The sequence below is a fragment of the Ambystoma mexicanum genome, chromosome 10 (genome assembly GCF_040938575.1).
Source record: "Ambystoma mexicanum isolate Mex_15411 chromosome 10, UKY_AmexF1_1, whole genome shotgun sequence".
NCBI classification, from domain to species: domain Eukaryota; kingdom Metazoa; phylum Chordata; class Amphibia; order Caudata; family Ambystomatidae; genus Ambystoma; species Ambystoma mexicanum.
This window is the reverse complement of record NC_090932.1, coordinates 1,641,618,226-1,642,771,658: the sequence shown is the minus strand read 5'-3', so window position 1 is coordinate 1,642,771,658 and position 1,153,433 is coordinate 1,641,618,226. Positions and strand designations below refer to the sequence as shown.

Here is a 1,153,433-nt window from a genome sequence, read left to right as displayed (position 1 = left end):
AGTTTGGATTAGATTATTTTAACTAAGTGATTGGTTCTGCACAGTTCTGCTAGGTACTCACAATATATTTAGAAATAGGCCTCGCCACGGATCTGGTCAGGTTTTGGACTGGACTCCGGTTCTGGTCTCGGCACTTCACAGTGATCTGGGTCAGCTCTGCTCTGCTGGTCTAGCCTCTCTGGATTCTGGATACTGCTCTGCTTTCTGGGTACTGCTACAGGTTCTGGAGATTGATGGATTTGAAGTCTGGATCTCTGGATGTGAAGTCGTCGGTCAGCATGCTCCGCAGAAAATGGAATTGAATGTCTCTACCTGTCCCAGCAGTCTCTTTTTATGTGTTTTGAAAGTGGGTGGAGAGGCTAGCTTTCTAGGCCCAACCCCTTCAGAGTTCTGATAGGTTGGAGACTTCTTTGCGTTCTCACTGGAGAGCAGGATTGTGTGTCAGAATGATGTCATTTAATGGCTTGCAGAAAGGATACTCCCCTGTCAAATTGCACACAAATCTATATTTGACCCAAATACATATTTGCACAGGTACACATTTGTTTAAAATTACATGCACCCATCACATATCACATGAGGTATACTCTGTTCAAACTCTTCTCTTCCTGGGGGCTTGCATTCAGAAATGGCAACATTTTGTGCTTTTTAGTGGGTTTTGCAACATCAGATTTTTCTCCAGATTTATGCACATGTACACCCCCCTCCCACACATATCTCAGTAACTTTCCAGGTCGCTAGCTTAAACACAGAGTCTGTAGTATCCATAAATAGCAGGGTTTTGCCCCAGAACATCACACAAATTCCCAACGCGTCTTAAAACGTGCACAGAAAATTCACAAGAATTATGGTATCATTTAAATAATTTTGACAAGTCCGCACTGTGAGTTATACATCTTTCTTAGAATCATATTCTGGCCAACAGGGGTGTGTCTTTTCAGGTCACATGGTGTAGAAACCAGTTTATCCAGTTTCTGCCAAGCTCAGAGACCCTGCCCCTCCAAGCTTCTGCCAAGAGGAGGCTGTTTTACGGTCCCCCCAATAAACCATCTGCCTGAGTCAAGGAAGGGTTTTGTTCAAAAGGAAGCCATTTACGACCACCCTAATAAACCATCTGCCTGGGCCCAGGACAGGCCTTTGTTCAACTCCCTGTAGCTGCTCCACCCCTAATCTAATCAGAGAGGTGAAAACTCCTTTTGGCAAGGGGAAGAGTGGCTGAGCAGGTTTTAACTCCTGTGGGGGTAGATGTCAGGCAGAATTCAGTTTCATTAAGCCAGGTTTCAGATAAAATGTCACTTTTTGTTCCCCAGTTTAAGTCAAGACAATTTTTACACATGCAGCTAGCATGCTGAGTCTAAGTTCAAAACTATGACATTTCAACAGTGACAAACTATGTGACACTCAAAATAGGTCACTCAGTTAATTTAAACATTTTCGATTTTTGGTAGTTTTAGATCCAGTTTCAGTTAGGCTGCTGCAGACCTGCAGAGCTCAGTCAGTCTTGTTATGAACATTGTTTTGGGGCTCTTCAACTTGCCAGATTTAGTATGCACACATACTTCATTCTGCCAGATGTCCGCTGGTGTTCAGTGAGATTTTTGGATGTGTTGCAATGTTTGAAACTAGGCATTTTGAGCTGGCATTCAGGGAAACAAAAGGTGATTTTAAAGTGCGGTTTTTCCTTTGGCACACATTTCACTCATGGCACCCCGGCCCATCCTGCTCGCACTGGTGGGTGGCAAGCTAGGCAACCATTTTAGTGTGCACAAACTGCGTGGTTCTCCTGGATTTTGGCGCACATGTGGGCTTTTTGGCCATCTTGGATTTTCTAAGCCCACAGCACCAAATGTTGCAGCGTGATAGCTCAAACGTGGGTCAGCACACCCAACAAAGCCATAGACCTATCTAATATAATGGAAACAAGTACCTTTATAACCTTAAAAGCTTCCGGATCAGAAACATTGAGAAAGATGTGTACTGAGAGGGGTTTACCTGTGCAAGGTACAAAATTGGAAATGATCCAAATAATCATGGAATGGCAGAGTTGCAACTCGGTGCCATAGCTTCTGTTGAAGGTGCAGAAGGAGGTGGGGCTGCTTCCACTGGCAGAACTGACAGTTCTGTCGCTGCCCTTGTTCATGGTGCCCATGAGGATGTGGATGATGCAAGCTCTGATGCTGAGGCCATGCTGGAATTCAAGAAGCAAGAGCTGCTGTTTAGGCAGAAGGAGCTTGGAGTTCACATGGCTAAGCCGAAGGTAGAGCAGGCAGAAAAACAAAGACAGGAATCAACAGTTGGAATTGGCCAAGCTTCAAATGGATCCAAGGGATCTGGACATGGGTCTGGGTCCTCCTCTCATCCAAGATTTCCTAAAGATCTGCTCAGTGTGTATGATGAAAAGAATGACATTATGGACTGCTTGAATGCATTTGAGTATGCATGTGAAGTTCAAGAGGTTGTGAATGCTGGTAAGATTGCATGGTTGCTCCGCAGACTACCCCATTCTGGCTGCAGTGCTATTATAGAGATGTCAAAAGCCGAAAGAGTTGATTTTGCAATGTTAAAGCAAACTCTCATTTTGAAGTTTGGGAAGACTCCTGCCCAATACCTTAAAAAGTTCAGAGAGTATAAAAAGAACGAAGGAAGTACTTGGGTGTCATATGTGACTGATTCTTTAAAAAACTTGACTGGCTGGGTTGAAGGCTATAATGTCTCCACCTTTGAGGGTGTGATATGTATTGTCATGCTTGAACATATTTTTGCATCTTGTTCCCCTGAGCTTAAGCAGCATTTGGCAGATTCAAAGGAGTTAGATCCTAAGAAGCTGGACATTGCAGCAGATTTGTGGGTGTCATATAGAGTGTCCCATAAGGACAAGACTCATCCTGGTAAGAGGAGGAGGGGAAAAGCCCAAAGATAAGGAAGGTGGGGGATCTGATAAAACATCTTCCCAGAAGGGGGACAAAAAGAAAAATAAGATAAGGGTAAGTCACAAGAGAACACACAGGGTAGTGGAGATTATCGTCCCAAAACAGAACTCTGGTTACAGTAAGCCTCGCTATGTCAACAGACCCAGTGGACCTTGTGTGGCTTGTGGAGCAAGTGACCATGTGAAGGATGTAAGGTCAAACCTTGGGGATCCACTCTGCTAATCTGGCCTTCTCCTCCTCTGAGGAAGAAGAGATTGCAGGTGCATCCTTCTCCTCAGATTCCTTCCCCAGTGGGATAGATTCTGATGTAGTTTTGGTTTCCCTGGGTTCCTGGGAGCCTAAAGTCTCAGAGGCTTATGCTAGGATTCCAGACAATACCAAACACTACTCTAAAGACAGTGTGCTGATCAATGGAGTAGATACTCCTGCTCTTAGCGATAGTGGGTGCAGTCGAACTGTAGTGGATTCTAAGTTATTAGACCCAGAGGAAGTTGCCAGAGCTCCTCTGATGCCCACTAAGTTGGCTCATGGCCCACCTCTCCAGTTCCCAGCTATACCTGCACATCTTACTTTAAATGGTGCAGTAGACAGGATTCCAGTGAGCATTCAGAGAGATGTCCCAGGAAAGGTCTTGCTGGGAAATGTTCTCAGAGCCTTAGGGCTTGTGGGGGATACAGCAGAAAGACCCTTGCCAAGGTCTCAAACAAGTGCAGCACTGACCAAGACCACTACCATGCCCAAGCCAAAGGGGAAACCCAAAGCTAAAGGAGTCAAAAAAAGAAAAAAAGAGGGAAAGAGAATATTCCCCCTAACTCATCTACCATTGAGGTGGAGGTAGTTGGCCAAACACCTGGACCTGACGAGGTAGAGTTGTTACCTGAAGTATTTGATCCAAATGACCATCCTGAACTAAAAGACTTGTTAGTAGAAGGTGGTCCTGACAGGGATGAATTCAGTAAGGGTCAACATGAGTGCCCATCTCTGGGAGGCCTAAGGAGACAAGCCTGATCCCAGCTTGAGGGTGAACCTCCTGGGAAGCATAGGATGTATTGGGAAGGTAGGCTCCTCTACAGTGAGCCTACAGAGTCTACAGAAAGAGACCATAGGAGGTTGGTAGTTTCCCTTGCTGTAAGATCCTTCCTCCTGTAGCTGGCGCATGAAGTGCCCCTTGCTGGTCACCTTAGTATCAAGAGAACCAACCAAAGGTTATCCATGCATTTCTACTGGCCCAAGATGGGGGTGCAAGTACAAAGTCACTGCAGGAGTTGTGCTATCTGACAGTTATCTGGTAAGAGTGGCTCAACAATCCAAGCTCCTCTGGTACCACTCCCAGTTGTGGGGGTACCATTTGAGAGGGTAGGGATTGACATTGTTGGTCCCCTTGACCCCCAAACATCCTCAGGCAATAGGGTTATCCTGGTGCTGGTCGACCATGCAACCAGATATCCTGAGGCCATCCCATTGAAGGCTGTGACTGCCAAGTCAGTTGCAAAAGATTAACTTGGCATATTTACTAGGGTTGGCTTCCCTAAAGAAGTTGTGTCTGATAGGGGAAGCAACTTTATGTCAAAGTATATGCAGGCAATGTGGAAGCAATGTGGTGTTACCTATACGTTTTCATCCCAATATCACCCACAAACCAATGGTCTAGTTGAAAGGTTTAACTGGACCTTAAAAAGCATGATTGGGGCTCTGGAAGAACCCCAAAAAAGAAAAAGAAGAAAATGGGATCTTCTGTTACCATGTTTACTGTTTGCCTACAGATAGGTACCACAGGAGGGGGTTGGCTTCAGCCCCTTCGAGCTTCTGTTTGGTCACCCTGTGAGGGGACCCTTGGCCATAGTCAAGAAGGGATGGGAGAGGCCCACTCCCCCATTACTACCAATGTAGTAGACTATGTGCTAGGGCTCAGAAAAAGGATGGTACTCCTGATGGGTCTGGCTAGTGAGAAACTAAAGTCAGGGCAAACACTGGTGAAACATTGGTAGGACCAGAAGGTCTCCCTCATCAATTTTACACCTGGTCAGCAAGTCCTGATCATGAATCCTATAAGGCCTCGAGCCTTACAGGACAAATGGTCAGGCCCTTACACAGTGGTGGAGTCACTGGGTGAGGTCAACTATTTAGTGGACCTTGGAAGGGCTGGTCGGGCTCCAAAAGTGTTCAATGTAAATAGAATGAAGGCTTTCATCCCAAGAGTTGAAATCGCTGCACTGCTGCTGGCTTCAGATGTTGAGGAGGAGGAGTCAGAACCTCTCCCTGGCCTGTTCCGGAGCAGTCCTTCAGACAGCTCCGATGAGGGTGTCCAAGTGGCCCCTCACTTGACTGCTGATCAACAAGCAGGGGTGAAAAGTTTGCTGAGGCAATTTTCCCCCTTATCCTCACAGTCTCCTGGTTTGACACTTTGGTGCAAACATGACATTGACACAGAAGACAGTGTACCTACCAAAAGTAGGGGATACAGAATGTCAGACAAAGTATGGTCTTACATTAAGACAGAGGTCAACAAAATGTTGGGTGATTGAACCCTTTAGTAGTCCTTGGTCCTGCCCAGTGGTTTTGGTTCCAAAAGCAGGTACTTCTGAGTTGAGGTTCTTTGTGGATTACAGGGCTCTGAATGCTGTCACCAAGACAGATGCACACCCCTTGCCTAGAATAGATGAGCTGGTGGATACTTTGGGTGCCATCAAATACCTCAGCACATTTGACCTCATTGCAGGCTATTGGCAAATCGCTCTTGCAGAACATGCCAAGGAGAAGACAGTTTTCCCAACAACACTTCAGGGTAATGTCTTTTGGGTTGAAGAATGCCCCTGCCACTTTCCAGAGGCTTGTGAATCGTGTGTTGAATGGGTTGGATGAATTCAGTCTTGCATATCTGGATGATATAGCAGTTTTCAGTGCCACCTGGGAAGACCATGTGAACCACCTTAGGATTGTGCTGCAGGCTCTTCGAAAGGCCCACTTGAACATAAAGGCCAGTAAGTGCCAGATTGGACAAGGATCAGTGGTCTACCTTGGACATGAAGTAGGTGGATGGAGGATACAGCCTCTACCCAGTAAAGTAAAAGCAGTATAAAACTGGCCTACCCCCACTACTCAGACCCAGGTGAGAGCCTTTCTAGGACTCACTGGGTACTAGAGAAATTTCATGGCAGACTATGGCACCATAACTATCCCCCTGACTGCTCTCACAACTCCTAAGAAACCCAAGAAGGTAACCTGGTCTGAAGAGTGTGGGAAGGGCTTCAATTGCTTAAAAGACTCCTTGTGCCAGGCCCCTGTTCTCAGGGCCCCTGATTACCAAATACCTTTTCTTGTGCAGACAGATGTCTCTGACACTGAGATAGTAGCTGGACTATCACAAGTAGATGAGAAGGGTAAGGAACACCCTATTGGCTTCATTAGTCGCCAGCTTAAGGACAGAGCGCTCAGATGGTCCACAGTAGAGAAGGAATGTTTCTCTGTTGTGTGGGCCCTAAGGAAGCTGAGGCCCTTCCTTTTTGGGACCCACCCACTTTGCAAACTGACCATAAGCCCTTAAAGTGGCTAATGAACATGAAGGGAGAGAATCCAAAGTTGCTCAGGTAGTCCCTAAGTCTGCAAGGCTTTGACTTCACTATTGAGCATAGGCCCGGTGTCCAACATAGCAATGCTGATGGGTTGTCCAGAATGTTTAACCGACCTGAACATGAGACTCATCCAGGGGTGGATTAATTCCCCCTCTCCTTGGTCTGGGAGGGGCGAGTATTAGGAAAAACCTCAATTTCTGTGTAGTTATTGTGATGCTGGAAATGCATCAGAGGGACAGGGCCTCTGAATCCTTGTCCTTTACTGCTTTTTATCGTGTGTTCTGTCATGTTTTCTGCCCAGGAGTCCATGTGGGACTCCTGGCAGTGCAGCTCTATCTTTTGGTTTGGTGAACAGACCCATGGGATACCCTTATGGCACCCATGGGTAGGGGTACAACCCTGTGCCCCTAGTGTATGTTTTTGGGCACCTGTGGGTGGCCCACAGAGCAGGGAATGGACTGGTGGCAGCTCCATGCTGAATTTGACAGGTGCTCTGGGTGTCCTCCATTTTGGGATACCCAGGCCCTGCCATTGGGATCAGTTGATTCCTGATAGGAAACAAGATGGCCCCTGTAGCCTCTTGCTTTCTATTGCCTGTTACCTTGTTTTCCCAAAGTCCTGGGAAGCCCTGACTCTGTCCCTTCCCCCTGACTGGCTGTTGGGTGGAAGTTCCATATTTGGTGTTGTTGTGAAGGTCCAGCTAGACTGACTGGAGCCTTCCCAGTGACTGTATGTTGTGGGTACCTCCTGTGGGTGGGACCTGGGTGAATGGAGTGTGTGACCAATATACACTCCTTGTTGTGGTTGTCTGGTTTCTGGCATGAGAGACAAAGACCGAGACATCCCTGCCCGAAACTGGCCTGAATGCAGTGTGTAGTGTTGAATGGCTGGGTACTTGTCCCAATCCACATTCCTTGTTGTGAGTGTCTGAAAGGGAGGAGTGTGGCCTGAATGCACTGTGTGCCTGATTGGCTGACTGACTGCATGAATGCCCTTCTGTATGATTGGCTGCTGAGTGTGTGCCAGCAGTGTGGATGAGAGACAGAATAGTATATCTGGGGACTTCTCACCACTGGTTATTGTTCAGAAGCGTTCAGAAGCGTTCAGAGGCGTTCAGAGGCGTTCAGAGGCGTTCAGAGGCGTTCTGGAGTTGAGTCTCCACTCTAAGAGTAACTGGAACTGCTGATCCTCGACGTCCAGCTGGAAGAGGAAGACTTGCTGTTGCATTTGCTTCGACCGATCCGAAGGCTGCCAAAATCGTCGAAGACTGACCCGAGAGAGGACCTTGTAAGGCGCCCTCTTCCCGTGCTCTGAGGGACCATCGAGCACCGCTCCATCTTCGCCGAAGCGCCCTGGAAGTCAGACCCTCGAAAGGCTGCCGACCCGAGACGGGACCGCCGAGGAGATCGAAGTGAAGCACCCGGACATCGCCGCCGTCGAAGTCCATTGCCGTCGACCAGGGTTTGCAGGTTTGTGTAACCGCTGGAGGCCCGTCAAAGTTGTGTTGCCCAGCCGTGGGAACCACTTGACGCCGTGCCGCCGACGACCGGAGCCGTCCGCTCCTTGCCTAAGAACATTTGAATTGAAGGACTCCCTCGTCCTCACCGTCGAACGCTTTATCCTGCCGGAGAAAGTCGAGGACGACCAACGCGCCGAGGAGAAACCTACTGGTGGGTTTCCCGCCACCCGAAGACCACAAAGACTCGAACGACTCGACGCCCTTGCTGGGCCTCCGTCTCCACAATCTTTGCGGTCCAGAACTATTGTCACCGAGGTGCCCCGCACGCCTCTGCCTTGCAGGACGCCGACGCTCCGACGCCGACGAGCACCGCTCGGACGAAGCTGCCGTCTTATCGACGCCGTTCTACCCTGTTTGTTGTCGGACGTTCGACGCCCCGTGTCTCCCGCTTGAAAGGGAAGGCATTTAAGAAGGGCCGTCGATTCCCCGACACCGAACGCCGAGTTCCTCGACGGACGTTCGACGCCCCGTGTCTCCCGCTTGAAAGGGAAGGCATTCAAGAAGGGCTGTCGATTCCCCGCTGCCGAACGCCGAGTTCCTCAACGCTTCTCGACGCCTCTCGACGATCCGTGACTCCCGCTTGAAAGGGGGTCGCTCAAGAAGGATCTGTCGACGCCTCTTCGAAGAACTCGACCCCACCAGGTACATTGGGGGGGTAAAAACATTATAGGAGGGAATAAGACTTGCAGAACAATATATGGACTGGGCTTGTGCTATATCTTTATTTTACAGGTTGCCCAGGTGGGGGGATCTCCACACAGAACTGTGTCTAGTGGTAGGGGCCAGTATTCTGCCTATTGCTCAACCATCTTATTTTCTCTCCTCTCTCTATTGCTGGTTTCACTCTATTGATCTGTGTGATATTGTTACAGTATTGTTGATGCACTTTAATGAGATCTAATACAAAGGGTGGTACCACTTTAGAATTGTATATATTTGCCATTGTTGATTTTCCTAAGTACAAAGTGAGTTATTATGATAAGTGTACATAACCTTGAATATTGATTATATAAAGACTGTATTCTAACCAATACAGTGTGTGGACATTCCTTTGTGGGGGCTTGGGGACTACACTGTACTTAAGAACCAGCCTGCATCACCTCCTGAGAAGCTTGGCCTTGATTGCTCGTCCATTGCTACCGTAATAGAGAATCTTGGCTGGGGTCTTCTGTGCCTCTCTTCTACCATATAGAGAGCAGAAGTACAGACACCCCCCACCGGTCCTTTACAATTATTCCTCCAGTTTTATACCCCCAACTTTTTTGCTGCTGTTTAACACCATAGTCTGACTTTACCAGGGGAGCCCGCCTTCTGCTGCACTCCTCTGGGCTTTCGCTCACTTTTTATGGGGAAACTGACATGCCCTTAAGACAGTCAGTACTGGGAGACTTGGTTTCCCTTAGTTCTTTGCAATGTTGCAACTTTTTTTGCAACATGTAACAAGTGTAAAGTGTACCTTCCAGTACCGTACACGGGGTCTCTTAGTCATTTCCAAAGGCCCTAGATACTCTCTAAGGATTTTCTAGGAGATGTGCAGATGTGTCACGGACAGGGCTGGTGGCAACTTATCTTTTCATGTATTTTTTAACCCTTTCCTGCCAGGTAAACCGCGATTACCGCGTTTGGCACAAATATGTGGCCTGGCTCCAAAATGGCCATGCCATGAGGTTCTTTGTCCTGTCCATTGGCCTTCTTGCCCCTTCGCCTTCCCCATGTCGAGCCGACTCGGGTCAGTCCTTATTCGGGCCTGTATTTTCCTGCGAAACAACAAGCGTTCGCTGGCTTCTGCATGTCTTGTGTGTGTGCCTCCAGGATGTGGGCTGGGGTAGTCTGTCCCCAATACAGATCCTGGGTGCCAGAGAGTCTGGAGCGCTGTGAATGCCTGGGACCTGTGGTCTGTGATTGGTCCATGTATGGTATGCCTGTATGTGAGCAGATCCTCCTTTGGGTCCTCTTGTTTTGGCGTGCAGGAGATTCTTGCTAATAGAAGGCCCCAAACACCCATACCATGTCAATCTCTGGAGTTCTCACTGAACGAAGGATAGGATCCAAGTATCCTGAAGCCAAGAATCCGAGTCGAGGAACCGCTGGTGACCCGCTGGAAGGTTTGGCTCCCTGAGCCCGCTGTCGTCCCGGGGGACCCCTCTACATCTGGTCATCCTAGGTCTGCGAAGGTGCTTCGACCCATTGGAATAGTGGGACCAACTATTCTCGGCACCTGCATCAAACCCTGCAAGTAAGCCTTCTCAGAAGTGTCCCTGGGCCAACCAGTGGGCTGACCAGCATACGCAGGACCTTTGCTCTGTCCCCCCCGCCGTTTTGGGGAGGCCCTCGAAACTTGGTAAATCGCTAGCTCTGTGTTCACAGCACCTTTACACCGAATGTCATACACTTGGCGTTTCCAGGTCTGAAGTGAGACGAGTGTGCTCAAACCGGATCATACGCGGTTACCGTTTCACCCAACCGTGGTGACGACCTTTGCAGGTGCACTGAATTTGTGTCCCTCTTGCCCCTGAAGCCTGCTGCAGTAAAACTGGCCCGATCCATCCACCAGGAGTGGAGAAATCACCACTGTCCCGTTTGGGAATCATCGCTGTATCTTCATCGCTGAAAGCCACAGAACCGCCAAATTACTGCACTTGAACCTGCAACTGAAGTAATCTCGACTGCCAATGTTTGGTCCGGAGTGCGCCAGGGGTCGGTGAGTAATCGCAACCCTAGCCGGTAGCCTCTAGCGCCTCCATCGATTTTTACGCACCAGTAGCCCCTGAGGGCCCCTCTCCTTTCCACTGCTAGTGCAAACTATTCCCGACTGGTGGAATCGACTCTGCCCTCAAGTGGAGGCCCTCCTCGAATAGTGGGAACCTATTCTTCATCGCCTAACCCACCATCATGAGTTGCTACAGACCCTTGAAGAGACCCGTTTTGCCCATTTGAACTACCACGTGCGCTTGCATTGCATGTATATTTGGACATTAGACTCCACTCTTCTTAGGGATTGGACTGCCTCTTAGTTAAGAGTGTGTTGGATGCAGAAGGGACTAAAGAATATGTCCACTGCCTGTTTCCTTCCCCTTTTAGGTTGTGGACCCATTTCATGCATTAACCCTTTAGACCCCAGTGGCCTTGTATATATGTATTTAGATAGGATTGTGTTGGCTTAATAAGTATTACTGTGATTTGATTTGTGTGTTGAAACTCAAAGGCCTTGAAATAAACGTATATGTATTTTTTTATAGATCTACACCTGACTGGGAGTGATTTGTAAGTATCCTTTACTCTGTGTGCTCATTGAGGTCTTTCAGTCACACTCACCCCTCCTGAGACCTAGTCTTGCCGGCAAGCTACCTTGATTGGTCTGGCTTATCCAGAAGGTTACCCTGTTCCAAGAAACTAGGCTGCCCTTCTGAACCTCCGCCTACCAGGTCAGAGTTCAGAAATCCATTTTAACAACTAACGCAAAGGAGAAAAGGCGTCTAGATTATTCAGCTGTAGGTATGGAGAAAAAGGCATTCTTCAAATCAACCACACTGAAATAAGTTGCTGTGGGAGGGACCATTGTGAGAATACTGGTCACACTGGGGAAAACTGGATACCTTGGGTCCACAACTTTGTTTATCTTTCTTAGGTCAATTATAAACCTATAGGGGATGACTTCATCTCCCTTCTAATGGACAGGTAACACAAGAGAATTCCATGGACTGTCATCACACTCTTCGACTACTCTTAGCTGTATTAAATCCTGCACAATTCTGACTAATGCTGCCTCCCCTTCTGGCGATATTCTACATTGCGGAGTCCTTGGCCGAGGATCCCCACATTTTACTTTTATCACAACAGGGGGAATATTCAAAACACCTACATCATTACTGCCAGCAGGCCAAAGTGCTGCGGGTAGTGCCTGGAGTTCTGGTGGAAATGGTTAAGCCAGATAACAACCTCCCATTTTGGACTGACATATAGTCATGCGAAAGCCTGCCGGGGAACAGTAAATGGTTGCATTTAAGGCTTTCAAAAGATCCAATCCAAGGAGATTTTCAGGGCACCTATTAGTTAATAACCATTTGCGTGCCAATTTTACACCACATATAGATTTCTGAATTTTCTGGGACACTGGAGTACATATGAGTTCCCCACCGAACCCTACAGATACCATATTTTCACCCGATAGTGGAACTGAAGGGACGGCCTTGACATCAACCGAGCTGTTACCTGCTCCGGTGTCAACCACGCATTTAACGGTGGGGTGCTGTCCTATTTGTAATTTAACATAAGGTGCTTTCTAATCTATAGACCAGGTTCACTAAGGGTGTTTCAACTGAATTCTGCAGTATCATAAAAAAAAATCATTTCACTCAATTCATCTTCCACAAACCCATTGCCATTCACTCCAACCATTTGTCGTTGTGGGGCACCTGCTGAAAACATATTCCCCTCTGGGTTATTGAATCTCCCTTTTCCTTCGGGTGGCCCCGCACCGCCCCCCCCCTCGCCCTCTACCTCTTCCTACGGACTGCTGACCATTCCGCATTATTAGCACAGGACAGTTATTCTTCCAATGTCCTGTCTGTCTACAAGATGAGCACTAGTCCAGTCTGGGCGGTGTCTAATGCAGGGAATTGCCTGCTGAGTTTCTTACCTGGGGTCTCTGTTCCCTGGGTTTATTATATGGTGTTTGTATTAATTGTTGCATCAATACTTTGTTTTTAAAGTTTCTGTCTGCCTGTCTTTTACCTTCCATTTCTTCCTACTCTTGTCATTTGTAATATTTGGCCATTTCTCAGATCTGAGACAGGGTGCTAGCCTGCCAAGTACTTTTGCCAAATCGAGTGGCTTTTTAATTCCTTTACGTAATCCTTTCATGAAACCCATGGCAAAATATCTCTGGCCCCTAGGATCGCCAACAGACTGTCCACTATGCACCTTAAATGCACCTTAAAATCTCAAGAAATAGTCTCCAACCGTCTCTGCAGGGCCCTGTATAATAGCATCTATTTTCTCAACATTTACATCTAACTCTGGCAATACCTCACTTAATCTTTTCAACATTCTTGTCCCTAAGGTTTTTATTTTGTCGGGAATGAGGTAAGCCAGTTGCCGGTCCTTATCCTGCTGTTCTAACGTGGTCCAAGTATTGGTGTGTCTGGGGTGATTTTGTAATCTAAATGGTTCCCATATGTCAGCCGGGGTTACACACGTTTTAAACAACGTTCTCAGTTCCTTATAGAATCCTGCGACATTGGTCCTATGATCTGGGGTGCTCTTGGCTATACTAAATAATTCTGCCCTTGTAAGAGGTACATAGACGTATGTCTTAGTTATCAATGGGGCCTTGCTCAAGTCTGCATTCGCTGTGACAATAGGTGCACATTCTCTTAAAGGTGCCATGATTTGGGTCTGTGGGAGAAACTCTTCTAACAATTCCTCTTTACATTCCGATCCTATCTTTTCCAGGAGTCCATCCAGCCACACCAGTTGGGTAGCCTTGCTATGTGTAGAAAATACTCCTGTCCAGTAGTCCAACTTCCCTCCCTCCTTTTCACCAAGTACCTTTCCAATTAAATTAGCCGCAATTATTTTTGCATCTTTGAGGGCTTGCCTTCTTTCCTTTTCCTGTACCTCCCCCATTTGCTGATCATCGTGGTCTCTCATAACTTTTGTTACATTCTGAACTATCTGGGTGTACTTATCTCATAGGGCTGCCGGATCCTTCTCAGTGCTAAGGCTCTGATAAACTTCATACAACTGCGGGGGGCAATTGCACTTCGCCTCCTTTTTCATCCATTTATGGACAAGGTCACTATGCATTTTCATTACCTGTCGGAATTCCCTTTTCAGGCAGGTATATAACTTCTGCATGACCCCTGCCTCGAGGTCGGTAAACAAATTGTGCGCAATGTTTTCTAAATGTTCATATTCACCCCATGAAAAGGCAGGATATCTAGCCAAATTCACTCCTTCCACCTCTTCCGTACTGTTTGGGTCCATAGTGCCAGTCTGAGGAGTATATGGGGTTGGGAATGCTGAGGGAGGTGGAGAGGGGATACTAGGCCCAATTTTAGATTGGGACATGTCCGGTATGGTCAGTCGCAAAAGGTTCTCTGTTAAATTGATTGCATCCTGGTCAGTCTCATTGTCAGAATCAGCAATTTCTTTCCCTGTAAGTGGTAGAAGGGGGGGTACATACCTTTAGAATATTTTATCAGAGCCGCTCGATCTTCTACATCGAGCCGGTGCTAAAATTCCTTATTATCTAATTCACAAGCTTTCTGTTCTACTGTCCTCCTTTGGCTCTTACTTTCCTTCTTTTCTTCTGACATTTTAGTTTTAATGGCATTGCACTGCCATTGGCGAATGGCATCGTGTTGGGCCGGTCGAACCTTTTTCCTAAGTAGAACTCATTCCAGATGTAATATTGTTTTTAAATCAAAAGTCCCGGTCTATGGCCACTGGTATTGTACTGACTTCTTCGTATATTCTTCCCGATTTTTACAAAATTATGTTGCTTCCAGCCCATAATTAGTCAACATCTGATAAAACGTGGTGCCCTCATCAGCAGGTGCATGCATAGGTTGCTCATTACTATTTCTATCACACAAATTACCCATTTTCAATAATTTATCCTTACCCAAGATCAAATAATACGTACCATATAACTGATACCAATGTGGCTTACCATCCACCAATACAATATCTGCAGATACAATCAACTTACCACACCAATGGAGACCTCGGTCCTCTGTCAGGGCAGCCTTCTATCCCCTGTCCTGAGCCCATCTATTAACGAGGACAGTGCTGTTTGTGCATCAAAGGTGCGATAGACATGGGGCCCCGATGTCGGCGTCGTAAAACAGGGTTCAATGGGGGGCACAATTAAAAATGATGGGCTCCCACTGCGAAGGCCCACCCAGGGACACCATTGAGAATTCTAAAATTTCAATGGCTGAGGCCACCTTAAATAAACACAGTAGTAAGTGGGTTCAACAATCATTTATTGCAATCAAAGCTTTCACGAAAGAGCAGACTCCAACACAACACCAGAGAGGTAGTGCCCAAGTGAGCTGCTGATGTTACAAACTCAGGGCCTTTTATAGCAAAAACTAACCTTTTATAGCAAAAACTAACACAGAGTCCTATGACTGACAAAACAGGATACACATACTTAATAGCAATTTCCTGCCAGAAATACTTTGGCTATTTTCCCAGCAAGGAGTTCAAAGACCGGACAGGGACTGTCTTTGCATATATTTCAGGAAATTGCACAGATGTCAAACAAAGGCTGTTTTTACATACATTCCAGAGGAAGCGCCCAGATGGCGAACAAAGGCAGTATATATATTGCAGAATGGCGCACAGATGCCGGAAAAAGATTGTTTTTCACATGAATTCCAGGAAGTAGCAAATGTCAAACAGAGACAGTTTATACATAAATTGCAGGAAGAAACACAGGTGTCGGAAAATAATTGTTTATACATACATGGCAAGAAGGAGCACAAAGGTCACACAGACTGTTTTCGCACATGTTGCAGGAAGGGACACGAAGCCCAGACATTGTGGGAAGGAATGCAAAGAGGCTGGCCAGAGGCTGTTTTTGTATGCATTGCAGGAAAGGCAAACGAAGGCCGGACATTCTTGAATCTATGGCTTATGTTTGGTCAAGACAAGCTCAGGGTGCAGCTGCAGAGCTGACGTGGGAACACAGGCTAGCTGTGCCACCAGTTTTCAGAGCAAAATGGAAATGTACTGTGAACAGTGTTTTAGTCTTGCTGAGGTAAACTAAAATGGCAGTCAGGAAAAATGAGTTTTATATTGACAAAAGCCATTGGCAAATTGAAAGGACGCCAGGTAAACTCCATATAGACCCAACAATCAAACAAGTGGCACAACATTACAAGGTGTTTCCGTTCAACATACATCAAGTGGAAAAGGTACTACAAGCGCTAATAAAAGAAGACATAATTGAACAAGCGACAGGACTCACTCTGTGTGTGTCACCAGTGGTCCTGGTATCAAAGAAAAGGCCTGAACAACAAATCCGTCTGTGCGTCGACATGAGATTCAGTCAATCCTGAGAGAACACCACCAGCCCGAATCAGTCAATCCTGAGAGAAGGCCCCTCACATCACTGACTTGATGCATCTTCTCAATGGTGCCAAAGTATTCTCACGGTTAGACCTGAACAAAAGGTATCACCAACTCAAAATTGATGAAGACTGAAGATACATAACACATTCACAACATGTCTAGGACTATTCCGCACTTTCTGAATTATAGGATTATATCATCCTGTACGGAACATCACAGGAAACCCACTATGCTGCAATATTTCAGTTGTGTAAGGCATAAAAGGACGCAAACCTCACCTTAAACAGAAAAAAGTTTGCGTTCAACAATTCCACATTGAAATTCTTTGGGCACATCTTTTCACCTAAAGGCATCGAACCAGACAAGATCAAATGGCTGATGGAAGCATTGCACCACACAAATGTGTCCAAGGTTCGATCCGTCGTAGGTCTCACCAGTTACCGCACGTGATACCTGCCAGGTTTATCGTCTGTCAGTGCCCGCCTGCAGTCCCTCACAAAGAAGGAGCATGGGTTCAGCTGATCTCCAGAATGTCAGACAGCCTTTGATAACATCAGGCGTGATATAGCATCAGCAGTATGCATGTCTTACTTTAACCCAAACCTATACACACAGTTCACAGTAGATGATAGCCCAGTGGGGTTAGGGGCAGTACTAGGACAGAGGTCAAAATACATCACATCCCAGAGACGCAACATGTCCAATGCCAGCAGGAGTCTCACTGACACGGAACAAGCCTGCTCTCAGGAGGAAAAGGAAAGTTTGGCAGTAGTGTGAGCGTGTGAACACTTCCACCTGTTACTATTTGGCAAGCCATTCACCATCATCACAAATCATCAGAGCTGGTGACCATCTATGGGAAACAGTCAGCACAGATGCCGCCCCGCATTGAGCGCTGGGGCCTACGCCTGCAAGAGTAACATTTTGACATCACACACAAGCTGGGAAAAGATGCAAACCCAGCGGACTTCCTAACACGACATCTGTTGCTATCGCACATGTCATCCGTCACGGTGGCGGATAAATACACCCCATAAGTGGTGTGGCATGTTGGAGTAAGGAGTTGGACAAAGGGTGGCATGTTTCAACAACACTATTTTAGAAATAAAGAAAAATAACCTACCTCTCACTATCTCCAGAGGGTTATCCCTACCTAAACAAAATATCAACTCGGGTGCTCATCATCAGAATGTTTGTTCAAATGAAAAGTGTCCATGCTCTGTCCAAAAAACACCTACTCTAACCCTAACACAAATCTTCAAAATGGTTCAACATCCAAGTTAAACTAGTACCAGACGAATGACTCCCTTCTCCTGGTGAACTAGCTAAGCCTTTATCGCTTTTCTAGCAATTCTTTGCTCTAGCTTCTGATTCCACAACGAAAGTATGGTCAGGAGAATGACTCCCTTCTCTTGATCTACCTTGTGCAGCCTTGAGGGCTGTTTTAGGATAGTCTTTGGCAATATTCCTCAAAAGTCTCTTTACTTTTTCCCAAGGGATTCTAAAAGCTTGCTTTACAATTTCAGCAATTCTTCTATGTCTTATGATGTTATGAAGGTTACTTTCAGACAGTTCTTGTTGTCTAATACTCCATTTAATCCTACTTGGATTATCACTTTGACTCGGGAGATTACTCTGGATGCACTCTTGTCTCCGAGTATCATTACTGAGAGGAGAGCGATTTCTCCTGAGGTTCTCTTCATTATTGGTTCTTTGGGTATCACTACTGTGAAGAAGGAGATTACTCCAGAGAATTTCTTGACTCTGGATTCTCTTGGGGGTCACTACTGTGATGATGGCCATTACTTCCAAGGCTCTCTCGACTCTTGAGCTGCCTTAAACCCCTATCGGGTCTCCTGATGTTCCTGTTACTGGCAACATGTCAGGACTGCGTCGCCGGTTCTTCCTGGTGCGATGGGCTTACTCGTGTTGCTTCAGCATTTCCTGCTTCCTTCACTCAGCTCCCCAATTCGTCCTTGTGGCTCTGTGGACACTTAGGCCACATGGCTCTGGTGCAGTTTCAGGACCATACAGTCCACCTTCCCAAGATCACACCACCACTGGCCTCTCTCATCTTCCAATGGTCAGGAGCTTCGCTTTCACCGCAGTGCTTGGCCGACCACGCTGGACTGTTGCCACCACCAGAAAATCACGGTTCTTGCAGCTTCGTGTTATGAGGTTCTAACTTCCCAGGCTGGGATGGTTTCACATGACTGCTTTTTCTATTCCACAGTCCATTATCACTTGTATTTCCTGTAGTAAATCAAAGTCCTTCTTTACTGTTGTTGAACTAATCTTTATGCATAGCTCATGGACAGTGGCATAGATCAGTGGAGAATAGCTCAGTGGCAACGCGTGGGTCTTGGAAGCAAGACCACGCTGAGCAACACTGGTTTGAATCCCGGATCTGTACTTAAAATCAACCTCAGTATTAAGCACGTTATAAATACCTGCACTTGCACGATCCAAATGTACAAGGCCTAGTAGGATCACTCCCCCCCCCTTGCCCAATCCCCCTTGCCTTGTTACACCTTGAGACACACACACGTGTATAGGCGCATTACAAATGAACAATCAAAAAATAAATAAATAGGGGCCAACACGTCTCAGTAACATGATATGGTAACCTGGTATTACTTTGCAGGTTTCTTTGGCTCTTCTTTGCCTGGGTTATATTCATTTTTTGATCAATGACTGAAGAGAAATTAAAATAACACACAGTAGTGTTATCAGGGATTTCTGCCATGTACTGTAAGAAACTCATGGGGGCAACAGTAAACACAGACACAAGTGATCACGGTTCAAGGGTGTTTATTAAACTGTATAATGGGTGAGAAAAACGCCTAATCTAAACCTAAATCTAAGATGCGAGCAAGCTACGACCATCAAATAATAAGGCAGTTCTAGTGGTGTCTTGTCAAATAAAAAGGGTCTATACTAAAACAAAACTGTTGCCAATCCTTACAACGAAGTTACAAAGTAGTGTGGGATAATGTTCACAAGAAAAGAAAGAAGTGTTCACCAAATGATAAGTCAGGATGGTAGGGCTGGGGTCTCCTTTCCCACGTTTTTAGCACGGGCCAAGGAAGGATTTTTGAGCACAGCACACTCCTGGGTCTAGCCAGCACGAGGTTACAATTCCTTTCAACGATGCCAAGACCTTCTGGTGCCAAGTATTTTTCCTGCAAAGTCTCTTGCATTAGAAGGCCTGCTGTACCATAAACAATAAACAAAAAGTTCCTTTGTTATCTTTCACGTTGGGCTCTTCGCCCCCTGGATACCCCTCAGCCGGGCTCTGATCCTTCTTGCAATGTTAGCCTCCCTCAATCGGGTTCACTACGGCCTTTCACTCAAAAACGTATCATTCAACAGTCTTAATGTCCTTTTAAACAACTATCCATTGTGAGCATCCCTCAGCCGGGTTCACACTTCTCGTCACAATGTTCATGGGTATATCCCTGTTTACCCACAATTCACAGGCATCCCTCTGTCGGGTTCACATTTGCCAGTTTCCCAGTTCAATCAGTTTTCTCCAATCTGTCAAAGACTTTCGAGTGTACGAGGGGATTTCCTCGACCCTCGTAGGACCACTTTGACACTTCACACTGGCCCCTCCGAAGCCCTCTTGGTTCTCATAGTTTCAACAAGACAACACAACCCACAAAGGCTTCAGTCAGAGACCTTCGAATGAGTGCCCCGCTACGCCTGATCACTTTGCTTCTGAACCTTTTACAGGGGTTTCTTTAAAGTTCAATTACACAAGTTTTTTGTCCAACGAGGTTGCCGCCTGCAATCTTGGGACCAGTAAACTTCGGTTTTACTATCTTCTTCTCCGACTCACCGGCTGTGCTGAACTGTTGGAGTTTCTTGTCTCAGGAGTCAAGGACGGCACCACGGCGGCAAGCACGTCTCCCCGCTTTGGCTATCAGCATGGGAGGGCCCTGTGTGCCATTGACACCTGTTACACCACCCGCCAGCTGGATATCCCGGTCTTATGTTTTCCCTTTCAGAGGCTTTGCAGGTCTGACTTGAAAAGGGCAAGGGCCGTTCCCCCCTCGTTGTTCCTCCAGGTCTCGCCGCTTTTCTCCTCTGTTTGAACTGCCGGTGTAGCTGTTTCCTCGTGCGTTCGGCCTTGCTCAAAGTGTGCTCTCGTACTCTGCCTTTTATCCCTGTGCGGAAGGGAAAGGATCATCAGGTGTGCATAGTTATTGTCAATTGCCCGACTCTGCCTGACCCTTGTGTTGGGACATATCAGATAAATGGTTCTGGTGTTAATCCATTGTCTTTCACAGTGTAGGAAAGGGTTCGTGTCGGAAAAGGGGGTGGGGTGTAGCTTCTAAGTATCCTATTGGGTAGTATGAGGAAAAGGGATTAGAAGTAAGGGGGTACCGCGTCCCACCCGTCATCCCATTTCCACTGCCAGGAACTGGATCCAATAGCGATGGACGTGTTCTGGCCACCTGGATGATAGATCTCTGGGGACTAGCGGGTGAGACACCTTCAGGTTTCTCAAAGTACTTAGTCCCAAGGGAAAAGGGGTTAGGGAGTTTCTTCACGGAACGGGAGTCCCTATCCACAGGATGGGAGTCTCTTCCTGTGAGTTCCTACTTTACGCAGCCCTAGAGGTACTTTTGGGTAGCTGCCTGTTTTGCTTTTACTTGGCCACGTGAGGGGAACGCTTATACTGACGTTCTCCGGGCCCCTGACAAAACAAGTTATTGGACTGAGGCACAAAATCACACTTAGACTACTCGTGATGATAACAATGAAAATGGCTCATTATAGGCCCTTTATTCACTCTAGATACATATGAATATAGCATACATAAATAAACATATACTCAGATATATAAAAACATATAATAAGTAAGCATCACTGTTAGAAAGGTAGTAGAAGTCACCTTCATCTTGGCCACTGTGACACTGCTTAGTCCCAGAGCAGGTAAGCGAAGGGATCACTCGTACTAACGTGGTCTGAGGCAGAGTGTCCTCTCACTCAACCAGACTGCATCACCCAGGGGTTCACGTTCTAACTAACTTTGCCACAGAATGCCCTCTCTTTATGGGTCATTCCCCTGCCCTTCTCAGTTATGACTACCCTCGGCCAAAGAGTAGATCACAAGTGGAATAGGCAGAGTGTGGAAAAAACCAGTCGGAAGTGGACAAATCCAGTGCCCCTCTCCTTGCACTCATTCCCAGAACCCCTTATCATTCACCTGCGGAGCGTTCCGGCTCCCTCCCCGTATTCGTCCTTCAGTAGACAATTCAATAACTATTCTCCACAGTGAGTCCACTCATCCACTCAGCAACAATATTTATGTAGTTATGCGACCTTGCTCTGCTTTCACTACTGAAGTGCTTGTTTATTCTCCGAGGCCCACGAAGACGCAAGCTTTTATTACAGGGATGGGAGATGAGTGTCCAAAATGGCTGTGTACCGGCACCATGTTGTTTTAGCTTGCATTTCGCACAAGCATTACATTGCCTCACCTCTATAGCCTCACAGGGAAGAGCCCTCCCCCCCCCTGGGTAGAAGTGATGAGATCCAGTGAATCATCACAGTGGTCCATCATGCACATCCCTGTCCATGGAAGAACTGACGATATTGTGGCGGATCAGAAGAAGGACCCGAACACTGATTCTCCCTTTTACTGATGAATGTATTAAATTAAAGAGGAAACACCCTAATAAAACTAATTAAGGTGCTAGTCAGTCGTCATTGAGAGTCCAAATTAGAATCTGTCCAACATCCAAACTAACCTATTCTAACCCTACAACTATTGTTCGAACTAATACCAGGAGAATGTCTCCCTTCTCCTGTGTACCAGAATTTCCAGGTAACTGTTCTTATCAGTTTATACAGTTCTTCTATGTTTTAGTTCAACTTTAGACTGATCTCTGATAGCTTTTATTCTTTGTTCTTCTCTTGCCTTTTTTTATAGTATTTATCCTTTTATCCTTCCACATTAATGTTTTCCGTTGGTTAGGGCTCTCCCCTCCAGATATATGACCCTATATGACACAGCTCACAATTTCCTATCTCCTTTTGGGTTTAACCTTTTTTCTTTCTTTCCAATTTTTCTTCTAGGTTTCTTTCCTTAAGATAACTCTTCTTTAGTTATACCTTCTTGGTCTGATTGTATTCCATACTGAACGTTCTGAATTTGGGATTCACTTCCTCTATTATCTATTATCAGTAATTAGAATATGTAGATGAAGTGCATGATTTATTTTCAGAAATGAGCATAATTTTGGAAACCTTGCCCCCCTGATAACCTTTGTGCCTGAAATTGCTTGCTTATTTTGGAAAATGAGGCAGCATGGCTGTTCTTCAGGTTTATGAAATCTAAAGACTTTAGGAGGTCACTGGTGGTCAAGAAGACCGCTGTAAAGCCACTGTTCTCAGGTGAAAGGCTTGCTTAACATCTTAAAGGATCATCACTTTAGTAACGCGATGACCTTTTTAATCAAACTCCCCGGTTTGCGATTTTCCTAACACGTTTGTGGCCTCGAGGTTTTTGTATTTTATTGCAGGCCAAACCCTTCAGTCGCAGGATGGTTGACAGCTATGTGTTCTGTAAAGAGGGCTCTAGATGCAATGAAGTTTGAATACAGGTCTCTGCAGTTTATAAATAGGGTGATAAGATTTTATTTTTAAAAAACAAGGACAGTTATGTATAACTATTGTAATATAAATAGAAGAAGGGAATTGATTTAGTCATTGGAAATTTGTACAATGTCTGGTGCAGTATACTTTATTTCTCCAGTGTGATTCTGCCTGCTGGGATTTGTCCTCCTGTGTCCAAATGTAATTCTACTCCTATGAGGGTTTTGCTGCAGGTTGTCCCAATGCAGTTAGAGCCCCACCATGTTTTTTGCTAGCTGATGCCCAATGTAATTCGTGTGACTGGCTCCTACATACCGGACCTTGACCTCTTAGCATACTGGGGTGTTCCAACAAGGGACCCCTCCAGAATTCTGTCTTCTTCACAATACCTACTATGAACTTCACCCACAAACTATGTTCACCCACTGTCTATTTGGTATCCAATCTCCCCATGTATCCCACTATTCCCACTTTTATCTAGGACCAGTCCAATGCCAGAGGGACCAGTCCAATACCAGAGATACCAGCCCTCTCAACTACTTGCCAAACAACCTGACACGTTGCCAAAGGGCCAAGCAGTCTGTGATGGCATCCTCGGCCAAACCAAATAAAATGCTCAGACTTGCTGTGAAAAACCAGAAGGTGTCTCATACGCTAGTCCCCATGGATCTGTCATCCAGGTGGCCAGGACACGGCCATCGTTTTTGGATCCAGTTTCTGGGGGTGGACCAGTGTGGGAGGATCACCTGGATGAGGGGTCTTCAGGCAGTGGGACGCCGGATGGTGAGATGCGGTATCCCCTTACCTGTTACACCTTTTCTCCATCCAACCAAGTAGGATACCTAGAAACTCGACCCCCACCCCTTTCCCCGACACAAACACTTTCTTACGGACAGCTGACTGTGAGAGAAAACGGACTAACAACCGAGCTGTATACCTGACATGTCCCAACAGAATGGTCAGGCAGAGTCAGGCAATTACTGATAATTACACACAGCTGACTTACATCACACTTCCCCACACTGATAAAAGGCGGAGCATGAAAGCACTCTCTGAGCAAGGCAAAACAAACGAGGAAGCAGCAGTTCCAAGATGGCAGATTGATAAGAGGAGAAAGACGGCAAGACCAGAGAGGGTTGCAAGGAGGGAAGTACCATTGATCTTTTCGGAGAAGAACCGCTACTTTCACAAGCCCTCGAGAATAACATAAGACCGGGAATTAACACTGAGGAAAGGTGCATTGTGTGTTGAAGGTACCCGGGGTCCTCCCGCATCGATAGACAAGGCGGGAATGATTGCTGCTGTTGTACTGTCCTTGGCTCCTACAACAAAGCAGCACCAGCAAAGTCGGAACAGCCGGGGAGTCAGGGAGACTGAAAACAGACCGGTCTGTGTTGGAACCAAGGTTGCAAGCAGCAAAATTGTATCAAGAAATCTGCAAAGAACAGCGTGTGAGGCGTATGTGATGAGCGACACGAATATAATTGAACATCCAAGGAGTGACTGAACTTTTGAAGCCAAGATGGATATCATATACGAGTGGTACGGTATCACGTGGGTGCTCATTCAAAGATCTCTGTTAGGTATCCGACAGAGTGGAAAATTATGAACTGTGACATCGAAGTGGTCCTGCAACGAGTCAAGCTAAACCCTGTGCACATTTTGAAAGTCTTCCATAGATAATACGAACTGCAATTGGTCCGAGCCCGGCTGAGGGAGACTAATTGTGTATAGGGATCTGAGCCAGGTGAGGGGGATCCGGGGTGAACCGTGAGTCACCTGAGAAAAGATATTCTATAGGCATTGGAGAGGAGGATCCAAGCCCGGAAGAGGGGGATCCAAAGTAAAGATTGTGGTATAAAAGGGATCTGAGCCGGGCGAGGGGGATCCAGGGTGAAGAATGAAATCGCCCGACTTGAGTACTTGCAAAGGAACCTTTCATTTGTTTTTGTACATCAGGCCCTCTGATTCAAGAGACTTTGATAACTTAAGAGACTTGGGCACAGAAGGCCCTGATGTTGGTAATAGAACTGTGTCCTTGTGCCGAAGAAACCCGAGAGTGTGGTATGTTCGAGTGAACCACCTTTTCCCGTGCTGAAAACATGACGAAGGGAGGCCACTGGCCTAAACAACCTGACCTATCATTTTGTGAACACTTCTTTCCTTTTCATGAACATTAGCCCACACTATTTGCAATTAGCTGTAAGGTTTGGCAGTAGTTATTTTCAGTATAGGCCTTTTTATTATTTTGACGAGACTCCACTAGGACAGCATTATTATTATTTGATGGTTTTAGCTGGCTCCCATATGTAGATTTAGGATTAGATAGGTGCTTATCACACCTTTGTTAAAGTTCAGTAAACACCCTTGAACTGTGATCACTTGCATCTGTCTTACTTTGATACCATGCCTTCTGTTACGCTCACATGTTATCCACAGGGACTCCACCCAGCCAGATTACTCGCTGGTATGCTTCTCAGCTTTGCCCTGATGTGGTCTGCGGGGAAGGTTCTGCCTTGTGGTAGAATTAGGTGTGCTCTCCGTCCTGCCTTCTTTGCAGGGGCGCGTTGTCTTTCATGGGCGAGTGCGGTCCAGTTACTTCACCGACGCCGGCCCGTTTGATATTGTTCAGGTAGGTCTTACTGCTGTTCTTTAGTTTTGTTGCTATCCTGCATGCCTTTGTTTAAAATGTCTCTTTTTTCTCCCTTAGGTATGCGGAGCTTCAGCGCGGCGAACTGGCTTGGTTGAGCCCCGCTGGTAAATGATGGCGCATTAAGAGCGCTATGATGCGGTAAGTAAGCGCTATGCGCAGCGCTGCGAAGTCTTGCCTTTGCTAACCTGTGTTTTCCTTCCTTGTAGGTCGCGGTGTTCTTCAGCGCGAGTGGGATGTCCGGAGTGGTGCCAGCCGAGAGGAGACCAGCCAGGTAAGCCTTTTGAGCAGTTAGTAATTTGTAAATGTCTCTACTGCTTTCTTTAATGTTGCCTCTATCTTCCTCTTTCAGGTTGTTCTGTCCGGGAGGCGTGCAGATTCGAGGAAGCTGTTCCCAGTAGCTGCGAGTGTTTAAAGATGAAGACTGCAGGTAAGATGCTGCTGCTAATGATGTTCCTCTTGTCTCCTTGCAGGTTCTGCTTCTCCGAGGTTCGAGGGAATAGCTGGACACGGTGAGCGTCACGTTGCAAGCTGCAAAGTAACATAAAGTGTGTTGTCTTGCTCGGGTGCGATTTAAATAGCCCCAACAAAATAGTCCAGGTAAAGTAGTCCCTAGGCTACCACACCAAAACACTAGACCGCCTAGCTTGGTTCGTAGGAACCAAGCTATGTGGATGCCTCCATGTTGGCTGACAATACAATAAAGTAGTTCCCAAGCACATTGTTTTTCATGGTGTATGAGCCTGGCGCCATAGGTGCCAGGACTGGCCCTATGAGGGCTTTTGAAGAGGATGCCAGGCTCTAGAGGCCCGAGTCCCGACTCCCCCTGGCCAATGGGTTTGCCAGAAGGGGTTTTGGGTGAGGGTCGTGACAGCACTCCCCCCTAAAGCCCCTCCCATGGTGTTCCTCTGTCTGGCCCAGGTTTGGTTGGGAAGTTCCGATGCAATTTCCTGATTAGACGTGGTGCATGGATATTCTCACTGGGCTCCCAGGATCTATCTTGTTGTCCAAATCCTTTGCAATCAACGTGATAATATAGCTTTGTCCTTGAGTATTTAGAGTCCAAGATATCTTTGACTTCGAATTCTGGTTCTCCGTCAACAAGTATGGGCTTAGGTGGTGTCCCAATCCGTGTGCCGGGTTGCATTGGTTTCAGGAGGGACACATGGAATACCGGGTGGATGTGTAGATAAGGTGGTAAATCCAGTTTCACGGCTGCTGGGTTGATAATTACCTTAATGGTATAGGGTCCCAAGAATCTGGGATGAAAGGTCCAGGTTCCCTTGATGGGTACGAATTTAGCGGCTAACCAAATTTTGTCTCCCACTTATTAATCGGGGGCCTTTTTCCAGTGTTGGTCGGCGAATCTCTTGTTTTCTTTGGCATGAATAAGGTGTTCCTTTGTCCTTTTGAAAGCCTGAGTAATGGTTGTGTGTAGAGTCTTTACCGCTGGCATTTCCAAGCTGGCTGGAAGGTCTAGCTCAGAGGTACGTGGATGTCTGCCATAAAGGGTATAGAAGGGCGTTTGTCCCATACTTGAATGCAAAGTAATGTTATATGCATATTCGGCTATCCATAGTAGGTCTTTCCAATTCCTTTGTTCGTGGTGCAGCATGTACTGTAAATATTGCTTGAGTGTCTGATTGGTTCTCTCGGTTTGGCCGTCTGTTTGGGGAAGGTGACTGGTAGATAGTTGAATGTCGATCTGCGCCATTGCACAACATTTTTTCCAGATGTTTGAAACAAACTGGCTGCCTCGATCAGAGACCAGAACCGAAGGCTGCTGTTTGAAAACATTGTTGCCCACCTAACGCCCTCCAGGAACACTTTTGCTAAAGTGACTGCGTCTGGGAGGCCTTTGAGAGGAATAAAACAGGCCATCTTCGAGAATAAGTCCACAACTATAAGGATGGTGTTGAAGCCTTGGCTTGGAGGTAGATCAGCGATGAAGTCAAGGAAAAGTGTGCCATGGAACTGGAGGAATGTCCAATGGTTGTAGGAGACCAGATGGTTTTTGTTTCTGTGATTTATTTTGTGCGCAGACACCGCAGGACTGAATATACTGAATGATGTCCTTACGCCAGGTAGGCCACCAAAAGTTCTCTTTCACCTTAGCTAGGGTTTTGGCGATCCCAAGATGCCCTTTGATCAGTGAATCGTGATAGTTTGAAATAATATGCTGTTGTAATTCCTTCTTGGGTACATATAGGCGATCCCTAAAAAAGGGTAGATGGTCCTTGATGGTATATTGTTCTCCTTGAGTTTGCCATGGGAGGTAGGCATCAGGATTGATTGTCCGTTGGATTTCTTTTCGTAGTTCTGCTTGTGTTAAGGCTGTCGTGATACCCAAGAGTTTGTCTTCTGGTATAATAGGTACTGGGTCTGGAGTTGTATATACTATTTCATCTATGCCCATGCGAGATAAGGCATCCGCCTTTCCGTTTCTGACTCCTGGTCGAAATGTGATTACATAATCATATTCGGCGAAGAAAAAGGCCCACCATAATTGGCACGAGGACTGGGCCTCGGCTGTTTTGAGATAGTTCCTTGTCCGTGATGGCATAATTCATCTCTGGAGGTGAGAACTTTTTCGACCAGAAGGCCACAGGATGTAGCTGGCCGGTTTCCGGGTCTCTCTGTGAAAGGACAGCCCACATTGAGAGACTGGACGCATCAGTTTCAACGACATAAGGGACGTCTGGACGAGGATGTCTCAGGATTGGAGCAGAGGTAAACCTTTGTTTAAGTTCATGAAAGGCTTCTTCTGCTTCTTCGGTCCAAGCAAACTTTTTATTGTTTTTTCTAATAGTACTGTGATTGGGTGCACAACCTGAGAGAAGTCCGGGATGAACCGGCCGTAGAAGTTCACAAAGCCCAGCATGCTTTGTACCCCTTTCAGACACGTCGGTGAAGGCCACTACCTTTTGCACGTCCATTCTGATGCCTTCTGGAGCAAGGATAAAACCAAGAAATTCTACTTCGGTGACGTGAAAAAAGCATTTTTCAAGCTTTGCAAACATGCGATGTTGACGGAGCTTGGTGAGGACTGAACGAATGTGCCTGACATGATCTTGTTCCGAGGCTGAGTATACTAAGATTTCGTCTATGTAAACTAAGGCGCACACATCAATTAACTCCCTTAAGACGTCATTCATGAAATACTGGAATGCCGCAGGAGCGTTGCATAACCCGAAGGGCATGACTTGATATTCAAACAAGATGTACTTAGTACGGAAGGCGGTTTTCCATTCACCTCCTTTTCTGACTCGGACCAGGTGGTACGCTGCTCGAAGGTCCAATTTGGTATAAATCTGGGCATCTTTAACTTGGTCTAGCATCTCAGGGATAAGCGGCAAGGGGTAGCGGTTCTTCATGGTGATCTGGTTCAATGCGCGGTAGTCAATACAGGTTCTCAAGTCTCCTTCCATTTTCGGTACGAAGAACAAAGGACTGGCTGCGTGGGACTTCGAAGGATGGATAAATCCATTTGCAAGGTACTGGTGTAAATAGGATTTCAAATGAAGGTTTTCTGGTTCTGTGAGAGTGTAGATCCTGCCGCAAGGGATTTGTGCACCAGGAACAAGGTCGATCTGACAGTCATAGGGCCTGTCCGGCGGCAATGTATTGGCTTGGTCCTTTCGGAAAACATCCTGGAAATCATGGTATTCACTTGGCAAGTATTAGTTGCTCCCAGGGTTGATACTGTCGCTCCGGGAGTCATGGGGAAACCGACGTCGGGTTTCTCCTCTTGGTAATAGCAGGCAGGGGAGCAGTCACCGGGGAAGGTTAATTTTCATGCCCGCCAGTCTATCAAAGGGTTGTGAGCAACCAACCATGGCATCCCTAGTATTAGCCTGAACTGAGGTGCCTTGATGAGATCGAATGAAATAGACTTCCGATGTCCATCCTGGCACGGCAAGGTTACCTTGGCTGTGCACTGGGTTACTGGTCCGGAAGCGATTTCTGTCCCATCCACGGTGGTTACCTTGTCCATAGTTGGCTTAGAACACAAAGGAAGCCCCATCTCTGCTGCCAGTTCTTGATCAATATAATTTCCAACTGCTCCGCTATCGAGGTATGCTTCAACGGCATGCATTCTTGACGACTGTTGGTGGTTAATTAAGATCACTGGTATTGCAAAGTGCGAGGTCAGCAACTCTTCTCACTCAACAAACTGACCTCTACGTTTGTCGAGCTTGGTAGTTTTCCGATTCCTTAGCTTCATCCTTCTCTGTGGCCCAACTGTTCTTCTTGGGGGTTTTACTGGACAGTCCTTCAGGAAATGTCCTGGTTTCCCACAATACAAACAAAGCTGTTGTCTTCTTTTGTCCCGCTCTTGTTTTGTTAATGGAGGCTGTATCCCTTCAATCTGCATGGGTTCTACAGCATTTTCAGGTACACAGGGTGTGTTTTCCCTTGGTCGAACATACATGGTCTTTCAACCGGTGGTCTAGCTGCACGACCAGATTTATGAATTCTACACAGTCTCTGGGTGGATCAACCACCTGGGCCAAGACGTCCTTTAATTCGCCTCGTAAGCCTCGATGGAATAACGTGGTTCTTTTGTTTTCTGGCCACCTAGCTTCGGCAACCAGTCTGTTGAAGGTAGCAATGTACGTTAACATGTCCTGATTCCCCTGTCGGAGGGACAAGAGTTCATTGTCTACTGCTTGTTCCTGGGTATGGCGAGCAAAATGTTTTTCCATTTCTCTCTGGAACCCCCCAAAGTCATGTAATAGAGGATCGTCATGGGTTACCAACGGCACCGACCAATCTGCTGCACTATCACTCAGGTATGATAAGACGAAAGCTACCCGAGCTTGGTCATTTGGAAATGCTCAAGGCCTACAAAGAAAATGAAGGTCAGCACTGATTGATGAATGCTGCATACTTCCGTGGGTCACCTGAGAACCTTTCTGGTGGTGCCAGTGGCTTTGTTCCAGGTAACGTGATCTGTATTGGAGTGGGTGGTATGGCAGGGTTTTGCATCGTTGGATTGCTTCCAGGTAGAGGCGTCTGTCCTGCCTGTGATTGCAAGTATTGCCTGCTAATCTCTTCAGTGTGTTCTTTGGTCACCATTAGGTCTCTCCGGAGGGCATTAGTCTCTTGTCAGGCAGAATGAACCTCAGCACGAAGCTCTCCTAGTAATTGGGCCAATTGGTCCATTTCTGATGTCTCTATGGAGCCCAGGTGGATTTGTTATGGCAGGCTTCGCGTTCTGTTAAGCTCACCTGGTATCCACAGGGACGCCACCCAGCCGGGTTACTCACTGTTATGCTTCTCAGCTTTGCCTGATGTGGTCTGCGGGGAAGGTTCTGCCTTGTGGTAGAATTAGGCGTGCTCGCCGTCCTGCCTTCTTTGCAGGGGCGCATTGTCTTTCATGGGCGAGTGTGGTCCAGTTACTTCACTGACGCCGGCCCGTTTGATATTGTTCAGGTAGGTCTTATTGCTGTTCTTTAGTTTTGTTGCTATCCTGCATGCCTTTCTTTGTTTAAAATGTCTCTTTTTTCTCCCTTAGGTATGCGGAGCTTCAGCGCGGCGAACTGGCTTGGTTGAGCCCCGCTAGTAAATGATGGCGCATTAAGAGCACTATGATGCGGTAAGTAAGCGCTATGCGCAGCGCTGCAAAGTCTTGCCTTTGCTAACCTGTGTTTTCCTTCCTTGTAGGTCGCAGTGTTCTTCAGCGCGAGTGGACTGTCAGGAGTGGTGCCAGCCGAGTGGCGACCAGCCAGGTCAGCCTTTTGAGCAGTTCGTAATTTGTAAATGTCTCTACTGCTTTGTTTAATGTTGCCTCTATCTTCCTCTTTCAGGTCGTTCTGTCCGGGAGGCATGCAGATTCGAGGAAGCTGTTCTCATTAGCTGCGAGTATTTAAAGATGAAGACTGCAGGCAAGATGCTGCTGCCAATGATGTTCCTGGACACGGTGAGCATCACGTTGCAAGCTGCAAAGTAACGCAAAGCGTGTTGTCTTGCTCGAGTGTGGTTTAAATAGCCCCAACAAAATAGTCCAGGTAAAGTAGTCCCTAGGCTACCACATCCAAAACACTAGACCGCATAGCTTGGTTTTTAGGAACCAAGCTATGTGGATGCCTGCATGTTGGTTGACAATACAATAAAGTAGTTCCCAAGCACATTGTTTTTCATGGTGTATGAGCCTGGCGCCATAGGCGCCAGGACTGGCCCCATGAGGGCTTTTGAAGAGGATGCCAGGCTCTAGAGGCCCGAGTCCTGACTCCACCTGGCCAATGGGTTTGCCAGAGGGGGTTTTGGGCGAGGGTCGTGGCACCTTCCTTACATTGCCCACCGGGCCCTCGACTAACCTCCCCGCAGTAACACTCTCACCATTCACCCCTCACATTCCCTGTCATGATAGACATATCCTTCTGTCATAATTAAGGGTCTTGTATGACACCATGGAATATCCTGGCTTGTTGTATTTTGACACTGAACCTCACTGTGCGTTGTGAAGAGCTGTTCTTCTCTCCTGCTCGCCCCCTCTGTAATATATTCCAGTATAATATGTTTGGTTGCTTTATTTTTGTCCATTCTCTCCAACTGCATATCATTGTCTGCTTACACCTTTTGACCCTTCATCAATCCATATGACGTACACTGCCTGTCCCTGGAACAGTCCCCTTGCTTTGAAGAGTGACCGGTGCATTAAGCACATTTCCTCCTCTTCGAGGACCTCCTGAGGAAGAAAAACCCTTGGGGCCCGTGACGTGCGGGATGAAAGAGCACACATAACAAGTGTCATTTGCCCTCTCTCATCCCACCTGTCTCATACCACACATTCCCAGATACTGTGTCCTGCCTGCCCCATTGCCATCGTGAAACACATCTGCATTGAATTAACTCCTCTTTCTGCTCATATTTTAGTAATCATTTTTGATAGTGCTTTGTGTCCCTTTATGTAATAGAAACCAGAGAAGAGAAAGAAGGAAAGGAACACAGAAAAAAGCCAAAAGCAAACCACAACACATTGTTCTGCTGCTTTCGACCATTACCAACACTACTACGAGGCAAATCATCACTCTCCTTCACACGCCTCCTGTATAATCGAATAGCAGAAAGGAAAGTCAATGAAAGCTGTGCTATACTCTCAATCAAGTTGTGCTCCTCTCCTCTTCTCCGAGGGAGCCGGCACTGTTGTTTCTGAAGATGTCTGAAAGGTGTATACATGGATTGCAGTCAGTCACTTTGTTAGGTTTCCAGCACTTATGCAGCGCAATCAACCTAAAGCGCTGCATCGCGGTTCTTATTTGAGCCATCTTTTGCATTACAACAAGGTGCCTGCCTTTTGGCGTTGGAAATCAGGCCAACGTTGGAGACCTCTGCATACCAGGTCTCGCTATTCTGCTCCTATTGTTGCCAGCGGTGCACGCTAGTGTATGACAGCAGGACGTAGTATATGCCACCTCCTGTTCGAATTTAATGCCACACTCGTCCGGAAGCTAATTGCTTCTGATTGAAGTTACGTTCTTGCTTCAGTTCCTTGCTTCCTTATATTTGTGGATGCCACATTTTTTAACCTTGTTTCTGCTTCCTTGACTTGCCTTACGGATCTTCCCCTGTTACTGTACTCGCGCTGCCTGCCGAACGCCGACCCGCTGCCTCGTACCTGGACTGCCTCTGCTGCTGTTTGAAAACCTTGTTGCCCGCCTAACGTCCACCCGCTGCATCGTACCTGGAATGCCTCTGCCTGCTGTTTGAAAACATTGTTGCCCGCCTAACGCTGACCCGCTGCATTGTACCTGGACTGCGATTGCCTTCTGTTTTGAAACCACGTTGCTCGCATACTACGAACCTTCTTTTTCTTACGGGACTGCTTCTACTGGTACCAACTCAGTGCACGGACTAGAGACGCTTCCTGACATATGTGCACCTACCCGATCATTCAGGCTTCCTCGTGCCTTCGGGAATAGGATCCAACTAACATGCCCATTTCCTTCCACATACGTTTCCTGGATTGGTAAACCTGGAATCATATTATCCATCCTGGTCTCCTGCTGGACGCTTTTCCTGGTAAGACTCTTAATTCTCCTAGTAAATTCGCATTGTCTGAGAACTGTCCCTAGTCCTAAATTACTGTTCTGTTACTCTGTCATTTAGCTTTACCTGGAGAATCCCTGGCTACCATTCACTGTAAATCTAGACTGCTAGCACACAAAGTAGAAGAATCACTCCTTAGTATAGAGGTTAGCCACACTCTTCTACTCAGCAGACCTTATTGGTCATTACCTGCTCATTCCGCTAACGCTGTTTATTTCTGTTCTTACAGCTGGCATTGTTCCTGGTGCTTCCACCCTGCTCTTCCAAATAATTTACTCCCTCTTGGTGAGGAGACCTAGACCGACAGTCTCAGTTCTATTCCAGATCCACGATCAGGGTTTGGTTGGGTTCGGTTATCCAGTGTCTACCTTGAGTGAAGAGGAGTCAGGTGATGTATGGGTCTGGTGAGTTACAGTAGGTTGTGCTTGGTAAAACACAACAGAATCAGAAGCCTCCATCATGGACATCTCTGACACGTTGGCCAACCTTGTGCAGTTGGTGTCCGAATTACGTGCAGACATGACGACAGCTCATGACGCCACGCATTGGCGTATTGATCCTTTACAGGACCTGTCTTACCAAGCAACTGGAGCTGAGGCTTCTGCTCTTATGGTCGCCTCCGGATCGGGGTATCCTTTGCCTCGGCAGGATCCTGTTCCTGTCCTTATGTCTACTCAGTTCACTCTGGCCCCCCTGGAGAGGTTCAGTGGGGATCCTAAGCATTTCAGGATGTTCATCAATCGATGTAAACTCCACTTTCTGTGTCGTCCAGCATGCTTCCCTGACTCCACTGAAAAGGCTGCTTTTGTGCTATCATATCTCGGGGGTATGGCCACTGCATGGGCTAATCCTCTTTTGGAGAACAGCAGCGACATGCTTTATAACTGCAATTCTATAATCACTGCTGTGAGCCATGTCTTTGACACATGCTACAAAACGCAGGCCACAGATTTGGAACTTCCAAATCTCCAGCAGGATGATACTCCGTTACTGACTTACCTAGCCTGATTTAATCAATTGGTTGCGGAAACAGGCTGGCCTGAAGACAAGAAATCAGCCATATTTTACAAAAGGCTTTCTGACTCCTTCAAGGACACTTTGGCCACTGGTCCTGTAGTTCCCACGGCTTTCTCAGAGTTTTTGGATCTCATGCTTCAGATTGACGCCAGGAAGGCAGAACGGAAGGGCGAAAAACATCCCGTCCCCCTGGTCTCCACTCGGTCTGAGACATTGATACAGGGTGAATCAGAACCCATGCAAATAGGGGCTGTACATGGTCCGCTGACTCCTGCAGAAAGAGAATTGAAGGATGAATAATCTCTGTATGTATGTATTGTGGGTCAGATACTTGCGATCCTGCACTTAAAAGAAAACAGCCAGGAGGATGGGGAAACTGCAAAGCTTGGCAATAGACGGAGTCCGTTTGTCCAGCGCTTTTCCTTTGGACTCCCCATGTTCAGGTTCTGTGTTCCCATTCACGGTTTCATTTTCGTTTTCAGAAGGTACTCCCTGGAAAACTGTGGTGGTTCTCGATTCAGGTGCTCCTGCGAATTACATTGATTTGCACTACAGCCATGAAGTGGGTATTACTGTTGTCCCCAAGTCACAACTGGAGGTAGTAAACGCAGTGGATCGAACAGCTCTGGTGTAACGCTCACCTGATTCCTGCAGAGGCGCCGGTCTTGACTGGGTGAATGCCGTATCTTCAAAGGTGATGTGTAACACACGGTTGGCTCTTTGGGCTGGACCTCTGTGCACTGTATGTCTGACTCGAAGAGTAAGATGTCTGCAGATAGAAAATATGGGATTAATGAACTGGGGTTATTGGGTGCCTCTCTCCTCTTCCCTTTCTCTTCTCCTGTAGAACCCTAAAGGTTAACACCCTCACCTTAGGTAAGTGAACGCCGAGCTCTCCATCTGCCTCGGGGCAGGGTGCCGTAACCAGTTTCTTCACTGGATAAGGGTGCAGGCCTCTTGACCTCAGGGGACTGCTGTCCGTCGTTAACTGCACGAACGGTAAGTTCTGGGCACTTCAAATGTCTTAAGTCTTTTGTAATGATATCTCTTGTTTTGCAGGGTTCCGGCGATGGCGGATGGCGGGCTGATGAGAGTTGAGGATCGAACCCGCGTGAGGAATAGAAGCGCCTGGAAGCACGTAAGTAAGCGCTTGTAGCCTGCTTCACGATGCGCACTAACTGTCCCTTTTATCTTGCAGGTACAAGTTCGGAGTTTTAGAGAAGCTGAAGGGTGCTGGAATACCCACTGGATTCGGCGTGGGAAGGAGTAATGGCACGTGAGTAATAAAGTTGCCCAATGTCTTTAAACGCACCTTCTTTTGTCTTTCAGATGCGGGATGCAGCGCCGAAGGCCTCCGGAGCGCGCGAAGAGCTGGTAAGCTTTTGTCTTTCAGATGCCGGAATGCAGCGCGAGGCGTTGGTGACAGCCGATGGACCAGGTAAGAGATGCGCTGCCACTGAAGACCGTAGTGCTAACCTGTTCTTTCTTTGTCTTTACAGGTGCTGCTGAAGACTGGATTCCAGGATGGTAAACCTTTGTTCCCTTAGGCCCAGGATCAGAAGCAGAAGACACGATGAGCGTTCTGCTGCAGAGAATGCAGAATAACGCAAAGCAAGATTCATTCATCGGGTGTGGTTTAAATAGCCTCCTGTAGTGCTTAGGTGTCTCCTTCCACAGCCACACCTAAGAAAAGAGTTCCTGCTTTCCAGAAGAGTTCCAGTGTTCTGAACCTAGGGAGTGGCTCCTGCCCCACCCAACAGGCAAAGTAGTCCCAAACAGAAGAGGATCCGGGGTTCAACTGGCAGGTAAGTAAGCAGCATGGTCTGCTGCAGGTAAGTCCACCCAAGCATTATGACCCCGGCGCTTCCAGCGCTGGGACTGGGCCTCTTTATGAGCCTGGTGCCACTGGCGCCAGGACAGGGTCCAAAAGGTCCCAATTGGGACTGGCTGGCACTCGGAACCGGGGTTATGGGTCTGCTTCCAAGGGAGTCGGGCAAGTCCTGATCTTTTGGAAGCAGAGATCATGACATCTGGTCTCTGGTCTGGTTACAGAATGGACCATCGACTTGTGCATGTCTACTGAGTGTAGTCACACTAAGTCTCTATCATTTGACCTAATTACTGCACCACACTTCAAGGTCATACTTGGACTACCTTGGTTGTTAAAACATAACCCTGCCATTGACTGGCAAAACCATGAGGTATGTTTTCACGAAGTCATGCGACAATCATTGTCATTGTATAAATACCATAACTCAGCCCGGTCTCTGCCGGTCCCTCCTTGTCACTGCTTCTGTGATAGGGGCAATTATGTCTGTTCCCCCACGGGCATCCACAAGGAGTATGACAGCTTCAAAGATGTTTTGACAAGGGAAAGGCAGACCAACAGCCTCCACACAGGCCATACGACTGCCCCACGGACCTGGTTCCCGACTCTTAGTTCCCTCTGGCAGGGTGTATTCCCTTACTCAAAAGGAGGATCAAATCTTCAGGGAATACATAGACAAAGCTCTATTCACAGGGTTCATAAACCCTTTTCGGTCTCCCACGGCAGCCACAGATTCTTTGTTCCAAAGAAGGAACTTGATTTAAGGCCCTGTATTGACTATAGCTGACTTAATGCCATTACGGTGCGCATTAATGCCATTACCTTGCGCAATCAGTATCCATTGCCATTAATCTCAGTCCTTCTGGATCAATTAGGTTCTTCTGCTATATTCTCAAAACTTGATCTACGGGAGGCCTACAATCTCATTAGGATAAGAGAAGAGGATGAGTGGAAGAATGCTTTCAAGACTCGCTATAGCGTGTATGAGTATTGTGTTATGGCGTTCAGGCTCTGCAACGCCACGGCCACTGTTCAATTCGTGATGAATGATATGTTCTAGTACATGTTGGACCAATACATGTTAATATATCTGGATGATATTTTGATCTATTCCCAGTCATACAATCAGCATATAAACCATGTGTCTTCCGTTTTGCAACGCCTTAAGGAAAACAAGCTATACGCCAAGGTAGAAAAATGCATATTCCATGCCACAGAAGTTGTTTCTTGGGTACGACCTAACAAATAAATGAGTACGCATGAATCACTCAAAGGTGAAGGCTGTGCTGGAATGGCAGATACCATCTATTCTAAAAGCACTATAGCCGTTCCTTGGCTTCGCCAATTTCGACAGGAGGTTTATCCGCTCGTATTCCTCTGTGGTTGCTCCTCCGTCGGCTCTTACCAGCAGTAAGACTCCCTTTTCTTGGAATCCCGATGCTCAGAGCGCCTTCGACACCCTAGAAGCGGCATTCACGTCTGCCCCGTTGTTGCAACATCCTGCCCTCCTCAGCCTTTTCTCGTCGAAGCCGATGCTTTGAGTATCGCTGCCGGTGCCATATTGTCACGGATATCTTACACCCAATAGCATTCTATTCCAGCAAACTCACACCCTGCAAGAAAAATTACACCATCACAGAACGAGAGCTATTTGCAGTACGAGACACCTTCACAGAATGGAGACATTTAATGGGCGCAAGCCATCCAGTTCAAGTTTTCACTGATCACAGCAATCTTATAGCTCTCAAATCGATTACATGTTCGACAGCCAGACACGCCAGATGGCATGCTTTCTTCTTCGTGTTTGATTTTACGATCACGTATCGACTAGCATGCCTACCTTCAAAGGCTGATGCTCTCTCCTGTCTGGACGGGAACCCACTCCCGACTAAGCAGTACTGCTCCCTGTTACCAAATCAAGTAGTGTGTGCTTGCACACCACATCCCTCACTTAGGGACTCTATTCAAGAATGGTATCGGTGAAACCACCAGAGTTGTCGGAATACAACATGGATATCCTATACTATTTTACATTCAGGGGAGGATGTACATGCCTGATGCTGCAGCAAGTCAGACTGCGATGCAATTGTGCCACGATCCCTTACTCGCTGCCCACCCGGGTAGGAAGACGACTCTGGACCTCTTGCGTCAGTGATGCTGGTGGCCCTCTATGCACAAAGACGTGGGAAACTATGTTTCTACTTGTGCGATATGTGCACAATGCAAGTTGGAATGTTGGCGAATCCTTTAAAATAAGATGGGGTATGGGTACAGGAAAGGGGGGGGGGGAAATTACCACATCTCACCATCAGTTGCCTCACCCCCACTTCCCGAAGACCCCACCACCCAGGTGATTCTCTCACACTGGTCCATCCCCAGGGTCTGGATCCAAAGGCAATGGCCGTGTCCTGGCCACCTGAGAGAGAGATCCCCCAGGGACTAGCAAGTGAGACACAGGAGAGCATTATATCAGGAGGTTCAGGTGTGGGTATTCAGGTTATAGGGTATGTATCACAGTATGCAGGAGCAGGACTTATCTTACTTCCCCTACCCATCCAATTGTGTTAACCCAACACTCTTTCCGGTGTTTCTAACTCCCCTTACCTATCCACAACCTCTCCCTAGCCCTCTTCGCCACCACATTGGCTGCCTCGTGGTCACCTGTGACTAAGAACCATTGACCGGTGCCAACCAAGGTGGGAGGGTCTTACTCCATTTGGCTTCCGTGGTTAGGGAGGGCAGCAGATATCCTCCTGGGCGTGACAGTCACCAACCTGCCCAGGTAAAGTACCAAGGACTACATATATTGTACAACAGACTGACAGAAGCAGGACTTGTAGGGTGCTGTAGTTAACCAATCAACATTCCCCAAATTTTTACTACGAGACACACTGCATTCAATTTTTTGGCAGACCGAAAAAGGTACAAAGTAGTATCATCTACGTTGAACTGAATGGCAGCGTAACATGGACAACTCAGTGGGCTGCAGCAGTAACCGCAGCATTGTGAAGGGCAAGATGGCAGATGTCCTTGTTAATGTATCGGCCAATGGAGATGCCAATTACAACACAATGATACTCAACAGAGCATGAATTTGAATTCTCAAAACCAAACCCTGTGCAAGACAAGATACATACCAAAGCCGACTATCATTGCTCATTCATGTCTTAAGAGTGTGGGTCTGGGGGATGATAAAAGTTTGCTGCAGTGTCATATTGGGGTGGCAGAAGGTCTGCAGAAGCAAAGAAAGAACAAGAAAAGCGAGTAGGAGACGAGAGGCAGTGAGAGAGGTCGCTAGAAAGTGCAGTAGGAAAAGACACTGCAGAGGAAGCCTTCGGGGCAGGCAACTAATCTAGAAAGAGGTGCAAAAGACCTGTAAAGCCAAGAAGGGGATCAAGCTTGGTGTGGGGAATAAGGATGTGTGACAAATCTCAGCTAGGAAGGTGAGCCCACTCCACAACACCCTCCATATGGGTCGAGGCAAGTGGGACCTCACCAGGAGAGACTCCTCCTTTGGGAACAAGGACTACCATTCCATTGAAGATCTCCCTAAGAAGGCTTCTAGTAATACATCTTCAATCATTTCCAGGAAAGAAAAATGGGAAGAAACAGTCAAAATGTATTAATGTTGTCCAGGGGCTTTTAACACTCCTTTAAAAGAGAAACCTTTTTACTAAGACAAAGAAGATCCAGGGAGGAATGGCGAACGTAAAACAGACAGACATATTATGAGATTCAGCATGGGAAAGTCCACAAATGCATCATAAAAAGAAGCCGAGGAGGCTGGACCGAGAGCGAGGAAGAGATACAAAATTGCTTGTTGGCTTGTGAACATATGAGAGAGGACGTGCAGCGTCCTATAATCAAGAAAGAAGATAACCCCAAACCAAAGACATGACATGAGAGAACCCAGGAAGGGAAAGAAACTAATACCGACAAGGTATCAGTGTAATGAAGAGGAACCGAGTGGTGGTGCGACCACAACAGAAGTGTGGTGGACTAGGCGTCCTGAAAATCACACATGTACCGTTCTTCACAGAATGAAGCTAAAGCTACCAGTGAGCGAGAAGCTGGAGAATTCATGCAGACTGAAAAGAAGGCAATCCAGAAGCCACAGGAAACCATTCTGATGAACAGCAGAGAAGGTATCAGCCAAACCATAGACCCAGTGACTTTATCCCTGAATAAAAGTAGTAACGGCAACAATGCAGTATTGGAACGCTCATACTCGTCACAGTAGAGATAAGTGTTACTATGGAATGAAGTGAAAGACAATGATTATTTGAACATTCATACTCACCATAAACTTGATAAAACCTTGATATTAAATGAAGGTAGAGAGAACCATTATTGAAACGTGTGTACTTGTTTCAATTCATAGAAACCATGAATCCTGAAAGAAGCGATTGAGAATAGTTATTGGGGTACTCAAACTTGGCCCAGACAAGATAATAGAGGAAGTGAATTCCAAACTCAGAACATTCAGTATAAAACACAATCAGAACAAGAAGGTATTACTAAAGAAAAAGAAACTGGAAAGAGAGAAAAAGGTCAAACCCACAATGGGACAAGAAATTTTGAACTGTAGGAAAAGGGTAAGATATCCAGAGAGGATAACCCTAAACAGCGGATTACATTAGATTGGAAGAATAGAAGGATAAATACAATTGAGATAAGCCAAGAGAAGAAAGAACACAAGCTAAAAGGAGGAAACTGTCAGAGAAAAGTCAAAAGTTAACCAAACTATAAAATTACTGAACTGATAACAGTAGTTACCCAGAAATACTTATGGATTTACTACTGAAATGAAATCTCTGGAAATTCCAGTGTTCAGGAGAAGGGAGACAATCTCCTGGTATTTGTTGTTACAACAATGGTAGGGGGTTAGGCTAGGTTAGTTTGGACATTGGACAGCCACTATTTTAGACTCTGAAAGACGAGCACCTTAGTTTTGTTAGGTAGGGACTCTCATAGCATAGGGAAAGATGGGCATTTCTTCTTCCATTTAATAAAGTGTGCAGTGAAATGGAGTCAGTGTCCGCGTCCTACTTCTGACACACCAGCGATGGAAAAGTCCTGCATTGGGGAGGGGGGGGGGGGCGCGGAGGGGCATCATAGAAACGAGGAGGAGGGGAAGAGAAGCTCAGCACCTGAGGACGGAAATAAAGGAGGCAAATAAGATGCCACAAAACAGAAAGACCTAGAAAATGATACAGAAAGTGAGGAAAGAATAAAACACAGAAATACCAAAGCATACATTTAGGATTAGGCCAGAAATTAAGGTGTTTGCCTTTGCCGAACAGCGCCCCGTCAGTAAATAGTGCATGAGCTATTTCACTTATTTTGTTTTACTATAGTTTTTATTAGCATTTGTTAAGGGTACAAGACAGAACTGTGTTGTTTTCAATTTCCAAACCACATAATAGTCAACATTCTTGGTCCCCACCCTTGCTCATCCCTCCCACCCGTATCCTCACAGGTAGCACAACTCCCTTTCCCATGCATACTAGAACCCCAAAAACCCCTCCCACCACCTCACAAGCCCCATCTCTAAAACATGTCCAATAGTGCAGAAATTCCTTTACCCAGGTCTCGGAGGAGCTGTCCGTTTTGTGTCTCCACTAGCCTGCATCAGCTCCCTCCGAGGCCTACCCCTCTGACACCAACACTGCTCAAGTGCCTAATATGACCTGCTGGGTTCTTCTCTTCCAGCTCCCATTTCAGCAGTAGCGCACTCCACTCCTCATGGAACTCACTCAGCCTGTTGTGCACTACCAGTGTCAGCTTCTCAATTACCATCATGCTATGTACTTTCCCCTCCCAAACTTCTTTCGATGGTGGCGTTTCACTTTTCCAGCTCTGTGCTATGGCCAGTTTCCCCACTTTCAGCATTGCTTCCCACAACCTGGGGAGCCTATAATTCCTCCCTGGGACCCCCCAGAGTATTTGCAAAGGGTCCAAGCCCAACATGACGCCCGTGACCACCTCCATCCATCCATCTCAGCAGCTCCTTCCAGAACACCTGCACCTTGGGACACTGCCACCACATATGGGCTAGAGATCCCCGCTCCACATCCCCTAGGACACATTAGAGAGGCTCCCTCGAACATCCTGTATAGCCTCAAAGGGTCCCTGTGCCACCCCATCAACATCTTAAAATGATGCTCCACTGTGGAGGTGAACAAGCCGTCCTGAAAGGCCACCTTGTAAATTCACACTCATAGTTCCTCCGGGATGTCTTCCCCCGCCAGGTCCACCCAATACATCTGCAATGTTTGCCTCCAATCCAAGCAGGCCTCGTTCATGGCTTTATATAGTCTAGACAAGATACCCCTTCTTGTGGCAGCGGCATCTACAACCTTATCAACGGCATTAAGTCCTCTTGCCACTGGGCCTCCCCACTTTGGATCCATTAATAGGCCCTTGATGCGGAGGTACTCAAAACACTGAAACCAGATCCTTTACCAGTGCCTCGCGGATAGACTCCAGGTCCCAGAAAACCCAGTCCTTAAACAATTGTCCCACCTGTTCTAGTCCCCCATCTGGACATTTCTGCGAGCAGGCAAGCCCCTGACGTCCGAAGTGAAATGGGGGTCCCCGCACCAAGGACATCATGAAGGGCCACATCAAAAAAAACAACGGCTACCCTTGTTGTCGCACCAGATGGACCAAAACACCCCCAATGTGGGTAGTGTATAGCATTCGGAGGAGTACTTTCATCTCAATAGATGTCATCCGTCCGTACCAAGTCAGTATAAGGGGGTCCCACCTTTTCAGATCCGTCGTCAGCCGTGAATGGAATGGGTCATAGTTAGCGGACACCATCTCCTCCAAGTGCCTAGTTACCTGAATACCGAGGTACCTTATGCCCTTGTCGTCAACTCTCATGCCCTGGTATCATTTCTTGGAATCAAGAAGGGGACTACACTGGAGTATCTGTCATGGCCATTAGACAAGGGTCCAGGCCTTCAACACCCTTAGGGCCCAAATGGACCCAGTCCTGGCACCTCTGGTGCCAGGCTCATGAAAAAGTGTGCTTTGCACACTCTGTGCCTTGGGCACGTGCATCAGGGCTGGGCGTGGCCATAGACTATCATTAGAAGGCACGTGCAAGAGTACCTGGGAGGGGCAAGGTGGAGCCACAAGGTGGGGCCACTGCCAGCCTATTTAAGGCCAACCCACCCACATGCCTCCGCTTCGCGTTATTCTGCTTTCAGCAGTGTAACGCTTACCGCTGTCCTTACCCGTCCTTCATCTCGTCGTGCATCCACTAGATTCCAGCTGCTCCATCGCTGAAGGTGCTCCTTGCCCGATTCCAGCCGCTCCGTCTCCGGGCGCACATCTTACATGCATCCCATCGCTATCGGAGTCAGAGCCTTTCCTCACCTGATCCAGGCTTCTAGCAACACGGAGCTCCACGTCCTTTCTTCTTCTTCGTGGTACCTTCACCTTCCAGCTGCGGACCTGCTCCCGTGCCTCCAAACTCCGCCCTACGCCGCCTGTCTTCTTCTGCAAGGGAAAAAGACCACAACAGGTCGGAAACCATATAAATAACGAGCGCTTGGCCGCACCATACCCAAGTCTAGAGTTCCGTTATAAAGGCCAATTTACCAGCTAATTCGGGAGCTCCATCATCCTCAAGGGAATCCTCAGACTCGCTCCACAACTCCGATTGGCCATCTTCACACCTATTGGGAAAGAGATAAGACATTGTAAGAATTACTATTAATAATCAAGGCAAAAAACATTATAAACAAAACAAACATTAATCATAACCAAAAGACTTCCCTTCTAAGTGGATTGGTCACAGCCGGTCTGGATCACCACTTCCACGGACTAGTGAAGCAACTAGGTCCACTCTACGTGCCCCTGCTACACGAAGCAGGACGGAGAGCTCAGCGATACAAAACCACAGCGTTACAAAACCACAGGTGAGCTTGCATGGGAAAACGCTTGCGCACTTCATTTTGGCATGAGAGGGTCAAGGGAATTCACGACACCACCACGCCATTCTCATTGCCTCTCATCTTCTCTCAGGGGCAATACCAGCGTCCAGAACAGCAGGCCAAGCAGCAGCTGGGGGAGAGAGTCTATCCAAGGGAGCCAAGTCGAGGGAGGGCTCCAACCGTGCCCCAACGTCCCCGCAGAGACCAGGTGAGCGTAACAGTATCAGCATAATGCAGGATTTCCCTACATTAATTCTTAGCCCCGAGAGGCCGCCATGTTCCATGATCTGTGTCATGAGCGCTGGAAGTGAATGCGGGATATCGGTGAGGTATCCCAGTATGTCGACCACAAAAAGCAATAGCTTGCACTCTATCTCCCCACCGCTAATGCCCTTGATCTGCCCATTAGAACGAATCGCTATCTCCTGCGGCTCCATCGTTAAGGCATAAAGCAGCAGGGAGAGTGGTCAGCATGAAAACCTCAGAGAGTCCCCCCATTGACACTGACGCTAGCACTGGGCTTATAGAGCTCCGCTACTCATCTCTGGAAGTTCGGACCGAACCCCCATCTTCTCCAGGACCTTCATCATGAAGGGCCATTCGACTGTCAAAGGCCTTCTCAGAGTCTAGCGATACCAAACAAGCGTCCAGGTCGCCCTCCTGTGCACCATGAAGCAAATGTATAGTCTTTTGTATGTTGTCAGAGCCCCGTCTCCCTCCGATGAAGCCCACCTGGTCTCCATGTACCAATTTTGGCATTTCCCCCTCTATTCTCGTTCCCAGGACTTTGCCAGGATCTTTACATCACTGTAGAGGGAGGGGATGGGTCTATAGGAGGAGCACATACTTGGGCCCTTGCCCTCTTTCGGAATTGCTACTATCGTTGCCACCAACATCATCGTAGGAAGAGCCTGCCCTCCCAGACATGTGTTGTACACCTTCATTAAGCATGAGGCCAACAGCGACCTGAACAGCTTATAAAACTGAATGGTGAAACCATCTTCCTCCGGGGCCGTTCCCGCCTTCATACCCTTAATGGCCATCAAGACTTCCTCCACACTTCTAGGGCACTCAAGGTTCTCCATTCCATCCTGGGGAAGCCCCGGAATGGGTAGACTCCTGAAGAAAGCATCTATTTTGGACTCCTCCCCCTTCCATTCTGACACGTAGAGGTCGTTATAGTACTTTGCAAATTAATTTCCAATGCCCTTGGGGTCGAAGACAGACCCACCCGCCTCGGCCCTTATAGCCCCAATCATTCTCCACTTCCTCTCTTCCCTTAAACTCCATGCCAGAATCTTGTCCGCTTTATCCCCCCTCTCATGGCATTTCTGTTTCAGGAACAGGAGCTTATCTTCCATATCTTGGGTCATAATGGCCTTCAACTGTATTTTATAGTGCTGGAGCTCCTTCGCTTCTGGCGGATAGTTTCCCTGGGCACCCCCTGGCTGTATCGGCGCTATCTTGTGCCATAGAATGCTTTCCTTCTTTTTCCTTCTCTTTTTGGAGCCTATCCTGATCTGCACCCCCCGTTCGTTGCCTTGAAGCCCTCCCACACAGATTGGATCCGCATCTCCCATGTGTCATTAAGGGAAAAATATTCCTTAATCCCTGCGAGCAGCTCCTGTTGCACCTCCCTAACTTTTAGTAGGAAATCAATACACCTCCAGCTCCCCCTGCCGCCCCTTCCCCCCCCTACCCCCATTTCGAGCGAGACACTATCAGACCATGGAATTAGGGCAACCTGAGATTCCAGAACATGTGCTTTCAGAGTTGCATCCACCAGGATCAGGTCAATGTGCGAGAATGAATTGTGGACCGCTGAGTAAAAAAAGTGTACTGCCTATCCCCTTCCAAGGGGGTGAGAGGGTAGCAACCAGGCCCAAAACCTAATTTGTCTAAAGCGTTTCGACTCCCCCGCCCTTGCCCTCACCGCCAGTCCCTCCCCATGCTTTGTAGTCCTTCTCCGAGTCTAGAACCATATTGAAGTCTCTTCCAACCATCAACTGACCTTCCGCAAACTCAGTTTGTCCCGGACCCCCTCCCACAAGTCACCTTGAGCCACATTTGAAGCATAAACCGAGCCCAGTATGAGGCAAGTGTTGCGCCACAGGCCCTTTCCGAACACATATCTCCCAGTGTTATCAGCAAGAACCGATTCCACAACAAATCCCAAACGGGCCGAGACCAGGATCGCCACCCCCGCCATTTCCACACATGAAAGGCCATGATCACTTCTGCCACCTCCCGGGATCGCAGTCGAGGCTCTCTGCCCCTGGGCCAATGCGTTTCCTGAATGCACATCAAATCTAATTTTGCACGCTTGAATTCACGGAGCACCATCAATCTCTTATTTGGCAAGTTGAGGCCTTGCGTATTGAGGGAGCCAATGCTCATCTCACCCGATCCAGACATTACTCTGCCGTCGGACCACCACATGACTCCCCAAAGACATTTCCCCTCGATGGGCCCCTGTCTCTGGAACCCATGAAACCTTTAACAAACCTTGAAACCTTGCACACTTAACTTTCAATAACACAAACCCAACTCCTCCTTCTCCTTCCCAGCCCCATGACATCCAACCAGGCCCAGATTGGTCACCTTAGACGGGATCAAATCACCAGTGGTCCTCCCAAGCCCAGGACCAGCTATTAATCGAGCACTTTTCCCTGTGCCCCCATCTCTAAATACCTAGTCACCTCCCTACGCTTCTACTCGTCACACCACCTCTCTTCCCCCACCAACGTCCTACCCTACCACACGTTCCTTACATAACCACCTCAGAGATTCCGTTCCCCAAAGTACTCCTCAGTTTCTCCTTCCTCCTGGGGGGAGTGTTGAGTTTCCTGAACTTCCGTGGTTTAGGGATCTGCTGTCTATCCTGCAGTTGGCCACTGCTGCATGCTCCTTCCATCGCTTCGCCAGGATCCCTTGGGAGGGGCCGGGAGTCTCCCATGAGTTCGGTGATCACCCTTTGAATGTCATCTTCCATTATCAACCTGTAAGAGTAGCCCTCGTGCTCAAAGGATATTGAGACGGGAAACCCCATCGATACCTCACTCCCTTGTCAGTGACCCATTTCAACAAGGGACCGCATTGCTTCCTTTTATCCAACGTAAAGGCAGACAGATCCTGGGAGATAGCTATCTTTGTGGGCCTATTTGTCACTGGACCCGCCTTCCTCACCTTATCAAGTATCTTCACCTTTTCAGGGAAGTAGTGGAACCTCGCCAACAGTTCTCGGTTCCCCCGCTCCACCCCCTGCTCAGTGTGCTCGATCTAGCATGGGTTTGTCGATCGCATCTGAGCCAAACAGGATTCTCACTAATTTCTCTTCAGTGCCTCTCCTTTCCAGTTCCGAGAGCCTCATGTCCATCTGTGTTTCCAAAGTATCAAGTGAAGTTTAATTGTTCTCCAGACATTGAACCCTCTCGTCGATGAAGTCCATTTCATCCAGCCTGAGGCCCAGTGCTGAGCGCACCCCCCTAATTTCCTCCATCAGTGTGGCTATATCCTTCTTGGTAGACACGGAGTCCTCCTCCACTGCACTGTCCTGGGTGGCCAAGGTATGGGGTGCACTGGATACAGTGGTTTGAAATTGGAACCTCTCAAGGGCGTTTCTCCAGCTCATTTATCTTCATGCTCCCAGTGCTCTCTGTAGCCCCCTCAATGGTGTGCCCGTCCCGCTCTTTCCCGATCCGTTCAGTTTTGGTGCTGTGCGGTTCTGCTCCTGGCCCACACACACCCCACTCTGTTCGTGCGGGCTAGGGAGGATAGGACTGGACCCCCCCCCTCTTCTTTCTCTAGTCGGCCCCCCCTCTGCTGTGTCCCAGAGGCTCTGTAATTCTCCCTCAGGGATCCTCGTTGTGGCTACTTCTCTCCCAGGTCTCCAGCAACTTGGGCGTTCTCCCCTCCTTATCACCCAGCACGCTCCTATGGCAGGCCTTGGGTGGGTTGTGGTAAAGTGGGCATGTGCCCCTCTTTCAACCGAGGGGGCCCTCACCTCGTCATCTGTGTCCTGTGCTGATCCCCACCTATCCCAGGCGTCGTCTTTCCTTTTAGTGGATCGCAGGGCCGGGCTGGGCTACTCCCAATTTGCAATAGTTCAGTGGGGCCTCGTTGACTTCACCAGGTCTTGAACTCCCCTGGGCCCTTTTCACTATGCTCCGCTATGGCCCCTCACCTCTTCTCGTTCTCCTCCTCTTACCCTGCTCACCAATCTATCTCCTGGGGAGCAGTGCTGAGGGTGGTGAGGGGGCCTCCAGTCCGACCTCGCTCCAGGTCTCACAGGTGCACTCTTCGCTCCTTCCGACATATCAGAGTGGCGTCCTCCCCTTACTTTGCTGCCTTTCTCCTCAAAGGGTTCGGGTGGTGTTTCCCAGGGACCCCAGGTCACTACACCCGCTCCTGTCTCCATCAATGTTGTCCCGGTCTCCTCTGGGCACGTTGCAGTGTCTTGCCCCCTCCAGATGGCTCTGTGCTTGGGCGCTCACTGTGGGGTTCTCATACCCGATCTCTGGGTCCGGGGTGCCCCTCCAGCTCCAGTCAGTGTCAATATGGAGCCCCTCTTGGTCATTCACCAGTGGGATGCTCTGGGTCTCCACCAGGTATTCCCTCACGCCTCGCTCCTCCTACACTTGGGCCTCTTAACGCCTCTCTGCAGGGGTGCCTCCAGCTCCGTCCCTCTTCCTCCCTCGCCCAAGGGTCTTCCTGTGGGGTGTTGTGGCCGCCACCCCCCACTGCTGCAGGGCACCGATGGCCCTCAACTAAATCCTTCCCTACACCCCCTGCGCAAGGCCCGGCACAGTGTTCCCCTGTGGAGGGCCTCCTCACTCACTGCCAGCCCCACGGGGCTTTTTCATTCACTGCTGCAGTGTCCAGCCAGCCTCCAAGCCCACTCCTGCTGTCCCGGGTCACACCCAGTGTCCCGTCCCTCCTTCCAGGCCTCCTTCTTGCAGGGCCTGTGCGGGCCTCCCGCGCTCCACAGCTCCTTGGCACCTCTGACAGCCGTAGCTGTCGGCACGGCAAGATCGGCTGCCCGACGTTCAATCATGGGGTGGGGGTGCCCCTAGCTTGGCTCTCCTGGTGGGGGTGATCTTTATCACCCGGGGTGAGGGGCAAAAGGGGAGCTCAATCTCCCTTCGTGTCACTGGGCTAAGGAGCTGATGCGGCTAGCAGCTGCTCGCCATGCACCCGCTGGTGGCCTCCGCTATTTCACTTATGATGGCAAGGCAGCAGGAAGAGGTGAGGAGAGGGGGGGGGGGGGAGATAGGGGGCTACGGTCCGGGGGGGGGGGGGGGGGGCGAAGAGATGAGGTATGGCTTTAGGAGGACCACAGAAGAGAGTGAAGCGGACGGGTTGCAGGGGTACCACACATGAGAAAGATGGAGGGTGTGGGAGAAGGGGGGATGTGGGGTGTCCCCTGCATTAGAGGGGTATGCAGGGGGGGGTAAGTTGCACAAGGGCAGTAAGCAGCTAATTGGTGTCTAGCGGAATTCCGGGCTTGCAGCAAGACACCATGGCACCCAAGATTCACCTTGGCTGCCCACAAAGCTGGGCTCCACACACCTGTCTCATTAGCTATCAGGTGAGCCTAACATGAAGACTCATCCCGCAAGTCTTTCTTGGGATGGCTTTTGGTGATTCTGTGAAAAGGTTCATTTAATTCTTCAAAGGCGCTCTTGTCCCTTCAGGACATCCCCTTTCCTACTAATGGCACAGTTCCTTGTTCAATTCCAAGCTTTCGTGACCACGGATCCTAGTCTTCCCTATCCTCCAAACCAGTGTCTCTGTTTTTTGTCAACTTATGACATTGGGGATCTTTCCCTGTACTGTGGGTTTAGTATCACATACAATTCTTCCAGTGTCTGGACAATTGTTCCCCCATCCACTTCTCTTTCTCAGCGTTTCATGTGTTTTATACCTTGCAACACTGACGCATCCTGCATGGACTTTCTCTTCCTTACGCAGCTCTGCTGAGTCGTTCCTGCTACGGTCTCAGCGTTGTTCACAAACCACTCAGTACACCCTGTCTGGGTCACACAACCGCCTCCAGGCCTTCCTTCTGCCCTTGGATTTCCTTTCGGGCTTCCCGAAAGCTTTTCTCTTGCCCCAGTCTGGGCCGCCAGGCAGCTTTACATTCGCTGACTGCATCCTGAGCTCCGATCCGAAAGAATCCTGGACTCCAGGATCAAGATCCCTTTCCATTAGTCCTGCCTTGATTTTTATGCAGCAGTAGTGGGCCCTCCCCAGCGTAGCCCCACAGTCCTTTGTCTCTTTCCATGGTGCATTCATCATGCTTCCCCGACCCCCTCCTCCTCTTTGTCTCAGTGTGATTGACTGCAAACCACAGATTATTCATCATGGTTCTTCCATTTTTCTTCTTCTTCACAGTATGAGCAATTGGTGAAGGTTGATTACTGAGAACATTACAGTAACAAATAGTGACTGGTTTGGAAGGAAGGACTTGATTCTTGTACTAATATCCTCAGAAGAGGCTATAGGGAGTTCCTGGACGGAACGAGAGTACCCGTCAACAAGAGGGGAGTCTCTCCCTGTAAGGTTCTGCTGACCACCAACCATAGGGGGATTGTTGCGTAGCGGGCTCCCCTCCCTAGCTTCACAGGGAAGGGCTCCCCTGTGGGGAGACGTGACGAGATCTCATGAATTGTCACAGCAGTGAAAACACATTTTTGGAAGATACCGGATGATTCACTTGACATGGCGATGAACCCAAAAAAACAGCTGGAGATGATGAGCAAGCATCAAACCATGTGATAAAATCTGCAGCTGCAGACGAGGAAACAGATGCAGAAACAAAAACACCCCACCCAGGAAGACAGAACCAGAAACCACAAGACTGGGAGAAGGAGGACTGGAACAGAGGGAATAAAATGGAAATAATAGAGGTAGAAGGAAGGCATCAAGAACCAGAGGCGTACGCAGGCAGACAAAGAAGGCTGGTAGAGAAACCAGGCAGCATTGTACCACGAAGCAGGCAGAGGCAGTGAATCAATGCATACAAAGCAGCTAACGATATAGACAGGGTAGCCAGAGTCAGCAGGCCAAGGGTCGATAATCCAGAAACTGAACACAATGCAAAGTAGCAGTAGTGCATCACAGAGGGGAAAAAAAACACTAATTTAGGGACGCTGTATACAGTTTCATATGGGTGCTTATACAATAGGACAGTACACGCCTGCCGGGAATACAGACCAAAGAAACCATGCATGTATTCCAATCTGCAGATGCTGGGAAAAGTAGTTTCTAGCATGGTCCTAGCATCAATGGAACCAGGTAAATGAGAATCACAGTGCAGTGTGCCTCAGATGGCAATCTTGGCAAGTTGCATGGCTTAAGTGGATGCAACACTAAGGAAGCCACCAGGTTCAGGCGTCGTGACGCATCAGGTAAGATGTCCCCATGCAGTCCATGCCCTGGGGGCTGTCCGCAGCCACACACCGGGCATAAAGGGGCATTACATCCAAGACACAAAAACTCGTCCAGGAGAAAAAAGATGTGCTACTTGGGAACAATCCAATGGCATACTTGGACAAGACCACAAAAACCATGGTGGGTGGGTTTCTGGCTAGGGCTTGCTGCAGTTCTGACTCACTTTCATCAAATTAATTTTTCCGATTAACCCCTCTTTTTTTAAACCCCAAAGCATGCGGGCAGTTCCCACATATAAAGTTGTGGCTAAAAAATGTATATAAAAATCAGCAAAAGTGAGGAATATGTGACATTTGCAAGCATAGCTCTGGCTCCCAAGCGAAAATATACTTCCATATAGTACAGGAAGTGATGGATATTCAATGAAAATTTCACCAATACAAATATTGTCTAGAATTCACTGTAACAACAGACCATCAACTGAAAATGTGCATGACTACCAAAGATCTGCATCAACGCTTCTAACATGCAAGGCTAAAACTCGACCAAAAGTGCCATTGTGCAGACTTTCATCAAGGAAACAAAGATGAACCACTGAAAAACAGATAGGATTGGACGAAACGGCAGACCAAATGTGGTTGGTGGCTGAAATTATATAACTACTCACACTCATGTTAGGCATGTGGAAAACCCTCATCAGCAACATCAACAAACAGAAGTCAAGGTAACAATCATACATCGGTCTGCATTAGAAAGAAATAATCACAGCAAAATGCGGTTACTGTGCCCCAACCACAGGGTAAGAAGTTGCCACAAATGCAAATCAAGCACAACATTATATACACCACAAGAAGAATAAAACAGGCATCCACCAATTCTAGCCACATTTCACACAAAGGAGAAATCAACACAAAGAATCTTGTGTGAATCAATAGCACTTGTTGATGAAGCAATCCACATTAACATGCTCTTTCTCAACTACCAGCAGATACTATATTTACACTATAGCCCTGATAAGATCCAAAAGCACAAAGGCACTGTGATTGGTTGAAACACGTCAACGTCCCTGGATGTGGAAGTCCGAAGGCTCTTCTCTCTCCGGTGCGAGTTTCATGCCTAGGCACATCACTTAAATTGCCCTTTTCATGCCCTCACATGGTCAGTGGAATCCAGCAATTCCTTTTTTGGTGCATCAGGCATGCGTTACTCTTGCAACCTCAACAATTATCAATTTATTTTGCGTACTTCTCCTCAAAGCATTGAACGTTTCCATGTTAATACATGGGTGCTATGAAATAATTCTAGGAAGCAATATTATTTCAGAGGCTCACTGAATATACCAGAGCCCACCTCAGCAACCTCCCCATGCCACATCCCCATTCTAACATATTTGAAGGACAATTTCTCAGAGGAACTTGGATCTGCAGATTGCCAGAAATTAAAAAGCTGGGAGCATGTTAGCTGCTGTTTCTGGCATAGAAGAGTCCAGCTAGCATGACTCCAAACTAGGTTCTTAATTGGACTCTCTAGGCCGACTGATGCAATAATAATATACTCATGTACCATTAACTCTGCGTTCAGGAGCTTCTATAATGGTTCCTGGAGATACATCTATAAGACATCTAAAGCATGAGTCATGTGTAATGGATAGAAAGTCACAGTTTGAACCTCATCTGGAAATTATATCTGCATCATACTAAGTCAAAGCTCCTTAGCCCCGGCTCACTGGGCGATCCCCAATACATAGACATTTCTTATCCCACAAGCTCATCAAATCTATATTTTGCCCGCCAATGGTCTGTCAGTTATCCGCAGAACTTTCGATCGATCCAGCTAGGATATGGTGTCACAGTAAGGGAGTAGGGATGAATTGGCCTCAATGTGTGGTATGGTGGCATTGACTAGCAACTGCAATGGATAAACAGTGTGCAGAGCTTGCAAGGATGATCAAAGTGAAGAACTTGGGGCTAGTGAATGGCATAAGGAGCTGGCACTACTGGGCAGTGTGAGGAGTTAGAACTGATAGGCAGAGTAAGAAAATGTTGTTAACACGAGGCAGGTTGAGGATCTCGCACTAACGCAGGACGCCTAAAAGGTAGGAATGCGTGCAATAAATGGATGCTTCCTCCCAGCTCTTCTCTGTAGGGTATTGTTAGGGGCGTTTTCCTTAGTCCCACTTGGAGGTAAGACTTTAGGAAGCTATCCCAGTGGTTTGTAGATCCTCAACTCTTAGCATCAGTCTGTACTACTCAGACATTGGTAGAGTGGCAGAGTAGTTGGGCTTCTCTTAAGAGGAAGATATGAGCTGTAGGTAAGTACACTGAACTCAGTAATGCACATCAAAGAAACATACATTTATATTAAAATAGATTATATTTACACAAGAGTCACCTAGCACAATAAACCAACACACATACTCATACTTTACAATACTTTCAAAAGGCCACTTCTTATTTAGTAGTTGCTGAATGCGCACAATTGTTACAGGTCTACTGTATTATTAGTAACAACGCACACCCACAAAGTAATACGGTAGTTGCATTTAGTCAGCATACACACAAGATGTTTGGGAAGGAAAACAGTTGGTTAGTGTTATCCTCGCAGAGCATCAGGTTCTAGAGATAGTTTCCCTGCACAGCAAATCTTTTAAAGTTCAAAACGCAACCCTTGCTAAAAGGCAGTTCGGAGAAGCTTAAAGTCATGAAAAGCAGCAGAAGCCAAATGTTCCTGTGGATACTTTCTAGTTTCTAGGAAGAAGATACAAGAAGACAACCAACGTTGGAGACCTTGAAAAAGGACTTACTAAAAAGGGACACAAGCAGAGGCTTGAGTCTGAGATAAGTGGGGTTGCCCTGGACACCTCTACTTTCACTTTAAGGCTCTCAAGCGACTTTCTGGAATAAGGTAAGCAATACCCTTTTCCCCACAGTACCTCAGGTTTGAAGAAAACATTTGTGGTGAATGCTCGGAGATGTTGCAGCTCTGGACCCGACCTCCGGATACCTTGTTCTGATGCCGAAAGGCAGGACAATGGACCAGTCTCGAGGGAGGACCTTTGGCATGGCATCAACTTCTTTGGTCCCTGCGGTTTTGACGACTTTTCTGCAGCACCAACAAAGGAGGCGATTTGCCCGGTCAACCTTCTTCGCTTCCTGCAGTCCCGCACTCTGATGAGGGGGTCTGGGCGAGTTGGATTGGATCTCTGGAGTGTCCTTGAGGGCTCAGCAAAGACGTGGACAGATTTGGCATTTCCATGACGATGTACTTGAAATGGACAGGTCTCCTGGTATTGGGGTTCTGCACTTCAGGAAACTCACAGGACGCCGGGAGATCTTGGGATGGCGTTAGGAAAGATTCCTCTTTACTGCACAAATCCTTCCATTTCTATGGACCCCCAAACCTTTTGCTTTTATTTTTCTATCTGTCCTGTTCCTCTTACATTGCAGTGAAGCCTTAAGCTTCACTACACCGGCTTTTGCTAATCTGTTATGAGGCAAATGACATGTCCCTTCAGGATGTCAGTACTGAGAAACATGGTTTCCCTTAGTCTAGTTACTTTTCCACTACTTTTAGTAACTTGTTATCACGTGTGGTAACTTTATCATTGTACAATGCATCTTACAATGCAGTACAATGGGATACTGTTTTGCCCTAAACTAACACTCAGAGGATTAGTGGTTACTCTAGGTTTAACCAATAGACAAGCTGGTGGCAGCAGTAACTTTTTCCTACGTTTTGAGACTTTTCGTTTTAGTCTTACTGCGTTTACCGCATTTGGCTACTAACTGTGGTGAGTTGCCAAACATGGCTATGCCACAAGATTTTTTGCTTGTCCTTTGGCCATCTGGTCTTTTAGACTTCTTCCTGACCTGCGAGGACAGGAAAATCCTTATATCAACTTACAGTGCATGGGAAAGCAGAAGCTTTTGGTGGGCTACTGGAGGGCTATATGCGTTTGTTGCCAGGAAGTGGCCTGCAACTGTCTGGTCCCAATCCACATACTGGTGCCAGTGTGTGGGTGAAATGAATGAGTTTTGCCACCAGTGGTCCCAATTGGACCACTGTTGGGTGTGTGTATGGGGCAGATCTGCCATTGGCTAGTGGGGGCTGATGCTCTTATCTGGCTTTTTTGGATAAGAAGAGGACCCATGCACCCACGCTATAGAGATCCTGGAAGAAACCTGTCCAGCTGCAAGACCCGCAAGGAAACCGGAGACCTGTCGAAAGAAGGCTTGGTGACCAACTTCTGCTGCTGTCCTGGGAGAGCCCTATCTTGAAGGTGATCTCTAGCAGTCCTGCGAAGGAGCCGAGACCCTTTGATTGGAGGGAACATTCATTCTCAACATCAGCTAAGAGTCCTGCAAAGAAGAGCTTTCGGAAGTGCCCTGGGACCATCCTGTGGCTGACCAGCTCCGAGTTTGGGCTACCGTGCTGACGACTTTGCCATTCCGAGTTGAGGCCTGGAACTTGGGGAATCCGCAGCTTGCGCTAGAAGACTTGTCTCTGTGAAAGTTCGTGGTCCTAGCATCAAGGGGACCCAAGATAGGAGGGAAAGTCTGACCCCAGCAAGTGAATCCCGTTGCATCACCGCCATCCGAAATTGCTTACCTGCGTCCATTTGTGTCACGAGGGGACCTACATCGAGTTTTGCTGCATTCTTCCACTGAGTCCTTGCACCAGTATCAGACACCGACCAGAGATCTTCTCGAACCTAAAAATCAAGGGCTGAGGCTGACGGTGGGAAGAGCGACATCCTCAACCGACCTGCCAAGTCTTATGAAGAATCAGAGTACAAGGGGTGAGGTATAGCGATACTTGCCTGTCCCCTAAACTCCCCTTTAAAAGATTCCTAACTTTTACAAAACCTTTTTAATACTTTGGCTTTGCCATAGCTTGTTCACACAAGCACTCGAAAGTTGGGAACACCTTTATTAGTTAGATTAACTTGTACCCTGAAACTTTGAACGGTTCTCTGGACCCCAGAGAGCCAACCTTGATTTTTTTTCCAGCTCCAAAGAGCTGTATGAAAGTTTACAGAACTTTTGGGCACAAGACAACTTACGGTTGGACTTCTGAAGTTCGCGTTGATTCTCTGTGGACTCGTAGTGCAACTACTTACCTGTACCTTTCTTTTCAGGGGTTTGATATGTATTTTGCCATACACCAGTCATTGTATATATGTATCTAAGTTTAGGGTTGTGTGATAACTTTACCTGTTTGCAGTCAATTTTCAGTGTGTTTTGTCACAAGAAAAGAAGTATTTTTATACCTGATTGTCTAAGTGTAATCTTTGAATGCTGCACTGTGTGTACTCATTGTGGACCCCTTACAAGCTCACCACCTCTTGAGACTTAGCCTAGACCACTCGCCTAGCTACCTTGAACTCTGTCACAATGTAGATTGGCCTTCTATACATCTGTCCTCCAGGCCAAAGTATAGAAAATCAGTCTTAACAGATAGTTGTTCCCACCATTCAAAGGGAAGAAATCAGCCTCTTCGGAGCTCCTCTGTCACACAAACGTGGTCAGGACAGCAGTGGTCGCTTCACACGGTTGCAAAGGGTCTGCAGGCGTCTCTGGTCGTCGTCTTCAGGTACTTCAGCCTCCAGTGGTCGACCTGCTTTTCACTCCAAGAGCCTCACCTTTTATACAGTTCCAGCACACACTCCTCGTCTCTCAGCAATTTACAGAAAGAGGTGTTTGGCTGTCCAATCAGGACAGCTAGACCTCCAGTGGCAACTGGTCCTATTCAGGCACTCAGGCAGACAAAGGCCGGGTGGGGGCAAAACGTCTCCCCCACTTCCTGCTTGCCCAAGCACTCTGGAGCCTAGGCAGGGACACCCAAGGGTTCCCACCAAAGGCAAAACACACACAGGCCTCCCCATCCCAGAATGGCAGAAGGGCTAACAATCATGCAAGTAATGGCGAAGACAGGAGGCCCCAAGTTGGTACTTGGGTGCCCCTATTGTGCAATACCGGGGCTATGGACAAAGCCTGCGGTAGACAAATCGCTCAATAGTTGGTAGAACACGTCCACTGCCAACAGCCATAACTAGGAGATTGTCCATGTGATTAAAAAGTCACAGGAGCAGAGAGAAGGGGGATACTATGTATCCCTTTGGCACTCCACATAAAATAGTGTGGGCCAATCTCTCAGACTAACGCTTTAGGAGAGATACTAAATATCTCCCCATCTTTAAGAACTGTAGTTACTTTAGGATAAGGAAACGAATCTCAAAGGAGCACTGCCCATAAAGAGCTGGGTGCTGCAGTAGTAAAATGCAGATGCTTTTAAGAGTTATGGAGAAGGTGGACCCCATAGTACAGGTAAATGTACAAAGACTAGAGTTTCAAAAGACAGAGCCCATAAGAATGAATGAGTGGAAAAAGGCTCCACTCATTCAGGATGTCAGAAAAAGGTCCAGAAGTCCAGCAAAAAGTGCTGGGGGTCCCACAGGTGAGGTGAATGAAGCCTAACATGATAAATCTCCCCAACACGAATAAACCAAATCCCTCTAAAAGCAAAAAGCTATGTGCACCCTTTATACATCCCTTCCACTCATCCACGCTTGAACACAAAGCGAAATAAAAAAAAGGCCAGGATCTTGCAGTTTTTACATTTTTTTTTATTTTCTTTTTTTCCTACAGTTAGCTTAAGGCTCAATGATTTATGGGTTTCGTCCCTTCTTACGCAAGGATTGTCCCTCGCCAGAGAATGCAATGAACCTTGCAGCATCATCCTGAAAGAGGAAGGAAACAGAAGAAATGCATTATGGCCAGCTGGGCAAACGAGCATGAACATTAAAACGGGTTCCAACAACCACAACTTTGCATTGGGACAGAGAGCCCCAAATCATAGGACTTGTCCAGGACTCGGAGACCATTTAAAAAGTGACCCAACATCTGAAGCAGTTACTGTCACCCACACACAGTGTACAATGGGGCAATTAATGGTTCTCTTTGATACTTAAGCGAGAGTGACAGACAATGGTAATATCTGTGTATGTTTTGTTTTTGTTATTTATATAGCGCCTTATGCCAAGGCGCCTGTACAAAACCAAATTTACAGTTCAATAAAATGAGCAGGGGGTCACAATAAAATAATATAGATTACAGTAAAACTCAATGCAATTAAGGCAGAAGTAAGGAGGTCTTTAGGGCAGAACGGAAGGTGGAGTGAGAATGAATAGACCGGAGAACGGGACGGCATTCCAGAAAAGAGGAACCAGACGAGACAAAACAAACGCGAGGAGGCACAAGGGGGACGAGGAACCGTTTAAAAGAAAGTGGGTTTGAGAACAAAGAGTCCGATAAGGGGACATATAAGGACACAAGAGGCAAGGTAGATGGAAGCAAGTCCATAAAGAGATTTAAATACAATACAGAAAGTTTAATTTAAGCTGAGAGTGAAAAGGTAGCCAACAGAGAGAGTCCAAGGAAGGGGAAATTGAGTCACAAATAAGTAGGGAATACAAGAGACGGAAAGAGTAATTGAAAATAGATTTAGAGCTAGACGGGAAGACCAAAAAGAAGAACAGAACAGTAGAATAATTGAGGGAAAATTAAGGAAGAAATTAGAAGCTTCGTAGCACTGAAGGTAAGGGGAGGTCTAACTTTCAGGATGTTAAAAAGATGAAAGCGGCAGGAACGAGAAGCAATTGAGATAGGAGCAAAGGAAAGATTAGTATCAAGATGAAGACCAAGGTTGGGGGCTTTCAGAGGAAAGGGCAGATGCGAAGGGGAAAAAAAACAAATTGAGGGGACACAGGTGGTGGGGGGGAAATAGTATTGGCGGGAATAAAGCAAACTTCAGTCTTAGATGGATTAAGGAAGAGAAAATGGTCCGACATCGAAGTTCTGATCGCGAAAAGACAAGCAGAAAGATTTGAGTGTATATCAGACGTGAAAGAAGAAAAGGATAGAAAATGTTGGGTGCCTGCATAAAAGTGATGCGACAACCCAAAAGAAGAGATAATCTTAGCAAAAGGAGAAGTATACAAAGAAGAGAAATGGACCAAGGATAGACCCTTGTGGGGCCCCGTGTAGAAGAGGAAGGGTATCCGAATTAACAACAGCCCAGGATACTGAGTAGGAACGATTAGCAAGATAGGATTGAAACCATGAAATTACAGAGCCAGAAAAGCCAAAGGAGGAAAGAGAAAGAAGGAGTAATGGGTGATCCACCGTGTCAAAAGCAGCGGTTAAGTCCAAAAGTATTAGAATAGAATTGCATATCGGGCAGAAAGGAGAGATTCGCAAACAGATAAAAGAGCGGTTTCCATGGAGTGAAGAGCTCGAAAACCAGATTGAAAGCGAGGTAGAATAGAATTAAGAGTGACAAAGGAAGAAACCCGAGATTAGACTAGATGTTCCAGTAATTTAGAAAGATGGGTAGAAGACAAATAGGACGGAAATTCGAAGGAATGGCAGGATACAAAGAAGGTTTTTTCAGAACAGGAAGCAAGATTGCAGGTTTAAATAGAAGATGAAAAGTAGAAGTAGTGAGAGAAAATGTTAAGACTAGTAATGTAAGAATTGAGAGAAGGATAGATTTTAGAAATGAGATCAGATGGAACAGGATCTTTAGGCGAATAAAGTGGGATGTGCCTGAGAGAGGGGTAAGGAAGTGTTGGATTAAGAGATAGGTGAGAAAGAGGAAAGAACCGCAGCAGGGGGTTGGAGGGGGAGAAGAAACAGAACAGGGTGAAGACTGGGGAGCAAAGGGAATAGCAGAAGAGAGAATTCACTTTAGAAGTGAAGAAATGAGCAAAGTCAGATGCAGTAAGTGTAAAAAGAAGGGAGTGATCAGGCGGGGAGACAATAGGCGAGAGGGATTAGAAAAGACAAGGGTGGGAGGATTGAGAGTGCAAGAGATCAGAATAATATAGACGTTTAAAAAGAAAAGAGTGCCTCATCATATAAAGTATCGTAGGAAGAGAAGGACATGCCATCCGACAGATCAAGATTCATGCCAACGACGCTTCAGGTGACGGAGAGCTCTACGCACGGAGCAAAAATACGGAGAAAGCCCAGGCTGAGAAGGAGAGCTTTTTGAAAGGCGCTAGAGAGTGTCAAGAGAAGTAGAAAGAGAAGCAGAAAAGACAGGCAGAATCATCCACCGAGAGAGCGGCAAAAGCCGAGTGAGATGGGAGAGTAGAGATACAAGAAAATACAAAGCAAGGGATATTGAAGGTACGAAGATCAAGACGGAAATAAAAGGGGTAGGACCAGGGGAGGTTAAATAAGTGTCACAAACTGTGGGATAAATAAAGAATAGAAGCAAGTGATGATCTGTGGTGGTGGTTCTTTCAAAGTATTGTCTCCTCCCACAAGACATTCAATGGCAACATCAACCCTAACGATTTGGTGGCTTACATTTATAGGAGACTGGATTTATTTTGTATACAGCTTGAATAATAGGTCTTTCAGCCCCTTAAGAGGACTTTGAGACTAAACAGAAGTATGTAGAGGAAGGACTGGAAGCAAAACTGGGAACAGGAGCCACAGGCTAAAGAGGAGAAAAAAGTACAGGGTGGAAAGGAGGGAGGGGGGGAAAAACAAGTGCAAATTGTGAAAGCAGGATAAACTGGAATGAAGATGTAGCATGAGAGTAGGTGGCATAGCAGGTATGGTAGAAAAGAGAGCAAGAGGAAGAAGTTAAGACGTAGGAGTAAATATGAGAATACAGGGGAAGGGTGCATGAGATTAATGAAATAAAAGAAGATGGGGGTGTGTGCAATAGATTTAAAGCTGGAGAGAGCTTTAGGGTGGCTGGACTAGATATAAAATATGGAAAGAGGAGTAGGGCTGTGAGAATGGTGTTATTTGGATTCAGAGCAATGCAGAGTGGAAACAATTGGTGAAGAACAAGTAGGAAAAGAACCCACAGAGAAATCAAAATAGGAGGGGGAAGAGTGCATAGGGCTGAACTGATTTAAAAAGCATGCAAGTTGGACAGCAAGAGCATTAAAGACCATGGGCAGCAAAAGTTAGAATGCAAGTACATATGGGACGAGTAGGAGAAGCAGGTATGGGTACGGAATTGAGAAAAATAAAAAAGCTGAGTACTAGAAAAGGACAAAAAGTGGAAATGGTAACAGAAGTTAGTATAGTGGAGCAGGAGTTACTGTGGCTAAAGGGAAAACCAAAATCAGGAGAGTGGGCAGTGGCACAGGTTGAAGGAGTTGTAGTAAAATCTAAAAGGAGTAGGGGGCAGAGACTAGGAACGTTGAATGGGACACACCCATAACAGGGAGGATATCTCAAGGCAGGAACATGGGCACACTGAGGGACAACCCTCAACTAGGTATGAGTTGGAGGACCCAGTCTCAGATCTTAATTACATGAGGATGCACTGGCTAGAGTTGAGGGAGGTGTCTTGGTAATGCCACCATCAACTAGCACTACTGGCACAGCTTGACCCATCACGCTCTACGGGAATGTGCAGGAGGTGGCTCTTGATAACCCCGCTGCCTTCAGGTATCTAGTCTAGCAGAGTAAGCTCCTTGGGATAGGGTCACATTCCTTTAAACAACCCTCAATGGGGCAGACTGGAGTCCACATGTTGGCCAGCAGCCAAAACCATGTCAATGTGCAGGCAGGGCTCATGCAGATGCACAACTTTACTCACCTCTTCCACTCGCTTGACTTGGGGGCGTGAATTCCGGATGAAGGTGAGTGTCCCAATTTTAAAGTCATAGTTGGGTATGCCTCTGTGGACGATAAAGAAAATATGAATGACTGTCCAAAACAAAACCCCTGGGGCAGCCTTTTACTCAGATTCATCCACTCCTTAGACCAGACAGTATCAGAATGATAGTTAATAGACAAATGGCTGTCCTAGAAGCATTCATTTCGATCACTGATATAGTGCTTAATGCACATGTCCCACCTGTGATTCTCATGGATCCAACAGTACTAAAGGTGCACACCGAGAGCCTCTGGAACAACTTCAGTACGAACACAGCATACGCAGACCCTTTTCAGGTGGAATGGGGAGCTGCAACTCTCGAGTGGGTGCAAGGGGAGGTAGGGGTGACACAGTGCATGTCCTCTTTGTGTTTGCCATGAGCCTGGACACTGTGCTGGTGTTTTGCCCAACATCTGATTTATGCAGGTGTTTATTTGCTTAAAATACAGTTCCTGAAGGGGGAGGGGAAATTGCCCAGATAACGGACCCCAAAGCTATCGTGATTGGCAAGAAGCATTCTGCCCAAGATATATGGTGTACCTAGTACATGGCCTCTTGTTAAGGTTTGCTCAGCACATGGGTGTTTTGAGGATCGTGCAACCAGTCAGTGTCAGGAAATTGGCCAGGGCACTGTTCTTTAAGGTGGGATTTCCTACAGTGTGCCGTCCTGGTAATGGGGATGGGTGTAGTAGAGCACATGTCCCCTATTGGTGGGTTAATGCGACGCAAGGTGTCTTGGTGGTGGTGATTTGTCGAACACAAGAGTACTCTAGGATTGCCCAGTGTATTGACAATGGATGTGGGGTTATACCAGTTCACAAGTGCTTGTGGTTGTGGTCCGATCACAGAATGGACTTCTAGCCAATTGCAGTTTTCCTGTAGACAGTTTGGGAGGTGTACGCTCAGCAGATAACCTTGTAGATGAGAGGTTGCCCAGCATATAGCCCCCGGAAGGTGGTGGATGGCCCCCTTGCTGGGGAAGGAAATGGAAATGGTCTCCAACAGTCATGCAGCCCCTTAGAGTGCATATTAGTTCATGGGGTAATGAGAAGCTACTACACTCTATAAGCATGTGAACACCTATCACTCCAACAAGTCTACTAGCACTAATGAAAGTAAGCAGTACGCTACCCTGACATCACTTCATCCACAAGTTTACTACTTTCTTTGAAGAAAAAAAAACCAAAAACATATGTTATCAAAGATTTACAAAACAACGGCTCAGCTGTCATCCAGAGTTCATATGGGATGCCAAGTCATAGTAGAGACACCAAGTAAGAAAAGCCTCAACCTCCTAGCCGCATTCTACAACTCTTCAGGAGAACTAGGAGATTGGTGTTTTCTGTGCACAGCGGATGCGATGCTCAGAGTTTTGATCTCGATCTGATGAATTCAGGGCTAGAGTCAAGTGCCCATGTGGACAATCAGCAAAAAGTCAGGGTTTTACCAAATCAAAGATGTGGGACTATATCAGATTGTAGAACCTACCTCCGTATGTCTCCAGGTTTGATAGGCGAAGGGCTCGGCTCTATGCCTTTTGTTTTTCCATCCAACCGATTTCCGGATCCAGTAAAAGCCTGCATAAAGAAATGGAGTTACTGTAGCCACCATCTAAGAACCATGATAGTTCAGTGACATTGCTTAGGCAGAGACAAATTCTATGCATTTATTATGCAGAAGCCACACAAAATACAGGCAGCCAAAGTAATGTGCACATCAATTCAGTTGCTCAATGTCGTGGCGCTGCCCACTTTCAGCAGTAAACCTTCAAGATGGACCATGGCTGCTGCTTGAGTAACAAAACTGCAGCATTAATTTGAAGAAAGCACTACTATAATGAAGAACACCAGCAGTTTCTCAAAACAGTGCATTTGTTGCATTGAGGGCAGCACAAGCCCTTGAAAAGAAAAACCAATACTAACATTTTCAAATTTGTATATCTTTAATGGCTTCCAACAGGTGCAAAAGATAAAATTATGATCTATTGTTAATGTCCTGTAAGGAACTCATGGTGTCAACAGGAAAGAGACACACATGATCACAGTTCAAGGGTATTTATTAAACTGTATAGGTAGGTTGGAAAAACGCCTAATCAAAACCTAAATCTAAGATGGGAGCAAGCTTCTACCATCAAACAATAAGAAGGCAGTCCGAGCGGCATCTTGTCAAATAAAAAGGGGCCTATGCTAAAGAATCTATTGCCAATCCTTACACTATATACAAAAGGAAGTGTGGGATAATGTTCATAAGAAAGAAGGAAGGAAGTGTTCATAAATAATTCAGGATGTGGTAGTCCTGAGTCTCCCTTCCCTACGTTTTAAACACGGGAGAAGGTAGGATTCTGGAGCACAGCACACACTCGAGCTTTCCCAGCACAAGCCAACAGTTCCGCTCTCAGCAATCGGTGCCTTCAGTGGTTAAGTGTCTTTTCTACAAAAATTCTCTTGCCACCGAGGACCTGATGGGTTTAGAAATAAAAACAAAAAATTATTTTCCGTATACACGGCCGGTGATTACCTTTCACCCATGGATCCCCCTCTTCCGAGCTGCAGATCTACTAAATGTTTGGAATGATATCAGGACCCAAGTTTTCTTATTTCTGAGGGCCTGATCGGTTCAACTCACCAAAACAGAAGTTCAACAAAAGTTATTTTCTGGTTGCACTTTGGGTGATGCTTCCTCACCATGGGATCCCCCTCTTCCAGGCTCAGACCCCTCTCTAATGTCAGCTTCCCTCCATCAGGTGTATTATGGCTCGGTGGTGATTTTCCACCCCTGGGTCCCCCTCTTCCAGGCTCAATACCCTACTCGCCATTTAGCCTCCATCAGCCGGATCCACGACGGCTTTGCAACAATTTCATCTGCGACATTCACGAATCTTAATGTCCTTTTAAACAGTTGACTGTGAACATCCCTCCTTCGGGTTCACTCTTGCCAACTTTATTTCTCAATCAGTTCTTAAGTTACGGGATTCACATCTCTTAACTTCACAATCATCTGTCGGTCAAAGACTTTCGACTGTACAGAGGATTTTACTGGACCCCTTTATTACCACTTTGACCCCTTTCTCGCCTTTCCCAAGGCCTTCTGGTAACGGCAGTTTCAACAATCGGGTAATCGCCGAGAGTTTCTAGAACGAGCACCCACGTGGTGCCCAACTCCTCTGTTGCTGGTTTTTCCCTTGCTTGTTTTACTCCTTCTGGTGTCAAAGTTCTTTGTACTCTTTCACAGTTCAATAGCCGTTTGCTACTTTCGTTCAACACAGTTCGGTCTCTTATAGGCTCTCCCCTCGACTCACCGGCTGTGATGAACCATTTGGCTTTTCTTCTCTGAAGTCAAGGTTGGAACCCCGGTGATTGCAAGTGAGACACCTTCAGGTTTCTCACAGTCCTCAAACACCAATCCATGCTAGTCAGTGTTACTGCCAAGTTACTCCTGACTCGCACACTTATGATGCAGCTGTGGCGGAGCAAGTGGACTTCGATCTAGTACAGTTTGTTAACATAAAAGCACATAAATGATGGAATCATTTGAGTGTGCACTTTACAAAGACTTAAATTTTTTTAAAAAAAATAAAATAAATCAGTACATGATTTATCAACGATCAACAGAAGAAATGAACGTGGCTAGTCAATGCAGGTAAATGTTAGCTAGACCTCTAGGGGAGCTGCAGAAGAGGCAACCTTCGGGCTACCAAGGAGGAAGAACCACAACAGACGGGATCAAGACCAAAAGGATGAACAACTAGAGGTCTGGAGATGGAAGGCTGCAGAGGTGACCAACACGGTCAGAGAAGGAGCTACAGGGAAATAGGTCTGAACACAGAGCACCCAGGTAGTGAAGACAGCCAACAGTGATGGATTGGACGCACAAAGTCCCCGAATAGGTAGAAAAAGATCATGCGTCCCAAAGATAAGTCCACAGTTCGAGGTTGTAGTGGTGGTTCCAGTTCCTGATCGAAGGACTGCTTACAAATGCCCTGATAACAGGAATAGGTTTACAGCGACACAGACAGAGCCATTAGGCCCACAAAATGCTGGACCACAGAAGCCAACAGTAGCAAGATTTTGTTTTTTTGTGTATGGTCTAATAAAACCTTTACAAAATGATTAAGTACATAAAAACAATATATAACTTAATATAAACAATTATAATACATCTTTGAGCACACAAGACAATTCAACACTACAAATAAAGTATAAAAACTGCTTCTCATTTCATCATACAAAAGCGATGTCAAAACAAGACCAGGCCACCAAAGGCTACTTGTCATACACAACTTAAAAACATTTGATGGACTGGATATTGAATCAACTGATTACGTTATTCATTAAGGGATCATAGTTTCTCAATTAATCAGTTCCGGATAATAAGACTCAACAGTAAGAGAACTCCTCCCCAGAGTAGAAAGGTTGCGACATATCCTTGTCTGCTTTTGTGACTAATGCTTCATCAATAATTTAAAAAAAAGTTGGGTTAACCTCATCAAAAGCCGTTGGCTGGTACCCCACATGCATCGCTCCCATTACGATGGTTTCCATGTAGTAGAAACAGAATACCAAAATGAGCTAAAAATGGCCACCCGCTGAGAGTCAAAAAAAGGGCAGGTCATGGTTAGATGTTTAAGGGTTTCCACTTCGCTGAATTGGGTACAGAAACGGCATCTCCCTGATATAGAAGTAGCTTCTTCATTTCGCCATTGTGAGAGTCTTTCATTGGTCTTTAATTGATTCAATTTAAATCTTAGGTAGAGCTTTCTGGCAATATTACACGGGAAAATCTCTAAGTAGCCGGCACGATCACCGAAATTTCTAGCGAATTTGGCACACTCATAGAAGGCCTTGCTCTGACCTATTTTATCCAACAAAAGACACCAATAAAAGGTTTGGAATTTCCTTTTACCCCCAGGCGTACCAAGCACTAATTCATCTTTATCAATCATAGCATCGTCCAACATTTTTTCCATTTTAAGTTAAAATCTAATGAATGAAGGCAATCGTCCTTCACTTAATAGTCCTGCCAGATCTACATATAAAGATTGTTTAGGGGGGCTTAACATTTTGGTATAACCGTTCAACAAACGCCAATGCCATTTGACCGATAAAGGCAATATGCCCAATTCATGACAGATTAAGAGGTTAGGAATGGACATTGCTAGCCCAGGAACCTTTTTCCACAATAAACCTTGTATGCGATCCAGAAAATCCTCCATGTCTAACGTGCAGATATCCAAAGCAAACAAAATAATAGGTTCCACCTTTAATAGGTAGAACTGTATGCATGGTAACAGAAAGTTTACTATATTGATGATAAATTATTTTCATTTGGGAGGTCATTTTTTCACTTTTATATTAATTACCTCTTTCCACATGGTTACCGAATAGTTGTCTGCTAACTGATATCCCAAGTGTCTTATAGATTGAACCTTGGGTATTACAACCTCATTGAGTGTCCATGTGAATTTAGCTGTTGCTCTCTTCCCATCTGCAAATATGACAATAAAGGATTTGGCTGGGTTTACCAAAAGATTGTTTTTATGGGCATAATTCTGAAATAAAGTTAATTTCGTCTGTAGACCAAAAGGGAGTGCGATCCAAAAATAAAAGATCTTCTGCAAAACCCAACCAGTTAATTGTTAACTTGCCCAACTTAATCGGGAAAATAACTGGCGCATCCCAGGCTGATTCCAAATCCGCTATATATAGGTTGAAAAGGGTTTATAGTTATAATGTAGGAAAAAAAATGTCGACTTACAAAAATGTTGAAAAAAAGGTAGGAAACAATATCGAAAACCTATAGATATAATGAAGTCAATTTTTAGAAAAAAAAAATGTCGAAAAAAATGTCAATTAGCACTATCAAATACATAAACAAGAAGAGTATCATTTACTAGGGGGGGTCCCCCCCAACCCCCCTCATCCAACACCCCCCACCCCTCATACTCTACACATTTTAAATATATATATATATATATATATATTTTTTTTTTTTAAATTAGACATTATTGGTTTTCAACATTGTTTTCTAAACATTTTTTTTGACATTTTGACTTTCGACATTGTCTTCTACATTATGACTGACCACCGTTGAAAAGAATAGCGACCAGGTTACATCCCTGCTTAAGTCCTATGGCAGTTGGAATCAAATCCGTCATAACCCCCTCTTTAGTCATCCTGATCTTATAGTTGGTATTTTGATGAATGAGAGCAATCATTGCCACTAAGTAGCTCGGGATACCCATGGCAATCATTTTCTCCCACAAGATCGAATGTATGACCGTATCAAAGGCGGAAGTCAGGTAGCCATGTATGTTGGACAGTACGTGAGGTCTTGGTTGGAGCATATACATGGGCCACAATGGTGGCATTTAGTGGACATCCCATATATCTGCGAAAGCCTATTTGCGGTCGTGGGAGTAGGTCCAAGTGGACTATGTAGTGCTGAAGGGTCTCAAGTAACAATAAAGTGAATATTTTAGCGGACGCATCCATCAGGGCCATAGGTCTGAAATTATTGGGGTTGTCCCAACTCCCTTTTTTTTTTATAAATGGGGATAATGATGGCAACACACTAATATGGAGGAATCAGCCCCTTTTTATAAATGCTGTCAAATGTGATTCGTAGGATCCTACCCAACAAAAGTGGGTAAGACTTAATCGCACACGGAGGGATCCCATCCGGGCCGGGGGCCCGAGAACTCTTCATAGCACATATAGCCCTGATGGTCATCTGCCGTCCAAAGGGAACTTCTCAGTATCAAAGATTGGAAATCGCACAATGGGACACCAGCAAATCGCGTGGGTAGTGTATATTTGTTTTGTATGAATTTGACCCAGGTAGCAGCAGAAACCGCAGCATCCTTTATCAGCTCCCCGGGGTCAGCCATAGCTCGCAGCATAGACCACACCTGTCTAGTGTCACAGTTTAAAAGGTGGTGAAACATACTTTGATTATCACCCAGCATTAATTCATGCCTCATCATTTGTATATGATTTCGATACCGTTGGTTAATTCTTCGTTTCGATTGGTGATAGATGGCCCAATGAAACTTCCCCAAGGACAATACTCGGAGCGCTTTTCTTTTTGCGTTACGAAACTTCACCACTGTAAGACTGTACAAGTGGCGATAACTGGGCACTATATTTCTTGTTTTCTGTATCAGAGCCAACTGCTGAATTCTTATGTTTTGTCTTTCGGCAAAAACACAGTCATCACTTCCACTGTAAGCTGCAAAAACAAGCAAGGAGTCCTCACTTATATAGACAGCCAACCTATGGCATGCATTATAGTCCCACCTCACTGATAAGGCGGTTCTATCATTGACAACTAAGCTTAATGAAGGATTAGCGGGGAAACGCCTTACGCATTCATTCAGGGTAAGCTTCAAAGCTAAGTGATCCCCTTTAGCAAGATCACATATAAACATCCCATCAATATTAGGCAAGAGGGTAGTGGAGACAAAGAAATAATCTGAGAGCGACAAAGACCACGTCCAGGTATGGGCAAACCTCCCTGAATTAGAGGGGACTATTTGAATGTCCCATGTAAGGAAATAATCCACTCATCTTTGCCCATTAAGTCTAGAAGCCACACTTACGTGGAAATCAGGAAGATTGTAAGGGTCACCCGTCTCCAAACACATAGAATTAAACCCCCTCTCCCCCCAACAATAATCCTGATCTTAGGGTCGTTAGAAAAGGCGTCCTCAAAGATTTTATCCAATTGAGTCAATACTTCACCAAATGATGCCACCGCTTTATTCCAATAAAGACAACCAAAATCTCCTTCGAAGCGTAGGCAGGAAAGCTAATATGAACTGCTATAATAGAGTACTCTGCAAAAACTGCTACGGAGGAGATTCTGCTAGCCTTATCTATCAAAACAGCCAGACCGCCAGATGGCCGTCCCAATTTGCCCTTCACGGCAGGCTGAATGTGAGAATAATAGCCATCCACCTCAATAGGGCCCAAATGCATGGTTTCCTGGATTAAGACGATCTCAGGACGACACTCTTAGTCAAGGTGGGCGGCCCATGCTCTACGATTATTTAGCCCACAAGCGTTCCATGACATAAGGGTCACACCCGATCGCTCATTCTAGGATTGATCGATAGGATAAGGAGCTGGAATGTGGGACCCCTTAGGGGCAGCAAACGCTGTGGCAAAGCTCATGAATTGCCTGAATAGCTCATCCCTTAATGGTGTAGATTCATTACCCGACTCTCGCCCTGAGGGAATCGTTGGTCTGGGTGGAGGCTGCTCCACAAAAGTATTAGCTTCAGCCTCAGTACAGAATATATAAGGGGTTAATCCAAGCAGTTCGAAATCCCATCTTTGGGACCAAATCAATTTCATAACACTATGGGAGTGATAACCACATCATCCTGGTGTAATTATTAGGTGAAAGGCGAACCCAGTCAATGTCGTTTGATTGAATAGTTCTCAAAGATGGTATAGCCTGAAATGCCTTTAGTATCGCTGATCTATTTAGGCTAGTTTTCCCATTAAAGGGTGTCTTGCATTCCCAACCCATAGTCAATGGTGTGTCTAAGGTCAGCACAGGGCCTTCCTCCATAGGATCAGTATTACTGTGAGGCGCTTGGCCTTCATCATGGTCCATAGCTATTGGCATAGTCACTAGCGCCTTTATTGGGAGCGTGTGGGGAAGCGTTTCGTTTACACTCCTCATATTTCCCACACCTTCAGCACTGGCAGCTCTAAAGGTACCCTTTGCGATATATTCCAAACCCTTAAGGTGAAGCAAAGCAGGAGCGACTACAGCTGCCACAACAGGAATTCCCAGGGGAGTAGTGCTCGCTTCACCGTTAGCTACATTATGAATTGGAGCAAGCTTCACTTTCCCCTTTGTTGACAGATACACAGCATTAGTGCTCCCACTCCCTTTAATTGTGTTGCAAGCTTTTTTTATATGCAGGGCTGGATAGAAATTCAAAACATTCGATTGTTTGTGGATAGCTAAACCAGGGGATACAGTTTTTCCCGGCCCCCCATCCACAGTATCATCGCTACCAGAAGCTTGAAGACCATTCCTTTTGGATTTATTTTTTGCTTTCCCTTTGGCAGCGCCTATGGCTGCAGTAGACTGGCCCTCCAAGTTCAATAGTTCCTTGGATTCCAGATCCAGTTGGGGAAGATCTATAACACCTTCCTCGGTTGTCCCTACAGGGATATTACCTGACGGAGTCAGTTTGTTGTTATGTTTCAGGAAATCAACACCCTTTTTCGTCAATGCATTAAGATTCTTGGCCCGATACTTTCTTTTTTGAGCCCTTGCAGCAAGTTTTCTTTGCTTTCTGCTAAGGACAATCCTAGGGCATGTGTCAGCTTCAACGATAGGCATGGCCGCAAGCAGGGGTCCCTTAAAGGCCAGAGAGTCCTCGTCCAGATCAATTAAGTTAGTAAGATCAGATGAACTATCAAAGTGTTCAAGATATGGAAGAGGGCCCTCCCGGCCTGCCGGATCCAAATGCAATCCAGGGCCCTGTGTCATAGGTACTTCGTATCCCTCAGGTGAACAAACTCTAAATTCTTTTATTTACTGCTGAATGGCCGCCGCATTGGCTTTCACCGCCTTCAGTATTTCCATCAAGTCAGTTTCACATTTAATCATTCCTTTTGAATGGGTCCGTGCAACCAAGTCAGCAAAGGACCTAGTGTCCTCTCCCACCATTCTTGGGTCGGCTAATGTTTGAGTTCCCAAATCAACTGTAATTGGGGTTAAAGTCTTTGTGGGCATTGTTAGTGCAGCCACTGCATCACATGCAAATAGAAATCCTTCAAGCTTACTTATTTTGTTTAAAACCTCAATGAGAGCACCCTTCAATACGGCAAGTTCACAATGGGTCTGTTCATGGCCTCTGTCCAGCAGATTCAGAAGTCTCGTCATTACTGGAAACTCTTTATCCAGAGCTTCTATATTTGAAATCTGGTGTTCAGTCGGCTTACCCATTTCGAATGGCCGTACCTCAGGGTTTTGGGAGGATGCGAACATGGCTAATTCATGATCAGGCAGGGAGAATGCTCCCATTTGGATGGGGTTAGATGTTAGTTCAGTTGGTGAGCTAGATTTTATGTTACCAAAGTCATTGATGGAATAATCTTCCTTTCGATTTACTATGGGGCAATTAATTTGCTGCCTTGACTTTTTCTCTTCAATTTTAGTAAATACATGTACATTCTCCATTTCAAATCTACTTTGTGACACCGGGGTAGAGGGACCCAAAGAAAACCTCATCCGTTTCCCCAACTCAGCTTCTATCACTGGTGCAATCATAGATACATCATTAAGTTTCGTACCCCAGGGGTGGATTCCTATATGACTTAGTAGGTTCCCTGCATCAGCCGATATTTCAGTTTCTGACGGAAGACCTATACCTGTCATATTAGCACTTGTATTCAGTAAGCTTATATATTTTGGTAGTAACAGGGGGCTTCTATTAACTCCTCCGTACCTTTCCCTTTCATCTATTCGGTCATGGAGACATTTTCCAAGGCTACTAAAGGCCGGGGAACCTCAATACACATCAAATGGGGCCCATCTTCACACATGGCCAATCCCTCTCTAATAGGTGCCATCTGTTCAAGCGTGCCTGACGAAACACAATGCGAGGCATCAGAGTGGAACGATGCCAATTCTTCTTCACAATCCTTAGGAGAGTCATGAATTTTCCGACCACTGCGCAAACCATTCACCTGGGTTTACTGGCAAGACTTGCTGCAGTACTATGAAGGTCTCTTGTAAGGTGGTTAAACAAGTAAAGTGATTTAGATTAGATAGCTATCATCACAATCCCACCTAAACATACAGCTCAACACCAAACCTGAATTAAATTGGGTTTCTGACTCGCTAATATATGTACACACTCAGCCCTTAATCGCAGTTCGCCAGATACCCAGATTACTATGAATTAAACCAACTCAAAAGATAAACTTCTCTTTTCACACGCCCCCCACTTACCATCCGTGTATTAGAGAGTAAGATACTAATAGGAGCCAGCGATTACTCATTGATAGCAAATGTTACTGCTTTGAAAAATAACTACACCTAACAGCCTTCATTCCTTGACCATTTAAGAAACTTCTCCCGCGCCACCACAAAAACCATTAAGAACCTCACCAAGACTCAGCCCCCAACCCCCACCCTCCCAGCCTAACAGCACAACAGTACTTCTGAGGTGCGCGCGTGCGGGTGCGCACGCACCGGGTGCTATGTAGCCTGGAGGGAGGGTGGGCAGAATAGCAGGGGGCGGAGTCCTAGGTCAGCGCAGTGGAGAATTCTGGTTCTTGAAGTCCGAGTTTCGCAGCTTCCAGGTTTCCTCTTGCACATGGGACACGGGCGCACTGTAAAGCAGCAGGCAGTCACAGTAAATCATGCAGCAGTCAGCAGCCAAAGTTAACAGCCAGCCAAAGTTAACAGCCAGCCGAAGCCCACAGCACAACAGTACTTCCGAGTAGCAAAATATCACAAGATCAGCCCACATGGACAGGAGACAGAGGATGGGACACTCACTTAAAGAAGACTACGTTTGAGATCCAGCACTGGTAGTGAAGGCATACAGGTCAGATTCAGTGGAATAATTGATCCAGGAGCTCACAAGATGAAGGGTTACAGTACAAAAAAAAAAAAAAAATCATAGGAGGGAGGAGTACAGAAGGAAGAGACTATAAAACGGGATTCTCCTGGGTGGGATGAAGTGCTTTGCCATAATAACGATTGAAGACAGCAGCATAGGCTTCTAGCAACAATCTTCAGAACAGCAGCACCTTCTGCTCAGATGGAGTTTGCGATAGAGGAATGCTCTATATCCCCCACGAACCAGGGTTACCCCAGGCCTCGGTTCATCAACTGTGCACCTTTCAAAGTTTTAGCAGGCATCCAATCAAGAGTCACAGGCCAAACATCGCATTTGCGGCACCACTCACAGGGATGTGGAATGAAGTGTCTAGCAGACACTGCTCCAGTCAGAACTGGACGTCATTTACACAAAGGAGCATTTGTGGGCTCTGAAGAGAGCCCACAGACAAAACAGTAAAAAACTGACTTTCCCACTGGAACAGTCCCAAACGGAATGGCTAGGACACAGGACTTAAAACCTCTATTGCAGAAAGAAAGGTGCAATGCTGGTCAGACAAATAAGTATAAAGCTACCACCAGCCTGGGACGCCTCCAACGAGGAGGGAGCTCACCCTTGGACTAAATGGGGCGATTTTGTATCTTCCATGCAGTGATAGTGATATGAGCTTCTTAGGGTAGCACACTATCTGTGTACAAAAAGGCTGGTGGTAGCTTTATACTTTTTACACAGTTACAGATTTGAGGGAACATCAGCAGAAGTTTCCCTGTCGGCAGAAATAAGTCAATACCAGAAGGCCAGCAGAATCTCAAAAGGTGTAAGAGAGTAAGACAATGTAGAGTCAAAAAGTGCTTTCTGACGCAGAAAATAAGCATATACACTTAAGCAAGCTTTTTACAGTTCTAGAAAACTTCCAAGTCCATTCATCTAGGAAACAGGGGAAAGGCATGGGGTTCGGAAGAGAGCAAAAAAAATAAATGAAAAGAAAAAAAATAAACCTCTGCTTGTGGGACTTCTCCCAAATCATAAACACCGTTCATTTCGTGGAGGTCACCAAGAGTCAGATGCTCCTCTGTCAAAGTCAGCCAATGAAAGAAAAAGGAGATAAACATATCAAGACCTCTGTCTTTTAGAAGTAACCAAGTCCCCACTATCTATCGAGAATCCCAGAGAGAATGGCAGTCATCAGTATTGGGAAATCTCTCTTTAGACAGCTTTCCTTCCATATTCTATGGGGCCCAAACCTTTTGGTCTTAAACTTGTGCTGACTTTGTACAGGGAAGCGAAGCCTTCAGCTTCACTCCCCTGGTCTTTTGTTCATTGTGGTCATGGGGGAACTGATCAGTCCTTCAGACTATGGTAACTTTTTAGGACTGCACACAGCATCTTACAATGCAGTGAAGTGGGAATACATCTGTATCACCCCAGTCATTTACACTTGGGGGCAGCAGATTAATGTTTACACTATTGTTAATGTGCACATTTGCAGCTACTAAACCCAGCTAATGCCTATTGTTGTGGGGAGCGGTAGAGAGAGGGAGAGGTAGAGAGAGGGAGAGGTAGAGAGAGGGAGAGAGATTTCTGCAGCCATTTCTTCAGATCAGCATTGTAGCCAAGTATTCTGAGAAGCTGACTGCAGATCCGTGGATGACTCCTGAAGAGGCCCAGCATCCCTTTCTTGCATTTGGCACAGTGAAGCCCTGCTGGACTACCTGATCTGCAAAGGCCCTGAACAGTGTTTCAATCCGTGGACTGGTGGGACCAACCAGTCTTGACGTATTCGAGGATCCAGCCGTCCAGAGTCTTCAAAATGTCCCTAAACCACCCTGTAGACTAACCAGCTCTCCAGTGGCTTACCTCGGTAGAATCGTTGCCGCTCCGCGTTCGTCGCTGGAACTTCAGAGGTCGACAGCTTGCGACACAAGTCACCTTCCTGCCAGGTTTCAGCTTCCCAGCATCAAGGAATTCTGCTCTAGAAGGTCTTCTGCAACTGGAAGGACACCTCCCGTCACCCTTGAGTGGTAGCCGTCGCTGGAACTCTTCTTCCCCAGTCTGGTGAAGGTAGGTCATGAAGAGGTCTGCATCCTTGCCTTCTGCATTTCTTCTTTGCAAAGATCTGCAATGAGCTCCTGGAACCGACCAGAAGAAACATTGCACCCACAGCTCCTGGGTTTCTTCTACTGGATCAAACAGTGAGAAAGCCTACCTCCAGCAACCTGCCACCCCCCAGTCGACATACCTAATCACCTGGGAAAATTGGAGTCAGGGGGTCAGTAATTGCAATGCATTCACCTCATCCGGTTCTCCTTAGAATTAACTTTGGATATTCTGTTCCATCGCTTTTTGATTGTCGGATCTAAAAACTTGTGCCTGAAAGATGGGAATAATATTTTACATCCTGTAACTTGTTGAATATCTTTTTCACCATCACAAGACCTCTTCCTACATCTGTCCCCTCTCCTAATAATAAGCTTTGTGACTTTTGGCCACATAACATCAAAGGGATTGGGGGATTGGATTTATAAGGTGAGTGCATCATTCTTGTGAACTGGTTTCATTCTACTGGATCACTACTTAACCTTCTTTTAGTTGTAGTTACTGTATGAATTCCTACAAACCTAGAGGTGACTGTATATAGGTTTGATAATTGAGTGTTGTATTATATCACCTGCTTATTTTATTTCTTAGCGATTGTTTTGGGCCTATAAGAGTGTATTTTTGTACTTATCTCAATTGAATTATTGTGTGCTTACTGTGTGGACTCACTGTGTACCTCTGACCGCACTCACGGTTTTTCCCAAGAACAAGCCTTGACAACTCTCCATGCTTACCTTGATTGAACCTCTCAGAGTTACCCTGTTCTCTGTAACTAGTGAGGCCTCCTAAAATCTGTCCACTAGGTCAGATTCTAGAAATCAATCTTAACAATCAAAGGTTTTTTCACTTTCTCTGAACTTCCCGTCATCCTCAGGAATACTTAGGTTTTAGCACGATTGTTTTTTATTAAGAGCTTGGCTCATTACAAAACCTTTTGCTATTAAAAGAACAGAAAGAAAAAGAAAAAAAGTCACAATAATCCAATACATATCATTCAAGTCAGTAAAAAAAATAAAGTATGCAGTAGATATCAATACAAATCCCAATAAAAGATACGACAAGCATTTCATAATATTTACAATATGCATAAGTAAGGGGGGTTCTGGCCGTTTCCACCAGCCTATATCCTAGGTTTTTAGCTCGGCATCCTTTCACAGAAGAGAAATATCCACTGCATATCAGTCGTACTGCCAATGGCAGTTAAACACCCAAATGCCAGGCAATTCTCTTCTGAACAAGAGTACGAACAGCTACCACACACATGCGTTTCAGCCTGGTTGGGCCTTGTCAGTGAGGTGGAGCTGTGCCTCTCTAAGAACAGTGAGCAAGGGTCGGTGAGCTAAATACTCAGACTAACTCGGGATATAGGCCGGTAGACAGACACTCCCAGGACTCCCCCCTTGTTTGTGCATATTTACAATATCCATAATTAAAAGACTTCATTAAAAAATCTAATTGTGTTTAGAATCACTGATGTACTTTTACCACTGCAAAGAACTCTTCAGCATTCATCTATTTATATTGCAAGATACGACCAAAATGGAAAGTCCTTAGTACAGACAGCCCTGTGCAATTTAACAGCAAAGTTCTGCAGGAAACTTACAAAATCTACAGAAGCAATCTTTTAAATCTTATGTGATGAATCCCAGGGTATGGTCACCGCTTCCCATAGGGGGGCACCCCTTCCAATGAGGCCAGGGCGGTGAGGACGCTACCTGATAGTTCCAGTGGGGCTGGGTGGGGGGTTGGGGGGGTGGAGGAATACTCAGTGGAAGGTTCTCATGGGGGAGGAAAAACCACTATGGGACCAGTGACAACTATTGTGGGAGACGCAGTATCCACCCATCCACCCAACACCTACACCTCTCCTTAACCCCCACTCTCACCACCCCTTCCTTCCTATCCCATGTACTTCTTTAATATTTCAAAGTTAGAAAGGACTGGGACAAAGAAGAATAAAGGTGGCCATCAAGCCAAGAAACTGACGAAGAAGACACGCCTATCCGCAGGGATCTCTCAGATGAACTTACATGAACTGTCTACTCTTCAACTACAGAACCTACTGGATACAGACATAAAAACTAACGATGACTGACATGGGGGTCCGATGCTCCAGAGTGGAACCGCAAGAGGGGCCGGTGCTCAGCGAGGAAAGCAGCAGGAGCAGACCTAGGCACACAGATGCTGAAGCGGCAGTCGCCAACAGACATGATGAGCGAACCAAGAGGCTGGCTGGAGAAAGCAGCGCAGCACTCCAGGACCACTCGGTCTGACTCGAAGAAACACGCTGACCAGGGTCAGAAGCTGTGCAGTTGCTGCAGCAAGCCGAGAAGAGCCACAGAGCGCTGGCGAAGCAGAGAAAGAAACAGGGAATCCCACGACTGACCAGAGGGATGCAGCGAATACACTAAAGGTACGTGGGTGGCTGAGCCTATGGATCCCCCAAAAGGGTAGAGGAAACCCTAAAACCAACAGTGTATGGAAGGGTATCCCTACTGGCCACTAAGAGAAACATTATCACTATAGTATGACAAAGGGAATAGGGTCTGGGACCCTTACAAGAAAAGATAATATCAAGGAACAAGAAAACCCAATCTTCCTCATGACAGTACTTGCAGGGAAGGCGTCCCGGGGCAGTCAAATAAAGGAGAGAAGGTGAAGAAGAGAACTGTAAGACTAAAACTAATGCAGAACTTGGCAGGAGAGTAAACCAAGTCTGTTTGGGACCAAGCGACGTGAACGAAAAGCGAACCAAGTCTGCCAGCCAGGGTCAGGGACCCATCAGAGATTGAAGAAGCATCCAAACTCCTCCTCTTCGTTGCAGTACCTGGAAAAAGGAAACCAGGACTGCCAACCAGGGTCGGGGACCCACCACAGCTTGGTGGAGCATCCAAGCCACGCTTCTTCGTCGCAGTGCCTGGTAGAAGGAAACCAGGTCTGCACACCAGGGTCTGGGACCCCAAGGACAGAAGACTCCTTGGTAGGGTCGGTTGAGGAAAGGAGACATTGCCCCAACAATTCCTGAACTGTGTTATAAGCACAAGGAAGGGAGACAGCCCCCTCTAATACTTGAGAAAACGTGTAAACCAAGGACTGCCTTTGTGTCCAAGGGAAGGGAGTCATTCCTCTGGACCAAGAAGATCTCCTTTTCCTTCACTTTAACAGAGTGAGGGACATAGCTAGGATTCTGACATAGGACTGTGGACTCTTGCCTTTCGATATCCTGACCTCAACATTAGTAATCTTGGTTGTGGCAGGGAAGCCCCCGTTACAGCTAGGGCAAGATGGGGTTCTCTTTTCATTTTTCACTTTGAATAAAAGTTTATGCCAACCACAATGACCCCTCGAGTCTTGCTTCCGCACCCTTACACTAGGTTAGAGGAGGCACGCCAAACCTCTAATGTCGGATATAGATTCAGACCTACCCTCAAGAATGGACTTCTGTACAGCCTACATCGAAATATTTTTAAATAATTAGGAAGCTCACTCAGTGACTTACATGTGTGTCTAAAGTGGTAATGTCATTTATAGGTTTCACATGTGGCTTCAGTTTTTATCCTTTCATGCTTCCATCATTTGGTCTTAAACAAATTTGGATTAGTAACCAGTAAGCCTGTCGTAAGGCTCAAGGAGTTGAGTTTCAAGGCAATCCAACCTCCACTGCCCCAAACCTTTATCCTCGTCAAAGAGAAGACCATCTTTTAAAAACTGAAATTGTGTGCCCCCTTCGCCATCAAACATTTCCGAAAGAAGTTAATAGTCTTCCACTGGACCATGGCTTGTAACGAGAGCAGAGTCAGCCCATATTGGAGTAGTTGTATCGGTACACTCTTCGGCATATTTAATACATTTTCCAAAAACAAGCCCTCCAGCAGATTCCATATTTTAGACTATGTGCAAAGGTTAGTTTCTGCCCCATACGTTAAAACAGGGACAACCTTCATTTTGTAAAATTGAAGGAGTGGGATAGTGGAAAAACACCCAAAATGCCTGTTTAAAATACATCCTTGGACCGCCAAAGCAAGAACCTTCTGTTTACGGACATTCAAGTTCAGAGTGTCCGAAGAACTTACAATTTACACACAATCCTAAGTAATTAAAAAAGAGTCTACTCATCAACGGTGCTGCATTTAAATGCCACTTAAAAGCAATTTGATGCTTTTACCTAACAGATTGCAACACCATCTCCATCGACTGATGCATTTACCAGCAAATCATTGTATACTGCATATTCCATTAACATGCCCAATTGCCTCTGCAGGCCTATAGCAGCCTGGTCAATAAGGATCAGCATACAGCAGCCAATTAATTGGCTGACCATTACTGCGAGGAGTGAACGTCCTGGCCCTACTCAGTTTCTCCCAGACCCAATAAAGGGCCAGTGCTAAGGTGCATCCTTGCTTCAACCCTCTATACATAATTATCTCTCTCAATAGCTTTCCTTCTAGGTTCAAAGTGAACCGCAGAGACAAATTATGACATCAATATTTCCACCAAGTACGAAGGGCAGCACCAATATAGCAGCTTATTCCATAAAAGATTGCGGGTTGATGCAGTCAAAAGCGAGGAGAAAAAAAAAAAAAAAAATAGATATAAAAACTGTTGAACTCTCCAATAAAACCCTTCTCTTAAAATAAAACCATTCAATGTCATGCTTAAGCCTCTCATGAATCCTGTCCGACAAATATATTTAAAACGCTTTGATCCAGGCTGTTAGTTGCTTTAAAATCAATGACGCAAAGATTTTCACAGGAGATTCCAGGAGAGCAAATCAGGCAATAGTTTTTCAGATTTGTCCGGTCGACCTTCTTAAAAATAGGCACTACAATTGCCAAATTCCAGGAAGCCAGATACATATAGTTAAGAAGCTGTTCAAAGGGAGTCATCAATGGGCATGCAGCAGATGGCCACCTAGCCTCTCTGCTCCTGTGATTGCTTTTTTTAAGGCTTCTGAGCAAATGGCACTCCGAAATCCTGGATTGGAGCCCTTTGCCATTTGGGGGGGCTGGGAAGTGCTGGTGCGCCCCGTTCAGATTTTTGTTCCTGCTGGTTGCCATGAGCTTGCAGTGGCTGTGGGAGATGCTCTTAGTCGTTAGGTGACACCTTCCAGGTTCACTGGACTTCGCAGAGTGAGAAACGCCCCATGGCAATCTCACCCGGCGAGGATCCCTGTTCCAGATGCGTGCCTCCAAAGGCACTCCTTCTCGGGCTCCAGCCTGACATTGCTTGTGCATCGGTGCAACTTTGCCGGGGATGGCCGCCTGCCTTCTTCATGTAGCCTCTGGCCTTCCCACTATGGTGCTGAGGAGTAGTGTGGGGGGGGGGGGGAATTTTGGGCCCTGTTCACACACCCCAGGGCCAAGCAGCGGTGCAAGGACCAATTCTGCCTGATAATGAGAAGGGAGAGGTGATCCTACCCGACGCTCTTCGGAGACGGCCCTGGTTGGACCTCCCCAGCGCCCGATAGACTGGCAATCAGCCACCTACCTTTTCGGATTCTGGGTGTGCTTTTTTAGATTTTCGTGTTTTTTTTCTCCCTTTTTTCTTCTTCCAGACCCAGAGTCTATTACCCCTGGGGCAGCGGGGTTCCAAACACACGGATGATGCCTACTTGGTGCCCAGCCAATCTTCTTTGCACAGCCAAGGGTCATTCCATTCGGTGCCCTCGTCCCCAGTCCCAACCGCCTCTGAAGTGCCGAGAAGCCGCTCTCTACATGGACGTTTGGCTCCCCATCACGTAACTGTGGCTTGGTCCACACAGGGGTCTGGGGCCCCCTCATCTAATCCATCTGGTGGGGGCTGCAGAGCTACAACTTTAGGGTGCCAGCACCAAGCCTCCCCCTGGTTACTTCCCAAGACTTTCTCTGACTGCTCCAGGAGTCCTACAGGGATTGCTGGCAATAAGGCAGAAAGGAGTCCACTGTCCCCCTTGATGTCCTAGAGGGCAATTCTACAGGGCTACCGCTACACTGAGGATCCCACTGGGCCATCACCACCATAAAACCTACCCACAGGAGACCATGGCTGACGAATCCAAGTCCACCAAGAAGGAATTTGAGGAGATCAGGGGAATTCGCTCAGGCATTGGCCATCGCCTGGACAAGCTTGATGAGAGTGGGCACCAAAGACGACAGGCTGCAGAGGCTGCAGAGCCTGGAGGCTAACCAGTCATCTGTCGACATCTTACAAACCCAAATTGACTCTTTGAACTTGAAAGGAGAGAAAGTGAGAGGACGCTCAAAATGGACTTTAAAAATATAGCGCACTGCAGCAAGCTTATGTTTTTCGGCTTCCCAGAGAGAGGGGGAGACAGAGGGACAAAAAAAACAAAAAAAACCCCACAAGAATAAATAAAAAAAAAAGGCTATCCATGCTGTAATTTAATGGGGAGTACACAATGGTGGAGTCCACCATCGATAATGCTCACAGGGCTGGGGAGCAATAGAGGGCCCAGGTCTGTCCTCGCTCGCTACCATTTATTCGGAAAAGGCTATGGCAACGACCAGCTAACCATCTTCCAAGAACTATCCACCTTCACCCTCACTAGAAGAATGCTCTCTGCTCCCATCATGCAGTGGTTGAAATTTAAGGGCATTCAGTACCGTTAGGGGTACTCCTTTTCATTGTCCTTGGAGTATGGGGGCCTTAAATCTAAACTGGTGACGGAAGAAGATATACAAAGAGTTATGGGAGAACTCCTGGGTAACCCAGATCAATGTGATCAGCCCTCCGACGAATCCGCTAGGGAGTCGCTCGGGAACGGAAACTGGAGTGCATGATGACTTGTACCAGGCGCCAGAAATTTTAAAAAACTGAACATTATGCCTTAGGGTTATACATGCATCTTGCGATTTCTTCAAGGGTCATTTCATAGTATACTTTGTAACCTCATCGTCTCCTCGTATGGCTGCTTTGGGACTTCGGATTGCTGCTTTCATATTGGGGGTGGGGGGGGATGGCAAAGATGGGAGTTGGGGGGATTGCACATTGTTTGAGGGGGTTGGAGGGGACTCCAAAGAATGTTTATAATGGGAGTTTAAAGGTTTAGGGAGTGAAATGCCAGGGGAAAATATGTCTGTTACTTGGTTCAAATGTTCCATCTTCATTGGGCTTTCCTTCATAAACAATTGGTCATAATATAAGGTCAAAACTTGTTTCTGAAGTTGAGGCACAGGGCTGCACAACACTGGTGGTACAATCTGAAACCAATACTGGCTGTGGGTTTGGCGTTCTCAATAGGTTCCCTAAATGCAAGCGGGTAGAATTCCCTGCGCAAAGAGGTCAATGATTCTTCGGGAATTTCGTAGAGCCGACCTTGACATCCTACTGCTACAGGAGACACATTGGCAGAAGGGCAACAAACCTAGCTTCAGAGGTAACTTGGTTGGGGAAGTGTTCAGGTCATCAGGCCCTAACAAAAAAAAGAGTATCCATTGTCCTGGGGTTTAAGGTGGAAGGCGAGCGGTCGGATCCGGATGGTAGTTACATTTTTGTTAAAGAGGGGGGTCAAAGATAGGCTAGTAGCATTTGGCTCTGTGTACTGTCCGAAAGTGGGACAGATTTTGTTCTGGGAGGGTGCGAGGGATAAATTGTTATTGTTTGTCGAGGGCAGTCAGTTAGTGGGAGGGGGACTTCAACATGATCCTTGACCCAGTTTGAGACCGATAAAGACAGGACGAGGCACCTACTGCATCGTCGAGGGAAAGCAATTCCAAACAATTCCGGAGTGAATCAGGACTTGGGACTTTCAGATTCCCATCATTGAATCCCCCATAGGGGACAGACCGTTCACTTACTTTTCCCCAGTCCACAATTCATTTTCTAGAATTGACCAGGTAGTCGTAGCAAACACTATAAAGCAGCTTCTCACCGATTGGCAGGTAGTCCCAGTTCCGCGGTCAGACCATGAGTTGGTGAGGATAGGGGTAGGGAACTGGAAAAGTCACACCTAGGGGATGGAGGAGATATAACAATGTGCTGCTTAAGGATGGGGGATGTAGCCCGTACCATCCTTTCAGACAAAGAATGTTTCGAGCACAATGATAATAGAGAAGTGGGGATACACTCCCTCTGGGAGGGATTCAAGGCCACATTGAGGGGTTCCCCAATACATTTGGGCTCCCAGAAGAAGAGAGCGAAGGAAGGAAGCGGAGAAACTCTGGAAGAAAATAGGGGAGTTACAACCAGGAGGATTCTCACCCCTGCGACGGACAGCAGATAAACTATACGAAGCTCAGTTCAGAACCCTTCTCATTTAGGACACGGAGAAAAAAAAAGCAGACAAAATACTTGTTTGGAGGCTTAGGGAAGAAAGGAGGAGGAAAATTGTGGGTTCTTTGTTCGCCGCAGAGGGCCCGAGAATATATCATTGAGAGAATCGGGGAGGAATTTGCTAAATTCTATCAAAACTGTCCTCCGAATTCTCCAGGGCGAATATTTAATATCTTAGTTTCTCTATTGATTGTCGAGCATGGGCATCTCCCGCGCCCTGGCCTTCACCCTAGAATTGCCCATCACACCAGAAGAAGTCATTCCTACAATTAAAAACATGAAGTCTGGCGGTACCCCGGGTAGTGATGGCTGCACTATGAAATTTTACAAAATGTATTGATCTACCCTTGCACCCTATTTTCTGAAAGTCTTTAACATGGCCCTTACTGGCGACAAGCTCCCTGACCCAATGATGGAAGCTATAATTGTGGTTATTTATAGGGAGGGTAGGAATCCTTTGCTATGCTCTTCCTATACGCCTAATTCTTTGCTAAGTAACAATGTGAAAATATTGGCAAAAGTCCTGTGGAATAGGCTCAAATCTCTTCTCCCATCCCTTATCCATGGTGACTAGGTCGGCTTCATCTGGGGGAGGCAGGGCTCCAACAATATTATGAAGACTATTATCCTGATGCACCGCACCACATGGGTTCAGTAGGTCAGGACTTAATTTGTGGCGGGTAGAATTCAAACTGTCCCTCTTTGCTGAGGATATCCTGGGCTCTCTCTCTGATGTTCAATGCTCTTGCAGAACCTCTAATCGACAGGCTCCAACAATTCTCGGCCCTTAAAATAAACATTGACAAATCAGGGGGCTTCTCAGCTGGACTCCAGATCACAACTATTTGGTATGAGGGTGGAAAAGTCCTCCATTAAATATTTAGGGGTCCTTCTCACTAGACATCTGTCTAACCTAAGACAGGCTAACCTTTAATCCTCTTCTGGAATCCATTAAAAGCGATCTGAAAAGATGGGACCCTTTCGTCCTTTCCTGGTACAGTCAAATGACTGTCAAGAGGACTGTTCTTCTGCGCTTTCTTTACCCATTTACCACCCTCCTGACCACTCTCCCGGAAAGCTTCTTTGGTGACCTCAATAGCGCCATCAGTAAGTTCATATGGCTGAACAAAAAACCTAGGGTTAAGAGCCACGCTCAACCTTCCAAGGGACCACAGGGGCTTTGGTTTTCCAGACTTCTTCCTCTACTTCCAAGCCTCTCAACAAAGAGCATATGAGGGAAGATCTTACAGGACATATCTAGAAGATTTAGAAACCCATCCCCATAAAGTGAGTGATCTCTTATGGGCTCCCCCTGCGAAATACCTAGCCGTTTGAGGGTCCACCCCACCATGGGAGTGCTTTGGTTGGTCTGTAAAAATATTAAAGCAAACAGAGGACTCTCCTCCTGGCCCTCCCCCATGACGTCAGTGTGGGGTTCCCTGCTCAACCTCTCCCGCCATGATTTCGCCATGCACAGCAATGGTCCGATAGGGTACATGAAAGGGCAGGTCAGCTGTTCAAGTACAGCGTTTTCCTTACATTTGAGGAGGTGGGGAGGATCTGGGGTGACACTATCACCATCTTTGACCACCTTTGACCCAAGGGCATACTAACTGACCAAAAGTGGCACAATCACCTGTCTAGAGAACTCACACAGTTTGAACAGGTCCTGAATGCCTCAGATAATAGAAAGGGACTCCTCTCTAAATGGTATTGCAGACATTGCAGGCAGGCAGACAGACAGACCTTTAAGAGATATTGGGAGAGTTTGGCCGGGGGAAGACATCTCGGATGAGGATTGAGCTAGGATCTGTACGATTACTTTTCACAGGAATCTCTTCACGTCCACCATGGAACACAACTTAAAATATTGCAGAGTTGGCATTGTGACCCCCCTCAAACAATCCAGGATGTTCCCTGTGGTTGTCCTGCTTTGCCACAGAGCCTGTGGTTAAGTAGGGTCGGTTTCCCACATTTTCGCACTGCTCGAGTATACAAATCTTTTAGGATGAACGAATGAGGTGGATAAAGGAGATAACGGGGGAACAGATCTCTTTGGACCAGATCTAGATGCTGCTGGGCATCCCAACAAAGGACAGGGAGGAATATAGATTCTCCAGTATGTGGGAGGCGATGCTCAGGGTAGGGAGACTGGCATTTGCCCAAAGACTGAAAAATTAGCATGTTCCCTCCAAGTCGAAATGGGAGGTTGTTAATGACTGCATGGGATCTTTTCTTGAATAATGGGGCCCCTTGAATTCCTTGTGGAAAGATAAGGTAGAGTTGTCTAGGGCATAATGGAGGTGTCTTGGTTAGGTTCCAGAGGGAGGACCGGGTGGTCGAGCATTGTGCCCCTATGCGATTGTGAATGTTCTCTGGCAAAAGTGACGTGTTTGGGAGAGCTCCAAGAGAAGGGGGTGGGGAGTTGACCTTCATCCCCAAGGTTGTATCAATTGGGAGCTCTAGTGCTTTAGTAGAACATGAACCAAATGTTGACAACATGTACCATTGTTGATGTTTTTTACCCATATCTGAATTTGGACAATTGGTTAGAGGGGGGTTGGAGGGGGAGGGAGGGAGAAGGGGGAAGAGTTTAGTCAATTGCTTTCTTTTTGATGAATTTGTGATGTTCCGATACTTAAAATGGCAATAAAGATCAAAGTGTAAAACATTTTTTTAAAGATTCTGTTCAAAGAGCGCACACAAAGATTCTGACCAGATGTCAGTGTATCTCTTCAAAAAGGCATTTGAAAGGCCATCTGGCCCTGGAGCTTGCGAGTTGCTAGCATTTTAAAAAAAATTGCTAGGATATCTTCCTTATGTGATGAACCCCGTGTAATCATCACCGATACACCCCCCTGCCCTCAGTGATGAGCATTGGGGAGAATTCTTATTTCTGTGCCAATTCCCTTCAACCTTAGAGACCCCCAGCTCTATGCTGGACTTTATGACTTTTTAATTTTAACCCTGGAGTGAGACCTTTTTCTCACTCTTCATGTCTTTCGACTCGATTTGGATAATGTGTTTTCACTGTTTTTGGAGTCTGAAACTCCATAGGCATCTATTTTTTTGTATGGTGACACACACAGCACCTTCAGTGCAGGGTCACTGAGAAATCTTTAGATTTCTCATAAGGTTTAAATACCTTTTCTTGTGTGAACTATAGTTCCCCAAAAATAGTAAAGCGAAATTGACTTTACTTGACTTTTCTTTTTGTAGTTCCAGCACATCCCATCTTATGTGCAGTGCTGGTGTGGGGTTACCCATTAGGCTCTTATCCGACATTCTCAAGTAACATTTTTATTGTTATCCTCACTAGTTTAAATGGCTGGTGGCAGTGGTTTAATTTTCTACGACTGTTTTTCTACCGCAAGCTGAATCCTCAGCTGCTGTACAGCACCGATGGGTGACAATTTAGTCAAATGGCCCTGGTCGTCTTTTTGCAACATTTTCTGTTTGTGAGGTCTTCCTTTACTCTGTGCTTTGAGCCACATATGAGCCCTTTGCTGGTTTTGCATCTGGCTCCAGTGTGTCTGGAAAGGCAGGATTTGAGGGAGATTCCCAAAACTCCCCCGTCCTTGGTCTATAGGAATGCCTGAATGCAACCAGTCCCGATTGGCTGGCTGCCCTTTCAGGACATCCACCCTGCTGTGTGATTGACAGGCTAGGCTGTGCATTACATGGGAGAAACCCGCTTAAAAAAGGTGAGGGTTTGGTGGTAGGTGCCAGTTCTGCATGGTACTATCAATGTTAATAAAAACTTGTGACCAAAAAAAAAAAAAATGTGAGCGTTTTGGGTCTAGAGGCAGAGTCGGCCACTGGGAGAAATACCTGACGAAGACATTTTGAACGAAGCTCACATCCTCCTGGACCTTTGAATTGCCCGGTGAAGCCCTGCTGCTGTGCTGAAATTCCTTTCATTGTGCCAGAGAAGCTCCAGAAGGGACGACTTCTTCCCTTGGGTTAGTGGAACAACTAACCCAGAGACAAACTCCACTGGACAGTCTTCCCTGACTGGCTGTACTGCTTTGCTGCAAGAACTGAGTGCCAGGGGTCGAGAAATCCGTAGTAGAGTGCAACATCTGAAATCTGGCAAGAAGCTTCAGGAGTCTCCCAAGCTCCCTCCAGAAGCAGGACGCCCAGAGCTCGAGTCCCCCTCACCAGAGTGCAGGACCCAAAGAGTGAAGGAAGCCCCACCGGTATCCAAGATATGCGGCGGTGCTGTTCAATAAGCACTGAATCCGCGAAGTGCTGCTGAAACGAAAAGAGCCCGTAGCTACCGACGACCACCCAACTACCACCGCAGGAGCCCCCCAGATGTCGCCCCTCATGGGGATTACCTACTAGCGTGGCGCGAGGCCAAAGGAGACACAGCAGGCACCGTGGGAGAACTGCTGAGGAGTCAGCAGCAACAGCAGAGCTACCGGGAACACGGTCGTGCCGAGAAGCAGCAGTCTCACCGGCTGGGGAACGCAGAGCTAGCAGGGGAGCTAGCTGGGAGACAGTCTGCAGAGCGGGAAACGCCATCCCATAGTGAAAGCTTCACCACAGCAATGTGCCACGAGTCAGGTACCCTACAAGACACCAGCTGAGACTGGCCAGGAATATTGGGGACCCTGGGGCGTACCGACAGGCATGTGAGCAATTGAGAACTTATTTTGAATAACGACCAAGTAGAATACAAAAAGAGAATTTGCATGAGTCTCCACGTATGAGATGTCAGTATGGGGAAAGTTAGAGCAAGTATTACCATAATCAAATGAATACTAATGTAGTTAAGAGACAGAACATGAACAAGGATCCATATGTGAGATATCCACAAGTTGGAACAAGTAGTTCCTCAAGCTAAAGAAGAACAAGTTACTTTCTTACCTGGTAACGTTCTTTCGATGGGATGGTCCGACGACGTATTCCATATCTATGACATGTAATCACCACAGCTGTGCTGCTTCGGAAACTTTTTTCTGCGTCTGCGTCGATGACGTCGATGCGCCATCGTCGAGGACCTCCTCCGACGTCCGACGTCATCCGATGTGATAAGTAGGACGCACGACGCCCGTAGCCTCAGTTGTATTTTTTTCCCCCTGAACGTGTGACACCAGCCAACTGCCAGTCAGACACAAAGCCTTGCGGAACGTAAGCTGCAATCGCAAAGAAATTCTGCAGCGGGGAAGGCAGGGCGGGAGCAATATGGAATACGTCGTCGGACCATCCCATCGAAAGAACGTTACCAGGTAAGAAAGTAACTTGTTCTTCGAGGGGATTGGGTCCTCCGACGTATTCCATATCTATGACAGACTCCCAAAGCAGTACCAGAGCAAGGAGGAGGGAAAGAATTTAGAATCAAAATTTAGAATAGCCAATCAAATAGCAGAGCAAAGGACTGCCTTGCCAAAGGCCAGATCCTGTGCTCGGATGGAATCGAGGGAATAGTGACGTACAAATGTATGTACTGAAGCCCAGGTGGCTGCATCACAGATGTTGCGAATAGGAACACCCCTCTGCAGGGCAGTAGATGCAGCCATACCCCTGGTAGAATGGGCCCGCAAGCCAGCCGGTGGGTCCTTACCCGCCAAGCGGTAGCACTCCGAGATGGCCAAAATAATCCAGCGAGACAAAGTCTGTTTCGTCACAGCTTGCCCTAAACGCTTTCCAGCGTAACCAATAAAGAGTTGATCGTCCCCTCTGACCCGGGACATGCGTGAAACATAAAAGCTTAAAGCTCTCCTAGGATCAAGCCTATGGAGCCTCTCCTCTTCCTTACCAGGATGCGGAGGAGGATAGAATGCCGGAAGAACAACCTTCTGGGCCAAATGAAATTCCGTCACTACCTTCGGAAGAAAAGAAGGACGAACTCTAAGGACAACCCTGTCCTTGTGAAATACAGTGAAGGGTGGCTTAACTGAAAGTGCCTGTAACTCACTCACTCTGCGAGCGGAAGTAACCGCAACTAAAAACACAGTTTTCAGAGTTAACAGCCTCAAAGGGCAAGAATGTAAAGGCTCAAACGGAGCACCCATAAGAAACTTAAGAACAAGGTTTAAATCCCAACCGGGCACCAGGAAAGGTGACGGAGGGAACACATTAGTGAGCCCTTTCAGAAACTGTGAAATTAAAGGGATTTTAAAGTAAGAACACTCTTCAGGCGAGCGCTTAAAGATGGACAGCGCCGCCAGGTAACCTTTAATGGTACCCACTTGCAAGCCCCTGTGGGCCAAAGAAAGTAAAAAGGACAGAACAATGGGGATGTCACATGCAAAAGGATCCACATTCTGAACTCGGCACCAGTCGCAGAACTTACGCCAACGGCAACGGTACAGAGACTTTGTTGCTGGCCTTCGGGCCGAAAGCAACACCTCCATCACGTCTTCAGGGAGGTCCCAATCCTTATACCTCAACCTTTCAGAAGCCAAGCGTGAAGGTTGAGGGATCTGACCTCTGGATGGAGAACCTGACCCCCCTCCCGTGAGAGCAGATCGTCTCGGTAGGGAAGACGACGCGGAGGGCAGATGGACAAGTCGAGAAGGTCCGGGTACCACGTCCTCCGAGCCCACGCCGGAGCAATGAGGATCATCCGGGAACCGAACTTCCGCAACCTCCGCAGCACTTGCGGGATGACGGGGACTGGAGGAAATGCGTACAGCAGCGGGAACGACCACTCCACCACGAACGCGTCTCCTAAGGCTCCTTTTGGAGGAAATTCCCGCGAGCAGAACCTCTCGCACTTCCGGTCGACACTGGAGGCGAAGAGATCCAATTGAGGGGTCCCCCAAAGGGCGAAGAGCTCCAGGAGAATCTCCTGAGCCAACTCCCACTCGTGAGAGATCGTGCTCTGCCTGCTCAGAGCGTCCGCCGTCACGTTTTCGTCTCCGGCCAGATGAACTGCCAAGATCGAAACTTCCTGCTGGATGGCCCAGAACTCGAGCTGCATCGCCTCCCTGCACAGAGGAAGTGACCCTGCCCCCTTCCCCCCCCTTTTTGTTGAGGTAGTGCATGGCCACTGTGTTGTCCGTCAGGATCAGGACACTCTTTCCTCGCACAGTCGGCAGAAAAGCCTTCAGGGCTAGCCTGACGGCCCTCAGCTCCAACAGATTGATATGGAGTCTGGACTCCGACGGAGACCAATGACCGCTGACTGTCAGCCCGTCGGCATGAGCTCCCCAACCCGTGAGGGATGCATCCGTCGTGATCGTCACCTCCGGCCAGGGAAGCCAAAATGGAGCCCCCTTCATCAAGTTGCCTTCGACGGCCCACCACAGAAGGTCCCGGGCGACCGAGGGCGGCACCTGAACCGGGTCCGACATCCTGCCGGAGGACTGCGACCATTGCGTCTTGAGCGCCCACTGCAAAGATCTCATCCGCAGGCGAGCCTCTGGCACCAGAAGAATGCAGGATGCCATGAGGCCGAGCAACCTCAAGAACTCGAACGCTGGGAGCGTCTGGGCATGCTGAAACTTGTGCACCATCTGCTGAATGTGAAGAGCCCTCACCTGGGGAGGAAAACACTGCCCCAGGAAAGTGTCGAGCACTGCTCCGATGTACTGGAGCCGCTGTGTTGGCGTCAAATGGGACTTCTTTAAATTGAGGGAGAAGCCCAGCCTGTGAAGGGAGTGGCAGGTGACGGACAGATGATCCAGGACTTGCTCGGGAGAGCTCCCCCTGATCAACCAATCGTCCAGGTAGGGGTAGATGTGAATCCCCCCTTGCCTGAGATGCGCTGCCACCACCACCATGAGCTTGGTGAAAACCCTCGGGGCGGAGGTCAATCCGAACGGCAGGACCCGAAACTGAAAGTGCGAGTCGCCAACCGCGAACCTCAGGTACTTCTTGTGCTTGGGATGGATCGGCACATGGAAGTAAGCATCCTTGAGGTCGAGTGACACCAACCAGTCCTGAAGCTAAAGGGCCTGGAGGACTTGAGAGAGAGTAACCATCTTGAACTTGTCCTTCCTGAGGAGTTTGTTCAAACCGCGCAAGTCCATGATGGGTCTCAATCCCCCGTCTTTCTTCGAAATCAAAAAATAAGGGGAATACCATCCCTTGTTCCTCTCCGCTACAGTCACCAGTTCTATGGCGCCTTTCTCCAGCAGGGCTTGAATTTCCTGCACAAGGAGCCAATCCGGACTCTGCAAAGAGAGGTTCCCCGGTGGATTGTCGCGAGGCCTGTGCCGAAAGGGAAGACAGTAGCCGTGGGTTATGATCTCCAGAACCCACACATCTGAAGTAATGGCTTGCCACTCTGCAAGATGCTGCGCCAGCCTTCCCCCAACCGGCGAACCATGGGACATGGCCTCATGACTGAATGGGAGCGGCCGCGGCGTTACCTGAGGGCAAAGAGGCAACTACCCGAGCGGCCTTGGCACCACGGGTACCCTGTCGTCCACCTCTGGTACCCCTGCGTTGGCCTCTTTGACTGCCAGCTCCTCTCGCTATACTGAAGAACGAGTAATAGCGAAAGGGACCACCCCTCCACTGCTGTCCCCTAGGACGAAAAGGCAGAGGTTGGCGAACTGCAGCGCCCAACGACTTCGCTGCAGCTTTCGAGGCCTGCAACCTCTCAAGGCTCTCGTCAGCCTTGCTGCCAAAAAGGTGTTCACCGTCAAAGGGCATGTTGAGGAGCCGAGACTGCACATCAGGAGCAAACCCAGACTTCCGCAACCACGCAAACCTGCGTATCACGGTGCTCGCCGCCATGGACCTACTGACGCATTCAGCTAAGTCCAAACCCGACTGAACGGACTCACACATGGCATCCTTACCATCCTGGACCATAGCAAGGAAACCATCCCGTTCATCCCCTTCGGGAATATGTTCAGCCGCCAACACAACACAGTTCCACAGAGTGCGTGTGAAACGAGACAAGGCACAAATGGAGTTGGCCGCCTGAAGCGCCATACCACCAGAAGAAAACACTTTCTTCGCCCAGCCATCAAAACGTTTGTCGTCCCCATCAGGAGGGATGGTAGGGTACGACGCCTGCTTTGCCGGGGCCGTGGCCGCCTGCACCACCAAACTCTCCGGAGTGGGGTGCCTGGTCAAGTAGCAGGGGTCGCTACTGGCTGGACGGTATTTACACGACAAGGATCTGCCTACCGCCGGTAGACTCTCCGAGGCAGTCCAAGCCGCCGCCGCCACCCTTCTCTGTAAAGCCATATGTAACGGCAGTACCGGATCAGTTGGGGGACCAAAATCAAGGATGTCCGTCAGATCATCCTGCACAAACTCCCCTGGGGGAGCAGACCATCCCAAGTACTCAGAAACCCTAGCCATAAGGCGCCGGTACGAGGAATCGGCATGAGAGCCAGGCTCAGGCCTACAAAACTCCACCTCTGGAGAGGTGTCCAGTCCACTGGCATCATGCAGTGACTGTCTCAAATCGTCAAACTGACTATGGCCCGAGACAATTTCATCTGGAACCTGACTAGGAACCAGGCCATCGGAATCCTCATCCACCTCTGAAATATAGTCCAGGTGGCGAAAAGAAGGCACCCGAGAGTGCTTGCTCTTAACCAGAGCCTTCCTAGGGGGTTCTCCCGTGCCACGGGGTACCTCCGACACGAAAGGCGTCGATCGAATCGGCGCCGGCGTCGAGAGAACCGGCATCGGCGCCGACAAAATCGGCGTCGACGTCAGATGCAGCGCCTCCAGCATCGGCGGAGTCGATACAGCCCTCGAGGCCGGAGCCCCGAGCGTGTCCCTCGACGACCTGAGCATCGATGGCTTCGACGACTTCCTCGGAGCCGGAGCCTCAAGAAAGCCTGTCGACGCCCTCGACGCCTCAGGCGTCAATGCCTTCCTCGAAGACCTCACAGGTGCACACGGTCTCGAACGCGTCGAGGACCGGGAACGGGTACGGCGAGAACGAGTCTCCTTGTCCGAACGGGACCTCTCCCGTGACTCGTGCCGACCACTCTTGCGAGCGGTGTCTCTCGACCTCTCACGACCGACCCCACTTGGGGGCGCGGACGGCTTAGTACCCTGCGACTCAAGAATCGCCAGCATTTTCTTCCCGAAGGAAGCCCATTCCTCCGGCGTCGCACGGCTGGTGGGGTAAGCGACGTGCCGGGCAGAGTCCTCCGAAGAGGACCTGGAAGACGACCGGTGTTGGCGCTTCCGAGAATGCCTCGAAGAGGCTGAGGAGTGGCAAGACCGACTCCTAGAAGGAGACCCACGAGACTTCCGACGATGACGCGGAGAGTCACCCCTCGAATCATCCGTCGAAAGCCCCGCAGACTTCGACTACCTGGGCTTGGACACCCGACCTACCGACAACTTCTTCTTACGTTCGTGTAAGGCTTTGGACGTGAGCGACTGGCAGTCGATACAGTCATCCGTGTCGTGGGCCTCCCCGAGGCACCAGAGGCAGGCGTCGTGCGAGTCCGTCACCGACATCTTGGACCCACACTCCCCGCACTTCTTGAAAGCCGGACGCGGGGTCGAAGACGAAGTAGAAGACATCTTCACACAAAGGATTTTCACAAAACGAACAGGTTCGAAGAACCGAGAAGAACAGAACTCTAAAGAGTCGAGGCGTGAACCGAGAATCACGAAGCAACACGTTCGCGAAAAAAACCGGAACTGAGGCTACGGGCGTCGTGCGTCCTACTTATCACATCGGATGACGTCGGAGGAGGTCCTCGACGACGGCGCATCGACGTCATCGACGCAGGAGCCGAATAAAGTTTCCGAAGCAGCACAGCTGTGGTGATTACATGTCATAGATATGGAATACGTCGGAGGACCCAATCCCCTCGAAGTATAGATATAGTGAAGGAATACAATTGTGCTATACTAGAGGACAGTAAACTCAGAAGAAGTCCTGGTGAAAGAAGCACATCAGGCAGGTGAAAGATAGAGAAGCATACCAGGGGAGACCCCAGAAGAGGATTCCTGGCAGGGGAGTATACCAGGCAATCCCTTAAAAATACACAGAGGAATCAGATATTATGGCAAGATTCACGGCAGAAGAGTACACCAGGGATCTAATAAACCTACTAAAGGCTTCTTGGCAGAGTACACCAGGTCATCCTTAAGAAGTTATTGTTTGAAAGACACTTTTACCATCCCTACAAAGTCGTTTGAAAAAGACACTTTTGCCATCTTACCCAAGAAATACGGGGGAAGGTATCCACCGTCTGTATCCAAGGACTTCTCCACGGAAGAGACTATTTTTGTTGGATGTATCCATTTTCTTTAATTGTGAACACTTTTTGCTAAGCCTAAGTCAAGACATTTCCTTACACCCTTAGTTGTTCATTTCTAGTGCGAGTGTCAGATTAGTAGGTTTTGGACCCAAGCACAATTTATGTAATTTTGATGACGAGACACAGACTGATCTTTAGTTTTAGTTTTCTAAGCAGGGAAACTCTTTATGGTAGGGACGGAGACCCTTATCCAACCCTTTTATTTTTAATAAAGATGTCCGATGTTGAAAACATTAGCACTTTGTATACGCCTCTCAATTCTGACCCCCCTCACACTTACCACATGAAAGATGCCAATCCAAAGAGCGGATAAAAGGAACTAAATCCACATTATGCTGGGTCTAAGCAAAAGTATTCTCAAAATGCTTAACCCCAGCTGCCTCAGACACAGGGTGCAACTGAAATGCAAATTGGGGGGGGGGAGGGATTGTGGGGGTGGAATTTAGTCGAGATTTAAAAGTTTCCAGATGCCAGCAGATCATCTAGTGCTCATCACCACCAGCATTTTTTGAGCATCTCTCTGCAGCAGAAGCACCCTATGAGAGCACAATCAGTTTTTATACCTCGGTTTTAGTTTTTTTGTTTGCAATATCCGATCTGGTCAAACCAGGTCACTCAATTGCCTTTTTCAGCTTAATTTGACGATCAAGGAGGTGTATAAAAAGGCCCAGTGTTATTTACCCCCCCCCCCCTTATATAGAATTTAGTTAACAAAAAATAAAATCGGGAGTTAATTCACACCTGTGTTTCAACTGACGGGCCAGGCTTTCTCCAACACCTCATTGAAACAAGTATTACATTTCAATCCCATTTCTTGTTTATACAACAGATTTCTTACCTGCTCTACCTCCATCTTCAATGGATAGGGAGGTACTATCTTGCACTTTTGGCAGAGACCACACCATTTTAACAATATAGGAATCACTAGAAGACGTAGTTACAATCTCAAAAGCAGAGGAATGAGAAAATATGTGCCTTGATCAATTTTAGAACCAGCACGACTACCCACTGCCACGTTTCGGACCTTCTCATTGGACCCGTTGCATGCAACTTGCAACAAGGGATAGTCTGAACATCCCGATTCCTATACCATGAACACCAGTGGTCTTAAGCCTGCGCACCTCAACATTGCCACTGCCGGATTACCGCTGCAAGCAAACATGTATGTCCCTTTGCATTGTCTATGCATCACTTGCAGCCTGATTGACCAGCACAGTATGCTTATCGGTCTCAATTAAATCAAAGCCCATTGGGTGTAGAAATGAGGCTGCCTTGAGAAGGGTTTGCTTCACAAGGTGAGAATGCACATGTAGAAAGGCACAAACTAATTGGCAGTCACTCAAACTATACCCAATCAATATCTTTCGATCAACAGCCCGTAAGCTAGGAATAGCATAAAATAGATTTAAAACATTTCAGATGAAGTAATCTTAAATCAATGTAATCGGGAGTCTTTCTAAAAGCAGGAATAGATCTGCATCCTGCTTAGTGGCTGCACTGCGCTGGGTAGAAACCATATTTAAGGATGCAATCGTTCCGAGCCTAAATGACTCTGTAAGCCTCGATTTGGAACACTTTAATTCTACCATGTGTTTATTTTTGCGTCAAGGTCATAAATACAGGCACCACGTAACCTAATATAGGCAGATCAGACTCGCAAGAGGGAAGATGGGCCAGTGGACCCTCAGCCCCTCTAGATAGGAGGCCAGACTCTGGGCTAGGACGAGCTGGGCAGTCCGCTTCCGAACTGAAAGGTCTAAAAGTTCCATCGAAGTGTCCACCATCTCCAATAAATCTGAACATTGTGCGCCAGGTAGAGTTGAGGGCTGTAGCACCACCCGAGGCAAGTTTTCCATAGTTATCCCAACACTGCATTCCGTTTTTGAAGACATAGAAGTCAAGTTCAGGGTATGAAGAAACTTCCTAGAAACTCCACTTCTGGATTTGGCTATAGGTTTTTGATTTGTCATTTTTTTTTTCCCCTCCTAGTTGATCTTGCCTCCTCGCTTTTTTACACTTTTGCTTAAAAATGGAATTATTGAGTGCAGGTTGTGGCTCCTCTTCTGATACCGGAGGGTGGGCAATTGACCTTTCCAGGGCGGATACTGCCAGCATATTCACGTGAGCAGGACTTTCAGGTACACTAAAAGAGTGAGCCGGAAGGATCAGGGAGGGCCTTTATTCAATATTCACTGAATTATAAACATTTGAAACGGGCAATCCTGATGATAAACCATCTCCTTGAGCAAGAGGGTAATTATCCAGAGATTCCGGCAGGATGTTAGAATAATTTGAAGTATCTTTCAGCACCATAATATACCATTCTATATAAAAAAATGTTTGAGTTCAGTATCGCTAGCAATGTAGAATGATCTAAGAATCACAAGTTGGTAGAGGAGTCCAATAGCCCTTCAGACCAACTGGCAGACACCGGTAGAAGTACTGGTGAGTTATAACGTCCTGAGGCCGGATTCCCTTCTCCACAAGTATGCAGTGTGTGATGAAAATCAGATCTCGACGCCGTTAGGGACAGTGTTTCTTAAGTCCAACTAAGGGCTTCATAAAACCATATGTGAGGCAGTACAAAACTGCACTCTTATTATAAGGCTGCACCACCTGAGAATATTTGGTAGCGTAGACAGAGCTCCCAGGCTCATCTTAGAAGGGAGGGAGGGCTGTAGCTTGGTACAAAGAAATTGTAGCATACATATGGTCCAAAGAAACACTGAAACACTATGTATTGTACAAATAAAGTGTTTATTTAAATACAAGGTTGCCATGATAGATCTCGGGGAAGTAAGTACTAGTACATCTCATATAAACAATTATAAAAACCAACCCAAATCGTATGGGTTACAACCCAAAGTATAACCTTATTTAGATTACAATAAGCAGTCAAGGCGAATCAAACCTACAACACATTCAGAATGGCAGTCAGCTATTCTTGGGGAGTAAAATCAGGCTATATATACTTTTAGAATTCAATCAGTAATTCAAGGGTAGTAGACCCAGTCAGTCATGCAGTGACACTGTTTCAGAAATCATTTAATAAACCAACCCAGTTACAAGTATACACTGTGTAACAGATATTACTTTGTAGAACACAGTTCAGAGCTAGTAAAAGGTACTCATACCTTGTGGAGGGGATTAAAGCTACTCAATGACGAGTGTGAACACGCAATAACTATTTTAGAATGCACTAAGCAATTCAGGGAAAGCAAAACCCAATTACAGTTTAAGACAGACAATGTATTTTAAGGTAAGTAATGGACCTTATGACTATTTTAGAAATGCTCTAAAGCAGTTTCAGGGAAAGCACAACCCAGTGTTACAAGTTTAGACGAGCAGCAGCCATTCAAGGCAATTAAAGAAAGTCATATTTGTAAGAGGGGCTACAAGCAACTCAAAGACAAGTATTGACTGTTTTAGATATGTAATAAGCAGATCAGGCACAGCCAATGGTACACGTTAAGAATGGCAATCTTTTATTCAAGATAGGTAAACACTATTGGTAAGCTTTTACACTCATTAAGTTCAGAATAATGAAACCATACTAATCCTCTTTAGCTTTTTCCAGGTGACTACTTAAATAGTAGTGGCTTGCACTGACACTCCTTAGAGTAAAATGACTATCTACTTTTCAGAGGGGCAGAATGCAACTCAAAGTATTAACTTTTAGACACTCTGAAACATTTCCATTTCAGAGGTATACTTACCACACAAATTCATTTACAAGTAAGTACTTTTATACTGGTTATAAAACTTTCAAGGCGGAATCCTAATCTTAAAAAGTCCTTCCCTAACCTATAGCATGAGTTTACTCTGAAGCAGAAGAGGGAGCTGTAGGCAGGTCAGGATAGGGTTCAGTTGCAGGAAAGTCAGAGTTACACAGATATTCTTAAACAAGTATTCCCTATATGCGTTCCAGCTTTAGGCCTGGGAAAACTCCCAACCACATGAATCGCCCATTCAGCCTCACAGGATTCACACAAGACTTGTAGTAAGTATTACACAAACCAACACAGTACACCTAAGAAAATAAAAAAATTTAAAAAAAACAAAAACAAAAAAAAGGTGCTTCAGAGTGGATGCAAGGTCGCAGCATGTCGTGGGATGGCTCTGAATGCAGGTCATCTTGAGACTAGTGGATCTCACGAGCCTCTGGGTAGGAGTCGTCGCATTCAAGACCCCCCAGGTCAATGGGAAGGAAGGGTTGCATCAGGCTCTGGTTACACAGCAGGCTCTCCAGTTGCTGGAAATGGTTACAGCCGTCAGCTTTGTCTTCAGATTTGGTTGGAGTGGCTGACTTGACAGCCGTTTCCAGGATCGGAGCATTTATCAGGAACTACAGCACAACTTCTGCATACTCTCCCGGCAGTTTACAGAAGGGGGTGGTCTGGCTGTCCAGTTAGGACAGCCAGCCCCCAATTGGCAACTGGTACCTATCAGGCCAGGTGAAAGACAAAGGGCTTCAGAGTTTTGGACTCCTCCCTCGATTTCTCCCTCAGACACGTGGAGCCTAGGCACAGAATACAAAGGATTCCTGCTGAAGACAAAACTTCAACCAAGGTCTTTCCCGCCTACAATGGCAGAATACGACCGCGGAAAAACAAGCAAATGAGAAACAGCACCAAAAAAAAAATGATGGGCCTTCTGTGCCTTACCGAGGTTGATTTCACAGCCTGCAAGTAATAATGACTAAAAGTCATAAAGGTAACACCACTGCCAAGAGTCATTCAAGTAAACTTACAATTGTAAAAAAGATTTTACCAGGTAAGCAAGTGGATACATTGTATCCCCCAGCACTGCACATAAGGTGGATTGTGCTGACTCACTCATATCAGTGTAAAGGGGATGTGAATCCCACTGTACCTCTTGGGAACAGTAGTTCACCCAAGAAAAAATAAGAATTAAAAAGGAAGGCACTGCATTTAAAATGCTGCGTGCTGCCATAGTACATTACAGTTCATCCACAGTTTCAGGAAACTATAACTTCAATCACACACTCTAGAGAGACAAAGAAAATGCACCCATAAAAAGAGTAAAAGACTAGGTGAGAAGGGAAAAAGATTCCCACTCCCCTAGGGACAAGGTACAATAATGACCAAGGCCAAGCAAAACGTTCTGGGGTTGACAGGTCAGGAAGATTTATCATAAAGACGGCAATCCTACCCAACAGCTGCAGTTGAGTGTGCCGTCTCTTTCAGCAATGGGTCCGGTAATTGTGTAGGGATAGCATCCAATTGCCTGCGGGGACAGTATAAAAGGTCTACATGTGAGCTGCCAAACAAAGCCCCTGCCAGTAGGCCAGCATCTAAAATCTCCCTCGGTTCCTTCTCTGCTGTTATAAAGTCAAACAACGAGCCATGTGTCTGCGCCGATTTACTAAAGTACGCCGTTCTCTTATTCACTGGAGCATTAGTCGGTTTGTTTGCCACTTGCCATCTCGGTTCACTCAGATGCACTATGCAATTTTTATGGGGTGACCCGGCCCTTATTTATCAAGCCGGGGTGAATTAGAGAAGCTCGAAGGACACAGCACCTCCATTTCTATTACAGTGTTGTTACTATGGCGGGCCTACATTAATGCAACAGTATTGTTTATTTCTCATCCCCAAGCGGGGGGACTGCAAATGGGGATCCACACCCTCCAGCCACCCGAATGCACTTTGCGTGAGTGCGAAGCGCTCGCGCACTCAGGCAATCGAAGCAGGCTCCTCCTTCTCCTCCTCCTAGCAGGCAAACATAACGTGGTCAGCAAAACAAGTCCTCTCCTTGCCACAATCAAAGGCAGACTGCCACTAACTGCAATTTACTTGTGCACTTAGCACTATAAAATAGTCAGTTTGGCTGGCTACCAGAAAGAAGCCTGCAGCTCAAAAGGCAGATCGATCCCTCTGGCAAGACTGAATCGCTCTCCTATTTTGGATAGAAATGGGGCAAAGGACTGGGACAATTGGGTATCATTTCATACCCAGCTATAGCACCTGCCTTTTCAGCATTTGACATCTTTACTATGACTTCTCAGAGTCGTGGAGTACCACCAACAGCATTCAACATGAAGAATGACACCTTAAAAATAAATCTGACTGACAAAGGAAAACACGTTTCTTCAGTCGGTTGCTGCATGGTTTCATTTTGTAATTTTCTTGGTGTAATGGAGCCAGTTTTCTGCAAACCCTTGGAGCAATTAGTCAACACATTTGTTGTGCCGAACTCTCCCTTGAGAGCGAATCAAGGTTACATTTTACAAATGACTTTAGCTCTTTCTGCTTGGATTATACACAAACTATTTACCAGAGCATGTCTAGTACATTTCATCCCCGTTTTATGATACTTCTTGGCAGAGATAAATAAAATTGAACGGCGCTCTGCATTTCCAGCTGGGGCTACCATCACCGATGATCTTGTTTTCGGTTAGCCCAGTTCCATCCTTGAAGCAGAGATCCGCCTTGGACTGACATAGTACTCCGAGTCTGTGACAAATCTAGTGAAGTCATCACTAACTTCCCAGGGAAACTCTTCCCCCCATATGGACAGGGAAGGGCAGAAGCTACCCGACTCCGACCGTATTGTAATATGGACATTCCTGTTAAAAACCACAAACACATACTTGTTCCTATGGGCGGACTGGGGTGAGAAAGAGGGCTCGAGTAATGAAGATCACACCCGCAGAGAATCACACAGTGCAGGCTAGTTGTTCCTAACAGCTGACCAATGACGGGAAGATGGAGACGCAAAGATGGAGACGCACCATACCCAAGGCCGGTTGGGAAACCAGAGGGACGCTGAGCATACCGCAGAGCAGGCCAGATCGTGCGAGTGCCAGAAAAAAAAGATTCGAGACCGGAGGTTTGTTGCGTGGAAGTAAGGAGCAACTGCAGTGGGAGGACTGGGGAGCAGACGCGACGCTGGCCAGAAGACGAAGCTCACCGCTGGGCAACATACAGAGTGTGAACACCAAAGTACCCAGGCGAGACCAGTGAGCCCACATGGGGAAAATGGGTGGTTCGCAGAATATACTGCGCACCAACTGAAAGTAATTGGAAAGTCTGGGAGAACCCGAGCAGGGGAACCTGCAAGCATATTAAGTTGTGAATGAAAGGCAGGCAAAGGCTCAAAACTTGAATGGAAAAGAAAATGAACATATGAGAGTGTTACAGCATTGCCCAAGTCCTGGCAGGAGTGTATACTTTGCAATTTGAATGCAAGTCTGGGACCCTCACCGAAAATACAAACAGTCATCGTTAAACTAAGTCCTCGCTGGAGAGTAGACCAGGCCTTTTTTTGTTCAGGAGACTCACACCTGAACTGTGCAGAAAGCAAGCCTTAGGATAAAGTAAAGAAATCTTGTGGAAGGGAAAAGGGTCCCTTAGAAGGAAGAGATTGGAAGGAGAAGAAAGGGCAATCACCTGAAACAAAATCCTTAGGATTTATTTGAAAGTGGATGAAAGGCTGAGAGGAGGTGAACACCCTCTTGGCGCTTATGAGACTGAACTGTGAAAGAACTAACAAACTTAGGGGAAGGGAACCCCCTTCCAATGATGCTGGAACGTTTGGTTGTTTATTTCTTTGACACCCTTTTGAAGCTTTGAGTTTAACTTGTCAACTACAGCTGCAAGTGGCAGCGCGAGAACATTAAGCCCGTTTGCACTTTATGATAGGTTTAGCGTGAGAGAGTCGGTTTTTGACATAGGATGGAAGTCTTTACTTCGGACATCTTGACAGAGACCGTAGTTAATTTTGTTGAGGCATGGAAACCCCTCCTGGAGTTAGGGAAAGACTGGCTTTTCTCAAACCCACTTCTTTCAATAAAAGTTTATAGCAATCAATACTATGCCTCTGTCAGTCTTACTCAGGATACCTCACAAGTCTCCCACATGAAAAGGGCCTCTTAAGTGCAATGGCCGTCCCCGCTCTTCTGCATTCGGGCAATTGAGAACCATCTTCAGTGCCAGAGGCAGATGGGAAACTGGCAGCTACCGGAGAATCAGTGAATTAAATTACAGTTGGTGCACGATAGTTCTGTTATTTGTTGGGGCTCAGCGACAAGAGACTGCTTTGGCGACGTACATGCATTTTTCAAATAGCAAACTAGACAAAAATGAAGGCTTAAATTGGAAACAATGCCCGGTCTTGAGTCCTAAAAATGGTAAGCAGGAGAGCTCTGGAGGTAGAAACCTGCCATTAAAGCATAGGTTTCATCTCATGGCTGTCATAGCCATGCTGCTACCACAAATGTCTAATCCATATTGTTACTAGTACAACCATCACTGTCTCAGGAAAATATCAAGTTTATAAACAAAACGAAATAAAATCTATTTCCGTGGCAAGTGAACATGCACATTGTTAAAGTGAAGAACTTACCCGGAACCCCAGATCTACCATGTATTCACTGCTGTCGGCTTCAATGTCCTGTTAAAAGACAATACAGAGGAGGATTATGAATTAACAAGTGTTAAAAAGCCTGAACATAATACAGCACAATGAGGAGGATTAAGCACTGGCAACCGGGAAGCTTCTTCCCCACGAGGAGCCATTTCCGTAGTGCAACTCCTGGAGGCAGTACATGGAGGCTCCCACAGATAAGACTCTGGTACCCAAAAGATTTAACAACTATTCAAGTCAGTTCAGATCCCTTGCATTCTTCAAGAAGACAAAGGCCTCATGTACAGGAGGATGAAGGCCCAGGAATGTGTTCAGGTGACCCAATTACTACCCAGAGGAATCCACTCCAAGAACAAATCAGTCCTAGGAAAAGTGACATGCACAGGAGAAACTTGGGGGGAATGCTTTAACAATTTGGGTCTCATTCGTGATTAAAAGGGACTGATAAACCTGCAAACATTGATAGGGTGCCCACATTATGTGTGCAAATGCTGGAGGCAGGGAAACAAATTCACATGCAAGCGGGAGAATGCAGGAATAGCTGCCCAGCATGATCCTGCTGCCTTATCCCAGCATGGCTTTTTGTAATCTTGGACTACGGATCGCAACCATTGAAGCCTACGTAACACATTTGAGGCTCCAAGTCAAACAGGTAAGGAGGAGTTGGAACCAATTGGAACATCCAATCGCCATTAAATATATTACTGGGGAAACTAACCCACCAACCAGAACACTCATTGGGAGACCGAAGCATCTGGATGTCGAGAACTGTCCGAGATCAGAAATTGGGTTGGGCAAACAATGTAGGACAACTAGCTAGGAGGAGACAGAACAGGAGGTGGCTGTGCCAAGTGAGCCACGCGATACAACAGGCCAGGTCACAGAGAAAGGTCAGACTTAGAAACCGGCAAGGAACCCGGACCTACAGGCCGGCAAGAGCCATGCCTTAACAGGGGAAGTTGCAGGGTAGCTAGCTGGGGCTCCACCAGCCAAACTAAAGGCGTTTGTTTATGGGGAGTTTTTCTAAAGTCCATATATGTAGGACATTTTAGACTCTCTACTTGGCAATACAGAACTCCAACTTCTCGTATAGGCCTGCACCACTCCAGGTAAGAGTAGCTATGGCAGAGCAGTCAGGATTATTCTAGGAGGGAGAGGGGACTGTAGGAAGGTGTGAAGAACTTGTATCATACATATTGTCCAAAGAAACACTTACACTCTAGAAGTTATTTAAAAATATTGGCTTAATTGATATATATACCAGCAAAGAGAATTCTTCAGAAAGGTAAGTACCATTCATAAGCAAACAATAGAAAACCAATGCAATACTTCTAAGTAAACTACAGTATAAAAAGACTTTTAGAATGGCAGCGTATAATTCAAGGCAAGTAAATACCACTTTGTAATAGACTTTGTAGCGGTCTACAAAGGACCACAGAGAGTGGCAGAAGATGCTGGGGCCACGGAAAGAATGAAAGTAATTTGAAAGCGGACGGTGCGCCAGAGACCATTATTAGCCATAGGCTCAAAGCTAGTGCTTAAGAACGGTATCTGGCACACCCATCTCTTTAAAAAAAACTTGAATTCTTCCACTGCTCCTAGTATCTCCACCCACTCCCTGTACCCACCCCCTCGGGCCCTTTCCAATATCCAACCCAAGACATTATTTGCTTTCTGTGGGCGGAATTTTTCTCCAATCTTCTGTGTGAGATGGTAAGATTTCCATGCATTTCTCTGCACTATATTTTTACTTTTACTTTTACATTTGAGTTTTACAATAGTAAACCTTTATCACATTCCTTTCCGTTAAAATTCATCAGTACCCATTAACCACACATTTACAATTCACAATTTTTCCCCCCCATTCAGTTGTTCAGTCCATCATTCAACAATATCCTCCATCTTGGCATCCATCTTTCGAAGAATATTCTCTAGGAAATGTATGGCCTGGCATGTGAGTTTGTGGTTATGTCCTTGTAGGAAGTAATCCCATCTTTCCTCATTACTTTTTCCTGACGGGGAAACCATTTGTGCGTTTAAGATTTGTTTTCTCATTTTGTCATCAGCACTGCATTCCAGTAAAAGGTGAAATACTGTTACCTTTTGGTTTACCTTTTGGCAAAACCTGCAAGTTCCATTGTTAACCCCTCTTTTGACAGTCCGGTTCCTGTTTTCGTTACTTGGATACACATTCAACCTGATTTTCATCAGTCTTCCTCTATAAAAGCTAGAGGGGAATTTAATTAGATAGTCTGGCATTGCATTTCTTTTCCGATGGTCATTTGCCATATTCCCACAATTTATTAGCCTCATGTTTGCCGCTCTTGTCAAGATCCAGTCAACTCTTAAGATTTTCTCTTTTATTCGACTGGGATTTGTTATCAATTCATTCAAAGATGATTGCAAATCTTCAAGAACATCTAACCATTCCTTTTTCCAAATATTTAAAAAGGTGAGCATTTTTTCCCTTCCCATTTTCCACCAATATTCTAGAACCTTCTGCTGGCTTTTCTTCGCTAATTTTCCTCAATAGACAGTGATTTCCATTTCATCTTCGCTTCCAGGGACTCTAGACCTAGGTCGACTCTTATTGCGACAATTGGAATATTCTTTGGCAGTTTTAATATGGACTTCCAGAAGATGCTTTCCAGTTTTGGCCAGATTGTGTAATTTAGGTTCACCCCGGCCTCACTTCCATATGTTAATGATGGTACACCTTTCTGGGAGTAGAACAATCTTACTGGATCTAAGGAAAATTTCCCATATTTTCCATTTATACTACTGACCTGCGAACTACGCATATTTGCTTTTAAGCATAGCTCTTCTTCCCATTTGCTTTCCATGCTGCAGGTGTTATATCTTACTCCTAAGTATTGAATCTCTGAGACTGTGTCCAATAGTTGCCCCCCCGATTTGCCATTTGAATTTTTTTTATTGTTGGTTTTTTACTTCCTCCAATTGTGTCAATCTTTGATTTCTCATTATTTATCACCAGGTTATTAGATGTCGTATATGTGTTTAGGTTATGTAACAGACGCTGCAACCCAATTCTTGTTTCCTCTATTAATACTATGTCGTCAGCATAGCAAATAATTGCCACTTCCCGTTTGTTCAACTTTGGAGGAAAGTGCCTTATGTTTGTTGTTATTTTGGGCAAATCCGCAATGTAGAACTTAAAAAGCGTGGCTGCCATCGGACAACCTTGTTTCACTCCTTTTTTATTGCAACTTCTGATGTCAATGATACTTTATTATGGAGTCGAATTTGAGTTTTGGTGTTTTGATGTAATGCTCTTATTGGGTTCAGGATGTCTTCGGTGCTCTTCCAACTTTATCATTGTGTCCCATAGTTTCCTCCTATTAACCATGTCAAAAGCTTGACTAAGATCTACAAATACGAAGTGCACTTCTCCATTTGATTTTAAGGCCTTTGTTTTAAGAATAGTTAGTATAAAAGAGATTCAAGTCCGTACTAGCTCTTAGTAAATCCCGATTGTCGGGGGTCAATGATTATGTTTTTGTCTGCCTAGCTGGTCTTGGAGTTCTGCGGCAAATATCTTCCCAATTGTTGCCAATAGGGATATGGGAGGATAATTCTTTGGATCTATACTGGTGCTTAGGAATCAAGTCATGTCTCAGTCCGTTTTTTTTAATTAGATGTACCACAAGTAGTTTTTCATAATCCAGTTGCTGCTTTGATTCTATGAATCTATCTTTTAGGATTCAAGATCTCTTTTTGTTGTGAGTCGCAATCTATTTAACCCCAAGTTTGCTATTTTTGTCACGTTTTTTAATACCGGCAATAGGGTTGCTTCGAGTATTTTATGATCACTGTCGTCTTGATCAATGACTTTGAAGCTTTTTATTTTATTCAACATTGAAGGTGAAACCCACATAGTCAATTGTGGACTTGACCATTCCATTGGACCAGGTTGCCGCACCAGGAATATCTCCCGTAGTCTGGCTGTTTTAGCATTTGGAGATTGTTCTCGTATGCCATTTGTGTCCATCTTCCTGCATTTGAGGAGCCCATACTTAGTTTGTCTACTTGTGGTAGCCCATTGGAGTTCAAACACCCGATATTCATGTCCCCACATATAAGAATGTCCAGGTTGATATTTTCAGCTGATAATCTCAATATGTCTGAAATTATTGGTAACAGCGTGTCTGCGGTTATTCCCACATGGTTCCAGTACACATTAATCACCAACATTTTTATTGCCATCTCTGCTTCCGTTTCACTTTTTTCAAGTAGTGCCCATTGTATATATTTATTTGGGTTTCCCCTTCTTTATTATTCGTGATCCTGACCCTTTTTTTAACAGGATCAACAGCCCAGCTGATGGCCGTCCCTGTGGTCCCTTTATTCATACAAATGTCAAACTCGCTACTCGTGGCTATGTCGCTCAGCCAAATTTCTTGCAAACATATTAGAGTGGCTTTATTTAAGTAGGGATTTTCTTTAGTCATTAAGTGGTTAAACCCCCTTGTATTCCATATCACGGTGTCCTGGCTTGTGTGGGATGACGCAATTTGCTACTTCTGATCATCATCCATTGCTAGAGATTTCGCTACCCACGACCAATCACCTTTGGAGCTTGTCGTTCTTGCACACTTTTTTTTGTATTTTGGTTGTCGTCCATCATGTAGTCATTTTTCACTGTTATTTTGAAATTCTCCTTATTGTTTTTTTGTTCATTAATAGTTTTATGTTGTGAAAATTCCACACTCTCCTTAACTGATACTTGTGAAGTCTTCTTCCTTATACACCACCGAGGCCTCTGTTGGAAAGTCTCATTTCATATCCTTGTTTCTTAAATTGCATCGCTTCCTTGACCAAGAGCGCTTTTGTTGCTTTCTCTTTCAAGTGCAATATCACACGATCTTCAGCCACATATTCCACTACTGCTATGTCCTCAGATGTTATTGACCCAAAGTAGGGGATACACTGCAGTAGCTGTACGCTATTCTTTCGATTCAAGTTGAGCTCATCATTATATGGTAGAATATTTTCAATTATGATCTTTAGCTCTTTTCTTGTCTTCTCTCTGTTTGTTTTAGATCATTTCTTCGAACATCAATTATTCTATTGCTCTTGCGTGGCTTTGTAGGGTTCCAAATGATTTTTTCTTTTTTGTCTATGGTCTCTTCCTTCTTATCTTGATTCCATCTTTCACTTTTTCTCTCCATCAACTTTCTTTTTTGATCGAGTGTAAGAAATGTGTTGTCATCCTCGTCAGATACCTCTTCAGATATATCCTCAGGATTTAGATTTGTCACCAACTCCCCTGAACGAACACTTTGCACTGCCCCTGTTCCCAGGGTCCTTATCTGTTGTCGCACTGGAATTGATTCTGAGGCTTGTTCGGCTTCATTGATGTAAAAAGACGCATCAGCAATCAGGTTATTAGGGAGAATTCTCATTCTATGGCTAATTTCCCTTACCTATAGAGTCCCCCAGCACCCTTGCTGGATTTGAAGGGTTCGTTTCTTTTTCCTGCTAAGAGTGAGACTCTTTTTCCCCACTCTTAGACATTTTTGCTATGTGTGTTCCAGGCTATTTTTGTGTTTAATGTCTATGGGATTTTCTCACCCCTATAGAAACCATCTTTACTCACATGTGTTACACAGCACCCTCAGTGCAGTGACACAGGGGTGTCATAGCGACCCCCAAACATAGACTCCATACCCTGGGACTGACTACTGTCTCCCAGGGCATGTAAAGTCCCAATTGACTTTACTAGTCAAACCATCTTACCATGGAGGTACTGGAAAGGGTTAATAGTTTTTCCCTTGTGTTCATTTTCGAGAGGGTACCGTACAGTCCCTCTCTCAAAAGCTTCTGTCTGGTGGCAGTGGTTGCTACCATAAATATTCAACCGCAAATATTTGCCTATGGGATTTTCCCATTGTTCAAGGCTACTTTTTTCTGACAGCCTCTAACATACCGCCGGTGTAGTTTAATATTAACTTTACTCCGGTAGGTTTTATTTGCTAGAACTTTAATATAACTTCTTTCTCGTGTCTTTCTCTAAACTCCTAACCCAGGTCGGGGATCCTTTGTTCGTCCTTTTGGCTTCTACTGAGAAGCCCTCCTTTCGGCGCCACTGAGTATGGTGTGAGTCCATTGTGTGGGAGGGGAGAGTAGGACCCCTGGACAGGGTTGCCTCAGCAACCCATGTCGCACTCTATCCTGATAGGCTGGAGGGTCACTCGCCAAGATGACCACTCCACTGTGTGAGTGACAGCTAGGCTGTATGAATGTGGATCTTTTTGCATAAAACAGGGTCCTGAGGACGGGAAGAGCAAGACGTCGCCACTGGAACTAAGAAGTTGAAGAGGAGGGAAGCCAAAGACATCTGCAACGACTGAACCACCGGTGAAGCCCTGCTGCGTCTCACCACTTTTCTCCACACGACGAGAGAAGATCTTCATCTGCAAGAGCCTTCTTCCCTTGAGCTGGTGGGGCCAACCAGTTTGCCAATCGCCTTCCCGGACCTGCCTTGGTCGAATCTCCCGTACCCCGTACTCTGAGGCCGGACAGCCAGGAACCAGTCCACCCGGACCGCGATTTAAAGGAGCGTACCTTTCATTCGTCGGGGAGCACCACGGCTGGTTTCATCCCTGGGTAGTGCAGTAACTCAAACCTTCCTCCACAACGAGAGCCCCTCTTCCTCTGCTGGATCATCCGAACTGCAGGAACAACCGCCACCGCAGGAGCCACTTCTTAATTTAAAGGTACATTGTTCCGCCAGGCCGCCCTTTTTCTTTGCGGTAGCACTAAAGGTGTTTTAAATCCTTTACCTACCTTTTGTGTTGGCCGCCCCTCTCTCTTAACATTGTCTTTTCAATTTCTGCATCCACCTTTTCAAAATCGTTAACCAAAGACTTGACTGCAGCTACAATAACATTTTGCTCCTGGGCCCTTGCCCTGTACCACTGACTCTGGCACAGGCCGACTGACTGGTGCACCTATTTCTTACAACTACCCTTTCCTTCCCATTTTTAAACCTTGTGAAATGCCATTTTGCTCAGTTTTCATTTAAGTATTGCCCATACTGATGTATTGTCTTGCTTAAACTGGTCCACAAACTTATGGGAAGTGTTGCTAGGGTGTGTAGGAAACTATTTCTCTATAACTTGTGCTTTCCCTCCCTTGTAAGGAATTGTTAGAGTATCCCTCGTGTGTGGTTTTCACCGCCATTTTGCTCAGTTTTCACTCTGGTTCACTTGGTCTACAATTTAAATTGGGAGTGTGTATATTTTTCCTTTGACTTAATTTAACTTGCTTGATGACTGTGATACATGTGTTTTATTAGAAGTGTATAAAATAAATATATAACTACTTTTTAATACAAAGCTTTGGTCAGTGTTTCCTTGTGCCATAGTACTGTAGGCCTAATGTGTAAACCCTGAATACTGCTCATCTCCCTCTTGAGATAAGTCTGACTGCTCAGCCACAGCTACCAACTAAATCTTTGTGGTACAGACTGATACCAAAGGGGATTTATTGCTCTCACCTGTAGTCCTAATCTCGTGTAGTGCTCCCTAAGGGAACTGCACAGGATTCTGCCTAACACAGGTCTCCACAGCAGTTTCCTGGATCTGAATCACCATCCTCCTCACACTCCTCTAGTGTCACTATTCTCTTGCTGTGTGTTGGCGATCTTTTGTTGTCTTTATTTTCCACCATTGGCGTACCTGTCTTTGTTTTTATATTTTGGGAAAAGGATCTTGCCCCTGTATTTCGATTCCCTTGAGTCCCTTTTATATTTTTCAATTTCTGAACTTCTTTCAAAGAAGTTGATTTTGCTGTTCCTTTTTCGGTCTCTGCACTTTTTGTTGTGATCAGATTTATTTTTGCCAGTAAAGGCCCTTGCAATACTACAAACACTGGGAACAGTGCGTCCTTTCCTGATATATATAAGGGTTTTTCAGACTCATCCTTGTGTGTGTGTGTCAGTTTTATCATCATTGTTTTTTGCCTTGGAAATACAGGATTTCCTGTTCTTCGGATCTTTGGCTGTTTTTTTTTTACTTCAATACAATTGCTTGCCTCTCTCCCTTACTTCCTTGTTTTGGATTTCCTACTTTCTGTATACTTGTGATCTCATTCCTTCCTTGAGTAATTGTTACTTCTTTCTGTTTGTTACCTCCATTAGTAAATTCTTTACATTTAATCCGTTGGACGAACTGCTGTTAGTCCCCAAGTCTAGGGGCTCCCTTTTATCGACAGGATTGATGTCATCATTGCTGTTCTCTCTTGTCCCTCGATCTCAACTACATGTTTTCCGCTTCCATTTTAAGGAGTCCAGTAACGCGCGAGTCAGTTGTTCCTTTTCGTTTTTTCTCAGCACTTGCTAAATCAAGTAACCTTCGTTGCCAGGCCGCTGAATTTTCTGCTTCTTGATTTAATTTAGTATCAAGATTTACAGAAATAATTTCTTGTGCAGACAATTTTGTCTGCATCAGCACCAACAATGCACTGTTGTCTTTTAGGCTGTCACTAATTGTTTCATAAATCTTCATATAGGGAGCCAAAGAAATTGATAGCGCGTCCATTACGTTATTTATCTGCATACCCACTGCGATTGAGAGATGATTTCTACTTCCTGAGTTCATTTAATCTTTTTCAGTTTGGTCAGTCTCTCCATTTGGAGGCTCTTTCAGTTGTTTACTTAATTCTCCTTCACCATTTTGTTTATTATCCCTTCCAGCACTCATGTAATTATCTCTTTGGATTCCTTTCGATACAGTAATAACGTTTGCCGTTTGTGTGGAGACCGCTCTTTCTGCATTTCTACTGAATATTTGTGTCCTGATATTTATTTTGAAATATGACTTCGTTTAGACACAAAGGTTGATTGTAGACAGTATTTGTCTTTAGGCTGAACCCTTGACAAGTGACCATCATCAATACTGTCCAATAATTGGGCTCCCCTACATGATACATCTGGCTTAGCATGTTGTATTCGCGGCGATGCATGTACCTCACTGCCACCTTCCAGGATGTGTGGGACTCCAAATTTATGGCACAGGGCTCCATTAAGAATTCTGGTGATTTTTTTATTTCTTTGGTTTTCTTATTACTTCCTTCCATAGTCTTTATAAATTGTTCTCTCCATTATTGCTCACAAATGTCATCAGCAATTGAACGTTCATGGCTGCTGATGCATTGAACTCTTATTAGGGGAGAAGCTGACTTTCCTTTCACTTGTTGCAGTAGGTGTTTCACTTGGATGTGTAGGTCTCTGCCTTCGATCTGAATTCTCCCCTTTTTGGGGGTCAAAGTCCCCTGATCCTCGAGTATCGTTATCTTCGCTGCCCACAGCTGTAATACCTCCTTTTAATCTTTTGTCGGAGCAGGAGACATCCGCATTTTGCTTATTTGAGTCTTTCCCCATTAGCTATTTAGGAAGAGATCATGGATGCCTCGTGATAGTTTTCCTGGGCGATGCTTTTGTTCCCATATACCCTTTTTATTTGTTACGTTTGAGATCTCTCATGCTGACATTTCTTTTTCCTTGCATGTTGAAGGAAAAATTGATCCTACACTTCCAATACCTTTTCCATTACCCGTATTACCATCATCTGTACAGTGCTCTTTAGAAACTTCTTTTTGAGATGTCACATCATTGGTTTCCATCATATTCACTGTCGAAGTTTCTGGACAGTTATCATTTGCCCCTTCCCTCTACTGTTCCTTTGAACTCGAAGTGTAGATGTCATGACATATTTTTGATTGCTCAGGTGAAATTAGGCCTCTAGAACATTCTGGCTCGTCATTTCTTTCCGTATTGCTCATTATGTCTGGAGCATTCGAGTAGATGGATTCATCCAAGTTTATTGATAAACTTTGAATTGTGGTGTCTTTTTCCTCCTCACGCAGTATCTTCATTGCAGCGGTTTGAGGTGTACCATTTTTATTTTGAGAAGTGTCCATTGTTTTCTCATGCATCGTTCCTTGATTAGAGCAGTTGTTAGGTTGAGGGGAGATTTTCCCAGCATCACGATATCTGAAAGTCCGACAACGCCTGTTCTACCCCCTTCGTTGTTGCCTTCCTGTGACTAGGTGTAGGTAAAATCCTACCTCTTAACTCAGCATCTGTTACATTCATTCCGGTTACCTCTACTATTTCAGAGTTTACATTCTGCCCTTGTAACTCAATTTGTGGATTCAAACGGTTCAGCACTTTAACTTGCAGTTCTGTTCCACCATTCATTAAAGGGCTGCCATGTTTCCACGGGGAAGGGGTACACATTTCATGGCTCTTGCCCTCCTTCATTTCCAATGTTTGTTTTGACGATGTTTCTTGATCAATTGTTATCAGAGTATTTACTGATACATAATTAACTCGGGGCTCTCCCCTCCCACCGCAGCAGTCGTGTTTTAAGGGATTCTCATAAATACAGCCTTTTCCAAGTTCACTATGAACGCTCTCCCCCACAGTTTGTTCCCGATCCCGCTCCTTACCTTTTCCAGTACATGTAGGACGGGACAGCAGCAATGACTCGCGAGCGTGTGGTGGCAGTTTTGATTTCGCTCTGGCATTTGGCTGAGCAGCAGCAATGACCACTGAGATTGAATCCACCATTTGAGTCCACGAGTCCTGGACGAGGACTGGCAAAGACTGGACTCACCGCAGGCGCTACGTGCTGGGAGTCACGTTATATCGGGGTGGGTTGTCCTCTTTGTTAATGCGCCAGTAGTGCTTTTCCACACTCCAAATAGTTTCCAAATGAAAGCAGACAAGTCAAGCACTTGTTGCTCATCTTCGCGGCAGCAGCTCCCTTTCACTGTATCTCCAGCAAAACACCACAAGGACTGGCGAAGACTGGACTCGCGCGTTATGCAATTTTGAGTTGGTTGTGGAGGAATGAATGAATTGTGGTGATGGGCATACCTCCATGTGGTGCCACACAGAACAACATATACAGTACTAAGTTGTGTAACCTAATAAAGATGCACATCTTAAAAGCATACCAGTTTGGAGAATTCCATAGACTAAATTCAACTTTGTGTCAATTGTGAAGGTGCAGAAGTAAGCCTCGGACACAATGGTGGCATGTTTTGGGGCAGAACCTTTTATTATTCAAGAACAGGTTGGAAAAATGCCTTTCTATCCCTAAAACTAGGAGGGGCTGCCCCCTCCCTTAAAGAAAACAAAGTAACTTGTCAGAATGTACAAAACTACAACATCTGTCACAGTCGTGTCTCAAAAAGCCCACCTCTGTGCCCAACACTAATAACTTAAACCAACTGTGCCAGAATGATCTCTTCCCAAATAAAATTTTCTTTGTAGATCCAACCAACAGAAAATGTCCTAGTCCCTCGGGTAATCAAAACTGGTGGAAATAAAGAAATGCTCACAAATTGTGGACTCCAAGGCTAGAGGCATAATCCTTTCCCCTAGATTCCTTCCTGTACTAGTTTCTCTCCTTCTGGGCCTCTCAGGCCTGTATTTTCTGAAGTAAATGTCAATGGGCAGTTCACAAGAATATTCTTCTTAGAGGTCTACTGGTTTATCCCAACAACTTGGCACACTCCTACCAGGCGCAGGATCCCTTTTTTCTAATTCTTCTTTCATTTTGGGTGCAGGTCCCAGATTTGCAGCATCCAAAACGGCTTGGTTTACTCTCCTGCCAAGCACGTGTCCTCTCATGGAGCGTCTCTTTGGCCAAAAGTGTTAGTAAAGACTTCTCTTTACAGCACCTTTCCTTCCACTTTTATGGACCCTATGAGGAATCAGACGGCATCCCAACATCTTTTACCCCTGGATCCTCCCCTTAGGGGGTCAGGAAAGGACATCGCTTTTGAGTCCTGACCCTGGGGGTGGATGTGCGAGGGAATAACCTAGGTGGAGGGAAGGTCCACCCCCCCCCCCTTCACCATGAACCCTCAAACATTTGGATACTGTCAGCCCTTTCCCTCCTCCCAAACGGTCCCCTTTACACATCACCTCAATACTGGGAAGGGGAAGAAAGGGTGGGAGAGTGAGTGGGGGAGGTGGGCGGGGGAGGATGGGGGACAAAGAGTGGGGAGGGAGCCCAAGGCCAGGTGCAAGAGGATCTGGAAGTCCTGCTTCTCTCCTAATGGGGTCCGTGCAGCAGGAGCTGTGGCAGTCGCACAAACCCCAGTCACCGCGAGAAATCAGTAGAGTGAGCAGTGCTCTCTGTGGCTGCCGCAAGGGAGAGGTGAAGCCGGAAAGCAGAGCGAGGAGCATTGAGAGGCCCATCTAAGGACAACAAGCAGAAGGGAGCTGCCGTGTGTGACCGGTGAGTGGAAACCAGGGAAACATTCATACCGGGGCGGTCCGGGACCCTGTAATAAAGTCCTTTTGAATACTGAACAAAGTTATGCAAGTTAAGCAATTGTGAATGCAGTGGTGCATGTAGCAGATGCCACAGGAGACATTGTATGAAACAAGTATTAGAAAAAGTCAAGAGAATACCAAGAAAGGTATGAGATGAGAAACCAAACGTTGGCCCAAAGCTAAAAGGGCTACAGGAATTGCAGGTTAAGAGGTGACCTGTATTGGCAAGAGCCAGAGGAATACAGGAAAGTGTAAAAAAGTGGGTACAACGTTCATTTGTTGCCTTTTAAGTTAATAAAACTATTGTGAACCAATCTTGAACCGGCTGTTTGTGTCTACTTCATGCCGCCTTCACAATCCCCAAACGTTGTGCTTTTATTTCTCTATCAGACCTGCCCTTTTTGCAGTGCACACTGGCTTTTGGTCATTTGTCATGGGGAAACTGACATGTCCTTCAGGCTGTCAGTACTGGGAAACATGGTTTCTCTTAGTCGTGTTACTTGGTTGCAACTATGGTAACTTTGTCATTGTACAATGCAGTACACTTGTTTTGCCCTAGACCAACACAAGGGACAAGCTGGTGGCAGCAGTTATTTCCTATTTTTTGCTGTAGTTTACTTTAGCCTTACCGCGTCTAGCTACCAACTGTGGCTAGTGTCCAAACATGGCCGTGCCACATGGTTCTTCACTTGTCCTTTGGCCATCTGGTCTTGAACCCTTCTTCAGGTTTCCCACTCTTAGATGGAATTGTGAATATTATCATGTCCCCACTTAGTTAGAACTGTGAAAGTTAGCATGTCCACTCTTAGATGGAATTGTGAAAGTTAGCATGTCCACTCTTAGATGGAATTGTGAATATTATCATGTCCCCACTTAGTTAGAACTGTGAAAGTTAGCATGTCCACTCTTAGATGGAATTGTGAAAGTTAGCATGTCCACCCTTAGATGGAATTGTGAAAGTTAGCATGTCCAATAGCCTCTCTGTGATTCTAGAAATGTGCCCAACAGCCCCCCTGAATTTAGAAGTGTGCCCTGTAGCCTCTCTGTGAATTTAGAAGTACGCCCAATAGCCTCCCGTGGAAAGTTGAAAATTGAAGTGTACCCAATAACCTCTCTGTGAATTTAGAAGTCTCTGAAAGGGCATGTAACCCATCATATCTCACCAACACGCTTACTCTCTCCTTACATCACCACTCAAATAGAACACAGAGATACTATGACACCATTCGGTATAGCTGTTCTCATATCAACATTTGCTGCTCACCCCACATCACGCTAAGTAATCACTGCTGGTTACGCACCCCCCAGCGAGGCGTTCTCCTCAGGCCTAACGCAGCCACATCCGATCTGGGTGAATCCTGCCAGAACGAACACATACTCCTGACCTCTCAACCACCACACCTACCGCTAGAAAGCAGCTATTACACCGATACCGCACGAGCTGTACACATACCCGGTGCTCGCACGCACCTTTTTGACTCTCTCTACTCTCTCTACTGATATGAACTTCGGTTCCCAAGGGCGTTCAACCTACCAGCGCCTTCAGACCATACCAATGGTATATAAGGCGCTATATAAGTGCAAAATAACAATAACAATACAAGGCATGAAAATCATTATATGGCCTTCCTGTCCGGGAAAGCATACACTTTAGACGGGCTACTGGAGGGCCATGGATGTTTGCTGCCAGGAAGTGGGTTGGAAGAAGTGGGTGGGACCAGTTGGAAGAAGGCCTGGCGACCAACTGCTGCTGCTGTCCTGGTAGAGCCTGGTCTTATTAAAGATGTCCAGCAGTCCTCCAAAGGACCCGTGACCACTGGAGTGGAGGGAACATACATTTTTGAGTCCTACAAAGAAGAGCCTTCGGAAGTGACGCTGGACCGCCCAGTGGCTGACCAGCTCATAGTTTGGGCTACCCTGCTGCCAACGTCACCATTCCGAGTTAAGGCCTGGAACTGTCCACCAGGCCAGAGTATAGAAAATCAGCCCTTCCGACAAGTCTGACTCGTAATATTCAGCACTGCTCAATGTATTCTCCTGCCAAGCAATTGTCCTCTCATGGAATGTCCCTCTTTGGGTGCGGGCCCAGACTCAAAATATTCTGAAATACTTGGTTTTAGCTTCTCATATGGGGGCAATAGACTCCTACTTCTTTCCCAGGGTCCCAGGCCCTCTTATTCCAGCTTCCGCCTTCAGCCCCTTGCTTACCCGGACTTCCAGCACCTCTTTGGTAACCTGCGTACTAGTTTGCTTTTTCGTTTGCAGGTACTTTCGTTTCCTGAGCAGCTGCCTCGCCTGGTGCTTCAGCATAGTCCGCAGCGGCTCTGGGGACGTCTACTTCTCCCCAGCAGTGCGTCCTCTCTCATACATATGTTACCACTCCCCCTCCCCCACTTTGCTGGCTCTCATCTGCTCGGCCTGTATGCGGCTTGCCAGATTCCTCCTTGGAGAACAGCTCTTCCTCTCAGATGAGCTCCATTTAAACTCCTGCGCTGGATAGTGGAATTGCTTTGGGCCAATCACATACTGTGAGAAACTAGAGCATTCACTCTGCTTCTCCAGAGTGATCCTTAAACTCTTGGTCATTAGCTTCGCAGTACTCCAAATAAAGTCATATGCAGAAACTTGGTACTCTGAGGTTTTACTCTGGTCAAGTATATAACCTGGTTGACAATAGCACATATTGGCCCCATCAAAAGAAGGTGAAGGAGAATTTAGCATGGAGAAAGGTGGTGTATTGACACAGGGGAATACCCCGTTCGCTGAGTATGATCATCCCCAATCCCATAAGGGTCTTCCTTCCTCTGTGCACCACCCCCAGGGCGACTATTGTACTGTGGACGCACCACCCTGGCCCGATGGGAAAGGTCTCCACCTACAGGAGAAGGGACAACATCCTCAGATTCATCACAGTGTCCACTTATGCACCCTGTCCTTGAGATAAGCCTGTATGTACTTCCTCGCTACTTACCTGAACAGAGATTTGGCTTTGCTTTTGAGAGTGCAATACCCCATCTTAAGGTTAGAGCTATACAGACCTTACCAGATGGTTGTACAAACTCTACCTTAACAAGGCCCAATATAGAGAGAGAGTTTCATCCGGGGCCCTTCTAGAACAGGAGTCAGCAACCTTTGGTTCGCAGAATGTTTTGGAATACAACTTCCATCAGAACTAGTCAGCTTAAAGAAAGGTGGAGGAACATGGAGTCAAGTTCAAAACATCTGGCGAGCTGCAGGTTGTAGACCCTGGCTCTAGAATACCATAAGCATGACCACCAACCAAAGCATGCTTACACAAGTTGGATTGTCAGACAAACAACCTCCGATTAATGTTTCACTAATCAACGATGCACGAGAGCCTCAGCAGAGCCACTGCTTACTGGCAACATTCATATACAATGTGGCACATGCCATCCACCATTTATGGCAAGTTTCACTGCAGGCGTTGCTTTTTTTTTTTAATTATATTTTTTTATTTGTTATGGTTGAACCACAACCTTTACAAAATAAAACATTTCAAGATTAAAATCACAAATACATATTTTTCTTTACAGTGTTCATCTATTATTGTATGTACATTTTGCAAAAAATATATAGATTTGACAAAACAGACATTTACCAAAGCAGAAAAGTAATGCCAAAGCAGGAAGAATACTAAAAGTGTGGAATTTAATAGCTTATGGATGTGGAATCCAACTGTGCTGCGTAGCCCTCCTGCGTCCCCAATATATTTTTCCAAATACATCAGTTACTGGATCTCTTACCGTCACTTCTTCATGATGAGAGTGTCTCTCTGGTTCTTTGTAACCAAGAGGGGCATCGAAATCCACCTATTTATACAAAAGACAATGGAACATACTTCAACAGGATGCCAATATTTCCAGAGAAAGTCCTCAGTAAACTGACATTTAATTGGCTCATTTAGACATCAACCTTGCTAGTTTCTCCCAATATAATAGACAACCCTATACTGATGTTTACAAGAAAATTCCATCATCAAATGCGTTGGTTCTTAACAATGCCCAAAGCAATGGTTTTGACATCAATGACATTTACTAATAGGCAGTTACCTGCACCCTTGCAGCAAGCTTTATGGGGCAGAGTCCTTTGCCACTATGTTCAGGGTGTGAAGGTACCATTCCAAGTTCAGGCAGGACTCCCTTCAGTATGCCCTGGCTCACCTAGTTGTAGCTGTGGTCGAGTACTCAAGGCTAACTCTTAGGATAGGAATCAAGGTATAAACAAATCCCAATCACCACTCCATAACTCTTAGCTCCCAGGGAGTCACTCACCAGAGAGTCCAAAGCAGAACGCAGAAGATGATCATGGAAATTGCAGTTTGGTCCTTTTAGGACCTTTGAAGGGGAATGACCCGACCCTTCTGCACCACAGGTAAGCCGTATAACTAATACCTCACCCCCACAGCCCATCACCAAGCAGTGCATTCAATGCACACCACAGAAGGATGGCTACCAGACCACAGCGACCTCATCCTCGAAACAACCCACATAGCATCCTGACAAGAACAGAGAAGCTGATGCTTCCTAACGGCCATTCAATCTCACACACAGCCGTCATGACCACCCCAAGTTTAACACCTGTTTTGTATGGGCAGAATGTGAATATAAACAGACAACCCCACACTGATGTTTACAGGAATACTCAACTGGATTGTGCCCTCCCACATATTACTTCAGAATTTATGTTCATACAGTCGAGCGCGGTGCTTCATCGAGTCATGGCCCTCGATGGCCTCCGTCCTGTCCTCAGCCGTGACGCTGGTATAAGACGCACACGCAATGACAGTTGCATCAGTTCAATTTTTTCCACATGCTAGCGTGCTTTGTAGTGACATTGCCGCAGCACAAAATGAATATGTGCCAGTATCAAACGTCGAGATTTCATCTATTTAACAATGTCCGACACAGAATATTGGTTTTAAGCGGTGTGCTGACTGGGACATATATGCCCATTACAGAACAGTACCGAGTCGGTCTGTGGTGCCCGAGGGTAGGTTACAAGGTCGAGGACTGCGCCTCTTGCCAGTCCTTGACTGTCAAGGCCTTGCGTGAAAGGAAGGGGAAACTTGAAACAGGTAAGCCCTCTCCTAAAGCCCTCTCCTAAATCCCCCTCCATTATCCCTTTGTAAAGAAAATCTTCCTCTGAGTGGACTGTCACGAGGGATTGGGAGGAGAATGCCCAAGGGAGAGGCAAGGTATTCTCCCCCCGGTCCCCAATTTCCAAACCCCTTCCTCAGACTTCAAGGGATATTTCCAGTCCCATTCTATCGCCCCCTCCCCATTTCCGACTAATATTGGGAAGAAGAGGCAACAGAGAGTAGTGAGGATTACCTATGAGAAACACCTTGAGAAACAGAGGGAAGACTGCCGCCTACTACCATTAGGTTGTCCCATTAATAGAGTCAGGTAGGGTCAGGTATTGAACCCTTACACCAGACTCCACTTGACTCTTTTCAGGACTAAACAGGCATGTCCTGTTAATTGGAATTTTGGAGGTCAGGCAAACCCAGCCCTGACGACACACCTGCAGTCCATTGACACAACCCAGGTGTATAAAAAGGAGACCGCTGAGAGAGCAGGAGGAGAAGCAGTTGGGAGAGCAGAAGGGAGGCTACATGGCTGAGTCCAGCAGGGGATCCCTTCTCAGTCGCAAGTCTGATTTTGACAGGAAAGCAGAGCAAGCTGTGAATCCCGACTGGAGCCGAGAGACCAAGGAGCAGGGGGGCTGTGAGGTGAGAAGCTTGGAGGATCCGGAGAAGAGCAGCATGCGGAGATGCTGGTCCGGTGCTTGTGAGGGGCTGCAGCGTGGCTAGGTAGCCGTGTCTCCAGGAAGCCAAAGCGAGGCAGTGTGTGTCCTGCTGGCCGTGTGCAGAAGTGTACTCATTCCCTTGGGACGTGTGTCAGTCCCAAAAGGGTCCGAGGGGCAGGTGGCGAGACCCGGACATCGATCCCAGGTACCCAGAGAGACCACTCGCTAGTGCAAGGCTATCCAGTGAATTTCACACAAGTAACCGAGAGAAACTCAGGGTTGTGTGACTAGCTGGAGCGGGAAGGGAGACCAGATTTATGAAAAGTAGCACGGAGCAGAAAGTGAAAGACAGACAAGAAACCTATGAATCCTGTTGTGAGAGTGCACTTTTGGCCATAGGGAGAGGGGCATTGTGGGACTTGTAGTGAGAAGCAAAGTTATATGAAAAAGCAAAAGGGGTCTGGACCCACATATGAGAAGGTTAAAGGGGTCTGGGACCCATGTAATGAAGAAAAAATACTTGACCTCAGCCAAAAGGAAGCCAGTATTGTTTCAAGGAAAGGCATGAAGGTGAATGGAAGGGTGCGAGTGACCGAAAGTAAAGGAAAGGTGCAAGAGCAAAATAAGTGTGCAAGAGGCACGATAAGGAAAAGGACAGGTGCACGAAAGTAAAGAGAATCAAAAAGGAAGGTGCCAGGGGCACAAGGGGAAAGAGAAAGCAAAAGAAGATGCCATGGGCACAGTGAAGTGAAGGATAACAAAGGGGTGCAGGAAGCACCTTAAAATGAAAGGATAGAAGAAAAGCAAGTAAAGGAAATACAGAGAGGGGCAAACGATTGGAGTGGTCACGCTTTAGGAGGAGAAAACAAACCTGGCATTTTTGAAAAGTCTGATTCTACCCCATGAGGTTATTTGAGAAAGGAACTGTACATAGAGGAAAAGGTATCCTGAAAATTTGAATTTTGTGTTTGAAAGTGAAGGGGCCGGAGCTTGGGGAAGGGAATCCTAAGAGGCCTAAAAGAGGTGAACTTTTATTCGGTGAAACAAGAAGGCATAAGCTTGGGGAAGGGAACCCTGAGAAGTTTGGAATAAATGGTTACATGTTTGTTTGATTTGAAATTTGGAAGGAATGAAGCTTGGGGAAGGGAATCACCAGGAACTAAAGACATTGGGAATTGTTGAAGATTATAATGAACTTTGTGGAGAAGAGCTGATGAACAACCTTTTTGATTATGCCAAACACTTATGATTCTAACCAAGCCACACCTGGTGAGAAAACCACCTGAAGTCAAACTTGGTATATATTTCTTTTTGAAACACTATTTATTCTTTAAAGAGACTTCCTACCACATTTTATTAGAGCTTGAGGGCAAGCATAGGTTTAAACGCAGACAGGCTTTGGACTTTGAGGCATCGACAGCCCTTAGAAACTCAGTTAAGGGAACCATCATGTTGGAGTTAGGGTCAGTTAGGCATTAGAACAAACCAGAAACAAAGCAAATAAAGGTTTTGAAACTAACATATTTGAGTCAGTCTCTCTTGATACCTGAAGTCAAACTTGGTATATATTTCTTTTTGAAACACTATTTATTCTTTAAAGAGACTTCCTACCACATTTTATTAGAGCTTGAGGGCAAGCATAGGTTTAAACGCAGACAGGCTTTGGACTTTGAGGCATCGACAGCCCTTAGAAACTCAGTTAAGGGAACCATCATGTTGGAGTTAGGGTCAGTTAGGCATTAGAACAAACCAGAAACAAAGCAAATAAAGGTTTTGAAACTAACATCTTTGAGTCAGTCTCTCTTGATACCATGCCCGTCTCACAGGACATGTCCGCTGAGAGAAAGCGATTTAGGCACCAAAAGCGGACCAGATCAAGGGGTGGGGGTGGGGGTGGGGGAGGTCACGATGCTAGTCGTCATCCTTCCACAAAAAGAGCAAGAAGCGATGCCACAGATCTTAGTCATCTCTTCCTCCTCTCCCGATAGAGTGTCCTTGCTGACTAAGTTATTTATTTTACTGTTGATCTTATCTATTGCACTGCCCTTGCCCACTCGCCCCCTGCACTCCCCCTCCCCTGCACTTGCGCAATCTCAATGTTACATGGCCTATTAAGATAGTTGTCCTCATCTTCCCTCTGTTCCTCCTCCCTTGCCTCGTCGCGCCTTGAAACACTGTATAGGCGCGTTATAAATGCCATATCATAAATCGTCGACTTCTGCAGAATGGCAGCACTTCCACTTGAAGATGCTTGCATTTTCCAGAGTGCTGCCCCTCGGAGTGCCCCTGTGAAGGAGTCGAAGAAGTCTGAACACCCCTCTGTCTCTTAAGACCAGCAGGGCATCTGACGGGTCTCCTCCTAATGCCCCTAAAGAGCCCGGGCAGAGAAGTTCCTCGACAAACAGTCAAAGGAGTCTTCCTCAACGCAGACTTAAATTGGCATCTTTCTCCTCGAAGATCAAAATTTCAGGTTTATCACCGGCCTCAAGGCTTTCTCCTAAGCAGGCTAAGCCATTGAGGCATTCACCTTGAGTTCCTTCAAAGCTGACAGGGAGGGACAAATTTCCAGTGCAACACCCTCCGATTTGCCCTCAGCTGCGGCTGGGTCAACAAAACATCTTCGACTCCCTCCCCCTACAAGTTTGTGGTAGGTGGTGTTAAGATGGATTTCTAAACTCTGACCTGGTGGGCAGATGTTTAGGAGGCTACCCTCGGTTTAGTGAAACAGGGGAACCTTCTGAACAAGCCAGACCAATCTAGGTAGCGTGGCAGGCAGTCAAGATCAAGTCTCATGAGGGGTGAGAGTGAGCAGAAGCCCACAATGAGCGCACACACAGCAACAAACCACAAATGACTCTCCGACCAGTGTATATGAAAAATATCTATACATCATCGGCCGGACAAAAATAGACAAGTAACTTTAGCAAGGAGAAAAACGTCATCACACAAATCCTTAAACTATACATGGCATTAGGCAATTCTTCGCAGTTGTTCCCCAACTTTCGATTTCAACCGTAAGAAGAGTGGAGCCTTGTGCTCAAGAGTACAGATGTGGGTAAAAACGCAGGATTGCGCAGGTGAAACACAAAGCAGATCTTCTTGGAAGGGCTGTAGCAAGTCAGGAATGGGCTTGAGGCGATGAAGAATTGGTTTCCACTATTTGAGAAGGCTCTGCCCTTGGTGGCAAAGCAGTGTCCAAATGGCGACAATAGCTAGGGAGCGCAGGCTAATCCAGCCAAGATCAAATACCTTTAAGGGATACTTGTGCGTAAAAAGAATCAGCTGTGTCAGGGGGCTACCAGTAAGTGATGCAAGTACTCACTGGTATACAGTCTTTATAACGAAAAATAAATAACGAAAATATATGTGGGGGTGGGGTAAAGGGTTAAATCTTGTGTGGAAGCAATTGCAGTGGGTTTTTAGCAGGGGAAACAGGGTTTTGGGGAGGGGACCACCCTTCTCCCACAAAAAAACGATTTGGTTATATTTTCATTCATTATTAATTGATTCATTAATAAGACATGTAAGCCTACTCACCGACCCTTGGCACAGTCCAGACCAAACGTTGCCAGTTTAGTCGAGGTCATTAGTAGGTTAGAGTCCTGCAGTTCCGCTGCGTTCTGGCTCTCAGCGGCCGAGAACGATCGTCTGTGACAGGACAGCTGCCTTTTCTCAGCTTCCGAAGGGAGGTATGAAGAAACTTACAGAGTAACAGGCTTCAGGCCACAAAAGAGCAAAACAGCAGGGGGTCTATAGCGACCATCACTACCAGGTAGTGATGCAGGGATTGTGGATGCGGGCAGCATTACACACTCTCCGAATTCTGTACCTAGAGGAGCTAGGCCTGCGAAATTTGGCAGGAGAATGCACGGGAGCACAAGCAAGCTAGTTTGTACTCGAGGGGGCTGCGGGTTACTCCAAAGTAGAGCTGGTCAATCGCTGGATGGCCCAGGAACATGGTCTTGTTTGGTGGGTAAGCAGGGGGCGCGGAGAGTAGTTGTTCACACTACTCCAAACAGGGGACACATGCCTTGGCAGGCCTTCTTGAATGAAGAAGAAAGCAGGGGTCTGACGGGACAGCAGAGGGCGAAGGGTGCCAAAACCTTCCAAACCGTTTCACATGTCCGTTTCTTTGTGCAGGAGATTTGGCTCCTTCTGTAGTTCGGTGAGAACACAGGTGATCGACTTGGAACGGATGCAGAGCCCCTTCTCTTATTCAAGATTAGCTTTTGCCAAAATCGATGACTTCCAATAGAAGATATGTTCTCTTGCAGGCATTTCATACATGGACCAATCACGGTCCATGGTGGTCTCAGTTATTCAGGCGCTCCAGACATCAGTAGTGTGGATATGGACCATATCAGCTTTCGCTGGAAGCTGCATGCCCAAATAAGGAACACCCGGGTTACTTGACCTGGGTGAAGACAAGGGACAAAAAGGCCATGGGACAGAACAAAAGACTTAGTGGCTCTGCCATTTTCGGACCTGGCCACAGAGCCAAACGCAGTTTGACCCTGAAGTAAAACATTATGAAATTAACTGCTGCCACCAGCTCGTCCCAGGCACGCTCGTACAATCACCTAAAAATCCTTCGAAGGTGTCTACAGCCGTAAAACAAAAAGGGACCCCAGCGCACGGTCCTGAAAGGTACAGTGTGCACTGTTAAAAAAAGTTACCAAGAACTGGCAACATAGTCAAAGACTAAGGGAAACATAGTTTCCCAGTACTGACAGTCTGAACGATGGGTCACTTTTCCCATAACAAGTGAGCAAAAGCCCAGGGGAGTTCAGCTGAAGACTAGGCTCCACTGGAAAAACTCAGGATAGAAAAGCCAAACAAAAGCAAAAAGGTTTGGGGGTCCATAAATGGAGGGAAGATTGCACATAAATGAAATTGTTCCCAACATGAGGTACGCTGTTACAGCATCTCCAGAGTTGGCGGGGCAGAAGCTTGGATGCATTGGTGCTACAAACGGTGACCTACGGTTACTGCCTTACATTCATAAAAAAAGTTCCTGGATTGTCCACCAAGAGACCAATCTTTGTTGGATCCAGATCCGCTCCTCCAACAGAAAATATTCTCATCCTAATGGAGAAAGGTGCAATACAACTGGTACATGCAGCAGAAAGAAATGACGCATCTTGAACTTGAGATGCTTGAACAAGTTGCTCAGGAAGGACAAGTTCACGATGGTATTTTTCAGATCTTTCAGGCCCTTCGACTCCATAATTGGTGTCATTAAACCTTCAGGATGCTTATTTTCATGTGCCCATTCATCAGACGCACAGAAAGTACCTGAGGTTTGCAGTTGGCAGTTCTTCCCATCAATTTCGAGTTCTGCCATCCGGGCTCAGCTCTGCCCAGAGTGTCTTCACCAAATTTATGGCAGTGGTGGCAGCAAGTCTAAGAAGTGAGGGGATTCTCATCTACCCCTCCCTGGACTGGTTCATCAGGACTTGTTCTCTAGAGCAGGCTCAGAGTCACTCCAGTCGCACTTGCCCCTTCCTCCACGAGCTCGGATTCTCCCTGAACTTTCAAAAAGTCCCACTTGACCCTATCACAGAAACTTCAATTTATTGGAGCAGTATGGATTCAGCATCGGGAAAAGCCTTGCCACCCGAGTTGAGGGCTCAATATCTCTTGCAGATAGTCAACAAATGTCAGAGTGCCAAACATCTCTGGGTCCTTGACTTTCTACTCATGCCATCCTGCATTTTTCTGGTGCCAGAAGTCAGCCTGAGAACGGAGATCCCTTTAGGCCGCTGAGGTAGTGATACATTTCCGAGGGCATAACGTTTCTTGCAATCTTTATCTGGAGGGGCTTCAACCGTGGACAGTGGACCACCACCCTTTCTAGTGGTTGTAACCACCAGGGAGTCCAGCGTGGCATGACACTGTGTGTACAAGGGGTCAGAAGGATCTGGGCAGAACAATTTTTGCCCGTGTGAGGCACGGTGATAAAGAAGGAGCTAGGTGCTTCTTAATAGAAGCAAGCAAGAGGATTGCCCGACTATTTTCTACAAAGTCAGAGTCAGGGATTGCCTCATGTGCATCGATCTCAAACTGATCGGCCGCCTTCTTAAGATGGCGTTGAACAACATTTGGTCATCCAAAGGGGACTCCTCCTTTTGTGGAGGTGAAGAAGGTGGGTCTACACAAATGGTGTCTGGGTCAGGGGTGTGTATGTAGGTGATAGCCAATGGCCCAGTCCCCCTGATCCCAATCTGGGTCTTGGTTAGTGTCCTGAGCAAATGGATCTATGTCTTCATAGGTATTCTGTTCTGAGACATCTAGGATATCCTCCTGGTAGCCTTGTACACAGACAGGAAGTTTCTTTGTAATTTTTGTGGAGTCCCCTTCCCCAAGCCTCTTGGGAGTTTGCCATTTATCTGAGAAATCAATAAGTTAGGCCATTTCGTCCATAACATTTTCAAATCCCTCCCTAGTCGATAGGGAAGATGCAGAAGTGTCTGGAGGTGGAAAAGTCTGTCTAGAAGGGTGGGGGGGGGAAAAGAGAGGCTGGGGTGGAGGGGTTCAGAATACTCCTCTCAGCAACAGGGGGTGCCCCGGTGTTCTTCTGCAACTGTAATAGCCACGAGACTTGGCAGCTGAATGCTAGGTCTCGAAGCGCCATCGGAGCCGTTGCAGTTGACGACTCCACTGAAGCCTTGGGTGCATGCGGGCCCTTGGACAGTGTTTCGGCAAGCATGGGTCTTTTTGAGGGAACACCCTTGCAAAAGTAAAGCCTAGTTGCATGCTGCGAAGATGGATATGTGGAGGGTGCCGACACGCGAGGTTCGGAAGGCGCCAAAGTTTTCTGTGGGCCTGTCGACATTACGCGCTTCATAGATGTCTCCGTCGAGGAGGCCTTAGGGGTTGTGTGTTTGGGTTTTAGTGGTGCGTGAGTGCCTTTGTCGCCGGGGTGTTAACTCCCCATAACGGAGCTGGTGGCCTGTCCGTCAGTGCCAGGTACTGGCATCTGGGAACCTGAGGGTCCTGCCGAAAGGTCAATGGCTTCCAGTTCGGAGCCATGGCTGCCGATGGATTCCTCATCATCCAAAGCGACGGTGCCAACCAGGGGGGTGGGGGAGGATGGTTTTTGGCTTGCATCACGTAGGCCGCCCACCGCGTAGTAACGTCTTGGGACAAAAGAGCTTGCATGACTTACAAGAACGCTCGTCGTGGTCCGAGGTAGAGACCGACTGCAACAGCGATGGGTTTCCTTCCAAGGGAATTTTCAGTTGCACGACAGACAAAATTTAAAGAATGTTCTCCCCATAGCAGAGGGCGATGGCAGACATACCAAATAGGGAAAGAGAAGGGACAAGGAAATGCATTATTGAAAAGAATAAACCCAGGGCCCCACTCTCCCTACTTTAAGGGCCTGGCCGGAGGGCCAAGGCCACAAGGTTGACACCAGTCGCCGAGGAGTTGTGGAGGTCTTCGTGGCAGGAAGCCCACAAGGCAGTCATCGAAAAGAGGCATTCAGGAGACTAGACAACCGTAAGTCGTGGGAGAAGACATGCAATATTTAACTCGTGCAAGCTCTGCATAAGGCGACCAAATAGTTGGGCGGAAAAATAAACAAAAAATGAGGGACCTTGACGCGTGAAGACTTTTGGGTACACTACACGTCACGGATAGTGTTACAGTCACGCCCATGTTGACGTCCCCTTTCGATCTTCGAAAGAAAGATACTAAATGTCGAACTATGCCCAGCACGTGATTCTAAGCAGATTCACAAGTATCAGAAACTTTTCTACCACTTACTTTTTTTATGGTCTTGTGGACTTATACATTTCACAGAGTACCAAGGGACTCCAGGATAAAAGGGTGACTCCTGCTGCCATGCAACAGTCATTGTAATAAAGAACCCTACAAAGAGCAGCATCCTGATAAAGACCTGAAACTGGTCCTTGGCACCCAGCCAGCAGCACTTTCTTCAACTGTACCAGCAAAGCCCTGCTCCTTCGCCGATCTCTTGAAGGCCTTCATTGATGCTTCGACCCATGGATCATTGGGAAACACCACCGGCGACCCCAGTTTTAGGATCCTGCCCTTGGAAGCATTCCAAAACCATCTTGTGATATGACCAGCTTTACTTTAGGCTACTTCACTGCATTGATCATTGTCCCAAGTTGAGGCATGGGACTCTGAAGATCCTAGACTTACGAAACAAGAAGCATCCCCTGCAGTTGCACCACAAAGAGGAAGCTGGTAGGAGAAGTTCCTTTTTTCCCCTTCGAATGAGGGTTAACTGCCACCATTTTTTCAGCGTGGCTATCACTGATCGCCGCCTACAACATAACCTGGGAGTCCAACTATTAGGAAGGATTTTCCCAGAACTGGTAAATCTTCCTGACCTGGGTCAACCCAATAACTTTTTGGTTTACTAGTGGGATATTTTTCCTTACTACCTCAGTGAGTGGGAACCTTTTTCCACACTCACAGAATCTTTTACTCTTTTTATGGGTGCCATTTTTTAGACTCTCCATAGTGTCTTTTTAAAGTTATCCTCTTTAACAACATATTGGCAATAAGTTTGTGTGGTTGCTGGGTTGCCCTAGGGGCTCCCTGTTAGGGAGAATTCTCAGAAATGTGCCAATTTCCTCCACCTTAGAGACCCCCAGCAACTTTGCTGGATTTTGAGGACTTTATTTTTTTTAACCTGGAGAGTGAGTCCCTCCCCCCACCCCCCACTCATGTATTTTAATGTGAATTCATACACGGTTTCGTTTGGTTATGGAGTCTAAACCTCCATAGGCATCATATTTTACAATTGTGTCACAAAGCACCTTCAGTGCAGTGACACAGGAAAGCCTTCTCTGGGATGAATTACTGTTTCCCAGAGCAGTAAAGTGAAACTGACTTTACTTAGCATTTTAACTTTCTAGAACCAGCACACACCATCTTACAATAGAGTGCTGGAGGGGTTACTTAGTATCCCCTTGGATCTACGTGATCCGACCGTGGCCGATTTTGCTGCGGCTGGAAAGTTTGCATGAGAAATGTACGAACCACAAAAGGTTTGTACATTTCTCATGCGAACACACGTTCAAAACCCCTACATACCCACACCCTCACACCCACCCCCACTCCCATGACACGTCCCCACCCACACCTTCAACACACCCCCCAGCCACACCCTCAACACACCCCCAACAGAAACATACCCTACTTACCTTCTCTTCACGCTGTGTCCCTGCGGCGCCAATTCTCTTTCACTTCTGTTATCGGGAACCAGCGCTGCAGGGTCCTTGTTTTGTTACCCCTTCCCCCTCCCGGGAGCTGTTTCCCCCGCAACCCCCGCTCACTATAATATTTCCATGTGTGTTGCGGGAGGCAGTGTCCCCCGCAACACTCCACTCACTATATCACAGTATAGTGAACGGGGTGTTGCGGGGGACACCCCTGCAGTCTTTTTTTTTTTTTTTTTTTTTATATACTTACCTACAATGCTACCACCAAAAGGTTCGAACTTTTGGTGTTCAAACCTTTGGTGGTAGCATTTTTCAGACTTTTTGTATGGTGAGACCTTTTTTTCGGTCCGATCGTACAATTCCATCCCCTTTGTCTAGCTTCTTATGTAACATGTTTTATGTTACCCTTTCCTCACTGAATGGCTGGTGGCAGTGGTTTCGTTTTGAACCATGGTTTGCATTTACTGCCACAGTTCGCAGCTCCAGTAAAGCAACTGCGGGAGCCATCTTTTTCAAAATGGTGCAGAGCCATCTTTGACAAAATGGGCCCGGTCTTCTTTTTCCGGCATGTCTTTGTGAAACGGTCCTGCTAGAGTTTCACTGCGCGTGAAACCAGGTTTGGTCTCTTTGTTCATTTCCCCCTTTGGTTGGGTTTCTGAGTGCAACTGCCTCTGGCTCCAGAGTGTGTGGGGTAGGCAGGAAGTGAGGGAGGTGCCCGAAACTCCCTGTGCTTAGTTTCCTAGGAGACCCAAATGCACTCTGTGGCAATTGGCTGGCTGGCTGGCCGGCCGGCCGGCAAGGACAGCCAGCCTGCTGGGTGAGTGACAGCAAGGCTGGAACGAATGGGAGAAAACAGTTTAAAAAGGTGAGTCTCTTGGCTTGGAAGGCAGAGTAGACCACTGGATGAAGGAACCGAAAAAGAGCTTGAAGAGGATGCCTGCTGCAACTCCTGCAGGTTCCATGTGATAATATCGCCGCAAAAATATCGCCATACAAAAATTGCCATATTTTTGCTGCGATATTACCCCATGGAACCTGCAGGGGACACCCCCGCAACCCCCATATATTTTTAAAGGGAGCGGGGGACACCCCTGCAACCCCACCCATCTACCCCATAAATTATCCCCACCAAAAATATCGCCTATGGCCGTTCCCGACGACCATATGTACGGCGATATTTTTGGTGGCGATAATATTACCCGATACCCTCCTGCACCGTTGGTTTGCCCGGTGAAGCCCTGCTGCAGTGCCAAATTGCCAAGTTCACATCCACAGAGAAGCCCCTGCAAAGACGACTTCTCTCCGAGTTGGTGGGACCAATCAACTCCAAAGTAAGCCACCTGGACATCCATCTCAGAGCTGGTTGAATTTCCACAGAGTTGCTGCTGGAAACTGTAGAGCCAGGGAGAGGAACACCAGATTGTGTGCGCTGCTATTAAGCTGACCTAGAGCTTTTGGAAGATCCTCCGGACTCCCAAGAAGCAGGACTGACCAAGCCTGAGCCCCTTCAACAGAGTGCGGGACGCCAGAAGCAAGGAAAGTCCACCTCAACAGCCAGGAACCACGTTGTTGCCATTTGCGGTGCTCACAAGGAGCTGAAACGCGAAATAGCCACTGAAAGTGAAGTTTGTCGGTTGTGTTTGCCAGTCCCAGTGCATTGCAGGAGTCCCCGTCCTCCCTGTTGTCCCCACGACTGAGGCTCAGGAACAGCGTGATCTGCAGAGCCACACAGGAACAGAAGTCATCAGCTGCATCTTTTCTTCATTGCTAAGGTACTGTAAAACAAGTCTAAGAGAACTTTCCTCTTACTGTGGAAGTGCTTGTTACTTCTGCAACTCACAAGACCAATCAGCTTGTGGCCTTACATTTGATTCTTCTTTTTATCAAAGACTCCCAAGAAGGTGTGCAAAGACTTTTCCATTTACTAACCAGAAGTGCTTCATCCTATACAATACTTTTGTCTATTGAATTGTATAACTCTTCTAAGAGGATCTGAAAGTATTTGTCCTGCTAAGAATATTTGTGGTCTCTTGTGTTCTAATAACCTTTGCCTTTTACCAACTTTTACAAATGTTCTGAAGGCCAACAGTAAGATATTAATGTCCCCAGCACCCTTGTTATTGAAATCAACTGTGGGTGTAGATTGCGTCTGTGGGCCATCCCAAAAGGGTCTCGTCTGAATCAGAAACTCAGAGTGTAAAGTATTGAAGTGTATTTGTGTTACTATTATATTGCTCCCTTCTAAAGAAGGATTTAGAACGGACTGATAAATTAATAATTGTTTATGCAAGAAACCTTGCATAAGAGTTTATTTGAATACCTGTAACTGTGAATTATTGTGTAACTCCACTACTGCTCATATTTCCCCTCTTGAGAGAACACTGGCTGCTCAACATGCTAACAAAACTGTGTATTACAAGCTTATACCAAAGGTTGGGTTTCCTATACCTGTAATCATAGTTGTTGTGTTCCCAGAGGGTACTGCATTCAAACCTTGCCTAACACTCTCAGTTTAACTTTGCTTAACTTGAGGACTACAGTTCCCAAGGGTAGAAAGGATCTTTGGATCCCTTTTACATTTTGTTAGGTGAAACCAGCACACCCCCACCTTATGTGGAGTGCTGGGCAGATGCAATGTATTCCCTTTCACACTAAAACTAACAATTCTGTTACAGGGACAAGCTTACCTTTAATGGCTGGTGCCAGTGATATCTTGTATTAATTTGGTGCACCTTCACTGCGGGCTGTGTTCACAGCTGCAGTAAAGGCACCCAAGGGTGCTCCTTTTACCAAAATAGCAGGTCTTTTTTCGCCATTTTAGTGTTTCTTGTCCTTTCTTCTTTCTTCCCCCCCGACATCCAGGGTGGGAAATTCTTTTGTGTGATTTTGATCTTTGATGGGATTCCCCTGACTCCCCGCCCAGGCCCAAGTCTGTCTGAGGGCAGGAAGCAAGGGAGAAGTCCAATACTCCACAGCCCTTTGTCTTCCTCCTTGCCTGAATGGGGACAAATCCCAGTTGGGGGCTGGCTGTCCCGATTGGACAACCAGACCGCCCCTTGTTGTTAAATGCAGGGAGAGAATGCCAATGTTGTGCTGTAGTTCCCGATAAATACTGCAAACCTGGAAGCTGAAGAAACGTCAAACACTGGAACCGAAACCGAAGAGGATGAAGGAAAAGCGGCTGAAACGATTTCCAGCGACCGGACAGCCTGCTGTATAACCGGAGCCTGCTGTAGCCCTTCCTTCCAATCGACCTGGGGACTCTGAAAACAACAACCCCGACCCAGTGCCTGGCGAGACCCACTAGCCTCAAGATGACCTGCATTTTGAACCATCCCACGGGTTGCTGCGACCTTGCATTGCTGCAATACCCCAATACCCTGGGACCTCGAGCCTCTGTGTTGTGCACGGCCCTCCGAATTCCAAATCTCGCTGAAACTTTGTGGGCATCCTGGTGGATCTGCAGAGACATGAATCAAGTCTGAGAAGTCCCCTCAACAGATTGCTGGACCTTTGTAACAACAAGAATTCAACCGTGATTTTCCATCTTCTTCTGTGCTCCTTGAAAAGGCGCCAAATCCGCAGAAACGCATTCAGCCACAAGGAAAACCTTGCCTAGAGCCTTCTACATTGATCCCTGCTGCAAAGTACCTCCAAGGCCCTGTTTTCAGTCACCACAACAAGAAATCCACTAACCGGGTTTTAGGCTGCAGATCCTAAAGTCCTCCTGCTGCAAAATCTTCTTCAAAGCTGAGGTACACTGTGTTGGCTTGGGTATGTACTTACCTCAAGTCTGTTAGGATTTATGTGTAGCTGTGGGGTGTTTTCTGGGATGGGGAGGCCTCTCATCCAGTGCACCTAGTCCCACTGCTAGAATCCCACCAGGGTGTCTTCTGCAAAGCCCCTGGACCCTCTTCTAATTCTTAAGTAAAGTACTCCCCTGTTTGCCCAGTCTTACTAAGTAACGCTTACTTTTGCTACTTAAGAACCTATTCTGACACAATCTGTTGGTCACTAGATCAAGATTTATCTGGGCCTACTTTTATTTAAATAAATCATGTATTTTTAGTGTTTCTTTGGACCATTTGTATTACAATTTAATTTGTACTGATTCTACAGCCCTCTCTCGCTCCCAAGATCCGCCTGGCTGCTCTGTCTACGCTACCACGTACTCCAGTGGTACAGCCTTATACTAAGAGTGGAGTTTTGTACTGCCTCAGTTGCATGATTTTGATAAAGAGGGGTAGCACCTCAGAAAAACTATCCTAGCGCCAACGAAGTCACAAAAGTGGGGCTCCATTCTTCAGTCCAGTGGAGGTGTAGTGTCCAGAACTGATCCATCGGAGAATGGAACCGAACTAGCCGCCCCAAAAACCTGATGCTGAACGGGACCTCTGCACCCAATCTGCATGGACCTCCTTCAACAGAACCGGGGTATGAAAACATGGGGCCCAGCGATTTCAGGAACTTCTACAGTGATCCCTGAATGATCAGGATTACAAAAGGTGCAAGTAAGCGTATCTATCCTGGCCCACTAGCTCTATAGTGTTTAATGGGTGGAAAGTCTTCACCCTACTTCTCGCTTGCCTTACTGAGCCCCGGAGGTCAGAGAACCTCCCCCAAGCTTAGCCTAAAGTGGTTGTTGTTAGGGGAGTGAAGTCCACTTTTGGGATAGTTTTATAAAATCTACCTCCAAGGTTTGTAGATTTACTCCCCCTGCCCTACCCCGCCCCCCAAGTCTTAGTAACAGTCTATACTACTTTTAAATACTAGTCCATTAAACCAAAACACACTAGAATACGTAAGATACTTTTCAAAGGCCACTGCTTAGTTTGCAGTTTCTTGCAGTTACAATTGTTACATCATTTTGACACTAATGACAGTTCTATCGTATTCTCGGTAATTGGAATTGGTCATTTATAGCGCACTTAATACCCAGAGGTTCCTAAGCGTGGACCCGGTGATCGAACCTGTGTTAGTCTGCCTCGTCCCGATTCCAAAGAGAGCACGTTGCCCACGAGCTAACCTCCCGAGACCCTGAACTATCCTCCCGAGACAATGCGCACACACTAAGATATACAGTGGTTATATTTAGTTCACAAAACCACATAAGATAGTCTTTTTGTAAGGAAATAAGTTGGTTAGGTAAATACTAGCAGAGCTTAAGGTTCTAGAAGCAGTTTCTTTGCACAGCAATGCTTTTAAAGTCCAAGACGCAACCCTAGCTAAAAGGCAGTTCTGAGAAGCTCAAAGTCTTGTAAAGCAGCAGAACTACAGAAACTTCTGTGGATATTTTCTAGGCTCTATTATTAAAGTTACAAGAGGATTAAATCCATGTTGCCCTGTTAAAGGATTTGAGAGAGGGACACAAGCAGCAGCTTGGGTCGGCGGTAAGAAGGGGGGGGGGGGGCAGGGGAAGAGGGGATACCCTGGACACCTCTACGTGTACTCCAATGCTCTGGAGATACTTTTCAGATTAAGGTAAGCAATAGGTTTTTCCCCACAGTACTTATGGTTTGAAGAACTGTTCGTGGCTGGATTCTCCTCGATGTGGCAGCACTGGACCCGACCTCTGGTCTGGTGACGAAAGGCAGGACAATGGACAGGATCTCTCAGCAGCAGTCTCGAGGGAGGACCTCTGCCACAGAATTTCATCAGTCTCTGTTCAGTCTGTGGTTTTGGCGCATTTTCAGCAGCACCAACAAAGGACACAATTCGCCCGGTCAATCTTCTTCGATTCCTGTACTCTGATGAAGGGGGCGGGGGGGCAGTTGGATCGTGTCTCGGGCGCTCAAAGACTTGGACACTTTCGGCCTTGGCAAGACAATGCACTACAATTGGGTCAGAGGTATCCTGGTATTTGCACTCTGCAGCTCTGGATCGACTCAGCACATCGGGAGATGGCTCAGATTGTAGTTAGTCTTAAGGCTGGTTGGTCCCACCAGCCAAAGGGAGGAGTTGTCCTCTTCGGAGTTCCTCGGTCACATAGAAAACCGGGTCAGGACAGCAGTGGTCACTTTACGGTGTTGCGAACGGTCTGCAGGCGTCTCTGGTCGTCTTATTCACCTCAGGAACCTCACCTTATATTCAGTTTCAGCACACACTGCTCTGCAATCTCTCTCAGTTTACAGAAAGGGGCGGGTGGCTGTCGAAACATGACAGCCAGACCCCCACTAGGAGCTGGTTCCATTCAGGCACTGCGGCAGACAAAGAGCAAGGGGGGGGGGTGAATAACTCCTCCCCCCACTTCCTGCCTGTCCAGACACAATGGAGCCTAGGTGGGGACACCCAAGGAATCATCCTGTCAAAGGCAAAACATTCACAGATGGCCCTCTCCCAGAATGGTAATAAAATGACTAACAAAGAACAACCTTGCTAGAAATGGTGAAATAAATAAATTTAAAAAAGCCCCCAGGTTAGTATTTAGGTGCCCCTATTGTGCAAAACCAGGGACTGTGAATACAGGCTGCAGTAAATAACATTTGTGTTTGTTACTGGAGTCCCTGGAGTCAGCCTACTCCACAGCACACTTGCAGTGTGAGTGACAAACATCTTCTTGAAAGGGCCACAGGAGTAGTGTAACAGAATGCAATAGAAAATACTCTGGCCCAAAAATAAAGTCTAGATTAAAAAGGGACTCCAGTAACAAACGCAAACTGTAGGGGTCCCCAAAAATGGGGACTGAACCCCTAAAAGGAATTCTGCCCTAACAGGAGTGGAGATAAAAAAAATACTTTGAGTTGTATATAATGGAGGGTTTAACAAAAATAAGAGTGAATTAAATCAATCAATGTGACAAATATCCCGATTTAAAAGAACTAGGCCTTATAGTCAGTGCAGCAGCTTGCAATAGCTAGAGAGACTCAATTTTCAATCATGTATTCTTGCTGTCAGAATGGAATATCGAAACTTGGCTCACTGAAGCAGTATTTTACTAACATACTAGCTATCGGCACCATACCCAAAATGTGTTTTTTATACTCTAGAGCACCTTGCCAGGCTATGCTATGCATCAGCCCAAGCTGCTTTACACGACTAGTAATAAGAGTGTGTGCCTTAATGGAATAACGAATGCACATCTGCATTCATAGCTCAAGGGTGGCAGGTGCGACGTTCGAGAGGCCTACTGTGCTAACTGAAGGGACTCAAATCATCCATACTGAAGTCATAAAATCTCAATTTAGCTACATTAGTGCCACTATGCTAGAAAAATTATATAAAGATGGTGTATGGCAAATGGGGGAGAACACAGCTTCGGCATTGTTTGAAGATCATGGGCCGTCTATTTCTGTGTTCATTCACAGGGCTGCCATTAAAGATTTAACAAACTACTGTCACCCTAGATTTCAGTCCACAAAATGATTTAATCTACACAGGAGTAAATGAAAGAAAGTGAGAAATTAAGTACTGTAGGAAAGCGGAAGAAAATAACCCAAATGAGAGTACCTTGGGAGAGATGTAGATGCGGGAGCATTATGTGTTTGTTTTCTAAAATAGGAATGGACTTTAAAGATGAACAATTTTCATTGGACAAGCTTTGCATACTCTTTTCTTGCAGCTTAGAGTTATCCTGCAGGTTGAAATACTTACAAAGAATAGGTTTGAACTCTGCGATCCTTCATCTTTGGACTTTGGTTATTAGACTATGACGTCCCAGGAGATAGAGACTTTAGGAATAGGTTCAGGACTTCTGATGGAAAAAAAAGACCTCATCACCTGGAGGTGCAGGCTGCACCTGGAGAACCCGGTTTTGTGCTTTTTCATCACTGACACTCATTTATGAAGTTTTCTACTGTTTCTAGAATATTTTCTTAACACCTATGGTGTCCACCCAACCAAACACCATATTTCACACAGCTTAATGAAGATACAATAATACTTCATCAACTCCCTGTGGTCTTCCTTTATCTGCATCATTGCCTCTCTCATTCTCCCATCCCACCTTGACCCCTTCACACCCAGTCTTCCACTGTACTCCTCTCCCAACCCACTGGGAAAAGCACAGTTGGGGGGGTCAGCTAAAAACAAGTCTTCAAATCTCTGCGACCGATAGGTCCTGCGACAGGTCCCCTGAAGGGCACTGAATAAATGTGCTCTCCCTCCTATAAGAGGAAAGATGCCCCCGCGCACCACCCATCATACTTCATTGCAGAACAAACCCCACTGAAGCAGAATCATCGCCCAGGAGACGGCAAACGTACATTCATGTCACACTCAATGATGGATACAGCTTTGTCTGGCTTCGTCTCCATGACCCGCAGCTCGTAGATCTGTAATAGAAGAAAAGCAAATATCAATACCAAGAAACCTCAGCCATCCAAAAGGAGCAAGGTAGCAACATATTCAAGCTAGCTTAGAACCAAGCAGTATGATTGCTCCAAGAAATTACCCAGAAATATGATGCCGCTGAAATCCTTTCAAGGGCAGAATGGGAAGGTGGCAGGAGAACCCTTCAGTAGGGATTTGAGGAATCTAGAGTTCCAAGGGAAGCATCACAAGGAGGTAGGGGGCATGAGATTATTCTGGAGTATAGGGGAAATGGTTGGTGAAGTAGCAGAAACCCAATAAGTTAATGACAATGCTTGGTGAAAGCCAACACTGTGCAGGCCCTGCTGTCATCAAAGTCTCTTTGCCAACACTGTGCAGGCCCTGCTGTCACCAAAGTCTCTTTGCAGAGAAGATCTGCCTCCCTGCCACAGGGTCCAACCTTTCCTCAGACCCTCCCAGTTACACAACAGCATGCGTAATGTTTTATCAATGAATGGTCACAGCGGAACTCTACCCTGCACTTTCCATTACTGAAAAGTTGTCTCTATTCCAACGCATAACACTCCTTTTCAATGGGCAGTGCATGCTAGACATTTAGTTAGACTCCACCTCATATTTCCAGCACTGCTTTCCATTAAAAAAGATGTACAACAATTCAGTGGATGTACAAAAATCCAAACACTTGGCAGCCTCACCTTTTCATTGTAGTTAATGGCAATAACATCGCCCTTGGTCAGACAGGCAAAGTTTCTTAAGGCATTTTCTAATCTTGAGGACAAGTTAAGGTGAAACGTAACAAGACGGCCCCCCCTTCATCCTCCCCAACCTGGGGCAGGATTCAGGGTGAGGGTTGGAGGGGGGGATACGCCATGGGGGTGGCAGGTACTTTGAAAGGAGAAATGTGGTGGAAAGCTCCATTACTCTTCAGATGTTCGGAACCCCCTAAACAAAAAACAGCCATTTGAACATGCTGGGAAACTCAGAGGGGTTCACCCATGGGTTGATGGAGCTCAGCCAACCTCAGGATCTAGGTCTGGTTCCTGCCAATAACTCTTGCTCTAAAACAGTCCCACGGTAGAAGATTCTCCTTCTGTGAAGGAGTGGACACTAGACCCCCCCCCCCATGATGTGACCAACCGTTCCAAGACATTCTTGTGGTACCTCTATCTAAAAGGATAGGCAAGTGAATGGCTTTTGTGCAGTGGGAGGTGAACCAACTTGTCGTCCAGACTGATATCCCAACGAGCAGCTGATCGAGGATAAACCCTTACATTGACAAGAGCATCTAAATCCAGTGAGTGACACAGAAGACCCCCCCCCCCCCGCCCATCCCAATGAGTAGAGAGAAAAGAAACCTAGGGTGGCACACATAACTAATCGGACAAGAGCAAATAAATCCAAGAAGGAATACAGGTGCACTGGCAAAATTAAAATTAAGCACCAATGCCCCTTTTGTATTTTATCGGGTTATAAGAATGATTGGGGTCAATACGTTTACTTGTAACAAAGTGACATGGTACGTTATTTTTGGAAAAATGAATTTAAGAGTTAAAATGCATAAAAATACAATGCCCCTGCCTGGCCTTCTCCTTAGTCCAACTTGGAAAGGATACACTGCTTTGGGGTTAGTAATGTCCAAGAAATCTGGGCTCTGCGGCTGAAATTTGGAATACGTAGCCACTTGAAGGTTAACGCTGTCCACCTGCACCAAACCGCCTTCTTCCAATAGTAGGTTCTGCATCATCTGCGGAAATAAAGAGGATGGCCTTTAGAGCAGATTTGGTCTAAGTACATGGAAATCAGTGCTTGAAGAAAGCTCCAGACAATGCATAGAGCAGGCGTTTGAAACCTACGCCTCTCCAGATGTTGGACTACGATTCCCATGAAGGCTTATCATAAATGCTGATGGGAGTTGTAGTCAACAATATCTAGAGAGTCCCCCTGGCATAGAGGAACTATATGCCTCAAGATTTTGAGCAGATTAAATTTTAATTGAATTAATGATTGCACTAGGTTATAGTTTCCCCCCTATTTCTTTCCAGAAAGATACAGTGGAATAAATCTGTGACAGAGTCACCGGACTGACCCTGATTGTGTGGAAAGGCAATAGCTCATGAGGGCGCCACCAGCAGAGTGATGTTGGATCCATAAGTGATGTGCAGCAGGTGCTTTGGCTACCCACCTTCCCCTACAGGATGAAGGCTGGTGTGAACAATCCAGGGAATTGGTCACCTCTCCCCACCGGGGGAACCACCTCTTTGCAACTAGGGAGGCGAGCACGCTAAGCTTAACACCCCATAGCGGGACAGGGCAAGCAGGATTCCCCTGAAGGCGGATCCTCCCCTTGGAGGACAGAGATTCCCCTTAGCAGGGAAATTAGTTATCCTCCCTGTTCTGAAGAAAGCCATAGGTTTATGGGTTATATGATAATAGACAACTGTAATAAGACTTCAATGCATTTATCTAAAGTTGGTTTGGTTTCGGACCCTCTCCAGGTACAATACCCAGGTACATCTGTAGACTGAGGTAGAAATCCACCCCCTCCAACCCCCCTCGCTACCGGGGGAGGGAGAGAAGGGGTGGAATCCACCCACATTGTTGGGAGGCCTGGGAAATGCCAGGTGAACCACACTGGAGAATCACCAGACGTGGTGTGCAGAGCCACAGTGAAGCCCATGGAACGCTAGCTCACGAGGAGCCGCAGCGGAAGAGACCGAAAGTCGGTGCAGGCAGCCCAGCAGGGGCAGCTCGACCAAAATGGGCGAGTGGAGTCAACCCACCGGGTCTTGGCCTCCTCACCCCCATTATGGAGGAGCCAGCTGAGTGAAACACGAGCACTCCCTCAGCCGTTTTTGCTCAGCTGAGGGAGTGCTCTTAACTGTCAGAGAAACACTGTTTCACTTTAACAGCTAAAGTTCCCTAGCCGTGCAAGCTCAACGAGCCATATAAGGCTGAGGGCGTTTGCTTCCCCAGCCTCGCATGGCTTATTGGAAATGCTGGCCGGGGCACTGCAGGTCTATGTGCAAGAGGGCGCTCCGGCACCTCCTCGCACATACAGACAGAGAAGGATGGAGGGGGGGGTGTCTCATCACCCACTCTCAAGCCCCTCTACGTATAAACAGGAAGCTTCCAAACTCCTGTTCATGCTAGCAGGCGCATGAGCTCTGGTGAGGAAAGACTTGCAGCAAAATGCACGTTTTTTAATGTTCCGTTTTTTTAATTTAAATTATGTGGATGCATGCATGCATGCTTGTGTTAGGTGAATGAATGTAGGAGGATGGATTCTGGTGTGCATGAGAGCGCGATTGCTGTGTGCATGGTGTGTAAATGTGCGTGTTTGTATGTTTATTTAAATGTGTATGTATGCTTGCGTTATGAGTGAGTGCATGATGGGTGCTCGTGCGACTGAGACAGAGTGCTCGCTGTGTGTATGTTGTGTACGTGTGTGCATGCGTTTGTGCTGGTCCGAGATGGTTTGGGTGAGTGGGGGTAGGAGGCGAGTAAAACATGCCCAACCACCCTCCCCACCGGTCAAAATCAGCTCTCCGTCTGAGATGATGTGGGGCCCAGGGGGACAGGCATGGTATTTTTTACTGGACATCTATAATAGATGTCCAGTAACAAATACCATCCCCCACCCCCATGGAGCCCCAGTGCCTAGCATGCACACAACCACACATGGATGGTGTGCGTGTGTGAGGAGATCGGGAACCAGGGCACAGGTGTGTCTTTTTTACTGGGCAACTATGGCAGATGTCCAGTAAAAATAAATAAATCATGCCTTATCCCAGTGCGCCACAGCGCCTGGCGCGCGCACACACACAATCACATTCATAGTGTGCGTGTGAGGAACTGGGGCCCAGGGGGCATGCATGGCATTTTTTACTGGGTATGCCCAGTAAAGAATGCCAGCCCAGTCCGCTGTGATTCCTAGCGCCCGACATGCAACGTCAAGTCTGACCCCTAAGCCCTCCAGGGCCTGGCATGTACACACAATTGATCATCAGTGCATGTGAGCCGCTGGAGGGCAATGAGGGAAGGAATGCAATTTATTAATGGGCATCTGACAGATGCCCAATTAAAAAAAAATAAAAAAAACACGATGACTGGTCACCCCACCCCAGCACCTTGCATGCACACAATGGTGTGCCTGTGAGGCTCTCGAAGACTTAGGGGGCGAGAATGGCAGTTTTTCCTTGTCATCTATGCCCAATAAAAAAATGCCATGACTGTACCCTGGGACGGAATAGGCCGAAATTAGTGAATACAAATTACCAACCCCACCAAAAGACCTAAAATACATACTACCAAAAGTTCAAACTACAAAAAGTTTCTACCCTTTGAGGTATGTATGTTTTGGTGGGGTAGGTAAAACATAAAATAAAAAATTATTATTTATATATATATATATAAACAAATAATTTAAAGGCTGCGACATATATTGGCAGAACAAACATGTTATCTTATAGTATCATTACTGGCATTATGCACAAAGCAAACGGGCATGTTCTGATAAAGGAACAATAGTGTATAATGGTGCAGTCAGCATGGAAATGTATGGGCACAGTCAGTGTGACATTGGTTGATATAGGAACATATTGGGTGGAAAAAGGCATCATGACAATGTGTTGGAAAAATGCTCCTGTGCACTGTTGGGGGACTTGCATCTATTGGATTTTTTCCATGAGTTACCCTTCAAAACCCAATTGCAAACTGTTTGGCATTTTACCCATTTTTTCTAAAAAGTGTGCTCTAAATGCTCCATTTTCATCCATTATTTAAAAAATTTAAAAAAAAATAAAAAAAAAAACAACTTCACCCCCGAATCCGCCTCGAATTTACGCTGCTGCAGGTAAAAAATAAAAGCCACTGCTTCCGGATGCCCCTATTTGACCTTAAAGTGCAGCCTATCGAAACCCCCCCCTCTCCCCCCGCCCCCAGATCTGTGCAAGTATTTCATAGAGAAGAGAAGTCTTGGGTGGATGGGAGACAGGCTATAGTACTACCATAACCAGACTGCATCGCTTCCGCCTTTTGTAGGCGTGTCCTTGAAGTTAACTTTATGTGGTATTGTTATTTGTTATTGTCCGGGCTGTATTTTTTTGGAGGGAGGGAGGTTGTGAGCACGGGACGTGCTCATCGGTTTTCGTGCTCTTCCAGACTTGTTTGCAGGAAATAACGCTGTTCAAATAGATGTCCGTACGTTGCCATGGAGATGGCCCCTTTCATTTAGAAACCGATATACAGATCATGAAAGACAGGGGTTTCTTTTGTTTTAATTAAAGTAGTGTTTTCCCTTAGTGAATCCGTTTCAGATTCCCGATGGACCCCTCTATTCCGATGGCCGTATTTTACATTTAGAATGTGGTCACTGCGACACGGATCCTCCTGTGCATTGCAATACCCTTATCCGCAGCACAGAATTAAACTGTTAGACAGAAGTGTGCGATTTAATTCAATGTTCATATTTAAGTCTGCACGGGGAGGGTTACCAATGGCAAGCGCTAGTTATGCTCATATCGTTTCATGGCGCTTTGAGTGTTGGGTCTGCTGCAAGGTGCTGCAAAAGGAAATGGTATTCTTGTTAATCGTTTTACACCATCATTTAGAAGATGGAAATTGATGCTCTACTGTAGTGGCTCCTCCTGGCACTTTTTTAAATGAGAAACATTTCTGACCATTTTCTGCAGAGGGGGCGGTAGTTGTACCCTTTCAATGTCCACATACAAACATTTGATTTGCAATGTTGAAGGAAGGTTTAGATCAATTCAGCACAGAAAGAAGAAAAACAACAAAAAAAAATAAACCATTCTCAAATGTCAGAGGAGTTAAAAAAGTCGACCTCCAACTATTGGGCGGAGTTACAAGTTGGAGTCGGAATGTAAGCTGGTGGGAAATCGAGGCAATTTTTCAAATATCTCCTACACTCGGTTGTTCTGGCATATCTGGAAATTATTTATGCCCCACCAGTTAAAAAAAAAAATACAAAAAAAAAAGTTACCTGCCGCCACTGCAGCCCAGGGAAGAGAGCCTGAGACACAGGGTCACAGAGGAACATCGTGAAGGCAACATGAAGCAAGACAGACAGAGTCAATGTTCAAACCAAATTCTTTTATTAACTTAAATGTCAGGATGTTGTAAGGCCTAAGTTGCCCTATGCTAAGGTGTCACAAACCTATACTTGCCCTCACAACTAAAGATAAACAATGTGTAGGCATGTCAGCATCCAATGAAATGGTGTTCCAATATAAAGTTCCAGTTCTTGGCTTGTGTTTCAGCCATAAGGTCAAAAGAGTTCCACAAAAAAAAAATTAAAAAAATAAATGCGCTCAGGGCTACCTTCCCTAAGTTTGACAGTCAGTTCTCTGGACTTTCAATAAGTGTTCCAAACCAACTTTGCAACCTTTCAGGCTTTTCAACGGTTTACTTAGCATTTGCTATTCAATATTTGATAGGCACAACAGCTTCAGCAACTTAACTTTCCTTGGTTCACTCCAAGTAGGGTTACTCTGTCTAGGCGCAGTTGTTGGACCACACTGTCCAACCACTGAAGATCACGCAACCGGTAACCCTTGGCACTTTGCTATATTCACTTGTTTTCATTGTACTTCTTACAACACAGGCTTCCTCTTTGAACCAGTGTCACTTCCAGTTCTTTTTTCCTTGGCAGCTGCATGCCTCTGCCACGGCGTGACTTTCACACCACTATGTGGGGTGCTTTCCTTGTCACCACCTTGCTTCCACCCTAACAATAGTGCTTATCATGTGCCGTTTCCTCAGCCATTGTTACTGGCTTTCATTCGGTTCACACTGTCCATCAATACCTTTTTACTTGCTTTTATTATATTCGAAAATGCATCTTACTTTCTTATCACAACGAGCTTCCGAACCATTCCACAGCTTTTGGTGGTTCCCTGGAGTCAGTGTACCCGAGATCCAGCAAGTGGTGCGGGTGGAAAATACACAGCACTGGATTCTGCAGAGCGCCCGACCCTCTCACAGCCCGCTAGGGCTGCGGCATCCATGTTCCCCTGCAGCACTTAGCGACCTCTCCACCCTGCTCCATATCGGGTTTCTGCATCATTTTACTCAGGGTCTTACGCAGCTCGCTCCTTGTGTATATCTCATACATACACACACATAACTGGCTGCAGCTGCAAGTCCTTTGCCTGACCCCAATTAGTGTGACATGCCAGACCATGGTAGTAGTGGTTTGCAGTCCTCTTTTTCGTTTCAGTACTAGTGATGCGCACCAATATAAGTGTACATTACTCCTAGTTGCCTCTTCTTCGTCCCAGTTCCAAAGGAATAGGACTGCAGGACAGGGTGTGTGATAGGGGCAGACTGAAAATAACCTACAAAAAGGTAGGGGGATGGCAGAATGCCTTTTGACAATAGAAAGGGGAATACCATGCCTCGACATCCTCTCCCCAAGGACACTCCACCCAGGTGATCCTCCCTCACATATCCACCCCCAGGGTCAGGAGCCAAAAGCGATGGCCTTTCTCAGGCCACTGGAGATGAAGATCCAAGGAGAGCAGATGGGAGGAAGCCCTCAAGTTCCTCACAGTAGCCGCTGCCTCACATTAGCTGCTAGGAGATGGCAGGAACAGAGCACCGGCTCTGATGAATTCGAAGGAAGACGAAGCAAGACCCTGCTACCTCCACGACCCACCCAACCAGAGAAGCACCGCCTGGAAGCAAAAGGTATGCAGTGGCTCAGGAGGGGGGAATTTGACAAACAAGGGAGTGTGGAAAAGACATTACTGGAATCCAACAAACAGAAATCCAGGGAGCGACCGGTTACCAGACAAACAAATAAAAAAGGGTAAAAACACCTGGGACTGCTACCAAAGGGAAGAAAGGACATGGAGTTAAGTTGAAATCTTAACCCCAGATAAAAGGGAGGTGAAAAGCCAACCGAAGTCAAGCTTTGTATGAGAAGCCAAGCAAAGTGTTAGCGCCAAGACAAAAAAAGAACCCAAGGACAGAAATGAAGGTAGATTAGGCATTCTGGACAACAGACTAACATTGTGTTGGACCTCTTGATAGACTGCTTTCTTTTCTTTAAACTAGGGAGGAGACACTCATGGACAGAAAGGTTTATCGTCAAAGTGTGTGTCAAGGTACTGCTTATGGCCCAGTAAGGAGGGTCATGGCTAGAGGGTGACAATATCTACGATTGACAAGAAACCCAAATGCAATGGTTGGGAGGCACGGAAGGGGTTGGGGGGAGGGAGGTGGGTGTGGAGACGCACTTGCTGGTTGGAGTTGGTCATGGAGTGAACTGAGCTCATCAGTGGAAACAAGAGGTACATTAGAGTAGGGATCCCAGCGGGGAAGGCAGACAAGTATTCAGCTTTGGAGGCACACTGAGTTAACCAATCCGAAACCTTTTTACACAGTATCACTAACTCGTCATATTGTGAGACACAGATACTATAGGACTGACTCCTTTTGACTAAGTAGATCAGGATAATTTGAACTTCATACTTCACAAGATTGTGTTCCGTTGGTCTTTTGTCACAGGTACAAAGTCCAAACCCGACTCTTGCAAGAGGCCCTTTTGATCCCTCCCCCCCCCCCCCAAACCCTTACAGATTGTACCTGCAAAAAGGCTTCAGCAGCTGGGGAGGCCGGTCCCAAGAGCCTTTCCCAGTTTTCCCTGGCTGGAATACTGAAAGCTGCACTGAGCCAAGGGGGATGGAATAGGCCCCTTCTTGAAACTTACCAAACCTGCCCATCCTCCCTCTGGAGAATTAAGTCCATTAGATTGGCTAGTGTCAGCCTCCCAATCCCTGGAAGGAGAGGGAAATGTAATGAAGGAAACACGAAGAGGAAAGGTGTGGGAAGTGGGTGAAGTCAGTAGGGGTATGGAGGAGGACCGAGAGAACAGAAACAGGACAAAGTGAAGAAGTGTGGAGATTGGCATTGGAGAGCGAGTGGGAACGCTTGAAAAGAGGAAGGTGGTAATAGTATTGAAAAGTAGGTGGTAGTGGTTGGGAAATAGTGGTAAAAAGGAGCAGTGGTAGAGGTTACAAGAAGAGTGGTAGCAGTTGTAGAGGAGTGGTAGTATCAGAGAGACAGGGCAGTAGGAATCGAGAGGCAATTGTACTAGGAGAAGAAGTACAATTGGGGAGACGGTAGTGGCGAGGTGGTGGCAATAGAGGGTGAGGTAGTTGTAGTGGTAAGTATTAACAGTTGTAGTAGAAGTCGAAAGAGTGGTAGTAACGGGGGTTTGGTAATATCTAAGGCTGGAGGTAGGAAGACAGAATGAGACAGAGCGACATAGAAGGGGGCAATGCAAGAGGGAGCATGAATTTCCGTATGATTCCGGAGGATAGCTCAGCGGCAACGATCCTTAGAAACCTCTGGGTATTTAAGCATGTTATAAATACACAACTAAGGCAAAAAACAAACAGAAATCCCTGTAGCACACAAGAGGGGGTTAGGGGTGGGGGAGCCCGTGAGTCAGTAAGCCAACATCTCAGGGAAACCATTGCAGCCTTAGCCTCAGACCATAGGGATTACCAGGTCCTCGCACTAACCAGGATTATGGACGCCTAGGCTAGGGTGGGGTGAAAGAGGCAGAGACCTACAGACAAATACCAACAAGGCCTTGGCATACTAGAAAACCAACCTTGTACAAGCCGAGAATAAACATTTGAAATATTCTTTGGTGTCAGAGTGGTTTGTTAGCAACGTCCCGTCACAATGGTTATAGACACTTTAGACTAGCCAAAACCAATCCAAGTAACCTGAGCTGAGCAGTAAGGCAGACTCTTGGAATGTAGGAAAGCCCCCTAGACACTCACACCAGAAGACAAAAAAAAACAGTAGGGGAAAAAGGCCCCAAACAGCTCTTGCAAGGATAACAGTTTTATTTCTGTACAAAAGGAAAGGGCCCCATCAAAGACCTCTGCTGCCGCAGAACGTTCGGCCAAAATCTGCATGAGCAGCACAAAGCCGGTCAAGTGGCACAGCGAGTAGAGCGCTCGCTTTGGCATCTGTGCAGAGCCTGCTGACGCAGGTTCGAATCCCGGCGGGGCCAAACTCAGCCTTTCATCCTTCCGAGGTCGATAAATGAGCACCACACACCGTGGGTAATAATAAGCAGCGCTCAGATACCTGAGGGTTCGTAGCGCTATATAAATGCTAAATTATTATTAAATTATTATTAAGAAGGTACATAGCACTGTTAAGAAGGATTTCTGAGCTCTGACCAGGAGGGGCAGAGGTTCAGAAGGCCAACCTAGTTTCTTGGAACAGGGTGTAACGCTCACCTGATTCCCGTAGAGGCGCCGGTCTTGACTGGGCGTATACCGTATCTTCAAAGGTGATGTGCAACACACGGCTGGCTCTTTGGGCTGGACCTCTGTGCACTGTATGTCTGACTCGAAGGGTAAGATGTCTTAGGTAAGTGAACGCCGTGCTCTCCATCTGCCTCGGGGCAGGGTGCTGTAACCAGTTTCTTCACTGGATAAGGGGAGCAGGCCTCTTGACTTCAGAGGACTGCTGTCCGTCGTTTACTGCACAAACGGTAAGTTTCGAGTAATTCTAATGTCTTTAAAGTCTTTAGTAATGATGTTTCTTGTTTTGCAGGGTTCCGGCGATGGCGGATGACGGGCTGAAGTGAGTTGAAGATGGAGCCCGTGTGATGAATAGAAGCGCCTGGAAGCACGTAAGTAAGCGCTTGTTGCCTGCTTCACGATGCGCTCTAACTGTCTTTTTATTTTGCAGGTACAAGTTCGGAGCGTCTGCAGGGTGCCGGAATACCCACTGGGTTAGATGTGGAAAGGAGTAATGGCACGTGAGTATTAAAGTTCCCCAATGTCTTTAAACGCACCTTGTTTTGTCTTTCAGATGCGGGATGCAGCGCCCAAGGCCTCCGGAGCGTGCGAAGAGTAGGTAAGCCTTTGTCTTTCAGATGCCGGAATGCAGCGCGAGGCGTTGGTGACAGCCGATGGACCAGGTAAGTGAAGAGCTGTCACTGAAGACCGTAATGCTAACCTGTTCTTTCTTGTCTTTATAAGTGTTGCTGAAGACTGGATTCAGGATGGTAAGCCTTTTTCCTTAGGCCCAGGATCAGATGCAGAAGACACGATGAGCGTTCTGCTGCAGAGGATGCAGAATAACGCAAAGCAAGATTCATCCATCGGGTGTGGTTTAAATAGCCTCCTGTAGTGCTTAGGTGTCTCCTTCCACAGCCACGCCTAGGTAAGAAAAGAGTTCCTGCTTTCCAGAAGAGTTCCAGTGTTCTGAATCTAGGGAGTGGTTCCTGCCCCACCCAACAGGAAAAGTAGTTCCAAACAGAAGAGGATCAGAGGCTCAACTGGCAGGCAAGTAAGCAGCATGGTCTGCTGAAGGTAAGTCCACCCAAGCATTATGAGCCCGGCGCTTCCAGCGCTGGGACTGGGCATATTTATGAGCCTGGTGCCACTGGCGCCAGGACTGGGTCCAAAAGGTCCCAATTGGGACTGGTTGGCACTCGGAACCTGGGTTATGGATCTGCTTCCAAGGGAGTTGGGAAAACCCTGACCTTTTGGAAGCAGAGATCATGACACAGGGTAAACCTCTGGACAAGCCAGACTAATCAGGGTAGCTATGACAGGCGGTCAAGACCAAGTTTCAGGAGGGGTGAGGGTGACTGAAGGACCTCAATGAGCACACAGAGCAAGGACTTTTACAAATTACTCCAGACAGGTGTTTTATCAAAAATATAGACACATTTATTACAAGGCCTTTGTAACACAGACCATAGCGAAGCATCACAGTAACACTAAGTAAACCAATACATCATATATATATATATACATATATATACACACACACACACACACACACACACACACACACACACACACACGGGGTGGGCAGGGAGGGGGTCTAAAAGGGTGTCTGCACGAAATATGTTGACAACCTAGATGGGAAGGAAACAGGTAGTGCAGTTAATCTTTAGGTCATGTTCAACATCAGTTATTCACCTAACCAAGAGGCAGCCCTAAGAAGAGGGGAGCCTTGTGCCTAATAGTACATGTAGTGCCAGTGCACGCGGTTGTTCCAATGGGCAAAACAAGGTCTCTTCGGGGGTCTCTAGCATCTTGGGAAGGTGGATAAGGCGATGAATAATAAGTTCCCACTAGTCAAGAAGGACCTCCACTTGAAGATAGAGGAAGTTCGAGAGTGCGTGAAAATGGGCTCTTGCACTAGGGGCCACCAGTTGGTGTATTGATTACTCACCGGTCCCTGATGCAAGGAGACCCAAACTTCGGCAGGTTAGTCCAATTCAGTTGCAGGTTCGAATGCAGCAAAAAGGACTTCTCGGCCCCTTTTAGTTCCTGAGATCCAGCGAGGATTCCCAAGCAGACAGTGGCGATTTCTCCGCTCCGGGTGGATGAATCGCCCCAGTTTCACTGCAGCAGGCTTCAGGGGCAAGAGGATCACAAATGCAGTGGACTTGCAAAGGATGTTGCCGCAGCAGGGCAACATGGTAACCATGTTTACTCCGGCCCGGGCTCACTCTTCTCACTTCCGACCTGGGAATGCCAAGTGTACGAAATTCGGTGCGAGGGTGCTGTGGACACAGAGCTAGCAGTATACCAAGTTTTGAGGGCCTGCTCGAATCGACGGCGGACACAGAGCAAAGGTCCTGCGTAAGCTTGTCAGCCCACTGGTTGGCCCACTGGTTGGCCCAGGGACACTTTCGAGAAAGCTTACTTTCAGGTTTTGGTAAAGGTGCCGAGAATAGTTGGTCCCACTATACAATGGGTCGAAGCGTCTTCGCAGACCTCCTAAGACGACCAGATGAAGAGGGGGGCCACAGGACGACACCGGGCTCAGGGTGCCAAACCTTCCAGCGGGTCACCAGTGGTTCCTCGACTCAGCTTCGTAGTTGCAGGAGACTTGGATCCTATCCTTTGTTCAGTGAGAACTCAGGAGATCGACATGGTAGTGGTGTTTCCAGCCTCCTCTTATCCAAAGTTCCCTTTGTGCCAAAACAGAGAGGACTCAATGGGAGATCTGCTCACAAACGCACACTCCATACGTGGACCAATCACAGACCACAGTGGTCTCAGGCATTCAGGACACTCCAGACTCTCTGGCACCCAGGATGTGTATTGGGACCAGACATCCCAGCCACATCCTGGAGGCACACACACAAGGCATGCAGATGCCCACGAAAGCATTGGGATTTGCGGGAAAGTGCATGACCAAATAAGGACTGGCCCGGGTCGACTCGACCAGGGGAGGGTGAAGGAGCAAGATGGCCAAAAGACAGGACAAAGAACCTCGTGGCATGGCCATTTTAGGAGCCAGGCCACCTATTCGTGCCAAACACGGTTAACATTGCATGAAAGGGTTAAAAATAATGCGAAACGATAGCTGCCACCAGTCCTGTCCCTGACACATCTGCACAGTTCATAAAAAGTTCAGCGAGAGTATCTAGGGCCTTTGGAAATGACTATAGACCCAAGTGTGCTGTATGGTAAGATACATTGCACACTGGTTACATGTTGCACAAAAGTTGCAACATGAGGAAAGGACTAAGGGAAACAAAGTCTTCCAGTACTGAGTGTCTTAAGGGCATGTCAGTTTCCCCATAAGAAGTGAGCGAACGCCCAGAGGAGAGCAGCCGAAGGCTGTGGTTCTCTGGCAAAGTGAGTCAATGGTGTTTAAAAAGCAGCAAAACGTTTGGGGGTTGACACCTGGAGGGAAAATTACATACACATATGAAATCTTTCCTAACAAGCGCCATCATCACATACAGTAGAAACAGAAACCGGCGCTGCTGGTTGGTAAGACCCTACACATAGCCACCTGCTCCAGAAGTGATGTCAAGCCATTGGTCCCGGTCCCGGTCCCGGCCCCATCCATCCATCCATCCATCCATCCATCCATCCATCCATCCATGAGCGATGTTGCAGTCATCATTGATCTAGCTCTATATAACAGTACACCTGGTACCAAGACAGGAGCCCATAGGGGAAAGCCAAGATCATACTAACTCACATACTTCTCTTGCTCCCAGACAGGTTGGCATTTCTCCAAGGTCTGCCACCCTTGTTCTGGGCTAGAAATTCATCCCTCCCTGCGCCTCGCAGCACAAATCACGTGACCTAGAAGTGAAGGCAGGAAGGCCCCGCTTTCTGATCAATCAGGGGTCCAAAAGGTTTGTCAGTCCTTACCTGGTACATTGGAATTCAGGGGTCCCAAAGCCAGGGCATTTGGGTACTATAATTTAGGATTGGGACGGGTGGGGGGTGGAGGGAGACCCGTGCCCTACTCATGGGATTGCACTGTTCACAGGCACTCAGCCCTCCTCCTGTGGCTTCCCAGGACGCGAAGGTTGGCAACATTTTAGGACAATGAAGGATTTTATGGATCTGTGCAGCTCTGGGCTTTCTCATCAGTGTTTCGGATATAACCCATTCCTTTGCTCATGTTCGTGGCCTAGGGCTGGGGTGCTGGCTGCCATGCCACGTTTAACGTTTGTACCACAGTACGGCTGTTAGTATATAAGATGGCTGGTAGTATATAAGATGGCTGCTATTCCCGCATGTTCGCTACACCTACAAAATGTACAATAATATGATTGTGTAGATGTCTGTAAGGGCACCCGCTCTCCCCCCTGGTCTCCATTACTGATGATGGCCTTTGCCTTATTCTAAAGCACCAGGGCGTGCACCTAGATAGCGTCCTCTTCCCAACAGGAGCTTTGGTGGTGGGTGTGTAGGTACTTTTAACCACACAGAAAGAGTCAACACTGAATTACAAAAATATATTTATTAAGCCTTAAACACCAAGCAGGTAAAACTAAAGAAAAGCATAGATCACACAATTCACTTCTCTACACACTAATATATATATATATATATATATATATATATATATATATATATATATATATATATATATATATATATATATATATTTTAATAAATAACAGTCCTGTTACTGGAGGCTGTTAACAAGAGACTAGTCACACCCGAGGCAGCTAATTCAGCAGCACACACTTACCCAGTGTGGGAGGTAACAGATCCCCTCATCTGCTACAAACTCCAGCACACCACAGTGCGTCATTCTGTCTGAATTCTTATTTGTCAGTTTGAATAACATGGGGTAGGTTATGTTAAGGCGACCTGAAGAAGGAAATACAGAAACATTATTGTAGTGTGTACAACCGAAACACTGGTTTGTGGATTAAGTTGCGTGCTACAGAGAAGTAAAACAAAACAGCAAGAATGGCGAAGAGAAGACGAAGAGAAGATGCAGCTGGTTTACCTTTCCAAACGCATTTTGTAACTGTGCTTCCACTACTGAAGAGTGGCCTTATACTCAAGCACTCTGGTTTGTACTATAAGCGCATGGGGGGCAGGCGCAGTGCCAGTCAGCCATCAGAGTCCCAGGCAGCAAGACCTGCCTCCCATATGGACAGCGAGAAGCACCGTCATGACACCATACAGAATAAGGTTAGAAACACCACTGGCAGGGATAGTTTTAAAGATCGACTGAACATCTTTCCTTTAACATTGCCATCGGCTTGCCTTGGATGTGTCCATCTTAATCATGGATGTGTGTGGGCTGAACGGGTCATGCAATTCATGGTGATGAAGGCTGTATGTGGGCGGGGGTTGGGGGAGGGAAAGAGGGTGTCGAGTGGTATGGCCGCAGGGTTGCGTGTGCATGCACACAAGAAGCGTAAGAGTGCCTTTCCCCAAAGAGTGAAAATATGTGAGGGGGCGGGTGGGGGGGGGTGGAGAGATGTGTGAAAAGAATGCTTGGGAGGGTAACTGTAAACACAGAAGCACAGACGATGGCCTAATTAACAGGGCGCAAGTGGGGCCTGGTCCAGTAGGGTGTGGAATTAACATAGGTCCCAGCATGGGGGCTGTACTTTGCAGCTCAACCACATGATTGACTCCCTCTGCTCCAGGGATGTGATTAAAGGGGAGCAAGACATAATTGACTGTGCATCAATGAAACAGACAGATGGCAACATAACTAAAGCCTGCTGACACAGCTCAGCCAATGCTGTCGCCTCCAGGCAACCCCCACTCTCTCTTTGGGGCCATAGGGCGTCACACCAGTACCCAGGCAGAGGAATGGAAGTGCTAGGGTGAACGCTTCACATTTTCGGGGTTCCCAGAAGAAAGGTAATAGGAGAAGCTACTGGTTTCCAGTATGTACATAATCAGGCCCAAAGGAGACAAGGAGCGTTTAGACTGTCAGCAAATGCCACGGGTTCATGCAAGTGCCCTCCAACTCCGCCTCAGTAAGTGCCAGGAGGATAGCTCAGGGCAAACTGGCACGCCTCGAGACCAGGGCTGGGCAAACAGGCTCGCCCCGAGACCAGGGCAATGCTTTGCATACAAGTCCAGCATGAGGCACTATATAAAAAAGAAATCAATTTAAAATGCATTATTGATATAATTCTAATAAAAATGATTAAACTAAAAAATTAAAAATAAAATCACTAATATTAATCTTACTCCAAACAGAATTCAATTACAGCTGCATGTACAAGAAACCAACAGAACAAGCTTTAAAAATGCTCTTCCAGGGCAAAAGAAAAGGAGATGGAAGCAGAAAGCTTGAACCTTGAGCGCAATTAACCCAGACAGACAGGAACATCTTCTGAACACAAGAAAGCAGCATAGCTATCAGCCCACATCAAGCCCCCTCTATAGCGGATTTGTGCATGCAAACGAGAAAGGCTTCTTCTGGGGTATGAAAGAAGCATTCATTTGAGAACCTTGGAGAATTGGGCTTTCACAGAACACTTACTTAGTTGATCCAGGGCTGAAGGCGGCATAATTACTGCAGAAAGAAAGAAAACAAATTGAATATTACACAGAAACATCAGGCATAGACCTAATCATTCAGTATGATCGATTTAAATGAATTGTGGATTTCTGAGTAATCACAACAGAATGCCCCAAACATTTCTTCAACTAAAGTCGCATAGTGTTTGGTGTGGGGGCCTAGGAAAGGGGCAATATTCGATCCACCTTCGGGAATGAAGTGCTCGGTTCAGAACGGGGAGTGGTCTATCAGAGTAGTTCAGCTCTGATGAGCTCCTTACTGTAGACATATAGCTCCAGTCAACACAATAGGGGACAGTGAAGCTTCAGGTACAGCTGCCAACTCAGCCGCAGAGAAGGCTTCACCAGGGTTAAACATAAAAAGTGTAAGATTACCCCCCCCCCCCCACCCCCTCACCACCCAGTTCTCAACATATACACATCACACGGTTTGTTAATCGACAGGAGTCAATTTCCACTGGAAAATGCGCTAACGGCTAGTGGTGAATGCACGTGTGATGCCCAACGCCCTCCCTGCCCAGAGTGCAGCTGGTCCTTTGATTTCAGAGCGCTGCAGGAGGTCTCCCCCTGTGGTGGGAGGACTTCCCATAGCCACGAGAGCTTAGAAATGCCTCTCCTCCTCTGCTGAGCTACATATCAGCAACACGTCCTCTACCCCCATGTTAGGCAGCGCTCGTGCTAGTTTCACTATAGAACTGCCTGGGTCACCTTAATGCAAGCACTGATCCTGTGGGGAAAGAAACGGCAGAACTGAAGCACCCGATTTAGAAGCCTGGAGTTTATCAACTGAGCAGGACCGGTCTAAGCACCAAGCACGGGGGAATAGTGTCCCGTTTTATGGGGTTGGGTACAAATAAACCAGTGAGGAAAAAAGGAAACCTGTGCGGTAATCTTAGTGAAGTTTGCCCTTCTTGTTGGAGGATGCCAGTAGAATGGCATCTGCCTGGAACGCACCAGAGGCATTTGCTTGATTCGGGACCATCTGGAAGTGTTCAGTACCAGGGGTGGCTATGGGAATCTGTGAAGGAGTCCAGTGACAGCAGGAAGTGCTGCTCTTCCAGCAACTCCCACTCTACGTGTAGAAGGCGCATTGCCAGACACAATGATAAACCAGTTGGCTCAAGGGTTGTCTCAATTTGGAACACAGAGATAGGAGTGGAGAATCTGGTTTCATTCAAATGGGGGCAACAAGGAGGATTAAACGAGAGACCCAGACTTTAGCCACTGCATGCAAGCAGAAACACACACACACACACAATATTGAACACATACTCTTCCCTCCTTTCTCCACGTCCGAGCGGTCATTTGGGCCGGCCAGCATGGAGACCGAATAGCAGCGGTACTGGGTGGAGAAGCGGTTCTGGAAGACCCGTGGGATCGGGTGATCAAACATGTTGAAAGAAAACTGAAAGAAAGAAAAGAAATGTGCATCAACATTAAACATATTCTAGGACTACTTCGGGCTGTGATCAAGGAAAGATAAAAGGCAATACACCCATTAGATTGCTTGCAAATGTTGCCAACACAGATAACATGTCAGGAAGAGCCCAGGCAGAAAAGTACAGTGTTGGTTAAGGGTATCGTATTCAGTGCATATATGTACGGGCACCGCTACAAGGCTGGCTTCCTGCTGCAGTCCCGAGTGCAGAGAAAAGAAGGAAAAAAAAACTCCCAAAAAGGGGATTGGCACGAGGTCCCGGTGAGATTTTGTTGGGTGCACATGTCTCTCTGTCTCCAACTACCAAGCTCTTAGTGTGCTTTATTAAACACTAATAATAATAATTCACATTTATATAGCACTACGAACTCTCAAGCATCTGAGCCCTGCTTATTATTAGCCTCAGTGTGTGGTGCTCATATGGTGGTCCCTTCAGCTTTTGGTGCTGGGATTTCATCAAGAGATGCACCGGCTAAACAATGCCGCCACCCCATACCCCCAAATCCCTTTAACATCAGTTCTGGTCATGAAAGCATTCAACCGGCTCACTACAAATTAAGTTAACCACAATGGAGTTCACAGATATGATTTCAGGGGTTAGAGTAAAGGAGACAGAGTGTTTGCTTCACAATTGCTTTTACTTAAACAAAAAGGGGTTGGAAAAAAATGTCACACTAGCCCCAACCCTATAACGGGGTTCCCTACCTCAACTAAACAAACTAATGAGACAGTGGTTGTTAGGATGTCCAAAATAATGGCCACTGTCCTGCGTCAAAAACCCAAGTCTACCCTCATACTCTACAAGCGCCAAAAACCCACTACAAGGGCACATAAAAGTAGGCCGGTAAGATAGCTCAGCGGTTTGAATGCTCGCTGCTGCGATCCGAGGCGCTATATAATTAACACATCATGATCATTACTTGACTGCTTTCCAGCAACCTGTCTCCGCTTTACTAGGTGCAAGTTAGAAAGTCCAGCAACTCAAAATAATCGCAAAACAAAGTTCCACAAAGTTGTAAGTAAAACTTTCTTACTTGTGATCCACTTACCACTAAGAAAAGTGGTGTCCTTCCCGTCAAGCGGATTCAACAACCTCAGGGGAGACAATCTACTTCCCCAAGCCTTTCCTTTACAGTGCCAATTTTAAGTCACTACAGAAATCGTGTCTCTGTCTATGGTAGACTTGACTCTTTTACTGCAACGTTAGGTCCACATTAGTTTCACAGAATCACTGGGACGAGAAGAGTAGATCCCACTACATTTAAACCCGGGTTTCAGGTTTTACTTCGTGCGTTGTTATCTTTACCCCTCTTGGGAATGGGCTTACTCATTTGTCCAATCCAGAAATTAAATTACATGTCCCACATTTTGTGCCATAGTTTTAATGGGATAATAGTGTTAACCTTCCCCCAACCGCCACACACCCTGCCCCGCAACCCATCCATAGAGAGGATCCAAGGAACCCTTGTGCGCAAGGACAAATGTCCACAGGTAAGTTATGCAAGTACTCACTGCCCCTTGTTTTAATCCAGACTAAAGTATACCACTTTACTAGAGGTCGTCTGAGGATACAAATCCTGCCTTTACTCTCCGATACAGGTTCTCAGGTGCTGCGGCACGAGCCAATAGTCTGTGACGGGACAGTAGGCACAACTCCACCCACGAAGGGAGGAAGAATAACGCTCTGGTGCAGCAGGACTCGGGAAACAGCAAAGGCAGGAAAGCCACCAACAGCGACCGTCACAACCCAGTGATGTAGGGACCACACTCTAGTTTGCGACCCAGAGGAGCTAGGCCTTTGAATTTTGGTGGGAGAGTGTCGAGAACCACATGCTAGGGATTCCCAAAGTGTCAAGCCTCAAATCAAAATTGCGGCACTCCGATGCAATGTCCCGGGACAGAGCTGGTGAGTTCACTAGACGGCCCAGGAACACTTGCAAGAAGGCTCTTTCGGCGGGAAATCGGGAGATGCCGAGACTAGCTGTTCCCGTTACTCAAATGCGGCAAAGTGCCCTTGCAGGCCTTTTAAAGTTGAGAATGAAACAAGGGTCTCATAGGACAACAGCGAGTTCATGGTACCAAACCTTCCAGTTCTCTGGTGGGTCCATGGGTCCGATTCAGCTCACAGGATACTTGGCTCCTTCTGTAGTTCAAGATGAACCACTCTAGATCGACATGGAATGGATGCAGCATGACACCTTACAGCTGCTGCAGCATTGATTGCATTTCCGGGCAGGATTTTGGCTGGACGATGGTTTCTGCAGTGGAGCTACAACAATTGGCAACAAAAGGGAAGGCATAGTAAGTGTGAGTTTTCTCCAGAGTTCGTTTTCTTCTTGGTTTGGTGTCATCAATTTCACCAACGGTTTATTCACGAACTGAGCTTGACTCGCATTCAATCTGTCACTGATATGATGTGGCATTTGTAACGTGCCTGTACACAAGTGTTTCTAGGCGTGACAAGACAAGAAGGGGGAAACAAAGGGAGGACAGACCTTGTGTCATTCAGATCAAACACGTACGGTGAAGAGGGAAGGGGTGAAGAGGGAAGGGGAGAAGTGCCAGGGGGCAGTGCAGTTAACTCACAAGTGCAGCCATTGGGTGGCTCATAGGTGCAGAGAGAAAGGACTGTAGGGTTACAGATACAGATCCCCCCCCCAAATGCTGGGGAGGCCGGAGGCAGTGCGAGGGCAATTGGACATGCAGGAGCCTGGGCCAGAGTTCAGAGGGTAGCCACGTGACCAGTGCATGGAGCAGTCGGGTGCATCAGCATGGGAGAGGAAGAGAGAAAGCGGAAGTGAAGAGGAAGGTCTTGAGTTGCTTCCAGAACCAGAGGTGGATTCTGCTGAGGTTTGAGAGGCTGTTCCAGAGCGAGGCACCAGCCAATCACACTTTAGTGGGGAACTTCATGCACGCAGCAATTAAATGCCCAAAATTACAACGCATTTTCACTGCAGTTGTCGACACCAGCCTTTTATGATACCAACGACTTAGTCAACTGCAGTTTGTGACTGTCTGCTTTATATTCTCACCCGGGTGTGGCAGTGACAGTGTATGAAAAGTGTGTGTGGATATGAAAAAGGACTCCGTTCAGTACTGTCTCATAAGATCAAATAGGCATTATCTAGCAAAAACGGCTGAAACTTGCGATTGTTAAAGTTTGGGGCCCCTGCCGATGCCTGGAGAAGTGGCAAATAAGACAAAAGTAACAAGACAGAGGCAGATTAAGCCATACATAAAAATGCCTACCACTGGGTCCCGGAAAGCAACAGACATAAGTGGAAAGGGGACAGAACTAGAAGTGCCAAAAGGTAAAGCGCTAGGACAAGGACAAGGAGATGATATTAACATGTGTGGACTGATTACCTTCCATGACAAAGTGGAGACAAGAGGAAAAACATGGAAGAAGCAGAAAAGAGCAGCTGATGGCTCAGACACAGACTCCAGCAGTATTGACAATCTGCCTGCTTCTATCCTCTGCCCCCTGCAAATTATCCAGAACCGAACTGCAAGACTTGTCCTTGGCCTCAAGCCCAGGGATCGGATCTCTCCAGGACTGAAATCTCTGCACTGGCTCCCAGTGGCTGCGAGGATGAAGTTCAAAAACCTTCTGCATCGTCCACAAGGCCTTCTGGGGCCTCAATACCTTCAACTCTCTCTTCCTAAATACCTTCCTTCTTGAGCTCTTCACTCATCTGCCTCAAACTTCCTCAGGGTCAGTCGCTTCTCCAAGCAATGAGTTGTTCGTAGACCTCTTTCTTCGGCTGGGGCCTCTCTCTGGAACAGCCTCCCTGCCCCCCTGAAACTTGAAGAGAATCACCTTCGGTTCCGGAAGCTCCTCAAAACCTTTCTTTTTGCTTCTGCTTTTTCTCCTCCTCTCCCCTTGCAAACTTCTTGGCTGACATTGAAATTGCACTGGTTACCTGGCCACCCTCTGATCTCAGCCCCCTCACCCCCTCCAGTCGCACTCTTGTACTGCCTTCCTGGCAACCCCAGCACTTGGGGACTGCTTCCGTATCCCTACAGTCCCACTTCCAGCACTTGACACCTGATGTCTGCACTTATCTGCACTTGCCACCGGCTGGCCGTACTTTTACTTATTGTTATTTATTCTTATCCCTTGTACTGCACTATCCTCCCCATGCACTTCTCCTCCCTCCCCTTCCCATGCACTTGCACGATCTGAATGACACCTGGCCTAGTAAGATCGTTGTCCGTCTTCCCTCTGTCCCCTTCCCTTGCCAAGTTGCACCTTGAACCGCTTGTCTATAGGCACGTTATAAATGCCATATCATAACTCACTACTAGCCCCGTGCATAACACACTGCAATCGGGCGCTTTTGTTAATAAATGTACAATGGAAGCACAGCAGCTTAATGTACAGCCCAATAAGGGGGACATAAATGTTGTCAGCTACCCGTCACATCTGGAAGTGACACTCCATTTACCACTTGCACCATCACGTCCTTCCCCACTGGCACCCCCAAACACGCAAAGAATGTCGGGGAGCCCTGTGCTATATCCAGACTCTGATGTAAATGCGAGTACAAGAAGGCAGTGGGAATTTCAATTTGACCGTACACAATACCGCAAGTAACGTGGCCACGGATGGGAGTTTGGATACACTTCATTTTGCGGTAAAGACCCTGGTAAAACTCTGCAGAACCATCCTGCAGGAGGTAAATTTGCAGGGTGCGGCCATAGAACATTTAACGGCGAAAATTGGAAAGGTAGGGTAGGAAGTAAACTCTCCTTCTCTGCCGGCACTCCAGGCAACAATAAGCATCCCCCATAATATTGGGTCAAGTGAAATAATCCCCTCACAGGGGGTGCTGGTGTAAAAACAGAAGATCAAAGATGAGTCAACTAACTTCCAGACCAGAAAACAAAGGCGGATGGCAAAATGCTGACAAAAGGATCAAACGGGACCGGCCGTGGACAAGAAACAACCAATAGGTAACATTCAAAAGACCCATTAAACTCCACAGCCAATACCCCGATTGGCTCTAAATCACGTTAGACTAGAAAGAGGGACTCCAGGCCTTGAAGAAGGGCCTGGAGCTTTGACCTTTTCCTTCAACAGCCAGCTGGACAAAGACTCAAATTAAAGAAATTTAGAGCGAGGAGTGCCTCATTTCTTGCGCACCAACGCAGCGTAACACGAGTAAGCCTCCTGGTGCTGCTATTCCGCTGATGGCTAGCAAAGAAAAAACGGATCAGACTCTGAACGCTCCAATAGGCAAAGAGAAGATATAATAAAAAACAAACATCAAAGGTGGGGGCAATCTAAGTGCTCGATATGTGGCTGAAACAGAGCGTGCCGCATATGAAAACATACAAGAAGAGCCACATGCTCCAGAAAAAAAGAAATAATAACAATGGTAAGATATGGGTGGAATTTTGCGAGAATGGTAACTTTTTTTACTGAATGGGAGAACTAAGGGAGATGTCCCTGGAAATTTAAATACGATTACAGGGATGGCATGGAACCTCTATGAAATTGACACATCGATCTCCCCTACTCCTGATGAATTTGAGGAACGGTTAAAGTGGGGTGGGTCTGGAGCATGTAGGCGAAGGTGTACTACGGCCTCAGATAAGAAGCACAGTAATGTCTTTGACGTTGCAATTCACAACGCAAAGCGTAAATTAAGAAGAGCAATACAAATTGTGAGGAGTACGGAAGAACACCTGGCGACAAAAACACCAAGAGGAAGAGCTGAGAAATGCAGGTATCACAATTAGCTTAGAGTCTGGAGGTTTCCGATTAGAAATGCACAATGTCAGATGATGGGGGGTATTGCGTGGGAGAAATACCCACACAATATGGCAAATTATATCCCAAGCTAAGGGAACAGGGGTCAAGGAGATAATAAACCCCATTAAAAAAGAAGCAAGGCTTTGCCATTTGAATAAAGATGCGGGTATTGAGGAAAATGCATGTGCTGCCCCAATGTAGGAGCGCCTTGGCCTATTGGACTGATGTACGAGACCCTGATGAAAGTAAGTTAAAGAACTCCAGCGCTGCGGGCCCAAATAGTCTGGCTAATCTGGTCTTGAAAAAAGTGGCAGAGGCTTGGGTGGAGATTTTGCTGGTCCTATTCAGGAGAGCTTGGGGGAGTAATGACTAGATCGACTGGTAGAGATAGGGGTGTCAAGCAAGGATGTGTGCTGGCTCCCCCGCTGTTCAATCTTTATCTGGCAGAGCTCCCACATCAGTTGTCGAAGGTAATTGTCCCACCAAATTTGGAGCCGAGAATGGCATGCTATATGCCGATTACCTGGTGGTCTTAGATCATACTTACAGAGGAATGAAAGAGATGTTAAATGAATTGCACAGTTATGCAATAGAGAACAAGTTGGCCATCAATATTTTAAAAACAAAAAGCATGTAGGTCACTGGTAAAAAGGTTCACGAGTTGGCCATGGTGACTACATTGGGCAGAATAGAGTGTGTTGACATTTACTGTATTTTGGTCTATAGATGTCCAATGAGGCCAGTTACAAGCGTATAAAGGAGACTAAAATAAGAACATCTAGACAATTGGCAGCACTCCTGTGTAAAGCTGCAAAGACGACTGCTGGGTACACAATAGAGAGGATATTAACACTTTATAGGCAATGCTTCTGCCCCATGGTGTTGTACGGGATAGAAACACTGCTAATGAAGGGTGTGGGTTGGTTAAACGAGCTAGAAGGGTTGTTTTAGCAGAGGGTATTTGGCCTACCTCCATCTGCTGCAACGGAGTACCGACGTTTGTAGTTAGGCACAGTATCCCTAGGCACCGAGTTGCTCAAAAGGAGGGGAGGGTCTGTATATTAAATCTAGAACAGCCCCAGAGTGCCCAGTGCTGAAGGAATTGGGATCCATTTATGAGTCAGAGAGTGGGTCATGCGAAAAATGTTGGAAGTTTTAGGTTTGCAATTTTTTTAACAGTACAAATTGGGAGCCCTGGCCAGACAATTTTTAAGAGATTAAAGACTCCGTGCACAGGAAAGCAAATTTGTGGGATTGGAACAATAATCATCAACACTTACCCAATCTGCACAATGGCAATGCAGTGGCAAAGGTAGCTCAACATGCATTACCACGCCACCTGCATTAGGTAGGAAAGGCCCTTATCACACCCCTTAAAAGGAGTATGATGCAATGCAAACAATCTCACTATGTGTAAATGCTGTATCTTGGTGTGGTATGACACAGGCAGGAATACTCAGGAACCACACCAGAGCCAGTATTGTAGAAAAGGTAAGTCTTCTTTAATGTTACAGGTTACAGTGGGAATGTAGATAGGAGATGAGGTGATCTGCTTCTACTTCCCTTGGCTCTCTTCCTGCCAGCTCCCCAACCGTCCTCTATGGAATCCTTACACTCGCACCATTCCAGGCCTCGCACCAACACTCCGAGCTCCACTACTCAATCACATAGTCACACAGCACAACATAGCATATATGATGCTAGGATACTACAGTAAACAATCTCACCATGTACCGGTTTGAGGGGAGGTGGGGGGTGGCGGCATGGTGCGAGTAGCAGCTTGGGGATACTGCAATTGCCACAAAGACTACCCTTGGGGACCTTCTTAAGGTTTGGCCCCTAGGTTTGTGGTCGCAGATCATAATTAGGAGATATTTAAAATGCTATTGTTTCAGGCCGACAGGAAATAAACAGCTTTCGACGGCCGACAGGAAATAAGCAGCTTTCGACGTACCCATAAGTTTGAAACTGCTGCATCAGCACTTGTATTCAGGAGAACCACTGTCACTACCAAAATGATATTTAAGTACTCCAAGAACAGCGATATTCCAAACAAAGTTCAAAAAGCCTTAAATGCTTACCTGCATTTGATACTTGCAGCTGTTAGTTCTTTTGCACACATGGTACCTGGGATAGCCTCGCATCACAGAGCCTGGTATCGTCCCAATTGGAGAGGACCGTTCTTCCCCAATTATTTTAAAAGGTAATTGTTAAGGAGAATTTCCTTAAGCACTTTGATCAGGGTCTTTGGGTGCAGCTTCAGGACTACGTTATTGTTAGTAATTCCCTCAAACTCACCGGCACTCTGAGTGACTGTCGGGACAGAGCAGCCTAGCCCTAAACTCTCAAGAGGTGGAATAGAGTCGGTAAGGTACAGTGCACACTTTAAATTTATGCTCAGTGAGAGAAAGTTCACATAATATATATTTGTTATTAAAATTAGAATATTTACATAAACAGAAAATCACTACAATTGCATGTAAACTTTGTAACACAAAATATGCCCCATGTAACAGGCAAGTAAATCGTTTCTGGGTTAAGTAAACGTCTTTCCTACAAAAGAAAAAGCAGTAGCAGGTGCACCACTACACCTTTGCTAAGAAAGCCAGAAAGTTTCAAAGGCCAAGGTAAATCAGTAGTGCAGATTCGGGGCAGTCTTTCCTACAAAGTATTCCAAGGAGCACTTCCTAGAGTGCAGGTGGAGTGACGTACACAGAAGACTAGGATGAAGCAACTGTTGAAGGGGCTTGTCAGCAGTACCAGAAGTAATAGAGTAATAACCTGACCGAAAAGGCAGCTCTGCAGCAGGCGGCTGGTAATTCCCAGAGACGAGTGCCGTGCACATTGTTTAGTGACTGAGTGCTCCAAAGTTGATACAGCAGTGCAGGAGGGACTCAAAGACCCTCAGGAAGGAGGATTATTGAAGAGTCAGCTATTCTGAAATCAAGGAACGGAGCCACTGAAACAGGACGTTGAGTCAGCAGCAATAGTCGGATGCAGGGTTTTCAGATCACCCTTGGGCACATGATTCAGCTTCAGATTAGGAGATTGGCTTGGAGAGACCCCAAGGAAGAACACATATTGAAGAAAGGTTAAGGTCACACCCGGGAGGAGTTACCCAAAGAAGGACTGAGAGGCGAATTCCACAGTATAGTCACAGGACCTGGAGATTTCCATTCAGGGGAGATGGGTAGCTTGCCTAATGTCCTTGAATGAAGATTCTCTGGTTGCTTCGGCACAGCGCGCCCTTGGGGGGGTTCTGGCAACGAAGGGGCATCGGCTTCTGGGTCCGGCAATGTAGGTATAATCAGGGGCTTCAGGGAGACACGGTATTCCAGTAAGAGCTGTGATCCAGTTGTCCCCACAGGCAAAGTAGCATGGCAGGCTGCTGCTTTCGTCGTATTGTGAGGAAGAGCTTTGCTGTCGGATTCCTGGGAACATTCAAGAATGCTGGTGTAGAGCTTTGGGCATAGAGTTCCAGAAGTAGACACGGCAAGTGCAACATGTCTTCCCCCCTAGCCTCGCAGGTGGCACTGAATGAACAAAACACCCAATCACACACATCGGGAAACATTCAAACAGAGGGTTGAATCCCCTCAAGCTCGTACATGCATTCTAGAAGAGTCTCCAACACAAAGGAACTAATCCACACTCTTCCCATCAAAACTGGTTTCAGACTGACTGCAGTTACAGTTCCGGGATACAAACATCCAATGACCAAAGAGGGTGTGTGCATCGCTCACAAAGTCCCCCCACTCCCCTCCCCCCCATCTCCATTTTGATTAATGGGGAGGTCCAAAAAGGGCCAGCCAGGCAAAACTGATTCCAACCAGTAGACCCATATTACACAGGCGCAAAAGCCACCACCAGCCTACCACATGTCTAACAGAGAAGGGGTACCTTGGGGCACCCCCGCCTTAGGAGACAAAAAAGGCACACATGGCTGAGCACATACAAAAAAGAGCCACAGTCTCAGTCAAGCTTTATCTTTCGATCAAGCGTGACTGGGACGAAAAAGGGGGGTCCATCAAAAAGAGTATCCATCAAGTAAGGCAAAAGCAGGTCAAAATGGAATGCTGGCCCATATTCCACCTGCTGCATTGAAACTAATGAAGTGGAAGAAGGTATAAATGAGGAATTGCGTTAACAGATTGTGATTGTACGGGGAGAGCTTCATTTCTGTAGTGTTGTTCTTGCTGGTTTTCTGCTAATAAAGATTTGACAAACTAACCTAGCCGGAAATAGAGTCCATTGATGTTTTTTTCCGACACCACCAAACTCACAAGGAAGTCTTCATCTAGTGCCACATCCAAGCACAGATATAAGCCCCCCTTGTCCCATTATTTCCCATTATTTCCGGAGCAAAAAATAACAGGAGGCCCGCAAGTACACGTAGTACTGAAATGCTTGTCATGTTTAATCATTGCATTTATGAATGCAGCCGAGAAAATTGCTTTGCACTGCAACCAAAACAAATGTTAACCATGTCACATCTGAATAATATACTTGAGCAGGGTTGCCAGAAACGGAATACATTTATAACCAATTGCATGTCACGCAAATAACTTTAAATGTTGCAAGTGTGCCAAAATATCACAGGAGCATCTTTGGTTGTATCCAAGTACTGAAAATGCACTGCAAAACCACAGTTAACTACCAAGCAGGAAGAGAGAGGGATCTGGAATAGGGAGGGTCTGAAAGACATTATCATGCTATTGTTCTAGTTGCGTAGGACGTGGCATTCCATGTTATCACATGGAATGCCACGTCCTACGTCACAAGCGTTTATGGACCAATAAAAGGGGAAGCCATGCCCACAGGATGTCATTCCTGGAATTTACAGACTGCACTTGTGCGTTTCATTGATGAGCGCGGCCATGTGGTCTTTTTCGTCCTCCATTCAAGAAGGGGAGAATAGGGGGCACTGTTGCACGGATTGCCAAGATGGCGTACCGCGTCTGAGCTCCCCATCATGTGGAGGACATGAATTGAATCCTGGCTGATATAGTGGACGAAACCTGCCCTAAAATCAGGTTAAAGGTGCACAATTACAGCAAACGTCGAGTGACACGGAAGCGTTGGAGCGGAGCACCAAGCAGTGGAGTGGGACAGCCTTTCCCTATGAGCTCCCAGTGCTGGCTGTTACTTAGACCGCCTAGCTGCAGCCTTCAACAGTGAGGTCGGAGTGCCTTCTGAGCCCGTGTCGGTGGGAGGCCCTCGATGGGACTGTGATCCCCCGACCCTCCCCCTGGACGGGGAAGGGAGATACTGATGCAAGTACATCTTCCCCCGTGGGGACAAACTTCGGTGAGCGTGGCTGTAGGTGGAGGCCTCCAGTATGCTGTCCCACCTTCGGCATAGAGCGCTCGCCCACCCGGAGCGAGTCATTGGATGCCCGAGCGGGAGCCTGTCCCTGCTGGGCTCCTGACTGAGCTTCGCCTGCCATCATACATCTCCACAGAATCAGTCACCTACCGGGGGACATAACTTAATGCAGGCCTCTCACCGTGAATGAGAGCCGGGGTCCTGGTACAACTCCTGCAGAGACGTATCTGGTTCTGCCCCTGCAGCACACGTCCCATGGATTAGGACTGGACTTTAAGGTAAAGCAGTGCATGTGGTGTGCTGGCTGTCCTGAACCTATTAACAGAGACTTGGTGATACCGCCTAGATGCTGAATGTTCTCCTTGCTAGACGTAACAATATCGTGTTGACACTGCATATCTTCCTGCTACGCCGGGTCATGTGGTTTGTATGGCTGTATAAAGACAATAGTGGGCAAGTAAGAAAGGCTTTTTTGAATTACTGCAGCACCATTACTCTACCTCTACGTAGGGACTCCCGACATACGTGAATAGCTATGGGCCTAAACAGAATTGGAAGAGGGTGCTACTCCCCGTCTGCCCCCCAACTCCAAGCAAAACAAACGTCTGTTCAGACCTTCATGAACCAGGGCAAGCAGGTTGCTGACGTCACACCCGAGGGAACCATGACAAAAGGAGAAGCAAACAAGAAGAGTGGCACGATCGATAAATTCACAGAGCCCACCCCAAGTCCACAATAATGTCTGGAGAGGGTCCTAGCAACTTGGCATCAGGGGAATAACCACTAGCCACACCGCCTATAGATCTACAGGGCATCATGGACACTATGCAACGTAACTTTGCAGCAATAAAAGGCAAGCTGGACGGAATCACAACCAATGTCGCATCAATCTGTTCACAATTGGAAAAAGCTGCTCAACGTATAACATAGGCCGAGAATCGAATTAGCAGAACCGAGGATGCAGTGATGGCCCTACAGGGAAACGTGACAACACTAGCCAAGGATATGAGCGCAATGGAAGCTAAATGTGAAGACCTGGAATCAGGATCACAGTGGAACAATGTACGTATTATAGGGATACCTGAAGATGCTCTCACGGGCTCAATGGAGAAGGCAGGGGAAGAGCTGCTAAGAGAACATTTAGAGGACCCTGGACAGTCTCTGGTGTTCATGATAGAACATGCGTACAGAGCCCCAATGGCGAAACCCAGACCAGGAGGATACCCGAGACCAATAATCGCCCGCCTGATGATCTATTGAGACAGGGACCTGGTACTGAAGGCGGCTCAAGAAAACACAGGAATTGAAATTAGGAGCCAATACTGTGCGTATCTTCCCTGATTATACTTCATCCATGCAGAAGGAAAGATGCACATTTGTTGGAGCCAAGACACTCCTCAAGGAGAGGGGGGATTGCATACACCATGCTCTAACCCGCCAGAATGCGCATACAGTAAAAACAAAACGTACTTCTTCATGTTACCCGACCAGGCTATAATGTTCATAGAGGCCCAAATCATGCTGCAGCGAGGTCCGGGGCCTACGGTGTCTCGATAAGCTGGTGCAGAACACCCATACTCATTATCTTCAATGATGTGTTAATGGTAATGGGTTAGCAAGTCCACAAGTTATAAGGACATGGACCCTTAGGGTCACAAATAGAGTCCCCCACGTGTAGCGGCGGCAGTTTCCGCCTATGCGAGTGGCGGTTGTTTTGGTAGGGGAGAGCCGGGTTGAGGAAGGTATTGGGGGAACACAGTCACAGTTCAGGGTACTACGAGGGTGGGGGGGTGGCGTTGATAAAGGGGAAGTTGGGATATAAAAGTTACAAAATGCACATGGTGAAGAGGTGGTTATTTGTAGTTGCATGGACCGACATATTATTGAGAATGATCTTAAAACTGCGAGTAAGATGACAATTACTGTAAAAGGAGCTTCTGTTCTAAAGTTGGTAAGCTGTGCATGGGCTGGGGTCTCCAATAAAGACGTAGAAAGTTCAGTCATACGCCAACAGATTGGGTTTTAAGATACTGCAAGAAACGCACATGGTTGGCTACATAGGTGCACACATCAGGTGCCACACCTAAACGTAATCGAAACATTAGCCGGCGTCACATCTAGACGTAATCATGAATTAGCCGGCGTTGCATCTAGATGGGATCGTGAAGGTCAGCATATGCCACACTAGATAGAATTGTGATTGTTAGCATTTGCCCAACTAACCAATTCAATAACAAGCACACAACTCTCAAACAAACACAACCACAAGCCTATAACAAAACAATCTGCACAACCTTCACTACACTGCAACAAAACAAACCACACAGACTTGCACAACAGCACACAATGACTACCAACCGGAAAACACCCCAATCCCAGCCAACGGAGTTACTTGGTTGAGGCTGCCAACAGCACATCACTGCTCTCTTGCACTCACCCCCTGCCTTTTTCAGAGCCGCCAGAGCGCCTGGGGACCACTCCGGTGCTGATAACGTTAAAGGATATTTGTACTGTGCACTAACATTAACAAGCACATTGTGTGGCTCCGGGCTGGGCAGGGGGAGGAAAAAAAAAAAAGAAAAAAAAAATATTTATAAATTGTACACACATTGTACATACTCCACTGGGGCGCGCAATGTCATGATCTTGATTCACAGATACCTCCCCTTTGTGCACCTTAAAACTGTTTGTGATGATCAAGGAAGGTATGTGTTGTGTTCGTGCACGGCAAGTTGGGGTGTCATGAGGTTTTACTACTTAATGTGTACGGCCCGCATGTCGATGATCCTAACTTTTACAAGGGAATGTTTCAAGAATGTGCTAAATACCCCACGCACTTGTGTTTTGTGGTGGGGGCCTTTAACACCACATTGGATCTGCAGTTGGATCGTACGTCCTCATCGGCTAGGCCCCCCGTCTCATGTAGCCCGCACTATCCTGTATCAAATTGAGGATCTGGGTCTTACAGAGGTAAGGCGAGCATTGAATACTTCCAAACAGAGCAGTACACATATTACTCGTCAGTGCATGACATGCAATCCTGCATTGACTTATGGTTGGTTGATCGCGCATAGGCTGTTGAACTGAGTGGGAGAAAACCGTATTCGGCCCAGAACGCTGTGTGACCATTTGCCAATACTGCTATCACTGCACATCCCTGGTCATGTTGCTCCTAAAGCACAGTGGCGTTTTAAACCTACTGCCCTGGAGAGCTGGTATTTAGGTAAAATATGACAGACACATCGCTAGCTATTTTAAAATTAATGAGGGTTCAGTTACCACACAAGCTACACTAAGCATTCAATGCATATATTAGCGCTATAGCCATTTCCACAGAACATGGGGTACTACGTGATATCAAAGGTGAATTTAAAAGATGCGAGGACACACTAACAACCAACCCCCTGCGATTAAGTTTGACAAAGTAACTTTGGACAAGTATCGTGATATAGCTAATAGGAAAATGTGCTATTTTGACAGACCAGCTGCAGCGTTGTGCTATGGAGAAGCAGACAGACTTGGGAAGTTGTTTGCCCGTACTGTTGGGGACAAAGGGTAATTCCAATATTCCTTGTATAACCCGTCCTGACTGCACCGTGGCCAACTTCGATATTGAAATAAATTAGGTATCTTATGATTTCTATTCAGCATTATACACTCCGAAAAGGAATGCTTCCGAGACAGAAATCAACAAGTATTTAGCCAGGATAGCTCCAACCCTATTATCAGTAGAGGCGCGTAACTCATTGGAGGAGTCTGTAAGTCTGTTAGAGGTTGAGAAAGCCATTAAAGATCTCCCTAAAGGAAAAACCCCAGTGTCTGATGGGTTGGGAACAGAATTCTATTTTAGAAAAAAGTTCATAGATGTGATGGCCCCCGGCTGATGCTAGTCTGGTCTGAAGCCCTGGACACCGGGACTCTGCCGGAGTCTATGCGCGAGGCCATAATTATTTTATTACTCAAGCCTGGAAAAACTCCAAACGAATGTGGGTCATACCGCCTGCTGTCACTGGTAAATCTAGACGCCAAAATAGCTGCGAAAATTCTGGCTTCACGGCTGAATCCATTGATGCCTCATATGGTTCATGAGGATCATGCCTGCTTCATACCGGGTAGATCAACAGAAACTTGTGCCAGATGTTTAATATTATGGCACAGATACCTGAAAATAGCCAGGAGGTTGCGGGTTCTCTAGACATGCCGAATGCATTCGACACAGTGTCCTGGCCCTTCCTGTTCAGGACACTGGACAATTATGGGTTGGGGCCTAACTTTATAAAGTGGGTAAAGGTGTTGTACTCTCACCCATATGCCAGGGTATATACGAATGGCATACTCTCCGGCACATTATTGGGGGGAGACATCAAGTAAGGGTGCCCGCTGTCACCACTATCATTTGCTCTGATTATAGAACCGCTAGCTGACCTTATACGTTCCCACTTCGGCTATGCTAGCATTCATATAAAGGGTCAGTCTGAACTCACACTATATGCGGATGACATAATGCTATACGTAAGGGACCCAGAGCGTCATTTGCAGAGAATACTAACTGCGGTGCGGAAGTTGGGCAGATTCTCAAGCTTGCACTTAAACAGCAGTAAGTCCGAAATGTTCCAATTGATTGGCTGCACCCAGGAACCTAGGGATACCTTCGGCTTACGCTGGTCAACAGCCCTTTAGATATACACCTTATCAGGCCGTTTTACGCACAGAATCTTGTCAATACGGCCCTTTTCATTCTTTCTTGCATACAGCTTACACAGGCTATTTATAACAGCACCTGCATAAATCTTGGAGGTCACTGGTGACAGGCTGGCCAGCAGTAGCTTGCAAACCCACAATCGACAGTTCCTTGAAAGAAGTAACTGGGATGAGTTCTGGCCTATTATATTTTTTAACACTTAATTTTAACAAGATAATACTTTTCAGTAATGTAGAAGGGCATTTGCGCTTTGTTCACTTTGGAGGTTACAGTGTCATTAAAGCATTTGGAATCATGAATATGCTTTTCACATTGCTTTAGGACACATGTACTTTTGTGTAAAATGAAAATGGTCTTAAACTAGCACTGCATTTCTGCTTCATTTTCCTCCGTTTTGATCAGCTTTAATAGAGGCAACGCAGTTGCAGCATTATGGGGCATTTATTTTCATCACAGAAGCACATCAATTGCGTTTGATGTCACAACGTTTTAGGAGAGTCTCCCAGCAAGCAGAGGCATTTGTGAGAAGGAAAAGCTTTTGGTGTTCTATATAACGATGTGTTTTGTTTTGTCTGAAGATTGTATGTGTGCATGTATAAAAGGGCACTGTGCATAGTTTGTTGTCTTAGAGAGCAAGGAATAGCTGGGCATGTAGTCTGATAACTCCCTTTCTGACCACCCGCCCACCGCAAGCGGTTATAATGGATGCAGGTAGAAGCAGTGCTATACATATTTTCAGTGGCACCAATAGTACAGGTACCTCTGAACAGGACTGCTATATATTCAGTCAAAGTAGCCTAATTTATCAGCAAAGCTTCTATATGCATGTCATGGCACAGTCTCAATGATTCACAGCAGAGCCGATTGTATCATGCCCACATTTCTTAACAGGACTGCTATGTTTTGGGACAGCACCTGAATTTCTGAAAAGAGCTGCTGTAATGACTAAGCACGAACATGTGTTCGCTTTTTCTGCAGCGAGCTAAAGTACTGAGCAAGAACAGTGTCCGAGCTCTTCCCACCCACCGGTTTCACAAGATTCCCAAATCCCATTACTGCGATGTAGAAAACCTTGCATGGAAAACTAAAAAGGTCCCCTAAAGAATAGATGTGAAGGGGCGTTGGGAAGGGTATTTAATAAAGTGGGCAGATGTGGATGGGTGTGCTGCGAACGGTTTTAAAAATACAGAAAATGTGTTTTACATGCAGGATTTGACACCTTGCAGTAAAGAAATGTGGTATTTTCACATAGATCCTTTCTACATCCTCCTGAGCTAGTGTGATGCACACTGGCTGACAGTGTGAGAATATGGCAATGCTGTCATACGGTGTGCAGTGAAAAAGTCAAAAACATGTCGAAAGTCATAATGTCGAAAAATAATTTTTCGAATGTTTTATTTCATTTATATGGTTTTTTTTGGGTTCTGCAACTAAAAAAATGGGTAAAAATAAAATTAGAGAAAGGGGTGTTAGGGGGAAACCCCCCCCATTTCGAACAAAGAAAATTCTACTTTTTTTCGACATTATGACATTTCGACATAATGTAATTCGGTAATATCACTATAAACCCTGTCATACTTCAATCCCCCTACTCTGCCTTGCGCTTTTCAAAACTTCTGCTTCTCCCATGTCACATTACTGAGTCCCACTACCAAAAAATCTAGCACATTTCAAAGCCTCATTATGAATCTACTGACTCATGTAGGATAGTCCAAACAGGCTGAGAGATTTTGACCAGCCAGTTATGTCAGGAAAGCCTCACATGGGACTACCAGTGCCCTAACCATATGTGCCTTTCCAAGTCAACAGCCTGTTGTGAAAGGTAGCTCAGTGTGTCAATAACCCTGCTGCAGAAATCATTGTGTAACCTTTTAGTTCAAATCCTGTTGATAGGCGAGTTAATGCGTCTGCATCAACAGTACGTGTTTAAGATGCAGGTTTGCTTTCAACTTACTACTGAGCCTTTTTTACGGCGACCACTGAGAATATAATGGGTACAGTATATAATGAATCTAGAGGGTAGCGGGGGGGGTCCGAGGTGAAAAGGGTGTTCATTCCGTTGGTGAAAATCAGCACAACACAGGCTAGCCGCGTGAGGACTGCAATTCCCAGAAGCCCGTCGTGTCGCGTACCCGTGGTATCATCGGGACGCGACACAGGCTATAACTGGACAGCGTCAGCGCGAAGCACTGACGCAGAGCCTGTTTTAGCCTGTTTCTGCCTGTTCTGCGGTTGGCGGGAAACGCTGCCTGTTGCAGCTTACGCTTGGTAAGTTCCTTTTAGAGAGGCTGTCCTAGTTTGTTCAACCCTAGCATTTTCTAGGGGTATATTTACCCAGGTTATATACAATGAACTGTTTTGTCTACAGCAGTGCTGAGCTGAAATATTTGGACAACTCCCATGGTTCTATTACCCTAAGAGCATTAAATAAAATGAGGACTGCACAAATCTATACACCCCTTATGCAAACTTGCAAAACGGATGCTGCAAGGATAGAAAGCTATCAAGCAGCATTATTAAACGCTAGATCGGCGGGGGCACACACCACAGACATCGCTGAACTTATCCTTTAAGATCTAGACATGCTCCTAGTTACTGAAACGTGGTCGCTGATTCTTCCCTAGTATATTTCACGAGTTGGTCCCAGATGGCTACTTGATTAAACACATTAATAGGACCTTAGAAAAGGGAGGAGGCATTGCTATTATCCATAAAGCCACGCTAGTCATTTCACATTTACACATGCTAGTGTGACGGCTCGCAAGTTGGACAACTGACCTTTCAAATCTCCCCAAAAGCCAGTATTCATATAATACTTGCTTATAGACCTCCGGGTCCCTGTCAACAATTTTTAGGGAATCTGGATGCTTTTCTCAGTACCGAGGGGGCACAATATAAGGAAATGATCCTTGTGGGTGATTGGAATATATGGCTTGATGACAGAATAAAACCAGATTCTATGGAACTCTGGGAGTTCTCCAACATCTATGATCTCCATCCGCTGGGTGTCCAACCCTCACATATAAAGGGTCACTGCTTAGATGTAGTTATATCACGAGGTGGATGCACTACTCTGAGGGAGATTGTGCCAATCCACTGGTCAGACCATTTTGTTAAATATTTACATTGAGTATACCAACTCAGGTCAAAACCAGCAGTAAGAATAGACAGGCCCTCCACTCGTGGAAAGCCAGAGATCTAGACAAAATCCTTGGCACTGAAATCTCTAGGCTTTTGGTGTCCAAGGACCCCACAGCATTTTGTGAGGACTTTTTCTCAACAGGCTTTTCAGCCCCAAGTACTATATATAATGAAATAGCTCCCTCAAAACCAAAGAGTAAGAAGATCTCTCAACCTTGGTTTTCTGCTGATTTGCAACATCTACGCAAATTAGCTGGCAGGTCTAATCAGACCTGGCTTAAAAGGCCAACCCCGGAGAACAACATTCTGGCCAAGAATGCTTTGTCAGAATATAAACTGGCCATTTTCCTGGCCAATAAAGACTTCCTGGGGAAAAAACTACAATCTGCTAACAATCAACCGAGAGAACTATTCTCCATTATATCAAGTTTTTGTAATCCCACCTGCAAAAATGCAGTGTCTGATTCTTCTGCAGCACGAGCTAATCTTTTTAACTCTTTCTTTATAGACAAGATTGAGCGAATAAGGTTGGAAATTGAACAAACAGCTTCTGCAAATTCATCGGCATATGTCAGACCACAAGTGACTGAAGTAAACATCTCGTCAAATCAGACTTTACCATCTGTTTTTGATTTTCACCCAGTCACTGAAGAAGAGATTTTCCCACTTATTAGTGCCCTTAAACCTACAATTGATTCTCTCTCTTCCTTGCCAGTTTATGCACCAAAGAAACTGGCACATGATCTCACTCCATTTATCACCACCTTTGTTAATAAGTCAATACAGGAAGGGATCGTTCCAGAGAGTTTGAAACTCTCAATTGTCTCACCTCTACTGAAAAAGCCTTCATTAGATGTTGAGGTGCTGCAAAATTATCGTCCTATTGCAGGCTTACCATGGCCAGCTAAGGTCCTCGAAGAGGTTGTAACCAACCAGCTCCAGAAATTTATTGAATTATTGTTGGACAAATTTCAGTCTGGTTTTCGTCCAAAATATGGAACTGAGACTGCCCTGCTAGTAGTACAGGATGAATTGCTAAAGGCTCCGGACCAAGGGGAGCTTACCCTCCTGGTTATGTTAGACTTGTCCGCAGCCTTTGATACAGTAAATCATCAAATCCTCCTGGAACGACTACAGGAGGTAAGAAGAGTATCTTATTTAGCATTGAAATGGTTTAGGTCCTTTTTGACCAACCGTCAACAGCAGGTGAGAATGGGGGAGTTCCTGTCGGACCTTATTTTCTTGAACTGTGGGGTTCCACAGGGATCCTCCCTGTCCCCACTGTTGTTCAATTTGTATATTCGTCATTACTTGAAATTCTGAGACGCTATGGGCTGAATTTTCATTCATATGCCGACGACACCCAGATCTTCATACGGATCAGCAAATTTCAGGAGGCGTTTAACAAACTAGGGCTTTGTCTGGAAGAAATAGGCAGCTGGATGTCCAAGAATTATTTGCGACTCAATGCTGCTAAAACTGAATTAATTCTATTTGGACCTAAAAACCGGTTGTCAGCAGCCAAAAAGCTGCCTATTCCATTACTCCTGGGCAAGAGTCTTAAATTTGTATCCAAAGTAAAAAATCTGGGTTGTATGTGGCAAGAAGACCTGAGCTGTGAAGCTCAGGTGGGAGCCAAGACTAAAGCAGTACAATTTGTCCTCCGAATGCTACGTCAAGCACTCCCCTATATACCAGCCAAAGATCATGCATCTGTGGTAGGAGCTTTAACTAGTGCCCACTTAAACTATGGCAATAGTCAATTGTTGGGTTTTCCTACCAAACAGTTTAAGAGGCTTCAGAGGGCACAAAATGCGGCCATCAGACTAATATTTAGGTTGAGGAAAACAGATCATGTTTCACCTTTTCGCCGGAAGCTGCATTGGCTATCAGTCGATCGTATCAAATTCAAGACAGCTTGTATTGTCTATAAATGTGTTAATGGTATTGCTCTGCTGTATTTACAAGAGCTAATACAGCCATGTCACCCTATGAGACAACTGCGATCTTGTGACGGACATATCCTTACTATCCCTCACTCGGTTTTTATAACCAGAGGTGACAGAAGATTCTCCGTCTTTGGTCCCAGGTTGTGGAATTCTCTGCCGCTATCATTAAGAACTATGAGCTCACTTCTTCAATTTCGCCAGGCACTGAAGACTCCATTTTAGGTAGATGGTCCTATTTCATCTGGGATCTTTCTCTATTTTTTTAACTGCCTTTAGTTGGGTCATCTGCGCCGATATACGGTTCATTTCGTTTGGTGCGCTTTATAAATGTAAAAAATCAAAATCAAATTTTCGGTGGTTGCAGTAAAAACGGCACAGTGATCACATGTATCCCCTCTCATCAGGCCTGCTATACTTGTAATGGCTTGAAACAGATACATCTCATCGGGTCTGCTATACTTGGTTCAGTACAGACACATTCAATCAGGGCTGCTATATCTGTAAACGTTCAGAAGAAGCACATCCCAGGAGGGCTGCTATACTTGTAATGGCTCAACACACATCTCATCTGGGCTCTTATACTTGTAATGGCATACAGTGCTGGTAAAACATCTGCATTCAAGCAAGTACTGCATCTGTTGAGCCACACCTCCAACTCTACAATTCCCAAAAGTAGGTTTGCACACATCTAAAAAAGGAGCACTCAATGGGTATAGCCAGAGTAATGACATGAGAGAGGAAGAGGAGTGATATCAACTGATATAGCCCAAGCTAGGAGGGAAACAGCAATAATAGAATGCAGTGATTGGAGAGGAAGAGTGACTGAGCAACAGACCTAGAAACGTGGCATAGCAACAATTAAGAGTGAGAAGCAGAACATAAGAAAGGGAGAGACATGGGAAATAGTATCAAATGGAAGGAGAGATGGAGCAAATGCATGGAGTGGCTGTCAAGCAGGTAGTGCCAGGCTGCAACAGTAGGCCTGAGAGGCAGAAGTGATGCTAGTAGAGTGAGGGACTCCATTTATGATGTAACTAGCTGGCATCTCTAGTAGTTCTTAGAGTTTTGGTGTCCAAGTATAATGAAGATGAAACTGGGTAGTAGGCATCGACATATTCTGTGTTACTAATGTTTTCTAACAGTTTTAATTTTACGCACAAATTGGATAGTTGTCGGACACTTTACTCTCTTGCGAAAGAAGAAACATTTTACTCCCTTGAAATTAGATTTACTCTCCAATTCTAAAAACTGGGAGTAAAATACTCTCACGCCAAAATCCTATCTGGAGCACTGCCCCTGAATATTCGATATCTTGGGACCCCTACTCTAATTATGAGGAAATGGCTGCAAAAATCTCCCAATATCGTTAGCTGGGCGAATTGCGCTAGTTAACATGACTATTTTACCTAAATTCTTGTATCTATTCTGCAATATACCACTATGGCCAGGTAGACATTTTTTTTTGACAAGGTTGCTTGGTTATTCTCCTCCTTTGTTTGGAAAGGACAAGTCCGCTCGAAGGGGCAACAACTCACAACCGCATGAGGCCGGGGGTCTTTCAGCTCCTGACTGAACTATATTACTTGACGGCATATGCACACTTTGCAACATAATGGGTGGAGCAGGATCCGGGACCACCGCACCCGAGACTGGAGAGAGACAGCACACACCCTGGTCCGATGATACCCGTAATGAGTATCAAAAAACACACCCGCTTGACCCTGTTGGAGCAACGCAAGAGGCATGTACAATAATGGACTGTCCCAAAAACTCATATAATAAAGCTATACCTATGCGAGGCCTGACAGCCTTGAACCCCAAGCGGGATAAGTCACAGGCAACACACTGGTGCGAGGCTGGGATCGAGTCACTGTGCGACATGTTTCAAGAGGGCAGCTTTATTACATGGGACATGATCAAGGTGAATATGGGGGATACGTCACTTCAGCGGGGTCACTCTGCAACAGCTAAGGTGTGGCTGTCATTCCCTTTAGAACCTGTGTCACACCCATGTCTTAATTACATAATGTCACAGAACACGGGGAAGAAATAGATGATATGGTTATATAAAGTTGCACAAACGTCTCGAACATCACCGTCGGTTGATGTTGGGGGTAAATGGGAAAGATCTTGGCACCACTTTCACAGACTGGACACATATGCAGATTGACGAAACAAGTATCCCTGAACGCCAGGTATAGGTTAATATAATTCAAAATACTCAATAGAATACACTATACTCCAGCTGGTCTTAAAAAAACTGTTCCCCACTTCAGATGCCTGAGATGTGGAAACGTGGGTGCTGACATATTGCATATGTTGTGGGATTGCTCAGCTCTAACAGCGTATGGGGAAAATGTGTGTCATACGTTGGATGAAGTGCTGGGTCAACACTTAACGTGGTCATCAGTCTGTGTACTGGGCTATACTAAAAAATTACACCCGACTAGACCCAAGTTTGTCAATCTGAGACTGGTTCTTGCCAAAAGAGCCATCATGCGATGGACACAAAGAGAGGAGCCTACATTGGAAAACTGGATACACGCAATGATATGGGCTAATGACATGGAAGGAACGTATACGAGTGTTCAAGCCTCCTCTGCCAGCCCAGAGATACATGGGCGGACTTTCGACTATTTCTTGCCCGCGAGAGTGCTAGAGACAGCATTGAGTGACAGATCCAATATACACATAACTGTAGAATAAAGCGTCAAACACATGCAATAAACTTGATGACAATTGTTGTAATGTATCGTAACCATGTGCAATAAATAAAATGGTAGAAAATAAAAAAAATATAAGGGGAGAATAAAGCAACACTCGTACTATTTTTAACACACTTTGCTAAGCCTTTAGATATCTATATGCTTAATGTACATGGGATGTAATGATGCAGATGTTTTACACGAGGTGTGTTAGTATGTAAAGGCAGCTCTAAGAAGCAGGCTCTTGAAGACGATTGCCTAAATTATGCAAGCTTATAAACCGACAATGGTGCTTGCAGGGGCGTAATGTATGTATTTTTATTTGGTTATTGTACATTTATTTTATACGTGTTACTGGTTAAATCCCGAATACAATGCATTACTACTAGTTATGCTTTCTCGATTTGACACATCTCTAAGCCGTTATTTTTACCAACTCGACCCAAGAATACATCTGATCAGGAGCACCTTAGAAATGCTGGGGAACGCTCCAGTGGAGTTTACTGCGACTCGGTTTATTCTTTGCCTCATGGGATTTGTAATTGTACTCTCCACACGCACTCAAAGCGTTACCCCAAACCTAAGGTGCCCCACCAATGTTGCCCACCCAGCAAACGGGTCCCTGGGCTGCAACCCAGGAAGCCTCCCAGACAAACGAGGCTCTGGACAGCTGCCCCCTCCTGCTCAGCACAGGTAGACTCCCCCCCCCTCCTGCTCAGCACAGGTAGACTCCCCCCCCCTCCTGCTCAGCACAGGTAGACTCCCCCCCCCTCCTGCTCAGCACAGGTAGACTCCCCCCCCTCCTGCTCAGCACAGGTAGACTCCCCCCCCTCCTGCTCAGCACAGGTAGACTCCCCCCCCTCCTGCTCAGCACAGGTAGACTCCCCCCCCTCCTGCTCAGCACAGGTAGACTCCCCCCCTCCTGCTCAGCACAGGTAGACTCCCCCCTCCTGCTCAGCACAGGTAGACTCCCCCCCTCCTGCTCAGCACAGGTAGACCCCCCCCCTCCTGCTCAGCACAGGTAGACTCCCCCCCCCTCCTGTTCAGCACAGGTAGACTTCCCCCCCTCCTGTTCAGCACAGGTAGACTTCCCCCCCTCCTGCTCAGCACAGGTAGACTTCCCCCCCTCCTGCTCAGCACAGGTAGACTTCCCCCCCTCCTGCTCAGCACAGGTAGACTCCCCCCCTACTCCTGCTCAGCACAGGTAGACTCCCCCCCTACTCCTGCTCAGCACAGGTAGACTCCCCCCCTACTCCTGCTCAGCACAGGTAGACTCCCCCCCTACTCCTGCTCAGCACAGGTAGACTCCCCCCCCCCTCCTGCTCAGCACAGGTAGACTCCCCCCCTCCTGCTCAGCACAGGTAGACTCCCCCCTCCTGCTCAGCACAGGTAGTCCCCCCCTCTCCTGCTCAGCACAGGTAGTCCCCCCCTCTCCTGCTCAGCACAGGTAGTCCCCCCCTCTCCTGCTCAGCACAGGTAGTCCCCCCCCTCTCCTGCTCAGCACAGGTAGTCCCCCCCCTCTCCTGCTCAGCACAGGTAGTCCCCCCCTCTCCTGCTCAGCACAGGTAGTCCCCCCCTCTCCTGCTCAGCACAGGTAGACTCCCCCCTCTCCTGCTCAGCACAGGTAGACTCCCCCCCCCTCCTGTTCAGCACAGGTAGACTCCCCCCCTACTCCTGCTCAGCACAGGTAGACTCCCCCCCTACTCCTGCTCAGCACAGGTAGACTCCCCCCCTACTCCTGCTCAGCACAGGTAGACTCCCCCCCCCCTCCTGCTCAGCACAGGTAGACTCCCCCCCCCCTCCTGCTCAGCACAGGTAGACTCCCCCCTCCTGCTCAGCACAGGTAGTCCCCCCCTCTCCTGCTCAGCACAGGTAGTCCCCCCCTCTCCTGCTCAGCACAGGTAGTCCCCCCCCTCTCCTGCTCAGCACAGGTAGTCCCCCCCCTCTCCTGCTCAGCACAGGTAGTCCCCCCCTCTCCTGCTCAGCACAGGTAGTCCCCCCCTCTCCTGCTCAGCACAGGTAGACTCCCCCCTCTCCTGCTCAGCACAGGTAGACTCCCCCCCCCGTCCTGCTCAGCACAGGTAGACTTCCCCCCCTCCTGCTCAGCACAGGTAGACTTCCCCCCCTCCTGCTCAGCACAGGTAGACCTCCTCTAACCCCCCCCCCCCCCCCCATTAACCAGGAACATGTAATTATTCCAAATGGACCTATTTGAAGGGGGTTGTCCTAGGTCAAACCTGCCCTCGCCCCAATCCCCCAAAACACGGGCCCATACACGCACCCCAGCCTGCCCCGAATAAAGAGTTCCCCACGCCCCCTGTTCTCTTATTACACATATGATATATTGTTTTAAAGAGATAGTGACTTAATTATTTTAATTTTAGGCCTTTTTATCTGTGGGTAAAGCGGTTGTGTAAATGAAACTTTTATCTTAAAAATACTTCCCTGGCACACCGTGATTTTAGGGGGACACGGGTACCTTCCTTATTACCCCACTTCCAGGCCCACAAAGTCATCATGCCCTCCCCTCTCTCCCCCTCCTCTCCTCTCTTCTTGTCTCAAAAAAGCTCCAGCCCTTTAAACACTCACCATGGTTTTACGGTCTGAAAACACAGGTGACGCAGAAGGAAGTGCCCCCCTCACTCGGCGGGGATTAGGAGGGGTGGGAAACAGGGTCTGAACACAATCCTGGGCTTCACTGGGTTATAATGATAACAAGCACCCACAAATGCCAGAGTGCCGGTGTCATGGAAACAGAAGAGGGACAACAACAACAGCGCTGTCAGGATCGCCCTGCTCTGTCTCGCCGGGCAACCATCTTGGAATGGCAGTGTGCTGATCCGAAAGGTGCAAAACAATTGCAAGGGCCTCACAGTTCTATGAGCGATCCGAAGAATATGAAGGTTTCCACACATCGCACTCGTCCAGAAAGCAATATTCGAAACTAAACAGAAAATGATCAATATGTATACCTATTATCTATCATAATGAATAAAACAAGACAATCTTTACAAATGTGTGCATGTATAAGCATTTTTTTGTATTTGTACAAAATACTTATTTTTTACTCGAATGTTGTCATTCATTCCACATAAAATTATTGGTACTTCCATTACAAGATGGCTTCAACGTTCATGTCGAACATGAAAAAAGGATTTCTCGGCCGTCCTCTTTCAGTGTCTTTCCTATTTCTCACAGTCATCGCCACAGAACGCTGTAGTCATCGCAGAGACTGCGCTGTCACCTCATCTTCTGGACATGGCTTCCCATATCAACACAGAAAGAGGACGAGAGGAAGAATAATCCACTAAGCATCAGGTCATGGGCAATGTGGCGGCCATCTTGGTTTATTTTGTTTTCTTATCAAACAGTACCTGTCGCAATGAAGATTTTTATTTTTGTATTTTTAATGTTTCTTGAAATATTTCAAATGTTTTAAAAGTTTCATGAAATATTTGTATAAGACAGAACAGGGGGTGATAGAATCGCATATAAGAGTACACAAAGGAACTGTTGCATAAGTAAAACGCAATCCACTTGGTTTACATGCAGAGCCACAATTTCTGAAACTGATTATGATCTTCTGTTCCATGGTGGGAGGTGCCCTTGTGCCACGGAACCCGAGAATGGAATGTTGGGCGCCGGGGGTTTGACAGTGGATGGCTGGGACTGTAACTGTGGTAACGTCATATTACAGAGGAAAGTCGTAGGAGCATGCAAATAAATCATTGGCCACACGATGGCGGCAAAAGACTGTTAAAAAGACCTTCAAGTTGATTTTGCAAGTTGTGACAAGCATAAAAACAGGCCCAGCCGCCACCACCGTTTTTAGCAACACCAAGCAAGCCACCAGGGAAATGGGGTGTGTGGATCAGGGCATTTGAATCTTATTTAGGAGCCAGGGATGGAGCGACATGTAAAGCGGAAAAGAAGGCTGCTTTGTTAGTCAATGCCCTGATGAGCCCATGGTACAATTGGAGGGGAATATTGAGGCAGTACTGCAAATGAAGAGGCATTAGGAGTTGCAGTTTAATGTTATTTTAGAAAGTCAATACTTCTACACTTGCCAGCAGGGTGCAGATGAGTCAGTGGAGGAGTAAGTGGTTGGTCTAAGAATATTGGCAGCGGATTGTGAGTTTGGACATTTGACTGGCCAGCATTTGAGAGATCAAATTCCATGACAAGACAGGAGGCTCATATTAAGCATTACAATCTTTACTCTGAAACCACAGCAGCAAAGAAAAAACTTTTACAAACAAAAAAGTTTCAACAACAGAACTAGATAAAGTTCAATGTCAATGCAAGGGGAACTCCCCAAACCATCATGGAGGATAGGTCATACCCTGCAGGGGACCAATGAGCAGGGACCCTCCTTTATATATGTCCATTACTCTAACCCCAACCCCTCTTTCTTTGCTGCTGACACCACAGAGCTACGTCACCCCTTTCAGTTGTGTCTTACATTGTTTGTCAGTAGTAGGCTTTATTAGTTTGAATATGGCATATATGGTAAATATGTGTTAATTACCTTTTATTATAAAGGAATTTGTGTATTTGATACAATGTATCTGGATAGCCGCGTGCGGCCGTTGGTTTCATTTTGGTGTCTTTCAAAAAGAAAATATGTATTATGCTCATACTTCCTGTTTCAGCTGAAGCAGTGGTGCAATGGTTGAATTTCGGACTACAGTCCATGAGGTTGTGAGTTCGAGGGAGCTCTCTAATTTATTTCTTCTTTAATCGCGCTTGTAAACTCAGGTGTTTCTAGTGCATTAATCAACTCGCTCCCGGCGTGCGCGAGAGCAGTGTTGTTTACATTGTTCCCTCTTCATTTCGCCTGTTTGAATTCGTGCCCCTTGACAGATTTATGGTCACCTGGGGATTCCAGGTGCTGCAGGCTTTGGGTTCGGCCTGCCCCTGTGGCTTATGTTTGTAACAAAAGCCTCTGTTTCAGTACTGAGCCAAGTTAGCTCAAATATAGAGCTGCAGGTCTCCCATGCAGGAAGACCCGGACCAGCGCATGTTTATTTGTATATTTTAAGATTAGATATTTTAATTGTTATATTTTAAATAATTGTATTTTACAGTGGAGGTATTTGATTGTCACCTTTTTTGCTCAGTTGAGCAGGGATTTCCTAATGGGCATTTGGTTGGTTCATGACTTCTTCAGAAAGATTATAGCACAAACATTTTAATAGTAAAAATGTGGTTTTGTTAAATGTTTGTAATTTCGTATCCCTGGTGACACAACACATTTCCTTACCTTTAGTGCTGGAAAGAAAGAATGTTTACTGATAGACTGTGGGTTTGTTAGGTCAAAGTCTGACCATCCAGCGCAAGAGCCCGATGCACTGCCAGTCTGCAGTTTTATTTTATTTTCTTTGTTTATTTATTCATTTACTTATTTCTTAAGTTATGTGCTTTGCCTTCACTGTAGGTGCCATAAGTTCGGTTTCAGGTTCAGCCTGATTCTATTGCGAGGTTACCCCCTCGTGTACTGCTGATTATCACACCCTGCTCGGGCGAGCAGTTGGAGGTGCACTTGCTCAGTGTATCCTACCTTCAACTTGACAGTTTTCTTTTGTTTGGGTTATCTTCCCTGGAAAGGTGCAGTCACCTGCTCGGTGGCAAGGTTGCCTGGGGTTTCTGCGAGGGGTCCCCTTGTATACGGCTGTGTCCACACCCTGCTAGGGTGAGCAGTTGAGGTACACTTGCTCAGTGTTTCCTCCCTTAAAGTGTGCAACTTGGGTAATTACCTTAACTGGCATGCACCCTAACCTGCTCGGTTTCAGGCTCTGCCTGAGTTCTAATGCGAGGTTACCCCCTCGTGTACTGCTGATTATCACGCCCTGCTCAGGCGAGCAGTTGGAGGTGCACTTGCTCAGTGTATTCCTTCCTTAAGGTCGGCAGCTTTGTTTAGGTGCTGCATATGGCTGACGCCATTGTTTGGTCTTGTAGGCGTGCAGTAACCTGCTCGGTTTCAGGCTTCGCCTTGTTCCTACTGCGAGGTGCTCCCTCGTGTACTATTGGTTGCCTCACCCTGCTGGGGTGAGCAGTTGAGGTGCACTTGCTCAGTGTACGCTTTGATAAACAATATGTTTAAGTGTTGACTGGAACACATTTGCGTTTTTTTTCAGAATTGTCAGTGGCCCAGAAAGCTCAGTGAGTATCAGCTTATATAAGGGCCGGGGATTCGGTCCCCTGTGAGGGCGTAACCCCTCTTCTTTGGATATTTTATATATATTTCATATATTATATATTCTTTATTTATTAAGTGCTTTAAAGAAAAGAGTGTGGAAGTGGTTGTAAACAGACCCATATGGGGTTGTACCTTCCTCTCTAACCATCTCTCTGGTGTTATCATTCATCTTTTAGTTAAAAATTCTGTCACCCTTTACCTTAGTTAGTTTCAGGACAACTCAGTCCTTTCCTTAGGTTTTGATTCCCGACCTCAATTGCTCCACCCAATACCAGTGCTGATTAAGCTACAGTATTTTCTCTCAACATGAGGAAGAATAAAGATGATGCGTTATGCCTCTATTGAGGTCTGTAGGGCTTAAGGCTCTCTTTAGTGGGGACGTTTGTTCTCCCCTACTTTTGTCCCATTGGACATTCCTTATTCTTTTGGTTTCTGGTGGAGACAGGGTCAGCTCGAGGGTAACCGTTCAGTTTTTTACATGACAAGTTGAGCAACCAGGTTTTACTTGGATGGAGTGTTTGGAAACACTTGATGGTATCAGTTAGACGAGTTGCCAAATAATAACTTGCTGGCGCCTGCCTCATGTTTTTCCTCCCAAAGCTTGGCCTATGGTTCAGCTAACCGTCTAACAGTGTGTTGCAACTTCTCCTCTGCTCGAGGAGTACACGCAGGCTTCTGTACCCTCATGAGCGTTGCTTAACCTCTTTAGAGTGCTGTTTTCATATCCGTGCTGACCGTTCTGATACAGGTTCCTAATTTTGGAAAGGTCTACATCAGTCTTTTATCCTGCTGAGATCGATAAGTGAACACCTCACACCACACAACGCTCGTAGTAGTGTTAAGCACCACTCATATACCTGAGGGTTCGTAGTACTGTATAAGTACTGTTTTGCTATGGACAATGTGCTTAGTTTTTCCTTCCCCTGATTCCCTCAGTGGCCAGTCAGCCTCACATGAATACAGTGACTCAGACCTCAGGGTTTGAGGGGACAGTGGTCCCAGATTTCTTCTCAACCTTGCATGTACAGGGCATTGATAATTATCCAGAGTTCTTTCCCCCTCAATCCCCTTCCTGCCATCCTTGGGGGAGATTGCATCATAATATTACACCTCTGGGAGTATCCAATGGTTTCAGTTTTTTCCTTTTTACAGGAGTTCTGGCGGGTGACCAGTGCAGACTCGCACTGAGCATTTCCCTCCCGTCTGTTACTTTCCTTTGTGCTAATCTCTGGTATTTCAATAAGTTAACTGGAGTCTGTCCAGTCAGGGGATTGGTTAGAGGCGCTAGTGGGTATTTATTTCTCTTAACGGTGTAAAGCGGGGCTTTAATGTGGTCCTCAGGGTAGTTTTCTTTCTGGATTGCAAGGTTTTTCCTTTGGATAAGTGGGGGAGGTTTCTCCTCTTTTGGGAAGGCTCAATATACCTTGGTGGGATAGAGGGGTCTGGGAGTGATACTATCCCCCATCCACGTTATGACCCTCTATCACGATGCGTTCCAGAGTCTATACATTAACTTTCAGACGGTGTCTGCCGCTACGATTACCAGAGTGCTGGGATATATATTTGGTTGATGACTTGATTATCATAGTCACCTGCATGGCAGGTGGACCTTTGGGGTTTTCACAAGAGTTTGTTTGCAGTAAGGTGCCAGCTCAGGGTGCTGTGAGCTTCAAAGATCTGCAAATTGGCTGAAATATAGGTTGGACCTCTTCTGGTGTACACCTTCAGTTTAACCATTTAGTGATCAGTTCTTTGCAGTTTAGAGTCTTGCTAAGATTTTGGAAATTTGGTGTCCTCCTTCGGTTACTTTTGATCCGCTAGGGGATTTATCACCAGGGAGGAGGGATCAAGGTTCAAGCACCGGGCATACCTACAAAGGAGTTTAGATATCACTATAATGGTAGTGATTGGATGTCGGATACATTTTTTCTTCTTGCCAAGTTTGGCCTCTTAAGGATCAGGTTTATAATATCTGCCTTTTGTCATGGTAGCAGAGTCCTTCTTCAAGAGTTCGGGAGGTCTGAGGGTCTCCGTGTTGGTGGTTTGACGGGTTTAGCTTCTCAGGTGGGGCCCTCTCTTCCATTCTGCTTCTGCCTCCAGAAGACTTCCCTCCTTAGTATACACATATGTCTGAAGACAATTGTAGATTAATTCTATTGCTTTTCAGCTCCGCTCAGGATGATTGTCCTATTACAAAATTTATAAAAATGATTTTTTACTCCCATTTTACCCTTTTGAAGATTTGTCTTTCCCTCTTGGTTCCCCAGTGTAGTTCTGTGACATGCCCTGTTTCTAATGCGATATCTTCCTTTAATGCATGGGATGGAACCTATAAGACTTTCACCCCTATGGGGTACTTTTCTTTATCTCCAGGAGAGCTAGGTGTTTGTTTTCATTGGTTTGCTTTCTAGGTCCCCAAAAATGGTACGAATTTAAGTGTTTTGAATATTTGATTGAACAACATAGGTGTTTATTTCAGATGGTTTTGTCCTAACCTATTAGTATAGGAAAACTTTGTTCAATGTTTTCCCCTCTTTTAACCAGTTGGTTTTGGTGGCCTGTAAGGAACGCTGGATTTGGCACATTCCTGTTTTTCTTGCAGTGGATTTGACTTTGCCTTATAAGACAGCTTTTCGGGCAACCTAGTCTTGGGCAATTCTCTGATTGGTCAACAGATTGATTTAATGAAAGCATTTAAAAAATGTTTCCTTTCCTATTATTTTATTATATTATCTATTATATTGGATCATTTTGTACTTACTGATGAGATGCAAGGGCTTTGAACTTGCATAATATGAGCCTCCTGTCTTGTCATAGAATGACTAATCCCCCACACTAACGTGAGATGGGGGTTTAGATTCTATTAAAGACAAGGAGGCGATTATTATCCCTCCCACCCACCCTGGATATGATATGATATGACAATTGTGATACGCATGTACACAGGTGGTTCAAGTGAGAACATTCTTTGGTTTGTTGTTCTTCCCAACCACCCACCCTTCTTGCTTGTTGTTCTTACAGGTACGAGTTGAGGTTCTGCTCAGGAGTGTGGATCGCAGTTACAAGTTCTGGAGTGCGTGATTTCGGGTGAGAAGTCCTATCCAGAAGAACTTCTTCATTGCTTCAGGCTGCGGAAAGGTTGAGATCTCCGGTTTCGCTGGATCCTTTTTCTCTGCGCTACGCAGTTCAACCGTTCCATTGGGCGTCTGGTGCAAGTCAGCTGCAGAAAGAGGGGTTGGCGTTAGAGTAATGGACATATATAAAGGAGGGTCCCTGCTCATTGGTCCCCTGCAGGGTATGACCTATCCTCCATGATGGTTTGGGGAGTTCCCCTTGCATTGACATTGAACTTTATCTAGTTCTGTTGTTGAAACTTTTTTGTTTGTAAAAGTTTTTTCTTTGCTGCTGTGGTTTCAGAGTAAAGATTGTAATGCTTAATAATCGCCTCCTTGTCTTTAATAGAATCTAAACCCCCATCTCACGTTAGTGTGGGGGATTAGTCATTGTGGTACATTGCAACAACAAAATAATTCAAGAAAGGTTGTTAAGTTGTAGGGACCTTACCTTGGATCAGGCAGTGTACATTGCAAAAAGTATGGAGGTGTCCGCCAGCGGTATTAAGGCTTTGGATAAGCAAAGTGATGAAAATCCGTCACGTTCTTATGTCAACAAGAAGACCATAAGCCGTCACGAGCAGCAGGAATAAATGCAAGAAGAGGAGGAAGAGGCGTCAAGCATGACACCGGGGTGTGTTACCGTTGTGGCAGTGTTGGTCATATCTCATCATAGCTCTCAACCATTTGCCTTGCAAAGGTGGGTGAAATTACCCGATTTTGTTTTTGGCGGGTGAGACGCCCATTGGAATGAATGGGAGTGCAGGAGGCTTGGCGGGTGAGTCAGCCCTTTGCAAGGCGGGTGACACCCGCCAAAAGCGTGTGAGTTGAGAGCTATGTCTCATCCAGCAAGATGTGTCCATCGTTGGGGCGTATGCAGACATGTTGGTCATTTTACAAAGCTATGCCGTTGGGGCACAGTAGTCTGGGTGAACTTTGCAGGGGAAAGTGAAGCAGAAGACAATAGCAACACAGAGAGAATTGTGCTGATGGTCAGCACGACAAGTGCAACTGCTAAAATGAAAAAATGACCACGATATAAGGTGAAGATTTGCAGCAAACACGTTAACCTGGTCACAGACTCAGGTGCCACAGTCAGTATAATATCCCAGGAAACGTACCAAATAAATTTTGGTCACATAGCTTTGATAAATCCCGGATTGCTCCAGAGAATTACAAAGTAGAGGGAATGACACTATTGCAGTATTTTCATGGTCAACTAGCATTTAAGGGATGCTATACTGAAGACAGCATTTATGTGGCCAGCAAAGGTATTAATGTGCTTAGTTGTGAAACGCAGGCACGGTTGAGGATGGTTTTTGATCCGAGCAGTAAGGTGCAGGTTTTAGCTATACCTGACAAGTGTTATCTGGAGAAGATTCTTCAAGAGCATGATGACGTTTTTGAGGATAGGCTTGGAAGTCTAAAAGGTTTTATACATCAGACTAAATTGAAGCGCAATGCAGAACAACGTGTAAGGGATATACCTTTCAGCGTGCATTAGGAACATGCTGATCACTTGGAGAATATGGTCAAGGAACAAATAAACCAATTGAGTCATCATTGTGGTTGCCACCATTGGTGGTGGTGAGAAAGGGTAACAGAGACATTTGACTTTGTGTAGAATTGAGTGGGCTTAATGCTGCAATTTGGGTAGATTGACATCCCTTGAACAAAATAGAACTATAAACACAAAGCACTCCCGGGCTTGATCAATATTTTGTTAGGTTTTAAAGAGTTAAAATAGTAAGTAGAGCATGAGCAAGAAAGTGGAATTCAAGGTGCAAGGAAGAAAACTTCAGCCTTGGCAACTGTCGCACTTTGTGGTTTCCACGATCAGTCTGAGAAATCACTTGGGTAGATGCCGCTAAAGTAATTCAGACTTCCTTCCTGAGAGCACAGCTTGCAGGGAAAAGAAACACCTGTCAGGCCAAGGGCTCAGGCAAAAAGGCAGAACGCACAGCGGAGCTAGAGGGAAGAAAACAAACAAAGCAAATATTACATACCGTTTGTTGACAACTCCAATCCCTCTACCCTCTCCGAGCCCCACAAGCTTACCTGTGTATTCCGTTCCTTCAGCAGAATACCTACTTGTGACAATACACAAGAATGGGAATGCGTGAAGGTCAAGGGAAGTTTTTTCTGCTTGAAAGAAGCGGGACCATAGACTTCCCTCAATGATGGATTAGTGATGTCAACAGAAGAGTGTCCCCCAATCCAATGAGTGAAAACAAAATCAAATGTTCCAAAAGCAAGTAGACAAAGAAAACAGCAGAGCGTCCCGCTATCCAAGGAGTGAAGCCAAGTGTCTCAAGACCCAAGGGGGCGGAGTAAATGATGAGCACAGCAAAGCGTCCCAAAAAATCCCACAAGTGATGAACACAGCAAAGCGTCCCAATAATCTCACAAGTGATGTTTCTCCGCTCGGGAAGCGGGTGGCCAGGAATGATTCGAAAACTACGGGGTTGAAGGGAGCCGGAAACCAGACATGAGAAGCATAATCCAAAAGAAGTCCGAGGTGTATTCCGTGGTCGAGCAGGGGAGTTGATCAAACGAAGGTCTAAGGCAGAACCAAGGAGGCGATAACAAGGTCCAAGGTCAACTTAGAATTCAGGAACCAGAAAGGCAAGGAATAGGAGAAAAGGAACTTATTCCAAGAGCGTAGCTCGCGTAACGCAATGGTTTAGGAGTACCGGCTTACTGGTGGCGCGGCCAATTATAGGAAGTGAATTGAAATTGAGGCGTGGAACGCACGTAAAAAGAAAGTAACAACGTTCCAAAGGTTCCTTGCGGGCATCGTCTTCTTGGGAGATGTAGTTGATTACCGGCGGTGGCGTCGGCGTTGCCGCAAACGCCAAGTTAACCGCCACGGCCTTCTCCCCTGGGCATAAGGATACCCTAAGAAACCGGGGGACGTGACAGTACCCCTCCTCAAAGAAGAGCCTCCTCCGGGTCTTGGACCCTTAGACCGGAGAAACGCCCGCAAAAGACGCGGAGCGTGAAGATTTGAGGCGGGTTCCCAGGTACGATCTTCGGGGCCATAGCCTTTCCAATCTACTAGATAATACCGAGTGCCCCGGATTACTCGAGTATCTAATATGGCCTGAACCTCATATTCCTCTTCCCCCTGAATCGCAATGGGAGCGGGACGATCACCCAAAGTGTACCGGCAACATAAGGCCGTAACAGGGAGACATGGAACACGGGGTGGATCTTCCAAGTTGAGGGTATGCCCAAACGATAGGCCACTGCATTGATGCATCGCGTGATGGGATAGGGACCCACGTAGCGGGGATTCAGCTTACGTTTGCCTGGTATGCGAAGGTGCACAGTGGATAGCCAGACCTTGTCCCCCAGGTGATACTCCGGGGCTGACCTGCGATGCCTATCAGCATTTCGTTTCGTGCGATCCTGTGCTTGGTGTAGGTGCTGAAGCACAGCGGCACGGATAGACCGTAACGACTGGGCTGTTGCCTGAGCTGCGGGTACTCGTGCCACTGAAGGAAGGGTGGATGGTAGAACTCGAGGATGTAACCCATACATGGCATAGAAGGGTGAACAACCAGCCGATGCATGGCAGGCATTATTGTAAGCGAATTCCGCAGCCCCCAATACAGACAGCCAGTCCGATTGATATTGTAGACACAAACATCGGAGATACTGCTCCATTGTGGCATTAAGGCGTTCTGTCTGCCCGTCCGTCTGAGGATGGTATGCTGAGGATAGGCGAACGTCAATGCCAAGAAATCGAGTGAGAGCCAACCAAAAACGCGAAGTGAATTGGGATCCACGATCTGAGATAAGAATCAGAGGGAGGCCGAATAGGCGGACCACCTGCTCAAAAAACAACTTGGCCAATGCAGGAGCAGAAGGAACACCACTGCAGGGGACAAACCGTGCCATCTTGGTGAAGGCATCTACCACCACCAAGATAGTGGTTAACCCCTGGACCGGTGGTAACTCTACCACAAAATCAAGTGACACAGTGTGCCATGGGCGTGATGGGATGGGCATTTTCTGAAGAAGCCCCACCGGTTTTCCAGGTACCGTTTTGCATTGTGTACAGACAGCACATTTAGATACATAGTCTGCCACATCCTGTTTCATATTGGGCCACCAACACCACCGGAGGAGTAGATCAGTTGTCTTAGTTTGTCCTGGATGAGCCGCCAGGCGAGTATCATGGGACCAGTTTAGGGCCTGTAACCGAGTCCGAGCATCAGGGATATATAGACGTTCCTGTACATAAGGTAATCCCGATATCATTTGTGCTTTTAGCCCTTGAAGTACCTCCCCATGGTCAGCAGCCCAGTGGCGGATCCGTTCTAATAAGGAACCGGTTGCAGCACAGACACACATAACCGTGTTGTGTGGCAAAACAGGAAGGACTGCCTCCTCGAGGGGGATATCAACTCCGATACGAGAAAGTGCATCGGCCTTGCCATGCAAGGGGCCCGGTCGATAAGTAACTGTGAAATTGAATTGTGCAAAAAACAAATGCCATCTGATTTGTCTAGAGTTGGTACATTTCACCGTGGATAGAGCTTGTAGGTTACGGTGGTCCGTGTAAACCGTGACAGGGTGTCGACCGCCCAGTAGATGGTGTCTCCACTCCTTAAAAGCAGCTCGAATAGCCAATAGCTCACGTTCCATTATAGTATAATGTTTTTCCGGAGAAGTCAATTTCCTGGAAAAGAAGGCTACTGGGTGTAGTTGCCGAGTCGTGGGGCATTTTTGAGATAAGATCGCCCCAAGGGCAAGGGCAGAGGCATCAGCTTCAATGATAAACGGTAATAGGGGGTTTGGATGTAGCAAGACCGGAGCCGTAGTGAATGCCTCTTTCAAGGCCTGAAAGGCGTCCTGAGCCTGAGTGTCCCAACAAAAGGGAACTGAGGGACTGGTAAGGCGTGTCAATGGGACTACAATGGCCGAAAAGGATGCAATAAAGCGTCTATAAAAGTTAGCAAATCCTAGGAAAGATTGTAAACCCTTAAGCGAAGTAGGAGCAGGCCAATCAAGGACTGCTCGTATCTTTGCATCATGCATATGAACACCCTGAGAGGATATCACGAATCCTAAAAACTCCACAGAGGAAGCATGGAAGACACATTTTTCAGCCTTTGCATATAACCCATGTTCCCGAAGACGGAGTAATACCGTCCGGACATGGTTCTCATGTTGTGATAATGTTTCCGAGAATATTAAAATATCATCCAGATATATCACAACGAAAACATCCAACAGATCTCGAAAGATGTCATTGACAAAGTGTTGGAAGGTTGCGGGGGCGTTACATAAGCCAAACGGCATTACTAGGTATTCAAAAAGGCCGTATTTGCACTTAAAGGCAGTCTTCCACTCGTCGCCCGCACGCACTCTCACCAGATTGTAAGCCCCCCTTAGATCTAGTTTCGTAAAGAGTTTGGCGGTAGAGAGGCGATCCAACAACTCCGAAATGAGGGGTAATGGATATTGGTTTTTGATTGTCACAACGTTAAGTGCACGATAATCTACACAAGGCCGGAGATCCCCTTCTTTTTTTGGGACAAAAAAAATCGGGGAAGCAGCTGGAGAACGTGAAGGTCTTATATGGCCCAATCTCAGAGATTTCTCAACGTACTCCTTTAGGAGTTCCTCTTCAGGCCGTGCCAAAGAATATATCCTTCCGTGGGGGAGAATGGCATTAGATACCAAATCAATCGGACAGTCATATTCCCGATGTGGCGGCAGTTGTTCCGACAAACCTTTATCAAACACCTCAATCAGGTCCTGATATGCAGAAGGCATTTCTACCGTCATCTTAGTAGTAGCGTTACAAGTGAGGATACTTGAAATCAGAGCCTTACATGGAGATGGATGAGATGTCCCGTGAACTGGAAAGCAGTCCTTCAGACACAGGGGAGAAGAAAAAAGCACTGTTTGTTCCACCCAATCAATGATAGGGTTATGTTTACGCAACCATGGGAGGCCCAAGATGACCCCAAATTGCGGTGTGGAAATGAGATCGAAGGACAGGTATTCTGTATGCCCTTCCGTTGTGCTCATCCGCAAGGGTTGTGTTTGATTTACAACATGACCCGAAACCAAACAGGAGCCGTCTACTGCATAGACAAGTTCTGGTGACTCCTTAGGGTCTACCGGGATACCATAGGTTGCTGCCAAATGTTCATCCATATAATTACCTGTTGCCCCGGAATCTATCATGACTGGACTAGAAAAGACTTGAGAGTTGGGCAACATGAAAGACATATCTAAATATATGTGTGCGGCAGCTGTCTGAAGGAATGAGCCATTGGAAGGCTGACCCGTCACGTCGGCCCGGTTTAGGGACGGGTCGTGGCGTTTCCCGCCCGTTTAACAGGGCGTTTAGGGCAGACACGAATGAAATGTCCCGTTTGTCCACAATACAGGCACAGATTGTTTTGCATCCTTCTCTCCCTCTCTGCTTTTGAGAGGGGACCTTTTACTGCCCCAATTTGCATGGGTTCTACCTCTCCAGAGGTTGGGGAAGATCCCAATTCGGATTTGCCAGGGCGAGGATCGAGGTGACGGCGTTCTCCACGCCTTTGTTGCATCCGAGCATCGACCTGTAACACCAAATCAAGCAATTCAGGAAATACTGAAGGGATAGAAGGGACCACGGACAATGCGTCCTTAAGTTCGTCTGATAACCCCTTATAAAAGACTGCCGCCTTTTTTGATTCAGGCCAAGAGGTCTCTGCGGCCAGCTGATTAAATCGGGCTAAATACGCCAAAAGAGGTTGTTTCCCCTGGGATATTGCCAAGAACTCTAAATCCGAAGCCTGAGCCTTATATCTGGTGTCAAAGACCAGATTCATGGCAACTAGTAGGGCGTCGAAATCGTACAAGACCGGGTCATTGGACTCCAACAACGGATTCGCCCAGGCCGCAGCCATTCCCCCTAGATGAGAAAGCACAAAGGCTGCTTTTGTTTCAGAATTAGGGAATGCCAAGGGACGGCATAGGAAATGTAAACGACATTGATTGACAAATGTCCTATACGTTTTTGGATCTCCCGTGAAGCGTTCCGGTGGTGCCAATGGAAAAGGACCCGGCAAAACCACAGGGGCTAGGGGTGTCGGAGGAACTGGTGGTGGTACAGGAGCAGGAACATCCCCAAACTCCTCATCCACCGGTAAGGGTTGCACAAAGCTTTGCATGACATCCATGCGTTGGTGCAAAGCGGCATGTGCTGCTGCCATGTCTGTGCGTAACGTGGTAAAGGCTTGCATCATAGCAGCCATAGGATCCGCATTAGGATCCATCTTGGACAGACAGGCACCAGTATTAGGCTCCTAAATCTGTCGCACTTTGTGGTTTCCACGATCAGTCTGAGAAATCACTTGGGTAGATGCCGCTAAAGTAATTCAGACTTCCTTCCTGAGAGCACAGCTTGCAGGGAAAAGAAACACCTGTCAGGCCAAGGGCTCAGGCAAAAAGGCAGAACGCACAGCGGAGCTAGAGGGAAGAAAACAAACAAAGCAAATATTACATACCGTTTGTTGACAACTCCAATCCCTCTACCCTCTCCGAGCCCCACAAGCTTACCTGTGTATTCCGTTCCTTCAGCAGAATACCTACTTGTGACAATACACAAGAATGGGAATGCGTGAAGGTCAAGGGAAGTTTTTTCTGCTTGAAAGAAGCGGGACCATAGACTTCCCTCAATGATGGATTAGTGATGTCAACAGAAGAGTGTCCCCCAATCCAATGAGTGAAAACAAAATCAAATGTTCCAAAAGCAAGTAGACAAAGAAAACAGCAGAGCGTCCCGCTATCCAAGGAGTGAAGCCAAGTGTCTCAAGACCCAAGGGGGCGGAGTAAATGATGAGCACAGCAAAGCGTCCCAAAAAATCCCACAAGTGATGAACACAGCAAAGCGTCCCAATAATCTCACAAGTGATGTTTCTCCGCTCGGGAAGCGGGTGGCCAGGAATGATTCGAAAACTACGGGGTTGAAGGGAGCCGGAAACCAGACATGAGAAGCATAATCCAAAAGAAGTCCGAGGTGTATTCCGTGGTCGAGCAGGGGAGTTGATCAAACGAAGGTCTAAGGCAGAACCAAGGAGGCGATAAAAAGGTCCAAGGTCAACTTAGAATTCAGGAACCAGAAAGGCAAGGAATAGGAGAAAAGGAACTTATTCCAAGAGCGTAGCTCGCGTAACGCAATGGTTTAGGAGCACCGGCTTACTGGTGGCGCGGCCAATTATAGGAAGTGAATTGAAATTGAGGCGTGGAACGCACGTAAAAAGAAAGTAACAACGTTCCAAAGGTTCCTTGCGGGCATCGTCTTCTTGGGAGATGTAGTTGATTACCGGCGGTGGCGTCGGCGTTGCCGCAAACGCCAAGTTAACCGCCACGGCCTTCTCCCCTGGGCATAAGGATACCCTAAGAAACCGGGGGACGTGACAGCAACTAATCTGTAAAATGATAAACACCAAACAAGAGAAGCCCTGCACACTTTCTGGGTCTTTAGATATTAGCCAAGAGCTTAAGATAACAGCAAGCACAAATAAGTCAAAAGTGACCTTTTGGCTTGTTGCGCGATTAAATACAGTTTCTTACACTTTTGTGAGTTGAGGGATACCATTTTTCTGAATAATAAAAATTGCAATGACAGTTAGATAATATACAAAATATCATAATTTATTATGCAGATAGCCCAACGGGTTTCGAGTTTTGACTCTTCATCAGGAGCAAGTTCAATGCTATTCTACAAAGAAAATACAAAGTAAATTTGGTAAATCTCCTGTACAGCTTACAATTTATAATATAAAGAATATACATTACATATTTCATACTCTGTTGTCATCTCCTGTAAACAATGCAGTTTCAACAAAGGGTATAGAAAGTAGATCTCATTCTCTATTGCATCTCATATCCTCTTAAGTTACATGTAATAAAACATGCATAGAGCAGTTTGATACATAGGGCCTCATTACGAGTTTGGAGACAGCCATGCCCTTAACAAGGGCATGGCTGCCTCCAAACCCGGTTCCTTGTCCCGGTTCCGGGTTCCCTGAATGGGGAAATACCGGCCCATTCCGACCTTAGAGGGCCCAGTATTACCCCATTCAGGGAACCCGGACCATCCCCATTCCCATTTGAGCCCCCATAGGGCTCAATGGGAATGGGGAGCATGTTATCAACAGGCCCGTTAATGACGGACCCGTTGTTAGCATGCTAGTCCGCTCGCGGGACCCGCAAAGGACGTCTGTTAAAACCAGATGTCCAGAGCGGGTCCTGTGAGCGGATCTCGTAATAGGGCAGTAAGGGGTTAACGGCGCTGGCACCTTTACTGGCGCTGTTAACCCCTTACCGCCCACCTCATAATGAGGCCCATAGTCTTATACCCTTTCTCAACTCTCATGCTGGACTTCCTTTGCATCTTGTACTCATGGTGGCCCTGAATCATGCTGTTCCCATCTTCATCTTGTATCCTGGCTTGCAACATTATGTGTTACTATTGACTTCTGCAATTGTATTCGCTCTCCACTCTTGCTTCTCTGCTTTTTTTGACTGCTTACACTCTGTTCTCTCCTCTTTGCCTTCTCCCTTTTCCTATCTCCTCTCCTTACTTTCTTCTATCAATTTACTCTATCAGAATTGTCCCTGGACCTAATATGATAGCAACCTCGTCTTCCTCCTCGTCTTCCTCGTCAACCTCGTTTCCTTCACCCTCCCATTACTGTTTTTCTCCTCCCCATCCTCCCTCCAGCACTATTTGAAATGTCGTCAGGCCTAGAACGATAGTCGCTTGTTGTGTTCCTCCCCTCCCTTTCTGCAACCCTCTCCCTCACCTTTTGTTTTCTCCGGCTCTACTAGAAATGTCCTCAGGTCTAGTACGGTAGTTGCCTGTCTGTTTCCATTTCCTTCCCACTCTCCCCCTCCCTTCCTTATCTATGTTTTAGCTCTAGCACTATCTGAAATATCGTCAGGCTGAGTATGATAGTTCATTTCACATCCTTACTGTTCATGGCCTGTAAGAATGTCATTGTATTTTCCCTTGCTCCCTCCCTTGCTTTGAAACACATTGTGCATAGGTGCTATATAAATAAACTATCATATGAAACTATCATATCATACGGTGTCCAGTCAAAGGGTCGAATTCAAAAGGGTCGAATACAATATATTCGACTCAACGACTCAAATGGACTGGAAAAAAAAGATCGAATGCCTTTTTCTAAATGTATTTTTTTTTTGGCCTTGGTATGGGTTAAATTTGTGGGTTTTGCCCAAAAAACAGGGGTTTGTGGGGGATGGACCCCAACCCAAAAAAAAGCATTCGATTTTTTCCCCTGTCCTTTTGATTCGAAACAATTTCATTTCGAAACTTTGTATTCAGTCCTTTCACCCTAAACCATATCATACTTACTAATCTTGGTATTCTATATCTAGAGCAAGCAAGAAATGATTGTTTCCCCTAAAGAAATCAATGAAACAAAGTAATTTAAGTGGTTGTTTTTAACAGTATTGTTTTTAACCTCATGTCTAAGTTGTGTAAAAACCACCTTAATGCAGTAGTTCAAGATCCTGCCTGTGGGGGCTCACCTATTAATCACTATTCAAAGGTCATCTATGCATGTTTACTCTTAGAAGTTGGTTTAATGACATTCTGGACTCCAGTTTAATGTCTAACTATTTCTTTAGATATTCTACCACTGGAAGGTCACCCAACCTTGGAATTACCTTGCATCCGATAATGGACATAGACCACCCAAACTACAACTCCATTTGAAAATCCCTTTTAAGGTTAGTATCTACCACAGTTCAATTTTCCTTTAAAAGGCTAATTTGATAACAAACTACATCCAGTTGCCTCTGTGTGTGACTAAGCGACTTATTTTGATGAACATGACTCTGACCCCTCCACCCTCTTAAAATGTTAGAACATCATTAAGCCCCATGGGCAGGATCTTGAACTACTGCATTAAGGTGGTTAATCATTTTTTGCTTGCTCTATATATAGAATACCATGATTAGTAGGTATAATAGTATGTATCAAACTGCTCTATACATCTTTTATTGCATGTTACTTTAGAGGATATGAGATGCAATAGAGAATGAGATCTATCATTTTCTGTCAGAAAGATCTGTGATGTCCTCTTCCTCCTGAGAAGAGTCTGTTTCCCTTTCCTCCCCTTCCACCACACCTCTGAGTTTCCGGCGTTGTGTCAGCTTCGGATTGTCCTTGGTTCGAGTCTTCTCCTTTTTTTTGTGAAGATAGGGGCGACCGTGGAAGGACGCCACAGTGACACCCAATGGGTGAGCTGTGGTTATCCTCCGTGGCCGCCGGATAGTGGGGAAAAAGCCTGTGGCACAAAAAACCCCAGAATAGTTCTTCTCTGCTGAAGCGTGGTCTACTTCTGCAAGATTCAGTAAACTCCAGGGGCAGCAGCAATGGAGGAGTGGCTTGTAACAACAGAGTCCAGGAAGAGAGTAATAAGTGCTCAAAATTGAAGGGTAGTCCCAGGGTCACGCAGGATAGAATACCAGATGAACAAATTAGATAAAGAATGTGGCAAGGCAATCCGCTGGACAGGCCGAGGTCGGTACACAGGAAGACAAGAGCAGCAATGAGAGACAGTTTAGAAAGGAGGAAAGGCACAAGAGCAGTAGGGAAACAACACTAGGTGGGAGGAAAGGAAGGGAGTAAGCCGGGAATGGAACAGCAGAGGGAAGGGGAGCGAAGGCGAGCTGCAGCAAGGGCAGACTTCTGAAAACAGAAGAAAAGAATAAGAGAACCGGGAATGGATAATAGCCAAATTCTAGAGGAAAGAAACTCCAAGAGTACAGGCAGCGCAGGCGAACAGGGATACTGTACGTTGCAACGCATCCGACACTGGAAGTGGGAGGGATTAAGTGCCGGCGTCGGAACGTGTTGCACAGAAAGGCTAGACCCGTACTCTGCGCCTCGCCGTACGTGATGGAACCAGAAATGGAGGGCGCAACTTCCATCTAGTCCAAAGCTGCCAGATTCCCCGAGGTGTGACAGTATGCCCCCTCCTAAGTTCCACCCCTCATGGGTTGCTCGGGTGTCTTCGGTTCCCAGGTGTTTTCAAACCAAGGGTATCCTTTCCAGTGGACTAGGTACTCCAAGCGCCCTCTGCGATATCGGGAGTCACATATTTGGGCTACCTCATAGATGTCTTTAGAGGGATCTATAGGGACTGAAGTGTTGCCCGTTCCCCGGGTCCACCTATCTGCCACAAAGGTCTTCAATTGAGAGGTGTGAAACACCGGATGTACTTGACGTAAGCGTGTAGGTAGCTGTAGGCGAAAGGCTACTGGGTTGATGACATGTGTAATCTTGTATGGTCCAATGTATTTAGGAGACAGCCTGGAAGGACGTACCCACCTTGGTAGGAATTTAGTGGACAGGAGTACTTTCGAACCAACACCCCAATCAGGAACCGGTCTTCGGTGTTTATTAGCTGGAGATTTGTTCCTTTCTTGGGCCTCTATAAGTCCCAGCCTGGCCTTGTTATGGGCCTCCCGGATTATCGCCAATGAAGCATCCACAGAAGGTACGGAGGACTCAATGTTGGTCAAGGGAAGAGGGGTGCGGGGATGATAACCGTATGTACAATAAAAGGGGCTTGTACCTAGGGCAGAGTGGCAAGAGTTGTTGTAAGAAAATTCTGCCGTCAGGAGTAACTGGACCCAATCGTCTTGTTGTTGGTTTACAAAACACCAGAGATATTGCTCTAAGGTGCCATTTAGACACTCTGTTTGTCCATTAGGTTGAGGATGGAACCCAGAGGTCAGAGCTCTTTCTATGCCCAACCTTTTACAGAAAGTAGACCAGAAATGGGAGGTGTACTGGCTGCCACGGTCTGAGATTATCTTGGTCGGTAGACCGTGTAGCTTGAATATGTCTCTCAAGAAGATCTCCGCCATTTGGGAGGCTGAAGGTACTCCGGGTAACAGTGAAAAATGTGCCAACTTGGTGAAAGAATCTACTACCACCATTATTCAGGTACAGCCTTGTGACTCTGGCAGTTCCACGATAAAATCGGTCGATACCGTGGTCCATGGGCCAGTAGGAATGGCACAGGGTTCCAACAATCCCAGAGGTTTTTGAGTGGAGGATTTACTGCGAAGACAGGTAGAACAGGACTGGACGTATTGTCTGGTCTCTTCCCTCATGTTGTTATTACTGTTAGGGAACTTTGTAAATCTGAGTAAGCTGTTGTAGAATTAAATCAAGTAATAGCTCACACACAGCTCACCTTGGCAATCGATGACTCCAACTGGGAGGATTAAGCAGCTGTGAAGATTTCCCAGTGATAGCCCTGGCCACTCAGCCCAGGGTAATGTAACCCAGGAGAGCGGGCAGGACTCCCAGGGAAACCCTCAATGGGAAGAAAACCCTGGACGAAATCCCAGCTCGTGTAGATCAGGTTTTACGATGGAAGGTTGGACGTCTCTGACAGGAACCCCCGGGAATCACACAAGACACCTTGTCTGCAGGAATGAAAAGTGAAGAAATAGGGAGCAGGTTAGAGGAGGGTTAGGTTAGAGGAGAGCCCATAGAAGGAAAAGGAAAGAGATATCAATGGGAACACTCTCACCCGAATAGGACTGAGGGAAAGTTCGGATCTGGAACCTGGCTGAAAAGGACAGCTTCGGGCGAGTCGGGAGAGTCTGGAAGGATAACAGGAGATGAGGACCTGGTAAAATATTCAAGGGAATCCTAGAGAAAGGGAACTTACTCAGATGGGGATCTGTCTGGAATGGGAGAGAAATAAGATGGATTCGCCAAGCCGGTTGAGAATGAAACCAGCGAAGGCTGAGAGGAGGATCTGACGAGAGAAAGTAACACAGGGTAAGTAGGAGCCGTAAACAACAGAGAGAAATGAGAGCATGAAGAGAAAGGTTTCAGAAGCGAACTCACAGAGCGTCAAAGGCAGAAGCGACGCGAAGCACTGGTCGCTTCGTTTCCGGATAAAGGATCACGTGATCGGTCGTCCGCACGTCAAGGGAGCATGTAACCACTAGACCGCTGCCAGCGGGTCGGGAAAATTCACCAGCTTCCATCTTAGAAATGTTAGGAATCAGGGCGCCGCACAAGCGGGTCCGTGCCCATAAAGACCACTTGCAGCGATGTGTAACAGTATGCCCTCTCCTCCGGGAGGGCGCCCCTGGTTTACCCGGATGAAGCAGGAAAAAACGCCGCACAAGACGGGGTGCATGAACCCCAGAAGCTGGCTCCCAAGTTCTTTCAGCAGGAGAATAACCCTTCCAGTCAATCAGAAACTGCAATCGACCACGATGGAATCGTGAGTCACAAATAGCAGCTACCTCAAATTCAGGACCACTGTCAGTGAGAATCGGAGGAGGTAGAGAATCACTATTGCGATGAAAATGATCCCGCACCACTGGCTTAATCTGAGGCAGGTGGAAAACCGGGTGAATCCGGGACCAGGAATCAGGTAAGGCAAGTCGGACAGCGGCCGCCCCAATCTTGGAGAGAACTAGAAAGGGACCAAAGTATCTGGGAGATAGCTTAGATGGGACCAAATGACGAGGAAGAAATCTGGAAGCCAACCAGACCGAATCCCCGATGGTCAGTTCCTTAAAGTCTCGACGATGACGATCAGCATACTTCTTTGCTCGATCCTGAGCTTTCTGCAACGACTGCTTAGCCAGTCTCTGTCCCTCATGGATACCCGCAATCAGAGAATCCACACCCGGACAGCCAGAATCGGAGGGAGACACACTCGGAGCAAAGGAAGGGTGATAGCCATAGGTACAAAAGAAGGGAGTGGACTGGAGAGCAGAATGTAAGGAATTGTTGTACGCAAATTCTGCTAGTGGGAGCAGTTCCACCCAATTGTCTTGAGCCGCTGAAATAAAGCACCGTAAATATCCCTCGAGGGTTTGGTTCAATCGCTCAGTTTGACCGTTCGTCTGAGGATGATATCCAGAAGAGAGGGCACGTTTAATACCCAGAATGCAGCAGACCTGTTGCCAAAAGAGAGAGGTGTACTGGGGACCTCTGTCCGACACAATTGTGTCCGGTAGACCATGGCGAGAAAATACCTCAGAGAGAAAAATGTCGGCCATGGAAGGAGCATTTGGTAATCTTCGCAGAGGGGTAAAGTGTGCTAATTTGGTGAAGTAATCGATCGTTACCATGATAGTAGTCATATTTGCTGATGGCGGTAGGTCAGATATGAAATCAGTGGAAATGATTTGCCAAGGACGGTCTGGTATGGGCATTCTTGCTAATAACCCTAATGGTGGTGAGCGAGGAGACTTAGCAAGAGCACAGATCTTACAGGCGGCAACATAGTCCCGGACATCAGATCTCATGGAAGGCCACCAGAAATGTTGTTGGATGAGTTCCAATGTGGGAAGTACTCCCCTATGTCCTGCAGCTCGTGAGTCATGGCAGATTTTTAACACCTCCAGTTGTAAAGAAGGAACGGGAATCAAAACTTGAGTACCATGAAAGTAGTATTCTGTTTCTTTGGAGAGAAGATACGTAGATGCCAGGTCTTCACAAAAAGTCTTATTACAAGCGGTGGCTGTTCGTACCTCTTGCAGGAAATCAGTGAGTACTGCAATAAACCGAGCATTGGGGAACATCTTTTCTGGGCAAAACGAGGAAGTTGGAGAATCCTTACGGGATAAAGCATCTGCTCTTAAATTCTGTCTGCCAGGCCAGTATATAAATTCTATCCGAAAAGGTAAGAAGTAAGCCCAACGTGCTTGTCTGCTGTTAGTGGTATAAGCATTTTGGAGAACCTTGAGATTTTGGTGATCAGTACGCACCAAGACAGGAAAGGGAGAGCCCAAAAGCAAATGTCTCCATTCCTCGAAGGCGCGTTTGATAGCCATCAATTCCTTCTCAAGTACTGAATAATTTATCTCAGCAGAATTAAATGTCTTGGATAAGTATGCCACCGGTCTTTCTTCACCTTGTTCTGATGACTGTAACAACACAGCTCCTAACGCATTCTGAGAAGCATCTGTCTCGACAATGAATTGTTTGGATTGGTCAGGGTTGATCAAAATTGTTGAGGAAGTAAACATTTCCTTCAAAATATCGAATGCTTTCTGAGCTGATTCATTCCAAACAAATGATACCCCTTTCTTGAGAAGTCGAGTCAAGGGGAGTATGATTTCTGAAAAGGAAGGAATGAATTTACGATAAAAATTTGCGAACCCCAAAAACCTCTGTATGTCCTTTATTCCTGTAGGAATAGGCCAATCCACAACTGCAGATATTTTCTTGGGGTCCATGGAAATGCCCAGGGAGGATAGGACAAATCCTAGGTAGGTAACTTGTCTCTGATGGAATTCACATTTGGATGCTTTGCAGTAGAGATGGTTGGATTGCAGGCGTTCTAGTACGGTGTTAACATGATGAATATGTTCCTCTTGGTTGTTGGAGTAAACAAGGATATCGTCGAGATAGATGATGACGAACCGGAACAATATGTCGGCAAATAGATGGTCCATGAATCTCTGAAATATCGCAGGAGCATTAACTAAGCCAAATGGCATAACGTGATATTCATAATGTCCAAAAGGAGTCCGAAATGCGGTCTTCCATTCGTCTCCGGGTGCAATACGAATAAGATGGTATGCACCACGAAGGTCCAACTTGGTATACCAAGACGCCCCTCGAACCGCTTCAACAATGTCCGTGATGAGAGGCATGGGATATTTGTCAGTAGTGGTTATCTTGTTGAGACCCCGATAATCAATACAGGGACGGAGCTCATCAGAGTCCTTTTTGGGGATAAAGAATAATGATGCTCCTGCAGGAGACACCGACTCAGAAATGAGACCATTCCGTAAATGGGTTTGAAGGTATTCTTTTAATGCGGATTATTCTCTTTGCGAAAGAACGTACATGCGGCCAAAGGGAATGGGCTGGTCGGGAAGCAGGTCTATGTGACAGTCATCTCTTCGATGAGGAGGGAGATTAGGAAATTCAGGGTTTTCAAACACTGATCGGTAAGGCTCATGACAGTCAGGAATCTCAAGTTGACTGATGGAAGATACAGTCGGTTTGAGTGTCTCATCTGAAGGTATACAGATCCCCACTGATTCTTGAGAAAGACCATGACGGACACAATATTCTGACCCTAGAAAAAGGGTTCCAGCAGCCCAGTTTATGAATGGGTTATGTAATCTCAGCCAAGGGAGTCCTAGGATAATTGGGTAATGGGCAGTTCTGATTGCATCAAAAACCAGGGTTTCTTTATGGCTAGATATTTTACAAGTGAGCGGAATGGTTTGCTCTTTAATGGAGCTCGAACTCAGAGGTGTACCATCTACTCCCTGAATAGGAGTAACCAAAGTCTTTGGTACCTGAGAGATACCGTGTAATTTTGCCCACTCCACATCCACAAAGTTACCGGCCGCTCCACAGTCTATTAAGGCCGGAATACCTGGGATGACATTTTTTGGTAGCAGGATGGAAAGAGAAACTACCACCATGGCCTGGTTGCTGAGAGAGTTGTCAAGTGACATACTGGTCTGATACGGGGAAGAATGGTGCTGGGCACTTACCAGTCTTCCCCCAACGGTAAGGCTTTGAAGTTTCCCGACTTGGGAATAGGAGAGCGACGAGGAGGAACTAAGTGACAGTCTTTCAAAACATGACTAGAGGACCCACAGTACATACATAGTTTCAAAGATCTTCTCCTATCCCTTTCAGTAGCTGAAATCGGTCCTCGAACGGTCCCAACTTGCATGGGTTCTTCAGTAGGAGACAAAGATTTCTGAGGGGTTGGGGAATGATCCCACTGTGGTCGTGTTCCTTTCCCCTTTTTCTTTTCGCATGTCCTTTCATGCATTCGGTAATCAATCTGCATAGTTAAAGTGATCATATCAGCTAGATTAGCGGGACGAGGGACTTTAGAGACCTCGTCTTTTAGTTCATCTGTGAGACCTCTCCGAAAAAGAGTGAGGAGACCTTCATCTGGCCAGCCTAGTTCAGCGGATAGTTGTTTAAACTGAGTGATATACCAAAGTAATTCTTTGTTTCCTTGTTTTAAATCGAGAAGTCTCTCTTGTGTGGCAACCGAAATCTCCTTTCTTCCAAACATGGTTTTGAGGCTGTTAGTGAAGGCGGTGTAAGAATCGAGAATAACATTGTTGGAGGTTACTAAAGGAGTCGCCCAAGCTAACGCAGGACCAGAAAGGTGGGAAATAATATAGCCTACCTTATCTTTATCGGTACGGAAGAAGCGAGGTTTGAATGTGAATTGGACGGTACAACTGTCAAGGAATTATTTTAGTCTGTAGGGATCACCGTCGTACATAATGGAATGTAAGGACGACGGGGGAGTGTCTGAAAAAGCTCTAGCTACGTGATGTCGTAGTTGAGCATTATCCTATTTCAAGGATTGTACCTCTAATGACATGGCCTGCATGGCCGTCATTAGCTGCTGCATTTGTTGTTCCATTTGGAATTACGATTGCAAATATTCTTTCGGGCGTCGCTTACTGTTATTACTGTTAGGGAACTGTGTAAAACTGAGTAAGCTGTTGTAGAATTAAATCAAGTAATAGCTCACACACAGCTCACCTTGGCAATCGATGACTCCAACTGGGAGGATTAAGCAGCTGTGAAGATTTCCCAGTGATAGCCCTGGCCACTCAGCCCAGGGTAATGTAACCCAGGAGAGCGGGCAGGACTCCCAGGGAAACCCTCAATGGGAAGAAAACCCTGGACGAAATCCCAGCTCATGTAGATCAAGTTTTACGATGGAAGGTTGGACGTCTCTGACAGGAACCCCCGGGAATCACACAAGACACCTTGTCTGCAGGAATGAAAAGTGAAGAAATAGGGAGCAGGTTAGAGGAGGGTTAGGTTAGAGGAGGGCCCATAGAAGGAAAAGGAAAGAGATATCAATGGGAACACTCTCACCCGAATAGGACTGAGGGAAAGTTCGGATCTGGAACCTGGCTGAAAAGGACAGCTTCGGGCGAGTCGGGAGAGTCTGGAAGGATAACAGGAGATGAGGACCTGGTAAAATATTCAAGGGAATCCTAGAGAAAGGGAACTTACTCAGATGGGGATCTGTCCAGAATGGGAGACAAATAAGATGGATTCGCGAAGCCGGTTGAGAATGAAACCAGCGAAGGCTGAGAGGAGGATCTGACGAGAGAAAGTAACACAGGGTAAGTAGGAGCCGTAAACAATAGAGAGAAATGAGAGCATGAAGAGAAAGGTTTCAGAAGCGAACTCACGGAGCGTCAAAGGCAGAAGCGACGCAAAGCACTGGTCGCTTCGTTTCCAGATAAAGGATCACGTGATCGGTCGTCCGCACGTCAAGGGAGCGTGCAACCACTAGACCGCTGCCAGCGGGTCGGGAAAATTCACCAGCTTCCATCTTAGAAATGTTAGGAATCAGGGCGCCGCACAAGCGGGTCCGTGCCCATAAAGACCACTTGCAGCGATGTGTAACACATGCTGGGTGAATAAAAGTATTGTAGTAGATATTCTTGTGTGCAACGAATGCCACGATGGCCAGCAATCTTGGAATCATGACACCAGGATAGTGCGGTCTTCCTTAATGATGGAGTAGGCAGATACAACTCGTCGTTCACCAGATACAGACCATCTTTGATGACATAATCTGTCTTATTGCCATGCATTTCAACTTCAAATCTTCCTCCTGAACCATCCTTAACTTGTTGCAGAAATGTAGATATAACTCCTATTCTCTGAGACCTTGAAAACATCAATTCTGTAGTGGATTCAGGTTCAGACAAATAGTCACTGCGTCGGGACAGAGCATCTGCTACTAAGTTTTGTTCGCCCGGGATGTAAATAATATTAAAGTTGAACTGGGCGAAAAAATGAGCCCACCTTGTCTGTCTAGTGTTGTAGCACTCAAATTGACGTAACACCTGCAAATTTTTATGATCAATCTGGATGGTAAAAGAGTGTTCACCACCTTGGAGAAGGTGACGCCATTCTGTACAAGCTAATTCCATGGCTAGTAACTCCCGCTCTATCACTGAGTAATTTCGTTGACTGGTGTTCAGGGTTTTGGAATAATAAGACACAGGGTGTTCTTTACCATGATGTTCTTGTAGTAAGACAGCTCCTACCGCGGCTGAAGAGGCGTCTGCTTCCACTATGAAAGGACGATGCTGGTCTGGCTGTCCTAAAATGGGAGCCGAACAGAAAGTTTGTTTAAGTTGTTGAAAACTCTCCTCTGCCTGGGGAGACCATTGGAATGGGGAGGAAGATTTCTTGAGAAGAGAGGTCATTGAGATGTACCTGCTGAGAGAAATTAGGGATACATTTCCGGTAGAAATTCGATAAGCCAAGAAATCTCTGAATGTCCTTAACAGATTTAGGAGACGGCCATTCTAGTATGGAATTGACCTTTTGTGGGTCCATGGCTATGCCCTCTGAAGAAAGAATGTAACCTAAATAGGATATGGACGTAGCCGGAAATACACACTTCTCCAGTTTGACCGAGAGATGATTGTCTTTTAATCTGTGAAAAACATCCTTGACATGAGTGTTAAGCTCTTCTTGGGTGTGTGAGAAGACTAGAATATCGTCAAGATAGATGATGATAGAGTGTCCTAGGAGATCAGAAAAGAGTCTGTCCATGAAGCGTTGGAAAATGGATGGTGCATTGACTAGGCCAAAAGGCATCACTTGATACTCATTAAGCCCAAAGGGAGTCCTGAACGCTGTCTTCCACTCATCCCCAGATTGTATACGAAGCAGATGGTAAGCGTTACGTAAATCCAGTTTAGTAAACACTGTGGCCGACTGAACGGCGTGAATGATTTCGGATATCAGTGGAATGGGATATCTGTCTTTTATGGTTACCTTGTTTAGTCCTCTGTAATCTATGCAAGGGCGTAACTCCTGAGTGTCTTTCTTTGGAATGAAAAATAGAGAGGCCCCAGCAGGAGATTTGAAAGGTCTAATTAATTCATTGGCTAGATTCTTGTCTAAATAATCCCTCAAATACTGCCTTTCTTGTAGAGTCAAAGGATACATCCGGCAAAAAGGGACCAAGGCACACCGGGATGCAGATCGATACTACAATCTTCGGGTCTGTGTGGAGGAAGTTCTAGAGTAATCTTCTCTGTCACTACTTCTGTGTATTCATTAAGATAGGATGGTAAACAATGTATGGTCCTGGATTCAACTCCGCATGAGGTTCGCACAGCTGTAAAGGTCGGTTTAGGCAAACAGTTAGTTTTGCAGAAGGTGGAGTGAAAGCTTAATAGATTTCTGGACCAGTCAATGGTGGGGTTATGCCTGCGAAGCCAACCAATGCCCAGAATCAGAGGGAAGTGAGCTGCTCTGATGATATCAAAGGAAAGACGTTCTGAATGTTGCATGATACACATGGTGAGTTCTTCCGTAGAATGTGTAATAAGGCCAGAGCTCAATGGCTCGCCGTCAACACCCTTCACCTTCTGATCCTCTGTCTTGGCTACACGAGTCAGTCCTTGGCATTCTGCCCACTGGGTATCAATGAAGTTTCCTGCGGCTCTGCAATCCAGGAGCGCCTCAGTCTGGATCGAGTTCTTGCCAACCACGAGGGTAACTGCCATCACCATAAGACAGGCATCTTCCGAACTTTCCAAGGAGGTGATTGAGAGGGTAACAAAGAGACTGGAATTACTCCCTCGGTAGTGAGTCCCCAAACTTACCGAGGGTGATCGTTTCCCGAGCGCCTAGGAGGTACATCCGGACAGTCTCAAAGTAAGTGGGTGGAAGATCCACAGTACATACACAAGCTTCCTTCCCGCCGCCTCCTGCGTTCTTCCATCGTGAGGGGGGCACGGGTGGTACCAATTTGCATGGGCTCTTCTCGAGCGGAATGTGTAGAGGGAGGTGGAGCAAGAGGGAGAGGATCTGGAGGTATAGGAGTACCACTCTTTGTCTTTCGATGCTCAGCTCGCCGTTCGGTTAGCCGGAAATCGATCCGAAGTGTGGCCGTGATCAGGTCAGCGAAAGTGAGAGGTCGTTCTATACGAGCAAGTTCATCCTTCAAATCCTCTCGTAGTCCCCTCTGAAATATGGCATACTGATCCTGTTCTTGCCAACCTGCCTCAGCCGCAATCTGTTTGATTAATCTGATATAGGACATTAAGTCCGAGATCCCTTGTTTGATATCCAACAGATCCTCGGAGGCCAAATAGGTGCTCTCAGTACGTAGGAACGTTTGTTTCATCAAAGTCTTGAATGCATCATAATCCTGGAGCACTGGATCGGATCTGTTGACCAACGGGGTAGCCCAAGCCAGGGCATTGCCTGACATGTGAGTGATCATGAAACCAGCCTTGGCATGACCCGAAGAGAGTGCTTGGGTGCGAAAGGAAAAATGCAGGTTACAGGCATCCAAAAACTCCTTTAGTCTCTTGGGCGTCCCATCAAACTTTCCTGAGACTAGTGGTAGTGGAGGTAAATCCGTAGTCGGTAAGTCCCGCTTAGCTATTCTCTGCTGTAATGCGGCATTAGCGCTCTTAAGGTTCTGGACTTCTAGGTTCAGGTTTTGCACAGCTGCTACTAACTCCTGAACCTGTTACGGAGTGGCCATGTTGGATTGTTGGTGTTGCAAACTGTCAGAAAGATCTGTGATGTCCTCTTCCTCCTGAGAAGCGTCTGTTTCCCTTTCCTCCCCTTCCACCTCACCTCTGAGTTTCCGGCGTTGTGTCAGCTTCGGATTGTCCTTGGTTCGAGTCTTCTCCTTTCTTTTGTGAAGATAGGAGCGACCGTGGAAGGACGCCACAGTGATACCCAATGGGTGAGCTGTGGTTATCCTCCGCGGCCGCCGGATAGTGGGGAAAAAGCCTGTGGCACAAAAAAACCCAGAATAGTTCTTCTCTGCTGAAGCGTGGTCTACTTCTGCAAGATTCGGTAAACTCCAGGGGCAGCAGCAATGGAGGAGTGGGTGGTAACAACAGAGTCCAGGAAGAGAGTAATAAGTGCTCAAAATTGAAGGGTAGTCCCAGGGTCACGCAGGATAGAATACCAGATGAACAAATTAGATAAAGGATGTGGCAAGGCAATCCGCTGGACAGGCCGAGGTCGGTACACAGGAAGACAAGAGCAGCAATGAGAGACAGATTAGAAAGGAGGAAAGGCACAAGAGCAGTAGGGAAACAACACTAGGCAGGAGGAAAGGAAGGGAGTAAGCCGGGAATTGAACAGCAGAGGGAAGGGGAGTGAAGGCGAGCTGCAGCGAGGGCAGGCTGCTGAAAACGGAAGAAAAGAATAAGTGAACCGGGAATGGATAATAGCCAAAGTCTAGAGGAAAGAAACTCCAAGAGTACGGGCAGCGCAGGCGAACAGGGATACTGTACGTTGCAATGCATCCGACACCGGAAGTGGGAGGGATTAAGTGCCGGCGTCGGAACACGTTGCACAGAAAGGCTAGACCTGTTCTCTGCGCCTCGCCGTACGTGATGGAACCAGCAATGGAGGGCGCAGCTTCCATCTAGTCCAAAGCCGCCAGATTCCCCAAGGTGTGACATTTTCTAAGATTTGGATCATATGAAGCATGTTTATACTAACTAAATTTCTTTTTATATGTTGGTAATATGATGATGGAAATGTGACAGTAACAATTGATGAATATTTGTCTTACCTTTGTAAATAGGTTTTTAATTTAAGAATTGTAGATGTAAATGTTGTAAAAGCTTGTTGATCAAACTAAAAACAACGGTTTGAAATAAATAAATAAAAAAAAAAGATCTCCTTTGTAGAATCTTGTAAGTTGTAGAATTGTATTGAACTTGCCCCTGATGAAGAGTCAAACCTCGAAACGCGTTGGGCTATCTGTATGATAAATTATGATATTTTGTATATTATCTAACTGTCATTTGAATTTTTATTATTCAAAAAATGTTTATGCCTTAACTCACAAAAGTGTAAACAACTGTGTTTAACCACGCAACAGGCCAAAAGGTCACCTTTGACGTCTTCGTGCTTGCTGTTATCTTAAGCTCTTAGCTAATATCTAAGGCCCCAGAAAGTGTGCAGGGGACGGGAGTTCCCCATTTGGGAACTTCTCTTGTTTGGAGATTGCCATCCCTTGCCTAAACTCGAAGACCTTATTTGAAAGGTGGCAAATGCTAAGTGTTTTTTTTCGACTCTGGGTTTAAGAGCTGCATGCCACCAGATTAAACTGCATCTGGACTCCAGACCTTTTGACTGCTTTTGTGATGCCAGAAGAAGCTTATCAGTTCAAATGGATGCAATTTGAACTATAATCTGTATCTTCTTTCTCCAACACGTTATGCATGAATTGTTCAAAGGTTTTTTTGGAGTGGTGGTGTTTCAGGACGATGTATTGGTCTATAGGCAGAATGAAAGTGAACACAACAGAATACTTTCAGAAGTGTTGAAGAGGATGTGTGAGAGAGGCATGACTTTGCAAAAAGCCAAGTGTGTGTTTGCAAAGGCCTCAGTACAATACTTAGGACATGTGATATCGGCAGATGGAATGAAACGGAGGGAAGGATGGACACAGCTATTAAACAGGCACCAAGGCCACACGATAAAGAAAGCTTGTTATCTTTCATGGGTTTGAGTGAATATTATACAAGGTTTGTTCCAGGATACACCACATTGGTGGAACCATTGAGGGAGTTGTTGCGCAAGGATGTGAGCTATGAATGGACCGATGAGAGGGAAAAGTATTTTGCAATGATTAAAAAGTGCATTGGGGATGTTCCCATTTTAAATGTGTTCTGCGAAGGTATCCCATGTGTAATAACTGTGGATGTGAGCTCATGTGGTTTGGGCGCTGTGTTAAGGCAAGTGAATGTGGGGAAGTAGTGTACTGAGGTGTTTGCTTCGCGCACTTTGTAGGAAGCCGAACAACAATACTCTGTAATTTAGCGGGAAGCTCTCGCTTGTGTATGGGTCTTGCAATATTTCAAGTCCTATGTTTGGGGTATGGTTCTTAAATTGAGAATGTATCATAAACCATTGTTGAAAGTTTTGCAATCTGGAGTGGGTTTTGAATAAAGCGATATAAGTGTATGTGAAGGTTCAAGAGGAGCTGTCTGTGGAAGATAGTGTGTTGATAAGTGCATGTGCAAGATTATTGAAAATAGCACATGAAGGTCATGTGAGGGCTACTCATACAAAGAGGCAATTGAATGAGTGCTATTGGTGGACAGGAATGGACAAAGAAGTTGATTGGATGATGGACCAGTGTGGTGTTTGCTGTACGGCTGACAAGGGCATGCAGTGTGGAAGAGTACCTTTGCAAATTGTGGATTGGACCAAGGCGCCGTGGGTCAAGTTAGCTCTGGATTTCTTTGGTCCCATGCACAAGTTGAATCCTGAGCAACAATACACCTTAGTTGTTGTGGATTATCACTCCTGACGGTGTGAGGTGGAGTTCATGTCTATGGGCCTCATTACGACCCAGGCGGACTTCGCGGTGCTAAATGCACCGCGAAGCATGGCGGAAAGCCGCCGATAGCGCCATGGGGGTTGGCGGATTTACCGCCCCATTCCGACCTCGGCGGAGCGGTAAATCCCCAATCCCCATTCTGCCCTTCCCCATTCCCATTTTCGCCCCATAGGGTATAATGGGAGTGGGGAAGGAGTTAATTACGCCACCGTAAAATACGGTGGCGTAATTAACAACGAGGTCCCGTAGCGCCATGGTTTTCTCCGGCTGGTAAAACCAGGCGGAGAAAACCTCCATGGCGCTACGGGAACTCGTAGTATGGCGGAGAGGTACGCCATGCACTACGCTGGCGTAATACCCTCTCCGCCAGGGTCCTAATGAGGCCCTATGCCAACTACGTCCAGTGTGTTTTAGTATTTGCGTTAACTTGTTGGAAGCAAAGGGACTCCTCTAAGGGAGGCATGGTATCACAAGTATGACACAGACACAAGTTGTACAAGTTTCAAAACCTTTATTAAATTCTTGGGGTTTGTAAAAACTCCTACTTTGCCTTATAGCTATGATGGAAGTAGTCTCTACCATCAAATAATAAAGAAAACACAGTCCTAGTCAGTCTATGTCAAATGAAGAAAAGGCCTATACTAGAAAACCTAATGCCTGCCCTATCTCTTACACAAAAAGTGTGTAAAGGGGATTGTGTATGCAAAGGAAAGTCATTGTTATAACATAAGGGATCAAGATAGCTGAGTCAGCTCTCCGCCCCATGCTGGCCCCTGTAGACAGGATGACACACTCTGGCTCATGTTATAAAAAAAAGGCAGTTCAAAACGTGGGTCGAGGCCCGCTTGGCCTTCCACGTGAAAGTCACTTAAGTTCACCAAAATGTTCTTTCTCAGTTCAACAAAATTCACGTAGGTCTCCCTCTGTCTGTCACGGAATTCCCCCTTTCTCACCTGGGAGCGATCCTTGTAGGATTTCTTGGACGGTGTCTTCTTACGTACGCACCTGATCTTGTATAAGCCCGCACACGCCTCTCCTGGCTCCAGTGTGCGTTCAGAGCTCGAGGATTTAGACACTCCGGGATCCAGGAACCAAGAGGGTAAGCACACAGCACACGAGTCCGGGAAACAAGGAGGAAGGAAGAGGGTAATGGGAATGGAATTAGGAGGTCCAGGAACAAGGACAACAGTGTAGCGAACTACGGAGCACACGTCTAGTCGCTGCTTGCAGTAGCATTGAGACGCGCGGGCCCACGGAGGCGCTGCCTATTTGTAAATACGCTACGTCTGACGTAAGGACAAGGAAGATGTTGCACGTTAGACGGCCATGTTGGGAGTATCAAGGAGTGCAAGCCCCGTTGTGACAAGGACCATGAGGTCCAAAAGGGGCGTGTTCTGCGGATCATTAAAGCATGCCCCCTCCGAAGACTCGTTCCACAGGGTTTGCCCGGGTGTATGAGATGGTATCTTCTGAGCAATCGAGGGGTATTCAGGCTAGAAGCTGGTTCCCAGGTTCTTTCACTTGGAGGATATCCTTTCCATTCAACCAGGTATTGAAGCTGACCCCATTTATACCTGAAATTGCATATTCGGGACACTTCATATTCCACTTGGTCGTTCACCACCACTGGAGGGGGTCTGCAAGATTTCCGGGAAGAACAGATGTAGGGTTTTAATAAAGAAGTGTGAACAACTGGGTGAATCTTCTACCAGGAGTCGGGTAGCTTGAGTCGGTATGAGACAGGATTTATGATTTCCTTAACGGGAAATGGACCATAGTACCGGGGGGACAGTTTGTTTGGCTGTAAGTGTCGGGGTAGTAGCTTCGAGGACAACCAGACTTGATCACCAACTGCATATGAAGGCCCTGGTCTTCTTTTAGAATCAGCATTTTGTTTAGTTTGTATTCTGGCCTTCTCTAAGTGTTCCTTGGCTTCCTTGTGTACATTGATGAGTGTTTCCATCCAGGAGTCAACGGTAGGAACAGGTGTGGGATGTGGAAGAACAGAGGGTAACACTGATGGATGGAATCCTTGACTGCAATAAAAGGGGCTGGTGTTGATTGCCGAATGATCGGAATTGTTGTATGCAAACTCAGCCTCGGCTATTAGGAGCGACCAGTCATCCTGAACCTTAGTGGCGAAACAGCGAAGGTATTGTTCCAGAGTCTGGTTTACATGTTCCGTAGCTCCATTGGTTTGTGGATGATAACCTGATGAGAGAGCGCGTTGGATTCCCAGAATGCGACAGAGATGTTTCCAGAATTGTGAGACGTATTGAGGTCCTCGGTCTGATATGATCTTGGAAGGAAGTCCATGTAGGCGGAAAATGTGTTCCAGGAAGATTCCAGCTAGCTCTGATGAGGACAGTAGTTTATGCAGGGGTGTAAAGTGAGCCATGTGTGTGAACAAGTCAATGGTAACCATGATAGTCTTGTATCCCCTGGAAGGTGGCAATTCCACAATGAAGTCTGTAGCGATGAATTCCCATGGTCTTGTTGGTAGAGTAAGTAGGAGAACTGCTGGTCTCTTGTTATAGTGTTTGTTCTGACTACAAATGGAACAGGCTTGGATGTACAGTTGTACGTCTGTCTTCATTCTAGGCCACCAAAATTGTCTTTGTATAAGACAGAGGGTGTTGGTGATCCCACAATGTCCAGAATGAAGGTTATTGTGGCAGAGGTTGATTACCCTTTGTTGTAATTTCTGTGTGGGGATGACTAGAGCATTATCCTTGAACAAGTATCCTTCATTGATTCTTAGATTCCATTGATTCTTCCTTGAAATATCCTTCCAGAGTTCAGAGCATTGGGTTTGTATCTGAATTTCTTCGAGGAGACTGACTGCTTGGGCTACAAAAGTCGTGTGGGGAAACATCTTGGGATAGGTCCCGTCTTCAATTGTTTCGTAGTCAGGACGTCGGGATAAGGCATCAGCAATTATGCTCTGTGATCCGGGGACATGGTGGATGTGGAACTGGTACTGGGCAAAGAAGAAGGCCCAACGGGCCTGACGACTGTTCCTACACTCCAAGGATTGTAGAACTTGAAGATTCCGATGGTCCGTGCGGACCTGGACTGGATGTCTCGCTCCCAGGAGTAGGTGTCGCCATTCGGTGAAGGCTTGACGGATGGCTAACAGTTCCTTTTCCAGGACAGAGTAATGTGTCTCACTGGGAGTCAGAGTTCTTGAAAGATAAGCAATGGGGTTTTCCATCTTGTCCTCGAACTCTTGCTTCAGCATTGCTCCTATGGCGTAGTTAGAGGCATCCGTCTCCACTATGAATGGTCGATTTATGTCGGGTTGTGCTAGGATGGGGGCTTGAGTAAACTATATCTTTAAACGTTGGAATGCCTTGTCTTGAGGTGTAGACCAGAGAAAGGGAGTGTCTTTCTGTAAGAGTGCAATGATCGGCTGGACAATCTCAGAAAAGGTGGATATGAACTTTTGGTAGTAATTGGCTATCCCCAGGAAGGATTGAACTTGTTTCACAGAAGTGGGAGCCGGCCAGGATAATATGGCTTTTACCTTTGACTGATCCATACCAATTCCTTCTGGACTAAGGACAAATCCTAGGTAATGAACAGAGGTCACATTAAACAGGCATTTCTTGGGTTTGGCTAGGAGTCTGTGTTCACGTAGTCGTTGTAAAACAGCCTTAACATGTTCTGCATGCCTTAGAAGGTCCTTGGAATATATCAGGATATCGTCCAGGTAGACGATGACGAAGATGAACAGCATATCGGAGAACACCCTATCCATGAAACGTTGAAAGACGGCAGGGGCATTAGCAAGTCTAAAGGACATTACCAGATATTCAAAGTGTCCAAAGGGTGTTCTAAAGGCTGTTTTCCATTCGTCTCCTTCCCTGATACGGATCAGATGATAGGCACCCCTGAGATCCAGTTTCGTGAAGATTACAGCTCCTCTCACCGCTTCCAGGATATCCGAGATCAAGGGTAAAGGGTAGTGGTCCTCGAGGTTGAATTGATTTAATCCACGATAATCGAGGCAAGGTCTAAGTTCCTTGGTGTCCTTCTTGGGAACAAAAAACAGTGAGGCTCCAGCTGGGGATTTTGATGGTCTTATGGTGCCAATTTGTCAGACCAAGGAAGCACTTGAAATGGAGCGACTTGCCTCGTCGTGTAGATGACGAAGTCTTCCAAATAATGTACCTGTCTGGCTATTTAGAAATAACAACCAGAATGGTCTATTACTGGAAAGACAGGAGACCGATGACCCAGGCGCCGTAGAAGTGTAGACACGGTATACAGGAGGACACACCACCAGCTGAAAACAAGGCAAGTATCAGACTTTGCATAGACAAGAAAGCCAATACAAAACACCATACACGGAATACCACTAACCTGCTAACTCAGGTAAGAAAGTTTTAACCGGCTGGTAATGCAGGCACCTGCAGTCTAAGCAAAGAATACGGCAATGAATCACTTATCAATAAGCATCAACAGAATAACTAGGAGTCCCTAATTACACTCATAGTCTTACCGTGTTGGACTCCTGTCCAGTGGTAACAAGGGTCCGGAGGGGCAGAGGAAGATCGTAGCAAATCCTCAGTTGCGAGGCAGAAGACAAGCAAACAACCCACAACATACACCTTTGGAAGTCTCTAGTCCGTGTACTTGTGAGGGACGAAAGCAAGGAAGTTCAAAAACCAAGACGGAACAAAATCTTTCAAGGCAAGGTAGCAGCGTGGAAGCAATCCAAGGCAAAGTCCAATAACAATCCAATGTCGTGCAGGGAGCGAGCAATGCAGACCAAATCAGTATCCAAGGCAATATCCAATGTCAGGCCAATGTCGAGCAGGGAGCGGGCAGTGCAGACCAATTCAGAATCCAAGGCAAAATCAGGGACAGTCCGTGGTCAAGAGGAGGAAGGCAACCAGATCAAAGGCAAATTCCAAAGAGCAACCAAAGCAGTCCGAAGTCAAAACAGGGAGGACCAGAAAAAACTGTGATCAGGAAACAGGATTCAATGAATCAGAAAACAGGAAATCCGAATCCGAAAAGCCACTGAAGAAAGTTCAGATGCGCCGGTGATTGTACAGGGAGGAGCTTATGAAGACGGTATCAGGTGACTTGGTTTGCGTGATACCGTCACAGCAGGGCGAGTGCTCCTGTAGTGTAGAGGACGCCAGCATTGCCAGGCTACCTTCCAGGCACCGCGCTGCATCTGGGGTAAGTGAAGTATTCGACTGCTAGGATACACCTTTGTTTTGCGCTGAAGGCGATCGCGGATGTGCCGGTGAGCAACTGGCGATGCCGTGCTTTCTTTCCCAGCTAACAGACTGGAAGGGCGGAGAGATCTAACAGTATCCTCCCCCAAAGAGGCCCTCACCCTTCGGGCAGACCAGAACTGGGACACTAGAGCTGGAGCATGTATATTACACGCCGGTTTCCAGGTACGATCTTCCGGCCCGTATCCCTTCCAATCTACTAGGTAAAACCGTCTACCTCTGCGTATCCGTGTGCCCAGAATAGCGTTCACTTCATATTCATCTGAACCATGAACTCTAATAGGAAGCGGGCGAGATGGAAGCCTGGTATAGAAGGATGGCAAGGTTTAACAAGAGAAACATGAAACACCGGATGAATTTTCCAGGTAGACGGGAGTTTCAACCGGACAGCCACCGGATTAATGACTTCCGAAATGACGTACGGCCCTACGAATTTAGGTGTTAGAGCCTTGTGACCCGGTATTCGCAGGTTACGCGTAGACAACCACACATTGGTACCTATTTTGTATTTCGGAGCCGGAGACCTATGAGTGTCCGCCGTTTCTTTCATTTTTGCTTGAGCTTGGAGTAAATGTTGTCGAACCTTTCTGCGTGTTTCAGACAAATCCTTCACACAAGCCAGAGCTGCAGGGTTATTCAGTGGAAGCTCGAACTGTATAGGAAGGGCTCTAGGATTCATTCCATACATAGCAAAGAACGGACACCTGTCGCAGTATGCATAGAATCATTATAAGCGCATTCAGCAAAGGACAGAAGCGAGACCCAAGAACCTTGAAGCTGAGTGATAAGGCAGCGTAGGTATTGTTCCATAGTCGCGTTTACGCGTTCAGTCTGCCCATCGGTTTGTGGGTGATATGCACTGGAGTATCTACCATCAATACCTAGGATAGAGGTTAACGCTTGCCAAAAGAGAGAGGTGAATTGTGAACCCTGATCAGTAATGATGATTGATGGAAGACCAAAACGCCTGAATACATGCTTCAGAAACAGGCTCGCCAGAAGAGGAGCTGTAGGGATTCCTTTGCAGGGAACGAACAAGGCCATCTTCGTGAGATAGTCAATGATAACCCATATTGTGTCATAGCCTTCCACCAGCGGTAGTTCCACAACAAAATCCATGGAACTCATGGTCCATGGTAGTTTGGGTATGGGCATAGGCCGTAACAAGCCTACTGGTTTGCCATGAAGGGTTTTGCACTGGGCGCAAACCACACAGGTTGACAAATGGTCCGCAACATTTGCCATACATGGCCACCAACACCAACGTTTCAGTAAATCCAGAGTCTTCCGGATACCCGGATGGGCGGCAATAGACAAATCGTGGCACCATTGCATCGCCTGTTGTCTAGTAAGAATATCGGGTAGATAGACCTTCCCATCTTTATGAGGGAGGGACTGCACTATCACCAGCCCCAGAGTGGATATTTCCGTGGGAGATGTCTCCACCCAATCTCGAAGCTTGTCTTTAAAAAACGGTTGGAGGGTACAACCACATACCACCTGGTTAGGTAAAAGTGAACCCCATCCATGTTACTGGGCTCAGGACTACCATGGTTACGAGAAAGTGCATCAGCTTTAGAATGGAGGGCTCCTGGGCGATACGAGATAGTGAAGTTAAACATTGAGAAAAACTCGTGCCAGCGAGCATGCCGAGCTGTAGTACACTTAACGGACTGCAGTGCAAGCAGATTTCTGTGGTCGGTAAAAACCTAGACAGGTTCTGAGGTACCCTGCAAATGGTGCCTCCATACCATGAAAGCATCTCTTACTGCCAACAACTCTCGTTCTGTGATAGTGTAATTCCTTTCATATGAGGTGAGTTTCCTGGAATGGTATGCAACCGGGTGAAGACCGTTGGTCTCGGGGCATAATTGCGACAGTATCACTCCAAGAGCAATACCTGAGGCATCTGCTTCCACAATGTAAGGCCGTGCCGGATTGGGGTGCTGGAGTACAGGTGCAGTAGTAAATGCGGTCTTAAGACTTTCAAACGCCTTTTGAGCTTCCCCATTCCAGCGAAAAGGCTTTTTGGAACTGGTCAAAACCGTGAGGGGGACAGCAATGGTTGAGAAATCCTTAATGAAGCGTTGGTAGAAGTTAGAGAACCCTAGAAAGGACTGAAGCTCTTTCAAGGTCACAGGGGTCGGCCATTGTAACACTGCTGATACCTTAGAGGGACTCATTTGCACCCCATGGTTGGTAATGTTGTAACCTAGGAACTCCACCTCCTGTACATGAAATATACACTTTTCCAATTTGGCAAATAAGTGGTTTTCTCTTAATCGCTGCAATACACTGGTTACATGTGAAATGTGTGTTTCCAGAGAGGGTGAATAGATCAAGATGTCATCCAGATAAACCACCAGATAACGGTCAAGCATATCATGGAACACTTCATTGATGAAATACTGAAAGGTAGCCGGGGCGTTGCACAGCCCAAAAGGCATCACACAATACTCAAAAAGCCCATATTTGGTTTTGAACGTGGTCTTCCATTCATCTTCCTTTCGAATTCTCACCAGGTTATATGCTCCTCGCAAGTCCAGTTTAGTGAACACCACTGAACTTCCGAGTTGATCCAATAAGACAGAGATCAGCGGGAGTGGATATTGATTTCTTATGGTAACCGCATTCAGAGCCCGATAATCAATACAAGGGCGTAGGTCCCCCTCCCTTTTGGGGACAAAAAATAAGGGAGAGGCTGCTGGGGACTTTGATGGGCGAATGAAACCAGTTTCTAAGGATTTCTCAATATAGTGCTTTAGGATTAAATCTTCTTTGGGTGTCAGAGAGCATATTCGCCCGGATGGTATCTTTTCCCCAGGTACCAGTTCTATTGGACAATCATATGTCCTGTGGGGTGGCAGAATGTCTGCTGCAACTGAATCAAAAACGTCCTTGTATTCTTGATATTCCCTTGGTAATATTGTGTTGATAACAGCTCCCACAATGGAAGCGGTATCAAGCAAGGCGTGACTAGGTTTTGATGTGTCGGGAGTACTTTCCAAGCAGTTGTTTTCGGAATGATCAGAAAGGAACATCACCTCCCCCGATTGCCAGTCAATTACGGGGTTATGTAACCGTAACCAAGACAGTCCCAATATGCACTTAAGCTGTGGAGCCGCAATGAGATCAAAAGTTATATTTTCATTATGCCCAGAGCTAGTGGTCATTACCAACGTGGCTGTACACTCTGTTACGGGACCTGAAACCAGTGAAGACCCATCAACCGCACTCACGGTTTCAGGAAAAGGTTTAATCACAATAGGCAATCCCAACTCTCGAGCATAATTTTCGTCCATATAACAGCTGGTAGCCCCCGAGTCTAGGACAGCCAAGACCTCCTTTAGACCACCTGTGCCAGAAGAGAGGGTAGCCGAGAGGTAATATGGGGTGGAAGAATTAGAGTCCATGGAAGAAATGCCCGGCAGCTGGGCCCCTTCTACTGCCGAGCTTTGGCGTTTCCCTGCTTCTTAGCTGGTTTCTTGGGACAAACACACAGAAGATGTTCTGAGGCCCCGCAATAGAAACACAATCCGTTCTTCCACCTGTGTTCTCTCGTCTCAGCGGAGAGAGGTCCCCGTAATACACCTATTTGCATAGGTTCCGAAGGACTAGACGTAGGAGTGGTGGGTGAAAAGGACGTGGGAGGAACAGTTTGTTTTTCCCCTTTTCTTTCTGCTCGTCTTGAATCGATTTGTAACACCAAATCAAGAAGTTTAGGGAAGGTATTTGGCACAACCGGAACAGTGGCCAGGTTATCTTTCAGGGGTTCCCAAAGGCCTTTGTAAAACAGTGATGCCTTCTTATCTTCAGGCCATGCGGTCTCTGACACAAGTTGATTGAACTTGGCCAAATATGCAAGAAGGGACATATCCCCTTGCTTGAGGCCCAGTAACTCTAGATCTGTAGCTTGAGTAGCATAATGTGTATCAAACACACAACTCATTGCATCTATCAAGGTGTCACAATTGTACAGCAAATGACTGCCATCCTCTAGCAATGGGTTAGCCCAGGCGGCCGCTGTACCACCCAAATGGGACAGTAAAAAGGCGGCCTTAGTCGTAGAGTCAGGAAAGGAAGCAGGTCTACAGAGGAAATGCAACCTGCATTGATTCAAAAAGGTCCTGTAGGATTTAGGATCTCAGTTGAATCTTTCTGGGGGCGCCAATGGGAACTGTGCCGTCATGTACACTGGCCCAGCCCCTGGTGCCGGCGGTCCTACACCTGACCCAGATGCCATGTCAGACGGTGGTAGTTGTGCGCCTGGGGATTGCATACCCGCTTGTAGCTCATCGATCCGTCGTTGGGTGACGGAATGGGCAGCAGTCATATCGTTACGAAGGTCGGCCACTAATTGCAAAATAGTGGTCAAGGTCTCGTTCGCATCCATATTTAAAGGCTTCTGAATCTGTCAGACCAAGGAAGCACTTGAAATGGAGCGACTTGCCTCGTCGTGTAGATGACGAAGTCTTCCAAATAATGTACCTGTCTGGCTATTTAGAAATAACAACCAGAATGGTCTATTACTGGAAAGACAGGAGACCGATGACCCAGGCGCCGTAGAAGTGTAGACACGGTATACAGGAGGACACACCACCAGCTGAAAACAAGGCAAGTATCAGACTTTGCATAGACAAGAAAGCCAATACAAAACAGCATACACGGAATACCACTAACCTGCTAACTCAGGTAAGAAAGTTTTAACCGGCTGGTAATGCAGGCACCTGCAGTCTAAGCAAAGAATACGGCAATGAATCACTTATCAATAAGCATCAACAGAATAACTAGGAGTCCCTAATTACACTCATAGTCTTACCGTGTTGGACTCCTGTCCAGTGGTAACAAGGGTCCGGAGGGGCAGAGGAAGTTCGTAGCAAATCCTCAGTTGCGAGGCAGAAGACAAGCAAACAACCCACAACGTACACCTTTGGAAGTCTCTAGTCCGTGTACTTGTGAGGGTCTAAAGCAAGGAAGTTCAAAAACCAAGACGGAACAATATCTTTCAAGGCAAGGTAGCAGCGTGGAAGTAATCCAAGGCAAAGTCCAATAACAATCCAATGTCGTGCAGGGAGCGAGCAATGCAGACCAAATCAGTATCCAAGGCAATATCCAATGTCAGGCCAATGTCGAGCAGGGAGCGGGCAGTGCAGACCAATTCAGAATCCAAGGCAAAATCACGGACAGTCCGTGGTCAAGAGGAGGAAGGCAACCAGATCAAAGGCAAATTCCAAAAAGCAACCAAAGCAGTCCAAAGTCAAAACAGGGAGGACCAGAAAAAACTGTGATCAGGAAACAGGAATCAATGAATCAGAAAACAGGAAATCCGAATCCGAAACGCCACTGAAGAAAGTTCAGATGCGCCGGTGATTGTACAGGGAGGAGCTTATGAAGACGGTATCACGTGACTTGGTTTGCGTGATACCGTCACAGCAGGGCGAGTGCTCCTGTAGTGTAGAGGACGCCAGCATTGCCAGGCTACCTTCCAGGCACCGCGCTGCATCTGGGGTAAGTGAAGTATTCGACTGCTAGGATACACCTTTGTTTTGCGCTGAAGGCTTTGCTCGCGGGTGCGCCGGTGAGCAACTGGCGACGCCATGCTTTCTTTCCCAGCTAACAGACTGGAAGGGCAGAGAGATCTAAAACAATTTCAAGGTTGGTAACCAAGTATTCTGGAAGGGCTCTCTTTTCAGGTTCGGATAGGATGAACATTCTCCCAAAGGGAATCACTGCTGAGGGTTCTATGTCTATGGCACAGTCTTCAGGTCTGCGAGGGGGTAGAGCCTGGACTATGGCAGTTGAGAACACATCAGTATAACTCTGATAGGCCTTTGGAACCGATACGATATTGGAAACCATGAGTGGAACTTGCTGATCTATTGATGGTTCTTTGGGAGGTGTCACAAATGATTCCAGGAATAGACAGTGAGACATACAAAACTCAGATCCAAGAAATAAGGATCCTGCTGCCCAGTTGATATAAGGATTATGCTTCTGTAACCAGGGCATACCCAGGACCATGGGATAATGAGCAGACTTAATGATGTCAAATCTGATCAGCTCTTGGTGATGGTTTATTGAAAGTTATTGAAAGTTGAAAGTTGGATCTCTTTAGTCTGCTTATAGGCCCTGAAGTGAGGGGTCTTCCATCGATCGCTTCCACCGGTTGCATGGTACTTCGTGTCTCGTATGGAATGTGGTGACTCGTAACCCAATCTTGATCAATGAATACTCCCATCGCTCCGCAGTCAACCAAGGCCAAAATGGAGTAGGTCGTATTCTTGGATGGCGATAGAAGGGCCTGTACAATCACTAGGCTGTTTTGTCCAGGAGAGTTCAAGGATGGAATAGACGTGGAGCAAACATCTCTCTCCCGAAGCCTTGCTCCATCTAGGATCGGGCGTGGCGTTTCCTGAACGCCGAGGAGGGGCTAGAGGGCATTCTCTAACCAGGTGTTTATCCGAGGCACAGTACATGCATAGCCCCGTATGAATCCTTCTCATCCTTTCTTGTGGCGATATGGGTCCACGGAAGGCTCCTCTCTGCATAGTTTCTGGTTCAGTAGCTGTCCCTGGATTTGTGTCAGTCTTGGAGGTAATGTCGAAGGATGCCTTCGGGGCGGTTACTTTTCGGATTTCCCTTTTTCTGCCTTTCTTTCCTGGATATGAAAATCTATTTGCATGGCAAGGTCCAAAAGGGCCTGTAATGAGCTTGGGCGAGCCACTCTGGTCAATTCATCTTTGATCTCCTATTCAGTCCACTTCTGAAAAGTGTAAAACTTGCTTCAGGAGACAAGTCAGCTTCCTTGGTCAATTGCTTGAATCGGGTTACATACGTAAGCATATCCTGGGATCCTTGATGAAAGTCTAGCAGGCGCTCCTGGGCACTATAGACCTGCTCAGGGTGGTCAAACATGTTTTTAAGGGCTTGTATGAAACCGTCGTAGTCATCCAGGAGGGCATCACCAGAATTGACTAAGGGCATAGCCCAAGTTAGAGCATTTCCGGAAAGGTGTGAAATTATGACGCCAACCTTAGCCCTAGGGGTTGAAAAGTAGTAGGGCTTAAAAGTAAAGTGAACCAAACAAGAATCAAGGAATCCACGAAGGGTTTTTGCCGATCCATCGTATTTGTCAACAATGCCGCCCAGCAATACGTTTTCCTTTGTGGCAGAATCACAGGATAGAACTAATTGTTTGAGAGCAGCGTTTTCCGCCTTTACATTTTGTACCTCGGTCGTTAGTTCTTGCATGCCATGCATGCGATCCTGAACAGCCGCTTCCATGTCGGCTTCGACTTCAGTCGTTTGGCCTCTCAAACTGTCACGGAATTCCCCCTTTCTCACCTGGGAGCGATCCTTGTAGGATTTCTTGGGTGGTGTCTTCTTACGCATGGACCTGGTCTTGTATAAACCCGCGCGAGCCTCTTCTGGCTCCAGCGTGCGTTCAGAGCTCCAGGATTCAGACACTCCGGGATCCAGGAACCAAGAGGGTAAGCACACAGCACACGAGTCAGGGAAACAAGGAGGAAGGAAGAGGGTAATGGGAATGGAATTAGGATGTCCAGGAACAAGGACAACAGTGTAGCGAACTACGGAGCACACGTCTAGTTGCTGCTTGCAATAGCATTAAGACGTGCTGGCCCGCGGGGGCGCGGCTTATTTGTAAATACGCTACGTCTGACTTAAGGACAAGGAAGATGTTGCACGTTAGACGGCCATGTTGAGAGTATCAAGGAGTGCAAGCCCCGTTGTGACAAGGACCATGAGGTCCAAAAGGGGCGTGTTCTGCGGATCATGACACTGTCGGACACGGACCTTTCAAGGCATCCATAGTTCACATAGGTCTCCCTCATTCGGGCTTGCACCTCTCACGAAAAGTACCAGATTCAAATTAGATCTCCCTCAGCCGGGCTCAGGCCTTGCAATCACAGCACTTGTAGGGGTTCCCTTTCTCAAGCCTTATTCACATGTGTTAGGGGGTTCCCTTCCCCGAACGTATCTTGTGTTCCAGGATTCCCTCAGTCGTGCTCAGACCTTTCACTGATGTTCAAGACTTTCAAATGTGCAAGACTTTTCCACAAACCTCTGCTGGACAACTTCGACTTTCACTTCAGCTCTACCTCATGATATTTGCCCCAGTGTCTCTAGGTCTGGGCAGTTCCACCACACAATCAGAAAAGGTCAAAGAAGTCTTTCTCTTAAAACAACCACCTGTTTAACTTCCCCTTTCATCGGGATTAATCTTGACTATCGCATATTTCAAAGTTAATTCAATTTGCTGCTTTATAACAAACATCAAACATTTTGCTGAGACATTCGGGTGGGCTGTTTCCTTACAATGGACCACTCTGCTACTCTGTATCACGGGCTTCACAGGTACCGCTGACTTTGAAGTTCACTACAGGTTTGCTTTCTTTCATGTCTCATCAACACGCGTGCAGCCTTCTATTTGGAGATACACTGTTGCGGCTTCAATATTTCCTTGCTTGACACAAACTGCCCATTTATGTCTTTCGCGAACTCACCGGTTGTGTGCATTCCTTTCTGCTCTCTGCGGCTTTGATTCACAAGTCAAGGTTAATACAACAGGCTTGGCTTCGCCTCCCCAACTCTGCCGTTCACCCGACTGGCATCATTGAAACACAATGCAGACTTCTTCTGGTCTGGGTTTTGGCTTTCTCCACGTATCCTTCACGGTTTACCGGAGGCAACAACCTCCTGCAGGGATCTTCAGGGTTTCCCAGGCCTTCACTCTGGTCCTCGATCGGTCGTCCTGCTCCACTGGGTTTGCCTTCGCCCCGGAAGATCTGCTCCTTCTCGTGTTCCACCTTGCTCAGAGTCTGTCTCCATGTTATGCTTTTCATCCGTGTGGGAGGAGCTAATGGGTATCAGATGTATTTGATTAAGGTCAAGTGCCTGACATTGCATGACCTTATTAACGTGACATGTCCAACAGGATATGTAAGGGTTAGCCGCTTTACTCTCAGTCCTCCTCTTCTTTGGCCCAGTGTTTGTATAGAAAGGGGGGGCTTGGAATGTCAGAGAAACCTATAAAATAGGATTTGGTATGGGTACAGGAAAGGGGGGATACCGCGTCTCACCATTGGTTGTCTCACCCCACTCCCTGAAGATCCCTCACCCAGGCGTTCCTCTTGCACTGGTCCACCCCCTGGGTCTGGATCCAAAAGCGATGGCCGTGCCCTGTGTACCTGAGAGAGAGATCCCCGGGGACCAGCAAGTGAGACGCCATCTGGTTTCTCACACTCCTGAGACATTAGTGACGGATAACCGGGTTCAGTTTACCTCGAGCGAAATGCATATGTTTCTAAGTTAGATGGGAATCAAGAGTTGGAGAACGGCTCTTTGCCATCTTCAGGCCAATGGTTTGGTGGAGAGGATGAATAGGACAGTTAAAGGGTGTATTCAGTGGGCAATTACTAACCATGGGCCTCATTACAAGTTTGCTGGTCTGGTAACAACGTTACCAGTAAGCTTGCCAGTACCGTTGTTACCAGACTGGCAAACTACGAGTTCTGCTCGCGGGTGCCTTTCCACCCACCAGGTCTGACCTGGCGGGTGTTCCTGCACCCCTGAGCAGACCTTGACAGATGGACCGCACCCATTCATGAATGGTGCCGGTGCATCCGACCTCCCCATTCCCATTGAGTCCAATGGGACTTCAATGGGAATGGGGAGTAATAAATACTGGTACCCGGCAATGGGCAATTACCGGGTCCGCCGGGGGTGGAATACACCGGTAATTTCCCATTGCCGGGTGCCGGTAAATTCATGACTCCGGCGGCAGCTGTGCCGCTATTTACTGGCATGGCTACTGCCAGACTCATAATGAGGCCCATGTGTCAGTGCAGAGTTGTTTGCATATTGGACCACACCCAATGTGATGACTGGAGTTCCTCCTTTCAAATTGTTAAGAGGAAGGAAGGCTGGGTCAAAGTTGGTGCCAGCCTGGGTTGGTCGATTGTTGGGTGATGGAGTGCCTCAGGTGGATGTGGAAAGAATTCACAAGAGGTTGTTTGAGACAGAGCGAAAGAACAAGGTCGGCTTTGATAGTTGGATGTTTGAAGGAGACAGAGTGAAAAGACTATGGCTGAAGATACATTTGAAATTAGTCATGGTACAAGAGATCATCTTAGGTGGCAGGCATAGACAAGTTCAAAGATTATGTTTTTTACGACTACTTCCTCTTTCTATTTCATGTAACAGTGTATTTGGTTTAAGCTCTGTTGAACGGCAGATGTGTTATGATCGTCTGTTCCATGGCGTGAGGTGCCACGCGCCATGGACCATGAGAATGGAACGTTGGGCACAGGGAGTTTGACAGTTGATGGTTGGGGTTGTAGATGATCGGTGGTGTCTGGCGTTCGGTGGTAGGTGGCTGGCTTGTGTAGTTCTTACATCGCCACAATGAGTTATTTAGACAGAGCATTTACTGTTTCTAAAATGTAATAAGTAATAGCGATATCACAGCTACTCTCCATCGTATTATCAAAAGGGCCTACAAAATCTGACCAATATAGAAATAAGAATACGAGGCCTGATTAACCTATACTGGAATCCGGCCGCCATAAACGATTCCACCTTTATCAGCGCCACTTTATCAATAATCAATGACATATATTGTCGATTCAGAAATGCAATCATTGTAATATGTGTAGATCTGAATATTTGTCTTTTTGACAAAAGCAGAGAAAAGATCAAAACACCAAATTTAACAATGAAGGCACAGACTTGGTCAAAGGAATTAATAAGACGAGATCTTTTACTATTAAATGGCCATTTAACTGGCGACCGGCCAGCGAGACCTGCATGGCATAAAGGGAATGCAGAAGCAACATTGGATTATATATATATCTCACAGGAAGCGAGTGTGGAAATAACATCATTACAAGTTATTCCAACAGTCTTAAGTGACCACCACATGTTGGTGATGGAATTGTGATTAAAAGATTTACAAACGGAGAGACCACCAGGGGTCGCAGGCAGTATGGAAGCCTGAACGCTTGCCTCCTCACGAACCTTCACAGAAAGGCGAAATACTGAAGAAATGCCCAGTCTGCAGGTATATCCAAGACACAGCTGAAAAGGGGACGGACTTTGCAGCCGCCCGGTCCAAACCCAGGTAAAATAGGAACGTAGATCACTGATTACAAGTCACTGACATCAGAGCCACCTGCCCTCAGGACCCGGCAGCAAAGACCGTGTCTGCATGTGAGCAGTGCCTCAAGCTCAACACTGGGAGGCACAGGCCAGGAATCACGTGAAGCCACAGATTAGGTGCGGCCTTCCTGGAGAAGCACTGCAGCGTATTCAGCTGCGATACTCCGGCGGCCCCAGATGGTGTAGGGCCCCTGCAAGAACGTGTGCAGGAACACCGGTGGCATCCGGCGGAATTGCCTCAATATGCAGGGAAGCAGGAGAGAAGTTCCTGGAGGGCCGCGGCAATAGAGGACTACCCAGTTACATTCGGGGGATCCGCGGCTAGGACTTAAGGACTGCGCCTCTCCCAAATCCATTAACGAGGTTGCCCAGCCATAGGCATGGAGGAATGTGAAGTGAACAACAGTGAAGCGCTGGTCACGCGCAGGGAAACTAACGACAGGAAACCAGAGGACCTAGCCCCGACACAGCGCGGGTGGAGGAGGAAGTTCCCTGCGTGCGAAGGGATCCAGCAGCGCCCCTCTAATCCAGAGGCTGATTAGGCCCAAACAGGACATAGCATCCGGTGTAGCAACAAGGCCGGTAAGGAGAGGGGAGAGGCAGGGCACAGAGGCAAATAAGCCTCCCGCGTCCTGCACTGCAGAGGGTGGGGCTGCCACCACACCCTGGAAAAACACTTGCAGTCGTAACATTGCGCTAAACCCAGAGGGGGATGGAGATCGCTCAGCCGTGCTAGCCCGGCCCCCCAGGCCCAGACAAGAAAGGACCTGTCTCACCATACCTGGCGCAGACAGGTAAAAGAGGGCCCTGCAACACTCAATTCATAGACCATACCTGGCAACACTCCAACGCGGCAAGGGATGTTAGTGATATTTGTGGCGGAGGGTTCAGGACGGGCCCCATGCCCCTCATTGTGGAAGAGATGGCGAGGGGCACCGGCTGAGGCCCTCCCGCACTTACGTCGCCCCCGCAGAAGAACTGAACAGTGAGCAGTAGAAGAATCAGGCCAGGCACCACCAGATCGAGCGTGCAAAGGCGAGAGTAGGACTGCAACTAAATGAAGCTCCCCCTCGGGGTATACACGGATATCTTGTGATCTAAGCAGCAAGGCGAGAGCCAGGTTATCCTGGATTGTACTCCTGTATGCAACCCACTACTGCTACCTCCTCGGTGCAAAAGCTACAAAAATATAGGCGAGACCACACGCAGATGGCTGCCTCGCCCCCCAAAAGGCCCTACCGATTTCGGGAGGAGATCAGGATATGTCCACCAAAGCAGATATTCGCCTCCTGTTCGAAGAGATACGAACATTTAGGATGAGCATGACCTCGACAGTTAGCGCACTACAGGATAAAGTTCACAAAATAGAGGATAAAGTGGAGGCCCTGGAGAATTATCAGCAGTCAGCGGATATAGTAGAAATGAGAACTGAAGGCCGATTCCAAGAACTGGAGCAGAGAAACCGAGACCTTGAGGCGAAGGTGGACGACTTAGAGAACAGAGAACGCAGAGCAAACGTAAGGATACAAGGCCTGAAAGAATCTCATGGCGAGACATCAGCCTCTCTTGAAAGAAGAGTCAAAGACCTCATCACAGCTATCCTCCCCACCCCGCACATACCTCAACTGGAGTTTGAAAGAGTCCATAGAGCGGGAGGCCCACCGGGAGGTCCTAGATCGGTGTTGGCAAGATGCTGCCACTACAGACACAAAGTGGAGATCCTCCAAAAAGCGAGGGAATTAGACTCCATCGAGTTCGAGGATTCCAGGGTAAACATTTTTCAAGATTTGTCCACGGCCACGCTTGCAAAAAGGAGAGCATGCCGCACCCTCATGGTTTGGCTGCGAGACAAAGGAATTAGGTACCGGTGGAACCACCCGTTTGCATTGGTCTTCACACACGAAAATGAAGAATACCGAGTCACTTCAGCGGAGGAAGCAGATGGAGTACTGAGCGGTCTGCATACGGACCCTGGCAGAGAAGAAGGGGAAGATGTGCCGTCTTCATCGCAATTGGAGAGAGCACCAACGGGTCCGTGGAGACAAAAAAGCAAGGCCAGTTGCGGAAAAAAATTCAAGAGGCTGAATACCCCATGACTGGGAAGAAATTGTAAAGAAAGAAACTGTTGAAAACTCAGCTTTCCTTAATGCAGCAGCCGGGCTGGGCACTTAAATCAGTAGACATTACGCATTCGCTAAAAAATAGCAGCACAGTAAAATTACAGAACTGAAGGTTCAGTGGGCACCACCCGTTGGTGGCCCTATGTTTACATTTGGGGCATCTCCACTGTTACGGAGGGAGTGTGTCTATTCTTTACTATTTTCCCTCTTTCTCTTCCACTTTTCATTCTTCTCAGGGGGTAGGGAGGGGGTGGGTTACACAAGGCCTTTTCATTCAGTAGAACTAATGGAACTCGGCGTTGCATGGCTGCATACCGCAAAAATATGGCTGCCAGAAGAGAATGTCAAGGCTCAAATAGCTATGAGCAACAACATTGTCGATGGAGGATAGAACGATTAGAGTGGGATCCTTGAACGTAAAGGGGCCAAACTCGCTGCAGAAAAGATCAGTGGTGAGGCGGACATTCCACCAAACCAAACTAGACATTCTGTTCATCCAGGAAACACAATATAAACAATCCGGGGAATTTGACATAAAGGGTGGTAACATAGGAGAGTCATTATGGGCGCCTGGACCAGAAAAGAAGGGGGGAGTGGGTATACTATATGGCTCTACTTTGGGTTTCCAAATCACACGTGTCCGCAGAGATTTAAATGGTGCATGTTTGATTATACAGGGTGTGTTACAATCTACTGTGGTCACTTTGTGTCCAGCATATGCCCCAAATGTTCAGCAACTAAACTAGCGTAAAAACCTACTGGCTGTCTTGGAAGGCGAAAGAGTTGGCCCACTTATTTGCGGGGGGGACTTCAACCAAATAATGACCTCATCCCTAGATTGGCGATCATTCCGCCCTGGAGCCCATCCTCCCCCAGACAATACATTGTTTCAAACATTAATCTCAGAGCACCACATAATAGATGCCTGGCGTGCCACACACCCAACTAAGAAAGCATATACATTCTACTCACACCCCCACCAAACCTATACACAAATTGATTATGTGCTCCTGGATTTCACCCTGGAACATCTGATCTCTAGAACTGTCACGCCTCCCAGCACACACCCTGCTCCACACTCTACGAGTGCACAAATTAGCCCACACCCATTTAGCCCACATCCATTCGTCATCCACCAGGGCAGCCCACATCCAGCCACCATCTACCAGCGCATTCAAAGCCTACGGGCTCTCACTCAGAAGTGGCAACCTTCCGCCAGACATGGTAGAGCGCTGTTTGGCAGTCTGGGAGTATTCCGACCCTCCCTCCATTGGCAGCTGAAATGGAGACTCCTGTTTATTTGGCGCAACCGACATCGTACACGGAGAGTCATGCGTCACGTGATGGGACTTGCACAACAACCTTGTTCACCTTGTATTACGTGACATGTTTCTCACGCTTCCCACGCTTCCGTGAATCACATCATGTGACTACATCAAACAGTTTAAATGCGTTGGAAGACACGGAAGCAGTGCTTCATAGCTGCTTTCCTTAAGGACTGTTTGGCGCTTTGTTTTGTTCGGATTCTTGATACTACGACCACGGACTTCTGCACAGATTGTTTTTCCTATGCCCTGCATCACCATTGCTTCGGACATTGTTATTGTCTTCCTCTGGCTCCCGACTTCGGATTCTGCATACCGGACTGTCTAACGGTTCATTCTTTGCTTGGCACTTTCGGCTCTTGAATTTTCTACTGGCGTTTGACCTCGTTTTTCACACTGGACTGCCACAGACTACGTTTTGTGCATTTCGTATTGGTTCAGGTGTTCATCTGTTACCTAAGCCTCACTGGAAACCTGACTCACGGACTCCGTCCTTGGTCCCTGCTGTCCCTCATCACATTCGGGCTGTAATTACATTACATCTAGGTAAGCTGTGCTACGATTGTTTCTTGTATTTATATATCAGCCACATTGCACCTCTTGAATAATCACTCATTGCCTTACAGTGCTCAGGGGGTCCTTCCGGCAGTTCCTGGTTCCAGATTGATGGCTCACTACACACCTGTGGCCTCAAAGATTGTAGAGGCAGTGATTGTTTTTCTGTGTCACGCTCACCTGATTCCCACAGAGGCGCAGGACTCTGAAGATGGACAGGAAGGGCCCCTCTACTCTGGCTTTTCTGGCTCGCAGGAATATTCCCCTGTGCGTGAAAAGGGAGTATTACCTACTGACGGAATAATGCTCAAGCCTCCCACTCCCTTCCAACCCTCCACGATACCCTTCCACGATTCCCCGTGAAGTCTCACCTTAGGGTCTGGAAGGATGAGTTCTCCATCCTGCTTCTGATGCAGGGGCGCGTTGAAACCCAGTTACTTCACTGGATTGAGGTTTGATGGGAGTTCAAAATAAGCTTGACTATTCAGGTGAGGCGCTGTAAGAGTTCTGTTGCAAGTTCAAAAGTTCAAGCTTAATAATAATGTTCATTGTCTTATTGCAGCAAGCGCTAATGCTTATGTCTTTTTCCCCATAGGGGCCGGGGTTCGGAATGCCGGAGATATGGCGCCGACCCGAAGTGAACGTGCAGTTCCAGTAAATGACAGGTAAGTTCTGGATGAGCGTTCAGGTAATGTCTTTGCATTCGCTCATTCAATGTCTTTGTCTTTTTTCCCCATAGGGGCCGGGGTCCGGAATGCCAGGAAGCGGCAGGACCCGAAATGAAATGGGAATGACCCAACAGGTAAGTCTTAGAAGGAAACTGAGCTTTTCCTATTCCCTTCCTTCTCTCACCTTGTTTTCTTGTCTTTTTCTCTCTAGGCTCTGGGAAGTGGGTGCGGATCCGGATGATCGCTGCTGAAGATGGAGGAGCCCAGGAAAGGTGAGTGAAATGCAGCGCTGCAGCGATCGAAGCGAAATGCTTTTAAAATGATGTCTTCCCTTTCAGGATCGTCGGTGTGATGTCTCCGTGATGCAGCTTTAGCAGGTAAGGTCTTCTTTCTCTCCAATTCTCTCTTATCTCCCTTTGCAGGCGACCCAGGATGCTGACAGGCGTGGCTGAAGTCCAGATGCAGCAGCTGACACGGTGAGCCTCCAGCTGCGAGGAGCAGAACAATGCGAAGCGTGAGTTGCTGATCGGGCGTGGTTTAAATAGCTTTGGAAGAAGTTCCAGGTATGTATCCTTCCACCGATCAGGTATGTATCCTTCCCCGACCACACCCAGGTGGAATGTAGTCCCACAGGTAAAGTAGTCCCATTCAGGCCTCAAGAGGGCCTGGATGTGGCAGCATGGTCTGCATCAAGTAAGTGCACATTAAAACACTTGAACACATGTCTAGCTTTTATGAGCCTAGCGCCTAAGGCGCCAGGACAGGGGTCTAACATGAGCCTGGCGCCTAAGGCACCAGGACTGTGTCCAAAGGGCCCCAGCTTGGGCCAGCTGGCACTTCCCTGGGGGAAATGATGCCTGCCTCTGGGGTTGCTGGGTCGGACCTGGCTCCTTGGAGGTAGGCATCATGACATTCTGCCTGTGTGGTACTTGGGGACGGAGGTATTTTTAATCTGCATGACCATCAAGATCAGAACAAGAGCAGAGATAGAAATAGTAGTCAATTTTGGTCTGGGTGGTCATAGGCCAACAGGGGGCAGATGGACGTGTAATGACACTCTTTTCAAGGATAAACTGTTCCGAGAAAGTCTAGATGAAGAATACGGAATTCTTCACTAGAAATGATACTGGTGACACTTCCACTTGCACAGTTTGGGAAGCTGCAAAAGCGCCCATACATGGGCTTATAATAGCGCAAGGGGCTTTGGTAAAAAGACTGAAACTACTGGAAGAAACCCGGGTCAAGCAACTATTGCTCAAAAAAGAACAAGTCCTGTTAGAGGAGAAGGGAAACTCATTAGAGGTCAGAGCAGAAATTAAAGCCCTTAGACAAGAATTGAAGGACATCTGGATGGAAAGGCCCTATCCAGCCTCATATTTACCAAACAGAAGTATTTTGAAAGGGGGGATAAAGCACACACATTACTAGCAACCAAACTTAGAAAAGAGAGAGCGGAGAGAGCAGTTCTTAAGGTGAAGTCATCCGCAAACCTGATTTTAACAAACCCAATAGACATCACGACACGGTTTGCTCAATTTTATGAACAACTTTATGCCGCAGAAACACCACCATCCCCCGAAAGCACTGCTCAATTTATTTCTGGAGTGGACTTTCCTCCGCTTTCTGTCACGGATGGAGAACTACTAAATGGCCCCATCACGACAGATGAGATAGACTGCGCTATTGGCTCTCTGAAAGCAGGCTCAGCGCCAGGCGCAGATGGCTTCACCCCAGCCTTTTATAAGAGGATTAAGGGCGCCCTAACCCTGTTCCTCACACAGCTCTTCAATAGCATCATGGACACAGGCGTGGCCCCCCCGTCTTTCACGGAAGCTAGAATAATAGTCCTCTCCCAAAGGAAGGGAAGGATAGGTCGGAATACGGCTGCTACCGGCCGATTTCGCTTCTAAATGTCGACACTAAGGTGTTTGCCAGCATTCTGGCTGGACGACTAAGCAGGGTATTACCCCAACTGATCCATAGCGATCAGCCGGGATATTATGTAAACCGCCAAGGGGCAGACAATATTCACAAAACACTCTAGATCTCATGGCCCTCATTCCCACCTCCGAAATCGAACCCACGTTGGTCTCGATCGATGCCGAAAAGGCATTTGACCACATGGAGTGGAGATCTATGACAGATATTCTTAAAAAAGCAGGCCTAGACCCAGAATGGATCAGAGGAGCCAAAGCCCTATACCGAAATACCCGAACAAATGTTGTGGTGAATAGGGTTGCATCACAGGAATTTGAGCTGAGTAGAGGAACGAGACAAGGGTGTCCCCTCTCCCCCTTGGTGTATATTCTTGTCATGGAGCCGTTGGCCCAAAATATTAGGCGAAATCCCATCATTAAAGGCTTCAACAGATGTGCAACTGAATACAAGCTAGCGTTGTTTGCGGACGACATATTGGCATACATCACCTTCCCTGAGCAGTCGATACCAGCCTTGTTGCTCGATGTAAGGGAATATGGGACACAGTCTGGGTTTAGCATAAACCAACACAAAACAGTCATCCTCCCCCTCCAAGATTCGGGCTTACTTTGTTAAGAAAAGCGTCTCGTGGGCGCTGAATACCTGAACTTCCAGTTGATGGTCGTGGTGAAGTAGCCAGGCTGTCCGACTGATGGTTGCTGAATGTGTAACGCGAGGAACCAGCTCAACACCCACCCTGAATCCAAACAAGGTCAGTGGTGAACCAGCTCCCAATGCCACGGATGCGCACTTCCCTGATTTGCGTGACGTTGGGACAGTGCAAGCACTGACAGGGAAGGCGGATCTTGACTGGATGGAAAATCCACAGCAGGATACAACAGCAAGGCTCCAGAAGTAACAGTAGACTGATGAAGAGAGCTGAAGTTGGCAGATCCAGTGGATGGATATGTAGGCAAAGAACTCCAGAGAAGGCAGGAGGCCAGGCACAGAACCAACAGGCAAGGAGGCAGGAGGGACTAGGAACCCTCGGGCAGAACAAGGAAAAGAGCTGGAAGGCAGGAAGGGAGCGGGAAGAAGAAGGCCCAGGGAACCTACTGTCAAGAAAGGAAAGAGGCAAGAACTACCAGAGGCAGACAAGGTAAGGAACACCAGCAGGGAAGGACAAGGAACAAGAGGCTGGTAAGGCTGAACAGGTGCTACTCAAGAGTAACACAGGCGAGGACGCGATCAGGAAACAAACCGCGTTGAGACGCGGTTTGTTCAAACAAACTGGCCCTTAATATAGGGCAGGCAGCACCCGGGAGGCTTGGAACGCAATCCGTGCTGTCCCCGGGTGCTGACGCGCCCAAAACGAGGCTTGGGAAGCAAGCTTGCAACTTTCCGAGTGCTCTGTGGACGGCGCATGCGCGGAGGGCGAAACACGGCTTTCCGCGACTGCGCGAACCACGTGAACGGGAAAACCCAGAAGCGGCATGAGCCGCAGATGACCGAGGTCCCCCCTAACCTGTATCGGGGGTACATGCGCCAAGACGGGAAGCGCCGGGACCTGCAGATGCGCCCCGCACCGCAGGTAAGTGGCATGACACTATGTCCCCTCCCAGAAAGGCCAGGGGCCCCAGGTTTCCAAGGGAATCGGAGGTAGAAATCGCGAACCAGACGGGGAGCGTGCACATAACTGCATGGTTCCCAAGTGCGATCACAGGCAGAGTAACCCTTCCAGTCCACCAAGTACTGAAGTACTCCCCGTCGTATGCGCGAATCACAGATCCCCTGTACTTCAAATTCGGGCACTCCACGGACATCTACAGAGGCAGGACGGGAAAAAGATCGCTGGAATGTGTCAACCACATAAGGCTTCAAAAGGGAGACATGGAAGACAGGATGAACCCGCCAGGACTGTGGCAACTGTAGGCGAAATGCTACAGAGGACAAACGCTTAGTAACCTTGAATGGGCCAAAATAACGGGGAGCTAGTTTGGTAGGTAGATTACGCACTGGCAGATTCTTAGAGGATAACCAGACTAAATCTCCCACATGGATAATTGGTTCAGGAGTGCGCCCTTTATCAGCCTGTTGTTCCATGCACACCTGTGCCCCTGCAAGAGTTCTGCGTGCCAACGAGTGTTGCTTTTGGATGGTGACGACCAGATGATCAGCAGATGGAACTGCACTGGGTGGTACAGGACGAAAAGGCACCAATTTTGGATGTTGACCAAAAGAACAGTAAAACGGACTGAGTCCGGTAGCGGAATGTTCTGTATTGTTATAAGAGGCTTCAGCAAGAACCAGATGTGTCTTCCAATTGGTCTGAGTGGCATTAGCAAAGCACCGAAAGTAGTGCTCCAAGGTTTGCTTAGTTCTCTCAGTCTGGCCGTTAGTGTGTGGATGATAACCCGAACCCAAGGCTCTGTGAATGCCTAGATGATTACACAACTGATGCCAGAAAGAGGATAGAAACTGGGATCCACGATCGGATATGATCTTTTCTGGTAATCCATGTAGCTTGTAAATTTCCTGGAAGAACGCCAAAGCCATCTGGGATGCCGTGGGTATTCTGGGAAATGGGACAAAATGGGCTGTCTTGGTGAAACAGTCTACAACCACCATGATGCAGGTACATCCATCAGATGGAGGAAGGTCAACAATGAAATCTGCGGCAATGGTATGCCATGGGTAGGGAGGTATCTCTGTGGGATGAAGTAACCCCAATGGTCTTTTCCTTGGGGTCTTGGTCTGGGCACACACAGGACAGCTCTTGACATACCGCTCAATTTCTTCGGCCCAACCTGGCCACCAGAATTGCCTGGATATTAGTTCTTGGGTGGCCTTTATGCCACGATGTCCACCAACTCGGGAATCATGGAACCCGTGAAGTACAAGAGTCCGAAGAGAGACAGTGGGTATATATAATCTGTTCCGATAAAAAAGCAACCCATTGCGTTCAGTGATCTGTGGTTGTTTCAAGAGGCTTGCCCGAGCTGGATCTGTTATGGTGTCCTGTACAATCGTCTGAAGATGAGGTGAGAGCGTAAGTAGAAAATGCTTCGGAGAGATCAGTGGCTTGTCACTACAGTCGCTCTTAACGTCTCCTTCCAAAGAACGGGATAAAGCATCAGCCTTCAAGTTCTGAGCACAGGGAATGTAAGTTATGTGAAAGTCGTAGTAAGAGAAAAAGAAGGCCCATCGGGCTTGGCGAGAGGTACGGCACTGAAGAGAATGTAAATACTGTAAATTGCGATGGTCAGTACGAACTTCCACCGAATGCCGTCCCCCGAGGAGATGATGCCTCCATTCTTCAAATGCTGCTTTTATGGCCAACAGCTCCTTCTCAATCACGGCATAGTTCCGTTCACTAGGATTGAGTTTACAGGAGAAATAAGCCACAGGATGTTCCATGCCGGATTCGGATTGCTTCTGTAAGAGAACAGCACCAACAGCGAAGTCGGACGCGTCTGCTTCTACGATGTATGGAATCTCGTCATTGGGGTGACACAGAATGGGTGCTGTGCTGAAGGCTTTTTTCAAGGTGTCAAAGGCCATGGTGGCCTGCGAATCCCAAAGAAAAGGTACTTTACTGCTGGTTAGTCGAGTTAAAGGAGTCGTTAGCTGTGAGAAATGGGGTATGAACTGCCGATAGAAATTGGCGAACCCTAAAAACCGTTGCAGGGACTTTAGATTGAGAGGTTGGTTCCAGTCCTGAATGGCTTGTACCTTAGCGGGATCCATGAAGATGCCTGATCCACTGATCACATAGCCCAAAAACTCCATGCTTTCCTTGTGAAAAGAACTCTTCTCTGCTTTTGCGTACAGTTGATTCTGGGACAACCGTCGAAGAACCTCTCGGACGTGTTCCACATGTTGTTCGTGGGTAACAGAGAAAACGAGGATATCATCCAGATACACCCAAACTGAGATGCCAATCAGGTCACTAAAAATGTTATCCATAAAGCGCTGGAAGACGGCCGGGGCATTACACAAACCGAATGGCATTACCCGATATTCGTAATGCCCGAATGGAGTCTTGAAGGCCGTCTTCCATTCATCGCCTTCCTTTATCTGGATCAGATGATAGGCTCCACGGAGATCTAACTTGGTGAAGACTTGGGCTGTTCGAAGTGATTCCATGATATTCCGGATCAAGGGCAGTGGGTATCTGTCTTTTCGCGTGATGTCGTTCAATTGGCGGTAGTCTATACAAGGACGTAAAGTACCTTCGTTTTTCTTCACAAAGAATAAAGGAAAACCAGCAGGGGATTTCGAAGAAGCTATGTATCCCTTCTTGATGCAGTCATCCAAATATTCCTGTAAGACCTGTTTCTCGGTTAAGGACAAGGCGTACACCTTCCCATGAGGTATTACCGAACCTGGTATCAAATCAATGGAACAATCGAATGTTCTGTGAGGTGGTAGAGGTATATCCTCTGGCTCGGAAAAGACCATCCGAAAATCGTCGTACACTTGAGGGATTGGGAACAATGAGCAAAGACTAGGTGGACTATTACTTCTTGCAAGAGGTGTGGAGATGACGATGTTCTGAGGCCTGCCAGGCAAGCAACAATTCCAGAGGCAATGAGCGGAAGCAAAAACCAAAGTGCGTGCTTCCCAATCGATAGTTGGATTGTGGCATAGCAACCATGGTAAACCCAAAACTACTGAATATGAAGGTGATTTGATGACGTCCAGAGGGATTCTTTCACCATGTTCCTTGATCTGGATAAATAGACCCATGGTATGTTGACGTATCGGCCCTGAGGATAAAGGAGTCCCATCAATCACCTCCACGGGCAGAACATCTTTCCGAGAAAACAGAGGTATTCCATGCCTTGCTGCGAAGGTTTCATCGATGTAATTACCAGAAGCTCCACAGTCCAATAAGCCGAGAGCTTTCACCTCTTTGTCTAACCATGTCAGTTTGATCTCCAAAACCCACAAGACAGCAGGTTGCATGGGCTGAAACAAGGAACAGGGGCCGGAAAGGACTGAAAATGAAGGGAGACCTGTCGTTGCCTTTCCTCTAGACGACAGGTCTTCTAGTTTTCCGACTTCCTTTGGGGGCGTAAAGGACAGGTACCCAAGTAATGCCCGGCGGCTCCACAGTACATACATAATCTTAGACTTCTTCGACGTTTTCGTTCTGCTTCTGATAACGGACCCCTCACAGCGCCCAACTGCATGGGTTCTGGACCGGAGTCCGAAGACCCTGGAATCCCGGTAGTTGTGTTTGCGGGTCTGGGTAACAGCCTCTCTGCTCGACGTCTCTCTCCTCTTTGTTCTGCCAGTCTGTGATCAATCCGCAAAACCTGTTCCACGAGTTGCTGAAGGGTGTCGGGCTCAGGAATGTGTAATAATTCATCTTTATATTCTTCTCTCAATCCCCGACGAAACAGAGTCTTTTGGGTTACTTCAGGCCACTGGGAATCGGTGGCCAATTGTCGGAAGCGACCAATATAGGCTATTATGTCCATGGCCCCCTGTTTGAGGTCCATCAATTGATTCTGTGCCGCAGAAGCTAGATTGGGTGATTGAAAAACATCTAGGAACGCTTTTTCGAACGCTGCAAAGTCGTTGAGAATTGGACTATTGGCAGCCACCAAAGGCGCCGCCCAAGCAAGTGCGTTCCCAGTCAAATTACCCAGAATATACCCAATCCTGGCTTTGTCTGAGTTAAAATAGGAGGACCTGAAGAGGAAGTGTATTCTACAATGATTACAGAACTCGGCCACATGTCTTGAATCTCCATCGAATTTGATAGGTGCGGTATGGGCCATTGCACCCTCGCCCTGAGGTGTAGTCCCGGTACCTTGTGCCACCATCTGTCTTAGACAATGTTCTCTTGATGGAGTGCAGTCATCTCGGCTCGAAGGGCCCGCATCTCTTCCCGAAGTTCCTGGACTTCATCCATCTCGGATTCAGAAGGTAGGCGTCTCAATCTGTTAAGAAAGGCGTCTCGTGGGCGCTGAATACCTGAACTTCCAGTTGATGGTCGTGGTGAAGTAGCCAGGCTGTCCGACTGATGGTTGCTGAATGTGTAACGCGAGGAACCAGCTCAACACCCACCCTGAATTCAAACAAGGTCAGTGGTGAACCAGCTCCCAACGCCACGGATGCGCACTTCCCTGATTTGCGTGACGTCTGGACAGTGCAAGCACTGACAGGGAAGGCGGATCTTGACTGGATGGAAAATCCACAGCAGGATACAACAGCAAGGCTCCAGAAGTAACAGTAGACTGATGAAGAGAGCTGAAGTTGGCAGATCCAGTGGATGGATATGTAGGCAAAGAACTCCAGAGAAGGCAGGAGGCCAGGCACAGAACCAACAGGCAAGAAGGCAGGAGGGACTAGGAACCCTGGGGCAGAACAAGGAAAAGAGCTGGAAGGCAGGAAGGGAGCGGGAAGAAGAAGGCCCAGGGAACCTACTGTCAAGAAAGGAAAGAGGCAAGAACTACCAGAGGCAGACAAGGTAAGGAACACCAGCAGGGAAGGACAAGGAACAAGAGGCTGGTAAGGCTGAACAGGTGCTACTCAAGAGTAACACAGGCGAGGACGCGATCAGGAAACAAACCGCGTTGAGACGCGGTTTGTTCAAACAAACTGGCCCTTAATATAGGGCAGGCAGCACCCGGGAGGCTTGGAACGCAATCCGTGCTGTCCCCGGGTGCTGACGCGCCCAAAACGAGGCTTGGGAAGCAAGCTTGCAACTTTCCGAGCGCTCTGTGGACGGCGCATGCGCGGAGGGCGAAACACGGCCTTCCGCGCCTGCGCGAACCACGCGAACGGGAAAATCCGGAAGCAGCATGAGCCGCAGATGACCGAGGTCCCCCCAACCTGTATCGGGGGTAGATGCGCCAAGACGGGAAGCGCCGGGACCTGCAGATGCGCCCCGCACCCCAGGTAAGTGGCATGACATACTTCCTGCAGCCACTCCACAGACATGGGGCTGTACTGAATAAAGATATATTGAATCAACAGCTGAATGAAGTGGAAGGCACCCCCCCCACTTAAACCTAAGCAGAGAAATTTGTGTGGATTAATATGGTATTGTAATTATGCAAAATTGGTATTCATAATGTTAGTATATAGAAGTATTCAAAAAAGCATCGTATTTATAAGGTAGAAAAATGTCATTACCATGATGTAGTAAGGTGGCAAGGCACAGAATGGACAATAACATTTTCTGTACATAGACAGACAATCGCCTTGGCTAAATGCCTTTAATGAAAATGTATGTACTGAAAATGTGGCTAAAATGAGCAGAGAGTGTAGGATGAGATCATTTTAAAGTTGAAACATTCAAGGGTAGTAAGCTGTCAGAATGTTGACAAATAGGCAATAATGTTACGCTCACCTGGACCCCACAGGGGTGTCGATCGGACCCGGACAGCTGCGGTCTCCTTCAACGTGATGCGTAGTGCAGAGATGACTGTCTGGACTGGCCCGCCTAGTCTTGTCTGCTGGACCCGAAGAAGTATTTTCCTGCAAGTGGAGACAGGGATTAACCACCTGTGGGTTTTAGTGATGGCCTCCCAACTGTTCTCACTCTCCCCCACTAATCACCTCCGATATCCCCTTAGTAACCTCACCTTATGTTCATAAAAGATGAGCTCTCCATCCTGCGTGTCTTGCAGGGGCGCGTAGATACCAGTTACTTCACTGGTTTGAAGGCGTTGGGAGAGTTCCAGTAAGTATTAACTCTGAAGTCCCTGGCGGGATTGGTAAGTATCAAGTTCAAAGAGTTCAATGTGCCCGATGTTCACTCTTGTCCCCTTCCTTCCTTAAGTTGCAACTGAGTTTGTGAGAAGAAGGTCTCGTAGCTGCTGCTGGCTTTCAGGTAAGAGTCTGTGTTACCCAACGCTGTCCGGTAACTATTGCATGCGTTAACGTGTTGTTTTTCTCCCTCTTTACAGATGCGGCATATCAAAATGTGGAGAGTTATGGAATAATACCGCCGGTGGTAAGTCTATGGTGGTAAGAGGTTGTATTTGTTGATTCCCTTGGCTCACCTTGTTTTTTCTTATGTCCCCTAGGTGCCGGATTACGGCGAAGAAATGATGGCGACAGTGCCAGATCGAAAGATGCTGTGAGAACTGGTGAGTATGGCACCGTGCTGGAGCTGGCAAAGCGACGCATGCAGGACTGATGTACTTTCCAGGTCCGGAGATGAAATGGTTCCGGAATTAGGTGAGGAATTTGAAATAAGTTTGTTTTCTAACCTTGTCCTTTTCTTCTTCTTTATTCTAGGAGCTCCGGATTTGAGGCGGGCGTGGCAGAAGACTGGATGCTGGCTGCAGGCACGGTGAGTGTCACGCTGCTGGATGCAGAATAACGCGAAGCATGTGCTGCTGTTCGGGTGTGGTTTAAATAGCCTCCAAAGTAGTTTGAGGTAAGAAGTTCCCTAGAGCCACGCCCGAGTATAAAATAGTCCCTGTAACAAAATAGTCCGATCCAGGCCTCATGTAGGCTTGGACTCTTTTGCAGCATGGTCTGCATCAGGTAAGTAAAGTCTATGAGCCTGGCGCCTATGGCGCCAGGACTGATTTCTATGATGAGCCTGGCGCCTAAGGCGCCAGGACTGAACCCAGACAGCTCCAAGCCAGGGCTGCTGAGGTTTAAACAAATGGCTGGATGCCTGCTCCCGGAGCTGAGGGCCTTGGTCCTGATGCCCGGGGGTAGGCATCATGACAAGTAACCAGACATTAAATTGGGCCTGGTTGAAAACCTTATCTGAAGAATCCAGCTGCACCAATTATAATTGAACAGAGCACCGAAGAAGAGTCAGGAATGCATGCTAGAGTGTATTTCATTTTGAAGGTTTAGTTCAATTAAAATTAATTGCCCAGTGAGCTAATGCTAACAATGAAGTTTTCTAAGACTGTGCAGGAACGGTGGGGGCAGATTGCTCCCTCACATTTGGCTATAATAATGAGCTCTGTGTGCTGCTGGGGTGGGTTGAGGCTGGGAGCTCAACCACGCACAGGGGCTGCTCTGTGTTAGCAGTGGCATGAAATAAACCTCTATGAACTTAACAGTCTCTGTGCTGATCCTTTGAATTGTCCTTATTGAATTGTGTTGGAGTATGTGAATCCTGCAACCTCAACCTCCTCAAGGTGCAGCTACCTTGTTTTACAGGTACTAAAGGGTGTGCTCTGATCTATGGGCCCATCAGAGGACTCTGCGCCCTCCTGTACATTTGGTAGCGAGGAGGATGGTTATTGACCATCAACTATTGATTAAAATAAGACACCTAATGGCCGTTGGCACAAAGTAACTCTAGGTCTTCGGCAAAATCACGAGTCCTTCGCCATTTCGGGCTGAGTAGACTGTGAAGCTCCCCGTAGACAATGGTAGTGTAATTGAGACTGCAGTCGGACCTGAAGGAGCCCGTGTTTATGAAAATCTCCATTTCCATTCCTACGGGCAGCTAACCAGATGAAAACCTGAAGAAGGCAGTGATCGAGAGGGTCAGGAGAACAAAGGTGAGTGAGAACTGCCCTAGCCGATAGAAACAGGGACACGGGGAAAAAGAATAATGGCAGTCAAGATTTGGGAACAAACCAAAAACATTAACTGCATTTAAAAATCAATAACAAGAGTAAAATATTCGTGAGGGGCTTGCATGCAGCCGACCAGATCGTGTCTGATTTTGACACATCATGTTATGTTGTGTGTCTAAGTGTTGTATGTTGCGGCTGTTCATGTGATTTATTTTATGGCATAACTGTCTGTGTGCGCTGTAAAAACATTGAACTAGTATAAAGAAATGATATTTTAAGCTAAATTTAAAATTGGCATCAAGCCAAGTTTTTGAAATTGTGAAAAATTACATTATGATAGGCGAACAGATTTTATGGTTTAAGGCACACAAATTTGTGGTGATTTTACCCCAAAAAGAGTTTAACAGCCTGTGAAAAGTGCAAAAAGCTGGTGCACTTTAACCAACACAAAAAATTTGAACCTGCAACTATGGAGTTACATTTGTAATTTCCTCGTAGCAGGCAAGATAACTGATAAATCGTACTAAGAGCGATAGATTTTCGCATTAAAATGGCTGAGTTGTAGTGATTTATGTAGAAGTAATGTTCTCGTGCGTTAAGCGCACTGAGCGAAAAAGAATGCAACATGTGGCAATGTTTTAACTATGAGGTGCAGGGGAGGTCCGGCTAGAACCAGGAACTGTGAGCCTGAAGTCTGTAAAATATAAGAAATGATTGAAAGATGTTTTAAGTAAAGACAGAGCTTAGTGAGATGTAATCGAGGGCACATGTGTGCCTAAATTCAAAAGATTAAAATATATATTATAAGCTGGTTTTGCTAAAATGTGTGTATGAAGTTGCAGGTAGTGATTTAAAAGATCGTGGGGATTTATTTTTAGCATCAGAAGCAGCCAGTACAAGAGAAATGAAACATGCTTGCTTTATGGCCCAGGAAAGTGAGCAGTGATTTGTCAAGAAAGGAATGTGCAAAGACAGTTTTGAGATAAACACTGCCCGGCAAATGACCCTGCCTTGCAAAGCTGTATGGAAAAAGAGACAGACTAACAGCCGATGTAATTGTTAGGCTATTTCAGTGATCTAGAAAATGCTCGAGTGAATGCGTCTTATACATTGCATGTATTTTTCATTAAAAATAAGGTGCTTTACATACAAAATGAGTGAGTTCCATGGTAGAACAGCCCAGTTGTGAATGTTAAAGGCAGATATATATATGGGACTGACAAGAAGGGTCTGAAGGGCCAACAAGAGTGATGCATTCTGATAAGTATGAACAGGCATGGGCAAAAAGACATCTTTGCGTGGTGCCAATGAGTTTTGGCAAAGAAATGCATTAGTTTTCGAATAACCTGTGCGCATCTCACCCGGCTTATGAGAGGCATCTGTGTTGGAACACTCAGTATTGCCTAGAAGCCTTATTTTCTGTGATAACATACTTATGCGGCAGTGCAGCATTTAAGACAAGCATGTTTACGCCCTCTAAATCCCCTGCCCTCTCCATTCCTGCTTGAAGCAGAATGATAAACAAGTAAACATTTGAAGGCCCACATTAGCAATATATGAAGGGGTAACTTCTCTTCTAGTATAGAAACAAGATACTTTTATCAAATAGCTTCTGGGAAAAGTATGCAGCCTGCAGTATTAATGTAGGACTGTATGTGAAAAGATACATGCAACCCAGAATAGGCAGATTAGAAGCGGCCAAGAAGGTGTCTTCATCCAGGCAGACTGAGAGTAGGAGTGGGACATGGTTTTTGAATTGCGTTGCCATTAGAGATCGAGGGGACAAGTGCCTGTAGTATGCAATATGTCAATGCTCACTATCACAATGAAAAACACACCCTGAGAAGAAAATCACCCTGAAGGGCTGATGATTTTGAAAGGTTTAGAGACTGGCAATTAAGAAATGTTAGGTAATAAAAGATTAAATGAGATGCCCAGTATCACACAGCGTTAAAGGGGTGAAGCTGGGATTTGTGCCAATATTTCAATTCCAAGCAGCTGAGCACTTTCCCTTCCAGCTCTTAACATGAACTAAAACTATCTAATGTTATAAAACTGACTTGCAAGAGTACGCAACCCGTATTTCCAAACCTGACAATTTTAAAACCCAAAATATTACAGACGGGGGCTACACAACATGGGAATGATTTTAGCGTCAGTTTCTCCATTATCAAGGGGAGTTGCAGCATGCAAGTAGGTAAAACCTTGCAGAAGACAGCACAGTAAGGCAAGGGATCCTATGTGATTTGACCAGGATCACTGTGCCGTCTGCTGGCATAGCCAGGATACAAGCATGAACACTTTGGCTGCACAGTCTCGAATTTGCATGCTTGTTTACCGCTTGGACGGATATTCTATGCACATCTTTTAAGGGATTGCTCAGGTTTTAAGAATGCCCAGCTGAGCAAACTAATTTCAACCCCTATCTGGTGCAGGAACAGTGCTGTTAATCGCGCCGCTTGTGTTGCAAACCCAAGTAAATGTGCAGGTATGTTTGTGAACTTCAGATTTAAAGACGGTTCAGCCAGTCCTGCTGGGATGTGCCCTTCTGATCTTTCACATGAACACATATCCCTGCAATAAGTGCTTAACACACTGAGACAACTTCTAAACCTCCATGGATGAATATGGATTTTAACTTTGGCTATTGCACACGATCAGCAACATTCCCACAGGGGGAAGGTAATGCTACAAAGGTCGTGTTACCCAAACTATGTATTCCACAATGAAAACGAAAGGCATTGCATGTTTTAATTGATCAAGGCAGAATATACTTGTCATAACAGACAGGCAATGGGTTTGGAGCCTCAGCAGCATGCAATCAAATTTTCCTGGCAGCATTGTGGGGCGCCCTGGGCAGCCACCCCACGAGCCCTCCAATAAAAACGTCTCTGGGGTCTACTGTCGTCTGGCAAGGAATGAGCGATTCCTAGTAGCATGGAGCATGCAGAAGCCTGTAGGCATTGTGGTGCAATTACAAGGAAGGGGCTTGCAGATTACAGTAAAAAGGCACACACTAGGGGCTGCGTGATGAAGCATCGCCTGTGTTTATAGGACAAATAGATACATATTGTAGTTACTATGAATGAGCTGCATGTTAAGCTCACACTGGATAGAGTATATTAAGTAAAACACAGCGTGGTGGTTAATTTAGCAAAAGGGGGATAAGTGCAGACACTGCTGGGGGAACTGATAGAGGTAGGTAACCAAAGCAGGGTTGAGAATTTTGCGAGAAATGAGGAGGGATGGTTCTGCGCCAAGTTCACTAGAAAAGAATTCTATGATTTGGGGACAAGACGGGGGAGCTTAGCCCTGTGGCATTAGCCCCTTTGTTTAATGGGGACAGCAGTGGGTAACAAGGAGTCCATGAGCAAGAGCACTGGGGGGTAGCGCACGATTTAAGAAATGCTTGCCTCTCGCATTGCATGTCGGAAAAGCTTCTCACCTAGGTAGGCCCTGCAGCGATGCGTGTGTGTGTGTTTATGTATTGTTAAGTGCTGTATGGAAACAGAATGCTAGCAGTAGTGGTGAATTTTAACACTGAGTTTGCAGGGTGAGCGCGCCTAATTGGCTTGTTAAATTGGGATTTTAATGCTTGCATGGGGAGGGGGAATTCAAGGCTGTGTATGACCATCCTGCGCACCCAATGGGGGAACCAGTGATGACAATGAAACAGGTTTTAGCTCCATTTCTATTTCTTTATATTGTGGGGAGGCAAGCAGCCTGGTGCAGGTAGGCAACCTGGCCCTGGCTGAGCATCACAGAAGATATTGGCTGGGTCATTGCGCCAACAGTCCCAGTGGCACATACATGCAGGACTGCCAGCAACTTAGGCAAATGGAATATGGCAGTCAGTGTATGAATGTTGCTTTCTATAGCATGTGTGGCTCTGAATGAGCTAGAGGAGGGAGGTCATAGTCTAACTTAGCTGTCTCCTCACTCTCAACCCCTTTCTGGGCTGGCAGAAATCTGTTAAAGGGCAGAGTCTGTGTCTGTGCATAGCTGTGAATGCCACCAGCCTCATACATGTCACTCAATGGTGTGCTGTTTGGACACGTGGCTTTCATACCCTTGTTTGCAGACACGTTGGCTCAGATATTGCTTTGTATTCCTGATATATGGACTTTTAATTAAGTCTATTGTGTGTGTGCGTTGTATGGCAGAGGCACAGTGTTCTCATTTTTTGTGAACTGCCTTTGGGGGTGTTGATAGGTGCTTCATTTTAGAAAATTGTATTCGTATGCATTATTTGTTAATGCCTTCGCATTAGTCCAGTCCGGATGTCCGTGAGCTGGAAAAAAAAAACATTGCCGACATTTCAGTGGATTCCAGGCTATTTAGACTCATAATTAGGCCAGGATTTGTGATGTCATATTTCTGTGGGCTTGGACAGTAAATGGCACATCTTGGAAGCCATTTTTCCAAAATGCCTTGCAGAGGGAGAAGCCACCGGCACACTGGTTGGTGTAAGGTGGCCTAGCTCGCTCCCAAATTCCCACCAAGATGTGTACGCCTCACCAACTTCCAAAGTCACCAGCCGCCACTGGGCTGAACTGACCCTAGCAGCAGCATCAGTCAAATATACCAGCGCTGTGTAAGACTTACATTTGTGATTTTAAAAAGTAGCCTTTCCTCCATGGATAGCCAGTGAGCAGCTCATCTGGCGCAAAGTCATGTGTATTCTTTCAAAGAATATTGAGAGTTGCATACTGCATCACTCTGCACTTTTAGAGCCTGTGAGGATATTTGTGAGATGCCTGCAAGGATGGCAGTGAAGTAATACAATTTAACACTGATAAGGACACGAGAAATGAACGAGCAGGGTTTTTTTAAGTATGGCGGGGAAAGGAAAGGGCCGGAGGCATTAGCAAATGTGATAGTGAAAGGGAAGTAATGACGCAGGGACGTCACTCCACCAAAATGATAGAGATAGCGGAAGTGACATCTCATGACCCTTGACCGCTGATGATATCACTGTAGGAAAAGTTTTCAACTTTTTATTTTAGGGTAGCAAAGGAGACTGCAGGGCAACACGGGATACCTCAGGGGCTGCAGCCGCAACCCCTGGCAACCCCCAAATGACGTCCCTGCAATAGCACTCTAACGATAAAGTGCAACAAACAGAGTGTAGCATGCAGCCTGGCATGGCATGAGCAAGGGTTATTTTACAGCTACAGAAGTAGTGTTAGAATTAAAAGAGGTAGTGATAAACTTCATGAGATGAGAAGCAAGTGATTTTACATGGGGTTTTAAATCAACGTGCAAGCAGGAGCAGGCATTGCCCTGTAGATGAATGGTCCATTGCCATTCATGCGTTCTATCATTTTTGACTTAGAATGCCCCTGAAATTGAAGGCGGTTAGTGGATCATCTGTGACCTGCTTTTGGGGAATTTTGGGGATAGCACACATGTAGTGAAGGGGGTTTTTGGGGTGCTCCTAAAGGCTTCTTCTAGGAGCTCCGCCGTGAGTGGTAGGACAGTTTGCATGGAGTCATACCAGGGGTGGTAGTTTACAATTTTGAGGCCTTGTCAGCCGGAGTGGAGAACATTTTTATTAAATTATGGTATTGTAGGAATTAGATGAATGAAGAAATACTTGAATGACAAAGCGTGGAAGCATGATGACAGTGTTGAGGTTACCAAGGAAAGCATGATCATTTAGGGCATGCCTTAGTTAAACACAAGCAATTTTGAAGGCATGAAAGCTGCAAATGTCAAATGAGATTGGGTGAGTGAGAAGTAAAAGATTTTAGTATGTGTGCAGCATGATGAATATAGCCAGCTGTATAAACTGGTGAAGAAATAACGAAAAAAAAAGAGATGAAGGATTTTAGAAATTCAGGCGCAGGCTGCGAATTATGAACATTTGCAGACACAAGGTAGAAACAGATGGCCTCCAGGAAAATAAAGGTAGCCATAAAATAGGGAAATATGGCAAATAAATAAAGAGCAAGCAGAATGAAATAAGAATCATGAAGGACAGTAGTGGTTCAAGTAAGGTTTCCGGGGGGGGGCACCTGAGAGAAAAACATAAGGATTCCGGGGGGGCACCCGAGAGAAAAACGTAAGGATTCCGGGGGGGCACCCGAGAGAAAAATGTAAGGATTCTGGGGGGGCAGCCGAGAGAAAAACGTAAGGATTCCGGGGGGGGCACCCGAGAGAAAAACGTAAGGATTCCGGGGGGACACCCGAGAGAAAAATGTAAGGATTCCGGGGGGGCACCCGAGAGAAAAACGTAAGGATTCCGGGGGGGTACCTGAGAGAAAAACGTAAGGATTCCGGGAGGGCACCCGAGAGAAAACGTAAGGTTACCGGGGGGGGCACCCGAGAGAAAAACGTAAGAGGAGTCACCTTGTTCCTGCGCTTTAATACAGCGATCAGAAGAAACGTGAACCCAGAGACCACATAATAGGGGACGATAGGCTACAGTGACGATTAAAGACGGCATCAAAGGGGTTTGTTTACACCCCATGTCAGGGTATTGATTAGAAGGCAGGTATACGTGTGTCCAGCTAGTGTTCGTCTAGTCTGTCAAGTGTCTGTTATACATGTCCTGTTGTATGTCACATCTAAGGAATTTTGTCTCCTTGTTGGTTGAAATCAAGTAAGGGTTTTATGCGATTCTATAGTTGAGAGGGAATCGCACACAGATTGATGTTCTTTGAGTAAATTGGTGGTATAAATAATTTGGCAGGAAGAGACTGGATTGGAGCTCGCAGTATTTGGTGCTCGCTCATAGTAATGGGAGTGTTGGACTCACATAAGTATATCGTTAGAAACAGAGTTAAGCCCGGAAAACATTACTCCAAGTGGAGGAGTGGGTTAAAGGTACCGCCCACAAGATATTTATGCCGCAGCCACAAATTGAGTCTTCATCTAAAGCCATCTTACAACGCATGGCAACTTACTTGCTTGCCGCATATACAAGCAAACATTAGAAAATGCTATGCTGTTCTCGAATTGTAAAAATATAAGAATAATATAAGAGGACGAACCTCCCGCAGCTTGGTTGGGAAAGAAATAAAAATAATAATATATATGCACTGAGGGGGGTGAGACACCTGCAGCAACGCCTGCCCCGCATGAAATAGGAACCGAGGGAAGTAAGCCTGAGGGACTCTACCCGTTAAAGAGAGCTAAAAGCAGCCACAGGGTATAGCAACCCCGCTTATGAGTCGCCCACATACAGTAGTAACAGAAATCAAGGAGAGAATAAGGACAAGAATCTCGCATCCCTAGCCAAGGGTCAAGGGGAGACGCAATGATGTGTTAATGAAGGAGGGGATCAGGCACAGACAAGTGCATCTCTCAATAAGGGGAGATAGGGAAAGAAGAGGAAAGAAAGTGAAGACAAAACTGATGAGATAGCATTTACAAAGGACGAATGGATGGGAGGACAAATCTCATTGAAACTCGATGGGAAAGGAAGTGATGATGGGAGGCCTAAAGATACGTTATATGAGGCACAGAGGAAGAAGAAAGAGAAGGAGTTAAGGGATGAAAGGATAAGAAGGAAAGTTAGGCTAAGGCGAGAACAGCTTTATCGCGAAGAGCAAGAAAAGCAGCTCGATCGCAAACCAGAGAACAGCCTATGAACGAGATAGACAGAAACAGCAGAGGTTAGAAAAAAAGCAAAAGGAACGTGAAAGAAGGGATGAGGAAGTTCAAAGGAAAGATGAACGGAGAAATAAAGGGAAAAGGAGGAAGGTAGGGTCAGAGAAGAGGCGAGGAAGCGCAAAAGGATTGGTCACAGAAATAAATAAACAAATAAATAAATAAATCAGGAAATACTGAAATTGAGTGGTTATCTTGAATAAGAAATGAACAAAGGAAAAATTGAGAAATAGGAAAAATTGGGCAAATTAATAGAAAGATAAGGGATACACTCAAAAGCATAAAGCAAAAAAAAACCAAAAAGTTGAAAACAAATAGCACTTATGAGGTTTCCTGAACAACAGAAAAAAGGAGCGTTGGGCAATAAAAAACATCAAGAGACCATGAAGACCAAGAAAAGGAGTATGGCTGATAAAATTGGGTCAATTAAATGAATGAAACCTGCACAAGCCATTTTAAGTAAAAATGGTGAAGTAAGCAAAACAACTTGTGAATGTCAGTAACAATTTTGATTTATTTTACAGACAAGCTATGGACCTCTTGCGTGGAAGCACAAGAAATTGTCTGCATGGCCTTAAATTACGGAGAAAAGAGAAAAAGGTAAGTACTACTTCACGCCAAAAGGGTGTGAACACACAATCAATCAACACTAAAGGTAAGAGGATCTAGGTGAGTAACAGGAAAAAGGGAGAAAGAGACACAATGTCTTCAAATGTTAGCTGTTTTTCCCAAGACAGGTACAACAGGTGTGGAAAGAGTAGGAAATAGATAACAATATGGCCATTTCAGACAACCACAGAAGATAGAAGTAAAATTGAAGGTGAGTAATCATTTTCATGTACATAATGCCAAAAAGATTGTTATGATAGAGGGATGCAAGCTTTAGAATAGGCACACATTAATGGGAACAATAAAGGTGGAGGCACGTAGTAAGAGTTGGTGCCATAGTCTTAGAAGACAGGGGTAGGCTAGATCAAGTTAGACAGGGACGGTGTGCAGCGAAACACCTCTGTTTTATCTCCCTAGGATGAACACAAAGCACAAGCATAAACCATGGTCCAACTAACGGCAATAAAAGAATAGGAAGGATAGCATCTGAGCCGAGGAAGTATGTGCAGCTAACCAGCAAGAATTTACTGCTAAGCTGAAGAAGTATGTGCAGCTAAGCAGCAATAATTTACTGCTAACCTGGAAGAATGCAGCTAAGCTGATCAAAGAACCAATCCAAAAATAAGTATCCCTGTGGGGTGGTTGGAAAATAGTTGTTTATGTGCACCAACGAATAGGGGAGATTGACCCAGAGAGTATTTTTTGCTAGGAGAAAAGGAGGAAGGGGGTTAAAGTTCGGAAGAACACCTGACCCCTTGCAAGTGCCCGAATGACTTTTGCCTTTATTTTGACTTTTTACAGATGACGGGGATCCCCAAGGATGTTTCTGTCATCTACTAACGTGCCTAGAAGACCAGGAAAGAAGAAGACATCTTTCTTTAATTGGTTTGTCTCCTTAGGGTTGCATGTGGCACCCCGGAAGGGGAATATGTGTCCCATGAAGGATGTGTTATTGAAAACAAAAATCATTTTCTAAGCCAGCTGATACAGGGCTAAGAATGGGGGGTATTTTAGTTATGGTGTGAAAATGACCCACAAAAGGGAAATGTTTAAAAGAAAATGTTTTGTAGCTGGTCTAGGAGGCAGGGGTGTCAAATAAGAGGGAATGTCACAATTACTAGGGAATAAGGTATAAGAGCCAATACGAAAAGAGGTTTTAAGGAAATGCGTTGGTAGGAAATGTGTTAAATAGTAGGGACCTGTTTATTTTACAAAAGAATGTCATTCCATTCTATATTACAGGTATACGTCAAGGGACCTGTAGGCCTTGGGAAATTAACATTGAACCGCGTGAGGAGAGAGGGAGGTCGTAGAGAAACCCAGTGAAAGCCTGAGGCTGAATTGCGTCTGCAAAAAAGACTCCCCCAACCCTGCATCCCCATGCTGAACTGTCCCCTCTTGTAGACCCATTGAACAATGAACCCTTTTGAAAGAGAAACACTCTGAAAAAAGTGAACTTTTTGTGAAAAGGAAAAAACAGTGGACTTCTGGTCTAAGCGTCAAAAGAACCTGGGAGACCGACTGTGAAAACAGCAAAATGGAAAGGAAAAGGCGACAGGACGCTGACGGTCCACTAACGCCAAACTCATGACAACTACAACGGAAGATACGGAAAAGGAAAGAGTGTGGAAAAGAGGGAAGGACAAAGTGAAAACAATATGCATGGGCAGGAGAAGGTGATCAAGGAGAGACTGTACTTTGTTGGGGTGGGAGTTGCAGACAAGGTGTGACATACGAAGAGACAATGGGCTAATGGGTTACCTCAAAGCTTGACCAAACCTCTCGAGTCTCACAATGGCTGTGAATCGTCCAAGGCATACAGTTAGATTAGAGGCACACGATTACAGGAAGTAGGGCTTACATGAAAGGAGATGACACACACATGTTTGTTTTAAATAACAATACGATTAGTATGTGCCAAATTATAAGATCGTGTTAAGATGTGTTTAGATAACTATTAAGGAGAATGGACATCGAATATGGTTCAAAGTTGTTGTTTTACAAACAAAAAACTTTCAAGACGGGGGAGTGTACTGAAGGACCCAAATAAAGATATATTGAATCAACAGCTGAATGAAGTGGAAGGCACTCCCCCCACTTAAACCTAAGCAGAGAAATTCGTATGGATTAATATGATGTTGTAATTATGCGAAATTGGTATTCATAATGTTAGTATATACAAGTATTCAAAAAAGCATCAAATTTATAAGTTAGAAAAATGTCATTACCATGATGTAGTAAGGTGGCAAGGCACAGAATGGACAATAACATTTTCTGTACATAGACAGAAAATCGCCTTGGCTAAATGCCTTTAATGAAAATGCATGTACTGAAAATGTGGCTAAAATGAGCAGAGAGTGTAGGATGTGATCATTTTAAAGTTGAAACATTCAAGGGTAGTAAGCTGTCAGAATGTTGACAAATAGGCAGTAACTAGACATTAAATTGGGCCTGGTCGAAAACCTTATCTGAAGAATCCAGCTGCACCAATTATAATTGAACAGAGCACCGAAGAAGAGTCAGGAATGCATGCTAGAGCGTATTTCATTTTGAAGGTTTAGTTCAATTAACATGAATTGCCCAGTGAGCTAATGCTAATGATTAAGTTGTCTAAGACCGTGCAGGAACGGTGGGGGCAGATTGCGCCCTCACATTTGGCTATAAACATGAGCTCTGTGTGATGCTGGGGGTGGGTTGAGGCTGGGAGCTCAACCACGGCACAGGGGCTGCTCTGAGCCAGCAGTGGCATGAAATAAACCTCTATGAACTTAACAGTCTCTGTGCTGATCCTTTGAGTTGTCCTTATTGAATTGTGTTGGAGTATGTGCATCCTGCACCCCAACCTCCTCAAGGTGCAGCTATCTTGTTTTACAGGTACTAAAGGGTGTGCTCTGATCTATGGGCCGGTCAGAGGACTCTGCGCATGTCATGATGCCTACCCCCGGAGCACCAGGCCAGGCCCAGCACCCCCGGGAGCAGGCATCACGCCCATGGGTAAAAGCCCAGCGGCCCTTTATAGGGGCTCTTTGGACTCTGTCCTGGCGCCCTTGGCGCCAGGCTCATGTTGGACATCAGTCCTGGCGCCGTAGGCGCCAGGCTCATAAGGGGAAGTGTTTGGTGCACTTACCTGAAGCAGACCATGCTGCACACTCACCTGATGCAGACTATGCTGCATGAAGAACCAAGCCAAATGAGGCTTAGGAGGGACTATTTTTCTGAACGAACTATTTTGTTACTTGGGTGGGGCTGTGGAAGAATACTCACCTGGAACTTCTTCCAAGGCTATTTAAGCCACGTCCGGACAGCCACACGTGCTTCGCGTTGTTCTGCATCCCAGCAGCTGAACGCTCACCGTGTCTGCTCCTGCACCTGGACTCCAGCCACGCCCGCCTCGAACCTGGACACCTGTAAGGAAAGAAGAGAAGAGAAAGGTGAAAACCAAGAACTTATTCAACCTTCTTACCTGCATCCGGAATCTTCACGCCAGCATTCCTGAAGGAAGACTTCCATTTAAAAGCACCGCGTTGCTGGCTGCAGCGCCGCGCTTCACTCACCTGTTCCCGAGACGCCGCCCGGCTCCATCGCGGCTCTCAGCACCGGTCGCCACATCTCTGCACCTAGGGGAGAGAAGAAGAGACAAAAGGTGAGCAAGGGAACACAAGAGGAAAGCTGAATTTTCAGCCATATTACTTACCGGCTTTTCTTGGTGAACCATTCCACATCTCGGGTCGGCGCCGCATCTTTGGCAGGTACCGCACCCCGGCCCGTATGGGGAAAGGACAAAAGACATTACTGGGGAATTATAAAGACATTTAGAGGGGTCGCCCTCATCACTAACTCACCTGATTTTACCACCGGCAATTTAACCCCTCAACACATCGCCTTTGTTCTGCACCTGAAATAAAGGACATATCACAGGTTAGGAAAAAACAACATAAAAGGAGGCTCACACTTGAACTTTTGCATCTTCATACTTACGGCGTATCGCTCAGAAAGGTCAAGTGGATTTGCCAGCGCCATTCTGAAAACCAGTGAAGTAACTGGACGAACGCGCGCCCCTGCACCAGAAGCAGGATGGAGAGTTCATCCTTCCAAACCATAAGGTGAGCTTAAACCGGGGGTTTTGGAGGAAGTCAGAGAAGAACGAAGGGGGAAAGGGGGGAGCAAGCACGCTATTCAGCAGACAGTTAATCCCCTTTCTCATCTGCAGAATGATATTCCTACGGGCCAGACAAGCAAGATTTGGGGGTCCTGTTCAATCGGTGGTCCGAATTCTGCGCATCACGCTTGAAGAGGCCACAGCAACCCAGACCAGCGCCTCCGTGGGAGCCAGGTGAGCGTTACAGAACGCGAAGCCTTCCTACAAATTCCCGCCCAGGCGCTATGGAAACTTCTGAGACTGACCAGTTGGCCCAATTACTGGGGGAATTACGGGCCGAAGTACACGCCGCTCGTCAAGAGAATAATGCTCTCAGGAGGGAAGTGATTGTAACAAAGGAAAGAGCTGATGACCTGGCTAGACAGCTTTTGCAAGGTCAAGCAGGACAAACTCCTTTACCCGGTTCCGGAGGGAACCCCGCTCCTGTGCTTTCCAGTAACCCGGTGCAGATTAATCTACCTGGAAACATGCCGCTGGCCCCACCTGAACGCTTTGCTGGGGAACCCAAACGATTCGCCGTATTCATGAATCAGTGTCGTTTGCATTTCCTGTGCAGACCTGGGGCCTTCCCTAATGACCAGACCAAGGTAGCCTTTGTATTGTCATATCTCAGCGGCAGTGCTGCCGATTGGTCAGTTCCACTGGTAACTCAAGATGACCCGATTCTTCGTGATTTTCAAGGATTTCAAGCAAGCATGGAAAGGTTATTTGCTTGTCACTCCCAGGGGCAGGCTCTAGATGACGAACTTCTATCTCTGCGACAGGGCAATCAAGACCTCCTTTCCTACATTGCAACCTTTAATAGACTAATTGTGGAAACTGGGTGGCCAGAGGATAAAAGAATCACGTTATTTTATCGAGGTCTACGCGGAGATCTTAAAGATGTCCTGGCCCAAGTTGTAAATCCGCCCCAAGAATGCTCAGAATATATAGTCTTAGTGGTCCAATTGGATCACAGACTGCAAAACAGAAAAGCAGATCGGTCCAAGTTTGAGACCCGGGTGTTAGTCAAGACCCACGCTAACCTCAAGGGGGCTGAAGCCTCTGAGTCAATGCAAATCGGAGGAGTTAAAGGACCTTTAACTCCAAAGGAACGTGAAAGAAGACAGCAGATGCACTTATGTCATTATTGTGGTTCCTCTGGACACTTTCTACGAGATTGCCCGGCAAGGCCGCCCAGGAAGGTGGTAGGAGTCGCTGATAAAATCCATGAAATCTCTGTATCGGGAAACGACCCCGCCCAACATGTGTAGGGGTCCGCTTGCCGAGCTTGAAAACGAACTCTCAGACCTCGCATTTCATTGTGCCAATGGTCCTCGTAGATCCGGAACAGCCTAAGCGGTTGCATGCAATGAAGGCATACATCGATAGTGGGGCTATAGGAAACTACGTGGATTGTGAATTGGTCTCCAGGATTAACCTCCCTCTGCGTCCTAAAACCAGCAAAGATGTCATCACCACAGTTGATGGTACCGAAATTGCCTCGGGACCGGTAACACATTCCACAGCTGAGGTGACACTTGTAGGTCCGGAAGGCCATCGGGAGGCAGTTGTGTTTGATGTAATCAAGGCTCCACAGTTTCATGTTATTCTCGGAATCCCTTGGTTAGAGACACATAATCCTCGAATTGATTGGCGAGCGAAGAGAATAACCTTTCCGGAGTGTGCACGAACCTGCTACCCAGAAAATCTGAAGATCAGTCTAGCATCAGTAACCTCTGTCTCCATGCAACTACCTCCGGAATACCAAGACTTTCAGGACGTCTTCCAAAAGGAACAGGCCAACACGTTACCTCCTCACAGATCGTACGACTGCCAAATCGATCTGGTGCCCGGTGCACAACCCCCTTGTAGCAGGATTTATGCCCTTACTGAGCCGGAGAATCTGCATTTGAGACAATATTTAGATCAATACCTAGCCAATGGTTTCATTCGCCCGTCAAAGTCTCCGGCATCCTCGGCTTTGTTCTTCGTGCCAAAAAAAGAAGGCGACCTTAGAACTTGTATCGATTACCGCGCATTGAACCAGATAACTGTTAAAAATCATTACCCACTGCCTTTGATCCCTGAACTCCTTGACCAGGTGAAGGACGCTTGCATATACATCAAGTTAGATCTCCGGGGGGCTTATCATCTGGTACGAGTAAAAGAAGGCGACGAATGGAAAACGGCCTTCCGTACAAAATATGGACTATTCAAATACCAGGTGATGCTTTTCGGGTTGTGCAACGCGCCTGCTGCCTTCCAATTCTTCATGAACGATGTCCTTCGGGAATTCATCTATGTCTGTGTTGTCGTGTATATCAATGACATTCTGGTGTACTCCTCTTCGGAATCAGATCACAGAAAACATGTCAGGGCCGTTCTTGAGAAATTGCGCCAGCACAAACTGTTTGCAAAACTGGAAAAATGCATTTTCCATACCACCAAAGTTGAGTTTCTTGGATTCATCCTGACACCTAAAGGGGTCCGAATGGACTCACGGAAAGTGGATGCCATCCTCAAATGGCCATCACCTAGTTCGGTGAAAGGTTTCCAAAGCATGCTTGGTTTTGCCAATTTTTATCGCAGGTTTATCCCGGAATTTTCACGGGTGGTGCAACCCATCACTGCACTTTTGCGGAAGAATAAACGTTTTGAATGGACCGAGGAAGCTGAACAGGCCTTTCAGGAATTAAAAGCTAAATTTACGTCCGCACCTATTTTGAAACACCCGCGTCCTGATCTCCCATATATAGTCGAAACCGACGCATCCAGCTTAGCCATGGGAGCTGTCCTGTCTCAGAGAGACCCCGAAACCAACCAACTGCACCCCGTAGCATTTTGGTCCAGAAAGTTCTCGCCGCCGGCGGAAAATTATGCAATCAGCGATAAGGAATTATTAGCCATTAAGTCCGCCTTTAAGGCTTGGCGGCATTATCTTCTTGGCGCCAGGCATACCATCACCGTGATCACTGATCACCGAAATTTACAATGTTTAAAAACTGCCAAGGCTCAGTCTTCACGACAGCTCCGATGGGCTTTATTCTTTGCTGAGTTCGATTTTGTAATCACTTACCGTCCCGGCTGTAAGAATGGCAAAGCGGACGCGCTATCTCGAATTGGAATGGGAGAAATGGACACAAACTCAGAACCTGTGCTGATAATTCACGAACAAAGAATCTTGGGGATAACCACTTTACAAACCCTTGAAGACATTCAAGCACGGGTAAAACTATTCCTGGACTCTTCAGCCTTGCAGGATTGGATCAAAAGGGGGTCTGACTTTTCAATCAACGATGGCTTACCTTACTTCCAAGGACGTTTATTTTTGCCAGAAAAGGAATTGCAAGAACTGGTTATTTCCCGTCATCACGATACTCTGATGGAAGGACATCCTGGCATTGCCAAAACAGAGGAAAAAATTAAACGACAATTCTGGTGGCCGTCCTGGCGAAAGGATATTAAATCTTTCGTGATGTCCTATGGAGTTTGCGCCCAAAACAAAGGTCAAAAAACAAAACCCGCCGGTCTTCTTCAACCCTTAGACATTCCACCAGCACCTTGGCACTCCTTGTCACTAGATTTTATCACGGGCCTGCCCTCTTGTAATGGATACAATACTATTCTGGTTGTGGTGGATTTATTTTCCAAGATGGCCCATTTTATTCTGTTGAAAGGATTACCTTCAGCTTTTGTTCCTGCCAAGGAATTCCTCGAAAATATCATCCGTCTGCATGGATTCCCGTCCATACTAATCTCCGATCGGGGAAGCCAGTTAATTCCTCATTTTTGGAAAAAGTGTTGTCAACTGGCACAAATCGACGTAAGACTCTCAACCAGCCACCACCCACAGACTGATGGTCAGACGGAGAGAACGAACCAGACCCTTGAACAATATCTACGATGTATGTTGCACCAATCGGAGGGTAATTGGAAGGATATTTTATGGGTGGCTGAATATGCATACAATAACTCGATACACTCTGGAACTGGTCAGAGCCCCTTTTATACCCTATATGGGCATCACCCTCGTACTTCAGTCTTGGACTCACCTTTGAGCCTCGAAATGCCCGCAGTGGACCATTTGCATTCTACGATTACTCAAGCCTTCAAGGATGCTACTGCACACTTACAACATGCGAAAGGGAAATATAAAAAGAATGCGGATCTGCATCGAAAGGAGGCGCCTCCATACCAAATAGGGGATCAAGTATGGTTGGCTACCAAACACTTATCGCTCAAGGGATCGCGGACTTTTAATCCAAGGTATTTAGGCCCTTACTCGATCAAAGCTATAATTAACCCAGTGGCAGTCAAGTTAGATCTACCAGCTAACATGTGGATTCACCCCGTTTTTCATGTGTCGCTTTTGAAACCAGTGCAACCAGGTACCAGATTAATAAAGCCACCAGAACCAATCCAGATAGATGGGGAGCCTGAATTCGAGGTGAAGAACATTTTGGACTCTAAGATCTCAAAATCAAAACTTTTCTATCTAATTGATTGGAACGGGTACGGGCCTCAGGAAAGATCTTGGGAACCTAGCTACCACGTACATGCACCTCGGCTAGTAAAAAGGTTCCATCGGAATTTCCCGAACAAACCGAAACCTCCTGAGGGAACGACCTTGGGAGGGGCCTTGGGGGGGAGTGCTGTCATGATGCTTACCCCCGGAGCACCAGGCCAGGCCCAGCACCCCTGGGAGCAGGCATCACGCCCCCAGGTAAAAGCCCAGCGGCCCTTTAGAAGGGCTTTTTGGACTCTGTCTTGGCGCCGTTGGTGCCAGGCTCATGTTGGACATCAGTCCTGGCGCCATAGGCGCCAGGCTCATAAGGGGAAGTGTTTGGTGCACTTACCTGAAGCAGACCATGCTGCACACTCACCTGATGCAGACCATGCTGCATGAAGAACCAAGCCAAATGAGGCTTAGGAGGGACTATTTTTCTGAAGGAACTATTTTGTTACTTGGGTGCGGCTGTGAAAGAATACTCACCTGGAACTTCTTCCAAGGCTATTTAAGCCACGCCCGGACAGCCACACGTGCTTCGCGTTGTTCTGCATCCCAGCAGCTGAACGCTCACCGTGTCTGCTCCTGCACCTGGACTCCAGCCACGCCCGCCTCGAACCTGGAACACCTGTAAGGAAAGAAGAGAAGAGAAAGGTGAAAACCAAGAACTTATTCAACCTTCTTACCTGCATCCGGAATCTTCACGCCAGCATTCCTGAAGGAAGACTTCCATTTAAAAGCACCACGTTGCTAGCTGCAGCGCCGCGCTTCACTCACCTGTTCCCGAGACGCCGCCCGGCTCCATCGCGGCTCTCAGCACCGGTCGCCACATCTCTGCACCTAGGGGAGAGAAGAAGAGACAAAAGGTGAGCAAGGGAACACAAGAGGAAAGCTGAATTTTCAGCCATATTACTTACCGGCTTTTCTTGGTGAACCATTCCACATCTCGGGTCGGTGCCGCATCTTTGGCAGGTACCGCACCCCGGCCCCTATGGGAAAAGGAAAAAAGACATTACTGGGGAATTATAAAGACATTTAGAGGGGTCGCCCTCATCACTAACTCACCTGATTTTACCACCGGCAATTTAACCCCTCAACACATCGCCTTTGTTCTGCACCTGAAATAAAGGACATATCACAGGTTAGGAAAAAACAACATAAAAGGAGGCTCACACTTGAACTTTTGCATCTTCATACTTACGGCGTATCGCTCAGAAAAGTCAAGTGGATTTGCCAGCGCCATTCTGAAAACCAGTGAAGTAACTGGACGAACGCACGCCCCTGCACCAGAAGCAGGATGGAGAGTTCATCCTTCCAAAACATAAGGTGAGCTTAAACCAGGGGTTTTGGAGGAAGTCAGAGAAGAACGAAGGGGGAAAGTGGGGAGCAAGCACGCTATTCAGCAGACAGTTAATCCCCTTTCTCATCTGCAGAAGGATATTCCTACGGGCCAGACAAGCAAGATTTGGGGGTCCTGTTCAATCGGTAGTCCGAATTCTGCGCATCACGCTTGAAGAGGCCACAGCAACCCAGACCAGCGCCTCCGTGGGAGCCAGGTGAGTGTTACAGCGCCCTCCTGTACAGGGCTTCCAAATATCACAAGCAGACCTGAAATATTTAGGTGTAACAATTACTAAAAACCTTCAAAACCTGTTCCAATCAAATTACAAAATGTTGTGGCCACAATACTGAAAGACCTGGAAAGATGGAGCAAGTTTAAGTTGTCCTGGGTAGGAAAATTGACAGTGATTAAAATGAATGTCTTTCCGTGACTTCTTTTTCTCTTTCAGTCTTTGCCAATTGTCCTCCCGCGCACTTTTCTGAAGGCAATAAAGAACGCCCTGCTATCATTTCTATGGGACAATGGCAGAACCCGTATTGCATATAAAACCCTGATCCTAGCCAAAGACAAGGGGGGACTTGCCTATCCAGACATTTCTTCTTACTATGCTGCAGCAGTGCTTCGTGTCTTGGTTGATCACATTAGGGAGTCGAAGAACAAGCAATGGGTCACTTTGGAAAATGTCAATTTTACCCCTGTAACTATGGGTGAATGGCTCTGGGCATTGGTACTCACCATTCCACGTAAGGCGAGGGAGCATCCTGTTTTGGTGGCTATCGGGACACTATGGAAGAAAACAAATCCCGGTATGAGGGAAATAACAACCTGGCCATCGCCGCTTAGTTGCATTTGGACTCCTCCAATCAGAGACGCTATAATAGACCCCCTTTGCTTTCAACCCCAATACGAGCAGGGCTTGGTGAGAGTGGGACAAATGTGGAAGGAGGGTTCCTTTCTGACCAAGGAAGAATTAGCAGAAACACAGGCTTTGACCATCGGGCCCCTCCCATACCTTCAGCTCAAGGGAGTCCTCACAGATCATAAATGGAAGGATCAACTTCAGCACCCCTTGACTCCATTTGAAAACATACTGAATAAATACATAGGCTACAAGGGGGTCATATCGAGTATGTACAAAGCAATCCTAGAGAGAGGGCATCTCCCAGAGCCCAACATCAAAGCTAAATGGGACAAGGAACTAGGATGGGTGGACAACCAGGAGGATGGGACGCCATATACAAAGCAGTGTGGAAATCTTCAATAGCAATGCAGTACAAGATGCACAACTGCAGGATACTAGTTCAATGGCACCTTACCCCCCAAAGCCTAGCAAAAATGTATCATGGTATTTCCCCCTACTGTTGGCGGGGATGCACACAGGTCTGCATGTATTGGCATCAATGGTGGGCCTGCTCCCGGATCCATCTGTTTTGGAAAGAAATCCTGGGGTGGATACATGACATCGAGGGCATCCAAAGGGTTCTTACCCCCCTTCTGGTTCTTTTCGGAGTGGAGGAAATTGATGACAGATATGCGCTCCTTCCGCACATGCCAAGGAACCTCTTATTGGCCGGCCCGTGTCAGTGTCACAATAAAATGGAAAGCGCCCTCCCTCCCAACAAAGGCGCACTGGTTGAACAATGCAAAGGAAATCTATGAGATGGAAAGCCTCACAGCCATTGTTAGGGAAACCAACACTTATATGGACCAACAGTGGCACCCGTTTCTCCAATTTCACAGGGAAGAACAAGCTGCTTAATTAATATACCAGCCTTCATATAACACTAATCTTTTTGCTCACGCCACGTTCTCAATTGAGCGCACAAAAATAAAAAAGCAATACCTGGAAAAAAAAGGAAAAACCCAGAATCAGAAGTGCAGCCTCAGCATACTGTGGTATAGCATCTTACCAAAAGCCAACACAAGAGACAGATCCCCCACTAGATATCTTTCCTTGTATAAGCCACTGAAGAGGCAGCCAAACATTTTTGATACGCGTCTGAGTCCACCATACTCAACAATTTGATTAGTGACTCTTTCAAACAGGCCGTGGAAGGGGAGTGGGGTGGGTAGGGGAAACAGGCTTTCTGTCCTCTTTTCTCAATTCTCTATTTGTTCTGCTCGTTTCTGACTACTCTTTCTCAATCCTCCCATTACCTCTCTGTCATAGCTCTATGGAAGATTGAGGCTCTCCTTTGACTATTCAATCTCAGAAAAACTGAAAATGTTTTTTATGTGACCGCATTGATCAATTTGTAAAGTGTTTTGCTTTAATCTTTCTTCCAGGCCAATTGGCCGATGTAACTCTTGGTCACAATAAAAATATATTTAAAAAATAAAAAGATTTACAAACTTCACCTCAAAAGATCCCCTTGATGAATCTACGGTATACCAATACAAGAATAAGAATCAATATCGATCAAATGGACAACTTAAAACATAACTTTTTATTAGCAAAGATGTCTCAAATCCAAAAAGTAGATTACCGTACGGAACAACATACAACAACAAACATCTCATATTCATGCTTACAACAAGCAATGAAGAAGAAGATTCTTCATGTAGATTTAAGAAAAATCACGCAATTGCCGCTCAAAAAAGGAAAGGTTGCAAACAAGCGTATACAAATTGGTTAGTAAGCACCAAGATACAACGGGCCCAAGAGGACGCAGAGTAAATGCTACAAGCTCTGGCAGGCAGAACCACAAGAGATTTGTGGAAATTACTGAACGACATAAGTTCCAGTCTGACCTTATAACAACTAATGTGTCAGAGCAAGTTTGGATCAATTACTTTGCAGAGATTTTTCGAAATAAAATGCCCAAATCAATGGAACTCAAAACTCCCTCTGATACATTGTAGAATCTAGATTGGGATCAAAATGACCTACAGAATCATATTCTCTGACTGAATCCTTCTAGAGCCCCAGGCCCCGATGGACTTTCAAAACAAACGCTAAAATCTAACCCTAAAACCTGGGCCGATTTATGCTTAACTCTTTTCGGATTGATCACTAAATACAAACAAATACCAGCTACTTGGTGTACTGCAATAGTCATACCAATATACAAAAAGGGCGAGAGAAGCGACCCTAGTAACTATCGGCCGATTGCTCTGCTCGACCCTTTGGGAAAAATATTCACTTCATTCCTCCAAAAGAAATTGGTCGATTGGGCCAGAACAACTAACATAATTGACCTGAGACAAGTGGGTTTCACAAAGGGAATAGAGACCAACATTAATCTCTTTCTTCTAAATTTGCTGAAGCTGGAAGCGATAAAGACGAAAACAATTCTAAATGCTGTCTTCATAAACTTCAAATTGGCATTCAACAGCGTAAATTGCACTAAATTGTGGGCCAAACTACAGGAGTGGAAGATCCCAAACGATATTGTCGAACCAATTTAAGCGTTGTATAGAAACACCACAATAAGAGTCAGACTCACGAAGACTGGCATTGTGTGTAAGGAGATAATGACGTGGAACGGTTTGAAAAAGGGCTGCCCCTTGGCAGCAACACTGTTTAGTCTCTATGGGCCTCATTACACGTTGTGCGGTAAAAAAAGGCATGGCGTTAATTGCGGACTATTACGAGTACGCGGACACGAGCATAGCGCCATGCCGGTAATCCTCCTACCGCCATGTCGTAAAAGCCCCCAAAAAGTCCATTAACGGATTCAACCAAAGTGCTAATACCACCTCCGCCTGCCTACTGCATGCAAATTGCGGTCACCGCTAATAGCAGTCACCGTAAAAACACGGAAGCGGAAATAGCGTCATTGCACAGAAACAGGAAAGAGCACGGCGGCCAACTTTAAAAACACAATCCATTGCCATCCTCTGCATCCAGGACACCTTTCCAGGAAACTCGGACAAAAATCCTTCCAGGTCAGCCTAAAGATGCCCAAGGCCGTAAAAAAATCTACAGAGCGGCAACGTAAGGAAAAATTCTGCAATGAGGAGCTCATAATGCTGACCGAGGCACTAGCGGCAAATGCACATGTGCTCTTCAGCAACGACATGCGGCGGGAGACCATCCTCAAGAAGAAGGCCATCTGGGCAGAGGTTGCCAATAAGGTCAGCGCGGTGGGCACCACCACCCGCACAGTTAAAGATTGTCGTAAGAGGTGGGACGACCTCCGGCTCCATGTCAGAAACATACTGGCAGCGAACCGCAACCTGGTTATGGGCACAGGAGGAGGCAGTGAATCGCCTATTAAACTCCGTGAGTGGGAGGAGACCTGTGCATCCACAATTGGAGTGGAATCCATAGAGGGTGTTGGAGAAATGGAGCATGGCGTGGCCACTTGGTCCGATGGAGGTGAGTGTATACATCAAAAAATGCACAGTGAGGGGCCCCCCAAATATGTGTCCATATTAATGCCGTGGATCCAGCCACATACATACATGCATGCATCACCACATACACGTGCAACACAGACCCATTCATGCATGACCCACCAAACAGCCCCATTACCTGAATCCACAATAAAGAGGCCCAAATGCATAGAGCGGCATGACATAAGCATTCAGCATAAGGCAGGTCGAACCATAAATGATGAATATCCCTGTTTCTCACCCCTACAGGATCGCACACAGAAACTGAGGAGCCACGCACTGCGACACCTGCTCCCCCATCCACCAAAAAACCCAGGAGAAATGCCACAGGGGATACCACCACAGCCTCAAGGGGAACCGGGAGGAATGACCATGACCAGAGGGACGAAGGCAGCAGGAGCACCAGTTCCACGCAGCCTGAGGCCATGCCTGCTGCCATCGTAGCTCCCACGGGAGTGTGTCTCCCTGCAAGTGAAACCAGCATGGAGGGCACGCACTCTGCTGCCACCAGTTCAACTGGTGAGGCAGCAGCCACTGTCCCACTTTCGGACGATGAGGAAGCACATGGCATTGTGGATCAAAGCCAGACCCCCAGACCAACACGCTCCATTCTGGCAAGCCCAAGGTTGTCATCAGGTCTGGTTAGCCATGGAGGATCACCCACCCCACCCTGGAAGGGGCATGGAGCCCCCAGGTATTCTCACCTGATGCCAGTGCCATGGATAAAGGCGGAGCAGTCATCCCACCAGCACCGAGCATGCAACATGACCTCTCATCCATCATCCAGAGGCAGGCAGAGATCACTGGGCTAGTAGGGCAGCATGTGGCTGAGGCAGGCTGTCTGAGGGAGGACCTCAGTATGTATGCACGGCAGACAAGGGAGGGCATGGAGGCATGCACCAACAGGATCTGCAATGAAATGGCCCAACTCAGGCAGGCCATGATCCGTATAGCGGACGCGATTGAGCGCCGATGCCCACTCACAACACAGGATGAACCGGGCACCACCTCCTCTGGGAGTTCCCGGAAAACTAGCCGCCTATGCCGGTCTCTGCGCAACCTGAGGTGCACCACATCCCAACCACCAAATGGCGGAGGAGGCACTGACAATTAGGGCCAACAAGGACTAGGTGGCACATGTGGAGAAGGACACGTACACACCATGAGGCTCACATGGGGGTGTTGTGGGGGCAGGGGGGTAAGGGTGTTCTTGGGAGTGTTGTGGGGGGAGGGGGGTAAGGTAATTTGCACAGTTGGGGCCATGCACTTAATTTTTGTCTTTTGTTCACAATACACTGTTGAAAAGTTGAAACACAGGCTTGGTATTCATCATTGTGTATGTGTACTCTATTGGGGAGATGGTACTTTGTGGGACTGACCACATGCATCAGGGCAGTAATACCCATCTGCATCCATAATAGTTATACCTTGGATGTCATGGAATCTGATACATCAGATGCTGACGCACATCGTGTCCCTCCTGGACATTGCCACTTGCATGTCCTTGCGGGCCTTTTGACCCATCCTCATCACCATCCACATCATCCTCATCTGGCGCTTGCATGTCAGGTGGCATAGGCACATTCCGTCTGATGAAAATTTAGTCCGGCATCACACATGCCATGGTTATCTTCAGCACTTTGTCATGGCCGTACAGGAGAGCCTCATCCGGCACGCTTAGGCACCAGAGCTGTGTGTTGGAGAGGCCGAATGCCTGCTCCATCACGACGCAGGTACGGGTATGTGCAATATTGTTGTCCTCTTCCTGCTGGTTCTGTGGGTTCCATACAGGGGTTAGGTGCTACCTCTTCAGGGGATAGCCAGCTTTACCTGTATGGGGTGAAGAATGGGTACCTGTTACCGGCCACCCTGCTGTGGACTGTACATGTCACACAAGTCTTTGCATTGTGATTGGAAGTCACAACTGACAGCATGCATGCAGACAATCTGCGTGACTGCAATGTACAAAGCTGGGCTCAACCATGCAAGTCGACATGCCCGAAACATGCCTCTGCAAGTAATGGAAATGTCCTGGTTGAGGCCAGGCATCAGGTGTCCTTGGGCCCAGGCAAATTTTGTACCGCTATGCCAGTGTGCTGCCATTCCTACATCCATGTTGCTGTGCTGCGGTGGCATCACTTCAGTGGTGCTATGGGTTTGTGGTCAGGTGCCATGGCTAGGGGTGATTCCTTTAGATGCATTCTAGGGCACATTGCGGTATTGATGTTGTGCTGCCCAAATTCTGTATGACTGTCCTGAGGGCAAGATGATGATTTGTGTATTATGTGGTGTGGCATGATGTGAAATGTGGGTGTGGATGGATGTGTCATCTTTGAAATGTTGGAATGTATGCAATGTTGTGCAGCTTCGCATTTCATGTGGGGTCTTATCAAGTACATTGTGAAGTCCCCCAATGGACATTGAAGTACATCTGTATGACCATTTGTCCCACGCACGCCAAACAATTCACAGTTGGTGTATCGTTCTCCCCCCAATCACACCGCCCTGTGCATGGCCTGCTACTCACCAAGTTGCCACGATCGTTGGCCAGCTTGTCGCTCCATGTTGCTTGGTATGGTTGAGTTCTGCAGGACCATTAAATCATGCGTTGATTCGGGATGTCTGGCGCAACAATGTGTGATTGTCTTGTTTGCATCACATGCCATTTGGAAAATGATTGGGTGAAATTATTTTCTGTTTCTGTGGACTACTTCATTGTGATGTGGTTACCACCAATTCCACATGGGTACAGTTGCTGGCCCCGATGCTACTTGGGATGGTTGCAAGTGAATAGATGCATAATTTGGTGTTTGCAATCTGCTGGGCAGTCCGTGGCAGGAATATGTGTTCATGTCCAAGCTTCAGGAGGGCATTGTGTACCTGGTTCGGAGTGCATTGGAATACTGGTTGTGAGATGCCATGCATCTGCCACACATTATGCTGCTGCGAGCCTGTGGCCAGGGAGTGGAGCGCAGTCAACACCTGCAGTAGAGGGGGGATTGCAGTTATGATGTCTATGAGTCTCACGCTGTCGTCATGTATCTTACCCACGATGATGGTGATGGTATCCCAGTGCAGACGGTACAGGGTTTGTATGTGCTCAGGTGTCTGGTTCAATGGACTGGCTTGGATCCTGGATATTGGTGGCTGGCTCTGTGGTATTTCTGGGTGCCCTGGTGGTTCTTGCTGCATCTGTCTTGGACTACTCCTCCTCCTCCTCCTCCTGCGTCTCCTCTGTGCTGCCTGTTGTTGGTGCTGCCGCACTGCAATCATGTCCTCCAGCCCATGTAATGCTGGCCGTATTGGAAGCATTTCTGTGTGGGAAGGGGTGTGGGAAGGGGTGTGGTGTGCTCTTTTGTGCTGCCACAGTCTCTATTGCCTCCACCTGTGCTGGATGTGTCCACCTGTGTCAGGTGGAAACACTGATCAGGTCTCTTAACGGGTGGTTCGCGATGCCGGTATTTGCACCATGCTGGTAAGGGGTTTTTGGGTCTTTCCCATGCCGCTATTGCCATGTCCGCCTAGCTTGTGATGGCATGCTATTAGCGCCATGCCGCTATTTCCGACCTGGGGGTCGCGCGCCCACGGACTTGCCGCTATTAGTGGCACTGTACTTACCGGTTGCGCTAATAGCGGCAAGTCCGGGTCGTAATTAGATAGGGAATTTAGCGGTACCGGTAATCGCTTACTGGTACCGTTATTCCCTTACCGCCTACCGTGTAATGAGGCCCTGTGTCTTGCAATCATACAGTGATTACTGCTAGTCATTTGAATCATGTGAAACTTCCAACAGGATGGCTCTTTTTATGTGGTAACATTACATATACTTATATTCCAGCTAACATTTCTGGAGGTCCATGTGCTTTGACTCGATTAGGACTAATGATGTTTCCTTTACACTCAGCGATAACTCGAGGTAAAAGGTCAACCTTTGAATCTGTAGGGCTATCTCCTGACTGTGATTCACATGTACATTTGCTATCAGAAGCTGAGGTTCTAGCATTAACCCTTTCATTAGTAGGTGTTTGGGGTTTAGCTGCTGGAGGTTACAAATCGTTGATGAAATTAGCGTGTTTAGTAGTTAATCATACTTCGCAGGCTTTAGAAGAATTACTCCTTGATAGTCAAGTTATATGAAGAGCTACTTTGCAGAACAGAGCTGCTGTTGATTACTTATTGCTGAAATATAATTTAGGGTGTAATGCCTTTGAAGGTATGTGTTGTTTCAATTTAAGTGACCACTCACGATCCATTGAAAGTCATATTCGAGGTTTGAGGGATCTCATTTCTCAAGTGTCGCAATAGGTGGGATTGGTTATTTTCATGGATACCTGATATTGGGGGTACACTACATTATATTTTAGCTTGCATTTTTATTATATTGTTTATTATAATTGCTTGTTGTTGTTGCCTACAATGTGTTCCCAATTTAGTTTTAACATTTCATAGGTTTCAGAGACCAGTTCCAGTGCCACCTGGCTACGGAAAATAACTATCCAAAGGGAGGAATTGTTATGCTTGATTTATGCTTGATTCAAAATGGCGCGGGCACGCAATGCATTCTGGGAGCGCTCGGAGCCATGTTGGATATTTACTTCATACCGCAGTGAAAGGCTGCACACATTTTGCTGAAGTGTTAGGTTCACAGTGCTGAGACAAACATGCTTTTCCAAACCTGGTATGCGGTCAAGGTCATTTCGGCTGGGAAAGCTAACGTTGTTATGGCTTGCTACTGTTCTCTGTGGAGCGTGTTTTTAGAGCAGGGAGGCCCTGCGTTCCTTGGGGGGAGCTCTCGATTGACCCAGCTGGCAACCAACGGCTGTTCCTCAACTGCGCAAGTGCAATTTCCAGAATGTTTGAGAATTAACTCCCCTTTGTGGAGTGTGTATATATGTGGAGGCACGGAGGGGGTCAGGTGAGACTTCAGCCAGAGAAGGACACTTACGTCTGGCCTTCCTGTGAGCTGTGGTACTCTCGGCCTGGCTGTCCCCGGGGTCTTCCAGCCGCTTCTGGACGAGATGAGGACTTCTATTACGCTCACGGTGATGTATTTCCTTTTGACTTCTTTACTTCTTCTGTGATCTATGACCTTATTATTTTTATGAGTTATTTCTATGTACTTGTAAGCTTTGAATAAATAGCCGTAAAGAGCTGATTTATCTTCTAAGAGTGCGTGGTTGTGAGTTATTGTCAGAATCGGAAACTACCACCCCCGAAAGCTCCTCACCTGACTCCCTAGAGGAATCCTCCTGGGTAGATATCTTTGGTCTTCTTCTCCCCTCCTTCTTGGTCTCCTGCGGTTCTTCGTCCGTCTTGATGATCCTCCTTCCTTTTTTGTCCTTCTTGCGCTCGTAGAGATAGGGACGAGCTCCGCTTGAGGCCACCCTGACAGTGATAGGAACAAGCTGCGGGTGGACCCAGGGGAGCCAGGGAAAAAGCCAGTGACGGCAGAAAAAACCCTGTAGATGGCGAGCCCTTGCTGGCAGGGAGTGTGTCAGAAGTGGAAGTGGCTGGTGACTGGTATACAGTAACAGTACTAGGATCCAAGTACAACCAGACGAGGTAGACTGCTGTTGAAGAGGATTGGGCGAGATTCCACTGTGTTCCAAGGAAGGCAAAAGCGGCGGCAGCACCAGAGCCGCCAGGAAGGAAGGTAAGTCTATACTGCAGGTAAGAGTGAAAGAGTGGAGAACGAGAGAGTAAACAGAAGCGGATCGAGCAAGGAAGGGAGAGAGCGAGCGGGAGCAAAGGCGGGTGAACCAGCGCCAGGGGAAGAGAGCGAGCTGACACCGGAGAGCGAGAGAGAGAGGAGAATGAGAGAGTGAACAGAAACGGGATCGGGCAAGGAAGGGAGAGAGCGAGCGGGAGCAAAGGCGGGTGAACAAGCGCCAGGGGAAGAGAGCGAGCTGACACCGGAGAGCGAGAGTGAGAGAAGAATGAGAGAGTGAACAGAAACGGGATCGAGCAAGGAAGGGAGAGAGCGAGCGGGAGCAAAGGCGGGTGAACAAGCGCCAGGGGGAGAGAGCGAGCTGACACCAGAGAGTGAGAGAGAGAGGAGTATGAGAGAGTGCACAGAAGCGGGATCGAGCAAGGAAGGGAGAGAGCGAGCGGGAGCAAAGGCGGCGCGGAGGACAGCCTAATGGTACGGAACACCGTACAGAAGGAGAGAGCCTGGAAAACAGGGAAAGCCTCCGCGGGCTGGGTATTAGAAAGAAAGTATCCAAGGACCAAGCTCAATGAGCGGCACTGCAGGCGAAGTTAGCGAAAGGCTGACAATGCGAGTTGCAACGCACAGCGTTGTGGGCGTGGCTACCTTTTAAAGGAAAAGGACCAAAAAGACTAGAACGGTAAGGACCGCAAGGTGCTTAAGCAAGTCTCCATCTTTTCCACAGTGTCCAGGGTCGCGTTGTGACAGTTATTTGTCTGTCTGTTTTTTTTTGTGGTTCAAAGTACCTGCTCTATATCATTGCATTGATGATTTATGGTTGTTTCGTGCACTTTTCGGGGGAGAGCAGTACACATAGTAACACGAATAATGGAAATACTGTTTCCCAGTACTGATATCCTGAAGGACTTTTCAGTTTCCCCATAACATATGAGCAAAGGCCAGTATAGTGAAGCTTAAGGCTTCACTGTACTGCAAAAAGAAAAGGTTAGATTAAAAAATAAAAGCAAAAAGTTTAGGGGTTCCATAAAGATGGAAGCAGTAAAGAGAACCTTTCCTAACACTTTCCCTGTAAAACCTTTACCCCATCCTACCAGGTAGGATATTTAGGAACTCAAGCACCCCCCCCTTTTACAACACAAGCACTTTCTCACAGACAGCCCGCTATGAGAGAAAACAGACTAACAACCGAGCCGTATACCCGATGTGTCGCAATACAATGGCCAGGCAAGGTCAGGCAATTAGTGACCATCACACACACACACCTGACTTCCATTACACTTCCCTACACGGATAAAAGGCGGAGCACGAAAGCACACTTTGAGCGAGGCAAAGCACACAATGAAACAGCAGTTCCAAGAAGGCAGTTTAACAAGAGGAGAAAGATGGCGAAACAGAAGGGGATCGCAAGGAGGGAAGTTCCCTTGACTCTTTCGACAAGGAACCATTACTTTCATGAAGCCTCAAGAATAGAAAGCGTAAGACCAGGAAACCAGGCTGAGGAATCCTGCATTGTGTGTCAGAGGTACCCATGGCCCTCCTGCATTGATAATCAAGGCGGGGAGAATCGCCATCTGCCGTGGTCTGTCCTTGGTTGCAACAACAAAGCAGCGTCAGTGAAATCAACACAGCCGGTGAGTTGGGGAGACTGATACAAGACAGATCTGTGTTGAAGCCAATGTTGCAAGCGCCAACATTGTATAGCGTGAGCTGGAACGAACATTGTATGAAACGTGTGTGATAACCAACGAGAGTAAAGTTGAACTGCAGATGAGTGACTGAAACCAAGATACGATACCCTTGACAGACTGGTCCAGCACTGCGTGGGTGTTCAATCGAAGGTCTCTGTAAGGTTTCTAGCTGAGAGTTGACAAATGTGAAAGAGTGGCAAAGGGTTGTGAATCGAAGTGGCCCTGCGACGGGTCAATCAAAATTCTGCGCACAATCGAATGTCTTCGATGTTGATACAGAAAAGAAAGTTGATAACAAAGTAGATAAAGTTGGTCTGAGGCCGGCAGAGGGAGATCTATTACAAGCTTTGGGTTGAAGCAAGTTTTGTGTTACAATAGATAAATTGATCCGAGCTCGACAGAGGGAGGCTGATTAAAGATTAAAGATTTTGTGTTATGTGGATCTGAGTCCGGTGGAGGGGGATCCAGGGCGAACAGTAAATTATCTGAGAAATTGGATATGTGTAAATCCTGAGAACATTCTGTTAACGTGGATCCAAGCCTGGTGGAGGGTGATCCGAGGTGAACAGTAAATCACCCAAGAAAATTGTGTATATGTGAAAATCAAAAAGGAAAGGAAAGGAACTTTATTGTTTGTTGCATCAGGCCCTCTGAAAGAAGAGACTTTGAATGGCAAAGAGACTTTGGCACAGAAGGCTATGATGCTGAAGTTTTGAACTGCACCCTCGTGCTAGAGAAGCCAGACACAAGGATCAGCAAAGTGCCAGCGCCAGAGTTGGATCGGGCACAGTCGCTCTCGACAGGCACTCCAACAAGCTCTGTGGGTTGCCACCAACGCACACACACCAGCTTTAGCCAGCTGCCAGTTGCTACTCTGCCTGTGGCCGCCTGTTTCCCGCTCCTACACCCACTGCCAAAAACAGGAGATTGCGGGGACAGCGGGGATTGGCAGAGATTAGGGGGACAAGGAGACCCTGTGACCCCCTTCTGTGAACAAAAGTGAGGTTAGGAGAGGTGTGGGGTATGGAGAGCACAGCACAACACAGTGTTACCTTGGGAGTCTGTGTTCCTCCTCTGTCTTCAGCGCTCCTTCAAATCCTTATAATCCCCTCACCCGCAGAGCACACTAGAGAAAAGAACCTAGCACTTGTCTCTGTGTCAAGCTACACCACAGCTCCTCTTAGGCCACCACCAACACCAGAAATCGCCCCTCCGCTGTCCTGCTCCCATACACCTATACAAACCCACCGCTCACATCCACCCTCTCCTACCAGTCAATCGCTGAGAATGACACTCACCCCTCCCCGCCCCCCACTTTTACTCACTGTGCAACAACCAACTCTCAAGTCAGAGGTGCGCTCTGATGCTCCAAACAACACGACATCAACGCCAATACTCCAACATCTGCACCCCCTCCCAGGAATTCCCTCACAGATCATTCTCCCTGTTGTCATCCCTCCCCGCCTTAGCCAAGACCCAAAGGACCCCCACACTTCACTCCATACCAAAAACTCATATGTGGGGAGATCTGTGTCGCACAACTAACCCCTTTCCCTCCACCGATAAAACAAAAACACCCTCCTCCCCTTCCAGCTCTGACCCGCCCCACCTGAGGCCCACCGACGAAACCCTGGCATCCCCTAAGATGCCACAACCCTCTCACACCTTCCCCAAACCAAACCTCCGCACAGTCAGACTCCCCTGCCTCAACACCAGCCTTGCCCAAGCCCCTCCACACACATGCCCCTCCGCCTTCTCTCTGCATCCCCTCACCCTCCTTCCCCAGACCTCCCCCATCAACCCCTTTCCCTTCTCTCAGCATGGCATGGCTTGCTCTGTCCAGAATCATCGCTTAAACCCTTTCCCTCTCTGATCCCCCTACACGCTCACACACACCTCTTGCACCCAAACGCACAAAACTCAGGAACAGAGACCAGCCCTCACTCTCGGCTCTTCTTGGCTCACCTCGCCTGCATCGGTCCATCCCCTGTGAGAAACCTGAGGTGTTTCTCCCTGGCTATTCCCAGGGATCCTTTGTTCAGGTGGCCAGGGGAGTGCCATCGCTCTTGGATCCCAACCCTGGGTGCAGACGAGCAAGGGATGATCCCCTGGGCAGGGGGTCCTCAGGGACAATAGGAGACATGCCCTCAGGCGAGACATGGTATTCCTCCCATTCCGATACACCCTTACCCGACATCCCCTCGGTTGTCATTGGCTATTGTCAGCTGATTCCCATCATACCCTACTTCCCTTCTGTAGGAAAAAAGAGAAAACAACCACGGAAATTAAAACCATCTATAAAATCACAAGAACCCAAGGGAAATTCCAGACACACACCACAATACATTAACCCCTTCATCCTGACAAAAACCTACATGTGTTTGCCATGATCTCCGGAAAAAACCTACAACGCCCACAATCCCTACTTCTATTCCAGAAGCCCCACTACTGGGACGAAGTGGAGGGAGAGGGGAGTCATGAGTTTTACCCATTGGGGAATCAATGGGCAATAGATTCCTATGGGCAATATCCATGTTTTCCCGATAATGAGGTCAGGCAGAGTCAGGGAGGGAGGGATAACTAATCACACCTGACTCCTATTAACTGTAGCTGGGAGTATAAAGCAGCAGCCAGAAACAGCATTTTGAGCGAGCAGGCGATGCTGAAGGAACCGTGAAGACCAAAAGTAGAATTCGGCAGCTGGGAGAACCTTGGTAAGCCAGAAGGGGGGACGGACTGCCAAGACACTGAGGCCTGTGAGTACAAAGGGGGTTACAGTGGGGTAGGTGTGTCATGGGTACCAGGCATGTAGTCAGGGCAAGCTGGGTGGAGGCTTGGCAGGCCTGGCATAGGCACACAAAAAACCCATAGCAAATACCTTTTTTAATTCCTTCCTGGTGTTTGTAGTAACTTCCTGGTTACCACTTCCTGTTGCCAAACAGGAAGTGCATGAAGGTCCATGAGCTCTCTAATGTTCGGGTGTGGCTGGCTATATAAGCCACACCCTAGATTCTTCCAGTGCTTCGTGTTGCTTCTGTAAGATGCATCAGCAACACACTCACCGTGCTCCTGCATACCTGCTCTGGTTCATCCTGCTTACCTGCTCCGGATCAACCTGCTTCTGCTTAGCTTCTCCGGATCATCCTGCTTCTGCTTACCTGCTCCGGATCAACCTCTGTGCTTTCTCCAAGCCGCAGCTTTTCCCGGACACGAGGTGAAACCTACACCGGCACCTGTAAGCACAAAGAAGAACTTTCATTAGTGCGCTCGCTCCAGTAACACTGCGCATACTCACCGAATCTTCTCGCCACGCTGGAATCCTCATTAGTGCGCTGCCTCCAGTAACGCTGCGCATACTCACCGAATCTTCTCGCTACGCTGGAATCCAGGTTCGTAGCCCGAGCGCCCAAACTCCTGCAAAAGAAAGGAGAGACATTACTTACTGCGCTCGCACCAACAACGCTGTGCATACTTACCGAAGCCTCTGTGCATACTTACCGGACCTCCGAGGCTCTCCAGTAGCGCTGAACCCAGGCTGGTGGCGCAAGCACTCCATAATCCACTCCTGCAAACAAAAGGAGAGACATTATTTGGTGCGCTCGAACCTATATCGACGCACATACCTACTGGCGGTTCTGAATTCTACACGCAGCGCTACTCACCCAAGATACCTTTGGCAAAATAAAGACAATTCAGACAATTCCAGACTCTCAAAATCCACCATGCAACATTTGCTGTTCGGAAAGGACTTTCTTGCCAGTGAAGAAACTAGCACATGGAACGCTCTGCCTCGCTGTGAAGACATATAACAGCGTGTGGCATCAGAACCCGGCAAACAGACATTGGCATCTTCCCTATGAGTGTAGGCCTGTGAATCTCCCATAGAATCGCGCCCCTGCGTATGCAGGATGGAGTGCACATCCCACTAAAAACCAAGGTAAGCCCTTAGGGGACATCACAGCACATAATAGTGAGAAGGGAAGGGGCTCTGGGGAATCAGGTGAACCCAGGTCTGAGTGTGCATCTTATTTTTGACAGGTGTTCCTCCGGGTGAAACAGGGGAAGTGAGAACTCGGGGTCAAGGAGGCTCATCCATCGCTCCTGCAGAGACACAGCTGAGTGTGACAAGGGGAGCCGTGCCCCAGGGAACCGAAACTCCGAACACTTTGATGGTAGTATTTACATCAGTACTTGCACTCTGGGGGAGTCCCAGAAATCCAGGTAGTTGAGGGGCAGATGCTGGGACCCTGACCTCAAGTGAATTCTCATTGAGGACCCTCTAACACCTCATTACTTAGGGTAAAAGATGGAGACCCTGTGACTCAAGGGAAGCGAAGGTGGGATAACCTGTTTTGTCAAGAACTTTGTGTAAATCCCAAAAGTGCCTGTAACTGGCGAAGTGGGAGCAAAACCGTGAATATGCATTGTAGTCCAAAAGAGCAAAGCTGTGAGACAGAGTGGTCCGGCACTGTGTGAGTGCCCATTCGAAGGTCTCTGTAAGGTATACAGCTGAGAAGTGGCAGAAGTGAAAGTTAAAGAGTTGTAAAGAATTGTAAATCAAAGTGGTCCTGCGACGGGTCAAACAAAATCGTGCGCACAGCCGAAGGTCTTCGATTCTGGTGTCAAAGGAACTTTTGTGTTTTGTTTGCTACATCAGACCCTCTGCAGTAAGAGACTTTTAATGGCAAAGAGACTTTGGCACAGAAGGTCCTGATACTGAGACATTGAACTGTACGAGTAACAAAAGGAACTACAAGTACCAGAAGTCACTGGGAAAGAAGGTAATACTGTGTGTTTTGACAAGTAAAGTGAACTTTGTTTTAAGGCAGAGGAAGCCTGTGTTTTGACAAGAGACTTTGTTTGTGAGAATCCCTTTTGTGTTTCTTAAAGACTTTGCCAGAATGGTGTGAGACCAGCTGAGAGCAGCTGAACCATTGAACTGTGTATGCACAAGGCTTGAGCGTGCTGCCTTGACCCATGCTGAAAGCGTGGAGAAGGGAGCCCAACTGCTCAACTGTCCTGGCATATTGTTTCTTGAACACTTTTCCTTTTTTGCATACACTACGGTCTCACACCATTCTGTATTTAGAAGTAAGTATTGGCAATAGGTTTATTAGTATATGCCCTTTTATTTTGACAGCGACTCCACTAGGACTGCATTATTATTATTTGATGGTTGTAGCTTTCTCCCATGCTTAGATTTAGGTTTAGATAGACATTTAACCAACCCCTTGAAATTCAATAAACACCCTTGAACTGCGTCTCATTTGTGTTGTTCTTCATTGATGATACCAAGCCACTACTTTCATGAGGTGTAATTCGTGGGATGGTATGATGTCCTTTCATCGCGGGATGTTTTTTCACAGGTTTTTTTGTCGCACATTTTTTTTTTAAAAACCCATACACTTTTTTGGGGGCTTAGTAAATTATTTATATGGGGTGTGGGTGTTTGGGAATAAATACAAATGAAATAAAATGGGGGGTTTGTGGGGAACCCCCCCAAAAAAAACTAAAACAATTTGATGGGTTTTTTTCATAAAAAGAATTGCAGTAAAAAAAACCTGCGAAAAAACATCCCACGATGAAATGACATGGAACCCGTGGGATGCGGTCCAATTGAAACAAGTTGGGAACCACACCAGAATAGAAAAGACCTCCTTTTAAAACTAAGCCTCCTGACAAACTCAAGGGAATCCACTAACAAAATGGGAGTTACTTTCCATCCTTCAACCTCCCAAGCCCTTACGCCTGTGAGGAAAGTGGTGGAAGGGAACATTTACCATCTATCTTGTCGCCGGGATTATAATAGATATAGTGATCATCTCCGTATACTTACGAATCAACATTCCAACTGACAGGCATATATATTGTACACCCCACCGGAGCAGAACATTTCAGATGCTGCTCCTGCTGTCCTATGGACATAATTTGAAATGTATCTTCCTGAATTTTTCTCCCATTACCAGACAACTCAATCGGGGTGAAGTACTAGGGACTCTTGTGTACGAAGCCTTAGAAACTTCCCCTTTCCCTCATGACATCTATGGGAAAGTCCAATTCAGCTCTTATTCTCCAGTTAAGAAAACAGAAGGGAGAGAATTCCTTTGCCACCTTGTGTTAAAGTCCTCCAGTTTCTCCACTAAGATGCCTACTTTACATTCCGGGCCACCCATGAGACAAAAAGAAATCGAGGACCTTACAATCATGATGCATGCCTCAGGCTTACACAACCCTGCTATACCATCTGACATGGGGGACCTCATTGGTGACCCTATCCTGTCTCTTACACCATCTGAATTTTTGAGAGATAGGTCAAGTTCCCCAGGGGAAGTAAACAAAGACTTTTCCAGACAGAGCCATATAGATCAGGAAGAACATGGACCCTCCTCCCCAGAGATATCACTTGAAATGAAATCCTCTAGTGATTCTGAAGGGAGAAAATCCAAACTTGACCTCCAAACTTGACCCAAGACCAGTACTAGAGAACCCTCTTCCCTTAGAAACATCTCTTAAAGACTGCAACCAAATATCAGGGGAACAAGCAATTGAGAAAGATGATGGAAGAAAAGAGAGTAATGACACCCAAATAAAATGCTTTGGCCATGAACTAAAATAGAAGAGATTCTCTATCTGTATCTTCTATGGCTACTGGCGACCAGGACCATACTTTAAAATTCTGTTCCAGAAATAAAGAAGAAGAGTTAATGAAAAACACCTAAGGGAGGGAGTAGACATCCTAGCTACATGGGGACATTTGTATGACCCTCTTGTCCCATCAAACCCTGCTTTAAGATTGTTATTGTTAGGCACTCTGTCACTCATCCACACACACCCCAGAACACCGCTAGCATTTCCACTACACCTTCCTCTCACTCCCACAACATTTCCAGGTTACGAGACTCACGTGCTTTGGTTGCCCCGCAGGACCGATTACCGCGTGCCAGGTGCAATATGCAGGCCCGCCTGCATCCCTTTTTGCACTGGCAGTTGCCATGGAGATCGCACACTAGGAGGATCGGCAGAACGCTTCCGCATCGCCCAGCTGATTCTACTAGATCACGTGGTGCGTGGCGTCCGTCACGTGACAGCAGTACGCGTCACGTGATCAGGAAGCGCCAATGCAAAACGCTTGATTCCCGAAACAGTCCTCGCTTCTCAGCTGTCTTCTGGACCCTGTTTGGTGTTACGTCTTGTTTAGCTTCCTGGAAATACCTCGATCTCGGATTACTCACCTGGACTTCTTTGGATTTTCCTTTTGCTTGTCACCTTGGAACTGTTACCTTGTTGCCGACTCTTGGACCGTCCTTCACACTGCACTTGGATTTCCCTTGGACTCTTGAAAATACTTTGGCTACGTTCTTGTTCTCTGGCAGTTACGCTACGCAACCAAACCCTTCGCTCAGGTGGGTCAGCCTGCGACCACACGCAGCACTGGTCCCTGCAGGACTTGGGGCTGCCTCGCACTTGAGTCTCGAACCACCAATAGGGTTACCGCATTCTGACCCATTGGATAGGTAAGACTCTTTCAACTTGTTACACTCTGCATTGCATTACTGTTATTGCCTGGTACTTAATATTTTTTTTCCAACAGCGGCTTTGTGGTTCTCGAGGCTCCGTGGATCCAGGCAGCGACATCTCCCACCTGTGGCCCCAAAGGTCGCACAGGGAGTACTTTTGGTTTCCCTGTGCGTCACTTGAGGACGGAGGTATCTTCGGTCTACACGACTCTCAAGTCAGAACAGTTATCCCCTACTAATACCAGACCTGATTCTTTAGGGGAAGGGTGGGAAATCCTCTTTTGAATACTCTCTTCCAGAAAAAGGGGGGTTGAAAACATTGGGCCTCATTGCAAGGTCGCCGGTGACCCAGCGGGTTGCTGCCGACCCCTTAACACCAGATCCGCTGCCTCGCTTTTCGATGCCACCGGGATATTACAAGTCCCAGTGGAGTGGGAAGTCAGGCGGCAGATCTTGTAAGTCCGAATTCCCATGGAGTCGAGAGATATGCAAAGAAAGGAGAGAAGTTTTTTTTTAAACAAAGAAGCTGAATCAGCCATCAGCATTAAGTACACTCGGGCTAAAAGGATAATAGCTCCTCAACAAACAATCAAAAGGGAACAGGCATGCCACCCTGAATTGCCTTTTAAATAAAATTCCGGAAGGACATGGTGATCAAGCATATTTTCCAACAATTATGCCCAGGGGAATCTTCAGTTAATGTTCCTGGGGCAGAAGGCTAGGGTTATAGGGTAAGGGTATGTGAGAACCCTGAGGTGTTTCTCCAAGGCTATTCCTGGGGATCTTTTGTTCAGGTTCCAGGGAAGGGCCATCGCCTTTGGATCCCAACCCTGGGGGCAGACAAGCGAGGTAGGATCACCTGGGCATGGGGACCTATGGGAGACACGCTATCTGGCACGACATAGTATTTCTCCTGTTCCGATACACCACTACCCGACATCGCCTCAGTTGTCATGGGTTATTGTCTCATCATACCCCAGTACCTTTCTGTAAGAAAAAGGAGAAAACGACCGGAGAAGGTAAAACCATCTATAGAATCACAAGACCCTAATAGAAAATCCATTCACCCACCACAATACATTCACCCCGTTCATCTTGACAAGAACCCACATGGGTTTTCCATGATCTCCGGAAAAACCTACACATCCCACAATCCCTACTAGAAACCAAGTGGAGGCAGATGGAAGTCATGAGGATTACCCATCAGAATCAATGGGCAATGGATTCCTATGGGCAGTCTCCATGTTGTCCCGATAATGAGGTCAGGGAGAGTCCGGCAGGTAGGGACAACCGCTCACACCTAACTCCAATTAACTCTAGCTAGGAGTATAAAAGGAGCAGCCAGAAACAGCAGCATTTTGAGCAAGCAGGGGATGCTGAAGGGACAGTGAAGACCAGAAGAAGAAGTCAGCAGCTGGGAGAACCTTGGAAAGCCAGAAAGGAGGATGGACTGCCAAGACACTGAGGCCTGTGAGCGCAAAGGGGGCTACAGTATGGCAGGGGAGCTGTGCCCCAAAGAACCAAAACTCCACTACACTTTTCTGGTAGTGTTTAAATCAGTACTTGCTCCCTGGGTGAGTTCCAGAAAGCCAGGTAGTTGATGGGCAGGGGCAGGGACCCTGACCTCAAGTGAATCCCCGTTGAGGCCCCGCTAACACCTCATCACTTAGGGTAAAAGATGGAGACCCTGTGACTCGAGGGAAGCTAATGTGGGATAACCTGTTGTGTCAAGAACTTTGTGTACATCCCAAAAGTGCCTGTAACTGGCTAAGTGGGAACATAAACTCGAATGTGTATTTTGGGTCTTGTTCAGAGAAAGAGTGGTTCGGCACCACGTGTGTGCCCAATCGAAGGTCTCTGTAAGGTATCTAGCTGAGAAGTGGCAGAAGTGAAAATTAAAGAGTTGTAAAGAATTGCAAATCGGAGTAGTCCTGCGACAGGTCAAGCAAAATCCTGCGTACAATCAAAGGTCTTCGATTCTGGTGTCAAAAGGGATCTGAGCCTGGAAGAGGGGGATCCAGGGTCTGAGGACGATGAGGGAGACCAAATTGTGAACATTGTGAGAAAAGGGATCTGACCCCGGATGAGGGGGATCCCTGGTCCGAGCCTGGATGAGGGAGACCAAATTGTGAATTGTGAACGTTGCAGAAAAGGGGTCTGAGCCTATACGAGGGGGACCTGTTGTCCGAGCACAAAGGAGGGAGACAAATTGTGAATTTATGAATGTGAGAATCTTGACACAGGAAGGAACTTTTGTGTTTTGTTTGCTACATCAGACCCTCTGCAGTAAGAGACTTTGAATAGTTAAGAGACTTTGGCACATAAGGTACTGATACTCAGATATTGAACTGTATGAGTAACAAAAGGAACTACAAGTACCAGCAATCACAGGTAAAGATGGTAATACTGTAGTGTTTTGACAAGTAAAGTGAACTTTGTTTCAAGGCGGAGGAAGCCTGTGTTTTGACAAGAAACTTTTTTGTGAGGATACTTTTTTTGTTTCTTAAAGACTTTGACAGAGTGGTGTGAGACCATCTGAAGCATTGCACTGTGTCTTCGTGCCGAGGAGATCAAAGTTTGCACGAGGCTCGAGCGTGCTGCCTTGTCCTATGCTGAAGGAGTGGGCAAGGGAGGCCAACTGTTTAACTGTCCTGGCATATTGTTTCTTGAACACTTTTCCTTTTTTGCATACACTACGGTCTCACACCATTTTGTATTTAGAAGTAAGTATTGGCAATAGGTTTATTAGCATAGGCCCTTTCATTTTGACAGACTCGACTAGGACTGCGTTATTATTATTTGATGGTTGTAGCTTGCTCCCATCCTTAGATTTAGGTTCAGATAGGCATTTAACAAACCCTTTGAAATTCAATAAAAACCCTTGAACTGTGTCTCATTTGTGTTGGTCTTAATTGATGATACCAAGCCATTCCTTACGCCCCTCACTGTGCCCAGCCCAACTGTCTGCACCTCCCTGATAGCCACTCCCCGGCTAAGCCTCTTTAACCATGACCCCCTCCCTACCACTTCTACGCCTCTACCTCCCTTGAGACACATACCCCATTCATCAGCTACCCAGAAAACACACACCACACCGGCACCACCCACCACCCATCTCGGTACCCCTGATCCACTCCCTTCGATCTCACGCAAACAAGCCATCACACGCTCACTCTTCCCGCTACCTAACCACCTCTCTCACTCACCACCTCCTTCAGCATTATCCCAGACACGAACCACCACCCCTTAGCCAGGTTCAGTCACTTTGACGGTTCTGACCCTACCGCCCACACTGCCACCCCTGCGACTGACACCTCCCCACTGGCCACTCAGTCCACCCAAGTCCCTGCGACCACAAGCTTCAAGGGAACCACTACATGCCATCAAGTCACCTGCCTCCTATTCAATGACAGCTCTGTGGCCTAAAATAGATACAGCATCTTTGACCTCCTATCCTCTGACAATCCTGATCTCATCTTCATCACTGAAACATGGTTTGCAAACGATTTCTGACCAGTCGTGCACCACGTCTTCCCACCTGATTACTCGCTCATCTCTCACAACAGACCCTCCAGAGGTGGCAGAATACCCATCCTCCACAAACCTCACATCTCCATTTTACTCACAGAGACCCAGCCATGTACAGCTAACTGCGAATCCCTTCTAATCAGACTCTCCCTGTTGCCCACTCTCTCACACAGCTTCCTACTCATCTACAGGCCACCTGGATTGAACAGACATTTTGCCAACAGTCTCTGCGACTCAATAGCTACCACTCTGGTCAGCCACGCAACTCTCACACTAATAGGGGACTTCAATATCTGGTTTGATATGCCCAACAACCCTATGATCCAACCCCTAGTCAACAGCCTAGATCTTACTACCTCTTACAACTTTGGTACTCAGATGGGGTACTCATGGCTCTTCAGACTCTAAGATCAGACGTGAAGAGGTAAGAGGCGTCCCCCCAGAGGTTCAGAGGCCAGATAATCTGTGCTCTGTGCTCCCGAGGGGGCCACCCTTTGGAAAACCCTCTTGGGGAAGAAAACCCAGACTCTGCAGTTGTAGAGGAGGACCAGATGCACAATATCCGTAGTGTCAGGTAGAAGGACGAAGAATATCCCAATCCAATCGGTGCAAAAATGGCTGAAGATTCTTGAATGCAGTAGAATACATGGACAGCTGTAGCAAGAAGGTAAGGAATGGGGCAGCAGAATAAAGGGACAGGAGAGACAGAAGAATGAAAAGGAGAGAGAGAAGGACAGCTAGAAACGTGAAGAAGAAGAGTTAGGTAAGTCAAAGCTGAGACGGGTGAAAGGTAAGTGCAGTAAGAAGCCGCGAGCGGCTGCAACAACAGACGCTGCAAGCGGAGGCTAACCGAAGCCGAAGGAAAAGAAATGCCGAGGGCTGCAGAAAAGGTAAGCACTGGAAGTAGCCACGAACGGCTGGAAAGAACAGGGGCCGCAAGCGACGGTGAATAGGAGACGGAGGGATAGGATGCCAAGGGCGGCAGAAAAGACAGAGAGCAGATAACAGTGCCGAGAACCGCTAATAGGCGACAGGCTCCGAACGGAGGAGTCGGAAGCGGGATGAAAGGAATAGGAAGAAACAGAAGTGACGGTGACTTGCGAAGGAAGGGAAAAGGAGGAGGGAAAGAGGGAGGACTCAGAAGAAGGTCTGAGTGAGAGCAGGTACCAAAAGATACGAGCGAACAGCAACAAGGGAGCAATGCTATAGAACAGAGTAGCAACGCAGTTTCCAGTTTGTTCGTGGGGAATAAGTACGAACAATTGGTAGAAAGAGAAGAAGGACAAGTGGAAGAAAAAGACTAGACCTGCATTGTTAGTGGATAGAGATGTTATCAAGGAGCCGCCATCTTGGATTCCACTGAGTATATCGTGGTTGATGTAACTTCCAGTGTCTCCATAGGCTTCTAGGAGTTCTTCTAACAGTATGCCCTCCCGGTGGGGGAAAGGACCGGGTTTCCAGGGATGGAATCGATGGAATTTCCTCACCAAAGCAGGTGCATGCACTGCGGATGCTGGTTCCCAAGTTCTATCAGATGGACCGTACCCCTTCCAATCAACCAAGTATTGTAGGGTACCTCTGTGATACCTGGAATCAGCTATGGTGGAAACTTTGTATTCCGGTCCTTCTGGTGTATCAATAGGAGGGGGTGATATCACTCCTTGTCTGCAGAATCTGTCAGATACATGAGTTTTTAGTTGGGAGACATGGAATACATTGTGTATCCGTGACCATGAAGGTGGTAGTTGTATCTGATACGATACCTTTCCAATAGCCTTGAGTACCTGAAAAGGACCAAAGAATTTGGGAGATAGTTTGGAGGGTATCAATCTTCTGGGTAAATAATGAGATGACAACCATATGCGATCCCCTTGTTTGAACGTTGGTTCTTGGGATCTTCTTTTATCCGCTTGGACTTTGGTTCTCTGTTAAGTGTCTTTCAGGATGGTACGGGCAATGTTATGTCCTGATTGAATGTGTGCCACCCACTCCTCTACAGAGGGGGAGTTTGTTATCCGAGTGGCTGTGATGGGTACAACCACAGGATGGAACCCATAGTTACAGTAGAACTGGGACATCTTGATGGCAGAATGTTGACAATTGTTGTAAGCAATTTCTGCATATGGTAATAACTCATTCCAGTTATCCTGTGTGGCGGATACGAAGCATCTGAGATATTGTTCCAATGATTGATTTAATCTTTCGGTTTGACCATTGGCTTGTGGATGGTAACCTGAGGTAAGATTCCGGTGTATGCCTAAAGCCTGGCAAAGATTCTTCCAAAAGGTGGAAATGTATTGTGGCCCTCTGTCAGAGATGATGTTCTTTGGTAAGCCATGTAAACGAAAGATAGTCTGTAGGAAGCACAATGCCATCTGGGCAGCCGTTGGAAGTTTTACCATGGGAATGAAATGTGCCATTTTAGTCAGCGAATCAATGGTCACCGTAATGGTGGTGTTGCGATTGGAAGGAGACCATTCCACAATAAAGTCAGTCAAAATCCTTTCCCAAGGTTGATTAGGAATGGGAGGTTGAACTAACTTCCCTATAGGTAGTCTTCTTGGTGTCTTTTCCTGAAAACATACAGGACATGCTGCAACGTAGTCTCTTACGTCCGAAGAAACAGATGGCCACCAGAAATGTCGATTGACCAGTTCGAGGGTGTTGGCTATTCCCCTATGTCCTGCGATTTTGTGGTCGTGACACATGTATAATACCTGGTTCCTGAGGGATTCAGTAGGCACGTATAGCTCTGTGTTGTGGTGGTACAATCCTTGTTCTTTCTGGAGTTGGTACTTTTAGATATCCATTTCGTTGATTCCATGGAGCTATTTGCGAATGTCCTGAAGAAAGGTGGATACCAAAAAGATAAAAGTAGATTGAGGTAATATTTTCTCTTGAATGTGGGTTTCTTCTGTTTGTAGACTCCGGGATAAGGCGTCCGCCAATTGATTGTTGGTTTCAGGAATGTGAGTAATGATGAAGTCAAAGGAGGAAAAGAAGTAGGCCCAGCGGGCTTGGCGACTGTTCTGACGTTCATAGTTTTGGAGTACCTTCAGATTACTATGGTCAGTTCTGATGGTGATAGGATGTCTTGCACCTATTAAGAGATGTCTCCACTCTTGGCATGCTTTCTTAATAGCGAGTAGTTCCTTTTCAAGGACTGTGTAGTTTTGTTCCGAAGGAAGTAAGGTTTTTGACATGTAGGCTGTGGGGTGTTCGACGCCCGACAAGGAGGCCTGTTTTAGCACTCCCCCAATAGCCGAATGTGAGGCATCATTTTCGAGAACAAATGGTTTTGTTTGATCTGGTAATCTCAGGATAGGTGCAGTGGAAAAGGCAGTCTTAAGTTTGTCGAAGGCTTGTTGTGTCTCGGTAGTCCATATATATTTTTTACCCTTTTGAAGAAGAGTGGTCAAAGGTTTGATGGTTTTTGAGAAGTTAGGGATATATCTACGATAAAAGTTTGAGAATCCTAGGAATCTTTGGATCTCTTTTACCCCTTGTGGAGCTTTCCATTGCAGTATGGCTTGTACCTTTCGTGGGTCCATGGAAGCCCCTTCGGCAGAGAGGATAAAACCCAAATAGGGGATACTAGTTTGATGAAACGAACATTTCTCCAATTTAGCAAACAAGTGATTGTCTTGTAGACGGTGGAGTACTTCGGAAACATGGCCTACGTGTTCTTGTAGATTTTTAGAAAATAACAATATATCGTCTAAGTAGACGATTAAGGAATGGAGGAGTAAATCAGGAAACAAATGGTCAACGAACGTCTGAAAAACTGAGGGAGCGTTCACTAATCCAAATGGCATCACACGATACTCGTAGTGGCCAAATGGTGTGCGGAACGCGGTTTTCCATTCGTCTCCGCTTTTTATCTAAATCAAATGGTACGCACCACGTAAATCCAGTTTCAAAAAGACTGAAGCACCCCTGACTGCTTCGAGGATGTCTTGGATAAGAGGTAAGGGGTATCTGTCTCTGTAAGTGACTGTAACGCTCACCTGATTCCCACGGAGGCGCTGACCCAAACTGGACTGCTACAGTTGCTTCTATGACTATGATGAGGCGTAGAACTCGGAAGACGCTCTGGGCAGGACCTCCGAATATTGACTGTCTGGCTTGTAAGGTGAGTTGTCTGCAGGTGGAAGAAAAAGGGGTAATTACAAGCTGGTTGGATAAGTTCTCCCACCAATCTTCTGCTTTTCCCACTTCTTGGTTCGCGACTGGTCTCCACAAACTCTCACCTTTGGTTTAGTAAAGCCAAGCTCTCCATCCTGCTTCTGGTGCAGGGGCGCGTGGAATCCAGTTACGTCACTGGATGATTTCAGTGTTTAGGCTCAGTGTCCTTTTGTGGCTTGTAATAGTCCTTCAGGTGCCGAGGAGCTGTTGGCGACACCACCACTGCGCCTTGAAACACCTGTGTATAGGCGCGTTACAAATACCATATCATATCATATCATATCATATCAAGAAGAGGCTCGTGAGTATAGAAGATCTGAGGCCGCTTCTGAAGGAGCACCCTTTTATAATGTCCTTTTCTGTCTTTCAGGTCCCGAGATGCTGTGGGCGATGCCGCCGCTGTTGCACGTGCGGTGGCACGTAAGTATAACTGAATTGTGGCCGTTTCAAAATGGGCACCTCTAATAATGTCTTTTCCTTTCTTTCAGATGCCGAAATGCTGAGGGCGATGCTGCCGCTGCTGCGCGTGCAGAAGCGCGTAAGTATAACTGAGTTGCGAACCCTTCGGCTCGGACACCACTAACAATGTCTTTTGTCTTCCAGGTGCTGGGATGCTGCCGAAGCGAAGGACGGGGTGAACTCCAGTGTGATCACGGATGGATAAGGTAAGCGAGCGCAGCTGCGAGCGTGTTGCCCGTTTTCTAACCTTATGTCTTTATTTGCAGGTTGTCGGAGACTGGACTCTTGTGGCTGAATTCTGGTGAGTAGATGTTCCTGTGCCTTTTCTTCATCCACAGGTTGCTGCTCGAGAAGCTGAGGGTGTGTCTGGACCTGGAGTGCAGGAGCCGACTCGGTGAGCGTCCTGCTGATGTTGCAGAATAACGGGAAGCACGTGAATTCTATCGGGCGTGGTTTAAATAGTGGAGAAGTGCTTTGGTGCATATTCTTCCTCCAGCCTCACCCAGGTAAGAAAAGAGTTCCAGTGTCAGAGGATTAGCATCAGCCCCACCCAGGTAAGAAAAGAGTTCCTGTAATAGAGGATTGGTCCTTCCCAGCCAGTGGCTGGGACTTCACTCAGCTTGGATTGTTCTAGGTGAGTATGCAGCATGGTCTGCCACAGGTAAGTCCACCCAATCACTACTGCACACTTTAAGAATATGAGCCCGGCGCCCATGGCGCCGGGACTCTGGTTCCTTATGAGTCTGGCGCCAGAGGCGCCAGGACATGGTCCAAAGGGCCCCTGAAGGGGTCTGCTGGAACCGGGGGTGTGGATGATGAGCCTGCTTCCGGGGACGCTGGGCCAGTCTTGGCTCCTCGGGAGTAGCGCTCATGACAGTGACCTTGTTTAATCCTCTATAGTCTATACAGGGTCGAAGTTCTTTGCAATCCTTCTTTGGTATAAAGAATAGCGAAGCCCCTGCTAGACTTTGGATTCGGTTATCAATCCATTACGTACATTGGTTTGTAAATATTCCCGTAAGGCTTCCTTTTCTGGGTTAGAAAGAGCATACTTTCTTCCAAAAGGGATCTGAGCATCTGGTAACAGCTCAATGGCGCAGTCATCTCGTCTGTGGGGAGGCAACTCCTTGAATTCCTCGTTGGAAAATACTGTGAAATTTATGATAGCTCTCAGGCAGCAGATTTAGATTCAGTACTACAGAAGAGGAATTCTGTGGTGCTACTTGAGCTTGGGAGATATGTACGCCAGTGCCACAGTGGGGTAAGCATGTTGTGATGCAGTACTCAGATCCCAAAAACATAGTTCCGGCCTTCCAGTTAATATAGGGGTTACGTTTTGATAACCAAGGAATTCCTAGGATAATAGGATAATGTGCGGCCTTGATAAGGTCAAAGATCAGCTCTTCTTGATGTGTGCTTATCTTCATCGTAAGGACCAAAGTATTTTCTTTGATGAATCCTGAGGACAGTGGTTCTCCGTCTACTCCTTCCACCGGTATAGCGGTGGTCTTGGATAGATGGGGTATCTTATGTTTGTATGCCCAATCAATGTCCATAAAAAGACCTGCCAGTACCACAATCCACCAGTGCTGGTACCTTTTCGATTATAGAGTCCTGGAATTGGATGGTTAACGGTAACACTACCATTTGCGGGGCATTCGTTACGCAGTTGAGGGAATGCTTCAAAATGGACCCGTTCACGGTTCCCCTTATGAACGGGTGGATGCGTTTCCCGAGCGCCGTGGAGGAACCAGGTTACAGTCTTTAAGTACATGTTTGTCGGATCCACAATACATGCACAACCCCAGAGTACATCTTCTGTTCCTCTCTTCAGTTGTAAGAGTGCCTCAAGTAGTGCCTATTTGCATAGGTTCATCTTCGGTGGTACGGGATGTCTTGAGTGTTTCACTTCTAAGAGAAGATGGTATTCCTTTTGCCTTTCCTTTCCTTTTCTCCGAATTTCGTTCTTGGATGCGATAATCCATTTGAAGAACAAGAGTGATCATCTCTGCAAGATTATGAGGGCGGGGAACACGAGATAACTCGTCCTTTAATTCCTCGTTAACATTTCTTCTGAATATGGTTAAGAGGGCATCATCGGACCATGCTGTCTCGTTAGCCTAGTGTTTGAATTGTGTTATAAAAGACATTAGTTCCATGGTTCCTTGCTTTAAATCAAGAAGGTTTTCCTGGGCTGTAACCACTAATTCTCTGCGACCAAACATGGCCTGTAGACTATTGAGAAACCCTGCCAAAGAGTTTAAGAGTTGATTGTTAGTGGTCACTAATGGAGTAGCCCAAGCCAGCGCACTACCAGAGAGGTTAGAGATAATAAAACTAACCTTGGACCGTTCTGTAGGAAAAAATCCCGGTTTGAGCGTAAATTGTACGGTTCAAGAATCTATGAATTCTTTAAGCTTCCTGGGGTTGCCTTCATATTTTCCCATAGGTAAGGGTCATGGAGGCAATTCAGTCCTTGTATTTGCCATTTGGCGGAGCAGGGTGTTTTCATTCCGTAATCCCTGCATTTCTGTATTCAAAGTCTGCATCGCAGCCATCAACTGCTGGATTTGTTGATCCATGCTTCTATTTCCTTGGGCGTTGCTATCTCTTACTACCTCTTACAACTTTGGTACTCAGACGGGGTACTCACGGCTCTTCGGACTCTAAGATCAGATGTGAAGAGGTAAGAGGCGTCCCCCCAGAGGTTCAGAGGCCAGATAATCTGTGCTCTGTGCTCCCCAGGGGGCCGCCCCCTGGGAAAACCTCTTGGGGAAGAAAACCCAGACTCTGCAGGTGTAGAGGAGGATCAGATGCACAATGTCCGTAGTGTCAGGTAGAAAGACGAAGAATATCCCAATCCAATCGGTTCAAAAATGGCTGAAGATTCTTGAATGCAGTAGAATACGTGGACGGCTTTAGCAAGAAGGTAAGGAATGGGACAGCAGAATAAAGGGACAGAGGAGAGACAGAAGAATGAAAAGGAGAGAGAGAAGGACAGCTAGAACCGTGAAGAAGAAGAGTTAGGTAAGTCAAAGCTGAGACGGGTGAAAGGTAAGCGCAGTAAGAAACCCCGAGCGGCTGCAACAACAGAAGCTGCAAGCGGAGGCTAACCGAAGCCGAAGGAAAAGAAATGCCGAGGGCGGCAGAAAAGGTAAGCACTGGATGTAGCCACGAACGGCTGGAAAGAACAGGGGCCGCAAGCGGCGGTGAAGGTGAATAGGAGACGGAGGGATAGGATACCAAGGGCGGCAGAAAAGACAGAGAGCAGATAACAGTGCCGAGAATGGCTAATAGGCGACAGGCTGCGAACAGAGGAGTCGGAAGCGGGATGAAAGGAATAGGAAGAAACCGAAGTGACGGTGACTTGCGAAGGAAGGGAAAAAGAGGAGGGAAAGAGGGAGGACTCAGAAGGAGGTCTGAGTGAGAGGAGGTACCAAAAGATACGAGCGAACAACAACAAGGGAGCAATGCTATAGAACAGAGTAGCAACGCAGTTTCCAGTTTGTTCGCAGGGAATAAGTACGAACAATTGGTAGAAAGAGAAGAAGGACAAGTGGAAGAAAAAGACTAGGCCTGCATTGTTAGTGGATAGAGATGTTATCAAGGAGCCGCCATCTTGGATTCCACTGAGTATATCGTGGTTGATGTAACTTCCAGTGTCTCCATAGGCTTCTAGGAGTTCTTCTAACACTATAGGCACTCAACCTCTCCCGGCGTACCACAGATCCCACCCACACTGGAGGCCACACCCTTGATATGATATGGCAATTATAACGCGCCTATACACAAGTGTTTCAAGGCACAAAAATGATGCAATCTAAAGCTCCTCCAACCTCGTCTCTGTGTACATCCCCAAAACCCTTATCTGGACAGACCACTCAGTGTAAGGAAGGCATGGTATCAAACAGTGAAGACATACACAAGTGATCACAGTTCAAGGGTGTTTATTGAACTTCATTGGGTTGGTTGAATGCCTATCTAACCTAAATCTAAGGATGGGAGGAAGCTACGACCATCAAATAGTGATAACGTAGTCCTAGTCGAGTCTCTGTCAAAATAAAAGGGCCTATACTAATAAACGTATTGCCAAACCTTACTTCTAAATGCAAAAGGGTGTGGGACAATAATGTATGCAAAAAATAAAAGTGTTCAAGAAATAATATGTCAGGACGGTTGAGCATTTGGCTTCCCTTCCCCACGTTTTCAACATAGGGCAAGGCGGCACGTTCAAGCTTTGCACACACTGTCTTCTCTGCCACAATGACACAGTAGTTCAAAGCAAAGATATCAGGGCCTTTCTGCCAAAGTCTCTTTTCCTTCAACAGTCTCTTACTGCAGAGGGCCTGCATAACAAGTTTCATTCCTATCAACATCTTCATATGCACAAGTTCTCACTTCCAATGTTTATCATGGGTCTCCCTCGTTCGGGCTCGGACCATCGATCTCCTTTGTTCGGGCTCGGATCCTCTTGATATCCAAAATCGAAGACTTTCAAATGTGCGATGGGTTTTGCTTAAACTGTCACAGGACCACATCGATTCACGTCACACAATGTTCATATCAATCTTTTGGCTTTTGTTTTTCTTGGCGGGATACCTTACAGAGACATTCGATTGAGCACACTCACAGCGCCAGACCACTCTGTTAACGGTATTGTATCTTTCCTTCTCAAGTTCAAACTTTATTCAGCAGTTTAGCTTTAATCGCATCTTTCCTCACACACGTTTAACAATGTTCGTTCCAGCGCTCTTTATACAATGTTGCCGCTTGCAACCTTGACTTCAAAACAGACCGGTCTTGCATAGGTCTCCCCAACTCACTGGCTGTGTTGATCTCTCTGGTGCTTCTTTGTTCTTGGAGCCAAGGGTGAAACCCCGGCAACTGCTGTTCCTCCCCACCTTGGTCGGTTACGCAGGAAAGCCTAAGGTATCTCTGACACACAATGCAGGATTCTTCAGTCTGGTTTCCTGGCCTTATGCTTTCTGCCTCGTAGATTTCTTGAAAGTAACGGTTTCTTGCCGAAAAGGTAAAGGGTATTTCCCACCTTGCAAACCCTTCTTGGTTTCCTGTCGTTCTCCCCTCATTCAGCTGCCAACTCGAAACTGCTGTTCCTTTGTGGGCTTTACCTCGCTCAGAATATGCTCTCGTGCTCCTCCTTTTATCCGTGTGGGGAAGTTTAATGGAAGTCAGGCGTGAGTGATTGTCAGTTATTGCCTGACTTCGCCTGACCCATAGTAGCAGGATATGTCAGGTACGCTGCTCAGGTGTGAGTCTGTTTTCTCCCAGAGCGGGAGGTCCATATGAAAGTGTTGGAGAAGGAAAAAGGCGGGTGGAAGTTCCCACGTATCCTACCTGGTAGTATGGGATAAAGGTGTTACAAGGGGAGGGATACTGCATCTCGCAATACGGTGTCCCACTCCCCGAACACCCCTCACCCGGGTGATCCTCCTGCACTGGTCCACCCCCAGGGTCTGGATCCAGAGGCGTGGCTGTGCCCTAGCCACCTGAGAGAGAGATCTGTGGGGACCAGTGGGTGAGACACGTTCTAATTTCTCACATCAGCCATACCTTTCTCTGTGTGCACACCTCACCTTCCACTAAAGGCCTGCCCTGTCCACCCACATGACCACAAATGCTGGCACAAGGTCAAGGTACCACCAGACATGGCTGAAGCCCTGCTTCGCACACTCCCGGCACTCCCGATCTCAGATAGACACCAACCTACAGAGTCCTTTTGACTCCTGGCTTACTGAGTCACTTCTCCCTCACACTCCCTCGTGCCTTGCTGCCATATGCAAAGGTCCTACCCCCAAATGTTTCATGCCCCACCTGAAGACTTTCAAAACCCATAATCGCTCCCTCAAGTGCAAATGGCGAGTGGCCAAAACCCCTCTTAGCAAGTCTGTGTTCGCCCAACATCACTGTAACTTCATAAGTGAGATCCGAAATGCCAAAACAGCATACTACAACAACAGAATCCTGAAATGCCACAGCAGCAGGCAAGAGCTCCACAGGATTATCTCGGAAATTGTGAAGCCCTCCTGCACCATTGCCCCGACCATGTCCACGCAATCGCTCTGCAACTCTCTCTCCAAACACTTCCACAACACAGCACTAGACAGGACGGCCACACTTAATACCAAACTTGCCATCCTCACCCCCTACCCACTCCTCAAGATTCCACCGCCCCTGCCCCCATAGCACCATCTTTCAACTCTTTCAACCCCACCTCAAGCAGGGAATTCGTCAAACAATGGTCCATCAGCACCTCCCTCCCGACCCTCTCAAAGAAATCTTCACCTCCACCTGTGCAGGAGAAGGGGCGAGGCCCATGCTCAATGACTTCCTCACCTCTCGCATCTTCCCTGAGCTCTTCAAAGTAGCGCATGTCAAACCCCTTCTGAAAAGAAAGCATTTCTAGATCCCCTCCAGCCAATCAATTACAGGCCCATGTCCAACACCCGATTCCTCGCAAAACTCATTAAACACACAGCATACTCTCAGCTCTTTTTCGCAGAATCCAACAACCTGCTAGACTCCGCCCAATCAGGCTTCTGGCCGTGCCATGGAACAGGAACCAAACTGATCTCGATCTGGGATGACCTCAAAATCCCTGCAGACTCTGAAGTATGCAGTGCACTGGTTCTCCTCAATCTCTCATCAGCCTTTGACACCATTAACCAATCAATCCTCCTCGACCGACTCCACTCCCTAAAAATCTGAGACTCGGCACTCGACTGGATTGCCTTGTTCCTCAACAACAGGAAACAAATCACTTTCCTCTCCCCTTTTCTCTCCACCGCGTGCCCTGTGAACACTGGAGTTACCCAGAGCGCTTGCCTTTCACCTCTCCTTTTCAACCTCTACATGTCACCGCTCCCGGGGAACATACGCTTGCACAACCTCACCTGCTACAACTACGCCGATGACACACAAATTATCATGAGAAGCCCCAAAACAAGCTCCAACCCACGACCTGACCTAGCAACCTGCCTCAGAGATATAGACCTATGGATGACAAGAAACCACCTCCTCCTGAAGCCCGGGAAAATGGGGATCACGGTGTGCGGCAACACAACTCTACTCCTGCATCCACTCCCATGGCCCCCTCTCTCGGCACCCCTGCTCCCTTACCTCTAACACAGTCAAAACCTTGGCTGCACAATGGACTCGGGCCTAACCCTGTCCCACCAGATCAATAATGTATCCAAAACCTGTCACTACCACCTCAGGCTTCTGAGACGCACCTTCCCTTATCTTACCTACCTCAATAGTCTGTCCGCTATTATGTCAATTTTCATGTCCAGACTGGACTATGCAAACTCCATCTACTTGGGTGCACCGGCCTACTAACTTAACAAACTCCAAAGAGTCCAAAACGTGGCTGCAAGACTCCTTCTTGCACTAGGACGAAGGGATAACATCTCGCCCACCCATTGCAACCTTCATTGGCTCCCTATTGGATGAAGGGACACTTTCAAAACCCTATGCATCACCGACGGAGCACTGCACAAGGCTGGCCCGGCATACCTACAAGAGAGGATTATACCCTACCTCCCAACATGCACCCTAAGGTTAAGCATGGCCCTCCTCCTGCTAGCGATTCCTGCCTCCATTTCAGCCAGGATTGGAGAGTCTGCCTACTCTATCTTGGCTCCCGCACTGTGGAACTCACTACCTTCCCACATTCGCCACAACCAGGATTACATGGCCTTCTGTAAATAGTAAATTACTGTCTCTTTCCCTAAACCATGAAAGGGACCACCAAGGGCTGCCAAACCCTCCATCAATGACCTGAGTTTGGCTAGAATGACATTATCTCGAACATAGGAACAGTCGGGCCAGGGATGCCGGATAATAAGGCTCCACCCGAAACAGGAACAGTCAGGGCACGAATGCCATCTCAAGAGACCAGCAGACTCGGAGCTACGCAGCTGCGGGCTCGCCACACCCTAGTTCGACTATAACGGCCTAGTATCCCACCCCACCCCCATGCCAACAAGTTAGCCAGGACCTCTTCCCCAGCATTGCCAATCCCACTGCCTACGACTCCAAACCAGAGTACTATACTGTAACCACATACGTATCAGGAATTACCCAGCCAGCCGCCTTGGACTATGACCAAGGACCCTGAACAGGCTTTCTGTCAACTACAACGGAGTGTCCGGAAGAGTGACCGCCCAGTCGGATGAAAACAACTTACTCCGCACCAGCCAGAGAATCTCGCTCAGAGATCCACTACAGTGAGCCACCAGGACATACACGGCTGGCCCATCGGGCTCCAGAAAGTAGCCAGGAACAGGGGCCTCCTACCAGTAAGCACATACACTCACTCCTACCAACGTGCTCACTCTCCACTTTACACCAACAAACAAGAGAACTCAGCTATACATACATGCCAACCCTCATGATTTAAGCGGGAGACTCACAAATGTTCGGTGAAAAATATTGCTATTTTTCCATACCTCTCAACTCACACGCTTTTGGCAGGTGTCACCCGCCACTTAGGCAGCTATCTCACCCGCCTAGCTCCCTCCTTGCCCATTGGAATCAATGGGCTTCACCCGCCAAATAAAAAAATCGGGTGTTTTCACCCGCGCTGGGGCCATGAAAGGTTGAGAGCTATGTTTTTCACATTCTCACACCTAAAATATGTCTAGCCCCAATGCACTCCTATGGGAACATTGATGTCTCCCGATTTCTCTGCCGAAATCTCCCTCCTAGGTGCGTGGGAATGTTGCCATGTATGGCTATACCCCTTGATCATTTTCAGCCTAGCTACACACATACCTACACTAATCCTTATACACTTCAATAGTCTGTTAGAACGCGGCTATACCCCACAGAAAATCGGCCTAGCTGCACACATAATCTCCTACAATTGTCCCATGGCAGTCAGAATCTAGACTGGGAGAGCAACTACTTTGCTGCACACATTCCACTGATCTCCCACAAACACTGCACTGCCCCTATCATTAGAGCGCAACAACCTCTGTGCAAACCACACTGGCTGCACAAATACTGAGTGCACCCTAGCACTATATGCTACTCTACTCTGTCAACTGACCTGCACTATGGTCCCCAATGGCGTTCAACCCACAGCGCTTTGAGATCATGATAATGATGCATAAGGCGCTATACAAATACACAATTACATAACATACGTTAAAATGCTAGAAATACACCTTTGTTATTGGAAAGGCGCAAAGGAGTCGAAGTGCAAGGCACATTCAGATGCCCTTTGAGAATAGGGTGCATCTTTTTTGCAAATTGATGATGGACTTGTGTACGTTCTCATTTACGTCAAAACGTTTTTAGAATCTGCTATATGTTCAGAGGCTAAGTTTCGTAATTGAAATATTTTCATTTATAAATGGCTGCCTCAATTGCGTTTGACCTTTCACCCCGTTGTCCGACTCCGCAGCCTAATTGGCTGAGAACTGCTGCTCCCTCGTCATCAGGTCCTGAAACGTCAACTCTCTCAAGTAAACACTGAGAGGGTCCTCGGGTCTCCCCAATCAGAATCCACAGCGTCCAGCCGCTGGGCGCCCATTGGCCGCAGCCGGACGGAACGCAGCAGCTCTATTGGCTGGCTGCTGTGTGGGGGGCTGGCCGTGCTGCAGGAAGTCGCCGTGTCTGAGCGTTTGGCGCCAGCTTTGACAAGTGTCTCCCTGAGCCCAGACAGCGGAGCGCCCTTCCAGAGCCGGCGCAGTGCCCTCGCTTCCCGCAGCCCTGAGACAAAATGTTCGTGGCAGACTTTCGCCGGGAGTTCTACGATGTCATCGTAGGCCAGGTGAGGGGGGCTGCGGCAAAATGGCGGCGGGTCTTATTAATGTTATTATCCCAAGCCGAGAAAGCACGGCGTTGGGATGTTTGGGGGCGGAGGCCTTTCCTGAACCCCTCCCCCCCGCATAGAGCCCTGAGCTGTTACTTAGGGGAGTGACCCTATCCGGGAGTACAACACTTCTCTTGCTCCCACCTGTGTTCGAAGTCCTACGTCCTGGCGCCCCCACCCAGTATCTCTCGGATGCGTCTTTTGTTTTCTTCTTTTTATTTATTTATTTATTTTTCTGGGAATTTCACCCTCCATGAGTACTACCGCAACCATCCCTTACCTCTGCACTTGCACGTTCTGAGCACTCACAAGGCATAGGTTCGTCTCCCCTTCCCTTTATTCTCATTATTTGTTTGTACTGTTTTATTTATCTATCTTGAAATTCATTATCTACCTTCCCCCCCTGTGGGCGCTTTGAAACAGTCTTGTTAATTGTAACCTAACAAATGACCAATAAATAGATTTAATGTATGGATTTTCGTTTTTTGTGTACAATTAAACAAATGAGGTTGTATGGTGACACACAAATACTTGGTGTGTCAATATTTAAGGATAATTACTAAAGTATGAACAACATGGACTAATATGGTCAAGGGGCCAATTTTAAGTATGGTAAAAACTAGATTATGAATAACCATAGCACCTAATCGGATATGGTTTATACTTAAAGGAGAGATCTATGTAAAGAGGGAACTAAAAAAATCAAACAAGGAGACGGCCATAATGAGGTAACAAAAAAAAGGAGATGACTATACTGTGGGAACTAAAAAAAAGAAAAGGCTGCTATAATTAGGGAACTGAAGGAGACTTCTATAGTAAGGGAACTGAAAAATATTCTCTTTCCTGCATAGGTGTCGGTGGATTTTTCACTAGCAAAAGTGACCTCTTCATTTTTCACCCGCCTTGTCATTTGAAAGGGTTGACCAGTATGATCTCACCAGTAACTGGATTTACCACACATCTAGATGGCTGCATTAGGCGCACCAACCCATACCACTGTCATCTCCACTCTGACGCCGGGAGGCTGAATATCTATTACTTTCCTTTGGCCCTTTAGATCCAGCATTCACTCTTAGTTTCAAAAAGAGGTGTGAGCCATCTAAAGGCTGAGCAGTTACTTTGTCCTGGTGTATCTTTGCTGCTGTTCGTTTGTTGCTGCTTTCTGGTAATGATTCTTTAAATGTACCCACCCTGCTCACAGGTGAGATTTCACAGGGTTTTGCTGTAGCACCTCTTTCCCATCTGGACTCGGCATTCAAGGAATAAAATAAGCAGTGTTGCATAGCGGTTTACTATGCAATTCTGTAGGTTTGCTAATCAAATGAACACTTATGTAGCAAAGTTAGCTATTTAAATTGCCCTCTTCAATGAAAGCACAGCTCACCCAGCATTCCTCTCTTGCCCTCAGTGCTCTTGGCCCTCTTCTCTGTTCACTCCAAGTGCTAATGGAGGGAAAGTGCACCAGTAATCATCACCTCCACAATGCCGAAGGCATGTGTAAGAGTGCTAGGCAAGAACTTCTTTTTTTTTTTTTTTAATAATTGCATGACAGTCATGCAATTCCATTCCAAAAATGAAAGTTTTTACGTGATGCTTCATTACAGTATTGATACTGTAAAACACTGCATCATCTCCATGCTTTAAAGTAAACTTTGATAGCGTATCTGTATTTCATAGTGTCAACTATATTTTATTTTGTTGGGTAAAATGCATCATGTTGACTAGTGAACTTTTGAAAATGTACATGATCTTGATGGCAAACCTAGTTCTGTAACCTGCAAGGTGACAACTGGTGCTCAACCCATGACCAAACTCGTACTCTTTGATATTCTATATGATCACTCTTTTGCTTTATACCAGGTGAGATGACCACAAACCTACAATATTACACCTAGTTTGGCCAGTTCTATGCCTGCTACGCAATCCACTCTGCTTAGCCTTGCTTTCCTCTTACATAATGAATACACAAAGTGAACTAAATGCTTACGAAAAGTAGTGATCAATAGATCCGTCCAGTCTGTACATCTACAGATCTACTGCAATACCAAACACTGTAGTTGGCCTCTAGAGCTCTCTTTGGTTTTGGATTGTATTTTATATTACCACCTGCAGGAGTCGGCTGGCAAAACTGTTTATAGAGCCTTTTTATCATAACTATTTATTTGTGTCAATACATGCAGCTAACCTTTTACATTTTACAGACACTCGTCTATGGCTCGCAGTCTTTTCGCCCACTCGCAGTCTAGTAGATTTTATGAAAGGCGAGTAGCATTTACAACAGATGTTTTGAAACCTTTTTATTTAATTTTTACTTTGTTTGCAGTAAAGGTCAAATAAAAGTTTCACTGTGCATGGCTGGCTTCTGAGAAGCAGCAGTGTGCCAAACAAAGTGTGTTTGTAGTGACGTGCACCATTTTACAGAAATCTAATTTTAAATTTGTCCTCCGTTGCTATGGGTCGAATGAATTTCTCTTAGGTTGAATAGGTAAACTAAGTTACCCGACCTGCAGGTCTAGCTGAATTAAGTTTAAAGAATTTGCAAGCATTGACTCCTCTCACTAAAGTCTTATTTCAATGGTACGCACAACTGCTGTATTGTTGCTCATTTCATGTCTTTGGTACAAATAGCTTCTGGTGACATTAGCAATTTTGTACACATCGTTAATCAAATGGGCCTGTTTGCTGGTCACAAATATTTTAATTAGCAAATCAGTTCTTTAAAACTAATTAATGCCTTGGCATTATTGCAGGGTGCTGCTTTCATGTTTCACTTTTCTCAATTTGAGAGCTTGAACACTCCCAAGAAAGTGGCTGGCTTTGCCACTTGAGCCGAGAGAACATGACAATTGTAATGTGCTGGATTGGGGTTAAATGTTGTGTCGTGGTGAAGGTTTGATGGCAGGTAGGAGTTGATATATTAACGGAGGCTAGAATTGTTTCTGTCCACAATTCGGTGTAAAGGTTTCTTTCTACTGATTTCCAGTTGGTTCTTGTGCACTTTATTGTACGATTCAGTATCAGAACAAGCGCTGTCCATGATACGGCAAATGATCTAGATCTGGAGAGTCAATGGTAGAATGCCACTATGCTTTCAATACGGCCCAAGCTTGCTTCTGTAATGGCAGTGTCAGTCTCTGACGTTTTCTCCATCAGTCTGCGGATCTACTGCATTAGTCCTTCTCCAATTAGATGTATATGTGGGCAGCATGGGTGAATTTGGTGGATATGGAAAAATAAAAGCTAAGACCCATGGGAGTGTGGGGCAGGGCTTGGGGAGGGGTGACTGTGCATGGGAATATAGTACATTGCATTAACTGAGGCTCCCATACTATAATGGGATGCAATATTGTGCCTAGCGAAGTCGTGTCATCATGGAGTAGATGGGGAAATTAGTTGGTTGTTCCTTTTTAATGCAATTAGTTAAGGACATTATTTTCCCTTTTTTTTTAATTTTAATGTTTGGATTGTTGGCTAGGGCCCTGTAGTTTGATTCGGATCTTAAGTTCAAGTTTTCATATTTTTGACAGTTTCTTCCCCTGAGGATGCATGGATGGTGCGACTGCTAGAAGGGAGGGAGATGGCTCTTTATAGGTTTAGTCACTCTGGCGGGAAAGCATTTGTGGATTGAATCAATGACCTGCGTGTCTACTCATGAAAGCAAGATGGTAGTCTTCAAAGTTGGCTAAATTTAGCCTTCTCGGGTGCTTTTTTTTTTTTTTTTTTTTTTTTTTTTTTTTTTTTTTTAAATTGGGTCATCAATGCCCTTTGAAGAAGAACTTGCGTAAGTGTATAATTTCCAATGGGTGTGAGCCGCACCATTTCTAGACTCTCTGTCCTCCTTCACCAAGTTGGATATTTTGAGGACAAAGCTTCACGTTTTTCTTTTATCCATTTACAGGCATTTATTAGGGTTACACTTCTTGACTACAAGTATTTTCCAAACCATTTCTCAAGATACCGGTCATGACCACTCCCCTTATTTGAGGCTGAAGTCTTCCACGTAACTCTTCGGCAGTAGTTTTTGTGGAATAATCTCTAAATTGGTAGAATATCCATATAGGCTACGATAATCATTAATGGTTTTTAAGAGTGCCAGAATGGATAGGGATGATAAATAAGGGAGTATGCAGAATGTTCTTTTTTTGCTAATGGTTTTCTAGTTGTATTGCTTTAATGTGTGTCGGAGGCTCCACAGGGGCGAGCGTGGGCATCGTCATCCTGTACCCCTTTGAGTGAGAAATGTGCAACAATTTATTTATGCAGATGTAAGTGGTAGGTTGTTTGTATAGGCCCTGTCCCTAAAATGTTTCCTGAACTCAACCACTCTTGAGACCTTTTTGTAAACGTTGTTTTTCTCCTTTTAATGTGATTTCAATGGCTGGCTCTTGAGTGCGGTTACTAACTTCGGTTAGACCACAAAATAATCTGGTGTTTATCGCACAATAACCTGCCTTTTATTTTTTAAACTAATGCATAACATGGGTTGTCGACAAGTCTTGCGTTTTACTATTATTGGTGGTTAGAATAAGTATTCAAAGATGCAGCAATGCGCTGGAAACGCTAGCGTACAACCCGATGCTAAATTAGATTTCAATAAGTGACTTCATGATCCTGTACACACGCTCCTTAATGACGTTGTACAAACCTAATATTATATACACTTATTTTTATCGATCATACCCTATCACAAGGTATACTTTCGAATACAAGTATTTTCAGTGAGTGTGCCGTTTCTCTTTATGTCCCCTGTGGCTTCACAAGGTGTATCTTAAGTACAGATTATTTCAATGAGTGTGCCTTCTTCCTTTTGCCAAATATTGGTATCATTATTCCAGTACACCAATACAAGGAGACAAAATACACTAGTAGCAAGGATTTGTTACATTATTATTATAAGCTCTAAAACGAGGGTTACAGAACTATTGTAAACTAAAAGCCAAAGGCTGACTCATGGCCATGAGTTTCCCCCACTGTATTTTGTCAAGGCAAATTATTGGTTCGACATCAAGGCATACATTCGTTTCCAAAAATTGATTGGCAGAGTTTGCCAATTGAAATGTTCTTAATTAGAAAACCCCATTTGATTAGCAATATTGCACTAATATTATTGTCACCAGAAGCTATTTGTTCCCAAGACCTAAAATGAGCATACAGCAGTTTTGTTTGCTGCTGAAGTAAGACATAATTTGCCTTGGGTATGAACTGGGACTGACCTCTCTTATGGCATGGATGGAGTGGAGGTGGCTATCCATGTTCAGGCTTATCCTTGATTTCCCCCTATGAGGATGTAGCCCTATCAATGCAAAGATCTGATAACGCTTTCCTTGTCAATCTCAGCCTAAAGTGCAATGAAATACTTGCTAATTGAGACTGCACCTCTGAACTCCTTGTCCGAAATCCTGATAAAGTTAAAGGGCTAATTAAACAAATGGATTGGATACGGACGATCGCTAAAATGAGGTTGGCGGAACCTAGATCAGTCTTGTCTTCCTATTTGAACAAATCATCTGATCCAGACACTAAATCAGAATTTCTGAGGTTTAGATTGAACTTGCTTCCAACCTTAAATTCTTTCTATTAGAAATAAGGAAGAGTATCCCTCCGCTATCTGTGATAAATGCGATGAAAAGGAAAGACAGTCACTGCAACATCTACTGTCAATTTGCCCAGGTACCTTGAACCTGAGAGAGGCTAGATTTCCGAGCTTTGTATATGATGTATGATGGTTGAACTCTTATCTATCCCAAAAGATTGTTGTCAGGTAATGAAACCTTTTTGACTGCTGACATTGTGGCTGTTCTCAAGGTCTTGCAGTTAGGGGGGAGTGGGCCTTTCCTTAGCCCATTGAGGGGTGACTTGGGGTAATTAACTTTGACTGACTGGAACAGCTCTTACAGGATCTTTAATTTTTCTTCAATTTATTTTTCCCTTTTCGTGAATCAATGTGTTTTCTTTTATCTTTCCCTTTCCTTCTTTCTTTTCTGCTTGTATTTTCTTTCTTTGATGCTAAGATGCAGAATTATCTTGTGTTTTAAAGTCTTTAGTATTTTGTATGATCATGTTTTCCTTAAGGCAACAATACCATACCATATATTCTCTTAGTACTTCGTTTTGTTGTCTAGGTATGTCAAGAGTTTATTTGCTTTCTTATTTCAGGAGAGATCTGCGTTTCAAAATTGTTTTTTTTTTTCTTTTCATATATGGCTAAAACACCAATTAAAAATAAATACATTACCGAGATGAGTCGTGCCTTGCAAATTCTTTACAATTCCACACGACCTACGGGTCGAGTAACTTACTTTACCTACTTGACCTCAGAGAAATGCACTCATTCCATCACAATTGATGATACATTTAAATGTGCTTTCTGTAAAGTGGTGCATGGCATCACAAACCCACTTTGTTTGGCACACTGCTTCCACTCGGAGGCCAGCCATGCACAGTGAAACCTTTATTTGACATTTACGGCAACAAAGTAAATGTTAAATTAAAAGTTTCAAACAACCCCTCTAAATAGTACTCGCCCTTCATAAAATCTACTAGTATGTGATTGGCCAAGGACCTTGAAACCCCTGGACGAGGGTCTGTAAAATGACAAAAAGGCTCTGAAAACGGTTTGGCCACTTAGCTCCCACAGGTGCTAATATATAATGCAATCATAATTGTAGAGCATGGCAAGCTTTGAAGGCTAACTGCAGTCTACGGTAGTGCAGTAGATGTACAGACTGGGTGCAACTATTGATCACTACTTTGCATTAATATCCTGTTGGCTTTGTGTATTCATTATGTAAGAGGAAAGAAAGTAAGACTAAGTAGAGCCTACGGTGTAGTAGGCAGAGAGCTGGATATACTGGATGGAATATTGTAGTTTGTGGCCATCTCACTTTCAGGATAGCTGGTATATAGCTACAAGTTAAGATAGAATGTCAAGGAGTATGGGAATCGGCTCAGGGATTGAGTACGAGTTGCACAGATGTATGTAACCAGCAGGTTACAGAATTGATCTTGCCATCAAGAGTTTGGTCATTCGCATTTTTCCCTCGTCCTCTCCCCTAGCAAAATGAAATATAGTGGACACTGAGATTTAGTTGCACAAACCTAAACTTTACTGTAAAGCATGGCAACAAGGCAGTGTTTTGCAGTAGTAATACTGCAATAATACATTATGTAACAACTTAAAGTTTTAGGAATGGAATTGCATAAGTGTCGGTAAAAAAAAAAAAAACGTTACCACACAACTGTCTTTGCCAGACAGATATAGTTAGCATAATAAAAGTATCCATCTGATTACTTCAGGATTGCAATTATTTGGAAAATAAATTTCTTGTCTAGCACTCCCAAACATGCCTTTGGCACTTAAGAGTGGAGGAGAGGATTACTACAGCACTCTCGCCATTAACCCCTTAGAACTTGCAGAGAAAAGGAGAGTGGAGAGAGCCCTGAAGGCAAGAGTGGAATGCAGGACGAGTTGTGCTTTCATTGAACCGGGTAACTTAAATAGCTAGCTTTGCTACACCAGTCCCAATTTATTAGCAAACCTGCAGAATTGCAACACTGCTTATTTTATGCCTTGTCCATGCAGGGCACCAGGACTTGTCTGAACTGTTGAACACGGCCAGGTGCAATAGCACTAGGTTGTGTTTAGAAAACAATGGGTAGATCTACACACGAACGAAAAAGGACTTACTGAGCTAATACACAATGGGAATCTCGCAATAAGTACTTCGTAGATTTCTTACAAGAAAATCCAATTGAAAATATATTGTGAAGGTACGAAGAAGGAAGGTGTCATGGTTTTGGTTAGACTTTATTTTTTCATTAAAATACTTAACTATCCCGATTGGTTTCACTGCCTCAAACTTAAGGCGATGTCAGTCAAATCAAAGTTCTACCATCTGTATTGCTCTCCTCTGAAAAGTGCACGGAACTACCATAAATCACCAATGCAATTATAAAGCAAATACTTCATCCCAAAAACAGACAGACACAATAACTCACAGCCACGCACGCTTTAGAAGATAATCAGCTCTTTACGGCTATTTATTCAAAGATTACAAGTACATAGAAATAACTCATAAAACTAACATGGACATACATCGCAGAAGAAGTAAAGAAGTCAAAGAAGGAATACATCACCGTTAGCGTATTATCTTTCCTCATCTCGTCCAGAATCGGCTGGAAGACCCCGGGGACAGCCAGGACGAGAGTGCCACAGCTCACAGGAAGGCCAGACGGAGCGTCCTTCTCTGGCTGAAGTCTCGCCTGACCCCTGCAGGTTTCCGCCTATATAGGCACTCCAAAAAAAGGAGTCCATTCTCGAACCTTCTGGAATTGCATCTGCGCAGTTGAGGAACAGCCGTCGGTTGCCAGCTGGGTCAATCGAGAGCTCCCCCCAAGGAATGCAGGGCCTCCCTGCTCTAAAAACATTCTCCACGGAGAACAGTAGCAAGTCATAACAACATTAGCTTTTCCCAGCAGAAATGACCTTGACTGCATACCAAGTTTGAAAAAGCATTGTTTGTCTCAGCACTGTGAATCTAACACTTCAGCAAAATGTGTGCAGCCTTTCACTGCGGAGTGAAGTAAATATCCAACATGGCTGCGAGCGCTCCCAGAATGCATTGCGCCTGCGCCATTTTGAACTAAGCATAAATTAAGCAGAACACCATCCTAAGTGAAATCCTACCGTAACCCTTACACTAAAACTAAAGCGTAAACTAACAAAGTTCCTTCTTCAGTAGAATGTCTCCCTTCTGCTTTTTCACCAATGTCTAATAGTTTTGTCTCAACAGAAAATACCAGGGGGAATTGCCTCCATTCCTCTTGCTTGTAGGCTTCACCCAGTCTTTATCCAATGTCCAGGATAATGATCCCCTTCTCTTAATGTACACTTATGGAGTTCCCAATAGAACGAGGGAGAATGACTTGCTTTCTCCTGACGTTTTTAACACAAGTTTTGGGCCAGCATCAGGAACATGATTCCCCTTCTCCTGGTGTTTGGTTCAATTCACAATATGATCTGGGGGAATGACTCCCTTGCCCTGGCATCTTTATCACAGCTCTTTGTCCGGTACCAAGACTCCCTTCTCCTGGTATGGTTTGATACATTTATTCCACAGAGCTGGGGTTCCGAACCCATCTCGCGAGGCCAGCGGTTTCTTCACAACTGCTGTCCCGAGGGAGATTTTCTTCTACTTTTCTCCTTATTGGTGGGGTCCCACGCCCTTCTCTGGTTATGCCCAACTTCCTTGCTAATACTGGACTGGGGTGGGGGGGAGAGGAAAGCCACCATAAGCCTGTTAGCCCCTCGATTCCCCTCTGGTTTTCCTTTACCTCCCCTTACCTCTCACAGGACTCTGGTACCTTGCCGGAACTTCCTGGTACCAGGGCAGACTTCTCCGGCTCTGTGGGCTTCTCTCCTCTGCACTCGCCTTTGCAGTGTCTTCCTGGCTTCGGGATGCAGTCTGCCTTCACTCTCCGGGCAGAGAACTTACTTTGCGTCATCTTGCTGCTCTTTGCTTCTCTACAACTCTTGTTCAACGTTCTAATCGCCTGCGCTGGAGACTGAGTGCCGGCTGCTTTCTCTCAACAGTACTGGTTACTGCGACTCCTGCCACCACTGTGCTTGTTACGGCTGCGTCTGACTCAGCGGCCGAGCTTCTCTTGTAACAGTCCTTTGTTCGTTTGTATACTTTGTATCCAGTTCCTCCCATGCAGAATAAACAAGTCCTTCATTGTTTCTTCGTGACTGATCCTCATGCCCATGTGGGGCCACCTCATACCAGTGTTATCACAGTTAAAGATCTTTGTCTCCCCTGTTCTTCCTAGCACATTTGGTCTTAGGCCATATGTAACAATAATACATTAGGGAGGGCTAAGGAATGTTGCATTCTGGCAACTTTCATTGAGCTGCACCCCACCTGATAGACCATATCCCCAGAGGGTGAGCCTCTCCCCATGAGGTGGTCCTGCATTAAACCACCTCAAGGGGGACTATTGGGTAACGACTGCAACTCCCTAGCCTAATGGAAACCCCCAACCCCCACGGGTAGAAGTGCTGACACCTTGTGAATTGTCACAATATGCTATTGTAATGTTAATTTGCCTTGACAAAACCCAGTGGGCAAAACTCCTGGCCATGCAGTCAGCCTTTTGGTTTTTTGTTCCCAATAATTGTGCAGCCCTTGTTCCCTTGCAACAAATCCTTGCTACTAATGTATCTGGTCTCCTTGTTTTGGGTCTTCTGGTATCATTATTCACATTTTTGACTAAAGGAAGAAGGCACTCTTATTGACATTATTTGCACTTCAGATACACCTTGTGAAACGGGGTACATAGAGAGAATAGGCACACTCATTGAAAGTACTGGTTGTCGAAGATATACCTTGTGAAGTAATACGGTATAATCCATTCAAATAATTGTATTTAATATAGGTTTATAAAATGTCATTAAGTACTGCGTGTACTGGTTCATGAAGTCACTATTTTAGGGATCGATGTTAAGGCTGCACAAGCAGCCGCTAAAAGCAGCTCCTGGGTATCCAGCATTAACCAGTTACCAGGAGCTACCACAGCAGGACAGGGAGCTAGTACATAGCGTTCCATAAATCTAACTTCCACACAAGATGCAAAAATCCATTTGACCATTATTTATGACCCTTTATGCTTTAATTGATGGATAGATGTGTCTTAATGTTTAGTTATAGATTGTTCCAAAGCACATAGTTAAATTCGTATAGGAGCTACCACAGCAGGACAGGGAGCTAGTACATAGCGTTCCATAAATCTAACTTCCACACAAGATGCAAAAATCCATTTGACCATTATTTATGACCCTTTATGCTTTAATTGATGGATAGATGTGTCTTAATGTTTAGTTATAGATTGTTCCAAAGCACATAGTTAAATTCGTATAGGTGTGATTGTACTGCATTGTTGGCCTGGATAGCCAAATGTAGCTCCTGGTAGCTGTTGGTGTCCAGCTAACCAGGCTCTTCTAGGCTACAAGTAGGAACTTAATAGCTCCCCTCAATTTCGAATCCTGCTACGGGGGCGGGCCAGCCTGTTACCCAACATTTTAGTTTATTTTGTCCTTTTGAGTTTAATAACGATAGCCTTGTAAGTAGATTTTCCTTTCCTTGGAGAGGATGACATTTGCAGCATTTTCCGTACAATTACGTGTTTGAGATTTGGGGATGTATTTGAGTAACAGTAGGAGAATTGCAGCTAAGGTAGCACTGAATTCTATATAACGAGGCTGGTGGTTCTTATGTCTTTATTAATTTTGTGTATTCTTCTGGAAATGTCCAGGATTTGCTTAATATGCAAGTTGAGTTTTGGGCCATGAATTCGCTTTACGAAGTACTTGTGTTTTATTCTTTTTTGAAGCAATGTCCTTGTGTTTCGTGTGTCAAATAATTGGAGATATATATATATATATATCTTTTTTTTTTGCACTTGATACGTTTTTCCAGTGCCACCCAATTAATTGTTGGCTATTTAGTTAGAATTATGTACTCCTTTTTATTCTCGTTTGATTTTATTGGGTATAATATTTTTCTGAAGAAATATGGTGTTTTCTTTTAAGTAACCTATATTTGTATGCTATCCAGGTGCCTCTTGTTGACGCTTATGTGTGTGCATTCAGGGCAGTGTGGTGTGTGTACTTTTTTATTTTATTCTTCTTCGGGGCAGAGATGAGAAAATCAACTTGTTTCAGGACACTCGGGACAGACGAGGTGGCATTTCGGGTGAAGTATTACTTTATTGGAACACCCACGCTTTCTTTAAGTTTCTTGACCCAACTCAAATGGAAAGGAAAAAAAAGTCTAAAAGAGCCCTCAAGATGTACTACAAAATAATCAAAGTCCAGCGTCCAGAAATACTGCCATAGATTGGGGGACGAGTGGGGAGGGGGAGAAGCTTAACTTTCCTTTGCCAACACAAAATGAGGGTAGCTGGTTTCTGAACCCCACCCTGATGTCCCTTTGTAAGAAGGCATCCAATATATTCCCCTACTTGGATTACCTGGATTCTTGTCTCAGAGTCTAGTCTTCAACCCTGGAGCCCTCACCCCCTGGTTTCTTTCAACCCCGCCTTGGGGTCTGCACCTTGGGTTCTGGGTTGGCCTTTCCGTCGTCCAGGGTCCATGGAGTGACCGCATACCTTCTGTCTCTGTGCGGTGCTTTTCCGGGCAAGCATTCATGTAGGCTGATGCTGTTTCTCCCTTCCAGCTTCTTCCTGGTGGTCTGAGTCTGACAGAGCTGGTGCTTCCTTCCGGCTGTCATCCTGCATGGCTTCCGTGCCAGTTCCTCATCGTGCCAGTCTGGCGGTTCCCACGGCGTGACAATTTCCTGGGCCAGGCTTATCCCTGTTGGGATGCTGAGTGTTTTGCGGGCTCTGCAGCAGCTGGAACTGCCACTCCGTGTGTGCTCCCTCCTTCCTGCCACACCTCCCAGGAAGGGGGGGGGGGCTCCTCTTTTGCAGCTCCACGGGCTACTATCTTCCTTTGCTCCAATGCTGATTGGGTCTATCCTCCTCCCAAAGGTGGACCTCTCTTGCGCTCCCTTCTGAGGTGTTGACTGGGCCTGAAACCATACCAGCCATTTGTGTAGGAGGTTGCAAGTGGTTTTATCTTGTACTACCAAAATTATTAGGTTCTTGAGAGATGGGAGGATAACGCATGTGCTTGTTTAGAATTACTTCTCCTCTAAGGGCGGCGGAGGGTCACTAAAGTGGGATCTCGCTTGCCAAACCCCCTAGCTTCACTGGTTTTCCGAATGGCGCTGGTAAAATCCACTTCACTTTTCCGAGCGGAACGCCGTAAGTATGAAGATTACAAAAGTTCAAGTGTAGAGCCTCCTTTTCTGTTGCTTTCCTAACCTGTGATCTGTCCTTTATTTCAGGTGCAGAATGAAGGCGATGCGTTGAGGGATTGAATTGCCGATGGTAAACTCAGGTGAGTTAGCGATGGGGGCGATCCCTCTTAATGTTTTTATATTCCTCCAGTAATGTCTTTTGTCCTTTCCCCATAGGGGCCGGGGTGCGGTAACTGCCAACGAAGCGGCGCCGACCCGAAATGAGGAATGGTCCACCAACAGAAGACCGGCAAGTGTTATGGCGGAAAATTAGGCTTTCCTCATATGTTCCTTCTGCTCACCTTTGTCTCTTCTTCTCTCCCCTAGGCGCAGAGATGTGGCGACCGGTGCAGACAGTCGCAGTGTGGCAAGAAGAACTCCCGAGGACAGGTGAGTGAAGCGCGGCGCTGCAGCGAGCAACGCGGTGCTTTTAAATGAGTCTTTTCTCAGGAACGCTTGCGTGAAGGTTCCAGATGCAGGTAAGAAGTTTGATAAAATTCTTGGTTTTCACCTTTCTCTTCTCTTCTTTCCTTACAGGTGTTCCAGGATCGAGGCAGGCGTGGCTGGAGACCAGATGCAGGAGCAGACACGGTGATGCAGAACAACGCGAAGCGTGAGCTACTGTCTGGGCGTGGCTTAAATAGCCCCCAAAGTGGTTCCAGGTAAGTATCCTTCCCTGGCCACGCCTGAGTGGCAAAATAGTCCCAATGAAAAAATAGTCCCTTTCAGGTCTCGGGCCTGAATCTTGCAGCATGGTCTGCATCAGGTAAGTGCACTAAACACCTTCCTTTATGAGCCTGGCGCCTATGGCGCCAGGACTGATGTCCAACATGAGCCTGGCGCCAGCGGCGCCAGGACAGAGTCCAAAGAGCCCCTATAAGGGGCCGCTGGGCTTTTACCCGGGGGCATGATGCCTGCTCCCGGGGGTGCTGGGCCTGGCCTGGCGCTCCAGGGGTAGGCATCATGACAGCAACGCAGTATTTTTCCTGTGAAGGGAATATTCTTACCACTATGCCAGAGGAAGTTATGGCTTGTTGTCATTTGAATACCTCTCAACCTCCCACTGAAACTAAGGTTGTAATGCCCTAAAATTGTATGTCCTCCTCAATATCAAGGGTACACTACAAGGAATAGAGAAAGTATTGCCTTCTTTACCACATTGTCCTCTAATAGTTAACATTCATGGCCTCTGTTAAAACCATTAAGGGACTTAAATCTACCCATAAAAGATACAAGAAGTGGAAAACCCTAACTTTGATAACGTGAACTACATGTCCCAGAATCCCATAGGGACTGAGACAAAGAAGGCTGAAGAGGCATGCAGAAGTAGAGAACAGGGAAATTAGGCCTAACAGCCTTTGCTAGGGTCAGGCAATTAACAATAATAGCCTGCACCTGAAATCAATTACCACACCTAAGAGGCATAAAAGGCTGCAGCAGGATTGGGGAAGGAAGAAGGAGCTGGGGCAGGAGATGGAAGGCTGGCAGTAGTAGAAGAGCCTGAGGTTGGCAGTTCATGAGGAAGTGTGATCACTTAAGGGATGCCGGGGACAAGGAGAGGGCAGATTTCACCTGCAAGTTCTGAGAGGGTCCTGTGTTCACAAACCCTGCCTTGCAGTAGCTGCACTGCGAGAGACGTGCTGATAGTGATAGTTTTACCAGCTGCACCTAGTGGCTGTAATTGCAGAGCCGTGCTGAAGCCAGAGACCCGCAGCAAGCCAAGGGACAAAGGAGTGCAAGACTCCATATTGGCATGGCTGGACCGGAGACACCAGTGCTGTAGAGGGGTATGTCCCAAGTGTGCCCAAAGCCATAGAAAAAGTAACTGCAGCGTTCCTGGAGCCGGCGAGTGATGCTTGGTTTTCAGGTTCACTCTTATACTCTTGCCGGTAATGTTACCGGCAAGAGTTTAAGATGGCTAAGATGGCTCGCATAAGAGTGGAAGCAAATTACATTTTTTTTTTCGTCATGTAGCTGTTCCTTACAATGGAAATGTATGGCGCGCACTTTAAAGCTATAGTGGTCACATATGAAGAAAAGCTTTCCATTTCCCGTTGTTGAACGTATTACTGGATTGGCCGCGTGTCGCCAAATAAAAGGGCGAATGTTAAGACTCTGGAAACTCTTCCGCTAACTTTCACATTTGTTACAAGACCTTAAGGCATCAAAGGAAGGTCGTGTGTGACCAATTAAGATTCCTGACTGGAGTAGAAAGTACTTGCGTGTTTATATGCGAGAATACAAGCTTTTACAGACTGATCTATCTGAAAGGGTGGTCGCGTATACTTGGAATCATTTTTCCTTTGAATGCTAAACCTTGTAACTCTTAAGAAAGAATATTCTTTAAAAGTAGAAGTTGTATTAATAAGAACAAGCATTACCCAAGCCAAGAGGCGAACCCTTTCTATAGTGAAGAAAACCCTGGTTAACAACTTCCCTGTAGGTGTATTGCTTTAAAGGTCCATTATCCCATGATAGTGTGGCAATACAGCTTCAAGGTAGCTACTGGAACCAAGAAGTTGTATACAAAGCTAAGGAAGGGAGCTGGTTGCTTGTAAGAAGATTAAACCAATAACCTGTAATGCTGAGACTGTTGAAGTGGGGAGAAAGTTGGAAGTAGAGGCAGGTTATCCTTGTGGCAGTAAGGCCAACTTAAGAGCCTGCCCTTTTCGTGGAACATAGTGCTTTGCCTACCTATAGAGGTTGACGTATCTTGTCGCTAAAATCCCTAACCATTCTCATATATGAAGTTGAAGCGGAGGTAGAACGTCCACGAATATTGATCAAGTTGAGTTACTGGATGAAACAGACTTATCCATTTTTAGATTATGGATACCTTCTGGTGTCGTATCAAACATTGGTATTGTACGAATTTACTGAGTTTAAAAGTCCGACCCCCCCCCCCCCCCCACCAAAAGACCTAAAACGCACATCACGAAATGTTGAGGCTACCAGAAGTCCAAACATTTCGTGTTTTTTGTGTTTTTCGGTGGGGTCCGATTTGGAGTTGGGGGGGGGGGGTTTGCAGGGACACCCCCCCCCCACCCTCCAACAGCTCCACGCCAAATGAAGGAAAAAGAAATGGGGTTGTCCACCCGCAACGCAATACGGAGTGTTGCAAGGGACACCCCTGCATCACACCTGAGGAAAGAGGGGGGGGAGACGGGGGGGGGGGGGGCAGCAGGGGTGTTCCCCCCCCCCCCCCTCACTATGCTATACAGTATAGTGAGCAGGGGTTGCAGGGGAAACTCCTGCAGCTTCCAAAAAAAAGGCACTGGTTCCCGATCACGGAAGTGAAGGGGAACTGGTGCCACAGGGACACAGCACGTCTTCGAAGGTAAGGAGGGTGGGGGTATGTTGGGGGGGAGGGGGGGGCGGGGGCTGTGGGTTAGGTGGGTGTTTCAAATGTGTGTTCGCATGGGAAAGGTACAAACTTTTTGTAGTTCGTACATTTCACACGCGACAGAAAAATCACATAGAACCTCAAACATCATATGGGAAGCTAAAATGGACTGGTTTGCTTTGGGATTCATTGTTGCTTATGACCTTCTAAGCAATGACTATATAAAAACAGCAAGACAAAGGTACTGGAAAACAGCGACCCCCCCTATGTACTACACGGACAAACACAGGGTTTGATACATGCATGCGATGCTTGCAAAAAAATCTGCATTTACCTCTGCAATGGTCCAAAACCATGGCATAACAGCCCAAGAAAAACTTGGCCATAAAAGTAAGCTTGGCCAGTTGGAATACACGCGGCCATGTACACTTGATGGCTTTGACTACAAATTATATAAATAACTTTGATATCTTGGCTCTCCAAGAGACATGGCTCATTGATACACCAATATTGAATGATCATAACCACATACTACTCCCTGCTTAGCTGCCCCATAAGGGCAGGCCGACTTCTGGTTCATGGTTGCGGTAAAGATACTCTCTGGCTTAACAATTCAATCTTGGGAGAAACCAAATGACTATCTACAATCGGTTAAAATATCTTACTTTAATAGAGAAATTGCACTGCTCAATGTGTATAGGAATCCAGCTGGGATAACAGATGAAAATTTGTTTGGTGATCTTGGCCGACTCCTAGACGCAATAAGTATTAATCCAATTATCACTAACCCCATTGTGGTAGGAGATCTAAACTTACATTGCCTCCAAAGAAATCTGCAAAAAAAAAACATGAGCACCCGAAAATGGAATACCCTGATGAGTGAAAGATGCCTTGTCATGGCCAATGGAGCTTTGCCGGAAGACTTGCCGCCACAGAGCACCTGGCGCAGGGGACTGCAGAAAGGAATAATATACTATATGTTGATTAACATCTATTTACTTGCGCAAACAAATTTGAAGTCATTCAACAATCACAAAGCGATCATGAAATGCTTGACCTCAAAATGGATTTGGGATTGCCAAAAGCCTCCAATTCAAAAACAAAGACGTAACGTATATTTTATAGTTACTAACGTGCAAACCCGATTTTAAATGGACTGATCCTAAGTTAAGGCAATTAAACATTGGCTTTTTGCAGGATCAAACGTGGAACCAAGGGGCAAATTTGACTGATGATAAACCTTATACAGTAACCCTTTATTTCTTCAAGTTGCATTCCATCGTGGCCTTGAATGCCAATTACAAAAATAGACACTGCCTTGACGAAGAACTGAAACTCAAACAGAGAATTTCGTAGACTGAAGAAATTAACTTATCAACTGGCACTCGCAGAAAGGTTAGCTACCTTAAAGTCTTTGAAATGTAAATGCAGGAACTGGACACGATCCAGAAAAGCCTTACTTTACCAACGCGATGGAGAAGCGGTGCTCAGAACATTAGCGGCAAACAATTCTGCATAAACGTGCGACCTGTTAAACCAGGCTAACCATGGGACCCAATTTTCCAACTCAAATTAATGGTGTCACAGAACGTCAGTGGCTCGACCACTTCACTCTTCATGCAAACTCCACACCTTCTCTAGCTCAGATCACATTGATCAAACATCAAGAATGGCAATGGAAAATCTCTGAAGAAGGTGTGGAGTATCATAAAAGCAAGCGACTCTAGAGCCCCCGTGCCAGATGGCTTAAGCAATGTAATGTTTAAAGCTCATCCTAGGTCGTGGTCTGTCATCCTTAATAACTTTTTAAAATATTGTGACAACCCTCTATATACCAGACTCCTGGTGTAAATCGGTCCTTGTACCAATATTTAAAAAAGGAGATCACGCGCTTCCGACGAACTACAGACCAATCGCGTTATTAGACACTCCGGGGGAAAATATTTGCGCGATTAGTGATTTTAACGAATGGACAAATGAACACCCTAAACGTGATCCATACCAAATAGGATTCGTAGCTGGCATGGCAACGGCCATAAATTTAACTACCACGCAATAAAATCTCAGGCCCATGCATCAAAACAAGCATTCTACTTGGCGTTCGTAGACTTACGTGCAGCATTCGACTCCGTTTCCATGGAACATCTTTTGACCAACTTACATGCATCGAGATGCCCGACTACTCGAGTGCCATCATAGAGGCTCTGCACTCTTAACACCTCGGTGCAAATAAAATTAACCACAGATGGTCTCCTTTCTGCCTCCATCCGAACCTTGAGGGCTGAAATAAGGATGTATCCTTGCTTTGGCCCTGTAACTTTTTCATATTGGATGAGACTCCTTCCAAAAAAATGACTACCAATGCTCCAAAAATGGGACCAAATCCAAATATCTGCACTTCTTAATGCAGATGTCTTGGTGTTGCTTTCAAAGGCACGAAGGGGTCTGCAAAGATTGCTTGATGCATTGGCCTCGTATATCAAAGAAAATCACTTGACAGTTAACTTGGACTAAACTAACAGTTAGTAGTGGAACAATATTACAAGCATCTAGGGTTGACGATAGATGCTCAACCTCATGGCAAATATCATTTGATAAGCCTGGAGACAACAGCCATATCACAAACCTTAATAATTCTTGTCAAATATGGCACATTTTCCATGTGACCGCTTACAGTTAAAAAGTGACACCAGTGATCTTGTATGGCCTGGAAATCCTCCCTGAAATGTTTCTGCAAAAAATGGAAGGAAAATTCTGCAGACAGGCTCTAAACTTATCCAGGCTTTCCAGTAGCATGGCTTCGCTATGAGCCAGGTCTAATTTCTAGAAATGGCATATACTGCTGGCGACTTTGTGCGCTATTTAGAAAATGCATTCTGACAGCAAATGAGGATACCTACTCAAGTTGTCAAAATATATATTCACATCAGGGCACACTTTTGTGAACAAATGGAAGACCGCCATTATTGAGATCCTAACTAGAGCTGATATATTACAACTGCTTGTAACTGATCCACATAGAGCTAAGAGGAAATTGTTTCTGACCGATTTTATTGAAACATGAGCACAATGCTTACTGTATAGAGATTTCAGGGAGGACCCTTTTCTTGAAAAGAAATATCATACAATAGAAATGTACTTAATTAAACATCCGTCACCATTGAATTGATCCGCAATACTGTGATTAAGGTTTAACCTATGGCCAACCAAAGAGATTCTGGCTAAAAATGCAAGATTATTGACAAAGATAAAAACATCTGTTGTTTCTGTAATAACAAAGAACAGGAGAATTTCCGATATCTAATTCTAGAATGTCCTAGTCTGCAAGCAAACAAGCCAGATGTCTTTGGGTAGATACAACAATTTAGAGACTTCTGTCCAGATGCCCGATAGCAGCTTATTTTTGCATCTAATCGCACCAGTATCAGAATTGCCACAATGGGCTTCTTGAATGCTTTATCACTTGACTTATCACTTGACTAGGAGTTTTGGTCCCTTCAATCCTATATTACCACTATATTTGATAAAATCCTAAAACCTGTGATGATGTCCACATTAATATCGTCCTGAGTGGTGTACGTACAATAATACAGGCTCCTCTGATGTGGTAGTATTGAAGCACATATTACTCAAATCTGGGTTATAACAATGAGTTTGGTCATTTATTTTTAAACTTCATGAAACCCGGACTCCCAACTCAATAGAAGAATCAAAAGGCTGTTTGCATTGATCATGGCTCATCTTTTATTTTATTTTTTATTAGATCAATTGATCTTTAAAACTTATTTTATTTGTGAAATTTGTTTGTGAAAATTGCTTTTGTTCGTCTATATTGTTTACTTGTCTAAACTGCCACTGCAAATTTTGTGACTGAAAAATATGTGACTGTAATGGAAGTTTGCTATTTATTTAAATTTGATGTCTGTAAGCTTTTGAAATTTTTCTTTGGAATTTTTAATCTTTTTTACTATGTACATTTAAATATTGAAAAGTGTATTCAGCTACATCAATACAAAAAAACCAGCGGTATTAGAACTGTGGTTGTGTATAAGACTATCAGTCTTATACATGACCACATGTCACATTTAAGTTAGTTGAAGTAGTGGCACAGGTTGAAGGAGTCAGGTTTCCATAGTAACGGTAGTTGTTGAAAGGAGAACAACCTGAGAAGAAGCATCCTCACAATTCTACCAGATGTACTTCAGAGGTTATGAATCTTTGTAGAAGTGGCTAATCTGTTTTCGGAACTGTTACAAAGCAATTTTGGACGGAAAACACCCAGGATTACCATTGGTGCTGTTTCCTTGGCTAAAATTGGAAGGGTGCATTTTTGGCTAAAATTGGAAGGGGACTGTTTTGAAAAGGGGAAAATATTCCTCAGGATCAGCCCTTATTAGCATAAATCACCCAATTCATCCCAAAATACAGGTCCTATCTTGCCAAGCAGTGAACTCATGCTAGTGAAATGACACCGTCAGTACAAGTGTAGCATTTATTAGACAAAACGCATAACAGTGAATTTAGCAATGAAATTTGGGAAAACAATAGAGTAACCAGAAAAACCACAAAGATAGAGAAACACAAAACTTAGAGAAACAGTCTTACGGCCCTAGAGATGGTATCATTAATCAGCGCTGGAGACCCTGGTCATCTAACTGTTGCCAGCCCCGCTCAGATAAAAGCGCTGGCAGGTGCCGCAAAGAGCCTGTTCCGGGCACACACTCGGTCCGCGGATGAATTTCCCGCCCCGCCCCTCACTGTTCTGGGTGCATTCACCTTTTGTGCTCTTGTGCCGTCAATCAACATGACGCACAGTTCCAGAACTTTCCCTGTGCAAAATATAGGTTTGCTCATGGAAAAACCCAGCTCTCTCTGACCGTGCTCATACAGTCCTGTCTACGAAAGCACTGGAATGTGTCTTATCAGCGTGTGTGTGCAAGGCCGTACCAGGCCTTCTCAGGGAGAGCGGATTTGTTTACGAAGCTATGCAGAGCTACAGTTGCAAGAAACAAAATATTTTAAGAGGAGCCGAGATAGATCAATTAACCCCATGTGAGCAAGTTCTACCAGGCCTGCACTCCTAGCCAATCTTTGAAGCGCTATGGACACTAAGCTATCTAAGCACTCTATAGGTGCCATAATGCTCCAAACACTCCAATAATGTCTTAGCTACTGAACTGGGGCCTCGGACCTGCCTGTCTATGCATAATGTGACCTACCAGCCCCACTAGGCATGCATATTCCTTGTAGCTCACTAAAGCGGAACGGAGGCGCTACCACACATTACTTTCAGCATTTAGCACATACTTTGAATAAACTTGGTTTTTCAGCTGCTAACGCAGTCGTCTAAAGCCCTAATTGGCAAATTTGGCACTTTGTGTCTCAAGACATTGCACCCCTTTTCAAAGTGTGGGTGACAATGCTGGCTAATACCCGTCAACATGGTATGTAGTGCAGTGATAAGTAAGGTAGATAAAGACCTTGGGGCTTTGCAAGAGGTTTAAGCAAACTATCTTCTAGCGGTTAGTTAGCGTGGCATGCAAGGTTAATAAAAACCCTACCAAAAAAAAAAAAAAATCTGGTGTAGATCTACAATGCACTATTGCATTTATGTATGGTTACCAACTTTAAACCTAGAATCCTTCCACTCTAAGGGCCTACCCTCCCTCCTGGTCCCAGGGCATTCAAACGTGACTATGGGCTGTGTGATTAGACACTTCCCCCATGTTAGTAGAACCCAACCAAAAACCATCTAATTTCATGAGCAAGATGAACACATGGGCACCAGGTTGCTAATAAACAGATACATAAAACAGTTCTACTAATTTGGACCAAAACACAATATTGCACTAGCAATCAAAAGAACAAATCAAATGAGTTACTCTAAATGTCTACAATCAAATGTAACTCTTTGCATCGCAGACAGCCGTCCCTACATAGACCTGGAACTTGTTGGTTAAACAAAAAACCGTGTTCACACACTGTCATAAAATCAAGTATCGAGTCATTAAAATCTCAAGCAGAGTGGAAACTGTTGATCCTGCATCACCGCATTATGTCATCACAAGACCAATCCCTTTACACAGATATGAGAAAACCTCATGAGGCTGGCAATTCTTTCCAGTTGGACAGACTTGATTCACTGGCAAAGGCTTGGCAGGAGTGGGCCGATATAGACTCAAAACTGCTGGAGGAAAATCCATTCAAGGCCAAAAAAAAATGGGAGGAAATGGACTGGATTCGGACCATTGTGAAAATAAGATCAGGGTCCTATCCAAATCCACTACAAAGAGCGGAAAGGAAATTGGGTTTCCTCAGCAAATATCTAATAAAATTCCCAGACTGGAGAACAACTAATACGTTTTTTAGACTGAGCATCTTACATACTGGGGAAATATTGGCGAGAAGAGGCCTGGGAGCTTCTGCAGTAAGCCTTTGTCGGTCATGCACCAAGCCTGAAAACCAATCAATCAATCAAACATCTGATGATGGAGTGTGCGGGAACGAGAAATTCTAGACATCAATTTCTCAGTAGATTCATGTCCGATGCTACTGGGCACAAGATTGCTCTTGGGAAAGCTTGCTTTATGGTCACTCGCACCAAAAGACGATTGCTGTAGTGAAGATGCTTGAGGACTGTAAAAAAGAAATGTAAAATTCTTTTAAAGATTGTGTAAATTGTTGGAATTGGTCTGGATGCGAATGCTTTGTTTATTAAATGTTTAATTTGGACTACGAAGCTATGCAGAGCTACAGTTGCAAGAAACAGAATATTTTAAGAGATGCTGAGATCAATTAACCCCATGTGAGCAAATTCTACCAAGCCTGCACTTATAGCTTAGTGTCCATAGCGCTTCAAAGATTGGCTATCTAAGCGCTATATAGGTGCCATAATGCTCCAAACACTCCAATAATGTCTCTTTTAGCTACTGAACTGGGGCCTCGGCCCTGCCTGTCTATGCACAATGCATAATGTGACCTACCACCCCTACTAGGCCTGCATATTCCTTGTAGCTCACTAAAGCGTAATGGAGGCACTACCACACATTACTTTCAGCATTTAGCACATACTTTGAATAAACTATTGGGGTTTCAGCTGCTAATGCAGTCGTCTAAAGCCCTAATTGGCAAATTTGGCACTGTATCTCATGACGGGCATTTTCAACTGGACGCTGAAGAACCGAGATCAGTGGATTTTTGCTTTGTGAACTTGTTTTGTTTGGTACTTGCAAGAACTGGTTCAAAACCTTTTATTCTGTTTGAATATTTGTGGAAATTGACTTTGAACAATCCTCGGGAAGGAATTTACTGAGGACAGGTGAAGGACTTCCAAATTACAGGTTGTTTATTATTCATTAATTTATGTTTTGTTTAGTGTGAGGGCCAGCTTTGTTTCTGTTAGGAGTAGTTCACTTACTACTTAGACGTAGGTTTAGCAAGGTTTATTTGCATTTTTTTTTCTTTTGTAAAATGTTTAATTCTGAAAATATACAAGCAGTTGTCCACTTCGCATTACTTCCCCCACATATCCCCAGACAACACTTCTCCTGGGGAGACCAAGGACAAATTCCCTTGATTCTTCATAGTGTAGTTTAGATCTCACATGCCGCGATTTTATGTCTTTATTTCTTTTTTTTATTTCATCAGACTAACAAGTTTTATGCTGCGATGGCTCATCAGATGGTATTTGTCAGAGCTAATGAGTTACAAAAACCCCACACTGGACAATTCATTCTCATAGGGGGGGTGGTGGGGGAGATACTCGTTTCACCCAAATCCTACAGTGAAAAGTGTATCTATGACTTGTACTGCTGAAATTGCAACATTCTACAGAGGCATACATCTGGCCACCAGGATGGTAAACATTATAACTGATTGACATTTCTAGCAGTGCTGGTAATATCACTTCAAAAAGATGCTGCTTTTTCTATAAGAAGTTAAATTCTGTTGTGAAAAAGAGGAATCAAGACATGGTGAAACGAACAATGTCGCAAAAGGGCGAACAATAAAGAAACAAACTATCAGTACAGAAGACCTCCAGTACAATATGGTACGCATTCAGTACACATAACATCCGCTTCAAAATGTTCAATAAACCCATCTCCAAGAACTCCATTTATTCCATATTTTCTGGGGCAACCCTGATGTCAATAAACACGTGTTTCCTTTAACCCCTTAAGTGCGCATTTCCAGTGCAGGGGACGAGATACCTCGTCCTCCCCACTGCTGTTGCAGAGATCCTCCCGACCCCCAGGCAGTGAAGGGAGGACTTCCCCTTCCGTTCCTGGCCGAGCAGGGGGATGCTGTGATGACCTTGGCGCACGCTATGTGTGCCAACGTCATCAGGTAATGAAATTTACATGCTGAATCCTTTCGGCTTCAGCATGTAAATTTCGCAGAGATGCAATTGTGTCTTGCGAGGGCATTCTTTGCCCGATTGGGACAAGTGAGGGCTCGTTGGCAAGGGAGACTCTTCCCCTTTTCAAGCCAAACAGACCACCACCCAAACAGGTCCCCCCCACACTGCCGGGGGCTCCCTGGTGGGGGGGGGGAGGGGAAGCTGTAACGCAGGCCAGCCAGAGCTCCAGCATGGTTGGGGGTGATTCATCAGGCCATAGTGGGGGGACATAGTTTGTCGCCATCGCAGTATCATCCATTATCTTTACTGTATGCTACTAAAAAAATATTTGCTAAGGTACTATTAAAAACTGCAAATGTGGGCTGCTGAGTCAAATAGCTTGGACCTATGTCAGTCAGGTTTCTTTGTCTCCCCTGTGTAGGTATTTATGAAATCTCTCATTAGTAACTATCAGATTAGTGTCATTTCATAAGAACTTTCTTATATCTTTATCTTACCTAGAGGTTAACTGTATACTCAAAGAATGTTCATTATTATTATCATATCTTGCCCCCCTTAAATCCCTCTACCATTCTGCAATCTGTACTCTGTTCCCTCTCCCCTCATGACTCCATCTCCTCTTCACTCGGCTGGCTCTCCTTTCACTCCCAACTCAAATTCAACTTCCTCTGTATCGTCTTCAAATCCATTCATGATCTTGCCCCTCCCTACCTTACATCCCTCCGCTCGTTCTACTCTCCGACCCGCCCCCTCCGTTCCGCTGATCACTTCCTACTCACTTTCCCACCTGCGCCTTGTGCCCCTTCCTGCTTCCGCTCCTTTCCCCACTCCACTGGAATTCTCTCCCCCTCCCTATCCGCTCCATCTCCTCATTTTCATCTTTCCGCTCCTCCTTAAAGTCCCACCATCTTCAATCTCCCTCCTGACAGCTCTCTACTACTTCCTCACCTGCTTTACCCGACTCTGGTTCAATTTGATGTCGGCAAACTGCATATTCTTGTTTTTTTTTTGACTCATGAATTGTACTATATTGCTTCTTATGTATTCCTGTTTCATGTAAAGCGCTTTGGCTTAAAGCGCTATATAAATTTTAATAAATACAAATATTTACTTCAGCTTTCCCATCTAGAGAACCTGGCAGTTCGGGGCTTAGGGGAGTAAGTAGAGGGGCTTTGCACGCTGTTTTCTTGGACATGGTTTCTGCATGCCTTGGTTTACCATGACTGAAAGGATCAGAACTCTGACCACGGCTAAGCCATAGATGGCCCTTGTGTCCTTAAGCACTCTGCCCACAAGCCTAGGGTTTTGGTAACCATGACATAAATGAGGAAACCAAAAAAAGTGAGTTTTACTTGCTTTTCAGGGAACTTTTTCAACCGTTGCAAATTTGGATTTGTGACATAAGCCACTCTAAAACGTTGTTGGGGGGGGGGGCTTGAGAAGGAAGGTGTCGAATGTGATTACTTGTGCATGGATTCAACCTGTCCAGGTTTGCCATGCAATGAGCAAATTCCAGATCTACCCACTGGCGCAACAAACGCCTCTTCTCCAGCTAGCTCTCCTTTTGGCACTGCGCCCCATAGAAATGGTTGAGTCCCACAATTAATTGGATCAATTTGCAAGATAACATAACATGTCTGCCAATGTCCACTGACACCTGCACATGTATCTGTGTGAGGTTACTTATCCACAGAATATTGGGGAGACTATAACCTTGAGAGGCTTGGGTTCTCTCAGAGGGTACATACGACTTGTTACGGCCATTTATACACCCTTCCCTAGGCAGATCTGTAAACCAGTAAGAATTGTCCAAAAAGTGAGGCCCCCTTGCCAGAGGCAGTTTAGGGCTGTCTACATCGTGTGGAGGTAGGCAAGCAACATAGTCGGATTTCGAATCGTCTGACACAAATAAATAAACTTTTTTTGGCTATGGTTTCAAGATTTCTAATATTATATGCACTTCTCATCCCCTATGGCCATTGTATTTCTAGCTGAGAATACACATGGGACTCGTGGGTGGGTTTACGACCAATCATTTAAAGGCATAATATATTAATAATAATATAATCAGTCGGAGACAGCTTACTTGTCCAAATGACATGATGGAGAATTTCTGTTGAGACAACACTGCAGTTTTTCAATGGGTCTTGTTGGTGAATTTTCATTCTCTGGTTTATGGGCCACAGCTTTATCTTGCTACACTAAATCAGGGTTCGGAATGGCTGGGAGCTATTTAGCTCCTACTTCTAGCATAGGAGAACCTGGTTAGCTTGAGCCCAGCAACTACCAGGAGCTACTTTTGACTCCCCGGGCTAACTGGCACCTTCTATAATTGGGCACATGTCAAATTAACCTTGGGTATTTCAGAATGTTAATAAAGAATTTGGACACATTCCAATATAATGGATCATGCATAATGGACCTCTTCTTTGAAGTTAATTTGTGTTGCGTTCTGCACACTCTTGGTTCCCCAGTGGTAGCTACTGCCTAATGGGTGATGCCCGATACCCAAGAGCTGGTTTTAGCTCCTGCTCATCGAATCCCAATTTCGAACCCTGCTAAATACATCTCAGGAAAATGTGGTAACTCCTGTAACAATAATCCTTTTGTTTTCCAGCGCGTTTCCCTCTTCGTTGCTTCTGATGTCGATGCCCTGTGTGCCTGTAAAATCCTCCAAGTAAGTATAATTTCTTTTTTTTTGTTGTCCTCGTCTAATTTGCTTGTCACACTTCACATCGCACAGTATCTCTCTACCTTTTATTTCCAGCTAGGAAAATGTAGCACCTTAACGTATAGCCGTATGTTCCATGCAGCTGGCTCTGGTACCTACCATTGCGTTCTGTTCCATAAATGCTGCCATTGCTGAACCTTTTTCTTGTGGAGTAAAGTTGCGTCCACCTAAAGAACAACCTTTACCTGGGGTTGTGATGCTCATGCTGTCTATTTTTCATGTTCATTCAATTAACATTGACACCCACTGGAACCATTCATCTTGAATCCATTGACCCCTGTTCCAGTCACAGGCCTTCACGTTTTTCTAACAATTCCTTAGTTCCACATATGCACGTGAAACCCCCCCCCGTCCCCCCAAAACCATGACACTTGCCCTCTTTTTCTCTAATTCTCCAAGCTCCTCCTCTGCGTAGATGTTATAAACACAATACTTGCCCCTATCATTCAGTAATTGCTGTGCTTGATGTTGTGATTGTGCAAGAGTATGGGAAAGCTGGCCCTGGATTAGATGTGAATTTGACATCATGCAGCTTTGTCTAAAACCTGCCTGTTTGTGGCTCTGAGTTTTGTTTCTCAATTTCACAAAATCAGTGTCTTTTTCTGGGCGCGCCTTGGCCCAACTACTGAATTGCCAATATCGTACTACGAGGGTTTAAACATTTTCTGGGACTAAGGGTAATGGGGCAAGGGGGGGAGGTGGGAAGCAGCGTGGGGGCGCGGGGGGGGGGGGGTTCCGTTGTGTTTCAATTAAGCAACACATTTTAGCTCTAGACTTGGCTTCAATTATTTCATTTACCATATTGATTATACTGTCACCTTCAAATGTGCCCTTTTAGTGTATTTTAAGTAGTTAATGACCTAAACATTAAATGTTGCCCAGGATGTTGCAAAGGTGCTGGCATTTTAGCAGACCAAGTATCGGCTACCTGTTAATTTCTTGGTTATTTAATGGCAATCTCTCACCTTGTGTGTCTTTTAGCCACTAGAGGAGGGGAGAATCAAGGGATTGTCACCTGCTTCTAAAATAATCTCGCCTCGTTTTAAAGCTGTATTTTCGATCCGGTGGTGGTTGTGGGAGAGGATGGGAAGGCTATATATATAGAGAGAGAGATATAATTTTTTTTTCTTCTTTCCTCTCAATCAAAGCCCAGATTGAAGTAAATGCCAACATCTTTCTCACCTTACAAAGAATCAAACCAGGTCTGAGAATGCCAGTCAAGTTAGGAATACTTTAGGATATTTATTAATCACACACCTGCTCCAATGTCGCCTGTTTTGGGTGAAGAAACTGAAATTGGGCAGCTAAATCTATGCAATACTTAACACCCTTTACAGATGTAATTTAACTTTGCTACCTTGAGAACCATGAAGGGTTTAATGTAATTTGTATAATTGAGAACCGCTTGTAAAAGAATGCTTTTGTGTGACAGGATCAGGGGTGGGTGGAGGGAGTCGGGAAAGACCAGGCTAAATTGACATTTGTATGCGTGTTGCCTTGTGTAACCAAACCCTGTGGAAAAATCAGCTAGGGATTGGCCCATGGGAGCAGGTGAGCGCTCCAGCTGATGGGAGCGGGAGGAGATGTATAGATACCGCAGCAAGGAGTATAAGGGGGAAAGTGACGGGGCCGAGTGTGAGTTGTTTGTGTGAAGTCAAGGAGTGAGACGGCGGCGGAAGGACGGTGGAGCGGAGCGTGGAGGAGTCGTCTTAACAGAGAGCTTGTTGAATGAGGCACTGATTTGGAGATAACGTGGTGCTTGTATGTGAGTGTGTAGGTTGAGTGAGTCTAGGTGGGCGAGTAAGTGAGACTGATTTAGAAAGGTGACTGGGAGAGTAATAGGCAAGTGAGGGGTGGTGGTGGTGGTGGGAGAGTAATAGGCAAGTGAGGGGGGGTGGTGGGGGGAATGAGGGATAGTGGTGAGGGGGGGTATGAGTGATGGTGGTGAGGGGGGGTATGAGTGATGGTGGTGAGGGGGGGTGAGTGGTGTTGGGGTGGGGGCTTGTTTCCGGCTTCACACCGCTCCTTGTCTGGCGGCGCTGCTCTGGACTGGAAGCGGTCTATTTCCCCTGAGGGCCTGCGTCCTTGCCTTTGCTCTGGCCTGTACAGTGCTGTTCTGCGTTGGCGGATTGGGACGTCAGTCTGTCCTGTTTCTTCTGCTTCGTTCATCTGCGGCCTCTGTGTGGTCGGTCTCACAACCTCGATAGATACTGCAGCGCTCCGCAGCATGCCTTGGGTCTCCACTCACCCTGCTGACTGCATGGCGGTCCGCTTCTCCTGTGCGTTGGCATTTCCCTCCCTCCATGTCTGTGCACACCAGCGTCTCTGGCCTTGCGGCTGCTTCTTTCTCTCTGTTGGCATATGGGTGGCATTTCAGTTCCTGTCTGGAACTGAATGGAAGATTCCTTTTAGTCCTAGTCTTCCTCAAGCGGGCAGCAACAAAACCGGGTCAGAAACTGAGCCGTTCACTTTGAAGGGGCCCTCTACCGGCTGGCAATGTTCCTTCCCCATATAACCAATAAACATTGGGGAGTTTAAGATGGAAGGAGGTGAGATGGAATCCTTGCTTGGGGCTTCCATGTCTCCAGAGGGGCAGCCGACCCCATTGGGATACCGCTTGGCCTGACCCATAGGGAGGGTATTGCGCTGTGGCCTAGTTCCAAGGAGAGGACCCACACAACATCCTTCACTCATCACGCACCCACCCTCTGGAACTCTATCCTATTATCGTGTCTGCCCCCACAATTCTTTTTTTTTTTTTTTTTGGTGTGCACATTTTCTTTTTCTTCAATGGCACCTAACCATGGACTAATCCAGTGGATGCACAGAATGCAACTCAGTCCTGCGCTGCTGTGTTAAGTGTCGGCCCAAACGCGGGCTACCCAGATCTTGTAGCTCTCCGCCGATCTGGTTAGGTCCGCACTTTAACCCATAAAATAAGGGACACATTCTGTGGTAGTCATCACCATGGCTGGGGCCCATTCCCTGTTTTGAATAACCATCATGGTTATTTTGGGACACCACGCTAGGATCCACCTAGAACCCAGTGGTAAGAGCGATTAAGGTTGTTACCTTTTAGGCCCTCGCCTCTAGCTAGTAATATTTGATGAGGAGGAGGAGTGTCCATCTTGGCGATTATGGAAGTTTGGGCTACAATTGAAGCCCACACGGAGAAGAGATGGCCCTTAGTTGGACCACCCTCACCCCTCCTTGAAAATTCAAATAAAACCTTTAAGTCCCTTAAAGTTGGTGTTCTTGAGGCCATCGTTGACCTTACATACTTGTACTAAAGGAAGAGAAAGTGGCTAACTTGTAATTTGAAAGCTGTCTGCCTTGGATTGATAAAGCCATGTATTAAATATTGCTGTCTAATAAAACGTTTTGAGTCAAAAGCATGCTTTTGAGCTAATTCATTGCACATGGGCTCTGAATTGGGGGTGTACCTCCAGGGATGGCTACTGGGTGGCACTGTGCCATGTGTGGCTTAGCTGAAATAACCTATTCTACATCCCATTCTGGTAGAAGCGTTTTCCATGTGCCTTTTTTCATTTTTTTCATTGTGAAACTGAATGCACTGGGGCAACCTTAGACAAAAAGATGCCGTTTCATGGAAACAGCAGCTCTTAAAATGAAGAAAAGTGAAGCATTGGACATTAAACGTGATTAGCGAACATTATAAATATTAGGAAAGCCATACATAAATACAGAATTGAACTATAACCCATTTCATTAAAATTGTCTAGAATAAAAAACCTATAATTTTTAACATTTGACTTTCCAACGTAAATTACCCATCTCCAAAACATATTTCATCTGTCCACCATTTTTAGTTCAGAATTTCACAATGTCATTTTTAGCAACCCAGCGCGACCCAGGAGTTTCACCACGGCTATATTTAAAATGGTCTCCTCCTCCACTACAGTCTACATAATAAATTACTGTATTTAAGTAAAAGCCATTATGCACATAATGTGGTTCCTGTAGATAATTACAGCTGATTAAAATATCTTTTGTTTGCAAGACACCAGGCCCTTTACGCATACCACACATCCCAATTTTGTTATTTTGGCATTTTGATCAGTTTGAGCCGGTAGGATAGCTCAGCGAATTGAGCACTTGCTGCGATCTGTGTGTGATCTGCTGGTCGCATCTCCGAATCCTGGCAAGGCAAACTCGGCCTTTCATCCTTCCGAGGTCGATAAATGTGTACCAACTTCGATTGGGATGACGACGATGATTTATGTAAATATGTTCTATATACAGCGCTTGGGCGTAAGCGCTTTATTGTCAATGACCTAACATGCTGTATTTCTACTGCTGGTAATAGATTCAATCTATACCTGAGAAACGGATCCCTCGAATAACCGAACGTAGATGGTGTTTTGTGATATCTCTTTGTACTAAATGGAGGCAGAAAAATGTGCACTCGCTACTAGCCATGGATAAGTAATTGACTTTTGGCGAGGAAGGGGAATTTAGGTTCAGGGGTAGAGTGACTTTTTATGTTTGGCTAATAGCTTGACTTTCTGTTTATATTGTAGATGTAGTATGTTGTTGTGGTTTCTATTTATTTTGCTGCTTAAAATTGCAAATGAAACCGTGACCGTCATTTAACCCCTCTTTCTTTCGATCAAAAGGAAGGAAGGCATTTCACATGCATAACTTATCGCTTCCCTTCTTGGTAAATGACATTGTCACCTGTTATGGGGTGGTCAAAGTTCTGACCCTGTCAAAGGGGGTGTAATAGAGTACCACAGCTGGTGTGGAGTGATGAGGGGGACCCCTGTATGGAACTATGAGTGTACATTAGTGTCCCTTCAATGCCTTTATCCTGGTCTGGTCTCTTCAGGTGGTTCCTGAGATTACTATTACCGGTATTAACTGGACCTTTGAGACATCTGGGATGGATAATGGTTCCAGCAGGTAGCATAAGCCAGGAAAAAAAATGACCACAATGGACATGGGCCCAACCGACAAAACCCAGCCTGAAACGGGAGGAATCGACCAGTAACCCGAATGTGAAGGGGATAGGCTTCGCCCATTCTGTAGCCTAAAACTGCAGAGACCTGATCCAGGGCCTTTAACAGTCATATACTTGATACAGGAGGTAGTCGGAGAACAAACTGGGTGGGGCTACTGACCCCTTTGAAGATTTCCTGTGGAAATCCCAGCCCACAGGGTACAGTGAGCTAAAAGCGATTGCTGTGGACTCTCAAAGTGGGGGGAGGTTATCATGCCATGCTCTTTCTAGAGAGTGGCGCCTGTTACCTTTTTTTGGACTGGGGGTGTAAATTATATATAGAACTTGAGGTTAACCCACGGAAGTGACTGACTATGCGAACCAATGAGGTGATAAAACCTTCTAGACAGGCAAGACAGAGCTATAAACAGCCAGCAGGATCAGTTGGTGAAAGGGGTTGCCATGTGTTTTTGCAGGACGATCAAGTGACCAGAGAAGAGTGTGTAGGAGGACCTATTGATTAGGGGGTTGGGTGGAGAGTAAGAGGGTTATGTATTAAAATTGAGAAATGTGGTTGTGTATGAGTGATTGAATAAAATGGTGGCGGAAGCAGTCCTCCAGAGAAGGTGCGTATTGTTAGGCAGAAACCTGTGCAGTTAACCTCGTACCACTGCAAAAGATTTACGACTACAGGTGTTTGGCAGTAAACCCACTTGGTAGCAGTCTGTACCACACAGATTCACTTGGTAGCTGTGGCTGAGCAGTCAGACTTCCCTCAAGAAGAGTTAGGCAGTATACAGAGTATTCACAATAGGTCAAGAGAACACAGTAGAACGAGTAAACACTGACCAGGGCTTAGTGTAAAAGAGATATAATTATTTATTTTAAAACCACATCTAGAAAAACACACAGGCACTAATAGTAAGCAATTCAAAAACACGGTCACTAAAAGATATACACTCCCTTAGAAGAATAATTAGACAAGTCTTAAGTAAATCCCCACTTATTTTCAGACAGCGGTGAGCGCTTAACGTAGATGGCACTCTAATAGTTTGTTTTAAAAAGGGAGAGAAGAGCAGAGAACAAGTTGAAACAGATCCCAACCCTTTTATCAGAACATAACAAGAGAGGAAGGCATAGGAAAACTGTGAAGGTGGAGTTCAAGAGGCCGGATCCACTTCAGAGGATCCAAACGAAATGTGTCCAGGGTCACACGGTTGCAGTGCACAAAAGTCTTGTAAAGGTTCAAAAAGGAGTTGGGCCAACGAAAGGGACCAGTTAGAGGGTCAAGGCGGCCAGCCCAGTCCAGAAGGTTAAGGGGTTATTATTACCTTGTAGCAATCTTTAGAAAGGGAGGCCTGGCGGACACGGTACCTTGAAGTGGTGAGAACGCTCCAGCGGGGGCAGTTGTCCCGGGGGAAGAGAGTATCTCGTCGTGGAGGAAGACAGGAGTCCGTTGCACTGCCAGGGAAGAAACCAGCCGCAGAGTTTCTCGGGTACAAGGAGCGGTCCGGTGATTCGCGGTTCAGTGGTGAGTGGCTATCCGGCTGCCGGGGTGCTTGGCACAGACAGTTCGATCACAAACCGGGCTGGGGTGCGAAGGAAGAAAGGTAAACTGGTTGTGCCCACCAGTCAGGGGGAAAAAGCCTCTCCAGCCGTGAGATCTTCTCTGTCGTCGGGAAGTGGTGAGTCGGCTCTGCAGGGCTCCACCGGTGTCGTCGTGGTAGGTCAGCTCAGCTTCTACCTCGTCGGATTCTCAGGTCCTGTGGCGACTTCTGAAGTTCCAGTCCCCAAAGCCCTGCTTTTATGCAGAAAACCCCCATTCACTCAGCCTAGCTGTCACTCAAACATGCTAAGTGGTGAGGCGGCCGGCTCGCCACTTGGGCCAATCACACAAGAGTGCGACCTGAGTTACCAAGGTAACTCGGTCCAAGGTGCCTAAACCCCCTCCCACACTCCCTGTGGTACCCAGGCAGTGGCACCACTTTTGGAGGCTTCTGTGGAGAAGCCCGCCAAAAAGTGGAACAAAAGGCTCGACTTGGGTTGGAGTCACAGAAGAGAACACAAACGCCATTTTAGAATCGAGTCTTGGCAAAAAACACCAACCAGAGAATTAATATTAATTATATAAACCGGCGGTATTTTCGAGGCTATGAGAATTAAATAATTAAAGTTGGTAGCCTCGACCAATGGGAAAATCCCATAGGAAAATATTTGCGGTCGAATATAAAAAGTAGTTTCCACTGCCACCAGCCAAAACTCGATCAGGGGGGACGGAGACATGCCCCCTCGACTAACAGACCCCGGGGCAATCGAATTGCCCCGACCAGTACGTCCACAATATGATGGTTTGTACTGGTTTCTGTTAATAATTTGGGACTAGTAAAGCCAATGGTGACTTTACATGCCCTGGGAGGCAGTAGTCGGTCCCAGGGTATGGAGTCTATGGTGGGGTGTCACTATGACACCCCTGTGTTACTGCACGGAGGGTGCTGTGTAACACACATAGGAAAAACACATGAGACCCTATGGAGTAAAGGACCCCATAGCCCATAAAACGCATTACCAGTCAAAGGAATACCATAAATCATGCCCAAGAGTGGGAGAAAGAGTCTCACTCTTGGCAGGAGGAAAAAACAAACTCCAGAAATCCAGCAAAGCTGCTGGGGGACTAGCTAGGTTAGGAAGTTCAGCCTAAAGAGAGAATTCTCCCTAACACGTATCCAGCCATTTTACGCACAGAAATCTTGTCAATACGGCCCTCTTAATTCTTCCTTGCATACCACTTTCACAGGCTTTTATGGCAGCACCACCATAAATCATGGAGCTCACTGGTGACAGCCTGGCTAGTAGCAGCTTGCAAATCCACCCTTTACTTTAGTAATCAACGCAGTTCCTTGAAAGAAGCAACTGGGATGAGTCATGGTCTGTTAATTGTTTTAATACTCTCCTCTGTTAATGATGCTATCAAGATCATACTTTGAGTAATGTAAAAGGGAATTTGTGTTTTTGTTCCCTTTATTCAACTGCCTGCATTTTGTAGGTTAGTGTTATTAAAGCATCTTGAATCATGAACGGGATTTTCACTTTGCTTTAGGACACAGGTAGCACTGTGTAAAATGAAAATTGTCTTAAACAAGGGCTGCATTTCTGCTTGAAGGAATGGTTTGCCAAAACATTTTTATTGCAAAAAAAGATGGGCAATAATAAAAAAAAATAGATTGGCACTCAAATTTTGAGCAATTGAAGCTCAAAATTTACAAAAGCAAGCACATGGGGGCATCCATTTTGTGAAATGGATGCCCGCCTGTGCTCGCTTTTGCGGCACTAATGAAGGAAAAGCCAGCCAGCTGTTGTAAACAAAAGCTACCACTGGGTGGCTTTTCCTTCATTGGTGCCGGGACTTCGAGGATGCAGACCGGAGACTACAGGCAGAAAAGCTGCAGCTGCATCTCGGTAAGTGCTATTTATTTTTTTTAAAAAACAAGCACTAGCTTTTTTTTTGTTTTTTTTCTTCTAAGTTTTCCGGGCTGGAGGAGCCCGGAAAACTTAGAAATAAAACCGCAGCTTTAAAAATGTTGTATTTATGTTTGCGGTAGCTTTTGAAAACCTAAATACAACGTTATTGTGTTTGAAAATGTGCGGTTTTTCTTTCTAAGTTTCTTAGTCTCCTCTGGCTCGGAGGAGCCTGAGAAACTTAGAAAGAAAAACCACTGCATTTTTGAAACACAACCGCGTTGTTTCTGTCTGCCGTGGCTATCACTTTGGGTCTCTGGTGCTTTTACCAGCTGTAATGACGTGCGTATTTATTGCATTTATAATACGCCCAAACCCTTGGGTGTCGCGGCGTAGTTACAGACATCTTGGCATATTAGTAACAATCGGATAGTATACATTAAACAGATACTTTGTAAACAGATTTGTGTTCGACGTTTGCTGGTGTTAAACGTGAAAACTACAGTTGGCTTCTGTGTGTGACCAGTAGAGGATGCCTATTGCGGAACAGGTGCAAAGGTGCTGAGCCTAGTATTTGTTTAATAACCAGGTTTTTAGGGCCTTTTTGAAGCATTGGTGGAAGGACTCATTTCTGGTGAGTAATTCATTTATAGCGCGGTACAGAGAGGTGGGCAAATTGGATCTGAGAGTTCTTGCCGATTTGTTCAGGGCAATCATATTGTTCAGGGAGGTAAGTGCCTTTTTCGCGAGGCATTTATGGGTGATGCATAGCGATTTGTAAAGAATTCTGGCCTTTATGGGGTAGCAAATGAGCTTCTCTTCTGATGGAAGAGATGTGATCTGATTTATTTTTTTTCATCCCAGGGCTGCTTGCAAGGCTTTATTTTGCAACAGTTGTAGATTTGTCTTCCTCGTTTTCCTTTCTCTTCTCTGTGGTCTTTTTCATTGTTTTTCCTTACGTGTAGCTATCTCCCTCCTTCTGTCTTCTCTCTCTACTCTTTCCAAGGAGCTGTACCATTTTCCCGGGTACTCCTTTTTCCGGATTCCACCGCCATCATACTGAGGAGCATTACCGAGTACTCACCCTTGGATTCCACCGCCATCTTACATTGGCTACAGCCTGCATCACTTTACCCAGTGCCTATTTCTTCAGACGGATTACTGGATTACAGGACTGAATCCCATCTGCTCCGAATGACCAAACAGTTTTTTTTTTTTTTTTGTACCTCTTCACTTTTTACCCCTTTCAGGGCTGCACAGGCAGTACGCCCTTTGTGTTGGTACTGTTTCATGGTCCAACAAAAGTGGCGAGCTCCCGGAGCAGACCCTATCTCTTCAAGAAGAAGGGCTCTCCAGAGGAACCCACCACTTATCAGAATACAAGGCTTCCACCAGTGACAGCAACAATGAGACTGACATCCCCCCCCCCCAGTCCAGTTATTGCATCGAGTATGTGTTTCAGATTGGGTGGCTATGCTAAAGAAGATTCGTGCACCCATCACAATAAGTGCTACATATTAAGTGTATGGTTGCAGAGCTCCCCTGAACAGCTGCCACTCCCCTCCAAGTCACCAGCTTGGTAATAAGTTTGTTTCCTTTACTTTGACTATCATTTGGATGCCTTTTCATCTTAAGGTGTATGGATTCTAGCTAGGTGTGTTCTGATAATCCAGTGGGGTTCTCCTCTCAAGAGGCATGGGGAAGGCAGCTGATAACTGATCCTGACACTGGGACTGCTTTATGAGGGAGGATCCCATGGGAGTAGACGACTACCGGGGAGATGTTATGACGTTTAAGCACTGTAATGCCACTCCCTCCTTTTTTCTAAGTCTGACACCCAACACATGAATGGCATATTGTAATTTAATGCACCCCCATCCACATCCCCAGTCTCCCCTTTGGAGGAAATCAAGAATCCTTGTACTCACAGTATTGGTCAGGCCCCCACTTTTAATCCAACACCCACAGCTTGCACATACCACCACCTATTTCTAATGTCCCTTATTGTAAACCTTAGAAAAACCATGTAAGAAGTAGAAGCCCAATGACATTCAAGGACTCCCAACTCCCATCATCACTCGGGTACGGAGACGACGAAGAGAAGAAAGCCAGCATGTGACTGCAGAGCCGCACTAACTTCTGGGGAGACCACTGCTGACTCCAGGGTGGAAAGCGAAGGAAGCGGCTGATTGGAGACGCAGCAAGAGACCAGCGAGTCGACCCAAGGCATGTGGGTACCCCGGATTGTTCCAACAAGCGTGCCAGCCTGTATTTGATAAATGTCAAGTTGTTAATGATGACGAGCATAAGAAGTCTATTTGAATGAAGTCGAGACAAAGTGTTATCCCAGTACCCAAAGGAAGAATGTTTGTATGAAGACAAGGCACAGTGCTAAGAGAAACCCCAACCCAATACAGGGGCATAAAATTCCAGTGTGGGGGAGGGGTCTGAGCAAGTACTACATTAGGCAAATATACCATGTGCCTTACGCCAATTTTGTATGATCGAGGAACTGTGTGTGCCTGTCGGGCAGATACACCAGGCAATAGAAGCTATATAAGGATTCCTGACAGAGTATACTGGGTCATATGAAAGGAACTATAAGAAATCCTTGCAGGCGAGTACACCATGTGCATGAGATTGAAAAGATTTGTGTCAGGGGAGTACACCAGGCAATCTGCAGAGTTAAAGAAAATCTTACAAAAAGACTGTTGCAAAATGTGTGTTTCAAACAAGAAGTTTGTGATCTCAGTGAAGGAACAAAGGAACCGTTAATTAATAGTGGAAATGTTACCATTCTAGAACCACGCCCTGTATCCAAGGGTCTTTACCTTGAACATTTCTGTTGGAGTAATTATTACACGTTTGGCCAACACGAAGAAAGACTTTTCCTTGCACTTTTTTTTTTTTTTTTTGAGGGTGTCAGGGTAGAACGTTTTGGACACTAGAATGGCTTTTTAGTTAACTGATTTCCTGACCTAGACTGATCCCAAGTTTGGATTTCTATGTAGGGAAATTCCTGTTAGACTAGGGCCAGTTAGGCAGTTTCCCAACCCATTATCCTTTCAATAAAAGTCTTTACTTCAGGATATGAATACCTTGTGTCTGACTCGTTATTCCTGACTCCTCAGTGTGCAATGGGCAGTGATTGCATCCTGGGTGGCTCTTGGTCGCAGCATTTCCTCTTGATTAGTACAGCACAATATAGCTAGCTTGATTTAGGGCACCATATCGCTTTCCTAGAACATGTACATCTGCAATATTGTCAGACCATCTGACATAGCAAGCAGGCACCTCTTCCTATGTAACCTAAGTAAAAATATAGTAAGTTGCATGGTTCTTGCAGAGTAGTGTTTGGTACTGCTTTGTGGCTTAGAATCTCGCTGATGGATATTCGGTTAGGAGCTTCCAAACTAATAGGCATTTCTTCAGCTTTCAAAAGTGCGTGGAATGTTCACCTTTTTTCACCACTGTGAGTGAACGCTGCATCTGTCTGAGGGTGCTGAAAACTCTTGGTATCTTAACTTACTGCAGTTCTCTTTTTGCATTTGTGAACCTGAGGACAAATTTCAGCAGTATCTACTGTTGAGACTGCCTTGGTGCCATAGGACTATTACATAGAATTGTCTTCGCTCGCATTTCTATGTCGAGAGTGATTACAATTTAATTTTCAGTGCCACCCCAGCCAATGTGTATCTTGATCTTCTCTCCTTCTGGTGACTTGGCCAGCTGATGTTCTGCATGGAGGAGCTTCAGAATTTAAAGGGGAAGTCTGTTCAAATGTTATTGGCTCAATCGATCAGGCTTGCATTTTTTTGTAATTTTTTTTTTTTAGCATAAATCGCATGTTAAAAAAACAAAATCCATCTTTTCTTGGTCTTTCTCACATTTACACATGTGAAACTGATGGGACGAGTACAGCTATCGTGTGCTAAACATAGCCATTGAGCCAGTTCAGTGCCCTTGTGGCAGTAATTCAGATCACCCGTCCCTTAAGCTGACATCACTAGTCGAAACTATATGCTCCACCTATTCTCATGACGTTCGTGGACAGCGTAGCTAAACATGACCTGTCACCACCTACATCATAACGTTACCGAACGCAAGACCAGGAATATCCACGCACACAGCGCAAATGTTTTCTTTCTTTACACACACAGGAGAACATTTTATATTTTGAAGGAAATGGCAATAGTCTGGAATGTAACTAGTAGTTTTATTTTTAACATAAAGCTCAAAATGGAACATTGCATGCAAAAATATTGAGAACATTTGCCAATATAAGTGATGGCTAGAAAACTGTGCATGCTTTGCATTTTTTCTATGTCAACTTCCATCATATATTGCCGATGCCTTAATCCCTGTATTTCAATTGTGTAGTCATTTTTCGGTGTGGTTAAATTTCATGCGCTTATGTTTCATCTCTGATGTTTAATCGACACACATGGTGTTCAGTTAGTGAGACGAAAGGACTTGTTTCACTTTGCAATGCAACACTTTCGATCTGCACTTGGTTCATACCATAAATGCAGGCATGTTGCCCTGCATTGCTGCCACCGCAAAAGGACAAACTGGTGCCTGACGATCATCCCAGAACATTGTTATTACAGATGCCTTGTTGATGGTTCTTGTCCAATTCGGGCTGAAAAACCAATCCACAGGAAGATTGTATTCATGACAAACATCTATGTAAATTTGAGAATGCAAAAATATATTGCAGTACCCATTTAAAAAAAAATATACACAGTACATAAATGTTAACCGTTTACAGTAAAATGTAAACGTACAATGTCTAGTCTTTGCCTCATTGGCCATTAATCTGGCACATCGTTAATCAAGCATACAGCACACATGGCTACTTTAGTCGCATAATTATTATGTAAAACAATACTTAAGTGTCCTTCAAAATGTTAGTACGGGGGATTCGAGAACAAATGACCAAGAGACCTTTTATTGTGTTTTCTCTCAGCCTGCCAAAGGAAGGTTTTGTTTCCGGGAACAAATGCCACAAAAATTGCAAGCTGTGCAGTGAAACTAATGGAATAGTTTAATTTTGCCACATAACCAAATATTTACTTCCATTTTAACAGTCTCAAGGCTCCCTGTTCCACCCTGCTTTTAGCTACTTCAACACATGGGGCTCGGAGTTGTGTGGAACAGACACCCCACATTGCTGGGTGCTCACGGCATGTATTGTATTGTTATAGATGCCCAGAAGGGAGGACATCCTGCAGCAGTGGGGGTGGTGTGCAGAGCTGTCTGCCCATACGGTTCAGATAGGCCTAGGTGGTGGTTGTAAAAACTATTTAGACAGTAATGCAAACACTTGCCAGCCTTTCTTCAATGCAAATCAAGCCACCCCATCACAACAACGCCTAACTGTATCGCTCATGTACACATCCAAGCTATCCTCACTTTTCAAAAACAGAAGTCCAATGTACACCATGAAAACGGACATTTCCACCACAAACCCAATACAATGACTTCAGAAATACTGTATGTTGCATCATTTCACCCTTGGGACTCTGTCACCTATTGAAGCATTATTCAATGCTCCTGCTTCCAAACGCCCGATAAGTGTGTATTGCTGTTGGCTAACTACCTACAGTGCAGATCAAAATGCACAAACTCATTTCAGAGATCATCTTGGTCACAGAGAGATGGTTACAGCGTGAAATACAGATGCATGAATATTGATGGATGAAAAGCGGTGGGTTAATGTATAGCTACAGCACAGGCTGGTCTGGAAGGGGGGGGCAATAGGGCGATTGCCCACCAGGCCGGCTGGACTGTTGATCCCAGGGCAAGAGGTGCAAAGTGCAACAACAAAATAGGAACATCCTTCAAATTCCAGCCTGCCTAGAATGAGCAGAGTTTTGAAACACTTGCTGGCTTCTCTGCTAAAATCAAGATAATTGCTTGACTAGATCTACAATGTTGCAGGTGCGCCTGGATGGCCTCCACAGGCGCATGCTCATACTGCACATCAGAAAAGTATGCATTTAAATGACCTAATCTGTTACGCGAGATGTCAATGTTGTCTAACACTGTGGCCATAAAACCTTTTGGTCTATTTCAATCCCCAGCCACTTAACACAAATCTGATTTGCTAAGAAAGTTAGACTCCCTATCGATTTTTATTTTTAAATTTTTTATTTTTTTTAATTTTTTTTTTTTTCCCTTGCTGCGATTCTGTATGACTGCTTCTCCTCTGTCCTGGTAAGATTCATGAACTTTTGATTTCATTACAAAAGTTCAATAGCCCCTTGAATAATAACCATGAATATTACAAGTGTTAGTTTGTGGTACTTTTGGCCACAGCGAATAACACACACAGAAGGATGGAACAGTCAGGTATTGCTTATTAGTAGAACAATACCATTACTGGTAATATTTTATGCCCATAAGTCTATAATGTCCCTTTTAAGCACTTCCTGCGAGCATCTGAGATGCCATCCCCTCAACTCTTTCTTAAAACATTTAAGTGTTTTGAAGGAAAGCGCCTCCGCTTCCTTTGAAAATAAATACATATTATAGGTCACTCTTACTCCCTCCCCGTATCCCAGGATTACACCCCTCGCAGTTCACTCTGCTTCCGTTAATTGAAATTAACAAGAAAGTGCAACATGTCGGCACAATAAATGACAAGTCCACTCGGCGTCCTTCGCTGTTGTCCATCTGCAGATAACTACAATTACCATCAAGTTCCAGACCACAACGTCTTACCTTGCAGAGGATGAATGGCAAATAAATGTGATCTACCACGTAAATGCAAACCAGGGCAATGGAGGGAGGGAGGGAGGGAGAGAGGGGGGGGGGGAAGAGTTCTAAGCAATTAGTCAATGGGCAATGTAGGCAAAGGAAAGGGGTTGCGTTCTGCGTAGGGGTAAAAAAAGCAACCGAGCTATAAAAGTTAATTGTAAAGAAGCAGAGGATGAAGGGGCATCAAGGATGTGGTGCAATGGAAGAACACCATAGGGTGATGTGCATGGAAAATAGGGTAAATGAGACGGAGGAAGAAATCATGAACGACCGGTCATTACAGTGACGGACCGTTGCAACAGATCTATGCCCGACTTGCAAGCCAACACAACTCTTTGTGGCACTGGCTGATGCATACTTACGAACATATGTTTCAATTAAGACTTGGCTTAATGCAATGCGACGGAAAAGCAATGGTCTTCGAACTTTAGAATTAAATGCATCTTTGTTGCATGCTAAAATTCAGACATTGTCAGCCTATTTGCTCTGCGTTGTGCAATGTCCAACCATAATCCAGTGTTCTCCCCGAACAAAGTGAGTGAACCCATTAACATACCAATTGAATTTTCACCAGATATTAGCATATGAATGTTCCCTCTACCCCGTCCACACCAGGGTCCCCTCGATTTCAGCTTTGTCATAATGCTCGATTACTATCAACCACACAACTAATTCTTCTTTTCCTGGCAATCCATGTTCTGTGTGTAAGATACATTGTAATAGTTAATATTACATCTGGCCTCCGTTTACTGTAGATTCAGTTTTGTCAGTGCATTTCTTTCTATCAATGTTCTATTACTCGAAATGAACCTTTTACCATTAACGTTTACACATTATTTAAAAATTGACAAACCTATGTATGTAGAATTTTTATCGTAAGACTCATGATTTTTCAATAGAGGCACATACTTAAAATAACATTCATTTATTGTAATATCAATCCGTGATGAGGGGGGAAAAATAAATGACAAAACAGACTGCAAATCTACTAAGATTACATCACAAACAATTAAATAATTCTTCATCAATTACACTGGACGTGTTATACAATTACATTTTTTGTGTGATCAATACAGATTCCAAATATTAGACAAACTATGTGAAACTTACTTTGGATAAAATTATAGAGACAGCAACACTTTTGAATCTTGAAGTCAACCTTTTCAACAAGTTCAAGTTTTGGAGGACAAACCATGTTTGCAATGTTGGCATAGACTGGACCCTAGGAACATAATCTGGTGCAATTCAGTGCATATGCATGGCCAGCAGAGTCCATATCCGCTATTTAACTAATTCAAAATCCATCTGCTGGAATGTTGGTTTTGCCACTCAGTTTGCTTCGTTTTGTAAACACCATGTTGTAATGAAGGATCCGCAAAGTTCCTGCAGTTTGGCCTTGTTCCCTGCTAACTTTCAGTACAGCCAGTCTTGTTTTGGCCTGCATATCGTCTATGCTGAAATGCAACCTTTAAGGCACATATTATGGAACGCCTCCTAATCTCCATTGTGGCAGAATTCTGTGAATCCCTTCGTGGCACTTCAAAGCATTTTGCTGCCTGCAATTTTCTCGTGTTGTGTGAGAAGGGGAGCCTGGCACCAACCACTTTCTTATGCTCCTGCTCTTTACTCAAAGATCCATGTATACATTAGTGAAAATGTTAGTTTTCTTCCAATGAGTACATGCTTGAACAATGGTGTAGCATTGAACGCCGTTTTTCAAGAAGAATATTTACAGATCCCTCACCTTTTTTGAGCTCCACCAAAGATGGTTGCTGATAGACTGTGACCAATTTGAAATTTCTTCTGTACCCTTTTTTATTTCTACTAGCAGATGTAATTTTCCTTTAGATAATGATTGTGACATGCCATATATCAAATTGATGTTGTGTAGGAACTGATCTTGCATGGGCTTTGCCATTTCAAAATGCCGGTCAGTGTTTATCAGCTCCATTTCTATTCCCCTGATTGCAGAAGTTCAATGGATGTAATCAAACCATGGCAACATATGTACATTCAGAGAATTGCACAACGACTAAACTCAAAATGTTTTGCTTTCCGTCTCTTGGAAGTGGCAAGTGTAGTATTCAGCAGAACAACCAGGACTGTTGCACTGTCATTCGCCAGCAAGCCTGAGCCGTTTGCCTGCAAGAGCTTTGTCCATTGATTATCTGTTCGCGATTCCCGGCCAATGGTGGGGAACAAGACAGTTCTCTAATATTTGTAGTATGCAGTCAATCTCACCCTTGGGTTCCGGATCCTTATAATTGCCAGTTGACTAGACCTAGGCTTCCCAAACATCTCTCAACCTGAAGAATGAGGTATCTTGAATCTGGGACTCCCGGTATCAGAGAGGCCGACTGGAGTATCTGGTGCAGTGGAAGGGCTAGCCACGCTCTGAAAATTCCTGGGAACCCAGCGCCTACATACATGTGCCTCGGCTGGTACAAAGATTCCACCAGGCCTTGGAAAGGGGGTGGAGGGGCGGCATACTGTCACGCGCGGACGACCGTGGCGAATCTGGGGGAGATGGAGGTTTTGCCATTGAACTGCCCGTTGTGTACCGGGCGTAACATGCAGTAGCAGTCTAGCGGTTTCATCAGTGCCGCCGCCGTGTCCAATAAAGTGGATTCATTCCTCCGTGTTGCAACCCACTTGGATTCCTTTCGGGTTACGTGCTAGTTTAGTGCCCATCGCTCCTGAATTTACCTTCCTGCTCTCTCTTTACGCTTCCTGCCCCAAACCTCCCGGGGCTCTCGGGCTCTACTCTTACCACGATATGCTCACCCCCACCCGGTCCTCCTGTCCTCTCCGGGCTCCTCAGTCTGCCCTCTGGGCTACACCTGGTCTCTTGCTGTTTTCCCCCTTTCCAGTTCTCCCTTGCCTTCTCTGGGGCTTTGCGCCTAGCTTGTGCCAGCGTCCTCTTATCTCCTTGTGCCCCTGTGTTCTATTCTGGATTCTCGACCTGTTTCATTAGAGCTCTCCTCTCTCATATACACAAGGACCAGCTATCCATCACCTCAGAACCACTCATATCTTACCTGGACTCACCGATCCTTTACTCAGGATCAAGCATATCTTATGTGGACTTCCGGTTAGGACTCATGCCAAAGACTACCCAGGTTTTGAAGGGGCCCCTAGTCTGCCAGTACTCCTCGGCAGACCTAGTGGCTTCCCTTCGAGACAGGCTGTATCTCTTAAAGAAAAAGAAGCCTTCTCAAAAGAAGAAGCAAGGAATCCTCGTCAAGTCAGGACGAATCGGGTGAGGAACGTGAATTCCTGTCTGATTATGGTGAAGATCCTGATAACAAGGACATAAGGTATAGCCATTGCGGGTCAAAATTCCACTTACGCAATTTCAACCAGAGCAAAGAGCAATTTGTTGTAAGCCTTTGAGAAATCAATAAAACATATGACTTGCCCTTCTTGCGGCCTTCGATATTATGCTCCACAATGCACTAGTGTCGTGCAAGGTAGCATGATTCTTACGGAAACCCTTTTTGCATTTATGCAATAGTAATATTTTTTTCTACCCAGACATTTAACTTTTTTAGGAGCAATGAGGCAAACCGGTTCGAACTGCTATCCAACATGGCCAATAGCCAATAATTGGACGGGTTATCCTTGGTACCCTTCTTAAATTCTGCAATCCAGTATGAAGGTCAGCCAACTAGGTGGAATAATGCCAGACCCCCATTACAGCTACAAACGAGCCATACAGAACGCACTACCACGTGTTTGGATTGGATCTGATCACTACATTGGCAAGCCCATCTGGGCCGGGTGCTCCTAGAACATTTGAGGGCTTTAACAATAGTCTGGATGTCCAGTCGATCAAAGTCATGCACTCTGTTCACTTTGTCATTCTTAAGCGGATTGCTAGTGATAAGGGCAGTATCTTTATAATAAAGTGCTGTGATGAGTCACTGAGTTCCGTTCTGAGACTGTGACCAGGTCCCATTTGGAATTTCCGATAAGGGATTGCCTAATAAAAGACCAGAATCTCTTGTTATCATTGCTCTTAAGTAGGTCGGACAAGAACATCCAGTTAGCATTGGACAACGTGCCCCTGTGCATGCTTAACCAATTTTTATATTTGGTTGCCAAATTACTTAGTTGGAATTTCTGCTCGAGGCCAGCCAAACCAGGATCGTTCCTGGTTGCTGTTCTGGTACTTCTATACTCTCGCTTCCTTTCCTGAATTACCAAATCGCATTGGGCACTGAGTGTTTGAGCAAGATTTAACATTTCGGGACAAGCGAAAACGTTTCCCCAAAAAATTCATTAGAGTTTGAAAATTCCACTCATTACTTCTTAGCCAATTCAATGTGGCAACACCATGGGTAATGAAAAAAACTAGAGAGCCTACCAACATTGGTATCGGACCATGACAATACGGTTATGTTTATTTATGGTAAGCTTGGTGCCTAGGTAAGTTAATGTAATAGGCTTGATCAGGTAAGTGCTCCATGTTAAAATTAAATATTCAGGTCCCCATATTGATTCCAAAACAGATGATCCAAAAGCAGGAATAGGAAACCTTATTAGACCATGTATAACTGCATGTTCAAACCACTCAGTTCTTATTTAAACAGACCAAGTCGTGAGTTTGAACAAGACTACCCCATTTTGTACACCGGGTAAGTGGGGGCCCAAAGTTCTTTGCTACATCGTAAGACTGTCGTACATGGCCTTAATAGCAGGGTGGCAATGTAGCGTAGGCGCATTGAAGTCCCCAGGCATAGTCAATAGGCCTTTAGGGCACATCTCCTCCCAATCAAAGATCATTTGTTCCATAACATTAAAGATGGGGTTAAAATCAAGTACATGGTACGCAATGGGCGTATAAACATTTAGAACTAATATAGGTTGGGGGTAGTATGTAATTGCAGGTAGGACATATGGGCTTTTAGGATCATGGTGAGGGCTCAATATCTATATAGGACCTAGCCCCCATGGCTAGTCCACACTTCGGTCTACCTCCCTGATTTGGTAGTATTTCTGCTCGGGGTTCGAAACCCATCCACATGAAACTGGTTAGTAAGCCTGGTCTCCTGTAATATGAAAATGTGTCAATTCTTCATATGAGCTACCCCATACTGATACCCAAGGAAGGAGCTATGGCCTCCTGTGTTCCAACACAGCCAGACAAATTTTCCTCAACAGATGTTCAATTATTGCCCACTTTCAGCGTTTCGGGGAGCCAATGGACCCTACCCGCGACACACAAAGGCAGACTTTTGGTTGGGTAGTGAGGCTCTGAGGCTAGCTCTTTTCAGTATCGGATGCCCCCGCAAGCATTTAGAGTTCTCTTAGATGTAATGGGCTGGTTCTTTATCAGCACTAGCAGGTTTTCTGCAAACATATAATTCAAATCCCAAGGCATGAAGTTCAACAACACACAAACGTAACCACACCACCACCACCGGAGATGGGAACTCATTCAGTGCCAATTAGAATAGTCTCCCAACCTAGGTAGTTTGATACGAGTCATATCGACAGAACGCCAATCGGAGAGCTTGGGAATTGGAAACCATAGAATCATTAGATTTGAAAGATTCAGAAAAGGGCTATTCAATGCTGGATTAAATTCTGACAATTTAACCCATCTCCCTAACGGTAAGTGTTCCTGACGACCATAGTTTGTAGACCTTTGTACTGATCAAGAAGGTGCAACCTGGCTTGGGCCTTCATTAGTGTCAGGTGGGGCAGCCCCCTCTGTGGCAGTGGTGTCAGGTGTCCCCCGGTTAACCAAGGGAGCTTTATCCTTGGACTGACCCTCTGTGGAGAAGCAGGAATCTGATTACAACTGCGTTGGCACGGTCTCAAATGTCTGTCAGGCACCATGCAATTGCCCCCTGGCCCAGCCCATTCGGTACCAGCCATTTATCTAAAAGGCCCCTCTGATATACCTCCCTGGTGGAGCCATTTGCTTGGGTATGTCACCCTAACGCCTTTGGCGACTGCTTTGCCCCTTGCCATTTATCTTGGCTATGTTGTATGATGGGCTTGGTGACGGGGTTGGTTCCACCCCTCGACTGTTGCTCAAAGTAAGCCATGGCTCCTTGTTCGGATGGTGTCTCCTCCTCAGTTTCTGAGCAGGATGCCCCCCTCTACTCCCCATCCTGTGGTGAGGCGACCCCCCCCCCCCCCCCCCCCCCCCCCCGTGGGGTAGCCCTACATCTGCCAGGAGTGAGATGTTAACGGGCCGTTCAGACACCGGGGGCAGTCAGTTAAAGCAGTATTCTCGCTCATAATAGTGGGCTCCAATGGAAGAGTCGACTTCCACGGACTCCCTGGAGTAGGCAGAGCCCGGCCTGGAATTGCCTGATGTAAAGATGTTTCGACCATCCAGGAGTGAATCCACCACCCTTGCCAGGATACATTTCAGATCATGTTCTTCTGAGATGACGGTGCAGAGTAGGTGAAGTTTCTGTTGATCTTGATACAATTTGGTTATTGCACGCAGATGGGAATTGTCGCTATCCATTTCTTTTGCAAAGGATATTGTGTTTGTTAGAGCAATGCTCTCATCATTGCTGGAAGAATCAGAGGAATATGTGGGCAAGGTTAGCCACCGAAAGTCTGTACTGGCCGACAAATTAGAACCAATAATGTTCCTGAAGTCCTGCTCCTCTTCATTCGATACTTTAATGGCGCCAGCTGAGTCACGCCGAAGACCTAAGCATAAAGTCAGGCGTGATTGATTATCCATGAAGAAAGAGCCTGGCCTTGGGGCTTCTTGGGTGAACATTTCTGTTACGACTAATTTCAATGCGCTGGGCTCTGGGGCTTTGGTAGTTTGTGCTGATAAAAGAAACGCAGATATTGTGGGCTGTTGGGCAGCCAACCCTGTTGGTTTGTCTTTTTTTTGCCTTGGGGGTTCTAAAGGTGCTGGTAGGATTGGAGTGACACACACGTTTGCACTCTTCCTCAAGGTGCTCCGCAGCGTACATTTCCGCTGGTTACACATTTTCATCCTTTTACAATAAGTTTTAGCCAATGCGGTCAAGATAATGGAAAGCTGTACTGTGCATTCCCTTACTGTGACTTCAGTGACTCGGGGGAAGTGCTTGGGTGGTCCCCCAGCATTTTCAAGAGCAATCAATGAGTGACCAGCTCTACGTAGCACTGTTCTTACCACCACCAAACACTTTGCGTTGCTTTTCGAGAGTAGGAAGTTTATGAAGGTGTTCCATAAAGGCACAGGAAGATAATTAATCAACAATTAACAAAATTCAATACATTCTCGGTATCTTATACCTCATCCTCCTGATCGGTTGTAATAGAAAAATAGTATGTTGTTGAAGTTCTTGCATACCCCTTTAACAAATTAATTGTGTTTATAATAGTGATGCAAGAAAATGTAATGAAAAAGATAGTTGATGTTGTGATACAATCCTACATTCCAGTTTATATCATTAACTTGTATTATAAATACTAATGATAAATGTTTAAAGTTGAACTTGACCATATAAATGTGTGTAGCAATGTTTGTGTAGTGTTTTGCGTAGTTGCATCTGAATGAAGATTATTTAAAAAAAAAAAAATACAAACTTGAAAGGGAAGTGTGGTTTATGTTTATTCTGTAATGGTTGAATCTCAGTCCTTTTTTTTCAACATATACATTCATCAGTATTCAATAGAAACCGTACATTAGTATTCACATTTAGACTATTTCATACACCTATTTTACGTGCATATATGTTGTCCTTACCGTTTTGATATTTGACATGTTAGTCTGTAATTCCATCAGTGTGGTCTAGGTGAAACGGATCTGGCGAACACCTTTACCAAAATAACCAATTTCCAGAGGATGCTATTAAAGTTTTTGGAATTGCTCCCATTGCACTTAACTTTTTTTTTTGTTCTTTTTTTGCAAGGATACATCTTGTGTATTAAACATGTTAAGCACAAGTCTCTTTACATGACAATGTCTTAAATGCATTAGTATTGAAAGGAGCATCTTTTTGGGCTTTTAAAACAGTCAAACATATATTTTAAGGTACATAAACTGGCTTTCTACGAGTTCTGTTTTTCTACATCTCTGGCTTTCATTAGGGTTTTTATGGTCCTAAACCTCATTTCAAGCTCCAATAGTTCCAGTTGCTGCGCTGATGGCTGAATAGGTTCTGCTGGATGAAGATTAACTTTGCACTTCATTTTGTCTATCAAATATTTGGTGTTTGAAGTGAAACTTAGCTTTAATAACTTTTCATTTTGCATCAATTGTTTTATTTTGTTTGGTAAGGTTGATGGCATTGACAAACTACAAATTGTACTGCTGTGGTTGACATACTGTCTGTATAAATCCCTTGCATTGTCCGGAGTCACTAGGGAATTGCTCACGAATGTCTCGAAACACACAGCAGATATTACTCCTCTTCCATGAATCCACCATGTAAATGCTTGATAGGCCACAAGCCTTTACCGTTTACTTGACTGATTCCAAGAATTGCATTTATTTTGTTAGCACCGCCTTCCGAGTAGAAGGCATTGGTATGCTTAAAGTACCTTTTCGAGCCAAGTACTAACAGTACTTTTTGTTTTCAAGTAGGGATGAATTTGAAATGTATGTAGGCCAAGCAGCCAGAGTTTTCTCTGCAAGAGCAGTTCGGCACCCATCGCCTCGCAGTGATGGCAGTAACACCAGGTGGAAAATCTTTTTCATGCGATTGAGATTCTGCTCCGGTTATTGATTGTCCTAACTTTCATCATATTCCTCATTTCGTCTTTTTCCTTCAATTTCCTCTTCTGAATGTTTGGGCTCGTATAGATGGGGCTGAATTTTTGCCCTAATTCCTGAGAAGTATGCAATCAACAGTGAGGAAAATAAAGTTTTTGTTTTTATACAGTAACTAAATGAGTTGTTGTCTTGAAATGCAATGTAAAAGAAAAATAAGAGAAGAAACAGCCATGTTACATCCATAGTGCAAGGACGACAATAAAAGGCACAAACTTTGAAAATTTGCATAGCCACATGTAAAAAAGCCATGTAAATATGGAATTTTAATATGGTTTGGTAACATTTGTACATTATGTAAAAGATGTTTACATAAAAATTAATTTGCATAAAACCCCTGTCCTTTGGGATAGCTCGGCACAATGCTCCCTTAAATGAATGGGAAAACATAAGACTCTGAGCTGGCGTGAAAGGGAAATTCTCAGGATTCTCCCTAAGCCCCCACCCCTTTTCCAACCAGCAGTCTAATGGCCTGAAGAAATGAATAACCAATTTTGTTGAACTAAGGTACCCCTCCCTCCACTCTTGGGGAAATGGCTAATCGAGGAGGTTGGATTAGGCCGGACTGGTTGGTTGGAACCCCTGCAACCACCACCACCACCACCACCACCACCACCACCTCTCTGATGTTACAGGTAGAATGTGGCATGCTCACAGCCCTGGAGCTACTGCTGACCTCTATTAACGACCTGTTGTTGGCATCCAAAGCAGTCTTCTCTGTAGTGGTTTAAAAGGATATCTTCAGAGAAAAGAATATTCTGAAGGGATGAGTACAGTTTTTTATAAGTTGTACTAATTTATAAAAGAATACTTGAGGATATCTTGGAGGACAATTCAAAAGCATCTAATGATTGGTCGAAAAGGTAATTTCAAGAGAAGGCATCAACTCCGAACCAAGGTGAGGAGAATGCAGTTTATAGATGTCTACTGCACCACTGGTAGAACTTTATAGAAATGTATTTTTCTGCTGAAGACTATTGTGAGCAATATTGGTAGGAATAGCTGTTGCAAGTTAAACCAGAGAAGTGTTTGAATAAAACAAAATAACAATAGAAATAAAGAAAATGTTACTGATCGGTAAGTTTTATTTTCTTGTTTTGTTTGGTCTGTGCAGGTGAAGCCCATAGGATCTGTAGCACCTTGTGGCTTCCTTTCATAAGTAATGAGTGCAAGCGCTCCTGATCTACTATCAACTACCAAATTTTTCTAATGGTTTTCCTTCCACGGCTGGTCTGCATGAATCGGCTGAAGAACTTTTGTTTAATTGATTTTTAAACTGTTAACTGTGTTTATATATATATATATATATATGCTGGCTGCACACACAAACCAAGGCACATATAAAACAAAATAAGTAATCTTATCATGAATATCAATGTTGTGGGCAAGGGTATCAAGTTAAGTAGACTGTTCCAAATCTATTCATTTGAAGTGCTAGTAGTTCAACAAAATTGGGTTCTTTCTTATCTGTTGTGCGAAAGCTGAGCTGAGGGTGTTCTCACAACCAGTCCCTGGGAGATCTTCCATTCAGCTGGCCAGAGGAGGGCCATCGGTTTTGGATCCCAACCCTGTGGGTGGACAAGCGAGGGAAGATCCCTTGAGGTGGAGGGTCTTTAGGGACTGGGAAGAGGACGCCCATAGGCGAGACACAGTACTTCCGAAATCCTAGGGAAGACCTACCCTCCATCTTTGTGGGTTATTGCTATGTATCAACCCCAAAATGGGTTGGTTCCTCTTCCCCCAGCCATGTTACAAGGGAATACCCAAAAACCCTGATTAACGGGGGTTCTGATAAAACACTAACCCAGAAAAAGGGGAGACACTGGAGAGGACTAAGAAAAAACGTACTTCTTATGGGAAAACAAATCCCTCTGAACACATAAGGGGCAAATTCAAACTGAAACACCCTTTCTCTGCTAATCTGCCCTGCACACAGACCACACTCCGCCCAAACCCCGCCCCCCTGCCTTTGTGGGCTATTGTGAATTTTGCTCCATGCAAAAACCTACATTTCGCCTACAGGCCATTAAAAGGAGTTAGAAACGCACTGCCCCTATAAGATCCAGATCACTCGGAGCTAAAGAGGTTGGGTATGTCCAGATAATTGCGTAATGGAAGGTCAGGCAGGCTCTACACTGACCACACACCTGCAGCCAGGCCTCCAGATAAGGTGTGTACTAGGCCTTTTTACGCATGAAAATCTTGGAAATACGACAGCTTTTTTATTTTCCTGTTTACATTTACACACAAGTTTAGAGCAGAGGGCAGTGCAAAGGTCAGGTTACTTGACACAAACCAGAACGCTTCTTTTTTTTTTTTATACAGTATTTTATTGTTATTAACATAATACAGTGGTCATAATAACAAAGCAACAAGCAAACAAAAACAACTCCAGACTGTCATAGTCGTTCACAATCAGAAAAGGTACCCAGAACATCAACAGTTGAGCGATCATCTCATCACATTCAATAATGTATAGTATGGTACAAGCACAAAACAAAACACCCAGTGCACATTCCCCCGCCTGTACATGGGACCCTCAGGCCACACCTTCCTCCCACCTGTCCCATATTTTCGACGCTTTGTTGGGACAGCCTCGTGCCGAGTAAATCCTACGCTCCATCATAGCGCATATGTCCATATCCAATTTCCATTGTTCCAGCGTTGGGGGGTCAGGGGCACCCCATTTCTGCGCTATATTGCGCTTAATCAGCCCCATCGCCGTGTGTAGGAGCAATCTTTCCCACTTATTAGCTTCTATCTCATCGGGCACGCCCAGAAGCAAAGCCCTTGGGGTCCAGTGGTATGGTACGAGTCAGAACTCGGGAAAGTTCCCTACAGCATGCGTTCCAAAAAGTTTGTATCTGGGGGCACAGCCACAAAATGTGAATAAAGGTCCCCTCCCCATCCCCACACCGCAAACAGTTTGGGTTAGAAGCCCGTTTCCAGCCATATAGACGTGTCCTAGGGTAATAGACCCGGTGTAGTATTTTCAACTGCACTAGTCGAAGCCTAGAGGAAATGGCGATTTCCCGGGGATGCATAAGGACTTGTATCCAATCCTCAGGATCTATCACCCCCACATCTACTTCCCACTTTGCCTTTAGTTCATTCAGTTCGGGGGTAGCAAAGGAGGATATAGCATTATAAAGGATGGAAGTGCATTTGGTAGGGATATGCGCCGGAAGGATGTTACGCTCTATGGGGGTATAGTCCGGTAGCTGTGTATCTGCTGTCAGGTAGGGTCTCAGAGCATGGGCGAGGCGAATGTAATGGTAATGTTCCGTATTCGGAATCTGGAATCGCGATTGTAGGTCGTCAAATGAGGCCAAACACTCCTGTGTAAGCATATCCCCAATCCTGGCAATCCCCGCGTTCACCCACCTAGGCCACGGTTCCAACTTCTGGGTCTCAGCTAGGTTGTTGTTCCGCCAGAGGGGTTGTGCTCTAGTAGCTTTATTTTCCCACCCAATGAATCGGTGTGCCTGTCTCCACACTGTGATCATATGCGTAGTGGTTGTGGGCGGAGAGGTTCTCGAGAGGAGCTGATAGAGGAGAAGCAGCTGGTCAGTGTTGCGCATAGTGGCTATCTCAGCCCGTATATGGGGCAGGTCTCGGTCCCCGTGGAGAAGGTCATTAACCACCACCAGTTGTGATGCCCAGTAATACGTTTGAAGGCGGGGAACTCCTATTCCTCCCTCCCAAATAGATCTTTGGAGTGTAGTTAACGCAATTCGTGACTGGCCTCCCCCCCATATGAGGTCTCTGAGAAGTGTCTCCACTTGGTGGAACTCCGAGTCGGGGACTTTAAGTGGGGCATTTTGAAGGACATAGAGGAATCTAGGGAGGGTCATCATTTTAAAAAGTGCCGCTCTTCCCATAAGTGTCAGGGGGAGGAGTTTCCAATGCCGGACATCAATAATAAAGCGATCTGTGATTGGTCGGAGATTGTTCCTTATATAGCTTGTTAAATCCCCGGATATCCATATTCCCAGGTAACGAAACCCCTGTCGTTCCACCCGGTACGGGCAGTCCTGGGGGACTGCCTGTTCCCCCCCCTTCACCGGAAAGAGGACTGATTTCCCCCAGTTGATTCTGAGTCCGCTGAGTTCCCCAAAGCGGACTAACATTTGCGTTACAATGGCAGAGGATGTTAGTGGGTCACCCAGGTACACAAGGAGGTCGTCCGCATACAGGGATGTACGATCCTCGTGTCCCTCCGGCCATCTGAATCCTCTCCAGGCGGTGTTTTGGCGAAGCCAAAGAGCTAATGGCTCGATAGCAAGAGCGAACAAAAGAGGGGACAATGGGCATCCCTGTCGCGTACCACGGCCCAGGGGAAAGGACCCAGAAGACCAGCCATTCACTCTCATTTCCGCCTTGATGTTAGTATAAAGTAGCTGCACCCAGCCTAAATAGGCCTCTCCGAACCCCATGCGGCGCATTATTTCCCAAAGGTAGTCCCAACGAATGGAGTCGAACGCCTTTTCAAAATCGATTGCCAACAAGGCCAAGGGTTCGTTTATAATCGGGGATCTCTCCAATGCTAAATGGAGGCGGCGCAGATTCATCCGAGTCGATTTGCCAGGCATAAAACCACATTGATCCGGATGGATCAAGGAGGATGTGACTAACTGCAACCGATTCGCTAATAGCTTAGCAAGGACCTTAGCTTCCCCGTTAATCAGCGATATAGGTCTATAAGAAGCGCAATCATGTGGAGGTTTGCCAGGCTTGGGAATGACCACAATAGTGGCCTTGCAAAGATCTGGTGGGAGGGTACCCTGTTCCCGGGCAGCAAGAAACATCCTATGTAGAGGAGCGGCCATTTTGTCTACTCCTAGCTTCTGCCAAGTTTCAACTGGGAATCCGTTCGGGCCCGGTGCCTTCCCCGACTGGAGCTGAGACAGTGCCTCTGCAATCTCAGCCTCTGATAAAGCAGAGTCCAGCTGGTCCCTCTGTTGCCCCGAGAGGGTCGGCAGCGTCACCTCTCCTAGGAGGCAGGGGTTTAGCGGTGAGATCGGAGCCCGATACAAATCTGCGTAAAACTCTGTGAAGGCCTCGGCAATCCCAGAGTCCGAATGTTGGGTGTCGCCCTGTGCCGTGACAATTTCCCGGACATAGCACTGCCCCTCGTCTCTCCTCTGCAACCAAGCAAGCAGTTTACCCGACTTATCCCCAAGTTCATACACCCTCGCCCTAGCCTGCCAATGGGCCTGCTTGGCGTCATCCATCGTTCTGTTACGGAGGCACTCCTGGGCGCGCTGGAGGGATCGGTGGGTCTCGGGCGTAGGATCGGATATATGCTCAATCTCCCTGTTTCTCACTTCCTCCTCGGCCTTTAATATTTCCCGGAACCGGGTGTTTCTTTTATGTGTCGTCCAAGAAAGGATTTCACCCCTTAGCACTGTTTTATAGGCCTCCCATAATATCACGGGGCTGTCCACCGACTTCTCGTTAATTTCGAAATATTCACCAGAAACTTCCTCCAGGCGATCTATCAGTTCCGAGGACCCCAGATAATAATTAAGTCTCCACGTTCTAGGGGGAAGGGGACCCTGCATACGCAATTCAACTAAGAGGGGGGAGTGGTCCGAAATGCCCCGGGGGAGTAAATCTGCGGACTTTGCCCTATGGAGGTCGGTATGTGGCAAGAAGAAGTAGTCCAGTCTGGACATGGAGCCGTGAGCGCCGGAATGGAAGGAGTACTCCCTATCAGTCGGGTGTAACTCTCTCCATACATCTCGGAGCCCAAGGGCCGATGCAAAATTGGCCAATCTAGTCGAGGTGTCAGGGTTGCGATTTCGGAGATGGGAACGGTCAAAGTTATCATTCATGGTATCATTAAAATCACCCCCCAGGATGAACGTATCAGGATGGTGTTTCCCTATAAGGGTAGTAAGATCGTCCAGTAATTCCTGTCCCAACCCGGGTGGGGAATAAATTGCGGCAATGGCCATCGTCTGACCCCAGATGGTCCCCATGACGAACACGTATCGACCCCTTAGGTCGCGCTCAACCAATTGCTGAGTAAATGGAATGCGCTTGTGTATCAGGATGAGGGTGCCCCTGGAGCCCATTGTGTACCCCGCCTGAAGGGCAAGGTGGTAATTAGTCCTCTGAAAAAAGGTACAGTGTGATCCGGCCAGGTGGGTTTCTGTCAAAAGGGCCACATCAGGGGAGTGTCTATTTAGAAATTGCCTAACCAGGCGCCGTTTAATCCCGGACCCCATCCCATTCACGTTCCAGGTGAGGAACTTCAGGGATTTGGTGTGTCGCATGGGTGTCTCGTGAGTCTGTGCACAGGATATCTATCACACATGATGGGGGTCTGTACTATTGTAGCAATCAGTGAGAGATGGTGGAGTGGTAGCTTCGACCAAAGACAGTGGTTCGTGTCCCTTATAAACATATGACAGTCTTGAAGTAACAAACAACCTTTCAAACATTCCCAACTTGCCCCCACCCTATACTCCACCCCAACACGAAGTACCTGTCGCCCAAACATAGCTGGACCTTCAACTTAAGGTAGCAGCTCAAAAACCCAGACCCTAGAGCCGGGTCTAGATGAACAAGAAAGAGGGGGTGGGGGAAGGGGAAAAGGAGAAGGAAAGAAGGAAGTTCGGCTAGGGGGGGGGGGGGTTTCACAGGCTCCTCCAGAGTCCCCTCCCATGCGCCAATGTCAACATCTTCCATGGTGGACTACTCATGCGTCCGGCTCAAGAGTACAAAGAAAGATTACTTCAGAGCGCTATTACTAGGCCAGAGGGGCGACAGTCCGGTCAATGTTCTCGCTGATCTGCATCGGGGTCCAGGACCCCCTGTTCATTCCTCTCCGGGTTTCCCCTCGGGGAGGCGTGCCTGGGCCTCGGTCTTCCTCTCGGTCTCCTCGGTCTCGCAGTCCAATCACCTTCTATATGGGCCTCCGCCCATTTCCATGCCTCTTGCGGGTCGTTGAAATGAACCGTGGTTCCACCATGATATATCTTCAATTGGGCCGGGAAGAGCAGGCCATATTTCACATTTAGTTGGGCCAGCTGTCTCTTGAGTGGCTCAAACGATTGTCGTGCCCGCTGCACTTCTCGGGTGTAGTCCGGGAAAAAGGCGATTCGGGAGCCGTTATGGGTAATCGAGCCTTGTGTCCGCGACAGTTGCAGGAGGGCATCCCTATCTCGGTAGTTGAGTAAGCGGGCGATGATAGTACGTGGCGGGGCACCCGGGGGTGGTCTACCCGCCGGCATTCTGTGAGCCCTCTCCACTGAGAAGAACTTTGAAAAGGATGTGGCCTCGAAGATGTCTACAAGCCACTGCTCCAAGAACAGCTCCATACACTGTCCCTCCTCCCCTTCTGGCAGACCCAGGATACGGACATTATTGCGACGGGATCGCCCCTCTCCATCCTCCACTCTTGATTCAAGGGTCTTAAGGCGGTTTAAGGCCTGGGACAGTTGGCGGTTAATCCCGCCTATGTTGTCTTCCACTTCAGAAATACGGTGTTCCGCCTCTCCCGTTCTGGAGGTTAGCTTCTGTAGATCGTGGCGTAGGAAGGAGACGTCTGCCGCCATGCTATCTATTTTGGTCTCCATGGAGGATCGGGAGTTAGCAATGGCCGCCATTACATCATGGAGAGAAAGAGGGCCCTCCCCATTAGGGGAGTTCGGTCGCGTTGCTGGGGCCGCCGGGGCCGGGGTGGTGGCGACGGCAAATTGGTCCATGCTGCTCTGTGTGGAGGGTTTCTTCTGCCTTTCTTTCCCCATAATTCCGGGGAGGCGTGGGGCGTCCGGCACGGTAGGTCGAACAGTGCTAATTACGCCCTTCCGGATCTACTCCGGTGTACTGTGTCGCAGCCCCGCAACAGGCCAGGTGGAAGGCCTCGGGGTCCTCCAAGCACTTTCCAACACGCAGGTTCCACGAATCCACCGTCTGTATGGAGCAGGGGGGGGGGGAGAGTTAATCCCACCTACCTTCTAGCACCGTCGGGCCAGGCCGCTGCCGTCCTCCACCACTCGGGGCTTGGTCGAGACAGCCCAAGCAGGAGCCGTTTGTCCGGCCGACCTCCGGTTATAAGAAAAGTCAGTGTCCACTGCGTGTGCCGTACCACACCAGGCCGCTTCAAGCCCCAATCAGATAGGAGGTGGTCTGCCCTCAAGCTCCGGCGGCCATCTTGGTTTCGCAGTTCGGGGCCCCCGGCCTTCGGTAAATTGCAGATTATGGCCCTTTAAACGGGCAGACGACAGCCCGGATTTCAGCCGGTCGTAGCCCACAGCTTCACGGGCACAATCGTGGCGTTGATGTCGCTCGATGTCCCCAGGAATCAGGATAAAAGTTCAGGATTGTGTCGGCGCTTACGGGAGCTCACTCGGCTCACGTCCGCATCGCTTGCGCGCTAGCCACGCCCCAGAACGCTTCTTTTGATTAATATCTACATGGATGTAATTACAAGCCATGCCATGGGTAAAAGCCTCTGAAACAGAATGTATTTCTCTGAAGCCTTTCAAAAAAGAAACTGCACACTGTGATTAAAGGAATGGTTTATTTCCATTCAGCTTCTGCTCTGTTACTGCTAATGGAGCAAACAGCACTGTGCTTATTTATTTTCATTGCATGTTAGGATTGCCTTATTAGTAAGATGAAAAACTAAGTTTCAATTGAGAATTAACATTTAGTAACAAATGATGCTGCTTTTCCAGTGAAAGCAACCCAGTATTTCACAATTGTATTTTTCAAAATTCTTGTGCTGTCAGCATCATCATGCAGAGGCAGATCATTTTTACACTTTTAATTTACATTCTAACTATAAAAACAGTGTGTAAAATGATGACTATTCACGGTCTAGTTTGCATCCATCCATCCATCCATCCAATCTTGCAGTCAATGGGGTACATTACTATAAATGGTCCGTGGCAGCAGAGTCTTTGCTCAAGGGTGAGTGATTGTCATTACACCAATCACCGGTGTTCTAGCCTCTCAAATCTTCAAGACTACAATTAAAACATCCAAAACCTGACTCCCCAGGAAGTGCAAGTTCTGTTAAAAAACAAACAAATGAAAGTTACATTTGTAATTGAAATAGAAATTCAGCCAAACCTGTCCCTATGATAATCCAGATTAGGTATTTAACAGAGCTTCATACATGGTTTGTCCAACATCTAGGCACTGTGATTATTATACCTAAGGCATACTCAGTTAACTGACCTCTGAATGACCTCTGAATGATGTTAGCCAATAAGATAACTCAGCTGGTTGAGCACTCGCTGCTGTGATCTGTACCTGATCTGTAGGTTGCAGATTCGAATCCCGGCAAGGCCAACTCAGCCTTTCGAGGTCGATAAAGGAGTACCGACTTCGGTTTGATAATTGTGATAAATATGTTCTATGTACAGTGCTTTGCCAAAAGTGCTATATAAATAAACATTTGACCAGGAGATTAGCTATAGAATTTAGCATGGAGTCCTTGTCTCGCTGCACAGTTGGATCATAACATTGGCATACCATTATGAAGTAATAGCTCCAGGAAATGAGGACTTTCATTAAACATCAAAAGACAATCTGCTATCGAACCTCAAAACACACAATGCAATTCATGTTTGCTTTCCTATGCAATTGGATAGGTTTTTGTGTTTTCAACATTGAAATATGTACAGGAGAGATCAAATGGCCAGACCTTAGAGAAATAATTAAAGGTGTATTCTGTCACAGTGCAGAAAGCTGCCGCATAGTAATGATTTCCAGCCGACGTATGCATAAACTGTATGGATGTTGCATGCATTTTACTCTCTTGCAAAAGAGAAGTCATTTTTACTCTCTTAAAATCGCATTTACTCTCAAAGTTTAAAAATGGGGAGTAAAATACTCGAACCTCAAGATCTTATCTGGAGCACTGCCTGCAGCCTTTTAATATGCTGCTGCAGGTGTATAAAATGTAAGGCATTCAGTAGTGCAAGGAGCAGCAGTTGGAGCCACTGCACTAGGGAGTTCAGCAAGGGATCCCTGACTTGCAAGGAACTTGCATTCTGGAGGCGAGCAGGAAGGAGGCAGAGAAAAAAACAGCTGTAGGAGACTGACGAGCCGGCATGCTACCTGTGGTAGAGCAGAGGCTCTGGGGTGAAGAGGCGAGGGAGCCGTGTCTCCAGGGAGCCAGGTGGTTAAAAGGGGAAGGCTGTGGAAGGGGCAGACCTCCCTTCTTTGTAAGCCGGCTGTGCTCCTCCTCCTGCCGTGACAGAAGTGTCTCAGGGGCAGGTGGTGAGACCCTGACCTCTGCTGCAGTGCTCTGGAAGCAGATTGGCTGAAAGCTTGAGCGGAATCACTGCTCGTGAGTCTGAAGTATAGGGAGACTTGCAGTGTGATACGTGTGGCATACTATGTAGCGAGTGTAAGCAGAATGAAAGGAAATCCATTATTGCAGTCCTCCACGATTGTGAGCCAATCGGATAATGTGGCTTGGGAAAGAAGAAACGCACAGTATCTGAATGGAGGCAAAAACCCATCGTTGAGGCCTTCAGAGTGAAGGTACTGTGTGCGGAAAGACAAACTAATAGATCCTTGTGTGATAAAAAGTTACTGACTGGTCGTGTAAGGAAGATGGGAAATTTGACATCCTGAGGGGAGCTGTGTGAGGTGCAAAGTGGGGCTGGCAATCGAGAAACGCAGTGAGAGCCTGCAGAAGGCTGTACACAAAACACTTAAGAGCCCGAGCAAGTAAAGCCCAACCAAGCCTAGTAAACTGACAAGGAAGGGGCAGAGCTAGAACCCCAAGGTTGTGTGGGGTTAGGCCTAAATGACTGAGGTTAAAAGGTCTCGGCACCAAAAGTTTGACCCCCCCCCCCATTTGTTCGCATAGATATATATGTGGGGGGGGGGTAAAGGTAATATAAAATGTATAGGCGTAAGATGGGGGGGAGGGGTCTCCCCCCACATATCTGTGCGAACACATGGGGCGGTGGGGGGGTTGAAAGAGAAAAATCTGACTTTTGTTGGTCAGACTTTTAAACTCTATCATTTCATGCAGATCCGGTAGCACGACCTGTAATGGGTGGACTGTGTGGTCTGACATCTGCGCCCAGACCCGGGGGAGCCTTAAAAGTGTAACACAGAGGTCCGAACCTGGAGTCTAAAAGGTACTGTGGACATTGAGGGAAAAGGCAAAATGCTGCTTTCTGAGTTCGGGCAAGAGAAGCCTAAGAAACCAGCTGGACATTTGTTGTTTGTGCATCTGAGGAAAACCAACGGGAAGATTGTGAAGCGGAGCATAACCAGACCGGTGCCAGGTGTAACCAAGAGCTATGAGCTAATTCAGTACTGCGGCTTAAGATAAAGTATAACCAGAACTGTTTTATTTTTTGGAAGTATAACCTGAGAAACCTGTGTCGCAAATTTAGGGGAAGGGAGCTGGGTAAGAAGCTCCTGAAAGGAACTTTTCGAGAAGGCTCGTAGGCGGATTGAAAACCTAACATGGCAAGAACTGTGAGCCGGTAAAATACTGTGACATTTGCTTGGAACCAAATCCTGAAAGTGTATGAACTTTACCCACCCGAGTGTCCTGAACTTGGGAAGAGGTACTGTGACATTTAGTTGCAGTGAATCCTTGCAGAACTTTACTCCCTGAGTATCTGGAACTTGGGGAAGAGAGTCGTGTGAGAAGCTCCTGAAAGACATTGTCATATGATTTTGGAACACTTAATTAGTTTGAACATTGCAGCACATTGTTGATATTAGAAGTAAGGGCAATTGGTACCTGGCGAGGGGGGGGTATGGTGGCCTTGCAGCCAATGGGGAGGCTCAGAATGCGGGCATTACTTCATGGTAATCCTGCTGCCCGGAGTCTCCTCACGGCCGGCATCTCCCTTTGCCGGGGAATCTGGTAAGTCTTAACCCCCTCCCCCGAAATCCCTTCCAGCCCTCCCACCCCCACTTACCTTCTTTTTTGTTTTCCATTTCGAGAGCGGACGCGCTGGGAACACTTCAGTCCCCAGCACGTCCGCTCCCGATCAACGACAGGCTGTCATGGAAAGGAAGAAGGGAACATTCTCCCTTCCCATGGTTGGCATTTTATTAGTTTACTTTTTTCCCCTGTCTTTTTAATGGCTGCAATGGAAAGGCAGAAGGGACTACATGTAGTGCCTTCTCCCTTCACATGGCGGCCATTTTTATTTGTATTTATTTTTTCCTATTTCTTTAATGGCCGCCATGGAAAGGGAAAACTGACTCCGTTTTCACTTCCCCGGCGGCCATGTTTTTTTTTTCCTGTTAGTTTCGGAACAGAAAACAATGCTTTTAGTACGCATACAGTAATGCCTTCGTTAACTATGGGCACTCTGGGACATTACCTAGGCGGTAATGGCCCGCAGTCTCAGTGCTTATTGCCACAGTATAAGTTGTGACACAGACAGCATTTTACTTTGGACACAGATTTGCCTTCGATACATCAGTTGAGGGAAGCCCCTCTTCGAGTTGTCACAAGTTAGGCGTTGCTCCCATCCTGAAGTGTTAAAAGGTTTTCCAGCAGGACCTCTTGCGTCTGTGTCTGTTGATACTATGTCTCACACCATCAAAATAAAGCGAGATTTCCATTGCTGAGGTATTGCCAGGCCATGTTTTTCAGTGCCATCATAAGCAATAAACGGACACAACACATACAGGTCAATTCTGCGATCAAAGGTTGGCAGTTATTGGCGCACACATGCCCAAGTTTGGTCCACGCTATAATCTAATAGGGGGCATGTTTCATTTTCCAATTTTGGGCTATAGTTAGCCTTGCTGCTGTTGGCATGCGATTAGTTGACTTTCAATATTTGGCTCCCAACGTGAACATTTCTTGGTTGTCTAGAGCTTCCAGAAGAAGCGCCAACCGATTTATAGGCAAGTAGATGCCTGTCATTTTGTGAATTAGGTTAGTAATTGCAGCCCAAAGTAGCTTAATCGTAGGTCAGAGCCATCATATCTGGGCATTGGAGCTCACCCCAATCCTTCCAATAGGAAGGGGAGGAAAATACATTTCGAGAAGACTCCTGAATTAAATACCATCGAAACAAATAACTTGGTACATTTTCTCAGTAATTGTTGTGCAAATAGATGAGTTGGGAGCTTTTCCAAATGATCTTCCGCAGAATGGCCCATTCTTATTCTGCCAAGTGGGACATATAGATCAGGTTCTTGTCTATCTTGGTATTGGCAAGTGTCTTCTATATATTGGAGATCTTGTGCATCAAGAGGCTAAACAAGATCAACTTCTCGAAAGGTGTTCGTGCCCTGCCCCACTCCTTTCTTGACATGGGTTGCAATATCCAATGTGTTAGCTTGTATATAGCAAAACCTGTCCAATTTTGGGAGAGAGAATTGTTTTACTTTGTTCGAAGTCCGCAGAGCCCAGGTTTTGAAGGCCTCCACCATCTAGCCATCGATTTTAATTACATCTTTCTTACCGGGTGTAAAATTAGGGTTCACAAATATTGAAATTGGTGGGGAAGGGTTCATGAAAGCCCACATTTTCAAATTGTTTATCCCAATGTGAAAGCCTATGCGAGGTGGACTATTTGATTAGATAGCCAAGGTTTAGGGAATAACCGTGGAGGGAGTCAAAGGTAATTATGTTACGTTAACAGATTTTATAGAGCACTCATAGGCCCATAGTCGTCTTGGCGCTAAGGACATCTGGCATATCTAGTCCATGTCCAATATTGGAAGAGAAGTTTTCGAAAGGTGTCTAAATTGCAAATGATTAGAAGTGCATCTTGGAGCAAGGGGGAGAGCATTCCAGAGTCTACCCACTGCCATAGAAGGTACGACCTCCCACTCGGACCGACGAAACCTCTGAACAGAAAAAAGGCATACACTCCCAGTGCTCGGCCAGGGAGATAAGGGGGCAACTTGCCACGAAGATAGTCCGCCCCTCGGAGATAGAAAGCCAGATGGACTAAACAAAGAGCCTTGAACGCCACACATCTGGCTACTGCAAGCCAGTGGAGAGTGCGCAGAACAGGAGTATGCACGCCATAAGGTGTATTGCTGGCCACTTGGGCTGCCAGATTCTGCACCAATTGTAGCCGGTGGATTAGCCCCACTGGTTGAGCCAGAAACAGGATTGCAATAATCTATTCTGCTCAAAACCAGTGAGGCCACCACCAGAGTTCTCAGATGGCAAGGTAAGGAGGGCAGACTTTTTAGATGAAAATTGCCAGCCTTGCAAACTGTGCCAACCTGGCGGGATGTGGGGGGTTCATAGGCTATGTTGAAGAAAGGATGGACCCCCCCCCCCCAAGGTTCTAAACCACTGTGACTGGAAGAGGGAAATCATCAAGTGGAGCAGCCCAGAAAGATGTAGTCCAAAGAGTGGGATTAGGAGGAGAACCCACCACCAGGACCTCTGTGGTGTCCCCACGCAGCTTCAGCCAATTCCTGCCCATCCACTCCCCCAATGCCATTAGGCACTGACTCGAGCACAATGAAACCTCTGCCTAGTTAAGATCTAAACGAGCCAGGATCTGGGTGTCATTAGTATGAGTAGCAGCGGAAGCTAAAGAGTGAATGAGACGGACAAAGGGACGAATGTAGATATTAAAAAGCATAAGTAACAAGGCAGAAGAACCCCACAAGACCGAGAATGGGGGAAGGGAGAGAGATTGGCTCCTATAAGCCTGGAAAGAGGAAAACCAAGCTAGGACCGACGCAGAGAGGCCTGCCGAGGCCAGGCAAGAGAACAGAATAGGTTGGTCCAAGGCCGCTGAAAGATCTAACCATATCGGCACAGCCACTCCACCACCAGCCTGGCCATGTCGTCGACAACCGATACAAGGACACTCTCTGTGCCACGCCCCGGGCAGAGACCTGACTCAAAGGCATCAAAAACCCACTAGATTACAGAAGAGGGGACACCACACCAAAGATTCCAGCAGTTTCATAAAGAGCGGTAGGAGAGCGATAAAGGGCATACATTAGTGAGCACCCTGGGATCCAGTGGTGGTTTCTTAAGGAGGGGTATGACTATGGCCTGTTTAAGCTACATAAGGATATGGCCAGATTGATGTAAAGAATTCACAGCTTGGGGAAACCCAAATAATCATACCATGCAAAATGTCCTTGAAAACCATAAATGGAACACGATCCGAGGGAGACGCCAGCATGTGGTGAGCAGCAGCTGGAGCTGGGCTGGCGGAATTCCAGTGTGGCAGGTGGAAATCGGCCGTACAGTGTAGATTTTAGATAAATATTGAGCCAAAGGGTTGCAGAGTAACCGGGTAGGCATAACTGTGGGCATGGAATTAGCAGTGGAAGACAGCGATTTGATAATGGAGAACATCTCCTTTTGGCTGGTTAAGAATGTTCTAATAGAATATACACCTGGCCCCTAGTGCAATATGAGTTATAATCAATAATTAAATCTGTGTTAATATTAAAAGGAATATTTTGATATGACTTGATAATTAAAAGCGCTATTGTATGTCTTTTATCATGTGATCTCATACGGTGGGTATCGCTAACAATCTGTGTGATACATGGGTATACATACTTTCCCTAAGTGTCTACATCATACAATAGGGTAGGCTGTTTCCACATTAGTGTATGCAGCAGCTCCTCTTGTCTAAACATTCAATAATTAGGATCTCTTGTCATATAATATTTATATTAGATTAAACAATCATTTGCTGTATAGCAATTATAAATGACTGAAATAGTCCAAGCCTACTAGGTACACGTGACCTTGTACATGTTGGTGTCCTAATGTATCCATGTGTTATTCCATACATATATGCCAATGTTTGTATGAATACACTTGTGTTGCCAACACACGTTTTTTGACTGTGCTGTAGGTCCTTATGAAGGCTGGGCCAGTATACATCACACTTTACTATGTCATAGACCTAGAGCTTGAACAAACACTCCTGTAGAAAAATAGAAATGGACAAATATAGGTTAAGGGGGGGAGGGGTGGTGGCAAGCTGGACAGATGGCACATTTATATAATATGTATTCTACTACTCCAACTTTTCTTGGAGCTTTGGCCCTTTCACCATCTTAACTTGATACATAAAAACATTAGATACAATCGCATGCCATTGTGCTGTTGCAGGTAGGGGTCAATACTGTAAAACTTGACCTTTTTAACCGCTTCACCTTGCATGCCCTTAGGTTGCTAAAATGGAAGGCGATTGTTGAAACCCTAGGTGTGCACCGTGATGCCACATCATGCAAAACCTTGACCGAATTGTCTTGGTGCATTGAACCGGTCTATAATTGTTCTATAATAATTACACCCTCTCTAATTGTAGCTGTCCTCTTGCAAATGTACTCTCACCTTGTTTAAGGTGAGTCAGTTTCCATTTTGTTGAGCGGTTTCTCATTGCCCAGTTTTTCTGGTTGTTTTATAAAGAGATTAGTTAAATACATTTGTAAGACTAGAAAGACTTTCCAAAAAGGAGATTAATACATTTTGGGAAAAAGTTACCATGTCTAATTACTGGCCAATTATAAACTAGCAAGAGCTCTGAGGATACTCATTCTACCAGACTTAAGTAAAGCAGAGGAGAACCTGATGTAAAGTTCTAAAACCATCATAGAACTGCTCATCGAACATGCTACTAGGGAACGCGGGAGAATAGTGAACAAATTGATGCACTTAAGCTAGAATTAACTAACATGGAATCAAAAGGAGGCAACCAAAGAAAGGAATTGCTGAAAAATGTATGATATGCTCTAGGAGTAACAGGATGAGGTAAACTTTAGGAAAGCGCACAAATTCTTCAGGAATGGCAAAGACTACCAGGCAGTCTGCATTTCAGGACAAATATGATTATTCAAATAAGCTATATTCACAAGATCGCACAAGCTTCTTCGCCTGGTAGCTCTGATGTAGACTGGGCCAGACACAGCATCTGGAACTTCCAGTTCAATACCTTGCATTCTGAAATCTACTATCGTACAAAAGAATTCTTATTTCTTTTTTTTAAAGATGTTTGATATTTTTAGCTGGTCTAAAAAATAAAATGGCAACAGAACTACTTATGTAATACAAAAGGCCCCCAATGGGGGCGGGGGGGGGGAAATGGGAGAGGAGGAATATCTCAACGCAAACACAACTACCTGGGGAAAGAGGAGGTTTGGGGGGGGGAGGCTATGAAGAGGTACAGATATTAATGCAGCTCTGTGAGTCATTTCTGGAGGGGGCATTCGCTCACTGAATGGTCGGGTGGGAGTGGATCGGCCTGGTAGGCCAACCTTTGTGGGCACTTGGGGATCGTCTACGATTGATTACTTCTGTGCCCACATGAGGGATTGGCATTTAATTAAGGAATTCGAGGTACTTGAGAACCTACAGAGTTACCATCATGCACTCCGGCTGGTCATAAGAATAGACCCATTTGTCAATTTTCCCCCAACTGGACCAGTGTGGCATCAATCCCCTGTGCAAGCAGAGAAGTAAATGGGCCTGGCTGGACCCTGTGGACACTCAATCGTCCGTTTGTAAATCTAAATTGGAGGAACTCTATTATTTTGGCAAATGGATTTTCCCCAGGCTCCATAATTTTGGCATCCCAAACAATTTGGAATTATGTCTGCCACTTTTCAAAGGGAATTTAAAAAAGGGAAAGTACCTGGAAACATGGTTCGATGAACCTTGCCGGATAGCACAGAAAGATCTTGAAGGTATTTTAGAGGAAAAAGACAGTAGCCGACGTGAGGTAATTACTGCCCGGGTGCACTATAAACGCGTTTGGCAAAAAGGAAGGCCCAGTTGGAAGAGCAAGCCTGGGAAGACCTCATCCAGGCTGTGCAGTCAAAGGACTCCAAGACCTTTTGGGAATCTGTGGCTAATGGACCCCTCCCACCACACAAAAGAGTAAAAACGCACAAAGAGAATGTTAGTGCACTGGTTTGGTCCAATCATTTTAGACTTCCTATAGTGTGCCCAGTGGTTCCCCTCTCTGATTAACCATAAACGAGGTAGAGATGGCTATTAACAAGCAACTCCCTAATCGAGCTCCCGGATCAGACGCCATCCCTGCGGATATTTTCTGCGATGAGATGGACCTATGGGCCCCAATTTTGACTTAGTGCTTCAATGCATTTTTGGAGCTTGGTAACTACCCAGCAACATGGAGGCAGGCAATAATTTTTCCTATTTTTAAGAAGGGTGACCCTAGTAGCGCCCTTTCTTATAGACCCATCTCTCTGCTTGATACCTTCTTCAAAATCTTCGGCCGTGCGGTTTTGGCACGGCTAGAACAATGGAACTCCATATGGTTTTCGCCCGGGCCTAGGAACTAGGGACCAGGCTTTGAATCTGTAGTTGGTGGGAGCTACATCCATACATGTGAGGGGTGAGCCTTTGTACCTAGCATTCATGGACCTGAGCACCGCGTTCGACAAAGTAGACAGGGCTATGCTCTGGGCGGTGCTCAGGTCCATGGGTTGCCCGGAGGATTTGGCCAAGGTCCTCCAGATAATCCATGAACACATATCGACTTGTGTCAGATTCGGGAAACGGGGAAAGTACACATCCTTTTTTGAGACCTTTTTGGGCATCCGTCAGAGCTGTGTTTTGGCCCCGGTATTGTTTGCCCTTTACATAAATGCTGTCTGTTAACTTCCATACGGACTATAATCACGGTGGCTGGCGCGCCCTCCCAGTCTTAGGCTATGCTGATGATATGGTTTTAACTACTCGTACCCCCAGAGCCTTACAATGCCTGGTGGATGTCTACACCCAATTTATGGCTTCCCATAAACTGACTGTGAATTCACAAAAAAATCAGCAGTCATGGCATGTAAGAGTTCGGGTGTTAGACCTCTCCAGATGCGCACGATATGGAGTGGAGGCAAACCTATCCCGAGGTCACTAGCTTTGATTACCTGTGAATTTGTTTTACAGAGAATTGGCGAGGGTTTGGCCATGACGATAAGCAATGTATGAGGATGAGACAGGCGCTTGGGGGTTTGTCCCGCTTTCAACCTAACTGCGTGGGGCACCCAATCAAATTTATTCTCAAAGTAGACAGGGCTCAAGCAAAAACTGCCACTCATTATGGGGCAGCACTGTGTGGTATGGAAAGGATTCCAAAAATCGAAAATGTGGAGAACTCCCTTCTTAAACCTGCTTGGACTACCACAGTCTGCTCCAAACTAAGGGATACATTTAGAATTGGGATGTCCACACATTGCCGATGAGTGGCTATTCGCTCCAGTCTTGCATTGACTGGCACTATGGGCTAACCAGAAAGCCACTCTCACATAAGATCATAAGAGCCCTGGTGAGTAGCTCGGCTGTAAAGAAAATCCCCTGACTTATGTACATCCAGAAATGCATTAGACAGTTAAATTGTGCTAATCTTGTCTGCCTCTCAATCTTCTTGACCCCCTGTGCAGTCGGGACATACAAACAAATGTTTAATTCCATCTTGGTGCCAAATAGGGAGCCCGCTGCCTTGGGCATTCTTGCAGACAGAAGGCATATTGTGTTAACATCTGCGGACGCTATTCAGCCATACTTGCTCCACGGTGATAATCCTGCAGATGGCTTGGCCTTGACCCGAGCCCGGTTTGCTTGCTTATGGCTAGGGGCACGAACAAAAAGCTGCACTCATAATGTGCAACCTACAGCTTGCCCCTGCTGTCAGTAACCAGTGGAGGACCACCTACACTTTGTGGCGTTTTGCCCACATTGCACAGACCGAAGATGGAAAAACACTTCTGCCACTACTTAGGCCCGCTGGCTTGTCTCAGGCTAGGCCTACTTTGTTCTGTGCTTTCAGCCGCTACGGTGCCAGTGGCCTGGGGTATGATGGACTACTTGAGAAGGGCCTGGTATCGGAGAACTAAATTCACTGGCCAAAATATGATCGGACCCTGAAAATGTTATTCAATCGTTTGGACGCTTCCTGTGGATTTTCTTACACACATGCACATTTTAATAGTTTTTTACATTTTTTTAATTTTTCATTTTTTTATATGTAATGTTTGTAAGCTTATACCATGGACTTTAAAAAAAAATGTTGAATTGGATTTTGTATTACTATGCAGTTCTATTTTGTTTATGGATAATTTGCTTCTGAATAAAAAAGAATGATATAAAGAGGATGCCTATGAACTTGTTATGGAAGCGATACATTGAAGATGTGTTCATGATTTGGAGGGGCAATGACTTGCAATTAGTGTTTTGTTGAACATCTTAACAGTAATAGCATTTCATTTCCGTACCCAGCTAATGCATCAGAGCTAGATTTTTTAGACTTGAACATCTATGCTAACAAAGGACAGCTGGAGCCAAGGACTTAAAGGAAGCCTACAGAGGTCCATACCACCTTGTACGCACTGAGTTGTGCCTCTGAGGCTTGAGGAGCTATATATTGTGGTCTTGAAAGCGAAGCCTCAATGGCTCTTGTTTTCTGTGAACTGTGTTGCTTGGAACTTGGGGAAGGGAACCCAGAGGACTGGTTTTGAACTTTATCACCTTCAACTGAAGAAAGGTAATCTTGAGACTTTTTGTAGAACTTGGGGCGAGTATAGGTTTTGGACATAGACCGAATTTTAAGTTCAACTGTTGACTCACTTTCCTTAGTTTTGTTCAGGTAGGGAAATCCCACCGTAGCGTAGGGCAAGTTTGGCCTTCTGCCATCCTGACATTTGATTTAATACACTATTTTACTTTGAACTTTAAATGTGTCTTGCTTCATGATGCCTTCACAGTACCTAGCAGGCTTGGACTATTTCAGGTATTTATAACTGCTACTGATTATATATATATATATATATATATATATATATATATATATATATATAATGTATGTGTATATATGTGACAATTGATTGTTTAATATATATCTAATATTGAATATATATATCTAGTATAAATATATATGACAAGAGATTATAATTATTGAATGTTTAGACGGGCCGAGCTGCCGCATACACTAATGTGGCAACAGCCGATTGTATGATTTGGACACTTGGGGGGAGGGGGGGGGGGGGTTGTGTGTGTGTGTATATATATGTATATATATATATCAGATTGTCAGTTATACCCACCATATGTGATCACATTATAATAAAAGATGATCAATAGCACTTGTAATTATGTGTTCATATCGAATTCGTCCATTAAAATGAACACAAATTTGATTATAACTCCATTCTATTAGCAGGTTATATCCCTCCCCACAGGGCTGCGTCACGTGAGATGTCGACATTTCTTGCCAAAGATCTGCAATATCGTACCAAGTAACACCCCAATTTTGAAAGTACTGAAACATATTAGCGTTTGCCTATGATATGCTATATAAACCAGCACTCTAGGGTGAGGTCCTTGGAGAGAGCTCTGTGTGCCGAACCGCCAGAACACTTGCATGCTCTGTTCCCTGACACGGAGCTTGGTTTACCATCTGCCTGTGTGGCATCTCCTTATTTGCTGAGGCTGGCCAACAAGGGGGTGCTCTTGGGAAGGTGCCCAATCTTGGCCATCACAGAATGGTGCTGATGTCTCTGGCCAGACTGTGGGCAGTTTTGCTGTTGGCTGCCCTCTAACCACTATCCGATGGGCCAAATAAACCAAGGTCCTCACCATCTGAAGGCGCTGTATAAGCGTGGCCCACCTGTTGACGGCAAAGATGCCAAAATCTGCGCTGGGGTTCGAGGGTTCCAGAGCATTTCCACCGCAGCACATAGCTGTGAACCCATTCCCTTCAGGCTGTCTGGTAAATGCAAACTTGTGATTTATTTTCTTTTTTTTTTTCTTTCTCTTCTCTCTCTCCGTCTCAACACTGCACTAGGTTTTGACTAAACAATGGTTTGCATGTCTCACTGCATCTCCTGGTATGTTTTGCATGCCTCTGTTGGTAAGTAGATGGCACAGCAGCTCTGCATGCATTGTCTGTTGTGCTTCATATAGTTGGTGTCCTATGTTAGCTTTTTTTTTTCTTTTCTCTAGTGTAACAATACAGGAGCACCCACCAGTGAATTAGTACATCAGGTTTATCCTGATTCAATAGATCAACAGGATGTGGAGTAAACGCTTAATAGAGGGTGAATTTATAGACTACCGATATGGGCCGTAGTTTCTTTGCCAGGCACAACATTTTGGAAGTAAAGACCCACATTTTAGCTCTATGTCCTGCCAGTACCTGTATTATAGCAGAGCAGGCCCCTGCAGTCACAGGCACTAAACAGCTCCTCTTTTTCAGAGCATCTCCTTGCCGAATCAGTAGTGCCGGGAGGCTGCCACAACTTAAACTGAATGTTTTCACCAAACATGAAACCATGATAAAGGCAAGCTCTGAACTACAGAATTCCATGAGTAGTTCATGTAATTACTGTGTGCTTGCCATGTTCCTGTGAACTGTTTTTCGTCTATTGCTGTGAGGGTTGTTGCTTAACATGGTTGCGGGTGTAGTTTGATGTATGGTGTTGGTTTGCCATGTTCAGTTTAACAGTTTATGTTGCAGTTATGCTGCTCACACGGTTTGAAGATGTTTAGGTGCTGTGTGCTGTCGCTGTCTTATTTCTGGTTTTGAAGCTAGTGAGATATGATGGCGTCTCCTTCAGTCACTGTTCTGTGGTGCATGTGTGCTGTCACATAAACGCGGTTTGTGAATGGGTGTGGGGGGGTCCAGGTGTGTTGTCACATGGTCCCCAGGTTGCAATGCATTTGGGACTGGGTGGCTATTAAGGGTACTTTCTCAAATTGATTGGTGTGCATTTTTGTGGGCTGCCCTTTTCATGATTGCAGTTGAAAGGATTGTCTTGTTTCTCTGCCGCTGTTCACCCGTGGTTTGCCTTGCAACGCAGTCGCAGGATCTTTGTGATATGCCTTACTACAAATCTTTGGCCTACGCAAGACTTCTTTAAAAGAAATTGCTGCCTGCTGTCTTTAGGGAATTGTCTTATTCCCTTGGGGTTCTTCGAGATTTAAACAAAATATTATTTTCTTGATTATTGTGGGCACTGTCAAAATGTATATTGCAATTTTTCATGGACTCCCTGTCCATGCTACAGGCAATATAGTGCTACAGAAAGGCCTACATGCGTTTCTTCCATGCAAAGGGAGGCCTTGATTGACCAGAAAAAAGTCCCTGCTTAACTAAATTTGTGATTAGCCTCCCACCTTCATTGCTTTACTTACCACAACACTCTGAGCCCTGCGGTCTCTATCTATGTTCCTATTTCAACTAAAGGGGCGATGTGGAGGGCTTTTTTTTTTTTTGCCGTTCGTGTCAAATGTTATTGCTGAGATAAGCCGAACACGGTTCCTCTGGTCCTTGTATATGACTTTATCTTTGTATTCAGCAACTTATAAATTTACTGCCTCCCTTTGTGTAACGTCTCTCCGGTTTGTCTTTAATCTGTCGACCGGTAAATACCAGTTGACGGGAGGCTGTTTGCACCACCCCTCATGATCTGCAGTAACTGCAGGCCAACCTCCCTTTGTGTCTCCACACTTTGATTTCTAGACTTAGCAATGGGCTGTGAGCTTTCCACAACACTTACTCCTGCAGTAGAGACTAATGCCATCTTCATGTTATCAACATTTGGGGCATTCCCCTGCACATATTTAAAAGTGTGGAATGTTTTAATGCAGGTTCAAAAGGACTTTCAGTGGCCACTTGAGGGTTTGTTTCATGCGGATCACCTTTTTGTCTTGCACGAGGCTTTTGAACAAAGAGTAGAAGATGTCTGTTCATTGGTAAGCATTTTTCGCCTGGTACAGTGTCTCTACGGACAGATTGTGCGACACTCCAATTAGATCGCTTAAGAACTCCCAGGCTAAGTTGGAGAGAGAATTGGAGCAGTACAGGCATTGCTGAAAGGCTGGCCAGCCGGCTAAACAGTAAACACTTGCAAAACAGGCATATACCCAATCTGCAAACACTGTTAAAGAATACCTTTCAGAAGCACATACAGTGCCACCTGTCGACCTTTTTTTGAACTAGCACAATGCTTGCCTCACCTGGGGGCTTGCACACCACCTTTTCCACCTCCACCAACTGTCCCACTCCCCCCAAACACCCACGCCCCAGCAAGCTGCCAGATCTGCTACCCCCACTACCCTCCACCCCCACACCCCCGCCTGCACCCCTGGCTGCCTCGTCTTCCTCTCCTGCCAAAACCGCCTCTTCCTCACCCTGCCAGCCTCCACTTCCAGCGGCCTCTACCTACATGCCACCCTGGACTCGCTCCCAGCATAATTGTTTCCCACCTCCATCTACATCTGCTGCCCTGCCTACCACACAGTCCCACGGGTGCATGTTTGACTCAATCTGCCAGAAATACATGAAGGACTTGCAGCCACTGTCCGACTCTGACTCCTGCGCTGTTATATACAGTCCAGGAGAACTAACAAGATATTCAATTGTCACATTCCTTTAAGTCTGAGCAACCCTTGCTACTTGGACGACTCAGCATCCTCTGCTCTATATACACTTATGCCTATGCGTTCCTTTCCTCGGGCCAATACTGATGCAGAACCTATGAGGATTCGCACTCCCTGGAGCTCCGCTGACTTAAAACCATTCCCCACGTTGCTTGACAACCGCCACTGCTTTAATGGAACATTTAGACACAGTGACTGCCTGTTATGTCACCGTTGGGGGGCCTTTAACAACTCCTAGGAGCTGTGCTCAAAGACACATTTTACAAAAAACTAATTATGGACAAACTGCAATGGCCTGACACATTAGCGGAAGGTGAGGCTATTACTGCTAATATTACTGCTCTTGCCACTCTCGTCAAAGAAAATACTCTGTCAAATATGACTGATCACAGATCACATGTTGCAGATGGAACCAATGTGAATACCCTGTGATTGCCTATGTAGATTGACCGATTATTTTTACCAATTTTCTTTTGTGACTGGTCTACTTCCAGAAATCTGACTATTTTATTTTCAAATTTGTTTATTGGCATTTGTTATGTAGTACATTTACAAGACACCAGGCGTGTCCGCATTTCTAGGATAATGAGCATTTCAGAATAAAACATTTAACATTTAGCAAATTAACATTACAACATTCAACTATCTCCCAGTGTTTGATGTTCAGGTGAAGTTACTTGGTGGAGCGGGGGGAGGGATCCTGATTGTCTGGAGGGGGGGAAAAAAGTAGGGGGCCCATGCCTGTGACAGCGCGGTGGTCACAGGTCTTGTCAATTCAGTTCATGGTTCTGTTTCAGTGGCTTCATACCAATTCATGGGGGCTTGTCATCTGAGGGGTAGAACAGGGAGTCTGTGAGTTCTTTCCAGGCCTCAAGGGTCCTACTAGAGTCATCTGTGGATCTGGCCACACTGTCCTCCCAGGCCGTTGTTTCTGCTCGTACCCAGCGTTTCAGTTCAAAGTGCCAGCTTTTCTGTTGGGGGCCAGTCGTTTTCTTCCAAGACATTGCCATGGTCCTCTTTGCCAGTATACACATAATATCCATTAATCTGGTGAGGTGCTTGAGTTTGGCCGGTCTGGTGTATGTGCCGAGCAGGCATTCCTCCGGGGTCGATTTGTATCTAGTCACCCCCAGATTGTCGCTTGTCTGCTGTATGGCGGACCACAGGGATTGTGTCTTAATGCACTTCCAGAACACGTGGATCAAGTCCGCATTTCTCTGTCCACACCATGTGCAGTTAGAGGGCAACATGTTTGATTTTTGCCAGCCTGGATGGAGTTAGGTATGTTCGGTGTAGCAGGTTGAGTTGTATTTGTCTGAATCTGTGGTTCCTAGAGACCGACTTGGGGAATGTCAAGGCCCTTTCCCATTCTCCATCTGACAGTTCCCGGCCCATGTCTGCTTCCCATTTGCCTCTCAAAGCGGGACCCCGTGGGTTGGGGACGTCGCTCAGGTGGGCATAGATCTGGGACACCGGCTTCCAGCCCTTGCCTAGGGCATAAAGTAGTGTGATCAGGGGGTTTGGTTCCGGTTCTTCCGGCCATGAAGACCATTTGGTTCTTGCTGTGGTTCTCATCTTCTGATACCACAGGAACTGGCCCGTATGGACTCCATCTACTTCCTGAAGTGTTTCAAAGTCTTGAGTATATCCCGTTCCTTTCCCTGAGGTGGTGCAAATCTGCCACGGAGCCACATAGGTCCGAGAGTAATGGTATGTCCGGGGAGTAGTGGGGCTTAGAGCAGGCGAGGGTTACTGTCCTGCGCCATACTTTTTGCCCCAGGATAGCCATGGAAGGGGCATTTCGCATTAGGTGGGAGGGGGCCCAGATGAGTTCTTTCATATGCAACGGGGATACTAGGGTCTGCAGGAGGGGGGTCTCGGATGTGGCTTCATCTGCTAGCCATTTAGTTATAAAACTAAGCTGTGCTGCAAGGTAGTACTTTTCGAAGTTCGGGAGTTGGATTCCCCCTTGGGTGTACGGTAGAATCAGGGTGGAAAATGCTATTTTGCGTCTCCCTGACCCCCACAAGAAGTCCTGGGTTATCCTTTCTAGCAGGCGGAAAAAAGGTGCATTAATGTAAAAAGGTATGTTCTGGAACCCGTACAAGAATCTGGGAAGGACAATCATTTTAATTATAGCAGCTCTTCCCATCATGGATAGGGGGAGTTTCGCCCAAAATTGCATGGATTTTCTCAAGGCTGGGATCGCAGTCTTCGTGTTGTGTTCATGCATTATTGTACGGGTATGCATTATGTGTATACCTAAATACTTAAATGAGGTCAGCTCCCAGTGTATTCCTACCGCAGGAAGTTCTGCTATGTCTTTCCCCTTGAGGCCTGCCAGAGGGAAGAGGCAGGACTTTGCCCTACTAAATTGTATACCAGAGAACCTTGCAAAGTTGTCTAGGACGTCTAACATCGTGGGCACGTTATTTTGTGGGTCTCTGACGTATAATAGTACGTCGTCTGCGTAAAGAGAAATAATATGGTCAATTCCCCCCAGCCTTATCCCTGCATCAAAGAATTGTCTTCGGAGGTATATGGCAATGGGTTCCAGTCCCAGTACGTAAAGCATGGGGGAGAAAGGGCATCCCTGCCTAGTGCCCCTGCGTATGTCCCAGGCTTCTGATGTGTTTCCATGTTTTTACTCTGGCCGTAGGTCTGTTATAGAGTATCTTGATCCATCTAATGAACCTTGGGCCAAAGCCGAAACTCAGAAGAACCTCCACGAGCCACTCCCAAAATATAGACTCAAACGCCTTAATGGCATCCAGGGACAGCGACGCATATGTCTCCGTATTGGCCTCTGTCTGGGCAATAACCTGTTGCACTCTACGTAGGTTCATGGTCTTGTTCCGGCTTGGTATGAAGCCACACTGATCCTCGTGTACCACGTCCCCTATAATTTTCGCCAGTCTGTCTGCTAATACCGTGGTCAATATTTTCACATCGCAGTTCAGCATGGCTATTGGGCGGTAGGACTCGCATTTATCGGCGGGCTTATTTGGCTTGATGATTGGAATTAACAAGGTTTCCCTCATGCTGTCGGGAAGTATCCCTCTCTCATGTGGCTCCTGGAAGACCTCATGTAACAAGGGTGTTGGGGAGGTCTAATATGCCTTATAAAACTCCGTGGGCAGTCTGTCACTCCCGGGAGTCTTAGCATTGGTCAGTGACTTGATTGCCTCTGCTATATCCTCCGCTGTGATATCTGCGTGAAGGGCTTCAGCCTGTTCAGGGGTCAATTTGGGGAGCCCTATTTCCTCCAGGGTGATTTAGTCTCGTGGAACCTGATCCTTGTGAAAGTAAAGGTGTTTGTAGAAGCCCTTAAAGGTTTCGTTTATATCTTGCTGTGTCTGTACTACCTTACCTTCTTCAGTCTGTATCATGGTAATCGTGTGCTTGGGGTGTTCTTTCCTACACAACCAGGCCAGAATTCTGCTAGGTCTATCGGCTTCTCCGTGCGTTCTGTTTATTTTGGTGGCATAATCAAACTTGGCTAGTCTTTCCCAAGCCTGGGCACATTTAACCCTAAGTTCCTTAAGGTTATCTTCCCTTTGGTGAGTATTCACCGGGGTAGATTCGAGCTGCTCAATCTGTCGTTCCGACTGATCTAATTCACCCCTCAATTGTTTCCTGATGCCCCCTGCTTTTGCGATGATTTCTCCCCTCGCCACTACTTTGAGAGCGTACCACATCGTGCTCAGGCGGGCAACGCTTCCCGTATTCCTCTCAACAAAACTATCTATAAATTCATGTAGTTCTCTGAACACCGGATCACTTAAGGCGTCTATCGGCATTCTCCATATAGGGGTAGGGGGTTTGATTCCAATCTATTAAGAGCGGTGAGTGGTCTGAAATGGTCCTTCCCAAATATTGCGCTTCTATTCGTGACAGGTGTTCTTCGCCTACGAAGATGTAGTCTAACCTCGTGTGAAGATCATGAGGGGAGGAGAAGTATGAGTACCCCCGAGAATCAGGATGGCGCTCTCGCCAGACGTCAGCCAGGTTCAACCTATCTGACAATAAGGATAAGGCTGTGGTTGCTGCTGAGGGCCCTTTCGGGTGGGGCTGGGACCTGTCAAGGCTCGCATCATGGACGCAATTAAAGTCCCCCCCCCCCCCCCCCCATAAGAAAATACCATGTCTGTAAGGTGCGATTTTAGCATACATGGAGTTCAAGTGTGCTGGAATGTTAGTATTGGGGAGGTAAGAGTTCACTATGCATATTTCATCCTGTTCCAAGAGGCCCCAGAGAATTACAAACCTGCCCTCAGGGTCTGTCTCAGACCTGGTTAGGTGGAAAGGGAGTTGGGGATGGATCCAAGTGTACACAAATATTTGGAGTAGGTAGTGCCCACGCCCCATTTCCCCCCCCCCGCCCCCCATGTTCTTCAGTCTAGCCAGGGAGTCCGCCGTGCAGTGTGTCTCCTGCAGCAGCGTTATCTGCACTCTTTTCCTGTTCAAGTAAGACTTGATTCTATTCCGGCGTAAGTAGGTTCCCAGGCCCCTCACATTCCAAGTCATTATCTTTATTTTAGTATTAGATGCCATTTCGAATCAATCGAGTTGTCTGTGAATCAGTGACCTCCGCAGCGTCCCCTGGTCCATGCCGTCTCCCCTCCCGTCCACCTTCTCCAGCATCGCTCATTTCACTCGTAGGAGATTCCATAACTTGAGTAACTCCCATTTGCCTTGAATGGGGAAAAACAAACAAAACAAGATGAACAGTCCCTAGCAGTTGCTCCCAACTTGCAACGCTCAGGGGGTCCCTAGCCTTCCTGGCCTTCCGGATCAGGTTGTGTGTGGGCAGGCTGCTCACACAGTTTTCAGTGGGGTGTGTTGCCTAACTTCACTCGTTTGGTGCTTTGAGCTCTCGTCCGATATAGCTTACTTGTCTGGCTTACTTTACTGAAGGCTTGCATTGGATGGTGCTTGGTTGGGGTCGGTCGTTATGCAGGGAGTACCCGTTTCCTTCTTTCTGGCAGGTTCCCAATCAGCCCCGGTCCGACTTTGAAGGTCCTGTTCCATCGTCTGCCAGGTTATGTTCTAGCCACATGTTGGCCGCGGCCGGAGTCTCTAGAAATATCGCTTTTCCATTATAGAGAACCTTGAGGCGCGATGGGTAGAGCAGCATGTACTTTAAATTAAGATTCCTTAGGCGGGCTTTTATCAGGATAAAGGAGTTCCTTGCTCGTTGCACTGCAGGGGTATAGTCGGGGTATATAACTATTGTTGCATCTTTCCTCTTTATCTCCCCTCCATCTCTGGAGTATCTCAATATGGTTTCTCGATCTCGGAAATTTAAGATCTTAGCTATAATTGGGCGTGGATGGGATCCGGGTGGAGGACGTTTCTGGAGGGATCTGTGGGACCTTTCCACGGAGAACCCTTGGGAGAGGTTACCCGGTCCAATTTCCTGTAGCAACAGTGTTTCGATGAAGTCTGTCTGGTCTGGGCCCTCCGAGTCCTCAGGGACCCCTACTATGCGGATATTGTTTCGGCGGGCCCGTCCTTCGGCCTCCTCAGAGCGGGCCTCCAGCCTGATCACTTTCTGTTCCAGATCCTGGACCTTCCTCTTCAGGACTCGGGTGTCCTCTACGTTTTCCTGGAGGGTGGTCTCTGCTACTGTGACCCTTTCCGTTAGGTTGCGGGCGTCTTGACGCATAAGCTGAATGTCCGATTTCACCTCTTCCAGTCTTCCTTCGAGTGATGTGCGGAGGGCTCGCTATTGCTTGGAGGACTTGCGCATGTTTGAGATCCTCTCCTTGTTGGGGCAGTTCCTCGACAGGTTCTGGGTCTTGTTGCGACTGTCTCTGCGGTCTAACTGTCATGAAGGAATCCATGGTGACCAGTTTCAGCTTGCTCTTGTGGGGGGGGGGGGGGAGAGACATTTTTGAGGGGAGGGGCTGCGGGTTCGTTTCCGCGCACTGTGTAGAACGTCCTAGTAGCCCCCTCTTTTCGGCTGATGTGTTAGGCCCCGGCTGCCCGCCGGTTTCAGGGTCTTGGCCCACCTTTGCCACTGTGTCTAGCAAGGAGCTTTCCTAGGGCCGGTCTGCAGACTCTCGGCTCGTGAGATTCGAATCCAAGATGGCGTTCTCTCAGAAGCTTATTTGGGATTTGGAGGGGCGGGAGGGGTCCACCATCTATGTCGCCGCTGGATTGCCTGCGGGGTTCGGTGTTTCCCGGCCCTCCATTGCCAGGGCCTTATTGTCCGCCCCTTTTCTAGGTGCTTCGATGGAGGAACCCCGGGTCTATCAGGCAGGGTCTGCTCCCTCCTCCTCACCTGCTGCACTCTTCCCGGCTCGGGGCTTCCTCCTCGATCGCTCCGTAGGCCCGGAGGGTAGAATCCCAGACTTCTCCGGTCTTCCACGCAGTCACCAGGGCAGAGGCGAGCCGGAGCATGATCAGTTATCCCCTGTGGCCTCGGTACAAGCGTACGTCTCGCCCTGCAGTATGTGGCACATGGTCACAGCTCTAGTCTTGGCGCGCAACGGGCGCCGTCATCTTGCCGGGCCCCAGGGGCTCGAGTTTGGGCTTCCCGTTTTCTGGCTTTGCTTCTCCGATTCGGGCCAGGAGTCAGGGAGAGTGTTGGGAAGTGGTTCCCCTTCCGTTCTGTCCGATCCGGTCCTGGGTTACCGACTCGTTACCGCGATATTCTTGTCATATGGAAGGATCGCGGATGGAGCTCTGCAGGAGCCTGTCTTCACAGCATGCGCGCAGGCCACGCCCCTCCCAGAAATCTGACTATATGCAGAAATCTGACTATATGCAGAAATCTGACTATATGCAAAGTGTTCAGGGGTGCGGGAGGGCAAGCTGAATATATTGAAAAAGCACTGGAAGCAGCTCTATATTTCTATGACCAACTTAAATGCCAGGAGCAAGATGGGGCTACCCGCCTCAGGGCTTTGCAGATCAAGCAGGCTCACCAAAAGGCTGACTCTGGGGGCCCGGATACCTCACACCAGCCCTAAGCGCAACAGAATACTCTGCAACCTTGGGGGTGGGGGCTGCCAGGAGATTCAGTTCCCTTATGGTCCACACATTGCCAGAGGGACCCTGCCCTGCGGTCTGCTGCTTTGCTACCACTGGACTACTTGACACTGGTGTCAAAACTCTCCACGCTGCAAGCTGCTGTATTTCTAAATGTGGATGTCTCCAAGGAAATTGTCAATACTGTTGGCATATCTGGCCCCACTATCCCACACCCGGTATCAATGGTATTATCTGTTCCAATTGATACATCACTGAACACCACGCCTTTCTGTTAAGCTCTTGCTCACCTATTAATATGTTGGGTATAGATCTTCTATGCAAGATGCATTATACCATTTATTGTTCTCCTGATTGTATTTATCTAGAGGTTCCTCCAATATAGGCAAGCTGAATTGTGTTTTTTCTTTAACAGCCTACTCGGGAGGAGCCTCCTACAGAGTCTCCTTCACTACTAACACCCGTACAAGTTACACAGATACAAAACCTTATTGACTGTGCCAGTGGCCCTCTGGACAGCACATGCCAATAAGGTAGGACACACTCTCTCTGCTTAACCTGCTTGCATCACTCTCCCACATGTGCCCCAGTACTGAATATTTCAAGCCGAGGACGGTATCAAGCATGTAATCTCTCCCCTCTTTTCACAGACTAGTACTGTCTTTCACTTGTCGCTGCTCCAGACGCCTCTCCCTCTCCTCTCGTTCATTTGTATCCTGTTTCCAAACCCTCCCATTTCTTATTTCTTGTATTTCTCTCGATTTCCAGACTCCCTCACTTGTATTATTCGTCCTCGCCCTATGTGTCTAGAACACCTCACAACCTCTGTGTCGCTCATTCTTTTTTTTTCTTCTCAATGATTGACTTGTTTCATCCGTCTATTCTCCTCCCCAATGACTTAGCCTCTCTCGCTTTGTTCAGGCAAATGCCCACCGTGTTCTCGTGTTCAGGACATTCCTCTTTCTCCAGGAACTCTCCCTACCACTTTTGTTCCCTGTCTCTTATTCTGGCCTTTCCTCTAGCTCTCTTATTCCTGATTATTATGCCTTCTGTCTGCATGTACTAACCTCCCCCTATTTTGGGTCTTTATTCTTCTTTTCTACGCGTGTTGCTCTTGTTTCCTTGTGTGATCAGTACACTTTTTCTTTCTGGATCTTCTCCTTTAGTTCGCTTCTCATTTCCTACACCCCTCCACCCCCTTTTATGATGCCACGCCAAATTTGTCACTTGCATCTGGCCTCTGCCTTCTTCGTTGCCCCCAGCCATGGACTTCATTGACTACCCATCTATCTTCTCCCAGATTCTGCAGGAAGATCTACAGGATGTCATCTTCCTGGGGGAGGTGTGGTTCCACTATGATCCAATATATGGAGGACCCACTGTTAGCATCGCGTTCCTTTCTGGTCTTCCTCACCAACTCCGAAGGGGCTCGTCACTGCCATGGCAGCAAAAGGTCACAAAGTATGCAAAGCTGAATTGCAGCTCTGACTACATACAGTGCGCAACCTAAGACACATTTCCCATGGCGCTAGGTGCCTTGCCCCCTCATGTGTCCTGCATTTTACATTGTCCCATGGCCACCACTGAAAGGGAGCTCGGACCCCTTGCTTCTTCCCGTTGCCTCTCTGGAGGCTGCGGAATGTGCAGGCTCTTGCGTTCGCTTGGGTGCTCTTCTCTGGTACTGGGTTTCTCCCTCTTTGTCGTGCCCTTTTCTCCAGCAGTCCTTCTGCTGCATGCTGAGTGGGCGATTGGGAAGCTGCTTGCATTCCCAATGGCTTTGTTGTGCGTGCTCGTTGTCATCCCTTTCTTGGCTTCCCTTACGCCATAGAGCGGCTTTACCGCTTGGAAGCTGCTCACGCTTCCATGTACCTTCTCGGATGGTCTCGGCGTGTTTGGTTGGGCGCCCTGCCAACCACAGTAGAGATGTGGTCTTGCCACCATCTACAGCAGGACTCTGCTTTCCTGCAGTACAACGGTTCTCCCGTTGGTTACACCGGGTCTCCTGCATCTCACTCGGGCATTCAACTACCCTTCGAAAGTCACAGGCTCTGTCATTTCTCTGGCCTGTCTCTTCCAGGTGTGCTCGCGTCGGGGAGTTTCCCCGGCGTAGGATACTGTTTCTCCAACTTCTCCACTCGACCCAGTAAAAAGAATGCATGTTCTCTTAAAGAAATTCTGATTTCCTTCTTTATGCTGGTAGCTTCCAGCATTACCTTAAGCCAAACGGGTATATGGTACATTAGTCTTTGTAGCAATTAGCCTAGTAGCATACATGGGATAGCTGGCTCAGGGCGTTACTCACAAGAACGGGAATCTGTGTCCCCTAAAATGGGGATGGGGGGGGTCTCTCCCAATGAAGTCCCACTTGCCCAAACCCCTACGTAGGGTCTTGCATAGCGGGTTCACCACCCTAGCCTCAAAGTGGGAGGCGCCTCCTTGGGAGAAGAGACTAATACCTCTGTTTCGTTACAGAAGAAAAGAATGTCAATTCTAGAATGGCTGTTCTAGGCGGGGGGGTGGAGTGGTGTAATCTCGCTCTTTCTTTCTCTCTCTCTCCCTGGGATGTAAATGTCAGGTGGAGACTAACCAGTCCTGGATCAGAGCACTGATGGAAGTATTCGAAGGTATGACAAAGTAGTGGTCCATGACCACATTAAAGTCTCCTCCCAGAAAAAGCTATGACTTGGCAAAAAGTGTACCACTGGTTGGAAAGAGGCGATCATAAATTTGGACATGATGGTGTTGGGCCCATAGATGGTGTGGCGGTGGGGAAGGGAAGGTAGCCAGCTTGCCTGCTAAATCCACTTGCAACCTTTATATAGTCACATTCATTGCCTCATATTGCTTGTTCCATCCTAAGATATATTGTAGCGTTATCAGAATTGATACCCCTCTCTCTGCTAAGCAATTAGATGAGAAATATTGAGTACCAAAGAGCACTTGATGTTGGTTTGCACTCATTCCAAGGGCATCGGTGCAGTCCGTTTTTTGTTCACTTTCTTAATAAAGCCAAGTCCAAACAGAAGAGCGTTTACTTGCTGGCCATGCTCTGTGGAAGCCATTTGCCCCAATTTGTGTTGATTTTATGTATGTTTTTGGTTGCTATGCCGAGGCTGTAGTATTGTGGTTAAGCAGATGGTGTTCTGCACCCAACCTACATTTTGTCTTTAGGTCTAAATTAATATTGGCAGCCTGGGAATCCCCTCCATGCACTTCTCCCCCCCCTCCATGCACTTCTCCCCCCCCTCCATGCACTTCTCCCCCCCCTCCATGAACTTCTCCCCCCCTCCATGCACCCCCCCCATGCACTTCTCCTTCCCCACTCCATGCACTTCTCCTTCCCCCCCTCCCCTCCCATGCCCTTGTGTGTTCTCAATGTCACTGGGCCTACTAGGAAGATTGTTTGTTTTGTTCTCCCCTGTTCCCTTCCCTTGTCACGCTCTGAAACACTTGTGTACGAGCGCAATATAAATAAAATATCAATACCAGTCACCTTGGGGCAAGAACATTTCTCTTGGGTCCAGTATGTAAACTAAGGAACTCACCCTGCAGGTCTAGTGAGATTTTTAGTATTTGCAAGGCCTGTAAATGAAGTCTAGTCATGAAGATTTTAAAGATACTGTGCCTCTGTGATTGGTGTAAAGCAATCGCTCATCCCTATACAACGGCCTTGTGCTGCTGACATTTACCACAATGACTCCCAAATTCAGGTTTAATGGACGTTCAAACGAGAGATTACATAATCTGTGCCACAGATGGAGTTTGCAGTGCAAGTATTTTACACAGTGCTTTAATAGAGTGGTAAAGTAAATTGTAAGAGTAAAAATAATTTGCCTCAGCAAAAGTGTAAAGCATGGGACATGCAACCAGAACATTACTAAAGTTGAAAATGCATAGGACACCTAGGCAAAACAGTGTGTCTTCCAACTAGTTTAAACATTTGTGAAAAACCTTCTCCCACACATTAGTATATGAACAGACGTGTGCTTTTATCATTCAGATGCAACACACTGCATAGGTGCATCTTAATGATGGAAGCCCACAGCGCATGAACTTCGAAAAATACTTTTGTGCAATGCATGCATTCACTGAAGGAGCATAACTTGTTTGGTAAATGGGTACTTCCCAGTTCTAAAAGTTTTCCATCTTAATACTGCTGTGATACTAAAATGCTAGTTTGGTCCTGAGGTGTGCCTTAAGAAAAGGCCTGCCTTTATACCTAGCATGTGGAATGCCTGCAAGCCTTTCACTCAACAGAGGTGGCCCAAAATGCAGCCCACAAAGGGGGTCATCAACAGGAGTTAAAAAAACTTGATTCCCGATTACCGCCTGCAGAAGGGTCTGCACTGGTGGCACAGTTGGAGTCATTAACAATTTCTTGAGGTCCTTCGACAGATTGGCCATACTTCCTGAAGCTGCTTGCTTGGCCAAGGCTTACAGTGAAGAATCAATAATTTAAATTAAATCTTTCACAGTCTATGCTTTCCTGTTTGCAGGCTACTCTACAGGCATTGCAACAAAGTTTCCCTTTTGACAGGAATATTGGCATACAAAAACCTGGATGCCCAGGTTTTTGTTCCCAACAAGGCCGAAACGCGTCGCTGGAGTTGCGGATGTTAATCTTGTTGAAAGGAGAATTTTCTATGGTTTCGGTGTTGGGCTGCCTTTCTGGGTAGGACCAGACTGATGTGCAAATGGATATTTCTCTTCTGTGAAGGGTGCAGTGAGCTAAAACCTGTTTGTACACTCTCCCGAGTCAAAGAAATTCCACACTGCAGGCTATTTGACCCTTCTTCGCTCTCAGTAGAGGCACTCCCACACTCTTGTTTAACGTTAAATGACTGTCAGCCCGCCATGGGGACCAGAATGCGTAGGCCCAAAGAAGGGAGTAAACGCTAGGATGCAAGTGATCGTGGCCTGGGTGAAAATAGAGCCCAGACATGTGGCTGCGTGGAAGATCAGACTTAGCCGGAGAAGAACCATCGTACCAGGCTGTGTGACCAGATCAAAGGCCCAGGCCACATGCGCAGGGCAGCCTAGGTGGCGTTGCCTGCCGGGTAAGGTCTGCGGGTGGCGAATCCTCTTACTCGCCGCCATGGGTTGTGGTTGGCAGCCTGCTCCGTCGAGAGGCCTTTGAGGTCTCTGCCTGCCCTCCGGACAGATTGGGCATGAGGCAGTGGGGACTTACCTGTGGCTGCTGCAGCCTGGAAGCAGTGGAGGATTGCGGTAGGCCACATCCAGGTAAGCGGGACCGGAGTAGAGCTTGCTTGGGCCTGCTCAGGCATGAGAAGGCAGGCTCCTCTCATTAACTGCATTTGTATGGAGTCAGTAAACTGCGCCACCATGGAGGGGAAACCTTTTTGGCATCGCCACACAGGAAAATGGGATGTTGTATTAAATATAATCCAAGCACTGCTACTGTCGGGGGAGTTTTCCTAGAGTCTACATGGAGGTGAGACTCTATACAACTATCACTTGGTATACAGGCCCCAACACTTAGTATAAGTCTGTACTAGCAATGGCAGAGCAGCCAGGCTTATCTTAATGAGGAGGATGTGAGCTGTAGATCAGTGTAGAGAACCCAGTAAATACATTAGCCCAAAGAAACACTAAACACTTGAAGTTATAGTAAAATATAAAGGGTATTTTATATACACAAGGAAAGTAAATACTATTTTAGACTAGCCAACACATAATAAAACAATAGCAACACATTTCAGATGACTGCTTAAATAGTAGTGGCTTGTGCCCACAATTGTTGCAATAACCTGTAGTTATAAAGTCACTCACACAAGTGTCTGTTTGAAGAAAAAAGGGTTATTAAACACTATTACCAGCAATGTAGCCTTTAGTAAGACTTTTCAAGGATACTACCACTTCAGCAGTCCATTCCGTAACTAGGTTCAGAGTTCTCCAAAGTCAGTTGAGGAGGGATGCAAAAGTCATGTAACTGTAGAAAAGGGAGAAGTACCTCAGGATACTTTGTTACTAGTAGGGAGCTTGTAAAGGACTCCCTATGCCCGCATAAGCTGTTGGGCTTGGGCAAAGGATATGGGTGCCCAGACGCCTAGTATCGCACTCCAGTCACACTGGAGCGACTTGTCTGCGTGAGGTGAGTACTACCTTTAGCCCCACAGTACCTTGGGTGATTTGAAGAAAATGCAGCAGCCTTCTTTCCTGTGCAGCAGAGATGGACCGAGTCTCCTCCTTGGTCTGGTGACGCAAGGCAGGACTCTGGAAGGGATGTCGCAGTAACAGTCGTTAGGACCATCAGCAAGGCTTTCTTCGATCTCCAACATCTGCGGTTTTGGTGCCTTTTTATTTGCTCCAACAAGGAATGGTCTCCGCCTGGTCGATCTGCTTCGATTCTGCAGTGGGGAATGAGGGGAATTTTGAGGAGTTGGAGCGGGTCTCTAGGGGTCCAACTGGAGCTCACCAAAGTTCTAGAAGGATTTTGCACTGGAAGACCACGCACTGCAATTGGGTGGGAGGATGTCCCCTAGTGTTTGTGGTATGCAGCCCTGGCAGGTTACAGCAAGTCGAGGGATGGCTTTATCTGCAGTTCGTCTTATGGCTAGTTGGTCCCACCAGTCAAAGGGAAGGAGTCCTCTTCGGAGCTCCTCTGCCGATAAGAAAACGGGGTCAGGTCAGCAGTGGTTGCTTCACGGTTACTGGAAGTGTCGGCCAGCGTCTCTGGTCTTTTTCAGCTTCTGATTTTCTGTTCCACTGGTCGACTTGCCTTCTGCCTCAGGGAGCTTGCCTTTTGTTAGGATTTCCCATTCACTCCTCTGCAAACTCTCCTTGCAGTTAACAGAAATGGGCGGGTGGCTGTCCAATTAGGACAGCCAGCCCCCCAGCAGGACCTGGCTCTATTCAGGCAGACAAAGGACGTCAGAGTTTCGGGTTCCTCCCTTGCTTGCTGCCTTCAGACACACTGGAGCCTAGACGAGGACACAAAGGGTTCCTGCCAAAGGCAAAACTCTCATTCAGACCTCCCTCTACCAGAATGGTAGGACAATGGCTAACAAAGGACAACCACATAAATGGCTAAAAAAGAAAGGAGCCACCATGTTGGAACATAGGTGACCCTTATGTGCATAACCGAGGCTGTGAATAGTCTGCGGTACAAAATAGCACAAACGTTGGTAGAAGTCCACTGCCAGCAGCCATAACTTTAGGGTTTTCACTGTGACCAACATGTTACAGGAGCAGAGAGAAGGGCGGGGCGGAAATACTGGTTATCCCCTTAGTACTCCACATAAGGTGGTGTGTGATTAATCTCTCATAAGTTTAAGTATTAGGAAGGATACAAAGTATCCCTCTTTCTTATTAAGAACAGTAGTTATTAGGGAAAATGAAGGAATATAAAAAGGAGAAAACAAAGGGTCCCCAGCAACACAGCACCCTGCAAAAGTATGATGCCTTTAATAGATGTGGAGGAAAGCAAGACCCCATGATCAGGTGAAACAAAAAGAACAAAGTTCCCATGGTTAGAGCAGGAAGAATGAATGTGGTCGGGGGGGGTCCTCTCATTCGAGAGAACAAGAAAAAGGTCCAGAAGTCCAGCAAAAATTGCCAGGGGTTTTCACTAGGAGAGGAGGGTTAAGCATGAAACTGATAAATCCCACCAACAGCCACGGGGGATTCTAATAAGGAAGAGAAGGGGGCACAAGGCAGGTAGGTTGGGGGAGGGCGGGTATGGGGGGAGTTTTAGCTGCTCAAGGTTCACTAGATCAGGTGGTTGCCCTGATGGTTAAAATCGAGCCCCTGAAATTGAAGGGCCACTGAGGTGTAAAGGGGGATCGGGGGGAGGTGGACGGGCTATAGGTTAGGTGGCATACCAGAAGAAGACTCCGACTAGAAAACATACCTTTATTTTCCTCAGGTGCATAACATAAACTCTCAAGTGCCACAAAAATAATAAATTCCCACTGATCGTATATGAAGCGATATTTTCTTTTATTCTCCTCCACCAACTACGTGGGTCCCTCCCCATGAGATTTTAGTCTTGCTTGTTTCTGGTTTCCCCTTGGAATGATTCCTTATTTGCTTTATGGCGCCCATCTGGCTCTCTTGCTTCTCTTGTTTTGATTTGTAGGGATGTATCTTTCTCTTGGGTTTTGTATGCCACTCTGGTTTATAGGGATTCTGTAACTGTTCTTATTATTTATGTCAGTCTCCCTTTCTGGGCCTGGTTGTCGCTAATATGGATCGAACTCTTTGCTCTCCTGTTTTCAGTCTGGTCTTTGTACCTGCTTCTACTGTGAGCAACCGGTGTACCTTCTCTGTAGCTGGGCCTACTTCAGTGAGGTGGCTTTGACCCTGGGATGCTGGTGTTCTCCCCTGTTCCTGGGCGTCCTCTCCTGACCGTAAGTGTGAGGGTTTCTTCGCTCCTGGCTATGCTGCCGTTTGTCTTGTTTTGCGTGGTGCGACCGGGATACTAGCTTCTCGCTCACCGGATTCAGCGGTTACTACACCCCAAGGCCACCACGTCCTCCGTGTGGTCATGCCTTCCCTTGGGGCCGGCTCTGTTCGGCCGCACTGACTGTGTACAGTCCTGTGCCTCATAGGCCACATTTTTTGTTTTATCAGGCTTCTCTCCTGGTCTCTCTCCGAACCCTTCTCCGAACCCTTCTCCGCACCCCAGTCGGCTCTGCTCGGCAGCACGACGATGACTCCCATTGATACTGGTACATCGGAGGCTCTTCTGCTTACTGCTTCTCCATTCAAGGGGGAAAGTTCCATTATTGCAACCGGATACCAAAGGAGTGTGTGACCGTCAAGCCCATTGACAGGCCAGCTTTGCCTTTAGCCAACTGTTCAAATTCACTTTCTACTGAGTTCTACAGCTGATTGTCTGATCCACTTCTGGTATTCCCATATATGCGTACAATGCCTCGGTTGTAGGGAGTTCCTTACCTGAATGGGAGTCATGTCTCCTGATCGTGAGGCACTCCCAGTGAGGTCCTGATTTCTTGGACTTCTAGGGAGGATTTTGATTAGCAGGCTTACCTACCTAGCCACAAAAGGGGTGTACCTCACCCTAGGAAGAAGAGACGGTACCGCCCGATTCTTCACATTGTGTAGTTTGTAATAGAATAGGTTGTGTTGGCTGGTTGTAGGTTTTTTAAATATATATAATTGCCTGTAAAGGCTAAACTACACCCTCCGCCCCAGCCCCTTCACCCTTCCCTGTGCTGTACCTTATTTTCCATCTGGAAGTCCGGTTTGTGGCCCATCTCTTGTTTGACTTCAGATCTTCATTTTGCACATTGCTTTGCTCACCTTCCTGCCCAGCTGGTCTGGAGAGTGTGGGGGGGTGGGAGGGTCTCGTGAGAGGGGGGGGGGGAATTGGGAGGTGCGGTTGGAGTTAGGGAGGGAAGGGGGGGATGGCTAGGTCCTGTGTGCGATTCCTGGCCTAGGAAAGGTGCATGCCCTTGCTGCACCAGAAACGGCAGGGCTACATGTAGGTAGACCTGAAATACTGTATTCTTTGCTGTTGGTGTTATATACGCCTCTAGCCTTGAAGTAAATTGGTAGTTGGAGGCTGCTCTGATTTTGTTAGTTTAGATTATAAAAATAATCTGCTAAGAAAAGCTAAACTGATGAAAGACATTTAACGTGTTTTTTGTTTAATGTTTTCAGAATTTTGATTTTTCTTCAGATATTCTCAATTGGTAATGCTGCACTGTGTCCAGCCATGTTCACCCCTACTGTTTTAGCAAATCTGAATACCGTGTCTGGCGTTTACATTCAACCCTTCCCACACATTTTATTTTTGGTTAATGATTGCTAACTGCAGGGACATTGCTGTGTGTTTTGGAATGAGATCTTGATATCCCACAAAACGTCAATCGGATTGCCTAACCTATTGTCTATTTTCTCCTTTTTAGGCTTTATTCCAATGTGACCATGTGCAGTACACGTTAGTTCCAGTTTCTGGCTGGCAGGAACTTGAGACGGCCTTTCTAGAACACAAAGAACAGGTAAAACAACCTCTCTAATAATTTGATTGGCTGTTTATCGCTGCTTTTTATACTGCGCCAAATGACTCCTGTAGTGCTTTCAGAGCACCTGATACTTTGTTTGTGGCATATTGTGTCCCTGCCCTGGTTTCTCCAAGTTATCTGTGAGCAAAACCGAGGACTGCTAGAGAGGAGAGTGGAAAGAGTAGGATGTTTGGGGCATTTGTGCAATGGGAAGTCTTTGGTGTAATGATGGAGGTGTCAGTCTATCTTATATGGATTGTCTTTTGGAGATAGTTAGGGAAGAGATATGTGTTGAGATGGCTTAAGTATTTATGTTCCAAGACAGTCTGGAAAGTTATAGAGTAGCGTTGTGTGTGTGTGAGGGATCTAACGTGCTCTGACAATCCTGGTAGAGGTGTTGGCTTAATATATCTGCTGCATTCATTTAAATTACTGCAGATATTTCCCAGATGGTATTTCTTGGACTGCCAAGCCAATTCAGAACTCTATTTCAAGAGGCAAAGTCTTGTTGCTGGAAGTTGAGTAAAGTGTCTGGGAAAGCAAGGGTTGAAGAAAAGCCTAGAGTCGGCAATGTGATGGTCAGAATTAGAAGTTTTATGTTTGTTTTCAGATATTCACTATGATTGGGTAGTAATGGAGATTTCTAGTGTCCTTTAAATTCATGCCATTTCTAAAGCTGGGGAATGGAGTTAATGACTGAAGAGGACCTTTATGCATAGCCAGTTAGAACACTGTTTCTGATTTGTATGGATTTCAGAAATATATATATATATATGAGCACACTATTTCGTGCAAGCTGAAGATAGTTTTGAACTTAATGTGAGGGGTCAGTAATGTGAGGCTCACAATTCAGCTTAGTTTTCTCAAGGTTTGACATTTTATTTGTAACAAACCATAAATAAACCCTAAGTAAACCTACTTTACGAGGAGATTTCCTACCTCCTAGCATAGACCACTAACCCTCACACTAACCAACAAACACATTCAAAGTAGAACATACACATAAATAAAGGATTACCAAATAATCAGTGTCTTGGATGATGACTCCTTGTTCTGGGCAGATTCCGCTCTCCCAGAAATGTCAAGTCCATTTCTCCCAAAGAAAACCAATGCGTTTTTTGATGAATTTCAAAGAAACTCTCAAACAAAAATCCACAGGTACCAAACAGTTTTTTCTTTGTTGGATGAAAAGCTCGCCTTTTCACAGTTCCACAAAGAAAACTGCAGCAATAGTAATCCTGGATAATGTTCAAAACAAAAATGCCACTTCACCTTTGATGACAACTTTACTTTTCTGCAGTGTCTTCAATGCACTCTGTCAGGATGCTTCTCTTAAGGGAGTTGCTCTCTCCGTGGCAACGCCCCCCTGCCAATGTTACTGCAAGAGCAGGCTTCTCTGCCTCACAGATTGCTTCTGCTTCAATTTCATAAACCTGTAAATGTTCTGTCATAATTCTAGACAACGACAGTTATTTTGCTGCAATTTAATTTTGAGGAAATTATTAGGTAACTTAAGCAAGACTCTTCGACCTCTACAGGTTGGCACTGCACTCTTATTTCCAATATTACAAGAAAGGGCAGCCTCTTTGCCTTTCCTCCAAGTCTTGTAGCTACCACGAAATGTGCTTTAGCTTCGAACTGCCACAGTTTCAGCTTCACAGACGTGTAATTAGGTCTTGTTAAAAGCACCCAGCTCCCTTACCCCAGCTTTACAGGTGTTTCCGTGTCTCCAAGGTCTACCCCAAAATTTGAAATGCCACACTCCCAGTTTTATGACTTTGTCACCTTAGTTTCAACCACTTGAAGACAATGAGCTTCAGTTCTTAATTGGGCTGGTGTCTGCTTTGGAACGTTCTGTCTGCTGGCTTGGGCAAAGCTTGCTCAGCATCTGCAACAATTAAATGTAGAACATTACAAGAGTGAAGTTTCACTTCAAAGTTGGATTTAGACATGCGTGACTGCTGCTTGATGGTAATCTCCAACTTGCTACTTCGTTCCCTTTGAAGTATAGATGGCATTTGTCTTTAACAATGATCGTTTAACGCAACACTTCATAATATCCCTTTCTGAAGCAAAATATTCTTGTAACTGCTTGGGAAAGTCTGCCACAGCTTCTTAAATCATTACCGCTACCTTGCTCCCTGTTCATGGGATGCATGTGACTTCTCCAGTCAATGATTTTAGTGTAATAGAAAAATGTCATCACACGCTAGCGTTTCAGCGATTTCAGAATAAGGGCATGATACGTTTCCCTTTTATTTAACAAGACTTCCCACAACTACAGTTCACTCGCTTTACCTCCTACGCGAGTGGATCTCAGCTGGTTACAGTTACCGGCAAGGAGTTTCTGTTTTGGAGTACGACACTTCATTTACTGGCTCCAGAGTTACAGCGGCTGCGGGCTTCTTCCACTTCCCGATGACTTTTTTTTTCATCTGCTACTGCTACCACAGGCACTCCGGATCCACACCCCTCCTCAGCACGAGTGTCTGGGATCGGGCCTCGTTAAAGGAGTATTCCTCTCTAGCTTCCCACGACTTGCTTCTGCACACAGGCCTCGGGTAAAACACAGGACTTCAGCTCTGCATTCCCGACAATTAGACACACCTGGAGAGATTGCTAGCTTCTTCCAGTGCAGCCGCAGCCAAAATGAGTTTGTCAGCACAGGACCAACTCGGGTGATATCTGCTTTTCCTTTACTCCGGCGCCCCTTCGGTGGTCACACCTCCTTGTGAATTTCCAGCATTCTATTTTGCTTCTACTACTGCCGCCACCTTCCAGCTTCCCTCTAAAGCTCCCTCCTCCAGCAGCCTTTTATGCCCCTCAGGTGTATTAATTGGCTTTCGGTGCAGACCCCCAGACCCAATTGCCTGACCTTGCCATAGGCTATTATGCTTGCCTGATCACCACCCCTGAATGACTATTTTCTTTATTTAAATTCTTATAACGCGCCTAATCGCCTGCAGGCTTCAAAGCACACACCAAGAACATCAACAGTCAAAAGAAGCACAGGGGAGAAAGCGAAGGACTCTATGGAGACATGAAGAGAAAGGTCTTTTTGAAGTCAAAGTGAAGAAGAAAGCTTGAGCTGCAGAGGAATTAAGTTCCACATGGCGGGGGCGATGACATCAAACCTGGTTTTCCCAAACTTAGCCAAGCGAAATCTGGGCTGACTAAGCCCATCCTGTTCTGATGACCTGAGAGAACGTACCGGTGCATAACTGTGAATGCGCTCAGTAAGATAACTGGGAGCTTGATCGTTCAACCACTTAAAAGTAAGTGTAAGGATCTAGGGATTCGGTGCTTGATGGGCAGCCAGTGCAGTTGTCTGCCTTTGTTAATAACTGCCATCTTGGAAGACCCAGAACTGCCCTAACTGCACCATTTTGTGTAATCTGCAGGGAGGCCAGGTTGGATTGGGTAGTGCCAGCAAGAAGACTGTTAGAATAATCTAGCCTCAAGTTGACCAAAGCCGAGGCTAGGATGGAGATATTGTTGACAGACAAAAAGGGACGCAACGAAGTTGCTTGTTAATCCAGCCACAAAAAGCCAGCGTCTTAGCCACATGAGGTCTCATAGTGAGTTCTGCATCAATAGTAACCCCAAGGGTTTTAACGGACTGGACCACACCACAGGAATAGAGACGTTTGAAATAGAAAAGGCTGCATAATCGGAGGAGAGAGATTTTAACATGTGGCCTGCACTGCGATTATCTGTTTTATCTGTGTTTAATGCCATGGAATGCTTAGACATCCAAGAATTAATAAGATAGTAGATGGCATTAATAGCATCGGCATGAACAGAATATACACCATATAATTCAAGGATGACCTGAGTATCGTCAGCATAATTGGTATACAGGATACCCAGGTCATCCAGCAGCAAGAGTAAAGGAAGAATATAGATGTTAAAGAGTTAGCGAAAGTGAAGAGCCCTGCAGAACACCCGTGTTAAGAGGAGAGCATGAAGCATCACGAATGACAACGCAAGCATTGCGAGGACCAAAAAAGGAGCCCCAACCATTGAGTAGGTAAGTCGGTAAAACCAACAAGAGATTGAAGCCTAGCTGCTAGTAACTCATGGTTGACCAAATCAAAAGCAGCCGAAAGATCCAGCAACGTTGGTGCTGGATGACTGCAATGGATAATGGCCGCCAAGTTAGAATTTAAATCGAGCATGGCCATCTCAGTACCGTGCCGAGCACGATGCCCTGATTGGTGAGGCACAAGAATGGAGTTCTCCTAGATGAATCGTTGTAACTGAAGGTAGGCCACCCGATCCATCACCTTGGAATTCTGGGACATGTAATCTCTTCCAGGGGAAATCTGGTTTTCCTACTACTTTGCTGGTCTTGCCATTTCATTTCCCTTAATATTTTTAGAAGAGGATTTATGGGGCTTAACCTTTTTAGAGATAGATGGGACAGGAAAGACCACATTTCCATGAACCCTTTTGCTATCCCTTTGATTTGGAAGTGGACGCTTGGGGAGAATGGCTCTGGGGATTTCCTGTGGCAGCTCTTGGGTAACTCTTTGGTACTTTGGCTGTGCTTTGTCCAGGAAAGTATATATTTGTGTGCCCCCAGGCCCCGGACCCGCTTTCCTCGTTGCCCTCTCCCTCACCGCTTCCTGGTTCCACCTCCCTCCAGCCTCCCGGTCCGCCCCCACCTCCTGATTGGTGCTTGTGGCCTCCTTGCGAGGTCTAGCGACCCGCGTCTTCCCACGAGCCCCACTGCCATTCCTGTGGCAGCTCTTGGGTAACTCTTTGGTAATTTGGCCGCGCTTTGTCCAGGAAAGTATATATGTGTGCCCCCAGGCTCCGGACCCGCTTTCCTCGTTGCCCACTCCCTCCCCGCACCCGCTTCCTGGATCCACCTCCTCCCCGGTACGCCCCATCTTGCCTGTTCTCCCACCCGCATCCCTTCCTGCTTCCTTGGCCCGCCCTTCTCCCTCCCCGCCCACCGTGCGTGATTGGCCCTGACAAGGGGACTCCCATTAATTACCAGTCCCCCTTGGGCAGCCCCGTCGGGTAAGGACCCAAGGCAAAGGACTGCTTTTTTCAGTGACTGCTCCAGGATGTATCTGCAGGGATCAGCAGGAGAAGCAAGAAGCCAACAATAAGTAAGTGTGGCAACGGCGGGGACTGAAGCAATTACTTCATGCCATACCACCCTAGCGCTAACCCGCTGAAAGCTAAACCGCTGTAATCTCTTCCGTCTGTAGTTAATGTGCATATTGAAGTGTCCCTAATAGCGTGCTCTGGTTCAACTGACTAGTGTCCCTAATACACTCTCTGTGAAAAGTTGAATTTAGAAGTGTGCCCAACTGCCTCTCTGTGAAAAGTTGAAGTTAGAAGTGTGCCTAATATCCTCTCTGTGCAAAATTGCATTTAGAAGTGTCCCTAATATGCTCCCTGTGCAAACCTGAACCTAAAGTGTACCCAATACTACCCCCACTCCCTGTGCAAAGCTGAACTTGGAACTGTGCAAAGTTTAACTCTGAAGTGTCTAATTGCCTGCCTTAGTTGAATCTAGAAATGTACCCAATAGCCTCTCTATGCAAGACTTGAATTTAGAAGTGTGCCTAACATCCTCTCTGAGTAAAGTTGAATTTAGAATTATGCCTAATACCCCCTCTGTGTAAAGTTGAATTGAGAAGTGTGCCTAATAGCGTGCCCTAGCTGAACTGACTAATGTCCCTAATAGTCTCTCTGCGCATAGTGCAATTTAGAAGTGTACCTAATGGCGTGCCCTGGTGAAGTTAGAAGTGTGCCTAATAGCCTCTCTGTGCAAGACTTGCATCTAGAAGTGCGCCTAAATATCCCCTCTATGCAAAGCTGAATTTAGACGTGCCCCTAATATCCTCTCTGTGTAAAGCTGAATTTGGAAATTGTGCCTAATAATGTGCCCTAGCTGAATTCACAAGTATCCCCAGTATCCCTATCTGTGTACATAATATCCCTCTGTGCAATAGTGTGTCCATTAGCGTTGAGTTATTAGTTGAATATAGAAGCATCCCTAATTTCTTATCTGTAGAAAACTCAAATTTAGATGTGGGCCTAATAGCTCCCCTTGCTTGAATCTAGAAGTGTGCCCAAAAGCGTGCCCAGATTGAATTTAGAACTACAATTAGAAAGCCCTCCCAACCTCCACTTAAAAGACCACCTAAAAGCATATCTGTGGCATTGCCACATTCAACTTCTCCCTAATAGCTTACCTGTATTCCAGCTTGCTAGAAGAAAGTCTACCCAACAGCGTAACTGTTTTGTAGTTGCAACTAAATAGGCCACCTAACAGCATATCCTAAGGTCTAGCTACACTTCAAAACAACCTAATATCTGAAGCCTAGTTACAACTAGTACATTAAAACCTAGAATAAGTGAATAATATCACCCTGCTTAGTGGAACCCTAAAATCAAGACTAATCTCACCCAGTGATATAGCCAATAAATAGTCCAATAAAGTGTAAGTTGTATTTGGAACTACACCTAATAGCCCGTACTAAGCATGAGTGCACCCATTTCACCAGGGTTGGCCGGAAATAACCACCGTGGACTGCCTCCACTCTCCGGTCTGCCTTGCCTCCCGTCCCTTCCCAAATCATCCCACCCTCCTTCACATCATCTACCGTTCCCCTTTCCAAACACCAAGCCAGAGGGGCACAATGGCGAGCCAACCACCATAAGACACTGCTCCCCCGAACCCCACCACCGACCAACCTACGTTGATCATGCCCGCTCCCCTCACTATCATACCAGGCACACCCCGCCCTCCAACCATGCACCCCCCCGCCTTTCCCACTAACCCCCACCATCATCCCCCACCGACCACACCTTTCCCCTCCCTAAAAACTGCACGCCTAGCCCTAGCAAGAACAGAAGCCTCATCCCTCTCCCTCTTGATTTCCCCCCCCTACCCTCTCTCACACACCAATTGCAACAAAGACACTAAAGAGGAAACGTACCTGGTTCCCCTCAATCTCTTGGCACTCATTGCCTCCCCTCCACCTCATTCCCCCAATCACCACCACCCCCCCTTGCTTCACCCTTCCTGAAACCCCTCTCCCTCGTTTTCTCACCAACCGCAACTCCTAACCGCCCACACCCCACCTTCAAATCCCCCATGCCAAACCCAATCACCCTAACACACGCATCCATCCACTCCCACCCGAAACCCGCCAACTTTTCTGATCGCCCCCTCTTCCCACCGATCATCAACCACCCCACCTCTCCAGTTTCCACCCGAACCCCCCCCCCGCTGCAGCTCCGACACCAACCTCACCTACCGAAGTGACTTGCATCCTATTCAATGCCCGATCCGTAGCAAAAAAACACACACAGCATCTTTGACCTCCTCGCCTCTGACAAACCAGACCTGGTTTTCATCACAGAAACTTGGTTCTCTGACGACTTCTCCCCAATCGCCAATGAAGCCTTCCCCCCGACTACTCCCTCATCCCACTGAACTGACCCTCTAGAGGAGGGGGAATAGCATTCCTCTTCGTCTCACTTCCATACCTCAATTATCGACAATCAACCTTCCATTCCATCCTGCGAATCACTCCTCGTTAAACTATCCCTCTCCCCGTCGTTCTCACAGTTTCCTAATAATCTACAGACCCCCTGGCTACGATGGACAATACTCAAACAACCTCTGCGACTCTATCGCCACCCTTCAACTAAACCATCCCAACCTCACCCTTCTTGGAGACTTCAGCATATGGCTCGACATCCCCACCAACCCTATGACTCACTCTCTGGTTGACGGTCTAGACACGATTAACCTCCAACCCCCACATAAACGGCCTGACTCACTATAAAGGACACTCTTGATGCCATCTTTAGCTCCCACAAACGGATACATCTAAACCCCCCGCCCACCCCCACCCCTGTCATCTGGTCCGATCACTTCATTGTTTTTCGCCATTCGCTCACCCGACCCACTTCCCGTACTCAAACCTGAACCTCTGAATCCATGCAAATGCTGGAAAAAAATTAATAATCGTTCCAGACGTAGCCGACGCTCTCCTCCACCTACCTGCCAACTCAATGAACAACTAACCCCCGACGCCCTCGACTCATGGCTCAACGCCTCACTAATGCGGCTCACACCCTCTTGCAAACCATCCGCCTGCCGTGGCCTCTTCCCTAGATGGTCACTCCTGCTTTGAAGACCTCTAAATACCTATATAAATACCTAGCACGCAAATTGCAGAAAGACAAAACCCAAGAGAGCAGAGCCACCTTGGCCCGATAACCTTTATCAGTACAAGGCCGAAATCTGGAAAGTAAAAAAAAGCCCACTACAACTCCCGAATCCTAAACTGCAAAAACCCCAGCGAAGAACTTCACAAAATCATCATCAACTAATTCACCAAATCGGCATGCACTACCACTGTCCCGACCCCCTCACAATCACTGTGCGACTCGCTCTCCCTCTCCACTTTCATGCCACGGCTCTCGAAAGAACAAATGCGCTAACCACCAAACTGGCTCTCTTACATCCACCAGGCAACCCTCCACTCCCATACCGGCCAACCCACCGCCTACGTGCACTGCACAACCAACGTTCGACTCCCTTTAGTCCAATATCACCCAACCAATTTCTCAAACTTCTCTCTGCCTACAACCCATCCAGCTCTCCGCTAGACCTTTGCCTGGCCACAACCCTCAAAGAAATTTTCGCTTCTACCTGCGCAGGATAACACGCAAGATCCATCATAAATGACTCCTTTTCCTCCGTTATTTTTTCCGATGCATTGAAAACGGTTCATGTCAAACCTCTAATAAAAAAAAAAAACCTTCCCTCGACCCCATAAACTACCGACCAGTCCACATAAGTGGAAGAGGATCTCTGTCTGGTGCCGTGCACAGAAGATTAACCCTCTGCGGATTACGGCCCCTCAAGTACTGCCGTACCTACTGTCGCTGGCCAAAGCTGGACTGGTTCAAGCCTCCATCAAAATACATCTGGCTGCAATCTCCCGATATACCAGGACGACGGGACGGACGGACAGATTTACACTGAAGGCTTTTCTACCCTTTGTATGGGGAAAGAATGTCCTGATAAGGACCGACAGCACAGTGGCCATGTACTATCTCAACAAGAGAGGTGGTGTAGGGTCAGTTCCACTGTGCAGAGAGGCAATGCAGCTCTGGTTCCGGGCAATACAAGAAGGAATTTCTCGATCGGCAGGTCACATAGCCGGAGAGGAGAACACGGCGGCGGATGCTCTGAGCAGGCAGAGCAGAGCCTCCTACGAGTGGCAACTAGCTCAGGAAGTCCTTCAAGATATCTTGGGAACCCCTCAAATGGATCTGTTCTCGACCAGTGTCAACCGGAAGTGCAAACTTTTTTGCTCCATAGAATTTCTCCCAAGAGGAGTTCTGGAAGATTTGTGGTGGTCTGATCTTAATTGCCCCGGATTGGGCCAGGAGGACGTGGTACCTGGACCTTCTGGATATGTTCAATCTTCTACATAGAGAGGACCTTCTCTTGCGAGAGGAGGGTTCAGTTCTTCTCCCAGAGGTCAAGACACTCAGCCTTCATGCATGGTTTCTGAGAGGCAGAGTTACAAGGATTGGGACCTCCCGGATGATGTAATGGAGATTTTGCTTTCGGCCAGCAGGCCAGCAACAAAGTCTTTGTACTGCTGCCGTTGGGACACGTTCTGCAGCTGGTGCAGAGATAAGAATGTGGATCCTTTTCTATACAAAACACTGCAGGTGTTATCTTTTCTGCTGCATTTGGCCAATCTGGGGCTCCAGGTTGGAACCATTAAAGGTTATTTAGCAGCTTTTAATCTTCAAACTCCCCAGGCGAGACATGGTACATCCTACTGCATGACCTCTTTTCCCTATCCTACCCAGTAGGGTATCTAAAAACTCAACCCTGCCCCACCCCCTTTTTCAGACACACTTTCTCATGCAGAGCTCACCATGAGCCACAATGGATTAACACACGTCTACCCGACATTCCCTCTGTTATCATACACCATTTCAGAACCCATACTGTTACCCCCCACACCCGTAAACCCAACAGATTCCAAACCGGAATTAAAGCATAGAAGAACCTGGAGAAGGAAAGTACATATGTCTCCCCGTGCCCTACAACAACCCATTTGTACCCAACACTACAGGTACCTCCCTTCACCCTGACGATAATCCACATGGGTTTTCCAGTATTCTTTGGAAAATCTACAAGTGCTGTCATCCATCCACACGGTTTATCCCTAAAATCGCTGGAACGAGGAGGAGAGCGATTGGGAGGATAAGGATTACCCATAGGAATCCCTGGCCTATTAACTCCTATGGACGTCTGCCATGTTGTGCTGCTAACGAGGACAGGCAGGGTCAGGCAGTCCCTTCCAACCACTCAAACCTAGATTCAATCACTGGTCCCAGGAAGTATAAAAGGCGATGCAGGAAAGCACATTTTGAGCGAGTTGGGGATGCTGTAAAGTGCAGTAAGCCGGAGGAAGACCAGAAGAGCTGCAGAGATATTGGGAGACCCGGAGGAGGAGAAAACTGCCCTGCCACTGGCCCTGTGAGTCCAGAGGCAAGTATAGGGGCAGCTAGGGTGTCCTGGCAGTACCCACAGCAAGACTCTTCCCCTGGGCCAGTCGGGCGAACCCTAATCTCGGAACATTATCCCCTTTTAGCTCCTGCAGCTCCCAATGGCAAATGCCATTTTGGGTAGCTGAGAAGTGGGAGCAAAATCCTGATGCTGCATTTTGGGACTGGACGTCCCGTAACACTTGAAGATTGAACTTTGTGAGAGGGGTCCGCGCCCGGCAGAGGGAGACCCTGTGAACTTTGTGAGAGAAACTGCACCAGAGATAGTGGTCTGGTGCAACGTGTGCGCTCATTCAAAGGTATCTGGCTGGCGCCCTCTCTCCCGAACCAGGAGAAACCAGTACCAAGAGGCCATATGGGAGGCCGGCGGAGGTGTCAAGGTGGTCATACAGGGGTCAAGCCAAACTCCTTGTACAGTCGAAAGTCCTTGACACGTTGTAGAAGTTTTGACACGTTGTGGAGGCAGACGTGAACCTGCGCATACATTGTGATGAATGAACTGTGCGAAGCCTGACTGGGGGCTGAGATCCGGAATTGGTTTAGAATTACTTTTTGTTTAATTGTGAACTGTGGAAAGTGTGAACCCGACTGAGGAAATTGTGGAAATGGCGTTTGCGCCCGGCTGCGGGAGGCATGGGGGGAGGGGGGCGGGAAACAGTGATGCCGCACTTGCTATAGGTTAACAGTGACCCAGTGAGACGAGATCGCCCTTTGGAAGTCTGTTTAAATTGGCAAGTATTTTGAGGAAGGCTGACTATTTGAGAGAAGGATCGAAGCACGCGGAGGAGGGTCTGGGGGGGGGGGGGACTATCCAAGGGTGAACCATAATTACCTGACCTGACCTGAAGATTAACAGAAAGAACTTTTGTTTTGTTGTATTTTTTGGTATAGCGAACCATTTGAAGCAAGAAACTTTGGATGAGGAGAGACTTGGGCACAGAAGGCCCTGATATTGTAACGCTCACCTGATTCCCGCAGAGGCGCCGGTCTTGACTGGGCGAATGCCGTATCTTCAAAGGTGATGTGTAACACACTGTTGGCTCTTTGGGCTGGACCTCTGTGCACTGTATGTCTGACTCGTAGAGTAAGATGTCTGCAGATAGAAAATATGGGATTAATGAACTGGGGTTATTGGTTCCTCTCTCCTCTTCCCTTTCTCTTCTCCTGTAGAACCCCAAAGGTTAACGCCCTCACCTTAGGTAAGTGAACGCCGAGCTCTCCATCTGCCTCGGGGCAGGGTGCCGTAACCAGTTTCTTCACTGGATAAGGGTGCAGGCCTCTTGACCTCAGAGGACTGCTGTCCGTCGTTAACTGCACGAATGGTAAGTTCTGGGCACTTCAAATGTCTTAAAAGTCTTTTGTAATGATATCTCTTGTTTTGCAGGGTTCCGGCGATGGCGGGCTGATGAGAGTTGAGGATCGAACCCGCGTGAGGAATAGAAGCGCCTGGAAGCACGTAAGTAAGCGCTTGTAGCCTGCTTCACGATGCGCACTAACTGTCCCTTTTATCTTGCAGGTACAAGTTCGGAGCTTTAGAGAAGCTGAAGGGTGCTGGAATACCCACTGGATTCGGCGTGGGAAGGAGTAATGGCACGTGAGTAATAAAGTTGCCCAATGTCTTTAAACGCACCTTCTTTTGTCTTTCAGATGCGGGATGCAGCGCCGAAGGCCTGCGGAGCGTGCAAAGAGCTGGTAAGCCTTTGTCTTTCAGATGCCAGAATGCAGCGCGAGGCGTTGGTGACAGCCGATGGACCAGGTAAGAGATGCGCTGCCACTGAAGACCGTAGTGCTAACCTGTTCTTTCTTTGTCTTTACAGGTGCTGCTGAAGACTAGATTCCAGGATGGTAAGCCTTTGTTCCCTTCGGCCCAGGATCAGAAGCAGAAGACATGATGAGCGTTCTGCTGCAGAGAATGCAGAATAACACAAAGCAAGATTCATCCATCGGGTGTGGTTTAAATAGCCTCCTGTAGTGCTTAGGTGTCTCCTTCCACAGCCACGCCTAGGTAAGAAAAGAGTTCCTGCTTTCCAGAAGAGTTCCAGTGTTCTGAACCTAGGGAGTGGCTCCTGCCCCACCCAACAGGAAAAGTAGTCCCAAACAGAAGAGGATCAGGGGTTCAACTGGCAGGTAAGTAAGCAGCATGGTCTGCTGCAGGTAAGTCCACCCAAGCATTATGAGCCCGGCGCTTCCAGCGCTGGGACTGGGCATCTTTATGAGCCTGGTGCCACTGGCGCCAGGACAGGGTCCAAAAGGTCCCAATTGGGACTGGCTGGCACTCGGAACCGGGGTTATGGGTCTGCTTCCAAGGGAGTCGGGCAAGTCCTGATCTTTTGGAAGCAGAGATCATGACCGATATAGAGAAAAGGAACTATACGCTTGTGCCAGAGAAGACCTGGAGTGTGCTGAACACTTTTCTCTTCTTGTGAACATCATCCCACACTATTTTGTAGCATAGCAGTAGGGATTGGCAATAGGTTTTTCTTAGTATAGTCCCTTTTTATTTGACTAAACTACACTTGGACGGGATTATCATTTTATGGTCGTAGCTTGCCCCCATCTTAGGTTTAGGTTAGGAACTATCTCACCCATTTTTACAGTTTAATAAACACCCTTGAACTGTGATCACTTGTCTGTCTTGCTTTGATACCATGCCTTCCTTACAGAAAGCAGTCCTTCATTCGGTTTATGACATCCTTTGATGACAAACTTCTTACTCCCTCCGCCAAAACTAATCCTGCCAAAGGTCTATCATAGATGAGGAGTACGTGGGAGGACCCAATTCATTCGAAGAACAAGTTACTTTCACCCTGGTAATGGTCTTTCGACCGCTTGTTCCTCCCACGTATTCCTAGTCGCCCTTCCCAGTCTACCACGCATTAGAATTTCTATGTAATTGCGGTTTACGCTGAGCGTAAAGCCCTCTTGGTAGCGTGTATGCAGTGGATGGGAAGCAGAGTAACTCTTACATCAAATAACAGAACCAACTGAGGAAGATGGCAAAGGTTTCTGTTTTAATATCAGTTGTCTAAAATGGGGAGTTACGACGTCGCACCATATATAAAATGGCACTTATGTCATACTATTTGGCAAATAAGAGAAACCTATGAGGGATTGCGATATGTTCAAGGGGAACATCCAAGAATACTTTCTATAAGGGGTTGGGTTGTGATTGGATATCTTCTGTCAGGTGGACAATTTATGCCCACCTCTAGTGCAAGTCATCTTCATCACTATTAAGTACACAGTATATCGTTGGCTCTCAAACTATAAGGCCCTTTGTGGCTTTCTAATTGGTTGGCACACTTGTGCTGTGTCTGGAACATTCGGATCACTAGCAGCACCGAAGTTCATACCCCAGGTGCCAGGAAGTGGACTTCACTTTACTTCCCCACCCAATTAGCCCATCATATCATCACCCATGCCTTCTGCCATGAAGATTGTTTTTTTAACTTGGCCTTACAAAGTATCCTTGTCTCTGGGAATATAAGGGGAGTGCGATCACGTACCATTGTTGTTCTCGAACTCCTCGCCCAACTCTATTTCCATCCTTGGCTCACGTGACAAGAGACCACGATTTGGCCCATTTTGCAGCCTTTATTTGTCTTAAATGAATAAAACTTGCCACTCATGGTGTTCCTTCTTTGCACCTTAACGGGGGATGATTCAGAAACTCACGTTCACTGCCTTCAAGAATAGATAACCAGTCTTTGCTGCTTCAGTCTTGACATCAGACCAGACGGCCCTTCCAGGCTCTTCCACGATCTCTAATTCTTTGCTGCGACACAGCTCTCGGCTTGAGCTTACTAAAGTTATGAAAACCAATGTCCAGTTTCTATATAATGGCGGCTTCGCTTGCAGTCTATTCACTACTCATAGCCAGCATCTAAGATTACTTAATCTACTTGCATTACAGCATCAGTACAGTTATTGAATGGCTTGTGTTTTCTGCAGTGCTTCTCACACGTGCAATCTTCATTTCGCATATGAAAGTGTACTCTATTCATTACTTTGTCAAATTCTGTAAGGTCTAAACGTGTTCTTCTTTTCTTTCGCCAGTCTTCTATGTGCGTCGCACTCCTCTTTCATGACGTTGCCAGCTCCCCTCTCATTTATATAGCCTTTTCTCTAATATTCGTTGTTGAATGGTTGCAACTGCTGGTGTCAAGCATGGCACCATTTCAGGCTTCCAACATACAGGTAGCAGTGGGGGGGGGGGGGGGACTGCTCCTCTACAACGCTCCTTCAGAGTTTACTATGGTCTAAACCACTTTAATGCTGGTAGTTATACTGTAAGAAAGAAAAGAAACAACTGTGCGTTCCATATGTTCCTTCAATGTCATCTTCGAGACGGAGGCTCTCGTGGGACATCCGCATCGAGACACAGTGCCCTTTGCCGAAAAATGTTTCTGAAGTTGCTGAAGCTGGATATTGGAGATATCATAGATGAGGAACATCCAGTCGAAAGATTATCTGGGGTAAGTAACTTGTTTGTTATATTTTTTTTTATTTATTATTTTTTTTTTTTTGTAACTAATTATAAGGAACAAGTCTACCAGTTTTAATCTAGATAGCTGAAAACTGGTGTTTTCATTTTAATTGTTTTGACCCTAAAGAAGCTGCACATCTTCTTAGCGATGAATTGCAGGTGATTAAGGCAAAGGATAGGCATTGTTTATTGATGATAATATATTTGTAGGGCAGGATCTGAAATTGCTGGGAGCCGTTTAGCTCCTGGTTCTATCCTAGGAGAGCCTGTTTAGCTTCAAACCAACAGCTACCAGGAGGTACTTACGGCTCCCCTATGCCTACCAGTGCTTTACAAACATGCATATCTGACATTAACTTTAGTATTTGACTGTTATTAAAGCAGAATTGGGACACATTTAAACATAATGGATCGTACGCATTGGGCAAAAAGTTAGTTTACCTCTCGTGGTAGTTGTTGTGCTGTGTACACGCTACTGGTTTTGTAGCGCTAACTCCTGCCTACTGGGTGATGCCAGACACCCATGCAGCGGGTTTTAGCTCCTGCTCCTCAAATCTTAATTCCGAGCCTGGTAGGGCATGTACATTTCATACATGTGACACCCAAGTCCATACTGATTTCATGTGTGGTTTCATATGTATGAGATTTGCCAATCTCTTGACACCTCTTCCAGACAAACCCTGTCCTTCTACTTTCCATATGTTTGATGCCAGAGTTTATTTTTCAATCTTGTTGGTATTGGGTATTTTATTAAAATCTGTTGATCTCCTCTCTGCAGACTATATAGGTGCTGTGCACGCCCTATCCAGCTTGCATCAAGATGTCGGGCAAATTGATAATCTCGGTCTGCCTTTTCTTTGCAAAACTAGGACAATAAGGCTCTTGTTAAGAGTATAGGTGTTTGGAGGAAACGTTTTAAAAGGGATTTCCTGCTTTTTTTTTTCTTTTCCTTACAACTTTCTTTATTGAATTTTCACCAGTTTGACACTACAAGCAAAAGCTTGTTACACTCAAATAACATTAGCCTGGCACACATCCCAGGACTTTTTACATCAAAATGCGCATACTGCCAAATATTAATAAAATACAAGAACAGAAATAACAAGGCTATTGCTAGCTTGGTCATCAGTCAAGCCATTGGGAATCACGCAATATATCCTACCTATGTACTGACACCCGCTTTCTATCCCCAGCGATAGATTGCAAACAGTTTTCGCCATATTGAAAAATTGCTCCTTAGGCCTGTTTTATTGTACTGGTGTTCCCTATCCCGAACAGTCCTGTAATGGGGACCATACTCTAACAAAGGTCAGGAACCCTCTTGAAGCCAGGACAGTTATGTTCTCCATTACTAGTAATCCCCAGATCTTGACCTAGGATTGCCCAGTAGTTTGGCCTGCCACATTCTTCCAGAATTGCACCAGCGTTAGTCAGGTCGCATTCTGCATGTGTTTAATCAAAGTTGTCCTATCGCCCCTATTTCCTGATGACACTGCCACCACATTCCCCAAAATTACCACTGTTTCTATGGGCAATAGTATTCCTGTTATAGCCTTGCTAGGACCCATGATCTCCTTCTAAAACACTTGGGATATCCAGCAACTCCACCAAATGTGCCCCAAGGTCCCTATTTGCCACATTCACACCAGCAAAGTGGAGAGTACTGAGGTGCCATTTTGCTAATTCTGTGTGGTAGTGTACCAGCGATAACTTGTTTTATACTTTGTTTTTGATTGTACTATAGACTCCCTATGCTCTCTTTCCCTTGTGTGTTCCCAATCCTCTTGCACAGTGGCTTTCCCCAATTCCACAGGGTATCGTTATCTAGAAGCTTGTACAGTTCAGAGATCCTGCCCTGCTCTATGCTATCTGACAATGAGATTTCCCTACCCATGGGGTAGGGGGCCTCGGTTTCCCTTCGCCTTGCCCTTCTGGTCGAGCGGTATATCTAATGTTCTGCAATATTATGATTCCTCATATGTCCCTCAAATGTAGAAATCCGCGAGCACCACCCCACCCCATCCACTGAAGTAGGCTGCTTTCTTCCCTGGTGGAATAATCCAGATTAGGAGTGTGTGGCGAAAGGGGGGTCAATTGCTGGCTGTATGCCATGCTCTGTACAAGTAATTTATGGAGCACACTGTAGACGTCAAGAGTTGCCCACCCATTTTTCTCCCTGTCCCTTTCGAGAAGGGGAGTTTATGCAGGCAGATAAATGTTGCACTCTGTTCCACATCTTTTCCATCCCTTAGCTCCCTGTTCCATTGACCATTCCAGTATAGGTACTATTTGCATTGCAGCCGGGGGGGGGGGGGTAGGAGGAGGAGGAGGAGGAAGAACCGGAACACACAGCACTCTTGGAAGTATTTCCACCATTATCGCTAACCAAATCCATTCTTCCGAGTCCTTCTATTTATGCCTTCAATTGTCGACTTGCATACATTTGGAATATTAGCACTATAAAGCCCTTCATGGGACATAGATAAATTACTCCCCAGGTAGTCCAACCACTCATTTTGCCAACATGTGGGAGAGGGTTGTTTAATTACTGGACAGCTTCTCCACTTGGGCTTCCTAGATTTTGTAGAATTGATCCAAAACACTGAAGCTTCACAGAATTCCCACAGGATTCCCATCGCTGCAGGTAGCAGTCTCCCTGTATCAGTCAGGAACAGCACATCATCGGCGTATAGGGCTATCTTATGATGCATTTTCATACTCGTTGCACCCAAAATGTTCTCATCTTTCCTAATCTGGCATGCCAGAGGCTCCATGGTGAATATCAAAAGAGGTAACTGGCATCCCTGTTGAGTGCCTCTTGTAATGCACAGAAGGGGGTAAGCTCACCAATGACATCAATTCTTGTGTATGTTTTGAAAATTAGCCAGAACCATATCTGTAAACCTAGGGCCCAGATCAAATGCCTCCAAGTCAAAGTTGAGAGCAGTCCATGCTGTCAAACGCCTTGTGGGTGTCCAGAGCCATAACTGTCATATTTTGCCCCATCGTCCTACCCCATTTTATAAGATTACACGCCTGTCTAATGTTGTTGTGTGTGGATCTGCCAGTGATGAGACCGGTCTGGTCCGGATGTATTGGAACTGACCGTACCTCCATCAGGCTGTTTTCCAAGGTCTTGCCATACATCTTCAGCACCAAGATCGTCATTGTGTGCCAGATCTCGTGACACCATCCCTGTTGTGAGACTGTGTTAAGTAGTCGGTGGTTGTAGCAGCAGTCCCTTGAACACGTTATGAGCGTTTGAGAGACAGCCTGGTCAAGGAGTTTTATTACTGTGGAAGAGCCACCATGGCCTTTCCTACTTCTCCGTGGTTATTGGGGCCTCTAAGCGGTCCTGGATTTCCACTGTAATTTTAGGTCAGTTTGCCCTAAGAATGAAATGTTTTTGGCGGACCTCATCCATATCTTCCTTACCTACGATACCATCATAATATTCTGCCACCATCTCCAGCTAACCACAACGTTTCGCCCCCCCCCTGTACATCCTTCAATTCGGCTATATAATTCCTTAATTTTCTGTTTACGCAGCTTTGCCGCTAATAATCCTCAAAAGGTGATCATGGCCTCCATGTCACATCATCCACCAGATTATGCTTTGCAACTCCATTCTGCAAAAATATATTTGTTATATTTGCCATCACGGCAAACCATCATGAGCGACAGTATGGTGTTCAAGTTGCTTAGCTCTGAAGACCTTCTCTTACCCCTTTCCTGCCCTCCCTCTTCAGCGGCTCTCCACCCCTTCCCTCAGTCACATGTTACCAACCCCTCCTCTCGTGTCCTTTCCATCAGACTAACTAGGCTAAGGTGGCGTACCAAGCCTTCAATGATACTTCTGCCAGAAACCAACTACTAGGAGCACGCTCTATCCACATATCCATAACCTCCAAACTCAACCCAGCGGTTCAGCCTCTAGCCCACCAAAAAATAAACTTGCAACTCAAATCCTATGGGAGCACAGGACTACCTGTGACCACCCAAAGCAAGAACCTCAATACCTCATCCCTCTACACACTCCAGTGCTCCCTGATAAACACCTGGTCGCTCCCAGCTCATGATACAGTGATACATGAGCTTATAACAAGCCTGGATCTTGATGTTCTCGCCATAATGGAAACTTGGCTCCACAAAGCCTCTGGTCCAGCAATCTGCCTAACCCTCCCACCAGGCTAGTCACTAGTCAGACAAGACCGACCCACCTCTAAAGGAGGCAAAGCGAAGTTGCCCTGATAGTTAAGGAATCCCATGCAGCAAGCCAAACACTCGCCACTAGGAGAAAATGCAGACGCGATGACTGTGACGCTCAATTTCACCAAACCTCACAATTACAATACACCTTATCTACAGGCCTCCAATCAAATCTTCTATACTGCCTAGGTGACGACCTGAAAAATACCACAAAAGCAATCCTCTGCGATTTCAACATGGGCTTCAATGACCCTAAAGATAAAGCAAGTAAATCCCTGGCCAAAGCACTGCACGATATGGGCTTTCTTCAGAGTCTTGACCCCCCCCCCCCCCACACGCGCGCCAGGGGATGTATCTTGGACTGGGTAGCGGACCATAACTGCGCCTCAGACATCCGCTCTAACACCCCATGCCCCTGGATGGACCATCACAATATATACTTCCACATCCCCACCCCTACTGACACCTCTAAACTCTACAAGCCCACACTAGCCAGAAGCTCACATCTTACTAAAGACATGATCCTTCCTTTCCTAGAAGTTCCAGCCTTCAAACCTCCGTTCACTAAGGACCCATATGCATTGGCAGAACTTTATAACCCCACTGTCGGATCAGTGATGGATGCCATTGCCCCTCTTGAGAGAAGAAAAGCCAAAGGGAAGAAAGACTAACTCTTGTTCTTCTATAGAGTTACTAGAACTATGTTCTCGCTAACCAAATGGGAAGCCAGCCCTCAGACGTCTTCGCCAAAGGCCTACAAACGACTTGCCTGATAATATAAGAAGGCCATCACACTAGCGAAATCGACAGACTAGAACGCAAGAATCTCTAATGCAACCTTTCGTTCAAAAGAGCTCTTCTCGATTTTCAAGGAAATGGCTGCTCCTTCCACAAACACCCCCGTACTCGTCAAAGATGAAGCTTGGTGCTACAACGTGCAATCGGCCATGATTAATAAAATAAACCCCTTGAAAGAAAAAAGCAATTCAAATAATAGTGCTCTGCCCAAAACCAACCCTCGGTATACCAACCCAGACAAAAAAGCCAAATCGTTCTCTTTCAGAGATAACCGAGTCTGAAGTTCTAGTCGTTATGAAACTCGTCAAACCTTCCATTTGCAAGGGTATTGTCTGTCCAGCCTACCTCATAAAAGACTGTGCAGAAACGCTAGCACCGTTTCTGACAGCTTTTATCAACTCCTCCTTTGCATCTGCCAGCGTCCCCTCCTGTCTCAAAGATTCTTGGGTTCGCCCTCTGTTTAAAAAAAATTAAAAAAAATCTGGACCCAGAGTCTCCTAATAACTACAGACCCATCACTACGGTGCTGTTTATATTTAAACTACTTGACAAAGCAGCATATTTACAAATCTAACACTTTTTTTATTGAAGCCAATCAGGATTCCACCCAGGTCACTGCACAGAGTCTGCATTGCTGGATCTGAAGAACCAATTAGGGCAAACTATGAAGGCAAGCCAGCGCTGCTCCTGCTACTTGACCTGTCTGCCGCATTTGATCTTGTAGATCACAAGCCCCTCTGCAGTCATCTCAGGAACGTAGCCCGATTCTCCCCGGAAGACCCATCCTGGATCACCTCCTTCCTGGAAGGGCGACGTATATGAGTTTTCTCTGATCAAGCATGTGCCGCACCTCACTTCAAGCGGTTGCATGTTCTGTTACAGTGCCCTTAAAGGGCTTTTGGTATCGTCCTGCATCATGTTACTGCTCCCCTGACCAATGACTGGGTTTAAGTGAATGACGAGAGGATCCTCCCCATACTGCCTTTGCGTCCAACATCCACTAAATTAGAATGTTTTTTTGCGCCCTTGGTCATCCCATTAGATGTGCCAGAGCAGGGCAGAAGACTTTGTTGGAATCCTTAAATCTTCCTGACCTTACCTCAAGGGAAGGGTGGTCTTCCTCACAGACAACAGTTTTATATATATATATATATATATATATATATATATATATATATATATATATATATATATATATATATATATATATATATATATATATATATATATATATATATATATATATATATATATATATATATATATATATATATAAAAAAAATCAGGAAGCAAGGAGGAGACCAATCTGCACCATTGTCTCGGGAAGGGCAAATACGCTGGGCCTTACAGCATAACCTCTTTCTTGTCAGTCTGCCAGAGGTGCAGAACCGGACGGTGTATGGACTGAACATGACCTGAATGGAATGCCTTGACTAACGGCATCAGATGCTAATGTTTCCGGAGTTGGGGATGCCGAGGGTGGATCTGTTTGACCGCACTGAACCACAAATGCCAACTCATGCGTTGTTCCCATCGACGAGGTTGCTGAGTATGGGCAGTGTGGGGGGTGGGGCGGTCAGGGGGGATTTCTTATCGGTTTCCTAGGTCTGGGATATTTGCTTGATCTTCTCCCCAGATTCCCTCTGAAATCGTGGTCCTAGCCACCATGTTGCAGAATCCCGGACCACTAACCTGCAACCATGCTACTGACATGTAGCTCGCACACATCAAGCTCTGGGTCGGAGATCAAGGTTTCTGTCCAGGGACTGCAAATACCATTGACCAGCCTTGCTTAACATCTGTCTCCCCTCCGAGTTTGCTGAATTTGTACTTCCTCAATTGGAGGAGTGCTGCTTCATCCTGTACTTAGAAAGATCCTCTTTAACAGTGAGGGATCTCCCCTCACTGGCCAGGTTGAGCTTATAAAGCACGCAGCAATCTGGGTCCACCTGGCTGTGATGCTGGAAATACACTGGGATGCCCATTGCTCTCCTCTCAGAGAATACTAAAGGCTTAATGTCTGTTGCATACCTTCCCACCAGTATGTAGGGTTCCTACATCTTGGAAATGGAACACTGTTAATACTAAGCCCATTAGCCCATTGACCTGTTTGCGTTGATGCATAAGACTTACCGTTTGATATTTTGGGGATTTCAAGGAAGTGATGCAATGTACTTTTGCATCATAAGGTTCAAATTGTATCTTTATTACAATTGCAAAATGGTGAGGGTTGGGTAAATGCCTGGGGTAAACTCTACAACTAAAGAGGGATTTCTGAATAAAACTGTTGGGATTGGCTAAACTAAATGCCCCCCCCACCCCCCTTTCCGCCCACAGTGCTCCCAACGGTCCCCTTGTGGTCAAAGTTACAATCTTATTCTAATAAGGTCTTACCCCTCAGGAATCTCCCCCTCTCTAATAAAGAAAGCTTCAAATATGCTGGGCCAAGAAACGTCTCAAACCTAACCTGTGAGTCTGTAGTCTCCTAGCTACTGTAAACAAGCAACATTAAGTTCCAAGGATTGACTGACTAAAGTAAAAGTTCTCAAACCTACCCTTCTAAGTCCATCCCTATTCTAATACAGCAAACCGACTTTCCCTTGGTTCGCTTAGGGTTTACTACAGGCCCCTCCTGGACCTTGTTTTCATTCAGACTGCCCAGCTAGTTCCTTTTCTGGACCTTGGGTTTCAGTATTTGCAACAGGCACCCGCTCTCCCTCCGACCCCCCCCCGCCCCCCCCCCCCAGCTGGAGCTTGGGCTTAAGGATTCAGGATGGTCAATCCCATACATTGGCTCCAGGATAGGGGATAGGTTTCTTCTGAATCTTGACTTTGTGCCCCCAATTATTACCCTCTAAACCCGCCCCCCCCACCCGTCACGCTTCATTCAGGATCCATTTCAGGCTGCGCAAATTCTCCTGACCTCTTGCCATGTGCCTCAAAAACCTTCCCTAGGGGTCGTTGATGGAATATGTTAGGATGTGGCTTTCCAATTACCCAAAGAATTTGGGAGGGGCTGTTATGCCATTCTGCTGAGCCTTAACAGTTGCCCATCTCTCCCCCAGCATCTCCAGGCTTGTACTGCCTTTCTCTTGGGAGTGGGTCCTCCAGACACCAGTCCTGTCATTCTTGCGCTCTCCATTAGCTTCTCCTTGTTGGCAAGGAAGCAATAAACAGATGCGCCTGATTCCTCTTCGTCCAAGCCCCTCAATGAACTTTCCCAAACTTTATACCTGTGATCATGTTTTTTTTTTTTCTTCTCTCCTGTGATTGGCTATTCCACTTTGTCTTAATTCCCTAGTAAGGTTTATCTGGAACTGCAAAGTTTTGCGTCAAATGGTGCCATCTTGAAACTTCTCAGATTGGCAACCTACTTCCGGATGGAGCATTGTTGCAGTATGAGTGCTGGAGTACATGGTCAGCGAGCACCCAACTCCTTTTCAGTATTCTGGTCACCTGCCAGGCCAGTGTTTTTCCTTGTGGGTTATCCTGTGAAATAGTTGCATTGTGCAGTCATACCCAGCATCTTTAAGGCCATGGTTGGGTCTCCGTGACGGTGGCAAGCCAGTGGGATTCTGTTCCATCGGACCTCTTGCTGACACATCCGGTTGCTGCCTGTTCATCCCAGTTCCTACCGGCTTGCCCCCACCATAAGAAAGTGTGGGCAGTTCCTCCCATCTCAGTGTAGTATGTTACTTGAAAGGCAACTTTACTTTTAGCCGTCACTTTGCTCGCCAAGGAGGATAGGGGGAGATGATGGCCTTTGTGGCTATTGCTGAACACCTGCTTTTTTAAAGATCCAAGTGCTGTTAAGTTGTTGCATACCAATCTGAATTGCCTACTGGCAATTTGTAGTCCTACCAACCTTGTTGGAAGGTCATTTCTAACTCTGTCATGGTGGCAGATGAGGGTGCAGCTACAAGACACTTGTTGAGGAGCTACGTGGGCAGTGCTCTATCCCCCTCCTAAACATTGCCTGAACACGCAGACCAGAACAAACTCCTGCAGAACCTCTTTATATAGAGTGAGCCTCAGTTTCCCCTTTGAATGCGTGTGGCTTGATGCTGCTTGAGTCAATGAAAGATAGTGCTGGAAAAGTAAATTTCCTTAGCTGCAACCCTGGCTACCATCTTGGCCACTTTACTCGATCTACCATTCTTCTGTACGTGTACTCTGTAACCCCTCTCCATGAGTCTATTCTCCACTGCTTTGCACTCTCTCAGATGGCTGACTTTCTAACCTTGACTTCTGTTCTTCCTTCGTTGTTTGGTATTCAAATGCCTCTACGGACTTGTACCCCCATTTCACTTCCCTTGGTCTCCTTTTACTCGCTCTCCCGCTCCCTTCACTGTTTTTTTTTCATAGTCGTTCCTCATCCACTCGGTGCTTCTTGTTTCTGCTCCTGCTCTCTTCTTGCCTCAAAGCACTGGAATACCTTTTGTTTTCTCTATTCGGTCTCTGACTTCTCTCTCTCCCTATTTAAAACTACTGAAAGAACACCTGCTCTCGGACTGATTTGTGTACTTATCAAGTCTCATTTAGAGGGATTACCCATAGTGATTAAACAGTATTTGCAGTGTTTTATTTTTTTATTTTTACGTTTTATGTTCAGACAGAGAGTCTACCATAGTTGATGAAACGGGCTTCTCCAGCATTGGATCTTTCATGGATTCACATGCTTAGAATATTCCCCGTTGTCAGACTGGGACCCCTCGGTACACTTATATAGCCTTTTCCTATAGGAAAACTTCCGACACTTTTGTGTCCTATCTACGTCCTTTTAGGACCCGCCTACGCATGCTCCGTAGGCCGTCCCAGTATAAGAGGCCCGCCCTCGTGGCTCCCCTTCAGATTTCAACCGTCTCCAGTAGTGGGATCTCCTCGCGTTGTCTTACTATTTTGTACAAGGTTGTATACCTGGAGTTGGAGTTAGAGAAAATGTCCTCCACGTCAGGAAAGCGCTGTTCCGTCCATGCGGGACGTGCGGCTTGGAAAAAGTTTACGAGGGGGACGGACATATGGATTGTATATATTGCCTCCACCCTCATCACTCGGCGGATAACTGCGACATATGCAAAGGGTTCTCTCAAAAAACCCTCAAAGACCGGAGTTGACGGCTGGTGGCATGGCTGAATGATGGAGCGGGGGCATACCCCCCTTCGGAGGTAGGCTCCACACAATCGGCGAAAACATCACGCCGCACTACCTCGTCGGAACCACCGGTGAAGAAATCTCGACCGGCGGAAAAAGAGTCAGACTCCTCGTCAAAGAAATCATCTTCATTAAAAAAAGCATGAAAAGGAAAGGAAATCCTCCTCGGGCGATCATCATAGATCAACCACGAGTCGAGAGTCGAGTAAAAGCAGGCCAAGTGTGGAAAAGGCGGGACCGCCTAAACCACCTGCTAAGGCACCGTTGTCGACGGCGGTCCAGTCATTGGCCTCCACCCTACCACTAACGCAGGTGGCATCCACCGTCCCACCGACGACGATGGCCCTGTCGACGGGGGTTCTACAGGAGGCGTGAAGTTTTTGATCCGATCCCCCAGGATACTTACAGGCTGTGTCGCTGTCCTCGGAAGACGAGAACGAGAGAATAGCTGGCCCAGCAGACCTAGGGCTACGAGTGGCTGACAAGTCGTCGACGAGGGGATCCGGTATACCGGTATCTGCCCCTCTTCTCAATCCTCAATCTTTTTTGTCGTTGGAAATTCTGTCCGCTTCAGCCCTTGCTACAGTCGTTGGACCAGAGACTACCTCAGGCAAAACTGCCACAGTCACCCGTCGACGAGCCGGGCCCGTCCCGTCCACCGACGCACCTACGCACGCCAATCTCAACACTGGCACAAGAGGAAGGTGAGCTGCCAGATTCGGAGTCTGACAGGGGAGCCATGTCGGATATCTCATCCAACCTGGGAGTCAGAGGTGGAGTTGGAAACCCCTAGAAGCCCAGCTCACCCGTCCCCTCCGGACGACATTGCATCATTCCATTCTATGATGAAGGCGTGCAATTTGGTTTGTCCCAGGAAGAACAGAAAAAGGACTGTTTTTTGTTCCACCACATGGGTAAGAGAAGGTCTGTGTTCTCAATACCAATACTAGACCACGTGTGGAAGGAGGGGTTGCAGACAATGCGTCACCCTTTATCAGAGCCGGCAGTGAAAGGACGCCTCGAGAAAAAGTTTAAGGCTCCAGAGTCTACCCCCAAGTGTTTATCCTCCCAACCAACGCCAGACTCGGTGGTGTCGGCGGCAGCGGCGAGGAAGGCGAAGGCCCAGCACAAGTGCACGACTCCACCTGAAAACGAAGCGAGACGCCAGGATGCCTTTGACAATAAAGTGCTATCAGTGGGAGCAACCACAGTAAAGGCTGCAAACTCTCTGGCCATTGTAGCCAGATACGACAGGGAGATGTGGCACAGGCTAGCTCCGTTGCTTGATCATCTTCCGGAAGAGCATAGGAAAGCAGCGATGTTACTTGTCAGAGGGTGAGGAAGCCTCAAATCACGCAATAAACATCGCGGTGGACCTCGCTGAGTCAGGCTTCAAGCAAGTCAATTATGGGGTCGTATTACGACGACAGTCATGGCTTAAGTGTACCTACTTCAGACCAGAGGTACAATAAAAAGTTTTAGATATGCCCTTTGAGGGAGACCTTCTTTTCGGTGAGAAGGTGGACGAAGCCCTAAAGGGAATGAAGGAGGACTCGGACATGGCACGTTCATTGGGTGCCCACCAGCGTGGCCGAAGCTACAAGTCTTTTCGTCCCTTTAGAGGAGCTTCAGGTAATTCCAGATTCTCTGCGTCTGGAGACAGATCCTTTGTAACGCTCACCTGATTCCCGTAGAGGCGCCGGTCTTGACTAGGCGTATACCGTATCTTCAAAGGTGATGTGTAACACACGGCTGGCTCTTTGGGCTGGACCTCTGTGCACTGTATGTCTGACTCGAAGGGTAAGATGTCTGCAGATAGAAAATATGGGATTAAGGAACTGGGTTATTGAATGTCTCTCTTCTTCCCTTTCTCTTCTCCTGTAGAACCCCAAAGGTTAACGCTCTCACCTTAGGTAAGTGAACGCCGTGCTCTCCATCTGCCTCGGGGCAGGGTGCTGTAACCAGTTTCTTCACTGGATAAGGGGAGCAGGCCTCTTGACTTCAGAGGACTGCTGTCCGTCGTTTACTGCACGAACGGTAAGTTTCGAGTAATTCTAAGTCTTTAGTAATGATGTTTCTTGTTTTGCAGGGTTCCGGCGATGGCGGATGACGGGCTGAAGTGAGTTGAAGATGGAGCCCGTGTGACGAATAGAAGCGCCTGGAAGCACGTAAGTAAGCGCTTGTTGCCTGCTTCACGATGCGCTCTAACTGTCTTTTTTATTTTGCAGGTACAAGTTCGGAGCGGCTGCAGGGTGCCGGAATACCCACTGGGTTAGATGTGGAAAGGAGTAATGGCACGTGAGTATTAAAGTTCCCCAATGTCTTTAAACGCACCTTGTTTTGTCTTTCAGATGCGGGATGCAGCGCCGAAGGCCTCCGGAGCGTGCAAAGAGTTGGTAAGCTTTTGTCTTTCAGATGCCGGAATGCAGCGCGAGGCGTTGGTGACAGCCGATGGACCAGGTAAGTGAAGAGCTGTCACTGAAGACCGTAATGCTAACCTGTTCTTTCTTGTCTTTATAGGTGTTGCTGAAGACTGGATTCAGGATGGTAAGCCTTTTTCCTTAGGCCCAGGATCAGATGCAGAAGACACGATGAGCGTTCTGCTGCAGAGGATGCAGAATAACGCAAAGCAAGATTCATCCATCTGGTGTGGTTTAAATAGCCTCCTGTAGTGCTTAGGTGTCTCCTTCCACAGCCACGCCTAGGTAAGAAAAGAGTTCCTGCTTTCCAGAAGAGTTCCAGTGTTCTGAATCTAGGGAGTGGCTCCTGCCCCACCCAACAGGAAAAGTAGTTCCAAACAGAAGAGGATCAGAGGCTCAACTGGCAGGCAAGTAAGCAGCATGGTCTGCTGCAGGTAAGTCCACCCAAGCATTATGAGCCCGGCGCTTCCAGTGCTGGGACTGGGCATATTTATGAGCCTGGTGCCACTGGCACCAGGACTGGGTCCAAAAGGTCCCAATTGGGACTGGTTGGCACTCGGAACCTGGGTTATGGATCTGCTTCCAAGGGAGTTGGGAAAACCCTGACCTTTTGGAAGCAGAGATCATGACATCCTTTGGCAGATCGGCTTACCCCTCCCAGGGATAGAGACGTGCTTCCCAAACGGCAAACCGACGCCGTAACTTCCAGACGTCCAGGAAAAGACCATCATATCCGTCGTCGTCGAGAGACGAGCAAAATAAAGATCAGCAGTGACATACAACGCACCGTTCTGGGGTGAAGAGTGTCAGCATATGTCGACGAATGGTAACGAATAACGACGGATCAATGGGTGCTGGACACTATAAGAAACGGACACTCTCTACAATTCAAACACAGCCCTCCGCACATTCCACCTGCGTTCACCGCTCATTCCCATCTGAAGATCCTGCAACAATAGGTAACACTCATGTTGGCCAAGGGCGTGATAGAATTAGTTCCAACATCAGAGAGGTCAAGGAGTCTACTCAAGATATTTCGTCGTAAAAAAGCCGAACGGCAAATGGCGTCCCATTTTAGACTTATGCGATCTCAACAAGTCTTTAAAGAACCTAAAATTCAAGATGCTCACTCTGCAGGAAGTGATCCGCGCCGTTGAAGAGGGGGATTTTCTAGCGTCCCTGGATCTACAGGACGCGTATTTCCATATTCCAATGTGTCGGAAACACAGGAAATTCCTGAGATTTGTAATAGGGCGGACTCACTACCAGTTCACGGTTCTTCCCTTTGGCCTCAAGACTTCCCCCAGAACGTTCACGAAATGCCTGGCTCCAGTGGCGGCCTGGCTAAGGAAGCAAGGCCACCATGTATACCCATACCTCGACGACTGGCTGGTAAGGGGATCCTCCCCAGCGTCGACCAACACAAGTTTACAAGCCACCATGCAGCTTCTACAACAGCTGGGATTCACCATAAACTTCGAAAAATCCTCTCTGCGGCCATCGAGAACGCTGGTATTCCTGGGGGCACAGTTCGAGACCCAGTTAGGGCTAGTGAAACCGTCTCTCGACAGAACCTCAAGACTCAATCAGCAAGCGAGCCGACTACGGTGAAACACCAGGCTCTCAGTGAGAAAATACGTTTCGGTCCTAGGGGCCATGGCATCCTGCATCCATCTGGTGGAAAACTGTCGCCTATTCATGAGGCCAGTCCAGGAATTCCTCGCGGACCGATGGACACAGGCTCAAGGATCGTGGTCAGACAAGATAACCATCGACGACGACAAGCTGCTTCGGACCCTTCAGTGGTGGCAGAGTTTCCACAATCTGAACAAAGGTGTACCCCTACAGGAACCGGAGTTTCATCGAACCATAGTCACGGATGCGTCCCTAACTGGATGGGGAGCTCACATGGGTGCTCTCCAAACGCAAGGTCACTGGTCTCCAACGGAGTCGCTCCTACACATAAACGTGTTAGAGCTCAGAGCAGTACGATGGGCCGTGAAGGCATTCCTACCACACACCAAGGGTTTGCGAGTACGAGTACTGACCGACAATACAACAGCCATGTTTTATCTGAGGAAACAAGGAGGGACGCGATCAAGAACTCTTTCCATAGAAGCCCAGAAAACATGGCATTGGGCATTAAAGCACAAAATTTCCATCGTGGCTCACCACCTCCCAGGAGTGAGGAACTCTGAAGCAGACTCCCTCAGCAGAAGCATGGCCCAGATACACGAGTGGGAAATGGACACAGTTCACCTGATGAAAGTGTTCGAGAAATGGGGTCACCTCCCTCTGGACGCCTTCGCGACCAAAGACAACAAGAAATGCGAGCAATTCGCAAGCAGATGGCCTCAAGAGGGTTCCATGGGGGAGGCATTCTCCTTCCCATGGACGGGCATGTTCCTTTATGCTTTTCCCCCGTTCACCCTCATACGGAGGACAATACAGTGGATAAGCAGTTACAATTGCCGGGTAATTCTAGTGGCACCATACTGGCCAAGGCAACCGTGGTTCTCCGACCTGCTTCACCTGTCGCTGGAACATCCCATAGCGTTTCCGAGAGTCCCGAATCTACTATCCCGGGACAAAGGCACGGTGTGGCATCACGACCCGGACAGTCTCAACCTTGCAGCCTGGCTCCTGACTTTTCAGAGTTCGGTGCTTTAGACGTTTCGGAGGATTGCCAAAAAATTCTGCAGGCGGCTCAAGCCCCTTCTAGAAACAAATCTTACTCCTATAAGTGGCGGAGGTTCTGTGAATGGTGTAGAGGACAACAAGGCCTACAACCGTTGTTGGTGACGCCGGAACAAGTTCTACCTTACCTGATCCTCTTGGCGGAGAAGGGGTTATCCTTCACATCGATAAAGGTGCACCTGGCGGCCATCTCAAGGTTCACGAGGAAGAGGCAATCGTCTCCTCTATTTAGCGACAGACTTGTGAAACACTTCATGAGGGGTTTATTTCGAGTTTTTCCCCCGGTAAAACGTTTCCCCCCAACTTGGAGTCTCCACACAGTGTTGGCAGGCTTAATGAAACCGCCTTTTTGAGCCTATGGCCACGTCCGACATAAAATTAATTTTGTGGAAGTTGGCATTCTTGATTGCTATCACATCAGCTAGGAGAATCTCGGAACTGCAAGCGCTGGTCGTAGACCCGCCATACCTAAGATTCTTTAAGGACAAAGTGGTCCTGGCAACTAATCCTACGTTCGTCCCAAAAGTTCCGACAGTGTATCACAAACACTCGTCCATTGTTCTCCCTACTTTCTTCGCCACACCATCATCGACAGCAGAAAAAGCTCTTCATACCCTGGACGTTAAGAGGACTCTGAAATTTTACCTACATTGTACACAGGAACTCGGGTCTACTCGACAACTGTTCATCGTATATGGTCCGTCGACGAGAGGAAAAGCAATCTCTAAACAGGGATTGGCTCGATGGGTCTCATCGACGATTGCATTTTGTCACTCGAAGGCCACTGCAAGGACATCCTAGAGCCCATTCCACAAGATCAATGTCCTCCTCAGCAGCTTTATGGGCAGGAATTCCGCTGACGGACATATGCCAAGCTGCGGCATGGTCAGTGCCCCACACATTTACCCGCCACTACTGCCTTGCCAGGCAGCATGCGGACGAGGTGCAGATGGGAAGAGCTGTCCTGCGCCATCTGTTTCAGTAAGGTAAGCTCCACGCTGTGGAGAATCTGTTCTCTACCTTTTTGATGACAGTATACTTTATGTGGGTAAGGTTATAGGAGTTAACTTATTCCTAATGTACACATGCATTGTGTAGTATGGTGAGGGTATATTACATTACATTCTCACCGCCGTCTCAAGTGTTACTGCTATACAATCTATTCTAAGCATGTGAATCCATGAAAGATCCAATGCTGGAGAAGGGAATAGTTTCTTACCTGTAACTCCATTTCTCCAGCATTGGTATCTTTCATGGATTCACATGCGCCCGCCAACCTCCCCGGAATGCAATGCATTTGATAAGTTTAACCCTTCCTACTTTGGAGGGGCTGAAATCTGAAGGGGAGCCGCGGGGGCGGTCCTCTTATACTGGGATGGCCTACGGAGCATGTGTAGGCGGGTCCTAAAAGGACGTAGATAGGACACAAAAGTGTCGGAAGTTTTCCTATAGGAAAAGGCTATATATGTGTACAGAGGGGTCCCAGTCTGACGACTGGGAATATTCTAAGCATGTGAATCCATGAAAGATACCAATGCTGGAGAAATGGAGTTACAGGTAAACTATTCCCTTATTGAATCTAGCCCAACTGAATCTAGGTAACGTGAGCTGGGCAATAAGACAGACTTTAGGATGCATTTTATTTATTTTATTGGACATTTGTGAAGCGCCTTTACACAGGTATACAATTACACACATGTACAATTAATCGCGAACCACACCAGTCAAGTATTCGAGTCCACACAGATGCAACATCATATTACTTTAGTAGGCTTTAAATAATCACTTTACTGCATAAATTTGCTGAGCCTACAATGATTGCTCATTGAAAGCACATATGTTGACCTGCTTATTATTTTGACCCCTTAAAGCATACATTTATCTATGTCACAACACGATTATAATATACCTGTGTGCACAGTTGGTGATTTCTGTGTTACGGTAGATGTTCATTTGTATGCACAATCGCCTCCACATTTGAGCCCCCAGCACTTTTTTGCTGGACCTGGGGATTTTTGGTCTGTTCCCCCGAGTGAGTTGTGTCCCTTTTCCACACCAATTCCTTTACCCTATCTTTTGGGATAGTTACATTTTACTTGGACTTATACTTTCCTCCAAGTTTTAGGGCTCCTTTTATTCAACTTTTGCATAACACTGTACTCTTTTGCAGTGTTGCTGGGTGCCCTTTGAGGCTGCCTCTTTTGTTTTCTGTTATAGGAGGATATGTTTATCCTTCCTATCTTTTCCTAGTGAGATCAGCACACCCACTTTATGTGGAGTGCTCAGATACTACATAGTATCCCCTTTCTCACTGCTCCTGTAACTTTTTTGTGAACAGTGGCAAGCTAACCTGAATGGCTGGTGGCAGTGGTTTTATCCTACCTTTTTTATTTGTGCAATGTTTACTTCCAGACTGTGCTCATAGCCGCGGTAGTGCACAGAAGGGTTACCATTGGCCCAAAATGGTGGCCTGGCGGGAACCAGTTCCAACGGGAGGGGGAGTGGCTGTTCTGAAAAACAGCATCCACCCAGAGTTTACATGGGTGCTGATTGGTGACATTCCTGCATAAAAAGCATGAATCGTGAGGCTGAAGACCAGCTGACCTCTGGAACAGAAGAATCAATGAGGGAGAAGAGGAGGAGAGATGTCTTCAGCCGCTTCAAGACGACCGGAGATGCCTTCTGTGTAATTGCTGCTGTCCAAAGAGAGCTCCACCTTTAGACTGGTCGGACCAATCGGTCTTGAGAGTGCCTGCATTTCGAGCCATCCCAAGACGAGCTGTGACCTTCATGTGCGGCAAACCGCTTATACCCTGGGACCTGTGGCCACTGTGCATTGCATAGTCTTCCAAAGATCAAATCCTCCTGAAACTTTGGACTCCTTCCGGACCGCCGGAGGCAAGATTCCACTCCTTGAAGTTCCCTTGCCAGAGTGCTAGACCGAAAAAGCGAGACGAATCGATCGATTGGGCGGTAATCGTTCTTCACTGGTGCTTCCCAACAAGGAGCCAAGATCTGCAGAACCCAGAAATCCTTTGCTGGAAGCCTCTTCACTTAACTGCTACTGTGAGATCCACTCCAGTGTCCCTTCTTTCGTCTGCCTGACCAAGAATTTGGTGACTGGGTCTGCTGCTGCAGTCTCGTGGGGGCATCGGGCTACAGCCTCTTCACTCCTTGCGAAAGTTCTACCAGGAGTCTCACAGTACTTTGAGTTGTTTCTGGAGTGCTGATTCCTGTGCTTGGGATTTGGCCCGTTTGTCACCAACACCTTTGCGCCTACATGGAGACTTCTCCGAAGGCCCTGACTCTTTTTCCCAACATAGTTTACTTGCTACAGAATGCTTCTTCGAAATGGATTGTGTCCTCCCACGTATTCCTCATCTTATGATAAGTCGTTATCTCCAGCTTCGCTGCTTCGTAAAAAACAATTCTCGGCAGAGGGCGCTGGGCTCGAGGTCGTGGCGTCGATTGTCCCTCGACGGACTCCGTACTCTGTCGACGTCACCAATGGTATAAATAGCTTGAGCCGTGCCCGTTGCTTCAGTTCCGTTTTTCCGATCGCTTCGCTATCGAACGGCCCGCTTGAGATTTTCTGTGAAGAAAATGTCGTCTTTTTCGACTCCTTCGACACCCAAGACTGAGTTCAAGAAGTTTGTAGATTGTGGATCGAAAATGTCGATCATGGATCCTCACCGAGTTTGTCTCCGCTGTCTCGGTTCAAGTCACCGAACCGACGACTGTGGTTTCTGCCAGTCCATGACCGAGAAGGCCCTTCGTGAGAGGAGAGGTAAACTGTCGGTGGGGAGGGAAGCCTCTAAGAAGGCTACGTCACGTCCAAAAAACATAAAGCGACCGATTCAAAGGAATCGGATCGCCATAGGCATTCCAAGAGATCTCTATCTAGGAGTAGATAGAGACACTCTTCTTCCTCGCCCAAAAAAAATGGAGGAGACATAGATCTCCCTCACCATCTTCTTCTGAGTCGACCGAAGAAATGCGATGTCCGACAAAATCGGATTCCCCCAGAAAATGGGAGGAATTTTGTAAAAAGATGGAGGTATTTGAGAATGCAGCCCGACCCCCTCGAATGAACCTCGGAAGAGCCATACCCCTAAAGTCGCTCCATTGGACGACAAAGGAAAGTCTAAAACTATTATGGTAAAGCCCAGTAGTGTCGAGCATTCTCGAAAAACTCAAGTCAACGCCAAGTCGTCGAGAACTCTTCGAGTCGAGCTCCTCTCCGGTGCCACATAAAAAACATAAGTCGTCGAAGGCTTTGACTTCATCGGCGTCGATCGTTTCGGCATCTAAGCCAAAAGCATCCTCGACGCCTGTATCAAAGTCATCTTTGAAGTCATTGAAGATTCCTTCGACAACATCGAAGGATTTTTCCATTCCTTCGACGCATATTGTAGAGGAAGAAAGGAGATTTACTCCATTGCCCAGGTCAGACTTTTAAGTCCATGTCCTCAATTTATGAGGAATCTGGCTCGGAGGAAGATGAAGTCACTCCTTTCGGAGTTTCATATGGCACAAAACAAGTTCCTGAGGAACTCATTGATCAAGAGTCTAAAATGAAGACCAGAGTGACACTACATTCTGCTAGTGGAATTGACACCTCCCCAGAATTAGTTTGCGAGACCTGATCCTGCAGAACATGCAGACTCGGGGTACAGGAGTCTTATGACCAGAGTGATTGAGTATATGGGTTGGGGTAACACTTCACCCGTTTTCGAACAGGACGACATGACAGATATAATTGCCAGAGGTCCTCAAAAAGATCCAGTTCTCCCCTTCCACAGGGCTCTTCAGAGGACGGTGGAGAGAAACTGGGAAAATCCTGAGAGCATTGCTGCTGCAAATAGTAATTTCCCCAAGAAATACAGACCAGCTGGTACGGATCCTGAACATTTAAACAGGCATCCGACTCCAGAAAGTCTAGTTATTCAGGCAGCATCCACATCAAAACAAACTGCATATCCCACTATCCCTCTGGATAGATAGGATAAAAAAGTTGATGCTTGGGCCCGTAAAGTTTTCACTTCAGGCAGCATGGCCCTTAAATCGACAAATGCCACCTGTACCCTGGCCAGGTTTACCCATACCCTTTGGGACTGTATTTCGGCAGTGGGTGATCATATTCCGGAAGGCGAGGAAAGGGAAGGCTTCCTCAATATAGTCAAAGACTGGAAGGAGGCAATGGGGAATGTCTCCAATCTGTACTGGATACCGCTGATAGTATCAGCAGATCCATGGCTGCAAGCATTGTGCTACGCAGATTTGCTTGGTTGAGGAAGTCTGGGTTTGCACCAGACATGCAAGCCAGACTCCTCAACTTGCCCTTTGATGGCTTGAGGCTGTTTTGGCAGTAAGGCTGATGAAAGCCTAGAAAAAAAGCGGCATCTAAATCGCTTAGAGCCTCCATGCGCTAGCCTCAAAAACCCTATTCCGGCTCCTCTTCTTGGAGTAGTCGTTCTTTTCGTTACTACTCCTCATTTGGTAGAGTAAGAGGACAGGCTTCTCAAAGAGGCAAAAGAAATTTCCCTCGGGGTGCACGAGGAAGAGGTGCAAAATCAGCCTCGGGAGCGGCATCTTTACCCTCAGCCACTCCTGCAGCCGCCTCCAAACCCCTCTGAGAACTTGTTGCACAAAACACCAGTGGGAGGCAGGATCTCTCCGCATCTGAAGGAATGGCGGGGCATTACCTCAGATGCTTGGGCACTGGAAACAGTAGCCTAAGGTTACTGTCTTCCCCTTCCAAAAAAGGCCTCAATCATCCACCGGGAGCCAACTCTGTAAAAATTCCAGACCCGCTCCTGTTGCAGGAAATTTTAACCCCGCTAGAGAAAGGTGCCATAGAACAGGTACCTGTAGCGGAGAGGAACAGGGGTTGGTACTCCCCATATTTTCTCATCCCAAAAAAGGACGGAGGATTGAGACCCATCTTGGACTTCAGAAACTTGAACACGTTCCTCAGGAAGGACAAGTTCAAGATGGTGACCCTTTCTCAGATCCTTCAGGCTCTCCAACTCCAAGACTGGTTGCTATCATTAGACCTTCAGGATGCTTACTTTCATGTGCCAATCCATCCAAAGCACAGAGTACTTGAGGTTCGCGATTGGCAACTCTCATTATCAGTTTTGAGTTCTGCCATTCGGGTTGACCTCCGCACCAAGGGTTTTCACCAAACTGTTGGCGGTTGTGGCAGCGAGTCTCAGGAGAGGGGGTATTCACATCTACCCCTACCTGGACGATTGGTTGATCAGAGCAAGTTCTCCAAAACAAGCTCAGGAACATCTTTCGATCACCTGCCACTTCCTCCACAAATTGGGCTTCTCCCTCAATTTAAAGAAGTCCCATATGATACCATCCCAAAAGCTCCTGTTTATCGGAGCAGTCTTGGATACTTCTTGGGAAAAGCCTCGCCCCCCCCGAGGTGAGAGCTCTCCACATTCTGCAGATGGTAACAAAGTTCCAGAATGCCCAACGTCTACAGGCCTTCGATTTTCTCAGGTTGCTCGGCCTCATGGCATCCTGTATTTTCCTAGTATCAGAGGCCAGGTTGAGAATGAGATCCCTTCAATGGGCACACAGAACTCAGTGGTCCCAGTTCTCAGGGAATATGTCGGATCTTCTGCAAGTCCCGAGTGCAGTTGCTCAGGAGCTTCCATGGTGGGCTTCCAACAACAACATTCTCAAGGGAGAATCTTTTTGGCAACCATGGCCAGAGATAACCGTAGTGACGGACGCCTCACTCACGACTCACGGGGTGGGGAGCACTCACCAACGATCTGACAATCGGCAGTCTCCATCGGAGTCCAAACTACACATCAACCTTTTGGAGCTGAGGGCAATCAGACTAGAGCTGAAGGCCTTTCTGCCCTCTGTACAGGGAAAGAATGTGCTGATAATGACGGACAACACAGTGGCCATGTACTATCTCAACAAGAGAGGAGGCGTAGGGTCACTACCACTGTGCAGAGAGGCAATGCAGCTCTGTTTCTGGGCAATACGAGAAGGAATCTCTCTATCAGCAATTCACCTACCCGGAGAGCAGAACACGGCGCAGATACTCTGAGCAGGCAGAGCACAGTCTCTCACGAGTGGGAGCTAGCTCAGGAAGTCCTTCAAGAGATCTTCGCCCTTTGGGGAACCCCGCAAGTGGATCTGTTTGCCACCGTAATCAATCAGAAGTGCGAGCAGTACTGCTCAAGGCAATTTCCTCAAAGATGAACTCTGGGAGACACATTCGTAGTGGAGTGGAATTTTCTACTACTGTACGCGTTTTCCCCCCAGTCCCTTTGATTCCTCAAGTAATCAGGAGGTTGAGAAAGTTCTGTAAAACCATGATTCTAATTGCCCCGGATTGGACCAGGAGGACGTGGTACCCAGACCTTCTAGACATGCCCATCTGCCCTCCAATACATCTTCCACAAAGAGAGGATCTTCTCTCGCAAGAGGAAGGTCTGGTCCTCCATCCAGAGGTCAAGACACTCAACCTTCATGCATGGTTTCTGAGAATTTGAGATACAAGGATCGGGATCTTCCGGATGACGTAATGGAAGTCTTGCTTTCGACCAGAAGGCCAGCAACAAAATCTTTGTACCGATGTCACTGGAACAGGTTTAGTAACTGGTTCAAAGATAAGGATGTGGACCCTTTTCAATGTGGCACTCCAGTAGTGCTCTCTTTTCTATTACATCTAGCCAATCTGGGGCTCCAGATAGGAACAATCAAAGGATACCTTGCGGCGCTGTCCATTTTCAAGCGCACCTCGGAAGAGGTTTCATATTTCAAAATGCCATTAATCATTGAATTCTTAAGGACTTACTAACGTATACCCTCCAGTACCTTTTCATGTCCCAACTTGGGATTTAAATTTGGTACTGACATTTTTGACTTGCCTACCTTTTTGAGCCTTTGCACTCCTGTCCATTGAGGCTTCTAACATTAAAAACTGTCCTTGTGGCCCTATCAGCCCGCAGGGTTAGTGAACTTCAGGCTCTCTCATGCAAACCGCCATATATTATTTTTTTAAGGATAAGGTAGTCCTTAAAGTTAAACCTTCCTTTTTTACCAAAGGTAGTTTCGGACTTCCATTTGTCACAAAAAATATTACAAACATTTTACCCTCCTCCTCATTTGGGCAAGGAAGAGGAGAGACTGCATAGACTGGATCCCAAGAGGGCTCTTAGTTTTTACATCTAAAGGATGTCTAAATTACGACAAGATGACCAACGTTTTGTGGGTTATACTGGTCATAAACTGGGCTTATCAGTAACAAAACAGACTATATCCCGCTGGATCATTTTGGCCATAATTGAATGCTGTTGATTGGTGGGAAAAGAACCACCAGATGGGCTTCGAGCCCATTCTACAAGGGAAATGGCTACTTCTGCGGTTCTAAAGAGGGGAGTCCCGGCAGCAGATATTTGTTCAGCTGCAACTTGGAAAACAATGCATACTTTCATCAAGCATTACTGCTTGGATACTGCCTCCTCCAATGAGGGGTTATTTGCCAGGGCAGTTCTACCTTCGGTCCATGAAAACTGTAATTAGTACTCCCTCCTAAATTGCCACTACTATGGGAGTCTATCATAAAATGAGGAATACGTGGGAGGACACAATCCATTCGAAGAACAAGTTACTTACCAACTAACGGTCTTTCGACTGGATGTTCCTCCCACGTATTCCTCATCGATCCTCCCATCCTACCCCGCAGTACAGTTAACATTTACTTACTTTCCTCTCACGAAGAATGTATGTCATGGGGCACGCCTGGGTGTTCCTATATGTTCATCGAAAAAACGGAACTGAAGCAACGGGCGCGGCTCGAGCTATTTATACCATCGGTGATGTCGACAGAGTACGGAGTCTGTCGAGGGACAATCGACGCCACGACCTAGAGCACAGCGCCCCCTGGCGAGAATTATTTTTTCCGAAGCAGCGATGCTGGAGATAACGACTTATCATAATATGAGGAATTCGTGGGAGGAACATCCAGTCGAAAGAACGTTACAGTTGGTAAGTAACTTGTTCTAACTTTTTAACATATGAACTTCCTACAGCTGCGCCTTACCTATTTTGCCCTCCAATCTGACTCTGAGACACTCATAACTTGATGGGGGTGTGGACTACTAAAGTGTTAGGCCTCTCTGAAATTATTGCAAAGTATCTACTTGCCTTATGTTGGTTTTGTTTCATTTATCTTAACTGAAAGTTATTTCAAAGTATTTCTTAAATTTGAATTGCATACTGCCATACTAAAAAGTATTACTAAGTAGTGTACTTGTGTATAACACATTGGTTTTTCTTACCTTGCTGAACAATTACTTAACTTGGAGCATATATAAGATTAACCATCATTTATGTATAACTTTAGTGTCAGTCTTTCTTTGGCCTTGTGTATGCCCTAAGCTCTTTGTGCCACCTACAGCCCTTTCTCCCTCCTAATATAAGCCTGGTTGCTCTGCCATTGCTACCAACATTTTTGTGTGGTTCAGGCCCATACTAAGAGTTGGAACCCTGTGTTCCAAGTGTAAGTCTTCACAAGGCCTACCATTGGTGGACTTCTGTACAACTCCCTAACACTGCGATTACCTACGTTTTACACTTCAACACAGCAAATCGGTGAAACAGGAAAATCCAAGTAGCAAAGTGAAAGAACAACCATATACTATACTCTTAAGGCACCTTTTGCTTCAGCACTCCTTGCATATCCGGTAAGAAGGCTTAGCTTATCAACGGTCATAATTTCAGGTAAATATATATGGGGGGGGGGTTGGGGGATAGGAAGTCTCAAGAGTTCCCCTACACAAACCTTGGCAAAGCCAACAGATTAGTAAAGATGTATTATTATAGTGACTTTGGATTTTGGGGGGGTAAGTATGAATTTTAGGGTACACTCACAATCCTTTCAAATTAGGCATTGCCCTGTGGAGGTGGGGTGGGGGGGGTTGGGGGCAGGTGGGGTGGGTCCGGAGTCCTTGGCTAGAACTCCATCAATCGCCGCCATGCAAAAGTGGAGTGGGTCTGCGCCCATGCATGACCTATAGTTGGGGGGGGGGGGGGGGGGGGCGCAGTGGGTAGAAATGAAAACGGGTATGTACATTCCTACTCCCCACTCTGATTTGATCAGATACCCCACCTGGGGTGCTCGAGTCACTAGCAACTGTGAAGGCTAGGGACAGCATCCAGAGGAGAACCCCTGACCTGTAACCCTGATGTGTTCTGTAGAAGTATAGCGGCAGCAGTGGAGACACCCTGATCGTGGGTCGGTTTGCAAGATTTGTGGTGGCAGTAAAGATTCTGCTCAAGGAAGGACCACCACCCCCCCCCCCCCCCCTATCCAGGTGTGCAGCAGCGCCAGGAGCTATTTATCTTGGGCAACAAGTCAACCTACAGAGACCCAAGCTCCATCTCGGGACACCTGTGGATGCAGCTGAGAAGCCTTTGCAGGGAATGGGTAACCCACAAGATTGCCCTGGGACACTTCACACATCCTCTGATAGCATGCTCCTGGTGCAGGGTTCTGGACTGATTGGTTCTACCAGTCAAAGCACTGGTGAGGGTCTGCTGCGATCGCAGCTGGGCTTCACACTGTGCTGGCTTTTCGCAATTCTGGTTGGTTGTAGCTGCAGTTTTCCTGGACTTCAGCACAGGCTCTTTGTTTTCTTTGCGCCAGTGCACTATCTGACGAGCAGCTGCTTGATTTCCACCTAGCCAAAAGAAGCTGGGTGCTGGCTCAACCCTGCAATGGCAAGGACCTGCACTATTCAAAGGGTTGAATGGTGTCATCATTGACACCCTCAAACCCCATATCAGCCAAGTAATAGACATGCGCTGGAAAAGATGTTGATTTGGACCACACTTTTCCAATCCTATTTTCACCAGGTCGGATACACAATTTGCCCGTCGATTTTGAGCTGGATCCCATGACTGTGCACTTCTTTAATGGATTTTCTGGACCCGAGAGGGCAGGAAGAAGGCCAAAGAACAAGGTGGCCAAAGTACAAGACTTAACCCACATTGCATGCCATTTTGAGTATATAGTCGTTGATTAGTATTATGCAATAAAACAAAGATAGTACACTGTTCGATGCCACAGTGATGGTGCACCAGTTAAACATCAGCCTGTCCTAGGCACATGTAGAAGGGATGTTGCAGAAAAAAAAGCTCCTCTAAAAACACAGGAATCATGAGTGCACACTTTATCCCAGCACTGCATATACCCACAAGGGCTGAACGGTGCCCTCAAAATAAATGAATTGAGGAAGGCAAGACAAGCAAAAAGGCTTTACTTGCCCCTTAAGTTTGTTTTGGGATTCATGGCATAGTTACAGGTATGGGGAAGGGGAGGCTGGGATCCATTTGTCTATGGAAGGAAAGTTACAAAAAGAAAAATCTCTCCTAACAATTGGTGGTCATTTAGATCTAAAGAAGCCCATTTAATTGTGATGCTATTTATATCACACTGTCAGTTTGTTTTAAAAATAAAATGTTACTTTTTCCCCACCAGTATGGTTTTGCTTTGGGCACAACTTAAACTGAACATTTAAATCTTTTTTGGATTGGCGTTGTCGAGATTTTGTAACTCTTACTTGATGGCTTATTGTTGGCAATATCCTTTCAGAATAACATATATTGACTTTAGCAATAGTGTGGCTTTGTTGGAGTCTGTCCTCGCTACTTACTATACTAATTTAATGTAATTTGTCTCCCTCGCAGTTCCGATATTTTGTTCTTCTGAACTGTGGTGCTAACATCGACCTACTAGAAACCTTGCAGCCGGAGGAAGATACTGTGTTTTATATCTGCGATACACACCGTCCCATTGATGTTGTCAATGTGTATAATGACACGCAGGTAGGTCTATCAACTGGTTATGAAGACTGGGCCCTGGAGTATGTCTACAGAAAAGGTTTGAATCCTCATCCTTCTCAGTCTATGCGCTTCTTTAAGACAATGTGTGAAAATGGATTCTCCACTGAAGATCAAGCTTTAGAATCGTCCCCCTCCTTAGCGACTCAATTTTCATGGCAACCCATAGAATTTGTGATGGGTTTTTGTTTGTGCCACAGTCATTTGGGTGTCTGGGTTGATATGAGTGAAATGAAGGGGGGGGCAGCCACTCCATTCTCTGCTTCTGTGAATGCTGTGTTCTCTGGAGTTTGTGGCCTGATGCATTGTGGTTGCCTCTAGTAGCCCATTCTAAGATGTCTCTTGGAATAGTTTAGCATTGCTTTTTTTATGGTTGTTAGTGTTTGCATCGTGAGCGAGCAAGGATATGGGTGAAACATTCTGGGTAGTGTTGCGGGACACCCCATTGCTTGATGCTCTTGTTTGATCTCCATTTGATCTTGTCTCAGAATACCTGCCTGTCCCCCCTTTTTGTGTGTCACTCCTACATTTTATCTCCAAGGAATGTGAGGTTTGCCAATATCTTTGTGAAGTATCAAGGGGCTTTAGGGCATCCTGCCTGACCTTTTGTACACATTTAAAATCCTATTGAAATATTGTTTCTTTTCAATACCAATCTGAAAACTACCACAGTGTTCAACAGGGTGTCTGTGGAAATCAGACTTACATTTTTAGTTGGTTGGCTAGAAGCTTCCAGAACAGTGTGCTTCAGACAAGTCATCCTAGTTTGTTTTTCCACTTTGATGGAACAACCTATATGAACACAGACTTCGGCTTCATTAATTTGTTTTTTCTTTACTCGTTTAATATCCATTTTGTTTTCCTTCAGTTTGTTTTTCTTTTTGTAAGGGGTGTTGCTTCTTGAGGCAATGGCTCCCCCTTTCAAGTGCTGTGTTTAGGTGTGAGAAACATGTGTTCCATATATCTTTTCTGTGTACTATCTGAACATGGCGCTGCTGCTTTTGTAGCATGCCAAGATGAAGGCCACAGTCCTCTGGAAATTTCACTTGAGGCAGCTGTTAGAAGAAAAAACAGAAGCCTTGTGCTGAGGCCCAGATGGACTTTAGGTGAAGTCCCCATCACGTCTCCAGCCCCTCAACCACCAACACAAATCTCCAAATTTGAGGAATTCTCTTGTCATCAGTCCTCTCCAGATTTATGGTCATAGCTTTGTAATGTCCCACATTTAGCTTGTGCCACTACCTACAATGCAATGTTTAGTACTTGGAGACATTATGGACGTTTACGCATGGGGTAATTTTTGGGCCAGGCAAGTTACTTTAAGCCAGCACTTTTGTCTGAGGGAACCTTCGATAGTGTGAACTCCTTTAGCAAGATTGATTTGGCACGGGATCCCTTTCTGTTAAAATTGACTTTTCATGGTGTCCTTGTGCTGTTTGGACCTGTTTGGAGATCTAGGGAATCGCACAGGGCAAAAGCTTTGTAAGCAACACGTCTTTTCCGGAATTTTCTCGGGAAGCCCCAGTTCCATGCCAGACATGAGATGTGCAGGACTGTTCTTCTGCATTTTTCCTCTTACATTAGTGCCTCTGTCCCTGTTGTTGACCTGTGCTGCAATTGATAATTTCCAGCCTGACCGAAGAAAAACGTCTTCAGATATAGATACGCTCTAATCTGTTGCCCATTGTTGTTTTCACCTTCATTGTCTTCACCTTTTGGACCCTTGCCCATCACCATAGTGAAATTGATAAACTACCACACTTGCCTAACTTAGAAAGAAGCCAGGAATGGAATGGAATGGGTCTGAGATGCCCAGTGGGAAAGAAATGTATGGGTTGGTGCACTGGGGAAGAAGAACTTGCGGGTAAGTTTGTAAGCAGCAGAATGCCATACATGGTATCATTGGCCCCCCACCAGAAGGCATTAACGTGAGTCTAACCTTTGTGGGCACTCGGTAAGGGAGATTGTGTTACTGATTCACACGTGTTGGAAGTGTTTGAAATATCACTATAAATGGTTTGATTTATTTTAGATTTGCGATCAGCTATGGTCATTGTGTAGAGCAGCCCCTCAACGCGCACACCTGGAAAAAATGCAACCCACTAGGGAAAAAGGCCTAGCGCACTTCTTGCAAGGAGAACAAGGTTCATTTCCACAAAAATGAAGATGTACCAGCAAATAGCTCTGCTGCCACGGAACGTTATGGCAAAATCTGCAAGAACACATTAATAAGGCACACAGCCTCATCAGTGGCGTAAATTACAAATCCAAATGGCTGGTTGGTGCGACCCATACATAGGCTACCTGCTCCATAGGGGATGTCGGGCCATTAGTCCCAGCCTCTTCTGGCCATCTTCCACGTGGGCTCCTCCTGGCACGTCATCGGGCACAAAAGTACAGTTTAATTGCTCATTATACGAATAAAAAGAATGCATTCTCTTTCTCTAATCTAATGCTCAATCTCTAACCTATTGCGAACCTGGTACTGCAGACAAGGGCTAAGAGGATACTTCACGGTCACTGTAACTCACAAACCCCAGCGCCCTTTCAGAGCTCACAACCCTCATTTTAAGTTTGTTGTTTTGCCCCTCCCAGGAACCTCACAGCACGTGACCTAATGGTAAAAGCAGCTTGTCCCTACATTTTGATCTTTCCTGATCTTTTCTGATCGATTTTTGGGGGGGTGGGGCCTAAACAGCTTTATGGTCGGTGGTCTGGGACTGGCTAGTGCCTTGGGTCTTGGGACATGTACATCTGAATGGTGCTATTGGGGCTGGCAGAGGTTGGAGGCTTCTCGTGAGATCACTTTTCACAGAGAGCTCTCATCTCCCTCGTGGCCTTGCTGGTCACATTCCGCCTAGGATACGAATGCTGGCAACACAAGACCATGAAAGGTTTATGAATTTCTGTGGCTCTGGCCTTTCGCACCAGTGCCCATGATACAACCTATTCCCACATGCACACGCTTACTTTCATGTTTGTGGCCTGGACCTGCGATGCTGGCTGCAGTGCAGAGTTGGGCCTTGATTTCAATATGGCTGCACTTATCTAAGATGGTGTTTCATCCCTAGTGTACACAACCTCACAGCATGCACTTGCCTCTCCCCTACTGTGGGCCCTATAGATAACACCCCCCCCCCCCCCCCCACCACCCTATCCTCGCTGTTCACTGCCCTAGGCCCTAGAGCACACTTCCAGGCTTCTGCCTCATCTGAAACCGCATGGGGGGGCGGGCACCTGGGACGATCCCCGCCCACCAGTTCCCATGGCAAAAACGGCATGCAGAACAAATTCTAATTTACCTTCACAAAGGGGGAGATTGCATGCCCGATCACATGATACAATTGCTGTTGTGGTGAATCCTGTGACTCATCCACTGAGAGAGTGAAGTGCTCTTCCCATGTGGCCAGGGAAGGGAGGCCACTACCTGATTCCGACCCTGTGGGTGGTTGCCTGAGGGATTACATGGGGGCTCTGAGGGAGAGGATCTTCATCGGCGGGAAGGAGACTCACTGGCGGTAATCTGGTATCCCCCTTTCCATTCGGACTATGACACTTGCTATGTAAATCCCCCAACCTGTATTGCATATTGTGACCTTGAACCCGTTCTCCCCTTCCCCACTCAGTACTGACTGAGGCTTTTTTCCAGTCTCCTTATGGAAAGACTGAGACAAGAAAGATTGGGTGTAATGCTGCGCTCTAGTCGTTCAGAAGTTTCTGAAAGGTGCTGAGACTTTCAAAAGTCTGGCACTGCAAAGAAGATGGTGATCGAGGGGAAGAAGACCCACTTTACCCGACGGGGGTTGGAGAAAGGAGCAGGCCAGTGGTTTTCGGCTCCGTCGCAAGAGGCTGTAAGAAAGGTAAGCTGTCTGACAGCCTGCAGCGGGTGTGGCTGCGAGAAGAAGGCCACGGTGAAGTTGGTACCGAAGAGCTGATGGGACGCAGTCCGCATGACAAGGCTGCCCAGCGAAGGAAGCAAGGAATGCGGCGAACGCAAAGCTGCCACAAGAGACCGGTGAGCCCAAGCAAGGGAAGTGGGACACCGGGGCGCTTCGTAGCATAGAAGGTGCAGCACACACAATTGGTGTGAAAGTGCACCCAAGCATGGAAACTGGAACTCTGAAAGTATTATGAAGGGAACCAGTGAAGAGGGGTTGAAGACCTCCAGGATAATTGAGCGAAATAGACTTATAAAAAAGGGTAGCAGGCGCCCCTCTCTAGAAAGAACATGGCATGATAACCTATTGTGTGGTTTTGTCCCACTGAGAGTCCACAGCCATCGCTTTTTGCTCGCTGTATTTTTCACAAAGGAGGAATTCCATTTACATATCAGTCTCCCGCCCTCAAGGGCAGTCCAGCACCAAAATGCCAGGCACAACTCCTTTGAACAAGAGTGCCAACAGCAACCGCAGGCACATGTTTCAGCTTTGTTATATGAAATATACCTATATTGAAGACCTGGCAGGCGAGTATACCAGGCAACATGTAGCGAGTCTGGGACCCACTCCCAAATACAAAGTGAACATTGTAAAGATGCAAGCAAGACTTATAACCCTTTGGTGCAACAAACTGTCAAAGCCCTGGCTAGAGTACACCAGGCACAGGAGAAGTGTGAGAACATGACGGAAGACTCGTACCCCTTTGCTGCAGATGTACAAGGAAGCTCCGGCAGAATATACCAGACATAGGAGAAAGGTGAAAAGTACAAAGTGGAAGTTGTGATAGCCTGGCAGGAGAGTACGCCAGGCAATGTGAATGTATTGTAAAAGTTGTGAAGAGGGAGAGTGACCTCTTAAGATTGTGGAAACCGTAGAGGAAGGGAGGCATACCCCAGAGCAAGAAACCAGAGTAAACCAGTCAAGGAGCAGCAGAGAACCCCTTGAGATTGTGGATTCTAGGGGAATGGAGCCATACCCCGTTGGTAGAACTATAGAATTCAAAGGCTGAGAAACTCGAAGTCAGGGAGCCTCTTGAACTCCCACGTTCCCCTCCCTCCTGAGACTGGTGGTGGTCAGTAATGCGAGCCATTGTAGTTTTCTCTGTCAGTATAACAACTTCTTGAAATAAAGAATGTCAATTCAGGTACACTACAAGGTTCAGCCTTCAAAGGGAAAACCTCATTAGGCACATGTACTACTCCGAAACCACCTTCTGATGCTGTATTTGTTTTGGTAACTGGTTACGTTTTCGGAAGGGTTTCAGCAATCCTTCCTTTTACAATTGAGGACACACGACCACTCCGGTAATATGAAGTGTTCAACAATGGATGTAGTGATCTTTGCTTCTCACACGAAGACCACAGCTTTCCCAATTAATGTGCGTGCTGCATTTTCATTGTTAAGAATTTGTTTCAGAACAACTTCTACTCACTTTTAACTATACGCACGTTACTTTAGAGCTGGTTAGTTACCGACAAGGCTTGAGTGATTCTGAACGCCGTACTCCCTCCCCGGCTTCAGGAACACTGCGACTGTGGGTTGCTTTGCTTTCCCGACTTCCTCTACTACTACTTTGAGCTCAGTTGGGACCCATACCCTTCAGCGCAGGTGTCTCCGGTCCAGCCATGTTAATTGGGAGTCTTCTTGGCTCTGTAAACCCTTGGCTTGCCTTCTTCCTCTGGTTTTGGGTTCCTGCATGGTTATGGCTCTGCAAATACAGCAACTCGGCTCACATGGGGAATTTCAGCATGTCTTCCTCTGTGCAGCCTCTGCAATACAGGGTTTGAGAACACAGGACCCTCTCAGAACTTGCAGGTGAAATCTGTTGTCTCCACGGTCTGGTGTCCCTTCTGTGCTCCCACTTCCTCGTGAATTGCCAGCCTTGTGCTTCTCGTCTGCTTCTACTACTGCCAGCTTTCCAAGTCGTGCTCCAGCTTCTTACTCCTCGCTGCCTTTTTATGCTTTACAGGTATGGCAAATGGCTTCAGGTTGAGCCATTAGTTTCAATTGCCCAACTACAACATCTACATGCCTCTTCAGGCCTCTTCTTCGTCTCAGTTCCTCTAGGATTCTGGGATATGTAGTCCTTTTCAACCAAGTTAGTGTTTTCTACTTCTTGATTACTTGTAAGGGTAGGTTTAATTCCCTTACTATTTTTAACAGAGGGGCTTTGGGTTTTTAATTTTAGAGGAAGATGGTTTAGAGAAGACTATATTTACATAATCCTTTTTAGTGTACCTTAGGATTTGAGGAGGGCATTTAGTTTGTTACCACAAAGTGTTTTTCTTTTGTGTCTAGTGCTTTATTTTTACATCCTTAGGGTTCACAACCTTGGATCGAAAAGAAGGTCCAGAGACATTAAAACAAGCAGCCATGACTACTTTTGGCAAAGTGGTAAGAATCTCTCCATCCAGGAAAAACACATCCCACATCCCACGGACTCTCCTCACAACCCTGGGCTCTGTCTCCACCCAGGTGATCCTCTAACAGTACATCATCACCAGGGTTGGGGATCAGGTAGCGACTGCCTTCCCCTGGCCACCTGGGAGGAGACTTTCGGCAGGGTTTCCGTGAAGGAGCCACTGGATTCTTCAGACTATACCCCTTTTCACAGCTTCGGTTTAGAATGTAAGGGTAAGGTTTGGATTTCGGATACAGGTCAGAACTCTTTTGAACATTCTGACATTGACATCCTTTAGTTTCTTTGAGTTGGGGGAAACCCCTAATTGTGATTGGAGGGGGGGAGAGAGATGGGTCTTTCTCCCAACTCTTTTCTGTTATAAATAGTTATAGCAAACACAATGCACCTTGTGTCCAAGTCTTACTCCTCCTGATTCCTGTATAGAGCGGTATTAGCCAAAATAAATTGATCAATGCTGTAGATGTGTGTTGGGGACTGTCCTTACTGTCTTGATTTCAATGCACTTTGAATGGCTGCTTACTCTAGTAGAAGCAGTTCCTTTTTGGATGGATGCTTACAATGGACCTCCAGCAGAGGTAGAATTTTCTGGCATGCGGTTGTTTTGTCAGTTGTCCTCTCCTGTCCCTTGTGCGTTTGCCCCCTTTTTTTATTTTTTATGAGATCTGAAGAGACCTAGACGTGCACTGTGCAAAAGGACACCAATCCCTTTCATAGGACATTCTTACTACTGCTATAGTGGCCACCTTGGCTCTGGATATGCGGGAGAGATTCTCTAGTCTTCCTAATTGAACTTGCCTACTCCCTTCTGCACCAGGAGTTCATTCTGCACACAGTCAACATTTGGGTTTGATACTTCCATCAGTGTGTTCGGCATTACTTTGTCCATACTTGGGTTTTCATCAGGAATTCATTAAGATCATCTGGTGTAGAAATGTCCACAACTCTTAAGCACTCTCAAGCACAGATCACACATCTATACAATGATTAAAACTCTCACCGCTACATAATTCTACTAAGATCTGCCTCAAAGTTCGCCTGCCAGTAATGGACAGCTGTTTTGCTTCTCTAGAGAAATGCTATTGATTTGATCAAAGCACCTAATAGCTTTACATGCTTCCCGGCGATCCTTATCGTACACGCCTGTTATAGCGCCTAATATTCTAGAACTAACGTCGGTCTGGCTTGTTTTGCCTTCACCCCACAGATCATGGTCTGGTTGTTAACTTGGGGCGGTGGCTTCACTATTTGTCCTTATTTGGACACGGTTCGGCAGTTTAAGACTACTATGCTATTGATGTGCACTGCACTTTATAAAGACTCTTCCTAACGTATTGTTGGGTTGGAGAATGGTTTTTGTGATCTCAATGTTTATTTGGTCTCTTATGTGCTCACTCTCGAAGTATTTTTTATTCACAAATGGTGGTGGAAATGTTTCAATGTGATGAATGGCAGGTGTTAATCGAGAGTTGAAGAGATTGCAGATGCAGACCTGCCACAAGAGCCGCATGAGCAAACCAAACACGTGTGCCCTTGTTCTGATGACTGATCTTGTACGTCTGTTTTTGCCCTACATGTCATTCGCTCTGCGAGTGCAAAAATGCATTAAATTCTGAAGGCCATATTCAGAGGTTGGTGTAAAAGCTAAAAGGTGGGGTTTCAAGGAGGAACACCCCATCCCCCTCCCCCAGCACCATTTTCTGTAAAAGAAACCAAATAGACATCACATCCTTGGCCCTTGCGTGACCCCAATTTACACCCAGGCAGCGGCCGTAGTGTCAATTTATCAATGCAGAGTAGTCGCTGCAAGGGGAATTCTCCTTGCAGTGTCTTCTAATTTTCCATTTTAAGTGAGTTAAAATGCGGCACCTGTGCACAAGCTTTTATGGCAGCGCCACTCTTTCTGATTTACGAAAGTGTCCTAGAGCTTTCAGTAAATCAAAAAAGTGGCATTTTTTTTTAGAAATCCCTGCAATGACATCAGTGTACACCCCCACGACCATTTGCAGCTGGAAAGCATGCCGGCTCCCCTCCAATCCTCCTGCCATCCTCAGCAAGGTGGTTTTGGAAACTGGAGGGGGAAATGGTCTGCTTTTCTCACGAGCTCAGAATCTTGTCCTAAATGTCTGTACCCCTCTTTGCAAGCCTAACGCAAAATGATCTGTTTCTCTGATTGTACCGGGTTAGCGTGCAAGTCGCTGTGCAGGTGACGTATGTGCTGGTGGCCAGCTCACCCAGGGCGTGGATTGCTCCGTTTAGGGCTTTGCAAAGGGGAGATTTATGGCTTATCTTTACATTCTCCAGTCCACTTTTGCTGCCCAATCTACTTTCATCCCTGTTGTGGGGAAATATTTTCTTTTTGCAAGTCTTCTTCCAGTGGAACACCCAGCCATTTCTTATTCCTTGAAACCATCCACAATTCTGCGAGATAAGTAAAGCCTTTTTGCCTCACTTATCTAACTCAACTCATTTATTTGAGAGGCACTGGTCCTCCCATACAGTTTGCCAATTGCAGGGGGTTGGAAGGGGCTGTTTCATTTCATGATACCTATGTTTAGCACACATCCCATTAAAGGGAAGTGCTTTAGGGGGTACTTTGCATTTCTGCTTCATTTCCTATAAACTCTATTTTTGTTTTGACTTTTAGATGTGCCTGGGACAGGCTAGTATGTTCTACTTCATTTGACTGGTGCGTTACCATGAACCATTTTTGATTTACTGCATATTTGATTTACTGCATTCTTGACGTCCTAATGAAGAGCCTTAGGAAGTGCCCCCGTCAGCCTTGTGGCCGACGAGCTTTGATTTTGGGCTACCGTGCTACAGACGTCGCCGTTCCGAGTTGGATCTTGGGGGGGATTTTCAGCTTTTGCGACAAGACTTGCCTCTAATTTTGTGGTCCTAGCATCTTGGGGACCCGAGATAGGAGGGAAATTCTGACTGCAGCAAGTGAATCCCTTTGCGTCGCTGTTCGTCGGTGGCCGTCATCCAATGTTTACCTGCGTCCATTCCTGTCCTGAGGGGGCCCTGCATAGAGTTCTTTTGCATTTACAGCAAGATATATCCTGACCTATAACCAATATATTGCCAAGACCTACCCTATATCGATCATAAACCACAACCAGGGACCCAGAAAATGAGCTCCCTGACACGTAGTACTGAGCCCAAGAATAATGACGCCCTGACCGTGCAAATCTTATTTTACCGGTTCCAAACTGTAAATCTACCTCCAGAGTACCGCTATCGTGAAACACATGGACGATCACTACCAGCTCATCCAGACCTAGAAAGTGACCAGGAACAGAAGCCTCCTAAGAGTAAATCGTCCACTCCCTCACCTCTCCTACCACTACGCTCACTCTCCTCTTTACACCAACATACAATAAAGCGCAGCTATACTTCTCGATCAATTTAGGCCTGGCTGCACACATACAAACGACTCTCCATGAACACCTCATAAACCTGTTGGAACGCAGCTAAACCGCACGAAGAAATCTGCCTAGCTGTACACATAAACATCCTACACAGGCGTAATACCGCCTGAATGCAGCCTTGGTGACCAACCACCTGACTGCACACATTCAACTGATCTCTCACTACCACCGCACCTAAGGTTAGGATGCAGCCTCCATCGTGGAAATTACACTGGCTGCACACGGATTGAGTGTACCCAAGCACTGTGACCTACCATACCATACCCTACTCTTGACTGACCTGGACTACGGTCCCCAAGGGCGTTCAACCCACAAGCGCATTGAGATCATACCCATGATATATAGGGCGCTATATAAATGCCAAATAACAATAACCTAATGCCACATAACTTGCTCATAAATGCTGTGTATTGTGGTTTAGGCCCTGTTTTTTGGCTATCTTGTTCTTTGGCATTCCTTCCCTCTGTCAGAGATGGCACAGAAAATACTGTCTTGAAGATAGTTCAAGGGTTTTGGTTTTTCATTTGAGGGGCCTAGGGCCGCCTCTCACTTTTTTCTGCTCACAAACATCCTCCCTAGCCCAGACGTCCTTAGCCTCTGGATAGTTCTACAGAATGGGAACCCTTGTGGTCTACAATTTTATCTTCCAAGTGTGGCTTCCCTGTAGTTTGTGTATATTCCCTAAGGGGCTTCCTAACTGTCCCTACTCTAGCAATAGGTTGGTTCTCTAATGGGAGTCAGGTCAGTGCCTTGCCCTTGCTTTGGTCTTCAGGCTAGATTTGCCATTTCCACTCACTACTTCTACCCTCCTCTTTCGACCACTCCCCTGGACTTACACCTCCCACCAAGTGTTTAACCTTCTGGTGCTTTACTCCTCTTAGACCTCGCCTCCATCCTTTGATTTAACTACTCCTCCAATGCCACTCCACTACTTCCCCTTCCTACTGCTACGCTTCCTCAGCTACACCCATCCTACTATCCTCCCACCCCACTACTTGTCACTCACTCCTAAACCAATACTTCACCTTCTCCGACAATCTCCTCCACAGTCTGCTGGTCTCTTGGTCGTTCTTCACTGACCTCACCCGGTAAACCCACACTTTATCCATTCTGTTTTATATTGTCCCTCTAAGGAAAAAGCCAATGGGCTGCTGTTCCCCCATCCCCCCCCTCCCCCGAGTGCTAATATGTGACAAAAAGGCATAAAAATGAGCGTTAAGCCCCACCCACTTCTGCGCATTTCTTGCTGCTGAACGTCCATGGTGGCAAAAACAAAGAGGTGATGACTGGAAGATTTTGAATGAATCTTAACCACTGGCATTGCTCTGGGCAACTCTCCAGACCATTTTTTTTTTGTTTGTTAACGTCCGTGGTGGGCCAGTGTCAGTTTGTAGGTGGGGGCTGGTTCCCTGTGCCCTTGAATTTGTCCTCTTGTTGCGAAGGATCCCAGTTACCTTAATGTTTCCCTGGTAGTCTAAGGTATCCAAGGAAATCATGTTGGCGCAGCCACTGGTATGCTGTGCTGATACGTGTGTATTGATCACGGAAGTCCTGCAACTTCACTCTTTCCACGTCTCTGAATTGCTTGCGTGGCACATCGGTTGCACTGCTTCCTTGAGGGTTGTTGGGTGCCTCGGTTTCCAGTTCTTGCTGGAAGCTATTGTGGGGTGTTAGTTTGTCTCTCCCCCTAGTCGCATCATCTTCCTCTGGTCCGCTAGAAAGAATGAACAAAGAAAAGACTGGCTAGAATCATGTAATGGAGGCATGGTTGGAGTTTAGGCTCTGCATGCAACCATACTGGCACAAGGAAATTGGGTGGGGGGCAGGAATTGGGGGGGCCCTCTGCTGCCCCTGTCCACCTCTGGGGTAGGATCGCCTATGGATTGCTCCCTTGTAGGACTCCTACCCGAGGCTGAGAGGAGTTCTCTTCCCCTACGGACAGTGCCCAATTACTGGTCTTGTTACACCTCCCAGGTTCAGAAAAGTTTTTTTTTTTAAATGTATTTCCATTTACTTCACATACAAAAAATACATATTAATTTCCAATAAGACACTTAATGTTTTTAAAAAGCATTACACACAACATTTCTAGCAAAAAGTAAATAGAAGTTCAGTTTCATTTTACAATAGCTCAACAATTGTTGAGCTGTAACATTTCTATGGGGTAAAATGAATTGCATCTTTGAATAGACAGTTTATTACCCATTCCCTTAATTGGGAATGTTGGGTCTGTCAAGTTTGCCTGAGGCTGTGACTCCCTTCCAAACTCGGTAAAGTGCAAGGTGTACTGATTTGTTTCCCGCATTTAGACAGTATGACCAAAAACTGTCACCTTTTGATCTCATCGTATCTTGTGGCAAAAGATCCAAGAAGTGTTGTGCATAAAGAGCCAAATTCTCTGCATCCGTTCAGAACATGGTCAGGCAGGCTCAGGTTTATTCTGAATGCTGCAGTGTCAGCAAATCCTGGCTTCTTTTGCAAAAGGTTTTTATGTATTTGTTATGAAACACGTGTATAGGCGCATTATAAATTCCTTATGTATCCTATCGTATGTAGTTTTGCAGGATCCAGCTTGGATTCCCACACTAAGTACTTTGCCTATCAGACCTGGCAGAAATGGGGGCTGGGACTGTCTGGTCCCAATCAACATCCTTGCCAGAACATGTCTGTTGCTGGGCGGATGTGGTATTTTATGGCACCCATGATCGGGCAGCCTTTATTTGTTTGAATGGTACACGGGCTTCGCCAATTCTACTCCTCTCCTCGCGTAGTCTAGTATATGATAGGGCATTTATAATGCACCTATACACAAGTGTTTCAAGGCACAACGTGGCAAGGGAGGGGAAACGGAGGGAAGACTGAGACAACAATCCTACTAGGCCAGGTGACATTGAGATCGCGCAAGTGCAGGGTAGGGGGCAAGGGGAAAAGTGCAGGGGGCAATGCAGTACATAGGATAACAGTAAAAGAAATGGACAATGAATAAGAGTGCGGCCAGCCAGTGCAAGGGTAAGTGGAGACATCAGGTGTCAAGTGCTGGTAGGGGCTGTAGTGATAAAGAAATAGTCCCTGAGTGCAAGGCTTGCCAGGGGAGCAGTGCAGGTGTGCAACTAGCAGGGAGGGGACTTGGGCCCCGGATCAGAGGGTAGCCAGGTAGCCAGTGCAGTTTCAGTTTCAGCCAGGAGATGCGCAGGGGAGAGGAGGGAAAGCAGAAGCAAAGAGGAATTTCTTCAGGTGCTTCCGGAACTGGAGATGGTTCTCCAAGTTTCAGAGAGGCAGCGAGGCTGTTCCAGAGGGAGGCCCCAGGAGAAGGATCTACCACCAACTCGTTGCTTGGAGAAGGGACTAACCCTGAGGGAGTTGGAGGCGGATGAGCTCGAGAAGGAAGCGATTTAGGAAGAGCGTTGACCGTATTGAGGTCCAAGGCCCCGGAAGGCCTTGTGGACAATGCAGAGGGTTTTGAACTTGATCCTCGCTTCCACTGGTAGCAAGTGCAAAGATTTCAGTCCTGGAGAGATGCGATCTTTGGGCTTGAGGCCAAGGACAAGTCTTACAGTCCTGTTTTGGATGAGTTGCAGAGGGCGGAGAGTAGAGGCAGGCAGATTTAATAAGAGCTTGTTGCAGTAGTCCAGCCTAGAGAGAACCATAGCTCTGGAGACTGAACTTCTGGGGGAAGGAGAGGAAAGGAAGAATACCACCGAGGTGCAGCTGGTAGTGGTTTCTTAGACGTCTCGGATGTGAGGAGAGAAGGAAAGTGTGGAGCCACACATGTGGGCGCATGAAGAGGGCCAAGAGAGGCCGGCCAGAGTGATGGAAAAGGAGGGGGCAGGTGTGCCGATGAGTAGTTTTTACCTTGCAGGAGAGTACAATGAAATTCTGGGATGTTTGAAACTTTTATTTGACATTTTGGTATCTAGAACCTTCTATTAAGAAGACGTCTGTCGGAAGCGGCTGTTGGAAGCGGCTGTGCGTTTAGTGAGCATACCGCCCACAGTGTGGCTTGACGGGCCATTTTCGTAAGCGCGATATGCGTTGCATGCAACGCACCTAGGTTCTTTCCTCTGCTGCGAGATTACGAGGAACGCTCGCAGGAGGAGCAGAGGCGCAGAGTATCTAGGCAAATCAGCAGCCACAGCAAACACGGTGACCTGACGCATTGCCTGGGCTGAACCCGCTGGTCCAGCTGTTTGTTTCCTGCCGGCTGGACCTGCTGTGCCTGTTTCTGCCTGAATTGATTTAAACGCGGGTGGCATCTAACTCCGAATGGGGATGAGTGATTCTATTATCTTTATATATCCGCCCACTTATTTCATTTGTTTCTCCGTGCCTCTGTTGTCTTTGGCATTTTACCTCCTCTGCCTGAAGCAAGGGGAAAGCGGTGTTTGACTTGTACAGTTAACATTTTATAGTTAACATTCTTCTTTTACCAGTTAGCATCTGCAGGTGGTGTCTGCAGTTAATGGTATTGGCCCAACTGAAACTTAACATTGAGCGCCTGATATTGTGCTGTCAGTCAGCTGTCTGAAACAAATTTAGAAATTTCACTTACCTCCTCAGTTAATTTATATTGCGTTGGAGAGAGACTGTGGGCTATTGCCTTTGAACTCTCCACCAGCCTTCACATTTTAACACTGTGAATTTTGAACAGTGTCTGAAGTGCTACTACACCACCAGGAACCTGTGCTCATTTTAACCTGATGCCAGGGAAAGCGGAAAATCGAGGTAAAGGGGTGACCCATGGAAAGAAACTATATGGGCTTCGATCAGCAAACTTGCGCTCTACTCCCGAGGTGACATCCCTAAACAAGGACGCTGGCTCCAGAATGGGGGTGAGCTCTATGGGAGTGCAAACCCTTTCCACAGGCCCCCTTGGTGCATTTTTTAGAGCCAAATCTATGTGCCAAGATACAGGCATACAATCTGTGGAATTGCCTGTGCAAAATCTGAAGGTAAATACTAGCTACCATCCATTGTATCTTGATAATGATTCCCTTTTACAATTGTTATGCCTTACAGGATCATTCTTCAGCTCTTGTGGATAGAATAGAGGAGGGAATGAAGCATCTTCTGGCAAAGATTTCCCTGCACCATCAACTCTTGGGGAACAAGAGGCAAATGTGGTGATGGAGTCGCCTACTATTGCGTGCCTCCCCAACCAGGGGCCGCAAATTAAAACTGTGCCGTCATTGGCTCTAGATGCATAAAAAATTCAACTAGGGGGTTCCAGCTATGACTGCCTCACTGGGGGACACCAGACTTTCGGCAAGCCCTAATCTCGTGCCAGACTCGGCAAGCCCCATCAGTGAGTCGCTCCAAGTAGACTACAGTTCACATGAGACATCCAGTATCGCTCAAACTAACGGAATATTGAACTTTGCAGTAAATATCTCGTTCAAGCTATGCGGTACTATTCATGAAGATCTGAAATTGCAAGGATCCGCTATTGCAGCATTACATAGCTACTTGATTTCCGTTAAAGTCAATACTGAAGCTAAAATTGGATTCTTTGCCAGAAAATGCCAGCAAGCTAACATTGCCTAGACAAGAAGTTACTGTACTTGTAATTCCTGATACTTTGGAAGACCCGAAAACAGTGACAACCGTTATACCAGTTAAGACATATGCAAGAAATGGACAGGCAACACTTCCCAATCATCAGGAGACCAAGAGGAAGGCTGTGCATATTCCCTCCGACTTACCTACTTTGGGGGAGAAACCACTGGGATCAGATCAACCTTTGAACTCCACACTGCAGCCTAATGGTGCTAATCTGTCAAAAAAACAAAGAAAACAGGCTGCACGGAAACAAAGGCGATCTGCTCAGACAGTAGGTACTCTTACAAGTTGACTGATTGAGGAGGGTCCCCAATCCTCTGCACCTTCGGTACCAGCTATAAACCGTTCCACTTCGGAAACAGAGATGAGGGTGGGGGCGCCGCCTACCACTTTTGTTACCCATCCAACTCCAAGTGTTACTAGCGCAACTACTCCTCAGTCACTTAGTCTAGCGACTAAGTCTGGATCCAAAGTCTTTAACTATTTCGCCAATACAGGGATAAAAAGGCACTTGTCGATTTTAAATCGACCTCTTTTGCTGGCTTAACTTAACAAAATACCCTCTCAGAATTTTAAATTACTTTGACTTTGTAGAACCCCTTCGTATTGTTGGGTCTTATACTACTAAGTTGCACTGCAGTCCACCTGAAACTATATCTCTAATTAGACTACATAAAGACTCAATAGGGGCTACGTGCTAGACACACCAATCATGGAAGAAGAGGTAAAAGATGGTTGCGCCAAATGTAACTGTGCTCAGGTAGCACAACAAAAAGTTGCTACCCTAGAAGAAATGCTGCTTGCAAAATCCAAGATGAACTGTACTGATGCACAGGGGTGGGAATGGTTGAAGGCCATGATTGCATTGAAAACTGGCTCGGATTGAAATTGGTCTGTTGCCAGTTGGAATACCAGAGGCTTTAGCCATTAGCTAAATGGAGGTCATTTTTCAGAATTCCTGGCGATTCAGAATGTGTTCATGTTACAGGAGACGTGGTGTACTTTTGATGTTGAGTTTGATGGATTTACCACCTTTCAGGTTGCAGCTATCAAACAGAATCGGGGTCGCCCAAGTGGTGGCTTATTGATTGGTGCTAGAACCTCGCTAAACCCAAGATTGGTATATCAAGCATCGCCTGGAGGTAGCATACTGGCAGTACAAGTTTCTCCCCCTGGGGGATTCAGTAGCTATCAGGATATTTTAATAATTTGTGTGTATGATTTCCTCCCCTCCCCGTGGAGGGGATCTGTCAAAGAAAATAATAAATCCAATCACCTCTGATCAGTGGGTAGAATATGTTAAGAGTAAGCTTTATAATTCTAACCTCTACTCTCCGCAACACTGGCTATGCTGAACCTTGACCACTCAATATGAACTTTAAAACAAGTAATCGTAAATTCTAAGAGATCTAATGCACCTGATCCAAATGGCCTAGCAAACTCTGTCTTGAAAAAAGATCCAGAAAATTAGGATCAGATTCTCCTAACTTTCTTTTCCAGGGTTGGTCGCTCTTGCACCTTGCCGACGACATGGCAAAAGTCAGTGTTGATCCCGGTTCACAAGAAAGGTGACCGTAGGGAGGTAACCAATTACCGACTGTTGTCGGTAATTCACTATGTAATGTAAAAGCATTACATGGTGAAAACCGCGCCATGGTCAGACTCAACAATGAAGGTGCAGTGACTGAACCAATTAGTATTAACATGGGAGTAAAGCAGGATGTGTAGCTGCACCTACGCGGTATAATCTTTAATCCCATAGGTAGGAGTAAGTCAGAGATGTAAAGTCCAACTGCCCCCCTAAATTGGGGTTAATTCCAATGGTAGGTATGCTCTATGCAGATGACCCGATACTGTGCGACCGAACATTATCGGGCATCAAGAGCATGCTAGAGGAACTCGCACAGTACTCCTCTGAGCTGGGCTTGGCCATCAATTTAAGGAAGACTAAGGTAATGTGGATCGGCAATACGGGCTCCGTCAGGCTGGGTATTGAATCTAGCTTGGGCCTGATCGAGTTTGCTGACTCCTATCCTTATTTGGGCTTGGAGTTTGATACAACCCCTAATTACAATAGGATAATAGCCTGTAAAAAAATACGAGCCAAACTATTGACACTACAGACTTGCAAATTCTCGGGAATGCAGGTTTTAGCTTGGTAGGTACTATAAAGTTATATCAGCAGTGCTTCGTCCCAGCTATACTCTATGGCCTAGAAGCGTTAGCTATGCACAACTTAAACTGGCTTAATATCCTAGAAGGACAATATTGACGAGCAGTGTTGGGTCTGGGGCCATCATGCTCCATGCAATACCTGAGACTTGAGCTAGGTCTAACTTCTTTGAGGGGTATGGCCTTGCATGCTCGTGGAGTTTTTTACTTAATCTGTTTCTGCACCAAAATGTAAACTGCTTGCGATAGTGGGAAACGGATGCTGAGTAGGTTATGCGGGGTGATCACTTCAAATCACTGAATGAATCACTTTTCCTAGAGATTGGTTGGATTCATGCAGAAAAGAAAATTCGACCATTTTTCCATTTGAAAAAATCTTTTATGCGTAAACTAAATCGCTGGGACTGGTGTGAAAACTACTTACCTTGAAAGATTGAAAGGGTATGATGCTGTGTTTAATGTAATACACAGATACAGGAGAACGCAGCCCTATCTACTACTATGCCCCGATCCGGCAGTGAGAGATTTCCTGCTAAGGCTCTGAACAAACCAACTACATGTCCTCGCTATTACGGGTGTCCAACAGGGTCCAACAGGGCTTAGTTTTAAGTGATAGGGCCTGTCATATCTGTAAGAACCCAAGCACCCTGGAAACTGCCAGACATGTTCTTACCTCTTGTCCCAAACTGGGACCACTATATATGAATTTGTTGGGAAGAATGGACCATAGCTATGCGAGTATCGTTGGAGATTCCTTTTGGGTCTACTGTCTCAACTCATATAAAATATCTTCCCAACTTGCACTGTTCAGAGTGTGGATTCAGGTTAGAACATTATTGCCACTAACTTAACTTGGTTTCATTGACTCTATTATACCGCTATGCTCCCTGCCTTACTGTTGTCGAAATTGATTTACTCAGGATGCACTGACAATGCTCTGAAATGTGTACACCTGTGTAATTGTATTAGAGGTATTAGAGATTTCCATTTTTATATATGCAATTTTATATATGTACTCTTACAGTGTGAAGAACCATGTTTTGTCATTTTGTAATCTTGTATAATTATGAAAGATGTGTTTTACTGTTTTATTATGTTTTTCGGGAATATTGTAATGTTTTTGTGCAAAGTTCTAATATTTGGACTAAATCACAATAAATGATTATTATTTGACATTTGCTGAAGTAACTTTGCAGTTAATGTCAAAGGATTCACTGCATGTGCTGGACCTTTTGGGTGGCATCAGGTGCCAAACATGAAGTGAGCTTAGGGTGACATGCACCATTTTATTGACAAACCTTAGTCACTCGTTGCCATGGGTAGAATTAATTTTTCTTATGACACAAGTAGGTAAAATAAGTTACCCGACCTGCAGGTTTAACTGTATTTTAAAGACCTGATGATGCTCCGTACAGCTTTGCCATCTGTGGACTGGGTATTCTTCACCTGCAATTTTGGATAAGAAGGGGGAATCCTGCAGCCGTTCCTCGGGTGTTATCGTGAAGCCAAGACCCTGAAGAAGGGGAAGCCTGTGCTGAAGACTGCTGCTGCAGTTTATCAGCATTGCCAAAGCCATCTCCTGTTGAAACCCTACTGCCCTTGCTCCTGGCTCAGCAAACCATCACTGCTGCTTTGACCCTTGGACTTGTGGGACCAACCAGTCTTCAACCATGCACCAGAAGCCCACCATCTTAAGAACGTCTTTGTCCAGGCCATCCTGTGGGCTGCCTATCCCTTAGGTAGATTTTCCTTTTTGAGTGAAATTCTCCTCACTTTGAGTCCTCCAGCATTTTTGCTGGACTTTTGGATATTTTGGACTGATTCTCCTGAGTAGGTGGGAACCTTTTTCGACACTCATTCCTCCTTTTTACTCTGGCCCTGGGAACCTTTTTCCCCCCTCTTTTTTTCGGTACTTATAATGGAGGTATGTTTTCCACCAACTTTTCTGGCATCTACCTTTTTTCCTATTGAAGCACACATCTCTTCCAGTGCTGTGAGAAACCTGAAGGCGTCTCACCAGTTAGTCCCCAGGATCTGTTGTCCAGGTGGCCAGGACACGGTCATTGCTATTGGATCCAGTTCCTGGGGGTGGACTAGTGCAGGAGGATCACCTGGATGAGTGGTCCCCAGGGAGTGGAATTGGGACAGTAAATGCTGAGACACGGTACCCCCTTCCTTATAATACCTTTTTCCCAGCCTACCAGGTAGGATATTTAGGAACACAACCCTTTCCCTTTTTTTTTCTCCAGAGTTTACTAAATTTACAAGTGAAAATGACAATCCCCATTATTCCTCCACTCTGTTCTTTTCTAAAGTCACTGAGTCGAGGAGGAGACGGATTGCGAGGATGAATCGGCCAACAGGGAACCACAGACCCAGAAGACACTCCCATTTCTACAGCAGACTGTTCCATTAATGAGGCCAGGCTAAGTTAGGCCTCCTTCTTTAATTAATTGCACCTGAATCCACTTGTCTCTCCCAGGCAGCAAAAAAGGCCGGGCAGGAAAGCACTTTTTTGAGTGAGTTGGGGATGCTGGAAGGTGCAGGAAGCCGGAGAAAGAACAGAAGAGCTATAGAGACCCTGGGAGACCTGGAGGAGAAAACCACCCTGACACAGGCCCTGTGAGTCCAGAGGAGACTGCACTGAGTGGGAGCTGTACCTCCAGAAGGCAAGACCAAGGGCAGCTGGGGTTGCCTGGCGGTACTTGCAGCAAGACTCCTCCCCTGGGCCAGTCGGGTGAACCCAGGTCTGAGGGTCTGCAGAAGAGACCCGGACCTCCGAAGATTATCCCCTCTTACCTCCTGCCGCTCCCAAGACCAGAAAATGCTGTTTGGGGAGCTGCAAAGTGGGAGCAAAATCCTGACTCTGCACTCTGTGACTGGAAGTCCCAAAACCCTTTTGGAAGTTTGTGAACCTTGGCAGAGGGGTCCGAGCCCAGAAGAGGGAGGCCCTTTGTGAACCTCTGTTAATGTCTTTGCTTGTGCCTTTAGTGCATGTTCTAGTTCAATCACCTAAATTCGGATTTTCCTGGCAGCTCGGCTGCCAGGAGAATCTGAATTTAGCCGATTGAAAGTTTCACGGAGCCACGAACGTAAGAGAACATGCACTCCAGGCACAAGTAAAGACATTAACAGAGACATGGTAGCAGATCTCTAACACGAAAAAAACTCTGTGATACGTGTACAGAAACAGCTCAAGAAAGGTCCTTGGATTTAAGAACTCTAGTGGATTAAGTGACATTCCCCACACACCTATGTGGAGGGACCTCTTATCTGTCACAGGAGGAACCTTGAGGTGCAAAAATAATTCTGATAGAAGAAAGACACTTAGGAAATTGGTGTGAGACGGTATCATCCAGATATGAAAAAAGAATGTGTGGGAGTGTTTGCTGTGTTGGTCCCTATCTTTGTGCTACTACCGGATTCTACCAGGATTCGAATTGGATTTTTAGTGCTTTTTTCCATTTCCATGAATCCTATAAAACCTCTCTTCCATACACTAAGTGCGTGGGAGTGTTTGCTGTGTTTGGCCTTGCACGAAACTTCACCAAAAGCTGTCCAGAGATTACCCGATAGCGAGCATGCTGCGCCCCCCAACACCACGACATTGCAAATCTGAGAGCGCTGCATCTTACGTAAACTTACGAAAACGTCAGCCACAAGTAAGTGAAACGGCCGGTGGAGGGTGTGGGAATGCTCGGAACAACAAACTGTCTCTAAATGAATGCAGATCCCTCGAGGATAATGTTACTTTAATGGATGACCAAAATGATGCTAGATGTAACATAAAATCAACTGGAACAGGGGATGATTCCGATTCAGTCTAGAACGACGACCTTGTAATTGAGCCGGATTGCACTTGACTCCTGAGGTCCTATGTGGGGGACACGTCAATAAAAACACAACGCTATCATTAACATTCCTTGCACAGCGAGCTGTTGACCAGCAAACAAAAGTAAATGCGCTCGTAAATGACGAAAGTGCTACTTATCATAAGGTCCAGGCATTACGAGAAAGCACATGAGAACAACGGAACAGATGGCAAACCCAGATCTCGACGTTGCTTCTATTCCAGATGAAGTATTTGAAAAAGTGAGACCGAAGCATTTGAGAAAATGTTCAAAACAAGTGTTCGAAAATGATTCAACTACAACATCTGGTCTCAATAAGAACACGAATACTGAAACTGTGACTAGGCGGAGGGACTCTATTGTTGTAGCCGACAAACTGATTAATCTCCTCGACTCAGCAAAAAAAAACACGCTTCAAGCACAATCGGAAACCAGCTCTTATTTGATAACCCCAATTAACTGCATTGATGTTGGCATTACGAAAAACTTTTTGGCACGAGATGACCGCACGTGTCAACGAGATCCATACCAACAGCAAAGACTAAGGAGATTAGATAATAGTTTAAATGGCAGGATCCCCTGCTCACAAAAACTATTTTGTAGCGAATGAAATCCAATAAAGCGATCCTCCATAGACCTAAAACCATGCTAAATTATGGAGTTGGCTACAGTTCGGACACAAGCGCCTCCGAAACTGATTCATCAAGTGATTCCACTGACATGACAAGAGAACCAAAACACGAAGAAATTATATTAGACTGCCATCCGAACCCAAAGATAACCAAGAATGCAGACGACAGTGCTTCAATTTGGTCGAACAAATCATTAATGAACTACGACCAAATTTGACTTTGGCCTTATCAAGAACAGTGGCTCCTCTGATCAAAGTATACAAGCAGCTCAATGAAACTGGACGAGATCAGAACATGTTACTGGCGCTACTTAATACTAAAATGGTAAATTCCGAAGCCTAAATGACTACAATCCAAAATTTAAAAACTATGCTAAGACTCATGAAACCTTTATGGAAACAATAATAAAAGAACAATTAAAAACTACTGCAGACGATAAATGCCTATTGGCAGAGGTTGCTAGAGAAACTATCAATGATTAACAATCAAGCAATGGCCGCCAAATACTTGCACAGAGAAGTAGAGCCTGATGAAAACGAGGCAAAGAAAAAGAAACCAGCGTTGTAACGGTGGTTAGCCTGCATCGAAATGAAAAAAACATTTAGCTCAACCAAGCACAAGAGCTGTCGATATATACACAGGATTGTGGATATACATCAACGTGGAAACCCACTGTGTGATCCTGTCTCTGCTGGAAAAACGGTGGCGTGGGGCGATGAAGTGCAAATTGATGAAATTGTAGTCGAAGCATCGGACGTAGGCCTACATGGCGATGAACCCAAGGTCCAAAAGAGGTTAAGTGCGGGAGGTGTCACTACCAACAAAAATGCAGAGTCTGACTTTAAGCTTGAAAGCCTGCCCTCGACCTCCGCCCCAGCTGATGGATTACCTTTACCTGAAAGTGCTAGGGCCCTCTCGGAGTGTCTCCAAATCTAACAGAAAAAAACAAAAATCTCCCTTTTTGAGAGTTAGTCTCGGAGCTAACGCTGTGAGTAACGTAGCAGAAAAGAAAACCTGCGTGAAACAGCAAAAAAATCTAAAAATATCCAGCAACAAAAAAATCTCCCAACAAGAGGATCGTGCAAATTCTTAAGGAATGTGAAAACTTTAAATGCAATGTTACAGACAAAAATGGATAACGAAACTGTCCCTAACAGTAAAACAAAAGCACACAGTCGGAAACTAAAAAAGAAAATTCGATTGAATTAAACACTGAAGAAATAATTGAGAAAGAAGACCAAGAAGCAGCGGAAGCTGCAATGATTGACTTAATTGTAAATCTCTCTACCAATGAACACGAGCATGAGGATGCTCCTCAAAATTATTTGTTCCCGGGCGAAGAGGGAAAGCCTTGTGCTAGTGTTGTTCATCTCCCGAAGCCGAGAACACAAACGACAGACCTCCAAGTGACTTAGGTGCTCGGCCCATGCATGTATGTGAAATTGTCAAGCCATTACCTCCACCGAGTAGCGCAAGTATCTCCTCGATGAAGAGGCGACTGATGCTCCTGAATACTTGGCTTTAAGCGAGCGGTTAGCCCGCATCGAAATGAAAAAAACATTTAGCTCAACCAAGCACAAGAGCTGTCGATATATATACACAGGAAAAGAAGCAAGAACCAAATCGACTAGCGATGGATCAATGTAATTTTCCTAACTCAAATGAAATCTCAGACACGAGAAGGTGATTCCTTACGGTTTGAAGAAAGGAAACCTAAATCACATAAACATGTCCGTATGCAAAAGATCCAACAAGCACCCCAAAAACAAAAATGTAAATCAAATTACTGTCCAACGTTAGAAAGGGTTCTGAGAGGAAAGGATGAGTTGATATTGAATCGTAGAAACGTACGGCAACTGTTTAAACATATACCCCAATTCCGATCCATTGCTTCAGAGGACATCAAGACTGTTGAATTTGTTCAAGAGAACACAATGGACCTGGTGAAACAACATATTCACTCAAGAATTGTACGAGACCTGCTGCTAAATATTAGCTTGGATCTAAACTCATTAGGATTTGATCTTGCTGAGTGGTTTGACGATCACAAAAATTGAACCTGAAAAGCCCTACGGAAGACCGACAAATGGATTCTTAAAATGTAGCAAGGAACATCTTGAGACGACTACGCAAGTTGATACTTCAGAAAAATGAACCTTACCAGAGAAAGTCTGCAATAACCTTGAGAAAAATGATATAAATATTCCAAACGGTGTGTCATCGAGAACGTCTGTACCTGAAGAGATTAAGATCACCTTCGTGGCAGAAGGGAAACCTTTGAATAAAAGCTCCAAAAGCCTGAACGATGTTAATACTAAAGACGATGAAACTTGGTCTTGGCTTGCAGGAGCCCTAAATGGCAACTCGAAAAGCTAATGCCAGAAGGGTCAGACACATGGGAGTTTAAAGATTGGATCCTGGAACACTCGTTTTTTTTTTTTTTTTTTTTTTACCATCTTTATAATACTGGTCCCACTGAACTCTTAACAACTCGATATAGTTTACTTAAGAAGAAACTGGGTGTGAACTTTACTGGTTGCTATTAACCATGAAGTAGCTTTTAATCCAGCAATAAAACAAAATAAAGGTAGAGCAAATGCTGGTTTAACGCTAGTCAAGTGTGGAATGAACATGCACCCGATTTCTTCCAAAAAACCCTCAACATATATACAGGTATCGTTAATTGAAATTGGAAAAAGGATGAGGTTTCTCACAGGAAAAAGATCTTCATTCTAAACATATATTGGCAGCATAGTGCGTCGCATGAATCTGATTTTTTTTTTTTAAGATCAAATATGTAATCTAATCGATTCTATGGAAAGTGAAGAGAAAGGAGCTTAATATTATGTGGTGATCTAAACATGAATTCTCTCCACTTGACGGACAGTAAAAAGAGTAATATTGTCAAAGCCCGCAACGATCCCTACCTTATTAAATCAGCATGGGTTGAAGAAATGGATGCAAGAAAATGCTACTTCTGAACGGGGACATACCACCACGTTATACTTTGAGACACAGAAAGAACAAATCCATTCTGGATTAGATCTGTCTCAGAATCAATCATTGGAGAAATAATAGCATTAAACATAGAGATGAAACAAAGTGATCACAACCTGGTAACTGCAACGATAAATGGATACCACTGTACTGAAGAGTATCATTGGAAAACTCCATTTACTGTAGAACCAGGAAGACCTATGATCCGTGTTGATGAAAATAAAATCTCAAATGACATTCATTAGAAAGGGCCCGCATAGATGGCACAGATGACGCTGGTGAATTACACGTCGTTACTCAAAACAATATACTGAGAATGCCAGTGGATCAAAAAAGCCCATCTTCCATCATCTGCATAAGTACGATCAAACAATCGTCCAAACAAAACGTGACCTACGGAAACGTATTAAAGAAGGAAGGTAAAAAAGATGAGTGGATTGAAATCAACAAAAGCAAAAAACAATACAAAAGATGGTTAAAGATGCATAGACACATGTTACAAGAAGATGCTGAGGCAATGTTAAAATTGATGAACAGGAATCTAAGTAAGTTTTGGGCAGTTATAAATAATACAGAGGCACCGCTAAGAGCGCTTTTGTCGAGTCTGGTGTCAGAATCTCAGTGGACTACTCACTTTACTAAGCTATTCTCTAAACAAACCCAATGTGATTATAAATTACCCGATGAAATGAAGGAATGGGACCTGAAAATCACGGAAGAAATCTTAAGGCCTAAGCTCTTCTAGAGCCCCTGGGCCTGACGGGCTAACTAACTTTCTCCTTGAACAACATCCTGAATTATGGGCGAAATTTAGTTCTAATCTCTTCCTGAATATTCAAAAGAACAAGAGTTCCTAACTCGTGGAGGAAGAGCATTACTGTCCCTATATTCAAAAAAGGAGATCAAGCTCTTCCAAGAAATTTTAGACCAATAGCATTGCTTGATGTGGTTGGCAAGATATTCTCTACACAGATCCTGAATCAATTGGTATTATGGCTAAAGGAAACCAAGACATACGACATCAGACAAACGGGTTTTGTAAAGGGAGTAGATTGTTCACTAAACCTGTTGATGCTAAACATGCTAAAGATGGAAGCAATTAAGAAGAACATTAAGATATATGTAGCCCTCGTTGACTTAGCATATGCATTCGACAGTCTAGACCGACAAATACTATGGCAAAAATTGGCGCTCTAACTGCCCAAATAACCTCATGACGTCAATCCATGGCCTCCACTCTGATACATCGATCAGAATCGGGCTGAACCAAGTTGGCTTGCTTTCTACCCCGATTCAGACCACGAGGGGAGTAAAACAAGGATGCCACTTGGCTGCGACCCTGTTCAAGCTGCTAATTTCAGATGTAGACGGCGATTCATCAGAAATACAATACCCCTCCCACCCCCAAGATTAACGGGAAAGAATTGGGGCACATGGTTTACGCAGACGATATGGTATTGTTGGACTTAACACCCATCGGTCTGCAGCGAAAACTAACTGCCCTAAAAACTTATACTGAAATAAATGGGCTGGTAATCAACCCAAGTAAAACAGAGATTTTGGTCTTACAAAATCTGAGACGAAACAACCGGAAGAAAAATTCGAAGAAACTCAAGTGGCACATTGGAAAAGACCCTGTTGAGTGTGTCAAACAAGTGCAATACCTGGGGGTAACTATTAACCCAAATCTAACAGACGGGCCGATGCTACAAAGAATAAGACGGAAGTGTAGAATGTTGGCTGCCCAAGGTGCAGTCATTAACCGAAAATATGGCAAATTTTGTATAAAGCCAGTAATGGAATTCTATGATTCCGTCTCAGAACCCATGCTGGGCTGCACATATAAAATCTGGCCTTCGTGCGAAAACACCTTTTTGGACAAAGATTCTCCAACTGCCAAAAAGTGTGCCGATTGTCTCTGATACAAACTTGGTATCATATCGAAAAACGCCAGAATACAGTGGAATACCCTGGTCCTGTATCAGAAAACCATGGGCGCTGATACCTTACCACAGTTCTAAATACTTGAACCAGTATGTCACCAAGGGACACATTCCATTTTTGAACAATGCAAAGAAAACTGCGAGAAAACGTTAAACTTTCTAGCTTCTGATATAGAAACGCTAATCCAAAACTCAAACAAAATCAAGTGAAAGAGGAAAAAAAAAGAATTCTATGATGTTTCGACAACCTTTACCGTACCAAACAAATAATGAATATTTGGAATAAAGTCCAAAAAGATGGCAATCAGTGTTGATTCTGCGGGACTCCCAGCGAATCATTAAAACATCTGATCTTGAACAGTGTAAAACTTCAGGACCTGAGAATGTCCTCCTTTGGGAAAGTGAGTGCATTGAAGACCTGTCAAAGTATGGAAGAAGCCTGGAGCTTACTGCACAAAGGAGGAAACAAATGAGTGATGTTTGCACTAACCTTTTATCTGGAAGAACTTGAAAAGAGTTCGGATAAGTTGTGAAGTTAAAACTTAATGTAAAATTGTTTTTTTTTTCTTTAATGCTGCCCGAGACAGTCAAAAAAATGGGTATATTATTTTCATTTTAAAAGTTTGTAATGAACTAAAGGAAATTAAATAATAAAAAAATAATTAAAGGAATACAAAGATTTGAATAGACCGCTACTGAAGAAGGTAAAAATTGTATAAATGTCCTGAAACGCGTTGAGCAATACACAAGGGATTGTAACATTACCAAGGCTATTGATCCATGTATATGTAAAACGTTTTGTATAATTTTGTTGATCTCCATTTTTTTTTATACCCATTGGAAAGTGACGGAATTGAATTTCTAACTGTACTTTATTAATTGTTTTTTGTAAAAGTGGGTGTGATGCAGTTGTGATCCATCCACGGGTATGCTAGGTTAGAGGTGATGGTGGTGGAGCAATTGTGGTCTACCACCCAATCGAGGGTGCAGCCTTTGCTGTGAGTTGTAAAAGTGACTTTTTGTAGGAACCTTAGGTCATTGAGTTCTTTAGCTAGTGCTCTGGCTGCTTTGTCTTTGGAGTCGCCAAGACCTAGATTGAGGTCTGAGTAATAGGGATTTGGTTGAACCTTTTAGTTGGCTTCCTAGAACGTGGAGATGTTTTTGGAAATCTGTGACTGTTCCTGGGGCCCTGTACGTGATATGAACATTTATGGTGCAGTTAGGGGATAGTTGCAGTTTAACTGAAAGAAGGTCAGCGTTACCTTCCGATGGGTGGTTGCGCAGCCTGATGGACAGCGTGTCTTTAGTAATGAGAGCTACGCCTCTTCCTTTCATGAGTTGACTGTCTAGTTGGAGAATGGAGTAACAATGTGGGGGAGCTAAAGAGATGGCTGGGACAGACGCCTTGTGAAGCTAAGTTTCCGTGATTGCCAGTAGGTCAAGGTCATGAGTGGTGATGAGGTTGTTGATCTCTAGGGTCTGAGCGGGGACTGAGCGAGCATTTATAAGGACACATTTAAGCGCAGGTGAGGGGGTGTTCTTTTTAGAGAAGGGGCAGAGGGAGGGGGTGGTGGGGAGAGGCAGGGGGGGCGTGTGATTTGTTAGTTTGTGTTTTGAGTGTGGCGATTGCATTGGTATGGATGGTGGGTGTCAATTGAGAGGGTGTCATATGTGCAGGATTGGGCACAACCTCAAGGTTATTGACTTTGGTGGTGCATGAAGTTGCATTGGCGAAATGCGTGCGAGAGCCCAGTCTGAGATTCCTCCTGTCCGAGGGGCTTGGGAGGCAGGGGTGTAGTAATGGCTCAGTGCGTGACCTGAGTCTAGTAGTCATGGAGGTTAATTGAGCCTTGAGTGGTCAGTTGAGGTGGCGTGTGAGAGGATTAGGATGGGGCGAAGCATCATTGATGGAGTATGTTAATGATGCGAGTACCATCACTAGCAGCAAGTGCCTGTTAGCGGAGGTGTGTGTGTGTGCTACACGGCTCGTGGCTCCTTGGAGGGACACATTGGTGATGGGAGTGTAGGCAGTGGTTCAGTGATCAAAGCAATAATGGGGGTGGTGGGCGCAATACACAGTAGACCATAATATTGACCATGGAGAGGCCTGCAGTATAGGTAAGTGGGCAGCGGTCACAGAGCAGGAGGTAACAGTGGTGCAGTCTGTACAGCACTGGGAGCAGTGTAGCGATGCGTGGAGAGCACAATCACAGTAGGCTGCAAAGGTGGCAGTACAATCACAGTAGGTCAGAATGGTGGTAGTGGCAATGCGTGCAGTACGGATAAAACGGGTGGCGTCTTTACGGATAGGCAAGTCTTTACGGGTAGGGAACTATGCAGTTAGGGCATACCTTGCGCGAGTTGGATTACAAGTGTGGTGGATTCCGCTCCGCCACATGTTGCGGCATCAGTGTTAGAGACGTTGCGTTGAGGATGAGGTGAGGCTGGAGTGAGGCGGAGTCCATGATTGCTGCAACTGGCTGGCAGGAGGGTAGAAGTGGTGGGTGAACAGCAGTTGAGTAGGATCCTTGAAAGGGGGGTGGTAGGTGAATTCTCGAGGAAGGAGGGTGTTGGAACGAAAAGAGGGTCTGGCCGCCGACCAGTACAGCTATGGACCGGCAACAGACTGGCTGATCCTTATGCTCTGGGGGCCTTAAGCGAGGGGGGCCTGGCCCATGCCTACTGGCAGCCCTTGGGACCGATGAGGTGTGGCGAGAGGGTCAAGGAGCCTCGGCTTGACGTGGAGAGATGAACGCAACCCAGGCTGAGAGCTTTAATGCTAGTAGGGGTGCTTTGAGGGCAGATATTGCAGGACACAGAAAAGTGGCTGCAAGAAGAAGAATCCAGCTTCTCCTGCAGCATTACGGTTGGCGGGGATCAGATCCTAGCTTCTCCTGCAGCACGTGGAAAATTGCGTTCAGGGGAGACAGCTCCTGGGGCGATGCAGGCTCCTGCCCGTGTCTCAGCGAAGTGGGGGAAGTTTCTGGACATCACCTTTTGGTGACGAGAATCTGTTCGGCCCTAAAGCCAATGTGTTAGTGGAAATTTAAGAACTCAAAGCTTGCCGCCATGTTTCTAGGCTTAGCTGTCCAAAAGTTGGCTAAACCTGCCTTCGGCTTCGCCTTAAGAGGAAGAGGATACAGGCGGTATGTCTTTTGACAGGAAGGCTCGGCTCCTGCAACCCAGGCAGGGGCAGAGGCGTTTCCCACGCTCTAGAAGGGGCAGGGGGTCATCCTGACTCCTTCAGATGGCGACTGGGGCAGTACCCCCTTAAATCCGCTTTTCATTTTCTCCCCCCATGTTACCCCAGTTGGCGGACAGAGAGGCGAGCACTGGCCCCAATGGTGAGATTACCTCTGATGCCTTGGCCCTTCAGCTCGTCCAATGGGGTTAGTCTGCCTTTCCTTAGAAGGCCTCCTGACAGACCCCCACACCTCCCTCATCCTCGGAAGAGTAGTTCTTTTCTGCTTTTGAAAGGTGCTATGGAAGAGATACCTCCCGAGCAGAGAGGATCAGGCTGGTATTTCCTGGTGCCCAATTAAGGGGGAGAACTCTGTCCCATCTTGGACCTCAGGGCCTTGTACAAGTTCCTGAGAAAGGATAAGTTCAAGATGGTGACGTTGAGCTCTCAGGCTACAGGACTGACTGGTGTCAGTTGATATTCAGGATGCATATTTCCACATGCTGACCACCGAAAGCGCAGGAAATTCCTGAGATTCTTCATAGGGGACAAGCACTAGCAGTTCAAAGTGCTCCCCTTTGGGTTGACCTCCACCCCAAGGGTTTTCATCAAGCTAATGGCGGTAGTCGCGACTCACCTCAGGAGATCTGGCGTCCATGTGTTCCCATATCTGGATGACTGATCGAGGGAGCAAGTTTTGTCCCATCTCGAGAACACTTGCTCGCTACTCCACATGCTAGGCTTCTCCCTGAAATTGCATCCCATACGACACCAATGCAAAGGCTCCTGTTCATCTGAGCGATCCTATACACTCTGGTGGGGAAGGCTCCCCCGAACCCCACCGAGGAGCGTCTCGCCAGTGTCGGATGTTTCTGTTTCAATAGTTCCAGAATCGTGCCACGTTGCCAGCGTTTTCCGTCCTCCGCCTTTTAGGTTTCATGGCCTCCTGCATTTTTCTAGTGCTAGAGGCCTGACTGCAAATGCGGTCTCTGCAATGGCTCCTGCGGGATGAATGTTCCCAGTTCTTCACCACCTTAACCCTTTAACTGCCATGGGTATTTCCCCCCAGTGCCAAGGCCTTTTTTGGTGATTTCGATATGTGGCAATTCAAAGCCTTAACTTTTTTGTTACATGAGATATCGCGGCCAAATTTGCTCTTTTTTTTTCCCCACCTGTAGGCGGTTGTAACACCACCCAGGAATCCTAGGTTGCTGTAGTGGGGGGTGAGAGAAAATGAGCAAAAAGGGCAAAAACGTTGGGATTTTTCAAAAAATGACACTAAAATGATGTACAAAGAAGCCTGTGGGCTTTGTCCTCGTAAGAGCTAGGAACAAATGGTTTACTGTGCTGAATTCCCCAATTTCCTGGCTTTCAAGAACAGGTTGCGTGGAAACGAAAACAAATTATTTTGATGTGGTTATCAAAAGTTTTGTAAGAGGTAGGCGATTTTGGCAATTTTTGCCAATTGGACATGCATGGACGGAATGGAAGAAAAGGGTAGGAAAACCGAATTGGAGGACAGAAAGGCATATATTTCTGAAATGTAGACAAAATTCCAAGTTTAGGAAGGGATGATTTGCATAGGTCAGGCAACAACTTAGGTAGGGGCAAATGCCATAGATTTGGGGGGAAAAGCGGGAAATTGACTGAAAAAAAGGTATGTGTTGGACATGGTTGGCTTGGTACGCCAATGGCTTCTATGAATTCTGAGAAAAGCAATGCTCTGCTATATTCCCCCGACACTTTCAGTTGGGAAAGCATACATTTTTTGTAGTGTTTTACAAAACCAGCAATACCACAAGCCAAACACTGAGCCATGGTACACAGGAGGTTTATGCTCACGGCCTGAACAGACGCACTTAGCATGTGTAAATCGGGGAAAACCAATGTGGTGAGGAACGGCAAGCATCCATTTTTTGAAAGGGCACAGGCAGACCTTTTTCAAGGGTAGGTGACTTGTGCAGGTTACAAAAGTGTATGGTGCCGAATGTAGTGTCATGATACCTGCCCCTCATGTCCCCAGCCCTCCAAGATGTCAGGCTGGAGCCAAGCCACGATCACCTACATGGCCCTCAAGGGCCTCTCCATCCCTCCAAAGACCCACTTGGAGTCAGACTTGGCACTTGTGGCACCAGACTCACACACTCCCATAGGATAACATTAGGGATTGGACTTGTAGTGCATTGATGGGGACAAGATGGAAGCCCCCACATATTTGTGTTCCCAGAACTGCATGTGCGGTCTAGTCTTTTGAGTGTGGTTCAGCCCAGAGACTATTTAAGCCACACCCATGCTGAGAAACATGTTTTGCGTTTTCTGCACCTGCAGCGTGACACTCAGTGTTCGGATCGGTCTCCAGTAGGCCTGCTTCGAGGGGATTGGGTCCTCCGACGTATTCCATATCTATGACAGTAATTACCACAGCTGTGCTGCTTCAGAAAATCTTCGTTGTCTGTGTCCTGCGTCGATGATGTTGATACGCCGCCCTCGAGGACCTCCTCAGACGGCCGACGTCACTGGATGTTATAAGTAGGACGCACGACGCCCGTAGCCTCAGTTCTGTTTTTTCCGCGAACATGTTCGCTTCGTGAAACTTGGTACGCCTTGACTCTTTGAAGTTTCTGTTGTTCATCTCGGTTCTTCGAACTTGTTCGTTTGTGAAGTTATTTTTCGTGAAGATGTCTACCTCGTCTTCCACACAGTGTCTGGGCTTTAAGAAGTGCGGGGACTGTGGGTCCAAGATGTCGGTCACAGACTCGCACAACGCCTGCCTCTGGTGCCTCGGGGAGGCCCATGACACGGGTGACTGTCGACTGCCAGTCGCTCACGTCCAAAGCCTTGCGGGGAGCGCAAGAAGTTATCGGTAGGTAAGGTGTCCAAGACCCAGAAGTCGAGGTCTGAGGGCCTTTCGACGGACGACTCGAGGGGCGACTCTCCGCGGCATCGTCCGAAGTCCAGTGGGTCTCGGTCCCGGAGTCTGTCTCGCCACTCCTCTGCCTCTTCGAGGCACTCCCGGAAGCGCCGTCATCGGTCGCCTTCCCCGTCCTCATCCGAGGACTCCGCCTGTTGGCGGGTCGCTTACCCCACCAAGCATGCGGCACCGGAGGAATGGGCTTGCTTAGGGAAGAAAATGTTGGTGATTCTCGAATCGCAGGGCACTGGTCCGTCCGCGCCTCCGAGTGGGGTCGGTCGTGATCAGCCGAGAGACTCCGCTTGCACGCCTTCGGGCTCGGGTGGTCGTCACGATTCCCGGGAAAGGTCCCGCTCGGACAAGGGGAATGGTTCTCGGCATGCACGGTCCAGGTCCTCGACGTGCTCGAGACAACGTGAACCTGTGAAGTCTTCAAGGAAGACATCGATGCCTGTGGCGCCGAGGTAGTCGACTGACTCTCTCGAGGCTCTGCCTCCGCGGAAGACGTTGACGCCTTTGGTGCCCAGGATGTCGAGGGAAACGCTCGGGGCTCTGCCTTCGAGGCCTGCGTCGACGTCATCGATGCTGCCGGCGCCGATTCACTCTGCCTTTCGGGGCTGTGTCGACGGGAGTAACCTGTGGCTCGGGGGAACCACCTAGAAAGGCTCTGGCCCAGGTAAAGCATGGCTTTGGTTCCAGTTCTGTGTCTTCTTACCGCCATCTGGAGTTCATTTCAGAGGTGGATGAGGGTTCTGATGATGGCATGGTGCCTGACACGGTGCCTGACGATATTCTCTTGGGCCATAGCCAGTTTGAGGGCCTGAGGCAGTCCCTGCATGATTCTAGTGGGCTGGACACCTCTCCGGAGGTGGAGTTTTGTAGGACTGAGCCTGGCACTCATGCCGATTCTTCGTACCGGTGCCTTATGTCATGGGTAACCGAGTACTTGGGATGGTCTGCTCCCCCGGGGGAGTTTGTTTGGATGACCTTACGGATATCCTCGACATTTGTCCACCAACTGACCCGGTACTGCCATTCCATATGGCTCTGCAAAGAAGGGTGGCAGCGGCTTGGACTGCTCCGGAGAGTCTCCCGGCAGTGAGCAAGTCTTTGCTGCGAAAATACCGCCCAGCCAGTAGTGACCCCCCTGCTCCTTGTCCAAGCACTCTACTCTGGAGAGTTTGGTGGTGCAGGGGGCTACGGCCCCGGCAAAGCAGGCGTCGTACCCTACCATCCCTCCTGATGGGGACAACAAGCTTTTTGATGGCTGGGCGAAGAAAGCGTTTTCTGCAGGGGGTATAGCGCTTCAGGCGGCCAACTCCATTTGTGCCTTGTCTCGTTTCACGCACACTCTGTGGAACTGTTTCCTTGGCGGCTGAACATCATCCAGAAGGGGATGAACTGGATGGTTTCCTTGCCATGGTTCAGGATGGCAAGGATGCTATGTGTGAGGCCGTTCAGGTGGGTTTGGACATGGCAGATTGCATCAGCCGGTCCATGGCGGCGAGCACCGTGATACGCAGGTTTGCGTGGTTGCGGAAGTCGGGGATTGCTCCTGATGTGCAGGCCCGGCTCCTCAACATGCCCTGACGGGGAACATCTTTTTGGCAGCAAGGCTGACAAGAGCCTTGAGAGGTTGCAGACCTCAAAAGCTGCAGCGAAGTCGTTGGGCGCTGCAGTTCGACGGCCTACGCCTTTTCGTCCTAAGGGACAGCAATGGAGGGGAGGTTCCTTTTGTTATTACTCATCCTTTGGTAAAGCGAGAGGAGCTGCCAGTCAAAGGGGCCACCGTAGGAGTGCCAGAGGTGGAAAAAAAGGTACTCGAGGTGCCAAGGCTTCTTGGGCTGTTGCCTCTTTGCCCTCAGGCAACGCTGCAGCCGCTTCAGCTCAGTCATGAGGCCATGTTCCATGGTTCGCCGGTTGGGGGAAGGCTGGCGCAGCATCTTGCAGAGGGGCGTGCTATTACTTCAGGTATGTGGGTTCTGGAGATCATAACCCACGGCTACTGTCTTCCTTTCCGGCAGAGGCCTCAAGACAATCCACCGGGGAATCTCTTTGAAGAGTCTGGATCCGTTCCTTGCGCAGGAAATTCAATCCCTGCTGGAGAAAGGCGCCATAGAACGGTGCCTGTGGCGGAGGGGAACAAGGGATGGTATTCCCCTTATTTTTTGATTTCCAAGAAAGACGGGGGATTGAGACCCATCATGGACTTGCGCGGTTTGAACAAACTCCTCAGGAAGGACAAGATCAAGATGGTTACTCTCAAGTCCTCCAGGCACTTCAACTTCAAGACTGGTTGGTGTCTCTCGATCTCAAGGACGCTTATTTTCATGTGCCGATCCATCCGAAGCACAAGAGGTGTCTGAGGTTTGCGGTTGGCGACTCGCACTTTCAGTTTCGGGTCCTGCCGTTCGGATTGACCTCCGCCCTGAGGGTCTTCACCAAGCTCATGGTAGTGGTGGCAGCGCACCTCAGGAAAGGGGGGGGGGGGGAGGATTCCCGTCTACCCCTACCTGGACGTTTGGTTGATCAGGGCGCGCACTCCCGAGCAAGTCCTGGATCTGTCAGTCACCTGACACTTCTTCCACAAGCTGGGCTTCTCCCTCAACTTGAAGTCCCATTTGACACCAACTCAGAGGCTCCAGTACATCGGAGCTGTGCTCCACACGTCCCTGGGGTAGTGTCATCCTCCCCAGGTGAGGGCTCATCACATTCAGCAGATGGTGCACAAGTTTCAACTTGCCCAGACTCTCCCAGCGTTCGAGTTCTTGAGACTGCTTGGCCTCAAGGCATCCTGCATTCTTCTGGTGCCAGAGGCCAGGTTGCGGATGAGATCTTTGCAGTGGGCACTCAAGATCCAGTGGTCTCAGTCCTCCGGCAGGATGTCTGACCCTGTCCAGGTGCCGTCTTCGGTCACCCAGGACCTTTTGTGGTGGGCAATCTGATGAGGGGGAGGGGGCGCTCCATTTTGGCTGCCCTGGCCAGAGGTGACGATCGTGTCGGACGCATCCTTCATGGGATGGGGAGCTCATGCCAACGAGTTGAGTCAGTGGTCGTTGGTCTCCGTCGAAGTCCAGACTCCATATCAATCTGTTGGAGCTGAGGGCTGTCAGGCTAGCCCTGAAGGCTTTTCTGCCGACTGTGCGAAGAAAGAATGTCCTGATCCTGACGGACAACACGGTGGCCATGCACTACCTCAACAAAAAGTGGGGGGCAGAGGGGGGGGGCAGGGTCACTTCCTCTGTGCAGGGAGGCAATGCAGCTCTGGTTCTGGGCAATTCAGCAGGAAGTTTCGATCTCGGCAGTTCATCTGGCAGGAGACGAAAACGAGACGGCGGACGCTCTGAGCAGGCAGAGTGCGATCTCTCACGAGTGGGAGTTGGCTCAGGAGATTCTCCTGGAGATCTTCGCCCTTTGGGGGACCCCTCAAGTCAATCTCTTCACCTCCAGTGTCAACCGGAAGTGCGAGAGGTTCTGCTTGCGGGAATTTCCTCCAAACGGAGCCTTAGGAGACACGTTCGTGGTGGAGTGGTCATTCCCACTGCTGTACGCGTTTCCTCTAGTGCCCGTCATCCCGCAAGTGCTGCGGAGGTTTGGTTCCCGGATGATCCTCATTGCTCCGGCGTGGTCCCGGAGGACGTGGTACCCAGACCTTCTCGACTTGTCCATCTGCCCTCCACGTCGTCTTCCCTACCGAGACGATCTGCTGTCACGGGAGGGGGGGGGGGTTGGGTTCTACATCCAGAGGTCAGGTCCCTCAACCTTCACGCTTGGTTTCTGAAAGGTTGAGGTATAAGGATTTGGGACCTCCCTGAAGACGTGATGGAGGTGTTGCTTTCGGCCAGATGGACCGCAACACAGTCCCTGTACTGTTGCCGTTGGAGAAGGTTCTGCGACTGGTACAGGGTTAAGAATGTGGATCCTTTTGCATGTGACATTCCCATGGTTCTGTCTTTTTTTGCTTTCTTTGGCCCACAGGGGCGTTCAAGTGGGTACCATTAAAGGTTACTTGGTGGCGCTGTCCATATTTAAGCGCTCGTCTGAAGTGTTCCTATTTTAAAATTCCTTTAATTTCTCAGTTTCTGAAAGGGCTCACTAATGTGTTCCCTCCATCACCTTTCCAGGTGCCCGGTTGGGATTTGAACCTTGTTATCAAGTTTCTGATGGGTGCTCCGTTTGAGCCTTTGCACTCATGCCCTTTGAGACTGTTAACTCTGAAACCTGTATTTTTAGTTGGGTTCACTTCCGCTCGCAGACTGAGTGAGTTACAGGCACTTTCAGTTAAGCCACCCTTCACTGTGTTTCATAAGGACAGGGTTGTCCTTGGTGTTCGTCCTTCCTTTCTTCCGAAGGTGGTGTCGCAATTTCATTTAGGCCAGAAGGTTGTTCTTCCGGCATTTTATCCTCCTCCACATCCTGGTAAGGACAAGGAGAGGCTCCACAGGCTTGATCCTAGGAGAGCGTTAAGCTTTTACATTTCATGCATGTCCCTGGTCAGAGTGGAGAAGCAGCTGTTTGTTGGTTACGCTGGAAAGCGTTTGGGACAGGCTGTGACGAAACACTGTCTCGCTGGATTATTTTGGCTATCTGAGTGTTACTGCTTGGCAGTTAAGGACCCACCGGTCGGCTTACGGGCCCATTCTACCAGGGGTATGGCTGCCTCTACTGCCCTGCGAAGGAGTGTTCTATTCGCAACATCTGTGATGCAGCCACCTGGGCTTCGGTACATCCTTTTGTACGTCACTATTCCCTCGATTCCATCAGGGGGCAGGATCTGGCCTTTGGCAAGGCGGTCCTTTACTCGGCAATTTGATTGGGCATGCTAAATTTCTGTTTTCTAAATTCCTTTCCCACCTCCTTGCATTGATACTGCTTTGGGAGTCTGTCATAGATATGGAATACGTCGGAGGACCCAATCCCCTCGAAGAACAAGTTACTCTCGATGGGATGGTCCGACGTATTCCATATCGCTCCCTCCCTACCTTCCCCGTTACAGAATTTCTTATGCGATTGCCGCTTACGTTTCCGCAAGGCTTTGTGTGTCAGACTGGCAGAAGACTGGTGGCACACGTTCTGGGAAAAAAACTACAAATGAGGCTACGGGCGTCGTGCATCCTACTTATAACATCCAGGGACGTCGGCCGTAGTCCTCGAGGCCGGCATATCGACGTCATCGACGCAGACGCCGAAGATTTTCCGAAGCAGCACAGCTGTGGTGATTACTGTCATAGATATGGAAGACTTCGTCGGACCATCACATCGAAAGAATGTTACCAGGTAAGAGAGTAACTTGTTCATCTTTCTTCTGCGCTCAGCTCCTACAAGAACACCGTTGGGAACAGCCTTACCTTGCGGCGCTTCTGCCCATCATTCATCGCTCCTTCTGTTCTGCAGGCATCTTCGGCGGTGTCATTCCCATCCCGGCACGCCGCTTCCTAAGGGAAAAACAGAAAAAAGGCATTAGTAAGCATTCAGCAAATCTTTGCTTATTTTTAAAGACTGTACGAGCTTCAAACGCTTACCTGAATCCCAGCCGCTCTGGGGAACTCTGTCTCCGGAACTTTTCATCCATCTGCAACAGGGAAAAGAGACTCCAGGTTAGCGTGGAAACATCTAGAGGCGCTGCATACTGTGCTTACCCACCGCATTTGTTATTCATAACCGGCATCCTCGCTGAAAACGTCGCGGCATATAAAAGCCACAGAAAAAGAACTCCGTTCAATGCAAATACGAAAGGGGTGCATTGCGCTCTCACCTTCAGCGCTACTCATCTCAGCAGCACGCTGCCATCCCCGGACGCCGGCCTTCATCTAAGGAAGGAAAGGAACGAAGTTAGCGAACTGTTCAAGAATCATTGTACTTACCTGTCACCCCTGTTACTCACCACTCCGAAATAGGCCGAAGATGTGGAGGAGTGACCTTGGAGATGATGGTGGTACAAGAATCGATATTCAGCCTTCCATTCCAGCTCCCCTAAGTACAAGGCTCAGGCTTCCTCAAAGAGGGGCTCTTTTCTACAATGTACCTCTCTGCTGTTTCAGTTGGGACAAACAGAGGTGTCAATTGAATAAAAGAGCGGGGAGAACACACACCGCCAATACCAATGCTGCAAAGGAATACAAAGAAATTAGACAGTGTTGCATTTAAAGCAAGTAATCAGAACAGTTGTATTTAATAGGAAACTACCTAGGTAAGTATTGGAGTGGAGCTTCCCCGGGGTGGATCTACAAAAAATATAACACAATGAGTGGGAATATTCTAAAGAGCCTTTTAAAGTATCAATCCCAACTAATATATCGAACTGGTAACAACTTACCTGAATAAGTATATTTTGAGGAAAGGAATCCAGGAAACAGAAGACAACGAAAGGAGAACATAACAAACAGGAATGTTAGTATAGGGAAATAGCCCCGAACGGCACGAGGGTCGCACTAGTGCCGGGTTGGTGCAGTTTCAGCAGAGAATGTATATGCACTTGAATACAAGTTCACAATAGTCACTCAATGTCCCAGAATCCAACAGAAGACCAATATCCAAACAAAGTCGTGGAGAGAAAATAGTAGCAGAGACGGGATTTGCCAATTATAAGTATGTACCTGAGCACACATGCATCCAGAGTAGGTGTAGAAAAGTTCTGGATTGTTGACAGCAAGTCCTCTGCGAGGAAGGCTTTGGTTCAGTGTCCAGAAGCGGCACCCTGGAATGAAGTACCGCAAGAGACGGCAGGAAGCCGGATCCAATAACGTTCCGAGTCAAAAGCCAGACGAGCACGACAGGAATAAAGGAGGAGGCAAGCCAATCCAGTAGTCAGGGAAAGTGTCAGAACCAGGAAATCAGATGAGGAATCGTGTGGAGAAGACTCGAAGTAGTAATGGGCGTAACCGCTTGTAACGCTAATTAGCAGTACCAAGCCCCTTGAAAGACAGTGGTTTTATAGCCGTATGGGGGCGTGTCTTGCCGTACGTCATCCACGTACAGGACGTGTCGGCTGACCCGGAGTCCGTCGTAGTTTGTACAGGCGCCATGGCAACCTGTATCTGGTCCACAGAGGAGCTTGTAAAGAAGTCGTATTCTGCAAGGAGGCCCGAAGGGAAGCCCGAAGTGTAACGCCCCCTGCGCTTAAAGCAGGACGGAGAGCACACTATCCAAGTAAACAAGGTGAACTGTGGATCAAAGGGAAGGGTTGGACCCCGGGGAAGAAGGGGTACAAGCACACAGACAATAGGGAGTTAAACACTACCAACCCTGTGTTTCAGGCCCAATCTCCAGTCGAGTAGCCTCCAGGGAAGGGTTTGAGGTCGTAAGAGGTCAGAACAGGCTGAGTGACGTCTCCGTGGATACCAGGTGACCGTTACAAGCAGTGACTAAATGTAGGTCACATTTGGGAAATGAAAGGGTTGTGTGACAAAGGGCACCAGCAAATGGGTCCAAACGTTATGAAAATCACACAAACGCAACAATTGTTATACCTTCCTGCGTTCCCACAGGTGTCTCGAGGAAAACGGTACCTCGCATGTGTGAGTTCACCTACCTGGGCGCCAAGGGGAAAGCCTAAAACACAGGTAACCCCTAGTCTGTTTCGACACCTGAATTTGACACTTTCTCCAGACAAGCACAACATACAGATATGGGCCTCGGGTGTCCAAGCCACCAAGGAAAACGGGGAACCCCATGCATTTCCGAAAAGAGGACACCCTTGGGAATCCGCAGAGGTATGATTTGCGCAAATCGGCCCAGAATGTATTACCAGGAAGCCCCGGCAAAGTCTGAAATGTGCTGAAAAAACCCACATTTTTCACTTTGTCGAGGGTTCTGGGTAAAACATTCTGGTCGGCTTTGCGCAAGTTGGTGGCTTGGACACCCTATGCCCAAATCTGTAGGTTATCTCCCCAAACCCTTTTGTGGTTATCAGTGGGTTAGCCTTTTCCCTTTGTGGCTAGATTGGTGAACCCACACATGTGAGGTACTGTTTTCGTTGGACACCCGTGGGAACGCGGGAAGGTATGATATCTGTTGGCAGTGTGTTTCGGTGGTTGAGCAGAGTGAAATGTCTGGAAAGTGTGTTTTTTTTTTTTTTTTTTTTTTTTTTTTTTTAACCCTCGAATTTGGAATTTGCCAAGGGTTCTGGGTAGTAGATTCTGGGTAGCTTCGCGCAAGTCAGACCTCTGTGCATTCCCACGGGTGTCCTCTTTTGGGAAATGCTGAAGGTTCCCAGATTTCCTTGCTGGCTTCGACACCCTAGGTCCACATCTTTAGGTTGTCCACATGAACAAATTGTGCTGTGGCGAAAGGCTTGGGGTTAACAGTGGGTTACCCTTTTCCTTTTGCGCCCCCAGTAGGTGCACCCACACATGTGAGGTACCTTTTTCGTCGGGACACCTGTGGGAACGCGAGAATGTATGACATGTGGTGTTGGCGTGTTTCGGTGAGTGGACACAGGGAAATGTCTCTGAAATTGGCTGGAAAGGAAGAAAATTCTGACATTTCGCTCTGGCCACCCACCGAAACACACCGCCAACAACACATGGCCTACCTTCCCGCGTCCCCACACGTGTCCCGATGAAACCGGTACCTCACATGTGTGGGTGCACCTAAAAGGGGGCGCAAAAGGAAAAGGGTAACCCACTGGTAACCCCAAGCCTTTCGCCACTGAACATTTTGTTCATGTGGGCAACCTACAGATTTGGGCCTAGGGTGTCGAAGCCAGCAAGTAAAACCTGGAACCCCATGCTTTTCCCAAAAGAGAACACCCGTGGCAATCCACACATGTCGAAATTGGAGGGGCGGCCCATCTCTATGTAGCCCTCCCCAGGGGCAGATAAGGGGGTGGTGGCTGTCCTGCACTCCTCCCTGGGCTCAGGCGTCCGTTCCTAGGAGCAGACATCTGGTCCCAGGGAGGGCTGCATGACATGTCACCCACTCCATTGCGGGTGGGGGAGACGGTCACTACCCCGGCCCATTAGAAAATTCCCTGTCTCTTTGGGGTACCCCACAGCACCCCCTAAAATGCGTTCCAACATTTTCCATTTTTTTCTGTTTACGAAACTTGCCTTGGCACAGAGGGGCACATTGGCACACCAATCTGGTCTCAGGGTGCCCACACCTTACTGCCACACCCACTTGGTGGCCTGTCCCACAATGTTTGGGGGCCTGCACCCCAAATTGGTGGCCGGGGCACCTCATGTAGGCCTTCCTGGGCCTCCTACGAACGGCTGCGTGAAGTACAACCCCCCCCCCCTCCATTTGGGTCGGGGGGAGAAGGCCACCAAAAATGGTGGGACAGGCCCCCCAGTGGGTGGGGCAGTAAGGTTCGGGCACCCCGGTGCCAGATTGGCACACCAATGTGCCCCTCTGCGCCAAGGCAACTTTCGTAAACCAAGAAAAAAATGGAAAAGGTACACTACACTTTAGGGCGGGCTGAGGGGCATCCTAAACCGCCAGGTAATTTTCTAATGTACTGGGAGGTGACCCTCTACCACTTAACCCCCGCCCCCCCCCCCACCCAAATGCAGAGGGGGGCATCTCATGCAGCACTCCCTGGGGGTATATGCCCCTTCCTAGGAGCAGATATCTACCCCCAGGGAGGGCTACAAGGGGTGCCCCCATTTCCCCTTGGGGTGAGGGGGAGAGGGCCACCCCCTTTTCTGTCAAATATATCCCTGGTGGCCCCCCCCATTCCCACCCAAAATTCCCTTTATTTTTGTTTTTTTGCCCCCTTCCCTGGGGGCAGATGATCAGCCATCTTCCCCCAGGGGGCCCTAACCTGCAGGCCCCATCCTTTTGGGGAGGCCTGCACACCATTTCCTGGTGCCCCCCCCTGTCCCCAATTGGATGGGGGGGCCACCCCATGTACTCCTGCCTGGGGGCATTAATCTGCCCCCAGGGAGGCATACAAGGGGTGGCCCCCCTTTCCACTTGGTGTGGGAGGGGGAGGGCCACCACCATTTCAGGGGAGCAAAAAAATCCCAGGTCCCCTTACCCCCCACCCCCATTGCTTTCCGTTTTTTTAAAAAAGTTTGCCCCCTTTCCTGGGGGCAGATGATCAGCCATCTGCCCCCAGGGTTGTACACATATGTGCCCCCATGCTTTCGGGGCTGGGGGGGTGGCGAGGGCTGCTTACTGTAAGCAGCCCCACCTCCCCGCCCCGCATTCAAAGACTTCCCTGTGTCTATTGGGCATAGCTGCCCCCGCATCGAGCGCCCTGCGCCCAATCCACGGGCAGCAATGCTGTCACAAAGGGTGTCATTGGAAAGGGGGGAGAGTCTCCCCTTTCCAATGACACCCTTTCCGACAAAATCCATGGTGGCTAGGGCCCCCAAACCCCCTCCCCCTTCCCATCACGTTTTTTTTTTCATTTTGCTTTTTTTATGCCCCCACCCCTGGGGGCAGATTGTCACCTGTCTGCCCCCAGAGGTCATTATATATGTACCCCCATACTTTGGGGTTGGGGGGGGGGGCGAGGGCTGCTTACTTTAAGCAGCCCTCCCCCCCCCCCCCCACGTCACAAACGTTTCCCTGGTCTCTAGTGGGCATTGCTGCCCGTGCAGCGAGTGCCCTGTGCCGATCCGCGGGCAGCAATGCTGTCACACAGGGTATTGTTCGAAAGGGGAGGACCTCCCCTTTCCAATAACACCTCCCCCGATCTCCGGCTTGAAATACAGCCGGAAATCGAGGGGGAGAAAGGTGAACACTCACCTTATATTTTCACCGCAGCAGCCGAAAATGGCTGCTGCAGTGATTTTACTTTGTTTCACGCCGACGTGAATCTGAAGGTAAGCCAGCCCCCTGGCAGTGAGGGGGGACCTCCCCCTCACATAGCCCGGGGGTTGGATTACAGTTTTGAGCGATCCCTGCTTTGCAGGGATCGCTCAAAACAAGGTGCCAAAAAGGACAAGCTATCTTGTCCTTGGCACTGCACATGCAATTCCAAGGACGAGATATCTCGTCGTTGGCACTGTAGGGGTTAAAGGACATTCTAAAGGTGTCCAGGTCGTTGGCCAATGATGTCTTGGTGGCGGGGGAACCTTTCTGACCTACGTGGCCCCAGACCAAGGTGGTGGGATGCGAATCTGAAGGGTTGGGGGGCAGTCACTTTGAGGATTTGCAGGCGAGTGGCCTTTGGCTATGGAGTTCTGCTATGGAAGCCCAGTGGCACACAATGGGCTAGAGCTGCGGGCGATCAGCTTGGCCCTGAAGGCATTTGCGCCCTCTCTAACAGAAGCATGTCCTGATTTTGGCGGTAAATACGTTGGCCATGCACTACTTAAACAAGCCGGGAGGCGTCCGTTCTTCCCTTTGTAGAGAGGTGTTGCAGCTGTGGTTCTGGCTTTTGGAGAATCTGATCTTGGTCTCGGCAGTACATCTGGCAGGGATGGAGAACAGATTGGCAGGTTGCTCCGTGCAGGCAGAGCACAGTCTCACGTGAGTGGGAAGTGTGCCAGAAAGTCCTAGAGATTTTCATTCCATGGGGTTCCCTGACGGTGGATCTATTTGCCCTGGAGTCCAACAGGAAGTTTTACTCTAGCGAATGCCCAGTGAGAGGCGCACTGGGGAATGCATTCCTGCAGTGTCTTCGACCGCCACTATGCCTTCCTTCCGAGTCCTGTCATTCTGTGGGTTCTCAGGAGGTTGAGGGGGTTTCCTGCGACCTTGGATCGCCCTGGATTGGGCGCGGAGAACATGGTATTAATCCTTCTGGATTTGACCATTGCTCTAGTTGCCTGAACGGCTGGATCTCCTATCTCAGTCGGAAGGTCAGGTACTGCACTCAAACCCAGAGTCCTTCAGTCTACATGCGTGGCTCTTGAGGATGAGATCTGTTGACTGGGACCTCTCGGAGGATGTACTTGAGGTGCTGCTGGCTGCTTGCAGGCCAACAACAAGATTGCTGTACGCGTGCAGGTGGTGAAGATTTGAGGCGTGGTGCAGGGAAATGGACCCAATCTCTTGCCCCACCACTACAGTGATGGAGTTCCTTCTTTCGCTGGCCTCGTCAGGCCTTCAGGTTGCAATAGTCAAAGGATACTTGGTGGCTTTGTCTGTTATGCTATTGAGAGCAAAGTGTATAAAGGCCGAATAGACCGCAAAACCAGAGTAGTGCTGAAGCCTTTGACCAATTCTACCTGTTGAATGTCAAATGTAATGTTATTTTCTAACCCAATCATTCATTTGGGAAAGAACCAGGGAGGCAAAGATTTTGCCAAGCTCTTTAAGTAGTGCAATCAGGTTTATTTTTAGGATTCGCCGGCCCTTTTTTGAAAATAATATTTGGACCACGATTGCTAATTTCAAGGAGGCAGGTACGCGCTTGTCTTTCACCACTTGCTTAAAAACAGTGGACAAGAAGTCTGGCCAAAGGTCTAATAGAGGTAGGGGAGAAATGGACAAGGATGAGTGTGAACCGTCAGTCCTTCCAGCATGGCCTCCAATAGCCCCATTTCTTGGAGAACGGCTGTGGTCTTTCTGGTTAACGGAATCCTCAAGTTAATTCCTCGCTGACTATCTGGGAATCCAGTTGCAGACAAGGGTCATTCTGATAGGCACTGGGAGGACTAGTTATCAGATCCCGCAAACGCAGTCTTCTTTGTGCACTTAGCGCCAGTAACTGATTTAAACGGCTGCTATTATGTGTTGGAATAGCACAATGGGTATTGGGATGCTGTCTTTTGTGGAAGAAGGCAGCGTCCTAACATTAGGACTCTTGCGAAAGTTCTTGTATTACGCCTGAACAAAGAGGCTCAAGTTAATGACATGATATGGGTAATTCTGCTAAATGGAACAGATGGCATTTTAGTACTAGCTCCTGTAATCAGCAGTGATTTAAAGGAATAGTACAAGGATCGCCCCAGCAAGAAGCACCTTCTGCTCATTCGAAGGGTCAAGTGATCACTTTGAGATGAAGAAATAATTTCTGAAGTAGAAGTGTAAAGAAAAATGATTTCAGAAACGAACATCTAATCCAAAGTAGCATGTTGGGTGTCCTTCGCAGGAATGTCTCCCGTCACATGGCCATTTAGCCTATGTAGACCACAGGACTCCATAAAGGAGAGCCATAAAGCCCACTTTTCATCTACACAGAATATTTGCATCAAACAAGTCCACAAAGTAGAATCGCATTCAGCGAGGGATCTATTAAACATTCATCCAACAAATCTGTTACACAATCCAAAAAAGTATCCTAGGATATACCGGCCAGATTCCAATACACATTAATTGGTGCAAAGGCCTAGGAACAGAGAAGGGGTCCCAGGACAACTTAATAACCTAGATGAATGGATTTGACGACTTCCAGTTAGATAGTTCCAGGCCCAAACCATTACAGAGCGCAATCAAAAGGCCAGATGCCGGGCTCTCTTTGATAGCCTTCACTGCAGGATTTAGGAGTGTCGAGTAGACTTCCAACAAGGAGGCAATTAAAGGCAGGTTTCTTTCAGTAGTAAAATATCATAAATAAAAGGGATTGAACCCTCCTAGAAAGATGGACAAAACCCTGTTTGTTCCAAGAAGCCACTGTGATACCCTTGGATGAACTTTCAGAGTCTAGTTAGCCCTCATACTAGTGCATTTGCCTACCAGGACCAGTTTTCCTCTTGAGCATTTCTTTCGACATTTAGGTTATTCTCAACCACCTTTTAGAGAGTTTGTGTCAGATCCTGTACTAGTAATTTGTAGTAGGGGCAAGTTCTGAGATTCCTTATCCCTGTCAATGTCCTCAGAACACATGTCCTGATTGGATAATATTTCCATTCTATCCACTTCAGTAAGATCAAAGCCCATCGGCAATTAGAGCGGGGCTGTTTCAAGCAAAATGTCTCACTAACCGGGAGTTAATGTGTAAGAAAACATGATCTAAATATCTATCATTCACAAATTCAACTTGGTTAATGTCTCGTGATTCAATTGAATGCAAGGAGGTATAACATCAAGAACATTTACATTACTATTTAAAATCATAAAATCAGTTGTGATCGGAAGACGGGTCAGAAGTTTAAAAAAAAAAAATTTATAATCTGGCGCGTGGCACACCGGATTAACTGGTCAGTCAAAGGATTTTCAACCCTATCAGATTTCTTTATTGCTCAAAGTGTAAAAAGGAGAGCCTTCAATCTGGACATTTCATTGATTCCGTGGTGGTTACTTTGCTAGCATGGCAAATTAACAGTGCCGCTGGCCGTTTCTCTGCACACAATGGGCCTACGTGTACAGGAAAAGTGTCTACCCCCCAACCTCGAGGATCTGTCTGACATCTGAGCTCTTGCCTCCTTCCCTTGGTCCGCTCCCTAAACCTGTTACTGGAGACCTCGGATTTGAGATCTCTGCCACCCTCTCCATGGATGCCCATGTTAGTTCAGTCTGTCAAGGAGGCTATTTTAAATTCAAAATCCTACGAAAGGTCCTTTTTAATTCATGTCTTTGGTTCCCTGGATGACTGTAACGCCCTCTTTCTGTCCCAGCCTTCATATATACTCCACTGGTTTCAGATACTTTGGAATACTGCGGTCAGGGTGGTCACTGGGGGATCTATGCAGGATCACATTTCCCTCATTCTGTTGCCTTCAGTGGCCCCCTGTTGATCACCAAATTAAATTCAAATATCTCTGCATTGTGAACCGAGCCTTCTACGGCTTCTGTGCTGTGTTTTAAATTTAAAAAAGATATGTTGCAATATATCTAGAACCCTGCGCTCCGCTTTGGATTTCTTGATCCATTTCCCTAGGTTTCATCGGGCCAGAATTGGCAGGCATGCTTTTTTGGTGTCTGCTGCGGTTTTATGGGACAAGCTCCTGTGCTCCCTTTGCACGATTGATGATCCTTTCCTGTTTCAGCGCCGCTGCAAAACTCTTCTGTTACAAGACTCTTGCCCTCAATCCTTTGTTTCGTCCTGTTTCACCTTTTTTGGGTCTTCCATTATCGCAATGATGCCTCCGGCTGATAATGCGCTATTCAAGTATCGTTAACATAACTAGGCTGGGCTAACCACCACAGAATAAGTAGACCACAAGTTCTGCCGAAACTGCTTCACCACACGTTCTGCTTTGCTGTGTAACCTCTTCATTGCATTCTACAGAATGACAGTAGGTACTGAGTTTTGCCTTGTTTTTCATTTCTTGCCAATAGCACGTGACACTTTGTAACATTCGTCGCTGCCAAAGAGTGGAAAAACTTTCTTGAACCACAGTTCCTCGTATTTGCTACAGATGTTAGATTTTTTTGTTTTGTTACTGGATTCATCTTCTTGCCACAGTGTATTTCTATTAAATGCATTTATTTTTCTTTGCTGACAAAATATAGAGTAGTTTAAAGAGGTCTGTGCTTCCTCGTCCAAAATTACTGAAGGAGTTGGAAGGCAGTCTTACTTTTGAAAAAAACATGAACCCTCTTGCATCAATATGGAAGGAGTCTGGGGGACCTGTCGAGAGGGCCTCCAAAGCGGACTTGATATGGCATTTGTAACGCGCCTATACACAAGTGCCAAGGCAAGCTCACCGGAGATGCAGCAGAAAGAACAGGGGAACCTAAGTTTGGTCCTTCGCCTGTGGTGTGCCCTTGGTCTAAACGAAAGGATGGAGCTATTTGCGGGTGCACCGGCAAGGGTTTAAGTGCAGTAATGTAGCCTTCAATAAGAAGACACTTTGGAATTCATAGTAGTTAACAAAGAGGCATGGCCATTAATATTTTAATTGATTTGCATAATCTCAAAGTTTAGCACCGGAAAAGAGGTGACCCCAGGCGGTGGTCTAGGGCGGCTACGGACAGGCGATCTCATTGAAAACGGAGAAGGCTTCGAGAAAGAGGAAATGGAGGACAAGCTTTCTGTCGCCTTGGGCAGTAATACTGGAGAGGCGAATAGAGAAGCTTGCTGTAACATAGGTCATGGGCTCCCTGTGGGTGTTCGCCGGGTCTGCATTGATGAGATCTAAAAGGGTAGGGTTCAGCATTGCGCCTTTAATCTGAAATGGAATAGGGTGTAGGGAAGCTAATGCCACTGGCTAATCCAGTTTGAATGCATGCAAGCAAATCTGCGTCCAAAACCTTGCGCTCTGGTTTATCAGATCAAAAGAAAAACAATTGCACAGAACTGGAGCAGATTTACTGAGACCGTGATTTTGGAAGTAGGCGTTTTTGAGAATCCAGGTTTGCCAGGCAGAAGTGCATGGATACTCCAGGTTTGTCCTTTAGGAAATACTCCTGGTTCATGGAAAGGGGTATAGAGGTCTTGTTCAGAGCCATCTTAGAAGTACCTGTCTTCGATACAGATGCATCAGTGAGGGTCAGCAGGTTAATATCAAGCAACATCTTCTGTGCTTGCAGAGTTGGAAAGTTTTATTACGCAAAGCATAGGTAAATGCCATTGCACGATACTCATGGAAAGAATAAAAACAGTCCAAAAGTTGACTCCTCGCCGACAACTTTCTTCGCCTTCCTTATGCGAGATTGCAGCATGATTGCACTTGCTGCCCTCGCTGTGGGCTAGATTTTTAAACCAGAGACTGCTCCTCTGTCAGCAACAGGTGAGTCACTCGCTTCAAAGAAATGTCCATCTGCCACAAGATACTTGAGCATGACTGCCCTTTCTGCCTGCACTTAGCGCCTAGTATCCTGTGTGGAATAGCAGCCGAATGAAGGTCCGTGGACAATTTCCAAAGAGGCCCAGCATCCCTTCCTTGGTTTGGCCTGGTAAATCCCTGATCGACTACTTGATTAGTGAAGGGCCTGAGAGGTGCTTCAACCCTTGGACTGCTGGAACCTACCAGTCTCTACGTGTTCTCGAGGATCCAGCAGTACTGATCCTTCGGAACTGTTCCTGGGCCAATCTGTGGACTGACCAGCTCTCCAGTGAACTACCTCTTGCTACCATTGCTGTCCGCATTCGTCGCCAGAACTTGGGTAGCAGCTTGTGTTGAAAGTCGCTTTCCTGCTGTATTTCAGCCTCCTAGCCTCAAGGGATCCTGCTCTGAAAGGACTTTTTCAACTGTGACTGGAAGGATGTCTTTGTCCCCGGTGTGCGATGACCGTCCCTGGAAATGCCTCCCTCCCCCGTCTGGAGAAGTGTCCTAAAGAGATCTGCATCAGTGCTTTCTGCATTTCCTCATCACCAAGAGTTGCACTCTGCTCCAAGAACCAACTGGAAGAATCCTTGCACCCGCAGCTCCTGGGCACCTCACTGGAACCAACTGCAGGAAAGCCTACCTCCAGCAAGGGCCCCGCACCCTTCCCCAGTTGACACATCCAGTGTTCTGGGAAAATTGGAGTCGACGGGTGCGAGGGAGGAAATTTCAGTGGTTTTGTAAGTAAACAAATGGCATTGGTCAACCCCACACCCAACCTTCTATTATCCTTAGAATAAACCAAAGGCATTCCATTCCACTGCTTTTTGATTGCCGCGTCTAAAGCAGTTGTACCTGAAATATAAACCCGTTTTTACCTTCCAGTACGTTTTGTTGCATCTCTTCTCTGGAACATTTCATCAACATAAGAACGTTACCTGCATCAAGCACTTTCTGGGGAGAAGCATTGTGACTCTTGGTGACAAGGTGCCCCACCCTTCATAGGGATTGGACTTCTGAAGTTGGGGCATATTTCTTGTGACTTGGTTTCATCTTACTGCATCACTTATCTTTTTTTGTTTTATTGGTCAAACACAAAAAATGTCAACCTTTTGACATATGTACTTTACAATTTCTTTAGCCCACTTAAGCCACTTTAAATGTCCTCCTGAATGCTCTGTCCTCTGCTAGACTGGAACGCCATTCTCCAAGAGCAATGGAAAGATCCTTTCCATCAACTTTAAGGCGTCCAATGTCTGTCCAAGTTTATGTACCGTCATTAGGCGTTCCCACCATTCCTCCTCAGTGGCACAGTCCAGTGAGGCAGGGGTGTTCTTCAAATACAAACTCCTTAGTTTTTGAAAATTCAAGCAAGTGAGTGTCAAATGTCTCGTGGTTTCCAGGATTTCCGGGGTCCTACAGAAGCGACAACACGCATCTTGCATTATAATCTGTTTTCTTAGGTATTTCACTTCTCTTGACGCAATAGGTTTAATCTGCAGCGCAACAATAGATTCCTGTAGTGGGATGATGGGAAATCTTGTAAAGTACGGGGAGGTGGGGCGGCGATTTAATTTTTTCCTTTCCCAAATGATGTTGTGGAGGCAGTAAATATTTTGTGCCTTCTTCAGGTCCGTTTCGAGACCAGTTTCTTGGCCTTATCAGGATTGGCTTTCAATGTCTCTATTGAGATGTTGTTCGGTTGTAATAAGTCATTACATTTGTTTCCATATACGAAGACCATAGATTGCAGTCTCAATTCATGTATAATTGTTTCCACTTTTACACAATTTGGAAGTCTAAGGATTTTCCGCCAGAAATAGGCCTCGAATTTCCCCCATTCTGTTCAGGATAGGTTTAGACAGGTCTCCGCTCCATGGGTCAGGATTGGTACGACCTTTTACTTTTTAAAGGAGATAATCGGTATCATGGAGTAGGTGCATTACGATGTAAAACTCTCCCCTGGTTTTTTAATTTATGTAGTCGTACCTTGAGAAAGTTTATTTGTGCCCGCTCGTTGAGGTTTTTATTAATTTTGACCTCCAGGTATGTTATAGTATCCACTATTTTCAACTCCTGTTTTTCGATTCTCCACGTGAAGGCAGTCTTTTTCTTCCTGACACCAGGATCATCGACTTATCTATATTGATTTTCATTCTATTTTGATCGAGAGAAGCCTTGAATTCCACTATTCGTCGTTGCAGCCCTAGTGCCGTCTGGTTGATGAAGACAATATCATCTGCGTAGAGAATCCAGGGGAGTTCAGTACCTTCGTGCTTCGGTGGAAATGCTTGGATTTTATCCTGTGAAGCTTTTATATCCTCCCAATACAAAGCAAATAGAAAAGGAGCTAATGCACAACCCTGTTTGATGCCCTTAAACATCAGGATTTTCTCAGTTGTGCCCCTCCCTTTGAGACAATTATTTTAATTGTTGTGTTGGAATCAAGCTCTTTTATTGCTTCCAGGAGGTCTTCGGGGCAGTGCCATTTTTTCAATTTTGACCATAGGTGTTCTCTGACTGCATCAACGGCCTGTTCAAGGTCTATAAATCCTAGGTAGATGTTCCCTTTTGATTCAATTGCTCGTAGTTTCAACAGGTTTAATAGAAACAGATTCAGCAAAGTGCCCACCCCGGTCATAAAAGCCGTCTGGCGTTTGTCCAGGATTTCAGCCTTGATAGCCCAGTTTTTAAGGTGTCTCAGCGGAATCGAGGATAAGATCTTTCCTATAGTCTAAAAGGGCAATAGGCCTTTAGTTCCTAGGGTTAGTACGGTCTCCTTTCGTGAGGATCGGAACTATCAGCGCTTCCTTCCAGGATTGCGGGATCGATCTAGTTTTTATAATCTACTGGAATAGTCAGGAGGAAGTCCGTCCATGCCTTCCCGTTTTCTTATAGCATATGATTAGAAATGCCATCTGGGCTGGCCACTCTAGAAGAGCTCAGCTGTTTGATTCGATGTAATGGGTCTTCCCTGTCAAACTCAATAGACCAGAACAATGATTTTGCCTTTTTTGTGGAGGATTTGATGTTCTCCAGCATGGGGTCTGGCATGGATTCATATGCTCACGAAAATTCCCTGTCAGGCTGGGAATCCTCAGTAAAGAAAAAAATCAGTTTCAGTTTAGTTTCTAAACTGTCTTTCTTAGTAGTAACCAATCACTGGTCTCTGGGTCACACTGCCCCCAGCCAATGACTGCCCTCTCCCTAAGCCCCTCCCCTGGCAGCCATCCTCAGATTTTTAACGCACTTTAAAGTGTTGGGAGTCAATGTGCTATAGCTCTCGGGCTTTTACTGCATTTTGCGTTTTTTCAAAGAGTTTAATCTAATTTTTTCAGTCAATCGAGCCTCAAGCTCCACCGTTTCTACTTCCGATCAATGGGGACCCGTTTCGGAATTTTCTACGCCCCTCAAGGGCAAAGTTTTCGTCAAGTTGCGCTTCTTGGAGGATACCAGAAGACCTTGAGGCTTACCCCGTGGACATGGCCCAGGACAAAGGAAGCTCGACGCCCGGATACAAGCTGTTCAGGAACTGCCCTGGATCCCGATTGCAGAATGTGTTCAAGGAGAACAAGCATTCTAGATGCCTCTACTACCTTCGCTAAGACAAAACGCACGTGGAGTAGGACTGTGCGTTTTGCAAGAACATGTTGGAGCGGACCATGATGGATCGGCGGATCCGCCTCACCAACTGGCTGGAAGGGAAGAGCCCAGCGATGCGTGAGAAGAGGTCCGAGCGGTCTTCTAAGTCCTTTGAGGGCGCTCCGGCGACGGGGGCCCAACAGAAGGCTAAGCACTGCGAGTTTGCGGGCACTAGGAGCGCCGAGCGGTCGGGCTCCTCGGCTGCCAGGCAGGGCGCACTTTCACAGACGTCATCGACCACGAGCCAAAGCTCTGGCTCGGGGAAGAGAAAGTCAGAGAACCCGGCTAAGCTTCTGGAGAAGCCCCGATCGATCCCGATGGAAGCATCCGAGGGGGAGCGAGACGGTGACCCTCCCACAAAGGTGAAGGCCTCAAGCGCGCCAAAAGTCATGAAGGCCCTAATTCACCCGGCTAAGGCCTCTATCGAGGGAGTCGTGGCGGCCCTGGCGAAGCCTGTGGAGGCTACCTCGGGGCCCAGAGATTCCCTGTTCCCTGCCACCGCAGAGCGAATCCTCTTTTCAGCCCATCGATAAAACCCCTGTGAGAACCCTGGTGGAAAAAGAGGGGGGGCGGTGGCCATCACAGACGCGGATTCAGCCTCTGAAGAGGAACTGGCAGGAGTCGTGAAGATCCTCAACAAGGAGTTTGCGACGAGGCGGACGAAGAGAGCGACGGTGGTGCCGACGAAGTTCCGTGGAGGCGAAGGATTCCACTCCCCAATCGTTGTGCCCGTCGCAGCCTGTACCCGAGCCTCAGGACAACTCGGGAGCCATCTTGATAGTGATCCAGGTCTTATGTACGGAGATGAGGACTAGGTTGCCCTTACCCCCAACGGACGATCCAGCGGAAACTGGCCAGTCGGGGAGCCCTCCCAACAAGCAGAGGAGTTCATCCACCCTGCCCTTCCAGCCTTCGCAGCCTTCATCTCCTTCCCCTGATCCTAGGGATGACATGGGAACGAGACTGCCACGGCGTGGACCGATGACGGTGGTGACGACGGGATGGGCCTTCCATCACCGCCTCCCCGCCTGACGAAATTTGGCTTCTTTCACGCCATGATTGCCAGGGCATCTGAGCTCTTCGAGCTCTGCCCCGAAGAAAAGGAAGGTTTCCTCTATCAACGGCGTGAGGCCAAAAGGAAGACGGTCCTCTCGTTCCCGTTACTTGACGATATCTGAGAGGAGGGGCTGTTGCTCCTGAAGAACCCGTCCACGGCCCCTGCCAAGAGAGACGGGTACGAGAAGTAGTACCTGGTCCCCTATTCCGCCCCTCTGTGCCTTCGGGCGCAGCCGACCCCGGATTCAGTCGTCTCGGCAGTGCCCAAGAAGAAAGAGGCAGGGGCTACGGCTTTGACTTCAAACTCCCCCCTGGATGGTGAGGGGAAGAAACTGGACGCCATGGGGCAACAGGTCATCTCGTCGGCGGCGACGATTAAGGCGGCCAACGCCCTAGCGATTGTGGCCCGCTACGACAGGGAGCTTTGGTATAAAATAGTTCCTCTGCTGGACTTCCTCCCGGACGACAAGAGGGCGGAGGCTCTGGAGATCCTGCAGGAAGGCGAGGTGGCGTCGGACCACGCCATAACAGTGGCCACGGACATTGCTGACACCAGTTTCCGCCAGTTGGGCAACGTCTCAAGACGACAGATTTCCACCAGGATGTGCAAACCAAAGTTTTGGACATGCCCTTCGACGGGAACAACCTATTTGGCAAGACAGTGGACAAGTCGCTACAGGCCATCAAGGCTGACACGGAGACGGCCTGGGCCTTGCTGGTTTTGCAGCAACGATGGCTGCCCTTTCGGAACTCTGGAGGCACCTTGCTTGCCTCCAAAGGATTCGGCGGTGGCTCCTCGACGTACCGCCAGGCAGCCCGCTCCTCGTCGCAGGCGGCCTACAGAGGAGGCGGCAAGTCAGGAGGTTCTCATCGTCGTCGCCAAGGTGGCAAGGCCACTGCCAAGCAGGACTGAACCGGCCATAGCGTCGCGGCCCCCACCTGAGCACCCTGGTGGGAGGCCGGCAGGCGAAGTTCGTCAGCATGTGGGAGTCCATCTCCACCGACCAATGGGTGCTGGATGCCCTGGCCCGCGGCCTCACTCAAGTTTCTAAAGAAGTGCCCCCACATTCCACCCGTGGCCAGGAAGGAAAACCATGTCCCTCAACTGCTGCTGGAAGTAAGGGCGATACTGAAGAAGGGAGCCATCAAGCTCATCCCAAAGTAGCTCGGGGGCTCCAGAGTGTACTCGCGGCACTTCCTCGTAAGAAATAAGACCGGTGGTTGGCGACCCATCCTGGACCTTCGTCGTTTAAACAAGTACATCAAGGCCCAGAAGTTCCGGATGGTCACCCTCCAGCTCGTGCTGGGGCAGCTGGGGGGAGGGGCGGTGTGTGTCTTTCTATCGTTGCTGGACGCCTACTTTCACATCCCATTCTAAAAGGACATCGAAAGTTTCCCAGATTCGTTGTCCAAGGACGGCACTACCAATTCAAGGCCCTTCCCTTCGGATTGAAGTCGGCGCCCAGGGTATTCACCAAGTGCGTAGCACCAGTGGCGGCTGCAGGGGATCCAAATCTACCCCTACCTGGACGATTGGCTCATCCAAGCAAAGACAAGAGAACTAGCCGTCGGGTATACAATGAAGACTGTCCAACGGCTCACAGATCTGGGTTTCTCCATCAACTTCACCAAATCCCACCTGGTTCTGTCGCAGTTTCTGGGAGCCAAGCTCGACACAGTAGCGCGACTGGCCTACCCGTCGGAGGAAAGGACGAAGGCCATCATGGGCAAGGTGCAGCAGCTGTTTGTTATGGATGTGGCCAGGGTGAGGTTCATCAAGTCCCTTCTCGGCATGATGGCATCATGCATCTACCTAGTGCGCCTGCGCAGACTGCGGATGCGGTCACTGCAAGAGTTCCTCGGCGCCCGGTGGATGCAAGGGATGCAAGGGGCGGGCAGCTTCGAAGACAGGATCCCGCTCAATGAGAACTTACGCCAAGCGATCTGGTGGTGGAGCGCCCGCGCATATCTGGCGGCGGGTGTGGACTTCCAGACCTCAACGCATCACGAGACGGTGACTACGGATGCCTCCCTGGAGGGGTGGGGAGCACACACCCGAGATCTCCACGCAAGAGGCCTTCGGCTCCCGGAGGAGAGGTCATTACATATGAACATCCTGGAGCTCCGAGCCGTGTTCTGGGCTCTCAGGTCATTCGTCCCTCAAGGGCAAGGTGGTGAGGATCTTCACCGACAACACCACCACGATGTTCTACATCCGGAAGCAGGGAGGCTCCAGATCCCCAGCCCTATCCAACGAGGCCCAGGATCTGTGGCACTAGGCCGTCGCCCAGGGGATGTTTCTGGTGATCTTCCATCTGGCAGGAATAAAGAACACGATTGCAGACTCGCTCAGCGGGGAGCTGCGCTCGTGCCACAAGTGGGAGCTGCAGCAGGATCAAGTGGATTGGCTATTCCAACAATGGGGCAGTCCCCAGATCGACCTATTTGTGACGACGACGAACACCAAGTGCCAGAGGTTCGCCAGCAGGATTCCCCAGCCGGGGAGCATGGGCGATGCCTTCTCATTCCCCTGGGGCGGCCTGTTCCTGTACGCGTTCCCTCCGTTGCTGTTGTTGCTGCGACTCATCAACCAACTCAAGAGGTCCCGGTGCAGGATGATCCTCGTCGCACCGGCGTGGCCGAGACAGATCTGCTTATCTGGTTCCCAGACCGCCATTCGCCATTCTCCATCACAACCGAGGGTTGTTGAATTTGCAGGCCTGGCTCCTGCAGCACTAGAGTTTGGAGGGTACGATATCCCGGCAGACTGCAAGGAGGCGCTTGCAAAGGCCAGGGCGTCCTCAACTCAAGTGCTATGGAAATAAGTGGAAGAGGTTTTCTGTCTGGTGCGGCACACAGAAGTTTAACCCTCTATGGATTATGGCCCCTCAAGTGCTGCGGTACTTATTGTCGTTGGCCAAGGCGGGGCTGGCCCAAGCCTCCATCAAAATCCATCTGGCGGCTATCGCCTGCTACACCAGAACTCCGGGGCGCTCATCCCTGTGGTCCCATTGCCTGGTGAAGGAGTTCATGAAGGGACTGTTCCGATCGTTCCCGCCGGTGAAGGCTGTGGCCCCGGCATGGGAGCTTAACGTGGTGCTGACCAGGCTCATGGGGCTGTCATTCGAGCCTCTGCATTCTGCACTGTTGAAGTTCCTGTCGTGGAAAACAGCGTTTCTTGTGGCCATCACCTCCGCACGACGAGTGGGAGTGATCCAGGCCCTCTCCTGTAAACCTCCATACCTGACTTTCCACGAGACTAGGGAGGTGCTGAGGACGCAGCCCTCCTTCATACCCAAGGTGCCGTCACACTTCCATCTCAACGAGCCCTTGGTGTTACTGTTTTCTGCCCGTCGCCGGCCGCGAGGACTTTGCACTCGCTGGATGTAGCTAGAGCGCTGAAGTTCTACGTCGACCGCACAAAGTTTTCGGAAGACATCACAGCTGTTTGTGAACTTTGGACCTGTGAACCAAGGGAAGGCCCTCTCGAAAGCTTCCATTTCCAGATGGCTCCCCGGCTGCCTCATGCACTGTCACCGGTTGGCAAACCGACCGTTGCCCGGCCGTCTGAGAGCCCATTCGACCAGAGCGATCGCTGCTACCACGGCGTTCCTATCTGCTGTGCCCCTGCTGGACATCTGCAGGGCTGCTACGTGGAGGTCGACGCACACCTTCACGAGATTCTACGGCGCCGACCGGGATTCCAGGGAGGAGTCCAGAGTTGGCCAAGCAGTGCTGCGCAACCTGTTCGCCTGAAGGTGGGCCTGGTGAGGAGGTAAGAGATGCTTAATGTTGAGTTGATGAAATGCTTAATGTTGAGCCTTGCCACCTCCTTGGTTGTGCATGTGTATACTGCTATGTATTCTTGTATTCATGAGCATGTGAATCCATGCCAGAACCCATGCTGGAAAAGGAACAAGTTACTTACCAGTAACTGTTGTTCTTCAGCATGGGTCTGTCATGGATTTACATGCAAACCCTCCCTCCTACCCCTCTGCGGCTCTTCACTTGGTCCTACTGCCACTTTACGTGCCACCAAATCTGAGGATGGCTGCCAGGGGAGGGCCTTGGGGAGAGGGCAGTCATTGGCTGGGGGGGAAGTGTTACCCAGAGACCAGTGATTCTTTACTACTAAGAAAGACAGATCAGAAACAAAACCGATACTGATTTTTTCTTTACCGAGGATTCCCAGCCTGACGGGGAATATTCATGAGCATGTGAATCCTTGCCAGACCCATGCTGGAGAACAACAGTTACAGGTCAGTAACTTATTCCTCCTCTTCTGCTTTAAATATGGCTGTGTAGTGCTTTACCCAATCTTCCTTCGATACTTGGTTTGTAGTTGAGGCTGTTTGGAAATCTTTGCCTTTATTTATAATTTCCCAAAGGGATCTTGTATTGCCGGTGCTAATCGCGGCTAGCATATGTTCTGCATCTGCCTGTGCTCTCCAGATTTTCGAGGATTCAAGGCAGTTCTTATACCGATGTTTACATTGCTTAGCTCTTGCCTCGCTATCAGGTTTTTTTTTATTTTTATTTTTTTACGGCTTCTTCTGAGATCAGCACGATACTCCCTTCTCCTTATGACAAGGTCCATATTGTAGACATGTTTTCTTTTAATTGCTGGGATATTATTTGTCTCTCTTGAGTTCGAATTCCTTCAACAGCCATCTGTATTCCAGCATATTTTTAGACCTTTTGATGTTCTCGTCTAGCTGAGCCGCTAATTTAGGATGGCAGAAGCTTAAATACTATGTCTTTTCCAGCCCCATGTTAATTTTATTGAGCATGCGTTTTGTTGATATGCCTCTTTGGATTTCCATCGAAGTTCCACTTCCAATAGTGCATGATCACTGGTCAGCTGTTTTTTTACAGTAAATGATTCGATCCACTTGAGTGTGTTACCTGCCACAAAGCAGTAGTCCAAACAGGCATTACTTCGATTACAAAACCAAGTATCTGCTCCCGGAATGTCGCCCTGAGTCTGCCCATTTAGCATTAATATCTCTGTTAATTTCCGTGACCCATCTATTTTCCCAGGGTTCCAGATGTACTCTGTGCTTCGGTTTGCCTTTTTTGTCCAGGAGCTTCAGGTTCAGATTGCTGCAAATTAGGATCAACTGGTTTTGGTCTTCGAGCATGGACTCATCAATACATTCCATCATGTCTGAAAGGTACTTTTCAGTTTTGCAGTCTTGACTGCTCTGATATGTGTTAATTAAGAGGAGTCTGATCTCCTGGCTCCCTCTATTTGTTGTTTACCAATTTCAGCACCTGAACGTATGGATTGGGTATTTCATGGTCCCGAACCTGCAAGTCACTGTCCTCTTTAAGGTCAACAGGCCAGCACGTGGCCTTCCCAAGGGTCCTTTCAATGCGAGGTTGATGAAAATTTGGTGTCGCTCGCATAGTGGACTTGTTCTCAGCCAAGACTCCTGCAGGCATACAATTTCAAACTCGCTCAGGAAGTCGCATTTGCCGGAAAATAAGTGCCCAAAACCCCTAGTGTTCCATGAGGCCAGACGGGGTCTTATTTCTGGTCCCTCTTGCCTGCTCTATTGCTTCTTTTTTTTTCCTGTCGGATTTCCGGCTTTGCAGATCTTCTCCTGCTTGTCTGGAATCTCTGGTTCCAAGACTATTCCCTTTAGATCTTGGAGTTGTCAACAGTAAACCTTAGCTTGGTCAGGGTTCTGTCAACCGGCGTAAATTGGACATAATTGCCAGATCTGGTATTGCAGAGTTCTTCAGTACTTTGGATTTATTAGACTTTGGAGGTGGTCTTTGCCGGTACGTCGATGGATTTCATTTGTATGGCGGTCTTGCCTAGATCTAGAGGATTCAGTCCTCCGGCGTCTTCCCTCTCCAGCATCCAAGATATTCAGTCTGAAGCCTAGGTCTTGCATATTTTCCTTTGTTGTCATCACCATATCCCTTACTTTCTGCGATCTTAGATGAATGGTGATAAGATCCGTTCTGCGTTCATATGTGAATTCGATGATTGTTATATCATTGGGTACTAAGTTCCCTGGTGAGATCAACTGGTTGAGCAAGGTCCGTGTGTTTTTTCTATTCAGGAGAATCTTCCTGTAGTCATTTGTGGTCCTTTCTAGTTTTACTTGAAAGGTTTTTACGGTCTTTTCCATTGAAGAGTCCGGGCCGGTCGATCTGTCACTTTTTTTTTTTTTGCTCTCAAGGTCCTTTTTCTTTCCCCTTTTTGCGGTTACTGGTTGAACTAGGGGCTGGTTTCTCCATCCGTCTTTGTTGTCCTCGATGATCTAAACGTCTTTACAGATCCTGTGTTTTTGAATAAGAGTGTGACTCCGTTTCCGTCCAATGAGATGGCCTTTCTGTCTCAGCTTGGTGTTTAATTCGCAGTGCTCTTTTGTCCTCAATTTCCTGGAGGTCATTCAGTTTTCCCTCCTTTGTTGACTCTTTTGCCCCGTTTCTAACGGCGGGCCTTTTTTTTTTCTTCATTCTTTGCAGTTGTAGTTCTTGCCTTGCTCGGTCTTATTATCCGGCAGGCTTGAACATTTATCTATTATTTGTCAGTCAGGCTGTTGTTCTCCCAAGATTCCTCCTCCTATTTGTTATGGATTATTTCAATCAAATCGCTCAAACAACCTGAAGAGTCCAGGTCCACTATCGATCCTTGATGATCATGATCGGATCCCATCTGTGGGGCTGGGTCCATTAAGGGGTGGTCATGAGTTTTTCTTTTTTTTTTTTATTTAATTTTATTTCTCGTCTTGGCTTTTTTGCTGGGGGTATCCATTTGTCCCGAGGCAGTGTTTGTGTATTCCTTAACAAAGCTCGAGAACCGTTTGCTTTACGTTTAGTTGCTTGTTTTTGTTTTCTTTTGGTAAGGCATTGGGAGAGCTTGTAATTGAAAAGATTCAGCAGTCATTCTTGCAGGATGATTACTTTGGTTTGGGTCTTGGAACATTGAATAGTTTGGTTTTACCTCTTTTACGCCCGGTTTAGCATTACATGCTCCCTAGGCCTTCGCCCAGAATCGGGGGGCCCTCAGTTTGTTTCGGGGCTATATTTGAAGCTGGAGATTTAACTCGAGGCTTCCCATGTTGGTCAACTAATGGGCTCACACAGAGGGAGACCTTTTATCTCTGTGGATTTCCTGATCCATGTATGATCTTCCAGGATGGCCTCCATGGGTAGCTATTTATCCAAGTCCTGACGGGCCAGATCGCATGGGCGATTTTGCCATTTGCAAGAATTGTCCAATTCCTTTTCTAATCTTGCATCGTCTATTCACGAAACTGACCAGTTCATTTACCTGCTCCTTCACATTTAAATTTGATGATGGACCGAGTTAATTGAGTCGTTGGTTTCATAAAGTTTTAGAAATGGAGCGATTGCAATGTTGAGTGCAGCCATGACTACATTTTGGGTATGGATGAAATCATCCATCCTACTTTCTCCCTTCAATGTTTGGAAAACTTTCCTCTTGGATCATTACGGTCGAGGATTGGAGGCTCGTTGGCAATTCTCCATCCAAGGCTGCAATTTTGTCCATGATGGAGAGTCTTCTCCTTTTTTCCGTCATGATGCTCCCCGTGAAGTTTGAAATATCTTGGATCAGTTTATTAGCCAGACATGCATTTGACGTTGGGTGTTCCTAACTCTGGGGGCCCCTTTGGAGAGGCAGGGGTGAGGGTACCACTGCTATCGGGCCAATATCTCTACGTTATATGTATGATGGGTACCCTTCTGAAGATCGTCGTCAGGTTTACCATGTTGAGCATTGGGCAGCTCCGATGAGGTCTTAAGTATCTCCTTTTGTCAAGTCAATGCATGGGGCGGGGTAGGGTAGTTGGGGGGGGGGGGGGGGGGGCGTGGGGGCGTGGGGGGGGGATTCCCAAATTTCCTCCTCCCTGTCGAGGCCTTTGTTGGTTTCCAAGTAATCATTACTGTCTTCCTCGATGGTACTTTCATCGCACAGGCCCTCTCGGCCCTGTCGGGCATTCAGATTCTGCTGACAAACTCCTAATTGCACTCCTTCCAGAGTGGGGAGAGTCTGTAATGGCAGGTACCCCACTGCCGTTGCTTTATGCCGACTTGCATCCTCTTCTGAATTCAGTGAATCCTGCGTAGCTACGTGTTGGTTTATAGTTTGTGGCGATATGAGAGAATGGGAATCTCTGGCAACCGTTGTATCAATCACCCCTACAAGATGGATTTTCAAGTGAAGATTCCACCCCCTCAGGATCATTCAGGGGCTTCCTTGACTGATCCGGGGGTGTTCGGGGGGGGGGGGGGGGGGGCAAAATATCCTTGTTTGGAGGACCCCCCACATCCTCAAGTTTATCAACAGGTGGGGGAGTGTGGTCTGCCATCCTATGTGTCCTGTGCGGCTGAGGGGCTGCCATTTTCCGTGCCACTCTCCCCTTGCCGAATCACATAGGAGCGGCAGTGACTGTTCTATAAGTCTCTGCCCGTCTCCTTGGCTGGGCACCATTGTTAGTCAATATTCAGGGTACCCCCAGGGGCAGGCTGTCCTCCTTAGTCACCGGGGTATCCAGCGGTGAGATCTTAGCAAAATCCATCAACGCGATCAAAGCCCTCTCCTTTTCTTCTTTCTTTAAGAGCTAGGAAAGGGGAGGCGAGATTGTCTCCGAGACAAGGGGGTTTTTACTTTTGGCTGTGAGGCATGGGACAGCTTGGTCTGAGGAACGGGACAGGAGGCAAGACGCTGCCTTACCTGTTGCCGGGTCGTTATCCTGGCCTCCGCCTCAAGGGTCATCGAGTTGCTCATCACAGGCTGGCTTGATCACGTAGTGCAGTGGTGATGTTGGAAAAGAACAGGCTCTCTAGCCTTAGCTGGCGCCCCTGGCAACACAGTCAACACCACTTGCGTTCCGCTAACACGGTAGTGGGCGCTTGTGGGCTGATTCGGTTTGCCTCGGGCTCCTCCTCTTCTCCCTTAAAGGAGACTCCACCAGTTCCACAGGCAAAAAACGTTTGTGAGGGAAAAGTCAAGTATTCGACTTTTATATACTGCAAAAGGTTGCAGCAGCAGTAAGGGTCCTTCTCCGTCACTGTCAATACCACTTTAAAGTTATTGAATGTGCTTCTAAGCACCCATGGTGACACGCATATATTTGAGGCTTGTGTATCTGCTTAGATTTCCCTTGGCCAACATCTAGTTAGTGGAAGTTGCATAATATTGCACATGAGGTTTTCGAAGTTTGAAAAGGGACGTCGACAGGGCGTGACTGTAATTCTATCCCTAGTGTGATGTACCCTGTATCCATGATCCTTCACGCGTTGAGGTCCCTTTGATTTATTTCCGCCATTGTGGCAAGTTGTTCTCTAGTGGAAACCGTAGCTGTGCGCTACTTGAGTTAGATTTCTTCTAAAAGCTTTGAGTTCGATGCAGTAATTTGACTGCTGATAATCTGAGCTTCTTGTCAGACTCTTCGTTCCTTTCCTCACCTGAGGTCTCAGAATCTGTTTCAGATTAGTCTTTAGTGTGTGATGGGCGTCTTCTTTTTCCAGCACGCCGACCCTCGAAGAGGTAAGGTCAGTCCCTGGAGGAAGCCACTTTGTCAGTCTAGATTAAAAGCTGTGCGATTCCCTGGGTGCAGCCCTCAAAAGGGGAAAAGGCCAAAAGGCACAAAAAAAAACAGGGTCCTTCGGCAATCCAAACATATCGAGACAACTATCTAAATGGAACAGACTCACAGAGCAGAACCGGAACAAGCGAAGCAGTGATCTCCAAAGAAACAATATAGCAATACGAACTCTGAAGGAGTAAGAACAAGGAATATAAATCTCATGCGAGAGCAAGGAGAGACCCATGGAAGAGAGGGCAGGAAAGGTGGGCAAAAGCAAAGAAGTCTGAGCGGGGAGTAGCACTACCGTCTTAACCAAAGCAGGAACCGTGTTGCAACGCGAGGGACACTGTCGGCTAGATATTCGAGGTCCGCCATGTTGGTAGAACGACTAGACCATTAGCAAAAGTGTACCTGTACGTTAATGGCAGGGTTTCCAAATATGCCATGGTTTCCAATTGCCGCGTGTCATGACACTTCTCGGCAACTGATCCCAGCTCCCGAACCAGGACCAAACGTTGGGGGGCATACGCCATGTCCGTCACTGGGATATTCAAGTCGTATCACGAATGCCGAATTCGAAGACACTACTGCAGAACTTAAGTCCCCACACGCCTGTCACCAGCCTAGATAGGCAGTCGCCAGCATACTGCTGTGAGGAAGGCCTCTGGCGACGCCGGCACTCCTCTTCCAACAAGCACCCGCCCCCCCCAAGCTGTCCCTTGACAACTCGGTCGACAGAGGGTGGCGCACCGTCGGTTGACTCCTCCCGCCCTACAGACATCACGTCGCCCGCTGTGGTTCAGCCTCTGCGTCTACCACATGGCGCTCATACACACGCTCTGGCAAAAGGAGCGCATAAACACTAATCGACAGCTGAGACGGAGAAACAGCCACCAAAAAAGCATAATTCACACTCACACGCAGAAAAACACCTCGTAGTTCCCTGCCCCCGACAAACAGGCTTCTCGGACCACCGAAGAGTTTGAGGAAACGCCCCAAGCTTCCGCCTTTCACAAGAATCGCCCTAGGGAGAAAACCAAAGGAGCCTCCTGTTCCAAAGTCACCCGTTACATCACCCTCTATTCTGTCTGCTACACCCTGGACCCAGTCTCAATTTGAAGACACCATGGGGAAAATATCATTCTTCATAGATTTCATGAGCAAGTTGCTCACTCCTACAAAGCCTAAAAGTTGCCCACTGCTACAAAGCTTAATGCACAGCCTCCAGCACCTCCTACAGTACCGGGGGCACATTATCTTTTTGCCCTCAGTCTGCTTATCCGAGGATACCTCACATGGTCCACTTTCTATTGACATTCAATCCACGAAAGCGCGGACCAAGATATCTGGATAGATGATCAAGACGGCCCCGGTCAGGATGGGAAGGATACTTGCCTACAGGACCAGAACGACCCAGATCTAAGTTTCATCGACCCAGAGAACCCTGTAGTAGAGGAAGGTGGTCACTCCTCTCCCATGGCGGACCAGCCTATATAGGAGCTATTAAAAAAGGCTGCCGAACACTTTGACATAAACACAGACGAATCCAGCCCCACAGGGACTGACTTTGTGGAAAATATTCTTAACGAAAAAGGCCTGTCAACCAAGCCATGCCATTCTTGGAATCCATAATAAGAGGGTCTCCCCTTCACTGTCTGCACCCTCTCTTACTAGAGCGATTAACCTACGGGTCGAGAAGGCCTTCAGACCCTCCACTTCAGATCCCCTCCACATTAAGGGACACTTTAAGCCTGACTTGGGTAGTTACCACTACACGGAAGAGAGCAGATGTTCCACTCTCGACCTCGAACACCCCCTGACAAGGAGTGCAAAAAATTGTACACAATGGGGAAAATGCATTACGACCTCTGCTGCATACCTTACCTGGGTAGAAAATAATACCACTTTGCTTGCCAGCTATAACGGCACCCAGTGGGATGGGTTCTCAAGTCACCTGCACTCTGTACCAGAGGCCACACAGTCCCATCTACTCAAAATGACCACAAAGGGGGAGGTTTGGGGGGCGGGAGGGGGAGGGTGGTGAGGGGGAGTGTTTCACCGAACATCCTAAAGAATGTCTTGGACTCTAAAGACACCTCAGGTAAAGTAATTGCAGAGCGGACCCTCCTTAAGAGACATTCCTAGCTTACGGACTCAGGATTTAAGCCAATACCACAGGCACCACTTTCTAACATGCCCATCGAGGAAGGCCTCCTCCTCCTTTGTCAATGACCAGCTGGAGACAGCAAAAAACGAGCACGAAACAAATAAGACATTTTCAGTAAGCCCTCCGTCCCAAATGGGGCATTTAACACAAGCTGAATCTTTCATCTGCAAGGTTCGGGGAGACCAGGCCAATCCTGAGCAAGCACGTCTAGTGCCTCTTTATAGTCTCCACACATTCGAACATCCTACCAATTCCAACAGCGGGATTTCGCCGCAGAGAAGGAAGATGCAGCTCCACAGCCTCTGGAAGCACATCGGCCTCTGCCGCCAAATGACGTGCCAATTCGCATTCCCTCCCACCCGTCCCCAGTTGAGGGTCGCATAACACTCTTCGGCCAGCAATTTCAGGGAATAACATCAGATCGCTGGGTCTTAGATACAGTGGCCAAACGATACTGAGTTCGTCGAAACACCTCTCTGCCATCAGACTTATTTTTTTAAAAAAAATTTTAAACTTTATTTTTGATATTTGCGAATAACATAACATACATGGAAGTAACTGTGCTTCTAGTCCTGGGTCCCCTCCACCACCCCCCCCCCCCCCACACCTCCCTGGATCACACCCGAGCCTGAGTTAGTAATAGTTTGCAGGGTATACACGCATTTCACCGCCGTATTTTTCATCGCGTGTTTTTTCATCGTCGTTTTTATTTCGAAAAAAATCTGTTTGGGGGGGTTAAAAAATTAAATACATGGTTTTGGGTGTAAGGGATTAAAAAAAAAACGGGTGTTTGGGGGGGTAACCCCCACCCCCCCCCAAAAAAAGTTTTTGGGGAAAAAAAACGGCGATGAAAAAACCCGCGTTGAAAAATACAGCGGCAAAATAACGTAGAACCGTTCGCAGGTGATTGCATTGGTCGTGTTGGGACATGCGTCCTTGGGACTCCTTTGGGATTCTGGGGTTGCATTTCTGGGGGAGACACTGACTTCAGGACAGCAAGTATGCGATGTACTGGCCCCAGATGTCAGGTGGTCGAGCATGCAGGGGCAATAACTTGATGACGTTCATTGCCGTGTCCTGGCAGTATGTCTTTCAGCCACTGCTGCGTGGTCGTAGTGGGACCCTTTCCACAAGACATTGCAATTCTTCTGCGTGCCAAAAGTAGTAGCAGCCCTTGTAGTTTACGCATTGTGGGGGGAAGGTGTTTGGTGAGACCCAATAGAGTGATCTTGGGGTCGGGATCAATTGGTGTCTACTATTGCGGCCGTCTTTTCCAATACCGATGTCCAGAAATGTTGTATTGCTGGGCAGGCCCATGCGAGATGGAGGAAGTCTGCCGATGGTGCATCACAGCGGCCGCATTGTGGGGGGATTGAGGGGTGGAAGCGGTGGATTCTGGTGGGGGTATGGTATGCCTGATGGATGAATTTTAGGTGTACTAGTTTGTATCTTGTGTTCAGTGATACCTTCTACGTTTATGTTAAAATATAATCCCAATCTTCCTGTGGAATTGAGGTCTTGAGGGCTCTTTCCAATCTCACTTTTGATGTTGTCAGGTTCGGGGCTGTTTCTGTTATGAGGGATTTATATAGCATTGAGGCCAGCCTACCCTCTCCTTGTGATTGGATAACCACGTCGAGTAGCCGTCAAGTCGCGGGTTGTTGGGGAAACGAGGGTAGAATGGTTGGTTTGTAGGGCAGCTCTGAGGCGGAAGTAGATCAACGTATCTAGGGCGGTGGAGGCTCTGCGAGTTTTGGCCTGTTGGGGGGTGGGGTGGGGAAGTGCCCATCGACGAAGAGGTCGCCTATGTTTTCAAATTTTAGCTTGTCTACCCAATTCAGGTAGACTTTCTCTGTGGTTAGAGGGACTCCGGGGATTAATTTTACCGGGAGTAAGGGGGAGAACCTGGTCTGAATGTTGCATTTCAATGCTATTTATTTTCCATATTGCTATGGTGGAGAGTACCGGGTTTAGGGATTTGTGCGGTGTTTGCGTTGTGTCTAAAATAGCTGCTCTAAGCAGATTTGGGGATACCAAGGCTCGCTCTAGTTGGACATGGGGACGAATGAATTGCAAGGCGTACCAGTGCCCAAGGAATTGGGCTTGTGCCGCCCAGTAATAGCGTTCCATGTCGGGGAGTGCCATTCCGCATTTTTTTACTGGTTGAATTAGCGGCTTGTAGGCTATTTTGCCCGCCCAGAGTAGTTCCAGGATTATGCTTCTCAACTGTTGGAACTGTTTTTTTGGGTACGAATATAGGGAGGTTTACGAATAAGTAAAGAAGTTTGGGGAGTATCACCATTTTTACCAGCGATGCTCGGCCCCATAAGGTGAGCGGCAGGGATTTCCACCTGTCTACTTTCCCCTGTAGTGACTGGATTACTTTACCGTAATTGTCTTGGAACAGGGTCTGATGGTCTCTGGCTAAGTGAATGCCTAGGTAGCGTACATTCATGCGTTCCCATTTGAAGCCATAATTGTCTTGGAATTCGTGGGTCTCAGGAGTGAGTGGGTATATAACTGACTTACTGTGATTGATCTTTAAGCCAGCGAATCTGAAGGATTTCAAAGAGAAATGGCCATTCGATGGAGCCAAACCTCTTTTCAGCGTCTAAGAGGACCGCCACCGCTTGGTGCGAGGGATCTAGTGCCTCCATGACCCCAAACATGCGTCTTATGCCGAGCGTGGTATTACGGCCTGGCACAACCGGCTTGGTCGGCCAGTACCAATGCTGGCATCAGGGGAACGAGACTGGAAGCCAGGATCTTGGCTAATATTTTGTTATCTAAATTGATCAGAGATTGGCCTGTATGAGCCACATTCCTCTGGGGGTTTATCGGCTTTGTGTAGTAATATCATGTTCGCCTCTCGGAGGGTCGGGGGGTAGTGATATGGCTTAGAGTGTCTCCTGAAAGACCTGTTGTAATAACAGGGCAAGAATGGGTGCGAACATTTTGTAAAACTCGCTTATCAGCCCGTTGGGGCCAGGAGCCTTGGTGCTTGGTAGGTTTTTAATGGCCTGGAGGATTTCTTCTGTCGTAACTGGTGCGTTTAGGTGTTCCCTCAGCATAGCGTCTACCCAGTATAATTCTATATCTGCTAAATAGTTGGACAGCTCCTCCCGGGTTGCATTGAAGTTGGTTCCATATAGGTTTTGGTAGAAAATGCGGAACGTTTCTGCTATTTCTTGTTCGATATACACTAGGGTGCCCTGGAGGTTTCGGATCTGCATGGGTTTACGGTCTGCTGCTATTAGCCTCGCAAGAAGGGCGCCCGGTTTCTGACTTTCTCCGTATTGGCGGACTTGGTGGCCGTGTGATAGGAATTTTAGTTCTCTTTCCGCAGCCGCTCTGAACTTGTCGAGTTCGGTTTTTAGAGATGCTAGCACTTGTGGTTCTGGTGAGTTTAATTGCATTTGCTCGAGCTCTTTCAGTCTGATCTCGCTCAGTGACCGTTCTCCTCTAATGAGTTTCAAGATACCTTGTTCTTTGGAGAGACATACCCCCCTGATGTTGCATTTCAGGGATTCCCACAGGGTCCCGGCGGATGTAACTGAGCCCTGCTTGATGTCACAGAAGGATATGATTTCTGTAGGGAGTTCATCGGCAAAGACCTGATCTTGCAGGGACCCGGGCTTAAACCTCCAGTGCCTCCTCCCTCCCAATGGGTCTGGTGGGGTGTATTCGACCGTGACTGCTGAATGGTCGGACATGGACCTGGGCAGTATTTGGTTTTGTCCATTGATCTTGGCTGTGTGCGGACACAAGGATGTAGTCCATGCGTGAGCTAGTTTGGTGGACCCAGGAGTGGAACGAATAGTCTCGGGACTCACCATGTTGGCGCCTCCAAATGTCCACGAGGTCATATGCTTTGCAGATTTCGAGAACCTGGAGAGCTGCTTTGGGGGTGGTTGTGGACGTTGGGTGTGATCTGTCCTCCCTAGTGTCGAGAGTGGTGGCCATGTCCCCTGCCCATACGATTGTTGCTGATCTTGTATCTCCCAGGTGTGTCATTACCCAATCAAAGTTATTGTATTCGGTCCGTAGGAGTTTATAATGATAAATTCTGTGTTTTCCAGAGTCCCATGGACCAGAAGTGATTTCCCCTCTTCATCGCTTTTGGTTGCGAGCAGTTTGAATTTCAGAGTTCTGTTTATTAGGATTGCCACTCCCCTGGCGTATGTGGAGTAGGACGCAAAATACCTGTGGCAACCCCAGTCACAGGCCCATCGGTTCTCCGTTCCGGGTAAGAGGTGAGTTTCTTGAACCAGGGCGATAACTACTTTGTGTCTCCGGAGGTATTGTCATTTTCCTGGTTTTGGTCGGGTTATTGCCCCCTTTAATGTTCCACGTGTCTAGTTTTAATGTTGTGGATAGTTGAATTTTCATTGGTTATTGGCCGGGATGTCTGACCTTTTTTGTCGAGTGTTGCCCTGGAAATGTGGTTTGAGTTCTCGTTTTCCGAGATGTGGACCGATTTTGGTGCTTCTGCTGGGTGTCTCCAGGAGGAGGCGGCGGCGGCGGCGGGGGGCAGGTTCTGCCATCGGACTTGCGCGTATCCTGTTACAAAAAGGAGCCATTGTGCTGGTGCCATTCACAGAACAAAATCAAGCCACTTTCAAGACCCTGCATCACTCACCGAGCAGTGCACAAGACAGGCCCTCTATACCTGCAAGACCAGCTGAAACCTTACCACCCACCCCGCACCCTAAGATCAAGCTCCGCCCTCCTTCTGGTGATCCCAACCACCAACTCGGTCAGGATCGGAGGGTCCTCGTTCTCAGCCTTGGCCCACACTCTATGGAACTTACTTCCACCTCCCACCTGACACACTGAAGACTATTTGTCATTCAGCAAATTACTAAAAACCTGGCTCTTCCCATAACTCCAATGATCACCCTGAAGATGCGTCTGATATTCCCCAGCAACCCAATGAAGAAACACACAATTAGACTATTCCGCCTCGTATTCAAAACCTCCGTTCCTACCCACAGGATAGGATGGAGTCGATGGATGGAGCAGACTGAATCACGCAGTTGGAGTGGAAGAAATAAAGAAGTCAATGGTGTTGATGGAGCAGATATGGTGTGGATGAAATATATGGTGTGGATGCAGCTGGACTGAATGTACTATACACCATCATTCAACTAGAACACAGCTCGACCCCTGATAATTTGGCCTAGCTGTTCACATACGAACACGACCCCATGAACACCTAATCGCCCAAATAAAACACAGCTAGCTGAGCACATTCCGGCCAGCTGTTCACTTAGGCGTCCCTCAGGCCTAACGCAGCCAAAACCCAGTCTGGGTGTCCACCCCAAGACTCTGAACACATCCTACTGATATCCTCAGCACCACACCTATCGCTTGGAAGCAGCGATCATCCAACTACACGAGCTGCACACACATCTGGTGCACCCGAACCCTATACGACGCTCTTCCTCTCGACTGACTTGAACTACTGTTCCCAAGGGCGTTCAATCTACCAGCGCTTTGAGATCATACCAATGATATACAGGCGCTATATAAATGCCAAGTAACATAACAATGTACTTCCTTATTCCAAAAAATCTAACATTGTGCCCGGTGCTGGACCCGCACCCCGCTAATACGTATGCCACACCACAAAGTTTCAGGGTGGCAATGTTACAGGAGGTCATCCCACTACAGAGACTAGGGGATTACATGGCAACATTGGGCATGAACGATGCATACTTTCATATTTCTGTGTTGCCAGTACACAAAAAATACCTTGGATTCAAATTGGGGAAACAAGCACTACCAATTCAAATTGCTACCATTCAACAATGCATCAGCCCCCAGGGTATTCACAAAGGTCCTAGCAGTGGTGTCTGCCCAATTGCACAGGCAGTCCATTTCAGTGTACCTTTACATAGATGACTGGCTATTTACCGGGGACTCTCCCAAGAGCTGCCTTGAAAACACTCAATCAATCTGCTGTTCAAGTTGGGCTTCTCCATAAACGAAAAGAAATCCAGTCCAGTGCCCAGCCAAGTGAAACAATTTTAAGGGGCACTAATCAAAACAGACAGAAAAACAAATAGTATTTTTGTCTCTGTAGCTGCTAGAAGAAAGCATCCCATCTCTAAAGCAGCAATTTCTAGGTGGATTGTCAACTCCATCCTACTCTGTGACTCTCTTGCCAAGATAACACTGCCCTTTAAGCCCACAGAGCACTACTCTAGGCATGTGGGCAACTCTAGCCTTCATAGCAAATGTGCCCCTTTGATGCCATTTGCAAGGCTGCTACTTGGAGCTCGGTACACACTTTCACCCAACATTACTGTCTGTACACACATTCTAGGGGTGGTAAACGGGTGGGACAAGCGGTGCTGAAACATCTCTTTGCAGTGCTACCTTCTAACAACCCACCACCATCAAATAGTACTGCTTGCTAATCTATGCAAAGCATGTGAATCTAATCAGACCCACAAGCCTCAGAAGGGATACATTACTCACCGTAATTGTATTTCTGATGCTTGGATCTGCTTAGATGTACATGCGCCTGCCCTTCCTCCCCCTTGGAGTAGAAGGAGCCTGGAAAATAAGCGTGGATTTTTCACACCTCATGGTCTCTATCTGCAGTTCATGCTTAAAATGTACACTCCCTCTTGTCAGAAAAATAATCTGAGGTACCTCGCCGTGTGAGGGATCATGGGTACAGGGCATGTCCCATTAGGGATGGTATTATTCCTGCCCTGTCGACATCCCTTTTCCAACTTTGAAAACTTAATATTCAATACTCTGCGACTTCCACTAGATGTCAGCCTTTGCAAAGCATGTGAATCTAAGCAGATGCAAGTATCAGAAATACGATTACGGTGAGTAATGTATCCCATATTATTGACTGTTGTCCAATATTAACTGCTTGTTTAATTTTCTAGTTTGTTTTGGGCTAGAATAAATATGGTATTTTTGTACTTGCCTGTCTAAATTGAATTGTGCTTCACTGTGTGGGCTCATTATCACCGGAGTATAACCTTGACTCCTCTCCACTGCTACCTTGATTGGATTTTGGCTAACCCCTCATAGTTACCTTCTTCACTATAAATAGGGTGGCCTCCTAAAATCTATCCACCAGGACAGAATCTAGAAATCATTCTTAATGAAGTCCAGTTAATAATTTTAAACTGCCCAAAACCATGGTTTCTCAGAATGGCACATAGGAAAAAGTCATGGAAAAGGGATTCAATACTGTGTCGGCACAATCGCTGAATTTGTGCTAATGATGTATTTTTCTTCTTTTTTAAGATAAAGTTGTTGATTAAGCAGGATGACGACCTTGAGATTCCTACTTATGACGACATCTTCAGAGATGATGAAGACGAGGAAGGAGATGATTCTGGCAATGAAAGTGAGGGATCTGAGCCATCAGGGAAACGTCAACGATACGATGAGGTGAGGGTAATAGTGGTTATAAGTCAGAAAGATGTGTACCATTGTTGCCTGGTTTCACAGAGATGCGTCTTATTGTGAAAGCTGCATGCTCCTGGGGCCACAGCTGTTTTAGTGTATACAATTTCAAATTGGCTTCTCTGTGTGGTTTATTCGGCATGGATGTCCTGGCGCCCCATGACGCAGTGGAAGGCTCAAGTCTGACCACTGCTGAGCCCTAGAGGCTTTTTGTCCTTAAGCACTTTGCATGCAAGCCAAGTCTATGGCTTGGTCAAGTATAAAATCCTTGTGGCAACCATGATCTAAACCAGCAAATTAGAATTTGTGACATAAAACCCCACCCATGTGTTCAGGCGACGTAGGGAGCCAACATTTAGACATGGTTTTAGCTGAAGACTTTTATTTAAAAGAAAAGGAGTTAGGAGAATGCCTCACTATCACTAATCTAAGAGCAATTTCCCCACCTTAACAAAAAGCTAATGGGTCTGTCAATGTCAAGATGTCCAAATAAACGTAATTCCTGTGACTGTAATCCTATTCGGGCCCTCACACTCTACAATAACTCTAGGGTGCAAAGGGTAATGTTCCTGCTCTTCCTAGAGTGTTCAAAAATGGTCAAAGTTCAACAAAGGCTTTTCTCTCATGGACAAAGGTTCACAATTCTAGGGAGAACCGCCTTCCCTAGGTTATTTGCATCCAGGTTCAAAAGAATCACCAAGTTTCCAAGAGGACTTCCTCGTTCACGTGGCTTGAGAAGCTTGCTCCCTTCCCCAGGGGTTCTCTTTACTTCTAGTTTCAAAGGCACCTTTCTCCCCAGGGACATTTCCTTCTCTTTATACACTTAAGAGTTCAAAATGTTTTCCTTTTTCTTCTGTTAATACGTCACAACCCTAGCTCAAGATTTCCAAGACATGATTTTCCCGTGAGCCACATCATTAAAGTTCATAAATGGCTTTTCCTTTTCAGTTTATACAACACACATTTGTCTTCACCTGGTATCCTGGCAGAACTTTTGAATTTAAAACATTCAATGATTTGTAGTATTAGGGGGAAATTACTCTCGCACCCTGTTGTTTGACAGGCTTGGTTCACTAACTTGCCCAACAGTCGCTTGTCTTGACAAATGTTCACAAGGCCTAACTGTGTATTTTCTTCCATTGCCGTCACAGACTGTCTTCCACTTCATATATTTTGAGTTTCTCATAATTTTTTTTGTTTGTTTTGCTTATAATTTATAATGCGCGCCTCACCCTGAGGTATCTGGGCGCAATACAAGGAGATGCAATTTCTTGGTAACACAACAGATACATATATACAGAAAATTCTATACAAAAGGCAGCACAAATGGCTAGACCGTAACAGTAGGCAGGAAGCTATGCTACAAGAAGTGATAAGATTTACAATTATTTACATAGGATCACAATATACATAGGCTCACAATATTGTGCCCAATTGGGTAAGACAGTTTAGTAGGGTGCATCATTGGTGGCGGTCCAGTTTTTTAGCTCTTTCCTAAATTTGTAGAATGGTAGGTCAGCTCTAAGAGTCCTAGGGAGAGTATTCCAAAGTTGGGCCGCCAAGACTGGAAAGCTGCTGCCACCTACATTTTGAAGTCTATACTTGGGTACTTGTAGACACCCTGTGCTGGAGGATCTCGTTAGTTGGGCATGATGGCTTTTATGGAATTTAGTCATGCGGTACTGCAGAGCTGCATTATTCAGGCATTTGCGCGTTAATGAAACGGTTTTAAGGTGGATCCGTTCCTTGACAGAGAGCCAGTTATTCTCTCGTCTAATTGGGAATATATATTGTCTGGGTGGGAGGCTCAGTGCTGTTCTCAGGGCATTGTTCTGTAGAATTTGAAGTTTCTTAATGATGTGTTTGTTAGCCCCCAGATAGAGTGCATTACAATAGTCAATTTTGGATAGTACCAGGACTCTGGCTAGCGTAATGCAACTCCTATTGGAAAGGAAAGGTCTACAGGAACGAATGAGCTTGCAAGTGTAGGCTGTTGCCGAAGCTGTTGCGCTGACTAGTTTGCACATATTCAGGGATGAGTCTAGGTAAAAGCCTAGCGTTTTTACTTCTTTGGTGATCTTAATGGCTTGTCCGTCAATGTTCAAGGACCAGTAGAGGTCACCCAATTTATTAATGTGTGGGGTGGCTAAAAGGACCAGTTCAGTTTTCTCATCATTCAGGCAGAGTCCATGTATGGCCATCCATGCCTGAATGATGAGATATATTCTGTTGACAAGGGCTAGATCTTTGTCGTAGTCATCTGTCAAGGGTATACGGATATGGGTGTCATCTGCGTAGTTTGTGTAGGTCACACCAGGTTGTCCAAATCCTCGAACAATGGTTTTGTGAAGGCATTATACATGGTGGGCGAGACACATGAGCCTTGTGGGACTCTGCATGAAATCTGGATAGGGTCTGCTGCGGCGGATTTGGAAAAACAAACCTCTTGTGGATCTATTTAAGAATCAGTTGATCCAGGCTGTAGCTTTAGGAGAAAAGTAGGCAGTTGAGGAGAGATGCTTGCACAGAATCTTATCGTCAACCAAGTCAAAGGCAGCCGACCGATCAAATAAGAGCAGGAGGGCTGAACTACCTTTGTCCTTCAGGTCGTCAATCTGTATTAAGTCAAGTCAATCAGGGCTGTTTCTGTGCCATGTTTGGGCCTGATTGTTGGAGACCGCGTAGCTTATTAGTCTCAAAGTTTTGTATTTGATTATAGGCTGCTTTATCTAAGGGACTAGTTATTGGTCTAAGGTTAGTAGGTACACTAGTGTCTAAGGAGGGTTTTTTCAAAAGAGGGAGTACCCAAGAGTGTTAGATTTGTGGGTACATTACAGGTTCGGAATGAGGTATTGATTAGGGAAGTGATAAACGGGGCAAGTATACCCGCTGCATCTTTTATGACCAAGGCTGGCCATGCGTCACCTTGGCAGTTTGTAGGTTGGAGGGAGGCTATGATTTTAGTTACTTCTTGGGTGGAGACTGGAGTACATTTAAATTGATGAGTCAAGTTGGAAGGGTTAAGGTTTTGTTTCTTGATATTGCCTTGAGGCAGGAGTCGTTTTTGTATCGGCAATTTTCTTTTGGAGCATTGTAATTTTGTCGGCTAAGGCATCTTGAATACCAGCTATGTTCTTTGAGGCAATCGTCTGAAGGGGGAGTGGGTGCCTCAAGTTTTCAAAGAATGGTGAACAATTCTCTGGTACTAGAGGAGGCTTAGTCGATCCGTTCATTATAGGAATTACATTTGGCTGTAATTATTTCTTCTTTGTAATTGGCTGTGACTTTTACGAGCTTTTTTTTATTGTGGTCGAAGGCTTGTTTCTCCAGGTTTTCCTTTTTTCTTTCCTTAATTCTCTAAGTTTAGGGGTGAACCAGGTGTTCAGGTGAGCTGAGCTTCTCATGTATATTTCTTTCCTTTTATATTTTTAAGTAACTGCATTGGTGTGCTGGCCACCCGGTAGCCCGTTCACTTCGCCTGGGCCTATCGGTTGCCTTTTGTGTTACCTCTTCTCCGTCTGCTTCGTAGAATTGGCTCTGTATGCAACCGGCTAAGCTCAGTCTTTCCCTCTGTCTCCTTGATGCGTGGTTCTCGCAGCATTTCCCTTGCTCGTTGTAAACCGTCCGGCACCAACTCCTCACCTTGGTGAGGCTGGGTCGACCTGTCTGCCGCAGCGCACCTTCCTCCAGCGTGGTGTTCAGCTGCGTTGATGACTGGCAGGCAGAACCGTGTCAGCAGCTCTCTCCGTTCCTGCTGCTTCTCCTCCTCAGTCTCTGTAGACTAATGGGCCTCGACCCTGCAGGGCAAGGAAACTAACTCTCCTGTCAGTCCGGTGAACTGAGTAGACTGTGAGCCCCAGCTTTCCTCTTCAGTTGGCTGTCTAGCTCTCCCTCTGCTGAGCCAGTCTCCTGGGGTCTGTGCAGATTCAGCAGACTGTGAGCCCCAGCTGTGCAGCCCCTTCTCCTGGGCCAGTCTCTCCTTGCCTCTGTCAGGGATTCTGCTGCCTCAAAGTAAGCATCCCGGGCTTCCCTCTTCTGGCTTCCCTCGCTTTTATATTGGCTATAGGATTTGGAAAAGAGACTAGACTGCTGACAGTGGTTTCCATTAGGAGTGATCATCATTCCTCCATTTCTTGCCCTCCTCAAAATTTTCATTGAGGTGACTTATTCTTCCTCGTCCTAGTACTTTAGGGGAATTGCAAGAGGGGTGCAATTTATTAGTCTATTAGGTGAGGGATTGTTCTTGGGGTTATAGGACAGTGTTTTAAGGTCCTTCGACTGGCCGGAATTCTGCATTCCATCTAGCGAGCCCACTGTACTTCCATTAGGATTGTCTCCCCCCACATGGTCCTCCTTATATGATATAATTTATTTGTATCGTGCTCGTACACAAATGATTCAGAGCCCTCCTTGGGACAGCCACCCCCAGGGTCGGGATCATGTAGCGACTGACCCTGGCCATATGGGGAGAGACTCTTCCAGGGCAAATAGTGGTGACATCTCTAGATTCATCACAATTCCCAGACTCACCATAACACTGTGGAAGGCTCAAAGGTCTGCCCACTGCTGATTCAAAGACAGTCTGTGTCCTTAACCCCTTTTGGAAAATGCACAAGCCTTTTGGGGGGGGGGAAACAGTGGAAGTTCTGTGTGAGAGTACTGTTGTCATGTGTTACTCCAGTATAAAATCTTTGTGGTAATGGTCACAGGTGGCCTAAAGAACACTCCAACTTCCAGAGATGTTTCAAAGGTTTTTATTGATTTGCTATTACTGTCCCTCACGCTCTTGTCAAATCGGTTTCCTCCCTTACCCAGGTGTCCTTATTCTGCAGGTTAGCATACAGAGCCTATCGAACTGTTCCATTTATGGTTTAGCTTTTTATTAAGGCAATTAACTTTAGGATTTCATTGTCTAAGCTACATCCAGAAGGTCCGGAACTGGGCCTACACTAACAATGTTAGTTATGAAGAGATTGTAGTGTTGTGCCTTACACTCAAGCCCCGCTCTGGCTTCTTCCTCTCTTACCTTAATGTTGCTATCCCTGTCGCCCAACCCCCTCCCACTGCTCATCTAGTTCCAACTGCACTTCGGTCTTTACCTCTCCTAACACCTGCCATCAGCCTGCCATGTAACACCTGCCATCAGCCTGCCATGTAACTCTCTCCTCTTGCCTCTCAACACACTAGCCCTGCCCCTCGCCACCCCACCTTCTACTCCCTCTCTAAACTATCAATCACTTAGATTACATACACATTCACCACACAGTACAGTTTGCCATCGCCAACCAGCACCTCACTGTTTTCTTTCAAACTCCTATGCTCGCCAGTCTACTGTATTTTCTCCTGCTTGTTTCTTGTTCTATCAACTTCTGACATTAGCCGAACAAGCCACAACTTTCTGTGTTCTGTCATTTTCGTATACTTCCCTTCTTTCTCCCATTGGACATCAGGTAAATTTCCATCAGATCTTCCTGGGCCCGGGGGAGTGTTACAACAGTCACTGGTTTCAAATAGGTGGCTAAGCCCCACCCCTTTCTCCCTCGCAGGGCTGCTGTTCTATATCGATGGCAGCCCACATTGCAGTGTGTCCCAGTTTGCGTTAGGGGGCTGCGTTGAGGTGAAATTCACAGCCGGTAAGTGATGATCCTAGTTTTGTTATGAAAGCTGCTCTGCTGAAAGTCTGTGTATGGTTTAGTGATGTATAATGCTGCAGCGGCTGTTAGTGCACCAGTATTTGTGCTCGTTATCTCTTGTGGTTGTGCAGGTTCTCTGACGCCTCGTTTGCCTCCTCTCTTGTTCTCAACCACTGGAATACTCTGGCATGAGGTGCTGCTGGGTCACTGTCTCTTTAATGGGTCTAAAAGCAGTGGAGTAAAAACTGGCCAATATGCTTGTCAAGAGGTAAGGTGTTATCCAAAGTGGTAATGGGGAGGGTATGGGAAATGGGGTGCTCCCTACTGCCAAATTCCCTATCTGTTGGAATGGCACTGGCTTCCACCATTGTAGGCCTCCCACCCTAGACTGAGCCCCACTATACCCGATTACACCCTTTGACAAGGTCAGATTCCTGACCTTGTCACATAACCATGACATGAATGAGGAATACAAAAATTGTTGTTTTGCTCACTCTTCAGGGATTTTGAGAAACTGGCACATTTCAGACTTGCCTCTCCCAAATGTTGAAGACTTTCCAGGTGTACAAGCTGACATGGTCACAATTTCTCTTGCCTGCAAGTGCATCTTGGGGAACATTCACTTCTGTTTTATGCCCCTTCTCTCTACTTTGACTGGCTGGGTGGTGGGCTGTCTGATTGGCCTTGCAGTGCTGAGCTTTGGGAACACTGTTGCTTAGCCTTTAGTCTGGGGGACCTGAAACCTTCCCTACATACGTAGTGTAATGCAGCTTTATTTTTCTTTCCTGGACTTGGAAAAACATTGCAGTGCTTCCAAACACTAGGAAGCAAATGTAAGGCAGCATGTTAGTGCTGTTTACAAAACAAAATAAATATATTTAAAAAAAAAAACCTCTCCAATATAACTTCTCATCACTCTGCTTAACGCTGTTACGACCGAGTGGTTCTCATCACTCTATCACCACTTTAGATCTGAGCAGGACCCACTTCTGTTAAAGACTATGATAAGGGCTTTTAATTTTGTAATTTCCACCTCTTTACCCTGTGTGCCTATTTTTCCCAATCCATACTTATTGGCGTCCATACTTATCGGCTTGCAACTGCACATCCTGTCAGCTGGCTCAGCAAGAGTGGTTTTATATAAACTATAGAGAAAAAAGCCTGCACATTTTAGGAGCCCACTTGAGCACATCTCAAGCCTATTATGTAGCCATGCAATACTTATTTCTAGGACCATACAGTTCCAGGCCAAGATTGTGTTACTCCAGTAAAAGCTAGAATTTGTTGCAAGCTACATGTTAATTGCAGGTGGTGTCACTGTTTCTTATGCAAGTACAGACTAACAACATACACCCATATGACCACAAACGTTCCCCTTCCCACAAGCCTAATAAACTAGTGTCTTTATTCGTTAATAGCTCCGTTTCGAGGGGGTTGGGTCCTCCAACGTATTCCATATCTATGACAGTAATCGCCACAGCTGTGCTGCTTCGGAAAATCTTTCTGCGTCGATGACGTCGATACGCCGTCCTCGAGGGCCTCCGTCGAGTCGACGTCACCGGATGTTATAAGTAGGACGCACGACGCCTGTAGCCTCAGTTCCGTTTTTTCCGCAAACTTGTTTGCTTCGGAGATCTCGGTGCGCCTCGATTCTACTGAATCCTGTTTTCGGTTCTTCGAACCTGTTTCTTCATTGAATATTGTATGTCGTCTTCGGCTTGTTCCACCCCGCGGTCCGGGTTTAAGAAGTGTCGGGTGTGCGGGTCCAAGATGTCGCTGAGGGGACACGCACAAAGCTTGCCTCTAGTGCCTTGGGGAGGACCATGATACGGATCACTGTGTCGACTGCCAGTCGCTCACATCGAAGGCCTTGCGGGAGCGTAAAAAGAAGCTGTCGGTCGGTAAGGTGGTCGACAGATGATTCGAGGGGCCCCAGGAAGCACCGTCACAGGTCGCCTTCCCCGTCCCAGGACTCCGCCCGTCGGCGGGTTACTTGTCCCAACAAGCATTCCACTCCTGAGGAATGGGATTCCTTCCGAAAGTAGATGTTGCCAATTTTTCAATCACAGGGCTCCGGTCCATCCGCGCCGTCTGAGGATGGCAGGCGTGGCCTGTGTCGACACCGCCAAAGCTGTCGGCGCCACGCTCGATGTCTACGACGATTCCCCGGTGACGCCTTTCGAGGCGGTTTTGTCAGGGGTACCCCATGGCACGGTAGAACCCCCCCTCCCCCCCCCCCGAAAGACTCTGGGCAAGGCTAAACCTCTTTGTTCCTTTTTTCTGCACCCTCTTTCCGGCCTCTGGATTATATTTCTGAGGTGGATGAGGGTTCTGAGGAAGGTGAGGATCCTGATGGCCTCCTTTCTGGTCATAGCCAACTTGAGGACCTGCGCCAGTCATTGCATGACCCAGTGGCCTGGACACCTCTCCGGAGGTGGAGTTTGGTAGGCCTGAGCCTGGCACGCACGCTGACTCCTTTTACCGGCGCCTGATGTCGAGGGTCATGGATTACTGGTGTGGTCTGCCCCCTACCCTCCCCTGGGGATTTTCAGCAGGATGGTCTGACTGATATCCTCGACCAAGGTCCACCAACTGACGCGTTACTGCCATTCCATATGGCCTTACAGAGAAGGGTGGCTGCGGCTTGGACTTCTCCGGAGAGTCTCCCGGCAGTGAGCAAATCCTTGCCGAAGAAATATCGGCCAGCCAGTGGTGACCCCTGCTGCTTGACCACGCACCCCACTCCGGAGAGTTTGGTGGTGCAGGCGGCTACGGCCCCCGCAAAGAAGGCGTCTTACCCTACCATCTCTCCTGATAGGGACGACAAACGTTTTGACGGCTGGGCAAAGATGTTTTCTTCTGGGGGTATGGCGCTTCAGGCTGCCAACTCAGTTTGTGCCTTGTCTCGTTTCACCCACACTCTGTGGAACTGTATTTCCTTAGCGGCTGATCATATTCCCGGAGGGGAGGAACGGGATGGGTTTCTTGCTATCATGCAGGATGGCAAGGATGCCCTGTGTGAGTCCCTTCAGTCGGGTCTGGACATGGTTGATTGCATCAGCCATTCCATGGCGGCGACCACCGTAATACGCAGGTTTGCATGGTTGCGGAAGTCGGGGTTTGCTCCTGATGTGCAAGCTCGGCTCCTCAACATGCCCTTTGATGGTGAACATCTTTTTGGCAGCAAGGCTGACGAGAGCCTTGAGAGGTTGCAGACCTCCAAAGCTGCAGCAAGTCGTTGGGCGCTGCAGTTCGCCAACCTCTGCCTTTTCGTCCTAGGGGACAACAATGGAGGGGAGGTTCCTTTCGATATTACTCGTCATTTAGTAAATCGAGAGGAGCTGCTAGTCAAAGGGGACACCGTAGGAGTGCCAGAGGTGGAAAACAGGGTACTCGAGGTGCCAAGGCCGCTCAGGCAGTTGCCTCTTTGCCCTCAGGCACTGCCGCAGCCGCTTCAGCTCAGTCATGAGGCCATGTCCCATGGTTCGCCGGTTGTGGGAAGGCTGGCGCAGCATCTTGTAGAGTGGCGTGCCATTGCTTCAAATGTGTGGGTCCTGGAGATCATAACCCACGGCTACTGTCTTCCTTTCCGGCAGAGGCCTCGCGACCATCCACCAGGGAATTTCTCTTTGAAGAGTCTGGATCTGCTCCTTGCGCAGGAAATTCAAGCCCTGCTGGAGAAAGGCGCCATAGAACTGGTGCCTGTAGTGGAGAGGAACTAGGGATGGTATTCCCCTTATTTTTTGATTTCGAAGAAAGACTGGGGATTGAGACCCATTGTGGACTTGTGCGGTTTGAACAAACTCCTCAGGAAGGATAAGTTCAAGATGGTTACTCTTTCTCAAGTCCTCCAGGCCCTTAAACTTCAGGACTGGTTGGTGTCTCTCAACCTCAAGGACGCTTATTTTCATGTGCCGATCCATCCAAAGCACAAGAAATACCTGAGGTTCGTGTTTGGCGACTCGCACTTTCAGTTTCGGGTCCTGCCGTTCGATTGACCTCCGCCCGAGGGTCTTCACCAAGCTCAGGGTGGTGGTGGCAGCGTATCTCAGGAAAGTGGGGATTCACGTCTACCCCTACCTGGACGATTGGTTGATCAGGCCGTGTTCACCCGAGCAGGTCCTGGATCATCTGTCCGTCACTTACCACTCCCTTCACAAGCTGGGCTTCTCCCTCAACTTAAAGAAGTCCCATTTGACGCCAACACAGTGGCTCCAGTACATCGGAGCATGCTTGACACATCCCTGGGGCAGTGTTTCCCTCCCCAGGTGAGGCCTCTTCACATTCTGCAGATGGTGCACAAGTTTCAACTTGCCCAGACGCTCCCGGCACTCGAGTTCTTGAGGTGGTTCGGCCTCATGGCATCCTGCATTCTTCTGGTGCCAGAGGCGAGGTTGCGGATGAAATCTCTGCAATGGGCTCTCAAGCGCAAGTGGTCTGTCCTCCAGCAGGATGTCGGACCCCGTTCAGGTGCCGTCCTCGGTCGCCCAGGACCTTCTGTGGTGGGCCGTCAAAGGCAATCTGATGAGGGGGGCGCCTCCATTTTGGCTGCCCTGGCCGCAGGTGACTATCGTGACGGACGCATCCCTCACGGGATGGGGAGCTCATGCCAACGAGTTGATAGTCAGCGGACGTTGGTCTCCGTCGGAGTCCAGACTACATATCAATCTGTTGGAGCTGCGGGCCGCCAGGCTTGCCCTGAAGGCTTTTCTGACAACTGTGCGAGGAAAGAATGTCCGGATTCTGACAGACAACACAGTGGCCATGCACTACCTCAACAATAAGTGGGGGGTTGGGAGGCAGGGTCACTTCCTCTGTGCAGGGAGGCGTTGCAGCTCAGTTCTGGGCCATCCAGCAGGAAGTTTCGATCTTGGCAGTTCATCTGGCAGGAGACGGAAACGAGACGGCGGATACCCTGAGCAGGCAGAGCGCAATCTCTCGAGTGGGAGCTGGCTCAGGAGATTCTCCTGGAGATCTTCGCCCTTTGGGGGACCCCTCAAGTGGATTTCTTCGCCTCCAGTGTCAACCGGAAGTGTGAAAGGTTCTGCTCGCGGGAATTTCCTCCAAAAGGAGCCTTAGGAGACGCGTTCGTGGTAGAGTGGTCCTTCCCACTGCTATACGCTTTTCCTCCAGTCCCCGTCATCCCGCAAGTGTTGCGGAGGCTACAGAGGTTCGGTTCACGGATGAATCTCATTGCTCCTGTATAGGCCCTGAGGACGTAGTACCCGGACCTTTGACTTCTCCATCTGCCCTCCACGTCGTCTTCCCTACCGAGACGATCTGCTCTCACGGGAGGGGGGGTCAGGTTCTCCATCCAGAGGACAGGTCCCTCAAGCTTCACGCTTGGCTTCTGAAAGGTTGAGGTACAAGGATTGGGTCCTCCCTGAAGACGTGATGGAGGTGTTGCTTTCGGCCAGACGGCCGGAGACTAAGTCCCTGTACCATTGCCGTTGGAGAAAGTTTTGCGACTGGTGCAGGGTTCAGAATGTGGATCCTTTTTCATGTAACATTCCTGTGGTTCTGTCTTTTTTGCTTTCGTTGGCCCACAGGGGCCTGCAAGTGGGTACCATTAAAGGTTACCTGCTGTCTATATTTAAGCGCTCGTCTGAGGAGTGTTCCTATTTCAAACTTCCTTTTAATTTCTCAAAGGACTCACTAATTTGTTTCTGCCATCACCTTTCCAGGTGCCTGGTTGGGATTTGAACCTTGTTCTGAAATTCCTTATGGGTGCTCCGTTTGAGCCTTTACATTCTTGTCCTTTGAGGCTGTTAACCCTTAAAACTGTGTTTTTAGTTGCGGTCACTTCCGCTCGCAGAGTGAGTTAGTTGCAGGCACTTTCAGTTAAGCCACCCTTCACTGTGTTTCACAAGCACAGGGTTGTCCTTAGAGTTTGTCCTTCCTTTCTTCCGAAGGTGGTGTTGGAATTTCATTTAAGCCAGGTTATTCTTCCGGCATTTTATCCTCCTCCACATCCTGGTAAGGAAGGGGAGAGGCTCCATAGGTTGGATCCTAGGAGAACTTTGAGTTTCTACATTTCACCCATGTCCTGGGTCAGATTGGACGATCACCTCTTTATTGGTTACGCTGGAAGGCGTTTTGGACAAGCTGTGACTAAGCAGACTTTGTCTAGATGGATTATTTTGGCAATTTCTAAATTACCGCTTGGCGAGTAAGGACCCTCTGATAGGCTTACGGGCCCATTCTACTAGGGGTATGGCTGCCTCTACTGCCCTGCACAGGGGTGTTCTTATTCGTAACATCTGTGAAGCAGCCACATGGGCTTCGGTCCATACTTTTGTACGTCACTACTCCCTAGATTCTATCCCTGGGCTGGATCTGGCCTTTGGCAAGGCGGTCCTTTACTCTGCAATTTGATTGGGCATTCTAAATTTCTAAATTCTTTTTCCCTCCTCCATACGTTGGTGCTGCTTTGGGAGTCTGTCATAGATATGGAATAGGTCGGAGGACCCAATCCCCTCGAAGAACAAGTTACTCTTACCTGGTAAATTTCTTTTGATGGGATGGTCCGACGTATTCCATATCGCTCCCTCCCTAGTTGCCCTGCTACAGAATTTCTTATGCGATTGCAGCTTATGTTTCCGCAAGGATTTCTGTGGTCATACTGGCAGTGGTTTGGTGCCACACATCCTGGGGAAAAAAACTACAACTGAGGCTACGGGCGTCGTGCGTCCCACTTATAACATCCGGTGACGTCGGCTCGACGGAGCCCTCGAGGACGCCGTATCAACGGCATCGACGCAGACGCTGAAAGATTTTCCGAAGCAGCCCAGCTGTGGTGATTTCTGTCATAGATATGGAATACGTCGTCGGACCATCCCATCGAAAGAACGTTACCAGGTAAGAGAGTAACTTGTTCTTCTATCTTTACCTCTTTTATCTCCATGTCTTCTGTTCCCTACTACCAATGGACTGTCTGGACATACCATGTTGGGGGTCACAATACACAAATAGCAAAGTGCTAGGCACTGAAAGACCATTACGATGGTGAAGGGGCCAGTACAAACATAACCTACGTTTTCCACAGTTTGTTTTAAAGGAAACGCTAGCCCAATACCCTAGCCTTGTTAAGTTAGGACAGAAACCCCTTAGCTGGGGGTGGGAGGCCTACCAGGGAGAAATCCAGAGCCAGTCGTACCCCTGATGTGGACCGTAGAAGGTAAGGGGGACACCAATTCCTGTGTAATACCAGTCTTTTTCTATACAGTCCTCCATTGCATCACAACATGCCTCCAACAATGGATGCTCGCCAGCCTTTTTCTGTTCATTGCCTGCCATAAAAGAACCACTACAGATGAGAGCGAGACCCCCACCCCCCAAACCCCACCATTGCCATCTGCACTTCCCAAGATGCAGAGAACTGATACCCGCATTGTAAAGCTCAACCTTCAGACATGGAGAACAGTCGGACGTCGGAGAGTGCACCGGCAGAGCGAGTTGAATGTGCTGAGCCACACAATACTTCCAAACACTGAGCAATATTCAACACACTGGCGCTCCATCCCCTAAAGTACCAGGGGCTCAAACAGGGAACTTTATCACGGGTGAAAAGACATCAGCCTTTAAGTACCCACTTGAGCACTTCCCCCGTTCATCTTTTCTTCTACGGCAAACCCGTGCAGGGAAAGTGGCCGTGCTTAGCCCCATTTTTATAAACATACCAGCAGACCACATTTCCTGCATGGGAAAGGTAGGCCAGATGGCCAGTGATATAGCCAAAGAGGAGGGAGATCTGGTGGGTGGGAGAGATCAAAGTAAACCACAGAAAGCAGACAGTGTTCAGATGAGGTTAGAGGAGGTGGTGGTCAAGAGACCAGAAAGTATAAGGGAGCAGTGGTGGATTGTGGAGGTAAATTCTGGAGAAGGTGATGTATTGAATAGGGAGTGCAAGTGGTCCTGCAGTCAGAGTTTGCGTGTTAGTGTGGCAAGTATTGTTAGAGTAAGTGATAGTAAAGTGAATGTACTGGGTGAAGGATTGATTGACTGAGTAGTGCAGAGTAGACGATAGTTATTCAGAAGGTTGGAATAACATCAAAGGGTGGAGGCGAGGTCTGGGAGTGAGACATTGGAGGGACAGAGCCAGTCCAGAGGGAATGGAGTGTGAGGAGAATAGTAAGAGGAAAAGGGAGAGGAGAGCGTGTTCGGCTAGACAGCGAATTGAGCAGGGAATTTGCCAGTCCCATTCCCGTCCACTTTAGAACAAAAATCGCTGGATAAAGTAGGGACAGTCTTAGTAAGTCCCTGAGGGGAAACTAGTTGGAATAGGCATCTTGCCTTTAGGTTCTTGCATACAGTATAAGGAAGAGACTGGACAGTAGGGGCTAATGTTTTCTATCTACTAACCCGGGACCCGGTGATGCCTTTGTTAAGTAGGATGTGCTTTTTGAGACGAGCAATGGATGGCCGTAGGGACCCTTGGAAAAAGCAAAAACCCTTTAACCATCCGAGTCTTGAAGTGATTCCGGGGCCATCTGTTACACCCACATGTTGTATGATACTTTGCTATGAAGAAAACAAAGGAAGAAAGATGTGCTTAAATCGGGTGTATTTGCATCTTGGAGCCCTGCTGCATAAGATGGAGATTCTGACCCTTTTTAGTACAATCTGCGCTTAAGTGTTTGAGATGATAGTAAGAATGTGCATTCAGTCTTGGAAAATGTGTGGTACTATAGAAGTCTTTGTTTAGGTAAATTGAGCAGTATCTGGTCTTTGTTTTATTCATTTGTAATGCGCGCCAGACTCGAGGGCATCAGGGCGCAGGAGCATCAAGGATATTCTCAGCTTGGTTACAGTGTTGTATAGTAATTTACTGGCACAAACATGGGTAAGTACAGGTACAAGAACAAGGCAGAAACATTCAAATGCAATTTACAAAATGTACAGAAGGAAGGCAAGCATAGGTGACGTTAATGGTCATTGTCCTTTATCCACTGAATGTAGTTGCGCCTAAAGTGGGGATAGGTTACAGGTGTCCTTAAGGAGGGTGGCAGGGAGTTCCAATGTTGGGCTGCTTTCACCTGGAAGCTATTACCACCAGTTTTGGTTTGTTTAAATCTGGGGACTGTAAGTAAGTTGGAATTTGCAGTTCTGGTAGATCGGTTGGGGGTGTATCTCTTAATTCTGTCAACGTAGTGAGGGGCTGCATTGAGGCATTTGTGCGTCAGAGAAGCTACCTTGAGCATGATTTTGACAGTTGTGGTGAGCCAGTTGTGGGTTCTACTAATATTGGAGATGTGTTCTTTTTTGGAGATGCTCAGAGCTGCTGTGAGGGCATTATTTTGCAAAATCTGTATTTTGTTTGTCATATTTATTGGCTCCAACATATAGAGCGTTACAATAATCCAGTTTTGACCGGATTAAGGCTCTGGCTAAGGTAGTGCAGCTCTGGGTCGAACCAAAGGGTTTAGCTGGTCTTATTCATTTACAGGTGTAGGCTGTAGAGGAGGCCATGGAACTAACCTGTTTGCGGAACGATAGGGTGGCGTCTAGATCGAACCCTAGCGTTTTTACTTCTTTGGCTACCTGAATAGGATTGCCATCTATACTAAAGCTAGCGTATTTAGTTCATTTAAGTTTGGGGTGGAACCAAGGATGATGAGCTTAATCTTGTCATCATTCAGGCATAGACTATGAGAAGCCATCCATGCCTGGATGGTGAGGTACACTGTTCACCAATGCCAAATCCTTGTCGTAATCTCCCGTCAGCGGGATGAGGATCTGGGGATCATCGGCATAGTTGGTGTAGGTGATACCCAGACCATCAAGATCATCGAACAGGGACTCCGTGACTCTAGAAATGTAGTTCACTTTAACTGTCTATACAGTCGTGACTGTTATTTGAAATGGAAGGAAAGCTTGCGCTGCAGGGATTTGGGAAACCGGTCCTGGTGCTGCTCTTGTCCCAGGATTCGCCTTTGTGGCCCTTTCTTAAAGAGGATAACCTCATGTTAGTTGAGACATGCACTGATGCCATTTTCATGGTCTCAAGGCGCTGGGGGGGTGGGGATGATTGGAGATTAACTGAAAAGTTAGGGGGAGGTTTAGTTAACGGGAGGGAGAGGGATAGTGCATATAGCTTTTTGATGTGCTGTAAGTAGCTTCAGTTTTGAAAAACCGGTCACTGTATTTTAGGTTTGCTTCTAGATGGAATGGGCTGGGTGTTCTTTTATTTTATTTTTTTGCGAGTTTATATTAGATTGTTTTGTGTGTCTGGCATAGTGCTGGAGATTTAGTGTGTAGGGTTGAGTGAGATTACAGAGGGGGTGTGCCGTTTGCTGTGTGATTTCCAGTTTGTACTGTGGTAGGGGTAACTGTTAAATTTAGTGGTTGATGAGCATTGAATTTGTAGGTAAGTTGAAGGTGTTTTAATGGGGTTAGTGGTGAGGGAGGTCTGTGCTTTCTTGTAAATTGCATTGTTTAGATAAGGCTGAATTCCTTATTTTTAGGTTTGACGATATTAAGCTTTTTCTTTTTGTTGGGCCAGTACATTTTACTTTTTAATTGGTTTGTTCTGCCCATCTATTTTTCTTTCTTTTTTCTTTCTTTTTTTCTTCAGTAATGCGTTCTGTTTAGGTGGGTGAGTTAAAGAGGCAGGTTGTGAGTCTTCTGTGACTGCTAAAACAATTGGTAACCCTGTATCAGATAGTGCTTTGGCTACCAGCAAGTCTGTCATCAGTGTCCCATCAGAGGAGGAGCCTGCCTACATTGACTCCCGGCCTACATTGACTCCCGGCCTACATTGACTCCCGGCCTACATTGACTCCCGGCCTACATTGACTCCCGGTACAAGTGCAGCCCGGCAGATCCTTCTGTGTTCTCGTGGGAACACTGGATCGTGTTTCGAGGTGGGCCGTCCTTTGGACACTCACGGCCAATTATTCATTGAAGTTGAGCGTTGCGATATGACCTGATCATCCCTTCGAGGCAGCTCTGAAGCACAGAAGCCCAGCACGGGAAGTGAGTCGTGCATCTCACTTCTGAGCTGTGCGTGCACATATTTTTTTGGGCATCTGCTGTTATCGCTGTTGCAATGATAAACAAAGGCGCAGACTTCAGAACAGCGTGGACTGTTTATAGTATATAGCAAAACTGTCTCTACTTGTAGTCTATGCGCTTGAGCTAAACGTTGCTCGCTACTTTTTTTCTTTACCGCTCATGTGTGAATTGTAAATGCAGCAAACCCCGGCAAACTCTCCTTTTATATTGACTGGCATGCGTCACCTGAAACTGGGATTAGAGGTACTTACAGCGCTTTCTAGTTAATAGATATCGTCACGTTTGTCATCTTGTCGATTTAGACTGGATCTTGGTTCATCTAATCTACTGACTTCTAATTAATGCCATTTGTTAACATTTGGGCTTAACTCCAAATCAATTGCTCACTGCTGACACTTGTCAATGGCGACAGACCACTTTGACCTAGAAGGGTTGAAGACATTTGCTAAAGTTGCGAAAAAGGTCCACAGGGGCTCTCATTTGGTGACCGGGCCATTGCTATAGATCCAAGTATAAAAGGCAGGTACCACGAAATTAAGACCAACCATGAAGGCCTCCTGACCTTGAGTTTAAACTTCGAAGCAACAGATCTTTTTTTTTTTTTCTTCTACATCTAAATTGGAACCCCAGCAATACCAGTGGTTTGGTTTTGGAAGAAGCCCCGCTATCCATTATTGACAAGGTTGGATAGGGGCCACCCGCATCAGATTATCATGGGGGGGAGGACTTAAATTTATACTGTGCAGAAGGGGCAAGGATTAATGATGCCTTTGCAGTTCCTTTGGGTTCATCTAATGGTTGTGTGGTGTGGGGTACTGATTGGGATACATTTATTTAATGCTGGGGTCTGAAAATATGTATGCCGCAGGAGGGTACTGATGGAGCACAAATTACCACCTGGCAGAGGGCAGTCCTCCTGGATTGATTATATTTGTGTCAAAGGCTCTAAAAATGGATTGTACATCAAGAGGTTGGAATTTAGTGACCACTTAACTTTGCAAGTAACTCCAACTCCCGTCCAAGTTGCATGCCCCTTGTACCTAATTTGGCATGTATTACTTTGAAAAGGGTTAGGGTGTCACAGTGAAGTGGAACGTTACATGTCGCTACTTCACTGAAGCACACTAGTATAAATCTATGTCCATCAAGGGAGGGAGGAACCAGAATCTATTGGTATCCCAATTTAACACATTAGTACAGTGCTTAAGGGAAATCGCACAAAAAAGGGAAAACCGTGCGTCTTCAAAAAAGCCTGCCCACAAATTTGTTATGAGTTAAATCTACAAAGAGGGACATGAAAAAACAATTTAGGAAACAGTTAATGAACATCTTTCCCTTGAGGCCTATGGTCTAAGGAAAAAGAACATTCTCCAGCGATATAAACATCATTTGAAGTCAATACAAATCCAGCTCTACACCAATGATAACCAAACAATATTAAGGAAACTAAAAGAACGTAACACAGCAGATTTTTGGGCACTTGGTAACAACAAGGTGGGGTCTTTTAAGTTAGACCCTCCGTGTCCTGTTTCTGTTGAGTCCTAGACAGCCTATTTGGCAAGGTTTGCCAAACCCAATAGGGACACCAAGTCGGGTCCTACCATCACAGGCCTGGTAATTCGAGGAACGTGTCCCCGGACCGAAGATATATTATGGGCTATTAACAAAGACAAGGCGTCTAGGGCACCGGGCATGGATAGCCTGGAACCAGTGGTGATCAAGAGTGACCTCCCTTTGGGGCCTCCCTTTGAGGCTATGCTTTAACTCCATCTTTGACACCCATATGTAACCTGAAACATGGTGTCATGCCTGCTACCTCTGCGTCTCCTCCTCATAGAGGACGTGTAGCTCCACGGAATGAGCGTTATGCCCACAGAACAGCTAGACCATTTTACACACAATGGAAGCTGTTTCATACGCTTCGTGAAAGGCAGGAGAGACGGGGTGTTCGGCGGTAGATCACGTGATTTGTTTGTGACGTCGCCGTACGCATATAATCAATTAATGGCGCTTACTCTGCACTTTTGATAGCTTGCATCCGCCATAGCGAAGCTCCAGCAATATTAAACCTTTTTCAGCATTTCCTGCTGTTTGTATTTACTTCCCGCTACTTTCCTCCAAGCGGAACGTTTCCCGCTGTATTTCTCCAAGCGGGACCTCCTTCCCCAGCAGGCCTCTGAATTCCGAAGCCGGAAGCGCCTGAATCCAACGCTCTCCTTCCCGCGGTAATCTTTTCCCCACGGCAGCTACAGCAGGAATTGGGAACGTGTCCAACGTTCGCCTGTCCAGCAATTGTCTCTTCATCGCTAGGCAGGTCCTGTGAACAGCATTCTTCACTGATTAAGGTAAGTTTTCCCAGCAGTGTTCCTACTTTCTATGGAGGCGTGAAGGTCTTCATCCACACGCCAGAAAGACTTTCAAGTAAGCAGCATCAAGCTATGTCTGCTATTCATAATTATCAACATAATTTGGGTTATTGTCATTTATTCAGTTGGACGTTAAAATGCAGAAGTTTCTAGGGTCTAGTGGAACTGCCTCCTCAGAAGACTGGAGTATTTAATTTCCTCATGAACATTAATTTCGAATACATTGTGCACAGAACTTTGGGACACCAACCTGGTGTGCACCAACCTGGCTCTAGTGTGACCCTCGTGTCGTTCGGGAGTAGCTTACCTACTAACCTTCCCTCCTCCTAGTCGTTGCCTCTGGATTGGATTTATTTCTGTTCTACAATCCTGCAGTTCCTCCACCACAGGTTAGTGTGGGGGTATACAGGGGCATATAGTGTAGTTACATCCTTAAACAAATACTTATACTTTTCTTTTACAGGTTGGTGTTTGTCTAATATATATACAGATAGAGTGAGTGATCAATGGAAAGGGCCAAACGAGAACAGAGTGCTTTATCAATTGGAAGGTCTCTTATTCTAGCTGACTTTCTGGTATTCCTACACAGTGGAACACGGGATACAGCAGGCTCATCACGTATCCTTTATTAAGGTATGAATTGACCCATTGTATCATTTACAAATAGCCTGAGTTTGGTTTATATCTGATTGTAGTCTTGCATAATCCAGACTCTGTTTATGACACATGGCGAGAGTCCATCATCCCTGTATATAAGAGACGCTACTGGTCCTGGTAACTACAGGCCCATAGCTCTTGGATTCAACTAGTACAATTTTTGCATCCCCTTTGAGAGATCGTCACAACTGGCTTGCATACTTGGTGGTCATCACACATTACCAGGTTGGCTTTAGGCCCTGCATGGGCACAGCTCTAATCTCCACTAATGTGGCCCATTTTGTAGTGGCTGTCAAAAAGGGTTTGATTTGAACCACGTATATGGCTTCAGTTGACATGAGCAGTGCCTCTGACGGGGCCAATTTGTGGAATAATTTCTTGGCTTAGCATTTGCCATTAAAGTTGATACAATTGCTGTTGATTATCCACAACAGCACATCTATCAGAGTGAGGCTTACTAGAGAGGGCATGGTATCTGGGCCAGTGAATACCTTTGTGGGCTTAAGACATGGTTGTGTCCTGGCCCCTACCCTCTTTAAATATTTAAATATATAATGCACTAAATGCATTAGTGATATTGACAGCATATGGAAATGGAACGTTGCCAATCCTATCAAACTGGGGCATCTGAGGATTAACTGGTTTGCCTTTGCTGATTACCTAGTCTTCTTTGATAGGACTCCCATCAGACTTCAGAGAAAGCTTGACCAGTTCTTCAGATATAAAATTGAGAACAACCTCCTGGCAAATGGGAACAAGTCTAAAATCGTAATTTTTACCACCAAGAATAAACCGAAAACAATGTACTGGAAAGTGGGCAAACAATGGCTCTAAAAGGTTTGCTCCATTCGGTATTTGGGTATAATCTTACCAACAGGTGCTCTTTAACTCAGTGGGAGGCTTTGCTGCAAGCTCAATCTAGTCCTTTTAATAGTTATGTTGAAAAAGATCTACAAAAAATTGTGCACATTTTCGCTTTTATCACTTCTCTGTTATTATTTATCAAAGGTGGAGCCAACCATATAATATGGGTTGGATATGACGATGGCAGGCTTGGGCGCATACTTAAACACATTACAGGGATTGATTTTGAAGGAGGCCCTTCGTCTATCGAACTCTATCCCAAATGTCGTTATAAGACATGAATTGGGGCAGACCTCTTTACAATACAGGGCCTCTTGGCGACAGCTCATATCTTATTCAAAGATGCTGTACCCCCGGCCTAACTAGTTATATATATCGACCTGGGTGAAATATTAGCAAAATCTCAAGAGTCTATAAACCTTTTTAGGGAAAACATGACTAAGCTCTTGAGCGACAGCCAGTCATCGGACGAGGAACTCTCCTCTCAACGACTAAACAGAACCTGTACAGGCTGGGCTGGTCTAATACCATAGATCAATTGGACTCTTATAGAACCTATAAAGAGTGTGCTAAATTTCCAAGGAAACTTGGGAGGTCATACCAAAATGGGTCTTTCTTCACTTTTAATAAAGCACACAGCCTATACATGCATTTTCGGCTAAACCAACTGCAGACTTTAGAATGTACAGGGTGTTGGCCAGGCAAGGGGTGAAGCCCACTTCATTGTAGATTTTTGTGGGAAAACTACCATCATAGAAACTCTTTTTCTGATGTTTGTTAATCTGCTTAGAATCACATGCTGTGCATAGGTCCGACATCCAGTGGTCACTGCGGAGTATTGCATTTTGTTTTTTGTAGTCGAAAAAGGGGACGTCGACAAGGCGTGTCTGTAACACTATCCCTATAGTGACGTGCGTTGTACCCACAATCCCTCACGCATCGAGGTCCCTCAGATTGTTTTTTTCCACCCAGCTTCTGGTCGCCTTACGCAGAGCTCCTAGAGAGACATTGCAAATACTTACTACGGACCTCGGTCCTTAATATACTTATCTCCGAGCAAGTTTTCGACAGAGGGGAAGAGACGGAGGAGATCCTTCGGCGCTGCCGAACGTGGCGTGGCCTCGCCGGCCAACATACAGTAGGGAGAGTGGGGGTTCGAACTTTTATCTTCTCTTTGAGAATGTCTTTCTTTCTCCCCTATCTTTCCCTTGGGGTTGTTATCACCACTTATTATTGCCTCAGCTATGGAGAGGACACCTTTTAAGTTTTGCCCACGCTGTAGGGGCAAATGCACTTGGAAGGACAAACACAAGCTCTGTAATCGTTGCTTGCCCCTCGATCATAAGGACAGCTGCGCGGCCTGTAAGCTCTTGAAACCAAGAACTCTTAAAGAACGAAAAGTTAAGAGGTGGGCGGACTATGCTATGTCGAAGTCAGTTTCCTCACCCGCCGCCGCTGTTACAGAAAGTGTCGAGGAGGGTGATAACTCGACGTCCGTTACGGAAGTCATTAACCCCCAGAAGGAGCGCTCGCGCTCCTCGACGTCCGTCCCCGGCCCCGACGGGCTCGGCTCACGCCCTGCTTATGGGGATGAACACCCCGGCGACAAGGACGCACATAGACCCCATAGGCCTAAGCACACAACCCACGGCTCTTCTTCGTCGAAGACGAAGGATCCATCAGCGCCGAAGGGGACGCAGGGCACTCCGGCGTCTACCTCAGACCGTAAGGGTCTCAAGCCCCACCCGCAAACGCAGCCGCGACCAGCGATTGGGCTTTCATCAAACACGGGCGCTACCTCAAAATCATCCGACGTAACGCTCCATAGAGCGGCCGTCGAGGAACAGATCTTGTTTGAGGCTACTCAGGCTATGAGTCTGTCAAGTAGTCGTGAGGCAAATTTTTCCATTCGTGTCAGACATTGCCATTACCCTATAGTTTTCTGACTTTGATCTTTTGCCACACTTGTATATGGGCATTAGTATGGAATTTCACCATGTGGACGGAATACACCTTTCATTGCATACCTTTTTGATATTGTCTAAAACAAAAGATTACCCCAAAATACAGAAGTACCATTAATCACAGCATTTGGGCCAGGGACTCTAGTGTTCTTCAATTCTCCGATTTCCCCCTCAATTTCATCCTGTTCTATTGATAGATTAAACCTTGAGGATTCCAGGCGCTGGTTTTTATCAATGTTGTCTCCCTGAGATTGGTTAAGTGTGGGTTTAAAATTCATACTAATGAATTGGGACCATGTTTGCTCACCAATTCCGCAAATATGTCTGTCTTCCCTTGTAATAAAGCACAAGGCCTGTACATGCGATTTCGGCTAAACCAACTGCCGACTTTAGAACTTTAAGGGCCAGGCGTTGGGTTAAGCCCACTTCATTGTAGATTTTGTGGGGATACTACCATCATAGAAACTATAAAAATGGTACTCATGCCCTACATTAACTGGCATTAGAAGGAATCATTTCACAACAGTCGTCTCGGAGGGCACATATTGGCTAGGAGACATTGCTTTGGGCCAGTTTGATCTGGGGAGGGGCAATGTCTTTGATTTTGGCTTTCTGACACACACTTCTGGTATTTTGTTTGACTGTAGTCGCTGTTCTATTATTGATTTGTTGCTGTATTGATGGATGTTCTTATCCTTCGCAACCACTCTATTTTCTTTCGCATATAAGATGCAATTATTGGATGATGTTCTTTTTAACGTTCTATATCTTTTTTCTTGTAGTTTTTTACCACTTTTATAATGTTAGATCGTTTTTTTAATTCAAATGTTGAGAAGTTTTACATTTTAAACCACACCACAATAAAAAAATGTTCTCTTTTTTTTAAAAAGCGGGTTGTAAGTAGTTTTCTTAGTTAAGTTATTCTATTGTTCATAGTTCCATGGGGATGGAGTTCCAAGGTTTTGCTGAAATGCAAGAGAATTCTGATGCAGCATATTTGTTTAGTTTTTTGCTTTGGTTCACGGTGAACGCTATCGCTGGATCTCTGTTTGTTTCGGTTTGTAGATGGTGATTTTATTTCCTGCACGATTTCTGCTCCTTGCCAGTGTTTTGCATAGTCTGCTATGCAAACGGGTTTGAAGTAAATCCTTTTTTTGACTGGTAGCCAGTGTAGGGTTCTCAATGCTGGTGTGATGTTTGCGCTATTAGGAGTAGTTTTGACACTGCTTTATGTGTTCGCTGTCGTTCTTTCGTGAGGTAATCCGGTATTCCAACGTAGATGCTGTTGCCGTAATCTAGTCTAGATTTCACATGATAAGGGAAGTGACGGAGAGTGTTCAATGTGGTAAGGGGAGGAAAGGTAGAATACGTTTGTGCGTAGGTGGAAGAAGCATTTCCCCAGCATTGATCTTTCATGGATTCACATGCTGTGAATATACCCTCCCGTCAGGCTGGGAATCCCCGGCTACTTTGACTTAGTAATTTTCTTATGGAAAAACTGACGCCTTGAGTGTCCCATCAACGTCGTTGGTGGTGCTTTTGGTCCCCAACAATAGGACGTTGAGTTTATAGCTCTGCTCCAGCAGCTTCCCCTCAGATTTCAACCGTCTTCTGGGCTGTTGGAAATCCTTGTGTTCGTCTCTCCTGAGAGAAAATGACCTTATTCAGAAAATTAATATTTCTTAAACTTGCTCCATTTGGAGCAACCAACGTCTGCATACAGCCCCATTTATAATCATGGAGACATCTGCACCAAAGAAGTCCTTGTTTAGGCCTTGTGACACTTGCTGCCTTAAATGTGTATGAGGGCGATAGACCTACGGAATGTCTTTACTGTCTCTACCCCAACCATTCCGTGGACGGATGTGGCATCTGCCAGGGTTTCTTTCGAAAAACACTTAAGGACTGAAACAGTCGCCTAATCTGTTGGCTCAGTGAGGCAGTGTACCCGCATCGGAAGTTGGGTCATCACGGAGTGGGAGAGCTACCACTCCCTCTGACAAGAGGTCCCCATCACAACGGAGATCAAGATCTGAAAAGCCGGTGGCGAAATAACGGATGAGGCCACGGGTCACCATAAGGCCAAACATTCTTTCCCTGTTAAAAAAAAACCACACCTCTAGAGTTTGAGACACCTACTCTACCATCAACGCCTGCAGAAATGGGTGGTATGAATCCACAACATCCCTTTATTAACCTGCAATCCTTGCTTTCCCTGCAAGTAACAATCACTTTTGGGGCAGCTTGATGCCAGGCTTCCACTCTCGCAGGCTCAGTACAATTCGGGCATACGGAGAAGGCCAAGTTACACCGCAGCATCAAAGGGACCCAAGCCATCCCTTTTAGAGTCCACCACAAACTTCCTAGAGTTCAAACACCTCCTAGGCCTCCACGGGGATATAGTCCACGTAGAGGAGAGCAAGAGGAGGGAGAATTGGTTGAGCCAGACCTGGACACTGGTCCACCACATACAAGCTCCACCACCACCATGTCTCCACGCAGAGCTGACACATGGGACACGGATGATCCTGACCAAGGCGCTCGGGGTAGCCCTTCGCCTCCAGATGACATTTGGGCTTTTCACTTCATGATGTCTAAAGCATGCCAGTGTTTGGTTTGGTTCCGGAAGAGGAAAAGGATGTTTCATCTTCGACCACATGGGTAGACGCTGAAAGCAGTATTTTCCATACCCATCCTGGCTCATGTTTGGCAGGAGGGCCTCCATACTCTGAAGCATCTATTTACAGAACCGGCAGTTAAAGGGGGCCTGGATAAGAAGGTTAAGGTACCAGACACACCATAATGCCTCGCCTCACAACCCGCTACAGAGTCATTGGTATCAGTGTCAGCAAGCCGCAAGGCTTGTACGCAGCAGAAGTGCATCACTCCCCCGGACAATGAAAACAGAAAAATTGATGCCTTCGGAAAGCAGGTTCTCACCATTGGGGCAACAACTGTCAAAGCAGCAAATGCCCTTGCAATAGTTACTTGATACGATCGAGAGATGTGACACGGGCTGGCTCCTATATTGGAACACTTGCGAAGGAAGGAAGGAAGCCATGCCGCTAGTGCGTGACTGGGAGGAATCCTCGATACACAGCATTAATATCGCTATAGACCTTGCTGAAACAGGGTTCAAACAGATTGGCAATGGGGTAGGCCTCACACGGCAAGCATGGTTACGTTTATTTGCAGGAAGTACGGCACAAGGTCATCGATATGCCATGTGAAGGGGAAAATCTGTTTTGGGACAAGATCGATGAGGCCATGAAGGCAGATTTGGACATGCTAGGTCTCTCACAGCCCTGCAGCACAGATGGTCCTTTCACTCCTTTTGAGGAACCTCTGGTAATTCAAGAGTCTCATCCTCTAGAGACAACAAGAACTACAGTAAACCCGGATACTACTCTCAGGGCTACATGAGAAATTACCAATCCTCCCAGCGCAACAGAGAATACCTCCAAGGGCAGCGAAAGCACAGATCAACCACCTCTCAAAGAGCGAGGCAAAATAAGGCACAACAATGACTGCCTCAGGGGCAGACCGGTGGGTGAAAATGTGGCATTCTACCTCAGCGATTGGCAAACAATAACAAAGGACAAGTGGGTCCTAGATGCAATTCAGTACAGCCGCTTGTTGGAGTTCAAGCGTGCACAAATCCTAATACTTCCCTTAAAGGGATCTCGCCCGCATCTTCAGGTTTTACAGGAGAAGGTATGTCAAATGCTAAGTAAACGAGCCATCAAAAGGGTTCCTTTTTCAGCAAGCGGAGAAGGAGTATGCTCCAGGTACTTAGTCAAAAAACCCAGACGGGAAGTGGCATCCTGTCCTGGACTTGTGAAGGCTGAAAAAAAAATATCAAAAAGCTGAAGTTCAAGATGGTAACACTACAGGAGGTCGTAAAGGTCATAAAGGCCATTCAGCCCCACAAATATCTAGTGGCGTTGGATTTCGAGGATGCATACTTGCACGTGACAAGGCACCGAAAGTACCTCAGATTTGTGTTCGGCGAAAGCCATTACCGGTTTCCGGTACTTGCATTCGGCCTGAAATCGGCACCCAGGATGTTCACGAAATGCACTTGAATGACTGGTTGGTTCGAGGTTCAACATATCAACAAGCCTTGTGTTCTCTCAGACAAACACTCTGCTCCAACATTTGGGATTTGCAATAAATGACACAATCTTGCACAGTTCCCTCAATAAATGTGGTGTTCCTGGGTGCTCAATTTCTCACACAGCCTCATCGGACAGGATAATAAAATTGACGAACCTAGCGTAACTCTTTCACCCCAAACAAGCTGGTCACGGTCTGCACATACATGGCTGTTCTAGCGGCCATGTCCTCCTGCATCCCTCTAATCCCCCACAGCAGGCTGCCCATGCGGCCAGTGCAAAGGTTTCTAGCTACCGGATGGTCCCAAATCTGAGGTTCCTGGTCAGCCAAAGTTACACACTAAAATAGTGGACATACCCCTGCAACATTGCAAAAGGGAATGCCCCTGGTGGAACCCAATTACCATCTCGCGATTGGGACGTATGCCTCCCTGGCGGATGGGGAGCTCATTTAGACAAAGGCCTTTGGAACCCTGAAGATGTCATAATCCATATAAACGTGCTGGAACTGCAGGAAGTACATTGGGCTATGAAATCCTTCCTCCAGCTAATCAAGAATTTGGTGGTTCGAGTCCTCGCAGACATCACAACCAAACAAGGCGGAATGCTGTCAAACGCCCTGTCTCAAGAGGCGCAGACCACTTGCCATTGGGGCATCCAACACAACATTCTGCTTCAAATCTTCCACCTGCCAGGGATACAGAACAAGCAAGCAGAAACCCCTCAGCAGGGATTCATCGCAGTCACACGAATGGCAACTGCACAACATCCAGATATCCAAGATTTTCTCAACGTGGGGGTCATCCCCCTCTAGACCTTTTCGCCACTCACAACAAGCAGTGCAAGAAATTTGCAAGTAGAATCCTGCATCCCGATTCTCAAGGGGACGCATTCTCGTTCCCATGGAACAGTGTGTTTGCATAGGAGTTTTCCCCAATTTTCTCATCCGGACAACGATACAGATGATATGCAAGGGTCACTGCAAAATAATCCTGATAGCGCCGTACTGGCCTAGGCAGACCTGGTTCTCGGACCTCCTGCAGCTGGCAATGGACGATCCATCCATCTAGGATCTCATGCCAATCTTCTATCCCAGAACAACGGGTTGATTCTTTATCACGATCCGTGCTCTCTCAAATTAACAGCGTAGCTGCTGACCATGCTGAATTCGGCCATTTGAACATCCCTCAAGACTGTTGGCGTATTCTAGCAGCTTTCTACTAACGTTTTCTATAATCGCAAATGGAAAAGAGTCTTTGCATGGTGTGCACAACAGCCCAACTTCCATCCGCTGGCCATAACACTGCATCATATCCATCCTTACCTGCTAGAATTAGCAAAAGGTGGTCTGGTGATCTCTTCTATTAAGGTACACTTATCAGCAATTTCTAGATTTACAAGAAAAAGCTTCCCCTCTCTACAGTGGCAGACTAATCAAGCACTTCTTAAAAGGCCTTTTTTGTACCTTTTCACCAAAGAAAAGGATTACACCTGTATGGAGCCTGAACTTGGTCCTGGTAGGGCTTATGAAGCCCCTATTCGAACCTGTCTACAACACGCATTCCATTGCTCACATGGAAGGTGGCTTTCTTGGCCATTACGTCCTCTAGATGCATTTTTTGAAGCTACAAGCTTTGGTAGTATCCCCTATCCCATGTGGGGTACCACAAGATTCTCATCTCCCAGACGCTATACAATATCTTCACCTTAGACTCGCTTGGCATAGCCTACACAAACTATGCCGACGATACCCAAATCCTGAGCCCCCCTGACACCCTCAAGATCTACTCCAAAATCTAAGCCTGGATGGCAGCCAATCATCTTTGCCTCAATAGCGACGAAACTGAAATCCTAATAGTGCCCTTAAAAATCTCAACAACCAATACATTGCCTTCATGATTGACAATTGCTCAATTCCTGTCTCCACCACAGTTAAGACACTAGGGTTCTACCAAGATGCCTCACTCACCAAGTCCAGACAGGTGAGCGCTATTGCCTCCTCACCAGCCTATACCACCAAGGTGCTAAATGCCGCTAGATCTTTCCTCTATAAACAGATGCCTAACCATCGACCACGCAATCATTGGATACAGGTTAGATTATTGCAATGCTCTATTCGCAGACACCTCCGTTGGCAACCTCCACAAACTCCCAAGTCATCCCAAAAAACGCTGTACCAGCAGCATTTAACATCCCGAAAAGAGAACATATTTCCAGAGCAAGAAGAGAGGCACACTGCCTCACCATCCAAGCGCATCTCCTTCAAAACTCTATCCATTGCCCACAAGTCCCACAAGTGCCTATCCACTACAGCCCCCATACCTCTCTCAAAAACAGAGCACTCCTCAAGACCCACGAGGACCCCCTACACTGATGGTTTAATCATGCCAAAAGTGAAGAGATGCAAAGCAGGTTGCTCAAGCTTCCCCTACCTAACTGCTAAACTCTGAAACCGCCCTCTCCCCCACTCTCCCTGAGGGCATAACTGTTGGACCCATATGCATGCTAGTAAGGTAACCAACCCTACCCCCCATCCCCCCCTCCCTGAGAAGAAGTGGAAGACAAATTGTTTCAAGTGTTGGCAATAAAAGGCTGTGGCATTTTATTTGTACAGATATGGTTATTCTGGAACAATGACACTAATCGCATATCATGATCATAAATAGTACTTCTGGGCACTGGGTCCAGGTGTGAACCGCCCCACCTCCCACCGGGCCATGGTGCCCGCCTTGTCCCACGACTTGTTGTGGTCACCGTACAGTGTCCTGTTTGTCTCTTCCTTGTTTTTTCTCCCTTTTGTAGGGTGGGAGGGTTTTGTGGAAGAGAAACGTGTGGAAGACGCTGAGTGAACAGCGAACCTCCTGACTGTTTGGGTCCCAATTCAAGGACCACAGTTTGTGATTCTCTGTGAGCTGGCGGCTCTTTTTTTATAAGACCCAGGGGTAGCCCTGGGTCTTTGATGTATGTCTATGGGGGCTGGGGCAGCCCCCAGGCCAGCTGCAGCTGACTGTGCCCTCGGGGGCGGGGGGAGCAGATCGTTGTGACCTCCCTGCCTGGCCAGTGACTTCCTCCTAGTGCTTAGCACTTGGTTATGTGGAAGGGTGTGGTGACTGTTCGCACCTCACCCGTCCCTTCCCTTGTTTGGTTGGAGGCAGAGACTGTGTGTCTCCGTGTTAAGTGGAGGAGAAGGCAGGCCTGGGATGAAATAAAGGGGGAGGGGGAAGCCCTTCTCCTGGGCCTAGCTGGATGGTACCAGCAGTTAAGCTGCCTCGCTTTGGGAGGCCCTGCAGCATTGCCCAGAATAATCCTACTGGTCTTCCGCAACGCCCTAAAAGCTCTGCTCTTCTAACCCACAACTCCCCCATCCCCTACTCCTAGCCGCCAGGAAATTAACCCTGTGTGTTGCTGCTCCATATTATTGCGCTATCCTTGGAAGCCGGGAGCTGGGATTTGGGAACTGTGAGTACTGCTGTTGATGTCCACTCCATATGCGTTAACGGAGGCCCTGCTCTTATACGATGGAGATCTGTTTAAAGATCTATTGAACTTTTTTTGATACATCCATCATAACTAGCTTATCTACTATTATATTATTTTGACACTTTTTATGAGATTTGCAGTACTCCTTTATGATATCTGCAGTTTGGACTATCAGATTAATCTACATACTTTGCACATCTAGTGCACAATTTGCACAGCTCTGATCATTTGCATAAATTGAAGAATCAACCTTTATTAGACTAACCACTTTTGCACAATTTGCTTTATTTACACAGTTCTGTCTATTTGTGTAAATTGAAGTACTGAGGAACCGATTTTAATCCTGGTTCAAATAACGCTGGAAGCGTGAAGCTAACAATGCGTAAAAAGAAAGGCGGCCACGTCGGAAGGTCATAAAAGGCTATTCAATTAATGAAGCCAGCCAATGTTAATATGCTGTGGCGCTGTGCCAACCGGGGTTCGAACAATCAAATCCAACTGCAGCATGATTTTTAATGCACCGTATCTAATGTCAGTAACATTGGACCCAGTGGTGCCGTGAGTTGCTGCTAACGCTGCCACTGTTCGTTGTTTTAGTGCTGGTAAGCTAAAGAAAAAAATCGATCTGTCAGGTGGTCATGGTTGCAAATCCCTGTGATCAGAGAGAAGGAATTATGTGATCCCAATCGCCGGCACCGATATCTGCCCAGGAATAGCCCCTAGCGGTTGTCATCCACTTCCTGCCCCAGCGTTAATTGTGAAACGGAGCATAGAAGGGGGCTGAGGTGTGGGGGGGAGGGGTAACATAAGTATTGCCCCTAGTGTTAATTCTAGGGATGGTGAGGAAGTCTCCCCCCCCCCCCCCTGTATGGAAATTTATGCTCCGCCACCAAGTACGACTTGAACAGATAGCCAGCTGTTCCACAGGCTTCTGTGTATGTCTAACCTTAGGGGCTCCTATGAAATCATTATTCCTATACAGCAAATGGTTTTGGTATTTTGAATGAGGGGGGCTTGGTTGAGATGATGGACGAGGTGGAGTCAAGGTGGATGAAGGAAGGGAGAAAGAAGGTGGGAAAGCAGTGTTGGAGAAAACCACTAGTACAACCGGAATGCAAGCAGCCATTGCTGAGCCCAAGCCTCGGAGTTAACTAAATTATGGTGAACCCCTGGTAAAGCTTGTTTGTATTGTTGGGGGGGGTCTTAATGAAGTAATGGTTGTTCTGAATACCATCACAAAGGAACTATTACATTTGAAAAGGGATGTGGCTAAACTGGTGAAAGCCTCTGAATTGGGAGGGAGGGGGATTGGGGGTCATAAGGCAACCTGTTCTAGATCATGGTAAAGGTAATGTAACTGGTAAACCCACAAAATGACTGATAGTGATGGGTGGTATAGAGTTCTCCAGCAACGACTGCTTGTACTAAAGCTGTAAAAGCAAAGGAAGCTCAGTGCCGTATGAGGACTCCTAAGGGCCTCAGTTCCCTTAATAAAAGAGTTGAAAATATGGGCACTTATGGGCAAGCTACTGGAGTTTTACAGCATCTATTGGCAATTCCCCCTGACAATGTGTCTAGGAACAGGTGTCAGCTGGTATACTGATAACCCTGGGGGAACCCATAGGCAGATTTCCTACCCGCATGGGAATGGGGCAAATTTTGCAGATCTCAGGGGTGATTCAATAACGGGTAGAGTATATGTTGGATGCATGTCCCCCAACTGCAGGCAGTTTATGAGGATCATGTGCCATTAGTAAACCAATCTATACACTGGCTGCAACGTGTATGAGGCTGTAAATCAGTAATACAGGAAGATATTATTCACTGTGTGAGAGGTAGGGAACATGTGGGTAATTGTGATTTTATTCAGATAACATTGACTAATCCAGTTTTGCTTTAGGGGCCATTATCGATTGAGTTACTATCATGTCCCCCAACTTGTACTAAAATTACTTTACGCCCTAGATTGCCATCGGCCAACTATTCTTGCAGTGTTCCCAACAATATGACCCTGCCTCAAAGTTGTGGTTGGGTCAGTTGTGTTGGATGAGATCGATTGACTGGCTGGGATAAGTAGCAGGACCCATCTTAGTATGTTACATGAGTTCCAGCTGCTTCCACAAGTAGTAGTGAACCCTGCTCTAAAGGAATTGAGGGTGTTATGGAATGTGGCAGGGGTGCACAAACTTGTATTGGAGTGAGTTGGTTTCATTCACAAATTGATCTCGTTTGCCTACGAGAAATGTGGGCCATGTAGACAATTGAACTAAAAGGGTTCAATTGCATCAAGCTCCTAAGGGCTAGATGCAACAAAAGTTCCTAGAGGTAGATTGAAGGGAGGAATGCTAATATTGATTAGTCCAGCACTAGGTCGGACGGTTAAATCATTGCTGTCGAGTTCAGTTATGTGCAGTGCCTAGAGGCGATTAGCTCGAATGGGAAGCACACACCGATCTTTAATATGTATAATGGGCCAGGTGGGATTGTCCCCATGGAAAGTCTTAAAATCATGTGCAATCTGATTAGGGAAAGTCCATGTTATTTCTCAACCCCCTATTTTGAGATTGCCAAGCTAATGGGCGAGGTTGGCCTGCGTGCCTGTAATGGGAGAATTTCCCCAGACAAACCTGCAGTAGCTACCTATGTAGGGTTCCAGGGTAGCTCTCGCACTGACTGTTTTGGTTAGTGCACTGGATTGGGATATGGTCACGAGAATGGAAGTAATAAAGCAAACGGATGTGGACCATCTCCCACTGTGCTGTATTCTCTGTCCTGGGTGGGGTGGGGAGACAGGGTATGATAATGCTGTAGGTCAAAGGAATGGAAGTATGATCACCGTGGTTGGTAATGCAAAGCGTGTAGTTCAATGGTCATCAGTTGACCAGAGTCTGACCCTGCCAAACATTTATGTAAGTATTGGTCACCATATAGTGGGTATCTGTTTGGCAGAATCCCATGTCTCCCTGTGTGGGAGAGTTATACTCTGATATGATGAAGTTGTCATCTTTCTTTTAAGTTGTCCTCTTTCTTTTTAAGACCAGTAAGCAAAATCATCAAGTGTAACCTGGCCAATGAAGGGTCGTTTTATGAAGAATGCTGTCGGCTAAGCAAGCCCCAATTAACTATTTTAAAGAGATGGTTGTGATCGTTAAGTCCCACTTGAGGCATCTACGGGCCAATTACAGAGCAGTAGTGGCCATTAAGAAGTCTCAGTACCTTTTGAACAAATGGGATGAGCTCCTGCAGTGCAAATGGTGACCATGCTAATTTTTGGAGATTTGTTGGAGGAGAAGTGAAATTGGTGTGCCCAGTTTCTAGTTTTATTCCACCTGTCGAATGGTTTAACCATTTTAGCAAACTTTATAAGGAAGGACAGAATGAGCAATCCGTGTTTCTACAGCAGTTTGCTGGGGTGATTTTGCACCCAGGGTACCAAGTACTAGTAAAACGTTTTGCACGTACTTGGAACAAGCACTGCTTTGAGGGACTGTGCCTAGTAGAGGTCACTCCCACTGCTGTGAAACTTCAAGGAGGAAGAGCCTGGCTGCATTTGAATGACGTAAAACCTTTACAATGGAGAGAACCCGACCCCTCCGGCAACAGCTGACCGTGAAGCAAGAAGAGGTTCTGCGCATGCTGACCAGATAGGCTACCAAGGGGCAAAACAAAGAACTAATGGACTAAAAACATTCTGGACCAAATTGAGGTTTCCTACAATCTGATGCGAAACAAATGTACTTCCGGAAGTTCCAGAACTTTTTCAAGTTGAACTAAAAACAGGCTGTGCATGGAAAATAAGACACACAGATTGTACAATACACTTAGGTTGTCTTTTTCAGATAACTAAGTGTATTGTACAATCTGTGGGTTGCTCACATTTATGCATGCTGTTTTGTATACATACTTCTAACATATCCAGCTCTTGTGCGACAAAACATGGACGTTGTATTGTTTGGAAACCCTAAAAACAGTCCCATCATTCGCACAGTTATTATTGCAATCGTAATTCAGTTCTTGTTATAACCAGTGCAAATTCTAAAAGTGATTTAAGACACATAATTGAATTACAAATGGGAATTTTCCATTAAATAAGACACCCATTGCTAACGAGACCAGCTGCTCCAAAATGGATAATGTGGCATCTGAATAGTATGGCAATACCTCTTACAATATTGTCTCATGTGTTGCCTTTATTTCTTATGCTCATAACAATTTGTGATATATTGTTTTACAATTCAAATGTGCCCCAAAATGAGACATCTCTTCTCATCCCCAACAAAAGCATAAGTGATATTTTTCCTGATATTTGTAAACAAATTGTCTGACTTAATAGGGAAGCTGGTGAAGATGAGGATATAAATGCATATCTTGATAATTCGACCCATTTAAAGAATACTGTGTGGTATCGACACGAAGGAAGTGGGGAGAAAGTCGGGCGAAAGCTATGTATGTTCTCTCATGCCTTATGCTATGAGCTCAGCCAGAACATTAATTGCAAGAGAAATATCCATACATGATGCGAAGTGTCTGTCATCTCGCAGCATGCACGACAAGATGACAATTTGAAGGAAGAGGGGCAACGCTACAATGATGATCGAAGATATAATTTCCATATGAAGATGCTTACATAAAAACGCAACAGATCAAAGAAGATCCTGGTTGGACAAACAAAATGCTCCTGTACTCATTTGGTGGTATAACCGGAGAACTAATAAGGACTGTTGCACAATAAAAAATTGGGTTGTTCAATTGTATAGGAAACACTATTACCAAGATGCTGAGGGAGACCTCAGATGTTGGTATACGTATGAGTTTCCACCAGTACAGGATGGGAGGATGGAATGCTAGCACATGTGTCAGTCTAGAAAAATGGATACCTCTACTTTGTGACCGCAAACGTATTTTGGTGGCCGTGGGCCAACCGTCTCATGCACGATATGACAGAATATAGGTTTTCGAGTTTGCCAATGAACGGCCATTTTGATGTAACAAGAATCGCCATTTTGTTTTCTAACCATTGCTCATTGCTTTCTGTTCCTATTGCTTCGCACTATATTTTCTTACACTGCTCGACTGTAAAACATTGTCTGCAAGTAAAAAGGACAATGCCGCAGGGCTGTGAGGATAACGAGAGTTTGTTGAAACACACCGCCAGGAAGAATGCCCGGCTCCCTCCAGAATGTAGCTTTGAAGCAGAGCTGGAGGGCATTTAATCATTTCGCAGCTGCCAGCCAGTCTCGTTATATGTTAGAATGTTAGAATAATACAGCTAAAGGCTTGAATTATGCTTTTCTTACGGCCCCCCCTTTGCTGAGCCCCGCTAGAGCATGCCGGCTCCCAGGACACAATGAGCACCTAATAGATGGCAAAGTTTGGAATGCAACTCTTCTCTCCCCCCCCCCCCCCCCCCGTATGTAGCTCTCTTCCAAGAACAGAAGCGCTGTGCTCTATTCAACAACTGAAAGATGCCTCCGCACTCACAAATTGCACATTGTTACTAGAATAGATGTTTGAAGGTGTCATAGTTGTCGGAGATGTCCATCACACCAAGTTCAAAGAAACCCAATAAAAAGGGGGGTGTTAAACATGTCATAGCTGATTGTTTGATATGCATTTTGTATATATGTAACTGATGTACGTAATTCACTCTCTTGCGTCCCTCGAGGTCTAGAGATGCACGTTGTGGGGCGTGAGACAGAGTTGGCCAACAGACGTTTGCTTTGCAATAAACCCTAGCTTTGGGAATACAACCTCGTGTCTGGCGTATCTATCATGTGTGGTGACTCGCCTTGTTTCCATAGACGTTAGGGACCCCTAGGGGCCCCTTTCAAGATGGTGCCCGAATAGGGACCCTCCCCCACTTGTTCCATCACATAACGTTGTAATTGAGTAAGGCGGAGAACGGCGAGGACGGGATGATCGAGCCGGGATCAAGAGGTGTTCGGGGCGCCCTGTAGAAGTGATAGACTCCTTTGCAGATCGGCACACATCTGATCGACATGCCTGGCTAGAGAACAAGGAGGCGAGGGTCCCGAAACGGGGTGGAAGCCAAGAAACACAGACACAACATCATTTGGTGCGTCAGTATACAGACAACTTGATCTATCAGGTGAGTCATTCCCCGATTCAAAGTAATCCTGATATTGGTTGAGAGTTGACTTTGCAACAAACGCCCTAGGTAAGGTTGATTAACCAGGGGGAAGGTTGAAACATGCCTGGGGTATTGTCCCCCTTAGTGGGATCTTTCCGCTGTGGTAGACAATCTTTGGAAGATGGCCAAATTGTACCACCTGGGGGAACGCCGGCGTATGAGATGTATGTGAAGTATGGAGTGGGTGCGATAATATTCTGAGACTCTTGGCATAGGCAAACCAGAAAGCAACAAGACCATCAGTGGCCGATTAATGGTAGTTTTGAGATAGCGAGAATAGATCACTTGGAAAGGGTGTTGATAAGAAAGAAAGCGCATCCTGCAGCATTTGAGACTATTAAAGACTGGAGAAGGGAAGCAATGCTCCGATTTAAAAGCGGAGCGAAGCATGCGCGCAGGCATAAAGCGAAAGGAAGTAGCGGAAGAGAAAGAAGAGGAGTGGACTGAGTCTAAGAAGGGCAGGTAGGCGTGACCAGTTGAATATAGAAAAGATCTATCCACAACGAGAATTACACATAGCAGATGAATTGATAGAAAACATATTGACCCATACAAAACAAGGCCCAAGATCAGAAGTGAGGCCAGACAAGTCAGTAGCTATTGCCCAAACACCGCCCGTAGCCCAAGCTCTCCCTCCGGTAGATCAGGCCCTCCCACAGCCGCAGACCGTGCACGTAGCACTTCCTATTAGCCAACCAGGCCCACAACAGACACTCCCTGTTCCCATTGTCCCATCTGCACCTCCCGCCTCAGACACAGACTCGGTACCGTTCCTCCCGGGGTTGAAGTTGAAACCGCGGGGGCAAGAGGCGGGACTGACCAATGGGGATGCACGAGGGTAACCCGCAGTGCGATCAGCAAAGAAAGGAAGGTGGAATTGCAGCAACAGGCAGAGATGTATATAGACAGGAATGATGGGACCAGTGCTCCAGATAAGATTTTGACGTGGGAGTATTTTACGCATGATTTTCCAAATTATTGTGTAAATGCAATTTCAAGAGTAATAATTAGTTTTCTCCTCTGCAAGAGTAAAACTTATCCAACACATACGTTACGGGTATGAACACATTTTAAAAGGGTGCGTGCTTTATTGTGTTGCTCGCTTAGCTGTCACAGATTTGGTCTTTCAGTTGGAAATTCACCATCATGCATAAGAAGTCTATGCTGTTGACAAAAGAAATGCTACATTGCCATCTAGTGGTGGAAAGTATGTTTTTTTTAATGAATAAATCAAAGCGTACACGGTACGCAGTACAAAATTAAATGGTCCGTATTTGCCGTATTTACATGCGTAAAAGGGCAAGATACACACGTTAACTGGTAGGCTGGATGAGACGGCAGCATTGGCTTCGATGTATGACTTTTGAAGAAGCAACGAAAGACAGGTAGTGTTGGAATGCATGGGTGAATATTTGGTGGAAAAATGGAAACCGTTAATTGGGAAATTACCACTGCAGCGATTGTTAGATTTGAATGCATTAGCACGCTGTAGGGAGAGGGATGAAGAAGTGAGAGAACATGTATATGGACGTTTTGAACTTAAAAATGAATTCGATAATGATTATGCCGAAATGTTTGCTACACCTGGGTACAGGAGTAGGGATATCGGGAGACATTGGAAGGAAACTGTAGAGCCGTATATGCAACAACATTTAATTTGTCTCCCCTCTGCACTGACGACATTGAAAGTATGTATACGAGAAGCGTTTAGATGGATGTTGGATCACAGTATTCCCACAATGGAGATACATGAGATATTTGATGAATATTCCATGCCCATGAAAAGAAAAGCACTACAGTCGATGGCTGAACATTTATTAGATAAAGATATAAAAAACGATAAGGCCAGCCCACCCGAAATAATGGCAGTATATAGAAGAGCACTAGAGCGAGGGACAGGAGAAACGGCCCTATCGCTGGATCTGGGAATATTATTACACCTGAGAAGGGGGAGGGACAGTAAGTGGGGCATTTCCTACGAGAGAGGTCCCACCTACCTTTGTGCCCAAAGTAGAGGTTCCTGCAGCAGGCAATGTAGCGGCGCAGGTAACACCAGCCCATTACACCGCCCAATATGTGCATGTCCCCTTTTCCAGACAGGAGGTGAACAACATAAAGACGATTCCTGATATAAGAGAGAATCCTGCAGGGTTTTACAAGGAAGTAGAGTCCTGCCTGCAATAATCCGTGCTTACCATGGTTGACATAGACCTAATATTCCCCGTGATTCTGCCAGCAGACGTATGGAAACAAATGAGGAAGGTAGATGACACAACTGCCTTTGGCACCACATGGGCGGACTTGATAATAGAAGACAGGAATAAAGCGGTTGGAGGAACACCAGGACCGAACCTGGTAGCATTACCAGCTTGGATAGTGCAGAAATTGAAAGAAATTGTCCCAGAGAAAAGAATTCAATGGGACAAATTGACTGCATGTGTACAAGGCAAGGATGAGTTAGCTACAGATTATTTTAATAGATTTGAAGAAGTATTCACAGACTTCAGTGGGCAGGATGTGGGCTCAGAAACGGGAAAGAGGTTATTTGTTGACAAATATGTGAGGGGGTTAAAACTTCCAATCCAGGAGCTAATAATGACATCAGAGTGCATAGCAAGCAAAAACGTTGGGCGAAGTATTACACATGGCCCAATATTATGAGCACAGAGTGATTGCGGGGAAAGGGAAAGAAGAGAGGGATAGGGTAAATCTGAAAACACGGGTACTACTGCAGCAAGTAGTAGGACATAATAGAGGGCGAGGGAATGCACAAGGAAGGAGTAATTTGAATATGCATGGGGGAACGGTGGGACCAAATCAGTGTGCGTATTGTAAGGAGGAAGGACATTGGCGAGCGCAATGTCCGCATCTGCAGAATAGAAATGGGTCTGATCAGAGGAGACAGGATAGAGGACACCAAGGAGCGAATGGACCAAATAGGAATGGTATGCAGCAGCATCACAATAATGGAGTTAATAAAAACCAAGGCCAAAACCAAAATGCCCCAAACCAGTGTCGGGGACAGCAAAACCAACAGTATGGAAACCAGAGTGGGGGAAATGGAGGAAAGAGTGGGAACGTTTTCGATAAACAACCAAACACGTATTACAGTAACAGCAATGATTACACAGCTAGACATGCTAGAATTACCAGTGGGTTGTGTACTCTTGCAATACATAGACGATCTATTGATAGCTGCAGACACAGGAGATTTGTAAAGAAAGCACTGTATTACTACTGTCACACCTAGCGGCACATGGCCATAAAGCTAGTTTGAAGAAATTTCAATATAATCGAAAGGAGGTGGCCTATTTGGGCTACCTACTTTCGAAAGAAGGGAGAAGGCTAACGCCAGAACGCATAGAAAGTATTTCTTGTATGCCTATTCCAAAGACACAAAAAGCAGTCAGAGCCATAATAGGTATGGCTTCATATTGCCGACAATGGATTGGTAATTTTGCGTTAATTGTGAAACCGATGGTGAATTTGACTAGAAAGGATGCGGTTATGCCTTTACAGTGGGATGAGGAATGTCAAAGCATTTGATGAATTGAAAACTGCATTATGCTCGGCTCCAGTTTTAGGGACGCCGAATTATGAGAAGATTTTTAGACTGTGTGTGAAAGTGAAGGATGTGCATTGGCGGTTTTGACACAGGAACAAGGTGGAAGAAATGGGTCATGCAGCTATTCTTCTGCGCTGGACCCTGCAGCGTGCGCACTACCACGATGTTTGCGATCTGTCGCGGCTGCTGCGTCAGTGAAACAAACGGAAGGGATGGTATTGGGGCATACTTTAATTCTGATGGTGCCACATGCTATAGACGTTCTATTAAATAGGACACAGACGCAACACCTCACCTCTGCTAGATTGACAAGATATGAGATTATCTTGTTCGCGCCCCATATCCAAATTATGAGGTGTAGCGCTTTGAATCCTGCAGAATTAATGCCACTACCCATAAAAGAAATTGGGGAGGATGAATCACCCCCCCCACGATTGCTTAATGGTCACTGAGGAAGAAACCAAGGGGAGAGTTGATTTAAGTGATACCCCACAGAAAGAGCCAGATGGAGAGTTATTTTGTGACGGCTCATTGCCGCATATGCTATCACTACCCTAGAGAGCGTTGTAGAAAGCAAAAGAATTCCCTACAATTCGGCACAAGCCCCAGAGATAATAGGATTAACCAGAGCCTGCGAGATTTCTGAAAATGTGAATAAATATATATACTGATAGCCAGTATGCTTTTGGGGTGGTTCATAACTTTGGTCGACTCTGGGCTGAGAGAGGTTTCTTGACATCACATGGCGCCAGAATTCAACATGGCCCTTTGATCGTACGCTTCCAGAGCGCATATAATAGTGAAATGCGAGGCACATAAAAAGGTAACATGCAAAGTGGGAGAGGGAAACGCGTTCGCAGACAGAATTGCGAAGCAAACTGCCACTGATTTAAATGCCAAAATGATGACGGTTCAGACAGAGGAAGTACCCTGTATGATAGAAAATGGAGTTGCCACTGTCAAAGAAATGCAGGCCGGAGCTACGGCCGATGAAATACAAGGGTGGGCTGAGGGCTCTGCTGAATTGGATCTGGAGGGTTGTTGGGTGGACAAGGGAACTAGAAACTGGATGTTGCCAAATTCGTATGTGACTGCAATGGTCACAATGGCCCACAGCCCTACTCGCATCTGCGAAAAAGATAATACAGCACCATTCTACAGTATGACAGAATGTTAACATAAAAAAGAATGCAGAGAGCATGGTGCAGAACTGTATTACGTGTTTGCAACACAATGTAGGAAAGGGAACAGTGACTCAAATAGGCAGTTTTGGCCCGCCCTCTATGCCTTTTGAGGCGATCCATTTTGATTTCATAGAGATGGAGCTATGCCAAAACTTCAAATACGTCTTAGTGGTAATCTGTGCATTCAGTAAGTGGGTGGAGGCATATCCCTTGAAGGACTGCACAGCAATGAGCACGGCAAAAGTAATGCTTAAGGAATACTTTTGAAGATTTGGCTTGCCCCGTGTCCTATGGTCCGATAATGGACCACATTTTGTGGGCGCTGTGGTGTTACAGATATGTGCTGGTCTTCAGATTGATAAGAGATTCCATAGTTTAAGGCTGACTTTGAGCCTGAATCTGGAAGTGCACCGGCACTGTTCACGGATCACACGATACCAGGAGTAAGGCCATACAACTTGCGGCCTCGAAAGACAAAGTGATCCGCAGTTCTTTTCTGGTGTTTGTCAACCTCTGGTTCAGCTCATGGACGGAGAAGGAACTAGAGGTGTAGAGGAGAGAAGCGTGGGAATTGCAAGTCAGACAATTCAAGACTCGCAGCTCCTCAGTGCGATCATAAAAGTACATGTGTCAGGAACCAGAGCGGACAAGCTGGGCGCACATGGTACTAAGGCAATAAGATAACTGATCAAAGGTCCTCTGAGCAGTATGAGGAAGGACAAGTGATCTTGCCTAAAAACGAATAAACAAATCCAGGCTGTTAAGGACTGGCAGAACTGATCTGTGACGATTCCGTTGGACTTATTGACATCAGAGCAAGTGCGATGAAGAGAGATATCCACGACGAACTGTGATAAGGAAGAAGGACGACGAGAAACATGCCGGGACCGGTTCCAGCCTCCTCCTGCACCACCACTGCTGAGAATGAGTCAATTATAAACACTGTAAGCTTAAGAAAAACACATGGTAAAACGAATTGTATGCTGGCACTAACAATAATAATGTGCTTTATGAGCGTGGTAGCACCAATATCGACAGCCCTAATATTATGGTATGTGGAAGCGATACACCCATTAGAAATGTTTTTACCAATAATTAATATATCCACTACTGAAAGCCCGGTTCAGGTGATTACATATACCCTGCCCCCAATGGAAGAAAGACACAGGGAAGGTTTTGGGTATAATACGTTGCTATTGATCATGAACATGACACATGCAATTCTGAAGAAAACAAATTGCTGGATATGTGCCCATTTACCACAGAATGCTGGGAAAGGAATAGGGTTGTATGTACAGCCATTACCATCAAGTTCTGCATGTAGTGCATCTTTAGGTGCAATGTTTATGGGAAATGGAATGAGAGTAGTACGGGTCAATTAGACAGAACCAACATGAATGAGTTTGAGGAGATAATAATGAAGCTTGTGGGTTGTTCCATTTTCCATAAAGCACAAGTAATAGCCCCAGAGCCCACGAGGAAAAGTACACGAAAGATAACACGACAAAATAGACGAGATAGATTGTCCCCACCAGAAAAGACATCTGTAATGACGTTTTGTGTAAGAACAGAAGGGGACAAAGATGCAATCCCCCATCTTACACAGTGAATTATAGCCCAAGAACTGTCCCTTTTTGTCTAAAAAAGAAAGGCTCCTTTTCAGTCGGAACATATACTGGATGCATGAATACAGTGGTATTAAAATGGGAAATAGAACCAGTATATGTAGGTGATCCAGTTTATTTTATATGTGGAGAGAAAGCATGTGCTTGGTTGCCCAGAAACTGGGGAGGTACATGTTACCTAGGTCTACTGCTCCCAGGAGTATTCCTCTTAGAAACAGCAGACATGGCCAGACTATCCAGAACTAGAGTCAAAAGGTCTGACAAGGGTGTTTTAATAGCAACTGATGTAGCTAAATCATTCATTCCATTCTTAGGGCAGATAGTGAACTCCTATAATATAAAGCAGCTGTCCAGAATTCTAAAAAATACCATAAACACAACAACAGATATACTATTTAACATGATGTTGGAACAAAGAGGAATCGGGTTAATGACGCTGCAAAATAGAATGGCTCTCAATGTGATCGTGGGGAATTTGCACAATAGTGGGATCAGCATGTTGCGTTTGTCGATACTATTCCCGCACGATCTTTGATGCGATAAAGTAAAAGCATGTCCTAAGCTCTGAACTGCCTACTGAAGGAGGGTGGGGAATAGGATCGTGGTTTTGGGGAATACTACGTTCTTGGGGATGGAAGTTGATTTCAATATTAGTAGTGGTGTTTGGAATATTCCTAACGTGCTGTTGCATACATTGCCTACCAATAGTTTGCGCTGAGGGATGTACGGAAGGATGTATGCATATGATGACGAAGAAAAAACACTCATGGTCGAGCTGACCAAAACCCAAATGAGATGAACAGTAAAAGAGTTGATGGCAATAGATATTGATGAAGACGTTGATGTTTATGATGGCATCCAAATTTCCGACATAAGTACTTCAGACTCCTCATCACTAGAGGTTTCAATAAATAGATGATACGTTTGGCATACGGCCAAAGGAGAGTTTGTCAGTCTAGAAAAATGGATACCTCTACTTTGTGACCGCAAATGTATTTTGGTGGCCGTGGGCCAACCGTATCATGCACGATATGACAGAATATAGGTTTTTGAGTTTGCCAATGAACGGCCATTTTGATGTAACAAGAATCGCCATTTTGTTTTCTAACCATTGCTTTCTGTTCCTATTGCTTCGCAGTATATTTTCTGCTTACACTGCTCGACTGTAAAACATTCTTGTCTGCACGTAAAAAGGACAAGGCCGCAGGGCCGTGAGGATAACGAGAGTTTGTTGAAACACAAACATAGGCAGCACCAGGAAGAATGCCCGGCTCCCTCCCGAATGTAGCCTTGAAGCAGAGCTGGAGGGCATTTAATCATTTCGCAGCTGCCAGCCAGTCTCGTTATATGGTAGAATATGATAAAATAATACAGCTTAAGGCTTGAATTTTGCTTTTCTTACGGCCCCCCTTTGCTGATCTCCGCTAGAGCGTGTCGGCTCCCAGGACACGAATAGCACCTAATAGATAACGTTTGAAATGCAACTCTCTCCCCCCCACCCCCCCGTATGTAGCTCGCTTCCAAGAACAGAAGTGCTGTGTTCTATTCAACAACTGAAAGATGCCTCCGCACTCACAAATTGCAAATTGTTACTAGAATAGATGTTTGAAGGTGTCATAGTTGTCAAAAATGTCCATCACACCAAGTTCAAAGAAACCCAATAAAGGGGGGTGTTAAACATGTCATAGCTGATTGTTTGATATGCATTTTGTATATATGTAACTGATGTACGTAATTCACTCTCTTGCGTCCCTCGAGGTCTAGAGATGCATGTCGCGGGGCGTGAGACCGAGTTGGCCAACAGACTTTTGCTTTGCAATAAACCCTAGCTTTGGGAATACAACCTCGTGTCTGGCGTATCTATCGTGTGTGGTGACTCGCCTTGTTTCCATAGACGTTAGGGACCCCTACGGGCCCCTTTCACGCGGTGCACATTTGATGACCGCACCAGTAACGATGGTGCAAATAGTGAATGATGAATGCCTAAAGTTGTGAGCCTAGTATTCGAAATTACTGACATGGGTTGAAAATGAAGCAGGACCAGTGTCCATAATACCAATGACAAATACAACAGTTTCAGAAACGGAGGCCTGATTCCAGTTGGATAAAATAAAGGATGCAAGCAAATAATGTACCAGGAATGAATGAGGAACTGCCATGCTGATGTACCATTATTGGCTTGTGGATCGAAGGCCTACATGGAGTTGCCTAAAAATTGGGGAGGAATGTGTTCTATAGTGATCATACATGTTCCTGCATTGGTGATCCCCCTAAAGTGATCTTCGTATTGACAGCTTTCCAAAAATGGGTACACACCAGAGGAAGAAAAGATCGCTTAACCTTATTCGACAAGATGGAGAGCGGCAGTAATATTTACAGCTATATTCATGCCAGGAATTCCGACTGCAGTAAATGCCAAGTGGTTACAAATCACTAGGTGAGAACTGCTACAAACGATACACCAATAAAAGGATTTAATGCGATCAGAGAAGAACAGAGGGCCATCAGACTCATGACACTTTCAGAACAGGTATGTCTCGGATTTAATTACAGCAATGGAAGGAGGTGTGTGCCAAGATCGGACCTTCCTGCTGTACATATGGACCTGTCCGCAATGGAGAAAATGGAACTCTGACAGAAGCTATAACTATGCTGTCAACTTTGAATACGAAGATGGTGGAAGAAGTAGACGAGACCACGCATGAAGATTGGTTTTGTCTCCGTTTTGATGGGTTCCAACCTGGTTGGCAAATGCCTTCAAACTACTTTGAGCAATACTAGTGTTAGTATTGCTGGGATTCTGTCTTCTATGAATAATCCTAGGACAGTTCAAGAAGACAGCAAAGAAAGCAATTGGGATAAAGTTAATGATCGATGTAAATGATGTGACTGACAAGCGCAAGGACTGAAAACACCAACCTTGAGCACCTGAGAGAAAGTCCTCTGGCACCCGCAGAAACAACATTTTTATTACCATAAGGGTCAGAAGAACTATGTAGGGCGTTGGGTGTTCTGTCACCAACGGGGGAGGGCTGCCATATGATCTAGAGTGGATTGACACACACAATGCAGGTGACCTGATTAGGGGAGGGGGTAGCAGGGCTTAGATATGGATCCCAAAGAAGTCCTTCTGTGGAGGAAGAATGAAGAAAATTGAGGAGGTGGTCGAGGACTTGACCAGAGGGGGGGCAATCTAGAGAAGCAGACGTGTGTCATTGATAGAACCCGCCCCCTCACCTCCGACATGCTGGAAGAATAACAAGAAGACACTGTGCATGCCACCAGGTATCATTCCAATACTTTATCGATTATATTAGAGATGTTATGCACTCGGACAACTGTACCCTCGAACTGAAGTGGTAGCAGGAAATTGCAGACGCCGCAGAATATTGAAGAGCTGTAAATGAGATCTGACTGATGCAAAGTGAGGTCATAAGGAGAAGACACGATGACGCACTGACACGAAATGAGAATACCTTATGAATGAAGATGTAACTGAAGAAACTAGAGCAAGCATATATACAAGAAAGAAGAAGCCATACATACAAAGAAGAGTAACCAGATGTGTAGTAAATGTTTATACACACAAACGCAAGGTAAATGAGTCATAGAAGCTTGCTGCAGTAGAAAATATAAGACGGGTAAAGCGGCCATGTTGAAATGATAGATGTCAACTTTGAATAAAAGTGAGCTAAAAGCTTGTCGAGACAAGGGCTGCAGATCCGGCAGACGCTGGAAATACAAATGTGTGCATGAACAAAGAATAGCTGTTGGCCGTGGATCAAGGATGCCACAGTAAGAAGCAATTGCAGGGTTTAAAGGGAGTTTACGAGGATGAGGAATGTGCTTGGGGCACGTTTCTCTTAGATTAAGTAAATGAGCGAACATGTGCGAATGCCAAGTATTGAGCAAATGAAGATGAAGACTACACATGCAAGACAGAGCAATCACGTCTCCTGAGGCCGAAGCGAGTAATGACACCACAGTCTAATTGAATAAAATGCCGCTAAATAGGAAGGCGAAATGGACAAAATCATGGTCTCTTCGCATGTGGTGCAAGACGACAAAACAAGGCTTATTCATAAGATTCAGTCAAAGATAACGATATACCTTCACTCCCTTATAAAGTTCTGAGGAAGAGAACATCCAGCAAGGTCTAGTACAAAGAAGAAGCCTTGGCTGTAGGCTTAACTGATGAGATGGTAGACTAATTGGGCAAGTGTTAAGTTGTCTAATGTTTGTTCTCTGCGCCTGGGTTTCGTTTTGCTAACATGCGGCAAACTAGCTGAATGTCCAAGGTTAGGAGAGAATGCCAACCAATCACGAGGGGCTATGCAATGGTGAACATACATTGTTTCAGGGACCAATCCACTGTTCTGCCATAATCTGTATTGTACGTAGTTGAAGGGAAGTTTACGGCATGCCTTCCAGATGAGGGGCAGCCAATCATGTTACTAACGCCTACATAAACTATAAGTAGAGATGTTCCTCTAACCAATACCCCAGTTCGATGGGTTTTATTATTTGCCACGTAGGATGACATCATATCTGGTGGACATCAAGGTATAGAGCCTTTGTGTAATCAAAATGATTGTGGGCTACGATTTGTTGGCCAGATTTCCATACTTTATTGAGCTGATAATAGAGTAGTATCTTGCCATATTCTTTGAGTCTGTCTGATTATTTGTGACCGAGATCATTTATTATGGTAATTCCATTCTGCACATAAGAACGCCCAAAGGTGCGACTGCATAATATTGCTAGGTTTGTCACACTACCTAACAAAGAAAAAATAAGGGTTCTTGTCAGTCCAAAATTAAATGGTCCTAAATCCAAATCCGAATAGTTAACTGGCCCTACCACTTAGAAGAACGTAAAAAGGAGGAGGCAGGACCAAAATCCTGTGTCTTCGGCATTTGCCTGGCCCACTCACTTTGATCTCTTTCCAACAGGTTTTTAAAAGATCACCACAGTCCCGAAACAGTTAACAAGGATCTCCTTTCCATAGGTTTACAAATTTAAAAAATATTCTTGTTTTATTGTTAAAGACTGGAACCCTACTTTGTGGTTCTTGGACTTTCCAAAGTCTTCTGGCAGTATTACTTCATCTCTGTCTCGGTATGGTGCCTGTCCGTTCATGTTTTCGTGGCTCCCTTATCCATTGTGGCTATATCACCCACATATGTTAATCTCTTGGTTTCTCGGGGCTCTTCGAAGCCCCTTAGCCCTCTAATAGGCTTGTTTTAAACAACGTAAATGGGGCGTCTGCCAGCTCGGGTTGATCAGGCTCCTGTAACCTTTGTGACTTACCCAGCATTGACTCTCTTCGTGCCTCTTAAACACACTTGCTTCCTTTCCATTGCTTGTCTTGGCAGCTACTGCACTTCTCGTGCAGAGCTTGGGTGATCCGGGCTCCCTTCTGCAGTCTGATCTCTGCATCAGTTACTAGGCTCCAGGCCCACCACGACTTGTTTGGTTGCGTCACCAGGTGAGACTGTTGCTTTCCCGACCTTGTATGGTCGGTCAGGACGTCGGCCTTCTGGCTCCCAGCTAGAGCTCTCAACCCACTGCCGGCTCTGCGGTCTAGCAAGGCTCTGTCCGTCCAGGATGTCTGTCTTGCCATCAGATCTTGCCTCTGCGTAGGAATCGCTCACCTTGGCAAAGGCATTTCTCTCCTCTCGGTCCATTCCACTTAATTTGTGGTTTTATGCACGTCATCGCAAACGAAAGCAGTGTGTCCTTCTTTTACTGTGGCATTCAGGTGAGATCCAGCATTATCTGAAGCCAAGGAGATTGAAGAAATGTCCCTATTCGGCGAGTGAAAACCAGAGTTAACTAGAGTCTTTCCGATTTCCATGTAGGCGAATCAGATGTTCAGGATCGGGGGTTCCTTGTCGGAATGGGAGTCCTTGTTCCCGAGATTGGAGTCACTCCCAGTAAGGTCCCACTTGGCCAGCCCCTAGTGAGGGTCTTGCTGAGCGGGCTTGCCTCCCTAGACTCAAAGGGGGTGGATCCCCTCTGGGGAGAAGGGATGAATTGGCCAGATTCGTCACAGTATACTTAAGGCCCTTGCCAAACATCAGAACAGTGGCAGATTTCAGACCCCCACCCTGTTGTCCCTTTATCAAAATGGGGCTCCTTGCTTAGGTGCACAGTTCTACCAAGTACACTGAATGTCTCTTCTTTTTCTCCTCGGGTTTGTTGCCAATCTGTGATTGACCTCTTTACTAGGGTTTTATCTCAGTCTAGTCTTTGTTCCCTCTTGTGGAACCCTCGGTCATATCCCCACTCCGTTTTCTCCTTGCATTCCCAACCGAGGGAATTCCAGGTGTTCTCCACACCTTGGTACTTTCGAGTCTTTACCCCACCTTGGGGTTTCTCTACTCTCATCCCACCATTGTTGGGTCTATTCAGGTTCTGCCTGCCTTGGAGCTTGCCAGATTTGATCCTACCAGGGATTCTTGTGGTTCCACTCACCCAGTCTTGGGTTCCATTTGGGTTTACCCTGCCTTGGGGCTTCTTTCATTGCACCCCACCCTGGGGCAGTGGGGGTGGGGGGAATCTTGTTTCTCACCCCACCATGGGATCTCGTTTCTCAACCCGCCTTGTGGTTTCTTCAATCTCGCCGCCGTCCTCCCGTTTCCCCATAGCCACTGTGTATCTCTGGTTTCCAGGTGGTGATCCTCGGCAGAGTCAGGGAGTTTGTCCAACGTGGCGCTGCTTTTTTGGCTGCTCTGCAGTGTTCCGCGTCTGGTGCTGCTTGTTCTCTCCTCCCCCTTGCTTCCAGTGCGACATTGGCGACTGCTTGCCCGTACCCCAGTTACCTGCTTTTCCGGAGGAGTTCCCTCCTCACTACTCTGGGCCGGGTGCTTCGACGCCTGGCAGGGTTTGTTAACCTTTTGCTGAACCCTGCCCTGGCTTTTTTAGAGGGAATTATAGCTGCCTGCTTTACTCCCTTGCCTGTTTTGCTAATTATTCTGAGGAAACGGACTTGTTCCTAAGAATACCAGTAATGAGAGATTAAGTCTCTTCTGCGCAATTATAACAATACAAGAATTAATGATCTCCTTACAGTGAGGTGTAGTTGGAATACTTTGTATCCTTTTCTTTTTATGTAATGTCCTTTTTGTTTACTATGACAACATGCCTGTCAAGCTGGAGGGAGGCGATAAAACTCCTCCCTAACCACAGAAGCTGAATTGAGTATGACCCTCCCACCGTGGTTGGCACGGGTACCTGATGTGAGTCTAACGGGACACCACGCGGCAGCCAATGTGGGGAAGAGGGTTAGGGAGGAGTTGTGTATCAGTATGGTGATGTTTGGGAACACTGGTAAGATATTTAGAATACGTAACTGGATAGGAAGGGGGAAATTCGGAAAGGCACATACAACGTGCATAAGATTTCACCTTGACTTATGTCATGCTATCTCAGTAATCAATTCTTACCCTGCCTGTGCAGATTCTACTCATATTGGGTACAACTCCTTCCTCTAGACTCGGGGTGCCCACACAATGTGGCACATGAATGAAAGCATGAATGGTGGAACACAGCCACCACAGTAAGCAGCATGAGCGAACATAAACGCAATAGACTTATTTCCACACAACACATTCTCAAAAATGAGGGATTGACTTCCTTTCTCAGTCTTTAATACTTCCTGGTGTGCTGCCCTTAAATGTCCTGTGCACGTCATATCTCCCAATACCGGTTACGTCACAGGTATTTTCCTCACATGCATTGAAACACTGGATTGCCCCAGCCTACACCAGTTCTTAGAACACTGTTGTGGGCTTGAGTGCCAGATGTACACCCCAACCAATTGGTTCTACGAACAAGAAATTCTAGCGAGCAGGTTAGTCTTCAGCTGCTTGCTTAGTTTTCTGTGCAAATATGTTCTCTTGATCTTGAGCGAGTACTTATATTGGGTTCAGGGTGTTGATGGCAACCCCTAACAGATAAAAGTAGGCTGTGTGGTCTTCAGAAGTTTAAGCCGACTACCCAGTCCTTCAGGGAACCAGCAACTTAATTTGTGCTAACCACCTTTGTAGCATGTCGGAGTTGCAGTTCCAGTCATCACCTCTGCCTGGGAATACTCACAACGCCTTTCTGCAGCACGCTGTCCAGCCCGTGCCTCGTAGGAATAGTTACCAGCACTTAACACAGCAGGATGGCTTGCTTATGAATACTGTTAAGCGCACATGGTAGGTGCACACGTTTTCCCCACAGCATCATGGGGATTGTAGTTCTTTGCCACCAGCACGGTCCAGGGCATCAGCGCAAAGCACCCTCCAGGGCTTGTTGGCTCAAGCTTGGTGACTCCGGCCACAAATACCCCTAAATGTGAACCCCTATTCCTAACCGTGCCTAAGACCCGCTGGTGGCAGTGATATTTTTACTATTTTTGGAACATTTTACTCTTGTTCTTTGGCCCTCCTCCTACTTTCTCAGGTGAGGAAATGCCTTCTCTGGAAATCTTTCCCAGGAATGTATGTTGTTGGGCAGATTTGGTGAACAGTGGCTATCCATGATTGGATAGCCACTGGCTGTTTGAATGATGCAGATCCTTACCACTAGTGGGCTTGGGCTTTGTTCCAGCTTGAATCTTGGATAAAAGGAGGGCTCCTCACCCTTCCCGGCTGCTGCTCCTCCTCCCTTCCTGGCTGCTCCCTCACCTACACACATAGTTGCCACCCCCTCACTTCTCTGCAAAGGTAAGCTCAAGGGAGTCATCCAGTTGGGGGCGGATGATAAAACTGGATGTTTTGAGTGTTCAGTAGGTGGGGTTCAGAAAAGTATAGAGGAGTGAAGTGAAGATGCTCAAATGGAGATCTGTGAAGTTGTTGTGGTTGTGTTAGAGAGGTTGTATAAATTGACCAAAGTGGTTGGTGAGTGGAGTCCAGTTGTAGTTGATGGACCTTGGTTAAGTTGGTTTGCCACCCATGATGATGGCAGGGACAAAGGCTGGGATAGATCAAGCAGTAGTTGGATGTCGGAGAAGATATTGAGTGTGCTGAGATGGTGGTTATTGATCTGAATTATGAAGTGTGGAAGCAAGAAATTGGACTGGGATTTGTTTAAAAGAAGAAGAGGAAAGTCTGGGAGAGAGGGCAGAAGCTGCTCAGTGTGTCCGCCAGTGCCACCACCTTAAATAAGTGGGTAGGAAGTGAGCGCAACAAACTGGGTGTTTGAGATCTATGGAGGGAATTTAATGGGAAGATATGGAAGGCGGAGTGGCACGAGTGGTGGGTTGGTTCGTTCATAGAGCACCCAAAGGCCCCAAAAGTAGAATGTAGCAGTGGAATTTGTCTTCGATGTGCCTAGCCACTGGCTATTGATAACTGACTTTGTGAATAAGAAATGGTGTGCTGTTTGTATCTCGGACTGGAGGGGCAGGTCACAATTGTTTGCCTGACTATTAGATCGGAATTTGAAATGTTTACCTTTTTGGTAAAATGTGTAGGTGCATAGTGGAAGGATGAGAGCTCAAGAGCTAAGGAGAAAAGAGTTGAGTTTGTAAGTGGCTTTGAAGGTCTAGAGGTAAACAGAGTGGTGGTGGTCGGCACCTGGACAGCAGGTGTACAAGTCTCGGGAGGATAGCTCGGGGACAACGTGCTCGCCTTGAAAGTAAGACCATGCGGTGCAACAGCGGTTCGATCTCCGGGTCCGCGCTTAGAAACCTCTGGGTATTAAGTGCGTTATAAATAACCAATTACAGTAAGATGGCAGGGGTTGGGACCCTTGATCCTTGCAGTCTCTAACAGGACCAAAGCGGGTGTCTTCCCCTACAACCAACAGCCCTTATCTTGGACACCTGTCATGGAGGATGACTGGTTGCTCTGTCTAAGAGAAGTTAATAGCCGTGTCCACCACATGATGTAGCCAGTCCAATGTTGGTAAGGCATGCTGGTCTGCTGCTGAGATGGCAGCTGCTGAACTTCCTTCCCTGATGGTGCAACAGGGTGGAGAGGGAGCTAGCCACTAAGCTAGATGTTCGCTTGGGATCAGTAGGGCATAAGGACCTCCCCTCTTGTTGGCGAGAGATGGGAGGATTGCACTTGCGTCACCATCAAAGAGCTGAGAAGAATACCCCCCCCCCCCCAACCACAAACGGTAGGTACATCTGACTTGTTTGGGGTTACCTTCAGCAAGTGCCATCTGTTTATAATGCATTATAAATAATTGACTCCGTCCAAACACGCAGTGCTACCCGTTTGATAAGTTCAAATGTGTATTCTCTTAGCTGGATGAAACTTGGTCACAAGTTTGTAAATCTGTTAACTGAAACTGAGCTTAATTTTTTTCTGTTCATATCCCAACAGGGGGCATTGGAGCGAAAAATAGAAAAACGCCGAGCAAGGAGAGCATGGGAGTCGCGAAGGTAGGAAATCTACTTGGTTACGATTGTTGCTAATTTTGGGAAGTAAGCTGGTTATGTAACTCCATGAGCGGTTGGATGCGTTATTATTCAACAAGTTGAGCTCCATTATCAAACACTGTAGGGTGAACAGAGCGAACCATATTCTGAATGCATTGCAATAGGTCAAAGTGATGATGGAGCAGGAAATTGCCCAGGTGGATTACAACGAAGATCCTGAGTACCTTGGCTAGGGACCGAAACAACAGTATATATGTGATGCATTATATTCTATAGAACTGTACATTCAGTCTATTAACTGGAGGAGGTGAGGTGGATCAACCAACCCACTGAGCTGGGCCAGAATGCCCTGCTAGGGAGAGGAAATTAAATTCAAGGGCAGTGTGGCACGTCTGAATCAGGAGGCTGACCAGGCATCATTTTGGTTTAAGAATTCCTTTATTTGCGCAAATAAAACCTAAGCTGTCCCTAGGTTTCTCAAACCTACTCTACTGGAAAGAAAAGGAGCCTAAAAAAGGTGCATGTCAGGATGTCCTACAAAATAAAGCCCAGTTCCAGAAACCCGCTAGCCTGTTTTCTATCCCTACCACTTTAAACTGAAAAGAACCTAACTCTAATACAGGTACAAAAAGTGCCTTTACCCAAAACAAGCATTGGTGACTGGTTTATCATCCCCACCGTGATGTCTCTCTATCGGGAAAGGCGTTCTTGCTCCGTTGCACAGTTCAGGTAAAGACCCTTAATGTCTCTTCCAACTTCCCCCTCCACGGATTGCGTAACAGTCTTTGGTTAGTCTTCTCTGTGGATTACCAAGGGCTTGCTTGGTCCCGGGTCGTTTTCCACCCTTGGGGAATCCCCCTCTCACCCACACCATGTACTCTCCGTAGGCTCCCCACCAAGAAATCTTGTGAAGTATTTTCTCCAGTTAGATTCCTCTTTGTTTTAACCCCACCCTGTGGACTCAGATTTCTGCGGCCATGCCTTGGGGTGTGGTTTCTAAAGCTTTGCTGGGGGGTGGGCGGCGGTCTCTCGCTTCTGCCACCCGGCCTCCTCCCGGGTCCTTGGAGCACCGACATACCTTCTGTCTCAGTGCGGTGCTCCTCCGGGCAGGCATTCGTGTAGGAATGGGTGGCTTCATTCTCTACTACTTTCCCATATTCCTTGTCTGACTGAGCTGGTGCTCCCTTTCCACTGGCCTTCTGCTGCTTTGTCGTGCCGCTCTTGAACCACTCTGACAGTTTTCCAAAGTCTGGCAGTCTTTAGGCCTGGGCTTCTATGACGCTGAGTGCTCTATGGGTTGGCAAAGAAATCCACTAAGAAGTAAGGGGCCCACCTGTGTTCAAGGCTTTGTTAGTGTAATTTAAACCGAATAGGGGCTGCAGGGGAGAAAAACAACCATGGTACTAGGCTGAGTACAATGAAAACAAACAATGGGGTGTCCGCAACCTGTGGAACACTTGTTCCCCTGCATGCCCATTAAACTATTAATTACAGTACCTATGGTCTTTAAACGGGGCCCATATTCTCTAAAAAATCAATTTTTGCAATTCATTCACGAAGTATAATTTAATTAGGTTCAATAGAACAGTTTTTATTAAAATGTATATTTTCTTATTAAATGTATTGATAGAATTATACTTCCTATATATAATGAGCTTTATGCTCGTCTTCATACCTTGTTTTCAAGCCAATTATGGATCTTGAGTACATCATTTAAATACATTATACATTTAAATGGCAAATAAGCCAGTCAAATATGGCGGTAATATTCACATCATTGTGAATACAACCTAATGCGGTCACATGACCGGGAACAAAGACGACGGGGAGGAGTCTAGTGCTCGAGCCGTGTCTCTTCCAGGTTCATTTAAAATGGTGTTTTTACGAATGTCGATGTAAATCAGCCTAAGGAAGCTTGGTGTGCAAGCGGAACGCGTGGCGAAGTTCCACCCTAAGGCGTGGTGAGTTTTTATTTTTTTATTTTTAGACCTGTATGCCATGGGGAGAGACCATTTACTTAGCGTCCACCCTGATTATGCTATCAAGGCATCGTTCGTTGGTTACATGTCTTTTTATGACTAAAGACTTTTTTTTCTAGAAGCTGGTATAGTGATTTGTGCAAGGAACTTTTTGTGACATGTTTATGGGGAGGTTTTTGTAGTGTTACAACTCTCCACCTGCATGTTTTATTATCTAATATATTTTTATTTCTGAGGCTTGTGGAATCTGCTTAGATCACATGCTGTGCATAGGCTGACATATAGTGGAAGCTGCGGAGTATTAGTTTGTTTTTCGAAACTCGAAAATGGGGGTCGACACAGGGCATTCCGGTAATACTATCCCTAGTGTGACGTCCTGTACCCATGATCCCTCACGCGTGTAGGACCCTCAGATTGTTTTTTTCCGCCATACTGGTCGGAAGCATTAATGCGGAGTCCCCTGGCTTTCTGCCATTTTGCTAAAAATCAGATTTAATTACCCGTTCTTTCACTCCCACGTTGCGATCCAAAGATCGACGCCGGTCCGAAGAACAAAACAACCGTCGGGACTGCAACGACGGACATTGGGCCTCGGAAGGCCTCTGGCCTTGGCCCTGCAAGTAAGGAGAGTGGGGCGTAGAAACATACTCACACTCGCTATTATTTCCTACATACACTAGCCCACTGCCATAAGGTGACATATGGAGAGTACTCCATTTAAATTTTGCCCCAAGTGCAACCGCAAGTACCCTTGGGTTGGCAAACACGCCACCGGTAATCTGTCTGCCTAGGGACCACCCTGAAGCTAACTGCCGAGCGTGTAGCCTGTTTAAGGCGAAAACACTAAAGGACCGCTCCACTAAATGTTGGGCCCTCCTCGCCAGGCAGCTCGAGGCCATGGAAACGGTGGGTGCCTTCTGTAATGGCAGCAACGCCGCACTTTCGGACGGCGAGGGCACAGGGGCGTCGAAAGGCACCCAAGCACTAGTCCCCGACCTCGGAGGATTGTGCGGCGGGGCAGTTATGGGGACCACACCCTGCGACACGAGCGCTACCCAAACTACACCTAAACACACGAAGGCCAGCCGAGACTCGACACACGTGTCGAGTTCGCGGAAGAAAGAGGCACATAGAGCGCGGTCCACAGAATCGGTGCCCTCTGGGCGTTCTAGGTCGAGATCGCCGCACGACACACAGCTACCGTCCACAGTTGACAAAAGTGCCCCGCTCCACAAAGTCACAGAGGTGTATTCGTCAGATGACGAATCTGACCTCCACCCCAAGTTGCACGATTAGAGTCGGCTCCGGCAGCCCGTTCGGCGCCTGCCTCCGAAAGTCAATGTGCACACTTCAAAGATTCAGAGAGTACCCTACACACCCCCGAATCTCGACGCCAAGCGTCGAAAGGTTCAGATAGGGTCAAAACATCAGGAAAACACACTTTTACTCAAGGGGAAGGGGGTAAACAGCAGAAAGAGTCATCACACTTTTTCTACATCCCAGGTACACAAGGACAGACACAAGTCTTCAGATAAGGATAGATCCAAGACCCCCGTCTCTAAACCTAGACTTAGCCCTCCCACTCCTCAGGATATGGGTATAGAAGAGGAACAAGAGGAACCTCAACAGGAGGTTGTCGTCCCCAGCTCCAGAGAATGGAGCAGTGAGGACATAGATAGGGTAATGAAGAGAATGTCTTCCCTGGCGGATTTCTACGGAAAAAACAGAACATTTCCTCAGTTATCGGAGTACCCCTGACAATGCTACTCCTTCAGGATCCAGGGACCCTCAGCCTCCTAATAAGAGACATCGGTTTGGGACTCCAACTCTGGGCCCGATTACAGACCCTTACTACATCCCACCTTACCAGGAATATGGTGAGGATCCAGACATGGAGATATTAGATGACCAAACAGGAGTCCATTACTATGGATATGACGAGGGCTAGGATGGGGAGGAGGAAGACGAGGCAGAAGTCTACAATATAGACTCTCCTGTCCGCAAGGAACCACAGGTTACTGACTCTCCAGTAGATAACCCTCCACTTCTAAATGAGGTCTTAGCTAGAGCGGCAGAGCACTTTCACATAGACACTCAAGGGGCGCATGAAGAGAGGGACTTTGCAGAGGAGATCATGGGGGACAAGAAACCCATTGCCCAAGCCATTCCAATTCTGAAGTCCATCCAACGCAAAATTGATCCTTCCCTCCTCACCCCTAATCTCACCAGGGCTCTAAACCCCCGAATTGAAAAGATGTTCAGGGCTGCCCGGTCAGACCCACTTCACATAAGGGGTCAACTTAAACCCGACTCGTTGGTAGTCACGAACACCAAGAAGAGAGCAGGGACACCTCTATCAGCATCTGAAGCTCCCCCAGTCAAGGAGAGCAAGAGGATTTACGGGCTAGGAAGGAAAGTGGCCTCCACTTCCGCTTACCAGGCAAGAATCGCCAATACCACCACTCTGCTGGCAAGTTACAATTGCCACCAGTGGGAGCAAGTAGCTGCTCTCATTGACTCCGCACCGGAACCACTAAAGGGCCAGTTAGCCCAGATCGCGTTGGAGGGCAGAGCCGTGTCCGGTTGCATTCTAAAGACGACCTTTGACGCCCCTGATAATGCAGGCTGGCTCATAACAGAGAGCACCGTCATCAAGAGGCACGCTTGGCTAAGACAGGGTTTAAACCTGAGACCCAAGCTACCCTTATCGACATGCCGGTGGAACCGAATGTCTGTTTGGCAAAGCAGTAGAGGAGGCACTCAAAATTGCCAAAGACTAGTACGATTCGCTTAAGTCCCTGGGACAATTGACTAATAAGCCTACAAATCAAAGAGGGAATAGTAATTTCCGTCGCTCACGCGGCCAAAATTCCCAGAGGAGCTCCAATTACACACAGGGGCAGGGTACATCGTGGGGTGGCAACCAACAGACTACCCAGAGTTACGGCAGAGGTAATAAGAGGAGCAGTGGTAGAGGAAGAGGCAGCCCAGCCAGAGGCGGTACGCCTCCCAGCAAACAGTGACGTTCCGCTCAGGGTCCCTTCCCACGCATCCTCAGTAGGGGAGCGCATTTCCAACTTCACCCAAGCATGGGAAGGGATCACATCGGACAGATGGGTGCTGTCCACAGTATGCACAGGATACTGCATTGAACTGCTGGAGCTACCCCGCAACCACCCTCCGCAACAAAAAATACACTCCCTGGACCACCAGAAGATCCTCCTCGAGGAAATCGTCAATCTTCTCGTAAAGGACGCGATAGAACTCGTCCTGGGCAACCAGGTAAACAATGGTATTTATTTATCTTACTTTCTTGTGCCAAAAAAAGATTTGACAATGCACCCAGTATTAGACTTACGCCCTGCAAACAAGTATGTCAAGCCCCAAACATTTCGCAAGACTACTCTCCAAGAGGTAATCCCCCTCCTAAAGAGAGGGGATTACATGGCAACATTGGACATGAAAGATGCCTATTTTCATATTTCCATGTTCCCAACGCACAGAAGATTCTTGCGCTTCAAGATGGGCAGTCCGCACTACCAGTTAGTTCAAGGTGCTGCCCTTCGGTATAGCCTCGGCTCCAAGGGTATTCAGCAAGGTACTGCCGGTGGTGGCACACCTACGTAGGAGGCAATCCCAGTGTACCCTTACCTGGATGACTAGCTCATCATGGGGGAAACTCCCAGTAATTTGCAAATCCAACATCCAAACAACTATCAACCTCCTCTTTGAATTGGGTTTCTCTATCCGAGAAAAAATCGAGCCTGGTGCCAAGCACATCCAAACAATTCCTAGGAGCTGTCCTAGACACTCAAGAGGGGTTGGCCTTTCCATCAGGGGAAATAATTCGGAATATGCTACTGCAAATTCCTCTATCAGCCCGGTCGTCAGATAAGGGTGCTCAAAGTGATGCGTTTGCTAGGTATGATGGCGTCATGTATTTACCTGGTTTCACACGTGCGCCTGCGACCCATGCAGGAATGGTTGGGGAAAAAATGGTCTCAGGCAAGTGGTCAGTGGGACGATCTAGTGGTCGTTTCGCCAACACTTGTACAAAGTCTTCACTGGTGGACGAGGGAGAACTTGTCGAAGGGGAAACCCTTTTTCGATCCAGAGATACAGGCTGTAGTCACTACAGACGCGTCCCTATCGGGATGGGGAGCACACCTCCTTCACCACACAGCTCAGGGTCTCTGGTCTCACACAGTGGCCAAGAACCACATCAATCTGCTAGAGCTTCTGGCGGTCTTCAGAGCGCTTCCAGTGTTCAAACCCCACCTGATGAATCTGTCAGTGCAGATCTTGACAGCACGACGGCCATGTTTTACATAAACAAGCATGGAGGGACTCGTTCCCAAATCTGTCCAGGCTTTCCCAAAAAATTTGGACATGGGCACTCAGACGGAACATTTACCTGTTTCAGGGGATCTCAATTCACTAGCAGACGCTTTAAGCAGAGATCCCCTCCCAGAAGAACACGAATGGTGTCTGCACAGAGAAGTCGTAGAAGACCCCTTCTCACAGTGGGGTTTCCCCACGATAGACCTATTTGCCACAACCGAAAACAGACCATGCCCAGGATTTGCATCCAGACTCCAAAGGGTACGCCCTGTGGATGAACTGGTCAACGATGTTTACCTACACTTTCCACCAACGCTTCTCATGAGGAAGGTGGTCAACAAGATGCACAGGGAATCGATGACGCTCATCCTAGTTGCTCCCTTGTGGGCGAGACAATTGTGGTTGCCACACCTGCGCAGACTAGCAGTGTGCGAACCCATCAGACTCCCCTGCTGGCACAACCTACTATCCCAGCACCAAGGCCAAACGGTGCATCCTCAACCCAGCTCAATGAACTTGGCAGCATGACTCCTGAAGTCAGAGTTTGGACATCTCAACCTGCCACAGAGATGCATGGATATCCTAAAAGAATCAAGGAAACCAAACACATGGTAGACACTGCTACTTTGATAAATGGAAGAGATTCGTTATCTGGTGCCAGAATAAACATATCAACCTGGTCGATTGCACTCCTTCCAATATTGTCACCTACATGCGCCATCTGTTGGATGCAGGATTGGTATTTAATTCACTCAAGGTACACCTGGCGGCGCTGTCAGCTTACACCACCTCCCATAACAAGGTGTCATGGTGGAAAGTACCAGTGTTTAAAGCATTTATGGAAGGGGTAAAGAGACTTCACCCTCCAATTTCAAACCCACCACCAGGATGGGACCTTAATGTGGTGCTTGCTAAGCTCATGCCCCTCCTGCCCCCCCCCTTTGAACCCATGCATAAAGCCAGTCTCAAACACCTGACCAATAAAACTGCCTTCTTAGTAGCCATTACATCCATAAGAAGAGTCAGTAAAATTCAGGCTGTCAGTGCAGAATCCTTTCTTTACTATTCATAAGGATAAACTGGTTCTACAAACTCATCCTAGCTTCTAACCTACATTCATTTCTAAATTCCATGTTAACCAGTCCATTGAGCTACCGGCCTTCTTCCCAGAACCCAAAAGCTCTGCTGAGGTGAAACTACACACTCTAGATGTGCAAAGAGCAGTCCTCTACTATGTAGACAAGACCAGACCGCTAAGAAAAACAGACCAACTTCGTCTCCGTAGCTACAGGCAGAGAGGGAGATTGCGTCTCTAAAGGTGCTATCTCAAAATGGATAGTCAAATGTATCCAGCTGTGTTACTCCCTTTCTGAAAAAACTCTAAAGAGCCCAAACTACAAGAGGCACTGGGGCCACTCTGGCTTTCATTGCAAATGTACCCCTTGACACCATTTGCAAAGCAGCTACATGGAGCTCTATTCACACTTTTTTACTCAGCACTACTGCATTGATACTCATTCCAAGACAGATACTCAAGTGGGACAAGTGGTTCCAAGACATCTGTTCGCTCATGACCCTTCTCACATCCCACCTCCTTCTAACACTGCTCGCTAATCTATGCACAGCATGTGATCTAAGCAGATTCCCCAATCCTCAGAAAGGATACCTTACTCACCGTAATCGTATTTCTGATGCTTGTATCTGCTTAGATTCACATGCGCCCACCCTTCCTCCCCTCTGATGGATGCTTGTAGTCTCATCTATCTGCTTGGATGATCTGTACTTGCGCTACTCCTCATGCTACCTCGTGTCAGAAAAAATACAATCTGAGGATGCTACATGCGTGTGAGGGATCATAGGTACAGTGGACGTCACACTAGGGATAGTATTACCGGCATGCCCTGTGTTGACGCCCATTGAGGAGTTTCGTAAAACTGTAATACTCTGCAGCTTCCACTAGATGTCGGCCTATGCACAGCATGTGAATCTAAGCAGATACAAGTATCAGAAATACGATTACGGTGAGTAATGTATCAAATGAATATATATATATATATTTCTGAGGCTTGTGGAATCTGCTTAGATCACATGCTGTGCATAGGCCGACATCTAGTGGAAGCTGCGGAGTATTACAGTTTGTTTTTCGAAAATCGAAAAAGGGCGTTGACACAGGGCGTGCCAGTAATACTATCCCTAGTGTGACGTCCACTGTACCCATGATCCCTCACGCGTCTAGGATCCCCAGATTGTTTTTTTCCGCCATTCTGGTCGGAAGCACTTCATCGGAGTTCCCTGGCTTTGCCATATTTACACTTAAAACTAATTCTAATTTGCCCCGTTTTGTCACCCTTACGTCGATCAGCATCTCGACGCCGAACCGGGGAGGAGATCAACGTCGAAACCCGACGGATTGGGCCTTGAGGCTTCCGCCTCGGCTCGGGCCTGGGCCGCTGGCCTCGGCCCTACAAGTAGGGAGAGTGGGGGGTGGTACACTTCCACACTCGGTTATAAACACCTTCTTACCTACACACACTTGCCCGCTGCCCACAGGCGCGTATGGAGGGTACGCCCTTTCAGTTTTGCCCCAAGTGTAATAAGAAATACCCTTGGGTAGATAAGCACGCTACGTGCAACCTTTGCCTGCCCAGAGACCACCCCGAGGCGGGTTGCAGGGCCTGTAGCAGGTTTAAGGCCAAAACTCTTAAGGACCGCTCCACCAAGCGTTGGGCCCACCACGCCAAGCTAGCAGCTATGGAGGCGGAGGGTACCTTCAGCGACGGCAGCGACGCCGGACTTTCGGACGGCGAGGGCACCAAGGCGTCAAAAGACAGCCTAACGCACGTCCCCGGCCTCGGAAGGTCGTCCGTCCCGGCGACTATGGGGAAGTCCCCCGGCGACAAGAGCGTTACACACACACACACACGCTAAACACAAAAAAGCCACCCGAGATTAGACGTCGTCGAAACCTCGGAAAGAGGCACAGAAGGAGCGGTCCGAAAGGACGTCCTCTGGGCGGTCGAGGTCGCCGCACAACGTCAGGCAAGCCTCCACACTTGCACATAGTGCCTCGCCCATTAACATCACGGAAGATCACTCGTCCGGAGACGAACACGGCTTCCATCCCCAGCCTGCACCCCAGGGAAAGGGTACATCACTTGGGAGTAAGGAGGGCCCAGTTTCGAAGCCTAGTTCGAAACACAGGGATTCCACCTCCGATCCTTGACGCCAGGCGTCGAAAGATAAGGGAAAGGGTAAACACACTTCCACCCACGGGGAAGGGGGTAAGCAACAGAGGAAACAACCCTTGCAATCCCCCACAACAATAGAACTGACTTCCCCGTCCAAGTCTTCTCAGGGTCCGTCCATAGAGAGTTCCAGCAAGGTCACCCCAAGCTCAAAACTCTGGTCATGCGAGGACATTGACAGAGTAATGTCAAGGATGTCCTCCTTAGCAAATTTCTTCGAAAGACACCCTGACCAACTACTAGCTTTAAACCCTCAGGAATCTTCTCCCTCAGGTTCAAGGGACCCTATCCCTTCAAATAAAAGGCCCCGGGTCGAGACACCATTAAAGGCTTCAGACCCCTTCGAGGTCCAACCCTATTCTTGCCTTTTCCCTACAGGCCAAGGAGACTCTTCCCTTATAGAGGGCCAGGATTTTGAGACACCAGAAGATCTCGCAGTGTCAGATTATTACGGGGAGGACGAAGACGAGGATGAGCCAGAAAATAGCCCAGATATTTTCAGAATGGACTCACCAGTCGAAAGGGAAGCCCCAGTGTCTGATTCCCCAATAGATAATCAGCCCCTCCTGAATGAACTGCTCTCTCGGGCGGCTAACCACTTCCACATAGACACACAAGGTGCCCAAGAAGAGAGGGACTTCGCGGAGGAACTAATAGGGGAAAGGAAGACAGTAGCCCAGACCATTCCCATCCTGAAATCTATTCAACGCAGAATAGCACCATCCCTTGTCAACCCAAACCTGACAAGACCTGTAAACCCGAGAGTAGAGAAGCTGTTTAAAGCAGCCCAGTCGGACCCTCTATATATTAGAGGCCAACTTAGGCCAGACTCTCTAGTCGTAACTAACACCCGCAAGAGAGCTGGAACCCCATTATCTTCCTCGGAGGCTCCCCCCGACAAGGAAAGTAAGAAACTCTATGGTTTTGGTAGAAAAGTAGCTTCCACTGCAGCCTACCAAACCAGAATCGCGAATTCCACCACACTGTTGGCCAGCTACAACTGCCATCAGTGGGAAGAAGTGGCAGCACTAATAGATTCCGCTCCCGAACCCCTTAAGAGTCAGCTATCTCGCATTTGTGCAGAGGGAAGAAACGTCTCAGGCTGCATTTTAAAAGCAACTTTAGACGCAGCAGACAATGCGGGTAGAATTATAGCAGAGGGGACTGTCATCAAAAGACATGCTTGGTTGAGGCAGTCGGGATTCAGAGCAGAAACACAAGCTGCACTCTTAGACAAACCAGTGGAAAGTGATCTCCTGTTTGGAAAGGCAGTCGAGGACGCACTAAAAAACGCTAAGGAGGAATTCGACACCCTCAAATCCCTTGGCCAGTTAACTACAAAACCACCTAACCAAAGAGGGAACGGCAATTTTCGTCGCCCCCGCGGCCAAAATTCCGAAAGAGGAAATAGCTATTTCCACACCCAGGGTACACCGTGGAACACCAACTCACAACAGTCTACCCAGGGGTATGGTAGGGCTAGTAGAAGAGGACGTGGTAGAGGCAGAGGCAGCCCCAGTAAAGGAGGCGGCACGCCTCCACCAAAGCAGTGACGCTCATTTCAGGGTCCCTTCCCATGCAACCCCAGTAGGGGGACGAATATCCAGCTTCACCCAGGCATGGGAAGGGATAACATCCGACAGATGGGTGCTGTCGACGGTATCCAAGGGGTACTGTATAGAACTACTGCAACGTCCCCGAAACCACCCTCCAAGACAAAAAGTCCACTCTATAGAACATCAAAAGATCCTCCTCGAGGAAATCTACAATCTGCTCCTAAAGGACGCAATAGAACTCGTCCCAGGACACCAGGTAAACAAGGGTATCTATTCAACTTACTTCCTTGTGCCAAAGAAAGATTTAACTATGCGCCCAGTATTGGACTTACGGCCTGCCAACAAGTATGTCAAGCCCCAAAAATTCCGTATGACCACGCTACAAGAGGTAATCCCACTCCTAAAAAAGGGGGATTACATGGCAACCTTGGATATGAAAGATGCCTATTTTCATATTTCCATGCTCCCGGCGCACAGAAAATACTTGCGCTTCAAGGTGGACAGTCGCCACTACCAATTCAAGGTACTGCCCTTCGGGATAGCTTCAGCACCAAGGGTATTCACCAAGGTACTGGCGGTGGCAGCTGCACACCTACGCAGGGAGGCAATCCCAGTGTACCCTTATCTGGACGACTGGCTCATAACGGGGGAAACCCCAGGAATCTGCAGATCAAACATTCAGAGGACTATCGACCTCCTCCACGAATTAGGCTTCTCTATCAACGAGAAAAAGTCAAGTCTGGTGCCAAGCACCTCAAAACAGTTTCTAGGAGCTATCCTAGATACTCAGAGAGAATTGACCTTCCCTTCGGAAGAAAGAATTCGGAATATACTTCTGCAAATTCCGCATTATCAGTCAGGTCAACAGATAACAGTATGCAAAGCTATGCGGTTACTGGGCATGATGGCGTCATGCATTTACCTGGTCCCCCACGCGCGTCTGCGCATGCGTCCCATGCAGGAATGGTTGGCGAAACAGTGGTCTCAGGCAAGTGGTCAGTGGGACGATCTAGTGGTCGTTTCGCCAACACTCGTACAGAGCCTACACTGGTGGACAAGAGAGAATCTCGCGAAGGGGAAACCCTTTTACGATCCCGAAGTACAGGCAGTGGTGACTACAGATGCATGCCTGACTGGGTGGGGAGCTCACTATCTCCACCACACAGCTCAGGGTCTCTGGTCTCACTCAGTAGCCAAGAACCACATCAATCTGCTAGAGCTTCTGGCAGTATTCCGAGCGCTGCAGGCGTTCGAGCCCCATCTACTGAACTTGTCGGTGCAGATCAGGACGGACAGCACGACAGCCATGTTCTATCTGAACAAGCAAGGAGGGACTCGTTCGCCAAATCTGTCCAAGCTTGCCCAGAAAATATGGATATGGGCACTCAGACGGAACATCTTCCTGTCATCGCAACATGTTCTAGGGGAGCTCAATTCCCTAGCGGATGCTCTAAGCAGAGACTCCCTCCCAGAAGAACACCAATGGGTCCTTCACAGAGACGTAGTAGAAGATCTCTTCTCTCAGTGGGGTTTCCCCACTATAGACCTATTCGCCACAAGCGAAAACAAACAATGCCCAGGATTTGCATCCAGGTTCCCCCAAACGGACTCCCAGGGGAATGCCCTGTGGATGAACTGGTCAGGGATGTTTGCGTACGCTTTTCCACCAACTCCTCTCATCAGGAAGGTGGTGTACAAGATGAACAAGGAATCAATGACGCTCATCCTAGTTGCTCCCATGTGGGCGAGACAACCATGGTTTCCACACCTACGCAAGATGGCGGTGTGCGAGCCCATCAGACTCCCAGCCTGGTACAACCTTCTGTCCCAGCAACAAGGTCAAACAGTGCATCAGGAACCCAACTCTATGAACCTAGCAGCATGGCTCCTGAAGTCAGAGTTTGGACATCTCAAATTACCACAGAGGTGTATGGACATTCTAAAGGAGTCCAGGAAACCAAATACAAGACACTGTTACTTTGACAAGTGGAAATGATTTGTTATCTGGTGCCAGAATAAACAAATCAACCCGGTTGATTGCACTCCTTCCAACGTTGTAACTTACATGCTCCACCTGCTGGATGCAGGGTTGGTTTTTAACTCTCTGAAAGTACACCTGGCAGCCCTCTCGGCTTACACCACATCCCATAACAGGGTCTCGTGGTGGAAAGTACCAGTGTTTAAAGCCTTCATGGAAGGAGTAAAGAGACTTCACCCTCCTATTTCGAACCCACCGCCAGGATGGGACCTCAACGTGGTGCTAGCTAAACTCATGGGCCCCCCCTTCGAACCCATGCATAAAAGTAGTCTCAAACACCTGACTTATAAAACGGCCTTCTTAGTAGCCATTACCTCCATAAGAAGGGTCAGTGAAATTCAGGCTCTGTCAGTGCAAGATCCTTTCTTTACTATCCACAAGGACAAACTGGTTTTACGCACACACCCTAGGTTCTCACCAAAATTCATATCCAAGTTCCATGTAAACCAGTCCATCGAGCTTCCGGCTTTCTTCCAAAACCCACAAAGCTCGGCTGAGGTGAAACTACACACCCTAGATGTGCGTAGGGCGGTCTTATACTATGTAAATAAAACCAGACCGCTAAGGAAAACAGATCAACTGTTTGTCTCCGTAGCTACAGGCAGAGAGGGGGATCGCGTCTCTAAGGGCGCTATCTCTAAGTCGATTATCAACTGTATACAGCTGTGTTACTCTCTTTCTGAAAAAACTCTGCTGTTTACGCCAAGGGCCCACTCTACTAGAGGCATTGGGGCCACTCTGGCTTTCATTGCAAATGTTCCCCTCGACACCATTTGCAAAGCAGCTACTTGGAGCTCTATTCACACTTTTACTCAGCATTACTGCATTGACACTCATTCCAAGACAGATACACAAGTGGGACAAGCGGTTCTAAGACACCTGTTTGCTCATGGCCCTTCTCACATCCCACCTCCTTCTTCTGGTACTGCTCGCTAATCTATGCACAGCATGTGATCTAAGCAGATTCCACAAGCCTCAGAAGGGATACATTACTCACCGTAATCGTATTTCTGATGCTTGTATCTGCTTAGATTCACATGCCCTTCCTCCCCTCCGAGAGAAGGCGCATGGTTGCTTGTGGTCTTACCTTTTCTGTCTATCTGCTTGGACTATCTGTACTCACGCTACTCCTCATGCTACCTCATGTCAGGAAAAACACAATCTGGGGATCCTAGACGCGTGAGGGATCATGGGTACAGTGGACGTCACACTAGGGATAGTATTACTGGCACGCCCTGTGTCGACGCCCTTTTTCGATTTTCGAAAAACAAACTGTAATACTCCGCAGCTTCCACTAGATGTCGGCCTATGCACAGCATGTGAATCTAAGCAGATACAAGCATCAGAAATACGATTACGGTGAGTAATGTATCATATATATATATATTCAAGCGTCAAGTTCCCTCAGATTCTTTTTTTATGCCATGCTAGACTGACACGTATAGCAGAGTTCCTTTCGGGGATAAGCCATTAACTTTTCACAATTACGATAGTATTTTTTTTCTATCCGTTCATCGACCGCCGAAACACCACGCCGGTGAAGAAAGAAAACTGCCCATCGGAGACCACTGTGACAGAACTTTAGGCCTTGGAAGGTCGCCCCGGGCCTCGGCCCAGACAGTAGGGAGAGAGGGGGTAGGCCATTTCAGAGTGCATATTTCCCCCTTCCGACACTTAGTTCGCCCAGGTGCCATTTCCATAACCCATTATTATGGAAAATACACCATTTAAATTTTGCCCCAAGTGTAACCGAAAATTCCCCTGGGTGGACAAACCGTTTGTAATTTGTGTCTCCCAAGAGACCACGTTCGAAACATCTTGTCGAGGGTGCAGGCTCTTCAAGCCTAAGACGTTAAAGGACCGCCCCACAAAACGCTGGGCCCACTACACCAGGCAACTGGAGGCCATGAAGGTAGTGAACCTTTAGCGATGGCAGTGACGGCGTAATTTTGGACGGCTTGGGCAGCGGAGTAGCTTCAGCTACTCGGGTGCAGACCCCCAACCCCATAGGACAGGCCGGCGGCCATGTTGTGCGGACTACACCCGGCGGCGGCAGCGCTACAAAAGCGCACACCCCCAAGCACATAAGCCCCAGTCGAGATTCGACAAGAGTCGAATACTTGACAACGTTCGACACCCTGAGAAAGGTCTGCGGACGAAGCCTCGACTCCACATACGCAATTCGATGCTGAACGTCTGATAAAGCGGCAGGCTCCAAGAAGTCTGTCAAACACTCCTCTGGGCCTCAGGTTGGGGTAAAACCTAAGAAGTCCTCCAAAACCCCTCATAGGGACAAGAGCACTCCTAGGGAGAAGACACCACAAAAAGGAATGTTATCTAATGCCATAGAAAAACCTAGGGACTCTAGACCTAAAATTATACCTCCCACTGATGAGGACTTGATATTTTCCCTCAATCTACTGTGATCCCTATTTCAAAGGAATGGCCTTCCCAAGATATTGATTGGGTAATGCAAAGAATGACCTTCATGGCCAATGTTTTAATGAAAAAAAACCTGGATTACTTTCAGAGTTTCTACTCCACTCCTCCCACCTCAGCCCCTTCCGGCTCTCAAGCCTCTGCCTTACCCACTCAACTCCCTTCTAAGAGGTCTTGCTCTAATGTCCCCTTACAAAGTACGGTTATAGATCTATATGACCCCGAATTAGAACTAGAATACCAGGAAGATCTCTCCTTTGTGGAAACATCTGACCCTCAACTTAATGAAGAGAATATAGCTGAACTTTATTATGGGGATGACGAGGACTCAGAAGAAAACCAGGAGGCTAACATGTACTCCATAGATTCCCCTCTTAATCGGGGCACTCAATGGTAGATTCCCCTGTTGATGATCAACCCCTCCTCATTGAAGTCTTAGCCAAAGCAGCGGAACACTTCCAAATTGACACAAGGAGGTACAGGAGGATCGAGATTTTGCAGAACAAATACTGGGGAACAAAAAGACAGTAGGTCAGTTTATCCCGCTACTAAAATCAGTCCAACGCAGGATACATCCTTCCTTAGAAGCACCCAATCTCACACGGGCCATTAACCTGCGTGTGGAAAAACTAGTCAGGCCTGCACCATCAGACCCTTTATATATGAGGCCAATTGAGACCAGACTCATTGGTTATCACAACTAGAGGACCCACCGGAGATGGAAAGCAAAAAGATATATGCCATGGGCAGAAAGGTCTCTTCCTCTGCGGCCTATCAAACTAGAATGGCCAACAACGCTACCCTTTTGGCTAGTTATAATTGCCATAAGTGGGACAAATTTCTGCGTTACTTTTGTTCGCCCCAGAGCCACTCAAATCACAACTAGCTCATGTGGCAGCAGACGGAAGGGCCGTATACAACTGTCTCCTGAAATCAAATTTCGATGCAGGGGACAATGCCGGAAAAGTCATTGCAGAGGGGACTATTATAAAGAGGCATGCATGGCTTCGCCAGTCAGGCTTTAGGCCAGAAACACAAGCCACTCTAATAAACATGCCAGTGGAACCTAAAGTGCTCTTCGGTAAGGTCGTGGAAGATGCACTTAAAACAGCAAAGGATGAGTATGACACTCTAAAATCACAAACAAGCCTACTGGTCAGAGGAGTAACAGTAATTTTCGCCGTATTGGGGGCCAAAATTCAGCGGATATGGCTACAATCAAGTCCAAGGGTTCCTATGGTAATAATCAAGGACAAAGCTATCCCAGAGGTCGTGGTCCGGGCAGAGGCCCTGCTGGAGGTGGCACACCACCTCAGAGCAAATGACAATCTGCTCCAGGTACCCTCCCATGCATCTCCAGTAGGACACATTTCCAACTTCATGGGAGGGTATCATCTCGGACAGATGGTGCTGTCCATGGTAGCAGGGGGCTACTGCATAGAACTACTTCAAAGTCCTCACGACCACACCCCACGACAGAAAATCCACTCAGAAGAACATCAACAGATCCTTCTAGATGAAATAACTACGCTCCTATTAAAGGACTCATAGAAGTGGACCCAGCCAACCAGGTAAACGAGGGTATTTATTCAACGTACTTCCTTGTACCAAAGAAAGATCTAACAATGCGCCCTGTATTAGATTTATGCCCTGAAAACAAGTATGTCTAGCCACAAAAGTTATGCATAACTACACTACAAGAGGTAATACCTCTAATAAAAAAGGGGATTACATGGCAACACTAAATATGAAAGATGCCTATTTTCATATTTCAATGTTCCCAGCGCAAAGAAGATTCTTGCGTTTCAAGATGGCGAACAAGCACTACCAATTCAAAGTGCTGCCCTTTGGAATAGCCTCGGCTCCCAGGGTATTCACAAAGGTACTGGCAGTAGTAGAAGTGCATCTGCGCAGGGGAGCAATCCCAGTGTACCCTTACCTGGACGACTGGCTCATTACAGGGGAATCGCCTTTGGTTTGCAGACCACATCCAAACAACAATCAACCTCCTCTTTCAATTGGGCTTGTCCATCAACGAGAAAAAAATCAAGCCTAGTGCCAAGCACTTCCAAACAGTTTCTAGGAGCTGTCTTAAACACAGAGGAAAGATTGGTCTTTCCTTCAGAGGAAAGAGTAAAAATTGTGTTACTGCAAATACCACATTATCAGGCCGGCCGCCAGATAATGGTGCGCAAAGCAATGCATTTAATAGGCATGATGGCATCTTGCATTTACCTGGTTCCTCAGGTGCGCCTGCGTCCCATACAGGAGTGGTTGTCGAAAGTGGTCTCAGGTAAGCGGTCAGTGGGACTATCTAGTGGTTGTTTCGCCAACACTTGTACAAAGTCTTTGTTGGTGGACGAGAGAAAACCTGGTGTCCTGTCAATTGGTCGACTGCAATTTGGTCGACACCATTTGGTCGAATGCCAAATGGTCGAATTTTTTTTTTTTATTTATATATGTGTTTTGTGGGTTTTCGTGTGGGGGAAAAAAAATAAAAAAGAAAAAGGGGTTGGGGGGGGGGGGGGGACCCCCCCAAAAACAACCAAAAAATGGGTAAAAAAAAAAAAAATTCGACCATTTGGCATTCGACCAAATGGTGTCGACCAAATTGTCTGTCGACCAAATGTTTCCGACCATTTGACTGGTAACCAGAAAACCTAACCAGAGGGAATCCCTTCTACGACCCACAGATACAGGCAGTGGTCACAACGGACGCCTCACTGGCAGGGTGGGGGGCTCAATACCTTCACCACACAGCTCAGGGTCTGTGGTCTCACACTGCAGCTCAGAATCACATCAATGTGCTGGAACTTCTGGCAGTATTCAAAGTCCTTCAGGCATTCGAACTCCATTTAACAAACCTGTGAGTGAAGATCCTAACAGACAGTACTACAGCAATGTTTTATAGCAACAAAGAGGGGCGGTACACGTTCTACCAATCTATCCAGACTTCCACAGAAAATCTGGAAATGGGGACTCGAATGGAAAATGTGCCTATCGTCACATGTTCCAGGGGAACTCCACGCTCTAGCAGACACATTGAGCAGAGATCCCCTGCCAGAGGAACACAAGTGGCGTCTACACGAAGAAATCTTAGAACACCTTCTCTGAATGGGGTTTCCCAACTATAGACTTATTCGCCACAAGCGGAAACATTCAATGCCCACACTTCGTGTCCAGGTTCCCCCAGCCAGGCTCCTAGTTGCTTCTATGTGGGCAAGACAACCGTGGTATCCACATCTGCGCAAACTGGCGATGTGCGATCCCATCAAGCTCCAGTGCCAGTACAACCTACTCACCCAACACGAGGGACTAACAGTGCACCCACAACCACACTCAATGAACTTGGCAGCATGGCTCCTGAAGTCATAGAGTGCGGATATTTCAATCTACCGCTAAGATGCATGGATATCTTGAGAGAATCAAGAAAACCAAACACTAGGCACTGTTATTTTGACAAATGGAGACGATTCGTAATTTGGTGCCAGACTAAGCAGATCAACCCCATAGATTGTACTCCATCTAACGTTCTAACCTATATGCTCTACTTGCTAGATGCAGGGTTAGTGTTCAACTCCTAAAAGTCCACCTGGCGGCCTTGTCAGCCTACACCACTTCCCATAATGTCTCATGGTGGAAGGTCATCAAAGCATTTATGGAAGGGGTAAAGAGACTCCACCCTCCAATTTTTAACCCACCACCAGTTTGGGACCTCAATTTGGTACTCTCTAAGCTCATGGGACCCCCATTTGAGCCTATGCACAAGTCTAGTCTCAAACACCTGACTTATAAAACTGCCTTCTTAGTAGCTATTCCTCCCATAAGAAGGGTCAGTGAAATCCAAGCATTGTCAGTACAGGATCCTTTCTTTACTATACATATGGACAAGATGGTTTTACATACTCACCCTAGGTTCTCACCTAAATTCATCTCCAAATTTCATGTAAACCAGTCAATTGAGCTACCGGCTTTCTTCCAGGAGCCCAAAAGCTCTGCTGAGGTGAAACTCCACACACTAGATGTGAGGAAAGTGGTCCTCTACTACGTAGACAAGACCAGACCGCTACGAAAGACAGATCAACTTTTTGTCTCCATAGCGCCAGGCAGAGAAGGTGACCACATCTCTAAGAATGCCATCTCTAGGTGGATAGTCCGATGTATCCAACTGTGCTATTCCCTATCAGGTAAAACACTGCCTTTTATGCCCAGGGCCCACTCCACAAGAGGTACTGGAGCCACTATGGCTTTCAAGGCAAATGTCCCCTTAGACAGTATTTGCAAAGCAGCTACATGGAGCTCAATACATACTTTCACTCAGCACTACCGCATTGACACTCACAAGTGGGACAAGCGGTTCTAAGACATTTATTTGCTCATGGCCCTTCTCACATCCCACCGCCTTCTTCAGGTACTGCTCGCTAATCTATGCACAGCATGTCATCTAAGCAGATTCCACAAGCCTCAGAAGGGATACATTACTCACTGTAATTGTATTTCTGAATCTTGCATCTGCTTAGATTCACATGCGGCCCACCCTTCCTCCCCTCGGAGAGAAGGCGCATGGATGCTTAAGCTTGTCTGATACATATCCGCTTGGATACAACTGTATTCACGCTACACCTCATGACAGAAAAAACACAATCTGAGGGACCTCGACGGATCATGGGTACAGTGGACGCCACACTAGGGATAGTATTACTGGCACGCTCTGTCAATGTCCCTTTTTGAGTTTCGAAAACAACTGTAATACTCTGCAGCTTCCACTAGATGTCAGCCTATGCAAAGCATGTCAATCTACGCAGGTACAAGCATCAGAAATATTTTTCTAAATGTGTTCACAAAACACTTATCAGGTTGTAACACTGCAACAAAATAAAACAGAAGGTATGTACAAAAATTACCCAAGCGCACAAGACCGTGCTGCAAGTCATCTTTATTTTAACTGTAAGAGGATTCAATTCAACACTACAGCTAAGTCAATGCCTAGTCTGGGATACTGAATGGAAACCCTTATTGATATATCTTTATGTCCAGTTCATGCGTTCTGGATGACTACCCCTATATAACACCCCTCTCTTGGAACCCTCCTGACCCCACTGAGCCAAGAAGTAGTTCTGTTTTGCAAGTTAAAAGGTTTATTTGATAAATTAAACAATATATATATTTCTGAGGCTTGTGGAATCTGCTTAGATCACATGCTGTGCATAGGCCGACATCTAGTGGAAGCTGCGGAGTATTACAGTTTGTTTTTCGAAGTCGAAAAATGGGCGTCGACACAGGGCGTGCCAGTAATACTATCCCTAGTGTGACGTCCCCTGTACCCATGATCCCTCACGCGTCTAGGATCCCCAGATTGTTTTTTTCCGCCATTCTGGTCGGAAGCACTTCATCGGAGTTCCCTGGCTTTGCCATAGTTTCACTCTAAACTAATTCTAATTTGCCCCGTTTGACCAACCTTTCGTCGATCAACATCTCGACGCCGAACCGGGGAGGAGATCAACGTCGAATACCCGACGGATTGGGCCTTGAGGCTTCCGCCTCGGCTCGGGCCTGGGCCGCTGGCCTCGGCCCTACAAGTAGGGAGAGTGGGGGTGGTACACTTCCACACTCGACACCTTATTACCTACACACACTTGCCCGCTGCCCACAGGCGCGTATGGAGGGTACGCCCTTTCAGTTTTGCCCCAAGTGTAATAAAAAATACCCTTGGGTAGATAAGCACGCTACGTGCAACCTTTGCCTACCCAGAGACCACCCCGAGACGGGTTGCAGGGCCTGTAGCAGGTTTAAGGCAAAAACTCTTAAGGACCGCTCCACCAAGCGTTGGGCCCACCACGCCAAGCTAGCAGCTATGGAGGCGGAGGGTACCTTCAGCGACGGCAGCGACGCCGAACTTTCGGACGGCGAGGGCACCAAGGCGTCGAAGGACAGCCGAACGCACGTCCCCGGCCTCGGAAGGTCGTCCGTCCCGGCGACTATGGGGAAGTCCCCCGGCGACAAAAGCGTTACACATACACACGCTAAACACAAAAAATCCACCCGAGATTCGACGTCGTCGAAACCTCGGAAAGAGGCACAGAAGGAGCGGTCCGAAAGGACGTCCTCTGGGCGGTCCCGGTCGAGGTCGCCGCACGACGTCAGGCAAGCCTCCACACTTGCACAGAGTGCCTCGACCATTAATATCCCGGAAGATCAATCGTCCGAAGACGAACACGACTTCCACCCCCAGCCTGCACCCCAGGAAAAGGGTACATCACTTGGGAGTAAAGAGGGGCCAGTTTCGAAGGCTAGTTCGAAAGACAGGGATTCCACCTCCGATCCTCGACGCCAGGCGTCGAAAGATAAGGGAAAGGGGAAACACACTTCCACCCACGGGGAAGGGGGTAAACAGCAAAGGAAACAACCCTTGCAGTCCTCCACTACAAAAGAACTGACCAAGTCTTCTCAGGGCCAATCCATAGAAAGTCCCAGCAAGGTCACCCCAAGCTCAAAACTCTGGTCATGCGAGGACATTGACAGAGTAATGTCAAGGATGTCTTCCTTGGCGAATTTTTTCGAAAGACACCCTGAACAACTCCTAGCTTTAAACCCTCAGGAAGATTCTCCCTCAGGGTCTAGGGACCCTATCCCCTCAAATAAAAGACCCCGGGTCGAGACACCATTTAGGCCTTTAGACCCCATCGAGGTCCAACCCTATTCTTACCTCTTCCCTACAGACCAAGGAAACTCTTCCCTTATAGAAGGTCAGGAAATTGACACGCCAGAAGATCCTGCAGGATCAGATTATTACGGCGAAGACGAAGACGAGGATGAGCCAGAAAATAGCCCAGATATTTTCAGAATGGACTCACCAGTCGAAAGGGAAGCCCCAGTGTCTGACTCCCCAATAGATAATCAGCCCCTCCTGAATGAACTGCTCTTTCGGGCAGCTAACCACTTCCACATAGACACACAAGGTGTCCAGGAAGAAAGGGACTTTGCGGAAGAACTAATAGGGGAAAGGAAGCCAGTAGCCCAGACCATTCCCATCCTAAAATCTGTTCAACGCAGAATAGCACCATCCCTTGTCAACCCAAACCTGACAAGACCTGTAAATCCGAGAGTGGAGAAGCTGTTTAAAGCAGCCCAGTCGGACCCCCTATATATTAGAGGTCAACTTAAGCCAGACTCTCTAGTAGTAACCAACACCCGCAAAAGAGCTGGTACACCATTATCTTCCTCTGAGGCTCCCCCCGACAAAGAAAGTAAAAAACTTTATGGTTTTGGCAGGAAAGTAGCTTCCACGGCAGCCTACCAAGCCAGAATCGCGAATTCCACCACACTGTTGGCTAGCTACAACTGTCACCAGTGGGAAGAAGTGGCAGCACTAATAGACTCTGCTCCCGAACCCCTTAAAAGCCAGCTAGCTCGCATTTGTGCGGAAGGAAGGAACGTGTCAGGCTGCACTGTTAAAGCAACTCTGGACGCCGCTGACAATGCGGGTAGACTTATAGCAGAGGGGACTGTCATCAAAAGGCATGCTTGGTTGAGGCAGTCGGGATTCAAAGCAGAAACACAAGCTGCGCTCTTAGACAAACCAGTGGAAAGTGATCTCCTGTTTGGGAAGGCAGTCGAGGACGCTCTAAAAAACGCTAAGGAAGAATTCGACACCCTCAAATCCCTTGGCCAGTTAACTACCAAACCACCTAACCAAAGAGGGAATGCCAATTTTCGTCGCCCCCGCGGCCAAAATTCCAATAGAGGAAATAGCTACTCCCACACCCAGGGTACACAGTGGAACACCAGCTCACAACAGTCTACCCAGGCGTATGGTAGGGGTAGTAAAAGAGGACGGGGTAGAGGCAGAGGCAGCCCCAGTAAAGGAGGAGGCACGCCTCCACCAAAGCAGTGACGCTCAGTTCAGGGTCCCTTCCCATGCAACCCCAGTAGGGGGACGAATATCAAGTTTCACCCAGGCATGGGAAGGGATAACATCCGACAGATGGGTGCTGTCAACAGTATCCAATGGGTACTGCATAGAACTACTGCAACGTCCCCTAAACCATCCTCCAAGACAAAAAGTCCACTCTTTACAACATCAGAAGATCCTCCTCGAGGAGATCGCCATTCTGCTAGAAAAGGACGCGATAGAACTCGTCCCGGGACACCAGGTAAACAAGGGTATCTATTCAACTTACTTCCTTGTGCCAAAGAAAGATTTAACAATGCGCCCAGTTTTAGACTTACGGCCTGCCAACAAGTATGTCAAGCCCCAAAAATTCCGTATGACCACACTACAAGAGGTAATCCCACTCCTAAAAAAGGGGGATTACATGGCAACCTTGGATATGAAAGATGCCTATTTTCATATTTCCATGCTCCCGGCGCACAGAAAATACTTGCGCTTCAAGGTGGACAGTCGCCACTACCAATTCAAGGTACTGCCCTTCGGGATAGCTTCTGCACCAAGGGTATTCACCAAGGTACTGGCGGTGGCAGCTGCACACCTACGCAGGGAGGCAATCCCAGTGTACCCTTATCTGGACGACTGGCTCATAACGGGGGAAACCCCAGGAATCTGCAGGTCAAACATTCAGAGGACCATCGACCTCCTCCACGAATTAGGCTTCTCCATCAACGAGAAAAAGTCAAGTCTGGTGCCAAGCACCTCAAAACAGTTTCTAGGAGCTATCCTAGATACTCAGAAAGGATTGACCTTCCCTTCGGAAGAAAGAATTCGGAACATACTTCTGCAAATTCCGCATTATCAGTCAGGTCAACAGATAACAGTACGCAAAGCTATGCGGTTACTCGGCATGATGGCGTCATGCATTTACCTGGTCCCCCACGCGCGTCTGCGCATGCGTCCCATGCAGGAATAGTTGGCGAAACAGTGGTCTCAGGCAAGTGGTCAGTGGGACGATCTAGTGGTCGTTTCGCCAACACTCGTACAGAACCTACACTGGTGGACAAGAGAGAATCTCGCAAAGGGGAAACCCTTTTACGATCCCGAAGTACAGGCAGTGGTGACTACAGATGCATGCCTGACGGGGTGGGGAGCTCACCATCTCCACCACACAGCTCAGGGTCTCTGGTCTCACTCAGTAGCCAAGAACCACATCAATCTGCTAGAGCTTCTGGCAGTATTCCGAGCGCTGCAGGCGTTCGAGCCCCATCTACTAAACTTGTCGGTGCAGATCAGGACGGACAGCACGACAGCCATGTTCTATCTGAACAAGCAAGGAGGGACTCGTTCGCCAAATCTGTCCAAGCTTGCCCAGAAAATATGGATATGGGCACTCAGACGGAACATCTTCCTGTCATCGCAACATGTTCCAGGGGAGCTCAATTCCCTAGCGGATGCTCTAAGCAGAGACTCCCTCCCAGAAGAACACGAGTGGGTCCTTCACAAAGACGTAGTAGAAGATCTCTTCTCTCAGTGGGGTTTCCCCACTATAGACCTATTCGCCACAAGCGAAAACAAACAATGCCCAGGATTTGCATCCAGGTTCCCACAACCGGACTCCCAGGGGAATGCCCTGTGGATAAACTGGTCAGGGATGTTTGCGTACGCTTTCCCACCAACTCCCCTCATCAGGAAGGTGGTGTACAAGATGAACAAGGAATCGATGACGCTCATCCTAGTTGCTCCCATGTGGGCGAGACAACCATGGTTTCCACACCTACGCAGGATGGCGGTATGCGAGCCCATCAGACTCCCAGCCTGGTACAACCTTCTGTCCCAGCAACAAGGTCAAACAGTGCATCAGGAACCCAACTCTATGAACCTAGCAGCATGGCTCCTGAAGTCATAGAGTTTGGACATCTCAAATTACCACAGAGGTGTATGGACATTCTAAAAGAGTCTAGGAAACCAAATACAAGGCACTGTTACTTTGACAAGTGGAAAAGATTCGTTATCTGGTGCCAGAGTAAACAAATCAACCCGGTTGATTGCACTCCTTCCAACGTTGTAACATACATGCTCCACCTGCTGGATGCAGGGTTGGTTTTTAACTCTCTGAAAGTACACCTGGCAGCCCTCTCAGCCTACACCACATCCCATAACAAGGTTTCGTGGTGGAAAGTACCAGTGGTTAAAGCCTTCATGGAAGGAGTAAAGAGACTTCACCCTCCTATCTCGAACCCACCGCCAGGATGGGATCTCAATGTGGTGCTATCTAAGCTCATGGGGCCCCCCTTCGAACCCATGCATAAAAGTAGTCTCAAACACCTGACTTATAAAACGGCCTTCTTAGTAGCCATTACCTCCATAAGAAGGGTCAGTGAAATTCAGGCTCTGTCAGTGCAAGATCCTTTCTTTACTATCCACAAGGACAAACTGGTTTTACGCACACACCCTAGATTCTCACCAAAATTCATATCCAAGTTCCATGTAAACCAGTCCATCGAGCTTCCGGCTTTCTTCCAAAACCCACAGAGCTCAGCTGAGGTGAAACTACACACCCTAGATGTGCGTAGGGCGGTCTTATACTATGTAAATAAAACCAGACCGCTAAGGAAAACAGATCAACTGTTTGTCTCCGTAGCTACAGGCAGAGAGGGGGATCGCGTCTCTAAGGGCGCTATCTCAAAGTGGATTATCAACTGTATACAGCTGTGTTACTCTCTTTCTGAAAAAACTCTGCCTTTTACGCCAAGGGCCCACTCTACCAGAGGCATTGGGGCCACTCTGGCTTTCATTGCAAATGTTCCCCTTGACACCATTTGCAAAGCAGCTACTTGGAGCTCTATTCACACTTTTACTCAGCATTACTGCATTGACACTCATTCCAAGGCAGATACACAAGTGGGACAAGCGGTTCTAAGACACCTGTTTGCTCATGACCCTTCTCACATCCCACCTCCTTCTTCTGGTACTGCTCGCTAATCTATGCACAGCATGTGATCTAAGCAGATTCCACAAGCCTCAGAAGGGATACATTACTCACCGTAATCGTATTTCTGATGCTTGTATCTGCTTAGATTCACATGCGACCCACCCTTCCTCCCCTCCGAGAGAAGGCGCATGGTTGCTTGTAGTCTTACCTTTCTGTCTATCTGCTTGGACTATCTGTACTCACGCTACTCCTCATGCTACCTCATGTCAGGAAAAACACAATCTGGGGATCCTAGACGCGTGAGGGATCATGGGTACAGGGGACGTCACACTAGGGATAGTATTACTGGCACGCCCTGTGTCGACGCCCATTTTTCGACTTCGAAAAACAAACTGTAATACTCCGCAGCTTCCACTAGATGTCGGCCTATGCACAGCATGTGAATCTAAGCAGATACAAGCATCAGAAATACGATTACGGTGAGTAATGTATCCCATATAGATATCACGCTTTATAATAAATTAATAATTGAATATCACACTTAATCTGATATGATAAAGATTAACGGAGAATCTGGCACTAGCACACTTCTTTATAATCACTAAGGAGTTGACATGAAATGGATAAGGTAGCACACTGGTAAATAGGGACAGAAGAATAATGTGGTAGAGAATGCTTTATAGATTTCAGATGGATGCAATGTTGAATGAAATGCAGTACAGAAAATACTCAATATGATTTCAACAAAACAATGTAATCACTTTTCTCTGGCAATTCACCCCCCCCTTTTATGCAATGCAAGGAAATGGAAGGAAAAGCACACAGTTCTCAGAAATGCAATCAAATGTGATTCAGTTCACCCCAGCAAGCTTAGACAACAGAAGTTTAAAACACAACCCAAAATGCTTCTATATGTGCTGGCAATGGAGTGAAAAATATACTAAAATGCTTTTAATTCCCTGTAGAGGTTCAGGGTGAGTGGTATCTAGTTAATATTAGTCCAGGCTCACACTAGCAATGATTCGGGGATGATTAGCAGGTTAAACGAATTTCTGGCAAATGGAAGGCAAGCAGCAGCTTCTGTTTTCACATGTGGAGAAATTTGCAAATCGCGGCAAAATTCGCGAATGCGTGTTCCGCGATTGCGGTAAAACTATAAGGGGTAGGAATGTGGTTCTTGGTGCGATTAAAAGCTAAGATTCTCAGCTTTCAGATGAAAGTTACTGCAAGTCTCTAGCGGTCGCGGAGATATGAGCGATTAAATAAAGGTCGTTTTTCAGATTTGAAATTTTAAAGTTCAAAAAGATAAGTGCAGCTTGCGACTAGAAAATGACAAGTGACAGCTTTACAAATGACAGGTGACAGTTAGGAGGCAGTTCTACTTAGATTAAAATAGGATTGAATTATATTATTTTAACTAAGAGATTGGTTCTGCACAGTTTTCTAGGTACTCACACTATATTCTTGAGTGAAATGGGCCTCGCCATGGATCTGGTCAGGTTTTAGACGGGACTCTGGTCTCTGCACTTCAGTGATCTGGGTCAGCTCTCTCTGGTTCTGCTAACATTGGCCTGGGTCAGCTCTGCTCTCTCTCTGGTTCTGGAAATTTGATAGATTTGAAGTCTCTATGTCTGCTCTCTGAAGGTTGAGGGAGGTAAAGTATGGATTTTCCCGGCAGAGCTTCCAGCTGCAAATGGATTTGAAGGTCCCTATCTGTCCTGACTGTCTGCTTTTATGGGTTTTGAGAGTGGGTGTGTATGCAGCATCACTAGACTCTACCCCTCTCCACTTGCCATTGGTCCAGCTTTCATTTCTCCCCTGATTGGGGGAGCTAAGTTGTGGAAGAGTGATGTCATTTTACAGCCTGCAGAAAGTCCACTCCTCCTGTCAACTTACACACAAATCTAGATTTGAAACAAATACATATTTGCAGAGGTACATATTGTTTTAAAATCATATGCACCCCTCACATATCACAGGAGGTATCTCCTGTTCAAACTCTGCTCTTCCTGGGAGCTTGCATTCAGAAATGGCAATAATTTGCACTTTTTAACTGGTTTGCAATTCCGGACATTACCCCAAATTTACACACATGTGCGCAAGGAGTATGGACATTAATTGATGAAGTGTCAGATTTTTCACATGCACACATTTTGAGTAATATCCTCTTTGCCGCTAAAACCCCCCTGAACATGCCACCGGTTCTAAAAACCTCTTAAAATGTGGGCAGAAAAATCACAAGAATTATGGTGTCATTTATACAATTTTCACAAGTCCGTACTATTAGTTATTCATCTTTTTCTAAAACCATATTCTGGTTATAGAGGTGTCTTTTCAGGTCACATGGTACAGAAACCAGTCTTTCCAGTTTCTGCCAAGCTCGGAGACCCTGCCCCTCCCAGCTTCTGCCAAGAGGAAGCTCCATTTACGACTCCCGCCAATAAAACATTTGCCTGAGTCAGGACAGGGCTTTGAATTACCTGGGCTCTGCAGGAAATTGAACAATCAGGGAAGTGTCATGTCCCTTTTTGGTGTGAGCAGCAAAAGGGCAGCTAGGCCTGGGAACACAGCTGTGACTCAAGTTTCAATCCTGATGGGGGTGGCTGGTGGGCAGAATCCAGTTCCTTAAGCCAAGTTTCAGATAAAATGTCACTTAAAATGTCACTTTTTGTTCCCCAGTTTAAGTCGAGACATTTTTTTTTATATGCAGCTAGGATGCTGATTCTAAGTTTAAAACTATGACATTTAAACAATTGCAACCTATGTGACACTCAAAGTAGGTCACTCATTTCTTTTAAACCTTTAGATTTGTAGTGTCTTTCAGTGCAAATTTACTTAAATTGCTGAAATCCACAGCTCAACCAGTCTTGTTATAAACCTTCAAGTCACTTCAGAATATAACTTTACATTGTATCCACCTCTCAGTAAGTCTTTCTTTGGCTTGCCTTGGGTTCACTTATTCAGTTTACACAAAAAGTAAAATCTGGTGTTGTTTTAAAACGCCGGCTTTTGGATAGTGGTGAGTACGGGTACTGCACCCCTTTTTGGGATTTAAGAAAATGAATTCCCAACAGTTATGGGTTTGCTTTTGGCAATCAGCATTGCCATTCCCAATGGTTTCAGACTACTGTGTGGGTAGTCCAATGGTGGTTTTAGGCAGTGTCCTTCTGTGCCCATAACATCGGCAAAAATGAGTGGCAGCCTATTCTTCATGCATTTCCCTGTGCATTTTCTGGGAAGCTCTGGCCATCATGATGTTTTCATGTCAGTACTGCACAGTTTCGAGGTAGGGCTCGGATGCATGGGTAAATACATCCCACATAACATTATAGTGCAACACACAACATTGCATGCACGCACAAATAGTGCACCAACCCGTATGACAGACAAGTTCAAAAGCCACTCACCCTCCAGGGTGGACTTTGCGCCACGCGTTCCGCTCGTGTACCGAGCTTCCTCAGGCTGTTGTAATACGAATTTGCCACACACATTCCCAAATTAAAGTGAAAAACTGCTCCCAATCGCGGCAAGCTTCTCCCACAAGTCATATGCCTTACGATCACACGATCACACCAATCTGGGCTGTTTCCTATGTAAAAAATGCCACCATGTTACGATGACTATATGGTAATACAGAACTGTGGTTAAATGTCCCTATACCTTATTGGCACAACTATCTCTGTGCGTAACATAATTATAGCTGACTTGTGTCAGGCTCACCAATTTTGGAGAACCTGTTTCAACTTCTTTATGATTATACGAAAAATCATGTTTGTAAATACGCACATGCGCTACAATTAAAGTAGAATGTGTGCAGCTATTAATAGTCGCACACATTCATACGGCCCAATAGGAGGGAGAGGAGTGCTTCAAAAAGCCTCGAGGCGGCAGCATGATGTCCCATTGCAAATCGTGCAATTCAGAACACTCCATTGTGTGGTGCAGTACCCAAATTCTCCACATTGTCAAAAAATATAAAACACAAATCATTAAACCCATTCGCAAAATTCTGAGTAGACCAGAATACACACATTAATAAAATGCGAGTGCATATATATCAAAAAAGCAACATGTTAATGCTGCAGATGATGCCATTACCTATATATTTTTTTAGAAAAAATGTCTGACTCATAATCCATAAAAAGTTACAGAAGTGGAATGGCTGAGTGCCCATGGTTCCCATGCAGCATCATTTGGAACGCATACATCTGAGTCGATGTTGAGAGAAAATCTGGAAAGATATGAAGGGGAAATCAGAATCGGCAAACGCAAATTCAGACGGGATCGTTTGGACTATGAGCAAGGGCGAATATATACTTTTGCCAGATTTGATGCCCCATCAAGAACAGGATGGAACAGATGGTCCGTAGTCAGAAGAAAGCAGCAGCTACAACGAAAGAAGCCAGCAGCTCATAAATTGACACATCTGAAGGGAAGGCACCAGTTTCAAAAAAGCTCTACTTTTTAGACTAATTGAAACCGCTTCACTTAGACAGCAGGATGGACAAGAAGGGAAGAGGGCGGTATGCCGGACAAGGAAGAGGAACAGCAGGAAAGGCAGTCAAGTCAAAAAAAGGTGGGGACGCCAGCACAAGCGGCCAGTCGAACATGACCACACGATCTGGCAGCAACCAGAGGGGGATGAGGGGGAAAGACCACAAGGAAGGAAGACCTACAATTGAATATCTTTAATATCTCTAACAGAAGGTTAACGGGGTGAAAGATCAGTTCTCGAATTAGGTCTGTCCTTTAGTTCCACATACAATTATGGCTACACATCCACAAGAGTGGACTTATTCAAATTTAGCAGAAAATTTAATTTGACTAAATTCTATGCAAGTCAAAGATAGAATGAATAAGAAAAGTATGAGTAATCGGGAGATATCCCCCCTCACTGAAAGATCTTGCAAGTTTAACTTGCCGTGTCAACATGGATGACATATCCTCTGGTCGGGATGACTTTGTAGCATTGGACAACAGGACATTGAAGAATTTGGCATTCAAACAGATATGGATTGCCCGAGTCATTTCAAACACAAATCAATCTTCTGCCCCAACACAATGTGTGGCCCTAGAGATACTTCTGAAGAATTGGTTATTAAAGATCTAAAGAGAATACCTGCCAAAATTCAATCCTTGTCTAGAAATCTTAGCTTTAATCAATTAAAGGCATTGGAAGATTTGAGGAATGATCACACCATTCGACCTTCGGACAAGGGTGTGGGGGATAGTGCTGATGGATAGTGTGAAATAAAAAAAAAAAAGCAATAAGACAATTTAATAATCCAGTGAACTACAATCTAGCAGAGAACACCATACTACAAGATACAAATGTACTCTATTATACAATGCTTCACAAGTGGTGTGACTTAGAACTTATAATGATGAATATTTTTTCCTCAACAAGCATCCATCCAGTCACACCCCTAATTTACTTCAATCCAAAAATCCACAAAAGCCTTAGACCCTCCAACGCCCCATTGTGTCCTCCATTGGCAGTCTCCTAGAGAATACATCGAAGTATCTAGACTTCTTTCTTCAACCTTTTGTTTCCAGTCTGTGCTCGTATTTGAGATTCGTCCGACCTACTTATGAAGTTGAACATCAATTGGGAACCTAATTACATCTTGGTGTCACTTGATGTAGTATCACTTTATACTTCCATTAGGCACACTGCAGGTATTACAGCGTGTAGGTTTTTTCTAGAAAGTAGATCTTTCAGTTACCTTGAACATAATGCAATGTTTCTGGAAATGTTACACTTTTGTCTTGAACATAATCATTTTCTCTGACAATCAGATTTTTATAAGCAAACCCAGGGAACAGCGATGGGGTTTTGGATGGCCCCTACATACGCTGACTTGTATATGAGGTGGTAGGAGACTCAAAAAGCATGGACAGAAGAGGTGGAACCCGTTACGTAACATATAGTTGTATGGTATTGTTTCATAGACTACCTATTCATATGGGATGGTACTGTAGTAGAATTGAATGAGTATGTCAGAATTTTGAACAATGGCTTGAATCTTGAGCTAATTAACAAGGGGGAGTCCTGGGAGTCCCTCTGCCAGACATTAGTCCTGGTTACGAGAGACTTACCCAGAGTCTTTAGCTCACTATCTTTCACAGAGAAGAAATATCCCTAACATATCAGTCTTTGTCCTGCCCTGGGGCAGTCCAGCTCCGAAATGCTAGGCAATTCTCCTCTGAACAAGAGTACCAACATAAACCCCAGACACGTGTTCCGGTCTGGTTGGACCTCATCAGTAGGGTGGATCTGTGCCTCTCTAAGAATAGTGAGGGCTAATGGCTGGCAGAGAGACTCCCAGGGCCCCCCTTGTCAATTTGAATCTTGAGCTTACATCCATCTATAGTAAGTCAGTATTGGTCTTTCTGGATGTCAGATTTACAGTGTTTAGCAATATGCGGATTTCTAAATTATATAGAATAGCCACAAGCCACAAGCTCCAACTCGACCCTCCACGCAAAGAGCCACCACCCCAAAGCCCTCATTAACCCTCTTCCATATGGAGAATTTCTAATGGCTAAACGAGCCTGTAGCTCCAACTCAGATTATTAAAAGGAAGCAAAACTTATTGGTCAGATTTATAACGAGAGGCTTCACTAGGAAGACTGTAGCAGAATGTTATGGGAAAGCTGAGAAAGTTTATAGACGGGGTTTGTTTAAAGCCAGAGATGTTAAAGGGAAGAATACCATTAGATTCATAACGGGCTTTATTCATCAGGCAACCAAGATTAAGACAATAATGAAGAGCCTTTGGAAAGTGTTGCTCACTAATCCGGATCTTTATAAAGTACTTGATGAAACACCTAATGTAACCTATCGGAAAGCCCCTACTTTGAAAACATTACTGTCTCCCAGTATGGTAATAACTAAAACTGCTGTAGCACAGAATTTTCTTGTGGCAGAACATCATCCAGGTTTCCGAAAGTGTGCTAATTGTAATTTCTGATGCTTGTTAATCTGCTTAGAATCACATGCTGTGCATATGGTCAGACATCCAGTGGTAACCGCAGAGTATTGCATCTTGTCTTTCGGGGACAGAAAGGGGACGTTTGCATAGGGGTGTCTGTAACACTTTCCCTATCATGACGTGAGTAGTACCCAAAATCCCTCACACACCGAGGTCCCTCAGATTGTTTTTTTCCACCCAGATAACTGGTCGCCCTATAGCAGAGCTCTTACGAGACATTGTTTATCTTTACCAAATTGTTGGTTTATTCCCGGTTAAGTCACTTCACCAATAAGAACATCTTCGACGAAGACTACGGGGGAATCGTCTACAGCTGTGGATTTCGGCGCCTAAAATCCGGTGGCCGGATTTTCCACGTGGTCGGGGCCCTCTGGCTGACCTATACAGTAGGGAGAGTGGGGTCGGGGTGGCCATATTGTTTAGTAGGTCTTTCCTACTTTCCCCTCTTTTCACTGTCGGTCTGGTCATCTTTCCCTTTTGCTATGAAAAGGACTCCTTTCAGATTCTGCTCTAAGTGAAGGGTCAGATACCCTTGGAAGGACGAACACAGGACGTGTAACGCCTGTCTCCCCCTAGAGCACGACGAGAAGCGGTGTGCGGCGTGCAAACTCCTTAGGCCCAAGACCCTTAAGGAGCGCCGTGTAAAGCGGCAGGCCGCGTAGGGTATGTCACATGTGTAGCCCCCCGCCCCGGCAGCTGAAAGAGACAGGGTTACTTCGGCTGACCATACGTCCAATGTGGATGTTATAGACCTTGAGGCGGACACTTCTAGGTCTGCCACGCCCATCCCCGACCCTTCCAGGCTCGACTCTGGTCTTGCTACAGGGACTACACCCGGCGACAGGGGCATACAAGCGCATCCCACTAAGCAGACCACCCCTACGCCAATTTTGACGCCTTCGTCGAAAAAGGCGAATGCGCCAACGGGGCCACCGAAAACTTCACTGGTTCCCTCGGATCATTCAGATCCAAAGCTTTCCCCGCATCCGCAGCAGCGTATTACGACTGGGCAATTGAAACAAACCAAGGCCGCTACTCCAAAACCTACACGCGTCGAAAGTCGGGAGCCCGACGCTTCGACAATTTCCAAGGCCTCAGTAGGACCGAAAACTAGGGCTAGGCCTCTACCCGGAAAACCAACCTCTAGGCCTCCTAGTGGCGCGGACGGTATTTCTACTGCCGACAAATCATCTGAGCCTTTGTCTCACGACGATTCGGCGACTATCCAAAGTAGCATCGGAAGAATCGCAGCGGCGGTGGGCTTTACTCCGGTTACGCCTAAGGTTATGGGCCAAGCTGCGGAAAAGATTTCAGCGGATTGGGTCCCCGATTCCGATGAGGCTTACGTAAATAGTCAAGAGCCTCTATCCGACACCCTGAGGTTCCTTACGACACCACAGTGCGGAGAACGTTGTTTCTCCTCGCGTAGGCACGTTTAGGTCCTCTAAATGGACTACAGAAAAATTCGAGTGTATACTAAAGATGAAACGTGCAGCGTCAGGTTATCTGCTTTGAAGTAAAATTAAAAATATCGGCAAAATCATTGTATGAAAATAATTCTTACCAATTATAGAATGATAGGAAATCTGCACCTCCCCAAAAAAAGAATATGCCCCAACATTGGCCACAAGTAGTTCTATGGGTTTTTGCAGGCTGTTGCTTTGTGTTTCTGTGATCTGATGGTGCTGTTGAGGACCAGGTTCTACTGCTGCAGGAAACTGGGGGAGCGGTGGGGGCCACCAAAGATTTTTCAAGATAGGATCAACGATGTCTGGTTCTGTGGAGAGTTGGGACCAGTAAGGTCCAATGCAAACTGGTCCATGAGGATCCAGTGTCGGCAGAAAAGCAAAAGTACCTTCACAGGTACCAAGACTTTTACCACATTTCTTGGTTGAAATCCATTGGTTGGTAACCAATGAGATGTGAGTGTCTGATCACCAGTGGTCTTGTTTATAGGCCCATACACCAGGTAGATGCATACCGAAAGGTTTAATAATAATGACCAAGTAATTGAACTTAAAAGTATTGGTAGTCATTTCACTCCTACAATGTGACAAGACTAGACAGTAGTGCAACAAAAATAAGTGCACAGCTGCCACCAGCCTATGATCAAAATCCACTTTCTGGGTGAGGCAACTTGCAGAGGGACAAAATGGGGCCCTTTGCAGGACCCCTTCCCCGGTGGCCACATTGGCTACTAAGGGCAACACATTCAAAACGCATTGGCAACTTTATGGGGATCTTTTGAAAAGACCTGCTTGTTGGAAAAAGTAGCCTGTAAGAAGTCAGCAGGAAGTCTAGTGAACTACGAAGGTTAGCACATGGAGACACAAATGGATTTCTGACCGAATGGCTAGCAATTTGGAGAAGTATCTTTTGAGGCGATTCTTGGGCCTGGAAAGTCACTGGGAAGTACATTAGTGTCTGTTAGCAGGTGGCTCTGACTTGTCAAACATTTGCTAAACATTACAGGTCCATCAAGCTCGTTTGGTTGTCTGAGATTGTACTTAATGTCTGGTGTAGCGTGAGTCGGTGTTCATGGTCTTGTGGCATGGTAAGGGGCTATCACAGCAGAGGGCTGTGTGTGGGTCATTGGAATGGTGAATTTAGCCCCAAACATCCAGCACCTACTCCACTCAAACTCTGTTCCCGACCATAATCCCCGATACTACCACTGATTTCCTCATACTGTGCAGCCTTCCTGGTAAGCCATGTAACCACCAGCTATTTTCTTCCCAAAAGGAGGAATGGTCTGTCTTTTACTGGCCACCTGCTGACGACATGTAGCATTTATGGCTCCTACTCCTGCATAGGGCCGCCAGATCAGACACAGACCTATAGTCTCCTGCTAAGGCATCCATCCCAGTACAGCACTATTTGCAAGCCTGTGCAACTTCGCTAAGCCTCCATTCTGCACTGCCAAATCTCCAGGGTAGACATGCAGGAAAGCAACGCAAGCTACACCCCTTCCCCGACTTATGCCTCCATGGGTCAGAGTCCACTTTAAATAGGTCAGTGTGGCGGGCTTTTGATTGGGGCATATAGGGCTCTTTGGAGTTTTTCTGCCCGGGTAAAGGATTGAATATGTGTGACATTTTATTTGATGGTCCTGTTAGATGTCTTACAAATGCTGTTTCTTAAGTGTTACTCGGGTGTCCTGGTTCGGTTTTTAGATGGAGGTCAGTGAAACTTGGATTTCCATCTAAATTGCACTTTTTTTTGTTTCCAGCTTTACAGATGCAAGTCAGTGGGTGGCACTATATTAAAATGTTTCTTGTTTGTTCCACAGGCAAGAAATTCTCTTTGATTATGAGCAGTATGAATACCATGGCACCTCAGTGAGTACATCCACTGTTTAATGTCCATTTCTGTAGGAAATTGATGTTTTATTCTTACCAGTGTCAAAGCCGAGGGTGGTTAAAAAATCACCATTGTCAATTCTGCCCATCCTTCAGGATATTGGATCACTATGTCCTAGGTACTGGATATATGGAGGGTTTATTTTTATAGTCTTTATACATTTGATTACAGCACCCAAGATCCGATGGTTTCACAGTGCTAGTATAGCTGCAGAAGAAAAGCAGCATACGAGAGTGAAAATATCAAATGGTACAAGCTTTGGCAGCTGGTTAGGAGTCGGTAGCAAACTAGTCATATTTGTTGAAGAGCCAGGACTTTAGCAGCTTTTTGAAAGTTGGAACAGAGGGTTCATTTCTGATAGTTGCAGGGAGCGAGTTCCCCAGGGTGACAGCGGTGACCACAAAATTGGTGCCACCAGCCTGTTTTCTGGGGGTTTGTAGGGTCAGGGCAAATGAGGATTTTAGGTGATGGGTAGGAGCTGGTATGTGTAGGCGGGGTTGAGGTATGCTGGAGCCATTATGTGGATGCAGCCTTGGGCAATGGTGAGTATCTTGAAGTCTGTGCGCTGTGATGGTGAGCCAGTGTCCTTTCTGGCTTGAATAATATGGTAGGTACGTTTAAGGCAAAGGAAAGGAATAAGTGGGCACCACTTTGTATGATGATTCTTGAAATGATGTAACAAAGTAAACAGAAGAATACAGCTTCTCAAAAAATACTTTTAGGGAGCAGGTCATGAAGAGTCTGGAGACACCCTAACTCGAAAAGTAACAGTGAAGGAAAAGACTAAGTATGGCCAACTTAGTCACACAGCCGCTCTCCGTTATACCCAAAACAACGGGTTATGAAGTTAAAGACTTTCTTCAAAATATTCCTGTATATAGGTAAACGTGCTTGTATCCAATTTCAAAAATGATAGTCAAAAAGAATCCAAGTCAGAAATAAATTCAATAATAATTCATCAAAAGATCATTGATAAGAGCACAACACTAATGGTATATTAGTGAGGCTGCAGCTACACATCACATGTTAGGTATGGACTTAATATGCCAATGCATTTCGGAGTATACAAACTCCTTCATCAGGGCAAGTCTGTATTGAAATAATGTGAACACACAACATAAAAACGCATGCATAAATCAATAAAGAAAATTTAAACACATACCAGAGTGTAGAATGTTCATATGAGCGTTGGAATATATGTTTGGAAATAAACAACAAAATAAATGTAGTAAGGAACAAGTAAACCAACAACATAATAAGGCTAAAGGAGTAAAAAACAAATAACAAATGGTACCTCTATACCGGTGTGTAGCCAGTGTAGCTTTTTTTAGGAGGGTCAGGCTGTCAGTAACACCCGTGGTCAAATAAAGGACAGCGGTCACAACGGCTTTCTAAAAGCATGAAAGTTAGAGTAATCAGAGGGCTACATGTGTTTAAGTGAAGCAGTTTATCTATTACAATCTAAAATGCAAAGATACCTGTAAACGCAGCACGGCCGTGAGACAAGCCGTCTTAACGCTGCAGTGCATCGCCGTATTGTGGTGTTGCTAGGAAACGGGTTATTTACATAACCACGTGACCGCATCGCGCCTCCCGGATGTCCAGTCTGGGACCCAAGGTGGCATTGTTTTCAATGCCACCATTAGCGGCAGATTTTTATTTATTTTTTTTATTCTGTTTATATTTGCCATTTTGTATGTAAACAACATAGCTGTTTTCACGGAGTATTTTTCTCATTTCTATGCTGATTCTATAATTTTATTTTAGACATTATGCACCCTAGAATTAGTACTTGACCACCATTAGACTATCATTACTTAGTTTATACCTTGGGGACTTACAAATCGAGATAGCATAGCTATTTGAAAGTCACACGCATCGCGCCGTCTTATAGACGCGATGCGGTCACGTGGTTATGTAAATAACCCGTTTCCTAGCAACACCACAATACGGCGATGCACTGCAGCGTTCAGACGGCTTGTCTCACTGCTGCTGTGTGTTTGCAATTGTAGCAGTATGTCCTGCTGGTGGTAATGTGGATGCGAGTGGCACGGGTGTGTTTGAGGGGAATGCTGAATATCTGGAATTGATTGGTCCACAGTAATGGGTTAATTGAAGTTAGTGATATGTTGGTGTTAAGGCACCTAATCCAGTCAAGTGTGTGGCCTTTTTCGTGAGTGGGACCAGTTGTTGGATCTTCAGGTCGTTGAGAGCCGAGGTGAGTGCCTTACTAGTTTGTCGGTGGGGTCATTATAGCCTAGATTCAAGTACCCTTATTTGACAAGCCTCGCCTTGGGGGTGGTGAGAGGGGTGAACATGAGGGCAGAGGTCTAAGTCTGTTGAGGTGAAATCATTAGGTTGGTGGTATACTAGGACCAGGTTAATGGTGGTCTGTGGTTCAAGGGTGAGTTTTGCATGAAGGATCTCGTATCCTTGTTGCAAAGGTAAAGTTATTTGTCTCATGTTGATGATGGATTTGAAAATGACCAACTCTCTGGGTTTGTCTGATTTATCTTTTCTGATAAAGGAGTAACATGGGCGGCGGATGCGCTGTGTAGCCAATATTCAGTTACAGCTAGTAGGTCAGTGTGTCTTCTGAGGTCGTGGATATTGATGGTGTGGGCACAAACAGAACGTGTATTGATAAGGGTGCAGTCTAGCACAGTATTGTTGGTGGGTAGCTGGGCGGAGGCGCTGGGTTTTTGGGGAGTGGGGCGAAGTACTGCAGGAGCCAAGTCTAGCGTTTCTGATGTTGCTTGGGAGGGGGGGAAACAAGGACGTTGGTGAGAGGTCGGTTTGTGGGTGTTTAAGGGTGAAATGGGGAGAAGGTCTCTGCTTCTTTATACAAATGTGTTTCAACAGTCTCTTCCGACAGGGATGCCCTCCAGTCACTTAACTTTGTTCAGCAGGAAAAGCAGCATTCTAAAACTGCATTGGACACAGGATGTGTATGATCTTCACAAGCTGGGGATATGAGGCGCCATAGGGGCTTGTCAGTTTTACCCAGATCTCTTTTGGTGGCAGTTTACAAAAGCTGTTCTGAGCAAATACTTTAAACTCGTGCCACCGAGATAGAATTTGTCCAGGACTTACTACTGAAATACTACAGTCAACAATTGAATCTGAAAACTGTTCTGCCATTCTAACAATTTCATTATTTCCATATTTTTCCAACTCTTTGATGGCCGTAATCTTGTGCTTAATACTTTTGCACAGTTTTATAGATACTGTCCTCGGTAAAAGACGATCTACCTTCACAAGATTTTTCAATGTTTGTGACATATTTTATACACCCTTTTTTTTATTTTGCTGAACTTGTGCACTCACATGTATGTTCCTTTATAGAAAACGGACTCGCATCTTTCAATGTATTGGCCTCGTATCAGTTATATTTTTGAAAAAAGTTTCTAAATACAAACATTTTGAATACAAAGTTTCGATAAAAAAAGTGAAGCTTTTTTTTTCATGTTACAGATTTTATTTTAGTTTCATATAGGAAAAAAGTTTGTTTTAACAACAAAACGTGGGGTTGGGGGGCCCCATTAAACATGATTTTTTTCTCTCTAAAAAATGCATTAGAAACTTATTTTTCCAATGCTTTTGTGTCAAAATCTTTGTATTTAGAAACTTTGCCCCTCGAAAAAAATCACGATAAACCTATTGGCCTCACTTGTAAGAGTATCAAGCTCACTTTCTACCAAGGCAGTTTTAAGGTTTGCAGAGTCATTTTTAAAGTGGAAACGGAGCTAATGAGTTCTGGCATTTCAATTGCTTCCTTCTGAAGTGCAAGAAAAAATCTAGCAAGGGGGTTTGGAGCATCTGCTTAAAAAAAAAAGTTAAACGCTGCAATCTCCCTTGGCTTTTGCCGGGCCATTGCTTGGATCAGCTTTTATAATTTCTAAATGTGCACAAACAGTGGGGAAAGATTTATTCAGGGCCTGAGTAGCAAGTAACTTATGTTGCCCCAACAGGTCGCATGAGCTTTCCTTGGTTTCTGAATAGTGTTCCATGGCTAATCCCAGAGCATGCAATTCACGCAGCCTTTTGGGGCTTTTTTTGATCAATAAAACAATTACATTAGCATGTTGGACATCGTTCACTGCCAATTCAAAAAGGTGAGAAAAACAATGGACGGACACCAGCCATTTAATGTCTTGTCTGAGCAACCAAATGAACAGCTTCTCAATTGGCCACAAAACCCACCATTTTCTTTAAGGATAGCCCTGCTTCATTAAGGACTTCCAATAGATGTTTTTTCAACCCCCTCACTGCGACCATGGCAAACTGATTTTGAAAAAAGAACCCTCCAATTCATCCGTTTGTGGGTTTATGTATATAATGTACACTAACGCCTTTTCTATTACGCTATCTGGACTACCATCCATTAGAAGAGAAAAAGCATCAGCAGTTTTATAACCTCAAATCGTTTTTCCTCAAGGTAGTGTCCAATGCAAATTGTAACCTCTCGTCCTGTTACAGCATTAGTGTACTTGGAGCCCAGGTCAACACCATGAGGCTTCTCCTGCTCAGCCAACGCAGCAAACATTTTAATAGTAATGTCCTCCTTTGCCATTCTATAGAGGATATCCATTCACTTGCCCACAGTGAGTCTATACTGATCCATGTACTGTAGCCAAAGCTCTCCCTATTTTCACAAATAAAATCATAAAATCAATGACTGTCAAAAGCGGCTTGCAATTGCTCGAACTAAGCACAGCACTAAGAAAAATCTTCACTAATTTACCAATTGGAGCATGGCAATAAAGGTCTACAGCACCGCATTGCTTTCTGAATTTCTTTCTGTTCTGCTCTTCGGTGTTGCTCTTGTTTCCAGGTAGTTGCGGAGTGTCTTTCAGCTGGGAGCCGCTGATCCGAGAAATCAATGAGGCTCTGAAAATCCTCATAGAATGCAAATCTGTTTAAAACTCTGCACAAAGTGTACATCTTGCGCACACACACTGTCTTCCTCTTCATAAATATCTTGCAAGGTTTTGCCTAGGTCATATATTCTCTGCCACCCCAAAGCTGTGGCCAATTTCACAGCATGTGGTTTCGAGGTGGCCATAACAAAGTGAACAAATGTAAACAAGATCCATGCATCAGTTGACTGCATCAGTGTCAACCGCTTTAGATGAAGATGGCAGTTTCGTGGAGTTTGTGACAAACTGGGGGTAATTCTTTGGGGGCATTAGTTATCTCATTCTGCAGCACCAAATGCCCAGATATCAGTCTTTTGGTCTACTCAGGTCGGTGAGGCTCCGATTCAGCACCAACCAGTTACTACTGCAAGAAATTCTCATCTGCGAGACAAATGGGCCCAGCAAGTTCACATGTAATCATCCGCTTGTGGTCAGGATTATTGCAAGTCAGCAAAACCGCAGATTATCTAAAAGATCCACAAAAAAAGATTTAGAGAGTGCATGCTGCCCCAGACACCTAAAATGGCAACAAAAAAAATCGGCGCGCCCAAGAGGTCGGAAATCTCTTCTCTAAACCTGTGGTACACGGGTGCATTGTGCGATTGCACAGCATTGTGGGAAGTACTGAGTGGCAAGTTAGCAGCAAATTGAGCAATGTAATGCCCATCAGGCCACCGACACTGCCTATGGATAAAATGCACATTTCTGTTCCTGCCAGCACACTGTTGTGGTTGGGTCAAATGATTAGCCAAGGATCACACAATTTAGTTAAGCAGTAAAGCCAGAATTTGCCAGCAGTTTAGGCAATTTACCACATATCTTCCAAGCTCTAATTAGTACACATTTGTTTTGGGTTTCAAGAAACCTAATACGGTTGTTTATTTGTAAGTACACATCACCCAAAGCAACCTCCTTTGTGGGAGTATTTGCTCCAACCTGAAAAGAAGACTACAAGTCTAAGAATGCAAAACCAATTTTGAACTGAAGGATTAACTCTGGTTTAAAAAATGTTGCTTTGAATCACTTATTTTCTGTGCAAATGTGGCAATATGCGCTAGCTGCGCGGGATTGCCATCGAGGCTCAGCCGCAGCTCGCACCACCCTGAGTGCGGTGGCACTGCGGTCAAATGGGCTTGTACCTGCTGCTCTGCTCCTCTGTTACAGGGGGCGGAGAAGCCCCTCTGGAGTTATTCTTGTCTGCTCTCCATGGTCGCAGCTCCAAATATTGCCACTTCGCATTCGCCCCAAGGGGGGCGAGGGCAATGGCCATTAGTCCCCCTGCATGCATAGAGCTCACAGGGAGAGTGGCTCCATGCCTCCCCTGCTCAGTAACGCCCCCCAATTACTCCTACTCTGAGGCACATTGCTGAGTAAGCAGAGGCCTTGTCATTCATTTTGTGCATCTTGCATGCAAACTTAAAATAAGAAAGACCAGTAACCATGTCTGACCAAGCTGCATATAAACCAACCGTCATTTTGGTTGTGGCTGTTGGCACTATTACCTTTCCTTGATGTGCTGGGCGTCACCCTTTTGGCATCTTGGAGTTGGACCTTTTTCAGTTCCATTTCCTACCTTCTCAACTATCTTTCTTAGCCTGTTCACCTTCAAAATGTTTTGTTCCTCTCCCACCTGCTAATTATTTCCCTAACTCGGTTTCTCAGGCAGGTCTGCTCATTGTAGATCAAGTTCAATTTCGACCAGTGGCAGGACTTTAGATGCGTGTGATGTAATGATGAAAATTGCAGGTGCCTTGTCTTTGTGGCACTCATCTTCCTCTTGTTGGGATCTTGCCTCGATCTTCACCTTTTTGATTACCTCAAGCATGCTAGCATTGTTTAGAGCAGTTGTTTTCTGACTTTGTAGAACACCTTCTGCTCTTCCAGCTTCAAGGCAATGAGGGTGCCGACTAAGAGGCTCAATGCTTTGCAGCTAATTTGCAGATTGCTGACATTTGGTGCAGTCCCAATTGGAGTTATTGATGCTGCCTGAGTCCTTTTACTGATGTCCTATTCCTTCTACCAAATGTCAAAGATTTTGCTAGACCATAAGTTTAGGGTTCAGGAAGACCCAACACCCCTTTTTGTTGCATTCCATCTTGTTCCATTGCTGGACTCCAAGGGGTAACCGTGGATGAGTAGTCAAGCCTGTACTCTAGCGGAGCATTTTAAGGCATAAAGAGTTTACAGCAGCACTAATAAGGATTTGTCTATACATTATATGAAAATATGCTGCATATAGCTTTGGCAAAAGTGTATATGCTATATATTTGATCAGTCGCTTGTTATGATCGTTTTTATAGATTTTGACTTTACCCTATCTCTTCATAAAGGTACTTTCAAATCTCTTGAGGACCGGGATTTAGAACTTCAAAATCCCAGTGTTGACTAATGGGATAAAAGCAACCAGAAACCCTGCCTTGATAGTGGAAAGGAGCCATTTAAGTGTATGCACAAATCGAGGTTGTGCTCAACTTGCTCAATGCAATGCTCTATTCTAGGTGCACTGTTAGCCGGTGACAAAGCTGGGTTGCAGGCCTCTGGCTGGAGGGACAGGGAGCTGTCAAAGCTGCCGTTTGGTGTGCAAGGTGCAATGTATGTTTCGAGGGGATTGGGTCCTCCGACGTATTCCATATCTATGAGAGTAATCACCAGAGCTGTGCTGCTTCGGAAAATCTTCGGCATCTGCGTCCTGCATCGATACGGCGCCCTCGAGGACCTCCTCCAACGGGTGACGTCACTGGATGTTATAAGTAGGACGCACAACGCCCGTAGCCTCAGTTCCGTTTTTTCCGCGAACGTGTTCGCTTGGGAATCTCGGCGCGCCTCGACTCTTTGGAGTTTGTTTCTCAGTTCTTCGAACCTGTTTGGTGTTTGAAGTATTTCTTCGTGAAGATGTCTACCTAGTCTTCCATACCGCGTCCGGGCTTTAAGAAGTGCAGGGACTGTGGGTCCAAGATGTCGGTTACAGACTCGCACGACGCCTGCCTTTGGTGCCTCGGGGAGGCCCATGACACGGATGACTGTCGACTGCCAGTCGCTCACGTCTAAAGCCTTGCAGGAGTGAAAGAAGAAGTTATCAGTAGGTAAGGTGTCCAAGCCCTGGAAGTCTAGGTCTGCAGGGCTTTCGACGGACGACTTGAGGGGCGACTCTCTGCGTCGTCGTCAGAAATCCAGTGGGTCTCGGTCCCGGAGTCGGTCTCGCCACTCTGCCTCTTCGAGGCACTCCCGGAAGCGCCATCATCGGTCGCCTTCCCCGTCCTCATCCGATGACTGTCCGTCGGCGGGTCGCTTACCGCACCAAGCATGCGACACTGGAGAAATGGGCTTCCTTCGGGAAGAAAATGTTGGCGATTCTCGAATCGCAGGGCAGTGGTCCGTCCGCGCCTCCGAGTGGGGTCGGTCGTGATCCACCGAGACACCACTCGCACGCCTTGGGGCTCGGGTGGTTGTCCAGATTCGCGGGAGGTCCCGCGTGGACGAGGGGAATCGTTCTCGGCATGTCCGGTCCAGGTCCCGGTCCTCGACGCGCTCGAGACCGTGTGAACCTGTGATGTCTTCACGGAAGAAGTCGATGCCGGTGGTGCCGAGGTCGTAGACGGACTCTTTCGAGGGCTTGTCTTCGAAGAAGTCGTCAGTGCCATCGGCGTCCCGGTCTCGAGGACTGTGTCGGCGCCGATTCACTAGATGCCTTTCGCGGCTGTGTCGACGGGGGTACCCCGTGGCTCGGTGGAATCCCCTAGAAAGGTTCTGGCCAAGGTCAAGCATGGCTTTGGTTCAAGTTCTGTCCCTTCTTACCGCCATCTGGAGTTTATTTCAGAGGTGGATGAGGGCTCTGATGATAGCATGGTGCCTGACAAGATGCCAGACGAGATTCTCTCGGGCCATAGCCAATTTGAGGACCTGAGGCAGTCGCTGCATGATGCTAGTGGGCTGAACCCTCTCCGGAGGTGGAGTTTTGTAGGCCTGAGCCTGGCACTCATGCCGATTGTTCGTACCGGCGCCTTATGTCAAGGGTCACCGAGTACTTAGGATGGTCTGCTCCCCCGGGGGAGTTTGTTCAGGATGACCTTACGTATATCCTCGACATTGGTCCACCAACTGACCCAGTACTGCCGTTTCATATGGCTCTACAGAGGAGGCTGGTGGCGGCTTGGACTGCTCCGGAGTCTCTCCCGGCAGTGGGCAAGTCTTTGCCGTGAAAATACCGCCCAGCCAGTAGTGACCCCCTGCTACTTGTCCAAGAATCCTACTCCGGAGAGTTTGGTGGTGCAGGCGGCTACCGCCCCGGCAAAGCAGGCGTCGTACCCTACTATCCCTCCTGATAGGGACGACAAGCATTTTGACGGCTGGGCGAAGAAAGCGTTTTCTGCAGGGGGTATGGCGCTTCAGGCGGACAACTCCATATGTGCCTTATCACGTTTCACACACTCTCTGTGGAACTGTTTCCTTAGCGGCTGAACATATTCCCGAAGGGGACGAACGGGATGGTTTCTTTGCCATGGTTCAGGTGAGGCTGTTCAGTTGGGTTTGGACATGGCAAATGACGTCAGCCGGTCCAATGGCGGTGAGCACTGTGATATGCAGGTTTGCGTGGTTGTGGAAGTCGGGGTTTGCTCCCGATGTGCAGGCCCGGCTCCTCAACATGCCCTTTGACGGGGCACATCTTTTTGGCAGTAAGGCTGACGAGAGCCTGGAGAGGTTGCAGACCTCTAAAGCTGCAGCGAAGTCGTTGGGCGCTGCAGTTGGACAACCTCCGCCTTTTCGTCCTAGGGGACAGTAATGGAGGGGAGGTTCCTTTCGTTTTTACTCATCGTTTGGTAAAGCGAGAGGAGCTGCCAGTCAAAGGGGCCACCGTAGGAGTGCCAGATGTGGAAAACAAGGTACTCGAGGTGCCAAGGCCGCTCGGGCTGTTGCCTCTTTGCCCTCAGGCAACACCGCATCCGCTTCAGCTCAGTCATGAGGCCATGTTCCATGGTTCGCCGGTTGGGGGAAGGCTGGCGCAGCATCTTGCAGAGGGGAGCACTATTACTTCAGATGTGTGGGTTCTGGAGATCATAACCCACGGCTACTGTCTTCCTTTCCGGCAGAGGCCTCAAGACAATCCACTGGGGAATCTCTTTGCAGAGTCCGGATCCGCTCCTTGCGCAGGAAATTCAATCCATGCTGGAGAAAGGCGCCATAGAACTGGTGCCTGTAGCGGAGAGGAATAAGGGATGGTATTCCCCTTATTTTTTGATTTCCAAGAAAGACAGGGGTTTGAGACCCATCATAGACATGCGCGGTTTCAACAAACTCCTCAGGAAGGACAAGTACAAGATGATTACTCTCAAGTCCTCCAGGCCCTTCAACTTCAGGACTGGTCGTGTCTCTCTACCTCAAGGACGCTTACTTCCATGTGCCGATCCATCCAAAGCACAAGAAGTACCTGAGATTCGCGGTTGGCGACTCGCACTTTCAGTTTCGGGTCCTGCCGTTCGGATTGACCTCCGCCCTGAGGGTCTTCACCAAGCTCATGGTAGTGGTGGCAGCGCACCTCAGGAAAGGGGGGATTCCCGTCTACCCCTACCTGGACGATTGGTTGATCAGGGCACGCTCTCCCGGGCAAGTCCTGGATCATCTGTTAGTCACCTGCCACTCCCTCCACAAGCTGGGCTTCTCCCTCAACTTAAAGAAGTCCCATTTAACACCAACTCAGCGGCTCCAGTACATCGGAGCAGTGCTCGACACGTCCCTGGGGGCAGTGTTTTCCTCCCCAGGTGAGGGCTCATAACATTCAGCAGATGGTGCACAAGTTTCAACTTGCCCAGACTCTCCCAGCGTTTGAGTTCTTGAGACTGCTCGGCCTCATGGCATCCTGCATTCTTCTGGTGCCAGAGGCCAGGTTGTGGATGAGATCTTTGCAATGGGCACTCAAGCTCCAGGGGTCTCAATCCTCCGGCAGCATATCGGACCCTGTTCAGGTGCCGTCTTCGGTCGCCCAGGACCTTCTGTGGTGGGCCGACGAAGGCAATCTGATGAAGGGGGCTCATATTTGGCTACCCTGGCCGGAGGTGACTATCGTGACGGACGCATCCCTCACGGGATGGGGAGCTCATGCCAACGAGTTGACAGTCCGCGGTCGTTGGTCTCTGTCGGAGTCCAGACTCCATATCAATCTGTTGGAGCCGAGGGCCGTCAGGCTAGCCCTGAAGGCTTTTCTGCCGACTGTGCGAGGAAAGAATGTCATGATCCTGGCGGACAACACGGTGGCCATGCAATACCTCAACAAAAAGGGGGGGGCAGGGTCACTTCCTCTGTGCAGGGAGGCGATGCAGCTCTGGTTCTGGGCAATCCTGCAGGAAGTTTCGATCTCGGCAGTTCATCTGGCAGGAGACAAACGAGACGGCGGATGCCCTGAGCAGGCAGAGCGCAATCTCTCGAGTGGGAGTTGGCTCAGGAGATTCTCCTGGAGAACTTCGCCCTTTGGGGGACCCCTCAATTGGATTTCTTCGCCTCCACTGTCAACCGGAAGTGTGAAAGGTTCTGCTTGCGGGAATTTCCTCCAAACGGAGCCTTAGGAGACGCGTTTGTCGTGGAGTGGTCATTCCCACTGCTGTACGCGTTTCCTCCAGTCCCCGTCATCCCGCAAGTACTGCGGAGGTTACGGAGGTTCAGTTCCCGGATGATCCTCATTGCTCCGGCGTGGGGCCGGAGGACGTGGTATCCGGACCTTCTCGACTTGTCCATCTGCCCTCCACATCGTCTTCGCTACCGAGACGATCTGCTCTCACGGGAGGGGGGGCGGTCAGGTTCTCCATCCAGAGGTCAGATCCCTCAACCTTCACGCTTGGTTTCTGAAAGGTTGAGGTATAAGGATTGGGACCTGCCTGCAGACGTGATGGAGGTGTTGCTTTCGGCCAGAAGGCCCGCAACAAAGTCCCTGTACCGTTGCCGTTGGGGAAAGTTCTGTGAATGGTGCAGGGTTAAGAATGTGGATACTTTTGCATGTGACATTCCCATGGTTCTGTCTTTTTTGCTTTATTTGGCCCACAGGGGCCTTCAAGTGGGTACCATTAAAGGTTACCTGGTGGCACTGTCCATATTTAATCGCTCGTCTGAAGAGTGTTCCTATTTTAAAATTCCTTTAATTTCTCAGTTTGTGAAAGGGCTCACTAATGTGTTCCCTCCGTCACCTTTCCAGGTGCCCGGTTGGGATTTGAACCTTGTTCTCCAGTTTCTGATGGGTGCTCCATTTGAGCCTTTGCATTCTTGTCCTTTGAGACTGTTAACTCTTAAAACTGTATTTTTAGTTGCGGTCACTTCTGCTCGCAGAGTGAGTTAGTTGCAGGCACTTTCAGTTAAGCCACCCTTCACTGTGTTTCATAAGTTCGTCCTTTTCTTCCGAAGGTGGTGTCGAATTTCATTTAGGCCAGGCGGTGGTTCTTCTGGCATTTTATCCTCCGCCACATCCTAGGCTTGATCCTAGGAGAGCATTAAGCTTTTATATTTCATGCATGTCCCGGGTCAGCGTGGACGATCAGCTCTTCATTGGTTACGCTGGAAAGCGTTTGGGACAGGCTGTGATGAAACGGACTTTGTCTCGCTGGATTATTTTGGTTATCTGAGTGTTACCGCTTGGTGGGTAAGGACCCACCGGTCGTCTTACGGGCCCATTCTACCAGGGGTATGGCTGCCCCTACTGCCCTGCAGAGCGGTGTTCCTATTCGTACCATCTGTGATGCAGCCACCTGGGCTTCGGTACATACTTTTGTACGTCACTACTCCCTCGATTCCATCCGGGGGCAGGATCTGGCCTTTGGCAAGGCGGTCCTTTACTCCGCAATTTGATTGGGCATGCTAAATTTCGGTTTTCTAAAATTCTTTTCCCACCTCCTTGCATTGGTACTGCTTTGGGAGTCTGTCATAGATGTGGAATACATCGGAGGACCCAATCCCCTCGAAGAACAAGTTACTCTCTTATCTGGTAACGTTCTTTCGATGGGATGGTCAGACGACGTATTCCAGATCGCTCCCTCCCTACCCCCGCTACAGGATTTCTTATGTGATTGCAGCTTACGTTTCCGCAAGGCTGTGTGTGTCAGAGTGGCAGAAGACTGGTGGCACACGTTCTGGGAAAAAAACTACAACTGAGGCTACGGGCGTCGTGCGGCCTACTTACAGCATCCAGTGACGTTGGCCGTCGGAGGAGGTCCTCGAGGGCGCCCGATCGATGTCATCGACGCAGGATGCAGACGCCGAAGATTTTCCGAACCAGCACAGCTGTGGTGATTACTGTCATAGATATGGAATATGTCGTCGGACCATCCCATTGAAGGAACGTTACAAGGTACGAGAGTAACTTGTTCAACCTGCGAATGCTGGCCAGTAAAGATGGCGCAACAATCCTGGACTAGGACACTGGACTGCAGAAAGATTATCTGGATACTGGACATCCGAGTAGTTACTTCCGTAAATGATTGTAGCTTGGGAGGGCCCAAGCTGCTTTGTCCTCTGCCTTTCTCATGTCCCATGCCTGCTATAGGAGAGTTGGGTTCTCGGACACATGGTTAGCCAGCTAAAAGGCTATATTTGCTAATCCAATGAGACTGAGTCTTGAGGTGAGACACTCGGATGTTCCCATACAGTGAAGGGAGCAGCGCTGTCTACTGAATGCTAGCTTGTGCAGGTTCCAGCTGTGTTGTTGCAGATTGGAGGGTCATAGTGTTTAGTCGTCCTTGGTTATGTCCTTCCAGCTGCTCCATGACGATTCTGTCTAAATACTGTGACAAATCTGGACAATTCGTCCCTTCTCCCCAGCTCGGAGCCACCCTATTTGAGGCTAGGGAGGTGAGCCTGCTACGCAAGACCCTCTTCGGGTCTGGGCATGTGGGACCTCACTGGGAGTGACCCCCATCTTGGCAACAAGGACTTGCATTCCAGCATGGAACTCCCATTCCAAAGCACCCTTTCTGCATATATGGATGCCGGAAAAAACGGATGCATTCCCCGTTATAACTTAGATTCACGGGGTTCCTTCTTTGACCCTATTGGTTTCAGGTAATGGTGAATCTATCCGGAGTGCCATGATCAATGAATACTGACATCCCTTCCTTAACCCTCATGACGTATATAAGAAACTAACTATGAATGGCGAGGTAACTCCCACGGTGGGAGGAGAGCAAATGCTACGCAAAGGCAAGCCCCTGGAGCAGTGGCTTCCTGGAGGGGCGGAGCCAACAGCATCATGTCGCTGGAAAGACCTGCTAGCTGTAGCAGAAGATTTATATCATGCCTCCAACTGGTCCCCACTCATTCATTCAGGCTACCCTTGTAAACTCTGCAGAGCCTGCAAAAGTGGATAACCATACATTGTCTATCCAGTTGTATATTACAAGCAAGACTTCCAACAAAGCCAGTGATTCGGGAAGGCATGTACTTTGACGAAACAATCCGCTCCAGTCAAGGGGAAGGAGAGGACTGAGAGAAGTTTTTTTTTTTTAAATATATTTTTGTTTTATTTTTTAAGGTCAAACAAACACACTACAACTGTTTCAAAACATAGAAAGCATCATATTCCAACACATTTTCAAACGCCCCAACTCCCCCCACCCCCTTTAAACTAGAGCCGGTTCTCACATATTGTTTGCGGGAACATCATTGAGTGGCACACTACCTAGACAGCCATCAATCGGGTCCTCTGTTTCGTTGTCACCCTGGTAAGGGTTTGCTAACGAGGCCACCAATTGCCGCCAGGCCAGCAAGGGCCCTGCTTCTTCTTCGCCCCTCCCCTGGTGACCGCTTCAAACCAGACTACGGATTCAGCTTCCGCCCACCTCAAGAGGTCTGTCCACCATAACTCCACCCTAGGTCTGTGGGCCGCCTTCCAGACCATGGCGATCCTACGTTTGGCCAAGACATAGGCCAGGTCCTTCATCTTGCTTATGTGTTTCAAATGCTGGGGTCTAGGGAATAGTCCAAGCATGCATGACCAGGCCGATTACACATCCAGCACCACCCCCCGCCAGCCAGTCTCGTCTTGACCTCGTTCCAAAATCTATGCATCTCGGGCAAGCCCAAAACATGTGTAACAGTCCCGCGTTCACCTCCCCACACCTGGGGCATTGCTGCATAGCTGATCCCCCAAACGTTGCAATCTTCCCAGGGGTTAAATAAGGCCTGTGGGTAACATACAATTGAAGCTGTTGGAATCTTGCGTTACGGGACACCTTTTTATGGTACCTCTGGGCCCGTTCCCACTGCCCATCCGTCATGGGTCCTCCCACCACCTCCTCCCAATCTTGTCTCAATTGGAGCAACTCCTTCCCTTGCTCGCAGGAGCTCATATATCCTCGATATTTCGTGCCCGCCCTCTGATAAATCATACATGGTTTCCAGGAAGCTACTGGATCCTCCGCGAGCACTGTCTCCGGCCATCTTTCTCTAGTCTTTTTCACCAGCCTAGTGTAGGTTATATATTGGCCACCATGTACTCCCGTCTCTTCCTGCAGCCGCTGAAAGTCCACCGCCTCCCCTTCCTGCCATATGTCCCCGAGGGTGGCTAGGCCTAACTGTTCCCAGTATCTGCGGACCGATTCAAGTAGTTGAGTCGCTCCCACACAGCCGCCAAAGGGGCCTGCTGGGAGTATGGTTCTGAGTCCCCCCCAATCTTCCATGTCCTGTTCCAGATCTCCCAGCCCAACCTCAGTAGCCGCCCACCAGTTTCTCTCCCCAACCACACCACTTCCATCAGAAAGTATGGGGCTCTATCTTCGCACAGGAGCCTGGCTTCCGCCGAATCTTCAGTCGAGAGCCACCGGGCCACGTACTGCAGCTGCCCCGCCAGGTAATAGAGTTCGAAGTTAGGCAGGCCTACCCCCCCCCTGTCACACGGGTTCTGGAGCTTCCACAGAGCCACCCTATTCCTAGAGCTGCCCCACACAAAACCCCTGCATACGCTGTGAAGTTTCGCGAATAGGCTCCTGGGTATCAGAAACGGGACGTTTATAAAGAAGTGCAAGAGTTTAGGCAGGACCACCATCTTGAGCAAGGCCGCCCTCCCCATCATGGTCAGGGACAATCTGGACCAGAATACCATACTGTTCTTAATCCCCTATATCGCTTTTTCCGTGTTGTGCTTGCGTTCTATCTCGATCTTGTGATAATGTTTATTCCCAAATACCTAAATGTTACGGGCTGCCATGGTATTGGCAGAACAGGCAGCCTCTGCACCGGGACATTCCTATATCTACCCAAAGGGAACAGGCTGGACTTTCCAGGGTTCACCGATATACCGGAGAGGATGGCGTACCGTTGTATCACCTCTAGGACGTACTGCAGATTTTCTTCTGGGTAGCACAAATAAAGGAGCATATCATCCGCATATGAAGATATCAGATGCTCTCCACTGGCCGTGTTTATGCCCACCTCCCCATATTGTTGACGCAGGCATATTGCCAGCGGCTCCAATGCCAGTGTATATATAGCATAGGTGACCAGGGACATCCCTGTCTGGTCCCCCCTGCCCAGTTGCCCAGAATCTGAGACCGTAGACCCTGTCTTGACCCTCGCCATTGGGGTGCTGTAAAACAACTGTACCCATCTGAGGTATCCGGGTCCCACTCCGTACCCCTTCAGGACCGCTTTCAGCCAGGGCCATCGTACCGAGTCGAAGGCCTTGACCGCGTCTAACGACACTATAGCCAGCTCGCCCGTGTCCTCCTCAGTTTGGTCTGACATGGTGTAGCCTCCGGTGGTTATCGGTGATGTTCCTGCCCGTAACATATCCCGTCTGATCTGGGTGTATCAGTTTCTTAATCACCCTCTTCAGTCTATTAGCCAGCACCGCCGTGAGTATTTTGCTGTCCTGGTTGAGCATGGACAACGGTCTGTAAGACCCGCGCTCCACGGCCGGCTTGCCTGGTTTCAGGAGTGGGATGATTACAGCCTCACGGAGGGACAATGGGAGTTCTCCCTTCTCATAGGCCTCGTTGAAAGTGGCAAGCAGTGGCTGGAGCAACTCTTGCTGGTACGTTTTGTAGAACTCGCTGGGCAGCCCATCCGAACCCGGCGCCTTACAAGTGGGCAAGTTCCGAATCACTACCTCCAGCTCATCCCAGGTGACTGGTGCGTCCAACTAAGAACGTTCTAGATCATCTAAGGTGGGCAGCTCAATGTCCCCCAATGTGTCTAGTATGTCTCGGCCCATATCCTCCCCTGTGTCCTCATACAAGTGTCTGTAAAACTTAAGGAATTCCTCATGTACCTCTTTCTGGGTGTTGCATATTCTACCTCCTTCGCCCTGAATCTCACTAATCACTGAGCGGGGGGGTCTCACTCTTGTACAGCCAAGCCAGCAATCTGCCCGGCTTGTCGCCCCCTGCGTGTATCCTCTCCGTTTATTTCCTGTAGCTGAGTCTACACAGTCTATCCCAGAGTGCACTGCAGGACGACTGTAGCTCCTCTACTTTGGTTCTGCTATCATGAGCGGTGCTCACGCAACGCGTGAGCTCCTCTAGCTCCCTTTCCGCCTCCCGGAGCTCCCTTTCGACACCCCCCCCCCCCCCTGTAGCCCATTAACTTGGGAGATGGCTACCCCACGCACCACCACCTTAAACGCTTCCCACAATGTGCCCACAGAGCTTACTCTTCCCGTGTTTGTATCAAAATATTCTTCAATGGCGTCCCTCAGGCCCTCCCGAAACCCCTCATCCTGCAGAGCCTCGGTCCTAAGTCTCCATGTAGGGATCTGCGGTCGTGGGGGCTGGTGTATCCAGTCTACCACCAAGGGCGAGTGGTCTGACCGCACTCGGGCTTTGTATTCTGCTCCTATTTCTCGCACCATCCCGGCTGTTACAAACATGTAGTCTAACCTTGTGTACAAATCATGTGGCGCTGTGTAGTGGGAGTACTGTCTATCTGTGGGATGCAGCCTTCTCCACGCATCCTCTAGGCCTAGGTCTTTCAGTAGGGTACTCAGCGCTTTAGCCGCTGGTGCCGTTTTTCCTGCCCTGTCCTTGGACCTATCCATACTGGGGTCTACGGTACAGTTAAAGTCCCCCACCTCCCCCCCCGACACTACCGTACCCCCCGCCAGGGGGCCAAGTTTACTGTAGAGGGTCCTAAAGTAGGCCACTGTATCGTTATTGGGGGCGTACAAATTTATGATGTGTGACCCGTTACCACCACCATTCTACCCTCCGGGTCCACTGTAGAATCAAGCACTCGAAACGGCACGTGGGGCGCCACCCAAGTGACAACCCCTCTGGCATACGCTGAGTACACCGCCCCCACAACGGTGCCCTTACATTTCCTCCCGACCACCTCCAGCCTTTCCCTAGTGAGGTGGGTCTCTTGCAGCAGGGTTATGTCTACGCGCATCCTCTTTAAATACATCATCACTTTGTTACGTTCAAGGTAGCTGTTGAGGCCCCATACATTCCAGGTCACAATTCTGAGATTACCCGATGCCATCTAGTCGGTCTATCTCCGTCCCATCCCTCCCCATAATGGTCCCCATGTAGGGTCGCTTCCTAGCTCTTTCCCTTCTGTTAACGAACCGTGCCCCCCTCCCCCCAACCTCACACCACTGAACACAACTCTTCTCCACCCCCCCTCCCCACCAACCCCCAACAATAGCCCAGCTCCATCCCTGGATCTCAGGCCTACCCCCGTCTCGTGACCAAGAACAAGGACCCCGCGGGGTGTCACCAATCTAACAGTGACCTAACTAAGTGTACTAATATCGGGTGCAGAGGTTGCTCCCCAGGAGCTCCCAGTCATCTGTTTAGGAGAAGTGAATTCAACGGGACCCGCCGGCAGATGCCGTGACTTCCCCCACACAAGCACAATATCAAACTATATTCTAGTCCCGATGTCATAGCTATGGCCTCCTGGGTGCCTCTGCAGCGTGCTACTTATCTCCATCCGCTTCTGTCTGGGCATCAGATTCCTGTGGTCGACCTTGCATATCCACCCATTCCATCGCGTCGCTCGGTGTCTCAAAGAAGAGGGATCTGTTCTTATGAATCACCTTTAACCTAGCGGGGTAAAGCAACATGTAGCGGTGGCCTGCCTCTCCGAGCCTCCTCTTCACCGTTCCAAAGTTCATTCGACTCCGTTGTACAAGCAGCGTGTAATCCGGATACGCTGTTATATTCGCTGACCCCCGTTCTATCGTGCCCCCTTTCCGGGAAAAATTTGAGAATCTTCTCGCGGTCACGATAGTTCAAGATCTTTGCAATCAATAGCCGTGGGGGAGCTCCTGGGGCCAGTCTCCTGGTCAGGGCCCTGTGCGCCCTTTCGACCGCGAACCCCTGGGTCAGCTCTCCGTCTGTAATCTCCTGTAAAACCAACGAAATCCGTTGGGTTCGATCCTTCCATTCCCTCCGGTACCCCCACTATGCGAATGTTATTGCGCCTGGCGCGCCCCTCCGCCTGCTCTGCTCTGTCCTCCAAATTGCCCACTTGTTGCACGAGGGCATGAAGTTCCTTGGCGTGTGTATTGCACGCCTCCACGGTCGGGGCCAACCCCTTCTCCAGTTCCCCAGTGCGCTCCGCAATCGTTCGCACATCCTAGCGCAACAGGTTCACTTCTTCTCGGACCGCTCCTATCTTGAGGTTTAGGCCCTCTTGCAACACTTTCATGGCCAGGCCCAGCTTCGTCTCCCAGGCCACCTTCAAGTCGGCAATTGCTGCCAGCACCTACTGGATAGTACCCGGTGGGTCCGTTGCTGCCACAGGGGTTTCTTTGCTCTTGCCCCCTTCCGAGGGCGACCTAGCATAGGTCTCCATCGTAGGCTGTTTGATCCGGGGTCGCACCACCTTGGAAGACATCTTGTTGTGTCGATTGGGCCCACGCGCCCCACTGTCTCCTCGCGGGGTTCGCTCGCCGGCCCCTTCACAGCGAACATGGATTCACTCTACTAGCTCACCACGACCCATGGCCTCTGCAGTGGGGGCTCGGCCTTATGTTCTTGCCTTCAGCCCGAGGCGCGTGCGACCCGTCTATCTGGTTGGGCTCGCCCACGTTCCGACCAACCTTGTCTTCCTCAGTTCATCGGACCTTTTATGGCCCTTTGTCCACAGGCGGCCATCTTGGGTGCTCCCCTTCCTTTGCACGATCGCCACCTTCTTCGGGGTCTGGTTCCGTGAATATGCAGTCTCGCCGTTGGGGAGGGCACGCACCGTGTGCCCCCCACTTTCATACGCCTTTAGATGCACCATGGGCTCGAAAGTCTGCCAACAACCATCACTTTTTTCCACAGGATCAGGATCGGATCATCGGGAGCTCCTCCAAGGAAAGTCCTCTCAAGTAGCCATCAAGCCACGCCCCGAGAGACAAGTTGTCTTGGGTGGCGTGACCACTGAAGAACAGTGGTGGGTCTGGCATCCAGAAACGAACACTGTGGCCCGGTAAAAGGGAGAACCCAAGATCCTGGGCTCCTACTGATGAGCACCTTTCCTGCCACGAGAGGAATGGACAGGGAAAGATGCTACGACCGTATTGAGGCAAGATCCATTACTGGATTTCCCAGCCCAGAGCACCGAAACCGACGCAGGTATGAAACGCAAAGAGAACGTAACGGGCACACAGCCCCACTATCCTAGAGAGAAAAGGATACAAAAACTGTAAGGTGAGGCTGGATAAGTGTGAAAAGTTCACGAATGAGATGGGTACACAGCCCACTAAAAGTTGAAAACCTATAGACTGTATATCGGTGTCTGCATAAATAGTCAAATAAAATAAAGAATTGAGAAATGACAGCATCTTATTTTTTTTAAACATTTTTTCCCCCTGACTTTTTACAAAAATGGATCAGGAGGAGGATCAGGAGGAGGATCAGGAGGAGGATCAGGAGGAGGAGGAGGAGGAGGAGGATCAGGAGGAGGATCAGGATCAGGAGGAGGATATTTTAATGTATATCCCTGTATCACAAAACTGAAATTTTCACTAAAGTATCAAGGAAGCACAAAGATGGGACCTATGTTTAAAGAGGGTGAACTGAAGTTGGATACTATATAAACACAGACTGCAAAGTGTATGAAATCACGGGAAGCGATAAAAATACTTTGTCACAAGAAATGAGACCTTTTCCACAGTTCAGACTTGGGGGAAGTCACAACGCTACGAAGGTGGGAAAGAAAAGTGTATTTTTCAGGTCTTACTGGAAAGATTGGTACATTGAAAAGTTAACAATTTCTATTTTTCAAAGGGAGAGAGAAACCCATACCGACTATGATTATTTTCCAAAGGGATTTGACACTAAGCTGTGAAGACAAGCTTCACAAAACTGAAAGACCAGTCGTCTACAAGTGGGCCAGGTTGCAGTCCATACTGAGGCCATCATACAAGCCTCCTTTTTTTTGTTTTTATTTGGGTGTTTTTTCAAAGCGATGGGACCAGTTAGTTGCCTAGGATTTCAACAAGACTTTATTTGGACTTGACGTGCAGCCTTGACTTTGCTTTAGTTAGATGCAGAACTTCCCTCGGAAATGCAGCAGGTTAGGTGCTTTTCCATTCCTACATCTGCCAGAACTGCTCATTGCTGCCCTGAGCTCCCAACCTCAGAGCCCCAGGATGCAGTGAAGCACTGAGCAGGCTGTTCATGTCATTTGAAGGCAGGAAAGCACCTGAACAGTGCCACTAGTTGAGGAGGCAGAGCTTCAGTGTGAATCGTTGAGTGGCAGTGAAGCGTTCAGGCATTGCTCGAGTTGTCTTTTCGTTACTCAATATCCAGTGGCCAATTGAGGAATGGCAGCAAATCCTTTCCTAATGTACACAAAGCAGGAATGGGGGTGACTCTTGCCTTCCACATTCGTTTTTTTTTTGTGGCCATCTAATCCTGGATGGCCACACAAACGCCACTTTTTAGATTACTCAAGAGGAGCCTGCAAAAGTGGATTACCATACATGGTCAATCCAGGTTTCTTATACAAGCAAGACTTCCAACAAAACCAGTGGCTCTGGAAAGCATGGCTTAAAACAGTGAGGGTAACTATTTTGGCTATATCAAACTATCCAGAAGAGACCATATCACTCCAGCCCTACAAGCACTGCACTGGCTCCCAGTCAAACATCGTATCCCCTTCAAAACAATGTACATAACACACAGTGCAAACAGCGGACAAGGTGCCGAATTCCTGCAAAAGAAAGTAACAATCTACAAGCCAACACGACTCCTCGGATCAAGCAACGAAATCCGTCTGGAAGAAAAACCATAACTCAAAAAAAGCTGGAGGCTCCTCCTTCTCCCACTTAGCCGCAAAAACCTGGAACAACATCCCAAAAGAAATAAGAAAAAGACCACCTACAATTCAGAAAACTACTAAAAACCTGACTCTTCAACGTCAGACTAAAACTAAAAAAACAAACTGGAAAAACAGTGAAAAGGCTGACAATCTAGGACAACAATGACAACACCCAAAACCGAATAAAGAAAACCCCTGCTACAACAAGAGACCACTAAATCTAATAGGACACAAACGACACCCATGAGGACAGAGACAACATCCTTGGCCAACTCCCAGCGAACAAACATCACCCATGCGATAAATGATACCATAGTTCCAACTTGAATAAAGTTGGGTGAGCGTTGGCACCGGCCACACCAACTAAGCTGTGGTTATTGACAGGACCATGCACGAATAGTCTTGAATGAAGGCATATGCCACGCATGGACATAACTGCAAATGCTAGCATTGCCACAGTCCAAAGGGGGTAGTAGCGGTAACATGAATGAGCAACCGAATAAGAGGGTGAAGTCGAGGAAGGAGCAAACCCGATGCCACCCCCCCTACTAGACTAGATTGGGAATTCTCTTTGGGCCAGACTGTAAGGGAGGCACAAACATCTGCCCGTCCCGTACACAAACAGGGGCCACGTAGACGGCTGGTACACAACCTGGGCAAGGTTATGCATATGAACGGATGCCATATGGAAAAGGGACTGTGAGGGTCACACAACCCTGTTCTGGAGACACACCATGACGCCCACAAACCCCACCGAATTAGAAATGGGAAATGTAGCGCCTCATTTCTAGACAGCAATGCCAACTAACCAATCCACTAACAACCTCACTCTCTGCATACACCTCTCAAACCCTAACCAAACACAATCTGCACAAACTTCACTACACTGCAACAACAAAAAACAAAGCACACATGAACCACCACAACAGAACATGAGGTCTCCCAACAGTATAACACCCCAAGCCCAGCCAACGGAATTCCGGGCCGAGGCGGCCAACGGCACATCACTGCTCTCTTGCACTTCTCCAGCTCATCCCTCTAACTCCCCCCACCCCTCCCCTTTTCTTTCAGAGCGCCTGGGGACCACTCCGGTGGTGATCGTGCGTGGTACAAATATCCTTTAACATTAACCTAGATTGCCACGTATGGTTAACTTGCAGTCCAAAAAAAAGTGCACAGCAGTGTGCCCCCTTCTGGGGGACAAGAATGATCATCTGGGGTACAGCCCATAGCATGTTGTCACTTCCCAACATTCTATAACCCTCCCCACCGTTCAGAACCACTTTATTGAAAGTATAAACCTATTTCTGACTTGTTAATCTGCTTAGAATCACATGCTGTGCATATTGTCCGATATCCAGTGGTAATCGCAGAGGATTGCATCTTTCTTTCGAGGATCGAAAGGGGATGTCGACATGGGTGTGATTATAACACTATCCCTAACGTGACGTGTAGTGTACCAAAAATCCCTCGCGTGTCAAGGTCCATCAGATTGTTTTTTTCCACCCAACTAGTTGGTCGCCTTATGCTGAGCTCGTCAGAGTTAATATTGCAAAGATAATTATTCGTTGTACCATGACCGATGGTAGTTTAGTCTTTGACTTCTCTTAGACCACTTTGTGGATCTCTACGCCAACATCCAACTGCTGTTTCGGCGACTGGTTAATCGATCAAAGTTTGACCGGCCAGGCCCTTACAGTAGGCCGAGTGGGGTCCTTGGTTGATTCTTTTCTGAGAAAGCATTCCCGCTTCACCTCTTTTCTTTTCTGGTTTTGCTACTGCGTTTTTCCTCTGCTTACAACGGAAAATACCTGTGGAAGGTGCAATAGGTGCTTACCTCGTGACCACGACGAGCAATCCTGTAAGTCCTGTAAATGTTGTTGTCCTAAGACGTTGAAAGATCGACGGACAAAGCAGTGGGCGGCCTACAATATGCATTCCAAAGCCGATAGTCGCTCCGCCCTTGGCGCCGTTGCTTCGAGTGACGAGGACGCTAGCTGTAGTCATGTCTCCGATGTGGAGGCCATAGACCTTTCATGCGGAACTGTCTGGTTCCCATGTGCCCGTCCTGTGCCCAGACAGGCAGGCCACAGTTACTGCTATGTGGAGATCACACCCCGTCGACAGAGGCACAAACGCACCACCCAAGGATAAGCATCGAACCCCTCGATCTTCCTTGATGGATATGCAGAGGAAGCATCAGATGCCAATAGGCATGCCGATATCTTCGTCCGCGCCTACCGTACCTCATGGTTCGGCGCCCTCCCGCCATCTGTCTTCTCAGCATGTGCCCAGGCATTCCACTCCACAAGGGCGCCTCTTTTAAAAAGCACATGAGTGCCGACACGCTGTCTAAGAGCGTGTCTGCTCCAAATGTTTTGGCGGAGCCGATAACTGCAACGCCTGTAGGCGCAGTGAAATCCCTCATACAGCCGCCGAAGTTACATGAGTCTCGCGGCTATTTCGGCTGTGGAACGACCTAAAGGCACCCCCTCTCGTTGAGAGGAGTTCACAGAAGGGCCCTGGCCCCTCTCTGGGGCTTTATCTGATGGATCCCTTCCCTGTAGAGAGCCTTTCCGACACCACCTTCATCTCTGTGGACCAGAGAGATTTGAAAATTACATGGACAAAATGTCACAATTTATAGACTTTTCTGAAAAGTTCATTAAGCCCAAGAGACCTAGGGAGGAGGATTCCTGCCCCACATTGCTAAAGCTGCAGAAGCTCCCAACCCAGACTCGAACCCATGAGAAGAAGTTGAGTTTTCAGACCCAGAGGAGACCTACGAGGATCCCTATAGTCATGAGGACAGCGCAGGGGCAAGGGTAGCGGCAGGAACTCCACCCCAAGAGGCTCCCCGGCCTCCGCACCAAAGTGACTCGCCAGTCCGGGTCCCTTCCCATGCCTCCCCGGTCGGGGGACAGCTGTCATCATTCCTTCACGCGTGGGGGGGGGGGGCGGAATCACCTCAGTCAAGTGGATTCTTAAGACCGTCACCCACGGTTATTGTATAGAGTTCCACCAGCCACCTCAATACCATCCTCCAAAGAGCAGACTACTATCACCGGCACACCTGCAAATCCTGCTGGAAGAGGTGCAGATCCTTCAGGAAAAGGGCGTCATAGAAGTCGTCACTATTGATCCGGTAAATCAGGGTATTTATTCAGTGTACTTCTTGTACCCAAAAAGGATCTCACCATTCGCTCGGTTTTAGACTTACGAACAAATGTCAAACCACAAAAGTTCAGAATGACTTCACTGCTGGAATTAATCCCGCTGCTGGTGCAAGGGATTACATGGCAACATTGGATATGAAAGATGCATACTTTCATATTTCAATTTTGCCAGCGCACAGAGTATCTAAGGTTTATGATGGAGGACGCCCACTATCCGTTCCTCGGCTCCAAGAGTGCACACAAAGGTACTGGCGGTAGTAGCTGCTCACCTGCGCAGGCAGTCCATCCCAGTCTACCCTTACCTCGACGACTGGCTCCTAACAGGAGATTCGTACGCAACATGCCTTACAAACACCCAGAAGACGATCGATTCAGTCTAGGGTTCTCGATCAACGAGAAGAAATCCAGTCTAGACCCCAGCCAAGTGAAACAGTTTCTGGGTGGGCCTAGTCTTTCCCTCCAACGAGAGGGTTCAGAACATGCTTTTCCAGATACCTCACTAATGTAGCCTGTCACGGCGTGACCGTACGCAAGGCCATGCGACTGTTGGGGATGATGGTTTCCTGCATCTATATAGTTCCTCACGCACCTCTGTGCATGCGCCCCATACAGGAGTAGCTCTTGAACCAATGGTGTCAGGCCAGTGGACATTGGGACAATATAGTGGTTGTCTCGGCAGCCCTTGTTCCGTCTCTGCAGTGGTGGTCAAGAGAAAACCTCTTGCAGGGGAAGACCTTCACCACCCCCACAGTAGAAGTCACTCTCACCACATACGCATCTCTGATGGGGTGGGGGGTGCTCACCTCTTTCATCAGATGGTGCACGGCGTGTGGTCTCCAGCGGTAGCAACCAACCACATAAACCTGTTGGAACTGCTAGCAGTGTTCAAGGCCCTGAAAGCATTCCAAACAGACCTTCATGGAAAGACCGTCCTAGTCCTCAAGGACAGTACCACGGCCATGTATTACCTGAACAAACAAGGGGGCACTCGCTCTCCAAGGCTATCCAAACGGTCCCAAAACAAATAGAAATGGGCTGTCAAAACACAAAATGCTCCTGTCACCAAAATCTTCGGGTGGACGTACTCAGCAGAGACTTCCCACTACCCGTAGAGTGCGAGTGTCGACTTCACAAAGACATTGTTCTCAACGTCTTCAGACTGGGGGTTCCCAGAGATCGACTTGTTTGCAACTCTGGAGAATGCACAGTGCCCAGATTACGCCTCCAGGTACTAGCAGAACCGCTCCAGGGGGAACGGGCTCTGGATAACATGGTCAGGGAATTTTGTCTGTGCCCCACCAAACTTCCCCCTCCCATGCTGAACAAGAAAGTGCACAAGATGCACCAGGAAACAGTCACAATGATCCTGGTGGCCACGCCAACCTTGGTTCTCCCATCTCAGGGCAATGTCAGTCTTCCCTCCCAGGAAGGTGTCATGCCCTTACAACATGCTATCGCAAGACAGGGGGGGGGGAGGAGGGGACTACATCCATGCTGTCAAATTCTCAATTTAACAGCCTGGCTCCTGAGGTCCTAGAGTTCAGGCACCTCCAGCTCCCTCAAAGATGTATGGACATACTTGGGGAAGCTCGGAAACCTAACGCCAGACATTGCTACTCCAGCAAATGGAAATGCTTTGCCATCTGGTGCAGTGGCAGGAGCATTAATCCCATTGAATGCACACCAACACATATTGTACTGTACCTGACTCACTTGCTAGATTCAGGCCTGGTCTTCAATTCCCTAAAAGTCCACTTAGCTGCACTTTCAGCATACACCACGTCCCAGAAGAACGTTTCGTGGTGGAAGATTCCTTTAATCAAAGCATTCATTGAAGGGGTTAAAATACTTCATCCCCTATTGCCAACCCAGCTCCTGGATGGGACCTGAACATGGTACTTACTAGACTAATGGGGCCTTAAAGCACTAACTTTAAAGACCACCTTCTTGGTGGCAATAGCATCAATAAGAAGAGTTAGTGAAATGCAAGCCATCTCAGTTCAAGACCCATTTGTCACGATTCACAAAGATATGGTGGTCTTGCGCACGCACCCAGTTTTGTGCCTGCATTTATTTCAAAGTTCCATGTGAACCAATCAATGGAACTATTGAGGAGAACCATCTCCGATTCCGGAAGCACCTCAAGACCTTCCTCCTTTTCTTCTGCCTTCGCTCCCCCTCTCCCCTGCTGATCTGTTCTCTCTTGGCACCGTGCACCTGATCACCCTCTGTCTTTTGGGCCCAGGTACCTGCTCATCCTGTCACCCTCCCGCACTGCCTCCGGGCCACCCCTTGCACGGGGGTCTGTATCTGTACCCATACAGCCCCGCCCTTTTTCTTCCTGCACTTATCGGACCTACCCTGTCTGCTGCCTTAAACCCAGCCCTTGGCAATTGCTGGCTGCACTACCACTGTTTGTTGCCTTTATTATTTATCTGTTTCTCCTCTGCTTCACACTTTCCACCTCTTCCCCCTCCCCCCCTTTCCATGCACTTTTCCCATCCCCCCTCTCCCATGCACTTCCGCGTTCTCAGTTTCACTGGGCCTAGTAAGATCGCTGTTTTGTTCTCCCCTGTTCCCCTCCCTTGCCTTGTCGCGCTCTGAAACACTTGTGTACGAGCGCGATAGAAATAAAATATCAATCAATCAAAATACAAACCTATTTCCAGAACCCCTCACGTGGCAGAAAGAAGCCTCCACACACTTAATGTGAGTTGAGCGGTGATCTATTACTTGGAAAGAACAAGACCACTAAAGAAAACTAAACAGTGTTTCGTTTCATTGGCAGCTGGTAGAGAAGGGAACCCGGTCTCCAAATCAGTGATTTCAAAGTGGATTGTTAACTGCATCACACTGTGCTACGCACTTGCCAAGAGAGCTCTGCCCTTTAAGCCTAGAGCACACTCTCGGGGTACAAGGGCCTCCATAGCATTAATTGTAAATGTTCCTCTTAAGTCCATTTGTAAAGCAGCAACCTGGAATTCTGTACACACCTTTACACAACACTACTGCCTAGATACACCCACTAGGTCTGATTTTCAGGTGGGACAAGCAGTGCTAAGACATCCCTTTGCTTCTCTTCCTTCTCACATCCCATCACCATCTCTGGGTACTGCTCGCTAGTCTATGCACAGCATGTGATTCTAAACAGATTAACAAGCATCAGAAGACAGATGTAATGCCCAGGTCTCGGCTAAGGTGCAGTCCGTAGTCTATAATATTCGCCTTTTCCGCCAAGCTCTACCCTATGTGCCCAAAGCAGATCGTGCGGTAGTGGTGGGGGCACTGGTCAATTCAAATCTTGATGATTGTAATGGACTTCTGGCAGGAGCACCGAGTAATCCAATCCATCGTCTCCAGAAAGCATAAAATGCCAGAGTCAGACTGGTGTTTGGTGTATCCAAAAATACTCATATATCTGGTCTCCGCCGATCACTACATTGGCTGACGGTCGAAGATGGGATTAAATTTAAGACTGGTTGCCTGGTTTATAGATGCCTGCATGATATGGCACCAGTATATTTAATAAACAAATTGAAACAATACCAACCCACTCCTATCCTTAGGTCAGAGGACCAACTCCTCCTTGTAATTCCTAGGATGAAGTATAGGTCCAGAGGAGATCAGTGTTTTTCAGTGACCGGACCCAGACTGTTGAATAATCTCCCATTATATCTGAGACAAGCTAACTCCTTGATGAGTTTCAGAGCAGGTCTCAAAACTTATCTCTGTAAATAAATTTACGATTTTGGATTACATACTCTGTATGGTATTTGATTTATCCAGTTGGTCCTCCTGGCCCTCCGAGCTCTATTGTTTTGTTCCATCTGCGCCTGGATATGATTTGGTTTGTTGTGCGTGCGTTTAGAAGTGCTTCAAAATGCAAAAAGACATGCATTACTTCCCGTAATAGCATTTCTGATGATTGGATCTTCTTAGATTCACATGCGCCCACCCTTCCTCCCCTCATGGAGTAGAAGGAAGATAGACCTCTTATATCTCTTATGTACTCACTCATGCGGACTGTAAGGCTCCCTTACGGCAGAAAAAACACAATCGGAGGGGCCTTGATGCGTGAAGAATTTTGGGTACACTACACGTCACGTTGGGGAGAGTGTTGGTCACGCCCATGTCGACATCTTATGATCTTCGAAAGAAAGATGCAATACTCTGCAATTACCACTAGATGTCCGACTATATGCACAGCATGTGAATCTAAGCAGATAAAATCATCAAATGCTATTACGGTACGTAATGCATGTCGTATTGTTTTAACACAGGAGATGATGCTAAAGTCAAAAGTACTAGGACGAGCACAGCAGACAAGGTCATTGACAGTGCTAATACTGTTGAGGTGGCCCCGAGGACGAATGAGGATTAAGTTATCAACAGTCAAAGGATTTATACAATCCACATGGGAGGAACTGGATACAAGGTATACAAAGTAACCAAGGACTATCAAATGTGTCAAGTTCAGCCTTGTCAAACCCTGTTGAGTCTGGCAGCGGAGGTGGAGGCGAACCAGCGTGCGAGTGGCGGGCGTTGCCGAAAGACCGAAGGTAAGAGGACACAGTTGAAATGCTGTGGGAGTCCTCCATGGGTTCAGCAGGAGTGAACCCAGGCAGAAGACTGAGCGGGAGAGTGGAGTCGTGGAACAGGCGAGAGAAGTACTGTGCAGCTGATGGAGCAACGCCAGTGAACCAGCACAGCAGAAGAGACTCATGGTCCCAGGAAGTCCCGGTGACATAGCACGATCCCACACAAGGTAACCTGAGGTACAGGAGACGCAGAGGGGACACAAGGATAGAAAGGAGGCTGGTTCACGGAGTTCTCGCATCAGTAGTAGGGATCCCGCTACTGGGTATATGAAAACGGTCTGGGACCCGAAAGCAAGTACTGAGCGCATTAGAGGAAACCGTCCATGCCACAGTGGTGACAATAAGTCCACTGACCACCAGGGAAGTGTCTGGGACACCAACAAAAGGGAACTGAGCAAACCAGGAGAATTTCCTATTCGCAGAGGCGGCATTAAGCCCAGTGATCAACAAAGAAGTAACAAACCAAAGTGGCAAAGCATGAATCGAGACGAGATTATGAAAGAAATGTGCCAAGCAATACCAGAAGAAGGGAGTCATTCTCTTGGTCTTGAACTGGGAGTTGTGCTGGAGACACCAGAGGAAGGGAGTCATTAACCCTGGTTTTATTGGGAACTGTATAGATCGGTGCCAGGAGAAGGGAGCCAATCTCCTGGATGTGGAATTGTATAAAGGATGTGTGAAACCCTCAAGCCAGAGGAAGGGGGTCATTCCCCCTGACCTTTTCGTTGCAAGAGAACATTCTTTTGGACGCTATGCGAGCAGTAGGAGAAGCGCGCCATTCTCCTGAAGAAGGAACTTTCTGTTGATACCTTAGTTGTAGTGTTCGTGATAGACGTAGGTTGTAACGCAGGACGGTGGAGTTTAATTTTACGGACATTTTGACGGACCCTTTAGAACATAGGGATAGTGAGGACCTTTCTTTTGCACAAATGTCTATAACCACCACAATGTCACCTTTTGTGTCCGCTTCCTTAAACACCCTACAACATATACAGAGAATTAATGGGCTGTAACCACAGAAGGGCCGGATCCTGCCACCTCTGCCAAAATTCATTAATCAATGCAATTTTTCCAAAGAAAAGGCCACATATTCTGGTCACAGGATCACAAAGCGGGAACCTCCAGTGTAGGGAGTTGGTGAAAATATTGGCAAACCTCCAACTTGCACCCATGCTGGGTGGAGCACCGTCAACTTGTGGCAGCTTGGCGTAATCAAGCTCCCTCATTCAGCTGTTGCGTGAATTGGGTGAGAGCAGCTAAGATCCCACTGCTAGCTTTGTTCCTCGTGGAAAGTATACAGCTGCCTGAACTCTCCCCCCTGAATGGAAGCAAAACCTGAAATGGCACACTTGAGCGTGTGTGGACCAATGTTGTAGGTGGAAAGTAGGCAAATGAATGCACAGGCAGTTTGTAGGTTCTAGAACAGATTTAATAGTGCCAATAATCTGGTTGGTACCTTCCTGATACTGTTAAAAGTGAATTACGTTTCTTAACTCCTCAATGGTGGTCTTGGCTTTTTTGATTCCGTGATGATCTTTATCCACTTACTCTCACAAGTGGTTCTAGTATGCTGCCTGCAACAGTCATGGCTCTGGAAACTTTGGTGTCATGTTTTCAAGGTCACTCCTTGCTCTGGAGTGGAGTGGAGTGGAGTCTGAAGACCGACTTATTCCAGCAATGCATCCTTGATTAACGTTTGCACCCCTCATCATCCTTGCTCTCGAAAATGGCACACAGCAAATACACTACTAACGTAAGGTGCCAGGAATGCAACACTTCCATTCATTGTATGTGCTGCTGCTTACAGTGCAGTTGTAATTGTATTTGAAGTTTTCACTTATGATTTGCTGTTTGATTTTATTATGGCCTGTGGTGCATGACATTTAGATTTGGGTTCCCTGCTTCTCAAACGCACCGCAGCCTTTCTTCGTGTGCTTGAAAGCATTCCCATTACTGTGCAAATACTGGTACATTTGTGGGTCAGACATTTCAGTGCCATGCTAGAAGCATTTTTGAATTAACTATCTTTTTTCTCTTGCAGTCTGCTATGGTGATGTTTGACTTGGCATGGATAATGTCTAAAGATTCTAATGATATGCTGTGGTATGTATTTGTAACATCGGAATCGTGCTGAATGCTTTTGATCTGTTAATTTAAGATGCCATTTTAACGCATCGGCCATCTGTTTCCTTATAATCTTGATTAAGATATTGTGACAATCTTTTGCTTTGCTATGGCTGCCTGTGTGGGTGGTGTGACCAAAGTGGCTATGCTCCAGCATCCATTGTGTTGTGGGGCCCAGGAGCATTATTGTAAGAGCCTTGTTGTCTTACACCCTTCACCTCCAACTCACCCCACCCAGAATCCCAATTCTTCTAAGGGATGGTTTCAGCAGGGGATAGTCATTGTTTGTATTCCATATTTAGTTTCACAGAAAACACTTTCTTCAAACTAGCTGAAAGTCTGCTCCTCTTTTTGAGGCTTAACCCATAAGAGCATGCTGATGTAAGCGATACTGTGGGAGATGTGGATGTAGGTTAGAGTCGACTCATCAATGCTACCAGGGCAGAGTGCACATACACAACACTTCTCTCAGCTGGCAAGTGAAGCATGGATGCAAAGATAGTGGTGTTTGCTCTGACCGCAGGAACTGACTTCTCTGCATCACCATGCATGCACCTCCCCAATGAAATTGGGATGACTGGTGGGCCTTTTGAAAGCTGAGTCCACAAAGTGGGAACATTGTGTAATCCAATTAATCGCACCCGGATAAGGGAACCTGTAAGGCGGCCACTAATCACTGAATGGCAACAATCAATAACTCCCGCTGTAAACACTCTGACCTGGCCAAAGGGGAGGGGAACAGTGTGGTGGAAACTCACAAGGAGAGGGAAGCTGCGTGCGGCGTTGGTGTAGCTGAGCAGTATGCTTGTTAAGAGGAAGCTGAAAAATTAAGTGGAGGTGAAGAAAAATCTTAAGGTGCTGCAGAAGGCTGAGGTGCAGGAGCAGAATGACATGGCAGGAGAGGATGGTGCATAAGGTGTTGAGGGTACAGAGTGAATCTGAAGGGAGGTACAGAAGAGATTGGAGTAGGTGATCATGAAAAAGGGGATAGAGCATGGTGGCCGAAGTGTGAACCTTCGAGAGCGAATTACTGGAGAGAAGGAACGAGAAGTGCCATAGGAGTGTAGGGACAGTGACAGTAAGAGTACAACAATACAAACCTATCAGTTGTCTGGAGAAGTGGGAGAAGAAATGAGCATGTGGCAGAACAGTAAAGTCAGTAAGCAACCAGCTTGACGGACAGAAGCCAGCTCTAGTGTTGGGCCCTGTGGCACAAGTGACTGGCACATTGTTGCAGAAAGTGAGGCTGGGTTGAGGTCAGCTAAATCAGGATGCTGGTGCCGTGATGTTCGCAGAGATCTCCATTGGGCAAATTAAAGTTTCCTCCCATGTGAGCTCCCGTAATAATCATAGCCAATTTGGCTGCCTGCTTCATGGCATTAGCATCTGTGGATTAGTCTGTTTTTTCACGGCATGCAGATGAATTTTCAAAAGGGCCAAAATTCAAAAGGTTGCTTAGCATGCATACTGCAAAATGGAGCGTTCCATCTTAGTTTTAAAATGTGTTCTGTTCTTTGTTCAAGGGCATTCACTGCCAAGACATGAAAGCAATGACATTACATTGTATTAGGTCTGAAAATGTAGTATGCAGTAATTATTTGTAATGTTTTCATTTTTTTGTGATTTGCTTTTCACATTTAAATCTTAAACAAAGTATATACGAATATATTTTTTTGTTTTTGTTACTTCACAGCTGATTTGCTTTGACAGTCTAGCTCTCTGTGTATGGCAAATGCATTGCTAATGCACCGCTTACAAAAGTGATCACATTTCCAAACAGATAAAAAAAAAACCTATTGCTATAAATACCTTGCTTCTATGAGAAAATCAGGATCCACTTTAGTATGAAGTTTTTAAACAGTTTAAAAAAAAGAAAAATGCACATAGTACAGCTGAGCGCACATTTCTGCCTGAACAAAAGCTGCATGTGGGTCACATTTATAAACTGCAATAACAGAACATTGTGTAAATGACTTGTTTGTTCAAATCAGTATGAGCTCTGATTGATTTGTTCTTTATTATGCGTCTATACACACGTGTTTCAAGGAGCAACACGACAAGGGAGGGGGGGGGACAAAGGGAGGACAAGGCAAACTATATTGCTAGGCCTGTTGTCATTTGGATTGTGCAAGTGCGCAACATGAAGTGCAAGGGAGAGGGTACAGGGCGAAGTGCACCCAGAGCAGCAGGGCCCAGAGTTAAATGCAAGGAAGGCTGGCACTACAGGGGGCAAGGTTGGCCAGGTGGCAAGTGAAGGGGGACTGGCCATGGGAGGGGCGGGAGGTGGGCCTGGTGTTCTGTAAGACTTGGAGGACACCAAGCAGACTGAGCAGGAGCAAGGAAAGGTTAGCAGGGGAGGGGGAGCGAGAAAGAAAAGGAAGGTCTTGAGGCGCTTCCGTAACTTGGAGAACTGGCTCAAGGCTGAAAGGCAGGGAGACGGCTCCAGACACAGAGAGAGAGGAAACTGTAGGTGAGAGCTTCCAGGGAGAGGCAACTGCAGAGGAGAGCGATCTACCACCCATTCTCCTCTTGGAGCAGCAACTCACCCGCAGAGAATTGTAGTTAGTGAGGGCCAGGGCCCCAGTAGACCTTGTGGACGATGCAGAGGGTCTTAAACTTGATTCTTGCAGCCACTGGGAGCCATTGGAGGGATTTCAGGGCCAGAGAAATGCAGTTCCCGGCTTGAGGTGAAGGATAAGTCTCACGGTCCTGTTCTGTATGAGTTGAAGAGGGCGAAGAGTAGAGTTAGGCAGATGGAGAAAGAGGCTATTGTGGTAGTCCAGCCTAGTGAGAACCAGGGCTCTGTAGACAGCGTACATATGGGCCAAGGTGAGGAAAGGGAGAATACCTCTGAGGCGGCACAGCTGAAAATGGGCCTTCGAGGGGATTGGGTCCTCTTTCTGCGTCGATACGCCGCCCTCGAGGACCTCCCTAAGGCAACGCCGCTTCAGCTCAGTCATGAGGCCATGTCCCATGGTTCGCCAGTTGGGGGAAGGCTGGCGCAGCATCTTGCAGTGGCGCGCCATTACTTCAGATGTGTGGGTTCTGGAGATCATAACCCACGGCTACGGTCTTCCTTTCCAACAGAGGCCTCAAGACAATCCACTGGGGAATCTCTTTGAAGAGTCCGGATCCGCTCCTTGCGCAGGAAATTCAATCCCTGCTGGAGAAAGGCGCCATAGAACTGGTGCCTGTAGCGGAGAGGAACAAGGGATGCTATTCCCCTTATTTTTTGATTTCCAACAAAGACGGGGGGGATTGAGACCCATCATGGACTTGCGCGGTTTGAATGAACTCCTCAGGAAGGACAAGTTCAAGATGGTTACTCTCAAGTCCTCTAGGCCCTTCAACTTCAGGACTGTTTGGTGTCTCTCGACCTCAAGGACGCTTATTTTCATGTGCCGAACCATCCCAAGCACAAGAAGTACCTGAGATTCGCGGTTGGCGACTCACACTTTTAGTTTCGTGTTCGGATTGACCTCCGCCCGAGGGTCTTCACCAAGCTCATGGTAGTGTTGGCAGCGCACCTCAGGAAAGGGGGATTCCCGTCTACCCCTACCTGGACGATTGGTTGATCAGGTCGCGCTCTCCCGAGCAAGTCCTGGATCATCTGTCAGTCACCTGCCACTCCCTCCACAAGCTGGGCTTCTCCCTCAACTTAAAGAAGTCCCATTTGACACCAACTCAGCGGCTCCAGTACATCGGAGCAGTGCTCGACACGTCCCTGGGGAAGTTTTCCTCCCCAGGTGAGGGCTCATCACATTCAGCAGATGGTGCACAAGTTTCAACTTGCCCAGACTCTACCAGCGTTCGAGTTCTTGATTGCTCGGCTTCATGGCATCCTGCATTCTTCTGGTGCCAGAGGCCAGGTTGCGGATGAGATCTTTGCAATGGGCACTCAAGCTCCAGTGGTCTCAGTCCTCCGGCAGGATGTTGAACCTTGTTCAGGTGCCGTCCTCGGTCGCCCAGGACCTTCTGTGGTGGGCCATCAAAGACAATCTGGTGAAGGGGGCTACATTTTGGCTACCCTGGCCGGAGGTGACGATCGTGACGGACGCAGCCCTCACGAGTTGAGTCGGCAGTAGTTTGTCTCCGTCTGAGTCTAGACTTCATATAAATCTGTTGGAGCTTAGGGCCGTCAGGCTAGCCCCGAAGGCTTTTCTGCCGACTGTGCGTGGGAAGAATGTCCTGATCCTGACGGACAACAGGGTGGCGATGCACTACCTCAGCAAAAAGGGGGGGCAGGGTCACTTCCTCTGTGCAGGGAGGCGATGCAGCTCTGGTTCTGGGCAATCCAGCAGGAAGTTTCGATCTTGGCAGTTCATCTGGCTGGAGAAGAAAACAAGACGGCGGACGCTCTGAGCAGGCAGAGCGTGATCTCTAACGAGTGGGAGTTGGCTCAGGAGATTCTCCTGGAGATCTTCGCCCTTTGGGGGACCCCTCAAGTGGATCTCTTCGCCTCCTGTGTCAACCGGAAGTGCGAGAGGTTCTGCTCACGGGAATTTCCTCCAAAAGGAGCCTTAGGAGACACGTTTGTGGTGGAGTGGTCATTCCCACTGCTGTATGCGTTTCCTCCAGTCCATGTCATCCCGCAAGTACTGCGGAGGTTTGGTTCCCGGATGATCCTCATTGCTCTGGTGTGGGCCCGGAGGACGTGGTACCCGGACTTTCTCGACTTGTCCATCTGTCCTCCACGTCGTCTACCCCTACCGAGACGATCTCCTCTCACGGGAGGGGAGTCGGGTTCTCCATCCAGAGGTCGGATCCCTCAACCTTCATGCTTGGTTTCTGAAAGGTTGAGGTATAAGGATTGGGAACTCCCTGAAGACGTGATGGAGGTGTTGCTCTCGGCCAGATGGCCCGCAACTAAGTCCCTGTACCGGTGCTGTTGGCGTAAGTTCTGCGACTGGTGCAAGGTTAAGAATGTGGATCCTTTTGCATGTGACATTTCAATGGTTCTGTCTTTTTTTGCTTTCCTTGACCCACAGGGGCCTTCAAGTGGGTACCATTTAAAGGTTACTTGGCGGTGCTGTCCATATTTAAGCGCTCGTCTGAAGAGTGTTCCTATTTTAAAATTCCTTTAATTTCTTAGTTTCTGAAAGGGCTCACTGTGTTCCCTCTGTCACCTTTCCAGGTGCCCGGTTGGGATTTGAACCTTGTTCTCAAGCTTCTGATGGGTGCTCCGTTTCAGCCTTTGCATTCATGCCCTTTGAGACTGTTAACTCTGAAAACTGTATTTTTAGTTGCGGTCACTTCCGCTCGCAGAGTGAGTTAGTTACAGGCACTTTCAGTTAAGGCAGAGATCATAGTGGTGCACCATGCCTGAATAGCAGATGGACAGCCGAGGCTGAGCAAGGTGGCCGTAGGTAGACTGAAGGAGAGTCGTGTCATCCGCAGAACACTGAAAGTTAGAGGAAAAGGTAGAGATCAGGAGGGCCAAAGGGTTGCGAAACGGGCGTGGTATCAAGAGACAGATTCGAAGATGTTCATTTCAAAACCTTTATTCACTAAGGTTCCTGCCTTGGTCTAATGTCTAAATGGCCCTAACTCTAAAGGGAGAGTTCCTTTAACTGTTTCCAAGGGCCGTCGATATCTGAAATAAAAATCTGTCTAAACCTATGCCTGCCATCACTCTTTACAAAAAATGTGTTTGAAAATGAGTGGTACTCAAAAAGGGCAGCTTGTTCGACCTTTTTCACAGTGACCTTGCAATATTCTCAAATACTTTCAATGTCTTTGGTTCCTTGGGATTACCTTGCCCAAGCTTCAGCTTGTCCAAGTTCAAACATCACAAAAAAATATAACGGATCCTTTCGTAGCTTCAGGGATCCTGTCCCCAAGCTTCAATGCTTTCAACACTACAAAACAAGTGTCTAACTTTGCGAGGCCTCTCATGGTTCCCTTCCCCACGCTCAGGCCCTTTCAGTTTCCAGCACCAATTCAGTTCCATCAGGATGTACTTTTCTTTTCATACAGTTCTTTCACATTCTTGGGGTTCCCTTCCCCAAGCTTCAATTCCTTCAGTATCATGCAACAGGTATTCCACCTTGTTGGGCCTCTCAGGGTTCTCTTCCCTAAGCTTGGGCCCCTTTCGGTTTCAAACGCAAGTTCAGCTTGTCAGGATGTACCTTTCCTATTCTTTCTATACAGTTTTTACACATTTCACTTGTGGGGTACATTCAGAGACTCAAAACCGCCACGTTCTTTGCTCCTCCTAGGCGTGACCACTCCGATTTGTAACCCCTCTTTATCTTTCTCTTCTTATAAAACTTTTACTTTCAGGGGCTGCATGCACCCCTTCTCCAGCATGGGGTCTGGCATGGATTCACATGCTCATGAATATTCCCTGTCGTCAGCCCGGGAATCCTCGGTATAGAAAAAATCCGTATCGGTTTCGTTTCTGATCTGTCTTTCTTAGTAGTAACCAATCACTGGTCTCTGGGTCATACTGCCCCCAGCCAATGACTGCCCTCTCCCTAAGCCCCGCCTCTGGCAGCCATCCTCATATTTTTACCACACGTTCAAGTGTTGGGAGTCCTCGTGCTGTAGCTCTCGAGCTTTTGCTGCGTTTTCGTGCTTTTTCAGGAGATTCTCATTTTTCGGTTAAATAGAGCTTCAAGCTCCACCGTTTCTACATCCGATCAACGGGGATCCGTTTTGGAGTTTTCTACGCCCCTCAAGGGTGAAGATTTCGTCGAGTTACGCTTTTGGTGGATTCCAGAATTTCCAAGGCTTACCCCGGACATGGCCCAGGAGAAAGGAAGCTCGAGGCCCGGGAAGCTGTTCAGGACCTGCCCTGGATGCCAGCTTCAGAATGTTTTCAAGGAGGACGAGCAGTCGTTATGCCTCTACTGTCTCCATGAGGACACGACGCATACGGAGAAGGACTGTGCGTTTTGTGGGAACATGTCGGAGCGGACCATGAAGGATCGCCACCTCCGTCTTGCCAACTGGCTGGAAGAGAAGAGCCCGTCAGGCGAGAAGAATAAGAAGTCCAAGCGGTCTTCTAAGTCCTTTGAGGGCGCCCCGGCGGCGGGGGGCCCAACAAAAGGCCAAGCACCGCGAGTCCGCGGGCACCAGGAGCGCCGAACTGTCGGGCTCCTTGGCTGCCAGGCAGGGCGCATCCTCCCCGGCGCCATCAACCACGAGCCAATGCTCTGGCTCGGGTAAGAGGAAGTCCGAGGACCCGGCAAAGCTTCTGGAGAGGCCCCGGTCGATCGCGAAGATTCCAGCAGAGGGGGAGCGAGGCTCGGACATCGCCCCCCCCCTCCCCCCAAGGTGAAGGCCCCAGGCGTACAGAGGTGACAATGGCCTTAATTCACCCTGCTAAAACCTCGATTGAGGATGTCGCAGCGGCCCTGGCTCAGCCTGTGGAGGCTACGCCAGTGGAGGCGACCTCAGGACCCAGAGTCTCCCTGCCACCGCGGAGGGAGTCGTCCTTCAGGCCCATTGAGAAGACCACCACGAAGTCCTCGTTGGAAAAGGTGCGGGAGGGGCAGGTGGCCATCGTGGATACGGACACGACCTCTGAAGAAGAGCTCATCGAAGTCGTGAAAGAGGCCCAACCCATCGGGAGGGATCCCGACGAGGGCGCCGACGAGAGCGACGGTGTCGCCGACGAGGTTCCTCGAGAGCCCTCGCGCCCGTCATTTCCGGCGCCGCAGGATACTTTGGCGGCCATTTTGTCAGCAATTCCTTATGCTCGGAGATAAGGACAAGGCTGCCCCTCCCCCCGACGGAGGTACCGGAGCCAGACCCGATGGGGGAACCAGAGCCGGGACCTTCGGAAAGTCCACCGCATAAGAGAACGCATCCTACACCACCTCTGCGGCCTGCTCTGCCTTCCCCCCCGGTCTACTACCCATGGGGATGATACAGGCACGGACACGGCTATGACGGGTACAGTTGACGACGGAGGTGACGACTGGACGTGTCCCCCGTTGCCCCCTGCTCGGGCGTCCCCACCCGACGAGATTGGATACTTTCATGCCATGATTTCCAGGGCATCCGAGCTCTTCCAGCTCTGCCCAGAAGAGGAGGAAGGGTTCCTTTACCAACGGCGCGAGGCTAAATGGAAGACAGTCCTTGCCGTACCACTTCTTGGTGACATCTGGGATGAGGGGCTCGCCCTCCTCAAGAACCCTGCCACGGCGCCGGCAAAGAGGGACCGATACAAGAAGTAGTACCGGGTCCCTGACGCTGCCCCCTTGTGCCTTCGGGCGCAACCTACCCCGGATTTGGTCGTCGCGGCGGCAAAGAAGAAAGCTGGGGGGAGGGGCCCATCGGCCTAGACATCAACTTCCCCGCCGGACGGCGAGGGCAGGAAGCTGGACACGATGGGACGACGGGTCATCGATCCACAGCGACGACTATCGAGGCGGCCAATGCCCTGGCTATCGTAGCCCGCTAAGACAGGGAGTTGTGGTTCAAAATCACCCTTCTGTTGGACTTACTTTCGGATGCCAAAAGGGCTGAGGCCCTTGAAATCCTACAGGAAGGTGAGATTGCTTCGGACCACGCCATCACGGTGGCAACGGACATCGCCAACACTGGTTTCCGTCAGTTGGGCAACAGCGTTTTCCTGAGACAACGAGGATGGCTCAAGGCGACGGATTTCTGCCAGGACGTACAAACCAAGGTTTTGGACATGCCCTTCAACGGGAACAACCTGTTTGGGAAGGCGGTTGATGAGTCCCTTCAGGCCATCAAGACAGACACAGAGACTGCCCGGGCACTGGGAGTGCTCCAACAACGACAGCCGTCCTTTCGGAGCTCTGGAGGCAGACAAGGTGCCTCCAAGGGATCCGGCAGTGGCTCCTCCACGTACCGCCAAGTGGCAAGATCTTCGTCCCAGGAAGCCTACAGGGGACGCGGCTAGTCAGGTGGTGCCAGTCGCGACAGGGAGGTCAAGGAGGCAAGGCGGCCTTCAAACAAGATTGAACCGACTGTGGGGTTGGGCCCCCGCCGAAGCACCCCGGTGGGAGGCCGGCTGGCGAGGTTCGTCAGTGTGTGGGAGTCCATCTCCACCGACCGTTGGGTGCTGGATGCCCTGGCCCAAGGGCACGCCGTCGAGTTTCAGAAGAAGTGCCCTTGCGTTCCACCCGTGGCCAGGAAGAAAAATCACGTCCCTCAACTACTGTTTGAATTAAGGGCGATGCTCAAGAAGGGTGCCATCGAGCTCGTCCCAAAGAGGCTTTGGGGCTCCGGAGTTTACTCAAGGTATTTCCTCGTAAAAAAAAGACAGGAGGATGGCGCCCCATCCTGGACCTGCGACGACTGAACAAGTACATCAAGGCACAGAAGTTCCGGATGGTCACCCTCCAGCACGTGGTGGGACAGCTGGAGGAGGGCGATTTCCTGTCGTCGTGGGACTTGGAGGATGCGTACTTCCACTTCCCCATTCTAAAAAGACACCGAAAGTTCCACAGTTTCGTGGTCCAAGGGCGGCACTACCAGTTCAAGGACCTCCCGTTCGGATTGAAGTCGGCACTCAGGGTGTTCCCTTGGTACTGGCACACGTCCCAAGGGATCAAGCACTTTTCTGAACGCCACCAGCAGGATACAGGCTGCCTTACTCCGGATTCTTGGAGGCACGGCTTCCTAGTCACGCTGCAGCCCGTCACAAACACCGGACCAACGTCTCCGCACACCGTTCTCCTCCAGGCTGCAACTCCTGCTGCTCTCTGCTCCTTGGCTTGTTGATTTGAACAGCATCCCCGGTTTGCACTCTATGTGAAAAACCACACCGTTTTATAGTTGAATAAACAGTCAAGTGAAGTCTGGTGTGATTGGTCATTATTAAATGCCTGGCCCTGTGGGGCAACTTGAGTTCTTTCTATAGTAGGTTTCCCTTCTTTCCCCATGTTTCTATGGGTAATCTTCACTGCTCCTAGTTCCTCGTCTAAGTATTTGCTGAAATTGGGAAGGGGGAGATGGGTGAGATTGAAAATACCCCATAAAGGCTGAGGGAGAGTGGGTTGGGTTATTATATGGAATGCGGAATTATCCTGTCTCGCCCTTGGGTATCCTCCTCCTAATCCCTCTAGACCCTCCACTCGAGTGATCGGGATACAAAAGCGATGGCCCTTCCCAGGCCACCGGAATGGAAGATCCTGAGGTAGTAGGCAGGAGAATAGTCTGGTTTCTCACAGGGGCCAGGTGGACATTGAAGGGCTAGGTAGGGGGAGAGGATGGAGCCCTGGGAAACACCACGATTTATATAGCACTCAAAGCACAGGGGTATCTAGGCGCTTGATCTTAGAAAAATTGGTTACAGGTATATAATTCAGCTTATCATTGATTGGTTTACAGCCATAAGATGCATTACATAATTGAAGGTTACTTTCTTATGTTATATTTAAATTCATGCAGAAGGTAACATTCTCATACATTTTACACTTTACATACATTTAATTTACAGTCTTAATTTGTTACCTGACTTGCTGAAATTATTTAACTCTCACTGTGCAATCTTTTGCTAATTGTGGATTTCTAGGCTATGTGCTAATTAGCAGGAGTCTTGAAAAGCAGAGTTTTCAGGCTTTTTCGGAATGACCACAAAAATGTCGTTCCTCAGTGTTAATGGCAAGGTGTTCCACAGTTTGGCCGCGATCACTGGGAAGCTGGAGCCGCCCGCTTTCTATCTCCTGAATCTTGGTGTAGAGATTAGGCTGGTGTAGGAAGCCCGGGTGGGTCTATTATATTGGGATTTTGTAATTTGATTACTGAGGTATGCCGGAGCATTATTAGAGGCATTTGTGCATAAGCGAGAGGACTTTGAACTTAATCCTGTCTCGTACTGGGAGCCAGTGAATGTGGCATCTGGCTGAAGAGAGATGTTCGTGTTTGGGTATATCCAGTGCTGCTCTAATTGCATTATTTTGCACGACTTAGAGTTTGCTAATGTTTCTTGCATTGGATCCTTCAAAAAGGGAATTGCAATAGTCTATCCTGGAGAGGATTAATGCTCTAGCCAACGTAATGCAATTGTCAGAGGAAAGGAAGGATCTGCTAGCTCTGAGACGTGTATGCTGCAGAAGAGACAATGGCATTAACCTGTCTTGTTAACATAAGTGAGTCAATGTACACACCTGTTTTTATCTCCTTGGCAACATTGATAGTATTGCCGTCAATATTGAAAGATTTGTATGGAGTGATATCTTATTTAGTTTGGATTTGCTCCCAATGATGAGCGAATGAACAAAAGGGGACGTCGCCATAGGCGTGTCTGTAACACTATTCTTATCGTGACGTGTAGTGTACCCAAAAGCCCTCACGCGCCGAGGTCCCCCAGATTATTTTTTTCCGCCCAGATAACTGGTAGCCCCAATGCGGAGCTCTTCATAAGAGACATTGTTTATCCTGGTTTACAGACTTTGCCGGTTATTTCCCTTTTAAAGTCACTTCGACAGTGCTTCAAATACTATGATGAAGACTGCGGGATCCTTTGATGGCGGTGGACCTCGACGCATGAGACCCAGTGGCAGCGTCATCCACGTGGCCGGGCCCTCTGGCCGGCCTACACAGTAGGGAGAGTGCGGTCGGGGTGGTCATATCTTTTGCCATGTCTCTCCTCTTTCCCCCTCTTTACCATCTAGGTCTGGTCATCTTAATTAACTTTCGCTATGGAAAGGACACCATTTAGGTTTTGACCCTCTTGCAGGGTCAGATACCTGTGGAGAGGACGAGCACGATAAGCGCAATAATGCTGCCCCTTGACCACGACAAGGCGCGGTGCGCGGCTTGTAGACTCCCTCGACCTATAACACATCAGGAGTGCCGCCTTAATCAGTGGGCCGCCTACGGCATGTCGTGGGCTGGATCTTCCCCCATTGCTGCACCTGCTGAAAGTGACGGGGCCACGAGTGATGACCAAGCATCCATATCTGATGCTATTGACCTGACGACAGACACTTCCAAGTCTGCCATGCCTGTCCCCGACCCCTCCAGGCCTGGGGGAAGTCACGCTACGGGGACAACACCCGACAATAGGGGTGTACAAAAGACACACACGAAGTACACAACCCCTTCCCCGGTTTTCGGGTTAGTCGAAACTGGTGAAAGCACCAACCGGACCACCGAAAATGTTGACGAATCCTCTGGTCTTGAAGATCAACAGCCTTCCCTGCATCTGCAGCAGCGGCTTGCGACTGGGCCTTCGAAACTTAAGGGCGCTACCTCAAAATCACATTTGGCCGGCGAATCACGCTCTGGTGACGCTCCGCCCCCTAAGGCCCCGATAGTACAGAAATCTACTGCTAGGCCTCCTAGTCATATGGCTCGCCCCGATTCGCCGAACATCGCCAAAAGTATCGCAAGGATTACTTCGGCAGTGGGTTTGATACCGAAGGAGTCGACGAAACGCAACGAGCTTGCCGCGTATACGTCTAAAGATGTGCCACAGCACCCCAATGCTCGCGAAGACTATGAAGGTAGTCAGGAGCCTTTGTCTAGCACTATCAGTAATACATTTCAACGCCAAAGCCAAGGAAATGATTTTCATTTTTTGCACCTTCTGGTTCGTCTAAATGGACCAGGGAAAAAAGGATTAAGGAAATAGAATCAACATCTCCTAATAATCCTAACGGGACACAAGTCTTTAGAGCGATGTTACTTAATGTCAGATCTGTCAAGCATGCAATAGAGATCCATGAGCTGATTTTGTCACAGGACCTGGACTGTTTATTCCTAACTGAAACGTGGTTTAATGAGACCTTGCAGGCTGTGTTTCACCTCCTGGTTCCACAAGGCTATTTGATACAACATATCAATAGAATAAGAAAGAGAGGAGGTGGGATTGCAGTTATTGTTCGGACAACAATGAAATTGTCACACTTGCAACCTCTAGACTGGGATGAAGACTCCAGATGGGGCATGCTTGTATTCAGTGCTCTCGCAATAAAACTAATAATTATTTTTGGGTATCGACCACCTGGCCCAGCACAGGCTTTCTTGGAAAAATTAGAATTATTTCTTGGAGACACAGGGATTTAAGCATGAGGAGTTGCTATTTCTGGGGGATTTTAATATATGGGCTGAGGACTTGACAGTGGGAGAGAATTAGGTGAGACCCTGGAAGCACATACTTTGGAACCCTTGGCATCATCCCTGTCACACTGCCTGGGTCACTTTCTTGATGTCTTGCTATACCGAGGAAAAATAATACAATATATAGACAATTCCAATATCATGGACAGGCCACTACACCAGAGTATTTGAACTGGTAGTGCATAAAAAAGAATCATCGGATGTGCACATGGAAAGTCGGGGGAGGCAGTGCCGTAAACCAAAAGATTGACTGAAAATGTCAGGGTAAACTCTGATACACGCATTAGCACAGATTGAGGATTCTCTCCCATGTGAGGAGTTCTTCAATAGAGGAACGGAAATCATGACCAGTATGTGTAATGAACAGGCTCCTCTCAACAAGAAAAACCTAGGAAACTCCCTAACCCCTGGTTTTCACCAGATTTGACCAAAGTAAGGGGACAGGTGAGGTCCTCAGATGAAAAAATTGAAAAAAATCGCACAGAGCATAATTTAGAACAGGTTAAGAGCCACAGAAGAATTTATGGGAAAGTGATCTTTGAAGCCAAAGCCAAATTTATAACCGAAAAAAATTGAGGTTATGAATAGACCACGGGAATTGTATGCTGCAATTTCCCAGTTGGAAAACCCTGGGTGTGCATCAGCATCGCCAGAAGCATCACAAGCACAGGCGGATGCATTTAACAACTATTTTGTGAATAAAATAGTTAATGCAAGGGAAGATTAGGGGCATTAAAATATCAGAGCCCCAAGAGGATCTGGAAATAAGAGATTAGTCCAGAACGCATAGCAGACGACATTGGAGTGTGCCAGAATGTATTCATATTTACGGAAGTCTCAGATGAAAGGATCTGCTCTTTGCTTTCCGCCTTTGAAGCCAACTAATGATGTGCTTTTTGCCATTCCATCATCAGTAGCTAAACGAATAGCCCCAGATATCACCCCATTTATTACAAAATTTGTCAACAAATCACTTACATCAGGGGTAGTACCGACAATTTTAAAATAATCGGTGGTTACACCGCTGCTAAAAAAAAAAGCGAATTTTGACCCCAAGAATATTCAGAATTATAGGCCAGTGGCAGGATTGCGATGGCCATCCAAGATCCTGGAAAAAATTGTGACCACTCAACTGCAGAACCAGGTGGACCAGGAGAACCTGCTAGACCCACTACAATGTGGTTTTTGCCCAGGTTTTGGGACGGAGACCTCGTTGACGGTCTGGGATGATTTGTTAGAAACTGCGGATCAGGGGGGCAAGTCCTTGCTGGTTATGCTGGACCGGTCCATGGCTTTGGATACAGTGGACCATGGGACTCTGTTGAGACGTCTGACAGAAGTATGAGCGATGGGGATGAAAGCCTTGCAATGCTTTAGATCTTCAACGAGTTCGAAGTGGAGATTTCTTGTCGGACTCGGTACCACAAAGCTTCAGTTCCCCAGGGATCCTCTTGCCCCATTGCTTTTTAATCTATATGTAAAATTACTCATGGATATCCTGAGGGAGCACGGCATACAGTTTCACTCGTATGCAGATGACACTCCGGTGTTCTTGAGGATACATAATCAAGAGGAGACATACGAGATAGTGGAACGATGCCTACAAGAAATACAGGGCTGGATGTGTGCAAATCGGTTATTGCTGAATGCCAGCAAAACTGAAGTAACCCTATTTGCCTCAAAATACCATCTACAGAAGGGGAAATTGCATCCCCCCTTGCCTACTGGGGACACAGCTGAACTTTTCTAAGAAAAAATAAAAATGTAGGCTGTGTCTGGGAGGACAATATGGGAAGTGGAGCTCAGGTTAGTGCGAAGGTGCAGGCAGCATACCACTCATTGCGCATATTGAGACATACCTTACCTTTCATTGCGAATGAGGATAGAGCGGCAGTTATCGGTACTTTGGTCAATTTGAGGTTAGATTATGGTAGCGCACTGCTGTCGGGCATCCCAGCCTATCAATTGCGAAGTTTGCAGGTGGCCTAAAATGCAGCAGTCTTACTGGTGCATAGTGCAAAAAAATCAGCCCCAACCTCTATTTTGAGAAAAGCCCTACAATGGTTGCCAGTAAAGGAGAGAATGGAGTTTAAAGTCCTCTGTCTGGTTTACAAGGGCGAGAATAAGATGGGACCAACATACTTATCAGACAAAATCAGGAGGTATGTTCCCACCCGACAACTGCGCTCTGCAGACCAAAATATGCTTTACATACCAGGTACTAGGTGTGTTAATAAAGGGGACCGTATATTCGGAGTCTACGGCCCGAGAGCATGGAACAAACTGCCCAGAGAAATCTGAGATTCAAACCCTCTCGGCTTTCCGGAGGGCCGTGAAGACCCATCTGTTCTGTTAGGTATTTCTTATGTACGTTAGCTGGTGCTAAACAATCTCATATGATCTAGTAGACTGCGTCAGACACATGGCAATTGATACATCTGATCCCAGTTACGATTCAATTCGTCTGGTGCACGTTCTCCAGCATGGGGTCTGGCATGGATTCACATGCTCATGAATATTCCCCGTCGTCAGGCTGGGAATCCTCGGTAAAGAAAAAACCAGTATCAGTTTCGTTTCTGATCTGTCTTTCGTAGTAATAACCAATCACTGGTCTCTGCGTCATACTGACCACAGCCAATGACTGCCCTCTACCTAAGCACCGCCTCTGGCAGCCATCTTCAGATTTTTACCGCACGTTCATGTGTTGGGATCCTCGTGCTATTGCTCTCGAGCGTTAGTGCTTTTTTTCGCGCTTTTTCACAAAAAAACTTCGATTCTTTCGGTCAAAAGAGCCTCAAGCTCCACCGATCCTACATCCGATCAACGGGGACCCGTGTCGGATTCATCTGTGCCCCTCAAGGGTGAAGATTTCATCGAGCTACGCTTCGGAGGACTCCAGAAGCTTCTCAGGCCCGGTCTCGGAGATGGCCCAGGAGAAGGGAAGCTCGACGCCCGGAAAGCTGTTCAGGGTCTGCCCTGGATGCCAGCTGCAGAACGTCTTCAAGGAGGACGAACACTCTTTCTGCCTTTACTGCCTTCATGAGGACAAGACGCACGTGGAGAAGGACTGTGCGTTTTGCGGCAACATGTCGGAACGGACCATGAAGGACCGCCATCAACATCTCGCCAACTGGCTGGAGGGTAAGAGCCCGTCTGGCGAGAAGAAGAAATCCGAGCGGTCCTCTAAGACCTTTGAGGGCGCCCCGGCGACGGGGGCCCAACATAAGGCCAAGCACCGCGAGTCCGCTGGCACCGGGAGCGCCGAACGGTCGGGCTCTACGGGCGCCAGGCAGGGCGCACCCTCCCCGGCACCATCAACCACGAGCCAACGCTCTGGGTCGGGTAAGAGGAAGGCCGAGCACCCGGCGAAGCTCCTGGAGAGGCCCCGGTCGAGCTCTAAGGCAGAGGAGGAGCGTGGCAGTGCCCCCTCCCTCAAGGATAAGGCGGTGAGCGCACCTAAGGTGGTGAAGGCCTTGATCCATCCGACCAAGCCCTCTATCGAAACGGTCGCGGCGGCCCTGGCTCAGCCTGTGGTGGCTACACCAGTGGTGGCGACCTCAGGGCCCAGAATCTCCCTGCCTCCTCGGAGGGAGTCTTCCTTTGTGCCCATCGATAGGACCCCCGTGAAACCCTCCGTGGGGAAGAAGGGGGGGCAGGGCGTCGTCGTAGATTCGGCCTCAACCTCAGAAGAGGAGCTGATCGAGGTCTTAAGCCACGGCCTAGGCGTGGAAGAAGGCCAGCCCGTCGGAATGGACCCCGACGCAGGTGACGACGACGACATCGTCGAGGATACCGACGGGGCCCCTGCTCGCCCGTCGGATTCCCCTCTGCCAGCGCCGCAAGACAACTCGGCGGCCATTTTGTTGGCCATACAGTCCTTATGCTCCGAGATAAGGACGAGGCTACCGTTACCGACGGAGGAACCTCTCCCGTCGGGGGATCCAGAACCGGGACCTTCTGGTGTTCCCCCTACCAAGAAAAGAAGGATCCATCCACCACCTCCTTTTCAACCGTCGCGCCCCGTCCAGCCCTCCTCCCCGTCCACCCGAGGGGATGATACGGGGACTGACACGGCAGCGACGGGTACGGACGACGAGGCATACGACGAGGATTTTCCGTCGTCGCCTCCCACCAGGGCTTCTCCGCCCGACGAGATCGGATCTTTCCACTCCATGATCTCCAGGGCGTCCGAGCTTTTCCAACTCTGCCCTGAGGAGAAGAAAAAGGAAGGCTTCCTTTATCAGCGGCGCGAGGCCAAGAGGAAGACGGTCCTCGCAGTGCCTCTGTTGGACGACATTTGGGATGAGGGCCTTTCCCTCCTCAAGAACCCTTCCACGACGCCAGCTAGAAGAGACCGGTACGAGAAAAAGTACCGGGTCCCGGACACGGCCCCCCTATGCCTCCGGGCGCAGCCTACCCCGGATTCCGTCGTCTCCGCGGCAGCCAGGAAGAAAGCGGGGGGGGGGGGTGCGGCCTCCACATCGACTTCCCCGCCGGACGGCGAGGGAAAGAAATTGGATGCTATGGGACGTAGAGTCATCTCGTCGGCAGCGACGACGATTAAAGCGGCCAACGCCTTGGCTTTCGTGGCCCGCTACGACAGGGAGCTCTGGTACAAGATAGCTCCCCTGCTGGATTTTCTGCCGGACGACAAGAGGGCGGAGGCCCTTGAGATCCTGCAGGAAGGTGAGGTGGCGTCGGACCACGCCATCACCGTGGCGACGGACATCGCCGACACTGGGTTCCGCCAGCTGGGCAACGGCGTTTGCCTTCGACGTCGTGGATGGCTCAAAGCTACGGACTTTCGGCAGGACGTCCAGACCAGAGTCCTGGACATGCCCTTCGACGGGAACAACCTGTTTGGGAAGACAGTGGACGATTCCCTTCAGGCCATCAAGGCGGATACTGAGACGGCCAGGGCCCTTGGAGTCCTGCAGCAACGACGAACGCCCTTTCGGAGCGGCGGAGGCAAGGGCGCCTCCAAAGGTTCCGGCGGCGGTTTCGCTTCCTACCGTCAAGCGGCCCGCTCGTCGTCGCAAGAGGCCTACAGAGGACGAGGCAAGTCTAGCGGACCCCGTCGTCGTCGCCAAGGAGGTCAAGGCGGCAAGGCCGCGTCCAAGCAGGATTGAACCGGCCGTGGGGTCGGGCCCCCACCGAAGCACCCCGGTGGGAGGCCGGCTGGCGGGCTTCGTCAGCGTGTGGGAGTCCATCTCCACCGACCGTTGGGTGCTGGACGCCCTGGCCCGGGGCCACGCGCTCGAGTTTCTAAGAAGGTGCCCGCGCGTCCCCCCGTGGCCAGGAAAGAACTTCACGTCCCTCAACTTCTCCTGGAGGTAAAGGCGATGCTCAGAAAGGGCGCCATCGAACTCGTCCCAAAGAGGCTTCGGGGCTCCGGAGTCTACTCGCGATACTTCCTCGTGAAGAAGAAGACGGGAGGATGGCGCCCCATCCTAGACCTGCGACGTCTGAACAAGTTCATCAAGGCGCAGAAGTTCCGGATGGTCACCCTCCAGCACGTCCTGGGTCAGCTGGAGGAAGGAGACTTCCTATCGTCGTTGGATTTGGAGGATGCCTACTTCCACATTCCCATCCTAAAGGGGCACCGAAAATTCCTCAGATTCGTGGTCCAAGGGCGTCATTACCAGTTCAAAGCCCTTCCCTTCGGACTACGGTCGGCACCCAGGGTATTCACCAAGTGCCTCGCACCGGTGGCGGCGCAGCTGCGCCGCGAGGGTATTCACGTCTACCCCTACCTGGACGACTGGCTCATCCACGCCAAGACGAGGGAGCTCGCCGTGGTCCACACGGCAAGGACCGTCCAACTCCTCACGGACCTGGGATTCTCCGTGAACTACGCCAAATCCCACCTGGGGCCCGCGCAAGTCGCACTGTTTCTGGGAGCGAGGCTCGACACAGTGTCCCTTCTGGCCTCCCCGTCGGAGGAGAGGACCAGGACCATCTTGGGCAAGGTGCAACGGATGTTGGTGGCCGACGCGGCCAAGGTGAGGTCCATCAAGTCCCTCCTCGGGATGATGTCTTCCTACATCTACCTCATTCCCATGTGCAGGCTCCGGATGCGCCCGTTGCAAGAATTCCTGGATGCGCGCTGGATCCAGACGACGGGCAGCTTCGAGGAAAGGATCAAGCTCGACGAGAGTTTCCGACGAGCGATACGGTGGTGGGGCACCCGCGCGCATCTGACGGCGGGCATGGACTTCCAGACCCCAGCCCACCAGGAGACTGTGACCACGGATGCCTCCCTGGAAGGGTGGGGAGCGCACACCGAAAATCTGCACGCAAGGGGACTCTGGCTCCCGACGGAGAAGTCCCTGCATATCAACGTCCTGGAGCTCCGTGCAGTGTTTTGGGCCCTCAGGTCCTTCCTTCCGTCCCTCAGGGGCAAGGTGGTGAGGATCTTCACCGACAACACCACCACCATGTTTTACATCAGGAAACAGGGCGGAACCAGGTCCCCAGCGCTGTCCAAGGAGGCGCAGGACCTGTGGCATTGGGCCGTCGCCCAAGGGATTTTTCTGGTGCCGTTTCATCTGGCAGGGATAAAAAACACCATCGCCGACTCACTCAGCAGGTAGCTGCGCTCGTGCCACGAGTGGGAACTACGGCAGGATCTGGTGGATCGCCTCTTCCGACGGTGGGGCACACCCCAGATCGACCTGTTCGCGGCGGCGACGAACACCAAGTGCCGGAGGTTCGCCAGCAGGTTTCCCCAGACGAGGAGCATGGGCGATGCTTTCTCGTTCCCCTGGGAGGGCCTGTTCCTCTACGCGTTCCCTCCCTTGCCTCTGCTAATCCGGCTCGTCAACCAGCTCAAGAGGTCACGGTGCAGGATGATCCTCGTCGCACCTGCGTGGCCGAGGCAGATATGGTTCCCGGACCTTCTGGACTTGTCAGCGTCCCCGCCGAACAAGCTGCCGGCGGACACGGATCTACTCTCCAGGGAAGGAGGCGCCATCCTCCACCACGACCCGAAGTCGCTGAACTTGCAGGCCTGGCTCCTGCAGCGCTAGAGTTTGGAGGATACGACATACCGGCCGATTGCAGAGAGGTTCTTGCAAAGGCCAGGGCGTCCTCGACTCTTAAATGCTACGGACACAAATGGAAGAGGTTCTCTGTCTGGTGCCACGCACAGAAGATTAACCCTCTACGGATTACGGCTCCCCAAGTACTGCCGTACCTGCTGACGCTGGCCAAAGCTGGTCTGGCACACGCGTCCATCAAGATTCATCTTGCTGCGATCTCCCGATACACCAGAACCACGGGGCGGACGTCCTTGTGGTCTCATCGTCTGGTGAAAGAGTTCATGAAGGGACTGTTCAGATCGTTCCCGCCGGTGAAGGCTCCGGCCCCGGCGTGGGAGCTCAACGTGGTGCTGACCAAGCTCATGGGACCTCCGTTCGAGCCTCTGCACTCGGCCCCGTTGAAGTTTCTATCGTGGAAAACAGCTTTTCTTGTGGCCATCACCTCCGCACGACGAGTGGGAGAGATCCAGGCCCTTTCCTGCAAGGCCCCGTACTTGACTTTCCACGACACGAGGGTAGTGCTCAGGACGCACCCCTCCTTCATGCCCAAGGTACCGTCGGACTTCCATCTCAACGAACCCTTGGTGTTACCTGTGTTCTTCCCGTCGCCTTCATCGCCGGCTGAGAGGACTTTGCACTCGCTGGATGTAGCTAGAGTGCTGAAGTTCTACGTGGACCGCACGAAGGGTTTTCGGAAGACGTCACAACTCTTTGTGAACTTTGGACCTGTCAATCAGGGGAAGGCTCTCTCGAAGGCTTCCATCTCCAGATGGCTCTCCGGCTGTATCATGTGCTGTCACCGGTTGGCAAACCGACCGCTGCCTGGCCGTCCGAGAGCCCATTCCACCAGAGCGATCGCAGCTACCACGGCGTTCCTATCTGGTGTGCCCCTGCTGGACATATGCAGGGCTGCTACGTGGAGGTCGACGCACACCTTCACGAAATTCTACTGCGTCGACCGGGATTCCAGGGAGGAGTCCAGGGTCGGCCAAGCAGTGCTGCGCAACCTGTTCGCCTGAGGTGAGCCTGGTGAGGAGGTAAGATGCTTAATGTTGAGTTGATGTGATGCTTAATGTTGAGCCTTTGCCACCTCCCGTTGTTGTGCATGTGTGTACTGCTATGTATTCTTTATTCATGAGCATGTGAATCCATGCCAGACCCCATGCTGGAGAAGGAACAAGTTACTTACCTGTAACTGTTGTTCTCCAGCGTGGGTCTGGCATGGATTCACATGCGAACCCTCCCGCCTACCCCTCTGCGGCTCTTCACTTGGTCATACTGCCACATCACGTGCTTCCAAATCTGAAGATGGCTGCCAGAGGCGGTGCTTAGGTAGAGGGCAGTCATTGGCTGTGGTCAGTATGACGCAGAGACCAGTGATTGGTTATTACTACGAAAGACAGATCAGAAACGAAACTGATACTGGTTTTTTCTTTACCGAGGATTCCCAGCCTGACGACGGGGAATATTCATGAGCATGTGAATCCATGCCAGACCCACGCTGGAGAACAACAGTTACAGGTAAGTAACTTGTTCCTTATAAATATTGAACAAGATTTCGTGGGGGACATTCTTAAAGAACTCCAAACCACTCCACCCCCCTCTCCAGTCAAGCCATTCCTCTCCTAAACTCCATTAAAAGGAGATTGGCTCCTTCTCTTGTCACACCAGCCCAGACCAGGGCAGCAAATCCAAGGGTGGGGAAATTGTTGGCCACGGCCATCGCCCTCTGACACTCAATATATTAAAATCCTCACCACTCCCGATTCCCTAGTGGTTACCACCACCCAGAAGCGGGCGGGAGTACCCTTGCTACCGGAGAGGCACCTCCCGATAAGGAGTCAAAAAGATATGCCTTGGGTAAACGCATCACCACGGCATCGGCCTTTACCACGCGCATGGCAAACACCACGTTGCTTGCCAGTTATGCTGATGCGCAGTGGAACCTTATACAAGAAGGTCTCCAGGAAGTGCCTGAACCAGCAAGAACTAAATTACTCGCTATCGTGGCCAAGGGCAGGCAGGTCAACACAAATTTAATTAAAACCACCCTGGATACCGCAGAGACAGCAGAAAGGTCCCTAGCTCAGGGCACCCTGCTCAAACGGCGCGATTGGCTCCGGAACTCGGGCTTCAAGTCAGTGACCCAAGCAGCCCTTATAAATAAGCCTATTGAGGAATCAAACCTCGATAAAGCAGTCAACGAGGCTCTAGAGACTGCCCAAATAAAGAGCACAAAACTCTTAAGTCTCCAACAAATCACTCAGAAGCCCTCCCCCCAGAGGGGGAAGCGGTTCCTGTCAGTCCTTTCGAGCCCAATCCCGTACCGCACAGAATATGTACAACCTGGGAACCAACTGGAACTCAGGACAGGCATCCAGCACCCCTGCCAACTATCCACTTAGGGGGTCAGTGACGCGGGAAGGGTAGAGGCAGAGGCCCCAACTCCACGGGAGCTACATCCTCTGGTCAGAAATGACCTACGGATTCAGGTCCCTTCCCATGTCACCCTGGTCAGACCAGTGGTTTTAAAGACAGTCGGCCACGGGTACTGTGCGGAATTCGCCAGACTTCGCCCTCCCCCCGCGAGAGAGAGAGGCACGCACGCACACACGCACACCACCCCCCCCCTATTCTTCAGGTAAACAAGGGTATTTGTTTAGTGTATTTCTTGTACCCAAAAAGGACCTCACCATGCACCCTGTACTAGACTTTTGCCAAACCTCAAAGGTTTCGTATGGTAACTCTGCAGGAAGTAATCCCACTGCTGAAGGGGGGGCGGGGGGATTACATGGCAACATTGGACATGAAAGATGCATACTTCCATATTTCAATGTTGCCAGCGCACAGAAAATATCGAAGGTTTGTGGCAGAGGACAAGCACTATCAATTCCTCCCCTTCGGCATTGCTTTGGCGCCGAGGGTATTTACAAAGGTACTGGTAGTAGCGGAAGCACGCCTGTGCAGACTATCCGTCCCGGTTTACCCTTACCTCGACTGGCTCATAACAGGGGACTCTTACGAAACATGCCTATTGAACACTCAGAAGACAATAGACCTCCTGTTCAATCTGGGATTCTCCAACGAGAAGAAATCCAGCCTAGATCCCAGTCAAGTCAAAACATTTCTAAGGTCTCTAATTCGGACAAGACGGCCTCGTCTTCCCCTCCAACGAGAGGGTTCAGAACATGCTTTCTCAGATCCCTCAATATGTAGCCAGTCGGGAAGTGACGGTACACAAGGCCATGCGCTTGCTACGTATGATGGCGCCATGCATTTACTTAGTTCCCCACGCGCAGCTGCGCATGCGACCCATGCAATAGTGGCTCAACAGCCAATGGTGTCAGTGCAGCGGACAATGGGAAGATCTGGTAGTTGTCTCGCCAGCCCTCGTTCTCTCTGCATTGGTGGTGGAGGGAAAACCTCTTGAAGGAGCAAACCTTCACCACCCCGCAGTAGAAGCCACTCTCACAACACTCCTCTCCAACACTCCAGGGTGGGGGGGTGGGGTGGTGGGGTTCACCTGCTTCAGCAGACAGCGCATGGAGTGTGGTCCCCACCATATAAATCTGTTAGAGCTGCTAGCAGTGTTCAAAGCACTGAAAGCCTTTCAAACACAACTACAGGGGAAGACAGTCCTGGTCCTGACGGACAGCACCTCAGCCATGTATTACCTAAACAAGCAGGGGGGCACACACTCTCCAGGTTTATCCAAGCTGTCCCAGACCAAAGGTCGGGGCTAAGGGCAGGCGATTCCAATTCGTGAAGTATGGCGAGCAGTTTTCTGGAGTTGGATTGGGTTTGCTCGACTCTCTGGTTATAGGAATCCCCTTTAGCTTTAATGGTTGCTTCCTTATATTCTTTGGCTAGGGCATGGAAGTGGGCCTTATTTGCGGTTGAGGTTGTTTTTTCCATTTGGATTCAGCTGACCTTTTGGATGCACGTAGGGATTGTAAGTCTGTTGTGAACCAGGGGATGGCGTGCGCTGTTGGTTTTGTTTTCGTGGCGCTTAATGGAGCTACTTTGTCAATGGCTGCTAGAATAGTTTTGTTGTAGAGGGTCACTAGAGATGTGGGATCTGCGTGCGGAAGTGCAGGGTTAGTTATCGGCCACAGGAGGGGTAGCATGTTGTCTCGGTTAATGTTTTTCTCCAGCATTGGATTTTCATGGATTCACATGGTTAGAATTTTCCCTGTCGTCAGGCTGGGAACCCTCGGTATATTTATTAAAACGTTTTCCATTGGAAAAAAACTTGACACTTCTGTGTCCTGTCTGTCGTTTTGGGCCGCTTACGCATGACCCAATAGGACGTACGGTATAAATGGCCCTGCCCTCGCGGCTCCCTTCAGATTTCAACCAGAGGTGAGAAACTACTCCCTTATGGATTCTTAACCGCAATGAGTGTGTGAAGGATAGGTTTGGGGGGGGGGGGGGGGTTAGTCATTATGGCCGTAGAGAAGAGGATAGTTTTGTGGTCCGACCAGGTGCAAGGGGTGTTAGCTAGAATGTCAGTGACAGTTGTCAGCAAGCCAATCTAGGGTGCGTCCGTTTTCATGAGTCGGGAGGGAGATACGGTCTGTGAACCCTTGGGTTGTCATTGAATAGACAAGAAGGCATGCTTGAGTGTCAAGGGGGTCATTCAGGCATTGGTTAAAGTCGCCCAGCATTGTTTTAGAGGGATTTAGTGTTCGAGGCTAGGAGTGGTAATGTCTTCTTTGAAGGAAGATGTTGGGCCTGGAGGTCTGTAAACAATGGACAGTAAGGGTACAGGTGTGTGTGTGTGTGGGCTATTTTCAAGGTAATTACTTCGCCAGAAGATATTCTCAGATCAAAGGTATTTTTAGCAAGGAGAGCTACTCATCCTCCTTTGGCGGTAGTCCTGTCATTCTTGTAGATCGTGCAAACTTTTGGGATACCCAGGCAGGACCGGAGGCCGCATGGAGCCAGGTTTCCGTGATAGCAAGGATGTCCAAGTCATTTGTTTTAATAAGGTCTGCAATGTCTAATGAATGGGCCGGGAGTGATCTGGTGTTGAAGAGCGCACCTTTCAGGTGAATCCTAGTCAGTGTGATCTGTGTCCGTAGTGTTAGATTTTGGCGTTTTCCATTCTTTTTGCTTGTCTATTAAGTGTGAAGGTTGGTCTGATAAAATGTCAGTGGCCTTGGAGGTATTAGTGTTTGACTAGTTGGGTGTGTGAGTAGGGCGGGGTCTAAGGTCTATGTGGGGATGATTGCTTTCTGTCGCTCATGGGTAAAGCGCGTGATGGGGCAAATTCATGGTGCAGGTGATAATGTGCCGCTAGGCGTTTGTTCCTCAGAATGGTAGAGCAAGGGGCTAAATGAGGAGTGGGTGGTTTGAGCGGATGTCCGAGGTGGTCTAGGGTGGTCCGAACCGGGGAGCGCCATGGCAGGAATGTGATGACTTTAGTAGGAAGTGAGTTGGAAGAATATTATGTGGATTAATGAGTGCATTGTCCATTTGCAGTCTGAGTGTAGTGAGGGGCAGAGCTACCTGGCTGGGTTGTGCTCCTCTTCCTCGTAGTGACCGGGGGTAATAATGGATTTGTAGGAGCTTCAATGTTGGGCCTAGTTGGGGGGTCCTTAGCTAGGATTTAGTAGGACTCTTTATACAGGCTCAGTCTAGATGTACAATCAACTTAGAGACTAGAGGTAATGTTTTCTACGACCAATAGTGAACAGCCCTCTATAAACAAAACTTTTAAACAATACACAGTGTTCACTCGGTCCCTTGCTTCCCCAAATCCATAGCTGGTTGTACCTTGCTGTATGAGATTATCACCCATTAAATTCTCATAGACTACACCACATTGTATCAAAAATAGTTATTTTCCATATTTCAACAGTAAAAAAAAAACTTTTTTTTTACAGCTCCAATTTTTTAGAGAGTTGTTCAAATAGTATACCAAATCACAATATCTGCAACATTGCCATACATTATCGCTGTGTACATTTAATCTCATGTGTCATTTGACCATTTAACATTTTACAAAATTCATTTCTTAACCTGGATCTACAAGATGCTTACCTCTATCATAAAGACAAGCAACTTAGTCCGTAAAAACCTTTCACTTTTTCTTCATAAAACCCATGCTTACTTTCATACCACATTCAAACCATACCCGACATGTTTCATTCCTTCCACACTTACACACTATTCACAAGGAAATTCTTCAGGGGTAAAAATTTACACAACATTCAACTAAATGTACGATTATAATAGTCTTCTTGTAGACTTAGTCTCTTGAAGGGATCAACTTTCAATGGAGTCCCATCACACTTTTCTTTAAGGTCCAACCTTCAAAACGGATACACTGGGAAGCAAGTGTGGGATAGTCAAAATTTAGTATTCGAGATAACATCCCGGTTGACATTTCTATTATGCACAACCTGCTATGCATCAATCATCAACAGAAGGGTATCATTTACTTAGATTGTCACCTTCTTAACGTCTATTAACGCATCACATCTCTGCCCCTATCAGCAACTAGGTTTTACAAAAAACAGTACAACAGGGATACACCTTTGTATCTCCCCACATTGGCGAACAACATTACATATGCCCTGCTGTTGTCACTTATGATCTAATCTTTGGCACCTAACTGAGTATCTCACCAGTCTATAATCAGTTATTCAAGTTACAAGGTAACATCACGGGATGACAAGGGATATCTTGGTCTTTTTACCTTCAACAGGCTGACTTCTTTTTGTGTGTCTTTAGAGGGCCCTCCTACGTTTTATGTTCCACTTCCAAGCCCCTCTGGTCTTAGAGTTGCATGACTCTCAACTGGGTGGAGAAATCTGGGATCACTGAAAGGCGTTCCTATTAACAAGTAGGTCATGAGTAAGCCAACATGCATAACCTAATATTGCCAAAACATCGTGCTTTACACCAACATTCAATCCTTTACACTAACCTAATATAGTAGTTTAGCGGATTCCTGTCTAGATGTAGACACAGTATCTGGGCATAGGGTGCAGTCAACTAAACATGGGCCCAATATCTGGACATAGGGCACAGATAACTAAGCATGGGCACACTATATAAGCATAGGGCACAGAGAACTGAACATGGGCACAATGTCTGTGCATAGGGCGCTGGGAACTAAGCAAGGGCACAGTATCTGGGCATGGTACACAGGAATCTGACACATACAGCATTCAATGTGAGATCACATTTGGATAGAGAGGTGGTGGAGAGAAAAGGGCCAAGCTGAACCTGGGACGAACGGTCCAGGGGGTAGGTCAGCCATGCCAGATCCAGACCCGTGATGCCCAGGGTCTTGCGGAGACGAGTAATCTGGATGTTGTGGTTGCCCGTGTCAAATGCAGAGGAAATGAGGACAGAGGGAGAGCTAGAGTCAAGATTAGGGAGCAGCTCTTCACTGGTGTTCAGGAGTGCAGTTTTGCTGTGCCTCTGGCTGCTCTGAAGCCAGACTGATGGTCATGGAGACAACCAACAGATTCAGTGTGGAGAGTTAGCTGTGAGATAGACAACCTCTCCAGGAGATTGCCTAGGAAAGGAGTGATGGAGATCAGGCGATAGTTCGCCAGAATGGAGGGGTCGGCAGTACCCTTTTTTAGTAGGGGTGCACAAGGGAGTGCTTGAGAAAAGAGGGAAAAGATCCAGTGGTGAAGGAGTCGTTACAGAAATCCGCCAAGGCTGGAGCGAGAGAACCAATGTAGTCCTTAATGGTTCTGGTGAAGCTTGTGTCAAATAAGGAATTTTGAACTTAATAGATATTTTCAATGGTGCACACATCTGTGTTGCAACTCAAATGTGCTCAACAGTTCCCAATGAAATGGCAAGCCAATTCCAGAATGTCATACCAAGCAAGAAGTGCAAAATGAGCACCATATAACACCTCATACGAACAGCAGAACACTGCATATAAACTCAAAAGTAGCACTGAGAAGCAGTAGTAGTGCATGCAAGTAATTTTTACTGCAAGGCGAAGAGGTGCAAGAACTGGCTAACACAGATGTACAAGTGAAATACATATTGTATAAGATTGGAAGGCACTCACATGGAAGAATTAAAGGGAAATATTTTAAAACTGCACGTTTAAGCACAGATTTTGGAAATGAACACATTTCAGCACAGCCGTGGAGTGTGGCACAGCTTAACAGCTTAAACATGGAGAGAAGGCTCATTCCTGACAAAGTATTACCTTTACAGGAGAACAAATGAAGATGATCCACACGTGAGACGTTAAAGAATAATGAAATATGCATGCGCAAGTTATGAAAATGTGGAAATAGGCTGAATTCATTGCAATGCTTCAAAGGTACTAATGGAGATTCAAGATGAGAACCAGAGCTTATGCGAGTAATCAATGGTAATTATAATAGTGGATGAGTCCCAGGGGTGGCTGCTAAGGTTTGAGCTACATAAGCAAGCCAAATTCTTACATTCAAGAAAACTTGTGAACAAGCTAGTGCCCAGTGACCAATACGTATTCTGGGTCGAGCGCCAGGTTAAATGCATATGATTAAAAGGCACAGATTGATTGCGACTCAAATATATACAGACTAGTTGAGAGTAAAAGGTTGAAGCTTCATAATGTTAAGGAAAAGAAAACTGAATGGTCCCTCTGCTTGCAAGTATTGCAATCAAGCCAAATAATTGTATAAATATGGTTACATGGTCTGTGGGATATACACATAGAAACCTGCATGCTTGGTAGAGAGACGAGATAACCAGTCTACAAGGATGTATTCGATTTTACATGAATTTTAGCGCAAGAGGGCATGAGTGTGTTTAATCTGATATTGATTTTTGTCCAAGGCGCAGTGATCTTCATGTAGCACTATGTAGTAAGTGAGAATTTAAGGTACCGCGTTTAGGTTTTAATTGAAACCAGTTGAAGAAAGAACGGTTTTGGAACCAGTTTTAGAAATACATTGTTACTATATTCAGCTTGCTTATAGAGAAAAGGGCTCACATTTAAGAACATGCATTACAATTCGTTTTTATGTGCTATTTTGTCTGGAAGCCGATGGGTTTAGTGTGGCTGCAGGCCAGAATATATTAAGAGCCAATGTGAGAAACCACAAACACATGCTAAGCTTGTATTGTTTTGATTGGAAGACTTGTGAGTAAGAGAGTAGACTAGCAATAATATCTGTCTGCTGAAGCAACAGAATGCTTAATAATAACCTAGAATACATTGTAAATCTTACACAGTTGTATTGTTGCTTTGTGAAATCATGAACCAATGTTAATTTAGCGAGATGCTGTGAAGGTTAGTATCAAGAGCACTGAGAACAATGCAATGCAATTGGTTTAATGCACACGAACATGTTTATCAAAACAAATGTTTTTATAAATATTTTAAATGTCACCATGCAGCGTTTTGAGTCTTCCTTGCCAGTGTTCCAGTGAATGAGTGACCATAATGCCATAATGTGCTGCGACTATGCTCATGGTCCATATTCAAATATAAATGGACTGATGAATCGTTTCACAAATCCCATTACCTACATAAGGTTATGTTATTGAATATTTATACTGTGCTCATCACCACTGTAGTGGGTCTTGGGGCACCTGAATCTTGCCAGAGATATGTTTTGAAGTCCTGCCAGGGTATTGCCAGACCTCAGTCTGTGAATAGGGGAGGGGAGGGGTGGGGATGGGTACGCAGATGAGGTAAGGGGGTTGGCCAGCAGACAAATACAGGAGGGCAAGGATATGTGGGATGGGTGGTGGGGGGGGGGGTTATGGTTGTGGCTGTAGGGACATTTTTCTGAACTGTGATTCGTTATCTGTAAGCATGAGTGAAGATTTCAGGAATACCGAGCTCTGTTTAAAACAAAAACGTTACTGCAATGGCAACCTCTAGACCAGATGTCTGGTACTAGGTTTATTTGGTGTTTGGTTGCGCAGTTTGCTCTATGTGCTTAAGCGGGCTCTTTTAGTTTTTGGAGCCATTGACGGGAATAGTTTGCAGGAAACGCTCCGTATCCTGGGAGAGAACTAGTAGCCAGCTGACTTGTGTTGGTGCTAGGCGTTAGACTTGTATTGATGGATGCATGGAGGAAAATATGAGGCAAGCAGCAAGGGAGGGGAATAGGAGAAACCATCATTCAGAGTTCAATAGTATGAAGTTCCTAAGTTGGGAGTTGAGTATTGTAGAAGCAAAGAACCAAGCAACATGAGTTATACAGATGGTTTATTGCTTATAAGGAAGACTGGGTAGTAGAGACCCCCAACCATCTCCATAGTGTAACATCAACTGACTGGTTAGTCAAGCAATAACATTCTATAAGCAATGCTCCAGAACTTACATGTCATAGCATCATCACTCACCAGAGTTCCACTCAGCACAATAATAGAAGGCTATGCTAAGACATCACGATAACAGGTATGATATCCTTTAGGGTGGTCTATGTAGCTAAGGACTGTAATGCCTCTGTGTGCATTAACCTTTCTTTGAAACCGCTAGGTATTCCTGTAGATGCTCTGGCCTCCCTGTCTTAAGCCAGCATACAGATTGCTGTGGCACATGAAAATGCTACCCTGAGGTCTTGCTGCTCGCTTATACGCACAACTTAAACAGAGCAGAAACTGTGCATTCTAAAGTAATTCATGGGGTGGTGCGCTAGATGGGTTGTGTGCGTAGTATTTATAGGAAGAAATTGATAAAATGCAAATATTGCACAAATGCCCCCTTTCTGGCAGAGTCGAGAGCTTGCCCAGCAAATGAGACTGCTAAATGACCGAAGGGTGGCCTGAGCAAGATTTTCTATATTTGAGCAATCTGTTATGGATCGAGCGCAGCAATTTTGAGTTATTAGTCCAGTGCCAAAATTAGTAGAATTTGTACTGTTTGCTGCCATTTGCTTGTTCTCCAGGCATTCTGGAAAATAGGAAAGATAATGGGTATGATTTAGTGGGGTGAAAAGGGAAGATGTGGTTAACAGATGAAGTGTGACAAAAACGCTGTCCAGATAACTTTTTTGGTTTGTTTACGCTTCCCCTGAACTGTGCCAAATCACCACACTGTAGCAGTTAGTTTCAAAGTGCTGAATCCTGGTTCAAAGCGTATCATGGGAGTTAATATGCCTGATCCTATGTGAGGACAGTAATGCGAGGCGGACAACTGCTTGTAGTTTTCTCAATATTTGACCTTTTATTTCAGAGCAAATCTGCAAATAAAACCTAACTAAGCTTACTCTACCAGGAAATTCCCCACATAGTCTAGGGTCCAAGGGAAAGTCTCCTACCATACGCAACACTGTCCCTCACTCTAAACAAAGCAATCCAAATCAAGCATAAACATAAACAAAAGATTACGATACAACCAGTGTCTTGGATGACTATCTGTCCTGGGTAGATCTCCTGCCCCATTAATGTCCAAAGTCAATTTCTTCAGAGGAAAATCAAGTGTTAAATCAGTTCTTGGAAAGCTCCACAGAAGTTCTCGAGCAAAAAAAATCCACTGGTAAGAGTTCCGTCTTGGTTTGTTGAAAAGTTCCCCTTCTAAGTTCCACAAAGAAAACTACCAGTGGTGATCCTGGATAACCTTCATCCAGGGTAGGATGATTAAAGTTCAAAACAGTTTGTATCCGCTTCAACAACTTCAGAATGTGGGTGTTCAGATCTTAATTGGGCTGATTTAACTTAAGCAACTGTCTACTGGCTTGAGTAATGCTCGTTCTGATCATGACTTCAGCAACTTCTACAAGTGTGAAGTATTTGTTCTGCATGTTACAAGAGTTAATATTTACTAACAAATTTAGGTATACGCAATCTCTTTGATGACAAACTTCAATTTACAAAATTGCGTTCCCTTTTATTCAGGCAGCGTTATCCTTTAACAAGGATTGGGCAACAGTTTCACATGCGTGACCTTTCTTTGATGTGAAATATTATTGTAACTCTCTATTTCTTGACCAATTACCGATAACTTTCTTTATTTTTTTCAAATTATTTTTATTGCTATTTGACAATAAAATACAAGGTAAACATTGAAATAACGGGACTGGAACAGTCCTAGGAACTTTCTCCCCTCCCTCCCACTGATTTGGGAAAATTGTCTCCGATCTGGATTCAAGACCTTTGGAGTTTTAGTTTATGTAAATAGGTCCAAAATGCGGAGTTTGTGGGGGCACCATTGTAGCATATAATAAATTCTGTAAATGTTCTAGTACCGTTCCCCAGTTTGCGATGAATTTTTGACCGATAAGTTTCTGCTGCTTAATGGGAGGCATGCAACATCTCGGTTTTGCGCAAGCACTTTAACTTGTGCTGAAAACATGCAATACAAATTCCCTTTATGTAAGACTTCCCACAACGGCAAATGGCTTCACTCGCTTAAACTTCTATGCGAGTATGATTTCAGCTGGCTACAGTTACCGGCAAGGTAATCTGTACCGCAAAGCGCACAAATATTCATTCACCAGCTCCAAAGTTAGTATTTCCAGGCGGATTACACTTCCCAAATGTCGTCTTCTGCTACTACTAATTCAGGAACACTTGGGACCCACACCCCTCTACTGCATGGGTGTCTCCGATCTGGCCTTGACAATGGTGTCTTGTTTTCTCCAGCTTCCCTCTACTGGCTTCTGCACACGGCCTTAGGTGGATGCACAACTTCAGCTCTGCAATTAGGTGCCCCAGGAACAACTGCTAGTTTCTCCCAGTCTCTTCCAATACAGCCACAGCAAAGTAGGGTTTGTGAGCACAGGACACAGCCTGACGGTGTAATCTGCTCTTCCTTCGCTCTGGTGTCCCTGCTGTGGTCCCATTTCCTAGTGATCGGACAGCCTCGTGCACTGTTTCTTCTACTAATGCTGCCGACCTTGCTGCTCCAGCTTCTTTCTACTGCTCCTTCCGCAGAAGCCTTTATGCCGCTCAGGTGGGTTAATTGGCTTCAGATGCAAGCCCTTCGAGTTAATTGCCTGACCCTGCCAAAGGCTGTTAGGCTTACGTGTCTGTCCTTTAGCCTCTTCAGCCTTCTTTTTTATTTTTAATTTTTTTATTACGAGTTATAATCACCGAAGTGATTTTTACAAGCTAGTAGTAAAATCAATCAATCCGAAGTGCAAAAGTAACGGAGAAAAGAAGCAGAAGCAGAAAGGGGAAGAAGGAAACAAAAGAAGCAGAAAAAGAAATAGAGGTGCCAATTCAAAACACAGTAGATCACGAGTTAATAGCGAAAGCAATATCCTCTAAAGTTGTAAAGTATGCTGATTGGAAAAAGGGCTCTAAGCTTCTGGCAAGGGCTCCGTTACTTTGTCTTTAAAAATTAGGTTCAAAATTTTAGTAGGAGCTATCGGCCATGAAGGTCTGAGGCCCCCTATTATTCGCTCCCACCACAGCTCTTCTGTCAAGTATGCTTTCTTCATGTGGTTATAGCAAGTAAGGGGTTCTGTATGAATTTGTGCCCGGGCATGATAGCAGAAGGTGCTGTAGTGTTTCAATTGTTTGGTCTGCTTTGCAAAAACAACTATTAGTCGCAGAAGCTCCTCTCATCTGCCGGATATCATTTGTACGCAGTAAATTCAGCCTGGCACGAAGAAGTGTAGATCTTGTTTTCCTATTTGGGTGACTAATGAGGAATGATTGAACTCTGTTCAATTTTCTGACCGGTATGGGTAGATGCTGGGTTAGTTTGTAGGCGGATGCTTTCTCCAGCGCATCAATCCAGTCTGTTTCTTCTAAGCGTTTTTTTTATTAGGATTCAAAACAAATTCTTCAATAGAACTGCCACAGACTTCTAGGTTTAATTTGCATCTATTCTCCCAAGTGGCCAGCATTTTGCATTTGCCTGAGTTCAGCTCTTCTTGGACCAGGGTAAAAATCATTGGAGAAGATGGGTCCTTAATCTTCAGATATAGTATAATAGTTGCCCTGGTTACTATTGCCGCCAAGGACGATGGTGAAAGCTCTCGTCTGATCAATGCTATCGGTGTAGAGGTCGCTAGAGTAAGGACTGATCGCCAGAAAAGACTCCAGTCTAGACCATAAGAGGTCGGGTAGGGATGGCATGGCTTCCGCTCCATAAGTGATTGTGGGTATCACTTTCCAGCAGTAGAACTGGAGTAGAGACATCAATGAGAAGCGACCATATTTTCTGTCAAGGACTTTGGCCTGTTAGATGAGATTTTTCATTTTTGCATTTAGATGGAGTTGCATTGCAGTGTTTTCTTTGCGAAGAATCTATCAGGACCCCGAGATATTTGAGGTCTGACGCCTGTTCCACTTTCTCTCTATCTCATATAGGATTACCTCTTCTTCGGGTCCTTTTTTCAAAGACCATATCTTGGTTTTTTTGTCTGTTTACTTCCAGGTCATTGGCTTTGGTGTACTTGGTTAAAGAAGCCAGCTGACGACATAAGCCGATTGGTGTCTGATCAAGTTGTAGCAGATTGTGAGCGTAAAGGATTCTAAGAACTTTCAATTTGCCTATCACTGGAGGAAAAGATCTTGTCTCGCCATTGGCTTCTTTATAATCCCCAAAGTATGCCAAAAAATAGAGCTGCAGCAAGAGGGCAGCCCTGTTTAACTCCTTGGGATGTTGGTATCACGGATGAAAGCAGCCCCCTTGAATTCAGCCGGACCTGGACGCTAGTGTTGGCATGTAGTGCCTGTAAAGGGCCCAGGATCTCCGGCGGACAGTTCCAGGCACTTGGCTTCCTCCAGAGTTTTGCTCTGTTGAACAAGTCAAAGACCTGGGTGAGGTCTATGAACGCCAGATAGTTTGATACCCTGTCAGGACTTTAGCTTTTAATATGCTCAGTAGCAAGATGTTGATGCTAGTTCTAGTTCCCTTTTTGAACCCTGATTGTAACAGGTCTTCACACAGTGCTTTTTTCACCTAGAGATTAAAATGTTTCAGAAGTAAGGTGCCTTAGACCTTCCCTATGACATCCAGTAGAGCCGCGGGGCGGAAATTCCTTGGAGTATCTTTCCTTCCTTTTTTAAAGATCGGTATGATCACCGCTGAGGTCCAGGAGAGCGGGATCCTGCTTTGTGTGGTACATCTTTTGAAAATCGAGCTCAGTAGTTTAGCCCGATCTTCAAGAGCAGATTTTAAGTTCACATTACAGGCCATCGGGCCCTGGTGCCCTTGAGTTTTTCATCTTGATTATAGATAGCAGTATTTCAGCTGGGTCATGAAGATCAATCCAAAAGGCCGTTGTAGTTGATGGTGTAGATGGCGAATCTAAACGACGTTGAATAGAATTGTATCCATGTTGACTCTGCAATACTGTTTGACAGGATTGCTTCTGTCGCTTAACTCCGTGGGTTGATCAGCTTCCAAAAGTGTCTACAATTACTGTTGTGAATTTGCTTCAACATAGCCTCTGAATCCTGCTGGTAAAGTGCAAGCCGGTATGATCTTAACCAGGCTTTGTAGAGTCTTGCCACCTCTTTTGCATGAGGTCTGTTAAAGGCTGTGTAATGCCGTGCAGCTGTTCTTTTCACTCTACGTACCGTATTGCGCTTCGGCAACAAAAAGGCATCGAATGTGTGAGTATGACATTGCTCTTCCGGACTGGTATGCTTTGGACCTGCATTACCAGATCTAAAAGGTTCTAAGAGCGGTCTGTAATCCACTTTGAGGCAGTTTTCATAGTTTGAGAAGGAGTCTGCAATGTCAAGCCGGGTGACCCGAACCCGGTTTCCCTTGCTTGTCGGTTCGACGTCTCTGAGGTAATGAGTTCGCTGGTTTTGTTGATGGCCATTTTATAAATATGAGATTGTGGTCTCTTTGAGCAGTATGTTGAACACTGGTTTCCACCAAATTAGCCAGAAGTGGTTTTGAAGCAAAGATCTAGTCAATGGTGGAATAGGTCAAACCACACTTCCACGTTGGTGTCTTACAGGTTTCGGGTAGCGTGGTTGCTCTGTTGAATATGTGCCTTGATGTCATTAAGTTAGTCCACGCCTTTCCCCGTTGACAAGCCTGGGAGGTTGTAGGTTCTGATACATCTGATATATTTGTGGAGCAGTTGATGTTAAGGTCTCTGCAGATAATTACCTCGAAGGCTATCAGCTCTAAGTGTACGGAGTCTAGCGTAGCTGTTACGAGGTCGAACAGTAGGTCTCTTTGGATCGCCTTAGGATTCCAATAGATGGTCATGACGAGCAAATAAGTGTAAGAGAAAGTTTCTGCGCCGGCCTCACTATGAAGCCATGAGAGGAGGACCGCTAGGACGAATGGGGACTGCAAGATGACCTTTACGATTTGTAGGCCACTTCCCATCCGAACTGCGATCATCAGTCCCGAAGATGGTCTGCCTTTTTCACCTGATAGTGCCGGAGAGAAAGCTATTTCGAACCTGTCAAGTGTTTGTTTTTCTTTTAGCCACAGCTCCTGCAGACACAAGATGTCGTAGCCACCTAAATTGATGTCACCTGGGGTTGTTAGATGGAGAAACCCCCTTGTATTCCAGCAGGCTGAGAGTAGGCGAGCATCCAGATGGATAGAAGTCGGCGCTGGTGGCTATTTGTGGAGTTGAGATGATAGAACTTTGTGAAGCCACGACCATGTTCGAGATTGTAAATCTGGTCTGTTAGTCCACCTTTTTCTGAGTGGTTAAGACTTGTGTGGCCCCCGCCTGATTCTTGGTTATGGCTGGGTCTTTTAGTCAAAGCGTTTGGGCTTGCCTTTGAGATGGTGGCTGAGCTGTATCCAAGCTATAGCATGACGGAGACCTTGGTTGCAACGATTCCCTTGGTGAAGATACGACGGATTGTGGGATGGTTTGATGTCAGTCGGGAGCTCGTTCTTTGAATCCTGCTTGCTCGTTACTGTCAGATGTGAGACGTGTTAGTTAAAATCCTTGCTTATAAGGGACGTTTGTTGCCTTTACTAACATAGCATCCACTCCCTTAGATGTAGTATAGAGAAAGCAAAGTGCTTTGTGGCCTTTGTGGGATGGTTCCACTATCCTAAAGTCTTCAGATTTGATACCTCTTAAGGCCGAAATGATATATATCGGGTTCCGAACTGTGCGTCTGTTTAGGACAATATATTTTTGATTCCCTGTACGTTGGTGCAATTTAAAGGAAGGACTCGTCCTGTTCTTATGACGCTCCTGATTATGCGGCTTCTGTTGGTTATTGTTTGAGGATCTCGATTGCGTGTGGTTGTTTCCATGCTGGGGTTGACTGTGACGGTGGTTTATCCTGCTAACTGCTTGATCCAAGACTTCTGACTGTCTTTGCGTATGCACCCTCGAACTACATTTGGGCGCTGTCATGGACTTGTTGGATCTGGCTGCGATACATGCTGTGTTGGTTCTAGACTGTGTGTATTAGGCCCAGGCACTGCTTTACCAACCCAGTTTTTGAAGTGGTCATTCAATGATCGAAAACATGAGAAATCTGGTGTAACAGTTTGGAGAGGAGTCTTCCCGCTGGTAGGTTGGTAGTCAGTGGCTTCTAGCTGACTGTCGTTGGTGGTATCAAGGTGTTGGCTTAGATCCATCAAGTCCTTATGGCTAAGAAAGTCATTTATAGTCTTGGGAGAATATAGGTTATTAGGTGTCTGGAGGGTTAGAGGTTCCTTCAGATCAGTCCCTTCTGCTTCAGCTTGTGGGCTTTTGTTTTGTGACATTCTCAGATGTAGAGTCTGGGACTTCTTTGGCAGTGCAGAAGTCTTGAGCGTAGAGGCCATTTTTAGGCACACCAGAGGAATAGTGGCCTGGGTACATGGATCATTTGTGTGTCTCCAAAGCATTGATTTAGACTTCTAGGTAGATGAGTTTAGAATTGCTCATTGCAAAGATGGATGTGTGATCTTTGAGGGAGTCGTTGATCGCCTCCTATAACTTGCAAAATGGTGATAGCGCTATTGTAACAGAGGACATGATGGATAGAATGTCGATTTTCTTAGTTGGAGTATCTTTCGGGTTGTTATAAGATACATCGCTTAGTCTTCTGTTGGTGGAAATGCGTAATGGCCGCAGCACAGCCCGTGGAAGTTGTTGGAAATTGTGTTGTGGTTAAACAGACGAGGGAGCCGTACCTAGATTATCGTCTCGAGCTTGCGCCTTCCTTTTAGATGGCGCTTGTATGGAGTCGGGAGCAGAACTAATGGTGGGTACATTAACGCTCTTCGTGCAGCCACGGTTTTGGGTCAGTAGAGTCCGTCTGTCTTGGAGGCGAGACTTGCTTGTGTATACTGTGCCTATGGCTGCTGGAGATTCTGTTGCACCATCGGTCTGTGCTTTTGACCCAGAAAGTGGGCTGCCAGCAAGGGAAGGGCTGCTTTGGCCCGTGATTTGTAACAGTGAGTTCGAGGAGGAGAGCTCTGGATGTAGGGCCAGAGGTGTTAGTTGGTCCACACCCTTCTGTTCCTCAGCCATAGGTGGTTGAGGAGATGGTGAAGAACCAAGAGAGCCAGGAGAAACACTTGTTTGCCAATCTGTGGCTATTGATGGAGGTTGATCAGAAATGGTAGGTTCGCTAGGTGGTGTAGAAGTAACCAGGGGTTAAAGAAGTGCCTCCAGTAAGTCAGCATCTGAGATTTTGTCTAGAGCATTTTGCTTTCGCTTAGCTTGTCTTTGAAAGAAAAATGTTTAAGAGAGTACTCTAAGATCGCACTTGTGGAAGGTTTCGAAGGGGGCCCTTTTTGAGAATCTTTTTTGTCAGGGATCTTTTATTTGCGGTTGACAGATGTCTTTTTAGTAGTAAAGGAAAAGGAATACCATGCAACTGGCGAGTTGACGGTCCTCACTTTACTCCCTCTTTCACTTCCTGGATCAGAGTATTGGGTACTTCCATGTCCTCTGTGTTAAGCAAAGGTTTGTGATTGGCAGAATTGTAGGTTTGTGTTGAGGTGCAATCCTCAGAAGGCAGTCCTGTGCTTCCTGAGCCGGTATGAGCAGTTGGTGCCAACAGGCTGTGCGGTAGACATTGGTGCCGGTGGGTTATGAATCTGAGCACATACTATAAAGTCCTCCAACGCACTATCCTGATTGGCCACTAGATGGCACTGTGGGTCTGCAGAAAGGCCGGCTTGGAGTGTTGAAAGTGCTGTAGGCATGATTATGGAGGATAACACTGCTGCTGCTTCAGGGGGGACAATGTCTGAGCGAGAGCTTAGCAGCCTTTGTGGTTCCTCGTCAAAGCAAGGCATATTTGGTCGAGAATCCAGGGGTTCGCCGCCGCCGCCATTAGACTGCCACAGACTGCCCATTCTCACACCACTCCGCTTCGCTGCTGCCTGTATGTTTTGTAGGAAATGGCACCAAAAGACACCACCGTTTTTATCTCTTTGCCTTTTCTTCCTGTCCCTCCACTTCCTCTAGTACAAAGCCGCCGCCTTTGTCAGTCCGAGGGATTCTGGAACGCAATACGAGCATGTTCAATTAGTGTTTCGTTTGTAAAATCGTGCACAGCAGGCTATAAGGACAAGCTAGGAGAGCAATGGTCCATATTCAGATGCTGGCTGGCACTTTAGGCACAGACTTTTGCAGCCTTTCGATGGAGGGATGGATGGATGAAGTAGGCAGGAAGATAATGGATGCCATTATTACTGTTGTGTGTTGTATGTTGTGGGGGGTTGGGGAAGTCTGGAATTGAAAATGGTTTCTACTCTCCTAGCACACTGCTTCATTATAATGAGTAGGTACTGCAAACTCATGTTTAAACAACTGTTTCTTGGACGTGCGAGCTGAGGCTTTAGGCTTTACTCACGCTCTGAAAAACCTGTGTATGAGCGCTATAAACATAAAATATGTCCTTGCGAAGAAGGCTTTGACTAGCATGTAGCAATACTCGCCTCACATCTCACTTCTAACGTGTTTCCATTTTGGCATATGTGTTTTAGGCGCCTGCTTTCTTAGGAAAAGCAGCTTTTTGCACACACAAATCCTCATACTGTAATCATGCTCACCTGCCTCAGACCTTGCGTGACCCTCTTGAGTATGTTCAGCTCCACTAAATGTCCTTCTTGACAATACTGTCTCAACATGTGATAATGCTTGTGTAGTGGGGCTTTGTTCCTTGCTGGCAACATTGTTTCAGTAGGAGTCCTTGCCCTGCATGAACCTCCCCTTCTATTGAAATGCATGTTTTCCTTTGGGTATAAGAGAGCGGTGCATGGAGGGAGGGGGCTTCTCACTTGCGTCGAAGTGTCGTACTGTTGTAGGTACTGTCAGTTCACCACCATAACATGCCCAAAGCACATAAACTTTTTCAGATTTTCAGAGTCAAGGCAGTTGAGACCTGTCGAGGACCACAGGACCCTGGTCTTCTGGAAATTATTCACCGTAATCTACAGTATTATAAGAGACAATCCTAGAAGAAAGTTGAGTAGAAGAGTGACTGCATAGTTGGTGTTGTGTAGTGAATTTATATACAGGATGACTTGAGATGTGCTCATGCTATCTGAAGTATGTGTGGAAGCATGATTAGGTCATCTTTTGGTAGACTGTCTTTGGAGGTCTACATAGGTGAACTGCCTAAAGGCCAAGGATAACAATCTTGGGTATATCGGTTTGTGAAATAATTGAAGCAGATCTAAGCAAGATCAAGTGTAACTCCAGAGGAAGCAAATTGCAAACATCCGCAGGAGCATATAGTGCAATAAGCTGTCAAACATTGGAAAGAACAATGGGAGCCAATTAAGGTCGTAGGAGTAAATGGAAAACCTTGGAGTACAGCTTTCACCCATAACCACTGATGCCGCAGGCAGGATTATATCAGAGGGAACAATTAAGCGTCATGCTTGGCTATGCCAGTCTGGCTTCAAGCAAGAGACGCAAGCCACGCTTCTTAATGTGCCCATTGAGCCCAACGTACTCTTTGGCAAGGCCATTGAAGACGCCTTGAAAACTGCTTAAGAAGAATATGATACTCTAAAGTCATTGGGCCAGCTAACTAATAAATACTGTCCTGAGAGGCAATAGATATTTTCGTCGCTCACGTGGACAAAATTATTCAGAGGGTTTCAGGCTACAATCGGAATCGGGGAGCATCCTGGGGGTAACCATCAAGGCCAGGGCTCACAAGGTTACCAAAGGGGGCAGCGCAGATCCCGCGGCTGGGGAGGTCCTTGTCTAGAGGTGGTACCACTCCTCTAAAACTTTGACTACCTGCTTCAGGTGCCCTCCCATGTCTCTCCAGTAGGAGGGCGTATTTCAAACTTCACCCAAGCATCGGAGGGAATCTCCTCCGACAAATGGACGCTATCCACCATGGCGGGCGGTTATTGTGTGGAGCTCATCCAGCGACCCTGGGACCATCCCCTGCGCTAGAAGACTCACTTGATGGAAGACCGAAGCATCCTCTTCAAGGAAATCGCAACGCTGCTCCAAAAGGTCACCATAGAAATCGTCCCGGCCAACCAGGTAAACAAGGGTATTTATTCAGCCTCCTTCCTTGTGCCAAAGAAAGATCTAGCAATGCGCCCAGTATTAGACTAACGCCCTTCAAACAAATATGTCAAGCCACATGACTATGCTACAAGAAGTAATCCCTCTGCTAAAGCGGGGGGGGGGGGGGTTTACATGGCAACACTGGATATGAAAGATGCTTATTTTCATATTTCAATGTTCCCAGCACACAGAAGATTCTTGCGGTTCAAGATCGCAAACCAACACTACCAATTCAAAGTGCTACCCTTCGGTATAGCATCTGCACTAAGGGTATACACAAAGGTAATGGCAGTGGTGGCAGCTCAGGGAGGCCTGTGTACCCTCGCCTGGACGACTGGCTGATTACAGGGGAAACACTCCAAGTTTGCAGACAACACATTCAAAGAACTATCAACCTTCTCTTTCAATTGGGCTTCTCAATAAATGAGAGAAAATCAAGCCCTGTGCCGAGCACAACACAGTTCCTAGGAGCTGTATTAAACTCAGCAGGGTTGGTCTTTCCATCAGAGGAAAGAGTCCAAAACATGTTACTGCAAATTCCTCATCATCAAGCTGGCCGCCAGATCTTACGTAAAGCTATGCGTTCGATTGGCATGATGGTATCTTGCATTTACCTGGTACCAGACGTGCGCATGTGACCCATGCAGGAGTGGTTGGCAAAACAGTGGTCTGAGGCAAGCGGTCAGTGGGACGATCTAGTGGTGGTTTCACCAACACTAGTACAAAACCTTTGCTGGTGGACAAGAGAAAATCTGTTGAAGGGAAAACCCTTCCACGGTCTGGAAGTGCAAGCGATTGTCACAACAGACGCCTCACTCGCCAGGTGGGGGTCTCATTACCTTCATCACACAGCACAAGGTCTATGGCGCAGAAACCACATCAATCTGCTGGAACTTCTGGCGGTTTTCAAGGCCCTTCAGACGTTCAAGATTCACCTAGCGAACTAGTCCGTGCAAGTCCTCACTGACAGCACTATAGCACTGTTTTACATCAACAAACAGGAGGGCATACATTCTCCAAATCTGACTAAGCTAGCGCAACAAATTTGGAAATGGGCACTCAGACGGAAAATATTCCTATCGTCACCGCATGTTGCAGGGGAACTCAACTCTCTGGCAGAGTCACTGAGCAGAGATCCCCTAGCAGAGGAACACGAATGGCAACTAGACACAAGGTTCGTAGAGCACCTCTTCTCTCTATGGGGTTTCCCCCAATAGACTTGTTCACTACAAGCGGAAACAGTCAATGCCCACACTTCGTGTCCAGGTTCCCCCAGCCAGGCTCCAAGAGGAACGCCCTATGGATGAACTGGTCAGGGAAAGTTGCTCCTGAAAGAAGCATGAAAGCCTAATACTAGACACTGTAATTCCGACAAGTGGAGGAGATTTGTAATTTGGTGCCAGTCTAAACAAATTAACCCCATATAATGTACCCCATCCCACATTATAAATGATATGCTCCAATTGTTAGACTCAGGGTTAGTATTTAACTCTTTAACTCTTTAAATGTCCACCTGGCTGCCTTGTCGGCCTACACCACCACCCACAATAAGGTATCATGGTGGAAGGTGCCGGTCATCAAAGCATTCTTAGAGGGAGTAAAGAGACTCCACCCTCCGATTTCAAACCCGCCGCCAGGATGGGATCTCAATGTAGTACTCGCTAAGCTCATGGGTCCCACTTTTGAGCTGATGGACAAGTCAAGTCTTAAACACCTGAGTTACAAGACTGCCTTCTTAGTGGCTATTACTTCCATAAGAAGAGTTGGTGAATTGCAAGCATTGTCAGTGCAGGATCCTTTGTTTGTCATACACAATGACAAACTGGTTTTACGTACTCCTCCTAGGTTCTCTCCTAAATTCATCTCAAAATTTCATGTGAACCAGTCCATTGAGCTTCAGGCTTTCTTCCAGAACACAAAAAGCTCAGCGGAGGTAAAACTCCATACACTAGATGTAAGGAGGGTGGTCCTTTACTATGTAAACAATACCAAACCGTGAAGGAAAACGGACCAACTGTTTGTTTCCGTAGCCCCAGGCAGAGAAGGCATCGCATTTCCAAGAAGGCCATCGCCAGATGGATAGTCTGGTGCATACAACTGTGCTATTCCCTGTCAGACAAGACACTGCCTTTCACGCCAAGCGCTCCACAAGGAGCACAGGAGCTACTCTGGCTTTTATTGTAAATGTCCCCCTAGACAGCATTTGCAAAGCAGTTACATGGAGCTCAGAACACACTTTCACTCAGTACTGCTGCATTGACCCACATTCCAACACAGATGCACGGGTGGGGCAAGCGGTTCTAAGACATCTTTTCACCTATGAACCCTCTCACATCCCAGCACCTTCTTCTAAAACTGCTTGCTAATCTATGCACAGCATGCGATCTAAGCAGATTCCACAAGCCTCAGAAGGGATACATTACCTTACATAATCGTATTTCTGAGGCTTGTATCTGTTTAGATTACCATGCGCCCACGTGCTGATGTCCATTTCTTGGAAGAAGTTTGGCAGTATGCTGTAACGCAGACCAAGGGCTGCAGGACTCGACCCGCAAAGAAGCAACTAAGTAATCTACAACCACGAAATCCAGTGTCCTGCAAATGTTAGCAGTTTCCTTAAGAGATGCAAAATCTCGAACAAAAAGTGAGCACCGGGACCATTCCACGCAGTCGTTGAAGCTATACAGGGTAGTGTCCAGCTCACTGTTTCTCCAGTCCCTTTTATTTTAACTTTTGTATGAGTAATTGCAATGGACACCATCTATTAATCAGTGACTGCAGTTCTTGCAGCTATAAAACTTGTTTACAGTACTCGACATCCCTGAAGAATGACCTAGCAAATCCATTGTTCACTCTGAGGAAGACTACATGCAGAGCAATCGCCCAAGGGACGAAACATGTTGGTTGATTCTTTTGTTATAAATAGAAGGTTAATAACAAATGAGTTCTTCTTGTTTAACATTGTTGAAAGCAAAAAAAAATCCACTTACATTCATATATTATGATGGAAAAAAACCAATGGTCTATCAAAATGATGCATGTTTGAAATGCAACACTCAATAATATATATATTTCTGGAGCTTGTGGATCTGCTTAGATCACAGCTCTGCATAGTTGGACATGTAGTGGTAATTGCAGAGCATTACAATATATTTTTTTCAAACTCATACGTCAGCCGGGTGTGTTGGTAATACTATCCCTAGTGTGACGTGTACTGTACCAATGGTTCTTCACGCGTCGAGGTCCCTCAAATGTGGAGTTCTCTCCCAGGCTAATGCACTTAATTATTTGAAAGATTACTTGTAGACTCTCTTTCCTTATTCTTCACTTTGCCGCATGGCCAACAGGCTGCTGGACAGCTTTCGATGAACAACCTCATAGTCTAGGACTTGACTGATCGACAAGACACGGCCTACACTGGCCTCTTCTAGTAGGGAAAGAAGGGGAAGGTTCTTCATATTGACCTCGTTAAAGAAGGCATATTCTGTCACCCCCTTCCCTTTTTATTGCCAGTCTGCCCTTGTAGTAAACAATGGACAAAACTCTAATATTTTGCCCTACCTGCCACAAAAATTCCTGCGGAAGGACACTCACTGGGTGTTCAATTACTGTCTCCAAGGGATCACACTGAAAAAGTTTACTAATCCTGTAAACCTTTTCGACCTGAAACTCTAAAGGACTGGCGCTCCGAACTCTGGGCCGCTCACGCAATGCAGGCTGATGCCTCCATCGACCTGACATGAAAGACTCCAGCGCAGGCAGTATCGGGGTCATGGGCGACACTGAAGGCGAGCGGAGTTCGTCAGAATCCCAAGAAGCAAGCAGGTGGCTCTGTGATGGAGAAGACACCCAGCGGCCAGAGCACACAAGCACAAAGACACTAAACACATACTCCACGGCCGACATTTGATGATACTGTTGAGTGTTGAAGCCCACGCCGTGTCCACGGAGAAAGCCTCAGGTTTTTCACTGTCCTCTGGGACATCGTGTACGCTTTCACCTCATGACAGACCTTCGAAACCAAAGGTCTGTTCGGACACTGTACACAAAACGGCCTTACTTTCTCGTGCTGAAAAAAGGCGCTGAAAGACGTTTTGGCGTCAAGAAAACGCAGAAAATGCAGGCAATGAAGACCTGTCAGTGCTTCTCTGCTTAAAGCGAGGTCAGACACACATGTTGACACCATTGTCCGCCAAGCACACAACCCCCCTCCCCCCCTCTCCACTCCCCCGTAGACACTCACTCAGGAGTTATGTACCGCAAAGATGGAAATCCCTCCCTGGACACCCCTATCATGTCCGGCTTCCTCCCTTCATGGGACTATACACCAGAAGAGTTAGAGGGAGGATGTCCGGTTTTGTTTTTATGTACCCCAGCCTCGACCTACCAAGACCCCGCTCAGGACATGTACTATGATGACCCCTCAGCGTCACAAGACCCAGGGTCTCAAGGGGACCTTTATAGACCAGACCACATTTTATGAACTGATTTACATAATCAGTTACCAGACCACCAGGACCAGCCATTTGAAGATTCTCCCATTGATGAACTACAATAAAATGAACTGCTACTAAAGCCTGCTCAACACTTTAGCATTGACACTCAGGAAGCACAGGTCGACAAAGACTTCATGGAAGACCTTCTGGGGGTCTGCCACCCAGTTTATTCTGCTCCTGCAGTCTGTACAAAGACTCATCCAGCCATCATTACTGGTGCCTAGTTTCACAAGGGCGGTCCACCCCAGAATAGAAAAACTAAGACCGGCTCCCACTGACCCCTGTATTTTAGGGGTCAGCTTAAACATGATTCGTTGGTGGCCACCACTACCAGAAAGCGGGCAGGCATTCTCTTGGCGTCGGCAGAAGCCCCGCCCCGCCAGACAAGGAAAGCAAAAAAAAATATTATTTCGGTAGATAGGTCGCCTTCTCAGCAGCATACCAAAACAGAATCGCCATCGATGCTCTTCTAGTTAGTTGCAGCTGCCACAAATGGGATGACCTTGAACGCCAAATCTAAGCCATCCCAGAACCCCTAAATGCTCAATTGTTAACGACTATTACAGAAGGCAAGCAGATATCAAACTGCATCCTGAAAAATAACCTTGATGCAACAGATAATGCAGGACGCATCATAGCAGAGGGTACGCTCATCAAGCGCCACGCCTGGCTCAGTCAATCTGGGTTTAAGTTAGAAGCTCCGGCAACTCTTCTGAACATGCCGGTGGAGCCTAATGTAGTATTCGGGAAGGCTGTCGAAGATGCCCTTAAGAGTGCAGAGGAGGAATACGACCCTCTCAAATCCCTTGTCCAGTTAACAAACCAGCCTTCTGTTTAACAGGGCTCCTCAAACGCTAGAAGGTTTCAGGGGGCAGGGTGCTCAACGTTCCTCGGTCTATACTCTGGGCGAACAATCCTCATCTTGGGGCCAATCGCAAGGTCAGTGTTTCTCTTCCAATTTTCAAAGAGGAAATAAAAGGGGCAGAGGAAGTCCCAGAGCCTCCCAAACAATGACACGCTGCTTCAGGTCCCCTCCCATGCCACTCCAGTAGGAGGTCCAATTTCACACTTCACCACAAGACTCACCAAATCCGTCAACTCTAACAACATATCGACACCCAGATTTAAATTGTTCATAGTCGGTGGCTGTAGCTTCCAGGTTAAAGCAGTTCAACTTTGGAACTCCCTTCCACCCATCCTGCGGACAAACCAACCATACCTCACCTTCCGACACAACCTTACAGGTGGATTAAAGAAACATATAAGTAACAGACCACCATCTTGCCTAGACTTTTCCTGCGTCTCTCTCCACTTCCGCTTTTTGCACACACTTACTGCCAAGCAGTTACTGCCTGCTTAAGTAGAACTGTAATTACGTGCACTAGAACTCCTGCCAGTTGTGTATATTGTGTATTTATTTCTTTGTATATTGTTTCCTTTTTCCATGTGTTTCTCCTGTAACTAAGCTGTAAGTTGTCTTATAAAATGCGCCCGGTTACCCCTGGGTCTGGTGCGCAATACAAGTAATAAAAACAAACCAACCCACGCATGGCAGGGGATAACGTCAGACAAGTGGGTATTGTCGACCATAGTAGACGGGTATTTGTGATAATGAAACTTCAGGAAACAGGCGGATGCTAAAACAATATTTATTCTAATGGGTAAAGGGTCCTTAACAAAACAAAGAGTATCGTCCTCTGGTTTCCTTCACCAGTGTTTGGCCCTTCCAATGTAGATTGAAGCAGTTCCCAACTTTGTCCTATCTCGTGGTGTCCGGATAGGCCCACCACTCCGATCTTCGTTCCTCGTCCTCTTCTCTTTCCTGGAAAATGAGAGAACCTTGTCAGTTTCATTTGGCGCGCTTTTAAAGGGTTCCCTAGGTTCAAGTCCCCACCAATCAGCATCAGCCTTGTCTGGCTTACACCTTATTGGCTGCTGAGGGGTTGTCCCGCCTCCCTTAAAGGCTGGCGTGCTAGCGTACACCATTTCCTGTTTCCCGAGACCTGGAAAACGCCGGAGGCGATCATGTGATCGCAACCACGATCGCGTTGGGTATGGGCGTGCTCTGGGTGCCTTCCAGCCGCAACCCGCTCCGGGGCTGCCGCGGGGCACGCCACGCTGAAGGGCCGGTCGCCCCCACTCCACGCCGCCATGGAGTGCCTGCGCCCTCGTCCCCCCCCTCCTTCGGGGTCAGGCCTCCCGTCAGGTGAGTGCAGCTGTGATGCGCTGCATTTCCGAGCAGCGGCTCGCGTTTCCTCGCTCTCGGTGCTTATGACAGCCGAGAGCGGAGGAGCCGACCCGCGGTTCCCAGGGCCCCCTATCACCGGTGCAGCCAACATATCCTGCTGGCGCCGAGGCGTATCCCCACACATCCCCAACCCAGTCCCAGGCCGTTCGGGCCGGGAAGCACACCTAGACAGGTAGTCGGCCACCAACTGAAAACTGGCCGGTTTGTGCAATGTGAGGAAGTCAAAAGGCTGGAGGGAGAGGAACCAGCGGAGCACCCTCTGGTTGGTATCTTTATGTTGCGCAAGCCACTGCAAGGGGGCGTGGTCCGTGTACAAGGTGAACCGGCGACCCAATAGGTAGTACTTAAGGGAGTCGATGGCCCATCGGATGGCCAAACATTCTTTCTCAATGGTTGAATAGGCAGCCTCATGAGGCAGCAACTTCCGGCTGATAAAGCATACAGGACGTAGGGCATCCCCCCGGTCGTGAGAGTACAGCCCCTAAGCCCTGGTTCGAGGCGTCTGTTTGTAGGTAGAAATGTTTTTGAAAGTCCGGGCAACAAAGTACAGGATTCGATGAAATCCTATGTTTCAGGAGTTTTATGGCGTTCAGGGCGCTCGGGTTGTTGGTTAGGTTTGGAACACCTTTGAGCCTTAAAGCATCGGTCAAGGGGGCAGCCACAGAGGAGAAGTCAGGTATGAACCTCCTGTAATATCCAACGAGCCCCAAGAACGCTCGGATCTGTTTCCGGTTGGTGGGAGTCGGAATATCGTGTATAGCCTGAGTCTTGGATAGTTGTGGTTTCAGGACACCCCCACCCACTATGTGCCCCAGGTATTTGGTTTCATGGGTTCCGATCGTGCTTTTCTTTGGGTTTATATGCAAACCAGCTCTATGCAGATCGGCAACCACTAGTTCCAGATGGTTTAGATGGGCTTCCCAGGACTTGCTATACACCACAATGTCATCCAGGTAAGCGGCTGCATATCCGTCATGTGGTCGTAAGATGATATCCATTAACCTTTGGAACGTGGCGGGGGCGCCGTGTAGTCCAAAGGGCAGAACCTTGTATTGATAGTCCCCTTGGTGTGGAAAAGGCGGTTTTCTCCTTGTCCTGGGAACGCAAGGGGATCTGCCAATATCCCTTGGTTAGATCTAGGGTGCTTAGAAAGAGGGCCGCTCCGAGGCCTTCCAAGAGCTCGTCCATCCGCGGCATAGGATACGCTTCGTATTGGGAAATTGTGTTTAGTTGTCTGTAGTCCATACAGAAGCGGACAGACCCGTCCGGCTTGGGAACCAGAACTATGGGGGATGACCATACGCTATTGGATGGCTCAATGATATCCATCCGCAGCATTTCGTCTACTTCTGAACTGATGACTCTTCGCCTGGCTTCGGGGATTCGATATGGCCTAAGCCTTATGGTTTTTCCGGGTTCTGTGTTGATCCCGTGTTCCAATATTCTGGTCCGACCAGGCAACGTAGAAAAGGCATCGGCATAGGGGAATAATTTGTCCATGACGTCTGATTTCATGTTCGGGGAGAGGACATCGCCCCAATTGATGGCTTCGAGGGTGTCAGGAACGGTGTTCACGGTTTCCTCTGATTCTGGTTCCTCGGGTTCTGTGAAGGCACTCAGACTCGGCTCGCTCCACTCCTTCAGAAGGTTAATGTGATAAACCTTGTCGGTTGTGGTCCTATCAGGTTGATGCACCCGATAAGTCACTGGGCTGAGCACGTCCGTGATTTTGTATGGCCCTCCATCTGGCCAATAGCTTGTTTGCAGACGTAGGCAGGAGTACCAGTACTTGGTCTCCGGGTTTGAAGGTCCTCATTCGGCTCCCTTTATTATAGTTCTTCTCTTGGGTCGTTTGAGCCTGGCTGAGGTTTGCTTCGGCCAAGGTACGCAGAGCTGTCAGATGGGTTTTTAGCTCCTCAGTGTATTCAGTGAGTGATACCTCTTCGCTGGCTTCCCGTTCTTCTTTAACCAGATCCAATATCGTCCGGGGTTGTCTTCTGAATACTGGTTCAAAGGGGGAGAAACCAGTGGAAGATTGGGGTGTATCCCTTAATACCATCAACACCAGAGGCAACACCCGATCCCAATTCGTGGTGTCCGGCCCTGTCACCCTCTTCAGCATTTTCTTGATGGTCTGGTTATACCGTTCAACCAGTCCATCGGTCTGGGGATGGTATACTGAGGTTCTCATTTGTTTGATCTGGAGATTCTCACATGCTTGCCGTAGGAGGGCGGACATGAAATTCGTACCCTGGTCTGTGATTATTTCCGAAGGCAACCCCACTCATGCGAAAAATGGAATAAGCTGATCACACAAAACTCTGGCGGATGTCCCCTTTAGGGGAAACGCTTCCGGGTATCGGGTGGCATAGTCGACGATCACTAACAGATATCTATACCCCCTGCTAGCAGGTTCCAAGGGACCGACAATATCCATGCCGATTCTCTGGAAGGGAACTGTTATGAGAGGCATTTTCTGTAGTGGCGCCTTTGCTGGTAGGACACCGCTGCTCAATTGGCATGTGGGGCAGTTTTTACAGAACTGCGCCACTTCCCCGTATATGTCTGGCCAGTAAAACCGCTTCAATAGGTTCTGCTGGGTCTTGAGGGAAGCCATATGGCCGCCACAAGGATGGTTGTGAGCCAGTTGTACAACTATGGCACGATGTTTTTTTGGTAGTACCAATTGCTCCTTGGCGACTTGATCCTCGCCCTTATATCTTCGATATAGTAGACCCCGGCGTAATAGGAACCCTGGTCCCTTACTTAGATCGGGTTCCCCATCTTGTGTTGCCCTTTCTCGTGCTACCAGGAGGGTTGGGTCAGTTAGGGTCTCCCCCCTAAGGGTGTCTTCATTCTCCTCCAAATTCCAATCGATGGGTCTGGTCATGTAACTAGCCTGACACCATTCCATCCGGGTTCGTCTTTTCCGTCCTGGCACAGGGGCCAGGGAAGCAGAGTCTGACGCTGGGGCGCCGGAATCGCGCGGAATTCTTTTCCTCCAGGGCATTCATGGCCTGTTCAAAGCCAGGCAGGTCGGTCCCTATAACTACCGGGGCAGGCAGACACGGCAGGACGGCAGCCCTCAAGGGAGTGGTTGTGTCGTTTAGTTCTACCACCACATTCTTCATTGGATACCGCTTTACATCCCCATGGATACATCTAATGGGTACTGTTATATTAGATAAATAGGGAGCGTTACTCACGGTTTGTGATATGGCGGTCTGCCGGCTGCAGCTGTCGAGTAGAGCGCGCATTGGTCTGCCATCCACCCGGATGTCCACCACATAGGGACCCGGGATGCTCTCCTCCGACCCAGGGATCAGGTATCGGATGTCCATCGGTTCGGCTGGTCTTCTTCTAGGGCAGAACCTGGCTATATGGCCCCATTCATTGCACTCGTAGCATTGCGGTTGCTTGTATCCTGGTGCTGCCAATGGGTGTTTTTCCTCACCTCCTGTTTTTTTGTCTTCCGGTTTTCTGGAGCTGTCGTCGGCGTGTCTCCACCTCGTGGGTAGGCTCCTACCACTCCGGAATGCAAGGGGGTCGGATATCGGGATTGCTATCCGGGCTGCTATTCCAGTTGGCTGCATCTTGTGGTGACCCGCCTTCTGGTATGCTGAGGCGATATCTACCGCCTCAGTCAAGGAGGGCCGGTGGTGCTGTCTAACCCACCTCTGCATCTGTCCTGGTAGGGCTTCGATGAATTGCTCCAGGATGATCTTGTCGAGGACGGATTGATTCGCTGGGGTGGGAGGTAGCAGCCATTTTTCGACCAAGTCTTTTATACGATAGTATAGCTGGCGCGGGCTTTCCCCCACCCTGAGTCTGGTCTTTCTCAGCTGTATCCGGTAAGCCTCTTCATCTAGGCCTAGACGATCCAGAACTGCGGCCTTAATTTCTCCATAGGGAGTGCTGCCATTGGGGTTAACCGCCTGATAGGCACCCTGCATCACCCCGGATAGCAGGGGGGCGACATACTGTCCCCAACGGTCCGGAGGCCATTGCGCATTCCTGGCGATCCTCTCAAAACTGGTAAAAAAGAAGGCATGATCTTCCCCCTCCCTATATTTCTGGAGTAGAGCTGATGGCACCAAAGGTTGGTTTCTGACGTTGGCCACCACATCAGTGAGACGGGCTATGGTCTCGTGTTTGTCCTGGGCTGTGGTTTGTATGGTGCCCTGCAGCTGGATGGCCTGCTGGAAGGCTTGTCTATCGGCAGCCGCCTGTTGGGTTTGCAGCTGTATTAATTGTTGCAGCTGCTGCTGCCCCTCCGATAGCGTTTTGATCAGTGCCTCCATGACGTTGTCGGTATCCCACCTTCGTCGCCAGTGTGATAATGAAACTTCAGGAAACAGGCGGATGCTAAAACAATATTTATTCTAATGGGTAAAGGGTCCTTAACAAAACAGAGCATCGTCCTCTGGTTTCCTTCACCAGTGTTTGGCCCTTCCAATGTAGATTGAAGCAGTTCCCAACTTTGTCCTATCTCGTGGTGTCCGGATAGGCCCACCACTCCGATCTTCGTTCCTCGTCCTCTTCTCTTTCCTGGAAAATGAGAGAACCTCGTCTGTTTCATTTGGCGCGCTTTTAAAGGGTTCCCTAGGTTCAAGTCCCCACCAATCAGCATCAGCCTTGTCTGGCTTACACCTTATTGGCTGCTGAGGGGTTGTCCCGCCACCCTTAAAGGCTGCCGTGCTAGCGTACACCATTTCCTGTTTCCCGAGACCTGGAAAACGCCGGAGGCGATCACGTGATCGCGATCGCGTTGGGTATGGGCGTGCTCTGGGTGCCTTCCAGCCGCAACCGGCTCCGGGGCCGCCGCGGGGCACGCCACGCTGAAGGGCCGGTCGCCCCCACTCCACGCCGCCATGGAGTGCCTGCGCCCTCGTCCCCCCTCCTTCGGGGTCGGGCCTCCCGTCAGGTGAGTGCAGCTGTGATGCGCTGCATTTCCGAGCAGCGGCTCGCGTTTCCTCGCTCTCTGCGCTTATGACAGCCGAGAGCGGAGGAGCCGACCCGCGGTTCCCAGGGCCCCCGATCACCGGTGCAGCCAACATATCCTGCTGGCGCCGAGGCGTATCCCCACAGTATTGTATCGAGCAAAAACAAAGAGGTGATGGCTGGAGGGTTTAGAATGAATCCTAACCTCTGGCATTGCTCTGGGCAACCCTCCAGACCATCGTTCTTCACCTGCCAAGCCATTTCAGAAGGGGAAAGACCATATGCAAATCAGGCTTGGTGCCACCCCAAAAGGGGCAGTCCAGACCAAACTGCTAGGTCACATCCCTTCTGCACAAGACCACAAGCATCCCCAAACATGTTTCAGCCTTGTTGGGCCTCATCAGTGAGGAGTAGCTTGGGTCTCTAGGCCCAGCATGCACGGGACCCATGTTTGTGCATACCCGTCCCACTCGGGGTGACGAAGCAAAAACAAAGATCATGGCTGGAAGGTTTAGAATGAATCCTAACCGCTGACATTGCTCTGGGCAACCCTCCAGACAATCTTTCTTCGCCTGCCAAGCCATTACAGAAGGGGAAAGACCATATGCAAATCAGGCTTGATCCCACCCCAAAAGTGGTTAAACACTCTACCGCCTGCCAAGAAACAGGAGAATGTCAACAGAAGAAAAACACATACTGTTGGAAGAAGTAAAGGCACTGTTGGAGATGGACGCCATAGAGATTGTCCCAGCAAACCAGGTAAACAAGAGTATTTATTTAACTCAATTCCTTGTGTCAAAGAAAGACCTTTCCATGCGCCCAGTACTATTATCTGCAAACAAATATGGCAAACCCCTAATGTTTTGCATGACCACGCTCCAAAAGGTAATCCCTCTCCTAAAACAGGGGGGGGGGGGTGGGGGGGGGTGACTACATGGCAACATTGGATATGAAAGATGCATACTTTTATATTTCAATGCTCCCTGCTCACAGAAAATATATGCGTTTCAAGATAGCGGCAGTTCACTACCATTTCAAGGTACTTTATCCGGCATCGCCTCAGCACCAAGAGTATTCACAAAGGTACTCGCAGTAATGTCAGCACACCTGCACAGAAAGTCCATCCCAGTATACCCTTATCTGGATGACTGGCGAATTACTGGGGGATCTCCCCAAATTTGCAAACAAAATACTCAAGACTATAGACCTTTTTTTTCAATCTGGGTTTCTCCATCAAGGGAAATAAAGCGAGCCTAGTCCCCAGCCAAATAAAACAATTTCTAGGGGCTATTCTAAAGACAAAGGAGGAGCTGGATTTCCCCCAGACGAGAGAGTACAAAACTTACTGTTGTAAGTACCTCAAGGCAAGGTCAGTCACCAGATAACCACGCATAGCAATGCCCTTGCACCAGATGATGGCCTCATGCATTCACTTGGTTCCACAGACACCCCTGAGTCCAGTGCGGGAATGGCTAGCAAAACATTGGTCTCAGGCGAGCGGTAAGTGGGCCGATCTAGTCGTTACGCTGACCCTGGTACAGGCTCTTCGCTGGTGGCACGGGGACAACCTGCTAAAAGGAAAACCCTTTAGTGTTCCACCAGCATAAGTGATCCTAACTACAGACTACTCACTCGCTGGATGGGGAGCTTACTTCCTTCACCACACAGCCCACGGCCAGTGGATACACGCTACTGCCCAAAGACATATCAACTTCCTAGAATTCTTGGCAGTCTTCCAGGCTCTTCATACTGTTCAGCAGCATCTCACAGGTCCAGCGGGGCAGGTCCTCACAGACAGCACCACTGCCTTTGTTCTACCTGAACAAGCAAGGTGGCACACACTGTCTAAGCCATCCCCAGAACTATGGGTGGGTACTCAAGCGGAACATGTTCCTAACCTCTCAACATGTGCCAGGGGAACTCAATTCTCTTGCAGATACCCTCTACCAGAGGAACAAGAGTGGCAACTCGACAGATCTCCTAGACAGACTAGTCCCACAATGGGGTCACCCCAAGCCTACACTCGACGCCCATACTTTGCGTCCAAATTTCCCCAACCAGGGTCCAAGGGGAAAGCCCTGTGGATGAATTGGTACAGGAAATGTGCTTACTCGGCCTCCCCACCTTCCCTCGATGCCACGCCTGTGCAAGATGCACCAGGAACAAGTAACTCTAATCTGGGTTGCTCCTATATGGGCGAGACAAACTTGGTTTCCACATCTGCTCAAACTGGCGATGTGCAATCCCATCAAGCTCCTGTGCCCGTACAACATGCTAACACAAGGGAGCATCCCTCCTGTGCCCTCAGTCTATGAACTTGCCAGCCTGGCTCCTGAAGTCCTAGAATTTGGTCACCTACTTCTTTCCAAAAAGGTGTTTGTATATCCTAAAAGAAGCACAAAAACACCAGACACTGCTATTTCATAAGTGGAAGAAATTTGTGATATGGAGCACGTCACAAACACTGAACCCAACATAATGTTCCCCAGATGGCCCTATCAACTTACACCACTTCACAGAACAATGTGTCCTGGTGGAAAGTTCCTGTCATGGATTTCATGGAAGGGGTAAAGAGTTTATAGCCCTTAATTTACACCCATCCCCCAGTTTGGGATCTCAATGTTTTGCTCTCCAATCTCATGGGTCCACCCTTTGAGCCTATGCAGAAGGCCAGCCTAAAACACCTTACTTGCAAGACTGCATTCCTAGTAGCTATCACCTCTATAAGACAAGTCGGTGAGCTACAGGCTTTGTCCGAACAAGAACCATTTCTTCATAATACACGACAAAGTTGTCCTCTGAATGCATCCTAGGTTCTCACCTAAGTTCATTTCAAAGTTCCATGTTAATCCATAGAACTCCTACCTTCTTTCACAATCCATCAAACTCAGCAGAAAGAAGCTTCCATAAACTTGATGTACGGTGGGCGGTCTTGTACTATGTGAAAATGACTAAACCTCTAAGGAAAATAGACCAACTTTGTTTCCCCAGAACGTGGAAGAGAAGGCAATCACATATCAAAGAAAGCCATCTCCAGATGGATAGTCAAGTGCATACAGCTTTGCTATTCCCTATCCAAGAAAGCTTTCACAATCAGGCTCACTCTACCAGAGGTACAGGAGCTACCTTAACTTTCATTGAAAACCTCCCTCTAGATGGCATTTGTAAAGCTGCTACATGGATGCTGTACCTTCTCACTTCCCACCTCCTTCTCAAGATACTGCTTGCTAATCTTTGCAGAGCATGTGATCTAAGCAGGTCCACAAGCTCCATAAGGCATACATTACTCACCATAATCATATTTCTGGTGTTTGTATCTGCTTAGATTCACATGCACCCACCCTCCCTCCCCTTCTGGAGTAGAAGGCGCATCAAAGTTTTCTGGGTTATCACTGTTTCTGCTTGATCCCATCTATACTCGCGCTACACTTCATGCAACCTCATGCAACCTCATGTCTGAAACAGTCTGAGGGACCTCGACGCGTCAAGGACTATGGGTACAGTACACGTCGCACTAGGGATAATATTACTAACACTCCCTGTCGATGTCTGTTTTTCAAATTTCGAAAACAAATCTTGCAGTACTCTGGGAATACCACTAGATGTCGGACTATGCAGAGCATGCGAATCTAAGCAGATCCAAGCACCAGAAATACGATTACAGTGAGTAATTTAATATATATATATGATGCGAAAACGTAGGCGGAGCACACTCCAAGGGCACGAGAGTCTTGCACAACGGTGCTGTGATAAAGCAATATTGTTGAAAAAAAAAGCAAAATATGCAGGGTTCAACAGGAAAGAAAATCCAGGTAACTCGTTTTGCACCAGAGGTATATATAGATGAACGAGGACCTCCGTTTCATTGCTCACACCCTCCCAAGGCTTTGCTTTCTTAAATGAACAAAACCAAAATGAAAAGCATGAACTAAACTCTGTTCGTTTTACCCAAAAGATTTTTAATTTGGCGAGGACAGATGAAGACAGTGTCCATGTCCTCAATAAATCCTGTGCTCAAAAAGATTGAAACTGATGTTTCGCCTTACAGCTTAATCGGGGTTGTGTAAATATATGTATTTCGGAGGCGTTCTGAGGCTTGTGAATCTGCTTAGATTCACACGCTTTGCATGGGCTGCCATCTAGTGGTTGGTGCGGAGTATAACTTTGTCACGTTCCCTTTTTTTTTTAAATGTGAAAACCAGTCTGCTGTTATGATTCCATGGAGTGTTTTGGACTTACTTGGACACCCTCTGCACACACAGAAGAATTGATTTTGTGAATCCCTAATCAGCTGGATTTCAAAAAATTGCCCTGGCTAGTCCTTGATGAACCTTTTGTGATAATATAGACCATTGTGTTTTGAACAAATCCAAGAAGGTTCCCAAAATTAATTTCCAGGTATCATGTAATGGTTCCATTGAGCTGTCTGTGCTTTACAACTTTAAATTCCAGACAGGGGTTTATATACTCTAGATTTCGGGAGTGGCATTCGGCCAGATATGGGGTGCGATCCCATGTGTAATTTTAAACATAAGAAGGTATTCTAATACTGTATGACTTTGCATGTATGGATAACCACAAGAAAGGCAGAACAGACTTTGGTGAGGGTTGTGGTAGGTTGTAGAGGGCTGTGGGTAGCATATTTGAATAACTTGAGGCACAAAGGTTTGGAGTGGGAGTCTGAGAGTGGAATGCCGCCTGCTGAAGACCGGTGCAGCTGAGCAGTGAAAGATGAGATTGGGGCAGATTTTATGGATGTTCTGAAGCTTTGCCCGACAGCTGTAGCAGTGGAGCGAAGGGCTTAAGTTTCAGGCATCTATCAATGCGAACCTCCAAATTTGTTTTTCCTTCTTGCAAGCGGTGGGTGCTTCTCTTGTAGGAAGGTCATTGGTTATTCTTTTCGGTCAGTGGAGTCCTTGTTGGCTTAGTATTTAGTATTTAGTATTTTAGTATTTTATTTATTTCTATAGCGCACCAGGCCCAGGGGCATCCGGGCGCTTAACTTAGTTACAACAAGATGAAAGCATGACAAGGCAATGTGACAGAGTATTACAAGATTATTACAGGAAGATATACAAAATTTACAACATATACATTCAAATGAATATCGATAAGGCAGTGATTTACAGGATAGTTAATAAGGGATGCCGAGTAGGTCAAAGTGCAAGTAGGGCAGTGAGCTGATGTTAGCAGTCTTGGGCGGATAGCCATGCTTTGGTAAGATATTTGAATTTCAGGAAGGAAGGTTCTGCTCTAAGGTCATTGGGGAGTGAGTTCCAAAGTTTGGCTGCCAGGATGGGGAAGCTGGTTCCACCAGATCTTAGGAGATTAAAGCGCGGGATGACAAGGCAGTTGGCTTGGGCCGCTCTGCGAGGTCTGGTGGAATTGTGGAAAGAGAATCTGTTAGCCAGGTAGCGAGGGGCTTGGTTGTGGAGGCATTTGTGTGTGAGAGCCAAGGACTTCAAGGAGATGCGCTGTGGGATAGAGAGCCAGTGCAGGTTGCGCCTGGTGTCAGATATATGCTGGCGCCTAGGAATGTTAAGGGCCGCTCTGATCGCATTGTTTTGGACAATTTGTAGCTTATTTAAGTTGCGGAGATTAGTACCTAGATAGAGGGCATTACAGTAGTCAACCTTGGATAGAACAAGGGTCCTGGCCAAGGTTACGCAGTTGGCAGTGGTTAGGAACGGGCGACAGGCGGTGATGAGCTTGCAAGTAAGCGCTGCTGCAGATGAGACTGCGTTGGATTGTCTAGTCAAGGATAGGGTTGAGTCGATGTAAATCCCAAGGGTTTTCGTGTCCTTAGCAATCGGGATGGTATTCCCATCGATGGTGAAAGACTTGAAGGCAGGGTTAAGTTTAGTGAGTTTTTGTGGTGAACCAAGAATGAGGAGCTCTGTCTTTTCATCATTTAGGCAGAGGCCGTGCTGGGCCATCCACGCTTGGATGACCTGGTAGATGGAGTTGATGGCAAGGGAGTCAGTTGTGTAATCGCCTGTGATGGGGATGAGTATCTGTGTGTCATCAGCGTAATTGGTATACGTGACGCCCAAGTGATCCAAAATATCGAAAAGGGGTTTGGTAAACACGTTATATAACGTGGGCGAGATACAAGACCCTTGAGGCACACCACAGGCGACCGGAGCGGGTGGTGCGGCCGCAAGTGGGGAGAATACACGCATAGATCTATTATCCAGGAAGGATCTGATCCAAGTGGCGGCATTTTCTGAGAAGTGTGCGGCCGATTTGAGGTGATGGCAGAGAATTTTGTGATTGACGAGATCAAAGGCAGCAGAGAGGTCCAGGAGAAGTAATAATGCCAGTTTGCCTTTGTCTTTGAGATCTTCGATCTGCGTTTTTAAGTCAATAAGGGCGGTCTCAGTGCCATGGCGAGGCCGGAAGCCTGATTGCCTGAGTCCCAGAAGGTTATTAGATTCAAGGTATTCCTGAATTTGTAGGTAGGCCGCGCGTTCGAGGATTTTTAGTAAAAAAGGTACAGTGGTAATTGGTCTGTAGTTTGTAGGTATACTGGGATCGAGGGTAGGTTTTTTCAGAAGCGGGATGACCCATGCATCCTTAAGATTGTCCGGTACAATCCCAGAGCTAAAGGAGGAGTTGATGAGCGTAGTGATGAAAGGTGCTAGGTCGTGAGCAGCTTCCTTGATAATAGGTGCAGGACAGAGGTCACCCTGACAATTGGACGGTTTAAGGCTAGTGATAATCTTTTCCACTTCGAGAATGGAGAGTGGAGAGAAGCTAAAAGGAGTCAGAGAGTCTGTGATAGAGGGGTTTGTGGTAGGTATAGGGATCTGTAGAGGGTTGGATTGAAGGCTAGATTGTTTGTTGTTAATTTTAATTTGGAGAGTGGCAATCTTACCTAGGAGAGCTTCTTGGATTTTGGAGCACCAGGTGCTATCTTTGGTACATGTGTCAGGTGGGGTAACAGGAGTTTCAAGTTCTTTTAGAATTTTAAACAATTCTTTGGTGTTAGATTTGGCTTGCTCGATGCGTTTGTTATATGTGTCTTTTTTTGCCTGGAATATAGCTTCCTTGTAGTTAAGGGTGGCCAGGAGTACGCGTGATTTGTTAGCTAGAGAGTGATTGCTTCTCCAGTGGGATTCTGCAATTCGTTTTTCTTTGCGTAGTGCTCTGAGATGGGGAGTAAACCAGGAGTTTAGGTGGGCTCGAGGTTTAGATTTTCTCAGTTTCGAGGGTGCAATGGTGTCTAAGGCTGTAAGCATGGCCCGGTTGAAGGTGTCGACCAGGGCCGTAGGGTCAGAGCATGATGGATCCAGAACATTAAGAGCTGGAAGGAGGAGGGGTAGGAGTCTATCGCAGGTAATGTTGCGTTTGTTACGGGTGGCCATAGCCGGGGCAATGTTGTGAGGGAGGCTGATAGGTTTGGACTCAATATTGAATGTAATTAAGTTGTGGTCTGTCCAGGCGCACTGTTGGTTAGAGGTGATGTTGATGGGACAGTTGAGGGCGGCTAGCCAGTCAAGGGTTCTGCCCTTGTTGTGGGTAGGTTGGTTTAGGAACTGAGTGAATCCAGCATTAGTGAGGATGTTGTCAATAGACGAAGCAGCGGTGTCCTTGGGGTCGTTGAGGCCTAAATTGAAATCCCCCAGTATCATAACCTGGGAGGTAACTTTGGTGCTGTGTGTGAAGATGTTGGAGAGGTCCTCCGCGAAGGAAGATAGTGGGCCGGGTGGCCGGTAGAGTAGATGAAAGGTGATAGAATGGTTGGGTGTGAGAGCTAGTTTAGCAGTCAGTGCTTCCAGAGTGGAGGAGTGATGTGTGGCTGAGAGGTGGAAGTTCAAAGCGTTTTTGTGGATGATGGCGATGCCACCTCCTTTAGATTGGATGGAATTACGGTCATGTCTGATAATGTTGTAGTCAGGAGGGATAGCGAGGGAGAGAAGAGGACCTGAAGCTGGGTGGAGCCAGGTTTCAGTGATTGCTAAGAAGTCGAGGTCAAGGTTGAGGATCAAGTCAGCTACTTCTAGGGCGTGAGCCGGGAGTGATCTGGCGTTGATTAGCGCGCCTTTGATGTTGTTTAAGTTAGGGGAGTTGGAAGATGGTGGTAGATTAGGTGAAAGTGTAGGTGGTGACAGAGGGAGAGGCAGTTTGATGCGGTGAGCTAAGTGATGGGAAGCGTGGGTGAGACGCGAGCCAAGTCTAGCATTTCTCAAGGAGATAGAGCAAGGTAGGTTAGGTAAAGGTCTGGTGGCGAAGTGCTGGATCCAGAGGGCTGGGTTGTTCAGATAAGGGTTGGTGTGGTGAGTGTGGGCTGGCATAGTTGAGGTAAGATGCAAGTAAGAGTAGTAAATAGAGGTGGTGGTATGGTATGGTGCGGTGCAGCCAGGGTGCAGTATAAGGATGAGAAGGGTAGGCAGCAGTCTGGTCAGTAGTGTACTGAAAGAGTACAGTGGTGAGTTTGCAGTAGTTAGACTGTTGGTGGGGGGCATGTTGACCTGGTAGAGTCTAAGCGCGCGTAGTATGGTAGGGAGAGCGAGGGCGACCATATGACATTTACACAGTAGCACTGGTCAGTTAATGACCAAGAGGCACGACACAATTGCCGTGGTCAGATAACGACCATAAGGCACAACACAATGGCAGTGGTCAGTTAATGACCATAAGGCACAACACAATTGCAGTGGTCAGTTAAAGACCATAAGGCACAACACAATTGCAGTGGTCAGTTAAAGACCATAAGGCACAACACAATGGCAGAGGTCAGTTAATGACCATAAGGCACAACACAATGGCAGTGGTCAGTTAATGACCATAAGGCACAACACAATTGCAGTGGTCAGTTAAAGACCATAAGGCACAACACAATGGCAGTGGTCAGTTAATGACCATAAGGCACGACACAATGGCAGTGGTCAGTTAATGACCATAAGGCACAACACAATTGCAGTGGTCAGTTAGCGACCATAAGGCACGACACAATTGCAGTGGTCAGATAACGACCATAAGGCACAACACAATGGCAGTGGTCAGTTAATGACCATAAGGCACAACACAATTGCAGTGGTCAGTTAAAGACCATAAGGCACAACACAATGGCAGTGGTCAGTAGATGACCATAAGGCACAACACAATTGCAGTGGTCAGTTAATGACCATGAGGCACAACACAATTGCAGTGGTCAGTTAAAGGCCATAAGGCACAACACAATGGCAGTGGTCAGTTAATGACCATAAGGCACAACACAGTTGCAGTGGTTGGTTAACGACCAAAGGGCACAGCCAGTATCAGTCATGAGACATACCACATTAGGGGCAGAGAGTGACTGAACTAATGAGAGGTGGCAGTAACGCAAAGAGGCAACAGAGTTGGCGGCATAAGTGTATGTAGCAAACAGTTATCGAGGTGAAGAAAAACCGAGTCTAAATGTATGTGATTGCGGAGTAGCAGAAGACATACCAGAAAGCACAGTAGTGTAGACTGAGGGTAACCCCTCTACTCACAATGGATTAGAGGTCCGAGTAGACATTGGCTCCAAGGCTCCGGAGGCGAACAGGGGCCTTAGTGCGGGCCTTTGTTGAGAGGCCGGCGTTCCCGCCTGCCGGCGGAGGGGCTAATTATGAATGGGGAGGTCAACAGCTGATTCGTGCGGCCAGAGCCTCGCTCTGGTGCCGCGATGCGCCCGCCATTGCTGGGCCAGGCGGAAGAGTCTGACGGAGTCAGTCGATTCCAAGAAGCGTTGCGCTTTAGCAATCGGCGAGCAACTGGAGATCAATGGCAACCCTAGCCCTTGAGGGAAAATCGGTGAGGCAGGGTGATCAGACGCACGGCCGAGCCGTGTGTAGCTGGAGATGCTCCGGATTTCAGATACCTGGGAAATCTCGTCCTGTTAACCACACCTAGAAAAGAAGCCTCCTGTTTATTTGGTTTTTCAGCCTTTCTGGAAAACACCTTTGGGAAAATAGGATTTTTGAGTCCTGGGGTGCTGGGTTGTTTTAGAGAACTCTACCCTTAAGGGGGTCCTGTGGTCAAGATTCGAGACCATGTGCAGGTACACACTGGTTTCCATTGGGGGGGGTCTCCTGCTGTGCTACATCCTCCTTTTAGGGCCTTGTTCTTGAAACATTCTCTGGATCTCTTGGTGGGGCATGGGGGTGTTCTCTGGTCCTCCCTGTGGTTGTTTGCTGCCAAATCTGCAGCTGTGGGGTTAGACCTGGGACTTTTCTCCATACATCCGATTTGCCTGTCTTTTTCCTGTTGGTTTCCAAAGGAACACTGAAACTCATCTAAAGTTAGTTTGGGGGCCTTCTACCTTGGAAAGGGCATGTTTCCACCATAACTACATGTTCCAGGGAACACAATCTTCTGGTAGATGTGCTCAGCGGAGACTTGCACCTACCCGAAGAACCCGAGTGACGATACTCGACGTCTTTGCAGAATGGTGTTTTCCAGACTACGCCTACAGGTACCCTCAGAGGTAGTCCTAAGGGAAGGATCTCTGGATAACATGGTCCGGGAGATTTGCCTACTCTTTTCCCTCAGATTTCCCTTCTTAACAGGATAGTGCACATGGTTCATTAGGAAATGGTCACTATGATCCTGAGGGCACCAATGTGGGCTCCACAGCCATGTTTCTCATCTCATGGGGATGTCAGTCTCCTCTCCCAGGAAACTGCCCTGCCCATACAACATGCTGTCACAAGACCTAGGGAAAACACCACATCTGTGCCCCCAAAAACTCAAATTAGCTGCTTGGCTCCTGAAGTCAGAGTTTGTGCACCTCCAACTACCTCAAAGATGTATGGACACGAAAACCTTTTTCATCTGGTGCAATACTAAAAACATCAACCATGTTCACCTAAAGATTGTCCTTTTATCTAAAACGACTTTAGGACTCAGGACTTGTTTTTCATTCCATAAAGGTCCACCTTGCTACCCTCTGGTGGAAGATTCCTGTCATTTATGGAAGGGGTAAAGGCACTTCACCCTCCTGTTTCCAACCCAACTCCCGGGTGGGACTTGAATATTCTCGCAAGATTAATGGGACCTCCTTTTGAACCAATGCATAAGGCTAGTATCAAGGCTCTTGCCTACAAGACTGCCTTCTTGGTGGCCAGTACCTCTATAAGGAGAGTTAGTGGATTGCAGGCTATCTCAGTTCAGGACCCATTTGTGACTATTCACAAAGCTATGCTGGTTTTGTGCACACACCTTTGTTTTGCGGCTAAATGCATCTTGAAGTTCTATGTGAACCAATCAATCAACTACTTTCTTTCAGAACCCCGCAAACTCTGCTGAAAGAAGCCTCCGTACACTAGAGGTTAGAGTAATCCTATACTACCTTGATAAGACTAAACCTCTGAGAAAGACAAACCAATTTTTTGTTTCTGAGGCAGCCGGTAGAGAAGGGCATCCTGTCCCTAAATTAGCTATTTTCAAATGGATTGTCACTGTTACTCTCTTGTCAATAGAGACTTACTCTTTACGCCTCGAGCTCACTCTATTCGGGGCACATGGGCTACCATCGCATCCATTGCAAATGCTCCTCTTGATTCTATTTGCAAAGCAGTAACTTGGAGTTCTGTTCATACCTTCATCCCAAACTACTGCTTAGACATACATTCCAAGTCTTGATTCTCAGGTGGGACAAGCGGTACTAAGGCTTCTTTGCTACTATTCCTTCACGCTACTATTCCTTCACGCATCTCACCACCATCTCCTGGTACTACTCGCTAGTCCATGCAGAGCATGTGATTCTAATCGGATTCAGCAGATTCACAAGCATCCGAAGACGTACATTACTCAGTTATCAGATTTCTGATGATGCACATGCATAGACATCTTGCACCTTCTTCTGTACTCACTCACGTTTGTGTAATGCTCCCTCACGGTAGAACAAAAAAAACAGTGGGACCATGACGGTATCAAGCATTTTGGGAAAACTACAATCTTCGAAATAATGCAATACTCCGCGATTACTATGCACAACATGAGAATCTAAAAAAAAATCAGAAATACGATTATGATCTGGTCCTGTTAATTGTACCCTCCCAGTCCTTCTGAATAAAACACTTTAAAAAGTGTCCAGGGCAGACCCAAGAATATCAGACATGACCATGATATCCAATAAAATGGAACCAGCATATAGATATAATCGACAAATGGGACTCACACAACGCTTTGCAAACACATCCAGTAAAAAAAGAAAAAAGTAATTAAAAGGAGATCCTCGCAGGGGTCTGCAACCTTTGGCTCCCAGATGTGTTTGGACTACCATTCCTGTACAGCATAGTCAATGTCAGGAGATCATGGGAGTTGTAGTCCGAAACATCTGGAGAGCCACAGGTTGCAGACCCCTGCGAGTCTAGGGGATACTAAGTTTCTATATAGCGTCAACATTTTACTTTAATACCAGCCTTTGAGAGATACCAGTCCTAAATCATAACGCAGTGCAGTAATTGGGACACAAGTTGGTAATCATGTGCTTTCTTCCATATGAAGGCCTCTAGTCTCCCAGTCTAATGCACATGTTGAATAGATCACCTCTTGCCCATATAGTATAGCTAGCACAATTTTCAGTTAACTACTTGAGCAACGGTTAAATTGTAAAAGTGACAATAACGGGTGTTTAGCCATTTCAGCTGTGCTGCACTTTGGATTGCCTTACTTTTCAATCGTACAATGACTGAAGACTTATTAGGGTGTGAGGTAAAGTCAATCCCTACATTTTTAATATGAGCAACTGGGGCAAAAATGGCCTCACCCACTAAACGATCATTTATTTGGCATTTATAATCGGATCATTTAAATGTGTATAAGACGTGATTACGTTTATTAATCTTTGCAGACCAATCTGAGTTTTCACCCAACAAAAAAATCATGGCACCATTTTTTGGGGGGGCTGAATCTAAATCCGCCAAGTAGAGATTGAATAGATAATACACATCTTTGGCGGAGACCCCAGTATGTTTTTAGGTCATCCGTCAAGAAGCCCTGTCCACTTAGGGGCACTGGACAGTCGCCACCTCATGAATAGCCATCAGAAGAGCCAAGAGATTATGTGAAATGTGGTGCCAGTTTCTTAACTTTTTCAACAGGCAAGCTCTATTGATGGTATCAAACGCCAGTGCGAAATCAATGGCTGCAATAAAAAATTGGAGCATGTCCCAGAAGAGTTGTTTTTTTTTTTTTTTTTTTAAAAAAAGATCAGTTCACTATAAACCTGTTAATGGTTGTACCCATCCCCCTGCGAAACCCTGTTTGCATTTTGCTTAGCTTGCTAATTGAAGATGCCCAATCTTCTAATTTGGCTAATATAAGCAAACATTTTCCTATCCTTGTCCAGCAGGGGATGGATCGATGGAGCTGACCCTATAAAATATCTCTTGCTCATAAATCCAGTATTTATAGCTTTGCTCCAAGATTTAGGGAGTTTTTGTGTAAAAGATGTACAATATATTTGTCCATAGTGATGGATCATATTTTAATACAGCGTTGCTCAATCCGTTTGGGCACCAGAACTCCATGCTTTTTTGATCAATTACTCTATCTTCTATGGTAAAATCAAAATGTCACTCATGCTCTGGTCCGTAGGGTATATCGAGGAGGATCACATGGGCGAAGGCAACCTCTGGGGAGATGGCATGGATTCATTGGATGAGACATGCTACCCCCCCTTTTGCCTGTGAAGATAATCCTCTCATAACTAAGACCCATTTGGTCTATTGTCATTCGTCTTCTCCGCCTTTGAAGAATGAGGAAAATCTTTCTACCCATCAAATGAGCCAAACCTCCAACCTTGATCTATCTTGTAGAAATGACGGGCTTCTCCAGGTCAATTTTTCAATCATCAAAAATGACTTTGCTGTTAAGAGTGATTATTTAAGCCTTGAGTCCATCACCGACAATGGACTTCTTGTCCCAGAATCACTCAAGTATTGGGACGAAGAAGAGGGAAAGAGTAATGCAGAGCGGGAGCGCAAGAGCTCTAGTCTTTCTCCAGACACCTGTGCCGGGGGAATTTAAGGACGGAAACAAGATTCTGCTGTTGGGAGACAACGTTTCACCTTTTCGTGAGGCTCCAAGGAGAAGCAGGCCTGGTTGAGCCGTGCGGTTCCCCAGCAAAGAAAGGAGACTCTGACTGAGGGGGTCACGCTGACATGATGGCAGGAGCCAAGGAAAGAATCTTGGGCGTTTGCTGACCGGTGCAAGCAGCCCCTTTCTTACTGGAGCCTGAGGCAAATCGGACAAGTGGAAGTGACGCTGCGAGAGACTGGAAATGAACAGGAAACAGTCATGAAGGGAAACCAGGCGGTGTACCTTCACCAAAAGACCCGGAGAATGCCAGGAAGAGTCGGTGAGCCAGCCCAAAGACAATGGGGACCCCAGGACGTATCTGTGATCGTGCCAAATACCAATAACCGTAACAAGAACTAGAGAAAGCGGAGAGACCAACTATAATAAGGCCACGCAAATTAAAACCTCTGTATGTGAATGCATGAAATATAAATACATGGACGCACTAAAACGAAATGTTTATCAAGAGGATATATCCTCTAACCACCTAAAGAGACAATTGTGTAAAAGCATTAAAAAAAGTGAACACATGAAACCCTGGCTGAGCGAATATACTAAGGAATTACAAGTGTGCCAGTATGTGAAACCTGTTTGGAAAGTATGCCAGGCAGGCCCAAGTGTGCGAAGAGAAGCCCTGCAGGAGAGTACCAGGCTATTAAAATTGTGAAAGGAACAGAAGCCTTGGCAGGAGAGTATACCAGGCAATTAAAAGTTTCTAAGGAACAAGAACTCTATATCAGAACTGTTAAGTGTATGAGGAAAAGCCAGGTCCTGACAGAAGTATTTATAAAGCAAGTATCTTTTTTTGTGACCGTGTTATTGTGGGCCAAAAAAGACGTAAGGAATTGTTCCACTCCGTGAAGAGAAATCTAGGGAAGGGAGCCGCCCCCACCCCCATTTTGGAACAGTAACTCTTCATACATTAAGAACTTTTGTGTTGGATCTATTTATTCCTCTTTTATGAAAATTTTTTGAAGAACTTCAAAAGTTAGACATTTCCCTGATCACCTTAGTTTTTTTAGTGTGATGGTTGGAATAGAAATGTTGGACACAAGGACAGTTTGCTTTTGACATCCTGACACGGGTGATCTTAGTTTTGGGTTAGGTAGGGAAATTCTTCTTACAGCAACACGTTTGTTTTCAATAAAAGTCTTTAACCAAACACATGGCGAATTTGTGTCTGAGTTTCAACTTGCAGTCCTACAATCAGTTTCAAGTCTCCTGGCAACAAAATATCAGTCCCTGAATGCTCCAACCTGATGGTCTTACACACACACATCCGATACCTACAGTAAAAAAGTACCGTCAGATTTCGAGGTGTACCCGTAAGTATTGATTATGTATAGCGAATTGGACTGTTCCTTCATCGGAACCTTTGCTACCAGGAGGCCATATTTCGTATTTGAAATGCTTTCAGTAGATTTAAATGCAGTACTTTTGACATTAATTAAGAGCCCCCCACCGCCCTGAAGCACAGCCTTCTTGACTAGGAAGCGCCATCTGTTTGACATATACTCATCAAAAAGGATTGGTTTGGTAAGCTGCTTTTCTTGTAAAACCAAAATCTTTTATTTGGGTACATCAATTAAAGGGCTCTTTCCACAAGTTTTCGAAAGTTCGATGCAAGGCTCCCTTGGTAGCCATCGCCAGTCATTCGTATCCTCTACCATTTTTACAATCTGAGCCGTACATTTATTAAAAGGGATATTCTTGCAGGTGATCCTCAAGAATTCAGCCATCTGTGGCAAAAGGGACACCCTTCACACTTTAAGATAATTATCTCATTGTGTATGGTACCAAATCCTAGCCCCTTAACGTAATGATTCAATCTCATCTATGAGCCTTTTTGCTACTATTTTCAAAGAGACCGTCAGTTGAACCAGATTAGTTTGCTCCTCATTCATAAAGAAGACTGTCATTGTCCTTTGAGCTCAAAAGCCAAAGGCGGGATATCTCGTGAATATGTTGTAAGACATTGTGTGTGAATTTATACATGCATGGTGACTTAGTCCTAATAATAAAAAGCTGAGGCTATAATACAGGAAGTCCTGCCTATATGGACTTTCCTCTAATTGATTGCTGTGCTTGGCGTTACCTAGGAGACGAGGGTTGGTGAGCAGGAGCCGGAGAACGACAGTTACAGCTGGGCGTATTAAGCGAGAGACGCCGCATGAAGAGACGAAGGATGGCAAGTTGAAACAGTTATTCAGTTGCGCCGTTGCGCTTTCATAAGAGTTGTTTCGTTGTATTATGAAAGCAGTCGTTGTTGCTTGGGTGAGAGCTGAAGAGTGGGCATCATGACCAGCTGTTACGCCGTGTCAAGAAGCTTGTTTACTACGAAGCAATCGTCGCTTATGAGGGCGGAGGAGGCAATGCTATTTGAACAGAAGGCTGCCAGTTCAGAAGGGAGACCAGCGATCAAGATCGCTAATTGAAGAGGGAAGAAGTCGGCGCCGTCACGTAAGAGCTCCGTGAGTGAAAGAGTTGAAGGAGGAGGGGCTACCGATAGATGTCCATCTGAATAACCCATTTGTGAAAGAGGGATAAGACATCGTAAGACGAGTTGTGAACGTTACGCTGATGTGACATGGCAGCCGTGACAAGTGGTCACAGTAACGAGTGAATGAAACTTAAATACGTCCAACAGATGAGCATATAACGACAAGGCAAGTCCTTTTCGTTGCACTGACTGATGCTTATCGAGACGACGGTGAGTGTATGAGATTGGAGCTGCTGTACCTCAAAGACTGTACTTGGTTAGAATGCCTAACTTGGATTATTTTTAACTGTTTAAACGTGAAGTAAGAGGTAGGGAACTTTAAGGACAATGGAGAAGTGCCAAGAAGGACCCAGGACTAACGAATTAATACCCAGACTTCATAAGGAAACCATATACGTTTTGAAGACATATGTCAACAAGTGGTATCATTTGAAACCAACCTTATATCCTTACCCAGGAAATAGCTTATATGAAGTAAAGATTGAAGAAACTGGGAAGAAACTACAAAGAAGGAGAGACCAAAGTGAGGAAAAGGAAAATAAGAGGAGAGACCACAGAGAGAGAGAACAGAACTATATTCAAGAGAGACCACAGAGAGAGATAACAGAACTATATTCAAGAATTGACTTTTAAGCCAGAAAAGAAGAGAGTAAAGGAAAGACCTTTGAATTAATCCTTACCTTCAGGTATTCGGAGGTGACCATCGGTTAAAGAAGACATATCCTTTACAATAAATCTATAAAGTAAGAGAAAAAAGTGGTTAATAAAAGATTTAGATTCTCTTCGTAATCCATACAAACTACTCATTGGCTCAGTCTTTTATTGACATTATTTAAGCATATTATCACAGACATATATCCTTTTATATCCTCCGGTCCTAACAATAATTCCAGAATTAATTTATACGGAGTGTCTTGTTTCAAAAAGTCCTCCTGTAATCTGTCCAAGCAAGATGAGGATTGATTACTGTATTTCATCGTTGGGGAAAGATTGCAGGCATTTAAAAGGGTCGGCAATTGTCACATTTGATCAACCGCTTTGTTTAAACTGTTGACTCGTTTAATTGCAGCCCTTGGATGAATGACTGTCTTCTTGCAGTTTTTCTAATGAGAGTTGGAAAGTTACTTAACGATGTAGCAGTTAATCCTGAGGGATCCGGAAAACTTATTTTTGGTGGAGGGTCCATGCTAGTCTATCACTGATGTTCAGGTGTCCTGTACTGTTGGTTGGAAATATTGGTTGCAGGCGCAAACCTGTGTTCTATGTCATTATGAAGGATCTGGTTTCGATAGTATATTTTGCTGCAATAAAACCTGTGCAACTAAATTAGGAGTTTCCATTAAAGGGGGCACCAGGGGCTTTGCTGCTACCTGCGACCATCAAGTTTGTCTGTGGGCCTCTATCCATACATGACTGTGCCACTGGTACCAAGAATGTGCTAGTAGCTGATTCGTCATACTTTAGTGTCCCTGGACCCCCCCCCCTTTGGTTCCCACCCTCTCACGAGGAGAACGCAACATTAGATCGAGGGGCTCCTCCTTGGGTTAGAGAGTCTTTACAAGGCACCAGAACCTTATACGTTTCAGCCAGGTAAGTCTATATACCACAATCCTTTGCCACATTGACTGCTAATTCCTTTATTTCACTCCAATATGTCAAGTGTACAGGGTTAGCCTGAGAAGGGCCCCCCCTTAGCTGCTGTGGAAGGCCAACAGCCTTTATTGGACTGTATTAGCGAGGCTTGAAAGGGAGTATTGAGCAAAGATTTTCTAGCGCTTTGGTTCGTATTTTCCGATATTTTTCAGTTTATTTGTTTTGCACTTGTCCTTTGTTGATGCGTTGCAATTTGAAGTAGCGGCCTGAGTAAAGCACAAGCCTAAGGTTGGATGCTCCTGCCCATCTCCAAAGGTGCAGATCTTACCTCGTAATTATTGGGGTGAATCATTGACTAGCAATATTGTCTGACTAGTACCTGCTGCTAGAGAGGAATTGGAGGCCTGCGCTATGATACAGGCAAAGCATGAATTACGGAGGACAGAAGGCCAACATTTTTGTGTTCTTTTCAATACAAAACAACTTAATATTTATTTCACGCAACTGAATAGTTTGGGCCATTAATTCATTCTTGATCTTGTGTAATTCAACAAAGGAGCTCAAAACCATATTATGAGCCGACAGTTGTGGTGATGTTAATTTAACTTTGCTCTTTACTTCTCTTAATGTGTGACGAAGAGATTGGATAATTGCTGTGACCTCAGATATATTGGCCAAATTATCAGTGGACAAGTTAGGAGATGATGGATGTTCTGTCATAAAGAAAAGGGGCTCACTCAAATCATTCAGGGAGAGGTGAGTCTCGGCTGGTACATAATCTGTGTGAAGTCTCCCGAGGGCCATTTAATGGACTCAGGAATTGGTCAATTGATGGCGGAATCACTGCTAACGTACTATCGTCATTAACAAATTAGTTGCATTCTGTTGTACAAGATCCACGTTCAATTCTGCAAGCTCCTCCATTGACAAAACCACTCTTCGCTTCTTTAGCACGACAAGCTTCCGTACTGGTGTAGACACTGCATGAAAATCATGAATTTTCTTTTAGGATGAAGCCACTAAGGTCCCACTACCTTTGCAACTTTAGGTTTCAACAGAGTGGTTATCGATGCAGTATTGTATGGAGGAGATGAAGATAAAACATGTGCCTTGGAAAAAATTGGAGGGTGGCAAGCTCCAGTGCAAGTTGTGCACTCAAAGGTGTATCATTGCAACCTCCAGTATTGATCGATGTGGTTGCAGCGGTGCTGGGTTGTGAAGGGCAGGCTGTACTCTGACCCACTAAAAACCATCCAGTTCATGCATAAATGCTTCTGGCGTAAGTGAGTCAATCGCCAGATTAGCAGCTTTGGATGAGGTTGGTGTGGTCGAAAGACGCTATGGCACCTGTGGGATTTTGAGTGTTTAATCAATCCATGAAAAATGTGCTCTTCACCTGAAGTATGCCATGATCTCCAGCTAAACCTGTTAATTCACATAAATGTACCATGCTTATATGTATATTTGTATCCTAATGTATATCTGCTCTATATTTGCTCAATGTCTAACTACTACTCCCCCTGTGCCCTCCCCCTGTAACTAAGCTCCCTTCAAGTAACAGCGCCTTGATGCCCAAGGGCTGCTGTGTGCTATACAAATGTAATAAATACATCCTCTTGGGCAGACTTGCTAGTGATTTCATAAATGTTCCCAAGTAGTTAAAATGTCAAAAGCAACTCTCACCCCAAGTCGGCACCAACCATCTGTAGCTCATTATGCCCTGCATCTCTGCAGACTGCAAAGTGGAACACTAGAATACTGCTGCCACACTTTGCACGGAAGCAGGGTTTTTGATGAAACTGCTGGCTCCTTCCAGCCACAGGTTAAAGGTGCACACCACTAGAAGTAAATCCAAGAGTTCAGAAAACTCAGCCTTGACCGCAGAGACTGTTGCACACTAGAACATTTCTGCCACGTTTTCCCTGAAGTGTGATTTTGTGTACTTGTACCTAAAATGCATGTAGTCTTCTGTTGGCCTCCTGGCTGTGATTTATAATGGTTTCCAGCCCTCTAGAACCATTGACTGATGATGATTTGTTGATAAGCTTTCGCCAAAGTGCTCTACAGAGAACATATTTGCTGAAATGAATACCAATTTCAGTTGGGTGATAATTTTATCAACCTATGAAGGATGAAAGGCTGAGTTGGCCTTGCCACGGTTCACACCTGCAAATCACACTTCGATTGTAGCAGCGTGCACTCGTTTCGCAGGCCCATCTTCCAGCATTTTTTAACTGCTTATCTCAGCAGTATAGACATTTTTGTGACTTTGCTAGTGTTTGAATTGGGATCCTGTATGACTGTTAACTGTGTTTTGAATGTCTGACTCACTTCTCTTCCCACCCTTTGCCTTTCTATGTCAAGTGCCTGCTTACCTCCAGCTAGTGGACCCAAAATATATTTTGGAGTGTGTTGTCTTCATGACATGTACTGTTTTTTGGTATCGGGTAATACTGTCCCTGTATTTAATGTCGCCATACACATAGTTGCTGGGAAACGGCATAGGCTATATTTTATATATGGGGACAGTGTATGGGATGGATGGGAGCAGAGATTGCAGGGGTGTCCCCCATATCCCTCCAAAAAAGGTCAAGGGTTGCAGGCTTGTCCCCACATGTTCCTTATGTCCTTTAATGATACATAAGCATGAGTGGTCTGACCATTTACATCAGTTAGACACACTATTAGGATCAAGCACTTAAAAAAAAAAAAAAAAACTTATTTGTAAAGCGTGCCTGGCCCTCGGGCATCTGGGCGCATATCGTTAGTTGGTTGTTGGGGTCCAATACTGACTATGTGGACTCCACAAGAACCAAGTCCATGTGTACTGTATGTATGAATTTGGTTGACATATCATGGAATTTTTGGGGATCTGCTTAAATGAGACTCGAGTTATTGACAATGTGCCAGTGACTAATAGATAAAATTGAAGACACTTGTGCGTAAATGATTAAATTATATATATCATTGTGGACAGCCTGTGGGTCTCTCTGGTTTCACACATATATTACAAAGTGGCTTACTTCTGCTACAAGTTTTAAGTCCTTTGACTGGTATGTAACAATTAGTTCTTTATCAAAAGGGTGTCTTCAGGTATCTAGCCTGCCTTATCAAATGCCCCTTTTCTAGGGATTCCGAGCACTGCAATCCCAGATGGTATACATATTAAATTAGGTTTGTTTGCGTATGCTATGCTAGTTTCTCTGTCTAGTGTAGGGCCACGTTTGTTTAATCACTGCTCTAAGATTGTTTATCATATTGATTTACGTCGCTCTCATCTCCAGTTTGTTAGGCTGTGTAGCGCTATGTAATTCCAAAGTCTGTTGGTGGTGGTGTGGATGATTATAAATGTTAGTTCTGTGCTTGATCACCAGCAGAAATGTGTGTAGTATTGCTACAGGTGGAGACTGTGCACTTCAGAAAGTATCTCCTGATGTGGGTTGTGAAACATGGCTTTGTACTTCTCGGATCCCCAATTGCATGAAGGCTTATTCTGCGAGTGTGCCCCTTGGTGGTTTTGCTTAATCAAAATGGGGTTCTTGTTTGAAACTCATAAGAATTCAGGCAAACTCAGGAGCAGAAGGGAAATAGAAATTACCTTGCTTCCTGGTTTTTTTGTTTGTGTAAACTTGTCTAGTAAAACCTTTTTTCTTTGTACTTAGGTGGGCAGTTGTTGGCCTGACGGATCAGTGGGTTCAAGACAAAATCACGCAGTAAGCACTCATTCATATTTTTTAATTCTTGCATGGTGTGAGATTCACAGTGTAAAAACTGTCCAACAAACAGACTAGCAGAAGTTCATTAGATTCGATACCAGAGCAAAGGCTCTGACAAATGAAAGGAATACAACATTTTTCAGTACTCCCACAAGTTGCAAATGGATCAAATTGGATCTGTTTCAAGCAATGCAGCCTGCTGTTAATATGTTGCCATCCTTTCTGTGATAGTCCGTGTAAGAGCTTGGGATGTCCTAAAATTTTTTTCGAATTTCACGTTGACAGTTCATTTTAGCACGGAAAACGTTCCAAACATAGTACAAGAAAATGTTTCCGAAAAATAGATTGACCATCAGGTTGAGTAACATAGATTTCAAAGTCTCAGATGTGAGCCCAAGTGCCTTTTTAAGTAGATGTTCATGGCCGAGTTTACGAGTGCATTACTTGCAACCAGATCGTTAGACCAGGAAGTATTTGCCTAAATTGACGATTATCAAAATTGGGTTCCAATAATAAGCATGTAAAGTAACATATTTCGGACACAATAATACGAAATGTAGACTGGTCTCAGCATGTTCAATACAAAAAAGGCAATTCATGTTTACTAAACCTACGTGATTATTCCAAGTGGCGCACCATGTGTTAAGTGGCAAATTAAAACTGAGCCTCGTCAAGGCCCAGCGTTCATAGTCCCGGGAGGATAGCTCAGCAGCAACGTGCTTGCATTGGAAGCAAGGCGACACGGAGAACCCAGGTTCGATCCCCGGGTCCGTGCTTAGAAACCTCTGGGTATTAAGCGCGTTATAAATAACCTTTCATATCCAATATGCATTGTAGAATTCAGATATGGCTGAATAACAATAGTTGGTATTGCTTGATACTTTTTCATTGTCAAGCCAGCCAGACCCCCGTTGCCCCTACATTTGCTGCCCAACTTGGTTGTTAGCCGTTTAATTTCCTGGTAGTTTGGTTTTAGTTTCTACTCTATTTGTGCTGGTGCTGTAATTAGTATACAAAAACTTCTTGTCCCTACTCAGCTGAGTAGGTAGGTAGAGTCCACACGATTCATTCTTTGTTTTTATTTTTATTTGGTTTATTCAAGTTATTGATTTATTCAGCTGTCCTTAATACAGCAAAGTCTCAATGTGTATTAACATTGTTTTTCAAGTGGTGCTGACACGTCTTTCGACCGTACTGGTCTTTATCAAGGCTACCAAAGTTTAACAGGTCATTAAAGTAACATCAATTGCATTATCATAGTTAGTGAGAAGTGCAGGGTGAGTGTGATTTGTGGTGAGGTGTTTAAATCCATATGAACCCTGCTAGTCTATGACGGCCAAGGCCCTGAGGGAACGTAGAGGTAAGTTGGGCAAAGGTAAGCCTCTAAATCCCCCTCTACACAGTCTAAACTTAAATCATCAGATGAGTAGAGACCAACGTCTCCTTGTCACAAAAGATCTAAACTCTCTTGCTGTAGAAGTGGCTACCATCATTCTTCGTCCTTAAGGTATGGGAGAAAGGCGTTGCAGGTCGCCGTCCACTTCATCCAGTTCACCCGAGCGAATTACTTGTCCCTCTAGGTCTAGTACCCCAGTTCAGTAGCAGGAGTTTAGACTCCGTATGATGAAGGTGTTTGAGAATGCAGAAATGCCCACTCAAAAAAACCTAGAGGCGATGGTTCGGTCGAAAGACATAAGAAACATAAGAGCCGCGCGTCTTTGGACCCGGCTTTGGAACCTCCTCAAGAGCAATCTATTCCTTCCGCCGGCGAAAGAAATTTATATGACAAGGCCGAAAGGTGCGCCTTCGACGCCGTTGGTGTCGATTTCGAAGGAGAAGCCATCGACACCTTGAGTGTCGACCTAAACGCCGTATGTCATTACCCTCGACCCTACCATCGAAGACCTTGACACTATCGTTGAGACCTTGGAAGCCATCGACAATTTTCGAGGCCATCAAAGTCAGATTAGATTTCGACGTTGTCGGTTCCCATTATGACCTCTATAATTTGTGAAGACATGTACTCCTCAGCCTCGCTCTGAGTATTTTAAAACACTTTCTTCAATTTATGAACATGCAGAGGTTTCCTCTGAGGAAGAAAGCCATTTGGACACCAATACAGGACACCTTCTGTACCGGATGAACTCTTATCCGAAGAGTCTCGTATAAAAAACTTGCAGGAGTGTCTTCACGAGGCAAGTGGTATTGACACTTCTCCTGAAGTAGATTTTGGTAAGGCAGATCCAGGAGATCATGCCGAGGTGACGTATAGACACCTCATGACGAGAGTCATTGTGCATATTGGTTGGTCCAGACCCACACCTGTTTTCAAACAGGTCGACTTAACAATCTGGGACCACAGGAGGACCCAATTGTCCAATTTCATCAGGCTTTACAGAGAAGGGTAACTTCTAATTGGAAAACACCTGAGGTCGTCCCGGACGTAAATAAGCTTTTGGCCAAATACAGAAGTTCTAGTTCCGACACTTTGTATCTATCAAAGCATCGCTTACCAGAAAGTCTGGTTGTGCAGGCGGCCACTTCTTCAGGAAAACAGAATGCCTATCCCACGATCCTGCTGGAAAGGGATGATCAATGCTACAATGCTTTAGCCAAGGTGGTTTTCTCGGCCGGCAGTATGGCGTTAAAATCTGCCAATGCCACATGTACCCTAGCGAGATTTACCCACACCCTTTTGGGATGCATTTCTATGGCAGCTGACCATATCCCTGAAGGGGAGGTTCAAGACTGGTTCTTAATCTTTTCAAGGATGGGAAGGACTCTATGTGAGAGTCCCTCCAGACTGGTCTTGACTCGGTTGACCGCATCAGCCGACCCATGGCGGCCAGTACGGTGAGATTTGCTTTGTTGCGGAAGTTTGGATTTTCTACAGACGTGCTGTCCAGGCTTCTCAACATGCCCTTTGACAGCAAGCATCTATTTGGAAATAAAGCTGATGGAGGTTTGCAGCTTCTCCAAACTCTCAAGGGGGGGGGGGCGGAAATCCCATGGGGCTGCAATAAGGCAAACTCCAAACCGCCCCACAGGTGCGCCCTGGAGGCGTAGGTCCTTTTGCTATTATTCCGAATTCGGAAAGAGCAGAGGACAGCCGGCTCAAAGAGGACAGAAAAGTCCCCCGTGGTGGATGGGGGACAGATACTGTAACTGCAACAGCAGCGGCTGCCTTACCGTTGGCCGCCGCAAAACCTCTGAGTTCTTCGTGCACCAGGCTGCAGTAGATGGCAGGTTAACACAGTTTCTGACAGAATGGCAGGCTATTACTTCAGATGCTTGGGCATTCGGAAACAATTGCCCAAGGGTACTGTCTACCTTTTCTGCAAAAACCTCAAGAGTCGGCCACTGGGGAACAACTGTTTGAAAGTTCCAGATTTGTTCCTTATGCAAGAGATTTTAACCCAGCTAGAGAAAGGTGCTATAGAACCAGTACTTGTAACAGAAAGGAACAAGGGTTAGTACTCCCCATATTTTCTAATCCCCAAGAAGGACAGAGGATTGAGACCCATCTTGGATTTAAGAAACTTGAACAAGTTCCTCAGGTAACTCTTGCTCAGATCCTTCAGGCTCTCCAACTCCAAGACTGGTTGGTATCATTGGACCTTCAGGATGCTTACTTTCATGTCCATCCCAAGCACAGAAAGTACCTGAGGTTTGCAGTTGGCGGTTCTCGCTATCAATTTCGAGTTGTGCCATTCGGGCTGACCTCCACCCTGAGGGTTTTCACCAAGCTGATGGCGGTAGTGGCAGCGAGTCTCAGGAGAGGGGGGGGGGATTCACGTCTACCCCTACCTGAATGACTGGGTGATCAGAACACGTTCTCCCAAACAGGCTCAAACATCTGTCGATCACCTGCCACTTCCTTCACAATCTGAGCTTCTCCCTCAATTTCAAGAAGTCCCACATGATACCATCCCAAAAACTCCAGTTTATTGGAGCAGTCTTGGACACTTCCTCGGGCAAAGCCTCGCCTCCTGAGATAAGAGCTCTCCACATTCTGCAGATCGTAACAAAATTCCAGAAAGCCTAGCATCTGCCGGCCTTCGATTTTCTGAGGTTGCTCGGCCAAATGGCATCCTGCATTTTTCTGGTGCCAGAGGCCAGATTGAGAATGAGATCCCTTCAATGGGCCCTCAGGACTCAGTGGTCCCAGTTCTCGGGGAGTATGTCGGATCTTCTGCAAGTCCCGAGTGCAGTTGCTCAGGATCTACTTTGGTGGGCTTGCAACAAGATCCTCAAAGGGGAATCTTTTTGGCAACCATGGCCAGAGATAACAGTAGTAACGGGCGCCTCACTCAAAGGGTCGGGAGCTCATACCAGCGATCTGACAATCAGCGGTCGTTGGTCTCCATCGGAGTCCAAACTACACATCAACCTGTTGGAGCTGAGGGCAATCAGACTAGCGCTGAAGGCTTTCCTGCCCTCTGTACAAGGAAAGAATGTCCTGATAATGACAGACAACACAGTGGCCATGTACTACCTCAACAAAAGAGGCGGCGTAGGATCACTACCACTGTGTTGAGAAGCAATGGAGCTCTGGTTCTGGGCAATACGGGAAGGAATCTCTATCGGCAGTTCACCTAGCCGGAGAGCAGAACACGGCAGCAGACGCTTTGAGCAACGAGTGGGAGTTAGCTCAGGAAGTCCCTGGAGATCTTCACCCTTTGGGGGGAACCCCTCAAGTGGATCTGTTCGCGACCGAGGTAAACCAGAAGTGTGAACAGTATTGCTCAAGGGAATTTCCCCCCCGAGAGGAGCTCTAGGAGACGCGTAAGTGGTGGACTGAGATTTCCCCCTACTGTACGCGTTTCCTCCAGTCCCCGTGATTCCTCAAGTAATCGGGAGGTTGAGAAAGTTCAGGAAAACCATGATCCTAATTGCCCCGGATTGGGCCAGGAGGACGTGGTACTCGGACCTTCTGGACATGTCCATCTGTTCTCCAATACGTCTTCCGCAAAGAGAGGATCTCCTCTTGCAAGAGGAAGGTCTGGCACTCCATCCAGAGGTCAAGACACTCAACCTTCACGCATGGTTTCTGAAAGGTTGAGATACAGGGATTGGGACCTTCTGGACGGGACGACGTAATGAAATTTTGCTTTCGGCCAGAAGGCCAGCAACAAACTCTTTGTATCGTAAGCCGTTGGAACAAATTCAGTAACTGGTGCAAAGATAAGGATGTGGACCTTTTTCAATGTGGCACTCCAATTGTGCTTTCTTTCCTATTGCATTTAGCCAATCTGGGGCTCCAGATCGGAACAATTAAAGGATATTTTGCTGCGCTGTCCATTTTCAAGCGCTCCTCGGAAGAGGTTTCTTACTTCAAAATTCCATTAATCATTCAGTTCCTGAAAGGACTTAACAATGTATACCCACCGGTACCGTTTCATGCCCCAACTTGGGATTTAAATCTAGTTCTTAAATTTCTAACTTGTATACCTTTTTAGCCTCTGCACTCCTGTCCATTGAGGCTTCTAACACTAAAAACTGTCCTTCTTGTAGCATTAACATCAGCCCGCAGGGTTAGTGAACTACAGGCTCTCATGTAAACCTCCATATACCACATTTTACAAGGACAAGGTAGTTCTTGAGGTTAAACCATCTTTCTTACCGAAAGTAGTTTCTGCCTTCCATTTGTCATAAATCATTTTACCAACATTCTATCCTCCTCCTCCTCATTTGGGTAAAGAGGAGAGACCGCATAGACTGGACCCCAAAAGGGTCCTCACTTTTTACATTTCAAGAATGTCAAAATTACATCAAAATAACTATTTGTGGGTTACACAGGTCATAGATGGATCATTCTAGCTAGATTTGAATGCTACAGATTAACAGGAAAAGACCCACCTGATGGGCTACGGGCCCATTCCACTAGGGGAATGGCTACTTCTGCGGCTTTGAAGAGGGGAGTACCTGCAAAGATATTTGCTCGGCTGCAACATGGGCTTCAATGCATACCTTTATCAAGCATTACTGCTGAGATGCCTCCTCCAATGAGGGTTTATTTGCCAGGGTGGTACTTCATTCCGTCCATGAAACAATAACTAGTACTCCCACCTCCAAATTGGCCACTGCTATGGGAGTCTATCACAAGATGAGGAATACGTGGGAGGACACCATCCATTCGAAGAACAAGTTACTTACCAACTGTAAATTGGCAAGACAATCGACGCCACGACTTTGAGCACAGCGCCCTCTGCCAAAACATTTTTCCGAAGCTGGCGATAACTAATATCACAAGATGAGGAATACGTCGGAGGAACATCCAGTCGAAAGAATGTTACAGTTGGTAAGTAACTTGTTCTTTTGGAGCCAATTACATCTGCCCTAAGGGTGAGTGAGTTACAGGCTTTATCCTGTAAGCCTCCTTCTACTTTTCTTCGTAAAGACAGAGTGGTACTCAAGGTGCAGCCCACCATTCTCCCCAATGTAGTTTCTGAATTTCACATTACTCCGAAGATAACATTACCTTCTTTTTATCCTCCAACTCATCCGGGGAAAGACGAAGAGAGGCTTCACAGGTGCGATCCTAGGCGTACACTGAGCTTCTACATTTCTAGATTGGCTAAAGTACGGCGGGATGACCAACTATTCGTGGGCTTTTCGGGCCTCAAATAGGGTCTAGCGATCAACTAGCAAACAATCTCAAGATTTTAAGTATATCAGAATTTTACAAACTGGCAGGCAAAAACACTCCAGAACATCTGAGGGCACATTCGACCAGGGGTATTGCAACTTCATCTGCTTTGCAGAGGGGTGTTCCGATAAGACATATGTGCAGCTGCCACCTTCACTAAATACTGCAGTCTAGATTCCTCCACGAGCCATGATGCTGCTTTTGGGAAAGCAGTGTTGCACTTGGTACATAAGTGATCAACCAAATTTTACTCCCTCCACTTTAAATATACTGCTGTGGGATAGTATCAAAGATCAGGAATACATGGGAGGACACAATCCATTCGAAGAACAAGTTACTTACCCATGGTAACGTTCTTTCGACTGGATGTTCCTTCCACGTATTCCTTATCGCCAAACCCTCCTCTCCCACCCCTTCCTCGCAGTAAACTTCTCTTGCGTTTGCAGTCTACATTCCCTCAGGGGCAGTAACAGTCAGACAATGCAGTCATCTTCTTGTCATAACGGAACTGGGGCCAACGGGTGCTGGCCATGCTACTTATGCCTGTGCTGGCGTTGTCGAGACTGAAGCCTCCGAGGGACATCGACTCAACCACGTTTCGACACACATCGCCCTCTACTTAAAAATATTTCCGAGGCGGCAGCAGCAAGCAGCTGGCTATATATCAAAGATAAGGAATACATGGGAGGAACATCAAGTCGAAAGAAAGTTACCATGGGTAAGTAACTTGTTCTTCTCACTGGGCCGGTTAACCATTCCTTGGCCACGTATTTAGCAACTGCCAACATTAGAACCTGCTTAAGGTTTCTAGTCTGGTAGGTTTTTCAAGATACTTACTCTAAGGCGGTCCCCTTGTTCAGTGGATGTGGGTTCTAGAATGCCCATTTCTACTGCAGTATTGCCATTGATTTATATTGACTCGTCTCCTGCTCTGCACCTCTTATCTTTGGGGCTACCGAGTCTTTAACCTGGCACTGGGGAATCAAGGGTGTCTTCTCTGGCATCCCCTGAGGTTGCTAGCAGTACTCTGCACCTGTGATATGGAGCTGGGGCTTACCTGGCTTTTCACCACTACTTCTGCCTTATGACTTAGTTCTGTTATTTGTAGGGAAACATTTAACAACATACCTGAAACTCTTGAAGTGAATTTCAAAAATAGTTAAATCGACATTGACATTTTCCCCGGGCCTCTGGGGTTTTAGGCTCAAAGACAAGTTTAGCTTGTACTGCTGATTTGATTTGCCTTTTTAATGTCCTGTATTACATATGTCTATTGAAATTACCTCTAACTTTGTTAAACTTGACTGGCTTTGTAGTTTTTTTTAGAAGTGCAATTAGTCCTTGTGGCTTAGGCTAATCTTATTTTTACCACATGGGTGCCCCCTGGGTTTGGTTTTTAAAGTGTAACCCCCCATTTTTCTCAACCATGTTACTATATGCTGGATGGGTGGATGGCCAGGAACAGTTGATTTGTGTGGATGTGTACTAATTGACCTTTTCACATTTGACTTCGGGAGAATTGACCTAATTAAAAATGTCAATTAGGACATATATGCAGGGGGGAATCCCTAGGCAACCTCCACCCAATCCAAAAAACCCTGCAACCGCACACCTAATTACCTTATATTTATAATCGAAAACCAACCCAATAAATATACAAAATAACTAAAATAATATTAAGGTCAATTATGCAGGAGCTGTTATGACCACTATAATTAGGTCAATTAGGACAAAAGTCCAATTGTAAAAGGTCAATTTGGGTAATACTGATTGTGGGTTCTGCAATGAATAATTGGATGTAATGTTTCACTGCGAGCGTTCTCTTGTTGTTCTCACCTGTTGTCTCGCATGTTAGTAGTAGGAGTTTTTAGGTCTAAACTAAAAACTGTTGTCTTTATCCTTCTACTGGTTCCGTCATGTGCTATGTTTGAAGTGCTTTCTTTGACCTGGTGAAAATTGTCTGTTAAAGGTTTATTTTGTTCAGTGGCAGTGTTGGAAGTTCTTTGGTTAACTGTGTGGATTAACTTTACTACTTGCGTTCCCTCTTCCCTTCATTAAGCCTGGCTACTCTTCCTTACTTCTAGAGAATTTTTGCTTCTCTTTGGGTTGGACCAACTGGTTCACTATTGTGTTAGATGGTTGCACGTGTCTCACCAGAAGTATGCAAAATCACCTTTGCACCAGCGACATACTGGAATTCTGCAAACTGAATTGATGAAACTATGGATATAGTGTTACGGTTTTTGAAACAAAGTTTCAATCTGGCAAACACTGTAAACTAGTTATCTCAAACTGGGAATGTACTGGGATTTCCAAATTGGTAATGAGCATGGATTTTGCTGACGTTTGCTAACTGGAAACCTGCTGGATTAGGCAAACTCAGTGCACTGGAATTGCCAATCTGGGTATAGCGGTAGCGTCTAATTGGTGTTTTGCAAACTGGGGGTATAGTTGGATTGCAAAACTGGGACCACTGGGAAAATAGTGAGATTCTGCAAATGGACACACGACTGGGTTGTTTAAGTATACTGAATCTGTGCAGACTAGACTCAATAATGCAATCATGCAAACTGAGGATGTATATTGAGAGGATTTTAAGATTCTGCCAGTGGACAAATACTGAGAGGCTGTTCTTTTCCAGTGAATGGGGATGGGGGTTTGGCAGGGGGGGTACACTTATGTCTAGCCCAACTCTTATCAAGGTATTGTGACTGAGCAGCGACAGTTAAAACAATAGCAACTGTTTTGTAGCCAAATCAATGGATAAAGAATAATGTAAGTAAGAACAAAATTGGAGAACTGTTATTTAGGAAAGAAAAGAGTTAGAAACGCCATACCCAGCCTTATAAAATAAGGCAGTACACCTCAAAAGGTCATTCCCGAGCTAGGAAAGGTTCCTAATGCCCTTATTTACAGGTACCAATGCAGTTCTTTCCAGAAAGCTAGGATTATGAACCAGTGTTGACAAAGCCAACATGCAGATTTCTTTGAAAGAGTTTCAAAGTTGTTGGGACCATTGTAGAAAGGTTCTTGGAAGACCCTTTCCCAATCCAACCACCTTGGAGGCAGCCCAGGGGAGGATCCTTGAACTTAACTCTCACTATGCCACCCAGCAAAGGAAAAAGTAGGGCAAGGACAGTACATCCTGTAAACCACATGGTGGTAAGGCAGAGGTGGGGGGCAGGAACAGGTACTCCCCTCCTGAAGTCTGATTTATGGAGGGAACACTTTTGCAGTTTCTGAAACTGCTGCCCCCCCCATGCTGTCTTGGTGAAGGAGGTCCAGTGTTTGCTGATGCAGGATTCACTTTCAGTTTATGGGATTGAGGCCCGGCAGGGCGACTGATCTGCCCTCTTACTGAACAGTCCCTGGGACAATGAAGAAATGACCACAATGTTGAGTACTACCAGAACACGATGCTGGCTGAGATCAGTGATGGCAGCTTCAAAGATGAACCTTGTAGAAGAAACAAAGTTGATCCTACAAGGCCTCTTTGTGCTGGAGTGCTGCAAATGCAGGGAAGTTCTCTTGTTTAACAAGTCTAGGATCTGCGGAGTCCAAAGTCCAAACTCTGGAAGGTGACTACTGCAGCTGCTTAGCCCAAGAGTAAGCTAATCAGCCCGCGGGATGCTTCCAGGACAATTTCCAAAGCTTTCATAGGCCAGGGTTGTCGAGCATTGGTAGAGCCTGGTTGTTCCCATGAGTTCAAGGGGTTGAAAGGTTCTGCTCACTCTTAAAATGGATGTTATGTTAATATCCTTTATACTCTGGCCAATCACCATTGCAATAGTTTTTTGTGGATTATTTTACGTAGGGGCATGAAAATGAGGGTAATTGGGGAGTGTTGCCATAGGTACAATCACTTATGTAATCTAAAAAGGCAGCAATAGGAAGATTTAAAATAAAGTATTGTGAGGAGCCAAGAACAAGACGTGGACACGGAGAGCTCATAGTTTTGGCTATAAACTTTTATTCAAAATAAAAGGGGGTTGTAAAAGACCTTGCTACCCTCATTCTAGGACGTTTTTCCTTAACTCAACCAAAAGTGTCTGTCATTGTCGAGGTGTACGAAGTAAAAGTTTTCTGTTTCTAAAATACTATTCTGGCAGTCTCATTCTAAAAGGGATTTAAAGGTGCAAAGAGAAACGTTTTTGGCCCTGGAAGTACACACAATGTTAAAATTCAAAAGGCATAGACGCTACTCCAACACAAGTTCCCAATGGGTAAAGTTAACAGTTCCAGGGGAACTACTAGAATCACAAAAGTACTTGGTGGCGGATTCAAAACCTAATATCTGCCATCAGTTGGCTCCCCTCTTTGCCAGTCTCGGTTGTGCTTTATTTGGTATTCCTCCCATGGGGTCCCTCGCCCCGATATTCATGTTCACTCAGGGTTTCCTGTATCCTGGACATTCGGCACCCGCCTCTCCACCTGTGTTCCTGTTCCTCTGGTGGGTGGTGCTTGGGTAGAGGTGTTTACTCCTGTCTGGCCGGTGGCGTTTGAGTGCCTTCTGCGGTTGGCAGCTTCTCTACAGCTTGCTTCTTGTTCAGTTAGCCACCTGCATCTGGGTTCTTGGGTGCGGCTGTCTCCTGCTTGTTTCTTGCTCGGTTCTCCACCCATGTCTGGGTGCTCGGTCGCATTGGTCTTTGCCACTTGTGGCTTGTTTGGCTCTGTGCCTGCATCTGGATCATCGGGGCAGCCGTCTCTGCTGCTTGCGTCTCGATCAGGGATATCAGTCTCCTGCCACAGACAAACTGGAGCTTTACCAGAAGGTTGCAGAAGGTTGCTTTGGACAGTTTCTTCCTCCTAGGATCTCCCTCTCACCTACCTTCGCTGTGCGTTCTCTTCTTCACTGAACTCCTCCAGGCAGCGTCCCTCCCAGCAATTCTGGATGTGGCTTTTAAATGTCCCAGCACTAACAAACCCTGCTGGTTAAAGCTGGAGGAGGACTGGAGCCAGTACCCACTGGGGTCCCTCCCACACAACACATGGCCCAAATATGTCCCAAATGCCGGGAGCCTCTCGACTACCAGGAACACGGTAAGCAGCTGGAAACTGGCGGCAAGGAGGAGGAACTGCATGGGCACAGTGGGCCCACTCTCTCCGATCCGGGAGAACCCGGACTTCACCCCAGGCCAAAGGCAAAACATCTTCTGTAAGTGGAAAGCGGGCGGCCTGCAGCACGTAGCGGACTTCTACGAAGGGGACTCGCTACTCACCTTTTGAGGACTGCAAGCCAAAATTCCAGGTGCCGGAAAGCGAGCGGTTTCGCTGCACCCAACTCCGTCATTGGCTGTCACATGACTCAATGACGACACACGGGCACAGAACTTACAGCACTGGAGCGCACACTAACGACAACCCCACCAAAGGGGAAGATCTCGACCCTGTATAGGCTACTGGACAGGGCAGACCCAGAATCCAAGGAGCCCTATATGATACGGTGGGAGAGGGACCTAGGCTGAGAACTAGACAGGACCAGCTGGGAGCGCATCTTGACGAGAACCCACAAGTCCTCCAAATGTGTGACTAACAAAGAGGGAGCCATTAAGGTTTTTTATAGGTGGTACATGACACCAGAAAGCCTTCACAAATGCAACCCCGCTATCCTGCTACACTGCTGGAGGGGCTTCACGGACACAGGAACGCTGTTCCACCTCCTCTGGTCATGCCCGAAGGCGGAGAAGTTCTGGAGGGAGGTCTTGGAGCAAATTCCGACAGATCACAGGCCTATCGATACCCTGGGACTCGGGGATTGTCCTCCTGGGAGATATGGGAGAAGGACAGTCCCGATGACTGGCTATCTGGCGGACCTCTGCACACACCTATTGACTGCAGCCAAGATCTCAATTGCCAAGCTGTGGAAAATTCAGTAGGGCCCAGCGATCCCCGTGTGGTTGGTAAAATGTTGTGACATTGCCGCACCTGAGAAAATCACAGCCATCCACCTGGGCAACCAAAACAAGTTCCACAGCACCTGGGGCCCATTCTTGGACTTTGTGAAGAGATTCCCGGGAGTAGCCAGACAGCCTCCAGCCCTCTGTTGGCTGACAAAAATGGACTGACAGTCTAGCGAAAATCTGTGCATATGGCTGTCCACCCCATCGCAATCACAGAACTTGCACCCTGTAGTTTCGATCTGACCCCTTCCCCGGAACATCCCCCCCCCCCCCCCCCAATACTTCTATCCTCCTTTTCTTTTTCTACCTGTTCTTTTCACCTCAGTCGAGGTCATGTTTTCTCTTGTTTACCATGTTTCACTTAATAGCATGTTATAAAGAACAATTAAGCTTTTGTTGTTAACAGATGCAAATAAAATGTTATATTGAAAAAAACAGCTTACAATTTAAACTGCTGCTGGATTGACAAATCTAGAAAAGTGATTGCTCTCAGATTCACTGTTTGAGCAGTCTATCAACAGGTGTTCAATGTCTTGGTTAAAGAGCTGCATAGTCTGCAGGATCTGACTGAGTGATTGTAGGTAGTCTCTATTACCTCCAGAGTGTCTGCGATTCAATTTAAATCTGTTAGGTCTCTCGACTCTTTGGGCATGGCTATTTAATGATATAGCTGGAAATATCGCCTTTTTTTAAAATTCAAGATTGCATGTTCTTTGAAGAGGTTATAATGGGAGAGCCTATCAACCGTTTTTATCTAGTACCAGTCAAACCTTTTGGGAGATTTCCATGTGATTTTCCTGTGGTTCCTTATTCAGCAAGAAGCGCTTCAGTTTTATACCCCTAATAATCTTAGAAGTTAGTCTAATTTTCCCACCAATATCTTATTTAGATCTCTGAAGAGCCAATTCTTTTGGGTATAGGGAGAGGGCAGTTAACCTTGCAAACAGCCTCAATTTGCTCTGTGGAATTCCCCCTTTCAAAGAGGTCAGCCTTAGTTCATAGCGAAGAACAGCAATAGGCAATGATGGGGAGTGCGAGCGCGGTTTTCAAAATGAAACCCTCTAATCAGTCAAACAGCTTCCAACACTTGTATAATTTTTTTCTATACTCCATAAATTAAGATAGGAATTATGTTAGAAGATCAGATTAACGGGAGCAAAGTGAATATTCAAAATATAGCCTTTATCCTTTTCAGTTGTGCCAATAAGAGCTTTACCTACCGATGAATTAGATGAGACAAAACTGTTCAATCCAGTTCTCAAAATTAGTCTGGTCCCAACAGACCAGTGGCTGTATAGTTTTTTTTTCTTTCTTTTAGAAAAGATAAACCTGTATTTGAAGTATTTCAGGTAATTTGGATCTCGTCATGCGGTGAACTGGCTAGCAGCACATAGGCAACTTGTTTCTTTGTTTGCCTACTTTATCCTGGGGTTCTTGGTGAATCCAAGATGGCTGCAGCCTTCTTGGGCTGCTGAAGGCAGTGTGGGTGGCCTTTCCCGATTTCCTCTTGTGCTCCCATTGGGCACCAGAGTGCTTTTCTGCACCAACTGGGGACCGGCAGGCTTAGCCAGCCCCCTCGCCCAAGGCCCACTTCTAAGTCTTATGTCTGCTTCCCTGTCCGCTACCAGGACGATACATGATTATACTACCGCACCCTGACCCTCCCTGGGGCTGCATTCTCCTCTAACACATACCTCATCTCCCTTACCTATGGCGCCTATGCATTTGCTTTTGGTATTCAAATTCAGGTGTGTAGTCTAGTCTTGGGTCTGTTTCATTTTACTTTGGACCTCAATTGTAACCTGCTAGCCTAGTGACTATTTCACACCACAGTCCTTGCATATTTCACCCACTGCCTCCCTGCCCATGGCGCTATCGGTTTCTCCTATATACTCCCAACTGCTTCTCTAGCAACTATCCTTCCCTTCTCACGAAGTCTGGTAAAAAGGATATCTTGGCCGCCAATCCAGGTCTCCCCATCACCGATACCTATTCCAGCGCCTCTGCCAGACAAACCCTCACTGACATCCTCTTTGTTGTCCCTTCGCCAGATCTCTGGACCCCTCATATGATCTGTGCTCTGTCCTGTCTCCTCTTCCTCCCATTAATGGTGGCACCTGCTGGGAAGTCCTCATGGATTCCTTTGACGCCTTGAGTCATCATTAATGTCTACCTAAATGGCACTGTCATGGTGCAAGGCCCTCGGCTAATCTCCTCCTCTTTGATGGGCGGTTTCCTTGCCTTATCAACTTCCTCTCATCTCAAACTGTCCCCTACTCTCCTCCCTTGGCTACCTTGCACTCTGCTTCTCCTTACTCCTCTGCCCCATCTCAAGCTCCGTCCACACCGCCGCTGGGCGTACCTTGATTTGTACCCCTCCCCGGAAGGTCTTAAAGGCTGGCAAACTTCATCTTGCCACTCTCAACTCTCGCTCGGCTGTCAAACACTCCTCTGACATCTCCTAGATGAACTTGACCCTGATGTCCTCGGTCTCACTGAGACATGGTTCATGGCCAGCTCTGTCACGAGTGTCAACGCTCTCCTCCCTGATGGCTGCAAGATTCTCTCCGCCTCCAGATCCTTCGGGACCGGAGGGGGTGCCCTTCTGCGTCTCTCAGTCTGTCTGTCTCTCTACCAGCCCCTAGTCAAATCATCTTTTCTCTGAGTGGGCTGACCTCCCCTCTTCCCTCCTGGCCTCAACCACTCAACTCCTCCTCCTTGGTGACCTCAACATCCATCTTGATTCTCCCTGCTCCTCATCTGTGCTCTTTCGTGACCTCTGCGATTCACTCTCCCTCTCTATCCTCCCCTCCGGCCCGACTCACTCTGCTGGTCACATACTTGATGTCTTGATCTCCTCTGGCCTTTCCTCTCTACTCTCCCCTCTCCTGGAGTGATCACTGCCTCCTCTCCTCTTTCCATTTCCTCCCCTTAAACCAAGCCTACCCCAAGATTGCCACCCAACTTCTTGGACATTCGGCCCATGAAGCGTGTGTCAGTCGAGGCTTTCGCTGCCACCTTCTCCCCGCCCTCCTCCACCCCGGGTTGACTCGCATCCTGACACAGCCTGTCTCTGCTCTACTCCTCAATTTCTGCTACTCTTGATGCTCTTGCTTCTGTCATGAGGATCTGATTGAAGTCCTAAGCCACGTGCAATTCCATGATATGACTCTGACCTTGCTACACTTAAACGTAAGTGCAGGGCGGCCGAGCGGAAATGGATGACTTCTTGCTCATCCTCTGACAAACTGGCCTGCTGCCTCTTCCAAAAGCAATAACGACTGTCCGCACCAAGAAGAGAGTCCACGTTGAAGCCCGCATCTCTGCGGCATCTACCAACTCAGCCAAACTCTTTAAAATCTGTAAAGAGCTGGCCAACTCTGCTGCAGTTTCCACCCCTCCTCTCGCTTCCCAGGCTCTTTGCAATGTCCTTACCTCTCACTTTCTCTAAATCCCTGGACATCTTGTCCTCCCTCTCCTCAGCTCCCTCTCCTCTCCCCCTCTACTTGATGACCCTCCATCAGCTCCCCCCTCCCCTCCTTTCTCCTCCTTTCCTCTTTTCTCCCCTGATGAGGTCGCTAGGTGAGTCTGATCTATGGAACCTCATCAAAACAGGTCCATCCCTGTTCCTCAAACCATTAAGGACCAAATTGATACCCTTGCTCTGGCCCTTGCCGATTCTGCAATCTCTCCTTTGCCTCTGGTTCTTTCCCCTCCCCTCTGAAGCACTACCTTGTGCTTCCTCTCCTTAAGAAACCCACAGCTGATCCTTCCTTACCGGCTAACTATCGCCCAATTTCCATCACTCCCTTTTTGGGTAAGCTCCTGGAAAAGCTGGCCATCTCTGAGCTTAACCTTCATTCTGACTCTGTTGTCTCTCTCCATGACCACCAATCTGGCCTCAGAGCTGCCCAAAGCTCGGAAACCGCTCTCCTGAACATCCATGAAGACCTCCTCTTCATCCTTGACTCTAACATTCCCTCTGTCCTCAACCTATTTGATCTCTCCTGTGCTTTCGACACGATCAACCATACCACCCTGCTCCATCATCTCCGTGACAACCTGGGTATCACCAATTAGGCTCTGGCCTGGCTGCCCCTTCTCTGATCAACCCTCCCAGGTACAACTTGGGTTCTTACTATCTTCTAACCTCTCGCCTTGGCTTTTCAACCAATACCTGGCAACTCTCACCTACTGCATTTCCATTTTCTGCTCAAATGTCCAGTTCTATGCTGATGACACCCAACTCATTTTCAGGCTTCCTTCAGCCACCTCCTCTCCTTCCCTCATCTCTGATTGCCTAATTGCCATTCAAAATTGGCGTGCTGCCAACGATCTTTGTCTAAATGCCAACAAGACTGAAATCTTCCTCATTGGTACACCTTCACCATCCTCTCAACTCTCTGGCCGGCCTCCCTCATATCCCCACCTGCGAGTTCAAGAACCTCAAGGTCATCTTTGACTCCACACTTTCCTTCTCTGAACACATCTCTGACGTCTGTAAAAAGTCAAACTTCTTACTGCATCTCCTTAGAGGTACCCTGCCTTTCCTCTCCTTCCCCTAGAAGCTCACTCTCTCAAGCTTGGTTCTCTCTAGGCTGGACTACTGTAATAGCCTCTTTCTAAACCTACCTGTCTCCATTCTCCACCCTTTACAACTAATCCAGAACAGGACTGCGAGACTTGTCCTTTGCCTCAAGCCCTGGGATTGTGTATCTCAAGCTCTGAAATCCCTTCATTGGCTCCCAATGGATGTAAGGATTAAATTCAAAACACTCTGCATTGTCCACAAGGCTTTCTGGGGCATGGGTCCAAAATACCCTCAACTATCCCGTAAATCCCTTCCTTCTCGAGCTCTTCGCTCTTCTTCTTACTCCCTCAGGGTCAGTCGTTTTTCAAAGAAAAAATCTGGGGGCAGATCTGTCTTCGGCTGGGGCCTCCCTTTGGAACAGCCTCCCTGCCACCTTGAAACTTGAGAACCATCTCCGGTTCCGGAAGCAGCTCAAGACCTTCCTTTTCGCTTCTGCCTTTACCCCTCTTCTCTCCTGCTGACCTGCTTGCTCTCTCGGCACTGTGCACCTGGCCTCCCTCTGTTCTTTGGGCCCAGGTACCTGCTCACCCTGCCTCACTCCTGCTCTTCCTCCGGGCCACCCCTTGCACTGGGGTCTGTATCTGTACCCCTACAGTCCACCACCCACTTTTCTTCTGCACTTATCTGATACCCTGTCTGATTAACCTAGCACTTTGCCACTTGCTGGCTGCACTACCACTGTTTATCACCTTTTATTTATTTTACTGATTTGTTCTGTTCTCTCCTCTGTTCCGCACTTTCCACTTCTCCCCCCTTCATGCACTTCCCCATTTTCCCTTTCCCATGCACTTGCGCGATCTTAATTTCACTGGGCCTAGTAAGCTCATTGTTTTTGTTCTCCCCTGTTCCCCTCCCTTTGCCTGGTCACGCTCCGATACACTTGTGTATGAGCGTGTTATAAATAAAATAACATTAAATTTAATTTGTGTGGGCATATTTAGTGGAGGCATCAAACTTATGCTGTAAACTAATTGCAGTGGCATCGAAATAAAAAGTGGTTTTCTGCATACACTAACCAATTTAACCTACAAGACCCCATTTTAATGGGGCTTTGCCTAATATTCTTTCAGATTTAATCTAAGTCAGAGACATCTAGGTTAAATAATATTGTTTCCAAGACGCATCCTTGGCAGAGTCCTCTCATGGTTTTAAAAGGGGCTGAGCTCTCTCCTTCTCTGTTCAATCTTATTTGCCTATTATCTTCATGCAAGATAACCACTATTTCAGGATAGCCCTTATGTATATTCCAAAGCCTTAACTCGTTCCATACTAAACTTCTATCCACCCAATCAAATCTTGAGGATATATCAATGCTGCCCATATAGATTTGATTAAACTTTGAGGTTTGATAATTTAGAAAGAATTACTAATGAGCCATTCAGACTTATAACTAGACATTTCTAAAACACAATCTGGAATTTAGATATTTTCCTATATCATAGGCCCAATGTTCTACTTCACTTAATAAAATATTTGCAAATATTTTATTAACTACATCCAAAAGATATCTGGAGATAATTTGCCGGATTCCTCCATTCCCCTTTTTGTGTATGGCTACTATGTAACCATTTAACCAAGATGAACAGATTAATATGTGTTTTTTCTGGACGTTTAATCACAGGCAATAGGAATATATCCTATGTTTAACTTGTACCATACAATTTGTAAATTTCTCCATATCTTAATCCCCCTGTTACCCAAATGGAGGATTAGTTGGGTATCCTAGGCATACATAAAGAAAACAATTCTTGCGTTGTGGATTAGGTCAGCCAAGGGTCTCCTATGTAAATTAAAAGTGAACTCTGGGAAGAGCCTTTAGGAACTCCACGGGATATAGATCTGAGGTGAACTAAGGCAGCAAAGACACCAGTTGTGCTTGGTAAGAATCCATTGCAGCCATCTACAGGCTATGCTTTTGATACGCAAATTGGATAGCCTTTCCAATAGGATTTTGTGGTTTACAGTGTTGGAAGGCTGCAGACAAATCCCATAGCACCAAGGCACCTGATTTTCCAGTGTCCACCTAACATCTGAGTTCATCTGAGCTCATCCAGTGCTGCCACGAGCATCGATTCTCTTTTGTGGTCCGTTAACACGTTATCCAGCCTACCTGAGATATCGGTTAAATGTTACTGCTGGCCAGTTACCTTTTCTTCCATCAGCTTGCTGAGGCCGAGAGATTGGGTCGTAATTTGTGGGCTCACTAGGATCTAGTGCGACTTTCTTCAGAAGTGGGGTCACCACAGCAAGCTTGACACAGTTCACTTTCCTCTGGAATAGTTCCAGACTATAATCTGTCAAATATTTGTCCAGATAGGGACTCTTCATAAGCCAAGCGGGATAAGGGCCAAGAGGTGACTGTATTTCTCAGACATAAACTTTAACAGGGGCCATCTGTTGAAAAGAATTGATGATGTATGGGTAGCGAGTATCCTATACTTAAAACATGTCTTTCTCAGTAGGCTCCTCTCTAGCTTTGGGTTTAAACTGGGATTAAAAGGAATCCTAATATTTCTTAATTTATCCTTGATAACCTGGGCTTGGTCATCACGTCTTTTGTGGGATGTGCTTCTTAAGCTTTTACCTTTAAATTACTCTGTGTAGCCACATTAACGTGTAGGATCCTCTTGTATTTTAACAGGAGTAGATATCTTTAAAATTATTTATCAAAGTTTCTTCCACTATTGGATTTAAGGCTGAATCTCCTCGAGTTAAATTTCAATTAAAGGCCAGGTCCCAAAAAAAGTAATACCGGATTTCATGCATAAACATTTTTGCATGGGTTTATCTTGATTGGGCATACAGAATTGGCAGTGTTTAACCCAATTTTTTTATCTTTGTTTTAGCAGTCTAATTGAGCTTGCTAAAATGCTTCTATCCTCCTCCTTTTGGTCTATTCAATTTTATTTCCCTCCTTAACTCATTTTTAGTAGCCACTTCCCTATAGGTATGTATATGGGCTTTGTTTATATACACTACAGCCTTCGTGGAAAGTATTTCACACATCTCCTTGTATAGCTGAGTTGAACAGTTCAGGGTCACTGAGTATTGCCTTTGCCCTGTTGGGATCACTACACCCTCTATTTGAAAGAATAAGCAAGGTAGAGTCCACGTTCTTGTAATACCGGATCAGTCTGGCGCTTTTTTGCTGGAATGTAGCAAGCTAAGTGGGGAACTTGTTCTCTTTTTACATATGAATTTTGCACAGATGTAACTAAGCAAGCATGGTTGCTAGAAGTGGTGAATGTCGTAGTGGGGTCTACAACGTGTGGTAATAGTGCAGAGGAAACCTATACATAATCAATGGTTGAACTAATGTGTCCCCCCTTCCCCAGATGGGTAGTATTCCTTTTTGGTATGGTTCTAATCTAGTTAAACCCCAGAAATTAGTCATGACTTCTACTTCATCCCCTTTTCAAGAGGCTATTTATTATTACACAAGCCTCACCAATCTGATTTCCACGCAGCACTTTACCTGTGAGATCACAATTTCTACTCAAAACCCCTGCAATAATTATACTGTCTTTGTGCATCTAATATATATTTTGAGCCAGGTGATGGAGTGCAATAAATGTTAATGAGTAACAATCAACCTTCTAATTTACATATGCTCACCAAATTTTCACAGCTAGAATTACCCTCATGAACTGATCTAAAATAATTGCATTTATTCCCAGAGATTTTTCCAGTAAGCTTAGGAGGCCCTGCAGTGCACCATTTTGGTGCACTTTCTGCCAGAACTTAGCACAGATAACATTAGATATCAAAAGGATAGGGGAGCCACGACTCTTGAATGCATAGCATGGCAAAATCTTGCAATCTAGGAAAAGTGACATTGTTCACAATTGAATGGCTCCCCAGTCTACTGTTCTAGGACATAAAATAGCATTTCTGGTGAGGGCAAAAGGTGGCTTAGGACATTGAATATTCAGAGTGAAGGCAGCCCAAAAGCCAGAACAATGAAGTGTGTGGACATCCTCTTTGATCAATAGACTGGCTCCAGGTGGACTGTTAGCTGGTCTCATTTCGTTTGTGGATACGCAACTATTGTTGCATTTATAGTTTGACCCTGTTCAGGGCAGATAATCAGTGGTGTGAGATGAATAGAATACAGTTTGCCGAAATTAATGGAGGTGATCTAAGATTAGATGTGCTACAACTAGAGGTTGAAAGAGTACTACCAGAGTCCAAACATTTCTAAGAAATTGGTCTTATAGCAGGTATGTTGGAAAAGAGCAAGAACAATGTATTTTCAATTGCTTTATTATACATATGTTGTACAGCCATACATGCATATAAGAATTAAAAACACACAATTCATATACCAATAACAATAGAAGATACAAATTGAAGACCCAGGAATAATAAAAATGTAAATGCTTTCAGAGACTATCAGCCATAGAGAGAGGATATATTTAAAGTAATTTTGATATTTGGAGGACTAAATTCACTATCCCAGACTATTGCTTTGAATCTCATTCCTCTAGTTGACCATCTCCCTTCAGGGTGGGTTACTTCTCTTGTGTCTCGATCTTGCAGCATTGGTCTCCTCCAGATATTAACCCCAGTTTTTTGTTGAATAAGAGCGAGCTTAAGGATCCCTCCCTGCAACAGTTTCCTCAAAATCTTCTTAAGCGTGCACTATTGCCGCCAAATTCACTAGCTGAATCCTGCCTTCAATTGGTTGCCTTGAAGTCCCCAATTTCCTTTTGTGATGAAACCGCCTTTTTCTTATTGCCATTATTATTTATTAAAAATCTGTTTGTAGACTTCGCTTCATCCGCTTGATCGTCCACCTGTTGAATCAATCGCAAGAATTAGAGTTACTGAATTTTTTTTTAATTCTTTGATTTCCTTTTAGTCTTGAATTGACCTTTGCCTGCAAGTGGAAACCGTGCTACCCACATGCCTATTGTTAGCGAGTTGTGTGGAATGAATGCTTTCTGGAGAGCTAGGCGAAGTTCATCTTAATCTCAACAAGGGCGCTATGAACTTCAGAGAAAATCACTCGCCTCAGAAGCTGCATCGATATTAAACCATGGAACTTGCGTCGGACACCCCGGCAACGTCCATATTTTTTTAAGGGAGCTGGGGATACCCCCGCTCACATTTACCCCATAAATTTCGCCTATGCTCTTTCCCGGCGACTATATGTATGGCGCCATTATTTATGGGGATAATATTACCCGATACTGACTGGAGGGCCCACCGATGTAGTGATTTGCATTGCTGTGGATCTTCTATCTGAGCCCCTCACACCCTTATGCAGCACAGATTCAATCAGCTGGGAATTGGTTTTGACCTCCTGAAAGATGTTATCGTATAAGTGGACAAGGGACTGCAGCACATGGGGTGGTGTTGTGCTAGTAGGAGGGTTCAAGGGCAAATGTATCGTCCACTTGCCCTGCTGGACCTCTCATATCATTGTTTGAGACAACTTCCTTTAGATCCCCCAATAAGAGTTCACTTCCATTGCATTTATTAGAAATTGAGGGAACCGACTCAAAATTGAACTGGCTCCATCCCGTCAACATACAAGCTGGAGCAGAGCTGTTTTAAAGAAGTCAAGTGGAGAAGGGTGATTTAAAAAAAAGTAATGTTCCCTTCCAGGATCTTGTCCGGGCCTATTATTCGGTTGGGGAGGCAGAACATTTCTTGTTCCTTCTCTTACTGACTTTTTCGTTTGCCATAGCTGATGTGGTATTTGGTGCCCTTGCAACACGGATGATGATTGTAACAGTGTGTCCCCTTTTGCTTCTTAAGTTATAATTTGCCATTCCCTTCTTAGACTCATCCTCAGCTGCCCCTCTATGGCAGTTGCATACCACCAACTAGAACCCCTGCCTGCACTTCTTTATTGCACACTGTGTGGGGATGACCTTTAAGCTTCTTTCAGCAACATTGGCCTATGCAAGTCACTTCGTACTGCAGCCCATTGTGTGGTCACTCGAGGCCACTATGCTAGCCCCCTCGCTTTACTCTAGGGCCCTCGCACTACTGCCCCCTGCAGATGCAACCAAAAAAGACAGCCAAGAACCTGGACAAACCTCAGCTTGGCAAAGTAGTGCCACGCTCACTTAACCACCTACCAGCATGCTGACCTCTCAATACTGTGTGCACTGTGACTGCGCCTCACCCTTCACACCTCCCCAGGTGCCGCATGTAAACCGGGGCGTGGGTCTGCAGCCCGCAAACTGCACCTGGAGCCATGAAGGGTGAGGTCTGGTCATGGTGCACACAGTATTGAGAGGTCAGCATGCTGGTAGGTGGTTAAGTGAGCGTGGCAGTACTATGCCTTTTTAATATATTTTTTCTGCCGCACAGAATCTTAAGCCCAAAAGGTCCCTCGCTGAGTTTAGAGCTAGAGGAAAGGAGCACACGGCACGACTCAGCAAGACGCGTCAAGCCGCACTGCCTCTCAATCGCCCTGTTAGCTGCTTCTGACTCTACCTTGCCAGAGCACAACTGTACAGAGCTACTTTCCCCAGAGAGGTTGGTTGTTGATGTAGCATGGCTGGGAGGTAAAAAACACAGAAGCCAGCAAAAGGTGCAGGGCGCCCTCTGGGTTTGGCAAACTCTCAAAATGAAGTTCTGCATTGACACCCATGATGTGGTTTTGCTACCAAGGACTGAAATTGGACTGAATGGCCTACAACCAATGTCTTACGGCTCTTTTATAAATATCATTTAAATGCTTCCGTGCAGAACTAGACTCCACCTAGCTTCCATGTGATTATCTTAGCTTGGCATACAAGCACATTCCGTAAAACTCTTAATCCCTGGATAAGCTTCAGGAGGTGGTGTTGGAAGGGGAATTGCGAGTCTGTGCTAATGTTAGGGACTTTTGCCTGGGGGCAGTGGCTGGGGATGAAACCTTCAAGGGCCTTGTCTTAAGCCATGTTTTAAATGTAATTCTAATTTGCCATTGGAAGGTGGGCAAATGCCCCCCAGCATCACATATGGTCATTAGAGGTAACGGCAAACATGCCACAAAACAACCTGTATCAAACCCCTTGAACCCTGCCATAGCGCCCCCACCCAAATAACTTCACATTAACCTCCCCACCTTCCTGCCCCCTCCACCTTAGAGCATGAGCTTGGTGTCAATTTTTTCAACAAGAATGTTCTCGTATTGAGTATTTTCATTCCCTCCGTTTGTCTTGCCCATTCCCTACCACGACCCTCAGTCTACATCCATCCAGGCATATATTGAGAGATCAAAGGCAACCCCTCTTGCTGGAGGCAACTACCATTTTCATTGCTCATATGTCATAAACTCCATTTCAAGGAGCGGCTTACCCTCCGTAGCCCACCCCGTTTTTTTCCTCTGACCAAATCTTTATTAGCGCATGAACTTCCACAAATGAAACCATTCAACGCGTGCTCAAATTGCTCCACGTGAGTTTACCAGCAACCAATTTTCCCAAAGATAATTGCTTTTAAGCCCCCTCTGTCTCATCGTGGCCTCTGTCTTAACCCGCCATCCTCTCCCTACTAGTCTAGCGATGATGGACCCCCTCTACGCTCCCCAGCTCAGTCCTCCTCCAGTAACATCCCAAGTGTCCTTAGTCTCTTCGGGATGTATAAGCGAGTACAGCCCTTAAGTGCATAAGTAAGAAAGGGCGACCACATTTTGCCAAACCTCACCATTGTACCCTTTATTGCTGTTAGTATTTCCACATCAACAATGTCCCATATTGCATAGTACCATTGTATTATGGTCCTTCTGCTTCCACTGTTTCAATATGCAGCGTCGCAATAGGTTTGCCCTTGGCGTTCCTGCTTGCCCTTCCAGCCAAGGGTCCCCACTAGGGGTATGTTCAGGAGTGCCATGGCCCATCTACTTCTATATCCAATCCAAGTATTCTGCCCATTTTTTACTTCCTCGTGGCAATTGTTTGAGCTGCGTGCACCCCTCACCAGATATGCTCCTTTGTTCCCTCCACAATTCCTCCAGCACAGCGTTGAGTGCGAGTTATACATCGAATTGAGCTTCTCTGGGGTGTAGTGCCATCAGTGGAGCAAATTGTATTGCAGCTCCCGGTGCTGTACCAAGGTGTATGGGCTATACATCCCTATAAAAAATGTCCCCATTCCTCATCTTTTAGTGTCCTCCTCAGCCCCGGCTCACATTATTTCTCTGTAACCAATTCTCCTGTCCCTCCTTTTCTGATGGGATCCTGTAGATCGCTGATATCAGCCCCCTGTTCTCGCTGCATGCCATCAGCTTTCCCCATTCTGTCATTTGCCTCGTTGCCCCATCCATTATCGCTGGAGCACCCACCCAGTGTTTTAGCTGCTGGTAGGGATGGCAGTCTTCCCTTCCCAGGTCATACTCCCTGCGGCAATTTTCGAATGTTTTGGGTGGAGTCCCTTCTTATAGATCTCCAATCTTCATTATCCCCCCACTACCCACCGTTTCAATCTGCTGTGTTCCGTTCCCGGCGTAAATGCAGGATTTCTGAAAATTGGAGTCCACGGTGATGGCCACAGCGCCGATCTGAGCCTCCTGTTCAGCTGGTCCCAGATACCCAAAGTGTATGTTGTGATCGGGTCATCCATTTCCCATCCTCCTTGCTCAACCAGGGCATTTTCCAGAGATATTCTCCCACCACTACCTGTTCCATGACCACCCAGTTCTTCTGGTTGTTCGACATCCCCTATTCTACCAGGGTTCTCAATTGTGCTGCTTTGCAGTATCTCATGCTGGGGGCATTCCACTCCCCTGTCTTTTACCTCTAAACAGAATTTTCCTCCATTATATAAGGTTTCTTTCCGTTCCATATAAACCCATTATGCCCTCCTGTAGCTCCTTCATCTTCCCCTTGATTGACTGGGCGGGGATCGCTTGGAAAAGATATAGCAGTCAGAGAGGATGTTCATTTTCACAATGATAGTCCTACCTAGCCACAACACTTGCGACCCCCTCCATCTTGCAAGGTTAGCTTTGATTTCTCACCAGTGGTGGTTAGTTTGGCCCAACTATCTGGTTTATAGTTGCTGTCAGATTCACCCCAGATATCTAACCGAACCTGTCGCCCACCTAAATGGGGTATTGCTCTCTAAGTGCTTATGCTTCACTTCCCCCGTTGATAGTGTTAGTATTTCTGATTTGGAATAGTCCACCTTAAACTCGAGACGTCAGAAAAGGCCTGAATCTCATCCATTATTGCTGGTAGCAATGTTTCCGATTTCGTAACCATGAGAGCCACATTGTCAGAAAATTAGCCGATTTTATGATGCAAGTTCACCCAGTTAACCCCCTGTATCTCAGTACTCCCTTACCCGATGTGCAAAGGCCCCCATCACTAGGGAGAGTGTGGACACCCTTTTTGGTTCCCCGCCTTATTGAGAACGGGTTTGTCAGCCCCCCATTCACTTTGACCCTGGCGTTGGGGTTTTGGTAGTTGGCCTGTACCATTCTCAGGAAGTTGGGTCCCCCCCTCACCTTACTCAGCGATTGGCTCTTTAAACCCCAGTTAACTCTATCAAATGCCATCTCTGCTTCAAGCATTAGTAAGCAGGTGGGCCCTAGAGCTCCTCCCCAGCCCCACATTCCTCCGTGGCCTTATCAATCATGTGCATGACCATTCTTATATTGACAAATGCCTTCTGACCCTGCATGAATCCTGACTGATCCTGCATTATTAAGCTCGGAAGTACCCTTTCAAGCCTAGCCACCAACACCCTTGTATAGAGTAGTTATGTTTTGTTGTGTAGTTAAGTTGCACAAAAAGATGGTTCAATCATAGTATCCAATACTCTTTAGTTAGGGTTCCTATCTCCTAACAATTCAAAAAGAAAATGTCCAATATCTGAATGGTGATTTTTAATTCAAGTACAGCCGACACATGTTTCGACCATTAGGTCGTTCTCAAGGCCAAGATGTTGCTGTGGGTTAATCCCTAAAAGACTTGACAGGATGGCTTCATGAAAAAGGATATTCATTGTTGCGGTGCGTGAGACAAATGTCTCTTGAGGTGGGTCTAAGGGAGGAATGCCCACTTCCAGAATGGCTCAAATGCCTTAAAGAAGAAAGAATGGGGTACTGCACGTTGGCCTGTTCTTTCACAGTAAGGATCTTTCGGTAATATAAGGTTCAAATACCCTGTGCTATGGTGGGGGATGAATCCCAAAGAGACTGAAAAGATGGGATCCCCTATCATAGCACAGGGTATTTTAACCTTATATTACTGAAAGATCCTTACTGTGAAAGAACAGGCCAATCCTTTCATGAAGCCATCCTGTCATAAGTCTTTTATGGATTAACCCACAACAACATCTTGGCCTTCAGAACGACCTGATGGTCGAAACGCGTGTCGGCCGTACTTGAATTAAAAATCACCATTCAGATATTGGACAGTTTCTTTTTGAATTGTTATGAGATAGAAACCCTAACTAAAGAGTATTGGATACTATGATTGAACCATATGTTTGCGCAACTTAACTACTTTATGCATCTCTTTTGAGGCACCAAGGGGAACCGCAAGTGTAGTTTATGCTGCATTCAGGCATGATTTAAGAAAGTTGAGTGCACCATATATAGTTACACCCTTGTTTCAACTACTTACTACCCTTGTATAGAGTTTGGCATCCAGGTTAAAAGTGCAATCGTCCTGAGAAGCCCAGCTGTGGGTTCTTCCCCGGCTTATGGCTGAGAGTAATGTGTGTCATCTCCATGGACACTGATATCTTGCCCCTTTCTCGAAATTCATTAAATTCCTCTGCCAGCCCCTTTGCCAACATTTGTTTAAATGTTGTATAGAATGCAGCGTCATCCCGTCCTCCGCTGGACTTTTGTCGTTTTAGCCTTATTACCTGCTGTACCTCTTCCCATGCTACATTCTCTTCTAATTGCTCCTTTTGTTCAGAGGACAGCCGTGGTCCCGACCACCCCCCAGGTATGTTTTTTTTTGTGCCACCTCGTCGCATGGTTCCTCCCTAATAAAGATCAGCAAAGAAATCCTGGATATGACTGCGTTAATCTCTCTTCGTCTCCACCATCCTACCCCCTTAGCTATGAATGTTTTCTGCCCTTGCTAGGGCAGTCCCTACCCTGTTCCCCTGCTCGTAGAATAACTTCCTGCTTCTCAATAGGGTGCTTGCCACTGACCTACTAATGGACTGCTTGAGTTTCTCCCTCGCATGGGCCAGTTGCCTAGCAATCTTGTTCGAATCCTTCTCTTGGTGGGCTGCTTCCATCTCCTGTATTTCCTCTTCCAAACCCTGCTCTACCTTTCCTCTCTTCCCTTAACCTCTTTGATGCTTCCATTAGACGACTCTTAATCTCATTTTTGAATGCGTCCTACCTCTCCCAGTGTCGTCCTCCGTGAATCTGTGGATATTGGCCTCCACCTGTCGCTGGATCTCTGAGGATGTTCTCTTCCAAACGCCACCCCTCGAGTCCCCCTCTGTCTCCCTCCCACTCCATTGTAATCTATACGCAAATATGTTTTGTGAACGTGCAAGTGGAATAAATTATCCCAATCTTGTGGGTGGTGTACCAGCCATGTGTCCCTGAGGCCCGTTTCCTCAATTCTTTCTTTTAGCTGTTTGGACATTGCTCCTGTGAGTGCGCCTTTACCCCTCCTGACCGATCCATATGTTAGTCTCCTGCCGCCATTATTTTACTTTCCCCCAAATCTGCCTAGTTCTGCCAGGCATCCATACAAAAATACTTAATGCCCCTGGTTAGGAGCATATATTGATGCCCATGCATACATTTTACCTCCCAGCTTCCCCTTCACATACACAAGTCTCCCCTCTGGATCCTGTTTCACCTTGGTGCCCTCGATCTTCATGGACTTGTGAAAAAGGATGGCACCCTGCCACAGCATGAAATTGAAGTGGATATTCCCTATTTTGAAGATTATCCACACCCACATTAACTGTCTCCTGTAAACTGACTGTCCCTGCCCCCCTTTTCTTAATCTCCCATAGGACCGGCACGCTTTTGCTCGGGCTGTTTAGGCCTCTCGCGTTATATAAATCTAGGGTATACATCTCTTCCCTGCTTACATATGCTTGTTCATTCCTCGATATATCTTCATCGGCCAGGCCCCGCTTACCATGTTGCACCTGGCTGCCCTACAGACGAGTAGCATATCCCCTACAGACGAGTAGCCTATCCCCAACTCTGTTCACAACGTTATGCCCCATGTACGAACATCGTGGAATGTTTGATTTTCTCCTGATGCACCCACTTTGATGCTTCTCAGCATTGCCCACAAGTGTCTCGTGTACACACTCCCAGTGCCCTCAGTCCGTCCTCCACCTGGGAGACAGTCTTTTGCTCATTCCCCATGATGAACTGATGCCTTGTTGGGAAGAGCCATTGGTACTTCATTCTCCTCTCATTGAGTTCCTCTTTGAGTGGTTTAGACTGTCTTCTCCTAGCTAGTTTTAACTGGGACAGATCATTGTATAGTTGAATTTCGCTCCCCCTCAGTTGAATTTTTCCTCTCTCTGGCCGCTCTCATAAGCTGTGTTTATCCTTGAAGCTGTGCATCTCCATCAGAATATCGCTTGACCTCGTCCTTGGGTCTGCTCTTCTACTACCAACTCAATGTACTCCTTCAGTCTCCATATTCTGGCAATCTTCCCCCTCTGCAAGGTACTTTGAGAAATCAGAAGGTGTCTCACCCACTAATCCCCGGGGATCTGTCATCCAGGTGGCCAGGACACAGCGATTGCTTTTGGATCCACTTCCGAGGGTGGACCAGTGCAGGAGGATCACCTGGAGGAGGGCTTTTCGGGGAGTGGGTTACTGGATGGTGAGACGTGGTATCCCCTTCCCTGTAACACCTTTTCCCCATCCTACCAGGTAGGATATCTAGGAACTCTACCCCTGCTCTCCCGGCACAAACACTTTCTCACAGACAGCTCACTGAGAGAAAATGAACTAACACCCGAGCCGTATTCCTGACATGTCCCAACACAGAGGTCAGTCAATTACTGATAATTACACACACCTGACTTCCATCACAATTCCTCACACAAATAAAAGGCGGAGCACAAAAGTACACCCTGAGCAAGGCAAAACCCACAAGGAAACAGCAGCTCTGAGATGGCAGTTTAATACGAAGAGAAAGGCTAAGAACCATAAGACCCGGAATTAAAGCTGAAGAAAGGTGCATTGTGTGTCGAAGGTACCTGGGGCTCTTGCGCATCGATAGCCAAGGCAGGGAGGAGCGATTGCTGCTGTGGTACTGTCCTTGGCTCCTACAACAAAGCACAAGTGAAGTCAGCACAGCCGGTGAATCGGGGAGACTGATAGCAGACCGGTCTGTGTTCGATCCAAGGTTGCATGCGGCAACATTGTATGAAGAAATGCCCAAAGAACAGTGTGAGGCATATGTAATGAGCTACGTGAATATAACTGAATATCCAAGACGTGACAGAACCTTTGAAGCCAAGATAGATACCATATACAGAGTGGTCCGGCACCATCTGGGTGCTCATTCAAAGGTCTGTTAGGTATCCAACTGACAGTATAAAATTGTGAAATCAGAGTGGTCCTGCAACGGGTCAAGCTTAAACCCTGTACGCATTCAAAAGTCTTTGATAGCTAATACGAACTGAAGTTGGTCTGAGCCTGGCTGAGGGAGACTAATTGGGGGGGAAAAGCAAGGATCTGAACCCGGCTGAGGGGATCCGGGGTGAATCGCGAGTCACCTGAGAAGATATTCTATAAGCATTGGAGAAGAGGTTGTGAGCCGGAATTGGGGGGGATCTAGGGTGAAGAGTGAATCACCGAACTTGAATGTTTGTAAAGGAATTTTTCGTTTGATTTGGTACGTCAGGCCCTCTGAATCAAGAGACTTTGATAACTTAGACTTGGGCACAGAAGGCCCTGATGTTGGTAATGGAATTATGTCCTTGTGCCGAAGAGAGTGTGCTATGCTAGAGTGAACCACCTTGTCATGTGCTGAAAACGTGGTGAAGGGAAGCCAGTGGCCTGAACAATCCTGACTTATTAGTTTGTGAACACTTCTTTCTTTTTCTTGAACAATACCCCCCCGCCCCACCCCCTCCAGCAATATCTGAAATGTTGTGAGGCCTAGTAAGATAGTCGGTTGTTTTGTTGCGCCCCTCTCCCTCACCTTTTGCTTTTCTCCGGCTCTACCAGAAATGTCATCGGGCCTAGTACGGTAGTCGCCTGTCTGTTTCCATTTCCTTCCCATTCTCCCCCACCCTTCCTTATCTATGTCTTAGCTCTTGCACTATCTGAAATGTTGTCAGGCAGAGTACGATAGTTAATTTCACATCCTTACTGTTCATGGCCTGTAAGAATGTCATTGTATTTTCCCTTGTTCCCTCCCTTGCCTTGAAGCGCTTTGAAACACAATGTTGTATAGGCGCTATATTTGGCAATAAGGATTGTCAATAGGATTTTTAGTATAGGCCGTTTTATCTTGACGAGACTCCACTAGGACTGCATTATTATTTGATGGTCGTAGCTTGCTCCCATCTCTAGATTTAGGATTAGATAGGCGTTTATCACACCCTTGTTAAAGTTCAATAAACACCCTTGAACTGTGGTCACTTGTCTGTCTTACCTTGATTCCAAGCCTTCATTACAGTCCGCAAACATCTCCTGGATGCAGCCCTCCAGCTCTGACCCTTCTGCCCCCTCCTTAAGGTCCTTGAACCAGATATTGTCCCTTTGCGATCTGTTTTCCAGATGCTCACACTCCTCCTCCAAAGGTTCCATGTGTGAATATCCCCACAGAAATATCGCCATACAAGAATATTACCATATTTTTGCGGTGATATTAACCCATGGAACCTGCGGGGGACACCCCTGCAACCCCCTGTCCCATTTACCCCATAAATTATCCCGACCAATAATATTGCATATGGCCTTACCCCACGACCATATAGAAAGCGATAGCGATGGAGATCGATATTACCCGGTACCTCGTCCACACCTTTTGCTTGCTGAGCCAGTTCAGGTATTTGTTCCGCCAACCCTGTGATGCGGCCCTCCACCTCTATCACCCAGTGCATCAATATCCCTACGATTCGTTGTGATTGCCTGTTGAGAGTTCCTCCCTGATACTGGCCCCTTCCATTTTGACCATCTGTTAATTCCCACTAAACTTGGCCAGGGCCACCAGAAGGTCTTCCTTTGTGAATGCCATCTCCTCGCCACTGCACGTTGTCTGGTTTCCAAAGTGGAGCTTGGTCTGTGTGTGTGCGCCCTTGTTGGTGATCCTCTTGGCCCTGAGCCCCAGGTGCGGTGCCTTTCCTCTTAGGTCCCATCTACATCCTATGGACCCAAACCTCAGCTGGCTTCGCCACCTCGAGGGGAGGTACTGCGCGTAGCCCCTCCAGCCCTAGTTTACAGTGGCACCAGGTCGCCCCACCAGCTTGCGATTGCTCACTGTAATTGGTCTCTCCCTCTGCCTTTGTCTACCTCTACTTGCGGCCTGTCATCTGCGGGCCCATTTCGATACGCTGCAGCTAGCACTCCTGATTGAGTCAGATGTCCCACGTACGTTATGGCGTGGCCTTAGGGGGTTCCTTCTTGCCTCTCTCCAGTCCAGACACTGGTTGCCTCTTCTTCGGTGCGTTTTTAAGCTTTCCACTTCTCACTTGCACCTTCCTCCATACATTGCAGTCCTCAGCCATCCTTGTCGCCTCTTTGCCTTCTGCTAATGCTTTTCTCCTTCTTTCCTGCACTTTCCACTTCCCCAGGGACCTCCTCCACTTGCTGCCCTCTGGGCTAGACACCGCAGCAGGATGCTTCCCTTGGCTGCTCCTGCCGACTCTCCAGACCCATTGATCAGCAACCGCAGCTGGTGCCTCCGTGCTCCTCTTCTGCTAGGCTGCTACTAATACCGCATGGCTCACAGGCCCCTCACCCTCAGTCCTGGGTGGCATACATAGTTGCCAACATTCTGTGACCAAAAAGATGTTGGATTTTTCAAATTTCAAAAATAATAATTCACAACAATAGCGTTACACAACCCGTCAAACAGCACACCGTGCAAAGATGTTAAATGTAAATAAATGTATAATTCTGAATGGTAAGTTAAAATCAAATTCAGTTACACAGGCGATAATCACACATAGCTGTAGGCAACGTTTGCCACGTCTCTGTAGCAGCAGCCTGAGCAATACATATGTATTCCTGCAGTGCAAGTTGAACACTAAATGACATGGAGACTGATACCCCCCTCAATCTGATTGGCCAATGCTGTGTGATGGTGGTACGCTCTGCCACTAGCCTTCACTGGTGGTTCACCTAAGGGTTGTCCCAGCAAGAGTGCAGGACAGAGTCACGTAGCAGCTGTCGGCTCAGTGGATTGGTCTGAGCCCAATCAAAGTAATCTCCTACAAGCCTGCCTTAGAGTCACATAAATTACTTGCCATTGTAAAAAGCAGTAGGATCTGCCACCCAAATCTGTAGGCGGTAGGTCTGCTTAAAAAGCAGCAGCCTACTGCCTAAATCTGTAGGGTTGGCAAGTATGGGCATATTCCACCTTTGACTGTCCCCGCGCCGGTTGCACCCGCCCGCTCCTTGCTGCGTGTGCAGAACTCCTTCCTTAATTGCCTGGCAGTCCTCCACTAACCACTGTCGCGCAGTCATCGGAGGCCCTGCACTTTGCCATCCGCTCCGGTTCTGCACAGCAGCTGCAAGGGTTCTCCAAATCCACAGGGGCCGGCTCACACCCCAAGTACACAAGCAGCCGGGACGGGAGCAGGGGCACATAGTACGCGGGTGCTCCGACCGGGGACCCGCCGGCAGAATGAAGTCTGGGCTGAGCCTCACCATAACCCCCCCCCCCCCCCACCACCAGGTACACAAGCGGCCGGGAGCAGGGGCGCCGCGTACTCCGGGGCCCGACCCCCTCCCCCCCATTCCCCCCTCTGATCCCGCGCCCCCCCCCCCCCCACCCTGCGCAGAGAAGAGACACAGTATGGATGGCCGTTTGTTCCATCCACACTGTGTCTCTCTCTGGCGGCCCGGGTAAAAAAACGATATTTAGAATTGAGGGACAGATGCGAAGCAAGAGGCTCTTGGTTTGAATCTGTGCCTCAATTTCTAAAAATAGTTTTGGGTTGGGTGTACCTCTACATGTGTGCACCCCTCTTCCAAAGAGGGGTGTACAGATGTACAAATACACCCAACCCAATACGATTTTTAGAAATTAAGGCGCAGATGAAAAGCAAGAATTTGCATCTGTGCCTCCATTTATAAAAATAGTTTTGGGTTGGGTGTACATCTGACTGCATGTCTCTGGGTGTGCACGTGGTGAGGGTGAATGCTGTGGGCCGGGAATGGAGGTGTTGAGGGAGGTAACTCCCCTGAATTATAAGGAAGGAAACGGCGTGGGGGAAGGAGAGTGTGGGGTTAGGTGGCTCACATTTTTGCGGAGAGGAGGCTGGTGGGTGGTTTACGGGGCAGTAGAATGTGATAATTCGGCATTTTGAAGACCAAAGAAATCGGTCTTTTTTGTATTTGTTCTTCAAAATGTGGAATTATCACATAGAGTCCAGTATGGATCTTGCCATACTGTTATCCTTGTTCAGTGTAATACCATTCAATGGGACAGTACTTGCAGGGCTGCTGTAACTCTAATGGTGCGGAGCTATTGGGCTTCTATAGAGACAGTAACAGCACTTCTCAGCAGGGATGTGTAATCTATATGAGCCAGCACTTGCTAGTAGAGCTGCCATATTTGAAATGGGGCAATGCTGGTACTCCTCAGTTAGCTCGCTGTTCTCTTGATGGGGTAGTAGTTCTGTTTCCCAACAGGGCTTCTATAATTGTTGAATCTTCTTTGCGGTAATACTATGCTTTTGTTGAGGCAATGCTAGTTCATCTTAGTGGGGCTGCTATGCTTTTGATGGGACAACATCAGCACTTCTCAGCTGAGCTGCTACTCTTACAAGGCTTAGCACTTCTCAGCCGATTTTATTTTAGTATTTTTATTGGTTAATTATAATGCGTGTAATACCCAGAGGTTTCTAAGCGCGGACCGAGGGATCGAACCTGTTTTATTTCTCAGCAGGACTGCAACACTATACCATTGTGTTCTGCATGTTGAGTACTTCTTCACCACAAATGTGGGTTCATGGCACTCTCCCAGTGTCCAAGTAGTAGATCTGGATACATTCAATTGGCAACGGGCATGTCCCGAGCTGCCTGCTGTCCATAAGCTGCCGCTCAGGATGTTGGAAGACGTCATGGGGCAAGAGATAGAAGGCTTGTGCCTGTAAGATATCAGAATGTATAATTGTCTTTCCAGATGGGAGACTCACTCCATTAATATACATGGGGTCACTGAGATGACCAAGAGTGAAACACTACATTCAGTTGTAAGATTACCAGCAACAGGTAATATTATGCTCCAAGTTAGTGAGGTGCTCACTCAATATATCACTGTTTAAAGGTGTGAGACCCATCCTGAATGCTTGCCCAAAGAGCCTTGGCCAGAATTTCACACTGGAGAAGTGAGCATGTGATCTGGGGTCTGCAGCCCAAACACACAGGGGATTCCCATGCTCCCACTCGTGAGATTTGGACCAAATAAGTGATTAAGCCTCTTCCCGAGTACAGGCTACTCAGGATATGCTCAAACTGAGGGAGTTCCCTGACCAGGTTTCCCCAATGCTAAAGTATTTATTGATCACGGACCTGGCTTCAAGAAGCAACAGAGCGCTTTATAGAAGTATACAACAGTACAGATGTGTAACAGAGCACATTTTGGAGGTAGCAACAGAACACCTATACAGCAGGGGGTGGGGATACAGAGGGGTACAGAGGAGAGCAGCTGTACCTGTTGGTGGGGAGGAGTGGGGTGGGCGGCTTCTAGAGAATCAGCGCAGCGCAGGGTTATTGGGAGTGGGGGGGGTTGTGATGGCCTAGGTGTGGAGACAGAGAGATTCCTTGAAGAGGTGGGTCTTGAATTTTTTCTGAATTGTAGGAGCGAATCTGATGCTGACTGGGAGGATGTTCCATAGACTTGGGGCGTAGGTAAAGGAGGCTTGTTTTCTGGTCCTTTGCTTTTTATCTGCAGCAGATTTGCACGTGTCATGGCTTCTGGCGGTGCGCTGTCTGGCGGAGGTGCTGAGTTTCACCACAAGGTAGCTGGGTGACTGCCTTATAGATGTTGAGCAAGACTTGCTTGTGATTTGTGCGTGCAATGGGAGCCAGTGAAAGTCAATGAGGGACGGGGTGAAGTGGTATTATCTGCGTAGACTCTTGATGAGGTGTGTGGAAGCGTGTAGGATACTTCACAGGGGCACAAGGGAGGACGACGGGAGTCCTTCGAGGAGTACACTGCCCCATCCTGGTGGGATGGATCCAGTGCTTAAACAGTGGGTCTAAAGCGGTCTGGCGGGAGTAAGAACTTGACACTTCACAGGAGGGAAAGCTGATAACATGCTGTAGTTTTCTTAGCTATGTGTGCCTTGAAGGAGAGGTGGTTGTAGGTATGGAGCCGGAGGGACTTGGCACAGTAGGTGAACTTAGGTGTGAATCCCTCAGACTTCACGGGTGATAGGCAGGTCTGTATGTCTGGGTGTTCAGTGTTGGTAAGGAGTAGGAATTCGGTCTTGGAGGGGTTGAGCTTCAAGTATACACTGGATATCCAAGACTTGATCAGCGAGAGGCAGGGATGGAGCCTATGGATCCTCCATCATAATGCTCTTCATTTGTAGGTACAGAAATGCTGAGTGTGCCTAAGTTCAAGATGACCTGCAACCGCTGCATGGACCTAAATTCTCTCCCTTCTATAACTGGCCCGCCCTCTCCAGATCCCCCTCATACCATAACTGGAACCTTTTAGGATCTAGGAACTTGTCCCTAATCGGAGGCGCCCAGAATGTACTAAGAGGCAAAGGCCAAGATGACAGCCATATTAGCTCCCCCTTCTTGCCACAGATTCCAAAGAACATGTAAAACCAGATGCAAGAGAATTCTTGGGTATCCTTTGCAGGACCCACAACCATTTATTTAAGACAACTCCGGAAAAGCCCCGCATTTTCTAGGGGCAACCAGTGCTTGGTAGTGTGTGGATCCAAGTGATCCACAATGACTCTCAATTGTGCAGGTCGGAAATAAGCTTGCACATCTGTAAAAGCTATTCTCCAGCATGGGGTCTGCCATGGATTCACATGCTCATGAATATTCCCTGTAAGGCCGGGAATCCCCAGTAAAAGAAAAAAACTGTTTCACTTACAAACTGTCTTTCTCCTTTAAATCAATTACTGAGCTTTGGGTCATACTGCCCCCAGCCAATGCCTGCCCTTCTTTAAGCCCCTCCTCTGGCAGCCATCTTCAGATTTTTACTGCACGTTCAAGTGTTGGGATTCTTGGTGTTTTGCTCCGGGAGCTTGTCTGTTTTTTGTGTTTTCTTTCCATAAAAAGTTCTATTTTTTGTCAAGCGGGTATCCGTTTGTCAGCGTCTTCAATGCCCCTCAAGGACAAGAATCGTTGAAGTTTCATCTAGGATTGTAGAAGGCCTTTTTTGGGCCTACACTGCATGCCAGACCATGTCGGAGAAGGAAGGAGGTTCCCTCTTCAAGCTCTGCTTCATCTGCGGATTAAGAAACATGTTTGTGGAAGACTAACCCCTCCAGTGCCTCTGTCTCCATCCGGACCACAGGGAAGCAGATCGTGAAATCTGCCTTGGTTTTTCCAAGCAAATTGTCGAGTATCGTCAAAGTAGGTTGGCGGCTTGGCTCAACACCAAGGCGTCTACCCCGTGCAGCAAGCAGGGGCATGCCTCGCCTAAGACTGCCTGGTCCAAGGAGCGGCACTCTGTTCTTTGTGGGGCCCAAGAAAAGGCCAAGCACCGCATGTCGATTTCCATTGTGGTCACCATGCAAGTGGGTCCTGCGATGGGCAGGGCACGCTCATCTTCACCGTCTGCCTCCATCTCCAGTCATTGCTCCAGCTCCTCCTCGAAGAGGAAGTCGGCTAACCCATGGAAGCTGTGGGAGAAGCCAGAGGCGGCCCAGGCGAAGTCATCGGCGACGATCGAGCTGGTGGCTGCCACCCTCTCAAAGTCAAAAGGGGCTGACCCGGTCCAAGGGCCCCCCGATGGTGCCCAGGGTATCCCATACGCCGAGGCGGGAGGCCTCTGCAAAGCCAGTGGAAAAGACCCCGGAGAAGAGGATGCCCTCCCTAAGCCCCAAGACTGACCTGTCAGGATGCAAGAAAAGGGGGAGGAAGGAGGTCTCAACTGTGCTCCAGGGCATGAATATTTCTTTCTCGGATGAGGAGCACCTGGTGTCCGTTCACATGGTCCTGGAGGACATGGGGAATGATGACGGCAGCAACGTCGGGGGGGGTGGGGGGTGGTGGTTTTGACGGGCGACGGTGGAAATGCCGACAACAAGGGGACTGGGCCCAGCAAACCTACTCCCCTGACAACCTCCAAGGGATGTATTGCTGTACATCTTCTCGACACTCCACACCCTGGTGTCAGAAATCCAAAAGGCTCAGGCCCTGACGCTGGCGACACCGGTCCAGCCGCTGGCGAAGAAGAGGCGACCGAACCCTACACCGCTGCATCAATCTCTGCATGTGCCCTCCCCGCCTAGGGATACAGTGACGGCCACGGTGACTACGGACACCGAAGATGGCGACATTTCTCCACCGCCGAGAGCTTCATCCCCCGGATGAAGTGGGGTGGTTCCATGCCATGGTAGCCAGAATGTCGAAGCTCTTCCAGCTGACACCCGAAAGGAAGGTTTCCTTTACCAACAGGGTGAAGCCAAGAGAAAGACCATTCTAGTGGTGCCTCTACTGGACGACGTTTGGGACGAGGGCCTGGCATTGATGAGAAACCCAGCCTTGGCAAAGAGGGACAGGCTGGAGAAAAAGTACTGGGTCCCGGAGTCTGCACCCAAGTGCCTATGTTCCCAGCCTTCTCCGGTCTCGGCAGCAGCAAGAAAGAAGTAATCCAACCCCTCATCTTCAGCCTCTGTCCCTCTGGACAGTGAGGGGAAGAAGTTGGATGCCATGGGTAGAAAGTGATCTACTCAGCAGCGATGACGACAATCAAGGCGACTAACGCATTGGCAATCCTGGCCAGATACGACAGTGAGCTGTGGTATAAGATGGCCCGCTGCTGGAGATTCTGCCCGTCGTCAAACTGGTTGAGGCTCTGGATCTTCCAGGAGGGCGAGGTGGCATAGGACCATGCCATCACTGTGGCCCTGGACATCGGGGACACAGGGTTCTGCCAAATGGGGAACTGTCTGCCTCCGTCGGTGTGGCTGGTTGAAAGCCACCAATTTCCGTCTGGTCCAGACGAGGGTGCTGACATTCCTTTTGACAGGGACAGTCTCTTTAGGAAGGCAGCCGATGAATCGTTGCAGGCCATTAAGACCACCACAGAGACCTCTCGTGCACTGGGCACCCTTCATCATCCGTCATATTGTGCCTCAGTAGAGAAATTCGGTAGGTCTTTGAAGGGCTTCAGTGGGGAATCCTCTTCATACCGCCAGCCCCCCTGATCCATGACCCAGGGGGCCAAGAGGGGCCGTTCCAAGGATTTAGGAGGAGGTGGCGGTCGTCGCTCTCTAGGGGGCATGGTGGCACTGAAGTAAGATTGAACCGGCCAGGATGTCGGGCCCCCCACCCTTGCAACTCAGTGGGAGGCCGGCTGACGGGCTTCGTCAGTGAGTGGGAAAAGATCTACACCAACCGATGGTTGCCGGACGCTCTTGCCCACGGGCACACTCTGGAATTAAGTGTCAGCAGATGCTGCCAGTGGCCCGGCAGGAGCAGCACGTGTCGGCTCCTGCTCCTGCAGTAAGTACGGGCCATGATAGGAAAAGAGTGAAAGAGCTGGTTCCAAAGAGGCTCTGGGGCTGTAGTCTACTCCAGATAATTCTTGGTAAAAAAAAAACACTGAGGGCTGGTGGCCCATTCTAGACCTCTGGCACCTCGTCCCAGAAATTCAGTTTGGTCACGATGCAGCACATGCTCTGTTAACTTCTAGCTCCACATTTGTCTACACAAGATGAACTGCCACAGAGAAAAGGCTCCCAGTGCTAAGATTGTTTGCATGTCTTCGCTCTGACGGAAAACATGAATTCCGCCACTTAACACACAGGTACAGCCAAATACTCGCATGCCTAACTCCATTGCATTTGAAATGTGTTTTGCACTACCATTGAGTAGCTAGCACACCTGGTGACTTTGTCCCACTTGTCTTTTTCTGCCATTCCTTTCTAGTTTCACAATTCCTTTTGTGTACATTATCGGTAGCTTCCAGATTAAGAATACCAGAAGCTGGATTCACTAACGACAGTATATTTTTTTCGCTGCCAGTGCCAGACCTGACAATGTGAACACAGGATACCGCCCCTTCGCAGCCTTGCCCAGCGGTTCCATTCCCACAGGTTAGCCTCTACTCAGTTCCATTTTAACATGTCAGACTACAGCTGATATTGTTGTTGCTATACTACAAGTATCCTTTATCATGGCTACATGTTAGGCAGCAATCTTTCACCGTATTTCTTGTTTTAAAAGGGTTTGAGACTTCCCATTGATCTCACCCACCTTTTCTCCCTCCCCCCCCTTTCTTTTTATTTACTACTTCAGAGATTTCCAATCCGGAGGCCCAGATGAAGGCGTTCCAACAACCGGCCGAAACGCCCCAGGACTAAGCACTCATCTTGACTGTCCTTTCCAACTAGATAGGGGGCCCATCCCCCTGGCGTAGACCAATGGCTTTGGTCCTCTGTTGGATTTAGTCCATGCCCTCGTTTGATCTTTCTGGTTCTCACAGTAGAGCGAGGCAGCCGGTTAACCTTGCTATACCTGAGGACCGACTAATCGGGTTTCCTTTTTCTTTTCTTTTGCTTTTAAATTGGTGACAAGCATTTGGACTAATTTTGGTCCTGCTCTGACTGAACTCCAGTCTGTAAAATTTTAACTTTTTAGGCACTCAGCGCATAGCCGGGCAATTAACCAGCCTTTGCTAAAACTTTTGGACCAACTTATTGGCCACTATACCTTTCTATCTGTACTGTACAACTGTTTTTGTATACAATATAAATATTCTTTGTTTTTTCTTCCTACTAAAATCATTTTGAAATATGTATCACTCAAATGATACTAACTCACGAATTATGTGACTACTGGACAACAAAAAATCGTTTTTGAGAAGTAACCTCTTTTCTTACCTATATTTTTTATTTTTTCATTTGTTACACTGTATTGATGTCCTTTTTAAATTTAATCGTTTATGATTTTTGCTTAAAAAGAATAACACAACTAATAAATTGAACAAAATAACTATTATACCAATAAGGGATTCTTGCCTTATTGGTTACACTAGTTGACCTGATTGTTTATTTCTAAAGATACTTGGCTTACTACCTGAAGCAGTATTTGGAAATAATTTGAACAAAATGTCTTGGACACCCTGACACAAGGGTAGTATCAATAACTATATCTGTGGTTGGAGCCCCCCTCTTTGTTCCCAACTGGACAAAGGAGAGTTCCTGACGTCGCTGGATCTAGGGGACGCTTGCTTCCATGTCCACATTCACGAAAAACACAAACTTCCTACGCTTCGTTGAGCAGGGAAAGCACCATCAATTTAAGGTGCTGCCCTTCGGGCTGAAGTCGGCCCCCATGGTGTTTTACGAAGTGCCTGGCACCGGTGGCGGCCCACCTGCATCTTCAGGCGATACACTTGTACCCGTACCTCGATGACAGGTCAAAGGAACTGTCCGTCGAACACACGACCGTCTTGCTGCTGACTTATCTGTGATTCTCCATCAACGATCCATTGTCCTGCTTGATACCATCACAGAACCACTGTTCTGGGGGTGGGGGGCAGGGCCAGGCTCAACAGTCTCCTGCCTGTTTGCTCCCTTGGACGAGCGGATGGCGGCCCTGGTAGGCAAGGCGTAACGGCTGTTGGCACTGAAGACTGCCACGGTGCGGACCATCAAGTCTCCACTCTGCATGATGTCATGGATTTACCTGATCCAACTCTGCAGGTTGCGGATGCAACCCCTTCAAGAATTCTTGGACGCTTGGTGGATCCAGGTATCTGGAAGCTTTGCAGACAAGATTACGCTCAACAAGGAGTTCCGTTGAGCAATAAGGTAAGGTGGTGGGGCTTGCCATCCAACGTCTCCTAAGGGCACTGATTTCCAGAGCCCCCGTACCAGGAGACGGTCACCACGGATGCTTCCCTGGAGGGCTGGGGAGTCCACACCGAATGGCTCCATGCCAGTGGCCTGTGGCTGCCTGAGGAGAGGGCTCTCCACATCAATGTCCTGGTGCTGCGGGCAGTGTTCTTGGCCCTCAAGTTGTTCCTTCCGTCCCTCAAGGGCAAGGTGGTGAGGGTCTTCACGGATAATACCACCACAATGTTGTACATCAGGAGCAGGTGGGAACCAGATCCCAGCGCTCTCCAGAGAGGCGCAGAACTTTAGGCACTGGGCAGTCGCCCAGGAAATGTTCCTCGTTCCTTTTCACCTGTGGGAGTCAAGAACACCATCACAGACTCCCTCAGCAGGGAGCTGCGCTCTTGCCACTAGCGGGAGCTTCAACTGGATCAAGTGGACAGCATCTTCCTCAAATGGTGCAGACTCGAGATCAATCTGTTTGTGACAGTGACGAATTCCAAATGCCAGAAATTTGCCAGCACGTTTCTCCAGTAGAGGGGCATGGGGGATGTGTTTTCCTTCCTGTGGGAAGGCCGCCTGTACGTGTTTCCTCCATTGCCTCTCCTGCTGCGAGTCCTCAATCACCTCAAACTGTGCTGATGCAGGATGATCCTCTTCGCCCTGGCGTGGCCGAGGCAGATTTGGTACCCAGACCTTCTCAGCCTGTCTACGTCGCCTCCGGTCAAGCTGCCAGTGGTCGCAGATCTGCTCACCTGAGAAGGAGGTGCAATTCTGCATCATGACCTAGGATCGCTAAACCTGAAGGGTTGGCTCCTGCAGCCTTGGAGTTTGGAGGGTACGAGTTAACAGTGGACGACAGGGAAGTCCTTGCCCGGGCCAGAGCGTCGACAACTCTTAAGAGCTACTGGCACAAGTGCAAGCATTTTGCTATGTGGTGCCGGTTGCAGAAGATCAAACCTCCTGAGGGTAACAGCCCCTCAGATTCTTACGTACTTGTTGTCCTTGGCCAAGGCGGGGGCTGGCGCACTCCTCTATCAAGGTGCATCTGGCGGCTATATCCCGCTACACCGGGTCTCCAGGACAGTCTTCTTTGGATCCACCGTCTTGTGAAGGAGTTCATCAAAGGATCGTTCCTGCTGGTGAAGGCTTCTGCCCCGGTGTGGGATCTCAACGTGGTACTGAAGAGGCTCGCGGGGGGGGGGCTCCCTTCAAGCCTATGCATCGGGCCCCTCAAGTTCCTTTCGTGGAAGACTGCTTTCCTCTGGGCCATCACCTCTGCCAGGAGGGTGGGTGAGAGCCAGGCCTTATCCTGCAAACAGCCTTATCTGACTTTTCACGACACTAGAGTGGCGCTTGGGTCGCACCCCTCTTTTGGGCCGAAGGTTCTGTCGGATTGCCACCCCAACGAGCCTTTGGTGTTGCCTGTGTTTTTTCTAAAACCTTTGTCGCCGGCTGAAAGGACTTTGCACTCGCTGGATGTGGCTCATGCTCTGAACTTCTATGTGGCACGCACAGTGTTTCCGGAAGACGTCTCAACTGTTTGTGAAATTTGGTCCTGTGAACTATGGGAAGGCCGTGCCCAGGGCTTCCACCTCCAGGTGCTTCTCTGGCTGTCTCACACACTGTCATCGGTTGGCAAACCGACTGCTGGCCGGCTGTCCGAGGGCCCATTCCACCGAGCGACCGCTACGACGACAGCGTTACTGTCTGGTGTGCCCCTGCTGGACCGCTGCTGGGCTGCTGCGTGGAGGTCTACGCATACCTTCACAATATTCTACTGCGTCGATGGGGATTCCAGGGAGGAGTCCCGGGTCGGCCAAGCAGTGCTGCGCAACCTGTTCGCTTGAAGGTGAGCCTGTTCCGGAACTAAGAGTAATTGATTCTGTTGAGACTTGCCAACTCCTGTGGTGGTGTAATATTGTACTGCTTTGTATTCTTTATTCATGAGTATGTGAATCCGTGCCATACCCATGCTGGAGAAGGAACAAGTTACTTACCTGTAACTATTGTTCTTCAGCATGGGTCTGGCATGGAGTCACATGTGAACCCTCCCGCCGTCCCCTCTGCGGCGGCTCTTGGTCATACTGCCATTTTACGTGCTTACCAAATCTGAAGATGGCTGGCAGAGGAGGGGCTTATGGAGAGGGCAGTCATTGGCTGTGGCAGTATGATCCAGAGCTCAGTGATTGGTTTAAAGGAGAAAGTGTGTAAGTGAAAGTGAAACACTTTTTTCCTTTACTGAGGATTCCCGGCCTGAGTGGTACTATTCATGAGTATGTGAATCCATGCCAGACCCATGCTGGAGCACAATTTTTACAGGTAAGTAACTGGTTCCTACCCCCTTTATCCTTTGGAAGAGAGTGCTACATGCTATTCTTGGCCTGGTTCCCGCCCACAAGAAATCCAGGAGAGTTTTTTTAAGAGTCTTAAAATATTTTGTAGACACTTACACTGGGAGCATTTGGATTAAATTTAACAATCTTGGCATGATCATGTTGATCATGTTAAGACGTGCTATCTATGAGACCCCTGTTCCTGGATGCTTTGTATTCCCTCAAATCCCCCCCCCCTCTCAGTTTGGCTGTCTGGGGTGCCATCACCCCTGTCTAGTCCCTCTCTGCAGAGGTATACTGTCTGACCTGTTTCTGTTGACTAGTACTGGAGCCTTGGCAGTTGAATATAATTTGCCAATCCAGTTACTCCAACTGACACCGAATTTCACCAGGACACTTTTTAAGTCTCCCCAGTTAAAACGGTTGAACGCCTCCTCCACGTCTCCTGGCAATTAGTCAGCTAGGTCCCTCCATTGAAGCGCTAATAAATTGTCTTCTGAAGATTATCTATCCCTTGCCTCCCCAAGACAAAACCCACCTGGTCCAAGTGTATTAATTTTGGCTGATAGCGGTGTAGTCAGAACACTGGTAAAGATCTTTGCATCGATATTCAGCAGGGATATTGGTTGGTAGGAGGAGTGCATAGTATAGGGTCCTTGCCCTCCTTGGGTATAACCTCAATCGGTGCCTTCAAAAATGAGGGGGACATTTCGGGGGCTGTATTGAAGCTATTATAAGCTTAGCCAGGAAGGAGGACGTGGGGTTCAGGTAAGTTATAAAAGACTGCCATGTACCAGTCTTCACTGGGTGATTTGACATCCTTCAAGCTTTTAATTGAATGATGTACTTCGTCCTGGGAAATGGGATTATTGAATTATGATTGTTTTTTTACCACTTCGGGAGGGTTAACTACTGCAAATAATTGGACAGGGCCTCCACCCTCATCTCTCTTCTTATTTTACTACCATGATATTCAGCAAAACAAACCGAGATCTGGGAAGAAGTTGGGCTGACGGCTATGGCTCTTATCAGCCTTCTCCATCTATTATTCATTTGTGACCGAACGCGATTGGGTAAGATTTTCCCCACACTGTCCCCCTGCTAATTAAAAGTTTGCTTCACCCTCTGTAAGTTTCTATATGCTCCTGCCAGACCTGTGTTGCCCACATCTTTTTAACCTGGATTGTCTGTATGTGCTCCTCTGTGTTGGCCCTCCCCATGGTCAATTGCCAGCACAACAATAGATCCTCCAACAATTGTGCCTCCAAGAAGCCTTGCTCTCTCGTCTTCCTGACCTTTCTCTATAAGAAGTCCCATAAATTGGCCTCGTCAGCTTCCCACACACTATTTGGGCCAACCTCTCCATATCATTGTTTGCAAAGAAATGTTTTGTTTGCCGAGTGAAAGACTCTCAATAGACCTGTTTGCAAAGCAGTGCCTCATTACACTACCATCTAAACTGGCCATGTTTTTCCCCCTCCCCTAGCCCACGGTCCCTACCACCAAGTCGTGGTCTGGCAAATCTATTGGGTACACTAGAGTTACTTGGGTACACTAGAGTTACCATCAATGGGTCTTCCCTCCCTTATACAACAAGTAATCCATCCTATTGAGAGTACCATGTGGATTCGAAACAAAGGTATAGTCAATTGGTTGACAGTGACTCTCCCACCATACATCATACCAACCATACCCCTGTAAGCACTCTTCAAAGTGATGTTCCTCTGCCTCCTCCCTCCCAGTACCCGACCTCCAATCCAGTCCAGAATGTCTAATCATATTAAAATATCTACTCATGACTTCTGCCTATTTGGCTACTTGAGCGAAAGCACTCTCAATGAATGTGCCTTGGTGAACATTAGGAGCATATAAGGCCACAAGGGTAATACTTGTTCCCCATAAATATCTTTTCGAGGGGATTGGGTCCTCCGACGTATTCCATATCTATGACATGTAATCACCACAGCTGTGCTGCTTCGGAAACTTTTTTTCGGCGTCCTGCGTCGATGCGCCGTCGTCGAGGACCTCCTCCGACGTCATCCGATGTGATAAGTAGGACGCACGACGCCCGTAGCCTCAGTTCCGTTTTTTCCGCGAACGTGTTGCTTCGTGATTCTCGGTTCACGCCTCGACTCTTTAGAGTTATGTTCTTCTCGGTGCTTCGAACCTGTTCATTTTGTGAAAATCCTTAGTGTGAAGATGTCTTCTACTTCGTCTTCGACCCCGCGTCCGGGTTTCAAGAAGTGCGGGGAGTGTGGGTCCAAGATGTCGGTGACTGACTTGCACGACGCCTGCCTCTGGTGCCTCGTGGAGGCCCACGACACGGATGACTGTATCGACTGCCAGTCGCTCACGTCCAAAGCCTTACTCGAACGTAAGAAGAAGTTGTCGGTAGGTCGGGTGTCCAAGCCCAGGAAGTCGAAGTCTGCGGGGCTTTCGACGGATGATTCGAGGGGTGACTCCGCGTCATCGTCGGAAGTCTCGTGGGTCTCCTTCTAGGAGTCGGTCTCGCCACTCCTCAGCATCTTCGAGGCATTCTCGGAAGCGCCGACACCGGTCGTCTTCCAGGTCCTCTTCGGAGGACCCTGCCCGGCACGTCGCTTACCCCACCAGCCGTGCGACGCCGGAGGAATGGGCTTCCTTTGGGAAGAAAATGCTGGCGATTCTTGAGTCGCAGGGTACTATGTCGTCCGCGCCCCCGAGTGGGGTCGGTCGTGAGAGGTCGAGAGACACTGCTCGCAAGAGTGGTCGGCACGAGTCACGGGAGAGGTCCCGTTCAGACAAGGAGACTCGTCCTCGATGTACCCATTCCAGGTCGCGGTCCTCGACGCGTTCGAGACCGCGTGCACCTGTGAGGTCTTCGAGGAAGACATCGACGTCTGAGGCGTCTAGGGCGTCGACAGGCTTTCTCGAGGCTCTGGCTCTGAGGAAGTCGTCGAAGCCATCGATGCTCAGGTCGTCGAGGGACACGCTTGAGGCTCCGGCTTCGAGGGCTGTGTCGCCGCCGCCGTTGCTGGAGGCGCTGCATCTGACGTCAACGCCGATTTCCTCGACGCCGATCCTCTCGGCATCGATGCCGGTTCTCTCGGCGCCGATTCGCTCGACGCCTTTCGTGTCGGAGGTACCCCGTGGCACGGGAGAACCCCCTAGGAAGGCTCTGGTTAAGAGCAAGCACTCTCGGGTGCCTTCTTTTCGCCACCTGGACTATATTTCAGAGGCAGATGAGGATTCTGATGGCCTGGTTCCTAGTCAGGTTCCAGATGAAATTGTCTCGGGCCATAGTCAGTTTGACGATTTGAGACAGTCACTGCATGATGCCAGTGGACTGAACACCTCTCCGGAGGTGGAGTTTTGTAGGCCTGAGCCTGGCTCTCATGCCGATTCCTCGTACCGGCGCCTTATGGCTAGGGTTTCTGAGTACTTGGGATGGTCTGCTCCCCCAGGGGAGTTTGTGCAGGATGATCTGGCGGACATCCTTGATGTTGGTCCCCCAACTGATCCGGTACTGCCGTTCCATATGGCTTTACAGAGAAGGGTGGCGGCGGCTTGGACTGCTCCGGAGAGTCTCCCGGCGGTGGGCAGATTCTTGTCGCGAAAATACCGTCCAGCCAGTAGCGACCCCTGCTACTTGACCAGGCACCCTACTCCGGAGAGTTTGGTGGTGCAGGCGGCCACGGCCCCGGCAAAGCAGGCGTCATACCCTACCATCCCTCCTGATAGGGACGACAAACGTTTTGATGGCTGGGCGAAGAAAGTGTTTTCTTCTGGTGGTATGGCGCTTCAGGCGGCCAACTCCATTTGTGCCTTGTCTCGTTTCACACACACTCTGTGGAACTGTGTTGCATTAGCGGCTGAACATATTCCCGAAGGGGACGAACGGGATGGTTTCCTTGCTATGGTCCAGGATGGTAAGGATGCCATGTGTGAGTCCGTTCAGCCGGGTTTGGACTTAGCTGAATGCGTCAGTAGGTCCATGGCGGCGGGCACCGTGATACGCAGGTTTGCGTGGTTGCGGAAGTCGGGGTTTGGTCCTGATGTGCAGTCTCGGCTCCTCAACATGCCCTTTGACGGTGAACACCTTTTTGGCAGCAAGGCTGACGAGAGCCTTGAGAGGTTGCAGACCTCGAAAGCTGCAGCGAAGTCGTTGGGCGCTGCAGTTCGCCAACCTCCGCCTTTTCGTCCTAGGGGACAGCAGTGGAGGGGTGGTTCCTTTCGCTATTACTCGTCCTCGAGTAAAGCGAGAGGAGCTGGCAGTCAGAGGCCAACGCAGGGGTACCAGAGGTGGACGACAGGGTACCCGTGGTGCCAAGGCCGCTCGGGCAGTTGCCTCTTTGCCCTCAGGTAACGCCGCGGCCGCTCCCACTCAGTCATGAGGCCATGTCCCATGGTTCGCCGGTTGGGGGAAGGCTGGCGCAGCATCTTGTAGAGTGGCAAGCCATTACTTCAGATGTGTGGGTTCTGGAGATCATAACCCATGGCTACTGTCTTCCTTTTCGGCACAGGCCTCGTGACAATCCACCGGGGAACCTCTCTTTGCAGAGTCCGGATCCGCTCCTTGCGCAGGAAATTCAAGCCCTGCTGGAGAAAGGCGCCATAGAACTGGTGCCTGTAGCGGAGAGGAACATGGGATGGTATTCCCCTTATTTTTTGGTTTCGAAAAAAGACGGGGGATTGAGACCCATCATGGACTTGCGCGGTTTGAACAAACTCCTCAGGAAGGACACGTTCAAGATGGTTACTCTCTCTCAAGTCCTCCAGGCCCTTCAGCTTCAGGACTGGTTGGTGTCACTCGACCTCAAGGATGCTTACTTCCATGTGCCGATCCATCCCAAGCACAGGAAGTACCTGCGGTTCGCGGTTGGTGACTCGCACTTTCAGTTTCGGGTCCTGCCGTTCGGATTGACCTCCGCCCCGAGGGTTTTCACCAAGCTCATGGTGGTGGTGGCAGCGGATCTCGGGCAAGGGGGGATTCACGTCTACCCCTACCTGGACGATTGGTTGATCAGGGGGAGCTCTCCCGAGCAAGTCCTGGATCATCTGTCCGTCACCTGCCACTCCCTTCACAGGCTGGGCTTCTCCCTCAATTTAAAGAAGTCCCATTTGACGCCAACACAGCGGCTCCAGTACATCGGAGCAGTGCTTGACACTTCCCTGGGGCAGTGTTTTCCTCTCCAGGTGAGGGCTCTTCACATTCAGCAGATGGTGCACAAGTTTCAGCATGCCCAGACGCTCCCAGCGTTCGAGTTCTTGAGGCTGCTCGGCCTCATGGCATCCTGCATTATTCTGAAGCCAGAGGCTCGCCTGCGGATGAGATCTTTGCAGTGGGCGCTCAAGACGCAATGGTCGCAGTCCTCCGGCAGGATGTCGGACCCGGTTCAGGTGCTGCCCTCAGTCGCCCGGGACCTTCTGTGGTGGGCCGTCGAAGGCAACTTGATGAAGGGGGCTCCTTTTTGGCTTCCCTGGCCGGAGGTGACGATCGTGACGGATGCATCCCTCACGGGTTGGGGAGCTCATGCCAACGGGCTGACAGTCAGCGGTCATTGGTCTCCGTCGGAGTCCAGACTCCATATCAATCTGTTGGAGTTGAGTGCCGTCAGGCTAGCCCTGAAGGCTTTTCTGCCGACTGTGCGAGGAAAGAGTGTTCTGATCCTGACGGACAACACAGTGGCCATGCACTACCTCAACAAAAAGGGGGGGCAGGGTCACTTCCTCGGTGCAGGGAGGCGATGCAGCTCGAGTTCTGGGCCATCCAGCAGGAAGTTTCGATCTCGGCAGTTCGTCTGGCCGGAGACGAAAACGTGACGGCGGACGCTCTGAGCAGGCAGAGCATGATCTCTCACGAGTGGGAGTTGGCTCAGGAGATTCTCCTGGAGATCTTCGCCCTTTGGGGGACCCCTCAAGTGGATCTCTTCGCCTCCAGTGTCAACCGGAAGTGCGAAAGGTTTTGCTCGCGGGAATTTCCTCCAAAAGGAGCCTTGGGAGACGCGTTCGTGGTGGAGTGGTCGTTCCCGCTGCTGTACGCGTTTCCTCCAGTCCCCGTCATCCCGCAAGTGCTGCCGAGGTTACAGAAGTTCGGTTCCCGGATGATCCTCATTGCTCCGGCGTGGGCTCGGAGGACGTGGTACCCAGACCTTCTCGACTTGTCCATCTGCCCTCCGTGTCGTCTTCCCTACCGAGACGATCTGCTCTCACGGGAGGGGGGTCAGGTTCTCCATCCAGAGGTCAGATCCCTCAACCTTCACGCTTGGCTTCTGAAAGGTTGAGGTATATGGATTGGGACCTCCCTGAAGACGTGATGGAGGTGCTGCTTTCGGCCCGAAGGCCAGCAACAAAGTCTCTGTGCCGTTGGCGTAAGTTCTGCGACTGGTGCCGAGTTCAGAATGTGGATCCTTTTGCATGTGACATCCCCATGGTTCTGTCCTTTTTACTTTCTTTGGCCCACAGAGGCTTGCAAGTGGGTACCATTAAAGGTTACCTGGCGGCGCTGTCCATCTTTAAGCGCTCGTCTGAAGAGTGTTCTTACTTTAAAATCCCTTTAATTTCACAGTTTCTGAAAGGGCTCACTAATTTGTTCCCTCCGTCACCTTTCCTGGTGCCCGGTTGGGATTTAAACCTTGTTCTTAAGTTTCTTATGGGTGCTCCGTTTGAGCCTTTACATTCTTGCCCTTTGAGGCTGTTAACTCTGAAAACTGTGTTTTTAGTTGCGGTTACTTCCGCTCGCAGAGTGAGTGAGTTACAGGCACTTTCAGTTAAGCCACCCTTCACTGTATTTCACAAGGACAGGGTTGTCCTTAGAGTTCGTCCTTCTTTTGTTCCGAAGGTAGTGACGGAATTTCATTTGGCCCAGAAGGTTGTTCTTCCGGCATTCTATCCTCCTCCGCATCCTGGTAAGGAAGAGGAGAGGCTCCATAGGCTTGATCCTAGGAGAGCTTTAAGCTTTTATGTTTCACGCATGTCCCGGGTCGGAGTGGACGATAAACTCTTTATTGGTTACGCTGGAAAGCGTTTAGGGCAAGCTGTGACGAAACAGACTTTGTCTCGCTGGATTATTTTGGCCATCTCGGAGTGCTACTGCTTGGCGGGTAAGGACCCACCGGCTGGCTTGCGGGCCCATTCTACCAGGGGTATGGCTGCATCTACTGCGCTGCAGAGGGGTGTTTCTATTCGCAACATCTGTGATGCAGCCACCTGGGCTTCAGTACATACATTTGTACGTCACTATTCCCTTGATTCCATCCGAGCACAGGATCTGGCCTTTGGCAAGGCGGTCCTTTGCTCTGCTATTTGATTGACTATTCTAAATTTTGATTTTAAATTATTTCCCTCCTCCTTGCTCTGGTACTGCTTTGGGAGTCTGTCATAGATATGGAATATGTCGGAGGACCCAATCCCCTCGAAGAACAAGTTACTTTCTTACCTGGTAACGTTCTTTCGATGGGATGGTCTGATGACGTATTCCATATCGCTCCCGCCCTGCCTTCCCCGCTGCAGAATTTCTTTTGCGATTGCAGCTTACGTTCCGCAAGGCTTTGTGTCTGACTGGCAGTTGACTAATGTCACACGTTCTGGGGGGAAAAACTACAACTGAGGCTACGGGCGTCGTGCGTCCTACTTATCACATCGGATGACGTCGGACGTCGGAGGAGGTCCTCGACGACGGTGCATCAACGTCATCGACGCAGACGCCGAACAAAGTTTCCGAAGCAGCACAGCTGTGGTGATTACATGTCATAGATATGGAATACGTCGTCGGACCATCCCATCGAAAGAACGTTACCAGGTAAGAAAGTAACTTGTTCTTCACCATTAAAAGCCCCCTCCATGTCTCTTGACTAGGACGTTGTCGGCAATCATGTCTGCAGCCAGAAGAATTCCCACTCCTTGTCTCTTTACTTGGGCCCAATTGTTTACCATAGATCTTGTATTTGCCCCTTTGTAAGTGGGTTTCTTGGAGGAACAAGACTTTCAGCAAGGACCCCCTCACTCCCCTAGCCAGCATTAACGTCTTGGTTGGGAAGGTAACCTTAATTCAAGGAGTAAACAATCCAAATCGATGACACCACATGAACAGCTCCCCTCCATGCAAGTAGAAAGTTCCATCCTCCCTTTAAACCCTGAAGGAAATACAAATCTGACCAGTGTGGACACTGAGATGCTGGAGTACTAACTCAGTAACACAAATGACTCTCACCATAAGGAGCCAAATCTTTAACCATAAAACTCATCCAAGACACGTGCATAACAGTAACTGGAAACTTCTGTGGATTGATACTCAGAACCGTGCTGCTATTCACCAACCTATTAAGTTGTTTAATAGAGTTAGCACAAGTTAAACATCAGCAGCGGGAGTCTCGCAATCTGAGAACCCTCCACACGGGCCCACACTGTAGTGAAAATGAATTGGATATTGCAAGACTATCTCCGCGCTTGACACTACTATTCACAAGCTGCTCATTTCACACTGTACAAATCAATATGCAGTCTGCACAAATGATTATAGTCTACACTGTGAGTCCAATCTGATAATGTCTTTATGTTCAAATTATATGGTTCGTAAACTTAATCACCAATAGCCGACACGTGTTTCGACCATTATGGTCGTTCTCAAGGCCTTATCACGAGTTACTTCCTTGACATCTTGTAGTACTGCCAGGTAAACAAAACAAAATGTGTATTGTTTTCTGCTGATAAGTCTCACTGGGATAGTTCCCTGTAACCTATTCCTTGGGTTCGATCCCTAGTTCCTCTATTTCTTAATTGCGTCCCTGTAACAGAAATTGTGGTAGGTAGTATTTATTCCCCCCCACACACCAATTCTCTGAGATGCTTGGAAACAACCAGGCCCTCTGGGTTGAGTTCACCCTTTTGTGTCTGACTTTCCCCTTAATTTTCTTTGCAATGCCTGTAAAACCACTGGAGCCCCCCAGACTCTTGTTACCCTCTCCCCTACGGTGGCTTCATTTCATCGGTTGGGAGGCCACTTCGGCTTGGGATTTAGTCACCAGATATGCAATATTTCTAAACATTCGATCCCCTGACATCTTCATCCTGGCTCCCTTCCCTCTAAAGACGGCAATACAATAGATGGGTACCCCCTACATCGCTGGCAAGAGGGGAAACAACCAGAAACAAGGCACAGAAATCAAGCCACTATAAACAACACAATCCCACCAGTATTAGGGTCGGTCCCTCAATCAACCCTCGGATCACTACACGTAATGCATAAGCAAGTTTTTTTGAAAAATGGATTTTTCTTTAATGAGAAACATTAAAATGATTATTAAATAGATCATAGCTCATATAAGGGTAAGTATAAATATAGGACATACAGTTATACAACATGAATAAAGTGCAAAATGTGAAGAAAAATGCTAATATCACGATAGAGCTGCTGGGAACTTGCTGCCCAATTACAAACTGGGTAATAATCACCATCGTCCAAAATAAGTCCAAGTCAATGTCGAAGGATAAAGTCCACTCGAGAGAAGGGAATCCCTCCGGGTGGAAAAAATCCTAGTCAACCGAATATAGTCAGGATGGTTTTGTATAGCATCCCATGTTAGACTTTTTAGAGTATGGGTTTATGAATATCATTTTTGTGAGGACCTTTCAGTTTCTTGTTTATTGCAATGTTTAAACTGCTAGATTCGGAACCAACGACTTTTTTTGCTGCCACCATCAGGATTTAATCCATCTTCGAATTCATTTCGAAACCATCCTGACTATATTCGGTTGACTAGGATTTTTTCCACTCGAGGGATTTCCCTTCTCTCGAGTGGACTTTATCCTTCGACATTGACTTGGACTTATTTTGGACGATGGTGATTATTACCCAGTTTGTAATTGGGCAGCAAGTTTCCAGCAGCTCTATCGTGATATTAGCATTTTTCTTCACATTTTGCACTTTATTCATGTTGTATAACTATGTCCTATATTTATATTTACTCTTATGAGCTCTGATCTATTTAATAATCATTTTAATGTTTCTAATTAAAGAAAAATAAATACATTTTTCAAAAAAACTTGCTTATGCATTACGTGTAGTGATCTTAGGGGTTGATTGAGAGGCCGCCCCTAATACTGGTGGGATTGTGTTGTTTATAGTGGACTTGTTTATATCCGCTGGCTTGATTTCTGTGCCTTGTCCCTTCCCTCTAAAGGCCTTCAGGAATTGTTCCTGCTTTTCCTTGTCCTTCAATGTTGAGATTGGCTCCAATTTTGCATTAAGATGGGAAAGAATCTGAGAGGTCATCCATGTCTGTGATCTTGTATTTAGCACCTTTTGAATTTGAGGGTGAGGGAAAAGGGGAATACCCATTGGTATTGGATATCCCTTTCAACTAGCCAAAGAGTCAGTGGCCTGCACGCCTTATGTGTAACGCTCACCTGATTCCCGCAGAGGCGCCGGTCTTGACTGGGTGAATGCCGTATCTTCAAAGGTGATGTGTAACACACTGTTGGCTCTTTGGGCTGGACCTCTGTGCACTGTATGTCTGACTCGAAGAGTAAGATGTCTGCAGATAGAAAATATGGGATTAATGAACTGGGGTTATTGGGTGCCTCTCTCCTCTTCCCTTTCTCTTCTCCTTTAGAACCCCAAAGGTTAACGCCCTCACCTTAGGTAAGTGAACGCCGAGCTCTCCATCTGCCTCGGGGCAGGGTGCCGTAACCAGTTTCTTCACTGGATAAGGGTGCAGGCCTCTTGACCTCAGAGGACTGCTGTCCGTCGTTAACTGCACGAACGGTAAGTTCTGGGCACTTCAAATGTCTTAAAAGTCTTTTGTAATGATATCTCTTGTTTTGCAGGGTTCCGGCGATGGCGGATGGCGGGCTGATGAGAGTTGAGGATCGAACCCGCGTGAGGAATAGAAGCGCCTGGAAGCACGTAAGTAAGCGCTTGTAGCCTGCTTCACGATGCGCACTAACTGTCCCTTTTATCTTGCAGGTACAAGTTCAGAGCTTTAGAGAAGCTGAAGGGTGCTGGAATACCCACTGGATTTGGCGTGGGAAGGAGTAATGGCACGTGAGTAATAAAGTTGCCCAATGTCTTTAAACGCACCTTCTTTTGTCTTTCAGATGCCGGAATGCAGTGCGAAAACCTCCGGAGCATGCGAAGAGTAGGTAAGCCTTTGTCTTTCAGATGCCGGAATGCAGCGCGAGGCGTTGGTGACAGCCGATGGACCAGGTAAGAGATGCGCTGCCACTGAAGACCGTAGTGCTAACCTGTTCTTTCTTTGTCTTTACAGGTGCTGCTGAAGACTGGATTCCAGGATGGTAAGCCTTTGTTCCCTTAGGCCCAGGATCAGAAGCAGAAGACACGATGAGCGTTCTGCTGCAGAGAATGCAGAATAACACAAAGCAAGATTCATCCATCGGGTGTGGTTTAAATAGCCTCCTGTAGTGCTTAGGTGTCTCCTTCCACAGCCACGCCTAGGTAAGAAAAGAGTTCCTGCTTTCCAGAAGAGTTCCAGTGTTCTGAACCTAGGGAGTGGCTCCTGCCCCACCCAACAGGAAAAGTAGTCCCACACAGAAGAGGATCAGGGGTTCAACTGGCAGGTAAGTAAGCAGCATGGTCTGCTGCAGGTAACTCCACCCAAGCATTATGAGCCCGGCGCTTCCAGCGCTGGGACTGGGCATCTTTATGAGCCTGGTGCCACTGGCGCCAGGACAGGGTCCAAAAGGTCTCAATTGGGACTGGCTGGCACTCGGAACCGGGGTTATGGGTCTGCTTCCAAGGGAGTCGGGCAAGTCCTGATCTTTTGGAAGCAGAGATCATGACATTATGCCTCGCGAGGGTCCCTCCCAAGAGTTCTGGAAGATCTTGATTGTAGACCCTACATCAACCGCGTCCTTCCTAGTCACCATTGCCAGAATGTCCAACTTGTTGTTCTAGTAGTGGCATTTCACCAAGATGGACCTGCGGCTCTTGTCTCCTCCCCTCCGCTCGGTGAATCTAATCAAAAAGAAACGGGCTGTCTTCACGGTCCCCAAAATGAATCTGCAAGACTTCATTCCAAATCTAGACCGGTTTCACCCTCCTCTTGCGGTAGGCCCCAAACTCTTAAGTTACGCTTTTCGCAGTCCTCCAATATCGTCCACCCTGAGGTTATGTTCTCTATCCCTCTTCGCCACCTGTTTAATCCTTGAATCCGAGTGCATTTCCGTGAAATCAGCCGAAAGGTGATTGTTTTCCAGAGCCTCCACTTTATCCACTTTCACCTTGAGAGTAGAAAACGCAGATTGCAGGTCCGTCCTCGAGGCCTTCATTTCCTGGAAGTTATTTTAAAATATCAATTTTCGTGGGCCCCTCTGAACCATCTGACTTAAACTCCATTGAAGTCCCAGAACATGGCCCTGTGCTCCCTTGCCCTCGACTCGCCGCCCCTCACCAGAAGGGGGCTTCGGCACTCCAAACTCAAAGGTCCGTTGGTCAGGAAATTTTTCTTTTATACCTGGGAGAGGAAGGGGGTGGCAACCTGCCGAGCATAAAATTCCGCGCTGTCATTTGAGGCACTCTTTCCCTGCTGCCAGGTGATGCAGGGGCTGCACGCCTGCTACTCCACCTCTACCCACCTGAGAATCATGGACTGCAGTGCAGAGCAACACTAGCCTGTCGCGGAACCACAATCCTGTTCACTGGGAACTCCGATCCTTCTAGCACTCTGTCAGGTCTCTGTGGCACGCCTGGCCTGGCTTTCAGCGCAACTCCCCAGAATCTCTCAGCAGGGGTCACGCCACAACGCGTTGGTGGTTTTGGTGACAACTGCCTACTTATCGAGCCCCACCCTGCGCTACGCACCCCTCGGGTTTGTCTCCTCGCTGGTGTCTTAAGAGTGTCTCATCTCTGTACATGTGGGTGCGGAACCCCCAGTGCACTGCTGTTACTATCTTCAGACCTTCCAACAGCTCTGACACGTTGCCAGTCTTTGAGGCTCATGGGTCCCCGCTTCTTGAGTAGATGCAAGGGGGTTCGTTCGGAGCTCATCTTTTGAGCGGCCATCTAGTCTGTGTTACCTGATGGACACTTCCAAATTCTGTTTTACTTGGATTACGGTTTTGAAACAAATGTCCACCGGAATTGGACAGTTGCCTGGCTATTTCATGTCCTCTGGAAGGGGGCGGGGGAACTGTGATCCAAAGATTTCATCCCATAAAGGGGGTGGAGCTGCCCCCTTTAGGACTAGGGAGGTGGGCCTGCTAAGCAATACCCTCCCTAGGGGTCGGGGACAATGGGATCCTACTGGGGTTGACTCCCCTCCACTTGGTGGACAAGAAATGCCCAAAGAATGGTAACACCTCACTTTCCCTTTCCCACACGTATGACTCTTTCTATTGCTTTAATGAAAAGTGAACAGGGCAATTCTATGTAGGGTCCATTTAACGTGGAAGACTCGGTTTCTGGCCTGTATTTGTCACCCCCACCTGCCCCCCCCCCCCCCTCCCCTTGTGGAACTCATCTAGTTTCTTCTAGGGGCGGAACTTAGACTGCCGAACATCCAAAGAGAGCATCTGCCGTAGAGTGAGGAACGAGGGCTCGCAGAGCAGCACAGAAGAGGATCCAACTACAAAGCAGATTATGTGGTGGGTGGAACCCGGAGTTAGCGTGGGAAACGCTCTAGCTTTGAAGGCAGTACTTTGAGCCAGATGGGAGCTGCTCTGAGGCAGGAAGTGTCACGCCCACCGCATTCGAGAGGTACCGGCCTCCTGGAGCACAGACTTCAATCCACCAAGCAAGACTAGACCGCTTGGAGGGGGGGTGGGCACCACCGAAAGGGCCAGAGAAGCCCAAATCCTGATGGGGGACAATCATGTACAGCCAACTGAAAGCATACCCCATGCCGGGGGAGGAGGGATGAAACCACACCACCAACCAGTCCAGAGCTGCTCAAAGCCCACCCGGGGCTAGAAACGGAGTGCCCAGGAGCTAACATTCTTGGATTTGGGAGTACCGAATCCTCATGTAAATCTGCGTGTCCCTGAGAAATGCTAAAAACAGATGGTTGGATGAGGACTTTTCTTTTGTTGTTTTTGTGTTTGGTTTTTTTATCACAGGAACTTTGAGGTACATTTTTCTTTTTAAAGTCTCTTCGAACTCTGAGAAGGTCAGAAACCAGCCACAAGTACTTATTGAGGTGAAGTAGCCCTTAACTAAGACGTAGCTTAGTATCCTTCTTTTTAATCTTTTTCATATAGCAAAGTAGTTTTAGGTTAGCTTAGGTTTGGGAAGGACGACTGACTTTAGCTTGACATCCTGATGAGTACATTTTTGTTATTTATACCATAGAAGCACTAGAAAAGTTTTCTATTTATTTTGCTTCAAAAAAGCAGGGTGAACTATTCCTCCATGTCTGCCACCTCTGTCTGATCTACAACAACACCTACCTACAGAGCTCCCCATCCTCGGCATGTAGGTGCATGTTGATGAATTTGTCCTGGGATAGAACTCTCCACACTATAGTTGAGGTGTGTACCTAGATTCATAGGAAACCCGAATTGAATTGCTAATAACCTTTGACTTGCAGGATGGATTTGGCTTCTATTTTGCAAATAGCTTTGTCCTGGGCACCCACAGATTGGACATTTTGAGAAAGATTAGTTAAAAATTAAGGTATTAAGAAAGCAAAAAACACTGTTTCTGGTCTATTCCCATTCATTTTCCCATAGAGAAAGTCACAATTGCTGCACAAGGCAAAAACCGCTGGATGCAATTTGATCAAATATGAAACAAATTGGGCAAGAAGCTTTGACTTGATTTCCAAGAGGTGTCTTAAAATATTTGACAGGGAAGGGGGGCGGGGGGAGTGTCTTCTGATGGTGTTTTGTAGCAGAGAGGCTGAGAAGCTTTTTAGAAATAAAAAAGCAGCCATTTCCTCCCAAAATTCTATTGCTGAGAACCTTTGACTTGCTGGATGGATTTTAATGACATTGTCAGAACAAAATGTTTGTCAAGAGCCCTGTAAACTTTGGGAATTATACATTATAAAATTAAAATGTTATAAAGAAAACGCCAGTTTTCAGCTCATTCATTTTCCCATGGAGAAAGTGTAGTTTTTGAACAGCCGTAGTGTGTAAACCGCTGCGCAGATTTGTGCCATATAAGAAAATATTTGGGCACAAAGCGTTGACTTAATTTCCTTGACTGGTTTCGGGTAAATCCATTCAGTAGGTCAAACTATTCGGTAGAGCGTAGTGTCCCCTGCTCCTTAAAACCTTTATCTGTCTTGGTGCTTCGCAGCAGAGCGGCTGAGAGAAGATATTAACTTTTGACTTGCTGGATGGTTTTGATTGACATTTCTAAAAGTAGGATTTGTCAAGTCCCCCCCGCCCTCCCACCAACCTCCCAAAACAGTAAATGTTGGTAAAAATAGCAGTAGCACCAGGCTACAGGTTGAGTGGGGAATAAAGACACCATGTGAAGTTTGGAATTTGGGGTTGGGGAGACATTGGGTTGTTTCCTTGTTTGATTCCAGCAAGAATGTGACCTCTGGGTGGTTTGTATATGAAGGGAGTGTATAGTTGAGGGGTCGGGGGGGTGCGGGAGGGTTATAGTCAAGAGTGTGGGGGTTCCAAGTTTCTTGTTATGTATCTGGTTTCTGAATGAATTGGTGTGTGTAGGTAACGGGAAACCTACAGGCACACCACCAGTACTACAAACGCTGCACAACTTTCCATAGACTGGCTCAGATATACAACACTGAGAAACATACATTTCAGGCCCCTGAAGAACAAGCCACATCCAAAACTTGCTTTGTTAGTTCCCTTCTGATCCTATCCTCCTGTCCCTGTGGGGTGTCATGTGTTTAGGTCTGCAAAACCTAAAGATGGTGACTATCTTTACTACCATCTATGAGAAACTGATATTTGCAATATTTTGCTGTCATGGGCAACCTCTTATCTAATGGTACATTGAGCAAGATAGATTGCAGCATGCCTTCATTTTAAGAAAGTTTTATATAAAAATATACAAGTGAAATGTGCTTTTTCCCAGTTATGAGACAACCGTATATAAAATGGAACAACTCAATGTTCGTCTAAATAATACCTAGCAGTGAGTACAATTCAATGCGCTATCAGAGCAACCCCCCAGATCTGAAGAGCCACAACATATAAACAGCACACTGCGATATGAAATGGCTGTATATCATAAAAGGAAACATAAAATGCACCTACCTAGGGAGACCTAAATGTGACCGACAGGAAAAAGCTCACAGCAGTTTTTTTTGGTGATGTGATGCCTATTGGTGAACGCAAAAGTAATCACAGCTACTTTGCGCATTATCTTTGTTCTTTGAATACCTGGAAGACTTCCATTTTCAGTATTCCAAATTCTCACTTTTTAATCTTTAAAATGCACAAATGCAAATTTCATTTCTTTGGGTGTTGAATTAAATATTCAAGTGCTGTGTAGACCACTCTCCCCGAACTGCCATGTTTTGTGTTATGCATTTGTAATGTGGCTCTGCCTTGTACCCAAGCTAGATGAGCAGAATGCTTTGTTTTGTATTAAGAATGAAGTACGTGACAGATGTTGGTATCCTTCAGCGTCATGTATCCCGACACAACCACCGGAACGAGGACGAAGAGAACTCCCTCTCCATTGACTGCATGAGAATCTCCTTTGAGTACGAGTATCCTTCATTAGTGTGCACTGGAAATGGGGACCAGTATTGCCAGTGTTCACATTTCTAATCCAGTTTAATTTACCAACTAACACTACTATAGAGGTGCTACTGTAGTGCAAAATGATTTTACAAATTGTTACAGAAAAAGATGAACAGTCGAAGATCGGAAAGATGACACTCTAAAGTAGGTGGAGACTGGTTGCAAGAAGCTGGAATTGAAAGTAAGTGAAAAGTCATGGCATTCAAAGTCTAACTTTGGAGAAAGTGATAGTGCCAAAAGTGTTGGTTGGAACTATGCCGAGCGAATACTGTTGTAAGAAGTTGACGAACGTCGTGAGTAAGGGTAATGTTGTCAGGCTTTAGCACAATCGTCCCCATTTCCATGGCCTTCAGGCACTGCCTGTGGTCTCTATGGGAAGGCCCATTTATTTCTGGTCTGATATAAGAAACTCCTTAGGGTTAGCAAATTTGGCATTTTCCCAACCCTTAGTAGCCAATGACTTTGGGTAGTTTGAACTGAATAGTCAGACTTCAGATCTTTGACAACTGGGTGACATTCATGGCATGAGTTAATCAGGTGAAAGTAAGGTGGTTGGGAAGTGGTACTGGGTGGTAGTTCAACTGGGGATGGCACAGGTAGAGGTGATATGGGTGTGGAATGATGGCTGCCTGGAGGAGAGTAATGATAGTGAGCAGTGTGGAAGAGTATGATCTAGATGTGAGGTCTTCAGAAAAGGGTGATGGGGTTCTTGTGCATGTCAGAGTAAATGATGGTGTGATTGTAGTGTAGCTAGATTTGATGATGATTAGCAGAGCTGTGGTATATGGAGCTGTTCGGATATGTGGTGTGGGTGTGTAGGTTTATGTAGTGATGAGGATTGCGGCTGTGTGGGTGATGTGAAATGTAGTTGTGTGAAAACCTGGCTGAGTGGTCACTGCTTAGTTCATGAGAAAATCTGTTCTATTATTTGCTGTAAATCAAGTCTTTGGTCATGTCGCCAAAAAGCCTCACATGCACTGTGGGGTGTAAACATAATTAATAAATGCATCCTAGGTCGGGTAACCCAGGAAATTGGAAGGACCATGTGTGTAAATAACATGGATATATTCATATTTTGGAAACAACTCACATGGTTACAATAAAGTTCAACATTGTGCAAAATTCTCAAATCAATGCGAAGTCCATAAAAAGTATTTATTTTAAAGACACAAGTCATTATGGTCCAATGCATTTCGGTCCATTGACTATCTTCAGGGACCAAATTCTAAAAAAACAAATGACAATTGTAACTAAAAATCAATCAAATTCAATTTCATCATGTCTAATATTATGGAAAAAGTTAATTTGCCTGTCTGTTGTAACATGTTTTGTATATATTAATAATTGTTCTTAAATTCTGTGAAATCCTATGGCTTACTTCAAATGTATTGTGTCCTCCCAACGTCCAAGATGTGGAATACGTTGGAGGAACATCTAGTCGAAAGAACGTTACCAGTTGGTAAGTAACTTGTTCTTCTCAAGGATCTGTCTTCAAACCCTAAAATGCAAGTGTTTGCTTGTCAGCAAAATGTAATAAATTGTTTTTTGTTTAAAAAAAATCTAAATCAAGTTCTCATAAAAAAGGAATACCTTTGTTTTGTGATCCTCAGCAGGCTATATTGACTCTATCGTGAGGTGCTGCAATAAGTGTCAATCAGCTAGCCCTTTGCTCTATGCACCCTAGTACTAGCAAGTCTTATTTCAGGTAAATACATCTATTTGACTTACCAATTACATCATAAAAACCATCTGGCACCCGATGATCGCGGTGCCAGCATGCCTGAAATTTCATAAATGGTGCCGGTGGGCATGAATGTGATGTCATCGATGCTGTGATGTCATTGCGCGCCAGGTGCCATTTTCTTTTTGTTTACCCTTTAGGGAGCAAATGAATGCTTGTATGTATGTGCGCAGCCATATTAGATCAGTTGTGTACCTCATGGTGGCAATTATGGATGGTGATCTGGGGTGTGACTGTAGAGGTAACCGAGAATTGATTGGTAGTTGGCCAGCATGTTGTAAAGCACAGCTTGTGGGGATGATGTGGTGTGCAAATGCAATGTGTGACTGTGTGCAGTTCTGTGGCTGAAACTGTAGTTGAGGTTGCAGTGGTTGGGGTCATGAAAAAATATATCTGCCATGTTCAGGACCCTTAGCTTACAAATATTTGTGTGATATCTATGGGTTTTATGCTAGGCAAGATCTACTCTGATCAAGCTTGTACAGTGCTAGTGTGCTCCCTTGCTTCAGCCGCTTGCCGTTGTGTAATGTGGAGTGGGCATATGCGAGAAGTGGTGTGGGTACTACTGGCTCAAAGTATTACTGGAGGAAAGGGGTGTGGAATGATGTACAGTTAAAAGGGTTTCGCTGTTGCAAAGGTTAAGCTATTGCAAGAAAGAAAAGGGTCTGCAGCTAAGTAAGTGGATACATTTTCTTTAGTTGCAGTAATGTTGCTGATTCAAAAAAATATGTATATAACTTTTACCACAAAAGAAGTGCCATAAGAAACCAAACTTTGTGTTTCTTAACTCTGGCCGTCTACAGCTTGCGACTAGCTCTCTATCAGCACTGGTCCTTGTTCGAGAGCATCTGCAACTCCTGTTACACCTCTGCTAGTCTCAAACTTTGGTCTGTACAAGGACAGAAACGGCTGCAGGAGTTTCTCGCTGATATGGGGTGAGTAATGGGACAAACCTACTTTCAGTGCTTTTAATGCATGATCCAGGAATGCCCCTTGAGAGGGTTGTGTACTGTTGGTCTTTGCATGCTTTGTAACATTCTCTTTTTTCACTGTTAACGCTTGAACTGGAAATAGAATACCTGTGCTGGTTGAACTAAACCTTTTCATCATAGCAGCGATTTTTATTTATTTATTTTTTGTCTTAATTTTCCTGATCAGGCATAATACCACAATGAAGTTTGCTCAAGCTTACCGCGCAGGGTAGTCTTGATTCTATTCAAGACACAGAGGCGAGCATTATGCTATTCTTTCTTTATTGCTGCTACCTCAGCTCTTCAAAACACGAAACATTTAAACTGGGTATTTTCTTGTTTTCTTCCAGGAATCTGAGAAAAAGATAAATGCAAGATTTAAAGGTTCAAACCAATCTCCTTCTGGCACTAGCCTCTTAGTCTCTGGTAGTCTTGCGGCTCCTCTCCTTCACCTATCAGGTGCCTGCCTGGCGTATAAGAGCCCTTTGCTCTAGGTTCTTTCCGCTTCCTCTTTCTTTGCCAAAAACAATACTTCCACCATGAACGTCCAACTTGCTCCAAATGAACTAGTCCAACATCAGGAACTCAACGGGTCCCTCGACCCTCTGGCATCACTGGTCCAACGGGACAATGCACACTGTTCATGCTCCAACCCTTCTCGAGCGCTTTCTGGTCGTCTCCTATGAGGAATGGAAAAGAAACAATGCGGCTGGGAATGTGCTAAAGCTCTTATACAGTATGCACTCACCATCTAGACTTTTACCATTCTGGGTGGGATATAATGCTCGCCTCTGTGTCTTTAATAGAATCAAGGCTACCCTGGGCTGTAAGCATGGGCAATCTTCATTCTATGTCAAGACAGGAGGTGAGCATTATACTTGTTCAAAGTTCGCTACGACCCGATTAGTTATATATGCCTTAAAATCGTTTTAAACGTTGATTCAGAAGACCAGTCAGCTGATTTCATTATGTCCTGCAATGACACTCCTGCTGAGACTGCTCTAGAAGCCATCGCTCCCCTAGCTGAATGCGTGCCAAATAAGGATAAGTCTATGCTAGCCCACTACACCACCTCTCGCCCATCTAGCTATCGTTGCTGTAGCTACTACGTGATGCGGCTTCCTACCCGCTATAAGCAATTGTGTTTATGCCGTGCAGTCTAAGGTGCACAGTCGCTTCTTATCCTTTATGCATTGCGCTACGCATATTTTCTTACCCGCAAAGTAATGGTAGGAAATGATCTGTGAGTCACTCTTCGTCCCTTTAGCTACGTTAAATTCTATACCTTCTGGATAAAGTATCTTCGTGTCTATCTCCAGCACCGTCACATCTGATGCTCGCCAACATGCTACTAAACATAGCAGCATTGCTAGTTTACCTGAAAGCTGCAAATGTGAAAGGCCACCTGAAAGAGACTGAACGCATCTGTTGTCCCATAAAGCTGCATTCTTTGGCTATGGCAGCTTCTTCATTTTTATTCCTTTGAGAAGGCGCACGACTGCGGGATGCTCTCCTACTGGTTCACCTTCTACTTGGTTGTGTCCAGCCGACACAGCTGTTCTATAGACTCCCTGCTTGCTATAGGCGCAACCGTCTTGAAACCGGCTGCTAAGAAGTTGCCTTACAGGGGCTGAAACGGGATCCATACTACGTTCTGTGCACCATTGGGTCCAATGGTCCTATGCAGCGCCATAGCTCCGAATGGTGGAAGGCACCCAGGATTCTTTGATATAGTCGGCAGCTAGTTGTGAAATTCCTCCCAACTCCCATCTCTTCCTGAAATCCTGCAGGCGATCTGGTGAACCCTGCCTGCTTCTATCAATGGGTGCTGCTTCTATCAATGTCCTGCTGATGAACTTTCCTCAGGGAAATTCGAAGAAAGTTCCATAATTACTGGAAACCAGGCATGGGACTTCCAAAACTGTAATGTCTCCAGCTCTGCCTGCTCCCTGCGGACCTTCGCTAAGGCCCTCGTCAGCATGATGAACGGTGGGAAGGCATAGTGCACTGCTCTGCTCTACGGATGCAAGAAGGCATTTGTCCGCGCTGTTCCTGGGCCCATTTCCAACTGAAGTATTTGTGCGTCTGCGCGTTCAGTTTGGATGCAAATGGATCGGCGTCTAGAGGACCCGTGATCTCCTGTAACTGATTGAATACTTGGGGATGTAGCTTCCAGTCACTGGAGTGTACGAGAAACCGCAAATTCTAGTCTGCTACACTATTATGAATCCCTGGTAAGTACTCTGCTGACATTGCAATCTGGTGTAGGAGGCAATGATGCCAGAAGTCTTTCTCTAGCTCTGCCAGCATCTTGGATTTGGTCCCCCTTATCGTGTTCATGTAGCATACGGCTGAGATGTTGTCCATCTTCAGCAGGACACAACATCTGGCCCTGCCTTTGATGAAAGTGCGTACTGCGAAAGACCCTGCTAGGATACGAGACAGTTTATATGTAATTGCAATTCTCCAGCATTGGATCTTTCATGGATTCACATGCTTAGAATATTCCCCGTCAGGCTGGGAATCCTCAGTAAGTTATATAGACATTTTCCATAGGAAAAGTTCGGACACTTTTGTGTCCTATCTACGTCGTTTTGACACACAGATACCTCAGCCCAGTGCCCCGGCACTGCTACAGTCTACGCCACTCACCGATGAGCCGGGCCAGGCTCCTCGCTCGACGACCAGGATTACTGCTGCTTCCCGAGCTGCAGAAGATCGCCCTCGCCCACAAGAAGAACTACCGGACTCTGATTCAGACCGCGGAGGGTCGGGTTCAGACATCTCACTATCCCCCTCAAGGGACCCAACATGGGACTCAAGCAGAAATGGAAGCTCCGAGAAGTCCGGCGCAGCCATCGCCACCTGACGACGTGGGAGCGTTCCATGCCATGATGAGTAAGGCGTGTGCTGAGTTTGGCCTAGTCCTTGAAGAGGAGAAAAAGGATTGTTTTCTTTTTGATCATATGGGCAAGAGAAGGGAATCCATATTCACCATCCCTATTTTAGACCATGTCTGGCAAGAGGGCCTGAAGACCATGCATCATCCGTTCTCGGAATCGGCAGTAAAAGGTCGTTTGGAGAAGAAATTCAAGGCTCCGGAATCGACTCCCAAGTGCTTGACGTCTCATCCTTCGCCGGAATCGGTGGTATCTGCGGCAGCGGCTAGAAAGGCCAGGTCCCAACATAAATGCACGACCCCGCCGGACAACGAAGCCAGGAGGCAAGACGCTTTTGGCAAGAAGGTGCTGTCGGTCGGTGCGACTACAGTTAAAGCAGCCAACTCCGTGGCGATTATGTCTAGGTATGACAGGGAAATGTGGCACCGGCTGGCTCCTATCTTGGAGCATTTGCCCGAAGAACATAGAAAGTCTGCCATGTTGCTAGTACGGGAAGGAGAACATTGCTGTCGACCTAGCAGAGTCCGGATTTAAGCAAATCAATAATGGCGTGGTACTACGAAGACCAGCCTGGCTCAAGTGCACTACGTTCAGACCGGAGGTGCAATATAAAGTCTTGGATATGCCGTGTGAAGGGGAACAACTGTTCGGTGAAAAAGTTGATGAGGCCTTGAAGGGCATGAAAGAGGATACTGAGACGGCGCGGTCACTCGGAGCCCTCCAGAGTGGTAGGAATTTTCGTTCCTTTCGTTCCTTTCGTCCTTTCAGAGGGGCTTTGGGTAACTCCCGGTTTGGGTCATCTAGAGACCGAGGTTCCAGCAGACCCTCCTACTCGTCCCAAGGCTACAGACGCGGGGTCCAGTCTTCTCGTAGAGGCAGAGATTACCAAACCTCCAGACGGCGGGGTGCCTACCCTTCGTCGACGAAAGATAAACAAGCCAAGAACCAACAATTACATGTTTCAGGACGTCCTGGGGAGCAGAGTGTCTCGTCACGTCGACGAATGGGAGTGCATAACAGACCAATGTGTTTTGGACACGATTCATCTGGGCCACTCTCTACAGTTCAAGGACAAGCCACCACACATTCCACCGGTGTTCTCGGCTCAGCCCCACCTTCAAATACTACTGCAGGAGGTGGTGCTTATGCTGCAGAAAGGGGCTGTGGAACTGGTCCCGGTGGCAGAAAAAGGACAGGCAGTGTACTCCCGTTACTTTTTTCGTCAAGAAACCAAATGGAAAATGGCGTCCCATCTTGGATCTACTAGCGCTCAACAAACTGTTCAAGAATTTAAAATTCAAAATGCTTATGCTCCAGGAGGTGATCCGATCGATACAACCCGGAGATTTGTCGTCGCTAGACCTTCAGGACGCATACTTCCATATCCCGATGCGTCGACGACGACAAAAGATTTCTGCGGTTCGTCGTCGGACGAACCCACTATCAATTCAGGGTCCTCCCATTTGGGCTAAAATCGTCCCCTCGGATGTTCACCAAATGTCCGGCTCCAATAGCAGCCTGGTTAAGAAAGGAAGGTCACCATGTGTACCCTTATTTGGACGACTGGCTAGTGAGGGGATTGTCTCTGGAAATGACACAAAGCCTAGATGCCACCATGTCCCTCCTACAACGTTTGGGCTTCGCAATGAACTTCGACAAGTCCTCATTGAAGCCGTCAAGGACCTTGGTCTTTTTGGGGGAAGAGTTCCATACACAGTCGGGGCTGGTGAAGCCATCCCTCGAAAGGATTCACAGACTGCAACAAGAGGCATTGGAATGGCAGGTCGACAACCAGAGTGTCAGTGCGAAGGTACATGTCCTTGCTGGGGACCATGTCGTCCTGCATACCCTTGATCGGCAATTGCCGCCTCTTCATGAGGCCTCTTCAGGAATTCTTGGCGGATCGATGGGCACAGAGTCAAGGGCGTGGTCGGACAGGTTGACCATCAACGGCCAGCTCGTGCAGGCTCTCCAATGGTGGAGAATTTCCATACATCTGACGAAGGGAATGCCCCGTGCTGGAACCTGCGTTCCACTAGACGGTGGTGACGGATGCTTCTCTAACTGGGTGGGGAGCTCATCTGGAGTCCCTACAGGTTCAGGGTTGTTGGTCATCGGAAGAATCCGCCCTTCACATCAATCTTCTAGAGTTGAGGGCGGTGCGTTGGGCCCTGAAATCCTTTCTACCACAGATAAAGGGCTCAGTGGTGAGAAACATGACAGACAACACGACAACAATGTTTTATCTACGAAAGCAGGGAGGAACTCGCTCCAGGATCCTGTCGACGGAAGCCCAGAAGATCTGGCATTGGGCCCTCCAACACGACATACATCTGTTGGCGTTCCACTTACCAGGAGTAAAAAATGTGCAAGCAGACGCTCTCAGCAGGGAGATGAACCGTCTACACGAATGGGAACTGAACGACCAACAACTGTACAGTGTCTGCGCGAAATGGGGTCACCCGGCCCTCAATCTCTTTGCGACGAGAGACAACAAGAAATGCTCACAATACGCGAGCAGGTGGCCACAACAAGACTCGCCAGGGGACGGGTTCTCCTTCCCGTGGACGGGCAAGTTTCTGTATGCCACCCCCCCATTCCCTCTCATCCGTCGGTCTCTGCATTGGATCCACAGATATCCATGTCGGGTGATCCTGGTGGCCCCGTATTGGGCCAGACAAGTGTGGTTCTCCGATCTACATCACCTTTCAGCGGCAGAACCAATGAGGTTCCAGAAGATCCCCAACCTTCTGTCTCAGGAGAAAGGGGTCGTTTGGCATCACGACCCGGACAGCCTCAGTCTGACGGCCTGGCTCCTGATTTCTCCGAGTTTGGCGCGTTAGCGATTCCAGCGGACTGTTGTCGCATTTTGCAAGCTGCAAGGGCACCTTCCATGAACGCTTCATATTAATACAAATGGAAAAGGTTCTGCATATGGTGCGCAGGTCAACCAGGTTTGGTCCCGCTGACGATCACACCGGAACAGCTCCTACCATACTTGTTGCTCCTGGCTAAAAACGGTTTATCTGTTTCATCCATAAAGGTGCATCTGGCTGCCATCTCGAGATTTACTCGGAAGAGACATTCAACTCCATTGTTAAGTGACCGCCTAGTTAAACACTTCCTTAAAGGGTTGTTTCGAACCTTTCCTCCCACAAAGAAGTTTCCTCCGATCTGGAGTCTAAACCTGGTTCTGGCAGCCCTGATGAAATCCCCTTTTGAACCAATGTTGTCGACATCATTAAAATTTTTGTCTTGGAAATTGGCTTTCCTGGTGGCCATTACTTCAGCTCGACGTCTGTCAGAAATACAAGCTCTAGTGATTGACCCTCCGTATTTGAGGATTTTCAGTAATAAAGTTATGCTGGCCACTAACCCGCATTTCATACCTAAAGTGCCTTCCATGTTCCATAAACACGCTTCTATAGTGTTGCCTACATTTTTTCCAACACCGTTTTCAGTGGCAGAGAAGACTCTCCATACATTGGACGTGAAAAGAGCTTTAAAATTTTATCTCCATCGCACTCAAAGCTTCAGAGACACGAGACAACTCTTCGTAGCTTATGGTCCTGCGGCTAAGGTTAAAGCGATTTCCAAACAAGGACTATCCAGATGGGTGTCTTCGGCCATTTCTTATGGTCATTAAAAGGCCGGAAAACTGCTAGAAAAGCATCCAAGGGCCCATTCGACGAGATCTACATAGTCGTCGACGGCGCTGTGGTCCGGAATTCCGCTGGGGGATATCTGCCAGGCAGCGTCCTGGTCGGTACCACACACGTTTACCCGGCATTACTGTCTCGCACAGCAACATGCTGAAGATACACAGATGGGGCGTGCAGTACTAAGTCACCTGTTCCAATAAGGTAAGCCCCAAGTGGGGGTTACACCCTTCGGCAACTATGCTTTAAAGTGTCGTGTCTTGAGGCGGACAGACTCACGCGTGGACAGAGGCCCCAACCGGAGGACCCGCGACGGACCCGTGCGGGTGAACTCCGAAACCTCTGCTCAATCGGAGCGAGGCTAGAGGGTGGAGGTCTCGATGTGGGCGGACCACGCCACAGCGTCACTGCCTTCTGCTCATAAGCAGACATTTGCGGGCGCTCCGTATACCGTAGAGCGCCCGCCGTCAACCGGTCTCACCCAACAAGACACACTGGTAAGGAGAGGGGGAGGTGGGGCAGGGCACTGAACTAAAGGCGCCAATTTACGGGAGGGGAGACTAGACCCTCCCCCGGCTCAAACTGAACACGTGAGCCTAAGACATCGGCCATAAATCCACCCCACCAGACTCTCGGAACCGGTGACTGGGCACAAAGGTGAACCCTGAAATACAGGGAATGAACAATACCCCAATGAGACAAAGTCAACATAAAGGGAACGGAATCCAGCCACTGTGCAGAGGGTCTGAACAGGAATTGGGTTTGGCCATCTGGGAAAGAAATAAATCCCCACACCCAGCTTGTGACTGAAATATAAGGAAAGAGAGAAACTAAGAATCAACCCACCAACCCATGACATCCACTGGTAGTGCGGTGCAATACCACGAACAAGCAGAATATCACTAGCAGAGGTGTCCACACGAAGATTGGAGACCCACATAGTGAACCACCTGCCTGGGAAAGCAACCTCCTGACAGAGCCGCACCAAACGAACCACCCCAAAAGACGACTCAGAACTCTAAAAGCTGTGTACTATATAACAACAAACCGGCAGACAGCTACTACAATGGGTAAGGAGAAGGCACTAACCACCAAAAAGGGGACCAACCAGAGCACCATGGAACAATTCACGACTACTACTCTGCCCCCACCAACAGATTCAGATAGATCTGAAGACACACAAAAACCTGAAGAGCCCCTATCCCTAAGGGATTTGATGAATGCCATTGCCAACTCACGATCCTCTATGGAAGTCAAAATGGATGGCATCACCACAGAAGTCTCCCTATTGCGACATGAACTCCAGAAACTCTCACCCCGCACTGGCGAGGCCGAGACCCGTATATCTGTTGCAGAGGATGACCTGAGAAGTATGGGCCAACAAATGAACAGAGCGCTTCAACGCATTAAAGTACTAGAGACCAGGGTGGAGGACGAAGAGAGGGCAGGTCAAGGAGGAATAACATACGCATTCTTGGGCTGCCTGAAAAGACTGAAGGGGATTCCATGGAGCTCTCCCAAGACTATCGACACTGTTCTCAATAGAAAGGGCACACCGAGTCCCAACGGGCACACCAATACCTGGGAAACAACCAAGAACGGTGGTAGCGAAGATCCTCAATTACAGAGATCGGGATGCAATATTACAAATGGCCAGACAAAAAGGAGAGATAACATAACGGCTCCAGAATCGGATTCTTTCCAGACTTCACTAGGGAGGTACAGAAGATGAGAATCCTTTGACCCTCTCAAGAAGCGCCTACAGACACTGAATGTGAAGTATGGACTCCTGTTCCCTGCGCAATTGAAGATATACCACAATGGCACCACAATACATTTTACTGGTCCCAGAGAAGCATGGGCTTGGGCTGAGGGGCATCTGAAGGGAGAGTGGAACCCACGCAAACGACAAGAAACGAGAAGGAACAGGCCACGCCTGAATGAGCCACCGAACGGGCTACCCCACCAAGAAAGAGAAGCAAGACCCCAGAGAGAAAATGATTAACTACAAACATGACTGAGAGATGAAAGAACTCAGGACACCTGAGGCCCATGCAAAAGATGTGAGCCGAAGGGAAATGGACCAAGCTAAACGAACCCCCAGAAGAACTATCCCACCAAGATATGGAGGTGATACCACAATGTTAAGACGAATAAATGAAAGAGCAAACAAAAGATAAAATCAACGTAACGTAAAACCGAGCAACGACCACCTAAAAATCATAACAATTGGCACAATGAATGCTGGCGGCCCAAAACCCAGCACGGCACAACCCCCCCGAACAATTACGAAGTGCACACTGATAATCCTAATACCAAAGAGACTATAAGTAGTTAAATGCTTTGTTTAATAGGCGACAGATGCTTCAGTTGGGGAAGGAGTATGGGGAGGGGTAATCGGTAGTTAGACAGGTATCCAAATGACACCTGGCCCATCAGGACCACTTCAAACAAGGCATACGTGAAAATGGCAAGAATCAAACACCCACATATAGCAAAGAACTCAGTGAGCAATGGCTACAGACGGATTTAAGGAAGAGAAGCTTGCCTTCATGACATCGAACCTGAATGGCATGAGAAATAGCATAAAGAGAAGACTAGTAATGCAATATATTAATCGACATGATCCGGATATAGTGATGCTAACCGAAACACACCTGGCGGGCACGAACTGCCAATTCTTCAAGAGAACCAAGTACAAAACAGCAATCCATGCAGGCTTCTCCATGGGCTCGAGAGGTGTGCCGATACTGATAAACAAAAGAACCCCGATAGACATAACACAGATAATTCAAGATCCGGGAGGCAGATTTGTGTTCATGTATGGCACACTATGGAACCAAACCATAGCCACAATGGCGATCTACTCGCCCCCAGCATTAATAGCCCCTCTACTCGAAGACATCACGCCGATAATAGTAAATAACCCAGCGGATACACTGGTGATAGGCGGAGACTTCAATGATGTGATGTGCAGCACTGAGGACCGCACACATCAGAAAGGAGGTAATCCGACACGACCAACCAGGCTGCCCCGTTTCAGGTGCTGGTTTGGGATCTGAATTTGGTCTTGAAATTCCTGATTGGTGCTCCGTTTGAACCACTGCACTCTTGTCCTTTGAGACTGTTCTCTTTCAAGAAGGTTTTCTTGGTTGCAGTTACATCTGCTTGCAGAGTAATTTGCAGGCACATCTAAGCCACCCTTTACTGTGTTCCACAAGGATAGGGTTGTACTGAGGGTAGGTACGTCCTTCCTACCTAAGGAAGTGTCCGAGTTTCATCTGAGCCAGAAAGTGGTACTTCCTGCTTTCTATCCTCACCCCTGCCCCACCTTAATCCTGGTAAGGAAGAGGAGACACTACATAGTTTGAACCCTCAGAGAGCTTTTAGCTTTTATATCTCCAGGATGGTCCAGGGTCAGAATGGGCAACCAGCTTTTTGTGGAATACACTGGACACCGATTGGGCCAGGCTGTTAAAAAACAGACATTGTCCAGGTGGATTATCCTCACCATTACTGATTGTTACAGATTGGTGGGCAAGGACCATCCAGAGGGGTTGAGAGCTCACTCCACTAGTGGCGTGGCTACATCCACAGCCCTGCAGCGGGGAGTTCCTATTAAGAATATTTGTGACGCAGCAACGTGTTCCATCCACACCTTTATCAAGCATTACTCCCTGGATACGCTCCATGGTCCGGATATGGCCTTTGGTAAAGCAGTGCTTTATTCTGCCATCTGATTGGGTATTCTAAATTCTTCTCCCTCCTCCATTAACTGTTACTGCTTTGGCAGTCTGTCAAAGATGTGGAATACGTTGGAGGACACAATCCATTCGAAGAACAAGTTACATACCAACTGGTAACATTCTTTCGACTGGATGTCCCTCCAACGTATTCCACATTGCCCTCCCAGCCTGCCCCTCTGAAGAATTTCCTATGCTATTTCAGCTTGCGTTCCCGCAAGGCTATGTGCAGTCAAGCAGTTGTGTGCAAGCATGTTACACGTTAGGGAGGACAAAGCATAAACTGAGGCTACAGGCGCCATGCGTCCTATTTATAACATCCGGTGACATCGTCCTCGACGGAGGCCTTCGAGGAACATCGACCCGACAAAATCGACGCAGGAAGCCCTCAAGCTGCAGAGCTGTGGACAATACATGTCGAAGATGTGAAATACATTGGAGGAAAATCCATTCGAATGAAGGTTACCAGTTGGTAAGTAACTTGTTCTTCTCAAAAAGGTCACTATTCATTAGTCTTTTCTGTACTTCTAAATTTCACATTACATCACAGTTCTCAATTAGTTTCTTTCTCAAAGAACGTCACAACAGAATTCACGTATCTTGATTTCACAGGGAATTTTCTTCCCCCAACACTTTAGTAACGTTTCAACAGATCCTCATGTCAAGGTCTAAACTTCCTTTCACAAAGTTCAAAGTTTCTTTAGGTAAGAAGAGGCTTTCTTTCTCCAGACTCAGTAGCCCTTGTTATCAATCTTCAGGAAGTTTCAAGATCACACTCTTCAGTTCTTTTCACTTGGTTATCACGTGTTCAACACTGGGGATCACTTGCATAACCTTTCAATCACTTGTTACAAATCTTTTTTTTTTGTGTGCATGTTAGCCAAACCAAATTTCGACTTTTTACACAGTATATCAAAAAAGACTAAACAAATCTTCATATCAGAGACTTTCGACAAACGCACAGTATTCCTCAGCCCTGTGCGGGACAACTCTGATACCTGGTTTACATTGCACTTGAGTCATGCCCCTGGCACTCTTTAGTTGAACTATGGGTCCCAGACCCCAGGATTCTCAGACGTGGGTCCCAGACCCTCCTGTGCTTTTCACATGAGTTCTAGACCCCTAGGATCACTTTATTAGTTTTCACAAATATTAATAAGTTAATTTGGTATTTTTAGGTCTTTTCCTTTCTTGCGCAGCTCTGCCTTTTAGTCTTACTCTTTGACTTCTATTTTGAACTTCAAACAGCTCCCCTTCACTTTAGAAAGCTGCTTTCATTTTTGTCTTGTTCTTGACCCTTGGCCGCTTGCACCCCGTTTAAACTACAGTCCCCATAATGCCTCTCTTCCTTACGCCATGGAGCTTTACATTCAAGGCTTTTGCATTGCTTCCTTTCCTTTCTTGGCTTCAATAGTGCCGCCCGCACTCCGCTCCTTTAATTTGTAACAAAAGGCTTTCTCTAAAGCTTTCTTTCACACATGTACCAGGTTTCACGAAACTCACTGGTCGCTGCGTTATCTGCTGGTTTCTGCTGCTTTCAGCGTTCGGACATGGTCTTCCTCACTGCCGCTCTGACCCCTGAGCTTCCATTCACATGCCCAGGGGAAACGAGCACTCCAGTGGACAGACAGCAGGCTGCAGTCTGCCTTTTCCAGCTCTTTGGCATCACGGCTCCCTAGCCACGCTGCTGTCCCTCCCAGGCACCAGGCCAGCGCTTCGCCACTCCTTTCTCTTCCAGACAGATTACTCTGCTCCCTCCTGCTTCTTGGCTCTCCAGGTCATCTTTACACCACCAGCTCGCTCAGTGTCCCTGTGTGCTCCACCTTTTATACTTGGTGGCCAAGTCAATTGGAGGTAGGTGGGAGTAGTTGCCTAGCCCTGTCTAGCCCTGTCTAGCCCTGTCTAGCCCTGTCTAGCCCTGTCTAGCCCTGTCTAGCCCTGTCTAGCCCTGTCTAGCCCTGTCTAGCCCTGTCTAGCCCTGTCTAGCCCTGTCTAGCCCTGTCTGGCCCTATTAAAGGGACAAAATGGAGAATAGCCATAGGAATCCATTGCCCATTGATCCCTATGGGTAATTCTCGACTCGCAACATGTTCTCTGTCCCAGTCCTTTGGGACTAAGTGGGTATATGGAATTATGGGAGTTGTAGTGTTCCACTAAAAGGGAAGGAAAGTTTGGTAGATTACTGTCAGGAAAGGTCTCACCTCTAGGCCCTCCCTCCTCACAACCCAAGGACCCTCCATCTAGGTAGTCCTCCTTCGTTAGTTCGCCCTCTGGGTTGGGATTAGGAGATTTTTGGGGAGTAAGGTAGGGAAAGCCCTTACGTTTTTCACAAGAGCGGACTGCACTCACATTATACTTTGAAAGAACTCGGTCTCAACAAAAATCCTCTGTTAATGTCTTCTAAACCAGCAGAGCAAGCAGCTTGATGCACTAAAGTAGAGTGGAAAAAACGGAGGAATGTGTGAGTGGTGCAATTCAAACTTTCTCCCCCACAAGCACACTCTCCTCACCTGAGCTGTCTGAGTTGGCGGTCTCTTGTAGACGTCGTTGTGCAAGGTAGTCTCGTTCCTTCTTATGATGAATGTGCTTGTCACGGAGGGAAGCCACAGTGACCGCTGGATAAAACAGCTGTCCCGTGACTCCCTTTCCGGAACCAAGCCGGAATCAGGGAAAACCCCAAAAGGGGGAAAAAACCCTGTGATGCAGTGTAGACTCTTCAATCCGGATGACAGAATAGTCGCTGAAGAGAGTAATGGAGCGAGGCGGATAGCAGTGTAGAAGAAGTACAACCGTCTAAACCATGTAGTAGTAGAGTCAGAGGAGAGGGAGGCTCCTTGTGGCAGTTAGGAGATATGGCACTGGTTCCAGAAAGAGGAAAATAGGTATGCAACAAGCCAGCTCGGGGGAGCCCAACAGGAAGAGAGAAACGGGAAGAATTCCCGAAATCAGAAGAGAGAGAAACGGAAATAAGCACACCGGAGTACCGCCCGGAGCAGCGGAAGGAAATGGTAGCGTTCCGAGGAAGGAAACGGGAACACAGGAGGAAACGGGGGAAACCATCTGGCAGATCTGAAAAGGTGGACGACAGAGGATCGGAGCGAGGAAACCCGGAAACAGGAAGTGTCCAAAGTGGGCTGCAACGCAGCGACTATCAGGAGGCGGGGAGTTTAAATACTTCCAGCGGTGCTGCGTCACAGAACTGGGGCTGGTAGCAAGAACACAGAGAAAGGACTAAAACACCCTACCTCTGTGTCTCCAGCTCCAACGCGGATACAACTGCCAATTACGGCAATGGCCGTGCCGGCGGATGACAGAATGATGCAACATGAGCAGGGAAACAATGTTCCCCACAACTGGACTGCATGACAAGTTTCTCAAGTTTATACCACCACGCAAGCAGAACATTTAATTTTTTCCAGGGGGCTTGCTTTCTGTCAGTTGACCAAATAGAACTGTGCATTGTTGTCAAGGTATAATTCAGACTACTTGGACTCAAGGAAATATTTCATAAGTGGCAGCCAGGAATAGAATGGTTAAATCTGAATACAAATGCAGAAAAGAAGCAGAACTCCAATTTACCCTGGAAAGAACTCTGTATTGGGCTGATGCACTGAAAGTTTCGGACATGCAACAACAAATGCTATACCAGGACAAGCACATTAAACCGTCTAATAACTTGACACTTACAGAAATTAGGGCAATACGGTCCCTGAACAACAACCGTAGCATTAGTCAAACCAACAACGGAGCACTGTTTTAATGTACACGAATGACGATGTGCATCTGAGACAAGAAATTTCACAAAGCTGCAGCAAGATCCAACCAAACCTTTTAAAAGAACTCCAAAAATGTTGCAAAAACAGGTAGAGGCTCCCCCTAATGACAGTGGTCATCTTTAACAATACATCTACCAAATGATCCCCTCTGTGTTTGATTATTCGTAATTTATGAAGGAAAGAAAATAGTTTTAATGGTCACGTGTATCTAACTAAATTTTTAACAGGATTTTGAAGATCCTTCTGAATGACACACATTCAGGGCTTGGTATCAGATAACTCGAAACTCAGTACATTCTATGTAATCCCCAATGGGCACGCTAACTGCGCACATCTCTTGCAAGGGACCGAACTTCATCAAGGATACCATTTGATTTACTGAACAAATTGGATGCTACTGACCCCATCCCAAGGAGCACATTACTGGCAATAATGGCTGTGCAGTCACTCTACATTGTTTTCCAAATCTATGAATGAGGCATGCCAGAATACACTCAGCAATCGCAACCGCTTGCTGATCCTATGGCTAAGTGCATAGCATTCATATTATCCAACACCTATTTTACATTTGGTGTTGACACCCAGTATGCTAATCTTTTCATGGCACAACTATCTCGGGCACTATCCCAAGCAACCTTAAAGAATCTTGGGTGCTCCCCCTACTTGAAAAGACCTTAGACCCAGCCATACACACCAATTATTCACCGATCACAACCGTGCCTTTTCTTCTGAAAACCAGAGACAAGGTGGCCTATTCACAAATACAGAAACACCTGGAATCCAACCTTTTACTAGAGCACGCCAGTCTGTTTTTCAGCCTCAGCATGGGACCGAAACAGCTTTAATAGACCTGAAGGACCAGATTGACGAGCTCGGAGATGAGGGGAAATCGGCCCTACTTCTCCTTTTGGATTTATCGGCTGCATTCGACCTTGTGGACCATGGGGTCTTGTGCAGCCATCTGCACTCTGCCGCTCACTTCTCCGAAGAAGCTATAGCATGGATACAATCCTTTTCTAAGTAATCTTACTATAAGAGTCTCTTCCCCCCACTGCAGCTGCGGACCCTATCCCCATCGCTTGCAGAGTGCCCCAGGGATCATGAGTCTCTCCCCTATACAACATCTTCACAAAGCCCCTTTTTGATGGTCTGGACCATCTTGGTATCACCTACACTAACTATGCAGATGCTACTGCGATCCTCCTACCACTTACTGGGGATTATGACAAGGATTTGGCCTAGGTGAATAGGGTTGATCTCATCCAGGCATGGATGGCCACCCATGGACTATACCTGAATAAGACTGAGATCATTATCCTGGGCACTACCTCAACCCTTAAACTAGGACCTAAATATTCTGCCTTCAACACTGAAAATAAAATTATTACCGTCGCTAAGGAGGTGAAAACTTTGGGTTTCTACCTTGACTCTACCCTTTCTTTCAACAAGCAGGTCAATGCCATGGAATCTGCCACTGCATATACTTGCAAACTGATCAGCGCGGGTAAACCTTTCCTGTCCAACAGCTGTATTACACTGGCCAGAGCGCTTATTTTGTCGAGTCTGGACTATTGGAATTCTTTATACATAGGGGCTAATAAGCAAATTATCAAAATCCAAACCTTCCAGCACAATGTCCTTAGAGCGGCACTTGGAATTGCTAGGAGAGAACACATCAAATAGACCAGAAGATTAAATAACTGGCTGCGAACACACGACAAAATCCAGCTAAAAGTTGCTTCACTCACACATAAATGCCTGAACAACGCAGCACCCTGTTTTTTGACAAAGAGACTCACAAGAAAATCCTCTACAAGACTCACCAGATCATCTAGCAGCAACTACCCCTCAGTGCCAAGAATTAAACTTTCTAGAGTCAGGGGTCGCAGCTTCCCAGTCAAGGCAGCTCAATTCTGGAACTCCCAACCCCCTTCACTGCGAGCAGATCAATCTTACCCAAACTTCCGCCGGAACCTCATAAGAAGGTTCAAAGACTCTGACAAGTAATGCCTTGCCTCGGTATTATACTACAAATGGACCCTTTCTCTACACTAACTTTTAGATGGTGTCCTCAAAGTAGCTCACTCTACCTGCCCATGATTCATGATTCTTTCTAGCCAAATTTTTGCTGACTTTTGTATATTTCTATATATCTGTATGCTTCTTTTTCCTTATTGGTCTGAGTCTACAGGATGTATATTCCTTATTTGCTGTATAATACATATGTATGTGTCTGTTCTGATGTGTAAGTTATCATGCAATGCGCCCTGATACCCACGGGTCTGGTGCGCAATACAAATAATAAAACAAACTGCAACATCATTTCCTAGCCACTTGTGAATGCAGCCCAGTAAAAGGTCTGTTCTAGCTTGATGCTACCCCCCCCCCCATTATTCAGACAATTGGGAAACTGTCTGTAATGAGCTTCCAGAGAAGATTTAAAGAATTCCACCCAACCACCAACCTCAAACGTTCCTACTTTCTTGAACAAGTTAAGTTTCTCAACACATTCATAACAATAAAAGATGGTTTGCTACAGAGCACAGTATAGCGCAAGCCAACAGATAAGGCCAGCTATTTAGAGTGACAGCTTCCACCCACTGCGTACAAAGTATGCCAGAATATTCCGCCAAGCATTAAGATGCAGCCGAATCTGCTCAGACAGAAGGAACCAGGATAAAAACCTACATGCTTTGGGATCAGACTTCAGAAACATTTGGATACAACTGCTGTGGACCGCTAGATCCACACGGCAATAAGGATCTCCCGCAGTAAACCACCTAAAATAGCTAGCAGAAGGAACCCAGAATCTGGTGCCACTGGTTGTCGCATGCAGTCTGAAGTTGGATTCCCTCTGCAAGATTGCTCAGGACCTGCAACTCTTTTGCAACAAGATGAACCGCTGGGAGAGTTGCCTGTTTTTTCTTTTGAATAGCCATAAATAAGCAACTTAAAACCACATCCACAGAAAATAGGATCACTCGAGGCAAAAACAAATATCTAATCCGTCCACATTTACAGTTCAGATACAGTCAAGATATGAAAGACAAAATTAGGGGAAGGGCCACATGTGCATCCAGCACTGTTGAGTTTATGTTTGAAATGCCTTAAGTGAGGCTACTGTGCAGGGGACTCTTTCCAGCAACTACATAAACAAGAAACTTCACAGGAAAAGCGTTAGTAGACGGATGAAGGAAGTGCCCATCCGTGAACACTTTGGAACAAAGTCCCATTACTGATGACTTTGATATTGAAGTGCTGAAAGTTAACCTTAAGACAAACAAGATATAAAAACATACAAATCAGCACACTAAGTACATCATAGTGTGCAGGGATTTTAATGCAAATTGTTTAAAGAGAGCTCACAAAAAGTGGGCATAATAAGCATCCACCAGCAGTCAAGAGGAATTTCGTGGGTTTCACTTACGAACTCACGTGACCTTCACCTCTTAAAGGTAGAAACTGTGGGAAATAATCCTCCAGTGGCGGCATGGGAACGAGGTAGCACATGAACAGACATTGACATCTTTCTTTCTAGAGATCTTGTATATCCCATTATACCATTTGAAGTAATCCAGACCGTAAACGGCGATCATAATCTATTTGAGTTGAGCTGGGGCAGTGGAACCAAAAACAAATGAGTCATCAAAGAATGTAGTTAGTGGAGGCACACGATTAAGAATGAGCAAACCTGCAATCGATATGTTACGCAGTTCTATACTAACATCTGTGGAGCCACTAGCAACATCCTGGGGAGTCCCAAAGTCGACTATAAGCCTCTCCTTGAATGCTAACATTTAAAAAAAAAAAGAAAATAAAATAAAACAGGAATAAAGAGGGACTTACCACAAAGAACTGATACTTATGATACCATGCTTGTGTAAAAGAGTACTGAGAAGAGCAAAACGGCTCACAGCAAAAACAAATCTCCAAGAACATAGAGAAAACGCAAAGATCGCAAGTAAGAGCTACAAGAGTTGGATGTCTGGTTATAGAATTAGATTGTATCAAAACGACTAGGAGCAAATGCTACGAATAGTTAGTGGCAGAAAAGATTTTTGGTCCTTGGTTAAGTCCACTGGTGTTAGGACTGAGGACCTCCAGCAGAACGTCAGTGGAAACGTGTGGACCAATTTTTCACTCTTATCCAAGGAATGAAAGCTCCTCCAGTAAATCTGACCAAAATATGTGATATTCCACATAATGTAGAAATAATTCTGTGAAAATTGCGTAAGATGAATACTTCACTTGCACCCGACGGAATAACATACGCAATGCTGAAAGAACATCCAGAGGAATGGGTCTTTTTCATTAACAGGGTCCTAGAGCGATCTACACAAACCTGATCGATTCCTAGTTAATGGAAAACATCAAAAGTGGTCCCTATTTTCAAAAAAGGCAGAAAGAAAATCCAAGAAACTATTGACCAATCGCACTTCTAGATGGGATTGGTAAGATTTTTGGTTTGCTCCTATTGGACTGTTTTCAGCACTGGACAAAGACTATGGGTTGTAATGACCCTTTCCAAGCCAGATTTGTAAAAAAACATCAAAACGACAGCAAACATCCTGCTTCCGAGTACTTTGAAGGGAATGGTGCAGGGGGGAACTCCTAGGATTTTTATGACTTTTGTTGACTCAGTCCAGGCCTTTGACCAGGTAAACCGAGGAAATATTGTGGGGTAAGCTGATTGGGAGAGATTGCCCGGTGGCAATATTGGAACCTCTAATGGCCCTCCACTCAAATACTTCCATGAAAGTCCACCTTAATCACTCTGGCACACATCAGCAATTCCTGCAGCCAGAGGCGTCCAACATGGTTTCCCCCTGCACCAGCATGTTTTAATTTCTACTGCTCTGACGTTCAACATTTCGAGCCTTCGATTAGATCTTTCCCTCCCACTATAGGGGGAGCTAATGTGACTCGTCTTTTATACACTGACGACCTAATCTTAATAGATCAGACTACAGTGGGCCTTCAGCGAAAACTGGACAGTCTCCAGAAATTTATTAAGAACAACAACTTGGAGATAAAGAAAAGACGAAAATCATGTGCTTTGAAAAAATAGAAACAAAATGAAATGGTTTTTGGAGGACCAGACCGAGGGGGGGTAAAGACATTTAAATACCTGGGAGTCAAGCTAACTAACAGCGTAACAGAGACCCTTATGTAAAATTCTCCGCTTGAGAAAGCCAGGATTTTGGCTAGTCAAGCTAAGGCCATGGATAAGAAATGTGGCCTTTTTTCCCTGTTAGCGGCAGTGAAATATTAAAAGGTAAAAGTAGTGCCTTCATTGACCTCTGGAGCTCATGCCTGGAATACCAAAACACATCTGGCCCAGGCTTGAGGGACTGTTTTGGCAGCAGGTTTTAGGTTTTAGGTCTCCCAAACTCGACTCCAATAGCAGTCGTACGCAGAGAATTGAGCCTCATTTCTCTCCAAGCCACAGTAGAATGGAACAGTCTGGCGCTGTTATGAAAAATCAGTCTACCAAACCTCCCCGAAAATTCTTCACATCGTCTACGACGAATTGCTGGGTGGGGCAAGTAAAAAAGAATAAGAAAATTCATCATATTAAAAGGGAAAGCCTGAATCAATTTAAAGGAGAAACCAATGGATTGTTTTCTTTGTTTAGTAAAAAATGTAAATCAGTTGAATAAAATAAAATAAACATTGATACTAATACATGCAGATGTTCAGTGCACTGAAGGATGGTTTGAACAGACATTGCGGTTTCATGTATTAAAGATTTTCTCTTTGCCGGTTTCCTCCCATAGACTTCTTTTGACTCCTGATCTGTCTTTTTGGAGGTAAGTAAAGCTTTCGGCTTTGCTTTCCTTGTCCTTTGGCTTATTCTTATGGGGAAACTGGTCTGTCCATCCGCCTATCGATACTGAGAGAATGTCTCTTTATGGATTTCTTGTGTTTTTACAACTGCACGCATCCTAAAGTGAAGTTCGGTTAGGGTTTTTTGTATGCTTATACCTTTTTCTGTAGTGGCCTTTTGGTTACATGTATGATGTTCTTAGGATGGACTTGTCGCAGTTGATATTTTTCTACCATGTTTTCTACTGTTTACATGTGCACTTTTACATTTCCTGCAATTGGCTACTAAAGATGGTAAGCACTTTAAGATGGCATGCCACAAGGGTTTTGCCTGTCCTCTGGCCATATTGTTTGGCTGCCTTCCGTCCCTCTGATCCAGAATTGCCATATATGGCAATTCCTTTGCGTGTGAGCCTGGATGTGGTGGCTGGGACTGTCTAGTCCCCATACACACCCTGGTGTCTGAATGCCTGTTGCTGGGCAGATGAGGTGGCTATCCATTTTTGAATATCCACTGCCTGTTTGAATAGTGCAGATCCTTGCCATTGGTTGGTTAAGGTGAACTCCAAGCCCAAATCTTGGATAAAAGGAGAACTTCTGCAGCCATTTAACTGATCCTCATTGAAGCCAAGTCCCCCATGAAGAAGTGCAGCCTGCTGATGATCCAAGGATGTCTTCTGCAGTTGATCAGGACCAACTCCAGTGTAGTCTTCATGAAGCCTTGCACCTGTGTCCTGATCTCGAAGACCCTAGGCAGTGCTTTGACCTACAGACCTATGGCAACAGGTCTTGACCCCTTATCAAGGATCCAGGCCTTATGATCCTTTGGAAGTGTCCCTTGACAACCAGTGAACTTACCAGCTCTCCCCTGGACTTCCTCGCTGTTGCCGTTATGAGCGCATCCTTTGATATTTCAGAATCTTGAGCTGTAACGGACCTGATAATTTTGTGTGCGCCTCTGCCAATTATTGGGCAGTCACCAAAATGTTTGAATGGATAGACCCACCTGATTGTAAGAAGTTTCACTTAAGCCTTCAGTCTTCCATTTGAGAGATGGTCTGCATCATTATATTCAGTGCTGAGATGAGCCCCTAAAGTACTATGTAGACCAGAGCTGGATTTGGCGCTCCTTAAAGACCAAACTCGAAACAACTCTGCCAGTGTCAGTAGATGCTGGAGCTTCTGGACACGTCGAGGACGTTAGGTTGGTGCCTTGATCCTGGACTAGACTAATCTGCACAGTAATATTACTGCTCTGTGTGACCCTGCGTGTAAAGGGTGACTCTAGAGGGCCATAGACACCTGAGCACCGGTATCTGGTCTGGGGTTATTACGCTGTTGTAGGATCATGTTGCTACAAGTGTTGAAAAGAGAGCTGCTACCTGGAAAAGGCACACCCGCTGAGCTGGATCCTTCCATTGAGCCCTGTTGTATTACCCCCTGGAAGCCCATTGTACCGTCCACAGAGCCTCATTTTACAGTTCCACCAGCAGAACCACAATCTCATTTGGACTGGATGGTTGCTGGTGCTCCCCAGCAGCCATAGCCTTTTATTTCTTCTTTGAACCTTTTCGATGGCCCTTTAGCTTTCTGTAACTTCTATGGATTCTCAATGTTGCTGGAACACACCGGAATCCCAAGAACCCAGTGCGCTGGAAACTGATGCGATTTATTGGATTAAGAACACACTTTCTGGCTGCAAGGCTTCCATATTGTAGTGTTAACGTCTGATACTAATGTATTGTTTCAATGTTCAGCAGTCAGCCGAAAGCTTCATTTTGTTTCCGATTAGAAATGAGTCTGTTAAAAATGGGTTCTGTGAACTTTTCTAGACCAGGCAGGCTAGAAGTAGACAATTGAGCCCCCTTTGTCTTAAGCCTTTAGGGTCAATCTGCTCACTCTTAACCCTACAGTTATCGGAGACTACATACAAGCGGAACATATTTGAAGGTTTTACTTTCAACCGTAAATAAAACACTGTAAACGTATGTGTACATTATTTTAACCGATAGCTTTTTTCATTGTATTTGTTGCCCACATTCTTAAGTGTGTCTAGGCTACTTGATCATACCTAGTCTGTGAGGTATTGGTAACACTTCAAAAGTAATGTGACCTTGCTTAGATCAGGGTGGTGGGATTTGGACTTGAACACAAACCTCAGGAAGTGTTCACAAACTTGCAAGTATATGTCCTGACCATGCAGCACCATAATCGGAAGTCATGTTTTAGGCTGCGGCATTGTGGATTTGGTTTTTTATAATAATGCCTAACTTTCCCTTTTGTTAGAGGGGTTTCTATGCCTAGATAAATAACCAAAGGCGCTTGACAGTCGCCCGGAAGTTTGAACTGAAGTGTCCTCCGTCCAAAAACTATTCCTACCTTACCCTACCACTATAGTTTGAGCACATCTCTCCTCTGTTCAAGTCTTCTGGTATGCCAATGTGTCTCTTCACTCGACAGTTCTCTTCTTGGAGATTTCTTTAAATAGTCTCCACCTTTTGGACCAGATCTTGGAGTTAATGTACTTGCTTGGTCTCCACACTTCGGCTAAGTGTTTCCACAAGAGTTGGTACTATTCCTTATTACTCTTTGATTCGGGTGTGAATATTCTTTTAACTCTAGTGATTCTAGACTCCTCCTTAATGTCTTTACTCCCCCACCCCGTTTCCTGGGGTTGTATCCCATTCTGCACACTTGCTTTCTCAGGCTTATTCATAACTCTTGGCACCACTCTGTCCCCTTTCCGTCAAAAGATTTTTATCTTTTATGCCTTGTGTATTGTACAAGGGACATGATTCTATTTGTGCTCAGTCCGATTTGGAACTATGGAGTATATCTACACAGCCTACAAACCACACTTTTGGGCTAAGCTCCTGTTACGCTCACCTGGACCCCACAGGGGTGTCGATCGGACCCGGACAGCTGCGGTCTCCGGCAACGTGATGCGTAGTGCAGAGATGACTGTCTGTCTGGACTGGCCCAACTAGTCTTGTCTGCTGGACCCGAAGAAGTATTTTCCTGCAAGTGGAGACAGGGATTCGCCACCTGTGGGTTTTAGTGATGGCCTCCCAAATGTTCTCGCTCTCCCCCACTAATCACCTCCGATATCCCCTTAGTAACCTCACCTTATGTTTGTAAAAGATGATCTCTCCGTCCTGCGTGTCTTGCAGGGGCGCTTAGATACCAGTTACTTCACTGGTTTGAAGGCTTTGGGAGAGTTCCGGTAAGCATTGACTCTGTCCCAGGCGGGATTGGTAAGTATCAAGTTCAAAGAGTTCAATGTGCCCGATGTTCACTCTTGTCCCCTTCCTTCCTTAAGTTGCAACTGAGTTCGTGAGAAGGTGGTCTCGTAGCTGCTGCTGGCGTTCAGGTAAGAGTCTGTGTTAACCAACGCTGCCCGGTAACTATTGCATGCGTTAACGTTTTTTTCTCCCTCTTTACAGATGCGGCATGTGAAGATATGGAGAATAATACCGCCGGTGGTAAATCAGGTAAGTCTATGGTGGTAAGAGGTATTTATTGATTCCCTTGGCTCACCTTGTTCTTGTACCCCTAGGTGCCGGAGTATGGCGAAGAAATGATGGAGACAGTGCCGGATCGAAAGATGCTGTGAGAACTGGTGAATATGGCGCCGTGCTGGAGCTGGCGAAGCGACGCATGCAGGACTGATGTACTTTCTAGGTCGGGAGATGAAATGGATCCGGAATAAGCTGAGGATTTTGAAATAAGGTCGTTTTCTAACCTTGTCCTTTTCTTTCTCTTTATTCTAGGAACTCCGAATTCGAGGTGGGCGTGGCAGAAGACTGGATGCTGGCTGCAGGCACGCAGGCGTGGCAGAAGACTGGATGCTGGCTGCAGGCACGATGAGTCACGCTGCTGGATGCAGAATAACACGAAGCATGTGCTGCTGTTCGGGCGTGGTTTAAATAGCCTCCAAAGTAGTCCCAGGACCACACCCGAGTAAAAAATAGACCCTGTAGTAAAATAGTCCCATCCAGGCCTCACATTGGCTTGGATTGATTTGCAGCATGGTCTGCATGAGGTAAGTAATGTCTATGAGCCTGGCGCCTATGGCGCCAGGACTGATTTTTGAGCCTGGTGCCTATGGCGCCAGGACTGAACCCAGACAGCCCCTAGCTGGGGCTGCTGGTGTTTTTGTAAATATCTGGATGCCTGCTCCCGGGGCTGATGGGCTTGATCCGGATGCCCGGGGGTAGGCATCATGACAGCTCCCTCTGACCTTGGATGGCGGTTGTCTCTTCATAAAATTGTCCTCCTCCCAAAGCTGTTACACTAGTTCTTAAATTTACCACTCTGGCCGGGCGCTATGTGTTTTTTTTAACACCGACATGTCAAGGAGGTCAACCACTTCAGAGCCTGATCTGTGATGTCCAGGTTCTCAGTCGATTGATCACGATGGCGTGATTGACTGTGTCAAAAGCAGATGAAAGGTCAAGGATGTTGAGGAAAGACGGAAGGCTGGAGTAAAGATTAGTGAGCAGTTTCCGTGCCTCTGGCTGCTGTGAAGCCAGACTGATGGGCATGGAGACAACCAACAGATTAAGTGTGGAGAGTAAGCTGGGAGATGGCCAGCCTTTCTAGGAGTTTGCCCAGGAAAGGAGTGATGGAGATCAGGCGATAGTTTGCCGAACAGGTAAGATCAGCAGAAGGCTTTTTAAGGAAGGGGTGTACAAGGGAGTGCTTGCGGAGAGGAAACTCATCTAGTGGCGACGTTGGGATTGCAGAAATCGGCCAAGGCTGGAGCGCTGGTGTCAATGTGGTCCTTGATGGTTCTGGAGGAGCAGGAGAGCACTTGTTTGGATGACACTTTCATAGATCTGACTTGTCTTTAAACATAGTTTGGGATTGTCAGAGAGAAAGAGTAGAGGGAGAGGCTGCCAGAGGGGGGCGGAGAGGGAGAGAGAGGGGCAGAGGAAGAGGACAGCGAGGACAAGATGTCCTGAGTTTTAGTGGTGAAGTGAGAAGCCTAGGTTTGCTTAAGAGATCCGGTATAAATGGTGTCTATGTAGGTTTCATTGCCCATTGTTTTAATTACAGCTCTGTTTGGTATGTTCTGGTCCCATCAATATGAAGCACACCATGTGTACTTCAGAATGGTTAATACTGACTCGGATGCTTGGTACCAGGTTTTGCTGTTCATGCGCTAATCACGGTCATTCTCATTCTTCATTTTTAGCTAACTTGGGCACACTAATTTTCTTTATGAGCAAATTGGGCACAATGTCGGTCATGTTTAGTCCTTTGTTCCTTTCTTCTAAACTGTAACTGACAGTGTCATTGATACTAGGGTGATTATTGGGGCTGTGCTCTGTTCGTTCTGCAAGCGACAGTATTGGAACACTTGAGAGAGATTTAAGAAACTCGCAGGTTGATTATATTCCATCTCACTTCAACGCCCACCTTTTGGCATTCGTGCTGCTGACCCAGTGCTATAACTTACGATGCGTTTTAGTAATGTTTATAATGTAGTTGTGGGATACTGTTGGAACATGTAACTTGAGTGCCTTTCAAATTTGTAACCACTTAATATTTCAGAAATAGGACAAGTTTAATACTAAAGAGATAGCCGAGGATTTTGAAAAGCTTCTGTAATTTGATTAGATTCTTAGGGCCGATGATTGCTTATTGCTGACCTCTAGCCATCTTAGGTCGCTAGAGTGGGAGTGTTGGTTGTTGATTGAGGCACTTAACTAATTTAGTCCTCCTCTGCTGCCTGCTCACGTTTTGAGCATTCCTTCCCATGCTTCTTTGGTGTTTGTCTTATGTATTTTTGTGAGCGCTCTGAGGCCTACGGGCATGTGGCGCTTTATAAAAATTAAAATAAATAAATACCACGGGTGTCAAATATGCAGGGCGTGTCACACAAAATCCTAAAGTCCCTGCAGGGCGGTCAGTGTCTGATAAGTACTTCCCTTTGATGGACTAAACAAAAGAGCATGTTGAACCCTATGGGTTTGTTTTATTGCATTGATGGGACAGAGGACTGTGTTAATCTTATTTTGCCCTTTTTAAGGACTCAAGCTTTCATAGTATGATAGTATATTTTAATGCCTTTGGGTTGAGTGTTAACACTGGTCCTTACAGCAGCAAGTGAAGCTATTAAGGAGCATTGTTTTTAAGTTCTTATGTCTGCCTTTCTCTTCAGCTTACCTTTGAAGCAAGTGAAACAGAAGTTCAACTCAATGGACATTTCTCTGAAGGAAAATCTACGGGAGATGATAGACGAGTCTGCCAACAAGTTTGGGTAATGGTCTGCCCATTGATTGTTCTGTTTTCTGCATTCTTAGAGATTTTATAATGCATGGAATCCTATCTGTATATGTGATGCTTTTACAGGTAGACAAGCGTAAACGTGGAACATTATTATCACTGCGTATTACATTTACAGTTCATTCAGGACTTCACAATGGCTGCTGCTAGAACTGGGGAAGGCAGCTCTCGTCAGAGAATTCCAAATGCCATAACACTTAACACAATGACTTGGCCTTTTCAATTCCTTTCTTTCGAAATAGTTTGACTTGATAAAGAAATCATTGGTTGAGTAGATATCTTTTTGTAGTATGTGTAATTAGTGGGCTGCTGGGATTTAGCCCAGAAATACAGGAATCTATCTGTTTGCCACTTATTCTTATGCCACAAAACTGTTTACATTTTTGACACACATGAGCCTATGTAATGGTGTTTATTTCAACCCAAGTTGACATTTATTCCACTTAAGACAACTGGAAATCTCTCATCGGAGTGATCAAGAGCCTCGTTTTGTGATCTGTCCAGTAGATGTAGATGGCTCTGGCAATGTTTTCTTGGCCGACATGCTGTTGCTCTGACAGCGCTCCTGTCCTCATCAGCGCCATACCGTGCTGGGATGATGCCTCCAATTATAAGAGGGGTAAAAATCTAGGTCACTCGCTAACGCTTTTAGTAGAATTGGGTACCTGATCGTGGGGAAGGCGGGAGGCCCATGAGAATTCTGTGGGTGGAATCCCTGGGTACATCAAAAAGAGCATTGCAGTAGTTGGACCGAGTCTAGATGAAAAAGTAGACTGGTAGGGTAGAAATCCAGTTGGAGCATAACATTCTGGGGCATCTACTTTCCCACTGAGGCATTCATTTTTAAAAACTTTTTTTTACTTTGATTACTTGATATTCTAACCAAATTAAGAGCAGCAGCATTAGTTAATGCAAAAATTACGAATTACACACCAGTAAACGGACCTACAATTATGAAGGTGAACATAGTCATAGGTGATGTAGGCGACAACTAAAACACTGTTCGTAACAACACAGATCGAAACAAGGATGAAGATTAGGTGCAGGACAGAGTCTCTTCGGACGACCCTTCATTACCATTCAGTGTTAGCAAGTAATTGCAGAGGGGGGACCAAATGTTGATTGGCCTGCTGTGTACTGGATGCAGGAAGGCCCATTGCTGCTCCTGATCTGAAGCCCATGTCACTACCTGCATCCAGTGTGATACAGATGGCCTAACAGGCTTTAACCATAGCTACAGTATACATTGTACTGCTAGTAGCATGCAGAGGCTAGCAATTTTATGGAAGCTTTGAGGAATGGACTCAACGTTGTGAAATAAACTGTTAATGAGATTAGGTTCAATAGTGCAATCTAACATCGTAGACATGGTTTCACATACTTCACTCCAGAATTCACTGAGATACGGGCAGTCCCATAACATGTGGAGATATCTCGCCTCGTTGTAGTGACATCTCGGGCAGTGAGCGGATGAAAAGCAGTGAAGTCTGGCGGGGTTGTAATTAAATCTATGCAGTACTTTAAATTGTATTGGGTGAAATCTAGAGTTAAATGACACAGTGCGGGTCTGTAAACAGTCTCCCACGTCTCATCGGTAATGTCTATGCCCAGACCTTTGGCCCTATTGTCAGTTTGTTTACGAGTCTATTGCTGCGGGGTTGCAATTGATTGTATATTTTGGCCACTATGCTGCGGGTAGAGAATTCCTCCATGACGAGCTGAGTAATGGATCGTCGGGGGTGGGCAGTACAGGGAATCCCGACTAGTCCTTTCTAACAGCATAGTGAGTGGAGCCCAGCTTATTGTAGCCATAGTGAGGGGCGCGCCCTTGGGGATCCCTGCAAGTCTTGTAATGTGAGTAAGGAGCCCATGTCGTAGATGTCTTTCAAGGTAGTGTATCCATCGGTCGGCCACCCACCCACATACTGCGCTTTCACTCAACTTGGGGAAAGACTGGAGGAAGTTCCATAGCGGAAGTTCCCATAGAATGGGCACCAAGTGTTGAACAGTTCCCATATTCTACTCCATGCTGATGGAGTCAATAGTCTGGGATCCTTCCATAGTAGTGGAAGAACCAGTGATCGAACATCCCGAGTTCCAGCCGATGCGGGTTAGGGGCGTCTACATCAAACCAATGGCAGCATAGTGAGGCTGGGCCGCAATCCAGTTCTTTCTAAAATCAAGAGCTGTGAGGCCTTCTAGACTGTATGGTCTGGTCAATGTGTCCCACTTTACCTGAACTGCCTCTGCGTGCCACAGTTATTAATCAGTTTGCAGGTTGTTAAAAAACATAGTGCCCGGCCAGAGTGGTAAATTTATGAAGTAGTACAACAGCTTTGGGAGGACCACCATTTTAAGAAAAGACACCCGCCCTGCAAGGTTAGATGGAGCTTAGCCCAACAGTGTAGTTTGTAAGCTGCGCAGTTATACTACATAGTTGCAAATGTATAGTGAGGACGAGTGTCGTGGGACAGTGACCCCCAGGTATTTTATTTCTGAGGGGAACCAGCCAAACCCCATAAGATTTTGTGGTGCTACTGCCGCGTCCGTTAGTGGAAATAGCTCTGACTTAGTGCAATTGAGGCAGAGTCTGGACAGAGCACCGAAGGAAAGGATATCCCGTATGATCGGTGGGTGGGGTGGTGCACTTCAGGGTTCCGCACAAACAAAAGTGCATTGTATGCACACTGTGAGATTTTTGGCGAGCCAGATTATCTGATCCCTCTGTGTGCGTGTCTAGAGTGGAAGCAGTCTACCAAGGGTTCCATGCCCATAGCAAATAGCAGAGGTGAGAGCTGGAGGCCGTCTGGTCCCCCTGTGGAGATCTATGGGGGTGGAGAGGTCAGTTTGTGTTGACCCTGGCTGTGGGGAGTGAGTAGAGTAGGGGTACCCATGATTTAAATCTAGGATCAAAGTTGCATTTCTCCAGCACCGCCTACATAAATTGCCATGAAAACGAGTCGAATGCTTTTTGGATATCTAGTCCAATGATACAGATGGACAATGTATGTCACGTAGGCAGCTAATCGAAGGGCCATTGCCTTCGAATATTTTGAAGTCCGAGTTAATGTGGACGGCCCGATCCACCCTGTTTGGGTGGCTTAATGGGTTTCAGCAGTACAGTAATCGCCTCCTCCTCCCAGATCTGTCAGGTTCATATCCATAATAATATTGAAATCGCCGCCTCCCCCTCCCCTATCATCCCTCCCACAAAATAGGGCTTTGTGGGGGGGGACGAAATAATGCTAATAGGTCCATAAACTGGTTGTAAAAGTCAGGGTCATCAGTTATCAGACTGTATATGTTCAATAACCCTATTTCTTTGCCCTGTAGTATACTGTGTAGTAACACATCGCCCAAGTGGGTTCAAGTGCGCCGTTTTATGCTCCAACTGGATTTTTACCCTACCAGACTACTTTTCCATCTAGACTCTGTCTTTGGAGACTTATAAAATAAGGAATCTGTAGGAGGAATGTTATCATTGGAGGAGAAAATGGCTGAACTACTGCAATGCTTTTTTTGGTGTACCCAGGGATTCCTCCCCCGGAATTCTCATGGGCCTCCCGCCTTTCCGACGATCTTGAACTCCAATTCTACTAAAGGCATTAGCGAATGACGTATATTTTTTACTCCTCCTTTTAATCTGAGGCATCATCCCAGCACGGTATGGCGCTGATGAGGACGGGACCGCTGTCAGAGCAACAGCATGTTTGCTAAGAAAACATTTCCAGAGCGAACTACATCTACTGGACATTTCACAAGACAAGGCTCTTGATTACTCTGATGCAAGAGATTTCCAGTTGTCTTAATGTATTGTATTGACTTTTGGATGAGGGTCATGACCCCCCTGCATCGGGTAGAATGTGCTGTGTAGTAACGCTATCTGCTCCAGCTCCTAGTAAATCTCTCATCCCATTGCCAGGGCGTGCGTCTTTTGCAGGAATAGGACCTGCATTTTATGTTTGTCTACATATAGCCGAAGTAGTTGCATCTTCACTGGGTTGCCTAATCCTGCGCATTTGAACTCGCACAGTATGTCTGGCACCATGGGAGTAAACCAAAATATGGGGCCGGTGTCCGTGGTACAAGGCATTTTGCTGGGAATATTGCAGGAGAATACTGCCTACTGCTGATACTAACATACATGTCAAGCACATTTTCCATAACTACCCCGAACCCCCCCCCCTCACTGCCACCCCTCTCCAATCAGAGGAATGAACTCCCAACGCCCAACAACCCAGTAACATTTGCGGCATTGCATGGGGTCTGTCTGCCGACAGTGGCCCGGTCTCAACACTGCCTACCACACGTATGAGAAAAATTACAGGTGCATGTTTCTATAAACTGGTTTGATTGGAATGAAGAGAAGGAGCTGGTCCACAGTAACAGTTTGCCCTTAATCAATGTCATAGTGGGGACCAGTTACTAGGGCTGCGGAATCGCAGAACTATGTGGCATAGGGCTACCCCCGGAAGTGGTCGTCCAAAAACTTCATAGCCTCATCAGGGATAGTGAAAAAGTATACCTTGCCGCTATGTTCAGTCCTCAGATTGGCTGGGTATAGCATAGAGTATTTCACCCCCCCCCCCCCCAGGTCTTGGAGCCTGTTTTTGGTGGCCATGAAGGTTTCGCGCTCCTGCTGAACAGCGGCAGACCTCTGGGTACAGATGAATCCTGCTGGGGCCCAGTGTTTGCCCTTCACTCTAGCATCCCGCAGCAACACGTCCGTCGTGGTAGTTGAGCACACGAGCGATTATCGGTCGGGGAGGAGCGCCAGGTTTAGGCTTGGGGGCGAGTGTACGGTGGCCGCTTTCTATTGCAAATTGTAGTGATAGTTTAAGGACATCCAGCAGAGATAGCGGGTAGCGTTCTACTAAGTCTTCCATGCAGCTGTCTGTTTCCCTGAGGGATGCCTATTATGCGAAGGCTGTTACGCCTTGGGCAAGATTACAGGTCATTGTTCTTCTTGCTGATGGACAGTACTTGTCTTGAGAGCGCAGTGACATCTGCTGAGTGCAACAACCTCATCCTCAGTTGCCAACTCTGGTCTCCACTTCAGTGATGTAAACATTGGTCTTCTCCATACAGGACGTTTTGCAGCTGATTGTGCCACACATCGTCCAGCTTGGTGTGCATGGTGGTGAAGCACTCTCGCATGTACATCATGCGCTGAAGTACACTGGGCTCATCCGGAGTAGAGGACCTCCCTGAGCTCCCTCTGCTACCTCTGCGGCCCTAGGTGCGGCCTTAGCAAACCTGTTGGTTGAGCTTTGCTTTTTACCTGCGCCCTTGGTCATGTCGGCGCAGCACTGGCCAGTCCAAGATATCGGGGCTTACTCAGCAGGATAGCAGAGGCGATGGCAGAATTAGTCGTGTAGAGCAGGGATCACCTTGCTCAAGCGAGAGGTTATATATGTGTGTGGGCACCTGGCAGTACTGCAGTCACAATGGTCTTGCACCATTGGTCGCAGTGTGCAGGCTAGGTATTATGGGCAGGGCCTGGTAGTGTGAGGGTGAATGGGAGGATATCCTGGGTTCCGCGATAGTCCAGCAGTCACTGCGACCTGGCCACAGCAGGAAAAGCAGTATTTGGAGGTGAGCATGGAGAGGGAGCACTTTGCCTAGCCCAGAAGCTAACAAGGGCCTGGGGGCAAGCAGCTACTCACCGTGAGGTTCGCCGCAGAGCTATCGGGACAGGTCCAGGCTCCGGTTTATGTTGTGCCGGCCTAAGCTGAATCCATGGGCTGGTAACACAGCAAAAGGCTTCTTACCGCTTCAGGGGACCGTGCATCTAGGGTTCCGGGGGCAAAGACAGCATGGGGACGCAAGCAGGCAGTCCGACTCCAGAGGGGCTGAAGTACCGCCTTCAGGAGCGGTCCTGACTGAGCCCGGGGATTAGGAGCCACAGTCTGCCGCCGTGGAAATTCCAGCATCCAGGTAGTGGGAGGGACTGCAGGGCACAGGTTTCGGGAATCTGTGCACCAGAATGACCAGGTGGAGCCGTGTGAGAAACTCTGGCCAAGGAACTCGCAACTTAAGGGGCCATCTTTTGTTGCACGTAACAGCGCCACAGAGGCACCTTCTTTGCTTAGAGTCTGGCAGATAATGTTTGGAAAACAAATTAATTGATGTCCATGTTGCCCCACAACACATGCATGCGACTAACACCACTTTGCAATGCTGTAGTCACTCCCACACCCCTAGTAGAGGTAGTTTGAATGTCCTCTGGTACTTCCTTGTTGGCCCCACTAAAATGTGGCGATAGAGAATCACCCACCTTGAAATTCCTCTCTTCGAGAGAGAGCCTTCCATTTTGAGGCCCGAAATGTATAGAAACAATTGCTTGTCCTGCCTAAAGTCTTTGCAGTGGGATCTGGTTAGTTACTAGGTAGTGTCAGATGCCCCCAAGAACTTCACAACTTGTTCAGGTAGTTTGAAGAATGTATTGTTCTTCTAATCTTGGTTAAGATTAGAGTGCAGAAGGGCCAGACTAGGGGCTGGGGGAATCCCAGGTCTAATTAACCTCTTGTGGACTCCCTCAACTCTAGCTCAGATATTCCTACTTACCAAATGTAGATATTTCAGGGTAACCAATAGTCTAATGCTAAACTGGGCTAACTCTGGGTCCCTAAATGGTGTCCGCGACTAGCCTTACCTTGCGTGCCTTGGACTCTTTGGGAGTGGACTCTTTGGGAGCGAAGAGGTAAGACTTGTCTCCCCAAGTAACCACTGTGCTACCTGAATGAAAACAAGAAACCACAGAGCCCACCCCAAGAGAGCAAGTCTCATGTCGGAGGAAAAAACCCTTGCGGTGGCGAAAAACCTACAAAAATTGAATGTCTGGACCTGGGCACAGTACAGCAGTAGCTGAGAGTCAAAGAAGAAGTAGCACTAGTAATGGCAGGGGTCCGGGAAAACTGAATTGCAGAGTGGAATAGAAGCCTGGAGGTAGCGGGGGGAGAGAGGCAACCAAAGCGTGGCAACAGGTCAGGGAAACGAGAGGAAAACTGTACAAGAATTCGAGGAAGAGAAATGAACGCAGTGGAATCGGCAGAAGGCAGATTGCGATGCACGCCTTGCCGATCTGCGGAATCCTAAGTACTCTTCCTGCCTTTGGATGAGCGCAATCGTGGAATGGGCATTAAACCTTTCCAATGTTTCCATAGGGACGAGCTGCTCCACTATGAAACTCACTCCCACCCACCCGAAGGACTGACCAATCCTACTCACTCTTCAGATCAAACATTACCAATTGGCTTAAAGAAATTGACATTTAGCCTCAGTACTACCCTTACGCCTGTTGTATTTGACTGGAACCCACACTGAATTTTTTCGCTACTTATGTATCGACGCCATCCACTAATTTGACTCCACATTCTGTAATGTGTTTTGTAATGTGTTTTGTTCTTGGAACCCTGTTTATGATCTTGTTACTGTGTAACCTGTGTAACCTTGTAACCATGTGATCTTGGAACTGTAAAATTCGGTAACCATGTAAGCTTAAAGTATCCTTCTCCTGCATGGGGTCTGGCATGGATTCACATGCTCATTCCCGTCGTCAGGCTGGGAAAACTCGGTAAAGAAAAAAAACAGTATCAGTTTCGTTTCTGATCTGTCTTTCGTAGTAATAACCAATCACTGGTCTCTGTGTCATACTGACCACAGCCAATGACTGCCCTCTACCTAAGCACCGCCTCCGGCAGCCATCTTCAGATTTTTACCGCACGTTCATGTGTTGGGATCCTCGTGCTATTGCTCTCGAGCGTTAGTGCTATTTTTTCACGTTTTTTCTCAAAAACTTCGTTTTTTCGGTCAAAAGAGCCTCAAGCTCCACCGACTCTCCATCCGATCAACGGGGACCCGTGTCTGATTCGTCTGCGCCCCTCAAGGGTGAAGATTTCATCGAGCTACGCTTTTGGAGGACTCCAGAAGCTTCTCAGGTCCGGACATGGCCCAGGAGAAGGGAAGCTCGACGCCCGGAAAGCTGTTCAGGATCTGCCCTGGTTGCCAGCTGCAGAACGTCTTTAAGGAGGACGAACACTCCTTTTGTCTCTACTGCTTACATGAGGACAAGACGCACGTGGAGAAGGACTGTGCGTTTTGCGGCAATATGTCGGAGCGGACCATGAAGGACCGCCATCAACGTCTCGCCAACTGGCTGGAAGGGAAGAGCCCGTCAGGCGAAAAGAAGAGGAAGAAATCCGAGCGGTCTTCTAAGACCTTTGAGGACGCCCCGGCGACGGGGGTCCAACACAAGGCCAAGCACCGCGAGTCCGCTGGCACCGGGAGCGCCGAACGGTCGGGCTCTACAGGCGTCAGGCAGGGCGCACCCTCCCCGGCACCATCAGCCACGAGCCAACGCTCTGGGTCGGGTAAGAGGAAAGGCGAGCACCCGGCGAAGCTCCTGGAGAGGCCCCGGTCGAGCTCAAAGGCCCCATCGGAGGGGGAGCGAGGCAGTGTCTCCCCCCCCCCCTCAAGGATAAGGCAGTGAGCGCACCTAAGGTGGTGAAGGCCTTAATCCATCCGGCCAAGCCCTCTATCGATAATGTCGCGGCGGCCCTGGCTCAGCCTGTGGAGGCTACACCAGTGGTGGCGACCTCGGGGCTCAGTCTCCCTGCCACCTCGTAGGGAGTCCTCTTTTGTGCCCATCGATAGGACCCCCGTGAAATCCCCGGCGGGGAAGAAAAAGAGGGGGCAGGGCGTCGTCGTAGATTCGGCCTCAACCTCGGAGGAAGAGCTGATCGAGGTCTTAAGCCACGGCCTTGGCGTGGAAGAAGACCGGCCCGTCGGGATGGATCCCGACGCGACATCGTCGAGGGTGCCGACGGGGCCCCTGATCGCCCGTCGGATTCCCCTCTGCCAGCGCCGCAAGACAACTCGGCGGCCATTTTGTTGGCTATACAGTCCTTATGCTCAGAGATGAGGACGAGACTACCGTTGCCGATGGAGGAACCTCTCCCGTCTGGGGATCCTGAACCGGGACCTTCTGGTGTTCCCCCGCCCAAGAAAAGGAGGATTCACCCTCCACCTCCTTTTCAGCCGTCGCGCCCCGTCCAGCCCTCCTCCCCGTCCACCCGAGGGGATGATATGGGGACTGACACGGCAGCGACGGGTACGGACGACGAGATATACGACGAGGATCTACCGTCACCTCCCACCAGGGCTTCTCCGCCCGACGAGATTGGATCGTTCCACTCCATGATCGCCAGGGCATCCGAGCTTTTCCAACTCTGCCCTGAGGAGAAGAAAAAGGAAGGATTCCTTTATCAACGGCGCGAGGCCAAGAGGAAGACGGTCCTCGCGGTGCCTCTACTGGATGACATTTGGGATAGGGCCTCGCCCTCCTCAAGAACCCTTCCACGACGCCAGCTAGAAGAGACCGGTACGAGAAGAAGTACCGGGTCCCGGACGCGGCCCCCTTGTGCCTCCGGGTGCAGCCTACCCCGGACTCTGTCGTCTCCGCGGCGGCCAGGAAGAAAGCGGGGGGGGGTGCGGCCTCCACATCGACTTCCCCACCGGACGGCGAGGGAAAGAAATTGGACGCTACGGGACGCAGGGTCATCTCGTCTGCAGCGACGACGATTAAAGCGGCCAACGCCTTGGCTATCGTGGCCCGCTACGACAGGGAGCTATGGTACAAACTGGCTCCCCTGCTGGACTTCCTACCGGACGACAAGAGGGTGGATGCCCTGGAGATCCTACAGGAAGGTGAGGTGGCGTCGGACCACGCCATCACTATTGCGACGGACATCACCCACACTGGGTTTCGCCAGTTGGGCAACGGCGTGTGCCTTAGGCGGCGTGTATGGCTCAAAGCTACGGACTTCCGTCAAGACGTACAGACCAGAGTCTTGGACATGCCGTTCGATGGGAACAACCTGTTTGGGAAAGCAGTGGACGATTCCCTTCAGGCCATTAAAGCGGACACTGAGACGGCCCGGGCCCTTGGGGTTCTGCAGCAACGACGGACGCCCTTTCGGAGCAGCGGAGGCAAGGGCGCCTCCAAAAGTTCCGGCGGCGGTTTCTCCACCTACCGTCAAGCGGCCCGCTCGTCGTCTCAGGAGGCCTACAGAGGACGAGGCAAGTCTGGCGGACACCGCCGTCGTCGCCAAGGCGGCAAAGCCTCGTCGAAACAGGATTGAACCGGCCGTGTAGTCGGGCCCCCACCAAAGCACCCCGGTGGGAGGCCGGCTGGCGAGCTTCGTCAGCGTGTGGGAGTCCATCTCCACCGACCGTTGGGTGCTGGACGCCTTAGCCCGGGGCCACGCGCTCGAGTTTCAAAGAAGGTGCCCGCGCGTCCCCCCCGTGGCCAGGAAAGAGCTTCACGTCCCTCAGCTTCTCCTGGAGGTAAAGGCGATGCTCAGGAAGGGCGCCATCGAACTCGTCCCAAAGAGGCTTCGGGGCTCCGGAGTTTACTCGAGATACTTCCTCGTGAAGAAGCAGACGGGAGGATGGCGCCCCATCCGACCTGCGACGTCTGAACAAGTTCATCAAGGCGCAGAAGTTCCGGATGGTCACCCTCCAGCACGTCCTGGGGCAGCTGGAGGAAGGAGACTTCCTGTCGTCGTTGGATTTGGAGGATGCCTACTTCCATATTCCCATCCTAAAGGGGCACCGAAAATTCCTCAGGTTTGTGGTCCAAGGGCGTCACTACCAGTTCAAAGCCCTCCCCTTCGGACTACGGTCGGCACCCAGGGTATTCACCAAGTGCCTTGCACCGGTGGCAGCGCAGCTGCGCCGCGAGGGGATCCACGTCTACCCCTACCTGGACGACTGGCTCATCCGAGCCAAGACGAGGGAGCTCGCCGTGGAGCACACGGCAAGGACCGTCCAACTTCTCACGGACCTGGGATTCTCCGTGAACTACGCCAAGTCCCACCTGGTACCCGCGCAAAACGCACTGTTTCTGGGAGCGAAGCTCGACCGTGTCCCTTCTGGCCTCCCCGTCGGAGGAAAGGACCAGGTCCATCCTGGGCAAGGTACAGCGGATGTTTGTTTCCGACGCGGCCAAGGTGAGGTCCATCAAGTCCCTCCTCGGAATGATGTCTTCTTGCATCTACCTCATTCCCATGTGCAGGCTCCGGATGCGCCCGTTGCAGGAGTTCCTGGACGCGCGCTGGATCCAAACGACGGGCGGCTTCGAGGAGAGGATCACACTCGACGAGAGTTTCCGCCGAGCGGTCCGGTGGAGGGGCAACCGCGCGCATCTGACGGCGGGCATGGACTTCCAGACCCCAGACCACCAGGAGACAGTGACCACGGATGCCTCCCTGGAAGGGTGGGGAGCGCACACCGAAAATCTGCACGCGAGAGGCCTTTGGCTCCCGACGGAGAAGTCCCTCCATATCAACGTCCTGGAGCTCCGTGCAGTGTTCTGGGCCCTCAGGTCCTTCCTTCCGTCCCTCAAGGGCAAGGTGGTGAGGATCTTCACCGACAACACCACCACCATGTTTTACATTCGGAAACAGGGCGGAACCAGGTCCCCAGCGCTGTCCAAGGAGGCACAGGACCTGTGGCATTGGGCCGTCGCCCAAAGGATGTTTCTGGTGCCGTTTCATCTGGCAGGGATAAAAAACACCATCGCCGACTCACTCAGCAGGGAGCTGCGCTCGTGCCACGAGTGGGAACTACGGCAGGATCTAGTGGATCGCCTCTTCCGACGGTGGGGCACACCCCAGATCGACCTGTTCGCGACGGCGACGAACTCCAAGTGCCGGAGGTTCGCCAGCAGGTTTCCCCAGGCGAGGAGAATGGGCGATGCTTTCTCGTTCCCCTGGGAGGGCCTGTTCCTCTACGCGTTCCTTCCTTTGCCACTGCTAATCCGGCTCGTCAACCAGCTCAAGAGGTCACGGTGCAGGATGATCCTCGTCGCACCTGCGTGGCCGAGGCAGATATGGTTCCCGGACCTTCTGGACTTGTCAGCGTCCCCGCCAATCAAGCTGCCGGTGGATGCGGATCTACTCTCCAGGGAAGGAGGCGCCATCCTCCACCACGACCCGAAATCGCTGAACTTGCAGGCCTGGCTCCTGCAGCGCTAGAGTTTGGAGGATACGACATACCGGCCGACTGCAGAGAGGTTCTTGCAAAGGCCAGGGCGTCCTCGACTCTTAAATGCTACGGACACAAATGGAAGAGGTTCTCTGTCTGGTGCCACGCACAGAAGATTAACCCTCTACGGATTACGGCTCCCCAGGTACTGCCGTACCTGCTGACGCTGGCCAAAGCTGGACTGGCACACGCGTCCATCAAGATTCATCTTGCTGCGATCTCCCGATACACCAGAACCACGGGCCGGACGTCCTTGTGGTCTCATCGTCTGGTGAAAGAGTTCATGAAGGGACTGTTCAGATCGTTCCCGCCGGTGAAGGCTCCGGCCCCGGCGTGGGAGCTCAACGTGGTGCTGACCAAGCTCATGGGACCTCCGTTCGAGCCTCTGCACTCGGCCCCGTTGAAGATTCTGTCGTGGAAAACAGCGTTTCTTGTGGCCATCAACCTCCGCACGACGGGTGGGAGAGATCCAGGCCCTTTCCTGCAAGGCCCCGTACTTGACTTTTCACGACACGAGGGTAGTGCTCAGGACGCACCCCTCCTTCATGCCCAAGGTACCGTCGGACTTCCATCTCAACGAACCCTTGGTGTTGCCTGTGTTCTTCCCGTCGCCTTCGTCGCCGGCTGAGAGGACTTTGCACTCGCTGGATGTGGCTAGAGCGGTGAAGTTCTACGTGGACCGCACGAAGTGTTTACGAAAGACGTCACAACTCTTTGTGAACTTTGGACCTGTCAATCAGGGGAAGGCTCTCTCGAAGGCTTCCATTTCCAGATGGCTCTCCGGCTACATCATGTACTGTCTTCGGTTGGCAAACCGACCGCTGCCTGGCCGTCCGAGAGCCCATTCCACCAGAGCGATCGCAGCTACCACGGCGTTCCTTTCTGGTGTGCCCCTGCTGGACATATGCAGGGCTGCTACGTGGAGGTCGACGCACACCTTCACGAAATTCTACTGCGTCGATCGGGATTCCAGGGAGGAGTCCAGTGTCGGCCAAGCAGTGCTGCGCAACCTGTTCGCCTGAGGTGAGCCTGGTGAGGAGGTAAGATGCTTAATGTTGAGTTTGATGTACTGCTTAATGTTGAGCCTTTGCCACCTCCCGTGGTTGTGCATGTGTGTACTGCTATGTATTCTTTATTCATGAGCATGTGAATCCATGCCAGACCCCATGCTGGAGAAGGAACAAGTTACTTACCTGTAACTGTTCTCCAGCATGGGTCTGGCATGGATTCACATGCAAACCCTCCCGCCTACCCCTCTGCGGCTCTTCACTTGGTCATACTGCCATTTCACGTGCTTCCAAATCTGAAGATGGCTGCCAGAGGCGGTGCTTAGGTAGAGGGCAGTCATTGGCTGTGGTCAGTATGACGCAGAGACCAGTGATTGGTTATTACTACGAAAGACAGATCAGAAACGAAACTGATACTGGTTTTTTTCTTTACCGAGGATTCCCAGCCTGACGGGGAATGAGCATGTGAATCCATGCCAGACCCATGCTGGAGAACAACAGTTACAGGTAAGTAACTTGTTCCTTATCCTTTGCGCCCCGATAACTTCGGGTCTGGCGCGCGTTACAAATAAACGCTGCCAGACCCGGATGCAGCAATTAGAAATCATGACCTCATGCCCCCTTTCGCCCCAAACTCCACCCTGCTTCCAGGGATACTGACGCTGGAACCTCTGTAAGAGAATGGGAACATATAGATTTGTCGCAGGTTCCCATGACTGTTCTGTAGCACCCCTCTATGGTAACGAGAATCACAGATTCAGTGTACTTCATGCTCCCGTTCTTCCTTACCATGTAAGGGAGGATGATTCTGGAGGCCCTGTTTTCCAAGAAATGGCCTGACCAGTGAGGCATGGAATACCGGATGTATACAGTGCCTTGATGTGGGTAGCTGAAGTCTGAAGGCCAAAGGATTCACCATTTTCTCAACAAGAAATGGTACGAAATACTTTGGAGAGACCTTGCCTGGTTTTAGCCTCTTGGGTAGATATTTGGTTGACAATCACAACATATCACCTTTTTTGTACTCTGGGTTTCTGTTTCTTTTGCCATCTGCATATCTTTTATTGGTCGATTGGGTGTGCTGCAAGGTCAACAGAGCTTGTTGCTGGACTTTATATACATTTTTTATTTGTTCTTCTACCAGTGGCACCTTCGTTTCCATGGAAGGTAAATAAGGTATCCATTGAGGATGGAATCCATAGGAACAAAAGAATTGACTTTTTTCATAGGTGTATGAACTGTGTTGTTGTATGAAAATTGTCATAGACAATATTGATGCCCAGTTGTCTTGTGATATGTTGGTAAAGCATCTTGGGTACTGTTAGTGTTTTCAGATCTTCTGTCTGACAGTCTCAGGGTGGTAACCAGATGACACTTTCCTTTCTATATCGAACTGCTTACAATCCGCACCCTAGAATTTGGAAGTATACTGATCTCTATCAGAAGTGATTGAATCCCTCACAAAGACTTTGCTCATGTCAAGGGCGGTTGGTATCTTCGATGGTGTAAAATGAGCTTGCTTAGTGAATATCCACAGTGACGATTATAACTGATAACCTAGAGAATTTGGGAAGTCTACAATGAAGTCTGAGGAAATGTTTCGCCAGTGTTTGGTTGGTAACTGTGCAGGCGTGAGTTGTCCTGCCGGATATCATCATGGAGTTTTATTATGAGCACAGGTAGTACATGCAGAAACATAGGCCTTGACATCAGCAGAGTTTTGGCCACCAAATGTATTGCTGTAACAGGTCTAACTTAGTCTTTATCCTGCGATGCACAGCCACTGCAGAATCGTTCGGTAGTCTCAATACTTTCCTTTGGAACTCGGGAGTAGAGACATAGATGGCTGCTTTGTAGAAATACATTCCGTCCTTGAAGTAAAAGATGGGAATTAAAGTGGCATCTGGAGGATGGTTCTTTCTGTAACTGTTGTAACCAGGTATCGATGGCGTAGACCAAGGTAGCCCTTGGAAGCATCCTGCCATGATTTCCAACACGTTCCTGCATAGTGTCTGCAGTTTGGTTCTTGGTTACTGGTATGCATGTATGTATGCATGTATGTGATCCTGAACTTGTAATGGGAAAAGAAATTGGCCCATCTGGCTTGTCGACTGTTTTGACAGTCGTAGTTTTGTAAAGGCTGGAGATTACAATGATCGGCTCAATGAGCACAAGAACCTGTCGAAATAAGAAGTAGGTGTCTCCACTCCTTGCATGCCAATTTCATGGCCAGGAGCTCCTTTTCTAATGCATAGTAATTTCGTTCAGCTGTGGTCAAAATCTTGGAAAAGTATGCCAAGGGATGATCACAGGTACAGTATAGATTTTGTTTCAACACCGCAAAGTCTGAGCCATTTGATTCTGGGTTAAAACCTTCATCATATTTGGATTGTGTGTGAAGAGGAGCAGTGGTAAAGCCTTTTTTTAGTTCCAGAAAAGGCATCTTCTGCTCTTTGATACTACAAAAGAAGTTTTTTTCTTCAGTAGTCTTGTCAGTGGTATTAAAATTGTTGAAGTTGCATATACATGTCCGATAACAATTTGTCATACCCAATAACCTCTATACTTTCTTAGCGAGTCGAGTTGCAGTCATTTTAAGTACTTTTTTATTTTCGAGGGATCCATAGCAACACCGTTTTCGAATGGATTGTGTCCTCCCAACGTATTCCACATCGTTGACATGTAATGTCCACAGCTGTGTAGTTCGGAAACTTTTTCGCCAGAGGGCGTCCTGCGTCAATGGCATCAGGTCGATGTCCCTCAAAGGCCTCCGTCGTGGGCGACGTTGCCGGATTTTATAAATCGGACGCTCTGCGCCCGTAGCCTCAAAGCCGATTTTTCCGCAAACGTGTTTGCTTTGGAGACCCTGCGCGCCTCGTGTTTTACCTTGTGAAGATGTCTTCTTCGACCCCTCCGACTCCGCGGTCTGATTTCAAGACTTACCGGAACTGCAAGTCTAAAATGTCGATCACCAACCCGCATCGCATTTGTGGTGCTTGGCCGAGAGTCACCACACCGGCGACTGTTCTAAATGCCAGTCGCTGACTGCTAAGGCATTGCGGGATCGTAAGGGTAAGCTTCAGGTAGGTAGGGGTGCTAAACCCAGTAAGTCCAAACGTACTTCCAAGTCCAAGGTTATGTCCACTGACTATTCGAGGGGCGACTCTCTGCGTCGGAAGGATTCTCGGGGGTCTCGGTCCCGGAGTGGTTCCCGCCATTTGTCCAAGTCAAGGCATTCCAGGAAGCACCGTCACCGGTTGCCTTCCCTGTCCTCCTCTGAGGATGGTGCCTCGAGGAAAGTGGCTTGCCCAACGAAGTCCTCGATTCCAGAGGAACGGACTGCCTTTAGGGAGCAGATGTTGACTATTTTTCAATCGCAGGGCACAGTTCCATCGGCGCCTTCTCATGAAGCTAGCAAGGAACAGTCTCGATCCGTGGCTCGTACGCCTTCCGGCTCGTTCCTCGGTGCAATTCTCATCAGGAACCTTCGAGGTCCTGTTCGGACAAGACTCCTGATGGTCGCAAGAGATGTGCTTCCAGGTCTCGGTCCTCGTCCCTGGCGAGACCGCAGAATCCTGCTAAGGGCTCTAAGTCAGCGTCGACTCCGTCGGCCCTGTGTCTGTCGGATACAGACGTCGAAGCAGTGCATTCGTGACGGCGCCCTTGTCGACACCGAAGCTCTTGCCGACTTTGCAGCTTTTTGGCCAACAGGTAGCGTCAGATACCTGATGATGTGGATCCTTCTAGGAAGGCTACTTCCAAGTCTGTGAGGCTAGTGGTGGACTCCAGACCCTCTTCTGTTCCGAGGCAGGCTTTATACCTCCCTCTGAATGACATTTATGAGGAGGAGGAGGAAAGGTCGGACTTTGATGTGGACCCTATTATGGAGACAGTCATTTGGAAGAGTTGAGGCAAACTCTTCATGATGCAGAGTCGTCCTATAGGAGATTCATGGCTAGGGTCATGGAGTAACTGGGCTGGTCCAGTCCTCTTGGAGCTTTTGTGCAAGATGATCTAACAGGGTCCGTCCTCTGACCCGGCGTGGCCTTTTCATCTCACTTTACAGAAAAGGGTGGTGGCTGTTTGGCAGTCACCGGAATCTCTTCCGGCTGTTAACAAATCATTGACCAAAAAATACTGCCCTTCTGGTAGTGACCCTAGCTACTTATCTTCTCACCCCACTCCTGAGAGTTTGGTGGTTCAGGCGGCTACGGCCACCTTGAGGCAGGCGCCGTACCCTACGATACCTTCGGATAGGGACGACAAACACTTCAACGGTTGGGCACGCAAGGTGTTTTCTGCCGGGAGTATGGCGTTTAAATCGGCCAACTCCACTTGGCCTTGGCAAGATTTTCACACACCTTGTGGAATTGTTTCTCTTGCGGCTGAGCATATTCCCGAAGGGGAAGATGGGGGATCAGTACCTTTATCTCTTGCAAGATGGCAAGGATGCCATGTGTGAATCCCTTCAGTCGGGTTGGGACACGGCTGACAGTGTGAGCCAGTCCATGGCTGCGAGCACCGTTATATGCAGGTTTGCGTGGTTTCCGAAGTCTGGTTCGGCCCCGGTTGTGCAAGCCCGTCTTTTGAACATGCCCTTTGATGGCGCACATTTGTTTTGCAGCAAGGCTGACGAGAGCCTCGAGAGGTTGTAGACCTCAAAAGATGCAGCAAAATGTTGAAGCGCAGCTGTGCGGCAACCTTGTTTTTTTTTGTCCGAGGGGACAGCAGTGGAGGGCAGGTTCTTTTCATTACTACACCTCCTTTGGTAGAACGAGAGGAGCCGCCAGTCAGAGGTCAGCGTAAAAGTACCCGTGGTGGTCTGGGAAATAGAGATGCCAAAGCCGCTCAGGCAGTTGCCTCTTTGCCTTCAGGCGCTGCCGCATCCGCTCCAAAAGTCATTAGGCCATGATATAGTTTGCCGGTTGGGGGCAGACTGTCTCAGCATCTCGAAGAGTGGCGAGCCAATACTTCGGATGCGTGGGTTCTGGATACTGTCGCCCACGGCTACGGTCTTCCCTTCTTAAAGCGGCCTCACGACAGTCCACCGGGGAATCTCTTGCTGAAGCTTTTGGATCCGCTCCTTGTGCAGGAAATCTTGACCCTGCTAGAGAAAGATGCTCTAGAACTGGTGCCTGTAGCGGAGAGTAACAAGGGATGGTATTCCCCTTATTTCTTGATTCCAAAGAAAGACTGGGGATTGAGACCCATCCTGGACTTGCGTTGGTTGAACAAACTTCTCAGGCAGGACAAGTTCAAGATGGTCACTCTTTCTCAAGTCCTCCAGGCCCTTCAACTTCAGGATTGGTTGGTGTCTCTGGACGCTTACTTTCATGTGCCGATCCATCCCAAGCACAGAGTACCTGAGGTTTGCGGCTGGCGACTCACACTTTCAGTTTCGGGTCCTGCCCTTCGGATTGACCTGCGCCCTGAGGGTCTTCACCAAGCTAATGGTGGTGGTTACAGCGTATCTCGGGTGAGGGGGATTCACGTCTACCCCTACCTGGACGACTGGCTGATCCGTGCGCGTTCTCCCGAGCAAGCATTGGATCACCTCGGTCTCACCTGCCGCTCCATCCACAGGCTGGGCTTCTCCCTCAATTTCAAGAAGTCGCATCTGACCCCTTCCCAACAGCTCCAGTACATCAGGGCTGTGTTGGACACGTCCTTGGGAAAGTGCTCGCCTCCCAAGATGAGGGCTCATCACATTGTGCAGATGGTGGACAAGTTTCAACATGCCCAGAGCTCCCGGCTTTCAAATTCTTATGGTTGCTCGGCCTCATGGCATCCTGCATTTTTCTGGTGCCAGAGGCCAGGCAGGGGATGAGCTCCCTGCAATGGGTCCTCAAGATGAAGTGGTTGCAGTTCTCAGGCAAGATGTCGGATCCCGTTCAGATTCCAACCCCGGTCTCCCAGGATCTTCTGTGGTGGGCCAACGAAGGGAACCTAATGAAGGGGGGAGCTGTTTTGGCAACCATGGCCGGAGGTGACTGGAGTGACGGATGCTTCCCTCGCAGGATGGGGTGCTCATGCCGAGGACTTGACTGCCAGCGGTCGTTGGTCTCCGTCGGAGTCCAAACTCCACATCAACCTGTTAGAGCTGAGGGCCATCAGGCTAGCCCTGAAGGCTTTTCTGCCGTGTGCGTGGTGGAAGAGTGTCCTGATCATGACGGACAACACAGGGGCCATGCATGACCTCAACAAAAAAGGGGTGGGTGGGTGGGTGGGGGTAGGGTTACTCCCATTGTACAGAGGCAACGCAGCTCTGGTTCTGGGCCATCCAGCAGGGAATTTCAATCTCGGTAGTTCATCTGGCCGGAGACGAAAATGCGGACGCTCTGAGCAGCAGAGCACGATCTCAAACGAGTGAGTGTTGGCTCAGGAAGTCCTTCTGGAGATCTTCGCCCTTTGGGGAACCCCACAAGTGGACCTCTTCGCCACCAGTGCCAACCGGAAGTGCAAGAGGTTCTGCTCAAGGGAATTTCCTCTGAGAGGAGCCTTAGGAGACGCATTCGTATTGGATTGGTCATTCCCACTGTTATACTTGTTTCCTCCAGTCCCCGTCATCCCTCAAGTGTTAGAGGTTTGGTTCCCACATGATCCTCATTGCTCCGGATTGGGCCAGGAGAGCGTAGTACCCAGACCTTCTAGAAAGGTCCATCTGCCCTCCACGCCATCTTCCCTACCGAGAGGATCTGCTCTCGCGAGAGCGAGGGGTGTCATGTTCTTTATCCAGAGGTCAGAACTCCCAACCTTCACGCTTGGTATCTGAAAGGCTGAGATATAAGGATTGGGACTTCCCGGATAATGTGATGGAGGTGTTGCTTTCGGCCAGGAGGCCAGCAACAAAATCCCTGTACCATTGCCGTAAGTTTTGCGACTGGTGTAGAGGACAAAATGTTGATCCTTTTCAGTGTTCTTTTCCTATGGTTTTGTCTTTCTTACTTTCTTAGGCCCAAATGGGCCTTCAAGTGGGTGCCATTAAAGGTTACCTGGCTGCGCTGTCTATATTTAAGTGCTCGTCTGAAGAATGCTCTTACTTTTAGATTCTTTTGAATTCTCAATTTCTTAAAAGATTGACTGTTTCCACCGTCCCATTTCCAGGTGCTGGTTTGGGATTTGAATTTAGTTTTAAAATTTCTAATGGGTGCTCTGTTAGAAGCTTTGCACTATTGTCCTTTGAGATTGTCCTTCAAGACAGTGTTCTTGGTTGCGGTTACTTCCACTCGCAGTGTGAGTCAATTGCAGGCACTTTCCTCTAAGCCGCCCTTTACTGTGTTCCACAAGGACAGGGTTGTACTAAGGGTACGTCCTTCCTTTCTACCTAAGGTAGTATCTGAATTCCATTTAAGCCAGAAAGTGGTTCTTCCTTCTTTATATCCTCCTCCTCATCCTGGTAAGGCAGAGGAGCGACTCCATAGGTTGGATCCTAGGAGAGCTCTGAGCTTTTATATTTCTAGGATGTCCAGGTTCAGAGTTGACCAACTCTTTGTGGGATATGCTGGACACCGATTGGCCAGGCTTTTACCAAACAGACCTTGTCCAGGTGGATTATCCTCACCATTACTGAATGTTACTGATTTGCGGGTAAGGACCCTCCTGAAGGGCTGCGTGCTTATTCCACTAGGGGCGTGGCTATTTCCACAGCCCTACAATGGGGAGTTACTATTAGGAATATTTGTGATGCAGCCACTTGGGCTTCTATCCACACCTTTGTTTAACATTATTCCCTGGATACGAGCCATGGTCCAGATATGACCTTTGGTAAGGCGGTCTTTATTCCGCTATCTGATTGGGTACTCTAAACATTTTTCCCTCCTCCATTTTCTGGTACTGCTTTGGGAGTTTGTCAAAGATGTGGAATACGTTGGAGGACCCAATCCATTCGAAGAACAAGTTACTTACCAACTGGTAACGTTCTTTCGATTGGATGTGCCTCCAACATATTCCTCATTGCCCTCCCAGCCTGCCCCTCTGGAGAATCTCCTATGCCATTGCAGCTTACGTTTCCGCAAGGCTATTGTGCAGTCAAGCAGACATTGGATTGGTGCCACACGTTATCGGGGGTAAAAACATGAACTAAGGCTACAGGCGCTTTGCGTCCTATTTATAACATCCGGTGATGTCGCCCTCGACGGAGGTCTTCGAGGGACATCGATCCGACGCATTTGACGCAGGATGCCCTCTGCCGAAAAAGTTTCCCAACTACACGGCTGTCAACATTCCATGTCAAAGATGTGGAATACGTTGGAGGAAAATCCAGTCGAAAGTACGTTACCAGCTGGTAAGTAACTTGTTCATCTGAGATGATATAAACTAAATGGGGCACTGAAGTGGCATTAAAAAAAATGCATTTCTCTGATTTGGCTTTTAGTTTGCAACTAACATTTCGAATACCTGGCAAACATGAAGGTTGTGTTCTTCAGGTGTAGAAAAAAAATTAGGAAGTAATCGAAATACAGCACAACGGAATGCATCAAAAGGTTGTCAAAGATGTGATCCACATACTGCTGAAACACAGCTGGGTCATTAGCCAACCCAAAAGGCATAACCTGTATTAAACATTTCTGAATGGGGTGCAAAATGTGGTTTGCCATTCATCACCACACTAAATGGTACTCGCCCCTTTGATCAAGTTAGGTAAATAGTTGAGACGTTTGTACTGCTTCCAAAACATCAGGGATCAAAGGCAGAGGATAGTTGTCCTTTACTGTGATACGATTAAGTTCGTTGTAATCAATACACGGTCTGAGCTCCGAGGTATCCTTCTTACGGATAAAGAATAAAGATGCTTCTCCTGAAGATTTAGACTCTGTATTAAGACCGCTGTGTACGTTTTCACTCAAATATCCTTTTAACAACTAATTTCTTCTGGAGAGAGGATGTTCTTCCGACGGAAAGGGGCTAAAGATCCCGAAATTAGGTCTATTGCGCATTCGTCTGCCCTTTGAGGAGGCAGGATCTTTGTCTTTGTTGCAGAAAACTTCTTGATACTTTAGTTATGTTTGCAGTATCAATGTAGCTATTTGAAGATTCTGATTAGAGGTGCGAATAGGCAGAAGAGGATTGTTTGCGTTGATCTCAGAAACAGTCAAATACTTAGTCGCACAATTCCCGATCCGAGAAACAGTTCTTGCGCCCCAATCTTTATATATAGATTGTGTTCCATTAACCAAGGGATGCACAATATAACAGGATAACAGTAGCTATAAGGTCAAATTAAATTCTCTCCTGATGTTTTTGGATAGACATAAGCACTTCACCGGTCTTCTCCACTATTCTCAAAGGTAGACAGTCTACACCCCCCACTGGCAAAGCTTTCTCTTTGTTTACAATTGGTATACTCATCAAGCTAAATTCATATGCACCCCTGCCGCTCCTGAGCCCACCATGGCGATTGTCTCAATACTGAAAATGTCTGGCATAGAAAGATGTACCCTGATGACCAAATGTTCCATGGAGCGATTACCGAAAGTGTTGTTCGATCTGTGCTGATTGGGAATAAACAATGACTCTCGGACATGGGTCCCTACTATGAGCGGGAGATAGTATTTCCCACCTTTCGTGGAGGGCCCAACAGACATTGGCACGCCATATTTCCTGGAGATCTGCAAGACATACGGAGGCCCTTAACACGCCTGCGTTGTCGTCCTTCATCGGTCAGTGGACCCCTTGCAGCTCCAATTTGCATAGGTTCTTCTTTTCCTGTATCCTCTGATGGGGCAACAGAGCTAGGTGTCAAAGTGCGAGAGGAAATAATCCTGTTCTTGCTCTGCTCAAGCCTGCTTTCCTGTAGACGATAGTCAATTTGCAACACCAATTGAATCTATTCTTCAAATGCAGACTGTGGGATTCTGTCTAGCTCGTCCTTTGTTGGCCCTCTCCGGAACAATGTAATGAAAGCTTCTTCTGGCCAGGCTGTCTGATGAGCAAGCTGCTTCAACCTGGTAACATGGGTAAGGACAGCCATACTCCCTTGAGTGAAGTCCAACAAGGTGTCTTGTTTATTATGAGTTAAGGTGTATCAGAACTCCCTGCAAAGGCCTCTAAAAAGTCCCTGAAGTTATCCAGAAGAGGATCAGAGGACATGGCCAATGGGGTGACCAAAGACGGTGCACTCCTGGCTAGATCAAAACCCCACTTTAGCCCGATCTGTGGGAAATGCAGCTTGCATAAAGGTAAAGGCCACGGTACAAGCATCCAGAAACTCCTGATTTCTTTGGGTCCCTATAGGAGAACCCCTGTATTGGGCTGTCTGCTGCGGGGTCCCTTTGAGCCAATACAGCATTTTCGGCTTTTAGGTTTTGTACTTCCACCGTAAGCCTTTGGACGGCGGCTACTAATTTCTGAAGCTGTTCCATTTGATTGGGTGTAGCCTGGCGTAGCAAACTGTCAGCGACTGGCCATACCTTGCGTGCCTTGAAATCTTTGGGAGGGAAGCGGTAAGGCCTGTCTCCCCAAGTAGCCACTGTTACCTGAATGAAAACAGGAAAGTACAGAGGACACCCCAAGAGATCAAGTCTCGGGCGAAGCCAAAAAATACCTTGCAGGGGAACAACCCTCAAAGATGGAATGCCAGGACCTGGACACAGCACGGCTGTATGCGACACTAGACAGGGAGGTTGTAGTCTACAAGTTCTGGCCAGTAGCTGAGTCAAAGGAAGTAGCACTAGTCCGGGAAAGCTGAATTGCAGAGTGGAATAAAAGTCAAGAGGTTGCGGGAGGAGAGAGGCAAGCAGAGCATCACAACAGGACAGGGAAACCAGAGGAACATTGTACAAGAAAACGAGTAAGAGAAATGGGTGCCGTGCAATCGGGGAAAGGCAGATTGCGACGCGTGGTTTACCGGTCTGCAGGATCCTAAGTACTCTTCCTGCCTCCGATTCCCTGTTGCTCTGTCCAGGCATTCTGACGTGTACCCTTGAGGGACAAGCGCAAGTGCCATCTTGGAATGGGTCTGAAGCCCTTCCAATGTTTCCATAGGGATGACGACGCTGTCAGCTGCCAGGCGCGGGTGAGATGATATGACATCGGGCCCCTGCGAATTGTGAAAGGACACCCCTCTGTTCCTTAAGACTATGAAGGTTAGATTATGCCTTGTCGCTCTTCTTGCTCTAATTTCCCATTTTCTTTCTCTCCCTCACCTTCTGCTCCTCCCTCACTATGTCCTTCTCCACTGCTTCTCCCGTGCAGTATTCCTGTTCCTTCTCCATAGTCCCCCCGCCCCCTTCACTTCTTCTCACTCCCTTGCCTCTCCCTCCAGTCTTCCTCACCCTTCCCTACTTTTTCTCTTCACCTTACCTGTCTCCCCGATTTTTCTCCCCCCCCTTTGTGGTGCCCTTTCTCCCTCCTACTACTCCTTCCTATCCTCAAACCTCTGCCCTCTGCATTTCCCTTCTCTTCCACCCTAACTTCCACAGTTTCACTTGCTCTCTGTCTAAGCCCACTCTACTCGCTCTTTCCTATCCTCCCCACTCCTCCATCACCTGTTCTAACATGCTCTCACAATAACCTCTGAACTCTTTCACACTTGGCACCCCCCTCTTACACACAATACTGTATTCCAGTCTCCAAGATATATTCAGTATTCTGCTCCACTTTGTCTCTCGGCCACCACCTCTTTCCCAGATCTCACCTCAACATCCTTAATGCATTTATGGCCGTGCAGGTCTTTTATGCACTGCCTTCCTGTTTCACAGTCCCCCCCCCCCGCTTTCCTGTTCTTCTCTTCCACCTGATCTATTGGCCCAATCTTGTACCACTCACCTCTGATCCACAGATAGGTTACCCCGTCCAAACCCTTTTTCCCTGCAGAGGCATTCAGTGACGAGAAGTGGGAGGGAAGAAGAGCAGTAAGTGAGGAAGAGTGAAGGGTTGAAGTTACGTAGGTCACGACGGAAGGAGGGGTCGGGGAGGGGGGTGAGGGAGAAGGCGAGTGAGAGTGGTCAGAAAGGTAGTTAAGTAGAGAACAAATAGGAGAAGCAGAGAAGGAAGAGGTACAGATAAGGTCAATGGTAGAGCCATATTGGTGAGTAGGAGGGGAAGGGTATGCCATACAAATACCGGGGTTCAGCGATGGGGGACCGCATAACTCCCCAGCCCCATTTCTGTGTGGGATCAACTCTGCCGTATGCCACTGAGAAACAAGATCAGCCTGTACTAACCTAGGTGCTTACGATCACAGGATCAACTACTTCTGACCCCCGCCCCCTTTCTGCTTTTGTATCAAGGTGGGGGGGATAGAACATTTTCTGTCTTTGATGCTTGAAGGCGAGCCGTGATGCACCGCGCTCCAGAAGGTGAGCCGGTGTCTAGAAGATCTGCAGAGATGACCACGAAGATGCGCACAGGTGCAAGCAGGATTCCCCAGGTGGTAAGTATGGAGGCAGATGACTGGACTTCTATAGGGAAGTGGAATCCCAGGTGGCGGTGAGCGTTACTCTGCATGTAGATGCAGAATAAAGCGAAGCGTCTGCCTCAGGGATCGGAGCAGCTTATATAGCTGTGCTCGTGGGCATGCCCAATAGGCTCGGCTTGCCTGCCACTCCTAGTGAGTCGGCACGTGTCGGGCAACCCAATAGCACGTAGCCCCACCCAAGTGTGCACGTGGGGCTGCTTTAAAGAGGAACGTTCCAATGTTAAATACACCCAAAATGAAGTGCTATGTCCATAATAAAGGTATTTTTTGACCCAAATGAATGTCTTGTTTATTATTCCATATGAGCCTGGCGCCAAAGGCACAAGGACTGGCCATCTGGGCCCTGTGTGTGACCCTGTAGGGTCTGTGTCCTTGGCCCAATGACCATGACACAGCCCCTCCCTCCTATTCCCCCCGCCCCCTTATAGGGTCAATACCCTGACTGTGCCATGGCCAGGGACCCTGGCTGAAGGCAGTGGCCAGTGTGCCTGTCATTTATAATAAATGAGCTGCATTTAGTTATGACCAAGTTAACGTTGGATTCTTCACAACAAAACCCTTGAAATTTGGCAGATATTTGGATGCGAGGAGTCATCAGTTACTTGCTACTCTCCCCATGTGTACATAAATGAGATCAGAGCAGGAATCAACAATGGCATTATAAATGACATCATGGGTGAACTTCTATGTTGGTGGGCGGTGTGACTCCAAGGTAGGTTTGATGTCACTTCCCACACCCGAATGCCAAGGGTTTTGTTGCGATGAATAAAGATTTTCCATAATGTCTTACTAGAAAGTCTTAATTCTATTAAAGACACGGAGGCGAGCATTATGCTTCTTTCTTTTATTTAATTAAGAAAGGCTCAGCAGCAAAAATATTATCTTTAGTGCTTGGAAAATATGTAACTGAAAACATAAACAGGTAATCATGTCAAATGTTTTTAACAGTCCTGAAACACATAAAACTCCACTTCCCAGGAAGCCTGAGGAAAGTCCAACGTGATGTCACCAACATGTGACTAAATCCTCCAATGAGTAAGCATATCCCTCCATACACGGTCCAGGATATGATGACACTTCCTCTTTCGAAGCTGCGAACTGTTCAGTAGAAAAGTGTGAAACTGAAGCCATCTCATAGAAGTGAAAGTATGCCGAGTATTAGGCAGACTTGTCTGTTGACGCTGTGAAGAGAGAAAAAATCGCAATCAGTTCATGTATATTACAACCCTAGTTCCCATATAGGGGTGGGAGAGAAATACGTTGTTAGTTCAATGAACAATACTGTATTCAAAATCAAGCAATCATTTTGCAATATATGTATAACCATTCAGAATGATGTTAAAATTTCTCGCCGGGTGGGATAATGCTCACCTCCGTGTCTTTAATAGAATTAAGACTTTCTAGTAAGACATTATGGAAAATCTTTATTCTATGTCCAGACCGGAGGCTCCAATTATGCTAGTTTAAAGCTTACTTACCATAACGGATTCCGGCTGTTTTATCGGTTTCAGGTAGAATTGCTTAAACACGGATTCACTTGCCCAGTCTGCCATTTTCATGTCTAGTCGGATCCCGACTTGGAAGGCCTTGGAAGCCATGGCTCCTCTCACGGAGTGGGCTCCGAAGTGCAAGGTATCTATTCCTGCTTGGGGTCAAGGTCCATCGCACCCAGCGTGCTAGAGTTGGGGCGGAAACTGCTTTGTGAGGTTTGCGTAAGGCTATCAAAAGTTGCCCTTCTGGCGCGGTCCTGAGAGGCGCCGTAACCTCTTCATAAGTCTTCAGGCATCTGACTAAGCAGAACTTGGGCTGATACTTGAAGGCAGGATAAGAGATCACTCTTGAGTTGCACTTGGTCCTTCTATGTATGTGGAATATGATGCCATCGGGGGGAAAAGGTTCTGCCTGCTAGGTCTAAGGCTTTGACATCAGAAACTCTCCTGCAGGAGACGAGGCAGAGCAGTGCAGTGAGTTTGCCGGACAGGGCAGTGCGGGATAGTTCCTTATTATTTGGCCAGGACAGAAAAAGGTTGAGCACTTTAACGTCCCAAAGCTTGCTGTAACGGGACGGAGGCGGGACTGTAAGTCTGATGCCCTTGAGTAGCCTGCAAATTAGATGGTGCTCTCCTGCTGGAATCCCTTTAATAGGATTGTGGCCTGCTGAAATGGCAGAACGGTACGCGTTGACTGTTCTGTAGGCTAGCCCCTTTCTGCTAAGGATGCTAAGAAATTCAGAATTTCCTCTATAGGTGCTGAAACTGGATGTAGTCCTTTTTCTTGACACCAGTTTCTCCAGGCATTCCAAGAGTTAGAGTATCTTTTGAGAGTGGCAGGAGCCCAACTTTCTTCGATGAGGCTGACTGCCATGTGGGACATGCCTGGAACTCTCCACCTTGACCTGAAATCCTCCAGGCTGCCAGGGTCAGAGATCCGTAGAGGGTGGCGATGTCCCGCTGGATCCAACAGGAGATCTGGAAATTGGGGTAGAAGGATTGGAAAATCCGAAGAAAGTTCCAGAAGAACTGGATACCAGGTCTGAGAGGTCCAGACTGGTGCTATAAGTACCAATTCTGTTTGTTCCTGACGGACCTTCGCCAGGGTCCTCGCAATCATGTTGAAGGGGGGAAAGGCATAGTGCACCCCTTCTGTCCAATGTTGGAGGAAAGCATCCGTCGCCATCGCTGCTGGATCCGGATTCCAGCTGAAGAACACTGGGAGCTGAGTGTTCAGGCGAGAGGCAAACGGGTCCTTGGACATGGGACCCCATATTTGTTCAATTCGGAGGAAGACTTCTCTGTCCAGTCTCCAATCGCTGTAATCTGTCGTGTTCCGGGAGTACCAGTCTGCCACTACGTTCGTAAGGCCTGGCAGATACTCCGCTGTGACCGAAATCCGGTGTTGTAGACAGAAATGCCAAAAATCTTTGGCTAATTCTGCTAGAGGTCGAGATCTGGTGCCACCCAGATGATTGATGTATCTTACTGCAGAGACATTGTCCATTTTCAGTAAGATACAACAACTCACTTTGTCTTTGGCGAAGGAGCGTACTGCGAAGGAACCCGCCAAGAGCTCTAGGCAGTTTATATGCATCTCGAGTTCTAGAGGAGACCAAGTTCCTCCTGTGGCTACTGAACCGCATCTCGCTCCCCAGCCGGAACGGCTGGCATCTGATTCTATCACTGTCTGGAGCAGACCCGAAGGTAGCCCGGCCGTTCCAGGCCTCCATGTGCGTAAGCCACCAGTTGAGTTCTGTTCTTGCTTCCGGTGACAGTCATCCGTTGTGAATAAGAGAGACTGCGTTTTAGGTGTTGTCCTTTCAGTCTCTGTAACTCTCGATAATGCAGAGGTCCGGGAAAGATAGCTTGGATAGAAGAGGAGAGAAGTCCTATTACCCTTGCTAAATCCCAAAGAGAAATCTTTTCTCTCTGTAGAAGTCTGCGGATCTCCCGTTTGGTAGAATGAATCTGGGCAGTGGGAAGACAAAGTTGAGGTAACTCTGTGTCTACCACAAACCCTAGAAACTCTAGGCTTCTGGATGGAAAAAGGATTGATTTTTCCCAATTTATGAGGAATCCGAGACTGCAGTAGGTCTATGGCTAACCTGGTCTTTTGCTCTACCAGTGCTTGAGACTGAGCCATAAAGATCATATCGTCCAGGTATATGATCAGTCGAACGCCTTGTTTTCTTAAATGTGCTACTACCGGTCTCAGGAGTTTGGAGAAAGTCCAAGGAGCTGAAGAAAGACCGAAGGGCAGACTCGTAAATTCCCAGTTCTGAAGATTCCAAGAGAATCTCACATAGCTTGCGTGGTCCTGATGTATGGGTACCGCGAGGTACGCATCTTTCAGATCCAGGCGCATAAGCCAGTCGTTGGGTCTCAGAAGGTCTCTGAGCATGTAAATACCCTCCATTTTGAAATGGCGGTAGACGATGAAATCGTTGAGAGCCTTAAGGTTTATCACTGGACGCACTTTCTCTTTTCTGCATACCAGAAATATTGGACTGAAGAAACCGCCTTGGCTTGTACAGGGGCGAATTGCTTGTTTCGTCGCTAAATTGCGAATCTGTCTAATGCAACCTCGTCCTCTTTGGACATTGGAATGGGACGAGCTGTTTGAAAGGGCTGTGCGAAGAATTCTAGGCGCAAGCCGCGAACTGTATCTCTGACCCATGCGTTCCCTGATAAGGAATCCCAAGCATGCGCAAAAGGAGCTAGCCTCCCTCCTATAGGCATTTGCGGCGCTGGCGCTGCAATGGGTAGACTGACCTGTGGCTTGTTGTTGAGCTGTATATCGGCCGGCTCTCCTCCAACCGCAACCTCTTCCTCGCCCTCTCGATGGGAAGAAGGTATCTGTGCGATCTTGCCAGTCATGTTGATCCCTGGATTGTTGAGGTCTTCTATCGAAAGAGTATCGGCCGGAAGAGTGACCTCTGCCTCGTCCGGCCCTGGTGAAAATTTTTGTAGAAAAAAAACTCTTCTGATGGATGATTGCGCTTTGTCCAGCGCAGTGAAGGTGCCCACAAATTTTGACATCTCCTTCATGAAGGAGTCTCCGAAAAGGAGACCTTGGGCTGCCGCTCCAGCTTCCGAATCTGCTAATTCACTTAGCTTGGCGTCGATTTTATAGAGAATACCTTTGCGGCACTCAGTTGATATGGCACAGCTGGCGCTTCCAAGCAAACCTATGGCTCTTTGAGCCCAACCTGATAGTATCAGAGGATCAATGGGTTCCTCTGTATTTATGGCTGCTTCAGCCAGGTCCATTATCTTTGCCAGTGGACCGGTGACGTCCAGCACTCGGTCTTGGCATGACTTCCAGGCACGATCTATGCCTTTACGTGGATCTTTAGTATTCTTTCCAAGGAAAGTGATCATTTTGGAGTCTAACTCCGGTGTCAGGGCCACCTTATCTGGAATCTCTGGGCGTGGACATTCTGCCCTGAGTCTTGCTCGGACTTCTTTGTCCAATGGCTTACGTAGCCTATCTTTAATGTAGTCTGTCGTCCTAGAAGATGGTTCCCAGTGTGAAGACCTGGGGTGCACTAAGTCCTCTGGAGAAAACATCCCTTTTGAGGAAAGGGAATCTTTGGCTGGCTTATTAGGGATTGGGACTGCCGCAATACCTGAGGTTGAGGGTTGTGACCCTATTGTCTGCGCATCTTCGTCCGAAGAAACTGGAGATTGACTGTGACGGTCATATTCCTCTGGGTCAGAGCCCAGATGACATCTCTCTGGGTTAAAGGGTCCGAAGTCCCTGTTTTCTTCCTCGTGGTAAGAGGGTTCGTCACCGGAAGGGAGTTCCTTCCTATTCAAAAAGGCCTTCAGCCTGCAGAAGGCGTCTGATAGGGCAGCAGTGGCTGGTACTGGCTGGCTCGGGGGGGGTCGTAGAGTCTTTACTCGGGCGAGCCGGTATACATCCCCCCCATCTAAAAGGTGCTTTCTTTTTTTGTGTCTTTTTTCTTGGTAGGGATTTTTCTTGTAAATGCTCCTCCATGTTATCTAGGCGTTGCTGTATAGGCGGCAGCATTTCTGACACAGCTTTCTTGATGCTGGTCTCCACTGTGGAACACAGCACTTTTTCCAGGCTGGAAGCCATAGCCACTTCATCAATATCCAAAGTATCTTCCTCGTATCCAGATCGATCCTGGCCCTCCTGAGGGAAGTACTGAGCTGCCATGTTGTTAGCACCTTTATATTACCCTACTTCTTTTTTTTTCTTTTTTCTTTTAATATAATTATTATTTATTTTTTTTATTTTATTTTTATATATGTGGGCAGACCACCTTCTCTCTATGCCCACAGTATGTAATGGGGATTCTTGTATCAGCCCAGATCCAGAAGGGCAGCTGACCGCTGTCTCCCTTTATTTTCCTTCACTCGAATCGATGCTACAGCTTCTGGCACTCGCGATCGCTAAATTCGTTGTGAAATGCAACGGAAAAGCGATCGCGGGCGCCAGAAAGCTGAGGAATGGACCTGCAGCAGCAGGTGCTCCCTCTGGTGACCGCGAGTGGAATCGCGGTCACACTGAGATTAAACCTTTACTTCCCGAGGCCCGGCGACGCAAGCCGCCTCGGGAAGTAAAGCGGAATACGTTCGCGAGGGTCTGTGAAGACAGGCCCTCGCAAATAAAGAAAACGCGGCTTGTAAAAGCCTAATGAGGCATAAACACCTCGCGCAGTACTCTCCGACACCAGCAGGAAGCAGCTAGCGTCGGCGATAATTCCAGTCACGCTCGACTGACGCGAGCGTGTCGGACTGAAAGGAATTAACCCTTTAAATAACACGCGATGAACGCAGCGCGTGTAAACATAAAATGTATTAAAATTCAGTACAATCAAGGTAGATTCAATACATATAAGGGAAAAACAACATAATCTAGAATATGAGGCACTTATCTCTTGCTGTGAGCAGCAAAGACAGAGGAAGTGTCATCATATCCTGGACTGTTTATGGAGGGATATGCTTACTCATTGGAGGATTTAGTCACATGACGTTGGACTTTCCTCAGGCTTCCTGGGAAATGGAGTTTTATGTGTTTCAGGACTGTTAAAGACATTTGACATGATTACCTGTTTGTTTTCAGTTACATATTTTCCAAGCACTAAAGAAAATATTTTTGCTGCTGAGCCTTCCTCCGGTCTTGACATAGAATCTGATCTTAACTAAAGATTTTTTCACACTCCATTTTTCACTGATCTAGATGATCCGATTTATCGTAACAAAACCCATGAAATTCAGCCAGAGAGAAGTGACAACTAACTCTAGTCGTCTCCCCTCCACCTTTAGATGTCCTCAATTGTTCTTATTTCTCTTTGTTAATCCCAGCTCTGATTTTATGTGTGAGATAATGGGCTAAGCAACTGGTGGAGGGGAGGAGTCAGAGCTAAGATGATAGTCCCTTCCCAAACCTGAATTCCAAGGGTTTTGTTAGACTGCATCTTCCCCAAGGCCCACAGTGGCCACATTTGAACTTTTTAGTACAGATTATTCCACTGCCTAGTAACTGGATCCCAATGGCCATGGTCTTTGGTAGTAGCCCTGTCCTTTTGGCTATGCCCACTGTCAATGCTGCAACAAAGCAAAAAGACTCTGGCCTGTGACTTAGTGCCATGACTCATATTTGCCTGACCATAGCCAGTGGGCCAGTATTCCTGCTGAGGCTCAATTAATCCTTTGCTCAGGTGTGGCCCATATCCCCCTGCCCAGCAACTGACCAGATGCCACTGACCATGATCTTCAGCCATGTCCGCTGTCCACATTGCACCAATTAATCAAAAATAGCATGGGCAACTGGCTATGGCCTTTGGCTATGTCCACTATCCCTGTTGCACCAAATACATTAAATGTCTGTGGCTATTGCCAAAGGCCCATATTCCACTCCCAATTAAATGCACTGTACTAATGTTGCCTGCTGCATGTTTTAACATTTTGTATGTTTTTTTTGGGACCTCGCTTAGTTCCGGAGTAAATCTACAGCTCTACAATGTTCCCGTCCCCATTGCAACTATGTGGCCTCTTCAGCCCTGCTACTATCTAGGTTCTACTGTAAATGCTCCCTGACGCTGTTCTATTACCACCTTTCTCTCACCAGTTCATATGACATTCATCATGCAACATTTTCTCATGAATCCCACAGGTTTCCCCTTACAAGACCGAACTGGTCTGTTAGGAAAGAATTTTAAACCTTTTCTCCCATAGATTTCTATGGGACCCAATTTCTTTTTGCTTGTTTTGAAAACTATCTTGACTTTTTGGCAGTCCTCTTTACTTAATGAGCCTCCTTTGCTCATTTTTAAGGGGTAACCGACTAGCCCCTAAGACTGTCAGTACTGAAAGACTACATCTCTCTTTATGAATACTTGTATTTTTTCTTTTTCACACTTCACACTGAAGTGCAGTTAGCACACTTTTTATCCATATAACCTTTATGGCTGAGGCTTGTGGAATCTGATTAGATCACATGCTGTGTGCATAGGCCGACATCTAGTGGAAGCTGCAGAGTATGTTTGTTTTTCTGAAACTGGAAAAGGGGTGTCGTACCAGTGCGTGCCAGTAATATTATCCCTAGGGTGACGTCCCCTGTACCCATGATCCTTCACGCGTGTAGGATCCTCAGATCGTTTTTTTCTGCCATACTAGTCGGACGCATGTTGCAGAGTTCCCTTGGCATTAGCCAATTATACTAAAATGATTGTTCAAAAACTTCCCCGTTCTCTTCCACCCTACATCGAAGATCGACGTCTGTGAAGATTGAGGAAACCAACTGTCGAGAACTACACAAGGGACCTGGGGCTTTGCAAGGCCTCTGGCCTCATCCCTGTACAAGTGGGGAGAGTGGGAGGTGGTCAAACAGGCTTTCCCACATTTATTTCCTACATATACCAGCCCGCTGCCAATTTCAGAGATATGGAGAGTACTCCTTTCAAATTCTGCCCTAAGTGTAACAGGAAGTTTCCCTGGGTAGACTAGCACAATACGTGCAATCTGTGTCTCCCACAAGACCATCCCGTGGCTACCTGTCGAGCTTGCAAGCTCTTCAAGCCGCAAAAACTTAATGGCCGCTCCACTAAACGCTGGGCCCACTACGCCACGCAACAAGAGGCCATGGACGCGGAAGGATCATTTAGCGATGGCAGCAAGGCCGGCATATCGGACGGCGAGGGAAGAGGGGTGATTTAGACACCCACGCGCAAGCCCCCGACCTTGGAGAACTGGCTGGTGACACAGTTGTGGGGACAACACCCGGCGGCATAAGCGCGACACACACCACTTCCGCTAAGCCCCGGCCGTGACTTGACACGCGTGTCGAGTGATTGGCAACAGAAGACACAGAGAGAGCGGTCCAACGAATCTGTCCTCTTGGTGTTCCCGTTCGCCTCATGACAAAGACCAACCGTCCGCGGTTGGAAAAGGTGTTTGCACTCCCAATACTCCCAGAGGCCCGATTGTCAGAAGACGATTCCGACCTCTATCCTCGGGCAAGGCGCGTAGTGTCTACTCCCGAGATTCGATGTCCTTCCTCCAAGACCACCTCCGATTCTCGACGCGAGGTGTTGGATCCCTTGGAAGCCCCTAAAACCACTGGGGAACATTCCTCTAGTCATGGTAAGGGGAATAAGCCACACAAAAAAGCCTTCAGAACACCATGTTCATAAGGAGAAACAAAAGGCCCCTAAATCAATATGAAAGTCCAAGGTCGCTGACCCTCCCACTAAAGGTAAAATCATCCCTCCCACTGCTCAAGATATGGGCATGGAAGATGAAACGGAAGATGTTGTGGTTATCCCTAGCTCCAGAGAATGGAATTCAGCTGACATTGATAGGCTTATGAGAAGAATGTCTTTTTGCAGACTTCTATGAAAAAATCCCTAATTATTCTCATAGTTATGCCAACACACCACCTACCTCTGCCCCTTCGGGGGTCCAGACCCTTTGGTCATTGAACCTTCCCATCCAGAGTCATATTGTGAGGAAACAGAACCACGTATGGTGGAAGACCAGACAGGGGTCTCTTATTATGGGGATGACAAGGACCAAGAGTACGAGGAAGATGAGGCTGAAGCCTACAAACTTGACTCCCCAATTCCTAAAAACCCCCCACCCTCTGGTGAATGACTCACCGGTACATAATCAACCACTCCTCAATGAGGTACTGGGTAAGGCAGCAGCCCGTTTTCATATTGACACACAAGGTGTCCAAGAGGACAGGGATTTTGCGGAAGAGATCCTAGGTGACAAGAGCCATTACTCAGGCTATCCCTATATTGAAATCTATCCAGTGTAGAATTGACCCCTCGCTGGTAACTCCAAATCTTACTCGTACGGTTAATCCACGAGTTGAAAAATTATTCTCTGCCGCACCCTCCGATCCCCTGTACATTAAGGGTCAATTAAAACCCGACTCCGTGGTAGTAACTACCAGAAAAAGGGCAGGTACACCCAGGGGTGGACTGGCCCATAGGGAACTCTGGAGATTTCCCGGTGGGCCTCTGCACCCTGGGCCTCTTTTCTGTGGTATTTCCAAATGTTCTCATAGGAAATGCATTGGGCTTGCTGAAAAGGTGTCATACAGGGCCACTTTGAACTTTATTTCCAGGGCCTCTTTTGGTTCCCAGTAATTATTTCCAGGGCCTCTTTTAGTTCCCAGTCCAGCCCTGGGTACACCACTTGCTTCTTCTAAAGCACCTCCCGATAAAGAGAGCAAAAGACTATATGCTCTGGGCAGGAAAGTTGCCTCCACTTCTGCCTATCTGGCACGAATTGCTAACAGTGCCACTCTTTTGGCAAGCTACAATTGCCATTAGTGGGAAGAAGTAGCTGCTTTAGTATCATCCGCACCTGAACCACTGAAGAGCCAGTTGGCTCAGCTGGCAGCAGATGGTAGGTCCGTATGAGGATGCATACTGAAAACAAACGTTGATGCAGCAGATAATGCAGCAGATAATGCTGGAAGATTAATCGCAGAAGGCACTGTAATAAAGCGTCACGCATGGTTAAGACAGTCAGGGTTCAAACCCGACACCCAAGCCACTCTTATAGACATGCCGGTAGAGCCGAACATACTATTCGGCAAGGCAGTAGAGGAAGCCTTAAAAATATCTAAGGAAGAGTACGAGACCTTAAATTCTTTCGGACAACTCACGAATAAACTGTCGGGACAGAGGGGAAACGCTAATTTTCGTCGCTTTCGGGGCCAAAGAGGGGTTCAAACTACTATCGGAATCAAGGAACCTCATGGGGAAACAATCAGCCATCACAAAGCTTCCCCAGAGGGCAGCGTAGAGGCGCATTAGGGGTAGAGGCAGCCCCGCCAGAGGTGGTACGCCACCCAGTAAACAGTGACGTTCTGCTTCGGGTCCCCTCCCAGGCATTCCCAGTAAGGGGGCACATTTCCACCTTCACCCACGCATGGGTGGGGATCACTTTGGACAGGTGGGTGCTGTCCAGTGTCTGCAGGATACTGTATAGAGCTACTAGGGCGCCCCACGACCATCCTCCGAGACAGAAGGTACACTCTTTAGAACACCAGAATCTCCTCCTCGAGGAGATCGCCATTCTGCTTGCAAAGGACGCCATAGAACTTGTTACTTATTTATTCGTATTTTTAAAGCGCACGCTCAGCCCGTGGGCATTGTGGTGCTGTTACATATAAGCATTTGGCTGGTTACAGAAGGAAGGTTGTGAAGTTTACACGCATTTTGAATGACGGTATCATGTTTTAGATATATAAGTTTACAAGGCATTTCAATTTACAGGATCAAGTTTTAGTTGCATACATAGGCATCGCCGACATCAGGGCGTTTAAGATGTGTCGTTCATGTCGGAAGGGAGGTGCTTATGTGAAGAGCATGGCTTTGAGGGATTTCTGAAAGGAAAGCAGTGAGGGTTCCGCTCTGAGAGTGTTGGGGAGGTTGTTCCAGAGCTTAGGTGCTATGTGTGGGAAGCCAATGCCTCCAGCTTTAGCTCTTATGGTGGGGACTTGGAGTTGGTTGTCATGTGGGGTTCTTATAGGACGAAGGGAGGATTTCCTAATGATGGTTTCTGCTAGGTAGGAGGGAGCGGTATGATTGATGCATTTATGTGTAAGGGAGAGTACTTTGAAGTTAATTCTTTCTTTAACTGGGAGCCAGTGAGCGTTTCTTCTGGCCTGTGACACATGGTTGAATCTGGGGATGTGCAGGGCAGCGCGGAGCGCATTGTTTTGCACTGTTAAGAGCTTGTTAAGATTTTTTGTTGATGTGCCGGCTAAGAGGGCGTTGCAATAGTTTAGCCTCGCTCCTATGGTGGCTCTAGCAATGGAGAGGCAATTGGGAGAGTTGAGATAGGGTTTTATGGCGAAAATGAGTTTGGTGGTCAGCACGGAGGAGGAGGAAATGGCATTGACTTGTCTTGTCATGGAGAGAGTAGCGTCTAAGTATACTCCTAGGTTCTTCACAGCAGTGGATACAGGTATGTTGGTGTTGCCGATGTTTATGTGTGAGTAGTCTTGGCTGAGCTTGGCTAGGATTTCGCTGGGGGCCATGATGATGATCTCGGTTTTGTCAAGTTAAGGCAGAGGCCATTGATCGCCATCCATGCTTGGATCGTGGAGTAAATGTTGAGGAGGGCTTCTGTGTCGGGCATAGTCTCCAGTGAGGGGGAGGAGGACTTGAGTGTCATCGGCATAGTTTGTGTAAGCTATGCTGAGGGAGTCCAGTAGGTCAAAGAGGTGTTTAGTGAAGAGGTTGTAAAGAGTAGGTGCAGTGCATGACCCTTGTGGGACTCCACAACTTATGGTGGTCGGAGGAGCATTGGCCTGGTCAGAATACACCTTCATGGCTCGACCTTCTAGAAAGGATGTGATCCAGGAGGTAGCTTTAAGGGAGAAGTGGGCTGCATTGAAGGTGAGATGTGAGGATGTCATGGTCCACTAAATCAAATGCTGCAGAGGGGTCGAGTAGCAGGAGGAGAGCAGGTTTGCCTGTGTCCATTATTTTGGTGATTTGATTTTTTAAATCTAGTAGGGCAGTTTCGGTCCCGTGGCCTTTGCGAAAGCCCGATTGTCTTCTGCCTAGGATAGCATGGGTTTCTAAGTATTGCTGAATTTGGTTGTGGGCTGCTTTATCAAGGATTTTGAGGAGGAAGGGGACAGTGGTGATGGGGCGGTAGTTACTGGGGGAGGTGGGATCTAAGGTGGGTTTTTTTTTTTAAGAGTGGCCGAACACAAGCTTCTTTTAGGCAATGAGGTACGGTTCCTGAGGAGAAGGAGGCATTGATGAAAGCTGTGATGATGGGGGTGAGGACTTGTGAGCACTCTTTGATAGTGGGAAGGCATATGTCCCCCTTGCAGGTGGAGGGTTTGATGTTTTGAGTTGCGGGCAGCCAGATAAACAGGGGTGTTTATTCAACCTACTTCCTTGTGCCAAAAAGAGATTCAACAATGCGCCCAGTATTAGATTTGCGCCCTGCAAACAAGTGTCAAGCCACAAAAATTCCACATGACTACACTACAAGAGGTAATCCCCCTACTAAAAAAGGGGATTACATGGCAACACTGGATATGAAAGATGCGTATTTTCATATTCCAATGTTCCCAGCGCACAGAAGATTCTTGCGTTTCAAAATAGACAGCCAGCACTACCAGTTCAAGGTGCTGCCCTTCGGAATAGCCTCAGCTCCAAGGGTATTCACCAAGGTACTGGCGGTGGTGGCGGCACACCTATGCAGGGAGACAATCCCAGTGTACCCTTGCCTGGACGACTGGCTCATTACAGGCCAATCCCCCTTAAATCTGCAGACTGAACATCCAAAGAACAATCAACCTCCTCTTCAAATTGGGCTTCTCAATCAACGAGAAAAAATCGAGCCTAGTGCCAAGCACCTCAAAACAGTTCCTAGTAGCTGTCCTACACACCCAAGGGGGGTTGACCTTTTCATCAGAGGAAAGAATTCGAAATCTGCTGCTGCAAATTCCTCAATATCAGGCTGGTCGCTAAACAAGGGTGTGCAAAGCGATGCGTTTTTGAGGCATGATGGCATCTTGCATTTACCTGGTTCCCCACGTGCGCCTGCGCATCAGACCCATGCAGAAATGGTTGGCGAAACAGTGGTCTCAAGCAAGTGTTCAGTGGGACGATCTAGTGGTCGTTTCGCCAACACTAGTACAGAGTCTTCGCTGGTGGACACGAGAGAATCTACGATCCAGAGATACAGGCCGTTGTCACAACGGACGCCTCCCTAGTGGGCTCCCCACCCTGCTAACTTCACCATATAGCTCAGGGTCTCCAGTCTCACACAGTGGCTCAGAACCACATCAATCTGCTAGAACATCTGGCAGTCTTCAGAGCGCTTCGGCATTCAAACCCCCCCCTATCCAACCAGTCAGTGCAGATCCTAACAGACAGCACGACTGCAATGTTTTACCTAAACCAAAAAGGGGCACTCGTTCGCCAAATGTGTCCAAGCTTGCCCATTAAATTTGGAAATGGGCACTCACAACGAAAGATTTACCTATCATCCCAACATGTTCCGGGGCGGGATCTCAACTCGCTAGCAGATGCTCTGAGCAGGGATCCCCTCCCAGAAGAACACGAGTGGACACTACACCAAGTCGTATGAGACCTCTCTGTGGGGCTTCCCCACTATAGACCTATTTGCCACAAGCGAAAACAGGCAATGCCCAAACTTCGCATCCAGGTTCCCCCAGCCAGGCTTCAAGGGGAACGCCCTATGGATGAATTGGTCAGGGAGGTTTGCATACGCTTTTCCACCAACCCCTCTGTTGAGGAAGGTGGTGAACAAGACCCACAGGGAACCAATGCCGCTCATCCTGGTTGCTCCTATGTGGGCGAGGCAACCATGGTATCCACACCTACGCAAACTGGCGGTGTGCGATCCCATCAAACTCCCGTGCCGGTACAACCTACACTCCCAGTACGAGGGGGCCAACAGTGCATCCTCAGCCCAACTCCATGTACTTGGTAGCATGGCTCCTGAAGTCAGAGTTTGGACATCTCAATTTACCCCAGAGATGTGTGGATATCTTGAAAGAGTATAGAAAACCTAACACAAGGCACTGTTACTGTTACAAATGGAAACAATTTGTTATTTGGTGCCAGAATAAGCAAATCAATCCAGTGGATTGTACGTCTAATGTTGTCACCTATATGCTCCACCTATTGGATGCAGGGTTAGTGTTTAACTCACTTAAAGTGCACCTGGCAACTTTATCAGCCTACACCACTGCCTATAACCAGGTGTCATGGTGGAAAGTGCCAATTGTCAAAGCATTTATGGAAGGGGTAAAGAGACTCCACCCTCCAATTTCTAACCCACCACCAGGTTCGCACCTTAATGTGGTACTTGCTAAGCTCATGGGACCTCCCTATGAGCCCATGCACAAATCTAGTCTCAAACACCTGACTTATAAAACTGCCATCTTAGTAGCCATCACCTCCATAAGAAGGGTCAGTGAAATTCAAGCTCTGTCATTGCAGGATCCTTTCTTTACTATTCATAAGGATAAACTGGTTTTACGCACTCACCCTAGGTTCTCACCTAAGTTCATTTCCAATTCCATGTTAACCAATGTATTGAGGTACCAGCCTTCTTCCAAGAATCCAAGAGCTCTGCTGAGGTGAAACTCCACAAACTAGATGTGAGGAGGGTGGTCCTCTACTATGTAGACAAGACCGCTTAGAAAAACAGATCAGCTGTTCGTCTCCATAGTTCCAGACAGAGAGGGAGATCGCGTCTCTAAGAATGCCATCTTTAAGTGGATAGTCTGATGTATCCGACTGTGCTATTCCCTTTCAGATAAAACACTGCCTTTTACACCAAGGGCCCACTCCACAAGAGGTACTGGGGCCACTCTGGCTTTTATTACAAATGTACCCCTTGACAGCATTTGCAAGGCACTATATGGAGCTCTATTCACACCTTTACTCAGCACTCCTGCATTGACACTCATTCCAAGACAGATACTACAGAGGGACAAGTGGTTCTAAGACATTTGTTCGTTCATGAACCTTCTCACATCCCACCTCCTTCCACTGCTTGCTAATCTATGCACGGCATGTGATCTATGCAGATTCCACAAGCTTCAGCAGGGATACATTACTCACCGTAATCGTATTTCTGAGGCTTGTATCTGCTTAGAATCACATGCGCCCACCCTTCCTCCCCACTGAGAGAAGGCGCATGGATGCTTGTAGTCTCATCTGCTTGGATACTCTGTACTCGCCCTACTCCTCATGCTACCTCATGTCAGAAAAAATACAATCTGAGGGTCCTACAGTCGTGAGGGATCATGGTGCAGGGGACGTCACACTAGGGATAGTATTACTGGTACGCCCTGGTTTGACGGCCATTTTCGAGTTTCGAAAAACAAACTGTAATACTCTGCAGCTTCCACTAGATGTCGGCCTATGCACAGCATGTGAATCTAAGCAGATACAAGCTTCAGAAATAGGATTACCGTGAGTAATGTATCCCATATTGGCTTTTCAGTAACTTTGACAATGTCCAGAGTGATTTAGGGCTCTGTTCTACATTGTGGCCTTAGTTTCGTTCCCTATGCAGATCCCTAGTGCCATGTTATTAACCACGAAAATTAAATAATTCCTGAGGGAGGTTAGGCTACAAACCTTTTTTGATAATTCGACCAATGAACAAGTAAAAGATCACACAGGGCTTAGACTGCAGTCTCACTTTCATGCCATCCAATGTTGATATGCCAACAGAGATCCTTACCTTTGGTAAATTGGTACTCTGATGTCCAGCGCATTCTGGCGACCAAATGCAGTAGTCGGTCACCCAATATGTCCCTGCCTGAATTTCAAGCTATTTATTCCCTCTGAGTTGACACGAGTATTGTGATTAAGGTAGCGGATAAGGGAGGGGACATTGTTATCTGGACTAGCAACAAATATGACCAGGAAGCATACCGTCTCCTTTCCATTCCGTATCCCTACAAGAATCCAACTCTGAAGATCAAATCTGACATAAATTTTCTATCTGATAAAGGAAGGGATGCAGGCATTCTGTCCATAAAAGAATATGCATTTTTGAACCATTCAGAGGAACGTGTTCCTCTGCTTTACATCTTGCGTAAAATTCACAAGAACATAGTCAACCCTCCTGGTCGCCCCATTAAATCTGGGTGTGGCTCCCTTCTGGAGCCACTCCAAATGTGGATTTTTTTATTAAAATCTTTGGCATCAGCGACACAACCTTTTTGAAATGTACCAGAAATGTGGTAAAAGGTATGGAATATAATCCGTCCTGACAAATACTGGTGGCATTGGATATCAAAGCTTTGTATACCAACATCACCCAGTTCAAAGCACCTGGAAGCTTGGAGATCATGCTTGACGGACGACTAACATATTTTGAAGTTACAACTGATGTATTGCTTAAATATGTAGGCAATGTCTTACAAAATAGTATTTTCATGTTCAAAATTCTTTCTGCAAGCTTAAGGCATGGCCATAGGCTGCATGTTTGCGCCTAAATAGGCATTTTGCATATGGCACTATTTGAAGAGCGATTTGTTCAGACTAATGACAATCCATTTTTTCGGTCAATGGAGTTATATTGCTGATACATCAATGATATTTTGAGTATTTGGAATGACGGTGTTATCCAGTTAGCCCAATTTGTGGATTGGCTCAATCAGTTGGCCCTGATCTACATTTCACCTGTGAAACGCAGATTCCTCTACTATATCTTTTTTAGATCTACACACAAATCATGAAGGCCAGCTTAAAAATTGAGATGTTTAGGAAGGCCCCTGAGAGGAATACCAACCTGCACTTCACAAGCCAACATACTCCATCTTCATCAACCAGTTACCATATGGGATTTTCTTGAGACTAATACGTAACTGCACTGATATTTCTTGGTTCAATAGACAGTCAGGTTAATTGGAAGGGAGACTGTTTTTTTTCCAAGGCAACACTGAGACTGGTTCAACAGTGTCGCAAGAGCATGCTATGCAGAGATTTGTTACTGTCTGCCGATAACCCTTGCCCACAAACAGACTTTCCGTTCTAAAGCCAAAGCCATTCGGGGTTACATTCTTCAGAATTGGCGCATGTGGAGCACTTTACCTATCCCAATGAATAAACTACTTTTTGCTTTTAAAAAAGCAAAAAGTTTGCAACATAAATTGGTGAGGGCCTGCAATAATGCATCTGTTAAGCCTAATATCATGGATTTAAGGAATAACCCAGTCTTAGGTTGTTATCCTGGTACTGCCTGCACATTTTCAAAAAATACTTTATCATTCGAAGACACTGGTAAAATGTGGACCGTTCACTCATTTATGACATGCAGGAGTGCCAATGTCATTTAGGCAATCATCTGTCCATGTGAAAAAATGTATATTGGTAAGACAAGTCGTCCAGTGTCCCTCCGCATCCATGAACATCATTCAAGGATACGGACAAGGTGTTTAACTGCACTGCTGGCGCTCCACTCAGCTTATGACTTGCTGTGGTTATGTGTGGCCAAAGCTACTGGCAGAAATATGACCAGCATTGAAAAACAACTCGAATATAAGGTAGAACTATGGATTTTTAATTTGAAAACTATAGCAACTGGTTTAAATCAATTGGAAGGTTAACAATACTGTCCAGCACTGCACTTGTTACTTTTGCCACGCTCGCCTGTACACTGTATGAGCATATCTGTACTATTTTGTTCAAATGTACTTATTTGCCAATTTATTTTGGCACAATCTGGCCCATTACTATTCATCTTAATTGGCTATAATATTCTATGGTTACAGAATTCACAATTATTTATCCCAGTATCCCTTGCCAAATGCACATCTGCCTAGCAATTTCAATGCGTTCTTCTTTTACTAACTTAAGAGGGCTGCCTTATTTGGGGTCAGCTCACTGCTTAAAGTTTACTTGATCATTTGACCTAGCATGTGATGTTATGAGCCTCTGTTTGGCTCTGCAGCTCTAATTGAGCACGGACTTTCTCGGCTGGTGTGCACGTACGGAGTTGGTTGCGATGTCCTCTAACAGATGCTTCATCAGGTCAGTTTGACAACGTTTTAGTGGTTTTGAGTACCACTAATGGACTAGTCTTCTGTCCATTTACTCAGTATGTGCATTTCTTTTACATTTGACTTAGCTTGCTGGGCAATTTTCTGGCCTGTGGCCAGAGGATCTAATGATGCGGTACTGGTATTGCAATTGGTGTGTGTGTACACACTTTTGCTAGTGAGTATTACACTCCATACAAGAAAAGCTTACATAAAACAACTTCGTTTTATCTGTCTTTTTTTAGTGAATACCATACAAAATTTGGAATTATCTTCATGCAGTTAATCATTCCCTTAATTATGCAAGCTTTCCTGGTCATATTAGGTATGGTAGTTTATTTTAATGGGAATGGCTGGCGCTTCTAACAACTTAATTGCATTCTCAATGCAATTGATGCATTTTTTCTCATTAATTATTTATATGCCGCACATGATTCCAATGTTCTGGAAATGTTTGTATTCCCATTAGATATGGCGGCACACCACGCTAGTCCTGGTGGGCACTATTGCAAGCGCCTTATTTTGTGAACTTCTCATTTTCAATAATTAGTAACACCTCAATTGCATTCTTAATGGTTATGGTTTTTATTAACTTTTCCATATACTTTGTCTCCACCTACTCTGTGAGGGCAGGGCCACTCTCTTTTTGGCTGTTGCATTTGCACCGACTGGGGGAGCCGTCAGGCAGGTGGATTAACTCTCCAGCCCCTTGTTGCGTTTATTGTAGGCTCTAAAATTGGAGGGCTTGGTTGAATCATTTGTATGCATTTTGGTTTTTGCCAGCTGGTGGCTAGATGTAAGGTTTATGTATTTGTATTTTTTTGCAGCATTCATCCCCTGAGGAAGACATCAATCATATAAGACATTGAAACAGGTTGGGTTTTGGAAGCCTATGAACAGTCATTGGGCCATCAATTTTGGCCATCAATTTTTGTGGGGTTGTGGACTCCATGCATGGTTGCATGGATTTATGAGATACTATCCTGTTTCTTAAATTGCCCCCTTTTGGATTTATGGACCTGTGAACATTGTCTAGGTCTTGTTAGAACAAGTCAATATTGTTGAATCTCTTTATTTTTGATTGGTTTGAATGAAGTATGTGCTATGTATGGAGTGGGTCATCTGTTCGTGCGAATTTGCACAGCTTTTTGTATGTATTAGCGGCTTCTGGCTTGTAGATTAGCCTGTTCAATTTGATGAAATTGAATTAGTTTTCTTTTTTTATATGTGAAAATAAATGTTCTACCTCCAAATAAACCCCTGGTTAGTCCTGCCCTTCTGTTCACCTACTTTGACAGTGTGCCGAAGACAAGCTGGTGGCACCTGTGTTTTTAACAATTATGTGATTTTAATTGTTCACTTTTGCATTTACAGCAAATTGCTGCTAAAGGTGTCTAGTACCCGAAGATGGCTGTGCCACAAAGTTTTCACTTTGTTCCTTGGCCATGTTGTTCTTTGGTCTTCCTCCCTTCTTGACCTGTGTGAGAGCACATGTAGGCTCCTTTAACTGATTCATATTTTTGGATCTAAGAGTTATGTTGGCTTTGTTGGATAGTGCCTCAGACAGGTACACTGGGCTCGTGCCAGCTAGGCATTTGAGTGATAACAAGCAGACAAAAGTCAATCCTGGCCTCGATTGGTAGCCAGTGGAGTACACGTCTTGCTTTAGTCACACAATCTCTCCCATAGGCCAGCAATAACCCTTACAGCACTATCCCGTATCACTTGTAATCTATTGCATTCTGCCTTAGTAATACTTACTAAAAAGACTGCTGCAGTAGTAAATTTTGGACCCAAAAATAGCTCTCGCCACTGTCTCACAGTTGGCCTTGGAGATATAAGGATGTATTTGGGCTAGCAGCTTAATGTAATGGGCAGAAGAGGCAACCAGGCTGTTAACTTGGGCGTTCATATTCCGATTTTGGTCTAGTTGGATCCCCAATGTTTTTACCTGCTTTACCATCTCGCAATCGACCACCTGAAATTTCCTGTAATCTTCTAACTTTAGGATTTTATTTGATGATCCTACGACCATTAATTCCTTTTTTTTCTTTATTCAATGCAGGGCCATTTTCGACCATCCAGACCTGAATTATATAATGGACCTAATTAACCTGTTTAGGTCCTCCTCATAATTGCCAGTTAAAGGGATGACGACACATTGGGTGGCTTCAGCATGGTTTGTGAACCCAATGCCGTTCTCCTCCAAAACATTAAAAAGGGGGACTGTAAATATGTAGTAAAAGGAGGGCGAGAGGCATGCGCCTTGGTGAACTCCAAGCTGTAACCGTGCGGATACTGCCTCAGCTACCTTACTACACACCCTACAAAGTCTGTTGCTGAGAAAAGACTATTTCCACTCTGCTGCAACGGCAACTTATTTCAAATTGGTGATAAGCAGTGGATGGTACACAAGGTCGAAAGCTGCAGATAGACCCAACTACATAAGAAGCTCTGCATGTCCCTTATCAATTACATGTAAAAGTCTCAACTTCAAATCCAGCAGTGCAGATTCAGTGCCATGCCCCTGCTTAAAATCAACTGCCTTTTGTTTAAAATATTATTATTAAGATGTTTTAAAATCTGTAAATAAGCCCCACAGTCTACAATTTGTAATAAAAAGGGAATGTTGGTGATGGGCCTGTAATTAATTAGTCTGCTCCAAGGGACGGAGGCAAGGATTTCTAACCAAGGGAGTATCCAGGCACTCTTTCATTAGGGACATGGCTTTCCACTAAGGAAGCATTGACAAATTTAGCCAAGATCCCCATCGGGACGGGAGTGCATGCATTGATGGTACTTGCAGGCCAGGTGTCCCATTTACAATTTGTTGGTTTGGGTTTGCCGATGATACCCAGCATCTCGGCTTCCATTACAGGCTGAAAATGTAACAAACTCCGACTGCTTCTGTGTTGGACTATTTAACATCGGTTCTGATAGGCCCAATGTTTTTTTGTCCTCAATCGTCTGCTTAATCCTGTTTAGCTTCCCCATCAAGACTTCTTGAATTGATAAGCACCATGCTAGATCTTTGAGCCATCCAGTAAACTGGGACATGGATCTTCAAGTTTTTAAGACCTTGAAGAGTTCTTTGAACTCCTATTTGACACCAGAATCCAAGAGGCTCAACATGTGTTTTTTAACCTTCATAACGGTTAGTTTAAATTCCCCTATACATCAGGGGACATGTGAAACCAGACTTCCTTGTAGTCACTACCACCCGAAAGAGAGCTGGTGTTCCACTCTCTACCTTGGAAGCACCCCTAACAATGAGTGCAAACGCCTATACACTATAGGAAAGTACATCACCACCTCAGGGGCATAAATCACCATAATTGCGAACACAACAACTCTGTTCGCAAGCTATGCTATACTAACACCCATGTATGTACTAATGGATGTGCCAAAAGATGCTGCACTCTGTGCCAGAACCAGCAAAGTTGCATCTGCTGAATATCTCTTGCGAGGGCAAACGGGTAGTGCAAACCATCCTTAAGAATGTCCTGAACTCAGCCGGCACCTCAGGGAGAGTAATTTCTGAAGGTACACTTCTCAAGAGACTCGTGGCTCTGTGACTCAGGGTTTAAGCCCAAGACTTAGGCGGCACTAATCAATATGCTTATTGAGGAAGCAGTCGATGAGCAACGCTAAACAACCAAAAAAAGTGTGTGGTGGTTTCGCAACATCTAGTTCAATTGCTGCAATGGTGGTCCAAAGACAGCCTGTTAAAGGGCAAACCTTTCAACACACCAGCAATCAAAGCCATTCTTATAAATAAACAGACACATCCCTAACATGGTGGGGAGCTAATCGCCCCCTCCACACTTGTACGGAAGAAATGGTATCAACAGCAGACACACAATTGATGCAAGTTTCAAAACCTTTTTGTATTTGTTCAGGTTGGGAGAATTCCTAACTGCCCCTAACTTTAGAATGAGAGTAGTCTCGACCATTAACCAAGTAAGCCCAAGTCGGTCTAGTCAAAATAAAATAAGTTTGTCATAAACCTTTACTTGCCATCACACTAACAATAACTATGTGCAGGCACATGTAGGTAAAACAAGAGGGTATTCAAAATTAATGTCAGAATGGCTAAGGAAGTGGCCCTCCACTCCCCAAGTTAAAGTCACTGGGGTATTAACAATGTTCATCAAGGTGGGTAGAATGCACAGTGCTCTAGTTACTCCTGACTTCCATACGCTTCCTCGTCTTCTGCGGCTTAACAGTTCAAAACTTAGCAATGGTAATTTCACTTATCTTCAGTTGGACTTGCCTTGCCCGATGGGACGTTTCTCAAACTCGCAACTTTTAACAAAATATACTTTTTCTCATTTGCTCATGCCCCTCTGACCCAACCTTTTACTTTATTCAAAGTGTCCAAAAACAAACACATCCATGTGTGCTTCTCTTCTTTGAGTCGTCTCCACCTCGTGGATGTCGGGTAAATCTCCCTTCCTTCCCCAACCTTTATACTTGATACTTTTCCCCTGTTACAGACCTTTGCAACCGATTGGTACAATAACCCCCCAGACGTGACTACTCCAACAGCAGGGTTCAAATGTTCACCAGCAGCATTTTGCCGGAGACCTTCAAAACCACGCAGTATTGGCACCCCTGTGTGTGACCACTCTGACCAGAAAGGGTTTCTCTTTATAGTTCAATTATATTTTACTCAGGCGGGCCCAAAACCCCTCAATTGCAAACAGCGAAACACCCTTCGCTGACAATCTTCAACCTTCAAGAATGCAGCACTTTGAATGGATTGTGTCCTCCCACGTATTCCTCATCTTAGATATTCGTATCTTCAGCTTTGCTGCTTCGGAAAAAGATAAACAAAGCTCTTGTGGAACGAAGAGGTAAATTGGTGGTGGGGGAGGAATCTTCGAAGTCTGCTTCGAGAAAAAAAAGACTCAGTTGAGTCATGTAAATCCTGCAGTAAATTGAAGAAATCTAGGTCGAGGAGTTGGACTCGTAAATCTTAGTCCTCTTCTTCAAAAAAGGCTAAGAGGCGACTCCGATCTCCCCCTTCTTCGTCATTGTCATCTGATACTGGGGTTATTGAATGTCCCTCAAAGCACGATTCCCCTAAGAAATGGGAGGCCTTCAGAGCCTCGATGATGCGAATCTTTGAGAACGCGGCCCAGACCCCCCTCGAAGAAATCGCATGAAGGCCCATGCCCAAGCTCATTCGAAGAGTGACAGGGAGGTCAGAGACTAGACGCTGTAAATCCGGTGAAAAATCGTCGAGAGAAACCTCTGACACTTCATAAGAAGAGCAAAGCACTGGCGTATAAATCGGGCACAACATCAGACAAAATGGCATCTGGTACCAAACCGCCATCGAAGTCTGTGTCTCCTTGACGCATCTGTCGAAGAACTACTCAACACCAGTGTTGAGGACAGCGTCAACGGCTACCTCGACGGCACTTGCATCTAAAACTCCTTCGACCGCGTCAAAGCCTGCGTCAGCGACTGACTTTTCCGATGCCTTTGTCGAGGTCAAGACCTATCCCTTCACAAGCCACGGGTAATATTTTTCACCCTGATCTAGAGAAGACTTCTTAAAGTCTATGGCTTCTATTCACGAAGAACAATCTTCTGAAGAGGATATTTCCTCTACTGGGGTACAATATGGTACAAGGGAGGTTCCTGAGGAACTAATTGATCCTCACTCCAAAATGGCTGACCTCTATGAATGTCTGCAAACAGCTAGTGGTCTAGATACGTCTCCTGAATTGGATTTTGATAAACCCGACCCTGCTGACCCTGCAGACTTGGGATATAGGAATCTTATGAATAGGGTGGTAGAATTAATGGGGTGGACTAGAAATTCCCCCACTTATGAGCAGGACGACATGACAGACATTCTCAGTGGAGGTCTTCAAAAGGATCATGTCCTTCCTTTTCACACTGCCCTCCAGAAAAAGGTTATGGCTGCATGGGAGACCCCAGATTCTGGACCAGCTGTAAATAAAAAATGTGCAGGAAAATACAGACCCTCTTCTGACCCTGAATACTTGGCTAAATATCCTACTCCTGAGAGTTTAGTAGTCAAGGCAGCCACTTCCACTAGACAATCTGCATACCCTTCAATAACCCCAGATAGGGACTATTTAATAAATGGATGCCTGGTCTTGCAAGATTTTATCTTAGGGCAGCATGGCCTTAAAGTCAACATGACTTGCAACCATGTATTACTGCAGCGGCTGAACATATTCCTGAGGGCGAGGAGCGGGACGGTTTCCTTGTGATTGTGAAAGATGGAAAGGAGGCTATGAGGGAATGCCTTCAATCAGGAATGGACACTGCTGACGGCATGCATGGCTGCGAAAGTCTGGCTTTGCACCGGATTTGCAGGACAGACTTCTCAATATGCCGTTGGACGGCTCGAGGTTGTTCGGCAGCAAGGCACATGAAAGTTTGGAGAAGCTGCAGACCTCTAAGGCATCGGCTAAGTCACTTAGCGCCTCCATACAACAACCTCAGCAACACACCTAGTCAGGGTCATCTTCCTGGAGTGGTCGTCTTTTTTTCGTTTTTATTCCTCATGAGGCAGAGGAAGAGGACAGGCCAGTCGGAGGACAAAGGACATTTCCTCGTGGTGGATGAGGAAAAGGTGCTAGATAAGCCGCAGGTGCGGCATCTGTCCCCTCAGCCACTGCTAAAGCTGCCGCAAAGCCACTCTGAGGCCTTGACCTACAAGACCCCGTTGGGAGGCAGGATCTCTCGGCATCTGAACGAATGGCTGGGCATTACCGAGATGTTTGCGCACTGGAGACGGTAGCCCAGTGTTACTGCCTTCCCTTTCAAAAAAGGCCTCGGGATCATCCACCGTGATACAACTGTCAACATCCCAGAGCTACTCCTATTGCAGGAAATTGTAACCCTGCTAGAAAAAGGTGCAATAGAACATGTACCTGTAGCAGAGAGGAACAAGGATTGGTATTCCCCATACTTTCTCAACCCAAAAAGGAGTGAGGATTGAGACACATCTTCGACTTAAGAAGCTTGAACAAGTTCCTCAGGAAGGACAAGTTCAAGATGGTAACCCTGTCTCAGATCCTTAAGGCTCTCCAACTCCAAGACTGGTTGGTATCATTGGACCTTCAGGATGCTTACTTTCATGTGCCGATCCATCTCAAGCACAGGAAGTACCTGAGGTTCGCGATTGGCAATTCGCAATATCATTTTCGAATTCTGCCATTCGGGTTGACCTCCGCCCAAGGGTTTTCACCAAGCTGATGGCGGTAGTGGCAGTGAGTCTCAGGAGAGGTGGGAAATCATGTCCATCTTTACCTGGACGATTGGTTATTCGGGGTACGTTCACCCGAACAAGCCCAGGAACATCTGAACATAACCTGCCACTTCCTACACAGACTGGCCTTCTCCCTCAATTACAAGAAGTCAAACATGATAGCATTCCAATTCATCGGCGCAGTCCTGGATACTTCCTCTGGCAAAGCAGCGCCTCCCGAGGTGAGAGCTCATCACATTCTGCAGATGGTAACAAAGTTCCAGAATGTCCAGCATCTACCGGTTGCTCGGTCTCATGGCATCATGCATTTTTCTGGTGCCAGATTGAGAATGAGATCCCTTCAATGGGCTCTCAGGACTCAATGGTCCCAATTTTCGGGGGATATGTCAGATCTTTTGCAAGTTCCAGGCCAGAGTGGCTCAAGATCTTCTAGGGTGGGCTTGCAAGGAAAATATCCTCAAGAGATAATCTTTTGTGGCAACCAGATTACAGTAGTGACGGACGCCTCACTCACGGTCTGGGGAGCCCACACCAATGATCTGACCATCAGTGGTTGTTGGTCTCCATCGGAGTCCAAACTACACATCAACCTTTTGGAGCTTAGGGCAATCAGACTAGCGCTGAAGGCCTTTCTGCCCTCTATGGGGAAAGAACGTCCTGATAATGACGGACAACGCAGTGGCCATCTACTACCTCAACAAGAGAGGAGGCGTAGGGTCACTACCACTATGCAGAGAAGCAATGCAGCTCTGGTTATGGGCATTTCAAGAAGGAATCTGTCAGCAGTTCACCTAGCCAGAGAGCAGAACAAGGCGGCAGACGTTCTGAGCAGGCAGAGCAGTTTCTCATGAGTGGGAACTAGCTCAGGAAGTCCTTCAAGAGATCTTTGACCTTTGGAGAACCCCCTCAAGTGGATCTGTTCGTGACCTTTGTCAACAGGAAGTGCGAACTGTACTGCTCAAGGGAATTTCCTCCATGAGCTCTAGTGGACACGTTCGTAGTGGACTGGGAATTTCCACTGTGATTCCTCATGTAATCGGGAGGTTGAGAAAGTTCAGGAAAACCATGATCCTAATTGCCCCGGATTGGGCCTGGAGGACGTGGTACCCGGACCTTCTGGACACGTCCATCTGCCCTCCAATACGTCTTCCACAAAGAGGATCTTCCCTTGCAAGAGGAAGGTCGGGTTCTCCATCCAGAGGTCAAGACACTCAGCCTTCACGCATGGTTTCTGAGAGGCTGAGATATAAGGAATGGGATGATGTAATGCAGATATTGCCTTTGGCCAGAAGGCCAGCAACAAAATCCTTGTACCAGTGTTGTTGGAACAAGTTCAGTTAAGTCGTACAATGATGATAACGTGGATCCATTCTCTGTAATACACCTATGGTACTTGCATTCCTTTTGACACTTGGCCAATCTGGGGCTTCAGGTTGGCACAATTAAAGGATATCTGGCAGCGCTGTCTATTTTTAAGCGCTCATCAGAAGTCTTACTTAAAGATGCCTTCGATTATCCAGTTCCTGAAAGGTCTCACTAATGTGTACCATCCAGTCCCATTTCAGGTAGCCGTTTTGGATTTAAAATTTAGTTGTAAAGTTCCTTGCATGTATTCCCTTTGAGCCCTTGCACTCTTGTCTGCTAATGTTCCTTACTTTAAAGACAATCCTTCTAGTGGCAATTACATCAGTCTGCAGGGTGAGTGAGTTGCAGGCTCTCTTGTAAGCCTCCTCACACCATTTTTCATAGTCAAACCCTTGTTTTTACCTAAAATAATCTGACTCATCTGTCACAAAAAATCACTCTGCCTTCTTTTTATCCACCTCCTCATGCAAGTAAGGAGGAAAAAAAGACCACACAGACTGGACCCCAAAAGGGCTCTTATATAGCTAGATTGACAACATTTCAGCAAAGTGTCCAACTTTTTGTTGGATATACTGGAGATAAATTGGGCCTAGAAGTGACTAAACAGACCTTATCCAGATGGATAATTTTGGCAATTTCTGAATGCTACAGTTTGGCTGGAAACGAGCCTCAAGATGGGCTAAGGTCTCACTCAACTAGGGGCATGGCAACTTCCACGGCTCTCCAGAGGGATGCCCCGGTACAAGATATTTGTGCAGCGGCCACCTGGTCTATGCACACTTTCGTGAAACACTATTCTCTAGATTCCACCTCATCACAAGGTCTGTTTGCTAAGGCTGTTCTTCACATGGTCCATGATTAGTATTATCTAGTACTCGCTCCTCCAAATTTATACTGCTTTGGGAGCCTATCTAAGATGAGGAATATGTCGGAGGACACAATCCATTCGAAGAAAAGTTACTTACCAACTGTAAAGTTTTTTCGATTGGCTGTTCCTCCCACGTATTCCTTATCGACCCTCCCAGTCTACCCCGCCATGCAGTTTATGTAAATTGTACTCCGAATTCCTTGAGAGCTTAAGGTCTAAAGAACCCCTGGTCAACTACTCAGCTAAGTATATTGAAAAAACAGAACTGAAGCCACTGAGCGCAGCTTGAGCACTTCATACTGCGGATGATGTCAACGCTCGACGGCAGCCCTCAAGGGACATAAACACTGCGACCTCGAGCACAGCGCCCCCCTGGTGTGGAATTTATTTTCCCGAAGCAGCAGAGCTGAAGATTCTAAGATGAGTAATACGAGGGAGGAGTACAGTTGGTAAGTAACTTGTTCATCTCTCTACTTTCATGCCTTTTCTTGAACTCTTTGACCTTCATTAGGTCTTTAACTTTTTATCTTACTGAAGCCTTTTCCTCCTGCCTCCCCTTTATTGGCTTTTGACTACAGTTCCTACAATGTCTCTCTTCCTTAGGCTGAGTTTTTCCTTTGCCCTTCTCTTTGCTTTGGATAGGGATTGTTTGGGGTTTCTTTCACACTGACTTTCTTCTGTTCACTTGTTTAATGGGAAAAGATTTTCATCACTTAGCATTTTACTTGCTCAAATAACTCATATGCTAACTCATATTTTTACAATGAAAAGTCAAAAGGCAGAGGTTCTTACCATCTGAATCCAATTCGATGTTCAGATCATTCAGGATGGTGGGAGTTATTAAGCAAGATGATGTGGGTCCACTTGGTACCCAATCAATCTGTCAATGTAGGGGTAAGTCACATAAGTATAGTTGCCAGGACAATGTTTAAAGACGCATAAAGTGTAAGTAGACTAAGGTTGGGACTTGTATTAAAAACCGTAAGAAATGGTTTTAAGATGCCGAAGTCTCCATTATTGTCGCTTACTCCTATTTTTAATGGTAAGCCTAAAAAAGGCTCAGTGAATCTTACCAACTGCATCCACTTCGGTTTTTCAAAGCATTCTGGAAAATTAGGAATTGTTTGGCAAAATGTTGTGGGTCCTATTGGTACCCAGCCTATCTGTGAAAGAAAGGGTAAATATCCTTAAAAGGTGCTCCCAAGGTCAAAGATATGAGTTGGCAAGGAAAATGGACACTGTTATTCAAAATATTGTTTACAGATCAGAGTGAGCTTTGCACATGATGGAATGACATTATGGTAATTCTGAGCTGGAAATGATGAAAACCTTCAGGCTTTTGAGTACTGTGTGTAGAAACGTGAAGGTCCGCATAAACCTTTTTTCATATTCCACAACGCAATCTTTCTTTAGAACAATATTCATCAAATCCCATGAATGCTTGATTATCTTCAGACCATGATCAACGATCATAATAAACATTGGGGTGATTAGGGAATCTTGAGATAATGTTGCACCTACAAACTGACTAAGCATTTGGTTAGTCTCACTATGGTCAGAATTGTACCTGCTGATTATCCATGAACTAGATTTGCTATGTAGAAAATACTTGACAATGTATCAAAATTAACATTAGATTTATTTTCAATCTTTTGTAGATTGAAATTGCATCTGTCCGCCCCTGATGAAGAGTTGTACTCGAAACGCTTTGCACTATGTATATAATAAAATGTGTTTATTTGAACTATTGAATGGTCATTTGAATCAATTTTGGTATTGTTAGTACAGTTTTCAACAAACCAATGTTTAATATTCATGTAAGTTGTGTAGGCTACCTTCTGGTACCATGCTTAACGACTCTTAAGAGTTTGGCTTATTTAGGCCATAGATAGTGTGCAGGGGACGTGAGTTCCCCAAATGGGTAACTTTTCACTTGTTCTCATTTATTCCCACCCTTATATGCCAAGGTTGTTGGTTTCTCCCCTGTACCTAGAATACCATAAACAGTAACAATTACCCTAATTTATAGTAAATTTACTGTACTAGGAGTGCTTGGTGTGCAAAGAGGTTGGTGGGAAGACCTAGTCTTGCAATAAGTGTTCAACGTTTGGCCTCCTCCGGTATTCCAGCGTAGCATACATCAGCAAGGGCCTTCAGTTTCAGGATCTGGGACTGGTTGGTACGACTTCAGGCAATTCCTGAATTGTTTAATCTGGTTGCTCCGCACGTGCATGGACCAGTCCAACTGTTCGAACTCCACACCAAAGTATCTAAACTGATAAAACCTCCATTTTGAGTCTGTTCATAGGCTTGGCTGCCAATATATTACGGAAGACTGCTTTGTTAGAATCACATCTGTTGGCTGAATGTGTTTAATCTTCAGGCCTTGTTGAAAGAGCCACTGATCATCCACATCTCTCCCAAATAGAGTATGTGTTTCATTTTAACCCGCCAGTAATGCTACCAACATAGATTTTTAATCTCCATTGGAGTGCACCTTGCACACCCTAGATCAGGGGTCTGCAGCCGTTGGCTCTCCATGTGTGTTGGACTACAGTTCCCATAATATTTGGCTATTGACTGTTGATTAGGGATGATGGGAGTTGTAGTCCAAAACATCTGGCAAAGCAAAGATTGCTGACCCCTGCCCTATATGATGGGAGGGTACTCACTCACATAGAGAAGAAATTACCTTTTTTCTGGAAAGTGGACCACATGTTTGTTGCACTTTGGTTTGGCTCCAGGACCAGCCTTTTCTAAGCTACTGTCATGCCCCCACTTCAAGATGGTCATTAAGGCAGTGATGGAAGCATGCTACATGGAGGCCAGATATGACAGTTGAGCAGCATTCAAGTCTTTTCCTTTCATGCCGCCTGGCCCTTCTGGAGATGTTGCTTATACAGTCTGCTCTGGACTGCTCACATCGTCGCAAGCCCACAGTTGAGACAAGAGACTCCACTGTCCCTATGTTTTCCTGCTGCCTTGGTTCTTCTGCCTTCTGATTCTGTTTTTTTTTTTTTTTAAAAAAAATCTCCTTTCTACTCCGTGTCTATTCCCCTTCCCCTTTACTGCTCCGCTGTCCCATCCTGAATCTTTTGGACTTAGTTCCCTGGGATTTACCTAATCTTGAAGATTTGCTATGGCAAATCTCCTTACATCTCCTTCAGAGGGTTTTTGTGCCATTGGCTAGTCACCTCTTTCCTGGTGGCGATCCCGCAGACACCCTAGTGGTTTTTACTTTGTGCCTCCAGAGTAAACAGTGACATCTGGCAGGGATCGTCCCTACTTGTTCATGCATCGCCTTCTCGACCGCATCCGCATCACCAAGGAAGCACCTGGACTGGACCCAGTTCCCGTTGAAGGTGAGAGCAAGAGCTTTCTAGATGGCTAGTGACCTGCATTAAATATTGCCCTGACTTAGAAAAAAGTCCACTACAAGTGTGCTTACTCTTTATAAGGGGACAAGCCACTGCAGCTGCTTTCCATTCTGCTATTCCCATTTATTGGATTTGCCTAGCGTCCTTGGGTAAGCAGACCCTGGAGGCTGGGGAGATTTTGGAGGGGTAAGCAGACCCCGTTGACTTCGGAATTTAGGGTTGGGTGAGGGGAGCGGTAGCTGGGGTAGGCTGACATTGGGGTGGCTTGAGTTTGTGGGAGGTGTAAGCGAACCAAGGAGTCGGAATATGGAAGGGGAGAGTTAGACCCAGGTAGGGGGTGGTTTGCAACCCTTTGAGGGGGGGTGAGGAGGGGAATTTACTAAGCAGACCCAGGAGGCTGGTGAGGGGGTGTAAGCAGACCCAGGAGTCTCAATAATACGGGGGAACTAGAACCGGTTGGCAAACCTTGGGGTGGCGGGGGGGCCAGGGGGTTGCTGAGAAGGCTTCACTGGGTTTAGTGGTGTACCTCAGGCGGTAATGGGAGTTAAGCAGGAGGAAGTAAGTGGCCATGGAAACAAAGGTGGAGGGGACTAGAAGAGGCCAGGAAAAGGTCAGGAGAGTAGATCGTTCATACTGAGGAGGGTGAACAGGGAGGTGGTGAGCGAAGTTACAAAGAGTTGGGTAGGAGGGTGGGGGGGTTTAAGAATACCACTACCAGGAGGCATAGAAGAGTAGGTGGCGATAGACTGAACAGTAGGAAGAATGTGAACAGGGGGTGAAGAGGCGATGGGTTAGTAGAGGAAGTTGGTGTGAGAAATTATCCTATAGTTGGAGGTGCGCACAGCTCACAATATAAGTGAAAAGCTGAGTATGTCTTAAGAGAGGTTAGTTATTAGAAGGCATCAGCAGTGAGGACAGAGGGTAATTTCTCCCAAAAAAACTTGGAAATAAGAAATAACAAGAACAGTGACACACGTTTCGGGTTAGTAGAGGAGTTGTATGTCTGACCTTATGTAGTGCTGTGGTGAGGGGAGTACCGCATAGAAGTGGAAGAATGAGTTTGTGGGAGTAGAGGATCAAGACTGTTTTTTGAGCCTAGTTCTAAGTCTAAGTCGGACAGAGGCCTAGTGAGTCCCATAGCTATCCTAGCAAGGCCTTTAGTCCTATGCTTCAGGGCCTTTGAAAGATTTCTCATAGGCAACGCTTTATACTGAACCAGCCAACAAACTCGATCCACACATATGACCTGGCAGGAGATTTCTCCACTTTAGCTACACAGGAGCACTGCCGTGAGCTGTAACGTTGAAAGCCCAAGATTGACGCGGCAACCTGATAACTTGAAAAAGCGATCATTAGATATTTAATTATGAAATATTTTTTTTGTTTGGAGCTGGCTCCACTCTTTTCACGTCTGCTTTAATGCGTTTGGGCTGCTGGTAGATATCCAGTCCCGAGCTTAAACAGAACTGGAGAACTTTGCTTTTGAATATTTTTTGTAGTCTTCCAAGAGACTGACTTTTGAGTTGACCCCTGAAAAAATGACCAACATGACCACGAATAAGCCACTTTTATGCATAGTTTTAGCCTTAAGGGAATTAGTTTGGTTCCACCCTGTAAGAAATGAAAATGTGTGATCAGTTAAGTCCGTTGCCAGGCATGTTTGAGACCGCTTCTTGAGTGTGGGTAAATGTGTTGCAGTCCTAAGTAAGAAGTTCTTTTTTTTATAAAGATCTTTTCACTAAAAGACTTATTTAGAAAGGCTGCTTGCACAGTGGTCTTTCTAAATCAAACTGTCACGGCCCTGCGGCACACTTGTGCACGCAGGGGCTGACCGGCTCTGTGGGACCCTGAAGCGGAGGGCGAGGAGAATAGTTATGTGTGCGGATGCTTGCGTGTGTTGTGTGTATGTATGTTTTTGGTTTAGGCGAGCAAGCTGTGTTTAAAGCATGTGGGTCTATAAAAGATACTAATACTGGGGAAGTGTTGTACAGAGAAGTAACTCATTTCTTGTTTTGCACAATGGTTTGGTTTTACATTTTAGCATTTTAAAGCTACCCCTTCATGCAAGTCTGTTCCATCTACCAATGTTATTAAAATGTATGAATCAAGAGTCAAATTAAGAGAATCAGGAACGCATTTAAATCAGAAAATGTTTGACCCTCATGATTTAATCTGATCTTTGCTTCTCACGTACAGGATCAAAGATATCAGAGTGCAAACTTTCAGTGTCCAGTTTGGTTTTAAAAACAAGTATTTAGCCAGCGATGTAGCGTTTGCAGCGGCTTCCCTTATGGAGAACATTGAGAAGGATGAAAATGGCACGGATAACTTCATTAAGGCTTTGGACAGTCTGTCAAGGTGTGACCTCTACCATTGTTTCTCAATCTTTTGCTGCTCTCTATTTATGTAAATTGTTTTAAATTCGAATTTCACAAAATGTCTTCAATGAGAAGTTCCTCTCTGCTGCTGTGCAGTAGCACAGTGAGAGCTCTGACTGCTAGTAGGCTAGCAACGCAATGAAACCTTTTGCCTCCAGGTAGAATAATTGCTGTGAGAACCCTCAACTATTTGATCCTGACCCACAGACCCAAGCAGCAACCTCACTGCTATCATACTGGTATGTCGTGTTCAACTATCCTAGTGCCTCTGTGATTTTATTGGTGTGTTACTGTTGGTTTTTCAGAACCATCACTGGTGGAGGGTTTTGGGAAGGAAAACTCGGTGAACCTGCAGAAGTTAAAACAAATGTCTAACCAAAGATGCTTGGTAATAAGGCAGAGCAGTAAGGCATAGACTATGGAAAGCATGAGTTTGGTGTGAAGTACAGTAAAATAACACGAGTTGTCAAGCAATCAGTCTATGCAAGTAAGTATACAAATACGTATATATTCAGTTTGGTGTCCAATTGGACACCTCCACATTTTAAGTAACGGTATTAATTCTAAAGTGGGGCAAAAATATGCTAAACCCTTTATCACAGACCGTACAAAATTATATGGAGGCCACAGTACTGTACCAAAACGTACCCTAAACGAAGCACAAATGTTAGACTGAGCGCATGGTTATGGAACCAGATTTTGTCTACTTTGTGGGTGTTTGAAAACTTTGTCAAAGTTCTCTCATATAAGGATGTGGGCTATGCAATAGTTGCTTTAGTCAGTGGCACTGCACTGTTGAGGAAAACATTTTATTTTTGCAGCTTTCCAATCCATTTAACGAGCACCGCAGCATATCTGCGTTAAGATCCCAACCTAATTTTTGGGAGTGAATTGTTTAAACCTCAGTGCCTTAACTCATTTCGTTTTTGGGTGCATTGATCTATCCTAAAGGCTGCCACCAGTACAGGGGTACATTGTTTCAGTTTAGTCAATCATAGCATTAATTCCTATAGGGAAATGTTGTTTTCTAATTCTTTTTGGCATGTCAGTGGTTTTGCCATATTAAGTGAATCACAGACTGGCTGGTGGCAGTAGTACCTTTTTATTTTTACCTTCGATGTTCTGTCGACCTCAATTTTTCTTATTGCATAGCAGCTGGCTGCATATTGTGCGTTACAGACCGCAACATGGCTTGCCATGATTAATGCATTATCTTTATGCTACACTGTCCTTTTGACCACCTTCCTCGTGGCAGTGATAAAATGTGGCCATGTCTGAATGGGTCACAAGTATCCCACCTCCGACACCACTTGCCAGTCTGAATCAGTACTCTGACACAGAGGCTTTGTTTGAAAGGTTTGATTTTGTTCAAGTTAATTTAATCTTTCCCCACATCTACAAGCTCCAGCCCTTTTCTATAAAACAAAGTCCACAGGATGCTCATCAGGATGTCTGTAAATTAACAAAGCCCCATGTCCAGAATCCAACCCTCTTTCCCCATCTTCCAAAAGAAAAAACAACCAAAGAAACATTTTGTAGAACTATTACACTGGGAAGGGATGGCTCCTGACTTCTAACCCCAAACATGACCCTTTTCAATAAAGCCCTTTGCCCACAGTTCAAGATCAACAGTTCTTGATGTGCTGGAATGCTATCCAAGTGTTCGCCCTAGGAGCTTTACTTCCTGCCCTCTCTGGGGCGCTCTGTCCTTCCCAACTCTGGGGCTCTTCCAGTTTCTCTCCCCTCATCTTGGGTGTTCTTAATCTTTTCTCCATCTGGGTTGCTTTTTCTCTACTTCGCTTGCTTCTCCCTCCACTGGAGCCACTGTGTACTCGTGTCTCGAGCGATTTTCTTCGGGATGGCTGCTGAGTCTTGCCAACTCTCTTGTTGGCAGGCAGCCACTTACACATCTCTTCTGCCAGGCACTGTCTCCTGGGGTTTGTCTTGCTCATCCTGGCCAATCGGTTGGCACAGAGTCGCCTATGCAACTTTTTCGCTGGGCTCTGCGTCACCCCTCCAATTTTCCTTCTTGCTCTTGCAGCTCTTTTGGGGGCGGAGTTGCTTGTGCAGCTTCTCCACTGGGCACCTGCTGTCCTACCGAGACTGACCATCAGCTGCTCCGGCTGGCCATCTGCTGCGTCTCGCTGCACTTTCCTGGTGGAAGTCTCGGTCCTGCCTGCTGAAACTGGGCTCTCCCTTGCTCTCTCTCTCCACCTCTCTCTCTACCCCCTCTCTTGCCCCCCCCCCTGTCTCCAACCCCCCCCCCCGTCTCTTTCTCCTCTTTGCCTACTCAGCCATCTTCTGTGATGGTCTGTTCAAGGGACTCTCCTCCAGTGGGCTGGATCACTTGTCTCCCCTTAGTCTTCACAGGAGATTGGGCATACCTAGGGTCATTAGTCAAGTCATCCATTTGCAAACTGTGTATGTGTTCATCGCAAATTTAAACCCCTACAAAGGTGTTAATGCCGGGTGGGGAGGAGCAGTATTGACCTATACCCATGTTGGAGTCTGTCCTCTAAGGGAGAGTCCCTCCGGAGGGATCCCGTTAACACTATCCACTAGGGGGGGTATTAATCCTAGGTGTCAACCTCTCTGGAATAGTCACATCATCCTCGGCAGGCTCTGCCCAAGCCCCCTGATGGGGCCTATTTGTGTGTATGTAGCTGGTTCTGACAGACTATGGGACTGCGGATGGTCCCAATACACATTGTAAACCTAAGGTAATGGCTGTAAGTATGCTGGGATGCCAACTATAAACAGCTGTCAGTCTGAATGGAGCAGGTCCTGCAAATAGGTGACAGGTCTTTTAGCCCAGAAGTGAAGCTGTAGAGGAATGTAGATGGGCTGCTGCTGGAACCACCATTGGCCAAGCCCTCCGTAACAAGGTGAAGCTCCACTCTTCAGTTAACAGGGGAACCTTCCATAATCCTTCCTCCCCTTGAGCTGGAGGGCCTAACCGTTTCAAAGGCCTGCATTGGCCAGGTTGTTTTCCTGGAGTTCTGAGGAGTCCTGGGCCTGTATTCAAAGCACAGCATTCGAAGCGAGGGCTTCTCTGGTTGCTGTTAACTTGTCTGCCTGTTGCTGTGAATTGTGCAGTGCATCCTTGTCCTGGCACTTGGCTCTCACTGCTCTGCTGCTGCAGCTGCTATAAAGAGGGAGTCTTGTCGGAAATAGTCACATGGTCCTTTGTCCTTTAGTCTGCTGACTTTTTGTAGGATCAGTTCAACTTCTTGTCGCACCCGATGTTCAACTTCTTGTCGCACCCTGTGTGTCCTAGGGATCCTCAACCATTGGAGTCGTCTCAGAGGATCTCCTTCAACTGTGAACAAGTCCAGCCTGCTAGAGATCCATTTTATTTGACCCACCTATCCTAAATGTTATCCAAAGTCCACTCTGCACCTGCAACTTCTGGATCTCCAATGCAGGGCCAATGGTGACAACAGTTGTCCACAACAACCCTAACTTGCCTGGGCCATGTATTTGCCTGGCTCTGTTAGAGATTTAAATAGAGATTTTTTCCACATTTGGGGTATATTTAAATCTCTAACAGAGCCAGGTAAATACATAGAGCTAAAACAGTCACCAGCCAATAGGTAAACCAAACCTCTTCATAAGGATTTTGTGCAAAGCTGTCAGGCTTAACGTGAGGGAGGAAGGCTGCGAGTGAAGCAATTTTTCCCATTAGTTGCCACCAACAAATACGCTACACTGGTATTCTGACAAATATGCACTCTAGTAGAATATCGCACACAGACTATAAGGTCAAATAAGTACTTCAGGTTAAATGACACACAGAGCAAACAGTGTAGGTATAGAAACAGTAATGGTCAGTGAAGACCCTACCCACTCCTACTACTAAATGTTCCAACAATCCCCAGCAGAACACAGGAACGTGTCCATGCCACACATACAAAATCAAGAAGCCAGCCAGAGAACACTGGTATGTATCGCACTCAATGCTTATGCAAGATTGTCAAAGGCAAGGCCACCCACCCGCACACATCTGCAACCATACATCACGCCCAATGGCACATTGCACAACACGTTTGCCTTTAAAATTCAACTATCCCCCACGACAAACATTCAATCTAGCTTCACACATAATGAGCTCTACTACTCTTGTATACTTTTTTGTTGACCTCAAAGCACCCATCCACTTGCCAGCCCGATATGGGTAGCTAGTAGGGACCTGATCACCCCCAATCTAACTTTGTTATGGCCAAAATGCACACACTCTAATTTCCCCAAACCTTGGACTATGGTCCCTCGAGGGCGTTCACCTACAGCACTTTGAAGCCATACCAACGAGAACATGGTGTTATACAAATTACATTTGTTGGTGGTAGGCACTATACATATAGGCTTAGGAGTGGTAAGAAAAGAGAAGCCTAGGCAATAAACACATTTAATAAAATCCTGATCAGGACCCAAGATGCCACACACAGAACATACACTTAATTCTTAAACCTCTATAACCCTAAATGATACAAATGTGCACCATACATTAAATACAACCAGTAGGGGGAAAATGGAGGTAATTAAATATTAGTTGTATAGCACCAGACACATAAGGCCTCATTACACTCCTAGAAATACAAGAAACAGTTTACCATAATTTGAACATAGGAATAAATGGGATATAGTCTGTAGGCACAGCTGTGGCTGTATGGAACAGTCAAGTAAGTCAAAGTTGTATCCCACAGATGTGCAGAAGGCATCAACCTACCCTAGGGATCGCTAAAGGGGCGACACGCGCAAAGAGGTCATTCCGAAACGCGAGACCCAGGTGCACCAGGAAGAAAGGATGCACAGCAGGATTTGTGTCAATGTGAGTGATATGAGGACCTGCAGAAACCTGCTATCATGGCCCATACGTACCCTGGAGGCTAAGTGGTCAAATGAATTTTCAGAACCATCCCTGTGAGAGGCTGCTGAAGTGCCCTAGTTGAACAGGGTATTTGACACTTGGGTCTAGCCAAACTCTGTCAAGGTAGTGTAGCAGATGGTATCCAGTTAAATTGTCGAATGCACATTTTCAAATGCCATTTTGTCAAACAAATTTGCCGAAAAAAAAAATCTCTGCCTTTTTTTATTTTTTCGGTTTAGGTAGTTAAAAAAAAGTGTAAATAAAAAAACAGGGAGTTGGGAGGAGGGGGGTGATTTCCCCCCCCAATAAAAAAATGAAATAAAAAATATTTGTGTCGAGAAAAAGGCATTCGAAAAACTCACTATAAACCATAGCAGACTTGAGGACATATGGGGTGGTGTAATCGCACAATGAGCCACACACAGAGTACTCAAATATATAAAGATTAGACCGAAGGACAAACCTACTCTTGTTATGCCTTGTTAAAGCACTCTAGACTGGTAAACCCAAAACCAAAGAGAAGTAGCTTTTCCTAAGACAATCCTATACAAATACGTAAATCCAAAGTTGGTGAGGCCACTGGAGATCCCTGTGCCCCCACACTTTACACTAATCGAATACAAAAAATGTGCAATAAAAACAGACTGTAGGCAGTAAAGTGATATAAAAACACAATAGTGAGATGAACACAATGCAAAGCATTAAAACATGACTTGCCTTTATAAATATAAAGCCCCTACCATTTAAGCAGCTTTCCCCTGGTAGCTACATAGGCCTAGTGGCCTCAGTCAAAGTCCCAGATAAGTACCTTTTGCAGGGAGTTGGCTGGCTTTCAAGGTTCAGAACATGTATTGGCAAACCCAACAGGTTGGTACATTTACCAAAAACCAAGCACTTAAGATGAAGCAAACCAGGGGATGTCCAGTGTGAGGATCCTTTGCCATAACTCCTCCGATCATGACCATGCGGGGAAGCGTTAGGGAGTGGACCTTTCGCCATGCAATCTCCTGCCCCTTACTCGGATTCTGATGGACCACCCTTGTGGTCCTCAGAATCGCTGGGCCCACTTGAGTCTTGGGTCTGTGAGGTAGCAATGGGTCCACGGGCCACAGGTGCAGTAGTAGTTTTCAGCATCTGGATTGATTTCTGCTGATCAGCGGTTCCTCGGTCCGGTGAAATGGTTCTTGAACCCGGATAATCCAGGCACCTCAGGACTGCCACCACAGGTCTCATGACAGCCCTCCCCCCAGCCCCCGACTCACTCTTAGTACATGACTGAGATGGCAAGCAGCAATGAACATCCTGATCAGAAGGCAGCAGGTCGACACTTGTGACAAAGACTTTGCTGCAGAAAGGCCCCTCTGAGTTGGAGAGCAGCAGCTGCAGGGTATCTGGTCTTGAGCCACAAGTAGGTGACCTGCGGACTGCAAAGTCCAGACTCCATGTAGACTGATGCTCCGAAGATGCTCTGTATGAAGCTGATCAGTACACCGGATGGTTGCAGAATGATTTAGATGGCTTATGAGGATCGGATCTTCATGCAGGCGTCTAACGGTTGGTCCCACAAACCAAAAGGTTGAAGCACTGACGTGGGTCATCTGGAGATCGATGCAGCGAGGCAGGTCTTTCCAGGACTTGGCTGGAGGCAATGCTGGTTGTCTTCAACAGCAGTCTTTGGATCTTCAGTGGGGCTGCTCTTCATATTGGTTTTAGCTCCAAATGACTATCTAAGTGTGGGATAAAAGGGGTCCTGCAGTCCTGCAGCCATTATTGAAACTGGGTGCTGCCTTGGCTCTCCAATGGAATGTATCTGCACCTTTCAAACTGATATGGAATGTCCACGATCTGCCCAGCAACAGACACCCCCTGGCTGGAATGTGACTTGGAAAAAGACAGTCCAAGCTGTCAACCCAGCCAGGATGCACACACCGCCGCTTTGCTGGGGAAAAAGAGCTTTCCATATATGGCCTTTCCTGCCTTAAGAAAGCAAGAAGGCTGCTAAGGATAGGGTGAAAAATGTGAGACTGCCGTTTTGGGTCTGTTACTCGAAATGGCATTCTGCAGTAAAGTGCCGAAGTCTTTGTGGTAAATCAGATAAAACACGGTACAAAAATGTCAGCTGCCACCAGCCATTTTGGACACATCAGAAAAGCTATTAAAATTTGATAAAAGGTCAAAGAAAACCGTATACGAAGTATTCATGCAGTAAGTAGTCATGCAACACTAAACTATAAGGTGATGTGTGCTACAGTAAAACAAAGTCATCTCGCAAAGGAGACCGGGTGCCCCTGCACTGGTATTCTTATGGTCTGACCAGTGCCCCCAGAAGAGACGAGTTGAGCAAGAAAAGTGAAGCAAACTTTAGTAGTATCCAGAATAACTTAACATGGCCCTGAGGTAAGCATTCACGTTGGCCGTTCCCGAAAAACATGTTTCAGGAATGGCAAAACAATCCAGTGAATCAAGATCTTCTTTGTATGTCAAGTTACAGAATCTGGCCACCTATGGACTTGACGTCGGACCACCGACTGCTTAGCTGTCCAAAAGCAATAATTGTCCTTCTTGGGAGTGGGAGCTACTAGCCAGGAGTGAAACCCATGAAAGCTCCAGGAAGACGAAGGAACCAAACTGTGAGAAATGTGGGACCCTGCCTCTTATTCAAACTCCCTGGAGAGTCGAGCTTGAGCTTCTGCAGCCAAGGACCAAAAGCAGAAAAGGGCAACTCCTTGTTTGAGCCTATTGGGGTTGGGAAAGGGCCTAAGGGCAGAAACCCTGCTAAAGTCAAGACTTTTCTGAGCTTACTCTTTACCTGACTCCTGCTTCTACGCATAGGGATCCTTCCATCCTTCCATCCATTGACTATTGTTAGGAAAGATGTTATTTTTGCTGCTTTCATCCCTTATACTTCCATGGAACTCCCTAAAATGTTGCTATTGTTTGCCCTCTTACCCAACCTTTTGGGGGGGAAGTAAAGCCGATCACCAGTGGGATGGCTGCGCAGTGTGATGCCATAGCACCTTGCTAGCTGAAGAATAAGTTATCCAGGTGCAGGGAGATCTGTTCTAGGTCACCTCTGGATCGCCTGGAGGACTTGGGTGTGCCTGCACGTACGCAGACTACCAGGTCCAGATTACTGGGTCCATACCCGAAGTTTCCAGAAGCACAGAGGACTGTCAGCGGCCTATACTATGAGGCTCTGTGCCAAGCCATGTTCTCAAGTACATTCCTATGGAGAAGCCTGCAGATAAAATGGCGTCTTAATTCCCATCCTCTCTAGACCAAATGGTGGCCGTTTGAGTTGACGCAGCCACGACACAGGAGGAAGAAACTTATTCCTCATGCGGCTTCTCGCCTTCTGAAATGGCACAATCACCTACCAGACTTGGGCAGAACATCCAGATACCACAGAGGCAGGATTCCACCCATATGGTCAAGTGGGCCCAGACATGGTGCACTGTCTTCCCCCACATCCTCTGTGTAGCAAGTTGCCTTCACAGTCGAGTTGCCTTCAAAGGGGGGCCAACAGAACCGTGCATGGGTGTATGTGTTGGAACAGACATGCCTTGCACAGCGTGGATGCACACGCCGACATTTAATGTGAGCATGTAGGACCGCATACTGGATTTGCCCTTTGAAGGAGCAGATTTCTTCCACTTATCTACCGATGAGAAACTTACCAAAAGAAAGCCAGCTCTCAAATGGTCAAATCATTAGCTACACCTAATAGTTTTGGGCTGACGCATAGCAGAACAGATGCACAGCGCACAGATCCTATGGGATTTTTCTTGCCCGACCCCCCCCCCCCCCCTCCACACCAGCCTCTGAGGCCAAGAAACAATGAGGGCAGTGTCTTGGTGTCCAGCACCCTGGTTGGATAGGCAGGCTAGACCTACGTTAAACACTGGCGTCATACCTTCAATGGTCCATGGATTGTATCTGTATTATCCTCAGGTTTTCGACACCCAGTCCCATCACAACCTCCATAGTCGACCCTTCTCCAGATAGGATGACCAGCACTACTGGCAGAGATCACTCGCCTCACCCACAATCGGGTAGTAGAGCATCTACCCACCTAGCAGGCAGGATCAGGGTTTTACTCCAGGATCTTTGCCATACAGGAAAAGAACTAGGCTTGCCTGAGAGTAGTATTGGACCTATATTTGCTCAACCTTAGAAATTTTCAAAATGGTGATGCTGGTGCACATTTCGGAGGCCCTCTGCAATGGAGATTGGATGTCCTCACTGGACCTGAAGGATGCCTACTTATATGGCAACAATTCGGTTTTTGAGATTCATGATGATTCAGCTCCTTGTGTGTTCATGAAGATCATGAATGCAGTGGCTACAGCTCTTCGGACAGAAGGTCACCACGCCTATCCCTTCCTGGGTTAATGGCTTGTAAGGGCCTCTCTTCAAAGGGGGCTCGGGAGACGATGCAGAATCTCGCTGACATGCTCTTCGATTTGGGGTTTTCAATCAACCTGAAAGTGGATCTGATCCCTTCCCAGTCATTCATTTTTCCTTTTAATCGGATGAGACAAGAGGAGTATTTTCCCTACATAGAGGAAAGTATCAGATATTAGGCGATCCGTCATTTCCTCAAAAGGCAGTCTACATCGATATGGTGGAGCTAGTACTAATGGCAGCATGTAGACTTGAGGTGCCTTTTGCCAGACATAGACTGAGGCTATTTCAACTGCATCTAGCGAGCTCATGGGATCAGGAAAGTGGATCCTAATCTGACATGATCTCCATACCACAGGACTTGGGCCATGATCTACTGTGGTGGAATATGGAGGCGAACTTGATGAGGTCTCTTAGTACAACATTAACTTTCGGTAATGATTACCACTCTCGTCGGAGGACTGGCGAGCCACCCTGTACAGCTTCAGTCCGTGGAATATGGTAACCACAAGACAGAGTGCAATACCCAAACTCAATGCGACTGGGCTGGTACCACAAGGCTTCCTCCCACTCATCTCTATAAACATGGAGGAATGAGGTCTCCTCCCCTCTGCAGGTTGGCTATGCAGATTTGGGACTGTCAGTGGCACACCTCCCTGGCACAGAGCAACTTGGAGGCAGACAGGTTGAGCGGGCTAGGTATGGGGAATTACAAATGGGAACGAAGTCCAGAAGCCCGGTTACCATTCAAATCTTGGACAACCGGATGTGATATCTTTGCCACGAAGAAGAGTGTGAAATGTTAAACTTTTGCTACGTGGCTGGGATTCAGCAGTCCGTCTCTGGGGGACGCGTTTCACATGTCATGGAACAATCTGTGGTGTTGTCTTCCCTCCAACCCCTCTGACATTAATCCACACATTCAGGAACTCAACAGAATGCAACATGATCCTGGAGGTCCCTCAGTAGCTATGCAGGGTGAGTTGCTCAGATCCGATTAATCTCTCCAGTGAGGGTCCAATTCCTTTGTGGCCATCCGCAACGAAGACCAGTGGTACACCCAGCCCCAGGGGAACTAGCAGCATGGTTCCTGACGAATTAACCATGCTGCATCTGGGACCATCAGATGTGAAGATAATTCAGAAAGCTAGAAGGAATCGGATAAAGTTCCAGTGCAAGAGTAAACACACGTTTTTGCTTTTGGGAGAAAGACCACATGATCCGGTCATGTGCTCCCTGCATTGGGTGTTGTCTTTCTCAGCACACATGGCACAGTTGGGTGTGCAGGTGTCCTGTTTGGCAGGAATAGGAGCTTATAGGAATTCAGAGGTAATGTCCTCAACTTTTAATCCTATATACTTTTTGCTGGGGTTATCAAGGCTATATGCTCCTCTCCCCCAATCAAACTGCCTCATCTGGTATGGGACCTCAATGTGGCCCTTGCAACTTGAATTCATAAGCCTTTTGAGCCTGCTTGGGAACACAGGAGAGTCTTCGACTCGCTCAATGTTTTTGTCAAATCTGTACTTTTTTCAATTCCTTAACGTGAGCTGTCGGTCACTCGTATCTGGTTTCAAGCAGTGTTCAGATTGTGGCACCAAGATGTCAATCACTGACACACACAAGTTGTCGTTGGTGCCTCGGCGCGGGTCACGGCACTGACTAGTGTCCGTTGTGGACCAAAATGTAACCCAAATCCATACGCAATCAAGCTGCAAAGCTCGCTCTGCGACTACCCCGCCCTCAAAATCACAGGCGCGGTCGACTTGTTTGGTCTTCGGAGGCCGAAACTGAGAGGCACACCCCCAAAAAAGAAGTCTGAAGAAGAAACGGTTCCCTATCCCAAAAGACAAGGCGTCACAGCCGGACTCTGATTCGGCGATGGATAAAGGTAATCCGCCCTGGGCCTACCACCCGCCAAGAATGGGAGAATTTCAAATCCTCCAGGCTCAACATGTTCAAAAAGCATGCTGCTTTCGGTGTGTCTAAGCCCCCCTCCCCCACGCAGCAGGCTTTGTAGTCAAGAGCGGCACTCTGCATATCCAACCCCTCTAGTGCACCGGTACTGACTATGTCGGTGCCGATAAATCTTTCGACACAATGAGATTTAATGGAAGCCGGATCAACCCTGTGCATCCAAGGATATTGATTCTACAGCGTTTCGATCCCGATCAAACGACTTCCGCCATATCGGCACCGAGAGACAAACCCGCGACGGTTGTCAAACATTCACCCCACAACCCGATACTATGGCAGGTGACTTTGGTCGTAATGACGCTAATGATCAGGGGGACCCATTTACTTGGGTTCAGACGGAGTCGATTATTTTGATAACCAAAATCAGCTTTTGCAACTGGCTCAAGGCCTCCATGACGCCAGCGGTCTCCAGACCTCGAATTTTAGCAATCACAGCCCTATGTTCATAATACTTCTAGATTCAGGGCTTTAGTAGAAAGGGTTATTGACACCCTGTGATTGTATTAATCAGTAGCGCCCATACAACGTTATGACCTCACTGACATTTTAGATGAAGGCCTCGCCACAGAACGCAATATGCCCTGCCATTGCTGATCCTTTAACAATTATGTGGCAGAACACTTGTTCCATTCCTCCCATCAGCTCCACCATTTCTGGAAAATACAGACAGTCTAGATGACACTTCATACCTCTCCTCTCACCCTTTCCGGGAGGGGCTTGTTATGCAGGCTGCTACTGTCTTGCCTAGACCTGCATCTTCCACGTCCACTCTGCTTCCCGACAGGGAAGTAAAAAAGGTTGATGCATTAGCAAAGAAAGCATTTATTTCAGGCAGCATGGCCTTAAAAGCTACAAACGTGGCAAGCAGTTTTGCCAAGAACTGCTTGGGTCTATGGACAGCAGTTGAAAATGCTGCCGAGTATGTCCCAGAAGGAGAAATTTGCGAGGGCTTCCTACAGCTAGTGGAGGATGGGAAAAGATATGGACGAACAGGCCTGGACATTGCTGACTGTGTGGGCTGATCTATGGCGTCGCCCATAACACGAAGAAGACGGGCCTATTTAAAAACCTCTGGTTTTTTGAATATCCAAGTCAAGCTTCTGGACATGACCTTCGGGGGCTATCTTCTAATCGGCCAGAAAGTAGACAATTCCTTAGAAAGATGTAAGGAATCCAAAATCGCTGCAAAGTCCTTAGGCCTAGCTGCGCAGCCAGCATCTGCATTTAGCTCTGCCTCTAGGGCATGGGGCTACAGGAGATATGCTCCTTGTGACAGGAGAGCACAGCTCTCACCGGCCAGGCAAGGGCAGAAGCGGCTCTTGCGCTCCCGTAGGGGCTGAGGGGCTTCTAGAGACCAACAGGCAGTGGCGGGGGCGACCCAGCCTCCGAAGTCGCTTTGATTTCCCCTCCCACAGCGGACCAGTTGGAGGATGGTTGACTGAGTATTTGCTCCAGTGGCAGAGAATTCCTTCCGATGCGTGGGCTTTTCAGCTCATTCAGTGGGTGTAACGCTCACCTGGTATCCACGGGGACGTCACTCGGCCTTTTCTGACCTCTTACGACCTCGAACCCTTCCCTGGAGGCTACTCGACTGGAGACTGGGCCTGAAAAACAGGATTGGTAGTTTAACTCCCTATTGTCTGTGTGCTTGAACCCCTTCTTCCCCGTGGTCCAACACTTCCATTTGATCCACAGCTCACCTTGTTTTCTTGGATAGTGTGCTCTCCGTCCTGCTTTCAGCGAAGGGGCGCATTGATTGATGCAGGCTCGTTGCTGCCTAGTTACTTCACTGGCAAGAGTCCGACAGGTAAGTATAATAAGTCTTTTGAACAGTTCTCTAACTTCGTTCCTTTCCTTCCTTAGATGATGGCGGGCGTCCGGGGATGGCGGCGTGCTGCTGAGATGAGTAGCGCTGAAGGTGAGTGAGAGTGCACCCCTTTCGTATTTGTATTGAACCGAGTTCTTTTTCTGTGTCTTAGGTGCCGTGACGTTTTCAGCGTGGATGGCGGTAATGAAGAACAAATGCGGTGGGTAAGCGTGGTATGTGGCGCCTCTAGATGTTTCCACGCTAACCTGGAGTGTCTATTCCCTCTTGCAGATGGATGAAAAAGTTCCGGAGACAGTTCCCCCCAGAGCGGCTGGGATTCAGGTAAGCGTTTTGAAGCTCGTACAGTATTTAAAAATAAGCAAAGATTTGCAGAATGCTTACTAATGCCTTTTTTCTGTTCTTTTCCCTTTTCCTTAGGAAGTGGCGTGCCGGGATGGGAATGACTCAGCCGAAGATGCCCGCAGAAGAGAAGGAGCGATGACTGATGGGCAGAAGCGCCGCAAGGTAATGCTGTTCCTAACGGTGTTCTTGGAGGAGCTGAGCGCAGAAGAAAGATGCAGGCCTACTGGAGACCGATCCGAACACGGTGAGTGTCACGCTGCAGGTGCAGAAAACGCAAAGCATGTTTCTCAGCCTGGGCGTGGCTTAAATAGTCTCTGGGTATCCCAGGTGTCTCTGGGCTGAACCACACCCAAAAGACTAGACTTCACATGCATTTCTGGGAACCGAAATATGTGGGGGCATCCATCTTGTCCCCATCAATGCACTACAAGTCCAATCCCCAATGTTATCCTATGGGAGTGAGTGAGTCTGGTGCCACAAGCGGCAAGTCTGACTCCAAGTCAGTCTTCGGAGGGATGGAGAGGCCTTGAGGCCCATGTAGGTGATTGTGGCCTGGCTGCAGCCTGACATCTTGGAGGGCTGGGGACATGAGCGGCAGGAATCATGACAGTGGGGTTATTGTCTGCCATTTCTAAGAAAAGCACCGGACAGACCACCCCCAATCCAACCAGGACATGAGCTCCAGGAACAACTGAGAGCCCCGTTGAAGGGTGCCATGGAAGAGGTACTGCCATATCTTCACGACTGGTTGATCCGAGGGAAGTCTGCAGTGCAGGTCTTGTCCCATTTAGAGGACACCTGCTTGCTTCTGCACAAGCTGGGCTTCTCCCTAAATTTAAAGAAGTCCCACATGACACCAGTCCAGAGGCTCCAGTTCATCGCAGCAATCCTAGATACCTGGGTGGTGAAGGCCTTCGCTCCTGAGGGGAGAGTAGTCTGGTTGACACAAATGGTCGACTTGTTCCGGAACCATGCCACTCTACCAGCGGTTTCCTTCCTCCGCCTCCTAGGCCTCATGGCCTCCTGTATTTTTCTGGTGCAATAGGCCAGGTTGCGCATGAGATCCCTACAATGGCGCCTGAGAAGTCAGTGGTCTCAGTACCTCAGCACTCCCTCAGAGCTCCTCAGGGTGTCCTCATCAGTGGTCAATGACCTGTCCTAGTGGGCAGACCGCAACATTCTCTTGGCGTGTGAATCCCTCTTGCCTTTTTGGCCTCGGACCCGAGTGGTCACGGATGCGTATCTGAAGGGTTGGGGCGCTCACTGCGAGGATTTGCACGTGAGCGGCCTCTGGAAAGCGACGAAAGCCAGGTGGCACATCAACCGGCTGGAGTTGCAAACTATCGCGCTTGCCCTGAAAGCATTCGCCCCATCTCTGCAGGGGAAAAAGGTCTTCGTTGTGACGGACAACACAGTGGAAATGCACTCAACAAGCAAGGTGGTGTGCGTTCCCAACCTCTGTGCACAGAGGCGATGCTGCTTTGGTTCTGGTTGCCAGAGAATCGGATCTCAGTCTCTGTAGTTCATCTGGCGGGCACAGAGAACAACTTGGCGGATGCTCTGAGCAGGAGGAGCATGGTCTTGCACAAGTGCGAAGTGTGCCAGGAAGTCCTAGAGGAGGTCTTCGCTCTCTGGGGTACCACAGTGTTAGCAAGATTGTATGCAGTACCCTTTGGGGGCACTACAACAACCCCAACCCCCAATAGGAACCCAACCTTTGGTAGAAGTCTACTACGCAGGTTGGTAGCGTGTTGAGCAGCCAGGCTTATCTCAAGAGGGGTCAATATGAGCTGTAGGGGAGTTGCACACAGATTCACAGTGACAAGTATTCAAATAAACACTTGAATAAACAATTAGTAATTTATTTAACAGTCCGTTTGAGTATGACTTCTTCAGAAGGGGCAATATAATAGTAACACACAAATGCACTCCAAAATGCACACTTGATTTCCCTAAATCAGCAAATACCCATTTAGGATGGCACACACACTTCCTACACTCTCGGGTGACTTAAATAGCTAGAACACTGTGGACATTAATATATCACCTTTGCATTTAGGGCAATACTTAAGATTATTAGAATAAAATAAGAGATCTCACAAATATTCTGAAGCAGGTAAATACTTTTAGTAACCCCCAGTGCAAAGTAAGTTAACCCTTTCCTGGAAGGAAGACCAAACACGTCAGAGGGAAGAAGAGTTATTCAGGGAGCCAGGCTAAAGTCAACTGGGCAAAAGTCTAGGTTTGAGCTGAAGCAATTTTTGCTGGTAGGTGAAAGTCTTGTACAATGTTTCAGACGTCTTTGTAGAAAAGAAGAAATCAAACAAGGGCCACAAGCTGATTAGGATTGTGAGGTAAAGAAGCTGTTAGCAACTCTACAGAAGCAACCAAGACGAGTCTCTTCTGAGAACAAGTAAGGTTACACAAGAGGTAAGTTCTCTTGGACTTTACAGTACCTTTGGTTAGAAGAAAAACTGTTCCAGCTGGCTTCTGTTCCTGTGCAGCTCTGCAGATCCAGTGTTCCTGGGCCTCAGTCGTGGGGACAAGAGGGAGGACGTCTGGAGGACTCCTGCACTGCAACGGGACGGTCAGTGACAGAAAAGAACCAACTTCTATTCAGTGGCACTTCACGGTTTCAGCTCATCGAGTCTCAGCAAGTAGCACCACCGTGGACTCTTGGCTGTTGAGATGGGCTTTCCTTGCATCTGGAGTCCAGCACTCTGTTGAGGTGGCTCAGGCTCGGTCAGTCCTGCTTTCCGGGAGGCCAGAGGATCTTCCTGGAGCTCTTGGCCAACTTAAAAGCAACGCACACAATCTGGTGTTCCTTTCCCTGGCTCTTCGGTTTCCAGCAGCAACTGCAGTGGAAATGCAACCAGCTTCGAGAGGATGTCCAGGTGGCTTACTTTGGAGTGGATTAGTACCACCAACTCAAGGGGGAGTAATCGTCCTTGCAGGGCTTCCCTAGTCGAGATGAATTCGGAGCTTCAGCACAGCAGCAGGGCTTCACTGGGCTAAACAGTGGTCCAGGAGTTGCAGCAGGCATCGCTTCCATGTTCTTCTTCGATTCCTTCGTCCAGTGGTCGACTCTGCCTTCCAAGCCAAAACGCATTGCCTTTTTTATTGCATTGCAGGTTTCTCACATTCATTCCAGCCTAGCTGTCAGTCACCCAGCAGGGTGGCTGTCCTTGCTGGAAAGCCAGCCGGCCAATCACCTAAGAGTGCATTTCTGTCTCCTAGGAGACTAAGCACAGGGAGTTTTGGGCACCTCACTCGCTTCCTGTCCCCGCCAGACCCCCTGGAGCCATAGGCAGGCTTCACTTGTGAATTCCGCCAAAGGCAAAATGAACAAATGTACCAAACCGGTTTGGGGTGCAGAGTAAATCTCAAGAAGGACCTTTCCACAAACAAATTACGTAAAAAGACGACCGGGGCCATTTTGACAAAAATGGCACCCTTGGGTGCTTTACTGCAGCTGCGAACACAGCTCGTGGTAAAAGCACACCACGGTAGTTAAAAGTAAACCACTGCCACCAGCCATTCATCGAGGCAAGGGTAACATAAAAATGTTACATGAGAAAAAAGACAAAGGGGATAGATACTAAGTAACTCCTCCTGCACCCTATTGTAAGATGGTGTGTGCTGGGTCTAGAAAGTTACGCATGTAAGTAAAGTCAATTTCACTTTACTGCTCTTGGAAATGGTAGTTTATCCAAGAGAAGGTATTAAAACCTTTGGGAAATCTGAAAGACTTCCCTGTGCCAATACGCTTGAAGGTGCTTTGTGCTACAATGAAAAAGATGCCGCCTATGGAGTTTCAGACTCCACAACCAAATCGCATTAAAAATACATGAGAGAATGGGGAAAAAGTGTCTCACTCTCTCCAGGTTAAAAAGTAAGTCCTAAAATCCTGCAAAGTTGCTGGGGGTCTTTAAGGTAGAGAGGAATTAGCACATCTCTGAGAATTCTCCCTAACATCCAGCAGTGAATCAGTTTGCAACAGTGCAACAGGAAATGCAAACAGTTTTTTGCTTGAGGCAATTCCCAGCGAACTGGGGGTCCCGTTTCTGGTGGATTGGACCTTCCCTCTCCATTAAGTGTTCCCTCTGATTCCCAACATTCCATGGGTGTTCTGGAGGTTCAAGGGATTACGAGCGACCATTCTGATCGCCCAGGACTAGGCGGGGACGAACTTGGTACGCCAAGCTCTCTTGGATCCGTCCGTCTGTCCACCTTACTGGTTGCCTCAGCATCTGGATCTTCTAACCCAGTCGGGAGATCGGATACTCCATCCGACCCCTTAATCCCTCAACCTACATGCATGGCTCTTGAGAGGGTGAGCTATGACTGGGACCTCTATGAGGAAGTACTTGAGGTGTTGCTGGCTGCACACAGACCATCTACACATTTGTACGCGTGCAGATGGAGAAGATTTGAGGCATGATGCTGGGAACGTGAGATTGACCCCATCTCTTGCCCCACCACTATAATAGATATATCCTTCTGTCACTGGCCTCAGCAGGTCTTTAGGTCACCACAGTAGATGGATATTTGGTGGCATTGTCTGTGTAATATATCCCCGGATCAAGGCACATTTTTTATGATCCCAGTAATGGGCCAATTCCTGAAAGGCCTTGAAAATAAATTTCTGCCAACTCCCTTTGTCCTGGATTGGGACCTTAATATGGTTCTGACATTTCTGTTGGCGCCTATTTTTGAGCCTATGCACTCTTGTCCCTTATGGCTTCTCTCTTTGAAAACAGTCTTCTTGGTGGCTATTACATCTGCTAGGCTGGTGAGGAAACTGCAGGCATTGTGCTGTAAACCCACCCTTCCTGCATTTTTTCCGCAAGAAAGGTTCACTCGGGGTAATACCTGACTCCCAAAGGTTGTCTCAAAATTTCACCTGTCTCAGTCCATCGACCTTCCGGTCTTCTATCCTCCCCTGCACCCATTGAAGCAGGTGGAACGGTTACATCGCCTAGACCCGAACAGGGCACGCAGTTATTATATTGCAGGGACAGCTGATTAGCTCTTGGTGGCCTTTTCCTTAGCCCGAAAGGGCTTACCCATAACTAAGCAGACTTTATCCCGCTGTATAATATTCTGTATAGCGGAATGCTAGCAGTCTGCTGGAATGGAATTGCCAACAGGCATCAGGGCCCATTCGACTAGGGGAGTCTCTGCAGCAACAGCATTGGAGAGGGGATTCCCTGTCCGGGAGATTTGTCGCGCTGCAACATGGTCATCCCTTCATCTTTGCTAAGCACTATAGCCTGGATGTGGCTCGTACAGCTCATGTGCGTTTTGACAGGGCGGTGCTACAAAATGCCTTACTATAACTTTCTGCCCTCCTCTTTCATCTACTGCTTTGAGTATCTCAGATGAGGAATCTGCGGGAGAAAGTTAACCCACTTAAGGAGCACAGTTCTTTCTATGGATTCTTCTCCTGTAGATCTCCCCTCCTATTCAGCCCAGCTCAGAAAGTCGGTGGTTGGCGCGCATCTTCTCTTTCACGTTGACTTGGTGATGATCCTCTGTCTGTTTTCTGTCTTCTTGCCTCCGGTTTTAAAAAAAGAAAAAAAATATATTTTTCTAACGCTACTTGCAGTGTTTGTTGCAATTGTTCCTCCTTCTGAGGTCCATAGTTATTTCATTTTTAAGGGCTCATTTGCACGTTTGTTCAGTTTTCCTATGCTGCGTGTGGTGCTAGGGGTTGGGGCGTAATGACGTGGTATTGATACACGCCTGATGTCATGTCCGGAGCAGACGACCAGATGCTGAGCAAGACTGATTGATGGTCGATGGCCGGGTCGAGGTCCTCTATGCCCCCTGTCGAAAATGTTCAGAAGCAGCAGAGCTGGAGGGAATATCAAATGCAGAATCTGCGGGAGAGGAATCCATAGAAAGAACATTACAGTAAGTAATTTCTCCTTTTAAGCAGTTCATATAAATGAGGAAATTATTCTTCCAACGTTTTTCCATAATCTTCAATCCGATGCAGAGCGAGAACTACGCTGGACTTAGGAAGAACTCTTATATTCTATTTGAACAGGACCAAGCCATTCCGTAAATCGGACTCCTTTAATGGTTACCTTTGGGGTAACTTCCCAAGGATTTCGGGCATCCAAAGCTTTGCAGATTACCACGCATCAGATTTGGTCAAATGAGAAATCATTGAATTTCTTTATTTTCTGCAAATGTGTGGGGTGGGTTTACGCTAAAAATTTGGGGGGTTAAAGGTGGGGGATGCGGGGAGTCTCCCCCACATATATTTGCGGCAAACGGAAAAAGACATAAATCTGTTGTAATAGCCCAACCAGCCCAATTTGTGTTAGTCAGCCATATCTCGCATTTAGCCTAATTGTGTAAGGTATTATGCGTTCATCCAGCACTTAGGTTGCCTGTGAAACATCGCACTGCTCCTTCTACATGGATGGGAACCCTGGAAGAGTAGATATTATTTGCACAGCTAACCCTTTCCTCCTGCACGCTGCACCTTTTCGCAATTTAAGTAGGCGCAGGCTCACTTCCACACACTACTACTGCACATCACTTCTGCCATAAGAATGAAACCACTTTTAATAGCAACATTTCGAACTTTATCTTCTCACAGAACTCCATCTCCTTAAACGCATCACCCCCTGCACCCTTCGCAGTGTTTTTTGAATTTTCACTTGTGCACTTTTGCATTTTACTGCATAATGCTATGAAGAGTACATATACTCTAAAGTAGCCATGCTACGAGATTCACAACAGTCCTTTAGCCATTTTGTACTTTGGCCTTTTTCATGCTTTTTCAGGTCTGGAATTGCAATATATGGGAAGACCTTTCCCGGTTAAAGTGGTGGTCTGTGTGTGTGGCCGGATGTAGAGGCTGGGTTTGCCTCTGCCTAGCTTGAATGAGGACTAAATACAATCCATGGCCACAGGATTGGACAGCCCCAAGCAGTTTGAATGGTGCAGATCCTTACGATAGGTGGACCTGTCTTCAGTACAAATCCTCGGTAAAAGAATTCCTCCTACAGACATTTCACAATTCGTTTGAGCCAAGACCCCTACGAAGGGAAGGTCGTCGAAGACCAGAGCACAAACGTTGCTGCTGACCAGCATAGCCTCCAGCCAAGTACCATTGAAGCTCTGTACCTCTCTCCTAATCTCAATAATGTCTTCAGTGCTTTCATCCTTGAACTGATGGGAATAACCTGTCATGGCCCCTGCTTGAGGATCTGTCCTTGCAGAGCCTTTGGAAGTATCCCTGGACCAACCGGCGGACTGAACAGCTCTCTTCTGGGCTACTTTGCTGCAGCTGTTCTGAGTACATCCATGGAACTACATTGGTCCTCCAATTATGTAGCGAACTAGGCTCCTGCAGTTTCAGCTTTCCTTACCGAAGAGAAGCCGTGCTGGGCCTGCCCCTTTTTTCGCACCGCAGCATGCCAGACACCACCTGATCGAGGTGACCTGTGAGGGGGTCAGAAATGCGAGGCGGACAACTTGGTGAAGGTTTTTCACAAGTAGCCATATGATTAAATTATATGGGTGACACATAAAAACGCCTCACCTTTCCCTAACCTAAGGAGGATTTCCCTTTCTACAAAATGAAGACTTAAGGAAAACACTAACTTAGAAATGTATATGCCCCTCAAACCTATACATGGATTTAAATCATACAGGAACTTAGATGGCTTGTCAAGTTCAACAATATAACTTTTATATTCCAAATAAAACCAAAGAGCCTTGAAACAAGGGTCGGATCCCCTTCCCCAAGCTCAATGCAGGATTTCTAAATAAACATTACAACAAGTAAAAGTTCTTTTCAATGATCAAATTCCACTTCATGAATAATTCCAACGTTCCTTTCAATATCCAATTTCTGTTTCACTGGATACTTGTTTTGTTTTTAGCGTTGAACAAAGTTCATCATTTGGCAAAAGTAGTTTCCCACAAATTTCAGCTTATCAAAGGAAAACGTCCTTGTTCCACATTTCGAATGAACATTCAAAGTAGGACTTCTCTTCTTTGAAAAGGCAACTGTTTACAAAAAATGTTTCATCTATTTTTTTAACCACAGTTCATCACACCTTTAGTGGCCTTTCCACTTTCACCACCACAATATAGTACTTCAATGTATTTTTCCTGGTTCACTAACCTTCCATGAGTACTACTAATAGGCCCTATCGTGGTAAACCTGCCTGCCAGGACAATAACTCCTACCTCTAATACAAGGACTTTATTTGAGGTTCACTTCAAGTCCGCTTTCAACAGGTTTGAAATTCACAACTTCTTTAGCTTTCAACAAGTTTCAGATTCATACCTTCTATAAAATGACAACACCCATGGATGTTTCATTCCACTTATTTATTTGCCATATGTCCAACTGTTGGCCCTTTTCCTGTGATCGATTAGCCAAGGTTTGTTGGTATTGCTCTTCAATATTGCCCCCCTCTTGGCTTTGACAATGTTGGGTATAGCTCGATTTCAATATTGTACCCTCTGGGTATTGGCAATGACAGTTCAATAATACATGCTCTTGACTTTGGGTTACAGTTAGGTTTCACCATTGCCCTTTCTTGGCTTTGGCAATGTAGGATAGTGTTCAGTTTCAATCTTGCCCCCTCTTGGCAATTATAGTGATCATTCTTTTGGTTCTTCTTTATGTGGATAGTAGCAATTATGCTTTTTTTCATTAGTTCGTTTTCCAAAACAAAGAACTTCTTCCTCTTGGGTCCTTGTTACATGTGGTCAGTAATAAACATGCTTTCTTTTATTAGTTCGGCATTTAAAGGAAATCTACCCAACATGCGGTGTCTCACAGAACACTCGAGTTAGCTTTCATAGGCCAACTCACTGCTCTTGCATTGCACGTCCGTGCTCTTAGCTGCTGCGGCAACCATTTTGGTCATGGGATCGGAGCCTTTCACAGCTCTGGTTTAGTTTTGGTGTCCCTCCTCTCTCCTCGAAAGGAGCCTGCTTTGCTCCTGGGTTTCTCCAATAGTCGCCAGCCATCGGGGAGCGGAGCAGGGAACCGGAAACTTCTTTCTTCAAAAAGACAGCCAGTCACCTTAATGCTTTCCGCTGCACAACTTTCGCAGTTTGTGTTCCTTAATAATATGACTCGCTCTGCACCATTTGCCGCTATATCAACAGCGGTGGTCCCAGCGTCTTAATTTCTCAGCTCTGCTTGCATGCACAGCTGCTCGCTACTTCTGCCAAGACTTTCATGACTTATAATGGCCTGCACATGAAGGGGCTTTAACTAATCAAAGGTGCCACTTGGGTGTGTCATTAGAAACAATAGACTGCACATTAGTTCTGTGGCTCCAAGGCCCTCTTCCCAGTACCTCGGGTGTTATGGGACTTCAAGTCCCCAATGTTTGGGCTTCTGATAAAGGTTCTAGTTTCAACCTTATCCGACTCATTTTGTTCACAAAAGGGATTTTTAAGAAAGGACTTTAAAGTAATTTTTGTTTGATTCTTAATTTCAGAGTTCATAAAGGGGGTATCCGATATATCAGAAGTAATGGTGATAATGTTCTGATCCTGATATATTCCTTGATTGCCCACAAGTGTTTTTATTAACAGCCTTTTTGGTGTTTTTATCAAGGGGAGTCTGAGCACGTCATCAAGTATTCTCCAGCATGGGGTCTGGCATGGATTCACATGCTCATGAATATTCCCCGTCGTCAGGCTGGGAATCCTCGGTAAAGAAAAAACCAGTATCAGTTTCGTTTCTGATCTGTCTTTCGTAGTAGTAACCAATCACTGGTCTCTGCGTCATACTGACCACAGCCAATGACTGCCCTCTACCTAAGCCCCGCCTCTGGCAGCCATCTTCAGATTTTTACCGCACGTTCATGTGTTGGGATCCTCGTGCTATTGCTCTCGAGCGTTAGTGTTATTTTTTCACGTTTTTTCTCAAACTTCATTTTTTTCAGTCAAAAGAGCCTCAAGCTCCACCGACTCTCCATCCGATCAACGGGGACCCGTGTCGGATTCGTCTACGCCCCTCAAGGGTGAAGATTCGTCGAGCTACGCTTTTGGAGGATTCCAGAAGTTTCTCAGGCCCATCTCGGTCATGGCCCAGGAGAAGGGAAGCTCGACGCCCGGAAAGCTGTTCAGGGTCTGCCCTGGATGCCAGCTACAGAATGTCTTTAAGGAAGACAAACACTCCTTTTGTCTTTACTGCCTACATGAGGACAAGACGCACGTGGAGAAGGACTGTGCGTTTTGCGGCAACATGTTGGAGCGGACCATGAAGGACCGCCATCAACGTCTCGCCAACTGGCTGGAAGGGAAGAGCCCATCCGGCGAGAAAAGGAGGAAGAAATCCGAGCGGTCTTCTAAGACCTTTGAGGACGCCCCGGCGACGGGGGTCCAACACAAGGCCAAGCACCGCGAGTCTGCTGGCACCGGGAGCGCCGAACGGTCGGGCTCTACGGGCGCCAGGCAGGGCGCACCCTCCCCGGCACCATCAACCACGAGCCAACGCTCTGGGTCGGGTAAGAGGAAGGACGAGCACCTGGCGAAGCTCCTGGAGAGGCCCTGGTCGAGCTCGGAGGGGGAGCGAGGCAGTGTCCCCACCCCTCAAGGAGAAGGCGGTGAGCGCACCTAGGATGGTGAAAGCCTTAATCCATCCGGCCAAGGCCTCTATCGAGAAAGTCGCAGCGGCCCTGGCTCAGCCTGTGGAGGCTACACCAGTGGTGGCGACCTCGGGGCTCAGTCTCCCTGCCACCGCGGAGGGAGTCCTCCTTTATGCCCATCGACAGGACCCCCGTGAAACCTCCGGAGAAGAAAAAGGGGGGGCAGGAGGTCGTCGTGGATTCGGCCTCAAACTCTGAGGAAGAACTGGTCAAGGTCTTAAGCCACGGCGTTGGCGTGGAAGAAGACCAGCCCGTCGGGAGGGATCCCGACGCAGGAGACGACGACATCGTCGAGGGTACCGACGGGGCCCCTGACCGCCCGTCGGACTCCCCTCTACCAGCGCCGCAAGACAACTCGGCGGCCATTTTGTTGGCTATACAGTCCTTATGCTCAGAGATAAGGACGAGACTGCCGTTGCCAGTGGAGATCCCGTCGAGGGACCCGGAACCAGGCCCTTCGGGCAGCCCACCTCCTAAGAAAAGAAGTATTCACCCTCCACCTCCTTTTCAGCCGTCGCGGCCCGTTCAGCCCTCCTCCCCGTCCACGACTCGAGGGGATGACACGGGGACTGACACGGCCGCGACGGGTATGGACGACGAGGTGTACGACGAGGATCTGCCGCCGTCACCTCCCACCCGGGCTTCCCCGCCCGACGAGATTGGATCTTTTCACTCCATGATCGCCAGGGCGTCCGAGCTCTTCCAGCTCTGCCCTGAGGAGAAGAAGGAAGGTTTCCTTTATCAGCGGCGCGAGGCCAAGAGGAAGACGGTCCTCTCGGTACCTCTGCTGGACGATATTTGGGATGAGGGCCTTGCCCTCCTCAAGAACCAACCCACGACGCCGGCTAGACGAGACCGGTACGAGAAGAAGTACCGGGTCCCGGACGCGGCCCCCTTGTGCCTCCGGGCACAGCCTACCCCGGACTCTGTTGTCTCCGCGGCGGCCAGGAAGAAAGCGGGGGGGGGGGGTGCGCCCTCCACGTCGACTTCCCCGCCAGACGGCGAGGGAAAGAAATTGGACACGATGGGGCACAGGGTCATCTCGTCTGCAGCGACAACGATTAAGGCGGCCAACGCCTTGGCTATCGTAGCCCGCTATGACAGGGAGCTGTGGTACAAACTGGATCCCCTGCTGGACTTCCTACCGGACGACAAGAGGGCGGATGCCCTGGAGATCTTGCAGGAAGGTGAGGTGGCGTCGGACCACGCCATCACGATTGTGACGGACATCGCCGACACTGGATTTCGCCAGTTGGGCAAAGGCGTGTGCCTTAGGCGGCGTGGATGGCTCAGGGCTACTGACTTCCGTCAAGACGTACAGACCAGAGTCCTGGACATGCCGTTCGATGGGAACAACCTGTTTGGGAAAACAGTGGACGATTCCCTTCAAGCCATTAAAGCGGACACGGAGACGGCCCGGGCTCTCGGGGTTCTCCAGCAACGGCGGCCGCCCTTTCGGAGCGGCGGAGGCAAGGGTGCCTCCAAAGGTTCCGGCGGCGGATTTTCCACCTACCGTCAAGCGGCCTGTTCGTCGTCTCAAGAAGCTTACAGGGGGCGAGGCAAGTCAGGCGGACCCCGCCGTCGTCGCTAAGGAGGTCAAGGCGGCAAAGCCTCGTCTAAGCAGGATTGAACCGGCCGTGGGGTCGGGCCCCCACCGAAGCACCCCGGTGGGAGGCCAGCTGGCGAGCTTCGTCAGCGTGTGGGAGTCCATCTCCACCGACCGTTGGGTGCTGGACGCCCTGGCCCAGGGCCACGCGCTCGAGTTTCAAAGAAGGTGCCCGCGCGCCCCCCCTGTGGCCAGGAAAGAGCTTCACGTCCCTCAGCTTCTCCGGGAGGTAAAGGCGATGCTCAGGAAGGGCGCCATCGAACTCGTCCCAAAGAGGCTTCGGGGCTCCGGAGTTTACTCAAGATACTTCCTCGTGAAGAAGAAGACGGGAGGATGGCGCCCCATCCTAGACCTAAGACGGCTGAACAAGTTCATCAAGGCGCAGAAGTTCCGGATGGTCACCCTCCAGCACGTCCTGGGTCAGCTGGAGGAGGGCGACTTCCTGTCGTCGTTGGATTTGGAGGATGCCTACTTCCATATTCCCATCCTAAAGGGGCACCGAAAATTTCTCAGGTTCGTGGTCCAAGGGCGTCACTATCAGTTCAGAGCCCTTCCCTTCGGTCGGCGGTCGGCGCCCAGGGTATTCTCCAAGTGACTTGCACCAGTGGCGGCACAGCTGCACCGAGGGGGGATCCACGTCTACCCCTATCTGGACGACTGGCTCATCCGAGCCAAGACGAGGGAGCTCGCCGTGGAGCACACAGCAAGGACCGTCTTCTCACAGACCTGGGATTCTCCGTGAACTACGCCAAGTCCCACCTGGTACCCGAGCAAGACGCACTGTTTCTGGGAGCGAAGGCCTCCCCGTCGGAGGAAAGGACCAGGGCCATCCTGGGCAAGGTACAGCGGATGTTGGCTGCCGACGCGGCCCAGGTGAGGTCCATCAAGTCCCTCCTCGGAATGATGTCTTCTTGCATCTACCTCATTCCCATGTGCAGGCTCCGGATGCGCCCGTTGCAGGAGTTCCTGGACGCGCGCTGGATCCAAACGACGGGCAACTTCGAGGAGAGGATCACACTCAACGAGAGTTTCCGACGAGCGATCCGGTGGTGGGGCACCCGCGCGCATCTGACGGCGGGCATGGACTTCCAGACCCCAGGCCACCAGGAGACAGTGACCACGGATGCCTCCCTGGAAGGGTGGGGAACGCACACCGGAAATCTGCACGCGAGAGGCCTTTGGCTCCCGACGGAGAAGTCCCTCCAAATCAACGTCCTGGAGCTCCGTGCAGTGTTTTGGGCCCTCAGGTCCTTCCTTCCGTCCCTCAAGGGCAAGGTGGTGAGGATCTTCACCGACAACACCACCACCATGTTTTACATCAGGAAACAGGGCGGAACCAGGTCCCCAGCACTGTCCAAGGAGGCGCAGGACCTGTGGCAATGGGCCGTCGCCCAAAGGATGTTTCTGGTGCCGTTTCATCTGGCAGGGATAAAAAACACCATCGCCGACTCACTCAGCAGGGAGCTGCGCTCGTGCCACGAGTGGGAACTACGGCAGGATCTAGTGGATCGCCTCTTCCGACGGTGGGGCACACCCCAGATCGACCTGTTTGCGACGGCGACGAACTCCAAGTGCCGGAGGTTCGCCAGCAGGTTTCCCCAGCCGAGGAGCATGGGCGATGCTTTCTCGTTCCCCTGGGAAGGCCTGTTCCTATACGCCTTCCCTCTGCCACTGCTGATCCGGCTCATCAACCAGCTCAAGAGGTCACGGTGCAGGATGATCCTCGTCGCACCTGCCTGGCCGAGGCAGATATGGTTCCCGGACCTTCTGGACTTGTCAGCGTCCCCGTCAATCAAGCTGCCAGTGGACGCGGATCTGCTCTCCAGGGAAGGAGGCGCCATCCTCCGCCACGACCCGAAGTCGCTGAACTTGCAGGCCTGGCTCCTGCAGCGCTAGAGTTTGGAGGATACGACATACTGGCCGACTGCAGAGAGGTTCTTGCAAAGGCCAGGGCGTCCTCGACTCTTAAATGCTACGGACACAAATGGAAGAGGTTCTCTGTCTGGTTCCACGCACAGAAGATTAACCCTCTAAGGATTACGGCTCCCCAAGTGCTGCCGTACCTGTTGACGCTGGCCAAGGCTTGACTGGCACACGCGTCCATCAAGATTCACCTTGCTGCGATCTCCCGATACACCAGAACCACGGGGCGGACGTCCTTGTGGTCTCATCGTCTGGTGAAAGAGTTCATGAAGGGACTGTTCAGATCGTTCCCGCCGGTGAAGGCTCCGGCCCCGGCGTGGGAGCTCAACGTGGTGCTGACCAAGCTCATGGGACCTCCGTTCGAGCCTCTGCACTCGGCCCCGTTGAAGTTTCTGTCGTGGAAAACAGCGTTTCTTGTGGCCATCACCTCCGCACGACGAGTGGGAGAGATCCAGGCCCTATCTTGCAAGCCACCATACTTGACTTTTCACGACACGAGGGTGGTGCTCAGGACGCACCCCTCCTTCATGCCCAAGGTGCCGTCGGACTTCCACCTCAACAAACCCTTGGTGTTGCCTGTGTTTTTCCCGTCGCCTTCGTCGCCGGCTGAGAGGACTTTGCACTCGCTGGATGTGGCTAGAGCGCTGAAGTTCTACGTGGACCGCACAAAGTGTTTTCGGAAGACGTCACAACTCTTTGTGAACTTTGGACCTGTGAATCAGGGGAAGGCTCTCTCGAAGGCTTCCATTTCCAGATGGCTCTCCGGCTGTATCATGTACTGTCATCGGGTGGCAAACCGACCGCTGCCTGGCGGTCCGAGAGCCCATTCCACCAGAGCGATCGCAGCTACCACGGCCTTCCTTTCTGGTGTACCCCTGCTGGACATATGCAGGGCTGCTACGTGGAGGTCGACGCACACCTTCACGAAATTCTACTGCTTCGATCGGGATTCCAGGGAGGAGTCCAGGGTCGGCCAAGCAGTGCTGCGCAACCTGTTCGCCTGAGGTGAGCCTGGTGAGGAGGTAAGATTGCTTGATGTTGAGTTTGATGTAATGCTTAATGTTGAGCCTTTGCCACCTCCCGTGGTTGTGCATGTGTGTACTGCTATGTATTCTTTATTCATGAGCATGTGAATCCATGCCAGACCCCATGCTGGAGAAGGAACAAGTTACTTACCTGTAACTGTTGTTCTCCAGCATGGGTCTGGCATGGATTCACATGCGAACCCTCCCGCCTACCCCTCTGCGGCTCTTCACTTGGTCATACTGCCACTTCACGTGCTTCCAAATCTGAAGATGGCTGCCAGAGGCGGTGCTTAGGTAGAGGGCAGTCATCGGCTGTGGTCAGTATGACGCAGAGACCAGTGATTGGTTACTACTACGAAAGACAGATCAGAAACGAAACTGATACTGGTTTTTTCTTTACCGAGGATTCCCAGCCTGACGACAGGGAATATTCATGAGCATGTGAATCCATGCCAGACCCATGCTGGAGAACAACAGTTACAGGTAAGTAACGTGTTCCTTCTGACACTCCAGAAGTTTCACCTTCCAAAAAGGATGAATACTGCACTCCTCATATTCCCTTGGGGGTCTTCTCCTCCCAGGTGATCCACCCGAATAACACCACCCCCAGGGTTATGATCAGGAAGAGTCTGCCTTTCCCTGGCTCCCTGGGATCAGACTTCAGGAAGGGATTCTGTGAGGACTATGCAGGATTCATCAGACTCCTGCCGCAAATTATCTTGTCTTGGAAGGTCTCTTGAGGTCTCCTATCATGCCAAGAGTATCCAGCAATCAAGTCATCATAACCGTATCCCCCGGGCATGGAACCACAAATTAGCTGTTGGAAGTGACCTCTGCACCTGCTGCCCCTGGACACAGCGCAATAAGTGGGTGCTAGTGAATTTAGGAACCACTGAAGAAATCTGTGCAAGTGTTTGCATAGCTTCATGCCCCCTACCATAGGATTGCTTGGCCGTAAAGTCCTAACCCTAGTTCTCCATAGCCTGACCAAGATCAGTGGTGGCCTGGCCAAGGATTCCCCCAGCTGCCAGGCCTTACCTAGAGTGGTGGGACTGGGTGAGAAACCTATTTGAGCTTTACTTTTTGGAACATTTACCTGCATTTACCGGCAGTCTGTGGTTTTGTGGTAGCTATTGTTGCAATCCAATAGTAAAGTCACCTGAGCAAGGTGACTTGTGGAACGGTTTACTTTTGGGCACTAGGCCTTATTCCCTGTTGGGGCTGGACTTAAGTGTTCGGGACCCTGTTCTAGATTGATCTGTAAGGTATTCTTGTTTTTACTTACCATTCCATCTGGTTTTGAAACTTACTTTTCCGAATCTCACTTACTTTAACGCTGTTATTTACAGTGTTTCTAACTTTACTAACTATTGCATAATTTGCTTATGCTTTTCCACCAAAACCGCTATGGAGCAGGATAGTGTATAAGATGCACCAGGAACAAGCAACTCTAATCCTGGTTGCTCCTATGTTGGCGAGACAACCTTGGTTTCCACATCTGCTCACACTTTATCGCTGGGCTTAATTATTCTCTGGTCCTGTGTGTGAGATGGTAAGTGCATTTCTCTGCACTTTGTGATTTTGAGCTGGTGTGGAGGAATGAATGGACTGTGATGATAGGCATACCTCTACGAGGTTCAGCAGAAATCAATATATTATGCTGTACCAAGTTGCTGAGTATGTATATATTTGTATTGTTCATTTATAACGCACTTAATACCAGCGGGTGGTTTCTAACCGTGGGAGCTGATTCGAACATGTGTTGTGCCATGTTGTATTTCTTCCAAGACAAAAGCGTTGCCCCTGAGCTAACCTTTATTTATATATATATATATATATATCTCTGAGGCTTGTGGAACCTGCTTAGATCACATGCTGTGCATAGGCTGACATCTAGTGGAAGCTGCGGAGTATTAGTTTGTTTTTCGAAACTCGAAAATGGGCGTCGACACAGTAATACTATCCCTAGTGTGACGTCCACTGTACCCATGATCCCTCACATGTGTAGGACCCTCAGATTGTTTTTTTTCCCGCCATACTTGTCGGAAGCATTGTTGCGGAGTTCCCTGGCTTTCAGCCATTTTGCTAAAAATCATATTTAATTCCCTGTTATTTCACTCCCACGTCGAGATCCGAAGATCGACGCCGGTCCGAAGAACAAAACAACCGTCGAGACTGCAATGACGGACTTTGGGCCTCGGAAGGCCTCTGGCCTCGGCCCTGCAAGTAGTGAGAGTGGGGGGTGGAAACATACTCACACTCACTATTCTACATACACTAGCCCGCTGCCATAAGGTGACATATGGAGAGTACACCATTTAAATTTTGCCCAAAGTGCAACCGCAAGTACCCCTGGGTTGACAAACACGCCACCTGTAATCTGTTTGCCTAGGAACCCCCCGAAGCTAACTGCAGAGTGTGTAGCCTGTTTAAGGCGAAAACACTAAAGGACTGCTCCACTAAACATTGGGCCCACCACGCCAGGCAGCTCGAGGCCATGGAAGCGGTGGGTGCCTTCAGTGATGGCAGCGACGCCGCACTTTCGGACGGCGAGGGCACAGGGGAGTCTAAAGACACCCAAGCGCTAGTACCCAACCTCGGAGGATTGTCCGGCGGAGTAGTTATGGGGACCACACCGGCGACACAAGCGCTACCCAAACTACTACACCTAAACACCAGTGGTCGAAGTGTAAGAAAAGACGTAGTGGAACTATGTTCCTTGCTAGCCTGTCCCACTCCTCACTAACCCCATCGCCCTGCCCCCTCCCACACACAATACAAACCCCCAAACACATTTGCCTGCTGTTTAAGGGAATGTTCAGTGCAGTGCACTGAAAGTGCAAGTTTCAACCTCTTCCTAAACTGTTATTTTAAAACGAAACGCTCCCAACAGCTCCCGCTCTCTTCGACCACTGCTAAACACACTAAGGCCAGCCGAGACACGACACGCGTGTTGAGTTCTCAGAAAAAGGAGGCACATAGAGAGCGGTCCACATAATCAGTGTCCTCTGGGTGTTCCAGGTCTAGATTGCTGCATGACAAACGGCAACCGTCCACAGTTGCCAAAAGTGCCTCGCTCCCCAAAGTCACGGAGGTGTATTCGTCAGATGATGAATCCGACCTCCACCACCAATTTGCACGCTTAGTCGGCTCTGGCAGCCTGTTCGACGCCTGCCTTCGAAAGTTGACGTGCACACTCGAAAGATTCAGAGAGTACCCTACAAACCCCTGAATCTTGACGCCAGGCGTCAAAAGGTTCAGATGGGGTCAAAACATCAGGAAAACACTTCTACTCATGGGGACGGTGATAAACAGCAGAAAAGTCATCACTTAACTTCTGCACCCCAGGTACACAAGGCAGATACAAGTCTTCAGATAAGGATAGATCCAAGACCCCTGTCCCTGTATCTAAACCCAAACTTATCCCTTCCACTCCTCTGGACATGGGTATAGAAGTGGAACCTCAACAGGAGGTTGTCATCCCCAGCTCCAGAGAATGGAGCAGTGAGGACATAGGGTAATGAGGAGGATGTCTTCCCTGGCTGATTTCTAACAGAAAAAACCCAGATAATTTCCTCAGTTATCGGAGTACCCCTGACAACGCTACTTCTTCAGGATCCAGGGACCCTCAGCCTCCTAATAAGAGACCTCGGTTTGGGACTCCCACTCGGGGCCTGATTTCAGACCCTTACTACATCCAGCCTTACCTGCAATATAGTGAGAATCCAGACATAGAAATATTGGACGACCAAACAGGATTCAATTATTATGGAGATGACGAGGGCCAAGATGGGGAGGAGGAAGACGAGGCAGAAGTTTACAATATAGACTCTCCTGTCCGCAAGGAACCACAGGTTACTGACTCTCCAGTAGATCACCAGCCCCTTCTAAATGAGGTCTTGGCTAGAGCGGCAGAGCACTTCCTCATAGACACTCAAGGGGCGCAAGAAGAGAGGGACTTTGCAGAGGAAATCATGGGGGGCAAGAAACCCATTGCCCAAGCCATTCCAATTCTGAAGTCCATCCAACGCAGAATTGATCCTTCCCTCCTCACCCCTAATCTCACCAGAGCTGTAAACCCCAGAAATGAAAAGATGTCCAGGGCTGCCCAGTCAGACCACTTTACATAAGGGGTCAACTTAAGCCCGACTCGTTGGTAGTCACTAACACCAGGAAGAGAGCGGGGACACCTCTATCAGCATCTGAAGCTCCCCCAGACAAGGAGAGCAAGAGGATTTACGGGTTAGGAAGGAAAGTGGCCTCCACTTCCGCTTACCAGGCAAGAATCACCAATACCACCACTCTACTGGCAAGTTCCAATTGCTACCAGTGGGAGCAAGTAGCTGCTCTCATGGACTCAGCACCGGAACTACTAGAGGGCCAGTTAGCCCAAATCGCGTCAGAGGGCAGAGCCGTGTCCTGTTGCATTCTAAAGACTACCTTTGACGCCGCTTATGATGCAGGCCGGCTCATAGCAGAGGGCACCGTCATTAAGAGGCACGCTTGGCTTAGGCAGTCAGGGTTTAAACCACAGACCCAAGCTACCCTTAGCGACATGCCGGTGGAACTGAATGTCTTGTTTGGCAAAGCAGTAGAGGAGGCACTCAAAACTGCCAAAGACGAGTACGATACCCTTAAGTCCCTGGGACAATTGACTAATAAGCCCACGAACCAAAGAGGGAATAGTAAATTTTGTCGCTCACGCGGCCAAAATTCCCAGAGGAGCTCCAATTGCACACAGAGGCAGGGTACATTGTGGGGTGGCAACCAACAGACTGCCCAAAGTTACGGCAGAGGTAATAAGGGGGGCTGTGGTAGAGGAAGAGGGAGCCCAGCCAGAGGTGGTACGCCTCCTGGCAAACAGTGACGTTCCGCTCGGGGTCCCTTCTCACGCATCCCCAGTAGGAGGGCGCATTTCCAACTTCACCCAAGCATAGGAAGGGATCACATCGGACAGATGGGTGCTGTCTGCAGTGTCCGCAGGATACTGCATCGAACTGCTGGGGCGCCCCCGCAACCACCCTCCAAGAAAAGAAATGCACTCCCTGGACCACCAGAAGATCCTCCTCGAGGAAATGGTCAATCTTCTTGCAAAGGACGCGATAGAACTTGTCCCGGGCAGCCAGGTAAACGAGGGTATTTATTCAACTTACTTCCTTGTGCCAAAAAACGATTTAACAATGCGCCCAGTATTATACTTGTTTGCAGGGCATAAGTCTGTCAAGCCCCAAAAATTTCGCATGACTACTCTCCAAGAGGTAATCCCCCTCCTAAAAAGAGGGGATTACATGGCAACTTTGGACATGAAAGATGCCTATTTTAATATTTCCATGTTCCCAGCGCACAGAAGATTCTTGCGCTTCAAAGTGGACAGTCGGCACTACCAGTTCAAGGTGCTGCCCTTCGGTATAGCCTCGGCTCCAAGGGTATTAACCAAGGTACTGGCGGTGGTGGCGGCACACCTACGCAGGGAGGCAATCCCAGTGTACCCTTATCTGGACGACTGGCTCATCACGGGGGAAACCCCAGTAATTTGCAAATCCAACATCCAAAGAACTATCTATCTCCTCTTCGAATTGGGTTTCTCTATCAACGAGAAAAAAATCAAGCCTGGTGCCAAGCACCTCCAAACAGTTCCTAGGAGCTGCCCTAGACACAAGAGGGTTTTGCCTTTTCATCAGAGGAAAGAATTCGGAATATACTACTGCAAATTCCTCAATATTAGCCCGGTCGTCAGATAAGGGTGCGCAAAGCGATGCGTTTGATAGGCATGATGGTGCCATGTGTTTACTTGGTTCCACACGCGCGCCTGTGCATGCGACCCATGCAGGAATGGTTGGCGAAACTATGGGCTCAGGCAAGTGGCCAGTGCGACGATCTAGTGGTCGTTTTGCCAACGCTTGTACAAAGTCTTCACTGGTGGACGAGAGAAAACCTGTCAAAGGGGAAACCCTTTTTCGATCCGGAAATGCAGGCTGTAGTCACTACAGACACGTCCCTATCGGGGTGGGGAGCACACCACCTTCACTACACAGCTCAGGGTCTCTGGTCTCACTCAGTAGCCAAGAATCACATCAATCTGCTAGAGCTTCTGGCAGTATTCAGAGCGCTTCGAGCGTTCGAACCCCACCCGATGAACCTGGCAGTGCAGATCTTAACAGACAGCATGACAGCCATGTTTTACATAAACAAGCAGGGAGGGACTCGTTCACCAAATCTGTCCAAGCTTGTCCAGAAAATCTGGACATGGGCACTCAGACGGAACATTTACCTGTCATCTCAACATGTTCCAGGGGATCTCAATTCTCTAGCAGACGCTTTGAGCAGAGATCTCCTCCCAGAAGAACACAAATGGTGTCTGCACAGAGAAGCCGTAGAAGACCTCTTCTCACAGTGGTGTTTCCCCACTATATGATATGGCATTTGTAACGCGCCTATACGCAGGTGTTTCAAGGCGCGACGAGGCAGGGAGGGGAGGAACAAGGGGAGACGGACAACGATCCTACTAGGCCAGGTGTCATTCAGATCGCGCGTGCAGGGGTGGGGGAGGGGGAAAAGTGCAAGGGGAAGGGGGGGGGGGAGTGCAGTACAAGGTAGGTGGCGTAAAGTAATAAATAAATAGGGCCAGCTGGTGGCAAGTGCAAGGTAAGTGCAGAACAAGTGCTGGAAAAGGGGGGGGGGGGCTGTAGGGATACCGAGACAGTCCCGCAGTGCAGAGGGGTTCCAGGGCATCAGTGCAAGTGGAGAGTGACTGGGCCCAGGACCGAGGCTGTTAAGAGTGGTCCAGTTGCAGAATCAGTGCAGTTTCAGTGAAGAATATTAGATGTTCAGCAGGGGAGAGGGAGAGAGAATGCAGAAGCAAAGAGGAAGGTTTTGAGGTGCTTCCGGAACCGGAGATGGTTCTCAAGTTTCAGGGAGGCAGGAAGGCTGTTCCAGAGGGAGGCCCCTGCCGCGGAGAGAGATCTACCCCGAGCTCGTTGCTTCGAGAAGCGGCTGACCCTGAGGGAGTTGGAGGCGGATGAGCGAAGGGCTCGGGAAGGAAGATATTTGGGAAGAGAGAGTTGAAGGTATTTAGGACCCAGGCCCCAGAAGGCCTTGTGGACAATGCAGAGGGTTTTGAACTTTATCCTCGCAGCCACTGGGAGCCAGTGTAGAGATTTCAGTCCTGGAGAGATACGGTCCCTGGGCTTGAGGCCAAGGACAAGTCTCGCAGTTCTGTTCTGGATGAGTTGCAGGGGGCGGAGAGTGGAGGCAGGCAGATTAAGATAGAGGCTGTTACAGTAATCCAGCTTCGAGAGAACCAGGGCTCGGGAGACAGTGAGCTTCTGGGGGAAGGAGAGGAAGGGAAGAATACCTCTGAGGAGGTGCAGCTGGTAGTGTGACTTCTTAGCGACGTCAGAAATATGAGGAGAGAAGGAGAGTGTGGAGTCGAAGATGACCCCAAGGTTTTTTGCATTGCAGGTAGGAGCACACAAGCAAAGCAGACAATGCCCAGACAATGCCCAGGATTCGCATCCAGGTTTCCCCAGCCAGACTCCAAGAGGAATGCCCTGTGGATGAACTGGTCAGGGATGTTTGCCTACGCTTTTCCACCAACGCCTCTCATGAGGAAGGTGGTCAACAAGATGCACAGGGAATCGATGACGCTCATCCTAGTTGCTCCCATGTGGGCGAGACAACCGTGGTTCCCCCACCTGCGCAGACTAGACGTGTGCGAACTCATCAGACTCCCGTGCTGGCACAACCTACTATCCCAGCACCAAGGTCAAAGAGTGCATCCTCAACCCAGCTCAATGAACTTGGCAGCATGGCTCCTGAAGTCAGAGTTTGGACATCTCAACCTGCCACAGAGATGCATGGATATCTTAAAGGAATCGAGGAAACCAAACACAAGGCACTGTTAATTTGATAAATGGAAAAGATTTGTTATCTGGTGCTAGAATAAACATATCAACCCGGTCGATTGCACTCCTTCCAGTATTGTCACCTACATGCTCCACCTGCTCGACGCAGGATTGGTATTTAATTCACTCAAGGTACACCTGGCGGCGCTGTCAGCCTACACCACCTCCCATAACAAGGTATCATGGTGGAAAGTACCAGTGGTTAAAGCATTTATGGAAGGGGTAAAAAGGCTTCACCCTCAAATTTCAACCCACCACCAGGATGGGACCTTAATGTGGTGCTTGCTAAACTCCTGGGCCCCCCTTCGAACCCATGCATAAAGCCAGGCTCAAACACCTGATTTATAAAACTGCCTTCTTAGTAGCCATTATATCCATAAGAAGGGTCAGTGAAATTCAGGCTCTGTCAGTGCAGGATCCTTTCTTTACTGTTCATAAGGATAAACTGGTTCTACAAACTCATCCTAGGTTCTCACCTAAATTCATTTCTAAATTCCACGTTAACCAGTCCATTGAGCTACCGGCCTTCTTCCCAGAACCCAAAAGCTCTGCTGAGGTGAAACTACACACTGTAGATGTGCAAAGAGCGGTCCTCTACTATGTAGACAAGACCAGACCGCTAAGAAAAACAGACCAACTGTTCGTCTCCGTAGCTACAGGCAGAGAGGGAGATTGCGTCTCTAAAGGTGCCATCTCGAAATGGATAGTCAAATATATCCAACTGTTACTCCCTTTCAGAAGAATCTCTGCTTTTTACGCCAAGAGCCCACTCTACAAGAGGCACTGGGGCCACTCCTGCCTTCATTGCAAATGTACCCCTTGACACCATTTGCAAAGCAGCTACATGGAGCTTGATTCACACTTTTACTGAGCACTACTGCATTGACACTCATTCTAAGACATACTTAAGTGGGACAAACATTTCTAAGACACTTGTTTGCTCATGACTCTTCTCACATCCCACCTCCCTCTAACACTGCTCGCTAATCTATGCACAGCATGTGATCTAGGCAAATGCCACAAGCCTAAGAAGGGATAGATTACTCACCATAATCGTATTTCTGATGCTTGTATCTGCTTAGATTCACATGCGCCCGCCCTTCCCTCTGAGGGAATGCGCATGGATGCTTGTAGTCTTATCTATCTGCTTGGATAATCTGTACCCGCGCTACTCCTCATGCTACCTCATGTCAGAAAAAATATAATCTGAAGGTCCTAGACGCGTGAGGGGTCATGGGTACAGTGGACGTCACACTAGGTATAGTATTACCGGCACGCCCTGGTAGACACCCATTTTCGAGTTTCGAAAAACAAACTAACACTCTGCAGCCTCCACTAGATGTCCTATGCATAGCATGTGAATCTAAGCAGATACGAGCATCAGAAATAAGATGACGGTGAGTAATCTATTAATAAATATATATATATATATATATATATATATATATATATTTCGTCTGAGGCTTGTGGATCTGCTGAGAATCGCATGCTTTGCATAGGGCCGACATCTAGTGGTAGTTGCAGAATATTGCATGACTTGTTTTCGAAGTTCGAAGAGGATCGTCGGCTGGGAGTGTTTGTAATACTATTCCCAGTGACATGTACTGTACCCATGGTCTTTCAAGCATAGAGATCCTTCACCATCGTGGTCAGTCACTGTAACGCTCACCTGGTTCCCCCGGAGGCGCAGGTCTTGATCTGGCGAGGATACTGTCTTCCGTGTTAGGCGCAGGGTTCGTTTTGCTCCCGGACTGGGCCCCCTTCCCACCGACAGTTTAAGCTGAAGAGTGAGATGTCTGCAAGGGTAAACCAAGGTATTAGTGTTTGGAAGATTCGGAAAGTTCCTAGCCCCTCTCGCCCCTTTCTTTCCCCGTGGAACTGGGTTGATATTGCGCTTACCTTATATAGGTAAATGCCGGGCTCTCCATCCTGCGTCTTGTGCAGGGGCGCTGGATCCAGTTGCTTCACTGGATGCGAGCTCTGCCTCCTTGATAGCAGAGGATTTGCTGAGAGCGAAGACGCCGTTAATGCACGAGCGTGCCTTGTAAGTATTAAAGTTCCTTTTGCATTGTTCTCTTCTCCTTCAAAAGTCTTAAGTCTGTAAAGTCTATGTCTTTCCTTTTTCAGATGCTGTGACGATGAAGATTATCCTTCTAATGGCACGTAAGTAGAAAGACTGCACTAGCGCTGGAGAATGCTCCGTAATGTCTCTTTTGTCTTTGCAGGTGCTGAGGTGCAGCGCGAACAGATTGAAAGCGACGGGTAAGCAGTCTTGTAACTAAGCGTTACTAACCGATGTATCTTGCCTTGCAGGTGCCGGAATGCAGCGCGAGCTGAGTTGGAACGGGCGTAACACAGGTAAGCAGAACTTGTAGTTGAATATTACTGACCGATGTTCTCTCTCTTTGCAGATGTCGGATGCCGGAAGAGGAAAGCAGAAAAAGGCGCCTTGGATGCTGCCGTTGGATTAGGTAAGTAGATTTGCTGCCTTAACGTTAGCCTAACCTGTGCCTTTGTTTTGCAGGAGCTGCAGAAGACTGAAGAAGACTGAAGATTGGATTCCAGCAGGTTATTTCGTGTTCACAGGATCTGGAGCTGGAGGTTTCCTGGAGCTGACACGGTGAGCGTCCTGCTGCAGATGCAGAATAACACGAAGCACGTGAAACCAATCGGGTGTGGTTTAAATAGCCTTCTGTAGTGCTTAGGCGTCTCCTTCCACGGCCCCACCCAGGTAAGAAAAGAGTTCCAGATTTCTAGAAGAGTTCCTGTGTTCTGCTTCCAGGGAGTGGCTCCTGCTCCACCCAGACAGAAAAAGGTAGTTCCAGGCAGAGAAGGATCAGGAGACCAGTTAGCTGGTAAGTAAGCAGCATGGTCTGCTACAGGTAGGTCCACCAAGCACTCTTATCTAATATGAGCCCGGCGCTTCCTGTGCCGGGACCAGTCACCATCATGAGCCTGGCGCCACTGGCGCCAGGACAAGGTCCAGAGGGTCCCTATAGGGAGTGGCTGGTTCCTGGGATCAGAGTCATGGGCCTGCTTCCAAGGTCGTGGGGCAAGTCCTGACCCCTTGGAAGCAGGGATCATGACAGCCACTCTAAAGCTTGTATTCCGCTTTGTTTGGAGAGTGTTTCCCCAGTGTGGGTCCCAGACCTCCTTCACTTGGTGATTCTCCCAGTACTGTCTGATCTTTCTTCAAGCCAGTCTTGGTTTACTCTCCTGCCAAGGTCTGCGAGTATCATCTGGATGTGAAAAGTTTGTATTCCCTTTTATTACTGATCGGGGTATATCTTCCTGATGTGGTCCCAGACCCCCTACACTTAGTTTTTCACAACTTTCTTTGTCTTATCTCTCTTCGTTCCACAGCGTTTGCTTACTATCCTGCCAAGGTCTTTGTCACTTATATTTGCAAAATTTGTAGTCCCCTTTAACTGGTTGTTGTCTGCCTTCCTGATATGGGTCTCAGACACCCTTCACTAGGTCACTGCCCCGGTGAGTATTCCTTCTGTTCTCTGTTTTGGGTCTTCAGTATTCTCTGGGTCTCTCCAACCCTGGGACTAGCCACCCTTGTACCTGTAAGGCCTTGGCTGTCACCATCCGGCTGTTCACAGGTCTCCCAGGAGCTTCCTCTGGCTCACCAGGACCTTCCCCGGTCTTCTGCATGTCTCCTCTGCAGTGGTTTCCTTGCACTCCAGCAGCCTCTGTCAGTTTCCTCTTCTCCGGTCTGCCTTCTGCATCCCGGGCCTTATGCGAGTGAGTCTGTCCCTCGGACAGAGTCTGCCTTTGCTTTGTTGTCCTGCCCATATCTGGGTACTTTCCTGGCTCATGCCAAGGCAACAACAAAGACGCCATCCGTTTCTTCCTTCTCTGCCTTTGAATGATAGCTGACCAGTAGGATCACTCGGAATGCTAGAACGTGTGCGTTAGTTCTTGTCAGTGATCTTCATTATATGCAGCCTCTTCCCCGTCACAGTAGTTCTGGTCTGAGACGTACTGCAAGAACACATGGAAACATTGGGCAGTATGGCATTGAAGCGGTTTTGATGGAAGGTAAAAAGTACAAAGGGATACAAAGTTCTCCCAAGACGGCCACTGCTCTCAATGGGGTTCTCCCTCCCTATGAGATTGTCCTGCTGAGTTCTACCCACAAGGGGACTGTTGGATAGCGGCCTCACCTCACTGGCCTCATAAAAAGGGGCTCTCCCATCTGAAGCCGTGACAATAAATCTGGATTTGTCACAGGGGATTAATACTATTACAATTCTCTAAGAGAATATCTTAGTTTTTCCTTTCTCTACATTTGTCTAGCTGCCTTCCCCATAAACATGGAAAGAACACTTTTTAAATTCTGCCCTTCAAGCAATAGAAAATTCCTGTGAGTAGAGTCATGCAACATGTGCAACCACGGTCTTTCCCGTGACCATTTAGAAAAGTACTGTGCAGCGTGCAAGCTCTTTCAGTCAAAAATGCACTAAACATTGTTTGGCTAACGCCATGCAGGCAACCACTTTCACCCACCAGTGCTTATGAGTCTGGAGAAGAGCAAGGCAGCTACGGGTCCCTTTCGGATGCCGAAGATGGCAGATTCCTGCATGCCATTCCCCAACCCCAAACTGCAGGCCCTGCTTTCTGCTGTGAGGACAAAATCTGGTGATAAAAGCACACACAAGCGCTCTCACCATGAGAATCACAAATACCACCATAACCACACAACCCCTAGCTGTTCTTTGATGGATTAGTTGAAATAGGGCCACATGGCAACAGAAAGCACTTGTTTCTTCTGGCTTGAGGCGTCCACAGTCCGCTGCACATACGCCATTGCGTTCTGTGCTTGGCACTAAACAAAAAAAGACGCAGCGGGTTGCAATTGCTGTGCACAAACTGAACATGTTTCATGTTCGCCCTCGGCAAAAAAGGCGGCGAAACATACGTCAAACACAAATAACTACAAAAGACACAGGAAGATTTAAAACTTCCAAAACACTACAAGTGCTCCTAAAACAGTCATATAGGGCCTCAGAATATACAAAGGCCACCTCTCCATTGTCTTGTATGTGTGGACCTTTAGCTCTGCCCCTTTACCCAAATTAGGCCCACCTCTAGAATTAGTAAGGGCGCCTTTTGTCCATTTATTATAAAAATGGCTGGTAGGAGGCTTAGATGACATCTAACAGTATCACTAACCCTGGTCTCCCTGAAACACACACAACACATTTTATACAGTTTGTAACAGTTAATACACTCCCCCACATACCGTTACATAGGCATCCCCCCCAAACATGATTGGTTGCCCTGTACAGAGAAATCTAAAACCCACAGTTCATAGGACACAGACATTCTAACATAATCCCCTAAAAATGTATAATTACAAGGTTTACATTTTCAACACACCCCTTCCCAAAAACCTCTTTGGTGGCAGCATTGCCTCTTAGTTAATCAACAAAATTCCTATTAATGACGCACACAGACCTGCCCTAAAAATACCTAAGCACATGAAGACGAGAGAAAAACATGCAGATTCCTTTTTGACCTATTGGGTTTGCTAACCGCATTGCCCAAACCTGTCCGGTGTCTGATCTTTGACTACTGACTTTTCCTAGTCACATGAGTTCTGCCCACTCTCACAAAACAATTGTGCTCCTGAAATGTATTTCTACTGTTCTCCACACGTGCCCTGAGTGAAATCGCCTGTTCCATACCCTCGCGAGTTTCACAAATGCCTATCCCATACTACAATGAGCTCTCCTGTTTACCAGAGATCATATCTTCCCATCTCCCTCCAGCACTTGAGCCATCTGCAAACTGACTTCAGCCACCCTGTTGACCTACTTGCAAAACCTGTTCTGACTGCTGACGGGCCTTTGCCACGTTGGCCAAAAACCTTTCTCATCCACAATACGACCTATGATACACAGAGCAACCACTCCTCATATATTTCATATCTTTTACTAAATTTGAAAAATACTTTGCATACATGTATACCATTGTGTACATTTTATATCCATTATGATCTCCTCTCATGACCGCCATTCATACAGCTAAACTGCACATATTGATCACCTGCTTCACCTGAGTTTTGAGGCACCCTCCGTGTGACAATATTTCATCGTTCTGTTTCTGCATTTCTGCAAGTCTACAAATGCATCGCCTTTACACAAAATAACACAAAGTAACCTAAATGTACCACTTATCCCATTTACCATAAATATTTTACTATTTGTAGCAATTTGGGAAGTGATAGAAATGACGTTTCCACCCCCAGTCAGTGATATGGCGTGCGAAGTTCAAACTTTTCCAATTTCCCAACATTTTCCCCCATCATCCATTAACTAAGAAACCAATTTCCAAATCTTCAATCTCACTATCTTTATGGAATTAATGTTAACCTTTTTTCCCATTGTTGTACACATTCACTCCAACCTGAGGAAGGACGAAACCCCGCCGTCCCCCTCCAATCATTCCAAAATCAGTTTGAGGGCCCATGTGAATAGAATTGGGCCTATACCCAACCTTAGATGGGGTTACAAGAAACATGGCAGTACTCCTAGGCTTCTGAGTCGAGCAGCATCCAAGACCTAATTGACCAGAACAAAGTACTAGAGAAAAAATCAAAACGGGTGAAAGTACTTTTAAGATGATGTTCATCCACAACGGCGTCGAAAAGAAGTCCAAAAAAGTATAGTCAGTAATTCCCGCCTCCGTCCCTATGGCCCCCTTCAGATTTTGAAATTCAGTAATTGTTTGAGCCAAAGTTCTGTTATCCGACTCATTAAGAGGCACATATGTGCTGCAAGTTTTGCCCAATTTAGGCACACCCCACTCTCCATAGCGGTTAGAAGGTCCAAAATGTAGCGATTCTGCAGGGCTACAAGATGTAAAGCCCCACAGAGGATTTGACAAATAGCAACTCATAACTGGTTATTTGGAGCCATTTTGCATAGACGGAGGATTGCACACCTGGGGCCAAGAGAGGAGAAAAAGTTTTCAGTAAGACTAAACAGTCAGACAATCTAGAATGTTCCTTAGAGCCTCAGAAGATACCGCTGACAAATAGTTGCATTTTTTTCAATCGCCTCTGAAAGTCAGTTTCTCCAGAGTCCTGCAAGGTTTGTAAATTGTCCATGTCCGATGACGCACGGGATGCAAGGGGGACGACGGGGGCACAAATATGGACTCCGTGTCAGGTGGCTCTGCGGAACCACGAGGTTGTGCACGTGCAAAGTGGTGATGCTGCATACACCTCTCCAGGCCATAGGTAATTGTACAAAAGGGGCCCACATGACCAGAATAAACCGAGAATCACTGCAATATCTCTAGCCAAATCGGGAATACAGAGTGGTGCTGCTGTTTTGATTCGTGCCCACAGGCACCGTGCCATCGCCCTTAAAACACAGAAAAAAACCTCTAAGTAATGGGATCTTAACAGATTTTTCAGGCTTCTTGAGCCATGTCAATAAATTCATATTTTCTCTACATTTCCACGTGCCAAATTAGTTTGTGCCACCCCTTCTTCAGAGAGTCCCACCATCCCTCCAGCCTTGCAACTCATTATCCCTTGCTCCCATTTAATCAGATCCTCAAGGTTAAGTGTACAACGAACATCTTTGCGATCTTCCCCATTTGAAATTGAACATTCTTCATCGATCGGAAGGACAGAAGCTGCTACAAATTTCCCCTGGCATGGAGAATGAGGAAGCAAATCTAACATGACTCAGTTACTCACTTCCCACTCTCCTTGTACTGGTATTATAGGTTCTCAGCTGCAAAACTGTGTGCGTCATTTACAATTTATAAAGTTCCATCAGAATCCTTGGATGCGAAATCAATTGCAAAGCTTTGTTGCTTTTCTGCGTCCATTGTACCCAAATAACCCAATGTTCCTCCTGCTGCACACATCTTTTGTCCAAGACATAGGACCCAAAAAGAAAAGTACTATTGCTGAACACGTCAATTTCATTCCTTCTGTTTGTCGTCCTAAATAATCCTACAACCAATTCCTACTAAAATAATTCCAAATTTGAAGACTATCTTTTAAAACCATTCTCAGGTTTCATACGATCTCCTCCCCCCTATCAGCTGGAACGCACCGTGATTCCTTAGATTCCACTTAACCTAATTATTAGTTCTTCAGGCGTCAGTGGGGGCGTACTGGTGTCCCTCCGTACAACATGGAGATGCACCTATGCTTTAATGCCGTCCACTTTCACAGCCGTAGAAGTAGTGAATATGACCATATGGGGTCCGTGGAATAAACTGTCTTTCCAGTGACATACAAAAGAGCGGTCGAAGACCGTTTCCCCAGGTAGTAAGAATGGATGCTGATGCTTGTTTGGTCCAATAGCACCTTGGATCTTGTTTTGCTGATGAGATGCAGTAACCTGTGAGGACACGATTCTAACATTCTTGGTTAAAGCATTAATTAATTTCCCAGAATTTCTGCTCACTTATTTGCATCAGTACCTATATGTGTGGGTGAGAGGGGGGTGAACATTCTACAACCCCCCCCCCCCCACCTTATGGGGAGTGAGGTGGTGATCCTTTCCAGGCTTATTCCGCAAACAAAACAATGCCAATGGAACATAATAAAGCCATGACTTATGCAAATCAGAACACATTTTTGCCAATTGAGTTTTCAACAAACCATTGAGACGCTCCACAATCAGTTGGCCTGAGAGTGATCCACTGAGCACAACCTGTGCTGTATCCCCGAAAGTGAAGTAATTTCAGTGAACAAAGCATTAAAGAAGTGAGTCCCATTCCCAGACCTTAATACTTCACAAATACCCCACCATGTAAATACCTCCCTTACCAAGAATCTGGCTGCTGATTTGGCATCGCAGTGCGCACAGGGTCCAGCCTCAAGCCATCGGGGAAAATGGACACACAACCACAAGTAAATTACGATAGGTGGTACCATATCAATAAAATCAACATGCAATTCCTAAAAGGACTTGAAGGTCGGGGTATAACCCCACTTACTGCCCTCATAGTATTTCCTGGATTATTGATATTTTATTTCTATCGTGCTCGTACACAAGTGTTTCAGAGCGCGGCAAGGGAGGGGAACAGGGGAGAACAAAACGGGGATCTTACTAGGCCCAGTGACATTGGGAACATGCAAGTGCATGGGTGTAACTCTTACCTGCAACTCTGCGGGGACGCCCTTGGAAAACTCAACTTTAGAGAAAAATAATTTCTGTAGAAACACAAGAAAACAATACCCTTCCTTAGCAATGACTCCCCAATGAATTCCACTCCTTCTGAGACTATGTATATAAGTTAACATTATAATTCTTCAGACTCACCTTTAATATATTCTTTGTGAGCTCTCCATCCTGCGTACACACAGGGGCGCTTGTCCTGAAGAGTGGTGACAATGTAGTGCCAGGTAACTAACTATTAAGGAAGGGGAATGGAGGGCAAAACTGGTTGTGGTTAAAAAATAAAACCGTAATCGTTGGCTGTTGTGACAAAACTTGCTGTGGAAAAACAATCAGTAAAATAAGCAGTTCCCAATGGAGAGAGAGCACAATATGCACCTAGAAAGTTCTACCACGTATAAATAAATGAATAACCACTACCGGGCTTTCTTATACCCACAGGGCTCTAAGTGAATACACGCTATAAAAACACTAACAATGTTATAAAAACTCAAGCGGCAAGCTATTAACGTGTAAGTGTGAAACTAGTGTCAAAACTTGGCAGTGAGAGAACAGCTACAGATGTGCTGAAAACACTTGTGCGCACAGCTGAGGCTGTCAGGATGAAGATGCAATTAAAGAATGGCGAACAGAACGCAGTTGCTAATAACAAATCCACAAAACTGTACCTCAAATAACCCTTAATAAACTCAGGGTAAACTCAAATACCGTACTTGCGTGGCAAAAGCAGCTGCCTTCCAGGACCTCTGAGGGGGGAAATGATATTACGGGAATACTATGAAGTGCACTGAGAAAATAAATGAAAATGAAGGAATGGACGCTAGACTATGGAAGGGCAGAAAACAGTAACGCTAAATCTGAGGGGACCTAGGGAAGGTAAATACGCGGAGCAGGACTTCTGACTGTAAAACTGTGAGGAGATATATGCAGCAACCACGGTAAGCGTACGTACTGCTGGGCAGTAAACAACGCGAAGCGCGAGTCTCCTCATGAACTGGGTTAATATAAGAGGTCAGTCAAAGACTAGACCTGTAATGTCAGTTCCTCAATGGCACAAGTAGGCGGCCATTGAGGGAACACAAACTCCTATTGATTCAATGAGAATCCAACTTCAACCTTAGGACCTGCCAATATCTGAGCTAGATTAACCCCTTACTTCATTTGTGAACTGGCTGGTGGTCATGACAATGGGAGAGGGGGGAGGGTAAAAGTGCATGGAAGGGGGATAAGAGGAAAGTGCGAAGCAGAGGAGAAACAGATAAATGGCAATAAATAATCAAGGCAACAAACTGGTAGTGCAGCCAGCAATTTTCAAGTGCTAGGTTTAAGGCAGCAGACAGGGTAGGTCTGATAAGTGCAGGAAGAAAAAAGGGGGGGCTGTATGGGTACAGATACCGACCCCAGTGCAAGGGGTGGCCCGGAGGCAGTCCGGGAAGGTGAGCAGGGACCTGTGCCCGCAGGACAGAGGATGGCCAGGTGCATGGTGCCAAGAGAGAATAGATCAGCAGGGGAGAGGGGAAGCAAAGGCAGAAGAAAAGAGGAAGGGCTTTAAGTGTTTCCGGAACCAGAGATGGTTCTCAAGTTTTAGAGTGGCAGGGAGGCTGTTCCAGAGGGAGGTCCCAGCTGAAGACAGATCGACCCCAGCTTGTTTCTTTGAAAAACGACTGACTCTGAGGGAGTTGGAGGTAGAGGAGCGAAGAGCTCGAAAGCGGAGTATTTGCGCAGGGATAGCTGAAGGTATTTTGGACCCAGGCCCCAGAAAGCCTTGTGGACAATGCAGAGGGTTTTGAATTTAATCCTTGCAGTCACTGGGAGCCAATGGAGGGATTTCAGAGCTGGAGAGGTACGATCCCAGGGCTCGAGGCCAAGGACAAGTCTTGCAGTCCTGTTCTGGATTAGTTGCAAAGGGTGGAAAGTAGAGGCAGGTAGATTTAGAAAGAGGCTGTTACAATAGTCCAAGCTAGAGAGAACCAGAGCTTGGAATACGATTGCATTCCTTACAGCATATGCAATTACAATAAACCAACTCACCTGCTCAGAGGTTGGGCACAAACCAATTCCCCTGGAGTTCCGCTGCAATTTGTTGCCGAGGAGTATGTGCCGGGAAATGCAGTTGCTCCAAAGCCACAAGAAGCAACTTTACGGGCATTGCCACCTTCCCAGTCCGGTCCTGCCTCCACAACAAATTTGTTTGCGACAGCGTTCACCCCCTCTTCGCCCAAAGCTCCTTGTCCTCTTGTGGTGCTTTTCCCCGCAGTTCAACAATTTGTAACAAGGGGACTGCAGTATACAGGGCCGGTAACTGCCTTTTGGGGCCGCATTTCAACTTTTAGGATATCTGGGAGTGGCAAATAAGCTTTGCCCGTCGGTCTGCGGCATCGTTACCAACTGGTACAAAGTCAGTTTTGCTAGTATGCGCAGCACATTTAACAACCCCTACTTTCACAGGCATTGTTAACAAGTCTATTAACTGTGAAAGCAGCGCAGCATGCTGGACTGGGGTCCCATCAGATCTTCTAAACCCTCTTCTAGGCCATCTAGATAACCCAGAATGTTGTGCTAACATACGCAGTCGGAGTAGATAGTGACTGCCTTCCCCATACTCATGTTCAGCGCCTCAATAAGCACCGCCAATTTGGCTGCTTGCGCAGTGTAATGTGACAGCAATTGCTTCTCCACCTCCACCAGGTACTCACCACCCACAAGACTTACAACTGCTGCTCCTGTATGTTGCTCACCAGTGTCATGATCAATTGTTGATGTTTCATCAACAAAGTGTTCCTGTCTCCAAAGCATCTTTAACACTTAAATGTTTCCCTCATCTCCCTCATAGGTCATACAATCATGAACATCACCAGGCTGCATTGGGTCAGCCAAAAAAGTTGCTGGGTTTACTATGCGACACCTCACTGGTCATACGGAAACATCTGACAAAACAACCTTGCACCCTGTAACTCTGAGTAGTCAAAGTTGATTTTTCCAAAATTGCAAAAAATGCATGCTGCACGTACAGTGTCACAGGGCAGCCCATAGTGATGGCTGAGAACCTTTGTATTGCAAAGGCGGCTGCCGCAAGAGATTGCTCACACGGAAGCTGACCCTGTACAGCTGATAACCCACTATAATAGGCCATGGATTTGTGACCTAAACGATGGTTTCTGTGTTAGAACCACCGTCATTACCTTCCCATCTGTATAAATGTCTTTTGGTAATTGAGTCGCCAAAACTGGAGCATTACTGATCGCCTTGTGTAACTAGAGTAGTTGAAAATCCAAGACCTACAATAGTTACAGAGCCCCAAAAACTGTTGCACCTGTTTTACTGTAGTTGTTTGAAGCGTGTTCTAAACTGTGGTGGCGCTCTCAGGCATTGCCATTCTCCCTGCAGGTGATGGTACCTGTCCCAAATACACTACTTCCGTTTGACAATATTGCTTTTTTTTTTGTCCACGTTTTACCCCTTCTCCACGAGCTGGGTGAGGAGCATGACTGAGTCCCCTTGACACTGTTCCTCTGAAGCACTACAAACAAGCAAATCGTACACGTACTGAATTACAGTGCTGGACGTTTGTAAGTTCCCCAAATCCATCTGAATGACTGTTAAAAACACTTGAAGATTCACTTGGGAATCGGGATGCAAAGGAACCGAGGAAAAATGCATTTTTCAAATCGATAACGGTGGTGGGTCGAGCCAGTAGATATGTTATAGTAGGATTTGGTGCCACCGGAAATTCTACCTCAACGATGTTGTTCAGAGGCCGCAAATCCTGAACCATCCTCCAACTAGACCCCTTTGCCTTCTTCACAGGGTAAATGACCGTGTTACATGGGGACACAGACGGTTGTATAATGCCTTGCTCAACAACGCCATAATGGTCTAAAAAAAAATGTCTTCGTCTACCTCCTTAGACATATGGTATTGCCTAATCCTTGGTAAAATTGCTCCTGGTTTTAATTTTATTTGCACTGCCCCTACACTTTTCAATAACTCTACAACATGGGGATAGCTGGTCCATAAGTGATCCGGCATTTTCTCCAAATCCCCCTTACAATAAGGTAATGTTTTTCTCACGATGAGCATACCTCCCTTTGCTCCACCATTACCGGACAAGGCACCCCAATCTCAAAAACCATTTCTCCTGCATCCTTTAACAATTGCTCCTCGGGCATGTCTCTTAACGCTTAGGTTGGATCAGTATACAAGAGTGCGCCATTCACCTCCTTCCTTATTGGGGCCTGAAAGAACCACCCTGTCCTTCACAACCACGGCTTCTCGAAGAATGGTAACGATCGTCCGGAAACAAAGATTCTAGGGGTATCTGCCACATCCAATCTCTTATTCCAGGTTCCCAACTTAACACTATCATTATCCAGTTCAAGAATAATGCAGAATGTACTGGCACCCCCCTAATCACGCTGTTGCTGCAATACGCGGGGAAAAGCACTGCTTCTCTTAATGGGTACAATCCTTGAGTTGAGCACACTGTGCGCTCCTTTGAAAAAGTAATTGAAATGTTAAGCTTGCTCAGGAAGTCCCTTCCCGAAAGGTTCGCCAGAGTATCTTTTCTGCAGTATAACAAGGGAGCAGATAAAGTTTGATTACCTACCATTATACGCAAATCTTCTGTGTATGGAACAGCCCCAGAAAATCCCTGCGTGTCCATTGCTTTCCCTGATGGGGGGGAAATCCACCTTCTTCAATACAGAATTTCTTGGCCCCTGTGTTGACCATGAAAGAGAATGGTCTATTAACCTACCTTTACACCTATTCGGGGTTCCTCTTCTGGATCTGTAGTAACCGATAGAATTAGACATGTCGGTGATACCTGTGGGCTGGCCTATTCCTGACATATTTGAACACCAGGATGCGAAAAATTGTTTCCTCCAAGTACACTTGGTCCGGTATAATGGCTACCTGTCCCATTCAGTAGAGGATTCTTCTCCCAAGCCTGTACTGGCGCCTGGGCTGACGTTATCGGGGCATGAGTCTGTCATTCCAGTTCCCATGTTCTGATCAACCTAGACTTATTGCAATGACAGAGTTCGGGGAATAGGGCGATATTTGGGTATTCATCTGGAGAGGACTTGCGTTAAAATACTGTGGTTGACTCCGACAATCCCGCAACACATGCCCTTTTCTTCCACACACCATAGGCCCATTGAACCTGGGCTGCATTTGTCCAAACCCACCGGTTGACCCAACACCTCGTGAAAATCCTGCCCTACCCTATGGAAATCCTCTCGTCGGTCTTGGTCCAAGTACATACCAGTCTATCCATGCGTGTTCCATTGCAGAGTCTTTTTGTCCTTGTTGTTCCTGCTGTCTCTCTATGGGGCTGGTTATCATTGCCCCAGCTAAACAAATCTTTGCTGGTTTTTTCTGGACCAGCTTGGCCTCAGCCTTTTGTGCATGCTCTGTACTCTCCTTTTCCTGTCGCCTCTTACAAAAATGCAAAATGTGCGCTTGTATCTCCTGCCAACTCTTCGCCTCTATCCATACGACCTTGTCTAGGTCATGTACTTCTTTAGGAAGTCCTTTTTGAACCTATTATGAAAATAGCCACATTTTTGTCCCATGCTTCTCCCGTCTCTGCCCTCCACATCTCAAGAATCGATAATGTGGTCAGTGGGATCCTCGTGTAACTTCATTGTTTTTGCCAAAATGGAATTTGCCACGGTTTAGACATCTTGCCCTTCGTTTCCCTCAATCATTCCCGATATTTGACATTTTTATTTCATGTATGGGGAGCACTTGACTTAAATTATTCAATGTAATTTCCATGTTTCAACAGAAAATACCCCAAAATCCTGATATTAAAGAAAACCCCAACCTGTCATTAAAAAAATGACTACCCAAAAATGCTTTTTCTCTCCTTTAAACTATTTTCCCCACACTCTCTCTCAGCACTCGCATCTTTATCACAACCGCTTCAATAACTGTTTCTGAGGCTTGTTGAATCTGCTTAGATCACATGCTGTGCATAGGCCGACATCTAGTGGAAGCTGCGGAGTATTACAGTTTGTTTTTCGAAACTCGAAAATGGGCGTCGGCACAGGGCGTGCCAGTAATACTATCCCTAGTGGGACGTCCACTGTACCCAAGATCGCTCACGCGTCTAGGATCCTCAGATTGTTTGTTTCCGCCATACTGGTCGGAAGCATTTTGCGGAGTCCCCTGGCCTTAGCCATACTTTTGCTAAAATATTTAAAATATTAATCTATTGACATCCTTACCCACCCCAACGTCGAACTTCAACAGTCGACGCCGGCTGGAGAAGAAATCGACCGTCGGCTGCTGCACTACGGATTTGGGCCTCGGAAGGCCTCTGGCCTCGGCCCTGCAAGTAGGGAGAGTGGGGGGTTGTACATACTCTACACTCTTGGTATATAGGTACACCTTATACATTTCCTACACTTAACAGCCCGCTGCCTCAAGGTGCGTATGGAGGGTACCCCTTTTCAATTCTGCCCCAAGTGCAATCGCAAATACCCTTGGGTCGACAGGCACGCCACGTGCAATCTCTGCTTGCCGAGGGACCACCCCGAACCGAACTGCAGAGCGTGTAGTAGGTTTAAACCTAAGACACTTAAGGACCGTTCGACGAAGCGTGGGGCCCACCACGCCAGGCCGGCAGCCATGGCAGCGGAGGGCGCCTTCAGCGACGCCGTACTTTCAGACGGCGAGGGCATTACTGCGTCGAAAGACAGCCGAGTGTAGGTCCCCGACCTCGGAAGGTAGTCCGGCAGGGCGGCTATGGGGAAGACCCCCGGCGACACAAGCGCTCCACACACTACACACACGAAGTCCAACCGAGACTTGACGACGTAGAGTTCTCGGAAAGTAGCACAAACAGAACGGTCCGATTCAGTGTTCTCTGGGCGCTCGCGATCAAGATAGCCGCATGACTGCAGGCAATCATCCACTCTTGCCAAGAGTGCCTCGCTCCCTAGGCTAACAGAAGTTCGATCGTCCGAAGACGACTTCCACCCTCAGGCCGCGCTCCAGGAGTCAGAGCCCGCAGTCAAAATCAGCGAGGCCCCACGCTCGAAGGACAGGGACCCCACCCCTGATCCTCGACGCCAGGCGTCGAAAACCTCCGGAGCCACTAAAGGACAGGGAAAATATTTTTCCACTCACGGGAAGGGGGGAAAACAGCAGAAGAAGCAGCCTTTGCACTCTTCCACACCTGTGAAACACACCACTCCCCTTAAACAGACAGGCAAAACCAGGTCGGTTGATATGTCTAAAATCAGCAAATCTACTCAAGATAAATCCCATAGACTTGCTGAGAGAGTCATTCCCAGTTCCAAAAAAAAGTCGAGTGAAGACATAGATAGGGTCATGTCAAGGATGTCTTCTTTGGCAGATTTTTATGATAAAAATCCAGAACATTTCCTCCCGTATGATCCACAAGGGGCGACACCCTCGGGCTCTAATGATCCTATCCCCCCAAGTAAAAAGCCCCGGTTTGAAACACTGATGAGGTCAGATCCCTTCGAGGTACAACCATACTCAAGACCATACTCACTGTATCAAGGAGAGGCTTCCTTTGGTGAGGACCAAGAATTTGGCATGGTAGAAGAGCAAACCGGGACAGGCTACTATGGGGATGATGAGGACCAGGAAGAGTAGGAGGAAGACCCGGAAACATACAGAGTAGATTCCCCGGTAGAGAACGAAGCCCCGGTTACCGACTCCCCGGTCGATAACCAACCCCTCCTAAACGAGGTTCTCGCACGCGCAGCAGAACATTTCCATATTGACACCCACGGTGTCCAGGAGGAGAGGGACTTTGCAGAAGAGTTAGTGGGAGAAAGGAGGCCTGTTGCCCAGACCATCCCTATCCTCAAGTCCATTCAGCGAAGAATAGACCCGTCCCTGGTGAACCCGAACCTCACCAGAGCAGCCAATCCCAGGGTTGAAAAACTTTTCAGGGCAGCCCAGTCTGACCCTCTCTATATAAGAGGACATCTGAAGCCAGACTCCCTAGTTGTCACCAACACGCGTAAGAGGGCTGGAACACCCTTGTCGTCCGAAGCTCCTCCCGACAAGGAGAGCAAAAAACTATACGTTTCGGCAGGAAAGTAGCCTCAACGTCCGCCTATCGAGCAAGGATTGCCAACTCCACCACCCTGTTGGCCAGCTACAACTGCCATCAGTGGAAAGAAGTCGTGGCACTCATAGCCTCTGCTCCTGAACCTTTAAAGGGCCAGTTAGCTCGGATTTCCGCAGAGGTTAGAGCCGTGTCTGGTTGCATTTTGAAAGCAACCTTCGACGCTGCGGACAACGCAGGCAGATTGATAGCAGAAGGTACTGTTATCAAGAGACATGCGTGGTTACGGCAGTCTGGATTTAAGGCAGAAACCCAGGCATCATTGTTGGACAAACCGGTGGAAACCGATCTGTTTGGTAAGGCGGTCGAAGACGCACTGAAGAATGCCAAGGACGAATACGAAACACTCAAGTCCCTTGGCCAGTTAACCAATAAACCCCCTAACCAGAGAGGGAATGGTAATTTTCATCGCCCACGAGGCCAAAATTCCCAGAGAGGATCTAACTATTCCCAGGGGCAGGATACACAGTGGAACAACCAACAGTCTACCCAGGGTTACGGCGGGGGTAATGGGAGAGGTTGTGGTAAAGGCAGAGGCAGCCCCAGCAAGGGAGGCGGCACGCCTCCACCAAAGCAGTGACGCTCAGTTCAGGGTCCCTTCTCACGCAACCCCAGTAGGGGGACGCATTTCCAACTTCACCCAGGCCTGGGAAGGGATCACATCAGACAGATGGGTGCTGTCAACAGTATCCACAGGATATTGTATAGAGCTACTGCAGCGTCCCCGGAACCATCCTCCACAACAAAGAGTACACTCTTTAGAACATCAGAAGATTCTCCTCGAGGAGATCGCCATTCTGCTAGAAAAGGACGCGAAAGAACTCGTCCCGGGACACCAGGTAAACAAGGGTATTTATTCAACTTACTTCCTTGTGCCAAAGAAAGATTTGACAATGCGCCCAGTATTGGACTTACGGCCTGCCAACAAGTATGTCAAGCCCCAAAAATTTCGTATGTCCACGCTACAAGAGGTAATCCCCCTCCTAAAAAAGGGGGATTACATGGCAACCTTGGATATGAAAGATGCTTATTTTCATATTTCCATGTACCCAGCGCACAGAAAGTATTTGCGCTTCAAGGTGGACAGTCGACACTACCAATTCAAGGTACTGCCCTTCGGGATAGCTTCAGCACCAAGGGTATTCACCAAGGTACTGGCGGTGGCGGCTGCACACCTACGCAGAGAAGCAATCCCAGTGGACCCTTATCTGGACGACTGGCTCATAACGAGGGAAACCCCAGGAATTTGCAGGACAAACATTCAAAGGACTATCAACCTCCTCCACGAGTTAGGCTTCTCAATCAACAAGAAAAAGTCAAGCCTGGTGCCAAGCACCTCCAAACAATTCCTAGGAGCAATCCTAGATACCCAAGAGGGGTTGACCTTTCCTTCAGAAGAAAGAATTCGGAATATACTACTGCAAATTCTGCATTATCAGTCTGGTCAACAAATAACGGTACGCAAAGCAATGCGTTTACTGGGCATGATGGCATCATGTGTTTACCTGGTCCCCCACGCGCGCCAGCGCATGCGTCCCATGCAGGAATGGTTGGCGAAACAGTGGTTTTAGGCAAGTGGTCAGTGGGACGATCTAGTGGTCGTTTCGCCTACACTGGTACAAAGCCTTCACTGGTGGACAAGAGAGAATCTCGCACAGGGGAAACCCTTTTACGATCCCGAAGTACAGGCAGTAGTCACTACAGATGCATGTCTGACTGGGTGGGGAGCTCACCATCTCCACCACACAGCTCAGGGTCTCTGGTCTCACTCAGTGGCCAAGAACCACATCAACCTGCTAGAGCTTCTGGCAGTATTCAGAGCGCTTCAGGCGTTCGAACCCCACCTACTAAACCTGTCAGTGCAAATCCGGACGGACAGCACAACAGCCATGTTCTACCTGAACAAGCAAGCAGGGACTCGCTCACCAAATCTGTCCAAGCTTTCCCAGAAAATCTGGATATGGGCACTCAGACGGAACATCTTCCTGTCATCACAACATGTTCCAGGGGAGCTCAATTCCCTAGCGGATGCTCTGAGCAGAGACTCCCTCCCAGAGGAACACGAATGGGTTCTACACAGAGAGGTCGTAGAAGATCTCTTCTCTCAGTGGGGTTTCCCCACTATAGACTTATTCGCCACAAGCGAAAACAGACAATGCCCAGGATTTGCATCCAGGTTCCCCCAACCAGACTCCCAGGGGAACGCCCTGTGGATGAACTGGTCAGGGATGTTTGCGTACGCTTTTCCACCAACTCCTCATCAGGAAAGTGGTGAACAAGATGAACAGAGAGTCGATGACGCTCGTCCTAGTTGGTCCCATGTGGGCAAGACAACCGTGGTTCCCACACCTACGCAGGATGGCGGTGTGCAAGCCCATCAAACTTCCAGCCTGGTACAACCTACTGTCCCAGCACCAAGGTCAAACAGTGCACTAGCAACCCAACTCAATGAGCCTGGCAGCATTGCTCCTGAGGTCATAGAGTTTGGACACCTCATTTTGCCACAGAGGTGTATGGACATCCTAAAGGAATCTAGGAAACCAAACACAAGAACCTGTTACTTTGACAAGTGGAAGAGGTTCGTTATCTGGTGCCAGAGTAGACAAATCAACCCGGTTGATTGCACTCCTTCCACTATTGTTACATACATGCTCCACCTGCTAGATGCAGGATTGGTTTTTAACTCACTGAAAGTACACCTGGCAGTCCTGTCGGCTTACACCACTTCCCATAGCAAGGTTTCGTGGTGGAAAGTACCAGTAGTTAAAGCCTTCATGGAAGGAGTAAAGAGACTTCACCCTCCTATTTCAAACCCACCACCAGGGTGGGACCTTAATGTGGTGCTAGCCAAGCTCATGGGCCCACCTTTCGAACCCATGCATAAAAGCAGTCTCAAACACCTGACTTATAAGACGGCCTTCTTAGTAGCTATTACTTCTATAAGAAGGGTCAGTGAAATTCAGGCTCTGTCCGTGCAGGATCCCTTCTTTACTGTCCATAAAGACAAACTGGTTTTACGCACACACCCTAGGTTCTCACCTAAATTTATATCAAAATTCCATGTAAACCAGTCCATCGAGCTTCCGGCTTTCTTCCAGGACCCGCAAAGCTCAGCTGAGGTGAAACTACACACCCTAGATGTGCGTAGGGCGGTCCTCTACTATGTAAATAAAACCAGACCGCTAAGGAAAACAGATCAACTGTTTGTCTCCGTAGCTACTGGCAGAGAGGGGGATCGCGTCTCTAAAGGTGCCATCTCGAAGTGGATTAACTGTATCCAGCTGTGTTACTCACTCTCTGAAAGAACTCTGCCTTTCACGCCAAGAGCCCACTCTACTAGAGGCATTGGGGCCACTCTGGCTTTCATTGCAAATGTACCCCTTGACACCATTTGCAAAGCAGCTACTTGGAGCTCTATTCACACTTTTACTCAGCATTACTGCATTGACACCCATTCCAAGGCAGATACACAAGTGGGACAAGCGGTTCTAAGACACTTATTTGCTCATGACCCTCCTCACATCCCACCTCCTTCAGGTACTGCTCGCTAATCTATGCACAGCATGTTTTCTAAGCAGATTCCACAAGCCTCAGAAGGGATACATTACTCACCGTAATCGTATTTCTGATGCTTGTATCTGCTTAAATTCACATGCGACCCACCCTTCCTCCCCTCCGAGAGAAGGCGCATGATTGCTTGTAGTCTTACCTTTCTGTCTATCTGCTTGGATTATCTGTACTCGCGCTACTCCTCATGCTACCTCATGTCAGAAAAAATACAATCTGAGGATCCTAGACGCGTGAGGGATCTTGGGTACAGTGGACGTCACACTAGGGATAGTATTACTGGCACGCCCTGTGTCGACGCCCATTTTCGAGTTTCGAAAAACAAACTGTAATACTCTGCAGCTTCCACTAGATGTCGGCCTATGCACAGCATGTGAATCTAAGCAGATACAAGCATCAGAAATAAGATTACACTGAGTAATGTATCCCATTCCTCAACCATGCACAAAAGACCACATATTAAAACACACCAGCCGAAATCCTTTCCATACCTTTAAGATTTCACCTTCACTCAAGCATAGAAGGAGCGCATTGTTTTCCACTACAACACTGCTGTATATCTTCCTCTTTTCAATAGTATGGCCCTTTCTACTACAGAGCCATATTCCCCGAACTACCAGAGGAGACCCACACTACTAACCAAGAAACTCTAGGTGCGGGGTCCGCCCGTGCAATTAGTACAAGTAAGGCCTTACCAAGATATGCCTCAAAGGTTTCTACGGGTGGTCTTGCCATAAGATGCCACCTCACTCTAAAGTGAGGGCTCCAGCCAACCACCCAAGGAACGTGAAGGATATCTATCACCACGAATAACACACTGCGCTGAAAGACTACACCTCTAAAATAACGAACTGGTAATAAAAAATGTAACTTACAATTCATTCACTTCCTAAACGCATTCACTCTTCAACCTGCTTAGTCCCTTCTATTCCACACACAAATGTATTGCTCTACCTAAAAAAAAAATTTTTAAAAAAAGTTCCCCTTTTCTCCTATTACAGCCCACATGTTCTACCTGGGCAAGATGCACTTACATGGACGTTGAAACCTCGAAGTCCTCTGACCTGGTTCTCCCCCCAATCAGTTTTGCTTCACAGCTGGGCTGTGGAACTTGCGTCCCAGGGACCAGACAGGCCTCTTTGTGCCTGCAAACCACTTCTTTTTCGTGCACAAGCTGGTCCCTGCAGAGAAGGACCACAGTCGAGCTGGACAAACAGGAGACCCCCAATATTTTCAGAGAGCCTAAGGCTCCTAACTCGCATGCCAAATTATAGGCTTGGACCTTTTGGTCTGCCCCTTTACGCAAATTAGGCCCACCTCTAGAATTAGAAAGTGCGCCTTTTGTCCATAAAGCAAGTTTATTGTACAAACCGCCGGGGTGGGTCTTAGATGACATCTAACAGCCACGCTAACCCTGGTCTCCCTGAACCACACAACGAACACATTATACACAGTTTGCAACAGTTGATACACTTCCCCAGATACGTTACAAAGGCATTCCCCCCCAAACACAATTGGTTGCCCTGTACAGAGAAATCTAAAACCCACACATTTCTTTGGACACAGACAAAACACAATCCCGTAAACATATAATTACAAGGTTTACTTTTTCAACACACCCTTCCCAAAAACCTCTACACATTTGGTGGCAGGCTTCACTCTTAGTTACTCAACAGAATTCATATTAATGATGCACACGGACCTGCCCTAAAAATACCTAAGCATATTAAGATGAGAGAAAGACTCATAGATTCCCTTTTGACCCATTTGTGTTTGCTAACCTCATTGCCGAAACCTGTCCAGTTTCCGATTTTTATGACTACTGACCTTTCCTATTCACACGTGTTCTGACCACTCTGACAACACAATCACTCTCCTGAAATGTATTGCTGTTCTCCACAACTGTGCTGGGAGAAACCACGTGTTCAAAATACCCTGGTGCACCAGCATCCAAAACTCCCTTAACAAAGTTACAGGACTCCAAATCAAAATTGAGGACAAAAGCCAACAACTCTCCAATAACAAGGTCACCAACTCTAGCCTACCCACGCCCAACAACACAAGTTCGGGATTCACATTTAAGAAAGTTACCACTACGGAAGTTCAAAAAATCATCACCTCCCTAAAACCCTCGAACTGCAAAGGAGACAGATGTCCCGCCCAAATCATAAAAGACGCAGCTAGAGAGCTCTCCCCCTTCATCACCAAACTTATCAACCTATCCTTCACCGATAATTCTATCCCTAGCAACCTAAAACAATCATTGATTCTCCCACTCTTGAAAAAACAATCCCTAGACCCAGCCATACCCACCAACTACAGGCCCATCACCACAGTGCCATTCCTACTAAAAATCCTGGACATAGTTGCCTACATCCAAATTCAGGAATACCTGGAATCCAACCAATTGCTAGGAATACGTCAATCTGGCTTCAGACCCCAACACGGAACAGAAACCGCCCTTGTTGATCTCAAAAGCCAGATTGATGAAATTAAAGACAAAGGCAATGCCGCAATTCTACTCCTCTTAGACCTCTCAGCGGCCTTCGACCTGGTCAGCCACAAAATCCTATGCAGTCACCTAGCCACCGCAGCTCACTTCCCCTCTGCCATCACATGGATACAATCCTTCCTGGCAAATAGAACTATGCGAATCTTCTGAACAACAGCTGCAGCAGACCCCATCCCCATCTCATGCGGGGTCCCACAGGGATCCTGTGTATACCCCACTTTGTACAATATATTTACAAAGCCTCTATTTGACCAACTGGACCGTCTGGGTGTCACCTACACACATTATGCAGATGACACCCAGATACTCCTCACCATCACAGGCAATTACGAAGCAGACGTCGCTCGGATCAACAAAATATTCTCCATCATTCAGGCATGGATGGCCTCTCACGGCCTCTGCCTGAATGATAAGATAGAGCTTCATCGTCGGCTCCCCCAGCACCCTAACTAAACTCAATCCCAACTACAACATCACGATCGATGGTCACACCATCCCTATTGCCAAAAGTGTGAAAACCCTCGGCTTCTATCTGGATGCCAACACCAACCTCTCCAAACACACCATTATGATTGCCTCAGCCTCTGCCTACACCGGCAAGCTCATTAGGGCCAGCAGACCCTTCCTATCACCCAATAGCTGCCTCGCCAGAGCCCTCATACAATCCAAACTAGACTACTGCAACAGCCTGTACCTAGGTGCTAACCAATCTGTACTTAACAAACTACAGGTACTTCATAATAATGCTCTGCGCGCAGCCCTCAACATTCCCAGGCAAGAGCATATCTCCACTGCTAGGAAAACCTGCAAATGGCTCTCCATACGCCAGAAAATTGATTTAAAAACCATCTGCCTCAAGTCCCTCAATAACCTAGCACCACCATATCTAGCTAACAAATTCACCTTGAAACCTACTACCAGAACCACCAGATCCTCCAACACTCTATGCCTGACAGTGCCCAGATTCCACCTAAAAAGAGTTGGCGGGACTAACTTCACAGTACTTGCCTCCCAACTCTGGAACACCCTACCTCTCAAACATCAAATCTATCGAATCCTTCCAGATCTTCAGGAGGCAAGTCATCAGCTCGCTCCTGAACAAAGAGTAGCTAACACCTGACCACTAACTGGCTCATGTACTGTATATGACTGTATATTATAAATGTATATTGCTACCTGTATATTATAACCCTTAAACTGCAAATTGTATTCCTTATATTACATATGCATGTACTATAAGTATGTATGTATGAAGTATGCAACACAAAGATACTTCTCAACTATGTAACCGTCTTCTTAAGCGCCCATCTACCCCTGGTTTGGAGCGCTATACAAATAAAATGAACAAACAAACCCTGCGAGTTTTACAAATGCCTATCCTGTACAACAATGAGCTCTCCTGTTCACCAGAGATCATATCTCCCCCTCGCGCTCCAGCACTTGAGCCATCTGCAAACTGACCGCAGCCACCCTGTTGACCAACTTATAAAACCTGTTCCCTGACTGCTGACGGGCCTTTGCCCCAATTGTGAAAACACCCTTCTAATTCATCCACAATACGAAGACGCAAGATATAGAGAAACCACTCCTCTTACATTTCATATCTTTTATTCAATTCAAAAAATACTTCCCATACATGTATAAAATGATGTGTGCATTTGATACCTATTATGTTCTCCTCTGATGACCGCCATTTATACAGCTAAACTCCATATGCACATATTGATTTCCTGCTTCACCCGAGTGGGGAGGGGCCCCCTGTGTTACAATGTTTCATTGTTCTGTTTGTGCGTGCATGCAACTCTACAAATGTATTGCCGCTACACAAAATAACACAAAGTAACATAAATATAACACTTATCACATTTAACATAAATATTTCAATACTTGTAGCAATTTGTGAAAGTGACAAATGACGATGGTGACTGGTTCACCCCTGAGTCAGTGGTATGGCATGAGAAATTCACTTTTCCAATTTCCCCATAGTCTGGAACCCTTCAAAAGGGGAATGCCATTGACCCTGAAGCTATCATTCTTCCAGAGACACTCAAAACTAGATCATGCAGCTTTTTGAGGAACCCATGGAGAGCTTTCCTCCTTTGTAGATATTGTGGAACGCCACCCTGCAGCACAAAAATATATAGATTTAGAAGAAAGGATTTAACTGAAGAACCATAGCATCAAACCCTTCTGGATGATCAAGGCACTGATGACCAGGGTATATGGTGTGCTCATCCTAGTGATCCTACCTACGCTGACTCAGATATTGATATCTTACTCTCCCGATGTCACTGACGATCCAGGAATCAGTTACCCAATCGACAACCAACCTTTATGTAATCTGTTCAAAAAGCTGCTGATCCCTTTAAAATTCAAACACAAGAGTCTGTGGAAGACACTTTGTGGCTGTTCTATATGAGGAAAAAATCAGGCAGTCAATTCCATTGCTTCCATCTATAAAAAAGAAAATTTAAACATCCTTCATGACACCATCCTTTGTAAAGGCGGCTAACCCTAGAGTTGAAAGTTGTTAAACCTGCGCCTACAGACCCACTTTATAGCAGGGGCCATTTAAAACCTGATTCATTAGTCGTTACCATTACAAGGAAACGTGCAGGAGTCCCATTGTCTACTGCTGAGGCTCCTCCTGACGAGGAGTGTAAATGACTTTATACCCTATGGAGAAAAGTGGCTACTTCAGCTGCCTACTCTTCCTGAACAGCTAATAACACTGTTCCAATAGTGTTCAGTGGGGCTCACTGTAAAATCAATTGGATTCTATTCCTGAACCTCTTAAGTCACAGTTGCTTAAAACTTTTAGAGGGGAAAAGGTGCCTCCAAAAATTCTTAAACGCCCCTCATGCCGCAGACACTGCAGACAGGATAGTAGCCGCGGTTACCTTGTTAAAACGCAGTAACTGGTTGAGAAATTCCGGCTTGAAGCCAGAAACAAAAGCTTGCCTTATTGACATGCCAATAGAAGACTGCCATGTTTGGTAAAGCAGTTGATAACTTGCTCAAGACTGCAAAAAAGAGCACAAAACCTTCAAAACATTAGGGCACATATCCATTAAACCTTATGCCCAAAGCTGGGTGTTTAATACATGCCTTTCCTTTCGGGCCAAGGTTAGTCGAGGTCCCTACAGTTCAGGTTTGGAGCTTCCCCATCTAACGGTCCGACTACCACTTTTCAATCCTCAAATCAAAGAGGTTTTAGGGCTGAATTGCAGCCTCAACAGGCTCCTCTATCCCCTACAACAAATTACACATTTGTTCAGGTCCCTTCCCATGTTTCCCAAGTAAGGGCACGGGGGAGAATGGTTACTTTACACTTTTTGCCTCCGCATGGGAGGGCATCACATCAGACCAGTGGGTGTTGTCAACAGTATCCAAAGGATTTCATCATACTCCTAGAAACGCCTTGCCACCATCTGCCTAAGTCAAGAAGACTATTGCAAGATCATCGCTTGATACTACAGACAGAAATTCAAACTCATACACAAAAGGAAGCAATAGAGCTGGTGCCACTTCAAGAGGTAAACAAAGGCAGTTATTCAATATACTACCTTGAAAAAGTATTTAACTAGGCACCCTGGATTGGAATGGACCTGCATCCTGCAAACCCGTTTAACAAACCACAGAAAATCGGAATGACAGCTACAGGTGGTAATTCCACTTTAAAAAGAATGCATTACATGGCAACATTGGACTTGAAAGATGGATACTTTCAAATTTCTATGTTTCCATCACACAGGAAATATGAAAGGTTCAAAGTAGGGTCAATTCAAAGTACTTCCCTTTGGCATAGCTTCAGTGCCAGAGGATATAAACAAAGGTGCTTGCAGGGGTTGCAGTCCACCTGCGCACAGTCCATTCCAGTGTACCCCTATCTAGACGACTGGGTAATGACAGGGGACTCACCTCGACTGTGTCAATGGAACACTCAAACGATGAACCTGCTATTTCATTTGGATTTCTCAATCAACGAGAAAATAAATCCAGCCCCGTCCCCAGTCAAGTAAAACAGTTTCTAGGAGCAATAATTCAGGACACACTACAACAGGGTTCAACACATGCAATTTCAAGTTCCACAGTATGTAGCTGGTCGTCTCATAACCATACGAAAGGCCATGCCTCTTCTCGGAATGATGGCTTCCTCCAACGATCTTGTACCACACGCATGATTGCATTGAACGCATGCGCAACAGTGGCTGGTGAAACAATGGTCGCAAGCAAGCGGTTTGTGGGATGATCTAGTGGTGGTTTCACAACCTCTCGTTCAATCACTGCATTGGTGGTCAAAAGGGAACCTTTTAAATGGCAAGTAATTTACCAGTCCAGCAGTAGAAGCCACTTTAACAGACGTATCGCTATCAGGGTGGGGAGTACACTTTCTCCACCAAACCGTGCACGATGTGGGGAAACAAGCAATGTCGAACAGACATATCAACCTTGTGGAGCTACTGGCCATATTCAAAGCTTTACAAGCGTTTCAAGTCCTAGTCCTCACAGACCGCACTACAGCCATGAATTTCACAAACAGGCTGGGACATTGTCCAAATCTGTCCAAACTAACCCAGAACATCTGGAATTGGGCCCTGGAACACATGTTTCTCCTATCACATGTTTCCGGTGAACACAAGTCTAGCAACTTCCCTCAGAGCATGAATGGCGACTACATACAAATTCTATGCTTCAAAGACTGGGGCCATCCAGATATAGATCTCTTTGCAACGCAAGAGAACGCACAATACCAAGACTTTGTATCCAGGCATCCCCAGGCAGGGTCCAACGACGGGGGGGGGGGGGCCGGGGAACTCACTGTGGATTTATTGGTCAGGGAGATTTGGATATGTCAAGATGATATTAATAGTGCCAATGTGGGCTGGTCTGACATGGTTCTCACACCTGTTGACTTTGCCCACCAATGAAACTACCATTCCCTTACAGCATGCTATCCCAACATCAGGGAACAACACTCCATCCATGTCCACAAACAATCTTGCAGCGTGGCTTCTGAAGTCAGTTTGGACATTTAAACCTGCCCCAAAGATGTATGGACATCCTAAATTCTGCCTAAACACACCATAAGACACTGCTATTTCAACATGTGGAAACCTTGTCTTATGGTGCAAAACACTGCATCAACCCCATTGACTGCTCACCTTCACATGTAGTACACAATCTGTTTTATCTTCCTGACTCAGTATTAGTCTTAAATTCTCTTAAAGTTCATCTAGCACCTCTTTCAGCATACATCACCTCTCAAAGTAAAGTATTATGGTGGAAGGTTCCTGTAGTTAAAGCCTTTATGGAGGGGGTTAAGACTATATCCTCCAATTTCAAATCCCACTCCTGGTTGGTATCTAAATATTGTCCTTCCAAAACTCATGGGATTCCCCCTTTGAGCCAATGCACAAAGCGAACTTTAGACATATCTCTCTCACTTCAAGAAGAACAGTCTGTGAACTGCAAGTTTTCTCAGTTCAATATCTGTTTATTATTCACAATGACAAAGTTATGGTACACATCCCTGTTTCTCTGCCAAATGGATTCCAAATTACCATGTCAATCAATCCAGAGAACTTCCAGCTTTCTTCCAAAATTAAGCAGAGAAACCTCCATACACTAGATGTCAGCAGGGCAGTAACGTACTAACTAAACAAAACCATTAAGGAAAAAGGATAATTTCTTTGTTTCCCACGCCGCAGGAAGCTATGGTGACCCTGCCTCTTTAAGTCTGCAATTTCAAGATGAATTGTCAAGTGCATCCAAATGTGTTGTTCTTTGTCCAAAAGAACATTACTTACTCTTGTGTACCGTCCCCTTTCCTCAATACTGCATGGGCGTCCCTTGCTAGAGACCGGAGACAGAACCTTTTTCACCAGAAAAAAACATCTTCCCCTTTTTAAATTTCGAGGCGAGCAGGGGCGCGGCCCCGGGACATGCGCTCCCCTGACTCTGCCCACCGGTGCCACTCCTCAGTCATTTTTACCGCGTCAACGGGAACAGCTTTTACCGGCGCTCTTGGGCTAGACCTGCAGCCTTGTAATTCCAGGCGCTCTTCCCAGAAGAAGGGTTTTCTTTTTTTCTTGTCTTTAATCAGAAACTTCTGTCCTCTGGTGCCACGCTCCTCCCTGGCACATGTCTGTGTCAGTGGGCTCCAGCAGGTGTCAGCCTGCGAGAAGCTCTCTCCTACATCTGACCCCCACGCTCTCTGCCTCCGCTGCCTTGGCCCCTGACCACGGCTGGGAGTCCTATACCGTGTGCGACACACTTGCAACACGCACTCTGAAGAGGTTATCCCGGTGGAGGGAGCTCTTCGGAAGTTTGCCTCCAGAGTACTCGAAAGAATTCATCAGGAGCAGCCCCGGCCCAAGGTAGGGGCACTGTTTTCATCCACACCTAGAGCGGGAAGGACCTTTCAGGTTCTTGTACCAGTGCAGGTACCAAGGCTACTACAGCTACCGGCCGCCAGGCCAAAGGATCGCTAGATCCTACCAGTGACTGTGCTGAAGGGCCACATGGCTCTAATACTGGGTTTACTCCTGAGGGGCTACGCCCTAGTACCAGACAGATATCCGAGTGGGTGCCTGTAAGCACCACGTACCCCGCAAAGGAAACTCCTTCCCCAGGAACTGTAGGAGCGGGAGGGACCTTTCAGGTCCTGGTACCAGTGCAGGCACCGAGGCTGCTACAGCTACCGGCCATCAGGCAGAGTGGTCGCCAGATCCTACCGGAGACTGCGCTGAGGGGCTGCAAGGTTCTATTACCGGGTAGAGGTCCGAGGGGGCGCCTGTACGCACCACATACCCTGCAAAGTTGTCTCCGTCCAGGAGGCACAAGTGCGGGAGGGACCTTCCAGGTTCTTGTACCAGGCCGAGGGGGTCATGAGATCCTACCGGTGACCGAGCGAGGGGCCACAAGTTTCTTTTACTGGGGATGGGCCCCATGGGCTATGCCCTAGTACCAGACAGATGTCCGAGGGGGCACCTGTATGCAGCACTACCGGCGACATCGCCGAGGGCAATCCGCCTACCAGGCCCCGTCCTGAGGTGCAGGGTAGGCCTCAACCTCCACCTCCAGGAATCTTGGAAGAGGTGGGCCCAATGCGGCAAGCACCACGACACAGGCACGCGGCATGCAGCCCGACAAAATGGCCGCCGGGCCAGGTAAAATGGCGGCTCGTCCTATACCATCCCCCTTTGGGGAACAGGTAGGGGAACGAGTTTCCAGGTGGGACTGGTCTTAAAGTACGTGGCCCACAGCATACCCTTCATCGTCGCAGGGCAGATACCCCTTGCAGACCGAAAGGCAGAGTGGGCTCAGGCCGCAGCACCCTCAAGGCTGCACCCATGCCCGCGCCTCCAAGGGCTCCACCGGCCTGTGAAGATAGGTTTTTCTTGGAAAGCCATGACCCTCATGAGGACCCTGCAGATGGGCATCATGCTCAAGGCGGTGATCAGACATTTCCTCCGGTTCTGTTGCTAGCACCCACGGCCAATCCGCCCTTGGTTCTAGCGTCTCCAGCTCCTGTGCAGCCCCAGCTGCCCATGCCAGTACCCACAACACCGGCTCCCACGCCTCCAACAGTCTTGGCAGCCACACAACCTCCTTCTCAACTTAAACCCCAATCGGCGCAGCCCGCCAACGGGCGCCTCAACGCCAAGCAGATGGAGGGGACCCCCATTTGCTGTCAGCACTCTCACAGCCACACTCCTCCGCCATTTCCGGTGCAGCGCCAGGCACGCTTCAAGATGGGGCTGGCGGAGGCCAAGAATAGTTGCGCAAGGCATCATGGAGTCCACCGTGGCACACATTGACACCTCAGGCTGTGCCATTTGCTCTGCTACGGGTAGGTGAAGGACTGCCTGGCTACGGGCGACCAAATTCAACCCGGACATCCAGGAACGCATGCTGGACCTTCCCTTTGGGGGCGCAGGGGAGGGGGGGGACTACCTGTTCATTACACTACAGATTAGGAACTTGATGAGAGGAGGAACAGTGCCCAGACAGCTGAATCCTTATCCGTCCTCACTAGGGCCACCTCTAAGGCATATAGCCATACGCATGCCACCATTCTGGCGCACAAGGTTTGAGGTCCCTTGGATCCTCTCCGCAGTGTCCTCGGGCTACTGCCTACCGAGCCCTCCTTTGCTACTCTCCTCTGTGCCCACAAATTGGGACAATGACTCTGTGGGTGGAAATTTGCTTGCATGTAGAGGCAGGCAGTGGAAGAAGTCCCAACCTCCCAGCGGAGTCTGGGCTCCTATTCACGTTTTTTCACCATACAATGGTTACCCCAGTCCGTATTGCGGAGACATTGTGCACTGTGCACGGGAGACTGTTGTGCTCCCTGGATCCATAGGATGCTTACCTTCGCTTACCGATCTGCAACCCCATCGGTCCGTTGGTAAGGTCAGGATCATGGGCTTCCATTTCCAATGCAAGTTTCTTGCCCTTTGGCCTAAATTCGCCCCGCAAGGTCTGTACAGGATGGATGAATGCGTGGCAGCCCTACTTGGGGACCAGGGTCACCACGCTGCTCCATACCTAGACTGGCTAGTTGGGGCAAGGTCTCCGGAGGCAGTCCTCCACACCGCCTAAACCCTTATGCTTCTACTACACGAGTTGGGATTTTCCATCAATCTCAAAGTCACAGCTGGAGCCCAGGCAGACGCTAACGTTCCTGGGCCTCATCTGGGATACGAGTTCCAAGAGAATTTTCCCCTCTGAGGACCAGATCAGTCATCAGGGGCCCATGGGGCATTTTCTCAGCAGAGCAGTGACCTCGGCATGGTGGTACTAACACCTAGATTGCATTTACATTGCACAGCCTCCTTGAGTCAGAGTTCCCAGGCGGAAACGGTTAGCATTCCACCGCATCTCGGCCACGACCTAGTCTGGTGGAGCACAGACAGCAACTTACGGATAGGCAGTCCCTTTCGTCAGCCAGCTCTGCAGGTCTCCATCACCACGGACTCATCCCTAGCAGGATGGGAAGCTACTTTGGACAACCATAGGGTCCATGGAGACGGTTCTGTCTAGAGCAGGCGTCCCACAGCAACTGGAGTTGATGGCCATCTGGCTCGCCCTCAAAGCCTACCTCCTTATGGTAAGGGGCAAGTCGATCCTCATTCAAACGGACAGCTCCACCAGCATGTATTGCATCAACAGGCAGGGTGGCACCAGGTCTCACCCCCTCTGCACTCTAGCAGTCAACATTGGGGCAGTGGGCCCTGGTAAATGACATGCACTTGGCTGCAGTTCACTTCTCGGTTGAGCCGACCTGGAGACAGACAGGCTCAGCAGGTTGGGTGCAGAACACTACGAATGACAGTTGGAACACCAGGTTTTTCAAGGGATCTTCGACAGGTGGGTGTCATCCTTGGATGACCCCACAAAAGCTAGCCGTCGCAGCATGGTTCCTGAATAGGTCACATTGAAGCATCTGCGCCTCCTGCAGGCTATCCTCGACATCATTCAGGAGGCTAGGACCAGTGCTACCAATAGCCAGTACAAAAGCAAGGGCACTAGGTTCTGCCACCTTGCTGAGCCTAAGGAGGTCGATCCTCTGACTTGCACATTGGACAATGGGCTATCCTGCTAGGTGTTCCTCGCAAACTCGGGGCTGCAAATAAACACATGTTGCACCTATCTGGCGGCCATCGGACCCTACCGGAACTCAAGAGGACGTTTTTTTCTCATCAGCCAACCCGGTGGTTGAAAGACATTTGACAGGCCTCACCAGGCTCTACCTGCCCATCATGTTTGCTTATTGAATTTATATAGCGCTTTAAGCCAAAGTGCTTTACAATATAATGGGCACAAAAGTGAGAGAATCATGAAGCCACACCTCGTGTGGGACCACTACCAAGTGTTGGGCGCCTTGGCGCATAAACCCTTTGGGACAATGGCGTCCGCGGACAGCAGGCTAGTCCCCATTATGACAGCCCTCTGGGTGGGTCTTACATCTGCACTATGTGCCTGTGAAATCCAAGCTCTGGTGGCATCCAAGCCATACACTACCTTTCACATACAGGTTGGTCCTCAGAACGCATCCCGCTTATTTACCTGAGGTAGTCTCAGCTTTCTATCTAAATGAGGGGATATTACTCAGTGTCCTCAGGTTAGATGAGCGCCAAAGTCCTATATGGACAGGGCCAAAACCTTCCTCGAGCGGGTCAGGATGCCAGGCTTCCATAGCAAGGTGGATGGTGGCCTCCATTAAGGAGGCCTAGGAGGGGCAACACAAACCGCTTCCGGCTAACATGCATGCCCTCACAGTCAGCCAAGGCCACGGTGGTCGCTTTCCAGAGACACGTCCCATGGCAGGTCATCAGCAGAGTGGCTACTTGTGCAACTCCCTCTGTTTTTAGCAAGCTCTACTGTTGGGATGCCGGCCTCAGGCCGGATGTGGCATTCGGGCATGCAGTATTAAACTTGTTTTCTTAAGGGGGGGGGGGTCACCTCTCCATCCTGGGGCTACATTCAGTTGTAATCTCTTAGTCCATAGTCCCCTTTCCTTCATACGTCCCGCCATCCCCCTCTTTCCCCCCGAACCCCTCCTAATAAAACTGTTGTCACTTAGGCAATTGTAATATTCTCGACGCCTCAATGGGGACTGGGGAGTGGTGCCGGTGGGTGGAGTCAGGGGAGCGCATGCTCCCAGGGCCGCGCCTCTACATTTAAACGGGCAGGAGGTTTTTTTTCTGGTCAAAAAGGTGATCTCCCGTCCCTAGCGAGGAATGCCCATGCAGAATGGAGGAAAGGGGACTATGGACCAAGAGTACGTTAGTCACTATTGTGAGTAACTTATAATATTCACGGCTAAGGCACACAATCCGAGGTACCAGAGCGATTCTAGCTTTCATTACAAATGTGCCCATAGATGCTATTTGCAGAACATTAACTTGGAGTTCTATTCACACATTCACACAGCATTACTGCTGAGATGCTCATTCAAAAAGTGACGCCAGGCAGTGTTAAGACATCTTTTTGCTGCTGTAACTTATAACCAACCACCACCTTCTCCTCGCACTACTTGCTAATCTTAGCAAAGGATTTGATTCTAAGCAGATCCACAAGCCTCAGAAGACATACATTACATACTTGTAATCGTCTGACACTCGTATCTGCTTAGATTCACATGCGCCCACCCCTAGTTGAAGATAGACATCTTACACCTTTCTTTCCTGTACTCGCGCATGCACTTCATGCTCCCTAATGTCAGAAATAAAACAATCTTAGGACCTTGACGCTTGAAGGACCATGGGTACAGTACACTTCCCACTAGGGATAGTATTACAAATCTGCCCAATCAACGTCCCTTTTTGAACTTCGAAAACAAGTTCTGCAATACTCTGCGCCTTCCACTAGTTGTCAGCCTATGCAAAGCATGTGAATCTAAGCAATTAAGTGTCAGGCTATTTCAGCTATGTAATGTATGTCATATAGTTGTGTGAGAATACTTACCCGAGGTTTTCAATTGCTTATAGTGCATCTTAAATGCTGAATAAATAACTACTCTGTGAGGAATTGTGGGATTCAGGCACTTCTCCCAGAGAGAATGCCTTTCCTTGTAAGGGTAAGGAGGTGAGTCTGCTATGCAACATGCCCCTTAGGGGTGGGGGGTGACAAGCAGGGCCTCACAGGGAGAAACTCACCTTGTGGACAAGGACTCCCGTTCCCCAGAGAAACTCCCTAAAACACTCATATCAAGGCTTCAGAAAGACCCAGCAGACCAGGCCACTGTTTGTTATTGCATCATAGGAGCCAAGATCCCACTGAAGAAATATCTGGTAAAACTACTTTGAAGAGTGGAAAGGTTAGTGGGGTTCGAAAGGTTAGATCAAGCGCCACAGGGTAAATGATGAGTGTACACAAAAGGTATTTGAATTTGAAAATTATATTTCAGAAAAAATGCCCTATAAGAGACACGTGTTTCGGCGGATACATCGCCTTTTTCAATCCGGGCTAAGATAGTTTACACAAACGGGTAATAAAACATATTAGTAAGTACAAGACGGTTCGGTGAAATAATAAGCAGTTGAAAAAACAATGTAAAATCAATATTGCAAAAATGAGTGCACAGAGATACAAGAAAAGGGGGGAAAAGGGGAGATTTGTTGGGGACGGTAGAGATATCAACAAAGGGAATGCCTGTCAGGGGTGATGGTGTGACCAGTGAGAGGTAGATAATGCTGGCTCTGCGGAGTAATGGACAAGAAGCAGAGTCAGTTGGAGGGAAAGGAGAAGCCGTCCTGACCAAACAAAAAGCTCCCTATTCTGCTTGCAGGCCTCGTGACACCCACCGTGAGTCAAAATGCAACTGCGATGATGGGAGGGAACACTGGTGTAATGAGTACCAGCATCCTACTGGTCCCAGTGATACGAGAAAGAACAGCGTGAAACCCATCCTACTCGCAGTGTTACGAGAAAGAATTGAGGCAGTGAAACCTATTATAGGACTCATCCTACTTATCCCAGTGATGCAAGAAAGAATGGAGAGGGTGAGCAGAGAAAGTGATTACAGGACCTATCCTACTTGTCATAGTAACATGAAAGGGTATTACCCAAATTGCCCTTTTACAATTGACCTTTTGCACAATTGACCGAATTATACTGGTCCTAATTGACATTGTGCACAATTGGCCTTTATATTATTTTAGCAATTTTATATATATGTATTGGGTTGGTTTTGAATTATAAATAATATAAGGGGATTGGATGGGTGGTTACGGGTTTTTTTTGGACTGGGTGGGGGGGTGCGGGGGGGGGGGGGGTTCCCCCGCATATATGTCCTAATTGACCTTCTAAATTAGGTGAATTCTCCCGAGGTCATTTGTGAAAAGGTCATTTAGTATACAACCCATGAGAGAGAACCGACTGACCCTCTCAGGTCCAACTCTGGTCTTTCCTCTCTACTATCTCTTTCTACTTGTGTTCCCCAGGGGTCTAACCTCTCACCCTAGCTCTTCAACCACTACCTGGCACCTCTTGCCCACCTCATCGGTACGTTCTGCTCCAATTTTCAATGTTATGCGGATGACGCTCAGCACTTTCAGACTCCCCTCGGCCACCTCTGCTGCTCCTCTCATACCAGACTGTCTGGCCACAATTCAGGAAAGGTGTGCCGCCAGTGATCTCTGCCTTAATGCCAGTAAGATTGAGACCCTCCTTTGGGACACCCGCTCCCTCCTTTCCTCTCTGGCCACCCCCCAACAACCCCATCCACCCCCCCACCCCCACAGGGCCTCTTCCTGCTCCTTCCTGTGAGGCTAAGAATCTTGGTGTCATCTTCGACTCCACCCACTCCTTCTCTCCTCACATCCGACTTCTCTAGGAAGACACACTATCAGCTGCACCTCCTAAGGGGTATTCTTCCTTTTCTCACTTCACCCCAGAAGCTCACCATCTCCAGAGCTCTGGTCCTCTCTGGGCTGGACTATTGCAACAGCCTCTTTCTAAATCCTCCTGCCTCTACTCTTCAACTTTTGCAACTTATCCAGAACAGGACTGCAAGACTTGTCCTTGGCCTGAAGCCTAGGGATCGTATCTCTCCAGCTCTGAAATCCCTTCACTGGCTTCCTGTGGCCGCAAGGATCAAGTTCAAGTCCCTCTGCATCGTCCACAAAGCTTTCTGGGGCCTAGGACCACTCTACCTCCAACTTTTTCTTCAAAAACATCTTCCTTCTTGAGCTCTATGCTCATCCACCACCAACTCCCTGAGGGTCAAACATTTCTCCAAACAGAGGGTTGGGGGCAGATCTATTTCCTCGGCTGGTGCCTCCCTCTGAAACAGCCTCCCTCAAACTTGAGCAGAACCACCTCTGGTTGTGGAAGCAACTCAAGACCTTCCTTTTCGCTTCCGCTCTCTTCCTCTCCCCTGATGATGTTCCTGAGTGCTCTGTGCACTGGACACCTTCTGAATTCTGACCCAGGCTCCTGCATGTCCAGATGACCTTGCACTGCCTTGGGGCTCCCCATCACTTAAGGGTCTGTATCTGCAACCCCGCAGTCCCTTCTCTCTGCACCTATGAGCCACCTGCTGGCTGCACTTGGGAGTTAACTGCACTTCCCCTTCCCCTCCCCCCTGGCACTTCTCCCCGTCCCCGCTCTTGCACAATCTGAATGACACAAGGCCTAGTAAGATAGTTATTTTGTCCTCCCTTTGTTTCCCCCTCCTTGTCTTGTCGTGCCTAGAAACACTTGTGTTCTGGCGTGTTATAATTGCCACATCATATTCTATAAAGGCTTACCAAGAGAGTGAGAATCATTGCGGCACTCTTACTCTACGTAATACCAAACGGGGCCAAGCACATGAAAATGATTGGGTCCGTTATACTTGCCCCAAAGAGAAAATCTGTAAAGGAGAGGAGACTCTTGATATCTGATATCTTACTCATGAGGAGCTAAAGAATCCTAGGAATACAGAGAACAGGAACAATGCAAAGGATTCTATTTCCATATAGATAAGGGGGAAATGGACTTTCAGAGATACTTGAGAAAAGCATAATGAGCCATTCAAAGGCCAAGAACGCTGAGGAGGAGTTTACAAAGTCAAGAGAAAGGGGAACCAAAGACTTGGAAAAGTCCCATAAAGTAAATGAACAAGCTAATGCAAGAGATAGTTTTTGGCTATCTATAAATTATATCATAATGCTGAGGAAGACTATACAAGCGAAGAGTAATTCACCTGGACTTTAGTTATTTTGTCTTCGTGGTAGAGTCAGTGCAGCTTAGTTTTGGACAGACGAAAGATTGTATGCTTTGGAATTCACAACAGGCGATGAGCACCCTAGTTAGTTTTGTTGTGCAGGGAAATCCACAGATTATGGATAATAAGGCCTTTCCACTTATTTTAATAAAACATCTGCAAGAATGCCAATAACTGGTCTGTTGTCTTTGTCTGACCTACCACAACTTTAACTGGAAATATTGGACTGTGGAGTCTCATTGTAACCCTGGACACCTCTCATACCATCCTTGGTCTAAGCTGAACTTTGCTTCTACTGTACCTTGAATGGGTTTGGATAGACATTGGGGTCTTTCCTGTTTATCATAATAGGTTTGCCTCTCGGAATCTACCCTCACGGTTGACTCTGAAAATCCATCTTAACAGGAGGTCCTGAGGAACATCATTGTCCGTTAATGGAACAGCAGGCCTTTGTCTTGCCACTGGTGGCTTGGACAGTGGTTCCCCAGCAGCAGTGTTCCAGCGTGTCTGTGGCCTCTCGTGCTCTGAATTATTTGCTCCTGTAGTCTACCAGATTAATGGCTCCAGATCTTCTCCTCCACGTACAAAATCCTGGGAAGAAGGGGACTCCAACAATTGGTCTTCTGTAAAATTCAAATTTCGGCTGCTTTTCACCCATAGACAGCTAGCACAGGTAGTCCTGACCAAACGCAGTCTTGACATGTGTATTTGCATTGGGGCAGTCTACAGCCCTTGCCCAGTCCAAACCAATGCACGCTCTCTTGCATGTGCAAGCTACTGCCTGGGTCCTAGCCAACGCTCACCAGGAAAATGACAATATATAGCCATTTCCTATTCCTGCCTGGAGGAATTCTGACAAAGGACGGAACATTGAGCACTGGAGTAGATAAAAGGTGGAAAACAAGATGCCCAAGCGTGCACCCAAAACGTGTAAAAGGTACTACTGCCAATTGGACGCCATTCACTAGGTATGGAAAATACCCATAAAAACAGAAAAAGGAGGAAACCTGGTTCCCTTGCACTGCAGTGCAGTCCTTGCTACACCATTGATTTAATGGGCACATGGTCTATTGCACTTGTAGCCTTCAGGATAACCTGTGTCCCAAAATGAAATTGGTGAAGCAAGGGAATGAGGTTAATAATCGGGTTAGGGCCACAAAAGTCGGCAGATATTCTGGGGCTCCTTTTTGAAAGAGGTGACAAAACTGCAAAAAGTAACATTTCCTAACATTTTTATTCAGTTTACTGCTGGTAATAATCCCATTGTGTGGCTCAGCCTATGCTGAGTGGAGTAAATGAGTTACCGGTTCACCAAAGGAAACCACCTCTCTTCTCTTTAATAACTGGTGTCCCGTGATTTGAAAGGTGGAGGAAGTGGTTGGAGAGGGCAGGCAGTTCAAAAGAACTGAATTCTAGTGAGGGTTTCTTTGCAATTCCATGGAAATTGCAATAGTGCCTGTTGGTTGAAAGCTGTGTAGCAACCTCTGGATTTGTATTGCTTCCTCCGTCCCAAGGTTTCTGGAGTTGAACAAAAGATGCGCAAGCATGCAAACCACTGTGCATGGGGAGCTGTCTGCTTTGCATAGAGCTTTCCAAATTAAACAATGTAGTATGTTTAAAAGCAAGGAATACTTTGGTGATTTGAAATTAGTTGCTCTCCATTTGAGGTTTGGAAGTCTCTGGCAGTGACTCAACTGACTAATGTCTATGAAGAGTGAAAAATTACAGCAGATGTTTGGAATTATGTCACCCAGGATTTAAAGATTTAATCACATGCGATTCCTTAAGGCTCTTTTTCATAATGTACATTCTTTTCATTTACAGGAGTAACATGGACAAATTGCGCCTAGGGATAGAACTGGCAAAAAAGCAGTTGTGTGCTATTCAGCAAACCGTGGCCAGTTGTATCTGTACCAATCTGATCATCTCCCAGGGGCCCTTCCTGTACTGCTACTTGATGGAGGTAAGGCTCCTGTACTTATCAACATGTGATGGGTCTTTGAGAATTCCATTATTTCTTAAGCTGCCTTTGTGATCACAACATTTGTTGTAGTGGTCATGTAATCCTCTTTACTCCCCATCTGTAGTTTGGCCACTTGCCAAGATGAAGTGTTCAGCAGCCCCATGTATTTTCTTTTAGAACTTACTTTTGAGCATCCCACTCAAAATCAATTCCTTTACAAGTCTTTCTTTTCATCCATTTTTGGCATTAAATGAATTTCTGCTGCTCAGGTTTTCGAGGGTTCTGATATTTTGTGAGCCTCAGAATTGCATTTTTCTGCAGCTGGGATTGTCCAAAATATTGCGCTGTTGTACTGTCCTGGCAGATTACTGGATCTCTAACATTTGTTTTAAACCGCCTCCCCATTACCAGGGATCAGTGTACCATGTGATGACGCTACCTATCCTGACAGGAAGCCCCTTCTTGCCGTAGGGCTTCTATCATCTGTGTCCTCTTCTATACTGCCGAGGGGACTGCCATCACAACGAGGTACCCGAAAAGGAGTTTGGGGGGGTCTTGTACATGTGCGATTAGTGACAACAACTCCCGTTTGAGCAAAGCATAGCAAGACCTCAATCTGCTTTCTGTGCAGCTGACCCAGTCATAATTAAGGCTCCCGGCCTTATGGTATTTATTTTTCTTCTATTTTTGTCTCCACATTTATTTGTTATGTAAAAAGACAATTTGCAACCACTTCTCTATTCAATTGAATAAAATAAATTGTGTATTAAAGCACACACACAGCCATAAAGAAAAGAAATGCCAGCTCCATTTTTGCCATAAGAAATGGTTGCTTCTGCAGTTGCTACTGTCTTAAGATGTATGCTGTCGGCAAGAACTTTAATGCTATTTTTGGTACAACTTTGACAGTCAGTGCTGCCAATCTGCATGATTGACCACATAGGGTGAAGCAGAAAAACAGTCTTTTTGGGGTTTTTTCATCCCAGTTTTATGAATCTAGTCAGAAAGCAGATTGATCTGTCTGTATTTGTGTACAAATCAGTAGAACCACAATATTGGGACTCTGTTATAATAGTACCACAGTGACAAAGGACTGCATTGCCTCCTTGTGCCCTCTGCAAGTTGCGAGAGGTCTCCACAGCCTCCTTTCTAAGAGACGCGCTCGGTCTTCCCTGCTATTGCAGCTCTGCCAAGACATTGCTGACAAATGGATGTACAAGAATGCCCTCCTTGTCAGGCTCCTAGTCTTTAAAATGTCAGGCCCCCCACGTGCTGGAACCCACAATGGGCTGCTCTGAAAGCTCAAAGTAGAAGAAGAAATGCCAAAGAGGTGGGCACTACCTATGCTTCAAATAGTTCCTTTACAAAATCTCTTAATCTTCAAAAAATAAATCTACCTGATTTCTTAGGAGCAGACCGTGAAGAACGCCCAGACACACCTGGGTTGACAATAAACCAATCTGCGAAAAGCAGAGTGAAACACACCCTGCAAGATGGTTGCTATCATGTGTGGTGTTCATTGAACCATTTTCAAGTTCGAAACAAGATTCCTAAAGTAAAAAAGCCTTTAATCAGTCAAAAATCATGTCAAACATCCTTATTCCTTGACTACAGTTTTCAAAGTAGGTAAGACTTACTTCATAGCTGGCTTGCACTGCATTCACGCTGTTATTAGAGGTGCAGCGGTCGTTCTAAAGCCTTTAGTTTTCACCCTTAGAGAATTTATAAATATCTAACGTTAGCACTGTCCATTGTCTGTGCACATGGACGCAACAATCCTTTGGTGAAATTTGTCACTGCCGAGCCCCCGGTTTACCGTGCACTTCATTCGGAATCCTCATAGCTGTGAAGAGTGCGTGTGTGTCGCTCTATCAGCTGTTCTTATGCGTAACCATGGTTTCAGCCTGAGGCATCTGAGTCCGACCCGCCCGCTCATTCGTTTTAATGTTATACACATTGCGATAATTGATATTCATATTATGAAAATAAGCACAGATTTCTACATTATGACATCCAAGCAACAGGAGTTAAGTAAAAGAATAGCAAACCATGGCTTTCGGCACGTCCCAGCCCCACTTTCCGAGCGCGGCTGGGACGCGAGGCAGCTGAGTCATGACACGCACACGGGCGGGTCTGGCTCAGAGGCCTCAGGCTGAAACCATGGGATTGTTGCATCCATGTGCACAGACAATGGACAGTGCTAACGTTAGATATTTATATATTCTCTAAGGGTGAAAACTAAAGGCTTTAGAACGACCGCTGCACCTCTAATAACAGCGCGAATGCGCAGTGCACGCCAGCTATGAAGTAAGTCTTACCTACTTTGAAAACTAAAGTCAAGGAGTAAGGATGTTTGACACGATTTTTGACTGATTAAAGGCTTACTTTACTTTAGGAATCTGTTTTGAACTGGTTCAATGGACCCCACACGTGGAACACAGAATTAAGGTACTGTCAGTCTAGAAATACGGATACCTCTACTTTGAGACTGCAAACGCATTTTGGTGGCCGTGGGCCAACCGTCTCATGCATGATATGACAAAATATAGGTTTTCGAGTTTGCCAATGGACGGTCATTTCGATGTAACCAGAATCGCCATTTTGTTTTCTAACCATTGCTCATTGCTTTCTGTTCCTATTGCTTCGCAGTATATTTTCCGCTTACACTGCTCGACTCTGAAACATTGTGTGTGAAAAGGACAAGGCCGCAGGGCCGTGAGGATAACAAGAGTTCGCTGAAACACAAACGTAGGCAGCGCCAGGAAGAATGCCCGGCTCCCTCCCGAATGTAGCCTTGAAGCAGAGCTGCAGGGCATCTAATCATTTCACAGCTGCCAGCCAGTCTCGTTATATGGTAGAATGTTAGAATAATACCGCTGAAGGCTTGAATTATGCTTTTCTTACGGCCCTCCTTTGCTGAGCCCGCTAGAGCATGTCGGCTCCCAGGACGCGAATAGCACCTGATAGATAGCAAGGTCCGGAATGCAACTCCCCCCGTATGTAGTTCACTTCCAAGAACAGAAGCGCTGTGCTCTATTCAACTGAAAGATGCCTTCGCACTCACAAATTGCAAATTGTTACTAGAATAGATGTTTGAAGGTGTCATAGTGGTCGGAGATGTCCATCACACCAAGTTCAAAGAAACCCAATAAAGGGGGGTGTTAAAAATGTTCTAACTGATTGTTTGATATGCATTTTGTATATATGTAACTGATGTACGTAATTTGCTCTCTTGCGTCCCTCGAGGTCTAGAGATGCACGTTGCGGGGTGTGAGTCCGAGTTGGCCAACTGAGACTTTTGCTTTGCAATCAAACCCTAGCTTTGGGAATACAACTTCGTGTCTGGCGTATCTATCGTGGGTGGTGACTCGCCTTGTTTCCATAGACGTCAGGGTCCCTTAGGGGCCCCTTTCAGTACTTCAACATTAAGTTGTATTCAACACTTATATTTTCAAATACATGGAGCATAGACTAACTTTGCAATGCTCCTTTCTCTTTCTTTTTTCTTTTTTGTATAACTTGTACAACGATCATTTGGATTTGGGTATGTACAACAATGGTATATGCTTGATGTAAATGTGTTTTGATGATGTCTTTACGATTGATGGTTGAATTTACATATGTGAATATATATGTTGATTGTAAACACAGAGCACAGCCCTGCTGAAGTAGACATGTTCTCCGAAATGCATTGGCAATAATTAAAGCTCTTGTTATTATCACATCGACCTAGTTTTCTGTTTTCTATTTTCCAAGCAATACTTAAAGGAAGTATACAGTTCTCCAGCATGGTCTGGCATGGATTCACATGTTCATGAATATTCCCTGTCGTCAGGCCGGGAATCCTCGGTATAGAAAAAATCAGTATCAGTTTTGTTTGTGATTTGTCCTTCTTAGTAGTAACCAATCACTGGTCTCTGGGTCATACTGCCCCTGCCAATAACTGCCCTCTCCCTAAGCCCCGCCTCTGGCAGCCATCTTCAGATTTTTACCGCACGTTCAAGTGTTGGTAGTCCTCGTGCTGCAGCGCTCGAGCTTTTGCTGCGTTTTCGTGCTTTTTCAGGAGATTTTTCTCATTTCTCGGTTAAATAGAGCCTCAAGCTCCACCGTTTCTACATCCGATCAACGGGGACCCGTTTCGGAGTTTTCTACGCCCCTCAAGGGTGAAGGTTTCGTCGAGTTACGCTTTTGGAGAATTCCAGAAGTTCCGAGGCCTACCCTGGACATGGCACAGGAGAAAGGAAGCTCGACGTTCGGGAAGCTGTTCAGGACCTGCCCTGGATGCCAGCTTCAGAATGTGTTCAAGGAGGACGAGCATTTGTTATGCCTCTACTGTCTCCATGAGGACAAGACGCACGTGGAGAAGGACTGTGCGTTTGGTGGGAACATGTCGGAGCGGACCATGAAGGATCGCCACCTCCGTCTCGCCAACTGGCTGGAAGGTAAGAGCACGTCAGGTGAGAAGTCAGAGCGGTCTTCTAAGTCCTGTGAGGGCCCCCCGGCGACGGGGGCCCAACAAAAGGCCAAGCACCGCGAGTCCGCGGGCACCGGGAGCGCCGAACGGTTGGGCTCCTTGGCTGCCAGGTAGGGCGCATCCTCCCTGGCGCCATCAACCACGAGCCAACGCTCTAGCTCGTGTAAGAGGAAGTCCGAGAACCCGGCAAAGCTTCTGGAGAGGCCCCGGTCGATCTCGAAGATTCCAGCAGAGGGGGAGCGAGGCTCGGACCCTTCCCCCAAGGTGAAGGCCCCAGTCATGCAGATGGTGACGATGGCCTTAATTCACCCTGCTAAGACCTCGATTGAGGATGTCGCAGCGGCCCTGGCTCAGCCTGTGGAGGCGACCTCAGGATCCAGAGTCTCCCTGCCACCGCGGAGGGAGTTGTCTTTCAGGCCCATTGAGAAGACCCCCACAAAGTCCCCGTTGGAAAAGGAGGGGGGGCGGAGGGTCAGGTGGCATTTGTGGAAACGGATACAACCTCTGAAGAAGAGCTCATCGAAGTCGTGGAGGAGGCCCAGCCCATCGGGAGGGATCCCGACAAGGGCGACGACGAGAGCGACTGTGTCGCCGACGAGGTTCCTCAAGAGCCCTCGCGCCGGTCGTTTCCGGTGCCGCAGGACACTTCGGCGGCCATTTTGTCAGTGATTCAGTCCTTATGCTTGGAGATAAGGACAAGGTTGCCCCTCCCCCCCGACGGAGGTACCTGAGCCAGTCCCGACGGGGGAACAGGAGCCGGGACCTTCGGAAAGTCCACCACATAAGAAGAGGACGACACATCCTCCGCCCCCTCTGGGCGACGGGGGACGACGGGACGTGTCCCCCGTCGCCCCCTGCTCGGGCGTCCCCGCCCGACGAGATTGGATCCTTCCATGCAATGATTTTCAGGGAATCCGAGCTCTTCCAGCTCTGCCCCGAAGAGAAGAAAAAGAAAGGGTTCCTTTACCAACGGCGCAAGGCTAAAAGGAAGACTGTCCTCGCCGTACCACTTCTTGATGACATCTGGGATGAGGGGGCTCTCCCTCCTCAAGAACTCTGCCACGGCGCCTGCAAAGAGGGACTGGTACGAGAAGAAGTACCGGGTCCCCGACGCTGCCTCCTTGTGCCTTCGGGCGCAACCTACCCCGGATTTGGTCATTTCGGCGGCGGCAAAGAAGAAAGCTGGGGGGGCATCAGCCTCGACATCAACTTCCCCGCCAGACGGTGAGGGCAGGAAGCTGGACACGATGGGACGACGGGTCATCTCATCCGCAGCGACGACTATAAAGGCGGCCAACGCCCTGGCTATCGTAGCCCGCTACGACAGGGAGTTGTGGTTCAAAATCGCCCCTCTATTGGAATTCCTTCCGGACGCCAAAAGGGCTGAGGCCCTTGAAAACTTACAGGAAGGTGAGATTGCTTCGGACCACGCCATCACGGTGGCAACGGACATCGCAGACACCGGTTTCCATCAGTTGGGCAACGGCGTTTGCCTGAGACGAGGATGGCTCAAGGCAACGGATTTCCGCCAGGACGTACAAATCAAAGTTTTGGACATGCCCTTCGACGGAAACAACCTGCTTGGGAAGGCGGTTGTTGAGTCCCTTCAGGCTATCAAGACAGACACGGAGACTGCCCGGGCACTGGGAGTGCTCCAGCAACGACGGCCGTCCTTTCGGAGCGCCGGAAGCAGACGAGGTGCCTCCAAGGGATCCGGCAGTGGCTCTTCGACGTACCGCCAAGCGGCAAGATCTTTGTCTCAGGAGGCCTACAGGGGACGTGGCAAGTCAGGTGGTGCCAGTCGTCGACGACAGGGAGGTCAAGGAGGCAAGGCGACCTCCAAACAAGATTGAACCAACCGTGGGGTCGGGCCCCCGCCGGAGCACCCCGGTGTGAGGCCGGCTGACGAGGTTGGTCAGCGTGTGGGAGTCCATCTCCACCGACCGTTGGGTGATGGACGCCCTGGCCCAAGGGCACGCCGTCGAGTTCCAGAAGAAGTGCCCTCGCGTTCCACCCGTGGCCATTGGGGAAAATCACGTCCCTCAACTACTGTTCGAAGTAAGGGCGATGCTCAAGAAAGGTGCCATCGAGCTCGTCCCAAAGAGGCTTCAGGGCTCCAGAGTTTACTCAAGGTACTTCCTCGTAAAGAAGACAGGAGGATGGCGTCCCATCCTGGACCTGCGACAACTGAACAAGTACATCAAGGCACAGAAGTTCCGGATGGTCACCCTCCAGCACGTGCTGGGTCAGCTGGAGGAGGGCGATTTCCTGTCGTCGTTGGACTTGGAGGATGCGTACTTCCACTTCCCCATTCTAAAAAGAAACCGAAAGTTCCTCAGGTTCATGGTCCAAGGGCGGCACTGCCAGTTCAAGGTCCTCCCGTTCGGATTGAAGTCGGCACCCAGGGTGTTCACCAAGTGCCTCACACCGGTGGAGGCGCGGCTGCGCCTGCAGGGGATCCACGTCTACCCCTACCTGGACGACTGGCTCATCCGGGCAAAGACCAGGAAGTTCGCCGTGGAGCACACTGTGAAGACCGTCCAGCGGCTCACGGACCTGGGGTTCTCCATCAACTTTCCAAAATCCCACCTGGTCCCATCGCAAGTCGCCCTGTTTCTGGGAGCCAAGCTCAACAGTGGCGCGGCAGGCCTCGCCGTCGGAGCAAAAGGACCAGGACCATCCTGGGCAAGGTGCAGCGTCTGCTGGCCACGGACGTGGCCAGGGTAAGATCGCTCAAGTCCCTCCTCGGGATGATGTCCTCCTGCATTTATCTGGTGCGCCTTTGCAGACTTCGGATGCGCCCCTTACAAGAGTTCTTCAACGCCCGCTGGGTCCAGTCGACGGGCTGCTTCGAGGACAGGATCCCACTCAACGAGACGTTCCGTCAGGCGATCCGGTGGTGGGGTACCCGCTCTCATCTTTCGGCGGGCACGGACTTTGACCCCAGCTCACCAGGTAACGGTGACGACGGATGCCTCCCTGGAAGGTTGGGGAGCGCACTCCGGAGATCTTCACGCGAGAGGCCTTTGACTCCCGGAGGAGAAGTCACTCCACATCAACATCTTGGAGCTCCGCGCAGTGTTCTGGTCCCTCAGGTCTTTTCTTCAGTTCCTCAAGGGCAAGGTGGTGAGGATCTTCACCGCCAACACCACCACGGTCTTCTACATCCGGAAGAAGGGCGGAACCAGATCCCCTGCCCTAGCCAAGGAAGCCCAGGATCTGGCATTGGGCCGTCGTCCAAGGGATGTTTCTGGTGCCTTTTCATCTGGCAGGAATAAAAAACACCATCGCCGGCTCACTCAGCAGAGAGCTGCGCTCGTGCCACGAGTGGGAACTACGCCAGGATCAAGTGGATCGACTCTTCCGACGATGGGGCGAACCCCAGATTGATCTCTTCGCGACGGCGACAAACTCCAAGTGCCGGAGGTTCGCCAGCAGGTTCCCCCAGCCGAGGAGCATGGGCGATGCTTTCTCGTTCCCCTGGGATGGCCTATTTCTTTATGCGTTCCCGCCGTTGCTGTTGCTGCTCCGGCTCATCAACCAGCTGAAGAGGTCCCGGTGCAGGATGATCCTCGTCGCACCGGCGTGGCTGAGACAAATCTGGTTCCTGGACCTTCTGGACTTGTCAATGTCCACACCAGTCAAGCTGCCGACGGACGCGGATCTTCTCTCCAGAGAAGGAGGCGCCATTCTTCATCACAACCCAGAGTCGCTGAACTTGCAGGCCTGGCTCCTTCAGCACTAGAGTTCGGAGGATACGACATCCCAGCCGACTGCAGAGAGGTTCTTGCAAAGGCCAGGGCGTCTTCAACTCTCAAGTGCTACGGACATAAATGGAAGAGTTTCTCTGTCTGGTGCCGTGCACAGAAGATTAACCCTCTGCGGATTACGGCCCCTCAAGTATTGCCGTACCTACTGTCGTTGGCCATGGCTGGACTAGCTCACGCTTCCATCAAGATACATCTGGCCGCCATCTCACGATTCACTAGAACTACAGGACGGGCGTCCTTGTGGTCTCATCGGCTGGTTAAGAAATTTATGAAAGGATTGTTCCGATCATTCCCGCCGGTGAAGGCCCCTACCCCGGCGTGGGGGCTCAACGTGGTGCTGACCAGGCTCCTGGGGGGGGGGGCCCATTTGAGCCTATGCATTCGGCACCGTTGAAGTTTCTGTCGAGGAAGACAGCATTTCTCGTGGCCATCCCCTCCGCACGATGAGTGGGAGAGATCCAGGCCCTATCTTGCAAGCCACCATACTTGACTTTTCACGACACAAGGGTGGTGCTGAGGACGCACCCCTCCTTCATGTCCAAGGTGCCGTCGGACTTCCACCACAACAAACCCTTGGTGTTGCCAGTTTTCTTCCCGTCGCCTTCTTCGCCGGCTGAGAGGACTCTGCACTCGCTGGACGTAGCTAGAGCACTGAAGTTCTACGTGGACCGCACGAAAAGTTTTCGGAAGACATCACAGCTGTTTGTAAACTTTGGACCTGTGAATCAAGGGAAGGCTCTCTCGAAGGCTTCCATTTCCAGATGGCTCTCCGGCTGCATCATGCACCGTCACCGGTTGGCAAACCGACCGCTGCCCGGCCTTCCGAGAGCCCACTCGACCAGAGCGATCGCTGCTACCACGGCGTTCCTATCTGGTGTGCCCCTGCTCGACATCTGCATGGCTGCGATGTGGAGGTCGACGCACACCTTCACGAGATTCTACTGCGTTGATCAGGACTCCAGGGAGGAGTCCAGGGTCGGCCAAGCAGTGCTGCGCAACCTGTTCGCTTAAGGTGAGCCTGGTGAGGAGGTAAGAGATGCTTAATGTTGAGTTTTTTGTATTGCTTAATGTTGAGCCTGTTGCCACCTCCCGTGGTCGTGCATGTGTATACTGCTATGTATTCTTATATTCATGAGCATGTGAATCCATGCCAGACCCCATGCTGGAGAAGGAACAAGTTACTTACCTGTAACTGTTGTTCTCCATCATGGGTCTGGCATGGATTCACATGCCTACCCTCCCGCCTACCCCTCTGCGTCTCTTCACTTGGTCATACTGCCACTCTACGTGCTACCAAATCTGAGGATGGCTGCCAGAGGTGGGGCTTAGGGAGAGGGCAGTCATTGGCTGGGGGCAGTATGACCCAGAGACCAGTGATTGGTTATTACTAAGAAAGACAGATCAGAAACAAACGAAACTGATACTGATTTTTTCTATAGCGAGGATTCCCGGCCTGACTGGGAATATTCATGAGCATGTGAATCCATGCCAGACCCATGTTGGAGAACAACAGTTACGGGTAAGTAACTTGTTCCTTATTCGAAATTCAATATACGAATACTTTTAAGTACATTCAAAGATACAGATACAGTACTTGGATTTGAACATATGAGTATTATTTGAAGTATGTACAGAAGTGTTTCCCCTAATGATTAGCAACCTCTATTGAGGTATGGGCATGAGAGCGACTGTCTAGCAGGGTGTGTATCACTCTGCCTTTCGCAGACTGGCTGCTCTGAAAGCTCGCCTCAGTACTTGGAAGGCTCCACAGAGTCTGGTCAGCCCTTCCAAGCTTTAAAATCGGTAATTTTTGGCGATTACCTGGAAAACCCCTAAACAAACTTTAATGGACCCCTACATTCAGAGCTGCTATTCACCTCCCATCCAAAAGCCCTTTATAACCGACTGCTGTTTAGGGTACTGGAGCCTTGCAGCTTTTCCACCCAACACACTTGTTCCCAGGCCTGCTTCGAACATGAGTGGTCCCCCTTACAAACCAGAGCGTCATATCCGCAGGTGGCCCTCAGGGCCCTCTCTCCTCTTCTCCTGCATTGAACAGGAGCACCATCTGTGCTGGATGAGCCTTTGCTAATGAGATTTTAAATTACGGGCTTGCAGTCTTGGGTCCTTTATGGATATTATGCAAGATGTTTTACCTTCGCTCCTACTGCCAAGTACTCCGGCCACGCATGGGGGCCTAGCCCCTATCCAGTCTCGACTGCTCCCTAAATCCGCCACAGAGCCCACCCATGTCATGCCTTTTGCACCTCAGGATCTTCTATTGGCACCTGTGGATTCACCACCCAGGAGCCCGACTCCAACTCCTTACTGATCTCCCTTCCCTGGTGAAAGCATTCCATAAGCATAAGAATCAGGTGATAGAATTCATGGGCCTGTTGTCCTAGTTCCATAGGTTGAAGAGAGCATGCTTTCTGAAGTTGTCGGCGACTGAATAGGCACCCCCCCTTCTGGAAGAGGTGCAGAGTATCTGGGAGAAGCTGCACACGATGACCCCTTTTAATAAGTGGCTGTTTGGCAAGTTCCTCCTCCTACCAAAGAGCAGTCATGTCTTATCTGTACAGCTGGTTTTGGTGTTTAGTGTTGGCACAATGACGGCCTCCTTGGATCCTTACCCCCCACCCCAGCCACCCCTCAGCCGTAGGGCAATAATCTGACCCATTCAGGTAAAGAGGGCAAGGTCCATGACCTATGGGATAAGAAGGTATAGGCGAACAGTGGTTGACAATTTCTGCAAGCAAAACACAGATGCTGTACTCTTTGCCTTTTAACCTCCAGATGTGGACAGAGATATCAGATTTTTTGGATTTGGAGTAGAAATGAGTGCCACCAAGTACGGTGGAACAAAACAAGAATTCAAATATCCAATCATCACAATTTCAAAATCAAATTATATTCAGTAAGAACAGACTTGTTCAGAGTCCATTAATGTGAGAAGTCCAGATATACATAAGGGTATTTTCAAAGTATATCTTTGTCTCTATACGATGCGTTTCGGGCTTGCTTGCCCATCATAAAGTATGGATGGATAATTCAAAGAATGGCTGAAAATTAAATAAATAAAAATATATGCAAGTCTATTTGTCTCATATTTGTCATTTAGTCTATTTTATAATTCAAAGTTGGTATTAAAACCTACTAACCTTAGTGTTCTGGAAACGCTTCACTGAAGCTTGATAAATTCTAGGCAACTTGTGTGTTGGTCTTCTCTTGAAATTCGAGGTTAAGATCTGAAAAGAAGTAAAAGTGACCTGCATGAGTTTAATCATGAAGGGTGGGCTAGAATTGGGACCAGTAGCTACATTGTAGCTCTGTGTCCCAATTCTATGCCCTGTGTTTTTATAGTGCACAAATGTTAAGAGTTAAGATTAGGAAACGCTCACCTCGCTGGAAATGCACTGGGTGTAGGAGGCTTGTAACAAGAGTCAAACTTTAGTGTCTGCCTGGGCTCAAGACTGAGGTAGCGTTAGTGCTCTTATTTCTTGCTTGTTCCTGCGCTACCCTAGTACTAGTTACCCTAGTAGATGGTGTTAAGATGGATTTCTGAACTCTGACCTGGTGGGCAGAGGTTCAGGAGGCAAGCCTAGTTTCTTGGAACAGTGTAACATTCTGGACAAACCAGACCAATCAAGGTAACTAGGCGACAGTTAAGACTAAGTCTCAGGAGGAGTGAGTGTGACCTAAACACCTCAATGAGCACACAGAGTAAAGGACACTTAAAAATCACTCCTAGTCAGTTGTAGATTTAGTAAACCGGAAGTGCACGTTGGACTGTTGGACTGTTGGACGCTGCCCGGTTTTGCTCCTGACTGTGGCTGTGTGCTTCTACTTTGTTACCGAGGACTAGTCGGCAAGAGGAAGTGTTGCTGTTTTACCAGCAGCGCAACACGGACAAGTAACTGCATGTTTCCATTGCCGAGTTGGACTCCTTACTTCTATTGTCGTTTTGCTGCCTTGCGCTGATTGCGCTTTCCTTTCTTTTCCTTTTTCTGCCTAGGATTGTCTTTGATTGGGTCCTCCCTGCTCCCGCCTCTTGAGTCCCGCCACCCTGCTCGAACGTCCATCAGTCCATATATTCCTGGTGCACGCACATCCAGGAAGTGCACCGGAAGTGCACGTTGACTGTTGGACTGTTCGACGGGACGCGAGATGGGTGAAATTTTGATTGGCATGGTGTAGTCAACTCTTTCAAAAGGGCTAGCATAATTCAAACTAGGTGGATTAATGTGCCAACTTTCAATTTCATTTCCCACCTACTATTACTGTAATTCAAATTGATTACATTGCATTTACTGCTATTGAAGAGACGTTGTGGATTACTATAATTAGTTTCATAGAGGAAAGAGACTAAAGATCTCTGTTTACTGAGTAAGCGTGTAATACGAACGCTCGCTTTGTTCTGGGAACAGAAAACCATAGTCGCAATTGGTGGTTAATTGTCTGATGAATATTCACTTCATTCATAGGTTTACAGACAGGCTACATATTGCTATTGGTGGTTGACAAATATTAATAATGGTCAACGGGCTCCGTAGTGGGTGGAAGATCCATGATGCCACTTTTAATAAAACCATCAATGCCATAGAAATTGGCAGTGAGGTAGACGACTTGAAAGTGTCGGCTTTTGATGGACTGAACTTTTCCAAAGAAGCCGGCACATCAATTTGCCAAGAAAAATTAGGAGATATTCCATCACTAAAGCTATTGTATAATGTGACTGATGAAAGCCACCATCCTCCTCCCTTTGATACGGTAGTTAACTTCAAAACTGATGCTTCATTGATGCTACCTAGATACAAAATGAAGGAGATGAATCAAGATAAACTAAATGGAAGTTGTATTGACAATTTTAGAGGTCCCTGGGCAAGGTGATCTACTATCTAAAATGGGCATAACTACCACTCAACCTAGATTCACTGATGTGTCTATTATAGCCCCGGCGATTGAGGCTCTCCTGGAAAAGCAGATGTGTTTCTCTAGGGGACCCTTAACTCCAATCCAACAGAATAGATATTGTGTGGAGGACGTCCATGTATTTACAAAAGCCACAGATTTGAGGGAAACACGAGAACGAGTGAAGGAGTATCTGTCATGATGCCTACCCCTGGGCATCCGGACCAAGCCCATCAGCCCCGGGAGCAGGCATCCAGGTGCTTATTAAAAGCCCAGCAGCCCCGGCTAGGGGCTGTCTGGGTACAGTCCTGGCGCCATAGGCGCCAGGCTCATATGCATTACTTACCTCATGCAGACCATGCTGCAATGAATCCAAGCCAACGTGAGGCATGAATGGGACTACTTTACTTCAGGGACTATATTTTACTCGGGCGTGGTTCTGGGGGAACTTCTTACCTGGGACTACTTTGAAGGCTATTTAAACCACACCCGAACAGCAGCTCACGCTTCGCGTTATTCTGCATCAGCAGCGTAACACTCACTGTGCCTGCAGTCAGCATCCAGTCTTCTGCCACGCCCGCCTCGAATCCAGAGCTCCTAGAAAAAGAGGAAAGAAGAAGGAAAGGTTAGAACACGAACATTATTTAATTCCTCACCTGATTCCGGATCCATCACGTCTTAGAACTTGGAAAGGACATTATTTCTGCATGCGTCGCATCGCCAGCTGTAGTGCCGCGCCATACTCACCAGTCCTCACAACATCTTTCGATTTGGCGCTGCCTCCATCATTTTCTTCGCCGAACTCCAGCATCTAGGGGACAAAAGAAATAAGGTGAGCCGAGAGAGCCAACAAATGCAATCTCTTTTTACCACCATAGACTTACCCGATTTACCACTGGAGGCAGTATTCTTTAACACGCCACATCTTCTTACGCCGGACCTGTAAGGAGAGAGAAAACAACAAGTTAAATGCACGCATCTTTTACCGGACAGTGTTGGGTAATACAGACTCTTACCTAAACGCCATCAGCTGCCACAAGACCATCTTCTCTTGGACCCAGCTGCAACACAAGAAGGGAATGGAACAAGAGTGAACATTGGACACATTGAACTCTTTGAACTTTATACTTACGGGTCCTCGCCAGGAACCTCGGAGTCCATATTCATCCGGAACTCTTCCAACGCCTTTGAACCAGTGAAGTAACTGGTATTTACGCACCCCTGCATTCCACGCAGGATAGAGAGCTCATCATTCAAAAACATAAGGTGAGATTACTGAAAGGGAGTATCAGAGGCGATTAGTGGGGAGAACAGTGGGGTTCCATCACTAGAATCAACGGGTGGCTAAATCCCTTTCCACTTGCAGGAGAATACTTCTACGGATCAAGCAGACGAGATTAGGCGGGCCAGTCCAGTCTGTCATCTCTGCACTACGCGTCACGTTTGAGGAGACCGCAGCTGCCCGGATCCGATCGACGCCCTTGTGGGAGCCTGGTGAGCGTAACAGTATCGGACTGAGGATGACTTAGCCAAGGCAGATGTTCCAAGAGTAGACCTCCATAATTTCAAATCTAGTTCGCCCTCTGAAATTAGAGGAAGCACCAATTCTAGAGAAACCTGTACCCCATCTGTACCAGAACTTATCTCACCTCCAATCCTCAAATCAAGACAAGTAGATTTTGAAATGGAGGCTCAACGTAACCTCTTAGAAACCTCAAACTTAGGAGTGGACTGTCCTGCGGACAAGAATACTTGATCTCCTTGATAAGGGGCATGAACAGACCCATGCTCAAATCTTTACCATTAATGGGCTAATAACAGAGGGATTAGTGAAAGTAAATAAATTGGAAGGGCTATTATTCACTTGTGATGCAGTGGCGGCACTATCAGCGGCGAAACAATATCCTTGTCCCACGAAGATGGATAGAGATACTCAAACTCGCGCAGATTTTAGAATGGCTGGCATGCTACCTTTGTCATTTGCAGCCATTACTGCAGTAGAGGAACCAAAACACGATAAAGAGGTCGACTCCAAGAAGGAATTACTTGAGTTGGCATCAGCTAATGCGGTGGCAATTCAACAGATTCTACAGGGGAAATTATCCATTCGTCAGTATGTAGAACCAAAGAAAGAAGATCCTAGGACAGGAGAAATGTCCTATTTCAGAGACCCATCCAGATACTCTATCGGCTTTGACCAATCTAATCGATCTTGAAGATGATGCACAGAAAACACAAACTCTCCAGGAACCACCGAAGGTGATTACATATAAAGAGTCAGACCAAACCAGTACTAACTAGGAAGCAAAAAAGATTGATAGTCAAGGCCGAAAAACGTAAAGCCAACCAGGAAAAGCATAAGAAAGAAAATAAAAAACTAAACAAAAAATGAATTTCTGAAGACAGACGAATAATGCAACTGGCGAAGATGAGAATTTTGACTTCCAACAACTCAACAAAGAATTCAGAGTATTGTTGAATGTTGAGTGTGACAAAGGAGATCGGTCTGTAGAAGAATCCCCCCAGAATCAAATAAATAGGGGAGGCAGGGAATTAAAAACTAATCAACTTTGTTGCTCTCCAAAACGTAAACAATCCGAACTATTAAATTTCTTCCCGGGCTTATATATTAAGAAAGCCACTAATCCTATCAAACGGGCAGGGACGAACAAAAAGCTTCCCAACAAAAGTACTGAACCACCAAAGCCTCAAAGACCTCTGGTAAACAATTCGGACTTTCAGTTATCCAAGAAGGAGAAATCCAGGCAATCTTCCAACAACAAAATGAGGATAGCCAATTGTAATTGATAAGTCGGACTCTGAACAGGAAGGTGAATTTAATGTCCTTATAGCAGCAGACTGCTGTACACCAGGGCGGATAACTCGTACAGATGAGGAAGTTCCAATAAAACAGGGTGATTGTATTCACGAGAACAGACCTTAAAACGATGAAGCAACACTCACCCTGGAAACACTGTCTAATGGGATGGGAAACCAAGCAAACAATATCTACGCAAATGAGTCTAAATCGATCAGCAATGCTTAAAGACTTTCTGGCGATTCCAGCGCTGAGAACAATCGGAAGTGATGACATTGATTGGGTTCGCTTAGCTAGTGCAAACCCTACCAGGATGATTTGTGGTTACCATTCCCATATAATGAAAATTATATGGGAAAAAAAGGATGACTTTGAATTATTGGGGCTATTTCCATCTATATTTAAGACTGACAAACAGGCCGAACTTTTTTATCACAACACCCCTAGAAAAAAGTTCTCCAGGTGATCGCAACAGCAGGGGGGGGGGGATTGCCACAGTTAACCGAGGATCTGTTTAAAAAATGTCTGAGCTTTGCGGCAATCTTCTCTGGAATGTCAGGTCCAGCTCCAAACACTAAGGTAGAGGCATCAGTGAATAAGGGAAAACAGTAGGATAATGTAAATGGACTTTTGTTCCTTTCTTGGAACTCATGTGGCATGGATAATTTGCAAGCCTGGACAGCCAAACTTGATATAGTAACTTGTCCAAATATTTGTCTGGTCCACGAAACCATGTTTCAGGGAGACTTTGACCTCGAGGGTTATTACAAACATTACCGTCCAGCGATAAGAGGGGTCCTCGGCCGTCCGTCGGGAGGGCTTGCTCTCCTGATTGATAAGAGTCTCAGGATGACATCCACACTAGTGGGGGCAGAGGATTCCTTTGTAGCTGTGGAGGTTCTGCCCTTGGTTTGTAACCTTTAAGATTTTTACTCATAAATCTATATTGGAATCCTGCTAGTATTTCATTTGAAAATCTTACCAATCAATTAAGCACAACATTTGAAAATGTGCTAACAACGCATCCTAGAACTTGCATTTTGATTGGGGGAGACTTCAATGCAACATGCGTGGTTAATGAGAAAGGACACAGTATGGACAAACAGAGTAGGTTCTCGATCATCGATAAATGGAAAGATGGGTTGACTACTTTCTAACATGGAACATCCAACTGGCCCCTTTTGAGAGACTCATACCAGCATACCTGGTCTAGAGGGCCCTGTATGTCCACGATTGACTATATTTTCATATTGACCAAGAGGCTAACCACGATTGATCCTATACGAATTTGCTATATACAGTATGGTGATCATTTCGCTTTGAAGTCATTACTCCACCTAAATATGGGCATATTTAACTGTAACCCTACTGTAACAGCAATTGAATTCAATCAGCCTCGTGTATCTCTAAAATGGAACTCAAAACTATGCCACAAATTCATATAGAAAATGATCCATTATTTATTTTGAGTGTGACTCAAGGTGGATCTCAATCAGTCATGGCTGAAACACAAAATGCATGGAGAAGTCATACTTATGACACAGATTATTAGAGAGAATGTTGCAACAAATTCCAACACTCACCTCCACCAATTCAATGTGAACATTTTGAATTTGAAAAAAGAAAAACAGAAACAACTACGTGATCTTGGTCTATTTAGCTATGACCCTATCACATATTTGAGAAAAAAAGCTCATTTCACAAGTACATCGACGAAAGTTAAAATCTCTCAAAAAATGACATGTACGTGACAGACAATCAAAAGATATTACGTCAGCTCTTACAGAATGATTCTAGACATGTGTGGGGTGTACCCTTAGATCCTTAATTGGACCTGCAGATGCAACCGAAGAGCCTGCGTTTTACGCGAATGGTTGGGTCGAATTTATAAAAACTAAATTTGCAATGCCTCTACAATTCGTTAACAATCGCTAAATATAATCAATATTGTGAAAAATAAGAGCATATGCTCTACTGATGACATTCAAACGGCCATTAATTAAAGCAAATGGCTCTCGTGTACCTGGGCAAGATGGTATCCCTCCTTGTCTAATGGAAAACCCGGAATTATGGGCCGACATACTGAAAATAAAGTTTGATGTGATCCAAGAACAGGCACGATTCCTAGTTCCTGGTGTTCGGCCATCATAATTCCAATATATAAAAAGGGAGCGACAAATGATCCCGCAAATTTTAGACGTATTGTGCTTATGGACGCCTCTGCAAACATCTATTCTGGTCTATTGCTGATTGCTATTCAGTCATTTATATCAACATTTTCCCTCCTTCCAAAATTTCAAGTGGGCTTTTGCAAATTTATGGGCTGTTCTCTAAACGCCACCTTAATTGCCCATTTATATCAGTCCACGAAACACTCAAATACAGGACCGATATATATGGCAGCACTGGATCTAACAGCTGCCTTTGATTCTGTTATAAGATCCTTATTCTGGGCTAAAATGCTTAAGTATGGCTTTCCTATGACTTTGGTCGCCAATATTGCACTACTCCACCACCAGACCACTTTGTGTCCGAATGAATAGATCAGGGACAATGACCGATCCCATACCCACCGAGATCGGGCTTAAGCAGGGCTGCAATATGGCTACAGTCCTGTTTAACCTCTATCTTTTAGATCTCGATGAAAGTTGGCAAGATGCTGTCATTTTCGTGGTAAAATTAGGTGGTCTAATATTGAACTGGCTTAGTTTTGCTGACGATCGATCAAAAAATAGGAGGACGCCGTTTGGCTTGCAGACCAATCTGAATTTATTCTATAGCTACTAAAAACAGCTTGTTGGTAAATCCTACAAAATCGTATATAATATCCCCTGCAGATGGTACAAAAAAATAGCCAAATTCAATTGGTGCCTAACGGTATATCAATCCCAAGGTCCACTTCCATGCTCTACATGGATACAATTTGGCTGCAACATACTCGCGTGAAATATGGAAAAACCTCTTAAATGAAAAAAAAATTCTACCTCTTACATCACATATGCGGATCATTTTTCGGAGACTTGGGAGATTCTCCCTTCTACCTAATCTTAAATTTTATCTTAAAAAAATTGAACCAATTCTATTATATTACATAGACATGTGTTTATGTGACATCGAAGACATCTTGGATGTCCTTCAGGGAAAGCTGTGGAAACTGGTCTTGGGTCTGCCCAGGTCAACCCCTAATGTTATCATTTGTCATGAGCTCGGACTACTACCATTATCAGTAAAATGGAACTGGCGTCTTCTATCGAATTATGCCAAAATGCTGTCGCCGCCATCAGCCTCATTATATGAAGACTTGGCCATTATGATCTCTAAAAATTTACCACCTTCGATTGCAAAATTTAGAGTTAAAATGGATGCTATTTTGGCTGAAACATCGATAGCAAAGGAGAATCCATTACTAGGTCTTCCCTCGTGTAAATTGAAGTATCCAAGATTCTATTGGTGTACTTTGGCTGACAAAATTAACACATCTACGGCATTCTATGAATATGTGAAATTTACTCGCTCATGGGGACAGCATGCAAGTTATCTCGATCTTTCTTTGCCACAAAGCAAGATTTACTTAAGATTTCGTTTAAACCTAATTCAAACCAACGAAAAATTAATGCATTGGTTCCCTGAAAAACCCAAACTATATACTGGACAATGTAGATTTTGTGAAAATATAAATGTTCTAGAAACATTAAAACATCTGACAGTCTATTGTCCACTCTTTGAATACAATAGAAAACGAATATTGGGGGACTATTTGTTCTGTGATTCAGAGTTGAGCAGGGAAACCTTGTGGCAAAGATATATGGGGGGACAGAGCCAAGCTTGGACTATTTCACTAACCAAATGTATAGGATTTCTGGAGGTAAAGTTGCTAGACAAGAGATAGATGTGTGAAATTCCAAGTGTTTGATCAAGAAAAATAACTTGTGCTTGCTCAAAAGAAATATTAAGTCCGCAAATCTTGAAATCTGATTGGTATATGTGCATTGGTACAATTCATACTATATACAAAGCCTTCTCGAGAAATGATTTATCATAATGACAATTGCCTTTATGTGAATTCATATTTAGTGACATGTTTATGATTACTTTGTTAATCTTTTATAGCGGTCTTAAAAAAATCTTTTTCTTTTAAGTGACTTATTGATAAAAGCATTACTGTAAGATGTGTTGTAAAGTTTTACTTTTGTAATTATGAAATTGTAAAGGTCTTATTTGATTTACCATATACAATTAATTATAAAAAATACAAATACATTTATTTAAAGGCCTTTGAGTTTCAACACACAAATCCAATGATAGAATTGTGTTGGTGTAATAGTATTACTATCTAAATACATATATACAAGAGCAATGGGGTCTAAAGAGTTAATGCACAAAATGGGTCCGCAACCTAAAAGGGGAGGAACCAGGCAGTGAAAATAGTCTTTAGTCGCTTCTGCATCCCCAACACACTCCTAACTAAGAGGCAGTCCAGTCCCTAAGAAGAGTGCAGCTTATTGCTCAAATGTACTTGCAATGCTGGGGCACACGGTAGTTCAAATGGGCAAAACGTTCTCTTCAAGGGTCTGGAGCAGCTCAGGAAGGTGGGTGAGATGATGAAGAATAGGTTCCCACTATTTGAGGAGAGCCTCCACTTGAGGGCAGAGTCGATTCCAAGAGTTGGGAATAGTTCGCTAGTTCGCACTAGCAGTGGAAAGGAGAGGGGCCACTCGTGCGTAAAAATGGATGGAGGCGCTAGGGGCAACCGGTTAAGGTTGCGATTACTCACCGCCCCCAGTGCACACTGGACCAAACTTTGGCAGTCGAGTCCACTTCGGTTGCAGGTTCAAGTGCAGCAATTTGGCAACTCTGTGGCTTTCAGCAATGGAAGTTACAGCGATGATTCCCAAACGGGACAGTGGCGATTTCTCCGCTCCTGGTGGATGGATGAGGCCAGTTTCACTGCAGCAGGTTTCAGGGGCAAGAGTGGCAGGAATGCAGTGCACCTGCCAAGTTTGTCACCACGGCTGGGCGACATGGTAACCGCATATACTCCGGTTCTGGCGCACTCGTCTCACTTCAGACCTGGGAATGCCAAGTGTACGAAATTCGGAGTGAGGTTGCCGTGAACACAGAGCTAGCGATATACCAAGTTTCGGTGGCCTCCTCGAAGCGGTGGCGGTATCAGGGCAAAGAGTTTGCGTAAGCTGGTCAGCCCACTGGTTGGCCCAGGGACACTTCTGAGAATGCTTACTTGCAGGGTTTGATGAAGGTGCCGAGAATAGTTGGTCCCACTTTTCCAATGGGTCGAAGCGTCTTCGCAGACCTTTAAGGATGACCAGATGCAGGGGGTCACCTATTTGTGCCAAACGCAGTTAACATGGCAAGAAAGGGTTAAAGATAAGCTGCCACCAGCCCTGTCCATGACACATCCGCACTTCTAAAAAAATCCTTCGAGAGTGTCTTGGGCCTTTGGAAATGACTAGAGACCCCAAATGCACTGTACTGTAAGGTACATTGTGCTTTTTTAACATGTTACTAAAAAGTTGCTACACTGACAAGGGCCAAGGGAAACATTCTCCCAGTACTGACTGTCTTAAGGGCATGTCCGTTTCCCATAAAAAGTGAGCTAAAAGCCCAGAGCAGTACAGCAGAAGTCTGGGCTCCTCTGGTAAAGTTAGACTATGGTGTAAAACATCAGCAAAAAGTGCGAGGGGGGTACACAACTGTAGGGAAAATTACACATAAATGGGAATCTTTCCTGACAGATGGGTATACCTAAAAGCAGGAATCCCTATTTTGTAGAAGACTCACGATATTTTATTATAACATGGTACAATTCATATTTCTTCAAGCAGGGTCATACCTTATCAGTGTTTAAACAGCATCTAAGTTCACTGCTTCCCGTTTCTGCACTGGGCGTATTTCTTTTTCAGGAGGTGCAACCTCGTTGTCTGGTTGCTGTCACGTCCTTGGCAATTGCGAAATTAAATCTGAAATGGAAAGATGCAGGGATGTAGCTCTTCGACTGCCGTGATCATTGGGTTTAGTGGGGCATTTAAATTCATATTCTTATCTAGTGTGGGCACACTGTGCTCTTCCATTTCTTCGTGTTTGGCACTCTGTGTTGATCCAGGTTACTATGGTAACCGGCGTGCATGCACACGGACTTAAAAACACTAATGCATGGGCTGTCCGCTTAATGCATCCATTATGGCACATCTATGGGAGCATTCCAAATACTCAAGAACAGGCCCAATCTATATGGCAGCTCTTGATTTTACGGCCGCATTCGACACGGTGATTAGAGAGGTGCTCTGGGACAGGATGATAAATCTGGGCTTCTCGCTAGATCTGGTGGCGGTTATTGCACTTTTACACCAAAATACTTCCTACCAAATAAGGCTATCAAAGAACGGGGCAGTGTCTGATCCCATCCCTACTGAGATTGGACTAGAACAGAGCTGCAACCTTGCAGCAGTCCTTTCAAGCTCTATTTACTGGGTATGGATGCGGATTGGAGTGAGAACGTTATTTACGCAGTGAAATTGGCTCGACTGTTGCTTAATTGGATAGGATTTGCTGACAAGCTTATGTTTTTAACTCAAACTCAGTTTGTGCTTCAGACAAAACTGAACTTCTTTTTCTGCTTTGCTCAAACAATAGGGGGTGCCATTGTCTTTCCGAATTGCCATTAACTGCAAACTTTTCTTTTTAGGGCACGCCTGATGTGAAGATGTTTTCCAAGCCAGCATCCCTATGCTTGCTCAGCAGATACTTGCTAAAGTCCTTTGTGTGCTCAGTAAGTGACTCTCTTGTAATTTAAAATACCCTTTTTATGGTTTCATTGGCACCAAATGTAGGTCTAGAAAGGAGCATGCTTTGAGGGAATTTTCCAAGAGCACTGGTGCCGGGGATGGAAATTCTGCCTATGCATTTTCCTAATGGAAAAGAAAAACTTGAATTTTAGCCTCTCCTTTCCTTGACGCTTCGAGGGTTGGGTAGGCTTCTGCACATTTATGTACTCTATACTATATAAACTGTACTTTGGTCCTTTTTATTACTTCATACTCTTGTTAGTTCTTCCTACCAGAGCCGTTGAGATGGATTAGCAATTGTAGCAATTGTAATCCTGCGTATGCACGTAGACAAATAGATTTGGTACTTTAGCCATGCATCTGTTTTGCATGCTGGCATCTTCGCTATCTAGAATCGCTCGATTTCTTAGACTATGTGCAGGATCCCTGAATGCAGTTTCATCTGAGAAAAGAAAGTTACTTTTAATGCTAGTTTGCCATTTTTTTCACCATCGTTAAACCCATAAACAGTAGTACCCTGTCTTTTCTTCAGATGGGTTTCAGTATTTTAAGCAATGTCAAAATATATTCCAGTCTATCTGGGTTTTTTCCAGCTTTTTAAAAAAAACGTTCATGCAGTCTGGTTGTTTTTAATTTGGGAGTTTGTTTTAATGCGTGGTGATTTACAATCTGCTTTTTTTCTGCCCATGTTGTTTTTTCTTTTTTTTTTTTTTTAACATCTTTCCCCAACCTTCCTGGCATCCTGCAGTTACTCGTGTTGGAGAGCTAGGATTGTGAGGAAGGAATGTCTCCAGCTCATCTTCATTTAGCATGAATTTACACTGAATAGCAAAGCAATCCCTTCCTACATGCCTCGGAGGAGTCCAGCCCAGGAAGGAAAAAGCTCAGACTTTGGACGATTTGTTAGCAGATTAGGACAATCCGAATCTAGGGTCTGGGCAGCAATTTGCAGACTAGCAACACCTAAAATCGGATATTCTGCAAGGGCATCAGAACGAAAGTGCAGAAAAGTCTAGTGCTAGCCCCGCGCTCCACTCTAGTCTAACATAGGTCTAGTGCTGGGGTAAAGAAATACAAAATACTAGACGGGCCTAAAAAGTCACTTGCACCCTCAGTTCTCCACCTAATGCAGCACACCATTTCTCACAAACGAAGATTATCACTAAGCAATGGCTTGCGGCACTGCTACTTTTCAGGCCTCTAGTGGGGTGTGAGTAATCGAGGCGAACCAGCCTAGGCTAAAGGTTTGAAACTATTGGGAAACTGACCAAAAAAGTTCTAAAGAGTCTGTGGTGTCCGAGGTAGGGGACTTGAAACATATGGATGAGGCTAGGCACTTCTGTAGGAATCAATACCCCTTTTGTCTGTTCTGAATCTTTTGGAGTTGTTTAGACTACAAAGTGTCCCTATTGAAAGTGCAACCCCCACACCCCCTGCACCGTCCCCCCCATTCCCCCCACCAGCCCTCCACAGTCCAGCAGCGAAGAGATGGTTAAGGGTTTGATTATACAAGTTTCAAGTGCCACCAGTCATGTTGATATTGGCAATACCCAGACTCGTAAAAGTATTAATTTGCCGCTTGGACTGTCTTACAAGCCTTATGGGCATAACTCTGCAGATATATTCAGTCCATAGAGACTTGGCTCACCACTATGTCAAGAATAATGGCTCAATCTGCGTACTGGAATCTTATTCAGCTTCGATACCTACTTTGGTCCTGGATCCTGCAGTGGCCAGACTCCACCTACCAATTTCTGTTGTCATTGAGAATACAGAGGGTGGGGGGGTTAGCCTTAGATTGGGGGTAGTTTGAGCAATCTCCTGGCTGTAGATTCTGAGGGTCAACCTATTATGGTGAACAGAAAGGACATTGAAATCCCGCTAAACCCAGTCAAGGTAAGGTAGCACAACAGTAAGCTTTCGACTCAGGACGAGTATGAGAGAGTGGTCTACAGCTACAGTGAGACGCACATAGTGCTCCAATAATTTCAGTTAGACAGAAGTACAAAAATATACAGTCATTTATTAAGTCTTTAAGATGCATTCTAGGCATTCAAAACCAGAGATGAATATCCCACAACTACTATTAAATATATACTTGCATTTAGTTTGAGGGATTCTGCTAATGGAACACCAACACTTTACTTTTAGTAAGCTATGCAGTTGTAACAGTGTATTTATTAGGCCTTTAAATACACTGTAAACCAATGAAACCTCAGGTACATATTATTGCTAAACTGATCAAATACCTATATACATTTGCCATTAAGGGGTGGTTCTATATAGAACCCCTACACTTTACCTTTGATAAAGGTTTACAACATTTAGCATAATCATAAGCAATACTTTCAGTACCTGCATTTGGTAAAGCAAGAGAAGTGTTAGAAAACCGATTAAAAACTAGTAGACACATGTAAGTAATCAAGTAGAGAAATGTAGTAACACACTTGGGTTAATCCAGGAATTAGATCCCAAAGTCTTTAGTAAGTCCAACCCTATTATGAAATGTATCCTCCTGGCCGAAACCCACCAGTTCTACTGTTCAGGTAGGCTTACTATTGGATTGTACAATGCCAGTGGTTAAGTGTTCCAGAAATCAGGAGAAGTTCAGGTAAGGGCCTCTCAAAGTACCGCCACGCTTGGGAAGGCCCAGGTGAGGATCCTTGACCAGACCACCACTTATCTTAAGTCAGGCAAGGGAGAGACCGGGCCAGGACTTTACACACATGTAACCATTGGGGGGTGGAAGGGAGGGCTGAATAGGTAGTCAAATGTAACCCCTTACTAAGATTCTTCGAGGCACCACTCCTGCGATGTGTCCAGTCGAGGGAGGTCCACAGACCACTGGTGCTGAGGTCTGATTCTGCATCTGGATTTGGTATGTAGTACACGATTCAGGCTCCAGTAATACGATTCTGAAGACTGGACAACTGAAACACCCTTTGCACAAAGATGCAGACTTCCTCGGGACAGGTGACCTCGGGATACTTCCAGGACACGAAGAAAGTGGGATTTGGCATTAGTCACCACGATTGGGTGGCGACGAGATCTTCAGTTGGTTACAAAGATGCACCAGGAACGGCGATGTATGCAGCGAGGTAGCCCATGAAAGAGCTGGTCTATCCTCTGTGCCGTCCAGGGACACTTCTGAAGGCCCAGCAGGCACGGATCCTAAAGCAGAGATCTCGACTAAGTTTCCACCAATTGGCACCAATTAGGGCCACCTTGAGATCCAGACAGAGGAGCAGGGCTTCACTGGGACTGACTGGAGTTGATGTTGGTCAGCTGCAATTGTCTTCAGCATGCTGCTTTTCTTCATAGGGTCTAGGCTCCAATGATGATCAGAGGAAGGTCTGCAGGAGTCTTCCTTTTATCCACGATTTGGACTGTAGTTGCCATTGGTCCAACAACGATCAGGAGCTGCACTGTTCAAACTGGCAGGGATTGATCAATCCTGAACATCCATTGGCCAAACACTGCCTAGCAATAAGACACTGGCTCAGATGTGGACTAGGACCTGCTGCTACATCCGGCCACGCATACAGATTGTCTCCTTTCCCAAGAAAGTGCTTTCCATGTACGTCATACTCTTAGGCCCCGTCCCCTTTCCTTCATACTTTATGGGCGTCCCTCATTGGGATGGGAGACGGAACCTTTTTCACCAGAAAAAATCTTCCCCTTTAAATTTAGAGGCGTGCAGGGGTACTACCTCCCCCACCCCCCTGATTCCGCCTGCCGGCGCCACTCCCCTGTCCTCTTTTCTGCCTCGACAGGAACAGATCGCTTTCATGAGTGCTCCTGGGTTTGGCTTCGGCCTTTTAATTCCACGCGCTTTTCCACAGATTCTGGCTCTTGTCTTTTCTTCTATTCTTTAACCAAGTACTCTGTCACTTGGCGCCACGCTCCTCCCCGGCGCATGTCGACGTCCTTGGGCTTCAGCAGGTGTCCAGCCTGCAAAGGGTTCTTCCCTAGGTCCGATCACCCACGCTCTGTGCCTCCTCTGCCTTGGCCCTGGCCACAGCTGGGAGGGCTGTACTGCGTGTGACGTGCTCGCACCTCGAGCTCTAAAGAACAGGTTAGCAAGGTCGTGGGAGCTCTTTGAGTAGTCGCCTCCAGAGGACTTGAAGAACTTTGTCAAGCACAGATCAAGGTCCAAGGTAGGACCTCATTTTCCATTGCACCCCACAAGGGCGATTCCTTCCCTAGGAAATGTCCATGCGGGAGGGGCCGTACAGGTCCTCACACCAGCACTGGTACCGAGGCTCATCCATCTACTGGCCGCCAGGCTGAGGGGTTGCTAGATCCTTCCGAAGACAGCGCTGAGGGAATGCAAGTTTTTTACCGGGTGTCCACCTTGGGGGCTACGCTCTAGTACCAGACAAATGTCTGAGGGTGTGCCTGTACGCAGCACTATCGGCTATTCAGCCGAGGGCTCCATGCCTGCCAGGTCTAGTCCTGAAATGCAGGGTATGCCTCAAGCTCCACCGCCAAGAGTCCAGGAGGAGGTTGGTCCCAGCGAGCTAGGCATCACGATGCAGGCACATGCATGCAGCTCGAAGATGGCCGCTGCACCATACAAGATGGCCGCTCATCAGACACCGAACCCTTTTGGGGAGCAGGTAGGAGATGGAGTGTCCAGGTGGGACTGGTGTCAACCAGGTATGTGGCCTACGGCTTATCCTTCATCACAGGGCGCATACCACCTGAACCAGCAAGGCAGAGTATGCACAGGCCCCAGCAGCCAGCCGCTATTCCGTCAATACCACCTGTACCCCACCAGCCTGCGAGGACAGGTTTTTTGAGAAGTTCCTCACGTTGATGCGGTCCCCTTAGAAGAACTGCATCCTTCGGGATGGTATCAGGGATATGCTACCTCCAGTCCCGCCACCAGCACCCATAGTCATTCCTCCTATGGCTCTGGTGCGTCAGGCCCCCGCGCAGCCCCAGCTGCCCACGGCGGGTCCTTCGATTCCGGCTCTGCTGCCTCCTACAGCTCGGGCCGTTCCAAAACAGTCTCTGCAGTAGCCTCCGGCTCCGGTCCCCGCACCTCAGCCGACGGCTCCCATCACTCCTCCACTGGCTCCAGATCAGGCGGACGCCCTAGTAGACACCGATGAGTAGGAGGAGGAGGAGGAGCCTAACGCACCATTGTCAGCCAAGGCCTTCCATGATCGTCTTGCAGGTTTGGTGGAATACTTGGGGCTTCCACAACCCAAGGTTGAACAACCGGAGGCGGGGGTCCTGGCCGAAGTCCCCACTCTACGCCCTGCGGCTAGAACAGGGATTCCGATGCAGAAGGACGTAGTCGCCCTGGCCAAGAGGGGATGGCTGAAACCCCCACTCAGCGCAGCCCACCAGCAGGTGCCTCGATGCAAGTACAGGCAGTTGGGGGGTGGGGGGATTACACTCTTGTTGTCAGCACACCCCCTACCACACTCCTCCGTGATTGCTGTGGCTGCCATATACTTGAAGTCTCGGTAGTCGTCAGCCACCTAGTCCTCAGCTCTGCTAGGCAAGGAGGAGAAGATCTTGGAGGCGTATGGGAAGGTGGTGTACTCCAATGCCTCTCTGCACCTTTGTCAGTCTAATGCAGATGCCATGCTCGCAGCAGTTAACCAGTCTTTGGCAGGATATAGCTGACTTCCTTCTGGAAATTCTGGTTGTCAGGCAACTTTTAAGGCAGGGCTGGCAGAAGCGAAGATGGTGGCTCAAGATAGCATTCAGTCCACAGTAGCTCATCTTGACACCTTAGGCCGGGCAATCTGAATCACCACAGACATGAGGACGACGGCCTGGCTCCGGGCCCTGGACTTTCCATTCGAGGGTATCGACCTCTTCCATTCCACCAACGATGAGGAATTTCGATAAGAACAACAGTTCCCAGACCGCAAAATCTTTATCCATCTCCACAAAGTCCACGCCCAAGACCTACAGTCAAACTCACCAGTGTTCCGACAAGGGTCGTGCCTTCGGCGGATTTCGGGACTTCCAAGAACGATGGTCCAGGCAGCCTTACCGATCTGAGCCAACACCGCTGCACACAGCACACGGCAGGGAATAAGGGCTTCTTTCAGTCCCCCACCTCAGCCTCAGAGGGAAAGAAGGCATGTCACTCCCCCTGGTGTGAGAGGTTCGCGAACCCCTGGATCCTATTAGTAGTGTCTACGGGGTACCACCTACCGGTACCTCCCTCTCCTCCCCTCAAGCAGATTGGGGCAGCAACTCTGAGGGAAATTCAGTCGCTTGTAGAGAGCCAGGCAGTGGAAGAAGTCCCAGCCGCCCTGGCTAGCTTGACACAGTTGTTAGAGGACAGACAGTTTGTGCTGAGGTTGATGAGTTTGGTTGAATAAGCTGCACAAGATGCAAGGGCCTTAATGTTTTTGCATGGTTAGTTCTTAGTCTAGGTAGACTCCCAGAGTTTTCACATGGCTTGATTTGGGAGTGATATTGCCTTCAATGGAGAACAAGGCGTAAGATGGGTCCAGATGGATGAGTTGCTACGGGGAGCCTGCGATAAGGAGCGGTCTTGTCATCATTCTAGTATAGACTGTGGTTTCTGCTGGGCATGGGGCTAATTGACCACACTGCTCTGGCACAGCTGCTAATCGATGTTGTCTATTGGAATCTCCATCTAGCCAGTATTTTTGTATTTTTATCAATGCGAGAAGGCATGCCTTCAGGTGTGCTTGGGATTCCTTTGGGCCACACCTGCAAAGGTTTGGGCACCCTGCTTATTAACAGAGTGTAAACCTGTTGCTCAGTTTTAAGACGTATATAAAGCTGAGCCGGCTGACCTCGCACTCCATCAGGATCTGCACATTACTCCATTTTCGACAGGCTGTGGTGTTGAGATCAAGCTGGCTCTTTATGAACATGCAGTGATCCATTAGTCTGACCCGATTCGGGCAATACCCAAAATATACAGCTGCACGTTACAATCTGGTGTATTCTGAGGATACAAGATGAATGAGGCAAAAACAGACATATCTGTGAAATACATCTGGGATACTCTGCCATCTATCTTGGTGTCACATTATTTCAAGATCACTTATTGGTGGAATTTCGATATTCTGTGGGGAAACTCCTACGCTACTAACAAAATCCCTCTCACGATCCTTGGGCTTCATTAACCTGCTTAATATTCTTCAACTTGCTTTATTTTAACTTGATCCTAAAAATGGTGTCAAACATTTACATATAAAATCTCAATATAAATAATCCTATCACTATGAAACAGAGCGAGCTTTCCATTAATAAGGGATGCAAATTGCCTCTTATATCAAAGCATACATTGTGATGACAAACATGAGATATTTTATCAAAATCTACGATATAAATTGCCTCCTATGCCATGCTGTATGCAAAATCGTGTAACAATATGAGCTACATCAATCTGTCCAGTCATTTTACAGAGCAGTTCAGCTAGGGGCAACATCCTTAAATCCTACATTTAATTATTGTTCAAAGTGTTGAATTGATTCTCGAGAGGCTTTATATAACGTGCATGTGTCTGACAGCGTAGGATTCCACAATTGGAATACTTATGCACCAGGTAAGGTTCAGAGTGAGGTTGGTATTAGTTACTTTATCTGTTCTGGCAATTAGTAATCCACCTTGATTCCAGGAAACTGCAAGGACTAGACTTGTATCTTTGTATATTTGTTTGGGCAGGAAAAAGCCCTCAAGACTGTTCTTGGGAGGAAGTTGGCCCGAATTCCCTGAATCTTAAATTACAACTGGGTGATCCTGATCAATTGGCTTAAGGCTGTTATGTAGTTGGACTTCCACTATTCAAATGCCATGGGAATATTGCTGGTCTTCCTGGACTGTGAATGCAAGTTTGGCAACCTCAAGTACTTCAAAAAGGCATGACTTTAGTCCCCCTATTATGTGATGCACACATGTTATGCTCGCATAGAGAACACTCTGCTTACAAATGAATATACCTAAAATATTCTTTGTACCGCAGGAAAGTTGGTGTCCTTCAAGCTGCTTTTCTGTTTACAGATCCTGTATAAAGATTGTTTGAAATGCCTATAAGTTGGACTTTTTAGCCAGGACAAACCTGGTCATTGATTAGATAAGGGGCAGATACTCAAAGGTGGAAATAGAAAAATAAAGCTCAGAGGATGCGCCTTTTTCCATGTTCACTTGTTTGCGAAAAAGCGCAGGTTGCCTTATTCTCAAGTGACATGTGCGTTTCAGTGGGGCTGGATGGCAGCGCTACATAATCAATGAGCATTCCCCTTGCGTTCATTAGTGTCAAGAGCAGTGTCTTGACACTGGCTGATTGGCTTTTAGCGCCCACGTGGGTGCTGGGAAGATCATTTCACGTCAGTGGAAATCATAACATTTCTGTCACTGAGTATTAAAAATGCAAGTGGGACAGCAGTGGTTTAGAACTAGTGGTAGTCTGAACAGCTGGGTGTGGGGGGGTTGAAGTAATATGAGTGGATACTTAGAATGGTTTCAATATCCTGGTTTAGTTTATTTATAAAACTATAGCATTGAGTATACAGAACATGGCGAGGTCCTAGTACTTGCACTACGCATTTTGCGGCTGACTTGATTTGTTGCTTGCAATTTGTTGTCATTTGTTGTTCCCCAATTATGAAACTGATTTCATACCTTTGATATCTTTGAAAGACCTTGGTGTTCGGTTTTATTTCTCATGTATGTTCCTGTTTTATTATAAATAATACAAAGCTGCAGCACTAAAATGACAAGGAAGTAAACATTCCTTCTCCTTCATCTTACCACCTTTAACATTCATCAGCACTGAATAGAAAAACCAGCCCTTTCTACACGCCCAGGAGGAGAGGAGAGGAGAGGAGAGGAGAGGAGAGGAGAGGAGAGGAGAGGAGAGGAGAGGAGAGGGGAGGGGAGAAGGAAAAAAGAAATGGAACATAATGTAGAGAATGTCTGTCACGCCTGTTTTCGGATGTGTGCCTAATTGAGCATCATTTGCCCTAATCTCGAATTGAAGGCAATTCTGAGCCGCAAAGGTGTGGCATGACGGCTGTGTATTAGCGCTGCAATTTCCTAAATTGGAATGCTTCTTGGGATGATGCAGTAGCAGCCTTCCCATTTTTGTAAAGCCCTTAGGCACCCATGAAACGGGCTTGTTAGCCTTCTATTAACATAGCATACTCTAAACTATCCATCTGGCGTTAGGTTTTACTAAGGGTTTTTTTTATTATTTATTTATTGTGTTGGTGTAGTTAACAAACCTTACACAGTATTATATCATTAAACATAATTCATCATCTGATTAAACCATTCATGGAATAAAATACACATCCATAACACTATAGAATCAAATTAAACGTAAAATACATACAGTAATACATACAGTAATCGTCTAAAATGAGCACATTCTGATCCCATTCAGTGATGTTCCTCTTGTCATGGAACATATCATCCTGCATTTCATATACCATAAAACTCAATTATCAATCCTAACTCACCACACACATTACCCTTTCTACCCCCCTTTACTCGGCCCCCCCACCACCCACAAACATACACCCATACCACCTATGCCGCCAGCCAGCCCACCTAACAGACTACCAACCAAAGCACCAAGCTGCTTCCTCCCCTCCCCTCCCATCCCACTCTCTCCCCAGACTGACCTTCATGAGACACCAATTTCTAGGAGTGCGCTCATACCCCAGACTATCGAAGTCCAGTCCTAGATCTCCCACCATCCACACTTGACATTAAGGCACCTTCATCAACTAAGACTACTAAGGCACCCTCACTTAACACCCCACCTCAGGGCCCTGCACTAAAAGCTTACACCCATCACCACACACACACAGTTGAAATACGCCCTTATCAACGTCGGGTCACACCCAGCACACACACCACAGAAATTAATGACCTGCTCACTGACCTAGACATCCTCGCCCTCACTGAAACATGGCTACATAAAGCATCTGTCCCATCCACTAGCAGTGCATGACGACCAGGATACATCATGTTCCACAAAGATAGAACCTCTAACAAAGGAGGGGGAGTGGCATCATCGCCAAAGATTCCCTCACCATCAGACAGATCAGCTCATCACTAGATGATCACACGGACTCACTTATCTATCAAACTTGCCCTCTCCCCGAACGAGACCATTACTATACATGCCATCTACCGCCCGCCTGGCCCTATGCTAGACTTCCAAGCCAACCTTCTACACCAGATGGGGAACAACCTCAAAAACAAAACCAAAGCCATCCTTCTAGGAGACTTCAATCTCGGGCTCAGAGACCCCAAGGATAAACAAAGTAAAGCCCTAGAGAAAGCTCTCCTCGACATAGGTTTCAGTCAAAAAGTCACTGACCCTACCCACACCAGAGGTTGCGTACTTGACTGGATTACAGACCACAACTGTGCTATTGACATCAGCTCCATAACCCCCTGCCCCTGGACTGACCACCTAATAATTCACCTCTTCATCCCCACCAACACCATACGCAAGCATAATGCACCAGCTCCCCCAGCCATGATCAGATCAGCCAGACTCCTCACCAAAGAAAGACTATGCCCCATCCTAGAGGATACACCAGCTCCGAGGCCACCATTCACATCAGACATGGTTGCTTTAGTTGACATACAATTAAACCATTAAAAGGGCCATAGAGGCCATTGTGCCTCTAACCAAAAAAAGAAACTGGGAAACATGCCAACTCCTGGTTTACCAAAGATTTACAAGACCTAGGAACCCTAAAGCGTGCAGCCCTTACCACATGGAAAGCATGCCCCTCCCAACCCACCCTAGAGGCATACAAAGCTACAGCCTCCCGCTACAAAAGAGAACCAGCGCTAAAGCTGCATCCTACAACTCTAGAATTGTCAATGCAAATTCCAAGGCCAAGGAAACAAAAGGTGAAACATGGTGTAAAAATATACAATCGGGGATGCTGCACAACATAAACACACTTAAAGAAAAAAGAAAATACCATCTCAGCGCCCTGCCCAAAGCCATCCCTCCACATATCCGGGCCCAGAACCCTGTCACCAAAAACACCAAATCCTTCTCCTTCAGACCAGAAACTGAAACAGAAGTTATAACATCATAAAACACATGAAACCTCCGCCTGCAAGGGCGACATTGGCCCTGCAGCACTCATCAAAGAATGTGCAGAACCTCCAGCCCCTCTGATCACAGCCATCATCAATGCGTCACTCTCCCCAGGCATCTTCCCCAAGTCCCCCAAAGAAGCTTGGGTTTGCCCGTTTCTAATAAAAAAAAAAGAATAAACCTCACTCGACCCAGACATGCCCAACCACTACCGACCTATTACCACCGTGCTGTTTCTGCTAAAAATACTGGACAAGGCTGCATACCTCCAAATCCAAGAATTCCTGGAAGAAAACATCATCCTGGACAAAAGGCAATCAGGCTTCCGACCACGCCTCGGCATGGGACGGAGACCGCCCTACTCGACCTTAAAATGCAAATTGAACAAACCACAGACAAAGGGAAACCAATTGTACTACTCCTTGATCTGTCTGCTGCCTTTGATCTTGTAGATCACAAGATCCTATACAGACACCTCAAGGAGGCAGCATGTTTCTCACAAGCCACCTCATGGATCTCTTCCTTTCTGGAACACAGACTTATGAGTATTCTCTGATCAAGCCTCCGCCACTCCCACGCCCATTCACTGCGGAGTCCGACAGGGGTCCTGTACCTCACCAACCCTCTACAACATGTTCACTCTCCCACTCGTCAGTGACCTTGATGATCACGGTGTAACGTGCACCAACTACGCCGATGATACGCAAGGATTGCTCCTACAAACCGGCACCTATGAACAAGACGCCGCCACACTCAACAAGATCTATGCCATCATCCAGTCCTGGATGGTGGCCATTGGCCTTTGTCTCAATCGAGACAAGACCGAGATACTCCTGGTAGGTCCTAAACAAATCCTCAACAAATTGGACAGCAAATACTCCTCATTCCTCATCGACAACACCACTATCTCAACATCCGAGGCAGACAAAACTCTAGGAGTTTACTTAGTCGCCACCCTGTCCATGACCAGACAAGTCAGCGCTATAGCCTCATCGGCCGCTCTAACCACAAAGATCATAAATGCGGTCAAAATCTACCTCTCCCCCAAAAACTGCCTGTCTGTAGCTAAAACGAAAGAAGGCAGTGAGCAGCTTTACCTATTCAACTACGCATTATGAAGAGCAGTCGCTAGTTTTAATACATACTAGCTTCGGTTGCTCACACAAAGGCTGGAGAAATTTTGGAAAAGCAACTTCATTTAATCAGAACTTTAGACACATGTTTAAAAATTACTGGTCCAAATACACAAGGTTGGACCTTAAAAAGGTACATATATGCCCAGAGGGCGACAGAGAAAAATCAAATATTTACACTTCACATTCAAGTGAGGGTTAGTAGCATAGTTTATTTGTGCAAATTCATACACTACTTGCAAGTAGTAGTGTGCAATTGTTGTCGACACATAAACAGGTTGGTGTTTCTAGTTCGGGATGTTAGAGGCCTTCGGTAAACACGAATAGCAGATGTAGGTAAGGGTCCGAACTCATCAGGACGTGGTCACTTGTTGACCAGGTTGTGTGCTTGCCTAGAGAAGCAGATGACCAATTGAAAAGGGTATGTGTCAGGGAAGGGTGACCACACAGTAGTGAACTGTGAGAGAGAACTGCAATTCAAAGCCTACCTTTGAAATGTCGGTGAACTTGGAGTTGATGTGTTCAGCCTGTTCAGAGTACTGGCAGGAGAGGCAGTGGATCCATATAAATCAGATATCTGTGGGAGGGGTAGCATGAGGTTACCTACATGATTCGTTTGGTCATCTATAACCTCACTTTAGTAGTTACAGGAAAAACATATATTTCGAGTGGATTGTGTCCTCCAACGTATTCCTCGTCTTATATGTATTCCATCCAACTTTACTGCTCTTCGGAAATGTTTTCAGCAGAGGGCACCGTGCGTCGATGTGGTCGAGTCGATGGTCCCTCGAAGGCCTCTGTCGAGGGTGACGTCATTGGGTATATAAGTAGCACGCGCGGCGCCCATTGGCCTCAGTTCCGTTTTTCCGCAGTATACGTTGCTTGGGACATTCAGCGCACCTCGAGTTCTGTGAAGAATAATATATAATACAAACAAAATATGTCCTCGTCATCGATGCCGACCACAACCCCGAGATCGGGATTCAAAAAGTGCAAGTCGTGCGGCTCAAAAATGTCGATCACGGACCCGCACCGGGAGTGTTTGTGGTGCCTCAGAGAAGGCCATGACATGGAGGCCTGTACGAAGTCAGGCGATGACGGGGAAGGCCTTGCGAGAAAGGAGAGGAAAGCTACAGGTAGGTCGAAACCGATCATAAAGCCTCTAGTGTAGAGTCAAGATCCCGTGAGGAGAAATCTCATCGACGCGAAAGGTATCGATCTATGTCCTGAAGCGATTCCCATCGCTCGTCGTCTTCGTCAAAAAAATTGAAGAAACTACGCCACAGGTCTCCCTCCACCTCGTCGTCAGACGAGTCTCCGAAAAGGATGAAATGCCCCACGAAACACTAGTCTTCCGAAGAGTGGGAAGCATTCAGGGTCAAAATGATTGAGGTGTTCGAGAAAGCGAAGCCTCTCTCCGCGCCTTCTTTGGAAGCCGGCAGGGAGCGTCATCGCTCCGACACTCACGCGCCCTCGAGCCATGGTGATCGAAAAAGGAAGGATAGGGAACCTTCCAGGACGCCGAGTGAAAAACGCTCTAGTCGAGTCGATCGTTCGAGGTCACCAACGCCATCCGAGACCCATCACACCTCGAAGGGAAAATCTTCGAAAACCGCCTCAACGCCCTTGAAGCAGACCCTGTCTACGACCACTGTCATCGACGCCGTCGACACCCTTATCGACGTTGACGCCGAAGCCCTCAACGCCAAAGACTCCAGCCAAGCCAGGAACACCAGAAAAAAGAGGATAAGGTTACAACACCTGTAATATCCTCAGAGCCCTGTAATACAACTCTTCCTCCTCTCCCAGAGAAGGTTTTCAAGCCTCTCCCCAGGAAGGAGTTTTTCAAGTCCCTGACCTCAATTTTTGAGGAACAGGAGAGATCTGATGAGGAAAATGTACCTTTTGGGCTAGAATATGGCACCCCAAATGTCCCAGAATGCTTGATCTCAGAAGAAAGCAGAATGAGGGATTTGGTGGAATCTTTACACAATGCAAGTGGCATCGACACATCTCCTGAGAATGACTTTGGCAGACCAGAACCAGGAGAGCATGCCAGTCCATCATACCGCCAATTAATGACGAAGGTAGTAGATTACTTGGGATGGGCTAGACCACCAGCCCAATTCATCCAGAATGATTTAACAGATATATTGGACCATGGTCCCACCGAAGACCCAGTACTACCCTTTCATGTAGCCTTGCAAAATAGGGTGGCCAAGAATTGGGAAACTCTGGATTCTATTCCTCCGATAAATAAATCCCTTGCCTCAAAATACCGCCCGGCCAGTAGCGACCCTGGCTATCTGTCAAAACATCCAACTCCCGAGAGTCTGGTCATACAGGCAGCCACAGCTTCTAACAAACTTGCGTACCCTTGTATCCCTCCAGACAGGGACGATAAGCGTCTGGATGGCTGGGCACGAAAGATATTTTCAGCTGGGAGTATGGCTTTAAAATCGGCCAACTCCACATGTGCCTTGGCAAAAGTTTCGTACACTCTGTGGGAGTGCATCGCAATGGCGGTGGAGCACATACCAGAAGGGGAAGGGTTCCTAGCCATCGTTGGAGTTGGAATGGAAGCCTTGCAGGAATCCCTTCAATCTGGATTGGACACTGCGGATAGTGTAAGCAGGTCCATGGCACTAGCACGGTAATGCGCAGATTTGCGTGGTTACGGAAGTCTGGTTTTGCACCGGATGTAAAGAACCGCCTTCTGAACATGCCTTTTGACGGGTCTCACCTTTTTGGCAACAAGGCTGACGAGAGCCTTGAGAGGTTGCAGACCTCAAAAGCAGCTGCCAAATCTTTAGGAGCTGCTATTAGGCAACCTCAGCCTTTTTCGTGCGCAAGGACCATCTTGGAGGGGACAATCCTATCGTTACTACTCCTCATATGGAAAGGCGGGAGGAATGGCCAGTCAAAGGGGCCAGAAAAAGGCCAGTCGCAGTGGACGAGGAAAACGTGCAAAGCCAGCTCCAGCTGCAGCCTCTCTGCCATCAGAGGCTGCAACAACCGCCACAAAACCACTGAGGACTTGCATCACAAAACACCTGTAGGAGGCAGGCTGTCACAGCATCTGCAAGAATGGCGAGCCATTACTTCAGATGTTTGGGCTCTAGAAATAATAGCCCAAAGCTACTGCCTTCCTTTTCTAACGCAACCTCAAAGCAATCCACCAGGGAGACGCCCGTTGAAGACTTCAAACCCACTCCTACAGCAGGAAGTTCTAACCCTACTGGAGAAAGGTGCTATAGAACCAGTAGCTGCAGCGGAGAGGAACAAGGTATGGTACTCCCCATATTTTTTGATCCCCAAAAAGGACAGAGGACTGAGACCCATCTTGGACTTAAGAAACTTGAACAAGTTCCTCAGGAAGGACAAGTTCAAGATGGTTACCCTCTCTCAGATCCTTCAGGCCCTTCAACTTCAGGACTGGTTGGTGTCATTGGACCTCCAGGATGCTTATTTTCATGTGCCGATTCATCTCAAGCACAGAAAATACCCGAGGTTCATAGTTGGCGACTCACACTATCAGTTTCGAGTCCTGCCATTCGGATTGACCTCCGCCCCAATGGTCTTCACCAAGTTAATGGTAGTGGTGGCAGCGCACCTCAGGAGAGGGGGGATTCATGTACACCCCTACCTGGACGATTGGTTGATCAGGGCGCGTTCAACCGAGCAAGCACTGGATCATCTGAAAGTCACCTGCCACTTCCTCCACAGACTGGGCTTCTCCCTCAATTTCAAGAAGTTGCAAATGACACCTTCCCAACAGCTTCAGTACATGGGAGCTGTATTAGACACATCTTTGGGAAAGAGCTCGCCTCCCAAGTCGAGGGCTCAAGACATTCTTCAGATGGTTTCCAAATTCCAAAATGCCCAAAATCTCCAGGCTTACGACTTTTTAAGGTTGCACGGCCTCATGGCATCCTGCATCTTCCTGGTGCCATAGGCACGCTTGAGAATGAGATCCCTTCAATGGGCTCTAAAGACTCGGTGGTCCCAATTCTCGGGTCAAATGACGGATCTTCAGATTCCGAACAAGGTCCGATAAGATCTTCTATGGTGGACCTGTACAGAGAACATCCTAAAAGGAGAACCTTTTTGGCAACCATGGCCGGAGATCACATTAGTGACGAACGCCTCACTCATGGGGTGGGGAGCTCATGCCAACGATTTGACAATCAACGGTCGTCGGTCTCCATCGGAGTCCAATCTACACATCAACCTTTTAGAGCTGAGGGCAATTGGACTAGCGCTGAAGGCCTTCCTGCAATCTGTCAGGGGAAAGAATGTCCTGATAATGACAGACTACACAGTGGCCATGCATTATCTAAACAAAAGAGGTGGTGTGGGGTCACTACCTCTGTGCAGGGAGGCAATGCAGCTCTGGTATTGGACAATTCAGGAGGGAATCTCTTTAACGGCAATTCATCTAGCCGGGGAAGAGAATGACGGCAGATGCTCTGAGCAGGCAGAGCACGGTGTCCCACGAATGAGAACTGGCTCAGGAAGTCATTCAAGAGATCTTCGCCCTTTGGGGAACCCCTTAAGTAGACCTATTTTCAACCGGTATCAACCGAAAATGCGAAAGGTATTGCTCAAGGGAATTTCCCCCAAGTGGAATTTCCCACTATTGTATGCGTTCCCTCCGATTCCCGTCATTCCTCAGGTCATCAAGAGGCTGAGATGCTTCGGGAGCCGCATGATCCTAATTTCCCCCGATTAGGCCAGGAGAACGTGGTACCCGGACCTTCTAGACATGTCCATCTGTCCTCCAGTACGTCTTCCTCAGAGAAAGAACCTTCTCTCTCAAATGGAGGGTCAGGTTCTCCATCCAGAGGTCAAAACGCTCAACCTTCATGCTTGGTATCTGAAAGGCAGGAGATACAGGGATTGGAACCTTCCAGATGATATGGAGGTGTTGCTTTTGGCAAGAAGGCCAGCAACAAAGTTTCTATACCTATGCCGTTGGAGTAAGTTTTGCAACTGGTGCAGAGAAAAGAATGTCGATCCTTTTCTATGTTCTATTCCGGAAGTACTACCTTTCCTTCTGACCCTAGCACATAGAGGTCTGAATATTGGAACAATAAAAGGTTACCTTGCAGCGCTTTCCATTTTCAAGCGCTCGTCGGAAGAATGCTCCTACTTCAAAATTCCTTTGATAATACAATTCTTAAAAGGACTCACTAATGTGTTTCCTCCTCACCCATTTCAAGTACCAATTTGAGATCTCAATTTAGTCCTAAAATGCTTAATGTGTGTGCTCCTTTTGAGCCTATGCACACGTGTCCATTAAGATTACTAACATGGAAAACTGCCTTCTTAGTTGCTTTAACATCTGCAAGAAGAGTGAGCGAATTGCAGGCACTGTCTTCTGGGCCCACCCTATAGTGTGTTCCATAAGGACAGAGTTGTGTTGAGGGTTAAACCATAATTTTTACCAAAAGTAATATCTGATTTCCATTTAAGTCAGAAAATTATTTTACCCGCATTCTATCCTCCACCCCATCCTTCTGAGGAGGAGGAAAGATTACACAGGTTGGATCCAAAAAGAGCTTTAAGCTTTTACATCTCTAGACTTTCCTGACTTTGTGGACAACCAGCTGTTTATAGGTTACACAGGAAGGAAACTGGATCAATTGGTGACAAAACGGACAATTTCACGCTGGATCGTGCTTTGCATTTCAGAATGCTACAGACTAGCGCAAAAAGACCCACCAGAAGGGTTAAGGGCTCATTCCACCAGAGGCATCACCTCTTCGACAGCCCTTCAAAGAGGTGTTCCAATAAGGTCCATTTGTGAAGCAGCAACTTGGTCTTCACTACACACCTTTTCAAAATTCTATAGCCTGGATGCTTCCCAGTCTAAGGAACTGACTTTTGGGAAAGCAGTGCTTTATTCTGCCATCTAAGGGCATTGAAAAAATCTAACCCCTCCTCCAGAGAAATTATACAAAATACTGCTTTGGGAGTCTAAGATGAGGAATACGTTGGAGGACACAATCCACTCGAAGAACAAGTTACTTACCAACTGGTAACGTTCTTTCGATTGGATGTTCATCCAACGTATTCCTCATCGCCCTCCAAGCCTACCCCCTGTAGATTTTTCCGGGTTATTGCCATCTCAAATCTCGCAAGGCTGATACCTGTCTGCCGGCACAATCTACACAGTACAAGATCAAAGATAAAAAGGGGAAAAACAGAACTGAGGCCAACGGGTGCAGCGCGTGATACTTATATACCTGATGTCACCCTCGACGGAGGCCTTCGAGGGACCATCGACTCGACGACATTGGCGCCCTCTGCCGATAATTTATTTTCTCCAAAAAGCAGAAAAGCTGGATGGAATACATCCAAGATGAGGAATACGCTGGAGGAACATCCAATCGAAAGAACGTTACCAGTTGGTAAGTAACTTGTTCACCTGGCTAATTATGTTCAAGTCCAGCAAAGATGGCTGGCGAAATCACGTTGAAAAAATTTGGAGTATCTGGGTGAAAAAAGAGTGCAGATCTAAATTAATGCATTGCTGATGGGTTTGTATTGAGTGCTGAAAGGGAGGTGGGTGGTTGACGAGGTAGCACAAGATGTTCAAGTTGCGTGATGAAAGCTCTTAGAGAAGTGGATGTCATTTAGTGGGCTACAAGTGCACGGTCTGCAGATGTGGCACTGCCTAATTTTAAGCCGAGTGTAAGTGGATTGGCACTGCAGGCGGTTGATCGATGGGATAGTGCGTAGATCAGAAATGGGCTAAAAGTGCAGTGTACAGAGTAGGACACTGAATGATTACCAAACCGAGTGAGGAGTCACTAATCCGCGGTGCGCATGGAACAGACAGAAATACATTAGTGTCTAAAGCAGTTGGTTCCTGAGGTCTATAACAGGAGGGCCGGTGGACTACTCTTACCTATTTAGCAGGGCCGCATCGGTCTGTTGATCTATCAAGCTGTTCAATGACTTGCAGAACAGTGAGAAGTTGCTCGCGCATGCGTATTAAAAAGCTGCAAGGTTGGCTGTGGGAACACTTTCAAAGCTCAGGTTGCGCATGCGTTGTTGGCAGTGTTATGAGTTGGAAAACTCCATTGAAGACGGCGAGAGCAGTGTACCTGCGCAGTGGGCTGTGTATTGTTGGAGAAAAATTGCGTTATGGGTTCTTTGGTTGTAAAATATGTGACCCACAGTTGCTTGCAATTACAAACTGCCAAAACAGTTACTTAGAAATGAAAATGGTAAAACAGCTGCATTTGCTTATTAAGTTTGGCAGTACAATGGATTGCATGGAAAAAAATAAACAAGTGATTGTTCTTAACAATTAACACATGAAGGGCACACAAACTCTAATAGATTAAGTTAAACTGGGCACTTTGGGCACGTGTGAAGAAATGTGCATATATACAGGGCATACAGAGTTGGTGTTCTACTGTGTCATTCTTGCTGGGGCTGCTTGCAAACACATAAGAGATACTACAGTTGTGCATTACAAGTTGTACATTGTAAGTTGCTATGCCACACTGGAATTAAAAGGGTGTGGAATTTTAGGAGGAGCATCATTTCGCATTGGGTATGTATCAGCAGAGGTACGTTAATATGCCACATCTACAGAGAGGTTAGGGCCAAATCTGTGTATCGCAGGTAAATGAGGGTCTTGGACACTGATGGTTAAAAGCAGTTGTTACAGAGTTTGGCAATGGTATTGAGCATTGTGTGACATAAGATACATTTACAGCGTTTTTTTTAAAAACTGTAAGAACTATCGGAAAAACAGGTTCCATTTGATTGCAATATTTAGACCTTGTTTTACTGAATTCAGACGGAAAATCCACTGTTCTAGTATACGGAGGGCTAGATCTCTATCTCCGCCCTCTAAAAGGATTATTTGCTGTTTGGAGAATGAACCAAAACATATCATGGTGGCTGTGGTTCTTCTCTTGGAAGTGTGATACCATTGGTTTATCTGGTATGGCATTTTTAATGCACGGCCTGTGCTTGCATATGCGCTGTCTAATTTCACGTTTGCTTTTGCAATTGGGCATTGAATGGCATAAACTCCATTTACTTTTACAGTTGGAAAAAGTATTAAAAGTCCATGTTTTGCCATTTAGGTTGATGGATTTCATATCTTTTGTTAAGCAGCACACTGAGCAGGATCTGCAATTGTAATGGCCTATAACAGGCGGTAAATTCCACAGTGTGTTGTCGATTTGGAGGTCCAGTGGGTTCAGTGTAGGTGTTAACAAAGCAATCTTTTAGATTTCTATTTCGCTTGAAAGCAAACCGAGGTTTCGTAGGCTTGAATTATTCGGTGTGGAGGATGTTCCAAATCCGGAGGATACTTTTTTTAATCGGGTTACTCAGAGGAGTAAAGGTGGTGACACAGGTCATTTTGTCCTTGCATATGTTGTGTGCAGTGGGAGTGAGACAAGTTTCTCTACTGGTGTTTGTAGCTCTTTTTTGGGCTCTGCGGACCACGTGACTGGGATAACTTCTGGCTTTCAGTCTGGTTGACAACTCTTGACTGGTGGTATTGTAGTCTTCTTTTGTGGTACAGTTGTGTCTTAGGCGCAGAAATTGGCCAAAAGGTAAGTTTTCTTTCAAGGCCGCTGGATGGAAACTGTGAAACTCCAGCAATGTGTTCTTTGAGGTGGGTTTCTGGTATAAAGTTGTTGCCAAAGTGTTTGAGGTTGTCTTATAGATGGTGAGATCCAAAAAAGGAATGGATTGTCATACTGTATGGTGAACTTGATACACGTGTCTCGGGTGTTCAGCCAGGCGAATAATTCTTGGAGTTTCATTTCCCTTCCATGTCATCAGAACATCGTTGATATAGTGAATCCAGAGTCCTATCTGCATCTTGAAAGGATTGTTGATGTCAAATATGGATTTAGTTTCAAGAGTCCATAAAAAGGTTGGCTATATCAGGTGCGAAAGTGGCTCCCATGCTGGTCCCATGGCACTGCTGGTAAAATGTTTTTTCGAAAATGAAGTAGTTTTCAGTGAGGGCAATGCAAATGCATTCAAGTAAAAAGGCTGTTGGAGGTTCCTGTATGGTTGTTCTATCAAGGTAAGTGGCAAGCACTTCGATGCATTTGCGTTGTGGGATGCTGGTGTATAGTGATTCGACTCCAAAGTGACTAGCCAGTCTTCTTTGTCTAGAAGTATTGTGTTGAATTTCTTGATCGTTGATGTAGTGTCCTGGACATATGAGCGCATCTGGCCCATGAATGGTCATAGGAAATGGTTGATGTAAATTGACAAAGGCTCAAGCACTGATCATATGCCGACTACTATGGGTCTACCAGGTGGGACTTGTGTGTCCTTATGGATTTTTGGTAAAAGGCCGGGATTATAGGGCTGCGATTCACTAAGAAAAGTTTCTCATTGATCCACCCTTCGTGCCACGAGTGGCACATGAGGCTTTCTATTTCTGTGAGTAGTCTAGTTGTCGGATCGGTTGGAATTTGTCTGTAGAACTTCATATTTGTGAGATGTTACTGAACTTCTGTGTCGTAGAGACTCTATGACCAAAGCACGATACCTGCCCCTTTATCGGCGGGTTTGATGAGAAAATCGTGATCATTTTCGAGGTTCTTTAATGCCAGACGTTCTTTCTAGTTCAAGTTGTCTGGGTACTGTATGTGTTTATCGAAGATTTGGTTGGTTTCTAAAAGAATGCGGTTTTTATAGGCCAAGATTTCCGGGCATACCATGTGCGACAGTGGAGTGAAGGTTGAAGGTGGTCTTAATCCTGTTGATTTCAGAGGGTCTTTTTCAGGGCTTTCTCTGAAGTATTTCAGTCTGATTGTCCGGAAAAATTTCCGAAGTTCTACCTCTGTTTTAAATCTGTCCGCCGGTGTAGTTGGAATGAAACTACGACCTTTGCTCAGAATGCTGATTATCAATCGAGAGGTTGTGGTCACTTAAGTTGAAAATTGGTATTACCATGTTTGGTTCCCCGGGGGCATCCATTGGCGGGTTCTCATGGGATGTTGTCGTGGTCTGCCTCTTTGTCCGCGTCCCTGCAAAAACTGTTGTTGAGCACCTTGGTTTGAAGTGGGTGGTTTTGAGTTGTTTGAACCTGAATTACTGCTATTTGAACTGTTGGAGAAGGTAGCAAACTTTTTTGTGTGCAAGCAACTTCCCACTGTTCTGCAAGTCATTGAACAGCTCGACAGATCAACAGACCGTTGCGGTCCTGCTAAATCGGTAAGAGTAGTCCACCGGCCCTACTTCTGTTATAGACCTCAGGATCCACCTGCTTTAGACACTAATGTTTTTCTGTCTGTTCCATGCGCACCGCCTGATTAGTCAATCCTCACTTGGTTTGGTAATCATTCAGTGTCCTACTCTGTACACCCTGCACTTGTAGCCCATTTCTGATCTACGCACTATCCCACCGATCAACCGTCCGCAGTGCCAATCCACTTACACTCATCACTCGGCTCAAAATTAGGCAGTGCCACAATCTGCACACTGTGCACTTGTAGCCCACTAAATGACATACACTGCTCTCCTTAACAGAGCTTTCATCACGCACCTTGAACATCTTGTGCTACCTAGTCAACCGCCCACCTCACTTTCAGCACTCACAATACAAGCCCATCAGCAATGCATTCATTTAGATATGCACTATCTCTTTTTTCACCCAGACGCTCCACATTTTTTCAATGTGATTTCTCCAGCCATCTTCGCCAGACTTGAACATAATTAGCCAGGTATGTTTTTCCTGTAACTACTAAAGTGAGGTTATATATGGCCCAACTCTAATCATGTAGGTAATCTCATGGACCCCTCCCACAGATATGATTTCTCCAGCATGGGGTCTGGCATGCATTCACATGCTCATGAATATTCCCAGTCAGGCTGGGAATCCTCGGTAAAGAAAAAATCAGTATTAGTTTCGTTTCTGATCTGTCTTTCTTAGTAGTAATCACTGATCTCTGGGTCATACTGCCCCCAGCCAATGACTTGCCCTCTCCCTAAGCCCCGCCTGTGGCAGCCATCCTCAGATTTTTACCGCACGCTCAAGTGTTGGGAGTCCTCGTGTTTAGCTCTTGAGTTTTTTACTGCGTTTTTACGCTTTTTCAGGAGAATTTCTCATTTTTTCGGTTTAATCGAGCCTCAAGCGTCACCGTTTCTACTTCCGATAACGGGGACCCGTTTCGGAATTCTCCAACGCCCCCTCACGGGTGAAGTTTTCGTGGAGTTTACACTTCTTGGAGGATTCCGGAAGATCTGCGGCCTACCTCAACGGACATGGCCCAGGACAAGGGGAGCTCGATGCCCGGATCCAAGCTGTTCAGGAACTGCCCTGGATGCGGATTATATAACGTTTTCAAGGACGAGCATTCGCAATGCCTCTACTGCCTCCATGGGGACAAGACGCACGTGGAGAAGGACTGTGCGTTCTGCAAGAACCTTTCGCAACGGACCAAACAAGATCGTCGTTCCCGCCTCGCCACCTGGCTGGAGAAGGGCACAGCAAGTGAGAAGGCGAAGAAGTAGTCTGAGCGGGCTTCTAAGTCCTTTGAGGGCGCCCCGGCGACGGGGGCCCAACAGAAGGCCAAGCACCGCGAGTCAGCGGGCTCCGGGAGCGGCGAAAGGTTGGGCTCTTCGTTTGCCAAGCAGGGTGCTACTTCCCCGGCACGTTTAACCACGAGCCAGCGCTCTGGTTCGGGGAAGAGGAAGTCTGAGAACCCGGGTAGGCCACTAGAGCGGACCCGGTCGATCTCGAAGGGGGAGCGAGGCGCTGACCCTCCCCCCAAGGTGAAGGCCCAGGACGCACCTACGGTGGTGAGGGCTCTGCTCCACCCGGCTAAGGCCTCTACCGAAGTGGTTGCTGCCGAAGCCGGCTGAGACTACGCCAATGGAAACGGCCTCTGGGCCCACAGTATCCCTGCCGCCGCGGAGGGAATCCTCTTTCCAGCCCTTCGCTAAGGCCCCTGTGAATCCCCCGGCTGAAAAAGAGGGGGGGGGGGCGGTGGCCATTACAGACTCAGACTCAGAATCAGTCTCTGAGGAGGAACTGGTGGAGACCGAGAAGGGCCTCAACGAAAGGTCCATAGGCCTCAACGAAAGGTCCATAGGCCTCAACGAGAGGTTCAGAAACCTCAACGAGAGGTTCAGAAACCTCAACGAGAGGTTCGAGAAGGTTCGATCCCAGGGGGCAGTCCCTGCTGACGTGATCGAAGATAGCAACGACGAACAGGGCCCAATGGAGTGGCCATCCCGTCCGTCGCAGTCATTGCCCTAGCCCCAGGATAGCTCGGCGGCCATTTTATTGGCAATCCAATCCTTACCTACCGAGATAAGGACGAGATTACCACGCACCCCGACGGAGGAGCCAGAACCAGGCCCATCGGGAAGCCCTCTGAACAAGCGGAGGAGAGACCACCCCGCCCTTCCTGCCTGCGAGAGCGGTGGACCCCTCATGCCCCTCGCCGGGAGAGGATGCGGCGATGGATACGGTGACGGGCGATGACGGCGGCGATGACACAGCAGACATCCCGTCATCACCCACCCCGCTGGCGTCCCCAGCCGACAAGGTTGGTTCTTTCCACGCCATGATAACCAGGGCATCAGGGCAGAGCTGGAAGAGCTTGGAAGTACAGAAAAAGAAGGGGATTCTGTACCAACGACGAGAGGCTAAGAGGAAGACTGTCCTCACGGTGCCTTTACTCTACGACATCTGGGACGAGGGGCTTGCTGTCCTCAAGAACCCTGACACGACCCCCGCCATGAGGGACAGGTACGAGAAGAAGTACTGAGTCACTGATGCCTCCCCCTTGTGCCTCAGGGACTAGCCCACGCCGGACTCGGTCGTCTCGGCAGCGGCTAAGAAGAATGCAGCGGGCACGGCGGCTTCAACTTCCACTTCCCCGCTGGACAGCGAGGGCAAGAAGTTGGACTCTATGGGACAACGAGTCATCTCGTCGGCGGTGACGACGATTAAGGCGGCCAATGCCTTAGCGATCGTGGCCCGCTACGACAGGGAGCTCTGGTTCAAGATAGCTCTCCTGCTAGATTTCCTGTCTGATGACAAAAGGGCGGAGGCCCTAGAAATTCTGCAGGAGGGCGAGGTGGCGTTGGATCATGCCATAACGGTGGCGATGGACATCGCCAATACCGGATTTCGCCAACTGGGCAACGGAGTTTGCCTCCGACGACGGGGATGGCTCAAGGCGACAGACTTTCACCAGGACGTCCAGACCAGAGTGTTGGACATGCCGTTCGATGGCAACAACCTCTTTGGTAAGGCGGTGGATGAGTCTCTACAGGCCATCAAGACCGACTCGGAGACGGCCCGGGCCCTTGGGGTGCTTCAGCAGCGACGGCCCTTTCGGAGCCCCGGAGGCAGAGGGGTGCCTCCAAAGGATCCAGCCGTGGCTCCTCCGCTTACCGTCAGGAGGCACGTTCCTCTTCCCAGGAGGCCTACAGAGGTCGTGGCAAGCAAGGGGGATCCCGCCGCCATCGTCAAGGAGGCCAAGGCGGCAAGGCCTCCTCCAAACAAGACTGACCCAGCCGTGCCGTCGGGTCCCCACCAAAGCACCCCGGTGGGAGGCCGGCTGACTAAGTTCGTCAGTGTGTGGGAGTCCATCTCCACCGACCGTTGGGTGCTGGACACCCTGGCCAACAGGCACTCGCTGGAATTCCAAAAGAAGTGCCCTAGCATTCCTCCCGTGGCCAGGAAGGAGAATCACGTCCCTCAACTGCTGTTGGAAGTAAAGGCGATGCTCAAGAAAGGTGCCATCGAGCTCTTCCCCAGGAGGCTCTGGGGCTCCGGAGTGCACTCAAGGTATTTCCTCATCAAAAAGAAGACAGGCGGTTGGCGCCCCATCCTGGACCTGCGTCGGTTAAACAAATACATCAAGGCTCAGAAATTCAGGATGGTCATCCTACAGCATGTGCTGGGACAGCTGGAGGAAGGCGACTTCCTATCGTCGTTGGACCTGGAGGATGCTTACTTCCACATCCCCATTCTAAAAAGGCACAGGAAGTTCCTCGGGTTTGTGGTCCAGGGACGCCACTACCAATTCAGAGCCCTACCGTTTGGATTAAAGTCGGCACCCAGGATTTTCACCAAGTGCCTGGCACCAGTGGCGGTGCGGCTGCGCCTACAGGGGATCCACGTCTACCCCTACCTGGACGACTGGCAAGGTCAAGGGAACTCGCCGTCGATCATACGGTGAGGACTGTCCGGTTGCTCACGGAGCTGGGGTTCGCCATCAACTACCCCAAATCCCACCTGGTTCCATCGCAAGTAGCACTGTTTTTGGGGGCGAAGCTCGATACAGTGGAGCAATTGGCCTCCCCTTCAGAGGAGAGGAGAGGAGAGGAGAGGACCAAGACCAGCCTGGGCAAGGAGCGGCGCCTGTTAGCCACGGACGTGGCCAGGGTGATGTCCATCAAGTCCCTTCTAGGGATGATGTCCTAATGCATCTACCTTATGTCCCTGTGCAGACTTCGGATGCGTCTGTTACAGGAGTTCGACACCCGCTGGTTTCAGGCAAGGGGCTGCTTCGAGGACATGATCCCCCTCGACAAGTAGTTCCGTTGGGCGATCTGATGGTGGGGCACCCAGGCTCACCTCACGACGGGCACCGACTTTCAAACCACGGCGTTTCAAGAGACGGTGACTACGGACGCCTCTCTGGAGAGTTCGGGGGCCCACACCGGAGATGTCCACGCAAGAGGCCTTTGACTCCCGGAGGAGAGGTCTCTTCACATCAACATCTTGGAGCTCCAAGCAGTGTTCTGGGCACTCAAGTAGTTCCTCCCGTCCCTCAAGGACAAAGTGGTGAGGATCTTCACAGACCGCACCACCACGATGTTCTACATACGGAAGCAGGGGGGCACCAGATCCCCAGCCCTATCCAAGGAGGACCAGGATCTGTGGCTCTGGGCCGTCGCCCCCAGGGGATGTTTCTGGTTCCCTTCCACCTGGCAGGAATAAAAAAACACCATCGCCGACTCACTCACCAGGGAGCTGCGCTCGTGCCACGAGTGGGAACTGCGCCAGGATCAAGTGGATCGACCCTTCCAACGATGGGGCAAACCCCAGATCGACCTGTTCGCGACAAACTCAAATGGCAGAGGTTCGCCAGCAGGTTCCCACAGCCGAGGAGCATGGGCGATGCTTTCTCGTTCCCTTGGGACGACCTGTTTCTATACGCGTTCCCTCCATTGCCATTGCTGCTCCGCCTCATCAACCAGCTCAAGAAGTCCAGGTGCAGGATGATCCTCGTCGCACCGGCGTGGCCGAGGCAAGTCTGGTTCCCGGACCTTCTGGACTTGTCAACATCTCCGCCAGTCAGGCTGCCAGCGGACGCGGATCTTCTCTCCAGAGAAGGAGGCACCATTCTCCACCACGACCCACAGTCGCTGAACTTGCAGGCCTGGCTCCTGCAGCACTAGAGTTTGGAGGGTACGATATCCCGGCTGATTGCAGAGAGGTTCTTGCAAAGGCCAAGGCGTCCTCAACTCTCAAGTGTTACGGTCTTAAATGGAAGAGGTTCTCTGTCTGGTACCATGCACAGAAGATTAACCCTCTGCAAATTACGGCCCCTCAAGTGCTGCCGTACCTGTTGTCGCTGGACTGGCTCACGCCTCCATAAAAATACATCTGGCTGCCATCTCCCGATATACCAGGACGACGGGACAGGCGTCCTTGTGGTCTCATTGCCTGGTGAAGGAATTTATGAAAGGCCTATTCCGATCATTCCCGCCGGTGAAGGCTCCTGCCCCATTCCAGCCTATGCATTTGGCACCTTTGAAGTTCCTGTCATGGAAGACAGCGTTCCTCGTGGCCATTACCTCTGCATGATGAGTGGGAGTTTCAGGCCCCATCTTGCAAGTCTCCATACTTGACTTTTCAACGAGCCCTTGGTGTTACCAGTTTTCTTTTCGACGCCGGCTGAGAGGACTTTGCACTCGCTGGATGTAGCTAGAGCACTGAAGTTCTACTTGGACCGCACAAAGAGTTTTTGGAAGATGTCACAACTGTTTGTGAACTTTGGGTCTGTGAATCAAGGGAAGGCTCTCTCGAAGACTTCCATTTCCAGATGGCTCTCCGGCTGCATCATGCATTGTCACCAGTTGGCAAACCGACCGCTGCCCGGCCGTCCGAGAGCCCATTCGACCAGAGCGATCGCTGCTACCACGGCGTTCCTGTCTGGTGTGCCCCTGCTGGAAATCTGCAGGGCTGCTACGTGGAGGTCGACGCACACCTTCACAAGATTCTACTGCGTCGATTGGGACTCCAGGGAGGAGTCCAGGGTCGGCCAAGCAGTGCTGCGCAACCTGTATGCTTAAGGTGAGCCTGGTGAGGTAAGAGATGCTTAATGTTTCTGTTGTTGTATTGCTTAATGTTGAGCCTGTAGCCACCTCCCGTGGTTGTGCATGTGTATACTGCCATGTATTCTTTTATTCATGAGCATGTGAATCCATGCCAGACCCCATGCTGGAGAAGGAACAAGTTACTTACCTGTAACTGTTGTTCTCCAGCATGGGTCTGGCATGGATTCACATGTGAATCCTCCCACCTACCCCTCTGCGGCTCTTCACTTGGTCATACTGCCACTTGGCGTGCTACCAAATCTGAGGATGGCTGCCAGAGGCGGGGCTTAGGGAGAGGGCAGTCATTGGCTGGGGGCAGTATGACCCAGAGATCAGTTATTGGTTACTACTTAGAAAGACAGATCAGAAACGAAACTGATACTGATTTTTATCTTGACCGAGGATTCCCAGCCTGCCGACGGGGAATATTCATGAGCATGTGAATCCATGCCAGACCCATGCTGGAGAACAACAGTTACAGGTAAGTAACTTGTTCCTTATACGGATCCACTGCCTCTCCTACCAGTACTCTGAACAGGCTGAACACATTAACTCCAAGTTCACTGATGACATTTCAAAGGTGGGCTTTGAATGGCAGTTCACTACTGTATGGTAACCCTTCCCTGACACACACCCTTTTCAATTTGTCGTCTGCTTCTCTAGGCAAGCACACAACCTGGTCAACAAGTGACTACGTCCTGATGACAGTTCGGACCCTTCTCTACATCTGCTATTCGTGTTTACCGAAGGCCTCCAACATCCTGAACTAGAAACACCAACCTGTTTGTGCCGACAACAATTGCACACTACTACTTGCAAGTAGTGTATGAATTTGCACAAATATCTGTGCTACTAACCCTCACTTGAATGTGAAGAGTAAATATTTGATTTTTCTGTGTCGCCCTCCGGGCGTATATGTACCTTTTTTAAGGTCCAACCTTGTGTATGTGGACCAGTAATTTTTAAACGTGTGTCTAAAGTTCTGATTAAGTTGTTTTCCCAAAATTTCTCCAGCCTTTGTGTGACCAACCCAAGCTAGTATGTATTAAAACTAGCCGACTGCCCTTCATACCTACCGCTTAATGCGTAGTGGAATGGGGGAAGCTGTTGACTCTGCCTTCCTTTGTTATATTTGTCCACTTGAGTCAAGCCTCCCTTAAACAAAAAAAGAGGCAACCCTCCTTCTTGCCCTATTTATCTCCTGCCCATAGCTAGAGCCACAGTAGGTGCAAGGTTATACTGTAATGTCCTGTTCCTAGGCACATCATCAAAAAAACCTGAAGAAACTCCAAACCATACAAAACAACGCCAACAGAGCTGGCCTCAGCATTCCTAAGAGGGAGCACATATCGCAAGCAAGGAGGGATGCCCACTGGCTCCCAGTTAAAGAACGCATCCTTTTTAAAGTCATCTCAATTACACACATGCCTCGCCCTCACACAGAACTGCCCTACCTCTCAGAAACCATTCACTGCGCAACCTCTGAAATGCCCAAGCAAACCCAACACTGTCACCAGCTTGCAGTCCCAACCGTCAGAAGATCTAAAGCAGGAGGCAGAAGCGTCAGTCTTGGCCCCAAAAAACTGGAATGCACTACCCCCAGAACCCAGGAAAGAAACCTCATGTGCATTGTTTCGAAAGGCTATGAAAACTCAACTGTTCCACTAGACAATCTTACACAGTCCCACCCGGCCCAATACACAAATCCCAGTTGGGCTCCTGTCTGCTAAGCATCGCTCCTTTCTATGTTGAAAAGCACCCTTGTTAATTTGTGTTTAACTGTATTAAAAAATGCATCATGTAATAAGTAAAATGTACATTTATTGTTGTCCGTCTAAGCAAGCAACCTGTAACCGCCCCACGATGGCCAAGTGCCGTTGAGCGCTCTATAAATTTAAATAAATAAAAATACATTACATTAATACCCACTTCTTCCACCACAAATAACAATATACCAAGCTTTCAATCCACATGTTGTACATCTTAGTTAGATCGCGTCCTAATTGCCCATTAATTGTTTCCAATAATATTCAACATTTCGTTAGCTAATCTCAAATTTGCCAATGTTAAATGTGCTTCACTATTAAAATTCTCTACCAAACGTGCGATGTTAGATATGAATTCATATCGTGGGAAAACGCTCTAAAGTGTTTCAGTCTGAATGCAGATAGTTTTGGGCATTCGACATGAAGACGCTCCAAGGTTTCTATCCTCCTTTTATATGCACATATGTGGCAAGTACGATTCTATGTGTAGCCTTGCTCTATCCTCACATGTTGGGAGTGGTTACGTTTTATTCTAATAAAATTCTCTCCCTTTGGGGCATGGGCATTTCTTAATGTATTCCTTTGTCCATTTAGTATCGCTCATCACATGTCGCATTATAAAATAGGGAGTTTTTAGTTAAGGTGTCCCTCATTTGATGCCAATCACAATCTGGTAAAACGTTGCTTGACTCAAAGGGTTTCTTAAGAATATTTTTCTTACTCTGGCCTAATTTCTCTAATACATTCTCACAGCCTCTCTCCCATTCATTTAGAGAGACCACGTATCCCCTTTTAATTCAAAGCATATTTGTTAAAAGGGAGTCAGCAGTCGGATTAATATCTTCCTATATAATGAGTTTTCCATTGGCGGTCACCCACCAGAGATAAGATAATGACCCTAGTTCATAAATACTGCAGTAAGAACACAATTGGGGAATTCTCAAGATCCATCCCTCCCAACATGTCACGTTATAGCAATATTCACAACTATATGTGTCATAAATAAGCAAGGAAGCCAGCTTTGCTTTATAATGGATTAATGAGAAGCAGCCATACCGGCCATTTCTTTTTTTCATTTGTGCAATAGCTACACCACACTTCTTTTTAATCTTTTATAAGTGCATACTAGGCTTGGATCTACTCTATAATGTAAAACTCTCACAGTGGTCCACTCTCTCCATCACGTTCCCCGTTTAATGTCCATTCAAGCCGCCTTTTTTCCCCTTACATTGGCACATATCATTACTTATCATTTTGCCACATTGGCTTCTAGGTCTCATCTATAATCTTGTTTTATCCTGACTGCTTTGAAGGACAATGGGCGTTTGATACAGTATTACCAGATCACTGGCGTACGCCAAATATTTTAGGGATAGGTTAACTATGCAGGGATGAAAGGCTGTAGCCTTCCTTAAACACTCGCCCTTATTTGGCAAGTATACATTTTAAAAAGTGCTGTAGCCAAAACGCAACCTTGGTGGAGTCCTCGCTTGGTAATCAAAGCTTTTGACAATGCACTCTTCTCATCAAATCCGACCTTACCCATGCATACCAATACAAAGGTTATCAATATTTCCCATAAAGTATGTGGTATTTTCCAACTAGGCATTTTGTTCCATAATCTCTCCCTCTTCACTCTATCAAAGACAGGCGATCTATGAAGGCCATATACACCTGTATTTTTTTAACCAGTTAGTATTCGTGATTAATGCTAAAAGAGACCAGAATTAGTCCCTTCTTCCCAGGGGAGAGCCACCCCCTTTGAGGCTAGGGAGGTGAGCCTGCTCAGCAAAATTCTCCCTATGGGTTTGGGGAGGTGTGGCCTTGCTTGGAGGGACTCCCCTCGAGGGTACACGGACCCACATTCCTATCGGAGTGGCTCTATGAAATAGTTTGTCTGCCTATATTAGAGTAAAAGAGACTGTTTTATCCCTCGACGGAAATTCAAAACCTACTGATATTGCTTTCGTCCCTTTGGCTTGGGGTATGTTGAACCGCCCTCCAGAAACGCATCTGAGAAAAACGCCCCCTAGAAGTACAGTGCAGCACTAGTGGTTGTGTGGAGAGACAAAGACGTGGAAGATGGAGGCTGGCATCGAGGGGCAATATCGCAGAGGCGACGATGGAAGAAACAGTCTTACCTGTGGCATGACCACGCAGCCATGGTGGACCTGTATCGATGAAAAAGAGCAGAGAGCGGGGAGCGACAGAGGAATGTTTAATTGACAGAGCTGCTGAAGAGCGCGAAGAACTGCAATGTCCCCTCTAATACACCACCCTGCTGGAGCTTACTCGAAGGCAGTGAAGGGCCCAGGGTGAAGAGAGACGAGCTGTACTGAGCACGGAAGGGGAAAGAGAAGCAAGTGGGGTAAAACCACATACAGGGCCGTCAGACCACCAGAGACTATCCAAGAGGGTTATGGTAGCCCAAGAAACCAGAATATTGGACATTGGCAGAGGCCCAAAAGACAGCCTCAAGAGCTAAGAAAGTCAGAGGGACAGAGGGGTCTGGCGATCTGTCAAGATAAGTCAAACATTGCAACCTATAAGTCAAAGGTTACCTGGAGTGTTAATTCTGTCAGTCAAACCAAGTGCAGGAACAAGGAAAACTTGCAGACTTACTTTGTATAAAATCTGTAGAAAGCGAGAGAACCCAACTGGTGGAGGCGGATTAAGGGAATCGTGCCTCCCTTTAAGGAACTTTGGAAATTGTTTTTTTAATTCTTTGGTTACAACAATCTTTTACAATTCCACATTTAACATAACATTCTCAAAAAGCATATCTTAATAAAAGTGTCAAAAGCTGAATAGAAAATATTTAAACCACATTATCAAACATTCACATCTCAAAACGAGTAAGCCTTTTCACAAAATTCATCTTTCAATTGCCTGCTTTACTGTTTGTGTAAATCTAACAGCTTCACATATTTTAAAAACCCCAAAACTGCAATAGCCACAGAAGCGGTAAAGCTATTTTGCAGGTTCCTCCACAGCCACTCGCCATCAACCTAATCCATTCTAAAAAAGAGTTTTCTAAAATATAAATTTCTTTGTGCTTCAAGTGTTATGCAGTGTATCAGTATATGCTTCAGTGTTTGTTACGTAAACATCACTGCAAAACCTGCAGAGTGCTTGATTGGAAGCTATAAATGTCCTCAATAAAATTGCTTGTGTAACTACTATATCAAATATAAAACTCATGAAATCACCTCTGGACGAAGCATCGGGAAAAAGACCCAAGTATGGAGCCAGTTGGCCTCGTTGGGTCAAGTGCGAGGTGGTAATCAAATCTTGCGCATACATTTTCTTTAACTCAAATGGGATTCTCAATTTAATACCCATCTACAAGTTCGACCTCTTTCAAGATGGCATTACATTCATGAACAAAGTAACCGAACACTCTGAGATTTCATAACAGTAGATAATTCGACATAGAGAGCGAGCCAGAGGATTCAAAAATGTATGATTGAACAGTAAGTAATGCCATGTCTACAGGAGACCCACTTGTGTCGTGGCTCTCCCCTTCCCAAACTTGTAGGCTGGGGTATACACAGATACTCCTCGTCCTATTCTACACACTCTAGAGGAGTCACTACATACGCCCATGGATCCCTACAATTTAGACTACTCGAACAAATCGATGATTAGGAAGGCCGGTATATAATGCTAGTGGGTGAACTGTGTGGCGCGAAGCTCCTACTTATAAATATATATACTCCCAATACGAACACTCCGGAATTTTTTCACCAGTGTTCAGATATCTTTACAGATTCCCGGCCTACAAGATAATCTTGTCAATCTGGAAAAGTGAATACCCTTTTCATTTGAATGACAGATGTAACTTGATGGCCGAAGGCCAACCGTCTTATGCACAGAATTATAGAAATACAGACTGCAATGCTTGACGAACAAGCGGCCATTTTAAACGTAGCAAGAATCGCCATTTTGCTTGTTAACCATTGCTCATTGCTTTGTCTAAAACTGCTTTGCAGCTTGCAATTCATGCAAATTCTGCCTACTCTGCTCAACTGTTAACATTGTTGTCTGAATATGAAAAGGGCAAGGTCGCGGGACTGAGGAGTTTGTTGAAACTCCTCATGAGTAGCCCAGAAAGGAATGCCCACTCTGCCTCTCTGTAGCCTTGAGGGAGAGCTACAGGGCATTTAATCATTTCACAGCTGCCTGCCAGTCTTGTACTGTATTAGAATATGTTTGAATAAAGCAGCTAAATGCTTGAATTATGCTCTTCTTACGGCCTCCCTTCGCAAAACCCTTTAGAGCGTGTCGGCTCCCAGGACACGAATAGTACCTCATAGATATCAAAGCTCGGAATGTGACTCTTCCCCCGTGTGCAGCTTGCTTCCAAGAACAGAACCACCGTGTTCTGTTCAACAGCTAGAAGATGCCTCCGCACTTTCTAATTGCATATTGTTACTAGAATAGACATCGAAAGTGTCATAATTGTCATACCCGTCGGAAATGTCCATCGTCCTCCCGAGTTCAAAGAAACTTAATAAAGGGGGGGTGTTAAACATGACATAGCTGATTGTATGATATGCATTTTGTATATATGTAACTGATGTACGTAATTTGCTCTCTTGCGTCCCTCGAGGTCTAGGAAACTCACGTTGCGGGGTGTGAGACAAAAGTTGGCCAATTGGGACTATTTTTGCTTGCAATAAACCCTAGCATTGGGAATTTGAACCTCGTGTCTGGCGCATCCTTTCGTGTATGGTTATTGCCTTGTTCCCATATCACGAGGGACCCCTAGGGGCCCCTTTCAAGATGGCACCCGAATAGGGACCCTCCCCCACTTGCCCCATTGTATATGTTGTAACGGAGTAAAGGCAGAAGAACGGCGAGGATGGGACGATCGAGCCGGGATCAAGAGGTGTACGGGGTGCCCTGTAGAAGTGAGGAGAGATTCCTTCGCAGATCTGCACACATCTGATCCCTGATCTACGTACCGGGCCAGAGGGTGGGTGATTTCAATCTAGAGCTTACACTAGAATTGGACGGGTCAGTAATATCACAGCAGGGGAGGGAGCTTGATCTAGCAGGACTCTGGCATGGGCCATTCGACAACAGTAACTTAACATCCCCATAGCAGAGATCATGGGCCAGAATGGAGATGGTATCAAGGATCTTGAGGGGATAAACAAAGAATTCTGTCAGTATTACAATCGATTATATGCATCACTCCATACCTATGGTCATAACGCACTGACACAGTACCTAGATGAAATGGCATTGGGCTGGTTGGACCAGGAACAGGAAAATGCGCTAAATGCCCAAAACACTGAAGAGGAGATCTGAGACTCAATAAAATCACTCCCCAACGGCAAACCTCTGGGGCTGGATGGCATAACTGCTGAGTTTTACAAAGCGTACGCAGATGTGATTATTCCCCATCTCCTTGGTATGCCCGAGGGGGGCACGCTCCCGAAATCGACCACGTCCGTGTTGGTAACTGTGCTTCCGAAACCGGTTAAAGATCCCTGGCAGTTGGCATCGTACACACCGTTATCGTTAATCAATACCGTTAATAAAATATTGGCAAAAATACTAACTGGGCGGCTGCTACCCCACATGTCGGCATTGGTCCTTCCCAGCCAGGTCCATCCCACACCGATCTACCCAGAATAACTTGAGATGCCTATTCACTCTAATGCATAGCATGAATCCTGAAATCCCGATAGCGGTAGCGGCCCTCGATGCAGAGAAGGCCTTTGCTTGTGTCGAGTGGCCCTTCCTCTTTGAGGTGGCAGGCGTTCCGGTTTTGTCCTTATATACATCAGCTGGGTCAGGCTGCTCTACATCTTTCCCTCGTCGGGCACCCGCCGGGGCACCCGCCTTTTCTCCAATCCTATTTGCCCTAGCCATGGAACCCTTAGCATGACATATTCGGGAACTGCATGCACATCGGGGGATCTGTATAAATGCTGTTCGCACTATATCCTTATCCGCGACATTTTATTATATGTTAAACATCCCAGGCAGAACCTGATACCATTAACGGAAGAAGTGATCGTATTTGAGGAATTGTCGGGACTCTGGACCAATTGGAATCAATCTGAAGTCCGCCCTCTAACTCCAGGGGTGCAGCAGGCTGATCTAGGTGAGGAGTTTCGGTGGTGCCCCCAGGGACTACAATACTTAGGCATAACGTCAGTCGAAGCGCTGTACAGAGACAACTATATAAAAGTACTAAAAACCCTGCAACAGAAGGTTGAGTCGTGGATGCTTCTCCCAATTTCCCAATCCGCCGAATAGCCCTAGCAAATATGGTCATCTTGCCCAAAATGCTATATACATTTAACAACGTACCAATATGGCACCCTGGCCAATACAGGGCCCGCACTAAGAAAATGATAAGATTGGTGTGGACTGGTAAACCTGAATAGCGTACGATACCCACAGCTACATACGAAAATGGTGGGTTGGAATACCTCGAAATACAACACTACTACCTTGCTGCCCAACTACAATGTTTAACGGGTTGGAATCCTCCAAACCCTACCTCCCCACACACCATGGTAGCGAAAGCGCTATACACTCCTGATGAGCTAATGGGGATACTCTGGGGAAACTGAGGTGTAGACCCAAGGAGGGAGGTTCAACCTATAGCTGTAACATGTAAAGCATGGGAGCGGGTTAGCCACCTACTGGAGGTTGCCCGCACGATCAGCCAGACTTCCCACTGTATAACGCTGTTGGTATCCCGCTCACACACGAAAAGGCATTCAAAGAGGACTTCCAAAAACTGGGGTTGCAGAAACTGGGTGATCTGGTACTGGAGGGGCGGTTCATACAGTGGGACGAGATACGAGCCAAGGGAGGAACACAATGTGGTAACCCTGCTCCAGTATTACAGGCTCAGATGGGTAATGAAAACTAAATGGCCCAATTTTCCGTGCGCTCCAACCCCCCACCTTGTCCAGCAATATTTGATTAAGCCTCTGACCTCCAGTAAACTGTTTTAAACCATATATAAAATGATTAGAAGTGTGAGAGGGGCTAAGAGACAAATGTTTAAGGCAGTGTGGGAGGCCAGCCTAGACAACAGGGTGCGTTTGGATCAATGGAAACTCATTTGTGTGCAAACCCGCCAAATCTCTCTGAATGCCCGCTACAGACGGATTCATTACAAATTCCTGCATCAAGTCTACTATTCCCCTTTTAAACTAAGAAGATTTTACCCAGAGAGTGCGCCAGTGTGCAAGAGATGCGATATAGAACTAGGTGACTTTTACCATATGGCATGGGACTGCCCCAGTATCAGATCTTTCTGGGGAAACATTGAGGGAGCGATGATGGAAATGCTGCCCCCGACACATCAGCACTGTGGCTACTGGCCTTAATTGAGGGAGGGTCCCGATGTGAAAAGAGAACACGTTTACAGTTGTCAGCAGGCTTGTGTTTAATGGCTGCCTTCCGCCTCCCTCTATATACCAATACTTGGGGAGCCTATCGGAATATACAGCTTTATGCAGAGATACATGCAGGCTTGCATGAACTTGCAGTTTGTTACGAACGTTGAACCATTTCCTCAAGCTCACTCTGGAAAGTTTATCTGGTGAACTGGTAAAAAATAAAATAAATAAATGGATACCATACATATATAGTATACAAGGTGTAGCATACCTCAGCACATTACAAATCTGATAAATTGCAACCTCCACGCTACCAAAGTCTAAAATCCACCTGCTTTGCTCTTGAAAAATGTGTATGGGCCACAATGGGCATTGCTTTGCATATGAGATCTAACCCTTCAAAACGTGTCAACACAGATTTTCCTTCCCTTGGATAAAAGTATGGTGTAAAGGTACTCGTAGTGTCACCCAGAAGAGGTAACTAAAGTCCACAGGATCCATCCGCGAGCTCAGTGATGATTTGTCAGAATGTATTCCGATACAAAGCCATTGAGCCTCAAATTGTAAACTGGCTAGTAATGGCGACAAATGTGGAACTCGTATGCCACCACATTTGTATGTCTGTGCAAAGTCTGAAGAGCTACCCTGACCTCATAGCAAGGAAGTTAGTAGCCAGTTACCCCAAAAAGCTGATGGTTTTAGCGATCACTGAAGATCCAGCAAAAGCTTACAACTAGCCTGGAAGTGTCAATCATTTTGCTGAACTAATTTGCCAAACCTTGGGAGGGGTGTGCTTTCCAGAATGTGACTGTGCTCTAGAGCATTTATAACCCGGTCTAAATTGTGTAAGCATTGGTCCTGAAGATCAGGATCCCATAATAAATAGGTAAATGTGGTGGGAGACCAATTCGAGGGAAACCGTGGTATCGTTTATCAGGTCACCCACCTCAATGATCCAAGTGAAAATGAGCAGGATTTGACCTGGTCAGTAGGTAGTCTGGAGCAAATGCCATGTTGCTCTATCACCTATAGTATAATTGGAATTCTCCAAGTTGGGTCCCTAAAAAATAAAAGCAAATCTGCATATAACATAGTTGTATTCTGAGGCCCAGGCACCTATCCTGCAAACTCTGAACCCAAGGAATTTGCTTGTGGCTGACTTATTAGCATGAGGATGAGCAGAGACTGGGTAAGGGTAGTTAGGGTGGATGGGATGTCTTGCGGGTGGGCAAGTATTGCTGCCTGTACACCTCTCCACCTCCCATGATCACTGATCCCAGTTTCACTGTAGGACCCTCATTTCACCGACCCAACATAATTATCCCACATGTTGATTGCTTCCATTTTCTGAAATGCACATACCACCCCACAGAATCAAATGACTTCCATGTCCAAAGACTCAATAGGGAAGCCCCGTGCATTATCCTTAAGCTCCTGAAGCAGATGTATTACCTGCCTCAGATTGTTGTATTAAATTCTCTCCTTTAATTCTGTCAAGCTCAGTTGTACTGCTTTCTCAGACAGTCCTATTGTTTTGCTTTTTGAGTGATGTTTCAGCTAGTTGTCAATTCATGGCTTGTAAATTGTTTTACCCACTTCTTTACACTGCACGCGTCGTGTCGGTCTGCTTTTTAATTTTTGTGGCTGTTTACTTCCACAAAGCAATGCATATATGAAAGATCTGCCCTTTACAAGCCCCAAGATGATTTAAGGGGATCCTAACCCTGATGAAATTACTGTTGCTTAGAGTTGCCATCCTTTTCTCTTTGGTGCTTTATGTAGTGTGAATGGTACACAGGCCATACATGAAATTTGTCAAGAATGTGTGATTAGCTGGGGATGTACTGTTGTATGCTTATCTTTAAAAAGTGTAAATTAATGAGATACTGTGCCAAAATTAACAAAACAAAATCCAAACTGCTGCTTTGGTACAGCTAGAAATGTTCTGATGCCAATATATATAAACAATTTTCTTCTGACAATAGCAATCTTGGGAAGGCACATCTGATTTATTCTGGTAGGCCCTGTACGGAATAATTAATTTTAAGTGGCACTTGCTTCAGAGCACTCTGATCAAACCCCCAGATTGGCTGATCTCTCTAGTTGTATTTTCAATTTTAAATATTCTTTTCTTCTAGACCAAGAACAAGCGTTGCAAACTGCTTCCCTTGATCATGGCAGCTCCACTGGATGTTGAAAAGGGAACTGTGATTATGGTGGGAATTCCTCCAGAAACGGAGAGCTCTGATAAAAAGAAGTGAGTCCTGCTTGCTTTATTTTATTTATTGGTTATTTGTAATGCATACTATACAGTAAAAATTGTTTCAAGTAGCATAATTGTTCCACCTGGCATTGTTGCAACAATGTAAAGGAATAAGCGGCTAGGTTTTTCAGAACCACTACTGGTGTTTACCAGACAAGTCTAACCAAACTAATTTTGTAACCAGGTTAAACAGAGCGGTTCAGACTAAGATCAGGGGTTTGGTGTGAAGTATAACTAACATATGCAAGCGATAAGAGATTGCCAAACAGCGAATTTACCACATAGGTAATACTTTACCAGAACTGCTGCATTGAATCAAAAAATTTAAGCTAAGTGAAAATATTTACACATACAATCAGTTAGGTGTCCTAGTGGGGACATAAACCACTTTAGAATGTGCTAAGTTAAGGGTAAGTACTGTTACAATTTGACTTAAAGTGGGAGGTGGGGTGGAGGGAGATGTTCAACAAGCCCTATAAATAACATTGCCATTCTACAGTAGGTAAACTTGAGTCAAAGCAGTAAACTAGGAACAAATGTTTCCCACTGTTCAATGTAAGTAAGTTTTTGCTACTTTAGGGGTGTTTCAAAAGTTATTCCAAGTTCTCCCATGGGAAATGATGGGCTCAAAATAGCGGATGTTGCTGAAGTCAGTGACACAATGTGTGCGAATTTAATATTCACTTCTGATTAATTCCTTCCTGCCAGAGTCCTCATCTCATATTCTATCTTAAGTGCCAGTTGACTTCAGACATTTTTTCACCACCAAGGCTGCCACATCGCTCCACCTCAGCACTGTTAATGTACCCTTTGCTGGATGTGATGTCGGAGTCACTATATATGTAGCTGCCACACCCCATGACCTCAGTTCCCTTTTTCTGCATACTCTGTACTTTTTGGAATGATGGCCTCTGGTTTCAAGCTCTGTTCGGATTGCGGGCGACCGATGGCTGTCTCAGACCCCCCACAGGATTTGCTTGTGGTGTCTGTGGGAAGGTCTTGGCTTTCAGGATTGCACATTGTGCCGATTGAAGCATCCAAAGGACCTCTGGGAGTGTGCCAAAAAACATTTCACCCACTGCCACAAGTGTGGTAAGAGGACCCCTTGCAAGCCTCCAGGTGTGGAGCACAGGAGGGCTTCAGTGGAAGAATAGTTGACAAATTCCTGTCTAAAAAAGATAAGAAGAAAAAGCACCACAGGAAGAGACCTACTGTGGTAGGGGTCAAGGGCCCTTGGGCAAGCAGCATCAACGCTGATCACCTGCCCTCCACACAACAGGATATGGAGCACACACAGGTGGTTTTGCTGCTACAACTGTCCCTGCAGCAATCCCCTTTGCAAAACCACAGTGAAGGGGACTTCGCCCAGGTCGATGGAATGGATAGACGAAGATGGATAGCCTTGTTCGTCAAGGAATGATGTTACACCACTTCTGACGCATTAGCCTTACCAGTCATGACCCAAGATTACGGAATCCCATTTTTTTCAATCCCCACCTGACACCCTCTCCCTCTGATCCATTCTGCTGAAGGTGGTCCGCTTCAGTTCAAGGGTGCTATACAATTGATGCCTTGTTTAGAGTGAGGCAAGGGCTGGCACTCTTTAGATTCTAATTCTGAAAATGGGGAGAGGGGCATTCATGCCATCATGGATCTGAGGCTTTGGAGCTTGTTGCTGCATAGGTAAAAGTTAAAGATGACCAGTTTGGCCCAGATCCTGCAGGACTCGGGAGGATAACTCCTGGGCAACATGTTCGCCTTGGAAGCAAGACGACGTGAAGCAACACAGGTTTTGATCCCCGGGTACCCACTTAGAAACCTCTGGGTATTATGCGCGTTATAAATAACCTATCGTATCATATATATCCTGACTGGCTAGTTTCTCTGTCTACAGGATGCCTACATCCATCTCAAGCACAGGGAGTATAGATTTGTAGTTTGGACTTCCCACTTCCAGTTCAAACTTCTGCCTTTCTTCTGCACTCATGATCTACACTAAGATGTTGGAAGTGGTGGCAGATTACCTTATGAAAGCAGATGTCTTCCCCTACCTGGATGACTGGCTTGTCCAGACCAGCAGTCTGGATCTGATGCCTGAGCCTCTAGTCCGGGGCATGCAGCCTGTTGCACTGTTTCAGCTTCTCCCTGAACTTCAACAAGTCCAATGTTTTACCTACCCTTGGAGCTGTACAGTTGTGGGCACCTGACTGGCAGGGCTTCCCCCTCTCCTCCCCCTCCCCACCCCCCTAAGGATCTGGTAGCTCACATCCTTTCAGTCACAGAATCTGGACCAGGCCCCTCATGTTCTGCCCCTCATGGCCTCCTGTATTGGGGTGGTGCCGACATTCAGTTGCACAGAATGTGTGCGTCAGTGGTCTATTTCAGGATGGCATGTCAGACCCTTTTGTGGGTTCTGGACAATGCGTCTCGATCTCATATGGTGGTCCCTGCAAGCTAACTTTTTGAGTTAAATTGCTAAGGCTACCTTGACCTCAACTGACAGTGCGCCATGACTTGTTCTTGAAGGGCTGGGGCAATCACCTGTTACACCTTATCATGAGCGCATTGTGGAGACTCCCGAGAGTATATCCGTTTGCTGGAGCTGCAGGCGATAGGCTGGCCCTGACTACCTTCCTCCCTTGTTTGTGAGGGTAGACCGTGCTGGTCTTGATGGACAACACAGTGACCATGCGCTACTTCAACAAATAGAATACGGTCTTTGCTTCTATGCAGAGAAGCAATTATGGTGGTCCTGTGCCCCAGAGATTGACTTGTCTGATGGCGGCCCATCTCGCTGGGACGGTGAATGTTTTAGTGGATCCACTAAGCATACAAACCTGACTCCCTCGAGTTTGACCTCTGGCCACAAGTTCTGGAGGAGCTCTTATCATTTTGGAGGACTTCGTAAGTTTTTAAGTGGACCCCCTTGCTTTCAGTGTGAACAGGAGGTGCAAGTTCTGCTTCAAAGGGTTTCCTTGAAAAGGGAGCTTTGGGTGATGCAGGGACAGCTCAGTGGAATTTCCTCTATGCTTTCCCGCTGATCTCGGTCATTCTGCTAGTATTTGTATGTATTGTTTTTATATAGCGTTTTAATACAAAGCGCTTTACAGTTTAATAAGAATACATGCAACAGTTGAAGCAATAATATACATGAATCAATATACATGAATCAAACCAGAAAAACAGTATGTAGAACTACTTGCATGAGAAGGAAGAGGAGAGAAGGGGGTGGGGAAGGAAGGAAGAGGGAGGCAGAGAGAGTAGGGAGTAAAGTGAGTGGAAGGAAGAGAGGAGATCTTATGAAAGACAGGGGAAATTGATTCTGATCGCTCCAGATTGGGTTTGGCGGACGTGGTACCCGGATCTTCTGGGTATCCATCTGCCCTCCCTTGCGTCTCCCAGTGATGGTGGACTTGCTCTCCTACTCTTGGGTGGGGAGTCCTCCAACAGAACCTCAGCAGCCTGAACCTTCATGCTTGGCTGCTGAGGCTGAAATATAAGGAGTGGAAATGGATTTACTCTTTCAGCTTGGATGCCAGCCACCAAGTCCATTTATGCTGGCAGATGGTTTAAGTCGCCAGCTAGGTTTCTGAAGAGGTGTCTGGACCCTTTCATCTGTCCCAACTCTCTGGATTTTCTCCTTTGTCCTGGGTGGGCCTACAGGTTGGCACTGAGAAGGGGGGTACGTGGATGCCATTTTGATCTCTAAGAGTACCCATAAGTGAGGCTATTGTTTCACAATCACCACTGTTATGTAGTTTTGGTTGGATTTTCGTAATCAGGTCCACTCTCGATCCTCCAGTCATTTCAATGGGCTCTAATTTAGTGTGTAATTTCCTTTGAGTTCAGTTTGAGCCCCTACATTTGGTCTTTAAGGTTACTTGCCCTTAAGGTGGTTTTCATGATGGCCATCACTTCTGCAAGACGGGCGAGTGAGCTCCAGGCATTGTCTGTTAAACCTCCCTACCTGGCATTTTCAAAGGAGCAAGTGACTTTGAGAGTGAAACCTGTGTTTCCTTCTTAAAGCTTTCAGACTCTTCCAAGAAGATGCATCTCCCTGAGTTTATTTATATTTCTTTACTCCACCAGCTTACCCTTTTAAGATTTGAACCAGTGCAGGATCCGCCCACTTCACAATCTGAGAACATGACCGTATCTGCAGATCACTCACCCGAGTCCTGACACTACAAACTTGGCTGGCTTGCTCTTGAAGTCCTAGAGTTTGGTTGTTTACACTTGCCACCACGATGTATGGACATCTTGCCGGAAGCAAGGAACTTTACCAACCACAGGTTTCACAACTGCTTTTCCTACTGTCTCACTAATGAACCCCAACCCCTTTTCTCTTACATAGGCAAGTGAAGCAAGACCCCCCCCCCCCACCACCCCACCTTTAGTGGCAGACAGGTGCTATGCAGGATTGCTAGCATGACTTTACTTAAACAATTGGAAGCGTTTTGTCTTATGGTGGTTGAAGAAGCAAATTGATCCATTTGACCACCCAACAGCAGATCGATCTGCTTTATCTTCCCCGATTCAGGCTTAGTTTACAATTGACTCAGTGCACTTACCAGCACTATATCACATTAAATTAAATAAATAAAACAGTGCACTTACCAGCACGAGCAGCATAAACAACTGGCCTTTATGGAAGGCGTAAAAGTAATCTAGTCGCACATACCCCCTCCAGTTCGGATCCTTAATACAGCCCTTCAGAGGTTAATAGGTCCTCTTGTTGTACCAATTCATAAAGCTCCTTTAATGAGCTTAATTACAAGAAGGCTTTCCTTAATGCAGTCACTGTTTAAGTTGAATAAGCAAGTTTCAGGCTCTTTCGGCGACCAAGCCATTGGTTATTTAGAAGCAGAAATGTACAATGTATATGTAACTCCAGCAATAGAGGGGGACGAGCAGGTCACTCACTTCAAGTTGGTAGAGCAGTAAATCGTTAATGTAGAATTAAAGAATTGCCAAAAACAATCCAATGTTTTGTTTCTTGCACAAAAGAAAGGTAAGGTGATCCAGTTACTAAATCCGCCTTTGCAAGTTAAATTATTAGTAGTTTGCAGCAGTGCTACATATTGGAACAGAACCCTCTTCTGTTTATCCACCCCTAGAGTACATTCCACATGCAGCACTGGATCAGCTCTAGCTTTAATTGCTAACTCAATCATTGGACGAAATGTATAAAGCAGCACCATAGAGTTCAGTGCATGCATGTAACGTTACTGTGTAGATAAGCAAGCAAGAGCAGTCTTCCATGTGGGACAGATTGTTCTAATGCATTTGTTTTCAATTGTTCCCCCAGCTCACTGACCACCATCTTCAGGTACAGCTAGTGACTCTATGCAAAGCATGTACATCTAAGCAGATTCAGAAGCCGCAGAAAACCAACATGACTTGCCCAGTAATAGTCTGCTGTGGTTTGCATCTGCTTAGTCACATGCACCTCCCCACATGGGCGGGGTACAGTACAAATTGCAACTACACTTATGCAGTACATTTATGGAAGGATGTTGATTCCTGAAGGACCTTAGGCCGCTGAACACGGAGGATGGGACCGGGACACCACTATCGAAAGCCCTTTTTTGTATACATGTAATCAAGCCAACCACTAGATAATGGCCTATATTGCATTTTATTCTAAGCAGTTACAAGTCACTCCAAGATTATTAATGGGGAAGCAATGTTTATATTCTACAGCGGACAACACCGGTGCAAAAGCTCACCATGGAGTTGGTCCCAGAGCCACAGGGCTCCACCTCGATGCAGACTGCGTTTGAAGAGTATTTCAAAGATGAGTAATAACTGGGTGGAGTCATTTTATTCATCAGAAACAGCATGGTTCTTGGTCCTTTTAGTTACTAAAGAATCCTCACTGTTAATCACCCTACATCTACTGATTATCTGTAATGTAATGCATTGACATGTGCAACAAATCTACTTCAACTCTGGTCTTAATTGGCACCATCCTTTTTTTTTTTTTTTTTCTGCTGAACGCCTACATTAACATTTGTGAATTCAGGGTTCTCCGGCGTTGGTTCTGTCATAGATTCATATGCTCTTAATATTGCACCTTGTCAGATTGAGAGTCCTTCGTAATCATTTAACAGCAATTAAATTGAAAACAAATGCATTAAATTGCATAGCCTATTGGTCATTGTGGGCATTTTGCCTTCGCCATATAGTTGATAGCCCCTATGCTGTACCGCCCAAGGCAGTCTCCACATTCTTCTAAGCATGTTGTTCTGGGAACTTGGACTTCAATCACCAGTGGTGGTTTGTGAATATGGACTTCTCTACCTAGTATGTAAATGTATATTCAGTATCTTCCTCTGTTTCCTGGAAGCAGAGACTTAATTCCCACTGAGCAATTTGATCATACCTTTTTGCTTTCCCAGTTGTATTCAGAGTGTAAATCTGAAAACCTTTAAGGCACTGTTTCTCCTCTTCAGGACCTGACACATGTCCTCCTGTGGTATATTCGCAATGTTGCTCCCCTTGAATGGTTCGGAAATGTCTTCCTCTTCTTTTGGAAAATATGGACTTCAGTTCCCTAATTGCAGCACTTGCCTTTCATTTACTACTGTAATGTCTAGACGTTAGGCCCTTGTGAATGGCTGTCCATGCCACCACTCCCCGCAGTTTTTTTCACTTGCCTCTCTTGGCAGGATTCACTCCTCCCGCCCCCTCCTGGTCATTGGTTAACCCATGTAAATGCTCCACCTTTCTTCTGGCTTTCAATGTGGAGCTCTCAGTGCACTCCTCACCAATTCAGTCTACCTCTCTTCCACTCATAAGGTCAAGTGGACAATTGTAAACTATCATGCCTCATAGTCCCAATTTTATGGCTTGGTGGCTCTGTATCTTGATAATCTCCTTGATGGGTTGGTCTCTCCCTCTTCACTACTAGTCACTGCGCAAGCCTCAACAAGATTGAGTGTTGGGGTTTTTCTCTCTGCAGCTGCTGTGCTTAAACCTACTAAGTCTGGATACCGATTGGCAGCTTTGGACTTCGTTCTGGCTCCTACCGTATGCAGGTGTGTCTTGCTTTTTGAGTCTGGCATGGTGTTGCAGGTATGGTCCCATGTTAGCAATCATAGAATGACCCCTCTTGTAAATGCTTCTGGCTCTGAAATCATTTTGCTATACATCCTTGAGACTGTATAGCCCAATCGAACTGTTTGTCCTCTAGTCCCGCTGATTGCCCAACTTCTGGAACAGATTAGAGGCTTGTTCATGACCCCACGCATTCTCATCGAGCAACCGATCATTGATGGTTTTACAATTGTTGTTAAACAAGGGTGAGCATAGTAGAACGGGTGGTTATTGATTGCAATAAATAGCCTGATGGGTGTTACATGAGCTTGTGCAAACTAATTTGTGTCCAATTTTAGTAGTTAAACTGCTTAATCTCCCTAGCAATAGAGCCAAAGATATGCAATTGATTAACATTTACTGCAATCCAGGAATGGAATCTCACCAACTCGTTAGTCAAGAGCTTGATGCCATTTTGTTTAAATGGATTGCCTCTTACTCTTCGCCTTTATAGGGGCCAGAAACTTCAATTTATTTTGTTCAGATTTGGCGGATGGCTTGGACAATACAAACATTTCTTATTTGTCTGGCCATTTTGTCTCTAATGGAACCTCCAAAAAAAGAAGGAAGCTAAGGGTCTGGCATGGGCAAAATCTTGGACTTTAGACTTTTAACTTGTGCTAGAACTTCGGTCTCGAGATCTTTCAAGTGAGATTGGGGGTAGTCAGGGGAAGTACAGGAGGCTAGGGCATTGGGGTGCTTGTGGCAGATGGCTGGATTGCTCAGGATGGTTTTGTTAATGGTGTCGATTTTGAGCATTGCCATTTGGATGGAGGAGCACCAGGCTTCATCCTTGACAAGGATAGGGGGTGGTGTTGCTGGATTTTCGAATTCTCTGAAAATGGTGAAGATCTCTCTAGTGTGTGATTTGGCATTGGATATTCTAGCATTGAAGGCATAGGATTTTGCAGAGATGATTGCTAGCTTATATAGCTTGGATATCTTGGCAAAGTCATCTCCCAGGGTGTCCGATGGATTTTTACGCCACAATTTCTGCCTGTCGTTTTCTACTCCGCAGTACGAGGAGGTCTGAGGTAAACCACGTGTTTGAGTGCTCAATGGGTTTAGCTTTGCGTGGAGCTAGGGATGCAATGGTATTCACTGCTTTGGACAGGGTTAAGGTGTAAGTGTCCACTAGAGATTTTGGGTGACCAAAAAGGGGGGTTTTAAGGCAGGGGATGTCCAGCCACAACATGTTTTCTTTAGTAAGCTTTTGTGAGCTTCGTGCGACTGCTGATGTTAGTGGTATTGTAGTAGGTTTAGGTTTCCTAGGGTAGGGGATGGAGAAGTTGGTTATGTGGTGTGATCTACTGATCAAAAATAGAGAGAAATGCGGCAAGCATTGAGGAGAATCAATTTAGTCTGAGACTTACGTGAAGAAGAATGATTGGAGGAGCGCCAGAAGGTTAAGCAAAGATGCAAAAATTGGCTTTAAATTTATAAAATGCAAAAGCATAAAAGGTGATCAAATAATAGTTATTGATTGAGAATGACATTGGGGGCTTTTGCCAGATCTTAAAATGTCTAACAATTTGCAAAGGTTTCGCCAATCAAATGGTATCTCTGAATCTTCATGGGCTCTCCACTTTCAGAATCTGTATGGTAATATGGGAGGCATTTTCTCTGTCCGAACAGTTGATTCATGTGATCTGGGCTATGAACCGTGACATAGAGGATTTGCCTTGCGTAAACTAACATATTTCCCCAGCATAGGACTGCAACGGTATATTTAATTTGGTACTGAAGGATAATCCGAATCTCTCGGCAATCATTTTACTAACTTTTATCAGGTAGTATTTGAGTTGCGTGTCCCAGAACCTAGGAATAGGGCGATTATAGTACCAATAATCGAAAAAGGTGAAGGGGCATCCCCTGTTAGCTATAGATCAATATCTTTATTAGATATTTCTAGTAAGGTCTGAGCTGTCTTCGTATTAAAGGATCTGCTCTGCTGGGCGGAAAGTACCAAGAGGATGAGCTTATTTCAAATCCGGTTCAGGAGGGACATGGGGACTACATTAAATGGCCTGGTTTATTCTCTCTGCCAAAGGAAAGTATGTAGAATGAAAGGCCAGACCCTGTACTCGGCAAGCTTGGACATGCCGGCCGCCTTTGACAAGGTTCTCGCACAGTCAACTACCTAAAGGTACGATTGAACTCGGATGGGGACAGCGTCAAGAGACATACCAGTTGAAATTGGTTTAAGACCGGTGCGTTTTGGCCCCCACCCTTTCCAACTTGTATTTCTCGGATCTTAACAATGCCTTTTATGGGATAAGGTTATTTATTCCCACCAGAATTGGGTTATTTGGAAATGGCGATGTTTGGCATACGCAGATGCCCTGATTCTCCTAGAATCAACTCCTACAGGCCTACACAGAAGTTTGGATCGGGTCAGGCATTATGCCATTGAAAATTGTCTAGAGATAAATCCATCCAAATGTTGTGTTTTAAGCAGCTGGCATCTTACAATAACTTTAAGTGGCTTGGCAACAAGAAGGTAATTGAAGTTAATCATTTGGTTTACTTGGGATTCATCTTTGCAAACAATTATTTAGGTTTAATAAAAATGTGGTCTAAAATTGAACTTCATAACCCAAAGTAAGCCAATTCATTCCAAGTACTGTTTTTATTCCGCAGGACCGCTAATTGAATTTGATAAAGCCAATGTTACCCTGGCCATTATGCATGGTCTAGAAGTTTTGCCCATTAATAACATTAATTGGCTTAATGTCTTTGAGGTACAATCTGGCATGCAGTACTTTGGAGGGGGGGGGGGCCCTCCTACGTACCTGTAGGGATTACCCAGCTACATCTCTGGTTCAATTCCTGATGGGTTCCTTACAAATGGAGGAAACTCCTTTTTAAAAAAAGATCAGGCTGGAGGGGGGACATTGTAATTTGGGGGACATTTTTCAAACCGGCTTGGATCCATCCTTAACTTTATGAATCGAAGCAAAAGCTTCCTAACGGAAGCTAGTATTGGTTCTGAGTTTAGCTCTGATTTAATGAAGAAAAAACTTAGTTTGGGATATGATTGAGGATGAGGATTGTCTGTAACCCTCAACCTGTATAGGCACTATTATAATTTGTCTCCAGGGCTACAGGTCTCTGATGGCCTACACTTTAAAATCCCCCTCTCAGAATGTATTTTTAAGATTCAGGCTTAACTGGCTGCAGATTTTAGAGGTAATGGGACCCAAACGGAAGTTACCTAGGGAAAACCGCACATGTAGACTCTGTAAATCGGAGTCATGAGAAATACTTTGACATTTTTTATTGTATTGGGACGATTGTTGTCATTTGATTTGATTTTATTATCTTTAAGAATTTCACTTTTCCTGGCCTGAAATGTTTATTTGAAGAAATTGATCATTCATCCTAAATGATGGATTCTTAGTGCAATGCTATACGCCTGTGAATTGTATGATTTTTTATTTTGTTGAACATTGAATAGTAACTGTGTTCTTAAAATTGATTGCATTTATGATAGTTGTAAAATATTGTTATAGTTATTGAAAGAAACTAATAAAAAGCCATCAACTGGACTCTTGACTTGCCTCTTTGTCTTTATTTTCCCATTCTAGAGCCTGCACCCCAATGAGATCTGAATTTAACATTGGGCTTGTCAAGTCTTTCTGTGATATGGTATAGTGGATGTAGTTTCAGCAAAAAGAAGTGCTGTGCTACATTTGCTTTCATTGTTAAGGAAGTAATGCAGGGGCGTAGCCAAACGCACTCAATGTAGTGGCAGCACTGCTGCAGACTCCGTAGAACATCCCTAAACCCCTAAAATGGTGCATTACAGGTAGTAATACCCTCCCCTACCGTGGTATGAAGAACCCAAGCCTCTGGGGCCCGAACTGTGCACATCTTAGAATCTTCGAAGACGGTGTTCGGCGGTGAAGCAAGTTTGGAGAAGAGCAAGCTCATGCAATATGGCGGCCTCCTCAAAGCCCTGAGAACTCGCGGACCGATCCATGGGCTACTGCAGACTGATGGAGCTATCAACCTCCCCACATTCCTGAGAGGGACCAGGTCTGGGACCCCCAGGCGTTCAGTGGCTCCAGCCCCATGAACGTTGCTTCGGTTAGCTCATGGGAACTTTGCGGCTGAGCAACGGGAAGAACTGGCATTGGAATAAAAGCCGGGGCTGTCTTCCCTGTTCAGATCTAGACGCGGGGATCGAGCGCCTCTGTCTGGCACACCTCCTGCAGGGAACCCTGCGGCGACTGGCAGGACTGGTTGGTCAACCCAGAGGCCAGGAGCAGACCAGGAACCGACTGCCCCATGAGCGGTGTACTCTCGGTGTCCAAGGGGACCTAGTCATAGGAACTCTGCACCCGGATATGCACCTTCAGGTCTGTACATTGAGCACACATCAGCACGAGAGCATGGCTAACCGCTAGCATAGCAGATGTCATTCAGGAAATTCATGACACTGCATGTATTGGTAGCTCCTTTGTGTGAGAAACCTGAAGGTGTCTCCCTTGCTAGTCCCCGGGGATCTGTCATCTAGGTGGCCAGGACACGGCCATCGCTATTGGATCCTGTTCCTGGGGGTGGACCAGTGAGGGAGGATCACCTAGACGGGGTCCTCATGGAGTGGGACACCGACTGGTGAAATGCGATATACCCCTTCCTTCAACACCTTCCTTTTCCCCATCCTCTCACGTAGGACATTAAAAAACATTATCCCCCACCCCCTTTTCCGACACTAACACTTTAACACAACACAAAAGATGGACTAACACCATAGCCCTTTACTTGACATGTCCCAATACAAGCGTCAGGCAATTGATCATAATTGCACACACCTGACGGCCTTTTCCTTCCCCACAATAATAAAAGGTGGAGCAAGAGCGCACAGGACGAGCACGGCAGACAGCATGATGAGACAGCCAAACAGACACGCCAGTTCAAGAGTTGGAGAAAGGCGGCGGGAAGGGAGAGGGTGGAGATGAGAGAAGTGACCTTGCCCTTTTCATCCCAGACCCACGCAATGTTCGTGGAAAAGGACATAAGGCCGCGAACAATAGCAGAAGCTTCTTGCAGCAGATGTCAACAGTACACGGGGCAAGCCTACGCTGATGAGCAGGAACATAGAGAGAAAACAAGGGAAGCAAATCCCACAAGCATTGACCTGTGTAAAACAGATTTGTATTGTATATTTATATAGCACCTATACACTTGAGTGTTTCAAAGCGCTTTGTTAAAAATAAAGAAGGGTCGGCGCCCAGAAGAGGGGAACCAAGGGGTGAACCAATATCACTCTAGAGATCCTTCATTTGGTTAAAAGAACCTTTGTTTTGCTGTTTGAACGCGTCCGGCCATCGTAGGCAAGAGACTTTCAAAGGAAATAAGACTTGGCCATCGACTGTCTGAGAGCTGCCATTGGAACTGTAGTGTCGTGCTGGAGAAGCCAGAGCCTGTACTGTGCTCCAAGATCCCACCTTAACCTGTGCTCAAAACGTGGGGAAGGGAGATCCAGGCTACCGCATCCTGACATATTATTTGAGAACAAGTCTTTCTTTTCTTAAAGCATTTTCTTTTCTTAAACTATCCCACACCCCTTTTTGTATTAGTTTTAATAGGTTTCTTAGTATAGGCCTTTTTATTTGACTCGACGCTACTAGCACTACCTTATTTTTCTTTTGATGGCCGTAGCTTGCTCCCATCTTAGATTTAGGATTAGATTGTGCTTTTTTCACCCTGTATTCATTGTTCAATATACACCCTTGAACTGTGATCACTTGTACTCACCATGAGTTCCTTACATTTGCCAACCATAAACTGCAACACAGCCTTAAATAAGGGACATCTCGTGGCCTACTGGGCTACCTAAACTCCACCCGCCATGGTATGCCACCGTACATGGAAAGCTGGAGCCCAGGTTCTTTGTCATTGGAAACGAACCGTCCCGCCTGTTGGGAACCCTGGGGGAGCAGGAAGTCAGCGCGCTGATCATGAGCCCGAGCACACCTCAGCGGCGGCGACCTTGGGATAGGAAAAGGCTTTGTGCGATCTTGCTTGCCTCTGGGACTCCAACTGCTAACCACCTGGGCATCTCCACAGAAATAGACCCTTGGGTTGTAGATCTGGAGGGCAGACAAGGCGACTGACTCTATGGAGCGGTGTTCTTTCACCGGAATAATGTCTAAAACGGGGGCCAAGACAAAAGGGGGTGACACTAAGGCGCTACTGGGAATCCCAGACAAAGAAAAGGCTGCTAAGGAGGTCCGCGCCGAGGTCCACTCACCCCCCAAACCCTGCCCAGTCAAATCCCTTATCCACTAAAGAGTTCATGATAGACATGCTCACCAAAAGAGGTGCTGGCTAAGACGGTTGCAGACCTCAGCTCGCACCTCTGGGCCTGGAAACACGGGTGAAAGACGTTGAAAATACAATTTGCAAACAGGCTCATGGCCAAGCAGAGCTCTCTAACAGAATGCTGGGGGTCGAGGAATAGCTGGACTTGATCTGGGCCAAGCAGGAGGACCTAGAAAATAGGTCAAGGAGAAATGGCTGCATCTGGGGTGTGCCCCGCCAGGTGCACGACCAAGAGCTACCAGAGTATGTCCGGGACCCATTTCGCTCACTATTGGGCCTCGCAAATACAGCAATGCTTGAACTAGATGGGACCCACCAAGTCTAGTCTTCTGCCCAACAACGGTGTAATCTACTGCCCGATGTACTCTCAACAGTCCACTATTTCCTGAAGAAAGAAGAGATCATGCAGGCAGCCCGCAAGAAGGAGCAGATTGCATTTCGAGGGGCAAGGATCTCCCTATATCAGGACCTCTCACCCCAGACATTGGCAAACGGGAGGAAATTGCAGGTGGTTACGGCTTGGCTTGGCTTCCATAGCATCCAGTTCCGTTGAGCATTCGGACATACAAAAAGCAATAGGGCAATTTATCTGGCGCAGTAAACCCCTGAGAATCTGCTTCAAAATACACCTGAGATCAAGAGGGTTAAGGAGCGGGGGGCGGCATGGCGGTCCCATTGATCCAGCTGTGTTTCTGAGCCTCCCAGATTGTCCCAATGTTAGACTGGGCCTCTGCAGACACGATTCCTGAAATGGAAGACTCTAGAACAGGTGGCCCTTCATGCCCCTCTAGCCCACCTCTCATTTCTCTCCAAGTCAGCAAGGGCTATCCCACATAGAATCTGCTGCCTCATCTTAATACCATTTGGACAAAGCAAATAGGACTGAAATCTGGTCTTGGCCCTCTTTCACCAATACTTCAAATCCCTGCGTTCTCTCCTGGCCGGGAAAAGCAGGGGTTTGCGCAAGGGCAAACGTGGAGGGTGTTGCATTTAAAAGACCTGTACTGGAACGCTGCTTACTTTTATAGAGTGCATAGAAAAATTCAACTTACCAGACATAGAGCGCTTTAGCTACTTGCAACTACGACATGGGTGTCTAACGCCAGGGTCAATCAAGCTGGGTGCAGGACAAGGTAGGGTTAGAACTCTGGATGCTAGAATGCCTGGAAACACAAAGTATCCACCTACTATTGCCTGCTTGAGAAAGCGGGAGTGGAAGATAGGCTACCCTACATGGCTCCTTCGGAAACAGAACTGGGAATGGAATTCTCTGAAGAATCCTGGCAGAGAATCTGGACTTGTGCGCATAAGAGCACACTATGTACTCATCAGGGAGGTGGCCATCAAACTGTTATCGGTGGCATATGTCCCCACAGAGATTGCATGCGATTTGCCAGGACTATTCGGACCGCTGTTGGCATGGCTTTGGGCAGTTGGACGACATTGCGCACATGTGGTGGCACTGCCCTATCATGCAAACATATTGGAAGGAGATCCGTTCAAGGATAATAGAAATCAAGTGTACCCTTCTCCCTATGTGACCACTAACCTTACTTTTGGGAGATTTCCCTGAAGAAAGCACATACCCACTGCCCCTTCCTAGAGCTGAAGGCGAGCTGTGGAAGCATGGTACTTCAGGCTTCACGAACACGTTTGCCCGTATGACATTTAAGTTGATTATTGTATTTTTAATTTACCTTTCATTTGACTATGTACTTATTTTAGGGGATAAAATATAAAATGTGCAATGAAGTTTCAAAGTTCATTAACAATTGGCGCGATGTACTGTACTCATTGAAATTTCAATAAAATGATATGTGAAAAAAAAGTAATGCTCCAAGAGGGACAATGCAGCCCTTTTATAAAGTGTCATCCTTCATCCCTAAAGCACTCAGATTTTCATCTACATCAAGAAATTCTTCTTTCTTTGAACATATATCCAGCTTCCTCACATGAGGGATCATTGCATATTCCAGATCTTTAAAGGGAATTAAAATCATATCTGGCAAGAAGAAGAAATCCCTTCAGACATTCTGACTACATGTTAATTACTCATGGTTGTCAAAAAAGTGGCTAAAATGACCTTTGGGGTGTGGGTTCCTATTCAGCATTTCTCATATCTGTGGGTTTTGAGGAATTTGTATGCCTCAGCTGTCTCATGCTCATTCCACCAGAGCAAGGGAAGCATCCGTGGCTCTCGTACCAGAGCCCTAACCCCGGCTTGGAAATGTGTAGGACAGCCATATGGCACTACTGTCATGCTTTCTGGAAGCATTGAATATGATATGCATATGCGTTCCCCTGCACTTTGCCCCCCATGGAAGGCATTCGACTTTTAATCTGTGTCCCAGCCATTTGTGAAGGAGAGCATTATGTTTGAAGGAAACCATGTCCATTGTAAGTTTGGTTTTTACTGCTATCCCTCCTTTAAAACAACACTAGCAGCCACCCTTCAATCCTCAGGACTATATGCCATGCTCTAATCTTAATTGTAACGAAGAGAAGTGACGGGGAAAGGGGTTTGGAACTAGCCTTTACAAGTCCTGGATATGAAGTTGATCCTTGTGAACTGCCCCTGTCCTTTACTCCTCAGTAATCGTGTAGTGTAACTCTGGCTTCCAGTTCGGAGGTTGATTGCACCCATCCGATTTATGTGGATTTCACTCAATTCAAACCTTGAACATGTCATTACCTGCCTTATGGCAAAATTGATTTGCTTGAGATTAAAAGATGTTTGATTATTTTACAGCTTTTTCGGAAGGGCGTTTGAAAAAGCAGCAGAGAGTACCAGCTCAAGAACACTACATAACCACTTCGACATGTCTAGTAAGTTTCCTTTTGACACAATTGTTCAGTGGATGATGAGGTTACATTTAGTAAGATTGGAAACCCGGTGATACTGTGCAACATGGGTTTAATCCCCAGTCAAGCGTGTAAAAGCTCAAGGAGTCTGCCATGAATCTGTCACCAATAATAATAATTGGCATATTTATTTTTCGGTCCCACATTTCTCATGTTTTAGTGCACCTGTACTACCTTGTAGGAACTGGACCTTCGTAATGACTATGTAGGTTTTCAAGGTAAGTCTGGAACCCTGAAAACATTCAGGATCGGTTCTAAATTCAGAACCTTGAAGGGTTCCTAGTTTATTTTAAACATAGCTCACTCAAACCGACAAATGTCTGCTTCAGAGTGGTAGGATGTGGTAAGGTGGTACACAGCTTCTGGAGAACTATACTATAGGCTAGGCAATACAGATAGGCTTGAAAATATGGTCTAGCTTTGCAAGGGTGCACAAAGGTGGCAGTTTTTTAAAACCAATTTTATTAATTTTAACAACCAAACTTGCAGTACGTGTATAATTTTTTTTTAAAAAAAGTTATCATTCTCAGTCTACTGCTTCCGCTTAACCCCCTGCACCCCCCGCCACTTTCGCGCCTACTCCACTTCAGTTCTCGTCCTCTTCTTCTGCAGGGGTTTCATTTCCCATGTCCTTGCCAGATTCTTGGTCGCTCCCCAATCCTGGGTGGGTCTGTATAATGTGGCCACTACATTTTTCCATGCTATCAGGGATTCTACCTCTTCTTCCCCCACCTCTATTGCCCGCTTCTTGCCACAATGCTGTTTCAGCTTCAATCCATTTCTGTAGGTCTGCCCTCCAGGCTTCTATCCTAGGTCCGTTACATGCCTTCCAACCCATGGCGATTCTACGCTTGGATAGTATGTATGCCAAGTCTTTTAATTTACTTACATGTTTCAGTTGGTGTGGCCTTGGGAATCCTCCCATCAAGCATGCCCACACTGAGTCAACATCCATCTTAATCCCCTTCTCCTTTAACCACTGGGCTACTTCTTCCCAGAATTTCCCAATTTCAGGGCATGCCCAAAACATATGCATCTTCAAGCAAGACGCTAGGAAGTCGTTACGTTGTGAACACTCTGCACGTGGAATCCGTGGATCTACAAAAGTGTTTGGACTTTACTTTGCTGGTATGTAATAAGACTCTTCCTGGACACTGAACAATATTACTCCTTTTTGAAGTAATCACTATATTTATAGTGCTTAATACTTGCTTTTAATTTAATTTTTTAGTGATAGCCATGCCCCCTTACCCAGAATTCCATTCAAGGGGCAGGCGCGTGCTTCAGCGCGCGCACTTCAAGCAAGTCGCTAGGAAGTCGCTGTTAAGATGATCAGCTGGACAGCGCACAGCGCACCCACTCCCAGACTCGCTGAGTTTATACCTGCGTGTTTTGAAAAGCCACTAAAGAAAGGAGAAACGTGGTGTTTTTGCTTTTGTGTCCGCTATAAGTAGAACAAGCGGCAAGATGACTGGGAAAAGCAAACCTTTCACTCTAAAAACTGGAATGCCGCTGAATATCATGGTAACACGTGCTTCTGTTACGTTACAACCGTCACCGGCAAAACCTTCCCCAACAATCGCTATGAAGAGGAAAATCAGTGGATGCCCCATCGTTATTCCGGACAAACGTATGGCTTTGGGTGACATTCGTGAGTTCTGTACTTTACGTACACATGATTTGACCATCAATAGCCTAGACTTTAGCAATGGTGTGTTTTCTGAATTGCGTGATGATACAAACATAACGCCTATAGCGAACATCACAATATCTGACACACCTCACGTCTGAAGTCACAGACGTACCGAATGAGTCTGCTATTGTGAATCTAGCTAAACAAAATGGCAAAACAAATGTGCCTGAAATTGCTAAAGAGGTCATAGATCTTCAGAAACACATGCTAGACCTAGAAAATACGAATAAAAATGCACCTCAACATAAGGTGGAGGCAGGGCTAAAGAAAATTAGATTTCAGTTATAAACCTATGGGAATCCGAAAACAGAAGCTCGAAAATTGCATCTTTAAACAAGACACCGACGGCGGAAGCCAAAAGCCAAAATAAGCCTTTACCAGTCGCTGAGTCTGTTTGACCACCTAAGTAATGAATCAATACAACAATCTAGATCTTTTGCACGACCGACCCCTCAGAAGTCTGTCGTACCTGGCAGCTCTTCTGTTACTTCAACACCACGCAAAGTAACTGGAAAAAATGCTGCCTTATTAGACATTACCCTCAAAGCTATGAACACTGCAATAATGACTATGTATAAATTATTTGACACAGAAATAAAAATAGGAAAACAGGAAAAAAGATTGACGCTATTAGAAGATGGATGAAGGATTGGGAGACTAAAAATGAGGTGGAAGAGACACTCTTGAAATCGAATCTATCTTCAGAGAAACAAACGACAGCCAACCCATTAGTGGTCATAGATATGACATCTAATTCGACTCCTGCTTTACCCATGAAGACCCTCCCTTTCTTCAAAGACCTCATTCGCCCTGTCTTACCAGAGGAATTAAAAGACAAGGCTGAAGAGCTGAGTGAAAAATTACCAGCTCAATCAATCTCTATACCTAAAACAGGACCAACGTACAATATATTCGAAAAACATGTTAACGAGTATCTGGGTAACACTAACCCAAACTCGGAAAAACCGAACCACAAGACAAAGCCATTAGATAAAATGATGTATCGGAAACAAAAGACAAATACAAAAAAGAATGTTATCCAACGGCTGAAAAGCCTTAAATATGCATCTAGAGCTTACAGTCGAGCTTCGCTTCGACATAATCACTTGACAAAATTAAGACAAGAAGCATCGACAAAAAAGATAGCCAGCAACAAGGACTATACGCCCCTAAATGACATTTCCTTGCTTGAGAAACCAGATCAAATACAAACACTGTTAGTGAACACGGAACGGAAGAAGTGGTACCCAAAATTGACACAAAACAGGCTATTTTATCACCATCTCTTAAAGATAAAATCAAAAAAACAGATAAAACTTTGTACTCTGATATTCTAAAAGATATAAGAGCGGAAATAAAAAGATCTATTGATGATTTTATGAAATTCAAAGAGGGATTACCTGGTTCGAAACAGGTTATGACAAATGTACCTGATAATTCTGATCCCAGATATGAGAAACTTGTTACCAGTGGAAAAACAATCCTGAGTCTACCACAAAAACATCACAAGCCCCTGTGTCCTCAAACAACGTCACTAAAAAACTGGAAATTAAACCTAGTGACCCGATACTGTACAATAAAGTTCTAACATCCGTAGACCACACAGAAAAAAAAATCCACTCAATAATCCACAGAGCAATGGATGAGTACTTTCATTCTAACCATCATGACTGTATAGCGAAGTGGATTTAAATGACAAAACAGAAATGCAGGGAAGAAGGGTGGAAATGGACACATATTCAACTGAAATGACCTAGGGAAAAAACTCACATAACTAAAATCAAATGGCCTTAGATTCTAAACACAAGCTAAACTCAAACATGCATCACAGATTTATCCTCAAATGCCGAGCTGAATTATTTCCACAATATGACATGTGTCGAACTAGTATAATGGCTATATTTGGAGAGTTACCGAGTTTGAGTGACATCACTTCTGGTGATATAGCACAAGTAGAATTTTTGAATGATGAAAATGTATCTGTCGTTAGACTCTGGGTTACCTCTAATGTTCGTAATGTGGTTTGGCAAACACGACTAGAATTGTTCGCATTGGGATTTCTGCTAGCCATTGATCTGGTTAATCATGACGAAATTGAGCGGGAGTTAAACAAGGCGAAAAACACTGTTAAAGGGATGAATGTTTACAAATTGGATAAGCGTCAACAACCACAAAATGTAATGAATGAAATGTACCAATTATCTAGATTTGCCCCACAATCTCAAAGAAATTCGTCATAACTCCCTGAAAATGGGTATTTAAAACCTCATTCCATTGTTAGCTGGAACACTTGTGGTTATGCACATTTACTAAACAATTCAAGTTTCATGCCCCACTCTATAGTGATGTTACAGGAAACCTGGTTGCTTGCTGCACCATTGTGGAATGGCTAGGAGGTACTTTCATCACCTGCAATCAAGACAAATGGTAGACCACCTTCAGGAATGCTAGTGGCTGTAAAAAGTGGAAGAAGTTTTACAATAGAACCTTGGAATACACCCAACCCTTTCCTACAACTATTTAAGATTATCCAGAAGCACGGTATAATTGGAGTAATTAACATATATAGAAACCCGTTGGCCATTACTGACACAAAATTCTTTAAAGACATGGTAGATTTATTTAACACTGTCTCAATGACCAAAGATGTAACAAACATTTTGATTGTCGGTGATCTAAATCTTCATTGCCTCTCTACATTGGCTCGTAGGAAATGTGCAGTGTGCCTTAGATGGGAAAATATGATGAAAACCCGCAACTTTATCATGCTAAATGGGTCACAAAAAAACAATATACTACCTAAAAATACTTGGTCTAGACGAATGTGCAAGTCAACAATTGACTATATGCATGTTGACACCAATACTTTTTGCCAAATAACCAATTTCTGAAGTTTTACATCAGAAGTACAGTGACCATGAAATGCTCTCTGCTACATGGAAAAACATATAATTGGCTGAAATTGCAAAAGTTACACACCAGTGATGACGATTAACAACTCCAGAAACCGTTTTAGGTGGAATCCCCACAATTTAGAAAAACTAAATGATGACATCATATTAGGCGCAAAGAAAAATGGTGCTGTAAAAAGAATCTTACACTGCTTGTTTACAAATATACAAAATAACACAAAACAGTGGTAATCAAAACTGCTATGCCCCAAAATACAAGTTTGATGAAAAAATTCAGCAACGTAAAAATAAGCTGCGGAAGGAAAAAAAAATGGCAATGGCCTTACCATTTGAAATAAGAGGTGGAGTCATCACATCCTTAAACAAGTATAAGAACTGGATCAGAACACACAAAGCATGGCTCTACCAAAATCAGGGAGAAGAGATGCTAACTGCTATTGACACTAAAAACATCTCTGAAATTTGCACATTACTAAACAGTGCAAGTCAATCTACCCAACTTTCGGTACAAATAAATGGTGTTCTAGAATCTGATTGCGTTAGGCACTACCAAGACCTTTAAGCTAACACAGGAATGAGAAACCCGAAAGTATAAAAAACCCAGACAGCTTTGAAGAATTACTTATCTTGGAAGAAGACATCCTAAATTTTATAAATCAATCCAGCAGATCTCGAGCACTCGGCCCAAATGGCCTAAGCAATTATATGCTCAAGGAACATTCTAAACAGTGGGCAAAAATCCTTCTTAATATTTTCTCTCTGGTCATAAGCACAGGTAGAATCCCAGAAACCTAGCTAAAGTCTGTCATAGTACCCATTTTTAAAAAGTGCAATCGGTTGTGTCCCTCCAAATAGAGACCGATTGCCCTTTTAGACGTATTTAGACTGTATGGGGCTGAAACCCTACCAATCTTACATGAAACCCTATGGTCTAGATGTGAATCCAAATTCTGGAACAGTATCTTGAATTTACCAAATTGTGTTCCAATAGCATTAATCGGAAACGAAATGGGTTTGACATGAATGTATGCTCGATACTTGTGGTATCTAATATCTCTAAGTAGAAAATGCATCTTTCTTAGCAACTAAATCTAATATGCTTATAGGGCTATTAGCACAGCATATACTTTGTTCAAATGACACCTTCACGCTAGGGTGGCAAAAGGAGGTCCTAAACGCCTTGGCCTATGCCAACGTGTCACTGAAGCTACTAATTGAAAATCCAAACGCAGTTAAAACCAAATTATTTCAGTGTGACTGGTGCAGAAATAGAGCTGTGTTTACGATACAAAGATTTTGGTGGAACAGTGTTCATACATAAGAAATATATGATTGCTCAACCATATTTGATAAAGAGCCCATCCCCTCAACACAGAAATGATTTTGAGATTAAAATGTATTTGTGGTCAACACAAGCGGTATTACTGAAAAGGAAAATGATCTTACTTACTGAAAAGTGATGCCGATTTTGTAAAATCATAATAGAAACAGAAACTTTACGTCATTTATTGGTAGACATTACTGAACTTTGTAACGAACACATACAATTTTTGAAACCGTCTCTAAAGGATTATGTAAATTTGACACATGACATCCTGTGGAAAATGATTGTTGGTGGTTTATCTATTCGGCTGAGATTGGGAGCTTTACATTTTTTAAACACCTTGGAAGAGTTGAAAATACAAGCTGAAGACAAGTTATTAATGAAGGAAACGTAACGGGAAATTAATTCTCGTACTATAAATTAGTGTAAGTATTAGCTTGACATGACCTTGCTTATTTCGATTTCATTTCCCTTTTAATTTTCTTTACTGAGAATTACAATTTAACTGTTTTTATTAAAGTTTGCTCTCCTTGGTACAAATGCAAATGAAATAATGAACTATGGGGAAATTTGAACATTATGTGGGTCTGGCTTTAGAAAAAGCAAACCTTTGTGCAAATTGGATTTTAAGTTAGCATGATTAAGCTTGTCAAACTCGTCTTTGTTCTTGTAAACCTGTATTTATTTTAGTTCTTTTTTATTTTAATTGTTTTATTTTTTCTGTTTTGATAAAAAATTGTAAAGTTGATTTATTTCAACTAAAAACAGTTTTTAAAAAAAATGCATCATCCCCGCATTTTCCTCAACATTTGGGGCATACCGGTCTCTGTGCGTTTTTAAATTTGGCTATCCTCTGGGGTGTCATGTATGCTCTGTGGGTTATATATAACTGTTTTTGATGTAGCCTCACATTCCTGGATACTTTCTTATGGTATCCTTGAGCCCTCTCCCACATCTTATCACTCATGGGTACCCCCACTTCCCAAACATATCTTCGTTTTGCCACTTCCTTTCCCACCTTGGACATCAGCAGTTCATATAGTCTGGATATCTCATGTCCACCTTCTGCTACATCATATATGGTTTCTATGGAAGCGTCAGGTGGCTCTTCCAGTGTTATTTCCAACCATTTCTCTCTGATCTGCTGTACCAATCTGTTATGTTAAATGTTAAAGGTATTTGTACCGCACACCGTCACCAACGGTACTGGTACTGGGTCCCCGACGCCGTCCCCTTGTGCCTTCGGGCGCAACCTACCCCGGATTCGGTCGTCTCGGCGGCGGCAAAGAAGAAAGCTGGGGGGGCATCGGCTTCGACATCAACTTCCCCGCCGGACGGCCAGGGCAGGAAGCTGGACACAATGGGACGACGGGTCATCTCATCCGCAGCGACGACTACACATACACATACATTTTTGTGTGTAAATCAGTGACAGTTTGTTTCGCAATTCTGTCCGCAAATGCGTTTCCTTTCCCTACGTCACATATTTTCTTATGAGCATTACATTTTATTATTGCTAATTGCTTAGGAAGTGCAAGTGCTGACAACAGTCTTACTATTAAAATGCCATGTTGAATTTTGGTTCCATGAGATGTCAGAAACCCTCTTTCAGCCTATAATCGGCCAAAATTGTGGACCACCCCAAAGGCTTACTGACTGTCAGTATATATGTTTATGCCAAGTTTTTCAGGAATTTCGCATGCTCTGGTTAAGACTATTTCTGCAGCTTGTGCTGACTTATGTGGGATTCGTTTATTTTCTACAATGATTATCAAGCAGTTGATATGCCATTTTGTAATTTAAAACGGGAGCCATCACAAAACAATTCTCCATCTGGCTCTTTCAGAGGTGTATCTGTTAGATCAATTCTTCCTTTTTGTTTCTTGCTCAGTTACAATTAAGCGATCATGCAGCAATCTCTCCTCGCTTGTCCCTTCACTTGGGAGAGGCAATAATTCAGCCAGATTCAAAGAGCAACATCTCTTAATTTGGCTATACAGTGCAAATAGAATCAGTTCATATCTTGTTAATCGGGCAGAAGTGAGATGTTGGGTCTGTGTTCTATTTATTTGAATGTCTACTGAATGGAGTACCATCACGGTTAAAGAGTGACCTAAAACCATCCCCTCGGTTTGTTTTACTGACGCGGCAGCAACGGCTCGAAAGCAGCGTGGCAAAGCACATGCAACAGGATCCAACTTAGAAGAAAAATAACCGCACAGTCGGTTCTTCCCCCTTTGTTCCCGAGTCAAAACAGCCAAGGCACATCCATTCCTTTCATGTACAAACAGCAAACACTTTTCATAATTTGGCGTGCCCAAAACTGGAGCTGAGCAAAGTGCAGCTCTGAGCAGGTCAAAAGCTTCTCGACATTCCATGTTCCATGGCTAAGGTAACATCCTTCCTTGTCAATGCCACTATGGGTTTTACAATCATTGCGAAATTGGGAATCCACTGCCTACAATATGAAGCCATGCCGATTAAAGCTCGGACTCCCTTATGCGTATTTGGACTAGGTATACCAGAGATGCTTCCTATTCGTTCTGGTGTCAATCTCCTTCCCTCCTTCGTTAGGAGGTAGCCCAAATAGGCCTCCTTCTCTCGACAATACTTCAATTTCTTCTGCGACGCTTTGTCCATGCGCTGCTAAATGTGTCAATAGCAAGACAGTTCTCTCCTTGCAAATATCCTGAGTCTGCTGCGATGAGCAGATCGTCAATATACTGCAATAAATAACAACCTGATGTTAAAGCAAGCATATCTAGCTGTTCTTTTAATGCTCTACTGTAAATGCTTGGGCTTTCAGTGTAACCCTGCGGAATTCGTGTGAACGTGAATGAGCGTCCTAACGTGAAGGCAAATAAGTATCTACTGTCTACATGTACGGGAATACTAAAAAATGCATTTTTCAAATCAATCACACTAAAATGTGATGCAGAAGCTGGGATCATAGTCAGAATTGTGGTGACATCGGGAACTAGTGGGAATTGTGGAGCAACAATTTTGTTTATTGCACGTAAATCAATTATAAAACAGTATAGGATTGCATTACCTCCTTTCTTCAATTACTTTTCTATTAATCAAATCTGATACAATGCTCTTCAGGGCTTGCTCGCCTTCGGTCGAGATTTTGTATTGCAGAATGCGTGGTAATGTAATTCCTTCTTTCAAAAAAACCTTTTACTGGCTCAATTTTTAGAATGCCTACATAGTTATCATTTACTGCCCATATGCTAATCGGTACTTTACTAAATTCAGTTGGCAATGGTAAAGACATGAATTGTGATGCAGAAGTTTGTTGTGGCGAAATAGTCAAGTACACTCCATCAGGGGAATATTAAATTACTGCATTCAGTTTCTTCAACAGATTCAATCCTAACATTCTCTCTGCAATTCGTCGTCAAAAGAAATGGACAAGATTCAGTGAATGGACCTAATGTGATGGGCACTGGCTGTGAAACTGGTTTAATTACTGGGGTACCTGAGAACCCTACTGAAACATTGCTATGCCCTGACAGTGGTATTTCTGGAACCCGCTGGTGATCAATTGAACATTTCTGTGCACCTGTGTCCACTAGAAAAGTATGCTCCCTATTCCCAACTTCCATTTCTACGTAGGTCCCTTTCTGATTAACGGGAATACGCACTGGTTCCAAACCCTGCTTCGGGCTGTCCTAGGGGAACAGTACATCGTCAGATGTAAAGTCTCCAGAATAGTATGCATTGGAGGGATTATCAAAAACATGCACACTATTTACCGAATTCTGTTGCTGGTTCTGATTAACCTGGTTATCTTGGAATTGTGCATTGAATTTGCTTCGGTTAGGACCCCCTATTCCTGGGCGACCTAAACGGTGGTCTTGAAATGGTTCCATTCGATTGCCGGAAATGTGGGCATTGTGCTCGCCTATGGCCGCCTTGTCTGCAATAGGCACATTGATCTATACCTATGGGACCCCCATATACATTGGATGCTAATGCAAATTGGACTCTCGATGGAGCATTCCCACCCCCTCTATTTACTCTGGCTACCGGTTGTAGCAACACTCTAGGTTTTAAGTCTCCCTTCTTCCTTACTTCCTTATCTTTTTCTGAATTCACTCGATTTTCGTAATATTGAGCCATGTGTAATACTTCAGATTGTGACTTCACTTGCCATGCACTTTCAGATGTCATTATTAATTTATGAATTTCCGGTAGCAATTCTCGCACAAATTTATCAACAATCTCTTTTCAGGCACTAAAGTTTTCAATTTTGAACTATCCGCGAGGGCAGAGTTAAAATGACTTGCAGAGGTTTCTCTCCAGCCTTTCTTTATCAATTCTAATCAAGTTCTCCCATGTATTGCCTAACATCAGTGCATCAGATATACTTCTAATTTGTTTCTATATAGCGGCAGGAAGAATCACGGGGAACAATAAATCAATATCACTCAATGTAAAAACAGATTCAATTTCCTTATAGAAACCAGCAGGATTTTCCCTCATATCAGGGACTGTCTGTTTTATCGTATTCACTTCTTGTCTGGAAAAGGGGACATGTACAAACTGCAATATAATGGGCTTCTATTGTACACGCTGGAGTCTGTCCTACGGCAGGAATCTCAACCATCGGAACAAACGTGGGAGGCACCTCTCTCATAGGTAACTGCAAAATAGGGGGCTCTGAATCTGAGCGTCTATTAAGCAACAAAGCTAAATCAAGGGACAAAGCAGCAGTTCCTGTGTCAGGCAAAAACGCTCTTTTATAAATCGTCATCAAATCAGTCATGCACTCATACTGTATGTATTCCACCATAACCTGCAACACTTTTCTCTGCATTTCTGGTGAATATTGACTAAACGTATCGTGCACCTCAATCGGAGAAATGGTAGCATCCGTAATCCATCTAAGCGCATCTCGTGTGCAAATACGCATCTCCTCACTAACAGGTTTTAATGGCGGGAGAAATCGCTAATGAACATATGACCTATGCGGTTCACGCTTATTCATATCTTTATGCAATCAATCAAGTTCTCCTTTAAACACAAGTATACTTTCCACATGCTCACGTATTTTCGCCGCACTATCTTGTGAATGGGAAAGAACAATCAAATCATGCAGCTCTTGCGGTACAACTTGATCAGTTAAATCACTCCATACTTTAACAAGATATTCACCCATATATTCTAACAATACCTGCTGTTCACCATGACCACCTATGATGAGATATGGAGCTTTGTTCAGCCACTTCATTGCCATCATCAGTATGTCTGAGCCCACTGTCTCAGTTCTTCTTTTTGTTCTTTACTAATCGTACTACGAGTCAGTCTAATACTTCCTCTTTCAGGCCCTACTGATGCAGAGCTTCTAGCTAAAGCGTATAACTCATGCTCTGAAGGAGGGGGAGGAAATGAGGTCATTGGTGCAGATGGGACGGTCACTGCAGGTGCAGATGCAAGCGTGGGAATAGCGGCAGGAGGGGATACATAGGTGTAACGCTTACCTGACTCTGCGGGAACGCCCTTGAAGACCCGAATAATACCTTCTCCTTTAGGAGCAGAGAATTTCTGTGAAGACAACAAACAAAACTTCCCTTAACATGAAAGCCTAATGATACTCTCTACTCTCTACTCAACCCCAAGAAATAAGTAAATTGCAGTCTTTTCCAGCTCACCTGATTATTTATTTGGGTGGGCTCTCCATCCTGCTTCTTAACACAGGGGCGCTAGTTCTGAAGAATGTTGATCCAATAGATTCCGCAACAACAATATGGGGGCTTATGTGACTAGGGAGAATGGATCCTTAAAATGATGTAATTGAAAAGAACAATCTGAAAACTTCCTCTCTTATACTTAGCCTAAATACCTATGAGCTGTGTCAGTGACTAAGGGCAAACCCTAAATGACCTGCGGGTATAAATAGTCACAATAAAACTAATAAAATGCCTCAAACTAAATATGCTTTCACTCTGGGAAGTACTGAGATGATTTCTGTAAACTAGGCTGAGGAGAAAAAACTGTCTCTCAAAATTACAACAACAAGGCTGCAAGTTAATTCACTTGAGAGAAATACGAGTGTGGCTTTGACAAATATGACGCAGCACTCAAGCCCTGTGAATGCGTGCTTCTTTGAAGGCAACCCTGACACCACGGTAACGTTAAGCAGCAACAACATGCTTTACCGTCATTAAAATACCAAACTAAATTCGAAATACTCCTCTGCACGGCGGCATGAATACAACGTGCACATGACCAAATAGAACTGTGTCAAACAATTCTGAGGAATACTTGCGTGTGCGTGGAATTTCCTCGTAGTTCACTGAGGAGAAACAAACATTCCGTGACAGAACGGGGGAAATGAGGAAATGCATAAATAGAAAGGGAAACTACAAAACGGGGCTAAGGAAGGACAAGAATACGCTTTGGCAAGGGCATGGGCAGCGGGCAATGAAAAGGGAACTGCTGAGAGGAAATCTTGGAGAGAACACAGTAAGCGTCAGTACTGAACTTAAGTCAACGCGAAGCGCGCGTCTCAGGAGAGTTCGCTTAATATAGGGATACACTGAGAAAGACTAGACCGGTGATGCTAGTCTTTCTATGGCACCAAGCTGCGGCCATTACCTGGAAACAGGCAATCCTAAATAACTCAAGGGGAATCTATTAGACTGCCTCAGTGCACTTTACTAATAACTGGATTAACCCTTCTAGAGCTACGGTGATCCTTACCCCTAGACTGGCCTGTGGTTGTGACAATAGGGAGGCGGTGCAACTGGGTCAGTACTCGGATGTTAATTTCTTCGCTCATTCAATATCCTATATCAACTCGTCTGATGTATGCAAATCCTGTGAAGGGTGCATTTTCTCTATATCTAATTGGAAGGCCCTATCCATGCTTCGAATGGCTTCTGTCTGCTTCTGTTGATCATGCACTAGCGCTTTCTCTACATTTGACCTGTGCCTCCGTGCGTGTTTCGCTCTACTTTTCAAGCGTTGATTCGCTTCCTTCTTCCAGTCCCTAACAGAGTCAAACGCTACGGGTCTGGCCTTCTTTCGCAGCAGTACTGATTCTAAATGCTCTATTTGCGCTAACTCAAATCTCCCATTGCTCGGCCACTGAAGGTCTGATACACGTCTGGTCTGCCTATGCCAAACCGCATTAAATGCAATGGCCCCAATACCATACTTAATGTACATTTCATACGGATGATAAATAAAGGGCGCCTGACGGAGTCCTGATATGCTCAGGAGGGTACCTGTATGTAGAATGCTAGAAATCAGGATGGGAGATCCATAGATAGCTATCTGGTTGAGAAACGTTTATTCAGAGTATTTACATGACTTTCGATAAGCACGAAAGTAGTATGGACAGGTGTAATTTTTAACACGGGAAATACAGATGTGTATTAACCGGTCTGGAGGTAAAAATCCCAAATGATGCACAAGTACAGATAAGTGAGGACAAAATTATACACAAGACCTTACCAAGACTGTAGTCGGTCCGGGGGTGTTGAACAAAAACGGTGTACACAACACCATCTACAAACACATATACAAAGAAGTTTGAACAGTTGTGTCACGGAATATCGACACTGAAGTGTTTCGGCCATGTGGGGCTGGGTAAGAGCCCGTGGTGGTAAAGGCCTTCATCAGGATGAACGCAGGGCGTGGACCTGTCCGTGTAAGAGATCGTTTGATGTGGTTGCAGCGGTAACGCTGTGCTTGAGAATCCTGAGTGGTTTGGCAGGATTATAAAGTGCCCATGGCACTGGGCTTCATGGACCGACTCGGGCGATGTCTGTTTCTCAGCCTGGAACAACCGGTACCGCTACTAGCACGGCCGCATTTACTTCGTTCTGCTCCTAGACCTACCAGGCCAGTTGTTCCAGCCTGAGGAACCAACATCGTCCAAGTCAGCGGTTAAGATGGAGTTCTAGTGCAGGAGACTCAATGTGTGCCCAGATAGACCGAATTTGACCTAGGTTGTTGCTGTATACTAATGGCAGAGGTGTTGAGATACGTCAGGGGTTTCGGTGCAGATGGCTATGCGAGCAGCTAGACCGCATTTGTCATAGTGCTAGCTGCATTCTACAGTGCATCGATGGGAAGCCGTACCTGTGTTTGCATCCAGACGTGATGCGATATATACATACCTTAGATTCGGACAGATTTCATCTTCAGTGTTTCTTAGTTCTCCCATGGCGATAGGCTGGCCGTTAGAGTGCATCTTCTGGTCTGGTTTAGCATACCACCATTGAGAAGGACCTGGCTGGTGGCTTTCTTTGAGTGCATTTGGCAAGTAGATTGAATAGACATTGCCACCTATGGCCTAAGATTAATGGTAGTATTTGCATCTCCTACCCAGTTGAACTATTAGAGACATACATCTACAGAATAACGCAAGAATTCATAGAACAGCACCAACTGTTGGACCAAGCACAAGTAGGCTTCAGACCGATGAGGGGAAAGCAAACTGCATTGCTCTCAATCTGGGATGATCTAAAGACTAATGCGGACTCTGAGGAAAGCGCTGCTCTAATCCTTCTGGACCCTCTCTGCATCATTTGACAGGCAACCAGGAGATCCTCATTGGGAGACTAGATAAAATGGCAATCACTTACACAGCCCTATTATGGATTAAATCCTTCCCAACAAACAGGACAGAAACCATTTGTATCAAACCATTCAATTCTACAACGAGGGAATCCACCTGTGGAGTACCACAAGGATCATCCTTTCCTCATTGCTCTTCAATATATACCTAATGCCACTAATCAAACACATCATAAAACACACGGCCTTGCATGCTACAACTATGCAGATGAGACACAGATCGTCTACAAAATACACAGGAAGAAAATAAAACAAACTGCCTCAAACTCAACCCGGGCAAAACTAAATAATAATCCTAGCTAAAAGCGAAGAAAACGGCCATTACTTCCCATGGCCAACAGAACTGGGTAGAGCGTTGACTCCATCAAAGATAGCAAAAAAACCTGTGAGTCTTGATGGACAACAAACTAACACTTGAACCACAAGTAAAAGCCATAATCGATTAATGATTCTTCCTGCTACAAGCTGTAATAAGGATCCTACCATTCCTTTTTCACCCATAAAACACTCGCCATCATCGCATTCATGTCCAGAGTAGACTATGCCAACAGCCTATACCTAGGAATGCCAGAATGACTTAACGAAACATCATTGCATCCAAAGCGCTGCAGCAAGACTCCTGCTCAGAATACCACATTAAGCAAGCGCTGAAAATGCTACACTGGCTGCCAATAAAAGGGAGAATAAAGTTCTGAACGATTTTTGCCACCCAACAAGGTCACTCAGATCAAGCAACGACATTGCCTAGTATCAAAACCGTACGAAAAAATAAAACTCAAAGGATCACCCTCCACTCAACTGGCAACCATAACCTGGAATAACCTACCTTTTTAAAAAAAAAAGCAACCCTGTGACAGTTGTCAACGAACTTCAACCTACATGCAGCGCTCACGATACTAGGAGATTTTCAACATATGTTTGACTCCCCTTCAAACCCCATGACCCGCTCTGACAGATAACCTAGAAGCTTTCAACCTGACAACTGATCTCCCTGCCCACCTACACTACAGGTCTCCCCCTCAATGCAGTTTTCAGCGCCACAAACATATCCACTCTGCCTCCACACCCCATTACATGGATGGACAGATTACTCAGCAATCTTATTCTCCTTTATGTGCATCTCCAAATGCCATGCCAGGGCTCCACCAACCTCCACCCCCCCCCTATTTCCCCCCCTTTTTCTCCCCTCCCTCCTTATCCAACTCGGGAATAAAGGCGTCATCACTCGTGACCAAGCCAACTCCCTCAACGCACTCCCTGTGCTCTCCCTCCAGGAAGGCCCTCCCTCCATCAAACTCTTTTACCACTGGCTCTCCAGCGCCCTCACGCGGCTCGGTCCAACTAAACTGACCTCTCAAAGATAAGCCCCATCCCCCCCAATAGGTAGACCTCCCACTGCAAATCTCTGAAAACTCAAGCACTGTCTGGAACGGACATGAAGGACCAACCCAACTCCACCCTAAACAAAACCCTGCTGGCAAGACTAGCAAGGGATGAAGGTCGAAAATCATAAGACAAAAAAGCATTCTATGGGACCTGAATCCTGAACTCTTGCAAACCAAGCAAGGCATTGATATGATATAGAATAGGTTATTTATAACGCGCTTAATACCCAGAGGTTTCTAAGCACGGACCCGGGGATCAAACCTGTGTTGCTCCGTGTCATCTTGCTTCCAAGGTGAGCATGTTGCCACCGAGCTAGCCTCCCTCCGACCTAACCTCTACCTCAACTACCATTTTATGCGGAGTGCCACAAGAGTCCTGCATCTCACCCCCCCCCCCCCATAATATTTTCACCAAACCCCTCTTTCACATCCTGCACTCATTCGGTATCTCCTACACCAATTAAGCCGATGATACGCAAATCGTCCTTCAACTAACTGGTGACTACGAATCTGACTCCAGAGCCATATACACTACCATCCAATCCTGGATGGCCATGAACGGAGTAGGTCTCAACGGTGACAAGACTGAGCTTCTCCTTAGGTCCACTGAAACCCTTAAACTCAACACTCAATTCAGCCACTTCACTATAGACAACTTCAAAATCTCAGTCTCCGAATCAGTGAAAATGGATTCCATCCTCCCACAGATTTCTCATACGGGTAAATACTGCCCAGCAATGGCTGTTCTCGGAAAATCTTTGCTGGGGTTTGCGTGGCTGGACAAACTCTGATGCTTGGTCTCCGACACCAGGTGCGATTGAGGCTTTGTATAAGTGGAACATACTACACCCCCTTGCCTCTGTTCCATATTTCCATGCTCTTGGTATGCTGTTCATCCACACCAGTTCAAAAAATGTTCTACTGAGCCACAATGTCTGGCCCCAAGCTACTCTTCTACCTTCAAGAAGATGACTTAGTATAGATCTAGGAGAGACGAGGGTGAGGATTTGTTGGATTCCCATAAGCAGGGACCGGCCTTGTTTCCTTCGAAGCAACTGTGAGGGAAGAGTTTTGAGACCAAATGTTAACATTTCTTTTGGAGGCTGTCGCCTCGATGCTTGCCCCTCAGGCTGCAGAGCTGGGATTCTCTGAAGTCACGTGGTATGCTCTCAAGCTCGACCCCGGCAACATCGGACTGCACTCCATGCCCCCACGGTTAAGGGTTCTGTTCTTGCAATCTGTGAAGTTGGTGGAGGGCACACAGTGCCCTATGGCTTTAAGCCCTTGCCAGAGGCTTTGACAAGACCCTCATCCGGGATTCCTGGCAGATCTGGCATAGCAAATGGACTTGGCATCGGGCCTCCATGGCTAGAGTAACCTTGACACCATGCTCGATTTGGAAATGCAGCAAGCTTTCTCTTGTGGCTATCCAAAGGCAAAATGTAAGAGTGATGGAGAAGGAGGTTGCTGCTTTGGGCGCAGGTCAAACTGCTGGTGCAGTAGGAGATCACTGATATTCTAGACAAAGCCCCCCCAGTCCGCCCTCTCCTCCAACATGGCTATTTCAGATATGGTCGTCGTCTGGTGGCAGTGGCCTTGACCAACCGCAGTGGTCGATAAGTACCTTAAACATAGCATAAGCTAGTGCAGGGGGATCATACATTTGTTGAGGAATCCTTTGCCAGAATGGTGGTCATGGTGCAGACTGACATGGTTAATTTTAAGCCATTGGCATCTTCGACTCTTCCCCTCGGTAGGAAGGAGAGGAAAATTAACACATTTTTTTTCTTTATTTGTATTGGTTTTGCCAAACCTTTGCAAAACAACATAGAAGTGAAACATATACAATTTCAAATCATAAACATAAACATTACCAATAGTAATATAGTATAGCACCAACGAGATAACAAATTCAATAGTCATTTTTTTTTTTTCTAGGAAGCATATTCATAATTTATAGTATTTTTGAATAATCATTATAGTGGCCTTCTGTTTTTTACAAAGTCGTAGTTTTTATTAATCAAAGTTCAGAGTCAGTTGAGGTCTATTGAATAAAACTACATTGTTTTAACAATTTAGACAAAGATTTTGAGTGGGGGAACATGGTTCTGCGGTAAATGCCTCATTTGCATTGGCCAAGTACTTGCACAATTAATGGCATGTAATTTTGAAGCTTCAATCCATTTACCAGAAAAGACAATCTGAGGGGGCTTCTGGGTAGATGGTCAACGTCGAGCCGATGTCCCTCGAGGGCCACCATCGAGGGTCAACGTCAACAGATGTTATATATAGGACGCCTGTTGCCTCAGTTCCGTTTTTTCCGGCAGCGAACATGTATAGCTTTGTGAAACTCGGCGTGCCTCGTGTGTATCATCGACCTTTATGTCTGCTTCTTCGACCCCCTCCGACTCCAAGGTCTGGGTTCAAGACTTGCCGGGACTGCAAGTCCAAGATGTCGTTGACTGACCCGCACCGTGTTTATGGTGTCTGGGAGAATCGCACGACAGACTGCTCGAAAATGCCAGTCTCTATCCGCCAAGGCCTTGTGTGAACGGAAGGGGAAGCTCAAGGTAGGTAGGGGGGCCCTCTAAGTCCTGCAAGTCCGAATAGAAGCCTAGGGTTTCCACCGACTACTCGAGGGGCGACTCTCCGCGTCGGGAGGAGGATAGAGGTTCTCGGTCCCTGAGTGGTTCCCGCCATTCCTCATCCTCGCAGCACTCTAGGAAGCGCCGGCACCGGTCGTCTTCTCCGTCCTCATCGGATGATGGCGCCGTGTGGAAGGTAGCCTGTCCCACGAAGTCCTTGACTCCGTAGGAGAGGGCGGCCTTTAAAGAGGAAATGACGGCGATTTTTCCAGTTGCAAGGCACAGTTCCTGTCGCGCCTTCTCACAAAGCCGGCAGAGAACACTCTCGAACCGCGGCTCGCACGCCTTCAGGCTCTGGGTCGCACCGCGACTCGCACAGGGAGCCCTCGACGTCCCATGGCAAGAGGAAACGCAAGAGACGTGCGTCCAGGTCTCGGTCCTCATCCCCAGCGAGATCGCTGCAGCCTGTGGAGATATCGACGTCGACTCGTTCGGCGCCAGGACAGTATGACTCTTGACGGTACAGCCCACACCTGTAGCGACATTGATGCCGAAGGTCTCGGCGTCGACGCATGGCGCGGATTCCGGCATCGAAGCCCTCTGCTGTCTCGACATCTATGTTCTCGATGCCCTCTGCGTCGAGGCCCTCGCCGCTTTCTGGCCGTAATGTCTGAGGAGTTTCCTGAGGAGGTGGTTGTGCCTAGGAATGCTTCTAAGTCTGGGAGGCCGCTTTTGAGCCCCAGGCCCTCTTCTGTCCCGCTGGCTGGGTTTTCCAGACCTTTGGCCGACATTTTTTTAAAGAGGAGGAAAGGTCGGAGATTGAAGACCCTGCTTCTCAGGATGAGGCTCTGAGATTGTAGGATGACAGTCCCTTGGAGGAGTTGAGGCAGAGACCCTCCATGATGCCAGTGGCCTGGACACTTCTCCTGAAGTTGAGTTTGTTAGGCCTGTGCCGGGGGCTCATGCAGACTCTTCCTACAGGCGGCTCATGTCTAGGGTCTCCGAATAGCTGGGGTGGTCCAGTCCTCCTAAGGATTTTATTCAGGAGGACCTTACTGACATCTTGGACCAAGATACATCGGAGCAGTGCTTGACGCGTCCCTTGGGCAGTGTTCGCCTCCCCAGGTGAGGGCTCATCACATTCTGCAGATGGTGGACAAGTTTCAACGTGCCCAGAGTCTCTCGGCTTTTGAATGCTTAAAGTTATTCTGCCTCATGGTGTCCTGCATTTTTCTGGTGCCAGAGGCCAGACTGCGGATGAGATCCCTGCAGTGGGCTCTCAAGATGCAGTGGTCGCAGTTCTCTGGCAAGATGTCGGATCCCGTTCAGATTCTGCTCTCGGTCGCCCAGGATCTTCTATGGTGGGCCAAAGAAGGAAATCTGATGAAGGGGGCACCGTTTTGGCAACCATGGCCGGAGGTGACGGATCATGGCGGATGCCTCCCTCACAGGATGGGGCGCTCATGCCTACGAGTTGACAGCCAGCGGCCGTTGGTCTCCGTTGCGTCCAGACTCCACATCAATCTGTTAGAGCTGAGAGCTGTCAGGCTGGCCCTGAAGGCTTTTCTACCATCTGTGCCGCGGAACACTGTCCTGATTATGACAGACAACACAGTGGTCATGCATTACCTCAACAAAAGGGGGTAGGGTCACTCCCGTTGTGCAGGGGGCGATGCAGCCCTGGTTCTGGGCCATCCAACAGGAAAGTTGTAATGGAGTGCTCATTCCCACTGCTGAACGAGTTTCCTCCAGTCCCCGTCATTCCTCAGGTGTTGCGGTGGTTACGGAGGTTCGGTTCCCGAATGATCCTCATTGCTCTGGATTGGGCCAGGAGAGCGTGGAACCCGGACCTTCTCGCAATGTCCATCTGCCCTCCACACAGTCTTCCCTACCGAGACGATCTGCTCTCACCGGAGGGGGGGTCAGATTCTCCATCCAGAGGTCAGGTCTCTCAACCTTCATGCGTGGAATCTGAAAGGTTGAGATACAAGGATTGGGACCTCCCGGGTGACGTGATGGAGGTGTTGCTTTCGGCCAGGAAGCCGGCAACAAAGTCCCTGTGTCTTTGGCAGAAGTTCTGCGATTGGGTGCAGGGGATAGAATGTGGATCCTTTCCAATATTCCATTCCTATGGTGTTGTCTTTTCAGCTCTTTAGCCCACAAGGGCCTTCAAGTGGGTACCATAAAGGGTTACCTGGCAGCGCTGTCCATATTTAAGCGCTCTTCTGAATAGTGTTCTTACAGATTCCTTTGATTTCAGTGTCTGAAAGGGCTGTCTAATGTGTTTCCACCATCCCCTTTCCAGGTCCTGGGTTGGGATTTGAATTTGGTTTTAAAGTTTCTGATGGGAGCTCCGTTTGAGCCCTTACACTCTTGTCCGTTGAGACTGTTGTCTTTTAAAACCGTGTTTTTAGCTGCGGTTACTTCCGCACGCAGAGTGAGTGAATTGCAGGCACTTTCTGCCAAGCCACCCTTTACTGTTTTCCGTAAGGACAGGGTTGTCCTGCGGGTGTCACCTTCTTTTCTTCCGAAGTTTGTCTGAATTTCATTTGAGCCAGAAGGTGATTCTTCCGGCATTTTATCCTCCTCCGCATCCTGGTAAGGAAGAGGAGAGGCTTCATAGGTTGGATCCTATGAGAGCTTTGAGCTTTTATTTTTCACGGATGTCCCGGGTCAGAGTGGACGATCAGCTCTTTGTAGGATATGCTGGACACTGCTTGGGTCAGTCTGTTTCCAAACAGACCTTGTCCAGATGGATTATCCTAACTATTACCGAGTGCAACCGTTTGGCGGGAAAGGACCCTCTGGTAGGCTTACAGGCTCACTCCACTAGGGGTGTGGCTGCCTCCACTGCTCTACAAAGGGGTGTTCCTATTCGGAATATGTGTGAAGCAGCCACATAGGCGTCTGTCCATACTTTTGTTAAGCACTGTTCCCTGGATTCCATCCATGGGCAGGGTTTGGCCTTTGGTAAGGTGGTACTCTATTCAGCCATTTGATTGGGTAATCTAAATTCACATTCTAAATTCTTTCCCTCCTCCATAGTCTGGTACTGCTTTGGGAGTCTGTCATAGATGTGGAATATGTCAGAGCAACATCCCATCGAAAGAACATTACCAGGTAAGAAAGTAACTTGTTCTTCGATGGGATGTTCCTCCTCCATATTCCACATAGCCCTCCTAGCCTGCCCCTCTGGAGAATTTCCTCTGTGATTGCAGCTTCCGTTTCCGCAAGGCTGTAGGCAGTTATACTGGCAGGAGACTGGTGCCACACATTCGGGGGGAAAAAACTAAACTGAGGCAACGGGCGCTGTGCGTCCTATATATAACATCCAGTGACGTTGACCCTCGATGGAGGCCCTCGAGGGACATCAGCTCGATACCAGCAACGTAAGGCGCCCTCTGCTGAAAAGTTTTGTGCACAGCTGTGGACATTACATGTCATAGATGTGGAATATGTTGGAGGAACATCCCATCGAACGAATGTTACCAGTTTGGTCAGTAACTTGTTCTTCTACTGGATATAAGATTCTAGCTGGAGAGGATAGCAGTTGTAATCTATTTTTCTTAGCTACTCTCATATAATTGCTAAAATTGCACTTTAGTTATTCGGAGACTCAATCCAACACACCAAATCATAGGCCTACGGAAGGATCCTTAATCCAGGCGCCACCATCAGAGGTCCGGTCAGAGGGAGTTTAGGGCGAGGGCTTTATGCCCAGAATACCCAGTGGAAGGCAAAGCGAAAAGCAGCATGCATGTACACTTAGTCGCCCCCTCGGCTAAGGGTTCTCCGAATACCACGGTTGCAGGTGCCAGAGTTTGTTCCAGGCTTGTTAATTTGTTGTTGTCCCAACCGCAAGGATTGTCTAGACAGAAGGATACTTTGTTTCATAGGGTTTTGTTTCAGTCTGTCGAGGTGGCCAGGAATTTGTTCCAGACATCTTACAGTTAAAGACCCAAACAAAGGCAAGTGTAAACGTCTGTGGGACATGCAGCCACGGAACACCTCAGGGAACACAAAGAAGACCAGTTCATCCAGGGACAGGTGATGGTCCAGCGGCACACATGGGAGCATCCCCAGCACATCTCTCCCTGGAGTGAGACGGCTGCAAATGCAAGAGCAGGCGACTTGTGACACAAGCTAAAGATCTGTAAAGTTCCTAGGCTCTGATCAGAATGACGATGGCTGCAGCGAGGTAGCTCAGCTGGTCAGTCCAGTAGTTGATCTAGGGACACTTCCAAAGGCTCCGCAGGCACAGATCCTTGAGCGGGGTTTCAAACTGGTTCTTACCATCGCCCCAATGGTTGAAGCGCCAACGAAGGCCTTCTTGAGATCGGGACATAGGAGCAGGGCTTCACTGATACAACACTCTAATCAGTGCTGGTGTATAATCACACTGCGCCAATCAATTGTAAAGTTTCATGCATAGGTGAATAAATGTTTATTATATCCAAGATCGGCCTGACACGTGTTTCAAGCCTCAAGCTCTTCTTCTGAGGCTTGGAGTATTCTTGTTGATCACCAAGTCCATTGAATTTGGAAGCTAAATTGCAAAAAAAGTCAATTGCAAATCCCTTAATAATGCTGTGCTGTTGCGATAGAATAGTTATCAGCCTTTCGTTACCTGGTAACATCGATTTACGCTGAAACACTTGTGTATAGGCGTGTTGTAAATGCCATATCCCTGGCTGATTGAATGTTGCAGATCCTTACCATTGGTGGGCTTGCTACCAGCCTGCATCTTGCCTAAAAGGAGGGCTCCTGACTCTGTTCATTAGACAGTTGAAACCAAGACTTCATGAAGAGCAGCAGCCCACTGACGACCCAAAGACTACCTTTGCAGTTGTCCAAAACAAATCCAGTGGCAAAAAGACAAAGAAACCCAAGCACTTGTACACACAATGTATATGTATGAGATGGCAGCGGGTGATTGTACGGCATGGGTATTTTGCACAATACTCCACAGAAGAATTATTGAATTAAAAGGTGTACAATCACACTGCTCCAATCAATTGTAAAGCTTTATGCATAGCTGCATAAATGTTTATTATATCCAAGATCAGCCTGACACGTGTTTCAAGCCTTGAGCTCTTCTGAGGCTTGGAGTATTCTTGTTGATCACCAAGCCTATTGAATATTGAAGCTAAATTTCAAAAAAGTAAATTGCGAATCCCTTAATGCTGCGCTGTTGTGGTTCGATAGAATAGTTATCAGTCTAAAGGCTTTTTTGCAATTTAGCTTCAAAATTCAATGGACTTGGTTATCAATAAGAATACTTAAACCTTTCCTTTAATCTAGAGCATGCAACAGTGTGCTAATTGTGCCTTCCTACTCTGCCCACATACCTCGCCCACCAGTCCATTTACTGCTCATCGGCAACAGATCGCTGATTTAACCAATCTTGCAGGAGATGGAGGGAGCGGGACACATGGTGGAACTGAGAATATGGACTAGGAGTACAGTAGCCACTCGGGTGAGTAACTGTTTCTTACTTCTGCGTCCCTTCCCCTTTCCTCCATATCGCTGGGATGTTTTTGTAGCATGAAAACCTCATGGATGGAGGCTGCTTATCGAACAGCAAGTAAATGCTGCAGGACTTGCTGACTGCACCTGGCATGATCCCTGGATCTGGCACTGAGCTTCTATGAGGCTAGGACCGCTGACTTCAGGAGACACAATCATTTGTTTGTTGCTTTTTTGCAGTCATGGAAAGGACTTAGAGGTAACACAGCAGATTTCTTGCTGGATAGTCCTCTTCATTGCGGGGTGTTAAAACCAAGCAGAGGGAAGGAGCTTCCTGCAGGCATCGGTGCACCCTCTACTAGGGGTGTAGCTAAACTCTTCTGCTTTGCAAAGGGTAGTGCCGGTGAGGGAGATGGTATGTAGTGATATTATCGAATAGAAAACAAATGATGGATGTTTAAATAAACCCAAAACATCTGTTAAAAAATAAAAGGATTTTTAAAACATAGACATGTGGTTAAGGATGGGAATAGTTTTTGAGGTGAGCGAAAAGTATAAAAAGAATTAAGGGAGGCTTGGGGATGGGCACTCCCAAAAACGACGAACATTTAAAACAAATGTTTTAGGTTTTTTTTGTGATCGTTCAAAATTCATTCTTTGTTTTATAATTTGATATAATTTCATGTAACCTAGGGAGATCTGCCAAGCTGCGACTTGGCCGTCCCTGCATGCATTCCTAAACCACTACAATTTGGTTTCAGCCCGTGGGGTTGACGCTCGATTTGGGAAAGTGGTGTTGCAAAGTTTTTTTGTTTAAACAGAGTTGTTTGATTACTTAGAGGACTGTACTGATTTGAGTCTATCAAGATGAGAAATCTGTTGGAGAATGCAATTCATTGAAGGAGAAATTACAGGTAATGTTCTTTCTATGGATTCTTCTCCCGCAGATTACTCATCGCCCTTCTAGTCTGCCCTGAAGGTGTCTGCTGTTGCACTCTTGTATCCCTTTTTTTGTGGGTCGACTTTTGAATGGTAGGTTACGCTTTACCTGTTCTTCGCAAAAAGCTATTTTTTTTTGTACATATTGAAATCTGTTGGATTGTTCCGCGCAGCTGATGGGCTTGTAGGGGCCTGGGGAGGAGGTGGTAGTATATGTACTATATACGTGTCCGGAGTGGCGTGGGCCAGGCATGGAGGAGTCTAGCTATGATTCCAAGTCACACTACGCCCCCTGTCGAAGTTTTCCAAACAGCTGACTCTGGATGAGGCTATGTGGGAGGCCGTGGTAGAAGAATCCATAGAAAAAACATTAACGGTAAGTAATTTCACCATTTGTCTAAGGATTTCAAATATGGTTCAAAAATCTGTAATCCGTCCATTACTAATTGTCCAGCACTTTAATAGATATGGATTCCCCCTTTGGACACTTTCTAGTTCCATCCTCCTTTTCCTTAAAAATTCCCCGTTTCTTCTCATGCTTGACAGCTGGAGCAGTGTTGGTGCTTCTCAGTTGCAATGTTTTCTTTGGCATCTATAAGTAGCGCTAGTCTGAGAGTCACACTTTGTGATTTGGTGGGTTGTGATCCCCATGGTGTGCCACTTAGTCCTCGCTGTTGGTTGCATCCTCTTTGGAATGAGTCCAAGGATACATCAGTTAAGGCAAAAGGCTGCAGGACACAGGAAGGTCCATCTCCAGAGGACAGCTCCAGAGGTCATGCATGAATTTCCCACACAGAGCAGGTACTTATGAAGAGCTGGAAAATACTGCTCGGTTTCCTAAAGTAACAGCAGTTGATCCCACCCTTCTAGGCCATCCGAGTGCTGCAGAGCCGAGGGATAAAGCATTTCACATCACCTCAGTGAGCCTAATGCATGTGCCCGCGATTGATCCTTCTTGCCTTCAGTGGGAGGGAGCAATACGTTCTTAGTATCCTCTTCTCTCCAATTAGATGCCAGACTTTCCAGGTTCTTTTAAAGGAATGGCTTTGACCCCAGACACACACTTGGGTCTCTCCAGCCGTCCAGTCGACATCAATGCACCATTCAACATTTTGGCAGTCTTCCAATTGTGGTAGACCTGGGGGTGTACACTCCAAAACATTGATCAGGTGTTTGCCAGTCCCTCACCCAGCCTAAATCAGATCCGTTCAGGCAAAGGAGCCTCTGTGACCTCTGAGTTAGTGCCCGTGTAGGCAAACGACCAAACAATACAAGCACTAGACAGTCTCCAAATAAATATGGCTTGGTTGCAGTGCTTAAAACACTTGCAAGGTTGCTGTTTTTCAGAAGGCCAAGTGGCTACCGAAACGGTAAAAAGGCTACCCTGCAGTGGACCCAGATGGAACTTATATAACTGACATCAGACAGAAACCAAACACTTTGAGTAAGAAAACATTCCTTTCCCTGTGGCAGCTTCATGGAATACCAAGGCCGCACATACAAAAATAAAAGGCATTCTTCAATGGGATTTGGAATGTTTCTCTGTAGCTTAAAATGTCAAGACATAAAAAAAAAAGCCAGCAAAGAGTCTAGGGGACTACCTCATCAAAAAGAAAACGTAGACGTTGCCAGCTTTGCACACGTTTTTGAAACGCTACTACATTGACACTGGATCCAAGTGGGATGCGCTGCCCTTCAAACCTTTCTGGTGTAGATATATTTCCCTACGCCCACCCCCCCTTTCTGCCATACGCGTGGGAGTATTTCAAAGATGATGAAATCTGTAGGAGAAAATTAGTAATTAAAAGAATGTACTTTGCTTTAATGTTCTGTCTGATGGTTATCCCTCACAGAGGTGGGGAGGATAGCTCAGGGGCAACGTGCTTGCCTTGGAAGCAAGATGACACGGAGCAACACAGGTTCGATCCCCGGGTACGTGCTTAGAAGCGCATTATAAATAACATATCATAGAGTTGGGATTTCCTAGGTGGTGAGCAGTGCTGTAAGTGGGTCCAGGCTGGGCCCCGGAAGTCTCCAAAAAGTGGGGCTGAGCTGTGGCCCCCGGCCCCACCCCAACATTGGCGGGTCACATTAACCCGCCGCGACGGGAGGTGCGCCTGCCATTTTCAAGTCTGGCAAGCTGACAGAAGTGCCAGCCAGCCACAGCTCACTGTGGCTGGCACTTCTGTCAGTCACTGTAAATTACTCTGGTGACCCCTCGCGCGTCTTCACCAGAGGAAGTTACTGTCCTTTGTTTCCCCCATCACCAGGTCACTGAGGCGTCTTTAACCCTCAGCGAACCTGGGGACTGTGACATATTTCTATATTTATAAAAGATGGCTTGAAAAGCACACAATTCAAGTCATCTTTTATAAAGCTTTGCCGACTGACAAAGACGCCTCAGGCTTTATCGGTCGTCAAAGCTTTATAAATGATGGATTGAATTGGGTACTTTTTAAGCCATCTTTTATAAACATAGAAAAGTTTTAAAAAGATGGCTTGAAAAGTACGCAAACCATAAAGTATGCACACAAATATATATCAACGTTATATATTTGTTTGCGTACCTTACTATGGTTTGTACAATTCGCAAGCCATCTTCTAGGTTTATAAAAGATGGCTTGCATAGTACACAAACCATAGTAAGATGCACACACACACATATATCTCTGTTGCGCTTTGCGTACTTTATTTTTTTATTTTGTGTACTTTTTTAGGCCACGGCTATCCCACAAGCCACGCCCCAACATTACTCATTGACCCTCCCACCTAACCCTCGATTTCTCATTGCTTGATACTGCTGGGGAAATGGAGTATGTGGCTGTAAGTACATGCCGCAAGGATAGTCTTGTCTGGTTAAAGGGGCACCACTTCCATTGTAATTGAATATGAGATGTGGTGTGCTACCATTGGGCGGTGATCAGTCTGTGCATGGATGACATTTCAAAGGAGGGCTCTGTGGGCGGAATACTGCTTGTATTAACAATATTGCCAGAGGTAAGGGACTTTTATTTTTCTTATATTGACCGTTGTAAGCTGCCTGAATGTTTCTTGTGCTCCTGCAAGTTAAAGATCTGCAGTCCTATTTATGAAGCCTGGCAGCTTCTACCTCCTGGCCTGATCTGTCCTATTCGCCTGATCTGTGCGCTCTGTATGTGCCATTGATTAATCGGCTGGACGCATGTAGGCTAGAGTTATGAACCTGGTTGCTAATTGGCATCTGAGGTTTGTCCTCCCCTGGCTCCGTTGGAGTTTCAGGTGGAATTTTACAGTTGGTCTTGCTTTCCTGGAGCTGGCAGTGAAAACTGCGTTGCCAGCCCCCTCTCTAGGCCGCAGATAATCTGGTGCATTACTGATGGGCTCCTACTTCACACTGCCGGATTTAATCATGCAAGGACACATGGAAATGTTTCCCTTGTTGTAGCGACGGTGGGGACACAGGAATGTTTGCCACAGCGTGGCAGTTGAATGCTGAGCTGATGTTTTTCATACTGGTCTTACAGATACTTTTTTCTTTTCCTTCTTTCGCAGTCATTGATTTGAAAACTGAAGATCGCAGCAAGTTTGTGGACGCACTTATTTCTCTTCTGTCCTGAAAGGTAATGTTGTGCAAATATGTAATGGGATGGCTCAACTGGTTCCAGCAGCAAGAGCGCATATGAGCCTAAGCATGTAGATAGGAGGACCAATGTTAAGTGAGCACAGAGAGATGAAATGAGATCGATAATTAAGGCAATGGTTATGTCACATAGTTGCATCAGTAATGACTTAGTAATTGCACTGCTTGCGAGCACTACCCAGGCAACTGCCTGTATGATCAGGGGTGTCCTCTACGCACCTGTTTTAGGTCCCTTTCCTCCAATTCGCTGATGCAGTGCCAACTGAAATAAGTTTGTTATGGTCGTAGATCACTTCTCCTTCAAGGCTTAGCCCTTAAAATCGCTGCCTCTCTCAAACTTTGCATGTTAATTTCAAAAGAACATGGAGTACTCCGATCCCCCCCACCCCCCTCTGCCCCCATACCACTGCAGAGATATCTTTGACTTCTCCATCTCTTTCCTGTGTTATGTTCACTCTGAAGTGACCTGATGGCGGCTTTTAGTGCTCTAGAAAACCCCAAAATAAAATAAGCAGTAGAATACATTTCTCCATCATGGCATCTTCATTGACATTTCTAAACATTGAATAGCTGGACTATGGCAACACTGGTCCTAAAATAAATGTAAGCCTTATTCCAAATTGAAACATTAATCTGCTCATTTGGCTTTGTTTTTTTTTTTAATGTATGTACATTTCTGATGCTTGTTAATCTGCTTAGAATCACATGCTGTGCATATGGTCCGACATCCAGTGGTAACCGTGGAGTATTGCATCTTGTCTTTCGGGGACCGAAAGGGGACGTCGGCATAGGCGTGTCTGAAACACTATCCCTATCGTGACGTGTGTAGTACCCAAAATCCCTCACGCGCCGAGGTCCCTCAGATTGTTTTTTTCCGCCCAGATAACTGGTCGCCCTATAGCAGAGCTCTTCATGAGACATTGTTTATCTTACCGAATTGTCGGTTTTAATCCCCGTTAAGTCAATTCGCCCATCAAGAACATCTTCGACGAAGACTATGGGGGAAATCGCATACGGCTGTGGGTTCCGGCGCCTAAGATCTGGCGTTCGGACTTCCACGTGGTCGGGCCTTCTGGCCGGCCTACACAGTAGGGAGAGTGGGATCGGGGTTTGCCATACTGTTATGTCTTTCCTCTTTTCCACTGCTTTCCTTTTTGGTCTGGTCACCCTTCCCTTCTGCTATGGAAAGGACTCCATTTAGATTCTGCCCTGTCTGTAGGGTCAGATATCCGTGGAAAGACGAGCACACGTCGTGTAACGCTTGTCTCCCCCTAGAGCACAACAAAAAGCGGTGTACGGCGTGTAAACTCTTTAAACCTAAACGTCCAACGCGGACGTTATAGACCTTGAGGCGGACTATTCTAGGGCCGCCACGCCTGTCCCTGACCCTTCCAGGCACGACTCGGTCTTGCTACAGGTACCACACCCGGTGACGGGCGTACAATCACACAACCCAAGCGTCCTCCTCAACGACTTCCTTCAAGGCGAAAGCGCCAACGGGTCCGCTGGAAATTTCGGCGGTGCCCACGGATCGGTCTGATCCGCAGCCTTCCCCGCATCCGCAGCAGCGCATGACTGGGCATAGCAAACATAACAAGGGCGCTACTCCCCAAATTACACGCGCCGAAGTTTCCGTACAAGAAACTGACGGTTTCCAAGGCCCGTACAGGCCCGAAGACTACGAGTAGGCCTCTACCCGAGAAGCTATCCGCATGCCCTTCTGTAGCCGCGGAAAGTTTCTACTGCCGACACATCTTCAGAAGCTTTGTCTCCCGAAGATTCAGTGTGTATCCGTAAGAGTATCAATAGGATTGCTACGGCGGTGGGCCTAGTACCGGTTCTGCCCAAAGTTATGGGCCAATCCGCCGAAAGGTTTTCCACGGATTTGGAAGATGATCCTGAAGAATCTTATGAAGAAAGCCAGGTACCCCTCTCAAGCACCCTGAGGAGATCCTCTCCAAATGGACCACGGAACAATTCGAGGGGTGTATGGATCGGCTGGAGCAATTGTTCAGAGCTTCTGATCAACCTCCGCCAAAAAAGGCTTGGGTAGACCCTAACCCTCTAAACATAAAGATATCCAACACCAAGTTGACTATCCAGAAGATGTCCAGATGGACACGTATAGGGACATCTATACAGAAGAAGAGGAGGCCTCTTTTCTGGACAACTATGGGGAAGATCAAGGAGCAACTGACAACTGGGAGGACACCCAGCAGGACGATCATAACTCCGATATCGTTTGCCTTGACTCTCCCCCATCCACCCCGATTCGACAAGCTTCGCGGATAGATGATCAAATGACTTTCAACAACATGTTGAAGAAAGCAGCAGATTTTTTTAAAATTGCCACGCTTGAAGCTTTGCCCGAACAAGATTTCGCTGAGGACATTATTAATGAAAAACCTCCGGCAAGCCAGTCTATAACCCTCTTTTGAGCTCTGTTAAGACGGCTGGCTCCTTCCTTACTCGCACCCGCTCAGACTAGGTCTGTGAACCAGAGGGTCAATACTTTTCCGACCCTCCCCCACTGACCCGCTATATATCAAAGGACACGCAACCCCAAACTCGCTGGTGGTGACCAATACACGCAAAAGAGCAGGGGTTCCCCTTGCCACGGGAGAGTCACCCCCGGACAAGGAGTCTAAAGGCTGTATGCCTTAGGCAAACGGGTTACGTCAGCAGCGGCCTATACTGTCCGGATTGCCAATAATACGACGTTACTAGCAAGCTACGTGACGCCCAATGGAACCTACTCCAGGAAGGCCTTCAAGAGCTTCCGGAACCAACCAGAGCCAAGCTTCTCGCCATTGTCTCGGAGGGCAAACTTGTCAATCAGAATGTGGTAAAGAATACCCTGGACACCGCAGAGACAGTAGGCAGGTCTCTCGCACAGGGTACTCTCCTAAAGAGGCATGTGTGGCTGCGCACATCGAGCTTCAGACTTGAGACCCAGGCATCCATTATCAAAAAACCCATCGAAGAGGCCAACCTCTTCGGGAAGGCGATAGCCGATGCGTTGGAGACAGCCAAGAAGGAGCACGAGACTATTAAGTCGCTGCACCAAATTTCCCAGAATCCCCCTTCACAGAGGGGCAGTAATTCTCGGCGGTCCTTTCGAGGACAAGCCCGCGCCACTCAAAACAATTTCGGCACGGGCAACTTCAACTCAAGTCAACCTGCTGCAAGCCCCACTTACTATCCCCAGAGGGGGTCAGAAGTGTGGAAAGAATAGAGGCAGAGGCTCCAATTCCAGAGGAGCGTCAACTTCGGGTCAGAAATGACCACCAAGTCCAGGTCCCCTTCCATGTCTCCCCAGTCGGGGGGCGATTAACATCTTTCCTCAAGGCATGGGAGGGGATAACTTCAGACCAGTGGTTCTTAAAGACGGTCGCCCACGGTTACTGCGTGGAATTCGCCCGACCTCCACAGTTCAGACCGCCGAAACATCTACGCCTTTCACCGGAACATCTGCAGATCCTGATCCAAGAGGTGGAAGCGCTGCTGGGAAAGGATGCCATAGAAGCCGTCCCAATTCTTCAGGTAAACCAGGGTATCTATTCAGTGTACTTCCTTGTACCCAAAAAGGATCTCACCATGCATCCTGTTCTAGACCTGCGCCCAGCCAACAAGTTCATAAAGCCCCAGAAGTTTTGCATGGTAACACTGCAAGAGGTGATCCCAGTGCTAAAACCGGGGGATTTCATGACAACATTGGATATGAAAGATGCATACTTTCATATTTCAATGCTGCCAGCGCACAGAAAATTCCTAAAGGTTCGTGATTCAGGAAAAAAACTACCAGTTCAAGGTACTCCCCTTCGGCATAGCCTCGGCGCCAAGGGTGTTAACCAAGGTCCTGGCAGTGGCAGCGACACACCTGCGCAGACTTTCAGTTCCAGTTTACCCTTACCTCGACGATTGGTTCATCACGGGGGACTCGTTCGATGTTTGTTTTTCAAATTCCCAAAAAACAGTAGACCTACTGTTCAGCCTGGGATTTTCTATCAACGAAAAGAAATTCAGCTTAGTCCCAGCCAAGTAAAACAGTTCCTGGGGGCTCTAATTCGTACGGAAGACTAGTCTTCCCTTCCAGCGAGAGGGTTCAGAACATGCTCTCTCGGGTTCCTCAGTATGTAGCCAGTCGAGAGGTGACGGTACGCAAAGCTATGCGTTTGCTAGGGATGATGGCGTCATGCATATACTTGGTTCCCCACGCGCGGCTGCGCATGCATGCCATGCAAGAGTGGCTCAACAGCCAGTGGTGTCAGGCCAGAGGACAATGAGAAGATCTGTTGTCTCGCCAGCCCTCGTTCTCTCTCTGCAGTGGTGGTCGAGGGAGAACCTCTTGAAGGGGAAAACCTTCATCACCCCTGCAGTGGAAGCCACTCTCACGACAGACGCATCTCTCATGGGGTGGGGGGGGGGGCGCTCACCTGCTTCAACAGACAGCGCACGGAGTGTGGTCCCCTCAGGTAGCGTCCAACCATATAAACATACTGGAGCTACTAGCAGTGTTCAAAGCATTGAAAGCCTTTCAGGAGCAACTGCAAGGGAAGACAGAGCTGGTTCTAACCGACAGCACAACAGCAATGTATTACCTGACCAAACAGGGGGGCACTCTCCAGGGCTATCCAAGCTGTCCCAAAACATCTGGATATAGGCTCTCAAAGACGAGATGTTCCTGATATCCCAACATGTTCCAGGGGAACTCAATCTTCTGGCAGACATACTCAGCAGTGATTTTCCTTTGCCAGGAGAGTATGAATGGCAACTGCACGAAGATATTGTATCCAACGTCTTCGCTACTCAGGAGAACTCCCAATGCCAAGATTACGCCTCCAGGTACCCCCAGAACCGATCCAAGGGGAACGGTCTCTGGATAACTTGGTCGGGGGAAATTTGTCTACGCTTTTCCCCTGACTCCCCTTCTGAACAAGATAGTACACAAGATGCACCAGGAGCCAGTCACCATGATTCTGGTGGCTCCCATGTGGGCCCGCCAACCTTGGTTCGCCACCTGATGGAAATGTCCCTCTCCCCACCAGTCAAGCTGCCCTGCCCGTACAACATGTTGTCTCAGGACAGGGGGGAGACTCTGCACCCATGCCCACAAACTCTGAACTTAGCAGCCTGGCTCCTGAGGTCATAGAATTTGGACATCTGCAACTCCCTCAAAGATGCATGGACATTCTGAAGGAGGCAAGAAAGCCTAACACACGTTATTGCTATGCCAGTAAATGGAAACGTTTTGTCATCTGGTGCAGTTCCAAAGGCATCAGTCCCACCGATTGCTCGCCTTCACACATTGTGTTATATCTAACCCATCTGTTGGACTCTGGGTTAGTCTTCAATTCCTTAAAGGTTCACCTAGCGGCGTTGTCAGCCTACACCACGTCACAGCAGAAGGTGTCTTGGTGGAAAATACCTGTGATTAAAGCCTTTATGGAAGGGGTTAAAAGAATGTATCCCCCCCATCACTCACCCAGCCCCTGGGTGGGATCTAGATGTGGTTTTAACTGGGCTCATGTGACCCCCTTTTGAGCCTATGCATAAAGCTAGTCTGAAAGACCTGACTTACAAGACAGCCTTTCTAGTAGCTATCACTTCTATCAGAAGAGTTGGCGAGCTACAGGCCCTCTCGGTTTTGGACCCCTTTGTTACAGTCCACAAAGATAAGGTAGTTCTGCGCACACATCCCAGATTTGCACCAAAATTTATTTCGAAGTTCCATGTGAACCAGTCAATTGAACTACCCACGTTCTTCCAGAGACCTACTAACATGGCCGAAAGAAGCCTTCACACACTAGATGTGCGCGGGGCAGTCATGTTCTACATGGATGGAACTAAACCACTGAGGAAAACTAATCAATTCTTTGTTTCAGTGGCAGCTGGTAGGGAAGGGGACCCTGTCTCTAAATCAGCAATATAAAGGTGGATTGTCAAATGCATCACACTGTTACACTCTTGCAAAGAGAGAACTGCCCTTCAAGCCTAGAGCACATTCTACTCGAGGCAGTGGGGCATCCATAGCATTCATTGCAAATGTCCATTTGCAAAGCGCCAACCTGGAGTTCTGTACACACCTTTACAAAACACTATTGCCTAGACACTCCTTCTAGGTCTGATTCTCAGGTGGGACAAGTAGTACTAAGACATCTTTTTTCTACTTGTCCTTCTCACAACCCACCTCCAGCTCCGGGTACTGCTCACTAGTCTATGCACAGAATGTGATTCTAAGCAGATTAACAAGCATCAGAAGACATGCATTACTTACCGTAAAAGCATTTCTGATGATTGTATCTGCTTAGATTCACATGCGCCCTCCCTGCCTCCCAGCTCGGGGTGGAAGGAACATAGACTTCTTACTACTTTCTCTCTTCATGTACTCACTCACTATAGCCTTGGGTTCCCTCATGGCAGAAAAAATACAATCGTAGGGACCTCGGCGCGTGAGGGATTTTGGGTACTACACGATAGGGATAGTGTTTCAGACAGGTGTCTAGTCAAATGGTCGACAGGACAAATGATCTAATTTTTTTTTAGTTATATATTTTTTTTCGTTTAGAGAAAAAAAGGGGTTTTTAGCAAAAAAAGAGGGTTGGGGGGGACCCCCCAAAAAAAAACATTCGACCATTTGACCTGTCGACCATTTAGATTCGACCAGTTGACCTACAACCTTTCAGACACGCCTATGGCGACGTCCCCTTTCGGTCCCCGAAAGACGAGATGCAATACTCCGCTGGATGTCGGACCATATGCACAACATGTGAATCTAAGCAGATACAATCATCAGAAATGCTTTTACGGTAAGTAATGCATGTCATACTCCTAAGGGGTAGGTTATTCCCACAGTCCATTTGGTACTTGCGGCCGGGTCCCGAAAGTGGGCATGTGTTTCTGATGGATCCCTAGTTACGAGTCCTTGTTTTACAATGTCTTCGAAGACCATGTTTCGGAGGTGGAGGGGTGCATTGTGGCTCTGTTCAGTATTGCTGGGCCTCAAGATTCCAAATGTGACTTCATGAGTGGTATATTTGGAGCCACCTGTGCCCCATGATCTTCCTTTTTTGTGTCACTGCGATAGTACTTCAGGAATTCCACTGCTTGACCTTCCTTATAGGGTTTAGGCAAAATGGTTGCGGGAAATAGATCGAAAAAAAGGTGACCGCATGCAACATTCCCCACTTACCTATTTGCTCGCCTCCTGGTCCACTTCAGCCCTGTGGCGTCAGATCCTTCCCTCTAACTCTGGTCGGATCCAACGCTGCAGGATCCCTTAAGGAAGTGGGGGGACACCCCTGCAACACCCTCCCCCCCCCCATGCGAATACTTATCAAACATGGGGAGCAGGGGTTGTCTGGTATGTATTAGCATCATCATTTTTTTTCTCGATCCAATGGTACTGGCCAAATTTGGTCAAATGTATCATTTGATTAACCAAAAAAAAGTTAAAGCAATTATGCCAATACCTCTTAGGTTAGATAGCCAGGTCTTCTTCTGGCAGCTGATATCTAATCTGCACAATGCTTTGCTTTTGGTTCCTGAGACTGGAATCTGAACACTAATGCAGCTCCTTACACCCCGTGCACAAAGCCCTGTCCACAGTTGGCTAAGCTATTGCTGGCCTTGCCCAAGACCAGCAAACACCCCTACAAATGCACTCCTTCTGCACCTTAAACCCTTAAGGAACCAGGGACATTTCAGGACTAATCGAATGATTGACGGAGTTAAACGATCATTATTTTGGTCATCCTCATCCAAACATCATTCCTCGTCCTCATGAAGTGATGCCACTCCCCAGCTTGGGAGAGGAATCCCCGCCTACACCTGTCCAGGCACAGTAACGCTTTCTCACTGCCTCCTCTGCTCTATAGCAGTGGGCAGAGTTCAACCTGAAAAAACATTTTCAGTAAGGTGTCCATGGAAGAGCCAAAGGGCCTCTGCCCCCTCTAAGGCTGGTAAGAGGTTCTTGGACTTCGCACCATTGTACGCCTATGAGCTCACTTCCAGGATCTTGCTTCTGTGAGCATGACTTTAGCATGTCATCGGTAAGATTGTGGAATGCCATTGACCTCCCATCCATCTAGACCACGCTCCAGCCAGCTACACTAACCTCTTTCAACACTGCCATTCTGGACCCAGACCTTTATATATGGGAATAACCTGCTTTATTCCCCGCTTGTCTGTACGGAGGTGGCTAAAAGCACAGTTCTGCACCTTTGGAACATGTGTTCTCGTCAAGCGGCCTCACTCTGGAAAGACTGATTGTTCACACTTGCCCTTGCTAAGGCAGTTACCTTTCCCAGCCTCCCTTCCAGACAGGGAGAGCAAAGAACTTGATGCCATTGGTTGAAAAGGTTTTCCGTCTTGTAGCTTGACCCAAAGGAATGTGAAGGCGTTTTGCAATTGCGAATCTGCTGGGATGAAGTCTGGGAGGCTGCTGCAAATCTGCCCCTGGAAATGCAGGTCCTGCAGGCCGGCTTGAAAATGGTGGACTTCGTACAGATTTATGGGCACGAGAGAGCTTGTCTGTGGGCACTCCTGTTATGCACCTGATGTGCAGACTCGGTTATTTGATAGGGCCACCCTCTCTCGCTCGAAGATCAATGTGGCCTTGGTAAGATTAAAGGTTTCCAAGTCACGCCAAGTAACTTAGTCTAGCAGATAAACAGCTTTCTGCTGGCCTTTTGAGGATTTTTTCATTTTGTCACCCCCTTTTCTCAGATTCGTGGGTCGGGTAAAATGCAGCAGAGACTACATTTGTCCTGCAAAAAAAGAGTAACACATAGCTGTTACGTGTGTGCTTCCTCCGCAGGGTCTCTAATTTGTCTTTTTACAACTCCTCGGCTGTGGAGGGGAATGGAGTGGCGATGTACTCCATTTTTTTCAGGGACTGACGAAGGCGCCTTTGATTCCTGTGCCTTTCTGGCCGTTTTGCTGTGCTTATGTGTTGCTTTCATCCAGGATGGGACTTAATTGCTATATTTGGCGTCTAAGTTTTGGAAGTAAAATGCAACGCCAAGGCTGCTTACCTTTTGATTAAATTTAACATATGATGTAAAAACCCAATTGCATCTGTAATATCCAATTTGATTGGTAAAGAGTAAAACCTATTCGGTGCGTGTTGCATTTTACTTCCAAAACCTAAGCTATAACTGATCTGGGATCTGTTAGGGGATCCCATTGGAAGTAACCAACGCAGCAGGCCTTTCCTTTTCTGCAACTTGTTACAATATATTTAAGATGGTGAACATAGCGCACTGGTGGTCCTATAGGTGAACCCATAGCCCTCGCATTCTTTCTATATCTGGAGCCACTTGCTCCCCATAACCATGTTACCTTTTTACCGTGCACTCCGCATGCTGCTTTCAAAACACCACTTCTTTGGCAAATGGTCTAACTGCTTATTTCTGCTGACCATTGGAAAACTGTGGCTTGTACCAATCCATGCACTTCCAGGTACTCCTGGGAGGGTGCCATGGAGACTCTTGGACTTTGTACCAGAAAAGGGCATTTTGAAACCATCTCACCGGGCTCTTGGAACCAGGCCTCCCTAGACAGACTCTTTCCATTCGACTTTGCTGTTGCTGAATGGCTGAGGCTCATTGTGGCCTGAGCTATGAGCCGCAACATTTGCAAAAATACTAGAGATCCAGTCTCCTATGCCACACACCCCACCCCATACAGCCTTGTTGCCTAGGCCTCCATCCACAGGGTCAAAGGCTACTACCTTCCTGTCCTCCATCCTCTATACTGGACACAGAAAGATGCACGCCCCATGAGACCTCTCTAAACATTCCCTTACCTTGTGGGGTATCGCGAGGCTGCTGAGAATGTATTTATGCCTAATGTTAAGATGGACTTCCAAAATAAACCCTGAGTGGATTCTGGGAGGCAAACCTAATATGGTGAACAGGAAGACACTTGCGTCTAGCCAAACCCAATCAAGGTAGGGTAGCAAATTAGTCAAAACTTGGATTCGGGAGGGTGTTGGCACGGTCTATGGCTGCAAGGAGATGCACAGACCGCACTCTAATAAATGCAACTAGACAGTACAAAAATGTGCTAGGAAGGGTGCAGTCCTGGACTGTTGCCAGACTGCAACTTATCAACTTTACATACCTTTGCCAAACACTATTCCTTTGCTACCATTCTGGTCAGGATGTTCAATTTGTCCGAGCAGTCTTAAAAAACATATTGGTGTGACACACTTCTCTCCAGTCTTGCTTTCTGCGCTTCGGTTACAAAAAGTGCTGCTATGGGACTCCCTCCAAGATGAGGAATCTGTGGGAGGATACCATCCATTATAATAAATGACTGCCCTCTGATGTTGTTCTTTCTGATGGATTCTCTTCCCACAGATCTTCATTGCTCCTCCCATCATACCCTGCTACTGGAGCTTGATCATTCTCTATCCGGTCCCTTCCTAATGCTGAGCATGTGGGAAAGAACGGAAAATGGAGGTCATGGGGTGTGGCGCGTTGTAGACACAGGCTGCCCAACCTTACATCTGGAGTCCCACTGCACTTCCAGATGTGATAAATGTACTTGATTCAGAGAACACTGTAGATGTATCCAAGATGAGGAATCTATGGTAGGAGAATATATCAGAACATTATTGGAGGGAAATCATTTGTTCTTCCCAGTCTGTTGCTGGTTGATCGTCACACAGAAGGCATTATCTCTCTCTCTCTCCCCCCAGTCCCCACCCCCAAGTCCCCTGTGTCTCAACCAAGTGCAGTTGTGGAGGCACCCTCTGCCGGCTATGTCTTACCCCTTTGTTGCCTGCCGAGTGGCCCCTTGCGCCCCTCATAGGCTTCTCTCTGGTCTGAAGAGTCAAATTAGTTCCCCGGTGCAACACCACCCAGAGCTTCCCTGGGTTTGAATGTCACATTCTCTCCCTTCCATCTTGGGGCGGGTGAGGGTGGTTCACTGTGCAAGTCATCTGGCTCTGCTTTTTCATGAGCTAGGATTCACAATGCAACCAGTTAGCTTCTTGGGTGGAGCTAGGACTCCCTCTCCCACATCCTGGCTACCGTAGAGCTATCTTTCTGTCCCTTTCTTGGTTTCTCCCGGCTAGCCTAGAGCTATCTTTCTGTCCCTTTGTTTTCTCCCAGTAGGTCTAGTTTTTTAACCTTGGTGGGCATTCAACTCCACTATTTCTGATAACCTAGTTATGCCACATCTTTGGCACCACTATTCTCGCCTTTCACTGCCCCTGTCAGACCTTTAGCCAATGATGGTTTCTCAAAGTGACCTTGCTATCCACTGACCCCCACCTTCCTTTATCATCCTCGGATTACCCCTTTCCTCTCTTGCTCGCCTCCAGCCTCCTCAGCCCCAACAACTTAATTTCCCTTCATCTTCCTCTTTCCTCCTCTAAATCGTTACCAAGCTCATCTGCCCCTCCTCAAATACCTTCTTTTCCCTTGCTCCACATGGTACTCCCCTTCACTAGCAGAGTGCTGCAGAACCAGCCAGTCTAGTTCCTTGTCCTCTCCCTGGGCAGAGTGCAAGGCATACAATAAGCAGTGTCGCATAGCAATTTGCTATGCATTTCTGTAGGTTTGATAATTAAATTAACACTTGTGTAGCACAACTAGCTATATAAATTACCCTGTTCAATTGAAGCACAGCTCACCCTACCAAAGGCCTGTGTGGGAGTGCTAGGCAAGAACATGTCTTTCTTTTTCAAATAATTGCAAACCAAAGGTAATCGGGATGATACTTTTATTAAGCTAACTATATCCTGTTTGCAAAGGACGAGTATGTGTTAACTTACTTAAACAAAACAAAATATATAAAGTCCTTCAATTCCATTCTTAAAAATGTAAGTTGATACATAATGCATGGTTACAGTATTGCTTCTGGTAAACACTGCATAGGTTGGTGTCTTTAAATCTCGGTGTCTTTAAATCCGTGTCAACTATATTTCATTTTCTTGGGGGGGAAATTGCATCAAATTGACTGAACACTTGTGAAAAAGCACATGATCACACTGCCAAATGCTTTTGAAGGCAAACCTAGTTCTGTTACCAGCTGGTTGCAAACATCTGTGCAGCAGGTCCTCACCCATGAGTTGATTCAAACTCTTTGACATTCTATCTTATCCTGTTGCTTTTTACCAGCTACCCTGAAAGTTAGACTGCCGCAAACTACAATATTCCATATAGGTTGCCACATTCCACTCTGCTTGGTCTTTCCATAATGAATATACAAAGCTAACAGATGTTTACGCAGTAACCATTAGTACAATCTACAGATCTACTGAAATACCATCCACTGTAGTTCGCCACCAGAGCTCACCTTGCTCTAAGATTATGATGGCATTATATATTGCCACCTGCTTGGGAGAGGGTTGGAATGGAGCAGAATCTGCAAGTAGCTGCCTGCAGTTCATGCCGGTATGCAGCACCTGTGCCTGCCTTTGACTGTCCTTGAGATGGTGTCTCAGGACAAGTCTCAACTGGACTGCGCCATCCCCTCCCCCACCTTGTGCACCTCTGGGCCCACGTCCTGGATCTAGAATTTTTGTATTAGACATATGTGCAATTTCTTTGTAAGGTAAGCATGAATTGCACAAAGCTTGGTTCCATTAACAAACCAAAACTGACTAACCCCTAGATGAGGCTCAAATGATCAACACCCTAGATGGGGCTGCAAGTGCTAATGACAATGAATACTGCTTTCATGGGTGTACCGGGCTGGATGTTTGCTCTTGGGCCTACCTGGCTCGGGCTTAAGAACCTTTCCTGCCTTCCCTCAAAAGTGCTATTTAGCGCTGTATTGAAATCAGTTGGCAAGGGCCATCTTGTCCACCTGAAGTTGACCATTACCATTAAAGCTGCTTTTTACTTAAAACAGCAATTTCCGTGCCTGCCGCAATACCCTGCTATATACTTGGTGTCAGGCTATGACTTTCCTTTAACATGGTAAACATTTTGATATACAAAAAATCTGAACTTACACAAATGATGGGTAAAGCATACAACACTCTTGACACTGTCATGAAACACGGACTGCATCCAGTTGCACAGAGCCTTGCAGTGAAAACTGTTTTCAAAGCCTTTTTAGCATATCTATTTACTTGTGTCAATACTTGTGTAGATGACCTTTACATTTTACAGACACTCTTATCATGAATGTCATTCCTTCAGTGGTACACACAAATGCTGTATTGTTGCTAGTTTTAGTCTTTAGTACAAATGACGTCTGGTGCCATTAAAATAATATCAGTACAACATTGCTAATCAAATACTTTTTTTGCTAATGAAGTAAATTTTATCTAGCAATGTCGGCTAATCAATTTTTGAAAATAAATGTATGCCTTGGAGTAAAGTCTCTCCCAAGAAAGCGAGCCAAAGGAACTTTTGACAACACTGATGTGAGGCGCAGCAGAAACAGCCTGCAGACTTGGGACAAGCTTGCAAATACTCATTGGGACCAGCAGCCCCCTAACGAGACCAAATCCCCTCTGCTCGCTCCCTCCTATTTGGCACCTTTTTTCTTTTGATCAGCCACTGCTCACAGTCCATAGCTGATTGTTGCCAGGGGGACTGAGGCCTGGAGGCAGCAGTCGAGAGTTCAGTGTGCTGTCAGTATTTATTTTCTTTCCTCTTTTACCCCCCTCCCCCACGCTGATCTGTAAAATTCGGCATCGGTTGTTATTTAGGCAAGTGCCCATGCCACAATTTAAAATGGTGCCTCACTGTTTACTTTTTTTTAAAGTACAGGTAATGGCAACAATTGAGTGCACTATTTTTTACCTCCTTATAACCTACGTTTTCCCTTTTCCTTACCGCACTTTAGGAGTGTTACTAAAAGTATCGAGTTTCATTTTGCATAAAGGGGAAACACACATCTATGAGAAGGGAGGTTAAAGGTCGCAATTTACATTTAGTAACCCGGGGGCTGGTATGTTTCTTTTAAACCCAGACTTTGATATGGAAGTGTCTGCTTTTGGGTTGATGTAGAGAATGTTTGTTTCTTTTGATAGACCTGGCCATACTGTATTGAACCTAAACTGTCCTTGTTTTTTCTCTTCTAGTTGCTCCTGTCTGAATCCTCTCTGCCCCACCTGAGTTTGTATGTTCCAGTCTCCTCTGTCTCAACTCTCCTGTGTCTGTATTTTTCAGCATCCTGTCTGTATATTGTATCTACAGTGTAAAGGTTTGATTTTATTGTTTTTATTTTACTATTCTAACTGTAAATTATTACCACTATGATCGATTGATCGATGTAGTTCAAGCCAAAAGTATTATTCAAATAAAATAATGGTTTTATTTTTGTGCATTTGTTTCTTCATTTTCCTCGTTCCTCACAGACCGACTTAGCTCTGGCTGAGCATTTCAGGTCCGGGGACTTTGATCAAAAGTATTATAGAATGTAGAGCTGAAAGGCAGGAACCCCGCAGGTTAATCTTATTCTACCATGTCCTGGCCAGTGATGAAACATGCTGTCAAGTTAACTGGGACCCTCCGTAGTGAAAAGTCCAAAGCCCTAATGGTTTGGATTAGCGATTGCTGCTTTCATTCACTTAGGTATGCCAGTAAAATAGCAGTTAGTTTAGTGCTCGCCACTGATAGCTGTGCGCCGTCTGCTGTGACAAAGTCAACTCAGCCTTTCATCCTTCCGAGGTCGATAAATTGAGTACCACTTTGTCGGATGTCATCTGTTATTTCAGCGCTTTAAGACCCCATGGGTGTGTAGCGCTATATAAGAAATAGATTATATTACTACTTCTTGATTTGAAGGGAGATTTCCTCTTGTTTACCAATCTCGCACCTCAACCATACTAGTATTTTAAGCTCATATGGCATCTAATATAAAGTCATCCCTCTAGTGCTGGATAGTTCATAGATTCCCATGTTTGGAATATTTCCTGGTCAGTCTGGTAATCCTCTATTAAATAAGAGACCATTATTAGGCATTTGAACATATAGCATGGTGAGGCTGGAGGACCTGCTTAGTAGGTACCGTTTAGATTGTTTACTGCCGATGTGTGCATGAGTGATGCAAAGGCAAAGCTTTGTGTGGGGCGTTAAGGGGAGAAAATAGGGTGCTCCAACCCCCTAAGTTAACCCTGACATCAGGTGTGACCAGTGCTTTAAATGGCCAAGTCCTACCCGGCCCTCATTACCTGCACTTCTCAACGCTTGAAAGAAAGTACTGGTACTCAAATATGTTAGGTGAAAATGAAAGCTTTTCATTTACCTTTATTGCAAATTAAAAGACTAGGCAGCAGTGCCCATAATGTCCTTCAGGAGGGCCCACGCTGCAGATCAAAAGGAGAGACAAACGTGCACCTACTGTGCTCGCAACACACTAGACTCCGAACACTTTTGCTAAGTTTACCGTTACCATTGCTATCCTTTGATCGAGCAGGGATTGATTTGGAAAGCCCTGGAGTTTACTTTGTAAAGATGTTTCTTTGTTATTAGCAGTGCCTATTCTAATATGTAAATGTTTAAATAATTGGAGTTGTGATGGATGGTTTTCTACTGAAAACTCGCACACAGCTCCAGTTACCTACCACATTTCTTATAGGCAATGAAATCGAGCAATTATTAAACTCCACTTCTAAAGCTTAGTTTACAGCTATGATATCTACTAGTTTGATACGCAAAAAAGAAAGTCGTTTAATATAGATATTCAAGATTTCTTAACACAATGCATAACAAACGAAGCTTGTATGAAAGGACCTCAGATGCCCTGCTTTACCAAAGTGTGTAATCATTGGCACATCATGTAATCTCACTGGGCATTGCCCGCAAACAGGGTGGGCCTAAAAGGGATCTCTGCCCAGGGTGCCACGCCAAAAGCGATGCGTCAAAATGTCTGGCTTCGTATACATCGGGAGTACCTGCACTTCGTTTTTTCCATTTCAAGCACTGGGTGTGACATTGTTCCAGCCCCCTAAATTGACCCGGATATTCGATGTAGAAAGTATTCTCAAATCTAAAGATCTGCATCTGGTGCAAAGCGGCCGTGCCTGGGGTATCGTCAGGAGGACTACAGTTTAATTCTCACCTCACCCGACCTGTAATTCCCAGACACCTTGTCTGGGACCAGACACATGCATTCTCTAAAGAGAAATGGGTGGCCTATTAATCTCCAGTAACACTTGTATGGGAAAAGCTACAATTGAAATGGATTGCTTATTGCTGCAGATTTCTCATCTTAAATTACATACCTGGACAACCCAACTGGCACTAGGAACTTTTCACCAGCAGGTGGCATGCTTGGTATACCGTGATGGTCGATTCTTTGGCTCCCGAAGTAACAGCCCTCTATGCATCAGGTTCATTTTTTCCACACACAGAGCGCTGTACTGCGAACGCTCTTCTTGTTTTATTTATTCCCTTGCTACGTAACTCTTGCAGTCTCTACCTCTCCTGTTCCCTCCGAGGCCCTCTGTACGGCCTAGGCTTCTCATTTTATCACTAAAACTCAGGACATCCTCTCCACCCTCTCTTCCTCCTCCTCCTCCTCCTCCACTGAAGGCCTTTGAAGGCACCCACTCATACACGTGTCCTCCTAAAAATGCAAAAGTAAAAATAACACACCCCGTCAGGGAATGAGACCAAGAGATGAGTTACAAGGATGACAAAGTTTATATAATAATACAAATGCCAGCAAAGAACTCTGCTGTCCGAGAATAATAAAAATACACAGGCAGCACATTAAAAAGTCACCAAGCGCCATAAGTGACTTCATAAATGGGTAACACTTCAGCATAGTTGATTGGCTGTGTGTGGGAGCGAGGAGCCAATGGGCCCCTCTCTACCATCACTTCTCAGTACAAAACTTGGACCAAGTGCCTCTAGTGGTGGGTACGCCCCTTGCCCTTATGCAATACTAACTTTTGGTTATTTTTCGCGTAGATGGGACCACCGAGCAGGACACAGGGCATCCATTTTCTGTACCCCCTTTCGACTCCATCTTGGTGACTAGGCCTCACTGCGATAGTACAAAATGCATCTCTCCTCTTTGACCGCTGCCGTAGCTCGGAGCACATGGCCCCCACCCTCGTCCACACACCAACTGGAAAACTCTGCGGCTCCATTCTCACGCTGAGGCCGGAGCTGCTTGCAACAAATAATGAATGTAACACATCCCTTTTCCTGTGAGATCACTGTCCTGCGTGTGAACCGACATGAGCCAAACACAGAGCTCGTCCATCTCTGCAAGTGTCCTTGCCCTCTTACCCTCGCCAGTCGAAACGTATTGCCATTCTAACCCTGTGTCCTTGCAAGGCATCCCTTTCATGTGCCAGACTGCCAACCTCGCTATGAAGCCTACCCAACGGACCCCCCAGCTAACATTAGACACCTGTGCAGTATATCGTGCCCAATACTAACGTGCCACATACCTGAGTTTCTTGTGAGACTAACCCTATAGTTCAATGACGGTATTATAGCGGTCAAGGCCCTTGAACCTGCGACCTGTGTAACCCAAATGTGTAGCTGGTGTAAACTCTTGAGTGATTTGTATAACAACTTGATACACTACTGAGAGTCTTTTGATCAACTGTTATTTAGTGCATGCATTATTCAGAATGTATTTTCTTAGCTTAGATAGTGACCACCGTGTTTCAGAGCTACCTGACCTTCACCCATCCGGAGCATAAATGTCTGACATCAATCCTCCCGCCAACCAAGCAACCAACCAGAGGAAGAGATGATGCCCACACCTAAGTCACCACCACGGCTGACCAATCCTGGTCCAACGTAGCATCATATGTTAAAAATGTAGATGTACTATATAAATGTGTTGTAACCTTGATGTGGGCAGAGCGCTCTCGGAGATCTAGGTAAACTTTCCTTGAAACTCTCGCAGCCTGCGCTTTTGTGGCTTATTCTCTGCCCAGGGAGTCTGTTTTATTCATTTTTTACACGTTAGGGTGAGCACAAACATTTGGTGACCCCCCTGCGACGTGATCGGAGAGGTGCCTCGAGGCCGGCGGCGAGGTCCGGGACGCCCCCAGTGAAACCATCGCCTCTGCGGCCGTCCAGCCTGTGTGCACTACGAAGAAGGGTCAAGGGTTCCCGGTTGACGAATACCCGGCTGAAAAGCTGTTCGCTGAGGCGGACCACGGCTTGGTTGGGGTGCGAGCCTGACTGGGGTCGGACTGCGAGCGGCGACCCTCGGGTCACCTGACTGAACATATGAGTGCCGGTTGCAAAGGTTACGAAGGAAAGGTTAGGGGGGACAGGTGGTAACGGGTAGCAGGGAAGAGTAGGGCCTGTGTGAGTGATGAGGCTTTTCTGATCTATCCTTTATATGGCCATTAGGTTTTGGTAAGAAGTGAGGAGAAAAAGAGAAGTGGTATCCTAGCCCGAACAGGGTAGAAGGTGGCGCCGCGTAGCATTGTCTCGTCCAGTGCAGAATAAATAAGTGAAAATAGAGAGAAAATAGTAGGAGTCTTGTATATTGAGTATACTCGGAGTAGTTATTTAGAACATTCTTTTTCTGGGTACGAAAGGATTCTTGGAAAAGAGTAAGAGGGTGTAAGAGGTGGGGAGTGAATAAGAAGAGTAGGCGAAACAGGAAAGGGGTGGAAAAAGGAGCAAAACGGGGAGAAAACGCTCGCAGGCAGTGCATGATAAGTGTTATGTGCTTTTGTGTTCTGTCCATTTTTTGTCAAGGATATCCAAGTACTGTGATTAAATTGTGGTTAAAGTGGCAAAATATGCAACAATGAACTATTGAATTTGAACATGCAATAACTAAGATTAATGTTGAAAAGGGTGTTGATGTATATCTTAATACATATATGTGCATATAAATTACAAGTAATTGACGAGACTCGTGGTAGATTATCCAACTGGTGAAGAAGTGATTACAGGGAAAGGGAGGTCAAAAGGTAAGTACAGACAGAAGGAGGGAAGGAAACACATCTTCATGGGGGGAATAACACCACTAGCACATATTTGTCAGCACCTTCCGTTGTACAGTGAGAAAATACAAAAATACCATGATCAATGGTTGACGGAGATAAAAGGAGACCGTGTGACACCAATCTGGCCAGAAGGTGGGTCTTTCGACAAAAGGGTATTAGACCTAGTATCTACACACTTGTTAGCAAGGTATAAGGGGAAACAATTGCAAAACAGAAGGGAAGGCCTAGACCTATGGCAAGTGTTTGAGGAAGTTGCGCCTGCAGCAGAGGTAAGTAAAGAGAAGGTGAATGAAACACAAGAAAACACAGGAAGAGGTAAGTGGAACGCCAAAGGGTGAGTGCACAACCACTACAGCTGAAGGCGATACAACTAAAATATATCCTCTGTCTAGACCAGCAGTAGGATATAGTGAGCCCCTGTACGTACCAGCATGTCCAACTCTTACACCTACAACAGGAGCAGTTGCCACAGCACCACCCCCCTATGATAAAGGAGGTTTGTATGGCCCAACAAGCGCACCCCCCTGTGAATTTAGCACATATCACTGGAGAATTAGACCTCCAGCTAGCGCATGCACAGATGGAGATAACGCGGCTACGAGCATTGTGTGATAGGAGCCAAATGCTGCCAGGAGGAGGAGAGGTGCCACCATTATCCATAGCCGATCTAACACCAACATTGAGCACAGCAGGGGAAGTGGCGCAAGCGATCTCAGAGCCAGCACGGTCAGTATCATCACAAGGAACACGCATACCACAAGGACAAGAGAAGGAGTGGCGGTCAGGGGAGTTCCTATTCCATCTAAATGTCAAACCCGTGAGGATTATACGCCCACCTACCCCAGAAAGTGAGAGAGAAGGATGTGAAGGGAACAATGAGTAAGAATCAGAAATAGAAGAAGTGTGGAGCAACTTAGACGAATATGAAGAGGCAGCTTCCGAGACAGGGTCCCCACTGCCAAACCGCCGGTACCCAGTCACACCATCGCCACCACTATGGCAGGGTAGGCTAAGACAGCGAGGGGGAAATATGATGGTAAGTAAGACAAAGAAAGGTGCAGTAAGTAAGATAGGGACGAAACACAAGTTGCAAATGCCATTGATACATAAAGGAGCAGGTAGGCCGCATAACATTCCGTGGGCGCAAATGGATAAAAACAACTTGCTAAAGGTCCTCCCCCCGCTGTGGGAGGGGCTGGGAAATGGATACACGCCTTTGAGAAAAACACAGCCGGAGTGCCGCTAGCGATAGGGGATGTGAAGAGCTTATTAGTGTCAGCAATTGGTGATCAAGCAGACGCAGTGTGGGAAAGAGCCGGATTTCCCAGAGTAACGATGAGTTGTGATCGCCACAATGAATCGGCGTTCAATAATGTTCGAGCACAGGTATGGGATGCATTGAGGCGCACATTTCCAGATTTACATTTCGTGATGCAGTGCACAATGGAGGAGAACGAGGATCCTACGCAATTCATACTACAGGTGCAGGATTTATTATGGAGACGTGAAACTTCCACGGCGTGGAACCAGTCCACCGCCTTGTTTTATTTTATCAAGAAGGGGCTCCCGAAGGAGGTGCAGAAGGCCGTGGACAAAATAGCTGGGATAGAAGCCAAGGGCTGGTCTGAAATACAGAGTATAATTGTGCACCACTGCAGGAGGATCAAAGAGTGAGAAAAGGAGATAGCACAAAAAAGGCTAGCAGACGAGGCGAAGCTGGTACAGAACAAATTAGTGAAGGTCGCCGCCGTCAACGCCAGCGCAACCACAGACCGAGAAAACGAGGGGGACGAAGGAGCAGGAAACAGACCAGCAACAACAGCAGCTGCGGGCTACAGGAGGGCCAGGACAGTGGAATGGAGAAGAGCAATACGGTGGACCACAGTGGCAAGACCGACCGGCAAGAGGAAGAGGTGGGTACCGTGGCCAGAGAGGGGTGTTTGGAGGTATGGGAAATAGGGGATTTGGCGGCCAAGGAATTAGAGGTGGACCACAAGGTTCATGCTGGAACTGTGGGAGATGGGGACACTACTCTAGCGATTGTAGAATGCGGCCTTCAGGGTATTTCCAGGGGCAACAGTCCATGGAGAATGAACAAGGTTGGGGGTGTCCGCACCCAGGTAGCCCCTACGGACTACCAATGGGAAGTGGGAGACAACAAGACTACTGCTATAACGAACCACAGGTACAGCAAGTACAGCAACCACCACCACAACCAATGGCAAGACAAAATGCAGTGGGAAGCGCGACCAGTAATTGTAATGCAACATCTGCGAACGGTGCACCCGCACCGTACCGTGGTGTGACCGTGATCGGAGATAATGTCTTCTCCGTGGCAGGGCATGAAAGACATTCAGATTAGGACAGCGCACAGGGAACACTTGCGTGTCCAGTCCTATCCACCACCCTATGTGCAGAAGAGGAACCACTAGTGGGGGCAGAGATAGGAAATAAGCAGTTTATCTTCATGGTAGACTCTGGATCAGAGAAATCATGTCTTATGGAAGGGCGGTTTCCGCTCTCAGGCAGGAATTTAGAGACGCTGGGGTTCTCTGGGGCGATTTTAAAAGTTCCTTACACTAAAGATCTTGATATAACGGTGGGGGGGGAAAAACGTGCGCTCACCCTTACTGTACCACGAAGACGCGCCAATAAACCTGCTGGGTAGAGGCTTGTTGAGCAAATTGAATATGACAATCTCTTTTACAGAACGAGGAATAGTGTGCTCAACACCAGGAGTGTGCCCAGTACGAGCAATGTTGATGATCAGCACAGTGATGAATGAAGTTGTGGTGCGAGGGGTTCCCATTGATATAAGCATGTTCATATATGGCATCAAGGTATTGGCACGAGTGGTGCCAGAGAGAACGAGAAAAGAATGGAGAACACCATCAGATTTCATATTCCGCCCAATTGCACACACAGACATTGTACCAGGCACGATAATGTCCATAGACATTGAGGCAGTTCAAGTATCCAGCAAACGTATTGTGGTCATAGGACTGGACACACAGGGGTGCGAGTTGAGGACTGTTATGCATAGACCCAAACGTAATGCTACGAGATGTAACAGATGAGGAATTGTTCACTTATGAGGATGATGGAGAAATAATAATGGAAATAAGCATACCATGTGATATTATGGTCTAATACAGAGAGGTACATAACCCATTGATGGGTAGCGTTAAAGCCCCACTGACTTTATTTGAGGAAGACATGACAAAAGTAGCACCTGAAATTTGGACTACCGGCCGCACGATGTAGGGCTGCTGCAAGAGGTGACACCAATAAAAATAAAACTCAAACCAGGTGCAATGTTGCTGAGAGTAAAACACTATCCCATATCAAAAGAAGCGGAGGAGGGAATTAGAGAGACCATAAATGCATTTGTGAAACAAGGCATCATAGTGCCATCAACTTCCCCATGTAATGCAGCGATTTTTCCCGATCAAAAAATCAAAGGGAGGGGCGTGGAGGATGAACCAAGATCTCCGCCCACTCAATGTCATTCAAAAAGAGTTCCCATTAGTGCCTAACCCGGCATCAATATTATGCAGTGTGCCAAAAGAATCAACATGTTTTACTGTAATTGACTTGAAGAATGCTTTCTTCTCCATACCGCTCGACCCCGGATCCCAGTATCTGACAATGTTCACAATAGGAAACGACAGATATGAACACCGTCGACTCCCGCAAGGGTATTGTGAAAGCCCCAGCATTTTTAACAGGGTGTTACGGGAAGACATTGGAAATGTAGATGTAGAGCGCCATCATTCAATATGTAGACTATTTGCTTGTCTGTAGCCATACAGAAGAAAAATGTCGAGCAGACTCGATAGCACTACTGAATGTGCTAGCTGCCTAAGGATACAAGGTAGACCAAGGGAAATTGCAATACTGCCTTGCCGAGGTTGTATACCTTGGACAGTTAATTTCAAAAGATGGGAACAATACTCCCAGACAGAGCAGCTGCTATACTCAACATAATACCAAAAACTGTGAAAGACATGCAAACATTTCTTGGCATTTGTAATTATTGCTGAGCATGAATCCTTGATTACGCGGCTTACACACGCCCCTTACTACAAGCATTAAGAGACACAGAAGAATAGGGCGACAATAAAATGGACGCATGAAATGATAACACAGTACTCGAAATTTAAAGACCTTATCGCTGACGCCCCAGTCCTCGCGAACCCAGATTATGAGAGGGAATTTTTCTTGTTTTCACACTGCAATGGGACACTGATGACAGCAGTACTGACACAGAAGACATCACTAGGTCACAAACCATTGGCTTACTACAGTGGGACACTAAATCCAGTAATGCAAGGTCATTTCGCGTGCAAACAGGCCCTCGCAGCTGCGGCCTTCGCGATTGAAAAAAGCGCCACCATTGTCGTGGGATGTTTGGTAACGCTATATGCGGAGCATTCCCTGTTCGCCATCCTTGAGAGAACAAAATCAACACTAACGACACAAAGAGCAACAGCATATGAAGTAATAATCTCAAGCCCCAACATACACGTTGTGAGGTGCAAGACAGTGAACCCAGCAACATTTATTACAGAGCCATGCACGACAGAGGACATACAAGAACACGATTGTGCCACATATGAGGGGGAAGGTGACAACATCCCTAAAGCAAGTGAGAATGCCCTACAGGAGGGAGAAATATACTTCATAGATGGGTCGGCATCAATAGACCCCGAGAAGGGTGAAAAACGCGTTGGAATGGCGGTAGTGCGCATGGAGGAAGATGAATATGAGATAATTGTGCAAAAGCGCCTCCCATCACATTATTCAGCACAGGCAGCAGAATTAACTGCCGTGATTGAAGCCTGACAATATATTCAGACTCGGTGTATGCAGCTACCACAGTACACTCAGGACTGTCACGGTGGCGTAGAAGAGGGTTCAGGAGGGCAGACTGTTCTCCAGTACAGCATGCAAAATTGTTGAATGAGCTGATAGATGCATTAGCAGCACCATCGGTAGTGGCAGTGGTGAAATGCCAAGCCCATACCAACAACAGACGCAATCTCATTGGAAAATGCGGCAGCCGACGCAGCAGAGAAGGAGGACTCGTATTTCAATATGACACCAACACTTGAGTACATCACAAAAGCAACCACCACAGACCCACGAGAGGAAGCATACAATAATACCCCAATAGCTCAGATAATAGAGTTACAAAAACGAGTGTCCCAAGAGGAGCAAGAACTGTGGAGCAAACGGGGATGTACACAATCAGCCACAGATCTCATTTGGAGACAAGCGACAGGGAAGGTTGTAATGCCCATAAAGTTACTAGAAATAGCATTCCAACAGTTGCATTTCCCCGGCATTTAGCGAAACACATTGCTGCAAACATTCAGGAACACTGGTTCGTCCCCAATTTACAAGAGCACCTGTCAAAATTCATTGTAGAATGTATGACATGCCAAACATATAATTCTGGAATGACATTAAGAACACTGCGTGGCACCTTGCCCCGACCAACAGGACCATTTAGAGAACTCAACATAGACTATGCTGATATGGGAGAGCGGTGTAACGGAGCAAGATATTTGATTGTGGTGGTGTGCCCCTTTTCAAGGTGGGTGGAAGCAGGCCCATGTCCCCACCCAGACGCGAAATGTGCGGCCAAATTCCTCGTGCGCGAGGTGTTTTTCCGATGGGGGATATGCGAAGTGATTAGATCGGACAATGGCACCACTTTGTGAATGACCTCTTTAAGGAAGTGACATCACTTTTGGGGGTGAAGCACAAATTATGCTCAATTTATCACCCAATGGCGAATGGGGTGGTAGAAAAGATCAACGGATTATTGAAGAGTAAGTTGTCTAAATTGTGTAACACATTGACAAAAAACTGGGTTTATTGCTTGCCCCTAGCACTGTTCCAACTCAGGACGCAGCACTGTAAAGACCACCACCTAAGCCCCCACGAAATTGTGACTGTGAGGCAAATACACACACAAGCATCCCCAATTAGAAGAGCCTCGGACGCGCAGAGGGCTGCCACAGTGCTGGGGGAAGAGTTCAAGGAATACCTAACCCAGTTAACACGCGCAGCATAGCGTGACAAATAGCACCGCCTTTTACTGAAAATGTGATGACTGATATTACTATACCACCCGCAGATAGTTCAAGCGGGCCACTAATGCCGGGGGCACATGTGTATGTCCGCAGCTTTGTGAGAAGGTGGAATTTACCCTGGTTTCATGGCCCCTACGAGGTCCTTTATAGTACCCCCACCGCGGTGAAAGTGAAGGGATTGAAGTATTGGGTGCACTTATCCGATGTGAGGAGAGCACACAGTAGTACAATCCCCCCGGAGGAGCAAGACAGTGCTACTGGGACCACAAACGAGGTTGAAGGAAAAGAGTCAGTAAAAGAATATGCAGAGATAAAGATGATTATATGTATTTTGTTCTGCACAACTTGCTTCCTCCTCCTTTCCTTTCTGCCTCTTCCCCACTCTTCTTCAATTGGCCAAGCATATTACCTATATACCTCACCTCTCCCCCTCCTCCCCCTGTCTCCCACCTTCATTTTTTGATTATTGTCTCTACAGCAAAAGTACATGAACAATAGAGTAGCAGAAAAAGCCTGACTGAAAATAATGATTGAACGTGAAGTTGAACAAGAATGTAAATATTTGTATATATTGTGATGACTTAACAAATTTATATCGCCCCCTCCAGGTGAACAATGGCCCCACAATAGGAGAGAGCAAATTAATGTTAGATAGCGATAGGGTCGCCCTTAGGGCTAAAAGGTTCAGTGATGTTGAATGCATTTAGAAATGTGCTGCAATTTTTATGTCGGTAATGCTATTTTTTGCAGCGTGGTACTATACCCTTTTATCTCTTGTTGATGACATGCAAAGGGGGGGTGGGGCTTACTTGATAAGAGAAGGATCACAAATGATATGGACTGGGGTGAAGACAATATGGCAGGAGTCGCATGAAATTAATGTTAACAAAACAGATGGAATGCAATCCTCAGAGTACATCACTGTGGGATCAACAAATGTGTCAGTGTTACATGTCAATGTAAATGAGTAATGCTTATGGATATAACGAATATGATGGAGATTATTATTGGACAAATGATTTAATTAACACTAGTATTAATGCACAAACAACCATACACTCTTCCTCGCACAAAATTGCTGCTACTGATGATGATATATATGCCATATTGAATAGTAATGATACAGCATGGGCTGGGATGTTTCCGATACATTACAAAGGGGTGAAAAACAATGATCAGGAAGGGAGGAGAAGGAGGAGGAGGAGGAGGAGTAGGAGGAAAAGGGGAGCGGGAGGGAAAAGATAGACATCTATCCCAACCTGGGATTAGATTAAATAGAAGATCCCTGCCACCCTGATCAATCAAATAAATGGTATTCTGACATGAGTGCCACGGCGAAGCAAGCAACAAATGGGAGCTGCTACATCTGTTCACTCATCCCGCATGCATCAAGAACACCGAAAATGTTAGTACCACAGGAAGTGCCCTTGTCGGAGGCCCAATGTTTAATTCATCTGGTTTTATGCAGAATAAAGAGCACATTCCAGGTGCGCACTGTCACATTGGAAAAGCTGGAGAACGAAAAAACATGCACAAGCCGGCGCTAAGGAGTAATTTGCCTCGAGGAACCATTCCTTGTCATCAAGGGGACACGATTTGCAGAAAATAAATGGCACGAAGAGACAATACAATGCAAAGCAGAAGCGCTTCAAGGCCTACCAAATTACACTTTCCAATGGATAAAAGGGGCATGTGACCCCATCTGGTCGCAACACGTCGCAAAGCTAACATGGGTCACAGCATTAGAAAAACCTATCAAAATACAAAAAGAAGTGCCACATGAACTGTGTTTCCGTGGGGAAGGGAAGGTGAACATGAGAGAAGAAAGGAGATGTAACAAGACGGTAATAATTCCCAACATGAAGAAAGGCACAGCTGCACTAATGGACATGTATTGGGTTTGCGGCAAACAAGCTTACCTGCACCTCCCCGCATCGTGGAAAGGAACTTGTGCTTTAGCGACCCTCCACACAGCCCTGATGGTAATCCCAGAGAGCCACATCCAAGGGGCAGCAAAGCAATCGGCTGGCATATCAGCAGCAGAGCAATCGGATAGCATATCGGCAGCAGGGCAATCGGCTGAATCATCGACAGCGCCCCAACTAATAACAGAAGTTCCAGCGTATGAACTATTGTCAGAATATGAACTAAAGAAAAGATTGACATGAAGTAAAAGATCCTCCAATTACATCTCATCCGAATCATCAAAACTACTTGCTGAGATCCCACAGAAATACAAGCTCTTAATCAGCAGAGACATTCTTTGCCTCACTTCTCGTCCCTGGACTACAAGCACGAGCAAACGCCAAATGGTTGCAGATTGTGCGCTGGGAGCTCATTCAATTGGCTAACGACACTGAAGAGGGGTTCAACGTGATAAAGATAGAGCTCCGCGCGTAGCACCTAATGACAATGCAAAATAGATATGTCCTCTATCTCCTCACGGCGATGGACGGTGTTCTTTGCCGGAAAATTGGGGGGGGGCCTGTTGGACATTCGGGCCAACTGAAGACGCTGATAAGGGGACACTCTCCCCTGAGATAAACGCAGTACACAACCTTGGGGAGAGAATGAGAGCGGAAGGAGGAGCAGAGGAAGGTACATGGTTCGACAATTTGTTCAGCTGGATACCATCATGGGTAAATGTGGCAATGAAAATACTGATCCCATCATCGTTTTTGTGCTCTTGTTCTTTTGTGTGTGCCAACTGGGACTGCAGTGTTGTAAGAAAAGCATGCCAACCTCTGCTATGATGGTGACAATGGGCCGACCGACAACGGTAGCTACCATGATAGATGCACAAATGCAAACAGGAGAGTACACCACACCACAGTACAGAATGACAGCAATTTACAGGCAATATGGGGACATAGTGGATAATTTGCATTACACAACAATAAAGGAACCAAGAGAGTTGCAATGGTACCAAGAAGGTATGGGTAGATCTAGATGGGGATGGAGGTATTTACTTCATGTGTACCCCAGATGAATATGCCAGAAGAGGGAACAGCGTAAGAAGCGTCTGCAGAGCTTGGATGCCCATAAAAGGTACCCCCGCGTGAGAGGAGGCGGTGGCAGAGGTTGAGTACTATCGAAGGGAGAATGAAATCAATAAAAAGTAGAAGTATTCGTTACTTTAGATGTAATGAAAGGGGGGGAAATGTGTGGGAGCAAGGCTCTCTACCATCACTTCTCAGTACAAAACTTGGACCAAGTGCCTCTAGTGGTGGGTACGCCACTTGCCCTTATGCGATACTAACTTTTGGTTATATTCGCATAGATGGGACCACCGAGCAGGACACAGGGCATTCATTTTCTGTACCCCCTTTCGACTCCATCTTGGTGACTAGGCCTCACTGCGATAGTACAAAATGCATCTCTCCCCTTTGCCCGCCGCTGTAGCTCGGAGCACATGGCCCCCACCCTCGTCCCCACACCAACTGGAAAACTCTGCGGCTCTATTCCAACGCTGAGGCCGGAGCTGCTTGCAACAAATAATGAATGTAACACATCCCTTTTTCCTGTGAGATCACTGTCCTGCATGTGAACCGACATGAGCCAAGCACAGAGCTTGTCCATCTCCACAAGTGTCCTTGCCCTCTTACCCTTGCCAGTCGAAACTTATTGCCATTCTAACCCTGTGTCCCTGCAAGGCATCCCTTTCATGTGCCAGACTGCCAACCTCGCTAAGAAGCCCACCCAACAGACCCCCCAGCTAACATTAGACCCCTGTGCAGTATTTCGTGCCCAATACTAACAAGTGCCACATACCTGAGATTCTTGTGAGACTAACCCTATAGTTCAATGACAGTATTATAGTGGTCAAGGCCCTTGAACCTGTGACCTGTGTAACCCAAATGTGTAGCTGGTGTAAACTCTTGAGTGATTTGTATAACAACTTGATACACTACTGAGTCTTTTGATCAACTGTTATTTAGTGCATGCATTATTCAGAATGTATTGTCTTAGCTTAGATAGTGACCACCGTGTTTCACAGCGACCTGACCTTCACCCATCGGGAGCATAAATGTCTGACGTCAATCCTCCCGCCAACCAACAACCAACCAACCCGGAGGAAGAGATGATGCCCACACCTAAGTCACCACCATGGCTGACCAATCCTGGTCCAACGTAGCATCATATGTTAAAAATGTAGATGTACTATATAAATGTGTTGTAACCTTGATGTGGGCAGAGCGCTCTGAGATCTAGATAAACTTTCCTTGAAACACTCGCAGCCTGCGCTTTTGTGCCTTATTCCCTGCCCAGAGAGTCTGTTTTATTCATTTTTTACACGTGTTAGTCAGGGTGGGCACAAACAGCTGGACACATAAACTAAACCAGTTCCATATGGGAGGCCTAGGCTCCACTGGTTGGTGCTTCTCAGTTGATCATGGTGCACGTGATCAGCTGGGCTCATCTTTGCAGTGAAGGTCAGGGCAGAGGGGCGCTACAAAGCTAGTTATCCAAGCTAAACAGGAACTAACAAATCACAAATAATGGTGGACACTTCATCACATGAATGGGGGTACTTAGGAAAGAGGGAAAAATATACAGGCATGCTGACTACACATTCAGGGCTCCTTTGATAGTCGAGTCCCGCTCCCAGGTGTCCACCCCAGAGGTTTGATCTACAGTCTGCCTTTCCTGGTGCCTCATAATGTAAATAGACGTGTGTTGCTTTTGGAGGAATATACTGCCGCACAAGATTAAGTCTATGGTGGGTGTTCTGGAATGGCCAGTGCAGGGGCGGGGGGGAGTCAGATGTGTATCAACATTAAAGAGATTAGGGGGTTGGGGACTGGTGGGCCCTGGCCTGGTGGGGTGGGGGTTGCAAAGGCATAGGCCGTTTAGTGGAGCTGTATGGGCACTTGGGCTGGGGCCGGCTTTGGTCTCGCGCTCTGCGGAGAGCGCATTCTGTAGAAATGATAATAAACATTTGCAGCAATAAAGGTCTGAACTTCCACGAGAACAAGGCTCGCGCGTTGCTGGCTGGGGGGTGGTGGGGTCTCGGTCTTCTGTTAGAGGAGCTGGGGATGGGAGGGCTGAGTTTTACAGAGGGATGATTTTTGTACCTAGTAACAAAGATGGCGTTTGGTTAAATACAAAATGGTTTCTCTGGGCAGGGACACATGCTATGTTATTTGTGTGATTGCTTATGTTTTCTCACGTTGATAAGGGCTGTGGTGGCTGGGGCGCCTCCCCCCTTTGGCTCCCACATGGTTTAGTTCCAAGGGGGGTGGTGGGTTAGGATCATCTCCTTCCCAACATTTCCCCCTTTCGTTAACAAATACCCTCCCCCAGTATTTCTAAGCTTCTTAGCCCTTCTTACTGCGGGGGTACTTTTTATGGGCATCCATGCCCTACACACACTACTTACTCTCCCCACATCATGCATATTCTTCAGGAGTACATGTCATGTAAATACATCCCCCATCCAGGTCAACCCACGCCTTGTCATTTTCAAGATCCTGGGGCTGTTTGATAGTTGTATTATGGTAATTGTCTACCTCATCCCCAGTGTGGTAAATTGCCAGCATTCAGTAAATGGGCTCATCGCTTTCCCCAGTTTGTATCTGTGCTTACTTAGGCTCATTGCACTACTTGGAATTGCCTTTGTGCAGCATCAGAAGCCTAACTAGCACACACAGAAGATCAGCAGGAGGAACACAATGATTGGTATCGGCATCTTCACAATTGTTCCACGCTATGAGGGTACCCAGTTGAATACCATACTGAACCAGTCATTTTCTTCCACCCTTCCTTCTTTTCTCATTTTTACACCCAGTTAATTTACTGCTGCTATCACGTGCGATAATGTTGGCCCGTTTACAACATCCGAAGAAGGTACGAATGTGTAACATGAACTTCCGATCTTCTTGCAAACACCACCCTACATAGCAGTGAGCAGGTCTAACACATCAATTTTGCATTGTCATTAGTCTGAGTGCTCGTAGTTTCACTTTAATAACGTTGAACCATTCTTCTGTGTCATTTGCCAGCTGGATGAGTTCCCACCTGATGATCTGCAACCATTTGGCGTTTGCTCTTGTTCTTTCTGGGCACGTGATGCGAAAAATTTCTGCTGGGTTAAAAAGTTTGTATTCATCTGGGATCTGTGCAAGGAGGTCAGAGGAATCTTGAGACAAATAGTTTGAGGCGTGCTTTCGCTGGAACAGATGATCACGATGCTCATTTTCGGGAAATATGTGAAAGATGGGGCTTCATTTGGACGCAGTGCCCCTTGCCATCCCTGGTGGGATTTATTTAGTCCGCAGGCTCGATCACGCCTGCACGAACGGCCCGGTTAGTTCTGTTTTGTTGCTGGTGCATGGAGGGGCGCTGGTCTACTCTGCTTCTTTGTGAATCCTTCCATCCTTCTCTTCAGTATTTCTCATTCAGTGTTCAGTAATGTCTGCCCCTTCTTCCTGCTCACGCACAGACCTCATCTAGTCTATTCAGCGAAATAGACCGAGAAGGCTGGCAGTCGGGCGTAGTGAGGCTCTTACTGAGGATGGTCTACTCTGTCTGACACAACCCGCGTTCCTAGCATTAAGCATAGCACTATTACGGTCCTGCCTGAGATCACCATGATGTATGCAAAAAATGGGGAGGGTCCTATTAGGCATGGTGGAATAGGATACCGGTCTGAACAAAAAACAGCAGTCTCCACCGTGTTAAAGTAAGTTCATAAATGTAAAGTGTTGTGGGTATCTTTTATGATATCACCATAACTATGAAGAGCCAACTCAAATTCTGGAAGCTATCAAATTGATTGTATCGTAAACTGTGTACATTTATGGAATTGTGATAAACTTTGTAACAGAAATTTGTTTTACATAAGAAATCACATATTTGAAAAATATATATATATACACAGAAAAGGAACATGTATTAAAACAATTTTGGCAAAATCACACAAATAAGTGAGAAAAAAAGTTGCATAAAAATAAGATTGTATGAAAGTCAGTTTGAGAAAAAGAAATCGATAATTTCTAAACTTTACATTTCTTGGTTTAGCTTATTAGTCACATAGCAGGTCTGCCTATGTGCTGGTGTCCAAATGGACATCCACAACACGTTTTGCCAGGTGGTGAGTTCAAAAGATGCTTTCCTCAGGCGACAAAACTGGACCCCCAAAGTGGGGGTAAAATCTTTAGGGAGCAGGCCGGGGGGTAACCATGGAGGTGCATGAAGTGCAGTTCGGAATGGAACGCTGTTTACAACTCTTCTATGTCTTAAAGAATCTTGTTGGTATTGGTCCAGGTCTATATTTCAGCTTGGATTGCAGTTATGGAATAACCTGGGCATTGTAAGAAAGACTGAAACCTTAGGGAAAGGACTGCGAGTCTTAAAGATGGCATGCGGAAAAGTCGGGTTTACATTTTCAGCAGGTCCAGAGATGGAGCATCTGCGCATGTGAGTAAATTCAAGATGCGGTCGTTATAGCAGTGAACTGTTGCTTCTTGGCGTCTGCATACGTCTTGAAGTCATGGCGGTCGGGCCAACAATGGCCTGAGGAGAAGACCGGGGAGATCACTCTGATATCTACGTTATCCACTCACCTTAATGGTGCTATTACAGTGGCCCAGGACTGTAGGTCACAAGCCTCTACTGGCCCTATGCTAGCCTCTACTAATGCTCTGTCACCAGCAGCGCATATTCATGCTCCATTGGGGGGCTGCGTTTCGGACTATTCAATACTATGTCCCTACGTCATCATGACATGAGGTCATGGATTTGTTGTTGGATGCTAAATTAGATATCTTAGCGCTCACTGAATCTTGCGGAGGGGGGTGGTTATGCTCTTAAACTTCTCTGCAGCATCATATTTTAATGCTCGAGTCCCCCACGGAATGTGAATTATTGGTGGTGAAACTTAAGCTAACTGATAATATTCCCATCTCCCTAGTACTCCTTTAAAGACCCCCTAGGACTCCCCCACCCCCTTGTTTGAAGAGCAGTTTATTTATTAAATTCTATCACATGTGCCTATTCTTGTTATGGGAGACTTTAACTACTGGTTTGATGTCTCGTCAGACACCACTACAAAATCCCTCATGAATGCTATTGACATCATTAGTTTTGCTCAAGTGGTGGACTGTCCCATCCATAGTGCTGGTCATATATTGGACTGGGTGCTGGTGCATTGTCTTACATTGCAGAATCTTTCAGTCTCGCCCTGTATTTGGTCAGATCATTTTTACACACATTTGACCTTATTCTCCCAACACCCCCTGTCAGAACTGATCTGAATCCTAGAGTGGAGGCTCGCTTGCGTAATATGAAAAAACCTATTTTTGAAAATTCTGCTCTAATTTTAGTACGAAACTTGGGTGCCTTGGCTGATGTCAATGGTGCTAGCGATCTTGCTTTACATATCATTAAAGCTTTGACACAGTACTAACCAATTAGCACCCCTCAAGACACGTCTCTTAATGACAGAAACCATTCATAAATCCTGGTTCAATGACATTTTAGTGATGAAGCGGGGAAAGCGCACAGCAGAACCTCTGTCGCAAAGACCTGTCTAGCGCCTCGTTGACTAAATATATATAATTAGGAAACAAATACAAGGAGGCGTTGATTAAAGCTAAATCTGTGATCTATAACCGTAGGATCCATAACGCTGTATCTAGTTCCAAGGAATTATTCTCGATGCTATGAGAATTTAAAAGCATAACCCCGCCCTCCCCCCCTCCTGAGTAGGGCCTGGTAAGGATAAGGAATGATGTCAGGCAATCCATAACTTTTCTAACAAGGTGGGGGCCCATCAGGCGAATATTCAGCAGAACATGGATGTCTTGATGCAGGATGCTACGGGAGAGCTGCCATTTGAAGCCACTTCCCATGCCTTTGACTTTTCTTCTTGCTCTGAAACATTAATTCCAAAACCCATAGCTGAAATTAAACCCTACGTCTTCCAAAAACGAGATTTGTCCATCCACTTTCTTTATAGAGTATGAAGACATCCTCGCTCCTTGGGTAACTGTTCCTTTGCAGAGGGCAGCGTTCCCCTATTCTTGAGACCTGGGCGAACCCCATGCTAAAAAAGGATCTCTAGACCAGCTTATTTTGGACGCCTATCGTCCGATCACTAATGTACGCTTTTTGCTCAAAATTGTGGACAAGGAGGCACATTCTCAATTCCAAACATTTTTGGAGGATAATTATATTTTACTGTCCTGTCAATCTGGCTTCTGGAAGGGGCATGGTACCGAGACCACCCTGCTTGACCTACAGACAAACCTCTTATTGAACATGGACCAGGGACAATTATCCATCCTTTTGTTGTTACATCTTTCATCAGCTTTTGACCTTGTGAACCATGGCTTACTCAAAGGCAGACTACAGTCCTTGGTTGGGTGCCCCCCAAAAGCTGCCAGCTGGATTGCATCCTTTCTTGGCCCCAGAAATTCCAGGGTAAACATAGGCAAAGTCTGCTCGGACCTGTGGACCCGTGGGGTGCCTCAGGGTTTGTGTATCTTACCCACCCATTTTAATGTTTATTTGATACTGGTTTTGCTTTTATTACTCAGCCTTGGTGTTCACGTGGCTAACTGTGCTGATGATACACAGGTAACCGTTAAACTATCAGGCTCGTATATTGAGGACGCAGAAAAGCTGAATACCATCTATAAAGCCACCCATTCTTGGATGGCAGCTAACTCCCTGGCCTTAAATGACCAAAAAACGGAGCTCCTTATCGTTGCAACCTCAGCAAAACTGGGCAGTGTCTACTCCTAGGTACGTTGGTCCCAGTGGCCGAAAGGGTAAAAACCCTTGGCGTGGTCCTGGACTCCGAACTGTCCATGTCACTTCAGGCTGCGTTGATCCGGTCCGCATGTGGGTTGATTACGAATAAGACACACAGTTCTGACCTTCACACACCTGTTTCACAAACACGGCACCCCACTATCTGGGACCCCACCTTCAACTCCAGACTTCTGCCCGTCCACTCAGGCCCCAGTACTGTAGGAGGCTGGTTAAACCAAGATTTAGACTGTTAAAGGCTGGTGGTCACAGCTTTAATGTACAATGTCTAGTTCTCTGGAACCTGCTACCGCTTGAGCTCAAAGTCGTGGACACAACATTGTTCAATCTTGCGCCCGACCTAAGGATTAGCACCAAATGGTTTGCCGGCTCCCCTATTCGACTGAGTTCTATCTTGGATCTTCTCTTACGCATCTCCCTAATGCGGTCTGTCCCGGTTGTCTGTCTGTCCTTTTCGTGTGTGCACCTTGAGGCCTTCAGGCGTGTGGCGCAAAGATATAAGAATTTATAATAAATAAATAAACTTCAAAAGGATTGTGTCCTCCAACGTATTCCTTACCTTGATAGATCATCTCCAGCTTGCTGGCCTCGGAATTATTTTTTCAGTAGAGGGTGCTGCGTGTCGATGTCTCTCGAGCCGATGTCCTTCGACAGCCTCCGTATCAGCGCCGACGTTATGCGTATAAATAGACTCGCGCAGCGTCCGTTGCTAAGTTCCGTTTTTCCGCGCTTCGTGGGCCTTGGAATCGCGTTGCTCATTTCGTTAGAGAATATAGTCTTCATTATTCCTCGAGAATAAACCAACTTACTCAATGGCTTCCTCATCCCAACCAACGACTCCACGGTCCGGCTTCAAAAAAATCTCGAGACTGTGGAAAGAAAATGTCGTTGACAGATCCTCACAGGATCTGTTTGTGGTGCCTGGGATCGGAGCACCAATGTTCGGAGTGCGAGGACTGCATGTCCATGACGGCGAAAGCCTTGAAGGAGCGTAGAGGGAAGCTTGAGAGAGGTAAGACAGTTCAAACTCCTTCGAAACTTTCCTCGGCAGAGTGGAGACATTCGTCTCCTCGCCGAGACAGGAAACATTCTCGGTCTAGGTCTCGAAGCAGTTCCCACCACTCTTCGAGATCCAAGCATTCAGGTAAGAGACGTTGAAGATCCCCTTTCTTGTCTTCTGTTTCTCCAGAAAGAGTCACTTGCCCCACAAAACATAGCTCTCAGGCTGAATGGGAGGAATTCTGTAAAAAGATGCTTGGCGTCTTCGAGAAAGCGGCCTCGACCCCCTCGAAGACAGCTGAGGGCGATACCCTGGGTGAAAGATCCAAAAAATCTAAACGCTGAGAGTCATTGCACTTGGCAAAAGAAACTACTCGAGAGCGTCGCAAACCCTCGAGAAGGCACTGTGCCATTGACACCAGCGTCGAAGGTCCCTTCGATGCATAAATCTGCGCCATTATCGAAGGGCTCATCGACGCATAGGTCGATCGAATCGACGCCATCTTCGACGTCTAAGCCGAAAAAGAGCAAACCCACGACCGTCACTACCGCACAGCCAGTGGTCATACCCAGAGCCTCTAACATGACTTTGAGGTCATCGACAACCTCGAGTAGGATCCCGATCCTCTCGAGTTCTTCGAGGACACTTCCAATCTTATCGGCGCCTTTTTCTGTGTTTTCAAAGCCTTTAAGGTCCGCGTCGACGTTTTCCCAACCGATTATGACAAATTTAGCCCCTTCTGCTCTGGAAATGGGATTTAAGCCATTTCCAAGGTCTGATCATTTCAGACCTTTGTCTTCAATCTATGAAGAAGGGGAGGATTCAGATCAAGAAAGACCCTTTGGGTTGCAGAGATCTGCAACACCAGAACCAGAGGAATTTACCTCTGAGGAAAATAGGTTGAAGGACCTTAGAGAATCCTTACATGAGGCAAGTGGGTTAGATACTTCCCCAGGAATAGAATTTGCCAAACCAGACCCAGGGGAACATGCTGAGACCCCTTACAGAATTTTAATGGCAAGAATTATAGAATTAATGTGTTGGTCTACACCTTCACCTGCATTCCAACAGGATGACCTTACAGACATCTTAGTCAAAGGCCCACAGGAGGATCCTGTGGTTCCATTTCACGCTGCATTACAAAGAAAAATATTGGCTAACTGGGAAACTCTTGAGGTTATCCCGGCGGTTAACAAGAAGTTATCAGCCAAATATAGGGTATCTACTACTGACCCTGAATTTTTGTCTAAACATCCAACTCCAGAGAGTGTGGTTGTCCAAGCAGCAACTGCATCAGGCAGTAGTTTGGCATACCCTACTGTTGCACAGGACAGGAATGACAAGATATGACTCTATAGCTAAGAAAGTCTTTTCTGCATGTAGCATGGCGTTGAAATCTATTAACGCTACTTGTACACTCGCAAGGTTCAGCCATACACTTTGGGAGTGTGCCTCATCAGCGGCCTCCCAGACTGCCAGACGGCAGACTGCCTCCCAGAGGAAGAAGAAAGGGAAGCGTTTCTAAAGATCATTAAGGATGGTAAAGACGCAATGTGTGAATCCCTTCAAACTGGCATTGATTCTGTTGACTGCATCAGTAGGGCCATGGCGACAAGTACTACAACCCGCAGAATTGCGTGGTTGCGAAAGTCTGGGTTTGCTCCAGATGTACAAGCCAGACTTTTAAATCTGCCCTTTGACGGCTCTTCTTTGTTTGGTAAGAAGGGGGATGACAGCCTAGAAAAGTTAGACATCCAAACCAGCAGCAGAATCCCTGGGTGCTGGAATCCGCCTAACGCCATATCGCCCCTCAGGAACCTCCTGGAGAGGTAAATCCTTTTGCTTTTATTCCGCATTTGGAAAAGGCAGAGGACAGTCGGTTCAAAGAGGTCAAAAAAGATTCACCCGACGTGGACGGGGTAAAAATACAAAAGCCGCAGCAGCAGGTACCTCTTTACCCTCGGCACCTGCATCAGCCGCCTCTAAATCACTCTGAGGACTCTCCTCACAAGACACCAGTAGGGGGCAGGCTGACTCAACTACTGACGGAATGGCAGGCTATTACGTCAGATGCTTGGGCATTGGAGACAGTTGCCAAAGGTTACTGCCTGCCTTTTCTAAGCATTCCTCAGTCATCCACCGGGGAACAGCTCTCGGAAAGTTCCAAATCCGCTCCTCTTGCAGGAAATTGGAGACCTGCTGGAGAAAGATGCCATAGAACCGGTACCTGTAGCGGAGAGAAACAAGGGCTGGTACTCCCCCCTACTTCATAATACCGAAGAAGGACGGAGGACTGAGACCTAGCTTGGGCTTACGAGAATTGAACAAGTTCCTCAGGAAGGACAAGTTCAAGATGGTAACTTTCACAGATCCTTCAGGCCCTCCAGCTCCAGGACTGGCTGGTTTCTCTGGACCTTCAAGATGCTTATTTCCATGTGCCAATCCATCTCAAACACAGGAAATACCTGAGGTTCGCAATTGGCGGCTCTCCTTATCAATTTTGAGTTCTGCCATTTGGGCTGACCTCCGCCCGAGGGTCTTCCCCAAGCTAATGTCGGTAGTGGCTGCAAGTCTAAGGAGGGAAGGGATTCACATCTACCCCTACCTGGACGATTGGCTGATCAGAGCTGTATCTACGGAACAAGCTCAGATCCAGCTAGATTATGTCTGCTACTTCCTTCACAAACTGGGCTTCTCCCTCAATTTAAAGAAGTCACAGATGATATCATCACAGAGACTCCAGTTCATTGGAGCGGTCCTGGACAATTTCCTGGGAAAAGCCTCGCCACCAGAGGTGAGGGCTCAAGATATTCTGCAGATCGTCACCAAGTTTCAAAATGCCCAACGTCTCCCAGCCTTCGACTTTCTGAGGTTGCTAGGCCTCATGGCATCCTGCATCTCCCTTGTGCCAGAGGCACGCCTGAGAATGAGATCTCTTCAGTGGGCACTGAGAACTCTGTGGTCGCAATTCTCAGAAGGAGACCTCCTTCAGGTTCTGGACAAGGTGGCTCGAGACCTTCAGTGGTGGGCCGGCCAGAAGAACGTCTTGAAAGGAGAACTGTTTTGGCAACCATGGCCGGAGATACCAGTACTCACAGATGCCTCACTCACGGGGTGGGGAGCCCATACCAATGACTTGACCATCAGTGGTCGTTGGTCTCCATCAGAGTCCAGACTACATATCAACCTGTTGGAGCTGAGAGCAATCAGACTAGCGCTGAAGGCTTTTCTGTCATCTGTACAGGGGAAAAATGTCCTGATAATGACGAACAACAGTGGCCATGTGCTACCTCAAAAAAAGAGGAGGCGTAGGATCACTGCCTCTGTGCAGAGAGGCGATGCAGCTCTGGTTTTGGGCAATCCAAGAAGGAATCTCTCTATCGGCAGTTCACTTAGCCGGAGAGAAAAACTTGACAGTGGACGCTTTGAGCAGGCAGAGTACAGTCTCCGACGAGTGGGAACTAGCTCAGGAAGACCTTCAACACAACAGAGCTTCACCCTTTGGGGAACCCCTCAAGTGGATCTGTTCGCCACCAGCATCAACACGAAGTGCGATCAGTTTTGTTCAAGGGAATTCCCCCTGAGCGGAGCTCTAGGGGACGCGTTCGTAGTGGACTGGGAGTTTCCACTTCTATATGCGTTTCCTCCAGTCCCTGTCATTCCTCAAATGATCAGGAGGTTGAGAAGGTTCCGGAAAACCATGATCCTAATTGCCCCGGACTGACCCAGGAGAAGGTGGTACTCGGACCCTCTGGACATGTCCATCTGCCCTCCAATTCGCCTTCCACTCAAGGAGAATCTTCTCTCGCAGAAGGGAGGTCAGGTTCTCAATCCAGACATCAGAACCCCCAACCTTCACGCTTGATATCTGAAAGGTTGAGATACAAGGATTGGGACCTCCCAGATGACGCCATGGAGGTGTTGCTTTCGGCAAGAAGGCCAGTAACAAAGACTTTATACCGCTGCCGTTGGAACAAATTTTGCAGCTGGTATAGAGAAGAATTTCGACCCCTTTTCATGTGGTACACCAACAGTGTTATCTTTTCTACTCTATTTGGCATATTTGGGCCTTCAGGTTGGCACTATCAAGGGCTATCTCGCAGCGTTATCGATCTTCAAGCGCACTGCTGAGGGACCATCGTATTTCAAGTTACCCTTAGTAATACAATTTCTGAAGGGATTAACCAATGTCTATCCTCCAAGACCATTCCAAGTTCACTTATGGGACTTAAATTTAGTCTTAAATTTCCTGATGGGTACTCCTTTTGAACCACTCCACTCTTGTTCACTAAGGTTTCTCACCCTTAAAAACTGTCTTATTAGTGGCATTGACATCTGCTAGGAGGGTGAGCGAATTACAGGCTCTATCTTGTAAACCCCCTCATACAATTTTTCATAAAGATAAAGTTGTCCTACAAGTGAAGCCTAATTTTCTTCCAAAGGTGGTTTCTGAATTCCACATCACTCAGAAGATTACCTTGCCTTCATTTTATTCCGCTCCCCATCCGGGGAAAGAGGAAGAAAGGCTGCATAGGCTGGACCCAAGGCAGGCTTTGAGCTTTTACATCAGCAGACTTGCTAGGATTAGGCAAGCAGACCAACTATTCGTACATTACTCATGCACAAATTGGGATTACCGATAACAAAACAGGACATTTCCAGATGGATTATTTAAGCCATTCTGGAATGTTACAAACTGGCAGGGAAAGATCCTCCTCAAAATCTTAGGGCTCATTCAACCAGGGGTATCGCAGCCTCTTTGGCCCTCCAAAGAGGGGTACCGATTCGAGACATATGTGCCGCTGCCACATGGGCATATGCACATACCTTCACAAGATTTTACAACATGGATTCCTCCTCTAACCAAGAGGCTAGATTTGGCAAAGCTGTGTTGCACTCTGTTCACTCTTGAAGGGAAACATGGCAATTTTACTCCCACCTCCGGTTACACACCACTGCTATAGGAGTCAAGATAAGGAATACGTCGGAGGACACAATCCCTTTGAAGAACAAGTTATTTCTTACCTGGTAACATTCTTTCGACGTATTCCTTATCGCCCCTCCCATCCATCCCCTCAGTAAAACTTCCCTTGTGGTTACAGTTTACGCTCCTTCTGGGTCACTAACCAATTCATGTAAAACAACTGTTAACGTCAAAACAGAACTGAGCAACGGACGCTGCGCGAGTCTATTCATACGCATGATTATGTCGGCGCCGATATGGAGGCTGTCGAGGGACATCGACGCGCAGCGCCCTCTACTGAAAAATAAAATTCCGAGGCCAGAAAGCTGGAGATGATCTATCAAGATGAAGAATACGTCAGAGGAACATCCCATCGAAAGAACGTTACCAGGTAAGAAGTAACTTATTCTTCTCCCTCGTTTGTGCTCTTCAGGTATCACCAGCAGCGCAGAATGTAGTGTTGCAAGCGCACAATAGCCCATCCAGGATGGTGGGAGGTGCAAGTATGCCTTTTAGCCGCACACCCAATAATAGTCCATTAGTGCAGCAGTGCCTTTCCGAAGATCAGTGATGAGGGTTCTGTTGCATCATGTGTTGGAACCCATGGACACTTTTCCTTCCCCATAGTTTGCAATTTTCTTCTTGCTGGACCTTGATCGGATTTTCAAGGGCTGTGACCCATGTCAGCTTTGTGATATGTTCTGTCCATATTTGCATGCATATCTTTTCCATCCACTCTAGCCTTTCATCGGACAGGCCACGCAGTCCCTCCGCTTGGCACATGTAGGTTGAGTTTTGCTGTTTGTTTTCCACGGCGAAGCTTGTGCTCTTGATGGCCAGGAATGGTTCTTTGAAACACTTTGCACCTTTCGATCCTTCTTTGCACATCTCATCTAGAGGGAGGAGCTTCATTGTTACTGTGCGTGCCTGGAAGGAGCTCTTTATCCTACATAGTGTGAGGTGGATGAGATACGGGGCTTCTTGAGGCACTAAAACCATGGGCGCACCAGATGCATGCAGTATTGGAGAACACACGTAGCACCTTCCATTGGTCATTTCTTTTCCTGTGGCTCTTGTATCGGAATACCAACAGTTAGACTGCTCAAGATGACGAATGGCCTCTACCTTATTTACTCCCAAATCATGGTAGGCTTTGTATTTGTGTTGACGTGCCAGTCTTTTCTTCCTTCTATTGCGCAAGAGCGATTTGTCGTTGCCCTGTCCAACTTTTGCACAGTATCATTGCTACACAATGTTCTCTGTACATTTGTAGGTAACAAGTGAAGCATTAAGCGACTGCACAACAGGGATTTGGAGCCATTACTTGCTGTTTTGAGGGAAGGTGATGATATAGACTGATGGCTATACATTGGCAAAATATCAGTATCTACGTTCACATTAGTATCTGTATTTGCTTGTTGGTATACCATAGAGGGGGAGCAGGAACTTATCATATTGGGGACTGTAGTGGGGAGCACGTTATACATTTCTTTAAGCGTTGAGGTGGACTTTGTTGGGTTGTGAGGTAGCTTGTGAAACTGTAAACATGGTGGGGGTGGCAGCGTGGCATTCAATGCAATCAATGTATTCTCATTTTCGTTAGGTACAAATAATAGTCTCTGAGGTCCTTCTGGTTGTGTTCTTGTGGAGGGTGGTTAAATTTAAATACACATTGCTATTTCCCCTCCATCTTACCCCTTTCCCCCTTCTTTTATATGGGCCCCCCAGATAAAAGATGCACCCCAATAGATACCCAAGACAAACATAGTTACTGTAAAAACATATAGCAACAAAGTGCATCCCACAGTCATGATTGTAGGCTCTGGTTGCACTTATCTTATTCCTACTGCTATATGAGTGAATATTAACATTTAGTGGCGTCAACTCCAGCATCGCTGCACCTAAACAAATTATAAAACGGGGTGGGCATTAATAGTTAGACAGGATGAGATATAAAGGTGAGGAAAATAGAGCGAGAGAGAGCACTTTATCATTTACAATTTATTTTACATTTTGCACTACACATCACTCATTATTTACATAGTCTTCCCGTATCGCTTCTCCCCAGTAATCCTTTAAGGTACAGCACCACTGGTTTGATTGTCATTCAGAGTTTCATGCGCTACACTGTTGTGTGCTTTTCTGACATCTGAGAGGTGGCTCCAGTACAGCAATCCTTTTACTTTTACAGCAAGTGAGGGTACCCGCAAGTGAGGGTACAGTAGATCACCTTATATGGTCCATGGAATCTTGTGACTTCCATTTCTTCACAAAGCTCCGTACATACACTAACTCCCTGGGCATCGGGGGTTGTGTTGGACTGTCTGGTGTTGCAGTTGGTGTCTGTATCAGTCTCTTGTGAATGGTGGAGCAATTTGTCTGGCAATTGATCTCACTGCTCGTCTGAGCTGCGTGTGGTATTCTTTAAATTCTTCTAGTACAGTTGCTGTCCTGTGTGCATCAGACTTTCTTCTCACTGGTGACAATGGCGTTTCCATACGTCAACCAGTTACTATTTCATGGGGGGGGACAGGTGGTGGTCCTTGCTAGGCTGTGTGCGCAGCTGGAAAAGTGCTAAAGGCAGGCAGTACACAGTTCTTGTTCAGGGAGTGCCACAGTTTTGATATCCTACTCTTAAGGAGGCCGTTTATTTTCTCTACCATTCCGTTCGCTTGTGGGTGGTAAATTGAGCACATTTTGTGTTTTAGTCCTAGCAGTCACATGACTTCTTTGAACAGATCATTTAAAAAATGTGTTCCAGTGTCAGAATGTATGACATCACATATCCCCCATCGGGGGAATACTTCTCTGACAAGGAACTTAGCTGCACACTTTGCATCCGGGTGGGCACAGGGCCCAGCTTCCACCCATCGCAAAAAGGGACACACCACCACAATCAAATATCTGGCTCTCTTACATCTCTCCCACATGTCTGCCTAATCAATGTGCAGCTCACGGAAGGTCCCTACAAAGCGGGGCAGCATACCTCTGTCCTTGAGGTCATTCCTGGGTTAAACACTTAGCACGTTGTGCACTCAATCACCATGTTGTGTTCCTGAACCTTTGGGATGAACCAATCTTCTCGGAGATCGGATATGTGTTTTGTAGTGTGGGCTGGGAAATGCAATTGCTCAAAGGCCACATGCAAAATGTCTACGGGCATAACTTTCCCGGTTGTGTCTTGTCTCCACAGTAGATCAGTGGGCTACTGTGTGCACCCTCTTTTGGCCCATAATTCTTGTTCTTTTGGTGGGGCTCTCTTCTGTAGCTCTATTTGTGCAATGGGTAGTGTTATAAGTCTGCTTTTTGTTCCTCGGGTTTACTAATATTCGTTCTGCACTCATACGTGTAGGCAGATATGCTGCTTCTTTTGCTGCTGCGTCAGCAGCTGCATTTCATAGAAATATTTCATCTTCATTACGTGTATGGGCCTGGCATTTAACTATGGCTACTACAGATGGTTCTGCAAGTTCTTCAATCAATTTATTCAGTAGCTCTGCATGTTATACTGGGGACCCATCTGCTTTCCTGAACTCCCTTCTCCATCTGGATAGCCCAGCATGTACCGTGGTGGTTGCGTATGCTGAGTCAGAATATATTGTCACTGCACATCCTTTTGCTGCATGGAGAGCGTCAATCAGTGCTAATAGCTCTGCGACTTAGGAGGAATAATGCATGGACATGCATTTCGTAATCCACACTTCATATTCCCCTTCTCCAATCTTACTACTGCTGCCCCAGCATGTTTTTCACCTGTTTCTTGGAAAATGGATGCTGATCCATCTACGACAAACGCGCCTCCTTCCTGTAGTGCATTTTCCCTTGCTTTAGGAATATCATCTCCCTCTCCCTCCTATGTGGCACAATCGTGCTCTTGCATGTCTTTCACAGTGCATGGCTCTGTGAGGGACGTTGCTGGCTTTACTGATTTGCATTTTATCACATGAATATTGGGGCTAGAGAGGATGATCTCATAGGCCGAGACCCTTTGTGTGGTGTGGGATGTATTTACCCATGCATCCGAGCTCTACCTCAAAACTGTGCAGTACTGACATGAAAACATCATGATGGCCAGAGCTTCCCAGAAAATGCACAGGGAAATGCATGAAGAATAGGCTGCCATTCATTTTTGCCGATGTTATGGGCACAGAAGGAATCGGCCTAAAACCACCATTGGACTACCCACACAGTAGTCTGAAACCATTGGGAATGGCAATGCTGATTGCCAAATGCAACCTAGAATTGTTGGGAATTCATTTTCTTAAATCCCAAAAATGGGTGCAGTACCAGTACTCACCACTATCCAAAAGCCGGCGTTTTAAAACCACTCTGTTTCCCTGAAGGCAAGTCAAAATGCCTATTTTCAAACATTGCAACATGTGCAAAGTATTCACTGAACACCAGCAGACATTTGGCAGAATGGAGTTTTGTGTGCCTACAAAATCTGGGAAATGAAGATCTTAAGACAAGGGTTATAACAAGACTGGCTGAGCTGTGGATTGCAGCAGTTTAAGTTGCACTGGATTTAAAGACACTAAAATCGAAAATGTTTAGATTAAATGAGTGACCTATGTTTGGTGTCACATGCCTTTGTAACTGTTGAAATGTCATAGTTTTGCACTTAGAATCAGCATTCTAGCTGCATGTGTAAAATTGCAAGTTAAGTTAAAAAGCAACAAAAAACCTGCCAGTTAGCTGAAGGTCTGGCTTAAGGAACTTGATTTTGCTTGGCAGCTACCCCCATCAGGAGTGAAACTTGAGTCACCACTGTGTTCCCAGGCCAACCTTCCTTTTGCTGCCCACACTAAGGATATGCCATCTATCTGATAATTGAATTACCTGTGCTCTGCAGGAGAGTGAACAAAGCCCTCTTCACTCAGGCAAAGATTTTATTACGCAGTCGTAAAATGTAGCTTCCTCTTGGCAGGAGCTGGGAGGGGCACTGCCTGTGAGAGCAAGCTGGCTTGGCAGAACTGGATTAACCAGTATTTCTACCTTGTGCTGAGAGAAAACCACACCCCTTTGTAGCCAGAATATTGTTTAGAAAAAGATTAATAACTCATGGTGCGGACATGTGAAAGTTTTATAAATGATACCATAATTCTTGTGATTTTTCTGCCCACAGTTTAAGAGGTTTTTAGAACCGGTGGTATGTACAGGGGGGTGTCAGCGGAAAAGTGGATATTACTCTAAATGTGTGCATGTTAAAAATCTGAAACTTCATCAGTTAATGTCCCTACTCCCTGCGCACATGTATGTAAAGTTGGGTCCATGTCAGAAATTGAAAAATCAGTTAAAAAGTCAATTATGTACCATCTCTAAATGCAAGCTCTTAGAAACAGCAGATTTGGACAGAGACATGGCTAAATTCAGCCACACCATGTATATGTAATTTCAAGCAACTGTGTAACTGTGAAATATGTCTTTTATTATCAAATATAGAATGTGTGCAATCTGACAAGGGAGTGCCCTCTTGGCAAGCCATAAAATGACATCACTCTGACTCACAGTTCATTCCCCAATCAAGGGGAGGAATGAAAGCTGGACCAATGACAAGTGAGAGGGGAAAGTCTAGTGATGCAACACACACACCCACTCTCAAAAACACATAAAAGCAGACAGACAGGACAGATAGGGACCTTCAATTCCATTTGCTGCAACGCACTCTGCCGGAAAAATCCATACTTACCTCCATCAATCTTCAAAGAACCAACCCTTAGACTCCAAGATAAACAGAGACTTCAGAACCTTAACCAAAAAAAGGCCACTGCCAGCAAGAGTATTTGTCAGCAGGCCTCAAAATATTTTTGCAACTGAACTCTTCAGACAGCCGGGCGAGCCGTCTGAATTTTGCCAAGAACTTTTGCAAGAACCCGGTGACAGAGATATCCAAAGAGAAGGCAGGACCCGACCCAGAGAACCGGTGCCTAGCAGAGAGAAAGCAGTGCTGTACCCAGAGAGACCCAGACCAGACCGCTGTGAGCAGTTCCAGAGGCCAGGCGCTGTGAGCAGAACCCGGGAAGACCTGACCAGACTGTTGACCAGATCGTGACAAAGCCGCTTTCCGGTTCAAAATCTCTTGTGAGTACTCAGCAAAACTCAGAACACATCTCTTAGTTAAAATCATATAATTCAATCCATTTTTAATCTAAGTAGAACTGCAGCTTAGCAATTGTGTTATCCTGCCATCAATTTTAAAGCTGAAAAGTGTGCGTTTAAAATTTGCAAAAACCAAAAACGACCTCTAGTAAATCGGTCATATCTCCGCAACCGTTTGGGCTAGAGACTTGCAATAACTTTCATTTGGAAGCTGAGATCCTAGGCTTTCCTAGGACCCCAAAACGATAGAGATAGTCCTTGCGGTTCCTCTGTAATAGCGCTCGGCACATCCGCGAATTTTGCCGCGATTTGCAAATTTCTTCACGTGTAAAAAGACAGCAGTTTTGCTTTTCCTTGCCAGAAATTCGTTTAACCTGCTAATCATTCCTGCATCATTGCTAGTGTGAGCCTGGACTAATATTAACTAGATACCACTCACCCTGAACCTCTGAAAGGGAATTAAAAGCAAATTTAGCATATTTCTCATCCATTGCTAGCACATATCAAAGCATTTGGGCTTGTGTTTTCAAAACTCCTATCTGTTTTCTGTTGTCTAAGCTTGCTGGGGTGGACTGATTTACATTGATTGCATTTCTGAGAACTGTGTGCTTTCTTCCCATTTCCTTGCATTGCATAAAGAGGGGGGGAATGAATAGCCAGAGAAAAGTGATTACATTGTTTGGTTGAAGTCATATTGCGTATTTTCTGTACTGCATTCATTGAATATTGCATCCACCTGAGCTTACATAAAGCATCCTCTACCACATTATACTTTTGTTCCTATTTACCAGTGTGCTACCTTATCCATTTCATGTCAACTCATTAGTGATTATAAGAAGTGTGCGAGTGCCAGATTCTCCGTTGTTGATCTTGATCATATCAGATTAAGTGTGTTATTCAAGTATTAATTTATTATAAAGTGTGATATATATATTTTAAATGATCAAATAAACCTTTTAACTTGCAAAACAGAACTACTTCTTGGCTCAGTGGGGTCAGGAGGATTCCAAGAGAGGGGTGTTATACAGGGGTAGTCATCCAGAACGCATGAACTGGACCTAAAGATATATCAATAAGGGTTTTCATTCAGTATTCTAGACTAGGCGTTAACTTGGCTGTAGTGCTGAATTGAATCCTCTTACAGTGGTGAGGGTGGATTTTGTTCTTTCAAGTATGGCGAACAGGGAGTGTTCCACTTACAGGGTGACAGAGCATCCCATGACAATTGCTGTGCTTTTTTCAATAGCAAAGGCAGCAGCTGCAAGAGCCTTTTTGCAAGCGAAGTGACCCTGCATTACTGAATCAAGTGTGCCACTGTAATATGCCAGAGGTTTGTGACCCATGGATGTCTTTTGCGTCGGCACAACCGTCATTAGGGTCCCATTGGAATGCAAGAACAGATGAAACTCTTACTCGTAATCAGTTGTGGCTAGAGCTGGGGCCGTGCTGAACAATTATTTTATGCTGTTGAATGCTGCCTGCATTTCTGCTGTCCACGTTGTGTTTTGTCTTTCAGTGCTTCTTTTAGACCTTGCAAGAGAGGGTCTTGTGTATGCTGCATAATCTAATATTGATGCCCTGCATTAATTAGGTATTTCGAGGAACTTCTGCATGTCTTTTACCGTGTGTGGTCTTCCTGAGGCGTGCACTGTTGCCGCCCTACCTGATATCTGGCTACCTCTTGCCATCTTTTGAAATCAACTGGCCCAAGTACAGGACCTCAGTCAGACAATATTGCAATTTTATCTGGTCTACCTTGTACCCCTTTTGGGCGAGTAACTGGATGAGGACAATAGAATCTCATCGACAACTTTCTTCACTTTCACTGCACACTAGGTCACTTAAGTACTGAATGATGGTGCTCAACACTTCAATATTGCTGAGGTCTTTGTGCAATATCCTGTTCTATAGGCTTGGGCTTTCGCAGTACCCCTGGGGCAGTTGACAGTGTTCATATCTCCCCCGCCCAGTGTAAATGCTGTGAGATACTGTGACCCCGGATTGAGGTGCACTGACAAGAATGCATTCCTTCAATAGACCACAGTAAAGTGATTGGACTGCTTTGGAATGCTAAACAAAATGGAAGCATGATTTGGGACAAGAGGGAAGTCTTTCTGGACAATGTCGTTAAGTGGGCAAAGGTCCTGAATCATACGCCACGATCCCCCTGTCCCTTTCTTAATGGGGGGCACAGCCGTATTGCATGGTGAGTTGAAGGGGACAATTATTCCCTGTTGTAGGAGCGCACGCAATGTCTCGTGAATCCCCTCTTCGGCCTCCCTGGACAGTGGGTTTTGTTTAACTCTGGGCAATATTGCTCCTGGCTTTAGTTATTTTTTACAGGGGTCAATTCTCTCAATAAGCCCACATCATGGGGATTGGTAGGCCACAAGTGGGGAGGCACTTGTTGCAGATCTGTGTCATAGAAAGAAGGTGATGCGCTGACAGCCTTGAGGGGGCTTGGTACTTTTTTGTACTGTACCATTACCTCACAGGGGATGCTTATTTCTAATATAATGTACCTGTCATTGTTTTCAGCGAACAGTTCGTCAGTTAGCTCACACAATGGTATATTTGGGTCTATGCATAGCTCTGTGCGCCATTTACATCCATGTCTGTCCATTCCTATTGCCACTATTCTCTTTGCAGACATTTGCACTGCTTCCAGGTTTAGGCACAGTATCGTGCTAGCAACCATCTCAGGGCAGCTACATGGCGCAACACAAAATCAGACGGTACGCACCACTCCTTCCTTGTGAGTTTGGGCACTGCTGTGGCCAATACTCTGATCCCGTACACGAACATGTCAGGATTTACTGGTATTCCCCTCGCCTTTAGTTCATTGGCCATGGTGTTTATCAACAGCATTGCTCTGAGGGAGCACACGCCTGGGGTGGAGCAAACGATTCCCTGGTCTGTAAATGATATGGTCATGTTTAGCTTGCGGAGTAAATCACGTCCCAGTAAATTGACAGTGGAACTTTCATAGAGTTGGGGAGCTCGCACACTTTTTTCCCTCCATCTGAACATATAAATCTTCTGTATAAGGAACCCTTACTACAGCCCCAGAGAACCCTGGCATCTCGAGAGTTTTGGCAGATAACTTAAAATCACCTTCACACATGCATGATTTCTCTGCCCCAGAGTCCACCATGAAGATGAACTGTTTGTTCTCTATCTCTTCCCCCACCAGTGGTTCATCTTCTGGGTGCAAGGTAGTGGGTAGCACTGGACACGCAAGTGCTCTCTGTGGGCTGTCCTAGTCGGGGTGAGTGTCTGTCCCCGGGCAAGAGAAAATATTTTCTCATGACACATGCCCCCTGGTAGGGTGCTGGTGTACAGCTCGGTGTGGTGGCAGTGACGTAAGGGTTGTTCCGTTGGGCCAGCTGGTTGGGGCGGCTTTGCTGTGTTTGCATGGTCTGGAGTGGGTGGCGGAGTGTGTTGTAACCAGGTGGAGGGGATTGTTGTGGATATTGCAGGGGTTGCTCGTAAGCCCCTTGTGGAAGTCTCTGTGGGCTCCCTGGATGAGGGTGCCCATACTGGTGTGGGTTATAGTAAGGATGGTTGCATTGATGGTCCCCCCCCCTCTTGCCTGTCCGCAAGACGTGGCCCAAACTCCTGCATGACCAGCATTGCCCTGGGTTCCCTCCTCTCAGCCCTTGTCCCCCGTATCGCCCTCCCCTCTGTCCTGGAAACACACCTCGTCCTCTTGCAGGTCTTCCTTGCCACTTGGGGTCCCATGTAGTGGTGTTCTCCTCCCACGGCCCTTGCCCAGTGTTAGTCCATACTGTGGCCATTCTTGCCTGTGTGGCTACCGAGACACCCCCCTCTTCTCCTAGCTGCTCTGAGGGCAGTGCTGCTGTGACTGCTGCGACCTTCAACAACTTTGTCTGCACTAGTTTTGCTTCTTCAGCTAAACTCCTTTGGATTGTTTCTTTTTCCCTTTCTTTTTATCCTCCTACAGTGGTGTACGATGATGCTTTGAATCTGAGGCCAGCCCTTGGCTTCTATTGCCGCCATCTTGTCAAGGACCTTCTGTACATACGTAGGGAGGCCTCTCTTAATGATAAAATAAGATAGGGAGGTAGACTGGTCCCACGCGGTGCCTGTCTCTGCATGTCACATTTCCTGAACCCGAAGACTGAACATGCACATCATCCTCCTTATCCCCCAAAGTGCATTGCATTATGGAATGTAAGTCGGGGGTATTGGGGAAGGTTCTCTGCTGGGCATCCCACACTTCTGCTCAAACATTATTAAATGATGCCCCATCATGAGTGGTGTTACTTATAGTCACACCCGGGAAACCTGCTTCACCTTCACCAAGCCTGCTTGATCTCCTATAGCAGATACCAAGAGATTTTTAATATCTCCTATAGCCAGGGGCACACCTGCAGTGTTTTTCTCAAAGGCATAGATCCATTTTCCCGTGCCCGCCGTGAGTGGAGGGTGGGACTTGAAGTTGTTTTTGTCCATCTGTGCCCAGGGGACACAGTGGGGCTGCCCTGCTCCCTTATGGTTAAGAGGCATTTGTAGTTTCAATTTTACCTTCCCACCGTTCACCCCTGTTCCTTTCTTTTTTTCTAGAGCCATCCTCCCCATTCTGTTTTGGAGCCTCCCCTTCCATGGCACTCTCACTCTAGGGGTAGCCCACTGTTGGATCCCTCTGTTGGATCCCACTGTTGGATCTGTTGGATCCCTCCCACGGCACCTTCGTCTGATTAGTCCACCTCACTCCAATACTCCTCGTCCCTCACTGAGCCTACAGTGTCATACCCCAAACTATCAGTTTCCCCTTCCTGCTCTACTGTTACTGCCCGTATGGGCGCTCTGTCAATCCTGAAAAGGAAGTCACCAGATTTCCATTTTTCTTCATGTATGGGATGGGTGCCTCTTGGGTCGAGGTCCTCCCTCTAATCTTCGTGCTGCTTCACACACAGCTCGTAATCGAGCCAATTCTGTACGGGGTGGTGGTTAATGCCATATCAAGATCTTGGGTATTTACTCCAGTGCGAGCAGGGGTGGTCGTCGATGGGTCATAGGTTGGGCGTGGTGCCGTACCTGAGGTATATTGTGCACGTCCCCCTGATACATACATTGGGTTTGTATACTGGCCTTTTGAGTAGTGGATAGATTTTCTTGGGTTCCCCCTCCCCCTTCTCTTTTTCTCCCTCACCTTCCCGTGTTACTGATAACGCTTCTGACCCTTTCTTCTTATTTGTGGCAGGAGTTTCTTCGAACATCCTCCACAAATCTAACAACTCCCTTCTGTTTTGAAGCTGCTTTCCTTTGTATTTGGCCGTTAGGTACATGGATAGGTGCTCTAACATTCCCTTATCAAAACACCCATCTTCCAGCCAAGCATGCAACAGTGCCTCCCCATTCGTTTTTGTCACCCATTGACCATGGTATTTTTTTATTCGCTCACTGTATAGGGGGAGGTTTTTACAAATATGTGAAAACGGGATATCCATTCCCTTTGCTTAGGGGGTATGCGATCCCTTGTTTCTGGACAATCAATAACATTTTACCACATCTGTCCCTAATGTTAATATACAATACACAAATACATAAAAAAGAAGGTGGAACAATTTCGAAATCGACAAAAAGAACATGCAACAAAGAACAGAAAACATATAACTTATTCCCCCTTTTTAGAGCAGGGTTTACTTTCACACTCAACATTCACATCACCTCTACCCCTCCTGGCCGTCCTCCACATATAAAAAACACTGAAAATAATAAGCCAAAATAACAAGTTAAAACAATAACCAATACTTATTCCAGAGCCCACTAATTATATAGGCTCCTACTTGTCTCTGTATTTATCCTCTGCACTGGGTGAGACAGTGCAATGCGGCGCCGCCCACCAACCCCTTTCAGAGCTGGGTGCCAATATCTCCTCTATTTTCTCCTTATTACTCTACTAAAAAACGAATGGCCATAAAAAAGAAAAAGCACTTTGTTTCAACCAATCACTCAATCCATTCACATTCAACCCTTGCGTGTTTCCTTCAATCACACTGCTATATATTCCCCAAATCCCATAATTTGTCTGTTCTTGCAATTTATACTACCGTGCCCTTCCAAGAGCGTTGGTTTGCGGTCTATCCACAACGTCTGGGTTTCTTCCTGTGGCTGCATCCGGCTTCAGCGAGCAGCAGGCTTATTCGCAAAACCGGAACCTTTTTCTTCTGCCTATGTGTGTTTTTGGGGATGAGTCAGCTGTAGGTGGGCGTGGCCTTTCCAGAGCCCTGGATCTGGCTGCAGGTATGAGGGTCTCAAGAAAATCACGTCGGGGTCACCAAATGAAGGCACTCACTCATACGCGTGTCGTCATAAAAATGCTAAATTAAAAATAATGCACCCTGTCATGGAATGAGACCAAGAGATGAGTTGCAAGGATGACAAAGTTTCTATAATACAAATGCCAGCAAAGAACTCTGCTGCCTGTGAGCACTCTGCAAAAAATACACGGGCAACACATTAAAAAGGCATCAAGCGTCATAAGTGACTTCATACATAGGTAACACTTCAGCATAGTTGGTTGGCTGGACACATATACTAAACCCAGCTCCATATGGGATGCCTGGGCTCCATTGCTTGTTGCTTCTCAGTCGATTATGGTGCACGTGGTTAGCTGGGCTCATCTTGGCGGTGAAGGTCGGTGCAGAGAGGCGCTACAAAGCTAACTAAGCTAAACAACGGGCACTAACAAATCACAAATAATGTTGTCCACTTCATCACATGAATGGGGGTACTTAGGAAAGAGGGAATTTTATATGGGCATGCCGATCTACACATTCGGGGCTCCTTTGATAGTGCAGTCCGCGCTCCCCGGTGCCCACCCCAGAGGTTTGATCTACAATCTGCCTATCCTGGTGCCTCATGATACGGATAGACGTGTGTTGCTTTTGGAGGAATATACTACTGCACAAGATTAAGTCTATGGTTTGTGTTTGGAATGGCCAGTGCAAGGGGGTCAGATGTGTATCAACATGAAAGAGATTGGGAGGTCGGGACTGGTGGGCCCTGGCGGGGTGGGTGTTGCGAGGGCACGGATAGTTTAGTGGAGATGAATGGGTACTTGGGCTGGGGCCGGCTTTGGTCTCACGCTGTGGAAAGCGCAACAATAAAGGCCTGAACTTCCGTGAGAACATGGCTTGCGCTGAGCTGGCAAGATGTGGCAGTGTTTCGGGTTCTCTGTTCGAGGAGCTGGGGATGGGAGAGCAGAGTTTTACAGAGGGATGATTTTTGGGCCTAGTAACAAAGATGGTGTTTGGTTCAATACAAAATGGTGTCCCCGGGTAGGGACACATGCTATGTTATTTGTGTGATTGCTTATGTTTTCTCACACGGATAAGGGTCGTGGGGGTGGGACCGCCTCTCCACTTTGGCTCCCACGTGGTTTAGTTTAGGATCATCTTCTTCCCAACATCAACTTGTGGCTGCCTCTCCTCTGTTCCCTTCTCTCCCTTTCCCTTGTTCACCCCTGACAACATTTCTAGACACGTCCGATCTATGAAAGTCTTTTCAAAACCGGTTCTTCCCTGTTCTTCCAGAACCACCAAGGACCACATCGACACGCTTTCTCCAGCCTTGGCCGATTTCTGCAATCACTCTTTTGCCACTGGAACCTTCCCCCTTACCCCCTGAAGCACTCCCTTGTCCCTCTTAATGAAGCCCTCTGCTGATCCTTCCTCTCCGGCCAACTATCACTCGTTTGCCTGGCAAACTCTTGGAAAAGCTTCCAATCTCCCAGCTCAACCTTCATACTGAATGTTGGTTGTCTCCATGACCATCAGTCTGGCTTCAGAGCGGCCAGAAGCACGGAAACTGCTCTCCTGAACATCCTTGAAGACCTGCTCTCGAACCTTGATTCTAACCTTCCTTCTGTCCTCATTCTCCCCGATCTTTCTTCTGCTTTAGACATGGTCAACCATGCCATCCTGCTCAAGCGCCTCCATGATGACCTCGGTATCACTGATCAGGCCCTGGTCTGGCTGACCTCCTTTCTCACTGACTGATCCACTCTGGTCCAACTGGGGTCCTTCCTCTCTTCTATCTTTCTCTTCATGTGGTGTTCCCCAGGGGTCTAACCTCTCTCCATGGCAGTTCAACCAATGCCTTGCACCCCTTGCTCACTGCATCGCTTCTCTCTATTCCACCTTTCAGTGTTAAGCGGATGACACCCAGCTCTTTTTCAGCTTAAACTCCTCCCATTCCTGACGGTCTATCTGCAATTCAGGAGTGGTGTGCCGCCATTGATCTCTGCCTTAATGCCAGTAAGACGGAAAGCCTCCTCATTGGAACACCAGCTCCCTCCTTTCCTCTCTCTCGCTCTGGCTGCCCACTCTGGGTTGACTTCCTGCTCCTACCTGTGAGGCTAAGAACCTTAGGGTCATCTTCAACTCTACCCTCTCCTTCTCTCCTCACATTGCCAACGTCTCTAAGAAGTCAAACTATCAGCTGCACCTCCTCAGAGGTATTCTTCCTTTGTCCAGCATGGGGTCTGGCATGGATTCACATGCTCATGAATATTCCCCGTCGTCAGGCTGGGAATCCTCGGTAAAGAAAAAAACCAGTATCAGTTTCGTTTCTGATCTGTCTTTCGTAGTAGTAACCAATCACTGGTCTCTGCGTCATACTGACCACAGCCAATGACTGCCCTCTACCTAAGCACCGCCTCTGGCAGCCATCTTCAGATTTTTACCGCACGTTCATGTGTTGGGATCCTCGTGCTATTGCTCTCGAGCGTTAGTGCTATTTTTTCACGTTTTTTGCTCAAAAACTTCGTTTTTTCGGTCAAAAGAGCCTCAAGCTCCACCGACTCTCCATCCGATCAACGGGGACCCGTGTCGGATTCGTCTGCGCCCCTCAAGGGTGAAGATTTCGTCGAGCTACGCTTTGGAGGACTCCAGAAGCTTCTCAGGCCCGGACATGGCCCAGGAGAAGGGAAGCTCGACGCCCGGAAATCTGTTCAGGGTCTGCCCTGGATGCCAGCTGCAGAACGTCTTTAAGGAGGACGAACACTCCTTTTGTCTCTACTGCTTACATGAGGACAAGACGCACGTGGAGAAGGACTGTGCGTTTTGTGGCAACATGTCGGAGCGGACCATGAATGACCGTCATCAACGTCTCGCCAACTGGCTGGAAGGGAAGAGCCCGTCAGGCGAGAAGAAGAGGAAGAAATCCGAGCGGTCTTCTAAGACCTTTGAGGACGCCCCGGCGACGGGGGTCCAACACAAGGCCAAGCACCGCGAGTCTGCTGGCACCGGGAGCACCGAACAGTCGGGCTCTACGGGCGCCAGGCAGGGCGCACCCTCCCCGGCACCTTCAGCCACGAGCCAACGCTCTGGGTCGGGTAAGAGGAAGGGCGAGCACCCGGCAAAGCTCCTGGAGAGGCCCCGGTCGAGCTCGAAGGCCCCATCGGAGGGGGAGCGAGGCAGTGTCCCCCCCCCCCTCAAGGATAAGGCGGTGAGCGCACCTAAGGTGGTGAAGGCCTTAATCTATCCGGCCAAGCCCTCTATCGATACTGTCGCGGCGACCCTGGCTCAGCCTGTGGAGGCTACACCAGTGGTGGCGACCTCGGGGCTCAGTCTCCCTGCCACCTCGGAGGGAGTCCTCTTTTGTGCCCATCGATAGGACCCCAGTGAAATCCCCGGCGGGGAAGAAAAAGGGGGGGCAGGGCGTCGTCGTAGATTCGGCTTCAACCTCGGAGGAGGAGCTGATCGAGGTCTTAAGCCACGGCCTTGGCGTGGAAGAAGACCGGCCCGTTGGGATGGATCCCGACGCGGGTGACGACGACATTGTCGAGGGTGCCGACGGGGCCCCTGATCGCCCGTCGGATTGCCCTCTGCCAGCGCCGCAAGACAACTCGGCGGCCATTTTGTTGGCTATACAGTCCTTATGCTCAGAGCTAAGGACGAGACTACCGTTGCCGACGGAGGAACCTCTCCCGTCGGGGGATCCTGAACCGGGACCTTCTGGTGTTCCCCCGCCCAAGAAAAGGATTATTCACCCTCCACCTCCTTTTCAGCCGTCGCGCCCCGTCCAGCCCTCCTCCCCGTCCACCCGAGGGGATGATACGGGGACTGACACGGCAGCGACGGGCACGGACGACGAGGTATACGACGAGTATCTACCCTCGTCACCTCCCACCAGGGCTTCTCCGCCCGACGAGATTGGATCGTTCCACTCCATGATCGCCAGGGCATCCGAGCTTTTCCAACTCTGCCCTGAGGAGAAGAAAAAGGAAGGATTCCTTTATCAACGGCGCGAGGCCAAGAGGAAGACGGTCCTCGCGGTGCCTCTATTGGACGACATTTGGGATGAGGGCCTCGCCCTCCTCAAGAACCCTTCCACGACGCCAGCTAGAAGAGACCGGTACGAGAAGAAGTACCGGGTCCCGGAGGCGGCCCCCCTGTGCCTCCGGGCGCAGCCTACCCCGGACTCCGTCGTCTCCGCGGCGGCCAGGAAGAAAGCGGGGGGGTGCGGCCTCCACATCGACTTCCCCACCGGACGGCGAGGGAAAGAAATTGGACGCTATGGGACGCAGGGTCATCTCGTCTGCAGCGACGACGATTAAAGCGGCCAACGCCTTGGCTATCGTGGCCCGCTACGACAGGGAGCTATGGTACAAACTGGCTCCCCTGCTGGACTTCCTACCGGACGACAAGAGGGCGGATGCCCTGGAGATCCTACAGGAAGGTAAGGTGGCGTCGGACCACGCCATCACTATTGCGACGGACATCGCCGACACTGGGTTTCGCCAGTTGGGCAACGGCGTGTGCCTTAGGCGGCGTGGATGGCTCAAGGCTACGGACTTCCGTCAAGACGTACAGACCAGAGTCCTGGACATGCCGTTCGATGGGAACAACCTGTTTGGGAAAACAGTGGACGACTCCCTTCAGGCCATTAAAGCGGACACTGAGACGGCCCGGGCCCTTGGGGTTCTGCAGCAACGACGGACGCCCTTTCGGAGCAGCGGAGGCAAGGGCGCCTCCAAAGGTTCCGGCGGCGGTTTCTCCACCTACCGTCAAGCGGCCCGCTCGTCGTCTCAGGAGGCCTACAGAGGACGAGGCAAGTCTGGCGGACCCCGCCGTCGTCGCCAAGGAGGTCAAGGCGGCAAAGCCTCGTCGAAACAGGATTGAACCGGCCGTGGGGTCGGGCCCCCAACGAAGCACCCCGGTGGGAGGCCGGCTGGCGAGCTTCGTCAGCGTGTGGGAGTCCATCTCCACCGACCGTTGGGTGCTGGACGCCTTAGCCCGGGGCCACGCGCTCGAGTTTCAAAGAAGGTGCCCGCGCGTCCCCCCCGTGGCCAGGAAAGAGCTTCACGTCCCTCAGCTTCTCCTGGAGGTAAGGGCGATGCTCAGGAAGGGCGCCATCAAACTCGTCCCAAAGAGGCTTCGGGGCTCCGGAGTTTACTCGAGATACTTCCTCGTGAAGAAGAAGACGGGAGGATGGCGTCCCATCCTAGACCTGCGACGTCTGAACAAGTTCATCAAGGCGCAGAAGTTCCGGATGGTCACCCTCCAGCACGTCCTGGGTCAGCTGGAGGAAGGAGACTTCCTGTCGTCGTTGGATTTGGAGGATGCCAAATCCAACTTCCATATTCCCATCCTAATGGGGCACCGAAAATTCCTCAGGTTTGTGGTCCAAGGGCGTCACTACCAGTTCAAAGCCCTCCCCTTCGGACTACGGTCGGCACCCAGGGTATTCACCAAGTGCCTTGCACCGGTGGCGGCGCAGCTGCGCCGCGAGGGGATCCACGTCTACCCCTACCTGGACGACTGGCTCATCCGAGCCAAGACGAGGGAGCTCGCCGTGGAGCACACGGCAAGGACCGTCCAACTTCTCACGGACCTGGGATTCTCCGTGAACTACGCCAAGTCCCACCTGGTACCCACGCAAACCGCACTGTTTCTGGGAGCGAAGCTCGACACAGTGTCCCTTCTGGCCTCCCCGTCGGAGGAAAGGACCAGGTCCATCCTGGGCAAGGTACAGCGGATGTTGGCTTCCGACGCGGCCAAGGTGAGGTCCATCAAGTCCCTCCTCTGAATGATGTCGTCTTGCATCTACCTCATTCCCATGTGCAGGCTCCGGATGCGCCCGTTGCAGGAGTTCCTGGACGCGCGCTGGATCCAAACGACGGGCGGCTTCGAGGAGAGGATCACACTCGAGGAGAGTTTCCGCCGAGCGGTCCGGTGGTGGGGCACCCGCGCGCATCTGACGGAGGGCATGGACTTCCGGACCCCAGACCACCAGGAGACAGTGACCACGATGCCTCCCTGGAAGGGTGGGGAGCGCCCCGAAAATCTGCACGCGAGAGGCCTTTGGCTCCCGACGGAGAAGTCCCTCCATATCAACGTCCTGGAGCTCCGTGCAGTGTTCTGGGCCCTCAGGTCCTTCCTTCCGTCCCTCAAGGGCAAGGTGGTGAGGATCTTCACCGACAACACCACCACCATGTTTTACATCAGGAAACAGGGCGGAACCAGGTCCCCAGCACTGTCCAAGGAGGCGCAGGACCTGTGGCATTGGGCCGTCGCCCAAAGGATGTTTCTGGTGCCGTTTCATCTGGCAGGGATAAAAAACACCATCTCCGACTCACTCAGCGGGGAGCTGCGCTCGTGCCACGAGTGGGAACTACGGCAGGATCTAGTGGATCGCCTCTTCCGACGGTGGGGCACACCCCAGATCGACCTGTTCGCGATGGCGACGAACTCCAAGTGCCGGAGGTTCGCCAGCAGGTTTCCCCAGGCGAGGAGCATGGGCGATGCTTTCTCGTTCCCCTGGGAGGGCCTGTTCCTCTACGCGTTCCCTCCTTTGCCACTGCTAATCCGGCTCGTCAACCAGCTCAAGAGGTCACGGTGCAGGATGATCCTCGTCGCACCTGCGTGGCCGAGGCAGATCTGGTTCCCGGACCTTCTGGACTTGTCAACGTCCCCGCCAATCAAGCTGCCGGTGGACGCGGATCTACTCTCCAGGGAAGGAGGCGCCATCCTCCACCACGATCCGAAATCGCTGAACTTGCAGGCCTGGCTCCTGCAGCGCTAGAGTTTGGAGGATACGACATACCGGCCGACTGCAGAGAGGTTATTGCAAAGGCCAGGGCGTCCTCGACTCTTAAATGCTACGGACACAAATGGAAGAGGTTCTCTGTCTGGTGCCACGCACAGAAGATTAACCCTCTACGGATTACGGCCCCCAGGTACTGCCGTACCTGCTGACGCTGGCCAAAGCTGGACTGGCACACGCGTCCATCAAGATTCATCTTGCTGCGATCTCCCGATACACCAGAACCACGGGGCGGACGTCCTTGTGGTCTCATCGTCTGGTGAAAGAGTTTATGAAGGGACTGTTCAGATCGTTCCCACCAGAGAAGGCTCCGGCCCCGGCGTGGGAGCTCAACGTGGTGCTGACCAAGCTCATGGGACCTCCGTTCGAGCCTCTGCACTCGGCCCCGTTGAAGTTTCTGTCGTGGAAAACAGCGTTTCTTGTGGCCATCACCTCCGCACGACGGGTGGGAGAGATACAGGCCCTTTCCTGCAAGGCCCCGTACTTGACTTTTCACTACACGAGGGTAGTGCTCAGGACGCACCCCTCCTTCATGCCCAAGGTACCGTAGACTTCCATCTCAACGAACCCTTGGTGTTGCCTGTGTTCTTCCTGTCGCCTTCGTAGCCGGCTGAGAGGACTTTGCACTCGCTGGATGTGGCTAGAGCGCTGAAGTTCTACGTGGACCGCACAAAGTGTTTTCGGAAGACGTCACAACTTTTTGTGAACTTTGGACCTGTCAATCAGGGGAAGGCTCTCTCGAAGGCTTCCATTTCCAGATGGCTCTCCGGCTGTATCATGTACTGTCATCGGTTGGCAAACCGACCGCTGCCTGGCCGTCCGAGAGCCCATTCCACCAGAGCGATCGCAGCTACCACGGCGTTCCTTTCTGGTGTGCCCCTGCTGGACATATGCAGGGCTGCTACTTGGAGGTCGACGCACACCTTCACGAAATTCTACTGCGTCGATCGGGATTCCAGGGAGGAGTCCAGGGTCGGCCAAGCAGTGCTGCGCAACCTGTTCGCCTGAGGTGAGCCTGGTGAGGAGGTATGATGCTTAATGTTGAGTTTGATGTAATGCTTAATGTTGAGCCTTTGCCACCTCCCGTGGTTGTGCATGTGTGTACTGCTATGTATTCTTTATTCATGAGCATGTGAATCCATGCCAGACCCCATGCTGGAGAAGGAACAAGTTACTTACCTGTAACTGTTGTTCTCCAGCATGGGTCTGGCATGGATTCACATGCGAACCCTCCCGCCTACCCCTCTGCGGCTCTTCACTTGGTCATACTGCCACTTCACGTGCTTCCAAATCTGAAGATGGCTGCCAGAGGCGGTGCTTAGGTAGAGGGCAGTCATTGGCTGTGGTCAGTATGACGCAGAGACCAGTGATTGGTTACTACTACGAAAGACAGATCAGAAACGAAACTGATACTGGTTTTTTCTTTACCGAGGATTCCCAGCCTGACGACGGGGAATATTCATGAGCATGTGAATCCATGCCAGACCCATGCTGGAGAACAACAGTTACAGGTAAGTAACTTGTTCCTTCCCCTCACTTCCCCCAGAATCTCACTGTCTCCAGAGCTCTGGTCCTCTCAATGCTGGACTACTGCAACAGCCTCTTTCTAAATATTCCTGCCTCTACTCTGTCCTCTACAACTTGACCAGAACATGACTGCAGGACTTGACTTATCCTTGGCCTCAAGGCCAGGGATCGTATCTCTCCAGCTCTGAAATCTCTTCATTGCCTCCTAGTGTGGCAAGGATCAAGTTCAAGACCCTCTACGTTGTCCACAAGGTGTTCTGGCCCCTGGGACCACACTACCTCCAACTCTCTTCCTAAGTATCTCCCATCTCGAGTTCTCCACTCATCCACTTCCAATTCTGAGGGTCAGTCGCTTTTCCAAGCAAAGAGTGTGGGGCAGATCTTTCTTCAGCTGGGGCATCCCTCTGGAACAGCCTCCCTGCCTCTCTCAAACTTGAGCAGAGACACATCCAGTTCTGGAAGCAACTCAAGGCCTTCCTCTTCGTTTCCGCATTCTCTTCCTCTCCCCTGTTGATTGCCCATCTGTTCCATGTACTGGTCACCTGGCCACCCTCTGAACTTGGGCCTAGGTCCCTGCCTGTCCATTTTCACCTTGCACTGTCTCTTGGCCCCCCATCACTTGTGGTCTGTATCTGTAACCCCTCTCTCTGCACTTATTAGCCACCGGTTGGCTATACTTTGTGATTACCTGCACTTCTCCATCCTCCCCCCGCCATTTGCACTTCTCCCCTGCGCTTGTGCGATCTGAATGACACAAGTCCTAGTAAGATTGTTGTTTTGTCCTCCCTTTGTTTCACCCTCCGTGCCTTGTCGCTCCTAGAAATACTTGTGTACAGGCGCAATATAAATGCCATCTCATAACTTCAAATGTGTGATATGCTGGGTTCCTTTAAAGCTTCGGCATTAAGCTGTGTATGCTGTGCTGGAAATGGAAAAGACGTATAGGGGGAACTGTCACCTCTTTGCGGCTGGCGGGGGCTGTGGGAACAAGGGGGCGTGGCTCCCGTCCAGGTTGTGCTACACAGTATCTCATTTTAGAACCAAATCCTAGCGATTTTTCATAAAAGCAAAGAGCATTATGGGACAATGTCCACAATTTTTAATGTTAATCATGTCTTCTAGTGATTCAGCAAGAAGCCCTTTTAAGTGAATAATGGATTCTTCTGTTTTGATTGATCTCATAGTCACCCTAATAAAGAGATGTCTGTAAATTGGAGGACATATATCCTAGTCGGGACAGCTGCAACACTCAATGTGAGGATTTGGCAGTTTCCACCAGTAGTGCTGAGTCTTCTGAAAGCTCTTTGAAAAACTGATTACTCGCTTGTGCAATGTAACAAGCAGACTTCTTTCGGAAGACTAGGCAGCGCCTTGCTGAGTTTTCTGAAAGCAATGTGCTCATTGGGACCTCAGCGAGTTATGTGCTGGCCCATGGGTGAGTCATGTGCTGGCCCCTGGGTCTGGGGGACAGAGCTGTTACGCCAAGACATTTTTTACCGGAACGCCACTCCGTCGTGTTCCAGCCCAGACCTTGCACTGTGTAGGGACTGTTGCTCATCTCCCCCACCCTGTCTGCGTCTAGTGTTGGTGGCAGATCAGTATCTGAGTGTGGTTTCGGCAAAGCCAGGAACCCCAAGGAAATCTGCGAGCCAGTGGTGAAGGTGGCCTTAGGGCACACTGCGTCCCGCCACGCGGCTTAATCTGGAAACTTTCTCCTGAAGCTGTTCGGAGGAGGGCAGGGTGTCTGAGCTCCCACCAACAAGAAGGACCCAGATTCCTCCTTTAAAAAAGGTGAAATGTCCCACAGCTGCCTTTTTGGCTAAGGACTGGGAGGCATTCAGACAAGATGCTCTACATTTTTTCAAAAGCATTGTAGTGGACTACCTTGACAGGGGGCAAGATCCCGCTGTGCTGTTTGAGGCCTGCAGGGTTTTCAAGAGGAGCAACTAGGATCCCATCCTGAAAAAGAAAACTGCTTAGTGGTAGAGTCTGGTGTAGACTTTATCCCACTGGCTTGTATGCACCTGCCTCAAGGACACACTACTTCCAAATGATACAGGGAATTTGGTTGAATACCCCAAGACTTTGCCCAAGAAGATTTATTTATCAACCAGTCTCATTTTTCAGAACTGCTGGCGGACCTGAGATGCCAGTGGACTGGACATGTCGCCGTATTATTTTGGAGGCCTCACCATAGGACCACTATAGTGCAACCTTTCGCATGACTATATGAAAAGTAGTTGAGGAATTAGGGCTCGAAGCACCGTCCAGACCTGTGCAGCAGTATGAGCGGATGGACTTCCTAGATAATGGACCTCTGAGAGAAACCGTCCTGCCTTTCAACCCAGCAGTGGTTGGCCCAGTTCTCGCATTGTGGCAACATCATCTCAGCACATGCGTAAGCAAGGGCCTAACTAAAAAATGCAAATGATCTCCAACAGACCCACATTCCTCCCTTGATCACTTGGTGATGCAGGAAGCTACAGCGGAAATTACGTTTTCAACCTTGTCTTTGCTCCCACTATAAGAGCAAGAAACTTGATTTGTGCAGGAAGAACATTTTTGAGCAGGAAGTGTGGTCTTAAAGGCCAACTCCTCCTGCACCCTTGCTATATATACTCTGGAATGTAATGTCTGAAGTGGCAAGCCACTGGAGTTATAAATGCGGGACTTGTGGCGGATGGGTAGGAGGTGGCGTGTAAAGGCGTACAGACTGGACTGACTACAGCAGGCTGTAGTCCATGCCATGGGGACTGCATCATTGGTCTGAAGGCGCTTATGGAAACAGACGTCTGGCTTCAGTCCCTATGTATAGGAAAAGGTATTAGATATATGCCTTTTGACGGCATGCAACTCTTTAATTTGAAGGCTGACAAATCATTTGAAAAATTCAAAGCCTCAAAGGCCGCAGCAAAGCCACTGGATTTCACACTGCACCAGGGGTAGCTGTATTCCTTTTTCCTAGCCGCAGAAAGACTAGGCGTTTCTCCTATCAACATTAAACAGTCTCCTTCAGAATGGACAAGTCGAGATCACATTTATTACAGATGGAAACATATAGATTGGCATATCGCGCTCTGCCCTATATTTGTCCGATTCGCCACATTAACAGTAATTTGTTTAATTGCTTCACAGGGTCAGCCGACAAGTGTTTCGACCGAAGTAGTTTTCAAGGCTGGCCGTGCCAAACAAAATATTCATTAACGTCATATAGAGCAATTCACTAAAATAATATGAAGATCAAAGTAAATAGACCATGTTGTCATACACTACAAATATTACACACAATTGCAAGATGCAATTATTAAGACAGACCATTTTGCAAAAGAAAATAATACAAAGTCGATTACATACCTAAAATCGGTACAATCAGATGTGGAGCAGGAAAGGAGGCAGATAAAACAGAAAATAAAACACATGGCCTGGTTATTCTCAATTAACTGGTTGGTTGCTGGTTAATAAGATGAAAAGTGATGCAAAGTTGCAATGTGCTGAACCATAAGCGTGGCCGACGGCTCACCCATTTAGCCTGTTTTGCCAAAGTCACCAAATAAAGTGCCTAAGATGCCACAAGCAATTCGTTTATTAATTATTTGTTCCCCATGCATGTTGTATCTGAATGGATAAACCCAATAGTGTTGCCACTTGATGCCCTGGGGGAAGGACCCATGTAAGGTTAAGATATTCTAATGCAAGAGGGTTGACATCTCACCAGTCATCCAGTGTTCCGTGAAATTAGTCTGAAATAACAACAATCAATGTCGGTTATATATGTGTTACTATGTATCGGGCTGAAATCGAATTTCTCCAGCATGGGGTCTAGCATGGATTCACATGCTCATGAATATTCCCTGTTGTCAGGCTGGGAGTCCTCAGTAAAGAAAAAATCTGTTTCAGTTTAGCTTCTGAACTGTCTTTCTACTAATAACCAATCACTGGTCTCTGGGTCATACTCCCCCCAGCCAATGACTACCCTCTACCTAAGCCCCTCCTCTGGCAGCCATCTTCAGATTTTTACTGCACGTTCAAGTGTTGGGAGTCCTCGTGCTGTAGCTCTCGAGCTTTTACTGCGTTTTGCGTTTTTCAAAGAGTTTACTCTTATATTTTCAGTCAATCGAGCCTCCAGCTCCACCGATTCTACTTCTGATCAACGGGAACCCGTTTTGGAATTTTTTCTATGCCCCTCAAGGGCGAATTTTCATTGATTTTTCACTTCTTGGAGTAATCAGGAAGATCTTTGAGGCCTACCCCGCGTGGTCATGGCCCAGGACAAAGGAAACACAACGCCTGTTGGATCCAAGCTGTTCAGGAGCTGCCGGGATGCGGATTGCAGAATGTATTGAAGGAAGATGAACACTCCCGGTGCCTCTACTGCCTTCACGACGACAAATCGCACGTGGAGAAGGACTGTGCGTTTTGTAAGAACATGTCCGAACGGACAATGAAGGATCGTTGCGTTCGACTCACCAACTGAGAAGAGGAAGAAGTCTAAGCGGTCTTCTAAGACCTTTGAAAGCGCTCCGGCGATGGGGGTCCAACAAAAGGCAAAGCACCGCGAGTCCGCGGGCACCGGGAGCGCCGATGGTTCGGGCTCCTCGGCTGCCAGGCAGGGCGCCATGTCACCGACGCCATCAACCACGAGCCAATGCTCTGGCTCGGTGAAGAGGAAGTCAGAGAACCCGGGTAAGCTTCGGGAGAAGCCCCGTTAGATCCCGACGGTGACAGCCGAGGGGGATCCAGGCAGCGACCCTCCCCCCAAGGTGAAGGCCTCAGTCGCTCCCAAGGTCGCAAAGGCCCTAATTCACCCGTCTAAGGCTTCGATCGAAGGAGTCGTGGTGGCCCTGGCAAAGCCAGTGGAGGCTACCCCAGTGGAGACGACTACCGGGCCTAGAGTTTCCCTGCCACCCCAGAGGGAATCATCTTTTCAGCCTATCGAGAAGACCCATGTGAAACCCCAGGAGGAGAAACGGGGGGGGGGCACGGTAGCCATAACAGACACAGATACCACCACCACCGAAGATGAGCTGGCTGGCGTCGCAAAGATCCTGGAGAAGAGGTTCGAGGAAGTCCGGTCCTACGGGAGGGGTCCCGATGACGCTGACGTAGAGAGCAACGGTGGGGCCGACTGTGATGCTGGAAATGCATTGGAGGGACAGGGCCTGCCTGTCCTTGTCCTGTAGTCCTTTTTTCATTTGTGTTCTGTATTTCCTGCCCAGGAGTCCATGTGGGACCCCTGGCAGTGCAGCTCTTCCTGTTTTTGGTTTGGTGTACAGACCCATGGGATACCCTTATGGCACCCATGGGTGGGGGTACAACCCTGTGCCCCTAGTGTATGTTTTTTGGGCACCTGTGGGTGGCCCACAAAGCAGGGTAGGGCCTGGTGGCAGTTCCATGCTGAATTTGACAGGTGCTCTGGGTGTCCTCCATTTTGGGATACCCATGCCCTGCCATTGGGATCAGTTGATTCCTGATAGGAAACAAGATGGCCCCTGTGGCCTCTTGCTTTCTATTGCCTGTCACCTTGTTTTCCCAAAGTCCTGGGAAGCCCTGACTCTGTCCCTTCCCCTTGACTGGCTGTTGGGTGGAAGGGCCATATATGGTGTTGTTTTGAAGGCCCGGCCAGACTAGCTGGAGCCTTCCTAGTGACTGTATGTTGTGGGTACCTCCTGTGGGTGGGACCTGGGTGAATGGAGTGTGTGACCAATATGCACTTCTTGTTGTGGTTGTCTGGTTTCTGGCATGAGAGACGGACTGAGACAGCCCTGCCCGAAACTGGCCTGAATGCAGTGTGTAGTGTTGAATGGCTGGGTACTTGTCCCAATCCACATTCCTTCTTGTGAGTGTCTGAGAGGGAGGAGGATGGCCTGAATGCACTGTGTGCCTGATTGGCTGACTGACTGCATGAATGACCTTCTGCATGATTGGCTGCTGAGAGTGACCCAGCAGTGTGGATGAAAGACCGAATAGTATATCTGGTGACCTCTCGCCACTGGAAATTGTTCAGAAGCTGTGAATACACTTTAAGAGTAACTGGAACTGCTGATCCTCGACGCCCAGCTGGAAGAAGACTTGCTGTTGCATTTGCTTCGACCAATCTGAAAGATGCCGAATCCGTCGAAGACTGATCCGAGAGAGGACCTTGTAAATTGCCCTCTTCCCGTGCCCCGAGGGACCATAGAGCACCGCTAAACCGTTGCCAAAGCTCCCTGGACGCCAGACCCTCGAAAGGCTGCCAACCGGAGACGGGACCGCCGAGGAGATCGAAGTGAAGCACCCGGACTTCACCACCGTCGAAGTCCATTGCCGTCGACCAGGGTTCGCAGGTTTGTGTAACCTCTGGAGGCCCGTCGAAGTTGTGTTGCCCAGATGCGGAGACCGCTTGACGCCGTGCCTATGAACATTCGAATCGAAGGACTCCCTTGTCCGCGCCGTCGACCACTTTATCCCGCCGGAGAAAGTCAAGGACGACCAACCCGCTGAGGAGAATCTGCCGGTGTGTTTCCCGCCACCTCACAACCACAAAGACTTTGACGACTCGACGCCCTTGCTGGGCCACAGTTCTTTACACTCTTTGAGGTCCAGAACTATCGTCACCGAGGTGCCCGGCACGCCTCTTCCTTGCAGGACACCAACGCTCCGTCGTCGACGAGCACTGTTCGGATCGAAGCTGCCGTCTCATCGACGCCGTTCTACCCTGTTCACGGTCGGACGTTCAACGACCCGTGACTCCTGCTTTAAAGGGAGGGCACTCAAGAACGGTCGTCGATTTCTCCGACGCCGAACGGCAAGTTCGCCTTCGACGCCTCTCGACGATCCGCGACTCCTGCTTTAAAGGGGGTCACTCAAGAAGGACCTGTCGACGCCTCTTCGAAGAACTCCAGGTACATTGGGGCGGTAAAAACATTATAGGAGGGAATAAGACTATTGAACAATATACGGACTGGGCTTGTGCTATGTATCGTATTTTACAGGTTGCCCAGGTTGGGGGGGGGATCGCCACACAACTGTAGTTAAGTAGCTGACTCAGTACTCTGCCTATTGTTCCAACCACCTTGCTTTTCTTCCTCTCTATTGCTGGTTTCCTTTTCATTGATCTGTGTGACATTTTTACATTGCTATGGATGCACTTTAATGAGATTTAATAATATTGGTGGTACCACTTTAGAATTGTAGATATTTACCATTGTTGATTTTCCAGAGCACAAAGTGAGTTATTGTGACAGTGTACATACCTTTGAATATTTATATAAAGGCTGTGTTTTCAGTAATAGTGTGTGGACATTCCTTTGTGGTGGCTTGGGGACTACACTGTACTTAAGAACCAGCCCGCATCCCCTCCTGAGAAGCTAGGCCTTGATTGCTCGTCCATTGCTACCATAATAGAGAATCTTGGCTGGGGTCTTCTGTGCCTCTCCTCTACCATATAGAGAGCAGAAGTACAGACACCCCCCTCCAGTCTTTACACTGGTGGCAGCGGTGTGATGCTTATGGTTTTAAGAATCAGTGTATAACCGTGCCACTTACAAAGTATTTGCACTTTATTAAATTAAGGTTTGGTTGTGTACAAAATAACTGCATTACACGCAATGGAGTCTATTGCAAATGGTAAATTGACTAGGATGAGCTTAGAGGCTCTCCAGAGTGCTTGTGAAGCCAGGGAGTTAGACTTTGTGGATAAGTCTAGGGCTGAGCTGATAGCTGCCCTGGTGGACTACCAGACTGATGGTGAAACTCTTGATGAGGGGGGGAATGCAACTAAGGAGACGGAGGACCCCACTCCCCAACCGTCGCCCCCGTTCACAACCAATTCCACAGGACAACTCAGGAGCAATCTTGATGGCTATCCAGACCCTGTGTACGGAGATAAGGACAAGGTTGCCCTTACCCCCAGCGGATGATCCAATGGCGCCTGGACCGCCGGGAAGCCCACCGAACAAGAGGAGGCAAATCCATCCTCCCCCACCCCCCTTTCCAGCCTTCACCTCCTTCCCCTCCACCGAGGGATGAGACGGGAACAGACGGCGATGACGGGAAAGGACGACAGAGGTGACGACAGGACGGATCTCCCATCACCCCCTGCCCGGGCCTCCCCTCTGACGAAATTGGCTCCTTTCACGCCATGATCGCTAAGGCATCTGAACTTTTCCAGCTTTGTCCCGAAGAGCAGAAGGAGGGTTTCCTCTACCAACGACGAGAGGCCAAGAGGAAGACCGTCCTCTCAGTCCCGTTACTGGACGATATCTGGGACGAAGGACTGTTGCTGCTGAAGAACCCGTCCACGGTTCCTGCGAAGAGGGACCGGTATGAGAAGGGGTACCGGGTCCCGGATTCCGCCCCAATGTACCTTAGAGCTCAGCCGTCCCCGGATTCGGTGGTCTCTGCAGCGGCCAAGAAGAAATCGGCAGGGGCGACTGGATCAATTTCCACTTCCCCACCGGACGGTGAGGGGAAGAAGCTGGATGCCATGGGACGAGTCATGTCGGCGGCGACGACCATCAAAGCGGCCAACGCCCTCGCAATCGTGCCACGCTACGACAGGGAGCTGTGGTTTAAGTTTGCGCCCCTCCTGGATTTCCTGCCAGACAAGAGGGCCGAGGCCCTTGAAATCCTACAGGAAGGCGAGGTGACGTCGGACCACACCATCACGGTGGCCACGGAAATCGCCGACACCAGGTTTCGACAGATGGGCAACAGCGTTTGCCTTCGCCGACGCGGTTGGCTCACGTCCCCCGACCTCCATCAGGACGTTCAGACCAGGGTACTAGACATGCCCTTCGACGGGAACAACCTGTTCGGCAAGGCAGTGGACGAGTCACTGCAGGCCATCAAGGCGGACACCGAGACCGGCCGGGCCTTGGTTTCTCTCAATCAACGACGGCTGTCATTTCGATCCCCCGGAAGCAAGTATCAAGGCGCCTCCAAAGGATTTGGTGGCAGTTCCTCGTTGTACCACCAAGCGGCCCGCTCATCGTCGCAAGAGGCCTACAGAGGCCGCAGCAAGGCCCGAGGACGTAGTCTTCGCCAAGGTAGCAAGGCCTCAGCGAAGCAAGATTGAACCGGCCGTGACGTCTGGCCCCCACCCAAGCACCCCGATGGGAAGCCAGCTGGCGAAATTCATCAGCGTGTGGGAGTCCATCTCCACCGACCGTTGGGTGCTAGACGCGCTGGCCCACGGGCACACTCTGGAATTCCAAGGAAAGTGTCCCCGTCTACCACCTGTGGCCAGGTAGGAAAAGCACGTGCCACAGCTACTTCTGGAGGTACGAGCAATGTTGAAAAAGGGCGCGATAGAACTTGTCCCGAAGAGGCTCTGGGGCTCCGGAGTATACTCGCGGTACTTCCTCGTCCGAAAGAAGACCGCTGATTGGTGACCCATTCTGGACCTTCGTCGTCTAAACAAATACATAAAGTCCCAGAAATTCCGGATGGTCACCCTGCATCACGTGCTGGGACAGTTGGAGGAGGGAGACCATCTGGAATTTGGAGGACGCCTACTTTCACATCCCCATACTCAAAGGACATCGAAAGTTCCTATGGATCGTGGTTCAAGGGCGACACTACCAGTTGCAGGCCCTGCCCTTCGGATTGAAGTCGGCGCCCAGGGTCTTCACCAAGTGCCTGGCACCGGTGGCGGCACGGCTGCGTCTGCAGGGGATCCACGCATACCCCTACCTGGACGATTGGCTCATCCGAGCAAAGTCAAGGGAACTCTCCGTCGATCACACAGCGAAGACCGTCCAACTGCTCACCGATCTGGGATTCTCGAACAACTTTGCGAAATCCCACTTGGTACCGTCGCAAGATGCCCTGTTCCTGGGAGCCAGACTCGACACAGTGGCGCGATTGGCTTCGCCGTCGGAGGAAAGGACGAAGGCCATCCTGGATAAGGTACAATGGCTGTTGACCATGGACACCGCCAGGGTGCGGTCCATCAAGTCCCTACTCGGCATGATTTCATTGTGCATCTACCTCATGCGCCTATGCAGGTTGCGGATGCGGCCACTGCAGGAGTTCCTCGACGCCTGTTGGATGCAAGTAGTGGGCAGTTTCGAAGACCAGATCTCCCTCAACGAGACGTTCTGCCAAGCAATCCGGTGGTGGGGCAACCGCGCACATCTAGCGGCAGGTATGGAATTCCAGACCCCGACACATTAGGAGACGGTGACGACTGATGCCTCCCTGGAAGGATGGGGAGCGCACACCGGAGATCTCCACACAAGAGGCCTTTGGCTCCCAGAGGAGCGGTCACTACACATCAACATCCTGGAGCTCCGAGCCGTGTTCTGGGCCCTCGGGTCTTTCCTCCCATCCCTCAAGGGCAAGGTGGCGAGGGTCTTCACCGACAACACCAACACGATGTTCTGCATCCAGAAGCAAGGGGGCACCAGATCCCCAGCCCCATCCAAGGAAGCGCAGGATCTGTGGCACTGGGCCATTGCACATGGGATGTTCCTGGTACCCTTCCACCTGGCAGGAGTAAAGAACACCGTCGCCGACTCGCTCAGCAGGGAGCTGCGCTTGTGCCATGAGTGGGAACTCTGGCAGGATCAAGTGGATCTGCTATTCCGATGAGGGGGCAATCCCCAGATAGATCTATTTGTGACAGCGACAAACACCAAGTGCCGGAGGTTCGCCAGCCGGGGAGCATGGGCGATGCATTCTCCTTCCCTGGGATGGCCTGTTCCTGTATGCGTTTCCACCGTTGCTGTTGCTTCTGTGACTCATCAATCAACTCGGTCCCGGTGCAGGATGATCCTCATCGCACCGTCGTGGCCGAGGTAGATATGGTTCCCGGACCTTCTGCACTTGTCAGCAACCCCCCCAACCCCCAGTCAAACTGCCGACAGACGCGGATCTTCTCGCCAGGGAAGGAGGCGTCATTCTGCATCATGACCCAGGATAGCTGAGCCTGCAGGCCTAGCTCCTGCAGCACTAGAGTTCAGAGGCTACGATAGACCGGCGGACTGCAACAAGGTCCTTGCAAAGGCCAGGGAGTCCTCGACTCTTAAGTGCTATGGGCATAAATGGAAGAGGTTCTCTGTCTGGTGCCATGCACAGAAGATCAACCCTCTACGGATTACGGCCCCTCAAGTGCTGCCGTACTTGCTATCGCTGGCCAAGGCCGGGCTGGTTCATGCCTCCATCAAGATCCATTGGGCGGCTACCTCCTGCTACACCAGAACTTTGTGGCGGTCGTTTCTGTGGTCTCAACGCCTTGTGAAGGAGTTCATGAAAGGACTGTTCTGCTCTTTCCCGCTGGTGAAGGCCCGTCCCCCGGCGTGGGAGCTCAACGTGGTGCTGACCAGACTCATGGGCCCGCCATTCGAGCCTCTGCATTCAGCACCGTTGAAATTCCTGTCATGGAAAACAGTTTCTTGTGGCCACCACCTCCGCACGACGAGTGGGAGAGATCCAGGCCCTCTCCTGTAAACCTCCATACCTGACATTCCACGAGAAGAGGGTAGTGCTGAGGACGCACCCCTCCTTCATGCCCAAGGTGCTGTCGGACTTCTGTCTCAAAAAGCCCTTGGCGTTACCAGTTTTCTTCCCGTCGCCGGCTGAGAGGACTTTGCACTTGCTGGATGTGGCTAGAGCGCTGAAGTTCTATGTGGACCGCACAAGAGTTTTCGGAAGACATCACAGCTGTTTGTGAACTTTGGACCTGTGAACCAAGGGAAGGCCCTCTCGAAGGCTTCCATTTCCAGATGGCTCTCTAGCTGCATCATGCACTGTCACCGGTTGGCAAACCGACCGTTGCGCGGCCGTCCGAGAGCCCATTCAACCAGAGCGATCGCTGCTACCACGACGTTCCTGTCTGGTGTGCCCCTGCTTGACATCTGCAGGACTGCTACGTGGACCTACACCTTCACAAGATTCTACTGCGTCGAGGATTTCAGGGAGGAGTCCAGAGTCGGCCAAGCAGTGCTGCGCAACCTGTTTGCTTGAAGATGAGCCTGGTGAGGAGGTAAGAGATGCTTAATGTTGAGTTGTTGATATTCTTAATGTTGAGCCTTGCCACCTCCTGTGGTTGTGCATGTGTACTGCTATGTATTCTTGTATTCATGAGCATGTGAATCCATGCCAGACCCCATGCTGGAGAAGGAACAAGTTACTTACCTGTAACTGTTCTCCAGCATGGGTCTGGAATGGATTCGTATGCAAACCCTCCCGACCTCTCTGCGGCTCTTCTCTTGGTCCTACTGCCACTTTACGTGCTACCAAATCTGCAGATGGCTGCCATAGGAGGAGCTTAGGTAGAGGGCAGTCATTGGCTAGGGGCAGTATGACCCAGAGACCAGTGATTGAATATTAGAAAGACAGTTCAGAAACAAAACTGAAACTGATTTTTTCTTTACCGAGGATTTCCAGCCTGACGACGGGAAATATTCATGAGCATGTGAATCCATGCCAGACCCATGCTGGAGAACAACAGTTACAGGTAAGTAACTTGTTCCTTGTTATTAGCTATAAAATGTGAGGTGAGACGAAGAAATACCATTTATTTATTTCATTTGTTATATACCCAAGCCCGTAAGTATCGCGGCGTAGGTTACAGCATGCTTAAACATTACTGGTTACAGGGAAGAAGGAACAAGACACAGGCAATTCATAAAGACTTCCCTGGATTTGATTTTGAATAGTCCAGACGGGAGTAGTTACTAGACTGAACATAGAACTGGATTTGTTACAGCGAAGAGGGATAGTATATGCAGTAATCAAGCAGAGCACAGATGTATAGGCTGGATTAGGTTTTAGGTAATTGGGGTGGGAGTTGTGGTTATTCTGGACTGAGGTCGCGGGAGGCGATCTGGGCCGAAAGCTGAAGTTGCATATGGTGTGTGACGGAGTGAACCGGTCAGTGGGGGGGGGGAGAAGCCAGGCGAAGTGTCCAAAGCCTAATGGACTAGTATTAAACAGGCAGGTTTTTAGAAGTGTTTTGTGTCTAGGGTGGGAAGGTTCGTTTCTGAGCGTCTCTGTGAGGGCATTCCAGGATTTTGGAGCTACGTCTGGAAAGCTACTCCCTCCTGCCCTCGTGCGCTTGAATCGTGGGACACAGAGTTGAGAATTATTGTTGGATATCGGAGTCATTATCAATGAGTAGGGAGTAACCTCACGAGGTACAATGGGGCTGTTTTGGCTAGGCATTTGTGTGTGATGCAGAGTTTTGAAAATAATTCTTGCTTTGATGGGAAGCCAATGTGCATCCCCTCTCGTGGTGGAGATGTGTTCTGATTTATTTATGCCAAGTGTTGCTCTTAGAGCTTTATCAGTGGTTAATTAGCTTACCAATATGGTTTTGCTAGATTACTTGGATAGATCCTAATAAAGCTGCTCATCAGTATTCTGTGTACACAGTACTACACATCTGTAATACATGAGATTCAATGTGTTGACATGTACTTTATAATTCCATAGTTCATAAGATTGAAGGTTAGAAATATTGTGTTATTGTGCAATGACTCACCACTAATGATGATGTTGCTCCTCAATCTGTATTGGAAGTATATTACAGTTTCAAATCCTGTCATCAGTTGTTAGAATCCTACTGGATACAGTTATCAACCGTCTTTAAACCTAAATCTGAATTACAAATGTCTGTAAAATCTTTTCTTTCCCACAGTTAGGATTTAAATAACTATCTGCGTGTATTTAAAGAGTGTTAACCGAAGTCGAGTCGCCTACACATCAAACTGAAAATGTTTACACAGGTTATCATGTTTTACCCGATGCTTGCTATTCGTCCAAGGGTTAAATCCCAATCCAGAACGCGGGTGGCATAAGATGCAAGCTGTATATGTAATGTGAAGAATGTGTGAGTGCCGTGGCGGGCACCCCATCTGGATGCTCCCCACGTCGCACGCGCGCGCGCATGCCAGAGACAGGGTTCACATGTCTCTGCATGCGCGCGATCAGCTCTAATGGGTGTTTGTAAACACTGAAGATACAAAAATAATCTTACTGATTCCAACCGCTGCGAAGTGACGGGGCGTGCAACCAGATGTTGTTGCTACATTTAAATGACACGTTAGATAGGAATAGCTAATGCACATTGCAAAGATAGTGCACACTAATACATTAGAATAAATATTACATGGTATCTTTATGAATTTGAAATGGCTGACATGAGCAGAAACGCAATATTGGGTGGTCAATGTTGTGTGCCTAGTTGATGAGGCAGTGGCAATATTAGACAGAATTATACTGTCGATTTTGCAAATGATCAAATATTGGTAGTGTGCGGGCAAGGATGGTAAATCATATGCCAGTAGGCGAGCACACTCTTGGGAATTTTGGGATCCTGACTGTTCAAGCTAGCAAGGTGCTCCCTGATTCTTATACAAAGTTGTCTGATCATACTACCATTGTAAATGCAACCACATATACAGATAATTGCATATACGACAAAAGTAGTACAACAATTTTGGAACTAGTCAGCACTAAACAAGGGCAAGAAATGACATGGCTTAGACCAATTACAGGATTCCACAAATGTGGAAACTGTTCTATGTGCAGGTATGCACATAAGGAAAGTATGGAATTTATGGACTTAAAATTCTGATTAAAGAATTCATCATTTGTCATACTACATTTGTTGCATATGCAATAATCTGCATATGTGGCAACATTTACATTGTTAGTACGACCAGACAACTTTGTCTAAGAATCAGGGAGCACCTTGCTAGCTTAAACAGTCGGGATCCCGAACCTCCGCTGGCAGTTCATTGGCAACTTACACACCAATCTGGAGACAAAGCTGATTTATGCTTTATAGGACTGATGAGAGCAAAGAAGGGTAAAAGGGATGGTATTGGACAGAGCCCGATACGCCAATCTAGATATTTCAATCTTCTACAATCTACAGGTGCTTATAGGTGCACTTGTACCTTGATTGGACGATGCAGCCGCCCTAACTTATACAGTAGTAGTGGGTATAGCGCACTCTACAGGGCCCAATACCCATAACCATATTTTTTGCACATTTATTAAAGGTTTGCAGACACTGTGGGATATATAAAAGGAGTAACACTTCAGGTATTCACATATCTTCCCAAACGCCATCTCCCACTTTGTCATTTACCCACATTTATGACCACTAATTATCGCCTGTCTTTAAGGCGGCATCATGATATAAATGTTTTCTGTCCCCACCTCCTCCCCAAGAGGCCATTAACATTCACAGTCCCATCTGGGACTTCATACTTCTAAACCAGTTACTGAGGGAAGGACAGAATCAAAATGGTGACTGCAGCTGTAGTGACTGAGGTCCAGCAGGCCCTAGATTTCCAGGACTGGATGGTGTCCCCAAGTCTTCAGGATGCTTATTTTCTCGTGCCAATTCATCCAAGGTGCAAAGTACCTGAGGTTTGTGATGGGTAGCATGCCTTACCGATTTTGTCTATTTCCTTTCGTCTAACCGCCCTTCCCCAAGCTGATGTCTGTGGCATGCTGGAGTGAGGATTCTGAGGCAGAGGTGGCATTTCAGTATGATTTTTTTATTTAAAGAAAGAAGAAAACACCTACCTTACCCTAGTTCTAGAGGGTGGTCCCTACCTGTCCAAGGAATTACTGGGGTGTTAATCTTCAGTATGGAAGTCCAAATGAATATCCGTCCTCGGTCCAAAAATCTCAGCTACTCTAGCCCAAACACTAAACAGAAACCTAAATAGTATCAGGAAAAAAACACTGTTCTCCCAGCTTTGCACTGTTCAAGAATCTGTATTTCAGTTCAGTTCTCCTTGAAAAGAAAATGCCAGGAGAATGACTCCCATCTCCTGGCTCCACAACTTCAACCTTCTCTTGACAATCCTTTACAATCTTTAGCTTCTGATTACAAATGCAACCCAGGAGAATAGCTCCCTTTACCAGTTTTTGTGACTCAAAGGTCTCTTCTATTTTTTTTCCCCAATAGTTCTGCTTATGAGCCTTCTAGTTCCATCATGGCTTCTCAGAGGGCTCTCTTGAATGTATCGCACTCTGATTTTAAGTCTTGTCCCACTTTCTGAGACAAGGGATACTACTCCTCAGGCTCTGTTCACTTTGTTTACTGTTGGAACAGTTTTTGAAATCGAGGCGTTCTTCCCAGCTGTTCTTCACATGCCCCCATGCTCCTACCGGGTCTCCCGTAGTTCTAATTCCCTTTACTTTGGTAGTAGCAGGTCACCGGTTCTTCCTGCGGTAGCAGCTGTCTGTGCTTCCAGTGAACGCTTGTTTGCTTTTGCTCTTCTCTCTCTGCAGTCCTGCTATGTCTCTGTGGGCATTCTGGGCAGGTGGTATCAGTGTAGTTGCGGGACCACTCTGTCTACTCCCCCACCACACCCCCAAGTCATGCCACTGTCTCCCGGATTCCAGCTTCCAGTTTGACGTCTCAATTGGCTATAGGACTCTTGTCTGTGGCCGGTGTTCTTCCAGCCTCTGGATTGCTCCTGCAACCTAAAGTCTTCTCTCTCGCTTCACATTTTCAGGCTGGCCAGGCTTCACACCTGTTTAGAGTCCTTCTTTGCTTTTTATCTTGTTGGACTGGGACCTCCCCAGCGGAGTGCCATAGACCGTCGTCGGACTTAGTTGTGTACTCCTCTTGCCTGCTTGGGGCCATCTTGTCCCAGTTACTCTGAATGTTTTTCTTCTCAGTTTCTTCATAGTGTAAATCCTGTTTAGACTGAGTGTTCAAATTGATGGTGTGTAATCGTACAGGAAGAAGAGTATCATCACAATGGTACACAGTAGTACCATCAGCCTGCACTCCAACAGATCTTAAGGGTTTCATAGTTTTTAGGGAAGGTGGATTAGGGAGTTCCCTCATGGAATGAGAGTCCTTGTCCCCATAGGGGGAGTGTCTATCCCTGTGAGGTGGTCCTGATTCTTACCACCCCTAGGGGGGACTATCGGGTAGCAGCCTCACCTCCCTAACCTTACATAGAAGGGCTACTCCTTGGAGAGAAGTGTCTTTGTTGTAGAGGTGCAGCCAAGTACCCCCACCTCAACCACGTCACTCATATTGCCTATATGTTGGGAGCCCGAGTGTGATACATGTGCAGTACCAGTAAGAATACTAATACCTAAGAGAATCCTGGAAGCAAGGTTCCCATTGAGAAAACCATAGTTCAGACGAGACGATATGATGGCCACTTGAATGAAATCCCAGAAGAAGTGGAGCAAATGAATGGCCAAGAAGAATGGTGACTTCATGACGAATCGAGCTGACGTGCATAAAGGATATGCAGGGACAAGAGAATTAAGATATTCTATAAGGCATCAAGAAAGAATCAAGGATAAGTGACATCTTGGCACGGAAACGATGCAGATATCAAGCTGTTTTACACGTGCACAGATGCAGAGAAACGCAAGCAGATGAAGTATACTTGAGGCTAGCTAAGTAGTAAATAAGTTGCGGCATGTGCCATTATATACATATATGCATAAAGAATAAGGATGAATGTTTCCACTTCGTGTTATAGCAGAATTGGACTGAAAAATGAAGGCCTCATTTTCAGTGTGTCGCAGTAAGGAAAACCAGTGAATTAAAAGTGAATCTTGGAAAGGCGGGGCTGGATGAGCCATGAAGCCAAGGTCTCATCAGGCTGGAGCGAGTAGGCATTGGATACAAATCGAGTGAAAGAACAAAACTCCTGTTCAGAAGGCATGAACCAAACAAGGAAGATGTCAGAGATCTGTTAGAAAATAGTATTTTAATACGAGAAGATCAGAATCGTGGTCTACAGTCACGTGGACAGATGAAGTTGGACGGACGAGATGGTCACACCTACGCATGAGGGCAGAGCGTGCCTTCTCCCCCTGAATTCTCCAGAGCTAGGAACACTCCCAAGGACGAGTTCAAGATCTTAATTGTCAGCAGACCACTGAGGTGATGATAGATGGATATGCTAATTGGTGGTAAGCTCTGGTTTAGACAAGCTCACCAACACCTTGAAGTCCAATCTGCGTGCTGCTAGACATAGGTGGAAAAGTACTGATTAAGGTTAGAGTGCCAACCAATTGTAGGGTACCACGTAATTAGGGGTCCTATAGTTTGTGTAGCCAATGGGACGTTGTGTATTTAGTGATGTTCATAGTGACCATTTTGAGGGGAGGGCTTAGTTGCCCCACCTGATAAGAAGCCTATCACTTTCACTCATTGTCCCATACTAGTATAGAGTGTACACTTAGTTCCTTAGACACAATCACATGTGCCGCTAGCTTTTAGGAGTTTGCCACGTAGGATGCAGTTGGTAAAACTCATGTTAAACGTCCCCTATGACGATTTGTTGCTATATAAGTACTTTTTTTATGCATTGAGAGAAATAGCCATGTGATGTCGGATAATGTCTGTTGTTGTCCCTGTTTTAGATAATTGATATTAAAACAGTTAGCCTTTTTGCCAACTACCCAAGTCATTTAGATTATTAATGTATGAATAAACTCTGCAGCCCCATCCATCTCAAGGGTATTGTTACTCATTTTAAAGGGCTGGAGATCACACAGTTCATGTGGTAGCAGAGAGAGGATGGTTAGATATCCATTGAGATAAAATAAGCTTTGGGGTCCCGGAAATATCGCACAACCTCTGCCATTCCGCTGAAAGGACATGAGGCTCCCTGTAGGTAGCGGTTTACATTTTTTTTTTAAATAACTTTTATTCCTGCAAGTGTGGGTGTGACGGGTTCCCCTGGTTTCTACGGAATCTCCTCCCGGCGTCTACAGGAAGCTGAACGAATGAAAAGTTGAAGCAGCGATAACAAGGCGGACGATCCCGAGAGTCGGAAGACGAATATCCGAATGGTGAGTAGAACTGAGTGAGGTGGCAAAACTGTGTATGGGCAATGAATGAGAAAAGTGACGAGGAGAAAAACGAGTAACGGAGGGAGGTTAGGGTAAAAGTAACATGAAGAATAATGGGGGTCGAATAGCATTTGGCTTGAGAAGATATGCCAAGTAATTGAGATGATATGAGGAGAATTCACGAGGGTGGATGCGTCTTGGGTAGCTGCGTTTTTAAAAAAAGGTTCTGAAGAAACAGCACCTAACGTCTCATAGTAGATTTAAAAAACGGTCCCAGTTAAAGACGGTTCTGAAAAGAGCAGTTTACATTCCGTGGGAGTATTTTTGAAAAGGCAAGACCGAGCTTGGTGATAAGACTGAGAGATTTATGTGGCTGGCCAAGTGTGTGTGTTTGTTTTATGTGATTGTGTAATGATGATGACATAATAAATAAGATTGATAAAACGTAAAAAGAAGAAACGCGAGAGTTAAAGAATTAAGCTAGTCTTTTTTTGAAGAAATTGAAGTGATATTTTTTTTAGCAGATTTAAGTAAAAAACATGATATAGAGGGATTGAGCCCTTCGATTTGAGCATGCTCATATTTTGTTTTTCTTGAAAAGTATTACTAAAATTGCAAAGAGTAAAGGTAAGTATTGACGATCAAAGAGTGACGCGTCAAAAAATGAAGGCTATTACTCAGCGTATACACTTGTGTAAACAGCTGCCGAAACATGCACTTAAACTCGGACAGTGCAGAATGGGTTAAGGGAACCGCAGATAACATTTTCATGCCGTGGCTAAAAGGGTTATCACTATCGCGGGTAGTCTTGCAGCATATGACATATTTGCATGCTACATACATGGGTGGAAAAAAAGTTAGGCAAGCAACTAGCGAGCTTACAATTTTGGAAGATGTACCAGGAGAAGAGAGAAGATCTGCCTCCTGTAGACTGGGTATTTAATGTATGCAGAGAGGGGGGCGAGGAGCCTTCCTCTCCACCAGCCACGCCTGAAATAAATGCTGATAGTAAAAAAGATGGGTTGTACCCATTAAGGGAGCTTAAGGCAGCAACGAGGGCCCAGAGAAAAATACTGAGAAAGATGTAATCTCGAAGGTCCCAAAGGACAAAGAGAGATGCGATGAAGAGAGAGACGAGCGATCGAGCACGTCTTTAGACATAGGACGAGAAATAAAAAGATGGAAAGGAGAAAGAGATAAGGCTGATGAGTGAGCACTTGTACAGAACGAATGGATGGGTAGTCAGATTTTGCTCAAACTCGATGGTAAAGGCACCGAGGACGTACAGCAAAGGGAAGATCGAGACCAACCGGATAGGAAAGATGAAGAAAGCGGAGAAAGATTGAAAGATGAAAGGGCAAATATGAAGGATAGGCAAAGACGGGATCCATTGTATCAAGAACAACAATTGAAGAAACGGGAAAGAGCAGAAGAGCAAAGAAAATATGGCAATAGACAGAGTAATCGAAGAGCGGGAAAGATCATAAATAAAACAAATGGAAGAGGAAGAACAGAAATTAAGGGATAAGAGATTACAAAGGCAGAGGGGTGTAGAAATACGAAGGGCAAATGAAAGAAGAGACATGAAAAAGAGGAAAATAGGATACGAGAGGATGAAAGAAAGCGGAGGGAGTTTGATGAGCTAGAACGAAAGAAGACAGAGGGCATGCGGTCTTGATCGCATGGTAACGGCAAAATGACCGACTTGAGGGCACACAGTTGTACGACAAGGAAGGAGCCTTGTGTAGTTTTGAGCCCAGAGAACTGTCTTTAGATAGACTAACTCTGGAGAGAGACGAAGATGAGGGAGATCAAACGAGTTGGGCACAGGAGATGTCCGATGCAGAATGAGAGACCTTCCGTGGGGAGGAAGGAGATGATGCATCTGGTCTTGAGGGATGTTTTACAATGAATAAGGAAGTTTGATGGTCAGATTTGAACCTACCTAAATCGCGGGCGTTAGTCACTGACGCGGCCAAATCCACCATCTAAAGGGCAGTCCCATGGCCAGAGGGGGGGACTCACCACTGTGTGTGAGCAGGTTAAGGTTACTGCCGGGAAGAAGGCGGTGTGGAACCATCATTCCTACTAGGGATAGACAAACGATGAGATGAAGATGAGTTTGGGGTTGCGCAGTTTCCTTTGTTAAAGAAAGGAGGAGCCAGACCGCAGTATATAGCTTGGCCGCAAATGGACAAGGATATCTTAGGGTGTAAACTTCCGAGTTTAACTTCTGGCGCTGGGAAATTGATACATGAATTAGAGAAAATGACAGGAGGGAATACGTTGGCTATAGGACACATTAAGGGTCTCCTGATTGCAATCCTTGGAGAAAGGGCTGATGACGTTTGGGCACGAGCAGGGTATTCTGGTGTTACCACGATAAGCAATGCTCATGATGGAGCACCGTTCAATAATTGCAGAGCAGCAGTTTGGAAAGTGCTTAGAGTGCAGTATCCAGACACGTCCGATATGGGAGCTATAATGACAAAAAAGATGCAGGAAGGGGATAATCCACTTGTTTACATTCAGAATTTTCAAGAGCAGTGGAGCTTGGAGACATGCAAAATGTGGAGGAAATCTATACCTGTGTTTGATCATATACTATGCCAGGGGCTGCCAGAGCCCGTACAGAAGCAGCTCAAGAAATTGGCAGGAATGGAGGCAAAACCATGATAAGAGACGATTCTAGGGAAAGCGAAGAGGCGAAGCGCTCTAAGTATGCCATTGAAGGGGCAATGCTAACCAGTGGGGATGGATTGAGTTCACAGCAAGTAGCAAACATACCGCAGTTAAATAACCAGAGACAGTTTGATAAGGAAATAATGGGTTTATACCGTGGGGAAGAGGAGGTTTTCGAGTAAGAGGATTTCAGAATAATCTGGGAAGTTTCCAGAGTAATAAAGGTGGGTTTCAGAATTTTCAGAATGATAATCAGGGCATACAAGGAGGACAAATGGAAAGGCCTCCGCCTGTATGTTGGATGTGTGGCATGACAGGGCATCTTTTTCGCGCATGTAGGAGTCAAGGATTCGTGCAGAATAATCCATTTTCGAGAGCGGGGGGCTTCAAACCCACCTGTATATTCGCAGCAGAGCGGAGATGGGTTTGCCCAGAATCAAACAGTGCAACAGACACAAGCGCCGAGAGTACAGCAAGGTTTACAAACACAGCAGGTGACAATGAGTGTGCCACAAGGGCAGTCTCAGCATTCACCCATGCAGATACAGCAAAGCATGAGTACAGGGCAGTTAATGACTTCTAGAATAGTGGGTGTCACTGTCTATGGAGGGAATCCCTTTACAGGCACAAGGATGAGGCTGTATCCACAATAGGACAGTTCACTAGGGGGCTTGATGTGTTCAGTACTATCTTTGATGCCTAATCCTCAAGAGGAACCAAGGGTTGACGTCAATATAGGAGACAAGTCTTTTTCATTTTTAGTAGACACGGGTGCAATGTGCTCATGTATACCAGAGGGAAAGTTTTCAATGTCTGGAAAGGCCATTGTCGTGATACACAAAATGCAAATTTTCCAATCAGGGCTTTAGATGACAGCATTAGCCGCTGAAAGCCAATAGTTTATTCAAAGTATGTGCTAAATGCTGACAGTAGTCTGTTGTAGCACCTCCATTACGCAGTAGTGAGCTACAAGGAATATGCAGGCCTAGTAGAGGTGCTAGGTCACATTATGCATTGTAGATAGACCGGCAGGGCGAAGGCCCCAGTTCTGTAGCTAATAGAGACATTATTGGAGTGTTTGGAGCATTATGGCACCTATATAGCGCTTAGATAGCCAATCTTAAGCGCTATGAACACTAAGCTATGAGTGCATGCCTTTTAGAGCTTGCTCACATGGGGTTAATTCATCTTGGCTTCTCTTAGAATATTCTGCCTTTCTAACTGTAGCCCTGCATGGCTTCGTAAACAAATCCTGTTTCCCTGAGAAGGCCTGGTACGGCCTTGCCCACACACTGATGAGGACATTCCAGTGCTTTCGCAGAGAGGGCTCCAAGGGAGGGGTAGGAGCGAGCAGGGAGCATCTCACAGAGTTGGGTTTTTCCATGAGCAAGCCTATTTTTTGCACAGGGAAAGTTCTGGAACTGTGCGTCATGGACTGTGAGCACAAGATTACAAAAATGCATCAGGTGGGAGTTCGATCCGTGGACTTGGTTCGAGCAAGATCGAGTGTCCGGAACCTGATGCGCTGTCCTCTGAGCAGGGCTGGCAACAGCTAGTTTGAGGGCCAGGGTCTCCCAGTGCTGATTGAAGGGGCGTAAGACTGTGTTTCTCTGTTTCTCTAAGTTCTATGTTTCTCTATATTTTGTATTTCTCTAAGTTTTGTGTTTTGTAATCTTCTCTAACTTGAATCCCAAGATGCTGCTAAATTTTACTGTTTAGGCGTCATTTGTCACTAGCATGAGTTCACTGCTCCTCGGCACAATAGAACCTGTATTTTGGGCTGATTTGGATAATTTTTGCTCTCAAGGGCTGGTCCCGAGGAAGATTTTCCCCATTTCAAGACAGCCATGAATACTCAAGATTTCACAGGACGTACAAACAGAGTTCCTTTTACTAAATATTTACCAGTCTCTATAGGAGAATGTGATATGTCGGTGCCATTGCTATATTCAAGGCAGACACCTGTTAATATATCGGGTCGATATTTAATGACTACGTTAAATATGACAATTTTGTTTACTGATGAAGGCATAGTATGTTCAACACCAGGCATGTATTATTTAAATGTGAGTGAATTTATTATGGCATTTGCAGGGCAAGTGGCCATACGAGGAGTACCGCTGGAACCAGAAGTGCTTCACTATGGTATACGCATTTTGTTAACCTGGTTGCCAGATTTAGTGGGCAGGACTATGTTAATACCTGATGAGTTCTTATTCAGGCCAAAGATACCTATGGATGAAGAGGAAGGGCAAATCTTTCCTTTGGAATTACAAGTAGCTATAGTGCGAGGAGAAATGGCTTTGCTTGATGGGAATGATTATGATGGCAGACGATGGTGCACAATGATTGCCATTGTGGAGGGTTATAGATTGACCGACGTCACTGATGAGGATATGTTTGGAGATCTATCAGATGACGAAGTGATATTTGAGATGAGTATAACTTATTGGGTAAGAGCAATTAAACGTGAGGTTCCCCAGAAAATTATGCTAGCACAAAAACGTACTGAATGTTTTGAGGAAGACCTAACGAAAGTGCCAGCTTCATTATGGACAACAGGCCCCTATGACGTAGGATTACTAAAGGGGGTTGGAGAAGTGAAGATTAAACTGAAAACAGGAGCAACTTTACCTTGAGCAAGGCAGTATCCCATGTCCCGAGGGGCAGATGAAGGAATTTTGAAGACTCGATCAGCTATGATGGAACAACGCATCTTAGTGACATCAGAGTCACTGTGTAATAATTCAATTTATCCTGTCAAAGAGGCCAATTAACCAAATTCTAGAAGCGGAGCTCCCTCTAGTTTCTAACCATGCGACAATTTTGTGTAATATACATGTTGATGCACAATATTTCACTGTGATTGATTTGAAAAATGTGTTTTTCTCAATCCCATTGCATAAGGACTTGCAAGATCTGATGTCATTCACGTTCAAACACTCGCCTGAGAAGCACTCGTTTACACCAAGGGTATTGTGAGTCTCCATCGATTTTCAAGAGGGTCCTGTAGATGGACTTAACTAATATTGATTTAGAAAGTGTTGTGTTGCAATACGTAGACGACATATTGGTCTGCAGCACCACAGAGGAAAAGTGTAGAAGCGATTCTGTTCAGCTAATGATTATTATTGCTGACAAAGGATATAAGGTTGACAGAGAGAAGTTACAGTACTGTCAACAATAAGTGTTGTATATTGGCCAGTTAGTTTTGCATCAAGGAAAGAAGGTTACTCCTGAAAGAGCGGAGGCTATTTTGAAAACAGTAAAACCACAGACTATAAAGAACATGCAGAGATTTTTGGGACTTTGTAACTATGTGAGGGTGTGGGTCTTTGATTATAGCACATAAATAAGGCCCTATTGCAAGCTCTGAAGAAAGCACAGGCAACTCAGGAAAACATTGTTTGGACTGAGGATTTGGAAGACAGATTTGAGGAACTGAAAAGGGCAATTTGTAGGAGAACAGCAACTTGAAATACAGCAAGTATTCAACACTGAACTAGAGTGCACGCCTCACCCACCCTCCGTTTCTCTACATATTGTACTGCTCCAGTTGTAGAGATTCCCAATTATGCTGAGAAATTATTTTTGTTTTCGCACACGGGTGGTACTGTTATGACAGCAGTCCTCACGCAGAAAACCATGTTGGGGTACAAGCCCCTTGCCTTTTACATTGGGATTCTGGACTCGGTAATGAAGGGTAATTTTCCTTGTGAACAATCTTTGGCTGCCGCTGTGTTCACCATTGGAAAAGCTGTTAGCATAGCAATGGGGTGATCCGTGACGTTATTTGTTGAACATGCATTATTTGCCATTTTGGAGAAACCTAAGGGTATGTTGGCTTCTCAAAGGGCTTCTGCTTATGAAGTGGTCATATCGAAACCGCTGATTACAATAGTTTGATGCAAAATAGTGAATCCTCCCACGTTTGTAGCTGAAACACTGGCAGAAGCAGATCTGGAAGTAACAGTGCACAGTGACTCCGCCTACGTGACATCAACGGTGCATGCAGGAATACCGCGCTGGAAAAGGAGGGGCTACCTCAGAGCGGATGGCACCCCAGTGCAGCATGCAGCCCTATTGGACAGGCTTATTAAGGCCCTACAACTCCCAGTAGCCATTGCAGTCCTCAAATGCGCAGCTCACACTAAAAGACAAGATTTTATTTCACGGGAAAATCAAAGAACAGACGAAGAAGCTAAACAAGTTGCATATTCGGATGACATTATGGACGCAAAGAGGGTGTTCCTTAAATCCCTCTGAAGCAATGTGGGGACAAAACAGTACTGGTAAACCAGTGATGACTGTAGCCTTATTAAGGGTGGCGGTGAACTAGCTGCACTACCCTGTGCACACAACTAGAGAGATCTTCGCTAAAACTATTGCAGAGGACTGGTTCATTCCAAATTTGGTAGAGCATGTTGCGTTCTATGTAGTGAATTGCATAGTTTGTCAAAGGTTTACTGCTCGGCACAAATTGTGCACGATCAGGGGAGTTATTCCTAGACCATGTGGCCCTTTTCAGCATTTGCATATCGACATGCTGCAAGTAGGTAATGGATATAGATATGATTGTAATGGTATGTCCTTTCTCAAGGTGGGTTGAGGCTGGACAGTGTACTCCCCAGACTCCACCTGTGCAGCCACATTTTGTGTACGAGAAGTGTTTCCCAGATGGGGAATATGTGAAATATTAAGATCAGATAATGGCTCTCATTTTGTTAACACAGCCTTTGAGCAAATGGGCTTGTTGCTTGGCATAAAGCACAAGTTCTCGTCGGCTTATCACCCGCAAGCGAACAGTGTCTGTTAGAGACTCAATGGCTTGATTAAGGAAAGAATAGCCAAATTGAAGTTTACATTGAAAAAAGAATGGTTGCATTGCCTACCATTGGCATTGTACGCGTTGAGAAATCAACCAGGGTCGGACTATCGTCTCACCCCACACGAAATGGTGACAGGGAGGTGGATGAGAACACCTCTCACACCTCAGGCTAGGGTTAGAAGTGATGCCCAATGACTGCAGGACTGTTGGGAAAGGAGTTACGTGATTATCTTATTTGTATGACTTCAAGTATCTGTCATTTCAGATCAGCTCAAGCGAAAAGGGTGGGCGGCAGCGCAGAACACAGGAGTTGCTTCAACAAGTGGAATTAAAGAACTTTGTCTTCCCAAACTATTCCCCGGAGATGCGGTCCTAATCCGCAATCATACTCGAAAGTGGCACAAACCTTGCTTCAACTGCCCTTTTATTGTAGAGGATGTCACGCCGCCTGCAGTCAAAGTGCGAGGCAGACGTGCTTGGACTTTTCTAGGTGACGTAAAGATCTATGCTGGAGAACCCTCTACGTACACGCACCCATCGGAAGCAAGCATCGGGGAAGAAGCACAGCGCATGCACACTAGATCTATGGTAAGGAAGGAGGACGCAGAACCTGCTGGATAAAGAATTTATTAAACCGTGGCTTAGTTCAGGACGCTCTTTTCAGTCACTAAAAAAAGGAGTTAAGGGAAGATATTGCATTCTTGAGCCACAGGATTTTGGTGACTTTGGACTGAGGCATGCTTAAGCCTTGATTGAAAAGAAAAAAGATATGCCAGATCTGGAGTTTATTTTCGACAATTGGAAAAGAACAGTATCCAGATTAATTTCTCACTGAGTTCCTGTTTAGAGGCACGCATGGTGGTGCCTAATGACAAAGTTTCAAGGATCGTTCTTGTAATTTTGAGTTCATACTGCGCGCATACCCTGCACTTGTGGGGAGAACTACTAGCATTCATGTTTTCTTGCAAGATCCTGAAAATGATCCGATTGTGAGGAGATTGCTCATATCAGTTGTTGAGCAGATCCTCCAGCTTCCTGAGTTCAGTGAGGAAAATGCAAATTCCCCTATCACCGGATAATCCACACAGACTGCTAGCTGTAAATACACCAGATATTCAGTCTTCATTTTGAAGGGGAGAATATCTGGTGTATCTTACAGCTAGCGACAGACAAGCACACAGTAAGGGGAAGTCTACACAGTATATTTACTTATAATTACTTTATAATAGTCATGTGTTCAGGAATGGGTATAAAAAGTAAATGCTTCTAAAAATGGTCTAGTATACAAACGCTCTAGAAAACCGATCGACAGGATGGCCTGGGCCTTTTAAAATGCATTGGTATTGCTTTGCCACTCTAAAGAGGCAAGTGGCATCCAACGCAGTAGATGGGTTACTGAGTGGTGTAGCTGCAAAATAATAGAGCCGCCACTGGTCTGGGTAAGAAAACACACAAAGTACTCCTGGACAGGTAGCCCTACGGGCTATTAATTGCAGCATACCATACATTTATTGCAACTGTACAGAGACCTCAGTAGAGGTCCCTCTGATGGCAAAAAGAAAGTATAGAAATCCAAAGAGCCAACAGAGACCCAAGAACAGAATACAAATGTCAATGCATGGACTCGGTATATTGGTAAGATTTTTGTGTTCGTCAAACCAATAAAGAAAATATATTCACTTCATGTCTTGAATGTTAAAGAATAAGCTGCTGAGTATTTCGAATGGTTTGTGTCCTCCCACGTATTCCTCATCTATGATATTTTATATTGTCCGCTTTGCTGCTTCGGAAAAAGATTCTCGGCAGATGGCAGTGTACGCGTTGCCATCGCGTCGATGTCCTTCGAGGACCTCCGTAGTTGTCATTGTTAGCACAAATAGCACGTGCAACACCCGTTATCTTCCGTTCTGTTTTTCCGAAAGCTTTTGCTTTGAGTGTTTAACGGCACACTTCAATTTTCGTCAAGAAAATGTCTTCATCTTCAACTCCTTCTACCCCAAAGTCAGGATTTAAGAAATGCTACGACTGCGGGTCGAAGATGTCCATTACCGACCCTCAGTGTCTGCATGTGGTGTCTGGGCTCCGGGCACCGTACCGATGACTGCAGGTCCTGTCAGGCCATGACAGAAAAAGCTCTCAGGGAGCGCAGATGTATACTGGCGGTGGGGGGGGCGGCGGCCTCAACGTCGTCTTCGAAGAGGGATAAAAAGTCTGGAATGTCGAGAGACTCAACCCGGCGCAAAATGTCGAAGAGGGTCCCGGTTGAGGAGTCGATCGAGGCAGTCTTCGAAGAAGGCCAAGAAGAGACGCCATAGGTCTCTCTCTCTCTCTCTTCTTCTTCCGATTCCTCTACCAAGGTAATCAGGTGCCCAACCAAATCAGATTCCCCAAGAAAGTGGGATGCGTTATGAAATTGAAATGATGCATATATTTGAGAATGCGGCCTTGACCCCTTCAAAAGAATCACGCAAAGGCCATGCCCCGGTCGCTCCTTCGGATGACTTAGGGAAGTCAGACTACCACTTCAAAGCCGAGCGTTCGTTGTCGGCCCGACGACAAATGGAGGTTATCGACTCGAACTGAGTGCTTCTCCCATACCTCAGAAGAAGAGCAAATCGTCGACACATTAGACGGCTGTCGACTCCATCGGAGTGAAGCCTATTGACACACAAGTCAAAGGTAGCGCTGAGCAAATGACACAATTGTCGAAGTCATTGTTGACACCATTGTTGAAGCCATCGACTCCATCGATGGTTACTTCGATACTATCGAGGCCTTTGTCCAATCCGGAAAAGGTTTATAAACGTACTCCAAAGAAAGAGTTTTTCAAGTCTATGTCCTCAATTTAGGAGTCCTCTGAAGAGGATTCCCCACCCTTTGGGTTAAGATATGGTACTCAAAATGCTCCCGAGTAGCTTATTAATGAGGAATCCAAGATGTGTGATCTCTGATTGCCTCCAGTCAGCTATTGGTATTGACACTTTACCAGAGCTGGAATTTGGTAGGCCTGACCCATCTGAACATGCAGATTCCACATGTAGGAGACTCATGAATAGGGTCACAGAATATATAGACTGGAGCAGGGCTTCTCCTGCCTATGAACAAGATGATATGACCGATATCCTAAACCAAGGCCCTCAAAAGGACCCAGTTTTACTCTTTCATGCAGCCCTTGTTACGCTCACCTGGCTCCCACAGAGGCGTCGATCTGAACTGGATAGCTGCGGTCTCCACCAATGTGATGCGTAGGGCCGAGATGACGGACTGGACTGGCCCACCTAGCTTTGTTTGCTTGGCCCTTCGGAATATTCTTCTGTAAATGGAGAAAGGGAATTAACCACCCGTGGGGTTGAGCGTAAATCCCCCCACTGTTCTCCCCACAGATCACCTTTGATGTCCCCTCTTATAGTCTCACCTGATGGTTTGAAAAGATGAGCTCACCATCGTGCATTGAGCGCAGGGGTGCGTTGATAACCAGTTGCTTCACTGGCTCGAAGGAATTGGTGAGTTCCAGAACAATATTGACTCCGAAAAGTATGTAGTTCGTAAGAGTTCACATGCCTGACTTTCACTCTTGTCCGATTGCTTGCACTTTGCAGCTTGACCCCAGCGAAGAGTTCCTCGTGGTAGCTGACAAAGTTCAGGTAAGGATTTGGCTTGTCCTACACAGTTCAATAAAATAAGGCCAGAACGTAACCTGTGGCTTGCTCCCTTATTCCAGTGTGGAGAGAAAATATGAAGTTCGGGGAATAATGCCTCCGGCGGTAAAATTAGGTAAGTCTATTGTGGTGAGAGGAGTTCCCCTTGTTTGTCCCTTCGTCTCACCTTGTCCTTTTGTTCCCCTTAGGGGCCGGGGTACGGCGAAGATGCAATGGAGACTGCGCCGACCCGTGAAGAGGAATAGTACCCCCGGCGGTAATCAGGTAAGTCTATGGGGGTAGTTACTATTGCCTCTGTTTATTCCCTTGGCTCACCTTTGCTGTTCTTGTGTTCCCTTAGGTGCCAGAGTGCGGCGGGAACGTGCAGGAGGATGCGGTGGATCGTGAGGATGCTGCGAAGGCCGGTCAGTTCAGCGCGGCGTAGCAGCAGGCGAGGCGGCGTGCGTAAAATGCTTCTTTCTTCCAGCTCGAAGGCACGGTGGATCTGGCATTCAGGTAAGGATCGAAGGTTTTGCTCTTATTCTAACCTCTTCTCCTTCTGTTCCTCCCTTTTTCTAGGAGCTGCAGACTCGAGGCGGGCGTGGCAGAAGACTGGATGCAGGCTTGCAGACAAGGTGAGCGTTACGCTGCTGGATGCAGAATAACGCGAAGCGTGTGCTGCTCTTCGGGCGTGGTTTAAATAGCACCAAAGAAGTCCCAGGTAAGTATTCCTCCCCAGCCCCACCCAAGTAAAAAATAGTCCCTAGGTAAAATAGTCCCTTCCAAGCCTCATTTGGCTTGGAGCTCTGCAGCATGGTCTGCATCAGGTAACTTCTACTCTGAGCCTGGTGCCATAGGCGCCAGGACTGTACCCAAACAGCCCCTAGCGGGGGTTTTTGGGCTTGCTCAAAATAACTTGATGCCTGCTTCCGGGGTTGCTGGACCTGGTCTGGTTCCCTGGGGGTAGGCATCATGACAGCCCTTCAGAGGAAGGTCACGGCAAATTGGGAAACTCCAGAATATGGACCTTCTGTCAACAGGAACTTTGCTAGGAAATACAGGCCTTCTAGCAATGACCTGAAGTATCTAGCCAAGCACCCTACACCCATGCTTGGTGGTTCAGGCCAACACACTGCCCAGTCAATCTGCTTATCCCTCTATTCCCCCGGATAGAGACAGGAGGGAAGATGCCTGCGCTTGTAAGATCTTCACATCGGCCAGTGTGGCCTTGAGTCTGCTAATGTCACATGTGCCCTTTCAAGGTTCACTTACACCCTGTGGGACTGTATTGCCATGGTGGCTGATCACACCCTGGAAGGCGCAGAAAGAGATGGCTTCCTGAAATAAGGATGGAAAAGAGGCAATAGGAGAGTGTCTCCAATCAGGACTGGATACTGCAGACAGCATCAGCAGATCCATGGCCTCTAGCACCGTACCACACAGGTTTGCGTGGTTGAGAAAATCGGGGTTTGCACCAGATGAGCAAGCCAGACTACTCAGTATGCCCTTTGGCAGCTCGAGGTTGTTCAGCTGCAAGGCATGAGAGTCTGGAGAAGCTGCAGACCTCCAAGGCGGCGGCTAAATCCCTTAGCGCCTCCATTAGACAACCTCCGCAACAACCCTATTCAGGCTCATCTTCCTGAAGGGGGTCATCCTTTTTGTTTCTATTCCTCATTTGGAAGAGGACAGACTGGACAAAGGGGACACAAAAGATTCCCTCGTCGAGGACGAGGAATGGGTGCTACATCAGCCCCAGCAGTGGCATCTTTACCCTCAGCTGCTGCTGCAGCTGCCTCTAAGCCACTGTGAGGCCTTGACCCACATGACCCTGGTGGGAGGCAGAATCTCTCAGCATCTGAACGAATGGCGTGGCATTACTTCAGATGCTTGGGCAGTGCATTCAGTAGCCGAGGGTTACTGCCTTCCTTTTCAAAAAAGGCCTCAAGATCATCCACTGTGACCCAACTCGGTCAAAATTGCGGATCCGCTCCTTGTGCAGGAAATTTTAACCCTGCTAGAGAAAGGTGCAATAGAACATGTACCTGTAGGGGAGAGGAACACGGGTTGGTATTCCCCCTATTTTCTCATCTCAAAGGACGGAGGATTGAGACCCATCTTGGACTTAAGAAACTTGAACAAGTTCCTCAGGAAGGACAAGTTCAAGATGGTAACCCTTTCTCTGATCCTTCAGAGAAGGATCTCTGACTCCAAGACTGGTTGCTATCGTTGGATCTTCAGGATGCTTACTTTCATGTGCCAATCCATCTCAAGCACAGAAAGTACCTGAGGTCGCAGTTGGCAGTTCTCATTTTCAATTTCGAGTTCTGCCATTCGGGCTGACCTCTGTTTTCACCAAGTTGATGGCCGTAGTGATAGCAAGTCTCAGGAGAGGGGAGGATTCACGCCTACCCCCTACCTGGACGATTGGCTGATCAGCCCTGCAACATCTCAGCGTAACACTCCCTTCACAGACTGGGCTTCTCCCTCAATTACAAGAAGTCCCATTTGATGTGATTCCAAAGACTCCAATTTATTGGAGCAGTCCTGGACACTTCCTCGTGGAAAGCCTCGCCTCCCGAGGTGAGAGCTCAACACATTTAGCAGATGGTAACAAAATTCCATAATGCCAAGTATCTTCTGGCCTTCGATTTTTCTGAGGTTGCTCCGTCTCGCAGCATCCTGCATTTTTCTGGTGATGGAGGCCCGACTGAGAATGAGATCCCTTCAATGGGCTCTCAGAACACAATGGTCCCAATTCTCAGGGAATATATCAGACCAACTGCAATTTCCGAGCAGAGTTGCTCAAGACCTTCTTTGGTGGGCTTGCAAAGACAACATTCTCAAGGGAGAATCTTTTTGGCAACCCTGGCCGGAGATAACTGTAGTGACGGACGCCTCACTCAAGGGGTGGGTAGCCCACACCAATGAACTGACAATCAGTGGTGGTTGTTCTCCATCGGAATCCAAACTGCATATCAACCTTTTTGGAGCTGAGGGCAATCAGACTAGTGCTGAAGTCCTTCCTGCCCTCTGTATGGGGAAAGAATCGCCTGATAATGAACAACACAGTGGCCATGTACTACCTCAACAAAAGAGGAGGTGTAGGGTTGCTACCACTGTGCAGAGAGGCAATGCAGCCTTGGTTCTGGGCAACACAAGAAGGAATCTTTCTGTCAGCAGTTCACTTAGCCGGAGAGCAGAACACAGCAGTGGATGCTCTAAGCAGGAAGAGCACAGTCTCCCACAAGTGGGAACTAGCTCGGGAAGTGCTTCAAGAGATCGTCACCCTTTGGGGAACCCTCAAGTGGATCTGTTCGAGACAGGTGTCAATTGGAAAGTGTGAACAGTACTGCTCAAGGGAATTTCCTCCAAGAGGAGCACTAGCGGACGCGTTCATAGGGGACTGGGATTTTTCACTCCTGTACACGTTTCCTCCAGTATCTGTGATTCCTCACGTAATCGGGAGGTTGAGAAAGTTCAGGAAACCCATGATCCTAATTGTCCCGGATTGGCCAGGAGGATGTGGTACCCGAACCTTCGGGACATGTCCATCTGCCCTCCAATACGTCCTCCACAAAGAGAGGATCTTCTCTCGCAAGGGGAAGGTTGGGTTCTCCATCCAGAGGTCGAGACACTCAGCCTTGACGCATGGTTACTGAGAGGCTGAGATACAAGGATTGGGGCCTCCCAGACGACGTAATGGAGATTTTGCGTTCGGCCAGAAGGCCAGCAACCAAATCCTTGTACCGGTGTTGTTGGAATAAATTCAGTAACTGGTGCAAGGATAAGAATGTGGATCCATTTCAATGTGGCACACCTACGGTGCTATCTTTCCTGTTCCATCTAGCCAATCTGGGGCTCCAGATTGGAACTATAAAAGGATACCTTGCTGTGATTTCTATTTTTAATAGCTCCTCTTAACAGCTCTTATTTCAAAATAACCTTGTGTACCCCCCAGCCCTATTTCATGTGCCAGTTTGGGACTTAAACCTGGTACTAACATTTCTCTCATGTATCCCATTCGAGCCATTACATTCATGTCCTTAAAGACTCCTTACACTGAAAACAGTCCTACTGGTTGCTATAACATCAGCCCACAGGGTGAGTGACAGGCTTTTTCTTATAAGCCTCCTCATACCATTTTCCACAAGGATAAAGCATATTTCCTACCTAAGGTAGTCTGACTTCCATCTGTCACAGAATATAACACTGCCAACATTTTATCCTCCTGCAGGTAAAGAGGGAGAGACATCACAGGCTAGACCCAAAAAGGGCTCTAAGCTTTTACATTTCAACGTAAGCTACATTTTTGCAAGTTGATCAACTTTTCATTGGGTATACCGGCCCCAAATTGGGCCTGGCAGTAACCAAACAAACTATATCCAGATGCATAATACTTGCCATTGGAGAATGTTACAGAATGGCAGGTAAAGAACCGCCAGAAGGGCTAAGAGCTCATTCCACTAGGGGCATGGCAACTTCTGCGGCTCTGCAAAGGGTTGTCCAATACATGACATTTGTAAAATATTTCTCTTCTCAAGAGGGCCTTTTTGCAAAGGCCATTCTTCATTCGGTCCATGTCTAAATTACTTGATACTCCCTCCTCTAAATTGTCACTGCTTTGGGAGTCTATCATAGACAAGGAATACGTGGGAGGACACAATGCATCCAAAGAACAAATTACTTACCCCCTGGTAACGTTCTTTTGCCTGGATGTTCCTCCCACGTATTCCTCATCGCCCCCCCCCAGCCTACCCCGCCGTACAATTTACGTGTTTTACAGTCTGTGCTTTCTGAGAGCTTGCAATCTTGGGGTACACTTGGTTAATTCCTCAAAAAGGATATCTGAAAAACAGAACTGAAGCCAACGGGCGCTGCACGCGCTATTTGTACTAACGATGATGTCGACGTTCGACAAAGGCCCTCGAAGGACATCGAAACAACACAACACAATGGCATTGCATACAGTGCCCTCTGCTGAGAGTTTTTTCCGAAGCAGCAAAGCTAAGGAATGGAGCCCTAGAACTCGTCCCAAAAAGGCTCCGGAGTGTACTTGCTGTACTCCCTCATCCGGAAGAAGACCGGCGGTTGGCGACCCATCCTGGATCTTTGTCGTCTAAACAAGTACATCAAGTCTCAGAAATTCCGGATGGTCACCCTCCAACACGTGCTGGGACAGCTGGAGGGAGGCGATTTCCTATCGTCGCTGGACTTGGAGGATACCTACTTCCACATCCCCATTCTAATGGGACATCGCAAATTCCTACTTTTGTGGTCCAGGGACCGCATTGCCAGTTCAAAGCCCTTCCCTTCGGATTGAAGTCGGCACCCAGGGTATTCACCAAGTGCCTGGCACCAGTGGCAGCGCGGCTGCGCCTGCAGGGGATTCACGTCTACCCCTACTTGGACGACTGCCTCATCCGAGCAAAGTCAAAGGAACTTGCAGTCGATCACACAGCAAAGACCGTCCAACTGCTCACGGATCTGGGATTCTCGATCAACTTTGGGAAATCCCACTTGGTACCGTCGCATGTCGCTCTGTTCCTGGGAGTCAGACTCGACACAGTGGTGCAATTGGCCTCCCCGTTGGAGGAAAGAACGAAGGCCATCCTAGGCAAGGTACAACGGCTGTCGACCATGGAGATGGCCAGGGTGAGTTCCATCAAGTCCCTACTCGGCATGTCGTCGTGCATCTATCTCGTGCGCCTGTGCAGGCTGCGGATGTGACCACTGCAGGATTTCCTCGACGCCCGTTGGATGCAAGCGGCGTGCAGTTTCGAGGACTGGATCTCACTCAACGAGACTTTCCGTCAAGTGATCCGGTGGTGGGGCACCCAGGCGCATCTGGTGGCGGGTATGGACTTCCAGACCCCTGCACATCAGGAAACTGTGACGACGGACGCTTCCCTGGAGGGATGGGGAGTGCACACCAGAGATCTCCACGCAAGAGGCCTTTGGCTCCCGGAGGAGTGGTCCCTGCACATCAATGTCCTGGAGCTCCGAGCCGTGTTCTGGGCCCTCCGGTCGTTCTTTCCGTCCCTCAAAGGCAAGGTGATAAGGATCTTCACCGACAACACCACCACAATGTTTTACATACGGAAGCAGGGGGGCACCAGATCCCCAGCACTATCCAAGGAAGCGCAGGATCTGTGGCACTGGGCCGTCGCCCAAGGGATGTTTCTGGTGCCTTTATATCTGGCAGGAATAAAGAACACCGTCGCCGACTCACTCAGCAGGGAGCTGCTCTCGTGCCACGAGTGGGAGCTGCGGCAGGATCAAGTGGATCTCCTATTTCGACGATGGGCAATGCCCAGATCATCCTATTCGCGACAAACGCCAAGTACCGGAGGTTCGCCAGCAGGTTTCCACAGCCAGGGAACATGGGTGATGCCTTCTCATTCCCCTTGGATGGCCTATTCCTGTATGCGTTTGCTGCTGCGACTCATCAGTCAACTCAGACGGTCCCAGTGCAGTATGATCCTCGTCGCCCCAGCGTGGCCGAGGCAGATTTGGTTACCGGACCACCTGGACATGTCGGCGTCCCCCCAGTCAAACTGCTGACGGACGCGGATCTCCTCGCCAGAGGAGGTGCCATCCTCCACCACGACCCGGGGTCGCTGAACGTGCAGGCCTGGCTCCTGCAGCACTAGAGTTTGGAGGGTACGATATCCCGGGGACTGCGAGGAGGTGCTTCAAAGGCCAGGGTGTCCTCGACTCAACTGCTATGTACACAAATGGAAGAAGTTCTCTGTCTGGTGCCGTGCACAGAAGATTAACCCTCTGCGGATTACGGCCCCTCAAGTTCTGCCGTACTTGCTATTGCTGGCCAAGGCGGGGCTGGCACATGCCTCCATCAAGATCCATCTGGCGGCTATCTCCCGCTACACCAGAACTCTGGTACACTCGTCGTTAGGGTCCCATCGCCTGGTGAAGGAGTTCATGAAAGGACTGTTCCGATCTTTCCCGCCGGTGAAGGCTCCAGCCCCGGCGTGGGCGCTCAACGTGGTGCTGACCAGGCTCATGGGGCCACCATTCGAGCCTCTGCATTCTGCACCGTTGAAGTTCCTGTCGTGGAAGACAGCATTTCTTGTGGCCATCACCTCCACACGACGAGTAGGAGAGATCCAGGCCCTCTCCTGTAAACCTCCATACCTGACGTTCCACGAGACGAGGGTGGTGCTGAGGGAGGACGCACCCCTCCTTCATGCCCAAGATGCCGTCGGACTTCCATCTCAACGAGCCCTTGGTGTTACCTGTTTTCTTCCTGTCACCTTCGTCGCCGGCTGAGAGGACTTTGCACTCGCTGGATGTAGCTAGAGCGCTGAATGTTCTACGTGGACCGCACAAAGAGCCTTCAGAAGACATCACGACTGTTTGTGAACTTTGGACTTGTGAACCAATGGAAGGCACACTCGAAGGCTTCCATTTCCAGATGGCTCTCCGGCTGCATCAGGCACTGTCACCGGTTGGCAAACCGACCGCTGCCCGGCTGTCAGAGCCCATTCGACTAGAACGATCGCTGCTACCACGGCGTTCTTGTCTGATGTACCCCTGCTGGACATCTGCAGGGCTGCTACGTGGAGGTCGACACACACCTTCACGAGATTCTACTGCATCGACTGGGATTCCAGGGAGGAGTCCAGGGTCGGGCAGGCAGTGCTGCGCAACCTGTTTGCCTGAAGGTGGGCCTGGTGAGGAGGTAAGAGTTGCTTAATGTTGAGTTGATGAAATGCTTAATGTTGAGCCTTGCCACCTCCTGTGGTTGTGCATGTGTGTACTGCTATCTATTCTTATTTCTGATGCTTGTTAATCTGCTTAGAATCACATGCTGTGCATAGTCCGACATCCAGTGGTCACTGCGAAGTATTACATTTTGTTTTTCGTAGTCGAAAAGGGGATGTCGAAATAGGCGTGTCTGTAATACTATACCTATAGTAACGTGCAGTGTACCCAAAATCCCTCGCGTCGAGGTCCCTCAGATTGTTGTTTTCCGCCCAGAATACTGGTCGCCTTAATGCAGAGCTTGTTAGAGACAAATTGCCAATACCATTTATTCGACCCTTGTTCATTTTTTGAAAGTTATTGATAAATCCTAACCCTCCTTCGACGGCTAAACTGTTTCACCGCCGATCAAGATCTTCGGTGGTGATTTTGACGGAGGCGATCCTTCGCCGCTGCTGAACACGTGGCCCGGTCTTGGCGGCCTACACAGTAGGGAGAGTGGGGGTCATGGGGACACTTATGTTTCTTTCTAGAATGCCTTGCTCTTTCACCCCCCTTTCCTTCCGGGTCATTATCACTTATAACTGTATCCTCAGCTATGGAGAGGACTCCTTTTAGATTTTGCCCGCGCTGCAAAGGCAAATTCACGTATAAGGATAAGCATAAGCGGTGTAACCACTGCTTACCCCTCGACCACAACGAGGACGGCTGTGCGGCCTGTAAACTTCTTTCTTAGCCCAAAAACTTTAAAGACCACAGGGTCAAGAGGTGGGCAGCCTACGCTATGTCTAGAGTTGATTCCTCACCCGCCGCCGCCGAATGTGACGAGGGGGACAGTGATAACACTACCTCCGTATCGGAGGTGGTTGTTCTCTCTAAGGAGCTCTCCCGCTCCTCCGCGTCTGTCCCTGGCCCGACAAGTTCGGCTCACGCCCTACTTATGGGGATGTACACCCCGGGGACGCTGACGCACATAAAAAACATAAAGATAAACACACAACCCACGGCACTCCTTCGTCTAAGAAATAGATCTGTTCGCAACTCTGGAGAACACCCAATGCCAAGATTACGCCTCCAGGTACCCCCAGAACCGCTCCAAGGGGAACAGTCTCTGCATAACCTGGTCAGGGGAATTTCTTTACACTTTTCCCCTGACTCCCCTGCTCAACAAGATAGTGCACAAGATGCACCAGGAACCAGTTACCATGATACTAGTGGCCCCTATGTGGGCCCGGCAACCCTGGTTCACTCACCTAATGGAGCTGTCACTGGCTCCACCGGTGAAACTTCCCTGCCCGTACAACATGCTGTGACAGGACAGGGCCAGGACGCTGCACCCCATGCCCACAGTCATTCAACTTAGCTGCCTGGCTCCTGAGGTCATAGAATTCGGAAATTTGCAACTCCCTCGAAGATGCATGGACATCCTTAGAGGCAAGAAAACTGAACACTCGTTACTGCTACTCTAGCAAGTGGAAACGGTTCGTCATCTGGTGTAGGGCAAAAAGCATCAACCCCGTTCACTGCTCTCCCACACAAATTGTTCTTTACCTAACTCACTTATTAGACTCGGGGTTAGTCTTTAATTCTATTAAAGTTCATCTAGCTACACTTGCCGCATACACCACGTCTCAACATACAGTGTCATGGTGGAAAGTTCCAGTTATCAAAGCTTTCATAGAGGGAGTAAGAAGGATCCACCCTCCTGTATCTAACCCAGCTCCCGGATGGGTCCTGAATGTGGTACTAACCAGGCTCATGGGCTCCCCCTTCAAACCCATGCACAAAGAAACACTTAAGAACCTCACTCTTAAAACTGCTTTCTTAATAGCTATCACCTCCATTAGGAGAGAAAGTGAACTACAAGTGCTCTCTATACTAGACCCCTTTGTAACAGTTCACAAGGATAAGGTGGTTCTACGCACGCATCCTAGGTTTGCACCTAAATTCATTTCTAAATTCCATGTCAACCAGTCTATAGAACTACCAACGTTCTTTCAAAACCCATCAAACTTGGGAGAAAAAAGCCTGCATACACTTGGTGTGCGCAGAGCGGTCATGTTTTATATGGAAAGAACTAGACCACTGAGAAAGACTAATCAGTTCTTTGTCTCGGTGGCGGCAGGAAGAGGAGGAGATGCAATTTCAAAATCCTTTATATCTAGATGGATTGTCCAATGCATCACTCTCGGTTACACTCTTGCAAAGAGAGAACTACCCTTCAGCCAAGAGCACATTCTACTCGAGGCACTGGGGCTTCCATAGCATTCATTGCAAATGTCCCTCTTGAGTCCATTTGCAAAGCGGCAACCTGGAGTTCTGTACACACCTTTACAAAACACTACTGTCTAGATGCCCATTCTAGATCGGATTCCCAGGCGGGACAAGCAGTATTAAGACATCTCTTCCCTACTGTTCCTTCTCACAACCCACGTCCAACTCCGGGTACTGCTCGCTAGTCTATGCACAGCATGTGATTCTAAGCAGATTAACAAGCATCAGAAGACATGCATTACTTACCGTAAAAGCATTTCTGATGATTGTATCTGCTTAGATTCACATGCGCCCACCCTTCCTCCCCACTCGGATGGAAGGAACATAGACTTCTTATTACTTTCTCTCTTTTCTGTACTCACTCAAGTCTAAGAAGGCTCCCTCAGGGCAGAAAAAATACAAACAGAGGGACCTCGACGCGTGAGGGATTTTGGATACACTGCACGTCACTACAGGGATAGTATTACAGACACACCTTTTCGACTACGAAAAACAAAATGCAATACTCCGCAGTGACCACTGGATGTTGGACTATGCACAGCATGTGAATCTAAGCAGATACAATCGTAAGTAATGCATATCATTCATGAGCATGTGAATCCATGCCAGACCCCATGCTGGAGAAGGAACAAGTTACTTACCTGTAACTGTTGTTCTCCAGCATGGGTCTGGCAAGGATTCACATGCAAACCCTCCCTCCTACCCCTCTGCGGCTCTTCTCTTGGTCCTACTGCCACTTTACGTGCTACCAAATCTGAAGAAGGCTGCCAGAGGAGGGGTTTAGGTAGAGGGCAGTTATTGGCTGGGGGCAGTATGACCCAGAGACCAGTGATTGGTTACTAGTAGAAAAACAGTTCACAAACGAAACTGAAACTGATTTTTTCTTTACCGAGGAATCCCCAGCTTGACGATGGGGAATATTCATGAGCATGTGAATCCATGCCAGACCCATGCTGGAGAACAACAGTTACAGGTAAGTAACTTGTTCCTTTTCTAGTACCCAAGAAAGGAGCAGTACTCCATCCCATCCTGGACCATGGGGCCTTCAACAATTTCCTGAGGAAGCACATGTTCAGGATTGTGATGTTCTAGGAATTTCTCCAGATCCTACAGCTCCAGGGCTGGCTGATGTTGCTGGATCGTCAGGATGCTTATTTTCATGTGCCGATCCATGGAAAGCCCAGTCATCCCGGACACTCGCCATCAGTTCAGAGTGCTCCCTTTTGGCTTAACCTCTGTGCCCATGGCTTTCACCAAGCTGAGGGCAGTGGTGGCAGCGCGCTTTTCGAGATTTGGGGTCCACGTATTCCCTTACCTGGACAACTGGTTTATCCGAGGAAGGTGTATCGATGCACCTTGAGGGAACCTGATCCCTGCTTCACTTCTCGGGCTGCTTCCTGAACTTCCAGAAGTCCCATGCCGCACCAACAGAGAAGCTCCAATTTATTGGAGCAGTCCTGGACACTGGGCGGGGAAGGCTTTCCCTCCTGAGGAGATAGTCACCAGTGTCCGACAGATGGTCAAGCTTTTCCAGAACCATTACCGTTTGCCAGCGGCTTCCTTCCTCTGCCTCTTAGGTCTCATGGCCTCTTGCATTTTTCTGGTGCCAGAGGCCAGGCACCGATTGCAATCCTTTCTGGGTCTTTTGAGGGATCAATGGTCCCAGTACTTTCGAGAGCATGAAAGTCATGCTTAAGGTGTCTGTCGGTGGCCTGCGACCTCTCATGGTGGGTCAGCAGGGAGAGCATGATGGTGTGGGAATCCTTTTGGTTACCATAGTCCAAGGCTCATGTGGTAATGGATGCGTCCTTGCAGGGCTGCGGCACTCAGTGGGGATCTGAAAGTCAACGGCCTTTGGTTCCCAGTGGAATGCCAGTAGCACATCAACAGAGTGGTGTTGTGTGTGTGTTCAAGCTAGCCCTGATGGCTTTCGTGCCTTCCGTTAGGGCGAAACCTTTCCTGGTTCTGATTGACAGAACAGTGACCATGCATTACCTCAATATGCAAGGGGGTGTGTGGTTCCTGCCCCTATGCAGGGAGGCATTGGAACTGTGGTTCTGATTGCTGGAGAACAGGATCTCAGCTTCTGCAGCCCACCTGGCAGGAGTGGAGAATGGGCTGGAAGATGCTCTGAGCAGACAGAACATGGTCTCACATGAGTAGAAAGTGTGCACAGAAGTTATGGAAGAAATCTTCACGCTGTGGGGTACTCTGACATTGGATCTGTTTACCACAACGGCCCGCGTGAAAGGCAGTTCTGCTTGAGGGAGTTCACTGTGAGGGGGGGTGGACGGACTGGGGTTGCTTTCTTAGTGGAGTGAGTCTATCGTCTCCATCATGAGTTCCCCCTGGTACCTGTCATCCTGTGGGTTCTCGGGTGGTTCAGGTGGTTCCATGCTTCCATGATTTTGATTGCCCCGGACTGAGCGAGGAGAACATGGTACTGTAATCTCCTGGAAATGGCCATCTGCCCACCTCACCCGTTTCCTCAGAGGGCAAACCACCCTGTCAGGTCTGGTACTCCACCAGAACCTGGAGTCCCTCACTGTACATGCTTGGCTCTTGAGAGGATGATGTATGACTGGAATCACACAGACCTTCTGTATTGTTGTATGCAATTTAATTTTTTTTCTTTTTTTCCCCATTTGTTCATATATATATATATATATATATATATATATATATATATATATGGAGATCCCCTACAGCCCGCCCCACCTTATGCCTATACATTTTATATTACCTTTACCCCCCACATATATCTATGCGAACAAATGGGGGTCAGGCATTTGGTGCTCTGACCTTTTAACCTCGGTCATTTTGCCCTAACCCGTATGCATGCAGGTGGAGAAAATGTGAGGCCTGGTGGAGGGAGTGTGGGGTAGACCCAATCTCATGCCCTACCACCATGATGGAGTTCTTTCTATGCCTGGCCTCATCGGCCCTTCATATAGGCACGATCAAAGGCTACTTGGCGGCTTTGATGTGTTCAAAAGTGCTCCGGATCACGGCTCCTTCTTTACTATCCCTACAATGACCCACTTTCTGAAGAGCCTTGTAGATAGGTTACCAGCTACACCATTTGTGGTTCCGGGTTCGAACCTCTATCTGGTGGTGACCTTGATGTAGGATCTGTTTGAGCCGATGTATTCTTTTTCTGTTACATTGCTCACCCTTAAGACCGCTTTTCTGATGGCACTCAAGTTTGCAAGGCGTTCAAGCGAGCTTCTGGCTCTCTTGAACGCCGCTCTTCTGCTTCTGTGCTTTCCAGAGAGAAGGCTTCTCCCAAAGTTCAACCTAAATTCATTCCAAAAGCGATATCCAAGTTTCACTTTTCTCAAAGCATTGGCCTTCCAGTTTTCTACCCTGCGCCTCACCCTTCAAAGGATGAGTCAAGGCTGCAAAGGGTGGTCTGAAGACAACGCTCAGCTACTCACTCAGGAAGGGTGTGGCACTGGCAGCTGTTAAGCAGACAATTTCCTATTGGATAATTCTCTGCATTATAGAATGCTACCAAAAAGCTGGAAAGGAATTGATTTCAGGCATCCGAGCACATTCCACCAGTGGCACAGTGACATCCTCTGCATTGTAAAGGGATGTGCCAGTGAGTGAGATCTGCTGGGCAGCGACTTGGTCATCTCACCACATGTTCGTTAAACACTACTGTCTGGGGGTGGTGTTTGGCTTGGATGTCTTTTTTGGAAGAGCGGTGTTGCAGAGCTTTCTCGTTGGAAACTTTTATCCCGCTCCTCTTGCTGTACTGCTTTGGGAGTCTATCAGATGATTAATCCGAAGGAGACTGCACTACATTGAAGGTGAAATTACTTACCAGTAATGTTCCTTGTATGGATTCTTCTCCTGCAAATCTCTTGTCACCCTCCCATCCTGTCCCACTATGAAAGTGGTTAGTTGCTGTTTCTAGTTTCTTTTTACTGGTGGGACGACAACTTAATGTTAGAACGCTTCGATGATGAGCACTGTGTTCTGTGTTTTACCGGTTGTGTACTATTAGCATGTTGTTCACAATACGGGGACTGTTTCTCACCCCAAAAATGTTTTGGGGCTTTTGATAGGCGGAATCCTCTGGATTCTTCCGCAGATGCTGAGCTCTGAGGGGAAACAAAGTGGGAAACTGAGTTTTGGGGGTGTAGTGATGCAATATATTTTCTGCTGATGTCCTGTCCGGAGTCGAGGAGTGGCGACGCTGAGTCCAGAGGGAGTCAACAGCGAGCAGCACTATGCCCCCTGTCAGTTTCCAAGCAGCTGACGCTGGAAGAGATCTATTGGAAGAGGAATTTGTGCAAGAAGAATCCATAAAAATAACATTACTGGTAAGTAATTTCTCCTTCTGATCAGAAGTCAAAGCTGCTTACTACTCCACCATCATTGCGGTAGCCTTTAACAGGAGCCACACCCTCTTCGAAGTAGTAGAACATTGAACGGAGCCCTCACCTGACCGTGAGGTGCCAGTATCTAAGGAAAAATTTGACCAAATTAACAACTTTTTAATTGAAGAAATTAACCAATTCGGACAAATCATTTAATCAAATTCCTCCAGTGTTGGTGCCCTCTGCATGCCAGCACATACACTGCCCCTCTGCACCAAATCCTCTCCTGCTAAAACCACTCGCCTACGTCCTCTGCTCAAATCATCTTTTATTCCATCAAATTGATGGGTCTGGTGCTCAATGCACTCATCTGAATGATTAATGCCGCCTTCACTGAAGGGTCATTCCCTGACACGCTCTAGACTGATCTCATACAATTGCACTTTAAAAAAAATTACAACAAAAACAAAGACAACCTGGCCAATTACTGGCCCATTGCAGACCTCCCGTTTATCTGTAAAATCTTGGGAAAAAGTGTTTGCCACACAACTACTCGCCAGTACCGAACAACTTCAGCTCCTACACGACTATTAATTGGGGTTCCTCCCTAAGTGCAGCATCTAGACAGCCACCATCCAGGTGGTAAAATATGCCCTCCAAGTTGTGGATAAAGATTTTTCATGCCTTTGTGTCCTCTTGGCGCAGTCAACACCATCTACTACCATATACATCTCTCCCTCCTTGCCGACTGGAGGGAATTCACTGTCCTGAATTGGTTTACCTTCTACCTTTTGAGCCAACAGCAGACCGTCCAGGTGAACACGCTGTGTGCTAACCAACTCCCAGTCTCATAAGGAGTCCTGAGAAAGGCTCCATCCTTTCACCTCTTTATATCTTACATGGAGCCCCTCTGCCCCCTCCTCAAAGATCTGATATAGCCATCCACCAATAGGTGGACGAGAGTAAAGAGGCCATAGGACATCGGAAGTCTCTGCGATTACCATACCATCAACCTGGATGTCAACAGACCTAGCTCCAAATGAACCCCTCGAGGAACGTATATGTCCCATCTCCCCCACATCCACAACTTGCTCTTCCAGAAACAGCCAAAAAGACCTTGCTCCAAACCGCCACCTTTTGCAAAATCAAACCCTTTCTCATGACTTCCCGAACGTAGGTCTGAGTCTTGTGGTCTCACACATCGAGGGGGGAAACATCCTCCCAACCCTGATGGGGCTCCCAGCTGCTCACCTGGCTCCCCTAAAAGCTGACCACCATGTTGCAGCATGCCTCATTATGGGCATGTGGAAATGTGACCGAATCACCCCTGTCCTATGCGAACTACACTGGCTACCTCTTCGTGCCAGGATAACGTTCAAGACTGCATGGATCATCTACAAAGCAGTAATAAGTAGCACAGCAGTGTACCTGGCGTTTTAGCTACACGTCTTGTGGCTCAAGCTCCTTGCGCTGTGAATCTATCAACTGGCTCGAATCACAACTCAACTGCAAACAGTTCTCTTGTTATGCACCCACCCTCTGGAAATCGATCCATCCATGTATCAGCACATGAATACCCCCACAATTCCCCACTTCAGCCAAGTTCTCACAACGTGGCCTTTTCAACAGTACCGGACCAAGGAATAAACGCGATGGAGGCACATACCACAACTAACTGTACGCTACTGTTAAGCCACCAGCCCAAACGCTGGCTACCCACACTCTGTACAACGCTCTACTGTTCTCAAACCTGGTCTGCACTTTAAAAAATAAAATTAGTTAAGGTTACCATAATTTTTGTAGGTTTAAAAAAGTTACATTTTGCATCAATAGTAAATTGCATTGTCAGCTTATTGTTGTTTTTAATGTTCGTTGGCTTTAAATTTTTGTTGGTTTAACCTTAACTTTATCCATTATTTTTCTCCACTAAACCATTTACAAGGGGTAACCATGCATGACATGTATAGCTAGCTCAGAGAGAAATATGGGTCCACGATAGTTGACTGTGGCAAAGGGAGCTCCCCCTTGAGAAGCCCCCTTTGTAGCTCCGATGAGATACTCTCTCACAGCACAGCACAGAGTATAGCTCTCTCTCCCTGTGTGAAGTACGCGCTAGAGCAGGATGGGGCACCTGAAAATGACAAGAAAATGAATGGACAAGAGTGAGGGGTGGAGCCTCCGGCACGGCATGGGGGGGAGAGAGGGAACGAGGGAGAGGGGGAGAGGGAGAGAGAGAGAACGAGAGAGGGAGAGGGAGGGAAAGAGAGAGAACGAGAGAGAACGAGAGAGGGGTTTGGACCACACCCTGCATTGTGGGAAAACCAAAATAAACCAATGTGTGGGTATGGGCGACGAGGAGGACAGGGACGAAGGTTCCCCTGCTAATAACATAGTCAGTAGGGCACTGCTCGCCCCCTCCCTCACCCGCCCATCGTCCCTGTTGTTTGCCTTTCATTTATCCGTGCATGAAGCCCATAACAAATTTGGCCCAAGTCATATTTTATTTGTGTCAAAAACAAGGCTGCAGTTTAATTATTTACAAAATATTAGTATTCAACATAAGTTAAGACTATCGGAAGCGTACATACTTCAACACTGCTTTCCTCCAGCAGCCCCCTCAGTCTTATTCCATCAGCCTTCTTTACATCAATTTTCAACTTTTTACTTTTTCCATAATCCAGGTCTTACTCCCCCAACCTTCCTGAGCCTCCAGCTCAGGACGAAATGTGTGTGCCGTTATCTCCTTCTTTTCACCAGCTGAAAATGGGGTGAACCTCTTTCCAGACTGTTTCACCCCCTGCGGGTGTTAGGCTAAACAAGGGGCTAATTGCTCATTGTCATTTCCTCTGCACAGAGGCCTTTTCTCTGCTTTATCGTTTGTGTAACTGCCATCTGCGACAAGACATAAACAATATATTTAGCATAACGGAAACCAAAAAAACTGTAAGGGAGTGGTAGGTGACGCATGCTTTGCTGCTGCTTACAGGGTTGGAAAAAGAAAGATGGCGATCCGCGGCCTGTGCTACTATTTAACAGCCCTCTGATGTCGCCTGGATGGTGCGAAGAAGACTGCTCTTCCAATTGCAAGCGCCTTCCTGCCCTGCCGCACATCTCCTCCTGGGTTACCTTAACTTTGTGACCCTTGTGTATCCCATCCTGAGAAGGGAGCCAGGGGGCCTTGCCCTCTACCATGTTATGGCCTGGTGCCCTAACACCCCCCTTTTCAAGGGGATGGCGCCATCTCTCCAGTGCTGCAGCCCATGTGCCTCTAAGAAAGGTATTTCCTGCCTTGCCAGCCATAGGGGGTGGCAGCCTAGGGTTTGGGAGGACTTTAACCAAGGGAAGGAAATGGGCCAGAACAAGATGGAGCTGGCAAAAATTGTCTTGCTGGGGCACCGTTCTGTGGAGACCCGGTGGCCCAACCCCTCCGGTTGAGGAGGTTATGTGCGCATGACAGCCAAGAGGCTGATGAAAGCTGTCCTACTGACGTGCGGCATCGCGAGGTCGCCCTTTGCTTGTGTAGGTGCCTTTTCCCGTCTTACTACGTGTGAGATAAAAAGAAATAAAATAACAGGCAAAAACCCCTTGTCGGGGAAAGAGTCACTGAGACCCTGCTGCAAGAGTTCAAAGGATGGTTTATTTCTCCAGCTAGGAAATAACCCAAAAACTCTCTAACCCATTTACATCAGTGCTAACATTTAGATTAGTTAAAGTAACTCTAACACAAAATACTAAATGGACCTGATTGGCCAGACGGTGTGGGTGCTGTAGGTGTGGGTAGCATCTCTTCCTCCTGGTTGGCTGAGTAGCTGACGGACGTCAAACATCTTGTGCTCCATGCAGGTCAGGGTCCGGTCACTGTGGTCACTACCTAAGCTAGTATTGTTACATACTAAATGACACATTATTTAAAACATTTTATGCTATTTGTCACATTTCTACATAAGGTACACACAATGATCATTGTCAGTACAATTGGGTCATTTGTGGCTTTAATTGAAGGCCGTGACCTTTATTGTGCATGTAAAAGAATCAGGCTATGTTTCGCCTCTCTTTCTAAGTTTCAAACTCATTAGTGCAAGTAAAAGCATATATAATAATAAAAATGCTTAAGGTTAGTAGTGGGGGTGTTGGGTGGGTTTCGCAGCACAGGCGAGGGTCTGGCACTTGAAAGAAATACCTTACAGGGGTTGCAGGGTCAGGATGGGAATAAATTGTTTTAATGGGGGTGGGTGGCTTGTACGTTTGAGGATGAATCGAGCAGAAAGTGGTTAGCTCATCTTGGTTCACATGCCGGTTTTCAGGCAACAGTGATCTCAGAGGAAGAAAACTGTAGCATATTGATTGTTGCAACTTTCTCCAGCCTCAGAGTAAGAATGGAAGTGCAGAGCTTTCCTTTGCAGGGGGAGTGCAAAGGTGGGGGCCAGCCAGCTGCCTGCGCGCCTTGTGTGTGTGTCTCTGTCCTTGGCTGCTGCAGTGGAAAGGGGAGCCGAGCATTGCTGCACTATCGCAGTGAGGCCTGTTTACCCAAGATGGAGTTGAAAGGGGCACAAAAGATGGATGCCCCGTGTCCTGCTCAGTAGTCCCATCTATGCAGCAGTCAACCGTGGTTAACTTTACATAAGGGCAAGGGGCAACACCACTACCGGAGGCACGCGGTCCAAGCCTTGTACTGAGGAGCGTACGACGCGAGGGGGCCTGAGGACCCCTCGCTCCCATACATTCCCCCCTTTCGTTACATCTAAAGTAACAAACTACTTTATCTCGTTCTTTCTGTTCTCTCTTCGGTAGCGCTCAGCTTCAGCCACAGCCTCATCCCAAGCAGGTGTACCCTTTATTGGCATCCATGCTTTACACACACTTCTTAAGCTGTTACCCCTTCTTGCATATTCTTCGGGGGTGACCATTAAGTATATCCCACTATCCCCATCTAAATCTATCCATACCTCATTATACCACAGCAAGTTTTTTGGTTCTCTAATGGTAGTGTAATGTAGATTATCAACCACATCCCCATACTGTCTATAGATGGCAGTCATCCTATACTGTGGTGTATTCTCCGGTTTGTACTTGGGCATCTATCATGGCAGCCACCGTTGTCTGTCGGCCCACTGTTACCATCATCATTGCTGAATTAGGCATATTATTTTCACAGCATCTCAGTCCCAGTTGGCACACACAAAATATCAAAAGAAGAAAGACTATGATGGGATTGACTATCTTTGCTGCTATGTTCACCCACGATGGTATCCAGCTGAACAGGTTGTCGGACCACGTTTTGTTGTCTACTCCGCCTTCTGCTCTCATTCTTTCTCCTAAATTATGCACTGCTGTTA

The 1,153,433-nt window shown here is 47.1% G+C and overlaps 2 protein-coding genes across 2 annotated transcripts; one reads left to right on the top strand and one right to left on the bottom strand.

Moving 5' to 3' along the window:
• Nucleotides 1–58,201: 58,201 nt before the first annotated feature.
• Nucleotides 58,202–183,960, bottom strand: UFD1 (ubiquitin recognition factor in ER associated degradation 1). Its single transcript, XM_069620056.1, has 12 exons — nt 183,820–183,960; nt 157,485–157,617; nt 156,175–156,207; nt 154,408–154,529; nt 141,003–141,133; nt 140,085–140,157; nt 139,323–139,391; nt 119,917–119,982; nt 103,819–103,866; nt 63,775–63,863; nt 62,227–62,308; nt 58,202–58,336 (listed from the first exon to the last, which is right to left on the bottom strand). The coding sequence occupies exons 1-12, from the start codon at nt 183,820–183,822 to the stop codon at nt 58,265–58,267; spliced, it is 921 nt and encodes a 306-aa protein (XP_069476157.1). The 5' UTR covers nt 183,823–183,960; the 3' UTR covers nt 58,202–58,264.
• Nucleotides 183,961–303,669: 119,709 nt separating this feature from the next.
• CDC45 (cell division cycle 45) lies at nt 303,670–1,056,688 on the top strand. Its single transcript, XM_069620055.1, has 19 exons — nt 303,670–303,858; nt 331,077–331,136; nt 396,353–396,445; nt 438,509–438,646; nt 511,955–512,101; nt 565,056–565,114; nt 601,817–601,865; nt 633,848–633,909; nt 708,863–708,913; nt 770,011–770,130; nt 772,709–772,840; nt 798,947–799,045; nt 858,143–858,304; nt 934,734–934,872; nt 957,549–957,632; nt 997,474–997,592; nt 1,013,776–1,013,852; nt 1,042,316–1,042,383; nt 1,056,454–1,056,688. The coding sequence occupies exons 1-18, from the start codon at nt 303,808–303,810 to the stop codon at nt 1,042,378–1,042,380; spliced, it is 1,707 nt and encodes a 568-aa protein (XP_069476156.1). The 5' UTR covers nt 303,670–303,807; the 3' UTR covers nt 1,042,381–1,042,383; nt 1,056,454–1,056,688.
• The last annotated feature ends 96,745 nt before the right edge of the window (nt 1,056,689–1,153,433 follow it).

Coding starts and splice junctions, on each gene's coding strand:
- CDC45 (XM_069620055.1), top strand. CDS start 303,808: ATGTTCGTGGCAGACTTTCGCCGGGAGTTCTACGATGTCATCGTAGGC. Junction 565,115..601,816: donor AGAGCATGGGAGTCGCGAAG/GTAGGAAATCTA, acceptor TTTGTTCCACAG/GCAAGAAATTCTCTTTGATT. Junction 770,131..772,708: donor AGAATCTCCTTTGAGTACGA/GTATCCTTCATT, acceptor GGCCGTCTACAG/CTTGCGACTAGCTCTCTATC.
- UFD1 (XM_069620056.1), bottom strand. Junction 156,208..157,484: donor CGTGGAGAAAGGAGGGAAGA/GTATGTGTTCAA, acceptor TTCTTTCTGCAG/TAATTATGCCGCCTTCAGCC. Junction 58,337..62,226: donor AAGTCAAGCGAGTGGAAGAG/GTGAGTAAAGTT, acceptor TTCCTCTTTCAG/GATGATGCTGCAAGGTTCAT.